General features: G+C 38.1%; 4 protein-coding genes and 3 long non-coding RNA genes across 19 annotated transcripts; 2 read left to right on the top strand and 5 right to left on the bottom strand.

Moving 5' to 3' along the window:
• Positions 1 to 75768: 75768 nt before the first annotated feature.
• GPR39 (G protein-coupled receptor 39) lies at positions 75769 to 79668 on the bottom strand. The gene has a single exon (XM_064661551.1). It carries the CDS (start codon positions 79314 to 79316, stop codon positions 78390 to 78392), a length of 927 nt encoding a protein of 308 aa, XP_064517621.1. The 5' UTR covers positions 79317 to 79668; the 3' UTR covers positions 75769 to 78389.
• Positions 79669 to 108391: 28723 nt separating this feature from the next.
• On the bottom strand, positions 108392 to 140157 carry SLC35F5 (solute carrier family 35 member F5). Of its 11 annotated transcripts, none has more exons than XM_064661537.1 (17): positions 140071 to 140157; positions 136365 to 136432; positions 134728 to 134807; positions 132171 to 132312; positions 130875 to 131018; positions 128567 to 128629; positions 127023 to 127104; positions 125515 to 125705; positions 124278 to 124359; positions 123416 to 123503; positions 122776 to 122840; positions 122319 to 122423; positions 121699 to 121858; positions 120156 to 120246; positions 117669 to 117823; positions 117129 to 117217; positions 108392 to 116218 (listed from the first exon to the last, which is right to left on the bottom strand). In XM_064661537.1, exons 4-16 carry the CDS (start codon positions 132303 to 132305, stop codon positions 117136 to 117138), a joined length of 1443 nt encoding a protein of 480 aa, XP_064517607.1. In that variant the 5' UTR covers positions 132306 to 132312; positions 134728 to 134807; positions 136365 to 136432; positions 140071 to 140157; the 3' UTR covers positions 108392 to 116218; positions 117129 to 117135. The 11 variants fall into 11 exon arrangements, with proteins under 11 accessions (XP_064517607.1, XP_064517608.1, XP_064517604.1 ...); XM_064661538.1 differs by lacking the exon at positions 140071 to 140157 and adding an exon at positions 139501 to 139580 and having other exon boundaries at positions 136365 to 136435; XM_064661534.1 differs by lacking the exon at positions 140071 to 140157 and adding an exon at positions 139501 to 139578.
• Positions 140158 to 153677: 13520 nt separating this feature from the next.
• ACTR3 (actin related protein 3) lies at positions 153678 to 183274 on the top strand. Its single transcript, XM_064661528.1, has 12 exons — positions 153678 to 153858; positions 169168 to 169223; positions 173458 to 173582; positions 174109 to 174219; positions 175180 to 175275; positions 175806 to 175913; positions 178030 to 178173; positions 178895 to 179068; positions 179445 to 179537; positions 179981 to 180106; positions 181865 to 181948; positions 182353 to 183274. Exons 1-12 carry the CDS (start codon positions 153815 to 153817, stop codon positions 182446 to 182448), a joined length of 1257 nt encoding a protein of 418 aa, XP_064517598.1. The 5' UTR covers positions 153678 to 153814; the 3' UTR covers positions 182449 to 183274.
• Positions 183275 to 295616: 112342 nt separating this feature from the next.
• On the top strand, positions 295617 to 775638 carry DPP10 (dipeptidyl peptidase like 10). 2 transcript variants are annotated; one of them, XM_064661527.1, is made up of 26 exons: positions 295617 to 295742; positions 560227 to 560341; positions 568950 to 569045; positions 638095 to 638189; positions 648489 to 648563; positions 707288 to 707340; positions 707439 to 707520; positions 728985 to 729105; positions 732327 to 732481; positions 735543 to 735640; positions 738247 to 738370; positions 740503 to 740541; positions 741626 to 741733; positions 745790 to 745881; positions 747394 to 747441; positions 748125 to 748246; positions 752028 to 752075; positions 753903 to 754001; positions 754106 to 754175; positions 763279 to 763473; positions 765046 to 765100; positions 769124 to 769223; positions 769979 to 770037; positions 770124 to 770196; positions 771832 to 771905; positions 773390 to 775638. In XM_064661527.1, the coding sequence occupies exons 1-26, from the start codon at positions 295683 to 295685 to the stop codon at positions 773525 to 773527; spliced, it is 2394 nt and encodes a 797-aa protein (XP_064517597.1). In that variant the 5' UTR covers positions 295617 to 295682; the 3' UTR covers positions 773528 to 775638. The 2 variants fall into 2 exon arrangements, with proteins under 2 accessions (XP_064517597.1, XP_064517596.1); XM_064661526.1 differs by lacking the exon at positions 295617 to 295742 and adding an exon at positions 509387 to 509656.
• A 57344-nt stretch (positions 775639 to 832982) lies between these two features.
• On the bottom strand, positions 832983 to 878423 carry LOC135417410 (uncharacterized). Its single transcript, XR_010432019.1, has 5 exons — positions 877781 to 878423; positions 858605 to 858688; positions 850825 to 850892; positions 837303 to 837413; positions 832983 to 833106 (listed from the first exon to the last, which is right to left on the bottom strand). It is a non-coding gene; the product is annotated as an uncharacterized LOC135417410 (long non-coding RNA).
• A 2794-nt stretch (positions 878424 to 881217) lies between these two features.
• On the bottom strand, positions 881218 to 887102 carry LOC135417627 (uncharacterized). Its single transcript, XR_010432150.1, has 3 exons — positions 886858 to 887102; positions 882643 to 882804; positions 881218 to 881285 (listed from the first exon to the last, which is right to left on the bottom strand). It is a non-coding gene; the product is annotated as an uncharacterized LOC135417627 (long non-coding RNA).
• Positions 887103 to 887655: 553 nt separating this feature from the next.
• Positions 887656 to 970645, bottom strand: LOC135417626 (uncharacterized). Of its 2 annotated transcripts, none has more exons than XR_010432148.1 (4): positions 970455 to 970645; positions 970270 to 970329; positions 889603 to 889712; positions 887656 to 887749 (listed from the first exon to the last, which is right to left on the bottom strand). It is a non-coding gene; the product is annotated as an uncharacterized LOC135417626 (long non-coding RNA). The 2 variants fall into 2 exon arrangements; XR_010432149.1 differs by having other exon boundaries at positions 887656 to 887746.
• Between the last annotated feature and the right edge of the window lie 122952 nt (positions 970646 to 1093597).

Here is a 1093597-nt window from a genome sequence, read left to right as displayed (position 1 = left end):
GGAAGATATGAATGTAGCAGAGAAGGGAGATAGAAAAGAGAAGAAAGATTTTTCACAACTTTGAAACTGCTAGAGCTTCATCAGGGTATGTCCTAAGATCTCTCCACCACCACCCCCAAGCAAAGAAAAGGTATGAAACGCCTTTAAAAAAAAAATTGCTAATGAAAGCAATAATTACTTCAACAAATTCATTATCTCCCTGTATGAGCTACCCAATAAAAGTTTTCCTTTTGATCCCTTGCTCTGTAATCACCTAATGGTGACTTTGGTGGGACGGGGTAGGAGTGCATCTTAAACTACAACACTGGATTAAGAGCCCCAAAGGGCTGTTGTTGGCAGGCCAGTGGTAAATGTGTTACCTTTGCCATTTTCTGTTTTTTGCCTATGAGAACTCTCCTCAGCCACTGTTTCTTTACTCTCATTTCCACACAACCCTCTCCCTGCCCCTTTGCTTGCTCTTCCCCTGCTGCCTTGCCTCACTTTTCAGTACCTGTTGTGTCTCTGTCAAAGGTTGATCTGAATTTTGTATTAGTCCTGCAAATTTTGTAGCCTTCAGTGCTTTTTCCCTGCTGTCAGCATAATAAATATGGGGTAGCAGTCTTGGTGCAGACAAACAGAAAATAATGCCCCCTGAGCAATGACTTGTGATGGGCCTTATAAAAAGGCAGCAAAAGGATTCTGCTGCTCCCATGGGGCTTTTTCTCTGGTGCAGCTTAAATGCCAAGTTCACAAACCCACGTCTGCAGACTTCTTGTCAAATTTTACCAGATGATCTCTTTCAAGGGAAATGAAAATAAGCTGTATTGTGTCATTTTTTTTTTGTTGTTGTTGTTCTTGGTTAGAAACAGGATACTTCATCATGCTGATTAATAGTTTCCTAAATTATGAATGCTGCCGTGAAAAAACTGTGAGCAAACAATGAGTACATTCAGTTTTAAAGCTCAACCGCAGTCTCTGAGATGTCTGATTTTTTGCTTGTTTCTGAATTCTTTGCCGTTGACCTTTCTTTTTAATTCAAACTGCCAAGTGCTTAAGATGCCATGTTATATTTTTCAGACACTTTTGTTCTGAAAAACTGAATATTTGTTAGGGTTTACAGTAGGTGAAAAATTAGCTGCTTGTGCCCTTGCACAGTGTGGTGATGTCAGTCTTTTGGGGGATGGGAGATGTCTGCAAAACAGTTGTTTTCCAGGCATGACTAATTGTCCATTTTTACACTTTGAAAACATGCTTGTTGACTCAAAGGAGGTGCACCATGTAAATAAACATGCTGAGTGACTCAATATTTTCTCCACTGTTCACACTTAACATGGCAGTATGGAGTAAACTGAAGCACATCAGAAGAGCACCTCGGGAAGGCTCTATGTTCAGTGCTGCTGCCGCCGTCACTCCGAACTTGGACAGAGGCTCTGGGAGTTTGTGTTGTACTGTAATGTGCCAAAGGTGCTTAAATAGTCTTAATCAGCTTGAATGCAAACCAGACTGCATCTTACACCAGTACTGATGCATTCTTGCTTGAGCCTGCCACCTGCTAGGAATTATTCTTCACATTTCATCTCATATCCAACTTTGCCTTCTACTCCATATTAAAGGGAAAAAAATTAGTAGCTCTGGGGTTTTTTTCCCCCCCATTTTCCTGACTACTGCACTAAGTGCCACACTTGATGAAAGAAGAGATTTATCTCCCACGGAATAATTATGTTTATAAACAAAGTAACGCTGTGGTTCTGCAACCTCCATTACTGGTGCTTGAAATTTCCAACACACATTTGAATCATTCCAGTTTAATCATCAGAAGTGCATTAGACAATGCCAACAGAAGCCAGGAGCCCTTGTGTTATCTATTGACTATGAGTACATCTCAACCTTTAAGTAAGGGTGGGAGCTTACAATTCATTTAACATTGTTGTAGGTATTTCAAGGTAACAACCAAAAAAAACCAAGACATGAAAAGACCCTTGACTAAAACCAATTTAAATAGCTAAACCATAAAACAGCCATAAAATAGTTTACCCAAAATAGGAATGACCACATTCAAGTACGATTTTAATCTGTAAAAACCCACCCCAAACCTCTAAAAATAAAGCATGCAAATTTAACAATGCTTTAAATTTAGGAATCATTATTCTAACTTCCCAAAAGTCAATCTCAGAGTATTAATTCTTAATATGTGACAAAGGATCATTTATGTAGTAAAATAAACGTAGCGTTTAAGTGCCAATAATATAAATATGCATTGCTGGCAGAGAATAGGAGTTTGGCAGTCATCTGTCCCTTAGCAATACTTTTTTATTACTCAGAATATTCCTCTGGGCCATAGGGGACTGAATTAAATTCATTACGAACTTTATTGGGAAGGATTTTAAATACATGCTTATGTCTGGTAGAGTAGAGAGGGCTTCCTTCTCCACCCTTCCAGGTTTTCCTTGTTCTTCTATTGAATAGGTTTTTGTCTTTTTTTTTTTTTTCCCTGCATCTGACCACTTAAGTCTGTCTTCTTTTATAATCCAGTGTTTTGTCTCTATCTTGGCTACTGCCAGCCATCCCACAAAACCTGAAATTGTCTACAACATTACAATTGTCACCAAACAACACCAACAACAGGTTTCTTTGGCTGCTACAGCCCATTAACGGAGGCAGTTGTTGCAGTGACCTCAGGTACACACTCCTTTGCCTGTGACACTTAACCCTGACTGCCCTGGTGCATCAAGGTCTGCTGGACTCTGCTGCTCTCATAATTAGCCCAAAGCAGTGTTAGACCTCAAACTTTGCATCTCTGTGATTTAATTAATGACACAAAGCCTGGTTCTCAACATCTGCTTGTAAACTGACATTTAAATGGCAACTGTCAGTGGAATATAAACATATGGTTACTGAGCTGTGAGTCAAGTTCAGGCAGCGATGCAGTTGGTTCAGAGGGAGACTTTTTTTAGCGCTCGCTTCTCATTTGCGTATTTGGCCCAACTACACACAAAGGCATAACGTGCCCTGTGCCTCCATCACAAAGTCTTCCAACAGTGCATCAGAGGCATGGCTCCCAAAAGAGGAAAAGACTGAGACCACCCCTCAATATTAAGTTTACCATCATAAAACAATACTAATCATGAGGAAATCACTTGGTTCCTATTGGATTCTGCTACAAATGGCTTTGAAAACATGAGCAAAGATACCTTCTCACTAATCAGGCTCTTGATGGTCTTAATATAAGCCACTACTAATTTGGGAGAGCAAAAAAAGCAAAGACTCTAGTACTAATTAAGAAGGTTACCTCCAGGAGATGGAGGTTTGGCCTGTATTTATGTTACATTTGTTATTTTAACCAGGACAAAAATCTTGCTTTTTATTAGAAATAAGGATATAAGGCAGTAGTTTATTGCCTTTATAGCTTCTAAGAAGAGTCAAGCCACAAAACGCAGTCTTCAGTCACTGAGATGACCTTCCCAACTGCAGATCAATGCAGTGCTGTCTTCCAGCATCTGCAGCTGCTCTGTGCCCCCGCTGCTGCAGTTCTCTGCATGTGGGGAGTCAGCTGCCATATGCTTATTGTCTCCTGACAATTGTCATTGAAATGTCAGTTTACAAACAGCTGTTACTTTCATTGCTGCAAGTCTGACTTTTAAGTGCAGCAAAGAAATGATGAGCAGAATGATACTGAATGGCTGCTGCACTGCCTCAGAGTGCTAAACTGAGGAAGGCTGGAGCATCTCAAGGAGGGACTATCTGCTCTGTTCTCCAGACTCAAGGATCTCCTACTGGTTCTTCTCCTGACAGGTAAGAGTTTGGAGCATTTTCTCTGGTCTGTTAGCAGCTGGGTAGAATTTCAGGTCCAACCTTGCAGCTTTTAACAGCTCCTGGTGAGTATCTGGTGTTCAGCTACTGTCCAGATCAAGTGACTCAAACCCCTCTTTGTCTCTGACCAACAGCAATGAGCTGTTGATCAGCAGAAGGGTGTGCAGAGAGTGGGAGAGGGGAACACACCTTTTGCTACTGCTCCCAGTCTGGTCATTGCCTACCCCATCATCTCCCTTTTGTTTAAGGTTAAGTGGTTTAAAAGCAAGATCCACTGAGCAATAGCGTGTCTGTTCAAGGCTTCTGTGGAACTTGCAGTGTTTCTGCCTACCTGCCAGAGCTGTATCTGCATGTAAAAGGGTCCCTGTAACATAACTCATGTGCTAAAAGGCCTCTGGATATCCCAAATTAGTCTTGTAACATTCAGTGCCATCATGCTGGCATCCTTTTAGTGCAGTCTGTCCTGATCATCTGTCAAGGAAACCTCTGTCTTGTTCTCTAAGATCTAGAATTAGGATAAAAAGGCAATGGGACAGATTAGAGGAATAATCCTTCAGACACAGTGAAGTGGCCACACTCTGCTTGCCCACACACAAATGCAAAAGGCCCCAACAGGACTGTGCTCCCTACAGTATCAGAGAGCCCACAAATCCACTTCCAGCTGGCACACAGACACAGAATGCCACACAACATGCAGGCATGAGATAAGCTTACCAAAGGTTCCCAACAGATCTGTGTGTGTCCCCCTATTCAGCACTAGCAGAATCCTTTCATAGGCAGGGATTCACAGCTGGATCTTGGGATCTAAACCTTGTCCATTGTGTCCAATCCTCTGTGCTGCACCTCTCTTTCTGTGGGCTGTGAAGGAATTTGCTCTGGGTTACAGAGTCATTACAGGAAATACCACCACACAATCAGCTTGTGAAACAGAAGTGGTGGTTTTGCTGCCCATAGTTGACTGGTGGTATTAACTTCACATTTCCCAAAACTCTGTTGCTCAATCTGTATTCAGTGCACAGTGTCACAACCATTAGTGAGGGTTTTGCTTGAATGAGGGCTGTGCTGGGCTCCATGGCCAGGATAAACTTCTGATGAAGATTTAAACGGGAAAAGAATACTAATATAAACTTCTCCCTTTTCCCTCTCAACCACATGCAAGTTTCTTTTGCTGAAGGACAAACATTATAATAATAATAAGCACATATTGATGTATGTTGAGGCAAATCTAAAATGTATTAACCTGAGAGATAAATATTGATATTGCTTTCTCCATGTCAATATTTAGTTCAAGGCACAATAAATTTTGTTATTCACTGAAACAAGTCAATACATGCACTGCTACATACATTTTGTATAAACTCAAATTATTCAGCCACTCCATTCCTTTTATCCTCAACTTTCAGAATCATATATTTTCCTTTCAAAAATGCTTCTCTGTAAGGGAGGGAAGCAATAGTAAACTAGCCCTACTCAGGCAGTAACCACAGGGAGAAGAAAAGAAGATATGGCCAATGTCTGTCTCCCAGTGATTTCTCGTTCAGTTTTTGTTAACACTGGGAGATCTGCAGGCTCCTTTTGAGCTCTGACACTGGATCTGGGCTGGCTGCTGTTTGCATCCTCCTCAGAGAACAGGAGTTTCCTCATGGCTGCACATCAGCAACTTGCTGCGTTTGCTGTGGAGCCACCTCACCTACAGACCATATACATGGGTGCCACTAGCAAAGCAAAACTGAGGTAAAATCCAGCTCCTGCTCCTGCCTGTGCTGGTACTGCAGGGAAACTGGGGCAAAGGAGGTAGGGAGACAAAATTTTCATCACCAACACAAGTAGGCAAATCTCCAAATGTTCACAGAGAGGCTCTGGCAAACACCCCGCAGCCCTTCTCAGAATGGGTTTAAACTGAACAGAAGCCAGTAACAAACTAGTTATCATTATAAATACTGCTGGAAGCATTAAGCATATGGCCTGGGACAAACAGTTGAAAACCAGTTCCATGTACATCCGATCCTGTCAACAGCTTCCAGCAAAAAACCAATGGACCAGCAATTCCCATGGCCTTCAGGAGGATTTGGGTTCATCTCATGTTCATTATGCTCCTCCCAGCCCCAAGGGTGCTGTACAGCAAGGCCACGTCTCATTAGCGAGCATGCTTGGGTGACAGGACAGTGCTGTCCCATGAAGTGGAGCAATAAATGAAAGGCACTGAGAAAAAACAAGCTGCCTCTCGGTGCAATAAATGAACCAAACCTACAAGGTTGTAATAAATATACTGCTGTTCTGCTGCACATAAAGTCATCTTTTTCCAACTGAAAAACATCCTTCAACATCCTTCCTAAATCCCAAATGCTAAAGCCATGCACAAATTCTTCCCATAAGTGATATTCTCTGCTCAAAACAGCAGTGTGTTCAAATGTGGGTCAGTGACAACACAGGGTGCTTTTTTTTTTTCCTTTTTAAAAGCTCCCAGAGATAATTGGATTTGTCAGGCATATGAAGAAGAATTTCATGCAAGTATTTGGCCCCATGACATCAGAAAATCACCTGCTGCTGCTTTTGACACTTCATTTCACAGGTGACTATGTGTCAATGTAAATCATCAGTAAGGCCCAGCAGATGTTAGCAGAATCCAAAGTGTACATCTTCTTGCTTGGATTAGATTCCACTCTTCCCCCCTCAGATACCCTTAAGGATGCCACGAGACCAAAGAGGTTTTTGGCCCAGTGTTGTATCATTGGGACAAACCAATGTCATAAAAGCACAACAGCACACCCACAATGTATCTCTCTGGTTGAAATCCCAGCATTACCCAATGGTTTGCTCAGTTCAGATCCTATCCTCCCTGCTCTGCCACACACATTTCTTCTCTTGACTGGCAACAAAGAGCTGCTCTAGGCTGGATGCAGCTCAGCAATGTCCTGCCAGCGACTCAGTGGCAAAGGGTGAGGCCAATTTTGTGTTTCCACCAACCTGGCCTTTAATGCTGAAAGAACCTGCCTGCAAGAATACCTGCACTTCCTTGCAGAGTGATTATGCTTCAGTCTTTATTGTATTTCAGTCCTCTACAACTGATAGCAGCATATTATTGTGTTGAGAAACATAAATACTGCCATGAAATGAGAAGATTATGAGAGATTTACAGGTAGCTGAACCAAAGTTTCAAATGTGTGTATCATTGATCCACCCAGTTGGGACTTACAGGGCACTACAGTAAAATTTTTTCTGACTTTGCAGCACTAAAACATAACAACTTTCAGGGTTCCCATCACACACTTCTCCACAAGCAGTGGCAAGCATTGTTATTCAGAAGAATAAGCTATTTTTGCTTTGCACCATCACTTAACAGCCCACAGCCATTAGGTAGAGAGATACCAGAGGCACCAGAAGTTGTCAGGGGAACACAGATATGGAGAACGTAATTAGTGAGGACACAAATGTTAACGCTTTCACTTTTTAGCAATTTAAAATATCTGACAATTATCTTCAGCTCCTAGCAGGGTCAAGTTTTGCTTCTCAAATATTTTTAAATACTGTCATTTCACAATGCAAACACTAGAAAAAAACCTAAAAACACTCAAGAAAGTTTCACGACAGAAGTACTGTTACTGAACATGCCACAGGTTTTTTATGAAAGTGACTAAAGTCATGATATGCTTTTAAAAACCAGACATGCTCATATACTGCCAGAGGAAATTATGGCAGTTTTAATACTTTGTATTGGGTTTGCATTTCTAGGGTTTAGTAGTGGGGGACTATACAGGTGGCTTCTGTGAGAAGCTGCCAGAAGCTTCCCCTGTGTCTGATGGAGCCAATGCCAGCTGCCTCCAAGATGAACTTGCTGCTTTTCAGCGTTAATCTCACAATATCAAACTTCATCTTAGCACTCCTCATCAGCTGTAACTCAGCCCTAAATGTACAACGACTGTACACAGAAATGATGCTTTATCTATGATACTGTAACTGGATAATTCATTTCCAAAGTGGCATGTTGAGGCCTCACCCCCACAGCCTGGGGAGCCCCCTGGATGAGGGCTTTGCCTTTCAGGTCACTCACCAAAATATCACAGCAGTTTGCTGGGGACCAAAAGTTTGCTGACCGAAAGCAAGCTGGTCACTGCACAGCCAAGGCTGCCACAAAACATAAAAGCCAATAGGATGATTTGCTATGCTCCCTTGTCCTCTTCAGTGCCTTCCCTCACAGAGGTGGGTAAACAGTCATGAACTCACAGTAAATATCAACCTGGCATTTAAAGCAATGGTCGACTGTTCCATTCAGATGCCCATCTCATGCAGCTTGTCAATAAAAGCTACAGAATCCAGCTTCTGCTTTTGAGTAATTCACTGCCACTCACTACAACAATTCTTCAGTAAAAACATAAAAGAACTTTTAAGTCAGGGCTATTTGGTGAAAAGAAGATCAAGAATGTTGTGGAAATACACATAGACGCAGCAACAGAAGGCATACCAGGGGAAAATAAATATATTTTAAGGTGATCATTTTTAGAAATTTTAACATTCCAGCTGTTAGGAAAGACATGTTTATTGAAAATTGTTATTTTGGAATTGAGAAAGTATTTTTAAAAATTACTAATATGGACTGAAATGTGTAGAAGGGAGCAGGTTTAATTTTTATTGATGCTTCTTCCTTGCAAAACAAATACTTGCCACGGTTGCTTTGATTTTCTTTTAGAAAGAGTGAAGACTTGTTTTCTTTCTGCATTGGCGAAACAATGGGAAAAATACATCTTCCATATAAATCTCATTTAAATTCTGCATTCTAACTAGCAAACACAATTTGGAATTGAGAGGTTTTTTTGTTTTTACATTACAAAATGAGCCGTTGCAACATTAAACAGCTCATCTATTGCAATTCAGCAGGAGAAATCATTGAACAATCAACTGTAGAATACAAATACAGAACGGCAACATATTAGCTTGGCAGATACATAAGATAGTTGTGAGCTCCGCCAGAAAGACAAGCTTGAGCTATATGTTATGTGGAACTGATGATCATGGGGGAATCAGCAAAGCTCTTCCTAAATGATAGACATACTATCAATATACAAGTCAGATTTTTGTACCAAAAAAAACTCAAATGAAGAAAACTTGCTGTTTTGTAGCGAGATGAAAATGGGATTATCGATGCACAAATGGTAGCATGATCATGCTTGCCAGCTGCTTTAAAAAACAAATGCAATTGGAGTTTATGTTCAGCAGCCTAAGTGAGAAGAGAAACCAAAGCAAATTGCCATCAAAATTATGTGTAGTTATCCAAACTCTACACCAAAACCCGCAACAGGAAGCAGGATCCAGGGTATGAAGGAGCAGAAATGCACAAGGCAGCTGTGGCATCGCTGGCATGAGGGCTGACAGCTTAGTGGCTCAGTTTTGAGACTGAAGGCAAATTCTTTGTTCTCATCTGTCCCTGAGAATAGTGACAGTGTCAGTCCAGTAAGATACTCATTCTTTAGTTTCCATTAATGGGAGGAAAAAGTTGGAGTTCTGCATTGGATCAAACTTCCCTTTTCATCCTTCACCCTGGTTTACAATCCGGCCGCAACACCCAAATTGTTTCTGGAGCCAACCCCCACTGCACATGGTTTGTCCTTGCAACTCTTCTATCATAACATAATGCACTTTATGTATTTATCAATGTGGGTGAGGCTGGCTATCCTGATTAGAAAGTACAGCAGAGAAGGGCTGCAGCGTGGTTCAAGAGGGCACTGGTGAGACAGGGCCGTGACAGCAAACAGTGGGTACAAACTACACAGTCCAAGGATTTCTTTTTACTCACCACAACCTTGGCATGGGCAGGTGTGTGAAGAACTCTCACGTTCTTCTAAACACACTGACAGCCTGCTCTTTCTGACAACAGGAAGTCTGTCTCTGCTCTGAACAGATTTCTCTGCTTTTTAGAGGGAAAACAATAAGTAAATTTCAAAATGAAAGCTGAAGTTTCACACACCTTCAGAACCAATTTATGTTAAGGTTTAAGGAAGATCATAATCTGCTGGAGAGTAAGGAAGACTTTCTTGCCTGGAAACAGCATCATGAGAAATGAAATGAGGTATTTTGTGGCAGCAGAGAGCTATCCTTTGGAAAGGGTGGGGAAAGGGTGAATCTGATTCAGCCATCTAGAGTACAGCCACAGTGGCAATTCCAGCACTGTGGGTGAATGAAGGCTGAATTCCATTCTGACTCTTTGAAGCGTGTCCTGGCTCTCATATTCATGGGGAAAACATAAAGTAAATGCTACGCAACAAGGAAGTTTTATTCATTAAATTAGGCCTAACCTTTGATAATTTGGATCAAACCCCTGGCCAGTGGTGAAGCTTCTTGAAGTCCCACTAGGAAAGATGTCCCAGCCAAAAAGGGCTTGTTTGCAGCTTCCCTCCAAGAAGGCTATTCAGGGAGCTGTAGTATTTTGACTGCAGCAAAGTCTCTTCTCTGCTAACACCCGAATCTTCTTTTATTTACATTTTGGAGCTGTCCAGAGAATTGTAATGAGTGCAAACCTGTCAAAACCTCCTTTCTCAAACCTTTTCAAGGAATATATATACACAATAAAGAGTGTTCCTCTCTGTTACCACAGCCTTGGCAGTCTAATTCAAAATCTGTGAGACTCAAAGTCTCCCATATGAGGTGAGAAGGCAAATGTGCTCTGCAAATGGCATCCAAGTAGACACCTGGGCATGGATTCGCCGAGCACATGGGCACCGTTTGGATTGGGAGCCTTGTGCCTGTGCTGTGATATTTGCACTTTGCTTCCAGATAGCTGCTGGGACTCCCAGAATATCTCAGGCAGGCAGCACACAGCCACAGCTCACAGCAAACGTCAGGCAGCGTTTCTTCCTCTCCTCCACAAGTGCAATCTCAGCCTTGTATCTCAGTGTTAGCAAAGATAAAATGTATTAGCTCATTTTGTTGTATATAATTTATTAGAAATAAACTCCCTTATAATGATTTTTAACTTTGGAAAAAAACCAGTGCATGCTCCTTTCTTTAACCAAGCCATACAGGGTCCATTTTGCTGGCCTTTTAACTCCCTTTTATTTCCTTGAGGTGAATTCACAGCTAACTAGAGTATTCCAGGTGGAATTGGAGCATGCAGCGCTCTCTATCTTTTGTAGCACCTTTCCAAGAAACACTAAGAACTATATGATATTACTGCAGACACGAGAAAACTAATTAAGTTTGAGCTCCAGCTAGTCAACAGCTTGCTCTCTCCCTCTCTTCGAGAAAATACAGGAACAAAAGAGTGTTTTTTAGAGGAAATCCTATAAACAAAGAAGAGAAATCAAGATGTAACAGTGTATTTTACTCCATTATGCAATTTTTAATATAAATTCTGGAATCTGGAGATAAATATGGTGTTTTCTGGAACACAGTGAAGATGCAGACGATTTTAGCAAGGACTAAATCTACCCCACTGCAAATTGCAAAACACATTTCTTCTTCCAGCCTCATGCAGCTGGCTCCAACTGAGGCCACACAGGAACACAGCAATGGGAAAAGATTTTTACAATAACCCTTTCACATATAATAAAAATATGAGTATGAGAGAGAGAAAAAAGATTACTAAATATCAGTATTCACAGCAACTGAGAGAGCGATTATAAGCATTTGGGTACTTTCCTATGCATTTATATAGCACCTTAAATTCAACTGTTGGTCTTCAGTTGACCTGTACTATGACAGGAATAGATAATCCTATTGCTTCTGACATTGCTGTGTAATTAAGTAGCTTCTCTGCCCCTGTTAACATCCCTATATCCACTAGATTTTCATTTCTTATCCTCTTTCCAGAATAGCCTCTTCCTTTGAAATAAGTTTTTCTACTCAGTCCTATAACTAAGACGTCTTGGGAAGAGATTTTTAGATGCCTTCTTTTGAGCTTTGTAAGGTTTCTACCTACTAACGAGTGGAATATTTCTTAAAATATTCGAGATATTAAAACAAAAAGTCCAAATCATCTTCTCACGTGGCAGTAAACTTCTCTGACCACTTAGCCAAGGACAAGAAGCTCTTTTCTATGGTATCAGAGCAAAATTGGACTCCTATCTCCTCAAAGTCAGAGAGCCAAGAGCCAGGAACTGGTGCTACAGTGAACTGTGGGCAGCTATGTGGTGGACAGTAGGATGCCCTTCCAAACCCTACCTCCCACCTCTAAAGCCTGAGAAAACTCTTTTGGTGGCTGCACCAGTAATGCCTGTTGGAGCAAAACACAGCAGATCTGCTTTAGGGCACTGATGGGATCCTCCATGTCTTCACTAAGGCAGTTGGAACACACAAGGTGCTCCAATTTGCCTCACACACTAAGCAAATAATGTCACCTGATTTTCTACAAGAATCTTCTGTCTACAGAATCTCCCTAAATCCAGAGACAGCATCTTCAAAACCCAGGCACTTCTTTCCTACTGTTCTCCATTTACCCAAGTTAACCTCATTGGACAAAAAATCCTGCGGATAGAGGTGGAAACTAATTCAAGGCAGGTAAAAGCAATCATGTACACTGGTAAACAACTAGAAACAACACGGAGGAAAACCATATTTTAAAAGGCTGGTGCGTAACACTGGGATTGCACTTGCTCTGCTACTCTGCACCACCTCATTACCCCAGTGATTGCAGAAATCCTGTTACTCAGAACTTCACAATAGGATCAGGTGCTGAATGCAGCTGAAGATCTGTTTAATTAGTAGCTGATCACAAAGACCAAAATGTACTCGCATCTTTGGATAATAGGAACATGGTTTCAGTTCTTACTACTGTAGCCAAATTTCTACATTAAACTGTATTATTTTTTTAAAAGTCTGTGTGCAGTCAATCATGTTACCATGCCCTACAGGAGGTTTTTGCTAAGTACTTAGAAAAACACCCAATGCTCGCAGTGCGAGAAAGCATCACAGCATACTATGAAGACCTGTGCTCAATTTTACGTTCTTTATTTGGCCAAAATACTAGTTGTTCTATACTCAAACTCATATTTGTAATAAAAGCCCCACTCAGCTGCTCATATACTAAAGAAACAATTCATGGCTGAATAATGTACCAATTCAAAAGCAATCTCTCTGAGCTACAGGAAACCTCTCAAGTTGCTAGTCTGAACAAAATGAAGTCTCAACAAAATGAACCACTTTGAAACTAAATGAAAATTTAGCAAATTGATCTGAATGAGAAAATCTTATGTACAACTCAACTTTTTTAGCTGCAATAGAAAAGCCTATTAGAGATCACATTTGAAAAAAAAAAATCACACCACTAAATCAAAAGGTGGTGTTATTGTTTGTTTCCTCATTTTTCAAAGGGATATTTCTTTTTATAATGGGATAGTGGGTTCATAAGTTTGTGTTTAAATAGCAACTGTCTAGTGCTGAAGGAAAAAAACATTGGATAGTGTCTTAAAAGGGATATTCTCTTTCCAGCTTTAATTTTTAATCCACTTTTCAGTGCATCTAGCACCTCACAAAACTCTCAGCTCCACAGTTACTCTGAGATCAGTACACCAGGAGTCAGTCCTGGCTAAAAAGAAAGGGAGTGTTTGGTCTGTGCACTGACATAAGCTAGTGGAGCAAAATGATTGCAGATCAAAATTATGAGGTGGCTGGAGCAATTTATACTGCCAAGATGAAGAGCAGAGGGAGGGACACAATGCAAATGCTGGATGTGCAGTCATCCAGCAGTGCAGCAGGAGCTTAAAGGGTAATGGAGGAAGGGAAAAGGGGGTGGTAAGAGAGGAGGGTTGAAGGCAGTGATCATATCAAGAATTTCTTATTTTTCCCAAATGGCATGTCACAGGAAAATGTTATTCCCAATGATCCAGTAAATGATTCTGTTTTCCATGGGGGTGGCTTCAAGAAAATAAGGAGTGGGTAGAGAAAAAGGTCTAGTCATGCAAAAGCACAATTTGCAGTTGGAAGAGGATTTTGAACAAGAGTCAGGGGAGGACACCTCTAGGGAAGACACATAGTTCAACCTCTTCTGGGACTAGTCAGACACAAAATGGCAGTTACACAATTAGCAAGGACAAAAGGCCTTTTTTAACCGAAAAATAGATAAGTATGGTCAGTAGGCTCAAAGCAGTGTTAAGAGGTATCTGTGTCGGTGTATGTGCCAGCAGCAGACCAGGACTCTTTCCCAGATTAAAACACATACTGGGTTGGGCTTTAAAAAAATTTCCTTCCCAATCTGCTCCCAAGGACAAAATTAAAAGTCTGTAGTAACAAGATGAGCAGCAGTGTTAGACATGTGGGACTCAAAAAGGACATTTTATCCACCTGAAGTACTAAGATAAAGGATTTGCACTGTAGATTTCTCTAGATCAAGGGATTTATTTTTTTTTCCTCTAATTAAGTGGTATTGAAATATGAAAACTGTGCTTTGTTCACTCACTCTGCTTGAATTAGTGATTTACAATGACAGTTTACTTTTAGTTCCACACCTGGAAATAGGAGATAAATCAAGTGATAAGCTGCTGCTGATGGTCTCAAAATGGAGAGCACTTTACCCAAGAGCTCCTTGGAGCTTGCTGAGCTGGCACTACATTATAGCAGATCCGGCAAGATTATCCATTAATGAAAGGAGCTGAAGCCAGTTATGACACTGTAACAAACTCCACTAGTGCACACTCTGCCTCCATGCTTTAAAGGGACAAGAAGCAAAAAAGAGCTACTGCCTTCAGAAGGAATTTCAGGAACAAATGAACATTAGTCATCTGCTCTTCATGAGCACTCATGGGCACACAACGCTGGCTGGAACACTGCTGCACCCCCCCACCCTGCCTGGGAATAGGGTCAGGCACTGCCAAACCTCTGCCAAAAAGATGGACCATTTTCTGATGTCTGAAGTTGTCTTTTCAGAGGAGCAGCTTCCTGCACCACTGGCTGGCAAAGCTCAGCGAGGGTCCCCCACTCTCTTGGGAAGTCCCTGTCCCCCAGCCAGGACATGGGGTCTGGGGAGCCTCTCACTCAAGCCAGCACACACTTACACCACATTACCAGTGCCACGGAACAATGAGGGGGCATCAGAGCTGGGAGAAAATTAAAACAGAAAAAAACTCGAGGCCTGAAAACAAAACACAACGAAACCAGGCACAGTGGTGAAGATTGACTTCTGTCTCGTAGAAACAGCTTCAAGAAAATGCCACCGCTCATTTATGCTGGGTTTCACTTGCCCCCACCAGCCAATTTGGCGTCCAGCCTGACAGTGTGCCGTTGGTTTCCAGTGTAGTGTGTCTGGGAAATCTAATTGTTTCTCAAGAAGCACTTTCTAGCTCGTGAAGTTCTTTAGAGCTGCCATGCTCTGTGGCAATCAAAGTGTCTAAATAAATATGCAAAACTGTGCTCAAGCCAGAAAGCCTTCCAAGGAATCAAGAGAGTTTTCTCCCCATTCAGCATGGCTCTGAGTCGATCACAGTCTGTTTTTGTCAATACCAGTCATGCACTAGAGCACATGCACTGCACAGAAGGTGCCACGTCTTACACTCCTGCAGTGTGCCAATACCACAGGATGACACCAGGGACAGGAATGCAGGATATGAGCAGCCAAGAAGCACACACACTCACACATACACACACACACAATTCAAGCTGTTCTAGCTCACAGCTAATGGGAAAACCTCTCTTAATATTGCATGCAGAAATGCCTGATAGCTGTAAATAACTCTTTCTGTGTTTAATTCATGTATAATGAAACAGCAGTGAGCAAGTGTGGCTCAGTACTCAAAGAGGCTGCTCAAGCAAATGCATCTTCAAGCCCTCATGCCAGAGCCACTCTTCCTGTGCCACAGGCTAATGGATTTCAGTGACAAAACATAAGTGTTACACCTTTACTATTAGATTTGTTATGCAGCTTTAAAAGCAAAACAGTTGTTCCCACTTCCAAGCAGGAAGGTTCTATTCTCCTCAAGTGAAAATGCAAACCCTAAGTTCACTTTTGATTAGAAAAACAAGACCAGTGGTAAGACACAGTAATACCTGCACTTTAGAAAGAAAAAGAAAACATAAAGCCTTGAATCTGTTGCTCCTTCCAAAAGCCCCCCTGGTGGAGAAGTTTAAGATTTCGTGTTTTTTTTAGTTAGGCCATAAGATAGTTTTTGGTTTAAAGGGCTCTTCCATCATGCTGAAGCTAAGCACCATGTGTATCAGTACTCCCTGGCTTGGTGGAGCACCAAGGCCCTTTAAGACACCAGTTCTTGCCTCTTAATTCACACACAGTTTGAGCTGTGGGGACAAGGATGGTCACTGCACCTGTCCCCAGGTGAACGGGTGTCTTGCACTTAAAGGTGTATGAATAGGACTCTTTAACAGTGACACTAATGGCAACCAGCTGCTTTGTCTCAGTGCTTTATCAACCATGCTATTCTGGGTACAATACAGACCTGAGGCAGAAAGGTAATCCCTGCCTGAACACAGGAAAAACAGGAGAAACAGACAAACTGTAGAAGCCTGCGTGAGATAATGCAAGGGATATTTTTTTTGTTGCTCTTTTTTGAATAGACTGGAAATAGGAAAATATCACAGGTGTTAAAAAATTTCCTCAGCATCACTGAAACAGCACTATCCTGTGGCAGAGCATCAAACAGCTCTGCTGTCTTCCTGGACAAACTCACCAGCCAGAGCAATGGCAGAACATCACTGCAACCCTTTCCCATGGTTAACACATTCAGGCTATGCTAACAGACTTCTTTTCAAACATCTTTAAAAAAGTAATCAAAATCTTACTGTTTAAAAGAAAGAACCCCCAAAATCCATAATTTACAGAAGAACATCTCCATACTTTTATATGCTAAATGCTTTACCACCACAATTAAATGCCTTGAAAACAAACCCAAGTGACAGGTATATTTTTCAAGATCACTGATCTTTCAACTAGGGGGAAAAAATCCCAGCTTTAATTGCACAAAGCTGCATATCATACTTCCCTCTCTTGAGATTTCATTATAGGCCTGAAACCAGAGAATTGCATTGCCAGCTCTTGCCTGCTCTTCCAGCTATTTCTGGTTTTTAATAATTATTCATTAATTGCACACTATGATAAGATCCTTGCTGTTTTGAAACATTTTCCCTCTGGCCCCCATACTATTAAAGACCCTGATTGCCTGCCAACAGCGTAAAATTAAAAATCAAAGCACTACCTCTGAAAGGTTTAATATGTGCCACATTGAAAGAGTTTCTACAGCTTACAGCCATGTAATTGCATCACCAGCTAACTGCACAATCTCTCTCAGCGTTTGAAATGCTTTCCTTTGAAACATTAGCCAGCTGAGAGCAGAGGTTTTGTTTAACACCCTGATTTACTCTTGGTGTATGCTAGAGTTTTGTATGCCTCCTGTGTCCTTGCCTGGTGCTTCTCTGCTTCGCCTGGGGCAGGTGGGTGGGAAAGGCTCAGCCTCCCAACCACGAGGAACCCTGCTCCCATAGGGAAGAGAAACGAGGGAGAGAAGCAAAGACTCACCAGTTAAAAGATTATTCTCCAGCAGGAGATTAAAAACCGGAAGCATTTTATCAGCTGTACCTCCTCTCCACCCACCTCTTAAAAGCAGGTGGGCTTTTTCGCCTGTTGATTCCCCCTCCTGTCTCCCCATTACAGACTCTTCTCTCTCTTTCCTGGTGCTAAAGGGACCTGCTTCTCCCAACAAACCAGCAGCACCTGACACCTCCTCTCCTGCCCTGGGCTGCCAAACCTGGCTGGACCCAGCCTGCTCAGCCTACAGCTACATGAAGCTCTTCCACATAAACATCAGTCCTTTGTTTATGGATGAAGTTCCCACATTTTTCCAGTGGCTACGTGAAAGAGCAGATACCCTGCTGGAATAAACCTGGAATAAACTCAGCGACTCCAGTGATAGGCATCAATTCACAACCATATCCCTTTGCTGATCCACTGAGATCTAAATGTTATTTCTTCATCTAAAAATCTCATTTCTAAATCTTATTTCTTCATCATAAAGGTCATATGGATAAGGACAGGTCACCAGTGACCAGCCTAGTGCACACATCCTTACCACAGAGGCAGCCTGAAGAAATCTGTGCAATTGAGTTGATCAAAGCTGGTTTAGACAAAGAAAACCGTGGAGATGTAGCTTGCATTGATCGAAGTGAAGTCATGATGTGCCAAAGGGGAATAAAGATGCCCTTCACACAGTTTGGCTGCTTTAATGATTTCAATATTAACAGCGCTGTTTCCCAGAAAAAGGCAATTTTCTACCTTCATTTTTTTGGACCTTGTGATTATTACGAGTGCCAAAAACTGTTTAACGCTTATAAAAGCATACCTTAGAAATATATTCCTCTGCTAGCCTTCATATGAAGAGGCTTTGGTTATTTTTATCTGTTTGTGCACTGATACACACTTTTAATTCAAAATCTTGGTCCTGCCTGCATTGTAATCTGGCTGTCCTTCCAGTTCATCAGATTTCACTTTCATAGTACTTCTGAAATCAGCCTCCCTGGAAAACTGGGTGGGTTTGCCCTGCTTCCTCCCTAACCTATAGGTCAGAATTCTTCTCTATTAATCCCATACTATCATAGCAATTGAAAACACGGACACTGTAGATAACACTAGATACCTTGGTAAGACAAAGCATATCTCTCTTCACAGTAGCTTTAGGGAGCCAGAAAAGAAGCTGTGTGCTTTCTAAATTGCAATTTAGAGGTTTTATAATAAGATGTGCACTTTGTTTTGCAGAGATTTTCTGTATTTCAGGCTGTTCCCTGAAGAGGAGTGAGACTGCTGGTGCCAGGGCATTTCCACTGCTGGTGCCTGCATGTGGGGCAGGACAGGGCATGGAGGGGGGGGAAGTTTGGAGAGGTAAATCTGTAAATGTGGATTTAGGCTCATACAATCAGGTACTGAGACCTTAAAGATCTCGGGCTGACTCAATTCTAAAGCTTTGGCCTTAGAGTCTAATTTAAAACAATATTCATGTGTCATAGTACTATTTTTTTTGCTGGAATTGTAAAGATTTATGTGTGAAGGAAGTTTCTGGAGCAGAAAGTCAAACTGCAGACATAAAGTGCACTTTCTCCCAGATTTGTAAGGATTTTCATGTAAATTTGTGCTCTGTAGGGCACGTTCATTTGAAATCCAGAGATCATGAATAGAGATGAACAGTACCACGTTAAGGCCAAAATTATTAAATGATAAATCCTCCAATATATATATAAAATAGCAAAGCACTTTCATTCAGGATCAGTCTCTGTTCCCAGAGGGAAGCCTGTGTGGTGGTGGAGCAAAGAACAGGCTCTGTACCAAGGACTGCATTGCACAGGGACATCCCCACTGCAATGTGGTGCAATGTGTCACCGTCCCATCAGAGAAGGGCTGTTCCCACAAGATGTGGCATGGGAGGATCAAGGGCCCTGAAAGCTCACAGAGCTGGTCACTGATTCTCCTGTGAGTGCTCCAGCCTCTGCAGGGTCCCCATCTGGCCCTGCATTCCTACTGTGGAGGTACACACTGCCCTGGGTGCACACCATGCTGGGACATGCAGGCATGGGGAATTTCCACCTCTTCCCTTCTGAACACCCCTCTGATTTAATGTCTCTCCCTTCTGGAGCCACCTTGTGTCATTTCGACATTGTTCCTCTCCTGTTTGGCTTTGCACAAGCAACACAAGGAACCTGGTGTCTGCAAATCCACTTTGTACTTCCCCATGATTTCCCACACCCCAGTGTGATCCTGTAGCTGCCCCTTTTCCCCAAACTCCTAATCTTTGCACAGCTATCTCTCTTGTGTACAGAAAAAAACAATAGGAATGAAAAAGCCCCACACTCCTGAGACAGTGCAGACATAAAATCCATTGTGCATGGACTGTCAGTCACAGAGATATTTTTTTCTGTCTAAAAGGACAGTACATAGACTTTTATCTTGTCTGTGCAACTGAGAGGCACTGAGGGGAGACAGCTGCCTGTTTCCAGGCCTGAGGCAGTGAGGAGTGAGGCCATAGTGCTACCCTGAGTGCTCTTTGGAGAGAAAAGCCCTCATGGAGCTGTAGGGGGACACAGGATGAGGATGCACCTCTGCGAAGTGAGATGATTTAAGCAGTTACAGCCATGATGTTCATGCAGCCCCTGTGCTGCAACCTGCTGTACCAGTTTCATACAGACACTTTGTGTTGCCACCAATTAGCTCATTAACGAAAGTGCCGATTAGGAAGATGATGAACATGATCTACTCAAGCTGGCTATTCAAGATGTTAAAATATTCTCCTGAGCAGCACATACAGGTTTTCTTTCACTTTTTTTTTTTCCTTTTCTTTTTTTTTTTCCTCCCAAATACAGAAAGATTAGTTTGTTCACAGGCTGGGTTTGGTACTCACAGAACACAGAATACACACCTGGAAACACTTAATCTGCCTTGTCCCGCAGCTCGTATGTTAACTCCTCTGTCACTTTGCTTAGCAGCAAGGAGCAAAGGACTGACCCCATAGTGTGGTATTTGGGGAGAATTATATTCCCTTGCTTTCCCCGATCCCAGCATCTTATATAAATTAATGGCTGGAATACAAAGCTGAAATGAAAGCAGAGGGAAAGCACTCAAAGCAACACTGAAGTCACTGTGGGCACTAAATAACAGATCCGGCAATCAGCTCACAGCTGATATATTCTGTCACGTCAAAGGCAGCACATCCCTCCAGTATCTTCCCTTTACTGGCACCATTCCCCTAATTCTGCATTTGGGATATGATAATCACTAACTCAAGGGTACTGCTGGAGCCAGAGGTGCTAACCTTATCTCTAAAAAGCAAGCCCCTTGCGCCGAATAGGGAAGAAGGCTTTATTCCAAGTTGTAATGTCAACTTTTCTTTACTGCAATCTGGCATCGCTCACACAGACAAGCTGGAGATACAGCAACAAAGCCAAGCAGAGAAAACGGGGTTCCCAGCAGGATTCACAGAGCAGGTTAAACTTTAAAAGGCACATTTGTACCTGCAGGACAATCTTAAGAAGTACCCAGGAACCCTGCACTTCCCACAAGCAGAGTAATTGCTTTCTGGGGCTATTTTAAACTAAGAACATTGTCCTTTCTTACACTCTCCTGCACTGGAGTGGTTGTCTTTTTTCTTCCCCCTTTCTAAAATTAACAGTGAAAAATCTCTTCTAACTCTTCAACGTTGTAATACTGCAAAGGCCTCCACTGTCACTCTTAGCTAGTAGTATCAGAAAGACTGTACTTTTTTTTATTATTATTAATATTCTTTTTCAAGTCCATCTAGAAAAGGACAAAGACTTGGATTCTAAAGCCTGGACTTCACCATGCACCGCCCTGGACGAACATACTGAGAGCAGACAGTGCCTTGGGCTAACCTGCCTGTTCACATCCCAGCACCAGTGCACAGAGGTGTCTGTCTGAAAGCTGCTCATCACTGCTGGTGATGTTACAAGAGTTGGTTACACCCCAGAGTGCTGAGGCTGAAGAGCTGAATCCCTTCCAAGACCTGTTTATGTCTCTGCCAGCTCTTGCTTCCATGCACACAGCCCTTCAATATGCCAAAACCACCAAGGAGAAGGTGGCACGGGGGGACACCCCTGCCAAGCATGAGCCACTTGTGCCAGGAAGGATCGGATCTCAACACCTGGAATAATCCTGCATTATTTCTTACTGGAGACACACAATGACCTGAATTCAATCCACAAAACCATTAAACTGCTCGGTTTCTCATGCAGAAAAGATCTGGGGCTTTGTAGTTGATCCACAAATAATCTCAATCATAAACAGGTTAATGTAGTCTAGTTCCAGCTCCATGTTTCTGGATTGCAATATGGGCTAGTCTTACCCACAGAGACTGCAACTGAAGCTAATGGAATGGCTCATCTGTTAACCACACATTAAATAGCCCTTTTCGCAAAATTATTGCATAGGATGATGATACAGATGCAAGTGAGGGAAGACTACACTGTATTTTTCCCTTACCAGTCACATGGGAACAATGGGCTTAATCACTTGAATAAAACCTGTATTGCATTCTGCCCAAACAATGATCTGTGCGAGCCCTTCTGTTATACTGAAAAATTCTTTACAAATTAAAAATCTAAAACTTCATCAAAAAATATGTTTCTGGCTCATGCAAATATTTCTGTTCAGTCTATAACCCAATGAACTATATTACTCTCTGGTCACATCTCTGATTAACGCCAGTGAAATTCTGATGAACCCAGAAAAAATACCAACAGTTGTAACGTCACAGGTAATAACATCCTTTTTTTTTTTTTTATTATGCTTGGAAATTAGCTTGAAAGATGTCACTATCTTAGCAGAAACCACCTAATGGGATGTGTACGCTCAGGGAACCAAGTAGCACAGTTATAATTAAAGTTTCATTATCATTTCCATTAGAAAGTAGTTTCCAAGGGATTGGATTCAACAGTAAAAATTGTATGCAAGGTCCCCATATGTCTCAGAAGCAGTAGGTAATTCATAACATGCTACAATAATGCTGGGTTTCATAGCAGTGCTGTGTGTGTAGGATGGGACAGAGAACCAATCCCAGGTGGGTGCATGGCTTGAGCAGGTGCTGAAGTGATGTTTGGATGTATAGGCAGTGTCTGCACCCAGCTTTGCCACCCTGACCCCTCTACAGGTCCTTTCAATGGGAAAGGTCGGTGCTCCAGGGGTAGAGGAGGGGGTGCTGGCCCTTATTTTAACTTGGTAATTACAGAGCACAGAAAAGAAAATTAACCATATCAACCTCTTGTAAGAGAGAGATTCCACCTGTGTGGCACACAAACTGGGCTTGCTGCAGTTGTGACACAAGGCAAGCTGTCCATGTAAGACTGATGAGAAGATCAGAGCACTTTACTTTGAAAAGTAAGTAGAAAAGCCCCCATGATTTTCAGTAAACACAACTTATTCACCCTGTGCCAATAAAAGCATATCCATGTCAATGGGGAATTTGTTGTCTCAGTCAGGGCTGCCACTGGCTAAGCCTTCTCCTGACAGGTTATAACTGAAATGATTCTCAGATCAGGTGAGAATTTATTAGAAGGAAAGAGCTGAGGTTTTCCTCATCCCTCTCACTCCAGTCGTCCTCCCATACTGCAGCTTACAGAGTATCTCGGATTTTGTCACCACACGACAACTTGAAGGGAATCTTTCATTTACAGCAACGAAAGACTCTTTGGGTACAAAGTAACACTGCAATATCAATATGGAATAATGATACATTCAAATATGAAATATAAAGATATGGAGGAGGAAATAATTGGCCAGTGCTGGAGCAAACAGTTTTCAAGTCCACAATCATGGAGTCACTCAAGAGTGCTGTGTATCATCTTGGAGTGCAAAGCCTCAGTGGGTGAGCAGAAAGCAGCATTTGCAATGGAGACTGGGATTCCAGATAAAAGATCTGAAAACCGAGTTTGGATGGGTGAATTGCTTATTAGCTCAAACAAAATTAGCTGAAACCTTTATCAGATTAAAAAAATAATTGAAAATGTATCAGTAGTTAACAGAGACCGTGTGCAGGAAAACAAACCCACAGTAAATAGCATGAAAAACTCACAAGTTCAAGCATACACTGAAGGCCAGAAGTGAAGATTTATCCCATGTGAATAAGAGGAGTCAGGTGGTAATGCTGCAATCAGGCAAAGAGGGGTGACAACCTATTTTAGCTTTAAGCTGTTTATGCAAAATTAATATTTCACTTATTTATGAGTGGAGAGGTGCACGTTACACAGTATCTGAGCTCTGGTGAGTGTCCAGAGGCACTGAGACCACCTTTTGCACCAGAATTAAGGTACATTTGGAAGGTAGCATGTACAAAATCTTTTTATTAAAAGTCAGCACACCTTCTTAAACTATTCAATATGGTTAATCCTGTCCTCTTCATAAGCATTTACTGTGTGCAGTATGCTGTCCAAAGGCACAATTTGCTAACATGACACTGACATGTTTTTAGTGAGTGGGAAACAGGAGCAGAGAAACTCTCCTGACACCAGACACCAGTCACTGACCCACATGTGGACCTCCTAAAGCCACAGGAAAAGGACACAAGCAAAGCAGCCTAGTGAAAATTTAAAAAAAATCCTATCATCTTGGATCCCAATTTCACGTTTATTGGCGGAAATGCTGAAAATGGGCCAACACACATCCAGAAATCTGGAAAGCCTACAATGCTGCTGAAATATGAACAGGCTGGTCTTCGTGCTGACTTTGGTAATTTCATTCAGTGCAGCAAATGCACCAAATACTTTCCATATCTACAAATATGGAGCCACGCAGGTGTGTTCTGGAATGGAGCAACCTGGCTCATTTGCTAATCAGTTGCTAATTTGTCTGACTCCTTGCAGGACCTCCAGCACAACCCCGAGGTGCAGCTGCACCTCCTTCGTGCCACCACCAGCACGCACAGAGAGCAGATGGAAGACCGAGTTTACTCTAGCGAAGGTCTATTGATGGTGCCAGGCTGGCAGGTCAGGGGTGGCGGATTCAGTTCAACTTGCTGAAACATTAGTTTGCTTTCCTTGTCAGTGGAGCACTTTACAATAGATCTTCCTGAATAATTCATTGAATGGGTCTTCATGTGTGCATGGTGGTGTTTGATTTTCCAACTTAATGCACTAATCTATAAATACTGACTATAAACATTCCGGGCAGATAGCTTTATTTTATATTGCATCGGGGGTTTTTTTCCCCCCTTTTTTAAGCGTAGCAAGAGACAGCGCCGATATTTTACTGTCTCTGCCTTTCAGCAGCACCAAATGCTCCAGCACTAGTGTTATTAACATATGCGTTAGCTCAGGCTGATCCGCTCCCCCAGCTGCTGCTCGCAGCTCCCAGGGAGCGGCTGCGGCAGTGAATCAGATAGTGCTAATGAGCGTGTTAATGAAGTTCCCGCAGTTGAGCGCCGAGCTCCGAGAGGGGCATTAAAAGCATATCCCGTAGTCTTGAAGACCGAAATGGTTCATGGCAACTGATTTTATTTATTTAATTATTTATGTGCACGCTCACCACTCGGTGTAAAATCCCTGCTCGCTCAGGGGAAGAGTTCGGCAAGAGAAACGCACATGAACGAGAAAAGACAATATTGCGATCCGGTCTGAATTTAAAAGTGGAGAATTAAAGTTAATTAGGAAACATATTCCAGCTGGACTTTTGCCAGCTCCACTCTGCCCTGTAGAGGGCTGCCAAACCCTTACTTGCCTTACATTAGCTATCTTTCTGCTCACTCTTCCCTCCGTTTTGTCCTCAAAAAATTGTTTTTTTCACTTTTATTACTTTAATAACATAGTTTGTTAATAGTGTAGCAGATACTGTTTCTGCAATTTAATTAAAACTACATTCCATAAGTCAATTGCTGCTACTTTTTATAAAAATTTCTCCAACACATCAAAATATTTAAAAAATAAAAATAACTGAAGACGCAGGAGAAAGTTATTAAAAAAAAAAAAAATCCTGCAATAGGGCGAGGAATTGTTTCCATGGCAGTCTGCAACTGCATATGGGAAATATAAAAAAACAGTCCCCTGAGTTAATGCTGCTGGGAGCCTCATATGTGTCTTTATAAAAGAGAATATAACAAGAGGTATAAAAAAATTAAGACAGTGTAAATAAAGACAGCAGTTGGCATTGTTATAGGAGAAAACCCTGCAATCTTCCAGCCATGCAACCATTAGGTTAATAATGACAGTTTCATTCCTTTTCTGCGCATACCCACGTTTCTTGCTACTGCTGAAGTGAGTGCTTTACACGGGTTTTTCTCTGCTCCCTCCTCAGTAAACTAAATGATCGCAAGGTAATTTGGCAACATTTTTGCTTCACTTCTGTTTAATTATATGGCAACCGTGCTAGGTTTTGTAGCTACAGAGACCTAAGCGCTCTGAAGCCCTTCCAAGCAATCATGCCAGCCTAGAGCAATGGGGTCAGAAGGAAAAATGCTAAACAAGTCTTTTATTTCCTGTTGATTTCCTCAAACAGACTGATTTGCATGTAAACATCTGGGTGTCTGTGAATTCCTTCTTCTAAGAAATAGCTTTGAAAAATAATGATGCTTCCAAAGTCATAAGATTTGGCCTTAAAAACTCATTTGCAGTCTCTGGCCAGTCTTGGTCTCTGTGGCTCCACCTTTGATGGAGTTTTCCACCCAGCAGGTTTGGGGGACCCCAGCATCAGGAAGCTAAAGCTCAGCAAGGAATCCTGCCACAGCCCTGCTCAGCCCAGGGTGTCTGGCCACCCATTTTCCCTGTTTATCTAGGAATTCTGGCAGGATCTTGCACAGCCACTGGAGCACTCCCTCTCCTTATTGAGTGCATTGGTTCACTGTGGATCTCTACAGTGTACAAGCCTGACAGCTGCTGTGAAGTGAAGCACAGGGTCTAGCACCCAAACAGTGTACACAGAAGCCCAGCACATGCCAGCTCCCGGGCATCATTCCACTTGCCAAACATAACAGGGATCTGAGGGTTCAGGAATGGGGAGAGATAACTTAAGGCAAGACAAAGCATGGGATTTTGAAGAACTGCAAGCACAACATGCCACTGCTAAAAGCCACGTCACACTACAGAATGGTGACAAATAAACCTCCTGTCATTGCAGGGGCATTTTTCTCGTTTTCAGATTATATCTTTGAGAGAAGCAGTCTGCCTGCTTGTGTGCAGCTGCCACAACACTACTCTGCCAGCACTCCTTATCTTCACCTCTCTGTTAATAAATCCATAAGCTTTGATATTTGACTACAGTACTCACGGTAGAGCAATGGTTGGGTGCTTTACCAACCCCACTATTTTCCTCTTCTGTTTTCTAGCTCTCACTATATGAAAAGAAAATCTCCAGTATTTCAAGGACATAAACAGCCCACCAATCTTTGTGTGGGCACTCTTGCACAAGTGAGCTGAACATAAACAATCATCGGAGCTGCTCTCAACAGGTCAGCGTGTTGACAACATTTGTTCTGCAGTTCTGTTTTGAAGTTCTGTCCACAGCACTTCTAGCTGTGCCATATTAGTTTTGCTGATGATGGGAAAGAGCTCTTTGGTCACAGTGTGTATTTTCAGGTTAGAAAACTCCTTTTGGATTCTGCGTTTTTCTATCAAGTGTGAGGCCATTGAATACACCTGAAGCATGCATTTAAAAAAAAAAATCAAAATGCAAAGTTAATATTTTCAATCTTACAGAGTTTTGCTAAATGGAAAATATTCCACACCCCCAATTAGGTCAGCCTCTTGGATTTTTTAGCTGCTTCATTTAATCACCAGAACAATTAATTCCTTACTCTCCTTCCTGCAGGATTGCACAGATTGGTGCTGGGTCCCCCCTCTGCTGCCAGCACAAATTCAGCTGCCATGTCCATGCTGACAACTCAGATCTGCCTCTCCAATACAGACCTGTCTCACTCAGGGAGACCCAGTGAGAGGCTCATCCTGTCTCCCTGACACTAGCCCTGGATGTCCAGCTGTCAGCTTGTGAGCAGTTTGGCTAGAGCAAAAATGAAGTCCCTCTCTCACCACCAGCTCCTCTCCTGATCCTTTCCAGATCTTACTGCCTTGCTGCCTATATCCCTGGCCCACAGCTCAGCCTCCTGTCCTGCCTCTAGCAGGGCTGGCCAACCTGGGTTTCATCCTCACTGATCGTCAGAGACTGACCCGAGCTCTCATTATGCAGCACATACTGTGCTCATTTCTTCTTCAGCCTTAGCAAACGTTGCTCTGCATCCATTCAATGTGCTCAACAGACCCTGCTCCCAGGCTGCTGAGATGAACACTTTGCCTATCTCCCTCCCACTTCTAACAAGAGAAGGGACATAGTTTGCAGCCTGTTCCTACTCAACATTGACTGCTCACTAGCAGAGGAGACATTGGTGCCCACATTTCCTCTGCTCATAGCATCAGGTTTCCTTATACTCTTCTTGATTTTAATTAGCTATTTGTGTTCACTCCCAGGTGTCTCCTCACAGTGAACATCTGCAAAACTAAACTCAGCCTACTCCAGAAATCTTTCAAATCCCTGTAGAAATTTCTGCAGTATTCAGTTGCTTACATTCCTTTTTAAAATTCATCATTATACCTACAACATGGCACCTGGTTATACAACCAGGGCTGCTATGAGTTTCAGTGCTGCACATTTGTAATACTGCAACTTTTTACCATCAAAATGAAAACAGAATTAATATACTTCAAGGAAGTGGGGTTTAACTAGAGCAACAGCAACCCAGAGGACAGTGCCTTCAAGGACAGGAGGTTCATAGCATTTGCTGACCATCCTCAAGTGTTCATTTCCAGGGACCTGTGCCCAGGTGAAATCTCAGCTCCTCTCTGCTCCTTCTCCTTCTGAAAATCAAAAGCACAATATGATTTTTCAGGATGAACTCCTGACTTGGGAATTCACAGATGAGGGGCAGAGAAGAGCTTTAATCCCTGTGGTACCCTCTCCCCATCCCCTCCTGCACAGCATCTCTCCTCATAGCAACCTCAAAGCAATGCTTTGAAACCCTCTCACTCCCTTTTCCTAACAAGCCTCCGCCAGGGGATGGGGAAAATCCTTTGCAGCAGGAGATTTCTCCATGGTAGATTAGTTCAACATCATGTTTTTTAGAAATAACTTCTTGTGTCAAAATCCCTCTGCTGGGCTCCTACACAAGCTCAGTTTACTGTTGCTGGAGCATCAGGCTGCAAAGGGCACAGAGTAGATACTGAAGGACCCAAGAGTGGTATCAAGCATCACCAAACAGAAAGCTCAGACACATCAGTTTGGTCTGGCAGGTAATGAAATGAGTTATATCTACATTAAAAGATACGTTTATGATTTGAGAGATTACTTTCCAGTTTGCATCCTAAGCATGCATCAGGCTGTATTTCCTTTCTTCCCCTGGCAAAATACTTTAAGAAAAAAAAAAGTATTTTATTCTTTATTGCATATTTGCATATCATGCTCAACAAACTAAATTTTATGAAGTCAGCTACACAGTTCAGAGAATAAGAGTATCAGGTGGAAATACACTCTCAATACCAAGAACCTGTAAACATCACTTAATTTGGGTTTTCCCTCCAAACACTTCCCCATGGCTAGAAGGAAAACATACTCTAACATCAAAAATAATTTAGTTAGAGAGACTAGAACATATAGAAATCTGGGGCTAATCCTCAGTCATTGCAGGAGACCTACTGGTTCAATGTACTTTGACAGTAGATTACTGTTTGATTCCTAGCAATGGAACTGCTAATTCATAGTGCTCTGAGCAAGCATCCACTGCTGATACAGCTCCAAACCAGCAGCCTCTGCACATGAGCAGAACAGTTGCACTGTATATGTTGCAGAGGCAATTGCCAGACACGTTACAAATCTGCTGTATCAGAGCCCTGTCAGAATTTGAGGCAATTATCAACTGGAGACACAAAATAGATCTGACTTGTGTGAACGTTATGCCTCCACTTTTACACCTGTCAGCACGAGCAGCTCTGTGCCACACTGTGCTTCCCACTGCACCGGGGTGCAAAGCAGAATCCAGTGCTCAAGTGCAAAAAGCTTTGTTACACACAACAGTCAATAAGAGGCACAAAATCTTTTAAAACCTACATAAACAAATTTCATTTTATGATTGCAAATACTTTGTGCAGGGGATGTTTTCTGAACTTATATGCTGTTCTATTTAGATTTCTTTCTTCTCTCACATTCTTTGATCTGCTTATTACACCTCTTTTAAAATAAAAATGAGTTTTGGGACCAGTATTAGATTCTGCTGACAGTCACAACTAGAGCACAGTGCTCAATGCAAAACAAATTATTCCCACAGACTAGTTGTTTATAACGTTTACACAGCAATCATTGTTGGAATTTCAGCATTATGGTACATTCATCATAGCTTGACTTAATTTCTGAGACCTCTTAGCCTGGGAAGAACCAGGCTGTTGATTTGCTTTTTGGCATTTCAGAAAGCAGACTCAGAATGCACAATTTGTTTCCTGTTATTTAGCTGTTGTTGAGAACTCTGAGAGATGATGAATGAAGGAAAAAGAATAGGTTTTTGCAAGGTGTTGATTTTCTCCCCGTCGGGAATGAAGGTCTTTCCTCTCCTCACTGTACCAGTGGCAGATGCCAATCACATTCAATTAGTCTCACAGGATTCATTTTAAAACTCACATTCCCAAGTACAAAACTACAGAGAGGGGTCTGGAGGTTTTTTTTAGCAGCCAACTCCTTTTTCCATTGAAACTGTCAATCAGTCAATCAGAAGGGAGGGACTCAAGAGTGATGGTTCTAGATGTTCAAACGGAAAATGGTAAAACAATTTCTAAGGACGAAATTGCTTTCTCTATTGCCTGAAGTGTCTACCTCTATGGGAAGTAGCAAGAGCAATGATTAGTTTCTGGTCTTTTTGTGGACAAGGCAGTGCTAACACCTAGTGTATGTGACGGCAGCTTGCTGTCCTTAATCATACAGTAACCTTGAATATTATACATCCTCTAACAGTTCCAATCCTAAGCAGCCAATATTTTTTGGAAGCACAGGTTTCAGAAATTAAATTAGTTATGGAGTGTGGAGAGATATGGTCAATATCCTCTGAGTGACTAAAGCCATTTAGTCCCCAGGTTTCATTTTAAAGTGGGTTAAATAAAAAGGTGCCCAGCACTATCTTCATCCCTGTGTGTTTACAGTTTGATATGCTTTTTGAAAAATAACATTGCACCACAAGAATAGAGCATTTCTCTGTGCTCAGTGCACGTCAGCAATTCAGAGAAAATTACTAAATATAACGTGTAGGAACATAGCACTAAAGGGATGTATAGGTCAAAGAGCTAAATCCCTTGATACTAGAGACAACCACATCACACAGTCACATTAAGAAATTGATTAAGATCTATCTGCAAAATAGTTAGGGGTTTGCCCCCAAAATCCCAGTGAAAGGATTTTCCAGAACCTCACCTTTTTACTGATTAAAAAGCTGCTTCTAATTTCCATCAGAAATTTATTCACAGCCAGTTTATTACCAATTTGTTCTTGTGCCAGCACTGTCCTCTAGCTGAACTAGCTCCTTTCCTTTCTCTCCCTGGTGTTTACATCTCTGATGTATTTATAGACAGCAATTCACATCCTCTCTCCACTTTCATTATACTGGGGTAAACAAGGAGGAGATTCTGATACTCTGATGTAACCAAACCACACCATCTCTGTGTTCACCCTGGCATCGTTTCCATTGGATTCCTGAATGCTCCTAAAGTCCCCACCATATTCCAGAGAAAACCCCACTACCACAAAGAGTGATCGTTTTCCTAGCTTCTTGGAAACACTCATCTGGAATCGCATTTACCTCATTAAGAAGCCTGAAGGAAAATCCTGAGATTGTTCAACAGGCAGTTCATCTACAGTTCTGCCTTCTACAAGTCATGGGTTTATGGCAGACACACTTGTCACAGACCCCTCTATTTTCTCAATACAAGAACCAAGGGCTCTATTTAAAGCCAAAGTTTGAAATCCCAAAGATTACAGCTGGAAGATTTTTATCTGAAAAGACCTGGGATAGGTGAAAATGAAGACCTCTCAAGCCTGAAACACTCAATGTCGGTGCCACACAGGAGCTGCAAAGTCCCACCAAGCTCAGGTGACCAATTCTAGTGTGGTGGGCCATCATGGGATGACACCATGGGTTTACCTTGACTCCCCAGTCTGAAATGAACTTGGGGATCCAGGATGGGGCTTTTCCTTTCCCCTAAAATCCCCTGAGGTGAATAACAGGGAACAACTAGCCCCTGGTGCCTGACAAAACATAGTGCCAGATTTTTCCAAGTCTCGATGGAGAGAACTTGGAAAACCTGAGAATTTCAGTGGGACTATGTTTTGTGAGGCATTTCTCCTATACCTGGTAGTGTAGTGGTTCTAGAACTGGCTGGGATACAAAATTCCCTCATTTAATTGTGGGGTTACCAGCTCACAGCACTGCCATGGGGAGACAAAACTTACACACCTATGGGCTCTTCTGAGCTAAGAAGCTTCTACACAAACCAGGCCTCAGGCAGATGAGATTTAGTAGGGCAGGACAGCTACAGGGAGGAGGAGGATGGGCTTAGCCCTATGGCTCAAGCCTTTCCAGGATTCAATCACAGCTTGTGGCTGTTATTTTTATATTATTAGATATAAAAGGGTGTTGATTGTTATCAAACATCAAAGGATGCAGTACAAATCATCCCATTAAAGCTTCCAATCTGATCATTATCATCTGTGCTGCAACCTCTTGCAAATCACAAAAGGCTGTTTTCAGTTGTGTCATGACTACCACCTATATTCATTTCCACACCATCATCACATGATCGGTGCCCATAGGTTTTGTTAAGAACTCAGATTCCTATAACTCTGCATATGCTCTTTACTCAGTGGAGGAATACTAAAAAACTTCAAGAGGTCCATCTAATTTCTCTCTTATTGCTTATTTACCTCTGCAGAAAAAAAAAAAAAAAAGAAAAAAAAAAGTAAAAAGAAAGAAACTGCCCTTCTGGTCTTTACAGATCCTCAACGAGATCCTTTGTGTCCTGTTGCTTTCTCTTTTTTCTAAACCTTTAATATTTATAGCTTTTAGCATTGCAATCTTTAACAAAAATAAAGCACAACTCAAGTCAAATGAAGTCAGTGGATGAGACAAAAGGGTCATGCACAGTTTAAATGCACTCTTAGGCTCCTTCCAGTACTTGTAACTGAAGAGGCCTTCAGTGGCCTCAGGAAAAATTAATGCTAAAACCTCCAGGCCAGGTACTCCAACAAAACAAATGAACTGAAAGATTTAATGGGTTTGGGATACATCCTTACACACTGGGAAATAGTTGCTATCCTGCACTTAAGGGGACTGTATCATCTAGTGGAGGCCGTGGAGGTGAAAGATTAGACAGTGGAAATTGGTACAGTGACAGCAGAGTGAGCTACTTCTGTAAAGATTTCCTCAGCTCCCTCTGACTCCTGTTATTAGTAATGTAACAGCATAAATCTGAGGGGCACCAGAGCTCACCTGCACATGAATGCTACAATTCATGGGTGACACCTTTAAAATCACCACTGTCAGAAGTATTATCTGTTATCCACACACTGGTTCTCTGAGGTTTTTTGCGGGACTTGTTGGGTTTTGTGGTGTTTTTTTCCCTTTTCTCAGAGGTATTTCAGATTCATAACTAACTGAGTAAGCAACAAAATAAGTTGTTTAAAGTATAATAATAAAAACCACATTAAACAGGTCCACATTTTCTGAAAATAATCTAGGCCCCACTGGGACTAGAACACCAGAGGATTCTCTATCTGGGGTTTCTTCTCTCCTGACCTTGGAAAAAGCATGTATTAAACCCAAGTTTTTATAGAAACATATGGATAGTTTTAAACAAAACTTTCCCCAGAAAAAGATTGTCCAGGTATAGGGGAAACTTCTGACCTAGCCACAGAAACCCAACCTCAAAATAGCCAATAATGTGGAAGGTCATAGCCAGAGCTCTGCTGTTTACCTTCAACAAACATCAAATTATTCAAAGAGAAAGTTTTCTTTTGAGGGAGTAAGGGGAGGAAAGGTGGACTGAATTCATCCTAAAGCAGAAGAGGAGAAAAACACTGATATTTTGAAATGGAATATGGAAGGGAAAAAGGTATTTAATTTAGCTACACCTGTTGTTGCTGCCTACTTTAGAATTGAGTTCAGTTTCTAAGCTTCAATCAAAGCACCCACATCTGAAAAGAAACGTTTGCCATCTTCAAATAAAAACATGTGTAAATTGGTCTTGCTTGTCCCAGTTCAATGTCTGTCACAGAGTACTACTGACAATCAAACATACCATAATGTCACACGTTGTACCAGAGCTGTCTGCTGAAGTCTCTATGTTCACTTTCTTCTCAAGCACAGATGCCACTGCTGCATATTAATAACCCCAAATATATAAAATTCTCTTTTCTTTTGAATAAATTACATTTCAACTCTTGTTTTTCTACTCCCTTCAATTTACTTCCTCTAGATAAAGATGAGACAACTACAACTTCTAATCCATATCCCTTCCTGCTTTGAATAAAAGTATTTGAAAGGAAAATTGAAGCTTTAACAACTTGCTCTAAGAAGTTTAGCAGCAATTTTGTGGCCATAGTAGCTGACCCTGCATACAGTTGGTTCCACTTCACAGTGCCTTCAGGAAATACTACCTGTGAAGAAGGCCAAACATCAAAGTTTCAGGGAAATCATTAAAATATTCACCTTGCAGTCATTAACAACAAAGGCATTTCAGTGTTAGAGGCTGGCATTTCTCAATGAGGTAGAAAATCTGAAAATATTCATATCAGGAGATAGACACCAGCAAGAGCCATTTGGGATAACGTGCCAGTTGGACTGACTTCAAATCTCAGCAATATATTCAAAAGAAAAGTAAAGTTTTAAGAGTGATGGAGATTTTTTGCATTTCTATGCATTAAAAAAAAAAACCAAGCCAAACAACAATACAAGTTGCAAGGCAACTAAGTTTTTATTGTCTACTTCCTTACAGATATCTCCAGTAGGCAGAGCCCATCAGCCCCCTGAAACCACTCATCTCTTCACATCTCTTAATGGACTGGAGGAACCTTTTTCTAGCCACTAGATTTGCAACAAATAAATGAAGATTGGGGATTTGGTTACTCTCCAGCACTGTCCCGTAAGAACACGGTTTCCAAAACCTCTAATATGCATCTCTAGATTAAATACCCAGCTCTCATCTAGATGTCCCTCCCCCACCAGGATGTGGGACTAGAAAGTGGAAAATCCTTCCAGCAAGTCCAAAAAAAGCCACATTGAAGATTATAATATCAGTATTGAAATTTCTTCACAGATTGGCATAAAAAATTCCACAGAATGACCCCAAATTCTGGATGTGAACTTTGACATAGAGAGGCTACTGTTAGTCAAGAGAGATAATTTCAGGTTGGATGTTTGCATGCTAAATAAAACCTTTTGTAAGCACTAAAATAGCGCTTAAAATTCGTGCTTACCATGCACAGAGGCTTCAGCATAGGGAAGAACCTGCATGTGGAAACTTCCAGTTGAGGTTTGCGGTTTTTTCTTACTAGCTAGAATGACTTTAAGTAACTTGGACGCTTCAACAATGCATTTTCTAAACAATTTGCTTGATCTAAATTGGCAGCATTATATTACGAACAAACCCACCAATACCGATGTAACTGATACAATTTTTAGGCATTTAGCTTTGTTAAAGTCTAACTCCTCCATGAAGCAATTAAGGCCATTTGTAAATCTGAAAACCTAATTTAGAAATTATAAAATTAAGGCTAATGGACTCAATTATAATAAATGCATGGGTCAGCGATTGTAGCAATTTCTCAACCTTTTCTTTATGTCTAGGTTCAGCTTAATAACACACTCCATCTCACAGCAGTGATGGTGTGGCAGAATCTGGTCTCCAGAGTGGCTGAGAGAGCTGGAGCCAGGCTGGGAGAGACTGTCTGACTCCCTCTGCCTGGCAGGAGCCCCCTGCAAGCCTCATCCCACAGTGGGTTCAAGGCCCCCAGCAGCATCTCACATCCCCGGCTGCATGACTGCTCTCTGTTGAGACAGGTACATCTGTACAGCAGATAATTCATTGCCTCCCAGTGACCAGACATGTTGGGAGTGCACAGCTTTCACGTAATTGACGCACAGCATGATGTGCCTGCTCTCCCATTGGGACCTTGAGGAAAAGTGATAGCCGTTCCCTCCCTGTGTCCTTCCCCAAATGCACGTGGCACATGGCTGGGGCTCCTTGGAGCACACACAGACAAACACCTCCTCTCCCTCCTCTCCCGCACTCTTTCAGGCGTGCAGGCAGCTACATGGCACCTGCACCATCTTGCAGGGAGACTTGAGAAACCTAATTTCAGAGCACTTCCACTTACGCTGACTAGGGTTGGTTTTTTTTCATTTCTTCTTCTCTTGCCTGGAGTTTCTTTGTAGATCCAAAGACCTTGGTGATTTTACTCTCCTAAATACATCTGCTATTTCCCAGACTGAAGTCCTCAAAATCGTTTCTGCGATGTCACGCTTGTTACTGAGAGTGTTTTGAAGTGAATAGAGGGTTTTAGCTTCAGAGACTGAACAGCAGGAGATGATTAACACTTAGGGAGCAAAGCTGTTTATTGTGTTTTAAATAGTGCAGAAGAGTTTGGTTTTCAAATTGGCTCTAATTAGTATAACGTACTTGTGCGTGCACATACCTGATCTCTACTTCACAAGCACCAAGGTCCTTATCAGACTGCTGAACAAAAGCACCAAAATCCACAACATGAAAGTCTGGCTTCTTTTTTCTTCTACAAATACGTTCAGGTGGTTTGCATAGGTGAGGAGGACACAGGGACTGAGCTACTCTCACCAATTCTCAACACTCATCTTCAGGCAAAAGGAAATGCAAACAGCAGGTTAAATCTCCAGTGGGTGCGGGCAATAGTACAAAACATCAATGGAGCCTGGCTTGTCAGTCCTGTACTTCACACTCATTCATGAGGTCCTTACCTCCCAGGATTTTGAAGCTCTGTTTGCCTCTTGCTGCTCTTAGTGACAAGTGATGCAGCAAAACAAGGGGTTGGATGTTCCTCTCTGCTCCACCTGTCTCCGGGAAAGGCATTTTGGGAAGCAATTTTCCTGCAAAAGGTGGCCCTGGCTAAGGAGACGGGTAGGTAAATGCAGGCAGCTGGGACACCCAATGGCCACACTGACACACTTGGCATTTCTGTCATCCTTACAGCTGACTTTGATGCTATTCAGGAGGGGGTGCTCTCTCTGCAACCACACTACATAGCATGAATATACCCTGAGGATGACACTGGGGCACCAGTCTGCCCCATGGAGTGGCACAACACCACCTTGGGCTGGGCAGAGGGTAGGGCAGCCTGAAGAGGCCTGATCCTGACCCAGAGATCCCAACTACTGCTCTGGGGCAAAAGGCAAATGTTCATATCTTCCTCATCATTCTGACAGTTTGGCATGGCCCTGGTTACCCAGCATCCATCTACAGCCACATTATAGTGACTGAGGTAGGAACCTTGGCATTAACCAACAGGCACTGACTTCAGAGATTGTTCATCAGATCCTTTTCTTATATTTTATAGAAGTTTCTGGAAGGAGATTCAGAAAGAAAACCTTTACCCACAACAGCTGCAGGGTGTTTGTTAGCAACAACATCTCTAACCTATATTACCACATCTGTAATGAGAAGAATACCGCAGTATCTAACCAACAATAATCCATGAAGCTTAAATGAGATCTGTCCGTAAGCAGCAAACCATCAACTGTATCTATTAGCCCTACAGGTACCTGATAAGAAGCAAATTAAAATAGTGGAGATCAAAGAAATGGGAAATTATATTTAGCTGGCTTATATTAAATAAAGTTTTTGACTCAGGCTCACTGGAGACTGATGCTTAAATTGCTACAAATGGAACTGCCATAAAGACAAAAGAGATTATTAAATCTTTGTGCCAATCATTCAGATATAGAACCAGAGCTCTGCATTTTGAAAGCATCTTTCAAGCGAGGATGAGTGAAAGATATGAACAAAATCTAACATTAAGACTTAAAATACCTTTTGGTATCCATTCAAATCATCTGGAAATTTATTTCATAGATGCTGTCTAAAACAGCAAAAATGTTAAAATAAATGTTTGAAAGAAGGAGGCAAAATCTAAACAGTGCAGTCTAACATTATGTATTGCGACATGACAAAGCAGCCATGTTTCTCTAAAACAAGGAATAATAAAAAATTCATTGAAAAGGTGGTACAAAATCACCAAGACTTAGATTTATCCAGAAGTATCAGGGGTCACCCAGGTATGACTCTCATTCAAAATGTGACCATGCTGTAGGGACAGTTGTCCCAGCTGGGACACGTGGGTGTACAAGGTCCAGTCCCAGTGTCACAGCTATCACAGATGGGTACAGTGTACACAGAGCTATCCCTTCCATTTATTGGAGTAAAATATGACAGGTTAGACAGGTTTGGGTAATGCCACAGGCTGAATAAATGCAAGATACAAAAAGGCAAGTTGGAATTCAGAGAGAAATAACAACCAGCAAGAGCTCATGATTTTATACCTCTGAGTCCAAATACTGGGAGGGGGTAATGGAGCAAGAGAAAAATATCTCTACTGATTTTTTAGAAGAAAACACATTTTTAATGGAAAACAAGGAAGGAAAAAATATTTTGAGTCTAACTTGACGAATCCCTCCAAGCTTCCTATATGCTACAGGGATAAAGCAGACATCACTGACAGAGCTTGACATATGTTAAATTTCCTCCTTTGACAGAGACCTGGAGAATACAGAACATCTGCACAGCTATATAGTGATACTATCCTATACTCTTAATGGCTGCTAATTATCCTAATGATCCAGTCCTCTCTGCAGATTGGAGATGTGCTATGTGATTAAGGTATGGCTGAAAAAGTCACCCTAAATTAAAATTAAAACCAAAAAATAATGCGGCGTATCTTGTTTCACTGCCAGACTGCTCAGCACAATTACAAAGGCAGCTTTTAAACCTGGGCAACTTTATGGGGGAAATCTGGGCCCTGAACAGTCATTCTGGTGGCCAAAGGGGGAAGATTTTGGAGGTGTCTTCTCTCAAAAGAAAACAAGTGTGAAAATCCTGATTAAGCCTTTGCTGTCATTTTGATGGAGCTGATACCTGGTGCTCCTGAAACCCCTTATTCTCTTCTCCCATCCTGCTGCAACTCTCTCAGATTATCTTGGCTCAGCATCAGTGGGAGCACACCAATATCCAATATTATGCACAATGCAGGGGCGGTAGCACAAACATCTGCTGCTGCAAACGGAGCTACATTTTCATTGATCAAACACACCCATATTTTCTGGAAACTAAAATCATGACACCCCACACAGTGCCCTATATGCAGCTTCTGGGATGGGCAGCACAGCAATTATTTGTCCTATGGGCCCTAAATGATGTTGAGAGCAGCACATCATGAAGTGCAGTACTAACCATAAATCAGACTCAAATAAATTAGTGCTATCTTTTCAACTGTATCAAATGTGTAGCTATTCCTTTCAGATACATCATAGGTCTTTTATCCAGGGTAGCATCAAGGTTAAAATGATTAAGTAAGTAATTTCATTAGCAATGATAAATGTTAATGATGATAGAGAGGGATTTTTGGATGCATTTCATAGAATCACAGGATGGTTTGGGTTGGAGGGGACCTTAAAGATCAATTTGTTCCTGTCATGGGCAGAGACACCTTCCACTAGACCAGGTTGCTCAAAGCCCCACACAGCCTGGCCTTGAACACTTACAGGGATGAGGCATTCACAGCTTCTCTGGGCAAATTGTTCCAGAGCCTCACCATCCTCACAGCCAAGAATCTCTCCCTCATATCTAATCTAAACCTACCCTCTGTCAGTTTGCACAGAAGCAAATGATGCTGATGTGCTACCAATATCTGCTGTTATCTGTAAGCATCAAATACACCCACCAGGACTTCAAGAAATCTCTTTCCAAGCCACAGTTCAACTCTCAGATTTTACATTAGAGGTGCAGTAAACTAACACAGGACAAAATTGGATCACTGTCCTGGACACACAGATTCAGCCACTTGGCTTAAGTGTGTATAGACAAGGACATGCTGTGCTGTCCAGCATTTATTGATTGCCCTCTGTGCCCCTCAGATCCTGAATCCCATCCTCCCTGGGACTTGTCTTTACTCTCACAAGGGTTTTCACCAGGTACCTCAAGCCTGACATTTCCTTTCCTCTGCCAGAGGGGAGGAAAGGGGCAGGGGCAGGCATCAGGGCTTCCACTCAATGGCTGGAGCAGAGTAGTGAGGTGAGGAAGAGAGAGAGCCTTCAAATCCTTTGCTTTCCTCCTCTCCAGTGGAAATAGCTCGGAAGTGTGAATTGTTTTGTGTCAATAGAGGTCCCTGTTAAATTTTGTACCACCACCTGCTTGCAGTTGAAGACAGATCAGCTTTAACAGAAGAGGAAAGAAATAATGTGCACAGACATAAATAAGGAAATGCTAAAGTTCAAGAGGTCATGGTCCTGAAGCCCAAGCATCCCGCTGGAGAGAGGCAGTGCTGGTTGGGAGGGGGCAGCAGCATCTGCTTGCTGGCAGAGAGGCCACGGTGGGAAGTTGGGTCTTTACCTAGCAAAGCTCTTTCTAAGCAAGTAGGCCAGGAACTGCCAAAAAGCTGTGTAAGGACTTTATGCTTAGGTTAATTTGCTTGTTATTTTTAGTCCTCCCACAGTTAACATCAGCCAATACTTGTTGAAAGCAGGATCTGTACCAACAGTGAGTCCAAGTCCTGAAGCAGAGTAAGTAGCAGGGTCTGAACTGTGGCCGGGCTGCTGAGGCCATGGCTTGTCCCGCAGTGGCAAATCCAACCCCAGAGAGAGGTACAAGGCTGACATCCACAAGGCTTCCCCAAAAGCATGCAGGCACAACAGGGCGGCACGCACTGGTGCATTTAAAGCACTCATGAGTTACTGTACACCTGTTTGATACCTTGTGCTACAGAGCGTAGCAACATTTAGCAGCTGCCATAAACATCCTGGTAGAGGTCTTTGAAACAAATCCAATAGCTCTGAAAACTCAGTATTTCCCATGGTTAACACTGCATTAGAAACAGTAGGTTTGCATTATTCAAGATTCCCCACTGCATTTTGGTTCTCATACACATTTATTTAGAAGGAAGGAAAGTGTGCTACTTTCTGCACCCATGTGTGACCGAAGTGCTTTAGCACTTGAACAGAATGTAAGAGTCTCCTAGCAATGCATCCTTAAATGCTCAAAGCTGATTCAGGTTAAAAGCATTAGAGGAAGGAGAAAAAAAAACAAACAAACCCCACCTAATGTGTGTACATGAAAACGCTGACTTCCAGCACATTCAAGACTTAAAAACATGGAACCAATTTTCTCCAAAACTTGGAACTCCCCAGTGAGGGCTATAAACAAGCTAATTTGACATTGCTAGTTCCAGACAGCTTAGACTTACGAGTGTGCACATATTTTATTCTGAAGTTATGGGAAAAACATATTTTCCCCATGCTTGCATAAATCAAAAACAGCTGAACCAATTTTGCTTAAATTAGAAAGAGAGAGAGAGGAAGGAAGGAGGGGTGAGGAAATAAGAAAGAAAGGGAGAGGAAAGAAGGGAAAGGCTAAATACAAAAACTTCAACTTATGCAGGGGCTGAAGAAAGAAATCCCTAACAATCAGGAAACATTCAGGGTGTGCTCAACATTATCAGTGAAATAATGCACTATTTTATACTATTTTAAGATTAAAATATCAGAAAATAATTGAAGATTTTCACATTACTTGAATAGTGCCTATTGTGCTATGCTAAATTTTCACCTCTTGCATTTAGTCATTTCCTCTTCATTTGCCCCACTTCCTCTCCGTTCTACTGAACCTCCCTACTTCTTCTCCTTCCCTCCCTGCCATCTGTACCTCTATGTATTCCTGGGACACAGATACACAAGTCATCTCTCCCTCTGTCACTCGAGGCAGATCCAGCCTCATCCGTCCCCACCATAGGAATAGTCTATGGCAGATTTTGCAGGTGCTGTTTGGGACACTGACTCAGAGACTTCCAAGGACTTCACCACTGCTCAGGATTTGCAGCTACACTTCTTCCAGTACTTAACCCTAGTCTTCGTTTCTGTGCTTTTCGGAGGGAGGAGCTGTAAATGTTGGAGCACTGGAGAGAGTGTTACGATATAGGACAGGGACAGAGAGGGGAGTAGGGAAAAGCATGTTGTGTATGGGAGAAATGATGAGGATACTATGCAGGTGAGCCCAAACAGGGCTGGGTACAGGGCATCACTCAGGCATCTGTGGGCACTCACCAAATCTCACCTAGGGCGTCCCTTGCTCTCCACTCTGCTGCCAAGATTTAGCCCTATGACCTTGCTGAGCCCTTCCTACCTCCTGTTCCACTTCTGTTCCCTTGCAGCACCACAGCACCCAGTTCACAGTCCCACAGAGCAGGCAACTGAATGGCACTGCTTATATACCCCTATGTGTTAAATCCTGTTTACCTTTCTGCTTTTGATGAAGGTTGTTTAAAATTTTCTGTCTCTTACTAAAACCTACAGGTGCTTTTTTTACTCTAATTTTAAACAAAAGATTCAATTAGTGCCTTAACTCCAATGCTAGCTGGAAAGCAGCAGCAGGGAGAGGCTGAATTTCCCAGAGGGATGTATCTGCTGCCCAGTGCAGCATCTGCGCCACCCAAACCACCCACTGTTGCCTTCAGTGATTTGGAACATCAGAGAAAAAAATCCTGTCAGGATTTTTAATTTTCCTTCCTTTCTCTTTAATGTTCTGTTCCTAGTCTCACCTCAGGTTCACCCCTCATGAAAGCCTTCTATCCCTCAGCTCACCCATCACCTCCTTCCCCCATCAGAGCCATTGCAAACCCCAAAGCAGTAAAAGGTGAGGATGCAGAACTGAGAAATGCAGAACTCAGTAAGAACTCAAAGTTTAAACATTATCAAGCCACTGCCCTCCCCCAGCACTGCCACCAACAACAGGCATTATAGCCAATTTCAAGTTTTTGAGATGTTCCTTGTGTTGCTGTGCCCTCTTAACCCATAGTATTGCTTTCCCATAAAAGTCTGCAGTGATGCTTCAAAATCTGCCTCCTAAACTTCCCTGAGCCCTGTTCCAACTCCCTGAGGGCTGTGGGGATGCCACTTGCTGTGGTCCCACTGCAACACCACAGCAGCTCTTGCTCTCTACAGCCACATGCACAGGAACAGCCTCTGGTATGTCAGCCCAACAGTTATGGTCATTTAAAGTTGATGTCTACAGCATCTGTTTAGCTAGTTTGTTTATAAATAAATTTGGAAAATCCACATTGCAATAATCCACACAGATTTTAAGGAATTTAATACACAAAATGCAAATCAGAGAGTAAATGAAAAATTAAGTGACCGTGAGAATCAGTTTTTACCGTGCAGAGCCAGTTTCAAAATAAAAATGAGAATCATAATCCTACTTTACATATAATTTTCTTCAAGCGTGTGTAATTTACAACTTACACAAAGCAACAGGAAGATTAAAGACATCTTTTGAATTAAAACTAAAGCGCTGTGTAGACTCCCTGCAGTAACAGTTTATTACACCCTATGCAGCTCTGAGGAAGCAAAAGAGTGTTTGTCCAGAGAGCCGAGGGTGGCATTTCCAATATATTTTCTTGGAGGAGGCACAAGCAGCAGGTATAAACCCTTCCAAGTGCATACCGCTTCAACCCTGGATGTCTTCCAGGCGGCGCTTGGGGAGGAGCATCGCGTCCCTCTGAGCGCTGCCGGGAGCTGCAGCCAATTCCTGCCCGCCAGGGCAGGGAGCCTGCATCGGGCCGGCAGTTCCCCATCCCGGGACCTCACCCGGCGGAACGGAGCTGGCAGCATCCTTTGGATGAGGTCGTGCTTTCTCTGCTTTCTTAGCTACCTCACCTTGGAGAAACTCTCACGCCGGGGAGGGAGACCTGCGGCGCGTTGCGGGAGGGAAGTGCCCCATCCCAGTCAAGGACCTCCCCCTGCCCCGAATAGTCTTGGGAACACCCTAAAACAGCGAGTCTGAAGAGGGCTCTTCTCCAGTATCCCACTCGCAATTCCCACATGTACTGCCGTGCACTTACACAGCTTTCAAGAGGAAAGCCACTGAAAGAGACACATTTGAAAAATTCCCAATCCGTTAATGTTTCTGAAGAAAGTATGACTATATGAAGTCATTTAGGAGAGAACAGACTTCTGTTGGGGCTTGTCTAATTTCTCTTGGATAATGTTTTTTTTCTTTTCATAAGCATGTGTGTGGAACAAAACCATAAAAATACAGTGCCCTCAAGATGGAAAACTCCTCTTACTTATGAGTGTAGAGGATGCTCCAGTTCTTTCCCCACCAATTACTTCAAAAAGCTATTAGATTGAACCAGAGTCTAAATCTGGACATAAACACATTTATTTTTAGAGCATTGTGACTACTCATCATAAAAGAAAACAAAGCATTAAATACTTAGTTAAGAATATAAATCCATACAGTGAGTGTAGAGGGTCCAACATATACCTCACAGATCTCCAGCGATCCAAACAAAGTTTTTCCAGGAGGCAGAGTCTTTATTCCACTGAAAAAGTTCCCACTCCCTGTAGCCCTTTTATCTCAACCACAACTTAATGAGTCCTCATAAAAATGCATGGGTCTGCACGTGTATGTAAAAACTTGTTTCCAGCCTAATTCCTTCTCTTGGTGAATTGCTCCAAGTCTTCCTGCAAGTCCCTCTGTGATGACACAGCAAAAATTGCTTCTGCTATACCTTCATGGCCTGCTGCCTGTGCTCACACGGGCACACACATGGTCCACACTGGGGGAAAGTGTGCAGTCCTGAAAGGGGCTCCAAAGTTGCCAGGTTTTGTGGCAACTGTAAAGCTCTCTGCAGGAGCAAAGCACTGGAAATAAGAAGTCTTCCCACTGCACTTGCAGGACACAGGAAGCACAGCACTGGTACAGGAGCACTGGGGTACACACCCTCAGGAGCATATCTAATTCTCTGCCCTTGTTTTGCACTGGCTTCTCGCAGCAGCAGGTTTATAAGCCACGTAAAGTTGATTGCTGTTATTTCTCTGGGTTCAGAGTCCTTAAACTATACTTTAAACCTGCTGTCAATGTTTTCACTGTATTGCCATTCTATAAGTCATTAATCACTGGGTATGACAGTCTGTTCAATGGAATGAAATGCTCACAGACAGTTCTCCTTGTGTAGCTTTACAGCTCTGGATTTCCATGCAGGGTGGTGGTACCTGTGCAGCTCACAGCTGCAGTGAGCCTGAGGCAGGGTCGCTCAATTCCAGCTCCCCTCACGGGGCAGGCAGGACAGGGCATGGCCTGAATGGTTGCAGCTCATACTGCTCAGCCCCTGTTCCAACCAACAGAGATGGTGTTTCCCTGCCTCCCCTAACAGCTCACATGCTGTGTAAAGACAGCACAAAAATACACTCATTAGGATGCTTTCTGTGGGGAAGTTGTTCTGGGAGTGGAAACCAAACAATTTCCCAGCAGTTCAGTGCTAGCGCACATCATAGTCCAGTAAAAAAGTTTTACTGAACACAGCGATTTAAAAACACTGCTTGGATACAGAGAGTGGAGGCACTGTTGCTAAGTCCTTTATTTCCTTGGGCTGGCAAAAAACCACATCATCTTTCTCATCAAAAACTGGGGATGAGGAGGAGAGAGGGAGGGAAACCTAATAAATACATTGAGACAGGATGTTCAGAGGTTGGGTCTTCAGTGCCCATCATTTATTACATTTTTTTGCCAATCTGAGTACTGGAAGACAATCTGTAACTCAGGCAGAACACTTGAAAATATACCCATTCTATACCATATACCTACTCTATTTCCCCCTGTCCCTTGCAAATTTACTCTGTTCCTTAGGAAGCATATCTTAAAAGACAGGCACAGTCCTTAATTCAGACACAGTGCAATTGTAACAGCTCTTTAGTATTCATAATTAATTTTTAGGAAAAAAAATCATTCTATTATAGATGTACACAGAAGAGTAAAACCTGTAATATGAATGAGGACACAGCACATTAAAAATGTAAATTAAGAATTAAATGGCAAAACAATGGAGTACTGCCAATATTTTTATAACCATACAAATTGCTCATCAGTATCCAGTGTCATGTTGGCAGATTTGTTCAACAGGGAGTATAAAGCCGGAGACAAGATGATAGACTATCCTTTCTAAAGGATGTACTCTCAGTGCTGTCCTGCCTGTTATGCATTCTTGTGCTTTAAAATAGAGAGGTGAACGCACTTGGAGCACGAATGATTTGTTACCAAAAGGAGGATTTTTTTTCTCTAGGCTGTGAAAAATTGGACTCTCTTACTTTACACACATTCATCTGTAAGTTTTTGTCATCAGAAAAGCAACACTCCCTGTTATGAAGCCTCCCAAAAAGCACTGTTGTCAAAACACTACTATGGCTCCAAGTCCCTTTTGTTTCAAACCATGTGGAGTGTAGTCAACACAGTATTTTTATGCCACCACCACCACCATACAAAGCACACCAGAAGATCAGAGTTCACCAGTAAGATCTTTTCCTGTTTACAGGTCTCCTCAAGAAATAAATTGATGCACAGGATTTTGATACTTTGAGTGAAACACCAGTTTGCGCTGAGACTGCAAGTGGGATGTGAACCCCATATGTCCTTCTTAGGAGGAAGGCCAGCCCTCCTCCCCTGATCACACTGGTACAGGCTGGTACTGCAGTCACATGTGGGGTGAGCCTGGGAAAATTCCATTTGGCTCTTTCAAGGAAACCAAGGACAGAAAAGGCAGCATTTACGTCTAGAGATTCCTACTTATAAAGCAGCAATTGACTTATTGCCCTGAAATAATTTTCCCCACATCACCCATGTGACAGAAAACCCAGTCTCTTGGAGAGCAGAAAGTTGGAGATTTTAGCTGTGTAACTGGAGCCTTCACATCACCTGACTGCACACACATGCCCTTTTCCCTTTACATAGTAATGAACAGCAGAAAACTATTTTATGACCCAGCCACTTCCTCATCATCACAACTTTTTCACAAGAGTCACAGTGTCAGCACTCAGTCAAGGCCCTGTGTTTCCTTACCATGTAGGTAATACATCCTGATTACGCTGTAATAAGGTGCTTTCTTTTAATAAATTAAAATGTGAACTACAGTGTATATCCAAGTGCTCAGTATGGATTTAGTGTTTTAGTACTTATTTTCACCAAATCACTGAGCAAGTCATGTGTTCCCAATCACAGCAATGGCCACATGAGGTAGAAAATAGGATGGATTCTGTTACTCCTGGAATCCCTCCATCCCTCCATCTATATCCCTTCTAAGTGTAATTCTGTTTTGCTGGAGAGATCTTTGATCAAGCATCCAGAGGACTACTGCTTTCACCATTCACCAGTGTCACAGCTCCTACCCTTTCCCTAACAGCACTTGCAGAGAAATATTAATGACAAAGTTGGGAGCCAGTGCAAGGAAAGACAGGGTTGCTAGTGAGGAATGGGGCAGAGCAGATCATCTCCTTGCTCTTGCAATGTCAAAGGCCATGCTGACAAGCAAAGACTGGATCTCTTAAGAGTCCCACCCCATGCCACAAAGCCAAAAATCCTACATCAAGGAGCTTTGATTTTCATAAGAGTGATAAGATTGGGTAAGGCCACTTTAACCACACTTACTTTTTGAAGATGCAAGTTACAGAGAAGGATGTGGCTTGTTACTTGCCATGGGTTTAATTTCATGGTTAAAATCAACTTGACACACAGGCATAGCACCATGTGATAAAACCAGGAGGGGCACTGCAAGCCAGTGTCACACTGTGGGGGTTGCCTGACTGGAGGCCAGTGTGCTGTGGAGCTGCTGCATCCATCCCACTGGGCCAGCACTGTCTCTGCTACAGCCAGCCAGGCAGGATGTTCTGCCAGGATTTCCGAAAGGAGATTCAGTGACAAAGCAGCTGTGTGAGAAGGACAGAATGCAGAGGCCTTACCCTGCCATGAGGGATGTCACTCTCTGATAGCAGATGTGACCGCCTGTCCCTCTCTGGGATCCCTCCTGGCCCTGCCTCTCTCAGCACCTCTGGGACACCCAGTCAGAAGAGGTTTGCATCCAACCAGCACATCTTGACTGATCAGTAAAAAGGAAAAAAATGGTCATTCATAATGTGCAACGGCTAAACAATTCTTTGAGATATACACTGATGACATTTTAAACCCCAATGCAAATCCTACAAAATTCATGATACTCACTATATCAAAGCATGCTGGAAAATGGATGTGTTGCTTTTCTCTAGGAACTTGAATTTCTATATTATTAAAACAGTCTGGGAGGTGGAAGGAGGACCCTGATAGATTTAATGTTTATACTTTTGTCCTAGTACATTGCCAGTAAGATAAAATATTTAGTGGCTTCATATTCCCTAACCATATTTTTGACAATATGCTTCATGCTCTATTTGCCACAAAAGTTGTGACACTGCAGTCAGTCTTCAAAGAATAAAGTATGCATTTGTCATGGCAGAAGATCAAAAAAATCTCATTTTTTATTACCCTGCCATTGGTTAAGTCAAGCTCTGATAATTAGGATATTGGATATTTATGAGGAGCTATTCTGCCTTTATTACTGCTTTAGGTGCCTGTTGACAGATGCAGCAAGAAAATTTACATTGATGTGTGAATTTGCCAGTATTTCAGTAATAATATCCAAGTCTAAGTCTATTAGAAAAAAGGTCCATATCTCACTCTTGGAGTATATATTTTCAATTAATTCTGGTTTTGTAGCATTTCCTCTGGCATGCTGTCATTTAGGGTTTCTATCATTTATTTGTACTCTGATCGAATAGTAGCTCAAATTAAAGTCCAGAGGGTAACTGGATAAAAGCAGGTTATTAGATTAGAAAGGTGGAATGAACCTGTACAATCTCCTAGTCTGACCTGCTCAGTAAACAGGGGCTGTAGGACTCTCCCCCTGAATTCATCCCTGCTGCCATTGCAGCATGGAGGAAGGAGGGGAGGGCAACTCCTCCCCTGCACCAAACCAGAGCACAGAGACTTGGTGACAGAGAGCAAGTTGCCAGAACGTGGGCAGGTGAAGGGGGAAAGTGCAACTTAGTGCCTTTTCTGTATGCACCTGCTCAGTGGTTTTTTTTCCACTTCTGAAAGTTCACATAAAAATTTGTCTGCTTACAAATATTTACTTCCATTTAGAGGATGCAGGCTGCCATACATCTCACACCATGCTCTCTCAAGCTGTCCCTCCTCTCCTTGCAACTGCAAACAATATTTTTTTCTTTATCCCAAAGAAATGTTCAGTCTTAGTATTGATGCAGTGTGATAAAAGCGCACTGATCCATTCCCAGTTAATCTATGTCTATTCTACCAGTAAATGGTTCAATACTTCCTCTAATGATCTGTACGTTTCAGATTTTCTTATGCCTGAAAAAGCTCCAGCAGAAGTTTATGGCAGCAGAACCATAAAATCAAGCATGGAGCAATATATAATTGCAGTAGAGTATATGCCTGAGACTACCAATTTAAGCAGAACCGAGTAAAACCTTAATGCCTTCAATTACAGACACTTGAAATGTCCTGCCTGTCTTGAGCATTTCCAGGGAGGAACGAGACAGAAGGAAAGCTTTATCATTACAGCCTTGGCATTTACTCGCATCAACACCATACACCTTTCCTGCTCATTGCCAACAACAGTTCAGTGACTTCTGGAAGTGTTATACCCCCAGAGACAGAAGGGAAATTTGACCCTCACAGCTGAAATTACTCAAGGCCCCCATACCACTCAAAAGGAGCCCAGGGAGATAAAGAGCAAAAAGCAGCTTACCCTTCTGCTGAGCCCTCAGCAAGCCTCTGGAGGTTTTCTTAGTGCTGAGGAGGAAAGGGTGCCACAAAAGGAAGGTGAAGAACAGCGGTGCTGATTTCTAAAGTGGGAAGTTCAGGATAATTTATTCTAGCAGCAACCTCTCCTGCCAGTTCTCCCCTTCACCATCTCACCATTAATCCGCAAGGTCTTCCTTACTCAAGATGACAGAGGGAAAAGAAAGTTTTAAATCACACGCCCTTCGTGCAGCAAGGCAAATGAGGGCTAACCATTCTAAATAACCCTGTTTTATTAATAGGATATTTACAGCACTTAATGATGCTTTGGCATTTTGCTATTAGGGTCAACATATTTTTTCCCAGGAAGACTTTTAAATTAAGCCACATTTTTTGTTTTGCCCTGGCTTCCACCTGAAGCACTCCTCTGGGTCGGAGATATTTACTACATGGATGGTTAGAAAAGAGCTTGAAAGGAATAGGTAGGTGAAGAATAACACTGCTTCTAACCTGACCTTTAATAGGTTTTCAGAGGGCTTTAATACATTTTTCCAAGTTTGATAGTGACTACACTCTTTTGGCCTCACTGATGTGGTGCTCTATCAACTGAGGCAGGTGTAAAGGGGAACATATACATAGGGAGAGCAAAGAACACTGTTTAACCTGATCATGCAACTTACATTTGGATAAGCTTTCCACAGCTTTTGAACTCTTTTAAGTCCACACAGATCCTCCAAGCAAGAGAAAGAACAGAGAATGTAGGAAATGAAGACTTGCCAGGAGAAAGATCCAGTTTAAATAATTTTATTTATTCATAAGAGCCAGACCTACCATGGCATGCAAAGGACAATGCAAGGGTTCTGCTATTGCTGCTCCTCTGTAACACATTTATTTTGCATGAATTTGCTTGATCTCAAAAGTTATCATACTAAGAAAATAGAATTTGCTCTTGTGCTGTCTCTTCTCCTTCCATTGACAGGAATAAGTCAGGCAGGGCAGAAGCTGTGGCTAATGTTAAAACATGTAGTTATACTCAGGTAAGCTCTTAACCAAGAAAACATCACCAAATTAGTGACAAAAAGCACATTTCATGTAGGAGTTGTTAGAACTCAATACTAGTGCAGCAAATGCATTTCAGAGATCAATAATGAACAAATAAAGGGAACACAAAGCAAAGCATCGCCACTATAACTCCACTTGCTTCTTCAAGGCTGAAGCACCCATTAACCACGGGGCATCAGGAAGATGCCCGGTAACTTTTCGGTGAGTTACTGCTTTCTGAGGTCCATGATATTACACATTAGGTGCCCAAATTGAAGGAGGAATGGAATGAGATTAAAGCTATTAAGCTTCAAAGACACAGGGAAGTCTACCCACAAATCTGGGGGAAGAGCGGAAGAAATTGAAAGGAATAGACTACAAGTTATGTTCTCTGAGTTTCTCACTTGTAGAAGTACCTGTGGAAGATAAAGTTGTACAGGCTTCTTCCACTTGGCAGACAGAATTTTTCTCCTAGCATGAGAAAAGCCAATAAAAGATGTGTTTTTAAATAAAGTAATTGATTAAGGTCAGCTTTTCTTTTACATCTCATTAGACCAAAAAACCACATTTGAAAGAGGTTTGACAGCACTTGGATCTCACTAACCCATCGATTTGCTGCATGTTAAAGAGAAGTTCAATTTAACAAAATAGACAAGTTTGAAGCTCTGCAGACATGAACAACAGGCAGCAGGGGTGCCAGAACACCAGCTATGGGCGACTAGTCCGTGGGGATCACATCACTGTGACATACACACTGCATACCTGAGACCTGGAAAGCCACAGGAGCATCAGACTTCACTGAGCCAAAGCAGGCACAGCCCATAGCTCTTTTTTAGCTGCTTTTGTGCAGCAAAGATGTACACGGCACTAACAGCTAGAGATTAGCATAATTTCTCAGTATTTCAAGATTCCAGGCTTATGGCTCCCAGACTCAGCTTCCAGAGGGAAACTCACCCTGCAGCCATGAGCTATACCAGAAGCTGTGGACTGTGATCAAATTCTCAGTATTCAGGCATGAAACAGTAATTCTTCTTATTCAGTGATTACACCACTTTTTGTTGTAAAATCCCAACTCTACTTAGACAGCACATTCTGGTCAGTTTGTGCCCAGCCTGAGCCCACCCGATAGGAGCATTAAGCACACTGTAACCCCCAAATAGCTTGTGCTTGGAGAAGGGATGAGCCAGCAGCTGCCTCCTGAAGGCCCCCAGTCTCTGCAAAGAGCTTCAGTTGTGACAGTGATGCACTGAGGGCTTCCGCCACCACAGCCAGCAGTGTCTCCAAGGCAAGCTAAACATCCACCCGTTCCCCTAACAGGCAATTTGAAATCTACCCTGCAAGGCACGGGGCAAAAACTGCTTAATTCTGCAAAGAGACTCGATCATTACAGCTCAGGCCTGAGAGGTGCCAATATTGAGGCTGATGCTGAGAGCAGCCATAAGCTTCTGCACCACAGCAGTCAGTCTGACTGCTGCTGAAGGCATGAGAGGGAGAAGCAGGCAGTTTGAGTCCCAGTGAAGGCTTTGCCTGGGATAATGTCAGCATTTGTGTTTAACCCCTTTCTGACCTCTGTGTAAAATGAAGGTGCCTGGAAGCAAAGCAGAAATAGTAATGAAACAGTTCATTGCTCAGTTCACAGTAAGCAAGGACATCAGAAACTTTCATTATAGAAACCAGCAGCAACAGTAAGATCAGTCTATTTGATGTTTGAATTAGAGGTTAAGGGCGGAGGAAAAGGAGAATCTCGTTGTTTGTGATAAAACTCATCCCTCTCTCTGGATACTGCTAAGCCATCCCTGGCAGGGATGGACTTTTATCCCTGGCTCAGACTTCTGAAGAACAAATCTTTTTGCATTTTGAATGCACCAGATGGTATGCCTTTACAAAACTGGCCTCCAGGGAAGATACCTCTAAAATCCCTTCCTGCAAGGACTTCACTCCCTCTCCCCCCTCCCCCAAATTACTCAGTTCAGGCTCTGCGTAATGCGGGACAGAAGCATATGCCTTTCCTTTGGCAATTGCATTGTGTTATGCTATTAAGAAATATGCCCAATCTGCCTTCTTTTCAGTTCAGTGTATTGTACTTCTCCTAGATGGATGTATACCTCAGACCAAATAGTTCTGCACGGCCTAGACTGGGGTAATTGGATTACATTTATGTGAAACCAAAAGTGCTAGACGTTCTCAGGGGTGATTTTCTTTTTCAGGCTGCCATTAGAGTCCCAAGGAAACCAAGTACAAAAGCCTAAACTAATCTCACATTAAACGGGATTTTTTTTTTGTCAGGTTGCGTAGGGTAACTTTTAATAGGAGTTGCATAGATGAGAGGAAAAAAATCCCCAAACTCCTTACCTCAAGGGAAGAACTTCAAAACATCAGAAATGAGGAAATCAACATTAATGCCCACACATGTGCTCAAGCTCACCCTGCTGTGCCCATGGGTGCTGGTAGCTGGTAATTCACACAGTGGCAAAAGCCTGGATAATTGACTCTACTGTAGTAAACAAAACACACTTCCAAAGGAGTCAGAAATCATTATCCTTACAGCGCACAAGTGTCCGAGGCACAGGGAGAGTGTACAGCTTGAAGGTCATTCAGAGCAGCCACAGAGGAGCTGGGATCAGAGCCTGAGTCTCAGACCCCACAGCAAAGGGGCAAATGATTTATGGCTGGCGGGTGCTGGGAAGATAACCTGGCAAGTTACTGGCAAACTTGCTGTTCTAACTTTGCTGTGACAGTGGAAGAGGAAAAAGTCCTCAACCTTGAACATAATAAAGGAAGACACTTGTGACACGTTTTGAGTGAGATGTTTTGAACGGCTGCTGTGAAAGGCCAAAGGATGCATTTAAATGTGCCTGCAAGGAAACACAGGGCACAATCAGAACTGCCCAGAGAGAAAGTGCACCAATCACTCCTCATTCCCAGTGGAGGAGTATTCTCACAGTGCCTGGATCTGCGCCCTGTGGCTGGCCCAGGACCAAGGTGATTTCTTCGAACTCTATGATTTCCAAATTGTAAATAACCATTTTGTGCTGTGACAGGATTTTGTTAGTATTCCCAAAGAGAAAAGATATTCTTGCTTGAAAATACAATTCAGAAAACCCCTCAAGACTACTCTGAAGCAGAGGGGAGAGCATTCTTTCACAAACATGAGGGATATTAACTATTTTCCATTATCTTACTAATTGTCTCATAACATCCCAGCAGCATTTATTTTTCTTAGTGCAATGCAACCGAATTACATCTGAATGGGGAGTAATTAAACTAGTTAGCTCTTTTTATTTTGTCTCCCTTGCAGACACAGACCTAATTTGGGTTCATCTTGAACACTATTGCCAGAATATGCACTGTACTTAGAGCTGAACAACAGAGGACATGGAGTACTTGTTTAACCTGCAGGGCAATTTCGGAAAAGAAACAGAGAATAATCCCAGTAAAATGAAATCAGAAAGATTTCTCTGACTAGATTTGTACCTTTCTCTTCAGAGCACAAGACTTCACCAGGGAAACTACATCACATCTCAGAAATTAGCTAGTTTGCAGGTTTTTTGCTTGTGCTCATAATTTGGACTAGAAACAATGACAGAGGATGCAAAGGCAGGGAGTGACTGGAAAAGGTGAATGAACCGAGAAACAGATTCAGAGATCTCACAGAAATCTCACATGCAGCAGGCTTATAGCTGTGGGCAGTTCCAACTCAATACTGCCAAACCACACTGTGTAGGTCCCTCCCTGGCTTTGTTCCTGCCCCTACATTAAGCTTTGGGTTCAAGTGGACAAATAAGTGTCAGTTTGAACACCAGGTCTTACAGATCACTGCAGAGGAAGGTCACACTGTTTGGGTCCTGACTCTGGGAAAGCCCCATATGATGGGAACAGCTGTTTCCCTCTGTCTCATGTCTCACACAGAGGCACTTTTTGGGTGGCTCCCCAAACGCCTATGGGACAAGTCAACACTCAGTAACTGGGGTGTGCTGGCTGAGCTGTCCCACATAATGAGTTTTCCTGCTGTGGCTGGGACCTGTCACCTCCCAAGGCCACCTGTAATGGGGCACTCCCACCTCGCCCAGCACTCTTACAGACTTTTCCTTGGGAAGAGGGAACATCTTTCAACTTGGAATTGTTTTCCCTCTTGACATCACACAGTTTGTCTTTCAGTCAGTGGTTGATGTCATTTTCATGTTTGGAAGGAAATTAGTCAGAGTTCAAGGATAACAGCAGTGGTTTCTGGAACCACTGAAGGTGTTGGCCTCTAGACTTGTGCATGTGAGAAGCGATATTATTGTGTATTAGTGGGAGTTAGGAGGTGTCACCACTGATGTGATACAACCTGGAGAGCCCCAAAACTAGGCTGTGCCCTCAGTTTTTCCTTCTCCCTGCTGTGGATGGGTTTGCTATTTATGGGGACACATCAACTGTTGATTTTGTAGATGAGAAGATACCTTTTGGCTTTATCTTCTTGCTATACTTAAGGCTTCATATTCCCAAGTGCTGAACTAAAGAGAGCAAGAATTTTTATTTTAATTTCTGTGAGCAAAGGAAAAAAAAGTAAAAACCAAAATTGTTCTTATAAATATCTCCTGTTTGATTAGGAAAAAACCCTGAGTGCCAGTTCTGAAAAAATTAGTGACCTCCCCCTCCACCGCCCATCCCCTATTCCTTTCTTTCATGCTCCTTTCCTATAACTGCATTGTCACCCCACACTCAGCCCCATTTCAGTTAATAACAGGGAATGGAAAAACATGGGAGGGAGGACAGGATGAGAACTAAACCACTGAAGAAATGAAAGAAGTTACTCTTTTCATCAGCAAATTTTCTAACAAAACCACACAGAGATTCTTCTCTTTTTTAGGTTTTAAAGACAGGCCTAGAGCTCAAACAAACCCTAGATTCAAATGGGAATCAAGGAAGGTTGTTTTTTCATCAACCTGTTAAAATTCATTCCAGAATAAGCTTCTAAGAGGGGCTGGACAAGTCACGTATAAACGGGAAGAAGGAAAAATCTAGCGCTAGAAGTCATAGAAAGAAGCTTGTTCAACTGTGCATATCTTATTAAAAACCAGGATGTAGAAAATAACTAGCCCAGCAAATTACTTTTGGTTTAAATGTTGTGTTTCTAAATTTGCTCCAAACTGAAAAACCCCTGATAATTTAAGACATTCCTCTTCAAACTGAGCAACCAAATAAACTCAGTCTTACACAGCGAGGATATATGACTTGGTAGTTATCATTAGGAATATTTTCAGTAAGAAATATGGCAATATGACAGTGGATGTATCATTGACAAATTTACCTATAGATTTGTATTATGACAAGCATAAAAATCTATCTACACTACAATACAGCTCTTCATAATAGGTTTTGATAGTTGAATATGTGGAAGCTGTCATGAATACAAATGGAGGGAAACCCACTTTCCAGCTATTCTGCAACACAAATCTTTTTGTATGTCACTGAAATAATTTCTGCTGCTTTTGAAGAGAAAAGAAAAAGATGCTGGGAAGGTACTTCTTCTTCCAGCTGCACCATTTGAAGTTCTTGTCTAATTTTTCTGTAGCAAAACCACAGAGAACCTGAGGGCATAGTCCCTGAGTGTAAGAGTTACAAATTTAGCAAAGTTATTGCTAGTAAACATGTTTATTTCAAGAGGTGTAAAGAATGAAACTTGTTAAATAAAACCATAGTGATGGTGCTATTGAGACAGTACACCTAAAAAAAGGGGCTGGAAAAATGAAATTAAATCCTATTTACTTTTGATTTGGAGGAAGAAGGAGGGAAGGAGGGAAAGAGTTGGCTACTACTAAGCACTGAGAAAATTGCTTTTTGATCTGCAACTGCAAAGGGGTAAAACTAGCTATTGTTTTAGGCCTTAATACAACCAAGTTAAATAATAAATAACCCTGGCCATATTGTAAGCAAAATACATGCATACATTTTGGTGTGTGCTGATGAAGCATGGAAAAAGTGTTTTAAACAGAAAAACCTTCACTGATCCTCCTAAAGAAAAGGAGGCAGCTGGACAGTAGGATAAAAATTTGAAGTTGTAAAAGCCTTAGCTGAACTCAGAATCGTGACTTATGGAAGGAATAAAATCTTTACTATGCTGTGGATGGGCAATTTCCCACAGAAAAAATCTTCTCCTGTCCAGTGCTTTCTGTTATCAATACTTACTCTGTTTCAGATAATCTTCATCTGTAACAGTTAACAAGTAATATGGTTTTATGAAGCTGGCACCTCTTTCTCTAACCAAAGAATTAAAAAGTCTTCTTAGGCTTAGCTCCAAAACAAGAGAGCTGACAAAATTAGCTTTTCTTCCATCAGACTATGCACATACCTCTGGTCAACTGACTTGGTGCTGTTTTCAAGTGACTGTCCTGCCCACTTGAGGAAGACCACAAGAGCCATAAAAAAAACTATTATGGCTAGGATGTAAGACAGAACCATAGATTTTATGCACATAATACCTTCCTGTCTTATAGGATTTTATAAGCTACAAGGAGGATGTTGTCTTTGAAGCATAAAGTGGTGGACACTTTGCAATCGCTTTTGGTCTTACGAGCATTCAAGGGGAAAACACCCTCTGTCAAATTGAGTTGGTTGTCAATTGGCTGAAGAGAAGCTCAAAATGACCCAACAGTGTGCTCTTGCAGCCCAAAAAGCCAAATGCACACTGCGCTGCATCAAAAGAAACATGACCAGCAGGCTGAGGGAGGTGATTCTGCCCCTCTACTCTGCCCTCATGAGACCCAACCTGGAGCACTGCATCCTCTGAAGCCCCAACATAAGAAAGACTTGGACTCGTTGTAATGATTCCAGAGGAATGCCACAAAGAAAACCTGGTCTAGTGGAAGGTGTCCCTACCCACAGCAGGGACTTGGAAAGAAATTGTCTTTAAGGTCCATTCCAACCGAAAACATTCCATGATCCTATGAAATCAAAGCCTATATAATCTTATTCTCCACAAATAAACTACCGAATTAAAGGCAGGGAAGAGAAGCTTCAAAGCAATTTCCTGTCTTATCTGCAGGTACATACACACTGCTGTTCAGTCAGCTGAAGACAAAGAGATTGAAGGTAGGGCAAAAAGGAAGATCAGTCTCCAAAAACTGTTTAATTACTCATTTTTGGACTCAAACCAAGTGCCAATAGTAAACTGTATACATTTATCCAATTTAGAGATCCCACATGTTTGTTCATTGCTGATTGACCTAGAACTGGTATATTGATGGGAGATGCAGAGAAAGAAGAGGAAAGATAGGGGAGGTTTCAGCTTAAATTTTTCACATCTTGATATCATGGGCTTAGAAAACCTGCGCTATTAGCATCAGATGATGGTCTTTTCAAAAGTCCAAAATATTTGGTTGTGCAGCAAGCATTAAAGTGACACTCACATCACTCACAGAAATGGCTGTTCCTGTGGAGTGATGTGTGCCTGAATTAAACTGGACAGTTTCACTGCTTCCTTAATTTTTTCACACTCCAAATATTTCTATTGCACATGAAACTGCATATTAGAAATTATCCTAGTGGGTCCCTTCCAACTCAGGATATTCTATGATTCCATAAGCCTACACCCTATGTGATACCATCCTAAATGCATAAAGCCCAGTTGTTTAATGCACCAGAGTGCCCAAATGTGTAGGATTTTGAACAAACAAAGCTGCAGGCTGTCCCTGTGTTACTCCAAGACACAATCAGACAAAACAGACTCACCCAGGAGAGCTGCAGTCAGTCCATTTGGAAATGGGACTGCCCATCAATGACAAACCAGGGACACTGTAAAGCAAATAGCTGGACTATTGCTGAGGCTCAAGATTGAAAAAAAAAACCCTCCAACATCTCCATGCTCAAATGAAAGAGAGTTAGTGCTTAAAGCGGAAAAGTCCCTTAACTAAAAGAGATAAAAATGAAGACTGTTCAAATGCAGATCAGGGAGAGATGAGGTTTTCTAACACTGCCAAGGGAGGAATACAAACAGGCTGCATTTCTGAGCCTCAGCACAAGTCATATTAAGAAGTTTTCTTCAGAGAAGCAAAGCCTTTGTCTAGTGTAATCTGCAAATACACAGAAGTTATTTTTCCTCTGAGCAGCTACAAGCTGGTGCAAATAATCCTCTTCATCTTCCAACACCAGCATCAGAGGTGGTTGACAATGGATGTCTACTAGAGGCATTTCTTGCTACTCAAATTCATCTGACTTTGACAGCTTATTGCAGCTCATTTTCATCTAGTAACCCATGATGAATATCTTAAAAAATGCAACACATGTTAGAGGTCCTGGTAATGACGAACTCTGAAAAGATAAATAATTGGTTTTACAATGAAGATTCTTGCATGTGCATTTTCAGAAAATGCAAAACTGATTTATTTAAAACTTGCTACAAAGTTGTCTCAGAGCCTGTGGCTCTCAGAAGTAGATAAGCTACTTTTCTTCTGTAAATAAACATTTCTTATCTGGTTTCAAAATATTTATTACATTCACTTAATATGTAACAGGTCTGTTAATAAAAGCTAGATATCAGCTCTATATGTCAAATTTCCTTTTCACCATTCTTTCTGGTTCTATGTAGATTGTATATGTTTTAACATAGAGATTATTTGTTCTTGTCTGTACAGTGCATATACAGTGAGCCCCTGGTTTCAGATTTGGCTCCAAAACACTACCATGTAATAGATAAATTACAAGATATGTCACTGAAGTACTTGCATTTATTTAAATCAGTACTGCTTCTGCTAAGTCAGGAGGGGCTGCCCAATGTCATTGTTTTCAGAAGCTGGTGATTCTAAATGAGCAGCATCCAGCTGCTTTGAATTTTTTTTAACTTGTTATTATAGCATAATAGGTTGCTTGCAGATTTAAATTTTATTCATGGATTGTTTGCACATCTGCAGAATGTAGGAGATTTATTTTAACTTGTCTTTTTACAACTGGTCTGAGGATGAAATGCAACTTTGCCATAAAGTTCACCAGCTGCAAAACTTTTTTTTCTGTCCTATAATACTCCTTATATGAGGTTTAAGTGCTTTGGCAAGGAAACTTCCAGAGCAGATTCTTTTTTATTTTACCCCAGGTTTTAAGTGGTGTATGTTCCTCCCCAAGCACAGGCACAGAACTTGCAAATACTAATGAGAATGATGCCTGTGTTCCTGTGGGAAGGCAGACCTAATACTGAAACTCTCTGCTCTGCTGTGATGTTCACGTCAACAGTTTCATTTGTTTTGGCTAGAGGTGTCTATGATTTAGTCATTAATCCTGAAATAGAATTTTCATACTGAAATGATAGTTAATGTAAAATGGTGTTACTACATTTAAAATAATAATATTGTGTTTAAGAATCTCATTGTTTCTTTTCATAGAATCATAGAATCATAGAATCGATTGGGTTGGAAAAGACCTCCGAGATCATCGAGTCCAACCCTTGGTCCAAATCCAGTCCATTTATTAGATCATGGCACTCAGTGCCACATCCAATCTGCGTTTAAAAATCTCCAGGGATGGTGAATCCACCACCTCTCTGGGCAGCCCATTCCAATGCCTGATCACTCTCTCTGTAAAGAATTTTCTCCTGATATCCAACTTAAATTTCCCCTGGCGGAGCTTAAGCCCGTGCCCCCTTGTCCTATTGCTGAGTGCCTGAGAGAAGAGACCAACCCCCACCTGGCTAGAACTTCCCTTCAGGTAGTTATAGACGGTGATGAGGTCACCTCTGAGCCTCCTCTTCTCCAGGCTAAACAACCCCAGCTCCCTCAGCCTCTCCCCATAGGACTTATGCTCCAGTCCCTTCACCAGCCTTGTTGCTCTTCTCTGGACCCGCTCCAGCACCTCAATATCCTTTCTGAACTGAGGGGCCCAGAACTGAACACAATACTCAAGGTGTGGCCTCACCAACGCAGAGTACAGGGGAAGGATCACTTCCCTGCTCCTGCTGGCCACGCTATTTTTGATACAGGACAAGATCCCATTGGCCTTCTTGGCCACCTGGGCACACTGTTGGCTCATGTTGAGCTTCCTGTCAATTAGTACCCCCAGGTCCCTTTCTGCCTGGCTGCTCTTCAGCCACTCTTTGCCCAGCCTGTAGCACTGCATGGGGTTGTTGTGGCCAAAGTGCAGGACCCGGCACTTGGCTTTATTGAACTTCATCCCATTGGAATCAGCCCATCTCTCAAGTCTATCCAGATCCCTCTGCAGAGCCCTCCTGCCTTCCAGCAGGTCGACACTCCCTCCCAATTTAGTGTCATCAGCAAATTTGCTGATGATACACTCAATCCCCTCATCTAAGTCATCAATAAAGATGTTAAACAGGACTGGGCCCAACACTGATCCCTGGGGAACACCACTGGTGACCGGCCGCCAGCTGGATGCAGCTCCATTCACCAGCACTCTCTGGGCCCGACCCTCCAGCCAGTTCCTAATCCAGGAGAGGGTATACTTGTCCAAGCCATGGGCTACCAGCTTTTCCAGGAGTATATTATGGGAGACAGTGTCAAAGGCCTTGCTGAAGTCTAGATAGACCACATCTACAGCCTTCCCCTCATCCACCAGGTGGGTCACCTGATCGTAAAAAGAGATCAGGTTGGTCAGACAGGACCTGCCCCTCCTAAACCCATGCTGGCTGGGTCTAATCCCTTGTCCATCCTGAAGGTGCTGTGTGATTGCACTCAGGATGATCTGTTCCATAACCCTGCCAGGCACCGAGGTCAGGCTGACAGGCCTATAGTTGCCAGGGTCCTGCTTGCAGCCTTTTTTGTGGATTGGAGTGACATTCGCCAACCTCCAATCATTTGGGACCTTCCCAGAGAGCCAGGACTGTTGGAAGATGATGGAGAGCGGTTTGGCAAGCTCTTCTGCCAGCTCTCTCATCACCCTGGGATGGATCCCGTCTGGTCCCATAGACTTGTTGGGATCCAGCTGGCTCAGTAAGTCGATAACTACATCCTCCTGGAATACAGGAGGGCTATTCAGGTCTCTGTCTCTGTCTATCTGCTCTAGAGGCCAGTTGTCCTGAGGGCCACCTGTCTTACTGCTAAAAACTGAGGCAAAGTAGGTGTTAAGTACCTCAGCCTTCTCCTCATCTTTGTTAACTATATTTCCCTCAAAGTCCAACAGAGAACTGAGGTTTTCCTTGCCTCTCCTTTTGCTATTAATGTATTTATAAAAGGACTTTTTGTTATCCCTAACTGAATTAGCCAAATTAACTTCAAATTCCACTTTTCTTTCCCTAATTTTTTTCCTGCATGACCTGGCTCTCTTCGTAAATTCTTCATAAGTAACCAGCCCTTTTTTCCACAGTCTGTAAACTTTCTTTTTATCCCTGATTTCTTTTAGAACCTCCCTATTTAACCAAGCCGGCCGTCTTCCCCTCCGGCTGGCCTTTCGGCACACTGGTATAGCCTGTTCCTGTGCGCTCAAAATTGCCTGCTTGAAGCATGTCCATCCCTCCTGGACCCCCCTGCCTTTAAGGGTTGTTTCCCAGGGTATGCCTTGAATTAGTTTTTTGAATAGGCCAAAATCTGCCCTCCGGAAGTCCAGAGTAGAGGTTTTAATGATGGCTCTCCTTACATCCCTGAGGATTGAAAATTCAATTATTTCGTGGTCACTATGCCCCAGGCGGCCTCCAACCACTACATCATCCACCAGCCCCTCTCTGTTTGTAAACAGTAGGTCTAGTGGGGCCTTACCCCTGGTAGGCTCATTTACCAGTTGATGAAGGAAATTATCCTCTATACACTCCAGGAACCTCCTTGACTGCCTCTTCTCTGCAGTATGAAGCTCCCAGCAAATATCCGGCAGGTTAAAGTCACCCACAAGCACAAGGGCTGGAGCTTTTGAGACACAATTTTACATGCCCTCACAGAAGATTACCAGGCATAAGGAATTAAAGTGCTCCCAGCCCAAAGAAGACTCTGATTATATCTCAAATTATGTAAACTTAGAGAATAACTATTGACCAGGTTAAAGATATTTCTGTCCAACAGCCAGCTTATTAAAGTTTAAGAAAAGGACAACTAGGAACAAAATCTCCACACCTGCACAGCTCCTGGCAACCTCCAGCTGCAGCCAGCCCACTCACTTTTCTGCCTGTCTTTCTCAGTCCTGAGGATGGGTGTATGAAGAGAAAAGAGAATTCAGTTTTAGGAAAAATGAACCTAGAGAGAGTAACTTAACCTGCTTGGCATTACTAACAACACGGCAGGAGCTATGGCAGTCTCTACAGGCAAGTGGAGAATAAATTCTCATTAGCCTAACATAACAAGAAAGGCCAACACATACAAGTCACTTTATGATGATCTGCTGGAAGATAACTCTCAGCCGAAGCACCCTGATCCACCTGGTGTCACAATAAAGCAAAATAGCTTTACCTGTTTTAAATTTTATATGAATAACTGTTTTGTTTTGCTGAAGCTATCAATTTCTAATTTAATTATGCTGAATATTGAATTCTACTTGTGTAAACCCAAATTGTCAATACATTATTTTGCGCCTAAGGATTTTAGGTCCTTTCCTGTAAGACAATGCATCACAGTTTATTGAATTTCTATAGCATTGCCCAATTTTTCTTCTTTGCCTATATACCAGAATTGTTCATTGTAAAATACTTATTTTAAAACGCAGATGGTGACAAAGATATGTCCCCAATGTAATTTCAAGGATAAGCTTTAAAAAAAAAAACAAACTCAAACCTTTAGTAATAAATAAGTTGCATGTTCATGGGATAGGAAGCAGAATAATTACTCAACTGCTTTAAACAAATTGTGGTACCTAATGCTAATCAGCTTTAGTAACCTCAAAAAAAGGAATTGAATGTACATTCATTTATATTCATTAACTAGACAGGTTTTCTATTTTAGGAAAGCAGAGGGGTTATCATGAGATTTTTGTTTCTATTCCTCCCACAGAACATCAGTCCTTGGATCAAAAGCATGATGTTTCACTTTAAACAGATTTTTTCATGCCTCAGAATTTTCTCCCCAAAACCACACTGAGCAATAATGATCAGAACCATCGATATATTAAAATAGTAGGAAAATTAAATAAAGACAATTTGAACCTTAGGGATGCTTGGCTTTCTCAGTGCTGCTTCAAGGGATAAAGAGTTTGAAAATGACGATGTAAAGATGGCAATTATTTCTGACCTGAAATGACTTGAAAGTAGAGTTCAGCGGAGTTCAGTCAGCAAGATTTTTGTCACTGAAAGTCTGAAATGCTTCTAGCTGCTGCTGAATTCAGTGCATTGATCTCCAGTGCACGCCAACAAGCAGGGCATTTGCCTCACTCTCTAGGCTCTTGGGGCTTTTGCTGAACAAGTCTTTTTCCAAAATGTGCCTGCTCAGGGTAGGAGCTGTGGCCCCCTGAGCTGAGTCTGCTTGTAGACTGAAAGAAACAAACCAAAATCCCACCCCGCTGCTGCTCAGTGTGAGCAACAAGCCTTGAGATATGACAAGTGGATTGGTGAGAATGGCTACTCCTGATTAGTTGATACTCCTATATATGTATGTTTATATTCACCCACATCTGTGGGTGTATTGAGATACAGACTGATTCAACGTTCCCTGGCGTCAAAAAGCCACATTTTTTGGTGTCACAAGAACCCCCAGAAAAGGAGAGGCAGGGTATCTCTCAGTTGGCTGCTTCTTTTGTGAACCACATTTTAAACCCACTGGTGAAAGGCAGCTGACACCTGATGTAGGGCTGACACCAGGGCAAGCTGAGTGCTTGCTACCCAGTGTGCATCCCCACACCAGGGCATTTAGAGGTCAAATACCACAATGCATATACACTTAAGAGAGGGTTTACTAATCAGTGACAACTAGAGAGTAAAATTTTCCTTTAATACAAGAGGAAAACTCAGGACATCTTGGTTTTTCTTGAGCAGTTCAATGCAGTTGACCTCCTATAGCTTTCTTCTGCAGGTTAGTGGGCAGAAGTGGCAGAGAGCACACCATAAATTCACTCTCAGAGTGAGGAAAAAATCCTTGCCAATGACTGCTTTGTGTTCTAAGGCAAAGAGACACAGAAAACTAAGCATCCCAAACATCCAAGAAAATTACATATATTCCTCCTTTCTTTGTGGTTTTTAATTTGGGGTTTTTTTGGTTGCTTGCTTGGTTTGTTTTGGTTTCATTTGGGTTTTTTTTGTTGTTGTTTTTAAAGCAGTTCTTCATTAGAATGTATCAGAGCATCCTGCTTTTGATGAAGCACAGTGGCCAAGGGGTCAGGCTATCAGTTTAAACTAATATAAGGCAATTCAAGGGAAAAGTGATATATCTAAAAGATAGAAAATAAAATGCAGAGCTTTATTACCAAGAAGGTGAACCAGAAAATAGCATACAAAGATATGCAGAAAATTCAGTAGAAAGGAGAGAGGAAAATTCTCCTAAGCATTGCCATGGACAGGAGTTGCAACCACGGGATCAGACTACGTAATGTGAAGGACTATTCCCTAAGACTACTTGGACCAACATCAGACACCTTTAATTCTCCACTGATGCCTATTAAATTGAATTAATGCAGTGGAGTTTTCTCATGCCCCAAGAGGTCCCTGGCACAAGGGTAAGCTCCAAGAGCAGAGCATTTTCTGTCTGATTTCCATTTCCAACCAGAAATATCAGTGCTTCATAGAAGGCTTGTGAGAGCCCATTGTGGCTCCTTGACGCTGTCCATGCAGTGGGGGGAGGCTGCCTTTCTCCTGACATCTTAACAAATTTGGGAGCAATTCTTCACCTGGATTGTTAAAGACTAAACCCAAAACAACTATAATCAATTGTAGCGTTCGAGGCCCAGGAGGAAATTTAGAAAGGAGCTCTCAAGGTCAGGGTTTCAGTGGAAATAGATCCTTGCTGACAAGAAGTAGAAGCTTCCCCTGAGGTGATGGCTACATCTGCAGGATGACTACACCACGTGCATTCTCAGTGTGTTGGAGCAGCAAACAGGAACACATGTTGCTGATTCGCAGCGCACAGAAGGGTTAACCTTACATTCTGTGACAGAAGTTACCCCAAATAAGGTCCGTGATATCCAGTATGAAGGGAAAAGAAATCAATTCTGCTTCCCGTGGGTAGGATTTCACCACTTGATTAGAGAAAGAAATGAATCTTTAAAGTATACTTACAGGAAAGGTATTTGCCATTTGCATGAGAGATGGGGATGGCTGCATCCCAAGTTAATGAAATCAAGTCTTCTGTGCCTGTTTGAGGATTTCATCTATTTGAATTATGCAAATGTCAAATATAGCTTCATTGTATAAAACTTCAAAATGAGAATGCCATCTATATATCCAGGGAGGCCAAAATAATATCCCCACATCCCAAACTTAACATTGTTTCATTGAAGGCCAACAAGACATCATGATTTGGTCCTACAGCATTGTGTTCAAGCTCTGACAGTCAATTTAGAGGACATTCCTGCCTGTCAGCAAATAAACATTAATTCATTTTAAATTTCACCTCCATTTGATAAGGTTAAAGCAATTCCCTCTTGGAGACAGGGACTCAGAGGCAGGTTTTGAATGCTAGTCATGGGGCAGAGAGAGAGTGATGGCCACGTGGGCTGTGGAGGAGGCATCAGGGCAGGCTGGCAGAGGGGATCTGAGGCAGCAAGAAGAAGAGCAGCACAGAGGAGCCATAACACTCAGGAAATGGATCCTTCACTTACAGGCAGGAATCCATATGTACACCAAGCTGTGTGGTCCCAGGTCAGCTTTCTCAAAGTTTCCTTTTGGCAAAAGGTATTTACCCAGAAAACATTCAGCTTGCCCAAGCTTGCTGGACCCTCTTTGCAAGTTCAGCACCCTTCCAAAGGAGGATGCAGAGTGACACAGGCCACACTAAGGAGCGATAAACATAACCTTTTCCTTCCAACCCAGTGGAAGCTTTGGCTTTATGGCTAGAGACCTTCCTCCAGTCCCAGCACAGGAAACCATATCATGGATTTGCAGAAAGAGTCACGTTCTGTACCCCAGAAACTGAACTAGTTTGGTCCAGCTCACTGCTTGAAAGGTTGTCCCTGAACATGTCCTTCTCACGATCAGAAATTTTCTCATTTCTGTCTGTACTCATTGATGGCCCCTATAGACCCATTAGTTCTTGTGCCAATGCCATCATTTAGATCAATGTAGAGAACATGGCAATATTTCGTAATATCAGAGCATTTGCACTGTAGGACAATGTTTCCTAAATTGTCAATATGTTCTTTATAATAGAAAAGAATGCATTTAAATGTTGGCTCGGACTAGAAGACAAATAGAAAGGGGACATTTGAATTTCAAGCCGCTGTCAAAAACCTTTTTAGAATTCAGTAGACGCATATAGGAGCAGGAGTAGGAAAAGGGAAGGGAATCAAGCCAATGGAAAGTTTCAATCTCCAGACATTAACTTTTAACAAGGAGCTCCCAAGTCTGCCTCCAAGTACACTAGGTAGGGAAAATCTTCCAACAAGGGGCACAAGAGAAGCACTGGAAGAAGAAGACGTATATGCTCACAAACCTCCCCAGGCACAGAGATTGCTCCAGCTGAGGGGTGATGGCCCTTCGTGCCCACCAGACCAGCAGAGAGCAGTTTCAGGTGAACTCTCTCATTTTGCTGTTCTGTTACTGGGGGTTTTTTATAGCAAATCCATACTCAGCATGGATTTAAAGCTCTGTAAATTCAAAATTAATCAGGAGTACTACAACTTTCGGACTCACGTCTCTAAGCTGAAGAGGAAGGTTTGTGCATGCTGGAGGGAATGCCCTTGACCTACAGCTGTAGGTAATTGCAAATTTCTTGACATAAAGCCTAACCTAAACAGGATGGGCTCCCTGGGCAGTGTCTGAACATGCACAGCAAGACTTCCAGGCTTAATTCATTGCACAATGAGATCAGATTGATTATACCTGGACTCACTCTGCATACAGCTGTTACTGTATTCATTTTGCAAGGCTTTCAAACCAGGGTACAAACCAGACCTTCCTCTTTGGCACTCACTGCCACAGTGTGCTTACAGAGCCAGCCATATTCTTAATTTTGCTTTCTTAAAAAGTACAACCTCATTTTAGCTTCTGTTAAAAGTTTGTCTCCCCATTCTCCAGTCATCTTAGTAGCCTTTTTCTCTGACCTCAGCATGGGTAGTTAGACATCACATTTTTTAAATTCAAGTTTAAAAAGAGATATATTTTAAACCACTAAACTTCATTAGCTAAGTTGCCCCCATAGAATTATTGTCCAAGATTCTCAAGGTGTGTGTATATCTGATAATACCAACATATGCTTTTATACATTTTGTCAGAAGTTGATGTCATCATTACTAGCAGTAGAGTTTAGATATTTTTGGCTTTCAAGACAAAAAGATCCCTTAAATACCATCTTTTGAACGCCTGTGACACAACCCATTTCATTCATTTTAAACCTGCATTTTTTTCAACTGATCAGAAAGATCAGTTGAATAAACCTGTGACAGAAAGTCAGAAGGCTTTTAGGAATTTCACTGTCTGAAGGGCAAGGACAACCACCAGCATGCCTGCTTTTGACTTCTGTTTGTCCTTCACCATACAATGTTAGTTCTTATCTAATGGTTAAAAACCTTTCATGTTAAAGTAATGCCCACAAGAAGGACTGTTTGAATCTCTGTGTACCTTATTGCTGACGTACTGCGATCTTTAGTTACCTTAAAAGTTTAATTCTGATTGTTGGTTCATTTTTAGCGGTTTCAAGAACTTCTCTTTATAGATATCCTTAAGCATTATTAAGAGATTCAGCTGGAGAGGACCTTCATTCTTGATGCCTTTAAGGGACAAATGTAAGTTCAGCTTTATTGTCAAAATCAGAGAGCTCAAAAGTTGTCTTTATTGGAGAGACAGAACGTGAGGCACAGGAAATAAAAAAATCAACAAGTACTAGAGCTTATCAAATGACACACATTTTGGCTCACACACACAGAAATTAACACCTTTCTCCTTGAAAAGTTTATGTTCTGGGGCAGAGGGGCATAGGCAAAAATAACCAAAATTTGAAGAACAACATTTCAATCCATTTCCTTTTCTTGTCTACTCAAACGTTTTGTTCTGCCATCCTAAAAAGCTCCTGTTTCTGTACCTGACTGAAGGCAGACTGTCCACTTGCTTATATTGGCATTTACAGAAAGTTTCAGATTAAGAGCAGACATACTGGGATAGACCTAGGACTCATCTATCCATTCATTTCTCTCTGTGATGATCCCACATAGACATCTGCAGAAAAAGAAACAAGCATAGAGGGATTTTCCTGTACTACCCACACAGAAATTTTGGCACCCAGCAATATCAGGACTTTCTAAAGTGGAGATTATATCTTATTCTTAACAGCATTATGCTTCAAGGTTATATATAATCTCTTTAGGAGCCCATTTTTACTTTTGGCCTCCAGAACAAAGAGTTCCACGGTTTAAATTTTATGCTTTATGGAAAAAAGGACTAGAATAATTGCAGTTACTGGAATTTAATAGAAGGCATACCTATATACTGAACTCCAGGGGTTTTGTTATGAAGGAGCAATCAAGACAGTCTTCTAATATTTCTCCAAATAAAAATCACCTTCAGCAGCACCATGCTAGGCATACCACTAAAACAAAAGACTGAGCATGAGGTGCCTCCTCTTTTAGATATGTAAGACAATCATTACATTCAACAAAAAGCAAATCGGCAATATTATATGGGGGAGCAAATCATGGTGGATTTGCAGAAATGCTGTATGAACAGGGACAAAATATTTACACTACCCTCTGAAAGGGGCTGAGCTCTTTTGCAGGGTTCAGCTAGAGACGGGAGCAGAACAGCTTTTTGAATATCTGTGCAGATACTACCTAATCAAACAGGGGAAAAGAAAGCCATTTATGCTGAGGACAAGGATGGATAGCTAAGAAATGCCATCTTCTCTAATGCATGTCTGGGTTTTTTTATACTCATGACTAAAGTTTAGTTTCCTGGTAATTATTGCATATGTGCACCTGTTTGCATGTGGTTGTCAAGCATTTTTTGAGTGATCACAGAACTCTCTGCACGTATCCATAACAAGCACATGCTTGCTGACAGAGAGATCCCCAACTCTAACCTTATAAGCTGCACTTTCAACTTAAATTCCTCAACTAAAAATTGATAAGAACAAAAATACTAAGAATTTTAAGAGAGAAATAAATGCAACAACTAGAGGCTTTTAAATGGCTTAAGAGGAAACAAGAAAAAGTTTGCTCATAACACTACCAGACTTCTTTCTCAGTTTCACCTCTTTTTAAATCACAATTTATATGATTAAAAGGTTCTTGGCAGACACATTTAATCCATAATATTTTGACCTTGATATTACTCATCCATGCATAACAGAGACCATAAGGATAACTGCTTTCTAACCTGAGCAGCATAAACATGCTTATGATGCTCTCAAAAGAGGCTAAAAAACTGCTACAGCACATTGTGCCAAATATAACTTGAAATCTTAACTGTTTATCTTCAATGTTTTAGTAACTCACAACAATGAAAGGGAAGAAAATAATCTTTGGCATGTTGGTTGGCAGTTGCTTGGTTCTCAGTTTCTTACACAAATGTTGCCTTTAGGTAACCAAGACATTATGTAGGATAATCATAGAATGCTTTGGGTTGGAAGGGACCATAAAACTCATCTAACTCCAACTCCCCTGCCATGGGCAGGGACAACATCCACTAGACCAGGTTGCTCAAAGCCCCACACAACCCAGCCTTGAACACTTCCAGGGATGATGCATCCACAGCTTCTCTGTGCAACCTGTTATAGGGCCTCACCACTCTCACAGTAAAGAATTTCTTCCTAAGATTTCAGTTTGAAGCCATTCCCCCTTATCCTGTCGCTCCAGACCCTTGTAAATAATCTCTCTTCGCCCTTCTTGTAGGTTCTCTTCAGGTAATGGAAGGTGTCAATTAGGTCACCCCAGAGCTTTCTCTTTTCCAGGCTGAACAATCCCAATTCCCTCAGCCTTTTCTTGCAGGAGAGGTTCTGTAGCCCTCTAATCATCTTGGTGGCCTCCTCTGGACTTACTCCAACAGCTCCATGCCCTTCCTGTGGCAGGGACCCCAGAGCTGGATGCAGCACTGCAGGTGGGTCTCACCAGAGCGGGACAGAGGGGCAGAATCCCCTCCCTTGCCCTACTGGTCATGCTGCTTTGGATGAAGCCTGGGATACAATTGGCTTTCTGGGCTGCAAGTGCACACTACAGGCTCATGTCCAGCCTCTCACCTGTCAACACCCCCAAAGTCCTCCTTCCAAGGGCTGCTCCCCCCAGCCTCTGTTGATACCAGGTGTTGCCCTGACCCAGGTGCAGCACCTACCCTTGGCCTTGTTAAACCTAATGAGATTCCCATGGGCCCGTTCCTCAAGCTTGCCCAAATCCCTCTGGATGGCACCTGTCCTTGAGGAGGGTTAACTGCACTGCTCAGCTTGGTGTCACCTGCAAATGTGCTGAGGGCCCACCCGACCCCTTTGTCTGTGTCATTAATGAAGATACTAAATAACAAAATTGAAAGCTTCACATTACTAACAAATGCTCAGATATTAAAGTTCTTTTCCATTAAAATTTACAGGCTTGCAATCATTGTTTAAAGATAATGGTCCCAACATCAGATAGGAAAACAAAAGATTTAATTATAGGAAATGTAGTATAATTTGAATATGAAACAATAGGGGATTAGATAATGCATTTAATTTTCACAAGTGAAGATTCCAATAAATCATCTGTGAACTTGCCACAAATGACTCCTATCTACTGAAACTGGGGAGTTTCAAGAGCAGTCTGCGTTTGAGATGGTGTCAGGCTCAGAAGAGATAGCAAGAAAACAGAGAGAAATTGGAAAATTAATGCTTCAGACAAGAGTCTCTTGAACAAAGAACGAGGGCACTAGACCAAAATTGATGGAACAGAGTTCCCTAATGTAGGGTTGCTGTGTTCTGTCTGAGGGCTATCTCCCTCAATCAATTTCCTACCTGTAGCAACATCTGTGTTTCTCCACTTTAATGGAAATAAATCTTCCTGCTTTCTTATCCACTGTGAAGAAAGAGACAGCTTCCAAGGCTTCTACTTGTAAGAAAACATGTCCTAGAGAGGACTTGCCACGCTACAGAGTGTATTTTTCAGAAGCTGAGATGGTACAACCACACCTCAGCTTCCCAAAGCCTGCAGTCCCCTGCCATTCCTTGGGTCTTTGTTGCCACAGTGAGGGATGTTGCCTGCACTTCCCTCATTCCTTCTCTTAGCACATACCTACGAGTGCCAGAAGAACCAAGGGCCACTAGTTTTATTATCTACAGCTTGTAAGAGAGAAAGAGAGAGAGATTAATAATATCAGGTTTAAGGCCAACGTGGGTAATGGTCTTTAATGAGGCTTAAAGACTTTGGGCAGAGGCAGAAGGGCAGAAGTACTTAAGAAATCTCAGCTGTGCACTCAGTCTCTGGACAGCACAGATGGTAAAAAGAAGTGAAAATATACTTGTGCTGTATGTGCCACAGGATGAGCTGAGTGAGTGAATCAGCACACCAACACCTATAGCTCACTACAGACCAGGCAAAATACCAGTTTCCTTGTAGGCATGAGGCAAAAAACACAAGCATGGCCATGACTTTAACTAAGCACCAGTAAAGCACTCATTGTGCTCATGGGCTTCTCATGCAAAGACAGTGGTCCTGTGTCCAGAGAGACAATATCTGCCAAGATATAATATATAGAGAATTATGTGGATTACACTAGTGGTGAATTTAGTCCTCTGACTACACTATTTGCAGGGCTAGGTTATTTTTAAAGCTGCAGACTTTTCATGTTGAAGCGATTTTTAAGTGCTCTTATGCAAAGTGTAATCACACATTGATTTTTCCATTAAAACTACAAAAGTCTTAAATACCTTGGGGGGTGCTGGCCTCTATTAGTCCCTATTCTTCCATCCTATTTCTCTTGGTAGTGTTTTGCCACCCCTCGGTGTAGGAGGAAAGGAAGACTGTTTGCTTAAGCTGAAAGCACAATCTTGTATTCCATGAGTCCAGTTAAAAGCAGGAGTAGAAAATTGCTTTCTGTACAACAGGGAGGGAAATTATGCTGGGTTCTCCTTATGCTCCTTTTTAAATTACAGTGTGGGAAACCTGAACATACAAATGTCTGGATTTTGGAGGTTTGCTTTGAAACTGTTTTACTATGGCAATGTTGTGGGGTTTTTTTAAACCATAGGAAGTCTCCCAGCTCTTCAGAGGAGATTGTTTGTAACAATTGCCCTGAGAAGCCATCATCTCTCAATGCAGCCTTTCCATTGTCACCTGTTGAATAGCTGAGCTTCAGTTTTGTGCTACCAGCATTCAGTAGCATTGATCAGTTTTGCCATTGACACCAGGTTAATACCTTTGCAGAGAAGAGGAAAGCAAATTTTCCTGAACACCAGCAGGTAAATCCTGTGTTTCTATCTCTTTTCCAGAAGGCAGCAAAAGAAGTAAGAAAAAGCTTACTAGTTACAGAGGGTGGATGCCCCATACAGCTGAGTGGCCAGGCCCAGGTCTGCTGGTTTAAATGTTTCACGTTCCCTTCTCACCGCCTGCTACCCATTTTGGGGCATTGACTCCCCTACTTGTCTTGTGCAATTCAAAGCCCTGCTCAGGGAAATATATGGATAGAAACACCATATAAAACACAAGGATTAAAATAATATCCAGCCTATAGCATATTTATCTTCAGACATGTCTCCAAAAAAGCCTCTGAAGAAAGGCAGCTGAATGGAACGATTAAAGAAATGAACCAAGAGAAGTCAATGAAGCTGAGTTTAAAGAACATGGGCTGGAGCTGTGTTCTGGAATATAATCGATTGGGTTATTCTTTCCATTTTTGCTCTATCCCTATGCTTTACTTTTTTTCAGCAAGGAAAAAACCCATCTGGGTTCCAGCTTATGAAGAAACATCTAATTTTCCTGTAACAGAAGTCCTACCATTGTCAAGTTACACTGTGCCTGAGTCATAACCAGATGACAACCATGTATTTTTCACAACTACTTGAAGTAATTTGCCTCCTGAAAACCCATTTGCCAAGTGCCTTACAAAATACACTTCCTTAGTGATCTTCGGAAAGGCTATTTCTATGCACAATACCATTATTCTGAGCAAAACATTAATTTGCCGTCACTAGTATATGGGAAGAAAATGCTGCTCCAGGTTCTAAGAGATCTTTTTAATTTCTGACTCAAGGTTTTATCTAGATTTTGCTTATGGCTAGGTACAGCTGTTTATGGTATTGCTATAGAATAGCCTGGCATTGTTTTAACAATAGCCACCAAAAAAGTGGCAGGAGAGAGGCCAGGCAGCCGAGCAGGCAGGTCACTACTGCAAGATTCAGCAATTGCATTTGTGACTCTCTATTGCATTTTTGGCCTTGATCAGGGCACTGACTTCTTCCTTTCCAGCCCTTCCTTTTTGCCCGTTGTTTTTTTGATTCAGAGACAGGGACTCTCTTTCCTTCTGTGGCACTCACCAGAGTCTCAGTAAAGCCTTTAGTTACTACTGCCCTGTAAAGGAGACCAGACCTGTACCACACCACATCACATGAAACCACCACTGCTGCTACCTTCAAGTTGACACTTAGTGTATTTGTCATACTTAAGTGTTAGAAAAAAATGAAAAATAAAATAAATTTAAAAAAAAAAAAAAGAAAAAGAAAACCCAGAAACAAAAAAAAATCACCACCACCACACTGCCTTTCTCAGATGGAGGCACTGTCATTGATTATGATAAGCAATTCCCTTGCCTGATAATTAAAGAAGCTGTAGGATATTTGCTGTCCAGGCATGTAGGCAAAATTCATCCTACATCAGATGGTCCCAAAGGAGAACAGTTGAATTTCTGTAGTGATGGGAAAGAGAGAGCAGTGGGAATTATCTGCCTCACTTGGCCTCACTCACAGAGGAGCTGACAGTGCTGGGCTGGTAGCAGCAGATTCTCCATTTAGGGAGGTCCAGCATCAGCTCTGGCTCCTGCTGACTGCTGTAGCAGTGCTTTAATGCATCTTCATCAACACTTCCATAATAGCCAGATTATTGTGATACTTTTCATTTCTGGATGGGAGAGCTCAGGATGGATGGATGCATGCTTCATCGTGGTCAGGAGACAGAAAAGGACTCCCCAGATACCAGCCCCATGCAGCAGGACCCCTCTGCTGTGGAAACAGATGAGTGTTGCTCCAAAGGGCAAAGAGGGGGTAGCAACAATAAAGGACTCTCACTTCAATGTCTTTACTGTGGTAGGCTTGAGGCTGCTTTATGCAAAATGATTAAGGCTTTTATCAGAAGCACAAACTGAAGCTGCCAAGAGAAATATCACAGAAGCTTTAGAGGCAATACTTTTTTCAGCTGGGATAGTCAAAACTCAGTTGTTGAGTACAAGCCCAGGTGAGTCAGATCTAGCCTGATGACAAACCATACATCTGCTTTTGTATAAATGTGCATTTATACATTGACCAGATTAAGAAGGATGTAGCGATGACCAGCGAGCAGGCACTGCTGGCGTGGAGCCACTGGTCTTTCCCAGCAGCACCTTGTGTGGAGGCTTCCCCCATACTGCTCCTCTTTCCCAATGCCCACTTGTTAACATTTCCTAAAGACTTTTAACTTACTTGCAGCTATGGAAGGGCCTTCCTTTTGTAATATTTATAATTATTACACTAGCTGGAGCTCTATTTTATGGAATCCTTCCTTTACATTCTCCTCCTTTGTTTGCTACAACCCACTTATAATATTTATAATAATTGATATATGTCTCCAAACTCGTCCTTTCTTAAGAGCTCTGATACAGTGCAGGGGTCTCAGCTCAGGTATTAGAGAAGTAAGAGGTCCCCAATGGCACTTCGTGACAATTTAGGTGATTACTGCCCTGCCCTTTAGGGTCAAAGGAGAAAGACAAGATCAAGTAGCCACAAAGATGAAATCAATCCCTGTCAGGGTGGGTCAGGCATTAGGAGGTTTTAAATACTGTTAAAAGCTTGCATTTAATCATAAAGCCATCAGCCAAGTGTTTTATAACCACTGCAGCTATCCAGTTTCTGGTGCTCAGTGTGGAAAAACTTTTATTAACAAATGCTGCTATGAACCAACCAAAAATGAAGTTCAGCTATATTTTCCCTGATATTCAGCCACACTCATACAGACACATGTAGAAGAAAGATCTGCTGTCCCACCATGAGCAAAACTGCTTTAACATCAAACATAGGTAACCCAAACAATGTCAAGCAGTGTGACCTGTGTTGCTCATATGGATGGACTGATCCACTGGAGGCACTGGGGTTTTACCACATGACTCTGAAAATTACTAAATAAATCACACACAGACATTGCAGGAAGTATGACCCAGTCTATCCAAAAGCACAAAATGCCTAATTTCTGGAGTAGGATCATTATGCAGAGACTTACATGTGCTATCACATTTTTCTTGGAGCCAACTGCAATAGTGAGAAGGAAGCTGGAAGGAATAGCATTGCACAGCCTACTTTATAAAAACAGAATTGGTTTTCTCCAAAATACTGGGACAAATTTGCATTCCACCACTGAGGCAAATCTACCAAATTTGAGCTGAAGAGCCCCTTTAAATACCCCCACCCCAACAGCTGGCAGAGTTGTTAGTGCAGCCATTTGGCCAATCCCTGCTTTCCACCCTGAGCACAGCAAGGTAGCCAGAAAGAGAAGGAACTGATCTCTCTACATCAGAGACTTCAAATCCCCAATCAGACCATCTGGACTTTAAGCTGAAAGATTTGACCCTTGCAGACACCTTCCCTGAACACAAAAACTCTTCCCCACGTGAGCTCAGCCTGTCCAGCACCGTGGTGCTTGTCCCTCTGCCACCTTCCTCCTCCACCACAGCAGTGGTGTCACCCTACCTGGAGCCCATCCTGTAAGCATCAATACTGCTTATGGCAAGTGGTCTTTCCCTTTCAACATTTGCAATTAATTTTCATGAATATTCTCAAGTGCCACACAAAAACGTGACACTAAAAAAGCATTAGATCCTTCCTGTGCCATCCCCTGATTAGCTTTTTCTCATCGTCAGGAGATTTATGAATTTAATCTCCATTTTATAGAACTTATCACTTTTAACAACTAGAGGAAAATGCTAAATTGTTTTTATTGCTGCTAGATGTTCAAAGACATGATGCTGTATATTGCCATTTACATTTCACATTAAAAGTGAAATATGTTGAGAATGTGCAAGTATTTGTTTTAATTTGACCCATCTGTTAAATGAAAAACAAAGAGGACTTCTAAATCACAATATTTAAATTCAGCGATTTGTAAACAATTTATATGTTCATTTCTTCTGGGTTAAAACTGCCCTAAAGCATCACTATTATGAAATCTCCAAATTAAATTGCTTTGCAGGCCAGAGTTTCTTTCTCCTCAGTTTATTAATTTATTCCCAAAGCCAAGTAAATTAGCAAGACTCGTATTAAAGTCTTACCACTGAAATAATTTGGGGGAATTTGTGGAAGTATCTACTGCCTCCAAAAAGCTGAGAGTACGGAGGAAGTGTCAGATACTGGTGGCAAATTCCCTCATGATAAAGGGCAAACTAGTTGCTTTCATTTAGCTTTCCAGTATTCCTGCAAGCAGCACATCTGCCTATTCCATGCTAGGCCATCACCAAGGAAGAACAATAATCAAGAAGGGGAAAAAAAAGTCATGGCAATTTACCTTCCCCCCTCAACCTAGCCAGGATTTGGATCTTAGACTGGGCTTTAATGTAGCTGTGGTAATGGTAACTTACAACGGGTTGCAGAGGCACAGACATTTAAGGAACCCACAAGTAACACTTCAAGAGCAGATCTGTTTTTCTGCTTTGTGCAACAGGTATATTTAGCTACACTGCTGTGCCTCTACCCCAGAAATCAGTACTATCAAGTGGAATGAGGATACTGAGAGCCTTTCAGTCACCCACATACAGGGCCTCTTGCCCTAGACTAACAGACTCCTTGTGAAAGGAGATGATTTCTTCATTAGATGTACACTCTGAGCATGAGGAAGGGCTCTGTACAGCCTGGAGTGTCACGTCTCCCATTTGAAGCCCTTGTCACGCTCTCTGCTGGTGGAGTGTGCAGCTCCACCCTGTCCCAAACCCAAGTCATATGCCTTGTCTGAATGACAGGTTTTCACCATGCTCTCACACAGCTGCAGCAGGAAAGGGGCTGGCTGCACCCTGGGCTCCTTACCCTGCATTCATGTCCTAGCCATAGACCATGGCAAAAGCAGGACTAGAGGAGGAATCAGAGAATCCTCAGAAAGCAAAAATAATTTAAAAAGAGGAATAAAATAATAAAAGAGATAATCTACCTAAAGTTGCAGAAGTGGACAGACCCACAAGTTTCAATTCCCTCTCTTCAATATCAATCAGAGCACTAAAAAGCAATGCACAAGTACTGGGTCTACTGCATATTCTTACACTAGGTGGTTCATTTATTATATTCAGTATCATATTAAGCAACCCAACAAAACAGGAACTAGTAGTAATGCAGCCAGGGCATGATTAAGGGCACCTCTAAGAACATCAACAAATGTGGAGACTGGAGACTACATGGATCACAGCCCAGAAAGATTCCGAGTTGGCGAAATGACAGCTTGATTAGTTTTTGTCTGACAAATGTGGCAACAGAGATCAGAATCAAACATAATTTCGAGGTTACAGGCCTTCAAATAAAACCAGAGAAAAAAATTCAAAGAGGGCAACCAAATATCAAATAAACTCTCCAGCCCAGCTTCTCTGATGCTCAGATGCAACACAGTCATAACTACTGAGGTTAAATAAGAACTCTCCAAGGAGCATCCTGAATCAACAGGGAAATGCCTTCAGAGAGGGACAAGCTTCAGATCTTGCAAGACAGGCTTCCTTCCCATCAGGAGCCTTACTAAGTATGCTCATATTTGTAATTTATTGGGAAAACATGCAAGTAGAGCTACTTTATATCCAGGCAACCGTTGCCTATTGCTACCCCAAAGGTCAAGCTGCAACAGGCTATCACCCATACTGCTGCACATAGGCATGCAGGATAATCAGACAACAGAAATAGCAAACAGTGAATGGATTTTTCCCTCTTTTTCCCTCCCACCTGTTCTAATGACAAAAAGAGTGTGTCAAAAACATAGAGAGACATCAGGTTTTTTAAAATGTATGCTCGCAACCAGAAGTATTGCCTATCCCTCATTTTGTACTGGTCTCCAACCATACATTCCCCATTTGGAGGAACTTGGTGAGATAAAATGGAGGCTTCTGGGCTTCATTCCCATGTGGAAAGGGGGCAGAGGACAGAGGGGAGGCAGAGTAGGACAGGGTTCTTACCCAGGAAAAAAATGATCTGTCTCCTGGAGCTCTTGCCCTCTGAGCTCTCACTTTTTCTTAGATACTTCTGGTGCTTTTGTCCTCCCTTCACTGCCACAGTTCCTTCCTTGTGGATCATCAGGGCTTTCATCATGCTATGGCACATGAAGGTGACAGATCCCAGCACTATGATGTACACAGCAAAGGCACTGAAGACGCTGGCTTGAAAGAGAGGAAACTTGGAAGAGAGGCTGGTACAGATGGTCATGTTGTACTTCAGCTCAGGTATGAGGTGCCTGGGAGTAGGTCTGACACAGGCCGTCGTACTTTGGTAGCCCTCGACGATTTCCAGGGGATATTCTGTGCCCATGGCAAAGAGCAGGGGCAGAGCCACCAAGACAGATGTCCCCCAGACAAAGGCGATGAGCAGCTTCACCGTGCGGGGTCCAGAGAGAGACTTGAACTTGAAGGGGTGGCAGATAGCGATGTACCTCTCAAAGCTGAGGGTGGCAACGTGCAGCACAGTGGCATAACTGCAGGCTTCAAAGAGGAAGTAGTAGAGCTTGCAGGCAATGTTGCCATTGGGGGTAGAAAAGGGGCTCCAGATGGCACTGAAGAACTCCACGGGCATGCCCAGCAGGATGACCAGCAGGTCAGAGCAGGCCAGGCTCACCATGTGGTCGGTGACCTCCTTCTGCAAGTAGCCCTTCTTCTGCAGGATCCTGGTGGCCTTGATGGTGATGCTGTTGCCCAAGATGCCCGCAACAAAGATGCAGATGTAGACCAAGGCCGAAGTGATCTTGATCCACAGAGCCACCTCAAACTCCTGAACATGGCTGTGGTCAATGAGCTGAGAGCAGTCTGAAGTGGATGTCTGTCCTGCCATGAGCAGCCCCTGGCAGGGAGGAGGAACAAAGTGCCCTCCTGCCTTCTCTGATGTTCAAATTCACAGCAAACAGGTTCTTTCTCGCTTTGCCCCTCTCACGGAGACGCACATGTCCGAGCAGTCAGGTATAATGTGTGTCACCTGGCCACACCTGTGGGGTTTGTTAGCAACCCTCTGAGTCAGTAAGTCGAACGGGAAAGTGTTTCAGCTCTTACCTATCTTTATGGCAAACACCTCTTCCTCCTTTTGGATTTTCCTCCTCCTTTCTCTATGGACTGAAGCTTTCCTGTTTTCCAGCCCTTCACAGTATGAACTGCTCTGCTTTCAGCGCTTGCTTCTTCCTCTGCAAGCAAAGCAGCTTTTGGTCCCCGCCCCAGGAGGAAGTCTGTGTGGTTACAGCTACTCGGTTAACCATTAACTTAAATCTTGGCTATCCCTAGTTCCCTAGTCACTGGCAGAACAGCGGGCTTAGAGGAAAAAAAAAAAAAAGGGTGAGCCACCCACGTCTGAAATTCACTTCCTGTAGCAGGAGGTGCTTCACAAGGATGAAAAGAGGTGTTTCACCTAAAGCTGTTGGTTTGGTGGGGTCAGGCTGAATGTGTGAATGGACACATGCTAAAGAGAAAGTTATCTCCTCGTGAGTTTAACATTAACTGGGCTTCAGACTCCATTACTACGTGTGCTAATGCCACAAGCTTCACTACTTTACATTTCCTTTTATCAAGACCTCGGCGTCTGCAGCAGCAGTGTTGGTTATGTACAGCCATGGACTGATTTACATCAACAGGACATTCTGGTTTTCAGTTGCTGTTGCTGAACTGGTAGCTTCTTAAAATAACTGGCTAGACTCCGAAGAGCCTTCTCAGAAGTTATGAAGTAAGCTGAACTCTAGATTTAGACACATCAATTGTTTCCCTTCAAATTTCCGTCTTCTCATGTTAGATAAGAGCAATAATGAAGTCAGTAACCCAGTCATGCTCATGCTTTCAAATAATCTGGAGTAGCAGGGGATGAAAATGTACTTCCCCCTACTGTGTCTCACCCCAAGGGGAACGAATTTGACACGCTCTTTAGTTTTAGTTTCAAACCATAGCACTGAAGGCTCCCAAGGTAACCCCTGGAAACATTTAATTAGAGGGTGTGTATATGGATTAGGAAACCTTTAAATTACAATGCAAAATGGCCATACAGCTTTTGCAGCTATAATAGAGAGAGGCCCAGTACTGTGATCTGCTCCAATACCAAATCTAAGAACAGTGGGTTCACAAAGTGATTTTTATTAACTAGACAAGCTCATGTGACACTTGCAGCTCATGATAAAAGAGAAACATTAGGAAGTTGTTGTTAAGCAGTCTCCTCACATTCAGTGGTTATCACTGTACCTCAGCAGCCCAAGTATATAATGAACAAAAGATGCCCAAACCAGGATAATCAGCACCTGTTTCTATGCATTATTTATGTATTTCTGTTTCAGAAAAATCACCTCAAACCTTGCACAACTTCAAGCTGTGTAGTGCCAGTCATATTTCCTTATGTTTGATAATTCACATTTGTTCTGCTCAGACAAGCTTTCTATTATTACCCCATTTCTTTCACTTAATTTTACTTTATAAAAGAGTGAACAAAGATTACATATGCATGACTGAATTGTGGAAATGAAGCTAATTAAAATTTGCTGCTTACCATCAAAAGGGAAAAGTGAGAGAGAGAGAGCAAAAGAGAGAGAAGGCCCAATAGGATTAGATCTCCCCCTTTTTTCCACACCAATTATAAAATGCAGAACACAATTTTGCATTTTCAATATTATCTTTAGAACATACACAAAGTTTATTAACTTTCTAATAAAGAGCTGGTGCCACAAAGGGGATAGGAAGGAAAGAGACAATTGTGGATGCTCATAGACTGAGACCATTAAATATAAAAAAATATTACATAGGTTACTGAACTAGATAAACCAGGAGTGGATATTCCAGAGATAGGTATAAAATCCCTATCATGGGTGATTATAAAAAAATCTATCTTCTTGGAGGAAGACATTTCTGACAACTAAATGTGATCTTTGTGGCATGGAGGTTGAGAGATCATAATCTTTACCCTGATGGACATGATACCAGTTTATAAACATATGATTTGTGTCACAGTCTCATTTTAGGGATTTCCTTAAGTTTTCCTTGATACCTCGTAACAGTAAATACCGTGAGTTAATTTTTGTGTTGTTGCCTTTCCCTTAGCAGTTTCAAAAGTGAACTGTGGCCTCTGTAGTTGCACCTGGGAGAGCACTCCAGGGAGTTCCTCCTGACCCAATTTGTTGCAATTGCACACCACGACTTCAGCTGCCAGCACTGAAGAGGAGGCAAGAGCATTAAGGGTAGAAATCACCATATTTCTTTCTAAAATCAGCACACACGGATGCTGCACACTGCCAATCACTTGTCAGCATCCTTGGTAAGCAAACAGAGCCTCCTGAAGATGCAGATCACATGGGCACAGGGTGCAGCTGGCTCTGTGTGCCACTTGCTCGGCCAGTCATGTCCACCCGAACGCCTGCGGTGGTGCAGTTGTTGGGAAGAGATGACGAGTGGTGGGAGCCAGAGGAACACTGAGATGGAGCAGATTGTTGTTACTGTAGTATATAAGGTGATTTTTCACCTTCAGAGATAATAAAGCTGCTGTGATCAACCGCCCCAGTTTGTTATCCGAGTGTACAAGGTTTCCTGAAGGGTGCTTTGCTTTCTTGCCTGGTCCTTGGATAGCACTCTGGTGAAAGGCCTTTTGGGGGCAGAAGAAAGCAGAGCTTTATCATCCATCCTTTAGGCCACTGCATGAAGCTCACCTTCTGCCCCTTGTGTAGCACACCATCTAGCAACTCGCAGTGCCCGGGGACCAGGCTGGGTTGAGGCACTCAGTCCTTGGCCAGCTGCTGTCTCATTAAAAGCCAGGTCCCCCAAACTCCTGATGAGGTTGGTCCCCCAAAACTGGTAGTTAGCACAAGTTGTATTCCAATGAATCTTGGAAAAGCAAACTCATTTGACAGATGCCATTGCATTTCGGTAAATGGATTGTAGATTAACCTTTTCCGGTGTGTGGGGGGATCATTCTGCTCCCGCCTTACAAATGCCCTTTCTTCCCCAGCTGTGCAGCGCCAGCACGTAGGTTGGCTCGGGGTGCCCAATCTGCAGAATCACTCTGTGGTTATTTCTCAATTACCATACAGCATGGATGCCAGGGTGCTCTGATAGGCAGACTGGCACTGCCACACTTGCGTTATCACTGCAGAATTATCTCTCGATAGCTGTGTTGTGAATATGCAAATCCACCTTAATTGGCTACGCTAATCACACTGCTCTGACTGGTTTCTGTTCTCAAACTGTTCAGGCTACTTGACAGGAACAAAGAAAATATCTCAGTTTCTTGCTTCTCTTAGCTTAAAAACTCTAAAACCTAAATGAAAAAGGAGAGCTATCTCAAAAGCGAAGAAAATGAGGCTGTGAAAAGGATTAACTTTTTTTTTTCAGATAAAAACACATTGACTTTTTTTTTCTTGGCAGTCTTTACCATTCTCCATCTCAACAAACCTCTTGTCCCTAGAATAGCTGTGATACCTTTGTCTTGCCAATATTTGTTTAGACAAAGCGAATCCTGGGCTTGTTCAATTCTCTTTGAAACACGAGGTAAACAAAATGAGATTGCTGTTCTGCAGAGGCAGCTACCCTGATCTCCACAGGCAGAGGGGAAAGTGCAGTGGGAATAAAAGGAAGAAGCAACACAGACAAAAGTGAAGTGTCCAAATGATTTTAAATGTTTTAAGAAATCGATTTGCCTGAGACAGCTCATGTTGGCTTTTAAAATTATTTTTCATTAAAAATTTAAATAATTAAAGACTGCAGTCAACTCCAGGTTTCTTTCTGTTTTCTGGAATCTAACAAGCCTCTTCTTTACTGTTAAGATCCATTTGTATTCTTCTGGTGAGTTATTCTTGAATTATATTTTTCTTCTATGGAAGATTATGATGATAGTTAATAACATAAATAAGTACAAGTTGTTTGTGAAGTTTTTATCTTCTTAATTTCCCTAAGAGTTTGGTTTTGGGCAAAACAGTCTAAGAACCATCGTGCTGTTAACTGCTTGGCTCACTTTCTTCTGGCAACCCGAGAGACTGGGTTATGCAATCTGGGCAGTGGGTCTGCTGTGTAACCTGAGTATCCATAATGAATTCTAATGGAATTAGATTACCTCTTCAAAGGTGGCATAGGGAAAGCTGCCATCTTTTATTCAGCAGTGTGCAGTGCTACCTGCTGTAATGCATCCTCTTGGAATATCATGTTGTGCATGCTTGCTTATTTGGAGGTAGAGAAGGGATTTCAAATGTGCTTCCAGGATACACAGTGAAAAAGATCTCTGCTCCAAATCATTCCGTCTAAATAAATAGATCAAAGCACTTCACTACTTCCAGTGTATTTTACAAATTGGAAAGCAACATGAGAAGAAACTGGGGACAGTGAGACTAAATGGTTTATCCAAGATACAGAAAAATCTGTGCAACACATAAGCCTCCTCATCAGTACACTGGATTCCTGCTAACTTCCTCACACAACCTGCAGCAAGCAGACTGCCGAGCAATAAATGCATTTACACAGCTCTTCTCTGGTTGCTCTGGTGCTTTTAACTGATGTTAATTCATAAAAATTAAAACCCATTTACAGAACCAAAACACATAATTATTGTACATAGTCATATCTGGAGGTGTTGAACAATACACCACCTGCTGTCTGATCACCTTGGTAAATTAAACGCATTAAAGCTCCTCAAAGCCTTCACTCAATTGCAGCTCTGTCTGAAGTAAACTAGGAGGTGTGTGGATTGCTGTGATTAGATGGGAGTGCACTTTGACTGATAAGGAAGTGAAACGGTTAATTTTCCACTCTTGGAGTAAGGAAAGAGATGCACTTATCTGTCCCCTGACACTGCAGCAGGTGTGAGGAGGCCAAGTAGAGGCCACTAACTATGGCCACAAATGGAGAGAAGCTGACTAGACAGGCTGGGAAACGCAAGTAAAGCAAGTCTTATCCTGAAATGAGATGGTCCTTTTTGCATCCTTTAGGAATGAGGCACCAAAGGAAATGAGTTTATTTTTATCCCATGCCTGACAAAGGAGTTGTAACCAAAATTAACACATACACTAAGCCCAAGTCTCAATAGTCACAAATTGACTGTATTGAACACATATCCTGAAATACCCACCAGACTCCCCTTTGTCTGAAGCACATTGGCAACAAAGCACAACATTTGGTTCAAGAAATCACTACTGTGAACCTTGGGACACAATCCTCAGCACACTGAATCAAATATCATTTTTCTCTGCGTAACTTCTGGGCTGCCACCTTATCCAAATAGATGTTAATGGCTGCAAAATACAATTCAAAGCTCCTGTTTAAGAGCATACTCAGTTCCTTATGCCATATTTTAAAGCTGTCTTGTAAAACTCTTCTATGCAATGTACTTTTTAACAGAGGCTCACAGTTTTGGACCTGTTATGCTACTGCCCTAGAAAAAACTTGAGATTTCTTTGTCTGAATGCAGCTAATTGCTTAAAGTGACAAGATAGAAAAAGCTTCTGTAAAAATGCATCTCAGAACCTTATTTCTCCATAATTTTTGTTAAAAATCTGCAAGGTCAAAAATCTCTGGAAATGGCTGTCGTATGCAGGTACCAAAACACTGCAGTTTAGAGCTCATGTTTTTTTTTCTTTTGCTGATGAACCAACTGTGAATCTTCTAAAAAAATGTTGATGGTTCAATTCTGGTCTCCTGAAAGATTTTTTATAGAAATATTAAGCTTTACTATTGGAAGGAAAAGCAAAAATTATCTCCTTGTTTCCTTCTTGTGCTTGCCATCTCATCACCATCAGGACTTGCACTCATGTGCCCAGTTGAGCTATTACAAAACCATTTTGCCTCTCTTCAAAACTCATTTGATGGGATTTAGCCCAAAGTAAGCTAATGACAGCTTTTTGACCTGCTTCTAAGGAGTCCTAGCAGCATGTCACCACAGCAAGGGCACTTCTGTCACCCTGTTCTTTCTCATTTACAATACACACATGATGCCAAGATTCAAAATATCTGACTTCTCACTTTAAGGAACTTCTATTTTACCATTATATAGTTCACTCCCTCGCAGAAACTTCAACAAATTCAATTTTAAATAGCTTGTAAGAAAAAAGGTGGAGTGCTTTACCCTTTGCTGCAGTCTGGGCTACAACAGGTAGCAACACCTACCTCTGGGTAGAGCAGGACAATTAACATTACACAGTTATTTATTGTATAGAAGATGCCACATCTGGGTTTCTAAGTAAAACATGTACATTCAGGGATAAAATCTGGCCAGAATGCAGGGCTCCACTTCTTGTTCTCAGGGAAAACACTAAATGAGTTTCAGAGGTTTTGGCTCCAGGATATGCCATAACCATAGGCTCTGTGAAGCACTGAACCTTCAGTCACTGTGCAGCTGAACCACCGTGCTCCAGTTGCTGACCCAAGTTGTTCTCATTCCTGCTGTCCTCATATCACCAGGGCAGGTGTTCTGTGCTGCTCCATGCTGCTCTGTTTCTCCATGCCCAGCACACAGCACCCAGAAAGATCTGGAGGACAATCTGGGCGGGAATGATTTAGTTGCAACCTTGCTCCAGGTGTGCTGCAAACCGTCTTGAGCTACCAGCAGCACACAGGGTCTGAGGCAAAGTCCCGTGCACACCAGTCACAGAAAGAACAATGCCATGTGGGCAAGGAGGGAAGCGAGCCTGGAGAGCCTTGAATCAGAGCCTGAGGAGAGAGGAGATGGCAGGAAGAAAACCCTGGCTGAGACATGACAAGGAGTAAAGCCTCTCAAAAGGCTAAGTGCCTCAAGTCAGGGCCCTGTGGGCACAGTGTGGGCTCAGCTCTGTGTGCCTCCTACCCTCCTGTTACCATGGGCAGTGCATTTCTTCTGTGCCAGTGGCTGACTTCCCCACCAGCTCGGGATTTACTCATGGGAGGATTGCATTTTTTCTTTCGTTTTAGCTGTCATTGAAATGCAGAGGCAAATATTAACAGTGTAATGGGACTATTTGGCAATTTAGTACTATATTGATAAATGTAAGTCAAGCAAGGAAAATGTAAAACAAACAAATGTGAAAGCGAGCTGATCTAAATTTAGAGCATACACTTTAACGTTTGCATTGCTTGTGATGCTTATTTCTGATGGCCCTGCACAGTGTGTGGGGGGAGGAGGGTTTCCTCATTTGTTTTGGGCATGCACTTATGCTTACTTTATCTGTGTGACTTCCTTTGTTTCTGAAATTCTTCTACTAAACAGTGACATAGGAAGTGGCTGGTCACTGTCCTGTGGATACAAATCCTGAAACTGAACAGAGAAATAAATAGGAAATGGATCCCAAAATGTTTTTTTCCCCATTGGTGCTTTCACCTGTGTTTATGTGGTACCATATTCTGTCCAAGTGGTTGTTTAAGTACAACAGGACTACCTATCAGTACATACATTGACCAATAAATTGCTACAACTTCATATACCAAGTAAGTAGAGCTCTTCTGTTTTGGAAAAATACAGCAACTCCTTTGTCTGTAGAGAACCAACTGCTTTTATATAATTTTTGAAGCATGAATTATATAAAGTGCATGTGAAAATATTTTAGTTATCTCTTTTTTATCTTTTCTCTCTGAATCTCTAATTCTCTCCTCCTCATTCCCACCCCTTTTGACAATAGTTTCTGTCTTTGTTCCACAGCATACTATGCCTGCTAAGAAAACACATGCTTTAAACAGCTGGAAATGACAACCTGCTGCCACAAGGCCTGCTCTGACATCTAACACTGTCACCCCAGGATTGCCTGCTGGCAGGGAAGATCCTCCTCAGTGGAACCAAGTCCTGATTGATGCCATCCTAAAGAAGACATGTAAAACATTCCTCCTGCCCCAGGAATATCACTTTCTCTCTGTTGACAAAAGGAGCTCCTAGCAAAAATACAGTGTGGAGACAACACATAAAGGGATGTGAGACAAATCCAATCTTTGTATATAGATCAGCTGATATATCCCACCTGTTTTGTGAATGTTACTTTGATTGCCCAACTGTTGGGTGCCTTTTCTTCGTTATTGTAGCTTCCAGTCTTAACTTTTCTTTGACTCAAGAGCTATAGGAAGAATCACTGCATGCAGAAACCAGCTAGCAATACAGACTGCTCAAGTCATTACTTTTACAGGACATCCCTTCAGATGAATAAAAGACTTGGATCTAGGCTAAAGGAAATAACTCTTCGAGGATGGATTTGCCTGGTTTGCTCCTAAACAAACATTTGATAAGGAGTAGAAATTATCTGGAGTAACTATCCTAGAAACACAGTCTTTCCAGATACTACCCAGAAAGAAGGAACTGACATTTATAAAAACACAAAGTCTTAACTCAGACTTGTGTACTACCTACAGCAAGAAAAGGCTCTCTGGGAAAAAAAAGAGACCTGGAACTACAGAACATCAATCAAAATCCTAAAAGGATGATAAGTTGGGAAGGTCTCCTAGAAAATGTTTTGTGTGTTTTTAAAAGTTTAGAGTTGGTCTTGGATTTTGTCTACATGTGAGCTAAGTTTAAAAATGCATTTGCAAACCCTCTGTGAGATTTGTACAGGACACTGCAGGTGAATGACTGGCTCAGGGACTCTGCTGCTGCTCTGCAGCTCTGGAGGCTGTGCAGGACTTAGAACAGACCCCCCTCCAATTTCCACACCCATCTCCAAAATAAATTCTTGGTAGAGGATCTGTACCCAAGAACATGCTTAGAGAGACAGAGCAGTGCAGTTTAATGAGCATCCTCCTCTCCTAGGTGGGGTTTATGTACACACAGTTTGGTAAAGGAAAGGAAATAAGAAATGAGCAAATCAAGAGACAGGCTTGAGGTTTGGTGGGTGCCAAAGGATAACAGTTTTCTTCCATTTAGACCAGGCTCAACAGACTCGCAGTGAGAGACTCCTGCATACTAAGGTTTTTCTCTCTCCTCTTTTAGTCCTGAAATAGCAAAGTCTCATACTACCAACACAGAGGTCAGAGATTGAGAAAGCCCCAAACTGAATACTGCTCCTCTGGAAGTTATATAGTGCTGTCATAAAAACAGATGTCAGTATTAAATGTAAGTACTTTACATCTTTAACACCACTATGTGGTGAATCCAGAGAGACGGAGCTGAGGAAGCACTAAATATGGTCAAAACTGCCACTTCTTTTTGTTAACTGAAAATACAAGCTATTTTATTTGCTCACTTTGCTGTTATTGACAGAGATGATTTGCCTCCCACGCTGAAACATTTCGGAATACAGTATCACGCCTGTACCCTTACTGTGACTGTGCTGTGTAAAGCACCATTGTTTCATTCCCACTTTGATTGTAGCATTGCTCATGGAGACTGCTTTTTCCAGGCGTTGTATCTCTTACTTCTGAGCTGTGAGAAATGACAGATCCAGCTTCTCAAACTGAGGGGAGGCACATCCTTCCCAGGGAACTTGGGATGTGCCCCTGAGAAATGCTCCTCTCTGCAATCCCTACAGAAATGTAGGAAGCAAATCGTATGCGCAGAGAGATTTCTCTTTCTCCCTAAGCAGGTGGCCATAGTGCTCTTCCCCCTTTCTCCTGCACAAGGTGGCAATGTTTAGCTCATTAGAGAGGTTGTCAAAAGTCCAGATGGATAATTTCTGAATATTCTAACCTTCCAAAATATTTTCAAGTATTCTAACCTTTGGGAAACAAGTTAGTATGGATTTCTACAAATATACAAGCTCTGGCAAGTCATTGCTCTTTTTTCCAGTCATAGGCTTTTTGAGACCATTTACACCTCTACTATGTTACAAATTGCTCAATAATTGTTTTTGACAGGTTAAACTGCTAGTGAGTATAAAAGAAAATAATCCCAAGATAGTGAGCTGAACAGTTCAGTGATTCTCTAACACATTATGCTACTGGAAAGCCTTAAGGAGCTCAAGAGACAGGAATCCCACAGACCAAGGCTAGATATAACATAGGTTAAAAACCCAAATTACTCCCTAACCTTATAGCACCCATAGGAAACCAAAACTCTTCTGCAGAATTTTAAATTTGCAACATTAATAAAATAACTGTATTAGAATGCCATGATTTGTGTTACTAGTCCATGGAAACACTTTAATTCCTTTTTATCTCCTATGAGATCCTTCCCATAAGGATTTCTCTAAATTATACCTCCTGTCCTTCAGTGTTGTGGATTAATAATGCTTCACTAATGAGGATTAAATAGCTCAAGAATTCTGTGATGTGTGCAAACAGCAACACTGTAAGGCAAGATTTGTATTCAGAACCAAGAACTTTGTTCAATTTTCAAAGACCTGGAATTATGCTGCAGAACTTCTCTAGGCAAAATTTGACTGCCTTCAATGAAAGCTCTGCTTTTTCATTTGTGGGTTTATTACATTGAAAATCAGAAGTGAACAGGTTACTCAAATCCCATGACAATCACCTGGTCCCTCTGCAGCATGTACATTAGCTTCTGTTTGGCTAACATATCTGTGCCCTTCTTAACCTGGAGACCTCAAAAGATGAAGGCATCATCATTTCTTTTTGTAGTTCCTTGAAAATGTGAGTACAGTTTCTTGTTTCTGCTTGTTTGATTTCTACCTCCAGATGCTAATCCTTGTGACTCTAATTTAGGTTAAACAGCTCTTGAAAAAGGACTTATAGTCTATCCCAGTCACCTATGTATTGTCACCTATGTGTGATCTTCCTGATTATTTTTTCCTTATAAAGAGATGCTGACTCTGGCCCTCTAGTAATATTTGTTTTTCTACATGGAACCCAGCTTTTTATATCTTTCAAGTCACATCAAAAAGCATTACTGCGTTTAGTCTCACCAGGATGGTACACCTGGGAGGTGCCTTCTCAGTCCTATCAGCTGTTTCTCAGCTAATGCTTCTTTCAAACTCATCCTCCTGCTTTCTGCTACAGTATCACATTGGTGGGTTGTATTGGATTAATCTCCTAAAACATCTTTAAAGTTGCTGTTTTCCAGGGAATTCTCCCTTCTGCAGAAGTATCCTTTTTAGCTTGTCTATTTGTTGCATTTTATGCATGGACTCAGATGATCAGATATTCCATGGAGCAAACCAGGATGCCCTACCCTCATGCTCCCCCACTGCCCCAGGCTTTAATCCACGTATTTGCAGCTGGATCATTGATGAAAATGTCCAGTAGTTTCAGATGTTGTTTGAAATACATGCAATTTTTTCTGATTCCCAGAGGGGATGCCTGGCTCCAGCCCTTGATTAGCCCTAGCTGATCAGTCTATCTGCCACATTTTGTTTAATGTTCCCCGAACCAACCTCCCTAGAGCACTTTAAGAGTTCTGTAATAATTGCCAGTGATATCTCATTTTTGAGATCTGTTAGCTCATTTTTAATGCATGTTTCACTGAAGCCGCAGAAGGCAAAATTTTTCATCTGAATATAAGGAAAATATTATCAAAATCCACACCACTGCCATTATCAACACATTCATAATCTCATTCAAAATCGGTTTTGCTGCATCAGCTATATTTTTCAGAAAAACTGTGCTGATTAGCATTTATTACATTTCTGTCCCTTGAATCTCTATAATTTAAGTCCCTTATTAACTTTTCCATTATTTTGCCCAGGACTGACATAAGATTAAGAGTATAGTTTCTTACCCACATCAAGTTTTTTAAGTCTTCAGAAAATGTTATTAGATTAGCTATTTTACCCCACATGTCATGATTTTGAAAAAGAATCACAAGGCCAGAGGTGCCCTTTTAAATAGCCTCTTTTCAGATTTGTAGAGTCTGCTGATTAAAACTTACGTCTTCCTTCTTTGATATCAACCGAGAAACTTCACTGAACACTTCTGAACCATTACAGACAATTTTTTTGCCTTCACCTGGAAACTTGATTAGAGTCTGAAGGATTGGGCTCTGATTTGACTGGTATATTCCACTGCAGCATATGGCTGTATTTAATTTCTGAGCTCTTATTTTCTCTGTCTGTGTAGTAGAGGGCTGGATACTACAATCCTACTGCAGTCAACTGTAATAGTTCTTCAACAGGTTTGGGTCCAACCACAGTTGAATTATGAATGAAAAAAGCTGTTGAAATGAGCTTTGCAGCTCCCCCACATCTTCTTACTATTCCTGAACTAACAGTAGGAAGCCAGCATCTGGAAAAGATGAATCACTTCCATTTACAATTTTAGCAAACTGATATATTAGCTGTGATAGAGGAATTTTGGTACTTTGGGAGGTGTGAATCTGTAAGTTTTTTACTGAGTGCAAACAGAGGAATGCAGGGTGCAGATGCCAAATTTCTACTTTATGTTACCAAACTGCTCCTAATTTGACAAGTATAAATAAACATATACTGAGGTACAAATCTACCTGTTACCCAAGAACTGCAGTAACTCTGTGTGGAAGGACTATTCTCTGTGCTCTGTTGCTCTGTTTTAGGCTGCTAATAAGAACAGTTGCTTGCTTTTGCATCAATAAAGGATTAAGACTTTTAGGTTCTGCTGAAATAAGCCTGCAGTCTTTATGCTGCAATTTCAGAGCACTTCATCAGAGGGACAGACTTAGCAAAACAATAAATATGCTATCAATTTTACCTTATCAGAATAGCTAACACAAGCATGCTGCTAGGAAAAGTCTGGCTGGTTTTAGCGGTACACAGGCTGCATTTTCAGCACCGGTTTTGATCCTGAAGTACTCTGGAATGCCCCAAAAGGTGTCATGTAAGTATCTCTCATTTATGATGAAGAAGTGTCAGTGTAAATTCTGAAGCAAAAATTGCAAAGCTGGATTTCATGTCCAACAGTAGATTTCCGAACAATATACTTTGTACTGTGGTCATGTTTCAGTGCTGAGCTGTATGATTTATCCTACAGATGTCATTGCACACTCTCAGATTACTGTGAACTTCAGACATTGATATAAACATTTTATTAAGTTGTTCTAATGCACTGCTGCCATGATGAAGCTCTGGAAGTACAATTGATTTGGCTTGAATGTTTGAGTAAGATATTTCACAATGACTTCAGAAGTATCTGTGAAATACTGTGAAAAACAAACAAACAAACAAACCAACTTTCAAAACCCCACCTTTAAAGAGGAATGAAGGGTGTGGTTGTGTGGAGAGCTTAAACTGGAAGCTAGGCAAGTAAGAACTGAAATTCATTGCCACATTGGGACAAACAGCAAGTGTGTCACAAGGTACTGGCCTCAAGGCAGCTCCCTGCCAACAGGGCTGCACTGGAACTCCTGCCCTGTTGCTAAACATCAGAGAGAGGTGAGAACTAGAGGCAATCACCTGAGGCAGTCAAATTGCCCCTTGGACTCCCTGCAGCAAGATACAGACCAAAGCTGCTCTTGTGCAAGGTTCCCCACAAAGCCAGCTGGGGCAGGAGGAGTGTTGAAAAAATCCCACTGCATGAGCTTCTTGCTGTTAAGGCTGGCTCTAGACTGGCACAGCTTCCTTTAAATGCTGTGAAAGTTAATTCCACCTTTGGCAGCACCAACAACTTTTGAGATCCACTCCATTCCCCAGGCTCCAATCTGCGCTCTCCCGCCCCACAGTCAGGACTGGGGTGCTTTAGTTACATGGGATTACAACTAAAATCACTGCATCCTCTCCCTGATGCCAGTTAGCACAGGACAGTAACAAGCACATGTTTAACTGTGGTTTATATTGGATTAGATCCTTAGAATAAGGTAGCTACTACCTAAATGGTAACTGAGCCATAGCCTTGTAGATGGCTGAAAAACTAGCAGACCCGTGTCTAAGCTCTTTCTTGCAGCTCCATGAGTGATCCTGGGTATTCCACAGCACTCAGCTGCTTCTTCTGAGATTAAGGTAGAAGAAGGAGGAAGGAAGAGCTGGCACTGTCCTCTAGGGACATTTGACTTGGTATGTTAATGCTGACAATTTTAATTACCCTTATCTTTTTTATCCCTCTCTCCCATACTGCAGAAACCATAGCCAGCTCAGTGGAGAAGCAGAAGCAGATTGGGAGCAGTTTTTATACTTTTCCTGGAGGAGATGAAGAATATTATTTACCTATGACCTTAAGTAAGAATATACAGATTCAATTTAATAACCAGCTAGGAAAATACACACTGCCTGTGCTTGAAATTGGACCTATCCAGCCATTGAAGAGTTTAGCAATTGTCTTCTTTCACGTTTGTGTGGATGCATATCAGTGGTCAGCTCCTTAGGCATTTGCTAAGACTAGTGCTCATTTCAGATAGTTCTTGCCATTTCAGCTCTGGGAAAAGCTCACTTTTTGTACCTCTATGAAGCACTATTTAAAAGTCAAAGACTTCTGGTTACCTGGCAACCTGGCAAATGAAGTCTTTGGAAAAGGAACCTGAAAGGAGGGACCTATTGAATATCAGTCGTCTTTCTACATTGTAAATGAAGGTATCTCACAAAAGATGTTAAATATAAATGGGTCTTTCCACTCTGGGACTAGTTTCTAGTCAGAAGTATTAGCAAAATACAAAAATATAGATATGTTTATATGAATAAGTAAAGATGGTAAACCTTTTCCCTATCCTGACCTTTTAATTATCCTGCCCTGGCAGGTGTAACTTGACCTGAGCTGCAAAGAAGCTTCAGCTCTCTTAGAAAGGCTGCAAGTGTTTAACATAATTAATTTAACCATAGGAACAGTCAGAGGAGTGTGCTTGGGTAACTGGTGCAGCCAGGGCACTGCAATTTCCCCATTTCAGGCTTCAACCCTGAATGGAAATATTTCCCTCAGCACTGGCGTCTGTCCAGTTAACAATACGTTGAGAGAACATTTTTATCTTAATTCCTCCTGTAATTCTGAAGCAGGATGAAAACTAAAGTATGAAACGCTAAACAGAGCTTTCTGAATTGGGTGGTGAGCCAGGGCACAAAGGCTGCTCCTTCCCCTTGCCATTCCTTGCTAAACACAGGAGGAAGCTCAGGCTGTTCTCTGCAGATGCAGCAGCAGCAGCACATTCCCAAGCAGCTGAACACAAATAACACACAGATGTCTGATTTGGTATTAATATCATTTCAGATGTACATTAGAGGGGCAGATGTATAATCTGGGACTACATCCAAATTGTCTTCTAAGGCGGTAAGATAATCAGTAAGAATTTCTTGCTTTTTATTGTTGCTCATTCTTGCTCCTGTCCCTTAAAAACTGAAGCAAAGAAAAAGGAGAAAATAAAATAGTAACAACCTTAAAAAAAAAAAAAAATAGCCAAACAAAACCCAGAACAAAACTAAACAAAAAAAACCCCAGACTGAAGCATCACAGTTGGTATAGTTCTATGTCATATTATCAGACTTGATTATGTCTGGAAGTGCAATGGCTTTTGAAGTAAACAAACATTTAAACCTACCATGTCGTAAAATGACCTTACTTAACTGAGGATCAGACCCCACTTAACAGCTAGTGCTTATAAAGAAGACAAGGGTCTAAAAAAGTGTTTAAATGTTTCCTTTCACAGTTCCCATCAACAGTTACCCCTCAGTCTCCTGCAGAGGTGTCTGTTCTCTGCACTCTGGGTTGAGAGCACCATAGGAAGGCAGGTGTCAGACAGGACAGTGTTTATAGAGTTACTTCCCCTTGATACAAGTAGTGAAACAGAAATGATAAAAGTTCACCTCCCTGTAAAAATTCAGAGTAAGGTGGGATGCCAACGATCCTGCATTGTTCCCAATTGCCCACACTCTTATGAAAAGAGCTGTAAAGCTGTTAGAGAAGTTTTCACGTGTTCCTTTTGAATTATATAGATCACCAGGTATAAGTGTAGGTAAATAGTCTGGAAGAAGGAAAAAATCCCTGCCTGGCTTAACCCCACCTGTAACAATATTCTTCAAACTGTCTTGAAATAATACAGAATAGTTAGTAAAAAAAAAAATGAAGCTTCTTCCTGCTGCTTCATTTTTACTATACAAACAAGAACAATAAAAGGCTTTGCAGAGGTGCAATCAAAATTCATTCTTCCTGGTGGTTTTTTGTTGTTTTTTTTTTGAGGCCAGCTACCGAAGTCACTGTGCTGGAAGATGCTAACAAGAAAGAGGACTATTTTGAGGTTTGTTATCTACATTACAACAATGGCAAGTTCATCAATACAGATAGGAAAAAATCTGCCAGAGCTACTATATGAAAGTTATACAGTACTTTCATCCCTGGCAGGGCACGAGAACTATGGAGTCTTGTGGTAGAGTAATGACAATAATATCAGACTCTATTTTTCATCTTCCCCCAAAACCCAAGCCCTGAACCCAAAGCTGTTTTTCCCAAACACATCATAAAGCCCTTTTGATGACTGAGAGCTGTGATACTGAATTCATGAGAGCAACAGAGTGCTGGCCTGGGTTCCATTATTGGTGAAAAGATGGGAAACAATCAGATCACTGCTGACAACTTGAAAGCCTAGCAGGAGAAATAAGAAAGTACAACAGGATTTCACAAATCACTAGGTCCATAGTGATAAAAATGTTTTACTTACTTGGAGAGGAGGAAATAAAATTTTTCTAATCCTGAATCAGAAGCTGTGTTCTAGCTGGATGCAGTAGTCAGATCCAACAGACATAAAATACCCAGGAAAGAAAAATAATCAAATTGGAAACAGCTACAGATTACTGTAGTAACAAGATGAAAGTCTACCAAGTATCATTCAGCCTTTAGAATGTACAGATGGATGCAGAAAAACCTGAACCCTGTCTTATTCTGTACTATTTAAAGTTACGCTCTTAAACCCAAAGACCTTTTGTAAGATTCTTGCAGCTGAAATCAGAATTAAGACTCTGGTTAAATTTAGCAGATGCCCACAGGTATCCCATAAAGTATAATTAGTCATCTGGAAACTGAGATGAAGGAAAAAATATTCTATTATAATTATTTTCATTTTCCTAAGGCAAAAAAAGCATGAGTGGATTAAACAAGCATATATCAAATACCATCAGGTAAACTTCTTCACAGAGTTCAATAAAAACTTAACAGAATGCAGCTGAATGCCTACAGTATAGTACTCTGCACCATGCAGTGCAATAATTATGCACAATTAAAGCCTACTGTGCAATTTTGTTTCCATAAAAGCTCACTGACTCACACCAATTGAAAGATCTAAAACGACCTACTACAGAATCACTTCCCACAATTAAATGTCAATTCACAATTTCATCTCTATGGCCAAAATACATTTCTCAGTTTGGTCTGATCTTTTCACAGATGTGGTATTTAAAACTTAGACACTGAAGAATTGAACAAGAATTTGCATTAAAATAGCTCAGAGAACACGTCCATGTTTCATTTCTAGGAAACACACTTCTAGTTCCAGTCTTGGAGGCTCATAGCAGGTATTGAATAATTAAGACCATCACGAAATTTTGCAAAAATATCTTAGAAATATAGGAAAGCTGTGCTCACACTGTATGAGAATGAATAGTGTATGTTTATTTATTTGTATGAAATCCACAGTGTTTAAGTGCAGGCTTATGTTTGTTATTTGATGCTGGACAATGCACTTCACCCACGCATTTACTTGGAGTACTACACACGTCAGCTGAATATTGTTCCTTGGCAGAATATATTGCAAAAAGTAAGAAATTTAAGACTTAGTCTTAAATTAAAAGTAAAAGTACTCCTAGGAGTCAGAAATTTACACAGATTCCAAAAAGGCACAATGATGTGAGCTGGAGAGGGAGAAATCCCATGAGAACATAACAGGTATTTTAGTCTCTTTCAGTAGAGAGCACTTTAGATTTAAAGGTGATGTAGAAAAGGGACATAATATATACACTTATATTTGTAGATGTCCAGCATTTCCCCAAAAAGTGTTCTTTTATCCCCATTGTTGAAAAATGTGTTTTCCCACTGGCTTTAGTAAGGTTATAATTTCATTCTTTGTACAGTTTCACAATTGGGGCTCAAGGGATCCTGAACAACACTGCTCTTGCACAGATAAAAACTCATAAAGGGTCAGTTTCCAGTGATGATAAATGTTGTCAAATTTTTACTAAAAAAGTATTATTAGGTCTAAATTTATCCAAATAAATATAGCTAATATTACCAAGAAATATGTGTGCTGTTAAATATGAAATATGTGTGCTGATCATGAGTAAAAAACAAAAGGAGAATGATCCAGAAAAATCAGTGAAACAAAGATGATATGCCAAGATTAAAAATAGATCCTTAAAAAAATACAGAGGTGGTACTTAGTTATTTCCCAATTCCTTTGGCGTAGCTATGTAAGATTTTTGTTAGGCACCCATATAAAGATGAACACAAAACAATTTGCTGCTTCTCCTGACTTGTCCTTCTCAAGAGCTCCTGAGATAGTGGGACATTACCCAGATCTCATCAACCTGATACTTGAAGAAGTCACGACCAGACACAGAAGTAAAGATAAAATAATCTGAAATCCTATTTCCATCAACTTGAACAACCTACATACCACCAGGTAAGCAGATTTTTAATTCCTGATAGTGTCCTCTCCCTGATAGGTATCCTTTTCCTTCTGTAAACCACTCTTCTTAATGTTATCCCTTTTCTCCAAAGAGAATCTGGCTTAGCTGCTAAGCCAGTGGCTTTTTCAGCTGAGGGGCAGGAGAAAAGCTCTGAAAGCAGCAATTTAAAGCAGCCTGGCTCTCATGCAAACTTGCAGTCCCTGAGTGGCTCAGACAATCTGCTGTCACTGTAATTCGTCAGCTGTCAGGCTGCAAGCAAGAATTACCTCTAGACAAGGAATTTTTTTTTTGCTGTTCTGTACGTTTGTTTTATTTAGTTTTCAAGAAAGATAATTTTTTGAGAAGCAGCAACTCTGACCATTTGAATTCACTTCCTTTTTTATGCAGGAGAGCAGTTTATACTACTGCTAGTAATATCTGAAAGACTATGATATGTGATGGACATGTTCTTCTTTGGTAAAAAAGACTACTCAAAGATGTATGTTACTGTTAAATTATTTTGTATTTAATACTTTATATTTCAGGTTCTTTAGCTCCCCCCTCTTTATATCATCAAAAATTCTTACTCGAGTAAAAAGTTGCTATGTTTGGACAAAGAAGCCAAAGTTTCTTCCTCAGAAAATCATGATGCAGAGATCATGGACTCCTTCCACTGGAGCCATCAGGTTTGTTCTACTTTCAGAGTATACTTGCCCAATCAAACATTACCATATGTTATCACATTCAGTCACCTCAGGCCTGGCTTGCAAGACAACACAATGTCCTGCAAGGAAGGATGATGAAGGTTTTGAATTTTAAAATTCAATTCACATTTGTACATTAAATTTCAAATCAGAGAGAGCAGGAAACTAAAAGACCTTGTTGCTGTTACCAAAAGGAATGCTCTGGGACATGGAACTCTACCCAGATAGCCAGAGAGCAGAAGCAGGAGCAGCTATATAGGGCAGAGAAAGATCTGTAATCCATTTGCCTCTGCTCTTTGAGCCTCAGGCTGGATTGCTATGAGGGAGGGACAGTTTTCCAGTGAATGCCTTTCCTCTTAGGTCCAGGCACAGCTTAACCCAGCGGGGTGCAGTTGACCAAACCCAGATTTAGGCTTGCATGTTTAGGGACAGAGGCAATATCTGCACCTTCAAATTTCAGCATCAGCCTTGAAATCTTTCCAGTGCAGGGTCAAGCTCAAGTAAGCCCACTAAACACCTTACCAAGCCAAACAAAGCCACACTGCTGTTGCCAGCACAGCAATAGCTGCTGGGAGTGAATTCTCAGGCTTCAAAAAGAACACACATACCTGGCCAACTCCAAGTGCAATCAACCCTCTCCAAGCCTAAGACACCAGAGGGGTACGGAACAGAACAGCTCCCAGTCTGTGAAAGCACACATGTGCCAATAACCAAACTAGTAATCTCTGTAGTGTTTTTCTGACCTTATTTACATGATCACATTGATGAGCACGGAGTGTCAGCTGTGTGGGGTGGCATCCTGCTAAAGCCAGGGGTAAAATAAATTTAGTAGGGATCCATGGAGGTCACACTGTAATATTCAGATGAACCCAAGTCAATGTTAAAGGGAATCCGTGGAGTCCACATAAGCAGATCAGCATGAAACAGAACCAATATAAGCTTATGTTAGTAAGATTATGACTTCAAGGCCATATTTTGGCAGGTCCCTGAGAGCCACTTTATATCATTTAGGGAACAGCAGAACACCGTATCCACAAGGCCACCAAAGGACAAGGTTATAGAAAGACACAGGATAAGACATTCCTTCATGGAGAAAGAATAAACAAACACAGCCAGCTACCCATCCAATGGCTTTGAAAGCCTCTTCTCTCCACGCTGCACCAGGAACTACTCATACCCACTCACACCTGTAGGTCCATGACAGGATTCCTGGTTCCTACCTGATCCTCTGGTCCTCAGGAAGCTGCAGCACAGCCAGTGGGGCTCCCTCTCCACAGCTGGCGACTCCAGAAATGCACCAGACTCCAGACCACAACCCAGAAATCCTGCTGCCTGGGTCTTAAGTCTGGGCACTGGCTGTGGGGGCTTCTCTGTGCCGGACACAGACAGTTCCAGCCAGCACAGCTGAGCCCATCAGTGACACCTGAGCCATTTAAAAATGGGCCAAAGGGCACTGAGGGGTGAGGCGACACATGTGAGAGACAACCTGGAGAGTATCCAGGGCTGGGGAGTGGGGTGAAGAGATGGTCACAGTGCCCAAGCAATAAATTAAATAATTTTCCTTAAGCTGAGTCAATTTTGTCCATTAGACTAAATGGTGAGCAATCTTCTTGTCTTTATCCTGACCCACAAGCTATTCCCTCGTGTTTTGTCCCCCAGTCCTGTTGGTCGAGGGGAGCAAGAGGGCAGCTGGGTGGGCACCCAAGCCAGGCCTACACCTGCCTGTGCTGCACAGAGGCACCTCTGGCTTTACCTTTACATACAGACAACAAACTGTTCCTTCAGTTGGGCAGGGCTCAAAACAACAGCCATGCACCCCTAGAAGCCTCTCCACCCACACAGGTGGCTGGCAATGACCTGCAGCTGCTCGTCTGCCTCTGATGTTTAAACCTGGGAGGCCGAGCACAGTCATTGAGATCCTGCATTCCCAACTCTCTGGAACACCCTGTGTGCCACAGCTGGCTTGTTGCTGTGTGCATGCTGCCTTGCCATCTCCAAGGACACAACAAAAATCAGCCAGGATATGAACACGAGACTAAGATTATGTGAATGCAGCAAGACACTCCCTAAACTAAGTGCCCAAAGTGATTAGAAAGGATGACAAGAGTTCAGCAGCTAAAGGCTGTATGGAATAACTATACAAATAGACCCACTTGGGTCTGTCTTTGTCATAGTATTTTTGCTTAATTTCTATTATGCCATGTAGAGTTGCAAATTCTATGCATTTAAGTCTTTCAACATCAGTAAATATTACATGTGATTGCTTCATGTTGCACCTTACATACCTGGACCTCTTTCCTAAAGTGAATTTGAATGACACACTTCAGTGTGATGATCTATTAATGCAACACATGGATCTTCTCCCTTTCTCACTGGCTCAGTTTAGCTGCCTGTAAAGCCAAGGAGGAATCCTTGGTATTGTGTCAGCTATCAGGCTTGGCTTCCTGCCTTTATCTTGTAATTTTCTGGATATTTTAATAATTGTGCATAATATGATATTACTATTTAGATAAACCAACTTATACATTGTATTTTGATAACTGGTGGATAACTAAACAGCTAAAGAGTGAATCACTTTCCTAACTGTTGACTCATACTTCACTAAAAGGTGTCTTCACCTTTCTATCACTAAATAAACGATAATTGTACTGAGTGAATAAAGCTTGACTCTGCATATCAGACCAGCTATTAGCCTGGAAAATTCTATACACTGCTGTTTGAGAAAGATGGACATTTACAGGCCATCAACTAGAGCCAAGCAGTTCAATTAGTTGTATAACCTTCCTCTCAGGCAACTGCAGGCAAAGAAATTTTGCCAGACCTGGATTTGAAATCAAAGAACAGATGACCAATAAAGGAAGCTGTGAATAAAATTATCATGCTAATTAAGAGTAAATAATTTTTGCAGTGTACATAACCAATTCTTAAAAGGATGTTCTGCAGACAGAAAACAGTAGCAAGCACCTACTTACTTTGCAAAAGGATCAAGACTAGTGACATAAAAACTTTCTTCAGGAAAAACAACATTAATAAGGGTCAAGGACAGTCTGTCCTTCTGTTCTTCTGGCATGTTTTGTTGAACCCTATCCAGAAATTTATAGCCAGTATGTAGACACGAAATTACTAAACCCAGGAAGCTATGCACTTCAGTTACTATTAGTAATAACATTGTTAACGTGAATATCATTCTAAAACAAAACTGTTTTGGGAAGTAATATTAAAAACACCATTCCAAGTACAGTGCAGGGAAGAGCTGAAGCAGTAATTAGAATAGAAATGGAAAGATAAAGTTTAAAACTCTGCATTACTTTTGAGGTGGTGGACAATAAAGAAGTCATGTTAAATATAAAGAATTAATTCATATGATCCATATTGGATTGACAGAGATTGACAAATCTACGTTCCTTCAACTCTCTCACTTTTACTGTAACAAGCCTCAGGTATATTTCTTCCTTCTAGTCATACAAATTTTAATTTGCTACCAGAAAAATCTACAGAAAAGTTACAAAATCAAAGTAACAGAAAATAAGCACCCTAAAGGTCACGTTTAGAGACAGTTATTTACCCATTGTAGAGATTAACTGCAGATTATCCAATAAAGTCAGATTCTTTTATTGATCACACAGCTCCATTCAAATAAATGAAGGCCATGCCTTTGACGCCCAGTTGATCCAGCCTGTAACATTCTTAGAAGAAGTGGAATTTTGTTCACCTGAACAGAGACTCAGTGGGATGCCTCTGAGCAAAAAGTTGTAAGTCAGCGTTCACAGCAAGCCCAGTTTCACAACACACCTGCTGAGATGTTTCAGCTATCCTGAATTCTCCAAAAGTCTGCTTTGTCTGCAAAGGAAGGTGAAAACCCCTCCCAATACAGCAGCAAATTAAGAAGAGGGAAAGGGACATCCTATATTTAAAGCCCATAAAGCACAGAGAAATCTCAGCCCAGCAGGACAGTGAGTGTGTGGGTGAGGGGTAATTTTTTAGATATACCTTCAGAGAGCTACAGTTTACATGTAAGTAATTATCCCTTCTGTAAAAGACACACATTTCAGACTCCCAACTTTTGGAAGCCAGACTGTCTCCAAGGAGTAACTTGATGCATACAAAGATGGGAAAAAGAAAAACCCAGTAGGTTTGTGGGACTACCAGATGATTAAAAACCAGACAAAAAACACACCAGGGTACCACTCACCAGCAGAGTCCATTTACCAGTAGAGGAATTTCTCCTACCTAACCTGAGCTTGGTGATTTGCAGAAAGCAGGAAAAGCATTTTTAGAGATCCATGAATAGGTTTAGAGGCAACAAGGTGGCTCAGAGGAAGCAAACATTCAGTTTCAGTAGATTGTGGGTGGAGAGTGATGAAATATTATTGCTAGCAGGATGTTTTCCAAATGTTTTTTTACTATATGCAGATTTTTCTAAGACAGAAAAATAAATATGCAGACATCTCTTGGGTATTCTGATGCTGCAAGGTGTGTCTGGGCTAAGGGGACACAGAACATAAAAATTATTTCAATGCTTTAAAAAGGAATAGCTTATAGAGTAGATAAACATGGAAAATATTTAATCTTCCAGCTTTGGGATTTACTGGTAACTACCTTAAGGGGCAGAATTAGAGATGGCCAGAGGGAGAGGACTCAATTTGAATGTGTGCCACCCTATTTACATCTGTGCTTCTTGGCTCATTTCTTTTCCTGGTCTCCTACAGATGTGAGTTTGGGGGATCCTAGGTCAGTTCCTCACCACTGTGAATCTCAGTCATAGTTTCTAACATTTCCACATCTCCATTACCATGGCTCTGTACCCTTTGGTACAGGCACAGCTTCTGTAGTAGCAGCAATTGAGGCAAACTGACATTTGTTACACTGAAGAAATAAGTCTTTTAGCTGTTTGGAGAAATCCCTACTCTCTTTTTAAAACAGCTAAAAGACTTCCTTTAAATATCTAGCAAATAGCAGTTAATCTTCCCTGGTGTCTCTCTTGTGACATCTGTATTAAAGGTCCTGGCCCAGCACTGGCAATAGCACTGATGTCTTAGTGCTGGCATCTGTAGTGAAGACTGATTAAGGACTTTGGGAAGCAAACTGACTGCCCAAGTAGCAAAGGTCAGTCAGGGCAGAAGGAATTAGGGAGATTGAAGGGACTATGAGAGACCAGATGACAATATTGCTGCAGGGTCTGGGCTGAGAGCTGTAGTTATTGCTTCCTTAAGAACTGAGGTGTTCTTAAGGACACATGAAGTGTTTTCTGCCCAAGCCCTGCAGCAACTGTGCCAACACTTTGTTATCCTGTTTTCACCTCATAAAAGAATAAAATTGCAATCACTCGCACAATTTTAGGAAGGGGAAAACTCAAACCACTGAAAGGTGAAGGAACTTCCCCAAGTATAATCAGTAATGATAAGGAAGGGGAAGAGGTAGTATTGTGTCTACTTGTGACATTCAAAGCATCACATAAAAGACTGTGTCCTTGGAACAGGTCAAATTCAGAAGGACATTATGGAATTGACTGTAACACTGTAGACTTTCTCTAAGAGTCCATTTTGTGTTGAGTTTACATTCAAGCAACCTTTACCTTGAAACTATTATCCTCTCCTGAAAACCAAACTAAGCAGGAAGTATAGTGTTCTCTGAACATATAACAAAATATTGTTATGTGGAACAAGAAGCTTTGTTAAGGAGTTCTCTTCAAGACACAGTCCAAGGCCAACATAAACTTCAGATTTAAATAGTCTGGTATGTGAGGAGAAATATGCAAAGCCAGTATTCACAACTCCTCTGTACTTGTGCCTCTTCGCTATACCGCTAGGGTGACTGTTGCCAATTTTTCAAACAATTTAGAATTGAACAGTCTTTTTCTAAACCTGTGAGAGAGGGAAAAAGAAAAAAAGAGAGAAATGAAGAACTTATAAAGGGACACATAAATGTGTCAGTTTTGGAAATCATCTGCAAAGGAAGGAGGTAGATTGGCAGGTATAATGGCAGACCAGAGCCAGAAAGCAGAGATACATCATTAAAAGCATTAACTAGGTGTTTTGAGGAATTACTCTGGCAGAGCGCCAAGGCAACAGTAGGATTATTTCATGACAGACTCCATGTGTCATCAAACTTTTATATCAGTTAGACCCTGAAAGTGAATTAGTGTTTTTAAAATAATGAAACACTTCTACCATTTAAGTTTTTTGTGTGTTTTGAAACTTTTAAACTGTGAGAATCTGATCTCACAAAAATTGTTCTGTCTCAAAGCTTTATTGAGAACTCAACCTCTTACCCTACCCTCAAGTATAAAAGGAACAGACAAGGACAGGAATAACTTCAGCTCAGGCTGACTCCTTTTGCAGGAGCTCAGGTGCACCTCATTTACAGAAAATCCATTACACATCTAGTTCTGAAGGGCTGTTCATTCCCTTACCATGGCTCTCCATCAGCTCCTGCCAGATCATCACTTTGTTCTTTCTCTTGTCTAGGTTAGGCTGGTCCTGATTGCCCCTTTATATCTGAGAGAGGATGCTGGCTTAGTCCATAACCATTTCCTTGAGAAAAACATTTTGGTAAGAGTTTTTTTTACCCTATTCTAGGAACACATTTTTCAGGAGCTTCTCTTCCTACACTTGAAATTCAGTATGGCCAACACATTCCTATATGGATGGTAGTGAATCCAACTTCAATTTTAAGCACTGGGGAAAACATCACATGCAAAAGAGTGACAGATGGAGATGTATCAGCTTTTACCTAACAGTGAAGAGGGGAGGTAGAAGTCAGTGTTGGCACTTCTGTCAAAATCTGTTTTTAATAAAAGACATTTGTTAAATTACTGACACATTTCCATAATATTTTAAAATATTTATACTATGAAATAATGATGTCCTCTCAATTAGTGAAAAGAGTAAGGAAATACATAAAAGGCAAGGAGGATTTGGGGAAAGGTATGCATGAGACCAAACTCCACTCATCGTGGTCCTTATGTCAGATTTCCTCCTCATCTCCCATTTCTCTGAGATTACCATATGCCCCATGGTTAGAAATCTCTCACTTGCCTGTTTGCCTGTTACTTGATTTTTAAAAAAAATTTTATGTATTTTTTCCTTCCAATGGGATAAAAAAAAAAAATTACATTTACTGGCAGATAAGCTTCTTTCTAAATGGGAACACTGTTACAGACAGATAGAATGTTCTTTTATGTTTATGAATCTTCCTTTGCATTGTGTAAACGCACACTCACAGTGTAATCATGAGTTTTCCATCATCATTAGCAGCAGGATCCTAGAAGTTAAATGAAAGCAGCCTAGGAAATGGTCCAACACTGGAAGGTTCCCACAAAGAAAAGCCTAGCTGGATAATTAAGGAAACTTTATGATATGAACATCATGTCACAGCAAATTATAACATATTAGGTAACACTACCAAAAAACAGTCCTGAAAGCTTGTAAAGCCATAAACTAGAACAACTGGCTTTTCTTTAGCATAAGCTTGAAGCAGGGGCTGGGAGCAGAGGGGGGAAAATGAGGGTAAGAAAGGAAGAGGAGTTCACATTGAGGTAATAAGCCACTGTTTCTTTGGAAACCTTAAGCTTTGTCCAAGTTTTTTAAAATCAATATAAATGGAATATACTTGGATTGCAGATATAAATAAAATCCAAGAATGTCTCCCACATACATACTGTTGGTAAAAAGAGAAGTTTGAAAATAGGGTTTAAATCATCCTTTTCAGAAGCTTTAAACCTCACCTTCTAGCAAGTGACACTGAGCTTCTGGCAAGTGGCAGTTTCATGTATGAAATGTGTCTCCTAAAACTGAAGAGTATACAGGACAGAATAGGATAATGTGTCAACAAATTACATCCTAAAGATTGAAAGCAATCTAGCCAGCCTGCACTGACTTATCCCTTTGTATACAGAAAAGTACTAGGTGTCAAGATTTCACAGAAAAGAGTTTAGATCTTACTAGCCTAACAGAATAACAATACATCGATTCACATTTTGGATAAGGAAAAACAAACAAACAAATCCCCACAAGCCAAAAGAACAAAGCACAAAACAGCTTCTTACCTCAGTCATTCACAAAGTAGCTCCCCCGGGGCTAGTGAGCCATGGCACATCATTGCCAACTCCCCGATCTCCTTATGGGCCTCCACACATCTTTACAAACTTCCACTGCAAAACCTGCTCCTGTGATTCTGTGACCACCTGCCCTGGCCATTCATGCACAGCACAACTCATCACGTACTGACACAGCCTAAGAAAGTGATACTTTTAAAGTTTTTATGTTTCAAGGCCAGAACACTCAAAAGACAGGGCAGACACTGTATGAGCTGCTTCTATGAAATAACTTTTGATTATATCACCCTTGCTCATTACAAGCTTTCATTTTAGACAGGACAGAGCAGGGGCAAGTAAAGCCATGGCTCTTCCCAGTGGATTTGTGCAGCCGAAGTTGGTTCAGACAGGAATCCCTCCTGCATTACACCATTCCAAGTTCTTAGCTAAACTCCCTTTGTTTCATGCATGCTCTTGCTTCTCCATATTGTGATTTATATTTGGCATGATGTGTTTATGCATATGCTTGACATTTTTTTAAGAAACTATCTAAAACTTAACTTTCATCCATTTGGTAACATCCTATTGCATTTTTGCATATTTTAGGTATGGCCAAGCAAGTATCCCCTTGTTTTAGTGTAAAAAGCTGCTTTTTTCTATAGCTGTGTAGTAATATTGATGGTATCAGTAAAAAGAATTCAGCGGTAGGTAGTCAAGAAAACTCAGAAAAGCCTGTGGTAGAAGATTTTTTTCTATTCAGTATTTACATAAATGCCTATGATCCCCGAGATTTTAATTATTAAAGACACTGAAAGTTCAGCTGCATGAAGAAAGGTCAATATCTAGCCCTGGTTAACTCCAGGAATCAAGAATGATAAACAGGTAAATTAATCGTCTTTTTACCGCTTGTGTAATAACTTCTCACACGGGAGCTGAGCGACGGGATAGCGGGATGGGCACTGCAGTAGCTCCTCCTGCTGGTCACACTGAGTTATAACTCAGGTATTCGCAAACAAAAATCACCTGCAAACGCTAAATGGATTAAAAAATTGCTGTTTTACTACTTAAACTACCAGACTGCCGTGGTTTAACCCCAGCCAGCAACCAAATCCCACGAAGCCACTCGCTCACCCCCCACCAGCAGGGTCGGGGAGAGAACTGGAAGGGTAAAAGCAAGAAAACTCGTGGGTTGAGATAAAGACAAATTTAATAGGGAAAGCAAAAGCTGTGCATGCAAGTAAAGCAAAACAAGGAAGGAATTCACTGCTTCCCATGGGCAGGTTCAGCCATCTCCAGGAGAGCAGGGCCCTATCACACACGATGGTTACTTGGGAAGACAAATGTCATTGCTTCTAACATTCCTCTCTTCCCCCTTCTTCCCCCCACTTTATACACTGAACACGATGTCATGTGGTCTGGAATATCCCCGTGGTCAGTTGGAGTCACCTGTCCCAGCTGTGTCTCCTCGCAGACGGCCGTACACCCCCCGCCCCCTCACCACTGTGGCAGTACAAGAAGCAGAAAAGGCCTTGGCTCTGCGCAAGCCCCGCTCAGCCACAAAAACATCTGTTGTCATCACTGTGTTCAGCACAGACACAAAACACAGCCGACACCAGCCACTGGGAAGAAAACTAACCCTACCCCAGTCAAAGCCAGCACACAGGCCGGTATGAGACCAGACTATAACCTCTGGCATCCTGGCTGACTTCAGGTAAAACGAGACATCCCCAAACTCACTTTTAAGCCCACCCTTAGTGACCATTCATTTTTTCTTAACTGATTATATAAAACACATTCAGCATTAACCCCAACCAAATACCAATTCCTGTTAAGAAAATAAGATTTATAATCTTTATTGTTTACTTACATATAATAAATATAATACAGAACAAAAACATCACACACACTGATTGTATTACACAGGCTGTTAATCAGAATACATTACATTTTCTTTTCATTAGCCCTTTTATAGGGTTTTGGTACTGGGTATTAAGAATTTCAATTTCAACCTATAAACACAAGAAAAATCGTCCAATTTTTACCTTCACACATTTTAAATACTCATATATATATTGGTCTTGTTAAAAATATATAAGCACTGTTCAGTATTTGCAATATAGGACTTTAATTTCCATTCACTAGATCTCTATTAATATAGAGGATTTCAAAATAATGAATAGCTTAAATCTGATTTTAATTAAAAATACTTATTCTATATTTCTCATTTAACTGACTTCCCCTCAGAAAATGAAGTGACAGGACAAAGACACTCCAGGCAAAAGCCAGTGTTCACTTTTAAAGAACAAAGGGTAAAGTTCTGGTCCTTGCTTCACCTGTACTATCCTGGAATAATGGAGACACCAATTTGGTATAAAGAGGGCAGAAGGAAACCAGAGTTTCTAAGCAGACATGCATCTTCATTTCAGATTTACCACTGCCATCCTGCTGTTTTCTTGGCTTAAAAAATCACTGCATCAAACCTCCATTATATGTTTTTCTCTGCATGAATATCCTTACCATTAAATGGAAATCAGATTAAAATGCTACATTTCTTTTTTTATCAAAAATAGATCAAGGTTTTTAACATACTCTGAAATCAGGTTTTTAAGTGCAAATGCAATACATCAGTAATTCACGTTCTGGTCTCGCTAAGGAAAATGGTTAAAAGATGATGCATAAAGACGTTTCATAGAGGATATATACTGGAACTTTCTGTGCCCTCTGAACATCTGAATTATCAAGAAACTGTACAGACTTCAGGCAAACAAAAGTTTTCTTCAGTTGAAGCAGCATCTGCTTTAAAAGTGTTATTGAGAATTCCCTGAAACTTGGTACAAAATGTAATGCCAAAACAAACATTAAAACTGCTACTGGTTTTGTGCATCTTTTAACGCAATAAGTTTCAGGATTTTCATAAAATCAAGGTTCACAAACAATTTTGCTTTACTAATATCTACTCCAAAGAGACCTCACATAGATTCTAAATCATTACCCCTTCAACTGTACAATGCTGAGGTTGTACCTCATACTTATCATGTTTCTCTAATCCCATTCAGAAAATGTCAACTCCAACAACTGGCTATGCTTTCCATATAGCTTTGTGTAAACAGCCTCGTGACTTTCAATTAGCAAAGCATTCCTTTGTAACTGCTTGGATGTACTTCAAGAAAAAGAAAAATAAAAGAAACTCCTAAGTCTCCAAATATAATTTTTCTTTTTTTTTTTTTTTTTTTTTTTTTTGTTATAATCACAGGGCTTAATTTAAGCATTTAGCTTCAATATAAAATGATTATTCAAAATATCCACTTTTTATATTAGGTCAAGATCAACCAGAGATCACTCCAATAAACCATTGCCTAAGCACTTCCTATATGGAATTGGGCTATGCAGGAAGTTACCTCAATGACATTACAGCTGATCCCATATGCTTCCTACTAAGATTCTCTAATTTTCAATTAAGATTTTTGTTTTAATTTTCGTGGTTTTTTTTTCCTTACCCAACAGGAAAGTGATACTGTTTGGCTGGAAAGCCCCCCCTGTTTCCCTACCTAGAAGAAAAAGAAGATTCTAAAATATTTGAGAAATTACTCATTCTTGTAGAGGAACTAACTTAATCAGTATGCAAAAGGTCAGACTTAGGTAGAAGAAAAGCATCACCTCCTATTACACAGACAAGGAAGATTTGTGGGTTGTAATATATCGAAGGATATCATCAATGAAAAGACAGTCATTTGCATATTATAAAATTAGTTTTATGCTAAATGGCTAATTCCCCCAGCTTCATAAGTGTGAAGTTTTGTTTGGGGTTTTATAAAAAAAAATTGTGGAAAAAAAATCAGGAGCATATGTGCAGAACAGCCCTGAACTATTATTTCTGAGGCGATTCCAGTAGCCGGTTATATTTCTTCTGTGGGATATAAAGAAAATTTGTGCACCCTCCCTGAAAAAACGGAAGTTCATTAATAAAAGAAAAGGAACATTGGATGCAACTTTAGAAACAGAGATGCACCTAAAGGACTCTGCACTTGTAGAACTAAACAGCTGCTTTCTACAAAAATCCTCAGAGAAAAGCCTTTGATGCTTTTCAGAAGTAGGAAGCGAAAACCAGATGAAATTCTGGATGTGTTTCACATCATGGCAGGCATATCCAGAAAAGGTCTGGTTACCTCCTAATACCAGATGTAATGATGCAACACTTCACCTCAGAGGAGAGTGAGAACACAGATATCTGAGTAGTCACATTTATATGTCAGATTTATGTTTTATGTTAGATTTTTAACACCACGGAGAACTAGGATGGTCAAAATGTAATTACACTGGCTTTACCTAGAGAGGAAATTCACTTTGCAATGAATGCAACAGGGCATGTAAATGGAAATGTCAAAGCAGAAATCATCAAGAGGAAGGTGATGCTCAAGGCTGATGACTATGATCACACGTTCTCACTATGGACAAAAAAATTCTCCTACAAGTATACAACAAAGTGTAGAGGTTAACATTTCTCACACTGATGATTTTAAACAGAAGTCATGTAGTAAGACAAATTCACCTTCTAAATAATTAGGCTGCTTGCTGGCTATACAGAATATATCTTTTGTGACCAGTTACAGTAGTGTGTTTACCATTTTTACCAGCACTAAAATCCCTCCATTTATATTACCGAGGTCTTAAAGCAAACCACTCCAAATATACACTGCAGATAGAAATACTGCAAAGGCATAAAGGTCAGCCTGACTGCAGAGTTCCTTTTCAATAAAATTTTACTTTATTAATGCTGTCTATGACTCTCTTGGGCTTTGGATCAAATCCCAGTCTAGACAAAGTATCTTTACTGGAAAAACAAACAAAAAAATCCCCAAAGTGAACAGACTTAGTAAAAATTGGATGATATAAATGAATATATTTATATTAGAGATTTATACCGGTGATCTACTCCATAATCAGATTATTATTATGGTATTGCCTAACCCTGAAAGTTAATGTCACTGTCAGGCCAGAAGTGCATCTTCAAAATCAGCAGAGTAACTATTCATTTGTACGGCGCAGAGGACAACAAAGTAAAACCACACATGTTGCAACATCGGATTAGAACGGATGTTTCTCCAAACAGTAACAAATGTTGGGCAGAGTGTATTTTATTGACACCTTTAAATGTTCTTAACATTCTCATCATGATTTACCTGATAAGTCTAAAGGAAGTTCAACATGAAAGCTACACAATGTGAAATGTTTTGAGTGAAACTCGGAAATGTTTGTAGCAATTTTAAAAGCAGGAATTAGTTATCGGCTCTCACAACGTATGGTATCATCCATATTTCCCTGAGAAATCATGCCCTGCAATAATCATGTAAAACAAAATACAGCATTAATGAAATCATGGATTAGATAGGGAAAATAATGCATAACAACTGTTTTTGAGTGAACACAGAAATGCTACTGGAGTCGTAACTATTAAATTGCAGGCACTACACATGATAGCCATAACAGAAATGGTAACTAACTCAAAACTTGTTCCAGATAAGAAAGCTGATTAGAAGCACCATCTTATAGTTAGCCATATAACTCAACATTATGATATTAACATTAGCTTGTTTCTTGATTTTTTGAGCATGCCACTTCTTAACTTAATTTACAAACACTCTGCCTTATCTGTTTGCATATGAAATTTGAATGTGTGTCCATAAATTCACTCTATGAACAAAATTGAACTGGTTTTCTCCCTCCTCTGATAGCTTAGTGTAGCTCAGTAACTTAATTTCCCTAAGACAGTAAGATCTTTCAAGAGAGAATAGGAACGATAACATTCAACACCAAGAGAAATGGAAACAAGAATTACAAAGAAATCGTTTTGCCACCTTATTTAAAGCCATCATAGCTGTGAATAGCAGTATCTAGGCACGAGGAGCATTGCGAAAGGAATGACAATTACAGCAGCACACACCAAGGAAAGTGATTTGCAGTATCCCCTATTTTTGTTAGCATGTTCCAAGGAGGTTTGACACACACAGACCAGCACATTGGGTCAAGTATCAGCTGCAGCCCCACGGTTCAAATAACACCCCTGATTAACATCTTATTTCCACAAAATACTTCAGCATCTGCCACACCTCACTGAGATACCCAGGAGTGCCTCAGCCACCCTGCTTCTGAGTTTGTGTGCAGTCCACTCCAGCCCAACTCCATGGCAAGCCAGGCCAGTCACACAGTACAGCCCCTGCCCTCATACAGGGACTTCCATAGGCCAAAAGCCAACAAGCAGGATGCAGTGAACACTGGGAAACAGGAATATCAGGCCCTTAGTGCCTCCAGCAGCATTCATGTGCCCCAGACTTTGCAAGTAATTGCTAAGTACCAATGTGGCATCTCTCTCAGTCCACTGGTGAATTAACATTACATCTACAGTTTGTAGGGAACACATTTTCAGCATGACTGAAACCTAACACAAAGTGGCCAGAGAAACTGAAATTCTTTTTCTCCTTTGTCCTGAACTGCAGCACACTGTGTATCAAATAGACTCATCAAAACCCTAAAACCAAAGGCATGCTCTGTAGCATTTGGCAAATTATCAGCATTTCCTTCATATATAAAAACCAAACAGCTCCAAACCCTTAACTGTACACACAGAAAAACTGTTGGTTATTTCAAATGATTACAGGAATTAGTTTGACAGAGCAACACATGCTATTCATTTTCCATCTTGCAGATATGGGAAATCATTGTTGCTAATGGTAATCAAAGAAATGCTAGACATAGAAAAAATTGTTGTTTTTTTAAAGTGTATGTGGTTCCTACAAGAAATATGTCAGGATAAAGACATTCCCAAATTGAAACAGTAAGAGCAATGACAATTTACACCAGCACAGAGAGGTAAAGCATTGATGAGAGAGCTCCTTCACATTCCAGTTGTGTGATGAGGAAGAAAAACCCAGCACATCTCCATTTCGTCAGAGGTACCTGAGAATCAAAGCTAAATCTCTTGTGCATTTACCAAGCACCCATTAGAGAGTCAAGCAATTTACATTTCAAATTAGACAGTATATTTATAAAATATTATTGTACTAAAAATCACGAGATTTTATAGAAAAAACATCATCACATTCTATTAAATGCAGGAACAATGTTATATGTCATAGCTTCCATAATCAAAACCGTAACACGTTTCTTGTAACTACAGGGGCACCACTGTTTAAAAATCCTTTCAGGAAGGACAGTTTGCTTTGTTCTTACTCTTTAAAGAACTGTAATGCAATGCAAAAACACTGCTTAAGCTACTTAGTGCCATGAGATAAAAATATCTTGTATCTTATAAAAAAAATTAGCACATTTTTGTTAAAAACAAGAACAGTGGGAAGGCCCTGACTGAGTTTACTGAACGCTCTTCAACATTCCTGGGGTCAGAGACAGAATAATATTCTCTTAGTACTTATTTTTTTAACCTCTCAAACTCATGAATAATGCAAGTTAACAGCAGTCATATATGTGGGGGATTATGATGATCTTTCACTTTAAACCATGAACATAAGGGCAAATATGAACAGCAACTGCCCATTTTGCACTGCAGCTCCAATTCTATTGGTATGGCCAATTTCAAAGAACAGTAATAGAAAATTTTGCTAAAAATACTGTCATTGCCCATCTGAAAGCAAACTCAGTTTTCCCAGGCTTAGTTCACTGATTCCACAAGTGCCAATTGATCCAAATTTAGAGTTAATGCCTGGTATTACATATTTGTCAGGATCTTATTGAAACATTTCATTAATTGAAAACAGACATTATCTTTTTATTGTGAGTAGGCATTAACATTACTTCTAGGAAAAAAGTTGAAGCTAACATCCTGTAACTTGTCATAATTTAAAAAAAACCAAAAAACAAACAAACAAAAAAATCAAAAAACCTAAGGAAACTCCACTTATCAGAAAATCCCTGAAAATACTACCGAAGTAAAATTACTTCAACATACTGTATTTTCAACCCCTCTATTTGTGGAGTTTGGAAATTTAAATGTGGAATTTTTCAAAATGTCTACATAAATTGAATAAACATTTTGTCTGTTTTGGGTTTGTGATTTTGTTTTGGTTGGTTTGGAGGTTTTTTTAATTCCTATTTTAGTGTCCGAAGAAAGACTTACTATCTCATCTTAAAGAGAAGCTTCAGATCACCAAAACCTTTAGTGCAATCCAGTATTAAAAATGGGAAGGAAAAAAATGATAAAGGTGAAATATTTGAACAGAATAGCACCCAGGTCCATTTTTTCTTCTTTCTCTATTAAATTCTAGCTGCTGGCTAGAATTCTTCTATAAATGTACAGCTAAGCATATTGCTTTCCTGCATTCTCTCTCATATAGTAGTTTTATCACCAAAAGTCCAAAATTTCTTCTGGAATGATCATTACTGAGTGCCAAAACGTGAAAAGGCATTTCTGCTATATCATCCTTCTGTATTTGTGTGGAAGGACAGTAGAAATACCCCACATTACCCTACCTTGTTATGTGGAAGAGAATACTGCTGGCTAAAAATCCATCCGACATTCATTATATAAAAATAAAATCCATCAAAAGCCAAAATTAACTTTGATCTGTCTTATAGGCCAGAAGTTGGAAAATGGCACTGATTAATTTCAAATATTCCTGAATATAATTATAATAGCTTCTCAGAATTAAAGAGGATAGAAACACTGCAGTGGAAGGAAGATATAGGTTATGAGGAAAATTACCAGTTTTAGAATAAATTTATTAATACAACTAGGGGAAAAGAAAAATCAATGCAAACACCTTTACCTTTCAGATTGCTTAGCAGCCAACCCACTGACTGAAAACTTTCCTCAATTAATTTGACCTCTTCTGCAACTTGGCAGCTACATACGTGAAAATTTTCACGTCTGTGAGATAACTGGGAGTAAGAATGGGTTACAGAATCAGTCTGCTTAAAACAAACATTGATTTTGAGAATGGACACCCAAACGTATTGTAAATAGAAATATTTCCCCATTCACTGAAATTTCAAGCATTCCAGATTGTTGGGCAGCAAGATTTTTAAACATGGGCACCCACTGCCATTACAAGGCTTCTCAAAATGGCCTAAGACAACATGTCTGTAGTGTTCCAGGACCGTACAAAGATCCTGCCTCAATAATCATAAGAATGCACTTAATAAATTATTTTTTCTGTTTTCCTCTATTAATATGCAAATAGTTTATACAACATAAAAAAATTTAATTTGTACCTACTACAGGTAATGTATCTATTAAGCTTTTCCTCTGAAAGCCCATAAGATTTGATGACCTGCAAACTTATTTACATAACTCACTTGAAAGTATCTTTTAAAAACAATATTGTCCAGCATTTAACAAAATCATGAGTTAAAAAAAGAAAGAAATCACTTAACAGCATTTGCTTTCTTGATTTTGTCAAGTAATGTCACCAGCTCAAGTGTTATAAGGCAGGTTGGTTGCTCAGATGGACTAAGACTCCCTATGGTGATAGGCATAGAGTAACTTTGTTCATTTATAAAATCAGATGAAAGCAAGAAAGAGGAAAAGTTTAGAGTTTCAAAAGAACTGAAACTTCTTATTTTTACTACAAATTCAGAATAGGCACTGAAACATGACTCCTTAGGGACTTTTCCAGAAGATTGTCTCTTCGCTGGGCATCATTCCATTTTTAAACTAAGAAGAAGAAAAAGAAAAAATTATCAGGGTACATAAGTCAGGATTTCAAAAAAAGAATCACCATGTATATTTGTTTCCATCTTACTAATAAAAGAAATAACTCCATGTCTTAAGCTTAAGACATCACAATTACTGTTTTGGTTAGAATGTTTTCAATTTCTTTATTCGATTTAAGCAATATTAGAAAATAAAAATATACTTCTCATGTAATTCTGCATGCATTATTTGAAAACTAAAGCCCTGATGCACAAGGCTACGAGAGCCTAAACTATGTCTGTACTGACCATGTGATGTTCCTTTTAGATGTTTGTGTAACCCCCTCTTAGAGAGGGATATTTTGCAAACTCTTTAGCTTTTCTAGTCCAGTTTCCCTATGGTTATCATGAGAAATATTTGCCCTAATATTTAATGGAATTTAACAACTTAATTCTTGTCAACTACAAACACAAGGGCTCCCTTCCATTTTCTGGACCCATAATGATAAAGTCTGGTGATGTTCTCTGAACTTCCTTAAACGGCTGGTGTTTTTTGTGAATTGCAGTAACCCAAACGGAGACCCCAACAGCATTAAGGAGTGAAATAATTACTTCAGTTCTCTTCCACACACATAATCCATGTCAAGAAGTTGTGTGCTTCTTCTGGTTTGTTGACTCATGTCCAATTTTATATGAACATTTTAATTAAAAACTACTTCACTTTTCAAAACCATTAACCAAAAACTGTATCAATGTGAGAATAATGCTTGGCAATGAATAATAATTTTGACGACACACTTCAAAACTGTGTCCATCAATACAGGACAAGACTAACTGTATGCTTTGTAAAAATCTGTCCTTGCATAACACAAATGCCACCATGGAAACCAATCCTCACCTTTCTGTGTATTGTTTGAGGTTTTTAAGCATACCTTTTGTCTATGAACAGCAATTTTCTCCATCTTGTGAAACACTATGCATAGGAATGAGGCTTTCACACTGCTCACTTTCTTCTGGCATTCTTAAAAGAAACAAATTTATTTATTTAAAGTAACACAGTAATATTAAGTTGGTTGTTATGAAGCGAAAGTAATTAACTAAATACACTAGTTGTTTGACCTGCAGCCATTAAAAACATGCAAAGACCCCTTAAGTTCATCAAGTACACTTAAGTTTGCACAATTTTCACTGCATGTTCTGGGTACAGCAATTAACATAGAGGCATCAAGAGGAAAAACTGTGATAGCCACTAGGAAATTTCTTTTAAAAGGTAAAAAGACTTCACATCTTTCCATTTTCTGAGCATTGCAGAGGTTAATAAATGGATTGGCAACTACTACTATTAAGAAATCAGTACTACTGAATATAAAATCAGCTGAAAATAAAGAGTATGAGTACTGCAGCTTATAAAAAAATATAGGTTAATGGAAAGGCTGGAGGAGAGGCAGGATAATACTTTGTGACTGTCCTACCTCTGAATTCGATGTTTTCTACAGATAAAGGCAAAAACTCTTCTGATTCCCACCATCACTGGATCCCAGTTGTTATAGTGACATAAGAGGGTTGCAATGAAAAAAGAAAAAAATACAGGTACTGCCCCTGCAAAAAATAACCAGGAAAACTGCACCTGGAATTAAAACACAAACATCGTTCACTCAACAGTTTAAAAAAAAAAAAAAAAGGACATGCTGCATATTTAGGATAATTATTATTGCAAGTTTGAGATTATTATTGTAAGTTTGAGATGCAGTTTGAGTTATTTTACACTGGGTGAGTTATTTGGTACAATTTCTATAGCCACTGCTGCTGCTAATATCTTTTTCCACTGATCCATTCTTTACAATGGAACACATTGTTTGCATTGTGAGGTGAATAAAGACTCCTATTTCCAAAGAGTCTCATTTTTAGGTTTTTAGCTGTTTCTCTGGTACCAAGGAGAAAGTCTCATAGACACTTCAGAAATCCTGAATAAGAGATCTCACCTGAAAGATTTGTGCACCTGTCTATTCACTATGAATATACTGTCACTGACCGGTAACTGCTGAATTCAATGCACATAAGAAGACTCTGCTACTTGAAATTTACAGTAATTTTCTTTTCAATTAAAAAAACAAAAGGCAGGGAACATTATTTGCCCAATTTAAACTAAATTCTACTTGTATCTATACTGCTACTTTTATCTATCTATTACTACACTCAGTAGCAGCCTTCTGATACTGTTTAAAACTTAAAATTATAGGAGGTTACAGCATGGTGAGGCCCTGGCACAGGTTGCCCAGAGAAGCTGTGGCTGCCCCATTCCTAGAAGTGTCCAAGGCAAAGTTGGACTGGGCTCTGAGCAGCCTGGTCTAGTGGAAGGTGTCCCTGCCCCTGGCAAGGGCTGGAACTGGATGATCTTTCAGATCCCTTCCAACCCAAACCATTGCATGGTTCTACAATTCCAAATGAAGAGCACAATCAGCCTGGGACCTGCCTTTCAGGATGACAGAGCCATAAACTGTGGGCACAGCACCCTCGTGTGGAGAAAATATCCAAAATTGAAGAATTTGGAGAAAATCTGGCACCCAACATTGATGGCCACTCTCAAAATTCTAATAAACTGCAATTGTTAAGCCTTGTGTTTTCTTAGTGATTTCTAACAGAAATTCAGAAACATGTAAATTACCAAAAGGAATATTTAATTAGTCATCAAAAACTTGGTTGTAATTTCTTAAGATTCAGATTTATGCTAGATTATTACAGAATAACATCCAGAAAGTCAGCAATTATGCACACTGTATAACTACCACGCCATTTGACAGTCATACGAAGACTGCATATATTACTATTTCAATCTTTACATTATTAGCCATGACAGTGGCATTCTTGTGTAGGTTCCTTTTAAGTAAAGACAAGGCTGGCCAGAGGCACTAAGGGAGCAGCTCGAAGCTTAAATTTCTATGAGCCCAATTTGGACACCTGAGACTTCAGCAAGAGTAGGGCTTGGCTTGGGATATTTTGATGTTCGTATAACAGAGACACACTTGCACAAATGCACTTCTGCAAAAAACCTCAAAGTCTACTTGACTAATTTCTTGTACCATGCAAACAAGTACAAGCCTCAAAAGGAAAACCTCAAATGTGATGATTGAAATCAAGTCACAAATTGAACCACCACAGACAATGCACAAACTCCACTTGCTCTGGGGAAGACCCTACTCAGAGAATGCTCAAGTTAAGCCATGTTCCAGGCACAGGAACTTTCTTCACAGCAATTTTCTCTTCTCATACTTTCACACTTCTATTTGCACAGACCTTAAAAATAAACAGCAATTGCATTTGCTACAAGAGTCATGAGCATCAAAGCAGTGTAATCAAGCAGCAGCTGGCAGAGCAAGGCCACCAGTCTACTCAAAATTTCAGCAGTATTGTATAGTTTGTTCTACATTTGGTCAGTTTTGCTCATTTTTATTGATATCATTTTTAGCTAAACTGTTACCTGACTAAACTGCTCCCCAATTCACATAGAGATTTATCATCTCAGTGAAGAACTTCTTGTAGCTGCTTTATTCCTTTGTGGTAAACCCGCAGGTTTTTGGGTTTGTCACTAATTGAGTATTTTCAAGATAAGCAGTCCATACAATTCTGTAATTGTAAAGGTATGAATTTAAGGTGTGCTGTATTTGCAGATGTTCTTTAATTCTGAAAAGTGCCTGTTCAAGGTAATGTATCTGGCCAGGTACTGCTGATGACTTTGGGTACTTTTCATATAAGCTGCACTTTAATCAATTTTGTGCAAGAGCACACTCTCAAGTGCAAAATTACTGTAACTGTCAATATCAAGAGAGCATCAATCACAATGCAGTTCAACAAGTATTAACAGGTGACAGAAGTAAAATACTGCTCGTTGTATACATCAATAAAGATAATACTGCCATTTAATTTGAAGAAATAATGCTCAAAATGTAGAATTACATTACCTTCTGCATGCACATGTCAGCTATGATGGACAGAGGTATTGTAAGGCTCAGAGCAAGCGTGCCAATCAGTGATGAGGTAAGAAAGCAGCCCCTGAAAGACAATGAAAATGATAATAAATAGTAATAATACAAAGGTCTTATTTAAAAGTTAAAAGACAAAGTAACACATCAAATGAGGAAGGCATTTGATCAAGCTTAACAGTCATTGTTTGTTTTAATAATCAAAAATTAAAGCTCACACGCCCACACTCCATCTGTGAAACTGCTTACAATTCCTAACTAGACAATTGATGTCTTCTGGGGTGAGGTTTAATTCCCATATAAAGCTTTTGAGATGATGGAAAATTCCCTACTTCACATTCTTTAACTTCATCTAGAAAAATCTGCATTTTGCTTCTATACCATGGTTCTCTATAGCACAAGAGAATACTCCTGTATCTCTGCACTGTCTGCTTCTGAATTAGAACCAACCTGTCCACCAGAAAACTGTAAATGAATAAATGGCACAAAAACCTATAAAAACTTATCATCAGGTTAAAAAAACCCTTAAAATTAAGAGTAATATCTATCCCTACATTATATGGTTGGCAGTATGTGGCTGGGTGGAGTAAACAAGTAGGTTAAATGGCATTATTTACTTCCAAAGAAAGTGAAGAGGACCATACTAGTGGCACACTGGACAGATAAAAGGAGGATGTCAGCACAAGCCCTGAAATTAGTCCCAGTCCAAAACTCTAGGAAAAAGGAACTGGATTATCATTCTGAGTAATTGCACAAAAAGAAGACTGTGCACACCCATGTACTTAACCCCATCCTAATACTTGATTTTGGGACCAGAGCCAATGTTTGGGGTTTTGGGAAATTCTGTTTGTTTGTTATTTCACCTATATTAAAATATTGCACTTAACCTTTTTACTAGATACTGAGCTGCAGTGTAATCTTACAGGATGGCATTAACATCACAAAAATATTCCATCAATAAACAAGTTTAATTCAAAGGAACAATGCATATATAATTAGGACTGGTGTAAGAGTTTGCCAAAAAACAAAAATTATCATGATTAGATTCCCTAAATAACTTTAAACTTGATCTGAAAAAAACCCCAAAAAAATCAAAAACAGACACAAAAAAAACCCCACTCCCAAAGAAAACAAAAAGGTTTTCATGGAACTCCACCTACATCTTTTGTTGCAGTATTGTCACAGAACTGTTACAACAGAAATTCATGCTCTCCTATTGCTACAGCAACTCTGTACCACAAAGGTTTTTTGTCTCAAAATGTCAATTCTAAAATGAGCTATGCACACAGGATTTTAAGAAATACTACAAGACCACATCACCTGCTTTTTAAAATTAGCTGTGGTTTCTAACAGGACACTGTGACATGATGGGTGACATCCTCTAACTTAAGCTGCATATATGGACAGAAAAAAAAATTAAAAACAAAGCAAAACCACCTACCCAGACAATCTGACATTTTGACATGTGAGAGCACAGGTAAGATAATTTATGTGAATCATATTCAATGTATGTAGTACATACCACAGCCAGAGGAACTCTGACAGAACTGTTCCAATAAGGCCATTAATGACAATGCACATCCATATCAGTTTGTTGGGAAACTCAAATGCTTCAAACCCAGTATAGTGAAGCAGGAAGAACCCTGGCCACAGCAGCAACAGATTGAACAGCCCTACAAAACCTGAGTATAAAAACAGTTTTAAGTAAGTCACAAAGAATGTCCTTCAACATAATCAAAATCTCATCTAAACTGACAACATGCATACAAAAAAACCAAGCAATGAAGCAGTATTTTAAATCTTTCAAATGAAATGAATAAAAGAAACTTTACCTGAAATTCACAAACAAAAATTGCATCAGATATTTACAGGTTTTAAATTGAAAATAAAATAAAATTGTAGAATTTCATTAAGTCAAAGGGGCTGTCTGCATTCCCACAGGTAGTGTTACCACTCATTGTTAAGGCTTTAAGCAAGAAACAATCCACACAACCAGTACCTAAAGTACTCCTAACAGGAATAACAGGCTTTCTCTACTTCCTTGGCTTTTCTAAGCCCCTGATACACAGTTCAGTGCCTGAGAGCAAACAATTTAATTACACATTGAATTAAAACGTTGAATAGAGTTATTTTTAGTCTTACCAAAGAACATTGGTATGTCAAGTTTATCTTCTCTATCTACTTTCCTTTTTATCATTACTATGTACACAGCATATAGCATTGCTCCTACAAGAGACCACAGGGAACCTGGAAAGATGGAAAAAGACATGCTAAGCATGTTAGGCACAGTAGGATAACTCCCCTAAACACACATCTATTACAAAACCATCACTCAGAAACTGCTTATTACAGAATCCCTTAATATATGAAAAGCATGGAAAAATGTAGAGCTCAAAAATGTAAATACTTTCCCAATTAAGCTATATACATAGGGTGGAAAATTTCATAAATGACAAGTTTCAGAAGTTCAAACTAAAAAGCCAGATTGTAGAAGGTTACATGAGTAAGAAATATGGAGCTTGCTATATGACTACTTAGTACTGTCAGAAGATGGTACTCATCACTGCATGTTCCAGGATTAAAAACCATAAGTAAATACCTATTGTATCTTTTCCAGCAGATTTTTCAGATCCAGAAAGGTTAACAAGTACCACACCACCAATGCTAGCAAAAGAAAAGAAATGTAAAAGGCTTCTTAAACCCAGGAACTTTTTGACAAATACAGAAAAAAAAAAGAAAGAAAACCATAAAAATACAGTTCTATCTTTAGGCATTTTTATTTAATCAAAACCCACTTCTGCAAAGCCAAAAGGAGTTCTCTATTGCTAAGGCCTGATCCTAAGCTAAAATCAAACCAACCAACCCCACTTTTAACACCCAGAACAGTACAGCAGGCATTTAATGAAACAGGCTGACAACACTGAATGTCAAACCACTTCCTTTTTCCCCATTTACAGAAAAATAAAATAATTAAACAAGAAGAAAATAAGTTCACTTATTTCCAAGAATAACCTGGTTAATTCAATTTCCTACAGGAGAATGAGATTTGGTAAATGTTCATAATATGACGTATTTAAAAAGATTTAATTCAACTTGCTCAATTTATCTGTAAAATAAGCATTTTTAAGAAAGTGATGTGTAGAATTTATGGTCACAGATACCACAAGTATAGTAAAGTACAGTTGTCCTCTCACTGTATCAGACAATTTTTGACCAAATGTTCTATCCCATTATCTTACCTTAAAATAACAGCTAATAATTTGGACAGGGTAAACCGATCTCCACTGTTACTGGGAAAGACTGCAGCTAAGATTAATGTAAAAAGCCCTGCAAGAGAAATTAAGAGAAGTTTATAAAATCATGTTTTGCCACCAGTTTGTTCAGAAAACTGCACAGACATTTTCTTCTTTATATATCATGTACTTGCTTTAACTACGTGTTCTTAACATCCTTCATTTTAGTCAGAACTGTTATGAAAATTAACACCTTGTGATGTGAATCCTCAGATGAACAAATACATGCTCAGCTCTGAAAAAGGCCAGCCATACTAACAAAATAAATTGCAATAAGTCAGAAAAGTCAGTGACAGATTGTATAATTCTGTTTCTAAAACTGACTTTATAAAACAAAAAAAGTTAATTCTCCAAATATGTACTGTCACATCGTTTAAATACTCTAAAGCTTGTATTAGAGCCTTGCATAAAACCTGTAAAGCAAATGATATGCATAATATTTAAGTGGTTTAAGTTCTTTACCTCTAAACCCATTTTTTAAAAAACAATCATTAGCAAAGAAAGCTTTGCTCTGAATCTATTTTGATAAACAGTTATACCATCTTTCCTTTAGAGCTATTACATTCCCAAAATATCTTTTTAATACACAGGCATAACTGCAGAAATACACACACGAACTCAAAAAGTAGGAGAACGTGAAGGTACCCTAAACCTCTGCAAATATATAATGACTTTCTTAAATGCACATATTCAATGGCTTTAAGCCAAAACCACAGGTAAAACATTACACAAGTCCATTGTAGCCAAATAGATTTTTATGTTATAAACAGCCTTAGAAGGCATATCTGGTGGTGTAAATAAATCTTACCAGAGGTTGATGACAAGATATTAACTATGGCAACTTGGGTATCTGACAGAGCTTCTTGGTAAGAGAAATTTGCCAAGAACCACTGGGGAAAAAGAAAAATGATTGTGTTATATGAGTAGCAGCAACAGAGCTTAAGTTGCTCAGCGCAGTAAAATTCTACTTAAAGCAAAAAAAACCCCAACTGGTCATCCAAAAATAAAATCAGAACATGATTTTTACCTTAAAGTGATTTCTAACTTCTATTAAAGGGGAAAGTACATTAAAAGATAGCAGCGCACTTAGAACTAGCCCAAACCAACCATATAAAAGTACATGTTTAATAATGAAATAACATACTTCAGAACCTAAAAATAATTAAAATGACATTATAATAGCTATTCTGTAGTAACTAAAGGTACTTTTAACTTGTTTTGGAAGTGCTTCCAGATGATAACTGCGCAAGGGCTGCAAAGAAATTTCAGGAATGCACGGAACATTAGTCAGCCTAATGAGTTTAAATTTTTACAGTACTTAAAACCCTGGACACATCTCTACTGTAAAAAGCAAGCATCACTTATATTCAATACCTAAAAAATATTTGTTAATTCTCTCATAAAGGAACAAAATGGCAAGTGTTTACTCATTTATTGATTGAGATCTCATTAATAAGATCTCAGATATATTCTGAGGGAAGTAACCACTCTCTAGTCTTATGTGGAAATATTCATACAACCCAAGAAGAAATACATATACGTGCCAGTAACAGCTTGAAGAGCATAAACAGGATTTGTTTTGAATATGAAAACACTACCCTAGAAAAAATTAAATTACCATTTTCCAGCAGTGTTATTATTATTGATGATGACAGTAATAATAATAATGTTTAAAGAGCAGTACTTCCTGAGCAAAAGCTGTGGTGGGTCCACATTACATAGAACCTATTTGGCAGTATCAGTGAAGCTGCTTCTGGAAAAGGTGTCACTGATCTGCTCTCTACATTTTTACTGTCTCAAAAAATCATGCCACTGTTACCTCTCTCTCCCCCCAGAACTGAGGCATGATGCAGAAATATCAGCAACCAACAGATTCATAAGGAAATCTTGCACCTTCATGTCCAGCACCAGGGAAGTCTTACTTCCTATACTACATTTATGAAACAAGGCTTTAAGAATACAAGTCACCTCAGTACTTTTTCACTAATATTATACAAGTTTTAATGATATTTATGTGTAAGTTTCTGAAAGAATGGAGAACATACCACAAAGCAAAAGAAAAAGCTAATTTTTGCTACTTGAGTTGCAGTGAGTTTTCCTACAGTTTTTAATATTGATTCCTGCTCCTTAACTGTTGGATATGACATGCGAGACAACTTGGCTTCCAATGCATGGCTTGATGGGAGCTGTCGGATCTCCATAATATTACTGAACCTTACACGAGGCTTTTTGGGAGCTGGAGAAGGAAAAAAAAGAAAGAAAAAAGCTTCATATTATCATTAAACTTCTTGAGCCGACACAACATGTAAACAAAACCATCATGTTCCAATACAGCATTGATTACAATGCTACACAAATAACAGGTTTTTATCCAAATAGAAGACATGCCATTATTTTTTACTAAACGCTAGTATTTTGCTATTCAAGAAGCTACTAATAAGACAAAGCACAATTACTGTTTTCAATCAGTACAGTTGTCCATCCACAAAAACCTCACTGAAAAGCATCATCTCTGCTCCCTGTCAAAAAATCCAACATAAGGTAACAACAAATTTTTAGATAGGAACTATTCCATATTGATAAAATATTACACATAAGATTTTCTTTAATTGTTTAGTAGCCAAAGAGCCCAAACTTGCACACAACTACACCTAACTGTAAGGATAATGTTTCATTCAGAAGATGAGAGTCCAACAGACCTCAAAGCTTAGCAGAGATCATAAAGTCACTTGCCCTTTTGAAAACCACCCTCTAACTAATCTTGCTAACCAGGATCAGCTCTTATTCATAAGTGTATTGTAAGTATCAATAGTTTTCTGTGTAAAGAAAACATTACACTACACACTACATGTAAATGTTATCCTAATTCAATATGAAAAAATTATTTCCTAAAAAATGTGAAGGGAAAAACTATGGCTTAAACAACTCTGAAGTGATTGGAGCACGTTGTCACAGGACAGCAGGGGCTACCAAAGTGGTTCTTAACATCTAGAAATTAAAGAAGAGACTTTGCCTTTTATAAGCAGGGACTCTTTTGCTGAGGATCAGATAATTGCCTTCTTTGACAGTTAACTTTTCTACAACTGTCTGGGACAATTAGGCCTGTTTCAGATACTATCACAAGATAGTGAGGCTTAAATAAAATCAGAATGCACATAGACTGTTAAAATTCTTACTTTGACTGCTTTGCTCCTGCTCTAAAAAGGACAATAGCTTGTTTTTCCAGAGGCTGACTCACTGCTGCTGGTCATACAAGCCCAGAAGGAAAGAATCACAAGTATTGAACCCAGTTGGTCCCTTGAGATAAACATAGGCTGGATCTGTAGTGACCAAGAAAGGTAAACTGAACGACAGGCCTATGTTTTCTCTACCTGAAAGTAAATATATGAGACTGCAATTCATGCAATAAGAGATTTAAGGAAAGGGGAAAAAAAAAAAGGGGGGGGGGAAAGGGGGAGGCGAGACCTGCAACATGACAGCAGTTATACTAAAGAGGAAAGTACTTCCTTCACCAAAGAACTAACATTTCAGCATTCCAAAAGTCTTTACTCACTTTTCTCTGCATCACTATTATTACTGCCATTTTTTTCAGTTGGCAAGTCATGAAACTTTACAGGAACATATAAAGGTTCACTCTGCAATGAATCAGTATAAGTAAAAATACAGTTAAGAGGGATATTTAAATTATAAGCAGTAGAACTAATCTAGCAAATTTGAAAACTAAATAAAGAAAAGCTTGGTGAACAGTAACAGAATCAAACTTAAAGTGAGTTTGAACACAGTGCACAGACTTGTCAAAAATGTGCATGCATAATGTATATAATATATTTGCACATGTTGGTAAAATGCAGTATTCAGAGAGAACACTGCACTTCTGTGTATATCGTCATGAACACAAAAATTATGACCAGAAAATTCAAACCTACTGATTTAAAATTATAAAATAACTGATCAATATGACAGATGTTTATTAGAACTATAATTTCTGTCCAAATTTTAAATTAGAACATAAACTAGAAAATACAGAATATATATACAAAAATTACTATGTTCTCATTTTCTCACAAACTAGAACTAAACGTCAAAAAACTTTGGGAAAGGAACGCCAACATATAAGACACTTAGAAGTATTTTAAGCAATTAAAACTTCTGCTAACAAGACAAGTTTTAAACTGCTTGTTTAGATTGAATTAATAAACTGTAAGAGTCGTGCTGTTCAAACCATCACAAAGAGTGAAGTAATGGAAAAGATCTGGTAGTTGCATTTTCATTAGGCTCCTTGTTAAGGACCAGAATTTTTGTGGATGTTTAAATTAATGCAAAATTGTCCAAGATTCTAAAGTGTGATGATCTGAACAAATCAGGCAGACTAAGATTTTATTCTTAAATGTAGATAGATAAAGTTGGGGAAAAAAAACCCAACCAAAAATTAAACGAAGAATATGTCTGAAAATAATTCTTCAACTCAATTGCATCCCCCTATTCTGTTACAGAGATGGTGCAAACTTTAAAAGTTTTGTGGTTTGGATACATTTCTGCATGTGGCCCTCTGATTCAGGTACACTGATTAAGCAGTAATCTGTGATCAACAGGGGCATAACAAACTGTCATCTTTGGATGATGAAAATCACCCCAAAAATGCTGCCTGGCAGTGCAGTTTATCAGGACTGACACTGAAACTGAGCCTGATTCTCTCTCAAAATGCAATGTAGGATCACAGGGTACAAAATACTCCACTGATTGAATGATTCTGTTGTATATTTTAGACTTGAAAACTATTTGGCTTTACCACCAGCTCTCCATATGTGGCTTTGACAGGTACTGAGCTGAATATTTAAAGGTTTCCTTTGTATGACATAGTATTTCTTTGACAAACTGCTACAGAAACATTCAAAAGTCTTTTATTGAGTTGAGAAACCTGTATTTCTTATAATAAGCCATGTCATCGTTTGCAGCACTTATTAGTAACATATAAGTTACCAATCCCCTTTGCCAAAAACTTTAACATTTAAGACTACCATATTTTAAAATCAGTAATTCAGGTTAGTGGTGCCATGTTATTGTAAAGCATTGATCTTCACAAATTCAGGCACTTACCAGAGAACTGTTTACAGTGTTATCTGTTGTACAAGCAGCAAAATAACCTTCAGCATCTGCAAACTAATTACAGAACTTTAAATGTAATAAAAACTATCAAGGCAGAGTTATTAACAACTGAATTGTTTTCAGAATAAGTTTTTTAATTACTTTTTCCATATTTCTGTCACAATTCCCTCTCTCCCCTCAGCCCTCCTCCCCATTACCAAGAGGGCTTACAAGTTCAGTAAATAATTTTGGTATTTCCTTGTATCTCTTGGAGAACCCCACTGAATTCAACTACTCAGGTATGAATGCAGGACGAGGCTGTTAAGAAAGCCAAAACCTGTTTAGTCTTAGCAAGACATGCTTCACACGTGCAGGAATTAACAACAAGCTACTTCTTTCTTCATTTTACTGAGGCAGAGTTTCTTTGCTTAAAAATGTGTGACTCTGCCTCAGTTTTAACAACACTTAAATTACAATGAGGTCAAGTACCACTTTCCCCCTTTCTTTCTGCACCATACCAACCCCTGTTCCCTGACCTGCAGGTTGCTGTTCTACCATTATCTATTAAACAAAGATAGCAATCTATTAAACAAAACCTCTAATATGGAAGAGGACTTAAATGTAAGGTGTGAGTGTTTACCCAAGCAATCACTATTGAAACAAAACCCTATAAATGTATTTTTGTTCCAGATTAATAAACACAAGGTATTTTAAAGACACTTATAATGATTATACAGTTGAATATTTAACTACACTCCTTGGGAGGGAGGGAGTCTTCTAACTTCACACTACAGTCCTGTCTGCACTGTTCTTTTGAAATAGACTAACATCAAAATAATGGTTATTTCCTACAAATTATTTTAATATTATTTTTTTATAGGATTAGAAAGGAAAAATAGTGAGATTCCAGTAGCAGTGTCATGAGTGCCACACACGTGACAGACTGAGCACTCTTACTCATAGCTGTCCAGTTCATGAGATCATACTATCTCTCGAGAGGAGAGCAGTGCACAAGATTCAGCTGGTCAATGTAACCACTACAACTCACATTAGGCAGCATCTTATTCTTATTATTCTACTTATGTGCTCAGATTAATAAATTTGGTCAGTATAATTGTTCTGCACATCACCCTAATTTGACATTACTGCCAATAAAGAAACTGTAAGCTCTGTTTATGTCCTGATTATCTTATGAAGATCCTGAACAACATCAAGTCTAACACGTGCCATACTATGCACAGACACTTGGCATTGATCTAGCAAAGATTATGTCAAGATATCAGCCATCTGTAAATGTTCTTTGTGTTTAACTCAAAATCTGAAACAAAAACCCCAAAATGTTTATTTTTCTGGGGTTATTTTTGTTCTTTATGGTCTGGGTTTTTTTAAATAAAAATAATTTGGTTAAAAGTCATGTAATGCTTAAATTTAATTATGACAGTGTCACTATCAGTGCAGTTTAATATATCCGGAAGATCTGAAGTCTGTTCCTTTCATATAAGCTCATTTCTATAACAACATGTTGATTAACAGCATGTTCTTGGATCACATTTTCTGTTCTTTTAATGCAAGATTAATATCAGGCCAAATGCCTCACTGCTTCCTGAGTCCTGCTGTTCAGCATTCTGAAACACTGGCACAGAACAAGTGCCCTTCCCAGCATCTCTTAATTTCCTTGCAAAAAAAAAAAATATTTCTGTCATATAACAATAATTTTAGACTCTACCACAAACTATGCCTAGCTCTAGAATGGGCAAAGGAAGGTCACTCATGCATAAAGGCTATAAAACCCCAGTATTAACAACAACAAAAGCATAATTCTATCACCCTTACTAAATATAACTTCAAAACCCTCAAAACCTCTTAGCAAACAGTTCATAGTTGTGCCAGAGACAAAAAGAGTCAGTACTAAAAATCAACTACAGAGTCCAAATTCTGATTCCATTGCTTACAGTTGTAGGGGAAATAAAAGAGAAGCAACAGCCAGCAGTGGTGAGGCTCATTAGCTCTTCTTAAAAGGAATTATATTCTGTAACTGTCCACAATTAAATACCAGGTTAGACAGGCCAATGGTCTGGCCCAGTAAAGCATTTCTTATGACTCCTGGCACATCTCATATCGCTTTTTCCTTTCCTTTCATTCTTTCACAAGACAACTATGACTGCCATGTCCTCCTGTGCTAGGATTCAGTTTATAATTACTTTTCTGAAAGTACTATTTCATAAATATGTAAACTTCATTCCTCTCTAGTCCCTATTTTAAGCTCTTTTTCATACAAACTTAAACAAAACCACAACATTTACAGAGTTATGATACTTACAAAGGCTGCATGCCTTCCACGAAACCCACGAGTACACTGTTGCCTCCATGGTTTCCAAACAATAAATCCCAAGAGGTATAGAACAAACATGGATGTTTTTGCAAACGTACTGAAAAAAGGTTTGTTGTACTTTGTAAAAACATACTGTGGAAAGAAAATAATTGTAGTATCCAAAATTACCAAATAGGTGAGAATTCACAAAAATGAATGAACAGGTGTGAGAATATACTCCAGAACAGTATATTTGTTATATAATATACATACATATATATATATATATACATATTTTGGTTCCCAAAAAGACAGCACTATGAACATTGGCAGGGATGACCAAAACAACCACGTGCCCTACTTGTTCTGGGGGTACCCCCTTCCAAGCTATTTCTACTGCCAACAAGAAGGCACTGAGCCATTTTGTAGAACATAATGCCACCAGAAAAAAATTATTTATTACTTGTATCTAACCGAGTAATATATTTATATGCCACTGAACTCAAATAGGTCTGAAAATACATTTATATACAAATATTTTCTAAATTAAAGACCCCTTTTGTAAGCAATAATATAGTAATCAAAAATTAGAGAAGATTACTTTGATTAAGTAACATTTCAGTATCAATAGCGATTCCATTGGCTCACTGGAAAAAATGTTTTATTAATAATAAAACATGTTAAGCACAAACATTTGTATATGTTTAATTTCAAGACTGATATAAAACATAACAACTTAAAGACAGTTCAGAAACTTGAATTTGATCAGAATTTATTAAAAACTCAATTTCCATTGCTAAAGCTCTATTTTAAGTCCTAAAACTTAACAGGAAGTAAATACCACAAAGTTTCAATATGGTGAACATATGAACTAGATGCAATTACAAGGCTTAAACTCCATGACCTGAGTCCTTTCATCCTGGACTTCTCTATGCCCTGATCTACAATCCACCACCAGCCTGCCATGTTACACCTTGTTTAATACTTTTTGGGAAACATATGGGCATTATTTTAATCATTATGGCAATAAACAAAACAAACTCCCTATTTACATCATGTAGTTATGAGCTTATGCTGTTCTATTTTAAGGTCATCAGTAACACCTTCTGTCTCAAAAGCAGCAGTCACTGAGTTGATCTTACTTGTAACTTTTGGTGGATACAGGCTGGTTCACCTTCCCCGTACTGAAAAGGTTGAACATTACACACCACCACCCAGTGAGTGTTTGAGTGACTATGTTTCTGCTGCATCTTTCTCTTCAACAGGCTTCTATATTCCCTTTAAGATGTGTGGAGCAGTACTTACAGAAGTGAGTTCCGAAGAGGCAACCCATATCACATCAACGAGGAGGAGGATGACGATTCCCAGAGCCAGTCGCCGACGCTGAGCGGATGAACTGCTCTGGGAGCTCATTCGGTTCATGATAAAAACCCACACCATTTGTAACCTGGTTAAGGTCAATAAAGAAGCAAACACCAAAAGATTACAAACAGTGACACAAAAAAACCCCAATAAACAGCAGGACAAGTGTTTCATATACGTGAACTGGGCCCATATGTAAGTACACATATGTTTGTGATTGCTAAAAAGCAGATCTTTGACAGATATGGCATGAAATTTTCATTGGGGCAATCAGAAAGTAAATCTTGACTTTTAGAGAATTTATCAACTGCTCTAGCACTGAAAGTAAGCACAAGTAGGTAACACATAAAATGCCTTTTTGGAATTTCTAGGTTACAAGTTCTGCTAAATTTGAAACTACTATATTTTGGTAAATTCAGATACCTGACAGTACAAATAAGTTTGATGTCTTGGGTCAAATATAATTCTGCTAAAGGTAGTCAGAAATATGTTTAAACTTAAGTATTCAACAAACATTTCCAAAGTCATAGCAGGTCATTTGGGTAAATTATGATCCCTCAAACCATGAAGAGTTTAAAAAAAAAAAGAAGAAACATTGATTGTAAACTTAAAAAAGTCACCTTTACAGAGCAGCTCTTGATTTTACCAGTAAATAGAGGTAAAAACTTTGCTAACAGTTTGATGAATTTAAATTAAACTTTGTTTTTTCCACGTGTCAACTTACAAATACTTACTATCTCTTCATTATTTAAAAATTATTTATGAAAAAGACAGTGTCACAATGTCTTCAGTAAGGAAGCTCCATTTCTTTTTTCCAGAGCAGCCTGTTCCTCAGATTAATGATTCAAATGCCCAGATATGCACAAGTATATTGGAGATAATGGCTTTGTTTCCTGGTTTGACTCATGCCTCTCCTTTACAATACAGTTTCTGCCATGTTCAAATCTTGATGCTTTTTCCTCCATTTCTCAAAGGGCTTCTTTCCAAAGAAAAATGAACAGGCAGAGTTCCTGAAGTGTAATTATACCACTAGATCTATGCTGATATATTCCATGTGTGGGCATCAGTTCTGGATAATTGCTCTGCTTTCCTGACAGAATGGCGGGATTGACAAAAGAAAGCAGAAGTCTGTAAGTAGGGAGGGGCAAAGTTATGAAAGGCTCAGCAAGGAATTACAGTTTTTACTCGATAAGGAATAAAGGAGAAACATTTGTTCCCAAAGAGAGAATAAATCGGTGTATTAAACTCGAGCAAACTAACAGAAAGGTTTTCATGCTTGAAAGCTTATAAAGGTTTTTTCAGGTTTTATGAATTGGTCTAATAGATGCTACATATTATACTCTACAAACTTTGCCTTCATTTTATTATGACTAACAGCCTATGAACCATTAAGTTATATTATATACAGCCTAAAAATTGCTCATGTGGTTGCATAATAGGAAGCAAAAATGGAAGGTGGGCATGAAAGGGTTCAAATGAGCTGGAAGGAAGAAATGTCATACCATGTCAGGCTACAGCACAATTCATGAACAGTATTAAGGTGTACTAGAAACGGAACCCACTCCTGTCTCCCACCAGTTACGTGCTGCAGGAAGAAGGGGGAGATACAGCTGGAGACAGGAAGGAGCAGCAGTAGCCTGATAAACTGGATGTCTCTACATCAGATGCTCACATCTACAGCTTTTCTGTTCTCACCACAAACTGCTTCAAAGGGTATAGCACATAAACACTGTGAACAGAGATCATGCAAAGATATTGTGCACAGTCTGTAGTTGCTCAGTATTGTACTCAGCTTGTCTACATCAGGCTTTGTACAAATCCCTTGCTCTAAGGTCCCTCAGCAGGAAGGAAGTAAAGAATGATAGAATATCCACTACTTCTTAGAGAAGAAGTTACATATAAAGTTATTCACAGTCTAACTACACACTGCACCATTTCTTTTGTACTCATGATAAGTAGATTCTAAAATTCTAAATAAAGAGCCCATAATTATGTCTTGAAGTTGAAATTTTTTGTATGTTACAGTAAGAGCAGCTATTACTTTCCATCTGACTACAAAGTGTCTGTTTAACATTTCTGTGTGCCTAATATAGCCCTTTGCTTGATTCTTCCATAACAAGGCAAAAAGCTTATGGAGAAAGGGTGAGTACAAAGTCCTCATTGTGCAGCACGATGCACCTTCAAGCTATAGGCAATACTTAAAACACCCATAATGCTCAGCAGAAAAACAGAACCCTATGGAAACTGATATACTAAGTTTTAGGACAGGATTAAAACCCTGTAAAACATCACACAAAATGCAAAGACAGATAGAAACTACTATTTTGAGAAGTTTTAGACAGATACATTGTCCTACTAATTACCAAAGTACCAGTACTGATGAACTGGCAATGACATACATCTCCACACATTTCTTTATGTTTGGCTTCTGTACATTGAGGGCAGTATGGTCTGACAAAAATGAACACAAAAGAATAAGATTTACTTTTCTCATACATACCTTTCACAATAACAGTAAAAGAGAAAGAAAAAATGCTGACTAAAAAGCTTCACACATCATGTCAAAGTGAAGATAGTCTCCTAAAATGAAAAAAAAAAAAAGCAAAGTTTAAAATATTGTGTACATGTGTATATTGCACGTCTCTTTGCAAAACACGTTCTAAAATGTTGAGTTCCATAAGTTCTGCTGCAGCTCAGTCCTAAGTGTTGAGGACAGACAGGTCTTCAACTTTAAGAATCGACCTTCATAAAAAATGCTAGGACAGTATTGAATCACAAGAAAACAGCTTTTTTAACTTTACTACTTTTGATATTTCAAAGAACATGATCCCTTCCTTATTAATTAAGGAGGTTCACATGAGAAACAAGGGCCTGATGACATTAAATTCTGATTTTTTTAAGCTATGCAGAGAAAGGCTCTATTGTTAAGCCCACATTCCTAAGCAAAGAATCTAAACGTTAGAGTTAGGAAGGTAGTAGAAGAGTGTATAGGCTTTTTGCCCTTAATATACTCTAGAAACATAAGGCATCTCCATGTTATGTCTTGTGGAAACCCACTGAACTCAACATTTACACACTGCTCAACAACCACCAAGTTCAAACCTTTTCCACACAGTTTACCAAATCACTATAGCTGATTAAAAAAAAAAAAAAAGGCAACAAAAAACAATAAACAAACAAACTGGAAGATGTATTTTGCATTTTTAAGACACAAGCATGTGATTATCCATCTCCTATTCCACAAAGCCTAAGCTCACCGTAGATCCTGAACACCTGTTTAGTTCAGTGCCCTCACATACAAAGAGTAGCTGCTAGTCATGTTTTTCTTCTTACACTACCAACCCAATTAGAGATTAAGATCAGTATCTCAGATAACCAAGACTTAAACCAGAAGACTTTTATTCATTCAAAGCTCAAACAGTTTGAACATGCCCAATTTAGGCACCCAAAAGAACCAAATATAACAATAACAAAAATAAAAAGAAAGCAATACTTAAAAATTCTTCCCTCCATGTACACTAACACAGAGATCACTAAGAGAAAGATACTATTCAGTTGCTTACTTCTCACCCCTACTTAATCCATGTTTTAGTTATATTCAAGTGACCAGGTGCAGAACTTGCACCTAAATTCAGTTGTTATGCCAGACACATACCTGACCCTTTATCAGCACGCACAATCTACTGTGGGCTGTTCTCTCTGGAGCTGATCACACAGAACCCTGTTCACTGTTTATTACCAATAATTAGCCCATTTCAGGATAAGGACAAAGGTTTAGCATATTGACATAACATCTGACACCTAAACCAAGAACTGCTCAAGACATTTCTCCCTAAGAACATGGCTTTACCCTTACAAAAGTGCACAAGTTATGATAAATTTAAGCCACCAGAAGACATATAGGCTGAAATAGAAATGACGGTTTAAAAGTATTAAATACAGCAGAAACTTCAGCATGTTCACCTTTCCATTATTAGGAAATAAATATGCTTTCCACATGGTGTAACTTTAAACATACCACTCAAAATTTGACATTTAAAGGAATATTCATTTAAAAGGCATTTCTTAATATCGTTATCATTTTCAGCAAATAGCATGGAGATCTTCTAAAGTGTTTTTTTTTATTCATTTATTTACCATTTCCACAGTCTTAGATTTGGTGCTGTCATCTTGTGGAACCATTTTTAAGCCAGTTACATGAAGATCTTCTGAAAAAAAAAATTAAAAATATACTTAACATTTCTTGTCATGACACGCTACTTTGGTTTAAAAATGTTGCAGTATTTTAGATCATGTAAGCAGAGTCACTGCTTTAATTTATGATAACAAAAAAAATACAAAAAATGGTCTTACTATGTAGTCTACAATGTATGTTCACATAGATGATTGCACTAAAGCCACCAGGCTCAGCAGCCTGTCAAACTCTGCTGTTCCAAACATGCAACAAGCAACCTCTGAGGGCAGAATGTATAACTGCATCATTGACACTTCATGTGTAATCTTATTTTAGTAGCATTAAATATTTCTTTGTGCAGATTATCACTTTTCCACATTAAAAGTTCCATCCAAAAAAAAGGAAAAATCACATGAAACTCAAAATTATGAAATCACTTCTATTGCATTGACAGTTAGGGAGAGAACATTATAAGCCAGAGGACTGCCAAATAATTGCAAAACAGAAGTATTGCATCTGGCTGTTCTATGAGGAAAATACAGCCCCTCCTCCCCAAAAGAAAAATAAAAAAAATCAAAGAGTACATAACAAGAATGACAAGAGACTGAGAACAGCAGCTCAGTCACAAACCATGGTGCAAGCAAGTCAACTTGAAATTCTTCCTTGTATTTACTCAAGATTATTTTATATACAATTCGAAAGACAACATACCAAGATAAGGCTTGCATACAGAAGAAATGGGTTTGGTTTTTCCAGTTATACCAGCTGCTCCAATAATACCAGTTCTAGGATACAACCTCCTCCCCCCTTTGACATGTGCTGTCATCAGGTGATTCTTGTTTCACATTTGATTACTTTTGAGATAAGATAAACAGAGACACTGCTTTCACTCCAACCAGAAAAAATCTGAAAGTAAACTCATTTTACACCTATAGGAAATGTACATTAAATCAATGTTAATCTAACACAGCCCTGACCTCCACTAAAAAGGGTGTCACGAGATGAGAAAAAAGGCAAGAATCTCCAGGAGAGGTGGAAAGCTGAGCCTTATGCAACACAACTATTACATTCACTACAGCCCTGTCATTTTTACTCAAAGAAAGTTTCCTGTAGGATCTTTAAAATATAGTGAAGCAAAAGATCCAGAAAACAAGAAGCCAAGTTTTCCATGCCAGTATTGAGTACTGCAACAAGAGATCGCTGTTCCTAGCTAAGTAAAAAGTTATACAACACCAAAGTTTGAACAGAAAGGACGTTAATTGTATTACCAAAACAAGAGAATTTAGCTTAACATAAAGAGACATTTTAGGAATCTGGCACTACACAATGTAACAGTTATACTGTCAAACTGTCATGGCACAGCTGGATCCTGGTATCTAAGGATAAAAAGAACACCTGAAATCCAAGCTTCCTATCCAGCACTTACTCAAAATTCATGAAACAACGTTTCTTACATAGAACTAGTAACAAAATATTAACCTATTGCATACTTCAGAGTCTTTACCAGCTACCAGAGTATCCAAGCACACAGTTCTCAGTTCGTTCTCATGTCACTCCAGCAAGGCTGTGACCCTGTCGGACACAAACAACTCGGACCGCACTGAGTTAGAAACACACAAGTTTCAGGTCTACAGAGTGAAAGCTGACAATGGAACTGACACTGACCTCCTTCTCCTGCTCATCCAGGAACATCAGAAGAAAAAACCCCATGTCAAGCTGCCAAGGTGTTACCACGTACCAGGCAATCTCGAGCCACCAGTAGCTATATATTTAACATCAGCTGAGGATTACATATGACATCCCTTTCACATGCTGCAGATCTAATCTTGTCTAGGGCAAGGACTAAACATATCTGCTTTGTCACAGGATATACAGCCACGTATCCCTGATAAGGACCAGCAGGGCAGCTTTCAAAGGGACACTGGCAGCTGAAAGCTGAGCCCTCCAGGCACAGAAGAAATCGGCAGAATCACCACACTCAGAGTTAAGGGAGGGTCTCCTCCTTCCTTCCTGTCACTGGTATCTTTGGGGGAAAGTAGCGGGAAGAGAGGGAAGGAAATGAGTAAGTCTCCTTAATGCACTTAGAGAAAAGTGGATGCCTGAGGAGAAAGAAATGTGGATCAAGCCCTTGGGATCTTGGAAGAGAAAAGATAAGTATCCTGCACTTGCAGCTAAAATACCAGAGACCACTGGAGCAAAGAGAGCTGCAGCCCAAGCAGGGGGTACACAGACCCCCACACACACCCCAGGAGAGGCAGGACAGCGGTGCCAGCGCAGAATCAATGAATCCATCAGGTTGGAAAACACCCCTGAGATCATCAAATCCAACCTGTGATCAAATACCACCGTGTCAAACAGAATATGGCACTGAGAGCCACATCCAATCTTTCCTTAAACACTTCCAGGGACGGTGACTCCACCACCTCCCTGGGCAGCCCATTCCAGTGTTTAATCATCCTTTCTGTGAAGAATGTCTCCCAAATGTCCAACTTAAACCTCCAATGGCACAACTTAAGACTGTGTCCTCTCGTCCTGTCACTGGCTGCCCGACCCCCAGTCGGCTAAAACCTCCCGTCAGGAAATTGTAGGGAGCAATAAGGTCGCCTCTGAGCCTCCTCTTATCCAGGCTGATCCTCCGCTCAGCTCCCTCAGCTGCTCCTCACAGGACTTGTGATCCAGACCCTTCACCAGCTCCGCTGCCCTTCTCTGGACTCTCTCCAGCTCCTCAGTGCCTTTCCTGCAGTGAGAGGTGACGGGGCTGGGCACAGCACTCGAGGTGCGGCCTCTCCAGTGCCGAGTTCAGGGCGGAATCACTTCCCTGCTCCTGCCACACTATTCCTGCCGCACGCTGGCTCTGGGCAGAGCGGGACCCCTCCGTACACACCCCCTCTATCCGGGCAGGGGCTGCCCGAGGAGGGGAGCGCAGAGCGCCTTCCCCGCGCCGCTGTCACAGGCGGACGGGGCCGAGGGGCGGCGGCACCGAGTCACTCACACACACACACACACCCGGCCCAGGCGGGGGGCAGAGCTCCCTCCCGGCCTCGCTGCCCGCAGCCCCGCGGTCTCTCTCTCCCCCCGGCCGGTCCCTCCCGACGGTACCTGAGGCCGCGCCGGGCCCGGCACCCCCCGCGCTCCGTCCGGCGGCGGCACCGCCCGCCCGCGCCGGACACCCCCAATCCATCGCCGAGACCGCGAGCGACCGCCCCTCCCCGCCCTCGGGACGGCCCCATCGAGCCACTCGGCTGGCAGCTCGCCGCCCCTGCCCTGGCTGCGGGAGGAGATGGGCGGGGGGGGCCCGGGGTGGGAGCGGCGGGGATGGAGCCGGTTGTGTTCCCATCCCCGGCCGCCTTCCCTTCCCCGGCCGCACTCCCCTTCCCGGTCGCATCCCCATCCCCGTCTCCATCTCTATCCCCATTCCCATCGCCGTTCTCATCCCCATCTCTGTCTCCGTCCCTATCCCCTTCGTCGTCCTCATCCCCTTCCCCATCTGTATCCCCGTCCCCAAACCCTTCGTCATCCGCATCCCAGTCCCATCCCCGTCCTCATCCCCATGCCCATGCCCGTCCCCACCCTCATCCCCATGACCAACCCCAACTCCATCCCTATCCCCGTTCCCATCCTGTCTGTCCTTTGGTGCTGTGCCAAAGGCTGAGGTCCCGGTGCCCGCACCGCGGTGTCCCCGGGCGTGGCCGGGGGCGGGCGGGAGCAGCTTCTCTCCATGTCCCGCTTGGAAACCCCGCTCCGCTGCCGGGAATGCCGCGCTGGGCTCCGGCTCCTCTCCCGGAGTCCTCTCCGGCCCGGCGGGAACTGGGGGACAGCGGGAAGAGCCACAGCGGGTGGTAAACCCGGATTTATGCTGGTTCCACCAGGCGTGGGACATCCCCTGCGACTCCCGGGCAGCTCTTCCTCGGCTCCTGGGAGCAGAACTGGCTGTTCCGTCGAGATGGACCCATGGGAATGGGTAGAACAGCTCTGATGGAGGAGAACTCCCTCTCTAGAGACGGGCAGTTATCTAGGATTTATACGGGCTTTTCCAAAGCACTGAGATAAGCAGGTCAAAAAAAAAAAAAGGAAAAGAAACTAAAATATGAAGGAATAGAGAAGGCAGAGGAAGAGAGCACAGACTGAAGAACTAGAGATGGAGAAGTGGGATGGAGCTTGAAACTAGTCTGTCAAAAAAAAAAAGGGAAGAAAGAAAAGCCAACGTGCAAGACCCTTGAGAAATGTCCTAAAATGCAGTGAGATGGTGGAACCTTTATTTCATAGTTACCATAATCTTTACACTCTGTGGTACAAAATCTCATGGGACTGGGAAGTAGTGTCAACTAATTAAATTCTCAAAATGTCTGCTTCATAATGCGCTTTTAATAGTATAAAAAAAGTGAAATTGTGTAGATGTATAAGCTATATTAAAGCAGACTTCCCTTGAATTTGAGATGTGTAAGGTTGTGACTAACAAGCTGTGAAAGGAAATTCTAGACAAAATGCACCAAAAATAGTGAATAAAAAGAACTATCATAGGCTTAGTTGAAATCGCAAAATCAGGTTCCGATCTTGTTTCTGTTGGTTTTGTAGTCCATGTTACCTCCTCGTAGTCAGTGTTGATTCGTATTTAGGAACTGAGCTCATAATATCAACCTAAAGATAACCGGTGGTGTATGTCGTGTGTTCCAGATTATTCGGTATTCACCTGCTAACAGAAATAAAGCTTTTTTAAAAATGTAACTACTACATATTTTGGGAATTTTACAGTAAAAACTGCTAGGAAATAATAGTAAGCAATGTATACATATGAGTAGAAAGGTAAATGATGTTAAATTGTAATTAGGTGATACATATGGTATAGCTGTGAAGTTATTAAGTGCTATTCATACTTACAAAGTGCTGAAGTCAAACATGATATTTCACCCTTCCTACAAGTTAGTGATTGAAAAAATCCATTATCTCTCATATAAAAATATTATCATCATCTGTCTGGGTATTACTGTTGGGTTTGAATTGTTTCCTATATATAAACAAAAGTTACTTCTTAAGAAGAAAAGAAAAAACTTTTAAGCACTTTTAGTCTCAAACTGCTTTGGGCTTTTTATGTGAAACTTAATTTCTTAATATAGCTGTACTTTAATTGGCATATAATATCCCTAAGAGACTTCTAACAAGCTTGATGCCTCATAAAACTGGTTGTTAAAAGTAGTAAGATACAATCCCTACCCTGAAGCATTTATACCATAAATGACACAAGGAAATATAGTGAATTACACTTTTGGTTCAAACTGTCCTTTTTTGATGTACTCTCGAGTGTATACATTATAAATGATAGTGTATTGATTTGTTGTGCTTCTGTCCTCACTAACATCTACCTTTAAGCCAATATTGCCAAAATGCGCAGTATGGTGCTTTTATATGAAATTTTTTCTTTACAGCTTCAGAAAGAGATTTTAGGAAAAATGAATTTCTTAGACAAAGCTGCAGGAAAATAGCACTGCTCTTGAAATACTGCATTCTGTGGGATTTGGAGGAGCTGAAAATTACACAAAATGCAATTGCACAAATGTGTGTACATCTGACAGCATGTAATTTTGTTGGGTCTCGCAGATCTTTGCTTTAAGTATTTATAGTGAGACTCAGTAAACTTACATGGCTTATCCAAGGTCAGCCAGTTATTAAGCGGCGAAACCTGAGAAGACAACCAAAGAGTTATGACTACAGTACTCTGACAGAAAAACTACACGTAAGACTTCTTTATAGCTAATAGTGCTTTTACTAAATAATATATTGAAGAATATTATGCATAATTTATATTAAAATAGGGTGAATGTTTTGTATTAGAAAAAAAAAAAGAAAAACGCTGTGTTTGTTCTTGTGAACAGGGAGATAAATAAGGCAACAGGGACAGTTGAGATTCTCTGTCTTACTTGTTAATGTGTTTATAGAAAAGCTCTGGAAAAGGGGAATTCATCTTTGAGAACAAGCATAATAAAGCTTGGCTTGGTTTGCTGCCCCTGGAAAGTGTCGTCCCACAGTGAGTGGCAGTAGCTGGTGCTAGGGATAGCAAAATAACTGATATGCAGATTTTCTGTCTTTTCTTCCTTTGACAGTGGAAAGCACATGAAATCCCAACTGAATTAAAACAGGCTTTCTGGGTGTAACTCCATGTGTCCTCTCCTGTATGTGAGTTTTCTTCTTTAGGAGGCTACACAGTTTGCATCTCAACATTGCAACACAGTTAAATCTACCTTGTCAGTGTTTTGATTTTAAACATTTAGACTGGGACATGCAAACAGGAGAGAACTGCAGTCCTTAAAGTGGAGTGCCAAGATTCTCTTCATCACAGGATGAGACACTTGTGCTGTGGTTCCTGAAGCATTTGAAGAAAAACAGGTCATCATTGTCAGAAGCCCAGAAATTTGTACTTATTGCACTTAGAAATATTACAGGACTTCTGTATTTTTAGCTCTTGATTAAGTAATTTTCTTCCTATTGTAAAAGTTCACATGATGATCTTGTGTCTTCTCTGAAAGAAACTATTATAAGAATGATTTCCTTTTTTTTTTTTTTACTGTTCCTTTTTTAGGAATTAGATTTCGGTAAATACACATCATAAAACTATATGTATCTTGCAAATATACGCATACTGCATATTTATTGTTCTTGCTGTGCATATTTTAGTTACATAAATAGCACTTCTTATAGGCAAAGCAAAATTACATCTACTTCCCAGGAGCACTGTAATATTTTCATGAGATAAAACATCTGCTATTTTTTACAGACCTGATAAATTGCACTTATCAAGAGTATTGAATTTAGTTTCTGCTCATATATGTTCTACTTAAAAGAACATAACAGCTGATTTGGATAAAATAGATGTGATCCCCAGAAGCAAATTTAATACTCTGTAGGTCTCATAATAGGTCTCTACAAATGAATTGAATCTACTTACTTTAGAGAAATGCTTCCTTCAAAAGGATTTGGAACAGATCTTTGATGAACAAGATATTCATGTTGATGAACAAGGCAAAGCAGCAGAAGAAACTGTAATAAAATTTAAACTGACAAAGTCAGTTTTGATCAACTTCTGTTCTCCTTAGAGAAAGGATGTACTCTGTGTGTTGAGGACTAGACTTGGTGTAGGATATATGACAGCAGAGTTTTCCCCTGTTCTGTTGGGTTAGATCAAAAGTCCATTTAGCTCAGAATCATCGTGTCTCCACATGACTCATAATGGATGCCTGGGAAAAATGGTGTTAGAAACAGGGGAATAGTTATTTCCATGGCACACCCTTCTAGTTTCTAGAAATAAATGGTTAACAGCATCCTTATCTGGAAGTCTGTAATTCAGCCACTGTATTTAATAGCTTTTGATGGACCTATGGTTTTGGCCAATCCCTTCTGTGAACCCAGTTATACCATAAAACATGAGCTCTTAAGGATTTATTTAGGTAGAGTCTTGTGATGTAAAAGAAAGTGTTTTGTTTCGTTGGGTTTAGGCCACTGGTTAATAATCTTGTCACATAACTCATAATCCGTGTTCCATTTCACCTTCTTTGCATTATTTGAGTTTTAACATGTCTTATATTTGTCCCCTACTGCCCTTGAGGTGTCCTCACATCCTATGTCCTTCTCTGCATGAAGCCACTTGTGACCAAGGGAACGATTCTATTGCTGCCTTCCCCTCCTCCCAGTCCAATTCTTGAGATGCTGAAATGAAAATACTGAAAATACTGAAATGAAAACAGCATAAAAATGCTGTTTTACCTGATGACAAGGCTCTAAGAAACCTCAGAGCTTAAAAATGTTTTATTTTGAATAAAATTTATGGTGATTACTATGAAAACTACCAGTACTTAACAGGAAAAATGTTACACTGCAGATGTAATAGAAGCAAAAGCCACAAATATTTTTGTAATGTGCTTTTTATCAACTGTTACTTTTAATACCTGTAGAAAATTAATGGGAATTGAGAGCTTTTTCTGCTTCCTATTGAACATTACTTGCAAATATTAGCTAGTAATAAAATTACATACTAGTAAAACAACTCGTTTGGGGAACTTGTCATCACTTATTTCACTCTCTTTACTCTGCTGGTTTATAATACGAAAGAAAACAGGAAGCTTAATTGGCAGTGGGATTTCCCAGACTGAAAATTACTGAATTGCTATCACTCAATTATTTTCAGTAGATGAGTTGTGATCATAATTTGTTAAAAAAAAAAAAAAAATACAATTTCAAAAACCATTTGGAAGCCTATTCAAGCAAGCCAAAAAGTAAATGGAAAGTAAACCTTTCAGAATTGTTCCGAATGAGAGAATTACCATGACATTGAGAAAAATCACACACAGGAGGGGACTGCATATGGGACTTCATGTGGGTTGACAGTTAGGAAGTCATTTGAAGAGCAGAGCTGAAATGCATGAAGAGCATGAATACCTGTGCTGTCTGGAGATTCGATCCAAAAAACAAACAGGCCTTAACAAAGTCAAATGTGATTTTTACTCACATCAAGTATCCCTATTAAAGCAACTTTTCTAAAGGTCGAGTCAGGCAGTTTTCCCAGCACAAGGTTAATCAGCTGGAATTGCCTGTAATTTGACCCTGTATGTTCAGAACACAGAACAGTTTTTTGTATTTGCGCTTTTGCGCATTCCTGGGTGAATAATCACAATGATTCACTGGGGCTCATTGCAACATAAGGTGCTATTCAAAGGGAATTGAAGTATTGCCCAATATGGTAATAGTTAACTGATCCCTTGCTGGGCATGCATAATATTCCAGATAAGGCAGGTATTCTCCCAAGGAGGGCCCAAAGCAAAGGAATGAATGTCCCATATTGAATCTTACAGCATTAGCAAGGGAGACTAACTGTGTATATAGAGGTTCTGTATAGAGAGCACTAAAATGGATTAACCTGGAAGCCATTCCGTAGGGAAGTACAGGAGGGAAAGTTTCGTTTTTCACATCTTATAATTTTAATATGTCCCTCTGGCCTTTTCAATGCAGGTGCTCTTAAAATGCATCGAAAATGAAATTTTATCAGATGAGAAATTGCACAGACAGAGCTACTGATTTGGGGTTTTGCCAGTGCATTATTTTTAGATAGAAGGGTTTCAAAATATATCATCCTAAAAAGTCAAGTTGATTGGCTTATTAGGATGGCACAACAACTTGAAAAGGTATGTAGTGCTCCAAATATGGATTTTAATGCCCCTATTCTTACAGTAAATTAGTTCATGTAATCTGCCAAATTGCCCAACTTACATATTCATTAGCATAATTTACCACAGTGTTTGCTTTTAGTACTGTTTTTCAAAACAGTAGAATGAGCTAAACACTTGGATACAATGTTTATGTTAGTTTTGATATATTTTTGATACTGCCCACGTGAAGACCACATCATTAAATGTGGTCTTCTTCAAAGACATCCATGTAATCTTTATAGTGGCTGACACAGCACTGTAGAGCTGCAAATCAGCTTTTACACTTTTTGGTGATCCATTAGAAGTATTATTTCAGGAAAATTTCCTACAGTCTTTCATCAGGACAGCAAGAAACCCCAGCTTTACAGAAATGAGTTAATGGTTTCTTTCTCTATATATTACCAAACAGGTTGAATAAGCCCAGTATGAAGCTACCCAGCACTCAGAAATAGTGCTTTCAAATTGTGTCCATTTTTTATGCATGCAGCATTGTCACTAGAAATAGATAGAGTTATTTATTTATCAAAGAACACAGCATTTTAAAGTGTTCCACTGTTGACTAACTTGACTAGTATTGTTCATTGTTTCTAAATAAATCATGCATCTTAATAAGAAACTTGGACTCCAGATAGCTGTGATAATTGAAAAAGATACTGCACGAGCTGTTCATTGCCTTCCCACAGCTCTGCCGGAGAGAACATTCCTTATTCTGTGAGAGAGAACATTCCCAATCCTGATAGAAAGAAGGCAGCCAAATTATTTAACCCATCAGTGGGGATATTTTTAATTATGTCTCATTTTGTCTAGAGACAATTAGGGAGTGCTTATTCATGCTTCTGCAATGGAACTGTTGATGTTGTAATATCCAACTGACTGGAAAGGCTGGTACCATTTTCAAGCAGCACCCTGCTGCATCCAGAGAAGGAGAGCTGTCTAGGTGTGTTCCAAATCCTCCTCCTAGTTCTTCTCTCCTCCTTGCATTATCTTAAGTAAGAATAACACGGCACAGTGACCCCAGTTGTGATATAATAACTTTATATCATCTATTGTCTTCCAAAAGCTAATCTGAGGAGTCAAAGTTTGGATCAACTGAAGAGAATATATTTTTTTCCAAAGTCACAGCTGAGGAGAAACCCAAATACGCATAATACAAGTGTTTCTAAACAATCCTCTTATGAAAAGCCGTTTAGCATGAGAAGTCCAACATTAACAGCCAAACCCTCTCAAAAACTGGTAAACATCTGTTAAAGCCTGAACAAGTGTCTCAGAAGAGAAACTCATTTGTTTACCTGTCACACATTCCATTGCTTGCAGTTTCAAATGGTTGGATAGCTAAAATAAACCATGATGCCATTGAACGTTCTGTGACTCTTTATGGCACTTCTTTGGTGAAATGACCCACTTGGATTATCTGGATCCTCTCTTCCAAGCATCGAAGATCAGGCACTTTTCTTGCTCTTATACTTGCCACTGTTTTAAGGCTTGGCTTTACCCCGGTGAGCTTCTGTGCTCTGCTGGAAAACTCGTTGGTTACAGATAAATGCAACAGCTGCTAAACTGCAAACTAGCAACGTACTGGTTTGATTTTGCACATGAATGACATCTCTGAATAAAAAATAAAAATCACTAAATTAAAACCGGTGGATTTACATAAATTTGCAAGTTTTCATGGGGTTTACTCAAGTTAATGGTTCATGACATGGTGAACATGCACATTGATGCCTAAAGTACAACCACTAAGGCAGGTCAGGTACTTACAGCTGTTACCGATTTAGGCTCTCAGTTCTGTTGAAATGTGTAAGTCATATGAAAATGGTAGCAATAGACATTTGTTCCAGCCAAGAAAGTAAATAGATACAACTGAGAACATATAATAATGTTTCTATTATGTGCAAAAACATTTTCCAACCGTGGTCAAGCTGTGTACTACTATTACTTGGATACCAGGTGTGACTGAGTGGAGCTTGTGCAGTATAGATACAACTCCAGGGCAGAGGTTTGTATCCTGCTTTACTGTTGTAGGAATCCTGTTGCCATTGTTCTGCTAATTCCCTTACAGAAGCTTTTTAAAGGAATAAGATGTATTGGTTATGAGAAAGAACAGAACAGCAGCATAAAGGTAACCAATTTTGAATGGAAAAGCAAGCTGTAAATAGGAATCCAGGGTTTCACTCGACTGCAGGACTTTTGCAGATTTTGTCTCAGCCCAGAATATCAAATTACTATTTAAGCCATCATATTTTCAGTCAAATTCTTTTTCTAGGTTTATCTTTTGACACACATTTTGCTGTTATTCCCATCAATTATAACAGGCTATAGTGGTGTTATCATATAATAGTCCAAGGATATAAACAAGCCCCAGTTTATAAGTTTCTCTCTCTCCTTGAACACCTTGTTTCAGTGTACAAAGAATCATAGTTGGTTTTATTTCCCATCCGTTATGTAGAAAAAAATTATGGTTGGACTAATTATATTTTGAAAGTTAATGGTTTTAGTTGATCTAAGTCAGAACTCTTGGATAGCAGCCACATCAAATGAGTTCCTGGTAATTTGCCATGACTTCACCATGTGCAGCTCCATGAAATTACATGCCTCCCATATGGCTGTTGCTATAGCTATGCCAAAATCAACCACTAACACTGTAATTTTGCTTGTGGCCCTTCCTGGAAGAAATCTACACACATCTTATATCTGGGTAGATAAAGCGTGTTTTTTTTGTTTAGGCCTCTGTAGTATCCTACCAACAATTGGAAAACTTGTTTATATTAAAATACTCAGAAGACGATGGATAAGTGATTAAGCAATGTACTTTATAATAAAACCTTACAATAAAGGAATATTGTGTAATGGATAAGCTAGATCTGATTTTCCTTGGCTGTTTCTCTAGCTTTTATTGTCAGCTTTACCTGGGCTCAAGGGCTGTTCAGTGTGATAGACTCTATATTAGCGTGCCTTTTAAATTCAGTTTATACCAGTCTAAATGGCAATATGCTGTCCTGGGCAAGATCAGATTCTAAGTCCTCCTGAGCATTTCCAAAATCCTTTTGCCCCTGCAACTTTTACTTCCTTTTGGTTTTGTTTGTTTGTTTTTTCTTTTCTTTTTCTCTCTTGTTCCTTACACTTTACTGTGCTTCCCAAGCGTGGATCTATATATGGATTCACAGCGTTGTTCTTTCTGCATGCTCAAGGGCAGGCCATTAACTGCATGAAAACGATCCAGAATGAGAAGGATGCTGAAAAGCTTCCCACATAGCTTAGCAAGGGATTTGAAATGCTTTTGTCTAGGTACTCACTTCATCAGGCTAAAGGACTTGTTAAATTTTAATACTTAGTATTGCCAGAGCTAGTAAATCATACCTGCACCTTGGGAAACTTTGGAGCTCCAAGATTTTGTATAAAAACTGAGGAAAATTATCTGCAAATTCCCTCCATCTGAATCAAATTGTTAGACTGCTTCTGTGTTTACCTGTTGACTAATAGAAATACTTCCCTTCTGACTTTTATCCTCTCATTCCTTATTCATTTGTATTCATCTGCACTCCCTTGTTTTGTGTTTAGGATGTAAACTGCCTGGAGGCATATGGCAACAGAGCTCTGCAATGGTAATTACTTCTGTTATCATGGATATGTAGGAAAAGATCACCTGCAACCCAATCCTGCTTATAAAAGCTGGACTTGATGCATCACAGACTGATGCTATTGCTGGATTTTGTGTGCTGTATGGGATTTCACAGAATCATTCAGGTTGGAAAAGACCTCTAAGATCATCGAGTTCAACTGTTATCCAACACCACCATGCTACCACTAAACCATATCCCCCAAGCGCCACAGCCACATGCCTTTTGAACACTTCCAGGGATGGTACCAGGCAAAGGCAATTCAGGGTTTTATTCACTCCCATTCCATTGGTAAGATTGAGAACATTAAAAATAAGACATTAAAAATTTGATTTCTGGTACACCCTGAAATGGTGAAAAGCTTTGCATAAGTTTGGAACTGACTTCTGGCCAAATAAGGACGAAAAGATTCAGATAATTACACTATGAAAACAGATCGTAGGCTACTACTGCTCTTGTACTAAAGAAATAAGTAAGGGTTGGAAAACATTTTCAAGCAACAAAGTTTTGAAATATACCAGTCAGCACTGCAATCCTGCTGGATCTAGTTGAACTTTAGCTTTATAAGCTCAGTTTTGTAATTTAAGCACAAGACTTGTATGCTAAAAATATCCACCAAGACAATCTAGATGCCAATGTACAAAACTACAAAGGGTCTATACAGGAGGCAATATTGAAATTTAGATTGATCTATTTGAATTTTGATGATTAATATGTCAAACTTGTGTTTATGGTTCAGCAATGTGAGATAATATTGCTTAAAGAGAAATCTTGCCCCTTTATTTTATTGGACTGGCGCCTGAGTCCACAGCCACCTGAAGAACTGCATCTGGCAAGACTAATAAAATGAAACATGAGCTCTCATGGCCAGGGAGTTGAGCCTTTCAACTCCTTCCCTTGTAAAACTGTGATTGACTTGGCACCTTGATATTGAGAGAAATCCTATGCTTTTTGGTCCTCAAATGTAAATTCCACTGTAATTCAGTAAAATGAAAAGGACCAGCACTGCTGTTTTTCCTCGTGCAGACTCAGGAAGAACAGAAACTGATAGCAAAAGATTGCAATGGAATTGCTTAACAGAGTTGTTTCACTTTCCATATGAACTGCAGTATTTTTTTTTCTGCTCAGTGTCCTACTATTTCACAGAAAAAAACTGTACTCACAAGGACAAAAAACCACATACAGCCATGGGATATTTTCTGCAGAGTGCATTACATTAAGTGCTTTTGGGTGTGATTTAATGTTTTATAGTGAAATGATGCTTCTGTTAGCAAAAAGTCATCAGCATACTTTTATAGCCAATAGTTCTAGTATCTGTCTTTTGGCTTTGCTATTAAGGCTTAGCTAGACTAATCAGGAGCATTATTTGGAAATATTAGGTAATAAAGACCAGTCAGCTATGGGACACTAATGACTGCTCTGTTTAAATCTCACTGCAGCTGGGCAAACTACCTCGGTGGTGCTGATCCCCTCTGTGCCGGCTCCATGAGCCCTATAGCCAGGACAGGACCTGCCAGCTCCATCCTTTCTGCCTGCCTCAGGTTTTTGGCCCTTGCCTCATGCTCCTCCAGGGGGATACTTGAACTCCTGCAGCTGGAGCCCTAAGCTGCTCTCTCATTCCAGGGCTCCATCTGCCAGACGCAGCAGTTGAACCTGCTGCATGTATAACCCTGACTACCAGGTAATAAAACCAAGAGGGAAGTGAAAAGTCCACGTTCTACTTTATATACTAACTGTATTTATTGTAGATAAATATTCACCTATACACAGAGACGTGTACATAAAAAAGGGCTATTTGCACTTTCTCTGAAAAGCTTTTAGAGATAGTCATCTTTAATATTCCAGCACAGCATAGCTCACAAGCTACACAATATCCGGCAGAAGTCCCTTTCATTATCTGTAAAATGCCTCACAATGTTCTATTCATAATTTGCTCTGACATTAAAATAAAAATGTTAATATTCCCAATGTCTCCTTTCCTTAGTTTTGTTCCTCAGGAAGATCTGGCAGCCCACAGAAGCCAGATGGTGACTTGAACTTCCCAACCAAACGGCCTGGCTGCTGCTACAAATAGGGATGGTTTTGCTCCCTCCTATCTCATCCTGAAGGGCAGGTACTTAGTCATTCCTTTGCTCTGGAACTGGCTTTTCTATCCCTCCACTCAGGAAATGAACCTATTAATTAGAGATAGCTTAAACTAAGTGAGGAGAACCAATGCTTGAAGAAGGGAGTGAGACCACTGTGAGGATATTTGGAGGGCTAGTGGCTCCCTACGGGACATGGGGCCACCTCAGCTACACAGGTCCAAAGTGAAGCCAGGATATCAGTCAGCAGACCAGGACTGGGGCCAGTGGTGTTGACTAGGGAGGCCCACAGGGACAAGCCAGCAAGCAAGTTAGAACGGCACACACCTACAGCATAGCTCAGACAAAAACTGAGGGCCCAGGGCTGAGCTTAAATGGGTCTCCTCTCAGACAGGGACTGTGGGGTGGAGGCTGCTGGTAAGGCTGATTAGAGCCATTAAGATCCATTAGTGCCCAGTGAGCCCTGTCAATAGCAATTACTCCTTTTGATGGACTATCAAATTTGTCCCCAGCATGACATCAGATTATGCCATGAAGCTCACATCCTCACATTGCCGAGGCAGGAGCAGCAAACAAAGAATTGAAAATATCCCAAGACCCCAATATCAGAACCATTAAAACATTAAAATATTTTGAAAACAAACAAAAAAATAGCATGTGGCTACAGTACACCATGGGGTAAGGACTGGTTCAGATGTGGTAGGCACAGCACCCTGTCCTTCGAAGCCTAAAGGGTTGTGGAAGGTGGAAAGAGAGAGAAAGAGAAGAGTACAGACTGTATTTTGTCCACCTGAACACCAAACCTGAACAGTGGATTGTCCCTTGCCCCCTTTGGGACCGAAAATCCTTCCAACAGTGGCTGATGGCCTATGGTTAAACCCAAAAAGTGATGGACACCACTGATCCCATCAGTGCATGTGCTGGGTTGGCTGATCGTGGCAGGGCCACACTGCTTTGCTCCAGTTATGTGGGAGCATGGCACAGAGACAGTGGCACTGGTACTCACTGGTGGGCAGCAGAGCAGGCTGGTGGGAATCTGGGAAAAACTGCTGGCTTGATGGGGCTTGCCACTCCTGTGGAGGCTTATGGATGAAAGGGGGTTGAGGGTTTCCTTTGGATACACCTGAGGGGAATCAGGTTCCCAGGCTGGGCTGGGTATTTGGTCCCTTCCCGAGCAGGTGTTTCATTCCCCAGCTCAGCTCCTGTCCAGCCAGTCTCCATGAGGAGCCCAGCCTCCCGCACTGGCCAGTCGGTGATACTGTTTCTGCAGAGGGCTTTCAGTCCTGCAGCAGCAGGACCTGCAGGAATCCACCCCCTTGTCATATATAGCCCCTCTCCCTGTATCCCCTCAGGTTTTCAGAGAAGGGCAATGAAGCTGTTGAAGGGTTTGGAGTACAAGTCCTGTGAGGAGCAGCTGTGGGAGGTGGGGGTTGTTTAGTCTGGAGAAGAGGCTCAGGGGTGACCTTATCACTCTCTACAACTACCCGAAAGGAGTGTGTAGCCAGGTGGGGGTTGGGCTCTTCTCCCAGGCAACTAGTGACAGGACAAGAGGACACAGTCTTAAAATGTGCCAGGGGAGGTTTAGGATGGACATTTTGTAGAAATTCTTCACAGAAATGGTGATTTAACATTGTGTGACCAGTTCTGGGCTCCTCAGTAAGAGAAAGACAAGGAGCTACTGGAGATGATCAAGTGGAGGGCCACAAAGATGATGATGGGTTTGGAGCATCTCTCTTATGAGCAGAGGCTGCAGGAGCTGGGCTTGCCTAGAGAAGACTGAGAGGGGATCTCATAAATGCGTATAAGTATCTCAAAGGTGGGTGCCAAGAGAACAGTGCCAGAGTCTTTTCACTGGTACCTAGCAACAGGACAAGGAGCAACAGCCATAAACTAAAACACAAGAAGTTTCACCTGAACATGAGGAAGAACTTTATTTTGAGGGTGGAAGAGCCCTGGAACTGCTGCCCGGGGGGCTGTGGAGTGTCCCTCTCTGGAGACATTCCAAACCCACCTAGACACGTTACTGTGCCACCAAGCCCAGGTGACCCTTCTTTGGCACGGGGGGTTGGACTGGATAATCTCCAGAGGTCCCTTCCAACCTGACAATTCTGGATTGGAATGGGCTGCCCAGGGACGTGGTGGAGTAACAAGAAAGACTGGACGTGGCACTCAGTGCCATGGTGTGATTGGCATGGTGGTGTTCGGCCAGGGGTCGGACCCAGTGACCCCAGCAGCCAACGCGATTGACTCCGCGATATTCTGTGATTCAGCACTAAATCCCCCGCTCGCCCTGAGGACCCTCCCGCCCGCTCCGCCCCGGCGGGGCGCGGCCGCGCCACCGCGCGTCACGGCGGGCGGGGCGGGTCAGCCATCTTGGGCTGGCCGGGCGAGCAGCGGGCGGGGGCGGAGGCAGCGCCCGCCCTGCGGAAGTCCCTCGGTGCCGCCGAGCGCTGCCCGCCGAGCCCCGCCGGAGCGCCAGGGCCGCCCGCCGTCCCCAGCACCGCCGCTACCGACCAGCATGGCAGGGCGGCTCCCGGCCTGCGTGGTAGACTGCGGCACGGGGTGAGCCGCGGCCACTGACAGCTCGGGGCCGCCCGGGGCGGGGCCGGGCGGGTTCCGCCGCTGCTGCTGCTGCAGATGGCGGCGGGGGTCGCGCTGCCGGGCCGGGGAACCGACCGCGCCCGGGGCCGGCGGTGGGGGAGGCTGAGCCGGGCCGGGCTGGGCTGGGCTGGGCTGGGCCGGGGGGAGCATTCACTGCCTTCCCTTCCCCGCCCATCGCTCTCCGCCCGGCGGGAGCGGTGTCCCTTCCCTTTGCTTTCGGGGGCCGCTCGGAGCCTCTCGGAGCTTCCCCCTTCGGTCCTCGGCCGAGGTTTGGGGTCCCTGTGCGGCTGCCGGGGCCGGGGGTGGCCACCGGGGACAAGGCTCCGGCGATGCCCCGGGATGCGCTGGCTCAGGGGAGCGGCCGCTCTGCCCAGCGCCGTCTAGGGGGGAGCTTTTGTGTATTTATTTATTTTTTTTTTTTACGTGCGGATACTGTCATTTATTCTGTGATACTTCTCTCTCTCTCTGTGGAAGGGAAAAAATCCCCTCCCCCTCCCATCGAGCAGGCGCAGAGGAACTTCCTTAGTTTTGTCAAAGCCTCTTCCTGCTTTCGGGCTTTTATACCTTATAAGGCAGTTTTGAGTGTCAAACCTGAACCAAATCCGCTTTGGAAGCGCTTCTTTTCGTTCAGCAGCTGCCAGGCTGTGCAGAGAACGCGGTGCCAGTGGTATATACCGTAAGGAATGATTCGGGAGAAGGCCCTCGGGATTCGGGCTCCCTTCTCCCGGAGGTTTGGGCTGGAGGTGTCTGCAGGGAGCCGACCTGGGCGGGTTCCGCGGTCCCGCTTCCAGGAGCGCACTCGGGAAGTGAAAACCGCGCCGTGACCTCCCGTCTGTGGTGCGATTTAGGCATCGTGCATCAGTTTTTCATTGGAAAGGAAGGCACTGGTGTGTTTTCAAGGCTGTTTAGCTACCACTGATGGCATGCTGCTTCTTTAACTAATTTTTGTTTTGTTTTGTTTCATTTCTTGTCCGTCTTGCCAAAAATAAAGAATTTTCTGTGAATGCGCTGTAGTGTAGGTACAGGTAATTATAATACTTATTTGAAAGGGCGTGTTCTTCTGAAACTTGTTTTTGAAAGCACGTGCTCATCTTCCCCTTAAGGGAATCTGTTTGGTGTAGGACATTAATAAATTAGTCTTTAAGAAGAGGAGGTACACATGTGTCTGTCTCTAATGTGTGTGTCTAACAGTTGTATGCAGAAATCATACCTTTAGTTAAAGAACTAAAACCTTGAATTTTGTGGGATGAAGGAAAGTTTGCACAGCAGGAATGAGAGTGTGTAGCTCAGTGTAATGGAGGTATATGTGAGTTTAACGTGTATATTGCTGTTTATCTTTCAAAGCAAAAGTTGTGTAACACACTCCACCACATGCCACCAGAGGCTTTTTCCCATCACACATGCATGTGATTTCACTGAAAGCTTTCAGTGGTACCCTGCAGGAGCAGCATGCAAGCATAGAGCTGTGTAAGAAATGTCTTGGTCTTCATGTGAGAGGTGTACCGAGGGACACATGTGTTAAAACAAAAGATCCTGGGGAGGATGTGTGTGTAAGTACACCATTAATTGACTTCAGTGCACAGGACATACTTTAATCTTCTTGAATATGATGTTGACCAAGTCTTGCTCCTGTTTTATTTATTTCCCTCCAAGTCTTCACAAAATGCTCTAAGATGCTGTTTTATTGTACACTAGTATTTTGTATTTTTTAACACAGCCCAATTTATTCTGCTCTTTAGGCCATTCATTTCAGGTGCATTTCCTAATCCAAGGTTGTTCATCCTTGAAGTTCTGCTTCAGTACAGTGGGGACAAAGATTTGTAGCATTGGAATCGTTACAGAGTGTTGGAGTGGTTTGAATTCATTGAGTTCAGTAGACAGAGGTATAAAGCAGTGAATTTACAAAGGAAAGATCTAATAGTTAAGGTAAAGAGCGAACAGGTGGGTAGTAGTGCAGTAGGATGTGATAGCATAATCATACTCTTAGCTTTTAGTTTTTAATTGTTGTAGCCCTCCCTGTCCATCTCATTTGGTGTGTATAAGTGAGAGTGAGAACACAACACGTAAATTATATCAGCCGTGTGCTCAGTGCAGATCAGTTGAGGTCTCACCCAGGGTACTGTCCTGTCTGTCAAAATGAAAGGAAGCAGACGAAAGATAGCCCCTGAAAATAGGAAAAGGTGTTTTGAAAATGCAACCAAAGCAGAAAGGGTGAAAAGTACTGCCTTGTTTAGAACAAGTAAGGCGTTAAATGTTCACCAGTTTTCCAATAAGTAGGCTTTTTTTAGAGGGGGAGGTTGATTATTAATTTACAATCCAGGGAGAATTTACCTCACTCAGCAAAAGGGTAGATGTAGAAGAGATATTAAGGGTGTCTTCCTATCTCGTGCCTGTTGATCTGAGTGTTTAGTTTGGGGTTTTTTATGTGTAGGTGCATTTTTGCCACCTAAGACAGAGGCATAAGGAAGGTGACAAAGTTGTGCTTTTCAGCATCAGCCTGCGCAGATTATACAAATGATAAGAACCTCTTTCAAAGCATAAAGAGACCAAAACACAGAAGAGGTTGGGGAGATCATGCAATCCCTGTCACTTGAGGTTTTAACAGGTTAGTCAAACTTTTTAGGAGTCATCTAAGTACGTGTCATACAGCTGGAGCTGGGAAATGGGTGAAGTCAGAGACATGGCAATCAGATTATGAGTGCAGCAAAAATTCTTCCAGTGTTACGTTTGTTACCTTGAAATTTGCATTCTTTGCTTAAGCAAACTTGATACCTAGAAAATAAGGTAATTGATACCTAGTAAGAGCAGGTAAATACTTAATTGTGGTTTTAAAAAGCTGCTTGTCTGATGCAGTGTCCTCTTAATTATACAGTAAACTTATAGACATGAAATGAAAAATCTGAAGAGCCCAGTTAGTTTAACATAACTGTTAAAACCAGTATTAATTCTTTCTATAATCAGTAGCCTTGTCTGATTTAGTTCTAAACATATTATGGTTTTGTTGGGTAATCTATAGAACAACATTGTGGACCTTATTGTCAGGAAGTATTTGTCCATGTTAGTACTGAATTTGACTTCACTTGGCTGCTGAGAGCTCCTTTCTTTCCCTTCTTTGCACAATAGATGGGCATGCTGTCCGTGAGCAATGAGCTCTGAAGTAGCACCTGTGTGGTGTTCTCTTCATATCCCTCAAACAGTAGATTTTTAATGATTTTCTCTAAGTTAGTAGGTGTGCTGTGAATGGGCTTACTTCATATTGTGGTGTATCTAAGGATTAGACGCATTTTAAAGTAAAAAATAGGAAATAGAAAAATAAAATGGAGTTATTTCCATAAAGGAGATGAGCAACATACCAAAGAAGGAAAAAAGCTCTTACTCATTTTTAATCACAGTAGGCTGCAGTCTTTTACTCTGTGCCTTTTGGGTATTTGAATAGTTCTTGCTGCCTGTTGTACAGGCAAACACAGCACTGCCTGCAAGTCATGATTAAAAGCTCTTCCTACGCCACTTTAGAATTTAGCTTGATTAGGTTGACAAGTAGAAAGTAGATTTTAACTGTGTCTTTCTGTGTGAATGCACTTTTTTTCCTTTAGTATAACTTATATAACACTGAATTAGCTCTTTCAGGATGGCAGATAATTGCAAGTTTCAAATTAATGGCTCTTCAGCTGAGCTGAAGTAAGTGGCTGTGTAACTACTGCAGTTCCAAAATGAGAACTTAATTTTAGCAATGAAAGGCATATGAAGGAAATTACTTGTATTTTCTATACCTGAACTTTCCATTTTCTCTAGGCTTGTGTGCCATTTTTCTGTGGCTGTCAGGGGATCCATTCAATACTTGAGTGTCACTGGTGACCAGCTTCTTCAGTGTACCCAGGAGTCTTTTGTTGGAAGGGTTGTGTGTGTTGGTTATCCTCTTGAGTCAGTTGGTTATGTGATTGTGTGGAAAAAACTCAACCTGTTGTCGTGGATCTTGCTTTCTTCTGCTTCCTCTACTCTGCTAGCCTAGGGCCCTGTTTTCACTTCCCATATACAGGTCACAGAAATGGGTGTGGTTTTTTAACTACTTCTGTCTTGAATACTAGGGAAGAGTTAAAGGTTTTGGGGTTGACTGCAGAAAGATTTCCTGTTCTTGATGGGAGCACAAGATTCCCGTGGTACCTCATGGCAGTCTGGGTTCCCTCTGAGGTGAGAGCCAGGAGAATTGAGGCTTCTCAGGATTTCCAGGATTTCTTGACGTAACGTTGCAAGCTGTTCTTTGGAATGAACCACATTTATCTGAGAGTTTCTTGGCTGTTCAGTCTCTATAACTGGTTTTGCTGTGAATAAAGGAAGGATTAACTTTTGGGTACATGGAAACTCAGAGAAGTGGAGGCTGAGTGGTGCTCAGGTGGAGTGCAGTGCAGGGAGCTGTGCTTTGGGGCATTTCCCTACAAACCCTACTGCTCTAGTTAATCTTCATGCAACACTTCTGTAGGTTCATACTCTTGAGTAGAGCAAACTATTTATGGGTTGAGTGTCTTCTGATGTGAAAGGTTATGAAAGGATTATGTCTTCCTGTTTCTTGTCTGGATTTTCGCCTGATATTGCCTTTCACGGGTCTTGTTCTCATTTGCACTAATCTCCAATAGACAGCAAAGATCTGTGAGAGGTGCAATCCAGTGGTATAAAAGCAGGGTGGGGGAAGTTACAGCCTTTATTTTTTGTGCTTTCCAAATTTTTTGGTATCTTACACTGGACCTTGAAATTATTTTTCTTTCCTAATGTTCCAGACATGGGTTATTTCCACAGGTTTTTCAAAGCATAACTTCTGTTTAGGATAAAGTTTCAACACTGTGATATTTTTGCAGTTAAGCTGGATATCTTGTCATGACTTTCTGTGAGTTCCAGTCTTCATGAAAACGTTCTTTTTTGGGATGAATTTTCTGTGTGTTGTGTCATCCCAGAAGTAATTTTTCAACATGGAAAGCATGGACAAAATATTTCCTTAATGGCATATGGAAAAAATACTCTTCCAGGGTTTTAAGGATATCTTTTGCTTGCCAGTGGCTGAAGTGGTTAGGGAGGGAGGGGAAAATGCCTCATCCTTAAAGTGCAAAAAGGAGCTGTGCTAGATTAAGAATTGTGGTTTAGAAAAAATTTGCAAAGAGATTCTAAAGACTGATGATGACTTATGGTGTTGTGTTAAATGATTCTAATGCATCACAATTCATGTTGCAACACTAAATGTTCTGAGTATGCAATATAGTTAAGAATGATAGGAATTCAGTTAGGAATATATATATATATTCCTATACACACACACACACATATATATTTCTTTTGTAATGCCATTGCAGGAATCAGTTTATATCTTATTCGAGTGCATTTCAGAAGCCATTCAAGATGCATGGCACTTTCCGGTCTTGTTTCTGCTTTGCTTTTCCTGTGTCCCACTTAATGCTTGATACAGAGTAAATGGGTGGTGGCATTTCAGGGTAGAGCACAAACCCCCTTGCATCCATGGGCTGGATCTGTAAAGTTAATGGTAAATGAACCTCCTTCTGTGTTAAAGAGCTCCTGGCTGGGGGGAAAGGTTTGAGGGAGGGCAGGGTTGTAGGTGTGCCTGGGACAGGGCAGGTTCTGTCCTTGTTCCTTGGTGTGTTTAGTACCTGGCTTGGACTTTCTACCCAGAAAGTATGTTGATTGCCTGAGTCCTGTGGACATTTACTTGTCTAAAATAGTTGAAAATACAGTTTCTAGCAGCTCAGAAATACTGCACAAGTTCCTGAGTAGTAATCCATACTCTGTATTATTTCATAGGCACAAATAAGAAACTTTGCAGTGGTCATTGGTTTCAATTTGCAATTGAAAAGTTTCAACATAATGTTTCAACATTTAGTTTCATCATTGCAGACTTTCTTTGGGAAGTGCTAAAAGGCTTTGACAATTTCAAACAAACTTTTTTAAAAAACTTTAATGAACGTTTGTCCAAAATTAAAAGACTTTAAGGAGATGATGTTAAGTTCAAAGGTGAAATAACTAAAGATATGCTTCAGTTTGTCCCCAAGGAAATTGCAACTTCTTTTGTGCTTTGTGTAGGAAAAAGAATCTCTATTGGTATAATTTTTAATTTTTGGTTTCGTTCACTGAACTAAAATATATTTAGCTGTACTAATCTAACAAAAATCATCCTTGGGTAGATGCTTAAAAAACCAGTTGGATTGCAAACTCGTTAGTGCCCATAGCAGGATTACTTTAACCATCAAAATGAAGTATCATTCCTTTCCAAGCACAAGTGATGTACTGCTAGGGTTTTGTTTATTCAGTTATCAAGGAGGATTATATCCAAAATTGAAAAAGTCATTGTTCCATCCACTGACTTAATCTAGAGTATAATACGATTGAATCTTTTTTCTTTTTGTTCTGATCATGAGTTTGCATTTTTAGGAGTAGATGGAAAAACTCTAGATAAATATAAGTTTTTTTATTTTTCCTGAGGTTTCCTTTTTCTCTTTATTATTCTCTTGTGGTCATTGCAAATGTTTGCAGCTGTGCACAGGATGTGTTTTGGCATGCTCAGTTTGTGGAGAGCAAGATGCAGACAGGAGGTTGTCTGTTGATACTTTTATTTTGATTGTACCCTGCTATCGGTGAATGAATCCAAATTTTAATTCTTTACTTGATGCAGTATCTCTTATCCAGTTTTTCAGTATTAGTATTTTGTCGTGACTTGCCTTAGATGTAAAATGCTGTTTATCATCTGCAAGAGCTTTCACAATAGGACTGCTTGCATATTTACAGTCAGACTTCAGAATCTCTGTGATCCTGTTAAATGAGACCTGCTTTTTATATTAAACAAGATCCAGTGGCGTGGTTTTGTCCACAGCTTAGTGGGGCATTTTTTTCTACAAGCCAACTGTTTCTAATCGGAAACCGCCTTTTATTAGAAGCGTGGTGTAACATGATAAATATGTAATCTGGTGGTTTAATGCAGGCCTGTTCTTGATGGAAAACATTTGCTTACCTACTGGAATGCTGAAGTGGTAACTGCTGTCCAGAGAGGATTGTCCCAACACACTTCCAATGTCCTACAGTGCTTGCTGGGTTCTCCTGCTCTCCAGTCCCTGCGCTCCCAGTCCAGTTGGTTTCATCTTACTTTCTGCTCAGATTGGTGTGATTGGGATGATAGCAGTGACTGCTGGTTCAAAGCTGGAGCTCTCAAGTGCTGAAACTGTACAAATACAAGCACAAAAGCTCAACTTTTTTTTTTTTTTTAATGTGGAATAACTTAAAAGGTTTAGCCACTGTATTGCATTTGCTTGGAAAAACGTCTGGTTTATATCAGCTAAGGCTCTTTCTGCATCATGACTTAGATTTTACCTGTCTAATTTCTTCAAGTGCAAAATTTTGTTGACTTGCAAGTTATGTATTTGTCCATTCACTTGATCCCTCCTTGCTTTATCTGTTGAAGTGTGTATAATTATTTTATTCTCTTGGGTTTTTATTTCCTGATAAATGCCTGTGCAATCATAGAATATGGTTGGGAGGGACCCACAAGGATCATCGAGTCCAACTCCTGACGTTCAGCTTATTTCGGGTAAATGATGTAGAAAGTTGACAAATAAATCTCCCCCTCATAAGTAATTTATACTATTAAGTAATTAGTCATTCAGACTTCCAAACTTTTGGGTCGTTCTTTCCTCATTATTTGGAAATATTGCATGGAGTAGGCAGGCTGGGCAAAATGCTCAGAAAACTTGCAAAAAATGACATATAAGTTAATTAAAAACCCTACCAGTATAGGTGAGTATTGTGTGGGTGTGGCGTAACACAGAGGCACTGTTAAGACACTTGTTAAAATGAATTACTCTAGAAGTCTCAAAGGAAGCAGTAAGTAGAAAGAGAGCATTCTGCTTTTGCCAACACAAACTACTCTACTCTCATTATACAAAGATAATATCCAAAGCAGTTTGCTCTTCTTCCTTTGAGGGAAAGGTAGTCAAAGGAAAGGAAACGTTTTCTGTGTTAGTATGTGCCAGCTTTAAATACTAGAAAGGGGGTTTACAAATATAAATAAAATTGACAAAGACTACAAACATCAGAATGCCAGAACTGGGATTTTTTCAGTTGAAAACACTTAAATATTGGCTGGTTTCAAGGCTCCATCGTAAGCCAGGGTCTTTTGGTAATAAATACATCTTCCTGTTTACTTTTAGGAGAAGAAAACTTTCCTGGTGATGTGGGGGTTTTTTTTGAGTTTTTTTTTAAGTTGTGATGCAAGTAAACATAGAGCAAATTGGAAAGTTGTTTTCTTATACTCCATTCAAATGTTAGTAAAACCACAAGCAGCACAATGCAGTAGCTTCCTCTGTTCTCCAGACTGGTATAAAAACTGTCACCTGGAGCCTCTTACTACATTGCATGTGAATTTGTTCTGAATGCTGTGTAGCACAGGCTGTTTTTGTCTCATTTTGCCCTTGGACTTGAACGTGGAGGGCTCTGGTCCGGCTATGTGTGGCTGTGACTTTGTGGTTTTCACTGCCTACTTCAGCTGAATTTTACTAGCAAACATTATAGTCTTGTCTGTGCTTGGAGTTGTAGATGTAGCTGCTGATAAAAAGCAGCACAGGATAAATTTCTATATAAAAATATAGATACTTTTAAAGATAAGTTAGCCTTTTATAAAGGTGTGATTTTTTGTGTTTAGGAAATATGTGTTAGAAGCACTTCGTTTTCAAGCTGATTTTGAGCTCATTTACTAAATTGCACACTCCTTTAGTCTACTTATGGTTTGTTTTACAGTGACAGTTTAGATGTGTGGCAAAGTAGTATTTGTCAAGGTGACAGTTCTTGCTCAAGTGGACTGATATTTTTCAGGGGAAATATTGTAAAATAATAGTTTCAGACAGGCAGTAATGCAGTTAATTCCAAGGCCAAGGTTGTATAGACTGCCAGATTTGTAACATGTCTGCTGTCCAGGTGGGGTCTTCTATGTTGTTGAAATACTGTACTCCCTTTTACCATCCCTTCATGCATCTCAGCTACAGTTTAACAAGATTCTTCGTCTGAGAGCACTTCTAATCTTGTGTGCTTTTTTTCATTTATAGAACTATTTCTCTGGCTTTCACTATTGATTACTTGAAACACTTGTTGATCAAAAATATTTTAAAAAAGCAGTTGTTGTTTAAAATTGCAAACTAGTAATGTATAAAAGGCAATATATATTAAGTAAAGATATAAAATATAAAAAGCACGACTCACTTCAAAGTCTTTCACTGTCTTGTGTTTTATCAAGGACATTTGAAAAGAGTAAACTAATTTATTAATACAAGTCCCATTTTCCTAATATAATCAGTTCTTCAGGGACTTCTGATCTGCTGCTGCTTAACCAATTTACACCTGATACCAGAGCTGGGACCTTTTTTTAAAGGGGCAAAGTGGCTTTCCTCTTTCACTGTAATTTTCTCATTATTTCTCTTTGCAGTAATTTGAAAAGCAAATACTTCCTAGGCTTTTCAGTCTCATGTGGTGTACAAGAAGGGTGATAGAAGAAAGGCAACAAATATAAAAAATAAAGGCTTGTTCAGGCTTTTCAGTCACATGAGGCTCTGTGTATGAAGACTAGGGATTCATCCATGTTTGAGAAATTTTCCACTTCTTTTTTAAAGCAGCTGTTATCAGAAGACATCAGCCAGTATAAACATAGTATCTAACTTATAACTGTCTGTGTAGAATTTATCCAGTTAAAACAGGAAGGGATATTAAGCCCTTTTTGATGAAGTCTTTGATGGACAGACCATCTGTAAGGAGCTGGTATTGAAAAGCAGAATCCCTTTCTGTTCTGTTTAAAACTACAAGTTTTTGCCATATGACTTATTTCATACCCTTTTGAATATATTACCACATGTGTGTTCTCCTCAGACTATCCCCACTCTGAGCTTTCCTATAGTGCCTTCTATAACCTGCTTACTTAATTACAGTTCTTTTAGAGTTAAAGTAATTTAGCCAGCAACGAATATATGTTGCATGATGTGTGTTGCAATCATCTCACTTTCTGTCCTTGGCCCTCCTTTCTTGGTGTCTTTTCCTCCTGGTTTCAGGAAAGAAATGCAAAGCACTTCTGCCTCAGGAGAGTTCATAAGGGGATGGCAGGAGACTGTCATGGGAAATGGGAGATTGGCTCTAAACCCATTTGCATGGAAGAGGATGTGGAGTACAGATCTCCTGCTGCCTGAGCAAGAATGACACCTTGCAAGGCAGTATCAGCTTACCTTTAAGAGTAAATGCATTTAACTCTGTGTAAAGCCTAATCCCATCACTGAATGTTAAACTTGCTTGGAGCAAGACCCCCTGGACAGGTTCTGCACAGGACTTGAGGTGTGTTTAGTTAAAAAAACTTTGCTGGGTTTGAGGTGCAGGCTGTGGTACACACCAGAGTGGAATTTTAGAACTTACACATGCAAGCCAACATGTGTGCTGTACAGGTTACTCTGCTTGGGAAGGCTGTTGCATCATGCAGGCTGAGATACAATCAAAGGATATGTTGCATTTTGAGTCAGAGCTTACAGAGAAGGGTTGTGGCTCAGATGGTGGACAGTAATTCAGAGCCATCACGAAGAGAGCAATTTGGCGAACAAAAAAAAAGCCCTCTGAAAACAATATCCTTATATATACACTTGTTTTTCTAACTTTATGCACCTTGAAGGTAAACAAGAAAGAGACCATTTTGATTTTAGCCTAATCCTGACTTTCCATCCAGACTGTTTTGGGTTTGTTACTCCTACTTGCATTACTCCTCCCTTCTCACAGAAAAGCATTTTCGGGTTTTTTTGTTTGTTTTTCAAGTTGCATTGCATCTTTCCAGTGGGACCAGCATTGAAAGTGTGTCTTATTCGTGTTTGTATGTGCATCTAAAAGTGTCCTGTGCATGAAATTGCTTTTAGTTAGGTCATTAGGAGTAGCTGAGGGGAAGGCTGTAACCTGGATTTGCTCTGTAACCTGGAGTTGAAGGTCAGGTGACATTTGTCCTCAGATGCTCTTCTCTGCTCGTGCTTGGCTAATTGGTGTCTTTGTGTTAAGCTGTCAGTAAAATGACACACAACTCGTGTTGGACCCCCTAGTTCTATTGTACTTGGAGCAGCTGAGCAAAGTAATTACCCACAAAGCAGTTGTCCCCCTGTTCCTCTCTCCTTTGTTACCATTACAGTTGTGCTAGAGCCAGGGCGTATAACTTGGGAGAGTGTATGACCTCTGTTGTGGGCAGGACAGAAATGGAGCAAAGGCACGTGGTCAGTTTGTGGTTTGCAGAAGGAGGTTCTGTTAATGACATTGTCATTAGAAGTTCTTACCCTCAGTGCTATTTCCTTTTGGCTTTAAAATTGTCTGTGACTAATACGTAAGTAACCTTCAAGTGACATTGCTTTCATGTCGTGGCCTCGGAAACATCTATTCTAGGTGAGAGAGCACATGTAAGAAATCCCATTAGTGCAGTTGAGAACATTGTTGGAAAGCCCTTTGGCTGTCCTTCCAGAGAGCTCCCAGACAGATCAGCACAGACTTGAGCAGTTTCAGGATGTGAATCTGAGGTTGATGCGACACTAGAGATGTTTCTCCACTGACAGCTGAGATATGGGTTAGTGGAGTTAACTCGGAACCTTCATTGGTTGCTACCCACAACCTGTTTGTGCTATGAATGTCCCTTACAAAAAATCATGTTTTGTTCGTCACATCATTACATCTGTGTAGACCAGAGGGTGGTGTGTGAGACCCCATTTCCTTTTGGAGAAGGTGTTGCAGGGGAGTCACTGGGCAATATTAGCGCCATGTATGTGTAAATTGATAGATACCATGGAAGGGGTGTGTATGTGTATGGTGCTCTATATACTGGCACATATGTATGGAGACTTTGTGGAATGTTCTTGGATACTCTGTAGCCAATCTTCTGAAGTAAATCTGAAGGTCACGATTATCCAACAATTTTTTTGTCATATTTGTTTTTAAGAGTTTTTTTCTTCTTTTTTTTTTTTTTTTTTTTTTTAAGTGAGCTGATAGGCCACAGAAACACGCTCCAGGTAGTGGAGAAATAAAGGAAACCATCTGAACAATCAAGGTTAAATTCAGGTTTTCACCTCTGGGATTTTGTAAATCAGTTCTGTGTTACAGATTTTAATAGAAATCTGCTTATACCTTTATACTCACTTGTGCAATGCCTTACACTCTTACTGCTGAGTGCCCCAAATTCAGTGTGGGAAAGCTGAATCTGAGGTTCCTTAAATGAAATGTGCCTGCCTGTCTCTGTGGAAGTCCCTCCTGCCACTCTTCAGTGCTATGCTGCAAGCAAGACAAGCCAGGATTTACTGGGAAACTGTGATCTAATATTGGCACTGCCTTATGATATCTTAAATATCAGGATTTTTTTCTGTACTGGCAGTGATTGCAGCTCTGAAGAAGACGGGGTGTGCCTCGTTCCCCTGTGAATCATACTTTAGTCAGACACACGTACCATGTATGAACTGTCCATGGAAACTGTGTACTTTGTGGAATCTGGATTGCCTACGGTATTTTTTTTCATGTGATTTAGATATGTACTTCCAGTGATAGAATTGATCTGATTAGTCTGAATAATGCCTCATCTTTGCAAGTTAATTTGTAAAGAACCCCATTGTTACTAGATTGTGCATTTGGAGAACTGAAAGTTTTTATCAGCTGTTAATCAGTTTTAAGTTACCTTTTTGTCTCACCTATCACATGTTTAGACTCCATTTTGACTCGAGTATCTCTATATATGTTTAGTTATGAAAATCAGGCTTAGTCTTTATTGTGCCACTGTCCAGAGCCCTGAGTTCTCAGTCTCCATGGGAGCACTGCATCAGACTGGATGTGCCCTCAGGCCTGAGGAGCCTGAGGGAGCAGTGGGTCCTTCCCTGACCCCTGGGCAAGCAGTTGTGGCCTTCTGGATGTGGAAGGGAGTTGTGGCAAGGAAGTCTTGGCACACTGGAGATGTGAAACATTGTGTTGGAGACTACAGTGGAGACTTGCTGATAAAATGCTTTGATATTCATAGACCAGAAGTCATGCAGATTTTCCCCTCTTTTTTTTTCTTTTTTTTGGAAGTCTAAAAATGCACTACTTTTTTTTTTTTTTCATGAGTCAGTAGTACACTTCTTGCTGACTGGAGCACAGCATTTTTATATATGCTGATTTTATGTCTGAATAGAGTATTTTTGTGTAAAATGCATCTTTCATGTGACTGTTTTTCTTTCAGTCTGCTGGCTGTGTGTGTGCTGGGCAGATTCCCACCCACAAGTAACTAAGCTGCCTGTTACCTGCAGCAGTTTAGCTTTTGCTTTCTTTGAAATAGTGAGTTTAATGATCAACAGTTTTAACTTCTTTTGCTTGTTAAGGCACTTGTAATCTAGTTGTAGGTTTATGTAGTCGTCAGGTTCCAAAGTTCTTGTGTAGATTTAGCTTTAAAATCTATATGCCACAGTTTTGGTTTGCAGGGGAAGGTGGAGGGAGTGAGTCAGTATTTGCTGGTTTTCTTAATTGTGGCACTAAAAGCCTCCTAAAACGCTCTAGATACAGTGATCAGTTTTACTCTGCATTATAGGTTTGATGCATCAGTTGGTGGAATTCTTGACATTTCTTTGGGAAACTAGATATTTAAGAAGAAAATTAAAACCAAACTTGTGTGCAAAATCTGAGTTGCGTGTCCTGAGTTGAGGCACATACAGTGCCTAATGTTGATGACTTCATGAGGTTTGAAGTTCTTTCTAGTATTTAGTTTTTTTTTCTTTCCTGTTATTTATTTTCTTTTGCCTGTGAAGTTTTTTGTGTGTTTTTTTTTTTTTTCCAATAAATGTTCCTGTTGATAATAAGTCAGGTTTTTTGCATGGTTACTCCCAGCTGTTATCTTGTGTTCCACACAAGATCAGGTTTACAGTTTCAAAAATACATCTCTCGTGAAGCATTTTTGGTGTCAGATGGGGTCCTGTGTTAAACATTTTGCTATTTGGAAAGAAATACACCTTCCTGCTGAGGATATGTGTCTTTTTGCCCGACACTGATGAGTGCCATTAGTGTCAGTGATAGAAATTTGTGTGGGTGTTGTGTGTGGGCACGTGCACAAGTTGCTCACGGCTTCGTGAGTGGCATCACAGCAGAACCTTCTACAGCAGCACCCCCCTCTTCCAGCCTGGGAAACCCAACCTCTTGCTGTATTTGTTGCCAGGCATTTTGCTGTGTTATTGCCAGGAATTTATGGCTTGTTAAAGTTAGTCCTGCCCTACACCTCCTAACATATTCCAGTTTTATGTCAGAGTGCTGAAAACTGTAGAGGTGCTACTACAGTGCTCTGTGCTTTTGCTGATGGTGCTAATTTAGTTAGTGCAGCTGTCTGACTGTACACAGAAAATGAGAACTTGTCATGTCTGTGTTGGTTAAAAACATGTGGGTAGACTAACTCTGAAGTTAGAGCAGTGCAATTTGGTCTGCATGTTTTAGAGTTTGCTTATGCTCTCGGTAACTCTTTGGAAAAATTTTAGCAGCTGGATTGTTTAGTACCCTGAGTTTTGTAGTTACTTTTAATGAATACTTTGTCAATTTCTTCAGTTTTCATATATTATGACAATGAAGATGATGTATATATCCATAGCTCTTTCTGGAAATTGGGTGGGCTAAGGCGTGTAGTTATTTTCCTCTTGCTTTCTTAACTTATTGGACACATTTTTACACTTTCTCATTTGTTAAGTGGAATGTCTTTTGCTACTACTTGTCATTTTCAGCTGTCAGTACTTGCCACCTACAGTAGCACTTCTTGGGAAATGCATATGATGTGATGATGGCCAGCCCTGCCACATGCCCAGCTGGCAGTCCATGGACAGAGGAGCTTTTTTCCCCCATAGTTAGCAGTTACAAAAAAAATCTACCACTAATATTTATAGTATGAAAATATTTCTATAGAAATGCTAACTGCTGAGCAGTGAGGAACTGCTCTGACAAAGTTATACTCCTAAGCAGTGATAAATTGAATTACATACTTTGTATTCTTTAGTAAAATTTTACTACAGTAGAATTTGGCAGTGATGCTTGATCTGTGGTAGGGAACATTGTTTTACACTTAAAAAAAGAGTTATTATTTTGCCTGGGGGTTTTTTGTTTGTTTGTTTTTAAAGGAAAATCAGTGGGTCTTTCTGATAAGGGAAGAGGGGTCTCTTCACTAAAAAGGGAAGTATCCTTGGTGTTTGTGTTATTGAATATTATAACCTAGTCCTTTTTTTGCCTCAACAGGTATACAAAGCTTGGATATGCGGGTAATACTGAACCCCAGTTCATTATTCCTTCATGTAAGTATTTGTTACCTTGTGTATGAATGCTGAAGTTACTCTTGCAGTTTCTATAACATGCTGTGTAAAAAAACCCAAAACACAAAACAAGAGCAACTTGAGAAGACATCTGAGAGATGACACAGAGTAATAGTGTGGCTCTGTTTTGTTTTGTTATGGATACTCAGTTAGAAAGATAACTTCAAGTGTTAGTATCCTTTTTCAGTGAATGTAACTTGTTGGAAATTGAAGTCATGTTAAAATCCAGTAGCATGGCTATATTTACTTTTTAGAAGGTTCTTCCCCTGTTAGTGATTTATCTGGTAAAACTTCAGCTAATTGTAAATATAGAAAAAATTCAAAATTGTATGGTTTATTATTTTTAGGGTTTAAAATGTTATACTTCCAGGTGTTTGTCAGTATTACAGTGATGTTAATTTACTATGTTTTGCAAATAGAACAAGAAAACATTTCCATTTTTTCCCCATGTGAAACAGCTTATTTATTCACTCCCTGTTTTCTAAACTGTTTCTCCCACTTGAAGTGATACAGTTCTACTCCAGGGAGTGGAGCTCACTCAGCTTCCTTTAGAAATACTTCACCTTTTGACCCCCTACACCACTTGGCAGTTTGTCATTGTTCATCGTGCCAAAGTAATCACGTATTACATCCTGGTAAAAAAGGAATAATTAGCACACCCAGTTTCCTTGTAAATACAACAGGAAGAGACCTGGGACTAATACTACTTCAGCACAGCCACTGTAAAATAGAACTTGGTAGTTCTGGCTCTGTGTTAATTTTTCTAGGAAACATACTTCAAAAAGCAATTTTCATGGAAAGCTAAGGCTAATTCATGTACTTGTATCAGAACAGGAGAATGCATTAACAGAATCTTTTAAATGTCTTCTGCTTTGGCTTTTAATATGTAGTTCTTTGTTTGGTTTTCTACATTAACTTCATTTGGTTTATCTCAGTGAAATATAAAACACGCTACAGTTTTGCTGTTCACACAAAAATTTTAACATTAGATTACAAAGTTTACTGAAACCCTCTTATATTGCTCTTTAAACTTCTTAGCAGTCATTAAGTTGTAAATGGCAAAATGATTATTTAATTTGAGATAAATAGAGTTTTCATACTTTTTCGGCATCTTTAGATTTGGCTTATTTAATTTTAAAATCACTTTCTTGTTCCAAAAATGGAGAAGAAATATCATGACATTTTAAACAAATTTGGGAATGAAATGACCTGTCAGATCGTTAAGCAGAGAAATTTATACAACAGTAATGCTGTTAAAGTAGAAGAGAATGGGGAGAAATGAGATTTTTTTTTTTTTGACAGCTTTTTGATCTAGTGTGGTGTATTTAAAAAAGGATGCTCAGTTTAGATGCTCCTAGAGCTGAAATGGTCCTTGACTGTAATTCTGTTAGTAAAAAAGGCCTTTTTCTCATGTGTACTGCAACCCAAGTTAGATAATTACACTGACTGCCTGAGTTTGTGTTAATCCTCTGCCTCAAACGAAATAGAAGAGCCTAGTGTAATCCACATTAGAGAAATGAAAATAGAGTACAGCAGTTCCTAGTTTCAAAGTGAAATGTTCCAAATATTGTGAATCTCTTCAAAGCACATTGGTGTCTTTAATTTCCTTAATATTATCCCCAGTGGAAAAATGGTTTGGTTTCTCCTTCGGCTTCTAGCAGTGGCGGTTGCTTTTTATCACTTTGATTCTCTAAAATTAATGTTTGCTGTTAAACAGGTTGGAGCAGCATTCCTTCTGCCTTGTTTCCTTGCAGCTTATCTTATTTACTCCTGCTCTTAAAAAATTTTTATCTCCTTATGCTGTGTTCTTGATTTAAATCTGAATATGCTTCTGTAGAGATGATAAGTGCTTGCATGGAAAGTGAAGTAAATGAGGATATATTGGGCTGATTTTTTTAAAAGAGACTTGGGTTCGCTGCTTTCTTCCCTGGCTGATTTTTAGATCTTATATCATTAATTTTACTTGATTTTTATTCAGTTAATCAGGTTTTTCCTGCTGTATGTTAAAATAGGAGTCAGCATCTTTCCATTACCAAGTAGTTCCCTTGATTTTAGTTAATCCGTGATAGCTGATGGCCTTTTCTTTACCTTTAAAAGGAAAAACTGGCTTGAGTAGTGTTTCAGCACAAAAATTGATTTGATGCAAGTATGTTCTCTTTTTTTTTTTCCTAAAAACTCTTAATTCTTGTGCCAAGCAAACCAAAAGCAATGGCTCTGGGTTCCCCTGGAGTGCTGCTTGTTCTCAGACACTGCAGTAACCCCAGCTCTGGTGTCAGCAAGGTTTATTTTCCTGTTTGTATTTTCAGGATATGATTCTTGATTCAGGTTGTTTGCTTCTAACTTCTGCCTTTCAGACTCAGGGTGAACAGACTGGGCTCAAGGGCAGCAAAATATTGAGACCTCTCATGTTAGGCTTGTTAACAGAGTGAAACCACTTGGACTTGAGAGTGAATATAATCCTGTGGCAAGCGATGGATTTTACTTGAAAATTCTTGAGGATAGCACACATCTGGACAGAAAAATTTCCCCAGATGTGTGAAATCTGTAATGATGACGTGAAAAGTATTTGTCAAGGTTGTTTTTTCACTTGCAGCAAGCCCTGGCCTTGCAACATCTTCCCCCAATTTTTAGCTTCTGCTTCCTATCTGTCCCCCCATGTTGTTTGGCTTCCTCAGCCTTCTGCTTCCTCTCTGCTCTCCTGTAAGCAGCTACAGAAGTTGCAGTATGATTCAGTTTTCTTCCTGAAGAGCCCAAAATAATGACTTCTGTTTCATCCTGTTCAATCTTTCACAATGTTCCACTTCTTAGTTTCTCTAGCTGCACAGCTCAGCCTGTGTTGCTCTCTCTGGGAAGAGAAGGGAGGAGGATGGGGAGCATCAGTGAACTTAGGGTGCTTTGGGTCCTAGCAGGCTGTTGTAGCTGTGCTGCCCTGTCTGGTGGGCTGGAGGCTGCAGCAGCTGCTTTCATAACTTTAGATTTTTATTGAGAGCAAACATAACTTCTTACCAAAGGTGAGAATTAGAAAAATGCTTCTACCATTGGATCACAGCCTTTTGGAGCACAGCCTTTGACTAGTTGAGGCTGATATTAATGCTTCTCATATATATATATATATATATATATATATATGTATATATGTATATGTATGTATATATGAATTTCCTGATTTGTGTAAAGGGTTGTGTATAAAGGCAATTAGTAAGACTTAAAAAAATACAGCAGATGTTGCTGGTTCGGCAAACCTGGTAACGGGGGGCGGGCTGATGCAAAAGATGGAGAGGAACATCTGTGTTCCTGTGATATCTAATCACTGATCCCTCTTTCCAGGATACCGTATTTAGCCTTAGCCAGTATTTGTCTGATAAAAGCTTATATTTGTTATCCTAGAAGGAATGAATTGTCAAGAAAGAAGCTCTTAACTTTTGCCAGTTATTCCTTAAAGTGACAGAGATTTATAGTCTTTCTTAAGTGAAATTTTCCATCTCATTCTTAAAAATAAGAGTAAGATTTAAAGGGAGTCATTTTACATAGACTTAATGAAAATTTGTTTTAAAGCATCTAAAGATGCATTATGTGGTCATACAAATTTCTGTCCTTTTAAAAATACTACTTTTATTTCTGTCCAATTTTATTTTTCTGTATGCCTTACATTTTCTCCCGCTTCTTCCTTCCTGCATTCTTTGTATGTTTTTTGGTTTAGTTCCTATTCAGTCCCTTTCTCGTGCCATATCTCACTTTCATAGTACATTCAGAAATCAAATTGGTGCAAGTGAAATAAAACATCCGTTTATATAAGGCAATAGGTTTTCTTTCTTTTTATGCAGCTTCTGTAACAGCATTCTTTTTTAAAGAATAACAATGACAATAATAATAATAATAATAATTGTGTGCTAATTTTCTGCACGCTCCCACAACTTGTTGAATAAAATGAGATCTGTAGGGATACCATATTTTAGAGATTCTTTTTATATTTTATATTATTCCCTGATTGCATGTTGGTGTCTAACAATTTGCATTTAGGTCTGAATTATGTTAACTTTATAAATTATGTTCATCTGTGTTTGGAATTCAAGTTACTTGTGTTTTATTTAGCTTTTCTGTGCTTATGTTTGAAACAAAGGATAAATGCGATTAGTGTGTCTATGTTTCGATGCTGGTTTTCTTTCTTTAGTTCAGGATTTATGATCTGCAATACTGTCTGTGTTCTCTGTTAAAGGTATTGCTATCAAAGAGTCGGCAAAAGTGGTCGATCAAGCACAAAGGAGGGTTTTGAAAGGTGTTGATGATTTAGACTTCTTTATTGGGGACGAAGCAATAGAAAAACCAACTTATGCAACCAAGGTATTAAGAGAAATGTTTAAAACCACTTTCTAACACATTTAGAAATCATTGCCTGTAACAGTAAACATCATCTTGAGAATACTTTTTGGGTAACTTAAATACTTTTTTATCAACTCTGTTTAAATGGTAATTAAATGGTATTAGTTTTGGTGACCTTCAGAAGCCTGTGGGAATTTGCAAGACAGTATGTGAATATATATTTCTTTTGAAGTGAAGGGAGGCTTGGAGGATGTTAAGCAGAAATACTTCATTCTTTCATATTCCTTAGCAACTTCTGTCAGCAGCATCAGAGTTGCGATGCTGGGCTGGGCGGAACCTTTGGTTTATCCTGTGCCACCATTCTGTTGTACTGAGAAAAATGCAATGTGTTGTCTCTGCTGTTCAAGGTTGGAATCAGAATTTTTCATAGGTGTCACATTGAAATAGGGAGAACCTAAAGCAAGGTTTCTTGCATGTGTAGACCATACTGCAGTTGAAAACTGTTGATAAATGATTTCAGTTATAATTCGATATTTTTCTGCAACAGTGGCCTATCCGCCATGGTATAGTTGAAGACTGGGACTTGATGGAGAGGTTTATGGAGCAAGTAATCTTTAAATATCTAAGGGCAGAACCCGAGGATCATTATTTTCTTTTGGTAAGTAAAATTATATCCTACATAAGAAATGGTATATGACTAATAAGAATGCGCTGACTTTTGTAAATTCTTAAATATAAATATGCATAGTGTGAAAAATGAAGTAAATCAATTACCTGGAACTTTCTTGACCTGGCTTATCCCATCCAGGTTCTTTAATTTTTCTGAAAATGTCAGTGTGTCTGAACTGCAAACATTTTTCTGTTCTCTTTGTTCCCTCCAAATTGTGTCTGATTCACTAGTTTTTTTCTTTTACTTCTGCAGTGAATTCAATGATCTCAAGTCTACATTTTTGAGGCAAAACAAAAAATTTTGTCTGTTTAGACTTTACACAACTGCAATTACTTTCTTTTCAGAGTGCTGCCATCTGGATGATGTATCTTGAGTGAATTTTGGGATTTTTTTTTTTTCTGTGATATTGGAATGATTGTCATATTTGGGCACATTTGATCTAAATTAAGGTCAACGTTCAAATCTTCATGGCATATTTGTATGTTGTTGTCAGCTTCTCTCACTTGAGTACTTTTCTACAGCTAAGCATATCAACTTGCTTTATAGTGATTGCCTTCTGAAGGAAAACAGCTCTTTTCACTGAGAAAGTCTAAAAATTGTCATTTTTAAAGTGGCTAAACTGCATCTTTTGACATAGTTTGATTGATAGTCCTTGATTCTTTCAAACGAAATCAAAAGTTGTAATGAGCTAAGCAACTCACAAAGGGGGCCTGCTATATAAATTCTTAAGCAATAATTACAGTAATGTTTTTATTGCACTTCTGTGTTTCTTTATTTTAATGCAATTTACATAAATTCTTAAGCACCCTCTGCACGTTACTATTTTTACATTCTATTGTTGTTGAATGACTCATCTTTCAAAACTTACAATTTGGTGGTTGTTTTTTTTCAAAGTCAAGTGTTTGGTTTGAATGTAAGTAAAAACTTGGGGTTTTTTTTGTCTCACAGACTGAGCCTCCATTAAATACTCCAGAAAATAGAGAATATACTGCTGAAATCATGTTTGAGTCTTTCAACGTTCCAGGGCTATATATTGCTGTTCAGGTAAGGGCAGGACTGTTGAAAGTTAGGGCTACAGTATTTCTCCTTGGGCTAAAATTAATTTCCTGTTTGGAATAATTTTATGTTTTTCTGGTTAGCAGTTCCACCACTGCATGTTTGATATGCATTGATTCTCTGGTCAGTTAGCTGGGTACTGTTCTTCTGTTACTTCTATAAGGCTTCTAAGCAGTGGAGTATAATATCTCTTGCATCATAAATAAATAAAAAAACCACATTACATCATAATAATTGTATAAATCCAAGAGTTTAATCCCTCTCTATATAAAGTAACAAAAGAAGATGTTTGAGCATGGCCAAAAAAGCATCAGGCAGGATTCAAAAACTGCATTTCTGCAGCCTCTTTTTTCTAAGCTATTGTGTAAACATATATAATATTATTAAATCAGTTTCCATGCTGTAAATTACCATGGGGGTGTCAGTCTGGGTGTTCTTGGGAGAGCTGATGTAAAGTGGGATCGATCTGCAATACAGTGGTTTTACTAAGATTTGGCTTTGGTGTGTGTTTTTCCCAGGCTGTCCTTGCCTTAGCTGCATCTTGGACGTCAAGACAAGTAGGAGAACGAACGCTGACTGGCACAGTTATAGACAGTGGGGATGGTGTCACTCACGTTATTCCTGTGGTAAGTGTGCTTCCAAACTACAGAAACAATTAACTGGAGAACAGTTTGTCCTGTAAGTTCTCGGAAGTATACACCTACACAGACTAAAGTATAGCTAGGAATCTTCAAAAATATACAGGGGATAATTTCCAGGGTTGTGGGTGTGAGTTTTGGTTTATTTTGTAGTGCAGAAACTCTTGAAGAACACCCTCAATTTGTCAAGACATATTGTCTTTCAGTGGCTTACCTTAAAAAAGGTGATTTGCCAAGGCCGTGCCAAGTCATGGATGAAATTATATTGCTTTAGCACATCTCTAATTTGCTTTGCTGGTGAGAGTGTATATGCTCTTTACAACAGTCAGTTCCAAAAATTTGGGAACTTTTTGCATTTGACTCAGTCAATTTTTTTATTAAATAGAAATAATGGGAAGTATTTGAGGGTAGATGTAGTATCGTTTACAGTTTTTCTCCATCTGCTGCCCAGTGTTTTGTCATATGCTGTGATGCATCACCAAAAAAAAAAGTTCCTGCCTGACTGAAAAAAAGCAACCCTCAAGGTTAATTAATGTTAAATATCTGTTCCAATATGTCAAGTTGCTAAAAGCAAAAACTTATACAACTGTGTAATGTTTTATTAAATATTGAACACTTACAGCTGCAGTTTCTTCACTGTCAAATTACTGCTTTTACTGCAGGTATGGATTTCCTTTTACAAAGCTACATATTTGAAATTTTATAATTGGAATATTTAATAGTGAGCTTTGTTTCAAGTGGCTGGTTATAGATTTCTGCCCATCTTTCCTTGGGAAGTAAATTCATGTCTACATACCAAATGCATTTGTATTTTCAGAATGAGATTAGGTTGTAGTTTTTAAGACAAAAATCTATACAAAGCTTTATCGTGCCATAGTAACATCAATTTTTAAAAATTCTTTGTTATAACAAATAGTAGCATTGGTGGTGATCAAACATATGCTGTTGTAGCAATTTCTTATTAATTTTGGTGGAATATAGTGACTAAATCTTTGTTCAGACTGTTCATCCAAGATGGCATATTTTTAATAAGACTTAGGAGACAACTGACACTTCAGACCTTCTATAGGTAAACTTTTAAAATTATACTTCAAATTTCTGCCTAAAAGAGTTGAACTTTTCTTGATTTTTGAGGTTTTTTTTTTTTTTTCCTATTAAAATAAGAGTAGGTATTCCATCTCCCTTGGAAGCATTAAGCTCCTTTGCAGAATGCCATTTGCTTGATTTCTGGAATTTTTAAACATGTTGAACAAGTTGTCAACAGTGGTCTATCACTTTTATTGTAAATAGATAAAGAGGAATTAGCAAATACTTCTCGGTACTGAAGCGAACAATAGTGGTACATATTTTTATGGCTTTATTATTTTCTAGGTTAGTAAGAATTTTTTGTATGAATGTAAGGGGTGTGTATATAGGAAAACTTAAGCATTTAATATCAGTATGATACTTGGATTCATCTGTTTGGATATAGCAGGTCTGGTAAGATTGAAGGTCAGTCTTTAAAACTTGGTTTCTATGTTTAGAACAGATAATTTTAATGCCTTGATACTGGTCCTCAGGACAAGTGTGACTTGCAAGGGTAGGCTGATGGATGACTATGGGCCAGTCTGATGTTCTAAGCAGTCTCAGTTGCTGTACTGAAATGATGCATTTTCTCCCTGCTTTCAGAAAATTAATTTTGGTTCATGTGGATTGTAACACCTTACATCAGTGGCTGTGACTGCAGGGCCACATCATTTATTCTAAAATAATGTTTCATGAAAAAGGTTCCTTGACCTTTTTGGTAAGAGTAACCTCATTTTGAAGAGGAAATAAAGGCCAAGGAATAGTGAGTATAGCCATTTGTCTGCCTTATGTACTGTAGTGACCTTTCTGTTCCTCCTAACCTTGTAAGAATTGTGAACCAATGCAATGCAAAGTAAAATAAGGCTATATTGTGAAGAATTGGTCTTGTGGTAATTAAATGAGCCAGTCCTAAAGGGCTTCAGCCTCACAATCACAGGTAGTGAGTGGGAGTTTAGACTCCATGTCTTTCTCTCTCCCTCCTTAGCTTTACTGACAGGAGTTCTTATCAGTGTGTTTCTCCCATTAATTTTATTCCCAGGCTGAAGGATACGTGATTGGCAGCTGTATCAAACACATTCCAATTGCAGGGCGAGATATAACATACTTCATTCAGCAGCTGCTGAGGGAGCGAGAAGTAGGAATTCCTCCTGAACAATCCTTGGAAACAGCTAAAGCAGTGAAGGTAATAGAAACATTGCAGACATTGAGGTTATTTTAGATCAGAGCCTGATATCTGTTTTGAAAATGCGATAATATCTCAATTATTATCTTTCTGTTTTTAAATGATATAAAAATGTCTAAATGTAATAACATGAAATAGCTTAAACTTAAGGTATGCAGTTGGGTTATACTCAGTTTGGCCTAGAATTTCACTCTTGGCTTGTAGTCTCCCCTTTCTCCTCCCCTCCATTATCATTATTACTGTTGTTATTATTCTTATTACTGTTGTTATTGTGATATTCCATAGCAATTGCTCTTGGTGGGATGTGTAATGCAAAGAGCTGTAATTACTGTTTTTCTGAATGTTGATATGTTCTTTTTTGTAGTACAAAGCTCTTCTGAAAGACATTCAGCTTAAAGTACACTTAGACTTTGTTTCTATAGCAGTTCTTCAAAGTACTTTAGAATTAATTTCTCACAATCGTAGAAGTTCAGAGGAAAAGCAGAAGAAAAGTAATTTAGCTCAGCAAGAGCTTTCAGTGCTGCACAGAAGTGATCTGTACTAGCAGAGCCATTATCTACCTGTGTACAGGAAATGTCAGTCCAGCTGTTTTGAGGCCTATTCTTTATCTGCCAATTTAATACTTATTCTTAAAAGTTTGAATTGCTACACTTCTAAAAATTTCACAGCAGGTTCTCTGCTATACTTTGGGTACTTCTAACTGTACATATTCATTTTTCAGGAGCGCTTTAGTTACGTTTGCCCTGACTTAGTAAAAGAATTTAACAAGTATGACACAGATGGTACAAAGTGGATTAAACAGTATACTGGAATTAATGCTATCTCAAAGAAAGAGTTTACCATTGATGTTGGCTATGAGAGATTCCTGGGGCCAGAGATTTTCTTTCATCCTGAGGTAAGTCTGTTTGAATTGTCTAGGCTTTCTGTTTTAAGTGCATTTTGGATGATAGCTTATAAATTCTATTTGCAGCCTTGTAAAGAAGTTGTTGTCTTGGCTTATATTTCTTCTTATTTGTAAATTTATTTCTATATTTGTTATAAGTCAGCATGACTTTGATTCTTGATTGCTACTCGTCTTTATACAACTTCAGGTTGATACATAAAGCACTTAAAAATGGCAGCAAAAATATCTAACATAACTATTTCCATTGTTAGTTTTCACGACATCTAGTATGAAAGTGTGGTTCTTTTCTTCTCTTTTTTTCTTTTCCTTTCTTTTGCAATATGTGGTCCTCCACATTGATGTGCCTTAATTTTATTCTTGTTTGTAGTTTGCTAATCCCGACTTTACACAACCAATCTCAGAAGTAGTAGATGAAGTTATTCAAAATTGTCCCATTGATGTTAGACGTCCTCTATATAAGGTCGGTAGCTATAATGCATTTTTTTTAATACTTGTTTTAGATTAATTGTGCTTTATATAGAAATATGTATTTGAAACTCTGACACACACAATAAAATTAACCATTTTTGTAGAAAGTAATCCAATATGCAGTTCAGTAAGTTTTTCACTTACATTTTTTCAGAATGTGGTGTTTCATTAGGGAAACACAAATATGAGCAAAAGTGGTGAGATGTAAAAAGACATAAATGGATTTTAAAGCACAGCTGATTTTAATGTGACAAACTCTTTGTGAATTCGTATTCCGTCATACTTAAGTGTTAAATAATTTAAATCTTACAGTAAAAGCATACCTCCTAACTGGAGCTTTAAAAAATATATTTAGATGCTTAGAATTCAGCAACTGGATAAAATTGGAGACTCACATTTTCAGAAGTGATTAACAATTTTTGTTACTCAAAACAGAATATTGTCCTCTCTGGAGGCTCAACCATGTTCAGGGACTTCGGTCGCCGTTTACAGCGAGACTTGAAAAGGACTGTTGATGCCAGACTGAAACTTAGTGAAGAACTTAGTGGTGGCAGACTGAAGGTTAGTTGGTGCAGCCAATGCATTTAACAAGCATCTGTCGGTCCCCTGTTACCTGGAAAACATGCAGATGACATATTGCAGTGATGATGTTCTTTGAAATGTCTTTATCTTCAAATGAAGTTCTTACAGAAGCTCTTCGGAGATTTGTGTATTACATCTGTTACATACTGGCAGTTGATCACTCCCCAGCTTTCTTTGTGCTTACTGCACGAAGTAAGATGATTAGTTACAAATCATCCTTAGTCTTTCGAACTTAAACATAAAGGAGATGAAACAAGCTCATTGTTGAGCCACCAGGATAGTCAGGAGCACTTGTCCTGTGAGGAAAGGCTGAGGGAGCCTTGTTTAGAGAAAGGAAGGCTTTGGGACTCCTAATTAGCAGCACCTCGGTACCTGTGGGAAGATTATTGATAAAGTGGGACCAGGCCCTTGACAGTGCTGAGCGGTGGGTGTATGAGAGGCAACAGATGAATAGAAACAAGATATTCTACCCGGATAAAAGGAAAAACTTTTCCACTGCGAGGAAATTGGGCACTGGAACAGCCTTCCCAGAGAGGTTGTGCAGTCTCCATCCTTGGAGGTTTTTGAGGTTCAGCTGGATAAAACTGTGAATACCTTCCTCTGACCTTGTAGTTGACCCTGCTTTGAGCAGGAGGACAAACTAGAGACATTCTGAGGTCCCTTCCCACCTAAGTTATCTTATGATCCTGTGACTTCATGTTTTCACTAAACTGCATAATCCTTAGTTCGTGTTCTTTCCCCTTCAGACCTCTGATCTAACTTTTACATTTTTCTGTTGACTCTGTATACCAGGAGAGGAAAAAAAAATTGTGCTTTTAAAGCAAAATTGAAGTGATTTCCTGACTTATTTTTTAGTAGTAATCTGGCTAGATGAACTCAAAAAATCCCTTAAACCCCCACTAAGCTTCTTAATATGCCATGTAGACAACTCTGAAATTTCAGTTACACATGGTTCTCTAGTCCAAGTAACCTTGTTTATTCTCAGTTCTCCTTACTAGACTTGTGCCACTCAGTAAGAAAGTAGGACATGAATAAGGAAATCTGATGTCATTATTCTTCAGGGTGCCAGGCATGGCAAGCAGTTACTCACTGCCTTGAATTTTGCAAATGTGTTGCAGGCCATTTTTAGATACGGTTTCAAATTCCAGCAGGTTGTTCTGAAACAAATTCTGAAACTGTTACATTCACTGCCATTTTTGATAAACACAAGTAAGGAATGAAGGTTTATGTGGATATGGAGGGAAAGAGAATGGCTGACTGGAATGAGTGTTTTAGTTTAGAAAAGCGTGAGTACCACTGCACTGGTCCTAGGTAAACTTTCAATCTGTAACTGGTGCTTTGTTAGAATAATAATGTGAAACTTAAAAATTATCATTCTAAGGTGTGTTTTTTTGAATGGGCTGGGTAGTATGGATATATGCTTACAACTGCATAAATAAATAATCCATCAAGAAATTCAGCAGAAAATAGTGTGAAAAAAAATTGGTGTGAGTGCAAGTATCTCTTTATGTCTGATAAAAGAGGTAACTGGTGATCTGTAAGCAACAGCTGCTTCTTAATCTGGGTTGTACAAGAGAAAATTTGATGCTATAATTGTAAATTTACATACACAGCATTTAAGAAAATACTAATTTGTGGAAAGTAAGCTTTGTAAATACACTTCTTTAAAAATAGATCTAGTTCTTACCAGCAAAAGTGACTTTTAATCTTTCTTTTCTCCCCTCTTACTTTCTGTAGCCTAAGCCCATTGATGTACAAGTCATCACACACCATATGCAGAGATATGCAGTTTGGTTTGGAGGATCAATGCTGGCTTCCACAGTAAGTTACCTGTAAAGCTGAGCATGTTTGAGCCATTCTGACTAAGCTTTTGGAGTTCTCATCTCCCCTGCATTTCATATTAAATGCAGTTAGGGGATTTCTGATAGGCCTCGGGTAGCAAATACACCCTCCTTGCCCTCTCTGAAGTTTTTGTGTTAGACTTTAAAGTTTGAAAGAGCAGATTAAAGCCAAAGTACAGCTTTATATGAGTTGTTAAATAGTGCATTTTAGTTTTGTGGCAGAACACGTTTTCATTGGTGTTTAGCCATGCATAATGTGTATTGATTTCAGGACTTCTAATACTGTCTGTATTTGGTTTTTTTTCCAATGGCTGCGTAAAAGTTAATATTGTTCAAACAAGGTGTATATACCATAGACTAACTTTTTTTTCTTTCCTTTTGCAGCCTGAATTCTACCAAGTATGCCATACCAAAAAAGATTATGAAGAGATTGGTCCTAGCATCTGTCGTCACAACCCTGTGTTTGGAGTCATGTCTTAAAGCTGACCCTGGAGGGGTCAGGGATAGGGAAGTGGGGAGGAGGAAGAGTCTTTCTGATTACTTGTTTGTCTGATGGCTGGTATTAAGATAACAAACATGACTTGACAGTAAGAAAAAGACCAAACACAATTAAGCAGGATTATTTTAATAAGTGTCTCAACATGCGGATGTAGTGGAAAGCCAAAATGATCACATTTTTTCTTTAGATTGATTATTTGAACCTGTGCGTAACAAAACAAAAAAGTGGATTTTAGTTCTTTCTGTGCCCTGATATTTTGTATATTAATGAAGTATCCAAGATTTGATGGGATTTGATGGTGTGTAGATAGTCAGCTCTCTAATGCTTCCATTGTACCCTTTCATGGGTGCAATACAGGAGCTTGTTTATATTTCATACTTTTTTATACTTTGAGGAAAAAAATATGACTTAAAGAAACTGTAATATTTGAGGAAAAATTTTACCAGTGACCAACTTGAAAGTAAATTAAAAAAAGAAAAAAAAAGAGGAAAAAGTCATGACTCATGCAACTAGCTCTTGCAAATCATGACCAGTCTAAATCCTGGGTTCCATACAATGCGAGTGCTTTTGGAACTAAGAAGCTAGTATCTTGGATTAACCGATGCCTGCTAGTGCTTTCTGATTACTTGGTGCATTTTCATACTATCTCTTGCTTTAAAAAAAGAAAAAAAAAAGTAAAGACAAGACTGTTGGACCAGTATTGCAGTTCTGTAGTGTCATTTCTAATTAAACCAAATAATCAGGTTATCAAAATTGGTGTATTTAAAGCCTAACACCATTCCAATAAAGGCACAAAATTTCTTTTTATGTTGGTGTCAGACTTGTTAATCTCATGAAGTGGGAAGTTCTGAGCATGGGTTCCTACATATCCACTGTGGCTTTTGAGGAGTAAGATTGGTCTGTGAGGTAGAGATTGTCATGTGCTTTGTGTAACTGAAGTGTGAGCATTTTAGAACTGCAGTTTGTGTGTTCAGCTAGATAGCACTTACCTATAGAAACCTAATGGCTCCTCCACTGTTAGGTTTGTTCATCTACTTTGTTCTGTAACTTTTTTCCCCACCACTTTCTTTCAGGTGGTGGCATACAGGAGTCAGCACTGCGTTTTCAATCTCTGTGGTTTTTCTGCAAGAAAATACCATGTAGATAAAAATAAAGTGAAAACAATCTCCTTCTCATTCTTTCTAGGAAGAACGCTTTATATAGTGAATTTCTGTTGATATTTCATGAAAGAAAACTCTTTAGACACTTCTGAGCACACAGATGTAGTTAAGGCTATTTACATAGGAGAGACCACAAGAGGGAGATCTGGTTTCTTCTGAATTGCAAAGATGCCGCAGATTTTTTCAGGGAAGCTTATCAATTGCCAGAGTTTCTGGTCACTTCAAAGCTTGGTAAATGTGACTCCAAAACAAGGATAAATATAGGAAATTGTTTTTTACAGAAAGCACTGTAAAAATTTACATGCTGGAGTCAAACAGAACACAATCCAAACAAGAAATTGTTAAATAATTGTATTATGAGACTTTATGATTAACATCTTTCTATCAGTGTTACAGTTTTTTAGAGTTTTTCAAAAAGTCACTATTTGAATCATAACTATTGACTGATTTATGTGGTAAGAAACACGAATAGTCAAATATGTGTAAAATAAAGAGGTTAATTTAAGCTGTGCTTTTCCAGCGGTCCTGGATCTGCAACTGTATCATGCTCTAGTGACTGGGTTTTTTGATATGTTACAGTGGCTTGAAGATAGGGCAATTTTTTTTTTCCTCTCTCTAGAATGTAGAGCCTTAAAAGTTCACTTGAAAAGCTCAAGTTCCTGACAAGCAGATACATAAGAGCAAAGAATTTTAAAGAAAAGGAGTGAATACCTATTCCTGTCACACCCAGCTGTATGTAGGTTGCTAGGATTATGTGCAAAGATGCACAGAATGTGTATCTTAGCTGAAGATAAGTACACTCTTAGCTGAAGGATGGGCTTGGTGTGTATTAGCTGAAAGCTGTAAGCAGGCAGCCCTAGATATAATCATAGCTCTGTGGATCTTTTGGAATACAGATCAGGTGTGGTTTTCCCATCATGTTTGGGCCTCTCTTGCTGTGTATGGGATGAGCTGAGACAGTTGATGAAGAGGCTCCAGCAGAACTGAGTTGATGTGCAGGGGTGGGAGTTGTGGTGCAGATGATTGAGTGGTCACAGATGGCTTGGGGAGGCTCTGGGAGGTGCTCCGAGTGAGACTTAAAGCAAATGTGGTTTTCTACAGAGCCTTTACAGGCTGTAAGGATTCCAGATGCCCTAGGCTTGAGTGCTGGGTGGGTATGCTTTGCAAACAGCTGCCAGGATTAGAGTGGTGGCATCCAAACATTCAGAATTTGACTGTGGTGGGTAAGGAGGAGGTGGGCTGTTCTCATGGACTATGTGTCAGCTGGGCTCTTGCAGGATAGGGGAGGAATAGGGAAAGACAGCCTGCACCAGGAGGGAGCAGTGTCTGACGCAGGTCTATTAGGGTGGGATTTTACAGAAATGCCTTCCCTAGAGCTGAGGAGCCCTCCAGAGCTGGAGTGTGCATCTGGCACAGCCATAACTGGATGAGCAAATGGCTGGTATGTCAAGGGATGGAGCCAGGTCATGTGAGCTCCATGATGGGAGGGAGAGTTGACGTGTCAAGCTGTGCACAGAACTAGAAATCTGCTCCAGAGAGAAACTGTGTCTGTGTTGTCTCTCTGATGGACCTCATCACCGAAGAGGTGATGTACCCCAAGTGCTGAGGAGCAGCCCATGTGTTGCCTGACTTGCTCAGGTGAGATGTGTACATTTTTATCTAGCTACCTGCACATGAATCAGGGATGTAGGAGTTCAGTCTTTTGTTACACTTTTGTTACACTTTTTGTTAACTTTTTGTTCATCTTCCTGAGGCTCCGAGGAAGTTGCTTTAAATTTCTGTTAGTCATTTGTGTGGAAGGAAATGGAGAGGAAAGCAGAAATACCCTTACACAGAAGTTAATTTGTTGTAGCTGTAAACTAAAATTATCTGAAGTTTCTCATAGAATGAAGTAGCAGTGTTTTGCAATGTGTTTTTTATTTTTTTTTTTTTTAATACTGTAGAGATAATTTCAGAGAAGTTACACAGACACAGCTGACTTCTGGTGCATTAAGGAGCTAAAAAAATCTATGAGCAGCTCCTAGTAATAACTTGGACTGCACGAAGAGTCATTAATACTTATACACACTGGACATAATACTCAATTATGGTCTTGTACGCTGGGAATAACTCTCTGGAAATGGTTCACATGAGTGTTCTGCACCTGTAACACCGCATTTGAATCTGATTTGCTGCTGGTGAGGTGGAGGAGCTGAGCAGCCTGTGGGTAGGTCATCCCAGGCATCGTATAAACCACACACTGTACAACGTGAAGCACAGGTAATGTCAGAAAAACCCTATGCTCTCCTGCAACTTGCACCTCCCATTGTTCTGTGCTGAGTTGGGCTTAAAGCACACAAAAGGTTAATTGCAAAGGCAAGTATTTAAAAAAAAAAAAAAGGAAATTATATTTTTCTTCTCCAAAGGATTGTCACTGGGGAGGTTACATGAAGAAGGCAATTATGATTTGCCCCCCTGTAATTTAAATTAAGCTTGGAGTACACAAAATAGACATGCAGCAATCTGAGATGGCAAAAAAACTATGTCATTGTTTCTTATTAAATATTCCACAAAGTGACTGTGCTTATTGTGTAATGGAAGATTTAATGCGACTGATGTCACAGAGCAGCTTTGTGGCCTGTTCATGACACTGGTTGACAGAGCCCCTTGGGAAACAGTCCTGAAGGGCAAAGGAGTCCAGGAAGGCTGGAAATCCTTCGAAAAGGAAGTCTTAGATGCAGAAGCAGACTGTCCCCATGTGCTGAAAGATGAGGTCATCTTAAAGGCCTTTTCCAACCTAAATGATTCTATAACTCTGTAAAGGAGACTTACACTTTTGTTGTCCTGTGCCTGCCCAGTGACTTGGAGCAGTGCTGTTTTTGCATGGAAAATTGCAAGGAGCACTAAAAAGTGGCGGACTGGCCTGCCCAAACTTGGATCACTTTACTGTTCTCCAGGAGTTTGATTTTATTCCACTAGTTGACATAGGGCTCCAGGTTTAACTGGCTCGATGTGCTTAAAAGCTTGTGTTTTCATGCAGCTGAACTTGGAATTAATCAAAGGTCACTGTCAAGTCGGTTTAGGCTCATCTCTTCATTTTGTGAAAACATTTGTGACCAAACATTGAGGTATTGTTGGGGTGAATGAGTTACTACTTGAAAAGCTGCCTGGAGGCAACTGCTGGGCAAGCTCAGCTGAGTGTGCTCCTGCTGCCGGCTGGCGGGGTAGGGCTGTGCAAGACTGCCTGATACCCATGGCCTTTTCTGTGCAGGACAAACTTATGGGTTTTGTTTGTTTGTTTGTTTGTTTTGTTTGTTTGTTTGTTTGTTTTTTAAATTTCCCTCAGAAAAGCAGTGCTGGACTCCCAAGTGCCAGTCACCCCATTCTAGTATAAACCTTGAAGTTTCCTATTTTAAACAGCAGAGATCCCAGCTCCCATGTGGATACTGCAGATGTCTCTTTCCTCTCAACATTTTTATCAAAAACTTGGCTGCCAGAGGGAAGGCACAGCCTGACCTGTGTCAGCTGCAGCTGTGCCTTACCCCCAGGAGAAGCGATGCCCTGTGTGTTTGGATGTATTGCTCCCTTGGAATCCCCATACCAGCACATAGATGGCAGTTTCTGGAATTTTGCTCTCACTACCCCAGCTGCTTTTTCCCATATTATATAGGTTGTCTACATTTTCTGGTAATTGTAGTGCATGTTACCTGTAGCTGTTTCATCAGTGGTGTTACTCCAGCTGGAAAATGCCCTTCTGCATCTTTCCTGAAGCTGGACTAGAGAGAGACTTGTGAGTCGTGTTTTGGATGAAGATTCAAGATGCTTTCTGAGATTTCTGTTTTGCCACAGTGGTTTGGAAAGCTACTTTGTTTGCTCTGGTTCACAGTAGCACCCAGAGTGGCTGTAGGTTTTTTTCCCAAGGTTGTGGTGTTTCCAGTGTAAATGCATTTACTGCTGGAGAGAGACCCAGAGAATGCAACAGCAATGAGTTTGTAGGAGCTGAAGGCGTAGTGCTTGATATGGAACGTGTAACACTGATACAACTGAGACAAGTGTGGTTTTTTTCTTCCTCTTTTAATGAATTTAAAGAAAGATCAAGGAAGATGTATTGTTCAAAAGACAGACCATCAGAGAAGGCATTTTCACTTCTCCAAAGCCCAGAAGTCAACCTGCTTCATGAGCATCCAGGACAAATCTCTTTTAACATCTAGTGGAAGTTGTTCCAATTTCTTAATAAATTTAAATGGACAGGGGTTTAAATACATCTCTACTTCCCAGCTAACTGCTCTGGCTACTCAGCTGTGTGGAAAGTTTTCTCACTGGTCCTGTTGTTTGGGTGACGAATCCTGGGAGGAAGCTTACACCTCATGACTCACATCCCAGGCTTGCATCTCCCTTGGTTTTGAACTGGGTGGATTTTACCAGTGGCCTGGGGGCAACACCACCTCTTTTTTCTGCCCTTCCCTGGCTGGTTGGGGTGAGCAGCTCCCTGCTCTGCCTGCTGACTTTGGGGGCCTCAGCTTGGCGCTGCCCACAGGGATGGACAAACTTGGGCAGATCCTTAGGGACTCAAATTCCCCCACAGGGCAGAATCTAGAAACTGCAAGAGCAGTAACAACCCAGGGTGAGGACTCCGTTCACTGCTGCTGTCACTCCTCTGCTCAAGGTGTGAAACACCTCAGAGGCTTTGCTGAATCCTCAGCATGTCTGTGCTCTTCTTTGTCGGGGTGGTTTAGTGTGTTTTACTTGCTGAAAGGTTCCAAGTGTAGCTGGATTTAAGGGGTAAGTAAACACAGGTCAGATTAAAGTACTCCTGATCTCCTTTCACATAGAAATTCCATAGACACGGGCTCAGTGCTCTGCAGTGTAGAGGCCTTGTGTCTTAAACCAGCTATTTTTAATGAGCTGATGTCTGAAATTTGGTGATTCAAGGCAATGACAATCTGGCTCTTTCCTGACCTGTGCTTGGTACCCAGGGGAGGAGGAGTTTCTAAATTGGCTTCACATGCGAAGGCAAAAATATGTCCAGATGTCCAGCTTTGCTTTTCTGAGCAAATGTCCCAAAAGTGTCCCCATCCCTCCCTTGTGGCAGAACCCCAAGGCTGGGTGGTGCTGCCCATGGTGCTGCAAGGGGTCTGTCAACTGTGACTCTGGTCTGAGATGAAACCCCTGAAACCCTCCATTCAGCAAGGTGGCATTTAGTTTTAGCTGGGTTTTATTGTTTTCTTCAACTTCTGAATTCTGGGATTTAGCCAGACCCTGTTAGTGGTGAAGAATAACAAAAGTTATACCCCAAATAATAATAAATAGCAACTATGAAGCATCTGGTAAAAACTCCCAGGGAAGCCAAAAAATAAGGAAAATTGAAGAATCTCTTCTAAAGCAGATTTGCAGCTGAACTACCATGGGAATGGTTGAGGGCCATTGGCCTTTTTGGCACAGCTGCACTTAAATGTCTCTTTACTAGTCATGTTATAATTGTCTGAGGAGGCTTTACCTTGTGTGAGTGAGCAGGCTCAATGCAGTCAGGTTTTCACACTTAGCCACAGGATGGCACCTTCCCACAAGAAATCCAGCATCGCTGCAGCCTGGAAAACCCTTTAGCACAACCTGCTTGGAAAAAAACCATCTAACTGAAAACATCTGATGGCAAACTTTCAGGGAAAGGCTGGTGCCTTCTAGTCACATCAAAGTGAGGAAGATTGGAGCCTTGTCTTCCTGTTTGGAGCCAATGAATCAGTGTCTCCCCACAGATATGTGGGTGCTCAGCCACCTGCAAGTTGCTCCAAGTGGTGTGAGATTGCCTCTGGGTGTTGAACAGGACTGAGTCCATCAGCACAGGAAGCATCAGAAGTGCACTGAAGGGGAATCAATGAATGGGGAGATGTCACATGCAGTATGTGAAGCCACTTCAGGAGATAACTATGAGGAGGTTTTGTACTCTCATTGGAATTCATTTCTGAATTAATTCAACCTTTGCTTACACCTGGCTGTAGGGAGTGCACAGGAGACAGCACAGGGATGCTGTGGCCAATGCTGATGTCTTGTAAGACCTGATGCACCCACAAGCAGAGATAAGGCCAGGCAGAGCTCTGCTCTATCATGGCCCTGATAGAGATTTATTGTAACGAGGTGCATGTTGTGCTTGTCATCCACAGAGTGCAGATAGTGATAATCTCACCCTGCCGTGTTGATACTGCAGTGCTGTCTCAGCACTGCTGTCAGTGTGGCTCGTCAGGTGTTTCTGAGAAAAACGTGCTGTTACCTGAGAGTTGGTTTGTGGAAATGACTCAAGCTGATGAACTACATTGAGGAACTTGTCATTTCTACTTTTGTTGTGTCTCTGATTATATATCTTCTCTGAATGCCTGAGAAGTTTTGTGTGGCAACTGTGAAGCTTCCTAGGTTTGCACAGACTTCAGAAAGCCTCCTGTGGGATGGAAAGCATAAGCCATCCCACCTGCACACTCATCCCACAGGCAGGGTGGGCTGCTCAGACCCTGGGGCAGCAGGTGGGCAACAGGGATGGGGCTGACCCTCCCCCAAATGCAAACAGCCTAGTGTGACTTAAATGTGTCCAAACTGTGCCTGCCTAAGCCAGATTAGTAATTTTTCCTGGAAAGGACATTTTAAGTGGGATACGTAAGTATCTCCCTGGCCATCGCCTTAGAAACTTGTTCTGTTCTCTTGCTTGTGTAGCTGTTGCAAAACCCGATGCTCTTGGTGGGTAGAGAGATGAGACATGGCCAGGGATATGGTGCTGGTGGCCCCCCGACAGTTGTGCTTGCCTGGCTGCAGACACACAGAACTGGGATTAAATGCGTACAAAAATACGTTAGGATTTACTCAATGAGAAGTACAGCATTAAGAAGCCACGTGCCAAGACAGTCTGCACCTTGCAGCTTTCTTTTGGGGAGCTGAGCCATAACCAGGCTGTTTTGGTATTATCACAGGGCTTAGCCCTGGAAGTGATCCTGGGCTGGGGCTGGGCAGCAGCCTTGTGTGCCTCTTGTATTTTACAAACCACTGTGTATTTATAGAACTCCTCTAATTATTATCTAATGCACTTTGATTTCATCAAAGTCATGACCTGACAACCTTCTGCTCTTCTCTCACCTCCATTAACTCCTCTGACCTACAAAATGTCAAACATGGCTTATTTGCCAAACTGTGCAAGCTGACAGTGAGGTCCAAAACATCAGAGTACACCTTTCCTCAGCTGTGAAGTATCCTGAGGGGAGGATGATTTGTGCAATCACATCCCACTCTTGGTCCTTTCACACCTCTCATACTCTCTCTGCAGTGCCCTGGCAGCTGCTAAAATCTGTCAAAGTCAGACAAACATAGACCTGTCTCCAAGGTAAAGGTGAGAGAGTGCACTGGGAGCTGAGCCAGAGGGGCTGAGCACAGGTTATGGAGCAGGTGAAGGGGAGGTGCATCCCACAGCATGGTCCGTGTGTGTTTTCCCAGGTGATGCTGGGATTCCTGGGGCCCCCACGGGGGTTTCTCAGGTGGACTAAGTCACTTGATTCTTCAGCTCCTTGCTGCATGGATGTGGCAAAGGCCCCTGAGCCTCTGTGTGGGAAATTGTAGTGATGGCAGCTCTCTGCTGGCACAAATACTGCCCCATAAATACCTACAGTCCTTTGCTCCCCCTCCTTCTCCTGTTGTACTCAGGGAAAGTGTTTCACATTTATTGTCTGTGCCCTACAGAGGTAAATAGATCAAAACTAATGATCAAGGGGACAGGGGACAATGCTCCTTGACCTGTGGGGTCAATGTCTCATTTTGTTGCACTCTGTAACTGCCTTTGTGTGTTTCTCTTTTAATTTTTTTTCCAGTGTGTCCATAATTCCCCTAATGAATGGGGTGGGGTTGCCATGGCAATTGTACCAGAGCTGAGAAGGAGGATGAGAAACCAGACATTGGGCTGGGGGAATCTGTGCCATTTATGGTGAGGTCCAGACCATGGTCATGGGTTGGGTAAGCTGACTGGACACAGCCTTCCTCTACAGGCCTGCCCCCCACCTCTTCTCCCAGCTGAAAAACCTACTGGATAGCAGGTTAAATACTTTCTCCAGGTATTATCTGTCAGAGCCCACATGCTGTGATCCTCTTCAACCCTAATGAGAAATGCAGCAGTGGCTTTTCCAGTCTCTGAAAGACGGAGAATGAAACACTATTTTCTAAGGCCCTTAAAGTTGTAAACATGTTGTAAATGGATGTGTTAGAGGGACAGATAAAATATAAGTAGATCTTGTGTAGACAGAGAGAATGGTATGCAGTGAAGTGGGATTTGAATTGGCAGCCCTGCCACTGGGGTTTCCATAGTTTTCTCAGCAACAGCACCTCTGTGCAGTCTGGACCCCTGACTTTCACCTGGAAGGTTAATTGACCTTTAAATGAGAAATCTATTTGGCCCCAGCAGTCAGAGCAAGGCTGAGAAGTCAGATAGAGGGATTGCACAGGGCTGAATCCTGCAGGTCATTGTAGGTGGGCATTCAGGGCCAGACTGGTAAGAAGGGGCTGCTGGTCCTTAGGCACCGAATCTTTGTTAAATACATAGCTGTGTAGTAATTTAATAATTTTCAGAGTTCTTGGTCTTTCGAAACTCAAGCAAGTTGAAGTAGCTTAAATAAAAAAACTGAGGGGATATTCACCAGAAAAAAAAAAAGCTGTTAAAAGTTTTGTTCAAAACATACTGGAAATCTCAAATTTTGTTGGCAGAAAATACTTGTGCCTGTCCGATCCTATCTGCAGGGTTTTTCTCTCTCTAGTGGCAGGTGCTGGCAGCTGCCTCAGCCCTGATCTAGGAAGAGGAGGTGCTGCTGCCACTGCTGCAAGATCACGGGATGTACAGCTGCAGTGAGTCCCCTGAGTCTTTTCACATGTGTGACCCCTGACAACCTGCTGCTGTGGCCAAAGCCAGAAAGTAATGAAAGTCATTTTGCTGCTTTGCTTTCTTTTCCCTGAGGAAAAATTATTTTATTTTTTTCTTTTTTTTGGAAAAATTAGGGGGGAATTAATGAAAATGCAGGATTTATTTTACTTCACTGTGCAAACTTTTTTTTTTTTTTTTTTTTTTTTAATGTATAATGTTTGAAATCAGGGGATTTTCTTCTCTGGGAGCAAAGTTTGTCCATGGGGTGTCTGCCACATGGCTTTCAAAAGGTGGTGTCTGTGCAAACTTAAAAGGACTTTGAGGATGCTGGCTGAGCACTCGGATTGGGTTTAGTTGGAGGGGCTGCCGCACATGCAGGGAGATGGAGACTCCCTGTAAGTGGCTGACTTACACAGAGACAGTCTGTCTCCCTTTTGGCAGAGTGGAAGAGAGTCTCAGGATTTTCTTTCTTTGCCTTTAAGCCCTGATTCTTATCAAGTACTATTTGGCTTGGGTTTTTTCCCCTTGCTCAGCACAGGGATAACTTCACGTATTTTGTTTTGGGTGTATTTGAGCAGCAGAGAAGAAGAGAGGGGGACTGGGAATTCCCAGAGACAGTCCTGAGGCAGGACAAACGTCCAGACATAAGGAGGAAAGTAATAATGGTACAGGGGCTCCTCTCAGTGACTGGGATGGTAGGTCAAGTAAGGTACTTTTCCAACACCTGATAAACAATCAATACCTGCCGAGGAAGAAGAAGGCAAGGTTGCACGGCTGAGAGACTCCTTGCTTCAAACCACAAGCCTTGAGCTTTTGGACAGAATCATGGCACCGCCAGCCCAGCCTGGTGACTTCCATCATCTTTCACTCCTCACCCAGCACTTTGCCAGCAGGATCAAGAGCCACCTTCTTGGGGCTCTTCTGCTGTGGTGAAGTTATAACTTGACCTGTCAGTATTTCAGAAGGGGAATGGTGCTCAACTTCACACAGGGAATAAAAAAGGAGCAGGAGAATGTAAAATAGGAGACATCTACAAAGATATAAAAACTGAATTAAGTTCTTCTATAGTACTTGTGTTTGTCTTAACAACTTTGGCTTACCACTGACAGTGTGCTGGCTTAAGTGAGCATGTAAAAGATGCATGTTAAGTAGGTAAACACATCTGACTTCAATATTGTCTTTATGCTGATGTGTACAGGCAATACTGAAAAGACATTTTATACATTCATGGCTGGATCACACACTATGAAGCTGTCTTGTAAATTAAGCTTTAGATAAAAGTGTCTCTGATAACTCAATCTTCCCTTTTAAACTAAAAAAAATAAGACGTGATGGAAAAGGCCATTTAACAGTGAGGTCTCTATATGATGAGTGCAAGTTTTCAGTGATTTGCTGCATAATGTTTTTTTTATGATGTCCCTCTACCATGACGTTTTAGGGTATTTGTTTTTTAGTTTTGGTTTTTTTGTTTGTTTTTTTGTTTTAATGCAGAAATACTGTGGTAATTAAAATCTGATGTGGCTTTTGAGTAAGTCATGCAATAGGGGAGTGGGTCACTTGGGGCACAAAGGTGCCTGAGCTCTTTGTACAGTGTGGGGCCCTTAGCCCCAGGGTTTAAGGCCTGTGTGCTCCAAATGGAGTTTCAGATAAGCAGCTCCACAGTAAAAGGATGAAGACAATCAAGAGAAAAGGAGGGGAGGGACTGGCTGTTGTTTTTCTTAGTAGCTACAGTAAATAGAAATTTAAATTAGATTGCTCTCCAAGACTACTAATCAATAATTGGTTAAGAAGCCGCATAACTTACAGAAATCTAATTTTTATGCTTTATGCCTATAAAATACCTCTGGCTGCATCTTCTCTCTACTTCTATCTTGCAGGAGCATGGCCTGTTTTATCTGTTAAGTCTGATGTTGGATACAAGTGCTAATACTGTTTGGACCATTGGTCTGTGTGCGTTCTTGTGCAGCACTGTTTTGGGGCAGACCACAAAGCCTTCAGGGCATGATGTGCTGCAGCAGCGAAACTTGCTCATCCCTTCCTCGGCTCACCTCAGTCGAAAGTACAATCTTCTCTTAAAACAACCCTGTAGACCGCTGGGTGTAATTCAGCCCACAGCTTCTGCCGCTGTAATTCACAAAGATCAGTTTACAGAGAAAAGCCTCCAGCAAACCGATGTCAGGTGGTGGCTCTGGCTTCCTGAGGGGGTGGGTGACAAACACAAGTGGCCTGAAACAAATCAAAGGATAATGCTGCGCCACAGACTAGTGCTGGATGCCTTCTGTCTGCAGGTATCTAATACAGCTAATAAGCAGCTAACATTGCTGCCTGATTTGGCAGAAATTATTACCTGCTGAATGGCTTAATATATTTCTAGTCCTTGGGTGTATAATTTTCACTAGTCCCCCAAAGGAAAGCTCTATATTTTTTGTCATAGTTGTTTGTAGAATTGGGATGCACCACAGGTGTACTTTGAACTTCATAAATGCACTGGATTACATCCCATTATACCTCTTGTGGGGCTGTAATTACTGGAAGCTCTTCTAGGGCAGTGGCTGCTACTTGGGATGTGATTTTCCAAAGCAGGACCTTTAACAGGCTTGGCCTCCCTTTGTCACTGCTGTGTTCACCTGGATTAGCTGTAATGCACGGACATTAGTAAATCAACCCAAATAATTCTTGGGCATCTTAGAAATATGTTTAGTGGTCTCATTCAGAGCTTTTCTTATGAGGGCTGTATTTTTAAATAAAGCAAGATCTTGAAAAATGTTCTTGCCCAGCTTTTAAAACTAGTATATTTAAATTAATAACATGGTCAAAGGTTTAATTATTTACGTAGCCTACCTTACAGGAAAATAATTGTTATTTCAGACTCTAGTTCAGGAGTAAGAAATACATTCTAGTAATACTTAGAAATAATAAATTAGATTCTGACAAGATGCCCTGTCCCAATATTAGAGGGGGAATGGTGTACTGCAGGTGTGAAATGAAGAGAAGGACCCAGGCATTGAACACAGAGGGGTCCTGCTCACTTTCATTAATCAAGATGATTGCAGCAGCCAAATATTTGATTAAAAGGATGCATAAAAATAGCCATTGCATAAAATAAGCCTGCATGGGACTTTGGCTGCTGTGTCTGAGAATGCCATAACCCTGGAACTGCAGTGTGCGAAGCGAGTGAAGACTCTCTGAAGTGCCCACCTGAGGGACCCGTGAAAATTAACGGCACAGCAGAAACGCTCTGTAAAGGTCAGCCAGGACTGTACGTGGAGCCTGGAGCTGAAAGCAGTCGTTTTTTAGCACAGGGCTGCCTAGTGCAATTGTTTTTCAGCAAGGGGGTTTTAATTACAGTTACACTTCTCACATCTGATAGTGCTTTCTGAGGAGCTGGAGGAGGTTGCCTGTGAAATGTCTCCTTAAAAATATACTGGAAGTATGTTATCACTTGAAAAATACTGTCTTGAAAAAACCAAGGAAACAAAAACTTTGATGCTTTAAGGGCAGAAGTTAGGAAAATTGAAGAGTTGTAAAAAATCTTTTAGAGCTCTGCTTTCATTACTACTGCCATAATAATTGTCAGAGCTATGCTTAAAAAAAAATGGTGTGTCTGATGGTTTTTGCAAGTAGAAAATGTAATGAAAATCCAAACTGAAACTTTATGATAAGAACAGTCACTATTTCATGTGAAGAAAAGCATGTTTTCTTGCTATCGACAAGAAACTGCAAATGCCTGAAAAGATGTCATTTCTTTAAGGGTTTTTCATGGTGAAGCTTCACCTGAAACTGCAGAAAAGAACAAGCAGGAATGTTTGAGATAGATGGGAAACTGCTGGAGCAGTGTTGCCTTGGGGGAGGTGTGAGGTTGTCTCTGGGCAGTCCAGAGGAGGTGACTGGGGCAAGTCTGTGTCTGTACCTGGATACCAGTGTCCGTGTGGAGACATCTCCCACTGGTCCAAAATGTGTGAAGGATTTCTGCCTCTTGGAAGCTGTATGACTTCACAGGCAATTTGATCTGGCTGTCAGGAGGTATTCCTGCTCTTCCAGCTGGCTATTTTACATTCCCTGCACACACAGCTGTATTAAAACCTACTTGGATTCCTTTGGATGTTCCTATTTTGCAAAATCCTCAAGTATGCTGCTGTCATGTCTCCTTCTTGCTCCTCAACAGTCCTTGCCATCCTCCTCACCAATCCTGCCAGCGTACCCATCCAATGTTAGCACTGTCTGCCTTTATTCCTTGTGGGACAGCAGAGCCTGCAGCTGTTCCAGGGAACAACCCTGGGTCACAATCACATTTTGGCGACATTTACCATTTTGTGCTTACACTCAGCTTATTTATTGTCTGTTCTTGGACTGCTACTGTTTTGCTGCTTTCCAAGGTTAATTTTCTTTCTAAACAAAAATTCCACATTTTAGATTGTATTTCTTATATTTACATGGTGGCCTTTTCCTTCTCTCATTTAGCTAATACCTGTCTGACTTCATTATCCTCTCTGGATTCTCAGCCTCTGAATTAGTCTCTTCTACAAATGTCAGGGATCGGCCACTACTTCCCCCCTCGACACATAGTGAGGGAACTTATTAAAAAATACTGGTCCTAAGTGGTCCCTTTGGTGCCCCACAATCCTTTAGCCATGAAGCTAGTGTGCTGCCTCTCAGCTCTGACCCCACTGCTGGGTGATGCTCCTGCTGAGCATTGCTGCTTGAATGTGATGCCAGGTTTTATTTGCATCTTGCTGTATTGTAACCCCAGATGACAACCCAGGCCCATGCAGCTGCTTGCTCACTCCCACACGAGGGGATAAGGGAAAAAATCAGAAGAGTGGAAGTGAAAACTGGTGCGTTGAAATAAAGACAGTTCAACAGGTAAAGCAAAAGCTGAGCACTCAAGAAAATCAAACCAAGGACTTTCATTCAACACTTCCCAAGGGCAGGCAGGTGTTCAGTCACCTCCAGGAAAGCTGTGTTCCATCACACATAAAGGTGACTGGAGAAGACAAATGCCATTACTCTAAATGTCCTCCCCTTCTTCCTTCGTCCCCAGCTCTATATGCTGAGCATGATGCCATATGGTCTGGCATATCCCTTGAGTCAGCTGGGGTCAGCTGTCCTGTCTGTGTCATCTCCCAGTTCCTTGTGCACCCCCAGCCTTATTGCTGGTGGGGCAGGTGAGGAGCAGAAAAGGCCTTGTCATTTTGTATGCACTGCTCAGTGATAAGGAAATCTTTGAAAGCATTCCTGAGTTATCAACACCGATTCCATAAAAATTCCAAAACGCAGCTCATACCAGCTACTGTGAAGAAAATTGACTCCATCCCAGTCAAAACTGGAACACATCTTTAACCTGTAGGTTGTTGTTTCTTACATTTATCTGACCATTTCTAAAGATGCCTTTTTTTTTTTTATCCCAGGCAAAAACAATGGGAGATCCTGAAGCCTCATTAATTCCCTTGAAGGAAAATGCCAAATCTGTCCTGCCTGAGAGAAAGGATGTGAAGGGGAGATGATAGAGTTAGGATGAGTGTGAGAGATGGGATATCTGAGACTCATGGGGGCTTGACTGCTCTTCTCCCTATGTATTAATTGGCTGCATTTCACATGGAGTTGAGCTAGAGGAGAAACCTTGAGTCTAATAGTAATAACAAATAATAATTCAACAAGGAATACAAATCATGGGAACGTGAGTAGAATGTAAAGCCTTTTTGCTAGATGGACTGCAGAGACTCAGTATATCGTGGAGAATTTCATAAATCTAATGAAGCTTTCATACCTCTGGGGACAGGGCCTAAGCTGCTGGGCTTCCTATCTGTCTTGGGATCAATAGTGCAGTTAAGTAAAAATCACCTGCAAATAAAGAACACGGAGTTGGGAATGCAGCTCATCTCTCACAGAGGAAACAGAATAATAATCAAAAAGCCCAAGACAGCGAATTTCAAGCTCACAGTTTCATCCGTGACGGTGCTTTTTCTGGGATGACCCAGCAATAAATCATGAAAATGATCGTGGGGATGCAGGTAATTTCACATGTGGTAGGACCCTCTACTGACACATGACAAAAATGAGTTTGAAGATGTGTATGGGACACAACTCCTCCCTTTTCTCCCTACCCTCACCTGCCATTTGCTGCAGTCCTCTGTGCAACTGCTCCTTGGAACTGGCTCCTGACGTTGTTTAAGTGAAGAACGATCCTTGCTTTCTCATTTTGGGTAAATGGTGATTAGGAGTTTTCTGCCCCCGTGACCTTCCTTGTTTTCCTGATGACTAGATGCTCTGCAAAGCTTAGCTCAGGTTTAGGAAAAGGACTTGGCTCGTGTTTACCCATCCCCAGGTGTGCTTGCAAAAGTCACTTAGCTTGCTAAGGTGGACATGCTTAGCCTCAGCTGCTTTTCCTTGGGGCCACAAGCCCTGTCCTCCCATCTGCTTGGGCAGAGCTGGCAGCCATAGTCCCAACCTGGAGGAGGAGGCCATGAAGGTGTTGGTTGATGGAAACCCTCTGGGATGGGACATGGCAGCAGAGGGAGTGCTAGGAGGTGTTTAGGGACAAGTTTCCTTCTGCTCACTCATCTCCCTGTTGGCACCTTGACTTTGGGGACTATAGCTTCAAGGCACTGGGTAAAGAGCAAGATCTCAACCAAGTCATCAAACCTGGCAGAGCTGATGGGGAAATGAGACACACAGGCTTATGTTTGTTATTACCTGTATAGGTGCCAGTGTGGTACTTAGTAGTGAAATATCCACAGGCACAGACAAAACCCTTAGGTACAGAAAAGTTCACCTCTCACTGAGGTAGGACTCATCCTTCCATTCCAGCCCAAACACAAAAATAACTCAGATTAATTACCTAGTGGCTGAGGTGCCTTACAGCACAAATTATTTTATTTCCTCTGACTGTGGAATTCCTGTTCTTTCTTTCTTTCACACTGTGCAGTGTGTTAAGGCCCTGACAGTGGGTCAGTGCCAAAATAACAGAGTGGGAAAAGTCCTGCTTTAGGAAAGTAAATAAAAATTTTACTTTTGCCTTTGCAGGGATGGGAGAGCTATAAATTTACTCACCTTCAAGAGATCATCACATGGCAATGCTTTGCCTTTTGCTGAAAAGAAAAAGTTACATTCTAGAGGGTGAAAAGTAAGGGGGCTGAACTGTAGTGGTTAAACACATGATATATCTCTGGGTTGAATAGTTGACAAGAACCTGTGTGATGCACAGAAGTGAAATCAGAAGATCCTGGTAAGGGAGAAATAAGCAGTAAAATGGACAACAAAGTAGAGGAGAAGTCCAGGGCATGGACAGCTTCAGGAGGCAGGCGACCATAGGGAGGACATCAGTGACAATGCAGGGACCTCCCTCTGGGCCACCTGATTTTTTTTTCCAAATTGGCAGCTTTGATGAGAGGAGATGTTAAACTTCAACCTTGCTATCGTCAGGAAAGAGGGAGTGAGATCTGGTTGTCTGTCCACTCACACAGACTTCTGGGGAAGAAGGAAAATGCTGCAGCAATGATGGTCCTGCGTGTTTTGGACAGAGGTATGAGCTGAGCTGGTGGAGGGGACAGACAGCTTGAAAAAGAGATGGAGGTTTGAAAGAGGGCTCTGCTCAGAAACCTTGCAGGTCTCACTCTTCCCTCTGCATGCTTTACCCCTCAGGGGAAATGAATATCCTCATGCTTTCATTCCAAGTAATAATCTTTTGTTGCTTTAATCACCTCTCAGGTCCTGAATCTGTAGAAAGAGAATGGATGGTTTAACACCGCCTTTGTTTCTGTTTACTAACTGCATAACCTGTCCTTTATGAATTATGTCTTTCTGAATCTGGAGTGAAGGATGGGAAGTTAAATGTGTCATTGATACAGGCTCAAATTTTACGGACCATCAGTGTCCCTTGGTGTGTAGGGCTGCATGTCCGAGGTTGTCAGCCAAGTGGCTGTTCACAGAAGGAAATGGGGCTTAGTCATCACTCCTTCTGCCAGGAGTCTGTCTGCAGGCAGGATTTTTCTTAAGACACACAGATTTAAAGATAACTTTTTCTCCCTCTTTTTTTTCCCCCTTTGCTTTGGTTCTCAGTCTGGCACTAAAGCTCAAACATTTACAGCTTGTCACAACATACAGGGAGAGCTTGTAGGAGACTAATGACCAAAAAGCACAAGATCCTCTGGTAACTGCTTAATAACACAGTCTTTTAAAATGCTTCTCTGACACTTCCATTTTTTATTTATTGAATGTGGAGTACACGCAAATAGAGTGTCTTTGGGATTGCATGCTGAGCCCTGGGATATTCAGAGATCCCAGCTATAAATCTGGAATAAGGCAACACATGCCCACTGTGATATCATTACTGTTGTAATAAACTTGGTAAGTTTCCTCTTTTCATTCTTTTCTTCATGAGAGATACTGCAGCTTTCTACTACCTGATCCAATACAAGCACCTTTTGAAGACCTCAGGGCTCCCAAACTGGCAGGTTAGCCCTGAGCCATTTGTTTCCCCATAAAACTGGTAGAAATTTGGGCTCAAGTTCTCAAAGATACATAGTCACCTAACCTGTGTTAATAACAGGTGGTGACAACTAGAATTAGTTGGTGAATTGACACCAAACCCTTCCAAGCAAAAATAAATTAAAAAACATCAGAACTGGGGAAAGCAGAAGGTGAAAAATAGAATGATCATGTAGTTAAGTCAAGAGAATAATGTAAAACAACAGGACTAAAAGAAATGGAAACTGCCTGGAAATACAAAATGAATGATGTGGCATAAAATTAGAGGATAGTAGGAGAACAGTGTGTAGGACCATGTAAGGCATGATGAAGTCCTAGCTAGCAAAATTAAAGACAATAATATAGACTGGTGTAAACATGACAGGGAAGACTGATGGGGGAAGATTTAACATGAGGATTTTTTGGGCTGCAGTAATAATGAAGAGAGGTGCTGTAGCTGACAGATTGAGACAGAAAAACCGTATTATGCAGAATTATATGTAAAGCAGTATGTTATTATGCCCTAGCCCAACTATGAAACAGATTTAAACTTCACATCTGATCACCTCCAGAGTTTGGAAAAGTTGTCTCTGAACTCCCTTCTCTACAAACACATGAAATACCATCCAGAAAATCCCAAGCACTGACTGTAGCATTTATTACCAGTGGCTGTGGCATGGGCTGACCTAGGTGCAGGTACAAGCAAAGGCAGGGTATGGCATTTTAATAATTCCTGCTCTGTCTCCAGGTTTTTCTCTAAGCAGTTTCATTGGTCTTTCCCACCTATTTCAAAAGACAATATGGAAAATAATGCATGAAGAGAAATCTTTGCTCAAGGAAGACCTGAACTGGGACCATGTGTCTTGGTTAAACCTCCTTTCCTTTATTATCTGCCTCTTTGCCAGCTCTGTGCTGACCAAGTGCAGTGCTGGTGATTAGAGACAGCTCCTGAAGACTTTTGGCTTTTAGTCACTCAGACATATCCTCTCATGGATATCTCCCACCCTTACAAAAGTGAGTTGGTCCAGGCTACAAAGAAGCTGCAAGTATATATTGTAGCAACTGGAAACAGTCGACAGGACATATGTCCCACTTATTTGAACTGAGCAAGTGAATATCAGTAAAGTCAACAGTGAAATTCATTTGGAGCTTAAATAAGTAGGAAAACCCCCACAATTCAAAAGGCCAACTTTCTTAAATGGTGAAAATGATTCCAGCTAATAAAACATTTCAAGAGATAGGATATGCTCAGGAAGAACATATCCAAAAATTAATAACAATAAACTATATATCATGTTGTAGTTCTTGCTGTTTTCCTTCAGAAAGGAACGAACTGCCAACAACATTTCAGAGGAAAGGAGGGTTGTGTCTTTGAAGGGATTACTGCTCATGTCTTCGCAGGGTGGCTTGGAACATCAGAGACTGCCTCAGCTTAGAACAAAGTGCTCAGAAATGTCACTTGGCAGCCAGGCCCATTGCTGAAATCCCAAAAGAAATAAGTTGCAGGAAGTGACTAGACTGAGTCTTAATGGGCCTAACTGAAAGTTCTTGCTGGGAATTGTGACAGGCAGTCAGCACTTGGATCTGTAATTTGTAACCCAACGTGACTGTGGAATGACATTGAGGTGCAAAATGCGTATTTTTGGCAGCTGTGCTCCTCTGTTACAGTCCAGGGGGCTGCAAGGCAGCTGCTTAGACACGAGTATCTGGTGCCATTTGGGATGCCTCTGGGGCATCAGCTATGCTTCCAGCTGGGTGGGGGGATGTCCCTGGGCCCTGTGCCACATCTGCCTTTAGGAGGTCTCAGATGCCCTCAAATAACCCCGCGGGTGGCACTAGTCCTTCAGACAACTGAAGGGAGCTCTTGGCATCATTACTGCATCTAGTAGCCTCCTAAGTCACCAGTGCCTCATACACTTCAATCTGTTTACGCTGAAATGAGAGTGGTGAATCACTGACAGAAGGGAAGGTAGCAGCTCCAAGCCTATCTGTGCCACCTCCCCAGGACTCTCCCTGTCTGACATCACCCTGGCTGCCCCCAGAAAGGGGTGTTGAGCCTTTGTGCTTGTTCTCTCTTCATCACCAAGCCAACCTGCAATCAGCCAGGGAAGCGTTAAACCTGCCTCTGCCTCTCACCTTGATGGAGGAAATGGAGGAGAAGCAGCATTTGAAAAGGCAAAGGCACACAAGGTTGCTGTCTTGCTTGCTGTAAGCTGTGCATTATTAAAGGCCCACGTCATGTTTGTCCAGAGCTCTTTGCTGGAGCTGCAACAGGGATACAAACGGGAATGAGGGCACAAGAAACCCTTCCCTGAGGCAGCCCCAGGGCTGTGCGTCATCTCCTCAGTCAGTTTGTGCCCCAGCTCTGACAGGATGTTGAATTTCTCTAGAGCTTCCCATGAAAGTCTTGAAAAACCTTTATTTGAGAATCAGAAACAGGCCCACCGGGGTAAGAAAACCCCCTTCGGTTACCGACAGTGTGTGACAGATGCGAAGAGGAGCAGGGAAAGTGGGGGGGGGCAAACCATTGTTGCTGCTGCTTCATCATTGGGGCACCTTCAGCAGTTTTCAATGACCAAAACCATTTCTTCATGCTATTTCTGAATACTTAGAGAAAGCTCCTCAAGTAGGAAGAAGCTGATGTCTGTAAAACTTCTATCTCTCCTTTGCTGTGCTCTGGCCCTTGTGGATGGGTCTGGGAGCTGTAACCGAGGAGAGAAGGGCAAGATATTTTCCCTTTTCAAGTGTTGATATTTGTCCCTTGTTCTAAGTTAGGTAAAGTGACCTGGGGCATTGGAGCTTCTGCCTGGAGGCATGTTTTTGAGCCAGGACTTTCCAGGTGGTCTTTCAAAGTGCCTTGTTCGGTTTCAGCTTGGAAGAGCTCACCTGCCTAGAAAGCTACAGGAAGCTGAAGCACAAATATATATTTAATGATAAAACACAACTCAAACAATGTGCCCTACAGCCTATCCAAAATATTCCATCTGAGACAATGACTGTGGGGCTCAAGGGCAGCAAAATGGGACCACAAATGAAGAAAGTTGCCATGCCCAGGCTGAGCTGTGCCTATGGTTTGTGTGCATGGTCTGAATCATTGGAAATACCAAACAGGTGGCCTTTACTCTTCTTTCTGTCTTACAGACAAAACTAAATCAACATCTTCCTATTTGACTCATGCTAAAAGCATGGACATGCAGCCCAGCTGCTCCTTGTAAACTTTCCAAGCCAGGAAACTTGTTTTTGTGTCTGAACCTCTATTTAAAGTCCAGTATTTTCTGCTTACTTCCATTTCTCTAAATCGCAGCATGCTGTGTGAAAGGAATCAGTCTACTAACCTGTAACTGAGGTCTGCAGAGTCTATTAAATGTGCCGAATACTGGTTGGTGATCTTGCAGAAAGAAAAAGCAGAAAAACATTGAGAGGATAAAGAATGATCAGACTTGGTACTTTAAACAATTAACATTTTGAGGCCTTTTAAAATGGAAGAGAACATCTGTTAATAAAAGAAGAAAATGAGAAAACCAAAATCCCTAAAACCAATTATGTGAATCAGCAGCAAAAGCTCAGATCTGTCGTATGTTACTTTGAATTTTCTAGTAACTTTTAAAATCCTGAGTGAGGAGTCACAAATGGATTTATTTGCATCTAAAGCAATTTCCAAAATGTGAAATGTGAACAGCATTCACAAAGGCAGAAAAAATAAGTGGAAGCTAGACACGACAAAGCACACAGCATTTAGAGAGACAGTGCTCTGGCCACATTGAAAAACAAAAAAAGGAGAAACTCCAAGTTCATCAGTTCAGCAGAACTGATGGAAAATGTAAATCAACATCCCAAATGGAAATTAAATTTTCATGTAAAACCTGAACTTTATTGGATTAAAATAAATAAATAAATAAATGATAAAAAAAAAAAGAAGTGGAACTACCTGCTGAAACACATCAAAGTATGGATTTGGTCATGGCATCCAAAGGGAAATCACAGCAAATAAGTGTCTCTGGGATGTGGCTGCACCTTTACTGACCTGCTTTCCCTACACTACAGCCATCTTCCTCCACCCAGAGAGGTCCCTGAGTTTTGGCCTCATTAGCTACAAACAGATGAGCTGCCCCAAAACACCAACGGGGCACTGGTGCACTCCCCATGCTTTCTGCCAGGGCTTTGCTTAATGCCACTTTTTGTTTTTCTGTTGCTCAAGATGTGCATTTCTTGTAGCTACTGCTCTTTTGGGAGAAAAGAGAGCTAATTTCTGTAGCTGCAAAATGAAAAATATGTTCCAAACCTTAGAGGACAGAAATGTAATGGTTGTACCTTTCAGGCTGACAAGATGACCTAGAGGTGGAATCATTTGAATTAAAAATCGATTCCAGTAAGTACCAGGTAGAAGAGTCCTTGTCCGGGAAAAAGAATAAAACCAGAAAGAAGTTTCCAAACTGTTAAAAAATATGTTTCATTGGTATTTGAAAGACTGAGTGTTCAGATTTTTATTTTAAGGTGATAGGGAAAAGGAAATATATTATCTCTCAGCCCACGTGTCTAGACAAGGATGTCAAGTTTGCTCCACAGGTACCTCACAGAAAGCCCAACTCAACTTCCAACCCTTCCCCGTGCTGTGTCACACACTCAGCACTCCAGGGGAGGGGCATTTCATGCAGCATTGACGGTGCTGCTCTCAGTTGCTCTGACTTCATTAGCAAATAAAAAAGCTAAATTATTAGAGAAGTGTGGTTGGAGGAGGAGAGAAGGAAAGGAAGAGAGTTAAAATGTCTTAATACTGTATGGTACTACAAACCATCTGCTTTAAAATTGTTTGCTGCCCTGAGGGCTGAGTTTGCTGTGTTGTGCACCCTTCAGCACTGTACCAGTGCTCTCCCCTCATGGTGGAAGTGATGGACCCCGTGCCTGCTGTGCTGTGCCACACTGCAATCACACAGGCCAGTGAACAGGCAATGAACAAAACTTGGCATTTGGCAGGGGTTTCTCTGACATTAAGTTCGCACCCCAAAAAAACCAACCTCCTGAAATATTGATTCCTTCTTCCCAGGAGATTAGGTCAGGTTAGGCTCTTCTACTATTTTCAGTTTTAAACCCCTAAATATTACATCAGGCTTTGCTTAGTGTTGGCCTTTGTGCACCACAAAGGAGGGTGTGTGCGGCTAGAAACAGCCACTGCTGCCCATTTTTACACTTGCTGGTATCTGCTATTGGTTCTGTGCACATATGAACCTTTATGTTACAAATTATAAGCTATGGCAGGCCCTGAGTAATGGCTGACCTAACTTAAGACAACACAAAAAGCAAGGAGCTGTAGAGAACTTCCTACAGAGGCTGTTTCCCAGATGATTTCAGTGACGGAAAGATGCTGTCCTGTTATTTCCCCAAGGAAGCCCAGCAGGCTCTGCCTGACGCTCCCATTTACAGGAGCTGCCTTCTGCTTAGAATGGAAATTGTGTCTTTCTGGCACTTGTTTTATTTTTATTATTTATTTTGGCTCTGTTTTCTAATTCTACAGCTGCAGATCCCATAAAATGTAGATGCTAAATCACATTACTCACTCCTGACTAGAGGAATGCATTAAGGTGAATCCTGTGAGGGTTTTCATAAGGCACATTCTGAAAATACAAAGAGATCTTTCATTGTAACCCCATTTTCCTTAATTCCTCCAGAGATATCAAAACTCCATTGAATTATAAATACAAACCACAATACGATTGTGTCTGTAGACCCACAGACATCAGGGCTTGGAATTCACATCTCCTCTTTTACACAGCTGAAGTCCAGAAGGTCAAGTTTGTAGCCATGGCCATCACTGGCTCTGCAAAACCCGTGGCTCTGGAGCAGTGGGTGGGATTGCATGAAAAGGTGGGGGGGAAGGAGAGATGGCCAAGAGCGGTGCTTTTGATGCCACCTCTTTACCATCACCCAGCCTTTGTTTTTTTGCTGTTACTCTGGGTTGTAAATAGCAATTTTAGCTAAGCTGTTATTAGCTATTATTAGCTATTCATGGTCTTTTTGTCTTGAATGAACTGGACATACCAGCACTACTGGAAAGAAAAAAAGGATAAGGCACTTGTAGAAGTTCTATGATGAAAAAATATGATACATATGGTGGTTCAAAAAAGGAAATTTCTAAAATGTTGAACAGTTGAAGTTGTTCTCAGCTTTACAATTGCTCATTTCACACCTCCTCATGGACAAATGGGTATTGGAACACAGCAAAGGGAGCTCTGACTGCACCACACATCAGCAAAACCCCTGGGTTGCGTGCCTTGCTTGTTTTACTTATCATGCTGCCTGCACAGAAAATACCTCAAAAAATGTAGAGAAGTGTAAATACTATGGTACTACACACACCTAACTCTCATGAGAGAGGAGGGATGGCTGGAGCTGATCCAGAGGGATGCAGGGAACAGCTGCACTCTGCAGCTACAACCCTGGGTAGGTCCTCAGCTCACTGTCACAGGAGGGACAGGTCACCACTTCACAGAATCAGCCTGGGAAAAATGCAGATGTTACATGGGGTATTATTAGAGTGCAAAGCTACAGAGCTGCATGAGGAGTTGCCACCTGCCCCAACTGGCTTTGGGATTGGTGGAAGGGAGCACACCCAACATTAGTGCACTTTGTCAAAGCAAATATAACAACATGGACTGTAAACCCATTGCTGGTGCAAAGTGGGAATGAACACAAGGATGGGGATATCTTTTAAAGTCATGCAGATCACTTGGGAGGCAGGGCTTATTTGGGCAAAACGCATTTTAATCTGATTTTAATGAGCCTTGTATTTTAAAAAGGATGTTGAAGAACACTATTGGGGATGTAGAAAAAAAAGCTGTACACAGAATTTCAGCCTGCAGAATTGTTTAGGCTCCATCTGAAAGTAACAGCCTTAAGGAGTTTAAATTTTTTAGATTATCAAAAAGGAAATGGAGAGGTAACTTGATTACAGTGGAAATCCACATGGGAAAAGTAATGCTTACTATAGAGTTAAGTGGCTCAGTTTAAAAAAAGGGAAAAAACCCCATGAATAGCAGAAAGCTAAAGCCAAATAAATTAAAGTGAGAAATCCAGCACAGGTTTTAGCAGTGAGGATGATTAATCACTGGAACATATTACAAAGTGAAGTAGCTGATTTGAAGTCTCTCAATGTTTTCAAATTGTGAGCAGCTGTCTTAGGCCCAGAGTGGCATCTTTGGTTAAATAAAGTAGAGCCCAGTGACAGGATGAGGAACAATGGCCATAAAGCAAAGTAAAAGGAGTTTTATCTCAACATGAGGAAGAATGTCTTTACACTAAGGGTGGCAGAGCACTGGGACAGCTGCTCAGGGAGGTTGTGGAGTCTCCCTCTCTGGAGACATTCCAAACTCACCTGGATTTGTTTCAGTGTCACTTGCTCCAGGTGACCCTGCCTTGGCAGGGGATTTGAACTGGATGATCTCCAGAGATCCCTTCCAACCCTGACAAGGCCCCATGCACCTCCTGCAGCTCTCTGTGGCTCCCTGTGACACCCCATTCTGCTGGATGCGTTCTTGGGCACAGATCCTGAGACCTCCCTGGCTCAGCTAGCCCCAGGGCTTGTTCGGAAACAAGTCTGGGCTTTACCTCACTGTTGCAATGCTTGCCACTTTTTCTGGGTTTGTTAAACACAATTGTGTTTCAAATATTGCACAGAAATTTGGACTGGAATTCTCTCTGGCAGAAGACACACCCAAATGCACTGAAAAAGAGAGATTCTCACATGCAAGGCAAGAACTGACAACTTCCATCATTCCTCAGATGCAGTGCTATATTTACATTGTTGGGTGAAGCTATGCAAGGAATTAAGTGCCAGAGCCATCCTCCCACAGCCCAGCACTGAGTCCATTATGAAATCTCATTGACTCTCTGGAGAACACTCAGAGCACAGGCACTAAGATGCTGCATTTAGAAAGATAATGGATAAAGATGAAATCAGTTTTTCAGATGAGTCTTCCCTTTCCGTAGGGGCTGTCTTTATGGTTTCAATGATGTAGAATAAAAAGAAAGAGTATTCACTTCCTAATGAAATGAAAAATTTCATTAATTTTGGGATATTCATTCCTTTAAGAGCTCTGCTCCTTGAGTTCATTAACTCCATGATTGTGGCTTGTGCTGATGCTGCCCTGCAGTCCTTGCCAGGATTTGCTTTCTGTTCCCTGGTCCAGGCCAAGACACAGATATTTTGCCAAGCCCAACATAATGCCTGTGGTTCCCAGGCAGATATGCAGAGATATCTCCTATGGAACAATGAGAGAAATATCCTCTGATATTCTCAACTGTTCAATCTGGCTGACTCCGGTAGCAATTACAGATCTCACCCTGGTTCTGTGAACCCTCCAGAGCTTGATAATTTGTGAAACTTTCAAGGAAAGTCGTGTAAGTTCATTTCCTTTGAACCCAGTGAGATGTGGCAGCAGTTCCAGCTGAGTTGCCAAGGAGGCCTGTGTGCAAGTGCTCTGCAGGGCTGCAGAGCAGCTTTGTGGGGCTCCTGCAGAGTCTCAGTCATGCAGAGCCCCATTAGCCACGCTGAGCATTGGCTTTCACCTTACTCGATGTAAGCAGCCACCCGTGTGTATGAGGTTTCAGCAGCAGCATGAGATTTGGAGAGTTTTTCTATTTACGGCATCAGGGGTGGGCCATGGAATGAGAATAAACACTTTAATTACAAGAAATGATTTGTGAAACTCTTTTCTATGTAGTCAAAATGATGAATAAACAGTTGTGTAGAAGGTGTTACAGCAGTAAAAGTGAACTGTTTGTCATCTTTTTTTTCTGCCCCATTTGTCTTAAAACATTTAGCATTCTTGGGTCTATATGGTCCTTTATGAGCAATAGTTACACAATTTTTACCTTATTTACCTTCAAGGGATAACAAATTTCTGTGGTGGTGATGTGCCCACCTGTCAGTTGATTAATATGTTTGCATAGCTTTGCATTTTGGAAAGTGTCTTCACTTTAAAATTCTGCAGAAAATAATCTTTAAGAATCAAAGCAAATAACATCCTGGACTGAAACCTGCTATTCTCCCCTAAGCAAAAATGTAACTTCATTGAGTGGGCATTTTACTGCCACAAGATCAGCAGCATCTGGCCTTTTGTATTCAAAGTAAGTGTCATGGGATATGCATGTGAAATTTTGCAGTATTTTTGGACTTTGTTTTCTAAAACTAATAAATTATGAAAATGTGCTTCCAGGAAGCTAGACTTTGATCTAAAGAAAAGCTATCTTGGCTAATAAAGCCAAAGGAAACAGCACTAAAGAGTATAGAATCTGCTGGTGAAGAAATTTTTTTATTTATAAATGTATAGCTCTGTTTGTCTATACATACACACAAATTTCTCGATGTACATATAATAGATATTTTCTATTCTTGTTCCGTGAATGTTCAAAAGCCAGGAATTATTAAAATATGTTCTTCTGGTTCCAAACCACTGTGATTATTTGTATTTTCCTAAACAACACATTTATGAGAACTTGCCCCCTTCCATCAGTTATCTAGAGTACAGTGATTCAACCTGTGGAAAAAAGATGATCTGAAAATCAAACAATGATCTAAAATCTAATGATGGGAAGAGTATCTTTGCTTGTAAAATTGCTGAATAGTAAATGAGATTTGTGACTGACAAGCTGCTCCTTGAACAAAGATGTGACAGGAAGAGGAGTGGCAATGGGAATTTGCATAGTCAAGGTACAGCACTGGGAATGACAATTAAAAAATAACCAGATTTTTTTTTACAAGCACTCGAGGCAAGTGAAGAAAGGAGTTTTTTAACTACTTTGAGGTCCAGAAAGTAGTGGGCAATAAAGCCATTGAATGAAATGAAGGATAAGTGTGCCAGTGATAGAAGCCAAGGTAAGCACATGGATGGATCTCAACAACAAACAAGCAGCATCATCTGAAGGGAAGACTGGGATTGATGAAGCACTTTATGCGAAGGAACAGACTGTCCAGGCACACAGACTAAGGTTCCAGAAGAAAGCTGGAGTCAACAGGAGAAGGACTTGTGTTGCTTTGATATGATCAGCACAAGGGACTTATTTAGAGTAGGATGGTGAAAGGCAGTTTTTTGCAATTATGATCACAAAAATGTTCTTGGGAAAGCAAGAAAGACAGAGAAGATAATAAAGAGGATGAATAAAAGACAGCACACTTTCATTCTCTCCAACGATTTGTAAGATTTCTGCATGGAAAACAATTCTACAGAGAAAGGTATTCTGGAGGCATGGCTGTTCCTTACGGAATTGAGAGCAAAGTTTCCTGCTGTGGAGAAGGGGTGGGAAGTTGAACTTTCAGGTCACCTTTTTAGTGACCTGAAATTTTAAAATGAATTGTTATAGAAAGTGTAAAGCAAGTGACAAATGATGCTTATAAAAAGGACCTTTGAGTCACACAGAGTTATCCCCCAGCAGTTCTGCTATCAGAAAATCACAAACATCATACTCTTGCACCTCTCCTTCTCTCCTCAAATACTGCAATGTGCAAGGAGGAGTGTGGAATTTAAAATGCCTGGAGTGGTGTGTGCACAGTGCTCTGGGCAGGGCTCACTGGTGTAAGTGGCTCTGTCCTCAGTAATATGAAGTGGACCTGTCCCAGGGAGTACAGGGCTACCAAAAGTGAGATGTATGAGCAAAGAGTGAGGTGCTGTACCTGTGTCCTGTAGAAGGATCAATGAAATGTCTCAGCCCTAAAATATAGCTGAAAAAAAATGTGTGAAGAGAAAGATACTGTTTCCATGGTTATGACAGATAAAGGAAGAAGTGGACTTAAACTGAAGCAAGTGGGACTCAGACATTAGAAAATGTTTGTACTTCTGGGCTAGCTAAGCATAATCCTCATGCCCTCTGAGGATTCTCTGAGGATGCTCCAAATACATCATAGTGTACTAAAATACATCCCAAGTCAGACTGGCAACTAGCTAATCTGTCGCACTCCCTTGGTGAAGGAGTCATGGGCAAGGATTTTATTCTTCCTTCACATCTCTTTCATTTGAACCACAGTGAAAAAGTCTGTAGAACTTCCACTGCTAAGGTTTAAAGGACAGATTAGGCAAATTTGCCAGGATTTTTTTCTGCCTGTGTGGGTTTGATATGTGGTTTCAATCCCAAGTGAATTTCTTCAGTTTTCGCTGCAAACTTTCAGATTTTCCTACCAATCAGAGATTCTAGGAAAAAACCCAAACATCCAAATAAAGAAGGCTCTATTCTAGCCTCAGTTCCACCCCTGCAGCAAGAATTTGGAAGCTGTTGGAGCCTGACTACATTCAGCACTTGTGAGACTTTCTAACTGCAGTGCTGGAAAGCCATTTTCCTGAGTGTATGGCAGAAATGAAAAAGTCTTGGAAAGGCTGACAGGACTTGGAGATAGCATCCCTTTTCAGAGGAAATATGCCTTGTGGCAGATCTGCCTTAGATCTAAGGATTCTGGCAAGGTTTCCCTGGAAATCAGCCCAGCTCTGGGAGCCAGGCAAAGATTCGGCAAAAGTCCTGAGCTGAGCTCAAGATGTTAAGAGAGAAATAATTCAGCCTCCATGGTCATAGCTGTCTTCTGATGAATATTTCTGATAAAACTTTTACGGTTTATGGCATGAGCTGTTTCTCGCTGCTGATCTCAGAAGTGCATAATTTAACAGCGTTGAATTCCCTAGAAATCTGGTGATTTCTGATACGAAGAAAGACCCCTGGGCCACTGAAGAACTGCAATGGATGTGCTCCTCAGTTTTGCACAAAAACACACACTGAGCTTTCTGAAATACAATTTCCCAGAGGTGGCATTTCTGAAGGGCCCAGCTGTGCCCTGTGATGGGGCTGTGGCACAGACATCAGGAACCTCCTCACAGGAGTCCCCACAGCCAGCACCTGGACAGGAACAACCAGCCCAAGGCTTGACTGAAAACATTTGAACTTTCGATCCCAAACATAAAAACAAAGGGTGACAGGTGAGCGAGAGAGCCAACAGCTGGCTATTGCCAGGAGCAAGTCCTCACCCACACCTCCCGCCCTGTGTTGTAAGTTGATTTTTATTATTTTTTTACTTTTCCCTCCAGCGTTTTTAATTATTTGATGACTCATAGCCTCCCTTTATTTTGGGAACTGAATTTAGGAAAGCAACACTCCTTTTGCAGCCATGCCTGTGGCTGTGGGAAGCTGGGGGCTCTCCTTCCCCGGCTGCCACCCCACACCTGAGGGGGTTTCATGGTCACCCCTTCAGGGCTGACCCAGCGGATCTGTGCCCATCCCAGCAGCACCAGGGCTGGCTGGGGTGGCACAGGAGAGGACAGCATGGAGTGGGACAGGCATTCATGAGCCCCTCTCAGGCAGCTTTTTGTGTTAATCCCTGGGAGGTTGGCAGCAGGGGCTGGAAAGGCAGCGCTGCCTCAAACTGTACAGGTGAAGGGGTGCATGTGTGTGCTTTGGTGATCTCTTTCAGTTCCACTCCTTCCTTCGGGTGGATCTCTGCATTACAGCAAGGGGCAAGAGCTTGCAAGTCATGGAAGAGGTGACTACTTCAAGCTTGCTCAGCTTCTTTCAACTTCATATGCAATGCAATGTTTCTCACTGACGCTAGTGCCGTATTCCAAACAAAAAAAAAAGGCCACAAAAATGATTAGAGAATATCTTTGTCAGTCAAATATGCCTGTCCATAATTACAAAAGGTTCACAACTAAAATGACTGTTGGGAAAGTACGGCTGAAAGGTAGCAATTAACTATTTTAAATTTTAAATTTGTATTAAAAAAATTATCTGTGGGAAAAACTGAACCTTAATTTATTTCATGAGTTGTATGGAATCGAAACTTTCAGATGTTTTCTGCGCTTTCACAGGGAAGATGGTACCATTGAATGGAAGGAGACGGCTCAGTATCACAGGTAGTCTAATTAAACTCTACATTTTTTCTAATGTTGGATGTGGTCTAACATCCAGACCAAGTGATGTAATAATTTATCATAAGTATGGGTATTTCCAGTAAAATAGCAAACCTAATAAACCACAATTACTTCTTGGCATTGGAACTGCTGTACTGAAAATCATTATAGCAGTCATCGATTTCTGTCTTTAAAAAACTTGCAGTATTTGTTTAAAAAGTAAAAACATTGGCAAAACAATTCACCTGAAAAATGTTTGGGTTTTTTTCTATATGATATTGTGGTAGTGGTAAAAGAAGTTGTGGGTCTGAGTGACTGCAGTGTGGTCCCAGTTCTGCATAGACCAGGGGAGCAATTTTTTTCATAAAAAGCTGGAAAAAAACAAGGTGCCATTCAATTAGAAAATACTGTAATTGGTAACAACCTTTTAGCTTATTCCTTTTTGTTTTTACTTGGGTAATTTTTCTTTCTTAAATGCTTTGTTTCTCTAAGTAGTCATTGTCTACAAAACATCTTCAGCTTTGATCAAGTGTTTGGTTTAATTTCAGTTGTGGTCCTGTGCAGTGAGGTGCTAAATAAACAGTTTTAAATAGAAGTCAGTGTGAAGATGCATAATAATAAAATCAAGATTCAGAGTGGATGAATCTAGATATGAAAGCTATAAATTACAGTTTCACTTTTTTAAGGGAAGCAGAGATTTTATGTTAAGGTATCCAAATTTTTTACATATGTTATTCTAAAATGAGTGAAACTGTTTCAGGTCTGCTACCATTTGAATGCCATTATCCTGGGGATCTCAATTCTGCAAACACCTCTGCCACTGAGTACTGCAGGATTTAAGCACATGCTGGTTGCTAGCAGGCACCTGCTGTGAGCCTTAACAGTCCTGAATTTCCTTTCTATTAGTAACACAGTGATTAAGTTACCCATACCAAAATTCCCTCTTGATCATATCTTACCAGATAAATGTGTTTTGTGTGCTAACCAGGCGCTATAGCAAAAGCGCTTTTTGCTGTAAGACTCTTCTTCCTTCAATGAAAATGGTGTATTCATCTAAAAGCAGTTCTGGAGAGAAGCTTCTGTCATTTCCTCTTTATGCTTTCAGAGGCTGCAGATAAATGCAGCTGTAAATGCTTTTATTTTGTGATTTTAATGAAAGTGATGGCCCAGGTATCTGTACTCCCTGACAGCCTCTGTAGCTCCTTCTGGCTGGTGAAGCAGTTAGCATTTCCCTGGTGCTGGAGCAGTCCTGGGAAGGTGGGATGATAATGAGATTGCAGTGGAAAAAGGAGTTTACTAGACTGCTGCAGGAAAACACTTTCCTTCTGAAGTTATTAACCAAGAGATTGAGAGGACTCTACTTATCCAGCAGGGACACAAGCAGCAACTGGTATTTTTTCCAGTGATGTGTGGGTGTACCTGCACTTATAGGTCGGATTCTCAGTCTGGTAGGATGAAGCAGCAAGGAGCCCTGAGTCATCTGTAGACACTTTCTCTGAGTTTCTTTAAAAATAGGAAGGGAGGAGGAAAAAAATATTGTTCCTAAGTGGTTTCTTGGAATTACTTCTGGTAGGGGCCAGATTGCAATTACAGATGTGCTGAACGCAGTGTCAGCTCTCTTGACAAATTCAGTATTTGTGCTGCTGTCCACAGTATCTATTTCAGACAGCTTGAGCCATAAAGTGTTCTGGCTGTAAGATTGAGAGCGTTAAGAGAGACTGCAAGTGGTGACAGAGCCTTGGGTTTGTGTTCCTCACGTGCCTTCACACTGATTGCTGTAATGAGGGAACCAAGCGATTTTAAAATCAGGGCAACACCAATTTATACTTTTTTTTCTGCCAGCTCTATGCCTTTCTGTAGACTGAGTAAAAACTGAAGCTTATAACTTCACTTTGCAGCTGTGCTGTTCACTCTTTATTTGCCTTCTGAAAGAGTAATATTGATCTGAGGACATTATTCTAATTTCAGTATTTTCTATCACATTTTCCTGGCACCCAATTGTTTGATTAGATTTTTTTTGACCATTGCTGTGCCTGGAGCAAAGAGTTTCATTGAGCTACTCTGGATGATGCTTTGTGAATTTAGAGTTGTGCAGCACATATAGGCAGCTCTTGCAGACTGTATCGCTTGAATTAGGCAACACTGATACTTATCATCTAGCCTATGTGAATGAAAGGGATAGCTAAGCATCTGAAACCTGGCTTCCAACAGAGACTGTTCTGAAGTGATTTTCAGAAATGGTAGAGGAAAGTTTATACTTTGTAAAAGCCAGTTAGAGAATTTTAACTAATCGCCACTGACACCACTTATTTGGTGTCTGCACTGCTTATGGCTTTATGAAAACCTTGTCTTGCAATTAAGGTCGATCCATTCGTTGGGGAAAAAAAATGCCTGACTTCATGAAACTTTTCATGTGACTTTTTTTTTTTGGTCCTGAAAGCAGATTTGAAGTCTCTAATATGCTTAGAGCAGGAATTTCTGAAAGATCCCTCAGCACTGAGGCTTTTCAGGCCTCCAGAAAACAACCCCGTAAGATCAATTCTCCTGGCAGTGAACTGGTTTCTAACATGGAGCTATGCTTGGCATGATCATGGCTTCATTTCCAAGCATGAAGTAAGCAAGAGTCAAGATCCTTTGCCATGCAGCAGCACCCTTTCTGCTCTCCTGTGTTACTCCTGAAATGGTTTCTGCAGGCTGCACAACCGACAGAAGAGGATGGGACAGCATTTGGTGTCAGTCAATAGCCAGTAACTCACCTGATGTCAAGCGAGTTGTTGCAGAGCAATAAATAACAACTTAGAGCAAATGCAGCCTCAGCTGAATTGCAGTTGGGAAAAGGGAATGATTGGAGGGGAAGTATCTATCAGAGGTCAAATAGCCCTCTCATCAAAACATTTATTTTTGAATGCACTCAGAACCTCTACATGGGGTGATGCTGATTTAGATGTGGTGGAAAGGGTGTGAAATACAGAGGAGTTTTATGTCCCAGGACATGTAAAAGGATGAAAAACTAATTTTTCACTGCTCTGGCTTTCATAGGTGCAAAATGGAGCTTGGTGCTGACCTGAAACACACTGTGCCTTGGGTGGGGGAGGTCCAGATGCCTGAGTCAGGGGTGCAGATCCAAGACATGAGGTGGTGCAACGACTCCCCGTCATGAGGAATGTGGGTGGGGTTTGGCTTCTGGTTGTGTCCTCTCTCCCCTTAACTTGTGCCTGCTCTGGTCCTTGCTGCATCTCTTTCTGCAGAAAAGCAAAACCAGTACAGGGAAGCAGGTAGTAGTCTCTTAATTTCAATTAAACAGTAAAGGTGAAGGGTGAACCTCTGGAGCTGGAAAAGGGAGCAGGGGGGATCTGCACACTATAGTGAGGCAGGGGGAGGTTAGAGAGGGTGGAGAGCAATGTTGCTTTGCTGTGTTGGGGCAATACATAGTTAAATGAGCTCTACTGCCTGTGAAACCTTTGCTAAGCACCTGGTGTGTGAGACTCAACAGGTCTGAAAACCATGGAGGAGCAAGGGAAAATGCTCTTATTTCCTTATTAACTCCACTCAAACATGGAAATTAAATTCATACTCGTCAAAGAAGTAAAAACGGTTCTAATTTAAAAATAAGTGTCTGTGAACCTTAAAACTACTGAAAGACTGCTTTTTCCACCTTTTTTGTTAAGGACCATTTACAAGTTTCATTCATTGTTATCCACAGGTTTGTCATTGTTTTCAGCCTGGATTGAGTTGAAATTTCTGATATGCTGGAACTGAAATTTCTAAATCCTTCCTTAAAGTGCCTTACCTAATGAGATGTATCTTTCAAGTATCATATATACTAATGTGTAGAGATTGACTGAAACTCAGAGCATCGTTATCTGAGATATTTCAACATTTGGAATGTAATTAGGAATATGTGCTAAAGTTTAGCTATGTCTGTGACTAGTTATAATCACCTGTTCGGTACCTGGGTAAGGATGTGAGATAAAATATACAGACCAAAAAAGTTTGGTTGAAAACTGCCTTGCAAACAGCAGTTAGTTACGAGCGTTTTGTTAATGCCTCATTTTCCCATAAAACTACTTCATTTAGAGGTTGTTCTCTTCTGCTTTTCTATTGGCACAATCAAATGTCTTTCAGTCGAGTTGCCCGCAGCCTGTACCAGTCAGCATAGAAATGAGCCATATTACTGAATTCTGTCTATGTGGATACCTTTTCTGCTCCTTTAGCCGTTGTGTGATGTGTGTGAGCTGAGCCTCAGCCTGTGTTTAGCTTACAGTTGACTGGGCACGCAGGCTTGTCCAGAGAAAGGTGTGTTGACCTAAGGGATGTGTTCTGGGGACCTGCCTTCAGGAACTGGAGTATGAGAAAAGACATACAATTCTGGTTTTGTCACTGAAAAGCCTACAGTGAAGTTTAATATGAATAATTCAAAGTTGGTGAATTGGTTTTTACCTTGATACAACCTTTCACATGACCATAAACTAGTAAACATCTTCTAAATGCCACTAGTGAAGACACCGAATGAAATTCATAATAAAGCCTGTTCTAAGCCTGTCTGGGATGAAGTTGATTTTCTTTATAGGAGCCTGTATGGTGCTGAGTTTTGCATTTGTGATTAAAACAGTGTTGATAACACACCAATGTTTTAACTACTGCTGAGCAGTGCTTACATCAAGCTCTTCTGTTTCTCACAGTGGTTTTTGGTGCCTGGCAACAAAAGGGGTTTAGGTAATGATGAATTTTCATCCATGTGCTCAGATGCCTCTGCAGTTGTTACACCTGATAAGTCAGGGCCCAGGTTCAGGGATGAGAGAGTAAGGAAGCCCAGTATCAGAGTTGTGTCATGGGACTACTTTAGGATCAGTGGGGTGGGATCCAATCTGTTGGAGCTGGGAGGTGGGATGGGCCCCACAGCTGTTTGGGTTGTGAGACAGCCCAAAAAGTAGATGTAGCATGTATTTGGGCATTAAAGACCTGCTCCCCAAAGACTGTCATAGCACCTGGGGGGCTCCTGGTTTGGGTGGGCAGGACTTTGTTGTCCTGCAGCACTGGCAATGCCATCATCCTGATCGTTACCTGCTCCTGGTTCTCCTTATGTGGCTGAGAAACAGTAGATTTTCCCCAGAAGCTGTGTCTGACATGAGTTTACACACTCGCTTCTAAACACTCATGTGAACTATGGATACCTGTTCAAGGTAAAACACAGTTCTTCAAATGGCACCTTCTAAATGATGGCACCTTTTTTAATAAAGCACTGAAATAGGATTGTAGGGCTGCAGAGATGCACAATGAACATACCAAAGCTTTGTGTGAAGTAGATGGTTGTAAGAGACTAGTAATGCTGGTGGAAGTATAAAATTTTAAAAAATGCTTGTTATTTCCCTTAAGAAACCTGATATGAATCATCTCGTTGATATTCTAATGGACTTATATGGTACAAATATTCTGATTAAATCAGAAGAAGCATAATGGCTTCATTATCAGATACATTTTTGTTCTATTCAAATTCATCCATCTATCAAAAATGCTCAGTGAAATAGTAGAAGGGCACTCGTGAGTTGCAAAATAGATTAATTTCAAATTCTAATGGACAGGAATTGATCTAATCCTCACACCAGGATTCTTGGAGAATTAAAAGAGCAACTAAAACCCACTCAGAAGTCAAATGATTTACTTTTAGGACACTGACAGAGGTCAATAGCTACAAAATACAGAGAAAAATCTTTTCCCCTGCTCTGATTTTAAGGTGTTTGTTTACATAGAATTGTCTACACAAAAAACCTCCAACTTCTTCCTTGCAATAGAGCTGTGCTCTCCCTACTCCAAGCTTTAGAACATTCTGTTCTAGTTAGACAGAAAACCAAGAATCACAGAAACCATGTAATTCCATGTGAAGCTAGAACAGACATGAGATTGTCTTGTCATGGATGAATGCAGAATTTCAGAGCATAAAGCCCCCAGGGAACCTTAGGACCTGGGTTTCGGTTCCTGAAGTGCTCCATGTGGGAAGTGCCTGGGAGATGCCTGCAAAAGAAAGGCCAAGAGAAGTGCCTGGCTGTGGACAAACACCTCAAAATGTGCAGAGAACCTCATGAAGGGTTGGGATTCTGGGCATTCGTCCTCTGCTGGTGACAAGTTAGAGGGGCAATCAATGTACTTCTTGGTTTCTTATGTGTGGTACACCTGGGAAGTCCTCTCCAGTATATCTGCCTTTGATCATGTGATCTTAATCCATATTGTTAAATTTTAATGGTTTTCAACAGTCATCACCCTGTTTTCCACAGGGTAACCTGACACTCTACACAGTAGGTGGGATTTTTAGAAACTTCCTCTCCTTCCTTCACTGTTCTCTGGCCTGTCTCAGCCTCAAGCCACCTCAATCTGTTTCCCCAACCAAAACTGCATTTTTTTTGCATCCCTGTGAAGTTGGTTTTGGCTCCCTTAAACTCTTCCCTCCCATCAACCATCTTCTCCCGCGGAAATCCTTGCACCTTTTCACATGTTACCTACTACCTGCTCTAGGCAGGGACCCCACAGGCTCACGTACCAGTAGGTCCTTCTCTCTGCTGGCAACATGCTCCTAACCTTCCCAGGTAGAGGACTGTTGGTGGACCTGCCTTGTCCTGCAGGCAGGTTGCAGACTGGCCTCCAGGTGAGCCAGCTCCTCTCTTGAGAGATATCCAAGGCTGCTGTCAGCAAGCCAAGCTGGAGTGAAGGGGAAGATCTCCAGCATGTGTGTTCCTGAAAAGCAGTGGAAAGGGAAACAGGCAGTCAGCAATTGAATCAAATTTGTCTGAGGTTCCTTGAAGTTCCCTTCTTGCACCTGTGAATGTCAAAAAATATCGGTGAACTTTATTCCCTTTTGACAAACTAAATAGCAGCTGACAAAACCTGTTTGCACTTTTCAAGCTGTTCTTTCAAATGTTGTGGAGAGCAGGCAACTGCTTCATGGCAGGCATTCTGGTAGCTCTGCTTGGCCATGGCATAGTTACATGTCCATCAGAACCAATGAAAGTTCCCATTTCTACCTCATCCACAAATGCACAACATTCACCTGTGTGGTTGCAGGCTTTTACCCTTGTTACTCTTATCTCTCACCCTTACTTCAGTGCCTGTTACACTCATTTGCAATTACAGTGCATAGAACTAATGTAATTATTTTGTAGAACAGATTAGTATCTAACACCTGCTGTACTTCTAGTTTAAATAACTGCCTTAAAATTATTCATGAGGACAGTAATTTGCTGATGCTTCTCTTAGGGCTAATTCTTGCTTTGGCAGTGCAGGTAGTATGTTTGTTTCTTTTCTTAGGACTGTGCTTTCTGTTGCTTATAACTTTGTCCAACTACCAGTCCTGTAGTGTGTCACAGACATATTTTTCTTAGGAATGCTTTAACTGAAATGTTGACTCAGAACAAAGCTCAAGGAAAAAAATTGTATTTTTTGATTCATAAAAAATTCTTACAACAATTTTAGCAGGTGTCTTGGTCATCTGCCCACAACAGAGCACTGGAAGGGTCAACCTTTTATATGAAGAGATCTAACCTCAGTCAGTAGCAGGCAAGATGTTGAAGCAAACCCTAGTGCAATCATAAACCTTCCTGGAATTTCAGTGAATTGATTTGTGTGGTGTAGCTAAGTAAGTGTTCCGTTATCTGAATAAGTGTTTCTAGTTGACAGGATCCCAGCCCTGGGGGTCTTGATCTCCTGATTCTACATTACTGAAAAAGTAGACTGAAGGCAAGAACAAACCAGATTAGAGCTCCTCCTCAAGCAGACTACCATTCTGGCATTAATACACTTGAAGAATATACATTTATGAGAGTTAAAACTCAGAAAGAATTTCGTAGTGAGAGTTTTCTTCTTTCTTCACACTGGATATGATTTTGCAAGTTGCACCAATAATTTCTTGATGGGCTTTTGGATATGGCTGTATAAGTTACAATTTTTCTTCTACTTGTAGCACTTTGGAGTAAAACAAAGTGCTGCCACTTAAAATTTTTCAGTGCCCTTTTACTGAGCTCATACCATTTCAAATGACATTTCCCAGGTAGCATGGGAACAAATCATCAGCAGGGCAGTCATGTTTAGCTGCTCATTAATGAAATCAGTGTTCTGAAGCATGGATTGGCAGAATGAACAAAGCTAAAGCAATTACTAAAAACTCTCTGCAGAAATGTGTAGAAAATTGAGGGTATCATTTAAATTGTTAACATCTTACCAGTACTAGATTTGAACCCAGAAACCATTAATTTGATCATCTGACATACATACTAATTATAATGATGGTGAAACAGTTGAGAAGAGACTTATCTTCTCATTTGGTGGGAAAAGGAGGTAGGAAAACAATATAATATGTAGTTGCTGGTGTATTGAATCACTTGCCCTCTTAGCATCACTTTCCCCTCTAGGTGGGAGGGAGAGCACACAGTGGAAGAGCAAAGGGAGGATACACAGGAGATGACACTCTGCTGCACTTCGCTGCCTGTGCCTCAATTGCTGTCACCAGTGATGGCCTCTAAGCAGCAGGGCTTGCTCATCAAAGACAGCTCAGCAGCAGCAGTGAGCCTTTCCCTCGTGTGGAAGTTGCATGCTCACAGTTACCAATCCCAAGTCCCTTCCAGAAGAGCAGGGTAGGCATTACTAATGTCTCACACCACACCAACCAAGTCATTAATTTTCTGATTAACAGCAGTTCTTACAAAAAGAGATTAAACTGTGCATTACTCTCAACATAAATCTAGTGCAATGGTACTAAATTGGGCAGGAGAGAGTAAAACAGCCTGAATGAAGCTCATACCTTGCTAACAGGCCAGTTGGACAGACAGGCCATAACTTTTGAACAGTCTGAAACAAATCTGTGTCATATAGCTTCCAAAATGCCTACATTATCTATTGCTTAATCAGTAGTTGTGTAAGAAATCACTGTGGTTATCGGAGCATAGGAAACAGCTTTACTGCTTCCATTAGGAAGTACCATTATGCTATAGCAACCCATTATCTTCATAAATCATTTGAACTGGGAATATATTTGTCAGGTTTCAAACAGATTGTGTAATTATCACATAATTTTATTTCAAGGGTTCATAAGAGGGAATTAGATATGACATTTGGTAATATAAACAGTGCACTTGACTTGCATAGCAGTAAGCCATAAACATTTAAAGAACTTGGCTCTAAAGGATTTTTATAATGCTGTTTGACAGCAGGTTCTCAAAATTCATATTGTGCATATAACATATATAAGAGCAGTTTGTGAGGCATTGGATCAGTGATGATATGTGACAAATGTTGCAAGGTGAGCACAAGTGCTTTGCAGTGTGTCAAAGCTGCCAACATGTTGCCCATGATGCTTCTGGTGGAAAAAGTTAAAAGTAAAAAAAGAGACTTAGGAAAGGTTAGAACTCTAAAATTTCCTACATTTGTTGCAGAGAAACTGTTAAATGTGGAAGATTCAGAAATAAGAGAGGGAATGAACTGGTAGCACAGTGGCACTGTTAATGATGCCTGTCAATGTGTTAATCTTACTTTGTACATTAGACATGTTTTGCAGAAATACTGATACAGCAAAAGAACCAGTGATTTGTCATGTCCAGTTGTATGACAGGTGCTGCTGAAGCTAAGCAGCATTCAGAATCTTTATTCCTGTGAGTATTAGGGTCTTTCATTTATTGTATCTTCAGTATCATCAGGAAATCTAATATGGCATATGAAGGTCTTGTAATTTCATTTGTTTGCTGAAGTTTAATAGTTTACTTGATTTCATAATTACTCAGTTTGTTCTTCTGCAAAATGAATGTGAAATCTTTTGCTTCCTGCAGGTGCCCAGAGAAGCTAAGCTAAGTGAAGTCTTCTGATAACTACAGTGCAAATACAGTCTTTGTTTCCACAACACAACAGTGCTGTGTGGCAGGTTGACAAAGGGAAAAGTTATGTCTGGAAACAATAAGGACTTTCCACAGCTCCCAGGCCAACTATGAGGCTGGATATCCACGTTTACCAAGCACATCCTGCTTTCTGATGACTGTATTTCATTGCTAAGTTGGAATGTACTATTTTTCCAAAGTAACAGTTTTCTCATCATATTCTCCCAGCAGTCCTTTAAATCTGTGAGCCATAACCAGGGAGCTGCTGGCTCTGAAATTGATGTGCTTTTCTGAAATGTAATGATAAATTGGTTATTTTTTTAATAATCCGAAAGTGGGGATTGGTATCGAGATGAACATCTGTTGTTGGACTGCACCCACTGGAGTGACAGCAGGGTGCAAATAAAAATGACCATTATTAAGCTTTTTCCTAGATAAGTTTTGCTTGTAAATCTTGGCCTTCACTGCTTCTGAACTGTTTGTTTCTGCATTATGTGGTAAGCACTAGATGTTCCATACCTCTCAACATTTACAATTTAAGTAGTATTGACTTAAATCACTGTTATAGTTTTGAGGGATATGACTTTAGCAGAAAAGATTTTTCCTCCTTTACATTTAGGTAGATGCTTTAATACTTGAAGTTATGATAAAAGAGCAGTGCGTTGAGTAGCTGAATATTCCAAATATATGCATTTGAGGAGATGGTACTTTGGCAGTGGTGTTCTGGACAACTTGCTTTTCGCCTTCTTTCCACCTGATCTTACGTGGTCTTAACTTGTAGGGCAGGAGTGGTCTCCTGCTATGTATTGTATCTGACACAAGATGCATCTGGCTCAGGAAATACTGAGAAATACACACCTCTCACTGCCACTTATTTTGGCATTATTTGTGCAGCTTGTGTTATTCAGAGATGCAGATCATAGCTGGCTGCTGCTGAGGCTTTTGCTAGATCATTGTTTACCCAAGGCAATTTGTTTTTACTTCTGTCACTGTCAATTACTGCAAAATCCATTATCCTCATGATTAACAAGTGGGCTTTATTTCCTTCTAAAGGCTGTGGGAAGGAACTCGGGAGCTTAGCAAATTGGGTTGATTACAGGATTGACACATGGGTGATGTCCTTGACATCAACATACAGATTGTGATACTGTCAAGCTCTTTATGTCTGATTAATTGAGCAAAGGCCTTTTGAGAAACAGTGTATGCTAAAGACACTATAACTTCCATTTTTAATGTATTGTTCCAATCACCCCCCTGGAAAGACAGTTAGTATTTTATTTTAAAAAAGCAAGTAGTAGACAATTTGATGGCAGAAGTTTTAAGTGAAATTGCTACAGGCTAATGAGAAACAAGCTATGGCTGCATAACTGGTCTTTCTATTTTTTCAAGCTTATACTGCATTTAATTTTGCATACTATCGCATAGTAGTTGGTAACTCACTGTCTTACAGCAATAATCAGAGGCCATAAGCAACTCAGAAAACCAAGCATTTAAAAGGAGTGAATTCAGAAAAAGTTTGAGAATCCTAATTAAGGAATACAACAAATAAAAGCACTGTAATAAAAATGTGTAGTAACATACTTACAAACAAGATCACAAACAGTATCTGTCCTGGGAACTGAAAACATGAAGAAACACTTGTGACTGGCCAGCCTGATAAAGATAAACCTTTCCCAATCTCATTGAAAATCTTTATTCATTACACTCTAGGTGAACTGAAAGGTAGGGTCAGGGAAAAGGATTGCAATGCTGAACACTTCCTTACCTAACCAGTGAGGTAGCACTTGGGTTACACAGCCAGTCATACATAAGGAGGATCCACCTTAATCCTGTCCCTGTTTCCAGATGTGCCAGGTCTTGTTTCAGACTGCCCCTGCTACCCCCCAAATGCCTGAACTGTGCTGATCCTATTCCTTGGATGAAACCAGCTCAGTCAGGTATGAAATATTCACTGTCTGAAGCTTCTTGACTGTGAAAGGGGCTTTTCCCCAGCATATTCTTGTTCTGCTAAAGACTTTAACCTACACTGACTCATGTTCTTATAAACCACAGTAAGACCTTCTGAATGGTGTTAGAAGTCCATTTGCATTGCTACATCCTCACTGGTTTTTCCACACACTTTCTTCTTGCTTGGGATAGTTTGGCTCTCTATTCGCAGAGTACGCAGCAGAAGGGGCCCAGACCCAGGGGTTCTGAGAAGTTCCCAGGTCCTCTGAGCAGCACTTTGTTTGTGAGGATGACTGGATAACCAGTTTTCATGTCAGCCTCAGCTATGTCAGGTCACTAATTGGGATTATGTCTCTTCTCTCTGAGACATACATGGAGTTATAACACTGCACATCCTGTAGCACTTGTCTTGCATTACTTCCAGGTATTTAGCAAACCATGGGTAGGATTTTGTGGTGTGTAGGAGGCAAAGCACAGAAAGCGTAGCCCAGGGAAAGGGATTAAAATATCTTTGACTGCTCAGCTGCACTGTGGTAATTCACTGTCCCAGGGCTGTGTGTCTTGGGCCACCACTGCCCACTGACGTGTGAAGCTGCTTGCTCTCGATATGACCTTTCCAGCAGCCGCGTTCCTGGCACATCTCTGGGTTACAGTTTGCAAGAGAGTGGCCTGCAAAGAGACTTTGCAGGGCTTGTCTTAGGGCTCCCCTGCACAACCCAGCACTTTTTTGTGATATTCAGAGACTACTTGAGTATGGCAAAGAGCTTGCTCTTTGTAAGTATGCACAGTGCATAAATAATGAACGTCCCTCTGCAGCTGCAGCTGGTGAAAATGTTTGCAGGACATCAGGACCTAAAGGATGTTGGTGTAAAGGACACAAACCTAAACATTTAATTGTAGTGTTTTGCTTTAGTTTTTGATCAATTTGATGTGCATTGAGAGCAGGGTACTTTAACTTCTGCATTATTTTGGTCTTGTCAGACAAGATCAGTATTTTATACATTTATTTGGATTATTTTTTAAAAGATCTAACACTGTGTATATCTTGAAAAAAATCTCTGAAATCCAATGTAGAGTAGATGTTTATAAATTCTTCTTCAACCCTACCTGAAATCAAATAACTCACCACAAACATATGCATCAAAATAGTTCCTAAAATTGCTGTTCAGTTTCCCACCACTCTAATCTGCTTTAGGGCAGTGGTATAAAGCTGTGTTTGGTAAGAGTGCCTTAAAGGTTTATTGGTCTCTGGTTCATTAGGAACTGAGTAAATATAAATTTTAAAGGTCAAGGACTCTAAAGGAGAATGGTTGGCTTTTTTCATACTGGCAATGCTCAGTTCTCGAGCTCAACTGCAGCCGCAGCAGTTGTGCTGCTAAGAAATAGAGAGGTGTGAGGGTAAGCTAGGGCTTTGTCTGATAAAACCAACATCTTGAGTCACTTGGGAACCTTCAGGAAGCAGACTTATACTGCTCACCATGTGGGCTACCAAGTTCTTCAAGGTCATCCCTAAAGCATTTAATGTAGACTCGTTTTAAGGTGCCAAAGTCCTATATGTTTATTACTTAGTCTTCCTTTGTGAGAACAGGTGCTAAGCCTTCAGGTGACCTTAGCTGGGAACAGGTTGCCTGGGCTGTGGTAGCTTCTGGGTCTTTCAGCAGCAACTGAGAGCATATCAGAAGCCCAGGAGGCATGTTTTTAATCAGGCTCTTAAAAATAAGGGCCTGATTTTCCCTTATGACCAGAATAAGGTCATCTAGGAGCTTGTGTGTGCCATGAAAAAGCTATTAACTTTTAAGCAACGCTGAAGAAAGCAGTGGATCTCACTACAAACTTTACAATATTCTTAATCAAAACCAGAGTGTACTCAGCCTAATCTTAAATCATATTTACTTTGGTGCTTTCATTTAGAGGGATAATGAGAGAGATGTGCAGGAATATTTAGTTTGCATGGGGGACTGACTGATGTTACAAGAGCAATGTCATCACAGGACAATAGCAAGGGAATAAGAGCAATATTCTATCTGAGGAATAAGGTTTTCTGTTCTCTTACTGGGGTTGAATGCCTGAGCCTAAGTTTGCTGAGCATCCACAATATTTTTAGCAAGTTCTGGAATAAAGAAAATTTGATGTTGCATTTGCACATTTGCAGCCTGCAGCAGGCTGAGTAGCTGTGCCTGCTCAGTCCCAGGCAGCTGCTGTGTCTTCCAAGCCTCCTGGTGGGTATAATGTGCAGTTAACACTGGACTGACAAGTTGGCCTGGACTATTTCTCCTCTCACAATTTGCTACAAGCAGGAAGCCACTGTGGGATGTACAAGGTCCTGTAGTACCTGTGTAGAAGACAATGGAGATGGTTAGAGAGCAAGATTTGGTGTCCCTACCCCCTTGCCTCCACTCTCCCGACAGCAGAGGTGTAAAATCACGCCTTTTCTCTTGACCTGCCTCTTAAAGTGAAGTTATTGCAGGCAAGTGCCTGTGAAGGCTCTGTCAACAAACATATGGAAATAAAAATAAAATCCCCTTCCTCTAGAGAAAATTCAGTGCTAAATGAATGGTACTATATAATTCCTTTGAGGAATTATTTCTCCCTGGTAAATCACAAAGCTGATGTTGAAGAACAAGTTTTTGTCGGATTATACAGGGTTATACACTCACTGTTTTTTCAACAAGATATTTTGTACATAATTAAAATCTATCATTTACCCCATTACTCCCATTTGTGTTTAAAGACACAAATTGGGGCTCACTCATGTCCTTGGGATGTGGGCTTTTTTTTTAAAGGAACATTATTGGCAAATTTTACTGTCCTTTCATTGTGGTCCTGGTGATGAAGAAGGTTCTTCAGAATGAGAAACTGTAGGAATAGGTTTCCACATTTCTTGCTGTGGTTTCACTAAAGCACATGAAGCTCTGTCACAGACCAAGGAGGGTTTTACAGAGGCGCCTTGTAACACAGTAAAAGGTATTGCAATGCTTGATCTGGATACCTGCCACAGGACTTTAGGCATTGAATCTGAAGTCTGAAAGTCTGTGGGCAGTGATTCTCCCACTGCAGATCAGAGGGAGGAGAGGTTGGAGTGACTACACCCACATTGCTGGGGTCTTAATTGGGGTCTTTAACATTACATGAGCCTCCTCCACAATGACAAGCAACCTTCTCAGGTGCAGTTTCAAAGGCAAAAGTTGGTATCAAAGCTATTCACATCATGTTAGTTTGAAAGGCGATACTGCTTTGTCACTATCTCTGGGAAAACTAAAGGAGTTTATTGTTATTGCTAATTCTGAACACTGGTAGATTTTGTTCAACAATTTAGAGAGAAAACATTTCACAAACTCCCAGATTCTTTCTCTGAACTAGAGATTAATTTTTGTATGTGGATTTAAGTTAAGACAATGAGTGACATATGACTTGGTCATTCTAATTTTTACTCCATCTTTCAAGTTATCTGGAGGCATTTTAGCTTAAAACCAGGCTGCACTATTTGCCATCACTGTAAAGTCATTATTTCATAAGTTTCCATATGCTACAAATGGAGAGACAAACAAATGCTTCATGATATGCTAAGCATATTTCAGTTAAGAAAAGGGAGGCTGTTGGTTGTTGGTGATGATGAAGAACCTACTGCAATGAGGAGAAACACCTTTGCTTTGTGGGACCTGACAGCGCTTTCAAAGGATGATTTTTGCAGGGATAATCTTGTGCCAATCCAAACAATACAATGTGAACTGTCATTTTGTAGGATTTCTTTCTTTAACGTAGTAATATGTATTTAGAAACAGTAGTTTGAGTGAAAGTAGGAGAATATTGTTTGAATCTGTTTATGGAAATAAACTATATAGATAAGAATACCTTGAGTATTGCTTAAACTACATGTACTCCTCCTCCCCCCCAAAAAAAGCTTTTGAATGTATTTGTTTTGAAGTAGATAGCATTAAAGAAACTAAAAGACTTCATTTAGCTCAGTCTCTACAATGAGTTGGTACTCCAAAAATTGACTGAACAGATTACTCAGGGACATATTATACAATAGCATAACGTGGAAAATATGTCTTAAAGAGAAACAGGAGCAAAGATGTAAAATTATATATGAAGCTGAAACTTTAAATGATGACTGCCTTCTAGAAGAAGTGGATTATGCTGAATTTCTATTCTTCTAATGGAGTCCTGGTGGATGGTAATAAATACTGTCAAGATCTATCCATGTAGCAAAATCACAGAAATTGAAGCTATTCAGAAATTTTTTGATGGTGTTTTGTTTATTTCTCAGAATATGTCAATTTTACCATAAGCAAAATATTTCATGGAAGTGCATTGAACTGGATTAATCTTTCAATGCACTGTGGGTTTTGTTGGAAGCCCTCCTTGTGTCCCATCAGCAGCTGTGCCAGGCTGCTGCTCTGAGCCAGGACCTGTCAAGTGCAAGGAGCTGGCCCAGGCTGCATAGGTTACCCTCCTAAATGTATTGTAGTTGGAAAGATACTTGCTTGGGAAGATCTTTTCTTTCTTTGAGAAATGTGATTTTTTTTTCTGGACATGCTAAAATGTCAGAGAAGTGAGGGTTTTTTCAAATTTTATCTCAGTTTTTCTTTCTAGACAGTTCTAATATAGAGCTTCTTGGAGAAAACAGATTTGGGGATTAGTCTGACTTGTAAGTCCTGACCCATGCAGCAGATGACCAGAGAGTCAGTCTCTGGATGTAGACATTCTCACATTAGATTATTTTGCATTGCCTATACTGTGGAACTGTATTTGCTGCTGCTGAAAAACAAGCCCTTCCACAAACATTGTGAGGGGAAGAAACAAAATTATGAGATTCAGATGAATTTTTCCAAAGAACTTATGGAAATACTCATTACGTTTGGCAATGGTTGCATAACTTTAGAATTTACTTTCTAAAATCATCCATAACATTTAGTTTATTGGCAAGATGGTGTTGGACAGCAGTTCTAGGTTTTGAAGTTGTATGTTTGACACTGACAAAGTGGCACCATCAGTGCATGTTTGCAACATTAGTGTATTTATCCAGTCAAATGGTTCATCTGATTAGCGCTAATCAAGCCAGCAAGGGAGAATTAGTAAGATGTGATTAAAAGGTTATAAAGTTTCATTTAGAATGAAATGTAACCAGAAAATACTTTAGAAGAAATACTGAGATTTAGTTTGGCAAATAGCTTGCAGCAAATAATTAATCAATTATGGCTACATTTGCTTTTCTCTTTATATAATAAAATCTCCTAAAACATCATTGTAGAATGCCTTGCCTCTGTCAGCTTACTCATTAAGCTGTATTTTGTCAGATAAGCCCTGTGTTGTTCCTGCTGTCTGCTTGGTAGCTGCCCACAGACATACTGGGGGAGGCTTGGCTCTCACCCCCCCACATCTGTCATCTCTTAGTCACTGTGTGGTGACACTGCGTATCTGATGCCACCTCACGCCAGTCAGCTCAGTAACACAACAGTATCAAACAGTACAAAAAGCCACTCAAAGAATGACAGTTTGGCCCAACAATGAGTCATTAGCTTGGCTTATCCATTTAGGTGCTTTCCCATTTTTCCATGTTGGAGCAAACAAGGGGGAGGCAGCTCAATAGGGGCACCCATGTGGCACCTGCCAGTGCTGGTGGAGGCGTCCATTGCCTGCCCAAACCCCACAGCACATCTCAGCCTCAGACGTGCTGTGAAACAGCAAAATTCAGTCTTGCCTCCTCTTCCCTTTGAAACTCCTCTAACTGGAAGATTAGCAAAACTAGAGAGAAATGAGGGATTCAGTCCAGAATTTTTAAATGCATGGCAACATTCAGAAACCACACACTACTTTGCAGGAGTTTTTTTAGGAAGGAGGCCATGTGAAACCTTCAGAAAGTTGCGGTGAACTTAGCTTTGCCATCAGGACCCTCAGAAACCCCTTGTCTCTGCAGTTTTAGCTATGCCCCTTAATTGTCTGGGTGCAAAGTGTGAGCTCTGAAATGATGCCAACCCTAGGTGCTCCTGCGATGTGTCAACGCAGTGTGTGACCGGTGAGTGCACAGCTGATGTGGCATCACTCAGCAAGTGAAACTCTAGGTGGGGGGAACAGTCTCCAAACAGCCTGTGGCTGACAGTCATGAACTATGGAAACATGGGTTGTGGTTCTACACCTCGAAGTTATCACTTGGAAGTTTTCTAGAAGCTTCCAGCTGAGGGCTGTACATGAGACCAAAGGTTTTCAGGGAACAGCTGCATCGCTGGGGCTTTTCTTCTGGCAAAGGAATTTGCTTGCCTTTTGGGTTGTTGCCTTCTGTATCCAGGAATATTGCACCTTTGTGAAAGTTGGAGGAGCTCCTCCTGCAATCCCATGCAGAATGACTCCTTTGCAAGCAGCTGCGTTGCTGAATGCCACAATCTCTGAAAACAGTGGGTTATGTAGTAAACATTTCTTAAATTACCTGGCAAAATGCAAAGATGAGTAAGAGGTGAGTGAGGCATATATCCTTTACTCCTGCAGTGAAACCAGCTGGTTGTAGATTTAAGAAAATGAGGAGTTGTGTTTTGCATCTCAGTCCTTGTTACTACTGTGTAAATGACTCCATCCAATTAAGCTGTAATGTGCTGACTTTATGTGATGGCAGATTGTGCTTATGCTCAAACAACCACTGTAGCTCACTAGAAAATAGGTGTGCTCAAAGCGTGATAATGCTTTGTTCGAACCAACGGTGCAAGTGAAATTGCTTTCTCACTGTGCATATTAAAGGGAACGTCTTAAAAGCCTCTTCGGCTCAGCTTGTCTGTGCTCATATTGCCATCAGTAGGAGCTTTGCCATTGACTTTAAAAGCAGCAGGCAGAGGTCAACAATAAACACTTCTCGAAAGGAACACTGTAACACTGAGGGACAGTTTGAGTCAGGACAGTTTTACCACCAAAGCTGAGAAGGAGCTGGCTCAGGTCCCTCCTCTGGCAGAGGCTTCCCTTCTGCAGCTTGCTCGGAGATTAAGTTCTCTGTCAAGTGGGGTTAAGGCTTTTTCCTCTCATTTGTTTGTCTCGGTTTAGACCATGCTCTGAATTGGTATTTTTTTGTCTATGGGAGCTACTTGATCTTCCCAGGTGTGACGGAGGTTTGGTTGTAACATACATTGCTCTTAAGCCCAACTAATCAAGGCATCTATCTTCAGAAATTTCTAGAGCTAAAGTTCTCCAGATATTAGCCAATGTCCCTATGGTCATACACTAAAATTTGAGAAGTCATAAGAGCTATTCGTAGATACATGCTCGGTTACTGTGTGAGTGTGCCACTTCCTGAATTTGACAACATGCACTGTACTTCATCAGATAATGAAGTTGCATTTGCAATTTATAAAAGTGCGTGCTTGAAAGAAACTAATTTCTGCAGTTGTTTAAATACAAATTAATTTTGATATGCTAATTGGATTTACAATGTAGCTCTTGGAGATAGCAAGTGCATACTCACTCATCCAAATCTCTGCAGCACTCAGTAGAATCAGATCAGAAACTTCTGTATACGTTAGGATTGTATCCTGCTACCTGAATGTAACTGAAAATATTTCCAAAATTCATTGGATATGTACACAAAATTGGAAGAAAATATCTTCAAAAGAACAGTTTCAAAGCCAGATTTTTCCCTTTCTCTCGCTAATCGATCCACAAGCTTGTTCTCAAATCAGAACTAAAACCCCAGCAGAAGTTCAAAAGGAATAGTCATGGTGTGTAGAAAAAGGGTTCATCCCTGTGAGAGGTGGGGAGGCTTTGATTAGGACTGTGGGAGCACTCTGCTGCAAAATATTACCTTTCCTCATGTTTGTTTTAAACTTCTTCACAAAGCAGGCCATCCCCCTGTCAGGGTGCAGGTGTTTTAACTCTGTCAGCAAGTACTACAGCAGAATCTGAATATTAGACAAAACTGGGTGGTGTGAAGCCTTTCTGTTAAGCTGCAGGTTGGGAGCTTTGGTTGTCACTTAACGCTTGTCTGAGCATCATCTCCAGAGCTTGTAGCTCTCTGCTACGGGAAAGTTTTGTCTCAGTGAATTATTTTTATGGACTGTGTGGGCCAGTGAAGTCTGTGTAAATATTCCAGCAGCTGATTGAGAGGCTGGTTTAGCCCAGAGCCTGAATCCCTGTTTGTTGTGGGGTGTGCCAGGTGTGAATTATCCAGGAACAGGAGGAGAGGGCTACAGGTGATAGCAAGGCTGGTGTTGTCACCAAGGGCGATGCACAATCCATCTCTCTGCATCTCTGTGTGACTGTTTTGCACAAAGCTTTTTAGAAATCTAGGCCACTATCTTCTAAAGGAGTTGACAAAGACAAATGTTTAGCTTCCAGTTGATTTTTAGGCTTACTGCAGACTGATTTATGCATATTTTCTTATGTAGGGAAGCAAGCTTTTTAGAAACTGTCTTCTCAGCAGGGTAACTGGTATTCCCTAGGCTGGATAAATTTGGACATCTAGTTTTCAATGTAAATTCATGCCACAATTTTCAGTAAAGTTTTCGTTTTGTTTTGTTGTGTTTTAATTCAAGTGTTGTGTTCAAAAAGGATTTATAAAATATAAATTATCATACTCCAATTGAAAAACAAAGTCTGAAATTAATTTATTATATGATCTGGTATTAGGTTGTTTAGTTAAGTAAACTTTCATTACCTGTTGTAATATTTGAATGGGAGTTGTAAGACATTACATATGCATGACTTTGTTCTAAATATATTACTAGCAACTTATTAATATTTCTGAGTTCAAATGTACTTAATCACTTGTGTTGCATTATGAATCAACCTGTTCTTTCCTGTAAGGTTCCATGGCAGAGAAGGATGCTCGGGGACTACTAATGGTACTAAGGGATGCAAAAAATCAGAGTACGGGGCAGTTCTTCAAATTTAGCACAGATTCAAATGAAATTTTCCCTATTCCTTCCAGGTCATTAGTTTAAAAGGTCCTTAAGTTAGGATAACTGTTTTAGTCAAGAGAAAGCTGTATTAAACAATTTGAAAATTGAATTTTTTATCAGTTTTATGAAGATTGCTTCAAGGGTGTGGAATTTTTAATAACTTTCTTTTATGTTGAACTGCCTGCTGCAGCCTTCTTGGGCAAACAGAAGGAGCTGAAGATGAAATGAATGCTAACGTGTCTGCTTGCTGGCTTCACCTTAGCAATTTTATAACTGGCAGGAAACACAAAATCCCTTTTCTGCTGTAAATCAGCATCTTTGAAAAAAGCCCTGGGATGGTACAATGGGTTACAGTTATTCTGTACTCTACAAATGGAAAACAGAACACTAAGTTAATTGAAAGAGCAATCTTGCTGTATTTCTGAAAAGTCAAGATAAAATCATTTTTCATAATGAAAGAGGAAATAAGGAACATTTCTGGCATTCGACACAGTCAAGCTTTTATCTAAGATTCTGCTGACATTAATCTTTGCTCACAGGCTACTAAGGTTGAAATGCCTGGCACAACTTACCCACAGCCCTGCATTTCCCACAGAGGGAGCTTTCCGAGATCAAAGGGGGCTTTGCTGGGAAGGGGTGTGGGGGAGGCAGCAAAGGAAAGCAGCAGTTTTGCTCATCAGCCTAGGCTGGTTCAGGAGTAATTTCAGGAATGATTGGAGCCACTGTGCAGCCAGCAGTACTGGGCACAGGGCAGTGTCTGGGCCCCAGAGGTGCTCCCCAGCCAGTGCGGAAACACGTGGGCCATGTGTTTATCAGCCATTGGAGGCTGATAAACACCTCTGAGAGAAGCATTTCACCCAGTATTGTTTCTTCTGTTACGTAAACATTTTGTTTCCTACTTCTTCCAAAACACATTGTTAGGTTTCAGCTACTGAGGGTTTTCTGTTTGATTCTTCCACCCACTTTTCCTCTTTGAGCATGTTGGATTCTTTCATGTGACATTGCTTTATGCAAAGTCTCAGAAACCAGTGCCTCAAGGAGCTACTGTTCCCCTCCATGCTGGTTTCGGAGAGTTAGTTTGAGAACTGGAACTACAGAATTTGCAGTGGTAATATAGCACAATATTTAATAATTTATTTAATCAGCAGATCTACTGCAGGCACATTTTGATATGTTCCTGCTTTAAACCCACCATATTAAGGGCTCTGAATAACAAAGTGGGGCAGGATTCATATACGACCTAGGAAGTAGTGATTCTGAATGTTTTCTTGGACTCAGAACAAAGCAAGCTCTCTTCCTTTCATGGTGGGCTCTCGTTAGTTCTTCACTCTTGACGCAGCATCAGGTTCACTCTGAGAATGCTAAATACATCTCAGACAAATGCTGTTTCTCAACTCTGACAGCTTTCTATAGGAAGCATTTCTGTGTTAGGTACAAACTTATGATCTCTGGCATATCTGAAGTGTATTCAGAATTTTCAATCTGCTTAATAATTAAATGTGGTAGGAGGAATGTTGAGGGAGAACTCAGGCAGAAATAAAACTAACTATGCCTTTAAAAAAGAAAAAAAAGCAGGTGCAATAAAAGAGTAACCAAATAATGGAAAATATTTATTTAGTAGCTAGAACTGTTCATATTTTCAAGACTGTGTGATTTGAACATTTTAACCACTGTGTAATTAGACACAACTGCAAATCTAAGTCCTCTGTCTGGCTTTGAGAATACTGGCCCTTTGATTATCACAGAGGTGCAGCTCACAGAAGGGAAGTGATGAAAAATGTTGTTTTTTTTCTCTTTCTCTGATAGTTGGTTTTGCTACCTGATAAATATCTCATATTAAGTTTCTTAATGAAAACATAGTTTGAGGGAAATAGTCATATATTTATGGGAGATCTACTCTCACTGCCAAGCAATGATGCACTCAGACTTACTCCTCTATGTGCAGAACAGGTTCCTTCGCTCTGTGGCACTGCAGTTTTCCATTAGTGTGGGGACTTTTGCCTTCCAGCTGCATCTGCTGCCATTGTGTTTTCCTCCTCTAAGTCTAGTAGGGAAGCATCAAGAACTAATTCATGTTGATACCTGAGGAAAGCCAGAATGAAGCTCTTCATGTCACATTTAGCTTAAATTTAAAGGTTATCTGTACTGGAATATCTCTAACAGATTGAACAACCATCCAACAAATTCCAAACATATCTTCGAAAATGATTCCTAAAGTAATGTCAGTGTTTCCTGGTGGCTTTTGGATGAGTTTTCATTTGAGCTCATAAAAACTACTGCTTTATTGGGACTGCCACCTGTGGATTTAACTTCTGATTTCAATGGCTTTCCTACTTAGCACTGAGGAATTTTTCTTTCCTTCCCAGATAGGAATTGCAAGAGCAGAAGCACTAGGTGTTCTCTTCAGAGAAAACAGATTGAAGCAAAAAAGTAAAGCACAAAACCTGCACTTATTTAAAAAGGGTTCTCTGTAATGACCTTATAGGTGAGTGTACGTGACATATTTTTAGATCTAAAATACAGGTATTTATATACTTGCATACCATCACAGATGTACAACACAAAATTGGTGTTTTGGAAATACAAATCTTTATAGTAACTGAAAAATAGTCTTGATGCACAGCTATTCTGTTTCTGACAAGAGAACCTCTCTGAGGTGCCAGTATAGCCCTGGGGTTTCTACTGGTTCCCTGTAGCACTATATATAACACATGTGCATGTGTAGGCATGTGCAGTGTGTGCTCAGTCCTGCAGGTCAATGCATGACAGTCCTTTCCTGGGATAAATTTTCCTCATCTACCTCCAGAGTGAAGTTTCTCAAAGTCAGAATTTTCTTGGAGAGGTACAATAAGTAACGTTGGTGACTGAAGACGAAAGCCATTTCATAGTTTCAGAATTTTCTCAGATTTTGTACCCTACTTATTAGCATGATCTTTAGGGATCTGTGACAGAAATTTCTGATGTCTGTTTATTTCACAATCCTCAATGCTTATTAAATGCTCTTATCTATAAGATTGAGGCTGAAGAAAATACCCCAGTACAGAAATCTGATAAGAAATACTGCTCATCCATGAAGTTCACAGTGGCAAAGTGCAGCATTTGATAACAGGTTTCTCCTTTTTGTTATTTATTGGCTGACTTAAGTAAATACTCTGCATGTGCTGTTTGCAGCTCAATGGTAGATTAATGTGCAGAGCAATGAAAATTTGACTAGGAAAGAGAATTTGATCACTCATCCTGCAAGAGAGATCCCACTGCTAGAGCTAAATGCAGCCTGAATCACCATGGGTTTAGATTCGAAAACCATTACTCCTTTCCAGGAATCTCATTTAGTTTTACCCCCTCTCCATGCCAATTTAACCAATTTTCTGCTCTAAGGATGGGAAGCAGAAAAAGAAAAGGTAGAAGTCAGCTGTCCAGTTACTACCAGCAGAAAAAAGAAAAGACGGAAGTACTGAAGTTCTTGTGAGAAACTCAGTCTGGGAAGGTTTTCCCTTATTGTATAGGTCTCAAAGGATTTGGATAACAAGAGAAACACAGTTCTTAGTGAATCAAGACTTGAAACTCTAATGTCTCTTTTATACTGTTGAGTGAGGAATCCAAATGACACTTGAGTGTTTTTTGCTCAATGCACATGCTTAGGCTCCTATTCGTGAAGACAAAATGTGGAAAATTTTGGATTACCTGAATAAAGATACAAGGTTAAAAAAATCATTGGAAGCTGCTACACGGTGTTTCTATCCTCTCTTGGGGAGGTCTTGCTACTTTTAAAAAGTATTGAAGATATGGATTTGTAGTTCCTTCCTATCCCAAACTAGCTTACATTTTTAAGCCATTTGACATAAAATCAAAGATTTTTGGGACTATTGAAAATAACTTTATTGCATACTTTGTAGTTTACACTTTGATACCTTTTGGCAAGGCTGATGGATTTTTCTTTTTCTTCTTGGACTTCTCAGTCATAGAAACAGAAAGTACTGAGAATGTGAAATAGCTTGGAAATATTTTCTCTTCCATCAAGAAACACAACATGTCCTTTCAAAGCTTAATTGAGCAGCACAAAGCTAATTAGCTGTCCGAAGACATGCCATTTAATTCACAATCCAGCATTAATTTGTTCTACAGACTGAGCTTATCTCATATATAAATGCCTTTGCCCTGTGGGTTTGCAAACAACTGCAATATAAAAAAAAGACTGATAGCTCTGTCATTTAAATGTTACTTGCTTCCTTCACTTGTGCATAAAATACTGAACTGCATGTGAATTGTAACTGGGAAGTTTTCACGGTCAAAACGAAGAAATAATTTCTATTTTTATTCCCTTCTAGCTGGGAATAATGTTATCTCTCCAGGATGCAAAAGCAATCATTTGAGGTTCCTGCTAGAGTATCATTTACAACCTGTTAACCTAATGTGTAATTTTGATGGTATATTGAATAAACAGTTTCAAAGCTTTTCATGGGTAGTAAATAATTGCCTTATCACTTTCTCTTTATTGTAAAAGTACTAAGTATATTTGTTAAGCTATTATAGCACAGAAGAATTGCTGCAGTTACTATGAAAAAGTTTTATGTTGTTAATCTTTGAAGCATACAACATCATTTTCAGAGACTATTTAACAAATTCTCTTCCTTCTCCATCTTCAGTAAGAAAGTAATGATTTTCTTAGCATATGGAATTAATGAGTTCATGAAGTATGACTGCTCATGTCCAAATGCTAAAGCCTGTAATGTTACACTGAGTGTCTTGCTGAATTCATTGTTCTAGCAAAATAATTTCCCCACCTCTTAATACCAGTTGATGCCTTTGTACATTATGTTACTTGTGTAAAGTCTCCTTAGGAAAGAAATTTGGATCCTTTGTGCAGAGGCCGAATGACACACTTGATCCTAAAAATATGTTTGCAGTAAGGTTATTTTTCCCTAAAATATTTCTTTGATCATCCATGCCAAAGAATTTGGAGGTGCTCATATGGGATCCTGGACTTTCCCCAGGATCTGATGCATTCTTAGGATTGAGCCTGCAGCAGAACTTCTCTTTTAACATGAACCCTAAAGGCCGAAGGGACAGAGCTGCTGCTTACCTGGGCTGACAGAGAATGGGATTAGGGAAGGAGAATGTAAAAAAGAGGAGGAATGCAAGAAAAAAATTTTACAGAATGGGTTGGAAGAGACAACTCTGTCAGTAAAGCTGACATGCAACTCTAGAAAATCGAGAAAAAAAGCACTCTGGCCTGATGGTCTGAGCTAAGAAGGCCAGGACTGAAAGACGAACTCTTTTTCAGAGATCCTCAGGGTTTCCTGGGTGAACAGCTTATAGTTACTTTGAAAGTAAAGTATTTAAACCATTCTGCCTTGATTTTTGTTGTTGTTGTTGCTTTTAATTTAGTTTGTGTTTCTGACCAATGTTTTGTCTTTGCAATACCTTGAGAACAAGTTAGAATTATTATTATTTATGACTATTTATATTTTTGAAAGGTTTAGATTATTTATTTTATTACAACTGAATTAGTTCCTTTTTGTTGCCAAACTGTGTTATCTACATAAATAACTTCAGTGCACATCCTCACTTGCAACAATCCTTCATTTTGGCACCAACTTTAATATCATTGTTTATTCTTATCTATTATGTTCCATGAGAGATTAAGGAAAGGTTTATTTTTTTATTAAATGGCAACAGTTATTGCTGATGGATGATAATTTATAACTCTGTCACCAGTAAGAAAGAAATAAGCCTTTTGTTTTTATTATGCTCTTGGTATAAAAGAAATGGCTGACTGCTGGTATAAAAGAAATAAAACAACTCATACATACAGGAAAGCTTATTGCATTATCTTGCTATACACCTGCCTAACTGATGAATAGGACTCAGTCTTGCAGTTAATAAAAAACTGGAGTTATTTCAGGCTGAAATATCATAGAATAAAATAATGCAAATATTGTTCATAACAATTTCACCATCATAAAGGAATTGAAGGTCTTAGCTGTGAATTGAAGAAAATCAATGTTCCGCTCTAAGGCTAGGCTTCTGGCTTCTCAGATTCATCTTTTGTATTGTTTTCTAAATGTCAAAATGGCCACTTTACCTTTAAAATATGTTCAATTTGAAGCTGAAAATTACTCTGTACTAATGTAAGTATTGCAAATATATAAAACCCTATAAATGTTCATTTGACTTTTTCTTAAAATAATATAAAAAACCTAAAATTGTCTGGGTAACAGACTCCAGTCATTCTAACAATAGCTAATTAACAATTAGAAAATTTTTGCTCAGCAGTATTTCACAGTACACCACCAGCCAACTATCTCGTTAAAATAAATATCTCTGCAGAAGCAAATTGAACCATTTCCCTTCCAGGCTTCTCCTTTTGTCCACCAGCAGCAGCACTGTGAAACAGGCTACACAAATTCCACAGGTGAGAAGAAAGGACAGGGGAGCAGAAGGAAGAGAGTTCGAAAAGGAGGCAACAACCCAAACCAACCACCTCCCCCTTCACCAGCCTCCAAACCCCCTTCTCTCTAAGACAGAAATACTCCAGCTCCTCGTGTTGTCTGTTGCCTTCACTGACCTTTTGGAAAGACATCTTCACCTTGGCCAGGACCTGAGTTTCACAGCTGCAAGTTCTCCTTGTCTTCCTCCTTATGACTTCTTTGTCTTGCTCTTCTGTCCTGAGGATAGGACAGGGCTCGTGAGACATGTTTGAAGTGACTTGAGTGCCTCATTTAAATTTTGAGGGAAGACCAGGCATGTGGCAGTACTTGTTATAATATTAATAAGGAACACAAAGCCCTTTGTTATGGTGGTCTAAATGTATTTCATAAATGGCAATTCTCCACTCATGGTTTCCATAATTGTTTGATTGAAATTTGATGAAGAGTCTGACATTACAAATTTTAAGTAGGAGAAATTTATATCCTTGTGTCCCTAGGTCGAGATTTCTTGGATGATCTTTCAAAGGAGAGTTGGACTTGGCAGTTTAGAAGTTTAACAAAAGTGTCTCTTACATTTTTACCTCAGTTATGTACACCTTCAAAATAAATTTTAAGTAATCTTTTGGGCTTTCCATGCAAATTATTCCTGTCACCTTCCACATACAAAGAGCCTTAAAAGTACAAATTAACTGTTCCTTCTTTACCTCCACCTTGTTTCATTAGATTTTGTGCTAACTTTTCATGGTTCCCATTGGACAGTACATTCTAATTCCTGTCCCCTTTGAGTAGATGAAAACACGTCTACTTTGTAAATAGATACTTTTCACAGTTTAATGTACTTTAGGTCTTTAAGGTCATAGCAAGTCTACTCAGTGAAAGAAGTGCCAGGTGGCTTTTGAACCTTTTAAAAGCAAACTAAAGAAATTATCGGGAAGTAGCTGTCAGATGCAAAGGTATTTGGCTCCACACAGCATTTTGCAGCCTTCCTAAATGCTACAACAAATTACTGGTTATCAGAAAAAACAAACTAGGTTTCAAGTCCCATTTTCTTTACATCATTCTGGAATGTTAACACATAAATAATTGCGGAAAGCAATCAGATTGACTATTCAATGAAACAGAAGAAGAATTATCCTCCTGAGAGGCTAAGACTATAAAAATTACAAATCTTTTAATAATTTATTTCCAAGAGCTGGTCCCGTTAGTCTACCTGACACATTCTGGCTTCTCTTTCAATCTCCATTAATAAAGAAAACATCCAAGAATGCATACAAGGTGTTCTTGGTATATTCAGGGAGTAGGGTGCCCTCACAAATCAAATATCTGAATCACCTGGAATAGGATTGCAGTGAATTGACCATAGCTGGCTGCCAGACTCCCACCCAGATGCTCTCTCACTTCCCCTCCTCAGCTGGATGGGAGAGAAAATAGGATGAAAACGCTCATGGGCTGAAAATAAGAATGGGGGGGATCACTCAGCAATTACTGACATGGGCAAACAGACTCCACTCGTGGAAAATTAATTTAATCTGGAGCTGGGATGCAGATCCTCTCCGGAGCACCTGCTCCAGCATGGACTCTCCACAGCCACAGTTGTCTTAGGGAATATTTACCTGCTCTGGCCTGGGGTCTTCCATGAGCTGAACTGTAGATATCTGCTCCAGCGTGGTGCTCTCCACAGTCTGCAGAAAAATGCCAGCTCCAGAGCCTGGAGCTCCTCCTCCCTCTCCTTCTTCTCTTACTGTGGTGTCAAAGCACTGACCTTGGTGCTTCTCACTCCTCACAGCTGCGCAAGAACGTCCAGCACAGGGAGCTCCTCTGTGAGAAGAGGTTACCTACAGCCAAGACAACCACAAATACAACCCTGTACATGTAAAGCAGTTCCATGTTCACCGGAATTTGCTGTAAGAAGGCTACTATAGTGCTTCAGGTCTTGTAGGGATCTGTAGAGAGCCTTCATGGGTCAGTCTGGCAGAACTTCAGAGCTGGAATTGTTTGCAACTGAAACCCCAGGAAATTTTAATGCTTTAGATATGAAAAAATGTTTATTGAAGGTAGCACTGACTTTGTAGCAAACTACCAATTGAAAAAGTTGTTAGTTTACATCCCTTTCTTCTGAATAGCATCTAAATTGTCCTTGCATTGAACTCCCATCACCATCAATGAGACACATCAAAGGTGAGCACAAAGAGAAGCTAAGTTTGTTTTGTATTTTGATGCTATAAGGTTCAGACACAACGTTGTGTATCATTTCAACATGCAGTTCCTCTCAATTTACATTAAATAGAATTCACTGGAGAGTATCCTGTCTCTTGTCATTCTTATAATGGACACTGAGTTTTCCAAAAGAAGTCTGACCTACTTCTTCTGGCACTTCTGATGGTATTTCTAAGACAGTCAAAAGAGTATAAATGAATATATCCCCTCTGATCATAAAAATCAAAGCAAGCATCTCACATTAACAGCCCCAAAGTTTCAATAATCTAAGAAGAGTGTGCATGAGCCAACTTTTTCATGTTCAAAGTCTTAAGCCAAGCCACAAGGTCTTGAGTAAGGTCCTATGTTTTTTATGAAGAGCTGACATTTAGATTTTACAGGGTAGGATACTGGGAATTAGATAAGTCCAGTTTTTCCTGTTCAATACCACAATGAACAACATCAAGAAAATACTTGTCAAAACTTCAGCTGCTGTTGTGTAAAGCCTTCTCTTGTTTCCTTTTAGTTCATTATATTACTGCATGGTGACATATTTATTCTTGAAAGACTCTGATGAAGTTTCCTCCACAGAGAGAGATTTTAGCATATTGATATGATTCCAAAAAAAAATATCATCTGCTAAGGCTCAGGTTGTCAGAAGAGAGGGGAACACACTTTCTCATAACACCTTTCTACTGAAAAGCTCAAAGAAGATGATTTTTTTTAATCACAAAACTCTTGAGAAGTTTCCTCTTCCCTTGCTTGGGAACTGCAATTTTCTTTGATTATAAAGAGATTTTCAGAAAGATACTGCTTTTGTACAATGATTAAAATGTAATAACCTCATGACATTTCTTAAAATAATATCAGCAGCTTTAATACCCACCAGTTTGACCTTTCCTTACAGCTTTACAGAATATATAAAAGAAAATGCTGGAAATGATTGCATGTGTAAAACACTGCTTAGATAAGAGCACGTACAAGTTTTAGAATTGGCAGCATATTGAAAATTTTTGAATTGCAATCAAGTTATTTCATAAACTTGGGAAGAATTCTAAATGTCAATCTATACTTAAGAGCAATCCTACAGTAATAAATCATTCACATGCACGTAATACATCTCAGGAAATACTAGTATTTTTTTAGGCTAAGGAAGCAGCTAACTTATAAAGTTTTAGAACCAAGACTGGGAGAAGCAGAAAATGTTTTATGAATGAGGAAACACGTAGCACCTTGACAGTGTCATTTAAAACCTAGCAGAAGAAAAGAAGCTGGTTGTGTGTGTTTTCAGTGAGTACGCCCCAAACAATTTAGTAATTTTACTGTTTTCTCACTTTGGAAGGCAGTCCCTAGCACTGTAAAGTGTTACAGCTTTTTTCAGATGTGATACTATTTGGTCCTAGTGCTTAGTCATGAGGTCTTTTTACTGTATATGTGAGTGAATGTTTTGAGAGTCAGAAATTCAAGTAATTAAATCAGAAATCAGTTTCAACTCCTTAATTGGCTGAATGTTCTCTACCAAGTACAGAAAATGCCATGTGGCAGCTCCTTTGAGATCTATTTATTTACATGATTCTTCTGTGGAGTTGTATTTACCCATTCTTGTGGCCTTGTATCTGCAACGAGCTCTTTCTGAACTGCTAACATACTGTATGCATCTCCAGATAAAATTATGCAAATGGTTACAGATTTCTTTTTCTTATGACTTGTTATTTTTCTTCACATTAGGTTTTAGATTTCATTTAAAATTTGCAGCTGCTAAATAAGAAAAATCCTTCCAAGGAATTTGTAATGTCTTTTACCTACACGATGAGTTAAGATTTACCAGACCTCTGGCCTTTGTTAGTTTTTCTTTGCCCACTAAGACTTCAGTGTGAGCCAAAATACTACCTGCAAAAGAGCTGCATTTTTCTTTAGCTTGGTGCATTCTGTGATGGTATAGTTCTTAGTGTACTGCTCGGCACAGGGACACTCCTACTAGACCCAAGAGGTTTAAATGTTTGGTTAAACAAAATGAGGAGTGGATTTGTATTATATATGTATTAACACCTGCTCATATTTAGGATTTACTGAACTAGAATAAGCTTTACCCACAGGGACTAAACCCACTAGCTCTGAAGGGGTTACACTGTGTTGTGGTGGTTCTTGCAAGGCAGTAGTGCACATTTCAACTCTTTGCCTCACATCCATACTAAAAGGCAAAAAACTCTCTGTATGTGCTAGAACTGCGCTTGGTTTAACCATTTTTGACTGATTAGTTGGATTCTTCCTGCCTTTGACACAGTAGTACTGTTATTAGGTCTTTTATTATATCTTTAACTGTAGGTTTACAAAATGCGTTAGAAATTAGGATTGTGCAAAGGTTCTTCATTTAAGGTTTTTAAAGCGAGTCTGGCCTGGAAATCAGATTTTGTTAACTTTCCATGGAATCTTAACTATGTAATCACTGTTAGCCCATTGCAAGCATAAGGTAAAACATATCAATGTAAAATCATGCATGCAGACTGTGAAGGGCAGAACTCAGATTGCGATTTGCACAGTGAGACCAAAGACAGCCTTAGAACAAAGACAGCAATATAACCATGGCAGCCCAGGCAGGGGTCAGAAACCCAACCTGGATTTAGTGCAGGTTTTCCCAGTTGGCTCTTGTGCTTTGGAGGAGTATCAGTATCATTCATTGCACAGTTATGTAGCACTGAGATGCTTATCTGAATTACAATCATATCTTTGACTGAAGTGAGGACAAGTTCTGAGCACTGAAGTCACTTTTGAAAATGAGATTTATCCGAGTCTGAAAATTGGATTTCCCTAGTCTATTGACAAAGTCCTAAAGGACCAGCCAAGTGGGACGGAAAACAGGTTTATAAATGAAATATGTTATTTACTGGCAGAACATTAGGGATGCCTCTGTTGAAGTGTTTTGAATAAGTTTTCCACTGAAATTATTAGTGAGCTAAATTCAGAATAAAGTAATGGCTTCATTAGTTGCTATGATACAAAATAAAGTAAAAATTCTCACACTGTTATAACTGCTAGTGTTGCAAAATGAAATGCTCTTCATCTTATAGATATTGTATGTTTAACCCATATTTGCAAAACTCCCCAGAATATATAAACAACTACTCTGTTCTTTCACATAAGGTGCTTTAAAATCTTATTACAGCCTGTTTCTGAGGCTTAGCAGCTTTTCTATAGTACAGCGACTGGTGTTTGATATGTGAATAAAGCAGACAAGGCACACCACAGAATATAAAAGGATCAAAAAGAGAATGCTCCTCATTACCCCTGGTTTGTGCTCTCAGAGATGTAACAAACACCTGACTAGCACTGAAAATATATGCAAAATTTTGTACATGAATATGTTTCTGTGACTTTCACCAGTGAAGTGTTTCCACTAAAGCAATTCTTTTGTACAAACCTATACATCCATGAAAGTGTTGCATCTTAATCTGAAATGAGAAATTGTCACATGCTTGGAGAAAGGTTTGGTGTCATATCTGCATGAGGAAAATTAACTTCTTATTTTCATAGCAAAGCATTCAGGGCCTCATTGGACATCAGAAGCCCCATTTTGCTAAGCTGTTTAAAAGCAAAATTGTAAACACTTTCTTCTCCTACCTGTGTGTATTTTCCTCTAAAAGATGTTTCCTACCTCAGACAGAATTTTTAGACAAGATGCAAGAGTGGTTGGGTGAAATTCTGCTTTGAGTGTTGGACCTTGGACCGGGTGAAGATGACCTAAGGGAAGAAAACAATAAAAGTAGTTATCAGTGGAGAAATCTTAGAAAAATACTGTGTTCCTCCATTAGAGGAAAAGGTTATTTATTGCATTTATATTATAACCTGTCATTGCTATCTTCCCTGTTGTATTTGTCTAAGATTGAGACATCCTTACATAAAAAAAAATGTCATCACGGAACCCACATTAGTCTTAGTGAAATTTCCTGTATTTTAGCTGCATTTAGGAAACCAAAGCTGAAGGGGGGCGTTCAGAGAAATGCATAGGGAAAAAAAAGGGCATATTTTTAGGACTATATTACACTATGAATTATTCTTTCCAGTTAATTTCAGAGTGTTAACCTTTGTTGGGCTGTTTCTAAGACTGTAAACAAGTGCTTAGCTAACCTGAAAAGGAGAGGGGGAGGTAAAGCCTATTTAACACAGAGTGGTCAGACTTTGACCTCTTACCCTATATAACTGCACAGCATCACTACTGATGGATGAAGTAAGTGACATTGTGACACCAGGTATTGTAATCTGGATCAGCATATTAAATCCAAACAACAAAATCAGCCTGTACTGGAAAGGAAGGAAATCTATTAGTACAGACAGGACTTGAGAAACATCATATCCAAGGTGAGTTTCTCTTGAACATTTGAAATCCTGGAAGAGGTGGAGGGTGGTGAGAAAAGAATGGTTGAGGTCTAGATCACCCTGCTTTATAGTTTTGAAATCCAACTTTACACTTTTAAAAATGTAATAGCAGAGAGTGACTGTGGCACATGAAAAATTTCCCTGCTTCTCTCCCTTCCCTGTATTTTTAGACAGTGAATCTATCAGAAAAGTGGTCAAAATGTCATCAGTCTCCAGATGAATTAATATTTTCCCAGTTTATTCACCTACAATTTTGATGTGTGCTGGAGATGGAAGGCTTTCAAACAGTTGTACAGATCCATGTGCTGTGCCTGGGTGCTCACTACTGATGCCAGGTTACTGATACCAGTTTGCTGGGTTGTGTTTGTCTCTCTGTTTAATTGTTCACTTGAAAAAATACTGATCAGGAGCATATAGAGTGCTTAGATGGATCACTCAGCTCTGAAACAGGTGGAATTGTCAGCTTGGATGTCCCAAAACACTTCACTGTTGGTGAAGATTTCTAGTCTGTTGGTCAGTGAGTGACTCAGTCTTCTTTTTCCCAGTATTTTTTGCTGTCAGAGAGTCATTTCTTAAAACTGGTACCATCTTGTACCAGAGAGTGACTCATGTCTCCCTTTTCAGGCTGGCTCAGATAATATTTGGAGTAGGTTGACTTGTGCAGGGTAGGATGGGTTTTCCGGAAAATCTGTGGCTGGCAGAAGTAAATTGTCCTGTCCCTTAGTGGGTCCTTCCAAAGGATCTGGGAACGGAAAACAGTGGAAGAGTGGTACAAATCATCTGTGTAGAAGAAGGGAAAATGTCCACATAATTGTGTGGGCGCGGATGATGATCTGCACAATATTTCACTGAGATGTCTCTTTGTATCTTGAAACGTGGATTCATCTTTATATGAATTCTCTCAGAAATTACTCTTCAAAAAAGTGTCAAGGCATGTAATAGATTTGTGTGGCTCTGACAAATTACAGGAAGGAACAAAAACATTTCTTTCTCCTTACTAAAAAATAGGGCAATTTGAGACACTTTTCAACATGAGTAGTTCTAATTTAATGGCATCTCAGTAGTCAGATCTTCTCAGTGAATTCAATGACAAAACACAGAACCATTTGCAGTGGCCTTTGTGTCATTAAAAGAAATTGAACACATTTAGTCTTCCTGATGAATGCTCCTAAAATAATTTTCACTGTTCCTAGGACTGCAACAATTTTCAAAGCAGTTGCCAGGGATTTAACTTCAGAGAACACTGAAATTCTTCATTGTTACTCCAATGCGCTCAAAGATTTTAGGAGTTTCCAGTTCTTCACAAATCTGTGCTTGCTGAGAGATGTCCACAGAAGTGAAAACATCATAATCTGGGTACAAAGAGATGATAAAACACTTTGGATGGTACCATCCTGTAGAAAATTACCCTGAACTCCATGAACCAATATCCCAGAGGATATCAGGAGAGCAGCCTGTGTGGCTGCTGGACTGGAGTGGTCATACTGAGTTTTGTGGCTGCTCTTTGCAGTGGTGTCAGGACAGATTTCTGAGCACCTGTGGCCTGGAGGTACATCTGGTGGTGAGAGATGCCATGGCTGTTGTAGCTGCTTCTGGGGCCGTCTTGCTTATGCACCTGAGGAGATGGCATTTTGTAGGTGGTGTTGGTAGTGCTGTTTTCATCCACTACAGTCTGATAATGGACTTTCTAAAATTGACTTTCCCCTCCTTGTCACACTGTTGACCTCATCTCCTGCAAATAGAAGGAATTGTTATCCAGCCATTGGCCGTGATTCTGTTGATATACTGCAGGAAATATTGAGTGAAGAAACTCACTTCATTTTGGGATGAAGACATTTCTTCCAGTCTTTTCCTGCTACTACCAGTACTTGTAGGAGAGTGTTGATCAGGAGTAAAGTATTTCTGATGAAAATACTCATATCCAGGTGGGCTGATGAACCCCCCTCCAGTGCAGACATGTGCACATGGAACCTTCCTCTTTCCCAAGGTCTGATTAAGCAGAGACTGAGACCTGACTCCTGTGAGTCCCCTTGCTTTTCTTCTGAGGAGAAGAAAGTGTATGGCAAAGCTTTTTGATTCTTTTGAAGGAAATAATCCAATTTAGTTAATTTCAAAATGAACATGCTGAAAAAGGAGTTGCTTGTTTCAGAAGAGCAGCTTATGGAAAATCTGGAGGGTTAAATCATATTAATTTTGAGAATATGCACATTCATAGGCTAAGGTACTTCTTGCCAACTGAAGATGTCATCTTAGAAATACCTCTTCCCTACCTGCCAAAGGGAAGAATTGCTCAGACAGTGATGAAAATTTCCCTCTTAGCCCTTCAAAAGAATTGTATATATTTGTTAAAAGTGGCCCTTATTGCTCCAGTTTTAAGAACTTTTTATGAAGGTTGCAACTGTAATATCCTAAACTTAAACAAAGAAATATCAGATAGTAGTCTTCAGTCCTTTATTTTTGAGAAAAATGAAATAGCTTTGATATTGTTTTCTGGTTTGGGAAAGGTGAAAGTAAAGGTTCAGTGTGTTCTGCTCTCTCTGTATCTTTGTAAGCATGTCAGTGTCAAAGGATTCTGTAGATTTTTTCCCTCTTTATTTTCAGTATATTCTTGAAAAAAAACAAAGCTAAAAGTAAAAGATCACTGAGGCAAGCTTTGACACATATATGTTCTTACCAAAACTTCTGTTTTGCATACTGATTTGTTGTACAGGCCCAGTTTGTACTTGTACTTGTCACTGTACTTGTCACTGAAATGTTTTCCTTATCAGAAACATGACAGAGAAAATGAGTCTTCTTTAAAAGAAAACACAAAAAGTAAACTGGTAAATGTTTGCATTGTGGATTGGGAGAGCTTTCTTCTTAAGCTTTATTATTTTCTTTTACCACTAAGCTCAAGTGAGAACTCTTATTTCAGATCATTAATTTATGAAATCTCCTTGGTAATCCTGGCTTGTTATTGGTCCTGCCACTTATCCAGCCTGATTTACAAAGGTTGTCAACGCCTTTAGCTCCCTGTGACTTAAATGGGACTTGCAGATGCTCAGCAGTTTTAAATATCAAGCCAATAATTTTTTCAGCGATTTATTTTACCTTTCAATTTTTCTAGTCTTTTGTGAAATAGTATTTTGGCTGAAGTTCTTCATTGTTGGCTTGGACCTCCCTTCCTTCCATTGAGAAAGAACCAGCTTTGTAGCCAACTTCAGTTATCTCATAAAAAAGGTATATTTTAGTGCTAAGAATAAATTAACTCATAATAAATTAAATCATCATAGTAAGTAAGAAATCTATCAGCATTCACTTAGTTTGTTATTCAATGAGTGTTGCTCTTTTCTTCTTAATCTTTGTCCCTCTTTTTTAATCCCAGTTATTTTCATTATTTTTTTCTTTTTGGACTGTTTTTGCTACTACACAAAAGTGTGATTGGAAGATGTTTGGAAACTATACAATGTCATAGAGAAAGCTGTATTTACTTTGTGACACCAGTTGATTTAATATCAGGGTTGTACATTTTGATACGCCTAAACGGGCAGATGAGTCTCTAGTAGATTTTTGAACCATAGTTATTTTCATCCCTATATCCCTAAAGAGTTATAAAATTATGACCTTTCAGTTGTAGCTTTTTACAGAAAATGACTGAAGTCGCTGGAGTGCCATTCACCTCGCACCGGGCCAGGAGCCTGAAGTGTGGAGTTGTGCAGTCAGTTAACAGCTCTCTCAGATTTTGTTTCTTGATAGAAACCATTGTCAGCTCATCCACAGTCACTTCGCTGTTCTTTGGACTTTATTTTGACTGAGGTTTTTTTGTTTTGTACGCAGATTCTTGAATTCTCTCTTCTTACCCCAAATTATTCACCCTCACGAGTGTATTATTGAGTTTTTGCAAAATGCTTGGAGGTGCAGTTTCAGTGAAAGATATATTAAAGAGCTTTGTGGGATTGCTCAAGTAATGATCTCCCTGAAGTGATATTCAATTCACTCTGTGTCTACTTTGCTAATGATGGTCTGAGACACTGGTAATTAGATCTGTGCCTGTTTAGTTTTTCAGAGGAAGAGGAAACCAGGAGAAGGCTGACCTGAGGAAAAGAAAGGCTACATGATGTCCCCAGATTTGAAGTTTATATAGACAAAGGTCCCCATCTTGCTGGTCTGTAATACAAACACGGGAGTAACAGGAAATCTGTAGAAAAACATTCAGTGGGACGTAAAAAAGCGTCAATCAGAGGTCAGCAATCTCAAGCTATTAATAAACACCAAATTTTCTTTGCATATACATTCATGTTCGTAGCAAATAATTTTATGCATGTATGTAGCAGAAGGAGAATGTGTGAAATGTATGCTGAAAGGTCTCAGTTCAGAGAAAACAGTGAAATAAAAAGTTGGAGATGAGAGAAGCAGTGAGGGAAAGTGAAGAGAAGCCAGAAAAGAAATATCAACTCAGATAGGGTTGTAAAGAGACGGAACTGGGAATAGCATGGTTAAAGTACAAGAAAGGTAGACAAGGAAAATAACACTAGAGGAAATGAAAGAAAGAAAAATTGCAAAGAAAATGGAAAGAAAATAATGGGAAAGAAGAAAGATGGGAGAAAATAGAGCATAGTTGTGTTGCTGCCAAAAAGCTCTGTGCTGGCACACTACAAATTTAGAAACATAAAAATAATCCCTTTTTCCTTCTGCAGGGAGCAGATTTGTGAGATTGAGGCTGGAAAATGTTGTTCCCAGCAGTGATTTTGGGCACAGTGAAAATGATTGTTTGTCCCTAAAAATTTTGATGTTAGCAAGAATGGCACTGGGGAAGAGGCTGGTGAGACAGTGTGGTCCCAGCAATGCAGTAGTTGCTCTAACTAGCAAAGCTACCTTTCAAGTAGCTTAATTTATGAACAGATCAAACACCAAACCCTTACTTGGGTGTCTCATATGGGACTGAAGGATCAAACCTGGGAATGTTTTTATTTATCTACTCAGGACTTAGTTTTGACTAGGCATCAGCTCCCAAACCCACTTTTGGCAGGCTCAGCTATGTGGCAGCACAGGCTTTTGGCAGGAGGCTCTTGCATGAAGCAAGTTTTGGCTCTAGAACCAAAGCATGGAAGATGTTGCTGGACCCCATCTCTGTGGGAGAGGAACTAGAACCAGACACAAACTGCAAGTGAGATTTCCTATTTCGGGCTTCCGGGAACAGCATTTTGGGACATATTAGGAAGTTGCGTTGTGTATATATCAACTGGGTATGGACATGTGCCTGTCTTTGATGGCTGCTTTGACACTGGGATCTTGTGAACTATTTCTTGATTTTTCAGCTGTAGGTTTAAATCTAATGCATCTTTCTGAGGTGCACGTAGCACCATGTGCTCAGGTGGTAGGTCACCTCTGTGAAGGTGTCAAGGATTTTCTAATTTTTGTCAAAATTGTATTTGTCTTGGGTTTGTTTTGAAACTCACTTATTCCTCACAGAATTTATTTTTTAAATCACTAGCATGTGCTAGAATTAGAAAGAACTATTTCTTTTATCTTTATTAATATATACATATAAACAATCTGTGCCTGGAAAGGCATATTGGAAAGGAGCATTTGAGGAGTTAACACACTTAACAATCTCTTTGGTTGTCAGAATAATTAATGTTTCCAATAAACATGCTAATTAGTTGACATGGAGAATAATCTTCCTGTGTACATGTTGGACTTTTTCATATTATCCTGAATGCAAACACCACCTTATCATATCCTTACCTTTGAACACTACCTCTACATCATTTCCTGGGTTTAGACACTTGTTATTGACTATACAAAGAACAGCAAAAAGACTTAATAAAATCTGACAGCAGGCAGCTTTTCCTGCCTGGAAAGATTAAGTGCTTAGCACTTTGCATTTCAATTACCTAAAACTAATGGAAAAAATATTTTATATTTTAGCCCCTTATTTGGCAAATTGCTTGAAGGAAAAGATACTTCTGATCTAGAATTACATTATTCTTTTAAAACTGTTTGAAAAGTGGATTAATCTATTGACTGCAATATATAACACTGTTTTTTTTAATTAAGCAGATATTATGCAAATTTTAATCAATACTAGTGTGTGTCTTCTCTTTGCTAATTCAACCTCTGCCAGAATTTTAGCTCTTTCATAATCTAAAAGTATATTTTAGAACTGTTGGTATAAATTGTTTCCTATAAGTCATGACTATTCTAATCTTTATAAATTACCTAAAATAGTTTCTTATCCTTACCAAGGCCCATAAATTAATGCAATCAGTAATGATTTTTCTATTTAAATGGTCTTTGTATGGAATAAAACACCAACTTGAATCCCAGTTCTTCATTTGTTCTGTTTGAACCCAGAGTTTTTCATGCAGAAGGATGGTTATTTAAAGCAGCATATACAAATGACTTGAATCACACTGTTTACAGAATACTCTCTCCATAAGTTATAATTACATCCTTCTTTTTCAGTATTGCGTATTTCAGTTTTAACAAGTGCAATGAATCTCTTGGCTTATGGATAAAGGACTTGTCAGTTCTAATATTTGAAGTGCAGAGCAATCATGTATTTCCCTGCAGGTTCATCACAGTTTAAATATTATTAGTAAGAGTAAAAAAATCATTTTTGATCATGAAATGAATGATGCAGAACATGGCCTGAAATTATGTATGAAGTATAGCATAATTTTAAAAGCAGAGACCTTGATGCTTCCAAGTTACTTAGTCAAATGTTCCCAGTGTAGCTCTCAGTGGCATCTCTTGAGTGATGTTGCCCTTTTAGCCTGGGCAGTTGCCAGCATTTCCTCATTTATTCTCATCCCTTGGGAGTAGAGATGATGATAAGGGTGAAGTATTCCTATGGAGCAGCCACATTTATTAACACGATTACACAACATTTTGTTCTCTTTGACTGCAGTGGAGGTGGGCTGCTTTTAGGGAGGCCTCAGCAGCAAGTCCTGCATGAAAAGGGACAAAATTCACTCTGCTCCACACTTGCTCCTGCTGCTTTCTTGCTTTGGCTTTGGCATGTCCTTCCTGCAGAGCTCAGGTTATGCCACCAGTGCTGAGCAAGGGCTGTTTGTGGGAACCCAGCAGTCACCTAAACAACAGCCAGACAGAGATGTTGCTGTTTAAACTGATTTTCTCACTGTAGTAGGGGATAACTGGTTTTTAAGACAAAGAAATCTAAGAGAATTTGAAAATTTTGGAAATATTTCTGCAGTTTAATGTATCTGTTATCTCTGTGGTTATGGAGCTTCCTGAGGATGTGAGAAAAGGCTCGGGTAGTGCAGGAACAAAAAACAGTTTCTTGTGCCTCTTGGTTTTCAAGTGCATGACTAGCTGCCAGTTATTCATGTATTAAAACAAGAAAAGAGTTTTTCTTTAAAAATTCCCATCTAGCTTTGTTTTAAATTTTCTGAGAAAAACTGCAGATGTATTTTGTTTTCAAGTTCGTGGTATGCAGTTTAAAAAATGTCTGATATCTCCACATTACTTCATGAAATAGAAAAGTGACTTCATAAGATTTTATGAATTGCCTCACAAGGATTTGAGCAGCATTCTGTCAGATGACAAGGTGGCTTATGAACAGGTCTGTGTCTGGGAAATGGGTGACAGATCATCCAGTCACCAGCTCCCTGAATTACTGGCTTTTCTGCCACTGTCCTTTTTTTTGTGATTTCCAGTTAGGGAGCGTGTAATCTCAATGATTGTTCTGAAAAAAAAGAATAGCATACCACCAAGTGAGAGATCCAATCTAGAGACATGCATTCCCTCAAGATGCACTTGAATACAGCTTTGGAAAAATTACTAAGTGGACTTTCACTGTAGCAAGGAGCCAGTTAATGTGTTGTAGCACTGGCTGAAGAGAGTGGTGAGAAGATTATAAAGATGGATTTTGTGAGTAGGAAACTTCTCATTTGTGCTTTTGTTTGTTTGCTTTCTGTTTAAAATGGAGATATACACTTACAAATATTTATTTGTTGATGTTGTTGACTGTAGTTGATGCAAACTACAACTACAACTTTTACACCAGTTGAACCTTTCTCTACCTCTTCTGCTTCACTGCACAGTCTAACACAAAATATACATTTTCAACCCTAAGAGTTTAATCAGAAAGGCAAAGACATTTAATTAGTAGCTCAGTCAATAGAAAGGACTGCATGAAAATTTGTTAGACAGTGTTTGCTATACACTTTCCACTAGCTTGAATGTATTTATTTCAGAGTCTGCATAATAATCAATAGAAATCTGCAGCACGGAAAAAATAATCAAGTGGTTTGGGATTGCTGTTTTTGGAAGAATTCTATTCTCTTATCATTTTTAAATACCTCTATTGAGGTAGGGATTATAAAAGGGAAAAAGGCATGTTCCTTGGGCAGAAGAGCAGTGTGCAGAAGTCGACTCGTAGTCTCCATTATCTCATAAGATGCTCTCATCACTGACAAACAAAATCGGCAAAGAGTATTGTGGAAGTGAATTATGTCTGCTGTCTCCTATTTGTCATGGCAACATGCAAGTGTCCCCTCTGAGACCACAGCCTTGAAGCAAATATATAGTTTCAATTATCTAATTTTTACAAGAAATGAGACCTGCCTATTGGAAATCTATATGTGATTGGCAATGGCAAACAGTTCAGTGCTTGTTAATTTACAACTTCTTCTGAAATATAGAGTAGCAATGCTATTTCTTGAAATGAACAGGGGCAGTGTAAGTAGCAGGGACAGAATAAGCAAACTTTGTCTTTCTTCTTAATGGCTTTAAGTTGTTTGAGCCTGTATTTACTTACAAGTGAGCTGTGGCTTGAGATCCTCATCTGGAGGTCAGGACCCTTTGTGCCTCAGTGGATAACTGAAGATAATCACTGCTTTGCTCAAAGTTCAGTCAAAATTTATAACAAGACGCCAGACATGAAAAATAAGCAAATAAGGGTGACATTTGCCGCAGTAACAGCTTAATAGAATCAAATGGATAAGCTGGCAGCAGCTCATGCCTGCGTTACTAGGAGTTGTTCTCAACTGTGCAGTGACATTTTACTATTAAACAGCTCATTGTTTTCTCAAATTTTGCATGTAGTTTTGCTTTATAATCCCCTAGTACCTTCCATTTTGTTTTAGAATTATGTACACTAAAAGAATGGCCAACATTTTATTCTTGGCCTCTATTTGTCACAGAGGCTTTTATGCAGTGAAATATCTTGCTCAAGTGAGGAAGTGTTGCCCCTTGCCCAGGCAGCCTTTGTGTCATGTGATGTTTTCTCACCTGCAAAAGAGATTTTGACCATAACCTTATCCTGGAAGTATGGGAAATCTCTGAGGTATGCAAACTGATAACTTGAGGGTTAGGTTAAGTACACTTCCTAGGAAGCCACTGGAGAATGAGGGATATCCAGAACGGCTCTGTGGTTGTGTCCTTCCTGTGCTCTGTCCTGGGTATGGATAACACCATCTCCACATAAATTGTCACGCTGTTGCACAGACAGGAACGCATCTAACAAAGGCACACAGATTGGTGCTAATAAATGGAAATCTTCTAGTCTACAGGGGCTTATAGAAACTACAAGTGGCTTCTGCTGTCAGCAGGAATGGGGACCATTTGTTGTCTGTACTGGTCAGAAAGACCATGATGGACATCTACCATGGGACGGGCCAAGTCATGTCTCCAAACATCACAGTTCTTTTTCCTGCCCGTTGGTGTAACTCCCTCCTCGTGTGAATTCTGCCTCAACTCATTGTTTCTTACAAAGAAGAAACTCTTTGTTTCTTGGTGAACTGATCTTCTGTGGCTCCCTGGAGATCTAGAAAGTGTCATCCATGGCTCACTGGCAAGGGAATTCAGGTGTTGTTACATTTTCCTTCTGTGAAGATATTGAATAGGACTCCATAAACCAAGCAGGTGTGGTATAACCACTGTTTCCCTTCATTACACCTAGGAAGGTATCTTTCAGATAAGGAGTGAGTTAAAGAAATAAGCCTATTGCTTGAAATTGAGCTCAGGGAGAAACACAACATCTCCTGAGCAGCAGCTGTCTAGGTAAAGGATAAGCCTTAGTGTACTGTGGTCTGACAAATGCTGTGGGTCTGGCTTTCTGCCTGCAGAAAATGAAACTTTTAACCATCAAGAAGTAGTTCTGGGAACTGTGGTTTGATCTTGTGTGTCCCTGTAAACTCAGGGGCTTAAAAATATTAGGAAGAAGGCATTTCCTTATTTTCAGAGTAGTTCTTTCCTTTGAGTTCTTGTCGATGTAAGGGCTGAAATCTCCCAGGATGAGACTGGGGTATTTCACCAGCATGGCTGATAGCGCATCCCTGGATGCCTCTTGTGGATTTGTTTAGGTTTTGGTCTATAAATTAACATCAAATGAAAGTGCTGCTCTTGTAGGAGACTCAACTTCACATCCCTTGAGTTGCTGTTATTAAAGCCTGTCAAGGAACCTATTTAAGCTTTGGTAAAAAAATACAAAGGCAGTCAAATCCTTTAAGAAAAGTATTAAAAAGGCAGATGAATAAAATTCTGAACAAGGTAATAAAACTATTGGAGGGATTAGAAGAGTAGGGGAAAGCTTTGCAGAGCCAAACCTGCATATTTGGGAGCAGCACATTCACACAGTGAGCACAAACCAGCTACACACAAGTTGTCTCCTGTGTACAGCAAATGAGCACCAGCATTTCTGGTTGACTTCGCAGCATGTCTGGAAGACTATTTTTTCTGCCCTTGCTGGGGTCTTGTCTTCATGCCATCTGTGCAACTTAGATATGATGAATAGAAGGCTAAAGCAAGGATCCCTTGTAATGTACTGTAGGATGACCCTGCTTGAGCAGGGAGGTTGGATCAGATGACCCACCGTGATCCCCTCCAACGTTCCCCATTCTGTGACTCTGTGATTCTGTGAAATTAAAACCAAAGACAGAGATTAGACATGGGCACTTCTGGTACACTGATGGTAGAAGGCAATTATAAGATTGAGTCGCATATTTTGTCTAACATTTGATCTCCAGTTTCAGTTACAACACTCCATGTATTTGACTGCAGATCTACTGATCTCAAACTGATCATCTGTTTTTCAATGGCACATAATGACTGTTAGAGAACTCTGAGGGAATTCATGATTCTGCTAATGGCCAACATGCTACTAGTGAAAGAGGACCTGCTTGCATTTGTGCTAAGTACGGGAAGTTTCTTATTGCTAACTTCTGCCTGTTTAGATACAAAGATAATCAGTCTTTCTTTCAATAAAATGGCAGTCTAGTGTCCAGATCAATAACTGTGTCCATCTCTGTTTGGATGATAGAACAGAATCAACCTTTTGCTGATATTTTGTTTACAGATATAGAAAATGCCATCCAAAAAGATCACGTCTGCCTGATTTTTACTGAATACTGATCAAATAAGATCTAGTATTTATTAACCAGGGAAATAGGCTTGAAAAGAAAGAGAAATGTAAATGTTGTGTTCAAGGCAGCAGAAGGCTCAGAAGTGGATCAGTCAGCAGCAAGTGAATATCCCTCCTTTAGTGGGAGCACTGGTGGCACAGGCCATCCCTGCTGCATTTCCCTGGGTCCTGCTGCCTGCCCAGGGTGAGGGATGTGATGGGACGTGGATTCTTTCTGCATGAACAGCAGACAACACCCCCTGTGTAGCATTCAGCATCTCCTGTGGGCATGTAGATCATAGCAAACTGTGTTCTCCCTTTGCGCATGGAGTGCAGAAAAGAAGAGCTGCTGGGAATTATTTTCAAATGTAAAATATGGGGAAATCCTTATGTTCAGCAGCAGCTTGTCCATGATAATGATCTCAGAAGGATATCATGACTAATGCATTTTCACTAATCCTAGTCCAACATTCAATGTAGCAGCTGAGTTGAAAATTTTGCTGTTCTTGAAATCTGGTATTTCTAGCTTTGCCTTCTTTTTTTTGCCTTATACAGGCCACAAGATTTATTAAAATTTGATGTAATTACAGCTTTGACCCATAAAATCTGCATGGATGATTTTAAAGCCAAGGATAGTGCAGCCTTGAGATAAAATCTTTAAAGGAGGCTGTGAGTTATATCCTTGGTTATAAATCTTCATGGGATTGATATATGATGGAAGAGTATAGTCTGCCATAGCGCACACAGTGTGAGACTTGCCACTCTTATTCGAATTTAGTAAGTACCATTGCATTCCAAATCTGCTCACTGAAATCAGATAGATGATGAAACATGGCTCTTTCCAAAGAGCATTCCAGAAAGGTGCATAAATAAGTACTTGAGCCCCTTGGAAAATAGAGGGGTGTAGGTAATACTTAAAGGTTTATGTTGTGTCCTGCCAAAAAATTGGATACTTTAAGATAATATGAGGGAAGAGTGTTCCATGTTATTATGCATTTAATTTTATTTTTGTGGCACAGTTTTTCATATTGTACATGATAACTGAATGCAGCAGTTGGATTAAAAACATTTATGTCTTGTTTCCTGCAGAGAGGAATCAATCCTTTCCTTCCTATAGAAGAAAATCAATTTAATGTATTATCTTTTATGTGAGTTGGTTAGTGATTGTAGTAGTAGGAAAATGATAAGATTTACATGAGTGTAATGAAAGAAAATTCTTATGGCTGGCAACTAAAATAATTAAATTTACAATGAACACAATTACTCAAGAAGGATCCAAGAATAGAGTTACTGTGAGGCTTGAAATGGACTTTCTAGTGAGCCAGGACAGTCATGTGTCAACCACCAGAATTAATTCAAGGAGACTGCTAGAAAATGAGTTTTAGTGAAAGCCAAATTTGATAGACGCCCAAATGTCAGTTCAGCCTCCTGAGCATGTACCTCTAGTTCTCACTAAGCATGAGAATAAAACCCAGCCTTGCTGAAAAACATCCAGGAGATCTTTATAAAAAAAGATGATGCTGTCCCTGCAGTGTGATTGCCTTGTTTTCTTTTCCTCCAAAGAACTGATGATTGAAAACAGGGAGATAACTCATTGCGGTTCGGTTCATGGCGAGAAGAGGGGATCATGCAGCAACGAAAAAATGAAATACAAAATAAAACCAGTCTAATCAAAGCTATCTTGATCTCTGATGGAAACGGAAAACTCTGCACTGTGCTGAAGGAAATGAAATATGAAAATTCAAGCACCCCAATTGCAACCTGAGCCTCCCTCTCTCACCCTACTCGGGCAAATGTTCAGCTCTGGGCCTGCACATAAAGCCCAGGGAGGGCCGGTGAGGGGCATTCCTACAGGGGACCCTTGGCATGGTAAATGCTTTCACACTGCAGCAAAGTGCTCAGAAGTAATACTGTTAATGGACAGTAAACTGCAAAGAGAAATCCGCGTCCCTGATGATTTAATAAACACATGGCAGAGGTTAGAGACGGATTAGATTTCCACAAACAACTGTTTATTTCACTGGAAACTTTTCTGAAATGCAAACTTTCTGCTGAGAAGCTATATTTCTTCAGGAGAAGTTTCCCTGGACAGATTTCAGCACTCTGAAACAACCTCCCTGGGAGGAGGAGTCCTCTTCCCACTGTCAGTAGCTAGGGTCAAACCTGGTGACTGCAGGGATATCTTCCCATCCTGCCAAGGGATTGTATGGACAATAAGTAAAGCTCATCCTAGACTTGTTTTAGAAGAAAGAAGTTATTAGAAGAGACAGTGCAGATTGTGTGACTTCCTTTATATCCCTTTTTCCAAAATAACGGGCTTTACTAGTATATTCCTCAAGTCAAAACCAGACACACTCTCTTTATCAGTGGTGTTGATGTCAGTGATTTTTCAAGTATTCACAGCCACACCGCTGCTTTTTTCACCAGTAATTACTCAGTTTAAAACAGCAAAGTCTTATTTATGTAGTGAGATAATATTCTTTAAAGTAGTTCTCATAAAATGGCATTAAATTTTGCTAGGCTTCACTATCTTTTAATTTCTTTGTTGTAAATCTACTGAGTTTATAAGTAAACCTTTTTAAACATTTTTCTCTTCAAATCCACACATCAAGATGCATTCTGCTTGAAAGCACCTCATTTGTAAAGATCTTTTCAGTCAGATCTTGTCTTCAGCAACGTGTCTCTTGTAAAGCTGTCATTTTGGGAAGATTTCAGTCAAGAGGAGAAGAGGCATTAGAAATTGGAGCTTGGGATCTGCATGTAGTAAGTATATGGATGGGACAGCCTGGAGCACTCAGTACCCATGACAGGGGCATGTCAACACCTCCTTTTTAAATAAGACACAGTCACAGTTTCCCCTTTGCTTTCTAAGAGCTCCTTTTCTTCCTCCCAGTCCCTGCCAGGGCTGAGGTGATGGGCCTGGTGTTGGATGGGAAAGGAGAGGGGAGAAGGGTACCTGGAGGGGTCTCATTTTGGGACAGGTCACCTTGTCCCAGTGTGTTTCCAGGAGAATGTCTCTCCCAGACTTATGCCCTAAAACTTGCTGATTCTCAGGGCAAGGCTCCCAGTACCTCCTCTGCTGTGCTTCCCAAGGAGCTGTGAGCTGTGATGGCCCTTGAGTGCCAGCTTGCTCCGGGTGTGTTGATGTCACACTGCCCTCATCAGCCAAAATCTAAACTACCAGCGTGACAGAGGTCAGGGAGACTTGATGGGCTTCAGCTCAAAGTTCACAGGAGAAAATAGCACTTAATGTGCTTTATATGCCTCCAGGCAGCATTTAGCCAGGAAACCTCTGCCTTCTGGGTCCATCCATTCTTTCAGCTGGAAAAAGATGGCTGATGTTTCTGTCTTGAAGTGCTGTACAAGGTATCCAGTGTTTAGACAACAAGCTCTGAACAAGCTTCAGAATTGTGATCAGGCAGTTCATGAGGGGCATTTAGCAGATGTGATGCCCTGGGCTGCCTTTTGGTCCTTCTTTGGGCAGCATCTGTGATGTTCCATCACTGTGAGACCCAGGTACATCCCTGGAAGGAGAAGTCCTCTTCCCACTGTCAGTAATTGGAGTTAAACTTGGTGACTAAAGTGATCTTTTCCCTCCCTGTCAAGGGATTGTATGGAGAATAGGTAAAGCCCATTCATGACTCGTTTTAGGAGAAAAAAGTTATTAGAAGAAACAGTACAGGACAAAGGAGATTGTGTGATTTCATTTATACTGTTTTCCCTGTCACTTCATGCTTGCACCTTATGAGGACAACAGCAGGCAGGGTGCAAAGTCCCTCAGAGTTTTATGGAAAGGAGAGGGAAATAAAGAAAATATGGCATTATCCATGAATTTAGTGGCAAAATTTTACTGGTCTCGCTTTGTCACAGACCATGGGAATTTCTTTCGTCACTCACTTTATTGAAGTAATTACACTAGGGCAGATTTGGTCCTCAGTGTTTCCAGTGGGAAGTCTTAATTTATCTGGGACTAATGTTTTGCATGATGTATAGAAAATAATATCAACTTTTTTTCCAGATAAAGGAAAAAAGGAGCTAGAATTAAATAACTGTGTTGGGTCATATGGAAATTTTGGGTTGTGTCAAGGGTTGTGTTTCTCTACAGTGATAATAGAAATTAAACAACCTGCAGAATTCATATCTTGGGGGAAAAAAATCATTCACACCTAACTTATTATTATTAATGACATAGTTCAGATCATTGATTTTATATCCCGTATGGTTTAGCTAATGATTACAGAAAGGCCTTCAAAGATTGTATATTAATGACATCAATTATCACAAATCATGGGCTTTATGGATTGTCATGAATATCAAGTGACACTTAGGAAATGAACAACAATAGCATGTGACATGTAAAGTTATGTGAAGCAATTAAGCACATAAAAACTTCACTTAGTATCTCTTTTTAAAAAAGGTTATTCCATTATAATAATGGTCAATTCTCAGCAGACAAAAAAACATCCTTCATCTTGTTTCCTTCTGGGCATTTAGTAACAGGGTTCCCACCTGCTGTTTAACATTTTATCACATCATTACCAGTGAAAACATTTTACACTGGCAGCACTAATTGAGTAGAATCTTTCGCGCATTATTTTTACAGGAATAGGTACCTTGAGTTTTGCACGCAGCCATGTTCTTTGCTATAAAATTCCTCACTTGTAATAAGTTTTTTTTATAAGCCTGATTTTACTCATTTTTTAAAAAACAAAAGACCAAAAACCAGGAAGTAAGGGATAGGGGGTATATGATGCTGCACCATGTACCTGTTGTGTCATGTGATGTTTTGGTTGTGTTTGGTCTGGACACACGGCTGCTGGGGTGGGCATGTGTGTGTCTGTACAGGGACATCACACTGCATTTCACAGTGGAGGCAGAGTGACAATTAGTGATTTTCATTAATTTTCCCATAATGAGCATTTGTGGAGAGCCCACAGCCAGGCAAATTTCCCAACTCCCTGCCATCTGCCTGGGGAGCTGCCTCGTGGTGTCTCTGAGGTGGTGGCAGAATGAGGTATGGTCAAGGCTAAGGGCTGAGTAGCTTGCTGCCCTCTGTGTTGGGCGCTGGTGATGTTTGTGTTTGTAGGAGGGCAGTTTTGGGGGACACTGAGCTGGGCAAAGGGTTGGGGGAGCCACCACCTGAGGGGGCTGCTGTTCCTTTGGGCGCTGTGGAGGCTTCCTTGCAGCAGAAAAGGCTGCTTCCACCAGTGTCAGAACTGTGAGAGCATAGTCCATCTGCCTGCTCCTGAGTGAGCAAATGGTCTCTACAGACTCCCAAAAACCAGGCAATGAGATGTGTGAACCACTTCTCGACTGTCCTTGGTGCTGAAATCTGTGCATGGGAGTGACCAAGATACCTGAATTATCTTCACTGCGAGCTTTGGATAGGATAGCTCACAGATGTTACTGTATTTCAATGTAAAAAGTAAAGAAGTTAAAACTGAGTCTTTTTTTAGCTGAGAAGATGAACCATAAGTGTCCTGCTTTTAGGAGGCTTATAAATGCTTGTGAGTGCCATGGATCTGTTTAATGCTCTGTTCCACTGCGGCTTTCCTTTGAAGTGAGAGACTTTTGATAAAAGTGATGTACATTATGCTTGCAGCAGAATTTATACTGTAGTGAGATATGAAGAGCCTTGACCAAGGATATGGAGCTCGTTACACAAGTTCCTGTAGACAGACAGATACAGGCTCTGTCCTGAGGAACACTCAGGCTACATCAAATGTCATAAATCTTCAGCTCAACTGAAAGAAGAAATTGTGGATAAGGGCTAATTCTTTCAAAACTCTTGAAAATTTGAATTAATCTGTCCGATACCTTTTCTCCATGGACTAGTAAGAATCCCAGCAAATATATCAAACAGGATGTAAAGGGAACTGCTGTGGTGAAAGCAGGGAGAGACAGACTGAAATCAAATGAGTTTGTCGAGCAAGGGATTCATGCTCCCTCACATATATGATGTTAAAATCACCTGCAGAGGTGAAGAACTGCACTGCCTTTCTAGACATTATATTATTACTAACATTTGCCTACAGTTTCTGCCTTGTATTGATCTGTTGCCTCCTCATGTTCCTGTAGGGATGCTAACCTGGGAAACAATTTGCCTGAGCTAAGTATCTGTGGAATTGCACAGGGAAAGTTCTTGTGGATGGTTCTGCCATGAGGATGATTTTTACTTCAAAAAGTGAACTTTCAAATAGAGTGATTTAAATTGTTTGCTGACTAAGTGCCCAGTGACACTCATCATGAAGACGCTGTCACTGCCACTGCTCGGTTTAGGAAAGCATGGAAGTTAAATCACATTTTGGGCTCTGGGATGGTTTCTCCTTGATTTCAGGAAAGCTGCTTTGCTGCTGACTGTCTCCTTCTTTGAGGAATGGAGGGCAATGATGTTTGTCAGCTTTGCATAGAGTTTGTGATAATTAACATTCGAAGATGAAAAGCTACTTGATTTTGTAACAGGATTTCTGCTTACGTGTCTGCTGATGGGAGACAAGAAGAGCAATAGCTGAAATTGCTCAAAGACAAAATCCAAATAACTTCTAACTCCACTGAGGTTTAAATAAAGCCACTATAGCACATTCATTTTCCTTAGGGATATGCAATAACTTAGAAAAAGTATTATAATGGACAAATATAGATTTTAAGTCTCACTCAGCACTGAGTTGCCTCCTTTGCTGTTCAATGATGCTATGAATTTTCTCTTCAGGCTGCCAGCCACTGACTCAGCTTCACATCATCTCTCACCATTAAATGCTGGGTGAGTTCAGTTTTAAAGTGAAACTCTGAAGGGAGGTTATAAAGGAGATGAACTCTTTGAATTTTCTGTTTGAATTGTGGTAATCCAACTTATCTTTTCAATGTTTATTTCAAGTACAAACTCTTTTTTTTTTTTTGGTACCCTGTGGCCCAGTATATCATCTTGGATCCAAATTAACAGAAGTACCAAAGCCATCTCTAGCTCCCTGGCTTTGACATTTTGGCACTTCCTTGTTCCTCATCAGAACTGAGTCTGTGGCTTAAAATTGTAGTGTCATCCACAATGTTGAAAAATAATCTGGTTCAAACAGATTTCAGTCCTTTCAAGGATCAAAAGCGTAATAGATGAAAACACAGTGTGTCAGAGGGTTTGAGTGCTGATGTGAGACGCCAGACTCAAATTACCTGCTTCTTCCTTAGAGTTAGAACGAAACTCTAAAGATGCACCGAACAGAATCCAAAGTAAAATGAAAAGTCTTCCAACCACTCTGGTAGAAATCTTGTGTCCTCTCATCCCCCTGAGTTTATGCTGATAGTTATTTAACAGTTCAAAATCTTTTCTTTTATGTGCAAGCAGCTGATGTGAACTACCCTGTAAGAGAAATCTGAGCATTCAGAGGTGTATGCCTTGGTACAACATGACAGTGCTCATGCAGAAAGACATGAAGCAATTTAATATTATTAATTGCTAGCTGGCTGATTAGACTTACAAGAAATTGTCAAACCTTAAGCCCCCAAATAATCATTTCTCACAAAAAAAAAGGAATTTATTATGCTATTAACTTTGTTCCTAGCAGGTTTTCCAAAGTGAAATCACTAACTGCAATAAAATTTTTATTGCACATTTTAATTTATTTCTCCCTCCAGTTAAGAAACGTCTCAAAGATGTATTTTGGTGTTCTCTACTGTCATTATTTGTCATTTATAAAGAGAAACATTTGTAGCTACTTATTCCATCCATTCTGAATTTGAAAACCATGTAACTTCTCCTTTCTAGTCCTGGAAGGTCAGAGATGAGTGATATCGATAAAGAGTTTAGTTTTTGGAGGACTGAATGGGAAGGCCCAGAAGCTTTCTGCACACATGTGGCAACACAGAGGAAGAGGATGAACTTGAAGGCAAACAGTAGCAATTAATGGCATTTTAGTGCTAAGACTACACAATGGGGGCATGGATTTACCTCATGTGAGGCATCCAGGTTAGGAAAGTAATTGCACTGGGATCTCTGCATAATCAGTGGAGAGTCAGAGGTGCTTCCAGGGGGAATGATCTTTTTCTGTGTATTACATGGGGTCACCTGCAGCTACATTTCTACCCAAGTACTCTGAGTGCCCCAAGGTAAGTAAATTCTTGGTGCTCAATACTGCTACTATAATTGGTTTATGCTCTGCTTAACTGAAGCAGCTGAGGGTTTAGGTGACTGTGCCTCCATAATATAAATTTTCACTGGAGTAAAAATTTTCGTTCATGGTGGGGACCATTCTGTGAGAAATAAAGTACCAGAGGCTTGTTTCTTTACTTAATGTGGATGACTGTTCAGGGGACCTGGGGGAAGGGATTAAATACTTTAGACTGAGACCAACTGCTTTTTGATCTCAGCACAGGTTTTAGACTCTGATCCAATGTGGTGGGGCTGCAAGGTTCTGGAAGCCTAAATTTCAGTAAGGATGTGAAATTTCAGCATCAAAAAGGTAGGCTCTGATATTTATAAGAGCAGTGTAAAAGTTTTTGACAGGGAAGTACATAAACAGAGACCTGAGAGGGGGTTTTGATTGTATAAGTAATGGATATTTCCCAAGTCTTTAGTAAAGGGCTTTTATTTCCTCCAGTATAAGGAGCATCTCTTTGGATAAAATATCTCAGGTTTTGTCAAACCATTTATCATTTGCAATATTCCTGGAAGATTTCCATCCACTTGCAAGTAGTAGTTGCTGTAAGAGAATACAAAAAGGATCAATACTAAAACCATCTTCAGAGCTCAGAAAATCTAGTCTGGGAGTCAGATTAATCCAAGCTTCAGAAATATTTTAACATTAAAATGCTAGTTGCCCGTCAGTGGATTTGGCAAACGGACATTTCCTCTCTATGTTACCCAGGCTGCCAAACGCTTGAAGCTTTTCCCCTTTGTCTGAATTTTCCAGCCCTGGACAATGATCCCAGGTCACTCTGGTCCCAGACACCCAGGTACTTCAGTGAGTGGCTGTGGGCAGCACAGTGGCCACGCATGGGACTGTTGAGGTCAGAGCAGTGAGGGGACCCAGTTACACGGTGCTTTCTCTTTCTGCCTGAAAGTGTCTGGTTTTCACTTCAGGCTCACCCATAACCCCAAAACACAGGGATGCATGGCCAGTCATATGCTTTTCAGAGCTGTTACATGGTCCTGTGTTCTTCTGAGAAAGATAAGGTTTAATGGGAAACTGCTGCCAAAGCAAGGAACTTTCGCAAAAGGATGAGAATCTGACAGCTGCTGTTGTTAGACTCTAGCTTTGCTGAGGAAAGTTTATGGGATTGCTTTGAAACTTACTGCACAGATCAGATTCAGCCTGCTTTCTCTTTCATTCCTGTCAAATACTGTCTGACTCTGTCTTCCCTGCAGCTGATTGTCAGTGTGAGAAAACCACAATAAGAGTAAAATAAGAGTAAACTTTCTTTATTTACATGTCAGACAGAGGGGTGCGCAGCAAAAGAATATGATGGGAAGTATTAAAACCTTTGGGCAAAATGCTTGGGAAAGCAGTAAGGCACTGTTAAATGCAGCAGGGTGCTATGCCTTAGTGCACCAGCTCTGTTATCACACCCTGCACCCACAGTGCAGGCAGAAGGTGTTTGTAAGAGTTGGCATGGTGTTAGAAGTCACACATCTCTGAACCATCATGTCCTTCATCTCATAATAGATTATACATAAAAAAACCAAAGAATAGCATTGCTCTGACTCACTGGTGTGCCCACTCTGGGCCCTTAATGCTCCATGGGTGGAGGAAGAGGAAAGGTAGAAATAACAGCTTTTACAGATAATGATCATTTAATACTTCATGATTTTCCCTTTATGTATGTTCGTGTAAAGTGAAATCCAAGCAAAGTGATGATTTAGGAACTTTATAATAGCCCTTGAGGGGAAAAAAGTGACCAAATCTTACTTCTACACAGGTGCATCTGTAGCTGCTGCTCCCCTTGCATTTCAATGTCCCTCAGAGGTGACAGACCAAATAACACACAAACTGCGCAGCAGGAGACAACTGCAAATGTGTTACAGCCCTAAAACTGTTTTTCTTGCAGATTTGATTTGTGTCTTGGTAAACTTTGGTTTTCCTGACTAGCAGAAATGGGTTGTGTGGATGGATGTGCAGACAATGTCTTACAGTCACAGTGCACATGTAGCTCACTGGTGCAACCGGGTTTTTCTGAGTGGCCTCTTGGGCTCTTGGAAATGGATCCAAGTCTGGCTGGACTATGGGTTGCAGTGTGACAGTGGTTCTGGATCCCAAAACCAGATGACCTCACTTTTGCACCCGCAGCTGGTGGCACTGTATGGTGGGGAAGAACTGAAGTGCTGTCAGTATTCAGCCCTTTGCCATAACCATCTCTAAGGTTGCTTTGTAGCCAGCTAAAGCTGGGAGTGTTACAAGGGGGCAGACTCAGAGCCTGCTGCAATGCCTGTGCACTGCAGCGTGACAGGTACAGCTGTGTCCCCTCCTCTGACGTGTTCTTCAGGTGGCTTTTATGAGTAGCTGAACTATGAATGAGTCTCAGTTATCAAGAAAAACCCGTGAAAAACCTGACATTGAACGTGACACCACTCATGGCATCCAGAAGTTATTTGAAAATTAATGGAAGATTATTTCCCACTGAGCCCACACAGACATCCCTATGTGGTTGCTGTCAGCTACTGCAATGTTTTACATGAGAGCATGTGCAGAATTTTTTTAAAAGAAAAAATGTCTTTCTGGCTTTAAAAAAAAAAATTATGCAGTTGCACAATTAGCAGTTTCAGCAGTGAGTCTGCAGTTCATCAGTCCAAATGTTTAATGTGCAAATATGCAAATAATATGAATTCACTGAAAGATAATTTAATAACATGATAGGAGCAATACATATATTTTTTAGCAAGAATAAACACACATTTAATTTTCTGTCATCATGAGAACTGTTTTTAATTTTGTTAATGTTTTTCTAAAGATGAAACATTGACAACGCTGTTATATTACTTGCCATAAGAGTAAATTAATATTGATTAGTATATGTGACTTAATTTAAACTCAATTGTCATGTCATACCATTGAGATTTCTTCTGAATGATTTTAAAAGCAAGAGAAACTTGAATACAAATAGATAAGTTTATATGTTTATTTTAATTTTTTTTTGTAACTATCTCTTCAGGTTTTTTTTTCAGCTATATGCATGAACCTTTTAGTCTTGGTAAAGTTCTCATGTAGTAGCTTTCAATCAGCTGAACTTGTCCTTAGTGTAACACAGTAGAACATTGGTGTGTTTGGGCTGTTTTGAATTAGTCCTTTGTGGCGCTGGGTAATACTTAAAGGAGAGCTCAAAAATGAGACAGTGTTTATTAGGATTTTTAGAAAACTGTTAGAAGTATTACCATGGGGGAGAAGGTTCTAAATATCTCCAGAGTTTCACACAGAAAGATTAGAAGGGTTGCTGTAGGAAATGTTGCATAATTTCTCCATTTCTAGGGCAAAACTGGCAAGAATGAGCATATTAGTTGAATAAGAAATCTTAGTGTTTCTGTGTGATAGACTTAGTGTTTCTGTGTGATGCTCTTTAAATTTGCCATGACAATGACTTTCTTCTTTTTGGGTTACATTTTCCAGATTCCAAATCAGCTATGGAGTGTAATCAAATGCTAAGGTCTTTATTCAAGATGCTCTTGAGGATGCTTATCTTTCAGAGGTTTCAGTGGGGCTGAGCAGATATTCAGAGAGGAGCACGGATTTAAGTGCTTTTCCAAAGTGTGATGCTTTCCTGAATCGGAGTGATGCAGTGAAAGTGTTTTGGAGAAGGGTACAACTCCCTGTTATCTGCTTCTGCTTGATCACATCCTTTTTGATCTGCAGCTGCCTGTCCTTTTTAAATGGACTGACTGCTTTCCAAATACATCCTTGAAATGTTGCTTGTCACTGCTGAGGAGTGGAACTGTTTGGCATTGTGGGGAGAGAAATAGTTTGGGAAACAGGAGGTCTGGGTGCTCCTGCAGAGCTGTGCCCAGGAGGCATCGTGTGGCTCAATGTAACCCACTTCCCCACACCTCTGAATCCTTTCCAAGCACTGTAATACAAATAGCTAATAATAACAGAGATGTTGCTGGGGGAAAAGAATTATCCTTGTATGGGTAAGTTCACATCAGATTGAGTAGGATGCCTGCAAACTTGAAAATTAAACTGGGGTGAACAAAGCAGGCAGTTTTGTATGAGTTTTCCCAGCTTCCTGTGAGAAGAAATATTTTCAAAATGGGTTTGATTGCTAATCTGATTATGCCAGCTCGGAAGTTAAATTGAAACATGAAATAAATGAAGGCTTTTGGAGTTATGAATTAATTAGAAAACTAATTAGGACAGATAAAAGAAATGCGAGTCAGTGAATTGTTTTTCTTATCTTGGAATGAGAGCATTTAAATTGAAAAGATGACATTAAACAAAGCCTACAAACAACTGGAAACCGTGTTAGCAGAAAGATAAGTACTAAAAGGGGATTTTTTGTTTTACATCATGATATAACTTTCCAAAAATTATTTCTGAAGACGGAATAGCAGTCCAGAGGAGAGGATGTCTACAGGCTCAGGGACAGCTGGAAGAGAAATGTTGAATCGAGGCTGAGCAGACAGGAGAGATACAGAGCTGGTGAGCCTCAGCAAGTGCTTCACTGATGTCTGTTAAAGGAGTGCCCCTGGGCCGGCTGTGCTTTCATGTACCAGGATTTCAGGATAGGACCGTTTCAGTGGGCATGGCTGTGGGGAAAGCCGTGGCCCTAGGCTGTCCCTGCCTGCACCAGGGACTGGTCCTGCACTAAGGGTGGTTGCAGGCACTTGGACCTCCTTTTGCACCAAGAGAAAGAGGGGGATGTTTTCTAATCGCTGGGTTGGAAAAGCTGCCTTCAGAAATTTTCTTTTGGAGTAAGTTGAACAGGAATGTGCCATAATTGCCTGAGCCATCTGTCCATAACACCTTTAGTATAAAAATGTTGCTAGGCTGTTTCATGTATGGTAACAGTGAACATAAACCACAATGAATGATGAAACATCAGTGCACTGATTGATGGAATCAGAGAAAACTTCCAGAGATCAGATGACAAAAAAATGGTTGCTCTCAAGCACTGGAAAAAGACTAGAGAGGAACAGCCAACAACACACTGAAATCTGGGTGAGACCCACAGTCACAGAATCTCCCATGCTCGGGTTTGTACTGAGACCATCCATAATAAATTGTCAGGGAGGTGTGCTGGTGGTATAGGCAGGCTCAGCCACAAGATCAGGAGGCAGTGCTACAGCCCTGATGAACAGACAGGCTCTGGAGATCATCCCTGGCACAGTACTGGGGGTAGAGGGGCAGTCCATGCTATACCACCCCACCCTGCAGGGCCCTTTGGGTGCCCACTAGCTTGAAAAGTCCATGACTGCCTCACAGACCCTGGGCACACAAAACTTATGCTGCTTTAGAGAGGTTACTAAATCCATTACTACCATTCCTTTGAAATAAGAAGGCTGTCACTGTAATATATTTTAAAATCAAAATGAGCTTTAAGCCCAAATGGTCCCATCAGTAAGAAAGAGTCCCTGCTCTGAAAACCTGGAAGCAGCAAAAGTATTAAGGAAGTTAAAGTAATCATTAACATTAATATATTTCTCTCATCACCCACATGAACATGAGAAAGAGAACCATAGAGGTGATGTATAATATTCATATTTCTTAATGCATTACAGGAAAGCATTCAGACACTGCAGAGAAAAGACTGATAAAAGAACTTGTACAGAGCAGTAAATGAATATGTCCCTGAAATGTGTTGCAGTATCGGGTGATCACTTAGTTCTGGAAGACAGGGACTGTCTGGCAGCTACTTGGCTCTTACTCCTTGAATTACCTGGCTAACAGCTTGGAAATCCTTGTTGAATTATATATTAGCAAGCAACTTAAAACAAAAACCAACCAACCAAAATCCAATCAAACAAAACAAAACCAACCAATCAACCAAAAAAAAATAATTCCTGAAGTAGTTACTGTCTAAGATCACAGTGAACAGCTTACAAAAACATAGCTCAGAAAGACAAGGCTGGATACTGGAGCATGGCTATGAAGTTCAGTGTCTCTTGCAGGGCAGCTGATTTTAACCTCTAGCTTGGATATCTTTCTCAGTTGTTCTGTAACTGTGTGGTAGGCATGTGACATGTTCATGGCTATATGGAACAAAGTAATGGTTTTCTATCCCAAAATAGGCAAACCACCCTCAAACCACCTGTGGCCCACCTGAGGAACTGGCAGTGCTGGGTCAGTACTGAAAAGAGGTTTAATCATTCCATCATTTTCCTTTGTCCTGGTACTGCTCCCAGGCACAAGCTAGTGTCTAGTCAGGAGGCAGCATGAAGAAATTAGAAAAATAAGCCCCAGATCTCTTCCTGCTTGTTCCAAAGAGCAATTGCTTCACCCTAGTCTTAATCTGGAACGATCATGTGTCTCTGTCTTTGTAGCCACTCAGGCTGCCCCACCACTGCAGAGCCAGAGCAGCACCAGTTTTGCCATAGGCCCCATGAATGTATGTAATAGGTAATTAATAATAGAGCTATAAAGCCCTCGTTCACCTTCACAGATGTTGAGGAGTGACTCAAACACTGCCTGAAATGTGTCACATGCAGGTGTTCTATTCAGCAGGCACTTTTCCCAGTTCCAATCCCAGCGTGGGTGGCACCATCACAGCACAAACTCAGCAAGCTGTGGAGCTTGTGCTCTGGCCAATTATTTGCTTGGCGTGCAGGTAGCCCTAGCCCAGGACCTGGACCCTTGGCTGTGACTGGTTCAGTGCTTGTGCAGGAGCTCACATGGCACATCTACCTCCTGATTTCTTTTCACATGCTCAGTTACCAGCCTGTGTAACTGAGCAGAGGAATGTGGCACTGAATATGACACACCAGCAGGGAGGAACTCCTGCAATGAGAGCAGGGAGCAAGTAAAGTGTTCTTGGCTGGCTGTGAGAAAAAGCATGAACGGACCTGTTTTGGGAAGGGAAATGGTAAAAGGTCTGTCTGAGGAAAATCCTATACATCCCTGAAGTAGGTGGTCATGAAGAAAATTCCTTCTTGCAGAGCTTTTGTAAAACAGTGTTACTACTTTACAGACCCTGATGAAGCAGTCTACCTCTGTGATCAAGAAGTTTAAAAATAACACGCAGACTTGAAAGAAAAATGCAAAAAGAGGAACTACCATAATAAAATATACCGTATGAAGCCTGAGAAAATGAAATTTGGCTTAATTGACAAAAAATGTCAATGAAAAATGAATGTGGTTCAATTATTGAACTTCTCACATTTTAATATTTTAGTCCTAGTCAGATAGTACAGAAACTGGAGATAGTGAAAGAGTTTTTTAAACTCTCAATTTCTTTGAAGTTTATGATAGGTTGATAGTTGCTTTTTAAAACATATTTTCTTATCATTATAACCCACAGAAAGTAGCACATCTTCATTTAGTTTTAGGAGTTTAATGGACATAGGAAGAATTTGGATAATGATGAGAATGGTAAGTTATATAACATGTCTAAATGAAGCAAATCCTATGACTCTACAAAGATATTGCAGGAAAATGTGATCTGAAACTCTCTGGATCAGTAGGAACAGTAAAGAGAGCCAATGTCAACTATTCAACAAGAAAAGTTTTGTTCACGTTAAGCTTGCTTATGCTTTGTGGAAGAATTCATGAACTAAGTGTATCGATTGGATCAAACGAAATGGGAAAAAGGAGGATTTAACTTCCGAATTTATATGGTTAGCCCATGCAAACCAGTCTTGTATGATCATAATCTGCACAATAAATCCACCACTGCTGGAACTTGAGGCTCAACAGCACATAGAAGTGCAGTATGTGGATTGGTCAGGTTTTTAAAAATCTCTCAGCTCCCAAAACTTTCACAAATTCTAATCTGCCAAAGGATGATTCACTTAAGTTGCATTCACTTAATATTTTTTTTAAAGTTAAAATACTGAAATAGCAAATGCAAGGCTATTTTTCTTACATTTAGAACTTTTACCTCTGAAATAAACTTCAGTTTTGCACTGTCTATGGGCTAGCCTATTTTATGTTCCTTTTAGAGTGTTTATACCCTTTCGATGACTGAGGTACATGACTGGAGCAGCTATATGTGGTATTTTTAACAAGTATTGTCAAAAATATTTAGGTGATCCAGTTCTTTTTGACCAGAATTATTCCCAACAAGGCTAAGTTCATTTGTCTGATAAGGGGTAAAATGAGAAAGACTCTGCTCAGGATTTATGATTTGCCTCCATGCCTGACACTGTAATTTTTATTTCAAAGATACTTAGAATACTATTAAAGAAGCTTTAGAATACAGTACAAAGTAGAGCAATAATGTTACAGCAACAAATACAGCTTGGACGTAGCCTCAAGTGCAACTGGAGATAGTATAAATTACTTCTGTATCCTGAGAGAATTTATGAACAGCTGGATGAGCAGTATTTCTGTATTTGGGGAGCAGAGGCACTGTACAGCACAAGCAATACTGTTGGGCAGTTCAAACGTGCCCTTGAACTCAAAAAGTGGCTTTGGATGCCGTGTCTGAGCATGTGAAAAGAAATCAGGAGGTAGATGTGCCATGTGAGCTCCTGCACAAGCACTGAACCAGTCACAGCCAAGGGTCCAGGTCCTGGGCTAGGGCTACCTGCATGCCAAGCAAATAATTGGCCAGAGCACGAGCTCCACAGCTTGCTGAGTTTGTGCTGTGATGGTGCCTCCCACGCTGGGATTGGAGCTGGGAAAAGTGCCTGCTGAATAGAACACCTGCATGTGACACATTTCATGCAGCAGAGTGACGCTGCAAGCTCTACTTTGTTTTAAAAGACATTGTTTCAATTTTATATTAATTTTTAATTTCTTATATATAACTATTTTTTTAAAAAATCAGCAGGGACACTTCCCACCAGTTTACCATGGAAAGGAGAAAGGAACTGGCTTTTCACCATGAGGCTGTCACCTGCCACGTGCACATGGCATGCTTACCATACGGGAAGATATAACCTTTGGATACAATTTTGCGAAGGCTGTGCTGAATAGATGCAGGCATGCAAGTTCAGATTGATTTCTGAGACTTCAGAATTACCATACAGAAGACAGCCTTATTCCACTCTCACTTCACAGATCATTATGCCTTATGTGTGTGTATATATATAAGTATAAATAAACACAAACCGTTTTTGAATAAACTAACATATGCTAGAAATCAATGCTAAATCTGCTAAGTGTCAAAATAGCCAGAGTGATATTAACCATCAGCAATTTTCCTTCATTAAACCAATCTACCACAATACCAAGCACTAATTGCATAGCAAACACATTTCAAGTATCTGTGGTAAATTACCACAAGCAGATAACAAGCCCTAGGTGTTGCATTGATTTGTAAGTGTTCCTGCTCCTTACCCTGGCCTTTTAACTCTGAATCACTCCTGGCCCCTTGGAAGTTTTTCAGAAATAGGTTTCTGATTACTATGCAAGGATAAAATACAACAGATATGCACTGTTCTGGAATGATTTGTTTTACAAGTCAGATCATCTACCTCTCATAAAACTTAGAGAATTCAGTGTGATCTTTTCCTGAAGTGTAATTTAGCTAATCAGCACATGCCAGCCTGGTAAGCAACAAAGATTATCACTTGTATTACAGATGGTACTAACAAAACCTGTACTAGTTAATAAAACAGAAGGCATTGCTTACTCAGCTTTAAAAAGAAGAATGACTGGTAGTTACCAGCTGCTTTGCTGGAAGTGCTGTATAATGCTTATGAATAAAATAGGACTCAATTTAGGAGACTGTTGCCAGGTTCAGAAATGGTGATAGTACAGAAACAAATTAGCTTCCATGTGCTTTGTGACTTTAAGTGAAGAGCATGTTGCATGGTCACTTTTACTTTCCTTTCTAATGGCAGTAGAGTGCTGTGATTGCTGATGATGCGGAGCCTTTTCTGTGTTTATGTTTTGTGTTATGTCCATTAAGTAATTTGAGAAAAGATACAACTAAGATTAAAAAGACACCAGCTAGCAGTATTTAGCCTGATATCTGGTTCATGCCCTTTGCAGTTTACATTATGTAAGTGAGTGAAAGATCAGGACTATTTCTCCCACCAGCTCCAAAGCAATAACAAATCCATCAGTCAAAGTGTGCTGGCTGTGGTTCTAAGCCCAGAACCGTGTTCATGAAAATCCTTGCTCAACAGTTGCATTGCAGTGGTGACATCTGAATTTCTCCTGGGTAGTTCCCCTGAATTCGTCGGGAAACATCATAAACAATACATCATGTTTAAATATTTAGAAAGTACGTTAAAGATGAACAACCTTGCAAGGTCTGTGCTCATTTTCCAGGTGCTTTGAAAGCTACCCAGACATGTGAGAAGGCCTGGGGTCTGAAATGGGCCAGGGGGAAGGTGCTGTATGAGCACATTTGTTCGTGGGGTCTCTGGGCTAAAATGTGCTGTGTGCTTTTTGTCAGAAATCCCACTGGAAAGTGAAAGATTGCCCCTGGTAAATCAAAATGGATGTGTTGCAAGGCAAGAATTAATTTCTACAGACTGGCATTTTTTTATGGATAGCTGTTTTATTGGAAACTTTATGACCAGCTGCAACAGCAATCCTTTAGCCTGTTTGGATGAGGTGCAAGGGCACTAACCCCTCGTGGGCACTCAGGAGGAAACACATCACAAAAGCACGTGCCATCCTTGAACCTGGGGGGTAGGAATTGTACATATGGATCCGACAGCACCTTTCTAAAAGGGGGTAATCCATGCTGCTGAGGCTTGAAAATCTGACAACAGCAGTACTTGTAGCTGGATTCTTCAGAATAAAGAGGAAATAAAACTGCGGTATTGAGCAGTGGATCACATCGCAAATCACCGCCTTTTTGTCATCTAGTTTGGGTATAGTATTTGTTAATGGGGTGAGTGACTCATGCCTTACTTTTGCTTTCAGAACAGGTACTGAAATTTGAGTCAAATCATCCTTAGCAGGACTGTGATAAAGTAACTTTTTTCTGAATGTGTCACAGGCTCAGCCCAGTCCCAATGCTTGTGAATCCATCTTTAAGGATACAGTCACCTAAGGGAAAATACAGTGATAAAGGACTTGTTTCTGCTGGTTTATTTATATCCATCCTTCTGCTGGCCTTTTGAAATGCAGTATTGTGCCAGAGCTTAATTGCAGTGCTGATAATTGCATGCAGAGCCATAAACACTGAGTTAATATATTACATATGATTGCATGTGTGTGTAAATGTCAATCACAGGTTACTTGGCAACCTTTTTAGACATTAAATTTGGGGATGCTTCTTGGGAAAGAAATCTTTGCCAATAGGAAGTCTTGAAGGACAGTGAGATTTGAGCCATGCAGACTGTCCCTGCTGCAAACAAACGGTGTGGAAAAGTTCAACTTATCAGTCGCTGAAGCCCATCTCTGGGTAAGATTCAAATATTTATAACAACTGTCAAAATCAATGATGAATATTTCTTATGGGTTAGCAATCACATTGTAAGAATGCTGACAGAAATAGCTGCACAGAAAAGGTGTGCCTAGCTACTCCAGCTCATGGCCAGATCTAAATATATCATTCATAGAAGTTTTCTCCTCCTGCAATTTTTACTTCTGTCATCTTTGTGATGTGTGTAAGTGTCATTCATTCAGTGTGTGAATGTATCTGATCATTATATTTTCAAATGTAACCTCAGTTTTGTGCACCTCACTGACCAAACCCAGTGGAGTATCTGGAGAGCTGGTGTTCACATCTTGGGCACCAAACTGAATACTTGCGGGAAAAGAAAATTTGCTTCACTCTGTAGGTGTTGGAGATTTTTAAAATCCATTTTCACTATGCATGAAACAGTGTGGGGTGGACCAACTTTTTCAATCAGAAGTCTTTTACTGGCAAATTATTTTGCTAATCATGTGAAACTTGTGTATGTGTGAGAAGTTTCTGCTTTCTGCCAAAACCAAGGGTTGTTGGTTTTTTTCTTTCTTTTTATTTTCAATCTAGAATTGAAATATATATTGAAAATGAAAACTTGTAATTAATAACCTGGAATATTTTTCTTTAGGAATGTGTTCCTTTGGAACAACAGCATCACCAGTAATTTTCTGCTACTGACTCTTGTTTTAGCACAGATTTGTACTCGGTGCCTCCATGCTGACCTCTGGCTGGCTGCCAGGATGCCTTTCTGGATTTCCCCAAAACCAACTGCCTTGCTGTGACAGGGGTTTTCTAGGGGGTTCCTCTCCTTTTTGGACCAGAAAGGGACCAGGAGTGTACTGAGCTCTCTGCCCAATTTTCATCTTCCAGCAGTGCCTTTTTTTACGGAGATACTTTCTAAATTATACACCATACACAGCTTTAAGTACTTGTGTGCATACAGCTCACCAGCATTCATGCATCTGACTCTTCTCAAAACAAAATGTTATCTCTCAGGATGGAACTGAATACATTCCACTTCAAGTAATTTGCCAGAGAATTTATATTTTCCATGCAAAGGGAAGATGCATTTTAATAGTCTTCATAATGCATTCAGATCAATCCCTAGGAAAGATGGAGCCAAACCAACACAGCAAACCCCACATTTCTCAAACATTCTCAAATATTTGTCACAATTCACTTTGATCGTTCTCCTGGCTCATTTTAGAGCACTCAAATTTGTCTAGAAAATGAATTCTAAAGTTAAAACGAAGAAACAGGATTTGGTATTTGTGCATGCACACATTTTTTTCTATGAATCCTTATGATTGTTTAATACGGGAACAGAAATACAGGCAGAATCCCAAAATACACTAATTTATAAATTTCTTGTTTTTCAGAGGAGTTCATACTGTAGAAGCTGCTCTAGAACATTGTGAATTTGGTAAAATACAGGAATAAGGTGGACATAATTATGAGGGAGAGAGGTTTTTTTCTCAGGTTCATGATAACAAACTTTATTTCCCTGGCTATGTTATTTGCTATTTAAAGTCAGAGGTAATAAGGCATCTTTAGGCAAGCACTGGCTAAGTATTGGCATCTTCTCTATGGTCAGATTTGGCCTGGACAAAATGCCCCAAGGCAAAACCCAATCATGCTGGGACAGAGCCAGAGTGACAGCACAACAGTGGAGCAGCTCTAAATGTGGGAATAATTTAGCATACAGATTAGACAATTTTGCTGAAACAGAAAGGCAGTGCCAAGAAAGCTGCCACTTCTTGGAAGGTGCTGAGAGCTTCCTTCTCCTCTGACAAAAGTCCGACAGCATTTAGGTGCAGGAAGTTATTGTGGTGCTTGGAGAAATGGGATTTGACAATCACATCAATTATGTTTCATTTTTGTAAGCAATTGTAGGAGCATAATAGGGGTTAGACAAGAAGACAAGTCTTGTTCCATGGTATATTTACCATGGTGTTGCAGAAATACTTTACTCTTTCTCTGTCCTCTCCTCAGTTAAAATAAAAAAGACTCATTAAAACCCAGTGAAAGACACTGAATTTTTTGTGTACCCATAGATTTGCCATTGCTTTCTGTGTTGCTTGTGAGAGTTCAGACAGACTTTAATGATTCAAAACTGTCCTTTCTGTAATTCTATTTTCTTCAGTTAAATTAAACCAGAAGGGAATTAGCCCCTTTGATATTTCTCTTCCAAAGCTGGTTGGAAGTGTTGTACATGTGGAAAATGAGATTTTAAATGGAAGGAGAATGACTCACATTAATTTAAAACCCAAACTAAAGAGATAATTGCATACACTATAACTTCTGTTATAATGAGGAGTTAGTCATAAGTGATTACATAAATTTTAGAGTTCAAATGATTTTTTAAAAATTTGTTTACAGTTAAATCCTGTCCTAGCTGGAACTGAAAATGCAGAGGCATTCTGCCTCTTTAGCAGAGAGACTGCTGCTGGCCAAACTAAAATTTATTGGGGTGAGCTCAGAAATTTGCTGAGGAGACATTTTGTTGTTTACCCCAGGCCACTCACTTATCCAGCCAGTCTTGCTGCTCTTTGGCCAATATAGCATTTATTCCTTACTCCTTGGAGTTTCTTGGGCTTTGTATCCAGATTTGCCTTCGGAAAGCCAAAAAACTTTCCCTATTATTTCCCTCTCCTCTTCTTTTGCACCAAAGGTTATCCCTCAATTTTTTTAAAAGGCAATTCTTAATGTGGAATAACAATATTCACTGAAAATACCTTTTCTATATGAACTGTGGAAGAGAGACTCAGTTCTGTGGAGATCTGGTTCCAAATTCAATAACTGGATTGATTTGAATTACAGTGATAGGTTTAGTTAACAACAGCTAAAGGAAAAAAAATTATGCTTTATGTCAGCAAACCTATATTCCAAATGCCTTGGTAAAAACAGATAGGTGGTTAAACCATCACATGGGGATGAATCATGCAGATGGTTGGCAAAATCAGAGCAGTGCTATATGCTGGTATTTGTTTTAAAGTGTTATATACTTTGGAGTCTCATTTCATCTTAACACAAATCAGTCTTGCCAGTACTCAGGAACAAAGCCTTTTTTCAAATATAATGGGTTTTTTGAATGCTTATACTTAGATCCTATCAAATTCCAAGTTCTTAAAATAAAATAACACATCAACAACTCTCCCCAACCCAAAGCCTGATGTTTTCTATGTACCAGAGTCATTTGGTTTTAAAAGCAGAGACTAGACTTGAAATGCCTCAGTAGAGAGGTGGTTTTGTTTATGATCTTTACAAAGCCTAGTGTAACAGCAGCTCTGATATTTTCTTAGGTCTTACTTACATTATCAGAAGTATTTCAGTGTTCTTTACTAAGTTATCCTGTCTTCAGTCTTGGCTCTTCTTGTTTGTGGCAGATACCTCAGGGAACGAAAAAACTGAAAATGTTTTGGTAACTTAGAAGGGCATGTTCCCATTATTTGGCAGTCAAACCTTCCACTGCCATAAAAAGGAATTTTGCTTTTAGAGAGATGTCAGTGTGACAGCCCTTACAAAGTAAAACTGGTAGGCTGCTGCTCCTGTATGGCTTTTTTTCCTGTAATAGAAAGACTTAGCTCAAATAAGTGTGTTCTGGATGAAATCACGTTGCTCAGCTGGGTGTTAGGATGATGACTCACTAGTTTTTCTAGCCAGGGACATCATGATACCAAATGTGTTGTTCTCCTTCTGAACAGGGTCGTCTCCCTCCCGCGGTACCGTGACAGGTTCCTGCAGCCTTCTGGCCCAGAGTGAGCATGAGCTGAAGGCTAGTTGCTGGCACCAGCTCTCAGGAGGGTATCTGGGACCTTGAGAGATAATTTCTCACCTTTACAGCCTTCTCTTGGGTCTGAGACAAGGCTCCTCTATTCCTGTATTTCTGTATTTTCTTTTTAGTAGGTGGGAGAGAAACAGTGACATCCTGGGGTGTGATGGAAATACCAGTTCATTTGACTGGGAACTTCCTTGGAACTAATGAGTTGTGTCACCATTACTAAAAATGTGCAACACCCTGAACTCTGACAGGGATCCTCTTATACAGTCAAAGAGTAAACAGATACATATGTTCATCTCATTTCCCTTTTCTTTTGCAATTTGTTATACACTAAATCGATTTTTCTTACTTCTTTTTCTTGCAAATTCTCTCATTAAATTAAATAGTCTGAGAGGAATAGCCATTAAACCTTCATTTCTAATTAATTAAGTGGTTTAAAATCTGGGTCTTTGAACACTTCCCTAATTAATTGTGTAAAGCTGGATACAGAGTTAACAGGGAATGAAAGAATATTACTTTAGGGAAGTGCTTTACAATAAACCAGCAAGCTATCTACCAACTAATGCAGAAGCTGTAAGACATTAGCATTCTTACAGGCTACAGGGAAGACTCTTTCCAACAGTGATGGGAGTGAAACCTCTCACAGTTAAATTCTGTTTATAAACTTATGTGATACCAGGTGAGCTACGTTATTCAATGCTGATAAAATATTTGTGTCTATCATACAAGTTGTGTGTCCTGTCCTGCCCTGTTCTGCCTCCAGCCTCTTTTTCTTTCCTTCTCCTTCTCTGGTATTTCCAACAGCTCCCTTAAAAAATGGGAAAAAAACCCCTCTCCTGAGCATTTTGACTTCTGCTTCTCATGCAGCCAAATATTTGCTCTGTCCCTTCTCAGTTGTGGATGTCACATTTCATTGAGGATTTTCTATGACAAGTCCCTTTCATTGCCAGCATTTCCAGCTATTCTGTTTACCACCTCTTAAGAAATTTTAACACTTGACATTTTGTAGTTTTAAAATCTATGTTACTCTGCCAGTTGATTAACATATTCCAGCAGTTCCCAATTTTATTGACCACCTCACTAGTTTTTAATGTTACTGTGAATTTTATATCTGCTTCTAAATGCAACGTACAGCAGCACGGAGCTAAGGCAGACACTTAAATTTAAATTTATGCTTTAAGATCTATCAGTTCTATAATTTAAATCCATTTAGCGTGAACTTTGTTGTGTAGTGTCATAGTGCTCTTTTCAGTTAGAGCATCTTCTGGAACTAAATCAAATGAGACATAGAACTTTTTTCCATCAGCATAGCCACTTTTACAGCCAAGTTTGTACTTTAATGGTAAGACAATTTGAATTTCATTTGAGATGGCTTATTTTCCATACAGCCTTATACACTGTAAATAAGTATATTTCTAAGTCCTGATTCTTTATGGATTGCATGACATTGAATAATTTTTGATCCTGAGATGCTTGCTCTTTCCCAGAGCCATGGAACATTCTTCCCTGCTTCCCTCCTTCCCTTCTTCCTTCCTTCCTCTTTAATATCCCAAGACTACAAAAGACACTTCCATCAAGAGTATTCCTGTCGCTGACTGAAAGTTTCTGTAACAAGAAATAAAACTACATGACATGAAATGTCTTCTGACAGAGCAAAGCAATCCATCAGTTTATAGAGTGGATTTTATTATTTGGTCACCTGCAATAGCAAGGGACTGGACTGAATACCCCAGAATGTCTTTCCAGTCCAATGTACTGTGATTAGAAACATAGGAAGCAGCAAATATGTACTCCCTGATATCAGGTCTCTACAATTATTCTTTATTGAACTCCAAAGTCAGTGCAAGACTTATTGTGTGGATAATCAAAATCCTTGCTATTTCCAGACCAACTTCTCACAACAGTTGTGCTCCATGAGAGCAGTGAAACCACAGATAGAGATTCATGGAACCACTGGGGTCATCTAATACACTCCCTCACAGTTACAAACTCCATGTTATAAATCCTTTTCATAAATATATGAACACGGAAGGTAAAACTGAACTATGGAATTAGCTCCTATCTGCAGTAAAGGCAATGACAGAGCCTATTTTATCCAGAATTTACTACAGAATCTTATTCCTTCGGCCCATTTTTTTTCTTGCCCTTGCTTCCACTCACTTTCACAAATCCAGTTTTGATGTCAGTTCTGGCTTAGATGCTCTGGAGAGAATGGGAGAAAAAGAGACAGCATTACTGGTGACACTTGGGTAATACATTTCCAGATCCAGGCTAGTCCCTTGGCAGTTATATGTCCAGAAAAGGCAATGAATGAAACTCCCGGGTGGTATAATTGTTTTTTACCTCTTGAAGATGTGAACCACAAATTGAAGCAGTATGAAGGTTGAAAAATAAATAAACTCCATGTATTTGCTGCTTTAGTTTTAGAGTTTAGCCATTATGAGACTAAACTCTCATTATGAGGTCTGTTATTTATTCACATTTTTTTCTTTGGCATCTGTCTCTTAATTAGCAGTGAATACTTGCAATTTCTAAAGACTCTCTAATTAAAGAAAGATGTTCATTTTGTGGCATCTTTGCCCCCTAAAAAAGTAATAAGGAGAAAAAAATCCAGTGTGAGGCAATGCAATCAACCATCTCCAGCATTTCATTGTGAAAACTGCTTGAATAATTCTCTTGTCTTGAGTGTCAATAGTAGATCTGCTGTCAGCCCAGGGATCACGAGGAAGAGCAAAAAACTGCCCACCCAACGGCTTCTCTCTCTGCACTTTCATAGCAAAGTCCTGTCTCCCTGCTGATAGATGCTACAGCTGCCATTCAGGAGTGAAACAGAAATGTGGTGCCATTTGGGCAGCAAAAGATTTCTCCTGGCGTTATTTTATCTTACAACAAAACAAAAACTCTTCCCCCCAAAACACACTTAACTTTTCCTCCTTCCCAAGCCAGTAACACTCCTGCTGATGCAGTGAGGCCAATCCTTTTGCTGATCAGACTGACTGCAGACTCATTAGCCATGCAGAGCAGATGCTGCAGTCCTGTTGTGTGTGCTTTTCTCATTCAAAACATTAAAACCCTAGTATTTTCCTGACAGGCCTATGTACATATTTTGGTAGAGAAATATGTTACACAGGGCTGAGCAAGGGAAAAGAGTAAGTTTCCTATCCTTAAGACTGAGGCATCCCATGGCATTAAGGTGTTTCGATTCAATTTCCTAATTTTAAATTGTGCTAATAATAACTAGCAGTCCCTTAAAATGCTGGGGTTTGCAGTGGTGTCTCTGTATCTGAAGATTGCCAGGGAGCTTTTCTGTTGCTGGTGTCTATAACTCAACTTGCAAAAGAGATTTTATTTTCCCTAAATTTGCCTTTCGGGGATCCTATAAAGTGTATGGTGAGTGCTTTCAAATTTTATGTGTTTCTACTTTGAACACTGAGGAAAGCCAATACAAAACTCGTGTTTTACAATATAGAATGAGCCAGTAGCCCCTTTCCATATGAAAATTGCTTTGAAAATGTAAATGGATTACCAGTTAATTGTTAGATATCCATTCAGTTTCCCAAGCTTCCTCTCACCCAGAGCCCCAGGGACGCAGTTTGAGGATTAGGGAACCAGCAGCTATTTCACAGCTATGTTTAAAGACCAATTTGTACCTGTGTGGCCTGGTGCTGTTGACAGTGTTGGGACTCCAGCAAGCACCTGTAGGCTGTCTGCTTTAATTTACTGAGCAGCTGGGAGGTAAATGATGATATTTCAGAGCTGCTACAAGAGAAGCGAAGCTCTGCCTGTAGGCCAGTACTTAGCCAGAGCCTGGGTGGATCAGAATTAAATTTGATAAAGGAAAAGGGAGGCAAGCATAGAAATTGAGACTTTTTTTCTTTCTAGAAGGATGTGTTAGTCCTGGTAGTGCTTCAGATGAGCACCTCCTGAAGCTGGACGTGTCTACTGAGCAGTGTTGTATCAAGTCTTTTCATTTCTTAATTTCTTAACATCATTGAAATTAAAGAAAAGATCACAATGTGCCTGTCAATACCTAGACTAGTCCTAAATTTGGGCTAGAAGGTTGTAATAGGTTTGGTTCAAACTGCTATCAGGGTAATGGGTAAGTTTTGGACTGCAAAGATCCACATGGCTCAGGCAATCCCTCAATTCCCAAGTAGCTCCTTGGCATTATTGTTTTCATATCAGCCACATCTATATTGTGTATAAATTGCTTTGGGATCCTTGGGGTGAAAGGCTTTAGATAAGTGTAAATTACTGTGTGGCCTGTAATTATTTTGAAGTGGTGATTGCTGGGCTGCGCTTTTTATTTGTATTGCAGAGGATTATGACTCTGGTATATAGATATGGCAGCTTTGGAATTGGAGGAGAAATATGTTCTGAGACTTTGATTTACGTTTTTCTATTTTATTCTTTGAACATAGGTAGGAGGGCAAAAAGGAGAGCAGGAACGTTTAGTGAACATGCTCCTGCAGTGTAATTCATCTTTGAGACTGAAACAGCAGGTTTATAAACTTGGTTAAGCAAGCTCCAATTTCTTTGCTGTCTTGCTTACATCTGCTGGAAGCACTTTTGACAAATCATGTACTTCAATAAAAACGTATTTTCAAAATGATTTGGAAAACATACTGAAATCAAAATAATGGCTGGATTATGTGTTTGGAGCTAGTGTCCTTTTATTGTATGTGCAGGGTAGCTGTGGTGCATTTGACTCAGAAGTTATAAGTAAATGTAAAGAACAGCGCTTGCCTACAGGTAACTGTAGCTGCCAGCCAAACCTTCATTTGAGGCCTTCAGCATCCCAGTAAGCATAAATTATAGTATTTTACAAAAAAACAGAGTAGGACAATATAATTTCTATATTTAGTTATTAGCACAATTTCTGGAGAATTTGTAACTGCGCATAAGACTTGGTTCTTCTTGACAAATTCTCCACAATGCTTTGAGTCCCACAGGTCTTCAACAGCTCTCTGAATTTACTAAAAGGCTCACAGCCCAACATAAAGAAGAAACCATTCTGATCTTATATCTTCCCCCTTGTTTAGTTTAAGCATTGTGACAATGACTGTAATTTCCATTGAAATAATCCTTGGTTCATTGTGAAGTACAGGAGTGGGATCCATACTGTTTCCCCCCACATAGTGTTCTACTTTTTTAATAACCAGAATACGAAAAGGATCTTAAAGTATAAGGACATGATTTCTATGTGTGTTTAAGTGATATTGGAATGAGCAGCTGGCAGCAACTTCGTGTCTCATTAACAAGGTAGTATTTCCTCACTAGTTGGATGCAATACTTGATGTCACTAAAACTCCCTGATGCAGATATGTGAAGGTGCATTGGTACATGTCAATGAGATGCAAATATCTTATCATTCTAACAAAAGGAAGTAAATATGTTCTCAATGATTTTTGGGCAGCCAAAACTTTCACAGCTTGTCAGCTGAAGCACAGCAGCAATCACAGTGGCCGAGCAGCGTGGGCTTGTGACTGACACACTTGTGACTGAAAAGAGAGATAAGGGGGATTTCAGACGTTTTCTTAGTGAAAAGGCATCACAAATCTGGGAAGACACTGGGAAATGTTACACATGGAAAAAGAGGACTGTCTTCCAGGACCATGTTAAGCAGCAGCATTTATGTCTGTGAGCAATGGCAGTGAGGCCATAGCATGGCTAAGTCTGATCCTGGACTGTAACCCCACCACTGTCTTCATAGCCCATTGGCTGGGATTATGCTAAACTGTGAGGTTTAGCATAATGCATACTGGTGCTTTGGGCAAGTTCTTCTTTCAAATTCCTGTGATTTGTCTTCTCCCATTTTCATTTAAGTTGTTGGTTTTTTCCCCACAAGTCTTTTCCTTGTACCATCTTGCATTTTCATTTACTGAGGCAACAACCTGAGATTGTGCGGAATCCTTAGTTTACCAGGTAGGTTCACTTTCAGACATCAGCAGTGCTGGAACAACAGCTGGCAGCTCGCCTGAGGCTCTGCTCTCCTTGGGATGCTTTCTTCTGCCCCAGAGGTGGGGAGACTAAGCAGTGACCTCCTAATAGCCACCTTGGAAATCCGAGCTGCTGACATAGTTGTTGGTTATCCCATCTTTCACCCTGTCTGATTAAATGATGGGTTTTGCCATGACAAAGGAACAAGTTATGATGGACTCATGATTTGCTTGGATGGACTGGTTGAGCCCTGTTATTATTTCTCTGATGGCCCAGGACTGATGTCTTAAACAAAGTGTTTTCACAGCAGATAAGGGAAAAGGCTCATCTGTTACCCTGCCTCAGAGGTGGGTCATGACACATGTACACAAACTGAGCCAAACCAATAAATTAATACTGTAAGGAAAGAATAAACCAGAAGATTAATCACTCATCTTCTTTTTTATACATATGGCAATGAGATATGGCCTTCTTCAGTGTCCTGAGAGTCTTGTAAAAGCAGTTTTAAAGTGGAGAGGCAGGAATACATTTCTTGTAGGGAAAAGAGACTTCGGGTTTTCTTCAGGGGTAAACATCTCTTCATTTCTGATGGCAATTGTTCCTTGTTGCTCCTTAAGCAAACTGCTCCTAACTGTTCTAGGAAAAGTATTCATTTGATCATAGATTATCTTTCATCTGTATAAAAAATCATCATGCTATGTGCTATTAGATTTACATAGAGTGAAGGAAGGGAGAGTTCTAGTCTGTTATTCAGTAGCACTGAAGCATAATGTTAGAAATAATTACGGTTTCGGTTTTATTCTTCTCATTTTTTTTTCCTTTTATGCCTGCAGGTGATAGAATGCTTTCAAGATTTTGCTTAGATTTATATTAATCCAGGTGGATGAAGGAAATGGGTCTATGTAGCCAAATTTTTTTCTCTCCCTTTTTTTTTTCTGTTTTCATTGAACTTTTGTGGTTTGTTTAATCTGGAAAACATCTTTCCCACAGCCTCTGAGACCTAGCATAAAAACCCCTCCCCCCCCCACTTTAGTCTCCATAGCTACAAACTATGAATTTAAACTTCAAATCCTTTAAATAACGTGAATTTTCCTTTTTTTGTTTTTCCTTCTGGCTCTACTGGCAGCTGATTTCAGGATGTTACCTCTACACACAAACAGTTCAGCATAAAATTGGCTCAGTGTGAATTTTGCTTGCATGTGATACCTAGTCCAGATATCCCAGATGCAGAAGGAATTGTAGGGTAACTTCCTGTTGAGGGGACAAAGAATTTGATCAGATCAAATTCCGCCATAGTAAACTTGGCAAAGCCTTGAGAATTTTTTAGAGCTGCCTGTTAGGTACATAAATACTCAGAAAGCTGGAGTGACTCTCAGTATGGGAATTCTTACACTGTTTCAGAAGTTGAGCTACTAGCTGGGGTTTAATCTTCAAAAAAGTGTGGGTTTTTTGGGTGGCTTCTTGTATATATTGAAAATAAGGGAGAGGATCTGCTTAGACTAAATATCCCCAGTCTTGCTTGACATTTTATTCAAGCCTGTGTGCTAATCTGGAACCTTTGATAAATCCCCTCTAGACTGGATTTTGGCTATGACCTCAACCCAGAAATCCAGTGCTCAGGCCTGTCTTCAGTGAGCAAGAACGTCCCTGGAGCATCAGCACTGGACAGGGCTGTGATGTTCTTGCAGACCCTGTGCTCTTCATGGTGTCCAGTGTTTTCTGCAGCAAGTGAAATTTTAAGGCTTAAAGAAGCATAAGCCTGTACAGAAAGATACTTCACACTACTTTTGGCATGACTTCAGTATTTTGTGGCTGTTCCTGAGTATGGTGTGATGAGACTGGGAACACAGCTATGCTCATAGGTAGGGAGATGGTTAGCTGTGTTCCTGTAAATCTTCACACATGCAAAAACATTGCTCATCCTATAGCTCTCACATGGTAGAAATATTGAATCCTGTTAGCACTGTGAGTAATAATTTTGCATGAAATTAAATCTACTTCTCAAATAGGTTCAGGTTCACCTTTCTCTTTTTTATTGCAATGACTTGTGCAAATAGAAGGTTAAATCAATGCAGTGAGATGGACCACAGTGCTCTTGGGGCCTACTACAGACTTTGTGTGAGATGGGAGAAAAAGTACTTGTTCTTCTTTCCTCATGTTCCTCACCTGTAAAGAATGTGTATCTGTCAGTACAATGAGTTTTGAAAACTAGTGTGCTAAAGAAAATTAACATAGTTTGGTGGCCATAAATGTTGGGGTTTTGCTTTGCTTTGTTTTGTTTTCTAAGATAGTATTGGCTACTACTCTGAACCTTCATTTGAAAATGGAAAGGGCCAAAGTTTGCTCTTTTCTTATTCCCTGTTTGAGCCTGGTAACAGGCACACACAAAACAGACTGGAGGGATCCTGAAGATACTCTTTACTTCTGCCACTGCCTGTGATTCATCAGAATTCATTCAGCAGCCCAGAGAGATCTGCTAAGAGTTGCACTGCAAAGTGCTGCTCATAAAGTCACCTACTGTCTATGCAGGTTCAGTTCATTCAGGCACAGACCATTTTCTCTTGCCTCTACTTACAGTTTCTGTCTCAAAAACCACTTGATTCTCCTCCCTGGTAACAAGGCAGTGGTATGCAGCCTGTTTTTCACTCCTATCACTTCTCACCACACACTCCCTGCACTGAATCACTGATATGTAGACATTACTGATTCTATTTTCATGACATCCCATGTTTGCAGGCAAAATCTAGTCAAAATTATTCATTATTATTGTAACAGGGAGGACTTTTTTTCATCTTCTGGCTGTAATTTAATTCTGTTCACCTCCATTTTACAGAAAATTAAGTGAAGGAATCATTATTTGTGCACCAGAATATTCTACTACACGTTTTGTTTCTAAAAAGGGCTACAAATATTTAATCTAAATATTTTATATTAAGATAAATGTAGTGAATAAGAACAGAAAGTAATCATAACAAGTATACCCTTATACTTCAGTGGATATTGGTGTGTACAAATGAGGAAGATCTGTATTTGTTTCTTCATCAGTTCCATATATTGGACTGGATATTATAAGTTTTGAGCATGTCTTTCAGCAATGGTGTGAATTCTCCTTGGCTAGAAATCACCCTACAAAACTTGAAGACAGTAAACTGTGAGGGAATTTTGGAGTGGTAAGAGGAGTGGATGTACGTACAGTGAGTAAGACAACATCTTGCAGGGATAACACAGAGCTTTCCCAGTGGGAGAGATGTCCACTTGGAGAAATCCTTCATTCCAGTAACCAAACACTGTGAGTCAACAGAGTAGCAGCAGCAGCTCCTGGCACTGTAGCCTGGCATCCCACTGATTTATTGAGTCTGTCTGAAGTTGAGCTTTACTTGAGGGAATTCTCCTTCACATTCCCTTCATCAGCTGCAGCCAGATCAAAGTCTGCAGTGGATGTGGGACTGTGCATGAAGGAACACACACAGGTGTACGGCTGCATTGCCATCCTCCAGGAACAGCTTTTCCTGGGATGCCTTGAGCTGTGTGTGAACTTGCTGGCCATGACCAGCAGTGTGTGATAGCTGCCAGCCTTTTCATCAAGACCTGTTTGGAGTAACAGGAAAGAAGTAGAGGATTTTTGGAAAGCTGATTGGAGGGAGGCTATGCCCTGTCTGTGGTTCACACAAGCTCAGTATCAACACACAGCACAGCTCCTTGTGGTTAATAATTCTGAGGAAGTCAGAAGCCTAGCAGTGATCCAGAGTCAGCCTCCCTTGCAGTATTAAAACTTCTTCATCCATAAACAGAGAAGTCTGTAATCTGATTATGAACTGGTATGAGTTAGAAATTGAGTTCACTCATGTCAATAGCTTGCCAACTTATGCAAGTGCAGAATTAGGCCCTTGGTATGTGGAACAGCAGTAAGAGTAAATTTTATATACTTCCATAAAAGAGAAAAGAAAGCAAACAGCTATAGAAAAACATGTTGTTATGAAGTATATATAATTACCAATATACACATTAGTTTTTTATTTCTTAAAATGGTGATTATACAATTCATGTAATGTGACTTAAAAAAAAAAGAAAAAAGGGCTGTGGGAACTTTTTTTTTTAAAGAACATAAGGCTTAGAAAGTAAGAGGCAGGAAAATATGTGGCCAGGGAACTGTGTTGGAAGTTTATAACAGCAGGTTACTGCAGGACTTGAATAGTGATCAAGAACCTCTGGGAAACAGCATCTGCAGCAGCAGTTCTGCTGCCTGTGGCCACTCGCTGCATTTGACAGTGGGGCAGGTAGGGTTTTCTATCAGAAATGCTTCTAACACTTAAACTTTCTGGATAACTTAATCAATTTTCCTGTCTGATTATGTTGATTTCTTACTCATTTTAAATATTTCAGGAAGGAGGTTCATTCAGTGATCTCCAACACTGGTAGGTACCACCTGCTCCATTGCAATATGTAACAGAGGCATCTGCTCACAGCTTTAATATTCCCCAGCATATTTTGGTAATCACTCAGTTATTTAATTGCACCCTAAAGGCACTGAAATTTTTGAAAACCTCCTAGCAGAGCTAATATGGATACTCATATTAGAAGTCAACATCCAGAGTGAACTGCATTTTGCTAAGCAGCCAATTTCCAAAGAAGATTACACCTGTGGAGGATTAACAGCCACATCGAGGAACCAGAGGGATGGCAGGGAATGACATTACTGGAGAAGTGAGCAGTGGTGCTCTGGAGGATTTCAGTCAGCACGTTGTGGAATCCCACTCTATTGATCTACCTTGCTTCTGAGATATTTTATAATGACAAACAATGCACTTCTAGAGACTTTACAACTCCAGTCCTTATTAGGTTCATCCTCTAATTAGGTTCCATAATCAGTAAACTTTATACTTTCTAGGAATAGATATGTTAAAATTTGTAGAAGTTCATTTAAAAACAATGCCAACAAGTTATTGATCTTCTCTTTGTCTTTGGCAGCATTTTAACCCAAGCTGCTTTTTCTTTGTTATTATGAGGAAGAGATTTCTCTGTTAGCCTAAAGCTGGTTCTGGGGCTTGCAGGGAAGGTCAGCTACTGTGAAGCACAAAAAAAAAAAATCAAGAACAAGGACTTTACACAAAGTTCTCACAGGAGCTTACAAGAATCCACAGGTAAACTTAGTCAGACTAAAAATATTACTACTTCATTCTTCTGTCTTAAAGTAGTTCCTCAGTGAGATTGTTAAACACAAATATATTTGAAGATGAAGAAGAATGAGTCTTCCAGGCTACCTCTGCTTGCTCAAGCTCCTGGTGACAAATAACTTGAAATCATAATTTTCCTTTCAGAACAAGTATTTGGGCAGAGTATGGTGAAAGTTAGCCTGTTAGCCCTTTTCCCAAACAGCCACTTACTCATTCCCTCCTCCTCCACACCAACCAAAGAACCTTTGAGTTGAATCATAAGTCTCATTTTTATGTGAGGTCTTTTTTTTCCCATCTATATCCATTAAGTTTCATTCCTGCCTGCATATGATAGAGAGAGGTGAAAGAGCACTGCTGAGCCCCTGATATGCTTGCTAAATGTGTTTTTTATTGCTCAAAATCCAATAAATCTGATAAGGTGAAGGAGGCTAATGCGAGCAAGTCCTGCAGGCTAGAGGCCAGCCCGGATGCCTCATTTGTGGTGCCCAGAGATGATCCTGCCTGGGCCACGAGGGACCCTGTTGTTGTGCCTTTAGTCTACATTTGACTTCCTAGGGAAATGACATTTTTCTTGGTGTCACTGCAGTAAACATTTCTGACTGCTCTCCTCCCTCTGGAGGGGGTATTTGCACTCAAGGCCAGCTACCATACAGAGCTGCCTTGGCAGCTTTCTGCAGACTGAGTAGATCAGACTTTTCCTCATCAGCTCCATCTCTTTTACCATCCATTTGCAGCAGCACCTGCCTTTGAGTTTGAGTTAAGATGTGCAAAACGAATGTTGACAATGGAATACTGTGTTTGAGATGATTTAAAGCAGATTTTCTTCCAGGAAATTAGAATCTTCTGAAAATGAACCCCATTTAAAGGAGCTTTGGCAGACCTCTGAAGTCACGTCAAGATTTAGAAGCACAGCTGAAGGTCCCCATAGTCCTCTGCGAGCATGTGTTGAGCTTTGAGCACTCAGCCTTCTCCCCTTGCCTGTCCTTCCCTGTCAGAGTGGGATGAACCTTTGACTTGCACCTCCGGGCCTGAACCCTGGTGCAGGTGCTTGGAGGAAACCAATGCCTGTATAGAGTTTCTTCACACCACTCTAAGCACAGCTTGAAGTCTTTAGTAAAACTTTTGTTTTCTTGCATTGTTACTTTTTGGACACGTGCTTTGTACAGTTTCTTCAAATTACTTAAAAGAATGGGTGGGCGTAGGAAGGAAAATGAGACAGAACCATAGAACAAGCTCAACCTGGGGCCTGAATATTTAAAAGTCATTTTATTTCTGAGCAATAGCTTCCTGTGCTGGAATTATAACTTTTGATACAGTATCATATAGTGCTCAACATCCTCCCTCTTGAAAGAACTGATGCTTCAGAGATGCCTAAAGCTGGAGACTCATGCAGTGAGACACTCCAAATCAGCAGTTTCTTCAGGAGATTTTGCCATGGCTTCTGGCTGCAGTCTGCCCTTGTTCTTCTTCACTTTCCCCTGAACAGACTTTACCTGCCCTTGTTGCAGTTTCATGCATCCCTCAAAGACACCCCAGGTATGTGGCATGCTGTGTCTTGTTTTACTGGTAGGTTTCTTTAAAGTAAAAGTCATTTCAAGATGTTGTAGGTATACAACATTGCTTGATCATTATCAGCCTGAGATGTCACAATCCACTCACAGAGCTTACTAGTTTCCATTCCCAAATCCTAGCTTTGATACCAGCTCTGGGATGGACCCACAGAAGGAGCATTTTGTATGTTTCTGGCAAGTCCTGCTGAGTGCTGTGGAGGGTACGGATTTTTAGACTGTACCACAAACAAACTCAATGAAAGTTATTTGGGTGAAAGTCTAATCAGAGCTGCATTTCTTCTGATCCACGGCGAAGCGTACAGCTGTTACAGTGCTTAACAAGGCGCGATGATGTGTGCTTAACAAAACACGGAAACCCCTTGTGCGCTGGCAGTGGACGCGGGGCTGATGCTCGAGCCTCGTACCTGCGTTACATAAGAACGCCCGTACCCCAGTACCGCAGCGGGCTGGAGTCGCTTCAGAACCGAAGGAAGAGGCGGCAGGAGGGAATGGGGAAGGGAGAAAGGAAGAAAAAACACCCAACCAAACGGGAAGCACAGAAGAAAAAGCAGCCAACATAAACTTTCTGCTGCAGTCCTACTAATTTCAGCTGAGAGCGCTGCGGGGCTCGGCTTTCTCAGAGCGCGGCTGATCTCGCTCAGACTCTGCTCCCCGGCCCCGGGGGCGAGGGCGGCGGGGCTCCACCAGACCCCAGCTCCGGCTCGGTCCCGGTCCGGTCCCGGTTCATTGGGCGGTGCCGGTGCCGGACGGGGCGGAGCGGGCGGGCGGCCCCCGCCGGGCGGAGCTGTGCCGGATCCCCGGGGGTGCGGGAGCATCGCAGCCGGAGCATCGCAACCGGAGCCCCCCAGGCAGCTCGGAGGCGCCGGGAGGGACCCGCGGGCGCCCCATGCCCGCCCGGCGCCGCCGGCAACATGAACCAGACGGCGACCGTGTCCCACCACGTCCACTGCCACGCGTCGCGGGGCGTCAAGGTAGGGCGGGCGGCAGCGGGGGCTCCGCGGCCGCCCCCGAGCCGCTCACCTGCCGTGGGGCGCGGGCAGAGCTCGGCGGAGGGCGAGGCGAGGCGAGGAGGGACAGCTTGGCTCCCGCCGGGCACCGGCACCGAGCGAGCCCAGCGCGGGGCTGTGCCCAAAGTTCGCCCCGGAGGAGGCGGCGGTGGGCACGGAGCTGTGGTTGCCTCCCGAATCGCTGCTCCGCGGTACTGGTGCGGGAAAGGTTCTGGATGAGGGATACAGCGTGAAATCGACTTGTTAGTCATGGTTTTGCCGCTGTCCGGTCGGGACAATCCGGGACGGGACGGTATGTTTGCTGGTGGTGGTGTCCACATGTGTGAGAGAGTTGTGTGGATGCTGTGGCTGGGCAGTGAGGGTGATGGTGGGGAAAGCCACGGGCTCTCTCCTTGACTGCCTTCTTCCCGAGCCTCTGACACTATCCTGCCTTTGCATGGATCGAAAACTACTTTCCAGCGGAGTTACTGCACTCTACAGTGACAAAATGAAATCCCTAACCAGATTGGTATTCAGTAGGAAGTATCTATGCAGAAATAAGTGGGGTTTTTTACTCCCTAAAATAAAATAACAATTCAATCAGTGGTGATATTCGATTAGTGATCCTTAGTTCTGAAAATACCAGCATCAAGAAATTTTACACCAGCTATTTTGTTTCATTAAATGATGCGAAAGCCTGAAAAGTTCACTTCAGTGCCTTGCTCTTGGTGACTCAGGCTGTCCTGGCACAAGGTTGTGCACAGGTTTGTGTGGGGTGAGTAAACCTGCTGGGGCTTTGCTCCCTTCACAGCAAAGTTAGGGGGTTTGGGGTTTGTTTGTCTTCTCAGAAGGAGCAGTTGAACTGCACATCAGGTTCAGGAAATTGTCAGCTGGGCTTTATCCCATTAGTGCTGGGAATAAAAATCATGACTTAGAGCTGAGGCAGGAGGGGATTAAAGGTATAAGTCTTCGATTAGCACAGCCATTTTTATATAGGCTGCATTAAGCTTTGCAGTGTATAATCAGTAATGCAAAATGTCTGCAGGCTCAGGGACGAGGGGGGATTTACCTGTGGCTCTAATGACCAGTTGTGTAACACATAACTGTATCCATCACACCATAAACGGCTGGTTAGTTCATGCTCAAATGGGCAAGGTCATGGGAAGTGATGAATTACAATTGCCCTGGCCTACTTCAAAGAGTCAGCAAATATAATATTAAATTGCTTAAAACCATTTCATCCTCTCTAGATCTGTCTCTGAAAGTACCAGAGAACAGAGAGGGGCCTGGTATTGCTCTGGGAAGTATTCCTTTCTTATGTTTGGGACAGCCAATGCTAATTTTTCACTGACAGCAACATTTATTAAGTTCATTTGACTGGACTTTTAAGCCAAAACAACAACAACCACCAATATCAATATGCCATTAAAAAAAAAAAAGACCCAGACAAGTCAATAGTCTTCAAAAAGAGAGAACATGAATCAGAGCCTTCTAGACATGAGTCCATTTTACAACCAACACAGTAATACTGATGCCATTAGAAAACTGTCTCATTTTTCTACTCTTAATTCAATGTGTCAGGTGTAAAATCTGCTTTATAAATAGTTTCAAGTGCTTCTATGCTGAGTCAATGGATATTCCATGAGAAAGTATTTATGACTGTAGAGGAGAAGTAACTGCCCTATGGTAATGAGGACCTCAAATTGGAAATTACTTTCAAAATACTTCATTAGTGACCAAACAAATATAAACCGCATATTAATCATAACTTACCGAGAAACAGTTTTAGTTCCAGTAATTATGAAGACTCAAGAAAAAGGTTACTCAAGAAAAGGAAAACTTCACACCTACTGGAATGAGACTTCTAAAGCTCCTTCTTTTTTCTCTTATTCTTATACTTTTATTTCTCCCCAGCAAACAAACCTGTGAGATCTCAGCTCCTGTGTTGCAATCAATGTGATGTTACTTCTCAATGGTTTTTGGATCAGCTACTCACTGCTCTGTAACACAGCATAAACTTCTGAATTCACAGAACAAGAAGCAGAAGGATCCACTTGTCCAGTACATTGAATCCCACAAACTTTGTCCGTGACAATTCCTGCTCTGAATCACCCTGTCACTGCAGCGGGGCTGGTGCCCAGACACAGGGAAGCCCTGTCCCTTTGTCATGTTCTGCTTTGTTGAGGGGAGGGCACAACTCCATGTACTCATGGAGGGCATCCATGAGTACTGAGAACTGAGTGCACTGCATCCAGTGTAGGTTTGGTGACAGAGAAAAAAGTGGACAGAGGAAAATGAATATCAAGCAAGGAAAAAAAGCCCAGAGATACCAAACCCCTTGGATAAAATGCAAAATCTTCTAATAAAGCCTTTTACCTCTAAGACTTTTTACAGCTTTTTTTTTTAAAATGATTGCAAATCTTACCACTTTGGTGACACTACCATGAATGATAATCTTTCACTCTGAGATCTGTAACAAAAACTTCTAGGATTTAGCTGTGAATGTCAAATACCTGCTTCATTTTTATATTGTTATAGCCTCGACTTCAAGATCTCGCCCAGGTTTTATTCTTCACACTTTTGACTCATCTTGTCAACACAGCGAGTAAATTAGCTCTTCCAGGAGAGTCACTTCCATGTTGCATTGATGACCAAATGATTTTTTAACATTTTTTTCCCCTGACAGAGAAAAATTCTGTTGAAACATTGTTTGCTTTGCTTGGAGGAAGAAAAGTAAAAAACACCCTGCAAAACAGAAATAGAAAATAATAATTATATTGGGTGGCTAGGATCTGCCAAAACAAACCAAACATTTGTCTTCAAGCCAAACATTTGTACTGAATTTACAGGGACTGCAAAATAGAAATGTTTATGTCTTGCTCTTAACACAGTTAGGTCTACATTTTGCTCTTATTAAAAAAAAAAAGTGGATTTAAGCTAATGTTTCTGTGGCTTTCTACATTCTTTAATAATAAAACATTCTCTCTCAGATCATGACTCTCTGCTGTTATCAGCCTAATATTGATCTGACTGTGAGCTGGATCATGGAAGGAGTTACTAATTGGCATTCCAGAAGCACATAATTACTGTGTAATATAATATGTATGTTATAACCTTTTACTCTTCTTTCTTTCTTACCTTCCTTTCACTTTTATTTATTCATTAGCTTTTAGATTGTAAACTATAAAAGGCCAGTGCAGATATGTCCTTAGCAAAAATTCTATGGCAAGTCTCATCAGTATCCAGGGACTATATCAGGAGTTTTTATATTTCTGGTTTATTGTAGTAGTGTTTTAGCACTTGCTAATTGATGAATAGCGGTGTACTAATTGTTTTCTTATTTACAATTAGATTGAGGAGCACATAATTTAAGGGGGGTTGTAGTGTTTCTTTTGGACTTATATGTGTGCTTAGGGCAACTAAGATTTTTTCACCAAGCCTACACCTTAGCAGGAAACATCTGCCCTCTCCTGCAAACTGCTGTACACCCATGTCCTCCTAAAGAGAGAGAGAGATATTCATATTTAATTGTTCCCGTTCATAAAGGCTGCTCAGTCATACTTTTTGGGTCGAAACCTCAGGTAGTCAGATCTTTAAATACCCACAGGATGTGCCCAAATCAAGCCTTGTGCAGATAGGAGAATCATTCAAATCTACCAGCTGTTTAGGAAATAAATCCCTTAAAATGAGAGCAGCATTTCTGAAATTCATTACATCAAAAGCAAGTCACTAACAGATAATCTCAGTGAGTGTTCAATTATGAACTAGCCAGAATAATACGTAACGAAGGGCACAAGAAATACAGGGTTGTGTCATTGTTAGGAAAACAGTACATGAAAGCAAAAAAGAAGAAGAAAAAAGGATACATTTAAAATTAATAAGTTTGCAAGGTATTTTGTTTAAGGCAATAGAAGTTTGAGCTGTGCTGTGCTGTGTGCAAACATGTTTATATTGCCATGTGAGGAGCCCCAGCTCTGGGGAAGCGCAGTGTAGCGGTGGCTGTGGTGGCAGGAGGCAGGCTGGTGATGGGAACACAGGTCACTGTCACACTGCTGGATGTGAGCAGCTCAAAGTGCACATATAGAACAGAGTAAATATTTTTTATTTTTGATTTTCCTAAATGCTGAGTAAATGTACAATACCCTTGTGTTGATTCCGTTCTTGATACTCTCTCAGGAGGTGCATAGTGACCTGTTAGGGGACTCAAAAAGTTGTCCAAAAAGATTACGGCAATTATCAGTGACTGACTTGGAGCTTGATAGAAATGCCTTGAGTGTTGTTCTCCGAAAACATTTTGGGCTCTTTTGCATCCTCATCATCTGCAGTTGCTTTTCCTCCATTCTGACAAACTGGTTTTGAGGGGAGTTGCTGGTGTGCTTTATTGATATTTTGCAGACCAAAAGTACATCTGTGGTAACATCTACATATGTACGGGGAGAACAAGATGGAGCTCTCTAGGTGGAAATTTGAAAAACTAATCACAGCTTGTAAATCTTACCATTTCCACGTATACTACCTTTCTGTGTTGTTTCAATCTGATTGACAATGTGTGTGCTACCAGAGAATAACCAGTGCCTTTTCTTTTTAAAAACAGTCCTTCCTTCATCATAAGAAGAGGCAGTCACAAATAAAAAGCCGATGGAAAGAGAAAAAGCCCCAACATTTGAAATACTTAATTTTCCCCTCCCAGTCTATAAAGAAACGATTCGTCTGTGTCAAAGGCAACGTCAAGATTAGTTAACCAGTTAAAAAAAAAAACCAAACCAACCAAACAAAAAAGAGTGAGAAAGGGAAAGAAAGGTGGTGTCAACTCCTTGATGCTGTAAGGAGCAGCACAGTGTCACCATGGGTCTGGGTCTCAGGCACAGTGTGTCCCAGCAGTGATTGCCCAGCGCTGCAGCTGAGATGAAACCAATTGTAGTCTCTCCTTGCAGGGGAACTCAGTTCCACTCCCTGCTGTGACCTTGCTGATGGGGTGTGTTTTTTGGCTCTTACTTGCCTGCAAAAACCATTAATATGTTTTCGAAACTTTCCAATCTTAGTTCCCTTCTCTTTTCATAAAACATAAAAGTAATCAGCAAAAAGCATAAGCACTCCTGTGTATTTTGGTATATATACTGATTTTGTGGTATAGTTTTGATAGGTATAGTATATATGGCCATGCACACCAGTGTTTTCTAATACACAGACAATTTATGGCTTTCGATGTAATGCTAATCATAGGAATTTAGAAGGCAGTCATTTTAATATACACAAAGATACATGAACATGGTGATATATTATAATTAATAATAGGTTAGTATTTTCCTGGATTGTAGTCACATAACAATTTTCCTACTGCATATCATTACTTTAAGAAATAGGGAATTAAGTTTGATTCTCTTTGAAGCCACTTAAGATATGGGTCTGTGAGTGTCAGATAACACTTTCCTGAATGGATACCACATCATGAGGGATTTAATCTTTCTCATTCTTTAATCCAAAACTGTTTCACTATGTGTTGAGATAATTTTGTGCTTATTTTGTTCAGTATTGCATTCTTAAACTTAGCATAGTAAGACTTCTATTCTGTCCACCACCTGAACATTGTTTTGGAATTTACTTAGGAGCTTTCTTATTTAAAGATTTTTATCTGAGGTCCTCAAATTGAAATATAAATGTTAAATTATGCAGCATCAAGGTTAGTGACTCTGCTGTGTTAATCATTTGACAGGTTTTTGGATCAGTGACTTTGACTTCTCACGTGCTGACAACACCCAATGTTACTGGCAGCGCGTGCCAGAAGCAAAGCATCATGTTAGGCAAAATTGACTTCTATGATTCTTAAAAATGAGGCACCTGATAGTGGCAGAATGCTTTGGGGGCTTTTTGTATCAAAGAAGGAGAATGAGACAGGCAGATTTGTTACACTGTGAATGGAGCTAAGAGTGATTTGCAGCAATATACTCCAACCCAAGGAACTCGAGGGAAGGCAGCACCTAGAATCAGTCATCAGCTTAATTAAAGGCTCTCCACAGTCCTGAGCTGTGAAGTTAATGCAGCTGCTGCAGATGATGGTGTGATTTATTTCATGTTAAATTTAACCAGTAAAATAGTTTGAGTGAATTATGCTTTAGAATGCTAATTTCTTGTTGCTGATCTCAAAGGGGGCTCCAGCGCCCAAGCTGAATGATGGAGGGTGCTGTGAGCACCTATGGGTCTCATCCCCACATTAGGAGTACTAGAAAAGAGGAAGAGTGCTGAATGATGGTGCTCTTGAGTTGCTGACCTCCCTCCTGAGAATATATCAGAAAACTAATCCAAAGTTGTAGTTTCAAAAGAGGGAGATTGGAACTGAACTGGTTTGTGACTCCAGAACACAGAGACAGCTGCTTAGTTTGAGTTAGTGCGTGACCTTACCAAGGGAAAAGGATGTGGAGGGTGAGCCCTAGAGAAGTTTTACAGAAAGCTGAGAAGGAAACATAGATGATATCTGAAGGACACCTTGAGGCTATGATGGCAGCTTGGCAGGAGGAGGCAGACACAGGAGTCAGAGGAAGACAGGATCTGAGGGTGTCTGACTGCTAAAGGCAGCTGGCAAGTCAAGAGAGATCAGAATGGAGTATTGTGTTTTAGCTTCAGCTAAAAAGACGTTACTTGGGATATTGGCTGTTAGATTAGATTACATTGCTAGGTCTGACCCATCACACAGAAGTTGTTGCTGAAAGTCACAGCCCTAAAGAGAAACCAAGAGACAGAGATAATGTACTTTTTTTGGACATGTGTCAGAAGTGAGGTTTGCAAAGTTATCTTAGTGTGGACTCCTAGAGGCAAGGTAGCACAGTGTCCACAGACTTTATCAGTTTATTGGAAAAGGTACCCAGTAATTTACAGTAGTAAACACCAGAGGTGCCTAGCAAGTTGCTAAGCACAAAAATTATGCCGCTTTATTAAAGTATGACAGTGTTTTGTTTTCTTATAGCTTGAGAAAGTTACGACATGCTAGTGTTTAATATTAAGCCTGCTTTTAAGTTTATGTCATTGAAAAGATGAACTTTGTCTTCAAAGGTGTGCTGTTCTTTAAAGTGTGCCTGGTGGTCACACTGGTGGTTGTAAATACTCCGTTTGTGCCCATATGTAAGGTGGAAGAATTTCTCCTGGGCAAGGGATGGTGCTGGAACTTTTCCCTGAGATCTGCGGTACAGATCTGCAATTCAATGCACCAAAGTCCATTAAGCTTAAGGGAAGCTGATCTCCAAAGCTGTTAGATGCCAGTGGTGAGGCTGAGTGTCCCTCCAGGGACCTGCATTTCCTCATCCCCTGCCATCAGGGTAAATGATCAGTCAGTGACCTGGGAATGCGTTGTGTCCATCACTGGATTTATTCTTTAGTACAATGGTCAATGAATGAAGACTCTTTATTTAAAGATTGGTTTATTAGCCTTATTTATGTTTTTAAAATTGTGGTTTCAGCAGCGTGAAGGCGAGTGTCTAACCCTTGGCTTAGTTTTCCCTGGATATTACAGACGAACATTTTGGCTTACATTTTGAAAGAAACTTTTTTTCTTTTGTAAAATCAATTGCTTAGGCAGGAGAGTTCCTGACTCCCCAATTAAGCAATTTATCTAAAAGAAATCTTTTTTTCCCTTCCCTTCAAAGCATTAAACACTTACTCAGCTTGAAAGCTGCATCAGTCTGCCAGCGCGGGATTAATGCCACAAACGTTCCTGTTCATATTTGCTGCAGAGATGACCTGCAGACATGACCATCATGTTAAAAAATAGCTTTTATAATTCCTTGTGCGTGATAACTGAGAGCCAAAACCTGCTTCTGATTTCCTTTATTTCTTCCGACTCACTGGAGAAGGGGAGCAGGCACAAGACTTGGCTCCCTGTTCCCAATGGCCCATCCATCCCCTCACTCAGCCCTGCTGCCTCCTGGGGCTCGGGCAGTTGCTTCCTAGGACTTGGGTGGTTGCTTCCTAGGGTTTGGGCAGTTGCTGGCATTTCTTTCTGGCTGTGTGGGTCTGACTTTGCCATGTCCCCATCTCTGTGTGCACGACGGGAACATTGGCACACACGGCTCCCTCCACAGCCAACACTATGGGCTGCTTGTGAGCACACACAACCTGGAGTCCTAAAACCTGGACTGAGGCTGGTCCCACTGCACACCAGGGGAGACTTTGGGCTTACTTTGGCTTTTTGGATAAATCTAGGGAAGGGAGGAGACTTTTTCTTTTCTTTTTTAACCTGTTTGACTGTTGTCAGTATCAATAAATTTGAACATATTCTGAACATATTTGAACATATTATCATCACAGATCCTGAACACGGAAATGAATGAACCCTCCAAAGAAAGCTTTTGAGCTTTTCCCTCACTCACATTTTACCTGTACAAGTGAATCCATTGTGTGTGTGGCACTGAGGAGCAGGATAGTCTGTTTATTCAATCTCTGTCCTAACCTTGCTCCTCGGAGAGGTTGGAAGGAAATTGCTGTGCTTCTGCATTGGCCCCTTGTGGGACGTATTAGTTTCTGCTGCTTGTAAGGATCCTTTGCCTGACTCTCCTGCTAATCCAAACCCATAAAAGCATTTTAGCAGTTCTGGAATGATTGACTAAAGGTTTTCTTTCTGTAATTTATACAGATATAAATAATTACTTAGTTGATCTTTATTTTTGTACAGGACACAATGTCTAATGGCTGAAGCTAAAAACTGGAAAATTGGCGTTTGGAGTAGACTCACGAATTCTGTTACCTCTGGTGGTAACTGTTCATCCAGAGAGAGTTGCAACTGTTTATGCTGAGCTTTTCCACAGAATTAAAGTAGGCTTTTTCAGTTAACTGTTTTTCTTAGGAGGTGGAAACTTTCCTCTGACTTATGCTGCTGATCCAGCCCTCCCAAAGGTCAGGGTAACCTCAGCATTGCAGGGAGGGGAGTTGGGGCCTCTCGCTTGCTTTTCCTTTGTGTGATAGCAGAAGGGGTTTGTGGCTTTGTGTTTCCTTCTGGGTGCAAATACTTGTGGGTTGTTTGCATGGGAGAGTCACAAGCAGGTGAACAACTGTGGCATAAAAAGAGATTATGCCAGCTGCTGGGCAGCCTGGAGGGAATTGGCTCTGGCTTAGTCCCTGTCCTGCCATGCCTGGGTCAGCAGGATTTTGGGGGGAAGGGAGCAAAGAGAGAAAGGCTGGCAGGAGAAGGCTGAATAAGAAGAAGAGGAAGAAAAGTTAATCCCTCAGTGCTACTCTGGTGGCCTCAGATGTAGCGGCACATTGTACATACTGTGCTTGTGTCAGACTTGAGTTGATTTTTGCTTTTGACTCTGAGGTGATGGGACTGTGCTCATACAAGAAACATTTTCAACAAATTTTCCATGCAGTATTATCTGACTTCTGGTAGTCAATCCAACCAAGGATTTGTCTGCCTAGAAACCAAATATACACTACCCATGACTCTCTTTCCTGGTGATAATTTTTGAGCTGTGAATTCCCTACATTTGCCTACAGTGAAACTTCTATTTACATCCATGAGTGCATATGTTTTTGTATAGATTTAGTCTGGAGTTTGAAAAATCTCAGTTTTATAATTCAACCCTGTAACGTGTTTTCTGGGAACATTAATGTTTCTGAAACTTGATTATGCAAATATTTGCAGAGGGCAAACAAAAGCTTAGCAAACAAATACATAAAATAATTAAGCAAAGACTGGTGTTTTTCTATTTCTATAGTACTTGCGCCTCTCTAAACATTTTCCAAACTCTCTGGATGCCTCTTTTTCCTCAGTTATTTAGAAGTCTCTGGTGACACAAGTTGCATCCCAAGTGAGGTCACCTTTACTGGCGAAACCCATCAAGCAGCTGATGCCATTTAAAGATATTTTTAAGAGATGTTTAGTTGTATTTTATAGCTTCAAATAATCTTACCAAGATCATCATAATTATGACACTAAGCACTTCTCAGATTTGAGGACTCTTAAGGATTGAAGAAAAAGAATTTTAGATGGCCATTGAATGTAAGCCCCTTGATCATTAGTGGGCAGCTGGTTTTCAACTTCTGTGCTCAAATACTAAGTCATTGGCTTGGTGGTTATGCTGTGGAAGAGATGTATTTCATGAGTTATAACTAGACTTGCTTTCTGCCAGAATTTTGAATTTTTCAGTTGTTTCTTGTAATATATGTTGGCTTGAAATTCTTCAGGGTCACTGTAACAATCCTAAGACAGGCAATTTAAATTTGGATTGAGCTTCAGACATATGGAATCAAGCTGTTGGTGTGTCCCAAGCACCAGCAGAAGACTCTGGTGGGGCTGCAGTTGTAGTGGTCTGAGACAAGGACTCAGCTGAGTGCTGCCAACTCGTGAAACTCAGGTGGTGGGGAACGGTGTCAGGTTGTAAAAGAGAACATGGGAGCCCTTCTGTGATTTATGTTACAGCTCTGGATCCAAGAGACTTGTTCCCTACCTGGCCTTGTGTTCCTAGTGAAGCTCTGTCATTTTTGTACTGGATTGGAGCTGCACAAAATAAATACATTTATAGTCTCAGGCACTGTTCAGAGTGAGTGCTGTGCATAAAATTGTTTGCTGAAGCAACTCTCCTGATACCACAGGAGAGATGGGCCAACAGAAAATTTGGGTCATTCTACCTAAGATGATTTCTGTAATTAAACCCTCTTGTATAGTTCATGTTTGCATTTTTACATGGAATAGTTAAAAAACCTTTTAAGTTTCAACCAGTCTATCCCCTTTCCTCCTGAAGTATATTTTTATAGCTCCAGATCTAAAACATTTAGTACCAAATTTTTATAAAGAAAAAAAATCATCACTGAATGATTTTGAAAAACTTATTTCTCAGGTTAAGATATATAAACATGTATTTTCTGCATGTGTTGCCCTCTGAGTACTCTAGCCCTCCAAAATAAAGCTGGCATGGGTTACATGCCGTGGAAATAAGAAAAAATGAGTTCAAATGAAAAAAAAATTACTTGCTACTCAAGATTTTATGTTTCATTTTTAAATTGTAATCAAAAAAGTACTGTGTGCTCTCATTTGATGAATGCTGCACACGCTGCAGAAAAAATGCACTGCAAGATGTTGGAAAAGTGCCTGCAACTGATACAGTGGTTTTTGTGAGGAATTTTATTTTTTATGGTGTAGTAGTTTTAAAAACACTAACAATTCTCAAGCTGCTGTCTGGCTTAGGTCAATTACTTTTTGAAGAGGGATGCAATGTGCTCATTATTTTCTAGTACTTCTTCTATATGGTTGCTGCAGAGAAAGCAGACAGTATGTATCTGAAACCTCACAGATGAGTCTTTAATGATTTCTACATTTAGAGCAAAGAAATGAAATTACTCATATTACAGTTTAACACAAATTTTGTTTTCTGTTTAATAACTGCTTTGAATGATGACTTGTGTGATCAATCATACACACTTGCACAATCAGCATTTGCAGTTTAATTTTTTAATTAAAATGTTGAATACCTACCAGTATAGGCTATAGTATGTGACAATGTAAGAATTCTCCAGAATAGTACTATGAATGTTTGACAAAGTCTCATAAGGTCAAAGTTTAAATTATTGAATAGCTATAATTCTTGCGTAGAAAGTGCAATGTAGATTAATAGACATAAAAGGAAGCATGTTCCAGATGAAGTAGAGGAGTAAATATATCATCTAAGTGGTTGATAAAGTTGCTAAATTACTGTAAACAAACGATAAAATATCTTAGAGGTAATACTCAGAGAAGTTGTTTATTGGAAGCGTAAAAAGATAAATGCAAATTGTAAATATGTAAAGGGAAAAGGCTGGATGGCAGTTTTTTGATGTAAGATGCAGATTCTCTGGGCTGTTTGTCTAATAAAGCTGATATTCTTGTACAACAATGACTATTCCCTCTGACACAGAGTAATGCTTATATAAGTTGCTTTAAGATGGGCATAATCTATTTTTGCCATTAAAAACTTAGAGAAATATTTCTGGGCATTGTAATATGAAAATGTTCAGTAAAAGGAAAATGTTGAGACTGTATACATCATTAATCAATTATAAGCCATCTTAATGGATAATGGAGTGAAAAATGATTCCCTAGATATTTGTTTCATTACTGAGCCCCTGCACGATAGCAATTCACTGTATACCACAAAACCAGCTATTTCTTTACCTTCTTGATCATTATAATTGATAATTTTAGTTTCCAAGAAAATATCCAGGCTGGAATTGATCATCCTCTACCCCTAAGGCTGAAGATGCCAAATACGTGATTTTATGCCAAAAGTATTTGTAGAAGCATCAAAGTTCTTGTCTGCCAGCTGGTGGCCAAATGCCATCAGCAGCAAAGGGGGCTGGGAGTTTCCAAGATGTAGCTGAGGTAGAGCTGTGTTGGAAGGTCTCCAGAGAGAACTTAAGAGTAGCCTTGCAATACCTAAACGGGGCTTAAAAGAAGGATAGTGACAGATCTTTGAGCGGGGCCTGTTGTGATAAGGCAAGGGGTAATGGCTTTAAATTAAAAGAGGGTAGATTTAAACTAGATATAAGGAAGAAAATTTTTTACAGTGATGGTGGTGAAACACTGGAACAGGATGCTCAGAGAGGTGGTAGAAGGCCCATCCCTGGAAACATTTGAGGTCAGGTTGGATGGGGCTCTGAACAATCTGATCTGGTTGAAGATGTCCCTGCTCATTGGACTAGATAACCTTTAAAGCTCCCTTCCAGCCCAAACTATTCTGTGATTCTGTGAAAAATGTGAAATTTAAAAGTACTATCAATTACAGCAGAGTTGTCAGTAATATCCCCTTCCATCTAACAAGAGGTAGACTGGAAGAAAGGGAAGACTTTGTGTTTTGTGGGATTGAACCTTACTTTGTGCTAACTTTTTCACTTTTATTGTATTTTTTATCCTACTTCCAGTGGAGAACTCTCATATAGATCAAAAGGTAGTGGTAATGAATTGAGCTGATGAACTTTCAGAAGAAAAGGGAAGTAAAAGACATAAAATACTGTAACTGTTTTCAGTAAGGGGGCTTGCTTGAAAATACTTCTGATTCTCAGTGTTTTCTCAAAATGACACTTCAAAAAATGATAAAAAATTTCTAAGTAAATTAATAAGAAGTAATACTGAAATTACACTGATAACTCTTTTAAATTCAGTATTATTTTATGTGACTAATTTATTCATTATGATTTATGGAGAACATCACTGGCTACAAAAGCTAGATAACAGACAGGTTTTATTTTTTAATAACTGCCTCTAAGACAAATCATGCTAGAACATGGAAGGATCACTGGTAGGCAAAGTACATTAAAGAAGCTCCAGCATCTGAATGGCCTCTGAAATTTCAATTAAAATTTAATATTTGCTGCCGAATTTTCCTGTATCCTATATAGGTCAGCTGTAGGCTCTTGGCCAAGATGTAAACTAATGCTGCTGTTGTATTTCTCCTTGTTGCTGTTTCCCACAATTTCCCAGATACATCCATTTGCCAGTGGCACAGCACCCATGTGGGAAGAGTTTCTCCTGGTACTGTTTCCTCCCATTTGCATTCCTGAGCGAGAGCAGAACACTCTGCTGGGGCAGCGATGGAAGTGTGATGTCTGTGAGTGGGAGAAGCTGGATCAAATCCCCCTTTGTGATTGCACAGTTTTCATTTACTACTGTGTTGAGAATTGTTTATAAATGTTCCACTTTCAAATTACCACTTCCTGCTAATTTCCCATTTTAAATTATTTTTGTTCTTCTTCATCAATAATGGTTTTGGCAATCCAGATTATTTCACTTTATTTCCCTAGGTATCTTTTTATGGCTTGCATTTTAAGAAAACAATATCCCATTGAATAATGTTTAGCATTTTTGCCTAATTTTCTTGAACAAAAAAGTATTTTGGCTGTTCTGTGTTCAAAGTACTGAGTTTTTGGGGTTTTTTTGTGTTTATGCTTGGGTTTATTTGTATTCACCTTTCCTAAAGAGACAGAAGGATCTAAAGTTTGGAGGAAATACATTCTGTAAATAAAGAATACTTCTATGAAGAGTATTTAATTATCTTTATATTGTCAAAATAATGAACTGATGTAATTATGATCATCATTGCTGTGTGAAGAACAGAGGAGGGATTCAAAAAAGCTAATGAAAGTCTTCCCTGTCCAACCACATTTGATTGATTTACTTGTCGTTCAGTGAGAAATGCCACAGAGCTGGAAAATCTGTCTGGCTCTGGCTCTGCTGAAGGAGTTTGAGTTATGTTTCTTAATAATGTAGTCTTATATTTAGTGGTGACTTACAAAGATTTTTGCCCTTCTTTCCTGAAGGCAAGATATGATCCCAGTTCACTGATGAGATGAAAGCTGTTGAGTGTAATCAACATGCATCAAATGATCTTATGAGGAAATTTGGTTGTACAACTTTCTTGAGGCTTACTCTAGGGCTTGTTGGATACATCATTTCTTTGTAGAACACTGAGTATGCTGGATGAATATATGGCATGTATAAGGCATGCTGTAGCAGCTTCCTGATGAAATGGGGATGGAATCAAATGGTAAAACTGGAGTAATTGTTGAAATCTGCTGCAGGTTCCGAGTGTAATTGATAAATAACTACCAATAACCAGAGCAATAACAGGCTTTTTTATGCACGTGCTCAGAAGAAGTTTATATTTGAAGGGGAAGTTGAAGCATGTCTGGGTTTCTCTCAGGTTTCAATATCAAGGCTGCACTGCAGGTGCTCTGCGGTGCCTTTGCTGCCACAGCAGCCTCACAGAGCTGTGCTGAGGAGGGAACACACTGCACAGAGACTTTTCTGCGCTCTGGTGAGCTCAGTTAATCAGGTCTGAGTGGGAACACACAGGAACACTGTCCCACCTGATGTGTGGTGACTCTGTCAGCTGTAGGGATGGGATCACATTTGACCATGGGCTTGTACCCTTCGTTACTTGCTTTCAAAACCGGTTTTGAAAGCACATGATTGTGCTGTTAATGAGAATACAGAGAGCAAGCTTAGATGGTCTCTCTGCCATGGCTGGAAGACTTCTTGAATGTTCAAGCACGTTAAATACACACAAATTAATGGGTGACTTTGTGATTTAGTGTGATGATAGGCAACTTCCACTGATCTTCTTTTCCTTAATCCCATGTGAGTAGGTGGCTCTTGGACAATTAAGATTAGTAGCCTGTCAATGTCAATTTAATGCCAGCTTCTAAATTTTATTTAATTGCTGTGAGATTCACTTTAGGTTTTCGATTCAATAATGTTTTAGTAATTAGTGACTTTATATACACACAGTCCTGCAAGAGTCACTTGGATGAAGTTTTTATTGGTTAAAAGATCAGGCACTCTTGCTATAATTAAGCCATAGCAGGAGGATTGGAACCAGAAGATCTATAGGGTCCCTTCCAACCAAAATAATTTTGCGATTCTACGACTCAAATGTCATGTCATGTGCTGTTAAACTAGAAATTTGCAGAAGCTTTTTTAAAACAAATATTTATATTAAATCCCCCCATCTGTAAGCTGCTAGTTTCAATGAGTAGTTTTCTTCCAAAGAAATTCCTTAAGGAATAAAATAACGGAGATTTTCTCGTTTTTGTATTAATGCTTTAGTTAAATATTTATAAATAGAGGCTTCTGTGTTGTACTTTGAAGCCAGACTGTTTCTTAAATACATGTTAGAGTCCAAATCTGTCACTATAACATCTTAGATCCTTTAATTAGGTTTGCCACTTCATTAGTAAAATAAAGTTGCTTCATCAGATGTTTCTTTGAGACACGAAAGATGTTTCCTTGATGTTTTGTGTTATTTACATTTTCTGCAATGCAAATTCTAGACAGAGTCTTTCAGAAGGCTAAATGAGCTTGAAAAATAGAGGTCATATCAAACTGATGTAGAGCTGAGTTTTGCTGTTTTAGACTTTTTATTGTTTCTAAGTAAAAAATATTCAGAAATGACAACTCCTCCTTCAGCTTAAGAGTTCATACAGTAGAAATTGCTATGAGAATTCCCTCTTGTGTGACAACAGGCTTTCTTCCTTCCTCCCTTCCTCACCTCCCTCCTTCCTTCCCTCCTGCCTTAACTCTCTCTTTCTCTCGCTCTCCTTCCTTTCAACATTTTTACCCAAATGTTACATTAATAAATTAATAATATAAAAAATATACTAAATTGATACACCTCTACATTTTCTGGGAGAAGCTGTAGCATTTTCTAGCAAGACCATCTTCTTCGTGGATGGAAACATTTTGAGAACCAGGGTTGTTGTCTTTGGTATGAAACAGCATAACTAAAGCTATGAAACAGTCAGAGAGCCAGCATGAGGTCTGGCTTCCTTCTCCTGACAGGGCATATGCCAAAAAAACATAAAAAATTTAAGAAATTATGCAAGCTCTTGCACTGTGTGTGAGCAAGTACTATTCCACTGGTGTTCCAAGGAATATTTGAAAGAAAAAAACAATGGTTTGGATCATCTGAAGGGCCCTGAAGGTCCAAAGAATAAGCAGTATTTCTCAACTTGTCTAGATTCAAAGATATTTAATGGGGGGAAGGTTTTAATAGATTTCAAGGAAAAATAATTTTAGAGCATTTGTATATTTTGCAATTAATCTGATATTTAGAACTGCAAGTTTTATGTTTTTTCTCTAAAATAGAAATGAAAGCTAAGAAGTACTCATGCATTGCACAACCATATCCTGGAATATTCTGCAAGCTTTTTTTGTATAACTGAGGTAAAATTTCCTGTGCTAATGGTGAGACAAAGATTCAGATTGTGGAGTAAAGTTCGTGATCAGTAACAGCTGATTTTGGTGACCAAGTGAAGACTTTAGAAAATGTTACTATTTCAGAATAGTTCCAGGTTTCATTTAAGAATAATTTAACCAATTTGTGAAAGAAATCACAAAACCAAACCAACAAATGAAGAGTAATTTGGCAAAGAATTTGTTGTTAATATACAGTCTTATACATAGAAATTAAATGCAACAGAATTTGTCTTGAGTCTAGAACACTCTATATGATTCAGCTGAAAGGTTTGGTATTTTCTCCTCTTCTAGCCTTTAAGCAGATACAAGCTCAGGTAACACTGACAAACATTTACTTCGTTAGTGATCCCACATGTGCTTCTTGCTGATAAATTTCAGAATAATGTGACCCCAAAAACTTACACTTATCTGTTGACATGGAAGAAGGATAAAATATGATGTAAACAGAGTTGTAAAGAGAAAATCATATGGGAGAAAACCAGTTTATTTTCAGAATAGAGTCTAATCTATTCTAATGAGACTTCAGGATATGAGTAGTCTGTAAACTTTACATTTTTGAAGGCTTGGAGAATAAAATGCTGGCAAAATTAAACTTTTTGTTCTATAAGAAATATCAAAGCTGTTTCTGTAGGTCAGACTTAACAGCCTGCCCTCACAACTTAAAGCAATGGGGGATGTTGAGACATTTCAAGAGTAAACAAACAAATATTCCTTCTCTTTCCATCCCCCTAATTTGTTACAGTTTGTAAGATTAAACAAGTGAGCAGCAGAAGATTTACAGGCTTTTCTAAAAGAGGAGCAGAAAGGTTGCAGGCAAGAATCCCTGTGGAGACTGGAAAATGCCAAATACGTTCTAAAGAAAAGTCAATCTTAATAAAGTTTGTTTCTCTGAAAATGGTGATAAAAGACCTGATGTACAGTGTGTGAAACAGCTAATTTTGACACTAAAGATTCAAAACAAATTCAAAATATGATAAAAATTGTAGTGCTTTACAAAGTGTTAATAGAATGACATTTTCCTTCCTCTTTCTGAGACTGTCAGAATCTGACTTCTAAAACTCTTGTTACTGCCTTACAGTCTTCATAAATAGAGTTACTTTATGGGATCCTTTCTGAGGGTTTTTATTGGAGATGCAAATCATATTTTCTTTAGAATCAGTCCCATGGCAGCCCTGAAGATATTTTTAGTTAGTTTTTTATCAGAAGTGGGAGACTTAAAAATCTAGAAACAACATTTAGACTTCCCCTTCAAAAAATGACATAATTACTGGCTTCCAATGAGGAATTAACATCAGGATTGGATGAATCTGGTCTAATGTTTTCCCCTCAGATGGTTACTCAAGTTGGCCCAAGTGGGTTTGTGTCAGGAGCAGTTGCTCCAGCTCCAGCTGTATCAGCTTCAGCCAACCCATCACATCACATCACATCATGCTGCAACCCTGTGAGCCAGGTGTCACCTCTGCTTGTTGGCAATTAAAGGGCCTTGCTCCAATTGTTGGTGTGAAGTAAATGAATTAGTTAATTGAGAGTTTAATAAAGTTTAATAAAAATTAAAAAAAAAGAGCACCCGTGCATCGATCTGGAGTTTGCTCTTCAGTGATAAGAAAATCCGTGTAGAACGCGTTCTGCTGCCAAGTACTGCATCAGTGCAGTGAAATGCAAATAGTTGAAACAATCCAAAATATTTCAGAAATAGCAAAAATTTTCACAGCAACAGAATTTGTGTAGAAGGAACTAACACAGTCATGGCTGTAGGGGTCATGTTTTGGGGCAGTCCTGTGTCCTGAATGACTCCTTGTCCAGGTAAGTAAAACTGAAGGCACTTTCCTTAAAATGATTAAGAATGACATATGAATCATCTTTAATAAGCTATTAATTAGAAAGATGCCTGTGTTTACACCCTCAACAGTTACTGCAAAACTGTGCTCTGGAATATCTGCTTATGCATGAGTAGCACAGACAGGCTGAGCCGGAGGCAGACAGAAACGGCGGGCACACAAATCCCACCAGTGTTTGGATATATGCAAATAATGCATTAGCTTTGCATGAGGAATTTGTCGTGGAATTAGCATCCAGGTCACCAAACTGCATGTTTTTGTCCCAGGCTGATCTGCTCGCAGAGAAGAGAGGTAGGTGGTGTCAGTGCCACCCCCATGCTGCTCTGCGGATGCCTGTCATTAGTGATTACAACTTTCATGTCTTTAATTACTGAGATGCTTTAATTCAATCTGATACAAAATGAATTTAAGGCTCTGCGGATTCTCGTTTGGGCTTTTTTAAAAACAAGGTTTCATAACAGAGCCTGAAATTTAGTTCACTGAACTTTCTAGAAGTTGCCAACTGTCAGTGAATTTGGGACCGGTTTTGACAAAGACAGTTTATGGTTTTCTGGTAAACCGCATGAAAATTTGAGGATTTGGAGGTATTCCCTCATATTCATTATTTCGTGTCAGAAGGGAAAGCTCAGGATATTAATTTTTCAGGTTACTGTTATTTTTTTAGCCCAGACGAGTAAGTGCTTTTTTCCACGAGGGCCCTCCTCTACACACTAAACAGCAAAGAAAGTATACATATGGAGAAGAAAATGATTTATGAAGATTGTAAATGGATCGAAGGTGAAGCCAAAAATACTGCTGAGCTACATACACTACTATTCTTCCTTCTCTGTCTCTTGCAGTCCAAAGCTTCCCCTGAGTCTGTCTCTTGACTCAGATGGTTTAAGTGGTACTGATATTTATTATATTTAAATACATATGTAATATAATACCATGATATTGACAGCTGTAAATTTAAATAGGACTCACTAACCTAAATAGGTTAGTGAGCCTTATTGTAGAAACATCTTGTGTAGAAACACAATATTGGTGCTAGATAGAGATTTTACAGTAATTGCCACTGCACATGAAAGAGATGATCCCAGCTCCTCAAGAACCTGCCATCAAAGACCAGAGGGGTAGGATTGAGCTGCTGACACACTGATATTCAGTGTCATTCATAGCCTTGGGTATCTGAAATATCCCTTTGGTTGGCACACATGATGTGGTGCCTAAAGGAGACCTATGTCCTTTTGGCACATCAGCTACAGGGCAGCCGTGAAACCCTGAAGTGTTTAAAATAACCCTACAGGCACATGTTTAAGCACCAGGTTTACTCCAGGTGTGTCCTGTGTATATAGAGGGAGGTGTCTGCAAGAAAACAAACATCATTAAAGTATAAAAGTAACTTAAATATTGTCAAGCAGGTGTTACTAGAGGGCAAAGTTTTAAAAAACAATGTGTCCTTCAAATATAAAAGTTTTAAAAAACAATGTGTCCTTCAAATATAGCTCAAATATAGATGTTTATAGGAAGCTGTCTGGTGAGGGAGACAGTACAAATTTATGTGCAGAGGCATAATGCATATCAGCAAAAAAGATTTTCCTAAATGCAGTTGAATGGCATTATCATGTAGGCCAACTAATGCAAAACAGCAATCTGATTATCTTCCTTTTGTCTTGTGGGTTTCTGTATTGATCCAACACAAAAGTAGGAGCCAGATAAAGAACAGCACTGAGTTAAGTGACTAGTGTAACTCATCCTCTTGGTTAAGCATTTCAAGGAAGAAAAAAAATGTTTATCTGGAGTCAAAGCTGCAACTGCCTGTAAATGGCTTAAAGAAATGCCCTTGGTGAAACGCTTGGAAGCGTGTACTTAATTTTACTTAAAATATGAATGCTTTGCTTTGAAATGCAAAGAACATATCATAGCATAAAAGTAAGTTTAGAACAACATAATTAAATGTACCCACATATTCTTTATTTGGCTGTGATCGGAAGTATATTTAGTCTGCATCCCTATTGCACCTGCCAGGGAAAATGGAGAAACAGTGATGGATGGGCTCGCTGAAAAATGTCAACAAATGGATGTACAAATTCCTAATGGTATTTCCAGTGCTTTCCTTTGAGGGTCTTGCCTCAGGAGGGAAATCTGGGCTTCCACAGGTACTTGAGAAGAGTGAGAAATCAAAATTATGCTTGGAGTGAGAGACTAAATTCAGCTAGCTGATGCAGTAAATTGGGAAAAAGGGTTTTCCTGGAACTTTTTTTATCCCTTTTGAGCTTGTAGGAAGAAGCATTCGAGTGCCACTCAGAGACCTGAGGACCATTCCCTGCATGGTGCTCCTCAGACTGGTCTGTCTCTTTGGACTCTGAGTTTGTCCCAGTTTAGTCATTTTCTTATGTTCTGTGTAATGTAATTCTTTGGCTCCCAGAGGGGCCAAGGTTGAAGTCCAAAGACAAGTAATACAGACACATACGTTAATAATTGTGTACCACATGATACATGATAACTAACTAACTAGGATTTTCAAAATACAAGATTTTTATTTATAAGTCAGTGCTGTATAAGAATTAGCACAATATTTCCTGGAACTAGAACCTAAGGAAACTTCCTGGCACTGCATTTTTTTGTTCCTGTCAGCAGCAGAAAAAGAAGGAGAGAATGAAAAATGTGGTCTGTGAGCCTTTTGAAGCAGGAGAAGAGGTGCAAAACCTCAGGTGTAGATAAGGTATTTCTACAAGAGTCAGCTGACAGTCTCAAACTACAATGCATTATAAATCATTCCTGCCTATAAGTTAGCTCCTGTTTTCAGCTGCTTCTGGTGAAAGCAAAAAGTGCAAGTTGCCTTATCATCTGCAAATAAATAAGGAGTTTTTCTGCAGAAATCAACATTTTCATTGTTTTCATCTTACAATGGAGGAACAATACAGTAAAATTTGGTTTTCTATTTTTAATCTGTTACTTTGCTCTGATATTACGCCAGAATGTGCTGGAAAAGGAAACGTAAATCTCTACTCTCTAACATATAGTCAAATAGGATTTTTGAATAGGTAAATTGTAAACCCAGGTGGAAGTTCATTAGCTCAGTAAAAGACTGTTTTCAGGAAATGTTTAATAGTCTCTAACCACTAATCTTATCGCTGGGTTACACTTGCTACATCTATCAGTGAAATTTAGGGAGGCTGAATAGGAGAATGTCTTGGACTGACAAGAGCAGCTCTGCACTGAAAAAGAGAAGGTGCAGATTATAAACAACTGCTGCTCACAAGGCAGAGGGAAGGAAAACCTCAGTATGGTCAGCTCAGATCAGCTGAAACCTTTTGAGGAAAGATTTCAGGTTTCCCCAGCAGGTTGGCCAGTCTCCTTGTGTTACAAGGCCTTTTCCATTCCTTGCTGGGATAAATCAGTACTATTGGTGCTGGGAGGCTTATTTGCTGCCCCTCTGGTCTGTGGCAACTATTTTTATATTCTGAGAAGGGATGAGTAAAACCACCCAACTTGAATTTTCTGCCATCTGCATTGTTTTATCTGTCTTCACCTTTTCAAAACCAAATGTTCACATTATTCTGGTTTTTCCTTAGATAGTGCCAGAAATTTGATGCTTGGAGGTTCTTCCAGTCCCATCTCCTGTTGATATCAGGCTTTGAAAATCCTATTGTGTTGGTTAGGAGTGGATGTGTGTGGTGAGAAACACAGGCAAAGGTGTACCAGAGTAGGCTGTTAACCAAGAAATAAAAATAGTATCTGTACTGTATGTCATTTAGCATCCCTGGACCCAGATGTTTAATTTTATCTCAGTTGTACAGTAGTCTGTGCCCTCCAAAATACAATAATACACCGTGAAAGCTTTAAATTTGATGCCACCAGCCAGACTTCTCTCCTAAGGGCTGGGTTCCTAGGCTGTGCTGTAAAGAAAGAGAGAGGGAGAAAGAAAGAGATGTTCAAAACACTTCTTTTTAGGACTGCTATCCTGTGAAACTTTAAGGGATTATAAACCATATCAGCAGCTACTGAAATCTTTAGTCACAAGTATTTTTTACAGAAAATGTCAGAAAAACATCACAGTATGTGCGAACTGGAGTTTTCTTTTACCGCATGATCCTGAGTGTACGTGCAAGTGTTAAAAAATGAGTATTTTAAAGGAAAACTTGGCAGCAGAACATCTAGCATTTTCATGAGAAAATGTATATTTCTTTTGACGCGGATCATGTGTCAGCAAGAAGGATAATCAGAAAGTACCATAGTCACTCAATATAATATCATATATAATTCTTTTATAAATAATTTTCAGCAGATATGATTAATTTAACATACTTTGGTATTACTTGTCAGTGCTATGGGATTTGCTTGCATCTGTTATTTCAGGTCCTTAATGTTTGTTATGTTACCCTCTGTTTTGTTATAATTAAATCTTGCCTGGTTGCTTCAAAAATTCTCTAAATTTTTTTATTCCCGTATGCATACTATTGCTGTGTTAGGCAGAGTTTATTAAAAACTCATACAATATTGCATGCCAAATGATAAAGCATGTGTGGTTTTGCTAAAAATCCTGCCAGTAATCGTGTCTCGTACTTGGAATATATATCTCTTGCTCAGCAGGGGTGTGATGACAGTAGGGATATAAAAGCCTATAATCTTTGTGTTAGAAGAACATTCAAAAGTCATTTGGGCAAAACACTTAGCAGAGAGCACAATCCATTGTACAGGTGAGCACTCCATAAAAACTCTCTCTATATGTACACTGCGACACTAAAGAAACACTCAAGAAAAATTTGAATTATTTATTTCCACATGTTACACTTTAAAAGCACTTTAAGATCACTCCAAAACACTCCTGTCAGCACAGAGTAATCTCGAAACTGGAGGAGATGAAAGATACACTACCTGGGAGAGGCTTTGGAGAGTGGAAGTGCAGATAACTATCACTTAAATGGGCCAGCACTGTGTGTCTCTAGTTCTCTAGACACTGTGATAGAACTGAGACATTTATTTCAATTTTGCAAACAGTTTTGCTTTCAAATCCCCAGGACTTAGTGATCACCACATGACACTGCCCAGCTTTGATCCACATGGGGAACTTGTCTGTCCACAAAATGGGGCTCAGCTGTGCAGTTACCCCAAACGTTTCTTCCTGGTTGGACGAGATAAGGGACAGCCAGTATCTGTGTCCCAAATGGATGTGAAAGTGTATGGATCCTCTCCCAGTTTCTTCCAAGAGAGACAGGACAGGCAGCATCACAGACCCTGAAAAGCACAAGTTATCTCACTACCTAACAGGGTCATAGCAGAGGCAGCCCCTCGTTCCCTCATGATGTTTTCAGCCTCCTTTCTGAGTAACTTAAAACAATTTTCTGAAAAATGTGAAAACCCCTGCAGTTTTACTTCCCCCTAGGTGTCTGCTGGTGCCATGCAATGTTCCCACTGGATCTGGTAATGAGGCTTGAAAGGTAATGAATCACAGTGCCAAAGGCAATCCCAAAGGGTCATTCTTGCTGTTTGTTGTGTTGTTGGTCATGATTTGTGGCAGCATTTATTGGTATATGTACAGAGTCCCCTCCCTTGCTTTGGTGCTACCAACATGGGAGGGTGTGCTCAGGTCTCTGTCACCGAGCTGTCCTCATGGCTTCTTCGTTTCTTTCCGTCTGCTTTGTACCAATATTTATTTTCCTCCTTAAAATAATAAAAAGAGTAGATAGACAATTTATTTCTACCATATTTTTAGATTCCTTCTGTCTGTCATTTTAAATAAAAGGGAAATGAAGAGAATGAAATTCTGGGGCAGTCAGTTGGGTGAAAATGTTTCTTGATAACAAGTGTGAAATTCAACAATTCTAGTTTCCAATGATGCATTAACCCTAAGGTTATGAGGTTTGGTTTTTTTTTTTTAATGGCTTTTTCATAATGTGAAGAGAGTGCTGTCAAAACAATTATTTATCTGGAGCTTCAAAAATCATAGATGAGGTTTATACACTATTGAAAATCATTTAAAGTACTGCTGTGCTTTTTTAAAATCCCACCAAGGATGTGGGCTTCCAAGGATGCCAAAGTACGAATTCATCTGCTTTGAGCTGTAACATCATTTTGAGGTGAATATCTTGCTTGTTTTATGGGAAAGGAAGCACATGGATCTGTTTTTTACAATCTCCACTGGAGATCTGAAGGCACAACTGAGCCTGCTGGTTACACCCACATCTGTCTGGTGTTCAAAGGAGTCCGTGGCTGTTCTGCCTTTTCTGTCAGAGCATGGTTTTATATCAGGTGATATGGTCAAGGTCACAGGACAGAATACTGTAAAACTTGGAGAATTTTAGATGGTGATGGAAAATCCATTACTGGAACATAACTGAAAGCTGATAACCTATTTTGATTTGCTTTTAACAGAATGTCCCACTAAAATCTATGACATTTGGAGATGTTGAAAATTGGATAAAGCATTTATAACGAGACCCTGTCATTGGAAAATACTGATTTGTCAAAATGCGAAGGGTTTCTTTTCAGTGTGTTGCCTTCCTCATGAGATATGAGGAAAAAATTTTGAAATTGTGGGAATATTTTATTTAAATAATTTTGTGAAAAATTCACAATTAATATCCTCTCATAGTTCAATTTGGGGATTAATGTATTTCTAAAAATAAAGTCAAATAAAACATTTACAAAATATTGAAAAGAAACAGTTATTTTGCAAGGTGTTGGGTGTTGGTTTGGGGTTTTTTTCTGTATTTCAAAGACTTTGCACCCTCGTTGAGTATTAGAAAAAAAGAATGGCCTCCGTTAACTCTCCCAGATCTCTTAAAATGAGAGTGATTCAGTACTTAGACAATATCTGAAAACACTTGAGTTTGTTAACTTACAGCGTGCAGAAACATAAATCCTCACCACAAAACAAGAACAGAACATGGATTTCCTAGAAATGTTGTTGAGTTGAAGAAAGCAACTCACCTCCCACCAAAGAACTCTATGAAAGTCTCTTAGGTCACTGAGTCAACAGTGCACTGTGATTTTTTAGAGATGACCTTGCAAGGATTTCTTTTCCCTGGGTTCTCCAATAACCTCTGCTTATAGGTTAAATGAGCTTTTCTCTTCTTTATTGGAAATATCCAGAAGACAAACTTGTGATATTTATTCCACTTTACTGGAAAGAATTTGTATTTCCTTTCTGAAAAGAAGCACCTGAAATTGTTGTGTGCAGGGTGGTTTACACACTATAAAAGATAAATTGTGGAGAAAACTCCTCTTTTAGGTGAACAGATTTTCATTTGAAAGGAAAGCTATACAAGAAGGTGACAAAGTAAAATAAAATGCAATTTGATCTAGCTAGAACTTTGTTTTCTAGATATATCACACATCATGTTTACAAAATCTAGCATTAAACTGCGTGCAAAAATTTTCAATATGGATTAGTATTTAAAAATTATGGTAAGTAGCACAACAATTGTGCATGTGTCTAACAAGTTAATGAACAACTGCTGTTCTTTCCTGCTCTCATGGAACTTCATAATTAAAAACTAGATAAACAAAACCTTTTGATGTTTTGGGATTATTCATTGATTGCACTTTTTTTTTTTTACATCACATTTAGTCATAGCTGGATTAGTATCAAAAATCATAAAGATTTTTGTGTATCATTATCGTCTTCCTTGTCTGTGGGTGATTAAATTTTAACTTCTCCTGAAATAGGAATAACATTCAGCAAGTGGTAGGAAAAAAGCTTAAGTAATTACTAAAAATGCTAAAGTACAACATGTGCTCTTGGTATAAATTAGGGCCCCTGAACTCAGTGAAGACTTCCCTAATTTAGCCAGATGAAAATGAGTGTCATGTTTTGCCTTGAATTCCACCTATGACATTCACCAGTTTTAAATGTGGAAAATCTATGTTTTTTGGTTTTTTTTATGGTTTTCCTGAAAAACATAGCCTGGGAGGTGGACATTCCATTAAATGCAATGGACAGAAAATGCTCCCAGAGAAAGAAAAATCTCTGAGGACTGAGCTCAGTTCTCATTAAACAACACTTAGTCCGGAAGAATATTTTTGTCTATACTGCCATGGAGGAGAGTGTGAGACTGGGCCTCCATTCCCTCATATCCAACAGTACAACCGTGCTCAAAAAACAACTGAAAATCCCATGAATGGTACAGATACCCAGGAACTTTATGGAAAGTGTACTTCACTCCTGGATAAATGCCAGTGGGGATTCCGACTCTCCAGTCTTCTGACAGGCTACCTGGTCCTCGGGCAGCACATCTGAGCAGTGAAATGTTTCCTGGAGAAATACCTTCAGATTTCAGACTGCATGGCTCCTGTTCTCCTTGCCTTACAGTGTGGACACTGTGTTAATATTTGGAAAAAAAAATAAATTAACAGAAATAACATCTGAATTTATTTTTCATTAGAAATTCCAACATTTTCTACAGAAAGGAAGGCAGCTCCACTCTGGCCAACAGCTTCAGGGGAGGCACCAACAATGAAATTAATATGCTCTATATTTTTTGAGAAGAGCAACGGGCTCTGCTTGAGTCTCAGCAGGCCAGAGATTGCCTAAGTGGGCTTCTCTGCAGGTAATTTTGGCCCTTGTGGGAAAACCTGTGAATGTTTAATGGCAGCTGTGCACCTTTGCTTTTGCTGCCCAATTATTTTCATGTGTTTGGGTGTGGCTCTTGATTCTGTGAGGTGATTTACATGTGTTACTTCAGCAAACAGCACTTGGAAAGATAAGGTTTTGCTATGTTAGCTGGAGCATTTCTTTCTTCCCATGCAGGACAATGCTTGCTGTTTTATATATGTATCTGTAGTTCAATCCCCTGGCAAACAAAAGGAGGAGGGAATACCCTTTAATACCATCTGCTCACCCACCTTTGAACATTCATCAAAGAAGCAGTTCAAGGGGGAAAGAATAACTATTTTATTTTTTTAGAATAAGTTTGTAAGGGCAATTTAGTCGTCTGGTAATTGTGGCAAAAAAGGAATAGGTTTGCTATTTGCTTTCATGAGATTAGGAAAAAAAGGGAGTAAGTTCTTCCAATGAAAACGTGGTTTTTTTCTGTTGCCAAAATTAAGGAAGTTGTGCAAACAGATTTAGAGCTGCTAAAAATGTTTTAATGCGTTATACCACACTGTAGCTTGTACCTTCATGCAGTATTTTCTTAACAAATAGTAGTTCTGGAATTTTATTGAAAGACTTAGTGTAAACATAACTTGATTTTTTTTTAATTTTGTAATTGAAATCTGGAGAGGGACTTTTTAGAAGGGCATGGAGCGATAGGACAAGGGGGAATGGCTTCAAACTGAAAGAGAGGGGTTTTAGAAATTCTTCCCTGTGAGGGTGATGAGGCACTGGAATAGGTTGCTGAGAGAAGCTGTGGATGCCTCACTCCTGAAAGTTCTTGAGGCCAGGTTGGACAGGGCTTGGAGCAACAGGTGTCCCTGCCCATGGCAGGGGGGTTGGAATGAGATGATCTTTAAAGTCTCTTCCAACCTTCTATGATTTATTTTCCATTAATTACTCCTCAAGCTCCTAAGTAATTTATGCCTGGAGGATTTCTCCCTAGAGGGATGCCCTGGTTAACTTGCGATAGAATGTTCTAAAAGGTGAAAAAATAACTTTGCTCTTTTATGCTATATCGTGAATAAATATGACAGATGAAGGTCAAAACAATTAGCCTAAAATTGCCAAATCGGACATGCTAAATTTGGTCACTGTATTCAGGTTATTTTTTATTGCAGAGCACAGGCTTTGATTTAAGCAGTTAAAAACAATCTGATGGCTACAAATTCTAGTTCAAAATCATGCGTTTATATGACCAAATATAAAAATAACACCCATTGTTGAAAATTCAGTATTATGGCTATAAGAGTTGTCTCATTGTTAAGTCTTTAGTTAATCCTTTGGTCCATGATTGTTGTCAATAAAAAATATGATTTAAGGTTTAGGAGACTGGACTATGTTTTGAAAAATTAATTCGTCAAATCATAGGCTAAGAAGTGATTTAAAGTATGTTTGATTCTCAAAGAATACCTATGTACTTCCCCCGTGACAACATAGTTTATCTTCCACCCTGTTTGTATATCAATAAAAATAATAGTAAACTTCTGACTGCATATGATTTTCAGTACTCAGGTGTTGGAGCTGTCTTAAGTGGTCAGTATATCCTTCTGTAACTAATCAGGGAGTGCCCATCAGAAAATTGCTCCCTGCCTTGTTCCACATTATCAGTTTAATTTGCTAATGAGAATCACCTTGCAAGCCACATATATAACCTTCTGAGGGGATTCTACCTTTTACCAGACTTTCTCCTGGCAGGTGGATGTGCTATATGGTCTCTACTGCTTGAAACTATTTAGCTGGTAATAATAGTAAGTAGACGGTTTGGTGCCAAAAATCCTGGATTCTATCATCACCGCTTCTGAACCAGAAACTTCCTTGGAAATATTTTGTTACCTGCTTCTGCCTGGGTTTCACCTGCTTGTGCGTGCACTCTCGTGATCTTCTAAGGTACAGAACAAAAGTACAAATGTTCCAATTTAGTTTTCAATTTATATTGCTTCCTGCTTTATCTCACCTGGTGCTAGTGAAAGTACTTGATTCATAGCACTGCATGTTGGATCAGATTCAGATTTTCCTTACTTGCAGGCTCTGCTTTCCTGACGTTATTCTATGTTTATTTTTCATTTGTGTGCAAGCAAAATAGTATACAAAATCAGCCTGGGCAGTCCAGTGTTTCTTGTAAGATTTCTTCTCTGTCTCCTTGGAAGAAATTTTTTAGTGTGGACCTGTTCAAGATAAGAGCTACTGTAGTGCAGAGCAGGCAGAAAAGAGATAGTAATAATGATATTGAGGGATCGTTTGGGTGGTATTCCTTGTCTTTTGATACCACACTAGAAAAGGGATAAAAGTAACCAATTTAAATGTGACTGGGCAAATATTTTTTAGCTTGTATGTAGTTAGAATTCTGTAAATAGAGCTTGTGGAGGCTGAGTGTTGTTTAAAAATGCTGTGATAAAGGGATATAGTTTCTGGTAGCGAAGCCAAACTTCTGTTAGTAATATTGATATATTTAAGATGCAATGGGGAAAATCCAGTTATTAGTGGTATCTTACAGAGGTCTATGACAAGGAAGATAGTAAGGGCAGCTATAAACTTGATGCTTTCAATTGAGAAAAAAAAATCTCATAAAACCAAGTAAGATTATCTAGCTGCTGAAGAGATAAGATGTCTGTTTTGGTTGTGGGTCATAAAAAAGATAAAAAAATTGAACGTTATATTCACTGAAAACTTTAACTTTTGCTTTGGTTTTGAAGATGAAAGCTTACATTTCAGTAGTCTTTCTCAAGAATTTCTATGCTGTAACCTATAGTATAATGTTAATTTTACTTTAAACTATACAATAATTCAAGGAAGGACAGGCCCCTTTAATAGACACAAGCATTTGCTGTTTTGGCTCCTGGTAAAGCTTCACACCTGACTCTCTGCAAACCCAGATAAATCTAGATATCAGTAAATTTATCCTCTGCTCTTTATGTTTGCAGCTAAAACTCAGGTTTTTATGAGTGGTCCTTGCTAAGAGCTAAGAAAGGACAAACCTTCCCTGTAGCACTGTAGTAATAGTTGCTGTCTGCAAATATTTTGATGGGGTTTTGTAGGAAGTACTATGCTGGTATACCATATGTGTGTTTATCTTACTCAGAATTAAGTTGATTGTGAAGAATAAGATTACTGAAAGTATGTAAAAAATGGCCGAATATTTTTTTTTAAATTCCTAAAATATTCCCTACTTGAAGTTGAATCTAACAAATGCCAGAGAAAAGTTGGAGGACTGGTTTACTAAAAATTAGGAAAGTTTAAAGACTAGAATTCAGAATTGTCAGAGAAAACCACTTTTTGTTTTGATTTGTTAATGGAAAATAAGTTTAATTCTTATATGGACTTAGTTCACAATTGTTGGAAGACCTAACCAAAGTCAGAGTCTAAATAATAATGTACCAGCACTGCTAACCTTATGGGTGCATAGTAAACTATATAAATGAGCTAAGAAGCCATTGGAAAACAATGCAGCTGAAAAACCTAAATCAGTGAGCTAAGAAACTAATGTGGCTGAAAAACTCAAATACTGGTGCAGTGTGGGAGACCTCAGGAACCATTAACTTGTGACGGAGCCAAGGCAGCTCGTTATGGGGACACAGCAACTGGTAAATGTCAGTTTTTTGATGGAGCTTCTCACAGATTGGTTCTGGAATCAATTGTGCTTTAATGCTTTTATTAATGACCTTGGCACAGATATGAGCATGCTTAAATGATTTGCAGAAGATGCAGAGCTAAGAGGGTTTGTCAACAAGGCTGGAGATGACCTATGGGAAGCATTGTATGACCTTGATTATAGTAATAGAAATGAAATGAACTTTACTAACACAAAGGGAAAGATCCTTCTCCTGGAGGTTAGTAGTAGGAATGCTGGGTGTCAACTGGGAGCTGATTTTGCTATACTTCAAAGCCTGGGATCCAGGTTTTTAGTGTACAGTAGGTACAGCCAAGCCTTTTTATTCTTGTAGTTGTTATCTTTTAGGCTTAAGAAACAGGTTTTATGATTACAAAAGAGTTAATACATGAGTTTTTAGTAGTTTTTCTTATGACCACTATTAGTTTTGTGTCTTGCCTGATTCATGTGCTGTTATGTCTCTATGTAAGAAGGTGAACCTGATGGGATGAGTGAAGCAAGGAACTTACCTCCTCATATTTGTCTGTGAGTTAGGGAGGGGAAAGAAAGAGAGAAGAAGGAAGTAAAGAAAATTCAGCATTGACATACTTCATCTTGATCAGCAGTGCATTTACATATTAGCTGAATATATGGTTTTCCTCCATCGAGATCAGAGGGTTCTGGTAAGTGCTTGAGGAAAGCTTTTGGCTGTACTTTAATGCTCTCATCCTCAAACACTTCATGTACACAAACACCAGGGCAACACTGAAGAGCTGGTTTAGCCTGTGAACGTGTGGTTTCACTCACCAACATGGGCTCTCCATGGTCCCAGTGCCTCAGGACACATCTTCTGGCTCCTATGTGGTCCCTCCATGGGCTGCAGGGAAATACCACCCCAGTGCCTGGTGCAGGTGCTGCAGGGCTCTTTTTCACACTTTCCCCTCACTGCTGGGCAGTGTTTTTCCCCTTTCTCAAACTGCTTTTCCCTGAGGTGCCTCCAAGGGGACTCAACCATGCCCTTGATGGGGCTGCTGCAGAACCAGCCTTCCCTTAGGGGCCCCGTAGGCCCCCCACCCCCACCACACTAGGGAAAATGGGACAACTATCAGGAATTTGGGAAATCCTTGGTACTGAGGTCTGTGGCTTATACTGTGTTAGGCAGACCACAAGAGGAGAGACTCAGGAAACACTGTCCTCCCTTTGGATTTGGGGCAGGAAATGGCTGGATGGGTCCACAGACTGTCAGAGACAGCTGATCCACTGCCCTGATGCCACCGAATGGGGAAAAGGCAACAAAATGTGGAAAAGCTAACAAAATAGGTGTGTAACTCACGTAGCAGTGATGTGTGTAGTGTTATTGATGTGACATATTTAGAAGCCTCTCCCTTGCCCCCCCAGTAATGCTCCTCTGGCTGCTGGGTGGGCTGGTCTGTCAGGCCAGTCCAGCTGGTAAAAGACTTTTTGTCAGGACAGGATGAGGGGTTATGGTTTTAAACTGAAAGAAAATAGATTTAAATTGGGTACAAAGAAGAAATTCCCTACTGTGAGGGTAGTGAGGCACTGGTAGAGGCTGCCCAGAGAAGCTGTGGATGCCTCATCCCTGGAAGTGTTAAAGACCAGGTTGGATGGGACTTTGAGCAACCTGGTCTAGGGCAAGCTGTCCATGCTCATGGCAAGGTAGTTGGAACAAGATGAACTTTAAGGTCCCTTCCAACCTGAAGCATTCTATTCTATAATAAATGGGTCAGGAAAAAAAAATTGGAGTGCTTCAGACTGGTTTAACATATTCATTAATGGCCTTGACATAAATATTATGAGTGTGCTTAGAGAATTTGCTGAAAATGCAAAACCAAGAAGCTCTAGAGGAATAAACCTGCTGGCCTGGGAGGCTTTGTTCAGTTTGGGACGACCTAAAATTAATTCATCTCTGGTCACTGAACTGAAACACTGTTTTTTGCACTGTTCTAGTAATAATAGCATTTGTTTACGATGTGCTTTCCTGCCTTTGATATAGTGCTGCTGGCAGGAGCAGAGAGAAGGATGAACACAAATGTTCATCTATTTCTGGAAGAAAGCAGAAGACTGAAAGAAACCAAATGGGAAGAAAATAAGTTCAAGCAAGTAAAGAGTAAACACCACAGGGGAAAAATGTTATATATTTCGGCAAATCATCCCTATGTTGATTTATCACACTGGAGAATTTTCTTCAGGAGAAATAGCCAGCTTTCTTAAGTTTGTATCAAGGTCTTTAAAAGGTCTTTAAAAACACATATGGTTGTTACTGTATTAACTTCAAATATCCGGTGGAAATTTTGAAATTACTCAAATATAAAATATGGCATGGGTGCAATTCCTCACCAACAGTGACCTTTAACTATCCTGCTCTATCTGAGATGTTCTGGCTGGCAAGAGGGACTAAAGTGAAAGCACTGTCCTCACTATTTGCTGAAAGGAAGTCAATGAACACATAAATACAGTAATTTGTATCAAAATAGATTCAGGGATGAAGAGTATCTAAAATATGTGGGAGCTCTTGTTCATTCTTGAGTGTGTCTCCCTCAGCAGTCCAGGATCCACATGACTACTTAGCCATGATAGATGGACAATAAAGCACTGATTTATCTTTCAAATCTTAATATCATTGGCAGTGGAGAAGGGAAAAATTTTCTTCTGGCAGGTCCACTGTGAGTGTTTTATCTTACAGTGTTTTGACTGCTGCAGGCATGGTCATGTGTGAAACAGCTGAGCAGATGGAAAGAGAAATGGGAGAGCAATGAAGGAAAGGGTAGGTAGATTCAGAAGTAATCTCCATAGCAGGTTCATATTCATGCTTCAGTGTTAAACTGTTTTTTTTTTTTGGTAAGTGATCCTGGGCATGGTGTGGAAAGTCTCTTTGGGTTTTTAACATACTTGATGGCTCTGGGTTTGGGTTTCAACATACTTCTGGTTCACCTGAGCTATAGCAAGCAAGTCGTATTTTGCTGGACAGCTCTGGGGTCATCAGAGGTGGCTAATGATGCCCACCATGATAAGCACTAGTTAGGGAGCACCCTAAAGCTGTATTATAGCCTTTATGGAATTTCCACTTAAAAAACCCCAAAGCTTACCAAGAGAAGACTTAATTCAGTACTGTGCAACACGTGTGCTTTAAGTGTGGGAGTGTATTTGATGGCTTTGAAGGTAATTTTTCTTTATTGTAGGTTTATAGCAGCTGTGTAACAATTATTGCATAATGGATATCTGCCTTCTCTAGAGTATGCAGAATTGATTTTTTTTTTTTTTTGGTGAATTACTGATTGGATTGATTTTATACTTAAGACAGTACTGAACAATTAAGTGTATAAGTTAGTTTGATCTCTCAGATACTTCGATTAACTATGACAAGCTAAAGGTTTAGGCATATTTGCCATGACAATTACAGAATCTAGAAGCTGAAAAGGCCTCTCTGGTCCTTCTCCTGACTGGAAAGGAAGGTTGCTATTGTATGTTTATTACCAGTTTCCTCATTATCCCCCCATTAATTCTAGACTTAGCTTATCAAGGGTTGTGATTTTATTTTCTTCTCTTAGTAGATTTTTTTTTTTTTTTCACAAGACACCAGTAACTGACCTATATGTAACACTTGGGTGAAAATGTCCTTGAAGCTGTATCTGCTTCCTTTGGGATGAAACTTCATCTTTAGTAAGGATGATTCTCTTGATATTCATATTTAAGTTTCTGTTACAGTTTTGTTTGTTACCTTTTGGTGCTCTGAGAGGAAGGTTGAGGGTGGCCTTAACACCCATTACTGTTAGTAGGATGAAGAGCTTGTTATTAGATTGGAAAAGAATTAGAGAGATGTTAAAGCAAAAGACAAAAAGCTTGAATCTGTAAGTGTGAGGAGGTATTCCCAATAGATTAGTCACAGTGTGAGGGGTACTGAAGAACCTGTATTTTCTTTGTTTTCATGAAAAGGGATAAGTGGTATTTCCACTTATCCACTTCCCTGCATTTCTAGGGTAGACTTTTCACTTGTTGAATTCACATAAATAAATACACAGCCTTATGTTTTAAATAAGTTGCTAAATAATCACTTATGGACTCTTTCTCTCTGGTACTTGCACAATCATGGTGTTGTGTTATATTATTGATAGCACCCTAACATCCAGCTGCCTTTCTGCCTTCAGTTTATACTTCCTCCATGGTATTTATATACCATTACTTCAGTATCCAAACACCTTACAGTCTTTATTACTTTTTCCAGTTCCCCTATGAATTGGGCAAATGCAGTTAATCTCACTTGAGAAGTACAGGACTAAGGCACTTGAAAACTGAAGGGCATAAACTGAAAGGTATTTAGGTACTTTACACATTTAGGTGTCTAATGTGATATTCGAAAGCATCCAAATACATTAGACATCTAACTCCTGCTCCCTGTGATGGAAGTTTAGTACTTAACTCATCTGGATGTTGTTGAAAAATGTGGATGGCTGCCAACCTGTCTCCTCCCTTCATATTTAGTTAGATAAATTTTTGAAAATAAAAGTCTAGATGACTTGCTCTCTGCTACGCAGGGAGACCCCCAACAGAAAACCTATTACATGAACATTTTTTCTTCAGCTTGTCTGTTTTATATCAGTTGGTTATTCTCCTTAAAGGATAATTTGTAATACTTTATTGTGAAATATTTTAAACATGGTACTTTAGCTATCAAGTTTCTTAGGAATTCAGCAACAGTACCACACTTAGTTTGAATCATGTTTAGATTATCTCTCTCCTAAATCAGCTATTTCCTTAATGGCATTTATCAAAGCATTTTTTGAAGCTGTTATGGCTTAATGCAGAGTGTACTGTTTCAGTTAGGAGGAAGGAGATTTTGTACCAACACTTAGGCTTCTGGATGAAAGCTATGTTTCATATTTCTGTTATTTAAATCATAATGGTGTTTGATGAAGTGATAAAACATAACAGCTGCATTTTACACTCCTGAATTAAATCACTTAAGTCTGGGATGCTGCATTATTGCATCTTTATTGCAAGGTTTCTGAAAGCCCCAGAAAGCCACAGGTGTGACATTATCTGAAGGCTGCGTGAAGGTCCTGGCAGAGTTCCCTGTGAACCTGTGTACTCCAGCAGCTGCTCCATGTACACTTCAGATATCCTCCTCCTGCCTCAAGGCAGAACAGATCAAGAAACAGACCCAGATCCTGGGCACATCTGTCCTGGGGCCTGTGCTTGCATTTTGGAGGTAGATGTCAGATCCCACTGGACCAGCTCACCCCAATATTTGTACTCAATTCCAAAACCCCATGGCTGAACAAATCTATGCCTGGCACTGCCCCCCTGCTGTCATGTGCTCCATAGTGCATGGCCTCTGTTTTAGACTAAAATAGGTCTTGAACCTTAAAATCTCCACCCCCACATGTGCCCCCAGAGCAAGTGGAAAGCACCTGGTGAAGATCAGCCTGACTTCTGGCCACAGCAGGGGTTTTCTGAAAGAGGCTGAAGTGTCTGGGCCTGGGCTGAGGGCTCTGGGCAGAAAAGGGACAGGACTGGAGAATTGCACAGGCACTTACTCTCCAAATTACCCTTAAAAAAACCTACTGGATTGGTTTTCTGCAGTACTGTCAGCTGGATCAAGTATCAGATGTGTTCAGTTGTAAGGACCTCACCGTCTGGTGGTTAAGGGGCTAAAAAGCAGTTACAGGTGTTAGATCAGCATCACTTAGTTGCAATTCTGCTTTAGGCTGAACTCCAGCATCTGGTGGCTTGGAAGCTGAAGCTACACCTGTCCCCTTCACTGCAGCTATGGCCTCTGCACACACAAGGGGACGTGGCTGGGGCTGGCTTTCTGATCTACCACAAAGATAACACAATTAAAATTTACTTCCATATGTTTAATATCATAGCTTCCTTTTGGTAAGTTCTCAGTGTGAGAGATTTCTGGGAGTGTTCTGATTTTGTTGTTCTCTCATATTCAAACATTTTAAAATCTTTTTCCTCCTCTTTATCCCACTGTGGAAGAGACTCACATTGAAAACTAAATTAAAGGAGCTGCAACTTTTTGAAAGAAGCACCAAGTCACTTTATCAAGTAATAATTTGTTTTCTAAGTGATTTAAACATAATTGAAGTCAAAATAATTTATAGCAGCAAACAGCACTTCTGTCATTTAATTCAGACCTATTTATAGCCTACAACATTAAAATTGCAATTAAAAACCTGCAGTTTCTTTTAATGAAACAATCATTCATCTTCTACCCTCAAAGTAATAGAACATAATTCTATTTTTTACTATGAAAATTTCTTTCTACACTACTGGAAGTAGTTAGTGCTGTGTTTGATTTTAGCCACCTACAAGACATAACAAAAAGAAATCTGTCTTAAAAAGAATTTTCTGGGTGGCTGAATTCATGTTGAACTGAATTCACACTTTAAGTTGAAATAGCTAAAATCTACTTGGGTAGTGGATTGCTTTTTTTTATGTGGATAGAATTTAGGATTTTTTTTTTTTAATGACTGAGTAACTTTTTCATGTTTCCTGCTGGAACAAAGCTGAATATATCTTTTAGTCAAATTCTTCAGACAGGCTATTCTGAAATAAAGAAATGAAGAAAATGCAAACTGTAAAATCTGACTGTGCCTCCCAGTGGCAGCATGATGCAATTCCTGTCTGCTGGAAGGCAAATGACTGTAATGCCAGTGAGTAATAGATTATGGAGAGTACATTTAGCTGCACAAAACTCAGATGTTTTTCTCAGCTCTGACAGAAATCAGCACCACTCTTAATAGATAAAACCAGCATCTTTTCTGTTTTGCATGTGGCTTTCATTTTTTATGATATTTTTGTCAGTATAAACATTCTTTTGGAATGTAAGCCTGCTTTTACTATAAAATATGGCATATGTGTGTGACATAATATATGTCTTGATTCTGGATGTTGCTGGAAATCTGTGCCTGTGATGCTGAAAGAAGATCTCAGAAATATTTAGCTGCAGTGACGCACCCACTTTACTGTGACATAGCCCAGAACAATCCCATTCCCCTCCCAGAGGAGAGAAGGTCCATGTGGCCATCCAGTAAGACCAGGGTATAGTTTGGTAGAAGACTCAACTGCCAAAAATCCCAGTTTTCTGCTGGGATGGAAGAGGGTGAGGGGAGAGGTGTCTCTTAGCAGCAGTGGTGACAGAGTGCTTTTCTGTGGTAAAAGGCTTGTGCCACTGGCCTTCCTCTGGACCTGGTGAGCCCCGTGGTGTGGGACATGGTTGCTGCCCTCAGGAGGTAAGACATGGTCCTCAAAAAGGCAGTTTCTAGGGATGAAATGAGGCTCCTGCTTTGAAGCGTTGGTGGAGTCCATAGCTTTCCATTGAATGTACGTTAAGCCTTTTGAACCATTTCAAATATCCTCCTGGAAGTTCATGGAGACTTCTAGATACTAAGGCAGATATAAGAAAGGCTGGAACAGAAGGGGTTTCATGTGCATGTGATTTTCATATTTTACAGGAGGAAACTCTGAGCACAATTCACAGCAATGTTCCCATGTCATGTTCACACAACACTGTACAAGGTACCAAAACACAGTGCATCTTTCTGTAGGGGCTTTTCTACCATCAAAGAATCTCTATGTAAAATAGAGTCCAGGAAATATTACTGCCATGGGTGCAGCCTCTCTACTTTTATCTCCTCTTAGGATGAAGTCTGATTAGTGTCTTCTGATTTGCCTTTCTAAAGTAAGTAGAAAGAGTTGATTATAGCAGCTGTTGTTTAGCATTTACCATCAACAATATTCCACTGTAATATCCAGGTAATGGAAGCATTTCCTACTGTGTATGGAAGCTTGGTATTGTAAAGGTCTCTAACTGCTCTTGAGGCCTTCAATGCAAAGAGCTGTTTTGCTGTACTGATCTCACTGGTTCCTGCCCTTTAATTCTTTTGTAGATGAATAATTTGAGGATCATGAAGATATGACGTTCTAATTCAACTGTAGAATGAAAAAGTTGTGCAGGGCAATGGCTGGAAGGTTCAAAGCAAATGTGAAAAAATATGTACCAAGAGCCTGCTTTGGAAAGTGCTTCAAATTTAGAATTTCACTTTTGTAATAGAGGTGTACTAAATGGCTGAAATTTGTTTTTTTCCATTTGTTCTTCTTCGCTGAATATAAAACTGTCATTCCACCCCCAGTTGCTAAAACTTACTTTTCTGGAGGTCTCCAGGTTGTTTCAAGTAACTGTTGCATTTACAAGCCTAAATCACTCCACAATTTTTATTCATCCTTTTCCAAAATAGGCTGTGTTTCTAAGGTCAGACTGCATAAGGTATATGCAAATGAGGACTACCAAAAAACCAAGTTTCTCTTCCGTTTTGCAAAGCCTTTTTTCTTTTTTTAATGTCTCTTCTCACTAAACACTTTCTGCTCCTGATGATTATATCTTGCCAACTCTCAATCAGCTGTCCTCATACACACTTTCCATCACGTCTCGTCATCACATCCTTTGTTGTCTTGTCTTCACTTGAATTATATTATCTGCTGCTAAAATTCCTGAGGTTTGAATGATTGTGCAGCCCATTTATAGAATGACCATTTTTGGCCAATCTTTCAGATATTTTGTCTGTCTTAGATGGGATGGGGGGTTACCTCTTCCCTACAGTATGTGCTGTTTTGGTTTTTTCACCTCCAGAGTCACTCACTTGTGTCCTTCTTGTAGTTGTCACTAATGACTTCCAGGAGAAATATTATGTATAGAAGTTACAGCTTTGACTGTAGCTCAAATCTCTTGGTGTTATCAGCAAACTGTGTTCATAAGGAGAGGCAGTAGAGGAAAATGAGATTTCTGGCGACTGGAGTCATAAAATTACATTCCTGATGGCAAATATTTGCATATCATCTTTAGGCTGTGGGATCTTGTAGTCTTCCTGGGAACAGAGTAGAATTTGTGGAGAATGATTGAAATTTATTGCTGTGAAAAATACTTACAAAGAAGAAACATATCTGGGCATTTTTTCTTGATTTCAAAATGAGATGTTGAGCAAACTTAGTTGAGGTTATTAAATACCAAAATAGCTGTACTACATTGTGAAGCTGATTCATGTAGAGCATCCCAAACCCGAAGATGTTGTTCCCTGCTTTTGACCTTCTGAATTAGTGTTGATATGGCCTTGTGTGATTCTTTCAGGAGAGATGTCAGCACAGTCGCTGTTTTTGCTACTTTGGAAATCTTTCTGCCATGGAAATTCCCAGATTGTACCCCTCCTTTTCTTCCACTTCTTGTCTGTATTTCCTCATTTCAGCTTTCTATGCTCTATTCTCTCCCCCCCACCCCCTCCCCCCCCTCAGCCCCTTATTCTCTTAGTCTCTTCCTAATGCTCTTAATACCTTTCTGTCACTTCTGGCAAGTGATGTCCTGTGGGGTGATGTCCTTGAGTATGTCTCCTCTGTACAACTCAGACTTGCCTTTTTCCCACCTGCCCTATGGCACTATCAGGAAGATGCAGGTGGCTCTCTGGAAATCTCTTTCATCCATCCTAATAATCTGTGAAAAAGTTCACATCAGCAGAGAAGCAGAAGGCAAAACAAGGGCATGGTCCTATAAATGGAAATGGTGAACAAGTAGCAAATTGGAGTAAAAAGCTTTTAAGTGTTGCAATTAATTTTAATTCCTCTTTACCTTGATGTACAAAAATATATTTAGAAGCAACTGTTTGAAGATGCATGTAATATTTAATGATACCCGTTTAGTCCTTGTGAAAGTTAATTACCAGAGCAGCCACTACAGCCAAGAACAACATATGTTTCCTCTGGAGTGCCTTTCTGAACCTGTCTAAACATTTTTATTCTAAGAAAATCATGCTGGGAAGTCTCCAGTGCATGATTCTCCAGAGAATCGAGGGCCAATCTTCCCTTGCTCAGAAGGCATCCAGTGCTCTTGGGTGTACATTATTAGGGCCCAGCACCTTCTGTATGGGGCAACTTTCTTCTTCCTTTCTGAATTCTGTAATTGTGTAGGGTAGATTAGTAATTATCCTTGGTATCATGTGAAGACAATCAAATTAATTTTGTTGCCAGAATGGTTCCTTTATGAGGTTTATGTATTTTTTTGCCTATTCTTTACTTTCTTGGTATGCAATGTGCTATTTCAAATAAAAGCAAGAGAAACAGTTTGTTTTCAAGGAAAAGAGTATAATGGTTGCACTGGTCCGGCTGTCACTTCTGGATGTGTCCCAGGCTTCCTAGGCACAGAGGTGTGATGTGGAGTTTATAGGAGTAACTTGCTGTATTGCTATCGAAAAAAGATCACCCCAAACTGAATAGTATTAGCTGGCAGTAAGGGCAGTGAATGTGTGCTGGATATTTGTATCTTTGTTATGACTTCTCTGGGGAGGAAATGTGCTATTAAATAGATTGCAAAACCTTTTCTGTGGGGTTGTAATCATCTGTGGGGATTTGGCAGGCCTACAAGTTTCTGTTCAACTCCTTAGGTAACGCAGGTTTTTTAATGAACTTTTCACATTTGTCTAGAACCTCATTGGTTTCATCCTTATCGTAACTCAAAGGATTTTTCCCACAAAAGTGACCTGGAATAACTATGAAATGAGAAGTGTCTGACAAGTTTGACATTACTTAATCATCAAAGTAGCTTTCAAAGAAAGGAATATCCAGTCTGTACATAAAGTGACTGAAATTTACTACTAAAGGGTAGTTTTCTTTAGGAATTCATTTATTATAATTTCTATTATCTATACACCAGTATTAGATCCTGGTATATAGATTTTCAGTGGTGGCTATTTTTAATTTTCTGAATGAGAATCTGTTTGTAACTGAAATTTGGTTGCCAGTTTCTGGCAGCAGTGCACTTCTGGAATGTTTGCTGGAAAGTTATGCTCTTTCAGCAGCCTCTGCAGTTACTTCCATCAGTCCAGTGCAATGAGATGTTCTGAAATCTAATTTGATCAAATATTTGTTATGTATATAACATTTAGAATCAGGAAGTAAATGAAGCTTTCATAGACACACACCGGTGAAGGATGCTGTTATTTATTCAGTTTATAAATCAGCCCTGTTTTGTGCTGCTGAATGTAATCCAAACACTGGCAAAGAAAAATAATGATAACATACATTGTTGCTGCATAATTTTAAGGCATTTTATAGCCTGGAAAATGTGGTGAATTCTATAAAAGTGACAAATGATGCAGTACTGTAATAAATAGCCATAGTTTATGCATTGTGAATTGGTGTTTAGATTCAAATGGAAGTTCTTTTTCAGCAGACTGGATGTGAATTCAATCTCATGACCCTCTACACAAATTATTTTGGCTTTCATATATTTTTCTGTATTCTGTTCAGTGATGGTATGCACATTCTATTTTATACGAATACAGTAAACATACTTAAAAGGTATTTTAAATCAGTTACTATGAATATAATGTATTTAAATGTCTTACATGTGTGTATCTCCAGTAATAGGACAAACTGTCTTGACTTAATAATGACTTTGATTCATTGTCTATTTGGAATGTTTGGTTCCTACTGAGTTAGTAAGTGAATGATTTAGGTATTTGCTGCATCTTTATCAGGTAATCAAATCCATTGTAGTGGAAAAAATTCTATTTCCACTTTCACTTAAGGTATTACATAAATATCTACAAGAATAGAGTTGTTTGAAACTCTTATTAAAAGGTAGGATGACTCTTCTAGAAAACAGTGTTCCAGTGGTAGTCTTATTAATACTGGACAGATGAATTACAGTTAAAGTATTGTGACTTTTTTATTACTCAATGGAAATGCATTGGTAAGTATTTTTTTGGCTACAAAGATTGTTAGGGGGTAGAAAACTATGAACCAATATTAGACTTGATACCTCATGGCTAATTAAGCAATGTAATAAGTAAACATAAGGCTCAAATAAAAACTGTGGGCTTCACTAAATTGTTCCAATACTTAACTTACACAACATCACCTAATTATAGATTGTATGGGGTATTTCTCTGACTGCATAGTTATTCCCAAATGAAAAGTAAACTTTGGCTGCAATTACATTACTGTTTACCAGACTAGAACAGGTCCTACTCGGCCAAACAAAATTAATTTCTGATGGTGCTTGGTGTTCAGGTTCAAAATATTCCCACTGTGGCTGAATCAGCTTGAGTTGGTGTTACTGACATGGAAGTCTGAAGTAAAACAAGAACCTTTCTAATAATATCAGTAAACCACTATGGTTGGGGTCATAACGTGACTTCTCAAGACTCTGCAATGTAACATATCTGACAATGAAATATGTTTTTTTGGAGAATGTTTTGCATAGGAGTTGTCACAACAGGCTGGGCTGTACCAGATCCAATCCGGTGCCTGTTGTGAGCAACGTTTTTGTCAAGAGAAAGGTACAAACAGTCTTGTTCCAGGAGCTGTAAACTTGCCTTTGAAAAACTGGTCCAGTCTCCCAGAGGTTACTTAAAATTATGAATAATTAGTGTTTGTGCTCTAAAAAAACCCCAACCACCAACCCCCCATAAGCTGCTCAGAAATTACACCTGCACATTTGAGGAATAAAAAGGGATGAGAAGATCCAGTACCAACAAAGAAATTGTACAGTCTGGAGAACTAATATTTTGGATGAAGTAGTAAAATTAACATTGAAATTACTGAGAATCCATCAGAACGCTTAAAGTTTGCCTTTTAAATGTTTGTAAATTAAGCACCCATGCAACTACAGTGATATTTGGTTGGTTTTGGGTTTTTTAAGAGTTTTTTTTACTCTAGAATAGGAAAATATAGGGAAATTGCTGAAGCTATAGGCAATAATCCTCCAAAATGAAACACAACCTGCAAAAGAATAGTATGAAGCATACAGGAGAGCACAAAATTTGTATGAATTTCTCCTGTACTCTGTATCTTAGCAAATTTGAAGTAGCACAGTGCTCTGCTAGGAAGGTTATTGTAGGCTTTCAGTGTAGTAGTGTTTGGAAGTCAGTAGGTGTCCTGTGAAGATGTAAAGCTTCCCCTGATTTGAATGCAGAAATTCCTAAGGACATGCTATTCCAAGCTTTGTGACTGTTTAAGCTCCAGGTCAGTAAGTCACTTGAACTTGTGCATCATTCAGTTGGAGAGAGCTTATTTGAATATAAGTAGAGCACTTTGGCTCAAGGCAGAGAATGTGCTCAAACGTTACTTGAAATCAGTGTCATTTTTTTGGCTTCAAATTGCCGCAGTTTAACAATTTTTTCCACTTAAAGGCAGTGTAGCTCTGCATTTGGAGGGCTCAGAGCCTCAATTTCTAAGCAGACACATCCAACATGTGATAGTGTCCAATACTTCCCTGATCTAAGAGAGTGAAAACAGTACCTAAAGCAGAATCCTCTGGACTTGAAATTCCAGTAGTTTATTTTTTTTTCACTCAAGCGTGTTTGTGACCTATTGCACTTATTCTAGAATGCCAGAGCACCAATGATTTTTATTGTTAACTGCCTGTGACAACCGTGAACAGGAACTAAACTGTGAATAAATGTATTGACTGTAAATGGCCAATTAAAAAATGCTGGAAGAAAAGGCACATTTTTTCAGGTAAATAACTAAGTTTGCAGATTATTGACTCAATCTACAATCTTTAGAGCCATCTGATGTGATGTAAATCTGTGACCTTTCATACTGTTTCCTGGCAATCCTGACCTGTATTTCAGGGTTGATTGAGGATGATAAAGTCCTACTGGATCTGCAGGAGGGCTCTGGCTCTGCTGTCACCTGAGACAAAGCTGCAGAAACAGCCTGGATAATACAGCAACAGATATATATATATATATATATATACACGTATATATACGTATATACGTATATATGTATATATATATGTATATGTATATATGTGTGTATATATATATACGTATATATATATGTATATGTATATATGTGTGTATATATATATACGTATATATATATGTATATATGTATATTTAAAAAAAAAAATTTATGGTAAGAGCATATCTATATTATGTATTTAGTTGTTCTTTTTGCACACCTTTTTCCTCTTTCAAAGAATAATAGCTTTCTATAGGATTGCTGATAGTTTTGCTTTCTGTATCCAAACCTGGAAAGATGACCTCAGGTGGGAGATTTTTAGAGTACTTCTTGTTGCATTTCTTCAGTAAGAGGCAAAAAAGAGGTACTATCTTGTGTTGTTCCCAGTGTCATGCAAAACAATGCATTTGGAAAACTGCTTTTTGTGCTATGTGCAACTACAATACCAAGGTGCTCATATCTTCTATGTTTTTGAGGATTTACAGCAAAACAAATTGAAGTGGATTGAGAGTTAGAGATATCTTTTATTCTTGTAGCTGTAAGTAGTTGGTGAAATGAAAGTTCATTCACAGTGTACTTTGAAGACTGCTTTTTTCCTTCTAGGATGCTTGCTTGGTGTGAAATAAGCCATTTTAGACTCTAAGTGTATAGTTGTTCATTAACTATGAAAAAAGAACATCTTCAAATGTTGATATTTCAGGGTTCTTTTGAAGTAAAGGGAAATTCACCCTGTTGCTCTCTTGCTTATAGGCTCATAATTTGTCTTGAATAAACGATCAAATGTATTTAAATATGTGATGATTTCTTTGACTTTAAGAAAATTCTTCATGGAATTATTATTCTGCTTTTATTTGTGCTGTCATTACAATATTTTATTTTTTCAACTGGCAAAGGTGTCACTGTGCCCAGATCTTGCAGCTGTGTCTCCCTTGATGGCAACTCTCATTTCAGTTTGTCAGAGCAATCCTGACAAATAAGGGTGTATGGTAGTACTTTTTTTTTTTTTTTTTTTTTTTCAATAAACTGTTGCCTGAAATGTCCTTTAATGAAGAGATTTTCAGTCCCTTTAGCTGAGGATGAGTAGGGTTCTGACAGGGGAGGGCAAGAAGGAAGGTGGCACTTGGGTTTCAGGGGGTGAGATCCACTGTCAGAGCAAACACTGGCACAGGCAAGAATTGGGGAGACTCCACCTGGCACTTTGAGTTTAGCTGATCTCCAGCCTATATCTAGTCAGGGTTGTGCTACTGCAAACAATCCCCTGTCTCACCTCCACATGTGCTGCAAACTAGCCTTTTTCACAAGAACGTGAGTTTCATCAGCTTTAAATATGCAAATTAATTTTTAACACTGAGTTAAGATGTTAAAGCAGGAATTGTTTTTAAAAGGACACAAAGAGCTGAAATTACTGTTCTCTTCCCTAACTTTGTAAATCTTGGTGCTGTTAAGGGCATCACCACCACAGTGGAGTGTCACACAAGACATCATATGTACTGTTGAGGCTCAAAAATATCCAACTAAGTGACTAAATATCCTACCTTCTGTCTGAGGGATTTGTGGATGGAGGCCACTGGGAGTGGGAATTGTTTAATGTACAGCAAACATGAAGGACAAGCAGAGGTTAAAAGAAAGGGCAGAGAGGGCTTAGGTTAAAAAGAAAAGGCGTATGGGAAATTGGAGGTGATAGTGTGTTGAACTTTGATTTAGTTGCTGCATTCCTGGCAGTAATAGACCTATCTCCAATGTATTCTCTAGGGATATAGGTACAAAGCATGGATTTGTACTTTTTTTTCCTAAAGTGTTTTTTTGTGACTGGACAGTAAATTTAACAGCAGAGTTTAAGAGAGGGTTAGAAATCATGAAATCAAGATGCAATTCAAGTTGAGACAGGTGAAGGAGGAGAGGGGCAGGTCATGGTGTAGTTACTGTTGGTGGCTCTGGCAGTGCCTTCCCAAGAAAGCAAAGGAGCTTCATAGTGATGGGTCTTTGCAGTGGGAAGAGGGTGGTACTGGCACCTGTATGGGATGCCTCTTGTGGGACATGGCTGTGGGCTGGTGGTAGGACTGAGCACTCAATCATTCCAACAGGCAACAACAGAGAATAGAGACAGTAGGTTATTTTTTGCTTTTTTAGCTGGTCTAAGATGTAATTATATGAGTCAAGTAGTGCTAGACTGGACAGAAGTGACAAATCCACTAAGGCTTTAATGATGATTTTATGTTGAGGAGATGTCAAAGATTAGATATAGCTAAAGCAAGTGTATGCATATATGTTTGCAGCTAATAAGGTCCATTTAGATGGGTTAGTTTGTGAAATGTAAGGTTTTCCCTTTAAAATATTACTTTAAATTGCTTGGTTTAGTGTGGGAATGAAAAATCTTGTTACCTACACTTGAGTCAGATAACATAATAATTTTAAATTGCCAGTAAATTTATACTGACTTGAATTGTGAAGATGAGACTAAAATAACTTCCTATAATGACAGAAGGTAGTTTAACATTTATAGGGCCTCAGTCATTCTGCCATATGAAGAAAATGCATTTTATCCCTTTGATTTTTTTAAACTTTGATATAATGGAGTTTGGTCTGGCTGATTCATTTTTGTTCTCATGTTTCACATGAAAGAGAGAATCACCATGATAAATTAGTATTTTATGGATTTGATGAATGCTTTCTTTCTATTCAATATAATTACCAGGCAGTAGTTTCAATGAAAGATGCTGGGAAATGGAGCTTTTCGCTTCAGATAACCATCCACCCTGTCTGGCAAGAAAACTGGATCTCTATTTTCAATGTGTTACTGTGGATCAAGGCCAGTGGAGGGAGGGCAACTGTTTGTAGGTTGTGAATGATAGGATGGAGTTGAAAAAGTGCCTGTCCAAATAAAGTTGTGAATGAAAGTCTGATGACAAAAAAAATATACAAACAATATTGAGAAACCTAATTATTGAAGAAAGCTGAACTGAATGGAAGTAGGATAAGAGATTGTTGTATTCAGATGAAGCATATGATAACAGTAAGATTTTTTTTTTTGATGACTTCAAGTCTCAAGGAGTTTCCTCTCCTTGCAAGAAGAAAAATTCGTCATCTTCAATGAGAAAAATTCCTAAGTTTTAAACATATCAGGAAACATTAATGAGGGCATATTCAGGAAGAATAAAATTAACATTTTGTCTTGGATTAATTTAGAAACAGTTATGAGTTAAATATTGAAGTGCCATATTTCTAATTTTCAGTTTGTTTCTAAAAAGACTTATGTTGTAATGTCAATTGGTTATTATATTGCATTAAAAGCAGGAGAACTGGCAGATCAGGTAACAGCTTTACCAGTGTTTACTTCACTTCTTGTTATAAATCCTGTTAGAATTATAAGCAGTGTGGCTTTTACAATGTTTAGGGAAAAGTTCTTAGCTGCAGAATTGTGACAAGAATCACAGGAGTTGCTATTCACTTCTGGTGTTAACAAAAGACAGACAAAAAATACTCAGCATTTGAAAAGAAACACTTTGGTACAAACTATCTTGTGATTTAACATATGCCAATGTTCTGTAATATAAAAAAATTGGCAAAATACATGAGTGTATTGATTTGTGAGGGTTGAGATAAGTGCTGTGTTGGAGCTCCACCAATTGAGTATGGTGAACGGGAACGGGCTGTCAGTGTCTTTGGCATTATCTAGTAATTTGCACATAGATCTTAATTTTAAACTACCTCTAGGTTTAATTGCAGCTTAAAAAGTAATATTTTTTGTCCTTATAATTTTTCTTCTTGTTCTTTTAAGGCATATTTAGAGCAAATCCAGAAGAACAAACTCCATTTCTTTATTTTCAACTTTTCTTAGCCTTATAAGAGGGATGTCATGGGGGAAGGGAATATTTCTTTTCAGTTTTTCATTTCATTCTTTTAAGGTTTGGATATAAAAAACCCTCCTACAAAATCATCTAGCCTTGATAGTATTCTACTTGCTTCAAGGACCACTCCATCTGCCAAATGTACATATGCAGAGAGAGATGAGTGGTGAAATGTCTGTAAGATTGTATGTGATAGTTATTTTTAAATTTTTTTTTTTTGGTGTCTAATATTTAGAAACATCAACAAATCTTTGCTCAGAAATGCTGTTGACTTCTGTGAAAGTTTCATGCATGTGAAGGAAGAAGACAGAGCAGTCACAGTGGAGTTGCTTCTATGATTAGGTGGAATGGAACTGGTTGGATTAAGAGCTCTCCTGCCACGTAGCAAATCTTCATTAAGGACTTGGAAGTAAACTTTTGTACTTTAAAAATATCCAACTGCAAGCAGCTAGTGACTTGTACCCTGGAAGAACTTACAGTTCCTCAGCAACAGATTAGTTACAGCAATAGATGGTTGGGAAAAACCTATGAGGAAGATAATTATTTTTAATCATTTTTGTCCAGCAGTCTCCAGATTCGGGCTAAGAGATGACTGAGCAAGTATTTTCATTAGCAGTGACACCAAAGGGGCCTGTTCTCTTGGGCTTTACAGCCTGAGGATGAGTTTGTGTATTGATTTCCTCATCAATAGTAAAGAGTGATGCTAAGATGCAGATTTTCAGCAGTAGCATCTCCACTGATCCTTCCTACAAAAGATGAGAAATTTGTTACCAGATTTGGTTGAGACTCACATAGGTTCAAAACATACTGGGATAAGGACAAACTAACTGATGGACATCACAGGTGCCATATCCCCATGTAGAACTTAGGCCTGATTTTCCAGCTGCTCCTATACTTGTATTTTAAGAATAGATGGAACAGGAAACTCCACACTGAAAAAGGAGTTCTTATCTTACCGTGTGTTGTTTCAGTAAACTGAAATTTATTTCTATGACAGGAAAAAAGTAAAGAATGATCAATTGTAATATCTGTAGTAGAGATATAGAGATGAAGTGATGAATGACAAATGTGCTGAAACTTCGGTTAGAATGAAAACTGAGTTGAATGACTAGCTGTCTGAAGTTTCCATTAGTATTAATTTATATTTTCACAGGAATTCAATTATGTAGGGCTTCTGTTGTCAGGGAATATACTGGTAGATTATTTTACTTACGTAAGTGTATATTATTTTCAAGTTCTGTGGATTCTGAGGAATTGAAGCAACAAACTGCAGTGATGAAGAAAGAAATGGCTATACTGGTGATATGATCAGAAGGATCATGCTTGCTGCAGGAGCATGTTTTCTGAGGTCTTTGTGGGAGCTGTAAGAAAGAGGGAACTAAAGGATGACAATTATGTGTGTTTTCAAATGTAGATTAATGTCACTGTCTTCACAGACTTCAGTGATGCTTTCTCACATACTTGGAGCCTCATTCCACATAAATCAGTTCACAGTTTGGATATTAAAGGTCTGATATCGCAGGGTGCCTCAGTGGTTATTCTACATAATTCTGTGATGTGCATCTTACTCGTAATACCCTGTTCATTAATGGCAGATCTGCTGGTTCTGCAGGGATTCTGTGGAGGAGTGCTCTGCCTCCTTCCCCCACTAGGGTGTACAAACAGCCTATGCAACTCCAGGCGACAGGAGAAACAGGATCTTAATTCTGCATACACTTCAATAGTAACAAGCTGGCCCAAGTTAATAGTTATTCTCTAAAACAAGCAAGCAGATGGAAAGATGTTGATTTCTGAGGCAGAAATTGCTCAAAGAAATTCTAGAAAGCAATACATTTCAGAGTAAATTAAAAGCATATATTTTGGCCTCCTCAGCCCCTGGAAACTTGATGTATTGTCAATGTTACCATGGATTTCAAACCTCTTGAAAGCTGTCATTTATTATGATGAGATTAAAAGACCAAGAGCCTCATTCAAGTAAATCTCATACAAATCTCATTTGAGTGGATCCCTCAAACATGTTGAGTAGAATACTTAAAAGGTAGATATCTAGCTATACATATAGGAGTACCAATCATTATTCCTCTACTGGAGTTCACCTGAATATTTTAATGATAACTAGGGTATGAAACAGAATTAGAACATGTAAAAGCAAAGCCCTCACAAATGACTACTGATTTTGTGACCTGAATTTTTATTTCCTCAGCTTACATTACATTTAAAGTTTTATTTCCCAGAGGATCCTTATTTTACAGTTTCATTTGAACCACTATCTGTGAAATGGTAACCCAGTGCATGCTGTGTTCCTGCATCCTTCATTCAGGGACACTGTGCCCTCCAGTTGTCTTCCCTGTCCTCTTGCCCTCAGTACTTTACTGGGAGCTTTGTCTGGGAAAGGTGATTTACTGTGCTCAGATCTTGATACTTATGTGCTCTGTCTGAGGTGTGACTGCCTTGGGCAGGGAAGTTGAGATGTGTGATATAAGATAGGAGAAGGAATGGTGGGGAACGTGGGACCTGAGCTGATGGGGAAATGCTGTGCTGGAGTAGGAGGAAAGGGAGTGAAAGTGCAACTTGGTGTTGGTCAGTTCAGCCTTCTCAGGCCACTCACCTGCTTGAGTTGAGAAGATGTTTTTATGAGAGATCTGCATTTTCTATGCCTTATGCCCAGACCTACTGTATGTTTGGTGTTTGGTTTTTTTTCTCCCAATGTTTTATGCATCTAGGCTGAGAACTTTTAATGAATTAAGGTTATTGATCTTTCCTGATGCCTGGCTTAATTTAACACATTCAAATTCAACACCAGTGTGTGGCCCAAACACTTGAAAGCTATTTAGAAGCGAGAAAACTGAAATGTAATACATCTGCTTTTCTGTCAGAAATTTTGTAATTAGACACATGGAGATACTTGAACATTAAGGTCAGTCTGCAGGATTTGAGGAGGAATAGGAGTTTAGAGTGCAGTGCAGTGGGTCTGCTTGCACATTTTTTGGAATTCATTATCAGCTCATTATTTTAAGCTAATAACTGATATTCCAGCTGAAAAAAAATGAAGTTAAGGGGATGCAAAAGGCATAAATAAAAATGTGGGAAATGGCAGTTTGCACTGTTGTATTTCCCAGCTGAAAAGAAAAACTTGTGCTTTTTTGGAGCAGTGATGTGAGCTTGTTTGAGGTAGGTCAGGTGAGCTGGAATAAGTCAAATAATGTGATGGAGAAGTTGCGAAAGAGGTGAAATAGTCATTCTCAAACCTTACAATTTTCTCATCTTGGGAGACATTTGGGGAAGGTGCTTGGAGAGGACAAAAGATGAAGTACCACATTTTATTTGAATCCAGGTATTACATTTTCAGAGCAGGTGTAGCTGCATTATCCATACAGTTGGAGCTGTTGGAAAACTTGCATAGCGGCCGTGCTGTGCTGCTGACCAGTCTGTCAATAATGTGAAATGGAAGGAGTGCAGGTAAAAGTGGACTATTGGGCTCCATTCCAGCCTGTGGCTGAGTAGCTCAGCTGATGCAGGTTTTTATGTATTATTGAAACAAATTTATTGTATCTTATAGTTTTCCCAACTTCAGCATGAAAACAATTTTTCCTCAGGCAAGGAAAATTGTAGGGGGCGAGGAGGAGGTACCTGTAGCCCAGGGTCTAGGTGGGCAGCAATCCTTGAGCAGTGATGGGTATGTACCTGATGGGTGAAATGAAACCTGTTGAACACAGCATGTCCCTCTCAGTGCACCTTTCCTTGTTGCTCAGCCCTACCAGTTCCTCTTCTGGAGCAGTGCTTTTGGTTGCTGTTGTAGAAATACATTCTCCTAGATACCAAGGACAGCTTAACTAACAGCAACGCACACATTACTTCATGTTCTATTGGAAGATTATTGGCTCATTTTTCCAAGGGAATAGGAAAGATTCAATCAATTGATTTAATTTAATTATACGTGCTCTGAGCATTAACCTTCTCATCTAAAAAGTTCAAATAGAGTGTTGTAAAAGCAGAGAATACGTCAAAAACCAAATCTTTAATTGTTTATGCTAAAATATATAGCTGAAGGGTCTGATTTCTGATACGATCACAGCAAATTGTTTTTACACAGATATGTGGAATACACATGGGTTTAGGAGAAAAAGGTAATTTGCTTGTGTGTTCATGCATGTTGGCAACAGTAAGGGGAAATAAAAGACATGTAAGATAGTGTTCTCACCCCTTTCTAATCCATTTTTATGAGTTCATATGATTCTGTACTTTTGCATTGTAAGAACTGAATAACAAAAGACAGTCTTGGCTAAATTTGAGGTAAGATCAAAGCCTCTATTTTTCTGAGCAATACTTTATTTTCTAAAATGTAATTTAGAGAAAAATAGACCTAATCTTCCCTTCAACGAGAACACAAAATAAGATATGTTTATAATAAAATATTGAAATAGAATCTACTTTGCACTTCTTTTTCAAGATAATATTAAGTTATTTAAAAGTTATTTCTAAGTTATTTCAAGTGCTGGTAGCAAACACAGTTTAACAAATTACAGCAGAAGATTAAGGTAGCTGTCTGTAGTGCACTGTCTGTGAATGCATGACTGCTTGTATGATGTGTTTTCAAGAAGAATTTAGTATATATGCCCACTCTTCTTTTTTTCTGAATTTCATAATTTTTGCAATTTCTGTTTAATGTGTGAGAGTAATGTATTTTTAATCAATTCTCTTCATCTATGACTGTCACAGTGACATTTCTGACTGGTTGCAGATCCAGTTCCTCACTCTGCACCGTCTTGTCCAGTCACTCTTTGCTTCAAACAGAGCTTGAACTCTTGGGGAAAAATACCATCTGCCTCTTCTGTATTTGGAAATCACTTAACAGGGTCTCTGGGTAAATAACGGATATCTTTTTCCTTCTCAAGCTTTCTTTTCATTCTTGTTTTGTGCTATGGTTCAGCTGCTTGTGTGGGAGGTGTGTATTAGTCAGGTGGATGAGAAGAGACTGAGCACTGGCATTTGGAGGGGGATTCCAGGTTGCAGTTTTGCAAAGAGGTTGACTCTGGGAAGAAAGCATAGCAAAACATGCTGGTTGAACTTGCTTATGCACTCATTTATCCATGGCTACCAGTATGAGACTGGTATTTCAGTCTAGTCTCTCATTCTCTGGGAAGTATTTTTAGATGCTTGTGAAGTGATTTTTTTTTTTCTTGTTGACATTTATAGGACTTTCCTAGTTAAATCTATACACTTCATCTTAAATGTTTACTGCTCCTTATTCAGCTCATAAACTAGAAATAAAATACTGGATAACTTTAAGAATCCACATCTTCAATATTTCATGTCACCCTAGTGAGTGGATCATGAGAAGGGTCTTTGAAGTGGTAGGATGGGTTTAACAAAAAAACCTCTTACTTGCTGAGACCTGAAAGTATGTGTCACTTGGGCTATAGGATTTTATAACAGTAAGCACAACAAGGATGCTGCTCAAAAAAAGATGTTGCACACTCAGAATTCATTCAGTCAGCAGAGAGGAAGAAGTTTCTTTTCTCTTCAGTCACTTTTAGTAACCATGCTAGAGAGGAAATCTAGTATGGTCTGAAGGTTAAAATACTTGTCTAATCTGGATTCAGTCCTCTACCCTGAGTGACACTGAAGTCAGATTCTATCTTATCTCTTTCTATTCTACAACACCACAGATGTGACTCTTCTGTATGAACAGTGAAGAGAAAACTTAGAGTCCTTAAAGATTTAGATTTAATATGCTATCTTGGAACACCTCTACTGTGAGTGCTGTAAGCAGTGTTCATTAGACTAATATGTGCTTAAACTTAAGGCTGTTATACTTGTTTTTTATTATCATGGGACTTTGTTGATTATATCCTTAAATTCTAGTCATATTAGGAGCAAGGCAGAATTTTGAAATATTTGTAGTCAATCAAACACTTGTGGAGTTTGTATAGAAATTCTTGTAAATGAGAATTATGCCTTCACTTCAGGAAAGTGCACTACACATTCATAATATTCACAGGATCTCAGTAAACCTTAGTTTAAAAGATGTTTTTCTTCACTGGGAGTCTTATGTGATAGTGGAATGAGTGTCTCAAAAGCCATATTTATTGCCCTACTTTTCCCTTATGCCCACTCTTCCCTACACAAATATTCTCGTATCCAAATTACCACCTGGTGATAAGGGTGGAATAGTGGAGCATGAACAGGCATTTATGTTATGTTTTACTTGACATGATAATGCTGAAATATTTAACATCACAAGATAATACCAGTGATCAGGTCTCTATTTCTTATTCTCAAGCACTGGTCATCATGAAACTAGTATTTGGTTGGATTATTTGTGGGTGGCTTTTTTTGTATGTTTGTTGGTTGGTTGGGTGTGTTTGTTTATTTGTTCCTGACAACCTAAAGACATCTCTGTTTAAGCTGTTACAGGCAGCTTTAAGAGGGTTATACTGTGTACAATGGCTGATTTGTCTCTTATTAGGAGACTCCCGTATTTTTTTTCTTTTATTAATTAAGAAAGCTTCCTGATAATGCTTTTCAGATGTGGCCCCCTAGTGCTTTTCTTCAGTTGTCCTCAACATAGAGTTTTCTGGTCTTGAATAAGTCAGGTCTACGTTTTTGGTTTGACTTCTTTTGAATTCACTTTACACAGCCGTGACTCATTACAATAAAAATATGTGAAAGTAGTTTTTTATTAACTTACTGATTTCTAAATAACAACAATACTGTTTCTAATGTTGGCAAATTTTTTACTTAATTCATTATTTCTCTTCAGATTACAACAGTATCTGAACCTGTATTTTTGCTGTAATGTAAGCAAAGGTGTTGAAAACCTACCAAATGAGGTTGTGACATAAATTACCAGAGTAATATACTAATTTCCTGTCAAAAGGTCAGACAGAGTTGCAAATGTTAGCTCTGGTTAACATTATCAGCAAGAATCTGTGGATAATGTTATTATTTTTTGGCAATTTTTTACAGCCAGTCAGCTGAAAAAAGATGCAGTATGAATGAGAGGAAAGTGTTATATGAGAACTCTCAGAATGAATTGTCTGTCCGTATATAAACAGGTAATAAATAAGTAGTTAATATAATAAATGATTACTCAGAAGATGTTTCTGGCTTTGTCAGACTGGTAAAATTTATCCTTTGCAAATGTATAATTCATCACAACTCTAAAAATACATTATCTTTTGCTGTTTCTCCTGTGAGATAGTCAATTTGAAACCTTGGAGGCGTGCACAGAATATCACTTTATTACTTCTTATTTTAGTGGCAAGAAAAAAGACAGATTGGTTGAGGTTCATTTTTCTTGTCAACAGGTCACACAAGAAATATTTTTTGCTTATTTATTTTTGTTAGATTTAATTTTTGGATGAAAAGTTATTTCATTGCTAAGAACTAGTAGCAAACATTACAGCCTTGATAAATAGGCTTGAAACTAAGATCACAGCAAGAAAACTCCTTTCTTGGATGGAAACATGGGTACAGAGGCACATGGGTTTTCTCATGCTTTGGCATGGAGTGGGGCTGTGTGAGGCAGAGACCTGCCTGGGCATCAGCATGCTCTCAAGTTCTTAGCCCAATCCCCAAATTTCTGTGATAGCATCCAAGATCTGAGTGCAGATCTAGCCAAATATGATTTAAGATGTAAAGGGTGTTCTGCTAATGTCTTGAAACGAAAAATTGTTTGGGAGATCCCTGGTTAGAGTGCACTTTTAAAAAATTTATTTTTAGACCTAGAAACTGTTGTTGTTCATCAACACTTGCAAGTACCAGCACTCATTAATCTGGGAAGAGCAGGGCTCAACCAAATGATTGAAGTTTTGGAAGAGATAGGGATTTTTTTGTGTAGACAGAATATAGGTAAAATACTTCAAGCATTCATGAACTGACCAAGCTGTCACAGATCAGAAAGAATCTGAAGGAAAGTTAAAGATTGTGGGTGTAGTTCAAGACTGGGAAGAAAATAGAATCCTTGAAAAACAATGGCTAAAAACCTCTCAAAGCCCCTGCATTTGACTAGTCCATATCCATGTGAACAGCAGAGCACGGATTCATTTCCTCAAAATTCAAGAAGCTATCCAAGCTGCCTGAGATGTTCAGCTTTCCTGTGTGTTTGATAACCAGAGATCCATGGCTGAATTGTTCTCTGGAAGTGCACTGCTCACTGTGGGGAAAAAAATCACAAGCAATTTGCTTCCTGGTTCTGTTGCTTTAGAGATGAGCCTTGTGACAGGTAGAAGTCTGAGCCTTGTGGTCCCTTAGTGGTAAAAGGCCATCAGCAAAAACGCCCTTCAGCACCAGCCTTTTCCCCGTGGTGCTGCCAGGAAATAACTTGGTGATGCTCTGCATCACCTGGTTCCCAGGTGAGCACCTGAGCTAATGGAGGTGGTGCTGTCTTGCTTCCTTGTGCTGGTTGAAATAGATCGTCTGTCCTTCCCCATTCCCAATGTGCTGCCTGTCCCAGTTAGTCATGGAAGCAGCTGTAGCTCCAGCTTACAGGTGGGTTATACTTTCCTCCAGAAGAAATCTTTGTAGTATTTGCTGCATAACTGTGCCTGTGTTGTATTGTTTTGTGCTGTGAGTGACTACAGACTGCCTTGCTCTATAGCTGCAGTAAAAGCTATTGAAAAACATCTTTTGGCTTCAATGTTGCCCCTCAGTGCCAACTGGATGGTCTTGTGGATTTATTTACACATGGTAAGCATTTTGTCCTGGTGTTATTTAACTTGTGCTCTGGCTAGAAAGAAGAGCTGTTGAAATATAGGTCTACTTTTATAACAGTATCTCAAAGGAATGTGTTCTTTTATTCAGCAGAGGAAAGGCTGAATAAACTGCCAGTGATCAGAATCTGATTGAATTTGCTCAATTAGGAAAAAAGCATTAAGTGAATTAAAAAAAATGGAAATATTATAATGAAAAATTAAGCTTTCAGAAATATATTTTAAATGTGACACCAAATAAAATTTTTATCATCTTTTTTATCATGATTACTTAAAAAGGAAATCAGGTTTAAATGGATTACAAAATTGTCTGACCGTGGGAAGCCTGTGGCCTCATGCCTATAGGACGAGGAAGCTGCAGGACAGGCAACAGGTGGGTCCAGTATGAATACAGCACATGTTAGACTGAACAAGTTGTAGTTGAGCTTGAGTTATTCTTGATCTTTGTACCTTTGTACAAAATATCTTTTGGTTTGTTACACCCCCAACTTTCTCATAAATAGTAGGAATACACTGGCAGGATTATACTGGATAGACTCTGTTGTGAAGTTCTCCCTTAATATGTGTGCACAAAAAGTCAGAATATGCAGAGTTTGATTTTTATTGGTTTTAAATGCTTTTAATAATGTTGCCTAATTGATGTAATAGTTACGTTCATGATATGCTAATTTAATTGGAGAAAAAAAATAATAGAGTACTTCTGTTTTTCTTGTCCACATAAAATAGATGACCAAAACAGATGTGCTATGAATGTTATGTGACTTAAAATTAGGTCTAATTTTATTAATGGAATTATTGATTTTGATGCATGGTTAGACATGGTGCTACGTGTATGAAGAATTGCATTATTTCGGTAAAATTGGACAGGTAATAAATGAATCTCTTATAATAACTTGAGTAACTTGATAAATTACTGCAGCACAGTTGGCAGTGTTGCTAAATGGGCACACCATGTTTGTGATGTCTGTCCCCAGTGGTGGCTTGGCTGGTATTGCTCCTGAGTCTCTTGACTGAAGCATGGACAGACATTAGCAAGTGTAGAAATAACCTTTCCTCTTGGTACTTTCTGTTGTCATCCCAAAAAATTCGTTATACATGTGCTTACCTTTAAGAATATGAGTGGCTCCCTTGAAATTATTTTTTTTAATGCTTTGCTAGGTTAACAAATCTAGATGCTGCTCCACATGTGCCTTATTTTTAAACGCTGAATCTTTTTTTATAGTGTGGATTGACAGTTACTAGTCTTGAACATAACAGTAGATGCAAATTGATAAGATTATAGGAATCTGTGTGAATTAGTGCAACGAGTCGTAATATCTGTAGCTGATATCACTTTGCTGTCATTATTGAATGAGAATAGATTTGAGCCTCTGTTTTGGAGGATAGACATGTAAATCATGTACTGCCTAAGTCCTTGTGGGCATGGCATAATGTAATATCTAAGTTGACATGTACTGGATGAGATGCACAAAGGATTCTTGCTATATTCCACAGTGATAAGAGGCTGCATTCAGTTCTGAGCATCACATTCCCTGAAAGATAGAGGGGAACAGAGATTTTGGATGAGGTCAACAGATAGAAGTGTTGGAAACCATGAAAGAACTGTAGCTTATAGGGTGTTGGTGGGGGAAGTGAAGCAAGACGCATCTCCAGACACGCAAGTGTTGATGAGATAGAGGGTAAAGGGATTAAATTTAAGTGTAGAAGACTTGGATTTGGTGCTCTGAAAACCTTTCCATTAACGATAAGCATAGTGAAGCATGAATAAGTTCTGTGGGAAGGCTGTAAAGTCTGCCATTATGGAGTGTGAGAAATCACACAGGTATGACAGCAGGGGTTAGACTAAGTGACCTCTATTTTTTTTAAGTATTTGCAGATACTGAACTGTGAACGTTGCTCTATTGCTATGGGAATTACTATGGGTTAGAGTGTGATCTCAACATACTGCACTGAGCTAGGAGACACTGAATTTTACTACTGTAGGATACTATGATGTATCCCTTGGGTTTCCAAATTCTGTCTCTGCCATTCAGTGCAAATCTGCCCCAGCTGTATTTAGTGAGAAGGTGCTGAGAAGAATATGAAATATTGCTGTCAGGAATGTGATCCTGCTGAAAATGCTTTTATATTTGACAATATTTGATCAACAGCATAAAATTATATAATGTTTTGCTTAGGTCTGAGCATTTTAACAGAATAAGTTGCACACAAATGAGTGGGGTCTTTTAGAAGTGTGTGAATTGCCAATCCACCGAAAAGATCCAAATATTTTCCCTCTCAGTTCTGTACCTTCTGACAAATCCATTAATGCTCTGGTTTCAGAAGGTGGCTGTATCTCATGTCAGGAGTTCTGACATGTATTTGAACCTTCACGTTTTTGAGACCTCTTATCTCCTGTGCTTTTGTGCTAGTGGCACCTTTCTAAAACCTATTTTGTCACCAATAGCTCAAACTCTGGATGGCCCAGATGATCCCCCTGCTAGTGAGTGCTTTTTATAAAGGTATGCCATAAAAGAATCTGAATAGAACAGACACAGACAAATCAGAATTTGCTTCAGTGCTAATCCTGCTTGACCCTTCTGACAGTGATTTAATAATTTAGTTGATTAGCTCCATGTGAATGCTGAGATTTGCTGGGCTGTCACAGAAAAGGAGACACTTAATCTCCTCAATATTTAACCTCAGATCTGTGTGAAAGCTACAGTTTTGAAGGATGTATCAATACCAATACTTTCCTGGTTACTGGAAAGATGGTGGTTTAGTGTTACTTTTGTCAGGTCTCTGATGAGATTTTTAGACTTTTAAAAGAGAAATTGCATTTAAATCTGTAGTTGTGGTATATAATTGAGGAAAGCAAAATTTGTGTTTTAATCTGGCTGGAAACAACTCTGATTGACATGAAATCCTTGTGTTGGATGTTTCTCAACTGAAACATGGCTGTGACCTCAAGTTCTGGGGTCAGAGCACAGCACTGGGTGCACTGGCTTAAGCCTGCTCTCACTGAAGATGGTGGAATCAGAAACAGCCTAGTGCTGCTGCCTTTCCATGCTATGCTGTGGAGTGCCATGCATAGATTTCTGAGTTAACAACTCAGCTTTGGAGCTGAAATCAGTCAGATTGAAGCTGTGGCTGAGCTGCTAAATCCTTTTGGGAGGTGGGATAATTACCTTAAGCAAAATACTGAGAAAATCCAGTTACACAGCCTGCAGGTCCTGAACTGAGAACAACACAGCGCTGCATTGAGCTGCCTGGTTGTACTAAGTTTGAATTCTTGCTTTGCCTTTCTCTATTATTATATCTTTTAAATTCCATCTTTATTGTTTTCTGTTTGAAGATGACCTAAAGTTTTAGTACTTTGTTTTCTAATGCCTGGGGAGTTTGCCAAAAGGAAAAGCAGCATTAAAATAAAACAATCACTTTTCTCTGGACTAGGAAATGCTAAATATGAAACTGAGGGCAAATCAGTCCTCTTTAACTAGAAAATATATTTTTCTGAGAAATATATTATGTGCTATTTAACAATAATTTTGGAATGTTTAATTTTGATGTGAACTGTAACTGTGACTTGCAATCTCATCTGGTGCAATTTTCCTTAATAACTACTCATTACAGCCAGATACTAGGTGGTGTATATTATGAGATAAACTTTAAAATGTGATATACACACAGGCATTTCAAGCTGCAGTTATTCTGGAGTCTCTGTGTTCAGTTATCATTAGTTTCACATACTTGTAACAGCAAAACCTTATGGCTGTATAAAAAATTCTGAACACTGTAAAACCTCAGTGGATAACACATGAATTGCAGTTGATGAATTGGTGGATTAGTAAAACTCAATTTATGGTGAATTTGGAGGTCAGCAAGTTGCTCCAGGCCGCTTGTGGAGGGGTATTTAACCCTCATGAGAATTCAACTATTTATGGATGGCAAACAAATTACTGAGAGGGAGGAATGAAGCTATGAGGATGGTCTTGGTTTATTTCTTGGCAGGTTGTCATTTCCCTGCTGGTGCAGTAGTTGAGGGTTATTGCAGTAGAAACAAAAGCTACTTGGAGCCCCGGAGGGGATTTGTGAGAGCAGGAAAGAGAGTGTGTGTGCAAGTTTGTATCTCCACTTAACTACAAATGAAACTGTCTTGAGCTGATGGTCACACTTCCGCATTGTCTACTCAAAGCAAACATACTGACTGAAATCCTTTTTAACTTCTGTTCTTTTGCCAAATGTCTGTATTGCTGAGGGTGGGAATGGGAAAAAAGTTTACACATTCTTTAAGTGATGTTTTATTTTCTCCCATATGCTTTTCTTGACAGACTCTTGTTCTTTCTTGCTCTGCAGTTGCAAACCCCATGGAAGTTGCTCCACGGTTCTTTGAGATGCTTTTATCTTCTGGTTATTTTTCCCTTGTTTTCTCTTCAGATCCCAATTTTCCCCTACCACCTATAGCATAAAACACTTGTTTGCTTCTGTACCCTGAAGCTCTGTTTACTTTCTTGTAAGGGAAGACAGAATTGTCTTTCCTTCCTAACGCACTGTCAATCTTTATCTTCTTCCAAGGTCTTCCACTTGATCTTTTTTCTTCTCAGATCTTGAATTTCCTTACAGCTGCACAAAGTTTCTTTCCTTATTGCCATGTTTATGGGTAACTTTAATAACTGTTTTTCTCAAGGAATCAGTCTTTGCTTCGAACTGCTCTTCTGCTTTTCCTCTCTCCCCTGTGCAGTGCTACTCAAGGACCTGAGCTCACTGTTGACATCCTGTCCCTCTGGTGCCAGTGGGCATCTTGGAAACTCTGTGCAACCACCCTTCCTGGAGTTGGATGAGTATGTATATAACTTGATGTACTCAGAGTGGTAACCAAACTAGGCACAACCTGACATAAAAATGGAGACATGGAAACATGAAAATCTTGGAGCACGTTTAAAAGCGTTGATTCTGTGTATCCAAAAATCTGAGCCTTTTTTTCATTCTCTGTTGTAATAAATATGTGTGTGGTGGTAACAATACCCACTGATTTTTATTAAAAAAAAAAAAATATTTCAATTACTACAAAAAAGCAAGGTCTGCCACCCAATCCATGGTAAATGTTGTAGAACACTTTGATAAGGCTTTCTGGCTAAAAAAAAGTCTATTTTAAAGTTATTAAAGTTCTATAATAAGCTAGCTTTCTAAGCATGATATTCTGTGGCTCAGTATAATAATTCAGTGAAATTAACCAGGTAAGTGGTCAATGAAGCAAATGATTAAAAACCAGAAGATTCAAAAATGAAGATTAAAAAGAGATAAAATTGCATTTTCTATTACTGTACATTTTGTAGGTCATAATTAAAGTCCACCACATAAAGACTAAACCCACCTTTTTAAAATGTGCCAAAATATGTAGGGGTGGTTACATCTTTGCCCACTGTATCAAAATATGTTTGTTTTGCTTACCTTAAAAAGCTTAAAATATTTACAAGAGAATTTGCAAACTAGGAAAAGAGAGAATAAATTTTTCAAATGGTCTTAAGGAGCTGTTCCAGCTTTCCTGCCTTTCTACTGTTTTTTTCTATATAGCCATAGCTGGATTACACAGACACTGTGGGGTATAAGAATGACCAATATACTTGAGGACAGAACATTTTCTCAGTTATGGATATTTAGGAAGATTGTTATTGGCCCACATTATAAGATCTCTTCCTTATTCAGCTCTGAGGAATGATCCTTGTAAAACTACTTAGTGTTGCATCACAGTATTTTGTGCAGTTGGACAGTATTATCTTAAAATCAGGAGGCTGCAGAACACTGATTGAGGCGATTTCTACTTTCAACCTTGCTTATGTCAAGGATTATACAAAAGACATGTCATGGCCACCTTGTGGCCTTTTCCCCCCACCCTGGGAGTCTGAATCTGCTTGGTGCATGTAGTGGGAGACTTGAAGGGTCCCACTGTTCAGATAGGCATTGTAGGCTGGATTTCTATAACAGACAGCTGAAGTTTGGGTTCTTCTGAAGATGCTAAAAGGTTCTTTAGCCATTAGCACCTTCTGACGTCCAGTGTGCTGTGTTCAACATGGTGTAACACCAGCTGCATTGCCTTTTCCTGATCTTATCCTAACTCCATGTATTCCCAGCACTCTTGAGCTTTGAGCATCTGTTTCTTCCGAAGTCTTCATAGAAAATTTACCAATAAGCTTGGCACTAATTTGCAGCTTTAGTGATCCCAAAAAAAATGCTTGGATTTTAGAGGTAATCTATTGAGAGCAGGTTTTTATTTGATAGGCTTCTGTCTCTGGGAGTGCTAATTGATTATCTTGTGCGTTAAAGAAGTATTTACAGTTGGGTTCACAGACCATTTTAAGGCCACATGCAGCCCTGATAACTTCAAACTCTTTGCAGCATTGGTGGGTGTGCTTGTGTGAATATAGCAGCAACTAAAGGGAAAGAAGAGACTCAGTGTAAGAGATCCTGCCAGAGGGAATGTCAGTGGAGATGTGTTTGGAAGTCAGTAGGAGCTGTAACTTGACAGACTGGGTTATTTCTTTTAAGAGCTTGATACTCTTAGATCTCGTTGTCACTTGGAAAATTCCTTTTGGCTCCCCAGTGCTGGTGGTGATAAACAACATCTTAGCCTATCAGATAGGCATTGCTGTTATTTGCTGGCTGTGCTGCATGTTGCCCTCATGCAAAGACACTGGTTTACATCACTGTGATATTGCCTCCTTGTATTAATACCTATATCTGGATATTTGCTTTCATCCTGTGGCTAGAATATTTGTAATTTTATGTACTTGGGGCTAAGAGAAATTTTTAGCTCCGTGCATAAATTAATGGCCTGGATTTTGCCAGTATCAGGCTTTCTGAATTTCTACTGGTGTCAGTGGATACCAGTTGAGTTTAACACAGCTGAATTTCAAGCCATTAACTTTGAACATGCAAACAATTGTCCTCAGGCAATTGGGTATAAATGTAATGGCTTGAGTTCTCTAACACTAGTTCTAAAACCAAATAAGGACAATCAATGCCAAAATTGAGTAATTTTGGCATTATTAATGTCTTTTTATTAATATTTACCAATATTTCAGCACTATAGGTATTAGCTGGGAGTCTTTGAAATTCTCAGTGTATTCAGTTTTCATAATTAAGTGTGATTTTTGCAGTTACCTTTAATATCCCAACTTGGAGATCTCAATTGAATCTAATTATGTTTCAATTGGAAATAAGATATTCCACAGACTGAAGCTGTAGATCAGAGCTCATTACTAAAGCAGCTCATTATTTTTAATGAGCAACTTCATTATATCTGATTCTGCAGAGAACAAGACATAATTCTGTCGATGCAGAGAATCTTGTTAAACTTTGGTAGCCAGCAGCATACAACTAACAACCTGAACTGGGCAATAAAGATGAGTAGGGTTGGAGAGACTTCCTCTTAGAATTCTAGCCCGTCCCTGCAGGTGAGTCAGTCTGCAAAATAATTTGCTAGTGCTCTTCTGTTGGTGTGAATTTTGTTTGGCTGGAATAGCTGCCTATTCCTTCTGTAGTTATATATTCCACCTTTTAAGTGGTCTCTTTCAGGAAAGGAACTGCAAGGAAATTTCACAGCAGAATATAATTTTCAGGGAAGTTCTACTCTAAAGAAGGGGATAAGGGCATTTTTCTGTCAATCCAAGTGCTGGCTGAGAGTGTTACAATATGTGTTCTGTTCCCTAATGCAGCATTTTTGTGTTGAGTCTCTGAATTAGTTTACAAAATGTAAAATTATATTACCTGACAACTGCCTGGGGAGGGTACAAATTAGCAAGGTGCCTCAGGTAAACATTCTGCTAATACAGCACAGTGCAGGTATTTTTGTGCCTCCTGGCAGGGAATTCTGTACTGTTCTGCTGCACTGAATCTCTTGGGGATCCACTGTGAAGACGCTGGAGCTCTGCTCTGAGAGGAAGAGTCTGACTGAGATCTGCTTCTGGATTTCCATCAATGTATTGATAAAAATGAAGAGGTATTATTAAACAGTGAGGATATAGTCAGAAAATGCGCTTGCCTATAAACCTGATCAGCTTTTTTTTTGTCTTGGACACATATGCTTTTTAGTTCAAAATTTGCATTTTTCACTAAATTTTTTAGGGATTTCTAGCTTATTTCTAAGCATCTAAAATTGATGATGTAACATCTCTGGCTTTCATGCTCCAGCCCTATTCAGTGTATTAATAAAAAATTAGCTGGTGGAATAGACAATATTGGTAAATTTGGAGGTACTGCTGGAACTGAATTAGCTTATTTTGGAAGAATCTCCTGAAAAATCAGAGAGAATATGAAATAACCTTCATGAAACAATGACATGCTCTAAAATCAGAATGATGAGGACCAAAGTAAACATAATTGTATTTTGTATCTGAAAAGATGGAGTTAAACGCACAAATAGAAGACAGAGAGAACTTGCTAAGTGGCAGTACAGTGGAACTTTATTAGGATATTAGCAGAAAACAAACTGAATATATATCAACAATTTATTGATGATCAAAAAACAAGGCCCGATACTGGCCAAGTTCTTTTCATAAATGGCATGTTTGGGTAGAAGTTTTCCATATTTTTCAGTGCAATAGGCACAAAGACTTGTGGCTCTGACTTCCGTTGTCTCTTCGTGTGTTGTCTTAAGTTACTGGGATGAGTTAATTGAAGCAAAAACAGAAAAAGGCTTTTCTTACTGCTGTGAGTGAACCATTTCTAAAACATTTGACTCATCTCTCGACTTACGTGAGTGATAAAGCAAAACACAAAGTGTTTCATGTGCAATGCATTTAGAATTCTATTTTTCCCATTTTTAAGGATGCTTTCTGTTGCAGAGGTGTTAATGCAGTGTGTGAGCATTCCAAAATCAGAGTTAATCTTGCAGTATAGATAATTGCAACACTGAAACCACTGAGTTAAACTTTTTTGAAGGGCAGTATAACATTTATCTGAGGTCTCAAGTACTCCTTAGGCACTGAGTTTAAGTCCCACCTAATCTAGCAAAATCCTGCTTTGGTATCACTGAAGATGATATAATTATCATTGTAGTTATTAATTATTGCCATCTGGAACTTCAGACATCAGTTAAGACCATGAAATGCGTTGGGATTGCATTGATTTTTTAACAACAATCAAATCAAACCCTTATTCATTGGCTGCAGTGTCTATCAGTGTAGTTTTGTGGTTCACTTTCTGTGACTGGAATTAATATCACCGACCCCTGGCAGCACAGTATTTGTATGTTGCATACATGAAATTTTTATGCAAATCCCTCAAAGCAGATAAAGAGCAACAGGAGTACAGGAGTATGTTTTTACCTAGAAGGGAGTCAGGTTTACTACCTACCTCACAGGTCTGCTTTCTTTTTCTTTGAACTCCAAGTACCTTTGTATTGCCTTTTAAGACTGTGATAAGACTTTCTGTTCTGTATATCTATTCTATTTATTAATTTATCTCCCTATGAAATAGAGCATTTCTAGAACATGTAATCTTCTATTTAAGCAATTTCTTCTCAACCTAAAGCTGAATAAATACATTTTTCATTCTGTTGGAAAGGTTCTTTCAATTTCTTTTTTTCAAATCAGAACACGTTAGAACTAGAATTGATTGGAAGTGATGCTGTCTATTCAAGTCAGCAACAATTATCAGTAGACTCAAAAGATAACAGTATCTGCAGAACAAAGGCATCTGATAAGGAGCCTGAAATTACATTTAGAAGGTGTACTTCACACACTGTTTTGATACTGTATAAGACACAGTGAATAGACATAGTGTCTTTGTAACAACATCCAGTAAGGTAAAATTTCTGTTTCCTAGAATTCTTGATATTTTGGGATCACTCCTCAAAAATCAACCTATAACCCTGAAAAAGTTGGCTCTTGAGCAACCAGTACAGAAGTCTGCATAATACATATACTTCTCAAAACTTGCAAATGTGATAAAGCGGAAGTCAGACCTAACAAAAACTAATGTTTTCTGGTTTTATTTATCTGTTTAGTTCTGTTGCATGAGTCTTTAGGGATGCTGTAAAACTGTGTAACAAGAATTGTCAGTAACTTTAGGAAGGGAACACGAAGAATTCATGAAGAATTTCACTGCTCCAAATCTGGAACTTCTGCTTCCTTGATCCAGCCATGGGGTCTGTAGCCAGGAGTGTTTTAGTCTTCAGTTTTGACACATCACTCAATTGTTCCCACTTACCAGCATGGGGCGTCCTGAGATCTCAAACTGGACTCCTTCCTGATAAAATGGCATCAATCATGCTCTCCAGGAGTGGAGCTTATGGTTTCTGACTTCTCATTCACCATCATTCCTTTATAAACCCCCTTTTCCTGGTTTCTGAATAGGAGATGGGGAATTTTTTGGTTTATTCAATTTGTTTCTATTACTTTAGCACTAATGGACACACAGTCACCAGTTGTATAACTAGGTTTGTATTGTAATGCATATTCCTGTGGTAAGATACACTATTTGTAGGTATTTAAAGATTTGCATGGAACACTTTTAGAATTCATTCTCAGACTTTGACAAGCAGTATGTGTGTACTTGAAGATGCTTTTAATGGTGTCTGATTCCAACTGGTGTTTTTCCATGCTAGCCTTTAATCTCTGCATGGATATCCTCTAGGAAAGGGATGATCAAGTTTGGAAACAAGGGGAGTTATATATTTGAGAGGGTGTTTGTACAGTAATTGAGTGGAAAGAATTAGTTTCTCTCTTAGTCTTTACTTGACTCTAACTTAGTGAAGGAGCCACAACCATGAACATGAGACAAGCACAAAAGAAATAAGAATGATTGTGTTTTAAGTCATTTCAAGGCAGGTCAGTTATGCTACAGTTGGCTCTAATTAACATTCTCATAAGCTGTCTGTGCTTTGATTAGAATGGCAATCAAATTGCTTGAGCTTCATTTACTTGTCTTCAGAATAATTTAATGAGAAAAATATAAAAAAGACCCCAACAACAACCTTATTTTGACAAGCAACAGTCTGTCCAGTCCTCAAAAAATACCCACACCCACCAAAACTTTGCATTCAGAATGTCGAAGTTAATCACACTATCCAGAATCAGGTATTATAAGTAGTTAAAGTTAATAAGCATATTTGGTTATCAATTTTGTTCTAAGGGAGGTAAAAAGAAATAAAATAGTATTAATTTTAAATATTTTTAAAGAATAATCTGTCTGAGAAATAAAAAATCATGTTGATATTCTACATTTTCTGTTTCGAAATATCTGTTTCCCACTGTCCCCACAGAAGCAAGAAATATGGTTGGATTGGTAACAATTTGGGAAGAAGAAAATGCTATGAGTCCCCTTCCATAGAGAGAGACTGAGAAATATTAAAATAGAGTAAAAAATATTTTTAAAATTTACAAATAGTTTAAGGAAATATATCACAAAGGAAGATGTAAAGTTAATAAAACATGGATATAATCTTCTATGAAAATTTTAGAAGGAAGATTTTTATAGGCAATTCATAGATTTGGAAGGTAGTTTGTTTGCTTAATTGAAATGGAAGTCATTAGGGGCTATTTAATCTCAGAAACAGACAAAAATCAACTCCCCACCCCCAAACTTCACAAAAAACCCACACAAACCTCCCAAAAATGTCCCCAGCTGAAAAAAAACCCTCAAACAGAAAACACAGTCAAACATTGTTTTTTATGTAATATATGACACACAAGGTTTTTTTTTTTTTTTTTGTTGGTTGGTTTTTTGTTTCGTTTTTTGTTTGGGTGTTTTGGTTGGTTTGTTTGTTTGTTTTTTTAGTTTTTGTTTTGTTTTTTTGTTTGATGGTTTTTTGTTTGTTTTTTTTTTTTTTTGTTTTTGTTTGGTTGGTTTTTTGGTTGGTTGGTTTTTTTTTTGGTTGGTTGGGTTTTTTTTGGTTGGTTGGGTTTTTTTTGGTTGGTTGGGTTTTTTTTGGTTGGTTGGTTTGGTTTTGCTGTTTTTTTTTTTTTTTTTGTTTTTTTTTTTTTTTTGTCAGCAAGTTGCTACATGTGAGAGCTGCAAGGTCAGGACACTGAAGTGGAATGCATCAAAAATGTTTTTCTAATACAGCCTAAACAAATTCTGAGTATTCAGTGAAGTTCTCACAAAAAAAAATACAATTTATAAGACAGTGTGATCTGTGATTTATGTGAATTAATCATACTTTTCTAAAACAAGGTGGCTTTGTCTTTTGCATTGTGTTAAAATTAATTTTCCTGGAGTCAGAAAGGGCTTATGTACATTGTCTATTGAAAACATACAATACATGCATTTTATACTTAATACTAATTTGGAGAGGTGGTTCTTCATATTTAGTATCCTCTATAAATATCTAATGCATACATCAGTGTTTGTGCAAGAACCTTAACAACATTTGTACCTACATGATTGCAGTTCCATGACAGATGTGTAGCACTTGGAATATTTAACCAGAAGTATTTTACTGTCATTTCTGTGCATGAATATGTAAATTACTTTTATCATTTGTTTTCAGATCTAAATGGATACTTCATCATAACTGTAGTATGAACAGATATTAACTTTTAAATGTGGTAGAAAGGGGTTGATTCAGGACAATCATGCAGTATGTACATACTGAAGTTGTATGAAAGACTATTTTCTATGTAGCCTATGAATAACATTGCTTTGGTTTGAGTGGCCCTATTCCAAGTATTCCAAACATCTATGGATGTTTAAATCAGAGGATCATATTGAAATGAAAGCTGATATGCTTAGTTAAATTTTCAGAGTTAAAGTGGGATGGAAATGTGGATTTCTGTTTAATGAAATAAATTGGTTCCTGTTGAATGACAGCAGAAGGCTCCCTTTCTAATTTGTTGCAAATAACCTATAACATTTTTTAAACATGGACTTGATTATAAAAGAAATGGATTGGCATTTGACTTTCAAATTTAGTCCATCAAACTATCATGTGAATGTTAAGTAAAATTAAGTTTCGTATTTTGAAAATGCTTCTTTATGTAAAAATCAGACTTATACAACCATGACTTAAAATGTGAAATGAGCAGTTTCTGCTAATGCAGGTGTGTAAAAGATGTGGTGAACTATCACTAGCAAACTTCAGTGACAATGTTATACATAATGCACCTGATATACTTGAATAATTTAATTTAGGTTTTAGCAAGTCAGCAAAAAAGTTCTTAGCTCTGCTTATAAAGGTGATTTTCTGAATGTGTTTATACTCTTAAAGTGTAAAATTGTTGTTACTTGTCAATAACATGAATGACATTCATATTAGAGAGATTTTTATTTCATAATTATAAAAAAAAATACATTTCAATTTTAAATGCCAAGTTCCGATTTTATGTATGCAACACTTCTTCTGGATATCTCATGGTTTTCATATATTTTTTTGTTTTGTGTGAAGATTTCTCTTCCTTGAGGAGTTCCTTCCAATGCGTTTAAAGAGATCACAAGTGGATTAAATCTAGGGCAAATAATTATAATTCATCCTTTCAGGCTAATTCTGTCTTTCCTTTGTCTAAGTGTGATCCATATTGTTCAATTATGGTGAATCCACTAATCTTTATCAGAGTGAGCTGCAAGAAGAGAGCATTGACTCAGTGCTTCTCCCACCATGTCCTGCAGGTTATAGCTCCTTCAGGGGGCTGGGAATCCTGAATAATTACTTAAAATGATGATCCCTGCAGGTGATCCCAGGCAGATCTGGACTGATGGGCGTTCCTCCCCTAATTTAGAAGTCCTCAGGAACTTAAGCTTTCCTTTGAAGAAATTATCTTAGAAACTTTCCCTTACGCCCCATCACTGGCTCATCGGAATTTCCATTGGCAGCCCTGCAGGTTTCTTGTTTGGGACAACAGGCCATTCTTGGCAACAACCTGGTTACACAGTTCATCTTGCACAAACTGATAGTTTTAATTGAAGATGATTCATTGCAGGATATTACTGTGCTCTTGTCTTAAATGGTTTCTTCAGTTTTTCCTTCTTTTTGTAACAATAATTTGCTACCACAGATTGTTGATATAGGTTGCTGACAAAGAGGAAGACCTGGCTGTTCTGTGCATGTATGTTAACAACAAACAACAAAATGTTGTGTCCACTGATAGTGAAGGCAATGAAAAAGGCAGTTCCTGAGCACCTTATGGAATATTCTTGCTCAGTAAATAGTAGCTTGTGTACTATTATTCTCCAAAGAGAACTCAATGGGTGTTAAGTAAGTACTGTAGCTGAGATGATAAGAGACAAGACTGAAGATAATAAATGCACAAACAAATGCTGTGCATTTTTGAGGAAGACAGTTCCATCATTGTGAAGAATAAAATAGGCATTTTGAGCAGAGTTTTTGGAAAGAAAAATACTGTTTTTTTCAGATGTGCTCTTTGGTGTTTCTCAGGAAAAAAAAATTCTTAGTTGAGTTATGTGAAGGGGATTATTTTTAGTAAATTTATATGCATTCAGAGGTAGTTTATGTTAAAAACCACTCTAGTAGATAATTTTAAGAAACTAAGGGAAAAGGAGCCTAAAGCAAAAATTGAGTAAAGGCAAAGATGTTTCTCAAAGCAGATTTTGAAAAGAAATACTACTGCACAAAACATTCTGAACTTCAGCAATGCAGGTTGTCATGCCTCAATTAAAGAGCCTGCTTGTGACTGGCAGTGGGACAAACTATATGGAAAAAGTCAAAATTTGTAATTAAATTAGTAGTGACCTTGTGCTCTGCTGTGCCAAATAGGGTTGAGTACTGAAACACAAGCAATGCAGGGGCTTTTGCAGACAGAAACAAAGCAGTGATGAAAATAGGTGCCCAGGTGGCACCTGGTTGTGGAGATCATGAGGAAAAAGGGAGTTAATCATTACTAGATTAGAGTTTCTTAATACAGTCTATGGATTACTGCAGCTGTAAATATTCTTTGTGAAAGAGCCATGCTGCCTGCCAGTGATGAATAGCTGTCCTTGAAGCTCCACTCCAGGGAGTATTTTGAAAATGGGAAGGTAGAAATAGTCCAAACAGACAGACTCCCTTTTCCATAATTCATCTTGATGTCATATACTGAATGTTTTACTGGGTTTTTTTGTTTTGGTTTGGTTTTTTTCAGTGGGGAAAATCTAGAAGGGTCCAAATAACTTTCAGCCTTGCAGTATTGTGTACTTGAAGCTTCATTTTAACTCAAGTCTCATGGAGAGTTTGAAGAAAGATGTCACTGGTCAAGGAGTATCATAGTTTTGGAGGCTCCTTCACCAGATGTGCTCTGACAACAACCTGGCATTTGCATGTTCTGCTTTCCTCTCCAAACACCCTAACTCTTGAGGAATGTTTGTATTCAGAATTCAATAAGTGCAGAGTTGAAAAGCTTCTAGATTGTTTTAATGAACTGCATTGGCTAATACCATGCATTTAGGAACTGCTTAGATTTCTATGGACTCCTGGATAATGTCTACATATGTCTCAGAAAGACAGCAGCAGGCATCACTTGAATTTAAATAATCTCCTTTTTCTCAAGGTGGTAATGGTAGCAACATTTTAGAGACAGCAGAAGGATGCAGAAACCATGTTACATAAAACCAAAATCTGTTTTAAATAGCAAGAATTTTCTAAAGGGTGATGTACAGAGGCATACTGTCAGGAATTTTGACAGCCTGGATTTAAACCTCCATCTATACAAGGACTTACTACCCTGCATAGCAGTGACATGAAGGAACAAAGTACCAACTGATTGCAGCTGGTCAGCAAAAGAATGGCTTTTTTAAAAACCTGAAGATATTTTGGAAATGTCAATTGCGATCCTTTTTTCTTCCTAGTGAAATTTAAAACCAAGAAAGGTCCATGATAAATAGATAACTTAATTAAAGAGATCTATGTTACAAGGGAGATCAGGGTTCAAGTCTTCATTCTGAGCAGACAAGGGACTGACTTTCCACATAAATGTAGTCTGAGCTAGGAGTCCACTACTTTTGTAGGGTACTTCTTCTAGTCAGTCTTTATTTTAACTTTTTTTTACTCCAGAATTATGCTAAAACTATTTCTCATTTCCTAATTCAGAAAGAATTCATGTCAAAAGCCCAATGTTTTTTGTGTGAAGTAAAATTCTTGGTTTCTGGCCAACTCTCAGCTGATATGTGTGGCAATCAATTAATACTTATTTCCTGCAGTATGTCCTGATCCAGAGAAGCCACTGAGGGTGTGTGTAGTATTATCTGAGTAGTCTTACTGATTTAAATGGTGCAATCTTAGAGTACAGACATATACCTACTCCTTGTAGATAGATTAATTAAGGGAATTAAACACATCCCAGTAGATAATCAGAAATCTGCTATATGAGCAGTAGTTAGTGCCTTATCAACTGATGCCTTGTGAAATGATGGAAATAACCTAAATCTATTTTCATGTGGATTCCAGGATTTCTGAAACTTGATTAGCATCTGTAGCAACATCTCATGTTCCATGGAGTGCTTTAGAATCTGGTTGCAAGATTGTGTTGCAATGGAAATGCACATAGAGCCAAAAAGTTGCACTGAGTAATTAATGTACCGCAGGCTATCAGCTGACCTTGCAGCTCTCCAGTTCTCATTTTTCTTCTCTTGTACAACTGATTCTTGATGTGATTTAAATGCCCACTTACTTTCCACACCATCTAATGCCTCTTTTGCTACCTTGTCCTTCAGAATGGTGCCTGTGGTGGTTTTTCTCTGTATATGCTTTGCTGGCTTATCATACTCATATTTTTCTTCACCGGCATAAACACAAATAAAGATCTGGCTGTGTTTTCCATTTTTGATATCTTTTAAAACTCTGTATCTTTAGCACAGAAATTTTGTGTACACTGAAAGCTGATAATAAGGATTGCCTATGAGGAAAATATTTTCTAAAATTTCAAACAACCTTAAAGCCTCAAACTACTACCCGTGTCCTGTATTTTTAAAACAGAAATGCACCAGATTCTGAAACTCTAAGCTGAGGTTCTTTCAGTTCCTTCAGATTATGAATTTTTCAAAGGGGAATGAATGATCAGCATGTTCTGAGAAGCAGTACCTGTTTTTGAAAGCTACTACCAGAATAAATTATCACCCATAGAAACATGACTGGCAGAATTTGATTAGCTAATCTGCCTCTTAAATTGATTGCTGAAGCATTTTGCTGCTATTCATTGCAACTTCTGAATAGATATGAACTTTAAAAGTGAAGGGGACATTATAGTCAATATTGCACTTCAAGCTTGAAGAGAGATTATTTAACTAGTCCATCTTACCTAGAAGAAAGTGACTTTTGAATTTGACATCTGTAAGAAATTAAGTAAGTAATAATGATGAGTCTGGCAAATAACTACTGGGACTTTAAAAACTATATATGTACATGCATAATATATATATTTGTGCACAGGTATACACATAGACATTTTTCAAATTCATGTAACTATCACTAAATACTAAACTGAACATGATCTTTTTTTTCCATTTTGGGAAAATAATTATAATAGTTTTAGTGTTAACAAGATGTGCATTTGTCAATTTTATTTCTGCAGAATTCATTAAAAAGAGATTTCCAGCCTGACAAGGATGTTTAGTTCTAACATAATACTTACAGGGGAAAAAATAATGGCTAAAATACTCTAATGGTATGCTGTGTCTTGCTATCCATCTTCCTGTTTGATTCCCTGGGTTGCAAACATTTTAGGCTGATGACTATAATTATCTCCTTTTATAGTGCCTGAAACAATACAGCATGGTTCTCAAAAAAAATTACGGATAAAATAATGATCACTTTGTAACTCAAAACTCTGTCATTCCAAACTTGCACATAGTTATTTTTCATGTGCATTTATGTTTTGGCATTAGGACAAGTATCAGCATTTCTGCTTTGAGGGTCAGAATGGGTCCTGTTCCTGAAATAATTGAAGAGCAGCAGATTAAAAATGATGCTTTCCCTGTACGCATTACAGGTTTTGCTTCTGTCTTGGAGTAATTTATAAAACCTACTTTTTTAGACCTAATGTTAATTAGGGTCCTTGCTTTCTCGGTCTTTCTAGCCCACATGCCCTACCTTTACTGCAAGCCATGGTCAGTTTGGGCAGGCAAGGTGCCTGTTCCCTTCCTCCCACCAGCAGCACCCTGTATGCAGCAGACAGGTCTCCTTGGTTAAGAACAGGACCATGCTTGAAAAAAACCCTCACCAAACCCACAAAATGAAGAAACAGAAACCCCCAGGAGATACTCCTTTCTCTTGGGAATGACCAGGACTGACTTTGAGCCCTAGCTGATCCTTGAGGAGGTGCAGGAGAACAAAGTTACTGACATCCACACATTTGGTGCCTCGTAAGGGTTGTGAGCAGTTACAAGCTGGTGCTACCCCTGAAACCCTGAGCTAATCTAGCAAGTGCACCATCATCTTCCCTGCCTCCAAAAGCAGGCCATGTTTTTATTTAACATGACATTCCCTGAGGTAGTATCTGTGCCCCTACATGTAACTCATCTGTTATCATGTGGACTTTAGGAACAACTGCCTTTAAGGTAGTTAGATCTCATTGTGTCTTCAAGGAAATGAAACTTAATAAAAATTTATATACCCTGTTTTCCACAGTGTAAGGTGTGAACTTAGTTAGGGCATCCTCTCAGCTGCTCAAGTGTGCTGGAGATGCAGGAGGGTGTGTTCTGGGGTGGAGAGGTGAGAGCTTGGCTGTTACAAGAAGAGGAAGAAAATGGCAGTAGGAAGGGGATGGATGGAGAGAACTGGAAATTCAGACTTACAGCTCTTATACCACATACTGTAAGATATACACAGAGTTCCTCCATGGCACTCCATTCCCCTGGAAGGGAGTAGCATCTTCAGCCCAGCTCTCTGGCTCATTTTGCTGCCCTCAGCAGTCCACAGATCCAGGTGTCTGTCCACTTCATGCACAGAGGAAAAAACCCCTCACAATAACAAAAAAATCCTATGGGTTGCATAAAGCCTAATTTTCAAATTTAATTTTTTTTAGGAGTTCTGAGTAAGTCAAAAGGTATTATTAAGACATTCTTTAGTGGAGAAGCCTTTATTTTGTACTTGTGTAGAATATTTTGCACACATGAGCACTGAAAAAACAAATTCAAATACGAAGCCCTTTCTCAGACGAGAGCAGCAGTAATTAGCAGTGTTGTTCTTGTAGACTGACAGTAACATACTGGCTGTTTTATTTTCTCTGTAATATGTAATGAGTATTGCATTTGGATTATAAAACAACACGATGAATGAATTGGGATGTATTGATTAAACTTCTGTACCAGTCAGTAATCATTTTGTTTCTCAAGCTTTTATGTCTTCAGAGTGGGAATAAAAAGATGGTTTAATTAGACTGTAGGGAACTATCCCCTTCAGTCAGCATCTGCTAACAGTAAAGGACTTAAAGCAGAAAAGCCCAGACTTGTTAAAAAAGTGGGAAGTCATGAAAGATGGAGGTGTTTGTTTCTTTATCAGACTCTATGATTACTTTTATTATTTTTTATTCTGGTTTACTTTTTCTTTAGCTTTCCCTCAGTTATAGTATCATCTATTTGAACGACTTACTGTTTTTCAATGATTGGTCATTTTGTAAAGACTTGTAATTAAATTCTCTGTGTTTCATTTAAACAAAAATATTTGGAACATCTAGTGATAAAGAACTAAATAAACTAGTTCAAAACTAAAAATGTTTTAGCAGTAACTTCCATGACCAGCCTTTATCTAATCCTTCTATTTCTTCCACAAGTTAAAAAGCAAACCAAAGCAGAGCTGAATCCCTTAGAAGTTAATGGGATGTCCACAGTGATATGTCCTTTCTACTACTTGCTGCTGGCTTTTCCCTAGAGCTGTTGACTAATGAAAGCATATTTGTACCTCACTGAGTTCGAACACTGTTCTTTATAGAACTGAAATAATTCAATGGATTTAGCTTTGTATGCTGTGGTAATTTTGTGTCCAGCAAACAGAAAATGCCTTCTAATGTCCATGCTAATGATGTGCTTGTGGAGGGAGACTGGATTTGCCCTGTGCACGATTGTTTGTCTCTGCAGCACCTGTAATTCTGATTCAGGAAAGATTCAAAGCTTTTATTTTGGAATCTGAGTATTTTAAAATACGTTAACTTGGAGCTGATGAAAATAACAGCAGTAAAATTTCATCTGCCATGGGAGAACTCACCCTCTGTAGAATCATGGGTCTTGTCTTTTGAATACCTTTTGTTAGCGCTGAAAGTCACTCTAAGAGAGGAGGAGCTGTGAAATAGAGCATTAGACTTTGGTGTGGAAAATTCACCTACTGACAAAAATGAGTGGCAGGTTGCTTACTTTTCTCCATAGTGGAATTCAGGAATAGCTATTTAATACCCCCATTCTGCCTTTTTTTTTTTTTTTTTAAATGACATTGACTTTCTGTACTTTGAGTTCATTCTGGTCTGTGATAACACTGGAGATTTTTCTTTAAAAAAAAAATTAACACAAAAACCCCATGAGAATTCTTGAATTGGAAGTGATTTCACAAAAACCCCAATAAATTTAGAAGTTTGTGACTGAAATATGGTTTTCCCTAGGTTATAAGCACATTGAGAACAATAGGTGGGAATTAAGACTCAATGCAGAGCAGAAGGGGAACAGAGGTTCAGTCAGATGTTGTTTTATGCTGTGCATTTTGGAACCAGCTCCTGCTCCCAGGAGCTCTCACAACTGTTGCCGCTGCAGCTCCAGGTACAAGGAAAGGAGAGAACCAGCAGGGCTTTAACAAAGACTAAACCAAGAAGATTAGGACTGTTTTTCTCCAGGATGATACTTGTCCATCTTCAGTTCTGAATACTGGAGGGCTGGTTAGAAAAGTGAAGAGAGGGATATGTGCTCAAGTAAGAAATTTAAGATGAAGAAATAGTGATTTTTGGTAGACTTTTGTTGAACACCCTGGGACAGGGATGCAGGAATGGCAGAGTAGGTTACCTAGCAACTGCTGGAAGGTGATTAACTCTTTGGTACCTATTCTTTCTGCCTTCCCAATAAACTGAGTGTAGAAACTGAATTTCTACAGAGAAAAGATTGGGAAGGTTTCTACTATTTGCAGTGTAATATTTTATAGAGACTGTAATTAAAATGTTAGTAAATAAAAATGAAATAGCCCTGAAATGTTATAGTTCCTGTTTAAACTACTGTACCTATTTAAGGGCTTGTGAGTAGGTTGTATGTAACAGTGATTGATACATTTATCACCAGCTATAACATTCTTGCATTTCTGAAATGTGAATTTCTGTAACAGGTAACTTGTATGTGATATGAGTAATTTACTGGCCTTCTGAAAATGTGAATCTCTTGAAGATCAGAATTTTTTTAAAATTAATTTGAAGTATAGAATACATCAGCTCCATACTGTAGATCAGACTCAGCAGGAGTCAAGGTTCTGCAGTCAAGAACGGTGCTCCAGTTAAATCCAGATAAATCAGAATGCTTAAACCAGTTGAAGATATAATTGGTAATATAGTGTTATTGGGTAACAGGACTACTGTTGAGATGAAAACTCTTTTCAGATGCTGTGGTTTTAACAGGTTGCTGAGTAAGATTCTGTGAAATGCGGAGAAAGATGGAGGGTGTTTAGAAGGTCACCGAGAATAACAAGTCAGACTCAATTAAGAGTATTCTAAACAAAAATAAAGAGAAGTTGATCTTAACTTACCCCTAATCTACTTTTCATTACCAAGTCTGCATAGCAGTCAATAACTTTGTCAGGGTGCTTGTGGATATATGGTAGATTTTTAGGTATTCCAGTTGCCATGTGTATTTTTTAGTTGCGTGGAGCATATCTGCAGAGAGGCAACAGTCCAGCGATTCCTCTGTCAACAACAGGGGAAGGAATTCCATTGTCCAGTGGGTAGATAGATGTATATTCTTATATGCTGGTGTATAAAAGTGAAATAAGAGGGTGTTATACACAAATGAACATATAAATTTTATTCTGGTAGCATTCTCATATTACTTTATATCAGCTGCAAATTTCTAGCATAGAGTTGCAGGCAGTGTGTCAGTCATTAGAGCTGCTGGTTTGTGAGCCTCCATTCTTTAAAATGTTCTCATGAAAACTGAGATGCAGGAAGTTAAATGATTTCTCTTGTGTTTGTGTGGGTTTTTTTTTTTGCTTTCATGTTTTTATTTATATTTGTTTAACTTCTTATGGCTTCCTGTAGGTAAGCAGGGATATAATAATAGTAGGTTTTATTATGCAAAACCAAAGATTGGCTGAAAAAATGGGATGAAAGTTCCAAAGAATAATAGAATACAATGTGTTAGTAGCTGCACAGACAACTTTAAATTGCATCAACAGACTGTAATGTTGTTACTGCCTCTAAAGCTGAACATTGACTTTGATTTTGATTGTCTGAACTAATATTTTGTTACAATTTCTCATATGAGAAATGTAATTGAAATTCTAACTTCTGGCATGTCAAATATTACTCGTGTTTTAGGTGACAGTTAAGAAATCTCATACAAGAGTATTTTTCCTTTTTTTTTCTTTTATTTGTTATTCATGATTCTGTCTGACCTGACTGGCTCTGAACTGAAGCAGAGTTAACGTGTTCACCTGAAACCACAGTTATGGTTTTCTGAGACTCTAATGAAGTCAGTCCAGTCTTTCATCTTGGGACCAGTTCTTTCAGGTGAGATGAGAAGTTCTGAGGGAAACTGAGAGCAAAAGGAACTTTGTGTTCCTCTTGTGTTTGCCGTAGCTGATGATGACAAGGAAACGGTGGGGTTGTCATTGAGGTAATTACTCCTCTTTTTAATTTTAATCTTGAACAGAAATATAAAGCCTTGCAATTTGTGATTTTCTTTGCACTGTAGTATTAGCAGGGAGATGTTTTCAAGAAATGTATGCCTGTGGAGGGATGGTCACAGTAGTTCTACAGGGTTTACAGAAACTCAAAACTAGAAGACTACAGGGCTGTAGAAGTCTAACCAGATCACCTTCACTGTGCAAGCCCTACAGATGCATGAGAGAGCTGGCAATGTTTTTATCTAAAGTATGGTAAAATTGTCCAGATCTGTGGCTGTCTGTAATTCTAGTATTGGGAAAGGGACACACCTGAAAGTTGGAGCAGTTGGGGTGCTGGCCATAACATGTCTACTTTCAAACCATACTTCTCAAAATATGTTAATTCCTTTGAGCAGTTTGACTGTGGAAAGAATGCTTCTTTGAAAGAGAATCATGGATCCTATCATGGTGTTCAGCTGAACTCCTTCAGGCTGCACCGAGGACTCATCCTGTGCTTTTGGATATTCCACCTCCTACCTCACTTCAGCTCCAGTACTGAGGTCCCAGCTGGGTATATCCAACCTTTTCTAGGATTTTTCCTCTGCAACTGTGATGGGTAGTGAAGATTCATTCCATTACTAGTGTTTGACATAGACTTTTGTCATACTCTGCTTATTATTTTTCCTGACTTCATGGAATGCATTTATTGAGCTTAAAATCAGAGTTATTGTACATACTTTTTTGAAATGACTCAGTTATGTTCAGAGAATAAATGCCTATATACATCCTTTGTTTTTTCAAGACCCTTTCTTGGAAACAACTATTAAAATTGGAGATGATCTACCCAAAAGGATCAGATGTTATAGGAGAGTCTCAGAAATGAATTTTACTGAATACTTCATTTAAAAGCATGGATTTTTGAGATTAATTACTAATGTAATTAATTTGCATTTATAGTATGGATAAAAATTGTCAGATTAGACTGAAGTCTTAAAGCATTTCTCAAAGGTAAATTTGAAAGGTATCAGTGGTATCTCCACAGTCACGGAGGCAAAGTTCAGTTTTGAGGTGATGTAGACAAGCTACTTGTCTCCAGGTCCATTATGCTTTCTTTTTTAAATACACTAAAAGGTAGTTTTTAAAGATATACTGATTAAGTGGAATCGGGATGTCTTTGATGTTTACCTTCTATTTTGCGGATTCAGAGAGTAATAAACAAGATATAGAAGGACAGAACAAGGCTGATATTAATTGTGCATGTTTAGGAGCAGTTTAGGATGGCTGAAAACAAATGCAGCTACCCAGGGACATCCTTCATTCTCTAAGTTGGAAATAGTCAGCAAAGATGTATTTACTAATCCAGTCTTAAGCTGCTCTATTTTATAGTACAGACAGCAGGACTTTAAAGACAATTTTTTACTTGCAAATCCTTGCATGAAGCAGATGTGTTCCAGGGTAATAAAACCTTCAAGTGTGTGACTTCTGTGACTCAATCATCCTCATTCTGGTGGGTGACTGGGGGCTAATGGAGATCAAAAACAGAGAGGAAAAAGATAGTATTTTATTTCTCAGTCTATTTGCTCTGTATTGGGCTGTGTTTAGAAAATATAGGAATTGCCAGTGAAAGTGAGATCAGTGGTTAGTTTTTGAGTTGTGTCTTCTTGGCTTGTGGGATATTGTGGTGCTTCCTTATGCTCCTGAAAGGCAGACAGTAAGAATTTCACCCTCAGCCTGTGCCTGGCAGCTGGGTGCAATGAGAGGGCAGAACACAGTGTTACTGTGGACTCTGCTCCAACTTCATGGGTGTTTGCCCTTTAGACCCTTCACTGAAACTGTTGTAGTGGGACCTTCCTTCTGAGAACCAGAGCAGCAATCCTAAAACAATCTAATCAGCCAGAAAAATACCCCTAAGATTTTGCCCAAAAAGGCATTTCAAATTTGAGGTCTTGTTTCCCTGTTCTGTCCTGCTGGGTTTAAACTTTTATGTCCGAATCACACACTGAAAACATACAAAGTGACATTCATTTCACAGAGCTAATCAATTTTATATATATAATGTAATAGATATAAAATGTAGTATATCTAACGGCACATATATAATGAGTAAAAGGAAAATAGGCTTTGTTGGGTGGTTAATCTGAGGTAATCATAAATTTCAGTGAATTTTAGTAGTAATTTTTTCAGCTCAGACTAAAATGTTCCCCTTATATTTCATTTAATCATTTAAATTTAATTAGAGACATTCTTTAGAGTTGACCAGGACAGATGTGACAGAGATACCTTTGTACATGCCTCTCTGATGGTGCTGTGCACTGCTTTTATACAGAAGCAGATCTCTACAGATTGTTTTTCTATGGTTGTGTAGAGTTGAATTGTGGGGGGTTTTCCCCTGTGACTTTTCAGTATTTGTTCTAGGCTTAGTGTTTTTGCTAATGTGAAATGTTGAAAATAGGATACAGTTTTCACCACAGTAATGTAAAGGAAAATTTCCATCACACAGTGCAACATCAGGCTGAAGAACAGGTTCTCCCCATCTCCTTACAGTGTTCAGTGAAACGAGAATTACTGATGGTTCTGTCAACATCCTATCAAGTCACTATTGCATTTCAAAGGCACATCCCAGTGTAGAATGCTAAATTGCAATAGGACAGCAATGAATGTTTTTCTGTGACTATTTGAAATGCTAAGCTACACGGATTTCTTTCCTTTCTGATTTTTCTCATTGTCCTTTCACAGACATTAACACAACTCAGGCTTAGGATATAACATGACATGAGGCAACAGCAATATAAAAGAGGTCTTTGAAGCTGTTTCTTTTTATCATGCTTTACCCTTAACAGGGTTTCTGCGGTCTAATTCCTTTGCAGTTCTAAAGAGAACTACATTTCAAGTTCCATAATTGCACCAGGGAATTGGAACCTTCCTTAAAAAAAATGAAAAAAACCCAGTGTTCTGTCCAAGACTGACTTTATTATCATCTGGTGTTGATACAGATATATCACAAGAAAATATTTTGAGTGTTACACAAAAAGCCTGCTTATTATGAATGCCCATGAAAAGTACAACAGGCATTAAAGTAGCAACTTTTGACACACACTTTTTGACCTCACTGGAATGTATTTGAGAAGTTACATGCTAGCACAAACACCACAAGCTTTGTAAACCTAGTATTTTTACTGAAGCTGAATTGCGACATTCATTGCTTATTGTCTAAAATGCAATGTCTGTGGTGCTGCTTTGTTAATACTATTAAACATTTACTACTAGTTTACGTTGTAAGTAGAGATGGAGGGTGTATTCACAGCTTTTAGGAACTTTTTGCTGCGAGTATGACTTTGCAATAGCACAGATTTCATGACATTACCTGTTTTTACCTACTCAATTGACCTTGAAAACTTGATTGTATCTGTGTGTACTTTTTGGAGCATTTAGGAGGAACTCCTGAAATGGACTTGTCTTACTTGGATATCCAGAAGAGGGTATGGAGTACAAAATTCCTCAGGGCCCTTAGTTGATGTTGTTTCTTTCCTTTGGTTGTCCTCACAAGAAAACTGCTGTTTTCAGTCAATTTACCTATGTAGCTCCCTTACAGGTGTTGTAGGTGGTGTTGTCTTTATCTCTCCTAAAAGTATGCAAGTAATGTGGTATGGGTTTTTTTTACCATAGTTGGAAAAACCTTGTGTATGCTGATCCAAATGCAAAGCTCTTGAGAAAATGAAAAACTCTTCCTGCAGCTGGAGCATATAATATGGAGAAACTATATTTGAATTTTTTTTAAGTGGAGACTTTTTTTTATCTCCTGAGTAAAGGTTGTGGAACTTAAATTTGTTTATGGTGCTAAAAACTGTGTTCATTTTTTACCTAATTTATCATGTAAACCACATCAGATAACTTATTTTTGTTAAGGAGAGGAATAGAGTTTTTGTTTCAGCGTGTAAAATCAGTTTTGAAAACCCGGACTGATCTCTGGCCAAAGAAAATCATGACAAATTGTTCTTCCCAATTTACAACAATGTTGTTTTCAACAAAAGAATATCCAGCTATACCACAGGTTATTTGGCTGCTACTGTAATTATAAAATGCATCTCAAAGATCCACATATTGTCTGCTCTGTTTAACAATAAGGTGTGTTTGTTTTGAAATGTGATATTTAGTATTCTTTGAGAACACATTAGTTTACATCTATACTAGAAGGTGTTAAATTTATTTAAATGGTTGCTAAATATAAACGTGGTAATTTACTAATTAGACTTGCAGTTCAATGAAAAAGGCATAAATATTGGAAACTATAGATGGTCAAACGATTCCAGATAGCTTGCTACTTGATAGTGCAACAGAGATATGGAAAATTTTATTTTGCTTAAGTGAAAATTAATTTATAGCTGCATGAACTATGAAAGGTTAAATCTTGATGTTTTGGTATGTAAGAAGTAAACCTTATGCCTTCCATAGAAATATTTCCATTCATCATCAGAAAATCTTGCATACTTTACTTCAGCTTCAAGGGGGAACTCGTATAGTCATAATCCAAGTAGTGTTGTCGGAAATAGATGCTTTGTTTTAGGGAATAAACCTCAAATTTTCTAGATAACATTATGTTTGTCATTAAAAAATAATTCAATTTCTATGTGCTGTGAGGCCTACACAGCATGCATGAACTTAAATTTTTACATGAGTTAGTGTTTTACAGACCAGAATTTCTAGTTTTATATAACATATTTATTTCAATGTTCACTAAAGATATTACTTCTAGAAAAAGTAATAATAAACCGGTGTTTATTCTCTGTATGTATTTTAGTCTAGTCTTTTAGTTTACACCCAGATTGTATATGATGGTATGTTTTGGCCTGCAGTGCATAGACCCCATTGCTTTAGTTGCTAAGCCTCTAATCACAGCTTGTGTGTGATCATAATTCATATAACAACTGAGTTCATTTTGGGGAAGGACACTTAGTCACAGTTACATACATCCTTACCTCCTTAAACCTACCTGGAATGATACATTTGCTAGAATTCCTCAAACAAATTGAAAATTTGATGGTCCCAAAAGTGCTACATCTGGTTGCTTCCTGTCTCTTATTGACCTATTTGTTCCTTTCCTCCTGCGTTATGAATCCATTATTCCAATGGCTAATTACTGCTGTCTCTCCTAAGTTACCGATTCCCTCTTTGATCAATAAAACTACTAGTACAAGACCTGTGTATCCAGCAACAGAGCTCCACTTAGATAGTTGGAGAAATGACTGAAAACCAGGCCAGCTTTTTCCAACTTCACTGCTCTGAAGGAAACATCAGTTCCAGAACTTATGATGCTGACAACAGTTCAGTGTAAGACAGAATTGCCCCATTTGTGATTCAGATGGAAAATCAGCCTACAGATCTCTTAAAAATTAACCATATTCAGTATATTTAAATAAAATGCTATGGTCACAGGAGAAAATTCTGAATTGCTCATGTTTTCTGTAGAACTTGGTTGGGATTTTTTATCATCTTCTATGCAAATCTCTACAATTATAATTTGGCTTTTTTTCTCTTTAGAAGCATCAAGCCCTTGCATCTCCCAGGTACCCTTTGTTTGCAAGCACTGAGACTCCAAAATAGAACATCTTATTTTCCCACTTATTTAAAGTGGGAAAAATCTATTGAGCAATATTATTCTGAGAGACAGTGGATGGCACTGTTGGTTTGCAGCTATGAATCTGCCCAGCAGGACTGGGCAAACTTAAAAAAATTAGAAACAAAACAAAACCCACCAAACGAGCCCCCCTCAAGCCCCCCAAAAATTTACTTTATACCCCTCCCCCCACAAAAAAACCCCAAATCAAACTAAACTATGAGGTAGTATCTTCTTAAAATGAATGGAGTAATTGTCAGACTACATGTCAGGGTTCAGAGATTCTCAGATAGATGAAGATAACATGTAAGATTCATAAGTTAAAAAAAAAAATACTGAATTGGGTTTTTTTCTGTCTGTTAGTTTGACATTGTGGTTTTGTCAAAGGAGGGGAAAAATGCCCTGCTGGCTGAGGTGTACCTTAATGTTGGTAAATTAATTTGGCTAAAGCACTGGAAGAGCAATTCCCCCCTCACTCCAGGCAGGATTGTCAATATTTGTGGGTTTTGAGGCTTAATACAGCAGGATCACACTGTGCAGATGAGTAAGGGAAATGTATTCAGTCATTTGGAGGCTACTTACAGATATTGTCTAGAAAATAAGTTGTAGTCATCATGTCTGGTTACAGTGAGGAGTAAGGAAGGATTGATGTGGTCTTGAAGTTTACTAAGAAATTAGCAGCATTGGTTTTAAAACATTGGACAAAATCACAGTGAGATCGGTGTGATTAGATTAATTTCAATGTTTGATTCTTTGTTTTTGAAAAGGCAAAACACATATATGTTTTGTCCAATTTTAGTTTATAATGTGTGGTACACATTTGGCCAGTGTGCCCTGGAGAAGTCAGATATGGGCATGGTCAGTCTCCTGGTGAATGTGTGGTAATGAGTCCAAATCACATGCACAAAAATCCCCCCAATACTGAGCTAAGAACTTGGTATGTATCATCTCAATGCCTTTATGCTTGCTTGTCAAACACCAAAATTTAATTCAATTCCTGTCATGTAAATGTCATTTAAAGAGAGAGTAAAACTGTTAAGGGGATATATTACCAAAAGATGAATAAGACTGTCATTATCACTAATCCTTTATTTCTGATGATAGTAACATCTCCAAAGAGAAAGAAAATTTATTGGTAAAAGTTGTGAATTTTAAAGTTGTGAATTTGATGTTACAACAATTCTACAATCAACCAAATATCTAAGCCTTTGAGAATCATCTAGAGGCTTGATAGCTAAAAAACATGCAGTGTTTTTTATCCTTCTTTAGAAAGATGATGCCTGTTGTAGTTTGTAACAGGGAGGGTAAGACCCCATTTGCAATTCTGAGACATTATTGGTTGACTAATTTACAACAAAAATAAACCCAGTGGCTGGAAAGAGAAGTACCCTTGTGAACAATAGTAAATTATTTAATTCAGCCTGGCACAAATAACACTACAGCATTTCTTACAGAGAATGAAAGACAGGATACGAACTATGAAGTTATCATTTAGAAAGGTTTGATTTTTTTGTTTGTTTGTTTTTATAATTTGTTGTTCTAAAAGGATTAACATCAAATCATGTTTAGTATTATTGAATTTGAAATTCAACCTGTTCCTCATTTTGTCAAAGAAAAAGACCCAATGGATTTAATGAAGCAAACTGTTTACTTCTTGCCTAAATGAGCCATTTCAGTGAAGTACATGTATGTGTAGGGCAGTTTTGCTCTTCTATGGGAGGAAATGAAACAATGTAATCGTGGAGGAGGACAAGAAAAGAGCAGAAATTCAAATAAAGGAGGAAAAAAATAAGGTGGTGATGAAACAGCTAGCTGAAACTAGTTTCAAAATTTAAGGAGAACACAGAACCAATCCCTTTTTCTGCTCAAATTCCCGGAAAGGAAATTGAATCCAGCCCTCTGAAATGCTGGGGAAATAGGCTGTGCTAATAGAAAAACCTCAACGTGGATATCAGCCAGCAGTAAAGAAGAAAAATATGGGTTTGTGCCAAAAAATAAGACTGGAGATATTGAGTAAAATCTGTTGCACTTGCCCAGCTTGTAGATCCTGATACATCTTGTTTCTAATTGCACTTTTTTTTGTGCCACTAATTTACAAATACCTTGTGATTGATGCTGTTTGTTATTTAGTTTGTTAAAAGCATAATTTCTTCATAAATAGCTATGTTGAAGGTAGACAATATATTTTAAAAGTTTATTTAGACTGAGAAGTGACACTATGCAACTTACTGATTCCAGATTATTAAATATGTATTATTAGATACAGCATTTGTATGATTGAGTAATACGGTCTGTGTGGGTAGATGTAGTGTTTCCATTACATTAGCAAAATCTTACTCCAAAGAGGGAGTCTGTTTAAAAGTCTTGTTTTTGGACCAAACCAGCACTTGGTTAATATTGGTTAAGGAAGAAAGGTAAATACAATTGCCTTCCACTGGGATCAGTGCTTCTTACTGTTGATGGCTTTTTCCATTCATTAGGCATTTCTCTTTCCTCCCCTCTTTTCTGAAGTGCTTTAAGAGCCCTGGGACAGCCTGTCCTTTACTCTACTGGTTGCCATACAGGGAGAATGGTTCAGTGGTGTGATTTTGTCCAGAACTTTTTTTATGCTTTCATAGCCCAGTATCATTTTTACTTTTTCTTTGTTCAGACCTGTATCTCTATTATGAGAACTGGTTGGAAATTTTATAATTAGTTGCTTCTTGGAATACGTCAGTTTGTTAAAATAAATGTTATGTTGGAAGGGCCTTAAGTACTTTTGTCAAGAAAGGTTTTTTGGGCCTTGGCTGGCCTTCCTGGTCAGAATGTGGGATTCACCTGTATTATCCAACAAGCTGACAGGTCAGATGGGTAGGAGATAGAGAACACAATAAATGTCTCCTACAGTATTGTCCCTGATTAATGAAACTCTATTAGTATTGAAGCAATGGCCTGAGTCCTGCTTATGCACATTTGCCATGTTCCCAGTCTCTGAAGTGTCTCTTTTCTTTCTCTTTGTTCTCTCTGCTTTCCTGTGTTTATAATTTACTTGATAAGCTGCAGGAGAAACTGTAAAATAGACACATTGAATTGGGACTGCAGATCTGTGGTCAGGACTACCACTTGGGGAGCTCTGATGACCTTTAAGATCTCATTTCTAAAAAGCATATTTCTGCTTCTGGATAATCCTTTTTTTTTTTTTCTTTTTTCTTTTTAAAGTTTTATGATTGTTTCAGTGTAAAACAGAATATTTTTAATGCTTTGGAAGAAAACAAATGTTGTTCATGTCTAGATGAGAAACATTAGTGGGGTTTTCAGGACCGAACGTGTTATGTTTCAAATCAGCCCTGGCCAGAGGGGTGGTCCTTGTGTTAAAATGACTCCTTGGGAACATAAAACCTGTTATGTCATTTGATTACTGTTAGTGTTATTGATCCAAAACACAGGGGATGGGAAGGAATAATATCATAAAGAAAGAAAACTCAGTAGAATTGCAGAAATAAAGTCAACATACTAGAAAAGCAGATGTTGAAAAGATAACAGTAAATGGCTGAGTCATTGAACATTATGTTCTAGAGAGCTTTAACACTTCTACAAGATGTATAAATGTATTTTGTTATATACAACTGAACATCAAGAGATGGCAGTAGTGCTTGCTGAATTGCAAAACAAGAATACTGGGGAGAAATCCCTAGAAATTATAGTGAGCTGTTTTGTAAATTTGCCAAAGCAGGTAACAGTATTCTAATTTATTATAACTGTTTTATTGACTATCTGGTATTCTAATAGAATTTATTATATTTTATTTAAAAAATTGAAAACTGCCATATATATTTATCTTTAACATAATAATATTAAGATTTGGAAAAACTTTCTAGAACAAATGTCTGATTTTGTCCATGACCAAAATTTATCATTTATGTCTCTTGAAAGGTTAAAACATCAGTCTTACTCAGAATAGCAGCTTTTAGCAGGCACTACATAAAATAGTAATCGCCATTTCCTAAGCACAAAACTATACTGCTTTATATACAGTCATTTAATTTTAGTGAGTATGTCTGTGACTCAGAAATACGTACTTGAAATCATTCTATAAAATAATGAAAAGGGCAATGCTTCTTTTGTGTGCAGAGTTTCCAGATGTGATTGTTGCATTGTAAAGTACCTTCGGTTTCCTTCAACATGTGTCTGATTCTTAAAATTTATTTTGGAGGCTAATTACAGTTTAAATGCTTTGAAATGCCCCAAAGGAGAAAAAAAAAATCTTTTTATGAAGTTAAAGGAAGCAAATTTCAGAGGAAGTGGAATTATGTCTTATTAGTGAAATATAATTCAACAATAAATGTTGAACGGTAGCAAATAATGTGTAGCTAATGAATAACTGAGGCTGTACGGGGGCCATTGTACTTATGGAAGACAAAATACTGAAATAAAGATGTTCCAAGTGTTGTGACTAAGTGGAGAAAGTATGTCAATAATTGCTCATTATTCTAAGAATATTGTATTTATCCTTAAGGCTACAACCAACCTTGTATTTTTAAAGACAAACTTATCCACAGATTAAAAAGCTAACAATATCAAATAACAGTCTCTACAAAAAACACCTTGGTATTACTGAGCAGGAGGATCAGATACTTGAGAGAACATTTTGGTAAATTTTATGCACTGGTCCAATGCAGAGTCACCTGCAGAGGAATTTGTTCAAGCTGCCACACAGTGGGGTCAAACCAGCCTGTGCTTGATCCTGTACATTCATAGTGATCCAAACCAGGGATATGGATCCTTGGAAACTGAACAACTTTTTATTCCTAGGGTAGGACATGGAGACAAGGGTGGGACCTTCACTTTTGGAGGTAGGCTGCACTTGGGTTGGTCTAGGTTCATGAAAAAGGCTCACACAGCTATGGCAGATCTTTCAACTGATGGGCTGAGTCCTTTGCACTGATATTTCATCCCAGCATTGAAGCTAGTTGTTTTTGCAGTTGTGCTGATTCCACTACTGAGAGACCATACTTGAAACTGTATTGTGGCAAGTTCAAAGGTTAGAAAGGGCTTTCAGAGAAAATAGTAGCCAGAACACAAAATATCACTCACCTTTTGGCAGGCTGCAGAGCAGAGGCTTCCTGAATCGGAGGAAGTTGCACTAAGGCTATTATGTTAATCACCTTTAAATTTGTGTAATCAGTTTTTAAATCCATCTTCATTGTTGGCTGAGGCAATCAATCCAATAATTTATTTACATGTGTGTATAAAAGATTTTCCTTTCGTTCTAAACCTGCTGCCTGAAAAATTCATTTGATGTCCACTCCATTACTTCATGTTTAAAGAGAAGTAGTGACTAATCATTTCCTATTTCACCCTTTTTCACTTGGCATTTTTTCTTAGCTGAGGAGTCTGACTCGATTTAAACTGTCCTTGTATTGAAGTCTTTGTATATCTCTGATGATCCTTTTATTTGGTGTTCCTGAGATGGAACAATCAGAACTATATGTGCTGTTAAGGGTGCAGGAACAACATGAATTTATGTAGTGGAATAATGATACTATTTTTTGTTCTTTTCTTTATTCTTTTGCTAAGAATTCCTGGCATTCTGGTTGTCACTTTACTGCCTTCTCAATAATGTGCCGATGTTTCAGGAAACGATCCATGAGATACTCTTCTTAAGTAATATGAGCTGAACACTGTGTGGGTGTAGTATGGTTACTTTTTTCTCCATTTACAATGTTTTGTATTTGTCAACATTAAATTTCATTTGGTATTTTATCACCCAGTTTCTCCATATTATAAAATCCTCTTGCAATTTCTTGTAGTCTATTTTAGGTTTTATTACTCTGAATAATTTTGTATCATCATCAGATATTATCACCTCCCTATTCATGTCCTTTCCAAAGCACTTACGTGTCTCTCAAATAACACAGGTTCCTCTACAAAGCTGTGAATGTGACCTCCATGCTTTGAAATATCTTTTACTCCTGCTGTTCCCTTACAGCTCTCTTGTTTATCCCTTTCAGCTTTTTGGGGGATAAATGAAGTAAGAAAGAGGTTTTTAAAGTCACAGCTGTAAAAGTAGTTTGTTTACTCTCTCTGTTGGGTTTCAGTTCACAACAGTCTTTTGGTTATTCGTAATTTTCTTTTGGTGAGTTTTGACACTGTCATGCACTTTCTCTTCTTGAAATAAAACTTTTTTTTAGTAGGTTGGTTTCTTTTTTCTTCTTTTTTTTTCTTTCATTTCAATGATGTTGAATTTAAGTAACGTATAAGAATACAATATTAGAGTGGTCACATTGTGAGAACATGTCTTGCACAATGTCTAAATCGAAAACTCTTGGGATTTTATGACTAGTTGCTTCAAAAGGATCATTCATGTTTAATGTTCTTTTCTGTGCTCTTACTTAACATTTCACTCTCATTGCATTAGTTGGTTTTATTTCACTTGCACAATCCCTTTTTTCTTTATGCAGGTAATGAAAATCCATGGGAGTTCTGCAGTACTCATTACACTGAATTTATTCCATTTGACTGTAGGCTTTCCTTCACAATAAGGCATTTCTCTGACAGCTAATTCCATCATTCCTACCAAGTTAGCTTTGAAATATTAGTGTTTCAGTTGTTTTCAAAGAAAACAATTTTGAAATATTTTCTTCATTAGATTATAATGTATTGGCTGAAAGTATTACTAATTTCATGGTGTGAAGACATGACACCATGTCAGCATTGTATCTCTTTATAACTGGGCATTTGGGGAGATATATTTGGTGACTGGAAGCTGTTATATCTGTCCATTCTGGGCTTCTCTCTGTCAGGGGTTTATTGACTTATCAGGGGAACTGGCAAAGTTTTTTTTTTATTACTTTATAACACTGATAATTTTGGTTTTTTGGGGGGTTTTATTTTTGCTTAGGAGAAAATATTGATGCAAAGTCCAATCTTGCTATTAACCACAAAACTGAAGGATTTTTTTTTCCCTAGCCTTTTTTCTTTCTAACATTTTTCCTTGCAGTAGGTGTAGCTGTAAGAGTTTGGAGAATGGCAGATGATGTGTGGTGGCCATGCTTGACAATACAGAGGGACAAGATCCAGCTGGCAAAGTGGATTTACTCCACTAAGGAGTAGAATAAAATCCTTTCATGCCCCATATATAAAACCATAGCTTGGCGTGAGAAGCAGGATCAGAGCTTTTAGGAAAGAATTTCCTACCTATTTTGTGGTATGGCTTGCTCAGGTTTGGGGGGTTTTGGCTGCTCGCTAGAAGCAGACTTTGACAACAGCCACCAAGTTCCACTAATGACAAGTTTAGTGCTACAAGGGGATGTCTGGTGATGAAAATCTTTCGCCTTTGTAGATTGTTAAAGTGCATGACAACGTTATCAATCTGTCAATGGGTAAGAAAAAAAATTTAACACCTTTTTGTAGAAGTTGAGAGTTAGATTCCTTGGAATGAAGAGTCGCTAGTTCCTTTCTCAGAGCGTTTTCATGAATATGAAAATGCAGAATACATTTGAAATGATGAACAATAGTGAAACTATTAGGAATAATAGTACTAACTGTATTGTATGAACTGGGACATTGTCAAGGTAAGTAACATCTCTTTTAGTTTATTGACTTGATTGTCAAGTAACGATGGTTTCTGCCTTCATTTCTCCTCTCCATTCACACACCTTCATTTACTGGATAAATATCCTGGACTACAGGAAAGGGGGATTGTTTTTACACTTGGAAGAAAGATAATCAAAGCAAAGAACTCCCAGAGATTGAATGGCTGTGAATCATCAAAGAACTGCAAAAAATATTGTATCACTATTCTAAGGAGATTTTGTAGCAGCTGATTGAAGTGACGTTACTAATGGCAAGACTGGCAAGCACACAGTTATGTGTCATTAAAACGGTGCCAGAAAGCTAAAGCTTTAAAGCGTAAACTTGATCTTTAGGCCAACTGTCAAGGGCTACACGTATGCCCCAGAGGCAGCTACTATTGAAAATTCCTTTCTATTCTCTTGTTTAATTGTGTCTGGTGAAAAGCCAAGTTCCACTTTTATTGAATTTTATTTTTAAAGACCACAACAAATTCAATGATCTGAGTAGAAAGTGTTTAAGTCATATCTTAAGGGTCTCCTCTTTGTTAAATAAATAATTTTGTAAAGCTTTGTATTACTAAGTGCTGTTTTTCCTTAGAATCATAAAATCATGGTTGCTGTCAGCAGACTTGCTGAGGGTGCACTCAATCCCACTGTCCATGTCACCAACGAATGTGCTGAACAGTGATGGTTGAATAACCACCCCAAGGAACCCTGTCATTGGTCTCCACAAGGACATCGAGCCAGTGAACACAGCTCTTTGTGTGTGGCCATCCAGCAAAATCCTTGTCCAGTGAGTGGTACGTCCATCAAATCCATGTCTCTCCAGTTTAGAGATAAAGATGCGTAAGATGGTGTCAAATGCTTTGCGGAAGTTCAGGTGGATGCCGTCAGTTTTATAAACATCCATTTGGCTTTTATAGGATTTTATCAGGTGCTTACAGTTACTTTTAACTTTACATCAATAAATTTCATGCTGTCATACGTATTGACCAGTTATTTTTCATGTGCTGTCTACAGGTTTTCTCATGTTTTTAAACTTTGTTAGACAAAATAATTCTTGATTTTATCTGATTTCTTTGTTGTAACAATTGTTAATTTGGAAAGCTGCAATAGAGTTCTCAATAGCAAGTCTATTTTCTATACAATCAGTAATTAAAATTGATCTGATTAATATTCATTTTAAGTTCAGGTTTTACAATAGAAATAATGAGCTGTATTTAATATCCTTTTTTAGATATTAACCTTTGAGATGTTAGTTGAAGTAATCTAAATATTAAAAGCTTTAAAGTTGATTCTTTGAACAATATAAAGCAAAAATCTGGCATCTAGAAAGAGTAATTTCTTTGGGGTAGGTATACTTAGCTTCATCTGTCTCAAACCTCTTGAAAATATTAATTAGCACCAAATAAGGAACAGTGAAAAATGTCTGCAGTCTTCCTTGGAGACTAAGATTTGGGACAAATAATTTTGCACGTGAAGTGAATATGCAATTGTAAAGAGATTTAAATATCTGATTTTAATAGGTTTCATCCCACTGGGGTAGACACTTTTGATTTTCTATGACCTGTACCAATTATTGTGATTCTCCCTGTAGGCAAGTCATAATTTTAATAACTAATCAAACTAAGCCAGAAGGTTCTGTAAAACGCCAAATATGTACTTGCACTCTTGCTAGTTACAGAGCTCATATTTGCTACCTGACCTTATTTCAGTTTCTTAAGCCACCTATTCTGAATCCATTGAAATATTTACCCTTTAATGTAGAAATTCTTGGAAATCAAAATAAAATTTGATAAAAAGTAGTTATTTCTTCTCTTTTGGTTTCACACCAAGGATAGGCACCAAATAGCATTAAACTCTCAGTTTAAATGAATCATCTTGATCAGCTTGATGGATGCTGAGGCATGAAGTGTGTCAGTAGTGCAATGGTACCAACTAAATCAAATTCTAAAGTAGTAAACCCATTAAAATTTGTATCCAAATGACAATACTGACCTCATCTTGCTTTTTAGGTCAGTAGCACATTTTGTCTTTTACTGCATGTACTCAGAGGGCTTTCTTCTGCAAAGCAGACTTTAGAAAGCTTCTTAGAATGAGAACTGAAAATAGTGCTCTGCCAAGGTACGAGTCAGGACTGCTCTTCTAAAAATACATTGGCTGAGCTGAAAGAGGAAATTCAGCATTTATTCATCACAGTGCTAAATTCAGGAAAAGTTACTGGGAAGCTTTAGGCAATCTATGTCTCTGTTCAATCCCTGCAGCCCTGTGTAGTATGAATTGGAGGAGATTTTAACATCATCCTGTAAGAGACAGTGTGTTGAACTTGTGTTGAGCTTATGGTGGTATAGACAAGGGTAAATTGAAGGAAACAAAGGTGTAGTAAGCAATTTTAGCTATGCACACAGTGTTGCATATGAGTCTTAGAGTCCATTTCTTGATGTAAAATGTTTTTAGGAAGTCCCTGCTGAAATTCTGTTCACACTTGTTTATAGAATAAATGCTTGTCAAAGTTCTTCAGAGAAGTTAGTAGTTGTATGCAGTGAAAACTAGCATATAAATGAAAGGAAATATTGTCCTCTTATTCTCCTAAGCATTGTACATATGTAAGAATCCCTAAAATATATGTGTTTGTAAGCATGTGTAAATATAAGGATGAAGAATAAAATTCTGGACCAAGAGAAATAACAGAAAAAAAGAGAGTTGAAGGGAAAGATGCTGAAATCAAGGAACTGAACAATGGTTATCATTCACGTGTCTCATATGTCCACAAATATAAATTGTGTACATTTCAGATGCTCTCTGAGCTCCAGACTCAGTGAGTGAGCTTAATGTGAAGATGTGCAACTGCTCACCATATTAAGCTATACCTGACAATGTGTTTGACACATTAATTGTGTCATTTTAACTATGGAACAGAAAAATCAGAAAGACCAATTACTTGATTTTGTTGCTCGAGATACTTCTGATGTTTTTCCATTTCTTTACTTTTGTATCTCCAATGTACAAGTTCATAGCTCATACCTGGTTATCAGTGCTCTTTTCTCCAGCATGGCTGTACAACACAAAATGTGGAGTTTTTAAATTACTTTTAATTCCAGTCCTAGTGTTTGGCTGTGTTAGTTGCCATCACATTCATATTCTTTGTCCAGAAATGAAATAGGAATTGGTTCTCCTTGGACTGCCAGAATTTCTGCAACAGCCCTAGGGGGGAGAATTTCAAAACCTGAGAGCTTGTTTGCATGTGTATTTGTCTGTGTCTCTTTCCTGTACAGGCTGCATGGTGTGATGGAAGGAGGAAGGAGCTCCTTTTTTCTGTGTGATTTCTGGACAGTTGTATATTAGGTTTGACTGGAAGCTTTAGTAAGTTGAGTGTTGGAGAGTTGATGCTAAATCTCTCATTTTTTGCACATTGTGCCTTTTGGTGTGTAAGACTGAACAATCCATTGTAGTAATCAGTATATTTATAGCAGTCTTTTCCCAAGTATATGTTCCCTGTGTTTGCAGTTATTCTGTATCTTTAATCTCTTTATCTTGACTAGATTACCAGATTTTTTTGCGTAAATTACATCACCTTTTTTCTGTTTCTCTGTTGCTGTCTCTTTTCAGGCTTCTCAGCCCTTTCTGTAGATGCCACTCCCATTTGTGTCTTCCCCTCAGCTCTCTTCTACTTCCGTCCCAGGAGCCTGTTGTATGTTCACTGTGCTGCTACAGTGTGTGCTTATGGCTGTCACTGCTAATGCTTCACGTCTACCTCTTAACTGTTTTGGTCTTTTCTACCTGTTTTTTTTCAAACTACAGCTAGTCATTTCCCATTCTGCATGCTGTTCTATTCTAATCTGCTATGGATGACTACAGCAGCACCAGACTGTGTCCTGTTGTGATACACTTTGTATCAAAACTCATGGTTCCTGCACTCAGAGAATGCAAGCATTGAAATAAGTTTTAGCTCCATAAAAATAAAAATTAAGCCCATAAAATTTTTCAGGTTTCAATTTTACTTTCAGACATGCACCCATCCATAAAAATGTAACACTGCTATCTCAAACCAATTAGAGGTATTTAGGAGTGTAACATTTTTAAATGTTAATATCTCAGGCAGTAAAGTTGTACTAGCTGCTTTCTGTAACTCTATTTTAGAGTTCAAAAAATTCTGTACTGACTTTCAAGGCTGATATGGTCTGAAAAGTTGGGGAGGGACCACTGAGATTTTGGTTCTCCTCCCTGTCACAAGGCTGCTCAACATTTCAAAATGAAATGTATGTCCTTTTCTGTCAAATGCTTGTCCTCTGCTTGTTCTGGGGCCCATGAATAACTACTAGTTATTAAGAGTTGCTACTGAGGAACAGTAAGGAATACTAGTGATGGAGTGAATAATGTAACTTTAATTTTGACTTTACAGGACTCAGGATGTGAGGATCCTTACATTTAGACTCAGCCTTTATCTTCCAACAGAAAATCCCCTCAAAATGGCTTGAAACTTGTTCCTTTCTCTTTTCATTTTTCTGTTTATTTTCTTGTTTTCTGTTGCACACTGTTAAAATGTTTTCTAAATTCTGTGTATTAACAAAGTCAGACTCATGGGTGTGCAGCTGGATGGCCATCCTGTCCTCTTTTGCAAACTGAGATACTTATTCCCTGTGCAAGCCTGCTCTACCTTCAGCTGGCTTGGTCAGATCACTTTAGGGTCAAACTGCTCCAAGGCCCTAAGTCAGATTTTCTAGGCTTTTTGCTGCCATGCCTCAAGACAGAATTGTGTGTCAGTAAAACAAAGCATTTCAGTTGCTGAGAAATAGTGTGTTTTGGGGGTTTTTTATCCTCCCATAGCATTAAAAATGTTTATTCCTTAAGGCAGAATAGAACACAATACAAGAGTTCTCTCTCTCCCTCCCCTACCTCCTTGAAGGTGTTCTTGATTAATAGAAAATGCAAAGGATACCTGACTGAGGTGTGATTTTTTTCTAACTTGAAGGCTACACGGTGGGTGTCACATGTAAAATAAGTCCAGAATTTGATTTATTGTGGCACAGTGATGCTTTTGCACAAGCGTGCTTTGAACAAAGGAAGTGTGTATCTTTTCTTATCTAAGACTCAGACTCTGACTGAATTTCCCATCTCACTCATAATGGAAATAAACATTCCCTAATCAGAAAGCTTTGTCTGTACCAGCACATGCTTTTGGGCTGCTGCTATTCCATTTGCTTTGTGGTGTGTCAGCCAAGGCAGTACCTACAAAAATTACTTCACCTCTCCGTAGATATTTTATAAATCTAAATGCACATCGAGGTTTTACTAATAGGATTGCTGGGTTATTGAAATCATCTGGCAAAGCTTGAAATCTTCAGTGCTTCCTGGATCACAATCTCAGAATCTGGTCCATTGATTGGCATATTTAGTCAACCACCAAAGAAATCTGAAAAATAGTATTCAGTAGAGGGTTAAATTGTCATCATATTTGCTTACATTACTGTACATTAGTTTTTATCTTGCATAATTTTAAATTAATTATATTTGTATTTCAATTAACAATCTTAATTTTACATAAATATTGTGTAGCATTTCTTAACTCATTTTTGTTTGAACTTAAAGCATTCATTTGGAAACATGTCTAGTTCAATGCAGAATATGCATAGATAAGCAAGTTTTTGAAGAACAAATAATATGCTATTAAAGTGCATTAAGCAAGATATAAAATATATTTAAAACTAGAAAAACTTTGGTGTGAGATAAAACATAATAGATGGTAAATATTTGGTAAAATGGAAGAAAAACAAAGGTGGTATAGACCTATATGGAAGAATATATATAAGAGGTATAGATTATAATATATAGATATATAATAGATTTTACTAGACCAAGGTAATTGTAAAAGCCTTGATGTCGCTGAGAATCAAGCTGACATTTTGAAAGCTTTGCACAATGATTTTATTGCTTAGTTCATATTATCATGATACTTTTTGTATTTCTTTTTTATGTTAGAAGCTAAGAAGCATTGTCTGATCATCTCCATAGTGTTTAGAGCGATCCCACTTTGGAGCAGATTTATATTGGAAAGAGAGAACTGGACCTGTTAAAACTGAATTAGAGACTAAGCTAAGAATTAAGCAGTATGCATGATCAGATATCCAGGGGTTTAAGTTTGTTGACAGAAACCTTTTTTCATTTATCAGCGTAGATGTAGGTTATGGCATCACCTGAGTATTGAGTAAATAGTAAACATATTTCATTCAGTAATCACAGTCATGTTTTCATACTCTGGATTTGGAGGCTACTAAGCTGGTCATGCTCTGGGGTTGCAGTCTGCTTAATATTTATGACAGGGGCTTAGTTTGTAGCTTAATTGTGTGGTAATGAATCTTCTCTTTGAGTGTGTGTGAATACAACACAGGAGACAGTAGAAGTAGCCCACCATGCTGCTGACACAAACAAGTGTTTGTGTCTGCAGAGCTCCAGTCTGTTTTGGAGCTCTTCTGTCAATAATTTTATCCTTTCAAGGACACCTGATGAGATGCCTTAAGTTGTTCAATACACTGAATCAGAGACTGGCCAGAAATCTAGAGAATGTTCTGTGCAGAGCTTATGAAATCCGGTTATTTTCACCGTGAATTTCTCAAGGTGAAGTGTAGGTCAATACTGGCCTGACCATGTTTAAAAGTGCCCTGAATATCCCAACTAATGCCACAGAGTGTATCATTGATTTGAGATGGCACTTCAGGAAAAAACAACTATCTTCTCAGAAACCAAGAGCAAAATATCACCCCTCAAGTTGCTGTACTTGCCATTACCAACCAAGGGTGCTTTGGGCTGATGATAGATTGCAATATGGTCTCCTAGTCAAGAATATACTTGTATACCAACAGAGATAATCCTACAGTAAATAAAGATTGTGTATCTCAAGCAAATAGTAGCTTCACGTAAGAATAAGTTGATGCCCTGTGTAATTACCCAAACACCTCAGTGCAGTTAGGACTGTGTTATGTGTGATCTGACATTGGAATAATCAATACCAAATACTACACCTGACAAAAAAGGTAAATTCCAAAGCTTTTGTATGTAGTGATCATTATTGCCCTTCTGTGAAAACAGAGCATTTTTTAAATGGAATTTTTTTTAAGAGAAGAAGGTAAGGGGACAGAAATCTTTCAGCACATAATAGCAAGAAACAGTGAAGTTCTCTCATCATAACTAATTTTTAACTAAAATATGGTAATTACTGATTTCCAAAGGCTCTATATTATTCCTTGTAAATGAGGATTTGGGTTTTTCCCCTCATGAAATACGTTGTTCTAATACTTTTATTGTGAATTGTAACACTAACCACTGGGGAGAGGATGCATATGTATAAATAACATATTTTCCATATCAAAACTGTTTGCAATAATCATTGTAGCACCTGCATACTTGAATTTTTGTTCTAAAATTGAGTCTGCAAAGCTGCATTTGCTGCTTAACTGAAGGAATGAAACATTTTCTCAGGATTACTAAGGCTGTGAGAGACAAAGGCCTGCCATTTATGCAGGTTGTTTTCTTGAATGCTATTTAAAATTATTTTTTCTGAGTTGACCTGTCTCATAAAACCTTTTAGCAGTGAAAACAAAATTGTGAATGAGACTTTATTTAACTTAAAATTATTTGTATTCTGACATTGGTGTTACTACAGTTCTTGAAATCTCTGACTGGTTTTTGCCTTCCATTTCCTTCCAAACTCTTAAATAATTATGCCACTTAATCATGTTGTTTGCAGATTTTAAGATGACTGTGAGTGCTGCTCTGGCCTTTTCAACCTTGTCGCTGTGAATCTTACCATGGAAAAATACAGATTTTTATTTTTGTTACTTAAGGGAGGAGGGTGTGTTCAAAACCAAAGAATTCACTTGGAAGATTATAATTTATATAGGTTGAATATACCATGTAGTATGTTCCTATGTCTGTGTGAATGCTGCACAAGAGGACATAATGCAAAATCCTCAATCTAATTTTGTAACTGAGACTTGTATAACCATATTCACTTTTGAATGTCTGCATGTGTGTATTTGGGCTAAAGATTATATATTTATTTAGCTCCGAATTATTTGGGAATGAAACAAATGCCCAAACTGTTAACTTTTGTTGCCCTCAATTCAGTAATTCATCATATTAGGCAAGAAACAGCGAATTATTCAGCAGTCAATATTTCTACATGAGAAATGAAAAAGAGTAGTCCAGTGTATCAGACCAAGAAACAGCTTAGTTGTTGTGGCCCCAAATCAGCCAATTCCACCACTTCATCAGCAGTGTGAATTTAGGAATCTTGTAACTCTCAGAACAGTATATTCTCCACGGGACAACCCACAGAATTGTTGTCACCAGAGGATGAGTGAGGACTTCTAAACTCTTTCAGAGGTCTATGTCTCTATGTCTCATGTATAGAAAGGAGTCCATAACTTGGGTACCTTAATCAAAAGCCTGAAGTTGAGTGGGCCTTTGTTTCTGGCTTAAATAATTATCTATATTCTTTTTTTTTAATGTGTCTTTTTAAATTAATAAATCTGATGAATAGAAGTACTGAGCTTATAAATATTCTGGAGCTGTTTATTTCCAGGGTAAGAAAAAGAATTTCCAGCAGTTTTCTGCATTCTTGTCTTATTATACAGCCTTGACATTGATGAGTAGCATTTGTTCCCAGTGACAAGCTAACTCTACGGAGGCCAGCAGTCTGTTCTGGAAGCAAAATGGATAGTAAGTGTGCCTTAAATTGCTGGAAAAGACAGATACCTGCCACTGTATGGTAAATGCAATTTGAAATTACATTGCGGATTGCACATACACATTTTCATTTTGAACTTAGTAATGGACAAAGCCTCAGTGCCTCCAAACACTTCTTGTGTCACCTGTTACAGTAAATGTAACTAGATTCTGCTCTAGTCGAATGCCATAAATCTGAAATAATTGTCCTCGGTTTGATGGAGTTGCACCTCAATAACTGCAATGCAGTTTTGCTGTAAAGTTATTGTTGCCCTCTGCTTCAATGACCATTCTTTTTTTTCAGTTATTCTGTCATCTAGAAAAGCTGACTCCATAAATAGGGCTTTACCACTGTTGTTGATTATATGGAAGATGTTTGTCTTTGTGGTAATGGGTGGTCATATAGAATTATGTTCAATCAAAAAACAAATCCTCTAGTTGGGATATTCAGGTCTAAATAATTTCTTTTCTTCTCCCCTGACTTGCTATGTAATTCAACTCTTACTAAGAAATTAATTCTTTCTAAATTTTAATTAATAAAGGTGCACTATTATATTAAAGGCAAATTCTAACTTCGATTTCTCACTAATCCTGCTCTGTGAGTCAAGGTCTGGGTATCTGATGACTATCCTGGGCAATCAGATAATAGGTCACTAATTTATCACTCTTTTCCCCAAGGCATGTAATGAGAAAGAGAGTGAACTACTTAATATTCCAGTATGTGCGGGGCAATTTAGGCTGAATGGGACAAAATCCATTTGTACATTTTGGAACTTATTGGAGTGGAGAGTCCCCCAAGGGAGTTGCTGCATAAGGAACTTGTTTACTTTGTTGACAGTTAGAACTGATGCTCTGCCTTTCAGTTTGTGGATAGTTTTGTGGGTGTGCTTGATAAGTGCAAAACACAGCCCTTTGTTGTTAATGACAGTATTTCACAGTGCTCAGTTTGGTTTATAACACCTTGTATATCAAGAGTAGGACCATATGAGGCAGGAGGGAACCTGTGAATTACCACATGCTGTTATATTGAGTCCATATAAGTAAGCTTGCTACAGAACAAGCAAGCTTGTCATTTAAGTACAGATATGTAATTTGAGTGATGTATAAGTATCACATCTATATAAAAATGTATTAACATTGCCTTTGGTGGTTGAACAGTTATGGCTCCAGTAATCTCCCACAGTTGAGAAAGGGCTACCAGGAATGTTTCTAAGTAAGGTGTTCATTTAGCTAATGATTTGATGAAAACTGTGAACAGAAAAGTGCAAAGACATAGGAACTTTCAAAGATCAAAGATGTGCTTTGAAACAAAGAATGGGTTTTGGATGCAGACAGAAGACATACCTGCCTTACTGGAATGCTTTATAATAGTGGAAGTAGTTGTTAAAAGTGCACCTTTTTTCAGTAAGACTTTGCATTCAATATGAATGCATTCAATATGAAATGTAGAAAGTGAGGATCAGTAGTGCCACAAATGGTCCAGAGTGTACTTATGTAGTCAAGGCATTCAGTGGTACCTGTGTACCTCTCCATAGTGTAAATCCATGTTTAAACTGGTTGAAAAATGTTCATTTTCTATAGTCTAAAACCCTCACATATTTTTTACTGCAGAAGCCTGTAGAAAGTATGCATTCTCAGGAACGTTTCCTAAAAATATTCCTCTAGTTCTATCTAGGATTGTATAGGGTCTCTGTGCAAATTCCTCCCAGTAAAATTTGCTTTTCAGCCTCTCTGTTGTAGTTAGGGGCATTATCCTCCAAAACCTTAATCAGTATTTCATTGCAGTACTACATTTTACTGCTGCATGAAAGAATACTGCTTTCAGCAGTAATCCACAGTTAAAATATGAAATTAAAATATATAATCACGAAGCAAAGTTTTTATAGCCTTTCAAATATACCGAATTGTCCAGGTAAGAGAAGCATTTTTGCCCAAATGCTTGCTAAGTATGATATAATTTTCGTTAGGAAATGTCACTTGCCAGTTCCTTTTGCTTAGAAAAATTCAGAAGAATTAGAAAGGCAGTAAGGATTCCTGAGCTGTTAAACTTTCATAAAAAGATCATCTGTATGTGCAATGAATGTAAACAATTAATTACTAGAAATAAGGAAAACCTTTGTTCTGTTAGCTTAGATGATAATAATTTATGAAACAAATATGAACACTTATGGTAGGCTGTTTGATTTCTGTTATATTCAGGTATTGTTCATCAGTCACTTCTAACATGTAGATGGAGCCTTATCCCCAGGGATTTCTGTGGCAGAGAAAGATGTCTGGCAGTAGCTCATTGTTTTGCTCATCAGGTCTGTTACTGCTTTCAAATCCACTTGCAAAAATTCTGTCAGGAGGGCCCATCCCCATAATAAAAATTGACTTGATAAAAAATAACTATTTTTAGCTTTGTTCTGTATCGCAAGACAGGATTTAAAATTTACAAGCTGACTAAGTGAAATAGCATTATATTGCTCTGCTTGTGATGTCACCTGTACCTCAGTGTATAAATGAGCATGTGACATAAATGAAAAATGCTAAACTTGCTTCAGTTTGATCCCACAAGGGTAACAAAATCTCTCTTGCTTTGGCAAAATGTAACAGCAACACTAATGCTGAATGTCTTCTTTTGATTGCTGCCTTCTCAGGGTTACATATGGGAAATAAGTATCATGAAGGAGTTAACCCTGTCTCTTTCACTGGTCTCATGAAATACTTAAAACTCCTAAAATTAATTATTCATCAGATTCTAGTGGTTTTGGATTTAAATACAGATTATTTATTTACTACTTCAGTAGGCATTGGGTATCAAGGGCCAGTAGATCCCCAAGGAAGCTTGCTCAGAGTTGCAGCACTGAGCTCTCAGGTGTCTTTGATCTGAGGAGCCAACATTTTCAGTAAAATAGTCAGGAAGAGTTAGCTTAAGAATGAGACTTGCAAAGGTCTGGATGCCTGATAGGGAACGAGCAAACAGGTCATTATAACTAATCAACACAACTAAATAGATCTGCTTTTGTAATATGAACATTTATCTTCACTGGATGTATTTAATTACTTTCTGCTCGAGTCCACTTTTCAATTCCTTTGCATGTACAAGAACTTGGAGAAATATTGCCCTAAGCAGGACCAGGTGAAATATCTGCAGTCATGATCAAATTTTGAAAAAAATCCCATTCTGCGCCGCCTCAAACAGTACAGAGGTGGATCTGTTATTGTTCTCAGTACCACAGGGTACTGAAGTTATAATAGCAATGTGTTTATTCATATTTGTGGGAAATGAGCAAACTTTTCATCCTCATAATAGTAGTAGAGATCTTTGGACATTCCTTTTCTGCCAGAGTAATTTTGCTCAATTATAATTGTAATCAGTACAGTTACTCCTTTATAATTTTGAAAAAACCCAAACATTAGGAAAAATAGAAATAGAAGTGATTTACAACTTAAAATATATATGATGTTCTTTGGGTAAAGTAATTTTATGGTGGGGAACAAAATTCAGCGTTTTAAAACCTAGTTTCATTGTGTTAGGACTTAGCAATAAACAATAAGCCAAGAACAGCAAATATTTAGTTGGTTTATCTTTATCAAATGAACACGGAAATTCTGCTGTATAGTATAATATTTCAGAGATTATATTGAATTTTCTTTTTAATAAGAAGGGTTTATGTTGAATTTCTGAGAAGTTTCTCAGAAAATACTGGATTTTTAATATCTACTTTAGTAGTTAAAATATTCCCTTCAGTGAAATACACAATAAATCAAGAAAGGTTGTCTCAACTGCTTGAGTGTGCTATAAGCACAGTAATCAAAGAAATAAGGAGGTAATATTTCTAGTTCTAACAGTAATATTTCTTTTGAACCAGGACTATAATGCTTGGTGGTATTTCAGCTTTTAGGAATTTCAAGTACACTGCTGGCCCACTAGTGGGCTTGCCTACAAGAATGAATTTTCTTAGTGGAATGTGATGGGGAAGAAAACATCTCTTGCAACATCATTTTTGCTTCTGAATATGATCTTTTTGGACAAAATGTCTTTTTACCTCCCTTGCATTTGATCCACTGTGTAACATTTGATTCTGGGCATAGCACTGAAGAAATGCGTTCCAACCCTTTTCTAGGACTGTAAAGTCTTTATTTTGTAATAAATATTACATAATGACACAATAGTTCACTGAAGATATGGGCTAAAATCCTGTGAACTTTCTCTGGGACACATGACAATTTTGCTAACTTCCTGCTTTAAAAGGTCGGCATTCTGTGATGTAAGACTCCTTCTGAGCTGAAATAAAACAGTACTTGATCACTAAGGCAAAAAATGAGGCTAACTTTACAATGGAAGTATTCTGTCTTCATTCACATTCACCAGATGAAAATAAAGATCAGCTTTGAATTTATCCTTTGAATACTTCAGATTCACTTTTGAAACAGAGTGTACATGATAAATTACAAAATTTTACCCTAGAAAATCTTACTGTCTTGCTCTTCCACTAAAAAGCTGAAAGGTTAGTTTAGTAGCTTAAATTACACTAACCTTAAATATTCTGAAAGTCAGACTTAATTTTTCCTATATCCCCTGGAGATCTGAAGACAATTCTTAGGTCAGTTTGACTAAAAGAAATTATATTTGATTGCCATTAAATGTCACACTAACCATGGCACACTAATATGTGAAATATTCTGCTATATAACATTCCCAAGGAGATACTGTGGTAAGACTCATCAAGGATGAAGGAGTTCAACAATAAAACAAAATAGTTGCATGCAAACTGTGAACCTTAGAGCTGAAGTGCAGTAGATAGAATTGCTAGATGCATAAATTCAGATACTAAGAGCCTAAAAATACTAAATACTGCCTGTATTTTTTTTGCTGTGCTGCATATAAATAGCTAAATAGAGCTCAGAACTTAAGTTTCCTCTTTTGCACTAGTTATCAAGTTAGAATGGACAGTGCTTTCTAAGTCAGAAGGGACTGAATACTCTGGTTTGGATTTAACAAGATGACAATTTATACTTGATCTTGTTGCAATCTCAGTCACTTTGTTCAAAACTCACCACTGATCAGTTCTCTTTCAGTGCTCTTACAATTTGGTAGCTGTTGGCTAAGCTCAAGTTGTTACAAACACGTCACTTAGAGTGTTTTATTTTCTTCAATTGTTGTTTGTATAAAACAACATAAATATTTGAAAAACAAAAATTGCAATTATAACCTCCTTAGCATAGAACTTATGAGAGTCATAAAGAGGAGCTTTATGGAAATGGATGTAAAATAAATTAGGAACAACAAATGAGCCAAAATTAAATTTTCTCTTCTGTATAAGACACTTATGATTTGTTTTCATTTCACCTCACTGCAGGCACTTACCCAAGATCTCGACATTAAGAGTCTAGACTCCATATATCCCTTCTATAATCCAAAGACAGGTAAGCACAGTTCAACTGAGAAAAGAGAGACAACAGGAGGCTCCCTCTTCTCATCTGTCATTCTTCACAGAGTGAGCACTAAGACAGGGTTTGGACTGTTAGATTACACAGGACTTCCTGCACTGTCAGACCCCACTGGGTACCTGCAGTTGTTATGTTCTGATCTGTGTATTTATCTGTTTATTAACAAACACACTAAATGTGGTTTTGTTTTTTTTTCCCCTGTGGAAATCATGGGAGGTGGTTGGTAAAAGGAAAAAAGTCTTCATGCAGATTTCTTGATTCAGAGTTGGTATGTGAGATGCAAACTTGGGGTTCACTCCCAATTTCCAAAGCTTACTCTTGTCTAATTTTTTTTTGACCATTGTAGTGACATGATTCATAGTATGATTCTAGACCTGAAGTTTCAAAGTATGTAAAAAAGAATTTAATAAACAGGCTTTTCATTCTGGATTTGGATTTAAAAAGAGTTCTTGGAAACTGTATTTATTGTCTGTGCAAGATGTACAAAGTCTAAAATGTAATCACATTAAGTGTTTCAGTTTTATGGCAAGTTCCTAAAAGATTTTGGAAATGTTTTTAATGGTGGAAATGTCTCTATTTGTGGTAACCCCCATTTACATGAATTTACAATGGGTGAGAATAGCACAGAAGACTGTCCCTGGTGAACACTTCTGTGAATTTTTAGGGCCAGAATCACATGCTGAGCTATGTAAATAGACATACTTATATTTTATAAAGCTATTTTTGCATAGGGTCTTGGGAGCTGTTAGTATAGTTAATACTGCTCTTATATTTGATTTCAGTGTATTTTCAAAAAGTTCCAACACTTTGTTATGTAAAATTCCTTTCCTTCCCTCAGATTACCTTAATTCATTGCCTTCTTGCTATGATAGTTTAATTGAGTGTAGGTATAAAGCTAATTTACTTCTCTTTCGCCATTCTAATAGTTTTCACTTCCTTTATTGAAATAGTAATTACTGCCTTTCAATACAATAACTGGGAAATTACTTTTTCTAATAACTCAGGTTATCATATCATCATAGTCATAGTAAAAATCATTGATGCACCAAAAAGTGGATTTTGTGACTTCAAATTAGTTTAAATAGCTGATATTGCTATAAAAAGTTATATTTGTATGGTCGCCATTTAAACTTCTGCAACAGACTTCAGTGTTCTGTACAGAAGGTGGAAGACAGGGAAAATATGGACAAGTTTACTTTTTTTATATTTCACCTACTATTTTTAGGCGTTAAGGAATGTATCCAATTCTTTTAGGATAAATTTGCTGTTTTCATGGAATTTATCCCTCTGTCAAACATCTCTGAATGGTACAAGTTAAAGAAACAAAGGTTTCATGATCTAAAGCAGACCTCTTATGCAATTACATATGCATATGCCATAAAAGAAGATGTGAGTGTTAAAAAAGAACAATGCAGTGTTGATAATGGCTTAAGGTGATGATGTGAGGTCTGTGTTAACTACTTTAAAAAGTGAGAAAACTGACTCTCTTAAAATGTGTATCAGAAGAATTACTATGTAAGCACTTACATCCTGGGTATGAGAGCAATTAAAACTGATGCAAGGAGTTTTTGATTGCTCATCTTCTGCAAACTAAGGGCACAATAAGTGGTATAGAAAATAAAATTGTGACTTCTAGTCTCTCTAGAACATACAGCTGAATTTTGCTTCTCTTCTTGCTTAATTAGCTAATTCAGTGTAATTAATTTTTATTAACATGTTCATCAGAAAAAATAAGCTATAAACAGTATTGTTTTCTCCCCTTCTGTTTCGTTGTCAATAATTATTTTTCCAATTAAATGTTTTCCTTCAGAGGTCTGTATTTCTCAGGGTGAGCTGGAAGGAGTCACTACAGCAAAGTGGGAAAAGGCTCTGGGGGGCAGGTAAAATGTGACAGGCTCCATGTGTCAGATCCGAGAAACTTTCTAGCCAGGTGTATTAAACATAGGGAATGAGGTGATGATAAAACTCTATAAATAATAAAGAATAAAATTATAATTTATTTATAGGCTCTATAATTACCTGATATAGTATTGAGTCTTTCCATAGTTTCATTGGGGCAGAGTCCAAAAGATTTGAGTTTTCAGATGTGCATGGAATAATAGGCAAGTACACATTCCTACACCTGGAATCCTGTGAATGCTCTTCTCTAGAATGTCAGCCATAAATTTTCAAGGGAAAACTGCAATGCTGTATCATTTAATCTCATAATTATAGAGCATTAGCAACCATTATTAGTGGTTATTACCCCTACTTGGCAGAAAAAAATCACCTGACTAATATTTAGGCACTACTTTAATAATAGCTGTATTAATAATAAGAATTGCAATGTCCCAATAGTAAGCTGGAATAAGTTTAGAGTCTCACTATTGAAATTATTCATAATGTAAAATTAACAAAAAAGAAACCCAGAAAACCACCACCCTGAATTTTCTGAGATACTAAAGTCTTTATCCTTTTTGTTTTTCCCTGGAAGGTTGCTGATCAGATTTTCTTTCACTCTGAATTACTCTCAGTCATGAAACTCGTTTCTATTGGGGACAGCTCCTAGTACTAGTTTTAAGGTCACTGTGCCATTGTTGTCCCTGTAAACCTGCAGTTTAACATCTGTATCTCGAGGAGCTGCCATCTCAGTTGCTATATCAATACAGCCTCATTAAATTGCTGCTTTGTCCCAGAACTGGGTGGATTTCAATGGCAAGGAACTGATTTATCTAAAGCATATCAGAATGGGAGGTAATATTAACTCTCATGGGCTTTTGTAAAACATGAGTTACTTTGTATGCTGCTTTGTATCAGGCACCCCAAATTAGACTGTCTTTGAATGTAGTAAGATTACTGTAACTGCACAAAAGATTATAGAGTGGTTTTATTTTCATATGGCCACCTAAGCCCTAACTTTTTTTTCTGTGTTGCGGTCTCTTATAAAACAACAGGAGAACATAAAATCACAATATATACATTCTTTCTTACACCATTTCACTTCCTTGGAGACATACATTCAATGTTATAATCTATACTTCTGGTATGGTTTCTTAAGACTTAAATTGATCATAATCAGTGATTTGCACAGAATGGTGTACTGTTATCCATTGCAATTTTGTGGTAAAATTTTAAATATGACAGTGTGTGTGTAATTGCTTGTCCTCATATTTTTGTATTTTTACTCTTAAACTCTGGCCTCTCTATTCTTTTGACCATTTTCTGCAGCAGTGCACACATCAATACTAGTGGTAGAAAAGAAATTATGATGCCACCACATACTTCCCAGGAGCTTTGGCTTAGTTAATGCTGGAAGTGTGTTTCTCTTCTATTATGCAAGGTCATTCTCTCTTCTTTGAGTGGTAAAAGGCACCAAATGCTCTATGCTGCTTTTTGCCTGGTATATTGGCTAGGAAATATAACACATTTCAGCTCACAGATTTCCCAATAATAAACTATATGTTTTCAGTACTGCCTAAGTGAAGAAGATGGCAATATCTTTGAATCAAAGGCACTGCAAATGGAGAGGTCTTTCTCTGAAGACATACATATCAAATATTTAAAATGGAATGGGAAAAGACAGTAAAGAGACTCCCATCTGAAACATTTTGCAAGAAGCACAGTTTACTTCTCTAAAGAACATTGCACTGTGTATCACAGAGACAAGCTAAAGCCTGTGTTGTAATGACTTGAAATTGTAAAATATCGCCAGGGTGGTTTATCCACGGCATAACTCCTTTGACTTCAAATAGCCTTATGTATTTTTCCACCAAAGCTCTAATTTGCCAGAAAGAAAAGAGTGCATCTGGTGAGTTATTTTATTCCAACATAGTGCTGGCTTTAAAATATAAGTAATAATGGCAGGGGTGAAAGAAAGAAGCTTTGATTCTCTTCATTGTATGTTACAGGAAAACAGTTGACTGGAAGCACAGTGTAGTTCTTACTATGAGATGTAGTCAGTAAGAACATTTATGACTCTATTAGGCACCTTTAATAATGAGCATACAAAACTGAGTCATCTCTGCACATCATTTTAGAGGTGCTTCAGCACTGACGAGAGTTGTTGTCTCATAAGCCTACAAGCAGAGGTCTGAGAGGGCAGAGTTTTCAGATCTCTTGAGATCTGGAACAGGACTCTCTGGGGAGCTGCAGAAATAAAAAACTTAAGACACCCATTGCAAACTTCCTCATTCATCTGAATTTCTGTCGGATTAAGTCTCATTAGGTCAGTAAGGATTGTTTTCCCCATGTTAATATACTGAGAAATCCAGGTTCTGCAGGACACTGTTTTCTAATTGTCAGATTTTAACCAGCACTATTAGTTTCTTAGGAGGATGTGGGAAAATACATCAGTGAACAATGCTTCTGAGTTTACTGATGGGATCATCTAGTGATGTATAGTTGCTTTGAAGTAAAAACTCTGACTTACTTTTCTCAGACAGTGTTTTTACTGCTGTTTGTCTGAATGTACATGTATGATTTGACATTATCTGTCAGATTTTAAATTTGTTGGGTTGATCTGTTTTTCAGACTGAGATTTCTGATGAGATCTGTTACAGCACTGCTTTATCAGTATTCTTAATAATGCATAATGTAATTGCTGTAGACATGCTAATCAAGCTCCATCCTCTGTTATGGATGGAGCAGAAAATAGACTCTGACAGCATTTTTAACCAGCTAAGGTATTTTTTGAGGTTGGCTTACCATTTGAAAAAAACATGAAAGATCCATAGGTCCACAGAGAACATAGCAGGAGTCTTAAGGCAGTAGCCTAACATTGCCCTGAAGATTTGAGTTCCTGGATACTACCTATAGATATTTCATTCGTTCAGGTCCTCAGCAAGCACATCTACCTTTGAAGTTAGTCCTGCTTTGAGCAGGAGGTTGGATTACATGACCTCCAGAGGTCCCCTCAAATCTAAATTATCCTGTGATTTTATAATTTTATATTTAAACAGTTGTTACATCAGATTATTCTCTACCTCATTTCTTTGATGCTCTGACCTGAGATTCTGGAGTATGCTCTGCACCTGATACTGTTAACAACTAGGGATGCATGCTGGAAGAGTAGAACTAATAGGGTTGATGTTTTTATGATAAAAGTTCCCAGTCTTGCATGTTCTACATAAGAAAGTTTCAAGCGTTCAAAAATAGTAAACCCCTGAAAACTTCTGGAAATATTTAGCTTGAAAATACAATTATATGATACTACAACAGTGCATCCTTTCTAAAGGCCAAGACACAGTTCAGTGTTTAGCAAAGAAGCTGCCAGCCTAAACACTTGAGCTGTGGTGCAGGCTTATTTGGCTCTGAAGTACCAAAGAGGATGACAAGAAGTAAGGGGAAATCAGTCTCAGTCTTGGGCTAAGTGGAAAGTCTGGAACAAGAAATCCTGCCTCTGAGATTTGGCTGCAAAACACACAGATAACTATTTCACCTCCTGTGTAGCTCTATAGACAGGAAAGAAAGGATAAAGCTGGCATGTTACAGCATCAAACATGATATTCTTTATGGTTCTATTCCTGACTTTTTTCCCCCAAAGGGAAGTTTTCATGAGGTAAGGGCGTGAACTCAAACCACTTGGCAAGTGTACAAACTGACCTTTAATCACCACAGATAATGGAATATAAAATCTACATTTGTATTAGGATTGTCACGCTGGCAGAAAAGAGGAGTCTCTTTGTAGCTTATGTCCTTTTCTGACTTTAAATTTTATAACCAGTTTTAGTGCTACTGCTGCGTCAAAGATGAGGGTACATGGTTTAATGTTAATGAAAAGCTGGACTTTAAGTATTCCCCAGATAACTATACTGAGAATTTAACTGTATTAAAAATCAAACTACTTTTAGGTAAATTTACTATTGAATCTCACTGTTTCCTTCAGCTGTAAATTTTAAATAAAGGATCTTATTCAAAAAGTGTTCAATATTTGCCTCAGTAAAAGTGGGCTTGCAATATGGGCTGCTCCTGTGGATTTCTTTTCCACAGTGTGTTGCAGCCACTGCTTTTTCTTTTCTCTAATTCTTTCACAAAACATTTTTCAGTTGTGACATACAAGAAGTGTGTGGAATGATGATGGCTAAGGTGAGCCTCATTTTGGTGGTAGTTGGTATTATTAATTTACTGAGTTACAAAAATAAAAACTATAAAGGATAGGGGAACAATTGGAGTAATCAAAGGCTTGATATGATGCCCCTTCAGGCAGTGGGATTCTTCTTGATGATTTCTCCCTAGTTTTGATCAGGTTCCTCACAAGCTGTCCGGACCTTGCATTTATACTCTCTTCACAGTTGTTACACTCTCTTGTCATGGCATATTTAACATTAAACCCATAAACTCTTATAGTGAAGGTGATCATGTCTTCCTTTGCTTCTACTATGGCAAATAGGATGGTTCCTTAGTCTTGACTAACAAATTTAAGTCCTACAGGGATACAAATAATAATAATTCAATTAACATAATTTTATACATTCTGGTGTGCTTGTTCATGTGTGCTACAAATCCTTTAAACTTATATCTGTGTCTTGTTCAGGCTTGTAGGTGTATGCAATTGGGTGTTGGAACAGGAGACTGATATGATGAACTTGTTTGTATCCTAAGGAACATAACTCGTGTCATTCAACCTCATCCCCTCACAAAGTTCCATTATATATTATCAGAACTTGTCAACAGCCATTCCAATATGTCATATCCAAAATTAAGCCACATAACCAGTTTTAGCAAAGACTTAACAAAGGTCGCGTTTGTACATTTTCAAGTTTGAGTACAAATGTTGTCATGGGAATGGATTGTCCTGCCATTTTCTGTCCTTGTAACAGTCTTTTTTTTTCCTGAAGAATGTCATATCGGAATTTTAATGTCTTGTATAATCTGTGAATTATATCATTGTGCTCTACTGCTTTGACCTTTTCTACATACTGTAATTTGATAGAGTAGCCATTCCACTGCTCTCTTGTTTAACTGCTTTATTATCCCATTGGGAATGTGTAGTCTGAGCAGACATTCAGAATACACTCCACCATCATTTTGCCGTCAACTGTCTGGTTTTTCATTGCTTTACAGGGCTGTTATTCAGGCTTCATATTCCTTAATTGGTGCCTAAAAGGGAAGTAGGCTTATCAAGGAATGTTATAAAGAGAGGAGCTTGCAAGGAACTACACGTACCAGAATACTGAAAAGTCAAAGTAGTGTTGTATAACATATTTCTTTAAGTAGTGTAACTGTATATGTTCCCAAATGACAGAGAATTAATTTGTGCTATGGCAAAGGTGATATCAAAGTGGAAAAAGAAATAATTTTCACCAGTTCTCTTTCTGATCTGGAGATATAGCCCACTTGTGGTCTTAATGCCGTACTAATGGCAAAAGGTGTAATGAAAGGAGATAGCACCAGACGTTGCATTTTGGAAGGATATGAGAATAATTTTACAATATTATCAATGTCACATCTGTGGTTGAACAAGATCAAAGTTTAGAACTGTAAGAACAATTATTTAATTTCACACTATTTTCATTTGAAGGTTCATCAGGAAAGTGAATGATTTTGCTTTCTGTGATGCATTTACAGAGTGATGCCAGTCTGCTGTGCAAATGGTTGTTCTCTGGCACGTGACATGAGTGCTTTAGGTGTAATTTGTACTCCTATTTTGTTGAACTTACTCAAGCTTGTTTATTGTACAGAAGTAAGTGAAATGTTGTACTTAAGGTACTCTTTGAAACTGAATAAAATATAGAATTCACTATGATTGAAACATGCTTTAAAAAGAAGAATCATAAGGAGATTTCGAAAAGCAGAGAGAGATTCTGAACACAAGTTATTTGAAATGCACATTTAAATGTCTGTCAGAGAAGTTGCCTCTTACTGTGTTTTCATCACTTAAAACATTTGAAACAAGTTTTAAGTCATAAGAAAAGGTGTGTATATACTGTTGAAGTTAAGCCAAGATACTACGAATTTTGGGAATGTATTTCTGACTCTTCGCCCTACTTTGAAATAGAAAATATTTTTAATAGCAAAAAAATATTCATAGTACAGAGAAATATTTCCCTTTCACATCCGTTGGCAAGTACCTTTAGAAAAGTCTATAGGCTTTGCCATTGATCATATATTTTGGCACTGTAAGATCTGATTTCATCTCTTGTCTCTGAGCTGGAGCATCTACAAACCCTATCCTGTCTTACTGTTTAACAATAAGCAAAGGAAGCCAAAAGGCTGTGTAGGAGCTAGGCCCAAGGCTGAGCTCCCTGCACTTTGTGTCCAAATGTGCTGCACCACATGGATGCTGTGACCTGGCTTTGTGAGAACTGCTCATCCTTCAGTTGCTCTTTGGTGCCTCTGCACTCTGGACACAGATAGTAATTCCTGTGTTTACGTGTTTTCGTGGGGTTGATGGTTACAGACACAGAAGGTTTAAAAAAGTGACAACTTGCTTGATGGATGCATCAGGATTTTCCCTGCAGTCACTGTGACTCTTTCCATTGATTTGACTGGGAGTTTCATTCAGCACTATGGTTTGAAGAGACCAAATCAGGGGATAGGGAAGGATTGGTTTATTACTTGTAACTAGAAAAAAAAAATATGTGCCGTTACTAAGAAGATGTCTCACATTCTTCTTTCATCTTTTTGTCTTTCATTCACTTCCTAGTATTAATGTTAAAAAAAAAAAAAAAGGGATTTTTAGGAGCTTCTTTGTCTGATTTCAGTTTATTCTTTTTTTTTTTGTGTATCTCCTCTCTTTATTGCTATTCATTTTCCTCCTCTTTTGTACATTTGCTAACCAATCAGTGTCTCTCTCAAAACTTCCCCAAGAAGATTGTCTTTTACTATAATTTGATATAATCACCCATCTTACTGATATTCTGTAGAAGGCACAATAGCTCCAAAACCAGACAGACAAATAGTGCTTATTTTCAGCCAATTTTCATTTATGTGATTTTTCTTTTTTTTCTCTTATTTCAAATGCCTGTAAGTAACTACTTGACTCTTTCAAGGTCTCTCCGATGTGACTCTGCCTCAGGAAGATGACTCATTGTTCTGACCTTCAGTTCTCCCTCCTCATTTTGATGAGGCAACTTTCCATTTTCTAAAACAGAAAGCTGTTTTCACTTGCAAAATCATTTTATTGTGCCAGTCAAACTGCACAAGTCACAGCAGGATGAATCTCCCTGATTTCCCACGAAGGCTAAGGGAACATTTAAAGAATCTTACTTTGTGTACATGTGTATTGGGTTTTTCTCATTTGTTTTTGAGAACCAACTCAAAACATTTGCAACATGAATACTTTTTTCTTTTTTTTGGTTTTGTATTTTTTCAGTGGCTATTTGAGCAATTTCGATGCAGGCAGCTCTTAGTGAGTGTTCTGAAGTCCTGACTGTGCCCAAACATTTCCCTATGGTAAGAATTTGGTGTTCTGACAAGCAGACATGTAAGATTTTTTTGATTTAAAATTAAAGGAAACCACATTTAATATTTTAAAAAATGGTCCTTCTCTTTGATGGAGCCTACTAGAAAGCCCACAGAGGATTCTCTAAAATTGCTAATGTGCTGTACATGTTATTGCATTGAACTTCTAGCAGTCAAAGGAAGAAAAGTTTTTATTAGAATAAGCTTCATATAAATTTGTAGGAAATGTATTTGTCCTTATAGTTCATGTACTACTTCAAGAAAAGTTTCTTATAGACTTCTGTGCTTCCTGATATTTTTATTTCCCAAAGACCTTAGAAAAATATATTTAAGTCTCCATTGCTATTTTAAACTTTACAGAAATAAATAAGCAGGATTACTTTACTCTGATCATTTTAAGCTTTACAAAATTATGAAGTTACCACTGTCCCATTAAAAAACATCTGCATTGTCAAATTTTTATAGTGTTTGCCATTGCCAATGGCTTGCTTTAAGTGCTAACAAACTATGTGCTGGCTTATCAGAGTCATATTTTTGTCAGTGCACACAATTATTCTTGAATAATTTTTGACCATTTTTAACTAGGAAACACCTGAATTATGCTGAATTCTTTGGGCAGACTTCAGATAATTTTCTATATGGGAAAAGATGAAAAAGAGTAAAAACATCCAATTTGCAGAAACCAATACTCTGGCATGTAATGTAACTCCAAGCCAGAATAACAGGAATTGCAAGACAGTTCTATTTGAGGATTTTTGTAAGACTTATTCTAGTTTAGTGTAGTTTCCATGTAAAGCTGTATCAGTTGCAATTTTTTTTTGTGTGTGTGGCAAGGGTGAAGCAAAGTATTGATTTGGCAAGTTCCAAATGTACAGTGCAGTACCAGGGGTATGAAGATTTTCTGTTCGCATCCGCTAACAATGATGACACAAAAACAGCACCAGGAGGCAAAAAGATTTCCTTTGGGATGGCTTCTCAGATGGCACTCACAGTGACCACTTTTAGGTTGTTATCATGAGTTTTATGATATTTTGTGCTATTCATGAAGTACTTTTTGATTGTAAAAAGACTTCGAAATGTAAATATGGGTTGATTTTTTTTCTTTTTCCATTTAAAAGCAGGTAAAATAATTACAAGTTAGTGATAAATCTGAATAATTTTAAGTAATTTTCATGATCCTTTGAAACCTATTTCTTGAGAGTTCGAACTGTCATTATGGTAAATTGTTATGTAAGTTTTGTTTCTTCTGAACTTACTGTTCTTGGGAAGGTTATTCAGCTTTTACAAGTGAGGAACTACTTCTGATTTCTCTTTTCTCACCTTTTCTCTCCTCCCCTCTCTTATTCTCCCCTCTTTTTAATAGGCATGCTAAGTTCTTTAATTTGGGGTTAATTCTGGAGAAAGACAACACAATTGTATCTTATTAAGTCATTATTGCTGGTTTTTTTTATTGCAGTGGGTTCAAGACCTTTGCTGTTGAAAAATATGACCCTCATTTATCACAAAATATCCAACACTGACTTGTTTCTCATATTATTTTCTTTCTTCACCTTCCTCATAGGGAGCTATTTATAGTGCATTAGCTGTATGATAGGTAACAAATACAAATGCAGATACTTTGTCATAGACACAATATTACAGTATTTGAAGTTTATGAAGCTGGTTTTAAACTGGCTTTCTTATTTTTATACTTACATTGCCCTAATTTATAGTGAGACCTATGTAATAGGCACCTAGAATGAAGAAACAGTGAAGCATTTCACATTTTCAGACAATTCTTCTCATAAACTTAGCTTTAATTGTTGGCCCATGTTCCTGTTAGAAACAGCACTGCTTTTATGTGAGTGTATTTTATAATTTTTAAAGTTTGGGGAAAAACTGTGGAAGATTATAAGAAGCAGAAAATGTATTAAGTATTCTGTGCTTGTGCTTTATCCAACAACTTGAAGGCACATGTGTTCATCAAAGAACAAAATCAGAACACTACTTAATGAGGGAGGAAATTAATTTACTTAGAAATATGAAGTCACTAAAATACTAAATAACACTTCAAATAATTTATTAGAGAATACTCTGAAATTGGGCTAAAGGTTCATAAGGTTTTTAGAATACGTAAATCATATTGAAAACTTCCATAACAAGAAGGATTCTGTGTCCTTTATGCCTCTTCAGTGTTGACTGCTTTACTTCTCATTGTCCATTGCATATTTGGATTCTTTAACTTTTTAAAAAGCAACTGTGTGAGAAAATCATTTTAGATGCCTTTCTAGTTGTTGCTGTCTTATGCTTTAATAACTGTTGGTGGTAATTTATTTGTTATTTGCACATAGACCCTCTGGATTTGGTAGTTTATGAATGTTTTAAAAGTTAAATGGATCAATTTTATCTTTTTTTCATTATTTTAATTAGATTATATGAACTCCCTTCCTTCCGTGGACCATAATCTTATCACACGCTGAGTTTTCTTCTGTTTTCTCAGTTCAGGAGTATAAATCCAGATGCTACCATACACCACATAATTAAAACCTGACTTAATGATCATTGCCTTTCAGACCCAGATGACAGGACATTAAGAGAAAATGAATCATCTCCCTACTTCGAGTCCTTCCTTCCCCTTCAAACCCTTCAGCTGATGACACTCCGTTTGCATAACAGTCACCATCTCCCAAAAAGAGATTGTAGCTCCCCTGTTTTCTCAGTATTACCACTGTACCTGTGTCTGTGACCATCCAGTACCAGGGAGAGCATCAGACCTGTTGCACTGTCCATCCTGAGCTGCATCAGACTGTAGTTACTGTCCAGGAAGATCCTGGGAAGATCCCAGTATGTTTCCAGCGTGAATCATAAGTAAGCATACACACTGCTGGTTTCTTACACAATTTATTGCAATGTGTAGCAACAGGGTTATCTGGATTTGAAGCTGCCATTGAGGAGCTGTTGGAGCTCACTGAGAAAGAAATCACATCACTGGGTTTGAGGGAGTCCGCTTTTCCCCACTAACCCATTTATTTGGAGAGGAAGACTTTCCTTCTGTGTTGCAAATTATCATCTGTGCAGCCCCTCCCCTTCCTTCACTAGTATTCTCTCTCTACATATGAATGCTTGCTGAATGGAAAAATAATGATGGAAATTGTTAGATTGTTAAACTATTGTTAGATTGTTTGGCCTGGTGCAATACCATGTTTATTGTCCTATCCATTTTGAGTTCTCAAGAAGAACTTTGTAATCCTGCAGTGGATTTCACTGGTTATCTCTAAAACTCTTCAATTTTACAGTATCCCTGGCATGGTTTTCTAAGGAGCTAAGACACATATGGTTGCACTCTGTGTCCTACACTCGCAAAGCTTCTAAAGCTGCTGGCTAATTCTGTCGGGATTTGACAGAAGTTTTGATGACATTTAATCCCCATATGTTCTGAGGAAAAAAAATCGGTGGTTGGTCAGAGGATAGTGACCAGATGAGCGCTGTGATACAAAAGGCAGGCAGAGCTCAGTTTGTGCTGGGGCTGTACCTGTGTGCTGGCAGCCAGTGTGTCCGCAGCTCTGTCTGCTGGGGGGTAGAGGGTGGTTGCTACCTGCTGTGTCTTCAGCTTGTAGTAGTATCAGTGGAAATATTAATTAAATTAGAGTCTTCATAAATCAGGTGTTTACTAAAAGTTTGTAGAAGAATGTGTCTCTCTTTGACTGTTCAGGTCTGTGTTTCAATTGTGGACCTGTTGTAAGTGTGTATGATGAAATGGTGCTTTTTTCAGTGTAACACAGATTACTGATTTGCTTCCAAATTCACCAGCCATTCCATTAATTTTTTTTTTCTGTGCTATTTGAAGGCATAGATGCGTGGATAGCTGCATGTACCTCAACCTTTGTGAACACTGAAACACTGAAACATACAGATGTAACTCAGGTTATATATATATATATATCACTACCCTGTGTTGATACATTAAGTAAGTCAACAGTCTCCCCTTGGAGATTGTGTGATCCTTGCAGTAAGATTAGAACTTTTCCTGTTAGAGTTTCTGATGGAACTAATAGTTATCCTGAGCTTAATCCTTACTTCTTGCTAAAGATGTCTTTACAACTTCTCAAGGGGGAGGGTAAGATCTGTAGGACTATATCTTGTCTTTCCTTTGTCCAAATTATCTCAGGGAAAGGGATTTTGTCGGGATTTATTTATAGTCAAACAATAGTCTTGGGTAGAACTCTTGGTGCCTGGGCATCTAATTAGGTGATTCTTACCTGTCACAGTAGATTTTCTTCAAATGTTTCCTTACTTCTGGAATGGATGACCATCTTTGATTTTCATTGATTTTTATAGGAACAAGGTTTCAATCTTGGAGAAAATAATGTAAAAAAAGTATGTGCAAAGGTGAAGAAAGACTGTTGAAAAAATGTTGGGGTGTTTTTACATCCTATTTTGTGACAGTCTTCATGAAAACTGCTTATCTGACAACCAGATTATTTATTCTAATAGAAAAAAGTTCTCTAGTAAAAATATGAAAATCTGTGCAGAGTGGATGGACCCTCCTTCTGCTGTCCTGTCATAGTCAGGTTTCTGCGCAAAAGTTTTCATCCAGAACCCTAAATCCTTCCACAAGGGATTGGGTAAAGAACTCTCATATTTTTCTAGTTAATTGCTGACTTTTTTTTTTTCAGTCTTCTTGCTGTAAAACTAACCCCACTTAAAATCTGTAGGGAAGGAGGAGAATTGTAGCAGATGGCAGATAATTTTGAAGAGAATAAAGGCCCCTTGTTTTCTCCTGGGTGACTTAGCCATCCATCATTACATGTGTTTTGTTTGGATTTAGTAAACAGTTTGTGCTTTGTTAAATAATTACTTGATCACAGCCCAGAGACGTAACTCCTAATGTTTCATTTGATGTGATTCTGATTGAAAGGGAGGTAACTTAGTTTATGTGGAAGCTGAGAGGCAAAAGCCCTTTATAGCTGGAGATAGTAATTACTGAAAATTTCTCTTTTCCTGCAAGAAGGTTGGAAGTTACCCTGAATGTGAAAAAATCCCTTTCAAACGTGGTGTGTTTAATGCATTACGATGTTCCTGGTCTCGGTACTGACTCATAAGAAATCTGTCAGGTTGCACAGATATTTGTAGGACTAATATTGCTGCCTGTCCTATGATGAATTTGGCATCTAGCAACATTAGTAGAAAAAAATAATCAAGGAATACTTTTGATTTGCAGCTGATAACTCATAATGTCAAGTAGCAATGCTGGTTCCTGATCTTACACACATTTTCTTTCAAAAGAAGTGTAAAAATAGCTAAAATAAAATAATTCCTCCGGTTTTGTTTCAAATCATGCATATTTGCCAAGGTAAGAAAGAGAACCATTGCAAAGGCAGAAACTCCAGCTTCCAGTGAAGTTTAATTGTTGAGCTACCTCTATTCTTTTATAAAAGGTATTCTAAAAAGAGGGATGATTTACTGGGGATCATCCTTATCTTCTTAAGGCACTATTCTAATACAAGGAGATCTGGGTCCAGTGTCTAACTATGAAGAGGTTTGTGGATGGAGTAGCATGTTTTAGATCCCAGTTTGACTTTATCTATCAAATTTTTACATTCTTCAGGAAAGAAGGGTGTCCTACACACCAGTGTTTGTAGAATGTTTAATGTGTTTGAAGAGTGCCTTACCTGATGGGCTAATATCTACATTAACATGTGCAGAGCAAGGAAAGTAGTAATATAAGTCAAATAGCAAACCATTAGAAGATATTACTTATATGAATGAAACAGTTTCCTCCTGTGTAGTTGAAATTCAGGCTCTATAAAGTCAGTAGCAATGCACCCTATTTGCAGAGCTGTAGCATCATCATTATTGCCATTCATACAATTTAAATTAATCATATGCCTCCTTACTTACAGTTTAGTTTGGGCTCAGGCTCTTGAAGGGCTTTGACTTTTTCTTCTCTGAGCAAAGACAATTGAAGAGAGTTTTGAAGGTAAAACTGAAATTCTATTGTTCTACTGGACATCTGTTTCCAGTTCCTTTTGACAATCCTTTTAGGTGTAGAAGACTCTTGCATGTCTGCCATGAGTCTGATGTAAGGGAAACAATCCTTTCTGTCTGGGATAATTCATTACTACCTTGTGGAGTTGCACTGAAAAAATCCTACCCTTTCCTCCCATGGTGTATGTCTAAAAAGGAAGTAGCTGTGATTTGAAAGAGTGGAGACCATAATTTGCTCAGTTACTGTGCTGATGGGGCCACAGAAGTATCTCATGGATATTTAGATAACTGTGAGTGTTACAACTGATTAGAAAAATATGTCAGGAGAGATGTCAGAGGTTTATTCTTGGTGTTGATTTTATTTCATGTGAATTCTTACACTGAGGAACTGAGTGGGAATATAATCAAATTCTAACAATGCCAAACTCCTCCTTCTGTAAAAGAGCATTGAGCTCACATTTGGTAGCAATTAGGTTTCGAAGAAATGTACTTTATAGGCTGAGATGTTCACTATTGACTGTGTGGAAAGAAATTAGTAGCTTACTTGAAGTGCTTTGGCTTCTGGAATGTTGAAATGCAGAGCACTTAATGTGGAAAACTGCATTTTCTGTCCACACTCACAGTGCCTGACAAACCAAGCTGGGCAGTGTCATGGTTCTATAGAGGCACAGGATTGTGTTCCCTACTGACTTACCAGGTGAGAAGGGCAGTGAAATTTATTCACAGCACTCTACTGCAGTCTTTATCCAAAGTCCTGCTCTGGTCCTATCAGCAGTCATGTGCTTACATGGACATGTATATTTATGAAACCTATGCTCACCTGCTCTTCCTGTCAGAGGTTATGTTTGGAAGTCTCCAGTTGGAAAAATTTGATTGCAGTTGGGGATTAAAATTAGATAAATAGAAAATACCTGGCCCCCATCCTGAGTTCTAAGCATTAAAATCCCATGAAGTGTTTGTGTAATGAATATTTTGAGTTAAACATGTTCCTTTCCCCCCATTTTTAATGCACTTTGTTAGGAACAGTTTCACTGTTTCAGCTTCTTTATTTATGGTTTTAATCTTTCAGATATTTGATAGCATCTGAAGAATATGATGAAGCATATCAGAGCCTCGTCTCATACCTTCCTTAAGTTCCTTGGCTCAAATTAAAACAGAGAATCTGAGAAAACATTAGAGGCTCAGGAGGAAATCTGTTCGCTCATTTAAGTGTATTGGTTTCCCCTGCTTTAAAAGAAGTTTTGATTTGGGTTTTTTGGGTGGTTGTTTTTTTGTTTTTGTTTTTGTTTTTTCCTCAGTCCTTGGGATTTTTCTTTACTAGTACAAATCCAGAGCAGAGGAACTCAAGGAAAGCCTAGAAGCCTGTTTGTCACTTTTGGGACCAGATGTCCTTGTGAGTTTCAAAGCATTTAATACATTGCTTGCAAATGTTAGTTAAGACAGAAGATTGCTTTGATTAAACAGGTTTCCAGACTGCTGCTCTTTGTAGCCCTGCCGGTGATAAAGGATGGCAGAAGTGTTTGATAAAATAATCAAATAACTAATTTATGGATTTCTGCTAAATTCCTCTGAGGTAGAGAGAGGTAGATAATGACTTCATGGGAATAATAGAATCAAGCTTTTCTTTGTTCATAAACAGTGACTTGAAGGTCAGCCCTCAAACAACAGCTGTAGTTAAAAATATTATGTATATTTCTAGTAACACAATTTTTATTGTTTCATAAACTTTCCTCTGGTTATTAAGATGCATAAAAATCCCGAATATTGTCAGAAAATGTGGATCTTGGACATTACAGGAACTGGAGACCATTTTCTTATCTATAGAAGAGGGAGGAATTAAATTTTCTCTTGTCAAAGCCAAATAAAGTTTCCTGGCTCTTTCTTAGGGCCCTTTCAGATACATTGCATGTCCCCCAAAGGGCTGTCCTGTAGTTGCATAACACTGCACAACCTCTAAGTCACTTTGACACCATAAAGGAATGAAAAAGCATGCCAGAAAAGTCTCAAAACCACTTTTATGGTCTATATGCCCTTACCTGGAAGGGTTGCACTATTGCCTGTTGGCAACTGCTACAGCAGAACTGAGCTATACATCATCCTAGTGCACTTCCCAGGAATCTGTGCTGTTATTTTGTGCAGGATTAAGGGGTAAATATAAGTACGTTTTAAAAGGATGGATTTAAATCCATTTTGGATTTAAAAGGATTTTAATCCAAAATCCCCCATCTCTATATCCTTGTTAAACACCTGTAACTACCCAATACAGGTTTATGAGCAGTCACACAACTGTGGACAAGGCAATCCAGATCATGATTTTTAAGGCAGCTGCTCCATTTAGTTCCTTTTCTTCCATGGAACTGAAACTACTTGGTTTGGTGACAGTTGCCAGGTTTTCTCCAGGAAATTCTCTTTATATCTAGTGGTTTATACTGGCATTTGTAGCTGAGGATTTACATTCATTCACTGGTATCTTAGTGAAATACTGACTGGACATGGTGTGATAAATGTGAAATCTTGGGTCTCCATGGCTGTTGCCCTGTATTAAAAGCTTACAGTGTACTGAGTAGTTGTGGAATGTGGAGAGATTTGCAAAGTGCAGCAGCAGCAACTAAGTCAATTAAAGATGGTCAAGTTCAAATCAGTTTTACATGGTGGCATTGATTAGTTACATTCACCTAAATCACAGTTTAAAAAAGAAACCAGGCATTTTCTGCTTAACTGTAATAAATAAATAGTTATTTTACTTTGATTTAGAATGTCTGATGTTCAGTGTAGGAAAACTGTCTACCAAAAGATCAGTCGTGTGAGGAAAGGACACCAGCAAGAAAATAAAGTGATTTTGGGGAACAGGACAGCATGAGTTTTATTCTGGACACCTTTTGCTTTTTCTGGCTCTCCAGTTTTAGAGTTAATCTATAAAATGATAGCTTTCTGTATTAATTAAGTTGCTGTCTAGAGCTGTGTTGTGAAATTTGCAGAGCAATTGAAGTTAATGAGTTTTCTCACAAATGCAGCTGTGTCCTCCTTCCCACTGCCATTGGTACAGTCCAACCACAAGCAGGCACTGGAATCAGAAACCAAGAGAATTTATGTAGTAAATAAGTAATGGCAGGTGCTTATGTATAAAATATGTGATATGTGCGTACAGATATATATGTGTATATACACATGCAGTTATATATATACTGAAATGACTATTTATATATATATATATATATATATATATAAATGTTTCTATGTTTTTAAACATTTTCCAGTAATGATTTATGTATATAAATATGTATACCTGGACAGTGAATCAGAGAAAAGGACAGTCCATTCATTCAGTAGCTGCACTCAAGTAATAAAGCAATTTTGTAGGTCAAGAATGGTATTATGTAGATACTGATTTCACCTTCTGGCTTCATCACTATTGTCCTCTTGTCAAAACTAGTGAATTTGTGCTAAAATTCAAAAATTATCTTAGCAAAATATTTCAGAAGATACCACAATTTGATTGGGACTTTTCTAGCCACTGTGTAAAATAAAGTGCGTAATATTTTTTTTCAGTACTTTTCTCTACATTTTTGAGGAAAAGCAATTATATTTCACATGAGTATTATTAAAAATATAGGTTCTGTCTACAATAAATGATGTAAAGGGATTTTATGTTAAATATTGTAACCATTCTAATAACCATGTGAATTCACTGCAATTCTGTTATTATCTTAGCCTATTCCTTGGAAAACCAGTAATAGAAAAAAATAAAATCAAATTCAGCATAAAACAAAGGACAAGAAATTTATTTCAAAACCTCAGAAGGGGAGATCTAGTTAAACAAATCAAGTATAATTCTAGAGCATGCAATTGAAAGGGAAGAACATAGGTTTAATTATGGGATTAGCTGTCTCTGGTAGTAGTGCACTTTAGAATATATCAGCATATTACAAAAATACCTTGTAGTACTTGAGAAATGGAAAGAGCAGCAATTATACTGATTCCAGATTTTAAAAACGAAAAAGGTGGTTTGTGCTAGGGAGGCTACAAAACATAGCCAGTTTAGGAAAGCTCAGTTAAATTAGATGACATTTTAAATGTTACAGGTAATGTCTTTTCAACTTTGTATTTCCAGCCTAATGAAGATAATAGGATAATGAGGCATTTATAGAGATTATATTTTGAAAGTTACAAATGTACTACTTTCTAGCCAGCAAGGTTGCACACAAAAACAGAGAGGCCATTCAGGAAATCATTAGAGATGTTCATAGCGTAGAAGAGAATAAATTGAACTTTTCTGGGCTTAATGGCTTTTCTGTGTGTCCTAAATACTTCTTATGTCCTTTTAAAAACTCTCCCTTCTGTAGTGCTGTGGTTTTAAAATGCATTCATCTCCTCTGTCAGAGGGACCAAGATTCCACACATTTGCAAATCCTCCGTAGTCCTGTAGAACCTTGTGAAATATGGGGTAATCTGACTTGCCCAGTCAGCTGCACAGAGGCAGGCAGTTTGCCAGGTAAGAGTTTTGCCATCAGCTGGTACCTCAAATGGTGTATCCTGGCACGAAGTCCTTCACATGGGGGAACCCCACCTTGTCACACAAACGCGTCTGTCCTTCTGACTTGTTTACTTAGCTCTGCAAACACATGATGCAGCTTTAATTTCCCATCAGAAAGTTTTTAACTTAGAAAACTGAATTTCTTCCAAAAAAATTGAGAGGTCAGAGTTGGAAATGTTTGTTAGTAGTCTTCCTCAGTGGACTGGAGAAATAAGGGGATGCAGAGTATAAAGAGTAAAGAGACACGTTGTAATACATCCTGCTGTGTAAGTGCAGGACTTTCCATTGACTTAGATTTGAATCTGGTCATATATGAAGATTATGGACTTAAAGGAATGTGACACAGAAGGGAAAATAGAGAAATGGTGAGGAACTTAAGAAAGGAAAGCATCAAAGAGGAACAGAAAAAGCATGTTCTGCAGCACATAGCAATATGTTTGAAGAGGATGCCAGTAACCATGGGGATCTCTTGCGAGATTATCAGTGAAGGACTTAGAGCAGAATTGGACCAGACCCACTGTAATGTTCTGGTCGTATATCAGTGCATTAGTCACTACTCTGAGTTGTTTGATGTATGAACAAAATGCATCATGGCATTGAACCATCTGAATTTTTTACAGTGTAATACATCATTGGTAAGGGAGAACCCTAATGATAAACTAGCATACAGCCAGGCTTCATTATGTTAAATTAACTAAAACAAGATTCTTTAGCTTGATAAATATATCATGTAAGTCATCTCATCAGCTGGGAGACAGAGAGAAAAAAAGACTGGTGAAGTAGCACATGTTGGAGTGTAACAGGAGAGCAAACAGCACAATTTGATATGTTTTGGATATGAAATATAAGCCTAGTATGGCTGTGGAAATAATTGGATAAACCAGCACTTCAATCATGAAACTTGTCATTCTGTAATTACCTCTTGAGTTCAGCATTATCGTGTTGGTCTATCAGCTAAGAAATGTGGAATGGTAACTGAGAATGTGTATCTGGAAATGTCAGTACTTCTCTATTTAGACATGATCATTAAGAAGGAAGAAGGCTCTGAAGGTGCAGTCTCCTGTATTTGCAAGAAAACAGATGACATTTTAGTCACAGAGAAAAGTGAAATTCAGTAAATTACATTAAACCAGAATATAATGTAGTTACTTCCCTCCCAGATCATCTCCAGTAGCTGAAAGTGGCCAAGTTCCACACACATTCAAACGTGATCTGATTGATATGAGAAATAAATTATGTCCATGTGCCTCTAACTTTGCTACACTTTAAAATAATAACATGAATTCTGACATTTCTAGCACTAAAACCATAACTCCATCTGTCACTGAGTTAAGAAAATCTCAGGTAGTACTTTTAGAAAGTAGTAAATTGAAATAGTTGCTTTTGGAAGACAATATAGAGCATGACAAATACATACTTTTAGACATGTATTTCTAGTAAAGTGATTGCTTATCTAAATAGATAAAGCAAAAGTTTTCCCATTAAAACGTGTTTTAGTAAAATAATTAATTATTCACAGAAAAGGTGATTTTAACCTCTACAGAAAATAATGTTTTTATTTGTCACATCAATATTTGATGTGACAAAACAGGAGGTGATTGATTACAATAAGAACAAAATGCAGTCACTTGTTTCTGCTTCAAAAATCTATTGTGAAGAATTGAAATTTTGAATTAAAAAAGAGGAAAATACTCCTTTTTAGTTATTCTGGTGAGCAAGGAAACATTTTTGATTGGCCCTGAACAAAAGCAACCATGATAGTATATTTACATAACCTGTTGTAGTATAATCCAGTCAGAACTACATTTAGTCAGATTGCAGATGAAATATATTCTCTATTAAAACTAGAAACACCTTCTTTTTCCCCCTATGTAATTGTTTTCACATAGATATTTGTCAGATTATGTGAAACAGCAGTATGATCTTGGAGAGGTAAACACAGTTTATTTCTGTGGGACTTAAAAGAAATTGACTCTATTTGCAAAGGGAGAACTTAATTCTGAAGATTGTGCATATGCTTCTTTGTAAATATTGTCTAATTCTTAAAACGCTTATTGGCATAGATAAAGGATGTGAATAATCATTTGGAAGATCAGTAGTCAATGTACTACTCACCGTAGGAAAATGTGAAAAGTGTGGCCTTTTAACATTTAGCATTTCCTGAATTTTAAGTTACAGACTTTACAAAAAAATTATGCAGTGGTGTTCTGTATGGAACAACACTTCTCAGTTCATTTTTGTTTGGGAGGTTGGAAAACTGTCTCTCATCTGCTTATTTAAAAACATCTCAAATAGACTTTTGTGGTGTTTAAAGATTTAAAAATTGGTCTGTATCTTTCAGAAAATGTTGGATGGCAAGGTAGTAGCATCAAAAAAATGCATCATTTCAAGTCAGTATCTTTATTCATTTCCTAAATTTAAATTTGAATATTAATACGGCTTGCAGAAAGTAGTTCACTAAAGAAATCAAATCTAATTTAAAAATTCATGGCCTGCATAAGCAAAAGGATTTGTGGAATATAGTTAAACATTCAAACCTAATTAAAAATACCATAGTACATTAAAAATTAGGGAACTGTTTTTGCGATAACTATACTCCTGCAAATAAATTAGTATTTCCATTAATACTATTTGTTTAATGTTCCCCATTAAGCTAATGAAATGCTGAGAGATAATTTTGGATACACAGTTTTGTGAATTTTTCTTTTTCAGCCTAATCCTGTATGTGTTTTAAGTCCTCCACTTATTATTTTTGAGTTGACTGTGAGGCTTATATCCAGTAAAAAGCCGCACAAAACGTGACCTTAATCAGCTATGTAAATACATTGGAAGGGTAGCTCTGTTGAAAAAAAAAGGTACAAGTCACACCAATGACTGTTGGTATTTATTTATTTCTACAGTATTTCTACATATACAAGCAAATAAAGTTGTCGTTTAGAACTGATCCGCAAACTGGGTGTGTGTGTGCATGTGTTATGTGTATGCATAATATGTGTACATATTTTATAAAAGAGTATTTTTCATGTCCTGATGTTCCTCTTACTCCTCAAGTTACTCTCAAAGAGAACAGAAAGATAATAGTTGATGGAAAGGATCATACTTGAACTATAGTTCCACAGATACCTGGAAAATTAAGCACCTTTACAAGCATCTTCCTTTTCTATTTCTTCTATTATCAAAGAATCACAGAAAAGTTTGGGTTGGAAGAGACCTTAAAGATCGTCTTGTTCCAACCCCTGCCATGGGCAGGGACACCTTCCACTATCCCAGGTTGCTCAGTGCCCCATCCAACCTGGCCTTGGACACTTCCAGGGATGAGGCTTCTCTGGGCAACCTGTTCCAGGGCCTCACCACCCTCACAGGGAAGAATTTCTTCCTAACATCTAATCTAAACCTACTCTCTTTCAGTTTGAAGCCATTCCCCTTGTCCTGTCATTAAGTATTTCTTTTCAACTGGTATAGGCAGGATTTATTTTTAAGAACACTGATGTCTGATGCCACATCCATCTCTCACCTTTGTCATCTTCTAATGAAAAAAAAACAAAAAACAAATCAATTCCATGGTTCAGACCTGAAGAGCAGAATCCAGGATATAACTTTGACCAGTCATCATAATATATACCCTTTTTTTCTCATGAGGAAGCAGATGCAAAAAATCCAGTACAGATAAAGAGGCCATTGATGTTTTAGCTATCCACATTAAATTAAGGTTGTTAGGCAACAGTTTAATTCCAGGTATATAACCTGTTATTTGAACTACCAAGTAAATAAGCATGAGAAACATTAGACAAAATCTGTGCAATGATGAGCTGTGCAAGCTGTTAGTTAGCTGGTCAACATTAAGCAGAAAGAGGCACCGGGAGAATAATTGGACACTTTTTTACCCTCTTCCTGTCACTTATTGATACTTTTAAAAAGGTTCCACAAAATAAAAATAGTTGGCACCCCCAAAAAAGAACTGTTTAAAAAAACCCCAAGCCTGTAAATTCTATAAAAAGTCTACACTTTTGGTATTGCAGAACATACTCAGCATGTTAAAACTGTGTTGGTTTTATGCAATAAATTAGTAGAATTACATATTTCTTTCTTAATATCAACAGTCTAAAAATCCACATATGAAAAAATCCCCAGAACACAACTTTATAGCTCTTGGTGTCTTGTAGCATCATCCCTCTTCATTTGCATTGGGTAGTGTCTGAAGAATGAAATGTGAGAAGAGTCACAAGGGCTTTGTCTCTAGATATGATGTGTACACACACATATACACAGAGAAAGAGCCAGTACACACTGTAGAGAAGAGGATTTGTGCTTAAATTTCATCACTGGATTTTTCTTTTCAATGCTATTTGTCCCTTTACTTAATTTCTTTCTCTTCTCTCTGGAATCTCATCAAGAAACTAATGGACAACGCAAAAGAGCATTGGCTTTGAGTACCTTTCATACAGTTATTTTAATCAATCTTCAGTAGTGTATATGGATTCATAGAAGACCTTCAATTAACTTGCACATTAACACTGGTTAAGCAATTTTAGATCCTTAACTTATCAGGAATGCTGTATGTAAGAGGTTTGAATAGCTGAGCAGAGTTTGTCATCAAACACATTTCATCACTGTGCTCTTATTATGCTGAATAAGAAACAAAGAGAAAAGGAAACGAACTGAAAATGTTGCTTTTCTGAGATTTTCCATTCTTTAACCATAAATGTTATCTGCATGTTACTGTCTCCCAAGTTTAAGCAGGTTCTCTGAAGAGAGAAGTACTTGCTGTTCCTGTTGACCTCATTCAGAATTGAGGGTATGCTCTGTGTAATGAAACCAACCTCATTTGGTTTTGTAGTGGTTTGTAGCATTAAATTTCCTCTTTATATTGCACCTTATCACACCTCTTAGTAGTATTTACCACTAAACTTCACCTTGAAACTAGTGCTTAAATTTACCCATTTGCACACCTTACACAGAACATCCCTGCCTGCCCTGGGTCACTTGATCTCGTGGGAGCAGGGCTTGTCACCTACATGCAAATATAAAGCACTTAATGCTTCTCCTCTCAGTTTTTACAACAGTTAACTGAGGAGATCAGATGCATCGATTGCTACTCAGCATTTGGACATTCTAAATTTGTATACATCTCAGAAAATTTACTAGAAAAAAATGAGGGTTTTTTTGTGCTTTCCTACTTCTTTTAATCACTTTATGGAAAATATTAATATATCTTATGCTTGTTTCTGGTGCCTCATATGAAACAGGAACTTACTATGTTATAGACAGAAAAATGTATGGAACATGCGAGCCTTCACTATGAAGCACCTGGATTATTTTACAGTATTTTAGTCTTTTGATGCCAAATTGTGCTTTCAGAAACCGCAAGGTAAATCCAAATCCTGTGAATGAAAAGTATGTTACAGAACTAAATAGGAGCTAATGCTTCTTATTATTCAAAGGTGCCTACAGTATTTTAACCTGTAGCGCATTAATTTCTCAAAATTATTTTATGTCCAGTCAAAAATTATTATAATAGTCCTTTCCCATCTCCGAAAGATATCAGCAAATTTCAAATCCAATGATTCTGTTATCTGCTCAAAATTTCTGAATAAGTGGATGACATTATTATAACTCTGCAAGTTTTCAAGGATACCTATTGGGGTTGCTGTCATTACAGTGATGGAAGAGAACTGTCTGTTGCTTTGGAGGTCTGGCAAATTATTAAAAAATCATTTAATACTTGTTGGCGACCCTGTTGGTTTCAAAACTAATTCAGCTCTGAGAGGGTGTGATCAGGTCCACGGAAGTGAAGTGTGTTAGATGTGCATTTTTGACCCTGAGGTTGGGGCAAATCTTCTATTCGTTTTAACTTATTGGAAAAACTGTGTGATACAATAGCTCATACAAGGAGGAGCAATGAACTTTAATGGAATTTATAAATGTATGAGGAATCTGTTGGTGGAACTGTGTGTATGAGATTTATTTCTTGACACTACTCTTTACAGAACTCAGGAAATATGCTGCCTTACTGATGATTTTCAGTCTGGTTTTGTTATATGATGAGCTCTGTATAAAAACTGTATAAAACTGTCATTTCTGCCACACCTGTAACTCCAGGAAGTTTGAAAACTGGTTGCAATTACTGGATACAAGAATGCAATTAAAGACTTGCATTCGCAACACAGAAGTGCATAATGTGCTCGAGACTAATTAAAGATGTGAGCACACAGATCACTAGGAATTACCCAAGAATAGAAGTTCACTTGAAAATAAAGTAATTAAGTTAATCTTCTGATAGTGGGATTTTGCAGTAAGTGCATGTACTAAATATGAAAGTAAGGAACTTAAGAGGTAATTAAAAGTAATTCAGGCATTAAATTAAGCTTCTAGCTATATGAAGCAGTAGTAATTACAGACATCAAAATTAGAATCATATTGTAATAAGATTAACTACAGTGTAATTGATGTACCTACATCACAAACCATCGACAAAACTCAAATACAAGGTGTTGGTTCACAGCAAACTTTAGTGCTTCAGCTGGAGAGCAAGTCAGTCAAAACTGGGAGCATACATCAGTACCCAAAATACAAACGGAGCTGTCTGTGCTGAGGATATGTAGCATTTTGCAAGTGCTCTGCCCTTTGGTTTCCAGGAAGGATACAAAAGATTGGCATTCTCACCAGGTTTTGCTGTACCCTTGTGCTGTGCACGACCTTTGCAGGCTACAAGGCAGGCCAGGAGTTGCAGCTCTGTCTCAGGCAGGCAGAGCCTCTACACTTGCTTTCTGCAATTAGGCTTCTCAACATCTCTCTCAGGAAAGTACAACGGGCTCATTAAGGCTAATTGCTGGCAGACATCTGATTCCCTCGGAGGACAAGGAGAGGAGCCAGGCTGAGGGGAGGGCTGGTGGGTGAGAGGGAGCACCTACCAAGCAGGTGGAGGCACTTTTAATCATTTCTACAATTGACTTGCAGCTACAGGAAACTTGACCTTTTCTTTGATTAGAATCTGAGCTGATGAAATTCCTCTTCTTCTCTGCAATCAGTTGCCACATGAATTAGGCCATTAGATATGTGTATCTACCTATCTGCCCTAGGCATGTTTTTAATGCAGCTGTGATTAAAGTAATTCATTACAAATTATTGGGTGTGAAAAAGGATCTGATACTATAAAGTAATATTTTAAAGCAGACATTCTAAAAGGCACAGTCAATGGCATGCTTTGTTTTCAATTATTTCATGTTTTTATCTTTGGCACGAACAGTAAATTACCCACTACAGGCCCTGTGTTATAGGGCAAATTGTACATGATCTGTGAAGCAGATGGAACTAAAAAAATCTGATTACATCTCAATCTTAGCAAAGATCATACCATTTTCTTAGGCTGCAGAAGCAGATTAAGCACTACGAAGTTTGGATTCTATATATTCCTTTACAATAGAGTTAAGAATAAGCCATTTTTCATGTCAGGAAAGATTTCTTGCATATTACTCCTCTCTCTGCTCCACTTTTTTCTGTGTCTTAATATATTTCATGTATTTCCCTAGAAAATATTCAAATTTTATTTTAAAAATTGTTTTAATAAAACTTTAATATTGAGCATTTAGCTACAACCATTTATATATGAGAAAGAAGTCCAGCACTTGTCCCACCCTATTAATTCCAGGGATGTTTACTGTAGAGTTGGCTTGTTTTTGTCTCAAGGTTGTTACCGTGCAGCTAGACACACTGAAAGCACTAGGATGGTGCAGGTGTACATCAGTCTTCATATCATCATTTGTGCCTCTGAAGGTTGATTTTTCAGGCTTCAAACATTTTGAATGGTTTGGATATTTCTAGAGATGTGTTCAGGCACACCTTAGTTCTGCTCTGTGTAGAAGGTCAAGAATGTTGCAGCCTTTGTGTTTCTAGGACTTTACTCCACAGTTTATTGTTGACTCTATCTGGAAAGATGAGAATTCCTTTGTATAATTACATGATTGAACTACTGGAGTTGCCTGAAGGATAGATTGTATATCACATTCATGGCATTTATTACTTTTTCACCTCAGTGGAAAAAGCAGCAGATTGCTGTACAAGTCTGATCAAAAATAATCACATAATTGTATTCATCAGAAGTCATGAGGTAACACATAACATATACAAGACTCACTGAAAAGTCTCTATTTCACCTTAAAACCTGTTTGATTACTGCATTGTGGTCCATCAATTAAAAAAAATATGATCTGTTTTGTAATTGTGGATAAAAGTTACAGGATAATGAAGGTAAGAGCAAAGAATTGGAGAAGAGAGAAAACATGTCTTTGATTTAAAGCTCTGGTTAATTCAGTAAAATGTCACCTTTCAGTATTTTCCAAAAGAAAGCAATTCTTGTACTTGGACAAAAGCTACTTGTAAGTAGCTTTCATTAATTGGACACATGTCCAACACATGTCTAACAAATCTGGAAGAATCACCCCTGAGTGATTTTTTTCATAAATCCTGTAAAATTCGTAGACATCATAAAAACAACCTGTCTTTTTATTTGTGATGGTTCATGGTGCCATTTTTTTTGGTAAATGAAAAAAAAGAAATAATATATGCATATAATTATTATTTTGTATGTTTTGATCATATCATGTTTTGATAATCTTTTCTGTTTCTCATCTCAAAAAAAATATTTATTCTTCATTCAGGAATTCCATCTCTCTTTCCAATTTTATTGGTCAGAAGAATGCAGTTGTGTAAGACCTTGAAAAAAGCGTAATAACTTTTCATAATCAAAGGCTCTATGATTTCTCTTCATTTTTATTAAAAGGACAAGAAACTGACTCTTTACTGAAGACCTGTGCGGAAAAAATTTGGGTCACAGAATTGTTGCAAGACTGGATATTGCCAGAATTAGTGGCACTGAAGTTCCTGCAATGGTTGAGTCTCATAGTCTCCTGTGGAGTACTGGAGCTATAGGAAATACATGTATCACTAAGTTCAAAATATCCTTAAACTCTGTATCGTGGTTGGACAAAATTTTTCAAACAGTGCAGCCAAAAATCCCAGGAGTCTGAATGTGCAATATCTATAGGTGCAGCCCATCTTCTATGAGTTAGAGCATCATAAAAATCACTGTTCCTTGCATGGCTTGCACGCACAGGACATAAATGAATAAATTTTCTGGAAAGCCTGACTGACCATTACGTTTTTTACTTCTAAGGCCTTCAACCCGGCTTCTAGGATTGCACCTAAATGTTGTAAGTGTAATGAATTGCAGGCACACAAATGAGACATCAGATCTGCAGGCAAAAAGGGCAGCAGAATTTACATCTGCAGCCGAGTGCTTTTGCCATATTGCAGGTACTGAGTGAAAAGTAAGTTGAAGACTGGAAAATATGTTGCTGTCTACAGGTGTCACCATGGAAAAGGAATTGAGATTTGTGGGCAATCTCTGTGGTGTTTTAGTGCTGAGTAAGGGTTTGGAAATGCCACTAGTAGGCTTCACTCTTATGCCTTAGTTACATAAATCTGGGAAACGGCAAGAATTTAGGAATAATTTGCTGCTTATTATATTCTCATATTTTTGAGGGAGTTTGTTCCAAAAAGTATATAAGTATAGTTCCACTTGCAGGTATTCTAGAAGTTGGAAAAAGTGTCCCTTTGATCTGATTCTAGGGAGTGTGATACATTATGCAGAAGACTTCAAGATGTTAAACAGTAGTAGGTAACAGCGTTTGTTTCCAAACATACATAAGCAGTGACTTAGTCTTTCTCCTTTATTTTCTAGATCATCTTATTGAAACAATAAAGAAAACCTTAGTGCATCTATGTGCTGTAATTTGGAGGGATGTATACTAAATTTTTGAGAAACTTGATTTTTACATAGGAGGTAACACAAGTGGACACTCCAGGCCATGCTTCTCTAACAAACAGCTGCTCACCCTAGGAATTAGATTATACTTGTATGTCCTTGGAAGTACTGATGGGTACCTGGAAAAGGTGTAGAGCCAGGATACAAATTGTCTGAGAAGGGCTTTCAGGAAGGACATCTGAACACCTCTGTTGTTCTACCCTGTGCTGTCAAAGAATTTATAGTTGAATGTGTGGATGTGCTTTCTGCATAACAAGAAAATAACATTTGGTTTTTTTTATTTTTAGGGACATTAAGGTCCACAATTCAAACTTCTCCTCAAAATTATTCTAGTCTCTATATAGACTATAGTCTTGTATCATGGATTTATTTTCTTTTTTAATTCTAGAATTTTCAACCAGCTGATACTGTAAATCAGGATCAAATTTTCAAAATTAGAAACGTTGCAAAAGACTTTTCACTTCCATCTTAAGTTTAGCTGATGCGGACGGAGTCAAGTTGTGGGAGCATGGACTATATCTAACCCATGGTGCAGGAATGGCTTTGAAGTCAGTCTCAAAGTCAAATTTGCAAATTGGTTACTCTGGGTCCTTAACAGTGCCTTCAGGGCTCCAGAGCACAGAAGGCAGTACTTCAGAGCTTACTCAGAGCACATTGGTCTGAAAGTGGGCAGCCTCTCTTATAACCCACCTCAGTCTTGTGGTGTTGACATGTGGTGATGTGGACAAGGGCCGAAAGGTACAAGAAGGCCCTTGTGGATCCACAACATCCCCAAGATCACCTGCCATGAGGAAAAATGGAGTTTATGAAGTCTGCTGTTCCAATGAACATCTGAAGGCCGATGTGGACAACATGGGTAGATGGAACCAAATTTTAAGACTGCTATGGACTAGTGGCCACTTGGGCCCAGAGCAGTTCAGTCTGGATTATCTGTCTCTTGTGCCTGACTCACACACCTCAGACCGAGTTGGAACATGCTGCAGGGGGGCATCTGGGGGGACTCTTTGCCTAATGAGTGAAATTGAGTTGTATAACTTCCCTTCATACAGTAGTTAATAGTAATCTTGTTCCTAAATATTGTCACGTGTATGTTTGATAGGTGAACCCACTGATACGAATAAGGTAGGAATCACTGATCCACCTCCAATCTCTTTAACACTGTACCATACAAATTAAAGTATCTCTTGACTAAGAGCCTTGGATGCCAAGTTAGACTGCTGTCAGGTTTCTTTTCCGCTACTTATTCCAGCGTAAATGGCTGACTCTTGTATGGCATGACCTGATCACCAGGACAGGTCAGCCAGAATAGAACTTCAAATTGGGTTGGATGTATCTTGAATTTAATTAACTCCTGCTGTTTAGGCCACTTAGACCTGTCTTTCTGAGCTGAATGGTTTACTCTTCTACTTTCATCTGTTCAGGATGAGAAGCTGGGTCCAAAGACCAGTGAATTGAAAGGACTTCAGGAAACTTTGTAGCCTGTTACAACAATAACAGAGGGAGGGACAGCAGAAACTACCTTTTGAGCAGCCACGCACCAGGTGAGAGCAAACTCTAAAGGAGAGGGCAAGGCAACTGGGGTGTGCCATTCCTTAACTTTTGTTCCTCGAGCTGGAGATGAATAAGGGCGGCTTCTGCTCTCTGCTCCATGTGCAGCCCAGACTTTCCAGTAGGGAGCAGAGGAAGGGACTGAAATGAATGAAAAGCTTCCAGGTTAGTTAAGGTTCTCTTGGTTCATCTTTGTTTTGTTCCTTACTAGAGTCACGACTCAACAAACCTGTGTAACCAGCAGTGCTTTTAAAGTCTCAGACAGGAGAAGGCAGCTCTTCTGCCCCCAAATAAAGGGCTGTGTTGGCTCTTTAGAAGGGTTATTCACGTGTATTTGGAGGACAGTTCACTCTATTTTTGACCTGTCATTTCTAATGATACCAGATGCATTTGGAGGGTGACCATGACTGCCCTTGCATGACTGCCCTTGCAAGATTAGGGGCCACATTGATGCAAGGAGATGTATAGAATACATGCAAGTACTTTGTTCCCCAGACAGAGCTGTTATCTTGACATAACGTGTTATCTTTATTTATTAGCAGAGTTAAACACTCAGAACTGTTTCCTCTGGTTCTAAGGAGCTACTCTGTGGCTGAGGTGGAGATTCAATGTCTCTGCAGCATCTGAGGCTTCTGACTCCTCTACTCACCTTCATAAAATGGGGCAGACCAGGAACAGCCTGTTTGCCTTCATAATCCAAGGCTGCTTTGGAGAGATTGTTCAAAATTTTCCACTTTCAAACTCAATTTTCAGCATCTGTATTCCACACCAAGAAGAAGTTTAGGCTCTGACAGATCTTGAATACTCTCCCTCTCCCACAGGAATTAGTTCCGTGACTGACTAAACCCATATAAAGCTGATAATTCATTGTAAGGGATTGTGTTTCTTCACAGTGAATAAATAGATGTCTCCATTATACTTCACAGTTATGCAAGGTGTCTTCCCTTTTCATAGGTCTTTTACCATATCTTGTGTGATTTTTTTGTGCCACACATTTTGTGCCACATTTCTATTTCTTCCTCAGTATAAATGTTTCATAGTCACTTAAAAGTACAAAAAAAATTAGTGTCTGCAGCTGAGCTCTCAAGGGCAATAATCTAAAAACAAATGGGTGGATGAAAGGGAGAAAAAGACTTGATTATGCATTTCTAAACCATTATAACAGACAACAACAGTGAAGAAATGTTTTTAACCTATGAAGCTTAATTAAATTTTATCTTCCACTATAAAATGCTCTGGCTGTGGTCCAAGAAGGACTTGAGCACAAATGTCTCCTTTCTCAGTCCCTTGCTTCTCAAGCTGATTGCATGACCCTGTGTTAAGCAGTTTGGCTCCCCAAGCAAATCATGGGAAGGGCTTGGAAGAATCAAGCTGAAAGTTGAACACTGCTTTTGAATGTTGTGGTGGTTTAAACAGCTCTGTTGATCCCGGTCACTCCTTCCCCTCCCTGTCACCTTTAATCTGCACCAGCTCCTGACCAAGTCCATGATGTGCCTGTGTTGTGCACTTGTATCTCAGTGAGGTGATGGGGACGTGAACACAGAAGGGACAGAGAACAAAGGGCCACTGAAACCAGCTCTGCCTGTTGAAGGCAAGCCTAAGCAGGGCTTTCTTCTTGCTTTTACATGGAGGAAGTGCTCTTCCTCGTGTTAAAGGCTTCCTAGATATTTTAAAAAATATTTTACATAAAATATTTGGTTTATTTTGAATCATCATTAAATAAAACACACAAGTGTTCTCAAAGCAGGACCTGGGCTGCTCTTCCCATCTGTCAGGGAGACCTTCTCTCAGTGCTCTTGCGCAGGCACTGTGGCACATGACACCTTTTCCATCATGTGGAACAGCTTAAGGGGAACACATAAAAATGACATGGAATTTGGGTAAAGTAGAAGCTGACATTGAAGCTGACATTTTGGTGTTAGGTTCCCATGTTCTATGTGACTCCTGCTGTAGATGTGCAACTTCCTTTGTTAAAAAGTTGTCTGGGTTTGTTGGTTTTGCGTTTTTTGGGGCACTGGTTTGTTTGTGGTCTTTTTGTCATTAAAAGTACAACACCAAATTTGCTTCTCAGCAGTATATTTCCTAGTCACCAGTGGTCTTCAGGAAGAAATAGTGAACTTTAGTATTACTTAAAAGCCTGTGATTCAAACTTTGGTCTGTGTCCTTTTGGTGAAATGTTGATGTGATGATTTGGGGAAAAAAGGTCATATTTTTAATATTTATATGATTTGGGGACAAAAGGTCCTCTTCTTTGTATTTGTTGTTTGGAAATTACAGAATCAACTAGGTTGGAAAAGACCTCTAAGATCATCGAATCCAACATTCTCTGTTGGTAATTAACAATTCACTAAAATCCTCCATCTATGACTGTGTAATATATATTTAGGTCTCACACTTTTCACGTATCTTGCATTTGCCTGATGGCATCTGTGTCTAATGGTTTCAGAGTAAAACAGATACGGAGAATATTGGGAAAAAAATAATTATAATGTTTTTCTAGTGGAATTCTCATGCCACAGTAGGTGTGGGGAGAAAACCAAAAGGGCAGATGAGGGGTATTTCAGATTTAAGGACAGAAGATTTGGGTTCAGCGTCTTAATACAATAATGTTTGAAGTAGTCCTCCTACACTGGAGCTCTGAGGAAAAAGAAGCCCTTGGGAATGCTTCCTTACACCAAATATCATCTTAGAGAAGTAAAAAACAAGAATAGATCAGATGGGAACTGACGAGCCTTAACTGTGTTGTCCCAACATTATAAACCACTTAAATTATTTCTCTAGTTGTTGTAGGATTGCTGAAGCTCTTTAATAACAATGCATTTATGCAGGTGTAGTATCTCAAATTATTAGACATAGTAAATTTTATCTTTTCTTTCAGTTCTATTATTTAGGCAGTGAGTTGGAAATCTCTTAAAAATTCTTGTAGGATGCTTGGACAAAAATGTTTGTCACTTGCTGTATGTTGCATCCTAATAGTACAGTAGATAACCTGAACAGTGGCCATCATTGAAAAGAGATATGTATAGGCAATCTACTCTCAACATGCTGACCCTGCATTGTCTTGATTTTTGGGATCATAAGTTTTGTAAAAGTGTCTTCCCATACAAAATTCCATTTTCCACAAAATATTATTTTTGTATTTTTTCCTTCTATGGGAGATGTTTGGACAAGACAGTGAACATGTAACTAAAATAATGTTGTAGCAATTGTGTTGTGTGATTTTTTTCAAGGACATGTAAAGGGTTACTTCTGACATCTGAATTTAGATCAGTCTTGGCAAAGTCCATGCCAAATGTGTGGTTGGGCAAAACTGTTAATATATTCTCTTGTTGATGGGCAAAGGCCATTTTCTGCAGGTTATACCCCTGTCCTAAGGAGAGGAGCTGAATTTAATCTTAGACTGTGAGTCAGTAGCAGAACCAGATCCAGAGCACAAGTTTTGTGTATTTATGTTTCTCATTTCGACACAGCTGCTGAAGCTTTTCCAAGACTCTGAGATGCTTCTACAGTGAGTACTGTTGCAAGTGTACCACTGAGATGATCTCTGCAACACAGACTATTGTACTTTATAGGTAATTTTACTGCTGAGTGAACAGCAGTACTGTAGTAGAGAAGGAAAGGTTTTAAGAAATTAATTAAAATGGGTCAAAACTCTGCTAAATGTGGAACTTTCTGTAAATCTCAAGCCCCACTGAAATACTGCCATATGTGTGCACGGCACACTGCACTTAAAGGAAGTTAGTCTTAGAATGGTTTTGTGTCTCACAAAAGTAGGTTCTGAAGTACATTTGAAGGCCAGTTCACGGAAAGGAATAATAACACAAAAACTATATTAGAAAAAAAATTGAGGCAAATTCTACTCTACATTGGAATGAAATATCTAATGGGTGTTTGTAACATAAGTGGAAATTTAAACTATACAGGAATGTTTGACAGATGAGGCATGAAAAGACCCCACAATTTATGCCCTTAAGAAACTTTTTGTGCAAAATCAGGATTTAAAAACAAAGTTACAATAATTGTTGCTACAGCAATTGGAAATCACAGCATAGAAGGACTAGCAGAGCAAATGTGCTCACACATCTCTTTTCTGTGATTTACAAGATTAAGAACACTTGAGAAAAGTATAATTTCCCATACAGGAGATGAAATATAAGAGGCTGTATCTGATACTGAGCTTGTTTGTTTAATGCTAAATACTTATCTGTAGCAGGGGCCTCAAAAGAGCTCTTGGAAGAAAAGCCCCTGTGGTCTGTGCATTTCTATTCCTTTGGGAAAGTTCTGCAAAGTTTGCTTTGGTTGTATATAGCATGGGAAGTGTCACCAAAAAGTAAAACATGATTTTAATGATTCAAAGCTTACTAAGGTTTCTATGTACCATCATTTCATCCGAGATATTAAAGTGTAAGTGTTCAATTAAATTCTCTGTGCAGTTTTAGAATGAGCATGCAGTGGGTAAAGCAAAACAAAACTGCCCAGGTCCAGAGTTAGACACTTGTGTACCTCAAACAGTAACAATATCCTGGTCTGTGGATTCAGGTGGAGGTGGTGACTTGGAGAAGGCATCATTGGGCTCAATGCGATGTGGGAAATTTTTCCTATTTTTCGTTTCTGTTTCCTAAGCTATCTGTTTATTGCTTATCTTGGCTGCATTCTTCTGGAAGTGATCTCCTAAGAATACCAAGAGCATTTCTCTATTCAGGTTACAGAGGTGCACATCATAACTCTGGAACAAGCTCAGAAGCAACTTGATGGCATACTTTAACTTCCAATAAGTTTTGTTAATCATTAGGTAGTCAGCTAAAGACAGAACAAGAGTATATTAGATTTAATTTAATATCTTCGTTGATGAATTTAAAGATTCAGTAAAGGTTTTATATTAAACAGAGTTGTCTATTTTTTAAGGTTTGCATTAGATTCTTATCAGAAAGTACCAACATTTCTTGTTGCTTACTCTAGAGAGAGAGCAGTTAGACAAATTTTTCTGTTCAGGCAAAAGTTTGTCTTTTGCACAAACTGATGGAACTGCAAAAAAATTGGAAATAAGATGTTTCTGCATTGATGTGCTAAAGTTCAGTCTCTGAGTTAAGTTGTACTGCATAAGGCATGGCAAGAGCACAGAAAATAAATGCAACAAGCAATGTAGGAACAGCTGCTGCAGAAGATGGATGTTTTGCTGTAATGATGTTGCTAAGATTATTAATTTATTTAATAGAATTCAGAAAGGATTCATCTGTTAGCTGTCATGATTTTATCACTGGGAGTCTGCAGGTTGCCATAGGCTATAGGCATGCTGTTTGCCTGTTAACAACATCCAAGGGGGGTCAACTGACAAATAGCTTTGTTTATTACCATTTGGTTTATAGTTCAGGATTCATTTGGAATGTCCCAGCTAACATTTGGTCCCACAGTTTCCTAATATTGCTGACACCAGCTGTAACAGCAGCCTTTCTCTCCTGTAAAATCCTTCTTCCTTTGATGAGCTAGTTCCTATAATTAGTTACGTTGTTTTTCTGCTCCCTCGATTTTTACCTGCAGGCCAGTTATGACCTTGCTGTTCTAGCTGCAGCCTGCACACATCACAAAAACATATGTTGTTAAATGTCTTACAGTTCATGTTTAAAATGAGACAATAGGAGTGTATGAAACAGCAGACACAAGGGCTGAAAAATGATGAGATTTTTTTCTTAAATATTAGGGGAAGTTTATAAGATGCAATGGTTTTGTTCGTTGCTCCTTTGCTGTTATTTTTGGGCTTGGTATTTTTGTCAGTCTTTCAACGCCATGTAGTAAACTGAACTTTTCCCACTGTAGAGACCTTAAAGTATGCTGTTATCACTTGGAATCAGAGAGGTGAAGGTCAAAGTGATTTATGCAGATACATGTACTGATGGCATCCATATAACCTCAGTCACTAGCAGTTATTGACTGTAATCCAGGCCTGTAATTCAAGTGGTCTGATTCAGTACGAGGGGTGATAATGCTTATTCTCATGATTACAGATGAAAAATATCAGCAAGTGACCATGTAGTTGTGATTTCCTCATCATCAGAAAACTGCGTGAGCCAACACTCTCTGATTTGATTTCTGAGAAGCTGATGAAAGGAATTTTGTATTATTTGTCTCTCCATTTCTTGTTCTCTATATATATTTATATCTTTAAATAGAGGAGACTTGCATGTCCATCCTTTTCCTATCCTATCAGAAATTTGACATAGTTTTAGAAAATAATTTTACTTTAATTTCAAGCTGGTTTTTTAAATTTTCTTAGGAGGAATGTAAATAAGAGCAATTGAAGCCTATAATTGGGATCAACTTATTGCAACTTAGGAAGATAACCCAATTGAATTCTCTCTTTGCTTGTTGAAATTTGGTACAGTGGTATGTGGAACTAAAAAAAAGCCACAGAGGTTGCATATGTGTTAACACTTGGCAAATTAAGGAAGAGAAGAGAGCCCAAGTTTAGAATGTTGATGAAAGGAAAAAAAAAGTGGGAGTGCTGAAAATAAACCAAACCCAACAGCTTTACATTTGGAAAAAGAAACATTTTAGGGAGTGTTTCTAAATCTAATCTCTATGTCTTTACGAGGTTCAAACACATCATCACCTGTCCCTAGACCAGGCTGAATAGCATGAGCTCTGTAAGTTGAGTTTACATTATTGGGCTGCTCTGCTTATGTCCTTGTCATTGTTCAGCTGGTCTTCCATCTTCCCACCTTTCCTGCCAAGCAAATAGCACAAAACAATGACAAAGGAACTTATTACTTCTCCGGATTACATATTGCAAACAAGTGAAAGGAATGTTGCAGAATTTTAAAAGTACTGTGAAGTGACAAGTAGCGTGTCAGCCTGAAAAATGGCTGCACCCACAAAGATTAATCAGAGCTCAAACGACCTCTTATCACTGCGCCTTGAGCAGGGGAACAGGATCTGTCAGTCCTTCCCTGAAACTTGCCTAAAGTGGTTGGCAAGTCAGATAGTCCTGTCCCAGTGACTAAGGTGGTACTCATCAACTTCTTCTGGATAATTATTAAATGAAAGTGCAAACAGTTCATTATTGATCAGTGCAACCACAACTCTTCTGAGATGTAAAAGGCTTCAAGTGTTTGGTCTTTCTGCACCACCAGCTCTGCTTGATCCTGGGAGCTCGGGGAAGGATGGCCCTTGGTCATCTCCAGGCTTGTTTCAGCAAACCATAAGCTCAGCTTTCTGGACATCCCTAAGCATGGAAAGGTGGGCTTACAGAAAATAGGAGCTGGCTTGGCAGTAGGTCAGAGAGCTTAATTTAGCTATTCAAAGCTATTGCTACAAATAAAGAGGATCTAAATGAATTCAAACAATGGTTCAATATATTACAGTGATTTTACTGGTTGGAGTAAATGGATTTCCCTTGTAAATATTGTGGGGATGCTAATTGCATAACTAAAATACATAGTTTTTTGGACCTAAATATTTTTTTCCAGTGCTGCATTGGCCCTTCTAGAACAGCTCAGTGAGGCAACATGACTGGCAGTGGTGAAACTTTAACCTTCTTCATCTCTTCTAAGGCATTTTGCACTTATTGGGTTATGAAGTAATGCAAGATGCATAGGGGTTTTTTCACTTTCTTTGAAAAATTAAAGTAAAAATGAAATAAAATTAAATTAAATTGAACCAGTTGAAATCATTGGGGGAAAAAACACATTGATTAACACAGTGAGAAACATACACATATTTGGACATAAATTGTATTTTAGAGGATTTTCCATAACATATTCCCTTTAAGTCAATAGCCTTATCTTTTTATGTTTATACTTAAACACACAAAAGTATGGATCTATATTTCACTATTGTATCTTTTTCTGTGAAATAGCATTCTGTACAAGTGAGGTGGATACAGTCAGCTCCACACGTAGATTTCTGGTGATGCACCTCAGGCGTGACCTGTGCCATATTTCTTGTTGCAATCTGAGTTGAGTGTTTCTGAACAAGAAAAATGTCTCCTATTTTGTAATTTATTCAGTACAAAAAATTAAATATATTAATTAATTAAATCTTACTCTGAATATGCCAAAACATCAACCGTGTTCAGGTCCTATGTTTCCATTTGGGATAGTTTCTGGTTTTGACGCTACAGGGAGATGTGGCTCTTTTTCTGGAGAGAGGATAGAGGAGAAAGCATGAGGGGATGCTTAATAAAATATTAGGGATGGAGAGAGAAAAAATTTATGTCATCAAAACAGGGCATCATTTGTCTAATTCTATTTTTAGTGGTATTGCCTTCAAAATCTGTACTTTGATTAACAAGATGATATTATCTCAAGAAAGTTTTTGTAAATGATGAGGGAAGAGGACACATCTGCATAAATTTAATCTATAATGTAATACAACAAAACCTAATTTAAGTGTTAATTGTGTTTTTGTATTTTTTTAAAATTTTGTCTAAGACAAAATAAAGAATATTGTCTCATTAAGAAGTGTGGCAGTATTACTGCGACAGTAATCACATTTTCATTCTATTTTCATAACCAAAGCTTCAAAGAAGCTTGAGAAATATTCATTACTGATGCAAGCTTGAACATGCAAGTGAATAGCTGTACCAGTTCTGTCATATATAATTTCAGCAACACTATCAAGCACAAGAGAAATTTAGCTAACTACAGGATAAAAACAATGGACTTCTGGATAAGATTAATGCAAATGCTTCTTTAGAAGAAAACAAGCATTTTAGAAGCAACAAAACAAAGCAAATGGTAATTTTTTATTGAAGTAGTAAAGACTTCTGTTTCATTGTTTGCTGTTGATACATTATTTCCTCAAGGAATATAGTCTCCTGGATTTTAAAGATGTATTTTTATATATATTTTTGCTCTAGAGGGAAACAAAGCAAAGAAAACAAAAATTCTATAATTTGGTTACGTCTTTTATGTTTAAAGTCGGGTGTGGATTCTTCATTTCTGTCAGTCCTTTAGAATTTTTTGTTTTAGGTGAAAACTCTGAGCTCCTTTAGAACCTTTACCTACAGAAGAAGTTCCTCAGTGAGAGGCTTTTTCCATTGCTCCCACTTTCCCCTGTACCTTTTTATACCTAAACTTCACCCTTCCCAACATTTTTGTTTTCCTGGCTCTGTGCTTTTGGCTTGATAAATAAGCAATAATCCTCTGTGTTGATTTTGCATCTTGTCTGGGTTTATTTAAGTTTGTCTTCATATATTCCTTATATACTTATGTTTCTAATTTTTATTTAGAGTTATATATGTAAAATGCAAACAGGTTGCAAAATATGTAACTATGGCAAATAGAACTTTAAAAAAATTGATAAGGGAAGAATTTTCTTTAGTTAAAAATAGAAATTTATTAATACTTTGTGGCTATGCAATAGCTCAGATTATAATTACTAGGACTAACACAGTCTCCTTGGTTCTGAGTTGTATTTGAAAGTAATCCTGTTTCCTTATAAGTAGGAAAGACCATTGCACATGAACTCTGGAAGTTTCTACTGACTCAGGGTGTCAGCTTGTTTATAATATATGTTCATTTTTTTGTCTTATGAGCTTTATCTTGAGTGCAACAGAGCATGATCCTTACCAAATTTTGTTATTTTTGACTGTATAATAAGTGATTTGAAAGTACTTTATTTTATTTTGATCCACTTTTGTTGATTTAGGTGACCTTATTCACCTTCCCCTCATTATGCCTGTTGGTCTGATAGCATCAGGTAATGAGCACTTGGTTAAATACGTGACAAAATCTGCCTGTTAATTAAAGAAAATAAGGAATAAACTAAATCTCCAGCTATAAAACCCCATTTTTATCCATTAGTGAAGGGCAGACTTCAAATGGGTTAGAGGTTTTGCCAGTTCAGGAAAAGAACTGTGATGATCCAGGATGCCCCACCTCTGTGGTGCACTCTGTGGCAGAGATGCAGAAGGACACAAAACATAAATTTGAGAGGCATAATGCGGGCTGACCATGGTCCCCTGTGACGAGCTGGGGAAGGAAACAACTGCCCTGGGAGGGGACAACTTGTTAATGGAATTTGGTGAGATGTGGTGATGGAGAAGAGCTTGATTTAGCTTAGGCATTTGGAAAGGTCAAAGGAGAGTTTGTTTTTCCTTCTACAGTATCACTGAGGGGTTTTTTTTGGGCTGATTTTCTTTCATTAACCCAGAAAGAGGAATTAGTCTACTAAAATCAGAAATAAAATTTTAAAATTATCTGGTGCTGTGGAGTTGCAATGAGAAAGAAGGAAAGTGGGAGGTGAATATATTCTTTTAAGGTATATATTCAAAGGGAACTAAGAGATATACAAGAAGGAAGGCAAAATGAATCCCCACCATGGAGTCCTCCTCTACTTATTCAGGGTTGCATAGTTGTAGTTAGACAAATCTAATTTAAAAACTGATGGTGATGTAAAACTATGATTTAATATTTGCCTTCTGAATCTATGATGAAGAAGGTGGGAAGTAAGGTGGGAATGACACCACTACAGGAGCTCATTTGCACATGATGCATCCTAAAGTGTGCTGCCACTTTGGCACATTGTTCCACCTTTTCAGGGATATTTTTTTTCTCACGGTAGACTTTAAACTTAAATTACAGGGCTGGAAATCTTTTAACTGCTTGAGAGGAAGAAAACCAGTAAATTCGCCCTATTTGTCTTTTGATGAAATTACTGAATAAATGAATTGGAATTTGCAGTAGTGTATTTTTAAAATCTGAGACTAAACATAACTTCTTGAAAAGTAGTTCAGAAAATTTGCAGTGATTTTAAACTAAGTCCCTTTCTTGATGTTTAAGTAAAGCTTTGCTGTTATTTCAGTTGTCTGCAGCAATGCAAACTAATGTACAACACTGGGAACACAAATGAGAGGAGTAATATTTTCTAAATCATATTCATTGGTGTCAAAGATCATCATGATTAGTGTAACTATACCCGTTTCTGTAAATCTATGCTAAAATGACAGCTCTGATTTATTAACTTTGGGGACATCCATATTTTGCTTTGGAATGCCATCATTTTTAGGAATTTTGGCTTTAAAACACAGCACTGTGGTATGTCCTGATTGCAACCTTGTTCAGCAAAGAGCAATTGCAGCACATTCTTGCTTTGTGGTTTGCAGTTGTCACCAGGGTTTGATGTGATGTGTCATTAGTAGCTGATTGTGCAGCCTGAAGGCCTGGTGGTCTTCCAACACACCATGCACAAATTTTCTGTGGCACTCCATTTCTCTGCTGGTTTTCCTCTGGGATCTCACTCTTCTGTGGGCTGTGGTTTCAAGCTTTTTTTCTCCTTAATTTTTAATGATAGTTATAGCAAATAGGAAAACAAACTTGTGACATTTGTACTTGTTATGGAAGAAATGGTTGAAGATTTATAACTGTATTTAAGGGTACCTACTGAGATGAAATTTCTGTTCAGCTGATAAAGACTTTGTCCTTTAAATCAATTCATGGTGACTGCAGTTCCACTGCTCTTACAAATATTTAAAGGAGTCAAATAAAACAGGTGGACTGGGAAGCAGATATAGATGTGGGATTAGCAAAACCCAGTCTTGATGTACTGGGGATTTCCTAAATCATATCATATCATAGCAAAATTGTCCTGTGCCCTGGACTGAAAGAGATATCACAGTAATGAAATATAAGAAGCTGTTCTAAGCATTTTTGTTAAGGAGCAACCCTGAATAGATTACCCTATATAAGGATTGTGTTTAGAAAGGTATGAAAAAATGGGAGGAAGGCTTATGAGTTAAAATTACTTGGAGTGGGGGGTTTTTTTGGATTAAAAGCTTCACTTTTTCGAGTTAAAATATTTTACTTTAGCATCAGCTTATTTTTCAGATAGTTCTTCCTAAATTGTATTAAGTACTAGATTCTGTGAAGCAGCAGGTTTTATGTAACATTCTCCATCTATCAGGGGTTGCTGGTGGTCCCATACAGACTGCTGTGTCACATTTTACATTACTTCCCAACTCAATTCTATTAGATACAATAAGTTCTTTCCCAAGATTTAAGTTTTGTGGAAGTTACTGCATCTGTTGCTCATGAAAGCTGTATCTCTGATATTCAAGTGCAGTACATCATCACAACTGGGAAGTATGAAATAAATGGGAGCCTATATTTACTTGCAGATGCACTGCAGCTCTCAGGGATGTGTTGCTCTGTAGGAAATAACTTTCCACTGGTGTAGGACATAATGGAAAAGCTTTTATTTTGGATCAGGACTTGGATTGTGTGACTTCTGCAAAAATAATAATTGAGATCTCGTTTATTTTACAGCAGCTGTGCTGAGTATTGCTGGGTGTTTTTCTTTGGATCTTCAGATATTTTTGCTTCTTTTTAAGTTCTCTCTTCAAGAGAGACCAAACCTGCTGAGCACATCTGAGGTACTTCTGTGCTCTCCTGCAGGCTCTGCATGACTCTTGCTGTACCTGCAGATGGGTGGGTGAGAAGGACAAACCTGCACGTGCTTGTCTGTGCTGTTGCCATGGGCTCAGTGCTCTGCTCTGCTAGCCATGGGCACTGCATGGATTGCCCTAATAAATGCTGTAAGTTAGGCTAGGTGTATATATGCATCAGTTCCTGAAGCAATGACTCAGATTTTATTAGTGTTGCCTTCCCTGGACCTAAAAATACAACCAGCTCTGAGCTTGTGGACTTCATTCTATTTTGATTTTTTTTTTGGTCTTTCTAAATTTAGTTCACTCAGTTCTCTGAGTCTGTGTTGTGCCATTTCTGTACTCTGACTGCAGCAGAGTTTCTCCATGTCTGCCACTTACTGAGAACTTTTGTTTTTAAGCCGACCTCTAGCAAGGAACAGATCCTACTTCACTCCTCAACATTATTTAAATATTTTAGGGAAGATTGAACATCATTTTGCCTTCTGATTCTTCTGCCAAGTCTTGCTACTGCCAGTCACTCCTGAGTTTTCTTATTCTTAATTCCTTTCGTTTCCTTAAAGCTTCAGCATTCTTGTTGTTTCCCAGAATTATATTTTAAGGAGGTTTATAAGATATAATGGCTGACTGGGGGTAACTTGCACTTCCAGGGTTTACTGGGCAGCATTTGCAGAGCAATGTTGTTCTGACTGTTAGATTTTTCCAAAGACAGCCCTGATTTACTTGTGTTTAACCTGTGTTTTTTTTAAGACTTTATCTGCAGCATATTTTATAACAGATCTTTAAAATTTGTCTGGTCATAAGAGAAGAAGAAAAGATTAAACAAAACTAAGTAGTACCTTGGTTAAGACTTGAAAAGATTAGAAAAGTGAATTCTGATCTATCTGTCCATTTTAACTGCACAGGAAGACAGAAGATTAGTTGGTGTGTATACATATATGTATTTATATATATGTATGAGTTTCTAGTACATTTGTCACTAGTACTGAAAATCAAACACTGCTCAAAAGGAAGCAGACATTTAATAAATGAAGAAAGATGAGACTAACATGGGTTGAAAACAGTTGTATGAAAAAATTGCATTAAAAAAGGCATTGATGATTCTGGAGTAATGAGAACCTTGGGAATGTTGAGAAAACTGAGAAATATGTATATTTGCACGTAAACATAACAGGAAAAATGATGAAAACATGTCAGTGGTGCACACTAGAAACTTACCTAGTTATGCCACTGATTTTTTTCAATTCTGTTTTTAAAATTGAGAGGTATTTAAATGCCTATATATTCCATTAAATGGGCAAAAAACCCCCAAACAGTGGAACCATCAGAACTATCTAGAAAGGAGTCAGTCTATTGCCTAGTAATAACCTGTGTTGAGTATTAAAATAGCAAAATGCATGTCAGAAAATGAGGTTTTGACTAATGTAGGATAAATATATAAATGAGGAACAAACAGTTTGAGTGCAGTGGTTTGAGCTCCCATGTCACATAACATAGTGATGGTTGTGTTCAACTACTACCTTGGCTAGTGTAGCTGTTACTGGCTATACTAACATGATTATTTCATGTAAGCCAATGAAATGAATACTTATGTCAGCTCCTTGCATTTTCCCAGCCTCTTTCTGTCATTTAAAACTAATCAAAGCACCAAGACACCTGTCACATGGTGTAGTTCAGTTCCAGAACTGATGGAGGAAGGCCTGGGTAACCTAAATATGCCTAGTATTCCAAAATTTTATAATTCCATTAAAAGTGGTTTTCTTTTTGTGGCTGAGCAATATAGAGATGTCCCTAATCAGTGTTCCTCCATCTTGTTCTGAATGATGTATAGATACTATCTGGGAAGTAACTACCCTCGTGGTTTTGCTCCCTCCTTGTAGTTCTATTTCTGGGACCTCCAGTTCGCTTCTCCCAATATCACTTGTTCAAATATGACATTTGGCTGCTATCTCCAGAGCCCAGCTTTCACATTTACACAGAGTTTAGTGTGAAGGACTAAGCCAAGGCTCATATCATTCCGATTTTGTGCTTATCAACACAGTCCATCCCTTTTCCAAGAATGTAAACTGTTACAGATGTCTGGTACACACCGGAACAATCAGGGCATTTTTATCTGCTTGCTTTATATATTTTCTGATAAACACACAGGATTTGTCACTTTATTATTTTAACTAATTATACTGCATTTATATTAAAAAGCACAGTCATGCATTAGAGATTGAATGCTGCATTCTGTTACCAATTAAATTATGCTGTTTCTTCAGCATCAGGAATCTTGTGTTTCCTCAGGTTTACCAGTGAACTTATTCCCCTTCTGATTTTATCTGGTTATTCTGTTATGAGTAATGCTTTTATCATAACTTTTCTGTTAGTCAACTTTTTGACACCTTGTTCTCTGGCTTTTTTTTTTAAAGTCAGTAACTGCAGTTCTAGTTACAGCAAATAAATGCAGCACAAAATTTGCACTTGTTAAGTGTGCAAGTAGGCAGGGCAGAATTTTGACCGAACTGTCCAATTTTGGTTTCAAGTGTTGTATCTTCAGATTTTTTAATAAAAAAAAGTACAAAATTTTCCCAGCTGCTGTTGCCACAATGACCTTAATGTTCATTATTGACGTAATAATTATTGACTTCTCTGAGGTGCAGGTTAAATGCTGTAAACAGGAGAAATATGAGCCAATATTAGCAGTGACACATGTTTATAGCATTGATTTTACATCTCCCCAGCCAAGCTTGCAATATATTTGTTTGCAGAGTAGTTAACCTGGCAAGGCATATTTCTTTTTGGCCATAATGTTGAGACAAAATGTTAGTGGAAAACTCAGTGAGAAGCCTCTCTTTTTAGCTGACTTCCCTACATAATTTTCCTCCTTTCCTTTCTAATCTGCAGTCTGTTTCTTTTACTGCCTACTTCTTCCCTGCTGACTCTGTACAGGCACACCAGAACAGACTAATGGTCCATCAGGTCTATTATCCATCTCTGGTGGTGACCTGTACCTGGGATCTTGTGTACTTTGTGATACCATTGTTTTGGGTTTGGCCTTGATGTTTGCCTAAGAAGTGTCTTGGTACAGAAATGCATTAAGAAACCTAAGTTTTCAGTTAAAAAAAAGAAAAAAAAAAAGTCTTGGGCCTTTCAGTTATGGAGAAGTAATTTTGAATACAAGCAGAGGGTGAATTCTGGCGGCTCTGTGTGAATGACTCTGCTGGTATTGTAAAGCAATAAAAACAACTTCGCGCTTCAGGGACTTATGACTTCAAAATGTAATGGTTACATTATAAGTATCACCATGGCCACATCATCCAGCTTTTTCTTTTGATTTTTTAATATATAATTTCTCATATTCAGAAATCACAACTACTGTAGTGACAGTGCTCAAGAGAAAGCAATCCCTTCACTTTTTTTTTTTTTTCATGTGCAAATAATCTTTGTGCTGGTACCTTGCAAGCTCTTGCTGAGAAAACCTTTCTGCTTCCCTGTTTTATGTTTTTGTTGTGTTGCTTCTCACAGATTAAAAGGGAGTTAAACTTGGAGAATTTTGCAAGTTTTTTGAGATGGCTTATTTTATGGCCTTCTGCCTGTTGAGGGCAGATGTCTTAGTCACTGCAGGGCCTTTCCGAAGAACATGAAGTATGAAATAAATAAATGCAAAACCATCTCTTTCACTCCTTAAAATGTAATGATTGCAAAGAGTAGTGTTTGTTGTTTGCCTGTGAGAAACCTCTGGTAGGTACTGAGTCCCTCAATATAACTTGGTTCTTGAAAAGCTCTTTACATACAGCCCTCAGTTCTATATAACACTCCTGTCTGCCTTGAAAGCTTGTTCTCCCTGAAAGGCATATCCCTTTAAATATGATTTTGTTGCAAGCCATATTGTACCAGGAGAACTGTCCCAGAAGTTGCATGATTTCACCCAAAGGTGCAGAGAAGGAAGGCTGCTCCCCCCAACAGCTGGTGTGAGCTGCTGGGTGTGTTGGTGTGGGCTGTGAAAGAGTGATTTCAGACTTACTTCTTTTTCCTGAGGTATGAAAATAGAACAGTTCTTCCTGCTCTTCAAAGAGAAGCTCAGTGTGAATGTTTGAGAGGTACGTATATGCAGAGGGCAGAAAATAATGCTTTTCATACTTTTCTGCTATGTGCTTTTGTACTAGTCTGCTTCTAGTACACAAATTCAATCACTTTGCTGCCATTTATTGCATATTTATTTCTGTTTAGGATGATGTATGCTGAGTCCAGAATAGATCGTCCCTTTCCTTGATGAAACAAATGGAGATTGTCAATAACTGAAGCAGAGATAAGATAGATAGTAGCTTGTTAGTTATTTGGGAGTGAGGTGATATGGCACAATAGATTAATGCATTGCCTTCATTTGTTGACGTTTAATCTCTAAACTTTGGTTTGTATTCAGCACAACAAGTAACTGAAAGCCTCTCCCAAATTGTGAAGACTTGCAACCAGTCTGCTTGCTCTAGTATTTCCTTTCTTAATAACTGTTTTAAACTGTGTTCCTGAAGATTGGCATAATTTTGCTGTATTACTTATGCACTCATTACTACAATACACTGCCTGCATTGCCCTTGTAGCCACTTGTCCTTGCTTACACCACTCCTGCATCTAAACAGGGCAAGGACCTGGAACAGAACGGGCTTTTCCATTTCTGGACATAGAGTGGATGACAGTGCAGCCTACTGGCTTTCCAGCTGGATGGAGCAAAACTTCAAGGCATTATTTGCTGTCTCTGATAATCCCGAATCTATCTTAAAGAGAAATATTCTCCTTATTCATTGAAATCTTGCTGTCTCTAATGAGTTTGAGGACATTCTGGTTCCCAGGTGTTCATGTGAAGGATGAAGATAAGTCCTATGAAATGGACAGAGCCTTTCTGTGCAAATATGCCCCCGTCCAGAGCTCTGAAAGGTATAGGAGCATGCATGACAGCAAAATTGTGTCTCTGTGTATGAAATTCCTGATGATACAGGATCATACTGCTTTTCTGAAATTGTTATTTTCAGAACTAATTTTCTGCTATTAGTAACAGTGTGAAGCTGAGATTAATGTGAATTCAAGTTGGGAGAAACAGCACCTCTACTTAGGACTGCTGCTGGAAGCACACACGGCATTCTTGTTGTAAACAATGACCATTATGGCTGCATTTGAGAGAGAAGTCATCTCAAGATCAGTAGTATTTGAAATTACATTTTACTCAAAGAATCTGTGCAGTCTGGGCAGTAGTAACTGAACGAGTGCAGTCTCCTCATTCCTGCACCAACAAGCTTCATTAAGCTCCAGTCTGCATCAAACACTGAGCTAGAGAGAGCAATTAACTCTGTGGGTCTGGTGAAGGGTGCCAGCCCTGCTGATGCATCTGATGATGACCTTTCTCTTCTGGGAACTGCCCCTGCCATTAAGAGATTTCCTGCTTGGCGGTGACTGGATGACCTATTCCACCAGAGAGAGTCTGGAAAGCTGAGAGCAGGGTTGAGAAGGGGTTCTGGGGCAGTAGGAGAGAGGGGGAGCTGAGTAATGCTTCCTCTTCCTGCCATATCTTCCTCACACAAGTGATGATGATAATCATAACTGTTCCTATCCAGCACATGATATTCCTTCCTGTTGCCAAGTTTTTACGGGCACAACAGATTCCCTAAGAAAAGACACGGAGCGGCAAAACAAGGAAACCAGTTTTCTCTGCATACAGAGAGCCTTGTGCAGCATGCTACTGCAATGTGTCTTGCTTAGAGCTAATGTTCTTTTTCATTCAGGAAATATCAGTTGAGGTAAAAAGCCAGTTCATTCATATATTCACAGGCGATGGAAACAGGCCCACAGATAATATCTTGTTTTAATACGAAATAAATGAGTAAAAATCACATGCTCTGGATGTACATAAAAATAACATTTTTCGAGGATGTTAGTTCCCTTTTCTGTGAAAACAACTGATCTTTTTATTTTAACCACATTTTCTCAACCATGTATGTACTTTCTGGAACAGATTTTTCTGTAGTTTATATGCATCACCATATTTGATTATTAATTCATCTAGTCTCTCCTAAATCAGCCTTTTGTGTGCTGAAGAATGCTAATAGACTTTTGTTTCTGAATCTCCTAATGTACCAGGAAAAAGTCTACTAGTGGCTGACTTCTGCCTCTTGAATATTTAAATTGTTGTTCTTCTGTCTGCACAACTGATCTGCATGACCATTGTTTGGATATGTAGCTACGTGGGTATTATAAATACTGCACAATCCCATGGATGAGCCTGCAAAATCTCTTAAGAGACTAGTTAAAATGTAACTTCACAGCGTTTTCTTCAGTTCTGCTTGACTTGTTTTTAAAAAACATAGATCACATTCTACTTTTTTATTATAGAGGTATATATCCACCATATCCTCACTGGTCTCAGATTTATCTTGACACCCCTGAGATAAAAATCTATTGCAGTTCTCCAAGGCAGTCTTTCCTCTAGCTTCTAGGAAGGTCAGTCAGGATACTTCTTTCCATATATCATCCCTCAGGACTTTGTTAGGTTTTAAGTTCAGCACTGTTTCCTTCATTCCTAGAATTAAATATAACAATAATTTCCATGGAGTGTCTGAAAAATTATGCAGAGAGCATTTTTCTCCTCCTTGAGGTGCTTGCTGTTATATGCTGTGATCTCTCTTCTCCTGCCTCTTCCAGGATGCCCACCATGCCTTGAGTGCTCACTTGAGGACGGTTTGAAGAAGAGTGGCTCTGACATCCTCCTGCTATACATCCTTCTTGATAGTTTCCTCAGATTAATGAATACATTTGTCATTTTGGTACTGATAATATTTCCTGGTAACTCCTATTATGAAGGAAGAGGAGGGCACCACTTGGTCACTAAGTACTGCTCTTTTCCTCTACACATTCCCAATCCAGCATCAAGATTTAATTGTTGATGGGATGAGTTCCTGTTTCTAGTCTCAAACCAAACTTTTTTTTGTCTTTGACACTACCAGTTTACTCATAGTGGCTGATACAAAGTATATTAAGTAATGGCATTACAGGGCTTGTGTCTACTGGCTCAAAATTCTCAATAACAAAATCATAAGTTCAACCTTAGATGTAGAGACCTGGAGTTGTTATGTGCTTTGGTGCTAGCGATAGGAAACAAGCAATATGATTTAGCAGTATGTGTTTAGCACCCTGAAGAGGATCTTCCTTTGAGGACTTTCTTGGTTAACCACAGTACAATCTGGTAAGCAGGATAAGCAGAGAAGTGGTGCTTTTCATGTATTTTGCATCATAATTTTTATTTCTTTTCTACCTTTTTTTTTAAAAGCACTAACTGCAAAACTTCTTCATTAAATTACTTTTATATAGAAATTCTTTAGTTGTCTTCTTGGGTTTTGGCTTCTGAGTTCTGTTGGGGTTTTTTTACCACTATTTTAACACTCAATTTCTTAAAACTTTTTTATTTATAGTTTTATTTTATTTTTTTTTTCAATCCTTGCCCCAATCTAATTAGGTGAACTAACTTGGGTTAGATATGGACATATACAGTTTGAATCAGAGCACACAGCTATTAAGTCTAGACACCTTTAACACTATTCTATTTCCTGTAGAAGAGCCAAAAAACAGCATAGAAAATAGATTTTGCTCCAGTGCAGATTCAATAAACAAACTCTGCCAAATATTTTTGATGCTGATTACAGGAAGGCTTGCAAAAAATGAACAGAGGTCACTTGCTGCCTTCTTGTGATGTTCATGACTCATTAATCAGAAAGCCAGGTTTGCATTTATAATTTCTCTAATCAGATGGTGAAGTCTTGAAGGATCAGGGACCATTGAAGTACATAAAAGATTTAATGCTAAAATTGTTGAACACATGTCAGTTCAGTGTAAGTCAGAGATTTGTGGAGGTCATGCTTTGCTCTAGCTGGGTGGAGAGGCAACACTCCCTACACTCCCCAGCAGTTGGTTTAAAGTTGAATTACTGCTTTAGTGAAAGCCATCAGTACTTTGGCCTTTGAGGTTAGCAATGTGATGCAGCAGAATATAAATAGTGAAGAGAGGGAAAACATAAAGGAAAACGGGTATTATTTTAAGGTTTCAAGTTGTCCTTCCTGCAAAAGTAGGTAAATCTCATTCAGGTGACACCTGTTATTTAAAGACTTAGATCACTAATTGAGGCTTTGGAAGTCCCTGAAATGATGCCTTACCAGGTCCTTTGACACAGAGAAGTAGCTGGCATTGGTGTGTCTTTGGACTGAAGAGACTAGATGCATAAAAACTAGGTTTATATCAGGGTTTGGTTTGTGTTTTTTGTTTTTCCTGTGCCTACACTGACTGCCTAACAAGCAACCTTCAGAGGTTCATACCAACCAAACTGCTCTATGGCAATGTTTTTTTTTCACCTTAAAAGCAGGGCAAGAATTTTAGGAAAAGAAGGAGGTGATTATGAAACGTGAACTGGTTAAGGATTCATGTTTGAGCAAAAGACATTTACAGAGGATTAACATTGTTGACCTTTTAATGTAAGCCCTGTGTTCCCTACAGAGAGTTCAGAGTATACATTTAGTCAGCTTGAGTCTGTAATGGGGTTCAGTGACCATATGACTGCTTGGATACAACAGCACTGATAGGAGTTTGGGGATCCTTGTGAGGACAAACTAAATACTTATGACTGCTGCCAGTTTTAATTTATAGAAAACATTCTCTATGTAAATAGCTACAAATATAGATCTAAATTTTATAACTGTTTGCTATTTTGAATAGAAAATTCTCCTAGTTTTCATAGTGAGGGGTGTCCATGAGGGCCTGTTGGATTTTTAGTCCATTGTGAGATGATGGATTGAGTGGCTGTTAGTGAAGATGCTGTTATGTGTTGACATTTGTACGTGTTTTCTCAGTTTGGCCTGTCCCTCTGATTTTGCTCCTTGCTGTTCTGAGTATGTTCTTGACTGTTTGCAGAAGTCCTTTCAAAGAAATATTTGTATCCAGCTAGTTTAGATCCAATAATGGAAGGAGTCTGCTGCTATTCCAATAGATTTGCTTCAACACTGTAAGAAAAAGATAAATAATGTAAAAGGTATGTTAAACTGATTGTTAAATTCATGAACATCTACATACACAGTCTGAATAAAGAAATGTAGATAGCAGGAAAGGTATCATTATGTGTCTCTTCTTTTACCTTACCTACTGCCTTACATTTTAAGAGTATACAGTGAATTTTGGTGACCATGGAGGGGAGGCTGCTAATTCCCCAGAGAGATATGCCTGCAGAGCTCCCTGCTTGTCCACTTCCCTTCTATTGTAAATGTTATATGCATCATTTTAACCCAATATTTTTTATACCTTGTAGATAAAGTTTAACATTTCATTGTAGTGAATATTTAGAGTATCTGCTGTATGTGTTTTATGATTTTTTTTTTCCCAGTACTGTAGAGGAATGGATAATATTTAGAAAAGTAGTTAAAAAACTTAGTCTTTTGTGTTATGGAATTTCTAGAAATTAACTCAATAAATGAAAATTATATTTGGAGCTCATTTTAAAAAGTAATCTCTTTCTCTGTCTTTCAGAGCATCTGATTCTGATGTCAGATTTTATCATAGCAGAATAGGAGCACTACTTTAAGTACTTTTGAAAATGTGTGCTAGCAACTTTCAGTAGCTTTCATAGATGATACCATGATCTATGAAGAGATCTATGTGTCAAGAAGCCACTGCTGTGCAGGTTGATGTAATGTCCTTCATATAGTTATTGCAAAGTTTAGTTGTTTTTTTAATTATAAGTAAAATATTTTAAAATTTCTAATAGCAATTATTTAGAGAGGGTAGGATGGTTTAGTTTTAACATACATAAACCACAAGTATTTTGTAGACAAAGATGCATATCTGGACCACTTATATACACTACTTATGCAAGATGCAAGACATCAACAACCTCCTCCAGCTCCATCCTTCTGCAGTTTTGAGGTTTTAAGCAAATCAAATTCATTCCACAAAGCTGCTTAAAGTTCTCTTTGATGTGCAAACCTTTGGAAACAGTAAATATCTTGTTATGTTCTCATTGATGCACTAATCAGCTAAAGGACAGACACATGTTTTATTATAAGAATAAACAAAGTGCGTCAGCTTGAGGGATCAGAGAGAAAGATACGAGTTCTGACAGCTGTAAACTTCTAAAACAGGCTGGACTAAAATGAAATTTTACAGAACAAGACCTTCTAATGTTGTGATAATCTGTTTCCAACTAAACAACAACATTTCCACCAAAGACATCTCTGAAACAGTGACATTTTAATAAGAGATCTGCATGTTTGCATTTGAACAGTAATGTAGTAGAGGTACAAAAGATCTATCAAGATCTAAAAATTGAATTTGTTGTATGCCAGGAGAACAAAAATGAGATAGAGAAGAAATTAAAATGCCAAGGTTAAATAAGAAAAATAATAAGTGGAAGCCCAGTGGTGAGAAAGCTATCAAAAATATATTTACATTATGTTGTCCAGGGTTAAGCTCTGCAAGGTTAAAATTTTAATCCTATTTTGAAGAAACATGATTTTTACACCAAATATGTTCTTCAGAGTAATTAACCAGTTCTCTTTTTTTTTTTTTTGTAAAATTGTATTCCTGAGGTAATTAACGCTACTTTTAGAGCCAATTTTTCAGCGGTTCACAGAGCCACTGAGTTTTTTCAGTGCCCCTTAGAAACAAAAACACATCTGTAGGGCAGCATTTGGACAGTAATGCAGTATAGCAACTGACCTTTGGAGGAAAAGAACAATAAATTTATTCTTTTGTAATCTCAAAAAGTCCTTATAGTGTGTGAGATTTGGGATTTCTGACAGAATCTGGCAGAACAGAGGATAAACTATTGCATTTCCATGCAGTGTACTCATTCAGCTTAAGTACAATGTGACATTTTGGGTTTTTTCCCCCAAAAAGAGTGAGTTAGAATATATTGTTCTCCAGTATGAAATTTTTTAATGAATCCTTTATATTTCTGAAATTTGCTGTCAATCACTTCATGAACATCCAGCGAAAGAGAGACCTAATAAAAAGTGGCAGCTGAAAACTAATATTCCAAACTGTCACCACCTAATTAATTTTCTCATTTATATTCTAAGTACAGTCCCAACTCACATGGACTTCTGCCAGAGAACTCAACAATAAAACGCTCGTTTAAAATTCCTAACAATAAGAAAATATTGAAAGACTTGGAATAAACAGACTAACCTTGGATGAATCAGTCTGAAAATTCCATATTTGTAAGTATACAAGAGACTGGCCATCATTTTGAAATAATGGTCAAACTACAGCAACTGGGATTGCCTTATATTTTAGGACAAATGGAGTTGCCCTTCACACCTGTTAGTTTAACTTTAGACTTTCAGAACTTACTGTTGATTTTTTTTCCCCACGTCTTAATCCTATCAGACAAGTCAATTGTTCATCTTACTCTTAAAATTTAATACTGCTTACATTAAATGATTTATACAGAGACTGATCTGGAAACCTGGTATCCACCTACAAGTCATTATTTTAATCTGCAGATGCTGAATTCAGTAACAAGATTTTTTTAATGCACTGACGTACCTTAAGGTGCAACTAATGAGATCTATCAGAAAACATCAAAGGAACTAATTCCCTAAATACCAAAGTACTTTAGAAACTCCTTGAGACATTACCTGCATCACTAAATATCTGTAAAACTCCAGCGCTACAACCCATATAACTGCACATTGCCAGAGCCTATCTGTGTTCTTACTTTCCCCTGTTAAATTCCATTTATTCAATTATGCAGTGTATAAAATTTATACTCATTTATGTCCATGATACCTGGCATTATGCACTAGTGTTCATCAAAAAAACTGTCTACAGAATTTCTACCTTGGTAGCTTTTGCATAGTGGTATCTCATGTTGTTTTGCTGTCTGGTTAAACAATGTCTTTGTGAGAGCAGCGTTGTGCTGGGATCTCATGTGATGCCATAAAAATATACCAAAACCCAATATATTTTCTGCCATAGCAAGGAAAAAAAAATCACCTAACCTTTTCTAAGATGCTGCTTGGTTTGGAAATTGAAAAATTGCTTGAAACGCTGATAAGAATTGAGAGTAAATGAAATGGAAATTCAATATATTATAATGAGACAGATGTGAGCTCATTTTCCCTAGTGCAGGTTCATGGACTGTGCATTCACTTGGCCCACCTGACATTTAAATTTGAGTAAATTCAGTGGTTTATAAGAAAAGCATCTGTTGTTGGAATGACAATAGCAAGATACAATAGCAAGGAAAAGGAATCTAATTGTTATTAGGTATTACAGCAGAATGTCAATGAAGGGGCTTTCATTGTGTTGAGATTCTGGCACCAGCCTGGATATTAAATTGGCCAGCTCATCAGGGACTAGAGCACATTAGTGAGTGATTCAGCTGTGACTGAGTGTGTGCATGAAAACGTGTGACTTAGAAAACTTTCTAATGCCATAAATCAAGAACAGAGTTAATACACAACACATTCATGGAGGGAATATAATATAAATTAGTGTGCTTTACTTCCACTAACTTTAACCTTTAATCACATTAGGCTCAGCTTTTCATTTTTTATGGTGATATTCATTCTATTGCCATGTTTGCTGTCCACTCTGTAGCACAGATAAAACCTTGAACTATGCCATATACTCAACCTGAGCAAGCTGTCAAACCTCTAGCTTATAGCTTCTGCTTCAAGATCTCTATCTGGGCATGTTCAGCCACTGAATAGTGAGGGTTGCTGCTAATGACTTTTAATTAAATCAAAAAGCTGAGATCATAAACCTGCTGACTTCATTTCCTTTTTCCAATGCACTTCAAAAAAGTAATTACTGTACTGCACAGACAGGAGAATCTTGCAAAATGCCCTCAAGATACAACTCAAAATTAAGACTTCTGGTAATGAAGAAAGTCAGTAAAGTTTTTCAGTAAAGAAATGAACCAAAAATTAGTATATTCTTCAAATCACATTTGGGAATTTCATTTCTGTTCTATTTTTAAAGAAAAATCCACAAGACCCTGCATTTTCAGGCTTGGAGAAGGTTAAATGTAAATCCAGTTTTCCTTTTTCATGGTTGCTTTCAAATCAGTGCACAAATGTAGGGTCTGTAGTGTTGTTTGAGTCTTAATATTTGATATATTTTGTTTTTTCTTCATCATTACAATTAGATTAAGAGCTTTCACAGGAAATCTTGAGAAAGTATGGAAGACAAGCAGAACTATGGTCATAGGGACATCACAAAACCGAAAGACCACAAAGACGAAGAACCAAAAAAAAAAAAGAAAGAGAATCTACTTTTCTGGTAATTTCTGGTAATCTCCATCATATTCTGTGTCACTCCCTCCCCAACCTTTTCTTGAGCTGTTCATTCCTGTGTTATAAGCCACTAGTACATGCCCAACTTTTATTTGTAACCCTCCTCTTAACAACAGACAAGCTGATACCTTCTACCCTCCCTCTCGCTTGCACAAGTGTTTTCGCTAAAACTCATAATGAAGAAATTTGGGATTTTCTTCTGCATTTTAAGAATATAACTGTGTTTAATCTGTGGAGTCAGAGTACAAGGAAGCCTGGTTACTGAATATCTACTATTTGTATTTCGCTTTTTCCCACACCTCCTTGAATATTCACAGTTGATAAAATTATCTCAGCAGTTAAGCTTAGTTAGCACTGTTGATTCTATACATTGTCCTAATCCACATGTATACTGATTTTTGGTTTTGTGTAAGGCTAACACATCTTTAGAGTGTGGTTTCTTTTGAATTAAGACAACACTGTTTTGAAGGCAGAGGTGTGAAATACTTTTTTAGTACTAAACAGGAACTATACAGGAACATCTGCACAAGGTGAAGAACCAGGACAGTCATTGCTGGAAAGGCATTTTTTTTTTCTCCCATAATTTTTTTTAATCATTTGTATTTTTACAGGTAGCCCAGAGCAGATATGTTATAAACCATAAAATGTACAATACTGACTGCTTCTTCCCAGATCTCCGAGCCTCTAACAGTGGTGACTTCCTGAGGCAGGGGTTGCTTTTATATCTTTAGAAACCTCAGAGGATTTCTCTTCCTGACCTAGCCACCTTCTCTGTGAACCATTATAAAGCATCAGTATCCTTTGGCAAGGACTTCCACAGCATAACTACGTCTTCATGAAGGACAAAACCTCCTTTTATTTGTTACAGCCTTCCCCTTGCTGTGTACGGGAAGAGGTGGTGAGCAGGGGCCATTCGACCTCTCCCCCTGCTCAAGAAGATATTTCTGGGCTGTAGCTACATCTGAGGTACAGACACTTTAAAGAGACACGTGTTTGGCAGACAAATAAGTAATATGACAAGATCTGCAGGATAGGCTCTGATGAGCGCTGCCCACTCATGAGAATCTGGTCTGAGTCCCTCAACAGCCAGAGACCGTCCTTTGGAAACCCTGTCTTCAATATGTACACCCTCCTGGGTGTTTTTGTGTAGGAATCAGAATAGTGAGTCTTGAAAGAAAACTAGTTCTTTGCAAATAGTCTCAAGGTCAGCATTATGGATCACTTCAGCATGATCATTTCATGCATAGGAAGCAGCACTGAGGAATTCTCAAAGCCTGTTTTTCACAGTGCAGACAGCTTTTCTAACCCCTTGCCTGTGTGATCTGCTCACACCAGTAAGATGCAATATCTTTATCTGTAAGAAATTCTGCACTGTGTAGAAGAAATTCTGTTTGCTTCATTGCAATTCCAAAACATAATTATCTAGAAAGAACAGCCACTGTGTCCCAGTATTATACCTTCCATTTGCACAGATGAATATAAATGCAAATGCCTTGTACCTTTGCAGTACCCTGCTAAGTTTGGCAGCCACTTGAGGTTTTATTATCTTTTGGGGAGGTTTTTTTTGGTGTTTTTTAAGAGATCTGAATTAGCTATTCATTTAAAATGCAAGTGAGGAAATAAAAGATGCAGCTTTGCAGTTAATATTCATTTTATAATATCAGGTTGTGAGGAGATTAATCATTTGGTTGAGATTCAAAAGCCACTATAACATCGAGAAGTACAAAGGACATTTAGAAAATAACAACATAGATGGATTGTTCTGACATTTATTATTTATGTTCTTGTTTCTTAAATTCTTACTCTTTAAATCAGTTGAGAATGTGTATCCTCACATGAAGGACTCACCTGCAGACTAGTGCTGTTGCATTGCACCATAGTGTAACCTGCTATGATGGAGGAATTTGGAGGAAACCTTTAGGAAAGTAAAGTGTCTTAATTTTCTTCAAATGTAACTGTCAGTGTGCACTTCACCAATACAGCCCATGGAGAGAGGGCAGAATACTCAGGATCTCTGTGCTGTGGGATTGTGTGCTGCTGGATGTCAGGGATGCTGGGGACTAGGGAAATAATATAATTTATTGCAATTGCTACCTGAGCAGTACAGCTATCTTCTGTGACTGCTTCTTGTCTTTTCCTCAGAAATAGTGCTGATAACCGCACTTCATCTGTCATCTAAGTCTTGTTTTATTGAAAATATTCAGATGATATTGGACTTCAGTTAGGCAGCAATTACTACAAGAATACTGATCCCATTTAAAAAAAAAACATTTAAAAAATTTAAATACAAGAATTTTTTATTAGATTACTGATCATTACCTCTTGAAGTGGTCACAGCGCCAAGCCTGATGGAGTTCAAGAAACTAATAGCAAAAACATGTGATGACCTTTACTAAATCAGACCACAAGGGTTTATCTGAAACATTAAATATTCTAATATAGCAAAAATATATATTACATGGATAAAAAAAATTATGATGATGCTTCAATTAGTTGTTTAAACCTAGACTCTCACCTGTTTATGCTCTACAGAAATTATATTTTTTCCTGTAATTTTCAAAACTTTTATTAAATTATATTTTTGGTTTTACTTTAATACATGGTTTTGACTTTGTTTCCAAGTATTGTTTTTGCTCTATCTACCTTTCTTTTCTGTCTCAACCCCATCCTTAGAAATAATAGAAAGCCAGGAGAGGCTGGAAAAATGTTTGCTACCTGTAGAGCTCGTGGGTTTTTTTTGTCTGGTGAAAACAGTTCAGTAGAAACATTTTAGTGAAGATGTTTATATCCTTTTATTTTTCTGTGTTGGAAATGTTTTGCTAAGCTGGACTACTATTTAAAAAAATTGAAATGCGTGATACAAACTCTATATATGATTGCTACTTATAGGGACTAACCTGAGCTCTCTAGAAATTTGTGTATAGTACCCTAGCAATATCTGAGGAATAAATATATCACTTTCTATTGTTTTAAATTGATAGTAATACTAATGATTTATAAACATCTCCGAAAGTACATGGAAGTACTTAGGACTGATGTTAGAAAGTGCATTCTTAACTTTCCAATAGTGTCATACACCAAAAGTCCCTTACATAAACATCACTCCTTAGCAGGTATTTTGGCTGCAGTTGTCTCTAGAACATTCTGCTTTCCCAAAGGTGATATGACTGACAACAGATGACTGCTATTAAAATAATTAAAAACAAACAAACAAAACCCCCAAAAGAAACAAAAAAAAAACAAAACCAAAGAAGGACTGTTATGCCTCAGGGGGACTGCAAATATTAAAATTGGCTTTTTGTATTTAAATATTTTACTGGAAATTCGGTAATAATTCTGGCCTTGTAGAATGCAAACTTCTCCTGGATTTGCCCACACAGGTGTTGGTGAGGTGAGATTCCCTGTGCTCCAGTTGCAGTGAACCCCATCCCACCAAACCATCTCTTTTTGTTGACTAAAAAACTTACACTTTTCTTACTTCGTCCTTGGTCTTTCTGGGGTCCTGCCACCAAGCAGGCACTTTTGTCTGGAAGAATGCACAGAGACTATCCAGGTGGTGCTCAGTTCTGGTTACTGCACAGCTGGTTGCTGTTTCATAGCATGAATGCTATGGAGTGAAACAGCGTCACGAAAGCATTGCTTCAGAGCAGCAATGTGCATATAGCTAAGACTTCCCAGTAATAACAAAATTTAATTTTTTTTTAATGTATTTCAATTGATCTCTATAATCATTTACACCACACTCTGCTCAGTTGTACCATAAGCCTGCAACAAGTGGGATAAACAAATAGTAAAGAATGAGGTTTATACAGGAATAGACATTTATGCATTTGGCATACAACCTTTGAGTATAAAGATTTTTTGCACATTTATTTCCAAACACAGAGAATTCACTATTTCCAGGTAAATTATGCAGTGCTCAGTCTCATTAACTACTCCCTCCCTGCTTTGCTTCCATGGAAAGCAAGCTCCATTAAACCCTTAATGGTGTTCATGGGAAACAGAGGTGAAAAACAGGCTGATAGGAGATATTTCCTTCTTGACTGATCAAACTATATTAGATTCAATGCAGAAAATAAAGCTAGCCAGGGTCAGATTAAAAAAAAAAAAATCTATTTGTTTATCTTACTGTTTTAAGCAATGACATAAGAAAAACGTATCCATAACCCATCAATTGGTGGTCTGCATGTAGCTGTAAGATAAAGGTTGGATCACCTGTCTATAACATAATTTTCCAGTTTTAGATGTAATAAGTGAGAAGCAGTACTTGTAGCTATCCTTTTCTTAAAGAAAATAAAACAACTGCAAGTGAGTAGTCAGGTACAATATTACTTGGGATGTTAAGGAAAGAGGTGATGGTACCACCTAATGTTAGCTTGGAAGAATTATATTCTTCCAATTATTTTTTAAAGGGATTTATAAATGGCTTAAAAATTGAAACTGTAAATTTCAAATTACTTTGTCAGAAGGAAAAGCCTGGGTTTAACAGTGTTATAATAGCTGAATTCTATTCCTTCATGTGTTGCAAGAGCAAACTGGGAGAGAAGATATTTTGGGAAACATGCTCAGTTTGAAACACTGAAGCACTACAGACAATATTCTCATTTTGAAAGTAATTAGAAAAGACAATAATAATTGCAGTAATACTAATTGCAAATAAAATTTTTCTGAGAATGGGGATTGTTTTGGGGAGGTTTTTTGAAAAGGTGATACCTTGGATAAATAATTGACCAAATGAGAACTTTTCAGCTTGATTATGTAAAATGTGAATGTCAGTTCAATAGAGGGGGAAAAAAGTTCAGTAAAGGGAAAAAGCCACCACAGCCATTCCAAACAACATCTTTACTGGCATTGTTATTCCACAGCACAGCAAGCTACTAACTCTAGTGTCTTTTGCCAAGCAGTGGAGTGAAGCTAAAAAAAAAAGATCTCATTGTCCTTTGCTGGAAACACAACTGAGTACAAGTGAAAATCACTGAATCAGGAAGACTTGGCTTGAAAGCTGTTATCCAACCTGCCAAAGAATGTGACCTTTCACACTCTCTAATCCTCAATATTCCCGTGAAATGGGCAGTATTTGTAACTAGAGAAAGCTGAAAACAGAAGGGTTATTAATTTCCCTCCTTTTCCCAATAACAGAAATAACTGGTGCCTTCTGTGGGACAAGGCAGGAAATGGTGCCAGCTGTCCCATAACAAAGGCTAACAAAAGCCAAATCCTGAGTATTAAATAGTATCCACAAGCACCTCAGAGCTTTTTAATTGGCCATTGCCTTGGGATGGAGTGGAGGCAGCATATATAGTCCTAAACTGAGTTCTTTCCGGTAGGGGTGATGAAGTGATTTTTCTAGTTCTGTAAGATGTAAATGGCTGGAAATAGGAGCAGGGCTTTCAGATGGTGAAGAGAGAGCAGGTGGAAGTGCCTCCTATGTCTCTCATCTTCTCTAGTTGGTGCCTGGGGATCAGGTGAAAACATCTGAATACTTCTCACCTTTCTTTGTTTGGGTAAAATGGACAACCAGAGCAGAGCACATGGGGAAGGAGGTGGGAGATCAGGACATCAGAAATAAACCTGAGATTACAAACTTGAAAGGCAGGGAAATCACATAATTTCCAGCTGTGATAAAAGAGAGCAAAAGCAAAGAAGCTTTTAGAAGAAGAAATTGGAAAACATGGTGATGTTTTGACATGCTGATGAAAAAGCTGGAGATGGTGATGCTGAGAGTGGAGGATATCTGAGATCAGACAGAAAGAAAAGTGCCTGAGTAGAGGGCTGGCCTTGTGAGTGTGCTATGTTAAGCTGGTACTGTAAATAAAAACCTGTGTGTGAATAATATTACCAAGTGAATTTGGAGGGGTGAAGTATGGAACACTGAGCACTGGAGAATATTAGAACAGACTCTAGGTAAAGTGGAAGACAGCACTAAACATTAATGGACTGTTGCAGTGGAGGAGAAGAGGAATACACAATGAGGTGAAAGCCAGACCAAGAGAAGTTTGAATAGTGAGGAATTTTCAGAAAAAGATCAGTTTTAGAGATATGGAGGAAGTAGCCCAGAGAAATGGTTCATTGCACCACACTGTAGTTCTGGCCAGTAGATTGTGTTCAAGTAATAGTTCATGTTCTGTTTCTAATGAACGAGCACGATTGCACGGCTTGCTGTAAATTATCAGTACTTGCATAATACAAGTACAAAATTCCTCAATTACCTGATTGAGGGTCTCTGGGCACCAGCTTTCAAGAAATCATAAAAAGAGCAGATCCTATGTCTGCTCCTCTCTGTGCTCTCTTCATACAAAACAAACAGAGGATGAATTTACTGCATTATCTTTGCTGTTTGTTCTAGGATACAAATATTTATTTCATTCAACTGATGTTTAAATTCCTACCAGTTACTAGTGCAAAAGTTATTTCATAATTATACAAACCTGTAGCTTAATTTGCATTTTAACATTTTGTCCACATAATAATTAATCCGGTAAGTGCTTTCTTACTATTTTGTAAAATCAATGAAATAAAAGTGAAATAAAAATACACTGGTCCTCCCTTTCATATCTGCAGTATAATCAAAGGTCAGTAGCTAAGACTATTACCATATCCCAGTGGTTGAGAGGTGAAATAGGTGTTTTGTTACTACAATAATTTGACTGGCTTATGCCAAGAAATGTGACTTGGTAAATGTTACCTTAGTTATGAGATGGTGAAGGGCCTTGAGGAGAAGCTGTATGAGGAGTGGCTGGTCTGTTCAGCCTGGAGAAGAGGAGACTGAGGGGAGACCTCATTGCAGTTACAACTTCCTCAGGAGGGGAAGAGGAGGGGCAGGCACTGATCTCTTCTCTGTGGTGACCAGTGACAGGACCCCAGTGTCAGGGCAGGTTTAGGTTGGATGTTAGAAAAAAGTTCTTCCCTAAAGGGTGGTTGGGCACTGAACACTGAAAGTTTTCTGCTGAAAGCACTGTGAAGTCTTTTAAAAAAAATTGTATTTTGGAAAGTAAAATATTACATTTTTTATTTCACGTTGGGAATGTGATTTCTATGGACAATAGATGGATATTTCAGGCTGCTACTTCCGCTGGTCTACTGAGACTGGTTCCACTCTATACATCTCAAAGCAGCTCATATATGTGGAAAAAACAGTACAGAGGAAAAAAAGAAGACCTTTCTTTTGAGTAATATAAAATTAAACATACTAAGTGATTACATTTTCCCCTTTGGAGGCGCTTAATTAGACACATTTGCTGGGATCACTGAGACAGTTTTTTCCTCTTGATAGTTAAGATTGTATTATAATTAGAAGTCACATCATGAAAGCTCTTCTGCCACAGACCTTAGCTATTATTATCAGATGTCAAAATTAATTTACAGAAACTAATGTTAACCAGGCTGTTCAATACTCTTAAAATTCCAAAGAGTAAACAATATTCATTACAGCACTCCTGTTGTTACAATATTAATTAATTTTTAAACAATATCTAACATGTCGTAACATAAAAAGATGATCTGGTGTTGTAAAGAACATAAATACAGGCTCAAAACACTTTGCAGACAGTGTATATTTTAAGTAACTTGACTCTTTCAAACAACACATTTGGGTTATGACGCTTGTCATGGAAAGAAACTCTGATTTAGTATGTGGAAACAATGCAATTAAAATGAGAATGTAGACTTTTGAGTAAATGGTAGCATTCACAGGCGACTGGGAGGCTGACACTTAATCTGCAAGCCCTGATCCTTATTGTCAGATCAGCTGAAGAGATACTAACTGAAGTGGCTGTCAAATTGCATGCTTTAGCATACTTTGTAATTGAAATGGTTGCACATAATAACTGTATCATGTCTGGGTACTCTGTGTCTAATGCAGAGCTGGAATGAATTTTGGCTTGTCATGTATATTTCTTGTTCTTTGCTTGAACACTAAAGTATTCATGAAGAAATGGAATATTACACCTCCAATAAGTGTCATAAAGTGTTGTTGTTGTTACTGTTATTAGATTTGCTTTAAATTTGGTGGGTTTTTTAGGAATTTGTTTTTGCTTCGAGTCTTGAAAAATTTATTCCAAAATGCCAAATGAAAAACTGTTGAAGTGGATCTGGGGCAGCTACAGTGAACAGCTTAAAGAAATAGTTTCATAGAATCATAGAATCATAGAATCATAGTATCGATTGGGTTGGAAAAGACCTCCGAGATCATCGAGTCCAACCCTTGGTCCAAATCCAGTCCATTTACTAGATCATGGCACTCAGTGCCACGTCCAATCTGCGTTTAAAAATCTCCAGGGATGGTGAATCCACCACCTCTCTGGGCAGCCCATTCCAATGCCTGATCACTCTCTCTGTAAAGAATTTTCCTTGATCTTACTGGGAATTGGAATGTTGGAATTAGATGCAAAATTTAGAAGTACCTGAGCAGTCCCTATAACTGCAGTGGGGCTGTTGTACATTTTGTGGACAGAGGGAACCCTGTGAGGGAACCCGTGTGGGAATAGATGTGAGGCAGAACAAGCAGAGGCAGAAGTGGGCTTCATTCAGCTGTGTGACAGTGGACTTTTGTGTGTCTATTTTAACCTATTCATTCATACCTTTGACTCTACCCTTATATCCCAGTTTTTACAATGTACAAGAAGCAAGTAAGAGATTAATCACAAACATGAGCAACAGGGTAAAATCTTTCCCAGCTCCATAGAGCTACAGGCCAATGCAGCAGTTTAACAGGTTTCAGGGCACTCAAGTTTCCGTAAACACAGCTTGTAGCAACCAAAGGATCAGCCTGCTCCATGAATGCTGCAGTCTAACCTGGGGATTGTTTTATTCCTAACTTTCATCTTTCTTCATAGTCTCTCTTTGTAATTATTCCTACTGATTGTACCTTGCTGCATTAAACTCTACCTGCTTTTTTTTGCTTTTCCATGTCTACTTTTTGTTTCAATTGACATCAGTGATTTTGAATCAAACTCTTCCTGTCCTTCTGTACTGGTACAAAATGGAATATTGGAGCAAAGCAGAGAGCATGTGCAGGGCTTTCCTTTCACCAAATTTGTGTAGCACCAAATAGTTGGATTACAGTAGTTTCTATAGGCTGATCTGCCTCCATAGTTGTCAGAGGGTAAAGTGAAGGCACAAAATTACTAAAATTTCCCTGTGAAATTGTGTCCCAGGGAAGAATGGGACACATTAAATTTTATCTGTTTTATATTAATGTATACATTAATAATATATTAATATTTTATTGTATATTATATAATTCCTTGTATTATTAAAATAAATTATAATAATATAATTGCATTATAAAATTATTTTAAATTTTCATAATTAAAATTATATTAAATTTAATATTAATTTTATGTGTAGGATATATTATAATAATATACATATATGAAGTATACATTAATATATAATATTGCATAATTATATAATAATATATTAATATATAACCTCATCTGTTTTATATTAGTGTTGAATTCACAATCCTGGGTTTTGTTATTAAACTTAATAAATATAACAAAGGCAGAGAACAGGATCACTATACCAAAAGTCTGCTCAAGAGTGGTGTAGCCATCCATCAGCCTTTGAAGGCTCTTTCTAATACTACTTCTCTGTTCTTCTGTTATTTTTGGAACGTTATAAGAAATATATTATTTTAGCAGAGGAAATGTCTAACTCTTGGTGTGGGTGTGTATTGCATGTTACTACCCTTGGTTGTAGTGGATTAGCACCATTGCCAGGGGAGAGTGAATGTTAACATGGGAGTGACAAAGGAGCAACTGGGTTTAGGCACCTGCAAATTCCCCTGTCGTTATTGGCTCATGAGTGGATTCTCAGTTGAGGCAAATGGATGGTCCAGGATATTCTTTCTTTTTTCTATGCTCCGAAGTTGTAATTTTTTATCTAATCACAAAGAGAGATCTTTATTAATGAAGATTTGTAAGGTCACTGCGGTGACATCACCTGATCAGACCAACACAGATGAAATAGAAGATATGAGTGAACTATAATAACCCCCTATAGCTTTGTTTGATATTAACTTCATCTGAGCTATGTTTTCTGCAAATATTTTATGGGGTTTTTTTCCTGCATCTAGAGAAACTTTGTGAAAACAGCAGACTGTTGTCCTAAAACATCTTTGGAAGTAAAAAGACACTTTGAAGCTTTTTGTAGTCAAATAGCTTTAATTTTATGTGTTAATTCCTTTCATTTACATGTATTCTGCTTACATGTAAATATAAATGTAAATTGAATTGAAATTAAATTATTCAAAATGAAAGTTGAAATGGAACCTTTCTGCCTTCTTCAGTCAATATGATAAAATTTATAAATTTTATACATTTCCACTGCAAGGCGGTTTTGATTTGATCAGAGTGCATTCTTCAATGGAAAATTATTCCATTCATTTTTTTCTAACCGGGATTTCTTCTATGAATACTGCAAAAATATTGAAAAACTCCAGTATGTGAAATCTCTTCTGTCTCTAACACTCTTTTAATATGATGGAATATTAGAGCTAGAAAATACTTTTGTTTTGAATGGTTGAGCAAGAATATAAGAATATAAAAAGTGACAGGTAAAGCTCTTTCAAATCAGAAATTAATACATAGTTCTGTTGAATACCAAGTAGTTAAGGTTAACTTAGATTTATTGTTATGTAATTTGGTTAGAGTTACTGTGCAATGTGGGGTTCTTTGCTTTGTTCCTTTCATGAATACACATTTCCTCAGGTCATTCATAGAGATTGAATTTAGAAGTTCAGGACAGAGGCATATATTGTATTTCTTAAACAAAAAGAGCAGCTGTGTAAGCTAGTAATACCAGCTGGTTATCTTCTGAGTCCAGGGTATATGGCACATATTTTTACATATTTTTGAATGCTTTATTTTATTAGATCCATTTTTTTTTATAAACAGTCCTGTGCTCAACTTTGGGAAAATTTGCATATAGTACAATCCCTGACTTGATTAATGCTGGTTAGGAACTATAAAATATAAATCTTTAATTAGGATCGTTAGGAACTATAACCCCTCCCCCTTTCAGGGACTTAGTCTCTCACTTTGTGAGGATGTTCAGTGTACATGGCACAACTTTGCATTTGGCTGTGTAAGATACCTCTTGCTCAAATACTGCCAGCTTATCAAGCAGGTTGTATTTACTCCTATGACTGCTGTGTTCTTGATGTTTATCACTTGGTTGTTCTCTCATCATCTGCAATTTTATCATTGACTTTACATTTGTTTCTAAATAATTAAATAATATCTTGTTTAGGACCCTCTACTGCTTTTTGGTACAGAACCTCTTTTCAATTCCCCACAAATCCACTTCTGGTAGATATCTTCATTTTGAGATTTCTCAGATAGCCAACCTGTTCCTTGTCTTTGGCTTATTTCCCAGTAAGAATGTTTGGGTCCAGTATTTCACAACACACAATTTTCCAGTCTTCTGGACCATATGTGAAGCTCCAAGATTTTTGAAGCTAAGAATCTGGGGTACAAGCAGCCTGCAAGTCATCCCAAGTAGATAATGCCTGCTGAGGACTTTGATTGCTAGTGAAGGGAAAGATTTGCACATCTTCTTTCCAAATACAGATGGGAAAAAATTACTGAACTTTTCTTCCCTGTCTTTGATAATACTCAAAAGTGTTACCACCCTGACTCACCATAGATATATTTTATTGCAAAATGTTTAGAAAACAAACCAAAGCAAGTCCCAGTTTCTCTGTCTCTGCATTGTCCTACTGCTCTCCCCCTCAGCCCTGTCTTCTAATTTCTCTTCTCTTATTGGTTTTCTACATTTAGAAATTTAGGTTTCCTATTGATCACTACATCCTTTTTGTCTTAAACTAACTCCCCCATCTGTCAAAAATGGGCTACTTTCTTTACATTAATCCACTGGATTAGGAAGATCGTGGTTCTGCTCTGGTGCACTGGGACTGAACAAATAACATCAATGTCAGCTCAGTCCATTACAATATCTGATTCGCAGCCAGACCTTTTTTCTCCACAAAGATAAAAATGGACAGGAAACTTGCTTTGTTCAGTCCCTTTCATACCGCTTCCTTCAAAGTTTGCTTGTAGGTTCATTAGACAGAAGTATAAAAACCCAATAAAAACCCTTTTTGCAGAAAGAATCTGATCTAAAGTTGTTGGCATCATCAAGGTACTGCTGGTCAATTGTACTGACCTTTTTATGCACACAAAGATAAGTCTACCTAATATTTAATTCCTAGAATACAAAGACTTCTGTATAATGGATAAAACGAATGTATTGCTTATGATATTCATATCTTCCCTTATACCAGCCTTCCAGCACCTAAAGGGGGCTATGAGAGAGCTGGAGAGGGACTTTTTGCAAGGGCATGTAGTGATAGAACAAGGGTTGAAGGTTTTAAACTGAAGGATTGCAGGTTTAGCTTAGATATTAGGAAGAAATTGTTTACTGTGAGGCTGATGAGGCACTGGAACAGATTTCCCAGAGAAAGTTGTGGATGCCTCATCCCTGCAAGTGATGGGCCTGGATGGGGCTTTGAGCAATCTGGTCACTGGTGGAGATGATTGTAAAGGAGCATTTTCTACCATCTTCATTTGCTCCAATCCTTCTGGGAGTAGAAAAAAAGGTGTTTCAAGATGAGTGGTGGTTCAAGTCTTTGGTGGTGTTTTGACTGAGAGGAAGAGGATGAGTCACAAGGGTTTACCTTCTGGGAATTTTGCCAGAATTTTTTGTTCTGTGTGTCTTGCTGAGCAAGGCTGTGTTCCCAGTGCATGACTTCTAATATTGGCACACCAGTCCTGCTGACACAGGGCAGCTCCCAGAGCTAAGGTGTCATATAACCATGAAAAGCCCAGCCAAGACTGTAATTAAGGGGGTTTATTGTTATCATCACACTTCTCTTTGGAACACATGTACTCTGTGATGGACAATGCTTGTTCAAACAAAATCTATGAATAATTAGCCATTCTAAGATACCATCTGGGACGAGAGCTGTGCCTGGAACTGCTCTCTCACAGCCAATACATGATATATAACCATGTCTTCTGTCACTGAGGAAACTGATTCTGCATGGGAGGACCTCAGTGTGGGCCAGCAGTTGGACAGGACAGGGAGGCCTCGTGCATTTGTGGGTTTCCACGTTTCAGACATGGCGGACCAGGATCTTTTATTCATCTCTGGTTATTTTACTCCTGTTTAAAGAAGAGAGTGATAAGAAGAGACATCTTCTTATCGTGTAAGATGTCCCAGTGACCTCTACCAGGTGGCTGTGCACAAACTGCCCCTTTGGGCTCTACTGCACTTCCTTTAGTATCTGAAATGCATTTCTTAACATGCTGTGTCATAATTTTTTGCTTTTTCCTTTCCTTCTTAATACCAGAAAACAAGTGCATTTAACCATGAAAGCAGGTACAAATGTATTCCTGTTAGTGATAATAATGAAGAGTCAGAGAGATTAATGTGCTGTTGCTGTTTATTCAGTACTGCATTGCTTGTGACTAACTACGATGGATGAGACCTTCTTTCTGCCTCATTAAATAAGTTAATCATGTAAATCAGGAGAAAAAACATTTTGGATAGTGTGAGTACAGGTTGAGCATCAGATATGCACTTTTTACCACCATGTATTAAAGGAGATTTGACAACATACAAGTGTCCCAACTACAAAACATTAACATCAGTCTTCTGTTATCTCTAAAGTAAATGAAAACAAAATTAAAAGGTCACACTGGTGCTTGTTTCAATCAGGAATACATGGCCACTGACTGGAATTTCTTTCAGAGCTCTAAAGGGAATGGAAGTTCTTGAAGAAGACAAATTAAAATGGACATCACAATATATTCAGGAAAGAAAGCTTTTATGGTTTTTAAATTGTAAATCAAAAGTATAATTCATTTTCTATAAAGTAGGATTTACTAAAACTTCTAGATATTGCTTTCCTGACTTACCAAAAATCATGTACAAATTTGAACTGTGTGTTTGAAGCCCAAAGAATGAAAATGTAAATAGGGACATAATCTTGACAACCTTGGAAGTAATAAAACTTTTTAGATGGAACTAGCAAGACAGTGATAAAGAAATGTAGCTCTCAGGATTACAAGACAGAATTAGGAAAAAAACCCAAACAAACCATGTTATCTGAACATTTGTCCAAAACACTTTTTAAGCCCAAACTGAGCTGCTGAGACTCAAGAAACTTCAGGTTCTGATAATGTGTTTTTTAATAAGACCAAGCGCTTGCATTTTGTGATTGCAGATGGAATGGAAGAGAAGTTTCCAAAAGTTTCTTTTTTCAGCTCAAGGACTGCTAAAACTCTTATTTTTGTCATCAGAGGATTTTTAATCCAGAGATTATAGATAAAGAAATCCTAATAACCGACTACTTTAACTCCATCGCAAGAATAAAGTAGCCATGGAGTTAATTGTCAGAAGTTGGATTAAAGGATATAGAAGTATTGGAAAAGTATTGCCTGCTTTCGGTTTCTAAAAAATAAAGTTAAAACCATTTTTTTTTTAGAAATGGTAGTGATCACAGGGGAAGTAAATAAGGAAGCCTGCAAAACAATATTGAGAAAATGCCAACACTTTATTGGTTGGAAGGAAATTAGTATGGATCTAATGCAAAACTTGCTGAAATCAATGAAAGATACTCTTTTGTTTCAGTGATATTTGGTTAAGGCTTGAGAACTTGAGGTGATATTATATAGTTAAGCTCCTGACAGCTATTTGACCCAAAAAATTGTACTTATATTTTGTTGTTGGAACAGAAAAGAGATTTAAAACAAAGTATTGAATTAAAAAACAGCTCTGCCTTTGCAATAGGCTTAATCTACGTTTCAAATCAGAAATGCCTCTATTAAGATAAAAACCTCTTTTGCTTCTAAGTGAGGCTGTAGCAGCTAGTGTTTTGCCTTTTTTTTTTTAATAAATGCATGTACAATTTTGATATTAAAATTTTATATTAGATTAACTGTCATTGATTTCTAGCCCATATTTTCATACATTTTAATTTTAAAACAATAATGGATCTAAATTCATTTTGCCAGTGGGTAATAATAAGACAATTGTAGTTGTTTTAAAGTTCTATCCTAGACTGGAGTTGGTAAGTCCCTGGAAGCTTTGTTCTAACTGTCTCAGTTTGCCCTGGATGCTTTGGGTTTGGGGAAGTTTTTGTTCTGTAGCATTCAGCTTTGATGTGGGAAAAGACAAAAATAGCAACAGACGCTGCAGCTGGGACCAACCAAGTACCAGCTCACTTTGCATGGTGGCTGTGGTCACATAAATCCCCTTTTCTTAATCTAATTTTGCTGGTGTTTGAATTTGTCCAAGAAGAGGACCTATAAAAAAAAAAAAAAAAAATGAGGTGAGATTGTGTAAGAACTGGTGTCCTGATGACATTTCTATTCAAGGTGAGAGAAAACTGGCCAGAATGCCTCAGCTTATGACATTTATACTATTGTATGCAGAAATATTTTCAGAACAGTTACTGACATTTTGACATTCCTGAAACTAATCCTTAGCTTTATTTCATTCCTAGTGACATGTTTTTTACTGATAATTGAAAAAAATATACAACTTCATTTTTTATAGTAAAAGTAGGTGCAGATATGGGGTTTTTTTTCTATTGCTATCTTGTAGCAGTGCAAGCTGTAATACATTATACAACTTACAATGACAAAAAGTTATGTTTTCAATTTGGTAGGTCGTTTTCAATTGAAAATATAATGCATTCCTGGATAAGACATATTGCCATGTGGTGTGCTGTAAGTATCAGGGAAGACCTACTATATCTGAAACAACATAATTAACGCTCTTTGTTCATGATAGGCAAATAAACAACCAAGGCAGGCCTTTTCCAGTGATGGATAGCATCTTTATTAAAGAATTAATCTAGATCTCAAACCAGGATCTATCTAGTACATAAATCAGGGCCTTGTGGTTCCATTTACGGTTCCTTTTACAACCTAAGTGTTAAGTTTATTGCTGTGTAGCCCAATAATTCATTGTTGAGGGATGCCAAGCCTTGGTCTTCCTTCTCTCTATTCTCGCTGCAAATGGAGACAATTTCAGTTCACAATACCAGCACAATTTGCTCTGTCCTTAGCAAGTAACTTAAGTTCTGACTGTCTAATGTCTATTATATAACTATATAAAAAAGGTTAAGCTGTGCTGATGAAATGTATTTATATGTGCTAAGTATTTATTTTCCTCAAATTTTATGCAAAGTCAAATTGCCCTGCCAGAGACCTGCTATGCTCTGCACTTGCCCTGCTGAGATGGTCAAGTTTGGAAGAATGGAGGGACTGCATAAAAGCTGTAGTGATTTATTAGCTCATTTGGACATGATGGGCATAAATATTCTATTTCAGTTATTTAGTAGATGCCATGATCTGTGAAAACTTTCCTGAGCACCAGTGCCAACATATATATATTTTTTCTCCTGGTCAGTAGTTCCTTGTGCAGACGCTTGAGATCCCCAGAAGCTTCTTTCTTAACTGCCTTAATTGCAAAATGAGCAACTAGAACACAGGGGATATATATTGAAAGCTGTATTTCACCTTACATTGATTATTAGCAGATCAAACAAAGGGACTATATCAGGTCATTGTATACCATGTAATGGTGAAATGTAATCCATAGAAAACTTGCAAAAATCCATTGGGGCACAGAAAAGCTCTTAGGTGTCTGACTTTTTAGTTTAGAATGCTGCTTGGGATAAGGTTTGCAAGTTGTTTGGACTTTATTGTATTTCTTATATTTGGCTGTGAGCAGACTATTAGATTATTTACTTAAGAATTTAGTGATATTTTTATGCTTTGATGTGTAGTGGATTATTTGATGATTTTTTTTGTTCAAAGAATTATCAGAGGTATGGGAGATATCTGCCCCTAAAAAGTCACATCAGCTGTCACTTCAGATTGTCAGCAAATGCACGTAGATACATCTGCAGGGATTAGAGTCTTGGACTGGAAATTTTCCAGGACAAACATAGCAGAGCTCTAATTTTAAAAACTTATGGCAGTAGTGCTTCAGTGAAAAATGAGATTTAAGGCAGCATTTTAAAAGTGTGTTTACAAGAGTCTGAGATAGATGCTTCTGCTCATTAGGAAGTGCCAATATAAAAGTTCTGTGTCTTATTGGTCTATAAAGACTGCAGATACATCAAGGGGAAGGAAATGGATTATTTAAGCATTAAGAGCATTAGAAAGTCTGTAGTCTGCCTAAACTCTTCAAAATACACACTAGCTTCCACTTCTCACTGTGTTTGGGCCCTTGAAAGAAAGAAAGTCCAAAGAAAGATAAAATCATCTTCATGGAGAAATTTTTTGTTTATACTTAGTTTCAAGAAGGCAGGGAGCAAGTGAATAGTGTAACTAATCTGGCAACTGTGAACTAAATTCTAAGGTGTTTTTCAGCAGATACAAGAGAATAAGAATTTGATTCTATGTAGCCGAGCTATGTTATTTTCCAAGAATATGGACATAAGATACCCTTAACATTTAGAATATGAAAAACCTTATGATTCTCAAAATCAATCGGTTTTATGATTTTATGTCTTGGCATCAAGCAAAACAAGGCCCAGATTTCTGAAGTGAATAAGTGGATTCTGTGATAATGAGAGTTAAAGATTATTTGTGATCCAAGTGAAGATGTGCAGAATTGCTTTATTTTCAAATAACATCTTTCTGGTTTGCATAAATTTTTCCAAATTCATATCTAGAATAACACAAGTCAGAATATGAGTTCACATCTGCTGAGTGAGCATCAGGAACTTTTGTACTTCACCTTGGTTTTTCAATAGCATTGACCAAATTCAGTGGGTTTCTGTTTCAAATTACTTATTTGGATGAGGTAATGACATACTCACTTACTTAGCGTGTAATTGTATAGCAACACCTCTGCTTCTTGGTGATAAATTATTTCATCATACTGAAATAGAGGTAAATTTGAAAAATAATGAACCTCACGTTTTCTGAGAACTTGAAATTTTAATGAAAGACTGTCTGGTACAAAAGTGATATGTTGCAAAACCTTGCTGTACCACAACTAGGGAGCTCTGAGGCTGGAATAAAATTAACCACATGGGTATTTTTAATAAGTTCAATGGTATGTTTCCCTGCCTGTTTGAGAAAATAAATCTCTTGTTTTCAGAGCACCTTCTTACATTAGTCAGAATAAGGTATGTCATAGCTCAACCAACGTTGTCTTCCATCAAGGAAGCAATAGTCTTGTTTTTCCTTCTAAATTAAAAAAAAAAACAACAAAAAACTGATGTAAAAGCATTGCTGATGAGAACTGGTGTAGCTAAACTGAAATCAGCAAATCACACCTGTCTAAAATGGTTGTATGCCCAAAGTAAGGTTTACCCAGATTATTGTTCTGCAACAGGTTCTCTTTTATGTCAACCTGGTGTGCAGGCACTGTGGCACTGTCCCTTTTCTGTTGTGACAGGGTTTTGCAGAAGCACAGGGCCCATCTGTAGCAGCAAGGCCACACATAATGGTGGTGCAAAGTATAAATAATACATCAGTATTCAACATGACAGGCATTAGCGCTGGAACTGGACAAGCCAGGGGGTGGAATTCCCAAGGAAAAAGAAAACTTTAGCAGGGGTGAAGACTAGCAAAGAGCAGCTCCTTCCAGATTAGCTTTAGAAAAAAAAAAAAAAAGGCATTACATGCTTTGGATTAAATAAAATTACTACAGTTGTTTTGTAGGAAGATGCTTTAATTCCTGTTTTGTTTCTATAAGTCACTGCATAAATTGTATTTTGTCTATAATTTCTCTCTGGTTTTGACTTTGCCTCCTGGGGTTTTAATTTATCAGACTTGTCATTTCTTGAATATTATCACAGATTGAAATGTACAGTAGACACCTGGAGGCTTTTACTTTTTTCCATCCTTGGGCTTTGTAGAAATAGGACAATCTGGCCTGTAGGTCTGGAAGCATCAACATTCACTCATTAAATGTGTCTGAAGCCCTCACTTTCAATCTGCCTCATTTAGCTACCTTAGGGCTGTAGTTAGGGGTTCTGTTGTTTTCACCTGTTGTTTACAAGCAGTTTAAATGTGTGCTCCAAACTAGAGGCAAACATCTCCTACACCCGTCTCCAGCTTTGTGTCCTAATACCTTTTGGCTGTTCCTGGAATAAGATTTTCACGTTAAAGACTGGTGACATTTCTGAAATTTCTGCTACCACTTCAGAAATTTTATCAAACACAAAGCCTAAGGAGGACCCTGCTGCGTTGTCTCTACTGGCTTCTTCTCATCTGCTAGTAAAAATCCCTGTGGGATAAGTGGTGCCAGCCTTTACTGTGTTGAACGGGGCTCAGGTGCTCCTTCAGTACCTGCCAGGCTAGGAAAATAAGAGTTCAAAGGAGATAGCTCAGCTCTCTGATTGTGTCTGGGAAAGGAGCACAATTTTCACACTGGGAGGGAAAACGTGTTCTAGTTGTGGATTAACTGAAGACTGTCATCTTGCAGAGTACCCGTGGGAGAAGTTAGACCCCAGAACAGAGCCTTGTTTTGATTATAAGCAGTGACTTACCTGCCTGTCAGGAGATGGTGACAGGTTGTAAAACCCTCTTCTATTTTGCATGCGCTGGAAGAGTTGACAGCAGCTTATTGTGAACTCAGCAATGATGTAATTGCACCATCTTGCTAATCTAGTTTTTTTTTTCTTCTCTCTGTAGTTAATAAATACCTTTTAAAACTTTTTAATACAAATGGGGAGCATAAAATTCCCAACAGAAAGCCAAAATTATTAACTTTGCTGTGTGAGTGTATCCACTAGTGAATAACTTTGTGTTCTCAGAAGCTCATTACAAGAGCAATCAGTACAGGCATTTGGGCCAAACTTGTTTCTATGGAGGGGGAAAAACCTCATACAGAAAAAAAAAAGCCTGTGCTGCTGTGATGTAAGCATGAATAAGGATTTAGCTTAATCTAGAGACCCTCAGAATCAATGAGAAATTTCAGTAGGAGCTTCTCTAGAACATAAATCAGAGCACATTTGCTGTCTGTATTTTAAAGGCGTTTGGACTGCTGAAGGTGCCAAATGCTGTGTCTTGAGTCCAACCTGTTTGCGAGATCCTGGGACATGAGGAGACACACTGAACTCCATGCAGGTGAGATTGCGTGTGTGTATATGTCTATGAAGGACTGAGCTGACACTTTCAAATTAGCATTTGCAGACCTTCACTTTTACTGCCTGTGATTAAAAATCATGCTCACCCTGCAGAGATTGCCTTCCTCAGTGACCCCAGCAGTTCAGTGAATCCCTTCTGGATCACTATTACCTAGAAATATTATTTGGCAGTAAATTGCACAAACTGAGTCAACAGTCTCTTCCTGATTATTCTGCCTTTTTGTGTTGTACACCCACTTTTTTCTCAGGTGTAACCTGTTCTACCTTGCAAGGATGTGTAGGACACCTTGTGTGTAAGTGCTTAATGGGGAGGTCACTGGGGGATGTATAGGGAGAGTGGTGGAGAAAAGGAGTCACTCCTGGTGCACCAGATGTCAAAAACCTCTGTCCTTTATTTCCACCTTCAGTGAAGTCTTTCTTTAAGCTGCCTGTAACTTCAGCAGGCCTCTGTACAAGAAATACCTGTTCTGACTGTCAAATACCAAAGTAGTTTTTATCCTCCTTGTTTAGTGATTCATACCATAACTTGCTCTGGGAAGGGGAGAAACAAGCCCTTCTGCAGAGAAAGGATTTCCTCTAGTGCAGCAGTCACAGCAGCTCACAAAACTCAGCTCTGCTCTAACTCCCAAATTTGGGGTCAGCAGTTAGGAAGGATCAGCTGGCAGGGATGTGTAGTTATTTCTTCTCCTCTTCTACCATTATTAGTATTCAGTTTCTGTCTATCTGTCTAAGCTAAATTCAGCAGGAAGGATGAAATGTTGGTGCTTTCTTCCAAATCAGTAAGTAAACCACTCCGAGAGACATGTGCATCACCTGCTGCCACAGCCTGCAGAAAGATTCCAGCAGAGCAAAGCAACGAGCTTAACAAAAGCATTTAACCCTGGTGCTATCCTTGAGGGATTTCTAGCTTCATAAAATGCATTTTGGTCACTGTTACGATGATTTGGTACCTGAATGATCTGTGCAGCTTAGGCAGCAACGGTGAGGTGAAATGACTGAAATAGAAACCAGGGGCAAATACCTGCATCAGCTTAAACAGTCATACCAACCTCTCCTTTCCATCCCTTCAGCTGGAATTTGAAAATGAAGGAATAAAAATAATTTTCTGAATTCTTAATTTCTAGTTGTTATAAGAAATCATTTATTTAAGTATTGCATGAATGGAAATTTATACGGTTGAAGCAAAAAGAAAATTTCATAGTTGGTTAGAGATCAAGCATCAGCCCTGATCTCTGAACAGGAGCTTGCACTAAAGAAATCTGTTTTATGAATGGTAAAACTGAGACATAAAATGATGCACATGCCTCTGTGCAAACTTCCATCAGCCAAAACCACTGTGCTGGGAAGCACAGAGCTTGTTCTGCCACGTGCAGCTGGGCTGTACACCTGCTGTAGCTTAAGTATGCAAGGTGTGATGGATTGGAGTAAACTCAGTGCTGGATCAATTTGCACATGAGAAGTCACGTATCCAAATACCCCAAAGCTGACAGATCACTGCTAAAATCTCAAACTTCCTGTGAGGTTGGAGAGTCAGCTGGACAGCCTAAAAAATTTAACCTTTTGAATTTTCCATGTTCTTTTTCTGCCTCAAACTTGAATCTGCTGTCTCACAGTTATTCTAGGAAAGTCTGTACCAAAATAATTTAAATTACATCAGTGTGCAACTAGTGTGAGAACAGAAGTGGGATTCTTAGAAAGAGAGCGCTTTTTTTTGCTGTAAATCTATTCAAAATTAATAGTAGTACATAGTAATGCCCAATTCATCTTCTATTGTAGATGGTTATTGTAAATGTGCGAGTGTTTAACACGTTTTTAGGAGCTGCTTAAATTACCAGATATAATTAAACAAGGTTAAATTAGTACAACACCATCTGAACTCCTATACTTACTATAGAAAATGTCTGAACTACAGTAAACAACTGTATTGGGCTCATTTAGTCTCCTGGCAGTAACGAGGGCTGACTGCTGAAATCATCCATTATATTGCAAACTGGTTTGTGTGCACTTCATCCAGCTTCAGCTGAGGCAAATCCCAGAACTTGGTACCCTACTTGCATTACAAAAGGCTAAGTTAGAAGTTACTGTACTACTGCCAAGTTACACCAGCCTGAACCTGGCGAGGGTGGACAGAATAGAGCCCTCTCTGTTCACTCATGACTCATGAATGTGAGCAAGTATCTTGCTCTGTTTTCAAACAGAGAAAGAAAAATGTACTGTTCACTGTGAATCTGCAAAACCATATGAAGTGAAAACTGCCAGTTTCTGTTTGCAGCCTCAGATGAGAGAAAACTCCAGTGAACGTGAGCCTGAGAATTCAAACAAGAACATGACTCCTCTTTGGTACACAGGAAAAACTAAATGAGAGTATAACATTAATTAGCACTAATCACAGACAAACCATTCTGTCTGATATGAATATGGGTAGAAAATAGAAAGTACCAGAAGCTCTCAGTAAAAGCTAAATTCTTTCACAGTGATTTTTAACAATACTTTTTAGGATACAGAAACAGATGATGCAGGGTTAGACACCCGCTAGTCCTCCTGATGAGGAGCCCTACAGCACAGACGCAATTTTTAAAGATTAAGGAGACTTAGTAGCATCTACTCCTCCTAACATTGCCAATTTCGGATCAAACTTTTTCATACCATACAAAGTTGGTGTCATGAATACTTTTAAAAGGGACACACCTACTTCAAATATGTATAAGTGCTGATAGCACAGGTTGATGCAATCTGAAATGTGATTAACATTTTAAGCTAATATCCAAATCAAGTTGTTATTTTTATAACCCATCAGATGAAAATTTTGAGGCTCTTAAAAACCCCTCAACAACAGACTCATAAAGGGGATAATGAGAGAGACGTTAGCTGTTTATAAAAGGTGATATCTCATGCAAATTTGACATTACATGTCTTACTGCATGTTATTAGGTGTTCATCAGCTATGCAAATATTATTCACTTCTTGTAAATATCTGCTTTTCAGTCAGCACAAGGAAACAGGAGCTTCAAGTGCTATTCTTTAGTATTTTTCAATGGAAATGCAAAAAAACTAGACTACACTCTTTGACCAATGCTTAGAATAAAAGGAAAATATTAATCCTTAATTCCAATGTGTTTCTTTAAGGTGACAATCTTTTTTTAATATCTGCTAAACTATATAAAATGCTTTAAATTGTAAGAATACATGACAGGGTTGGTTTACAATTTCTAAAATTGTTGTTTATTCATATTTATCATATTAATAGCACAAATATATCGAGACTTAAAGTAGCTGTAGATTGGCATGAGGAAGAGTTAACACTGACATCTTTCATTTAGTGAGATTCAATAAGACAATGCACTTAAGGGTGGCCCTCAATAGTATTTTTCAGCTGTAGTAAATATACAGTGTCCCATTCTTTTTAAACAAAAATTTACATGTCCATAGTACAATCTGGAAGAGAATCAAATGAATTTTCTTAAGACTGAATAGACCTTGCTCAAATTTAATTCCTGATTTCAAATACAGTGCCCCGTGTACAGAGGAAGTAGGATTCCCAGACCTTCTGGGTCATCAAAAGCAGTCTTCAGCTCTGGTGTGCAAAAATATCACATAGTCCTTTGATAAACTAAATAAATCCCATCTACAAAATGATGTTGTTTTTTTTATTCTCAGCTACTCTCCATATGAGGCTGTTCTGGGACCTCTCTCATCTGATCAAAATCATCTTTTAATGTACTGCCCAAATATATTCAAATCAATTTATACCCATTTTTTCCTGTACCAGTATTATCCCTTAGCCTAAAAAATGTCTTTTCCCTTTCTGGTATGTTCCTGAAGTGCTCCCTAGCTCTTGTTTAGTTAGGCTAAATAGGTCTAAGTTAGGCTGTTTTAGTCTTGTCTGTTAGGATTGAAGACTTTCCCTCGATTATGATGCCTCCCTGCTCTCAACAGTGTTTAATTCTGTATATTTTAATGAGATAGACAGAATCGCTCAGAGCAGGCACCTTGCTGGTTTGTACTTGCCATGTCTTCTGGGTGATAATGTCTCTGCCCACACAAGAAATTACTTTTTTGCCTTTTCCCTTCCACAGCCGGGAAGTGCTTGACCCCTTGCCTCCTCTGCAGTTTCTCAATTTAGGATGCTCAGTTTAACTAAAATGCTTGCTAGTCACTAAATGCATGACCTTGTACTCAGTTCTATTAACTTACTTCTAGTACCCATTCTTCTGTTTCCAGTCATACCATTCTTCTTGTACAATATTCCAGTTCACTTATATGTCAGTGACATTGTAGAATTTGTGTCATCAGCAGAATCCATGAGGACTGTCCTACTGTGCTGCTACTCTGCTCACTTTCTGACCATCCCCAGGACTCTGCCTTGTGCAGCTCCTCTGGGCCATGGAAACCCATTTTTAATAAGGGCATTGCTTTGTGTCTGTCCCAGAGCACACAGGGACTCCAGGCCAGTGCTCTGTTTGTTCCTCCACAAATGAAAGAACACCACAAAACACTGACACATCTATTAGGGTAAATTAGTGGGATGGTGTAACACATGTGACTGGCTTCAGGGAAGTAATGGAGCACTGAAAATCTGTATGTGAGTTTGAGCTGTGGCCTGTCCCTGTCCATACCATGCAACCTGATTCCAGGAGCAGGGTTTTCTAAATCCCGTGATCTTGCTGTTCCAGCTGTACTTCACCCAGGCAACCTACTTTAAACATCCATAATCTGTGCAGCAGCTATACAGAGCTGAAAGAAAAGCAAATGTGTTAGCTAACACAGAACACAGGCTGTGCCCAATCACTGGGTGTTTCAGGCCATGGCACACACAGTTCCCTTTCTTTAAGAAACAGCCTTATATTGTACTTTATTCAGAGAGACATTTACAGATGTAAATATATTGGCTTTAAATTCACCTGACTGCTGCATATGTCCTTGAATGAACAGTCTGCAGTGCACTTAGCAGCATCACGATGGCTATTATTTTTCTGCTTCCCAGTGGGCTACCATTCATTCCAGTCTTGTCAAAGCCTCCAAGTGCCAAATCTAGAAATTTAACATTCAATTAACACTCTGTTTGGTTCAGGAAGAAGTCTACAATGACAGTATGCTGTTTGTGCATTGTTACAAGACAGTAGTTCTTTTTTACTAACAGCTTGCTGTAATTTGTGCCATAAAGGACAGCTAAAATGGAGCTATAATTATACATCTTAGTAAAGTACAACCTCATTGGTAGTCTACCCTAAATTACAGCATTTCATGATTTAAAGCAATCTTTCTCTTGAAGCATATTTTTTTCTCAATAGTACTTATACATGACAGAATTTCTTCTTTGCTTTTTTTATTATTGAAAAGGGAGTTGCTATTATGATCTGCAGATGAGTTTGTATGATTTGTATGCCTTGGCCTTTGCACCACTATTTTTTGTGTCAAACTCACTCTTCCCGTGGAAGGATTTAGAATACCCTATATATGTGTCTAAAATAGAAAGAATAGTGATGTCTTTTGGCTAAAAAGTGCTTCAGAAGATCTCTTGAGCATCTGCTCAGAGTTGAAATACAACCTATATGAGGCCCATATATATTAGTAACACAGCATAAGAAGTTCCAAGGTATAGGATGAATTTGGGCATACTCAGGGTGTGAGTAACTGTGAGCAGATCAATTTGAGGCAAATCTCTTTCAACAGAATGGAGTTTCATTGTCTATTTTCTAATACTTAATTTGTGTTGCCTCAACCTGATTTTGTCACTTAAAAGCCTAAAAAATGCCAGAGAAGTTATTTGAGAAAGATCCAGTTATCAGCTGGGAGGAGCAAATGAGGAGAGAAATCAGGTAATTAGAAGGCCTACCAAATTATTGGGACTACCAGATAATTTTCCTGTCTAGCCTTGCATGAGAGAGTTATGTGTGGATATGCAGAAGTTCTGCAGTGGCACAGGGGCTGGTGCAGACTGACAAGGGATTTATTATCTGTTCAGCATAAATGAGTGGGCCGTGGGCGTAGGAGAAAAAGGATTTTGGAAAATCATCCCAACATTTCACCTGAGGTTTCACATTTGCTAGAAGCTTAAATCCAACTCTGTTAAAAACATTATCATTTTTCCACCTATTCAGTCAGAATCTGTCAGTGCCTGTGTAGGTTTTTACTGTTCTCCATCTTGCCAGGTAGTCAGCTAAGAAGATGACTGAGGTTTGTTAGCTGACACTGGCAAAAACAGATAGGAAGAGCATGTAGTAAAGAATGTTCTAAGTATTGTGAGTTGTATAAAAGTGGGTGGTAAGAAAGTGCCCTGAAAGTCCATCAATTTTTCCTTCCCCACAACTTCTCATCTTTCCCTGGATCCTACAAGGAGATAAATGGACCCAGAACACCCAAATGCCTTTCTGAAGTCTTTGAAAAGGAGTAGGATATTTGGTACCTCTTACCATAGCAGTGACTCACTAAGAGCGTTCTCATTTGAAAGGTCTCTTTCTTTCTCCTTCTCTACTCCTACACCTTGTCTAATACTTGAAGAGGGATAATACTCTTTCCCCATTGAAATACAGCAGCTCAAGTGGTATGTTTGTATGAAGATGTTCTGCTCATTATTCTTGTGACTGTTTTTCAATCGCCTCCTTGTATTTCTGGCCAAAATTGAGCATCTTTTTTCTTATATCCTCTTTATATCAGATAATGGAAATTATCTGATTGGCTTACTCAGAATGCAAATTATATTGAAAAAAAGGAATTTTGCATTAAATTTGATGAATAAATTATTTTTATGTCATTTTTCAGTATATTTGTGTGAAGCCATTAGCCCTTGGGCAGCAGGCATAACTACCCTACTTTTACATCTGAAAGGAAGCTTTCCCTCCCTCTCTCTTAGGTTTCTTTTTATCTTCTGTCTTTTCCACTGAGTTTCTTGTTGTGGATAAAAATATATCTATTAAAAACATTAAAGGATACTGATAATCTTCCTAAATCTGAATGCTATAGACTAAGTAAGATAACACTGTATTGAATTGTTTTGTGTGTAAAGTACTTTGGAATCAGCTGATGGCATTCCCTACTTGCTACATGATTCCATTTGGCTTTGAGTTTTAAATGAGTTACCAGTTCTCAGGAGTTAGCACATTAGGCAGTGAAAGTTTATGCTGAAACTCTGGTGAAAAACTGAGCAACAGTATCTACTGGTGGCCAGGAACTAAGGAAAAGGGAATTATTATAACAAAAAATGCAAAGCAAACCCTACAGGTCAAGAAATTGGATTGTGACTGTACTTATTTTGGGCTTAATTGTTCTACTTGATAGGATCATAGAATACAATCATAGATTTGTTTAGGTTAGAAAAGGCCTCTAACACCATTGAGTCCAACCATTCCTCCTAGCACTGCCAAGTCCACCACTAACCATGTCCCTAAGCACCACATCTCCACACCTTTTCGATACCTCCAGGGATGGTGACTCCACCACTGCCTTGGGCAGCCTGTCCCAATGCCAATATATTCTTTCAGTGAATATATTTTTCCTAATATCCAACCTAAACCTCCCCTGCCACAACTTGAGGCCATTTCCTCTTGCCTTATCACTTGTTACTCAGGAGTAGAGACTGACACACAGACCTCTCTGCAGCCCCCTTTCAGGTAGCTGTAGAGAGCAATGAGGTCTCCCCTGAGTGTCCTTTTCCCCAGGCAGAATAACCAAGCACTACTTTATTCTCAATGAGAAGATTCTCTCACTCCTCTATGCCCTTCCCATGAGAATCAACCCAAGAGCATGTTCACTCGCACAAATGAGAAGTGAAGGGCTGCAGCAGTGAAAGGCATGGCAGTGCTGGGGGGGTCTTAGCACATTTAGAAGGATATCAGTGATGAATATATGGTGGTACAGATTTCATCTGTGTTTGTACAGGTGGCTGGAGCTTCTGTATTTAGCAAGCTGTGCCAGAAGGTCTTCACAGGTGTTGGGTCTTGTGCAATCTCTCTCAAAACTGTGTCTTGATACAGGAGCTAAAAGTGCACCTACATTACTCTGTATGCAAGGTAGATATTTATTTAGTGTCTACCTGGGTTTTATTGTAGCCATTTGGAGTTAGTTTCATCAAACACTGCATGTTATATAAAATACAGAGAATAGATAGGCAGGAAAGGCTGTGGAACAGTTCTGGAAAGGAGTATTAAAGAAAAGCATAACTACAGAAGTGCTGGATGTGAGTGCAGAGTCATGATTGGAATGTATTTACAAACACAGGAGTCATGCTTTCAAATAACATTAGGATTCCTAAGCAAACTGAATCATTACCATTTTCTTCTCTCCTTAAAGTATTATCTCTGTGTGCCAAAATGCTTAACAAGACCACCAGAAAGAATCCAACTCACATTATTCTTCCCTTAAAGTCTCGTTTTGAACAGAGGAGCAATCAAGAGCACCAGCATTACTTCTGTATTTCTTTTTACTTTCATAAGGCAAAAAGCAAAACTTATTCAACTTAGTATTTTCCAATGCCTAACACATCATATTAAAACTCAAAGACAAGGAAAGATGGTTTTAAATAGGTAAATCATTAGTTATACTGGGGGTAGGATATGTTCCCTAGTAGAGGAAGGATTCAAAATCACCATAAACATTCCACTGTGAGAAAGATCAGGAACCTTTGATATTTTATTTGTTCATAAACTTTAGATTCCTTCACCAGTTGAGTCTGATTTTTTTTTTGTTTTATATTTAAAACCAAACAAATAAGCGGACAGGTGCACCATTAACATATCCCTTTTAGTAGCAATTTATTCTCCCCAAGTATTGAAAGAGAATTGTACTCAGAGGAATGAGGTTCAATATTTTATCCACACCCTCATCCTTTTTTTACTAGAATGGATTAAATGTTAATCTCTTAATAATCCTTAATGAAGCAAGAAAGATCTTCAGAAATTAACCCTATTTAATTGTTAGATGCCACCTCAAAGGAAATGCTATTTGTTAGTCAGAACAGGTCGCAGTCACTGCTGGTTTGAAAACAGATTGTTTATTTCTTCAGGACAAAGAGCTGCTGCACCAGCTGGAAACTCTATGATTTAATGCCTGCAGAAAAACGATACGAGTGGTAAAAGTCTGACTATCAGAGACAGGGGAATCAACAGTTTGGAAGCTATTGATAAGCACTCTTTCTCATTTCAAAAGTTAGGTTGAGGAAAAAACAACGCATGGGATTCATAAAAGTAGCGAAAGCAGAGTACAGGAGGAGAACTAGTCATGTAAATCACAGCCCCTGTGCTGTGGAGTCCTCAGATATGTGGTATAAGTGAGCGAAGAAAGGGCAGTGATGAGCCTTGACTCTAGAAACATAAGATCTTCAAGAGCAACAGGGACTTATCAATTAAAAACAAATCAGCAAATATTTTTCTGTTTTTCAGTGAACCATTTAATATTTCTGTTAAAATGAAGTAAATTTGAATTGACTGAGCTCTGACATTGCAAAAATTATCTGAAAGTAGCAGACTTGCCAAAATATGTGAAATTGCCTAAAAACTTTTTTTCATAAGTAATAGGAACTATTCTTTGAGGTATTCCTAGCAGTAGGAAAAAACTTGTGACTGAGATGTCCATGGTCCCCTTCATTTTCCTTATCAGCCATGGAGCCTTTTGCACACAGAGTAAGTAATAGTATATCTGTAATAAAAATATTCTTGAAGGTACACATCAAAAAGGGTCTGTTTATTTTATTTTTATCTAATTCTGAGCAATTTTTTAAAGTTATCTAAAAAAACCCATCTGTTTTCAGATTAATTCATGTCAAAACTGGAGTGTTAGCTCTGTTTTGCCTTACTTGAAGTAGCTGTTTTCCCAAATATGTTTTGGTAAAAACAGACAAATTTTTTTGTATTTATAAATGAAATGGAATTGGAGTCCCTTGGAGTTGGCTATGGAACTTCAATATTTGATTTCAAAAATAAAGCAACAGCTAGAGGAATATTCGGTGAAGGATGCTTTTATTATTCCAGAGTCTTCTATCTTCACAACCTGACTGTAGCAGGAACACTGAATATATTGATACAGCTTGGTAGGAATAAGAATCATAAAAAAAATCTCCAAAGTGCAAATGTAAATTCAATGTCCATCTTTGCACATCACATCATTTTGTGCCTCCGAACTAGGCACATGAAAACCAAGCACATAAGCAGGGACAACCTAGTACTGAGCTTCCCTTGTTATTGTTATTTTAATAATTCACCCAACTATATATAATTTTCCTCATTGGGGATACATTATACTCTTAGTTAAGACTTTAACCAAAATTCTTCAGTCATAACCACAGGTTTCAAGGACTGGACAAGAGTGGGATATACACAACTGACTGCCTCTTCATCTTCATCTCTAGAAATATCCTGGGCACCTTGGTCTTTCTTTTCTCCCTCTCCTTCCTGCTAAACTTCTTACATCTGAACCTTCATATATACAGCTAAGTTTAATAGACAGAATGGTCTCTGTCATAAATAGCATTTGCTAATTATATTTTTAAAAATATAATAAGTACGGTCATGTGACTTCTAATATTTTCAGATTTGTTACTTATAAGCCTGAACTTCCTAGATAAACTATACTGGAAATTAGTGCAGTTCTGGAAGTAAAGGAACATAATCAAGTAGCAGATAGGACAATTCAAATTACTGGTGTTGTAAAAGATAGAGGTAAGGAGGGAGATGAAAGTGAAGCGGGAAAGTATCTTATAATGGTATTTGTTAAAAAAACCTCTATGGTAAATTTTACAATATGTAGCAAAGAAAATAAGTATTTTTGTTTGTTACTGAATTGAACAAAATGGTGTTTGTTATCTCAGAAACACTCCCAAGGTATGGTTTAAGAAATCCATTGCAGAATGAGTTATGTTTTCATAAATGGAGAGTTCATGAGCTTGCTCTGCCACTCAGTCAGATCAGTCAGTCTTTCACCCTGCCAAGACCTAGTAACGTCAGGATCATTTTTCTTGAGCCATAGTGTGTCTGTGAAGGCACAGCAGATCTAATTTAAGCCAGAAGAGAAAGATGTTTATTTCAATGTTGGAGATGCAGAATGCTGGTGTTTTACCATTAGATAATGCACTGTGTAAACGTTCATAGACAGGAAGAAGGGCTTTGCTCCAGGCACTACTGGCTCACACAAATCGTGAGATATCATCAAATCATAGGATCCTTAAGGTTGGAAGAGACCTCCAAGAGCATCGATTCCAACTGCTAATCATATGTCAGTATTTGTGTCTGATTCCTTACTGCTGGATTTCTGTGTTGGATGTGGAGAACGAGAACTTTTCTCATTTCACTGACAAGTGCAGTGGCTTTATTTCTCTAGTAGATATTTATAAATAAAAAGCCTTCATGTCATAGCTTGTATTATAAAATGTATAAATAATAAATCTTAAAGATGGTTTCCAAGGAACTCAAAATTTCAGCTGCAAAGATGACTTTTTCATTCTCGTATTATGAAATGGTAGATAAATAGAATTTTATTCTGATTGAGCTGTAGGTTTCTTTTAAAAGCTTCATCAATACATGCGCCTTGTCTTTGCCCTAAAATAAAATCTATTGGGCAACGAACTCTATTTCAGACTTAAATGAGAAAATTAAGATTTAAAAAGTTCTATCTGCAGATGTAATTAATGATCAAAAATGCAATTAAACATTAAAGAAGTTTTAAACTTTGTTGAATAGTTTCCTAATGAGTTCCTAATAATAAGAGATATTTAATAACTTTGAAAAATAGTTTAAGCAGGCAGTTGCTTTCAGCAAGTGTAATGCTATAATGCATTTTATTTTAAATGAGAGAATAAAAAATATAAACTAATGGAAAATGTCCAAAATTGATCAATGGCATATTTTCAGTATATATTAGCTATAACTAAGCTGCTAGAATTGGAAATGTACAGGTGATATGGGCACAAATATCAACACTTTGTCGCTATAACAGGCATCATAAATTAATTCCCTATTTTTTTGCTTTGGAATATTCCCAGCATAAACTTTGCTCAATAAAATAGAACCTTAGCTCAACAAGAAGACTAAACATTTAGAGGAAAGTAGAAGTTTGGTTTTTTGAACTTGGAATGATTGATTAAAATGTTTCCAAATGAAAGTTTTTAGTTAGAAAATGCAGATTTGTTGGGACAGAATAATTTCAATAGGAATATTTTCTATTCAATAACAGTTCTAGAGATATTTCTTTTTAAATGTAATTCTTTATTTCAGTTAAGTAAAAAGAATTTGCTAAAGATAATGTTTTTATTTTGACTTCTTAGCTATATTTGGCTTTACATTTACTGAATCCCATTATATTTCTTATTTTAAAAAATCATAATAAGATTGCATCCTCTCATTCTTTTGAGTTACTCTTTTTAATAAGAGATCTCTATCACTTACAGTACATTTTCTCATTAGTCTAACAAAAACTTAGGGAGGATCAACTTCTAGAAACAATTTTTCTAGGAAGAAATGCGAGTGTAAATTTGGTTCAAAAACCAAAAGAGCTTTTGGCAAATTTCTTTATGAAGTTTGAAGCCCATCACAACAATTATGACTGAAACACTATCAACATGGAAGATGCTGACAGGATGGTGAGCTTTATTATCTCATGTTATCCTGTTTCATAAAAAGTTGGATCTGAATTTTCATGTTATAATGGGTATTAAAAGCTTGAGTTTGAAAATCCTCCCCCTCCCACAGAGAAATGTGTTAGATTGAGAGCTTGTGCCGTATCATATGAGAGAGAAAGGAGAAGGGAGATAACAGGAAAGAAAGAGATGCAAATCAGGATTTTGTTTCTGAAGGGTTTAAAGGCCATGATGTCTGTTTTGATGTCACAAGTAGTTTTGAAAAATAAGGTTTTTACTAGTTTAAATTTGTTATACTCACATTTTCTTTAAATGTTTTTTTTTGAAAAGTAAAATTTGGGAAATATTTTTTTATTTTTGCACTGTTCCCTTGGATAAATCAACCTGTTCTGAAGTGAGAAACCATAATTTGCCAATTGAGATTATTATAGTTGAAAAGGAAATAAAAAACATTAACGGTTACTTCAAAATGATTTTGTGAATAGAGTGTTTCAGGCTTCTTTCTAAGTCTTTGTCTTCGCCATATGGCATCAGCTCTGTATCTGATGTAACTAGTGTGAAAGTAGTTTTATTTGTGATGCTGGGTTAACAGGGATGTTCTGTTTAACCTCTTATTAAATGATCTCTGATGTCTGCTTTCTTTTCACACTGGGATGATATAAATTATTGTGGTTTGTTTATATGCTTACCTAATCCATCTGGAGATAAATACTGAACACTATTTCATGAAACAAAACTAAAGACATTACACACACAATTAGCCACTTCCTGTAACTTTAATAAGTACATTATGTTATGCTGAAGAATTGCAGTGTGTTTACAACCAAACTACATAGTCATAATTTAGGGGGAATTAGTTGCTTTCCTTTTCTCTTTAATAAGTGGCCCCACATGCAATAGTAAGCAGTGCCATGAGTCCTGGAGGAGTTTACCCAGAATAAAAGAGAAAGCAAAGGTCTCTGAAGTTATTACTTTGTGTTCATGCACAGAAGTGCACAGTGCTTGTCTCAGGCTCTTTCATCACTTGCATCATTCTCTGCAATGATTGAGGTGTGGGCTTTTTCTACTCTGTTTTGGTATTTTGGTATGATTACCTGAGATTTTCTCTCAGGGGAATGAAATTTGCCACCTGTGGCCAGTCTTACCTATGAACATGCAGTTTCACTGGGCAGATGATATAGCACAGATGCAAGAAGCATTTTTGGTTGTGTCTGAAGAAGTGCAACATGTTGAGATTTTTTCCCTCCCTTAGTTTAAAAAATGCTCCAATATTATTTCATGTATAATCTTGTTCTATTAATGGTGATTTTTGCCTGTTGCTAGAAAATCTCGGAATACATCAGTTTGTTTAGTGTTTTGAAACAGAGTATTTCTTTCATAAAAGGAAACCTACTTGCATGTCTGTAGGATGGATATCATATATATGCCACATCATATGCCATATCTTCAGGCCTTAGAGAAAGAAAACGAAATGCAGCTTTTTATTTCTTTTCCCATGATTTGAGCATTCAGCAACTAACTAAAGATTCATTACAAATAAATGTGGAATTCTTTTACCTTGGCCTAGACAAGCTCTGTTAGCTTTTTGTGCCAGCAGTAGTAGTTATAGGCTGCTTTCCTTCATTGATCCAGGAGTCCACTATTGTCAGTATTTTGAAATGAAATCATGACTCATCAGATACATTGTTTTATCTTATGTTCTAACTTCCATTTTCTGTTTTCTCTGTTTTGCCCCACTCTATTGAAACTGAGCATGAAAATGAGAGAACATTTACCTTTCTTTCAGAACTGAAAGGAAGGTTAAACCGCACACCATTTTGCAGCCTGATATGTAGCATATCTTTGTCCATAATGATGTCCACAGAGAGTGTTGTTTCCATTAAAATCAGGGTAAAAATATATTACTCACCATCTAAATCCCTAAAGGCATTCCTTCATACAATAGTCTCTGAACCTTGTGTTTGGCTGGTTTATTTAAAGGTTATGGTACATGGTGCTCATTTCATCTTGTTGTCAAATGCCCATTTATTAAATCTTCTCTTGGAAGTTGGAATAGCTTTCAAATAAAGTATTTTGGTTCTGTCATCCTTTCTTAGGATTTAATGGTGTGGTAATGTTCTGCTGTAATGAGTGACTCATATTGACTCATTGTTTCACAGTCTCTATACGTTACCTCTGCTGATGCTTTCCAAATCTTCCAGGTCTATGGAGATTTATGCATTCAATTTGGTTGTTGCACGTTGCTTTTCCAGTAGATAAAAATCCATGGCATGCATTTCTCATGGAAGACCTTTTCAGTTTTACCTAGACCATATCATTATTGCTATACGGCCATACAATTTGACTGCTGTCTATCAGCAGATAAAAGATAAATTTTACAATGATGTGAAAGGACTTCATCCACATGATGCTGCTTTTCTGTTGCCTTTTGACTTTGTTTAGAAAATAAATGTTCCTTTTTTTAACAACCTATAATATGCCCTGTACAAGAAGTTATTAGCTGAACTCAATATTAGCATTTGCTGTTCTTGTGGTAGATGCTGGTTTCCCCAAGACAAGCATGCTTTCATAAAGCTGGAGCTATGTTAATCAGTTCTTTCTACAGAAATACAAAATGACTGAACTTTTTTTGGCATACTACCAAAAGAATGGCTTGCTTCACTTTTGTTCTCCTTTTTCAATATGAAATAAAATTCTCTACCAGCAAGCAATAATTTTCAAGGATAGAAAGAAGCTAGGAGTTAACAGAGCAATTTAGAAAGAATAATATCCATAGGCTGTGGGTTTGATTATCCACTGGTTTACACCTTTCAGAATTCATAGAACGAGTGAGCATAAATGTATATGTTACTTGGTTTACAGAGGTGTCAATGATTGCAAAAAATGCAGAAAACCTGCAAAGTAGCTCAGTATTTGGCATTTTTAATACTACAAAATGAACAGACACATTCATTCACTAGAGAGATGCTCTGAAGAGTTAACATGGCTTGTTTTCTCTATTTCTGGAACTGAGAAAAAAATGAATTTTAGCAAAAATGGGCTAACTTTTAATGCTGCTACAGAGGCCAGCCCAGCAGACAACTCATCCTGTAAGAACAGAACAAAACTTGAACAGGTGCTCCTGAAATTTGCAGCTTTATTTTCTAATCTGATTATTGCTCTAGTTGACAAGCTCTTAAGAAGGGTTTAATAAATGTAGTGTTCTTTCATGCACACTAATGAGAGGAAAAGATGGAAATTCAGACTGTTTTGTCCCCATTTTTCTTCCCCTCTTGTTTTGAAGGATGGATTGTCTGATGTTAAGATTAAGAAGACAAAACAGCTTTTTGTTCTGTCCTTTAGTATAAAAGTCAACGATACAAAGAGATGGTTGTTTTGCAATAGTTTTATGAGCATGTGTTAAGGCTATGAAATGCCATCAGTGTCCCAGAGTGCTGCAAGAGGGCACGAAGCCAGGTCCAGCTCCCATACTTACTGACTGCTAAGCTTCACTTGAAGGCTGAGCCTTAAAGTCTTATGCTTTAAACAATCCACATATTGCACGTTTGCCACATACTTCATGTCAAATGGTCTTAGATCAAGCTCTGTAAGATAATGCTTCAGTAATGTACTTTGAAATAGTGAATTGTTTAACTAAACCTGCGGAGAGCTGGAAGCCCCTTTAATCTGAATAGTTTCAGTCAATTAATATTCATAGCCTTACAATTTCTGTTGTAAGGAGTTACCCAATTCTGCATTTGAAAGCTAAGATCAGCACTGATGCAAAATACCCATTTCTGATTGAATCTGGGAGATTCTCTTTGCTGTCAGTGTCTGAATATTTGCCTGTTACTTCTCAAGTCATGCTGACTGAGGTTGGAGATAACTGGCTTACTCTGAAGAAATGCAGAAGTCTGGGAAAAGCTTTATCTTTGGTGATTGTTGTCCAGAGTAGACATTGGGAACAAAAATATTCTGAATGCAAAATATTCTTGATTTTCTTCTTTCTCTGTTAAGAGGTAAACGATACAGAACATTGTGACTACTGGATAAGGTAGTGTAAACCCTAATGAAACTGTATCATTAACCACCTCCAAAATGTGCCTTCCAGCTGTTAACTTGTAATGAAGCAGTTGATACTTACTTCTGTTTTTTTTCCCGTGGAATTGTGAAATTTTTTTAATCAAAGGGCAAGACATGATGAACAGGGACAAGTTCTCAGTAGGAAATAAGGCATTTTGGATATGTTATCAAAGACTTATTTTTGATTATTAAACATCATTAATGTATTAGAAAGATGTCCAAGTTTGACCCGACTCCAGTCAGGTGCCATTTTAGACTCTTTAATACATGAACATACATAGAATTTCTATCACTTAAAGCTATCTTGGCACCGTTGTGATGGCCTGCTGTGCTCTTGCAAATTACTTTGTCTTCTTTGTGGCTTTGCAATTCTTCTTCTTGATGACATGTCACCGATAATGTCACTTTCAACAGTGACTGTATGAACACTAAGAATTGCTAATAATTTTCTGACAGTCTGTTTTTTAGATAAAGACTTTCCTTTCCTCCTATCTTTCTTTCCATGAGAATCCAATGGTGACAGATGTTCTGAAAATAGTGTTTAAATCTTTATGCTTAAATATGATTTTCTTTATATCGCAGACTGTGCTTCAAGATTAGGAAGATACAAAGACATCTCCTTCTTTAAATAAAGTCAAGTTGAAAGGTGTGATGCAGAATAACCTTGTAAAGATTTCACTCTACAGCAAGTAATTAAGTACAATTTAAGCATACCATAAAATATGCAATTAAAAAAAAATATTGTGCACCTTGACAGGTAATATAGTAAATTACAGTCCTGCAGTTTCTTTTACCTGCTACTGTAAGAAAACACGGAGATTGCCTTTTGTTGAAGGTCTTTTGATCAGACAGCTAAATGTTGACTAAACTGAAATATCTGTCAGTGTTTGAACCCAAGGGTCAAAATAAGGATATGTTTAGTAGGATTCAAAGAGGGATCCAGAAAAAAAAATACAAACACATATGAACTATCACAGACTTTTTTGCCCCCCCCTCCAAAAAAAAAAAGTCAATAAGCAACCGGTCATATTTATTTGGTTACAGCCAACAGGTTTTTCTTTTTTTTTTTAGTTGAAAACCATCAAATCTTTAGAAAGTCCTCTCTTTCCTTCTGCTTTAAAATTATGTTTGAGTATATTGTGTAAAGCTGATTTGATCAGGTGTATGCAGCTTGTTCCTAAATTCACATATGTGTGCTGGAGTGCTACACCCTGCAGTCCTTTACATGTTGGATGAATGTGACTGAACCTAAAATTCACATTACAATTGATTTCATGAAATACCTCTCTTAGAACAGGACCACCATTTTCATCACTTTGCTCTGAAAATAATGTGAACATAGAAAAGGAAGATTAGCAGTCTTCTTCTGCATTCTTCCCTTTTCTAGGTCTCTTTCTTATAGCAGGCACATTCCTGTGTAGCAATAATTTAGACCCATGTCACCGCTGTAATGACTTTGAAAAGCTATAAAGACACAGTTTGCAGAGTTTTAAAGTGTGTGCTTAAAGTATATTGCTGTTGAGCAAAGCACTTAAGCATGTGCTTAATTTCAGGTATGTGGTAAAGTGTCATTGGACTTATTTATGCACCAGTCTGGATGGATCAAAAGTGAATTCAGGACCAAATTCTGCTGCCATAAGAGAGGGGTGTGGGAGAGAAGGGGATACCAGGAATCATGGAAACTGAGGGGTTGAAGGAAATTCTCAAATTCCTCTTGTCCCTTCCTGAAGTACCTGTAAATTGCATCTGACAGCACCTGGTCAATTAAGATCCACTTGTTAATGAGGAAAATTCCTTATCATCAGAAAGAAGCATGCCCCTGAACCATTCCTCAGGTTCCTGTACTGAGAATACTTATCTTTCCCCATAATAGGCTTTTGAAAAAAAAACAAAGAGGTGTCCACTATCTTTTAGCACTTTTTCGCACACTGGCTTGGTTGGTTGGTTTTTTGGGGGTTTTTTGTTTGTTTGTTTTTTGTTTTGTTTTGTTTTTGTAATGTAGTGACCAAAATTACCAACCGACCCACAAGATCAATATTAACCAGATCAAATATTGGTTTTACTGGCATATATATAAGCCCTGCTCTTCATCTCTCCCAGGACTGACAAGTGCTTTTTGGGGAACAACATCAGACTTCTGAGTCCTATTTAGACTGTGGCTCCTGGACTCGATCCTTGTGGGTCTCTTCCAACTCAGGACATTCTATGATTCTATGATTCCCACTGCAACATGGAGCATGGGACAATATTTCTGTGCTATTTCTGGGCTGCAGTTCACTGTCCTGTTGCTTTTGTGCGCCTGATTTCAGCTCTGCATGGGTAGCACTTTACACACTTTTGGATTGAATTTGACATTGTTGATTTTAGATCATTTCTGAAGCATGTTTCCAATTCTGATCCTGTTCTTGACATTGTTTGCAATCCACCTTCCTGCACATTCTCAAGTCTGAGTTTTGTGCTTATAAATGTCTGTAAGAACACTCTAATAGCTGAAATAGTGGTGAACAGTGATGGACTTGCACAAAAAAGCCCAGAGAGTTCCTGATTGAAAGTACTTCCCCTTTTGGCAATTAAATATTAAGAACTGACATTTCACATAGCTTGTCAACCAGCTGTGCAATACTAATTTCATCTAAATCTCATTTTCTTGTGAGAAAATCATGTGGTATTGTTCTTGAAGTCTTACAGCACTTTGTTCTGATTGTTAGTTGAAGAGTGAAACTAGATGGTCTGGATATTACCTTATCTGGATAATTAATGCTGACTGTTCTTTTTATCATCTTATCTTCTATAAATCTAAGGTCTATATTTATATATTTTTTAATAACAACTGAGATGATTGTGTCTACTTTATTCTCCTCTTCCTTGTTAGAGGCAGGGGCTTTACCATTCTCCAATCCACCAGAATTACCCTGTCTTTTTGAACTTTTCAGAGATTTCTCTTAAATGGCCCAGAGATGGCTGAAGCTTCAAATATTTCTGAGTGAGATTGATTTGTTGATTTGAATGTTGATTTATCTAGTTTTTTATTTACCTTATATATTTCATGCTCTGGACTTCATAATTGTTGAGCGCATAGTTAATTGAGTATCTGGTTTCAATTTTTGTGTGTGGAAAAAGTGTTGGAAACATCAACCTTATTCCATTTCTCTTTCTTCTTTTGAAGTTTGCTGAAGACTTCTATCTTTTACCTTTTTCTCATTTTTCCTAATCTTCTCATCGGAATAACTTTCCAACTTTAGATTCCTAATCAGTTTCTTTATGTTCCTTCTATTTCCTTGGTGGTTTCTCCTTTCTTCTGGAAGATAAAATACTGTCCCCAATGTATTCAGGAAGCTGCCATAAATTTTATATTAAAAGTCCTTTGTGCATCCTGATACATCCTGAGGATGTGTCTGCATATTACTCCCTTCGATAGATAGACATGAATCTCAGGATATTTGTGAAGACTAAGGCTTGTGCTTGATTTTCAAGGTTAAACAGGGAAAGAATGACTCCCTAGAGTATAGCACCCTTATTCCTGGTTCCTTTTATTTCTATGCAGTCATTCAAGAAGACAGTAATTTCTTCTGTCTTGTTGAACTGCAGACTTCACAAGCAGCATACATGTTATTGACACAGAGGCAAGGCCTCCCTTTCCTCTCTTCAGGCTCTTCTTGAACGATTTATTACCCTTTTACAGCAAAATCCCAATTCCACATCACATTAATGCTCGAGTGCTGCTTATGTTGTTGACTGTATGCTAAAATTTCAGTTTCTTGCAGCTGTTTTTCATTTTCATGTCATTTACATATCACTACCTTAGATACCTAACTGGGGGCTCCCTTATTTCCTTTCCTATAATTCTGCTTCAATTTCCCAATCAAATAAGTGGCCTGAGAGTTCCAGACTTTCATAATATCCATTTTTTTGCTCATCTGTGTGATTTTTTTCACTGTATCAGCCTCGCTTTGGGGAGTGATGTGAAGGATAGCTCTTCTCCTTTATAGCATTTTTTCCCTCAAACCTACTGGATTCTCCAGGGTTACAAGCATCAGCAATTCTTTACCTGCCTCTCCTGCCCAATAGCTGCCAAAACCCTCAAGAGGGTTTCTGAATGTAGCTCCCAGATGAGTAATGATGCTGAGGCTGGGTTTTAGATAGTTATTTAGAACCAAAATACCAGTGTGCCAATACGTGGTCCTATGTAAGTCTCCAGGGAGGACACTGTCCACACAGTTGGGAATTCTGAGGTTTGTGTCCAGTTCTCAAGGTTAAAAATAGTCCCAAAGTTTCCATAACACTTCTTAATGCCTCTTCCTAAATCTTCAACTGTATTACTCTCCCACTAACTGCATTTTTCTTACACATTTTGCTTCTAATTAAAGATTCCTGATAACTATATTGAGAGGGAAAGAGCTCTCTTTTGCCTCAAATCACACTCTATGACTTCTTCAATTACCCTTAAGTATCTCTGCCACCTTTTTTATTGAGCTAAAGTGATTGTCAAGCTGAAAATGCTGTGAAAAATCACCGAAGAAGATCCAAATGAAGCGTCTGGTCACCATCACCAGAATTAGGACTGAAATGAAAGTTCAGCCTTATGCAATGAAAATAGCAGAGTTGATTTGGGGTGATATTTTTTGTTTTGCAAACACTTGGTTTCATTAAGTTGTGCTGATAGGAATTGAGAAGACTGTTTCTGAGTAAAGTGCTGTATTCATTTAATTATTCTTTTAACGCTTTTCTAGATACTTCTATTTCTGGGATAAACTGCACCAAGAGATTTTTTTTTTTTAATGTGACACCATTATTTTGAAACATGAATGAAAACATACAACAAACTTTTCTCAGAACTTATTGCTATACTTAATATTTTTAAGCATTTTTTTATTTCAATTAATGTTGTGATTGCTAATGGTCAAGAGATATCCTACTGTATCTTATTGAAGAATTAGGATTATGAAAGCAAGAATCTTCCTAAATCTTGTATATGTACATAACATATACTTAACATTTTCCCCACAGTCTTGACTAGAGAATTCTTCCTTCACTTACCAAAGGTTTTTTGTGTGTATTCGTATAGTTGTTCTGCTTTGCCTTGGGCTGTAGTTGTGTTTCCTTGATGGATGAATAGCTTTCTGCGTGGATAATTTGTATATCAGTTTGTAAAACATTTTCAGATCCTTTGGGAATGAAAGAGTATTATACAAATCTGGGATAATAGATGTTGTATTATTATAAAAGTGTTTGATACCTTTCATTATATAACATCTGCTATGGATGAACAGGCCCTTATCATATAGTTCTGTGACAACTCTTTTTGATATTGTAATAACAGCATGGAAAAAAGCTCAGTAGTATAATTTTATACAAAACCTCTTCTCCTTCACTTTGATGTAGTCGTAAGTCTTTTGGAATGCTAAGATCTGCTCTATCCAGAGGCTGCTAATCAGATTAAGGATATTGAACAGAAAACAGGTGCTGCTGTTCTCCACTGTTTCCCCTCAGTGTTTTAATGCATCCTAGAATTATGGTGGCCAATGGAGTTACCATTTTTAAACCCAAAATGTACAGTGTTAGAAGATTTTTATAATTTTCAGCATAAAGTAACTACACATAATGATATCTCTGTTTCAAGGGAAAAAATAATTCTCAATAGAAATTTGGGGTTTAATCACAAGGCTTGTTGGGTTATTTGTAGAGTGAATTAGAGATGGATGGAAAATATCTCAGTGGACAATCATCCTGCAAAGATAAGGTTTGATCAAAAGAGTCTAGAAGATTAAACAGATTTTTACACAGTTTTAGAAAAGGGGAACAGAATAGTTTATATTGGTATTGGAAGATTTTCTTTAACTTTCTGTCTGAAATTAATTTTGACTTTTGCAATTTAGTAAAGTAACAAAATATTACTTCTATGTAATAAAACTAAATTAAATACTGTAATAGGGAAAATGTATAATTTTGCTTTAGTAGTAAGAAATGTAAGTAATTCAATGCTATTAAAACATTTCACTTAATTTTTTCCCAAATTTAATTTTATTGTAGATTATGGCATTTTATTATGATTCTATTCTGATTTCTAACTCCCCTCATCCTCTCTTTTTTTTTTCTTTTTTTTTCTTTTTTCTTCCTCCTCTCCATCCCCCAAATTAGCAAATGGAATTTGGTCTTCCTAATTCATCCCTTTTGTATTTATGTAATGTACAAGGGCATTAATTGCTCAATTAATTTAAGCATTCAATCTCGTTAATTTTTAGTAGTAAGTAAGTACCTAATCTATTGAGGCTTTTTTGAATATCCCACTTACTTCCTAGTTGCATCTCTCATGGCTAAATATCTGTGAATCTGACAAGACTTCCTGGAGTAACAAGTTTTTTATTCCTAAATATACCACTTGCATTTTTGTAAACTGTTGTTTATATTATAAACTGTGTTTGCATATTAGTCCCAATTCTTTATCAGTTATTTACCATTGACAGGAGACTTTCAGTGAACCATTTGCTCTTACTGTACCTCCATGTTTTACGAAGTTATTTGAAGAATAGCCATATGACAACTCCCAAGAAGAAAAAAATCAGTCTTGCACTTGAGGTTTTAACCATGAGGCTACACCAGGAATCCTTTTGCTTTTTCTGGACACCCTTTTGATTTACACCTATATCAATATGAGAGCTCTGAGTTCCCAGATTAGTCGTCTGTTGACCAAATTTACACCTGACTTAATCTGTAAAATGTTGATGGATTTGTCAATATACAATTACAATGTATTTATATTTCTGGATTCATATATTTTACTACAAATATACATCAAGAGAATTTTAAAGATATGAATCTTAATTTTTTTTTTTTTTTGCTATGCAGGTTGATCTTTGATACAAATGGCACTGTTTTCTCCTTCAATTTCAGGTTTCCTAAGTATTACAAAGTAAGCCAAAAGTTTTTATATGCAAACTCTGCTAGAACATGTTTTCATGGGTGAGGAGTTCCTAGAGTAATTTGAGTAATTTTTGCCACATTAAAGATATGGTGCAATGGCTAGAGAAGGGGAAATGCACGTTTCAAAATCTAAGCTCTAGTCTTGCCTCTTCCCTACCTAGTCTGTAACTTTTATAACTGCTTTCTTGAGCAAAATGGTGTTAGTGACAAGCATGAGTAGTACTGTTTTATGTTAGTGAACTGCTTCTGAAACACAAATCAGGATCTTTGACTGGGAGCTGCCATTAGGATTTAAATTCACTAATACATTTGTGTAGAGTTGCTCCAGAAAAACTTCAGGAGTAGGGCATGCCTTCCCTTTGAACTTTGAACTGTAGTCAGAATATGCTTATTACTTTGTTTTTCACTTCATAGTTATATTTTGCAAATTTTCTCCTTGCAACACTGGTAGGAAGAAATATTATGTGGTCTAATTAAGTTGGTCAGAATTGCAACAACTTAAAAGCTTTCTTCTGAAGGTGTGAAATTCCTCCCCACAACCATAAAGCCATCCTAGAGACTCATGCCTGGCTTGGGGCTGCTGCTCAGGAAGAGGTGGGGGAGGAGGGTCCTGCAGGACCCTCTGCCAAGCCAGTGGAGGTGGTTTGGGTACCTCGGTACAGCCACACAGGCACCTGGTGACTGTAGTAGCCACCTGAGTCGCAGTTTCAGGCTATGGCATCTGAAACACGTTTGTAGATCTCTGTTTCTCTTGGAAACTTGTTATTTATGACTCCATACATTCTTAAGTGATTGGGAGGGGATGTCACAGGTTTGAAATCACAGCTCCTGTGTTCTTCTGTTACAAACCTTCCATTCAGACACTCTTTAATGCTGTCTGCGCGTTTTGTTGGTTAATGAGAGGTGTTTTTGGAAATACAGTCTTGTTCTCTATGCTTTTGCTGACATATCTACACGAGTATTTTAATAAGTCTTGTAACTTTCCTGCTGGAATATATTTGCATCTATTTGTATTAACTCAGTGTTTGCATTGATTGTTTTTTCTAAAACAAGACAAGGAGAGGAAAACGAGTATAATTTATTCACAAAGAAAATAGCCTTTCACTGAAGCAGGTATTAGAATGTAATGTGTTTCTGAATACAGAAGGTGCCTGGAATTTTCCTTCTTTCTTAAGAAGCAAATTTCAAATATTCAGTGATTTAAAACCATAATTTAAAAAGCATTCAGTACAAAACCACATTCTGTCTGTTTTTCAGCTTTATGTGACTCAGAGTGGTTTTCCTCTGGAGGAGTATTTTTAGTTTTTGCTAGCCCACAGATCCACTTATAACACCAGTGAGGAACAATCATCTTAACTTTTCTTGGGTTTTGGTGACATTACTTTGATTTTTAAATTCACCTTTATAATTTCAAGGATTTTTTTTTTTAGCCCAGTTGCCAGAGCTTTAAAAGGAATCAGAAATCCATAATCAGAGTATATTCATAAGCTCTGATTTTTAAAAGCCACTGACAAGCTCTCAAGCCATGACCTTGCAGCTTTCATGAACTCATCAGCTTTGGGCTGCATAGAGACTGTGGGTAATATAATGGGAGAGTTTTTTTCCTCAGGTTATAAAAGCCTGAGTGTTACAGTTGCTGAAGTTCTAGGCTGGAGTTTATTGTCACTCTTTTGATCTCAGTCAATTGACTTCAAGGCAAAAAAATCCCAGACGCTGTTTGTAGGAATGGGTCAACTGGATGTAAGAGATGTAAGGGCCCTCTTATTTTATGGGAATGCTTATAAATAGCAATCAAGTAGTATTTACATCTTCACTGTGATGTGCAGTAATTCATGACACAGTGAAAAGGGCCATATAAAATACAGAGAAAACAAAACCGATGCAGTTTTTTTCTTTGAAACTCCACCACTGGAGCAGCAGCAGACTTACTGAACATAAAACTCACTGCCAAAGGAAGAGATGGGATCTTTGCTGTGCAGTAATGACTGTACCTCTTTGTGATGGTCTGTACAGCAGCAGCATCTTGTGATATAGGGCAGTTAAGTCACCTGATCACCAGGACTTTATTTAAAAACACTTTTTCTATCCTTACTTTAGCTGACCCTGCACCTCCCAGCCCACCTCCTAGTGCTCTGGAGTGTTTAACACGTGGCACATGTGCAGTGTATGGCATCTGGGGATGTTCCCAACAACTGTTCTAGCCTGAGGGAGTGGCTGGCCAGGAGACTAACAAACCACCAGGGTTTCTTCAAGAAGGAAAGGGAGAATTCCACTCATATGTAGTATTCTCCACTATATTCTTTTTGCAATATGTCCAGCCCTTTTAGTCCTCTAGCAGTTTCCTGGCTTACTGGCTGGCTGTCCAAAATTGGTATTACATATTAGTCTGCCCTGTCAACACATGTGTTATTAAGTCATGATGCAATGCAAGCTGTAATGATCAAATAATACTCTGATGGAGTTGATATTCAGTTTATGTGGAAGATAAAATAATTATGGTATGCTTTGACTCATGCACCCAGCTCTCGTGTGTGATGAAGAAGATGGAGGAAATTACAAGGAGTCTGTAACATAACATTTCAGTTGAAAGATGAATTAAGGTAATAATTCCCTAAAGAACTGATTGAGGGCATAATTCTATTGCTTTCTGCAGCTATTTCACCCAAGCCTTAAGTGCTTTCCCTGTGATACCATGAGGTGATTTTTGGTAAAAACAGTACAAGAAACTACCATAAGTACCATACAACTTAATTCCTTTTACCCATATGGAATCAGTTTTAGTACCAGGCTCCAATTTCAAAGATACATCCTATTAATGGCTATAAAAGAACTGTTTCTTCAGACAACCTAGTGAAATGACTTTTAAACAGTAACTTACTAAAAAAGACTTAAATAAAATTGGTGTGGGCTGTAGTGAAAACTGGTGAACTAATTAAATATCCACAAAGCATCAATACTATAAACCAGTGAACCAACATTCAAGAATAATGCTAAAAGGTGTGATCTAGTGCTATAAATAAGAGTTTTGGTATTGATTTTAAGAAGCTTTAGATAAGAATCAGTGTATATAGAGCCAATTCCCAAACTCTGACCCCAAAAATGCTCATGTTTCCAATAATCCTAATTGATTTATGAATACCCAACAACAGGCATGCATGACCTTTGTGAAACTTATGCTTTAGTCCATTAAAGTGATACAACTTCACAGTGAATATATTGTGAGTGAATAACCAAGCTTCAGCTAAACTGACTGCTAATGTCTTTTTCCTTCTTGATTAATAGTGGAACTCCATCACCATGGATCTCATTGAAAACAAGCTGAAAGTAATCTCTATTGAAACATACCCATTCAAACCCTAAATCATTAGAATTCTTCAGCTTTGATGGCAGCTCAATAATTAGTTGAGTTTCAAGAGACCTGTGCCATAAACAGCATGAATCAGAACATGTCTGCTTCTAAGACTATTATTCGTATTACTATAGCACCTAGAAGCCACAGGCAAAACCTAAGTCTCCCTGGGTTATGCATTGCCCAGAAAAAATAAGATCCCAAGCCCTACAGAACACAGCCAAGGCAAAGGCAGGGTTGGCAGTAAAGACTGGTCTATGGAGGTAATGCAGAACAATAGGTGTGGGGGTACATAAGATGCCATCTTGGTTGCCCTCTTTGCTTTTTCTGTGCATATGCAATTATTAAACAAAAATAAACACTGGCAGAGGGCAAAGAGGTAAAGGGAGAGGGCTGACAACAGCAGGGGTACAGAAATTAGGGAAATAATAAATTATAGGAGAGAAAATAGGTATGTAATGGAAAGGTAAGAGCAGAGATGGTGTGAAGAGAAGCGCGGGAATTGCTGATTCCTGATCTGAGAGAAAGCAACTGTGTAGGCATGAACAATCTTGTAGCTGGGTGTCATGCAGGGTCCTGCAGGTGGTCCTTAGTGTCATGCTGGAAAGGAATCATAAAATCAGCAATGAAAAGAGATTGAGTCAGTTAATTTAGACAATTCTCCTACTCTAGGAAGCACCAACTGTACTTGTATTGCTCCTGACAGGCATTTAGGCAATAATGTGACATCTTTTAAAAAATTGAACATTGTTTCCCTATCTGCTCCCAGTTTTCTTTCCTTAAGACTAACTGATCCAAGGCATTTTCAGTTTTCCTTTAGACCACTTGCTTGCCACACCTGTGATTCTCTTTGTTATGTGTCTGCGTTGCTGTGCATTCCTTGGCCTTGGCTCTTCTATTCAACAGCTGCCCTGCCAGTACTGCCAAGGGCAAATGAAAATGAAGCAGGAAAGATAGTTTTGTAGATGTTGTTTTAGTTCTATACAGATTATTTTGTTCTCTACCAGATGACAGTGCTGGAAGCCCTTCTGAGTCAATTTAGGTGACATTCACTGCTCTCCTATTGACAGGCTAGTTAACCCATTAAAGAAAGAAATTAGGCTTGTTTGACATGATGAAGTCTTGACAAATTAATGGCAACCATTAGTTGTCATCTGTTTTTTGTCTAGGTGTTAATTGGTTTGTTTTTTTTTTCTAAAAATTTTATTGTAACTTCAAGAGAAATTGTGTCTCTTCACTGGTGGAGGAGTCAACACAGCCATGGGTGATAGAGGAATGTGGAAACACTCAATACTCTCTATTCCGTGGCTGGCTGGTCTGTAGTTGCTCAGTCCCATGTCATCTTTCTGTCCCTTTCTAACTAGTTCCCACGGTGGGCTGAAATCTTAGATCTTTGTCACTGCTATTAATTACGCTCACCCTCCAGTCAGAACTGACCTTTCTTGTGAGGTTTGATGCAAAACATACTAAAAATGATCAAACACTCCTCTCACTATGTGCTGACAGCTTTCCTTCTACCTTGCAGCCTCTCGAGACCCAGGCTGACTAAGACAGTGCTGGGGCACTCTCTCCTGCCAGCCATGCATTCCCATCCCTGCGACAGCCCCGTGTTCTGTGATTCTACTGAGCGCTGGGACATGAAATCTATCTGAATTAGCAAGCAGGCCAGCCCAAGTCTTAGTGTTTCACCTGCTTGGGTTTGAGGTTTAACTTCCTTACACGGGCCATGTTCATGGTGCCTTGAGTCAACATCTGCCTTCACAGGTTCAACTGTTTCTTTCTTGCTGGTTAGAAACCAGTTTCAGATAGTCTCCTTTATTCATCCTTTAAAACAAAAACCGTTTTAAACCCCCTAATGGTTTGGCTTTTGAACACGGAGTAAACTGTGTCCCTATGGTCTCCTCTTAAGTTCTCCTTTTTATGGCCTCCTTTGCTGAGTTCTGCTAAAACGGGTACTTGGGATCCCTTTCACAGCCTCGGGCTTCCCGAGGTGAATGCCTCGGTGCAAATCTGGGTTGTGATGCCCCATGACGAGCTTCCTAGGCCGGGGCCGTTCCCGTACAGATGGGGAGATGCGCCTCTGGCCGCTCGCTGCTGAAACGCCGCGACAGGGCTGGACGGCGGCGGCGCTGGACAGCGGCGGGACAGCTCCTGCCCTGCCAGGGGAGCTGTGCGGGACCAGCAGCGTTACAGTAAACCAACAGCACAGCTGGGTTCCTTTCACCCGGTCCTTCCCTTTACCCCCCATCGCGGCTCTTCCCAGCCTCCGGCGGGCCAACAGCGCCCGGGGACCTGCGGGGCAGTAGCGGGGCGGTATCTGCGGGGCAGCATCGGCGGCGCGGCCCCGCCGCAGCCCGGCCCCGCCGCCCCCGCGGCGGGGGCGCGGATGGTCTCTCCCGGGCCGGCGGGAGCGGCTGTGACACCTGCTGGCAGCGGCGGGCCGGCCCACGGCGGGCGGGGCGGGGGGAGCGGAGCGGGGCGGGCGGGCACAGCGTGCCCTGCGCGGGGCGCTCCGCGGCCGCGCCCGGCGGTGCTGCGGGGCCGCCCCCGGCGATGCGGGGCACGGCGGGGCCGGGCGCCCCCTGAGCACCGGCGCGCCGGGGCACTGCGGTAGCGGCGCTGCCGCGGCGGCGGCGGCTCCGCGCCCCCCGCCCGCCCGTCCTCCCTCTTTCTCCTCCTCCTCCTCCTCCTCCGCCGCGCCACTTCCAGGGGAGGCTGGTGTCATGCGGCTGGCGCCGAGGGAGGGGTGCCCGGGGCCGCAGCAGCAGTAGTGAGAGGCGCCGAGCCGAACCCCTGCGATGACAGCCATGAAGGAGCAGCCGGCGCACCCGGGCGGCAGGGGGAACCCGCCGCCGCCGCAGCCCGACCAGGTGCGACCCGCGGCGGGAGGGGCCGGGGATGGACGGGGCGGGGGGCGGCCGCCGTCCCGCAGAAGTTGTGCGGAACTGGGGAAAAGTGTGGGGCGGGGGGACGGACGGGGGACACGGGCGCCCTCGGGACGACTCGGCGGGGGGAAAAGGGAGCCTCGCGGAGCCGTCTCGGAGATGCGCTGGGGCCACCCGGAGGGGACCCAGCCTTGTCCGGCCCCGCCTCGGAGCTGGGTTGTTGGTCATCATCCGACAGCCCCGGCCCCCGGCGGCAGCGGGTCCCGCGGTAGTTTGCGCTCCGCTTCCCCGCGAGTTGCGTCGTGGGGAGACGAGATCCTGCCCTGTTTTGGGCTGCCCAGCGTGGGGAGCAGCGGGGGCACCGGGGGATGGGGCCGGAGCTGCCGGTGGGGCGGTGCACTCGGTGGCGGCGCCGCGGGACCGCGCTCCGCATCGCCCCCGATCCACTCAAGGCGCGGAGGGAGCGGTCCCAGGAAGCCGGGGAGGGTGGGTTCCCGGGAGGATTTCGGCAGTGCCTGGGCAGCAGTCACGTCCCTTGGCCCGACGGTGCCGGCCCGCGGGCTGGCAGGGCACCGGTATCGCTCGGTGCCGGTGTCGCTCGGTACCGGCTCGCTGTCGAGTCTCGGGCGGCGTCCGCAGAGAAAGGATGGTACCGGGGAGCAGCCGAACTTGGCTGTCATCATCACAAAAGCGAAGTTTTCATTACCAGATCGCTGTGTCTGATGCTCCGGGGCGACAGGGCGAACGCAGCGGGAGGGACGGGGCTGGCCCCGGGGGGACCCTCCGGTACCGGGTGCGGGGCGGGGGCCGCTCACCTTCCCCCGGTTCCCGGCGGGTGAGGCCCCCGAGGCATCGTTCAGCTCTCTCTCGTGCCCAGACACATTAAAATGCGCGAACTCCAGCGGTACTCTCAGATTGAGGGTTGTTGTTTTTTTTTTTTGCATATTGTCCGTGCGCACCGCTTTCTGTTCGGAACTCCGGCACCCTGAACGGGCTCGCAGGACGCGGTCAACCGCATTTCGCATTTTCATTCGCGCTACATCCATCCATCCACAGAGCTTAATTTTCCTCCGGTACACTGACACTGGGTGAAAAACGCCAGCAGTGAAAGCTGCTGGGCACAGTTATGCCTTAGGAAGCCCGGGTCTGAGTATCCAGTCCTGCACACACACCCAGGCTGCACATTAAGCTCTGAGTAATCCATCCAGTATCAGTGAACCCATTCATTCAAATAAGTTTAGAGATGTATGCTTTTTGCTGAAAAATGTATGCATTATGGCACACTTTCATGTAATGCTGATAAAATAATATATTTGAATTTGGGAAGCCTTCTTGAATAAATTAATTGCCTAACTTACATTACCTGAAATAGATCTATAACTTCCCTCAGTGCTTAAATTTCATGCAAATAGCAGAATTTATGGAAAAGTCAAGATCATTTTAAATAGTCTCAAAGGTTCACAGAGCTCATAAATTTCAGGGACATTGTTTTGCTTTAGAGGAATACTGCATTTAGATGTAATAAAAAGTACTTGAACTTAACTAATCTCTATTTCTTCATATTCAGTTCAGACATGTTGAATTGGCAATTGTTCTTGGAGGTGGAAGTCTTTTCAAAGCAGGCTTAATATTGTGTGACAAAAATTACCAGTTTGACTGCTTTTTTAGGTCATAATGAGGAACAGAAGTAAGTTATCAATTTGAAACACACTAAATACTAGGAATTTATCCTAAATATAGAAATATTATTACCTGAGTGCTCTGGAGTTCTCAGCCTCTCTTTTGCTGGTGGATAAGGCATGCACTGGTCTGACCATGGGCCTGGCTGTTTGAAGTGTAGATGTGAAGTCCTATATATTTGTATTAGGTTTTTCCATACCAAGTTTGCTTTTCTTGATTAAAGTTGATATTGAATCAACTATGATTGCCTGTTGTCTTAGGTGCTGGGGACATCATTCAGTGTGTAACATCATGGCATAGAAAATGTTGCTTTCAGTGGATGGCAAGTCTTTCTATAGCTTTAAATGCCAATAATAAGGATGCAGGCCTGAATCCGGCAGTGAGCTCCATGCAGAGCAAGGCCAAGGTTGTGGGTCTCTGTGAACACCAAGGCCACCCATACAGCAGCCAAGATCCACGTGGCTGTAGCTACCTAGGGCTTGACCACAAGCTGTGTCTGACTCCAGGTTTGTGCTGGAAACCATTCTTTGTGCAGCAGTGGGGTGTGGATGGGATCTTAACAGAGAGTTATTATAGTTTCAAAGTTTTTTGTTGGGTTTTTGCAGTTTGAGAGTTGCAGCTGTGGTGGGTGCTGTGGTGGGCATGGGGAGAAGAACAAACAGAGGTTCATATGTTCACCCTGCTTTTCCATACCCTATGGCACTGTCACAGGCTGTCCTATGTGGAAAATGCAGCCTCCTTAGGGCCTTCAATAAATCCAACTCCATCTGGATACTCATGTTTAACATTGCATTTTGCTTAATGGGCTTGTGTAGATTTATAGTGTCACTACCTGTGACACCTGTAGTTTATTTATTTATTTTTAATAAGAAGGCCCCTGGGACCTGAGAAGAGTTTCCTGGTGTAGCAGGAGCAGCAGATCTTTTCTGGTAGAGAAGTGGAAAGTCCTAAAAAGAATAAGGAATTACACCAGGATTTTCTAAGTGCAAATCTCTTTCCTGATTTCAAAGTCTGGTTGTAGCGATACCTCTGAGAATAGTCATACCAAAGTTGATGCATTTCTGATAAACTTATAGGCTTTTGACCTGAGCTGTAATTTCAATTACAGCAGGCTAATGCTGGGACTCTCCACTTTAAAACAAAAGTTTGGATTGACTGACTGAAGCGTCCGTAGCAATCAGCCAAAAATAAGTTGGGTACAACTTCATATCCAACACTTCCTCTAATGGTATTTTTTCCAAGGCATCTAATAAGAACCTCCATTAACAGTGCTATTGATGTTTCGCTGATTGGTTTGATAAATTAGCAGATTTATTCTCAACTCATTGCTAAATAATTAGTCATATTTACTGCAAAAACTACAGGTTTATGTTCAGATGATATATGTGTAGAAAGGAAAATAGCTGTAAATTACTTGTATTTCTGCTAATTTCTGGAAAGCTCTATTGAAGTGCTCAGACTTCTGTCACTTGAGTGCTGTGACAGGAATGAATGTGGCTCCCTTAGTTCCACTTACAGAGTACAAAAATGAATATTTTTCATCTTGTAGTTTTTAAGAACTGTCCCGGGGTGTTGGACAATGATGTTTAGTGATCCTTTTTAGAAGGCACAACCATTTGGTAGTCACTGGACACAACATATTTGAGAAATATAATGTCCCTGTATGACTAGCTGGTTGATGAATGTTGCTGTCTTTGCAGATGAAAAACTGAGATAATTCCTCTAGGCATTACCTTTGTGAGGCTTCAGTCTGTTTACAAAAAAAACCAGATGATCTACACCACCTGGTGCTACTTGCTGATCTTTGTGTGTGTGGAAGACAGACCTTTGAAATTTATAATCATTTTCTCCTGAGCCTTTTTTACTCTCCCAACTTGATGTCTTTTTAAAATTGATTTTAAAATAGAAAAAAAAGTGGGTGGTTGTTTGTTTGTTTTTTTTACTGTATGTTGTTTTAGAATCTACTAGGTTCTGCTTAAAACAGGTAAGGACAAATGAAATCAGACTGCACTGTGTTGTACTCAATAAGGACATTATTTGGTAAACATTTAAATTCCATGCTCAGGATACAAACAAGGGCAATTGACTGCTGTTTGCTTGACTGTCTCGATTTAAGGAGTTGAATTTTTCTCTGTCTCAGGACCAGTTTTTGTGGTCAGCAGATAACTGACACATTCTAAAAGTACATCTGAACAAGGCAACAATCTGTGTTTTATTTTCCAGTGACTAAGACCAAAATAATTTATGATTTTATGTCTTCCTTCATTGCTTTACTTGTTTTCCCCCCCAAAAAGACTCTGATCTTGCAGTGGGAAAAACACTGATGGATTTCTGTGTCTGTCCAGAGCAGTGTTCACCTTAACGAGGTTTCATCAAGGTGAAAGGGCTCTCCCCTGCCCCTCTCAGGTCATTTTGAGCTTGATAGGTCAGGGAGAAACTTGAACTCTTAATCATATACACACAACAGTTCCAGTAACTTGAAAGATTTAGTTGGGTGGTCAAGACTTTGTCCCCTGCTCTTGTTTGTGTTCAGAGTTGAGTTCAGGTTGAAATAAGTTCTGTTCTAGCACTTAATCCAAAGTGACTTTGCATTTTTCCTGCTTACCAATCTAACAGAAGTTTTAACTTGTTTTATTGTGGCACTCTGTCCAACATACTGGCTTGCAAGGTTCAACACAACATCAGAAACAGCAGGTAAAAAATGCCAATAAAAGTGGTGAAATAAGGTTATATTATTATGCCCAGAATATTTCTTAAAGAGCTATCATTTGAATCTTAGCTTTAACTTTTAAATTCTATTTCTTACTCTATATAGATGCCATACTGTATCTGTGCTGAATCCAGGAGGAAGGATTACAGACTTGTGATATCTGTTGACTGTATGAGCAGGAGCACAAGAAGCTTATATGAAAATATATTAACTGTAATAGTCTGGAATATTGTTCAGGATTCAAGTTCTAGAGGAAAGCACAGGATGAGTAGTCTTTCAGATATTACATGTGGCCTTAATTCATTTTCTCTTTGCCTTGTGACTGTTTCAGTGTAGTTCAGTCATGTACCCGATTGTGGTGATTGGCACAAAAAGCCTGGAGCTTGCCTTCCATTTTCATTGCATTTTTAGTCTTCTGCTCTGAGCTCTGTGGAACAGGGGTGAGTAGAATCTTGTTTTTTAGTGAAATGCTTCTCATGTTAATTGAGAAGCATCACCGTGTATGACACCTTGTAACTAGTCTGTGTATGTACAGGGTCTCGGGTAGCTTGAGGGCGCAGTCATACACGTTTTTAAGTGGCTTCATAGCACATAAGTATTTCTCTGTGTATCTCAAATTTAGAGTGATGTGTGTCTCTTCAGAAAGTCGCTTTCCTAATGCAGAAAAATTTACCAAGAGCTTTCCAGTGTTTTATCCACGCTCTGCCCTGGGAACCAGCCAGAAGCACAACCACGAAGTCTCTGCCAGTGGATGCAGGGGCAAGAGAATCATGCTGATGCTCTTTTCCTCCTGGTCCCCTCCCCTCATGGTTCCCATGCCATTTTTTAGTGTGTCTTGCCTGCAGAGCAGCATGTGGGAATCTGTGCAGCATAATACAGCACCTGATTTTTTCAGCATTTAGAGGCCTCCACTTCCAGGTGAATTAAAGGGATTACTTAATGCAGTAAATGAAAACTATGAAACAGAGCAATCTTTTTGGTTCTTCTGTGTTAAAGTGAATTGCAGGCATGCTGTAGGTTACAGATATTGAACATGCATATTGTATTAGCTGTTTTAAAAAATGCTGTCAGTGTTTCTTTACAGCATCTTCCAACTGAAAGAATTGCTTCAGGCAAGCTGTTTTTGATAATTAACAAGAGGGAGAAACTCTTTAAGCAAGCAGAGATGTTGTTTGATGTTATTCTTGAATTGGAAAGCCATCATCTTAGCATTTTTTAATAACTTGGGGGCATTCAGAGTTTACATGCATGTGTTACTGAGTCACAAACGTGAACACAGACTTTCTTCCCATAGTGCTAATAAGGATGAATGTACTGTAAGATGCCTGGAGGGGTGTTGTGGTTTTTGTTGTTGTTGTGTTCTGTTGTGGGGTTTTTTGAAACTAACAGAGCTTTGAAATGTGCCTGACATACGGAAGGAATTGTAGGTGTGCAAGACTGTACTTCATATATTATGCTTTCTTTAACATTACAACAGAAGACATAAGTAGGCTCACCTGCTGCTACACCTGCCTTGTCCTGCCAGCAGGGACCTGTAATTTGTTGACGCTGTCTTTGTAACTCATATAAGACCTGCGTCGTATTTCAGGTCAATGCATTACTCACAAAATCTCAGATGTCTCAAACTCTGTCCCTTTCCACTTTAATCATGCACTTCTTTTACGCTCCACTCAGCTGCATCGAATAATGTTCATGAATATAGGATAGTAAAAAGAACAATGCTGATGGTGACTGATGATGATAAATTACTGTATTTATCCATTAGGAAGGACACTGGATGACCTACAGATCTAAGGCTGAAGCTAAAAGACCTTTTCTAATCTTTCTTAACACTGTTGGCAACAGCCACAAAACTTATTATGTATTATTTATGTAGAGAATCTGTAAATAGTTTTGACCCATTCTAAGATAAAACAGATAAGATAAAAGCCCTATGGCATTGGGAGGATATTGCCTCAGAAAATCAATTAGGAAGTATTAAACAATGTGATAATTTAAAGAAAATAATGATTCTTTGAATGGTTTTGGGGGGTTATTTTAGACTGTCTGGGACAATATTTGCAATTTGCACTGCTTTCAGGAGGAAAAAACCCACATTTCGTAGCTTTTCAGAAAACAAACTGGGCAAATGTGAGAGTTTTATTTTTGAGAATATGGGGAGAATTCCAAATGCCAGTGGGAAAACCATTAAACTTTTTAGAAATGCTGGGCAAGTGCAAGAAAGTAAATCAAACAGTGCCAGTGCGACTCATTATTCGTTGCCCATGTTTGTTCTCTCCGCTCCTGACAGCGCAGAGGCTGCTGACCTCCTTTCCTCCCTTCCCATCCTAAGACCTCAGAGGCTGGTTAAATCAAAGCATTTAATATATATCAGGGGACTCTTTCAGAGCAAGGATTTGAGCCCAAGTGCACTTAATTAGGAGTAATGGTGTGCTGCAGTTTTGAATCTTACAGAAGAGCTGTTTAAATCGAATTGTCTAATGACAGTTGTAAATAAACACAAAATGCTTATAGAAATTGGGTGACCTGATTTAAAAACCGTGCAGTTCAAGAAGATCTTCTTGGTAGTTCTTGTTGGAAATGCCCTTTTAGCAATTCCCTTATTTGTGAAGAATGGTGCAGGATCCTGGTGCAAATAGCCACACAAAAAAGATCCTACTGAAAAGTTTAGTCAAGGGCCTTCTTGTTCCAGGGCACAAATAACTGTATTGGGTAATTAGATGTCATAAAGCGTAAATATAAGTTTAAATCTTGTGGTAAGAAGCCCACAATGTCAGAAGACTTCGAAATGGGTGGGTAGCTCCAATTCAAGGACATTAGTTGCAGAAGGTTCTTTTTTTTTCAGTACAGAGATTCCTTGTATTGTAGCACATCAAAGATATGTTACCTTTTGGTCCCTGAGGTGACTGAAGGTATTGCTATATCTTGGTCCATTCCTAAGTTGCTTATTTACGTGGATTTTCTCCCTGAAGTAAGGAGGATTGCTTATGTGAATATTGTCTGCAGGACTAATCATGTAATTTGCACTGTAATAATTTTTATTATATCTTGGGGGAAAAAGTCCTTTAGTATACAGTAAAATGGATTGAGCTGCAGTTCTTGAGATGTATGAAAGGCAGTTATCAAAATGTTGTCACAGGCCTCCAAGGTTTTTGGTAGTAATTTTTCAGTTTTGTGGAATGTTTTCAAATTCAAAAGGACAGAACTATAATGCTAAAATTATGTGTGAGACTCTGAAAAGTTTCCTGAAGGCGGTGTCACTTTATACAAGTTGTTTGTTCACCTGTTAGAAGAAAGATGGGGTTTATACCTATGCATGGTATATACATTTTCTTGTATTTCAGAGCTCTCTCACTTCTTCTTACCTTCAAGTTTTTTTATATTTTCATGTGATTCTCCCTGTGATTCCATGTGATAGAACAGGTTGCCCAAAGAAGTTGTTGATGTTCCACCCTAAAAGTGTTCAAGGCCAGGCTGGATGAAGCTTTGAGCAACCTGGTCTAGTGCAAGGCTGGAACTAGGTGGTTTTTAAGGTCCCTTCCACCCCAAACCATTCTGTGTTTCTCTTCTGTACCTTTTTCCCCCAGCTTCTCATCCTTCATATAATATACACAGAGTTTTCCTAAAAATCTTTTTCCAAAGGCCCCTCTGCCTTTACAAATGTCCTATTTCTCTTTATAAGCTAAGCAACATCATGTCATCTGTTTTCTCACTTTTATTTCCCCATTGCTAATCATTTGAAGAATGTTGTCTCATGTAAATGTATGCCTGGCATTTGCCAACAGCAAAAGAGGAGTCTCAGAACAGAAAACAGTAATATATACATATATAATGGGTTTATGTGTTTGGATGCTTCCATTGTGATCACTGATTTCATTACGTACTGGGAAACCTTTATCTTTTAGGTCATGGAAGAGAATAGAGTAAGCAGGAGGGTCATGATCATCTGTGTCAGCTGCTTGAATATGGTGTCTTTAGTGGAAGAAATGGAAAACAGACAGGCATTTGATAGAATTTTATTTTGTTCGCATAACTTCACACTTTTAATTTCCTATCTCATAACATTAATGACATTATTATACAGTAAGCTTGCAGTTTAAAGAATGCACTGGTCAGAAAATGAAAATTGAGTAATCCATTTGAAATACATATTAATATGTCAGGAAATCTGTGTTCTCACTTCTGGTCTCTATTTGTAGTCTAACCATAAACAGACACTAGCAGAATGTTTTGGATTTCATGGTAGGGGGCATGATCTTTGTACAAGAATTTAGGAAAAGGAGGGTCTTTCCTTTTTTTCTCCTGCTATAGTTATCTGCAACTTAGAAACCCCCTGCTTATTCAAAAACAGGAAAAACTCCAGGAGAAATTGCTTTAGTGTACTAACTCTGTGAGCAGCACAGCCTTGTGCATCAGATCAGGAGATGTCATTTTACTTTTTTTACATCCTATACACCAACAAAAGAGTCTGCTATAGCTGTCTCACTTCATACAACACGTGGAGAGATCATAGAATCATAGAATCATTTAGTTTGGAAAAGATCTTTAACATCATCAAATCTAACTGTATGATTGATAATTTCTGAAAGAAGCATATGCAGGGCCATGTATCATGTCATTCAGTGTTTAAAGAAAAAGTAAACTACTTCACTGAAAATGTCCTTTTCTTGAAATCTGGTTACTTCTCTTATTCTGACCTCTTTTCTGAATTGTTTTTACTTAGGGTAAAAATAATATGGTGTGGATTTATGGATACCATAAAAATATGGTGTCCAGCCTAGCTGGGGTTTCAGATTGGGCTGGATCTCTTTGTTCTAAATCCAACCAACCACCAAAATAACAACAAAGCAGAACAAAGCAAAAAAGCACCAACCAACCAACCAACCAACCAAAAAAAACCCTCCAAAAACCAACAAACCCAGAAGAGGTCTCCCCCTCAAAACTTTGTGAGTTTTCCTCTTTATCCTTTGCTTCATTCAGCTTTTCCTTTATTAAATATATTATTTGTGTCTAGGAAACAAACAGTCAAGTACATTCCTCTTAAATCTTGCCTTATTTCTGAGTGGGAATAAATTCCTGTCTAAAATGTAAGCGAGACAAATGCAATGAAATGCCAGCTTTTGCTTTTCTTCATCTCACAGGGTCCAGCAAAGCAGACTTGATAACTTTTCCTGGGATGAAATGGTGCGTCAGTAAAGGACATTTTCTTTTCCCTCTTAAAAGGAAGAATAGTTTCTGCCAAAGTAATGCATTGAAAGGGTAAAGTAAATAAATGTTGCTGTTAATATCTTTTAAGGTACTGTAACTTACAGAGTTGTAATTCTCTTAATTACCTATTGCATTTCTTTTTGTCAGATATACTTGTCCCACCTCCCCTGCAGTGGGGCAGGAGAGATCCTGATTGAGTTTGCTTATTGCTCACCTCTAGATGAGGGAATGCTTCCACTGGAATAATATTCTGCAAGTGTTTGCATGGAATTATGTCCTTTGGCACTCCCTTGGCCTGCTGTGCATTCAGTATTGCAGTGCCATAACTCCTGGGTAAGCCCACAGTAGCATTTCAGTTTGGATCAAAAACGTACCAGTGAAACAAATCCTGATTGTCCCTGCTGAACTTTGGCTTGCACCCTGGAGCAGCTTCAGAGTGTTTCAGAACTGGATTCCTTTAGGATGAAACTAAGCAAGCTGATGTGCTCCAGGAGCACCCTTGGGGTGCTCCAGCTGTCCGTGGGTATGTGGTGCCCAGGATCAGATTAGAACTGGTCCATGTAACCCCCAGAAACACAGAACTTGTGGAAATCAGGTCCTTAGCACATGTGGCTTCTCTCTCCAGTTCTGCTGCTCTCTCATTGTTACACAGCTTTAACAAACATAGAAAGTGATGCATAAATGCATGTATTTAAAAGCAAGTATATGATTTTAGTTTGTTTTTCACTTTTTTTTTTTTTTTATTGCAACACTGGATTTGTTTCTTACATGTTTGGAAGTATTTGGTTGCTATTTTTCAAAAATACCAGCCTTTGTTGCCTCCCCAGTCAAGATGGAAATACACTGACACAAATGAATTGGTTGCAGGTGGTGAAGAGGTCTCAGTTTCACTAGAGAGATGCTTGTGAGGACTGCTCAGAATATTGAGTGTGGGAGAGAGAACAGACAGAAGGAAAGAAAAGAAGTATTTCTGGAGGTTTATAGATCATACCATCTTCTGTAACTGAGATTTTTTTTTTCTAGTACTAAATAGGTGGATGTATCTGAAAGAGTGCCACTAACTTGGGAGAGGATGGGGATTAGTAAATTGGAGATTAAAAGCCCTTGTTCTGTTCTTGGTTGGTTGCAAAATTTTTGTGTGACTTAGGTGGGTCAATTTCAGAAGTATCATCAGAGTTTGAGGTGTGTTGTTCCAGGAATTTGAAATGTCAGAGTTGTCTGTGATGGACAAAAATACCTCCAGTGTATTTGAGATTAGTTAACACTTGGGAAAACCTGGCTGCCTTTTCAAAGTGTTGTTGAGCAATACAATAGAGAGGTACACATATGGTGGTCTGTTAGTAAGGCAGTGGTTGGTAGTCAACGCGAGTCTAAACTCACCGATACCTGTGAATTCATGTGAGGAAAACACTAATATTTAGATTTAGGAGTATGCTCACAATCCAGAGGAGTTGCAGGAAGATGGTGTTATTGGTGGTTTGCTGAGGTTTGGGATTTCTGCCCTGAAGGCAGGAACCTGAGACGATGAAACAGTGATCACAGTGGTTGTCATTTAAGGTGCAGTTACTGCTCCCAAAGTGTCACACTTCCATAAGACTGGGTTTGCTCTGTCAGTGGAGCAGCTCCACTGTGCTAACACATGTGCTATTCCTGCTGAGGGGTTATGGCAGTTTGTTAATACTCACCCTCAAGAACATCTATGCAGCCTGGAAGTTCCAAGTGGAAGGTTTTCTGTTCATCTCAGTAAATATTTCTTCTGTGCTTGGAGTTTCACATGAGAAAATTTGTGAAATCCTGAAAAAAAAAAAGACTATATTAGAAAATTAGTTTAAACTGATTTTGTTGTATGATGCATTCTCCATCCATTATTCTAGAAAATACCCTTAAATTGTAAGTAAAGGGCATACTTTTGAATGTTGGGTATGTTTGAGTATAGCTTTCAATGATTGGCTCAAAAGTGGTGAACTGTGCTAACTTTAAAGCAGCATTTTATAAAAATAAGTCTATGGTTTTGGGTAGAATTAGTATTCCCTGTTTGTCTGACCCCAGCAGATATGGGCTGTAAATTCCTGGCTGTTCTCACTGCCTGCACAATCCCATGTGACTCAGCTGAGCAGGATAGACTCTTAACCACTCACCTGTTTTTAAGTGATCTATGGATGCTCAGGACCCAGACTGAGTGTTGCTTTCATACCACTGTGAGTCTTTCCATCATTTCTAGGAACTTGAACTTGCACTGGTAATAAGGAGAAGAGAAGCAGCACACAAAATTGTTAGCAAACTGCAAAATACAGGAGAAAAACAGCTTTTTTTTTTTTCTTTTTCCCTGCCTGTGTTGCACCAGTACAGTATGGAGTAATGAGCCATAGTCACATTTACATGGAAACGACTTCCCTTAATGAGGGGAATGGCATTATCTATTTGACTGTAGTGGATTTCCATTAAAAGCAGGCCTTCACCACATTCACCATCAAAAATATGTGCTGGCCTGAGCTTGGTAGAAACAAGGTACATAAGTAGGAGGGATGGATGAGCTGGAAATCTCTGGTTTTGACCAGTTAAGGGAGAAAACAGACATAGTGTAGGAGCAGAAGTGCCTTCCAGGTGCTGGTCTGTGTTGCATTCAGGTGTCCTATCTTGCACAAATCATAACGAGAAACGATAGGTACAAAAAATGAAAAAAAAAGAAAAGAAAATGAAATGAGGAACATATTTTTTAAGTCAGGCAATTTAACCCTTGGACTAGATATGCTGAGGTAAGTTTTGAACTCTTCACCTTTTGATGTCTTTGAACAAAAAATGGTTTCCAGAAAGATGCCCAGGGAAAAATTTTTGGTCCTTGGATAAAGGCAGTATCCCAGGGAAATGTAATGGCTTGTAATCTACAGGAGGTGAAGTGATGGGGATGTCTTGGTGAATCAATGATTTACTAGTAGTTTTACTATTGTTGATAGTTGATATAAATGAACTCCTGTGAGAACCTCCTCCCCACCTTTATTAGAATCATCTCTCTTTTTTTTCCCTTTCTGCTGCTTGACAATGACAGAAAGTTGCTCCTTTCCTTTTTATAAGCTACTGTAAATCTTTGTTGTAATAGCAAAGGAATAATGTGTTATCTTATATCTGAGCTAAAGAGAACTTTTCCTGAAGAGCTGCAGACTGAAATATGAAATTCTGCTGGTTTCCATGCAGCACTTGACAAAACTTAATCTATATTTTCTTTTGGGACAGAAATCTGCAGCTGTGACTAAGAAAAGGATTTCAAAGTCTGTACTTTTGCTGCATGTGGTCAGCATTCATCCATGACCTGACCTTAACTCCCATTCCAGGGCCTCGATCTGGCTGTCAGTATTATGCAAACTTTTTTATTTCTTTTTTTTTTTTTCTCTTTTCTCCCTGAGAGCTCAAGAATTTTAATTATATTGCATCTCACTTACTATAAAAGTTGGTGTGGTTTTTTTTCCTTTTTACTGCATGGGCTATTGCAGTGAAAGCGACTTGATGTGTGTCTTCCTTATGAATATGTAATATGGTGGTTCAGTTAAAGCAGGCACAAAAATACATTAACACTTGTTTTGTAGCTTCAGCAGGTACACGTTTGGCTGTCCAGATGAGTAATGTCCACCTAGCTCTAGTGGAGTGACTCCATCTGTTTGGTGTATCAGTTATTCTGCAGCTCAGGGAGGTATTTTCCTCCCAGCAAGTCTTGGTATATTGGGACTTGCTTTTGAGACCGAGCCAAATCTAAAGCATTGTTTTGCCATATTGTCTCTCTCTTCCTGACCCTGCACAAAGTCTGTATTTAAAAGTATTTGTAGAAGCAATGCTTAGTCATTAAAAATGAGTTAATTGTTTCTACAAAGGCTCTTGGATTTAGCTGACAAATTACTGGGAGGCTTTTGCCCTTAAGGGGTTTCTTGAGGTTCTTGGTGAGGAAAACGCTGTGCTTTGAGATTAAATTATTCAACAAGTGTTTTTTAATGTAATTAAAGCTTCTAGCATTTAATGTTTTATGTATGCAGATTAAAAATGAAGGTTGCTTAAATTACGACAAAGGGAAGTTTATTCACACTCAACAGACGGTAATGTCTCTTTTGTGACTGGTGGAACACTGTTGAGCCCACTTCATTATATTGAATATTGAACCATTATATTAGTGCAATTTTTTCTAAGTGATGGCGTTGTTTAAAAGTGGGCAGTAGAACTTGATGCAGTACAGCCCTTGCTGTGCTAAGTAGTGCAGAATATTTATTTTTCCGTCAAGTATCTGATTTATAGACAATTTTTCAGCTTGTGTTTTTGAAATGTCCAGGTGAGCTATACGAAACTCAACAGGATCAAGAGGCAGAGCAAAGTAATGATTTTCTTGTTGGAAAGTAATAGTCATGCCAGTATAGCATGTAATAACAGCAGGTTTTACAGCGTGGTGCAGAACAGCAGGAATGTGAAACACATAGGTTACATAAATTATCTGTGCATACATTTCTGCAGAATTCTAGGTTACAGTAACTCATTGATTTATTTTTTTCCGTTCTTTTTTCCAGTTACTTATAGTTTCAGTGCATGAACTCCTTCAGCCCTTTAAAAATGTTACCCATTTCTTTCCTCTGGAATGAGTATCTTATCCTTTGGATACATATACTTACTGTTCAGGAATCAGTGAATGGTCTCTGAAATCTAACAGCAGATGAAACCTCACCAACAGAGATGGTGTGTTGCCTTCAGTTCATTGTAGTAAAGCTGCAGCACTGTTTTGTCCTGAGAAAAGTCAGGCTTGTTTCAGTTCCTCTAACAACTCATTATTCTGATTTGTAATTGTCCATAATTTTTACATATTTTATATGGATACAAACAGAGGCACACACACACATTGTCCTGTATGTCTTGTGTTTTCATTTCTGTACTCATCAACCTATATCATGTGTTGTCACACTTGCCCCTCTGATTCCTCCACAGTTTCAAAAGTTAAAGTCACCAAAGTTGCTCACAATTATCTGTGCAAAGCATAGAATAGGCAATGTGTCGTTTCGGGTTAGAAAAGCCCCAGTAGTTGGAGAGAGGCATGTCAAGATTGTAAATCCTTTAAATTTCATGGGCACTGGAAGGCTTTGCAAACCCATCAAGTGGTAACTCCAAAATATCTTCAGAGGCCCTTCATCAGTTTCCACTGTCCTGCAGAAAGCATAGAAATAGGTGTTTCTTAATCAGCAAAGGTTTCACTTTTTTGTTTCACTGGGACAGAAACTTCCAGATGATATTAGTAGATTTTTTCCATGTGAGAAAAGATTCTGCCTTTTGAATGTTTTTTTCCTACCTTACATGAAGTCTTTTTTTTTTGACCAGGTTCCATTGGAGAAAGGGAATGTTACGATGGAGATAACAGTTTCATGTTACGAATGCGTTTTCAATAATAAGTCTCTTCCAAGTGGACCTCGATGAACCAGTGACACTGCAAAGTGTTTAGTTTGGGGTTTTTTTTCCCTTTTTGTTGTGTGCTGTTATTCCTGTCCATGTGACTCTTTTTGCTACCAAAAAAAATTTCTTAGCCATTATCATATGAACCCTTCATTCATTTACGGATTAAGATTTTTAGTAGTACTTAAGAAAAATACTTCTACTTTCTGATCATGTTACAGTCTTCTGAGACTTAGAGGTATCTGTAGCTTACCTTGAAGTGTTTGGAAACAGCTCTTTGTTATCAAGATTTAACATCATTTGGGAAAAATCAGAAGTTAGTCAGCTTTTAAGATAGTGCCCAAAGGCAATGCATTCAGCATGCAGCCTTCTCTGATGTTGGTGAAGCATGAAATTTAGGAGTCTCCAGAAGTTCACCTCAAGTATAGAACTTCTAAGTAAAAACAGGATGGGGAGGCTGCCAGGAGGTTAATCTGGGTGAGGGTGAGTTGTTTTTACCAAGGAAAGCCTGCTCCTTTATGGATCTCTAAACCAGGGCTCTTGGTACAGAGGCACAGAGCTCTGAATCTGTCAGAGTTGCTGAAATATCCCATCTTTTCTGGTGTACAAGTTTGTAGGACCTTTCATTATTTCTTTTCAAAGTAGCCACTGATTTTTTGAGGGCTCAATTCTTCAGCCACATGGCACCAAAGACTTCATTTCTGTGTTTTTTGTACTTCAGCATTTCCAGTTTAAGTCTCAGAGAGCAGATGGTTTCAGTGTTTCTGGAAGTTTTATTTATATTGTGACAAGGCTTCAGTCCTCATCCAAGATTGAATTGCTATTGGAACATTGAGGGAAATGAAGGCATTTTTCTGAAGTCTAAATAGATAGGATAAGTATCAAGTGGATGAAAATTAATACTGTTATCTCCATTTTCCATTTTTCTATTTCAGTTTTTCTAAAACAGCAGTGAATTGCTGTGATTTGACAAACCTACCAGCAGTTTGCATTGGCTGTCTCTGAAATGGAGACAGTGTCTTTCCATACAGAGGGGAAGAAGGGAGAGAAGAATATTTCATTTTCTTGAAGTGATTAGATTTTTAAAAAAATCACTACATAAACAGAATATTGACAAACAATCCCATCAAGTTGGAAAAGAGGCAGTAAGTTTGCGTATTGGCAAAAGAAGTAGCTGCAGGGTATTTGTGTGGCTTGGCTGGAAAACTTTACCTAGAACTTTAGGATTATTTTCATGGTGACCTTTCTTGCTGAAGGACTTTTGGTGAATATTAATAATTCTATGCTTGTAAGGAATTAATTGAGTATCTTTAACATACCATACAGTGATACCTCAGATCTACTGCAGTCTGTGTTATAATTATTTGTGTGTAGTCTGTTGGAGAGTTCATTATGAATCCACTTTTGGTATCTTGAACCCCAGTGTAAGTTTGAACCATGCCAAGTGTTGAGTTGTTGTGGATTTGCTTTGCTTTAGTGCTCCATAACCTTGGGAGTCAGGCACCTGAGCACGGACCATCGAACTTGGAGGCTGCAAAAAGTCTCTGGAAACAGGAATTGGAAGATAAAGCAGTTAATACTTCTGAAAAGGATTGTGAGTGCATTCGTCCCATTTCAAAGCTATAACACTGACTTTTTGTTCTCCTCTTTGGGTGCATGCCCAAAGAGTCTTTCAAAAACTTTCAAAGAGTCTAATTCTGGGAGAAACATTATAGTTTATTTTGGGTTTTATTATTTTGCCACAGACCAAGAGTAGCCTTTTTGTACCTGGATTTATGATATGGGATATGTATAAAAGCTATTTATCGTCTGCTATTTGCCCCCAGATTTTTCCTCTTTTTCTTTCAAAATACACTTGCATCCCTGGAAGTTGTGCTAGTGCTTGCAGTCAAGTTTGGAAGTCTGGGGGCACCAATCTTCCGTCTCTTGTGATGCTGAATGAAACTGTACTTGAATGAAATGATACCTGCCTTCCAGGACAGTGTACATTTTGGATAGTGAACACTTGTGATGCAGTGTGAAATGATACAATGAAAGGTGCTTTGAAAATGCAAAACGTTGTGACTGTTTCCCAGAATACAGAGCTTCCCACTAGAAAGTGCTCATAAATGTCTAGCTGTTACTGTTGAGATTTACCTAAGTTTTCACCTTGGGATATGTGTTGTGTAAATTCAGCTGGAGATTTTGTCGACATTTTTCTTGGAAATTAATGAAACTACGAGTAGCCCTGCTGCTAAGAAAAGAGCTGTATTCTAATTCACCATGCTATGGCTTTGAAGAAATCAGCCTTAAAGAAGTTTTTCCATTCTTACAAGATACTGAAGTGGTAAAGCTGGATGTGATCCATATTAACCCTTGTTTCTAAGCAATACGGATTAGAGCAAATAACCCTTTCCTCTAATCACCACTTACCCTCTGCAGTGTAAACCGATCTTGGGGGGCGCAGCAGAACAGTGAGTAAAAAGCTTTAATCCAGTCATCCAATCCCTGAACATTAAGCTAAAGCTCCAAATCCCATTTTCCTGTTCAGAAATGTTACATAATAAACCCACCAGTTGTCTGGATGTAATCTGCCTCTTGCTCCCGTGCTTCTGGTCGGTGTGAAGGGCTCCTGCAGTGGCATACGAGGTTGGATCATGATAAATAAAAAAGATACTGCAACAGTTTTTGGTATTTTGTTATAATTGAAAAAGGCCAAGGATCTGGGGCAGCAGCACATGCGGCCAGGGCAGTGCAGAAGTGTAGTGTCACAGGTGCTCAGTGTCAACACCTTGTAATTTAGGTATCACCTGGTACAACAGTTGGGAGCCTGTGGTGGTGTCACTGTGTTGCCTGTCACCAGCTTATTGCAGGCACAGCGATTTCTCAGTCCCTCTGTTTCTGGGTTGGAATAGGGTGATTTGCCACCATTTGAAGCTGCAAATGCTGATATAAGGGTGCAGAAAGCTATCACGATCCCAGATATGGGGTAAAAGCTGGAATACTTTATTGAACATGCAAACTCAATTTAAGGGTCTTGGGGGCTGGACATGTTAATAAGGAGGATGGTTTATGATAATTAGGGGATGGACTATGTTAACTAGGGGCTTACACAAGTTTCTATTATGTTACACAGTTGATTAATATTTCCCTTAACCAGGATTCCATGGAGGGGAAGAAAACAAAGAGGTTTCAACATGGTCTGATAACTTCATCTCAAAGTCCTTCCTTATCCGGCTGTAGGAGCCAGGTTAATCCACATGATTGTACATCAAGAGGTCTTGTGAGGAAGGTCCAGTCCTTCAGATTCAGGGATTTCTCTCAGCCTCTGTTGCCCAAGGTTTCCTGTTTAATCCTAGCACTTCCTTTTCTCTTAGTATCTGAATTTCGAACTGCAACATGCTGAAGTGTGGTTTCAGCTCTCCCAGCCATGGGAAAACCTGAGAAGAAAGTCACAGATTGATTTTGCAAACTCATTGCTCTGTAGTGTGACTGATCAACATTCAGAAATGCTAAATGCTCACAACATTCTGCCTGAGGTACGTGGGCTCCTGAAAACCACTCTAAGGCAGAAATTATTACAAACTGGTAGACAGTAACCAATTTTCACGCCAGTGTAACAAAGCCTTTTCGAATAATTGCATGAAAATACAACTTTGAAACATGTATTTTCTGTATTTCTAGTGCTATTTATCAGATACGCATCAAGTAGTTAAAATTAATCTTCATTTCCAAATTTCTTTGAAGCAAAACACTACGACTCTGACTGCATTATTATTAATCCCTTGAGTTCACCAACATGTGGACATCAGAAGGGATGCTTTTTTGCTTTGATTGGGCTTTTGTGCAGAGGAAACAGCACATGCTCTGTCCATCTGCTTCATTAAACTGTAAAACCAATTTAATTTTGTAACGTTTTAAAGCATAGGCATTAAATATTTTGTGGATCTTGAGTAGCCGTCTGGCTTTTCTATTTTTAAATCACACTTAATCTTCTGTTCCAGGTTTCTGGGTTGCTTTTTGGTTCTTTGTTTTTTTGTTTTTTTTTTTTCCTTTTAATTTGAAAGTCATCTTACCTGACTTTAAGCCTTTAGATGAAGTTCTTTAATCAGCAGGGAGGATGAGACAAATTTTAGGTATTTTAACAGAACAATTCAGGTCATCAGTGTTTTGCTGTTAATTATAGAGGGTAGCCTGGGTGACTTTACTCTTAAATTAGATGCCTGCAGTGATGGTGAAATGAGTCTGGATGTTAGCCTGGTGAAATGATTTCAGATCCCAGTACAGGCGGGTTAGATCTCATATGCAAAAATTCTTTTATGTTTTTTTGTTCATTGCTATTAAAAATACATTCTCAGAATCAATTTTTATGAACATTTCCTATGCATAAAGCATAGCAATGTCTCAGCTGGATTTTTCTTCAGATGTTTTCCTGCATTTCCTTTTGAAACGGAGAGCAAGCAGAAGTAGCTTCAGTGCAAGGAGGAACTAGGCAAGACTGTCCCAGCCAGTGAAGAAAGGGGGCTTGGTCTGCAGTGCCTTTGATGCTGTGATGATGTGAGACTGCTGACTCAGAATCATAGGATCTGCTTCAGGGCTCATCTGTACCCAAACAGTGCTGGCATAATTCCAGGGATTTATTAGGGTTATGTCATGATTTCAGTTGTCTCAGGTTACTGGTTCCTAGGGGAGAGAGTGGCATTGTGTCAGTGTGTTCTGGTGGCACAAAATGTAAACCTTAGACAAAGATGATTGACAAAGATTAACATTCTGTAATTGGGAACTTTAGAGAAAGTTAAAGACCTTTGTGCTGTGTATTTTTTTAAAACAACCAGCAAGCTCTTCAGAAAAGTGTAGTGTGGATCAGTATAAACCTCGGTTTTTCTGTGTAACAGGAGCCTTAGTTAGAGTTGAGTAAAAATGACATCTTACTTTGAGTTGTTTACTAGCCTTGTTCTTGAGGGCATTTTGCTATTGTGAGTGCAGGGAACATACAACATACTGATCTCTCTGAGGCTTGAAAAGTTCCTGAACATGCTTTGAGATCCACACTTAAATAGTATAGTACAAATGATACATTTTTCACTACTGAAATTTAAAGGAATAGTTTGTTCCTTATGCAACATTGCCCAGGCTGTTAGTAGGCTTGTTTTATGTTTTCACTGTCACATAAAGAGAGTGGAAATCACCATCATAGCAACTATATGGCTTTAGAAGGGAAAGATGAAAGTGTTACCTCTCTCCTTAAACTATCAGCTACAGGACAGGTGTTTTTTTTCCCCAAGTGCTTCTTGAGATAGAAAGCTCTTTTCCATTACATTTGCAATAGAAAGCTCTTTTCCATTACATTTGTGTGCATTCTGTTGGATTCAAAGCCAGGTCCGCCCTTAGGTGTCTTAAGTCAAGAGAACTGGTCTGTATAGACCATGGCAAAACATAACTCCAAGCAAGGAAGAAAAGAGGATTGAAATACTGTTTATTGGTGAAGAGAGACAAACCCTTTGCCCTGAACTCTTACCCTGTCTGAATGGCCTCACTTGTTGGCATCAAGGTGCTCTGTGTTGACATTGCTGCAGCCCTTAAAGGAAGGAGGTGACAGCAGTGAATTATTTCTGACTTCCTATTGAATAGTATTTTCAATGGAAAAGATCAGCAAAGAGAACAGGCTATATTGCAGAGTCCTCCTGACTTCCCCTTTCCTTCCACACTGTGTCTCCCTGTGTTTTGTCTTGCTGGAAGATAGTGTTGTGCCTTGCTTTCCTGGTGCTCTGACACAGGCGGGCAGCTGCCAGCCTTGTTAGGGGCTGCACCACACCCTTGTAGGAGCACATGACGAAAATTTGTTTGAAGAAGTGTGGACTGTGTAAAGGTGACTATTTCTGCTACATGCAGGTCTGTAGAACAAGCAGGGACATCATGGGATAAAACCTGGCAGGGAATGTAGCTCAGATACTGTTGACAGCAGGAAGGGGGTTAAGGAGTGATTTCTTCCCAGCAATGTGTTGTTTTATTTTTGTTCATTTGTGGAGTGAGTGCATTGTCAAGACACAATCTCTACATTTTTACCATGAAAGAAGAACAAAAAGAAGATTTATGTGAGATAAATGCATGATTACTTTTCAGGATCTGTAGTCCGATTACCCTTTTCATAGTACAGGATTCTCTAATGAAGAGCAATAATAGCCATGTAAAGTCTTACTGTATAATAATTATTGAGACTGTTTTGAAAGATGTCTCACAGAGAACTCTAGATGTCAGCTGGTCAAAGCAAAAGTCATTTCAACACGATAGAGATCATTATGTGAGATAAAGGAGATTCTGATGAAAGATATTTGTCAAAGGTATGTTTCTAAAACCTTTCTCAGCAGTGGAGCCTGCAGGATGCTCTCAGCTGATATAGCACGTTGTTGAGCTTCAGATCAAAACTATGTTCAAGTTGATCTTGTTTTACCAACCACTTTTTCTAAGGCCCTAACTATGTGCTGCTTCCCACCAGTCTTCTGGATTAATGTGTTAAGAAGATGAAAGGCTCCAGCTGTTATGTTTGGGAAATAAAAAGTTCTCAAGTATCTTGTTTCAGCTATTTTTGGTTTGCCTCTTGAAAAATTTCCGTCTTCTCCATTAACCAGTTTTGGTTTCCCCAATATCTTTTTTTTCTTATTCTTGAAAGTGGACAGCAGCAGATCCTTCACTCATAACCAGCTCTCAGGAATTACAGATGCCATAGGGCAGGCTTGGTTAGTGTCCCTTCAGGCTGTATGTAGCCTTCTTCATCAAGGCAAGAGCCTTAAGACACAGGTAGTGTCCCACTGAAAATCAGGACATGGGAATAATTGGCAGTGCATAGCTGGGTTAGCCTTTACTCTCATCAGTGAGGAGGACCATTTGTGTTCAGTGTCCTTGGCATCTTTCCCTTGCTTTTGCCATCTGCTTGTTGCTGACACAGCCCGGCTGTGTCAGGGCAGGTGCTGGTGCAGTTGTCCCTTCCCATGTATTTTAGGGAGTTCAAGTGTCTTGTGAAGCAGACCAGAAGCTCTAGACTTTGGGATGTGGTGCAGATCATGTGTCCCTTCGTGCTCTGTGCATCAGACCCTTGTCAGGATGTGGTTCTGGAAGCTGTGGCACCTTGTCCATGGCTGAGAGCCCCAGGGCTCCTGTCATCTCCTGCAGCATTTTCAGCATTTTTGTGCAATGTCTCAAAATTTACATGAACATCTGAAGGCAGACAGGGATCCTATATGTGCCCATTTCTATGTGTCTATAATTCTCTGTCAAGGAGTAGCTGAGGAGGGTAGAAGGGCATACTGTTGGAAAGTGTCTTTGTGCACTGCTGGTAATAGACTGTCTGAGATTGGCTTTGCCCAACTCCCCTGTGTGCAGATGTTTAAGGCAGGCCCTGCTGCTCAGGAAAATCCACTGGATTTGTGCTGCAGCTGTCTTGGAGGGTGTGAGCAAGTTGTGGGGTGAGAACCCAAGACCCTAGGCAAGCCCTACTGCTCAGCTCTGGGTGAGCTGTGGGCTGTATTTGCAGGTTGAGGATGGAGCTGGGTCTCTCAAGAGGAGTGCAAGGACTGACACCCCAGAAACACAGCCCTGGATAAGCACAGCCTGCCTCAGGGAGCATGAGCAGCCACCTAGGAAATGGCATTTTAAGAAACTGTAAAATTAGCAGTTGGAAATAATTGCATTGTGTCTTGTGTATTTCTTTTGTCAGTGTCTCCTGAATTAAGTTGTTCAGTTATTAAAAGAAAGAGGGGCCCCTGAGAGCTCTCCTGCCTTCCAAAGTCTCGGGCAGGGTGTAGTTGCATCCACAGGGTGCTTGTTACCTGGAAGGTCCTGGTGATGTAACACAGAAATCTGTATTCACATGCTGTGCTTTCATCACAAGAGCACATAAGAAACAGGGCCATTACTGTATATTAAAGAATTAATTGTGTGGCTTAGTTTATTGGAAAAGCTGTGTATTGATAGTAGAGAGCGCTGTCTTGCAGGGAGCAGAGGTGTGTGACCTAAGTCGTGGAGTTCATTTCTGCAGTCGATCCTGCATCCTACCAGAATATCCTTCACCTCTGAAATCCCACCTGTGCCCACAGCAGGGGTGGTGCAGAGCTACCACTCCCCAACAAGGAGCCCTGGGGTAAATATCATATCCATGGGATTTTACAAGGGAGGAAGATATTCATTTTCCCTAGTAATAGGCAGTGCCTTTTGGTCCTGATCTAAGGTGGGAAGTGAGGCACAGGGCTCTATCCCTGCATGTCTCTTTAGAGGTGTTTGCTTCAAAGCCATAGGGTGGATCTGTTCCTCTGCTTCCTTCCCACTCTGACTCCCGGTCTGCGGAGGGGTGAGAGGTTCTCCTTGTGCTGTGTCTCCTCTGGTTAATGTTTCCAAAAGAGGTGTGCTCGTGCACCATATCAGCAGTAACAACCTTTTTTCCCCAAAGACTTGTCAAAGTTTCCTCAGCTATCTGTGCAATACTTTTATCTATTTATATGTAAGCAGTATTTAAAGGGAACAAATGGCCTATGTGATCATTCTGGTGTTCATTTTTTAATGCATTTAATTCCTGATGCTGACACTTCGTTTTTCAAAGTGGGATTAGAATTGCTGCGGATAAACAATGCCAACATTACATACTGCAGGAGTTGGGTCCTGTGTAAAGCTCAGCCAGACTTTCTTATTGACAAAGCCTAATTAAAAATGGATAAAGTTAAAGATTTTCTTTCGTTGATAGTCAAATGTCCTGGCATGAACTGCCGTGTGCAGCTGTTCTTTTTGCAGTAACACAACGGGATTTGAACCATGAGTTGGTAGAAGGTTTTGATGCCAGTGCCTGTGGTCTCTGGGGATTCCAAAGAACCATGGGCTGGAACATGCCATTTTCTTGAGCAACACCACTAAACCCTTCAGCACTGCTGCCTTCTCCCTGTGTATTCTATTTAAAAGTCTTAAATTCATTTCCTGGAATAATTCCTCAATGCAGACACACTGAGCATCAAAGGATTGCCCAAAGCTCTGGGGTGGACCTATTTATTAAGGCTGATTAATATGATGAATACACTACATATGAATGAATGGCCCCCCATATATATTGGGCCTCCAAGAGTTTGTAGCATGATTTTGGAGAAGTGCTTCAGAAGCAGTGCTAGAGCCATGACTTTGCATTTATATCTGGCCTTTTTTTTTTTTTTGTAGATCCTGATTACCTTGAAAGTACTTTTAAATTTTAGGTTTTATTCAGTGGTTAAATGAATATCGTGCTTATAATAGTAAAAGGTATACAGAATGTCTTTCAGAATTAAAAGCAATTTTTTTTTGCTTGTTTGTTTTCAGAGGGGTGAGTGATGACTTATGGACAGCTTTGTGGTATAGTGTGTTTTGCTTTAGGTTTACTGACGAATGGTGTTTTCTTCAACAGCAAGCTGGCAGGGAATTGCAAACAGTGACCTCATTTATCCTACTAGAGCTCACTCTTCTTGACGTTTTCATCAGCCAGTGGGAAGACGTTTGCTGTTCAACTGCTGCCAGCAAAGCTGGCGCTTATTTTTATCTCAGCAAACTCTGAATATTCTGAACATTGTGTGAGCTTAAATGGTGTTTTGCTCATCTTACAGGGTACCACATTTTGTGTTGAGATAGGAGCAGAAGCAGGCCCACAGTGACTGAGGCAGGTTAGATCAGTGATGTATTTTATTACAGGTTTATGCAGCATGTGCTGTAAGGCCATCTGTAATGCTGTGTACAAGGCTGTATATAATTTGAACCTCACTAGCTGGAAACCATTTTCAAAAATAATGCAATGTACTGATACATTTCCTCTTTTGTAAAAGATGGAGGAAAATCTCCACATATGTAATATTATTGCCTTGATCTTTAGGAAAGAAATTACTGAACCTGCTGGAGATTCATCATTTTCATATCTATTTTTAACTTCTGGCATGGAACTTAGGAGAACGTTTTGCAAAATTAAGGGTTAGTAGCTGAACCAATAGTGAAATGCTAAAAGAAAAACAATTATTCCTGCTTCCCTAGAAACAATGGGAACTCTGAACAGTTACCTAAAGGGTCTCCTACTCTAAATTAGTTGTTTTCATTTTTTAAAAGCGTGCTTAAACTTCTACAATACATGAATTGTGTAAAGGGCAAAGTCCAATGCAGCCTAACTTGGTTATGCTGCATAGCAGATATTCAAGTATTTCTTTTTGTGTTGTAAGCTGGTATTAGCAATGTGGACAAAATCCCTACAGTGTTTGTTGTGCCAGTGAAGGGCAAAAGTGTCCTTGCTGCAAGCTGGCAGATGGAGGTTTGTTGATTGTAGGTTGGCAGGTTTCTTTTGTACACGTCCTGGCAGTGATTTTGGTGTGTATCTTATTTAATGGAACTTCTCAGGACATTTTGAAAAATTAATTAGTTCTGTAAGAGTTTGTATCAATAATATTTACTTAATAATCTTTAGTTTAAACAAAAGAATACATATAAATAATAATATTATAAATACTATTATTTCAGTGGGTTTTCAGACTTTCAAAGTTCATCATTAATATACATAGTGCCTTGACTGTTCCCCTGAGTCAGGGGGAGAGGAGGCAGAGCATCAGAAGAGACCTTTCCAGGAATACTCTGACAGAACATTTTGTGGAACAATGACCGTCCCAAAAGCTGGCACAGCATTTGGGCAGTGTCTGAAGCATGTATCTGACTGTGCTGTAGAGAAGTAATTTGCTTTATACTACCAATCGTTCTTCAGAAGCTGTTTAGGTACCTTCCAGGGGTGTCTCTAGTTTAGCTGAGAAACAATGCAGTGGATGCACTGCACAAAATAAATAATTTAAAATGTATAAGACAGATGGGTTAGTAGCTTCATGTCACATCTTTTGCAAATTTGAGTAGAGATTTTTACAGCTTTCAAGGTTAAAGAAAGGCAGACTACTGATTTATTTTTTTTTTGAGTAACTGAAATCTCATTGAGTTTACTAGCAAGAGTTTCCTCAATCATGTAATTAATTAACAGTAAATACTTTTGGAGGTTGATGCTCTTATGCAGATTGCCTTTCCTGACTTCAGATTCTTCTGGAATAGGCTGAACTCTGATATTTGCTCTACAGCATTCAACAGAGCAAATACATCCATCTCAAAGACAGGACTGGCTAGTTTGCTGTGGAAGCATAATGAACTCCTACTGAATATTCATTTATTCAGTGTCTCTGTCCATATCACTGTATCAGTGTTTAATCCTTAACAAAGTTGCTTGTTACTGTTCTTATTTCCTGATTCTAAAACACAATGCGAACAGCACAAAGTTCCTGTACTGTCATTACAGTGGACTTATAAAATCATTTGCTTTGCTGTCCTGAAAACAGTACTTTCATATAATTCAAGTTATTTTGATGGGATTTTTTTGTCATCTGCTTCAGGAAATGGCAGTGGCATCTTTGACATATGAATTATATCTCATGCTTCATTCCTATGAAAAAAACCTATCACTGTTTTCTAATTTTAGCTGCTGCTTATCCATAGCCAATGTAACATAAAATTTTTATGAACCATGTTCTAATATCCTTAGTTATATATATTCTTTATTTTCAAGATATTTAAATATGACTTCAAATACAGGCAATTATTGGTATTTAAAATGTGTGGAAATACTTTTTATAGATAAGTACAGAAGTGTAACAAAGAAATATAAAAGGCTTGCAATAATATATATGCAGTAAATATGTGTCCTTTCACCGTGGACACTCTGGGCGCAGACATTGTTTTATTTTGGGCATCTTGAAACAGAAAAGTCCCACACAAGTAAATAACTATGTCTTAAGGCAGCAAAGGTGCCTCTTGGGGCCCAGAGGAGACCTGTGTCAAATGCTCTGCAGCACAGATAGAGCCAGCAGAGCTCTAAGCTGTGTGGGCAAATCCTTTCCCTGCAAGGTTTTTTTATGGACTAGAGAGATTGGTATGGTCAATAATTTAATATGCATTTCAAACACTTAGAATGATTTAGTGTATTACATAAGTGGAAGAGCAAAAAGCTATATCTGTTTTTTCCAGTTCGTCATTCATGATGATAAAAGGAGTTTTATTAACTTCACAGTTGATGCTACTCTGTTGATGCTCCTAATTTGTATTCATGTTTTGTTTTAATCCATTAAAAAAAGAAAGAAAAAACCAGGATTATACTGGGTTGATTTTTTTTGTGGTTTCCCTTCCCCCTTCCCCCTTTCCATTTTCCTTTTTTTAATTCCTTTTCTGGTCTTCTGTTTCATATTAGGAGTGTGCAATTTTTCATAAAACTGGAAGGTACAATTTTGACTGAGTATTCAAACTTAAACAGGGCCTTTCATAACAAGCATGTACAATATAGACACTGAAACATGGAGGAAGGAGAGCCAAAGAGTCTTCATCTGGGGCTAGAAAAACATGTATTCCTTGCTAGTTTGAAGGCTGAGAATGCCTTATAAATCAGATTTTGCAGTAAGTGTATACACTGCTAAAACAGTAGAGAAGGGAAAAGGTAAACATTCTTTACAGAAATTATGGACAAATAATACAGCTGAAGAAAAGAGTTTGGGAGACATCCTTTTCACTTACGTTGGCCAGTGAAGTGTTGCATGTCTACAGTGGAGTAAAGCAGAGTTTTGGCTTTCTATACTCCCTGTGCTGTACTGGAACAGCTACAGGAACAGCAGAGAACATTAACAATCTTAATTTGCATTTTACTTCTTTGATTCCTGTTTGCCTCTGTGGAGCCCTTGGCAGATGACCAACAATTCATAATGATCTGGAGAGATTAAACACTGATAGCGTAAGTAGTAGAAAATCCTGCAAGTAGGAAAGGTAAAACTTAAATTGGAATCTGGAGTATGTTCAAGAATTTGGATGAATGTGGCATGTTTGTAGGAAAAATAACTTGATCAGGCAGTTCTTTAAGATAGGTTTAGGGATATTTGGTGGACAAGAACAGCAACAATTTGCCACAGAAGTGTATTAAGATACAGGAAAACATAGAAAGTTAGTAAAGGATAGGGAAAGGACAGGGAGAGATTAGGAAAAGAAAATGTGTAAGAAGTTCAGGCAGACACAACAGTCAGAGGGCTTTCTCTGCATGATGTCTGCAGACAGTTCTTTTTGGAAAGGAGAGTTCTTTGTAGTCCAGATAATGGCCATAGAAACCCTTAGTGGTGATTACCAAGGCAACTTTGTAGGATGCTGTATAACAGGTAGATTATTACTTAAAATTACTGAAATGTGGTGAGTGTAAACATTGCAAGTAACAGTTCATCTTTGTACATGCATGGGAAACATCATTGAAAGAACATTTAATGAGAGGCTTTGGAGCTACATTCATGCCCTAAGAAAAGTTTGAATGCACAAGGATTCAGGTGAAGCACTGAAGCTTAACCAGACTTTATTAGGAAAAACCCCCAACATTTGGAAAATAGATTATTGGTATTGAGTAATGCTTGGTTCATTGTTGTGATGAAAACTTATAACCCAAATCCAGGTTTACCACAAATAACAAACTGTTATTTGTTCAAATAGAGATGTATCAATCCTCAGCACCATCTAAGGAATTGTAAGGCATTTTCTGTTGTCTAAATTCCAGAAAGGGTGCTTCATTTATCTTGAGAGATCCATAAAATTTAAGAGAGCATTTCAGAATGTGTGAAGAAGTCGATAAAGAATTGTCTGCTTCAAAAACTTTCTTTGTTAAAGTACTGTATGAAAAGAGCTTACAGAAGTAAAGGTCTTCAGTTCTAGAAGGTTTCAGGGCTTACTCAACCAAAGCAATAGCAGCTTTGAGGGATCATCAAGGGCACAGTTTCAAAAGATGATTTATATAGAGTCCTACCTTAGGATTCAATTCCCATATTCTCTGCCTGAGGTAGTTGGTGTGTCTCACTATCAGCAAAGCCCTCATCGAGGAGGGGAGCCTTTTGTAATGATCCCTTCAGTAGGGCCTTTTCTTTAAAATGTGCTGGTGTCAGTCCACAAATCCTTGAAAAGTTTTATGAGGTGTGCTGCTGGAGGGGAACTTATCATTGTCTTGGAAATTTATATTTGGGTGACTCCTGTACCTTAACCTGGTGAGCTGTGTAGTGCATCACTGTGCTCTGCTTAAGAAAACAGCGGGCTCAGTTTGGCTTTCATCTGCTCTGGAATCATCTGTGATTTGGGTGCTGCTACTCCAGAGTTGCAGTTGAAATCAGCCCCTGGCCAAATATGTTAAGAAGCTGTAAAAAAATAACGCAAACCTAGTTAATATTCTTGTGAAGATGCATGCTGTAACAGAGCTTTCTGAAGCAGGACAAACCCTAATCTTCAGCTCTGTCCTTCTGTCTTTATTTAATGTCAAGAAGTAGCAGTTAACCCTGAAATAAGAGACTGATACATGGTAACCTGCAAAAAGAGAATTATTTCCAGGAAATTGCAAGAACACTTGCTGAAGTGAAGAAAGAAAAAGAAATTCTTGCATATCTCATTTTTCTGCAATCAGAAAATGAAAGAGACTGTTGTGAAAACTCATACTGTTCATAATCCTTCTCAAAAGTTGTTGTTGTCTTAATGTTTGGTAATATATAAAATCCTGGGCATGTGTGTGGAATACTAACTGAGGCAGTTTTAAAAATAATGTTACCTCAAAAATTTTTTGAATCAACTTCCTCTGAATTTAATTAGTCATTCTCTGGCAGTTCAGATTTACATTCTTTTAAGGCTGGCTCTGGTCCATGTTGGCATCTGAAGTGCAGCGATCAGAACTCCTCTGAGTAACCGTGAGTCACGAAACAAATAGTGAAACTTGAAATGCCGTGTGAATTGTTACCTTCTGCCTAATGAAACCACTGGATTTGGCAGGCAGAAGAGACAGTGTACAGTCACTGAAAAAATTTTGTTTCAAAATGTGCTGTGGACTCTGGCAAAAGCTGTGCTCTTGGGCATCTCTTTGCCCTGCAAACCATAGTCATGGAGAGCACCCACAAAGTTTTCTTTAAGTTTGCGAATTCAGAATGTTTGGAAAGAAATACATGACCATTCTCCTCATATTATCTTGTCTCTGTCGCCAACAGCCCAAGAAAAATGTATCTTTTAGATAAGAACTAATAGAGAAAAAATTAATAAAAATATCTGTTCACGTAGATCTGTCAGTATGGATGTGAAGCAGATGAGTAATAGGATCCCTTGTTAAACTGAAATTAAAGAAATATTTATAAAAAGAACTTTCTTAGTGGGAGAAAGGTTTGAGAGGGCTGAGTTTTATTATACTGTCTTCAGTGATGTGAACAACCAGCATGATGTGAGGTAGATTACTGGCTTAGCTATAGAAGAACATCTGTAGTTATGAATTGTCTCTTCCACTGCTGCCATGAAGAACAGAAAAAAAGAAAGAGACTTTCATCCATTATAGACTTCTGGGGTAGATAAAAGATCATTCTTATTGGTAGACTGCTCAGTACATGCCCAGGTTTAGGATTGGTAGTGGTATCACTGTCTGTAGAGATGATGGAAATTGCCCAACTCTGAGTGAACATCAAAGGAAAGTGAGCTGCAGGCGTGCATCCAGTCATCTGGGGGAGTTCAGTGGCTCCAGGGGAGCAGAGCTCACCTCATGTTTCTGTAGTTGCAGCTGTATTGTTTGTTCTTGCTAGGTAGTGCTTTCTGTCAGGAAGTGCAGAAATAGCGAAGTTTCCAGGAGGAAACTGTTGTTTACAAGGCATCCAGCATCCGTGAAGACGCACTTGCTCGTTTCATCCCAGACTGCACAGCTTCTGTTTGTGCAGGAGCCAGAGGGAGAAGCCTCTAGGCTTCTCCTCCCCTGTGGTTCAGCCTCTCTTCAAAGGCTTTCCCCAGGAACAAATTTTCATAGTAACCTAGTTGGGTCTTCCCTCAAGCCAGACCTCACCTGTTGTGTATCTTTTTTTTTTTTTTACCACTTGTTCTTTCTGTCGTATGGGTGGTTCTCTGATTTGTAACACTATCTGTTGCTTATTAACTAACATCCCTTCCCAGCACTTCAAACTGATCTGTCTTTTGTGAAGGGTTACTGTGACAGTTTTCGAGTCAAAATGTAGAGCCTTAGCAGATTTGCCTCTGAACTCTAACTTGCTCTTCAAGCAGCTTTGACTTCTTAAATATTTTCTGAGCAATGTTTTGTGCTCCTACTCTGAGCCAGGGATGGAGAATGCTCCATGGCACGTATGTTTAGGATGATACTCTGACTGTAATGGTGAAAACACCACCACTCTGTCTTCTGACTGTCATCCTCCTTCTTCTGAAAGTCATTCAAAGCTGTTCCAAGAAGACAGACGGCAAATGTGTGTGGATTTGTAATGGCAGGAACTGAAGGTTTTGTTGTTTGCCACTTTCACTCGTGCCTTAGTTCAGCATAAAATGGTGTAACTGTGATATGCTGTGTCCTCCACTCACTTTGCAAACAGTTTTCTCTTGAGAATGAAAGTGTCTGTAACTTTGGCCACTATTTCTCTCTTTTATATAATTTTAAAAGAATTGTATTTCTAATGTTTTCAGCTCTTGAAATAATTTTTTAAATGATCTGTTATATTTTAATTAAAAGGTCATATTTGAAGAGTGAAGTCTATTTTTATGTGTAATGAATCTGCTTCTGGAGTGCCTTTGTTCATTAAAATTAGAAAATTAAAATAGAAAAAAATAGACAGGGGAAATGAGGCATATTATACTATTACTTTCATGTTTGGTTTTGAAGGTAAAACTGTGTCAAAATTATAATTAGGTTTTGTCCTCAAAATGGCCTTGCTAATGTACATGCACTGATGGAAGCGACTCTGGGACTTCTTCCTTTCTGGAGTTAAAGAATTCCCGTCTGAGTAGGCTCAGAGTGTCTCCAATCACTCTTCTAAAATAAAATTATCACACCTGAAACCAGGATGCCTGTAATCTGGAAATTCATGTGAGAGGAGTTAGAAGCATCGCTTTGAAGAAACAGACTATAGAATTGATTTTACCTTGGAAAAATGTTTACTAAGAAAAACAACTATATGCATTAAAAGTCTGGATTCAAGCCTCTCAGCAAAATGGCATCCTTGCTAAACTCGTTTTAATGCTTTTACACTCAGTTTTAAGGTTTTGAGGGTTTTTTTGAACTTAAACACATATTTCTATTTGATATGCAGAAAGTGTTTGTATGTCCATTAAACCAGATTCACTAAATTAAATATACTGTCTCTATCCAGAATATATATTTTGATAACTTTCCACTGTGGGATGACTTTCTACTGTGAGAAGACACTTTTCACCTCTGAGCTAGGTTGCTGTTCTTCATACGAACCCATTTTCAAGACAAATCAGCATTTCTTCATCACTTGGGCACACAGCTCTTGTGGACCTGTGGGCTTCCAGTTGAGAGGCTTTATCCCACTGCTGTGTCCATCAGTTCAGTTTTCTGTGCTGTGGTTTAATTACTGATTCCCAGATATGCAGAATGGCTGATCCTCTTTAATGTCTTCTAATGAGGAATGATTCTATCCAGGTACACAGATCTACTCCGATTGTATACTGGGATAATAAATCCAGAAAGTATTGTGTTAGCTCAAAGCCAATTTTGAACTGATACTTATATTTGCCTTTATGCTTCCTTTTTGTTTTTGGAGAGACAGTGTCCAGGTGGTTTAGGGGAGGTTTGCATGGTGCTATGTGTATATCAAAATGCAGTTCTTTTTATAGTACTTTAACTATAGGACTTTAGTGGAACTGTTGGTACTGAAGTAAAATAAGTCATGAAATGAAGAGACTTAATTTAGGTGCTGTTAAAAGCTTTACCCTGAGAGATTGGCGAGGACTTTAAACCAGGCCTGAGATCCTTCCATTCTTCTGCAAGATTCCTTCATAATGAATGAACCCTTACAAAGTAGCTACAATCCAAATACAGAATATACACTCAAAATTAGTAACTCACATTAAAAAAAAAATAAAAAACAAGAGCTGGTTGTCTATAAACATGAATTGTTTTACTCCTCTCTTAGGATTACAAAGTGAAGCACTTCTGAAGTTTCTGTGAAGCTCTCAATTTTTTTGAGAGAATTTTTTTGAATTTGTAAAACTCAAATTCGAAAACTTAATTTAGGAAAAAGCATGATTTTCTTCATTGTAACTTAGAACTGGCATAATAATATAATTCTCCCATCTACCTCTTAAAAGTAAACCTTAAGTTTATAAAATCTTAGGTTACAGTAGTGGATTAGAACAGTCTACACCCAAACCTGGTGTTAAAAATTATTTTCAAATTAATGACTTGTATTCAAGTGTAATTTTTACCTTTGATTTGTACCTATGGCATCTGCTCAAGGTCGATCCACTATTCATTTATGTTTTTTAAGTTCCTTATTTTCATTTTTAACATTTTGAAATTTTTCTTTTTACTGTGGGAAGGTGAAGGACTATCATCCTTCCAGGTTAGTGGTTTTGTATTTTAGTTATGCAGATGTTTATTGTGGATGAATAAAGTTTTGGTGTAATGTCGTATTTCCTTTTAAATATTGCAAAGACATGTAATGTGCTACCATCATTCAGAAAATACAATGTTAGCTCAAAAGAAAGGATTGACAGAAAAGGGTTTGGTCCACAATAGCAAAGAATTGTGAGGATTTTGTTTGATTGGCAGTGCTACTTATTTCTGACAAATCCTTCTTGATGTGAGCTAATAAATGTTGCAGCATTAAATCCTGGAGGTAACCAGGTGTTTGGAGAGAATGTAAATTGTCTTTACATTGTGCAGTAGATGCTTGAAGCACTGCAGGGGTACAGAAGGCTCTGTAAGAACTCTGGTTAATTCACTCAGGGAGTGCTGTGGGCACACCAGTAGTGGACTAACTGCTGGGTTCTCTTGCATGGGTGTTAACAACCAGAGGAGCTGCAGAGGTAAAAGTCAGCCTTGCCTCTCTGCTGGAGTAGCTAAAACAATCTTACCAGATTCATAGGCATTATAACTTTGAAGACCATTAAAATGATGCCGAGATCTTACTTTTAAAGATTTTTTTTTTTTCTTTTGGATAAAATGTAGTTACTTGACCATGAATTAACTTCACAACACAACATTGCTTGGCGATGAGAGGTTTTACTTAAATCTTATTTAATATTGTTCTCTTCAAAGAAAGCTCTATGTGCTTATATGCATTTAGAAATTTTAGAAGTTATTCTTATGGCCACGAGCATTTGATAAAGCAGAGTGATTTGGCTTTACCTTTCAAGTTCTTAATGGTCACTGTAGATAATAGAACTACTTATACTTCTAGACAGTAAAACTCTAATGCATAGAAAATGAGACTTGTGGAAGGGAAAAGAGTTATATAGTGTCTGTAAAACTTGGGAAGGTAAAGATGAGAGGGAGTGAAGAGCTTTTGAAGAAATGGTGATAATATAAACTCTCTTCTATCACTGTAAGGAGTAACAAAACCAAGAGCAGGTGTAGAATAATGGGAGGGGGAATGAAATTTCAGGCAACTGCTATAGCAAATGTTCTCTGAATATAATTCCAGTTTTACCAAACAGAATAAAGGAAATGATTTTCTGAAGGAATTGAGTGTTAGTGAAGATTTTAGTATTAAGGAGAAGTCTTAAAACCGTAGTGGCCAAGTTCAAATGGTTTGAGTAGATATTCCTGCAGGCTGAACTTGGCTTGTGTGTTGTAAAGCAGCAAGCCAGATGGTATGAATCTAAGAATTGTTAAAAACTACTGGTAGTAATTGCACCTCAGGTAGTCATTTTTAACATCTCATTTTTGAAGGACTGAATAGACCACAGTTGTGATTTTTCTCAGTCTTTCAGCTGGATGATTTCTATTTTATTTTTCTTTCTAGGCTTACTAGTATTTTCTAGGTACATTAATATGACTGTGCTAAATGCTTTGCTTCCAATGAAGCTTTAGGCACCTGGATTTTCCAGTCTTACAAAATTCTGAATTTCTGAGTGTATGTGTTTTGTCTTCTAAGGTTTTTTTATTCACTGAAATTTTCCATTCTTTTGGTATAAAACCCCCATGATACCAGTTTGAATATAGACATAGATGGAAAGCTGACAACTGAGATGGAAAACTTGTAAACAAGGAAAAAAAGTGGAAATGTGCTACATAGTCACAGTTTGCAGCTCTTCATGTTGAGATAATCATGGTGTTTCTGTGATGGAAATTTTCCATACTCCATATATTTTACTTTCCTTTGACCTTGTATCATCTATGTCACCTGGTATGTTAAACTGCAGTCAGGCTCAGAGCTCCTTATAACTGATACAAGACTGTGATGTAGGCAAATTTTGTGGAGTGAGCTTTGTAGAAAGCAAAATGAACTGAAGGGGAAAAGAACACAGGTGATGTTTTGGCTGCTGCAGGTGCCTGTGTTTCTATGTGAGTTAGCACAAGCAAAATATTTTTTAGCATTTTGTAGAATGTACCACCATTTATTATACTTAATGAAATTTTACCCATCCTGTGATTATCAGTCTAAACTAGGTATAAAAATTGCTATTGTAATCTCAGAAGACAGTGACCCATAAAAGGTGTATGATTGAAAATCAGATATATAATTGAAAATGTGATCATCGTTTCTTTAAATACACATTTGTGTGTTAGTGCCATCTGGCAGTACCTAGATCTGCCCTTGATTTAGCTGACATTGCCTGGCTGATCAGGTACAGGCATCAGGATAGATGTGGGTCACGAAGACATTCTCCCCTGAGATAAGAGAGGCCTTATTATCATTTATTTTTCTCGTAAGAATGAGGCTTTTGGAAACCCAGTCACAGAGGAAGGGATCACTGGGGAGGCAGAGCTGTACATGTACATGGTGGCTTCTGCTGTTTGAGGTGATTGAATTTCCACTTGCTTTTCCTCATACCTGTACATTCCTGTCTGATAAGGATTTCAGGAACTGTCTTCTACACTTGAGCCACAATTAATTGTACCAATGATTTCTTCCATTTGCGTGCCTAATTACCTGACGAAGTCTGCAAATCAACCTGGTTGCAGTCAGAGCACAAATAATTGCACCTTCAATTTAGAGCACAAGAAGATGTGCATGGTCATAAGGGGAACAACTAAGTATTGCTTGTGGGCCCTTCCTGATAAAGTGGCTGTAGCTGAGGGATTGATTTAATTCTTCTCCTTAGCCCAACAACAATAGCTTTATTTGTAATCTGAATAATATGTTTTTCTTTTCTTTGTAACCTTCACATTAAGCAGTAATTACTGGGTGGCTGACAGAACTAGAACGGGTCTTATTTTTTTAAAAAGAGTTTATGCCCTGTTCTTGCTTGGTTTGCTTAAATATTTTAAGTTGCAACCTTAAAATAAATTATTAACAAAAGCACCAAGGGTTTCTTTCATTCATTGCTCACTTACAGGGTTACCTAAATATGCAACTAATAACCACAGGGAATGCATGGAAAACAGAAAATAAAGCATTCTTATTGCAGTGTCTTGCAGTGAATTGGCTACTGACATAGATCTATTCAAACGGGGTGGTACATTTCCTGGTAGATAGCGAGTAGTATATAGGCAGCTTTTGGGTAAACTGCAATTTTTGATTGCCACTTTGGTAAAGGCACCCAGAAGAATTAATGTGTCTATTTTTAGTAGCTTCTTGTTTTAGAAGCTGGCATATGCAATTACTCTTGGTGTAGCTGTACATTGCGACACTTTATCTTATTCTCTGGGATGTTTTCAGATGTCTAGTTTTTTTATTCAGTTTTTCCATTTTTACTTAAAGAACAATCCAGCTTTCTGCTTGTAACTCCTAACTGCACAGGATAACGTTACTCAGGTAATAAAATTATCAAGTAATAATGTCCTATTTCAATTTTGTAGCAAAATCCTGTTTGCAGTATGATGTATAAATAAAATAATGTATGTATACTCTCCTTCTAGTGGAAATAATGGAATAATTACTATCAAGATCTGTTTTGCTAGGTCAGAAGAATGACTCTTATAAAATGGCCCCAGTTTACCACATTCCAACTATGGTACATAAAAAGCCATTTTGATGTATTTTAATTAAGATTAATATAACCAATGTAGAAATGCAGTTCTTACTATACTGGATTAGAAACTTCAAAGGTTTTTGTATGGGATATATTGCTTCAATTTGTCTTTCTACATCATGTTGAAACATCATGAAATTAAAATATCGTGTTGTTTTGCAGATTATTCTGTTGTAGACAGGTAGTCTTGATGAACTGATGAGATTATTACTTTTATTTCACTTTTAAATGTGTGATAATCCATGCTTTTTGCCCTCAAAGACTTCTGTAGAAAACATTAAAGGAAATAGGACTCCAGGTTACTGATTGATTTGATTTTAAAAGCTGAGCTTTTTACTGACACTAGTTTTCATGAAAAAAAATCAGTGTCCGGTCCCTATTTACTTCCAAGAAAGTCTAGGTGAGAAGACTCTGCAAAGAAAAATGTCTTTGGGTCCTCTGTTGCTAAAAGGTGTGATGGGGTTATTTGTGAGGCTTGTGATGACCAATTACACTAGGGACAGAAGGGAAGAGTTATTAATTTTTGAACAAACTGGTCCATTAGACCAACTTGTGTCAGAGTCAGTTTTGTCAGAGCTACTTTTGGTTTGTTTTGCCCTTGGTTGGTTTTGAGGTTTTTTTACTATCTTCTGACTGGGGAAGTTAGAAAGGTTGGAGTTTGGTCTCTGGGCTTTGTTTTTCCACTCAGTGTGCTGCACAACAGCTACTTCAGTACTTTATTTTTATTTTCAATACCCTCTACCCAGCAGAGTCATGGGGATTTGGTTGCAGGTCTCCACACTCCTTGACTTGAGGAGTTGCTTCCTTCAAGGGCCACTGTAGTCAGAAATCACGGGTGCAGCATGTAGCCAGCTGCTGACTTCATCACTTGGGGGTAGTTTTAATGTTATTCAAAATTTCGATCCTGTGGGAACAGCTAGAGCTGCCTAAAGTTGTAATCTCATAAGTTGTAATATAGCTGCTTCCAGAAAATTTCATAAATTGTTTACACCAAGGAGACAGGGATATAAAAGATTATTCAGTTACTCAACAGGGAATAAGGAACATACGGTACTATGAGCTGTAGAAAAAAGGAAGAAAACCCACAGGCATAGAATAAAAAAAAATGGAAAGAAGGAAATTTTCTTGTGAAAGTCAGGTATTGACTGCATCGACACATTTGATACAATTCTTTTTTATGAATTAGCTAAAAAATAATTTTTTTTAGGTCTCCACCCATTTGAAAAGACATTTGCTAATCATTATCACTTGTCTGTGATAAAATCCACACTACTGTTCTTTGGGTGGTTTGTTTGCTTTAGCTTGTTTGGGTTTTTTTTTCCTGTCTTTGCTCTGAAAGTAGTTTGTATTTTATGAACATTCAAGATTACCAGTGAACGCATTTTTGCGTGGCATGAATCTGGGAAAACTCCTTTTGTAACGTATTTAATAAGTTATTCAGATTATTTGTCCATGTAGGCCTGGATTTTGACTTCTAGTAGCTTGTTTTAGGGGACAGACTGAGTATGTTCATTCACTCTTGTTAAAAAACAAGCAAGTATTTAGAAAAAGGAAATGAAAGGTGACACTTTTTTAATTTTTAATCTGGAGAACCATGGAGTATTGCAAGAATCCTTTTCCTTTAAGGCCTACAGTATATCTCTTGAAGTGTATATAAGAAAACCACAGTATTATAGCCTGTCTGGTAGCCCAACACCTTCATTTGAGTCAAATATTTTCCTCTGCCTCCAGATATTTCAGTAGGAGCTGTTGAAGTGGATCTAGAGGAATTATTTGGCTCTTATATTAAAGCTCAAAGCCAAGCAGAGATTTTGAGCTGAGAATCTGTTGTGAGTACTGGATCTGTAGACAACAAATTACCTTCAGTGCATTAATGGAAAATTCAGTGACAGAGCTGTTTTTGTGCATTGAAGAGATATCTTTTATTTAAAGAAAATAGTAAATTAGACACGAGAAATAACTCAACTATTGTTATTTCATACTGCATGAAAATACAGTACCTAATCCCCAACCGGCAAAGGCCTTGGGCACCTTTCTCTAAGCTTCACTAATACAGTTTTTTGCTCTTCTGTGTTCTTTATGCAGCTGTGCTAAACACAGAGCTATGCATAAAGTAGAAACTCCATGTGGAATGACAAAATGTCTTCTTGTGGGTCATCCTCTGTTTTTCCTCTCCATCTTGCTTTATTTTTATTAACTGCACAAATACCAGATCTAGGCACCTTCTCTACTTAGTTCTGTATGTCCCTTGCAGGGCTGGAACTTCCCAGCTGCCACAGGAGCTTTTTCTGAGAGTTGGATGGTCACAACGGATTATTTATCCCTACAATCATTTGAGTTCTTTCTCAGAATGTCTAAACTTTACTAGAGCAGGCCTTAGTGTATCTATGCATTTCTTTGGTTTTCAATAAAAACAACATCTGGAAAAGCTTGTCAGTAGGAGCATCTTGACTCAATCTATGCTCAGTTTCAGAGAGGCTTCAGTTTCCTGCTGTACTGGGGGCAGCTACAATGTAATGTCAGTGAAAGGAAATAAAAGATAACATGGTGGTGCAATCATTAAATGTAGATGCAGGAGAGCATTGTGAGAACAGGACACACATGCTTGTGGTGTGTTGACCTGTCCAACAGCTCAGTATCATGAAGTCATTTGCTCATTCTGCTTGCTTGTGGGACCAGGGTGGAAACAGGAAGAGAGAACTTGTAGGTCCAGATGAAGACAGTTGGATAAGTGGAGGAAAGACAAAATAAAACAAGTGATGCAAAGGAAATCACTGCCTGCCTCCCAGGCAACTAGCGATAGAAGAAGAGGACACAGTCTTAAGCTGCACCAGGGGAGGCTTAGTTTGGACATTAGGAAGAATTTCTTCCCAGAAAGGGTGATTAGATATTTGAATGGGCTACCCAGGGAGGTGGTGGAGTCACCGTCCCTGGAGGTGTTTAAGGAAATGGCACTCAGTGCCATGGTCTGGTTGACAAAGTGGTGTTTGGTCATGGGTTGGACTCCATGGTCTGGGAGGTCTTTTCCAACCTAATGGATTCTGTGATTCCCACAGGCAGCTCCATGCCCAGCCAGTCTCTGAGCGATGGCCACTTGGAAGACTGTGTCACCCCCCAGTTAGCACCTGGAGAAGAAGACAGGACTTTGTCTCACCATGAGTCATTTGCATTTTCTCTAGACCAATCAAGAGCTAATACCTTGTTGGGTGGTTTACATTTCCCCATGAAACGTAATGGATAAAGAGCCTTTGGAGTGTTATGTGTAGATAGGGCTGACCACTAGGTAAGAAGAATTTACAGGGGAGAAAAGCTGGAGTTTTACATTATCTGGAAGTATACTGAAAAAAAAAATCAATGAATCCTGTAAAATAGCCAAGAAATTCCTGATAAGGTGTTTTTTTATTTGCTTGGTTTGTTTTTTTTTCCTAGTTTTTTTTTAGGATTTTTTTTTTCTCTCCTAGTACTGCATTTGCTTTTTAATTGAGTGGAAGATATGTAAAGAGATGATTTTTTTGACTTGTCTTTCTATAAATGCTTTTTTGCAAACTCTCTGTGTGTGTATGTGTGTATGAAAAATGTAATGTTTTTAAGTGAAATGTGGTCATGGTTCCACTGAGTTATTACACATATTAATTATATATAATATATCATATTGTATTAAATCTAAAAATTTCCTGATCAATTCCCTGGCCTTTTTTCCCTAAAAAATGCAGGAGTAAGCCATATCTTTATTTCTGATCATAGAATCATAGTATTCCTCTGCTTTAAATAAAATTTCATTTTTTGGAAAAGCAGGTAACTTAATCATGAAGTGGACTGTGAAAAACCAGACGATAAATTTCTAAATAGAATCCACTGATACTGGCGAAATAATGTTGTTTGCTACAGTTTTGTTCACAAATATTTGCATAAAGAGATGCTGGTTTACCATTCTCACACAACCTTGGAAAAATCACCTAACTTTCTACTGCCTCAGATCCCTCTAAACACAGAGATTACAGTGTTCCCTTTTCTGGTACTGACACTCTTTGGTTTATTTACACGTTAATTTATTTATAGGAATGTTGCCTTGAATAATGTTTAACTGTATATATATTCAGTGATATGTGTATGTGTGTACATTCGTATGTGCACACAGAATCTTATTAAGGCAAATTTGGATTTAAATTACTTATTCTATTTCTAAGTAACTTCTATGTAAATCTGAAAACAAATAGAAAAATATTGATGTAAATTTGCAAAAATAACCTTTAAAATGTGTTCCGTGTTTTGACAACTCCTGATTTAATCTCAGTCATGTAAAAAAAAAAGTTTTTGCAATTCCATTTTTCGGGACTCTTAAATGGCATAGAATTAAGTGTGGGTACAAATACCTGAACACAAATTTTGTGCTTTTTTTTTCCAAAAGGCAATTTTGGTTTTTTCTAACCTAGCAGTGCTCTTACTTGAAAGTCATGCACCAGTGCAGAGCTCAGTTTCATACCACTAAATATACAGACACTGTGTTCAATTTAAATTGTAAAATTATGTGGCATAAACTTGAGTATGACTTCTGTGACATTACTGCAGTTTAGTAACCTTCCCTGTTTATCTAACCTTCAGTGAAGTGTGATATTGTGTTATCAAGCAGATCTGGACATTAATGGCAAAACTGATGATGTCAGTTTTAAAAGTCATCTCTTATGGGACCTTGCAAATATATTGAGAAATAAAAATACATTTTAAAAACTTTTTTAAGCAATCAGGTATACTTTGTATAACTGTTTCTGAGCAATGAAAAGGACAAATTCCATCAAACAATGTTGTTATATCTGTAGAAAAATCTGTGAGTATGCAACATGTATAGCCTGTATTCATGTATTTTTTATGGGTTTTTTTTTTTGAAAAATAGTATTTTACTTAGTGGGGGATTTTTCTTCAAGATAATAAGAATGGAAGAAATATGTTACTATCTTGTGACATTTCATTAAAGTTAGGATCAGCAAGACTGTGAAAATACCCTTTTGACCATAAATGACTGTGCCAGTATTTATGTAGACTTCTGTTACATCAGTAACCTGAGTAAAATCATGTTTTTGTCTGCTGCTCTGTCATCTTTTTCTGTCCTTGGCATTACTTGCTGTAGTAAAATACTTTAAGAATTTTCTTTCATTATGGCAAATGAATTGTTGATTTCCTCTAGATGCTAACAATGTGTGGGCTTACTGGAAATACTTGCTGTATTTCCATGTAATCCTGCAGGCAGTGTTCAAGATGCAGAGATACCTTTTCATAATCAGACAAAAATCTCATTAGCTTCAGGATGAGACTTTTGTGAGGAAAAGAAGAAGTAGCATGGTGGGAATACTGGAGCTTTGGTCTGATGAGAACACAGGGAACATAACCTGAAGTCACAGCAGAGCCTTCGGTGAGCCTGAAACCCTCAAAAGGGTGTGTGACTCCTCTTGACAACCAACTGTGTGGAGATGAGATTTGCAGGGGAGGTTGGAAGAGTGTTGTAAATAGTTTTGTTTAATAAAGCAGCGGTTCATTAGCTGTTATTCTGTTACATGCAGAAATCCCTATTGGTAAGGATTCTGTAGTTTTCATGTATCTACATCTTGTCATAACTTTGTTATTCTCCTTAACTCTCCAAGTGTTTATGCTGGGTTGGAAAAAGAATACAGTATTTTTATTTCTGAAACTGTTAGAAACAAACTATAAAAGATTGTGAATACAGGATGAAAAGGGATAATAACTTTGAAATCCTGAGGCTCAATAACATTGCCTCTAATGCTGCAGTAACTCTACATTGCATTATAGCTCTTCATAGAAGTGTGTTGCATTCAACTCAGCTCCCAAAAGCCAAAGGAATTCCCTTGCCTTCTGTAGCTTTTTTCTACATTGTGACTGTTCTTTTTAATTCAAATACAAACCAGTTCTGTCATCCATTGTTATTTTATCCAAGTCTCTCTCTGCCCCAGCTATTCAACAGTCCTTATAGCAGTATTTTCCATGACCTGCATTTTCCGTATTTCCTTTGCTTCCTCCTTCTTGTTTTTCTGTACTGAAAATGTGAATACTGCTGTGTTAGTTAAAAAAAGCAGGGGGCCACAGATTTTCACTTGTGAATGTGCCACACTGTTTTGATCAGTTGTGCTGACCCATCTCTCTGCTTTTGTATGTATTGCATGCATGAGTAATGACCAAAATTTTAAACTCATCTGCTGTGATTAGACCTTGGACAAGGGTTTTGGCAGAATGCTTTAGAAGTTATGCTTTTACTTGTTTGTCTAATGTAATAGCCAGCTCATTGTGTTTAAGCAAATGTTACAAGGTACAATGAAAAATGAATGGCAAGATGTGGAATGTATTCTTAATGCTGGCTGTAATACATTAAATAGATTCCATAAATGTTTCTGATATTTTTTTGTGAGCAGTTGGAACTAAGGTTGTTGACAAAGCTGTTCCAAAATACCCCAAATTACCAAAACTCAGTTCATGAATAGGCACTTGCAGGTCCAGGGAAAATCTCTCTCTCTTTAGAACAAAAATGACCAAGCTGAAAGAAAGCACAAAATGTTTTGCAAGGTTAATAACCAGTGTGAGTGATCGACACTTCTCAGAATGACTTATATGTGCACATTTATTCTTTAAATTTATTTTTGCTTAGAAGAGGTGAGTTTTGGTTTGTTTTAGTTGTTTTGGTCTAGGTTTGTTTTCAGGTTGGCTCTGCAAAAGGAGGGCTTTGTCTTACCAGCACAGCCCAAAAAATAAAAATATGAAGACAGATTGTTCCCATATCCAAATCCTGCACCTGTTCTGGGCAGGGTAATTACTAACAAGCTGCTCTCTTTCTAAAATGCCGATTATCCACAGAGCTGATAGAGTCCTGCATTCCTCTTAAAGTGGCATTTTACAATGACTCTGAAAAGAAATGCCAATGTTTTCATGAATAAAGATATTGACCGAGGAAAGTAATTGTGTGGCCATAATCATTCAGATAAGAACTGGAGCAACAGGATCTTATAACACAGCAAACTGTAAAGGGAACATGAGGGATGAAAATGATAGGTACTTATGCAAATGTATTATAACTATTCTGTGCCACTTTGTGGATCTGTCTTTTAGTCTCTCTTGACATCTAGGCCATGTGATTAGTCAAAAACAGCTGGAAAAAAATGGACACAATCATTTGATCACAAAATCAGAATGCTTGCTGGGGTAATTTCCCTTCAAATAGCACACTGCACACCCAGGGTAGATATTATTTAATATCACCAGCTCTATAAAGAGTTTTGTAAAGACTGCAGTATTTCTGTTGTAAGTCTCTTGAGTCTGTCTTTTAAAACACCTGAAATGCAACATGAAACTATTTGTCTTTTTTTCATTTATCACCTTCTCTTCATGTTTGGGAAATGCAAATGGTAAGAGTTTAATGAAGTAGATGCTGGAGGAGTCATTAAGTGATACTGTTGTGATATATCTAAGCTACAGAGAGACTCATTCTCATTCCTACTGCAAAGCAAATTACATTTGCTTTTCCTCTCTAATGCATTTTGCCCCTGAAATTCTTGCCAAAATAAGGAAAGGCTGTGATTCTTAGTGCTTTCCTCTGTAGGCTCTGTCCTGGTGACAGTACAGCAAGAGTATATTAAAAAAACGAAAGACAGAAGAAAGAGCAGATTATTCATTCAAGGCTTCAGAAGATGCTATGCTGGCAGAAACTGCTACAGGCCATAGGTCTTCTAGCTGAGATACTTCGTCTACCTTCCATGCCTCAACACAAAACCAGGCAACCACCAGACACTGCTGCAGCTCAGTGCTGGTGGATTTTCCGTTCCAAATACCCACAGTCTAAGAGCAAACAGCAATGTGCATCTGCACACCTGTACCACCAAACACTTCAGCCTGGTAAAGTTCACTCCAGACTGCAGAAACAAGGGCGGAATCTCTGCTTTCACTTTGAGCTGTACCCAGCTCTACACACAAACTGGTTGAATTCTTGTTCTTAATTTTTAAAGAAAAATGCATATTTTCTATATTTGACTCATCTCACCATTTATCACCTGAGTCAATCGCAGCACGGGCAGGTAGTTCTAGGAGAAAAAGCAGTTTACTTAAAGCCAGCTCCCAGGGTTAGCTTGTCTCTGAAAGTCTCCCAATAGAGATGCTGGATTTTAACTAACCTGCATCTTCTAGAAAAGCCTAGCAGAGGCACTTTGTAGTCCCCAGGCCAATGCCCTTCCATGTGCCTACTTCTACCAGGAAGTCGCTACTGCTTCTGTCATTATTTCCACTGTAGAAATTGTATGGTGCTTTACACAAATAGCTTTCCAAGAAATCGGGAAAATGCTATTAAGATAATTCAAAAACATGACTTATTAATGCAGCAGGTTGCGCCAATATTTTCCAACCTTTTGTTGTCTTACAACAACCTTAGTTGTACATGTTTGCTAGAAAAAATATGTCTTAGACTTTTTATCCTCATTGATTAACAATGAAACTGTACAAGTCAATAAGTTTTAGGAAGGAAGCTGTGATTTTTTTTTTTTTTGTTATGTTGTTTACGAGAAAGACTGTAAGTGTATTCAGGTAAAAATATGGAAATATTTGATGGTTTTTGTGTTTCTTTAAGATAGTACATCTCTTAATTTTAAGAGTTTCTTTTTCCCAAATTGATATCCCCAATATAAGTTAAAATATGCACTTCCTTTTCCATGTCAAGGGATAAAAAATATTTCCAAATGCAATACATTTAATGGAACTTAGTTTCGCATTGTCGTTCTTATTGTAATAGGAACTTGGGACGTATCTTCTTGTTACAGTCACACAGCTATTATGGAGGTATTTTTGCAGGTTTGTTTTTTTTTTTAAGCTGAAACATCTACATTTCATGACTTGCATTTCATTCAAAAGTAGAGAACAACAACTCAGAACAGCCTTCTACCACAGGGTTAGAATGACATAGGCAGTGGGATCGAGGGCACTCTTAGCAAGTTTGCCGATGACACCAAGCTGTGTAAGAAGGACACCTTGGAGGGAGTCCAGAGGAGGCCACAAATATGGTCAGAGGGCTGCAGCATCTTTCCTGTGACAAGAGGCTGAGAGACTTGGGACTGTTCAGCCCAGAGAAACAAAGGCTCTGGGAAGACCTTAGAGCACCTTCCAGTACCTAAAGGGGCTACAAGAGAGCTGGAGAGGGCCTATTTGCAAGGGCATGGAGTGACAGAACAAGCGAGAATGGCTTTAAACTGAAGGGGGACATGTTTACATTAGACATAAGGAAGAAATTCTTCACTGTGTCAGTGGAGGCACTGGAACAGGTTGCCAAGAAAAGCTGTGGATTTCCTGGCAGTGTTCAAAACCAGGTTGGATGGGGCTTTAAGCTACCTTGTCTGGTGGAAGGTGCTCATGGCAGAGGGGTTGCAATAAGATGATCTTTAAGGTCCCTTCCAACTCAAATCATTTTATGATTCTGTGCCCTAGATTGTGATATTCAAAGCTGTATCTTGCTAGTGCTTAAAAGGTTTTTATGCTTGTAGTGAATTAGTTCCTCATCAGTCTGTAAATTCTATTTGGAGAGGGAGGATATATTTGGAAATCAGCCTGGAAAAGGAGAGAGAAAAATGCTTCAGCATATTTGACTTACATTTTTCTTTGTGTGTTTGCTGGGTTTATTTTTTTCAGCATTTCCTACTGAAATACCTTGTTTTGCAGTGGTGAATGGGATTTAACATAGAGGGATGCTGAAGGGTTGAGATGACTCATGCTTTCCTTTGACAGCCTCAACCTGTCATCCCTCACATCCAGTCTGAAGGTTTTTGTTTTAGTTTTTTGTTTGGTTACTGCTGCAGAGTTTGCAACCTCTGTAAGATTATATCATACCTGTAGTATATAGTTTTTAAGACCAGTCTTTTCTTTTAGGGGTCTTTTCAACAGATATTAAGTGGAGACAATCACAAAGCAGAAACTTTAGTCTCTGAGGCTACAATGTCCATTCGGCTATATGGGCTGAGTTCCCTCATGTTGGTGAACAATAACTCTTGGTAAATGTGTTCTTTAGCATTTGGCAGGAGTAGGCATTAGGTTCTCTAACATTGGTGTACAGTTCTTTGTGCATGCAGTATTGAATTTTTCTCTTTGTGGCTGTGTTTTACTAAGGTATTAGTCAGAAATTACATTCAGAAATATATATTATTAAAGGATTTTTTTTGGCAACAAGGCAATTAAATGGTTTGTGAAAAAGCTACTCTAAATAATGAGAAAACTTGCAATTGCATTATGCTTTGAGCAGCCATTTTCTGATTCATTAGAGTTAGATTGTAAAATCTATAATAATATAACAGTGTTATATATAAACCACCATATTCAAGAGTTGATGTTTTTCAAGCCACATTAATAGAAGAGCCTGTTTAGCAGGTTAGATCCTTAAATCTCCATCTGTGTGTTCAGTTGTTATGTGGTAGTTTGCAGTTACAGGGAAACTGTGATGTCAAAACCTTCTCATTGTGTGGCTCTCTGTGATGTTTCTTTTTGAATGCCTCTATCTTCTAATCAGTCTCAAAAAGGACAGCTTCTGTCTTGCCACAGTCCAAACATCTATTTATCTGCCTTTTGCTTACGATCATATTTAAAGGCAGTGTGAGTTTAAAACTTTGTAGGTCACAGTCCAAGAGCTGAATTCATTAACATAAAAAAAATTAATTGCAGATGTCCTTCATACTAATTGTACTATGAATTCACCTTATAATAATTTTTCTAATATTTCATCAAATATATATGTTTGCGTACAATAACTTTTTAAATGTCTTACAAGAATGTTGTCACTCAATATCAAAACAACATCATGACCTTTGATAAATTGTAATATAACTTGATACAACTCATACATTTTATCCAAATATTGAAACAAAGTACTTTATTCTTAATGGAAGTTGAGTTCTTTGTATGCCAGTCTCCAAGATTTCAGCTATCTGGAAGCTCTCTTCTTTCTCACTGTGGGTACCTGTAAGCTTTGTGTGCTCAATACTTGATTCAACTGTTTGCTATTCTCGTTGCAAAAATTTGCACAAGTATTTAGAATGAAGCCTTATTTTTAGAAACTAAACAATATTCATGTCTGCAGAGAAGAATGTCTTGAATAATGAGGACTTGGTACAGTTTTTAGAGGCTTTGGTACATTCATCAAGTTGTCCAGCTTCTGTCATTTTAAGCCAATCCTTTGGAATAGAGTTTCATGATGCTCAGAGGGAAACTACTGTTTTCTCACCACCACTTGGTTTTATGAGCTGCTAGTTCTTTTATCTGTCAAACGTCACAGAAATAAGGCTAATACTGTTATGTTTAGAGTAAGTTTGTTTTTTCTAGAGTGTGCTATTAACATTAAAATAATTCTTACTTAAGGTAAAATAATAGCTTGGGTATGAATTTAAATGCAGGACACAGAAGTTCTGTATTTTTATGAAAATGCTGCGGATCACTTCAATGTCAGTGTGGTCAGGGCTGTCCAGAAGGGATTGAACCATGCAATCCTCATATCCTTGGGATCACCAAAGAGGCTCATGAAGCCATCATGCAGGCCTTGAAAACCTGGTCTTTAAGGCTAGTCAGGAAGCTGCTGTGGTAATTTATATTTCACAGGGTGGGAGGGAATCTGAAAGAGCTGAAGAAAATGAGGGGAGCAGGCAGGCTGGCAGGGGGCTGGGAAGCAGGGGCAATGGGATGGAGAATGGAGACGAATGCCAGGAGTTCCTTCTTACACCATTTTTTCCCCTGTGAGCCAAGGACAGGAGTCGTGATCTTCAGTTAAAAACCCTCTGGTATCAAAGATTTGTTGTTGGTCGTGGTAATCAGGTTCTTCTGCACAATGATTCCTGGGAAAGCTGCACAGAGTTCAATGTCAGAGGGACTGGCCTTCATCTGCTTATGTTTCCTGGAAAACAGGACCAGGGAGAGAAGGTGGCTTTTACAGGCAGAAATGAATGTCTGAGTGGCTAAAAAAATATTAAAAAGTTAAAGACACTGTTGGAGCTGCTGTTGTGGGCGATGTGTGGTGTTGAGGTTATGTGTGTCAGCTAAGAAGTCACAAGATCATTGCCTCTTTTTGTTAAGACTTCTCCATTTCACAATGATTATAACTCAGAAAAGCAAAATGAAATAATGCATATGTGAAAAAGTTTGAACATGCTTTTAGAAGCTTATAAAACAGAACAAGGACGTGCTTTCCTGCAACTTAGTCATCCCCATAGAATAAGCTGGCTGAGGTGGCTGTCCTCATCCCTCTGCCCTTTTGCCCAGTGGAAAAGATGAAAGAACATTCTCGGTGTGTGTCACAGGATTAACAAAACCAGTATTGAGGATCAAATAGGAGAGACTCCACATAATCTCTCATCTTTCGTGGCAGTCATTCCCTGTGCATTCAGTGGAGAAGCAGCCTCACAGAGCTCTGCTGGTGCACGTCCTGGCAGTGGGAGGGGTAGAGAAGCTTTTACATGCTGTTGTGAACTAAAGGGCAAGTGTGAGCTAAAGCCATGTTTTTACCCCACCTGGTATTTAGTTGGAGCTTAGTGGGAGCTTGTGTTGATTGTGGAGCACTTGTATAAATACCTCACCTTTGTAAGTAGGATGAAGTAGGATCTTCTCACAAGTTCCTCCCAGGTTTGTTTTTTTTTCACAATCTTGCTTTAGCATTTAGTTTTGTGATACTAAAGATACGAGTAATTGTGGCAGAGAAACATTTATGCTTTCGAGATATAGATAGAAAAAATATTGGTTTCTGCGAGGGAAAGTTAGGGTTGTAAGAAACAATTGTACTATTTTTGTCATTCTGTTGTTAGATGTTTACATGCTGTTTGGTCTTAAACTGTACCATGAACACAGACAATGTATTGCTATTACTGACAAACTTAAATGGAGCTTGGCAGGAGGTAAACGTGTAACCACACAGGATGTAGGTTTAAGTGCACTAGTAGTTAAAGAAGCATCCATTTAACATTTGTTATAAGCTACTGTTGTTTTTTTATAACTAATAGGGGAGCAGTTAACAGTTGATTTACTGTATAGGGAAAAAGAGCTTGTAGCTTCAGATGGAATACTTGCAGCCTCAGGCAGTTTTGTTAGTGTTTTCTATTACAAATAAGTTTAATAGTGTACATTAAAAAGGATGTGTATTTAAACCTTTATGGTCCATACCGTGTTAGGTAGAATTACAGTAAATTGCTACATTTCATTTCTGTAATTATCTTATAAACTGCTAGTGATACTGTCCTGAAGTTTATGTTCAGCACGTTTCAACACAGGTTGCATTTTGGACAGCTTGCATCAGATGATTTGATTTTCTCTTAGGGGTATAAAATTACATATTTATATATTAAAAAAAAAGAGAAGGATCTATTAAAAAGCATAAGAGTTACACACCTTTGGATGACTCTGTGTACTGTGGACCAGGGAGGGATCATGAGCACCTCCCGTGCTGTGGTTATGAGTATGCACTGAGCAATTTTCCTATCACTAATAGTTCTAGAAATGTATGTTTGTGAAACATGGTCTTTTCCTTTTATTTTATTTTTTTCCATTCCTGTAGGAACTTGGAAGTAACAGCCCTCCGCAGAGGAACTGGAAGGGAATTGCTATTGCGCTCCTGGTGATTCTAGTTGTTTGTTCACTCATCACTATGTCAGTCATTCTTTTAACCCCAGGTAACCTACTTCTTTATTTTATCTTATTAAAGGTGTATGATTCATAATGCAGTCATGAAAAGTGACATATAATTGTTAAAGTATCTCTTGCCCTTGGGTATTTTTAACTTGTGGCTACTACAAATTTTGTGCCTGTAGGGACTCAATGATTACTGGAGGCCTTGTGGAGCAGAAGCACTTGGGTTTGGCAATAGGTCCTTAGGATTGTGTCAGCCTTGGGATGGCTACAAGCAATCCTCATTAGCTCCAGCAGATGTGAGCTGACTTTAAGATTTTGTCACTTGGGCTGTAGTTTCAGATTCACAGATGAGCTAAGAGAAAGCTGCATGTCATTAGAAACAAATTCCCAGAATGAAACTTCTCACTGATCAGAACATGCATCTTTCATATGTACATGCACAGGCTTCTTCCCTTTTCTTTCTCTCAAAAACAAATAGGGGAAATGAATGGTTCAGTCACAGAAAAAAAAAAGGGAGAGCACAAGTATTAGACTAAAAGAGCAGTTAGACCTGTAAAATAATTATGCCTTTTTTTTTTTTTTTTGGTTCTAATATGATAGTTATTTTTCCAAAGACTTTCTTTTTACCACTGAATCAACAACTATTTAACTATATCATAGAACCTGAGAAGGAAATGCTGCACAAGTTTTAAAGAAAAAATATCTTTGAATTCTTTTGTCAGTTTTAAAGTTACAGCATAAAGTACCTGATTTGCTTGGCATGCCTAGAAGGTAAATATTGTTCAGCATATGTTCTGCTATTGAAGTGCCCCAGTTGTGTAAACCAAAGGGTTATTAAAGTACTTTTTAGTTAAATAATGGTTCCAGACTATTTGGTCACTGGATTAAATCATCAAGGGATGCTGGCTGTGTCTGTCCATGAACAAGTACAGCAGTAGATCACTACTGCTTGAAAGGAAGGTGATGAGACTGAATGCAAAAGGATCAAAAAACTTTGCTTGTTAGAGGGAATGACACAGCTGGAGACAGTACATAGGAATACTATGGACTATTCTGCTTCTTCTGTTTTGTGTAAATATCTGCTACATATGCCTGGTGCTGTCCAAAGTGACTGCCTATTTCCATGTTGAACACTTGAGAAAAATAAAAGCAAAGTTGTTCTGCTGTAGTCTCAGTGTATAGGAGTTTCTTCAGGGAATAACAGAAAAGAGATTTTGAGAGCAAATGGTAGTGTCTCCTGGTACACTTTAAGACAGAAGACTGTTTTCTGCTTCAAGGAGAGGTAGCTTTTTTGGAAGACTTGCAAAAAATCAAATGTTATGCTGGAATCTACAATAATAAAGATCAGTTGTGGCTCTTATACCTATAGAGAATTATTGATGATGTAAAAAACATAAACTGAAGTCTTCGAAGGCACTTGTGGAAAAAGAATAAACAACCTAGGGAAATGTTAACCTTTTTTTTTAAATATGTTAAAAATGCTCAGCGAATTACAACACCTCCAAGGCTGTTTCAAAATCCAGAGAGCTTGCTTGTAAACTTGCATAAGCTGGGACCTACATTTCATTTCAAGCCATGCGAGTGAAAACTAGTTCTGTCAGCTCAGATGCTCTAAGATATTCCATAGAGGCTGTAAAGCTTGATATAAATAAAAACCTTTTTCCCAGAATGATCTAGGTCTGTAAAACTGGGCTTTATTGCAGGTTGGAAATGCTTACCAAAGAAAGATTTGGAGGCACACTGTAGGACAGCTACTTTCCCTGTTTTGACCCTAATCAGTGCTGTTCCCCCTTCACTTTCATTATTAATTAATATATTCTTGGAAGAAAATATTTTGATACTCTACTGGTCTGCTGGCAGGTACTAAGCACTATAGCTGAAGCTATTTTGTCATGAATATATGTAAGATCACTTTGCATTTGAGGAGAGGAGAAAGTTGGAGCCCATCACACATCTGGCTATTGGGAGGTGCTCAGTTCTAAGGTGCCACTAATCTGTTACATAAATACGTGGGTTAGCAAATTCTTCTCATAAAATATAATAGGTCTGAATTTAGATCTTCAGTGAAATAGGGGGAATTATGTCCTGTGTTACCTTGGGATACTTCAGAGTGCATTGCTTATTATCTCTAATACCATTTTGAGCATCAGAGAGTTCTTTCCCTATTTAGTTCTGCCTGTATGGATGGGTGCTTTTTAGATTTCATGTAAATTCCCCTAAACACTGTACATCGTACTGCTTCTTTTTATGGAGATGATAATCATTTCAGATCGTTGTTGCTCAGAAGCCTGATTGTTTCATTTGTATTTTTTTTGAGGCAAAAGTGTGTTTACTGATATGCCAAATACAACAGGAATGTCTCTTTTGCCTACAGTTATTTATACGTTGTTTTGTCCACAATATAAGAAACTCTTATGTCTGTGTACACTCACAGCTGTCATTGCATTTCTCTCAAACTTTGAGCAACAGCTTTCCTGCCTTTTTTTAGTAGAGAGATCAATGCTTCCATATGGGATAGCAAGTTTTTAAAAGAAAGTGTAAGTTTTTTAAGCAAAAAGCTTCAAAGAGGCTCTAGCTTCCAGTAAATATGGAATTGGTACTAAAACTAAAAGAAAATTCTTGCTTTTTTGTTGTTGTTGATGTTGGTTTGTTTTTTTGTGTGGTTGTTTTTTTTAGTATTTTTTTTTTTTTAGTATTTTTTTGTTACATGAAATATAACTTGAATATACAACAGGAAGCAGGAACTATGTTGAAATAAGAGATGTATTTTGACCTACTTATAGCTTCTGTTCAAGTCTGAAGCATCTATGTTGTAATTATGGTTGTGGTTTTAGTAAATTGTACCGACAGTATTAGTAATATTTTGGTACCTTTTATCTTGCTTTTAATCTATAATAATACTTGGAATCTTTATAAATATCTTAGTGTTCTCAACAAAGATATGGAAAAATGGAAGGCCAAACAGTTCAGTGATGTAAGACATCAGTGGCAGAATCTGAATGAACTCCCAGTCCAATAACCACTTGTTGGGGCTCAACAAGTGAATCTCTGTGGAATAAGGAGTGCATTAAATAAACCCCATTGCACCCATCAAGTAGAAATTGCTACACTGCTCTGTACTTGGGAGTAGAAGGCAAATATCCCTGCTAGTTTTCTTCAAAATTAAATAAGTGCTAGGCTAAAGAAAGTGCATGAAGATACAAAAGAATGAGGTTACTGTTGTTAAAGCAAGGAACTGGAGTGTGGAAAAACTTGGGAGTTTCAGAGTAGGAGCCTGTTTGTCCTCTGGGGCAACTTAATTATTAATCTAGTTATTTTTATGTAATATTTGGAGTTGATTGCTTGAGAAGTATTTAAGACAAAACAAAAGAAAATACCTTGGGAATAATCTTATAAATGTATCTTTATGTTGGGAATTAGTGGCCGGTGCATAAACAGAAATAGCTGTTTATGAGATGCCATCATTTAGTTTATATGTCAGTATAAATATAACACAAGTATCCTTCTTTTTCTGCTTGTATTCTATTTCATGTTTTCAGAGTTTCGTCACATACCTGCACATACTGAAATATTGATAGGTAGATTTTTAGAGATCAGTTCCTTTAAATCACTCCTACCTTTAAATCAACTTTTCTTTTTTTTTTTTTTTTTTTTGCGCTTTACATCATGACAGTATGTTCCCTATTGCAGGAATTATGTGAAGACCTATCTGATTGATCACTGTTGATCTGTATTTCAAAAGTGAGAAATGCTCAACTGGAAGGATTAGCACTTAAAAGCTTTTATATGAAAAATCACCTGAGAATGATCTAAGGGTTGTACAGACATTGCTACCCTTGTATAGGTGTTTTGCCACAACACTTAAGGCTGTGTTTTCATTTAGGGACTGACAGTAGTTCTACCTTCATGTTAACTTACAATTTCTGAAGATGTGGCAGACTCAAATGCTTTACTCAGGACTCCTTTACTGAGTAAAGGAGTAAAATTAAGTTTAAATGCCTTGATATTGGCATTTAAACCATGCCTGCTGATAGATGTACTTACTGTTGAGCAAACTGGCATGTACCTCTAATCACAGACTCAGGGAACACTCAGTGTTTGCTTTGCTGTCACATGATGAAAAAAAAAAAGGACAGCTTTAAAGAAAAATTCCTTTAGAGAACATTTAGGCCAGCCAAATTGGCAGGAAATGCTCTTTTTGAAAGATTTTGAGAAGAGAAGAGAATCCATTTGGGCTATATACAAGAGAAAAACTGTTTAGAACAGGGTTAGGATCGACCCCTCGATACCATCTCTCATATTACTCCTAAATTAATAGAAAACAAACTAAACATTTTTTTTTGTGATATGGAGAATCATTGCCAGAAGATTCAGGTTTCTGGTCAATGCTGTATAGACTTCCTGTAACTACTGTACACTGGCAAGTCAGCTTTTCATATTTGACTACTTTAAGGCAAGTTTTTTTTCCTTTGTCATGCAAACACAATATGAACTATCTTAATTCCCAGTTTTCAATATACCTGTTAGCTTGCATACAGTTTAGTAGTGGTGTTTTTCCCTGGCATTTAACATGAAGCCTTTATCCTAATTTCTAGCATGAAAACATTTTTTCCACAGAAAAGTCAATAGGGAGCTTCAGTTAATGGTATACTGCACAACATAATTATTAGTTTTATTTGCTAAGTTAGAAGGTAAATTTTATGAGATGTGTAGACTACTTTTAGCCTGTAGAAATAATATCCTATAAACTCATGAGAAGTAACAAGGCTATTAATTTCTACTTTTGCAGTCTTCTAGTTTGGTAAGCACAAATAGGTTTGTCATTTGGAATTAATACACATCAGTCATTGAACTATATTTAGTTGGATGTACAGTTAAAAAGTAGCCTTTTAGTTTTTAATATTTGGTTTTGTTTTTATCTTCTTTAATCTGTATCATTATATACATAAATATATATATAATTTCAGAATGAAATAGAAATCTGTGACAAATTGTGTGAGAACACTGGAAATATAACTCCTTCAAGGAATAATTCAATAAAATTTACAACAGAAATGAAAAAGAGATAGTAGGCTATTTTGTAGTGTAATAAATACAAAGTGGTAAAAGGCAGTCTTTTAAAAAAAACCCCACAAGTACATCCTAGAATCAAAGAATAGTTTGGATTGAAAGGGACCTTAAAGATCATCTTGTTTGAACCCCCTGCCATGGGCAGGGCCACTTTCCCCTAGACCAGGTTGCTCAAACCCCCATCAAACCTGGCCTTGAACACTTCCAGGGATGGGGCATCCACAGCTTCTCTGGGCAACGTGTGCCAGTGCCTCAACACCTTCACATTGAAGAATTTCATCTTAATATCTAATCTAAGCCTGCCCTCTTTCAGTTTAAAGCCATTCCCCCTTGTCCTGTCACTCCAGGCCCTTGTTCAAAGTTCCTCTCCAGCTCTCTTGGAACCCCTTTAGGTACTGGAAGGTGCTCTGAGGTGTCCCAAGAGCCTTCTCTTCTCCAGGCTGAACAACTCCAACTCTCAGCCTGTTTTCATAGGATGGGTGCTCCAGCCCTCTGAGCATCTTTGTGGCCTCCTCTGGGCCTGCTCCAACAGGTCTGTATCCATATCACTTGGAGAAGGAAATTACCATCAACCAGGAACCTCCTGGATTGGTTATGCCCTGCTGTGCTGCCCCCCCAACAGATACTGGTGTGGTTGAAGTCCCCCATGAAGACCAGGGCTTGTGCATGTGAGGACACCCCTGTTTGTCTTTTGAGGGTCTCATCCACTTTGTCTTCCTTGCCAGGAGGCCTGTAGCAGACTCCCTTTATAATGTCACATGTCCTTGCCCTCTCTTTAATTCTGACCCATAAGTTCTGGGTTGGCTACTCATCCATGCCCAGGAGGAGCTCTGTGCATTCCAGCTGGTCACTGACATAGAGGATGATCCCCCTTCTGTTCTCCCCTGCCTGTGAGTATAAACATTGTGAAGTACATACTAAATGTATGTACTCGAGAAAATTTAACCCAGCATAGTGTTTTGAGGGTTCATATGATGTATAATTCATCATGCTATAGATAAACTGAGCCTCTGAGATATTGATAGAGTGGAAAGTTAGTGTCAAGGATTTCAAACAGGGCTCTATTTTAAAGACTTAGCATTAGGAGAAGAGTTACTTTTCAAACATCCAAGTAAAGTTTCACAAAGATGCCAGTTTAGAAATGCTAATAGTAATTTAAAAACTTACTTTAAAATCCAATTTATATCATGTTTTCTTGGCAGGCATGTGAATCAGAGTACAGAGAGCAGAGCTGGTGTTCCTTTCTTCTCTGACAGACTTTCTGTACACAGCTGATATATTGTTTTAGTGATTTTTATTAAAGCAGTTAAAAAAAGTTCTGTCTTGGGTAAGACAATTTTTTGGCAACCTAACAGCTTGTGTCAGCTTGATTGCTAGTTGACAAACTGGCAGGATACAAGGGGTCACAATAGGTAGGAACAGACTCAGGAAAGGTTAGAAGGGAAATTCATTTAGAATCATAAACAGCATCAGGATCAGAGTGTGTTGCATCGAAATAGGTGATAGAAAACAGCTTGTTGTGGGTAGGCAGTCAGCAAGGTTATGGAGAAAGGGGAAAATGGGCATATGAAGAGCCCAATATTTGATGCTGTTAAGTTAGAAGTAGTTTTTTGAGGACATGGAATGTATTTGTAGAGCTGAGCAAAACATATATAACAACATGTGCTTACTTTGAAGATAAAAACTCGGTGTGTGGCAGGAGCAAGAGCTAACAAGTCCCATGATGTGTAAACAGAGGGATTAGGTATAAATCAAGAGAGATAATGTTACTCTGCTGTAAAGCTCTAGTAAGACTGCGGGTGGAATATTATGTCCCATGCTGGACTTGTAGAATATAATAAAAAAACCCGAACAGGGTATTTTGATCCTTGGAAGGTAGGAAGAGGGCAAAAAGCTTATTTAAGGATTACAATATTTGTCTTATGAGGGAGGATTTGAACTACTCTGCATGCTTAGCCTTATAAGACACCAAGTGCAAGAAGAGTTGATTATGGTGTTTACAGAGTCCCTGCTGCGATCTGGGACCATGAAAATGCAGCAGTGCCGTGGCATGAGCAGCTGTGGTGGCTTGTGTCTATTGTAAATTTATGATGTGCATTAAAAAGCAGTTTCTCTTCAATACAGGAAGGATGCACCTTATTAATACCAGCTAAAGTGGCTTCAGCAGGCAGTACTGATGTTTAAAGGCAAAAATATCTTATTGCTGTTGATTCCAGTAAGCTTTCAGCTGAGCTTCTAATTGAGAAATTTGGCTGAATAAAGACCAATAATGAAACAATGATTGACTTTGTTCTCTGTGAAGGATCATGTTTTCATCCAAAATGTTTTTCAGGATATGACCTTTACAAAGGACATTTCTTTGTTAAAGAAGTGCTGGTAACATATTGGGTTGACAGAAAGATAACAAGATTGCTGCTTGACTGCTGTGATTCTAGATACTCTTTTTCTATGGGTCTCCCATCAGAGAACTGCTTAATATCAGGAACGACAAAATCTGACTAACAAAAAGTTCCTCACACAGAGAAGGTGAATGGAAGGAAGGATGCAAGGGAAAAGCTCACAGAGTGGAGAAATAACTGCAGTAATTTATGGTAACTTGCCCAATAACGATAAAATTATTAAAAAAACAGCCTGGGCATTTAACTGGTTGGTTGTGTAGGAAGTTCATAAGTGCATATTTTTGCTAGGGCACAGGCAACAAATGGAACAGCTTTTGGCAGCTGCTGTCCTAAATAGCCTGAAGAAGTCAGGTGAAGTGCATAGCTGCTCTTCATTATGTGATTATTCATGGAAACTTTGTGGTTTTGTGTTTTGGCACTAACACTTTTTGCTTTATTAGTATTTCTGATTTCACATGTTATTGTGACAGTTCACTATTGAATCTTTGCTACTTATTTATTTGGTCTACAGCACAAGGAAAGCAGAATTTAGCAGAGCTTTTTTTTTCCTTAAGCATGGGGATGGTTTTAGATGCAGGCAATTTATTTTTGTTTTTGAAAGTCAGTGTTGGCTAATGTTCAGAAGCACGATATTCCTGGGTTCTGTCATGTTTGGGAAAAACACAAGGCTGTTAGCCAAATGTTATACTGTTCTTGTCACTGGCAAGCCCAGGCTATAAAATGTGCATGTGGAATTTTTTTTTCATTTTAATTTGTAGAACAGGTGAAACTGGTTCCAAATTTACTTACAGGAGTTTTTTACTTAGTTTCTGTCAGTATAAGGTGATCGATATGTCCAACATCCTTTAATTCTCAGGAAATTTTTGTATTGGTTTGTAATCAGACTTCACTTGCACTGGGGGTCTGTGGTAAGAAAGAGCTTTGCCACTACCATCCCCATATAATAAATAGCCAAGCACTACATTCTGTGGTTGTCCTGTCCAAAAGGTACCAATGCTTTGTTTTCTGAAGCTTTACTGAAGAAAAATGATACTTTTTCTTGTTGTGAGGGGAAAAAATAAAAAGCACAGTATCGTTATCGATTTTGACAGGACTACTTGTTCTATAATTGCAGTGTTTTGCAAACAACACAATGTATAATTTTTAATAACTATCTAAAATGATGTTATGTTTGCTTTAGATGAACTCGCAAATTCATCAGAAACCAGGTTGTCCTTGGAAGATCTCTTCAGAAAAGACTTCATAGTTCATAATCCAGAAGCCAAATGGATTAACGGTAAGTGTATAAACTCTCACGTAATTTGAACGTAGGTAATAATTTCAAGTATTGACTGTTATTGTTATCCAGACACTGAGAAAGAATCTGTTAAAATTTCAAACTCTCTTGAAGTTGGCTGGTGTCCCAGTTTTCCTTTTAGTTCTGAATCATGTCTGTTTCATTAATTTTTGAAGTGGCTTTCTAATTTTAAAGCTCTGTCTAGTAGAAACTCACTGAAATTATCTGTTTATGCTCCTGACTCAGTTGGAAGCAGTGATGAAGAATTTTTTAAGAATTGGATCTTGTTTATGTATTCACAAGAAGATAAAATCTATTAATATCTGAACTTTTGGATCTGAGAGCCTGTTCTCTTCATGTCTAGAATAGATTCTTGAATATTTCAATATACTTGTACAGCTCATAGTAATTTTCTGATGTCTACGAATTGCATGTAGTGTTCTAATTTATTAAATTATTTATAAATGGTATGCAGATTCCCCCCAAATTAAGGAGTTTTAATGTAAAAAAGTAAACAAATTCAAACTTTTTTTTTCAACTCATTGACCTCCATTGCTCTTGATCATGTGGGTTGTTCAAATTCTTTCTGTTTAAAAGAAATGTACAAGTAACACAATAACAACCATCTGATTTGTGTCATTATAGTTGGGTCTTTGTATTACTTACTCCAGGTGTTATAATCAAAGGAATGACAATAGGCTTTGTGCAAAAGAGAGTATTGTTAAGGAGTGCTCTGTGGAAGGCAGGAGTGTGGAAATCTGGTGACTTTATATGTAAATTCAGAATAACTTTACATGGGAAATAATTCTTCAAATATATTAATCGACTTTGGCATTCACCTATAACTAGAACTGATCTTTATGGTCAATCCTTTTTTTTCCAGGGCCTGCTCTGATATTATTTGTTATCCAGTAGTTAAGAGATAGGAGAGAGGATGTTCAGTTTAGTTTTCTGCCGCTCTCTTCCCTCAGTTACTCCAGTGAAAATACAGTTGGAAGAAGATCCTTATGCCAGTTCTATCCATTACTCTTGTTACCCAAAACCTCCATGAGATTACTCTCCTAAGAACACTAGTATTTGTTCATAACATGTGCATAAAACTCTATGCATGTATACTAATTTCAAATTCCAGGACAATAAAACTAAAAGGTTATGGATGGAGTTATATTAAATATTGTTGATGCTATAAAACATGTAGTTTATTGTATTTTTTTAACTCTGTTCTACAGCCTGTGGTAAGATAAAAGCTTCTTTCATGAGTTTTCTGGATGTGGTAAAAAGAAATGTAGAATTTGATGCTTAACCCTTCCTTGGATGCAGGTTTTTTTTCTTGACTTCAAAATCTATCTTAAGAAACTCATACAGTGGAATATAATTTTATTAGTATCATGCAAAAAATGGAGGTCGTAAGCAATCTAGTCTAAAAGGTGTGAGATTGTACAGCTATGAACTTTTCCATCACTTCAAAATAATATTAGAAATACTATTTAATAAAGAAAGGCCCTGTGTGTTATTAACAGTACAGCTGTACTAATATCCAATCTTTCTTCAGTGGTGGTTTACTGAGTCACTATGACAACTTCTAAGCTTGCAGTTAGGTATTTTGCTGTGTTTATTTGCCAAAGAAACAATGAAGTACAATAGTGCAAAAAAGGGAAAGAATTAATATTTGGATTATTAGAGTATGTGTGTGTATAAGAATTAAAGAAAAAGTGGGGATAATTAAGGATTTATTAAATGTTTAGTGTTTCTGATAAACACAGAAAAAACTATGATTTTTTTCTTTCTTTTTTTTTTTTTTGTTTGTTTGTTTGTTTTTGGTTTTGTGGGTTTTTTTTTGTTTTTTTTTTTTTTTTGAAAGGATTCAGTATGGTTAATGAAATCAATATCTTGGATAATAAACAAAACAAGGAATAGTCTTGCAAAGCAACATTTCTGCTTCCTCCTTCTAGTTTTATTTTTAAGACTTAGGATAAGATTCTATTTTCTTTCCTGGCATGGTGGCCTTGCAGTGATGGCAATATATGCATGGAGAATGAAATATATAACTTAATATTCAGATTCATTACTGTGGAGCTGAAGGGGAGCATTTGGCACTTTCTTTGGATATTGGCTGGGTAAGTGAACTCTGCACAGGATGATTTTAGCAGAAAATAAATAGCTACTTACTACTACTTTTTACTCCTCTTGAAATAGGATAATTTGCATCTATCTGAAATTTTTATCATCTTCACCTCCTGGGAAGAGACAGGAATAGAGACTGAAAAAGTGCTGCTACTGTAAGCAGCTTCTTCAGGGTCTAGAGTGTGTTTCATCAAAAAATGAAAAGCAAGTTTTAAGGATTTCAAGTGCTGGATGTTCTTAGGTAAGGCCTGGTATTTAGCTGCTGCTCTTTAATGAAACTTTATATACTGATCTTTGAATTTCTCTGGCTTTATCTTCCAAGCATGTTATTTCTTCTTTCTACTTCCTGCTCCTTTACTACAAATCCATCCCCATGAAGTTATTTCTAGACTACTCTTTAATAAGAAAAAACTCGTACATGCAGAAGTTTTTACAGTTCATTTCATTTTTATGCTTGAAACTGAGTCCACAATTTTATGTGCTTCCCACCAAAGTTAATAATTATGCAAATGTTTAAAGCTGGAGAGGAAATGTTGGTCTTTATCTAAAATAATCAGCTGTTGCCAAAGAAAATAAAAGAAACATTGTGAACTAATTTTAAAAGGGACAAAATGTATTCACATTCTATATAATATGAAGGTGTACATGTGCACATATCATTCAGATTTCTTCCTTGCTTCCTTTTTTTTCTCCTTTTCTTCTCCTTTTTTTGGGTTTATTTCAAAGACTTTTTTTTTTCAAACCTGACTTGGATTTTTCTCTTTGTAAGAATTAACGAAGGAAAGAGATAATATGGGCGATGGCTACTATTTTTCTTGAAGATAACTTAGTAGTTTACTAAACTTTTTCAATTATAAATTTGATCACTTCAACTGTATTTAAAAGGACATGGTGGTGTGTATACATAACCATCATTCAGTCCAACCCATGTTAGCTGGAAGAGTGTTTGATTTCAGGAAGCTTTCCAGTTGCTTTGCATAGTTTTGAAGATGTTAAATGAGAGTACATCTTCCTTTAGCATTATTGTTCTTCAGGTTTTCTAATAGGAAGTGAGAATTTAAAATGCTGCCAGTGAATAATGAAAGTACTTGAACCTGACAACTCATTGCTGTAGATAAGAGCTTCACGTTAGATGGCAAAGAGGCTTGGTTTACTTAAGTTTAAGCACAAAACTGCAACATAGTTTAAAATATCCAGAAGAATTAAATTCAAGAAAACACTGCAGCTAAACTTCCCCTTTGCTTTCCCTCGCCAAAAAACTTTTTGAGAGACTTAGTGTACCTCATATTGCTTCTGTCTTGGAGTCTAATTGATTGCCACAGGGACCAGTCTTTGCTTCAGGTTGCTTTTTAGCATCTCATTTCATGGCCACAGTGTGCTTGGGGAACATTTCTCCCGAGTGCTAGTACAGAACTACTAATGGCAGGATGCAGGACTAGAGGGGATACTGAGTAAGTTTTCAGTTGACACAAAACTGGGAGGAGCTTTTGACTCCCTCGAAGCCAGGGAGACCCTGAAGAGAGACCTTGACAAATTAGAGCACTGGGCAATCACCAACCACGTGAAGTTCAACAATGGGATGTGCCAGTTTCTGCACCTGTGATGAGGCAACCCTGGATGTACGGACAGACTGAGGAGTGAGATGCTGGAAAGCAGTGCCAGGAAAGGAACCTGGGGGTCCTGGTTGAGGGCAAGTTGAATATGAGTCAGCAGTGCCCTGGCAACCAGGAGGGCCAACTGTGTCCTGGGGGGCATCAGGCACGGCATTGCCAGCTGGTCGAGGGAGGGGATTGTCCTGATCTGCTCTGCACTGGGGTGGCCTCACCTGGAATATTTTGTGCAGTTTTGGGCACCACAGTATAAGAAAGATAAGGAGCTATTAGAGAGCAACCAAAGGAGGGCAATGAGGGTGATGAAGGGCCTTGAGGGGAAGCTGTATGAGGAGCATCTGAGGTCACTTTGTCTCTTCAGTCTGGAGAAGAGGAGACTGAGGGAAGACCTCATTGCTGTTACAAATTCCTCACGAGGGGAAGAGGAGTGGCAGGCACTGATCTCTTCTCTGTGGTGACCAGTGACAGAACCCGAGGGAATGGCCTAAAGTTGTGTCAGGGGAGGTGTAGGTTGGATATTAGAAAGAGGTTCTTCCCCCAGTGGGTTGGTGCTGGAACTGGCTCTCCAGGGCAGTGAGCACAGCACCAAGGCTGACAGAGATCAAGAAACGTTGGGGCAATACTCTTGGGCACATGGTGTGATGCTTGGGGACAGTCCTGTGCAAGACCAGGAGGTGGACTCGATGATCCTTGTGGGTCCCTTCCAACTTGGCAGATTCTGTGATTCTGTATCAGGGCCTAGTTCTAAATTAGCTGTATCAGTGATGTCAACAGTACCATCGCTCTGTTAGTTGTTCATAAACCAATATATGAATTATTGCTTGTCTGCCAGTATCATCAGTCTCCAGCTGGATCTTCGAACCACACTGAAGCATTTTTACAAGATATTTTCTTCTTTTCTGTTAACTTAGATATATGTATGCTGCCCTGTGACAAATGCTCAAAAGGTTTGCAGTCTAATCCCTAGACCTTTGATGGTGTACTTGCATCTCTTGTTGTCAGGGACTGTAGCTGTTAATGACAACAAAATTCAGCATATTTGCCTTTATTCCTTCTGTGAATATGGGAGTTGATTGCATTTTTTTCTGTTTAGATAATATCTACCAACCTCTTCTGTAAATGGTGGAGTGCATTGGCTCCCTGCTTGCATTTTATCAGATGGGTATATACTCAGCAGAATGATATTTTTCATATATCTAAACAAGAAGTGTTGGAGAAAGACCTGAAGTCTGAATGATGGCCTGCAGCAGGCTGTGCCCTGGAATCCTGTCTCATGCTAAAGCTCAATAAATCACCTGAGCACATGCATATGTGCTTTATGGAGCCGTGAGGGTTTTTGGTATGTGCTTAGGGTAAAACTTCTGTAAGGTGCTTTGCTGAAATTGTGAGATAATAAAATAAGTATTTCTCTCTTTCTGTCTTTCTTGCCTCTGGAGCAGCTCTCTGTTCCTTTATTCAGTAACCCTTTTAACACTGTGTCCTGGGAAGAGCATAGGGTAACGTGCATGGCTGGGCAGCACCACAACTTTGTTCTGGGGAAGTACAGTCCTGCTGGTGCAAGAGCATGTATTTTGGAGGGGACTGAGAAGTGGGCAGGTGCCAGCATAGAGGGAAGGGCTTGCAGTGTCGCTTCAGGGAAGAGAGTGATCTTTGAGAGGGTTAGAGATGATAGCAGGGCTTCCCTCCTCCTGTAGGACCACCCAGTGTATTCAAAACAGACTCATCTAACAAGCAGCAGCAGCCCTCTCTGTCTCTGGGAGGAAAAGAGAAAATAAGGAAGTCATGGGGAGTCAGAAGTAGTAGGGCAGGGAAGACTTTGTGGGAAGGGAAGGGACCCAGACTGGATGAGGTGGCAACTTGTGTTTCAAGAAGGGTTTCCAGACTCCTGCAGAAACTGCATTTTCTCCACCTATCATCCTTGTCCCTTCTCTCTTGCAGGCGCAGGGAGGCAGCTGGTGCTCACATCCCCTGCTCCAGAAGATACAGAAAATGACAAAATAGTTTGGGGCGGGTTTGTCCCTTGGTGTCATCCTGGCAAACACAGTCCCTTTCTTTAACTAATCAGGCTGAATGAACACAGCATTTTGATGAGAGATTTCTGGAGGAAACATATGTTTGTACCTCTTCCATTTGTTGCAAAACCCTGGTTTTAGAATAAGGTTTATCAGTTTGTCCAGCATAAAATCCTAGGTTGTGCCAGAAATCTCAGCAGGTATACCTTGTTTAAACTTAATTTTGAAAGCAAATAATTTTTCATGCACATATATTTTCAAGGAAAAGACTCTTCAACACTTTTTTTTCTTCCCCCTTTTACAGTTTAATGTATTTCTTTGGATATGATAATGAACCACTCCATCTCAAGACAGAAATATTTTCACAATGCCTTCAGAACAGTATAAAGGCAATAGATGTCTGGGTTTATTTTAACTTAAAGCCTTGTATTTACTTTATTTACTTTAAATTTTTTTTTTTCAATATTGTTTCCAGATTTCCTGTGTTAGCCTCAGCAGAAGCTTTTATTTGCTGAGTAATATTTACTTGTTATGATGTGAGCATCTTTATTTATTTTCATTCATTGGTTTTATCAGTGAGGAAAAAAGAGAATAGGTGATGGTTTGTTCCCCTTTTGAGCATCAGGAAAACCATGGGACTGGTATAGGGAGGAAATCACTCTCCTCCCTTCACATTTATTTTGCAAACATTTACTGTGTTTAATAGGGTCTCTCTTTTTGACAAATAATAAAAAAAGAGAAATTATAATATTAAACCACTTTTGCTTTACGTTGAGCACTCACTTCACTGTAATATTTTGTAGACTGTGTATTACAGTTAGCATGGAAAGATATTACCTGGCTGAAGAAGTATTATTGCTTTTCATAACATGTTTGGTTTCCTTAAAGAGCAATTGAGAGAGTGGCTTCCCATAGTTTTATTTGTGGTTGTCCCCGGCACCTTTCCTGTGCTCTACACTGCTTTTATCACCTGGGGAGTGAAATGTGTACACAGTGGCCTTTGCTTGAGCTGGTGCTTTCCTTGAGTCTCTGTTGCCTCTTGTCAGTCCTGAAAAATCAAATAAAAAATGTTTTTGGGAAACCTGGCATGAAGATGGTTGAAATTGCTTTAAAATTGTGGATGATAAAAATGGAAGTGGTTTGGGAAGCACAACACACAGATTCCACAGTACCACATGTGCCAACTTTGTGCAGGAAACTACAGTTTAAAATGTTTGGCACTTCTTAAAGGAAGCTTTTTCTGTACATGAGACAAATATGGACTTTATTTTGCAGAGCTGAGAGTGTTGTGATGTTTTCAGAGAATATGGATAAAGTGCAAGAAATCAGTCCCTCACTGAGCAATAAAACAAGACAGATTCTGCTCCAGAAATTTGTTTCTGAGTTTGAATCAATAAACAGATAAATACCTCTATTAGGATTACATATCTATATATATTGGTATGACTGGTAATTCATGATGGATATTAAGAGTACAGTCGTATATTTTTTTTTCCCTGTCCCTTAAATGAAATGAGAGTCTGATGTGACCAGGCTGGAATTCAGAGATTGTGTACAAGTGCATTTTTGGTGTAACAGGGGCTGTGTTTGGTACTCAGATATTTGCTGTGATATGATGCATCAGTGCTCTGTCAGGGACTTGGGCAGAAGTGAAGAGAGGTATGTACAGTGATGCTCTTGCCAGCTCTCCATAGAGCTTTCATTATTTATCTGAATCTGTCTATGCAGAGCCTGAAGCTGGAAGTCAGGCCAGGGAGTTGTTTTGTTGCCTGTGGTTCCATGTGAAGAGTATATTCTTGAAAAGTAGCAGAGACTGGTTGGACTTTGACTCCTCGTGCATGGAAAAGCAGCATGTAGAAGAGCAAGTAAAAAAAATCCTAGATAGCACTCCAGTCTTTGGAGGCTTTCAGCTAAAACTCTTCTTTCCTAAAACTCCAGGAAGTGGCGTGAAGTACACGTCCAGTTATTGCCAAGTCTGAAGAGAGCATTTTGGTAAAGTCCCAGAAAATTTGAAAAGATACATAGAGCATCTCCAGGCTGGGTGATTATTCTCTCAGAGACTGTTAAAAAGGGGAATAAAAGTTTTGATTGATACTGTTCCACTGATTTGTTAAAATAACTTTTTAAGCAAAAGAATTTAAACAATACTGTTGTGAAATGGATTGATTGATTAAATTCTCTCATTAAGGAATTGAATGGAGGAGTTTGGAGCTGTATTTGTGCTGATGCTGAATGCTTCCCTATGAGCTAGTTGTAGATGGGTAATTGGTCATTCAGGCAAAGGTTGTGGAGGTACCACCCTTGTTCCAGGTGCAATGTGCCTTGTGATATCCCTTCATGGGGGACAATGAAGCAATGGCCAATCTTACTTTAGGAAGAATTTTGATTTTCTTGTTTGTTTGAGTTTTGGGGGGTGGTTTGTTTTGGTCGTGGAAATTTTTAATTTATTTTAAGTTCAGATGTAGTAGTTCCTTGGTTCGGTTTTCTCTGTATTGCTCGATAGAAAATAAATTTATTGTTAAATATGGCACGTGAGGAATACATGTAAAATAAAAGGAATAAAGAGAGTTATATAAATAGAAACTGAAACAAATTATTTTATGCAGTACTGTACATAGGCTTGCAAGTAAGAAAGAATTAAATAATTTGGGTTGCAGCTGAGTGTGAATGTAACATGCACCCTTAAAAACCAGGATGGGGAAAATCCTGTACTCTTTTCTATATGGAAGTGGAGATTTAATGTCATTTCTTTAGGGATTTGTCAGAAAAAAATGTGGCCTTTTTATCAATAATCATTATCACAATGTAAATATTAATTTTTTTTCCAAAAAGCAGAAATGCTTTTGTGCTTCAACTTCAGAGAGTTGCCCTTGTGAGTGGATCTCACATGTTTAGATGTGGTGGCTCTGCAGCTGTGGGATGCTCACTGGGGTGGCAGCAGAGCTCTTCCCTGTAGGCAGAAGGCCAGAGGATTAGTGTTCCTTTCATCCTCTGATTCTCCCCCCTAAGGATGAGCATTTGTATGGCCTATTGCTCAGGAGGTTGTCTTGTCCTGATCACTAAAATTCTTTGTTCCACCAGTTGTGCCACAATAGAGTTTTCCCCTCTGTAATTTCCCCCCCTAGACTGTGCAGTCTAGGTTTTAAATGATCTTACTTAGTGGCTGTTTTAAATGATCTTCCTTGCTCAACCACACTGTTAGGATCTGTTGCATGCATTATCCTTCTTTCTGCTCTCATATTATTGATGTCTCTAAGCTGCCACATTTGTTGCTTGCTTAGAAGTAGATCTTGGGTAATTTCTGCTCAGATCAACTATGTTAATCCCTGTTGCTGCATCGATACTGGTGCCAGTGTTAATGATTGTTAACAAGCATTAAATAGTGCTGTGTATTCAAGGCCATTAACTCGTGTCACCATTGTATTTTGTAAATGACTTCTTAGCACACCTCTTTGGAAATCTCCCTTCCTTCACCAATATTCCTTGTACACAGATACAACATCATGTATTAGTTGTGACCTCTGCAGTGTCTTGTAGCTGTTGTCTTTGCTTGTGCATTACCATTATTGATTGCAAAAGCTTCTTTCCTGACCATTTGTTTTCTGATATTTTGTTTTGTTTTGGTTTTTTGTTTTGGTTTTGTGTTTTTGTTTGTTTGTTTTGTTTTGTTTTGTTTTGTTTTGTTTTGTTTTCACTAGGAATGTAATACTTCTTTCACAGAGTACCCTAAATTTATTTTCCTGAAGAGTCTTTACTGCTTGTAACAATTTCTAGCTGTATTCGTTGAGATGAAGCTGGTTCCATGCTAGTTGAAATCTTTGAGTATGGGACAAAATCCCAAAGTTGGTATGCAAGTCAGGAAAAAATGAAATCAGGTATTCCAAATAGTGGGAGATCAAACTAATTTTTGCCACCATTAGCCAAAAACACAGCTGATCATTGCAATCTTTCTTCAAATTTGTGTGCCTACTAATTTTTGACTTATTCCACAACCCAAAGCATTAATAATTTAACAAAGACATCAATATACTTAGAAAACATTTACACAGGCTGTGTGCTGTTCTATAAGGTGTATTTGAAAGAGGTTAGCAGAATGGTTTATGTTTTCTAAGCAGTATTTTTAGATAGTAACCTAATGTTGAAGGGTTAAGTACAGTAATTCTGTATGTGAACCCCTGGGAAAGTGGACCAGACACTTAATAAATCTTAGTTCTTTCTGTTTGTTGAAGCAAAAGTCTCCTGAGTGTAGTGCACGGAGTAAGTTTAACTATTCCTGTTACCATAGTGATGTTCATGGAAGAGAGAGACCTTTTCTCAGTGATACACTTTTGACTAATACAACAGTCCTTAATATGATGAACAATTCTGAATTGCTGAATGTGCTATATCATTACTCTTAGGATGCAACCGTCTAGGATAAATATTTTTGCTACATGAGCACACTTGAACATTTGATAAAGTGTTTTGAAATGGTAAGAGATGATGGGTGCTACACAACAGATTTGTGAGTTCCCTCCAGGCTGCCACTGTTTCCTGTTATATGCAAAGACTTCAGAGATGTATGTGGTTGTGCATCAGCAGGTTTACATGAAGAGTATTATTTTCATCCTGTGCCTCCTTGTTCTGTTTTCCCCACATATCATCACTGCTCCTCACCAGTAAGTGTACCCATTGCTCAGCTGGAGCTCTAGTCTTTCCCTGTGAGATGGATTTGTAGTAATCTGTTAACTTTTTCTTTGGAAGCTGCTGTTTATACCTGCAGCTGGTTTTATGGTTCTCTTACAAGCTCATTTAGATTGCTGTAATTGGTTCATCAGCAATTGGATTTTCTTCAAAGGAGTGCTTTTCAGGAGGGCATAAACCTGCAGTTGTAGTTGTGTGCAGCAGCAGCACAGTTGGCTGATTCTGCCTTCTTTCCATTTGCCTAAACCAAATCCTTTCATTATCTTCAGTTTTCTTATTTGTCTAAGTGAGCAGTTCTTTAACAAACACTCAGTTGATTTTTTGTGGCAGATTAGAAAGTTGTACAGTGCTTAAAGTAGTTATCTTTAAAAGCTGAAGTTTTACATTTCTAATCCTTATATTTTTTTGTCCATTGGTATTTTTCTTGAATTAAGAGGCAGTAAAACCAGTTCTTTCTATACCATTCTTTAAAGCTCCAATGTTTACGTAATGGATCCATAAAAATTGCGTTTTTAAACTTACATGTATCTATGGACATATATATATAAGTTTATTTCTCTTTTAGTCCTTTTTTAGTTTGCTCTCTTTAGTTGATTCTGTTGTGCATTCTCTGATTTTTCTTTTGCTGTTCAAGTGGCAGATTTCAGAGACACTGACTCATATTTGCCACTCATTCATCCATTTCCCTGGTCTGTTTTGCTTTCTGTGCCATATGTTGTTTTTCTTAAATGTATGAACAGACCCTCTGCCTCTGGCAGACACTCTGCCCCTGTTGGCAGTTCAGACAGCTGGAAACAGGTACCAGGCCAAAGTTATTCTTCATAAGAAAATGTGATTGGTACTTGAACAGTTTTGTTTGTTACATCTTTCAGTGTGATACAGAAAGTACTTTTGGTTTTAGTATGTTTGGGAAAGTGGATATATCTGTCTATATATACTGAGGTAATGTATTTTGGATTTTTTCAAGGGTCTACTCAGTGCATCAGTTCTGTTAAATTCTCTCAATAACTGTTAGTGTTGAGCAGGAGGAGATGGCACCAGTGTTATGTGGTTTTGATCTAAACTGCATCCTGTTGCAGTTTGGATCTATTCATTTTAGGTGCATCAGGACTGTAGGGAAAAGACACTGGAGGAAGAAATCTACAGAATGAAAGCATTAAACTTTAAAAATGTGGCCATGAAAACCCAGGACTTTTGACTTCTCATTTTAATTTATAGCAAAATAAACATCGAGGAGGTAAGCTAATCTATTTTATTGTGAGACAGGCACTGCATGAGAATGAGCTTTACTAGTTTCAAAAGTTACAGTTATCCTAGAGCAGCCATCTCTAGGATAAGAAGGCAGCTTTGTTTCTGCTTAGGCTTGGAGTTATGTCCTAAGTCTTTTCTGCCAAACTGAGTCTGTTAGTTCTGTAATGATGATTCAGATAATTATGTATTTTTTATCAGGATCTCACCTGAGACAGCTCATCTGTAAAGGTCACTAAGCAGCTGTCAGGTGATGATAACTTTCCAGGTACTGCTGATATGAATTAGAGTGGCAATTATGGTTGGCAAATATTTTTGTCAGAAAAGTTTTCTGATGATTTCTCTTAGTCTATTTTTAGTCTTCACTTGCAAGTTTTGTATGAAGAAGCATTTTCTGTATAAGCTTTGTGAAAAAGGTTCAAATAGTTCACTTTAGCTTTCTCACATTTTGGATAATGTGATTTTTAATTTTTTTTTTTAAAGTTTAAATCTTATCTTCAGTATTATAATGATTTTATTTTGACATTTCTCTGTTATTATAATGTATTTTGTATTACTTTTGCACACTATTTTATTCATGCAAAACTGCTGTATTGTGGTGTTACCAGAGTGAACAGTTCAACATTTAAAAACAAGTATTTAAATATATTCTATCTAAAATTCTAAGGAATCTTTTAATTAAAAAATTTATAAGTGTAAGGTTTTCAGTTAATTCTAATTTTGAATAAAAATGCTTGCACTCCAATATTTTGTCACCTCTATGGGCAATTTCGAGAAGCCATATTAGCAATTAAAACCATATTAGCAATTACAGCTCCAAACCACATTATTAATTTCCCAAACTGTGATGTCATGTTCCATTCATGGAAATCTATTGCAGAGTTAATATTATATAATCTGCAGCATTTCCATTGATTCCTGAAGGATTCCAGATGTGTAGAGATATGGAAATAGGCTCCTGTTATGAGATGCTTCAAAGGTGGATGTTAATGCTTTGCTTTCTGGGTAACTGCACATGTAATGAAATTTATGTAAGTTATGGATTTCTGTCTTTTTTCCATTTTCATACCCACTGTTGTTCCTTGTCCTCCTAGAGGCAAGGACTCACTGTTCCAGCGAGTTAGTCCTGTCTTTTTTTAGCAATTTGAAATGATCATATAAAGTGTTACATAAATGTTCCTCTCTGCTTAAATATTCTGCTCTCTTTCTCCAGCTATTTCATGACCTCTTATTTTGATAAATTGTTAGTTGAAAACAATTTGGTCTCAAAACTCTATTTTTGAAGATCTTGATTAGCTCATGCATTTTACTATAATGGAAATAATAACAAGAGTTCTACTGTATTATTCCAGTAGAAGTTATACTGTTAAATTTTATTTTTAACTACTTAGCTAAATTCAGTGCAAAGAGTATTGAAAAAGAGCTGAAAGTGAAGATAAACAAATTTCTTAGGTCAGGTACTGTCATTGCCACTATCATCATTTGATGTGTAGTGTATGGAAATAGAGGCAGGCAATATGTCTTTCAGGACTAAATGCTTTCAGCCTCCCTACCATCTTCAGAATAGTCTTCTACTAATTTTAAACAAACATTTTTTAGGATGTGTCTGTCCTGAGTACTGCAGCACACAGCCATTGATTACCTCACCACTAGATATACTTTAACTGTATCTTTTATTTGTTACTCATTATAGAAATGAACAAGTGGGAGTATTCAATAAATTCCATTAATTTTTCTGACTGCTTGATACTTTTTTGGATTAGGTAGGGATAAATAACATTACAGTTAAATGATAGGGTTTTTGTGTCAGAGAGTAAATCTTTGCAGAGATGAGAGCAAGAAAACAGTGCTATGAATAGCCTGACTCTGGGCTGGTTTGTGAGAATTCCTGAACACAATGTTGAAGACAGTCCAGTCCCTTTGCTGAAAACCATGACATTCTCTAATTCCCTACACTGGTAATGTGTTGGATGAAGGTTTTTTAGTTCTTTGTAAGGGCAGTTGTGGAGATTGACTTAGGATCCACTTTATTCTCTTCTTCCTGTTGTTTAATAACAACAGAACACTTCATAGTAAAAGTTCTCAAACGGTCTTATTCAGAGTACATTGATGTCTCTGGAGCTATTCATTGAATGCTTGTTCCTTTAGTACCTTGTAGTGAACTTCAGTACAGTAGCATAATGAAATATATTTTAAAACTATTACAGAGATTCAAAAAAGAATATTTGAGCTTAAATTAAGTTAGAATATATGGATATTCATTTTGAATTAAATTTAAAAAATGTTTTGGAGTTTTTGTTATTTGTAGTAATTGTGATGCCTCTGCTGAATAACTGTTTATAATGTTTTATTTGTGGAATAGATAAAATACATACTTGCATAAAACTTGATTTTTCAAGGGGACTTGATTTTTCAGCACCCACAACTCACTGTGGTGCTCTTATATATACTAATTTAATCATAAGATTTTTCAAAATGGCATTTGTTCTTTCATAGATGTAAAGGAATGTAGGGAGTTCCTTGTTTGGGAGTTGTCTAACTATGTGTTAGTCAATGTTTAGACAAGTGTGAAGAGCTCAGGCTCAGGAAAAGCATTTGGTTTTCTAGCAAATAGGGAACTGATACAGAGGAGCTGTTAACAGCCACTTTCTGACAGTGCTACCAAGTGCACAGAGCTGAGCACAGGGAAACTGGTTTGATGTGGCAGAAAAAGACGATTTGTTACATACCTTTTCAGGAATGTGTTTTGTTTAGTTCTTTTTTTTTTCTTCCTTTTTTCTTTTTAACAAGATTGAAGTTTGTGCTGGAATAAGAACTGGTCTCTAATCTAATCTGGTTAGTCTTTAGTGAACAAATAACATCAGCAAAGAGAGATAGGCATCTATAAGATTTCTTGTACTTTCCTTCAGAGCTGCCCAGGGCCTTCCTCTTCCCCACTCCTCAAGAAGCAATAAAAAAATCAATGCTTTGTCAGAGAATTTATTAAATAAATGAAAAAAGTAAATATGAACTTTTTTTAAAAATTTTAAAATGCCATCAGTTCATCATCTTTATCACTGTATGATCATAGAATTGTAAAATAGCTTGGGTTGGTAGAGACCTTTAAAAGTCATCTAGAACAACCCCCCTACAATGAGCAGGGACATCTTCAATGAGATCAGGTTGCTCATCCAACCTCATCCTGAACCCTTCGAGGGATGGGTCAGTCACTACCCCTCAGGTCAACCCGTTCTGGTGTTTTGCAACCTTCACTGTAAAAAACCTCTTCCTTACTTCTAATCTAAATGGACATCTCTTAGTTTCAAACCTATTGCAACACATTCTGCTAGAAAATCTGTCCCCAAATAGATAATCTAGATATACCAAGACAGTTTGCTGATGGACAAAATTGTAACAATTCCTTGGGAGAGTATTAAAGTAATAGGGAGGAATCACCTGATTACATCTTTACTAGAACAGTAGTGAAAATTTATTTCAGTAATGGAATTTTTATAAGCATTTTACAAGAATCTTTCATTATAAGGGTAATTATTTTTATTGCATTTTTTAATGTATTTTTTTAAACAAAATAGCAAACTGATTTCCTGCATTCGGTTCTTCTAGTGAAGGAAAAATATTTTTTAAGTGCTTAATCTGAATTTAAATTAATGCAAACCTTTATACTCAGCTTGCATAGCGTGGAAGTCATAACTTAAGAAAAATACAGCTTTGTGGCACACTGATTACTTTTGTAAAGATAGAAGTATATTCTCCCTTTGATGAGTGTGTCTAACTTCCATTAGTGCTAATGGGAGTTCTGCATTTATGCTTTGAAGAGTCTACACTCCAATTAATTATAACACTTTAAAGAAAATGTGAGATGTTGTTGAAAGTAGAGATTCTTTGGTATTGAAATGCTTTTTCTGAGTTTTTATCCTGTTTCCTCTCCTTCTGTGAATGTTTTGACGTTGACTGACATATTGTCATGAAATGTTGTAAATACCAGTATCATGTATAGTTGAAATTACACTGTGACAAATCGATAGTTAAAGTCATCTCACATTAAGTTCTTAGATATCTAGTCTACCTCCTGGCAGTCTCTTTTTCCCTGTTTACCTTCAGCTGACAGCTGAATAACTGTTCCATTAAGTTATCAATTCCAAGGTTAACCTCAGATCAAGTTTTACCTGACTGAAGTTGAGATAGATGAGAGAACTGTGTTCCTTGTGCCTTTCCTTAATCTTCTTGTTGTGAGCAGAAAACAACGAGCACCAAAAACCAGATAAATTGTCCCTGGATCCTGTGCTTTGGATCTAATTACAAACAGGAAACAACACTTGAGAAAAGTCTCAACAGCTTTGAGGGAAACAAGGATGAGTTGTTGCCAATAGTCACTCACATTGAAGGTGATGCAGATGCAATAGTTTCATCTGGGCTCTAAAAGCAGTTAAGCAATTTATTCTTTAAAGAGACAGGTAGATGTAGAAGATCAGCACAAAGGGAAAGAAGATGAATCAGTTTGACCAAAGAGACTTAATTATTTCTTTGATTCGTGGATATCGACTTGAGCAAAATCAATAAGGATGTAATGATACTTTTCATATTTATTCTTTTTCACCCACAGGGTAAAATTTGCAGAAACCTATCTGTTGAGTCCAGAATATGGAAATAGATAGAGGATGTACGAAAAGATGCAGAAAACAAAGTAGACTTTTGTGCTAGAGTGGCAGAAAGAGGGAAAAGACTTTGCTGATTAAGCCATAGCAACTTCAAATCAAACTACATGAAATCCACAACTTTAAAATATGCAAGAGAGTGGAAGGGCAAAAACTAAAACCCCACATATTTCTCCTCAGATTTTCTTTTGGTAAAAAATACACAAGGATTACATTTTAGGACTGGATGTTTTGTCTTTTCCTGACGCAGTCAACCTAATTTATAGATATGGTTTTTTGTCTTCAGTTTATTATCCAATACATGTTTTTTCTTTCTAAATTTAGAAAGATGTCTTTTATTTTTATCTTTGTGTATTGAGTTTAATGAGAGAAATATTTTCTCCTGCTGACTGCAGTCAGGCTCTTACTTGACTACAGAACTGATGAAGAAAATCCTGACATACTTCACTACAGCAGTCTGAATGTGCTGATATGATAGTTTAGTCTGAAAACATGTAATTATGATAATGGCAAAAGAGCAAGTCTCTATAGGCACTTAGATTTCCTTCCATAATGCAAACAAAAGACACTCTCACACTGTAAGTTCTGTTGTTTCATCTATTATAATGGGCAATTAATCAAGACACCAGGATAAAACTCTGCTGATAATGGTAAAAGCTGGCACGGATCCTTCTAATTTGTGTAGCAACAAATTGGGAGATGTAATCGCAACAGAGGAGGGTGTTTAAATAAAATTAAAGCTGTGATATGAAATGACAAAGGGAAGAAACTGAGAGTTAAGGATGACATTTTATCTTATTTTAAAGCATCTGTGGAACGAGAAAAGACCATCTCAGTGGCATGCCTTGTGCTGAAACAGATGAGCTGTCAGCCCAAACTACACATTTCTGGCTTGGTATTTGGTTATGATATATCAATTGCGCTAACAGGATATAGTTTGGTTTGTGATTTTCTTGGTTTTATTGTGCTTCAACACAACTGGTGAAAGGATTAAAATGGTTCTGTTTAAAGTATGAACAAGCTGGATCCGGACCGATACATGAATATACATATAGTATATGAATTATTTTCATCTATACCTATCTCTGCCTACAGATACCATGTCTGATTAAGCTTAAATAATTTCTTTTGATATCAGAAACCAAGATTGGCTATAGGTATGTAAAAACTGTTGCATAAATAGAAATAACCTTTTTCTTCTCTAAAATTGACTGTCATACCTAAGTTTGGAGACAAGCTACCTTTTTTCTTGTGCATGTAAAATAAAAATTTCTCCTAAATGAAGAGTGGAGCATGATGTAAATCTCTGTTAGGTTCTTCATTGGATGCCATATGCTACTATAATTCCTAGTCTGTAAAGAGCACTTGGGTGCTACAATGCATATTTTCATTAAAAAAATTCTTCTGTGAAACAAAGTTTATGTGAACTAGGCAGTCATTACCTCGCAGGAGGCTGCAGTTCCTCCCTCTGTATCAGTGCAAAAAGAGCTACTTCGTAGAGCAGGAGAGTCTTATTTTTGGAACCATGGAAATAATCACCTCAGTGAAGATCTGCATCATCTCCATAGCATATTTACTTTATCAGTATGCTTTGTCAATGAAAAGCACAATCACTGTCCCTGGTCTGATGTGAGGAAATTAAGGCATAGCACTGAAGAAATGAAAACAGTAGTTGAAAAGAAGAAAATGATAAACTTATTTCCAGGATGGAGATGGTGAGAGATTACTGATTTGGGCTGTGTCTGTCTTAACGAGTAGTGTGAGCCTGTAGGAGAGGATTTTCAAAGTGAATCAGCTGGTGCTGAGACCAGCTCCATGCTGTGTGTGAACAGGGATGTTTGATTTCAGACCAGCCGCCGTCTCATCCCGTAGGTGGAAGGATAAGTGCTGCTGAAATGCTTCAGGTGCCCGACTGGAGAAGTTTAGTTTCACTGTGCAGTTTCTCTCATGCGAGATTCTTCTGTGATGTGAAACAAAGCATGGTTAAAAGGAGAGAAATCCAATGATAAGACAAGCGTCGGCCAGGAGTGGTTTAGATATAGCTGGTTCTTAGCAGGACATGGCAAATTGCAGGAGGAAAAGATCAGGGAAAGAAGAAATTTTGTGGAGGGGAATAAATGCTTTCTTGATGTCTCTTCTACTCAGTCTTCTCTGATTTTAAGTTCAGAGGCTTTTCATGTCATCACAGAAAGGGAGTGTTCCTGCAAAGTGAACTCAGATTTTTTTTTACTCTGTTTCCTGTGCTTTCATTATTGCAGGACATTCCTCACCATCACGAATATTGATAGCCTAGGAAATCCATCATGAACATTGTTATGGTGATTTATCTCTATACCTCTTGCATATTATGGTGATGACTACCCCATGATACCAAACCCTGAGAGAAATACATTCCAGGGTTGACAAACATTTCTGCAATACAATAGAATGACTTTATCCAAAACTCCTCGGCAGCAATTAAGAGTAAAGTTTAATTAAAAAAAGTCTGCTGTTGCAATTTGCATAATATGTATATTAAATCCTAAAGGATATGCCTGCATTGCTGATCTGTTTTAATTGGGCTTAATTTATTGCCAGGAGTAACTCAAAAATGTTTGCGGTGTGTCTAGACTAACATTTACAGTTCAGTGCTAGACTCAGTGTAATGGCTATTTGAATAATTTGAAGAGGAGAACTTTTGCTGAATAGTCCTTTCCCATTTCATCTCATGATGGCTCTGAGGTGCCAAGGTGTTTAATCTGAAGGCATGCAGTTAATCACACAGTCAGTCAGGGTGGGTGACTTCATGAACTGGGGTGAAAGATCTATGCAGCATAACTTCTTTGATAAAGGCCAAATATTCTCCGTTACAGTGGGTATCACAAAGCATATTTTTGTCTGTGCTGGTTTTTCAAGATTCGATGCAAAGAAGAGGGATACTCAATGGCCTAGTGGCAATTGTAATTTCATTTTTCAATTTTCATTTTTTAGGTATTGAACAGTGTATGCTGCATGAAACTGATTTTTCTTTAAGGTTAGTTTAAACTAACATTTAAGCAGAAAGTTATTTTTTAAAGTACATAGTAATTGATGGACATTTTTAACTTGACTTTCTTGAAAAGTGCTGATTATTATGATGGTTTTACAAAGAATGTACTCACACATTCATGTTTCTGTTGAATGAGGCTCTATAAAGATTAAATACATGTTACTGGAAGGGAGCCACCTCTTGCCTAGTCACAATACAAAATGATTTCTTCATTGCATGGCATTTTTAAAAAAGCAGTTCCCCAAAAAACTAAAAGCAAAAAATTTCAAGTCAATAGAAAAAATAAATTAATGACATCTTTGAATAATAATAACTTACAACACTATCTAGACCTGCAGTTCTATTTTGCTGACAGAATATCTTTTCAGTGACCTTTTTTAAGTATACAACTGTCAACGTCTAAATGCCAGTATTTAACACTTAATGCAGAAAGAAGTGATTGTGCTCTAACCAATGACAGAAATGTTGAGGGAATTCAAGTTGCTTGAAGAAGGCAGTTACCATAAAAAATGAATTTTAGTAGTTTTATTATTGAGCCTCCATATTTTCCCCTTCCCCAACCTGCTGCCTTATAAATAAATGGTGAATCTGAGATAAAATGTGCTGAAGCTGGAGAAATCAAGAAAAGCCACAGAGAGGAGTCTGAAATCCTTGTGTGTTATTCAAGAAAGGATGTTTTTTCCTGAAAAACTGAATGTTTCCATGCACATCAGCACCCAGTGAGGCAGAGCTGCTTAAAGAAACCTAAGAATAACTAGAACTGTGTCAGAATGGTCACTGCCTATGCACTTCTTGCTGTACCTGCCAAGGTAAGCACTATTTCCTGGAAATGTGGTAAGTCTTTAAATGATTCTGTGAAATAGCTTCAAGAGAATTGCTCTGCAGAAAATGCCACTTGCCCATAGGGAGGTAATAGGAGGCAAACCACTTACTCTGTAGTTGGTGAGGGATCACAAATTTAGAGCAGTCTGATTTTAGATGACAGTGTATCCACACAGAAATAATGCAAATTTGAAACCCAAGGATAAAATATTTGAAACTAGGGTTTCTTTTATTTTGCAACTCTGTTAAACAATTCTCTTAATAGATTTGGGGGATATGTATTTTTTTGCCTCACTCACCTTGGTTTCATAAGAGCACATCTCCAGGACTTTCAAAAGTTATTTTGTTAGCAATAAACTTAGACTGAAATTTTCTTCCTCTAGAGGCTCAACATTGCCCAACACTGAGCCTAACCAAGCCAGACTGTCATTTTTTAATTACAAAGCTGTGTGAAAAAGTGAAACATTCAAGGAGAAGGCCTATAGTGCACCATGCAATTGAAACACTAAGTGTGGAAGGATTGCCTTTATCCAACAGCATAAGAATTAATAATTTACGTTGTTTACATGGAAATTGGGATGTGATGTCACCATGTGAATTGGAGGAAAAGCACAATTTCATGAATACTGACTTCTTCAAACAGGTTACATTTGTGGAAATGACCAAAATTCCGTGTTTCTGCAAACAAATAGAGTCCTGTTTCTTTTCTTCCAGGAAGCTTGGACACATTTAACTGGATGCGGAGTATGAATCTGCTTCCCTAGCTTAGCCTTTTGTTAGGTTTTCTCTACAGAAAAGTCTGTTCCAGTTTGTTCAGGTGTATCCAAAATGCAGCAGGTGGAAATCTTTGTTAGTTGGTTAGACCTGCAGGGTAAGGACTGTGTTGGTGCATGCAGACCAAAGGGGTGAGAGAGGTCAGCCCTTACAGCTTGTGTGACTCATTGTGAGAAGCTCGAGCCTGTTCCTCAAAGCACAATAAGACAAGTTACACGTTAGCCTATTGAAAATACTGCACTGACAGCCTCACTCCATCATATTTAATGTGGCAGGGATAAGTGTGGTAAACCCCTAGGTGAGTATCCTGTTCAGATACAGCACTAGTGATGTGTGTCATGGTTGGTGATTCTCCTAGAGGTTATTTGGTTTTTACTTTTATTCTTTACAATGGGAATCTTTAAATAGTATTTTCCTGGGGAGATAATAGTATTTTCTGACAGAAGGAAACAGGTTGATTAAGTGGCTAGAGTTAAAATGTTAGCGTTGCAGTACATTTTTAATTCAGAAACTAATGTTCTCTTCACGTGGCTCTGTGCTGTAGAGATTTTGTATTCTTTATGCTCAGATAGGCCATCCCATTTATGTGGTGGTGTTATGTGTTAGGATCTTGTTCATAGTTGGAGAAAAAAATCACTGTAAATAAGATTACAAAAACTTATTTGTATTGATTATCTTACTTTTCCCAATCACACAAAGTGGGAGGAGGTAGATGTAATCTTTATTTCCTAATGATCAGAGAACAAAGAAGGAGCACGTTCTTGTTAACCTGGAAAATGGATGGTCTGAATGCACATGTAGTGCTGTTAGCACCAGGGACATGGCTGAATCCAAAGCAGTAGGCACCTGAACAATCAGGTGTTTCCAAAAAAAGACAATGCCTTTTTTCTTATCTTCCTGCAGGATAGCTTTAGGGAAGATGTACAACACAAAGAAACATTGAGAGTGGAAGAAAATTCAGTTATTAACTACCACACCTTTTTTTACAGGATGTGTAATGGGCAGTACCTTGTAGGAACATCTGCAAAAACAGACCTCTCATAAAAGCCTTGGAGACTAAATTTAGATAAGGGGCAAAAGTGATTGATCTCAGGAGCACTGGTGAGAAAGACATGTAATTGTTTAGGCAGTTGGGGTTAGGAGGGAGAGTACCAGGCTCTGCAAAGAACAATACCAGTAAATAATTGTAAATTTGTGAATTGCATCAGTCTGAGCACAGTTACAAATGTGACAGGTACAACTTGGTTTTCTGAACGTACTACTCAGTTTTCAGTAGAAGTGCCATTTCCCTGGGTTAGAACAGGCCCTCTGTGGTCTGAGGTGTAAGACATACCTGATAGTGTTACTTTGCAGTTTCTTAAATTAATATTTCAGCTGGTGGTGAATAGATTGCTGAAGGACTTCTGGGCAAGCATTTTCCTCTGAATCTCTGATGATTATCTAATAAGGTGTTAGAAGCCATTCATAAGTCTGAGTCCTACAAAAGCATTTGTAGCTTTTGTAAGGATACCTCAGACTGTGGGTTTTAGTCCAAACTAAGACCTTTAGTGAAACCTAAACAGAGTTTAGTTCTAAACCCTCAAAGCACAATGGTTGTCTTGCATAAACAGTTAAGGCTATAAAAGCCATTGTTAACAAAGCATTTTATTTTATTTTATTTTATTTTATTTTATTTTATTTTATTTTATTTTATTTTATTTTATTTTATTTTATTTTATTTTATTTTATTTTATTTTATTTTATTTTATTTTATTTTATTAAGAATGGTTGTGCTTATTACGTGGTATTATAACATACGTGTGTGGAATATGTAATATAAACCAGTATGTAATATATCATCTATATGGGTTAATGGGGTCACTTAAAAATCACATCACTGTGATTGGTGCTCCAATACAAACAACTGACAATTTTAAGAAGGGAAGGCAGTGGGTTCTGTCCTTGTCCCCCTTGACAGACATGCTATATGTATTCCCACTGGGGTGGAGGTTGATGACAGTGAAGTGGATGTCCTGCCTCACTTCACAGCACAGGTGGGACACAAGGAAAAACTCTTCCAGAGGTGGATAGTGTGTTCTCTGGAATTTTGGCTTTTCCATAAGATAAATATTTAATATGTGTATGCAAAGTGCTTTCCAGCTTTAAAAGAAAAAAAATACAGAGAACATGAAAGTAGGCATGTAGTTCCCTTGTTTCTGGGAAATACTGTTTCATTGTGATCTTCAGACTACTAGACAATTATGATTAAAATCAGTAGGACTTTTGCCATGTTACTCGAGGTTATGCTTTCACTATAAATGCCTTGTCAAAGCTTGGCTAAGTCTAATTACTGCCCCAAGATGTCCACTGACAGCAAGATCAAAAGGTTCATTATATGTTCTGAGAAAAATCCTTATCCATATTATGTCTTCATTTTAATGTAATCAAGGAAACACTTATCTTTCAGGGAAGGAAAACAGTACAGATGTTGCTTCTTACTGTACTCGAGGCATTATTTTATCAGGTTTTTTTTCCCCTGAAATGAGTATATCATCTGTAAATTTTTTTATAAGTGAAATTTCTGTTTCTAAATGTATTATTTTGCTTTTCATAGATTTTTTTGTGTCAGAAGTATTGAAAGTGAATTGAAGATATACATCTATGAAATAGCTGTTTTTAACATGACTTTTTTAGCACATCCCTTTCTCTTATACAGTTTGATTTTCACAGTCAGGTCCTGTACTTCATTGAAAACATAATATATTTGGTTTTCTTCTGTTTTGGTGTTTTTTCTGCCCCCCCCCACCCCACCCCCAAGAAGTTGCAGTTAATTCAGAACTCACTCTCATAACCTTCTTTAAAAGGTTCTTCCCAGTGCTTATGTTTGTCTCTGCTAATAACATTTTTTCCTGGTTTTGAGGGCTGTTGCACTTTACTGGAAAACAGAAGGGAGAGTTGTGACATGCACTGTGAATGTTGTAATACAATCTGTCATCTGGACAGAACTGTCAGGTCATGGGATATAAAGCTGGTCTTCACAGCACAAACTTGGACTCAAATTTGTGGTTCTGCCTGAAGACCAGCCCCAATCCCAGTGCCATATGCAGGTGTAGACTGGGTCAGCTGCCTGACAGCAACGCAAAGCTTCGGGAATGTTCAATATTTAAAATAGAAAGAGGTTGTGATTTTTGCAAAGCTGCTGCATGAACTGTGGGCATCAGCAGCTGTGAACTGAAACTGACTGTTACTTATTGCCCTGTACCTACTTCTTTTGGCGTATATTCCTTTTGGTGATGAACCAGTTCCGAAACTCATTCAGAGACACCAATACCTCTTCATTTGTCTCTACTTTCTTTATTTTGTCGTCTGTGCTATTGAACTATTCCTTCAGTCAGCTTGGGGGAAGAGATTTACTCTAGTATAGTCAATGAAATGAGGATCTATTTTCATGCTAAATGCTCTTCTAATTTTCCTAATGTTTCCCTGGTGGTCCCCTTGCTGCTCTCTTGGGGGGATAAGCAAACTGACACTGCATCTCTGATGCCTCTGATGCATCTGGTAAAAGCACATTTCTGTTGGTACACATAAACTTTAGTGGTGGCATCACAGAGATTTATCATAACGAAAACATGTGCTTTGGACTGTGTGAGAAGGAATCACACTTATGATGGAATTTTGTGAGTGAGCTTGGGAAACTTTCTCTCTTCTGTGTATAGAGTAAGGCAGAAGAAGTAATTGAGAAATGGGGTTGAGATAAGGATAGTGAATGAAGGAAAGTCTTGATGTGATCATCTGTAGGCAAACAACTCCCCTGTGCATAACATATGCCCTGGCACTTACTTTTACAGCATAAATCTTTTCCTTTATTCTTAAAAAATCCCAATTAAATCCAGTCTGCCCTGTGAGAACTGCGGAATGTCTGGCTCCCAGGTGAACAAAGACAGGAATTCTGAAAGCCTACTAGGATTTTCTTTATGTCAAGCTAATTCAGATTGATATTGAATATTGTAGTGATGAGCAAAGACACAAAACTCTGAATCAAGTGTTTAAAAAAATCACAAATGATATCTCTACATTAAAAATGAGATTCTGGGTTAAAAATGAGATCCTAGATTTCTAGGATCTGGTCTTGACCTTAATGTTTATTTTATTTATTTAATTGCTAAATAAATAAACTATTACAAAAGACCAAGTGCTGTAATTTTGGTGATGATGGACTATCACCTTGGTTCATCCATCATTAGTCCTTGGAGTTTGACTTTTAAAAGTGAAATGTAGACAGTGGTTAAGTCTGCATAAACATGACTTGCTAAAGGTTGTAGTCCTAAAAGATCTGAATTAACAAATACAAGAAGGTCACTTCACTATGGTTGTGAAGGTCAGTCTCATCTTTTTAATGATATTAAGTTTTATATCTTCTTATCTGCTACTGTATCTGCTTCATTATTTTGGTGGTCTTAGATATATAGCTCTTATATACTTTGGATAAATAATTATGTTGCATAGTTCAAGAAAAGATCAGATAGTCCTGAATATTTGAGCATGCTCTGCCAAAGATGTTGCAAATAATTTCCCTTCCTTGTCATTAACATTAAAATTCTGACTTTCTTCCAGGTTGTCTCAGCCCTTACTTCAGCCATTTGTCAGGAGGAAATAGCAGGAGCTTTTGTTTAACATTCAGATGACTCCTCTTTTGTTTTATTGATAGTTTCTATAGCCCTCCAACCTCATCACCTTTGCGTAGGTCCAATATCTTGCTCTTCTTTGGGAACTGCAAAATCAATTTGGTTCAAAGCTGTATCTAGTGCTATGTAGTTCAGAGGTGGAACACTTGGGGTGTAACATGCAATAAGCATTTAATACCCTACAATTTTATACAGTGTTTGTTTGTTTTTCCTTCTTTTTTTCGGACTCCTATTTGACTGTGTTAACATGAAGGTTGTAGGGTATATACTTCCAAATATCCAAGGAACCTCTCTTTCTGTTGGATTTGAAACTAACTTTTGTTTCCTAGTCAGTACCACCCTCTGGTATGTTCTGGAGCAGAGATTTTTTCAGTGCCTTGTGCTGCAGTGATTTCATTTTGGATAGAATGATTAAATATTCATTGATCCTGAGTGTTGCACAGACTGTAACAGGCAAAGTACTTGACTGTGAGTGGAGTGTTTGACTCCCAGACTAGATGTCAAAAGTCTGCAATATATTTTATGCAACCCAACTGCTGCATAACTTGAAACTGTATAATTATATAATTTAGACAGGGATCTTAATCATCAGAAGTAACAATTCAGTAAGCATGGATAAGAAAGAATCTTTGAGAGTTTTTAAATAGAGAGTGATACTGAAGGTGAGCTCAAGAGCCTGTAAATTTCCATATTTCTGACTAGTGACATAACAAAATGCTGTTGAGCTGGAGGAGGAACAAGAGGAAAACAATTAATAAAAAAAATATTGAAAGAAGAAAAGACTGGCTCTGGAAAATACTCCGTTCTCTTTTCTAGTTTTCCTAAATTCTGGTTAACTGAGTGCCTGCGTGCTGGAATAGAAAGTGGTTAGTAAAAAGCTTTTATGTAATTTAATAAAAAAGACAGCAGTATAGTGCTGAAGTAGAAAAAGCATCCAAGGTTTCTTTGTGCTGGAAACTAGCTGTACACTATTGTACAGCTTCATCACACTGTAATTACAGGTCCGTGAAATGCCCTTTGCCTCATAACACAGTGCTTTCATACAATTTGATTTCTGTTCTAAAATGGTTCCTGATTTGTAAAGCTCTGAAATACCTGTTCTGTTTTCAGGCTAAAAGTTTCAAAGGTGGCCTGTTTGACTTACAGCCTAATTCCCACTAAATTTAGTTGTTTGCGAGATGAATGGTGACATCTAGTCATAGGGACTTAAAATTTATTTTTAATGGTACTGATAGATGAATGCTGAGTAGCTGTGGCTGTTAGTTCCATTCCAATAGCAATCTCTATAAATTTTTGGGATGAGTGTTCTGTAAATTGATGATGAATGTGTCATCAAAAAGTTTCTTCACCAAGGCCAGTTTGTGCCAGGTGCTTCAAAAATAGTCGTAAGGGGGTTTTTTTGTTTGTTTCTTCCTTTCTTTTGTCTTTCAATGTTAAAATATCATGGTATGGGATGAGAAAAAGTTGTAAAAGGAGGGAGAAAAGGATTGTCTGAGAGGGTAATGTTGAATGTGTTGAGATTAATTACTTTAGCTTAGTGCTCTCTGCTCAAATGAAAGAAAGGTTCTTCCAAACCGTGGTCTGGGGTGCTCTGAGTTGGCTGACGATGGGGCTTATTTCTTTGGATTTCATTTCAGATGGTGTCTCAGGATATAAAAACCTCATATACTAAAAATATGTTTTTAGCCTCCTAAATCCTTTCGTGTGTCTGTGGTTTGTAATCACAAATTTTAAGCTTTTAGCTTTTCCAATTTGATGCTAGGAAAAGTAGACATTGCAAATCTGATCTGGTGTGCTTTGGAGGGAGGCTTTGTGTCTGATTTGTATAGAGTATGACTAGAGCTGAGAATCTGTGAGAGAGAAGGTAAAGACAAAAATCTACCTTCTGCTGTTCAACAGACCACTTACAACAAAATTAATGTACCAGAATCCCAAGACTAAACTGTGACAGGAAATTACAACACAAAAGAATAATGTCTAATAACCTTTGGCAGATCTTCACAGCTGCAGAGCTGACAGGAAAAGCTGTGCACCCTAGTAGTCCTGGACAATTTTTTCTGGGCCATCTATGTATTTGCAAGTGCTGAGTGTTTGTACACATTTTTTTGTATAAAATTTGATATTTCTTTTGTAATCCTTTTTCAGTTCTTTTAATGGCTGCGTGTAAACCCATATAAGCAACAGTAAAATCTTTAAAACCATTAGGGGAGAAAATATTCTAATGACTGAAACACCTCTAAAACTTAGCTTAGGGAATATGCTTCTCAGGATGTGCTGTACTGTTTGAATCCTGAAGAATCTAGCATAGTCAGATGTACATTGTGGTGTACAGAAATTTTATGACTTTAGTTCATCAGAATTCTTCTTTAAGGCTGCATGGCAGTTTCTTAATTGCTGGAAGAAGAAGTTAGTGTAACACGTTAGATCTACTGGAATAAAAGTGATGGTCCTAGTTCAGCATCAATTCAGGATTTACTAGGAGTTTGGTATTAAAATATTTATTTGGCTCTAAATTAAAGACTTGATTATGTTCTGTTGTAAGCCTTTAGTTGTGGCTTATAATTCAACTGACAAGCTTTCTTAAAGCTTTCGTAGGATTTTAAAGGATTTATTATCTTTGTATTAATCCAACAATTTAACTAATTTGATTATTTGATTCAAATACAATATTGAAGTCAGCTTTCTACTTTGACCTTGATTTGATTGCTATGCTGCTTTATTGCTGATTTAATTTACAGTTGTTGACATTAGTTCTTGGAGTTTTGTTTTTGTTTGTTTGGTTTTTTTCCCACTCCCTCTATTGATTTTTTAAAAAAATTATATTTACAATATCAGGTTATATTTCTTTCAAGAAAAGTGGAATTTCTCATGACTTGGTTAAAACCCCAAACTAGTTTTGTTTCATCAGACATCTGCTCTCTCATACTTAGTAACAAAATCCTGGGACAAATTCAGCAGCAATCTTGGACATGATTCCACTGAGTAACAGATATGTCACAACTTTTAAGTAAAGATGTAAAGAATTTACATCACCTAGTGTCTACTGAGCCTGCAGGCATTAAGAATTGTGCCATTGATTTCATCGTAGTTGAAGCTTCAGCTGCTCATAACTCAATCCACTTCTATTTAGGTGCTTATTTACTTGTGATTTTTTTTTTTTCATTTTCTTTTTTCTTTAATAGAAAATTGCTGTCAGGGAGAACATGGATAATATTCAGGTATTTATATATGATGATGGTTATGACAGACCTTCCTGTAGAATGGAAGTACGGGATAGGATAGAAATATACAGAAACTTAATGTCAAAGATAAGGAAAAAGCCTTAATCATAGCAAAGAATTTGTCTTACAAATATAAACTTATTTTTAAGGTAAAAAAGAAAGTTCCATTTTTCCCTTCTGAGAAAAAAAAAAAAAAAGAGAAGGCTATGAAGTGCTCTATTTGCTTCCTTTTAAATATATTGACTTTTCACCAATTAAGATTTAGAGAAGCTATACTTCATGGGCATCCTTCCCTTCTGACTTCTTTCATGTTGTTTTTTTAACTTCTCCTTTCCACTGAAAGTAAAAGTGACTGAAAGAACCCATCTTTTGAAATTTTAAGGAAATATTGCACTTTTTACTAAGAAACTTCTTTTGTTTTAACTTGATTAAAAATAGTACATTTGCATTTGCACATGGTTACCAGCATGGAAATAGTGGTGCTGCCTTTTTTTTTTTTAAATTTAATATTTCTGTCAGACCAAAGTCCTTACAGCGAAATTTTTAATCTTATTCATGGTAGTTCTATTCATGTTTAGCTTTTGCAAAAAACCATTATTTCAAATTCCACACCTTCCAAGTATTTTTCTAGCTTGAATTTGTCCTCAGTGTATATTATCATGGCTAAAATGAGTAAGTCCCTTTTTTTTTTCCTCCTGATTCTGACAATTACTTGAAATTTGTTTATTTAGCAAATGCTGGCGAGTTCTATGTCAGGCTATCTTTCTGTATGTCTAATGGGATCCAGATAATTTCCTGATGCCACAGGAAGTCTTGAGCAGTGTAACATCGCATCATTGGCATTTTGACTAAGAAAGAGTGATAGGGAAAGGATTTACCTCTATCCAAGGGATCTGAGCTGCAGAATGGCCTTGGGAGTCATGAATTGCTGCAGAAATCAGGGTAACATTTGTTTTATGCTGTCCTTGCTAATAATCTAATGGCTTCTTAATGTGTATTGAGAAGGAAAATAACTCTTCATTGAAGAGTAAAACTCTCGCTTTTTCCATTGGCTTATTAAAGGCAGTTGATGAAGGAACCACAAGAAGGATCAAACAAGATAAAGTTGTAAAGAAGTTGCATGTATGACCTAGTGTCTACAAAATAACTCCTGGATAACTTTGTTCTTCTCAAGAAGAAACCTAGGATATTGAGAAATGAAGTAAACAGGAAGGTTACATCCCATAAAGTAAAAATTGAGCACTGCTACAACAAAATGCTTTTGTGGGAATCTCTTTTTTTAACGAGGTAGATAGGAACTAGCAGGGGATGGAGAAAGAGGCAAAAATTACAGTAGAATCCTTCAAGTTCTCAAAACCTGCAGATGGAAATAACTGGGATGACTGAAATCTTTTAGGTGATGATTGAGGGAAACTGGGATAGGAACTGCTGATTTGAAGGAAAGGGAGAGGGAGAATTAACTCCCCAGCTCTTGATCAACAGCAGACTGTGTCTCTGGGTTAGGTGATTCATTCAATCTAAGCGGAAAATGTGCATTGTTCCTTCTTCCTGTTCCTGTTGTACATGCTTTATATGAGTTGATATTTAGAAATTTGTTTACAAATAATATTTCCAAGTGGTTTTACCTTTTGAATCACAATTCATGCAACTTGTGACAAATAAAAAAATGCAAAGCAGATTTGACACTGTTGCCCCAACAGTGTTTGGGAAGTGCTTGGATATCTGAATTCCAAATAATCTTATTGTTTTCGGTTGTCATTGGGACTCTGTTGCTGCACTCTGTTTATTCCATCAGGGCAGGATTTTGTTCAAGAAATGTGATTGTGATGCAGTCCTGCTCGTAAAACAGGAAAGGAATCTAATAGCCAAGAGTCCTATTTCTTATAACATGCTGTTAGCTTTTCTGAGTTTTTTAGTATCCACCGTAATATTGAAAATGGATAAAGAATATTCAGGTTCAGAGAAGAATTTTATGACCAACTCTGTTCATAAATCTGGAAAAATCTGGTAAAAGTAATCATTTCCTGAACAGTTTTCTGCACTGAGTGTTCTTCAATATGAATGTTCTTCTCTCTGCCCCACAGAGGAAGGTTTAGAGGAGTCTGAGCCTTGCTGAAGGGACATTATGTCAATGTGACTTCCTTTGTGTTGCATACACAGTGGCTCTTAGAAAAAGTGGTACACTGCCCGTGTAAGAATGGTCCAGAATATATAACTACTTCACTGAAGAAAGAACATTTTTCGCAGTTGAATATTTGAGTGTATAATGTTAACATCTCATCAATGTCTCTTCTTTCAGAGACAATATTTGGTTACTACTGCTAATGACAGTGAGTTATAAATACTGGATGCTCAATAAATATTGCCAACTTAATCCTAGGCTGGGGGGTAGGGGAGAGGATTTTTGGATGCTTTGAGAGCTTCGTGACGATTAGTTTGAAGGTCACATGTCTGAACAGCAGTGGGAAAACAGACTGTCAAGGCATATGGATGGAGAGAATTTCAGAAGGCTCTGATGAAATGTTTTGTTCTCAGGTTCTTCACGTACTAGTAATTATTTTCTGAATGAAACAAGCAATTATTATTCAGTAGCATTTTATACTACTGTGTCTTACTATGTGGCTTCATGGCAAGCAAGGCAGCTGAAAATCAAGCTTTTGTTAAAGCAGAAAGAAACATCTGAAGGGCAATGAAGATTTTTGTTCTCTTAAAGCTTGTCTTTATTTTTGACTCCAGCCGTAACAAGGATCTAATGAAAGATAGTCTTTCTTGGTGTAGAAATTGTTTCTTTTATACATCTTTATTGTGTCTACAGCTATAGGACACTGACTTCAACACAAGAATTAAAATTCTTGAAGAAAGCATAGTTGACCTTCTTTTGTACGGATAGAATACTTTAAAGTGCTAGTTAATGAAACACAACAAATCTTGAGAAGATGCATCTTGAGATAGAAGGAAGTCCTTCAGCTGCAGTTTTTGAATTAGTGCCATTTATGTCAATTGGAGTACATTGATTTATGTGAGACAGGGTTCTAAAACATTAACTGTATCTAAGTGGCACCTACAGTAAGGACTATTGAATATTTAAATAATATGGTACTTAGTTTAAAATGGGTAGAACTGCACACAATCTCTGTGATGGCTGAAGAACAGAGTAGAAAAATAATTTTATAAAGAAAAATATTTATATTTACCTGTTGTAAAGTAGTACTTCTGTGAGTGTTTGAATTTTATAATTGGTTTTATTATCTTTTCTTAGCAGGAAAACTGTTCTTTGCAATTGCTAACCAGTAGCTAAGTAAAATAAATGTTTCAAAATTTTTTCTAATTAAAGATGATAATCTTTTCTTACCTTATTATGAATGTCATAAAATACAATAACTTGTAATTTGGTGCTTTAGGCAATTGGAAATGTGTTTTCCCTCAATATTCTTTTCATATCTTTTCTAGAGAAGAAATAGGAAAAAATAGGATCCAATGTCAGTGAATTGTCTTGGCAGAGTTTACTATAAACAGAAAGAAACTTTTAGTTTGGCATCAGACAATATGGAATTTTTCATCATTAGAGCCAATCGAAGGAGAAGTTCACCTCCATGTTTGCTGCCAGAACCTTCTTGATTGCACATCCAGTCAGTTTAGTGAGTAGCATTCACTGTGGTTGTGTTTGTTTAGTACTTTTAGAGGTGTCTGGGTGGACAGAGGGGACTAAAAAGTTCGTAAGAGCCATCTCTAGGCAATAAGAACATTGAATATCGTGGATATAGCAGGGATTTGCATTCAGGTATCAAGGGCCACACTTGCTGATCAGGTTTTTGTGCTCTGACCTGTCCACAGAGCTCAGCTTGCACGGGTAGAACTATAGCAGAAGTTTCCTCAGAAGTGTTCACCCTGCCTGGAGAGAGGCTGCTCTGGTGATCTGTGAAGTTGTCCTGTCTGGAGCAGTACTGGTTAGTTCAGAGGATGGGAGAGTCACCTTGGGAAGGGTCCCTTTCGGTTTTATCTCCATGAGGGGATGCCAGTTATACAGCATACAGTGACTTTCATTTCTGTTTGTTGATTCAGGGAAGTATACCACCACAAATGGATATTTATTTTGCTTTATTTTTCTTGCCCCATCTTCTTCTAGAGTGCAAGAGGTTTAAACTAATTAAAGAAACCCTCAAAATACAATCCCAGGAGAAGTAAAGGAAAAACTAATTAAAAATAATGCTTGGAGCCCATTGCTAACAAGAAATAAAAAACCTGTAGAAAACAGCTTCCTAGTTTGTATTTCAGAGCATTTTCTCTTCTTGTAGTTTAAATGTTAAAATGGAAGAGTGTTGAGGAGGGAGAACTGCTTTTGAACAACTCAGTGAATGAGTTCTATATTATAGCAGTGAATTTTACATCATCTAGTGAAATGCTGTGATAAACCCACATTATTAAATATTGTGCTGAATAAATGCAGTGAAAAACTATTCATGTGATTAGCATTTTCTTGCTGCATACCGAGCACTACTTTATTAGAAAAATCTCTACTATTATAGAACAATTTTCGTTTTGTAAGAATACATCCATCAGAAGAAAAATGCTATAAAGGTTAGATATGACTAAATGGCTTGAAATTTAGAAGCTCATTGTGTGCAGAAGAAAGGACAGTGGGAGATAAAGAACAGGAAAGGGCAAAGTGATTTGTACACACAAAGGCCTAAACAAAGTGCTTCTAGAACGCTGGTCAGAATGTGAAATTTTAAAAATCATCACACTTGCGTTTCTCCTCCTAGTAATTTTAAATTTGATGAGTTAAGTAGATTTGTTGAAATGATGTCATGAATAAAATGCTTCTTTCATTTTTTCTCAGTTAATTTTTTTGGACTATGGTTATTAAAATACTTTGTATGAGACTGTTTTAATGCTTTTAGGTGCATTGTCAGACTGTTAATGCTGTGTGACATCAGCAGTTAAAGCCACATTGAAGCGTGGGCTTAGAGGTATCTAGGGCAACAGAAGCAGTACCAAGTGCCACAGTTGAAACTGGTGAATGAATGTGCCAGTCAGCTTCTGATAATTTCATGTCAGGGGAGTCTTGCCCAGTTCAGGAAAAATATGCACATGAGCTTCTTGGAATATGATAACAGAATGAGTCTTCTAGAAATTCTAGACTCAAATATAAAGGTAAGGAAACTACTGGAATCAAATGCCAATGTAATTACAGTTGAGGTTTTTGTTTTTTGATTTTTTTTTCTGAGTAGATGAAGAATACAGATTCATTTTCCTGTTGCATGAATTCTGCATCTGCTGAGCCAGTGTAGCAAATACTCATGGAATTAAATTCTCACAGACACAGAGAGAAATTATAGTAGAAGACATTGGAGCTCCAGGCTGCCTGAACTTTTTTTTTTCCAGCTATATCTGAGAGGTTAGGCATTACCAGAGATAAATACAATTCCATGTCTCTTCTTCTCCTCCCTCCCTCTTTGGGCTGCCTCTGCTTTGTTTCATGCTTCTCACTGGCCTCCCTCTGGCCAAAGTACCTCAGCAGGCTGTGATACTTAAGTAAGCAAAACTAAATTAATCCAAAGTAGATTAAGACGAACCATAAAAGGGGATACTGCTCTTTATTTTTTATTGAGAAATTCTTTCAAAAGTCTTCTTTCAAATTCATTTTTCTGAAGACAGTGGTGGAACAACTACCAGGCTGATTGGTGCTCATTTAACCCTGGAAAGTGAAAGCTTCAGCACAGTGGTCCTAGCTGTACACTGAGAGGGTATGGAGTGGGCATTCACTGTTAGGAGTAATCTCCTGTAGGAAGGAATTTGGAATGACTGCAATCTGTCTGCCTGTCTGTTTTAATTTTTAAGTATCATTATTTTGTGTAAGCTGCTTGAAATCATTACGTGCATGGTAAGCTGCTTACTAAAAAATCCTTATAAAAAATGGATGCTGTGAATTTCTAGTAGGCATGTAGAAAATACATTTTTCACTTATTTAAATTCATTTCATAAAAATAATTTGCTTCATAACTCAAAGACAGTAGAGGGCAGATTTCAGTGACAGTGATGACTTTTAGACCCTTAAGACCATGTTAAATTATAAAAATATTGTTCCTGGCTATTTGGGGTGACCCAGTCCCATCACACAGCTGTTCCACTGTCACATCTTTGCAGCCAAGGGACAGGCTAGAGACCAGATTTGCCATGTAATTAGCTTTGTGTTTTCATGTAAACTTATTTGTCATATTCCCGGATTGTCTTGCAGAACTGAGGATATTTACCTATGGAGGAGTTAAAATGCTTTTTTCCCCTTTTAATAGCTGAGGAAATAAGTCAGAATAGGAGTGATAAATCTGCCATCAAGTGGGACCTCTACATTAGTATAAGAAACTGAACCGCATTTTTTAAAATTCCAGGCTCATGTCTTTGCCCGGGGGTAATGCACCCCTTGAATTGACTTACTCTCCTAACATATGAAAAGAAAAAAACGTGGTTTGTGACTTAATACACCCCCTCTGCTAAGGAACAAATACACTAGAGATGCCAGGTAGACTGAATTGCTTTTCTGTCCCATGTGCCTATAGGTAAAAAGCATCAACGAGGATAATGTTCCTGGTTTGCATGCGTAGACAACATGGATGTCTGTTTTTCTTCCTGGTCTTGTGTCAGTGACACATTGCAGCAATGATAAGGCTGCAGAGAACTGAGACTTGAGAAATACTATTTCAGTCTTTATGAGGATTGCATTTATTGTAAAGCTGCTTCTGAAAAACCACTATGTATATATAGTACTGGTGGTGCAGAAATTTAACACAGGAAACTTTGTCACAGATTCACAGGCCCAAAAAAAGGAAAAGGGGGGGAAGAAGTTATTCAAAGATCAGTTCCCAGAGATATTAGCCTTGACTCTGACCACAGAGGTCATCACACTGTCATTTTTCTTTCATCATCATCTCTCAATCAGCTCTGTACTCACCTTTACAAGATGAGTGAATTGTGTAAACCACATTGTAAGACAAGTATGAAATCTGGAAGCCTTTTAATTTAGTGTCAGCTTCTTTTTTTCCTTTAGGTGACAAGGTTAAAGGGCAGTCTTGAAACTCCAGTGATTTACTCTTCTCTCCTTCCTGTTAACTGAAAGGCCATTATTTAGGAACTAAGTGACTGACCTACATAAAAAGCTTGTTAATAACATCTCTGTGAGCAGGACTGTGTAATACAGCAATAGTTAAGATATTTTTTCTAGGTATCAGAAATTCATTTGGTATTAATTATGTGATTCCAAGGCCATAGTAAAATCTTGTGATTGTGTGTAATCAGTATTTCTGTCTACCACTAGGGACAAGAAAAAAGGATAGAGCAGAGCAAGATTTCTCCAGCTTGATTTGTATTCATGCCTACCAGCTCTAACCCTGTCAGTCTTTGATTTTAGTGGAGTTATTCTTGATGAATAATAGTGTATATTATGCATTGCCAAGGATCTGTGAACAAATCTGTGGCCTTTCTAATCCAGCACTTTGCACACATCTGGACTAAAGGCTCAGGCTTGCAAACTCTTAAGCAGAAGCATTACTTTTTATGTGGATCACATCTTGATATTTGTGAGACAATTCAGATGAAACATTACAGCCCCTACACAACAAGATCATAACACAAGTGCTGTTGGAAAGGACCTTTCTGTTGTGCCAGAAGTCTCCAGATATTTCCCCAATGGAGATCACCTGTCAGATATTCTTGGGGGAGGTGGGGCACTATGACCTGGGTTAGACTCACTCTGTGAAGGTATAGGGGCAATCTTGGGCTTCCAAATTACGTGGATCTGTGGAAGTTTTCTCAGGATGTTTTTTTCTCTTTTGGTTGTCTCTGCATGATGAGTTACTCCATTGCCCCCACTTATTATACTTTAGTTTGCAATGTGGGCTGTTTGCAAAGCACATGAAGTTGATTCCTTTTCGATGAAACTTGCTTAGTCAGTGGGATCCAGGAGTGCTCCACATGCTCTTCAGTCTATCAGGGAAGTTCCATCCCTTGGGCCACTTTAGAGTGGGTCTGAGGTAAAAGCCCTCAGATACAGTTAACATGGATGGATGTCAGATCTTCATCACTCTGTCTACAGATCACTTCTGCTGAGCTGCAGCACTTCTTAATATACATACAGCTTTCATTTGTTTTCTGCAGTGATAAGCTACTAAGAAAGAGAGATTTGCATTTTTTTTCCTGTAGAGAAGCATAGTGCAAGCCTTCATGACATGTTCAGGCTTAGCTTGAAAGCTCTTACACCAGGGAAATTATATTTTATACTGAATTTCCTGAAGTGATTTTGTGTAACAGCAGCTGAGCACTGTACAAAGGATTACACCTTAATTTTAGATAACCATTACGTGAATGGTCATTGCAAAGAAACATTGGATTCAGTGGTATTATTTGCATGAGGAGGAATTCTTACAATCAAAACCTTACTTGTTGATTATTTTGTGTCCTCAGTTTGAGATTCTTGGGATACTTGGGGAACAACCTAATCCAAGCTCCCCAAAGGTTTACTCTTAATTCCTTTGAATATAGTACTGTTTGCTTTGGATCAGGGCTCTTGTCAGGATTAACAACAGGTCATGTGTAAGCAAACAAAATGAGAAATAAAGATTTCTAAAAGGGTGAGGATTTTTAATATTTTTTGGCAACTCCTGGGTTCTGGGGATTTAGCTGAAAGACCTCTCTTTCTCTCTTGCTGTTTTTTCTGTTTGTTTTGTGATCGTGAGGATATTTTTATTCATTCTGCCTTTGTAGAAATTGTGAAGATCCTGGGCCATGTGACGATGGTCCATTTGATGTTTTCTTGACACATGAACATGGTTCCTATAGCTCACCAGCTCTTTTATTGACAGTGCACTTGACTCAGTTTGCGTCACTTCAAGAGTTCTGCCCTTACCCAACATTTAAAATCTACATTTAAAGTAAAACTTTCCTATAAGTCACTGCACTAGATCTGATTATATATATTCTGGAGGGGGACATGCATAGCAAAGTTTGTCCAGGGAATTACTTGAAACAGCTGACTGCTTTGCTTTTATCATTGTTATCTAATATTTGCAAATAGTGTTGGATTAAAAACAATACAGCAAATAAACTCCTCTGCTTTGTTGTCTCAAAAAGCTGCACAAACCCAAATTACATTTGTTACTTGATGAAAGACCATTATCAGCCAAAATGGATCCATTTATCTTGAAAAAACAGTATTTTGATCCTTTTTTGATGAAAAATGTATTCAAGATTTTGAAAAGCAGTCTCCTTTTCTTTCATGGATATATGTTCATCACTGCCATATCTACATCAGAACAGAACACTGTTGGAATTTTAAAATTGCTTGTTTTATGATATTGGCTCTTTTAAATTTTATTGTAGTATGTTTGTTATGCCAATAAAACTATGCTAGCACAGATCGTATCAACCAGATGCTAATGTAGAATTCAATGGTAACTGTTAAAATCTAATCCCTAACTCCTAAAATACTTAGTGGTGGTTTGGTTGTGGTTTTGTTTTGTTTTGTTTTGTGGTTTTGTGGTTTTTTTTTGTTTGTTTTGTTGATTGGGTTTTTGTTTATTTGGGTTGTTTTGTTCTTGTTTGTTTAGGGTTTTTTTTGCTTTGAAAGTTTCATTGTTTTGTACCGAGGATTGGATATATTTGGAGGAAAAAAATGTGCAGACAGGTGTGCACTTGCTTCATTGAAATTTAAATTAGTTATGAATTCTCAGCAATGAAATCAGCTCTTTCTGTCAGGATTATCTTGTGGAATTTCACAAAGAAATGCAGCTGCAATTGCCTGTAGTTAAGCGAGTGTTTGTTTTTTGAAAGAACTGAAATCAAATCCTAACGCAGTCAGAAGGTTGGCTATAATGTATGTTTAATTGCGATCATGGAAGCCAATTTTCTTTCTATGTATTTGGAGGCATATTTTATGGTTAATTGGTTTTTAAGCGTACAGAAGTTCCAAGCATTGCTTTCCCAGTCCCCACATAAAATCCTTGATGACATGGTGCATAGGGAGCTCCTCAGAGTTCAGGGGGAAATTGCTCTGCCTTGTCTGTGGGTTGAGTTTCTCAGTGGTCAGTATTTCATGTTCAAGGCTATTGAAGCCTCTGAGAGCACAGTTTCTTCCCAGTCTCTCTGTCAGGGATTTCTAATTCTGGGCAGCCATTCAGCCACATACTGTTATTTTTCATTTCAAAGAGCTTTTCCAACCATCCGCTCTTGCTCTGTTTCACACATTTCTGTAACCTGTACTTGAGATGGAGGATTTTGGCTATAGTTCTTAGGCTTCAGTTCTGAGAGACTAAAACACAGACTTTGACTGGCTTTAAAGATTTGTTATCTCTAAGGCATGTTTTTAAAAACTTAAATTCCACCTAGTTTTGGGGTGCTATTCTGTTCTGTAGCAGAAAAAGGTACTTGCAAATGGGAGACTTGAGCCCATGACTACTTTTTAGTAAAACGTTGTAATTTAGAATTATGCAAATTATTTCACCTATCACACCGAACAGAATGGCAGTAGAGAATTGCAGTAGAGTGCATTTTAAAAGCATTAAGAATGGGCTGATTGACAGATCTTAAAATATACCTGTCAGTGGGAAATGACAACGTTGTGAGAATGGTTCGAATGGGGCTCCCCATCGCTGGGCTGTGGGTTCCTCACTACCCAGTGTGTTCATTAGTGAACTCAGAGTAAATCACTGATGCTAAAATCTCCTGTAAATGACGCAAAGATCCTCATGTGAGTAAAAATAATCTATATGTCTGTCTCATATACAAAACAATATTTGCACTCAAGATTATTCTGCATTTCTCTATACCTGAATTCCTAGGAAGAAAACGAGTATGGTACAGTCATACTGCTGTTGTGATACAATTGTATTTTAGAAAGCAGTGACCCTGAGAAGGGTTTAGCTGTCATGATAAACAAGGGCATGGGAGTTTCTAGTGTGATGTTCTGGCAAAAAGCAGCCCAGGGAAGTGTGATACCATCACACAGCACCTGCAACTGTTAAAGCAGGAGCAGAAGCAGAGAGATGACTTTTAGCTCAGGCTGTGGAATTGGCAGGTTCAATATGAGAATACTGTTTCCAGTTGAGAGTCCCCAGCTTTGAAAGTAAATTGTGAGATTTTAGATGATAAAGGGAAAAGTCACACATAAATTTAAAAGACTTAAGAAAATGCCTTTAGCTATGTTTTCTTTGGACAGCTTTTAGTTAAAAGTCTGAACCACTAAGCTGCAGAACTGTGCCCCTATTAGTCCTGCTCCTTTACCTAATGAATCATCATTTATTATATATAATTTAGGTAAAGAAGGAGAAATGTGCTCTCTAAACAAAAATAATCTAAACCCTGATGCATTGGCAGCGCTTTTGAGGGGAGATAGTTGATGTAAAATATGGATTTAAAAAGGTTTTTTTCTGTATCCTGGCTGAATATTATTCAGTAACTGGATAAAAAGATTTTCTACCAAACTGACTATAAGCAGAAGCTTCTTCTACTCGGTTTGGAAGGATCCCTGTCCAGTTTCTGTCTGTTTTCAAATGCCTGGGTTGAGTCACACAGAGCACTTTAGAAGTGGGATAGATAATATATTGATCTGGACTAGGGCTTAAATGATGGTAGAGATCAGAATGTTCAGCTCTGCTTATTTAATGAATGTAAACTGTACATACAGTAAAGCACCTGGAGGAAGGTGACATTAAAAAGTTAATTCATTTGCCGTTTAGGAGTCCCTGTGTTTTGGAAGTAATTGGGGGCTTTCAGGATCACAGTTTTTGCTTCGGGTTCTAAGGAATTGAACACATTTATCTGGAAGACTGTAAGTTCAGTTTTTCATTCTGGTGGCCCAAAAGAATTTGATTATACTCTCCTGAAAAATCATCCATATGCACCTTCTTTTATATTGCAAGTGAAGCCTTTTTTATTAGATTATTGTGTCACATTTTGACAACTAAATAATTTTGAACACTCTTCTCCCAGAGAAGTAGAAAAGAAAATGTCTCAGAATGATTGGCACCTCACTATCTACTAAGTGCAGAGCTCACTAAAATGAGAGATGACTTTTCCACAAGTTGTTGAAAGTGGAAGGTTCATTCATGGAATGTGGCCAATAGCTCAATGTGGTGAAAGGCCAGGGTCTTATATGTGCTTTTCAGCTAATCAAGCTATTCAGGAGCATAGTCCAGCATATGTGATCTGCCACAGGCCTTGTGTTTTTAGGGGGAAAAAAAAAAAGGCAGGCACGTGTGCATTATGTTTTCCTTATTACTGTTATAATTCACATGCTGATTGTGTCTTCAAATTCACTAAAGTAGTCATAGGTTAACTCCTCCTGAATGAATGAAGGAGAATGAGGAGGAGAAACTTGTAACCTGCCTTTATTCAGGTTCTTCATATCTGTGAACTTAGTTTCTAAGACAAGGAACAGTTGAATTGTTTTTAGTTTCTCTAAAGCTTGGCTACTCTTAGGAGAGCTCACAGAAAACTGCAACTTGTTTTTTTGTTACTGAAAGATCTGGGTTGTTGAATAGCTGTCAGACTTGCTTTTATCCTATTACATGTTCTCAGGGAGTTGAAAGTGCAGTTTGACATCTAGGAGGAAAAAACCTGAAACCTCACTCTCAAATGTTTCTTTCTATCTGTCATGTTCAGAGAATGACATTTTTTTCCTCCTTTTTTCTTAAATCATAACACCCATGTAGAATGTTTCTGTTTAGGCCCAATCTGTATATTTGCACTGATGTATTTCAGTGCCAGTCTTAAGGTGCCTGAGGATATCAGTCAAATCACAAAAAAAAAAAGTGTGGTCACATGTCAAGGAACACACTGGAACTCCTATGTCTGCTTGTTTGAAAGATCAAGGCATTGCTCCTAATGCTGCTGGGGGAAAGCACGTTTTCATCTTGCATTTTTGCAGATGTGTTGTTGCTCATGGGTCTCTGGGTTTTGTCAGTTAACCATGAGATCTGGTGCACTGGAAATGCCGTAGTCTGTTGAAGTCTGAAGGTTTCTGAAGAAATTAGAAAAAAAAACTCAGACATTTCCATGGGATGTTGTACTGGCATGGGAAAATCTTTCTTCAGACTAACCTTAGTGCTGGAATTTAAAGATGCGAGTGGACATCTTAGCAGAGATCGAGAATTCCCACAGTTGACATAGTCAGTTATTTAAAATTTGAATTCAGTTCTAATATCAGTCCACAATGTATAGAGACGGGGCTGAAATCTGGGTATTGGAAACTTCCCAGTTACAAACTCCCTGCTCTGTGGTGTTGCACACCAAAAAGACAGGGTTATATAGGTTTGCCTCTTGAAAGGAACTAACAAGTGTCAAAGACAAAAGGATAGGCATAGATATGTCTAAGCTGAGACATAGACATAAGAAATTAGCACCCTTGCTGTAAAGAGTGAGATTCACAAGGCTTGGCCAGACAACAGAGGAGCTGCTTAAAATATATTGAAAATATGCTTATAAATTCTGCATAGCATTTCTGCCAGTACCTAACACATAGGTAAACACCACCTGTATTTCAGAAGAAAGTACTGGCCATTTTTCACCAGATTCTGTTTTTAAGGTACATCTTGTAGATTTAATGGATTGATTAAACCCACTCAGGCTGCAAGATTTGTTCTGGTGTGGTTGCTGTTTGTATCTTTACAAATAAAAAGTCTAAAAATAAAAGGCATATCTAGAGCTAATGTAAATTTGCATAATGTCAGCAACTTAATGGTAGCATTATAGTGAATTATATTACTGATATAATTGTGTTATTTATTTTTATCTTTGTACCTTTATTTTTAAGTTGGCAGAGAGGTTTTTTTTTAAAATATGATTGGAGAAGTTCTTAAATGTCAGAGGAACTAACATCAGATCATCATCTTAGATTATCATAGACTTTTAAATATGACACAGTCTAGACTTCTTAACATGCCAGTTGCAGAAATGTCTGGAAACAAAGATATTGGCACTTTTTAAAAAATCTGAAGTCAAATCAATAACTATATAGAGGCCCGACTTCAATCAGTCTTTGTTGATTAACTGAAATTACCATCACATTGAAACCAATTCCAAGTGCTGAAAACTCTGTATTCTTCTTTTGTTGGTTGCTTTTTTAAATCTGTCTCAATGGCTTCTGTCAGAATTGAAGAGTATCACCACTAGTAATGATAAAGTAGATTTCGCTGCTAGTGAGGACTAAATGATTGATATTTAGTAGTGAAGCGTGCTCTGATAACTCATGCCTTTTCCCTTTTCAAGCTTGGAATACATAATTTGAGGGGAAACTGAAACAGAATGAAGCATAAATTCATGGGAAAGATACATTTTGGAATGAAAGGGATTTGCTGTACTTTTTTTGAGCCTCTGGAGCTGATACAGGAAATTATTTATTATTAATGACAATTTTGCAATCAAAGCTGACAGAAGTAAAATATGTGATTAATAGACTGTTCCTTAAGAAGATTACCAATATGAATAAACAGATAATGCAGAGGTAGTATTTCCATCTGCACATATGTATTAAACAGTATTGAAAATTAATCTTTTCTTTGTCTCTGCTTTGATTGCATATCAAATAATAAAACTTAGCCCTTCTTGAGCTCCTGCCTCAAGTTTTCCTGTTTCTATCACTGCACTACCAATGTTATTGCTTGATACTGAGCTTTGTATAATTGATCTCAGACCACTTACTCCTATTGATTGGAGTGAACAGGATTTCGGTTGTATAGTTGTATTCCCTCCCAGTCTGGGATCTCATGCACATTTGAGTGACATAAAAGCTGCTTTATCCAAGCATGCTGTAGTTCAGTAGGCATTATCATGGATGGATCATAATGGATTTGCATGTTAGTTTTGTGACATAAAACTAGTAGGGAGAAACATAACAAGTGTAGTCATTGCAAGTAGCTGCTGTGCTCTTCTGGAAACAAATAGCAAGGAACACCACGGTTCCTTAATCTTCCATGTTGCAGCACCGGCATAAATCACATCAGTGATTGGGTTATTCACTGGTGTGCATGATGGCCCACATCATAAGACCCTAAGATTTCAAATTTCCCACCGTTTTTTGGAAGGTAAAGATAACTCTGCAGATAACTCAGAAAAGGTTTTCTTCTCTGCTTGTTTTGGCAGCTGAACCTGCACATGATAATTATACTTAAGAATCCATGCGTAAAGCTATGTCACCTTTCTAATGTCCTAAAATTGTCTGTTTTAATAGCTATAAACTCATAACCAATTTTTTTTACAGCTCTATGACAGCTATACAACAGTACTGTGCTATCCTATATAGGAAGATCTTTTTCAGCATGAAAGTAAAGACCCACTAAATAATAATCTTTGTAATGTAATTACCTTCCCCCTAGCATGTCGGAAATGGGTATATATAAAGACATTTTTTGGGACAAAGAGCATCGGTACTTGCAAACTTTATCCTTGTGAAGTGTAAGAGCTAAGCATGAGGAAAACATTCTCAACACAAACATCCTTTCAGATCTTTCTGTGCTCTTCCACATTGTAATGGGACTGTCCTTGGAAATACTGAGTGCTCAGTTCTCACTGTCTGTCTACTCTCAGAAATGCTCCATCATTTGTGAAGATTGTGTATCTAATATACAGATACCAACTTTACCTTTCCATGTTCATGGCCATTTTCATATATCATAGCTGAAGCTATGCCTGAAATCTTAGTCATTATTCATTCTTCTTTATTCATACTCAAAAAAGGTGATGATCACTTCTAGTAGTGAAATTAAGTGATGTACTTTCAGATAGCACAGCCTGAAAGTCCAGGGAAAGAGCAGAGCACACTGTGCAGGCAGCGTTTTTGAGAATGCATTTTTGGTAGAAACAAAAGTAACATGAATTATTTACCTAGAAATATTAAACTGGCTTGAGATCACTGCTGGAAATAGGGGGAATTCTGGGCCTTGTGAATCATTCATGAAGAAACTTTATTTAACAGACTTTTTTGTCTTCACAGATCAGTGAATCATATTTTATAACTTTTAGGATGTTTCTGTTGGTTTCATTCTACTTATAGTAGGTGGGGTTTTTTCAATGCTTTCTAAGGAAGCACTGATCAGTGAAGTTACATTTTTATGTTTGCTTTTTTCACAAGTAAGGAGATGTGGAAAGAGGCAAAGTGGTGTGGTGATGGAAATTATAGTTTCGGTTTGATCATATACTTTGTCCCATATTTGTGAATACTGGAAGATGTGGCACCCCACTAACAACCCATGTATGGAATGGGCTTTAGCTGCTCCCTGAGATTTGCTCAGCAGATCTCACAAGTAGGCCGTAGGCCTTTGTCTTATCTTTTTTTTTTTCATAATTCTAAAATAAAGTCGCCATTAATATATAAGGATTTTATTAAGCAGCCCTTTAAGACCTACCTAATCTCCTTCAGTGACAGTGAAAAGTTATTTGTGTTAACAGTCTTTCCTTTATTAGACCATTCCAGAGCTTATCCCAAAGAGGGGGAATACTATTGCATACTCAGGACAAGAAAGTTTTAGCACTAGTGATATTTCCCTGCAAAGAACATGTCCTGGGCTACATAAATTCTTTCTTTGTATATATATTTTAGTGACGAGGCTTGATCCATGTCTCCAAATGAGATCAAAAAGAGCGTTTCCATGAATTTATACACAATCCAGTTTAAACTTTTAGGGCCATGTTCACACTCCAGTATATATGTAGACATTAGAGCTACTGACATGAAAATTGTTGCAGGCAGTCCTCAATCATTATTACGAAGAAATTGCAAACCAAACACCTAAAATGCACTAATAATTACTTATTTGTCAGCAGATTTTATTAAAAATACTGCTTAATATGACCAGAAATTTGTTTTTCTGTGTATGTTTACACTGTTGACATTTGGAGATCCATCAGCTATTGCTGATTTGGTAAAGTTGAAGTGTGAGCTTTTAGTAATCTTGGAACTTTTAAACCTTTAATAGTTTCAGAGTTTGAAAGTAACATTGCTTTAGGAATAAAAGGAAAAACCAGGAGCTGATTTGGAACCCCAATGCAAAAACTTGGTCCTTGATGTGGCATCACTGGAAGCAGTGGGGCTTTTCTTCATAAGTCAGTGCTCCCTTCAGGAATGCTGTTTGTTCAAATACATGCCAGCAGGTGGTAAGTCTTTGGCTTTCCTCACTAACGAGATGCAAGTGAAGGCCCATGGGACTGAATCAAAGCTCACTGAGGTCTCTGGAAGTATTTCTGAAGGCTGTGCTTTGGCCCCATGTCTTCCAGAGTTTCCCTCAATCCCTGTTTTTATGTATGTGAACCTAGAAGGCCTAAGGCTAGGATGATATCGTGTCTCATAATGTTTGTTTGACTGCATTATGAATCAATTTAAGATCCTGAATAGTGTCCCTTTTGTCATACTCTTCTAGAGGAAATGTGGTAATATAAGGGGAAAAAAAGAAGGAATCATAGCTGGATTTGAGGAAAAAAGATAAATGCTAGAAATATCAAAACCTCTCAATTTAGAGTGGAGGTCTTCCTCTCCATAAGAGGAGTTATGAATGCTACTTACCATGAGAGGCAGAGGTAGTATAGATCACAGTAACATCCTAAGTCTTGCTTGTGGACCTATGGTATATATTAAAAAGAAGCACGCTGAAAAAGCACTTCAGCCTACTTAAAGGCAGTCTCATTTCAAAACAGCTCATCCTGTGAAAAGTACACAGTCCAGCAGATACGATCACACAATATTTCTTTACATTGCAATTTCTTATAAAAGCTCTGGTTGTGAGATAGATTTCTCAGCAATATTGCTCCCTTCAAATATACATGTAATAAAAAGCAACAACCATCATCAGCTGGTGATTGTCAGATGATTTACCTCTTTGTAGCACAGTTCAGATAGTATTTGTATTTGGTCTGACTTCTTGGTGCTGGAAATTACATTTTTGTTAAGAAAGCTTTAACTAATGAATAAGATGGATTTTTTCTACTGTGGAGGCAATCTCTGCTTTGAGGCCAAGATTTTTCTACCCCATATCAAGACAAATGAATTTGATTTATCTTCATAGGAAAAGGAGAGTAGAAATGACCTGTAGTCCCTTGCATCCCAGGAAAGAGAATGGAAAAAATCTAAACAGTAATTAATTTCTACTGATAGCCTTAATTGTGTCTTCTCCCATGAGAACATTCAACAGTAGTGAGAGAAGAGTTGCTCTTCATTCTCTGCTGCTTACACAGTTGTTCTTACTTAGGCTTGTTAAGGCAAATATCACTGAAGCAAAAGGCTTTTAATCATCCAAATTAGCAAGGGAATATATTCACCTCCCTCTAAAAGAAATTTGTTAGTGCCAAGTGTACATACAATACCATATGTACTTATGGTGCCTCTGGAAATACACTGGTTTTATCCTAAAGCTAATATTAGACTTCATTATAGGATTTGCTTTAGGGCATCTCCAGAGAAGCATATAAATTGTATTTCTGCATTCGCTGTATGTATGGTGTTGCCACCTCTATGAGTTATTTTTTTGTTTTGAATAAAACTGAGAAAATTAGAGTACGAAGTATGTTTGCTCCAGCACCTCTGTGACTGGAGCCTGTATGGAAGCCCTTTCTACTTTTCCCTTCACAAACTTATTGATCCAAGGCAGAATAGCAGTTCTCAGTTCTTTTCTAGGAGATGCATGCAGTTAAAGCAAGGATTGGCTAGTCTGGGTGTTAAAGTGACTGTGTTTTGTCCTTTTTGATATTGGTACAAAGGTTGCTCATTTTCAGCTGAAAAACTGACTGAATGTTTTCCTATAGCAGCTGAACTGAAGAAAGACACTGGGATATGTGTATGTGTGTATGTAAAATACTGATTGTGGATCAGCTCAAAGATCAAGATACTTAAGGATTTTCATCAAAGGGAAAACTTTATTTGAGGTAAATGAGGCTCTTAGTTGTCTTGAACAAATGTATAGGTTTGACTCAGAAAGGGTTTTAGGAACAATTCATGAAGCAGAAAGGGAGACAGATCTTTTCTATCTTGTAGTGTTTCTAACATTTATTGGAGATGTGGGATACCTCTTTTAAATATTTTCAGATCCATCTGTCTGAAAAACTAGGACCAAGCCACTCAAAGGTTGAAGACAGGGACAAGTTATCTGTAAGGTCAGTCATGTCCTACTTCTGCAACTTGGCTTAAAGCCGTTGCAGTTGACAGTGAGTTATTTGAACCTGAATGTTGTGCTTAACTGGGTGACAGTTCTACCTGTTACGTCAGAAGGCATAGTAGTAAAACACTTTCAGCTGAAGCACACAACTTGAACTCCTATTTTCAAAAGCTTAAAATGATGTTATTTTCCTCTTTCATTTCTCCAAAATACTCTCCTAATGGTTAAATTCTTAGTATGGTTCATCTAGTTCCAAGGGTGCCTCTAGCTTCTGCCACTGAGGCAACTTCTCTTTTAGAACTACCAAGTAATCTTTTGGAGAAATTTATGAAAACTTTAAATTTATGAAATTTATAATATACCTATTTTCCTTTTTTTTCCCCCTCCACCTTGTAGTCAGTTACCACTGCAGTGGTAACTGCAGATTTTTCAGACTTGTCTCTACAACCTCTCTGCAGTATCAGTTGATAGAAGTTGAAGGTGCAGGTTGTAACAAACGTGGGTAGAGCCCTTCCCAAATCTTCGTTCACGAAGCCTAGCCATGATGATGATGAAGAAGGTGCAGGAGTCAACACAACATGTCTAGGGAAAATTCAGGTGTCTCCTCTCTCTGTTAAAAAGAATAATTTAAAATAGGGCATCATTAAAATAAAGACAGGAGTTTAATGTATTTTATAATGGCTCTGCTTCTGTTATACTCATTGCTTAGATCACTGTTTTTCAGACTTGGGGAAGAAATACTAATGGTATGTCTGCTCTATATGCCATAAAATATAGCCTTTCTCATTAAAGGAAATATCACAGGTGCTAGCATGTGACTGATAGGCTGTATCAGCATACAGACTGCAGAGAGTAAAACTGAATTCTCTGTATTGCTGTAAGGATTCAGATATTTCAGAATCCCAAAGCTGAATTTTAAGCTGTAAGCACTCATTTTATCTTTTGGACTGCCACTGTCACCTGCAGATGTTGTTGACATGGGTACTTTGTTAAGCTGGATGCAGTATTTTGTCTCAAAGCAAGTTTAATCTCAATGCCCTCTATCTTTTACTTAAATAATTATAGCCTGTGCTACTGCCTTACATCAATAGTGGGGTAATCTGTACTAAGAAATACTATGCACAGTTAAAAACTAGACACCAAGTAATAAAGGCATGTATTAAAACCCTCCAAATGGCCTTATTTAGTGGTTGGTCTGCCTGGTGATATTGTACACCGTATTAAGTTGATTAGTGTGTAGCTTTAAAAAGGCAAAAATACAATGGAGATATTACGTGTAACACTATATAAAGTGCTGCACATAGAATATGATGAGGTTAAAGTCCTTGCAAGAACACACAAAGCCAGTGATGGAATTCACACCATTGATGTGCCGTTGCTTCTGCAGGAAATCTACACTTTCATTTTCTAGCACAGAAAGGCACCATCCTTCCCTTCCTGTCACTTGCCCCTGTAATTCTATCAAAGTGACTCTTATATGATTGAAGGGAAAACATCACTGCTCCCCCTCGTTTATTTATGCTCCACGTGCAACTGCTGTCCTTGTGCAGCCGCCCACTGTAATGGGCTTATGAGCAAGTCCTTGATTTTACATGCAGACTCCAACACCTTTGTCTTTGTTGAAGGTTTGCTGAGATCTGTTCCAGGATCACTCCTGATGAATGTCCAGGAGAGCCACTCAGATATCTTTCCCATCTATTGAAAAATAGCAGTATGAGGAAGGAAAGGTTTGTCAGCTCATTTTGTCTCCTCCAGGTTTGAAGACTGTGAAATGTTTGCCTGTAAGTATGTGTTTGCTTTTGAAATTGACTGAACTGACTTTTTACTTCAGTGCTTTTTACTTACTGTCCATGAATTTCCTGTAAGACTCAAAACATTACCTGCATGGATCCTTCATGAATAGCTACAACTCTTAATGTTGACTGAATGCAAAATATGAGTGTTACATTTTATGGAAATATTTTGGATTTCTTTGTCTCTCTGTGTTACAGGAATCACCAACTGGTGAACTGAAATAATCTCTAATGTCTTCCGTAATGAGAGGAATAGTGTTTCTTAGTGTTGCTTCATGTGAGGGGGAAAGATTTATTTAAGGAATTCAGTGGTGAGCTTTACAATGAAATACACACATGAATTTTGCCCTGTTGTGTGTCAGCAAGTAAATATCATTTTTTAATTTTTTTTTATCTAGATTGTAAATGTCCATCCTGGTTTTATCAAAAGCAGTGCTAATTATCTTTTGCAGCATAGACCCCACATCTTTTCTGTAGACCCCACATCTTCCTGTAGAAGATGCTTCCCACAAAGATGAAGCACATTTGGAAATGCATTTTGTGCAGTGAGTGTCCTTCACTGTAAGGGCATCTCCTTTTCTTTTTCTAGTTTATGGTTGTATAACATGACTGATGACATCTACTGATTCTTTACTCAAATGAGAAATATCTGATAACTGGGGTTTGGTTTTAGGATTTTGGTTTTTTTGTTGGTTTGTTTGTTTGTATGTGGTGGATTTTTTTCATTTGATTGTAATTCGTGTCCTTCCAGCTGTAGGCTCTAGAGAGAAATGAAGAACTCACTCAGATTCTTCTTTTACTATCATATCTGGAAAACCCTGATAAAAAATTTTATTTATCAGTTCTTTTCTCATATTTAATGAGTTCATATGATCTTCTTTTTAAAAAAAAGTACCCTACAAATACATTCATAGTATTAATGAGGTACTGGGGTATAGACTCATGTATACTTTTTATTACTTTTAAACATGTTCCTCTAAGTTAAGCTTTGTTTTCCATATATACGTCTTCTTACTTTTTTCTCCATTTTTAGAATAATTTCTGTTTTTTTGATAATTTAGTTTATCAATATGATGTTTAAGAGGTCAGGCTTGGTGACTTTAACAGTCCCTTTTGTCTTCAGTGTCATTGTTTCTGGTGTCTAACTGTATGAGTCAGGTAACAGACTCTGTAAAATGTTGTTACCCATTTAGTTTCCAGCCTTCAGTTTAGCTGGAAAAAAGGTGGATGTGAATAGAATCAAACCTGGTGAGAAAAGAATAAAAGAATAATAATAAAAAAGAAGCCCTCCAAGGGTTAGATGCAACCTGTGGCTATTTGAAAGGGCACCTCTTACGGCAAAACTGTCTGCAGAAGGAAAACTAGAAAAATCTTTTCCTGTGCATTCTTCTAGACCTGACAACGATTTCTGCCATGAAATACAGCAGAATCCCTCTTCTCATGTCTCTTTCCTGGGCAAGAATGACTCCCTCAGCTCGCTATCTCAGCCAACTATCAAGTATTTTGCATATATCAGTTCAGTCTTTATTACAATTTATTACCAATGTAAGGATGCAGAGGCATAAATAAACCTATCATAATAACTGAACTAGAAATACTGTCCATCTTATTTGTTGTCCAAATGAAAAATATGACTTGTTTTAATTCTTCTGGCTACCATAATTTTTACTGCCATCTAGTGAAGACACCAGAGTGCATTTTCATCATTGCCAATGGCACCATGAGCAATCCTGGAATAAAGTACTATGCACTGTTTCTGTACTCAAGCTGCCCAATTTTTTTTTCTATCTCAAGGATGCAAAGCTAGGCAGGATGCTTTTATAGCTGAATTTGCTCTGGGTGACAGGCAAAATATTCTGGATGTGATACAGTGTTAAGTGATGTAGAAACCACTGCCCTTGTCAGTGTTAGAGTTTGCTCTCAGGGTTTTGCTTCCATGACTTATCAGTCAGAAGTTGTCTCAATATATTAAGCTTTAAAATCTTTTAACATTTCCTCTAAACCCACATATTATTGAAATGTTTCATTTGACACTTAAAAAAAATAATCATTAAGCATAATTAAGAAAGAAAATCCTATTTAAATGAAAAAATCGCTAGTTTTGCACTTTTCGAAATACGTTGTCAATTATATTGATTATTTATATATTAATATGGTTGGCATCTCTTGTGCACAAGTAAATCTATCTGAATTCATGGTCCAGGTTAAGTGACTGGTGCTGTGCCAGGTGAGTAGTTTCAGATCTGGTCTGAGACATGAACCCCCTTCCGGGGCACAAGGAGACTTTGCTTCACATTTATGTTATGTGAACTGTATTTTTTTAAAAATAAGCTGTATATGAAATTGTGGAATTGATACTATTTGCTTGGTATGTAATAAATATTTACATTTTTACATGATGTGATTGATGTTAATTGGACATATTGAATATTAATTGTATGGACATTCCGTTATCAGATAGCAGAAGAATGAGTATCCTCTTAACAAAGCTGAGTATTATATGACCTCTTTTACAAGGATATAAGAAATCCTGATGTGGTCTACAATCTACACAATGTAGCTAATATTTACAGTTTGGTAATTATTTGTAGGACTTTTTCATTGCATTTATAACGGTATATGTAAATTGTCTGATGAAATACACAACAAAAATGTTGTATAGAGTGAGATGCCACATCACTGTGGCATTTTACTGTGTTAGGACATGCTAGCATTGTACTGTTTATCCCCCCTCAGGTGTATGTACAACCAGCCACCTATTTTACAAGTGAAAAATAAATGCAAGAGAATCTCAGATACTAATTAGAAGTAGCACATAGAAACCAAGTATTTGGAAATAACTTTGTACTGAAAGACTTCAAAGGCTTATTGCCTTAAAAAGCTAGCATGTTAGAAAAAAAATGAAATGCATGGTGTTTATTATTAATGTTTTTTTCCACTGCTGGGTGATGTTCCATAAGAAGAGTGCTTAATTGGCTATAAGACTGAAAAGGCATGAGTGATTGCTTTTTGTCTTTTCATAGCTAAAAAAAAATATTTTTAACATTTTTAAAATTATTTTAGTTATTTACTTTCATAGGTAATGAAACTGTAATTACTGCTTATTTACTGAAAATAATGAAAATATTTTTCTTAGCGTTATTTGTTGTATACTCCCAATATTTCTCTTAGAGATAGGAAGAACAGTGATTAATCCTGCAGTACGTGCCGCATCCAAGCTGTGCCAAACTTGGTTCATGATGAGTTTAAAATATTTTGAAAGTTACAGTTTTCTCCCAGCTGCTTCCCTTGCTGTAGGGAATAAGTAACCTGCTCCTGCCAAGAGCTAGCTACTTTTTTTTTCCTTTTTTTTTTCTTTTTTTTTCTCTTTTCTATTTCCCAAAACCAAGTATGCCAAGCATGTCCTCGTCACTGAGCACAGAATCAAAGTGCTGATATTTCACTCCAGGGCGCTTGGAAGCTTTCTTCCTCAGCCCTGCTGCTGAGTAAGAAATGTGAAAAGTCTTTCTTAGTCATTGGTATCAGGCCAAGGGTTCTTGGCCCAAATCAGACGTCTGCTTAAAACAAGACATCCATCCTCAAATGTAGTAGCTATTTTCTTCCTAAGAAGTAGTTTCCTTCCTAGGAAACTCCATTTATGGGTTCTTTTCTTGGAGAAAGAAAGCAGAATACCTCTGTTTCCAGTTCAGGGCTGTACCTCTAAAGCTGATACAATGGTTTTTTTTTTTTCTTGTTTAAACTGAAAATAAGTGTTACAGTAACAGTAATGCTGTCACTGATTATTGGGTTTCATATTTAGGGAGAATGCTCAAGTAGAAAAAGGAATGTTTGTGCTCTGTGCAGATGGAATATATGTGAGTTTATATGCAGTATAGGAATTTATATGTATATCTTAATTAAATTATGTAATAGAAATTGAGTAGTTGATCTTCTCATACATAATTGCATCACATAACCTGTGACTTCCAGTGGCCCAATACAAAATGTGATTTCAGACTCAAAATGAACCATCTCTAAGTATTCAAAATAGGTTTAGCTCTGAAAATTTAAGCAATGTCACTAAATGGATCCTTGCTAAAAGGTACTGCTCCTGAAAATGTGAGGGGCTAAAAGAGGCTGTTGAGAAATTGGACGCAAATTTACCACTTATGTTGCCTTTTTTTTTTCTCTCTACGTAAAAAAAAAAAAAAAAAACCAACAAATTCCAATATGTTATGAAAACCTGGTTTTCATATTGTGCATGTCTGTGCTTTTGGCACGGTCCCAGTTTAAAAAGTGCAATGAAATTGTTTTAGTATAAAATGCATAATATTCTTGAAGCCTGACCAGCAGTGGTGTAGGAAGCTTCTACAGTGTTCCTGTAGGCAGTTTTGATGGGAGAAATGATGTAATAAGGAAGCATCGGGCATTTTTTATTTTTAACACTCCTCTCTTTTGTAGGCAGTTACTGTTTTTATGCCATCCCTTGCAGCCTCCTGACTGTGCTGTCAGCAGTGTGTGCTGTGCAGCTGTGAGACACAGCCCATCCATAGAGGTGGGCACAGCCCTGTTGGCTGAATCCCAAGTTACTGGCACTTCTGAATCCAAAACCATCCCATGGCTCTGAGCTGGGCAGCACCAGCTGAACATGTAAGTCTGTTGTCACTGCTGGGTAGGGATTTTTAAAGAAAACCTGATTCCATAGGTTTTTTAACAGCATTTCTCCAAACTCTGTACTCTTTTGGAAAGTATATGTCCTGTGCTCCTTCATATGTGTGATATATAACAGAAATATGTTTCCTCTGTGCAAAGCTGTAAAAATCAAAGGGCAGCATTTGAGACTGTTTTTGTAATGCATGAGGGGGAGAGAGTTAAAGAGTTGTGCTGTGACCTTCAGTGACAAAGTGCTGAAGGAGCAGTCCACACAGCTATGTTTGCTGTGTGCTGCGTAAGTTTGGATGTCATCGAGTTTTTTTACCCTAATAGTGAATTGTTTCAGTGACACTAACTGGATTCAGACAGCTGAAGTGGGGCACTCTATAGGACAGAACAGAACAGGCTCCGATTTCTGGCATTGTCTTAATGTGTTTCATATTACACTGTAAAATAAAATGGATTTCTCTTATTGCTAATTCTCCCCAAGCATTATTAGAGTGAAAGGTCTTTCTTTAGGTAATGTGTTCATGACATCATGGTGTAGGATTCGTTTTTCTCCTTTGTCAGCTCATATTATAATATCGAGAGATACTGTGGATTCTGCACTAAAGTGTTTGAAGCAAGCCTGCATGCCCTTTATGAAGGAAAACCCAACAGGAAATTACAGGCCTGGTGCCAGAATTCCAGGTCAAAATCCTGTAATTTGGGCTCTGAAAGAATTCAGGATAGAAGGCCATTATGGTCCCTTTTGCCTTGAGATCTCTACTGCATATAATGAATGCCATCTATTCTGTTTACATCAGTTCTGACTGTCCAGCCTTTATAGAGTTGAAATATACAGTTTGGAAGACAAAATCAACTTCATGTACTCCATATGAGGATGTGGAACTGCGAAGTGGCTCCCTGTAGTGACTTCAACTTCAACCCGTAAACTAGAATAAGTTCATGTTTAGAACTACTAAAAGTGATCTACATTTGGAAAATATGGGAGAATTTCTGTCTATGTTTCAATTTGGTGCATGCATGAAAGTTTTTTCTTAATTGCACAGAAAATGAAAATAGCAAAACAAAATCTGTTCGACAAATTCACCATCAGGAAAGTGTTTAATAAAGATGATAAAAGTGAATAAGTGTAAACAAATTTAAGATCTCTCATTTAGCAAGGTATTTAACATTCTTCCTAAGCAAAATGTTTAGGTTTGAAAATATGGATGTTCTGCCAAAGGCACAGTTACACCAAAACAAATTTTGTTCCTGCTAACATTTGTGGATGAGCCCTTCTTGCATGCCATGTAATTAAGTCCTTCGTAATGGATTAGAGGAGAAAAAGCAAAGACATTTCTGATCAGGGTTTCCTCATGACATAGTAGTGCTTTTCCTAGATCCATTTATTTTAATAATTACACAGTATGAGCACTGGGTATATATTTTTCATCTTTGGCACTATAGTTTATTCAATCCTTCCAGCTATTTTCCTTTTTTTGGGTGGAAAAATAAAAAATTTCGAGACAGGTGTGTTGAGCTTTTAACAGAATATTTTATATGTATCTAAAGCAGTTATTGATCAATTAAGGATGTAATAATGTAATTAACATTTCAATGAAAAAATGACACTTTTACTTAGGGGAAACGAGAAACTAATAATAACAATCTGAAAGGGGAACATAATTCAAATGGATAATAAAAGCTGAATTGCATGAATTATCTGATCAGAAGCAGATAAGAGGTGTAATCCCCTGGGATAATATTTAGGATAAATTTGGAAACAAAATTTAAATATTTCGTCTTTGAAACTAATGTATGACTAAAGTATGGAGAAAAGTTCCATTGTTTCACTTGCACATCACACCTGGAGTAGATCTGAGCTCCTCCTTTTGCCAGTAATGTTGTCAAATTACCACTAAATGTTCGCGCTGTTAAAGAACAGTTGTTGGCTTGCCAATAATTCCATTGTTCAACCTTTCCTTCATAATTCTTCTTGTTGTAATATTCCCATTCAGCTACATTTTATTTTAAATTAATTGTAGAGATAAGCTGAACAAAATGTTCCTAACTAACATGTCACCTTTGTAATTTTGTAAGAAGTAAAGTGAAGCATGTGATGATAATGTTAAGATAGAAACTTAATTGCTTGTGTCCCTTTGGAACTAAAACTTCATCTTTGAGCCAAATAAAATCTTCTGGCAAGTGTGCCCAAATACAATCAGAACCCTTTCCTGGCCAGTATGATGGGCTTTAGTTGATCTGTTTGAATCAGAAGGTATGTTTGTATGAGTTTGAACTTACACCTGAGTTCTTTGTTTGCATCCTGAGGATAAGACTGTTTCCTGGGTCATTTCATCCTTCAGACCTGCTTCCTGCTCTTACGGAGCTTGCACTGAGTGTGCCATGAAGGGCAGGACCTGTTGGGTCAGGATAAGCACGGTCCTGCTGATCCTACACAGTTACTGGCACTGCCTGTCCCATTCCCCATGCTTCAGCAGACCAGTGGAATTGCATGTGCAGAATAACAGTGATATCCAATCCAAATGAATGCCAAAGGAAATTCTGCCAGTGTTTTCAGATGGTGGTGCCAAGTCTGTGCTTCTATAACTATATTGATCAGATAACTACAAAATCACCATTTACTTTCCTAATTATCCAAGAACTCCAGTAGTATGGTAGGTAATGGATACATATGAAAACAAGTCCTCTTAAGTGCTTTCATCTCATAAGCTGAATTTAGATACACAGGATTTAATAATTCTGGGCAAAAATTCTTAATGGCACATGTGATTTTAGATTTGTAATTTCTATTGAAAGTGCAGATGACTGATCAGTAGAAATAATTTATTACAGGCTGGTATTTAAAATTCATAAAAAGGTACAAATAAAATCACAAAACAGTGCCTTACCAGTGATTTATATGTTACTGGTTACATGATAATTCTCAAGAGCTAATGATCTTCATTTAATCAACCTGTTTTTCTCGTAAATCAGAATGATTTGGAAAAAGCAGGTTAAATAATTGTGAACAGAAAATTGCCTACCTTTGTTTATTTTTATAATAACTTAAAATATTTTGTTTATCCTTTGGTAGTATAAAATAAAATAAAAAACTACTCCTGTCTGTTCTGTAGTTCTGTGGTGTTTGGTTGCACCTGCTAGTTTGTGGGCCCACTGCACTGTGAAGCAAAACTCATGTTAACTCCAGTAAAATCAGATTTTTAACAAAGATATCTAAATTCTAGCCATGTTGCTGGATTTAGTGCAATGAAATTGAAGCACGTGAAGCCTCTGAAAAGGGTTGAGACTAAATGCACTAGTGGTTTACTGAATTTGTTGTACTGACTGCCATAATGATGAATATGTATTAAAATAAGAAGCCCTTCTGTTGCACAAAGATTATTTAGTTATTATTCAGCTTCCTATTTTGAAATTTAATTTCATTTTCAGTGGCAGCAAATTGAAAGCTGTGAAATATGTCATTGTTTTCTATAAGTCAGAGTTTCATAGTCCATTTGAACTACATATCTAAGATCACAAACTTTTACGTTTTGCTATTCAGTATTTAGCAGATACTCTCAGACCTACGCACAAAGTAGCAAAAAATAAAGGGGATTGATTTTCACAGGTAATTAGCAATCCTGTCTCCTGCATGTTCCACATCTGCAGTGCTGTTCATTATCACCATCCAGCTGATGATGACATAACTATTTCTAGAAGTAGAGACTCAGACTTTGAGCTGTGGAGATACCTTGTTCACTGCTAGCCAGAAGAGCAGCTCTCTTGACAAGTGTTTGCACCAAGTGACAGTGTATTCATGGCACTGGAAGAGGCTTGCATCCACATGTGCTGAGCCTCAGGGAAGAGATTGTAAAGGAACCATCTCTATTTTTTATTATTGTTTTCTCATATTAGTAAATAAAAAATATTTTTTTTTGTCTTTTTGAATAATTTTCTGGTTTTGATGAGGACTGAGGATTCATTGCCATTTGTGAATGGGGATACACTCTGTGTTGTATGAGTTGTGGAAAAGGTGGTAGACAGAATTAAATACTCTGAATAACGCACTCCAAATAATCAACGTTATTTTAATTCTTAGGTTATTCATGGCCTGTTCTGACTATGGGTCAGGGTTCAAGCCAGTCAAACTGTTCATTACAGAGGGGTTTGCTTTTGTAATTGCCAAAGAAGTACTTGGGGGGGGTGTGGGGGTGGGATTCAGTCTTATAGCAATGCCGGGCGTGGTAAATTTGGTAATTGCAGATTTCAGTACGGTAGAAAGCTTATTCTGAAGAAGTGAATAGTCATTAAAAAGTAAGGAAAATGTGAATGTTGCTTGCCACTATCATGCTCTGGAAATTGCTATTTAATATTATCAATATAGATATTTTCTTTTGGGGCTTAATATGTTGTTCTCTGATTTCATTGGCTGAAGTTGGAGAGTTAAGATACATTGGCCGATATTGCCACCACTCTGCATGAAACATATGGTAAAATCTGGGTAAAACTAATTTGGTAGTATGCATATATTTATTTCACCTTTCAAGAGCAAGTAGCAAGTTCAGTAGCAAGTAATCTGGCTCTAGGCTATCCTTGCTCTCAGTTAGAGTTTAGGTATTACATTGCTTAATCAGGTGCTCTGTATACTCTGTTTTGATTTTAATTTCTTCGAGATGCAGTTTACTAGAGCCTGTACTGGATTTAGCACAATTTCTGTGTACTAGAGAAATTACCTGGAAAGCATCAGCAGTGTTCACCTGGAAATCCTACTCCATGACCTTGTTGGCCTTGGACATGCTCTGCTAGGAGTGCCAGACTCTTAAGACCTGCATCATACAGCTTGTTAAGGACAGCCCTGAGGCCACTTTGATATTACACTTGGGATCCTTTCACTGCAAGCCCTCAGCAGGTACTGAGCCGTCAGCTCTGGCTGAGTCATCTTGCTGAGATGCCTTCATGTGGACAAAAGGGGGTGAGAAAGCTGCAGCCAGAGACTGGTCTTTTACTGTAGCATGCACATAGCCACTGAATTTTAATTTTCTCAGTTGTTCTGCTTGTCCATGAAACGTCAGTCTCATCCAGAGCACTGCAGAAATAGGAATGATGGTGAGCCCTCAGGAGTGTTTGAAAGGCATAAGAAGTTCACATTCCTATCACAAGTAGACATACTCAGTTTTATTTGAGAATTGTAATTATATAGGAGTAGAGAAGCATTTAAATCTTCCTTCACTGAAATCACTATCTTCTCTGAAGTGTAGCCTTGCCAATTCAGTAATCTGTGTGAAATCCAGCCTGAGCCATGCTGCCTACTCCAAAGCAGAGTTGTCCTTGTTCCATCTGGCTTGTCTCAGCAGAAAGGTCAACTCCCAGGACTGCCAGGGAAGTGCTGCTCTATTGAGGTATTATCCCTGAAGAGGCTGGAATAGCATGTGTGACTGAGACTGAGAATTTGTTCCCTAATTTTCCTCAATAGTCCAGGGACATGTACGTTATTTGGGCAACAGCTGTCTGAGTCCATTGCCAAGCTGGCTCAGTAATGGTCCTTGGTGCAATGCAAGAGAGCAAAAGCGTTTCTATGTAGTTGGGAGAACTGAGGAGTTTTATCAGAAATTTTGGAAAATGTGGAATGTTCTCAACTGGCAAAATGACAGTGTCTGATGTTTCACCACAACTGTGCAGTGTGGGCTGAGGAAAACAGAATGTTGGTATGAGTTTTACTACTCTTCATCTTTAAATTTTTTAGCACTTTATAAATATTTTCTAATTTGATGCCCCTCTCTGTTCCTTTTTTTTTTTTTTTTTTTCCCAGAAAGAATAGCTAAATAAAATTGTAGGTACCTGAAGGTATTCAGGAGTAATAACCTGCTGGACCTTACTACAGCGATGTAGTCTATAAGGAAGTCCCTCTGTCCACCATGCATACAGCTCTTTCCCCTCCCTTTCTTTTGGTGCTGATTTACTGTTAATTGCATTTCAACCAAATTGGAATGGACTAATAGACTGAAGTCTATTATTCTAGCTTTTAACACAATGAAATCATGTTTAGTGATTTGCTCTAGGGGAGGAAATGAATATCCCTAACTTTTTCCTCCAAGTAATGACAGAAATACAGATGGGGATTTCTGCATTACAAAAAGTGGGATGGGGAAAGTGAACGGAGGAATGGCAGAAACAGTCACAGTTTGTGCTTTAGTCCATCAATTCATTGCACTTTGGGTTAGATAACTGCCTTCCATTCATGCTAGTTCACACTTAGATCTTTGCATTTTCATTTACTTTTGTTCATTTACTTTCTAATGATTTGTCCTGTTGTGTTCTAAAAGTGAGGGAGACTTATTTCTTCTGATAAGAGAATAATTGTGGTACAACTTGTGTTTCCTTTCAACTTTTTGTAGTTGTAGACTGCTCCTTAAATGATGTCAAGTTAACTTCTTGCTGTCACATGGTATATTGATGATTTCAGAAAGCTTGAGCTCAGCTGTAGCTGTGCTATTCTAAATGTGCTTTTGAAACACAGAAAATGAGACAGACCCTGGTGGAGCAGCCTGTATTTGGGAAGCCTTGAGTGAGCAAATCTATGTAAACATGCTGTGCTCACTCCCAAGCAGAGTCCCAGGGGAATAGAAGAGAACTGCATGAAAATTTCTCCATCCAGGAAGACTAGGGAGGAAATAGCTCCAGCAAGCTGTTTCTGCTATCTGCCGTGGATGGCAGGACCAAAGACCTCAAATGATTGCTATTTAAGTTACCAGTTAACGAACTGTTAAACTTGTAGGAACTTGTAGGAAAAACTTAGAAATTTCCAAATTAGAGCACTGTTGCCATGGCAGTACATAGAATAAGAATGTATCTTTCACGAATCTGGGTGTGATGGTTTAGTTTTGCTGTGAAAACTAAGCTGACAGTGCATCTGGATTCCACAGCATGTCTGGGTAGAGCCCAAGTACAGTCAATGGAAATTAATTCAGCTGCTTACTCTGTGATTACAGGGATTTCGATCTATCTGGCTCTGTCTTTGTCGTATTTGTGAAGGAATTCAGCACCTTCCCACATGTTTACATCTTTCCAACATGTATAGATAGAAGGGACTTACTTAGGCAGCAGACAGTCATGTTCTTTCAGCTGAGCTTGGCACAGACATTCCTACCTGTGGCTGCTGGTTGCTGTCCTCCTTATTGTCTCCCACAGCTCTCAGTGAATGTTTCCTCATCTGCTTCAGTTCAGACTCCAGAGGACTGGGTTTGACTGCAGTATATATTTCACAGTTGTTTTGGTTTTTTTTTTCTTCTTGTAAATCAATCCCCCAGTGGAGTTTTTAATATTCAAGAGCTGTCTGCTTCCTCCGTCCTGTCTGAAGTGCTGGCATGGGGATAGTGCAATAATGAGACACGATCCTGTGAAATTGCATGACAGGAAAGAAACCTGTGGTTTAATAAATGAATAGTGGCTGTTGAGAAGAGTTGAAGATTTTCATACATTGATGTACTAAAGCAATCAGGACCACTGAAAATTGGCATGTGTTGAGCATGACTTGATATGAAATCCAATGACCAGATTAGGAAAAGAGGAAGATACACTGAGTATGGATGGAGATTTGAATTTTCCAGGTCAATCCATGCCTGGTCACTTAATTCTGGAGTTGAAGAAGGTAGGAAGAGCAGAGCTAATTTGCTTGTGCCTGTCAGGATGTTATTGTGATTCTGCTGTTTCCATTTTTGTAGCTACTGCATCATAAGGTCTCCATCTGGTTTTTGGTTAGTTTTTGTTGGGCATAGATGAAAAAAAAGAAGTAGGAGACCTGTAGAAATCAGAACGTATAGGAATTACCTATGTGTACATCTTTGTAAGCCATTTGGAATAGGGCATTTTCTGTATAATAAAAGATTGTCTGGAAGAGTACATTATAAGAGGACATTACATTATAAAACCAGTGAAGAATAAATGTTTTCTTGAAAACACTACTAACAGCCTAAATTTTTAGAAAAGCAGTGGAAATCTTGCTCAGCTGACACGTGACTTATCTGGCATATTGACATTTGCTCTGTATCTGTAATATTTTTTTAAATGACTATTTTATTTAATTACCAGATACTTAATTAGACAAAGATTTGTCTAGCACCTCCTGTTTATTAAATCATAAAGCATTCTCTAATTAGCATGACATTTTTTGTAATCAATTTGATGAAATGCCATCTGTAGTTCTAATAATACTGTGTACAGCAAAGTCTGATTGACATATGTGTTGAAGGCAAGGTATCAACCTTCTTATATGTTTGTATTTAAAAAATCCATAAAACGTAAGGAAGAGTAGGCCTCTGACTTGCTGATGCTGCTGTTTGTGCTGCAAAGCAGAGTTTTATTTAAACAACCCAAAATTTAGTAAATATTTTCAGTGGGAAAACTAGCATTAACAATCTTCAGGTTAACACTGTCAGCAATTTCAGACTACCCTGTGGCCTCCTTATTCTATATATTATGGAACAGATTTTCAGCATTGCCTGAATGTATTTCCCTCTCTTCACTTTTTAGATGCTACTTATGCTCTCAAGACTTATAGATAAATTGCCTTAATGTCTGATGGTTTCTATGCACAAAACAGCCTGAGTACTGATGCTCCTTTGGACAGCTGACTTAGCTGAGATTTACAGTGCTACATACAAATTAGCCAGCAATTAGCTGTCTGTGCTCTATGTACCTTCTTTACAAGTCGTTTTTTTCTTCAAACTATTCAATATCAATATTAGTAAATTCTAAACCACTACTGAGCCAGGTCCTAGCAAGCTGGACTTGCCATGTCTTCATCGAAATTGATAGATCCACACAAGTTTATCTCAGGAGTTACCATGAAATAAACCTTGTAATCAACAAATAATACAAATCTTGCAAATATTCTACCAAAGTGCTTTTGTTTGGCAAAGAGAATGTACATTAACAGTACTGTGCATTTAGTAATAATTAGGTTTTTTATACCCAAAGGAATGGTATTGATTCTGTTGCTCCTTGTCAGTAGTAGCAGCTGCAGTGATTATTCAAGTTAATCTCAGTGAACATGGTGGCAACATAAATTCACAGGCTAGGCAGCTTTTAGTTTTATAATAAGTTTGGATTGTTATGATGACTGTTAGAGGTCAAAAATCACAGCCTAAAACCTCTGTGAATAGAATAGAATAATATTCAATAAAATTAATCCACTGGTAGAAACACAGCTCTTGCATGGCTAAGATGGAGGTACCACCAATAAAAGAAGAAAACTTCCAACCAATAAAAATTGGAACAATATTGATGTGAAAGTGAATAGAACACCAGATTAAAAATCAAGAGACTTGAAAGTATGTGGTAGCTTGTCCGTTCAACCCAGTCTGTGTAATTTAAATAACAGGATGAGTTGCCTAATTTCAGTGACATGAAATCAGAGTTTATACTCATCAAATAAACCACCATCATTCAGTGTCGTGCTTTCAGAAAGCTAAATCATTAAAGGCCATGTAGACCCTGGGCCAAATTCTTATACTAGAACAATTCAGGGCTTGATTTGCAGAGATGGTGATGTATCTAAGGATGGAAGTTAGTCTATTTCCCCCTAAACAATACATGGTTTTTCATTAGAATTTAAAACAGCCTGGATTGGTTTGGGATAATTTGAACATTTATGATGCCATGTGGAACTGTGAGTGCTGCAAAAGAATTCTGTAGCATTTAGGACATGGTAGGGTGTTGTCAATCCAATAAATGAGGGTAAAGAAAATATTGCAAAATTGATGGCAGTCAAGCTGCTTGTCAAGTATGAAAAGTTTTGCATTGATTTCTTTGCATTTTATGATCATTTGCCTGTACTTTGACATTCCATGGAACAATATATATTAGGCCAGGCACAGTATAGAGCTGCAGTTCCTGCCAACACATATCCTGTTCTTGAGCAGAACCTTTACTAGTGTTGAACCTAAACCAGGAACAATAGTGTTAATGAAGCTATTTATAGGTAATGCTGCTTTCATTTAAAAAAAACACTTGAGATTATGACGATGCCATTTATAGTTGCATCACTGAGGGCTATATTTATGGTATTCATATATAAATCCAAATTATGATTTAAATTGTATGGATTAATCATTTCAGCATAACGTGTTGCATGTTCTTTGCCTAGACATAGAGCACATGATGAAAAATACTTACGTTTAAAAACATAAAATTGCATGGAAATTTAGCCTCACCGTGATAAAATAAATCATTGTTGGCTCTGCAGCTAATTTAATTCTGTAAAAAGGAAGTAATATTTATGTTGCTGACTCAGGTACAATTATTATGCTATAATAATTACAGAATTTTGTTTTAGAGTTTGTTTTCATGTAATATTTTATTTAATGTTGCATTATTTTTGAAAGCCAAATAAGTTGTAGAGAATCTTTTGAGCATCAAGTTGGACTGCAGAGCTCTGTGTCCACTAGGCAAACCTCCTTCACAGTCTGCAGTAGTAGTCCATTTTGTCTGCCTGGGAAAAGTTTCTCTTCTGAGATTTGTGGAATTTGCCTTCTCTACCTTTGAGCATCGTAACACCTACACAGATTATCTGAATGAAGCTGCAGCACTAACTAGACCCAGTATCCCACCTGCTGCTGAGATCAATATATGATAGTTTATAGGAAAGTGGAGTTGGAGGCACAAAAAGGAGACACATTATGCATCAGAAGGAAAAACAAACATCCCCTAGTCCCACAGTCAGCCAGCTAAAAAAAACCAAGGTTTGAGATTTTTTATTAAAATTACCTTAGCCCAGAGCCACAAACATGAGTTATATTGTGCAGACAGTCCTGCATTCCCAAAGATTCATTGTAGAAGGGGATGAGAAAATCAATAGACTGAGTTAAATCTGCAGATTCCAAGCCAGAAGAAATTGCAACAGCCATCCAAACTCAGCCCTTTATGTTTTTTGCCACATTTAGACTGAACTAATTCTTGACATAAAAATCTTAAGCATATCTTAAAGAGAAAATGTCCCAGGGCTGATTCTGTCATCTCCTTTGCTGAGCTCTTCTGCACATCACAACCTCCATACCTTTCATCAACTTTTCCCTAACTATATATACGTATATGTATATTTGACCTAGATGTCTTTGAACAATTTTAGCCCACCCAACCTTGCATTTCTGTGTTTGACTTCTGATCCAGCGTTACAGTGACAATCCCTTAGCTTTCCTCTTTACCCATTTCCCATTCCTGCAGTGTGCATTCCAGGAACTGGACATTTTACAGTAGTGCCAACCTCACCAGTGGTGTGTGCAGAGGCAAGATCACCTCAGGACTTGAGATCCACTTATGCTGGAGAATTGTGTCAACTCTTTGCCATGACACTGAGTGGAGAACATGTAGAATAGTATTTATCTGTGTGAGCCCATAAGATTTTTATTCTATCTCTGCTCTTCAGTTCTTACATCTACAATAACTAATGGTTAACCAGGTGAGACAGAACATTTGGTAGGAGTACCCTATCTTCCTCATTATTTTTTTTTTTTTTGTGATACTGTTTTTAATCTTCCTAATGTGTTTCCCATTAATTCTGTTTAATGTAAACTTTAGATGTCATAAATCATATCCTGGAAGAAGACCAGGCATAGCCGCCTCTATCAAATGTAACACTGCCAAATTTATTTTACAAGATCTATGTTTGTAAAATGCTATCAAGTATTAATTATTTTGCTAGCCACTATTTTTGTAGGAAGAATCCTGGTTTTGTTGTGCCATTTTTTTATTTAAGATGATGTCAGGATAACTAATGACAGACCCTTAGTTGCCTGTCTTCACTTTTAGTAAAATAGAATGAATTTAGCAGTCATCTAATGCTCTAGAGTTTCCAAACATTTCAGAAATTTGAGAACTGTTACAATTAGGAAACTTTCAATCAGTTGTTTTAAAGACTGTTTTTGTGTACATCATTGAGGGCTGGTGACATGATAACACATCTTCTTTATAGAGGCTTCCCCATATTCTCCTTTGCTCAGGGCAGAATGCTTTCTATTCTAGCGATGTCCTTAGATTGATAATGTGCCTCTTCAGTGCTGCAATTTGTGCCTAGCCAAGAAATTTTCACATGATACTACTCTTTGTTTCAAATTAAATGAGAATTTCTTTGAAGTAAGAACTCTACTTCTCTGAATGGCTTTGTGAAGTGTCAAGGATCCCTGAACCTCTTTGTGGTGAAGACACCATGATAATAAAGAAAACAAATTCATCAGTTGTGCAAATGGATAATGCTAAGGACTAGCATTGTTTTCTTTTGTAGACTTTTTAACTCTAGGGAACAAAAATTTAAAAAAAACCCACATTGATAGCTCTTATTTACGTTTGATGTATCATCATTATGTTGTGTGACCATCAACTATCACATTATCAAGCCTGACAAGTTACTGGTTGGGATTAGAATTCCATATTAATTACTGTGATTACTTTTGAAGGCTGTATTTATGCTCAATGCTTGCATGGGACTTTGACATAACCTTTTATTTGAGAAACTCCATGCATTTTGCAACCGTTCATTTAATTTATGCACTTCAGGAGTTGACTACTGAATCCAAAAGAGATGAAAGCCCAAATTTGGAGAGAGATATAATTAGTGTCCAGTCTGACTCTGTTTTCTTGGTTGTTTGAATAAATTTTCTTCTAACTTGAGAAGAAAGGCTTTAATTTATGTCCTTCACAGTATTTGCTATTTCAAATGCTGTTTATTTGCTATTTCAAGTGTGCAGGACTTGCAGGAGCCTTAGGACTGTGTGTTTTATCTATGGTCCTGTTAGGAATTTTAAGGGAAAGTTCTTTATTTTAGTAAAATGGTTTTGATAGGATTATTTACTGAAGCATGATGCTAAAAATCCTGCTGGTCAAATGGCACATAGAAAAGTAGATAAATGAAAAGGAGTAACATTCTGATACTTGTTTGGATTTGGGTAGCAGGTTAGTCTCACATATGGAGCAAAGATACATTGTTCAGAGTGCTGCTTTTACGTGACTGTTCAAGTAATTGACAGCTGTTCAGTGTCTCTGGGTTATATGTGCCATTTCTCACATCATGGTTTAATCAGAACTGGGGACAGCTCTCTGGCCAGACAACTATTTTTTCTATAGAACTTCTTAGTACCATGGTACAATGTCAGTGAAGATTTTTGGTGTGAGGGTTCCTAAAAGAAGTTGCAAAAACTATAACGTTGTGTAATTAGTAACCTGAAACCAAATAACTTCATACAAAGTGCCATTTCTTTTTATTCAAAATGTATATTTGAAACCTTTTTCTCTAAAAGAAGTTGCTGTTAATTCCACAGTTCACAATCTAATTTGCCTTCCTAAACAACAGCTCTAATAATACTGTCCTAAACTCCATCAATCCCCCCCCACTTCCCAGCCATGGTCCTAGAATAGTTTAATAAGCTCTTCAAATGAGGCTTCATTAATTTTACAGAACATACCAGAGGACGTTCACTAGTGCTGTATATCTCCAGTTTCTGTGGAGTCAATTAAAATACAGCTACATTTTTCCAAATAAGCAAAGCAAAGCATATTTTTTATAATAGCATAACTTCTTTCTCCAGTCTTGTTTACTTCCCACTTCATAAAATTCAGAGATCTGTAATGAATTTCTCAGACATTACTGAGGTTTAGTAAAGTTCTTTTGTGTTTCCTTTAGGCTTAGTTTAGAACCTTCCTCATGCTTTCTACATTGTTATAATAAAATCATTCCATTAAATATAAATCTTTCACATGGGTTTTAAATAACATGAAAGATCAGCACTCAATCTATTCAATCTCTTGTTAGAAATAGTGGGAAATTTGGAACCTCTTTTTTGAAAATCAAGGCTTATATAGCATTTGTGTATTTCTTGGTAATTTTGCAGGTATTGATATGAACAGATACAAAGCCTTTTTCATAAGAGTCACAATTAATTTTGTTTGTTTGTTTTTTTGTTTTTGTTCTTGAGTGGTATTAAGTTATGTTTATCATGAGAAATTATAAATCGAGTGGTAGAAGGAAAAAATTGCTACAGTTCATCCCACAGTGTTTTAAATGTTTTACAAATGGACCTACTTACCTTTAACCGTCCTTTGCCAACGTTCAGTTTATGTGACAATCTGGTATTCCGTGGCCCAGCACTAATCACACAGAATGTGGACTGTCTTCAGATAGTCATAACTTTTTCAATCCAGTCAAAAATACAGAAGAGTAGAAGTTTTGTTAGAATAATCACTTCTAAGGAGATATGTAAATACGATATCCAGCAAAAGCTTTTTTTTCTTTGCAAAACTTTACTTAAGTTCATGGCCCTTTTCAAAGTGAATATGCTTGGACCTTGGCGTCAGAATGACAGTGATATCTAGGTGAGAGCAGCTTTACGGTCAAGATGTGACTTCATTCAAAACAATCCTATCCCACTGAACATGTTTTTGCCACAGAAAAGGTTTCCATTTAAATGAAATTAAAAATTTAAATGAAATTTTTGGATGAGCATGCTATAGGGCATAAATTGGTATTTTTGAAGCTCATGAAGCAAATTGACAAAAGTTCTGTCCTGTTTGTGTATTGTAATAAAGACATTCTAATTAATTTAACATACTGTTTTTCTCCACAGGTATATTAAAGACTCAATGTGTTTCCTAACTGTTTATGCCTTTGTTGTTGCAGATACAGCAGTGGTGTATAAAAACAGGAATGGACATGTTGTTGAATTGAATGTTGAAACAAATACAACTACATTATTATTGGAAAATACAACTTTTGTAAGTAATATATATATTATTTACTTCTTTCTAAATGGAAGTTTGCTAAGATTTTTCCTGTAATAGGAGGGAGAAAATACAATATGTAGATGGTACAGAAGATATGCTTATAACCTAGACTAGATTGTATATAAATGAAAAGTATAATCCATTCCTGTCTCAGTGAACGATTTCTGAGTGAAATTATTTGTTGTTTTATCCAACCTACATATAAATAACCAAGATGTTGGAGGATTTTCTATTGATTGTAGTCTGTGCTTTGTTCAGGCCATTTGAAGGCTCATGCTTGATGTATGCACTGATGAATCTGCCTGATTTGTATTAGAATAGGAGATTTCATAAAATGGGGGAATGCTACTCCAAATGTTGAGAGTTTGAATTTCACTGTTAGAAAAGGGGAAAAATGTTCAAAATTCATAGGAATATTTTCCTTAAAGCAATTGAAGATGCAAAGAAAAATGTATTTCCTAGTTACGTTAATCTCTGGTTTAGTTGTTCCTCTGTGCTTTAATGGCAAACTAGATGATTGGGGATTATTCCTCTTGACCAGAAAATAGTATGTACGTGAGGGTTTTGCATATGTTTCTGACTAGCAGTAATTGCTAAGGAGTGCTTCAATACTGTACTCTTCACTTACTTTTGTTTTGTTTAACACTGTTGTTCTCAGAGATACCACGTATATTCTACCCTATAATTCTCATTTATCAGGGTTTTGCAGCATAAACATGTGGCTCGTCAATCTTTCCTCATAAATACTCCATACAGACCACTGGCTGTTATTGTTAATCCCTGTATTTTTAATTTAGTAAAATCTTTTGCACCTGCAGACCCTAAAGGATGACTCATTTTCATCAGCGGTCTTTGGCAAATGCTGATTTTATTCCTGGTCTGTTCTTGGCCTTTGCTGATAGAGATTCTTCTTTTCAAAGCATAAAGCCTCGGGTGACCTTTACTTCTAACTTCTCAAACAAGAAAGAGGAGAGTAGAAGTTCAGGAAAAAGAACTTGATGCTGACTTCCTAGGTCCATGTAAAGATGAAGGAGAAGGGAGGAGAGAATCGTATTTTAATGGGGTGTGTGTGTGGCTCCCTTTCTGTGAGCTGGACCTTTCCATATGCTGGGATGTGCCTCAGGGTACCTCTTAGCCCAAAAAAGGCTGTCAGACACAATTAAAAGTGGGTGAAAAGGTGAATCTCTGTGAAGTACAAACTACAAAGTAGTGCAGAAGTACTTTCCCTCTTATCCATGTATTTGAGTGTGTGTGTGTGAGCGCTTGCCTGGCCAGGTAGAGGATTAACTGTGTCAGGCCTATGCACTGCCTTTAGTGTATATCTTGAATGCAAGCAGCTGCCTGGGCACCCCTGGCTATTAAACAGGGCTTTAATTACAAGACTTAAGTTTTCTTACAGATTAATTCATATACTTTTGGTTGCAGTTATTTGGCTCATGTGATGTAAAGTGTAATGCCAGCATGACAAGCTATTCAGGCCATTATGCTAAACCAGCCTTGCCACGTAACACTGGATTGGTGTGGACAGGCTGCTTCGTAATCTGAGTATGACCTCTTTTTGAAAAGTTGCTCTTCTCTGGGCTCTTCATGGAACCGACTTATCCTGAAGTCACACAAACTGAGTGAGCTCTAGACATTAGATATCTACTGTTAATTAGAAATATGGGAAACTAAAACAAAGTAGATAATATTCCAGCAACCATTTAACAATTGTGAGTGGAACAGAGATAAACAAAAACCTAAGTGTGTTCTTTCCTGCAAAGGTTCTCTCTTTACACAGTCAAAAGCTTAGAGTGTTAGAATTAAATAAAGTTAATTCCAGCAAGTATTCATATGGAAGTATAATAGAAAGCTGAAAACAGAGCAGAAGGCTCGATAAGTTTGTTGGTGTATGTTTGGAAGACAGCAGTGGGAAATGTTCTGCGCTGAGTTGTCTGTTGACACGGTGGCCAACAGTCCTAACAGGAAATCATAACATTACAGAGGCAGGCTGAAATCAAAAGCTGTCCTCTTCCTGTAAGCTTGCCTGCCTCCTAATTCACACTGCTAAATGTAATCTTCCAAAGTTATACACCTGGATCATTAATCAAACATTTTCCTCGCTCAGTGTCACATCTGCTTAATCACTGGTGTATAATTAGAATGGTGCTGGTTTAATGACTCTTCAGAGATGTCTTGTATTAATAATAAGTACAGTAGAGATCCAACATATGCAGTGGCACTGCAAGTTCCCTCATTCTTCCCTATCAAAGGGTTTTAGTCATGGAAGAGTCACCTTTTGCTGGGAGTTATTAGTATGATTTTAATCTGGGTTTGTTCTTCTGTTTGCTCAAATAGGGCAGAAGTGACAGTGTTTACTTAGTAATATTGATAATTGTCCATGGAAAAATGAACTGCCATGATAAACTCATTGCACGGAGGCAAGGGGCAAATAAAGACTCCTGATTGTCACTCCTGATTGGGCTGGGTTTGAAACAGCAGCTCAGAAGAGATTTGGTTTTTTTTCCCCTCATTGCTAAACCACTGAAGCAGTCTTCCACTGCTTAGAGATCACTGGCTCTTCTTTTGCACCTTAGAGATTGCCATTTTCCTGCAAAGTACGTATCTTTTACTCTTCTTTGTGTTGCTTATTGTCTAAAAGTCAGATATCCCTACTGAGGATCTCCTGTGCTCACTATATAGGTGCATCACCAAAAAAGCAGGCTGCAGGTTTTAAAAAAACATATGTTACATATATAAAATATTAAAAAATACCCTTTAAAATTATCTTTAATAATAGTCATGCATCCAGAAAGAAGAAAGACTAGTGTTTTGTCATTCTAAGATGCCCACTTCTCTTACATAGGGGAAGTATCTACTCCAAATTCCTGAATTACAGTATTTTTTTCCAGTTTCATCAGGTTTTAGTCAGAACTAGAAGAAATTTTTCCCTTAGAAATGGAATCCTTTTCTATAATCAATCTATTGATAAAACAATCTGACCTTTATATAATTAACAGCAGCAAACCAATATTATGGATAATAATTACAATGCCATGAGTGAAAAGAGTAGCTTGTAAAACACAAAGAATATCTATTAACATCTCTGATTGTTATTATTTAGAGATGTTTTCTAATATGTGTTTGTCCTCTGTGTATTCATGTAGTGCATCCTGTTTCAGCTGTCTAATAAACAGTTAAAGTCCTGAGCCAGCGGTGTATAAATGTTAACAGCTGGAGGCTGGACAAGTCTTCTATTAAGAGAAGCCAAAAAAAGCCCTAGACATTAATCTCTGAATGGCATCCTGATGTTTGTGATGCTGCCTTGATACTTGATTACAATATGTTCTCTGTGATCTATCTGAGATGCCTATCACCATGATCCTAAGTGATGAGCCTACCAGTTTTTCTGCATTTAGCAGTACTTTATTACACATCACACCTCCAAAATAAGTAGCATTATGCCACATTTATCTAAGTAATTTCAGTGTTTAACAAGCATTTGATTTATTCCTTTTGCTATCAACTATTACATAAAGTCAGTAAGAGCAGGTTACCAGTTCACTCACAGCACAGCCACAAGATGCAGCTAAACTGAGAAGAGTGCATGGAGGACCACATGGATTCTTGTGCTCAAGGGAAATTGTCCATCTGGTCCCCTATTATACTTCTAGCTCAGCTTCTCTAATCTGTTTTACAAACCTTAAACCGAAACCAAAATGAAAAAAGCAAACACAGAGATGAGAAAAAATGTGTGTGGGGACTGTGTGTTCTGGTATGGAACTTTCCAAATGTGTTGAATCCTCTGAAAGAAACCTGGAGAAGTTTTACCTTCATTTCTCCCTCTCAAAAAGCTCCAATAATTATGAAAGTGCTAAAACTTTAGTTAGCGCTCAGTTCTGCTGCTTTTGTGGTGCATATGTGCAAAATTATTTGGATACCATGGGTGCACCCTAACAAACACTCAGTCCAGGGTCCTCAGTCAGAGATAATTCTGGTGTGGCTTCTTAAGCCTTTCGAATGTAGTTGATGGGATATACTTTGAATCATCAGATAAAAGGCTGTTGTTTTGTTTTCAATACCTGACAATACAAGTGTAATTGTTTACAGTTTGTGAGCTCAAGGGGAAACTGCAATTTGGTGCACAGCAAACAGTTATTACTGAGTTGCAAACCTGTTTCCACGGGAGCATACCCTGGAATATGTTGTGTTGTTTTGTTATTGTGGACCATCTTTTACACAAGGATGGAGAGAGAAGGATTACTTCTCCCTGCCTGCAAGTGGTGAGCAGAGCAGGAGTAGTCATGGCTCGTGAATCACAAGTAGGCTGTGGCAGCCCAGCTGTGAAAACCCTGTGGAGGCCTTGCAACCAAAAACAGGGAATGAGAGTTTTAGTTCAAGCAGAGCTTTGGGCAGAGAATGTTTTGTGGTGTTTTACAGAGTGTTGTTCATAAACAGCCCTTCTTGTTCTCTACCTTTTGATTTTTTTTTGGTTGTTTTGTGCTCCCCATCACCACATTCCCTTCCTCTTTTGACACGAAACTCAGTGCAGCATCATAATGCAGTTATAGTTCCTTTGTTGATTAATGTAGATTTAATTGCAAGACTGGTTTACATGCTTATATTTTTAAGAGCCTTGCATAAGAGATTAATGAAAGGGCAAATAATAGTAAATACATTAAACAACATTATATAACCACATAAATATTAGCAATTGTTGCAACACTAGACATTTTAATGACCCACACATGTTGTAAATAGGTGGTTATGAATATTGTAAAATATCTCTACTCTCCCGTGCTCCTTTAAATGTTAAATAACCCCCTCAGCAAATCCTTTTCAGTAGGGGGGGTTTAGTAAGGTAGGATTTATTGTTGCAGTGTCCCGCTGTGCATCAAGGTGGGAAAGCCTGACATATGAAAGGGTTTGCAGTCACTGTAGCTTGGTGATGGCCATTGTTTTTTGTCCAAGTGAAGAATGTCCAAAATGCAAAACTGTCAGGTTAGAGTAGCTCTGTATGGGGTTTTTCAAAATAATATTCCTGATAAGATTGTTCTTTGATATAGTAAACAGTTAAGACCTAACTATATCAATGTTAATGAGGAACATGAGGGAAAAAAATTGCATGGCTGAATGGTTAGAAGTTATTTTCTAGCACAAAGGCAATGGTGCAAGGTCCCTGTGAGCTCCACAGATTGGTTCATGTCTATTTTTATGTCCTACAGTTTCAGGTGGGGTTGGGAATTTCGTTCCTGTTTTTGAGAACTATCCATCCATAGCATAGAGGTCAGCTTAGATCATGCTTTAAGGCACATTTGTCTTTTAAACTGGATGGGAATCCTGAGCCTTAACAGCTACAACACTTAACACTGCAACATTTTTGGATCTAGGTTAAATGCTCAGGTGACACAAGAAGTGGTGCATTAAGTAATGTAACCTTGGAAACCCAAGTTTTTCAACATTCCAATTATCATAAGTTTTTCTAATTACAACCAGACTCTATCTCTCAGAGATGCCCTGTTTTTACTGCTACAAGCCTTATTATGCTGGGCTCCACTCTCAGCTGCTCTCTCATCAAGGCTCCCCATTGTCCATCTCCTTTCAGTCACAGCAGTGGTAATAAAGGAGAATCCCATTGATCCCTTGATTGCTGGTACCACCCTAGGGAACTGTGATGTGGCAAATGCCTTCTGGTCTTGCAGCCACTTTAATTCTGTCTGACTTGACTCCTGCCGTGTGTTCTCATTTGGTCAATACCTGTCTGATAAGCTGAGCTGAATACCTGTAAATGCTGATGATCTCCAATACAGGGAGATCCTGCTATACCCTTAAGGTAAAATTCTGATACAGTTGTAGGTGTGTGAAACAGAGATGTATAATTTCCTAAGTAGTAGTATTGCCACCAAGCTTTAAAGTAACATTCCGGAGGTCTTGAAATATTTTATCCCAGATGGATAATGAAAAATTTTGCAGCCTAAATATGTGTAAAAGGAGCACAAAGCAATAATTGGAGAAGGATAATAATAGGAGTGTAGAAGATGGAAGTCTCTGGGGAAAACAGAAGCGCAAGAAACTGAAACAGGAGGAGGGGTACAACTAAGGGATGAAATCCAAAACCAACAAATAAGCTCCACAACAGTGAAAATTTCTTCTAATCAGTTTTGACTGTGATGTATTATTTCACTGAAAGCTATCCTACTGAAACTATGGAAAAAGAATATTATAAAGTATTTTACATATTATGAATACATTCTATCACAGGTAACTTCCATCTATCTGCTCTACAGCATATTTTTGATATGTAAAATGATATTTGATGAGGTAAATGTTATAGTAGTTAAAATCCACAAAAATAGTAAAAATAACATTTTATGGTAGGTGAAAGAATAGGGGAAAGATGAAGGAAGTAGCCAGTACATCAGTACCTCAGAACTAGGCTTCAAGAAAACAGCAGAAATAAAAGGGAGCTGATATTTAGGGGTTCTTGTTGAGGATGTGGAGCCTAAATCAAGCCTAAAACTTCTCCTAAACACACCCATAACTGGTATTTCTGTTAACAGCAAAAAGCATAGAAAATGCAAAGTGAAAAAAAAAATCAATGCAAAATATTTACATAGGAAATCAAAGTTGAGGATATATTGTTCATTGGAATATTTGTTCCATTTTAAGCGTCCATATGAAAAGGTGGAAGAAAAGCCAGTTCTTTATGTGCAAAACTATGATTTCACAATATTTGAATGTGGATGAAAGAAGGAAGCTGGAAAGGTGAAGGGCAAAAGTCTGTTTGAATGCTCTGTGTCCTTTTGCCTCCATTTGGATTTTACCATTGCAACCTATGCTGACAGTGAGATTAGCAGTCATTGCTTGTCCATGGGATCATCACATCATGCATCATTGTCAGGAGAAGAGTTAAAACTCTTATCACGTGAGGTATTTCAAAGAAACCTAGAAATGCAATGTTTCATATGGCTAGGCCTAATTATAAAATCTATGAGGGTTTTGGTTGAGTGAAGAATAAGATCAGTCATGTCTGAAAAAGTGATGTCAACTGCAACAGTATAAGAAGAATGGATGGCAGGTTTGTGAATTGGGCAGGGAAGACAGTGTACAAGTGTTTTAAAAACATTTTTTTCGCTCAGAATCATGCAACAGCTGGAAATGTAACTAATTTAAGGATTACAGCAATTTCTCTAGTCAAAATGTTTTCTAATTGCATAAAGCTGATGGTTTTCACAGGGATTTCAAGTCTTGATGTGGCTAGGTAAAGCTAGAGGAAAATAAGGAAATTACCTTCCCTTTGTTCTTGTGTTGTGCCTTGCCTCTTGTTGTGGTTTGGAAAGGGATAAGGGTAGGTATGGAGCACACAGGACAGCACAGTGTTGAGTTACCCCCAGCCCCCTGACTAGCTCATAGTGTGCAGTGATGCAGAGGGAAAGCAGCCCTGCTTCTGCATCCCTGGACTGGGCCTAGTTAGGCAGCTCTATTTCTCCCTGTTTCAGAGCTTATTTGTCCAGAACTACGTTTCTTAAGAGATCAAACACAGCTAAACTGTAGAGGCATAGTAAGGGGCAGTATTTAGGTCTGTCTTCCTGAATGAAGGCTCAATAGCTCCTGACAAAGCAAGAAGCTCGAGAGATTGTGGATACACAGACACGGTAACAGAACAACCATCCTCCAGATTTTTGACAAGACACTAGAAGTTTTTTAATTCTCAATGAGTTTCCAATATGATATTTTCCCAACACTTTCTTTCAAACTCAAAAATATGTTCTCCTGAGAAGAGAACAAACCCTTGGGGTCAGAGTCTTCACAAACTTCTTTTTAATTAATAAATATATCTAATCCCTATAGTGAATGTCTCAATAGATAATCTCCCAGGAGCTTGAGTGGCATAGATCTCACCTCCTACAGCAGGGACTGAGGTTTTCTTTTAAACTCATCACCAGTTGATCTAGTCTCCTCAGTCGTAGAGTAAGGCATCTTTTGGTTGATGAAATACCTTAGACGTGGCTGTGGGGAAAAAGTGAAATGTCTTTTGTTTTAGTGACTCACAGATCCTGAGCTTACTTGCCATGTTAAGCAGGAAGAAGGAGTCAGGTGATTTTTTCTTTATTTCCTACTGTTAATCTAGAAGGGCTTCTTCTGTGAATATGAGAAGGCAGTTTCTGAATTAATTGCCAAAATTGAGCTTGTCCTTACAAAAAAACAACCCCAACACCAGAACTCTAAAGAAAATTTTAACCCCTTTAAGTGACTTTAAGTTACTTAAGTCTCTTGCAATTCTACTAGAATTAAACATCTATTTCATTAAAGGCTTGATTTTAAATCCAACTTAAATGAGCTAATTATGGTTTTATAATAGTGTAAAGAAATCAGCATTGCCATCAAATTTGGCAATGAGTACGTGTTTTCTGCTGGTCAATTTTTAGTTTCTTATTTCTGAAGTAAAATATTAAAAAGTATGAAACAGCTTTATACTCCTTTTACCGAGGAAAAAACATTATACCAACAAAAAGAAAACTATTTTGCCAAAACCATTATCTTCAATTAATAAAATTACATCTTTTGGCATTGCATGTACGTCATGTGTCTGAGACATTTCTAGAGGCAAGCAGAATTCTGCAGGTGAGTGCCAGCTGAATGAGCAAGGTCATCTTCAGTAGGATTCAAATGATTTTAAATCCCAAACCCACAACACTCTATACTTGGATATAGAATATAATATGCAAGTTGTTCTTGCTGGTGTTGCCTCAAACTGCCAACAGTTTACAGCTGAGCTACTCAGCTGTCTGCATGAAGTACCTCATTACTTGTAAGGTGGCATAATCAGGGACCGAAGATTCTTACTAAATGTATGAAATGGTAAGCACTGCATGCCCTGAGAATGAATTTGGAAAGTTGCCTGGGTTATATATTGCTGAAAACTGAGGTAGGGGGGCAATAATTAATATACTGCTAGAAAAAGGAGGAATTTCATGTCTAAAAATGTTTTCAGTGAAGTGCCAAGAAAAGGGAATCTTATTCATAGATTAGCATTAACACAGTTTATGCTTAAAGATGGTCAACTCTGAGGTTTGGTTGTTTTTTTTTTCCATCTACTTTCCTCAAGTCTGCAGATTTGTCTTCTGACTTCTGATACTGTTACACTGCTGTATCAAACTAATACCGTTTATCTTCAAAACTAATTTTTTCCCTTTGATGTCTTTGGATAGTTTGATCCTAATACCTGGGAGTCTGAGTTTAATCTGTATATCAAAATGTAGCATCTTTTCACTTGATTGGAAGATTTTGTTGTTGTTGTTGTTGTAAATTACTCCTTAGCTACTCTGAATGTATTAGTTTGTGACTTCTGCTTTGGGTACCTTAAACCCCCATTGAATTCATTAGTTTAGCTGTGGGATTAGATTAAGCAGAACAAATGCTTAAGAAATAAAATAAGGGAAAGGCTTCCTTTGAATAGTGGATAGAAGTTGTTCTGCATAGCTATTCATTTATTTGTTTTCATCTTGCACCTTTGTGGTTCAGTTATTTTTTTCTGTCCTACTTTTTCAATTCTTATCTGGATTTTTCACATCCTTCTGCAAATAGATGTCTTGAGATTAATTTAAAATTATTTCCTTCAGTGCCCTTTAAAGCACATTCTTATCTTTCTCATGCATTAGATGCATTAAATTATTTCTGACAACAGCATTACTCCTTGATTAAATTACAGCCTTGAATTCAATTGGGTGTCATGTAGTCCTGGGTAGATGTAAAGCATTATTAGTTTTATAGTGCTAGCTTATGTTTCACTTTGCTTTCTGCTAAGAACTTTTTTTCTTGTAAGAAAGATTTTTGCTTTAGTGCAAGTTGTCTTGCACAATGTTTATGTATTTGGTGTTAAAAGAAAAGCAATAGGGACATGTTGCACACCTATTCTTTTTCTTGTGTGTTATCTTTAAGTCTTAACCTAGTTATGAATCTCTCTTATAGTCATTCCTGAAGTACATACCAACCAAAGTGTCTGCTTTCATCCTCTATAAATGAATTGGTTATAGTTGTTATCCTTGAGCTTACTGCTTGTAGTAATGATAAAAAACTCATCAGCTTCTTAATTAGTATTTAGTGTTGAAGCCAGATTCATCTGTTGCCACTGTAGTGATACCACCTAATCAGGCTAAGAATTATTTGAGTCCTTCTTTTGTAAAAATTACATCAGTGTTCTAAACCAAATCTGTCTTATCAATGGGAAAGTCTTAAGTGAGTTGTAAGACAATTTGGGAAAAAAATTTCCTATAGCAAACTCTCACTTTTATTGTTACTTCATTGCAGGTAACATTCAAAGCATCAAGATACTCTGTTTCACCAGACTTAAGATTTGTTCTTCTTGCTTATGATGTTAAACAGGTAAGTCAACTATTATTAATCAAAAAACCTCTAAATTAAAACTCTGAAACCATTGTTTTCTGTGTTTCATCTGTGATCCCACATAATATAATAGGATTTATTAATAAATTTCTAGATTTCTCTTCCCAGATTTCTAGATTTCTCTTCCCAAAACCTTCCGATGCAATGATGGGGAAGTTTGTATTTGAGTATGTAGGGAAGTATTGCAAGGTTCTCAGGGGAGAACCCTGAAGGGTTCTTGCTGGTTTTTGCAGTAGAGCCTTCATGGCACTTAAACTGCTCTGTTTGCTGTTTATGTGAAAGCCTATCTTTTGATGTTTCTTCTGTTTTAAGCAGCTGTACAGGTCATTTATGGACTATACTAAAAACAAATCTAGACTGATTCATGTCATGAAAGTTTTATTGTTGGCTTCAGTAGTCTGAAGCCTGATAGTCTGAAAGTCTATATAATGCAGTATATTCTTTGTTTCTTATACTATTTAGAGATTTTATAGGCTATTATGTTGTCAAAAAGAGTTTTGATCAATAATACTGTGTAGCGTTTTCTAAAATAAATCTTTGAACGCACAAAAAAATAGTTTTATGAATTTCTTCTCTGCATATTGATGTTTGTATAAAAAAGTGCTATTAAAATATGAATTGTTTTTCATGAAAGAATGGTTCTGGCTTGGTGGACTCAGTGATTATTCAAACAAGTTAGGTCGTTTTGTTTGTTCTAAAGATGTTGTAAAGTGATTTGTTCACTTTGCATTATTACTTGTATTCAAGTAGGGTTTTCATGTACCAATTTTAGGGAATTCCAGATGAAGCTCTTTTTACAGTATGTATATATCATTAGGAAAGAGCTGCTGTTGTTTAGTTCACTGTTTTTGTGATAAAGAGCTCCAATTTGATTCCTATCTGAAGTATACTTGCTTCTTGCTGTTTCCCCTTTTGATTGGTTCTTATTTTGTGAAAGTGTTTAATAATCCCTCATAATTGCTTAAATTCCTCATTTGTTCTATTGAAACTTTAATTTTGAGTGTTTTTTTTTTGTTTGAGATTTTGTGAGCAGTAGCATATATAGCTGATATAGGTAGATAAGGAAAGCATGAAAGTATCCATCACACTTTATTAAATCTAAATTAGTTGGCATCAGGGATGAACCCCTGCCCCACAACAAAGATGGTCCATTGACATGCAAATAGCTCTCAATGCTTGCTGGGTCTATCCCTCCCTTTGCAGTAGAACTCCCTTTCTATATTTCATTTTTGATTTTGTTGCAAAAAAGAAAATTTTCCATCCTTTCTCAGTCGAGTTACATAGAGGAAAGAGGTTTGCAGCATTTACATTTTCCGTCTGGTCATTTCCTTTGCTCATGCATATTGACAAGAAGTAATTATAATGAGAAATGAGCAGGCAAACAAGCAGTTTGTGGTGGTAATCCTCATGGCTTTGAATGAGGCTTGTGTTGCTTACTCTTGACTACTTCAGCTGGGCTCATGGCTTTCAAACCAGACACATACTGTGGTTTTTGTGTCTTCTAGAAGTGCTGGTGATGGTGCTAAAATTTGTAATAGCTGGATGTTGTCACTCAGATGTAAATAATACCACTGAAGTCTCTTAGCTCCTGAGAAAAATGTGTTGCTTAAGGTGAAAGGAAAAATAAACAAAAATCGTGTGAGCCAATTCATTCAGAAGTTGCAAAAAAATATTATTGTGAATATTTGGTAAAAAACCTTTTTTTCTTCCAAATTTTCTGTTTCTTGGGATATTTCTTAGGCTGGTAAGGCACTTCTGTTTGCTCTAAATCTGTTGGAGAAAAGGTATGCAATGCCTTGGGAAGCCTTTATATTTTTTCATAACTAATGCTTCCAAATAACACAAAGTGTTAAGTTAGTGTTCATACTTCTTGAGCCTTCTCAATTTTTTCTTTGTCAGTCAGAGACAGACTTACTGAGTAGGGTTGAAGGGAAATCAACCTGTCTACCTTACTTGTTCCCTCAGCTTTTAACTATAATTTATTAAATTTATTGACTATAAAATTAAAATCAATACTAAACAGCATAATGTAATTGGAGAGTTTTAAATTAGTTTCATTAGGAACAGGCTGAATTCCTTCTTCATACCTCTTTTGAGTGTAACTTTTTATGAAACTGAGGAGTTGTTTGTTGTCATGTGTTACAACACAGGGTTGACTCTATTAATATCCAGTTCAAGGAACCACATGTAACTTATTGTAGGCATTTAATTGATCTCACCATCTGCTATAGATTGCCACAGACCTCTGGACTTTACTACTTATGTTTGACCCTTATTTTCCTTTCTTTGTTAAGATTTAGGTCTATAATTGCCCTGTAATGTATTTGATGGGATTTCTGCTTTTGCAGACTCTCAAGAGTTTGGGATGTTAAAATTATAATAGTTGTTTACATACATCAGACTGTGCTCTTTGTAACATACAGTAATACAGCTGGAACAGATTTATTAATCAACAGTTTTATAAATAAGCTAGTGTGTTTCTGCTGAACAGATTGGAGGAAAATAGAGACAAATGCTCTTCAGACATTTTGTCATGAAATTGTAATTAGAAACAAGGTTATTTTGATGTTTGGATTAAAAATAAATGTTGAGTTAAATTAAATAGTTGAATATTTATTTTATTGTTGTCAGCATTTTTTCTTTAATCTATTTTATGCTTGGAATGGCAAACTTTAATTAAATTTGCAGTTGTTTCAGCACAATTAAGAATGTCCTCTACGCATAACGGAACATAAATCTGCATGAAAATAAGCCATCTTTGAATACAAAAGTAATAATTGAATGAATCATTTAAATCGTGCTTAATAGAAGGAAGAAAAGCATTTCATGTGGCATAGCAGCTGTTTTAGTATAGCTCTATAAAAATAATATGGAAGAAAATTCTTCTTCTAAGGAATTCAAGGTGGTGTAAATTGATTTTCAGACATCAGGTTCCCTCCATCTCCATCATAGCAGGTCACAGAACCCAAGCTGGTATTGCTGGCATCATTCCTGTGACTATCTGGAGTTTTCTGCTGTAACACAAGGCTGTGGCAATTATGGAGGTACTTTCTGTGTGCTCTTTTCTGCAGTACTCCATAGTTCTCCACACTTCTGAAATGCTTTCATCAATTCTCTGAGTTTTTTGACTTTGCCAAAACTTCCATGGATCAGCTGTGTGTAGTGTATAATGTTCTTTCTTTCTGTTGCTTGCCATAATTTGGTGAACATCGCTGAAAAAGTCTCATTTTGGAAGGCAACAGATCACTAAGTAGAATCTAATTTGAGAAATTCTTGCTGAATATTGTGCCATCCTGATTCTTCTGGGACAGTGGGAACACAGCACCAGGGAAATTATTATACATATTGTATGTGAGAGAGGACAGTTTTGCACTGCTATATCTTTTTGATTTTCCTTTGAAAACTGTCAAGGTGTGAGCAAAGAATGTGACTCTCTGAGAGACAGAGTAACTAAACCTGTTGAGATTTCAAGAGGAAGGGTTATTTCACTGTTGCTTTCAATAAGGACTGTGTTAAAATGACATTTAAAATTTTTCTCACTCTTCTAGTGGTGTTATTCACAACTACCAAAACCTGATTTATGTTTTGATTAGAAAGTGGAAATCAGACACTCTGTTCTTGCATCAGTGATAAAGAATGGGGCTGAAACTTGCAGAACAGTGAGCACTGATGTCCTTTGAAATTCTTTTACCATTGGGAAATTTCCATGTCCCTTAGCAGGTTATACCTTGCAGGTTGTTCATGGACTCCACATGAAATGAAAGTAAGTTTTATTCAGATATTAGTGAGTTTTTTGCTCAGACATCCTGGGCATTTTCTCCCCATGCTCTTTGCAGAGTACAATGTGCCACAGAAGAGCAAATGAAGTAGATGAGATCAGATCCTCTTTTTCTTCATTTGATTTAATAGCCCTTCCTTGTGGTTTTGTGAGTTTTTTTCCTACAAACTGTAATTTCCTTCTCCCTGCTTTCAAATCTCTTTTGAATACCAAATTTCAAGATTTTTTCCTACTTTATTCTCTTTTCTATTAATAATGCATCATTTCTGTTTTCAAGTAATTCAACAAGATTAATTATGTGAGAGTTTTTTTAGCTCTTGGTTCAGAAATGTGCTTAAACACAGTTTAAAGTTCAGCTCTAGTTTAGAAGTGCAAGCATAATATATACTGTCTGAAAAAGGAAATCTTTCCCTGAATTAGGGCTTCAAACTGTAATCTCTTTTTTAGCTAGAGAGTTCTAATGAAACAATGCATTTAGCTTAATGCACCATGAAAATAGCTTCTAATAATTCTTATGGTAAGATCAGGATGAAGAGGAACCCAAATCCTTTTCAGAAAGGTGGGAGAAAAATAATTTTAGATCTTACCATCACTCATTCAGTAGGAGTGAAAAATATTTCAAAAGCGTATCTGAGTATTTTTAGTTTAATGTATTGAAGTAAAAATGAGAGTCCAATATAGTGTTTAAAGCAAAGAAACCCCAAGTTACTTCTCTGCTGTGTGCTAATCACTTTGCTGCTGTAATGTCTATTTTTAGAGGGTAATGATAGGGAGTACTGACCACAGTCTACAGCAAGTAAAGGCCAAACACCAAGTGACATTCTCATCAAGCTTTTAGAGCTTGCTTGTGGTACTGGCTTACTCAAGTGCACTGAAGGGATCTTCAGGAGTTTGTCTGCAGATTAGAAGAATCCACGAGGGGCAAAATTCAATGAAGTCTTAAATTATGATTATCTGTTCTGCAATAGGAGATTACCTTTCTACCAATTAGGTGGAAACTAAATGTCCAATTGTCAGTAAACCTCTCGGTCAGTGAAATTCATTATTGAATTTTTGTTCAGCAAAAGTTAAAGGATAAAGACATCAATCACCTGGTATTATGTCGTATTATCATGACGCTGGTTTTAATGTGTGCAGATGTTTTCAACAGGATAGTATATACAGCGCTTATGAAAGGCTGGCTTTGAGGAGCATTATCTGGAGTACCAGCTAAGGGTTGGAGACTTAAATGACAAAGATGAAATGAAATCTGTCATCTAACACATGGAAACAATATTTTCTCAGCAAGATTATTTCATACAAAAGAATAACAAAAGACTTTTTAAACCAACAGTATTTTATGTAGCTCTCTCTATGAAGTAAAGATCTGATACAAAATTCATGCTATCAACTATTTCCTCCATAAATGCATGCTGCTTTAGATAAACCTGTTTTTCATGTGTATTTCTGTGGGTCCTCAGGGTAATCTTTCATTTGTTCATTCTGAGATGAGTCCAGAGGCAAACATGCATGTGTATACTCCTGATCTTATGGGATCGTAAATTGAAGTCTGATCCAGACATGACTTTCCCATTTATCTTTATCTGTTGTCAAGAACACAAATAACCATTTTTTAGCAGCTTTAGTGTAGTGAGAGGGAAAAAAAAAATAAGAAGGGAATTTAAAGTGAGTTACACCCCCAAAATGTGAAGTTATTTCTTGCAAATATGTTTTTGTGACATATTTTATTCCTCTCTTAGGTATGACAAGATTGGGTGCTCAAAAGGTCAGCTGCTGAGCAATTCATGGAAGCAGGCTGCTCAAATTTCCCCCTTTTAAAGGCTGTTGTTTTACTTTGAGTTGAAGTTTTAGGTGGTCAGATTAGAATGTGGTAACATGACAGCTGGGCTGTAGGTTACCTCGGCATACTACTCATCTTTTACATATACTTGACTTTATTTTTTATAGCTCCTCAGATATGCAAGGCATTTTAAAGATATAAAAAGCCAAGGTCTTTGCCTGAGGAGATGATGTACTTTGTAGTAAAACCTGGTAAAATGAATTTTGTGCCACTACATACTATAATAGATTATCCCATAGGAGTGACTATTCATGTGAACACAGTATCCCACTTCTATCCAGGATTTTATCTAAATTATTGGCAAAACATAATAACCACCAGTCCCCATAAATAGAAGATGGGGAAAATAGAAAGAGCATATTTCATGCTGAGAATCATGGACACTGATGTTTGTTTAGCATTTGTCTGATAAACAGACTTCACATTTCCTCTCTGTTGAGTTGAAGTCCTGGAAGTCCTTCATTCAGTTCATCAGACAGATTACTACCTTACTACTTATTCGAAGTTACACCTGGAATATCTGCATATCCTGTGCATTATTTAGCTTTCTATATGCATTATTGTGTATGAATTTTTGGTGTATTTGTGGTGGGATTTTGGAACTGTGCGCTGCCAGGGTTTTACTGTGGTCACCAACAGAACAGGGTTTGAACTGTCACAGTTACATCATTTAAAAAAAATTCTGAACTAGAAAGGTGAGAAACTGGACTACTGTTTGGGTGCTTCCACTGTTTTTTTTAAATTCTGATATAGTAGCTATCATGTCACATACTTGTCCATATTTATCCACTTCCTGTTTTTTCTATGTTGATTCATATATGCAAGTTCAGCCTTGTGTAGCAGTTAAAAAAAAAACATAGTAAACTACATGAGACAGGGTGTTGCTGCTTTTCATATAACTTACTGAGTTTTTCTATTCCATTTTGTGCTTACAGGATTGCTGTTCGACCTCATTTTTTATAAGTAAACAAAATAAGTAATTCTAATGTAGATAGAATATGAGTTTTTTTCCTTGTTCAGAGTTGCCAGAGGTAAAAAATCAGAATTCATGTTTCAAGTTCTTGTTCAAAGACAGTATTGAGAAAAGAAAATTGTACTTTTCCGTTGTTCAGTAAAAATGGATTCTAGGGTATTTAGCTTTTCAAACAAAATGTTTATTGACAGAAAAAGTATTTATTTTCAATAATATTGTCATTCTTATCAAGCATGAGTACCGTTATTTCAGTAGGACTTAGATGGTGTCCAGCTGAGTTTCTGAGATGCAGCAGTTTAGAAACTCAGTCTTAACTCTGATTTTTGCATGGTTGTATTCCTACATCATATAATAATCCAAAGGGACTGGAATCCCACTGTGCTAATGCTATAGAAACAGGCATTATTACACTATTTAAGTCAGCAGCTCCATTAATCCATGAACGATTTATTTCATACAGTATAAGTTCCAGCTTCTGCTGTGAAACTGCCAACCCTTTGACATCCCTGTTCCTCTCTTGTGCATTGATAATATGTAGCTATGTCCCAGAAATGTCCATTGTAAGCAAAGAGTTTGTCCATCACAGCCCATGGACAGAAAAGAGTTGTATTTAGAAGGTATTTATTTGTTTGTTTTTTAATTCCACATATCTTGTGTGTACTAATGGTTGTTACCAGAAATAGTGAACAACTGAAAGCTAGTTATATGGTGTAATGTTTGAGGCTTTGTAGAAGATGGGGTACTAATGATATTTTTATCAAAGATATGTAAGAATAAGTCTCCCTCAGCAATGCTGAATGAAAAAAATAAGGGGCTGTTTTGATAAAACAAAAACAACTAAGGGCAGCCTGAATAAATAACAGGGTAAGGACTGTTAGGAGTCCTAATTGGACGCTGCATCAGTAGCTGTTAAAGTCTGGAAAAGCTGAACAGAGCTTTAATTTGGATTGAAATCTACCAGAGTTCACCACAAACAACTAGAGTCAACTGATACACCCACCTGTTTTTAATGATTCTTTGTTCCATGTTCCCAAGAAATAATAATTCCCTTCCTTGCTACCAAAAAAATATGGACTAAAAGAATATTTTACACGTCTCTCAGTTTTGACAGGTTTTACCCTGAGCATGAATCATTGTTACTTCAGCTGCTACATTTATTGATTTCTCAAATACAAGAGCTGGCTCACATCAAATACCATGAATAAATGACTTCTGAGGAGCAAAATCACTTCATGGACTTGACTGACCCATTGTGTTATAACATTTTACTGAAATGCCATGTATGTTTTATATGATGTAGGTATCAGGATATCTGCAGGTCTAACTTAAAGACATACTCTTTCTATATGGACCGAAAAGAAACAAGATTGAATTACTTAAAACAAATGCCTACAGTCCAGTTAGTGTGTTCAGTACACTTACAAAATCCATTTTAAAGAATGGAGTTTTTTTGCTTTTATTTCATTTTTCATAATATCCTCTATCTGAAATTCAATAATAATGTATCTTACTGAGAAGTGTGATATGCATTATAGCTTTCTCATTAAACTTTTAAATAAGATACCATTAGTATTGATGAATATAATCCCAAATGGTCATTTAATCTTAAAATAGTCATTGATCACACATTCAGAATTTTAGTCTTGCAGCCAAAATAATATATATTGTTAGTGGTCATGAATTTTATACTACTATCAATTAACATCTTTCTTTGGCTGCAGTGTTATGAATTAGATTTACAAATTAAGGATGACTTAGTGAGTTTCTGGTTTGTTTGGTTTTTTTTCCTGAATGCAACAACATTTGCTAGAAAATCTTTTCAGATGCATTTCATATATGAAATAGAATGCTGAAGCACAGTCTAGAAGCCTAAAGTTCTCATCTTTTAAAGTATCTTGGTTTTGACTTATTATAGAAATTGAGAGGGAAAGTTATTCCACGATGTTGACTGATGTGCTAGCATGTGGTTTAAGTTTGTTTTTTTGAATGTCTTTAGAAAAAATGAACTGAATATCTTTGTAGAGGAGCCATGATGTTTTTCACATGTTTAATGTGTCATAGAATCATAGAATGTTTGGGTTGGAAGGAACCTTAAAGATCGTCTTGTTCCAACCCCCTGCTATGGGCAGGGATGCCTTCCACTAGAATAGGTGGCCTTGAACACTTCCAGGGATGGGGCAGGGATAATATATAAGGATATATTTAAAGATATATATGTATGCTTGTATTTAAGTAAATATAGATTGAAATATTTGTTTTAAAATATCCTATCAGTAAATAACAACACAAAGTGCAAACAGAAAGGGTTAATACTTCTCCAGTCTTATCCTTTTTGTCATACATCTGTTGACTGAAGTCTGTCAGTGATGCTACCTTGAAACCAAAACTCCAAAACTTTATCTGTAGATCTTATTTCATTGGTAAAATGCAATCAAGCATAATTAGACTTTGCCTAGAGAGGCACTTTCAGGACCTAGTTGGAGCAAACCTGGTCTGGATTCAGTGTTGATCCTGCTTTGTGCAGGAAGTTCAGCTGATGACTTCCTGAAATCTTCTCAACTTGGTTGAGTGTGTGAGTCAGTATGATCACATGAGCAGTATTCCCCCTTGTGATAAAGATTCCAAAGATTAAAAAAAAACCTTTGGTTTTTTTGGAACTGTTCCCAAGAAGGAGAACAAACAGCAAATGTCTACACAAATGTTCAGTTTCATAAGGTGCCAAATATTCCTTAAAACATTTTCAGTAGTTTTATTTAACCTTTTTTTTTATGTTCACTTAGATTCTTATTTCCAAATGTTTCCATACTTTTGTGTGTATTAGAAATTTCATCTTTTTCCTCTACAGATACATGAATGGGTACAGTTCTCACTGCAGTTTGGTAGGAAGAAGTTCTGAATTGTTTCTGTGCTGCAAAAATGAGGAAAATCAGATGAAAGGAAAATGTAAACTTTGACTGAAGGTTCACAATCACTTTTTGTTATGATTAAATAGTCAAACAGGGTGGCTAACCTGTTTGAAACCGATTACTCTAAAATGTGAGAGGGGGGAAAATAAATGCTTTTCAGTTATTCCGCATAGGTCTATCAGTGGTGCACATTGAATAATAATTAAATTTTGCTTAAAATAGACAAGTTGGAAAAAAGTAGTGACTTAAAAAAAATCAGATCAGTGGGTAAGACTTGCAGCTTCTTTTTAATTCTAAGTTCTAAGTTCCTGGTCTGAAGAATTTTAATGCACAATCTAAAAATATGACTGTAACATTCTTAATAAATGTTTTTAGTCTTGAAGGAGAGAATTTTTGTACTGTGCATTTACTCAAATTTCTTGAGGGGGAGCAGGGAAAGTGTTAGCTGCTTTGGTTTTTGTTTGCTTGTTTTTGTAACCAGAAAAAAAGGAGGTTGAAATCTTAAAATCCTGACACCTTTTTGGAAAATATTGATCGCTCCAAAGATAAGTTCAAGTGTAATACCTGTGGTAAGGACAACCTGTAGCAGCGGTCCAAACATGAGTAAACATTTTTAAAAACTGTCCCACAGAGAATATCTACTCTTCCCAAATGCATGTACAAAAAGGATCTTGAAGCTGGAAGATGTTTTGTGCCCCTGGAGCTCCAGAGCTGCTTGTTGCATCTCAGAGAACCAGTCCAAGCACATCAGAATTTAATTTTCTTCCACAATCTTTCACTTTCACTGTGAAGGAAATATCATTATATTTAAGCAGCAGCCGTTATCTAGCAGGCTCCTAAAGTGCTTATCACTTCTGAACTTGATGAAAATGCTATTAAAGTCAATGGAACTTTTTCCATTGTCTTTAAAATGGGCTTTTGGATCATCCCTTGCCCACCTATCACACAAATGTAATAAAGTCATCTCTGTAGTGTGACAGCATCAGCCAGGTGGATGATGAACAAGGAACAGAGATTTTCAGCAGGATCTTGTAGAGGATAGATTTATCAATGTTTTCAGCAGTTTGTCTGTGCTTTGAGTTGGCCTTTAGATCTGTAGGTTGTTTACACCTTTGTGAACATTAGTCATCTTGCTTCTCATGGTGCTCTCTCTCTTTAGGGACAGTCGTAACAGAGATTTCTGACAGCTTGCTTCTGTCATTGTTATTTTCTGTAGCATTTTGAGTGCAATTCACTTGGCCCTGGTGCACTGTCAGCTTATAGTGGTTCTAATTGCCATCTTCATTATCTTCAAGATATTTTAAAACTGCGTTTTCCTCCAGTGGAAACTTCCTGAATGTGACCTTCAGCTGCTTTTGTGGATGCTGAGACAAGTTCTTGCTACTGTCAACTTCATCTGTCCATGGTTTTGTTTATGAGCCTTCCTTCGTTGTTTTAGCTGACATTATATGAACGTACTGTGTTTAACATGTTTTAAGATTAAGAGGCTGCATAGGGGAGTGTCAGCAAGTTTTTTCCTCTGCTTCTCCTCCCTCAAGGAGAGCTGGGTTTGGTTTGGTGCCACTCCTACTCACATCAGCTTTTCTCCCATTGGGATTTATGTTCAAAGAGGAATTAGAAGGTGAATGTGGCCTTTGCATCCTTCTGTGATCTTCACTACCTGTGATGGCTGGGCTCACAGAGTAGAGGGAATAAGTAACTGATGCACATCTGAATCTCAGCCTTTCTTATCATAATTCCTTGTCTCTGTACTTTCCCCTGGGGATGGCTGTGTCTGAAACTGAGATCTAACAAAGTCTGCTCAACAGCTCGAACTCCCATTCAAGTTCTGATGGAGGATTTATGACTTCATATGGTTCATTCTTGCAAAAAACCTCACCTTTTTCTAAACTTACCTTGGAGGAGGGTTAGTAGGAAGAGTCTGTACCTATGATGAGATTAGCCTGGAAGAGGTTTACATGTGGCAAAGCTATTCTGGCTTTCATGCTGTATCAATTAGTAACATAAGCTGTTATAGCCCTTGATTGCTTATTTATTTATCCATTTAGATACCTTGCAGCTGCAATGGACCCACTAGCTCCTGTCCTTACTGGTATCATGTAGTCCTTGCGTTGTAAAGCTGAATTGGGCTGTTTCACAGAATCACAGAATATCCTGAGTTGGAAGGGACCCACAAGGATCATCAAGACCAAATGTTTCCCTTAATCCTTTGGATTCCAGTCCTTTGTAAGACTTAGAAAAATAAGCTGGCAGAGCTGACTTTGTGTCTCTTTAGCACATGATGCCAGCGCTGCTTTATTTTTGTCTCAGATTCTTCTTTAGTCAGCTACCCTAACAGCAGTGCAAGTTCTAGTACAGCAGGATAATGAAGATCTTATAGGACATGGTGTCAGTTGTGCTTTTAGTTCATCAAAATGTCTTTGAGGTTTTTGGAGGCTTCTTTCAGTTAGTGGATTGAGTAGATAGTTTAATTTACTGTATCGGTCTCAACCCTTTGTTGTGAGTTTTATATTGTTCATGTCTGTGAATGCTGGTCAAAGGTGAAGAGTCTTTTCTTGGAAAATGTTGTTATCTTAATCTGGAATTATCCAGAAAGGCTGGGGTTGCCATAATGGTTGAAGAACTTACCTGAAATAGTATAAATATACTGTAGTTACATTTGAATTAGCAAATTGAAGTGGTACTTATCATTTTAAGTTAAATCAGGCTTTTGTATGAATGTTAGAGAGAACTTAGATCTGTTTTATTTTTGAGGTGATGGTTCTTGGTTTTCCATGTGCCTCAGTCTCAACCCATGTGTGATCCCATCATGCTGTACTTGTGGTTCTGGAGTCTCGATGCTATGAAAAAAGTTGTTACTCTGATCACAGGAATCATCTGTGCAGTAGCTTTCATTGAGAGATCCCCTAGTAACAGGAAAGCATCATACCTCTAAGAGGTCCTACAAAGATATTTTAAAATTTGAATATATAATATATTTATATACATTATAATTTTATATTTTGAAACTTATACAGGAAGGTTGATCTCTGTTAGCAATATATCCATATTTTGTTAAAAATATTTAATATTAAAAACTCAGTCGAATGCATTCATGAAAAACTGGGCTATTTCATGATGTATTATTAGGCTTAATTATTCATTTTGTTAAAAGATTAGGAGCATTTGAAGTGAATGGTTGGTAAGACTTCCATACAAGAAGCTTAAAAACAATTAAGCTAATTTATATATTATGTATATAAAAATATAGCAATTAAATCCAAAGTTTGGTTTCCAACGCCTTGAGACGTGTAAAAATCAGTCCTCCCCAAAAGGGGCAGATATCAAGTTAAGAAAGGGAACTTGTATATTAATATTTCTCATGAGTGGAATTTCACTGTGACTCTCAGCTGTGGTATTTATTACAGCAGCCATCTGCTTTGGCTGTGCCATTTTTTTTTCAGTAACTCAGATGAAATTAAAATCATCATGCAGTGAACACTCATAGGAAAGTAAAAATCTAAATATGAGCTTGGCATTAAAGTTATTGTAGCTCATTGCAATTTATGTCCTATTTGTATAATATTCCAAAAAAAGAAGAACATCATTAACTGTTTTGAGTATTCAGGGAAAGGCTGTCTATTTGGGTGATTTTGCTTATATTAATGTTCCAATAATTTTTGGAACCTTACATTGAAATGGAAATTTAGAACTTGAAAATGTGACAAGCAAATGAACGGGAAGAAACACAGAATCACCCGGGGTCACAGTGAGGAACAGATTGCTCTTCTCTCCCACTCTTCCCAACTACTCAAATCCAATTCTTAACTCTTCTTTTTACTATATCTCTTAATAGCCTGAAGCTTCCAGGTATTTGCATTTATCCTAGTGGTTTGTTGTTATGTTCTGCCAAGAAGCATTCCCAAATTTCTGGTGTGTTTTCTGTGTATACTTCCATATGCTTTTAATACCAAGCTAACCACGAAATGTCACCCTGCTTTTCTTTTTCCTTTCCCACTTCTCTAGTTTTTCTCCTCTTGCCTCTGTTTCCTCTGCCTTGATTAGCGTTCATGAGACTTTAACTATTTCTTTCTTAATCCCATCCCCTCCCTGACACAATTATGCACTCTGTTACTCATTTATTTTTCCATCTTTTTCTGTTTCCTCTCCTTCCCTAAGAGGGAAAGTTTCCTTTTCAATTATATTTCTTGATCTCAAAAAATCCTCACTTAATCCATATCCTGCCTGCTTTATTATTTTGTTTCTTGTCACAATTAGTAATATCTACTTTCCTTATTACTTTTCATATATTTGATAGTTTGATAGATAAATCAGTTATAAAGATATTAAGTATGTTCCAGAAAAAAAAAAAAAAAGGAATTCCGAACACACAGTTTCTTATGATTTGGCTACATGAGGAGACTGGAGCACACTTAGAAAGTGATAAAATGTGAGAAGATACCTGATTCCAAAAGTCCTTTGCTAATTTTGCTGGTTGTATCTAAAGCTCAGGGGTGTTATATGACCAAGATTGGATATATCATCTGGTGAATCATAGTTCTATTCCTGCCAAGTGCAACTATTCCTGCCAGTTTATTCTATAAAGTACTTGCCTCTGGAATGGTCTGTCAGAATAGTCTGAAACTACAAAAAGTTCTCATGTATAGAAATGAGTTGAAATAATATGCAGAGTAAAAAAAATGAGTACAGTAGATGACAAATGCTGGCAGCTAAATTTGGTCCTCTTTTCCACTCTTTTATACCTGATAAAGTACTTCAAATGGATAGTGGATAGCACATCTATCAATCTATACATTTACTTAAATAATGGAAATGAAAGTCAGTTCCTGAGCTATATCTCTCTCAGAAATGTTTGAGACTTCTTTTTCTTTTTAACCTTGAGATGATATGTATGGTAGTATATTAAATTAGCATAAAATGTTATGATCGTAGAGAGTGATATATGGTCATGTGTTCTCTTACAATGCATCAAGAATAATGAGTGGTAATTGATTCAGGACATTGATTAAAGAGCTATGGAGACATAGTTTACTACATAAATGGCCTATCAAATTTCATCTCTGTTGTACTTGCCACTTCATTACTCTAACCTGAAAATATTTCATGAAAGTGTGGCTGGACATATATATATATATATATATATATATATATATATATATATATATATATATATATATATATATGTATATCACTTTATATAGTTATTCAGTTGAACTGTGGAAAAATCCTTTGTTGAGAGGGGCTGTTTAGAGGAGTTACTCTAACATCTCCAAAAGGATTGCCTATGGACGATTTTAGTGAAACTAGATCTTTAGCTGTCCTGTCTTTAGTTGTGGAGGATCATGGATAATCAAAAAATAGCCTATTCATACCAGACTGAACAGGATTCATTAAACTATTTAATTTACCTATTTGGTGTTAGACATGACGACCAAAATGAGGCCTAAAAAAAAGGTTGAGTCACCATCCTTGAAGGTATTTAATAGTCATACGGGTGTGTCACTTAGGGACATGGTTTAGTGGTGGACTTGACAGTGTTGGGTTAATGGCTGGACTTGATGAACTTATTGCAACCTAAAAGATTCTGTGAAACCTCTTGGAAATGGCGCACTAATCCTTCATATAAAAAAGTTTGGAAATAATGATTTTGTTATTGTTAGATGAGAAAAATATATAGAACACACTGTAAATTAATAGATTCTCAGAGATTTGTGTTTCTGACATGTTTCTCATTTATTTACATGATAATTTTTTTTCTCTGTTATCATTACAAGACATAAATTCTAATATGCCAAAGGGAAAACACAGTTCACCAAGAAGCTTTTATTTTGGAAGTGTCATGTTAAAAAAATTGTATCCTTAACTTAATATTTTAATTTTTTGGGATAAAATGCTTTGCCAGCTATATTTCTGCATGCGTAAGAGCAGCACAGTTGTCTTGAATAACATTTCCCTTGCTTTTTTTTTTTTTTTGAGCAGCATTTTAAATGACCACCCTGTATGAGAGCAGGTTTGCTCTCTTAACAATCGTAGGAAAAGGAGAAATCACTCACTCTTTTTTCATACTTACTAGCAAATTGTATGAAAGTATGTTAAGAAAGATAGGAAAAGACAGTTGGCCGTAAGCCCTTTGCTCACATCTGCACTAAATCGGTGTGGCTGGAGATCTGAAAGTCAATTGACATGGCTTTGCACAGAAGGTGCAGAAGTAGTAATCAATGTCCTGAAAGAAAGGGGTATCTGGGTTAACGTGTCTTTCTCCTGACAGTTTATCTCCATTGGATATTTCAGACTTTTCATGATTTTTTTTTTTTTTAATTCTCTCAGCAACTTTGCTTGCCTTTGCTAAAGGAGTGTAAAGAAAGGCCTTGAAAAGATCCAGGGAGATTGATGTGCTATTTCATAAGAAGACCTAAAAATGCTTGGTTTGTTTTATAAAAGAACGAGGTGAAACAATGCTTTATATGCTAAAGGACAGTGTTGCCATGAGAGTAAAGAAATGAATGTAAACTACAAAGTAAAAGGATAAGTAAAATTGTTAGTTTTCAGAGCAGAGCACTCTTGGGCCAATCTTCCAATGGTAGAGTGGAGTCAACAACCTGTGCAATTTGAGGGGGAATTTTCATCACTCTGTGCTTTAGATTCTGGGAGAGTGTTCCATTTGTTATCAGTGGGATGCATTTGATAGAAGAGAGGTCTTTTTTAATCTCATAACTCAGTAGTTATGGTAGTTGTTCCAGTGATTAAAAAAAAAAAAGAATTTGTAAAATTTTAAAAAATATAAAGTGATTATTGAATACTTTCAGAACTAAAGTGAACGTAGTGCAAAGGAAAAAAAAAACATAATTAATGAAAGTGGAACAATTATATACTATGAAGTAGGTGGATTATGTGATATATGAAAAGATTTCCATGTCTAATTGCATTTGATCCTTTTGATCTTCAAACTCTTATATATTTCTCCCTGATGATTTCCTGCTTTCAACTGACTTGCATTCATTTCCAGTCCTACTCAAAACACTCTTGGCCACCTCTGTACCACTCATCTATGATCTATTACCTTTCCTTTTTTCTTTACTTTTTTTTCCTTAAAACATATTGTTAAAATATTTATCACCCAGCACTATTTACCATCAAAGTGAGTTAACAAAGAAATGTTTGTAAGCAAACTTTTCTGATAGTGGAATAAATTTTCTGGAGCTCTGGTTTGGTGAATTCCTGTCCTGTCCCACTGTTACCACTGACATAGAAGAGAATTCCCTTTCTGGGAGTTATAGACAAAAAAATTTCTTGATCTCCTTTCAATTTGACTATGGTAGTCAAGGGAAAGGTTTCAGTTGCTTAAATGAGACAGAAACAACAAATACTAGTGTGAAGTCTGTACTATGGTTCTTTTTTCTTCCATCTCAGATTTTGGCAGTGGATAAAAGAGACTATATAAGGGTGAGTTGAATCCAGTGAATAGTTCAAAGTGCACAAGGATACCTAAGCAGATTAAATAAATTTGAAGTCAAAGCTTACTGAGCAACACACTTGAGTGTAGATAGTGAAAGATGTAACAATAAGAAGACACTGAAAACTTCCATCTAGATCTTATCTTGGATAAGCAGAGACATCTACAGTTATGAGTAGAATTAGGAAGAGTATCCTCTCATTCTAAATATTTAATCACTTATAAAGGTTGTATTTGCCACAGTGTATTCCAGCTATGAGTGTCAAAATGTTTCAAGAATATACAGAAGTGTATTTATGTCATGGTTTTGGTGTACTGTTTGTATTCTGAGAACTGTTCTGTTTGTCTGATATCTTAGTTTCTTTTACTGCTTTGTATCCAGCCTCTGCTTTGGAATAAAGTGAAAAAATCAGTTGCTGGGAAAGGGTAGTTCTGAGTCCTTCCATTTAGTGTGGATGTGACCAGTGAAAGCTTACTTGACAGGCAGTGAATGTAGCAGTAACACAAAGAACAAGATTTTTGCTCTCTTTGATCAACTTAAGGGCGACCTGTAAAATTACTGCTTCTCTGGCTCTTACAGTTGCTCTGTGGAGGTATGTGAGTAGTTGCACTTCTGCAGTACAGGCTGTGCCAAGGTGTGCTGGGCAGAGACATTTGGCTGAGCACTGGGAGCAGTAGGGAGGTTCAGTGTCATGACCAAACTGTTTCCCTGAGCTGTGAAGAGGCAGGGATTTACCACTGGGGTCAGTGTGCATCTTGCACAGCTGGGCTCGTTTGAAGGCTGTCACCACTAATGGCTGCACTGCTTTGTGCTCCTGCCTGATTCCTTGCTCCTCTCTCATATGTTATCAGGTATTACTGCAGATTCCATTGTGTTATTGTAACGTGCTGTAAGATTGAATGGGATATTTTTTTTTCTCATTTCATTTCCGGCTTATTGCTTAAATGTGGTATCTCTAGTTTCATATATGGCAACTAAAACTTGGAGTGGCATGGTAATTTTAACAATATAAGAGCTCCTTAATGCACTGATGCACAGTATCTGTTTTGCCTTTTGTTCACTTGCTTTGAAGTAGCAAATATAATATTCTAGAGAACAATATTTTGTATTGATTTTACTTAAAAAATCAATAAATAAAAATAACTTGGCACAAGAGGGAATTCGATTACAATCTTCATGGAAATTGTTGGAAGACACAATAAAACCTTAAAATGAGGTAATATGTATAAGTAATCAAAGTGTTGACTATGTTTATGAATGGCAAGCTTATAGTATAAAGTACTTTCTTAGTACTGAAGGTCTATTTTTATTTGTGACTCTCTTCCAATTCTTGTGGGCATAGCTGATAAAAACAATCTATAATGTTTAGAGAAGTGTCAGAAAGGCACAGTCTTTCAAAGAAGTCCTAAAATATGCTCTTCATTTCTCTTCTACTTGTCTGCAGCTTAGTCTTCTACTCATTATACTGCCCAGCTCTCAGATTCAGTGGGTGCAGTAAAAGTATTATACTGAACTAATTAGCAGTGGGTTTTCTAGAGCTGCTCTGTGGTACTTGGTTTGAGAAAAGCCACTGTTAAATGGGTTAAACCATCTGCTATGCACAGTACTCTGGCCACACAATATCTAGATATCTAGACTAGCATAAGTCAGGAGGACTAGGTAAAAAAGACAATAGCTGGAAAAGCTGATTCACTATGAAGCTGTTTTGGGGCTCTTTTGGTCAATGTAGTAACTTTGCAAAGTTACTACGTTGCAAAATCATCTGTAGAATTTTTGTACATTATACATTTATTTTTCCCCTTCTCATGCAATTATTACATATTTATTAGAGCTGCTGACAGAAAGAGGAAGACACATTTCTCAGTTCCATATAACAGATGAAGCAAAAAGAACTTGTTTCTGCTAATTGTTCTTCTGCCTCTGAAAATGTGGAGGATCAAACATATGTAAAGGCTGGGAGAATTTAAGGAACAGAATATAAAATTAAGATCTTCAAGTTAGGCTCTTCTTTGTGTATTTGTGGAACATGCTCCTTGAATTGTTCTATAAGATTAAAATTACATGTCTCTTACTGACTTAACTTTTTTAAAGAATGATAAGTTAATACATTACATAAATCAGGAATTTGCATTTGATTGAAGATTATATGACATAATGAAATGTGCAGCCTAAGATCTTTATGATTTTGCAATCAGACTTCCTGAGAACTCCTTTATACCGAAAGAGAAATATTATTATGTAATTAAAACTAAGAAGTTCATGTAGGTAGCAGCAGTGCATTGTTTATCTGACTTATTTCAGGTTTTCCTGAAGTTCAACTCAGTTGTGGTGCACAGAACTAAAACAAAGCCTTTTCAAAACTCAAAAATGAGTAAGGTGTGAGGGTGGAAGACTTTACCTGCTTTTGATGTGTTTCCCCCTTATTCCTGGGGTTCACTTCAGACTGAATCATGGGGTGAATGAAAGAGAAACCTATGAGCATATTTTTGGGGCTTATTTCCATTGTGTTACTATGAAGCAGGAGAAGCTACCAAGACCCTTCTTGTAGTTGACAACTTGATCTATTTTCTTTTCACTCTAACAAATGTATGTGGAGCCTGCTATTTGAAATGTGCTTATTGTTTACATCAAGAATTAATTTTTTTCCCTTCCTTATGTAAGGTATTAGGCTGATACATACTTAAAGTGTTTTATGTTATTCCTGATTGAAGAATAATTTATTTTGTCCCTGCACATAGTAATCTCCCCTTTGGGAATCCAGTCATTTTGACAGGAATAAAGAAAGGGAAAAAGATAACTGAAGAGTGGAATATTGCAGCTTCCTTCACTGGATCCAGTTGTGCAGTTTTACAGTGTTTTATTGTCTGCATCAAAAGACCAGGGGCAGGGTGGTGAAACAGGCTAATAGGGGATGAAAATACAAAGAACATTTAAATGAGTCAGCGTTTTACTTTTTGCAGTATCAGGCTCTGTATTGCACACCCTACAAATAAAACACAATAATTAGATCCACAGAGATCTTAACCACGACTATACTGAATATATAAAGCTGTCAGAGATCACAATTATTCAGGAACATGCTGCAAATGCTTTTTCTGTCACAAAATAATGCAAAATGTAAAAAGAAATGCCATCAGTCACAAAAACCAAGACAAAAGAGTATGAAGTTTTCTTATGCTGCAATCTTTCACTTAAAGTACTGTCCTAACAGTTTAAATGTACGTTTAATGAGAACAAGAGCATTTTTAAAAGTAACCCATAAACAAAATGTAAGTTGGATTTAGTATAATTAATTTTATTTTTCCTTTTCTCTAAGTAAAAAAGAACCTAAAACCTTAAATATAAGCCTCATCTGGAATATCAACTGGTGATGGTATCCTCTGAAATTTTATTTGTGATCTGCAGATTGAAGTAGTCAAGCTGACTGTGTGGGTTTGAAAACATCTTCATCTTTCTTTGGAAATTGTAACATACTAGTCCCTAAATTAAGTGTTAGTTGAAGATTATGATTATGAAAGAAAGCATAGGATTCTCAAAGCATAGGATTCTCTTCTAATTATTCCTGAATAGGAAGATATGGAAGCATTTGTAGTAAACCCATGCCTGCATGATCTTTCCACCTCTAACAGAGTCTCCCACATATAACATTACTTTTGCATCTTGATACAGTTGTCCTCTTTTGACTCAAATAGTATATTTCTTAAGTTCTTAATATCTTACATTTTATAATAATAATAAAAGATATTTTGAGAATTGTACCCATTTTTTTATTTAAGAAATGGATGGGTAAAAACTACCTCTAATTGATTGACATAAATTACCATTGTAGTCACATTTGAAAGAAATTGTGGTGCAAGTTTGAACAGCAAGCAGTTGCAAGAACAGATAAACATTTCAGTAAATTGTTAATTGTTAGGTTAATTGTTTTCCCATAAGTAAATTAAGGAATCTTTAAAGACATCCAAGTCCTGCACAGCAGATGTGATAAGGGTACATATTTTTGTGTGCAACTCTAATAAAGAAAAAACACACAAATGTTGCATAACTCATCTTCAAAAACCTGGATAGCCTTTTGAAGAAAAAAAGGGGTTAAATTCTCAAGTTCTTACCCAGTCAAGAAACTATATTTCTAATCTACTATAGGACTTGGATTTTTTTAGGTTATGTACCATACTAGAAAGACTTTGATTTGCTTTAATTACATCTGAAATCACAGCATCTCTGCTGGCTGCAGAGCTTTCAGGAGCTGTCACTCTAATTTTCCAATTTATAGATGTGTCAAGCAGGTATTTCTCTTCCCCTCCTCCCTCTAAATTCAGAACGTTATCAGACTTTCATGCAGAGTGTACTTTGCTTTTAAACCTGGCTGTTCTTCATGGTCGTGTGTTGATTTACAGAATGTGCTTTCTCATAGCTCTGCAAGAAACGGATGTTAATTAGAAGTAAACCTCAGGAAAACTGAGAGTTTAGTTCCAAGGTACAGTTTAGCCTTCTTTCATCTGTGGAATAGTTAGGAGCTTTCAGATCACCAACATTTGTTTAGTTGTTTTGTAAAATACTTTTTGCCATTTTACCCATTTTCCTATTGTTTGCAAATAAGGATTTTCAAATGTATTTTCAAGAGTGAGGAGGTGGTGCTTATGTTCTATGTCTTTTTATATTCATCCAAATCATATATTTTGAAATAATCCTGTAGTCCTCTTGTACCTGCCACAAAATGAGCTGTAATGGCAATCAGAGGAGAATTAGTAGTGGTGAAAATTGGCAGAATTAAGCTGCACATAAGGAGAAAGAGGGGCCATTAGAGCTGGGACAGTTTTGCAGTTGGAGGCCTGCAGTTTTCAGTTTTCTTTTTCCTTAACTGAAAATAGAAAGAAATCAATGTTTTCTTTTTTTTTTTTTTTTTTTTTTTTTTGAAAGACATTCGAACTCTAAAGCAGTCAGAGTAATACATCTATAAAGGCATCCAGTCAGGCTTTTTGATTTGTTGGGTATTTTGTTTTTTGGGCCTTTTTTTTTTGGTTGTTTTTTTTTTGGGTTTTGTTGTTGTTGTTGGGCTTGGGTTTTTTTGGTTGCTTTTTTTAATAGTTACAAGTGCATATTCAAGGTGTGGAGAGGCCTTTCTGAGGGAGCTGATGTGAGAAGCAGAGAGCCCTGAGTGTGGTCAGTTCTCAGAGCACGCGACTGAAATGAGAAAATGTTGCAGCTCTTCAGCCTTGTTGTGTTGTACTGAATAAAAATGCATGTTGAAGGAATTTTCAAAATGGGCATTTGTTGGTTTTCATGTTTCTTTTGGCTATTAAACAAAAACCGTTTGGTGAAGGAGGGCCCACTCCACGTGTCAGTGGGGTGCTGTCAGTTTTTACGAGCACAGCAAACTGGTCTTGAGCTTGTCTTCCCCCCCGACTCCAAACACATGTGTACTGCAGAGAAAGGAGTTCATAATAAAGAAGTAATCCTAAAAGGTGTTTGAGAAACACCACAATTAAAAGAAAGAGTGCACAATCAAATATACTTGATTGGTTTTTAAACCAATGGGCTATTTACACCTTTATTTCTGCGGTACTTACACAGATATTTCTTCATCAGAACACGCGCGTTGTGTTTTGTTTGTCAAATGTTAAATAAACTCTGAAAAAATTGTAATTTTTTTTTTTCCTGTTGTGGCTGGTATCTCCAACCCACACACAGCTGTTCTAAATTAACTAATTCTGGCATGTAGGCTTCGTAGTCTGGCAGTAGCATCACTGCTGTCAGAGGTGATCTCTGCAGAGCTGGGTATCTGTGTGCTTGTCTGCAAGCACGGAGCAGACAGAACACCTTCCTGCACCCACACTGCTTTGCCATGTGCCAGCCACTCCTGCTCATGTTGTGTGGCACTTGTCTGCCTTGATTCTGAGGGCAGAGCCCCTCTCCCCCACATGGCTAAGATCCTTTTAAGCCCATCGGGATAAGTCACTTTTCCTTATGGTCCCAGTGAAAAGGATGTTCTGTCATTTTACTCAGCTCCAGAAAAAACGTGGGTTTGTGAATTTATGGGTCAGGGATGAAAGTGTAGTTTCTTTGGAGAGCTCCTATTGCCTGGCTCAGCTGCTTACAGGGTAGGGCAGGTGTTCAGGTTGATACATTCCTTATGTTCCACTCAAAAGTGGAGAAAGCCTGATGAGATCCACCAGTGCTGTATACCTGTAGCCATCACTGACATCTCTCCTGAGAGAGCAGCTGCAGTGGGAAAGGATGAAAACCAATGCCTTGCCCAATATCTTCTCAGAATCTCTGAATACCAGTGGTATGGAGTTTTTTCCCCCTGCTCTCCAGTGAACAGTTTGCAGGGACATACCTGACAAATGTTGTCCATAGAAAGGGCCTTGCAAAGACATGCTTTGACTGTTTATAGGAATTTCTGGTGGACAAGTTACAGTGATAGAACAGGTAATTATTTGCCTGTTTCAAATTCATGCATTTCATGCAATTCTTTGTTCTCTTATATCACAGCCATTTTGAGATGTGTGAGGGTGATGGTATTTTAAGAAGGAAGAAGTAGGAAGCTGCAGTGTAAGTCCCTTATACGGATTCTGTCATTAATGGGTCATGTCCAGAATCCTCCTTAATTTGATGTCTACCTGTAAAACAGCTGAATACATTTGCTCCTTTTGAAATAATAGCAGCCATGTCAGCACATACTTGGTTGCAGCACCATTTTTTACACTCCGACATCGATGACTGAGCCCATAATTTCACAAATTGATTGCGAATTCTTTGGGAGGTGAAAGCTTTGCCTCACACAGAGGAAGAATCCTGCCAAGAAGTGCATTGACTGCAGAAAGAGTTCATATAGATTTAGTTTGGACATCTGCCTCTTTCTTGTCCTGAAGACTGCAGTCCCTGCTCCAGACTGACATAGCTGCGCAGAGCAGCTGTTGCCTGGACTTTGCTTCTCTGTGTAATACCAGCTTTGTCAGGGTTCTTCAGGCCCTGGTAGTGCAGCCTGAAGCTAAAAGAGACGATGCTCATAGCCAGGAACAGCTGCTGAGGAAAATGAGGGTTAAGGGCAAAGACAGATATTGAACTGCAGGAAGACTAAGGAGATTGTAGATAGAAGGCCAGAGAGATAGGAAAAAATGAAGTAGAAAGTTGTCTGTGTTTGATTTATGCAACTCCTGTTTAGCCAGCTTTGACAGAAATATTGTCTGTTTAGCGTGGGGGTAATAGGGTTGTATGGGCAAGAATTCATGTTCAAATATCTTGAATGTTTTAGGCATCTTATTGCTTTAAGGTGTAACTTTAAGTGGAAGATACCTTGGGATAAGAAAGGTTGCTCTGAAGGAGACAAATGATGTGTAGGTTGGAAAAAAGTTAAATACATTAATATAATATGTATGAGAAACAAACACAACTGTATTGCCAAAAAAAATAAATCATCTCTGTTTTCCTGCATCATCACTTAATTGCACGTTCTGGAAGCTGAATTTGGAGAAGGGCATTTTATGTTGCTCTCTAGAAAAGAAAAGCAGATAGTTTGATTGGGAAATTTATGTATTTATATAAATTTATATATGGTGAGAATTAGCAAACTCTCAGCCTTATATCTCCCCTAATGTCAGTATTGTCTGCAAGTCAAAGAAGCTAGGAAGGAGTGAGAGCTTTACTTTAGCTAGGCTTAGCTGGCCTTTGGCCTGTACCTACTGAAATCCTGATTGTACTCAGGCAAAATATGATATGTGTCAGCAAGGCAATAATTTCACTTTTCAAGCTTTGAATATGAAGGCTGGTCTAATTTGTGCCTAGGATTTGTGAAGGGTTAAAAAACCCAACACCACTGTATGAGGCCCTCTGTGCTTTCTTTTACTGAGATCATTCTGGATGGAATTTCAGCTGAGATGGTTGCCTGGCTGTCATGGTCACACACAAGTACAGCCTGTTCCTGTTGTCAGCCTTGACCTGACAACAGTCAAGGCTGTTTGTATTTGAGAGGGAAGCAATTGTTGGCTGGTACTGCTCAGGACAGGGGAAGAGTCTTTAGTGTCTGATTTTTAAGGATTTTGATTCTGGCTTTGACAAGATAAACAAAAAGATTCCTTCAGCACCAAAGCAGTCTTGATTCAAGGATTTGATGACGTTAGGCAGGGCATTGAAGACGCCTTTGTGTTTTCACCCAAATTAAATTTTTAAATTTATGTGCTAATAATAGCATTTTTCTCTGTAGTGTTCTCAGATCTTGTTTTGTTTTTGTTTTGCAGTTACATTGCAGGTTTGTTTGTTACTTAACATAACTGGCAGAATTTCAAATGTCAGACAGGAGACATTAACAGACAAGCTATTAGCGGGAAGTGGCAGAATTTGAATGCACATACATACATAAATAGAGTCTAAAAGAAGATGTCCATGTAAAAGGATGAGTGCAGTGTGTTTCAACTGTTTATGTGTGAATACAGCTTGCACTTCATAAAGATTTCAATTTGGCAAAGCTTTTATTCCTTTCACCACTATTCCCAATTATGATCATCAACTCCACAATACAGCAGCACAGGAAAGCTTTTTACATTTATCTTCTGAACTAACTCATGGACACTTACAGCCTGTTTACATGTAGTAACCATTGTTATGCATAATATCTGCAGGTGTAGTGAGTGCCTTTTAGCATGAAACACATTCCACAGTGGTCAACTTTTGTGTATGGAGCACCTTTGAAGGGGGCAGACTGAAAATAGACGACAGGACTAGGGAAGGTTCATGAGCAACATGTTGTGTATTTTACCATATAATTAGTGTATTAATCTTTTAAAGTTTGTAACTTGTTTCGAAGCTCTCTGTTGGAGGAAACCACTGTGTACTGGGAAATAAACTTGAAGATGACACACAGAGACCCAGTTCTGCATTTCAGTTGTCTGTATTTCATTAATGGTTGTCTAGGCAAGTGTCCTTTTTTTTTGCATCCCAAATTGCTATTCATCTGATATTTGTTTTTTAAATTAGTGCCTGATTAATCTGCTGTGGATAGTGGACTCTGGCTTTCAGGCTAAAATACGATATAAATATCCTTGATTTGAGCAAAGGTTATTATTCTCAGTACCTTGTCTAGTTCCACACTGTGATGATGTCTGACATCTGGGTTTGTTTCAGTGCTTGACTTCTTAGCTTCTAAGCTCTTAAGGAATAATGTGGTTAAGAGCTGACTCCTGATTCCATTGTCTTCACTAACTTGATTCAGTGGCGATGGATCAAACTTTTCACATGCAACATATAAGAGTGAAATAAAGACTTTAAACCCATTATTTACACTCAGTTAATGGGAGTCATTCTGAGACTAAATTTTCTTGAAGGGAAGCTTGAGAGACAAGGGAGAATTTGAATAAAGTAATAGGAATAGCTAACAAACCTGCTAACTGCTAACATAAGACGTTTGAACATGTCTATAATACTCCAATCTGCTATGAAAACATTTTGGAGCCAGCTTGCAGGTTATAAATTACTGTATGAGGTGAAAGTAATTAATTTTAAATGGCAATGGCACTGTTTATAAGCTGTCTTCTCCCAGTATGATAGCAAATTTTGGAGAGCTGTTGGATTCCTAAATTCCAGCCAACTGACACCATCCATGGTCTGCTGTGTGGGAGTTCTGATGAGAGCAGAAGCTGTGAGTGTTGCCATGTAGAGGATTCGGGAATCCCCGTTTCCCATGCGTTGGAGAGTTGTGTCATACAATGAGTTATTGAAGAGCTTGTGTGCTGGGATAACATGGGTAGTGGTAGGAGAAAATTTCTATTAAATGTTTTTCATCAGAAGTTTATTCACAAGGCAGTTGTTGCTTTTATTTCCAGGCTACTGGAATCTTATTACAGAACAAAGAATCTTAAATGAAATCTTAATTTGAAAATCCTCGGCTTATCAACCAGTAACAAGTTCAGGTGGTCAGAGTTAAAATTTTAGACATATTTTGCTAGATCTGGAAACTAAAAAATGGTACTCCATGCAATTCTTTTAAGCTAGCTATGCAACAGAAACAGCATATAATGCTCAATATGTACAAGCTTTAAAAAACAATGAGGTTTTATAATGAAAAGCTTGCATTAGTGTGATTCATTAGGTTCCTTGAGGGATCTATTCTGACTCTCAAAAAGTGTAAAAATGGAATAAATAAATACAATTAATCAAGATATCTAAGTGTTACTCTTCATTTTGATTAAGTGGTCTTTTGCATAAATAAATTTTGATTATTTGCTTTAAAATTAGATTATTTGTAACTGAACAAAATCAAAATATCTAAGGCGGATAAAGTGTAAATTATTATAAATCTCACCTGTGTATTTGTTAAATGTGCAGTTCAAATAATTTGGCCTTGGTGAAGGCTTACTGCTTCTAAATGTACTGAATCCTGCTTCATAACCTGGCCAGGTGAGGTCGTTGCTGCAGGGCTGCTCTGAAGAAAAAGGTGCAGAATCATCTACCCTGTGTCTTGAATATTTCTCCCTTATAAGAAGTCTGAAAACTCAGTCTTCCCTTCTTTTGGTGAAGTACTCCAGACTGTCAGTTCCACAGGATTTGAGGGTTTTCATGAAGGAAAGATGTTTTGTGGAATATAGGGCTGAACTTCTGAAAAGGTAAATAACAAAAAGGCTGTTGCTTTTTGTCCCTAAAAATGTGCACTCACCAATGGAAATGAGCAGGAGAAGAGCAAGACATTTCAGTAGAGATGTTGAAAGAATCCTAATCCAGAGTTTTAGTTGTTTAATTTAGGGGATATGCCTCACTGGTATCTCACTGAAAAAAAACCCTTCAGGGTGGTTCATAGCAGAAGGTTAACTTAGAGCGGTAGGTGAGTAAAGTTAGACTTTAAGATGCTTCCAGTTATTGATTAAAATTTTTCTAAAAAAAGTTTTTGCAATTAAAAATACTGAAAGAGATCATTGCAGTTTTGCCAAACCTTACTAGAGAAAATTACGAATGCTGATTATTAACTGCTTATTGTGAGATTAGCAGAATGCAAATGTCAGATGAGGATTTTTTCCTTGGAAACTTTTTTTTTTTTCATTTCTGTTTGTTTGTTTTAACATCGTGTTAAACTCCTAAAGGACTGAAGAACATTTTCAGGTTTCATTTGGTTTAAAAATTCAAGCACGTTTAAAATGCTTGAAGGTCTTTATAGAATAGGAAGTGTATGTTTTTTTTTAAGGATTTTATCTGTTGCATATCTTGTCCTGCCTTAGATAGTTTGCAACATTTTAGCTGTAAATACCTCTTTATAGTAATTAAAGCTGAAAATTAATCTGGCTACCAGGGCTATCCTGTAAATTCCTCAGGGGAGGTTGGTTATCCCTTTCATGCAATGACTTAGTAATTCTGTAAAACTCCATCAAAATTTGGAACAGTACACCTGAGAAATACTTACAGTTCTCATTTTCTTGGTAATGGCTTTTTATCATGTGGCAGTCTTCTTTTTTCCTGCCAGCCTTTACGTATATATTTGTATGACACTGGGCTCTGTTGTTTCTTTCCTTCCTTTCTTCCTTTTTTTTCTGTTTCAGTGGACTAAAAACAATGAAAATTTCATGAACTATTTTATAGTCATTTCACCTTTTCCTGCTGAAATTCAAAAGCTTATCAAAGTGGCCACAGTTTCGGGTTTTTTATACTAGTTTCTTAAAATAATGAAGTTTCTGAGATATGACCATGAGTTGTTCCTCCTCTTCCATTTCCCATCAAAACTTTAGCATTTCTTATGCAACTTCTGTGCAATAAAATTAGGAGGAGTAGAAGTATCAAGGTTACAAACATTCCTCAACTTTTCCTCTACTTGCCTTCTCATTTTTACCAAAGGATACAAATCAATGTGTAATTAATAGTTCTGAGGGATCCCAAACCAACCTGTTTTGTATTTGACTGATTTAACATTCGTAATCCACAAGAGTTTGCAGGATTTGTATTCCCATTGTCTGTGGTTGGTCATCCTGTCCAATTTCTCACCTTCTCCTGCTGTTCTCAGGATGCACTTTAGTTTCTTTGTGGCATTAGCAAGCTGTCATTGCTAAGTGTAAAGGGTTCATGAATTCTGTCATTAGACATGATGAGAGGCCATTAGGTTGTTACAGGTTTTACATTTACTGCACTTTTTCAATGGACCCTTTTGTGTTCTTACCTCTTTCACACAACGTCTCCTTTCAAGCACTGTTTTGTATTGATTGATCTTAGCTTTCTCACCACCTGCTGCCAAATCAATTTTCCTGATCCATTTAAATAATTTCTGTTCATTCTTTTACTTCAGCATCTTACCTTTATTTTGTTCACCTGCTATCTTGATCAACATAGTTGAATTGTACTTCAGTGTGTGTTTTTTAGGAAGGCAGATGTTATTTAGTTGATGCAGAATTGACTCAACAGAAGTTAAGGGAGGTGGAGTTTATTTAATGTTATATTTCTGCTATGAAGTTCAGTATTGACAAGCTACAGAACATGTTATCCTGCAGTGGGCAGAAGGGGTTAATTTTTTCATTGCTTCCTTAATTTACTGAAACTTTACCTGGTTTGGAATGAGTGAGACAGAAACCTGCAGACTGGCCTTGCCTTCGCAGTCTGGAATGTAAAAAAGATAAACTCTCCCTGATTGAATCCCCGCTAAGAAAAGTCATGTATTTGGCTTAAGAACCTTCACTGTATCCTATTAAGCCAGGGAATTGGTGGGTTTTCTTTTGTTTTCTCCATGATTTTTTTTTGTTTTCTGGATTATGGGAAGTTGTAACTGGCTATTTACAATTTCCTAAATGCCTGTTCCTAAATGCCTGCAGGTTTTTATGTATACATTTTATAGTTCATTGAATTAGACCTACAAGTTCACCATCCTTGGTGCTATTGTAGCATTGTCTGAATGTTACTGTGTATGTTAAGCAGCCAGTGTTGGCACTGATGTGAGCTGGAAGTTATGTGCTGTAGTAAAGACTGTGATCTGTTTGATTAGTGTGAATAGTTCATGTTATTAACAATAAATGCAACTACGAATTAATTATAAAGTTGAATCAATTTGTAAAGCTCTATTAAGATACATGATACTTAGGAAGTACATACTAAGTTCCAGGAGCAAGGACCTTTGAGTAAAAATTTTGGAGGCATTTAGGGCATATCATAAAACAAATTACGTTCTGCTACAGTGCTTGGTTGTAGGTATAATTTGGTATAATAAATCCATGTACCTTGTTATTCTTGAATGCAGGTTAGAATGTACATGGATGAATTGACTTCCAGAGATAGTCGAAGTGAATTAAAGATAAAATTCTGTGTGAATTTTAATAGTAATTTTGTGCAAGTTCTGTTCCCGTTATTCTTTATGAGTTTGATATACTTAGGCATTTCTACCTGTCTTTTTTTCAGTGTTTCTATATGTTTATGTATTTTTAATGTCTTCTGGTTTAAATGTCTCAAGTAATCTGTTTCATCATCACCTGCTGTGGGAAAAGAATATGTGCATGATTGAATTTAAATTATTTTAAAAGTCTACAACCTATAACCATCATCTACTAAGAGGGAATTTCTAACTTGTAGGAGATAGTAACTTTGAAGTTGACATTTCTTTTCTCTAGTAGTAATTGCTAATGCAGGTTCTGCATAAACGGCATATTACATGAAGTGAAAGTTTAATTATAAGGGGAAACTTAATTGAATATTTCTGTTTGATTAATAATAAAGAAACAGGCACATCACATTTGATTTTAGACAAGCTAAATAAAGGATGTTGAAATACTGCTGTCAGTGAATTAAATGTGGTACAACGTCAAGATGTGCCTTCTTTCAGTGTGTTTCTCTAGGCTGAGCATGGGCTGTGACCTTGCTGCTTTGATTTCTTCTGTATGTGGCATTAACAGTGTAGTCCAAGACAGACAACATATAGGTCACAAGGCTTTCACTACGACTCTCTCAGCTGGTTGTCAATAATAAACCTTCAGTTTAGTGAATGTAGCACTATTGCTTAAAGGAGCAATGCAACAGCTTTATGTAACTAAAGGAAAACAAACTGAAATGGTGGAAAGGCTGAGTATTGTTCTTTCCTCAAACTACCTGAAGAATAAGTGACCCAGCAGTTTCAAATCAGTGAGCCCAGTTCACATCTTATGTAAAATAATGCGAATCCAAAATGACCACAGAGAGCTCAGTAAAATCACTCCATGAGGAAGCACCAACAGGAAACAAGCTGATGAACAAAACTGGTTTTTTTTTTTAATATATCAGAATTTCAGCTTTTTAAATTTATTTAAAATTGAAGACACTTTAAGCATTTTTTCCCTTGTTGTAATTATGGATTACTGAAACACACACGTGTTCTTTCAGCCACAGTGACATGTCCCACTCCTCCTTACTGGGCTTTCTAACCAATAAACTATCAAATCCAGAGGAAGCTTGATCTGCTGCCAGAGAGTTGTTCCTGAACACACACATTTAATGAACATACAGGTTGTTTTTTTTTACGGACAAAGATACTTTACCTAATATTTGGATGCACAGGAATTAAAATACAAAATGCTACTGAAAATTCAAATGGATGCTATTTGAAAAATTATGCCTAGTAGTTACTTCACTAAGCAAGAAGCTTAAAAAAACCTACTTCTAACAAAGCAACTGTAACTGGAAGTTATCGGTGTCAGGCTTTGCATGATTTGTAAGAAATGGATCTCCAAAAAATGGTGTGTTTTACTACATTGTTATGTGGTGTTGTTTCAAGGACTAAGATAAAATCCTTCTTAGTAGCCAAACACACTTTTAAGTGCTTTAGTTTTCTGTAGAATTTTTTGTCAAAAAAATTATCTTATTACTTGGGGCTAGCATCTCACACAGTTACAGATGTACGTGTGGTGTGATGGGATCTCATAGCCAATACAATTCTATATGTTTTTTTTTTTTAACTCAAAAAAGTACTTTGAGATACAAAATTGAGTAGGGTTCAGTTTCTAAGACTAAAAGATATAAGAAGGACAGAAGAAAACTGGTTTTATTTTCAGAATATTATTCGGCTTCATAGGCTGGTGCTTGTAAAGGAATACTAGTTTTCCTGCAAATTTAAGTATTTATGGGCATAACCATATTTAATTGAGCATTAACACTGCTTGATATTTTGATAAATGAAACTGCCTTCCTGATGATGCTTTGGAGTCTGCACCTTAGGAAAGTCATACTTGCTAACATATCTGCACTGTATCTGACCCATACTTTTATCCTGTAAAAATTGAACTAGAAGCCTCACAATTCATCTGAAATGTATGCCAAGACTCCCAGTGCATAAGAATAGCCTGATGGTGCTGTATGTGAAGGAGGAGAAGCTTCTGAACTTTTCAGTAGGGGGTTGAATGTACATTATGGCAAATAGATCATTTTAAATTAGTGTTCTGTACATTTAGGATAGAGTCTATTTTTACTCATGCATAAATTACCTCTGAACACAATTCAGAAAACCAATTTTAGGCTTAACAATGAACATTTCAAAAAAGTAAATTAATATCTTCACAGGGAAGAAATATAGTTTATTATAGAATCACTTACAATTGCAACTGTAATTATGGCTTTGTCAGTATTTCTGTGAAAACTGTTTTTTAGGGGGGTTGGGAAAATATTCTTTCAGAATACGATGTAGCAGAGCATGCAGCTTGGCAGGTAGTGCCTAAGCCTGAGGCCTGTCCTGGACTTAGTGCTCTAAATAGACAAGTTTGACTTTTCTCCTGTGAAAGGTCACACACAAGTTGTTGGGAGATTCCCAGAGATGCTCTTTTCTCTTTAAGTAGCCTTTTTATTATCTTAAGCAGGGAACCAGCAGCCCTAGGATGCCTTTGGCGGAGGTCTTTTCTTGCTGATAACCTCAATCCCTGTAATCCAGATGATCTCCTTCCTGCAGGGATGGCAATGGCAGAGCAGAGGGAGAATTGTACTTTCCTTGTTGTCTCCAGCTACAGTGCTGGAGTGCTGGGCTTGGCAGTGCTGGGCTAATGGTTGGACTTGATCATCTTGGAGGTCTTTTTCAACTTAAGTGATTTGGTGATCCTACCATTGCTTTGCTTTCCTTACGATAAAAGATGGCAGATGTGCAGTTAGCTACTTACTGAGGTTTTATGCTTAAAAAAAAACTACAGACTGTCGCCGTATACACTGGCACAGGAAAGCTATAAAATTAAGTCTAAATATTTTTGTCACCACTAGTGCATGTAGATTAAAAGGGTAGTAGTTGGTACTGTAAATTACAAAAATATATTTAATTCAGATTTCAAAGTTAGTTATTAGCCCAAGAGACCTATGTAAATTTGACAGGAAATTTTAATATATTAAGGGGATGCTATTTTACCACACTGACATTCTGCTTTAAAATGGTGACTTTAATTTTCCTCTCATCTTCAGCTGGCAATTTCGACTTCGTTGTCTGTAATCGCCTTGTGGTTCCAAAGAAGCTCTTCCGAAACTAATAGAATGAGAACTAATGTAAAAATGAGGATAAATAAATGAGATGGAAAACCAGACCTACTGACAAACACACAGTTAGTGTGAGAAACCCTGAGTCTCACAGTGTGCTTGTAATGTGAACAAAATTAAAAGCAGGGAAAAAATAATTAGAAATTTAAGAAAAAACAGTGATCTCACTTTTCTATCTGCAGTCAGGCAAGCAAATTTTAGTGACCCAAGAATGTTTGTCAGGATAAATATAGGTAGAGGTCTGAGGGTCAGAGAGTAAGGTCGGGGGAAAGTGCCTCTTCTGTAGCTTTTGTAAGCTTTGGTTCAGAGAGTGAAGATGAATTAAAATTTTTCCACCCCTCCATCAGAGATCACTATGTGACAGATAGCCCAATGAAGCAGCTCTTTCTTTCCAGGGAACTAAATGCAAAGTTATAAAGACATTCACAAGTACAATTTTCCTCCTCAACTGATAATAACATTTGAGTGTTAGCAAAAGAAGTGTTAATGAGTGATTAAAAATGAGCATAATTTAGTTTTTAAAAGTCCTACACACTCTTCACAATTTGCAGCATGTGTTTATATATTAGTAAAGCTTAATCAGATCATGAAGAAATGATTTGAACTGAAAGGAAAGGAAATCCTGGGTAGGATTTTTCAAAACAAAGGTGAATGTATTTACTTTTAGTGATTGTCTGAATAAGACAGGATTTGTTGATACTGTAACTCTGGCTATAGAATAAAGAGGGGCAGGCTCTAGATTGTTACAGTGACTTAATGGTTTTCTTGAAGGGATGTTCAAAATCAGACAGAAATTATGGGCATGATGTGCCAGTCATGGAGTAATGTCTGCCATTAGCACAAGAGCTCAAACAAGAGCTCAAAATAGATAATTATAGTGGTCACTTTTGACCTTAAAAATAGAAAAGTATAATACTGTTCTCTGTATTCATATCTGGTAGAGAAACTCTAGTTTCTGAGTTCTGTTTAGTCTTCAAAAATAGCAGAAACTGGATAACTTCTGCAATTCTGTTTATTGCCTGTGAAGAAGTGTGCTTTCTAACCCCTTTGTAATATGTCTTGAGATCACAAAGAAGCAGTTTGTACAGCTTATCATTACCTCTAATCCTTAAATTACACTCCCAGTCTAACTAAAATCACTAAAAGTGGCTTTCATGAATACAAGAGGGCACTGCTCTGTAAAATGGCATCAGGAAGGAAGCACTTGGGAGTGAAAATGTGTCCTGTAAATGGCCAGTGCTGCTTCCCCCTTCTGTATATCCTGAGGAGTATGTTTATTCTCTAGTAATGCCAGCTAAATAAGCAGAATTAGTATTTAATTAAGAGACTATTAAATATGAATAAGGCTGCCATAACCTGAGCTTGTAAGAGAATAAATGGAAGACAGAAAATGTTCGTTGAAAATGGAATGTGAAAATTTCTAGGGCTAATGTTTCAGTGTTTAATAGTTTGTATTCTCTTTTGTCATAGACTAAAAAAAGTCTGATACCACATCTGACTAGTAACATTTTCTAATAATTTTTAGGAGGCAAAGTGTTTTTAGTAATCCAGCCCCTATTTATAATGTGATCAGAATATAGCTTTAATTTCTTCATGCTTCAATCATCTTCAAATTTATTTTGAATCATGAAGTAGTACCAGAATCACACACTATCTGTTATAATAAACACAAACCAATATAAGATATATATAAAATGAGCATTTAAAAAGTGGAGTATGGAATGATAAAAACATAGCAATGCTTTTATAATATGTTTTAAATATAGGAAAGTTATTTTTAATACAATGAGTGATACTATTTTCTTTGCATGTTCTGGCAGATTTTAAGAGTAAAAGTGAATCATCCAGGCCCTCTGTCATGCATATGAGCACATTAAGTTTTGTAGTACTACTAAGGTGAGGAAAAACCTAAAAGTATTTTACTTTAACATTTCCCAATATTTTCCTAATTTTCAAATTAGCTCAGATCAGCGAAATCATTGCCACGACTTTATTGGTGCTGACATTTACTGATTAATAAATTTGATTGATAAACATTTGAACTAAAAAACAATATTTGGGCAGCTCACAGAAAAACAAGAGGCAGACTTTTCTCAAAGTAACTTTTAGGTTCCTTTTTAAGTCCAGGTGTGCCATTGAAAAGACTTGTAAGTTAGAAGTTATGTGCAGCTGTGGGGATGTGTAAAGGAATCTACCTGGTAAAACATAGGATGTGTGGGGTATGTAGTACTGCTATTCTCCATTCCTACTTCAGGGAAGAGTCAGGCTATACCCAACACTAGATTCCTAGTAAAATGTTGTCATTTTCTTCTTACAGGAATTCATTTTTACATTTAGCATATTTCATTTCACAACAAAGGCAAAGAAATATTTTAGACATGGTTATCATGGTAATACTTTAAAACACAGAATGACATTTGCATTTTTTAAATATTCCTTTCATCTTTCGCAGAGTAGGATATGTCCTGTATTACTATGAGTACCTGTGGCAATTCCACATCTTGCTCTTTGATTTCCTAAGATCATAAGACTTTGCAGAGACTTTTGTATAATGGTTGCTTTAGTGAGTATCGTGTTATCAAAGACGAAGCTTCAATTTCTCTACATTTACTAATGTTTCACCCTTAGAAGGTGGAACATTAAATATATATATATATATATTTATTCCATTTTCCTATTTTTCTTTCTTTTTAATAACTTTTTGTGTCATTATTGTCATATGTGTCCAAAATAGAGTGGAAGCTTTTCAAAAGAAATTAAAGCACTTCAGTAAAAGTAATCTAACCAGTTTGTAGCAGACTGTATGCAATGAAGGACTGCAGAACTTGTCATGAGTGTATGCAGACATTTACATGGGGAGCCCTCCTCTCTCCACATTGTCCTTTCCTTGAGAAGGCGTTTCGTAAATGCAGTTCATTTTTTTCCTCTGTGGAAAAAAGGATGGGTTTCTCTTTCCAATCCAGGCAAATCTGGGACCTCATTTTGTTGGGCTCAGAGCCACAGGCTCGCAGACATGTGCAGGCTTTTAACAGGGACTCAGCAAACCCCGAGGAACCTCTGCTGCTGCTGGTACTTTGAGAAGTCTTTTGCTGCTGCTATACCACATGCTATTGGCTGTCCTCCTCCTCCTCCTCTTCCTCCTCCTCCTTCTCCTCCTCCACTACAGCAAGAGTTTCTTAGATTTGTTCTTAGAACTGCTTTTCTTCTACAATGAGGAAAAGCAAATTCAGTGTGTTTTGTTGGAAGGCCCTGGTACTGAAAAAAAGTCAATGAAAATACTGATGTTCAAGGTCTGCCAGTCTTAAGCATGTAAAGAAATGTTTCAAATGGTACCAGCAAACTGTAGCTACAGGCAAATATTATATAAAGCAACTTCTATACTTTGTAAAATATTTACATATGCTTGAAATGAAGTTTTTCCTCATAATGAACAATAAGTAATCAACATACCTACTTTGCTTTACTTCACTTTTTAAGTTTGAAGGCTCTTTTAGTTTGAAATCATATGCAGATTGTTTCTTGTCTGAGTGCAAATTAAAATAAAAAAATCTAATATAGGCAAAGCCATAGACCATATCCTGTTATTTGAGTATTTCCTTCACTTCCCTTTCAGCTCTTTGTACAGAATTCACACTTTGAGTGGATTTAATTCTGGAAAGTTATCAACGTCATTGCATAACTGTGGGAAATGCTTCTCTAAATGTCAGGTATTATCAGACCACAGCACATTTAGAAGAACTCAGACTGTATAACCCCAAGGTTATATGTATTTAAATCTGACTTCATTACATTTTTTACAAGACAGAATATCTCTGTCTGAAAAGGTCTCTGAGGATTTTTTTTCTGCCATTAGTTGACATACTTTAAATTCAGTAGGGAAAGAAACCTCCAAAGCAGGTCTGCAAGGGTCAGAGCTGCACAAAGCATTGACACAGTGAAGTTGTGTGTGTTTGCTTAACAGTGAGATACAATACTGTGTGATTCATTATGCCAAACTAGTTTCTTCTCTGGTAAGGACTGACAAAGGATTTAGTTATGTATTAATATAAAGTCTTCCCATTTATTATTATAAGTTGCCAGTCTTGAAAGTCAATTTGCATAGTAGGATGTCCCTATGAGTTCAGTTTAGAATTCCTTTGATCTTAGAACTGTCCCCAGAGTGACTCAGGAAGCTCTCCTGAGATTGTTTTTGAAAGCAGGGAGAGCTAGACTCAAAACAGTCTGGAGGAGGAATATCTGAACCATGTCCCTGATGCCCAGACTCGGGATTACATGAGCTGCTTCCCCCAGGTCTCAGCTGAGTTCCCTGCTGTGCCCACAATCTCTTGCTGCAGCAGGTTGTGAACCACAGCAGGAGCCCTTGGTGTCCTTGTCCCACTGGGGCTGGGAGCAGGTCTGTGGCGCAGCAGATCTGCAGATCTCAGCAGGCAGGGAGAGAGTGTTTGCTGGAGGGAGGGAGAAAACACCCCTTCCTGCACACCCTAGAGCCTGTGGCAGCTGGTGGGAATGGCACTAGGATTACTGCCTTCTGGAGCAGCATTCGGAAGGGCAGCAGTGATCGCGGGGGCATGGCATGTGGAGATGCAGTGAATAGTGGTCTGAGGATCGTCAATAGAGTCAAGAGTTCAGCTTTTGGGGATATCAGCTGTATTTTATCTGTGATAGCAGAGCAATTTAGCACCTGTTTCAAAACTGTGAACTTTTTTCTTTTCTGTGTTTTCTATGTGTGAAGAATTTTAATGTTAAAAGGACACCTCTAGGAGTAGTCAAAACTGAGTTTCTTCCAGTGATTCTTTTAGTCCTCCAGGACTGCAATATTGGGTTGTAGCCTAAATTTTGACTATGATCCACTTTACAAGTCTGAGTTCTGCTTACACCTGACTCTTAAATTACTCTGATAAAAGCATCCTGTATTCACATAGGATTCCAGTTGAAATTAATAAAAAAATTGACTACCTCACTGGACTGTTGTTGTAGAACAGTAGCTGATTTTTTCTCCTTGTTCTATTTTTTTTCTCTTCTTTTTTTCTTTTCTGTTTATTGGAGCAGTAGTTAGAAATCAGACTGTTCTTGTTTTCATGTATCATCTCCTTTGTTTGTTCTTGCATGGGCCTGTCTGAATATCTGGAGAAAATGTATGACCCAGAAAAAGGAACAAATGCCTTATGCCAAACTTTGAACAGGAAGAGAATAATGACAGCAACTAAAGAAAATCAGTCAAAGCCAGGGATGTGAAAGCTGTGTGTGAATTGCACTGCAGATGCTGGTCCTCTAGGCTGGGCAGCTCTCACCTCCCCACCTGGCACCCACAGTGCAAGCTGAAAGTATGAGAGAGGATGAGGAACAAAAACAACAACAAGGGAGCTGTTGTTCACTTGGGTTTTGTGTCAGTGTGTAGTTATGGCATGGCTGGGACATACAGGACCAAGCACCATGAATGTCTCTCTGGGGTGACTGAGTGAAGGTAAAGAGTGATTAGAAAGTGCTTCAACAAAAAGGAAAGGAAAAAATGAAGGAAAGGTCGATCTGGAAAGAGAAGGAAGTGCTTATTGCAGTGAAGGCTAAAGTGTTGTCTATTTTGCTCTAGTGTTCAAAACCAAGGTTAGATGTGACCTGGTTAACCTAACAAATGCTTAGCTTAAGATAGTGAAAGAAAAGAATTGCCCTTCTGGCCCTGATAAAAATTGCTCCAGGGAAGTGTTCGAGGTAAAGTAATTGTGAAGATTTGTAATCTGTGAAAACATATGGAAGGTAGACAAGATCTGTAAAATGAAAAAGAACAAAGAATGGTTTTGAGGAATTTTGGTAGAGAAATGGAGGAAGATGGATTGATTTTTTTATTTTTTTTTTCCTAATGGAGGAGTTAAACTGCTGGAAAATACTGAGAACTTAACAAAGAGTAGGTAACTGCCAATATCCATCTGTAAAGTTCAAATCATAAAAAATGAGTTTAATTTCTCTGCAATTGTAGAAAAAGCCTATTGAGTAGATAAGGAGTAGCCATGGTGTTCTCACCAGGAAGCTTAAGAAACGTGGTGTAAATGGGACCGCCATAACTAAAAGCAGATTGCGGTTCTGTGCTCGGAGTGAATGCTGGCAAATAAATGATTCACTGTCAAAAAAGATGGATTTGTGTCTCACAGGGCTCTGACCAGAGACCAGTGATATTCAGCACTTTGAAGAGAACAGAACAGGGAGTAAATTTATTTAAATTTGCAGATAATATCAATCATATTGCCAGCAGCCTAAGGAACAAGATCAGAATTGAAAACCATGTGAAAAAAATAGACAAATTATTTGAATATGAAGGTTTTAATTCAATAGATACAATGGCAAGCTCTTACAATTACTTGGGAATAAATCTAGTAAACAAATATGTAGTAGGCAGCATATTATAGAAAGTAGTATTGTAGAAAAGTGTATGGGGATATTGGTTAGGCAACAAATTGATCACAAAAATAATGCCTTTTTTAGGAAAAAGGTATCACACTCCAATGTTTAAAGATGTATTTTCTGTAGGATGTGAAGTCTTGAAAAGATTATTTAGGTCAAGAAGGATTGGGTCTCCTTAGCCTCAACAAGAGAAAGCTGAGGATACAAGTCTTCAAATATGTAGAAGATTCCTGTGTACAGTGAGAGGATGAACATTTTTCTTTTATATGCTCTTCAAGAGAAGCATTTCTAAATCTTAAAATAGTTAAAGCCCAAAATAAATTTCTTGAAATTTTTGTAGAGTTTCTGCCCTTAGACACTTTTTTGTAACCTGATTAAACCAGTATTTTCTCCATGCTTTAGTGGCAGCTCATTCTGTCTTAAGATGAGACTATGGCCGGTTTTCAGTCAGATTTTTCTGCCATTTTTCCATCAGGCATTGATATTTCGGATACTATATCCCATACTGCTTAGTACTGCAGTCCCCTGCTCGCTCTTTTTCAGTTCAGAGGATAATCCAATAACAGAGAAAGTCTATTTACGCACATCTTTGAGACTTAACAAATTCCCTTTTCCTATTGATTCCAAAACCTGTTTAAGTTGCAGTAAGTATGATCAGAATGTTGATCAGCTCTTCTGCATTACTGGGCAGAGTGGAAAAATTCATGTTTCTTTGTTACACTGAGCTCTCTTCTTGCAATAGTGTGTTGTAGAAATATATACTAAGCTAAATCTGATACAGTATGGAAGAAAACCACGTCATGGATTGGGAAAATCAGGTAGATAGGAGGAATAAAAAAATCACCAGAAGAATTCAGAAGATCATGAAATAAGCAGTTTGCCTTCAGATATAAATAGAAAACTTAATTTGAAACTAATATTCTGTAATGACAGCTCTTAAATTTATGTTTATTAAATTTATTTCTGTCCTACTGAAAAGAAACATGATTTGTTATATAGAATATAGAATTCTAAGTTAGTTTAAGTTAGCTCTAATTTTTGATTACTCAAAAATATTTAAAGTAAAATGAAGTTGCATGTGAAAAGTCCACTGTAGAATGTCAACTTTCAGGCATTTTTTAATTTTTTTTTTTTTTAAAATGGATGGTTTTGACAGTTTGCACACAGCAATTTAGTACTCAGAATTAATTGCTTGCTAATTTAATAAGACATGGGATCATTTGTCAGTGTTAGAAAGGTAAAGTTAATTTGTAACTTACTGCTAAAACCTGGTATACAGGGCACTCTACACTAAAACCACTATATTTCCTGCAATGTATTTATGGAATATAATGCACCACTTTGCTTTTTGGTAAATACCTTTGAGAAGATGTTAAAGAATTAAATATGTTATTACCCGTATGGAATAAAATGGGTAACCTTGCTAGATACAGTCTTGCTGTACAAGGCATTGCAGTGTCTTTATCTTATCTTTTTATCTCAGAGTTACAGTCACCAGATGGGTAATTGCTCAAGAAGTTCTGTGGTGAGATTAGCTGCAGTGGCCACAGTGGAAAGACTAGGGAATTTTAGTGTTGCATGTTACAGCTAATGGTAGTCTAGTAGAGATTCATTGAGCTAGGACATGTGCCAGAAATGCAAATGGAACTTTAAAAGGATCTGCTTGGGAATAATGGAAAATGCAAGTTCTCCTGGATAAAAGTAGTAATAGGCTTCTGGGTTTGAGTCCAGTTAAATCAACTCTACCAGAATAAAACGTATGTAAAGAAAGCAGTCTTCTGTAGGAAGCTCCATTAGTTAATAATAGGAATGGATGATGAGAGAGTTAAAATTTCTTTTACCAAAGCAGATCATTAGCTGCCTGACTAACTTTACCTCTCTTGAACTACTAATAGAGTAGGGCCTGCTAACAGAATGAACTTAATAGCATTTGGTTACATACGTCTTAGCTGTCAGTACCACTTACCTAATTTGAACAAAAAAAAAGGATATGAGAAAAAAAATCTGTCTAATAAGTTCTTAATAGACTCTTATGAATTCCTAGCACATTAAATGGATATGCAATTAATCCTATAGCTTGCACTCCTGTATAGACCAGCACTAGGCTACGAAGGTGTCCACTGGTAGTGCTGTGCTTGTAGAGTGCACTGCTCTTACTGATTATGACTCTTAATATTCAGAGAAAGAAGAGGGAGTAATCAGATTTTTAACAAGTACTAATTCTGATGGTCACATTTAATGTCATTCCCAGTGCCTTCTCATGTAATCCATATATGTCTGTGGTCATTTAATATTAGCTGGAATGGGAATGATGCATAGTTAAGGTCACACCACAGACTCTTATGAAACTCTTATTTGTTTAATGGAAACCTGAGGTCTGCATGAGAAATAGATGGCTGAGGTGGTTCTTTACGTTTCTGGAGATTTCTGTGCTCCTCTGTACCACTGAGTTCCATGAAATTTTGTTGCTGAGTTCAATCAGAGAAGATTCAGACTTTGAGAGAGTGTTGAACCAGTTATACTACTCAGTCTTGGGCCACAGAATCAGATGGAGAATTCAACTGCACCCTGCAAGAGGGTGGATTTACTATGAATCCCTCCTCCTCACCATTTACTAGGCTTTGCTTCTTGCATTAATCTAACACAGTCTTCATATCTTTGAAAGAAACTTGGATCAATGTTCTTGTTTCCATGTATTTTTTTTTTAATCTCAGCTTCTCTATTGAATGTATAGATCTTACAAGCAAAATTTAAAGGGTGTTGAGTAAGAGTCGTTCAAACTACTGCATCATTACTGGTGACAGAGATTCTGTAATGACTTTGGTAAATTGATGATAAATTTCTATAAGAGAAGAGAAGCTTTCAGGAAACTTGATGGTCAAGATACAGATCAAATAGAAATGAAAATGTGACCTATTGTGTGTCTCTTATGACAAATAAACCAAATTAAAAAAAAAAAAGGCAACAAACCCCAAAAATATTTTAATAGATGATATAGATGTTCAAATGGACTCGATGATCTCAGAGGTCTTTTCCAACCTGGTTGATTCTGTGACATAGTTCAATAGTGTCCAGAGGTTAGAAAACATCAAAGCAACTGAGAATTTGGCCGGTAGACTATAATAAAACAGACATTACTTGCTTGAAAATCTGAGAAGCTCAATTTGGTTCAAGTCATTATTATTTTTTAAAAGAACACAAATGTGAATTTTACTGGGTAGTTGCTCATATTAAAGGTGCTTAAACATTTTTATAACCCCCACTACTGAAATTAAAAAAAAAAGAATTGATCTGTTTTTACTCATTATGTACATAATCATTTTATGTTTAATCATTTAATTCTGCACACGGAATTACAAAGATTAATTAAATGTCAAATAAGTGATTAAAATATGGAATTTGCTCCACTTGAGTATGTGAGAGGAATATAAGCACTTTACAGGAGATATTTGATGTAAAATCACTTGAATTTCTTTGTTTTGATTAGGATGGCTTTAGAGCATGTGGAAGGGGTAATGGTAACAATTTTCAAGGGCTTACGTGTCAGATCTGCAGAGGTATTTGAATGCCTGAAGATGCAGCACCAGGGATGATCTTTAAGCATCATGCCAGAGGTGTGCATCTCATTGACTTATTGATATCTCATTGACTTCATCTAAATGCATCCATCTTTAGAAAGTTTAGAATTCTATTCCCCGCATATATTTTATGCAGAAAGAGTTGAAAACTATGTCAAATGTGACCACAAGAGAACCTGGTATTATTGCTGCCCCTGCAAGAGTGGTGCAGCATAGATAATCTGTTGAAGTTATATCTTACCCCTGTTGGTTGTTGACTACTTAGTTTATCTCCATGAACAAATAACTGAAGATCTCCAGTTGTCAGTTCACTTATATATATGTGACATACTGTGAGAGAAGGATGTCTACTTAATAATAGTGCATTTTTGAATTCACTACTTAGTTGTTTCTGGATACAAATCACACATTAATGAACTAACCAAAGTTTACAGAGATCAATAAAAAGATTTTTCATCAGACATGTAGTTACCTGGAGCCATCCCTTTTCAGATACATCCACATCACAGGTGGGAGTGGTCAACAGGATTAGGCAGTAAACTGTTTTTATTGAAACCTAGATTTCCCTAACAGAGTATTTCTTCTGTCAAGAAGCTTTTCTTTTCATGTCCTCTTTGTCAGATGATCTGCCAAAATCTGAATCTAGACTATTTCCTTCAAAGTAAAATCTGTCACTTGTATGTTTGGTTTCACAAACATATTTGTATTCAGTTTTCATGGAGCGACTGTTGAGAACTTGTTAATCTTTGCTATAGCAAACCTCACCACAACCTTTAATTCTTCCTTGGACTATATTCTCTTTCTAATTACTGTGGGGTTTGCAGGGTGTTTATGCACAATTTTACATTTTTTAAAAATGTAAATTTCATAGTTCATAGACAAAGCTTTTTTTTTTTTTTAAAAATTAATTTTATTGACTCGTACAGAGTCTCACAGAAGAAGGACATCCCTCTGAAGATGACATTGATAATTATGTTCAACTCAGAAGATACGATTATAAATACATTTGAAACTAATCGTGCTGACAGAAAAACATTGCAAAAAGAATGGTTTGTGTAATAAATCATAAAAATATCTTGTTTGTTTATGAAACACTTTTTTTTTTTATTTCCCTGAAATCAGTAGCTTTTTTGCAAAAAATTTGAGATCAGAATAGAAGCTCAAAAAAATGTGCCAGTGCCCTATCAGAAGGTTTTGAAAATTGACTTGTAGCCCATGCAGTGGTGTTAAAGGAAAAATCCAGCTGACTCTTTAACTTGTAATGAATCTGAACCTTGGAAACATTTACGTATAAGAAAACATGTACTGTTATTGGTACTTGCTTAGCTGATGACTGATGTGGAATACTTTGAGCACACTTAGTGGAGATTTTACTCAGAGATTATTAGAAAAATATATTAAAAATTTAATTGCTGATACAGCTTTGTACTTGAAATTGCATCTCATAGTAAAAGCTGTTCTGCAACAGCTTGAAACCAGTAGCTGCTCACTGTGGACATGCCCAGCAACCACCACCAGACACAGTCCCTTCGTAAGCAGGATGCACTTGCTTGTAAATCTTGTTTGCACAGATTATCAGAACAGGGCTTTAATGAAATACTTGGAAATGATGTCTCTGGATGAAAATAAGGAAATGAGTGAGTTAACAGATGGGGAATCTATAAATATGATCAACAAAATTATGAAATATTGAAAGAGTAGGAGGAAAGGTCTACCATCCTAACAAAATTAATTCTCAAGGGAGCCATGTTAACACAAGCAATACCATCTGTATTATCAGTTATGCAGAAATGTCTGTGACCCATACTTTTGGTGTGTTCTGAACCAACCAACACAGCAATTAAGTCTAGATAATTTTTCTATTCTGCTAAATTCATTCTTGGAGTTGAAGTTGCCTTTCTCTGCTTTGAAAAGGCAATAAGGGAAGAAGATGAATAACACAGTTGCCAGTGCCCTTGCAAAAGCAGTGTTAAACAGAAAGCAAACTGTACTGCATTTTATCAGATATGTTAACTCAAGAGGAACCAAAGACGTGTTGCATGAAGGTAATGGAAGGAAGATGTGATGAAGAAATTTTGCCAGTAGCCATTGCTATGTACACTATTAATGGTGATCTCATGTGAGAGTAATAAAAAAAAGACAGAAAAACAGAGCTGTTTTTCCATTCCTTAAAAAGAGCTTGTATCTGGTGCAATTTACCAAGAGGTCTGATACATTCTGTGACTGTACAATCAGAGCAAAAAATAGTTCTCTGAGAAATATTTAACACTGAGAACAAAAACAGTAGTTAATTATTTTTAAAATAGAACAAATGTTTTGTAAGAACGTTATACAAAGAAGAAGGATGAACATAGATTAAAAAAAAATAAAATTGAAAGAACCCCCCCCAAACCACCTCTACTCTACAAGTCCCTTCCCCCCACAAAATAGAGAAATAAGGCAGTGAAGTATCAAGCTAGCTTCTTGATCGTTGGAATCTGGAATCGCTACTTCTCATTGAAGCAGGGACAAGTAACCTTCACGGAAAGCCTGCGTCTTTCTATTAATATAAAATTACTTAGCCTGAAGGAATAGGGTCAGCCTGTCCCAGGTTGTTGCTTAAAAGATGCTATGGCAGAGTTTCCTTTCACTGGAAACGCCACTGCAACAGCATAATTGAATCCACCTTGCAAGTGGATATAAATGGGTATTGTTGGCACTGTTTGACTTCTAAGAAGTAATACATAATCCTGTAATTGAAAACTTTGTCCCAGAGCGCATACCCACAGAAGAAAATGGGGTGTGTTTTTCAAATATTTTAACCATCCTGTCTCACAATCCTTTTCTCGTAGCCCATTGTGTGGCAGGGTTATCTCCATCTACGTTATGCGTGAGGAACCCACCCCATCTTTCTCAGAAGAGGCATTGCCTGTATTCCTGGCTCCTTGATCACAGAGAAATTGGCTGACTGCGCCTTCTCTGACTAGGCCAACAGGTCAGTCAGGAAAGCAGATAAATCCGCTGACATTTGCATCTCCCAATAGCGTTGAAAGGAGGAGTGTTGAATAAGTGAATTCCTGTAAATGAGAGTTAGCAGTTACTTTGGTACAGATAAAATGAAAGGTCTTTTAAAATACATACATAGACAAAGTGGAAATACCTTGAAGTAGATGGCAAAGACTAGACCTTTATGTAACTCTCCCAGAGAAATGTTTTAAGCACACTTTGCAAAGCTGTCTTTGTTGCACATCATGCTTTAAATCAAGCTTCCATCTCAGGCTATGAGGAACACCTGATAGTGTCACAGACCTAACAGATCAAATGGTTGGGTCCACTTTTTAGAGAAATATTAAGATGTGCCCCTTTATAATTCAATCTTTGTGTTCTTTTTAGGTAAGGACAAGTCTTTTTGGGTATTTGAGCATGAAAGGTTGTTAGCTTGGGGTCTTAGGCAATAAATTAATGTCTCAGTGAAGACAGTCAACCACCTGCACAAATTAAGCCCTTATTATTCTATTTATTGTCTGCAAATATAGCGCCAGATTAGATGTTTCCTGGAGAGACGAATTTGGTGTGAGGTATTTCATCACTTTGTTATAGTTCCTTTGAGATCACCATGAAGTACTCCCTTGTACTAAATGAATAGCTCTCTTATCATGACCTTTTAATCACTTTGTCATGAAGAGGTCTTTTACTTGCTACAGGAGTCTACTTCATGTTACCCCCATCAAAGGGACTATAATATCAAAAAACGACCACAACAGGGACTAATACAGAAATATGGTTCAATAGAAGAAAATTAGTGCAGGTAGGCCTGGTTGACTACAAGCAGCATCATGGCTTGCTAATGGGAAGTGCTGGAGTGGATAACTAGCTGTGAGCTCAATTGTTGGAAATTGCACATAGAGGTGATATTTTTCTCAGTTTTGTAATAAGGTAGTGGAACAGAAGGGGAACAGTATAAGCCTATTAGCAGAACTGGCAGCACCAAAGAAATCGTGGAGATAAGGGAGATGAATAGGGCATGACCAAAAAGGAAGTTTAAAACTAAAGATGAAATTTAGCCGTAGTGATACTTGTTGAACTTACTCCTATGGACAAGATCTTTTTTTCATGCTGTCTTTAAAACATGAAGATGTTGAAGTTCATACTGCAATGCAGAACTGATCTAAGAAGGGGAGAAATCTAAATTGCAGTGTTCAAATTACTTGAAGAGTTTAAACGGGATTTCTAGAGAATGGCATGGAGGGATGAAGTCCTGGCTGTGTTGGCTGCCTGGAATAATGAAGGTTTGACTGCAGTACAAGAGTGTTTTAAACACATGGATTTAAAAAGTAGTTGTGAAAGCTGTTTGTAAGTCAACCTACAGGCAGATAAATACTCAAGACATACAAACAGTTATTTTCTCGTAAAGTCTCTGTAAAAGACTAAATAAGGAATTTAATACTATTAAAAAAAGCCTCCCTGTAGCATACAAAAGTTTCCTTGGGCTCTCTAACACCCAGAGATACCATTAAAGGTGTCTTGATAACACTGTGAGAGACTAGCACAGAGGAGAAGATGACATCACATGAGAAACACCCTGCATTCCTCCTTTTCCATGTGGCATATCCAAACTAAGCAATTAATAATGATGGTAAGCAAGGTAGTGAAAGGAAGTAGTTCATGTATTCGAGTACCGAAGTGTCAGATTCCTTAGAAAACTGTTTGCCTTTTTCACTTGTATCTTCTGTCCACCAAAAGAGGAAGACTCTATGTGCCAATCTATTCTGCATGAATTTCATTCATCAGTCCAGTGAACCTGTGTTTTCCAGCCACCAATGCCCCCTCAGTGCAGGTCTGGGTACTGCTTTCCCTCCCTGCTGCCTGATCTCTTTTGATCTGATTCTCTTAATTTCCAGCCCTTTAAGGGACTCAGCTCTGTTTTGTTCTGAATTCGTTCTTTCTTTTTATTATTTCTCTTTTTTTCTATCCTGATATTTTTAGCTCTGTCTTTTTGTCTTCCTTCTTTCATCTTGTATGCTTGCAGGTTTACCCATCTGCTTCCCTCAGCCCAGTTTTCTTTTCCATTTTCCCTTTACATTTCTTCAGATCCACAGGCTGTTTATCCATTGCTTCTCCTTTCTCCAGCTCCACAGGGTCTTTTCATCTCTTCACGTCATTTGTAAGCAAACAGCAGAAGTGCATTCAGAATCTGCTTTCTAACTGCTGCCTGGATGAGTCAGATTGTCTGGAGAAAAAAAAAGATATCAAGACTATAGTCTTTACTTCAAAATTGAGCCCATTGTATGCTTTCATTTTCTTTTCTTTCTCATCATTTCGGGGCATCTTCAGTTCTGTTTTGTGTTTAGAATCTGTAAAATTCATTTATATGAAATGTTATTTTAGAAAATATTTTCTCAGTAACGTTTTTACCCATTTTTTTGCACATAATGTTGCACTTGAATCAATTTGTGCATATTTTTTGTAAATATCACAACATGCAGAAGTGTGTCTCTTCAAAACAAGGTGGTGTTTTTTCTGCATTTGCTAATTTTCTCTTTAGCAATCTGTTTGAATAAATAAAATATGTGATGGACAACTGACCTTGGAAAACCTGAAAAGAAATTCGTGACTCAATTCCTCCTTCCAGAGTGTATCAAAGAGCAATTAAACCATCTCAAAACATTCTGAGACTTGATGCATCTTTACCTTCAAGAATCAGTGTTTTAAAACGTATTTTGGTTTCAATTATCGGTTTTCAATATGTGTGGAGATACTCAATCCAAGTTTCCTGTAGATGATGCCTCTTGTATGGGATTTGGTTTCCTGTAGATGATGCCTCTTGTATGGGATTTGGTTTCCTGTAGATGATGCCTCTTGTATGGGATTTGGTTTCCTGTAGATGATGCCTCTTGTATGGGATTTGGTTAATAGTGGAAGGACCCTGAAAAGAGACAGATCTAATATTCTCAGCTGCATTAACCAAAAACAAGCACCCTCACCAGTCTCATATTTATAAGATCTGGAGATAAAGTTTGGCTGTTTTGTCAGAATTTGTCTTTCATTTCCCCTTATGCTTGTCCAGATCAAAATACACATGTACATTGTGAAGCTGCCTGCAAATCAATGCCGTAAAAGATAAGTTTCTATAAATCCCCAAACACTCATTAAGTCAAAATTTTAATCATACTGAATATGAGTGTTAGCATATGCTTGAGAAGGATGTGTTTGTACACGTGTATCAATACCAAAAAATGTTCATGTTGTGCTCGAGGCTTGAGATTTACCAGGTTTGTCGTCATGTAACAATGATTTCAGTGAAGTCATTCCTGCTTTTTAATGCTGCAGGTGAATAAGCCAGAAAAAAATCATATAAATTTTTATCATAAATTATCTCATACAAGACTCAAGTAACATATTTTATGTGACAGTGTAACTAATAGAATTTCAAATGACAGTGATATGTGCGTCTTTCAGAAGTAGTAATGCAGAACATTCTTTCTTGAATAATTCACTCATCTGAAGTTTTTATATATTCAAAAATGATTGAGCTGCATATCCAAATATAGGGTGGTCTATCAGCTGTTAATGTAGGAGAAGAAAAAGAGGTTTCTGCATTTATTCTGAACTGTGGTTTGTATCATGTTCCTATTGGTTAGATGAACTGAGTTTAATTGATTGTGAATTAATTTGCATTCTGCAGTGGATGTCTTTTTCTTGAGATAATTAATCTTATTGAAAAATTATGTGAACAGTTGAAGCTTTAACAGATTTCCTAGAGATGCCTTTTTTGTTTAGGCTTCCTTGACAGACTTTTTTCTTATAGATAAATTATGTGTCTAGAAATCTCTTGCTTTTATATTTATTTTGGTTTGGCAGCATATAGTTGTTATGGCTGGCAATATTTCATACCCCAAAGTATTAATGCTAACCATAAATTATTACCAATGATATGCAGTGGTTCTTATCAGTCGTGACAAGTAATTGATGTTGATTGAAACAAATAAATACGATGCTTTTCAAAGTTATAACCTTGTCATTTAACTTTAGTGCTCAAATGCGTCAAGCTCTATCTTAGATTAACTCTGCAATTAGATACAGAGTTCTCAGAAACAAGATATTCAACCTGTAAAGGCAAAAATTGTGCACAACTACACAGAGATTTAGACATCAATAGTGGCAAAATTTACCTCTATTTTTTTAGCTTCCAGAACTGAGTAGGAATAATAGGATTCGAAAGTGGGTGGAAATTCATAATTCATATTATTATAGACTCTTTGGTTGATTGTTTCTTAGAGTTTACTCTGAAACCAGATGAAGAACACATTGTACCATACTATTCAAAATGAGAAGTCTTATAAACTTTGTTTCAGTTGTAGGAGATCAGACACTATGATCATAGCAGTCCTTTCTAGCCGTATGAATTACAAATTAATGTATCATTAACTGCAGTTTAAAATTAGGGTAAACTGAAAAGATTTACTGGATGAAAATCCACAATTCATGGATTTAAATTCTGTTCCTCTCTCTACTCTAGATAAAATCAGCATAATAATCAGTCATTAACACATATGGTTAAATTCTTATTGAATCTAATACCAGGAAAGTAACAGTCAAAAACTACAGCTCCCAGGACCAAAAGGTACCACTTTACTGATGCGGAGTGTGAATCATTTCTGGTGCATATCCCAAAGTGACTTGAGCTTTGGTATCAATGCACAGTCTGAGGTTTCACTGTGTTTTTTGCCAGGGCATAAAATCAACAGAATTCCAACCTTCAACCAATGTTATTTTCCTAAATATGCAGAGCCTGTCCCTTATTGGTATACTATGTGTTTTATTAAAACTTTTCACTTATATGTGTTATACAGTGGTTTCATGTGTCTCTGTGGCTCAGAATTTAATGCTGCAGAGCTCTCTCTTCATTTTTTACCCTCTCAGCCAACCAATTACATGAAACTACACCTTGACTATGCTTTATTTAATTGTTTGTCATTTAGAAGCAGTTCCTATGCTGGAGAACACATGGAGTCAGACTGGACAAGCAAAGGGGGAACATTTGAAGTGAATGATAAGAGTTTTAAAGAAAGTTGGATTTCACCATAATGGTATTGATACCATTAACATTATGAATTTATTTAGCACATAAATTGCAAAATGGATGGAAGGTTCATCCAGCAGCTCTGCTTTGCCTTTGGCAGTTGTCATGCTGCTACTAATTTAATCGTATTAACTCCCTTGCAGATTTTACTAACAGGGTGTCACACATTTTGCAATAAAAGGGGGGAAAGGAATATATCTTTTTTATTGTTTTGTGATCAGGACATTAGATACTGCTTCCATTCTCTTTGCACTGCAGTCCTGGCAAGGTCACGTGTCTTGTAACTAATAAAAAGGAAATGAGGAATAGAAGTTGGTTGTGTGAATGTTAATCTGGTTTTTTTGGAGAGCAAGAAGTTGCTGTTTGGAATCCTGATGGCATAAAGCAAAGACCAGCACTCTCCTTCTGTAACTGGTTTGCTTTCAGTAGGCTACTACAAAAGATGAAGTTTCACCACAAATAACCTGGTGTTCTCCAAATGTGTAGCAGAATAAGGAGTTTGTATATGACATTAAAGACCTTCTCAAAGCCTTTTATCATTTTTATTACTGGAAATCTGAATTACACCAGTATATACAAGCAAAACTCATAGCAATATATCACTAACTAGAGGAGAAATAATTTAGATAATACTTTGCATAATTTATATAACTAATATGCATAGACTTTGTATAATTTTGTATAATTTATATAGGCTGTGATTTTGTATAGGGGTGAACTTGAATATATATTAACTCAACATTTTTAAAATATTAAGAAAAAAATAATATTTTTTTTGGCTGGCTCATTTCACGCTAGGTGAAATTTAAGTAACAAAAGTCAGATCTCTGCCATACAAGAGAATATGTTTATAGAGCCATTCAACCTCCTTTTAATCTCAAGGTTGTCACACTGTGTGTAGATACTAACTGTGGTTTGAAAATGCTTTAGCTGGGCCACACGGTATCATTTGTGAGAAGCTGTGCCAAAGCCCTGTACCATGAGCTCATGCACAAGGAGCTCAGCCCTGCATTTTCCCCAGTTACCTGAGGTTAATTCATGGGAGTTAGAGAGGTTTGGGCACCTGTGGGATAGACTTACCCAAAGTCATTAACACAGTCTCATGTTTTCTGCTATGTCACTTGCTTTTGATGTGACTGTGCCACAGGCACACTGTATTAACTTCAGTAATCCCTTCAAAAGGTCTCCATAACCATCCTGTGCATCTGTATTTCATTATGTTCCCCTTGTATTCTCTCCACTCTGCATCTGGTACTTGCTTATTATTTGTAGTTCACGGCATGTTCTGCAGGCTCCATTTTTCTTCCAAGGCATTTTTATCCCAAAGACAAAATGAGAAGCAATATGTTTTCATATTTCTATTTCTAAATTGTGTGTTTGAGTCCATAGTGAAGGTTTGTTAAAGATTTGATCTTGGAGCTTTGGATAAGATTCTGTGTATTGTGTGGGTGTACTTTGTTGCACAAATGACAGATGGATAATTGGTTACCTTTTATCTTGGCCTTCTAATCACTTTACCAAGGCAAAGGCTTTTGGTTTGCCTTTGAGCATAAGTAGATTTTTCAGTAATTCCTCAAATGCTTAATTCACTTGTAGAAAAGAGGATGAAAGCAAAATCCCACTTGTGTTGCTGTTCTTCAAACTGTGTACAACAGCCAGTAGTTCCTGTGACTGGAACACACCAAGGCAGTTTGAAAACAGGCCAGACTTTTTCACTTATGTGTTATAAAAGATCATCAAAAGTGAGAAGGGCCACACAGAATGAAGAAGTGAGTGTCCTTAGCAAGATGTATTCTTGTTTACTTCCCTGCTTCAATGTGTCCTGTCCCTTGATTTCTTGATTCACATGCATTTTGTGATAGGTACTGTAATGCAGGTTATTGATTAGGAAAGATCACTTTTAGTTTTAGGTAGTCCTTTTTTTCAGCTGGGATTAGGAATGTTTGTTTCTTAATAACGTTCTTATAGATGTGGTGGCCTGAAGAAATAAATGAGAGAAGATTTGTGGGAAGAGGTAATATCTTTTATTAGACCAACTGATGTAGCTGGAAAAAAAAAAAAAAAAGAAAAGCTTTCAGGCACACAAAACCTTTTCCAGGTAGGGTTCTCTCACAGCTTTGAACTGCCTAATAACTGACTTGTGCCTGTGAAGCAATAAAAGTGTTTTTTTGATCTTTCTCTTTTTATGAGTAATACTGTTTGGGTGCAATATGTTGCACCATTTAAAACTTTACACAGCTAAAGTTAATTATTCTGGTTTTAATTCTGATTAAATTCTTTAAGAATATAATAATTTTTCATTCAGACTGTAGACTCTTAAAATACTGGATTTTGTTTTTCATCTGATCAGAAGTCTAAATTAACCCGTAAAAGATCTGATACCTCACTGATGAATCAAAGAAATGTGCATGGTTTTGAACCTTATCTGAGAAACTGCTTCTCTTTCCAAGTCAGTGTATGTGTTTGGAGATAAGTGGGATGGGTATGATGACTCACACTGCAATTTCAGTTATTTAATGATTTTCTGCTGCTTTTTTATTTTTTTTAATTAATGGGAGGGGCCTGGCTTTTAAAGAGTCTCTTTTTTAACTGCTATGTACAATACAAATAAATGTGTATCTACCATTATGTGTAAGACATATACCTTATTTGGCTGGCAAACTTTGGAATAACTGGAAATATTACTGTGAGTGCTGACATTTTCATTGTATTTCATATACTCTCACTTCTTATTGTTCTTGATCAGACTGAGTGCTTTCATGGCCTGTGAGAAGTCTTACTGGAACCTGAGAGAATAATTTGCAGAGTCTAGCAGCACTGAGAACCACAGAGATGAGTTCAGATTACGGGTGTCTGTGTGGGTAAAAACAAAAATATAGGACAGTCACTTCGCTACCTTGCAAAAGGCCGTGCCAGCGAAGAGGCATTATTATTGCTCTAAAGAAATAACACATGAAAGAACATAATTGGTTTATAATGTAGGAAATGGGTAAAGGATGCATCAAAGTGTTTGGCTTGCCCAAGCATTTTGTGAAAACAACACAGCGAGGTTATAATGTCATCAGCTCCCCTCCATTTCCCTGGAGCTGAGGGCCCTCATCATCCTGTAAATATAGTGCTAGTGAGGTTTTCTTGGCAGCTTTTTAGAAAAAACGCTATTCTGCTGAGGGATGTTTTCCAAATTACCCAAGGACAGTGAACTGGATATTTTCTGGAATATATTGCAGAAATAGTAGAGTATATTTGACTGAGTGTATAGGGCACATTGTTTTCCTGCATCGTATTGGGCTATGCATTGAGTTCCATGTCAGTGTTTCATTTTTAGAAACCTTAGAAAGAAAAAGTAATTCCTTGAAAGGTAGGAATTAAAAGACATATGAAACCCAAAACAATGTGTCATCTAAAAGTTCAGATCGTGATTGATAAGTGTGGCTTTTTTTATTGTTGGCTGTTAGCTCAGTAATGGATTGTTATTTCTATAAGCTTTGACTGGAGCAATTTGTCTTGAAATACTTTTGTCACCTTTTCATTTTAGGTCCTTTGTAATAGAGTTCTCTAATTTTATTTTTTCATACACAAATGCAGATGACTCAGTGTTGAATAGCATCAGATGAAAACTTCTCATCAGTTTATAAATTGATGAAAGACTGAATTCTGAAGAAATATTCATTTTGCAATAGTTTTTAGCTGTTGCATTCTGTGTCAAAAGAAATATTAAATGAATTATATTGGGGGGGAGGTATACTGTGTGTTTGATAATAAAAGCCATTTTCACAGTTTGTAACATTGCAGGGAATGTTTTCCAGCTTATCATAATGGAAACAGGCAAGTTATTTACTTGCCAGAAAGACCTGAACTCTAGCAATCACACATGCCACTTGTGAAGTTAAGGCTCCTAGCAGTGTCCAACCTTAACATGTATTATTATTTTAATAAATTATACCAAGACATTTTCCTCTTTTCTCTTTCCTCAACTGATATGACAGTGCAGAAATTACTGTAATGCATTTAATATTTTAAAAGGGTTTACTTTCCTATACTGCTTCACTTCTTAGAGATGTTCTGTGTGTCCATATTCATTAACTGATTCTCCTCTTTGTACCTAGAAGATGAGTATCTTTCACTATAACCTTTCTCCCTTTTCCTCAGTTTCACAGTATGTCCCTTTTTTTTAAGTCAATTGGAGTAATTTACTGTCCATGTTTAAATATTAGCTGTAGTTCAGTCTTTTGATAGCACCCCAGTTAGAAGACATGGAGTGCAAGAAAGTGTTTGAAAACGTTTTGGAATAGAAATGACAGCACTTTGGATTTGAATATAACACAATAACCAACCTTCACTTTAAATACATCCTGAGTGGGGTCAGTGCTGCCTGAGTTTTAGCTGTGTGAGCGTTAGTCTGTTTATTTGTATAAATTGCCAGATTTTTTTTCTGATTAGTGGACATCCCACAAAACAAGAGTTGCAGGACAAAATCCCCCAAGCATCTTCCAAAGAGGACACAGCTGGTGGCCATGTGGGAGGTTTGACCCTGGTGTTTTGAGGGTTGCTGATACTCCTCCTGTGTGATTAGTCACATGCAGTGTCTTCAGCTGGGTTCCTCCTGTGTGATGCCAGGTGTTGTATGTTAGGGATCAGGAGAGGTTTGGTCCCAGCCAAACCCACATTGATCTGCTCAAGAGGAAGCCAAGCAGGTAAACCTTTATACAAAACTATGAGAGCTTCCTAAGCATTTACCATAAAGGCCAGACTTGGAAAAGAAAGATTTTCTACATCCTTTTTTATTGATTTAATTTCTGTAATGATTGTGTTTCAGTGTGTGGCTACTGCAAGCAGGACGAGTTAGGAAACTTTGTACTTGTAATTTCTACATGGTGTTCCTGTTAAGAACTAAAACATGAGTAATTTGAGAAAAATATTGGTATCCTGTCTGAAAGTGACTGCATTTTAGTGTTGGTCTCCACTTGTTGTGGAGCTCATTCAACTTTTAACACAGATATTATTAATATTTTTACATAAGTGTTGAGACAAAAATTTCACCACAAGGCAAGAGGAGAGTTTCCACATGAAATATGAAGTAGCATTGTTCTTGTTGTTACAGCATGTTTTCTGTTAAAGCTGTCAGAATGACTTATTAGTTTTGCATTTCTTGTTGAAATATATTCTGTCTAATAATTTACCTCTTAAATATTTGTATTCTACATAATTATCAGCCCTCCACACGTTATCTCTGATATACTTTTCCCTTTTCCTGGAAGGGCAAGAGATCCATTCCTGTTCTTTGTAACTGGCAGTATGAGACTGTCCACTTTTACAGCTGCTGGCAAGTGCCCCTCTGGGTAACCTCTGGCAGTGCAGAAAGCACCATGGTTTAACAATTTGTCTCTGCTTTAATCACACCTCTCAGAGGAGGCCAGTACCTTGCATGACCAAACACTTTCCTATAAGCTGTAACATAAAATATTTAAAAAAGATTTGGGACATAATTACTAATATATATGTGATTCTTGTACTGAAGCAACAATTTCGATGTTAATCACAATAGATTTGGAAAATGGAATTTTTTTTTGTCTCAAGGGGAAATTTTACAGAAGGGAAATTCAACAGTTGCACAAAGTACTATTACTAATCTTAGAGACCTTTGTGGGCTTCTTGCAGCATCAGACAGCAAGGATTTACGGCGTACTAAATTCTTGACAAATGTTGACAGGGAACTAATAATGGAAACGGAGTCAGTGCAAAGATGTTTCAGATGGCTCTGTTACGGAATGGCCTCCAGAAAAAGTAACAACCTCTGAAACCCTCTCATGTGACATAGTGGCGAATTCTGATGGCTCTGTTCATGTAGGATCCTCCTTTGTGTATTCTCTTTGAAGGAGATACTGAAAGATTCCTGGTGCAGATAATAGAAGCTAAAGAGTTCCCAACACATTTATCTTCTAGGTCAAGGCTTCAGCTTTACAGCTGTATCTGTTCACATCTAACTGGAAATAGCCTGGCACTGTCCAGAAATAAGTCCTTCATGTGCCAATAGAGATACTGTAACCATAGACATGAAGCTAAAGTCTAGTGGATGTAGTCTAGTGTTTCTTTCTGACAGAAGTTTGCATGAAAAAGAAGAGCTTTTCTTAGTACAGTAATAATTAGTCACAAATATATTTTATATTCTAAGACCATGAAGTAATTTCAATTGATAATAAAACTAATTAATATTGTGGAATTATGCTATTTTCATAATGCAAGATAAAGAGCTGAAGAAATTAGCTAGGTTAAAAGCAATCACCCAAGCCTGCAAGACAGCAAAATGTCTGTTACTCACTATATGTATGTAGACTAATGTTTGACTTTAGAGACGTGTAATAGTTTGCTTTGATTTCAGCCCTTTGGTGTGGTGGTCCATCACATTATACACTGTAACATGCTGTTCCCTACCACAGATCTGGGTCCACATACATCAGGCCTTGATATTTTGCACTTAAATGGCAATTCTTTTGATATTAGTCAACAAAATTTTCAACAAATAAAGACAGCAGAATAAGGCTGTACATTAGATTTGCTTTTCTCTACCATTCAGAGAATCCTACAGTTTTTGAATCCAGAAGTCACTGGTAACTTGCTGTTGAATGAGGAAGGTTTACTGACAGATACCTCTTTGCTTTATCTAAAATGTTGCATACAAAAAAAAATCTCAGATAAAACAAACCTTCCCTGAAAATCAAAGACAGATGGTCGAAATCAAACCAAAACACATTTAAGGAAAGCCATAGCAAACAGAGTCCCACTAAGTACATGGTTTTTCTGTTCTGTGAGCCACAGCCCAAAAGGTCATTCAGGCTGTTTATAGCAGGTGGTCAGAAAAATACCATATGACCCTGTATCTGTCTGCATTTCAAGTAAAATAACTGTGATGGTTGTGCAGTTATTTTGACCACAACTTGATGAAAAAATACAGGAAAAAGTGCTTTGTTTTCTTGGAGCGTTTTGTTTGATTTGGTTTGGTTTCTATTTTTTAAAAAGGATGCAGATTTTTTTGACTGGGACATTTTCTGTGCAGTTGTTGTACTAATCAGGTGTCTGGTTAAATTAACTGAGAGTATGTGTGTCCTTCCTACAGCATGGTTCACGTCTATTGGTTATAATTAATTCAGTAGAAACATTCTTTCAGTAATAAAGGTATTGGTGTTTACAGGGATTGAAAGAGTGTGACTGTCATAATGCTAGTCTGTGTTTAATCCAGTATTTAGTCTTGTAATTCTTGGCCTTTTTTTTTTCCCCACAGGTTTTTCATTATTCTTATACAGCTTCATATGTGATTTATAACATACACACAAGGTAGGTCACATTGTTTTTTCAACATGATATCATGTCAGTGGTTCTATACATTGGGTGATACCAGTGTGTTCAACTAAAAACGTTTCCATTTTTTCAAGGGAAGTTTGGGAGTTAAACCCTCCAGAAGTAGAGGATTCAGTTTTACAGTATGCAGCCTGGGGCATTCATGGACAGCAACTGGTAAGCACAGTCATTAAAAATGTATTAACTCCAGACAGACTGAGGTAAAAACAAAATTAAAAGCCTCAAGATGAGTTTTGTTATGTATTTCGGTACGGTGCTACTATGTTCCTGTTACAGCTTTAAGGAAATCTATTTATTTATTTATTTATTTTAAAAATGTGCTTTTCTAGTCTGAACCCAATAAGCAAGTTGTATAATTGCTGAAAGAATCACACCTTCATCTAAATATGCACTCAAGTGATTTTCAGAATAACCATCTTTATGGCTACTGCTATTTGACAAAGAAAGTAAAAGGTGAAGAGAAGTTTTCTTTCAAGCGCAAGATCAATGAAAACTGTGGGCAAAAGCAAAAGCTTAACATCCAAAAGTGGATGTGATGGATTCAATGAAAAGTGATGTTTTCATTTCAGTATGAAAATTACTGCCAAGGTCGGTTGTGCTACACTGAATTCATAATAATAAAAACCAGAGATGCTATGTTTCATATATTGTTTTCTTCCAGAAGCTTTACAATTTTTTTATGAACAGAAATAATCCATGATCATCATGACCAAAGTCAATATGAGAAGAAAAAATTGTATTTTTAAAACAGCAATAATTTTAAGCTGACCTCTGTTGGTAGTTGAAGGCAAGAGACTTTTAAAGCTTCAACTCTCTGGATAAGAAATTCAGATAATCCTTGTTACAGTGTTCTCATAACATCCTTAATGCCCACAGGTGTGACCCGGGGGCCTCCTTGCACATCTGAGCTGTTCATGCAGAGAGGCTTTAAGTCGAATGTCTAGAGAATGTACCCTGTTGCTTATGTCATTCATCAAGATGATTAGAAAGGAAAAAATGTTTCTGCTTAAAATGTATTGCATTAAGCAAGTGGAGGAAGGTGGTAAAAAGTAATTGGAACCATGTTTGGTATGTTTTAATAATTAACCACATTAATTTATTAATAATGAGAGCATGGTGGCAGGATTAATGGTAATAAATACATAGGTTATTTACCAGGCAGCATTATGGAATGTGGTGAACTGTGTAGGTTGTAGCAGAAGGGAGAAGCATTTGCGAAACTGAACAGATGTAAAAAATATTTTAATTAAATTGCAATTCATAAGATTTTTCTGTGCTGTACCTCTGATCAGTAATCTAAAGCAGAACTAAAATTACATGCAGTGATTACTGAAAAATTAATTTTTTCTTTTCCTGAGATGTATGTTAAGAACAGGGTCAGACTTACCAATTATAAACTTCAGAAAAATAACAAATCAGAATAATGCTGTCTTTATGAGTTTTACCTAAAATATCATTCTGTAAATGTGTATGGATACTTTCAGACAGGTGGACTCCTATTATGTCCCAGAACTGCAAAAAAATATATGATCATTTTAGGTACAGCCTTAATCATCTAAATTTGAAAACGTTGGCATAATTTATACGTGAGTGAGAATAACATTCCTCATCTTTGTTAATGTCCCTAGTAAAGTTAATGTCATGCTTTAAAAATATCTGCTCCACTGTGGGCTTTATGGTGCCATATGGTCTGCAGAATTAGGAAATAATAACTTTAAACACAGAATCTTCTGTGCACTCTGAATGACATCACATAGATGTACACCTGCAATTACAGTCTACTGAAGGTCACTCCCATAAAAGTTGCCAATAAGAAGGATATCCTCTTGAAGCTGCTCATGTGGTAAAAGGAGGTCTATAAAGAGACAGAAGTGCCTTGCTGCATTACCCTCCCACTTCAGCAACAAGCCAAAAATGTAGCAGGAGCATGAATGAATAAAGACTGTTGTGAATAATGGTTGTTGCTCCTGTCTAAAGGAACATCTGCCTCTAGCAGAACCAGGACAGAGAAATCATTCCAGCAGAATAGCTTAGGCAGAGAAAAGATGTGCGACTGAGGACACGTTACCATAATGGTTCTCCGTTATAAAATTTGTCATTAGAACAAACACTGTATCAGTGAGTTTTGAGTAAAAAAGTACAGGAAGCAACCAGTAGTGAAACAGAGTACAGAGGAAGTTGTGAAAGGAGAGCCCTAAATCATAGTAATCCATCAGTGGCTATTGATGGCACATATCTGGGTGCGCGCAAAGATGCAGTCTCATGGGTCCACGTTGCCAAACACACTATGATTGGTTTACTTTCCTGAACAGTACTTATGTGTCTTTTCTGTATAATAGGAAAATAGAAATAATTCATAAGTAAAACAAGCAGTGAAATACTTACTCTAAACAAAATAATCATGATGTATACAATAGTAGATACCTGGGTAATCTCCAAGAGACATTTATTTCAGTTGAAGAACAAGTGGAGAACAAATTAACTTTATATACAACAATTTCATTTAGAAAGACTCATGGCACATACCATGTGGCCATCACATAAACAAAATGTATGTAAATCTCTAAAATGAAGGGGAATAGCACCCATCCAGGTGTGGTGCAGAAATGAATAGCAATACTATAACCATGACAGGTCAGTAAAATAAGCACAAAATTTAAAACACAAGGCACAGATAATGTCTGACTGAGCCACAGACCTTAACTATACACTATAACTATTTAGAAGGTCCTGGATTAAATCTGAAGTATGGGGGATAACACATGGACTTGGACAAACTATTTTCAGCAAATAAACTATAGTGTAAAATAAGACATTTCCAGTCCTTTGTTCTGCAGGGGACCTAAGTAACAGTGCAGCCTACACAGGAATCCTGAGTGCTTCAAATGAGGGAGAATAGTCAAGAGGTTCAAAAAGATAACATAAGAAGATAAAGAGAAAAAAAATAGAAATATTTGAGAAGGAAAATTTCTATGAAGCCAGGAACTGCTTATTGGACAGAGGAAGGAATATGGCTGCAGTGAAATCTAGTATACAGCAAGACTTTACCTCCTTGTGGAAAGCGTGCATCAGTCTAAGTTTACTGTTATGGATAATTTCTAGGGTTGTCTAATGGGACAGCAGGTCACTTGTGCCTAGTGAAGAACAACAGGGTTAGGTTTATGTCAGATACCAGGTGACTGGGCTGCAATAAATACCATTGTTTCGATGGTACCACAGTGTTTGCAAGTTATTTCAGTTTCTTGCTATTTACCTAGAGTAGAGAATCTTTTAAAGATTAAAAGAAAAGCTCAGAGAAACATATGCTGTTTGAGTCATGACATTTTGGTGGTGAAATTGAAAATGTTTGCCGTTGGGGAGAAGAAACTTTTATCTAATGAATTAATGTATTTTAAGGTCACATAGCACTTACTTTTGAGAACTGTTTTCAAGGTCGCACTCTTTAAATTGCTGTCTTTTAACTGTGTTAGAACTGTGCCAGATCTAAAATACCATTTCTGTCTCTTAGTACGTTACAGAGCTGTTTATGTATTTGCTTAACATTACTCATGTTTGATTAAAATTGTGAATGACATCAGTTGATTATCTCTTTACCTCACCTCTATAGAATCCATCACTGCAGCATTAAGTATTTCCAGGGAAGACAAAATAGCACAACTAGAGACCTAATTGGTTTCATCAACATTTTTCTGCCTCCAGTTTATTGATTAGAGACCTCATTGCATGTGTCTGAGAAGGAGATATTACCTACTTGGTGGAAGGCTTTACTGAGGAGAATGCTTTGGGTTTTTTAAAGGGCCTCTGTTGTTCAAATACCCAATTTTTATACAGTGTTCTCACGTCGTTGCTCCTGTCTTCTCTGATAGTTTGTAGCAAAGGCTTTCATGTGTTTGTGCTGGAGCTGGGTTGTATCTGACACAGGGGAGGCAGCCCTTTCTGTCTGGATCTGTCTATGGGGATGTATCTCAGTAGGAGCTTGAATATAAAAATTCAGACTGGAGATATCTGGTCTCCAGTGTATGCAGTGTTGTATTTAAGCTGTAGTGCTCCTCTGCAGTGCTTCTTGTGACACAGACAGTTCTCCTCATCAGTTATCAGGTTGGCCATTTCAAGTAGATCCTGGTCAAGCCTGGGTAGAAGTTGTTCAGTTTGATGTAGCTTTTTCATAACACTTTTGCATCAGGGTTTTTCTGCCTGGGTAGTGGTACATGTTGAGTATTTTGTATAAAATACTTCACTCTATTTCACTTTATTTTATGAACATATATCTATGCAAGTCACTTTGCCTTTGTATTTATAACAGGTATTTTATGTTATTATTGCATTGAGCTAATTTTTCTTTTGATATATAGAGTGTTTTTGAAGGGAGCTTGATTTTACATTTGGTTGGATCAGCATAACTAATGATCTGTTGGCTTGCATATGAATTTCTATGTGTAAATAAATATACATTTTAACAAAGCAGAAGTCAAGAAAATATTAAAAATATTATTAAAATATTATTAAAATATCATTAAAAATATTTTGTAGGAGTTTGACAGCTTACTGTGTCATAATTTGATGCTATCAACAAAACATAGCATTATTAAATGGTTGGACTGCAGATGAGCTTTTACTATGTTTTTTTTTGTAATTCTTTAGAATTACCTATTACCCTGTATACACAAAGATCAGTCTGTTGACTGCAGCTGAACTGTGGATTCAGGACGCTCTCATCAGTTTTCAGAAAGTACTTTAAACATCAGAAAACAAGAATTTGTCCTCTTGTTTAAAAAAAAAAAAAATTGAGCAGGCTACTCACTGAAAATAGCGTTTAGAAGCTGAAGCTTTTAAATAAAAAAATGAAAAAAGAATCCAGTGAAAAAGGACCTTATCTTGTATCAAAACTAGCTAAAAACAAGCCTACAAACAGAAACTCACAAACAAACCAGAGTAAAATCTACTTTAATTGCTCTTAATAAATACACCAGTTCAAGAACTCTCTACCCTTTGCCTTTGTGATCAGTCATCTTTATCCTGGTTGTCATCTTTGGAGGTGCCCATCACGCCCCTATCAATATCTGTTGCCCCATAAAAATGCAAATCTCTATCGGATTGTTGAATTTCTGCATTAACATAACATTACCTTTCAAATGCCTTCTCCTTGTCCAAATTTTAGGGTTTTTTCAATAGTTTTCAAAGACCATTTTAGATAACAGAAATACTGCAGAAGCAAAGTTCATTGGTGTTACATTATTTTCCAAGTACCCAGATAAGCACTAGACAGATTTTAGTGATTGAGGAATCGTCAGGACTATGCTACACACATACCTTGCTCAACACATGCTTTAGCAGACATTAGTTGCTGAGAGCTTCATTTACTATTTGGCCTATCAAGGTGCAAAGTACAACTGCTATAAAAATTGGTAACTTACCTTTCTGTAAAATGTTTGCCAGGTGTTTTCTTTTTGCGTAATTAGTGCTGTGGGTACTTGGCACCCCCTCCTGGCAAAAACTCTTGCATATGCAAATGAAGTAGATGCTTAATTATGCTAATGAAGCCGGTCCTAAATAAATATATTTCTTCTGCTGTTTTTATTTGCAAAGTCTTCTGGTCTTTTGACTTACTCTACTTTAGATGAGTAACTTAAAATCACATATGGAAATGTCAAGGATTTATTTCATCATTCCTTCTAATGATTATGCTAATGAGGAAAATGGCAGTTCAAACTTAGAGGAAAATCTCTGCTTGAATTTATTCTGTAAACCAGAAATAAACAAGAATACTTCAATATGACACTAACCTTAGGTATGAGTTCTTGTTTAAAATATATGAGAGGTTCCTTGCAGAACTTCAAAGCATATTTAGAGACCCTTTGTTTTGGTGAGGATGTTTTTATGAAGAAAGGGAACATGTATGGTTTAGCATTGCCCACTCAGTTGAGTCTTTAAGGGATTTGACCATAACTCTAGCAAATGCTGAAGTCATATCTTTGTGAAGGCAGTGAGAAATTAATGAGACTAATAAAACCTTTTTATTTTCTCTTTCAAATGTTTTCATTACATTTCTAATTTCCAGCTGGGAAACTTACTGTATCAGAGACTGAGAATTTGAACAAAGAAGTGGAAATATTTAAGGAAAAAAAGCACACAAAAAGATTGTTTTAATGGAAATGTTTGACCAGCAGCTAAAGTCAGAATATGTATTATTTTGCAAGATGGCATTCTGGTATTTTTTTGTGTTAGATAAAATGTGCTAAATGGTCAGATCCTGTAATGAAATGATACGAAAGCTACTTATTAGCATACTTGCTAATAAAACTAAAAGTTTTATGCTGCTTTATTTTTTATACAAAAACTGCTTCTTATCGAAATCATGGTGAGCATGGGCAATATTTTTTTTCCACAGAAGAATTAGAGTTACCTAAGAGTATTAAGTAAAACTGTCTTGCTGCTGCTGCACATTGGATTTTCTCTTGGATTTGTCAAGCTAGGATTACAAAATCTAAATGTTTTTTGTTTTTTCTTTTAAATGATTCAATTCAAAGTATTCTTCACAGGAAAAAAAATTAGTTTCTCTGAAGATATTCTATTGAACTAATTTACATTTTCAATTATTAATTTCTAGGTGCCAACTCCACTTAAGTATAGATTGGAGGAGCATTTAATGAGTGTTCTGCAGTTTCAAAAGTGATACTCAATATGAAAGCAGTTTTCCCCATCTCAGAAGAGGAGAATGGAGAATGCAGCCAGAAAACATAGGCAGTTTTGGAAAACAGGGAAAAATACATTTTTACATATCAAGGTCAGATATATTCAGTAAAAGATTTGTGAGCTCTAGGGAGCAGGAGTATTATCAATGGAAGCAAGGCTAAGCTGAGCAAAGAAGATGCTTCATAATTTTGGTTGGTGAAAGGCAATGAACATGTCCTGTTATCAAAAGCAACTTAAAAATATGAGTATTAAGGACTAGATACTGTTATCCCTTTTTGAGAATAGCTACTTGGCTGTATCAGAAAGAGGTGAAGTAATAATGAGAAAATCATGTTTTATAGGAGCATTATTCCTCTACTACTGTTTTTCATGTAGAACAGTAAAAGGCCCAGCAGCTTTATAGCGAATAAATCGAGAGGGCAGATAAAAGATGTTTTTTCCCTTTTCCCTGGTTCTTATTGTATCTGTTTCTTATCACTGATCTAGCATGCAGCTAATATTTGAGTCAGTATGTAAGCCATGCACATAGGTAACATGCTTTTCTATCCAGTCTTGTAACAGTAACTCTTTCGTAAGCAAATATATTGAAAATGTAGGATATCATTGTGCTAGAGGGCAATTTTTTTTTCCACATACTTACTTATGTAGATGTATATATGTGTGTATATATATATTTATATTTATATATATATATATATATATATATATAGTCCCACAAAGACACACACAAACAAGCATAGACACACACATTTGATAGGAGCAGTCTTCAGGACTTTCCCATGCAGCAGCCTTCAGGGAGCAATGAAAACAGCAATATGCACCTCTCATCTAGACTATCATGTTGTTCAACATGTGCGTGTGTAACAAAGCATATCTGAATATTCACACTTCCGTCTGTTAGCTAATATTAACTGCAAGTCCAATGGCTCATAAAAGAGAACCTCTGTGCTTCTTGTGTGAAAAATGTGTGGCTTTCTGTAATGCAGAAATATGAAAACTGTATTTCAGAAGTCTAAAATTCTTTAGAAATAGCTACCCATAAAAACTGTGAAGCACAATCAATGAGAAGAGAGGTTGAAATCTGATTGAACCTTTAGCTAAATCAGAGTTGAAAAAGATTAGGTTTTATTATGGACTGTATTTTCCTATAACTAAAAAATCCTGCCCAAAATTATGTCCATTAATTATGTCCATGGAACATATACTCGTGTAGTCACTTCATATTTAATATTTTAAAAAAAGGCTATGATACACCCCAGGATGGGTGTAAAAGATGGATGTGACAAATTTTCCACCTCATCCTGCAGACTCTTTACATCAGTCAACCAGGATTTTACCCATAAGAATAGAGTAGAGTAAACCCCAACAAAACAAGCAAAAAAGACTCCAAAACAAACAAAAAACACCTCACAAACAAAACTAACAAACAAACCCCCCAGAAAACAAAAAGTAAAACTTGTATGTACTTTATGGATGATGATGTCATGACTCCCTGTTCAATCCTTATAAGCATGACAACTGTGGTGAGAAGAAAAAAAACCTCGACAGATTATGACCACACAACTTTGGGCGTGTTCAGTGCTCTTGGTGGCTCTTTCTCTTTATTTTATCCCAGTCTTTCTTGAAAAAGAGACATTCAATTCCATCATCATCAACGTATAAATGTCCTTGCATGTGTTTTTTTTCCCTGCAATGGGGTTATGACTTCCCCACTGTGGTTGTGCTGAAGGATCAGAGCCGATTAAACTTTTACTGCACTGTGTTAAAGTGACTTAGGTTTTCATGTTGACTCAGCCTGAGCCAGACAGTGAAATGCAAAGAACTGTTTGTGGATGTGTAGTTGTGGAAAGTGTATAACCACTGACAACTTCAAGGCCAAGGCAGCCCTGGAGAATAAGGATTAAAAAGTCAGGTATACTGTTGATACCTAAGAGAAAACGCAGCATTGATTTCCTTCATCTTTTATGGCAGGTTGCAGTACATGTACAAGGGAAGAGTTTTGTGTGGAAAGAAAGCATCTTCTTTCAAGTGTTTCCCAGACTCTGAACTGTTCCAAAGAGAAATGCTGTTATAAGAGCTAGAAAATATTTCCTCATTCCTGTTTGTCACATTCCTAATGAGATGTTTTAAGACAAACTGTCTTTCTTGCATTGCATGCACTGTTTGTGTGGAGTCTTTACAGGTAGATGTCATACACTAAAATTTTGGACCATTATAAAGACAATTGGCAACTTGAACACTGTGCACAATTGGGAGATCAAGGCACGTGCATCATACAACAAGATGAGCTGGGTCAGCAATAGTAGGTGAAAGGACGAAGCTTTGTATTGAATCCTGCTGGGGTTTCTCATGTAGAAGGTGCTTAGAGGCATCCCAGTCTATTTCGATATTTGCACAATTTACAAAGTTCTCGGGGATTGCCTACCACCCTAAGAATAGTAGAAAATGTAAACATGACTTTACAGCTCAGCTTTTTGAATTCTCTATCTTTTGACTTCGGTCCTTGCTGTTAGGATGCTACTTCCTTACATTTTGTCAAAGAAAACAGAATTCCTCCTCTGACACTGAGCCCTTACAGCTACTCTACATATTTCTCTGTCATCCAACATTGCTTTTTTTCTTTTGGAGTAACTAGGTTGAAATTTTTCCTGTTTAGCATGGTACAGGTTAGTCAGTCTGGGCATAACTGAATGCTTGATATCAGTGTGAGATGAGCCTTCAAAATACCAGAGATAATTTTAAATGATTTAATGGTAAAGACTATGATTTCAAGTCAGTAAGACCAACCCAGGCATGTAAGAGTTGCATTTCTGTCTACACTCTTCCATGCTGGCTCATTAGTCACTTACTTTCAGTAAGTATGAGTAACAAGGAGTGTGAATTCCTGAGCATACACTGTTTATGGATAAATCTGTTATACGCATCACTTAGGCGAAGACCAAAGGGCTGAGCAGACCAATCCTCAATGACATTTTGCACAGTGCTGCAGCCAGGGCAGTTCTTCAGGCAGCTCCATGGGGGCAAGACAGCCTTACTGTGATCCTCTATGCAATCACAAAGATGTATTAAGCAGCTTTTTGTGTAGGTTGTATTTCAGATGTTATATGTGATTTTATTTATATAACATACAAAGCTGTCATGGGATTAGGCAGGGTGTGAATTTAGTGAGTGTCGTGATCCAATATCATTGGAAAGGCAACATAATTAATGTGTATTGAAACAAAAGAGGGCAATGAGTTGCAGCGTTTATTGGAAATCAAGGACATAAACATCAGAGTTACCACGGAGTTGCTGATACTCTCTGAGTTCATGGCCTGGTTTATGTCATGACATTAGTAACTAATCTTACGGGTTCATTATGAGTGCATCCTTGCTATTGTTTACAGTAGATTTATAAACTATCCAAATAGCAATTAAATATAATAGCCTTGTAGATTGTTTGCAGTTGTTCAGAAACGATTGTGCTAACACATTAATGTGATGCAGTGGCATTAGTCTAGACAAAAGAAAAGTGGTGCTTCAGTCTTCTGTTCTTCATGCTCTGTCTGGCAGCTTGATGACCACAAAAATAAAATATCATAACTGACACCAAAAAAAAGGCAGTACATGGTATTGGGGTATATGTGTTTTGAGGTCTACATGTTCCATACTGATCAACAGCTACTTCCTCTCTGCCTTAATTATGACAAATCAAAATGATTGAAAGCTTCCTCTGAAAAAATTGCTACCCAGGTCAATCACTATGTTTAGAAAATTGGTACCTTTAAGAGTAAATATAGTTATTATTGCTTACAATTATAATAATTTTGTTATTATCTATTATTTGGTTTCTGGATAATTTGCAATGTGTCTGATGATTTTGGAACATAGATCTTATAGGGTTAGAATTTCTCTACTGCCATGCATTGCTTAGGTAGCTGATGGTACCTGCAATGCCCAGTACCTGCATAATTTAGTGGTCTCTGTGCACATGGAAGTATGGGGTAAGAGCTGGAGCAAGTCAGAGCTGAAGAGCTCTGAAAATTTTATACCAGTATAGATTGAGCTGCAAAAGAAAAAATAATCTGCACAGAGGAAGTCAGAGCCATTCTACACTTCTGAAGACTTGCAAAGAAGCTGCATTGCAAACTGTATCAGACATTTTAGCCTGAAATCATGTTTGTGGGAACTCACGATCTAAATAGGTTACAAATATAATGTAGGGGAAATGACTATAACACAAAGCTGCTTTGCAATACAATTCCATAAAACTTTCCTTGAAATTGTCATTCTGTACCATATGTGATCTGGATACAAAATTTGTAAAATATGGGAAAAAAGACTTCTGGAAAAAATCTGTGTAATTGTAACTCACAAAGTCACTGATGAATACTCTAACCTTCTAAAATTCACAATTATAGAAGCTTTATAAGCCACTTTTCTGTGTTTTATATTATCTGAAATATAGTAATTGGTTTTGGAGATCACTGCAGGACCTGTAAGGGAGACATTAGCAGAATAATCAGTTGCACCAGTGAAATGCATTATAACTGTTTTGAGTTTAGTTGCCACCTTGCATTTTACTTGCCTATTGATGTGTGATTGTTCTTGTTCATTACCATGGAGCTTCTTCCACATCTGATTACTGTGGGCAAGAATGCTAGACACTGGCCCTTTATCTTGCTACTTTTCCAACAAGTTCAAAGTACCTCCTAGAAGTCTGTTTTGTCAATGTAATTTTGTATGCAACATATATACTGTTCCCTTGTATGGAACAGTAAATTAAAACCTAATTTGGAAACAGTGATGTCCAGAGCATTGTCACAGGAAGTTTGGTGGTGTGCCCATCATCCTTACTGTGCCTGCAGCCCATGAACAGTTTGAGTGACCCCTGTGCCAGTGGAGTTATGTTGAAGATGGGTGTTGAGTCTCAAGCTGTAGGTAGAAATGAGCCAAATGACATCACAACACCAATTCATCACAGAGCACAGGAAAAGCCACCTCTTTCCTGCAGCCAAATAGAGACCTGAAGGATGTCTGTGGCTCACTGCAGCATGTGCCTTGTGTGGCTCTTGAGCACAGAGCAGCTTTGATACAGACCAGAGGTTTAGATTGCCATCATGGAACTCCTAGATTGGTATAACAAACTGTTCCTGTATAACACTGCATGTCCAGTTCTTCTGGCTGATGTTTTCTTCCTAAAATGAGCATTTATTTTTCTGTAAGGGGAAAAAAGAAAATAGCAGTTATACTGTTGTTGCATCGACACACAAAGCACGTAATCTTAAGTACACCTTGTTTCAGTGAGAAGCTGCTTCAAGTAAATAAGAGTTTGGCAAGGAAAAAGGGCAGGAAGGGGTCCTCACCTTCTGTAGCTGTGGGTATAGTGGTCTGGCAATCTCAGTTTAAGGCTGTGAGACCCAGGGGTATAGTAAGTGAAATTACAGATGACAAGAAAATGTTTGCTCAGTTTGAACTTGAAGAAGAGAGCAGACATTACACTGTGACTACAAATAATGTAATCAGTGGCTTTATTAGAAAAAAAGTGTCTATCAGAACTTTGGAGGATGCTAAATAGTGGTAGAGAAGATGCCAAGCCAGGTATTTATTTGAAAGCTAATGCATTGGCAGATATTATGGGTGATTTGCAGTATTTTTTAAATTGCTGAAAACTATTTCTAAGTTTCTGAAGTGGAGCTATTTGTATAATTTTCCAGATATGTCAACCAGAAACTGATAACAAATATTTTAAGTACTTAAATAAAAAACAAACTTGTTACTTTGACAGCAGGTGTTGAAAAATGGAAACCAAATTGTTTCCATGTGGATGAAGGGATTTGATTTTAGTTTCTTCCTGTAGTCCAAAGTAAGTTCCAATATTTACAAATCCAATTAAGTGCACGGACATCTGCATTTTCCATAATTGTGGTAAAAACAACAGTAGCAGTTGAAACCACAGGTTTTTATAAAAATGAATAAAAAAAAATGTTAAAGTTTGTTTTTTGTTTTTTTTTTTTAATTTGAGGTCCCATTTGTACTGAACTTTTCATATCGAGCAGCATATTGTTCAAGAAGCAAAGAACATTGACTGTTAGGATATATAGAATAAGTCTGTATGCATACATAATATCATGCAGTATAAACACTGCCAAGAAAGTTTTGATGACTCTATTTAGCTTCAAGCTAATTTTTGCTTGTATCATTTAAATTTGAGGGCTCTGTGCCGGTATCCTCAACTCTGGGTTTTAACTGGTAGTTAACTGCTGGTTAAACTGGCTGTACGAAAGCTATTTAAACTGCACTTGCATATGGCACACCTTCAGCTGTGGCCTAGCTAGGGTAAGAAGTGAGTCTCATTCTTAGGGACATAGTGGTGGACTCAACGATCTTAAGGGTCTTCTCCAACCTAAATGTTTTTGTGATTCTGTCCTGTGATTCCCCCATTACTGTGTGCTTTGTGCTCTAACATGAACTCAGAACTAGGAGAAATACAGCTGCTGCGTGGGTGATGGGATCTTCTTTCTCTTCCCAGTCTGGGGTTAAACAGTGGAACAGTGCTGTGCCAACTTGATACTGCACATGAAACTGGAGAAGCCATGGTTTAATCTCTGAAGAGCAAAGTACAATATTTGCTGGGCAACTAAGAAACTATTATTTGGCTTTCTTCTGTCTCATAAATAGCTGAAATTATTTGTTTTAACAGTTGTTAGCAAGAAAACATATTTCATCTGGAAATTTTAGTGAATGATCCAACCGAAGGCAGCTGGATTTGGCCCTGGTTAATATATGGTAAGACAGAGACAGAACAAATGGTAAGAGGCAAGCCCAGATGGAACAGCATCTTGAAGTTTTTGAAGAATTAATTATCCAACTAATTAGCTGGCAGTCTCACAAGAAGGAGGGATGGAATTTTGCTGAATGCTTAGGAATTAAGTCAGACAGAACCTGTGCAGAGATGTAGCTATCAGCCATGATGATGGTGGAGTCAGCTGGTTAGCCAGACTATGTGGGTCCACAGGATGACACTGGTTTCTGCATCAGTAAAACACTTACCCTTCTGCGTAGAGCAAAAAGTGCAGTTAAGTTGTCTATTATATAGAATGTTGTGCTCTGAAGACACCTGTGCTAGTCCACGGAGTGGTGAACTCTGTGTCCTTGCCAAGGTCACACAGAAATATAGCCAGAGATGGGATACCTGAAGAGCCTTTAGGTTGATGTCTTTAGCTCTGTCATTAGCAACTATGGGAGTTCTGCAGCAGAAGTATTTCCTGAACGCCAGAAGGTCTCCTTCTAGGCAGAATCAGAAAATCCTTAGTCTTGTTGTAGCTCTTATTTTCCATGTGAAAGGTAAGGAAGACTGTCACGTTCTCTGGGGTATTAAGTGGGAGTGCTGAAGTTGTTCCAAGTTGGAGTAGTTATTTATATATATGTTGGTCAGAGATTCTGTGGAAAAATGATTTTCTCGGCTCAAACTCTCACCTGTACAGAAAGATATCAGTACTTGTTGTATGGATTTTTTTGACCACACATATAGATACAGATGTCTTCTTTGTTTCCTTTCCAGCTGTATCTGTTCTGCAGCTTTAGAGTTTGGTTAGCACCTTCCTTCAAGTAGGTGTTAGTCCTGATAAATCCATGTAATGCCAAATGATACCAGTAGTCACACTCCACTAATTCTTTTCTTTCCAAGCAAAATGCTGGAGTCTGTGTGTTATCTTTTTATCTTGAAAAGTTAATTTCAGAAGCTGTTAAAACTTAAAAATATAAAGGTAAACCATGTAAAGCCCACTGACCCTTGCAGTTTGCATTACATATTTCTGTTATTATTGCTGATGACAAAATTATCTGTGTGGATGACATCAATCAGGAAGTCAAATAAATCTGCCATGGTCAAACTCTGGAGGATTAATTAGAAAGATTCACTCAGTAAGTTAGGAAAATAAATCCCTGATATGTTAACTGTTATGGGAGAAGTGTCCAAGTTTTCTCAATGATAAATATCAAGGCAGTTTTAATGTTTGTGCTAACTCATTTTTTCTGGTTTATTTGTTAGTTGTTAGTGACTTCTGCTGTCATTTTACATCAGATAATGTGGAAATATTAAATTGGCGATCTGCAAAGTTATGCCTTATGGGACATCTGTACCTTTTCATGGCTTTAAACTGTGGCCACACTACACTAAGAAGTGTGGCACGGCCAACAAGTTTTCCTGGTTGTGGAAAACTTGTGGGGAGACCTACCTTCACTTTGGGCCAGGCATGACATGAGTGAATGATGTTGCTTCTAGACCCCTCTTGTATTTGGGAACAGCAGTAGCAATACATCGTACCTCATCCCCATCATGGCTGGGCTTCGAGAACAAAGATTTGGGGAGGGCTCTACCCACATTTGTTACAAGCATGTTGGTGGCTAAAAAGGCCAATATGAGATAGGCATGACCGGTTGCAAAAGGCACAGCAGAAAAACTCCTAAGATGGTATATTCTGCAAGGCACCATTCTTTCTGCGTTGTCTTTTTTCCTCAAGGGTGACCCTGCGTGTGTTCTCAAAAGCATCAGCAGCGTTATAGATGGTGTGTCTCCAGACCTCCCGATTGGAGGCCAGAGTAGACCAGTTATGATGATCAATATGGCCAAGGCTGAGATGTTGTTTCAGGGAGTCCTTGTATCTTCTCTTCGGGGCTCCTCTCATGCAGCAGCTGGTGGCAAGTTCACCACTTCCGGGCCGGGCCGGGGCCGCGCCGTGCGCCCGCTTCTGGGCACATCGTACCTGTAGGATTAGTGTTTACATAAGCTATTTTAAGGACTTGCTGCATGGTAATCTCCCTTGTATTCATATTTTTATATTCATAATAAAACAAGTTTATCCATGCATAAGTTAGAGAAGGGACTAATGCTAGATTGTTAAGGCCACCCCCCTAACAACAGCTTTGAGAGAAATTTGACTCTCTCTGGTAGAGTGACTGATGATTGGTTCCAGGGAAGGGGATAAATTGTGTCAGCAAAGGCTGCAGCTTTTTTTCTCTACCACCTAAAGAAAACTGGGCTTTTGGATATAAGTACAAGTCTGAACTTTGCTGTCTGGATGAATTTTTAGGACATGTGCAAATATCTGATTGCGATTCCGTCTCTGCTGCCAGGGCTAATGGGCTGCTGGCAGTCCCTGCTGGAGAAACTGCCCCTGCTTTGGTAGGGAGGTCCCAGCCCTGCTTCACTCAAACTCAGTGCCTCTGTGAAGGGCAGGCGATCACACAGTGATTCCAACAGAGCTCCAAGAAAGCTGCTGCTGCTGCCCAGGTGGAGTTTAAAAGGCTTGTGCTGTCGCTGAAATGCTGCCCTGCAATCAGAGGAGGGATTGAGCGTGGATGTGCCCATGCAGGAGGCTTCAGTGGAGCTCCTAATGGGAAAAAGTGGAGTATTTTTCTGTAATTTAGTGGCTTTTCTCTGCCTGTAGTGTTTGGAATGATTAAAGACACACAGGGGGCCTCTCCAGCTACTGGCACTGGGTTTGTGTTCGGCTGGGAGATTGAATGTCTCTGTTTTCACAGCTGTCTGCCATCTGGAACTGCTCGGACTGGGTGCTCTGCTGAAGACTCAGCCTGAAATCAAACAGTGCAATTGTGAAACGTGTTACAAACAATGAATAAGTGTTTTGGAAGAAATCAATTTAGAAGAAGGTTTATGAAAAAAGTACTTTAGGGGCTGCCAGATGTGGAAAAAGGAGAAGGATTAGTGCTGTGGTAGAACATTAGAGCAAGCAGAGACTCAGATTCTTTACAGTCGGCTGAAATAAATGTGAGCATTATTAAGAATCAATCTCTCACTAATCCAAAGCATTCCTGCAGGTGTTTGTCATTAATTGGAAAATAATTAATAAAATAATTTAAGAAATGCTCTGTGTTTTTTTTTCTATTTGGTTTAAGATTTGATGTGATTAGCTGTGCAAAATCTATAGGAAAACAAAAAGACAAATATTTTAGAAGGCAATAGATTTTGACATTTATCCTCACAGCATTATTGCCTGAAGGTCTTAACTAAAAAATTACTTTCAATTGTCTAAAAATACTTGTTAAAGATGTGTTTAAGTGGTTCAAAATAGCATAATAATAATTTTCATATATGATAGCATATCCTGGTTCCACTTTATGCCTTTTTCAGTATATTCTCTTATTGTCATGGCTGAAAGCTGCGAAAGCATTTTGAGCACAAAGCCACTGATGTATTCATGAGAATACCTGTCTGATACACAGTTAGCAACTCCTCTTTTAGCAGTTTGGGAAGATTCAGTAGTTGCAGTCAACAATTTAGTACTTGTGATGTAGTAAATAGACCCAAGTATATACTGAGAAAAGCTCTTTTACTATTACTTGCTCTCAGATACCTGAGTGGAGATAGACTAGCAAGGGAAATTTTTGGTTCATGTGACATTGCTCAAAACACGGTATACAAAGTGTTGAAATGTGTGAAGTCCCCACCCTGGAAACCTTTGGGGATGTATTTAATTTTACTTATTGGAGTCAGGTATGCACATGTGTTTTCAAGATTCTGCTCCAAGAATACTTTTGTTTGTTTTGATCAATTATTCTTATCTCAGTGTCATGATTTGCTATCTACCTTGCAGTATTTGGGAGTTTAAATCTCTGTTATAGGAAAAGTAGTAGTCTGAATTGTCTCCCAGTCACTTGCTCTTTCCTTCACTCAATTTTAAAAATCAAATCGTGGCTCATAAATTCAGCCTCTATTTATTGTTGTACTGCAAGTAATCAACATCAGCAGCCACTTCCTGAAAAATGAAAATTTTCATCTAGTCTCTGTGTTTTTGAAAGAAAATATTGGAAATACATTTTAGTGCAGCATAAAGTAGACCTGTAAGGAGTTTTCACCAGGAAGCTTGGTGGCAATGTTTAAATTGAGCAAGAAAGAGAAAAATGTATGAAGTAAAGAAAAGGAAATTAGGTGATGGGCAGGGAGGGGAGGATTTGACATTTAAAGACTTCTTCTGCTTTGCAGCCTGGTGTAGGAGATTTTTGCATGTTTCAGCTACGAAACAGTTCCATTTCTACTCTTAGTTGATGGGCTTGTGAAAATCCGCATAAAATAAAACCAGTGTCTGTTTTCCTTCTGAAGTCACTTCGCATTTGATACCACCTTTTGTTGCTGGTCAGTGTTGTAGGTGCAAATGCTAGAGAAAACAAGATCTATTCACAGTCTTGTGAACAGAATTAATTGCAAGGGGTGATCTATTAGAATTTCAGTATTTTTAGAGTTATATAAAAGGTACATTTTTGTACCATATAAATATTATACTGGGGAGAAGAATTCACAGTGAGTCTGCCTTTTAGAAATGCCTTTCTTGGCACTTAGATGAGAGTTTGGATTTTGTGGCTACACAAAGTACTTGTGCTTAATTGAATCCACCACCTACATTTAGAGAGAGGAAAGTGAAGAGCCTCTCAGGCCACGACTAAGTAGCCTTCACAGTAATGTTATCACTCCTATTACACTTCTACTGCCTGTTTTGCTGCAGAAATCAACATTTTAGTTCCCAAGTCCTTATTTCCAAGTGGTGAATGAGTTAAATAATTACTGATGAGCACTTTGGCACATTCAGGAATGGAGGGGAATGCAGCTCTGACTGCAGGGGTGGGCAGTATCACTGTAGGAAGTGAGCATGGGCCGTTCCTGTTGGTATAAACAGCAGTTCAGGGGCTTCATGGCACCTCTTGGAATATAATAAATACCCAGAATGAGATTAAATTAGTAACCATAATGTTGAATCTTCCTAAGATATTTTTACAGGGTCAAGCATGGGGATATTGATCTTTTGAAATGCTATAGGCAGTGAGTGCAAAGCCAGTGCACCAACCCTAAATCATCCATGTGCATTTATGTGCACTTTAGTTATGTCAAGGAACATGAATGGTTGTACCTCATAAATGTTTTGCAAAGGAACATAAATTCATCATTTTTTATGTTAATTCACATAAGCAATGAGTGTGAGGCTTGCTAGAGAGAGAGTCACTAGGTGGCTTTGAGGGTTTTCAAGAACTTTAAAGTGTTCCAATACAGGTGTTCAAAAAAAAAAATATTGGGGTTTGGAGTAGATTTCAAAGTTGAAGGAGCACGTGTCAGGAGTGGTGAGGAAAGAAGGGAAACTTTGTATGACAGAGTAGGCTAAGAAGACTGTGAGGATGTTCAGAGGATGACTGAGAACTGGTTGAGGATGGAGACAAAGCCGCTTTATGAAATGAATGGGCAATAAAGCCGAAGGAGCCAGCAGTCAGTGGCACATCAGTGAGTATCCTTCTGAGATATTTGCTTATCTGAAATCTGTCAAATGAAATTAGCAATGCCTGCTAACTAGTAATAACAGGATTAAAGATCTTTTTATGGTTCAGTCATAAAACAAGTACTCCTTAATCCTGTGTTTTGACTGGCACTGATGGCTTTAAATAAAAGTTTTTCATTGCAGTGACAAGACAATTTGCAGATCTTCACCATTAAAAATACTAACAGTCTGAAAAGGGGGGAGATAAGCAAAAATGATCCTCCTGATCTTCCAAAATTAATTATATTGATCTCATTTAATTAAAGAAGCTTAAATAAAGTAGAATCATTTGACCAAGTAGGCTTTTTTGGTAATCTCTTGAAAGCTTTTGTTTACATGAGGATATACTGTCAGCTGTAAGAAATTGCTCCTTACTAACCAACAGTCATTAGAGTGGTTCTCACTACTTAGTTTATCTGTAATGTAGTCTGATAGGAATATTTTTAGTTCATATCAAAAACAAGTATATGGCTAAACTATTTAGATTTTCTTGGTTAAGCAATTAACCATGCCTTGTTATTGCTTGTATTTGTTTCTTTTACTTTAGAAGAAAAAGTGCATCTTTGCTGTGGAAGTACACATTTACAGGAAATTCTCATTGATATTATTTCAAAAGATTGATGTATCCAGCATTCTCTAATCCTTGTTTTCTTCTGCTGTTAATGGTGGGTCACACGTCAGCTTCCCACAAATTCTCAGCTGTACCAATACTATTTCTAAAACTATAAATGTGATTACTGCTTGGTACATTTTGGATTATTCAAACTGGATCAACTATTTTTGCTTCAGTTTTGAGCTCACTGCTGAGTTTTTAATTCTGACCATAACAGACTTAGTCCCAAATCACCACTGTTTCCCAGTAATGGTTAAAATCATTGCATTGATCATTGTATGAAAAAAACTCAGCTTTATTGCTTTCTGCAGCAGAAATCATGAAGTGGCTACTGTCAAAAATCATTAGGTTGGGGACTCATAGGGAAATCTATTTCAGGTGGTAATTTAGAAACCAAGGGAACAGCAGTAATAGTGATAATAAAACTTTGCTCTTTGGTTAGTATTTTCCCATAATTCGTTTATCACAGAAGTATGAGAGAATGATAAATGACTGGGCTCTTAATGGTCCTCGGTGGAAATATGTTTACTTCATGTTAGACTCCCTGAGACACTGTGTATCAGTGTATATTTTTGAAATCATGTAACAAAAGTTTCTTTTGCATGTTATTTCTCTGGTGCTGTTAACCTGCATTTTCTGTATGAATCAAGATGGTGCATAACATTGCTGTTAGATTGATTCCATTGCTGTGAAACCACATGTGTGGCCATTGTAATTTAAACAAAAAAAAAAAAAAAAAAACAAAGAAGAAAACTACAACTCTGAGATTATTGTAGCTGAAATAGTGTCTGGTCACAGGCATTGACAGCTCAGGAAACTGAGGATTGTGGGAGTACAAAAAGGATTAAGAGCGTTACTACAGGAAATGACAGTAGTTCTGCATTCTGGAAATGACAGTGGTTCTGCCTTGTGTACCCATCTGTAGCTTTTGGCCTCTTAGTATCTCGAATGTTTGGTTTTTATTAGCCTGGACTTGAAAAGATAGGGCCAAGGATGAAGTTTGGGACAACACGTGCCTAAACTGTGCAGCAGTGAAGTGCTCGAAGGTCTCCTGGCTGGTAGTAGGAAGGCAGCCGTACAGCCCGTTGTGGCAGATGGCTGAAAACATAAGTATTTCCATGTCATAAGCCTTTCTCATCATCGCTGTATTTGTCTGCTGCCCTTTTTGCCATCCCCATAATCCACCAAAGTATTTCTTATTCATTTTATATTACTTTTTTTTTCTTCTTTTTTTCTTTTCCCTTTACCTTTCTTTTACTGCACTTTGTTGGGAAACCTGGAGCTCAGTCTCACAAAATGAGTGAACTTGATATCCTTTGCAACAAAATGAGCAGGGAAAGAAAAGCAGACAAGACTGAGGAGGGGCAGTGAAGAAGGACAGGACTGCCTGTCCAGTCTGTTGCTCACAGGAAAAGGAGAATGAGGAGCCTAGGCTTGAAAAATAAAGAGCATTTATACAGCACACTTGAGATGAAATGTTTGTGTGTCAGTCAGAAGCAGTGTCAGCAAGCTGAGAAAAGTTAACTACAGACTTGTTTTTGCTTTTCCAGTATGTTCTCACACCATGATATAAAGCTGTAACTTATATTTACAGTGTATGCACTATGCTGTGTGTTCTTACAGAAGTGTGTCTAATTTCACAGTTGGAAGACCAGATGGTTTTATTGGATAGAATAGAATTAATGGAAAAATTTCTTTATCTATTCAGATGTTATAAAACTTCTGTATGATTTTGAGGAATGTAATAGTATTTCTTAAGGTGAATAGAAACATTTCAACTGAGAATGCCATTTCAAAGGAAGAATTAAACTTGCCATACATATTAAAAGTTTGCTTAGTTTGTCCAAATTGATAATAAAAGGGAATATGAAGCCCACACTGGTTGAAACTCATGCTGAATTATTCTGTAGACTGTTCTGAGCCTGAGGAAATTATGTATTCATTGTTAAACATTCATTTATATCTACCAAAATCTTCTTTTTTCTCTACATCTCTCTTACCTCTTCTAGATTTATATATTTGAAAATAACATCTACTATCAGCCTGATGTAAAGAGTAGCTCATTGCGCCTGACATCCTCAGGAAAAGAAGGAATTATTTTTAATGGAATTGCAGACTGGTTATATGAAGGTAAGCTGGACGAATATATCTGTTTATTAAAACAGATGAAAGGTCCTTGTACAGACCCAACAGCACAAATCTGTTCATTTCAGGAAATGCTAAGGTTAGGTTTGCTTCTTTGCCTTCTCATTTTCTTGCCAGATTGCCTTTGTATTGACTGCTGGCTTGCATATAGCAGTGTTTTCTGGGAAAGGAGAATTTATTTTCTACCAGAATGTATCAAATGTATGATGAAACTGGGTAGTGTGAAAAAGTGTGGGGGGAAAGGGCTCAGTTTGTTGCTTGTATGAACAACTGGGATGACCTATTTACAGTTAAAACATCCCAATAGAAGAGGACACTGAAGAACCGTAGCTTAGAAGCAGAGTTGGCTACATTTTCTTTTTTATCCCTGGACACAAACTGAAAGGTGATCCCAGATGATGCTGCCCAGGGTCTCACTTTTTTTATTGTCATCTCTCCTTCAGCCTGAGTGGTGGTTGGTGTGCTCTGTGTCAGCACGACTTGCAAGAGACTCCAGCCCCTCAAGCCAGGCAGCCACATCGTGCTTTACTTTAAGAACGTGCTTGAATCCTTTTTGAGTGTTTTGATGAAGTCTAAAAGTGTCATACTGTTACCTCAACAGTGGCTGCTGCTTTTGCTTAAATCAACATATGCTAGGCTCCTGGAAAACTTGCTGTTGCTGGCAAGCACTGACAAGTTGGAGTAGGGGATAGATCAGTCTGTTGTAATACCCTCTATCTTCTACACCCATCTTCTACATGGTACCACAGAATGTTTCTCTCTCTGCACAAAAAATGTTTTTAACATAATAATAGTAAATTTAAGAAAAAAAAGGGGGAACAGATTATCTAGTTTGGTACAACAGCTTAAAATTAATACACATTTCAGTTACTCTTTCTATGGGACACATGTATTCTATAGTTAAATAGCTTGGTGTTAAATAATCAGTTACCTGAGGTATATAACTTCTTGCATGTAGAGATTTTCAGGGCAGACTGGTTTTTAGGAATGGTTTAATGCCCAACAGCAAGGAACTTAAGCATGATCATTAAAAATGGTCTGTACATACGTCTTGACAGTTCAGTATTTTTGACAACAGCTCACCTCAGGTATTTTTTTAAAATCTCTTCCCAAGTGAGCTTAAGTTAGAATGGTAGTTTGCATCCCTCAGCCTGTGTCCAGTAGTTACCCAGTTCCAAGGTTTCTACTAATTTTTTGAAATGTTTTAGTGTGGCAGCATATTTGAAAACGTAAGGACAATGGACATTTTGGAAATGGAATGTAGTTTTATATGCACTTCACATTCTTAAAATCTAACATAAAGGCATGTAGATTGAAGCATTTAAGCAGATATAGCTCATTGAAGTTGATACAATATATCAAGTTTTTGCTAAAACAAAGTGAAGTTAGTAAGAATCACAGCCACAAGAAGGAAAAGCCAAAGTTGTCTAGTTTGAGACTTGAAAGTTTCTGAAGTGTTGTGGAGATGATGCACATCCCAAAGCCTTCCTCCCGAAGCATATCCTAAAGCCTTCTTGAGGTGATTTTGCCCATTCTTTTCCGAATTTTTTAATCCCTGACCCAAACAGCTGTTCCATTTCCTGACTTACAGAAAATTCATGGTGTTTCCGGGGATGCAGGCTGGCAGAACTCTTCTCAACAATACACATCATTAAAATCAGTGTTAAAGGGAGTTCTGTCAGTACACGTTGGAGGACCCCAGTCCATGTGCTATGGCAGGAATGAACATACTGCTTCTTTCCCATTAACCACTGTTTAAGTTAGAGCAGTGCTCTATTTTCAGCAGTGTTTTTCACAGCATCAGAAGCTGAGCAGGCAGAATAGTGTCCGTGTGAAGTTAAGGGATTTTCAGTTGAATCCAGCCCTGTTCCTCCTTTGACCTCATTTTTTTTCTTTTATCATTTGCCTGAATTTGTTATTAGCATTTTACCTTACAAAGCGTTTGGGAATAGCTTTTCTTTGTGTGAATAACCTTGTCTAAATGCAAACAGTAATATTTTAAAACAAACACAGTTGTGATTTTTTCTATCTGATATTCACCATTCATTCTCTGCTCTTCTCCTGTGTAAAAGGTTTTAGTTATCCAGCCAGGGAGAGAAGCATGACCTAGAATATATGACTTTGAATATAGGTCTCGGCTTCATTGCATCAAACCTTAGATAATGCAACACATTAAGCTGCTTCAGAACATTCAGAATCTGATTAGCATCTTGGGGAGTCTCTGCTGACAATTTAACTAGTTTTGTTAGGTAGGCTCTCAAATTAGGTATGCAGTCAGGCCTTTGTTCCCCTTAGTACACTATTCTCAATCAATTTTCCAGCCAAATTCTTCAAAACTAAATACAGAATCCTTACCAAGCAAGTGAACATATCAAATACATAATGATAAAAGTCTGTCTTTTCACAAGTGAAAACAGAAGACCTGTACAGGGTGAATTTGGAATTGCTCGGGAGCTGCTTTACTGGAGTTCGGGAGTTTGGCTGTTGCATTGTTGGCTGCTGGATGTTTCTGGTTTGTTTCTTTTGGATATGAAATACAATGACAATAAATGTGAGAAAACATTGCATGGCATCTTTGAGAATTACTTTCATTTGGAAAGCAAATAAAATTTGGATAAAAAGAAAAGTTTCATTTGGATTTTCAAAAAGTTACATTGCAGAAAAACTGAACTTCTAAGAATTAAAGATGTCCATTAGACTGAGACAAGAAAGTCGAAATATTGGACTCCAAAAATGTTTACATAAATATCAGTGTGGGAGGATCTGCATGTTACTAGGTGCTAGAACTGAGAGAACTCAGATATACTGAAGTTTTATATTAAGAGAAGAAAAAAAAAAGATTGACAATACTAAAAAATACCCCCCCCCAAAAAAAAACCACATTAAATTGGTCCAAATAACTTAAAATTTAATTAAACAAATCTACTGGAATGCAACAGAACTAAACATATGGCAGTTACAATCATCTTTCATGTTTAGATAATTTATTGATGTTGCTGGAAGTATTCATTGGAGAAAAATGGTTCAAGTTTGGTCTTTCAATATGCCTTGGTATTCAAACATTCAGCCCAAGATAATGTGAAATTACTGAAATTACAACAGACACATTTCAAGTAGGCGCAGAGAGAATAATTCAGTGCCAACTGAATAAACTGGAAACTATGTGATAGTTTTTTTATGAACCCTAAGGAAATCTGGTTTTGCAGAGGAACTTCTTCATTCTCACGTTGCCCACTGGTGGTCTCCAGACGGTGAAAGACTGGCCTTCCTGACCATAAATGACTCTTTGGTACCGAACATGGTTATTCCCCGGTTTACTGGAAGCCTATATCCAAAAGGAAAGCAGTATCCATATCCTAAGGTAAGATGAGTGTGAGTGCAAACCCCATCTCCTCTTCTGTGTTCAGCGATAGTATTGACCCATATGGAAGGAGTGTTTCCAAACAGTAACAGAGACTGGTTTTGTTCATGTTGCTTTTCAGTAAATAATAATTACATTTTTTTTTCAACAGATTGTAACACCTTTTTGCTGGAAAAAAACTATTGGGTGAGGGAACAGCAAACAAACTCATTTGAAGTAATTTCATCATTGATATTTTGCTTGATAAAATCAATCCAGCACTTTGGAGAGAGGGGTAATACATTTAAAGAACTGGATAGAGAAAAGATACTGTCACAGCTGCACTGAAGTCACACACTCCAGTGTGCAGAGCCTGGAGCATGTTCCTTCATAGTGACGTAGATCTCAGTAGATTATGCTGTTATTAATAAATGTGACAGACAGTATTGAATAAGAGAAGCCACAGTTACATATTTTTGTGACCATCAAAATGAGAAAAAAAATAGAAATATTACTGATTTTTAGATTTTTTTTGGAAATTGAAAGAACAGCCCGGACATGGATAAAATCTGACATTGCTCCTCATTTGCTGGGGATTTTACTGGGGAGATGCTTCCCTATCTGTTGTTTTGATCTTCCAGCTGATCAGTTTATCCAGTCCTTTTGTGCAATTTCAAAGTGTCCGAGTTCCTTTCTGACAGGTTATGTAGGTCCACATATATGGTACTCCTTTGACATTTCAGGGGAAGTTTATTGAGAGCTTTAGAAAATAGTAGTGTTATCCTATTCCTGCTGCTTTATTTTGGTGTTAGTTTATATACTTGCATTGGAAAAAGGTCTTGAGTGACAGAGCAAAGAAAAAAATAAGGAATATTTCTAAAAGTCAGCTTTGTAAACGAGAAAGGAGTAATTCTATTTCATTAGCAATTCAGCATAAAAGTGATACACAATACTACTTCGGTAATCTCATTAATGAAAAAACATTATTTAATGTCTCCATTTAGTGCCAATTTAGATACTCATTAAACATCATTAATTGGTAATGAAGCCTGTGGTATAGCACCAGAGATTTAAAAAAAGATTTAGTCTTTGTTATAGAGTACAAAATTATAACTAGAACTAAAAAATAAAATGAAACATGTCTTTGGGAACACTGGAACATGCTCGTGTGTGTACATGTCATACACACAAACTGTGTTCTTAAAAAAAGAAAAAACAGAACAAGGAATTTTAAACTTTGTTACATTTATCAAGAACAAAGTAGGATTTCAATGAAGAGAGTTCTTGCACTACTAAACAAATGTTTTGGCTGTTGTGCAAAATTTATGCTGTTTAAATTGGCATGAGAAGACCCTGAGGGGTGGAGGAGTTGAGGGAGAGATGCGGATGTGAGAATTTTCTGCTCAGGTAGAACATTCACTTTCAGCTGCCGGAGATCACTGCAGGCTGTGGGACCTCAGTGCACCGCTGACCACAGCTGGGGAGACAGACCCCATATGGGGCTGGAAGCCACAGCTACAGCTGTGGAGCTGAGTCCTGCATGTATCCACACAGCAGAGAAGGGCACACTGACTGTGTTTGTGGCAGAGACACAGGGGCAGCTTTGGGGCAGTTTAGTTCTTCAGGCCCAGCACTAGCCTGGCCACGTTTGCTGTGCAGGTGTGCTTTGGAGTATCTCTGAAAACTCATAATCCTGCTGGGTGGTAATTAGTGATGGCAGCCCTGCCTGTGAGAGCACTTGGACACTACTATGCAGGCAATGTAAGGTTCAAGGGACATAAGGAAACTGCAGTGGTGTCCTAAAGACTTGACCTTTCAGTGGTTTTCTTCCACAGTTATGCATTTGTGTAAGCTGTGTTTATGCAAAGGATGCCTGTGGAGGATGACATTTCTTTTGAGGCAAATGTCAAAATTTTTATGAAGAAAAAATAAAAATAAAAATAATTCCAAGAGTCTAATTAAGTCCCTTTTATAAACTTTTTTTTTAGCATTATTAAAAATACACAAATGCCACTTTCTTGTCCCCCATGCTAATCAGAAAGGAGTGGATACCGCATTCAGACTTTATTGAGATAAGCCCAATTTTTGAAAGGAATTTGTGGGTGTATTTCAGCCAACCTGTTTTGCATTTCTGTATACCCCTGTGAAGAGCCAGATACATAACTTCGTAGTTTATTATAATTAAATCTGTAGAATCAGTGATTTTTACCTTTTCCTTCCAATATCAAACAGGAGTCAGCCCCGTTGAAGGACGCACTTTTCATTCTGTGTATTCCAAGAGCATTATATAATGTTGTGTGACTCCTGTGACTTAAATGAAACAGAATTTGGAGATGATATGTTTAGAACAGGGATGTGGAACCAGAAGCATCTCCTTGCAGCCATTCAGAGCTTTACTTTCTATCACCAGTGCTTTTTTTCTTCTCAGGAACACCCCTTAGTTACCAGGAGAAGCATGATTCCCACCTCCCTGTAGATCCTCAGGTTTTATCAGACTCTTCCCTGTGAATATATATCAAACTGACATTTTATTCTCATTTTGCAACAGGAAGTATTTTGTTCCCCTTAGAGCTGGCCTTCCAAAGCAGCTGACTTCTTATCAGGGCTGAAAATAGAGATTTTCAACTCTGCAAGCCAGGGAAGAAAGACTGGGGGAAAATGGTAAAGAAAAACAAGGGAAGAGAAGAAATGCTATCCCAGATAGAGGCAGAGCAGCTTTTTGGAAGAAGGAACAATAGTGTCTGGAAAAGAATTTGCTGGAGGGTGGGTTTCACTGCAGGTTTAGGAACTGACTATGTTTTTGCAGCTGACTTTACTGGACTGGGCATAGCCACTTGTAGCATTAATCACTTGCTCTGCACAGGAAGGTTTCCCATTAGAAAAGGCAGTGAGAGAATCAGTCATCATATCTTTATCTGTGTGATTCAAATGGCTGTGAAATTAATTTTTAAAATTTAAGATATTTTAACTTTAATAACTTTTCATTATTCTAAAAATACTTAATTATGTTAATGAGCGAGTCTGTTCAGTTGTTACTGATTCAGTGCCTCTAAAGCTTTTATTAATTTTTTCTTTCCCAAAGGCAGGTCAAACAAACCCAACAGTAAAGCTGTTTGTAGTTAATCTGTATGGACCAGCACATACACTGGAACTGATGCCACCTGACAGCTTTAAATCAAGGTATACAATTTCGTTGTTTTGAAACTCATGTTTGATTTAACCTAACTGTCTCTAAGTTAATCATTGCCTCTTTACACTTATCTTTTGACTGGAATGCACTTGATCTCAGTCCCCGTGGCTGAACATAATGATAAAATAGAAACAGCTGTACTGGACTGATGCTTCTCTTACAAATCACAGGGGTCTAGGATTTGCTCATGTTTCATGTCCTGGGAAGTTCCAATTTACTAGAAATATATATAATTAAAAATCCTAAGCTGTGATCAAGGGAGTTGAACTGCTGTCCTGCTTCTGAGGTAGTTACTCATTCACTCCCAGCCATTGCTTGCTCTGTGCCAGCTTGTTGCTTTTAGTTTCTGACATGAGATTGCAGAATTGTCTTGGAGAATTGGGGTGTTCTCTCATTTAGAGAGAATTATTCTGAACCTTTCCTTTCATTTCTCATCCCAGTGGACAGGTGCAGTGAGGTGGCAGAAGGTGAGGAGCAATGCTGCCAGATCACTTAGGCTAAGACAGGCAGGGCTGTGTTTCTCAGGAGAAACTGCTGCAGAACCACTGAGCTGATTTAACATTCCCTTTGACTTTGAGGCTGAAATAATGAGGCTGGCTGAAACTGGTGACTCTCCTGCTAAAGTTCCTGTGTTAAGCTGAGCTTCTGATTGCCTGTCCTTGCTGGAGATGCCTGAAATTTTTCTTTAAGGGCAAGAAAATTTTCATCCCCCATATTTTTGTTCCAGTTTGTAGAGTTGCAGTCACCTTCATTAGATTCCCATTGTAGTTTCAGTACATATACTAATGATCTCCTAGCCCTAAAATGTTATATAATAGAGGTAATAATAATCATAATAATAATAATAATAATGATGACAGCAATTTCTACAGTCCAGATCTGGCTGCTGTCTAAGGGCCAGAGAAGTGCCACTTCCCCTATTCACTCAGGGCATTTTCAGATGGAGAGCATTGTGAAAAGGAACGTTATGTTTCTACGTATGTACACACACTACATTATATTCCTGATAAACAATTCAGACTGTAGTGAAATTTGAACATATTTTTATGCATAGTTGATGGCAGAGGGAAAAAGAGGGATTATTAAGTGACCTTTTGCTTTTATTTCAGTGCTCAAGGAGTTTATGTCAGTGTTAGAAAATGATGTTATGGTTTGATTTGGACTACTAACTACTATATTAGCTGGATTCTGTACGCTAAATTTCCTATCTCCATCCCTCACTGAAGACTTTTTAAAATGAAACATTTCAGGGCGTGGGATTGGAGTTGCACTCTTTGGTTTTTTTCTTGGATCATTGCTTTCTTGGATGGGTCAGCTGGTGTCATGTTAGCTCTTGTTTTACTTTTGGCGTACATTTTTGCCCCTCGATAAGTTAAAACATTTTTTAAGCAAAAAAAATGTAAATATTAGACTCAGCATACACTTGGATGTTATCATTCTGGTATCCACGTGTGAAAATATCTGTGCTACTAAAAGGGAAGTATAAAAGCCAAAAGAAAGCTGTGCATACTGGGTTGTTTGGGTCTGTTCTGCAAATACAGCACCAGACTGGGGCTGTGTGAAGCTGCAGTGAATTTCTGTCACCTGCATCTCCTGTGTGTGGCATCAGAACTGTACACAGCTTTGCTGTTGGTGCTTCTCAGCTTCTTTGTTCTAGTAAGGAGGCGTTTGAATGTTTAATTAAATATATGTTGCCAAAGAGTGATGAGATCTCCATCAGTTTTAGATTAAAAGCCTAATTATACTCAAGCTAAGCCCCTTGTTTTAAAGGGGGTCTGAGTTTCCAGACAAGCTCACTCTGCTGTTGCACATAACTCAGCTGGACTGTGAAAGCTTCCAGCTGCCACCAGTGGAGAGGTGAGGCAAAAAGCCTGGCTGGGATGACAGGCTGCAACAGGTCTTCTTCTGTAACATCCTCAGCCTGAAAGCCTAGCAGGATTTTGTGAGGAGGGAGGCAAATTTTCCATACCATGAGTCTGTGCCTGGAAATTCTCATGTGCTCAGCCAGGGTTGTTGAGGGATGGACAGTTTTGAGTTATTTGTTAAAACAGGAGCAGAAATACAATGATACTGAGTGGGACTTCCCTTTTATCCAGAAGTCCCATTATAAAACACTTGTTATTTTATAACAAGTGACATTTTAAAGTGGGCTCTGTCTGCACTCAAACATCACAGAATTACAGAACTTTTTTTTTGTTTTTTTTGGCAGTAGGACTGGATTCTTTTGCAAAAACATTTGTCTTCTGAAGGCATTTGGTATAGGAAAACACTGGCTTCTGTTGGAATTCAGTGCTTGTTTTTAAGCTGGCTGGAAAGTACATGGTTCATGTGTGTTTGCAAACGTATGTTTCACAGCTGGTAAAGTTTGTGTATGTATATGCAAAAATTTCCCAGGGGAACAGTACACTGAAGGACTGAGCCTTTCCACTTGTAAGAACAGAGATGCTGGGCACTTGGGGTTATTTTTTCCATCCCTCAGTACTGATACTGTCATGCCATACAAATGCAGCATTTGAATGAACTGGATGTATGTTGGTTTTAAGTCTAGTCTGAAATATCAAGTATCTGAACTTTTTGTTTTCAAATGTTTACTTAGGGAATATTATATCACCATGGTGAAATGGGTAAGCAACACCAAGGCTGTGGTGAGATGGTTAAACAGAGCTCAGAATATCTCCATCCTTACAGTTTGTGAAACCACAACTGGGGCTTGTACCAGGGTAAGTTATGGTTTTGGTTTTTTTTCTGGAAGATCTCTTTTCAAGGTTTCTTCTGCATTTTGTTTTCATATTCAGAAGAATATTTTTGAAAATGAGTTTGCAGATGCAGTAGTTGCAAGCTGAATATAATTAGTCAACAGGGAGGAAATAGATGTGAGAAGATTCCAAATGTGGTGAAATGATTTCATGCAATTAAGAGCTTTGAGTGACATTTTCGGAATTACTAAGCTTTGTTCATTCATTAACTTCAGTGGAAACTGAGGTTGCTGAACATCGTGTACTTGGGATATAGCTAGAGTAGCAACAAGCTTGTCTTTCCTCAGATATTTTCAGCTGACTGGTTTCTCCTCTCTCCCCCTGCAGAGTTTCATTTTAGATCTTTCTGTCTCTCACAGCTTACATATTTTTTAAGAAAAAAGGTGTAAAACTCTGATAATGCCTTCAAATTCAATAGCAGAAATAAATAACTTCAGAAAAAGCCCTTGAAAGGCAAAAGGGATACTTCATTTTTGAATGTTAGCCGAGCTGAAATACATTTTTCTATTTGAATCCAGCCTCATCTCATCCCTTGACTCTGAATTTGACTTCTGACACTCGTGCACTGCATCTCTCCATTTTCACAGTCAATCTTGTATCTTGAATGCAATTGGCTGCTTTCCCATTCTGAGTCACGATCTCTTCCCAGAACCAGCTAAAAGTATAAATATTTTCTATACATGCTAATATCAGCACCAGCAGATGCTCCAAAGTAGAGGGTATAATTTGGCAGAGTAAATGGTTGTGAGCGATAAATGTTGGCCTCTGAATCAAAAGGCTCCCATCAGTGTCTGCTACTGAAGTCAGTCATGATGCAGTGTTAGAGATTGTTTCTGAGCTTGTCTGCTTCTATAGCTACACAGTTCAGGTTGCTTTTCCTGACTCAGAAACTATGAATAAATCCCCGAAATACGGATTAAGAGTGTGACCATGGAGATTTGTTGATTAGGTTGCTGTTTAGCTCGTTCCTGCAAGCCTTATGCCTTTTTATTAAGAAAGTTGTCACAAACCTCTGTGAGCAGTCACTTCTGAAAGGGAAACCTTTATGTGCTCCGAGGTCAATTGGACTTGTTTGAAGTAGGTATCCTGGGAGCTGTAATCCAGGATATAATGCCACAGAGAGAGAGACTGAGAAGTCCCATTCCAGAAGACTTAGAGTGCAGCAAAGGACATTTTTAGGTGGGTGAGGAAGGAGAGCAATGCAGCATCACCATAGTAAGCTCAGCTCAGGCTCATGCCTGTACCCCTGAATGGTTCTATTCTGCACCCACTGTGATAAGGTGATGCTCTTGAAATCACTGATGGAAGAGGAAAGACCTTATTGTGACAATTTAGCATTGTATCACATCATTTGATTTCAAATGTAAACCTTTTTTTCCCCCCTAGCATTTTACACATGTTCTCAGTTTCAAAAAGTACTGCATCAAACCAGCTGGTGTAATAGCTACAGATTTTCATTTCTCAGGCCATATATGTACAGATGCTTCTACAGCTAATAAATTTTCATTACTTCAATGTGACTATGAAAATTTGCAACAGTTGACGTATATTATATTTTTTTTCCCAACAATGTATATGTGGTATTTGGGTTTTTTCTTTCAGTTGGCATGGTGTGAAATATGAGTATGAACAATAAAAAAAAAATCATTTGTATTTATTTTTTGTTCTCATCACTAATGCCAGACTACAACCCATTAAAACAAGAGATTGTAATTTGACAAGGTCTCACAATTTGAGCTTGGTGCTGGCTGTTTGCCCAGTGTTGATAAAGGACCTAAAATATCCAGTTGTCAGATGATGCCTAGAGGTAAAAAACAAATAGAACTGCCTGTGTAAAGCTTCATAGCTAATCAGAAAGGACTGAAAACGGCATTCTCAGGTCCCCTGTGGTTTTCTACTAGAAACTCTGAATAAAGCAGCTGACTTAGTAATTAAATTATTGTTTGTTTCAATGGAAGTGCCAACAAAGGGATGTGAAGATCGTAGCATAGTAGAAAAAACCCCCATGAAATAACTAGAGACCTTTTGCTGAATGTGGGAAATATTTTTGACCTGTAGCTATTCTATAAAAGAAATTTATTTATTTTTTTTTTTAGAAATATGAAATGCAGTCAGACCTGTGGCTTCCTAAACAGGTACAGTATAAATGCTGTTTCTGAGTGTATAATGTGTCATTGTTTCATTGTCATTTTTATTTAATTATGTGGTATTTTATAAGCTAATAAAATCCCGAGACACCTGTGTGGGTTCTGGAGGCAATATTCCCTTCAGTTTCCGTCTGTCTTTAGCATTCAGTTCAGTAAGCACTTAGATGACCAGCTGATTAACTACCTAACTCTTGGATGGTTAAAGACAGATCAGATGAATCCCATTCCAGGCATGTCCTATATACTGTGCTGATTTTTTTCTGATTAAAAAATAAGCTCACTAAATTACACCCAAAGGAGTTCAAGGATTAGAGGTCATATGGGCTGTAATTGGAATATGTAAGTATAATATTTCTGAATTCACACCCAGAACAGTATGTTGAACTAATATGTCAGCAAATTATTCCATTTTCATAGCTTCAGAAGAACTGTCCAATAAATGGATGAAACGCATTCTATTTAAAATACATTTCAGGCTTCATTTTGCAATGTGCAAATGAGAAATCATTTTAGCAAAAAACTACGCTTTTATAGCAAGCCATTTTCATTTAATATTTCTGTGTAAAGTTAGATATGAAGGGATGGTATCACATCATGCTACAATTTGTGGTACGACCCTGATTCAGAATATCACTTCAATGTGCTTATTTTTTCCATATGACTTTATCAAAATCAGTGATTGTTAAGCGCATTTTGATGGGTCCAGACTACCAAAACTTTTTTTTCTCCTCATCATTTGTAGAACTTATCTCTGTCAATAACTGTAGTCTGTAAAGGGAAGTATCCTGGAAAGTCCCACTGCATTAGGGATGAGATTACCAGACCTTTCACTGTAAGGGAGAGTTTACCAAGGTGCTTTAGGACAAGATTGCACATGGCGTGAACTCCATTTAGCTTTAGCCACCCCATTTTTGTCAATCTTAGCAGAATAGATTTAAAACCTAAGGATTTTTTCCAGTTGACTCATGAGCACAGCAAATACCAAAACCAAGGAGACAAAAAGCTTAAGCTGATCTTTTGTTTAGAAGTTTAATGAACAGTGTGACAAACTGACACAATCTTACTTTCATAGAATGAAGAACCGGTTTTCTCCAAGGACGGCAGTAGGTTCTTCATGACTGTCCCAGTGAAGCAAGGAGGACGGGGCGAATTTCACCACATAGCCATGTTCATTGTGCAGGTAAGGTTTTGGTTCTGGCCGTTTTTAATATCTTACTGGTCATCTAGGGCTTTTATTGATGACACAAGACCCAGGCAAAGGTCTGCACTTCATCATAGTCCAAACGCTTGTGTCATCATTTGTCCTATCCAGGTTGTCACTCGGTGCAAAGGGGACATATTTGTAACTTCTTCCAGAATAAGTGGAGGTTTCTCTCTTTCCTTAGACCTCTTCTGTGGTAGCACATGTATTCACTAAATGGAAGGTACTTCCCAAGTACTTTCTCTGGAAAATTCCATGGTTTTTTTGTACCTCTGTAGGCAAGCAGAGATGTTTTCTTGTTAAACCCTTCTGTCAATAATAATGTTTTATAGCCACAGAAATTCAAGAGACCTGCAGAATCACTGTTTTTACCCTCTCTACATACACTATACATGCATAAATGTAATTTTAAATGTCTGTTCAGAATCTGGCCTTACACAGAACAGTAAAGGAAGGAAATATCCAAACTTAAAATTTTGGGAAAGTTAAGACTCTTTATTACCCTTTGCAACATTTTTCAGTGTCTTCCATTTCCCAGGGTCATTACTTTTCCCAAAGAAGGATCTGAAAGAAGATAAATTTGCACTAGGACTTTGAAGGTCACCAGTATGAAGTTGTGATGAACTAATAAAGGAAATTATGCCCTGGAACAGAACACTCCAAGGCATCTATTTAAATCAGCAGAGCATTAATCCAGGTACTTTAGCAGAGCCATATGAGATAGGAGGGATTATCAAGGTACCCAAAACATCAAAATAGCAGACTTGGCACCGGGAAAATCTATTATCTGCCTTTATGACAGTGTTCTGGTATGAACATTATTAAGTCTGAAATAGATTCACAGTGTGCTGCGGACAGAACAAGAACAAAAGACCTTTAATGAAAATTTAACCTGAAGAAGCAAGAATAAAGATACTCATTCACTAGAGTAAATATATCAAGAAAGAGTCAGTGAAGATAAAAGGGATCAAAGACATGTCCAATTCTATCTTCTAAAGAAAACAGTAACTCAGATGACAAACCACATAAAAATTTACACCAGAGCAAAACTATTTAGTCAGTCAAGTCTTATTTTGGTATCTTTCCCACTATGAATAACTATCTTTAAAATACATGAAATAGTAATGGTCTAGATCTGAAAGTTAACTTGCAACATTCCCAAGGATGTTAGAGATACAATCAAATTTGCCCTAAACCTGTAGGCTCTGACATTTCTCACTACTAAAAAGCCCAGGCAACTTGATCCTCATTCAGGAAAATATTTAAGCAAAAATTAAGCCCACTCTTATTCAGTAAGGTGGTTAAATATATAGCTACTTTTAAATACATCTTCACACAATTTAACCAGAATAATGTTTAAAGTCAAGGTGATGATTCAGAGTTTTGTCCCTTTCAGGCAGAATTAGAGGCTTGGGTACTGCACAGCTCCAAAAATAAAAAATACTTCTATTTTGATGGCCATCAGCATGAATAAACAAATCTGAATGGTATAACCAATGACAAATTTGGCTTTTAGTATGTAGTTGCTCCTAAGAAGAAGGAAATATGATATCCCATGTATCAAGCATTATTCATCAGTAAGTAACATTCTGCATGATAATGGGGCTGACACAGAGCAGTAAAGGAGAGGAAATGCGTTTATATGATGTGTTTTACACACTGCATTAATCTGATTGTCCATTATTTCTAAAGCAAACATGGAGGCATAAAAAGTATATTAACCGTTGCACATAAAGTCTTTTGTCACATTACATGTTTGTCACACCTTGTGAGAACCACAGCAGCATAGCAGGTGCTTTGCAGAATTTAAAGCAGTTGGGAGATCACCAGTACCCAGATGATCACCGCTTTTCCATGATGGAGCTCGGGTAACACTGGAATTTGGCATTTGGATTCCCACTACTTCTCTGTGCTACTCGTGCAGATATTTATTAAGGGAAATCAACCTCTGCATGTGGGAAAGTTAAAACACAGAACCAATGTGAACTTGCAGGGACAAAGAAGTACATTTTAGTGGCTCACTTTAATCACCGAGGCTGATTTGTCAATCATAAAACAAAGTGCTGACAAATGGTGGTCTTTCTCAGACTGCATTTCTTTGACTGTACTTCAGAAAAGCATGTGGCAATGACACAATCAAAGCAGGTTAGCAGAAGCATCTAATTACATCTTTATGCAATGGGAAGGGACTGTCTAAAAAATTACTGTCTATCATAGATTATTTACTGCCTGGATGTAGAGGGATAGATGTGTGGTTTATTGTTTACAAATGCTTTTAGTAACTTATGAAATATTTAAAACAAACTAATCTCAAAATGGGATTGAATCATGTGTTATGTATCTAGAAATTTCCTTCATGGAGTTTTGCGACTCTAGAAAGTCTCTTTTTTTCCAACCACAAAATAAGAATTATAAAGTTACTTTAATGGATCGAGGCGATAACTTCCTGCAAGCTTCATAAATTATGTATTATGGCTGTAACCTTGAAAAATAACCATGTTTATTAACGCTCGGCTGGGCTTTTTATTGCTGTTTCTTGTTAGATCCTATGATCTTAATATTTAAATATCTCTTTCAGTTGTTGCAGCTTTTCTCTCTTGAGAGAAGAAATAGTCACTTAGGATAAATCACTAATTTGTATTTTAATCATTCTTGGAGACAGCACTGAATATCGTAGTCTTCCTGAATGGAGAACCCTCATCATAAACATATGTACAGCACCCAGCGCAATGTCCTGATTTTGTTTGGTACTTGCAAGACTTGTCAAGAGTTACTACATCATTCTTTCCTTGTGGATCTGGTAGAAAAAAGATCAATTCTAAGGGACTTGGTTCTGCCTTGCCAGTTCCCAACATTTCTCATAGGTATCCTGGAGCATTTTCTGCTTTCTAGTTATTGCTGTTGTTGATGTGGAACTCAGGGTATAGTTCAGAAATACATGGATTAAAAAAAACAAACCCTTTTTGCCTTTATGACTTTTTGTAGGCCACGTAACCACTGAGGCCACAGCGATTAGGTGTGGACTGGTGCTGCAGGTTCACAGGCCACAAGGTCAGAAAGCACCATTAGATCCTCCATCTGACCTCCTTCGTAACTCCTGCCGCTCAGTTTTACCCACTCAAGATGAAATATAAGCTGAAGTATCACCTCTTTTCTTCATGAAGTTTGTCTTGAATTTGAAAACTTAAGAATTTGTATATCCAAGCCGAGCATCATAACCCAAATACAGAAAAAAAGGCTCCGTTCAAGTAGTGAGGGTTGAAGTTTTAATCTTCAGTAGCCTAAGGCAAGATTTTACCTTTTACAGCAGGACCTTCTCAGTCTTCATGTTCTGCTGTTTTTAACCTGTGTCTGATGAGCAGCCTGCTGCAACTTCCAGCCAAAGAGTTGGTTTTACCTGTGTTGCATCCTGATGTTTCCTAGTCCAGTTCCTGGTGTACTGGCTGAGAAAAGTGTCATCGCATTCTTTGAAAGAATGTTTTGAATTTCCCCTTGTAGCAGTTATTTTCCTGGGCTCACTGGGGTAGAAACTGCTTCTGAAAGGAAACAACATGTGCTCCCCAGCTTGTAAGCATTTGGTTCAGTTACCAAAATTTGAAGCTACTCTTAGCCGCTTCTTATAGGTGCTGGATAAAGAGAGGATTCTCCATGGTGCACAGTGGAGCAGGGGAAAGATTCCCTGGAATGCCACTGTGAAGGAAAAGAAACACTAAGAAAAACAAAGCATGTGGAATGGCAAGGTTCTTCGCTTGAAGTATTGGACATACATTGTTTGTCAACATCTGAGCAACTGAAAGAAAAATTGTAATGAAAACCAACATTGTTTTAATGGCTTTGAAAAGTTTATATATGGGGGGGGGGGGAAGATGCTTGAAGTTCAGGCCTATCAAAATGTGAGGTTTGTGATTTAAAGATGTTATGTTGCATATTTAAGTTTTAAAAGCTGTAATCAATACTGACATGTGCAGACAATCCTTCTGGACAAAGAAAAATATAACAGTAAGGTGAAAGTCAGTGTTTTCCATCTCTCTCCAGGCTAAAAGTGAACAAATCAGTGTGAGACACCTTACATCGGGAAACTGGGAAGTTATCAAAATACTGGCATATGATGAAACTACTCAAAAGATGTAAGCACTATTCTCTGTATTTGTTTATGAAAATATCTGAGTTATTAAAGTGGAATCTATTTAACGGGAAATAGCATATCTCAAACAACAATATTTCTTTCATTTTTGAGCATTACCATAACTCTGACACACCTGAGTGCATAAAGTGCAGTTGTAAGACAATTTATATGTCATTCTGTTGTTGTGTGTGTTTTTATGCAGAGGGAAAAGAAGTGCACACTGTGACATCACTTACTCACTCTATTTTTCTAAACAAAAGAAATAAACACACAATGCAACAGTAATAACGTTTTTGGTGACTTCTTTCCTGAAATCAGACAAGGAGTCATAGTAAATTTTACTACTTGATAAAACATCAAATCTTTAGTTTTTATCCTGGCTTGATTACTGCATGAGGCCTCAGAGTTTTGGGGATCTGGTTCAATCTCATAAATTCAAATTATTTATGGAGGTTATCAGAACTCCTGATTCTAACTCAGCTCACAGAGAAATATTTCCAAAGCTCATCTTAGTGCTACAGTAGAAGGAAATGCAGCACATACTTTGCTGCTTTTGGTGGGGGAGTATAGAACTGACATAAAATGTCTGAAGACTCCACATAACTTCAGTGGAACTTCCTTAGTTTTCAATTTTATCTGCCCATGGCAAAAAACAGACATTCTCATTTTCTTTAAAATAAATGATATTTCAGCAATATCTGAGGCTGCAACATATTTGAGGCTGCAACAAGACCTGTCTTCTCCACTAGTACTGGAGAAAACCCTTTTTGACCAGTCCTTCTTTGGGTTCTGAAAATATATCCGTGCACAATTTCTAGATACTTCTGAAAGGTTCAGGTGAAAAAATGAGGTCTGGATGCACTCAGCCTGCAGAGAGGTGACAGACCTCATGTGGGTTGTCTCAGGCTCTTGAGAGGATTTCCTTGCCCTTCTTCTGCCTATCAGGCAGAACCTTTTGGGGATCTCATTTGGGAAACACCAAGGGCTTGTCTTTGTATTCTTGAAGCATCTTTACTACCCACTCTCTTTCCACCTGTGAAAACTAGAGAGAAGAAAAAGTTTTCCTACAACTCAAAAAGGCTTTTGGGTATCATAAGACCTATTGTAATACGTGATATAATTTCACTGCGACCTTTATCTACCTCTTGAGTTTGTGTTGCAAACTCTAGAGTGAAGGAGAAACTTTCTCTTCTGTATGTGCAGAAAGGCATTGTGGTTGCTACTGGAGCTCCCTGGGCATTACGGGAATTAAACAGAAACCACAAAACATTGTGTTCATCACTGTTAAAATATGAAATCGTATGCCATCTGAAATTACTACTCTATGTACTGGGTCTAAATTTAATCTTGGAAATTAGGTTTGTATATAAGTATTTTATCTTCATGGATATTTGGGAATTTTTATTTTAAAAAATGGTTTTTATGGTGTCTCTCATTTCCCTAAACACTACTCACATTAGACAGTTTACCAAACTGAGTTTAACTTTTAACTTTTTTCATCTTTTGGGCACAGTTATTTCTTAAGCACTGAAGAATCCCCAAGAGGAAGACAGCTGCATAGGTAAGAAGTACATGGGGCTGTGACAACAGCTTCTTCATCCAACCTGTAAGTGCTGTGGTGCTTGGGTAATCATTTATATTGTGTAACAATTAGTATGCTTGACTGTAGCAAGGAAAGAGTCACAGCTTTTATAAGTTAAACATGTCAATGATATTTTAAATTTCCTAAAAAATGGAAAAGATTTTAACACAAAATGTTTTTACCAATTACATCTTTACTAGTCCTTTATAAACATCTAAAAAGCTAAACCTAAAGGCAAGCATTCAACATGACTGTGTTTTAAAAGTATTAAAATCTTCTAAATAAAAATATTTATAGGGTTTAATCATGTAACTTAAAATGTGTGGGCAAAGCACCTCGTCCTTGCACAAACTCCAGTGCTTAAACCTGAAGTTAATGAGGCTTTTCATTGTGTCCTACTAATACTGTTACCCTACAGCACCGCTACTTATTGGAGTCCCAGTCTTGCTTTGGGCAGGTTTTGGATCCTGTCTACATTGCCCACTTTACAGAACAGTAGTCCACTGAGTCATCTGAAAACAGTTTCCATCAAGAACAAAATGAGTCAGTGGTATTTAAGCAAGTTTGGGGACTGAAACAAATTTTGTCACTTTGATGAGCTAATTCTTGGTTTATTGTATTTTATTACAATGTAAAATGTTTCTGATTAATTTTTTCCACAGTGTATCAACAGTGGGATCATTGAATCGTCAGTGTCTCTCATGTAACTTCTTGAAAGACCAGTGCACATACTTCAGTGCAAAGTTTAGCCCCATGAATAGGCATTTTCTACTGCACTGTAAAGGTAAGTCAAATGCACAGTGTGTAGTAGTGCATGTTTGCTTCTGAATTAATGTATTCTCTTGAGAAGGGCATTAGGCTGGAGTCTAACAGTTGGCTCAGTATTGGATTACTCAAAGTTCTGTAGAGTCTATTCCAAGACTAAGTGAAGATGTTCTGTGTAACAGCTAAATAACAGGTGATGTCAGAAAGCTGCTCCAATCCTAACGCTTCTGTCCAAGTAAAGGACATTGACTTAAATTCACCCTAGATAAAAATCCTTCACCAAAAATTTTGGAATTTATGGTGATGGTACTGTGGTTTGTAACATCTTCGTTATTTTATATATAGGGTTTGATCTTGTGTGTAACTATACCTAGTTTAAAAAATGAGGGACTGCTTTTTGGTACACTGTTTCTCTGTGTGTGCATACATGTACGTGCACAGTGTATCTATACACCCCCCATATGTATGTGTGTATCTTCCAAAAAGATTAAACCAGGTGTGGTTTAATCCACAGAACCTCTCTATCAAAATAATTGCAATAAATAACTCCTTGTGTTTTAGTTTTAGCTGTGTTCTAGTAGCACTAAATGGCACCAATTGGATCAGAGTTTCTCTATAAACAGAAAAATAGAACCATCCCACACTGGGAAATTTATAACCTACACCCAGGAAATAAATAAAATAAGATTATAAAAAAAGGTTCAGAAGAGCATGAGACAATCAATAATAAAGTGCATAGCTGTTGTCCTTGAAACTTGCAACATTTTACACTGTCCTCCCAGTATTTTTTTGCATAGTTAGAATCAGACTGAAAAGAGTAGAACACAATTCATCTGAAATATATATGAATAGCCCATTTTATTTTCATGCATTTTTCTATTTCTTTTGCAACTCCACTTTTATTTTTGCACAGAAATAAAATATCTGCCTGCTTGAGCATTGAATCTATCCAAACAAACAAACAATGAATATATATTGGCTAAAATAAGGGGTGTGGTTTTATTTTTTTTTTGGGGGGGTGGGTTGTGGAAATACACCTACAATGCAAAGCTGATTAGAAAAAGAACATACAAACTGTATGGTTTATACATGGTTAAATCTGCAGCATGATGTTACAGAGCTAATCCTGAGATCCATATCTGAGTAAAGACTGCACTAGTAATGACTTACTCATGCTTTAAGCAGAGTTTTCCCTTGTTCTTGACATAGTCCCTGTGGGGTAAGTCTCAGATTCCTGCAAGAGGGAAGATTGGTAAATTGGGAAGTTTTTTTTCCCTGAATCAGTAATGTTCCAGAGTCAAAAGGACAACTTCCTGTTATTATTTTTGCAAAATATATTCAGCCTGTATTTTTTAATGCATTCCTTTGATTTAAAAACATGAATGCCAGCAGAAAGTTGTGCATGGAATTACAGGCTCACGACTTTCAGTGACTTTGGAGGTGCAAGTTGTCTGTTTGAGATGATAAGGCTGTAGATCATCCTCCCAGGACTAAACCTACACTCCACTGAGTTGCAGCCAGTAGACTGCTCTAAGCTGCAGGTCGTGGGCACAAATGATAAACCACTTTCTCTAAGTTTTTCCTACCTCTAACATTAATGCACAATTGTCAGCTTGGCCTTCTCTTGTGTTTCATCAGAGCTTGCAGTTAGGGCAGTGGTGTGGTTCTTGTATACTGCCACGGCTCTGTGGTGCATTGGGTATTTGGGAGTATCGAATTTTATGGCAACATCACCAGAGAACAGATATCAAAACTCTGCAGGGTGCTGCTTGTAGGAGCGTGATGTAAACTGCTCCAAGGAGACAAATGGCACTGCATCTACTTGCATCCACACTTGTTTTCCCACCACAAAAAGCCTTTGCCGAATTGTTACAAAAGCAATTTGCCCAGAAGAATCGTTGGGGGACTCTGGACTAGTTCGATCTATACAAGTTTCAATTCTTCCACCTCTTGTTTACGCATGAGCACCTTTATTAAGATACTTTTTCCTTCTTAGTTTTCCTCAGCCAGGAGATCTGTCTCAGTATATCCATCTCCAGAGACTCTCCTGAGTGAGGACTTATTTGTAGCCTGGTAGGTGGAGGAGACTCTACAGCCTCTCAGTTTTGGCAAGTGCATCCTTTGCATTTATTTTCAACACTCCCTGTGAATTTTTTCCTTTAGCACTTCATAAACACTAACAGATATTAATCTCTCCACTCAAATAAAATACTTCACAAAGAGATTAATTGTTTCTCCCCTTTTATACAACAGAAAATAAGCTCTGGGTTTAGGGTTAATAATAGGAGGTCAACGGGAAATCTAAGTGCTGTGCTTAGTTCTGATGTGCTGTAACACAATGCCTGTAAGACAGGTCTGTCTCTTTTTATTCTGATTAGCTTTTTAATCTACTGCAATCTCCCTTTTTTCAAAATGTGTCATCATCCTTCAGTCTTTTACTGTGAAAATAGAGCTGGCCTGGAAAACATCAGTGCTTTCCCGCTCAAAAATGGTCTTTCTTAAATAAGAATTTAAAGCAAGATGATAAATTCAGAAGAAGCAAAATGAGCTGGGGAAAAAAACAAACCAAAGAAAAAGAGACATCTGAAGAAATTACCTTCTTCAAGAGCTAAAGCAGAAAGCCGTGATTTCTCAGCAATCTGTAAGATTTTTGTCAATAGTTCCTCTTGAGACTAAACGAAATTGATAAAAATCTTGTGGAGGCCATGAATGGCATCATGCATCTTATTTCAGGTATTTACATTTCTCTAGGCTCATGCCATAATTAATTGAAAGACAACCTCTTGAAACACATAAATTACGCTCTGTCTGTGAACTGCTCTCAGAAGGAATTGTTTTTTCTCAAAAAAAGAGAAGTTGTAACTCCTAATTTCAGAGGGTCCGTGCATTCATCTGCCATGGGGTCCTCAGGGACATCAGCTTTTCTGCATCATTCTTCCTAGCCCAATACTGACTGACTGCTTGTAGTTTAAACTCTTGTCTCACTAAAGTAAAACTAAGCTTCTTGTGTGCAAATTCTACGCTGGGGGTGGGAACACAATATTTTCTTTTGCAAGTTTACACTAGGAGAGTCCTCAGAGCAGGTACAGCAAACTCGGTTCTGCTTCTGAGTGTGCTGAATGCTTGGTCATCCCAGTTTCACATACCATCTTGTGCATTTGCACAGCAGCTGTTGATGTGAAGAATTATTCCTGGTGCACTTAGTTTCTTAGTGTAAATTAAAAATATAGTATCTGAAGTGGAATTAGATTACATTACACCTAGATTTAGCTGTAATGCTGTTGGTTTTGCAGAGCTGGCATACCAAAGACGCTGCTTAAACAGATAACCAAGTGAAATACTTGAGAATTTTTCAGCACTTCAATAGCTTTTCCACAGAAAATATAAGTGAATATTATCATTAATTCACCTCCCAGTCAACCTAAAGTTACTGTTTCTGAAAGCCAAACTGATATTTTAGACAGTGCTATTAAGGGCCTCCATAATTTTTTTATTCTTCACTTAAAACTAAAACATGGAGTTTATAAAAAAAAATGGTACTCCTTGTGGGTGCAGGGTGTGGGTACAGAGTCTGGACTGCTTGCTGAACATGCAGGAGGCCTCTGTTTCCCACTTTGTTGGTACTGTAGTCTAACCTATGTCCTTCCCAGTGGAGTTAGTGCTGTGTTTGAAGGGAAGCATTTGTACGGAGCTTCCAGGATCCCATCTTATGTGGTAACTGCTGCTCTCACCTTTTTTATTAAACTGCTGAGTACTAACTACCCTGCACTGCCTCTGTTTTTCTTCTCTCCTCAAAACAGGACCAGGTGTTCCAGTTGTTAGCGTGCACAGTACAAGTAATACTGCAAGTGAGTATTCCTTATGAAATACTTAAATTTTTTTATCATCCCTGATTGTGTTGGAGAGTTTGGGAGAGGGGAAAGGCCATTGCAGGTATGTGAAAATTAATAGATGGCTTATTCATATAAAGTTCTTTTAATTACCTCTTAGCAGCATCCACATCAGCAAATGATAAGGAAAGAAGTTAATCAAATTACTAAATCTTTCCCAGGCTTTCCAGACACGTTTTATGCTAAATGCATATGACTCATCTTCTGTTTACACTTGAGCAAATTAGCTGGCAGATTCGTCTTCATTCTCTTCACTTTCTGTGTAAATCATGCTGCCATTATAATACAACTTTTGTATTTTTAGAGATATTTTTAAAGTTACAGTCCAATTATGTTAAAGTAAGGTACAGTCCTTGGACAGTTGATCATAAAAGCTGACCTACGTATGATGAACTTAGTCCTTATCTTATATTTCTCAAATCAGAACGACTCCACTGACATTTTCAATTAAGACTTTTTAGGAGGATATTCTGTAGCTCTATTTGTCAAGTTTTATACATTAGTTTTCTGTATATTTACACCAAATCTGTTGCTGTTTTCTGGCTGCTTGAGGTGCTTTGTAACAGAAGACTTCAGAACCTTCAGCAGTAGAATTTTCCCCACCTAGGTATTTCTGTGGTGCAGCAGAGGTGACAACCTTGCTACCTCCAACTCCACTGCGACCCACAAACATGAAGGTGTGGATTACAGGAATGGGGAACTTTATGGCTTCTTTTTTTTTTTTTTAATGTCACTGTTAGTGTTTGTAAAGCTCAATGCCATAGCACACCAAAGGCAGCTCATTAAGGTGCAGCAACTGCTCAAAGCAAATTCATTGACTTCTATAGAGCTACTCAGTCCTGTGAAGGCAGACTTTCACTCTTTATTACCTGCATCTAAAATACTGTTGGTAGTGAAATACTGAAATAGAGATTTATGTGCAACATCTTAGAGTAAGGCAAAGCAAGAGGGATATTGTTTCTTGTAACAACAAGAAGCCAAATAATAAGAGATATAATTTACACTAATGCTTTAGTGCAAGATTAGATTATCCTCTTCAACCCATAAAAGAATGATTAAGGACTACTTCAATTATTCCATCCCCAGACTGTAATTATTCCATTTTGGTTGATTGCCCAGAAGAAACATTCTCCTTAGATTATCCAGTTTGGGCCCTAAGTGAAGAGTTTATTATTTAATTAAAGAAATCTAAATTTTGGAAGCAAGATCAGTGATTTGAGTAAAAAACAAACAAACAAAAAAGAGAACAAATTAGTCATCATTTTTTCATGTGTAAAAGGACCTCTTCAAATGTGTCTGCAGCTTTAAACCAAGCTGATGTCCCATTCTTGGTTGAAGTGCAGAAGACACATAAGGGCATGCAGTGACCACGTAGAGCTGTGCTGGCTAAATGCTGCCTTGGAATAGGTAGCTTGAAAAGGATGCCTACATGAGGCTTAGGATATTGCCCAGCAGAGCAGCCTTTTGCTCTAACAGCCTCTGTTAGTATTTATCAGAGATACTGGTTTTCATTTGGCCATCAGCAATTTCATTGGTAGTGCTTAGTGAAAGCAAAGCCTGCTGAAGCCAGAAAATGGACTAGAAGTATATCTTTTGAATTAGATGTTTGCTCAGCTCCTGAATTGCAAAATAGTTGCATTATAAAAAACAGTAGTTACAGAAGGTATTCATTTACAGGATTTATCATTGCACATTTGTCTCTTTTTCTTTAATGTTTTTGAATCTTGATTTATCTCTGGTGTGATGTGTGACACCTTTCAACATGCTTTTTCTTCCTGTTTCTAGAGTTTTATATTTTGGAAAATAATGCTGTGTTGAAGGAAGCTGTGTTTAAGAAAAAGAATTACAAGACTGAAATCAAAATGCTTCACATTGAGGATTACGGTAAATCTGACAAAATGTTATTTTAGAAAACCAAAATCTTACAATGTCACTGTTTTTCATCTGTGTAACTACCAGCCTTTAATGTTTTTCTCTTTTCTTAAAAGAATTCCCTTTACAGTTGTCACTGCCAAAAGATTTCACAGATCGAAACCAGTATGCCCTTCTATTAATAATGTAAGTATCTGTGTAGAATCACTGAAAATAAAAAAAAAAGTACATCATAGAAAACGTCTAACTGTTTAATTAGAAAATGGTTTGTTCTTTACCTTGTGTAGGAAAATTACCTCATGTATTTGAGTTGATAAATCAAAAGTCTGTCCTTGAGAAGACTTTATGGTAGGTGCTGCCTGGTAGAGGTGCCTGGGGTTTTTTTGAGCTCGTCAAACCTAACTCTGCTTCTCTGTACTTTTATGTACATGAGGCACTGGCACTTCTGATGGTGTAGCTGTGAGTAGTTCTGCAGTCTTTCCGGGACCCATACTGATCCTACCCACAGAGTATCTCATTCAGAGCATGTGCTCCTTTTTATCCCTGATAGAAATGGGTAGAGCTTCTGAGAGGGGCTCAGTTAAGATGCATAAAGCGGAAACTGCTTTTAGGAACACTGGAAAGAAGAAAAAATATTATTGAGCATCAATGGCTGAAGGCACTATAGACATGATCCAAAGACTATTGATGTTTGTAGAAAACCTCTGTGGGAGGAAGGTGGCAACTCCCTGGCAACCTGTCCAGCTCTTTTAAAAAGAAACAGGGTGTATGTTTCTTGCAGAGACAGTCAGCCTTTAAGTTACATGTCTGCACAATGTGAGCAGAGGAAAAGAGCGGAGTCGTGAGTGTACCTGCAGCCTACCTGGGAAAACTGGTAATGGCCAGCTCAGGGCACCACTCCTTTCTCTCCACCTGATCTCAGCATGGATGTAGAGGGCTTTTCTGTACCTACAGATCGTCTTCCAATCCTATCTGGAAGGAATTGATGTGAATTTAGTAACAGAGGTGTAGGAATGCACTGCTAAATTGAATTATTCAGATTTTTTGGTTGTATTTATCTGCAGTTGTGGAGAATCTCTGCTTTAATTGGTTCATGAATACCTTTTTCTTGTGGAGAAACATGACACATTGATATTATTTCGTCTTTGCAGTATTTGCTAGCATGATTTTGGAAGCATGATTATATTTTAAGCAGCTCTTAAAAGTGTGCCAAAGGCAAACTGACTCTGTGAATTGACCCCAGCAGTACTGCAGGGACTTGCAAACATCTGTGCTTATTCCTTTTTTCTGAGACTAAGGAAACACTAAGGTGTTGGCAGTGTAATCCTTCCCTTTTTAAGTATCCTAGTAAATACATAACCTGCCATATACAGGTATGGTAAAATATGAGGTTTTATACTCATGTAGAACTACAGAAGACAGAAGTGAAGGATCAGAAAACTGAGAAGCCCACGGTCAGAAATTACAGGAAAATGAAAAAAAAAAAAAGCTAAGGAAATTATTTTAAAATGTATTTTGATACTGAGGTGGTGAAAGAACTGAGAACAGTATTGAGGCAAAGTCTGAGTTTAAACTTAACAAAGTTGTGAGTACCCAATAAGTGAATAATGTGGGCAAGTCATAATGTATGGATATGTTTTGTAATTGTTTGGGTTTTTTTTTATGATGGGCATGTTGGATAAAAGGGAAATTCATCAATTTATGAATATAGATTGTTGTATCTGCATTTACGGCATGGAGACTTTGCTTCTTTTCAGTCAAATACCTTTGCAATATCAAATTCTCAATGTTAGCTTTAGCAGGAGTTAGTTTTAGAAAACCTTGTACAGTAATAAAAGTATGAAACTGAAAATTTGAAATCTGTCCTGGCTCATGTAATGTAGCATATTTTGTGTCCTCCTATTCCCTAGAAGAGAAAAAGTTATATTTCTTCTACAGCTTTTTACAGACTTTAAACTAAGGTTGCCAGCAATCCCTTTTTCTATTAAAGAGGTCCCCAAATGAAATATAAAACTGAAAACTGTCACTGAAGTTATGGGAAGTTCCCTTATGGGATTATTATTTGAGCCTAATAAATTCTGCCTAGCTCTTAAGAACGATTGGATATCTGTGGGCGTGTAGGGGGTAATTTCTTGACCCACACAGCTCCAAATTGATGTCTTAAGGTTTATTTCATGATCCAAAACAAAAAAAAAAAAGGAAAAAAAAAAAGAAAAACTATTCAGGTCCAAGGAGAACATGTAGCTTTTATAGGGAACACTGATTAATTGTATAGGTGGTATAATTTCCCAGATATTTGACTTTCCTGGGTCCCAGAGTGATACTGTTGGAACTGATTGGGAGACCTGCTGTTCCTACTACCAGAAGTGTTAGACAAGAATTAGTGGCTGATAACAAGCACTGCTTTCATATTGTTCAGCTGCACCTACTTTCTTTCTTACACTGTCAGTCACGATACAATTATCATTATAATCCAGCTACTGAAAGTTTGAAAAGGAATGCTTACCAGTGTCCCTGTAAGAGTGTTGGTTTAATTGTATGTCCATTTTTTGGAAAGGAGATTCTATATAACATCTTGATTCAGACAACATGCACTTAGATGTATATGAAGAGAAGATGTATATGTGAAAAAATGGAGTGTTAGTAGATAAGAAGTGGGTTTTGCTTTCCACCTCTGTAGCAGGGCAGTTTGACAGGGGCTTAAGAAGGGAAAGAGGGAGGGAAGGAAGGAAGGTGAGGAAAAGACAATGTGAGTTTAAACCTGAAATTCACCTAATAGGTATTTGCAGTGCAAATTATATGTTTAGTTAAGGGCATATAAGTTTCAAGTGTATGTAGGCTTTGTCTCCTTAGCTGGAGAGTAGATATGGCATATAAGATTTAACAGACTCTGGCTGTTTGGCTGCAGTCATTGCTCCAGAGTCACTCCAAGAGTGGTGAAAATTGATCTTCCTTGTGTCTTACATTTTTCCAGAATCTGGTTTTCCTGTGTGGTCTTGTCTCTTCAGAGAGAGACACCACTTGTGCTGGTGACTGGCTTTGCTGGCTCAGAATAAAGTGGGTTTTTGATGACTGAGGTTCATCACATTACTGTAAATTTTCATCAGCAGTGACTACTTCTGTGTGATGTTAACGTACTCTCTGGATCAATAGGATTACAATGGCACCAACAGAATTTGGAAATAGGTAAAGCGGAGGAAGTTTGGTGCTGTTTGGTTTGGGTGTTTTTCAAAGCACTGAAAGCTAGTAACCATTTCAAAGGTGCAAGACTATAATAAAGCTCCTGTATTCATGCAAGGATGTCTACAGGTAAAACCCACTACAAGGTAAATTTGAACCTCCAGCACATGGCCCCGGGGTGCCCGAGTATTAAGGCTGAATCCTGGAAGGGAACTGGTCAGTAATCTGGTCCTGGTGTGAAACCTGGGTGTGAACTAAGTACAGTTCCGTGTAGACACAAGCTCAAGTTAAGAACCAGGCCCTGAATCTCCTGTCATCTTCATCATAGGGATTTTGCGAACATTCGTCCATTAACAGTTGCAAAGCATTCTGCAGTGGTCAAATAGCAGATTTTTGTATTGCTGCATTTAAGTTTATGTCCATTTGTATGGCTGGACTATCTAACAGATAGTTCTCAAGTAGAAACCAGTTGTCAGGTGGCACTGTTTTTCGTTCCAGAATTGTGACGTGTAGCCCATAAAATGTTAAAAGATTAATACACTTCCCTTTTTTTCCGTTTGTTCTCCTAAACCACTAATACATTTCACACTCAGTTTCCTTCTGATATAATATGTACAGTGTAGCTATAGATTAGAGAGCTCTACGGTAATTGCCTGAAAGAGTGATTATCATCTTTTTTCTATATAATTAAGATCAAAGTTTAAATTTCAGATCCTTGATTTTCTCATTATGGTTCACCTTACTCATTAAAAAAGTTGGAAGATACACTTCTTGGTAACACACAGGAAATGATTAAGTAAAGAATCTGGCATTTAATCTGGGTAATAAAATCAGCGTAGATAATCATTCTTTATTTTGCCTTGAACATAATTAACCTCATTTCTTCAAATCTGTAGATAATGTATCTTAAATGTCAGCATCTATTATTTAACATCATTTAAAATTGTCCAATATTGCGGATATTGTAAAACTGAATCAGTGGAGAGCTTGCTCTGATATTTGAGGGGAAAAAAACACAGGTATTCTCCAATGTAACAGTGAATTGTCTCCAAGAGGTTTCTGTTTGTTTGTTTGTTTACTTGTTTTCTTATATATTGGTAATAAACAGGAATTCGTTTACCTGTTGTTGAAATTATGAAAGTTTTAGGCCTTCCACAGGCAATCAAACCTGTTTATGCCTCCAGTGAATACACTCTCAGGACTGATTGCAAGATAAGAAAATAGGGTTTGAAGTGAATTTTTTTTGCAGCTTTGAGAACAAATCATTAAAAGACTAGAAGAAATATAGAGAGGCTTAATGCAAGTGTTGGGAAATATTCAAGATCTGAGGTATGGTAACACTGCCAATTAATAGCTGTCTTGTGCACCTTTCTCCTGTAAAGGATATTGCTCATTTTAAGTGGCAGCTGTTGCAAAAGAAGGAACAATGCCTGGCTGCATGGTGAAGTGTAAAAATATTTTGTGAAAACTTTGCTTTTTAGGAGATTCCTAAGTCATGTGAATAATTCATGAATTGCTTTGACAGCTATCCATTTTGTGCCTGTATTCATCCTGCCTCTGCAGAGCATGCCAGTATTTCACTGATCTTTTGTGGTTTTGTTACATCAAAGTATTTGATGAACAGTCTTTTCTTTTTTACTCTTTTAGATTTTCTTCCCCATTCTTTGAACTTTGTAATATTTCTCAAGGCCTAGAGGGAAGATTCATTTAGTTTAGTCTAAAAGAGGAATAGACTGGAGGCTCATTCCAACTATTTCATTGGCAGTAGCAGTCCTGGTGCTACGGGCAGTGATGGATCTGCTCACTGCCTTTCTCTTCAGTCTTGTCCACGCAAAAGTCTTGGGGAATCATTGAGCTAAGATCCATCCTCTTTCAGCTTCCCCTATTCCCACTTCCCCCACAGCAGTATATATCTTACTAGGTGAATAAAATGCTCATTTAATCTTCCATAGCAAAAAAGGCAAGAGGAAATTCAAACCTTCACCTCCTTTTCCTATGACACAGGACAGGGTCTTGTTCTCAAAATTGTATTTTTAAAGTCTTCAGCCTTAGGGGTTTCAGAAAGGTGTTTTAAGAATAAAAGTTTTATTTTTCATACTATACTCTATGCTTTACTATGCTGTCTGCTTTGGTCCTGCCTACTGCATGTTTTCTACCCTCATAATGGAAACTCTTCTGGTCATGTCTTTTAATTTGTTTGGCCATATTGCAGGCAGGAGTTGTAAACACATGAGCTATCTTCAGTTGCAGTCTGCTATATCTAAACAGGGCATATGAAGAGAGAGAAAGCATTTGGGATTTTGTGTTCTCAGTGTTTGAGACTATTCAGGTTCCCTGATTTTTGACCAGTAATGGTGTGTGTGCTTGGAAGATGATGCTTATGGAAGAGATGCTTATGAAATCTGAAAATGAAGTGGATTTTTCTAGTATTTGCACCAGTTTTGTAAAATGATCCTTCTCCACTCAGTTTCACCATAAACGAAATATGACTTTTATCAATAACATTTCTTTACATAGATTTTATTCTTTCAGTTGCTGTCTTTCTCACATATTTTCTGTCAAGTTACCTTTTCCATATGCTGCATCAAATCTATGGTTTTGCAGAAATAGAAAGAAATGTACTGGATATTAAGCAGTGATGACAGCAGTTATTTGGCATGCATCTTTTAAAATTGTCTTCCCTCCTGCTTGGTCAGTCCTGTAACTTCTAAAATTCATGTTCAAAATTTTGTCAATTAGCTTTTAAATGGTGCAAAATGTGGAACAAATTTTGCTGCAGTCGTGATAGCAGAGTGGCAGAGGAGTATTGCACAGAGTACAGCACAGCAGTGTTAGCCTCTCTGCTAACACTGCATTATTCTCTATAGGCTGGAAGTCAAATCATGAACAGAGACTTTAGTTTAAGCTCTTGGTTATAGAATCTGAAAGAACAGGTTCCTCTCTTTTCAGCAATCTATGAACTTACAATGAGCTGCCCCTTTTACCAGGCAGCTTGAGATGTATGTGACTGCCTTGCCAGAAGCATACAAATTACCCACTGAGGTCAATGATATTAGTATATTATTGATGGTTTCTGTCTATTTAAATGGTGCCTCAGTGATGAACTCCAGCAGTGTGCCCCAGCCGTCAGCACTTGTGCTGCCACAGTGGACTCCTAGTCCGAGTGCAGTCACTGTTGAAGACACACACAGGGCAGCTCTGAACCTTGAAATTCAGGAGCAAAATAAAAAAAGGAAAAGTGAAAGTGCTGTCACAAGGAAGAAAAATGAGTCAGGAGGAACAAGGCATAGTCTTCATTTGAATCATTCTGCTCTTGTTGTTTGACTCTGGAGATGATGGTCCTTAAGAAAACCTTGAGGGATGTTGAAGAGCCTGTAGCTTTTCTTTGCCCTTTTCATGTTGGCTTTGATTTTGCTACAGTGCTTTGACTAGTCTGTGATTCCCTTAGGACCATCCATAGTCATGTGGGAAGAAGACTTCTGTGTTTGTATTATACCTAAGCTTAAATGGTGCAGATCTTCTTGCAGTCTTACTAGTGGGGTCAAGAAATAATTCTCTGAAAAGCGTACCACTGAAGAGTAGGTAATTATAATTAGGCTGAGAGTAGTGATAAGTATAAAACAAAACCTGAACTTTGAGATAACTCTAAACCCAGGACAAACTTCCCAAATCAGACTGTGCATCGATATCAATCTTACTTTGTTACAGAGCCCTCAGGATGATGTTCAAAGTTGCATAAAGAATTAATACCTTGCAGAAGCCCCATTTAAAAGGTTAGCAATGGGGTCTGAATGATGCATGTCTCTCTATGGAGGACAGAAGCACACCTCAGATAATCAGTATCATTTTGTAGTAGCAGCTGAAGAGTAAAGAGACCTCTTGGTGCTAATGGGAATTTTGATATGTACCTCAATGGAAATAGCTTTAAATGCCTGTCACAGGCTACTTATATGGACATCCTTGAAATAAACTAGCCACTGGAAAATTGCTTCCAAAAGCAATATGTCAAACAACCCATCATGCAGGACTGGAACATGTATAGTGTTTAAAGTCTGAACCTGAAAGTAGCCCTGCTTTGCCCTCCAAAAAGGAGCTTGGGAAACCATCACTGTCAGTTCTCGCCCACTGAGAATTCTGCTGAGGCTCTGTTTGTTGTTTCTTTCTTAACAGAAGAAATTCTCTGTGGGTATCATGTTTGATTTAAAATACCTTGTGATTTTAAGCACTTTCTGGTTTAGAGAAAGGCTTACATGTAATGGTTTTCCCCCTATTTTTAAGTGTCTAGGCATATGGCATATAACATATATATATATATGTATATATGCGTATATATGTATATAAACATACCAGATGTATATATAACCTAGATATATAACATGTATAAAATCAGCTTTAGTTTAGTGTATTAGTGTGGTTCTTATATTGGAAGGGAAGCAGGCTGACTCATGATATTTTCACTGGTGTGGCGTGCATTAAGCTGTTGGAAAGTTACCTAGTCAAACATGGATATTTCTGACATTATCCTATTGTGGAAATTTGAAAGAATCTAAAAGTAATTCTAACTGGTCTGAGGCTGCTACTATTGGAAGTAACGATGATAAATGCTTTGTTAAAACATCTGCGTCAATATATAGTGCTTCTGAAAACTTTGCTCTGTACAATAAGCAGAAACTGAAAGTATTGTTCTGCACCTGATTGTAAATAATAATGATTATATACTTTCTGAATCATGTCTTCCGCAGAGTTAACTTGACAGTGTTTCCAAATATTGCTCTGTATTGTGAGCAGTTAAGTGTAATCACAAATGAATTGGTTACGCAAGCAAAAAAAATGTCCTTTCTTACTTTTATAAAGCCAAGTATAAGCCTGATGCATGAGATAATGGTAAATCAAGCATAACATATTGTGACTGAGTCCGTAACCAAGTAATCCTGATTTCAGGTAGGTTTGACTGAATTTGAGAACATATATGTTCATCATATGCTTGCTAATTAATTAGGTGATTACCTTGGAGATGGTCTGTGTTATCCATAGCCAAAATCAGATATTGAATCAGCACGTTATTGTACATGTAAGACAGTAGTTATTGCAGGATATTTTTGTCTCTCTTTCCTCCCCCAGGTTTACATAAATCTCTTTGGCAAAATAATAATTTCTGTCTTCATCTTTCTTTCACCTTAGACAGAATATTCCCACAGACCGTCCAATCTAATTTCCATACAGCCAGCACAGACATTTTTACATTTTAATTTGCAGTCAACTGGCAGATGCAGCCTGCATAGAACAATTTTGTATTTTGTACAACTTCGTGGTAGCCTGCTCTTTTATTCTGTGTTTATCTTGGGGGAAAAATAATGACAAACATCCCTTTTAAAACTGACGTTTTATTTTCTTTGTAAGGAAAACAATATATTTGACTTCAATGGCACATCTTATTGTTGCTCTAGAAACTGCATTCTCCCATTCTGTTCCACCTTTTCTGATGTAAAACACCCTTTTTTTTATGTCATAAAATAAACTTATCAGTCCTGCCTGCATCCATTTCTTGCTATGAATTTGGATGGAGAAAATATAATTTTCTCCAGTGTATACTTCAGTCTTCTTTTTACTCTATTTCAAAAAATCCATTCAAGGGTACAATGATGCAATTATTTTTGTTTTCTAAGGTAACATGCTTCTTAATAGTATTATATATCCTACGAAATGGTAATCAGGGTACAAAATGAATTTTCCTTTTTGTGTGTTTAGTACAGCTTAACCAATGCTGTATGACCCTTCTCAGAACTGAGCCATTAGTTATTATGTGTTGGGTTTTTTTTCACTGTATTGTAAGCATCACTAGTTTTCTGTTTCTTTCAACAAAGTATATTTAGGTATTGACAGCACTGCAACATAGTGGTTATACAGTAAAAGAAATTATTTTGTTTGCTACTGCTGCAGGGATAGCAGCACTAGCTAATGGGATGGTATCGATGGAAGTGACAGTAATTCAGCAGGATTGCATAACCGCTGAACTCTGCCATCTAGGCTAAATAAAGTATCGGAGATGGGCACAGTGCATCACATTGTCAATAGTCTTCGTTTGTGTCTGATGTGTTGGTATTTGCAGTGATGAAGCTCCAGGCAGCCAGTTGGTTACAGATAAGTTTCACGTTGACTGGGACTCAGTGCTTGTCAACTCTGATAATGTCATCGTAGCTCGATTTGATGGCAGAGGGAGTGGATTTCAAGGCCTCAAGATTCTACAGGAGGTCCACCGATGCTTAGGATCAGTGGAAGTGAAGGACCAAATAGCAGCAGTAGAGTACGTATGTGCAAACTTTTCTTCTCTTTTACCCTTCTTACACTTTGATGAACGAGCATTTTCAACTGAAACTGCCCAGAATGTTTTCTTTGCATAGTGAATGTTGTTAATGTTTATTTTAATGCAGTTTCAAATTTTGAAACAATGATGTTTTCATTACAAACAACAAATAAGAGATCAAAGAGGTATCTTTTTGTGTTGGTGCTTCTTTTTGATAAAGCTGACCCTTCTCTGTGCAATCTAAATATGCCATCTGAGCTAATTTGTTTCTGTCTATGTCCCTTAGGAAAAATTCTTGTTGTACATGTGTTAATGATTAAATGCATTTGTGTTCCAGTATTTTAGGCCTATACGATCGGATACTGCTCTCATTTTCACTACAGAGGTCTGGAGTAACAGCACAAAGCAAATGGAGTTATAATGGTGTAAATGAGAGCAAAATTTGGGCAAACGCCTGTTATTTCTCATTTGCATTATCATTCTTGAACTGAGATAAATCCATCAGCTGGAGGCAAGAATTTCCATCTAAGAAGTAATCATGTATAGCTTTGACAACACTCTTTACTCAGGGTGCACTTGTCAAAATGGCAAATACCAAGGTCTGGGCAGATTTTTTCTAGGGTTTCCCAGGGAAATACAGGTTTAAAGCCAGATATTTTCTTCTTCTTCTTCTTCTTCTTTTGAAAGCAGTTGATGCTTCAGCCATTGCAGGAGTAGGCAGCTGTGTCTGCTACCTGGGCAAGAGGGCTCCTGGTTGGTCAGGAATGGGCCACATTGAGGGGAGCAATTCAAGGTGACCCTCCTGGAAGGGCTGTTGGAAGCAGCCCACACGGTCTGCTGTGAGACTTGATCTCCCTGCTCAAATCCCAAGATGTTTTAGGCTAAATTTAGTCTGGCCTCTCTTGGAATGCACTGCATGGGAAAAAGGGAGGGTGCCTGTGGCTGATAGGAGGTGCTGCAGCTGGTTTTGTCTCCTCAAAAGCTGATTGGATTTTTCTTCTCAGGTTATTCTGTCCTTTCTGTAAAAAAATCACCACAGCTGATTAATGGCCTTGGTGAGAGAATTAATTATTTAATTATCTAGATTCAGGAAGTTCCATTCATCTTACCTTCCGTCAGCTGTCAAAACACTGGTCAAAGCCAGTCACTTAACCTCTAGTCAGTGGAAAATCCTGGCATTTCTGGAGGATTATTCTCCCCAGAGTGAGAGAGGTTTCCAACATGGATGGGAAAGAATGGCTGTCTGATAGTGTCTCTCTTCTGTCCTTTAACTGAAAAGCAGATGTAAATGGGTAATTTAGACAAGATGCTTAAATTCAGGTATCTAAATTTGATGAGATGAGCCTAACACCAACTGTCTGCCATATAGAGAAGGAATTAGGAAGCAAATCACATTTCACAGTGCAGTACTACTTGTGTGGATGTAATTTGTTCTTCTACCTGACCTGCATGTATAATGAATCCTTACTGTACAAATAATTTTCTTTAAATAGTATATTTAGCAAGTAAAATTTACCATTTTACTTTACCGAAGTGAAAAAAAAAACAACCCACCAACTTTTTTTCTTTCAGATCACTATTGAAACAGCCCTTCATTGATCCTAAGAGACTGAGTATATTTGGAAAGGTAATGTGCAAAAATAGAAGGATATATCATCATGATTCTTTAAGAAAATCCTGTCAGTTCATAAATAAATATGTTTCCTATTTTCCTAAGACAATTTCAGTTATTAAAAGAGGGGGAGAAAGCTTCCATAATTTACTGTCTGTTCTATATATTATCTTTTTCTCAGAACAGGTATTTTATTCAATAACATCAGTTTTATAGCACAGCAGTATTTCTGTTTCAGAATCTGAAGGAGAAAGTATTTGTTAAAAAAACCTGCTTTCTTTAGAAATTTTTAATGTGGGCTTGGTTTTTGTGAAAGCTTGTTTCTTACAGTTTTATATTTGGGCTGCATTTAAATTGACAAAGTCACCCTAAAACAGCTTTTATATTTGAATGTTTTACTGACCCTTGAGCTCAGCTGAATAACAACCCTATGGTGCTGTCAACAACTTCCTTGTTACGCCAGCGAGAAGTCTTGCCTTTGGTATTTTATCAGCTGTCTTTGCTCTGTGGCCTGTCATTGCCCTTAGCATGAGATAGAACGAGGCAAGGGCTTAACTTTTAGTAGCAAACTAAATAGCATTTTACTGATGTCTGTTAAAAAGCAGCCATTAGAAACACCACACAACTGCTGCTTCATCTGTAAGCTGGTATGTGCAACCTTTTAATTTTGAAAAGTTTTTTAATAAAAATGAAGCTGTTTTGTGCCTTTGAGCTCAAAGCAATAACAAACCATGATCAAATACCCCCCAATCATCAGTTATAAGAGCAGCATGGATTTCACTATGAAATGCCTTAGTTTTCATCCCCACTCTGCCACTGACGTGCTGCATGTCCTCGGGCAGGTCATTTAACCTGCTTGTCTCAGTCAGTCTGAATGCAGGACAAGGATATTGACATTTACCTCCTGCATGGTAGCATTTTGAGGACTGGTTAATGTTTGTGGCTATTATTAGCATTTCAAATGAATGTGACCTTCCTCAAAGATTTGAGCTCCTGCCACGTTCCTTGGAGCTAAAGAAACTGTCACTGCAAGAATTTTGGGAGGCAGGACTTGGTTTGTAGGGTGGCAGCCAGAGATTTTTCAGCTGAGGATGTATAAGCTGGGCTGATTTCATCCATCAGATGATTGTGGCCATGTTTCTCTTCAGGTTTTAATGCCTGTTACCAATGTATATGAAAGTGCACATGCATAGAAGCATCAACATTTCTCCATATCCTCTTCCCAAATGATTAAAAACACTATTTCTGAAATGAAATCACTAAGCACCCTGAATTAGTCACTTATTTCTGACTTCAGAAATTATTTCCACTGCTACTTGAAAATTCCCACTTGTTCTCTGTCAGAGATTCAGTAGTATCCTGTTTCCTAAGAGTGATGTGATGAGACAGTTACCATAGAGCATACACATAACTATGGCTTTACATATCTTCCAAGACCTACCCCTGCTTTTTTTTCTTTCACAAAATATTATTGAGGACCATGTTTCTGCACTTATTTTCTGATAGAAGTATTGAGGAATGAAGAGTGAGAATGTAAGAAAGCAAAGAGCAAAAACTCAGAATTTTGATTAAAAAAAAAATCTATTTAACAGCTTCCCAGAGTTAATTCTATTTTCTCTGCTTGTTTTAGAGTCAATTAAAAATCTACTTTAAAACTCATTTACTTTTTACTATGTACAACGTGATAGGGAAAATATTTTTTTCTTTCTGTGCATTAAATTTGCCTTACTGATGGAAACTGAATATGCACTTTGCTTGAAAATAAGATGACTTTGGAATAGCTTAATGTTGATCTCATAAAACTGGACTCATGCACACTGTCAGGCAGCTCTTTAAGATGTTCCAGAACTACACAGAAATAAAGTTCTTGTCAAAATCAGTGATGTAAATGAGGCACAAAAGTAACAAGACTGTCCAGAAGGGCACAGTGTGGAAAATACCTATTTCTGACTGCCCCATTGCTTATCTCTGTGAGGGGTGCATGCCCAAGTGATACATGATCCAAGGGCCTTTCTGAACTGTTAGACAGCAAATTTTGGTTCCATGTAGTTTGTGGATTTACGCATGGAAGTGAAAAGAGAGTTTAAAAATGAGTTGCAATTCCAGAGCCAACCTCCTTCTTGAAAATACTGTGATTAGGTTGTAACCACAGAAACCCAGCCCATGAGTGGGGCACCACATGTCCTTGCACCAGGACGTGTGAACTATTTTCTGCATTGTCATTGTGAAATGCTTCGGAAAATGTGATATCACTCTCTAATGTTTTTTCCTGGAAAGCCTGGCTGGAAGCAAGGGCACAAGCACAAAGGAAAGAATTCCCAGGAGAACTAAACAAGCTCTTAATGAAAACATGGCGTAAATAATAAATAACCTGGCAATACCTCTTCCAGGATTAAAACTGTGCTGTTGGGAAAGACACAAACAGAATATTGAACAAAAGTAAAAGAAGAGAAAACGCAGAGGCAGAGGAAAGTTGCTGTCCTCTTAAACTCTTTGAATTATACAAGTTACTGTTGCCCACTCAGAAATTCTTTCTTAGGTGAAATCTGCTCCTGCACATGGACAGATCCAGGCAGCTCTTGGTCTCCTGGGCTGGAGTTTCCATGGGAAAGGAATAACTCAGTTCTTCACACTCCCTTGAAAACTCGGCACTTATTTTGTTTTTTCTTCAGTGTGTCCATTTCCACTTACTGTAGATTGATTCCAAAGAATGTTTATCTCTGCTTATTTTTTCTTAAAAAAGGTTAAAGGATTTTCAAATATTCCCATTCTTCCATAGAAATCATCTATTTATTAAATATTTAGACATGAAGAACAGGCAGCATTCATAGAAGTCCATGAGAAAACTGTAACCATTTGATGCATAATACTCTTTTTTTGGGTCAGCTGGTGTTTTGCATTTTGTTTTCCCTGATATGGAATAATTTCTTCTTTCTGAAAGATGTTGTGCCAAACACAAAACAACAACAACAAAAAAAGAAACTGAAAAAAATCATCTTTTAAGCACTGATGAAGGGAAAACAAAAATGGCAAATAGAGAAATTGGAAGAGCCCATAATATACGAGAAAATCATTGATCCCAGATGCCACAATTCAGAATTTCATTTTCTGTGGGTCCAGAATGATTACTGGTGTACAGAAATAGATTGCCAGTGTCATTCCAAGGAAAACTGTGGTCCCAAGTTAAAGCTTTCACAAAGCTTTCATGACTCTATGTCACAACTCTTCCCAGAAACGTCTATTACAGACTTTGCAGAAGAGATGGTGAAAAATAAGGACAGACAAATGTGGTGAGGCAAGGACAGACCTCCCCAGTTCTGCCCTGTCTCTTTTAACTTCTTCATGCCATTTGTGCTCCCTGCTTTGTAGCAAAGCAGCCTCATGGATGCTCTTGTGGCCAGAAGGGGCATCCAGAGATCAGCATAATACTGAACAATGTGCTTACATACAGTTTTTATTTCTGCAAAACAGGGCAAGATCTATATCTCTTTGTGGGATCTTTGGCATGCAGAACCTCTTTAATAGCAATGGGATTCAATCTACGAAGGTTCAGGTGTCAGGGGGAGGACATAATGCACTCAATTCACAGGTTACCCCCCTTTTCCTACGCTCTCTTCTGTCAGCAAAATGCTCAGTGTATCTTGCTACTTTGCAAGTATCTATATCAAACATATTAAAAACTGAGTACAAATCTTCCTATCTAGGCTGTACTCCACAAAACCTTACCTTTGGGGTTTGCTTTGTAGGTTATTTTCTGTAGTTTTCAAATCTACTAACTGTAGGCTAGACTGCCATTATGGAATTGTGGAGCTTGAACCAAAATATACTCGTTATTATTAATTACATAGTTTAAAGATCATGACCAGGTCATGACCAGGTGATCTCCATTCACTCTTAAACTGAAGTTCCACATTTCCTTTAAAAGTAATTCTTGCAGATATAACTGCATACTGTAAAATGATACCATCAGATTAGCAAAATGGCCTTTATTGTTGCTAAAGAGAAATGAATCAACAGAAATCTCTATCCCATTGTTAGGGATATGGTGGCTACATTACATCAATGATCCTGAAATCCAGTGAACGGCTCTTCAAGTGTGGAGCTGTGGTGGCACCAATCACAGATATGAAGTTATATGGTGAGTATTCCCTACCCTACACCTATATGATAGGCTATTCGAAAAGTCTTTTATTCATGGAGGTATTATTTATTTTAACTAAGGCCAGATAATGTAACAACATCAATGAGATTTCACCTCACTGTCTCATTCTCTTCTTTAAATGAAAGTGAAGCTAAGACCGGGACAGTTTACCAAAGCACACACCAGATACATTATTATTAACACCACTGATTTTTACAAAGGAGTTGTTTCCCTTTGTCCACTGAAATTCAGTCAGAAACTCATTTCCTAAGGATCCTTTAGGTATATCAGCATGAATCAAGACTTATATGGGAATGGTTGTTTTAAGGTTAGCAGTGAATTTCCTGTAATATCAACCATGTTTCCATTCAATCACAGGATATTTCGGTTATGTATATGAAGTTTAGGGCACAGGCTCTGGACTGTGATACATGGGAAATCAGAGCATATTCCTTTACTGGTCTGTTAAACTTTTCACAGCATTTTGGTCTGTGTTTTGGTTTGAATTTGGGGTTTTTTTGTTATTGGTTGTGGGCTTGGGGTTTTTTTCGGAAGGGGAGTTAGTTAATTTTTGGTTGATTTCTTTTTTTAACCATTTAAAAATGGTTTTCAATGGTACATTAAAATGATACATTTTGATTCTAAATGAACATCTTTGTTGACTTCATGGCTTAAATAGCTGCTACTGACTCTAGGTCAATTTTTAAATAGAAGTAACTCTAAACTCACAAGTTTTTGGTTTACTTTTATAGCATCAGCTTTTTCAGAAAGATACCTTGGGATTCCATCAAAAGAGGAAATTACCTATCAGGTAAGTAAGCATAAAAAAGTAACTTAAAATGACCATTTTAGTCTCAAAATGCAACTCAGTTATACTTGTGTGTGTTTGTTTGCCAGGCATCCAGTGTATTACACAATCTTCATGGTTTAAAAGAAGCGAATTTGCTAATAGTTCATGGAACAGCTGATGGTAAGTATTTAGAGATGCAGTTAATTTAGAGTCAGAGCTTCTAATAGGCAGGCGTTCAAGGACTGATCAGTCAGTCCTACACCTAGCAAGTACGTTTTCAGTTTTACTATCCCTCTGATATGATTTTTTTCTTTTGTTTCAACTTCTAACTCTAAACTGATGACATTTTTCTTTGCTGAATATTTGTACCTTTTAGGTGCTGTATGTTCTAATTTGTTTAAATCTTGGGGACCACTGTCTTGCAAGTGAAAGGTATTACATGAATTATTAACAGGACTACATACATTTTTAATGTTGTTTTAAATTCATAGAAATTCTGCAGAATTATCAGTACAGTTGGTGAAGTACATTACCACATGGAAAGTTAATCTTTTCAGCTAATTAATTACAAGGTAGTGTGAAAGCATCTGAAGCTGAAGCTATACATAACCTTTCAATAGCACCAATACTTTTAGCAGTAGTTTAAGACAGAGAATGAGTAAAACAGGGTAAGTTCTAGCACTTTAAATGGAATCACAAGATGTGTCAAATGAGATAATTTGTAATTACAGACTTAAATTTAACTGCAGTGTATTTTTTTGAACTTTCTTAAACTGATGTAAGTCTGAAGAACAAGCTTTGATGCAGGCACAAATTACAGTGCTGCAACCAGCTCCTCTGAACAGACTCACATGCCTACTTCTTTCCCCAGCATTTTTCTGGTGAATGTGGGATAATAGAAGGTTTCTTACTCCTCATTCTGGAGGGATAAGTACCTCACAGAGATGGACTGAGGTGAGAGTGCCCATGCACAGCTGGCACAGTGAGAATGACACCTGCCAGCCTGTCACCCCGGTGTAAAGGCACCAAACCTGTGTTATGGATCCAAAGCGCAATCAAAGGGGTACAAACACTATCCAGTGTTTCTTCCCAGACCACAGAGGAGAGGGGCAGAGAAGATATACTGGGTGACTGAGCAGGCATGAGAGTCTTAGGCTTTGCTGATTGTAACAAGCAGCAGCAATTTCTGCCCCTCTGAACTTGGTCCTGCCTGGAATTGGGACTTCAGTAGATATCTGAGCAATACAGTGTGCTCAAGCCTAGGACTCTGATTGCCTGCAGCTCTTGTTTAATATCACATACAGTGACACCACCCAGCCCACTTGCAGCCCATGCTGTGCAGGGTTAGGACATCATAATAAAGCTGCCTGGTTTTACCACACAAAGCTTAGGTTACTGATGGGTTGTAGAAACTCCATTTCCTTGGGAAGTGTGGACTGTAACAACCCTGTGCAAGCAGTAGAAAACCCATTGTGCTTTCCTTCAACACAATTATAAAATGCCTAGATGTTCAAACAGAATGGTTTTACACACCTCTAAACTATCACAGTGGATGTAAGTGGATGGTAAAGACAGGAGCCCTCACAGAGTATGTGGAAAGTATGGCTTCCCTTGGGGCTTCCAGCTTCTTCTCCAAAACCTCTATTGTAACACCCTGTATTGCTGTTTCTGATGGGGCACTTCTGACCTTAAAGATAGTCAGCTTCTGATCCAGTAATTACAGAGGTTGGAAATGTTTTCAGCCAAAGCTGTTTAGCAAATAAGTATTTCATAATAGTGTAGCTTTTTCTAATAATATCAAATCTTGTCTTGCAGCTAAAGTCCACTTCCAGCATTCAGCAGAACTAATTAAACATCTAATAAAAGCTGGGGCTAATTACACTATGCAGGTATGTGCACTGTGCCTTTTCCTATAAACATAGTTGAACGTTTAACCTCCTATTGCTATTTCTTCACTGAGAAGGACCCTCCCTACCACAACGCAGCAGTATTACCTTAATTTGCAGTTACAAGTCTGTTTAATCCCATTTTCCTCACTGTTAGTATAGATGTCAAGAACTATATCATCTTGTTGTTCTCCTAGGCTCTTTCTGCTCTCTCTCATCTTCTGTTTTTCCACCTGTTTATCTTACAACACTATACAAAGTGCTCTGGAATCCATATACACTATTTGTAGCATGGAGATATCATTACTTTAGTCCCTTTTTACTTAAAAAAGTATTGGGTCACATGAGAGTAATTTCCCCTTATTGTCAACATTTAGATTTATTAAAAGGCAGCTAAAAGGTGAGAGCAGTGTTCCCTCCCTGCATTGCCTTACAGAGGAGGAGAATGTTGTGAGAGCAAGATGGGAAGAGCAGGACGGGGCTGCTGCCAATGCACGGACTTGGATGGGACCCACCCAGAGCACGTGGATGTTGCTGGCCAATGGTTCTGATTGCATTAAACCTTCCTGGATGTCTGACATGATGTTGTTCTGGGTCACTCCTCCAAATATCTCTGATATTACATGTTGCAAGCCTCAACCTTGCTGAACCATAGGCAATCCTGTAGTTTTCACTGAAGCGTGTGAACTCCTGTAACAAGGGGGTTAGTGTCACTCAGGAAAGGAAAAGGACTTCATATGTACAATCTGTTCACGCTGTCCTTGTGATTTCAGCTGAGGTGATGTGAAGGCCTGTGGAGAGAAGAAGAAGCAGGAATGACAGAGTTGTTTCAGGAGAGCCCTGTTGAGCCCTTCTCATGCAACCTTGTGATAACCTGAGTTTGAGGAAACAGCTGAAGCCTTTTGCCTCAGGCCACCTCAGGTCTCTTGTCTCCTAGTCTGGATTTCTTCATTCAGCCTGCAAACATTTGCTGAGCCTCACCTGGGAGAGATTCCCAGTGGGATCTGATTTAGGAGATAAAAATGCCCACATCCACCCTAGGAGAGAAAGAGAAGATGGGCTTTAGAAAAGATAGCAAGATAGTTAAAAATATGAATAAAAAGGTTTTTTGCTGAACACTTAGAAGCTGACTTATTGAGAGGTCCCTAAAAGCATGAGGTAATTAATTCTCATTGACGTTAATGGGATTTGGATGCCTAGGCACAATTGAAAATGCCAGCTAAGTAAACTGTTGTAAGCACAATGGCTGAGAATACAAATTTTTTCACTTCTGCAGATCCCACTGCAGTGGTTGTTTTATGTAAGTTCAAATTCCAAGAGAATGAGTTTTACTTTGAGTTTTATTAGCTTTCCTTGATGCCATAAAACTAATGTTATCATCCTGTTGTCATCTAAAACATTTTGAAGATCAGAGAAAGAAAATTAGAGCCCTAAATATTTGAAAAGCCTTTAAAAACTATTTACTTTTTTCCTTTCTTCTCTGCTAGATCTACCCGGATGAAGGTCATAACATTGCTTCTGAGAAAAGCAAATATCACCTTTACAGCACAATCCTTGGGTTTTTTAGTGCTTGTTTAAAGGAGGAGACACCAATTTTACCACAGGAACCTGAAGAGGATGAATAAGAAAGCCTATTTGTGTAGTACTGAAGGGGACTTACTCTGCGGCTCAATAAACCCTTAAATAAAAGTGACTGTAAGATTGCAGATTCTGCAGAAGCTCAAGGGCAGCTAAAGGATGTCACAGTGGAACAGCACATTTTCAGACAATGAGCTAATAAACTGGAATTCGACTGCAAAGTCCAAACATATTACCAAGGGACAAAACCTTTACCTTTGTGGAAGGTCAACAGTTGGTTACAGTTTCCTGGAAGAACTTAGTTTTGCATAAGTGTAGGGTTAGTGCATGTTTGTTATGTTAAGCCTCACTGTTGGTTCTGTAAGTGGTTGCTCGTTTTTTAATTTAAATGCACATCTTTATTCATCTTTGCATAAGGCACAACCTATCATAAGTATTATGGCCACTAATATTCTAAAAGGTGAACTGCAATCTAACACTCTACTGTAATGTTACAATAAGTGCAATTCTTCCGCTGTCTATTACACGTAAGAAACCACAGAGATAATAAAGGGCACGATATTTTCTCTAATTTCTGCTCGAGGGGATATTGTCTAGTGCATCATATAACATTGATATGGAAAATTATTTCCCCACACACAATTTCAGCATTTACAATTATTACTGTACCTACTAGTAACCAATAAGGGATTTTTTGGTGGTGTGCTCTTGGTCTTTATGTATATACCTAGGATTCCCTAAGCAGAAAATCTTTCTGAGGTTGAAGAATTTTTTTCAAGATGTAATTGACAGCTGTATTTAAAATAATATCTGCAACTGAAATCATTCCCCCGTCCAAAATGTACCTATTGTTTCCTTAAAATATGTTTGAGTTGTGTTTTGGTATTGTTTATAGTAGTTAATAGTTTGCTGGTTACACTCTAATTTTAGAATATGCTACTTTGTCACATGTAAATTAGATACATAAATATTAAATTATAGTTTCAGATAAAGAAAGTTTATTAACAATGTATAATGCCACTGAGTAATACTTTACTCCTCAAATGAAGACATATTTTGTATAGTGCATCTTCCTTTTCTTCCATCTGGTCTCAAATGTAATTCTGATGTTCATCAAGGTGGTGACGTAGCTGGAACACACCATTACATTAATTTTTATTCCAAGGCTGCTCGTTAAGTCTCTTGCGACAGGATTTAGCTTCAACAGCATCACAAAGAAATGGAATGTTTTTCATTCAAAGCAAAGGAAGATCCTGAGAAGTTAAATTTTATTATTTTTCAGCCCCCCATACATCTATCTATTTGCCAGGGTGAATTACAGCAATAGAAATGGAAACTATGAAATAAACAAGGGAGCCAGTTTGGATTTGCAGAATATTAACTCTGATCATGAAAATCAAGTACAGTGTTGGCTTAATTTTAGATATCTTCCAAACGTATGTGAAAACTCTTCACAGATGCTGTGCCACTTACAGTAGCTGTAGTTTTTTTATTTCTGGATATATTCCAAATACTTTCCTACTCAATTAAGGTTTAATTTCTTGCAAGATTAAAAAGAAAGTAATTTTTTGAAGGTAAATATGCAGTTTAAGATGTAAAGTTTGCATATTTTATGAGAATGGGAAATGGTTTTGATGTAATCAAAAAGCACTTGGAGCTTTTTTACTCATCAATTCCTTTTGGAATATTTTCTTTCACAGTTAAGATTTTTTTATGATGCAAATAATTAATTTGTCTGAAAGGTGTGGTTTTATGGAACACTGGAAAGTCTCTGTCTTTTTAATGTTTAGTATTTATCTTGTTTTATTAGCAATGTTTAACTATTTTTCAATTAGTTTAATACAGTTTTAATGTGCAATGATATCTTGTTTGGGTCCCAGTGTCACCACAAAGTATGGCTTTGCTTTGTGGTAGTTATATGGAGTACATATCTATAGTATAGGTACGGTATATATTTATGGAGGCTACTATGTGCACTACAGTAAGAACATAGAAAACAACAGAAAACAAAAAAAAGTAAGAGCAGAATTCAAACGAGGTTTTGCAAATCCTGTTTTCTATAGAGGAGCACCGTTTTCAAGTCTTCTGTTGTCTGGGACTGCTAGTTTGTGATTTTATAAATTACACCCATCACTTAATAAATGCTCACCTGACAATACTGATGCTTTTCCTAAACGAACACAGTAAACAAGGTCCTAATCCAGTTAAATTCAGTGAGATGTTTTCACTGATTGGAGCCAAATGCTCATGAAGAAAGCACAAGCTGTGTGCACGTCTTGAGGTTGCTGCACGGACTGGGCGTGCAGAGGATACGTGAAAAGGCTGATTCCTGCAATATGTGCTGGCTGTTCATCTGGGACACAGCCACTCTGTGCTCGTATTTTCTGTGCTTTACATTGAGTTGCATTTGGCTACCTGCAAAAGAAAGCAAACAAGGCTTGTGTCTCAGCAATAGGATTATGCATGTGCTCAGGAAATACGTTATCCCAGCTCTGTGGATCCACACCGTGTGTCCTTCTTTTCCCATAGCTCTGTTTCAGGCCCCTATTCCCTACTCTTTCTACCTCAGCATCTCACCTCCAATTTACCTGAATTTGAACGTGTCATGAGGACATGGCCTTCTGTAAGAATGCTCTTGGCAGAACTGGCATGTTTAAAAAGTGTGTTGTCTGAAATGTGGGTTATCTGTATGGAAATGTGGTATGCTTTTAATGTTTTTGTTATTTCTTAAACCATCATAGAAATACAGGTATTTTTATATTAATGTGTATACAAGGGTGAGCATCAGACCAGGATTAATTGCTTTTACTGACATTTTTATGTATGGGTTGAATTTGGATACTGCAAAAGTGTTTACAGGTGCAGGCTCTGATTCTAGTTAGACTAAAGAATTTGGTGTAAGGCGTCCCTTTACTTTTGCTAACCTGTTCAAACAATTCTTCCACTTACAGCACAAATGAACAGTGTTATATATCAGATCCTACATACATAACTAATGGTATCATTAATTAGCCCATGTGATCTATAGTGTTGATCAAGAATTAGTACACATTGCACCAAAATAGCATGAAAAGCATAGACTTTTTGTAGCTTATCATTTGTTAAGCACCATGATGACATTTTAGGTCTGAAAAATTACTGTTTGATTCAGCTATCCTTAAAATATGACACTTAGTAGACTAGACCTATTAATTTATGGAAAGCTAGGGAATCAGCATATCCATTTACTGCTTGCTAGAGCTTATCTTTACCTTCTTGATTTCCTCTCTCATTTTTCTGCTATTACAACTTGCAAAATGTATGAAACCTGTAGGTCATACTGAAATTTCAACTATATTACAAAATCGGGAGTAACTGCATGCCAGTTGGAATATTTTCCCCAGATTGTGGAGTACAAAGAAAGGCTGATTATTTTTTAAATTAATTTATTTAATCTTTTTGCAGCAAGGCCAGAATTATTTATGACCTGGTTTGATCAACGTCTGCTATGATTTGTTATAAGCAACTGTTCACTGTTCCTCAGTTTTTGGCATACTGTATCTCCCTGGTCTGAGAATGAAGATGATTGCTTCTGTTCTCTCAGCTCTGGCACTCGTGAGTGTGGAGTTAGTTAGCTTCATTTAGTTGAGAAATTGTGCCTTTTAAGACAGAAGAGCTTGTATTTGATCTGAAGCCAAAGAATCTCCATGGAAACTTGGAATGTTGACTGTTGGCTCCTTTAATAAAACACAGAGGATACAAGGTGTGACCTGGTATCCCTCCTTTCAGGTTTATTAGACACTACTGAAGAAACTGAAGCAAGAGGAAGACTGACCCAAAGATACTGAACACATTTCTTCTGCGCAGTCTAGAAGCACACAGGCAAGGTGCAGTGGTCCAGGCATTTTATATTTACTTGAGTAACTCCTCCTGGCAAATCAGTTGCCTCTGGGAAAGAAGAACATCATCAGCATTGATTACTGGTGCATCTTCTGCAAAACGTCTTTCAGTGCCATTCAGTTTGCTTCTCTTTATCCTCTTAATGAATTCAAGAGTGCTTCAGAGAATGAGGAGCTTGTGGGATGTGGCTAAGGGGAGTCACAACTTCCAAGGTGCCTGGAGCTTTGAAAATAAAAGAAGGGATTTAGTTAAACTTCTGTCTGTTGAATTTCATACATGAAAGTCAAGAAGGAGCCTGGCATCAAGGAGGTAGGTGGATGGCAAGTGTTAGTGATTCACTCACCAGGCAGGTAAAACAATATGCATCTTACAAACCTAAATGTGGTAAGTAAAATAAGTGCTTGTTTTCCAATGTCTGGAAATTACAGTGTTGTTAGATAAAGCTGATCAGGTATTTGGAGGGAATTAAGGAAATTAAACCACATGAGTGTATGCAGTCCAAAGTTTCCATTAAAGGGGACCAGACTTCTTTCCTGTATAATTAGTTTAGAAATCCAATATCCTGCTTTTACGTAAGTAGAACTTGAAAACAGCTAAATTGATTTAATAATGCCTATACCCCATGAGAACACAAATGATATAGATACAATTCTTTTTAATTAAAGTATCCCATAAAGTTCTAACAGCACTTTTTTAGATTTCTTGACCGAAGGAAAAAAAAAAAAAAAAAAAAAAAAAAAAAAACCAACCAAAAACTTCTGATTGATAAAACCAGCAGTTAGAATATAGTTGGTAGGGAGATGCTCAGCAAAGTTTTCCCTAAGGAAAATCATGTTTTCTGCTGTAGCATATTTTGTGTCATAAGTGAGCTGAGAATTCATCTCTCAGGGATGCTTCTAAGGGAATGGAGAGGCTGACACACAGGTGATGTCCAGAGACTCAGCTGGGGAGCAAGTACCTGCACAGGCAGGTGTTCCCATCCTCCAGACAGTGCAGAACCTTCACAGCTCCATGAAAGAGGGTTGTAGTCTGAGATTTTAGTCCATCAAGCAACACAATTGATAGGCAAAGGCGTGAAATTGTTACCTTCGGGGATAAGAAGAATATTGTTAAAAAATGACTAAGCCATATGGTCATCATGCTGTTCTCCAGTTTGTCAGAGGTGAGGGTGGGGCGCTTGGCCAGGGCACACGGTGACCGACTCCACACATCCAGCTGAGAGACCAGCTGGCAGCAATTACAGCTCTGGTGGTGTCTGTAAATGCTCTGACACTACTGTGAAAAAAAAAGGAGGTCATATAATGCACGGACAGAATATCTTGTCTCTGATAGTGTTGCAGAAGAGTTGCTTTAATAAAATGGGCAGAGGCTTCCAAAATCCTAACGAAGAACAAAGCACTCCTGAAGAAGTGCACTGGTTTGTTCCACCTCTCAGCCTTTTCCTGGAACATACATTTGACAAATCAAATAATGTGTAGAATCCATTCTTAGGGAGGTTTTCAGCACCATTAGGAGAGCAGTAAGAAAGAAGAGCGTTCAGAGGAGACAAGCAAAGAGACATTTTGTTGCTCTATTCAGAGCTGTCGCTCTATTTTAAAGTGGTGCAGTGGTAACCTTAGAGACAAATGTAGCCAATGCTTGATTCAATAAACTTTCAACTAAGGCAGGAGAGCCAGATCATTCAGTTATTTACACAAAAGAATGATTAATTACATGGTTTCTTATGGATTTTTAGTCCTGTGTTTGATTTGTATCCTACATTTCAGTCATTATAAGGTAGGAATTGTTAAATATAATTCCACATTTGAAATAAGCAGTTACAGTAAAACATTTTGTTTTCCAAAACAGTGCAAATCGTTGCATTTAAAGGTATTTACATTGTAAAGTTAACTGTTCTTCCTTTTGGGTTGTAGTGGACACTGAATTTGTTGGATGATGGGTTTTTAAATTGAAGTGGAAATTGTACTGAACTTGGACAGAGGCTTATCTGTTTTTGTAGGAATTGCTTGTGGAAATACAGTGAATCTGAATACCGGTGAAATATTTGAAAGAGGTTTTATAGAACATCATATGGAAAGTATAAAACATCATATAAAAAAAAAACTAGGAAGTTGAGGACCACAAATGAACAAGTACAGTCATTTGGCAGTGTAATCAGAATTAAGCAAGGCAAAAGAAAAGGCAGTGTGGAAAATTGATTTAGGCAGGCCTTTCAGGCTTAAAGAGAGCACTGTGAGAGAGCATATCAAATTTTGCAGCTTTGCTTTATCCAACTTTTTTTTTGTTCAATAACTTGTTTCTGAGATGAGGCTGGAAGCAAGTGTGGGGAGATTTTTCTGAGGACCCGAGTGCCTATCAGTACATTTTCTTAAAAAAAAAAAAAAATTCAAAGCCCGGCATGTAAGCTAGGAGCTTGGCAATAACAAATTGGAAGAGCAGGAGATTCAGCTGATTGCAAGGAGTGACACAGTGCTTCATGAACAGGCCTCAGCACAGTGGGAAAACAGAGCAAGGTGCTGTTTACTCCGAGTGAAGAAATTGAAATGTGGTTCATAAACAGCATTGGGTCAAGACTCTTTCTGTCTTATCATGATGTGATGAGAAGTTCTAATTCCTTTGTTATGCTAATGATTATTGATTCATTATAGGAGAGACCAGACTTGAGAGGTTGAGAGCTAGATGCATCTGGTGCTATGTAGATGCACAACATCAACAAGAATATGTTCAGTCTTCTCTTAATGTTTGACTTGCTTTCCCATGCCACTAGAGAAAGGTTTAAGAACAGCCATGGCAGGAGGAGCAGTGGCAGTGGCAGCAACCTAAAGGCCTCCTTGGGAAAGGGGGGAGAGAAAGGGAGCTGTGTGGTTGCAAAGAGAACTTTCTCTGCTTGCACTTCTTGGGGAAAGAGATTATGTCCAGGGAAGGGTTTTTGATATTTGAGGCTGGAAGAAGGTTTTTTTCAGATCTCCTCTTGTTGCCCCTGCAGTGTTTTTCTGGAGACAGTGGGTGATGAAATCATGCTCTTCCAAGGGAAGAAGTTTCTGAAAGCAGCTCTTGGAATATGCTCATGATCCTAAAGCGTTTGGGAAGTAGATGGTGATGCTTGACTGTGAGAGAAGCCAATGCCTCCAGTCATTCACACTCTTTGTGCTCAACAGGGAAGGTAACCTTAGTGGAATCTACACATGACCAGTGCTTCTCTGCCCTATATTCTGAGCCAGCTGGAGGCAGAACTACAGCTTAGCAAACCATGGATGTTATGTTTTTTTCCCTCACTGCTAATACTATTTTGTTGTCAATAATTATGTCTTTTTCTGATTCTTAAGATGCATCGTAACTTTACATATATCAAACTAGTTGTATATTTTAACTGCATTTCTATTAACTGCATTTCTATTTAACTGCATTTCTATTAAGGATTGGTTTCCTAGCATGCTCAAAGTCTGTGTACACACTGCCATAAGTGGGCTCTCCATCTTCCCAAAAAAACCCTTCTGCTGCTCTGCTCAAAATCTTTTTTATGTGCAAGGAGGAATTGCCTCATATACAAGGACAAGTTACTGTTAACACAGCAGTAATACATACTTTCTACTGCTCATGACACTTAATAAGCATTTGGGACTCTGGCATCATCATCTGGCAAGAGCAAATCTTGTCTGCAGGGACAGTGTCGAGAACAAAGAGAGGCTGTGATTTTGATGGGGGGCTGGAATGGCTGGAGCTGCCAGGAGCAGGGAACTGAGGGGAGGTCGGGGTTTTACCTCTCCTGGCTCTGCCCCTTCACTTCCTTGGAACCCTGCAGCACTCAAGAGTCCCAGGTGCTGCAAATCATTACCATCTGCTCCAAACACCCTTTGGCTCTCCCGAGACTTGGGTGCAGTGCCTGCCTCTTGTGCTGCATTGGTGGGTCTGCTCCCGGGGCAGAGTCTCTGCTGGGACTTTGAAGGCTCCGCAAAACCCCAAGTTCTGACACCCAGTTATCCCATGCACATGCCTGCCACGAGCTTGTGAGATGCTTTTGCCACATTTAGCATGAATCTCCATTGCTCTCTCTAATTCATCTGTGCCTGCAGAGTAGTCCCTATAGGTGATACCTTCCTGCCTATACAACACTTATCTTCTCTGCCACAGCTCATTGCATTTTTCCTTAATTGAATTTGTAAACCTTCTGGAGTGGTTTGCAGACAAACACCAGGTGTGGCTGCATTTGCATTGGGCCAAGTGTGCTGCTGAGGGACATATTTACATATTTAATGCAAATCTGCAGTCATTTTATGGGGTAACAATGTCTAGCGTGTTTGGGCAAAGGGTGGCAAATACTCTGCACAGTTATTCACTATTGGATATGATACAAATCCCATAGCTCTTATTTATTTATTTTTAGTGTCTTCAGAGAATGCAAATTGCAAATATATTGTGGGGAACTGTAGTATTGCAAATCCCCTGCGAGAGGGCTGTTGACCTGCAAGTGATGTTGTTGCCTATGCAACAGGTTTTTCCAGCTGAAGTGGTACAAGGTGAAGAGTCCTCAAATCCTGCTGGTAAGGACCTGCCTGTGTCAGCTACTTGATACTGGAGGGGATGAACCACTCCTCACCTCTGCTGAGGTGATGGATCAAGGACATCTGCCGTATCTTGCCCCTTCAGTCTGTGAAAGAGGGAAAATAAGAAGCAAACCAAACCTCTTCTGGTAGTTCAGTTTAGGATTATAGGTTTGATGAAAAAATAATAAGTCAACCTGAGCATGTTAAAAATAGATTCAGTGATAAGTATCTACTTTTTTCAAACCAGTATCTTTTATAGTTTAATCCATCTGCAAAACTAACTTTGACTGTCAATTAGCATTTTTCAGCATATCAGTCTTGGTTGCTCTATAACTGTCATAGTGTGAGTACAGCACTCTGGGAAGGGAAGAGAGCATTATAAAATATGCCTGATGATCAGTTTGAAAGATTTTAGAGTCCTTCTCTAGCATCCTAGCTGAAGCTTGTAATTTCTACAGATAAATATTGATGTTGTTGCCACAGAAGCCTTCAATTCTTCATCAACCCCTGATTTGGGTTTTTCTCCATAACAGGCTTTGGGGATGAGGGGAAATACATGAGTATACATTAATAGGAAACAAAGGAATGCTGTGTCACACTATCCAGTGTTACCCCTCCATACTGGTTTCAGGTTCCATTAGTTTAAATTTTTCTGGAACCAACTATTGAATCCAAGGAAAACATATCTGCACTTCATCCAGCTACTGCGATGGGAGTCTGGATCTACAAACATTTTGTTTGTAGATGGAGAAAAACAACTTGATGCCTGCTGAGATATCCTGGTATATTTTCATATAAATGTATAAAAATGTATTGGTGCTAATTCAAGATATCTGTGTATTCTGAATATTAGTTTAAGAGGACATGTCTGGAAGGAGTGGAAGCAGGTTTTCAGTTCTTTTTCCCTTTTTTATATCACTCGTACAGGCTGCTTATTATGGATGCTGTACTGCATTTTGTTCTGTCCCAATTAACCTGCCACCTTCTCTAAATGAAGCTTGTACAAATGTTGCCGTGCATGACCACCAAATGTCACTGCGCCTCAGCAAACTCGACAGAGGGTTCGCTGTTTTATGTTTTCTTTATTATAGCATTAAATTGATTATTTATACATTGATTGTTAGAGCAAGTTTATCAATTTAATGCTGTAATAAACTTGACATTCAGTATAGTTTTAAACATGTCAAAGTATAAAAATATGCATATGACTGGACCTTTCTGAATTACAGGAATGTGAACCAGCCAGAGACCAAAAACTGAAAGCTATGTGTGACATTTAATGGCCATATTAAAATCCCTAATAATAAATGACAAGGTAATTAAGGTGGAAAAAATATTGCAACAGAAGTGGTTTAAGCGATTACAATAATGTCATAGAAGTAAAAGAACACATCTAACTTCAGCAGGGGGGATCTCAAATGGTCCAAGTAAATTGATTATTCAGATTATCAGTGTCTCATTTAAGTATCTCCATCTGTATAATGTAATGTATGAATTGGCACATCTGACCATTTTAAGAGATGCAGAGAATTATAAACTCCCCTGGGTGATGCAGAAATGTATCTATAGGTGATGCAGGTAGCACAGATACAGAATAGATTAACATGGATGAGGAAAAAAGGGAATGAGGTTTTATACAGTTGCTGCTTTGTGGGAAATCTGTGCCATACCCAGATTACTGGAGAATCTAAACCCAGACCTAAGAGGTTTATGTATAGATAGGAAAGTTATACTTGATATAATTACATATTTATAAGGTAAAAAATTTTGGGAGTCGTTTATCCCTCCCACCTCCCTGTTGCTCCCCCTTTTGTTTTCTTCTGTATTTTAGTTACTCTATTATTTTACATTCATGTTGTTCCTTAACTTGCATCATACTTCTTTTCAGACAGACAAAAGTGGTACTGTCCCTCTTTATGAGTGAAAGCATTTGCACAAAGTTTTTCGGAAGAACATGGCTACACCAAACTTCTAGCTCTCTCCAGGTGAATGCAGTAACACTTTATTACACATCTCAAAATGCCTACAATGAGAAACTAAAATTTTGCTGGAGATCATAAACTTTAAACTTTTATGATGAACTACAGTGCCCAGAGAATTAACCTGTTCTCTTCCTCCTCCCTCCCTGCACATGTGCATTCTTTTTGTCCTTCAGAACCAGAGAGGGCTCACACATGAGCTCCTTAGCTGGTTAAAATGCAAGAGATATACAGCACAAAGGCTTTTGATGGATAGCTCAGGGAAGAGATAATCTGGGTATTTAATTTGTTTCTATAGCAATTAGTTTTTAAAACTGCATAAAGCATTAAGGCTAAATTTTTCTGAATATAATTACTCTTAAAACATGTTCAAGCAAAATATTATCCTGCCTAGCTGATTGTCTTAATATCTTTGCAGTTGGATTCCTGTGCATTAATAATACCTAGGTTCCTCTCTGAGTCTCTCATTTGGCATAACACTTCAATTTAGAGCAGATAAAGGTAGGAATATGGAAGTTGTCCTCTTGCTCCCTCCCCATTAACCCTCTTCAGCCTTGCTGCACCCTCCATCAGCTCTGCAGCCGAGAGCTCTATGGTGGGATTTTTGCAAGCATGAATCTTGCTATATTTGAGGTATGTGACTCTATAAGAAGTCTTGTAACAGTGCCAGTGATTCTCAAGGATTTGCAGTCAAAGCCTGTTTATGCACTACCAACAGAGTTTTTTTGGGGGTAAAGGCAAAATAAATTGTCTGCATTATACATATGATTAAATAATTATTTTTTATTGATTCTCAGAGCATTTATGTTCAGCAGAAGTGGAGTGTGTTACCACTGTTGAATGCAATCTGTCTTATCAGAAGGTGGGACTAAAATGCAGGAGAAACTTATCACTACCTTGCCACTCCCAACTGAGCATCTCTTGGGTGTCTGGTGAGACTGGAGTATGGGAGGGCAGATAAACACACTGATCTCCTGATCCATGGCTGATGACAAGGTTGAGTGCTGTGTGTGGAACAGTAAATTATTAGCAGAAGAGAAAGAAGAATAAACAGTTATCAAGGTAATGAAGTGGCCCAGAAAAAAGTTAAACAACAAAATATCTTTTTCCTTCGGTGGCTGCTGTGTTTCGTCATGTCTGTTGTGATTGCTGCCTGTTTCATGCCTGTATGCTGGGGGGAAAACCTGCTCCTGCTCTCCTCATTACCCATGGACAGAAATGTCTTCTAGTTGGTTTCTGCAATGGGAAATCACATTGGCTGTTTAAATGAATCCATTTTGCAGGCTACATGTAGCAGCACCACTGCAATGTAAATAGATAATTTGTCTCCCTCTGCTGTGTTTAATCAATGACAATTTTTAAACAGTCTCTATGGAAGCAAACTATCCTCCCCCTTGGCAGTGTTAGGGCTGCTGGCACCCACCTGGTGTGGAAAGTCCTGCGGGATCCAGAGGTGAAATATCCCTGAGTGGGAAGTCTCTTTCTGTGCCACACACACGATGTGTGGTTGTCATTGCACATCAGTCTTCCAACATCAAAAATGAACTTTGAATCTGGTCTTGAGTTGGTTTAGAAAAAAAAAAAGGTTGTACCTGATCTGGCAGAGAAATTATCAGAGTTGATCTGTTTGGTCCTGCTTATGGGAATTAACTATCATGTTCTGTGCAGGTGGAGGCTTTAGTTGGTGTTTCTGAAGACACTTCTTCAGAATGAGTAGGAAAAGATTTTCTGGATTCCTTGGGTGAATGAATCCACCAGTGTTTTATCTCCAAACAGAAGAAACCCCCTTTCTTTGGTGTTTATATAGACACTTCTACCTGTGTAAGAGATTGAAATGCTGCTGCCTCAAGAGATCGAAGGTCTGTGACAGCAGCAATCAGTGGTATAAAAAATGAAGTATGGTTTTCAACACTTATTCATCCCTAAGCTTCCCTTGGTGACATCCCTGCTGTCCCTTTAGGAAGCATCTCTTGATGAACACATTTTTTTCTCCTGCTGTTGACAACTCTGTTTTCTGCAAAAAATTTATTTTCAGGAGACATACTTGCATATTATTTTGAGCTCTTTATGCTGATGAAAACTAATGAGATAAACTGATGTTCCCTCATTTGATGAGCACTCAAAATGTGTAGCCTCCTGCAGTATTCATGACTAGTCCTCCCAGCAATCAATACCATGAGCCAAGTTCCCTGGAAATTATGGCTGCTTTGTGCTGTGCTTCTCCCATAATCTTGTCTTAAAGTCTGCTCAAATTCAGTGGATTGACTGTGCTGATTTGCCAAAGCCACAGGGGCTCAGGGTAAGCCTCTGTCTTCTCATGACACTGGTCAGTTCAGGAAAACAAAGTAGGCAGAATATCAGTGGGGTGACAGTCGTTTTCAGTCATGCTGGGAACCCCTATGGGACTCTGTGTCCTGCTGCCTTAGAGAGGTGTCCTCAGCAAGGGGGCAAAGGGAGGACAGTAACAGGATTTGTTTTGTCTGTAATGGCTCTGAGTGGAGCAGGGATGAGTAAATACAGATTGGTAATGTGTAGTAAAAAGCATATAAAATGACAAGTCATTTTAATAACAAAAAGGACAGAGGTCGCTGGGGGCAAATTCCCCCACTTATTTGGATGATCCTTTTATCAGATTTTGATACCTCATTCATTCACATCTGCAGTGCATGGTACCTTTTTCTACACAGGTTTTTGTCTCATTCATGAGGGCTTGATAGCAAGGTGCATAACAGACTCACTCCTATGAAAATTTATAACAGCTGTGTGGATTTCCTATGGATTCCCTCTTTTCAAAGTCTTGTTCAGTGTTTTGCATGGATGCAAATTAGCACTTTGGCCAGCCAAAGGAGGCAGCTACATGCACAATACAACTGCTTTTATGCATGCTGCTCCTCTGCTCTGAAACACTCCCTTCTGAGCCGGTGTCTGTGATGCCATTGCTCACTCCTCCCTGCAGGTCTGCAAGTGTGAGTCTGGAGGAGGTAGTCTGTCATTACTGGGTAAGTAGAAGGGCTAACCATGTGTTTGCACAGCTCTGCTGATTGATGGAGTGACACAAATCTTGTTACGTGCAATCAGTACCATGGATGTGATTGCTCAGAGTTGGATTCTCTGCTTTCTACCATCTGCTGTAGGTATTTCAGGATGCAAAATCCTCAAAGCGGAAACTGCTTCACTGACGAAGTCTATACTGCTGAATTGGTGCTGTATTGTGATCTTTAGGAATCTAAATTAGCTTTCAGATGGAATACACAGGAAGTCTTCCAAAAAAGTAGGATTATTTCCAGTATCACATGATAATCACTGATTGAGGGTAGGCTTGTGAATTTAGGCTGCTAAACACTGGTGCGTAAGTGTAACATAATGATTCTGTTAGCAGCTTGCCCAGTGTAAGTTTTCAGTTCAGTTCCCTTATTCTCCAATTTGCAGATTCAAATCCCCCCTTGGAAAAGCAGTGGAAATAATGGAAAGGAGGTCTTGCTTCAAACATGCTCACTCAAGGTTTATATGCACAAAATTATTATCCTTCGTAAATTAGGTTCTGGATTTCTTGAACACAACTTCATGTTAAAGTATATAGTTCTGCATTTAATTCCAGCATCAAGAAGCAACATATTTCATTGTACCCTGAGGTTTTGCTTTGCTGAATAAGTCTTCAAGAGGACAACAGAAAGTATGGCACTTGAGGAACCAATATAGATTCTCAAGGTTCAATGTAGGAGAAACCATTAATCTGTCCTTTTTATTCCCATTCTTTATCTTACTTTAATTTACAAAATAAGTGGCCTTTATTTCAAATAACTTGGGTTTATTTAAAAGATAGTATTTCTTAGAGAATACGCTGCTGTAAGGAAACATGCTTTGATTTTCAGGGATGAGGAGATACTTTCTGTTCCTACACCATATAGGATTTGATTAAGAGGTCACAGATTTAGAGATGCTAATACTTCTTTCTTAGGTCAAGTAATCAGGGAAGCTGAAGGAGGAAAATCAGATGGTGATTTAGTTATGAGTAGTTCATTGAACCATGCATATGATTTAGCTGTAGAAGAGCCCATCTGTATCAGTGAATATACTTCCTTTCTATTCAACATCCTCAGAGACAGAAAAGATACACACCAAACACCCAGAGTGGTAACTTTTATTTTATGTAGGGAAGCAACATTAAATTAAGAAAACCAGTCAAAGGAGAAGCTTACAAGGGCATAGAGGTTGTTTAAAGATGGTCTATTAGAGTAGATACTTTGTTTAAAAAAAAAAAATTTCCTTAGAAGGGAAAAAAATTGAGCCAGATAAAACAGCAGTGTAAAAGATGCTATTAGGAGTAATAAAGACACACTTTAAAATATGAAATATATGTAAGAATAGGAAAAGTTAAAAAAAAAAAAAAAAGTTCTGGTAGCTGAAATGTAAAACACAGCAGAAGAATCAGAATAGAATTTGAGACACCTGAAGGCCTAAAAACTGATGATGGAAAACTTCCCAAATTCTGGCAAGGCAAGGGAGCCTGCAGAGTGCCTGTGGGTCTGTGGTGGAAGTGGAGGAAGGGGTGTAAAGGTCATCATGGGCAAGTGCAATGAATCTCTGCACAATAGTTCATGGCAGAGGTGGGACACGTGCTGGGCTGAGTCCGAGGAACTGTCCCGTGCTGAGACCTCGGCAGAAACTTTTTGAAAGCAAATCAATAAAATTTACAGTTACAAACTGCCAGACTCACGTGCTTGTGCCCTAAAGCTCTCTGAGGATCTGAAGTGTAAAACTAATAAACTATTTCTAATAGTACGTGGTGTTTAAATACGTCTTAGTAGCAGAGGGGAAAGAGGCAAACAATGCCAATCTTTACAAGAACATAAGGAGGGGTGGCTTTATTGCAGGAAGCCTGATTTCTGCATCTGGCATGGAAACAGGAGCTGTGGAAAGAGAGGGAAGGAAAGATAGGGGACAGTGAGAAAGAGTTTCCATGGATTTTGCAGAAACCCCTACTGCAGTAAGAGCCAAGGTATGTGCACAGGGCTGTTCTGCTCACATCATGTGTGTGGATTTTTTAGCAAAACCCTTCACCAAGTTCTCCTGCTGACTTGAGGTTTTATGTCATAGAAAAGTTAATAGTAAAAACTAGATAAAAGATAGGGAACAGTTATCAGGTTTTAGTTGTTCCAGGGAAACCTCTGTTGGGATCTGTTCTATTTGAGGTGTTCAGAAATTAAAAAGAGATGGAAAAGGAAGCCAAGAAAACAACTAGGCTGATGATACAAATTTGCTTTGTTCTGACAAGCCCAAAGCTGACTGCCAACACATACAGAAGGATCCTGAAATCCTGGATGACTGGGCAATAAAATTGCAGATGAAATTCAGTAACAATAATGCAAATTAATGCATAGAGGGGAAAAACTGTTCTATTTTTGTGCATGGTAGGCTCTAACTGCAATATTGCTATGCAAAGGAGAGATCATGAAGCCTTTCTGGATTGTTCTCTGAGTACTGCTTGAAGTTCAACAGTAAGAAGGACAAGTAAAGCACTGGGGATTATAGAGGAGACATAAAGAATAGAAAAGAAAACATTATTATGCAGTTGTAGAAATCAAATTTTTAGAAAGCCATCCAAAATCTTGAATATGGTGTATTTTGTTATCCTCCCTCAAAAAGGATGTGATGGAAGTAGAAACAGTGATAGTCAGAAGTTTTATACCAAACAAAGAAGCATGAAGGATCTGCTGAGTGAGGTGGTACATGATAGATATGTGAAGAAAACTGGCATTACATGAAGCTGGCATTACATGAAGAATTAATATTTTTTTTAAGGATGAAAGGAAATACTTGGGTTGAGAGGTGATGTAACCTACTGACTGTGGCATTTTTCCGTCATCTTTTAATGGTCTGTTTTCCTTACTGATTTTTTTCCCAAATACTGTCTTTCAGCTCCTGCTATGTCAGACACATGCCAGGTGATACAGTAATACTGCTCCCTGGAGTGTCACTGTTTGAGGGTCTAATCCCTTGTGAAACATCACAGTAAATGTCAAACTACTTCACTGACATCCAAGGATGTTCCCAGTGCTCTATAGTCTCGTGTAATCTCCATACCTTTCAGCACTGTGATGTGCTAAAGAGTTTTATATCAAAATAAAAACAGGAATCCAAAACAAGCAGCAGTCATTGCACTATACAATGGCAGATAAGCTAACTGAAATTAATTAAATCCAACTTTAATTAAAGTTTAAATAAGCCAATAAAACTCTAGATTATGAAACATTTGTAGTAAATTTTTTTTTAAAAATTTCATTGTATTGATTTGCATGGTATGACTTATAAGGAATCCCCAGTTGCAGCATGGAATTATATGATAAACCGCACATAGATGAGGCAAATGGGAAGTTAATATAACATTAAATAATTGGAAATGTTTTCTGTTCCATATAAATAGAATGGAAAAATACTAAAGCATACTCTAAACTGCCTCTTTTATCCTGCCGATGCACAGTGTTTATACATTATTAGAACAAAGTGGTAATTTTTCAAGTACTTTACTGAATAGCAGCTATCCATTATGGAGCAATAAATGAATTGAGGAAAACAAGATATAGAACCAAAGAAGTTTCATATGAACAATAAAAAGTCGGTTTATAATGCAAGTAAAAGTAAAACAGACATGGTCTGTGACATCCGGACAAAATATATACATCTAGAAATGTGAAGTGCCTTTACTTTACTAGGACTCTGCTGATGGAAATAAGAAAGAATTGCTGTTCAGCATCATCTGAGGGAGACCAGGCTGCCTAACCCCCCCCCCAGTGGAGATGTGTCAAACGAGGTGATCTGATAGCTTGGGTACCACCCTTCCAACCCCAGCAGCTCAGCAAGTCCTCACCACAAAGTGGTTGTTTCCATTCTGCAGTTTAGGATCAGAGTATCTTAAGGTATTTAAGTGCTTATTTACCTCTTAAAGTAATGAGGTACCTGATGTTTTCTAGACACAACAGATATTTTCATCATTCTAGTTCGGTTGCTGCTTATCCAGTGTGCAGGAATTTAATTGTCTGTTTTTACAGAGGTGTCTCTCTGAGACGTGACTTACAGAGTTATAGCGAGATGGGGCTGACTTGAAAGTGCAACATGGGTGAGAATTCAGCCTCTCAGTTAAAAAAAATCATTTTCTTGGGTGACTGTACATTTCTGTCTGGTTGAAAATGTGTATGATTTTAATAGACTGGAGTAAAAAGCACTATATTACATAATTTATTTCTTACTGCTGGCAAAATGAGGGGGAGGTGCTCAGTTTACCCCTTGTATGAATCCTAACAATAAAAATTGAAAAATTACTGAAGATGAAAAACAGAAAGAAGACAACTGAAGGGCTTTATTTTTACATGTGCTTAAAAACACCCGGCTGTTGAAAGGTTTTGCTCTTGAAACCAGATATCTTTTATTTCCTAGCCTATGTTTCTTCAGAGATAAAAAGTAACAGCATATTTTTGCCTTGGATCTTTTCTTGAAGACTAAAGAGATCAGAATGAAGCTAGGTAAAAGGCTTTTTACAAAAGGGCTGAGCTTTGGTCTGGGTAAAAGAAGTTCTACAAAAGATATTCCTAAAATTGCTCTAAATGAAATGATGATGAAAGAAGGTGCTTGGGAATAAATATCATTATTCACAAGTGGTTTAGACCCTGTCAAACATGTGGGCAGTGTACAGCAGGAATGATTAATGGCAAAGAAGGCCTTGGGGCAAATTCTGGTCCTGGCAAAGTGCACTCAGTCTGATCTGGGAGCTGTTTGGCCAACTCTACAGTGGGTTCGCAGATACCACTGTGAGACAAACAGTATATATATACAGTGCTCTATGAAGCAGCAGCAGGCCTTAACTAATGTGTCTCAGCTGTCAACCTGGTTTGTTGGTATCTTCCTTCATCGTTATTTTATTTAGAGCAGTTTTTAGGAACATCAATTTCCTATGTTTTATGGCATTACAGGATACAAAGCCTGTTTTTCTTTGCCCGAGATTTGCAAGAAAGAAGCAGCCTCCTTTTTGTGGACAACTCCCCCATGTTGCTTTAATTAAAGAAAATTACAAGCTAAAACCTTGGAGGAAATGCATCTTGGACATGTGTTCTCCCTCTGAGTTGTACCCAAGGACAAGGCAGAACTGAAAACCACATTAGAGCACAGTAACAGTCCTTCAGGTGAGTGAGTGACCTAAACTGTCTACACTAAAGAAAATTACTACCTTTATATTTACACATGTCAAGAAAGAGGGGAATGCATTTCAGAAGAGGTACTTCAGGAAAATGGAGTTTGGTATTTCATAGCCTGTAAGACAGAAGCATGCTGGGTAGTGTCATTGCTACTAGATACATCATAGTAAATCAAAAGTGTAAAAAAAACCAACCTTGGATTAAGAGATTTTAAAAAATCATTAGAAAGTCTGGTGTACTTCTTAACAGTGGGAGAATGGTTATAGTTTCTTCAGTTCTGTGCCATGAGAAAATTCTACAGCTTCTTACAGTTGATGATTACAAAGCTCTTGACCTTTGTCCTCTTCTCAGCTTCTCAGGGAAAGACCTGGCTATAACAGCAGTGAAAATCATTGTTTTATTGTTGTCTTCCTGTCTAATGACAGTTTGGAGTCTGAAATTATGCTGTCTGAAGGTATCACCCCGGCTCAAAAGCTGGGCAAATCACTGAAAATTCTTTTTTTTTTTTCTTCTAAACATGGAATGGAAGACTAATTCTGTAAAATGTTAAGATGATTCTTATGCTACAGAGTTGCAATCTGTAGTAAAATTACCTTTAAACAGCAGCTGAGGAAGCTGGATGAGCCTGCTCTCTCTGATATTGCCTAACAAAACTGAAAAGTGGGAGCACTAGAGGCAATTGAACCCCTAAAAGACCATGTGAATACAATAAATTCTTCAAACCTCTGGTATTCTTTATAGAACCATCCTCAGAAATCTGTATCTTAATCTGCATCTAACACAAGTAACAAAACCAAATCCCGGTAAATCACATATTTTAAAGGTTTTAGCTAAACTTAGGCATCTTTGTAGGATAAAGGTTTCTGTGTGAAAAACCAAATTCTGTCTCAGCAATAGGTCTCTGGACCCTACTGCATCCTGTTCTTGCCCATTTTTCACATACACCCTTAGGGAGATTTCTAGTGCAGAAACTGCAAACACGTGAATTAGGAATCCTTTCTTTATTCTCCTGCTCATTTAAAATATTCTCTCAAGCAGTTAATAATGTTTATTTGGTTTTGTTTTGATTATTAAAGTTTATAACATTTGAACACTTTAGAGAATGGGTAAAGCTGTTTTCTCAGTGCAGTGAAGAATGGAAATGGAATAAATTAAATGAGATGTGGAAAGTTTATCTTTTCCTTTGTGAATCTGTTCATTTGCAATGGCTGAATTAGTTCATTTTGCATGTTGATAGAATGTCTTATTCAATCTTGGAAACCACATACAGTACCTTTTTTTTGTTTCTTTATAAAAGGTGGCTGGTGTAATACACACAATTAGTTTGAATGGAAGATGGTATTGTCACAGGAAAAGGTCCAGGGACAGATTCTGATTTGACTTTGGTTTGGATTATATGTTTGTATACATCTGTCTTTGGAATTGCTCTCTTTTTTTACTGTAATTCATAAAGTGAGACTTCAGTGAATGTATTTGCTTATTTCCTATGAGTTTCTGAATACTTCCCCTCTCTGAATGATTCTTACATATATAAGTACTGCAGGTCACTCTCTGGTCCACCTAGCCTGGCTCTTCTACTTTTATTTTGCATCAAATTCAACTCTTATTACTATATTTCCACCCAGGATCCTCTACAAATATACCTCTTCATATTTCCCTTGAGTTTGATTGAGTCAGTTATTACCAAAGTATACTATATTTCTAGTTCTGAGTCTCTGAGAATTGTGATGTGCAAAACATGCTTAGAAAGAAAAAATCAAAATTACTTAATTAAATAAGTGACATTTTTGACCTAGTTATGTTATCTTTTTTTTTAATATCTCTCTATATCTATATCTCCTGTATATATCTCTTCTGTAGTCTTGTCTGTCTGTCTGTCTATCTATCTATCTATCTATCTGTCTGTCTATCTATCTATCTCCTAGTTATTTGGTCTAGTTGGTGCTTTTGTCTGTGTCCAATGTGGGCAATTGTAGTTGATGGTGTTTTATAGTTTTCCTGATTTCCTTTGCCTTTGTTTTTTGATTTATTTGTCCTTCAAAGCTGGGAACTGCATCATCTCTTTTGACCTGCTGACACAAAATTTATTGACAGCCTACCTAAAGGAAAGGGTGATGGATAACTACAATAGAAGAATGTGTAAGTTTGATGGATGATTTGGGTCTCAAAAGCCTGTGATCAGTCTAGCAATTGCCTTTGTCCATTTAAATTATCCAGAAATCATGTTATTTCTTTCCTTTTCTCATAACTATTAAATCTGTAATAATTAATCTAATAAAATTTTTTTTGGACAGATGTACATCCAGGTAGTGTGCTGGAAGGTAGGACTGGCCCAGCTGCGCTGGGACTATGTCATGGAAAGGAAAAGGTGTCCTTTGCAGCTTTCGTTCTCCAGTCTCATCCTTCCCCTTATGTGTTTCTGTAATTGTCATAGGCATTTTACATAGGCATTGAAGACAAATCACATGTTCCACAACTCTTTCTAGAAGATGGTTCTGATGGATATTTGTGCCAGTTCTAACAGGAATATTCATGAAATTTTTTTTAATGGAATTTAATTCTAATTTGCCTGTTTAAATATCTAAAACAACCACTAAATTTAAAGAATACAGAATGAGGGAACAAAACCTCTGATTTCTGTCTTCCTGAGGGATCTCTCCTCACCATGATATGTAGCCTCGTGCTACTTATTCACTTTTCTTTCCCAATGACTCTTGAATTACTTTTCATTTGTTGGTGCAACTTCATGGCAATACCTGGAATTCATTCATACAGCTGGCCCCTGCTCATGTAGGGCACCATGAGGGAGCCAGGGAGTGCAGAGGAGCATCTCTGTCTGCCCAGGGTAATTCTACATGGGCTGATGAGATTCAGGAGATGAGTGAGGTCTGGAGTACAGGCCCCCTTCTTTGCTTCAGTGTTAGGTTTTACTTGGGAGTTTCTGCTCAGCTTCTTGCAGGCCCACAAGTACTGCGAGGTTTCTTTTATCAGTATTTAGAAAAAAATGCTGGTTTATTTGCTGCATTGAGATGCTTGAGGTGGAAGGAATTCACCTGGTCATGGCAGAGGTCCCACTTACAGCTCTGCGGTGCTCAGGCTTGATGTGGAGCACAAGGTCCCCTTGGAGATGCCTGGTGCTCCTTCCTTCCTGAGCTGCCTGGTGAGCCTGTGGGAGCTCATTAGTGGTGTTTGTACAGAACATCGGGCTCTTGCCTGAAAGCCAAATATAGTGCTTGTGCATATTGAAATTTATTGAAATTTCCTTTATTGAAATTTATTTGTGCTGAAAATGTGAGCAAGTCCATTGCCTGAGCATGGCTTGGATCTTTAGGAGCTTAAAACAAATTGAAGTATTACTTTATCAGAAGGCATTCAGAAAGATCAAACTGGAAAGGGAAGCATAGAGGCACAAGCACAGAATGTGCAGGTTAGAGCTTCTTCTTTGACTGAAAAATTCAGGTTCTCACCCTGGAAATTCCCTGTGGGTCTCTGTGAGTCTCCTGACCAGTACCAGTGGGTGTTATATGCAGATTGATTATTTCCTCCAACACAAGCATCATGGAGGGAATGCAGATCTTTCCCCATTTCTTTCATCAGAACAAGAATTCCCCATCCAAGCAGCCTGCCTCTGCACCTGAACCTGTCCTTGCACTCCTGAAATAGCCTGGCTTGTCTGAGAGCTATTCTATTGCCAGGGAAGTGCCAAGGACTTTATTGTGAACTTCACTATTGCATACAATATATGACAACAAGAAAAGTCAGCGCTATCACTTGTACTCAGATGCTTCAGTAATAATATCCCAGTGTATTCCCTGAGGATCTAGTAGGGCTTTCTGTGCCCAAGGCCACTTGCGCTTCTCTTGGAAAGCTGTTTGCCTGAGTGTAATCAGTCACCATGGGTCTGTACAGCTCATTTGTGGTCCTGTTAAAAAAGCAGTGCTTGATGATGGGATCTTCTTTCCTTGGGATAATGATAAGCCCCTCAACAACATCAACTGGGGTAGAAGAAAACATTAAAAAGGCTTCTTTTCATGCTTTATCAGCCCCCCTCCCTTGTCTGTGGTGCTCATCCTCATCTCTAGGGAAAAGGGGCATTTCAAAGGTGACTGTGTGCAAAGATCGGGCTGGAGGATGTTAGGAGGGCAGTGTGGAGGTCACTGGTTATGACAGTGCCAGTCACACTACAGGAAGATAGGCAGAAACCCTGAGCTCAAGAGTCAAAGAGATAATTCACAATGCTTCTGAAGGCTGCATGGCAGAAACGTGATAGGAAAGGCAAGAGTGTGCTGGACAGATGCAGCCTTTCACCTGAACCTGTGTGAAGCCATTGCTGACTCTGGGAAGTGCTTAGAGAATTCAAAGCACCATCCATCACATGAGAGCAAGAGCACGGGCCTCTGTGCCAAGCAGAGTGCTCCGGGTGGTAGCTGGGAATGAACTGAGGTTTCTGTGATGTGAGGTGAATACATGGGAATTCAGCCTTTGCTGGTATACAGCTCTTCCCCCCTCTTTTCTTAATTCTACCTGTGCTTTCTGTGCTCAGACTAAAATTTTTCCTCTCTCTTAAAAATATAATAAGAAAGTCATGGTTATTTCCAGCCCCCCAAAGGGGGGATGGAAATATTTATGCAATATTTATGCAATATTTATGCAATATTGAAAATATATCTAAGTTAACAAGCTTAGATGCAGCTGCTGGCTGCATCACACTGTGCTTGGGAGTGGAGGAGTGTGAGTGCTGCCCTTGTTCAGTTTGTTGTGAGTCCTTCTCAAATTGAAAGGCATGTCAAGAGCTGAACTTTGGCAATTTTTTCCTTTATTTTTTTTCCCTCTTATTTTCAGTGGTTCAAAATTAATCACCTTCTTACAATGTGTCATTTATGACAATGGCACAGGATCCCAGAAAATCACTTTCTGCTATAAAACTGACCCAGGAAATTTATTAGAAAAAAATAAAAAAAGAGAGTGTTAGTCCAATAGGTGCTTTCTCTCTTTTCCTTTTTCTGAACAATAACAAAAAAAATTTGTGATGTTTGTCTCACTTCACTTGACTTTCTTGCACAGGTATAAAGAAACAGCCCCACTAAGAATCTGACTTAATTAATCTGCATGCAGAAACTACATCTGTAAACATAAATGGTCTTTCTGATGAGCCAGTCAAAGATTTTATTTCCAAAGATACCATTCACATTTTTGGCCCTTCCCACCTAGCATCTATTTTTTTAAAAGGAAATTTTAGAGGTCAGTATCTGAAACGTTTCTTAATCAGCCTCCCTAAAGCCCCTTAGATGACCCTCAGCCCTAAGACCTCTTTGAAAATGGAGATGTCAAACACTAATGTAGCCTTTGGAACACCCTTGATGGCAATAAGCCAGCAGTTAACCTTGATATATATTCTGAAAGTTGTTATTTTGTTTGAATTGTTTTACTAATGTGCAAAATACTTTAATCAGAAAATGTGAAGAAGGTATTTTTCATCCCAAGGGTTACTTTTAAGAATGTGTTAAAACTTTTTGTCTCTTTCATTCCCTTAGACAGTTCTGTGCATTTCTAGAGCCAGCAGATGACAAGACAAAAGCAAGACAAATCCTGTGGCAGTTCCAGTATGATTTAATGAGGTACTTCCAACCCACTGATGACAAGACACTATATCTTACTTCTAGTTTCACTGTGAGGAGGAACAAAGCAAAATATTATCATATTTGTGACTTGGAGAACACTGTATTAGCAACCAAAGGGCAGCAAAATAGGTTGTTTATTGCAATGCTGTTCTCCAAGGGTAGGCAGAGAGCTGCCATCTGAAAAATCTTTAACTGCTGTATGCGGCTGTTTTAGTGATGGAAATAGGTGCACTGCATGCCAAATGTGTGCCAGCCATGCACCCCTTCTACTGCAGTGAAGAAGAAGGTGCCACACAGCCAGTCAATACAGATGAAGCAATAGAGCCTGTGGCCACTTTGAGGATGCAAGAAGCAGTGCAGCTCTCAGGTGTGTTCAAGAAGAGAAAGAAAAACCAGGTAGCAGTGTTATGTTGACATGATCGTTAGTATTTGTGTATCATTGGGGATTTTAGAAGCGTGTTATATCTTTACTAGTGTTGTACTGTCAAATCTAAGACCTCAGTGTCCTGTGTGTTACAGAGCACCTTGTGGCTTCTGCTGTTCGTGTGGCTGATTAGCTGTGGGCTGATAAGCACTGATAGGCATTGTAGGTAAGGTGTAAATATTAAAATCTGTTGAGATGGTATAACTTAGCCTTCTGATAAATCCACAAACTGAAAGGTTTTGCATGCCAGAACCAGTTTACTGCACACAACGACTGATTAGAATCACCTTTCTCACACAGTACTCTGCAAAAAATTTTCTGTGGGAGGAATGGTTGAGATACTGCAAAGAGGAATTCAGGGAGCTCTGACACACATCCTGGGGAGGGCTTGTTGTGGTGGCCCTTGTCTTTCCCAGACTGCCAATAGCCTTATAACATGGCTCCACTGACATTGGTAGTGAGCTGGATCACTTCTGCCACCTGGAACTTAGATGTTCTAGTGTGAAATGGGATGGATAATACACTATGTCCATCTGTAAAGCATATTGATGTCTGGAAGACAAACAAAAAAATGACAAGTCAAATAAAGAAAATGTATGTGATCAATACAAGGTCATCAGTTGCTCTGCAGGAAAAACAGGCAATCCATGTTCTTTTGCAGAAATACAGAAATTAGTTCAAATTGCACAGGTATTGGATTGAGGCTTCTTTAGTGAGTGCTGTGTTTGAATGACAGGTGTAATTTAGAAGAAGAAAGGATGCTATAAATATTTTTAAAGCTAACATAACTCCATCTCTGAGTATGCAGGTCTTTCTGCCTCACAAACTACATATAAATGGATGTATGTCCTTAGGAGATAGTAAGTAAAGTAGTAGTGAAGCTTTTATCTCTCCAAATCATTAAACACAATGACAAAAATAAGGGTTATCCACATAATATCTTACAATGGAAGATGGAAAACCACTTAAAATGATGCTGTGTAATATATTCATCCTGTATGCTAAACCTATGACATTAAATTTACCACTTTTTTTGATTACTAATTTAACCAATCAGATGTAATCATCTTAATTGTCAGGAATTCCTGAAGCATTTTAGTGTTTTTGTTGATTGATATGATGAATGATATTTTCAAAGGTTGGCTTGTTAACATTAAAGATGCTCTCAAAGAGCAACCAAAGAGCATCTTTAGTGGAACTACTTGTTTTGTGATGCTGAGGTGAATCTGCCCCAAATGGCTTTATCACCCCAGAGTTTCTAAATTAGATTATCATGATGAAAAACAGAGCTCACCAAGGAAAAGATGTTTAAGAATTTACCATATGAATAGTCAAGTTCATTCGCTTTCTTGGGGCACCTGCTTTTGGATTCTTGTGGAAAACCCTCATGATAGTTTTGGACTATCATACAACTTGTTTGAAAGGGTCAGTCCAAGGAATGAGATCACAGGAATGTAAGCTTGACTTTCAAAACCAGAACTGACAGCTGCTGGGCAATATTAGGCTAGTTTGTTATGAACTCCTGAAAGCCCAGTGTGGCTGACCCATTACTCACCACCAGATGGTCTGCGTATGGTGCAGTCCCCCCTGATAAAAGACTAAGGGAGGCCAATAGATTTCACCAATTGAAATTTAATGAGGAGTGAAAAGAACTAGGTACAGATTTGAAAGATGCTTGCCTGATTTTTTCCATCTTCAAAATGACTTTGCATTTTTAATGGCTGCAGATTAACACCACTAATGAATCCCAAGTGTCTAATGCACATCAAGACTGGGTTCAGAAAACATTAAGGGACACCTAGGAAGAGTCATAGATTTTACACAGAGTATAGTAATGATCTTGAGGACGAAAATTAATGATTTAAGAAAAAGCAGAAATGTTGTGTTCATTTCCAAGGTTAAGGAAAATAAATCAGAACTGATTGCTTTCCCCAGTTGCTTGTTTTGGGATAAGAAACTTGACATAGCTTTAACGATAAAACATGGAAGGACTTGGGACCTGCATGAACACTCATGAAATTCAGTGATGCTGGCTTATGCCAGCAGGGTGCCTTGGCTACATTTTATAGCCAGTTCCTGCTGGAACACTTATGCCTTTAGAGAATTATTGGGGAATATTGAATTATTAATATGGAAATAGAGATTTGTCTGTTGTGATGAAACACTGTTCTTCAAGCTCCACTGAACAAGATGTTTGAGGAGTTTCCCACAGTTGAGAGGGGGCTGTGAGTCAGTGTCTCAGTCTTGGGCTGTCTCTTACAAGGCTGTGATATCTGCAAGACATTCCTTACATCTTGTCACCAGAAATGAGTGGTGCCTTGTAGACTAGTAAAGGAAATGAGATGAAGCTTTAGAAGACCTATGTGATTGCAGCTACTTTTACCTTCTCCTATCACTCTTTTCCTAATTAAAGATTGACCATGAAAATTTTCCTCACAAATACGTGTGCATTTCAGTCCAAATCCTACAAAATGCTGAGAAACAGAGCAAGTGGAGGCTCAGACTTTGATGCCAACTGAAATAGAGAGGAGTTAACACATGGCTGTTCACAAGGAGCTTAATTTGAAGGTGCTGGTACCCAGTAAATTGAGATGGAAGGATGCTCATTTGAACAAATTGCTTTAACAGGAAACCTAGTGAAGCCAAATGAAGACAGAGGTGGTAGCCAAGAGGAAAATGGCCCAAAAGAAACTTTAGAAGCACTGGGAGGTGCAACTCAGAATATTTTTTCAAATTCAGAGGAAAGATTTTATTTAAAAGCTTTAAAAGAAGATCTGTTTGGAACTAACAAGTTTAAAGAAAGAAAATATTTTGCTATAAAAATTATGGGCAAATTATAAAATGGCAAGAGAGATCATAGAGTAATGAAATATGATGGAGGTCCCATCTTGTGGACTTCTTCAAATTGTTAAAAGTAAAATATTTTAGGAAATGCTATAAGTTCTAATGAAATTATTTATTACATCTATAATTGAAAGTAAAATGATGCCCTTTGGACAAATTTTAAAGAATGTGAGTATTGATCCACAGGGCGGATCCCATCCACATCTGCTGTTTACCCCAGTTTCTGTTGCAGGAAGCACCTGGTCTGAGGAGAAAGGTGGCTGGGCAAAAGTGTGGGGCCAGATCCCACAGCATCCCAGGCAGGTCAGAAGGCAGGTTCAGACTCTTACCCAAAGAAATCTGGAGGTCTTTTTATTCAGAACTCTGGGTTACATGGCCAATATTATGTGTATGTGTATAATACATGTGTGTTCAAAAGATGTCAAGTGTCCAACTGCCCCCTTAGCACACCATGCCTGGCTGTGGCTGAGTGTAGAGTTGAACCTAGAATATCACTTCATGTATTCTTATCCATTTTCTTTTTTATTGTTTCATATATACATATCTACTGGTTATCATCTTTCATCATTCTTTTGGCTGGAGAATTCGTTTTCCCATATGGCTCCAGTCATTAGCAGCACCACATGTTCAGTCCATGGTATATTTCCATTACAGAAGAAGTGTTTGACTTCTTCCCAGTCTGTGCATCCTCCTCAATACAACACCACCTATGGACCTTCATTAACATTATGGGCGACTGTGATAGATTGTTTTTTAGTGTTTAAACAGTTCTGTCTCTCAATTTCCCCACTACGGCAGGGTTACACAGCAGTAATAGTTATGTTTGCATTTTTCACAATGCTTAAGCACAAAGTGAGCCTCAGGCAGCATTGGATAAGTGATAAACTTAATTCTAAATTTTTTGTGTGCATTAACAGACTACGTATGAAATGGCATTTCTCAGCGACAGGATACTGAACTAAAAAGCTTTCTGATCTGGCCCAGGATGACCATTCTTTTTATCAGTGACATGAAAAGGGATGCAGATGCCCAGTCCTAACTTAAATTCATGAAAATCCCATTTTAGCTATTTAGTCTGATCAAGATGATATGAATTGTTTGAACATTCCTTGCACATAATCTTATGTCAGTCAAGAAAGACACCAAAATCTGTGTTTGTAGCTGGTTGAATATGTTGGATCAAAAACTTTCTAGTGCAGTTTTTAGATTTTTTTTGTCAGCAACAGTTTATACTTGACTCATCAGTGCCATAACTGAGAAAATGTTAGTTCAGATTGTATACCCAGGACTTGATACTGTCCTCATTTTTCCTCATGGTCCCTCCCCTAATGACTTGACATTGTATTTTTTATGTGAGGCATTGAATTAATAATAATAATAATAATAATAATAATAATAATAATAATAATCCTAGGATGGGTACAGTTAAAAAATTAGGAAGTGCTAGAATTTTACATAGGCAGAAATAAATTACTGAGGCTGATGTGTAGTCATATTAGGAAATACTCATTTTCTGCCAATTTAATATAGTAATAACAGATAATAATACATCTTAGACAGAGTTTGCAAGTAGAGCAGGAGGTTGTTTATTCTTTTATGGCAGGCAGTGCATGCCCAAGCCTGGGAATATTGCATAAATGTTGTTAGCATCAAACATATCTGAGAGAAGCAGCTAGATGATGAATCATCTGGTTGGAAAGGTCCCAAGCCACCATTTATCTTTATTTACCTGCATTTTTTACAGACATTTGGTGCTTTTGCCTCTGCTGAGAAAACTTTATTATGTGTAATCTGTCTTCTTTTTTTTTTCTTCTTCTTCTTCTTCTTTTTTAATATGTCAACAGGAAAAATACTTGACAGAGACTGAAAAAGACATGGCAGATGTGGGGAAATAGACATCTCCAAGATAGAAATTCTGTTCTATTCTACAGATAGAGTTAGAGAAATTGCCTAAAAAAAAAAAAAAGAAAAAAAAAGTTTTATTATTTTAAAACATGAGGGATAACAGATAACAATTTAGATTCTGTCTAATTTTTTTTTATTTCCTTGCTCAGGCCCTGAGAGAGTTTTGGAAGCCACATACACTTATTGAAATTTGGAGCAGCATTGCCTGGACACTTTGATGTAGGCGTTGGGAAACACCCTGGGTGACAAGGGCTGCAATAAGTTGCCTAATAGCTTGGAGCATCAAATTAACACAGGGAAAGACATTTTGAAAGATGTTTTGTCCATATAAAACCCCAGTAATCCCAAATAAGTCATTATGGATTTATGAATGGCAGCAGCAGGCCGTAGGTGTCCAATGTAGTTACATTTGCTTCTCCTGAGGAGCAGGAGAAGCCTTGTGGTCCCCAGGGGACTGCTTGTGACGTGAGGCAATTCATTAGGAATGAAAATACTGCCAAGACTACTGCATCAGCCTGATCTCCAGAATTCAAAGTGACATCCCAGCTTAAAAGCGTTCAAAATCTGGATCATAAAACTAAATGTTTCTGAGTCAAAAGCCTTCATTGGACTGATATTATGGAGAAAGCCTCTGAAATATCAGCCAAGAGAGCAAATGATAACATAAGCTCTTCTCAGTGCTCAGTTCTGAATTTAAACAGGTTTCACTGAATGATGAAAGACTTGAGGCACAGCTCAGAGTGTGATACTGTCACCTACATTTAAGAAAGATGTAAGAAGGAAGAAAATCCAGGTTTTCAAGTGTTGTCTCTCCTTTTGTGGGGACAAAAGTGATTTCTTGAGAAAATAACCATCTACCATCTCCTTATTATTGTACCTGTCTTAGAATGTGACCTGGGGGGTATTTTTCATATTATTCTCTGGCACCTTCTTTCTGGAAACAGCTAAAGATACGGGAGGTGGAGACATTTTCACCTGTTCAGACGTGCAAAGATGGAATCAGGTATAAACCAGAAAAAAGTCTATTGTGTGTCTGAGGACAAAATACCATAAAAGCAGAACTCTTGACTCCCTTATGGTATTTCCAGAATTAAAATATCTCATAGTACAGCTCGTGGGCTTCTTCCAGTACTACCACCATGATTGCAGAGCACCTCTTTGTAGATCAGTTCAGTTATTCTGAGAGCAGAATATATCTCCTTAAGAACAATTTTAATACAACTGAAATCATATTTCTTTCCTTTTTAGCTGACAGTGTTTCATTCCCTTAAGGTACAACTGAAGCCAAGAAAGCCTCTTATTCTAGCCCTCAAACTCCAGGAGATTATCATTAAAATACAGATCATCTTCTTCTAAATCTGTAACTGAAAGAACTTCTGATGCACTAAAAATGAAGTTCAGGTAGATTAAGAAGTCTGGGGGGAATTGGTAGTACAATTCTTCAAAATGTAGAAAGGCTGATCTGTTTTCTGCCTGTGGCTTAAACTCAGAGTCGAGACAGTCGGTATTAGGTGAGTGCACTAATGATGCCTGGTTTAGGTTGGGCCTGAGCTGTGTATGACACTGGTGATGTGCAGGCAGTGAAGAGTCAAGCAATTCTGGGCAAAAACCACCCTGATGAAATCAAGTCCCACAACTAAGCACCAACAGCTCGTGTCACTTTTGAAGTCAGGTGATCAGTGACAGAGTTAAGTCTTTCACTCAGTGTGGTGTGTGGAGACTCAGCTCTGTCTTTAAATATGTGTTTTGATGCATTGAATGAAAACAAGTACTTCACAGACTGTGATAGTAATAGTGCTTAGCTTCTGTCTCAGAAGTTATCTAGAAAGGAGGCTGTACTTGTACTGGCGCACTTCTAGTTTCAGAAGTTGATATGATTTTCTCTGCTTTTTTACCATTTTGTGAGCCAAAGCAATATTCATTGATTAAGATGATTGATTTTACGTTCAGAAAACTTTAATACATATAAGGATTTAATGTTTGTTTTCTGCTTTTGCTAAATGACAAATTACTTTGTCATTGCATTTAGATCTATATTCCCAACAGATTTACTCACTGATGCAGTGACTGTTGCAGCATCCGTTTTTATTTATTTATCTCTCAGAGTTGAACACAGAAATCAGTTTTAAGTAGCTGTACACTCTGGATAGTGCACAAGAGGAACTAAACTCTTTGGTGTGGGATCCAGAGCCACCAGGGTGAATGAGCCATAATGAAACATGCAGGATGAGAGAAGCTCTTTGCCTTTCTCCTGGCCTTATATGTCTTATGGATGATGGAACTCAGTCTCCCTTGCCCTGGATGAGTGCTCAGAACATTGATCTTCGCTCTTAGTAGTGTCTTTTCTGAGTGCTGTTGTCAGAGCTGTGTTCTGTGTCAGGGTCTTTCATGCTGTGCATGCAGAGGGAAGGTCTGAGAGATGAACTCCTTAGGGAAAATAGGGAGAGAAATTCCAGATTACTTCAATCTTGAACACGTCAGCCATGAGTTAAAAAAAAAAAGAAGGAGCATCTCCGAGATTCATCACCTTATTTCCAGAACTGTAGGGAGATATATGTAGTATTTTTTATGTCTGTGTAATGCCATGCCATGTAAAAGTGTGTCTCCAAGCTGTCCTCCTGTTCCTGCAGAGCCCTGCTGACTTTGCATTGGGGAAGATGAGTACTCACATTTTTAAAGGCAGCTGAGATGCTGTAGTGAATCAGAACATCTGACAGCTGGCCTGGTCATAGCCTTTCTGTCTAAAGCAGTTCCATTTTTAGTATAAACTACACACACTTCTGCTTGCAGCACACATTTTTTAAGCAGTGCTGGAAAATGGAGAGGTGGCAGAGAAGAGCCTCAGAGACATTATTTGCAATGTTTGGCAGCAAAAGACAGGAGGACCCCAATCTATTGTACTGACTACTCTTGACTTGGCAGTGAAAGGCAGAAAAAGAACCTATATTTATATGAGAAACATAAGTTACACATTAGGCAAAGATGAAACCCCTAAATTAGACATAAGCAGCAGAGGAGTGGGGATGGGTGTTTGCAGAGGTGGAGGAAAAGAAGAGGAAAATAATTGAATGTGTATGGAGGGAATTAACCATCACAACAGCAATTTACAGGTGCTAATGGGTACCAGAGCCCCCCCTTTCTTCAGAAAACAACTGGATAACTCCCAGGAAGATCAACCTTAACCAAGAATGTGTTCAATACACAGCTGGTATGTAGTAGTTAGTCTCACAGAGAAGGTCATCTTTGGTGATTTTATGCTCCTATCAGGCCTTAAATTCCTTAAATATGTTTACCTGTGAGAAGCTCTGCCCTGCCATTACTTCCCTGGCCAGCACAGACTCCTCTCATGGTTAAGTTTCTGCCATGAAAGCCCTGTGCCAGGGCTTCTTCCAGTGAAAGCAAGCACAAAACAAAGCCAAATCTATCTAAGGCTGTGCAAATAAAAAAACAAATAACAAGCAGTGCATTAAAGACTTATCAATATTTATCAGTAGTAGGCATCGGAGTATCTAAGTACAGATCTTAAAAAGAAAGAGGGGGTACTACTTCCAAATATCCCTGAGGAATATAGCCCTCATTCTGCCTGCAGAAAGATGGCAGGAAAGTAAACCCCTGCAGCTGCAATGAGACAAATGGAAGGGAATGCAGAGGTTTCCAGCTTCCTCCCTCACTTTCCTCTTACTTTTCAGATGTATAAGGCAGAATTACCCTCCACAGCTGCCCAAGACCTTCAGGGTTTTGGGTTTTTACCCTGTCCATGAGGCAATCATTAATATTTCTCCTGCCCAATAGAGCTTTATTGCAACACTAAATAGGGAAGAACTGGTGCCAGCCAACCCAATGCTTAATCACAAAGCAAACCTAGAGAGAGTCACCTTTTATTATGCTGCAGCAAAGAAACCTCTGAGCCTGATCTATGGCCAGGGATGTCAGAAGAAATATTCCTGTTGTGTCCTAGGGCTAGACAATTTGGTCTTCCAGTAAGGCCGGATTCTCTCCGGTGCATCAGGCATAACACAGATGAAGTGGTATCAAAGATGTTACACAAGCCTTAAGCAAAATAAATATTTTTCTTGTATGTAAGAGAAAATCAAATCTGTCACTTGGTGTTTCTATAGAAAGTACTTTATACATTAGAATCTGTCAACCTTTATTATGTCCCATTGGGTTGGTCCATGCAAACCCTTAAGCTAAATATTGACTTTTTACATAAAGCGTACGGTGACATACGCAGGAGATGGGTCAACAGGCGAAGAAGGAATGCAGTCTGGGCAGCAAATCAGTGATGAGCTTCAGTTCTTCAAGGCATAGGATGAAGCCAGGCGTTTTGCTTGTGTAATTATTTGCTTTGCAGTCTAGAGACATGCAGGAATTCACTATTACTTCAAATGCGGTCATCCCATCTGAGTGCTGTTGATTCAAATCCTTTAATTGACTTTAATTCAAGTCCATTATCCTGGACTGCTGAAATCAATGCATTTTAGTATCAAAGAACAAAAGATTAAGCCTTTAGATGAAAACTATTCCTCCACTTTTTTCTTTTTTTTTTTTTTCCCCTCCTTAGTAATACATATACTTTTAAGGACCTAAATTTCTGGAATATATTTCATCTCACATTCTTGGATTCTTTTTGTATTCTCTTCCAGTCTCAACTTGGAAAAGAATGTCATCTTAACTTTCCATGGAATAGTCTTTATTCATCTCTAGGTATGTTTGCATACATATATGCATATATATATATATACAAAATATCTATTTATATTTGTACAACAAATTCTTTATACTCTAAAATAATATACTAAAAATCTACTCTAGGTGTTTGCTTAATGTGCTATAACAATAGAAACAGATAAGGATAATGCATTTATAGACAGTACTGCTACAGGCCAATTACAGGCCTTTATCATGAGAATAGCAATCTGAAGAATTTTTCTTTGATGTGTCCTTGATTTTGGCAGAACTACACAAAGTATATATTGTAAATCTGTGGGAGTCAGAGCTCTTCATTAGAGTCTAGCACATATTCTTCAATTTCTCATTAGATATTTCTCTTTTATCTGCTCAAAAAGTCATGCCACTTTTTTCCAGGTAGTGAGGAATTTGAGCAAATTTTATCTCCATTGTGCTTTCCATTTTTGATGCTCAGATGGAAAATCACCATTTGACCTCATGCATTTTACTTCATCCTACTTAAAAAATATAAGGTAATTGCAAAAGTCAATTTAATTTATTTTCCCAATGCACTAATGGGGAAGTAATAAATTAATGGCTTTTTCAGAAGACAAAATATATCTTGAATAGTTTGGATTTTGTAACCTGATTTAGATTGGCATCATGTACAGCACTTTCCAGAGCAGATTTAAACACTTGCTCTCCCTGGAGCTCAAAACACTGTATTTTCTCCAGAGATCTGTGAGAAACAGAGGGGCTGAGGGATAAAAGGCAAGGCTTGATCCTTTTGCAGGGTTCAGTCCTGCAGCAGACACAGAGCTCCTGTGCAGAGGCTGTGAGTGCTGTGCATAGCCACAGGCTTTGGAGAGGAGCAACTCCTCCTTTCCAGGGACAGAGGAGAAACAGGGATACCTGAATGTTAAACAAGTTGGGTGAATGTCTATGTAGTTGCTGCAGCATTTAGGGTGTTATGGTCATACACACAACATACAGCTGAGCAAGCACCTGATGGACAAGAATCTGCACCTCACCATCCACCTCCCTTAGCACAACATCACTTGGAAGAAACTTCCCAGGCCATGGTGGTGCTGCTGATTTAGCAATGCATGGAGGTTTTCCTGACCCTTGGGCTGCTGAAACCCACCTGGGGTGAGCACTGGAGGTGCCAGAGTGGTGAGTGAGAGGCTGCCTGGGGTTTTTCTAGCTGGGCAGTTTGGGAGGAGCATATTTACCTTCAGGCATCCTGGAGCTGATGCTAGTCCTGGATGTGCCAGGGAGGGTGAAGGCATGGCCACAGGAGTGCACAGCCCTGGTCACTGTCTCCATGGCTGTAGAAGTAGGTCTGAGCCTAGTCTGGAGCTGCCAAGTGGAGAGGCTGGGAAGTCAGCTTGAAGCCAGGCAGTGAATGAGAAGCAGGTATTTCATTACCTTCTGCTCTGCGAAGGCCCTCATTATTCAGGCTTTATGAATCTACCAGTGTTTTCCACTCAGAAATAGGGAAAGTAATTTTTACAGATATGCACAGCCCAGGGAAGTAATTAAGCACCAGCCTTATTTTAATCACTGTGCTTAAGTAGTTTTCTTACTCAAAATCATAATAACCATCTCCATATGCAAACTAAGCATTGCTTCCCTTTTTATGGAGTAGTTATAAGGTCAGGAACTGTTATTAGAACCTTTTTTTCATAAGCATGTTTATTTAATTTTGAATCAGTTGTTGCCTTGTGTCCCACTAATTTTGAATCTCTCAACTGTAAATACATGGGAATAATACTGCAATTGCAAAGTAAATTCACTGTGATTATCTTTCTTGATAATTAATTAAACTAAAAAATTTCCTAACATGGTTTCATATTTTAAGTATAGTTTTTAGGAGTGGGATTCATTGCCTATATTTTATTTAAGATGTGATAATTTTCAGACAGTAGTTAAGCTTCCAATTACCTGATTTAGTTAAAATTATAACCATCAAAAAGCATATGTAGTATAATTAGAGCCATTTTAGAGTTATTGCAAAGATAGCGTAATAAATTATCCTCCATGTCTACTTAGAACAGTATAAGAAATAACGGGATTAATTTTCAGCAAGTGAGATTTAGGTCAGGCTTTAAAAGGACTTTGTAATAGTGAGCATAGTTAGCAGTAAAAAAATTTTCTGCACTTTCCATCACTAGAGATGCCAGGTTAGCCAAACATCTGTCCTAGCCCGGCCTCTCTTAAGTGGTGGCACCTTACACCTCTAGGAATCACCTTCACCCCATGTTCAGTGCTTTTCTACTTTTGCTTTGAATTTTCAATGCAGTTTTTATCTTTTAAAAGCTGTTTTTTAAAGATGTTTTTGGAAGGTTCATTGTGCTTTTCCTTTATTAAGCATTTTCTCAAAACATCTATTTATGACTAGCAACAGATTCTTGAGAACGGGACAAGTGATGGACAGGTTTCATTTATGTGGAAATTTTGAGAATGGAAATCTTCAGTGTTCTTGCTTAGTGAAAGATGTTTCCTAGAAATGCCATTTTAATGGAGAGTTTCAGTTGATCTTTTAATCTTTTTACCTCAGTGATATGCAAAAATATGGAGAGCTTTTCCCCTTAATATAGCTGACATTATGTTTACTCAGGACCATCCTACTGACAGCAAAAGCTTCAGAGTGAGAGCACTTAAAAAATCAGACAGTGACCAAAATATGTACACATTATTATTAAAGACCTTTGTATGTCCAGAGCATCACTTTCCAGGTTGCTTATTGCTTGTTTTCCCCAGGCAGTATTTTCCACAAGAAATAGATTGTCCTATGATTTCTTTTTTCTTCTCTTAAATAGCTATTACAATAATAAGGGTGTAATTATAGACCAGAAGCAACAGGGGGGGGGAAAAAGGAAGATGAATTTCCACTTAGGTAAATTGTGATTCTTTGGCAGTTTTCTGAAAGATTTTCAGGATTTGCTTTACGTAAGTAACTCCGAAAAAAACAGAAATTGATAAATTCTTTTGTGTGGTGCTGGCAGTACATCTATTTGCTGCAGTTACCAACATATGCCAAAACTGGTTGCAATGAATAGTTGCTTTCTCATAAGACAAAGAGTAAGAATAGGACTGTATTATTATGCAAGTGCTTTCCATTTATTCATTATACACTTTCTGGTATTTGTGTCTCTAGAGATTCTTTTGTGTTTAGGGCAGAAGAAACTCAGATGTTTTAAAGAGATGCAAATTCTTTATGAAGTGGACTCAAAACACCAAATGACTTCTGAAATATCTTGTAGTCTATTTGAAGCCTGTAAATGTGGGATTATACTGCATCTATTACAGGAAGTAATGTAGACTTCAAAAAGGCTTGTGTTCTTTAAAAATAAATAAGTAAATAAATAAGGATCTCAGAATACCTTCCCAATAAATAAGCTATTTATGATTAAGTCTAGAATCTCCCAGGACTTGTGGTGTACCAGCAGGTTAATCAAGACAGCTATAAACACACAGAAACATTCAAAGGCTGATAGCAAGGTGTTTCCATATTGCTGCCAAAGTACAGGGGTAATAAAAGGAAATACTATGTGCTTTAGCAATTACGATTAGAGAATAACTGAATATTTTACAATAATAACAGTTTTAATCCAAGGTAAAAAAGCACCCTGCAGAAGTGGTTTTCTTTTTTTTTCCGTAGCTAACATTTACCATAGGATACATTTTCAGTGTAATTAGGACTCTTTCCAATTTAAGACATCCTCTCATTTGTTATGAGTAGAGGGAGGCTGAGAAGCAAATTCACCCCTTGATGTAGCTGATGGAAAAATAGAATGACTAAAAGAAACCCACCAAAATTAAACTGAATAAATCTCTTCTTTGAGGCCCAACAGGGTCTGATCTTATATCCAGTGATACCAAGCAGCATCTTGTTGCACAAGTTTTGGATTCAGTGCAGAGATGCACATTGAGATCTCCATCATTTGCCCTGTATTTGTTACTTTTTTTGCTGGGTTTCAGTGCTCCAAGTCCTGGTTAACCTAATTGCACCTAAATTCCTTTTGATCCTGAAAGAACCTCAGCTACAAAGAAAGCAACATAATGTTGTTAGGGAACATTTGTGTTCGTAAGGAAATGGGTGTAATTGCATTACCCAAGTGATATGAAAGAAAACTGCTCAAAGTAATACAGAAACAGATATCCCATGACCAATCTGCCCATGTATTTTATTATGGTTTTTTTCAAATGTGAGTGCGCAGGCAGGAGCATGAGAGGCCAGGAAAGTAGAGCCATTTGTTTGATTTTCCATACAAGCAGTGAAGATCTCTCTCAATCCTGTGTGAACCATCTGGAAAGCCAGGGGGGAATGTGAGCAGCCAGGGCTGCTTCTCTGGTGGCATCAGGGACAGTAGTTAAGCAGTGTGTGATATCCTGACACTCTCCTGCCAAACCTGCTGCTTTCAAATCAGACTGTGCTTCTCTATGGCTGTATTAGCCCTGCCCCCATTTCTTGATAGTTTCATGTTGGGGAATGAAAATAAATGAATGAAAATAGAGAAAAAAATGGATGATGATGATACACCTTTTGAGGCTTGTACAAGCACAGCCGGCAGAGGCATATCCTGCTCTGCTCGGAGTCAGAGAAATGGTGTGGATGAACCATTCTCTGTGTTCAAGGTCAGGTTGGATGGGACTGTGAGCAATCTGATCTAGTGCAAGATGTCCCTGCCCATGGCAGGGAGGTTGGAATGAGATGACCTTTGAAGATCTCTTCCAACCCAAACGATTCTGTGGTTCTGTGATAGTATGAGTGAGGATCAGAAGAGGAGCACAGCTATGTCCCAGTGCATCCCAACACTTACACTTCCCCAGAGATATCGTCTTGCCAGTATCTTGTAAGGTTTTAACAATGTTTTCCTCTTTGTCCCTTTCCTAAAGGCAAATTTATGGGAGTTTTTTCCTCTTTGAATTATCTGTTTTTGTCCTTTTCTCCTTTCCCGCCTGCCCTGCTCAGCTCACAGCAGCACAGCTCTGTCAATGGGTTCTTCCTCCCTGAAGCTCTTCAAGAACTACTTTTTCCCTAAGTGAAACTTTACTGAATCTGGCAAACTGCTGCAGAGTTTCTGTTTATGAACTGATATTTGTGGCTCAGAAAATACTTCGCTGTAAAATCTCCACCCAGCTATAGATACAATAGTCCTTTATATTTTGTTTTCAAGCCCCGATCCCGCTTCCAGGCCTTTGTCTGAGGAGGCTACAGGAGAAAAAGAGAAATGACAAAGTTATCTTTGTTATTTATTTTTTTGCTAGCAGAGAAAAATCTAACAAAGGCAAAAGAAACCCCACTGAGGCTGTTTTAACAGTCCTGTGTCACTGCAGGGCAACACATCCCTAGCTGGTGTAAATAAAGGAGGAAGATGTGAACCAATCAGCATGGCATGGTTCCAATTTATAACAGTATAACTTCTTCAGCGTTAATGAAAATTATTTCCAGCAACGTTCACTTGTGAGATGTCATCCCATGCAAGGTTGGTCTTTTATAAGACTGAGCCAAACAACCAGAAGGCTTGTCACAGTTATATTCAATCAGCTTTTAAAGTCAGTGTTTGCTGTCTTGCTTCAAATGCTGCATAGTGTGAGGAAGTAAAACTTTGACATCACCTGCAGCAAACTATCTTCCTTGAGATGAGCTGAGTAACTGTAAAATCATGAGGATAATCTCGCTTGACATGCAAATTGTGCAGCCTAACCAGGGGAAAAAGCCAGTTCGTCATTTACTCTTGGAAAATGCAATTTGGGCTGCTGTAGCTGGAGCTTTCCAGGAGATAAATTTCTCAAAATGATTAATATCTCTGGCAGAAAATTATATCAGTAATGTATGTAGAACACAAAGGAGGCTTGGAGTAATGTAATTCTGCTCAAAATTTTATTTTTTTTTCATAAAGGAGAAGGGTAGATTATGCCATCTAGTTAAACCTTTACATATTCTAAAGTGAAGCAGTGTATTCAAATTCTAAACTCTGCTTAAAAAGGAATAAATTTGTATCTGCAGGTTTACGGGCCCTCAAGGCAGTGGTTTAAATGAAAAAGTGACATTTTGGAATGGGGTGAAATTTTACAATCCCAGCCAAAAGATTCTGAGTTCTCAAAATTGTATTTTGCCCTGAAAAGTCTGTCAATACTGCTGAAAGCCTAGAGGAAAGGTATGGATTTTTTTTTCTTTTATTTTGTTTTTTTTCAAAGAACAGACTTTGCTAATACTAAACTTTTTATAGTGATGTAAGGTTTTAGAGGAAATTGCAGAAATTATATTTTTGTAAATAACATGGTTAATTCAAAATTAATTCCCCTGAAAGTGTAGCTAGATCTACTTTAGCACTATTCAGAGCGGAGTTTCTCCTGAATCCAGAGAGATGACCTGGACTTAGGGCTTTTTTAAATGAAAGAAAGGATTATTGAATCAGACATGTGAGGTTGAAGGCCAGGTGTCTGTGGGATACTCTCTGTTTTACCTGAGTTAATTAGCTATAGTACATATTTGTCAAAGAGCAGGTAGATACTCTTTGCCAATTATTTAACACCATTAACAAATGATGAGATAATAGGGCTGTATCACTTTCTTCCAGGTTATTGGTTTTTGCTTAATAATTAATTATAGAAATGTAAATTCAAAAGAGGGTGTACACTGCATAATGATGTCTCCCATATGTAGGAAACAAAAAAGTAAAACTAAGCAGTTCCATGTGCTCGAGAGAGGTGTTTGTGTCAGTTTATGTGCTGGCTAAAGGAGAATTTTCCCACTATCTATGAACCAGGTAACCAGGAATTTTGACTGGCATGAAGGAAGACTCTGCTGCTCAGTTTCATTTACTGGATGGATTTTTTTTCTTTTTGGTGCTACAGATAAAATGCAGGGGAAAAAAAAATTGTGTGGCTTACTGCCCCATTGAGAGCTACCATGAAGGGAGCTGGTTTACCTGTGACCCCCTCCAGGAGCAGGTTTTGCAGCATTGGGTTACCTCTGGCCTTGCCTGTGCTGGAATAACCATTCACTCTCCCTCCTCCTTCTGAACACAACTGGAAATGGAGACAACAATCTGCACCTGGTGGTACATGCGTTAGGTTGGTATTATCTTCCACTTCTTGGCAGAATAACTGATTCAACTGCAAAATGTACCAAAAACAGGTATTTTAAGTTGAGGGATAGACAACTAGTGCATTCAAGCATGTCATTTCAGAAATCGCTTCTGTAAATTAAATGAGAGCAGCTATACACACACACACACACAGAGCAGTGTGGAAGACCCAAATGTTTGCAGCCACATGCCAAAGGGAGACTGAAGTGAGAAAACTGGGCCTCAAAACATGTAAATGCCCATGCATAAAACCTGTCTGTGTTCTGAAGGATCCTTCAGTCACCCTGCGACACTGGTGATACCACACATCAAATCATGTTTTTGGTTTTGGGCCCTTCACTTCAAGAAAGACATTGAGATGCTGGAGTGAGTCCAGAGAAGGGCAATGGAGCTGAGTAACAGTCTGGAGCACAAGTCTTATGAGGAGCAGCTGAGGGAGCTGTTTAGCCTGGAGAAAAGGAAGCTCAAGGGAGACCTCATTGCTCTCTACAACTACTTGAAAGGAGGTTGCTTTGAGGCAGGTGTCAGTCTCTTCTCCCAGGTAACAAGCAATAGGACAAGAGGAGATGGCCTCGGGTTGCACCAGGGAAGGTTTAGATTGGATATTAGGAAAAATTTCTTCCCTGAAAGAGTAGTCAAGCATGACAACGGGCTGCCCAGGGAAGTGCTGGAATCACCATCCCTGTAAGTGCTCAAAAAATGTGTAAATGTTGTACTTAGAGACATGGTTGAGTAGTGGACTTGGCACTGTTAGATTAGTGGTTGGACCTAAGAGGTTTTTTCTAACCGAAATGGTTCTATGATTTGGTGATTTTCCTGCAGTACAACAAGCAGCATTGCTGCAGGGACACCAGAAAGGTCTGTGCACTGTGGTTTTATACTCATTGAAAAATAGAAAAGGAAAAAAGTAATCTTTTCATCATCTTTTGCTGTGCACTTCTCCTCATTTCACTAAATCCGGTGGCAGATGTGCAAATTAATATTGGATCAAAACTTCAGCAACTGTTTAATTTTTATCTATTCTTTTCTTGAACGTTTTTTCCCACTAAGAATTTTAGTTAAACCAGCTGTTACCAGGTACAGTAGTAATTATTTGGGGTGTAACGTATTTGATGTGGATTTTGGAGACAGTCATGTCTGGGCTGCAGAAAGGAACATGTGTGGGGGGGGGAAGAACAGGCTCTCGTGTGGTTTTGTGTAGCACAGAGGGTCACAGCTAGGCCCTGGTACCAAACCAAACAGCCACACTGCTGAGGAGTTCCAGAAGGGCTGGAGGTGGGAATTCACTCACCCTGGGAAAGAGGCAGAGCTCCTCTGTGTCTCCTCCACCACGACGCAGGGTACAACCAAGTAATGAGGACCTGTGGGATCTGTCTCAGTTGCTCCTTGGAAAAGATGATGCCTGTGATTTCATTACATGGTTTACCTTTAGTATTCGCCTACTGTTATATCCTGCCTTTAAAAAACCCAGCCTTTCAGGGGGAAAGCTGTATGTGTTATGAACAGGACTTCGTGCAACAGAGTTTATCCTGACTCACCACTGGTGGCTACCACTGAATCGTGGTGATAAAGACATTACTGTTATGTAAGAAACAACAGCCAGTGAGTCATTTTAATTCTTCAGCTGGTCCATATATCCGAGCAGGGCTGTACAGGAGTGTGCAGACTTCTTTCCCCTTCACAGTTCCCCTACAGGCAGCAGGATGATGCTTCTGCAGGACTGTGCTGCATGGAGCAGAATTCAGCACAGGCAAGGTGAGGATCATATTTATGAAGTTGTTCATCTGTCTTGACATGCAGAGATTTGCAATAGTCATAAGCAGATAATTATGGTAAATGCTCTCAAAGTATCTTGAAAACTGCCAAGTTGACCCAAAAATGAATGGGATTAAATAAACAAGTGCTTTGTAACAGCTTTATACATGACCAGAGAGGTGACATGCTTTCAGGGGCAATCTCATTTCTGTCGGGGCTGATGAAGTTTCTACCTCTTCAAAACTGAAATAAAACTAAGATTGGAAGATCTCTAAAAAATGGTGTCCTCATTATTTTGCATGCAAAGTTTTCACTACATGAACAAAATTGCAGTGCAGATCCTTCCCCAGAGTGATTCTGATCTATACTGGTGGATGAGCAAGAAGGGTCAGGCCTGACCCTGGATTGCTGAGATGCATTACTTTCAGTTCTTTCATAGAGAGGATGTTTCAAAATACTTCTAATAAAAAGCTAATGCTCTGATTTACTACCTTAAGCATCCTGGAGAAACCTTGGATAACAATTGCAATAGTTGTGGTCCTTCTGTGCCACAGGTCTCATCAATCTCTTCTTATTTTCCTTCAAGGGGCTACGGGAACCATTCTGCATTTTCAAAAAAAAAAAATTCTTCAGTAAATATTAATGGTATAATGTTTTTAAACAGCACCTAATTGCTAAAAACTAAATCCAGAGCAGATGCCAAACAGGTATAGATCCACATTTGTTTATTCCATGCTAATAAGTTAAAAGAATCAAGAAAGGACAGAGATCACTATACCTTAATTTCTGCCCATCTGAATTCAACACAGTGATTTCTGCTTGTAGATATCTGCACAGCAAGTTACAGCAGTTCCATTTTTAGAGAAGCAGAGCCTAATGAGCTGAGTGTGAGATTGGAAAGCTGGTTGTTAAAACTTAAAGTAACTGGCTAGATTTTTCTGCTGATGCAATTTGTCCCAACTCTACTGAAGTTATATCATCTTCAGTTCATCAAATGTAGTATAGAGGCTGTAATTCCACTGAATCTTTAGTATAAAAATTGGTATGAACCATTAATATTTTGGACAAAAATATTTACCATAGGGAAAAAGACATGGGATTAAGAAACTGAGGAATTGCCATAGAGTATTGTCCTTGCACCTTAAACTACAGACAACCAGCTTACTAACAGAAATAACTTTTGTCTGTGTGGAGAAAGGATATCTTCACATTTCCACCTGGCTTGTGTGACCAGTCATTAGTCAATATGTGCCATCTTCATCTGTAAGTTTTGCTCCCTTTTATATTCAGGATTTCTGAAGAGCAGAATCTCCTGCAACCTCTCGGATTGAATTGCAAAGCATGGCAGTACAGTCATGTTGACTGGAATGACCTCTGCTTTGAGAGGGAAAGAGGTAATTGGGTTTCCAAATTCAGTGCTGTATCTGACATCAATCAGCTGTCAAATTTCATTAACTCTCACACCTCGGGTTCCAAGAAGATTGACTGTACATGCCTTTATGGTTGGGAAAGCACTGAAACTCTGACAAGCCTTGATAACCAAAGTTGCTCAAGAGAACGTCTTTAGTAAATGCTGGCTCACTTTTCTGTATGGCCCAGAATTCTTCAAGAAAAGACTATTATCCAAAGCTATAAATATACATTTATATAAAATAAATATATATGTGTATATCGGTATATATGGAGAGTTATTTATCACACTCTGGATAGACATATATATATATGTAATATTATATGCATTTATATTATATGTATATATATTATATATACACACATGTATGTACTTAATACAGGCCTGTATTTTTAAAAAAATCCAGTCCAATCCAATCCAAAGACACTGTAAATTCCCCTGAAAGGGAAGTCTGCTATAACTTGCCAGAGGAATGGACCCAAGACACTGATTGCATTGTGGCCCAACGGTGTTCTGGTGTTCCTGCCTCAGGACACAGAAAGAGCCAGAGGCAGAGATGTGTTAAAAATATGCTAAAAATACTCCTGAGTTTAAAAGTATGCATTGCAGGTGCATAAAGACTCAAAAAGCCACTTGCTGTCATTCTAAAGAGGAAATTTTTTGACTTTTAACTCTGGAACCGGTGTAAATTATGTAATTGGAGCATAGGCATAAATAACTCCAATGTCATAGCATTTCCTACTTTCTATATCGGTTTACACACAACTGCTTAAAAAAGCTCCTCCTGGAAATGTTTTACACTGGGGTGAGCAAAATACCAAGTTCAGAATTTGGATTGGTTACCGTGTTTCTAACCTTGGAAATAATCTGCCATCATGGACCTGAAACAGATAATCAGAACAAAAATTTAGTAAAGAGTAAATATCAAAGAAAAAAAATAACAGGATGTTTTCTGGTTCCTACTGCTTCAGTGCTGCTGTCCAAACACAGATAGCTCTGTTCTTAGAGGAGCACTGGGCTCCAGCAAGAGATACTCGCTACTTATGCTGTACATCTGCTGTCCTCAAAGAACTGCTAAAGTCCTGGGTGTGGAAATCAGGTGAGCAGAAAATATGGCTTTTAATTTCCTAAACCACAAACTATCCAATTAAGGAACCTTAGGTCCTATTCAGTGTCTTTGGATAACTTGGTAGGAATCTAAAAATTGAAGTATATATCTGTGGATTTGGTAGCCTACCAAAATTCCCACTGGAAGGAAATGCAATGAATGCCAGCTTTGTATGATGTGATAAATAAGATCCCTAGATCTTTTGTAAACATATGACTTCCTCTATTTTTATTAATATCTAATTATCATATTCTTATCTCCAGAGTTAACTTGCTGTTGTACCAACTGCAGCTGTTACTTGTTCATTCTCCCCAAGAATCTAAAGTCAAACATCCAGTCACAGACCTGCTTCACGTAAGTAGCTGGTTGGAACAGTACAGCTGTAATTTTTATGTGTTCCATTTGTGTCACCAAGAATCTTAGAAACTCAAGCAGTATACATTGTATACTCAGTTGTTTACATGCCAGCAGCCCAGGACTCATTTTAGATTATATTTATTTATGCTTATTTATGGCAATGAGTGCCTTTTTTCCCCCTCCTGTCATCCATTCTTCACCAAAAGTTGTGATTCTATGCTTGATTCCCTGGTTGTTACTTCTAGAAATATTTTGAAGACTCATGTCAGCTAGAGTACATTTGAAACAATCAATCGAGTTAAAAACATGGCAAGTAACATTTTCTAGTAATTGCTTTACTGCATTACCTTTCTCCTTCAGCCTTTTAAATGCCTTTTCTTACAAGAAAAAAAAGTCGCAACTTTAAAAAAGCAGGTTTGTGATTAAGATATTCATTATGAATTCCACGCACATTGGTTGTTTGCAATGATTTTGTTTTTCCACTTGTTCCTCAGGCAGTAACAGTAAATTTATGTGTTTGTGGCATTTCTGCAGTTCTAACTTTGAATGAGACTCATACCATATATTGCATTATAAATACTGACTTACATTAAGTCCCATGTGTGCCTCTCATGTAGAAATGAAATAGACAGTGTAGTCATTATTCAACTTAATTTGCAATATTTATTACCCTTGGTGGATATGAATGTATTCGTTACATTCACAATAAATGACCTCTGGGTTTCAGAGATGTATTGTGTTAGGAAAGACTTGCAAAGAGTAAATAATACCATCCCCTTTCTCTCTAGGAAGCCTTTATTTCTAGTGCCACTATTGTGTCCTGTATCTAAATTTAATTTATGCTAAGCTGAAGGAGCTCTTGCTCATGCTATAGTGTGAAACAAGGGTAACATTTGTGTAAATGCAGTGAAAAAAAAAAGCAACTGTGTGACTTACCCTGTTGACATTCAGAGAAAAATACCTATAAGGAGCAGAGGTAGAGTAAACAGGAGATGATCTTGGGTAGTGTAAATGCTGACTTGTCCTTAGGATAAGGAAAAAGCAACAGAGTTCATTGTCACTCACAAGCAGGTGGTTTGTCTATGCTGTTGGTTGGTACACTGAAAAAAGTGAACTGCATAAGCATGACCATAACATCAGACTGTCAGGTCCTGTATCATCATTAACTGGAAACCACAAGAAAAGCAGGAGCAGCAGTAGAGTGACAGTTACACACCCAAAAAATAGGCATCTTTCCTAGTGTTTTCATGTTATTGAAAGCTGTTTACTTGTAGGAGTCAGAGCTAACATATTTTAATATTTTAAGTTTAGACTGAAAATGTCAGATGATTAGATTATGCATAAAACTTTGTATTCAACATTCATAATCCATAGACTAGTATGTCTAGTACTAAGCGTCCTGATAGATGTCAAGAGAAAGAAAATATTATTTTCATTTTAAAGCTGAAAATGGAGTGATAAAATGACTCACTTGAAGTCCCATGGGAAGTCTGCATTCCTAACTAACATGGACACACCACTGAAAACCCCTAATCATGATCAGTGTCATTGCAATGCACCTGTCCTTAATTTCTTGTCCTTACTGAGTACTGAGGTGCAGTCAGAGCACTTTAAAGGGCCTTTCAACTATTTTGAAATACCTGCCCACTTGTGTATTTTCTCTGAACTATCCATGCTAACTTTCCCCACATTTCTCTGGAGTAAGCTTAATTTTTATACTTTTTCTCACCTTTTAAAACCCCTTCCTTACAGTCAAAGGGCAAGTATCAGTTACAGGGACAGAATTCAGAAGGTACAGCCCCATTGAATATTTTGTACTAGCTAATACAGGGTAAAGTTTCTGGCAAACAGGGTTACTAATTAAATTATATGAAAAGGACACTGCTTTAAGAACTGACAGAGAAGTTGGATTTGAGATTTTACGATTATTTTAAACTAAACATTAACAACCTGGAAGTTAAGAGGGAATGGAAAGGAGTTTCTGTGTTAAAAAGAAAATAGGAAAAAAAGTGTCATTCTTAAAAGAAATATCTTAGGATACACTTCATAATTCCTGATGTTTTTCAGCAAAAATCTCAGTCTCACAGAAATTCATGTTGCAGGAGGTAATTTTATTCAATTCATAAATCCTTATAACAAAGATTTTTGCTTTGCCAATTATCCAGATATTCATTTCAGAGGAGATAATGAAGTATGTATTTCAGCTGATCTTATTTTAACATTTCACCATTCATGTGACAAAATGCCATACATAAAATCTTACATTGAGTTTTTTATTGGTGTAAAAAAATGATACCTCAAAATATTATGCATGCTCATGAATGGGAGTCTAAAATCAAAACCCATAAAATGTGTTATCAGAGGCTGTGTTTTTCATAAATGGCAGCTGTGCTCTCCTCCCATAATGTCACTGTCAAAGCAAAGTGAGATAATAAACCCCATTTTTCTTTGGCTCATTTTCTTTATAAATGATATAAAAAGAATTCATACGTTTATTACCTTATTGAAATGTTTTTAAACATTTGATACTTGCAGACAATTGCAAAATGTCCTTTCTGTCTAAGACTCACAATGGCTCACTGAAATGGATCCACATCCTTGTCTGCTTGTCTTTGGCTGTTAGACTGGATTGTTTGCTTTTAATTCAAAATATGGATATTGTAATTATCTGAGAACACTGTAAATGTGTGTAGTACCTTATTGGCTACATTTTGCTCTGAAGCAGTTATGCAGCATAACTTAAAAAGAAGAGCCAAGTCCTGTAATTCTAAACAGCACAATCTTACTACACAGTTACATTTTAGATAAAAAAAAAAAACAACATTGCTTTATCAAAAAAGTCAGTGTAAAAAATAAATAGGAAAATGAGTGAGAAATGTCTATTAAATCAGCCTGAGAATAGTTAAATAAAGCTACTTTCTCTGACTCTGGATTGCTGATAGGATCTTTGCAGAACATAGATAAAAATCCCTCCAGTTCTGGCTCAACTGACTGCATTTTGGAACATATTCAGTGCTGTATTTTCTGTTTCTGTGCCATCACATGAAAAATAGAGACTTTGCTTAAACTCTGTTTGCTTCTGACGAAAATTTTTTTAGTGGGAAATATCCTGTAGAGAAACAACTTCCACAGCATTTGTAACCCTTGAAATTTCTGTGTAATCACTCCAGAGAAATGTCCAGCTCTTGCTTCACCATGGCCAAGTGTAAGAACTCAGTGAGCTCATTGTGGAACTCCACACAGCTCTTTTTAGAGGCGTCAAGTTCAGAGCAAGAAATCCTGCTACATTTATACAGAGAGTACAGGTACAAACATTATTTTACACTCATTCCTGAGGTTTTCTGGAGGGCCTTGTTCCTGGCAGCTCTTTACTTTTTCACTGTTCTCCTTTTCAGCTTTTCTGACCTGTTTTCCCACTTTTATAATTCTCATTCCTGAAGCAGAACATGGCTGCAGAAGACTGAGGTCTGGGTGGGAACTGCATTAACAACAGTGACAGGATTATTACCTGGCTGTCTCTGCAAATGTCTTTTTTGATCTTTACTAACAAACAAACTCACTTGAACTGAGTTTAGTATGCATTTCCAGTGAGCAGAAGCAGATGTGTATTAGAGAGGCCATCCTTGTCCTCAGATTGTCATCTAAGGGATACTTGAGGTGTGCACATGCATAAGATCAAGGATTCATTTTGCTAGTTCAGCCATCTCAGGACTTTTACAGATTTAAAACAAAAGACAGAAACAGTGGTAAACTACAGCCAGCTGGAGAAACCTGACAAAGCTGCTTCAATCTTGAGGGATAAACAGAAATTAGAAACAATCATTCTCACCACTGTAGTTTGTAATGAATGCTTTTTTTTTAATTTTCTGAAGATGTCATTTTTTTAAAGGAACAACTGCAGTCATACATTGCAAATATACTGTCTTGCAAAGGAGCTAAGAATTTTGACAACTTTCTCATACACTTTAAAAGCAAAATTTTAGAAGTGGTAATCTTCTTCTTGCAATACCTCTATGAAAACCCTTGTGGCAAAACAAGCAGGGCAGGTGGCTGGTCTGAAATACCTAGCTCTTCAGTTCTAACTCAAGACAGCAGAAAATATTATAGAATCATAGAACTGTAGAATGGTTTGAGTTGGACCTTAAAGATCATCTTATTCCAACCCTCCTGTCATGGGCAGGGACACCTTCCACTAGATCAGGTTGCTCAAAGCCCCATCCAGCCTGGCCTTGATCACTTCCAGAAATGTGGCATTATCACATAAAAATTGATTTTAGAAGCCAGATGCCTGAATTTTGAGGTCTTGTTTTTGATAGTATTTCACAGTTCTCCACTGTGTTTTCTGATATGTATAATAGCACCAACAGTGTACCAGTTTTTTGGGCATCACAGGAATTAAATTTTACGTCAGCCTCCAGGCCTGAGCTCCTAAATAGACAGCTGAAATGTGGCTTCCTGTGGTTTGTCCTGATCAGCCAAACTGCTGGGTCAGTATCTGCTTTTTAAGAAACTTAATTTCTTTCCCTAAGTCTTTTAAATGTAAAATGGACTCGATTTATAAAGCTCCCATTACTTGCAATTCTGGGTTGAATACCTTGCGTTACACAGTTATTTATATGGCATTGAAACAGCCTTGGGCAAGATTGTAAGGCAGCACTCCTAGTGAGCCCTCATAAAGATGAGATGTTCATCTCATCTGGCAATTGCTGAGAACAAAAAAAGATAAATTATTTTTAACAGTACCTGGAAATGCTGCCTGCTAATAATAGAAGCACAATCCCTCTACCATGCCTCCCTTCTGTGCTTCCTCTGTAACATCCTCAGCAGTAACCTCGAGGCGGAGCAGCCTTTGCAGTACAGTTGGAATAATGTTGGCAGAAGCACTCCTTGCATTTGCTTTTCCTTTCAGGAATGAGTATGTTTTGTTTATCTGAGCTGCGTATTGGGACTATTTGCAGAGTGTCTTAAAACTTTCAAGGGAGACCTTCCCCACCTAAACCAACCATAATAAAGCAACTCTAAAATTTAATTTCTGCTGGTAAAATTTAATTTCTGCTGAAAGAGTGAGTTACCTTTTACTTTACTACACCAGTAAAATGGATACTAAACATATGTGGAAAGGTCACAGCTGGAATTGAAGGAAGGTTTTTCTTTAATCACTTGAGTCTGAAAAAAATGAAGGTATTCTACATTTGTGAATAAAAGCATTGATTTTTTTATCCTCTCTACAGTGTTATGTGTCGTGTTTCTATGAACTTCAAGTCTGTAGCTTTATTTTATTGTTTACAAGTATATGTATCTGTAAACCAAATACAGACCGAGGTTTTTAATGCAGGTTTAAGCACCAGGTGCCACAGAAAGGACATAAACCTCAGTGAGAATGAAGTCCAAATTTAACCCCACTGCCACTAGACATGTTCTGCTCTCTGCAGGACGTAGGTGTCCCAACACTGCACAGCAAAAGCTTTCACTGCTCCTGCACCAAGGGCAGATCTCACCAAACGTTTGCGAATTGTGCCACCAAATGGCTCTACCTGCTCAGACCTTCTCCACAGAGATCCTGCTCCCATGGTGGTTGTGGATGGGGTGTTTTAAGACCCCTTTCCTTAACAAGCGATTCTGGTATTGCAAATCATAACTGGAGTTTGGAGTAACCGAGCTCCTTGCCGTTAGATAATAAGAGAGTGACTAAGGCATCATCTAAATTAAATACCCCAAACATAACAGGTGGCTGCCTGGGTCATGCAGATATGTCAAACCAGGCAGGGAAGGTGAAAATAATTTTGGAGCTGATTGATCTGAATAGTTAGTCAAGACACAGCAGTGAAGAGGCAATAAGAAGCAAAAAGATTTAAGACTTAATCAACCTGAAGACGTCAGGCTTCATGCCACTAAAAACACAATATTTAGTGACTCACTTTTAGATCTGTACTGAATTAATAACTAGACTAGTCTATAGCTTTTCTTTGGCCATCAACAAACAAAAAATCAGCCACAAATACAAGATCTCTGTGTGGGAAAAGGTAAAATTTAAAAGAGGAACTTGATATGTAATTTTTAAGGCAGTTTTGACTGATGAGGGAAGAGTATAGGCAGGTACTGGCAGGACAAAAAGAATCTTATGCAGAAAGCATGATGGATTTGTTGAGGCTCACTACAATGAATATAGTATACAACAAAGTTATGAAAAGGAACATTCATAAATGTTTTCGTTGTTGACTTTGGATAAGTTCCTCTGACATAGAAAAAGCAGGTGGAAAAAAATATCTTCTCAGGAAGATTTGAGAAGACACAGAAAAAGAATGAGTGTGTCCTTCAAGAATGTGGTACTTAGGTGAAGAGAACAAACAAGAAGGAACTAAAATACCCTTTTTAAAAGTTGATTGGATTCAAGAAGTTTGTTAATTTCATATCATTTGTATGGGAAGGAGGAGGAAAGTTAATAAGGTTTCAGCTTCCTCCACAAAGACTTAGTAATCAAAGGTCATTAGACTATATATCTTACAGTAATTAATGTGAAATGAGTGCAATTAATGATCCTTCGTTAATGAGTCTGTTACATTAGATTAGTCAGCTTCTATTTTTGTCAGATGCTATTTAACATGCTTCAAGAAAGACTTTTTTTCAGACTTCAATCTTCATAAAAATTCTGTCTGGGAAAGTTTTGGAAATAGGAACTACTGATCAAGTTCTCCCAGTCTTTTGGTGAGTTCCTTACTGCCTTTGCTGAAGCAGATATCCACTGAATTATTTTGATTTTGGCTAGCTTCCAAATTTCAAAGGCCATCAGGTAGGCATTTATTGACAAATCAATGTGTGTTCAACTTCCACTTGGGCCTTTGAGATTTTTACTTCCACTGCTAAATATCTTCTGGGAAAAGAAATTCAAAATGCCCACTCAAAGCCATTTTTACTTCAGGATATTTTTTTAAATGTTACTCTAGGAAACTTTGTGAATTGTTGTTATATAGATTCTGTGCTTGCTCACAGTGAGGAAGCAGTGTGCAAGTGAGGATTCACTGATCTGCTGTGAACTTCACCAAGTCATTCACAATTCTCACTGTTCTCCAGCTGCTTCCAACATCCTACCTATGCATTGGGTGTTGTGAAGATCAGCCAGTCTCTAAAAAATTTATTAGAATATTTGTAAAGGACACTGAACTCTTCAGATGGAAAATTTAATACAAGTGCAAATTATAATTATCACAATTCCAAGCTATTTAGTATAAACACACAGCTAAAAGAAATTACTCATTAATGGACTATTTTCATGTTTCACTGAATCTGGATACTGAGTTGCTTTTTCCATTATTGGCAGCAAAATTAGAGCAGCATCTTTACTGTCAGATTTGACCCTTTCATCTCAGGTGATATGAAAGGTCTTATTGAAAAATCAGAAAAGCTGTGCTTGCATATTCATTAGTGGTAGTAATTTACTAAACCAGGTGCTAATTTTTTTGGTTATCATCTTGTTCTTTGAGTAGTCCAGATTGTGAAATTCTGCTGTTAGCCCCCTCTAGTGCAAGACAGATGAAGACTCCCCATAGAAAAAATTCTATAGGAGACTCATTTCATTCAAATTTTGCCTGTATGTGAGGATTAGTGAATTTCCCACAGTGTTTTTAATCCCAGTGACTTATGGTAAAAACATGTGCGTGAAAACTTTATTTCCAAAAATGCTGCCATGGATGGCATTGCTGTGGTGTGCCAAGAGCGTAACCAAAGCTCTATACCAAGTGAACACTGATGTGTTTAAACTTCACTATTCAATACAATACAATAGACTAAAGTACATATTTAATTGTTTTTTTACCTCAGGGACCAAATAGCCTCAGTTCTTAAAGGCAAAGTGAACAATTGCACCTGGTATTTCCAGCAACAGAAAAAGTTCTGTGTTTGTGAAGAAAAGATCAATGATCAGGAGAAAACCACTGGGGTAAACCATCCCTTTTATTGATCCAAGATTAATGTCAGCTGTTAAAAAAGAGAAATTTGAAAGCAGTAAAACACTAAAGATCTGGAACTGACAAGATGAAGCAAAATGTCCAGTGTAATTCAATATTCACAAGGATGCTGCTCCAACCAAAGACATATGTACAAACGAATCCTCCAAGGAGTGTTTAAATGAAGTCCTTACTCATTCTACAGTAAGACTCGGTCCAAAGAGGTGTTTAATGTCAACAGGTAACTGGACAAAGAGGAACAGTAGTATTGTACAACGTGAGAAACAAGTGAGCTCAAGGCTGAAAATACTAAGCCTACAAGAATTGCCCATTGATAAAAATACAGCTTCTACAGCCCAGAAAATCTGTGAATAAAAACAAGTCTGAAGTTGGAGTTTTATTTGAAGTCAACAGTTGATTACCTACTTCTAAAACATTGTCTTATGCACTCTATCAGTTTAAATGTCAGAAGGCATTACAAATCCCTCAGAAACATGACTTTTTAATTTCCCAGAGGTCCAAGACACTTTCATCAAAACCAAAATTTAATATTGAAATCATACAAAGTCTTTAAGGCTTGCTATATTAGGTTTTAGAATATGTTTTCTTATTTTTCATTCCATCTCTCTTTATAAACTTTAACATATGATATAATGTATCAAACCACCAAATATAAAGGGAAAAGATGTCAAGTGTACTACTATTACTGCCAGACTCGGAATCCATCTGAGCTCTTTGTTCTGTAATAATCTATGATACTAAAACTTCAAAGATGTTATTCTTTTTATTCCTAAATACCACCAGTTCTGATGCTTTATGTCAGTTCAAAATTGCTATGAAACTATTTGTTTTAAATTTGTGTATTTATCTTCTACATGCAGTATGAATAGGAAGCATGTCAAATGACTTTGGTTCTTTATTGATGTAGTGATATTTGCTTACTTATATTCTCATTATTGTTAGTAACACTATTGCACAAGTTGTAGTGTGGAAGTGTTTCTTGCTGAGACAATAAATTTCAATTCACAAAATTCTAGACAACATATTTTGCAACAGCAGACTTTATGGCATGAGGATGAGTTGTTTTATTGGGAAAAAAAAAACAGTTTTAGGTCTCCTTCTTGCCCCCTTCCTTAGGAAACACAACCAGAACCACATAGTGTTTAGAGAGCAAATCTGCCAGAATGAGAGGTTTTGTTGATGCTTATTAAAAGGAAAAAAAAAGAACAGAGAAATGAACATCTGAAATAATTCTGTCCAAAATAGCAATATGGGTACCACTCTTCATTGGGTCAGCTAAACAAAAGTAAATAATAACTTCTTAATTTCCTTAATGACAATGTGATTATCACCAATTCTTATACAAAGAGGCAAAATAGAGATGAAATTAATTCATGTCTTTAAACTCAGGGTACATGAACAGGTAAGAAATGAGAGCAATTCCACTTTTTATCACCCAATAATGGCAGGTAATCACCTACCCTAGAAAAGCCTGCTCTGTTCAGGCTCCCCAGATACATCTTCTACATTTTGTAAAGCCTGTGTTACTCAAAGTTGTTAAAATGTTTGGTAAGAATTATTCATTCAGTTATATTTCAATGAAGCTCGTAGAAATCCATCCATGACATTTCAAAGCACTACCCACCTAATCATGGCCTGTGCAGCCACCTCTCAGCTCTAAATTGCTTGGCAACGTCATGTTGTGTGTATAAATAGATGTCCTGTAAATTGTGTAAACCTGTAATTATAGAAATAAAAACGCAAAAATCAAGCCTGTGAGCATTCCAGTTGCTGATCATGTCTACCTCTGCACAGTGTGGGGCAGGCTTTTATATCTACATGGATCTTCAATTAATATTTCATTTTAATTGCGCTAATAATTGAAAACATGTGTAATGGAAGTCATGATTATATTGTTACTGAAATAAAAGTTGCAAAATGTTTCATTCTTATTCCTGAAACATCTTATTATAAGTAATATCCACTGTGATTTGCCTCTTCAATCTAGTCATACACAAAGAGAAAACTCCTAAAACACACACAAAAAAAAATCTGATGTAAATTTGCCTTTTGTTGCAGTAACAAATTCCTATCTGAAGAAAACTCTTACAGGTTTGTGCCAGAAGACAACTGAATAATTTGAAATTCATAGGCAAAATGTCTTTCTTTCCCTCATTCACCCTTGAAAAATTAAACAAACAATTCTTGGCATTTTCCAGATAGTAGTTTATTTTGCACTTTCCTAGGATGTTCCTCCTGCAGTGACATCGTTCTGAAAAACCACATGGCCTTTAAATATTGCAACAAACCCAGTGGTCTGATAAGCAGGTGGATTGTAGCATGTCTATCTCAGTCTATCTCACAGTACTTTCTTGAGACACACAAGACTAACATTGAATTCTTAAATCCCTAAATCCAGACAACCCCATGATATAAGCCTTTATATAAACAGCTCAAAAAGTCCTTTAAAAAGTAGAACTTGTTTACTTTTACTCAAATGGGAAGACTGTGTCTTGTTGCTTTGATCTTTAGGTGTTGTGGGTTTTTTCACTAATTTCCAAAATAAATATAGTTAGAAAAATAATATTATTTTTTTTCATTTACCTGCATGGGTTTTTTTTAGGTTAGTAGGGGTTTATGTTCATCTTTTTCTGTAGACAATAATCACGTCCTCTTTCAGTCTGAATTTTCCTGCATTTCTCCCATTTTTAGGTGAGTTCTTCATCCCTCTGATCCCTCTAATATTTTCTTCTGTACAATTTCCTCTGAAAACTCACCTTTACCCTCAGCCTGTGTTGAAGAGGACATACTACCTGTGTTTCTCTGTTCCACATTGACACTTTCATGGCTGATGTTGAGGTTCATAGTCATCCCATGATCTGCAGACCCTCCTTGAGCTACTGTTCCCAGACCTTTACCACTTTTGTCACTTCCAGCTGGTAAGATCCATTTTACAACAGAAATGTATACTGTTGAGCACCATGTGCTTGAACTTGCACTTCACTCCCCAAATCTATGCTGTCATTCCTCAGGGCTGTGCAGTCAGTGCAGCACAGTGATTATTATCAGTATTTGTGATGCCTCTCACCTTTGTGTCATTAGCAAATCTCAGACACATATTATTGTGCTGATGAAGTAAATGGAGGTTAAGGAAAGCCATAGCATAACCAGGTCATCATGGAAACAGTCCTTGGCAAATTAGTTTTCAACATTTCCCCTCATCTGCTACTTTCCCTTAGACACTTCATTTTTGCTATTCTTTGTACTCCTTTTATTTTTCAACTAGCCCCCATTTATAAACTCTCTTGTAGAATCACGTCAAATGCTCCATGAAATTCAGATGCAGGTAAGTTGCTGTATTTCTATCACACAGTTAACATAATGAAAATTATTTTGGTTCATCTGGCTGCATACTTTTCTGTACAGTACTGTTACTTTTTCTTCTATTTGTCATTTACCTTCATGCTTTTAATTATTCTTTCAGAGTAATGGATCAAAGTCAGACTAATAGACCAAGGTCAGTAGTGATTTCCTGAACCTCTGTCCTCACTCATCCCTCTTCCTAAATGCAGGTACTTCAATTGCTGTTTTTGATTTTACAGTGCCACTTTAATGGTTGTGCATCTGTTATAGAAATATAACAGCAGAGTCATGGCCCCCCTGGTCCTCCAGTCCTGCAGAAGGGCAGGAATGGGAATGTTATCCTCTGTCTGCAGCTACTGAGCTCCTCCAACGTTACTTTTCCCACCTTTACTGATCATCTGCTTTGCCATTTGCATGCTGAAAGTCTCAAAGTTAAGAGAATTTCAATGCAAATTCAGTACAGCTCTGTACAAACGTGATGGAAAATCCACTGATTTCAATAACATCACTCAGGTGTCTGCAGGTTAATGGTGCTTAAGAGCTTTTCTAGGCGAGGGCCTGAGGAAGTCACACGTTAGTGCTGCTGTGACTGTGAGCACACCATAAGCTCAGATATTTCTTTTACCTCCAGTTTTTCAGCTTCCTTGAGCAGCCAGCAACAGCCACAGCACATGTGCTGGCATCCAAGCAGGCCAAGTCAGGTCTATGACATGAAAATTATTTTTTCATGTTAAAATAAGTAAAACATTTTTATGGAGCTATCTATTCATCTGAGAAGTTATCTTTTCCTTTATGCATTCATTGGAAGATGTTTCACTGTTTCCTTAGTGATTTATTTCTGTGAATCTTGTTAGATTAAACATTGTAAGATTTATTCCTTCAGTAATATATTCCATGTAGAATTTAATTGTAGAACAGTAGGAAAAGAGCTGGAACAGAATAAAAACATATGGATGTAATTCAATTTTTATACCCATTTCAAGATTTTTTACCTTTGGGGGCAAGTGTGTTTGGGGATGGTGCGTGGAATACAAGCTATAAATTCTATTTGAATGATCAGTAATAAAAATAAATGATCTTATTAAAAAAATTACAATTAAGCAATGAAATGTTGCATGACCATATTAGATGACAATAGATGCCATGAGGCATATATATATAGATGAGTAGACAGAGTAACAAAAAGCTAATTTTAGTCAAAGAACATTCTCCATTATCCCTAGAAAATTTGGCATTTTTTGGCATAATTTTGGATTTATTTTCTTGCAATGGAGCTTTGAAATCAAGAGGTATTAGCATCAGAGGTCTTTTCTAACAGCACAGTTGTAAAAATCTGAAGAAATAAGAGGGCATTGTGGTCAGGATTTGCCCATATTGAGATATTTAAAAATTTTTGAAAAAAAAAAAAATTTCTTAAAGGTTCATTTTAAAAGTGTGATGAAACCCTTTCATAATGGACAAGGTTCTTCTCTAAGGAGTAATATATCTCACAGGGTAAACCATTCAAGAGAGACATTTTGGAATAATGTGCAGAGACCTGAAAATCTCATGGCTTCATGTCTTCCCTCCACATGGCCACTTCAGCACATTTATTTTTTGCTGGGGGAAGCTTACTACAAACAATTCTTGATGCTTTTATTACTGAAGTATTTGGAGTCCTTAGGCATGGTCTAGGTCCCTGGGCTGCTTGGCAATGTACAGAGCAGAGTAAAAAGCTGGACCACAACATAAAACAGTGCTATACTATCGATCGACTTGCCAACTCTACCACCCCAGCAGCCCAAAGGTTAATTCCTTGGATTCTCAGCAAAGGAGAGTTTCAAAGAGGAACCTGCTGGGGTGAGCTGTGATGCTGAAGCCATCAGGTGGATGCTCCATGGAAGTTGCATTGACCCTCTCATTGCAGGATGCTGCTAGGGAAAGCGTCCTCCCCCAGGCAGGTATAATGAGTTAATGTGAAAATGTGAAGTCCTTGAAAGTGGGAGTTGTATTTGAAGTCATGGGCGCTGGGGAGCTGTCAGGGTCACACCTGGCGAGAGGGAACATGCCAAGACCAACACAGTAACTGTCCAAGAGGCTAATGGAGAGGAGAAGAAAGTGTATTTAAAGAGGCAAAAGCCAAGTGCTGTTTGAAGCAAGACACTAAACTACAAGTCTAGACAAGAATATTCATCTCTATTGAGAACCAATCAGTGTAAACTGCAGCACAATTGAAATCTCAGTCTCAGTGAAAGAGAAGATGTTCATTCTGTTGGAAATGGAATATTTCTGTGTGTATCCAGCTAGTGCTTAAAACTGGAAAAAGTGAGGCAAACCTTCACAACTATGAATATGTCTAAGCCAGGATACTGCATTTACTCACTTCTTTTGATCAGACATAATGTTAAAAACCCAGCAAAACATATGACACAGTTTTTCAAACAGTTATATTTTTTAACAGGAGAGAATAGTTGTGTTTCATATTTTTCTTCTACTTTGCACTTAGAAAGATTCTTCTCCGGATCTGGTCTTCTTTATATTTCAACTTTTCCATCTGTTAAATGGCAGAGAAATTACTTATTATTTATGTTAAGAGGCAATGAGTGGATCTGCTAAATAGTTTGAAAATCAGCAGTACCATGGATTTGATTTTTAGGCACAAGGGGTGGCTCTGAGGCCAAATGGCTTTAATAGAACCAGCAGACATTGAACACTAAATGTACAGGTCTTTAAGTGTTTTTTTCCCCCTGGGTTAATATCTGTAGATGAAAAGCAGATAATTTTAATTTTATAATTTCAAGTTTCTTCCCATAACTTTTAGCCATAAGGCAATTTTCAAATTTCTCATCTGAGTTACAGACACATGGATCAAGACCCAGTCTCCATCCCAAGCATTAGCATTTGTTCCTGCACTTTAATCCTGGGCTTTTGGCTTTTTACTAGTGATCTCACAGGCATCATATTTCCATTCATAATTAATAAGCAAATATTTCATTCAGTGTTGTCAGTGGGTAGTATTAACATATTGTACATCATGAGTTTAAATCAAAATAGACAAAAACTAATCCTTGCTATTATCTTAGGAGATTTTGCAGATGTCAAACAGGCTGGAAGATACCTGAACATTATTTTTATGGAAAAGATGAAAGTGTTTCACAGCATATTGATCTGTGCCTGACCATGAATGATTAATATCCTTTAGGTCCAGCTTCAGACTTTTTTAGATAACAGCCAAGAAGCAACCTATGATCTCATATGTCATATCTATTGATAGATCAAGAGATAGCTATATCTATATTACATATAGATATAGTTGCCTTTATCATATGTCACATCCTGCATTATAAATCAAGGCTTGGCAAAAAAGAAGGTACAGAGATGCCAGATTTCTAATGTATTTTTTTTAGTATTTATTAATTCTTATTTTTATTTTTGACTGAGATTCACTTGACATATAATTTCCTTAATTTTCCTCTGTATTGAAAAATTGTCAATTCTACTGAGATGTATTATAGAAAGAATGCCAACTCCCCATTACTGTGCTTGAAAGAGGCCCTTATTAAGGGATTAAGTTTTTAAAATCTTCTTTGCCTTCTAATATAATTAAAACAAGTAAAAAGAAAAACTTGAAGTTGACTAGGAAGTTGAAATGGGGAAAATGGGGACAAAGGATGAGTAATTCTTGCAGAACAAGGACTTGCCTTTGTATCTTAACTGAGTATTGGAGATTTCATGTTTCTGGTGAGAAGGAAGAGTAAAATCAGTATATCTCAATCAGCCACACTTAAAATTGATATATTAAGGAATGTAAGTTGCTACATTAATCATCCTTTCTCAAAATTTTCATAGAACTAAGTATTTATTTCATCATAGAGTTCATATGGTTCGAGGATATCCAAAGGTATCTTCCCTTTTCCCTAGCTATCATTTCTGACAAATGAACCTCATTATCTCAATAGAATAATTCTGCTTTCATTGCCAAGCACTGTAGATTGCTTTTAATGCCTAGATTATGTTTCCGGTCTAATACCTAGAAAAATAAGAACCATTTTGAGAAGCTTTCAAAATAAGTCTTATGACCAAGTCAGACTGCAAAGAATGTGTTGGGGTTTTTTAAGGAATGACACTTAACAACTGAATAATATTGGAGCTGCCCAAGTCTTGCGCACAATTATACATCCTGCTTTATATTGGTGCTGGAAAAACATTAAGTAAAAATTACTGTAAATATGTAATCTGAGTAATTCGATATGTTAGACTGAAACATTGCCTGACTGTCACATCCTTTGTGAAGCTGTCACTTTTCTGGAGTACTTATATTTCCATTGCAATAATCCACTGTGAACCAGTAACAAAAGACAGGTAAATATGGAAATTATAATGCCTGAGGAAAACCTGCTCAGTACAATCAGAACCAGCTCAGACAAGAGGAATTCGATTCTCTTCCTCTCCTTCAGAAACACATTCAATTTGGCCTCATGACAGAAAAATTGGTCTGCCTGGATGTAAGAAGATCTAGGACAATTGCATGGCTCATATTCTAAAGGTAAAATCACTGCCTGCTTTTTCTGGTGCTGAAAACTGAGCCTTTACCCACCAAAACACTTCAAGGCTGGCAGGCTTACTGGAGTCTTTGGGAGACAGGAAGTCGATCTTATTTGTGGTAATATCATTCGTGTTCACTGTACCTACAATCTCAAATGGGAATTAATCCCTTCTCTTGTGATTGTGTGTCATGCATTGGGATAAACCTGGTGTGAAGTGAGGCAGCTGACAGCTCGATGACAGTATCACAAATAGGGCTGTGGATACACCCAGCTTAAACTGCTGGGAGTTTTTAATCAGAGAAACCTGAATTAAATTCTTGAGAAAATGAAATTAAATTTATTCCCCACCACCACTGATCAGTTTAAGAACAAGACAAGGCATGAATTATTTGTATTTTCTTCCAGGGCTTTTTGTCAAATCAAACAGTTAAACCTGGGCTCTGCCTATCTGTCTATCTGTTTATTCATCCAGCTGTCTATCTATATGAGTTCTTGGCCTGTTTCATAAAGCAACAAGGTTGACATTTCTTGGACAAAGGCACACAATAATTCATGAGCCCTAGTTTTTCAAGTAAGAGGTTTCTCCTAGAGACCATTATATGAGGCGAAACCCAGCCACAAACTTCACAATGTGAAGTAAACAGACTTTTCACAGAAGTGACTGTTTTGTCCTCGTTGGGACAAAAAATCCGCTGGGATTATATAATTTCATAGCTCAGAAATTAATGTGCCACATTTCATTAGGGTCTGTGGCTGTTTCACTGCAGAATATTTTGTCTTCTGCATTACATCTGCAACACTGCATTTAGAAGTCCAAAATGGACCACTCTGGGATATGGCTACAGCACAATATCATCTGACAAACTGCATAATAAATGCCATGAAGAAGTGACGTATAGCCTGCCCCTAAATAGCCTTTCACCACATGCCAACAAAACTATCTGCATCTGCCTGAATATAGGAACTTGTAATGATTTTCTTGTCATGTAGGTTTTCCTTCACTGAGCTGAACCATGACTGCTTGAATGTTGTTGAATTGTTCTCATGTTAGCAGCCAAAGCTGTTGACTTCCCTGGCCTCTGAATACCACTAACTGTACACACTATATGCTTTCAGTGGATTCCAAAAACTGTATGGAAAGAGACATCATTCTCATTGGCTATAAATGCAGGAAAAACCCTCCTGTTTTAGCTTACAGGAGTAAGCTAAAATTTTACTCATGTGAATGCACATACCCAGGGTATTCTCATGTAAAGGAACACAGCATATGGATGGGACAAAAACCTACTGAGTGGGAAGAGGAGTGTACAATGGATGCAAAGAAACTCTGGAAGTTAATCTCAACTGTAATATTTCAGTAATTATCTCACAGGAACACTGCAGAGAGCTGGCAGCTTTTTGTAAAGGTGTTGTGTAGGCTTTCCTTACCAAGTATGAAGAAGTAGTGTTCAGAAAGATTTGCTATAATTTTTAATAGCTTATTAAAGATTATTAATGGTAATTTATTCAGGTTTTCATAATGTTCTCTATCATAAAATATGCACAGTAAGGACCCTGTAAGTGCTTTTGGTCAGTATGTCATTTCAGAAAGGAATTTTCTGAGGTTGTGCCAACTGACTTCACTGCAGCCACACTGAAATAATTATTCAAATATCTTCACTGGAAACCTTTCCTTTGGCATTTTGTCATTGATTTTATTTTGATTCATCAACTTGGAGTATGTCATGGTGATACTTCAGTATTTAGACACCAAGGCTCTGCATCACTCATGTAATTTCTGACAAACATAGGGCTTCTCCCAGACTTGTGAATCTTTATTAAGGTTTGCTATATACTTCAGACTCCTCAGAAAACAAAAAACCTGTTATTTTTAATAATTCCCTATCATACAGTCCAACTCTTTGAAAAATCACCTGTTGTTGGTCTCCATATGGCAACAACCCACTAACTGAAGACTTACGTGTGTTATCCACCTTTATTTAAAATCAAAACTCTCTTTCTTGCTGTAATATAGGTAATTATATTATCTGTATATTCCATTTTAAGGAAACAGCTTTTCCAACAGAAATGGCTCTTCCAAAGCATTACTTTCCCAGGACTAATATTATTCCTTTCCCCCCCACCACCTTTATTTCTTCTTTTATTTTATTAGTAAACTGCCAAATGAGTCCGAAGTTGAAAAATGCAACTAATTCATCCTTACCTCATGCCCTGAGAGAATTTATTTCTGCAAAGGGATCTTTCCCAGTCAATGTCTTCTCTATTTTCTGAGCAATGCTCCTTTTTACCTTGCTGACAGGTTTGAGAATCTTGTCTGAAAAAGATATGATAAAATAATGATATTTTAGAAATATTGTGTAAGGAGAGAAAGCATATTTGACTTTCCTGTCTATACATCAAAGTGATTCCTGCCCCCCACGCCCCCAACAAAGTAGGTAAGAACTGAACCCAAGGTCCCAGAACCCTCCTACTTCCTGGAGGGAGCTAATGAGGGCATTTGTGCCTTCTTTCTTTCTTCCCTCCATTGTTTTCTCTACAGTACGTCCTCCTCTGTGAAGAAGTTATTTTTGCTTGACATGCCCTTTATAAATATTCCCTGAGGACTTTCTGCTAAAATTGTCTGGTAGTTTAGACAGCATTTTCCTGTTGTGATATTTAACCTTCTTACTTGCCTAACTTTGTGGCAAAGCTGTTATTTTCAGCTTATTGGACAAGCTTTTGGGTCTCTCTTCTTTTGCCCTTTTCTTGCTTTTTTTTTTTTTTTTTCCTACAGAACCGTGTTGCAGCCTTCAGAATTAATTAAAATCCTTTCCAGTTCAGCCAAATTTCTTTATAGAGCTTTTATTTAGCTTCTAATAACTTTGTTTACAAAAACTGATCTGCCCTGACAATTCCCCAGGTTTATTTTTTTAAGACAAAGGACATTTTAAAGTGCATTCTGAGAAAAGTGTTGAAATGGTTCTCCATTTTTAATAAGTATCTGAATTTAAATTGTGCAACTGCAATTCTACTGCTTTTAAAAAGGGTGTCGTTTGGCACAGAAAGTGAATAATATAATTCAAAATGAGAAATTATGGAATAAGACTGGACGTTTTCTGTTAAATGAAGGACAGGCAAGCCATTTATCAATTTGAATTGCTTTAAAGGTACATGCTTCGTGATGCTAACCTACTAAATTTGTTGTCTCTCTTCAAACTCCTCACGCTGGGACTTCACACCTGTCAGTAGTTGCTGGACTGCAGCACTTAGAACTTCTGATCTCATGGCAGACTGGACTCCCTGCACTGGAAGTTGTATGTACAGTCGGGATGGGAGAAGAGTCTTTTAGGGGAAGGAACGTTTTCATTATTATTATTTTTTTTTAAATCCAGAATAGTCTGGGGAACATGCCTGAACTCGTGTTTGTGGACTTAGTGATTTTCTTTCTGTTTGACCAAACATCCACGTGTAAAACAAATGTGTGTCGGTTTACAGACCATAAGACAAGTAAAGTGCTAAAGATGCTGAGTGAATGTCAGTTATTTTTTAGAGGAGTGAATGCAAAGTTTTATCTGAGTGCAGGGATTCAAAATTTTGATGATCTATGAGAGTCTTGGCCCAGAATTTTAAAAACTATGCCACTTTAGAAATATACATAACAAACTTCCAGGGCATGCTTATCTTTAGCCTCAGTGTTTCACAGTGCAGGTGGCCAGGTCAGATTAAAGCACAGATACAGCTCTTGTACCAACCCTCCTCTAGTTCCCCCAAACATGGCCTTTCCATTGAAGGGAGAATTTGCTGCAATGTGGGCAAGTTAAGTCAAGCATGAAGATTTGCCCAAGGATCATGCAAGTCCTGAGCATGGATTGACACTACTCACATTGATTCAAACAAGTAGGGAGAAAAGGCACATGGGTGCAACTGTGCTGAGTGCAACAGGAGTATGAAAAAATATCTCTGTTCAGAACAAAGCTTCCTATTTTGAGTGTGTTTGTGTGTGTGTTTTTTTGCAAACCCCAGTTGTTCTTGTAAAACAAAGAAAAAACTCTACTGTCTGTAGAGTTGTCAGGACTTTAAAAAATGTATTTCAAATCTATTGGGAAAAAAAAGTAATTTCATTGTGTTCTATTTCTTGAGATAATGCAATGTAATAGCTGTAACAGTGCCGGTTTCATTTTGATATATGCTTTCTTAAAAATGTGCCCATCACCCTAAGTAGCAATATTTGCATTAAATGATCCATAGTTAAGACTGTAATGTTTAACATGATATCATGAGAAGTTGTATCAGAAGGTAAAATACAGTAAAATAATATTGGTTCTTTTAACAAATCAATTTAGACAAAACTTGTAGAAGCGTAAAACTGCTAACTTTATGTTTATGCAATATACTTACTTTAGCAACCAAAATATAGATACATATGAGATGGAACAAAAAAAAAAAATAAAATGTTACTCCTGTTTTTATTACAGCTCATATTATCAGTCAGTGCTATCTGACATTGAAGATGGATAGTGAATAAAGTCCAGACAGCAATCTCTGCAAACTGGGACTAGAAAACTCATATTAAAAAGAAAAAAAAAAGAAAAACAAAAGAAAGAAAAAATGAAAAATTAATCTTGTTTGGGTAGTAAATATATTTTTTATGGAGAAGTTATTTTCACAAAAAAAGTTTTCACCAACTGGACAAGAGGAAGAATATGAATGTCCATAGTCTGGCCATATCTTTTGAATTCATTGGATTTTATAAGTACAGGGTTAAATTTCAAATTATATAAAATAAAAAAAAAGAGCAATTTTCAAAATTTTATCTTCTTTTCTCTTTCATATCTGGACTCCAGTTCCCCTTCCATCTGCAATGGATTGATACCAAGTTTTTATTCTCAAGGAAAGGAGTGTCTTGATTTTCTTGCTATTATTAGCTATTATTTCTAAGCAGAGAAGATTCAGGGCTTGCTCGGGAGGGGCATTTTCATCTTGAAACCCAAGTTATTTAAAAGGTGCAAAAATGTTCCCCCACCCCTCCACCCCAGTTCTCCACATTATGCTATGAAAGACTAACAAGAAAAAGTAATAATATGTTTAAAAATCCCGTCGAATCCCACAGTCTTTCACTGGTGATTGACCCTCCAGCAGGAGCAATCTGTGATGGATGAGGTGTAGGGTGAATCACACAGAAACTGCATTAAATTTTCCTTGCCAGTTTTTGAAATTACTTATCAAAAGGCCAGGCAGGGACAGTAGATATAGAGCAAAGTATTTTGTATATATATATATGTGTGTGTAGATGGTAATTGAAGAGCTTCCAATTTGCATAGCAACTTTTCTGCATAAATTGTTCTGCACGAGTTATGTTTGTTTGGGCTTTTTTTCTTGACAGCCAAACTACTAAATGAAGACTGTCTTGGAGTTACTGAAGCCTACTGAAAGTGGGATATCTGAAATGGCACAGCACAGCACAGCAGTGTCCATGAAATGCAGACAGGCTTCTCAAAATTGCAGTAGTAAATGGACTACTCTAATTACTATTGTCAAAGTTTGCTAGTCTTTACTTAGGCTGAGCAGTACCATTTTCTGTGAAGAGTCACACTGAATTCACACAGGAACTTCTCCGGAATGATATGACAGGAAAACTGACAAGAAAGTTAACTGAGAATTTTGACTACCATATAGTAAAGCAGAATGCAGTAAACTCGGACATATCTCTGTGGTGCACAAGATGTGTAAAGGTATACTGAGGGTATAATTAAAAACTACACCACATACAACTCAAAAGAGGGTAAGAAAAACTGCCTTTTGAGGTTTTTACAGTGTGAGTGAATAAAGCCAAAAATAATGGAAGTCTGCTTTAGCTGTGAGTCTGACAGATATCAAGGAGCCTGTATGAGGGACGAGTCCTGGGAGTCCTCTCAGCAAGAGAGGGAATTACTGTTAGATCTTAGATCTGTAATATTTTCCTTGTATTTTTGCCTTGAGAACAGGAGAGTCAGCCAGACTCCTGTGGAAGAATCTTAATGGAGAAAGAAAACAAACTTATTTTCAAACCCCAGCCTAATTTGTGGAGGTGGAAGTCAAAACAAAGAGTTGTCCTATACTTCTGAGTTTTACACAAAGCAGGTTTGACCTGCCACTACTAGGGAGGAATAAATAAATCAACCCATGAGATTAACCTCTGAGGCATTTTTGTGACCTGATCTTTTCCTGAAAAGCAGCAAATCCTCCACTCCGGAATGAGTTTCTTTCTGCAGCAGAACAGATGGAAATATCAGCTGTAGTTGTGCTATCTAAAGAGCATTTTTGTCTCCATTTCCAGTAATATGATAATACTTCAACATCTTTTGTATTAAAACCTAATTGTTAAGGAAAAATATTTAAACAGTTTTAGTAATTGACATTTTTGAATTTGCCAAGACAACAGAAGACTTTCCTAAGCTATTTTGTTCCTATACTTGGTATGTGCACGTGAAGTCAATAGAGCAATATTGAAGCTTTTCCAAGCACAAATATGCTTCAAAACATTTCCAGAAAGTGAAAGAATTGAAACAAAGGAACATAAATATGGGAAAAGTGGACTGATGAGAAATATAAAAGTTGCCATTAGCATTAGATTTCACTTCACTGTTAATAACATACCTCAAGATATTGAGTTGACCCAGAAGTCAAGTTACTACAAATTCATGTTTACTAAAAATTTGTTGTACAGTGGTTCTGTACAACAAATCCCACCTTGTTCAACAACTCTCCAGTTTCTCTATATTTTTGGTCCAGTCAGAACTTCTGGGGAACTATCGAGAGGACAATGAGGTGAAGGAAAAGAGTCCTACTGGCTATTGAGATTCAGAAAAGTAAGAGCTTTTATTAGCTCATAGGGATTAAAAGTATACTTACATATAGCTCCTCATAATTGCCAGTGTAGTAGTATGGCAGAAAGAAGAAAATATTTATAGGTCCCAAGGGCTGAAACTTTTTTATTAGCTTCTTGGAAAGATATCTTTGGTGACTGGAACAGCTGCTTTGGCCATCTGAAGGGCTGTGCTGTGCTTAATGCCAAATAACACCTGAATGACATCGGCGAGGTAAAATCAGTTTGCTTGTTTCCTGTTGTCACTGTCCTCCCTTCCTTCTTCAGAGTCAAATACCACTGCCTTGCAGAGGAACTAGAGGAAAGCTTTTAGTTTTCATTGTCTTTGTGAGCCTGAACATTACTCCCTGCAACACACTAATCTCCAGTATTGGAAAAGAGCAGGAAACTGGGAGTTTAACAAAACCCATCAACCTGAAACTACTTTGCATCAAAAAAATCTGAATTTGGGACTTGTCCTTGATTTTACAGTGTCCATGAAGTTTTTTAGTTCAATTATCTTAGTCCTTTTGAATGCTCTACTCCCCCTCACTCTGTGAATCTGTGCAGATCCCAGAAACTGACGGTGGTTTGGTTGATCCCACAACCACTAACGTGTTAGGAGCATTTTGCTAAATGTACTGGGAAATTGGTGAAAACAATAAGCACAGAGTACTGACAAATGAACTAAACAACCAGCATGACATAGAAAACAAGCACTTGTCCTTTGTGAATTTTTTTTATTATTTTCTAACAGGCTTGGCTGGCAGAAGCAGTGGCCATGAATCATTCAGATGAGGATTTGAGTTCTAAGATAGAGCATCTCTAACTTTCATCAGGTGCCTCAGTGCACTGAGGATTTTTCCTTATGCATAGAAAAGGCAACGTCATTTATCCTTGACTGAGAATCACCAGTACATTTCAACAATGGAATTAGCTATTCACTGCATTACAATGACTTGCTTTCTGTAATTTGCCATTAATATGCTTCTACCTGAACAGTGCAAAATGTGAATTAAATTGCCACAGGGAAAAATAATGAACCTGTTCTTTGATTTAATCTAAAAGCGGACAGTTATAGTCTCTTTCCTCATAATAATGTTCTTCCCTCTCTTCTCAAAAATTTTACTTTAACTTGTCTAGGTTTTCTTTTCAATTCAGGATAAAGTGCAGCATGTAATGTGACCTTCTTTTGACCACTTTTAAATTTATAAAATATAAATATTTAAATAAATAATAATGTTATATTATATATAAAATTATATAATTATGTAAATTATTTTGATATATCAAATAATACAATTGTTAAGGTTGAAAAAGAACTCCAAGATCATCAAGTCCAACAATTAACCTAACACTGTCAGATACACCGCTAAACCACGTCCATAAGCATCACAACTACATGATTTTTGAACATTTCAAGGGATGGTGATTCCACCACCTCCTCATAGCTACACATTAAATTAATTATTATGATAAAATATAATTTCATAATTAGAATTTAAAAGTGGTAACAGTAATTAGCACTGGTTTATAAGCAAGTCTTTTGCCCCTTCCCCCATTCCCACAATGAAAGGGTTCAGTTGAATCTCACAGAAAAAAACCAATGGGGAGATCATACTGAAGAGTGATTTTTAACATATTACCTAGTCCAAAGCATATCTCTGCCATACCTCTGTCTAATACTGTACCTCTATAGACTGTAGTGCTTCAATGAATACCCACACTTCTGCTACAGTCTGACAAAGCAGAGATAAACTTTGCTCCTTCTCCTAGCTGATCTCTGTCCTCGTGGAAGACAACTGCTTAAATCATTTAAAAGGGAAAACATTCTTATATCTGGCTCCACCAGCTGCCTGCCTCTTCTCTGAAACTGAGGAAAGAGAATATTTCATGGCAAACTGTAAAATGCAAATATCCAAAATACATAAATATGTTCTTTGAATAAGGCAACATATATTGATGATGTTTTATGCAGAATATTTTTTCTCTCTCAAACTGTTATTTGTTAGATATTTGTAAAGATCTGAGGCATTAGACTCCTTTTTATGTGATATTTTTATGTGCATTGCTAAGTGTTCTGTCTGGAAAACAAGATTATGTGATCTGTGTTGCATTTTTTGTACCATCCTTTAAGTCATAAATTCAGCTTGTTTGTGATAACAGCAAAGGTGTTGGTAACACATTCCAAGATATAAAATAGCCACCTGGCATCAAACTATTCCCATCTCACATCTAATAGGGCTCCTGTTTTCATTGATAAGCCTTGATACAGAAAGGAGTGGAGCAGGAACACAGTCACAGTCCATAGCGGATCTCTGGACATATGTGTTGTTTTTCCTGCTATTGGTGGAGGGATGGTGAAAGTGGTGTTGGAGTTTCCCATTGCCAAAATAAGTCATCTCCCTAATGCAAATGCCTGCAGCCCCTCCTGCAGGAATCAGTGCAGGGCTTGGCTCTTCAGGGCCGTGGTGGAAAGGCAGCAGGACTGATGTCCGTTTGCCCTTGACAGCTCCTTACTTTATCCCTGACTACAGCTGGTTCTTGGGGTATGTATTTAACTTAAAGAAGAATTTTGAGAAGTCTCTCTTACATGTGTCTTTCATAGGACATACAGGATGCATTGTTTTTATAGTTAAATATGCTAATGCTGAAAAAACCGACTGGGTGACAGGTGTGTCCTAACTCATTCTGGCTTTCTCATCATCTTAATGAACATTAGTTCTCTATAAATCATTTCTTCTTGCTCCAACTTCTGCTTAACAGGACATATACTATTTTTATCCATTTCTCTTAGTTTTCTGTCGTGCAGTGAGGCAAATGTTTTCCTGCTGATGGACAACATCATATATTAATAAAACCACTTATATGGTATTTATTATATTTCTTGCTTTTTATCTGCTCCTCTTGGAATGCAGTGCACAGACTGGGCATGGTAAATAAGTCTCTTTTATCAGCAAACATTCCTCCATATTAAACCTCTCACTCATTCTGGAATCTACAGGCAACTTGAAATATGCCTCATGTCTGTGCCATCACAGCCTGGAGACACGTTGCAAGGCCAGGAAGAGATTGACTTTCTGATAGCTATCTGTGATAATAGCATGGAAGGAGTGTCAGTCATACTCCCCACATCTGCTCCAGCTAGGGAAGAAGCACAGCCTCATCATTTTTATGGCTAGTATGAGTATATTGGGCAGAACCCCAGCTGATAAGCAAAAATGATGATGTCGCTCTCTTTATCTCAATATATATTCATAATATATTATTCTAAATATCCTGTTGTCTAAAACCATTGCAGCACATACAAGCAATTTTTTTCTTCCTAAGTATCTCAGAATCATCACTTGCCCCTCACATAACTACTGAAAAGTTACCCTGAGACACATATTCATTCTTCCTTTGCCCCATGGAGTACTAAAGGTCCACAGTTTCATAGGTCCTGCCCCTTTGGAGTGAACTGCCAGGTCTTTGAGCCTCAGCAGCAGAAAACATGTTAAGAGCATTTGGGCTCTCCTCTTGCTTCTGTAATATTTGCTCAGACAAGCATGTAGAGGCCTTACTTTCCATTCCAGCTGAATCAAACAACAACGCTATACAGTATTCCATCTCTCCTGTGACCCTATTTATACTTTGTCATGTTTTCTTATCTAGAACTATATGCCATTTAAAACATTTGTCAGACTTTCTTCCTAGACACCTCTGTTAGTAGCCAGGGAACCGAGGGCAGGAGAGAAAGGAAGCAGACTGCCCAGCTTTGTTTCGTTCTTTGGTCTCTACGTTTGCTTACATTTATTGTGTCCCTTAGTACCAAAGCAAATTCCTGGCCATGAACATTCATTTCTTCAGAGCTCATTGACACACACATAAGGGAATAACGTACCCTCTTTCAGTCACTTGCTCTTTTAAACCTTCCTGTAGCAGCAGACCACACAATTATTTTTCCCCGCATCTGTTAATCTAAGAAAAAAATCTGCCTCCAAATGCTTAAGCACAGTAAATCAACAGGTTTCCACTGATTTAAATAGGGGTTTGATCACATCTGGCATCCAAAGGTTGATTATCTTGGTGGTGGTCCACCACACAAAACCTTAGCTATTACCTTACACAAGATTTTTCCAACTTCATTTTCATTGCTAATGGAATACAGCAAGCTTTACCTTCTAGGAGGCCCTCCCACGAATCTGGATTTGGAATCTCTTTCTCTGGATTCCGGTGCTCAGATTGATTAGAAACCATTTGATGTGTCCCTAAACGATTCTGAGCTACAACATAATAGCAATTTCATATTCAAAATACTGATTTTCATGACGTATCTTTTATCAAGGATGTCACTTGGAGATCTCCAAACATTTTGAAATTTATTCAGGTTTAAATTTGCCTTTGTCATTAACTACAGGCTGCATAAATTTGCTAGGATCTTAAACATATTTTTAATGAAATCTGTTGGTACTTGGCTAGCTCAAACTGGTATGGTCTTTGAAAAGATTAGTTTTCCTGATGGTATTAAATGATATAGTGAGTAGGGGTCTTCCTTAATTAAATAGTAAGAGATAGTTTTTAAAATAATATTGTCTTCTAAATCATATGGAAAAATATACAATGGAGATTAAAACAATGATACTGTAATCAGTTATTGGATATGTTCACTATTACCTCTGAACAAACCATATTAGTATTACCAAGCAGTAAATTTTTATTCTAATGTTTGAAATGGCTTAGCTGAAGTACTAGGAGAAATAATTTTTCAGTCTTACCCTACACCTTCTGAATAGGAGCTTTGATGACCCAAAGACCTGTTAGAGTGCTTAATTTTCTTTTATCTTATTAAGAGAACATGAATGAGAAAAGGAAAAAGAAAAAGAGAAGCAAAGAAAGTGCAGAAACAATAAGGGATTTATATATATGTATATAAAGAGTGGTTTCTATAAGGTTTACCATCTCTTTTGGTTCCTCATTCCTACCTCAGCATTATTAAAGTTTTCAGTATTAAAAATTAGAAAAAAATCTGGAGAGAATATGTATTATTAACATTCTGAACTAGCAAAAACCAGTTACCTCACAGTAACACATTCATGTGTTTATATGATGCACATCAGTGGCTTCTTGGCAGTGGAGGTAGATGCAGCATGGAAGGCCTCGAAGTTCAAAAGTTGCCGTTTGTTTTCCCTTCTTCTTCATCACTTATTCTTCCCTTCTCATTCTTTCCTTCTCATTCACAAGTTTTTCATGGACTCTTCTGTTTCTGTGGTTATACTGGTGGCTTCAAGAGGCAATTATGAATTATGAAAACTAAGCAGCTGCTTTGTGGGGGGAGGCAACGCACTTGAAGAGATAAAAGGCTGGATAAAAGGAAGGATGCAAGAAGGACTGAAGATACAATGTCACAGACACTGGGCAGGGATATAACCCTGTTCACAGCTATTTGGAAAAATAAAAGCAAGAGACCACTGAGAAATTCCTGGGGAACCTCATGAAGCTCCTTCTTTTCAGTCAGTGATGGTACAAGAACTTTTTGTTGAGAGGTATTATTTAGTGGATGGATGGAGGAACTAATTTAATTAATTCACTAGATTTTTTTTTAGTTAAAAAAACAGTCCAAGAAAAGACAGAATTAGACATAATTGATCTCTGTCACATAGGAATAAATGGTAATCTACCTTAAAATTTGTCAGTTCTAACTAAATATAAGATCTGAAATTTCTTTGTAGCATTTTCCAAGGTTTTTCAGGGCATAACCTTAGACTGAAATATCATAAAATAGTTCATGTGTCCAAGTATAAAGTGAAAATTCAGCTGTGTTTTTTTAAGATTGACAGAAATAGAAATGGAAATTGAAGTAAATCATGGCTCATAAATGATGAGGTTAAAAGAGGTAGACATGATTGCACATGTCTACCTTTTTTGCACAGTTGGTATTGAGTTCAAGAAAAGGCAATTAAGCACACATCATTTAATCAAACCTTCCTTTCCTGCTTCGAGGAGTTACACAGCACAATCACCTCAGACACACAGACTAAGATAAATAATGCAAGCAGGTACTCTAATACATTTTAAACAGCTGTCTGGGGAAAATATGTTTATTTCTTCACTCACTTTCAAACAAAGATCCAAGTTGCAAATCTCTTTTTTCCTTGCTTTATGATCGTGATTTTTCTTATCATGTGATTTTTCTTATTTTAGGCTGTCCTACAGCCTAAAAATTATTGCTTTGTGAAAGACTTCACAATGTCTTCACTGTTAACATCCTACAAGGTCTTACAGACTAAAAAATTATGGACTGACTTTTCCAGCCATGTCCAACCTCCCTGGCCTGCCTTCCCATCAGCCCAGCAAAAGGAAGTTGCTGGAAGCAAAAGCCTTTACTCCACTGCCAAAAACACACTGTTGTATATGAAAGGAGAAACTGTTGCAGTAGTGATGGAAAAAAAGTCACCTCTGTAAGATTTTGGGTTCCATCTGAGGAGATGTCAAGTGATCATAGCAGTTCTGCTTTCCCTGACCCTAACTTAGAAAGGACCATCTCTGAGGCTGAGCACATTTAAAATCAACTAAGATAGGGCTGAATGGAGTTTTATCTAGGATGTATAAAACCTGTAATTTGTCAAGAATGTTAATGGTCAGCAAGGAATAGAATGGACACGATACAGGTTTTAGCAAACATCTCTTTCTCTCTACCAAATTAGCAGCACCTTTAACACCTGTAAAAGCACTTACTTAGGTGAGAACTGAAATTCTTCTCTAAATGGCAAGTGATTAGCTACAGGACATTTTTTTGCCTAGAACTTTTCTTTTGCTACAGGTAGCTTTGTGAGGAGTGTTGATGGTTATGGGAAACGCAGTGATTAATAACACATTCTCTCAAATCAGGTTGTTAATTACATGTCAGCAGTAACATAGTTAGCTGAAACAAGAAGGAAAGAAATTAATGTGTGCTGAGGTCTCTCATTTTGCCCAGGCCAGATGACCTGAGGCAGCTTTTGGAGCTGGGTTGTCCTCAGCCACCTGCCCCTGGTGATCCTCACTCAATTTAAGGCTAAATATCTTCTCTGTTCCAGATTGCTCGGTTCAAGAGCTACTCCACAGTTCCAGGCAAAGTATTTTGAGGCCAGTTCAGTTACAGCAGTTTTTCTACTAAATAAGAACAGCCATTTTATAACGTTGTTGACTTGCTGCATATCTGCTGAAAGCCTCTGAACCCTTTGAGTCCATACATTAAACAGTATTACCAAATAGTTATAAAATCAATAAATATAATTAATATCCTCAAATACTCTTCAAAGTTTTGACTGGAGTTTGACCTTGCTGAATTTTCTTCAGAAGTCAATATACAATTAAGATTGTATGAGGCTGATAGAGGTAACAGTTGTGAATATACCCAGAGAGCATGTTATGATGAAAATCAATCTGCTTAGGCCAATTTACATTGTCCTTGGTCGGTAGTTTCTTTAAAAAAGGTTTCATTATTATTCTACAAAAAAAAATTATTTAAAAAAATTTAGATATTTAAATAAAAGTTAAAAAATTGACTGTGCAGATGAGGTTTCTAGAAAACTGTTCAGACTGTTCAACAAAATGTTGTTGTAAGCAAAGATAGTGAACTTAGAATAATAAGTATCAACAACAAGTTTTGCTTTGATGTAGTAAGGCAATGAAAGGAAAAATGCATGATTAGATTTTCAAAGATTAGAGGGTGAAGAAAGATTTAAATTGAATACTAATTTAGTTTGGAAAGCCTTGAGGAAGGTTTGCCCTTCATGTAAAAATTCTTTTTTTGAATTAGCAAGGTGTTTTATCTGCCAGATGAGCATAATTGAAGCAAAGAGTTTCTACAGACAGAGAACGAACAAGCCTTGATTTTATCCTCTGCACAGCATAAGCAGTCACAGCTGGAGGCTGGTGAGGAGGTCAGTGTTTGTGAGGAAACATGGAATGCTTTTAATCTGGCAAGTGGCTAAGGGGAAAGAAACTACTTGGAACTGAGCCTGCTTGTAAAAGGTGGTGGTAAAATTCAGAGCCTGTATCCTCTGAGCTTAGAGAATGGAAAAAGCTACAGAAATGGAAGAGTTTGGTTAGAGACTCATGCAGACCTGACAGTCAAATCCACCATTTTATCAGCAAATACACTCTCAGAAAAGACTTCTCTCTCAAATTTATTGAAACCATCATGTTTCTCTTCCAATATTAGAAATTCTTTCAGTGTTTATTCATGCATCTGTGGCTTCAAGACCACACAAAATAGTAATACTTAAAAGTATCACTCCTAAGTTTTCAATCCATGATTACTTGCAAATGAAACTTACTTGGTTTTATTCCTTTTCATTTAAACTGTGATTAGTGAGGTGTAGACCACTTTCTGTGAACTGGCTGAGAAAAAGAAATGGGCACCCAAGGGCAGAAATTACTTTTTCTCACTATCTGGTAGAACTGGATTAATTTTTCAGTGACTGGGTTCGAACATTGCGGATAAGCCACACTTCCCAAAGTTTTTTGCATAGTTTTCAATAACAAACTTTAGGAACTTTAGGCAGCTCTGACCTTTGTCAAGGAACAAGCAACTAAGCTCAGCTTCTGTGAGGTGTCATAAGGTAGAGACCCAACAACTGAATCATCTGAAAACATTGAAAAATTTGTCTCTTATTTGATGAAAGAATTACTTTCTTTAGAATCATATTTAGGTTATTATTAATAAAGAGCCCTTTGATAATAAGAGAAGAAAAAAAAAAAGACCCCATTTAATTTATTGTAATTTGGCTAATATTGATCACTAAATAATCAAACTAAAATAATTTAATCTTCACAGATAATGAGACAAAGCACCAAACAGAAAGTAAGCATTGACCTTGTATTTTCCATAAAACACAAAATACCTTATTTCATCTTTCAGTGTGTTTTAATTTACCTTGAAAACTGGTGACTCTGTTGTTCCTCAGGAGCATTATTCCCACTGGTTACCACAATGAAATTAGCCTTGGAGAGAAGAAATATCAGCAAATATGATGCACTTTCCAAGCAAATAAAAAAGTCAAAATTTTAATTTACACCTTTGTCTAAGAGTTAAATGAGTTTATAGGATAACTAATGATCTATTTTAATTTGCAGTTTTCTGTTGTAATATGAATGCAATGCCACTAAGGTGGCTTTGTGGAGGTGAATGAGAAATACATCTGATATTAGGAACACTTCATATTACTCTCCCTAAATAACCCATGGTCAGAAGTGTGCTCCTGAATTGGGTTCTCTGAATTAATATTCTAGAGCTGTCTTGTCTTCATTAGCAGTTTATGGAATGAGGTTCTTAATTTAAAAGCAGCAAATAAGCCAGTTGGGGTCTTTTGTTTCAGTAAAAAAAACATAGTTCGATTCAATGATCTTAAAGGTCTTTTCCTAAATTATTCTATGATCAATTAATCTATGTTGGTTTAGCTGAGATTATAGAATCACAGAAAAGTTTGCATTGAAAGGGGCCTTAAAGATCATCTTTAAGTTCTCTGGTTTGCTTCTAAGCAGGGCCTATATTTTCCCTATTCTTCCTTTAGTCACTGACATACCTATAGAAGTTCTTCTTTTTCCCTTGATGTCCCTGATCATATTTAATTCTATGACAGCTTTAACTTTCCTTACCTAATCCCTGGCTACATGGAAAAATTCTCTGTATTCCTCCCAGGCTACCTGCCCTTGCTTCCATCCTCTGTAGATCTCACCTTATAATTTGGAAAATCTCAGTATTTTTCTCTCTACTGTCACTATGTGAAATTCACCTTTAGTACAAATGCATCAAAAAAAAAAAAAAACCATGAAAATCATCTTCTTAATATAAATAAATAAATATTTTCATGCCTATCAACAGCTATGATTTTTCTTTCCAGTGATTCATGCCTGCACTGGACAATATTTTTTGGCTACTCTAGATGTTTAAAAGATGTGAATATTATTCTGCTTATTGATTTCCCTTCATACTTAGCAGATAAATCAATAGGATGTGAAGATGAGGCTCCATTAAAATGATTTCTGGTGACATCATTTTTGCCTGAAAGTTTCCACAATAATGACCCTTAAGTTTGCCTGCAAGAGGTCATTCAAACAAAGGAACACAATAAAATCATATGCCTCTCATGGGTTCAGTCTGTGATTTCTTCTCTTAGTATAATTTTAAATCTTAGTATTTTTGCTATGATGTAGGTACAATTTGTTCTGATGAAAACAGAAAGCAGAAGAAAGGGGAAAAAAATACAAACAGGTGGATTATTTCATTGTGCACATTAAACAACCTCAACTGACCCTACCTCTCAAACATGACAGCTACAGTCTAATACAAGGAAGCCCGTAATAGAAACACCTCTCAGAAGAGCTATATATACACAGTCATACAGAGATACCAAAGATGCCCCATCCTTTGTAAAACTGTTGTGTAAGCTGCAATGATTATTGTAGAACAGCACCTTTTTGCAAGTTTTGTTCCCCAAAAGATGCTTAACTGAAAATACCTCTCCAAAGGGTCTGGTTGCATTTTGTGGTTAACACCACCTTACTATTGTCCCAGCTGCTGTAACAAGGACCTCCTCAGGGATGAGGATCCATTACTGCAAGGCACTGTAGAAAGAGCAAATGGGAGGTCAACACACAAAACCTTCTATAACCTGTGTTTGAAACAAAAAGTGACAGGGACGTACTGGAAGGGTGTAGAAGGATGTTACTCATAAAAAAAAAAAAAAGGAAAATAAAAAAGAAAAAAAGAAAAAATTAATTACCTAGGTACTACTGAAATTTTATTAAAGGCTTATTTTCAAAGAAATTTGAAAAGTGCCATGAAAGGGTTATGGTGTGAGATGGCTTTGCAGTTGTCTGTTGGGTCTTAGTCACCATTGGACATAACATTGTTCCTTGCAAGAAGAAGGGATTGGAATTGAAGAACTATGCTTCATCAAGTTTGGGTTAACCTCAGGTGACTACACATCCTTAAACCACAAGACAAAATGGTAGAAATTTTATTTTTTAACAGGAGAGAAACAGATCGAATTGAGATATAGATCATGTAATCATATAGTAAAAAGATGGTTCTGCTTGTGGAATTAAAAAGAGAATCCTGTGGAGAAAGAATGAGGGAATAAATAGTTTGGAGGAGAACTAGGAGAAAATTGAATCATCAGGAAAAGGCAATATTTCAAGAAAAAGAGAATGGTGGCAGTATTGAAGGCAGCTGTCAGGTCACAGAGATGAAGATAGAGTACAGGTTCTGGGACTTGGCTAAGAATGGGCCATTAAAAATTTTGGCATGAGTGCCTTGAATTGATCGAGTGCAAAGGATGCAAGGCAGAACTAACAGGTCTGAGCATGGAATTGAGGGAATTGAAAACAGCATGGTAAATAAGGATAAAGATAAATGAGAACGGGAAAGTAAACTGGTCTCTAGAGAAGCAAATGGGCTGAAGTGTGAGATCTTTTGTTTTTAGTAGAAAATACCACAGCAGGATTGTATAATGAAGAGAGAAAAAATAAAAACTGTAGTATATGAGAAACTTAAGGCAGCAGTAACATGACAGTGAATAAAAGAATAGTCAGCAGATGTGATGAGATGTGATAAAGTGCAGAGGTTGGATGGTACTTTTCAATCAGAGTCAAGAGAGAAGAAAACAGAAATAAAAAAAAAGCAAAAGAGAGGAATAAGGTCACACTATATGTTTGATAATTTTAACTTCCAGTAAACTATTAAAAATGTGGGGAAACAGCAGGGAGGATGCAGAAGAATGACAGAGATTTAAGTGTGTCTTGTGATGAAAACATGTAAAAAATCATGTATGAGAGATGAAAACAGAAAAATCAGCTATGAGGGGGATTGGAACTATCAAGGATTTATGATGCTAGTAGACTATAGATAACAGAAAGCCCAAGTGAGAGGGTCTGATTGACTACATAAAGTGCATTGGGCTTGTAGAGTGGAAATTCAGAAAAATGGGACAGTAGGACATGGTAGAGAACAATTATTATATTCTCTCTTCAAGAAGAGAAAAACAGCATTAAAATCTAGAGTCAGTGGACACACCATCAACTAGAAGGACTGGATTTTCCTCCAGTTGCTTCCAGAATGCACATGACCATAATGCCTGTAAAAGCCAGAGAAAGTTTTGGGTTCAGTGGTTTAGACAAGCTCAAAGATCCCGGCAGGTCCCTAGTGATCATGTTCAGATGTCTGAATGCCCTTTTTTGTGTTGATCATCTCCTCACATGTGAATTTTACCCAGATAGAAATGCTGCAGCTATTCTGGCTATTCTGATCTTTTTCCTCCTTCTAATGGGAGAAATCATCATCTGTCATTTGTACAGCACTGAGAAAAGGTCGGAACAAATGTTAACAGCCTCAAAACATCTGGGTTATCTTATGATTAGAACTTCACTTGGCCTCTGGGTTACAACACACAAAAGTGTGGTTTCTCTCAATTAAGAAGGACTACTTTAAATGGCTACTTGTTCTAATTTTCCAACTATGCAATTCATACTAACTATTCAAGGAAATTAACATTAAAATCACTGCATGTATATTTGTGATAAGCAAAAGTAAAAGCATTAAATGTAGAGCTACACACAACAAAAAAATTGCAGAGTATTTGGTTTTGATTTGGTTCCACAGCTTGGACCATCTCCTTCAGGGAGAATGATATTACAGAACCAGTCAGTGGAAGTCTCTTTAATATAACATTGACTCTACATGGTTTTCCCTGGAAGAAGGACAATATTGCTTTGAAAGATAGGGACCACCATCTCCCAATAGACACTCCAACGTGCTGCCAGTGCTCTCCTATGGCAGAGGACTACTCTTGGATTATAGCAATGCAGAACCTCCTGGACAGGAAGATTTTACCAGCTGTGTACAAGAGCAGACATTCCTGTATTGCCCTTCACCACGGAGTATAGTGTGGTGCTTCTGGAAACACTACCCGATTGATGCATAAGAAAATGAGATCCAAATGCTAGTCAAGAAAACAATTAGTAATATAACCATCTTTCCTAATGTGCAGCACTGTGAGATTCACTGTCTGAAAAGTGAAAAAGTTTCCTTGCTCAATCTCTTTTATATTTCTTCCCTCCCTCTGAAGCAGCTGTTATTGGCCAATTTACCTTGGCAAATCCCATGACCTTTATCTCATGAGAGATCTGATCTTGCTCTGGGATCATCCATTGTGTGAAAAGCTTAGCTAAACAGGTGTCATTACCTCATACCCTTTGGTTGTCCCGCTGCACTGGGGCTCAGACGATATTAATTATTTTCATCTCTTCTGGATAATATGTAAAAATAGGCACTAGATAAAGAGGACATCCACTGAAGAGATCTATATTTATTGAGAGGATCCATATTATTAACTGAAGCAGAAAGGTACATCTTGCAATAGAATCTCTGCCCTATAAACCAGGAAAAACCCTTCCTCTGTATGCCAAACTCCATGGCAACCATTTGGTTTCCAACATCTCATCCAATATTTTGTTGATGCCAGCTTTGCTCTGAGATCACTGCTCACTGGGTTGCATTTCTTCCTATTCAGACCCCTGTGATACCAGCTCTTCCTCTATCTATGCAGCGGAGTGCAACCAATCACACCTAGGCTGCTCTGGAGTAGTTAGAAACTTGCTCAGATAGTCCTGTTCTGGAGGTTTGGCCCATTCTAGGGGGAAAAAGGAAACCCTAGAACAGCAAAACAGATAAATGACCTCTTTAAATCCTGTCCTTACAAGCTATATTCTATAGCAGGGGTGTGTGAAGGGGTTACAGTCCCCTTCCTAAATTCCCAAGGTGCACAGTAGCCAGTGACCTTCACGAGCATTTTCCAATTGCAGTGATGTTTTTGGATGCACAATGTTGAAGATAGCCTGCAGATCCTTTTGGGATCATGCCTTTCATCTCTAGAGAGGTGCCTGCCCCATTCTGGGTCCTCAAATAACTCTGTGCAATTGAGTAGAGTTGAGTTAACAAAGATTTGTGAGGGGACGAGGTCGTTAATCAGCATTTTGGCTTCCTCTGCTGTCACTCAGGCTGCAAATGGTGTTGCCATCTGCTTTTCTCTGTGTTCTCATCCAGGCTACGGGATGTGCCCTTGAGAGATTGAAAAAAAAAAAACCAAAACAAACCAGGAAAGAATAAAAAGGACCAGCTTGATTTCTGGCTGCAGCTTGCTGTTTGTGCCAGTCATTGGCAGAACGCTTTGTTTGTAGGCAGCCATGGGGTGTTAAGACAAATGGCTGTTCTGCTACGGAATGTATTTTCCAAGAAAAATGTTGGGATTTAGCCACAAAACTCTCTGAAGGTTTCAAATGGTCTCCTTGTCTTCATAGAAACACATTTTCTCCACTGGCAGAAATATATTTGCACTCTTTCCATTTGATTGAGGGAGCTCTGAGGCTGATTTTGGCACTCTTGTTTTTAGACTTAAAACTTCCATCACAAGAGGTATGATTGTGGAGATCTACATTGTTTTCAATCTTAACAATGTTATAGCTTTTTAAGATCTGTTTAATCATGCACTTATGCAAAATATAAACAGAAGTCTTAGGAATAGCCTTTCTTGAAACCAAGTTCTCCATCTTCTTTGTCTAAACTATCATATGTGAAATGCATCAAGGTTAAGGGGAAAAAACAACAATAAAAAAATGCACAACTTTTTGAACAAAGTTGAAATGAAGCAGCTGAACAAAAAACGTTGTAAACTAACATAACTTTCCAGCTCAGCTAATCCAACTCATCAAACTGCTAAAATCTATGGTGAGTCAATGAATTCAAAAGCAAACACTAGCTGAGGGAGTACATATAAAATCAGATAATACAAAAAGAAAAAGAGAAAATAATAAAGAAAATGAGAAAATAAAATCTGTGAGGACATAGAAAAATTTGTTCTCTAAAGAGTTTAATTTCTATTATTATTTTTATTATAATAATTATTATTGTTTTATTTAATGTAATTTTATTTATGCATTTCAGTTCTGATATATTATGATCTGGGTTTAGAGATATGATACCACTTTCTTTTCCTGTTTTTGTGGGAATTGACATTTATTCTACAATATAATTACAACATGAGCTTTATATAAACTTGGAGATTTTTTCTTTTCTCACTCCACGTTTTTCATGTATTACTGCCCTCTGTGCTGCATAGAGTTGAAAGGTAATTTTCTTTGTGTGTGTGCAGACATTGATCTCTGCTTAGCCAGTCAAGCCCTATTGAGTAACCAATATCCTGAGATCCCTGCTTAGTGATTTACCAGAATCCTTTCTCTGACTGCTTTGAACCAGGACCTTGAATGTCAGTCTCTTCAGTCCAATGTGAGATACAATGACCAGCGACTTCCCAAATCTTAAACACCTCTAATTTTTCAATACTCTAATTTTTGAAAGTAATTCAAAGTTAATTTACATCAGGCTTTAGCTATACAACATGGGAGCTCCCAGGTTACTTAACTTCATATCTCTTGTTTTTCCTTCTCTCATATGAACTCTTCAGTTTACCAAAACCTTAAGCACGGTATTTTCTGCACAGCACTACAACAACGAGATGGCTTCACCTGGAAGGAAGATTTCAGAAAAAGGGGAAAAAAAACAACCAACCTGCCAAACAAAAAAACCCAACCCTAGTTATTTTTAACCATTTTAATTTTTTAAGGTAATATTTTAAATCAAATTTTCATCTGGTGCAAAGTTGTCTAGACTCTGAAAATATGATTGTTCCCCATTCCTGAATTAACATAACTGACACAGCCCTATCAAGAAATAAGATGAGGAGGAAGAAGCTTTAAATTAATAGCTTGCTACATTATGTGCTGCTGTAATCCTCACTTTTTGAAATAATTGAGCAATGATGAAGGCAAAATTCAACTGAGGAGGAAAAGAATTCCTTTATAATGTGTGAACATAGAGGTACCACCAATGTAAGCACAATTTCAAGTATATAGTTTTTCTAAACTGACCCATCAAACTAAACTACTGCTGATTATTAAAATCAAGGCTGACACAAAGGTACATGTTGAATTTGTTTTCCATAAATGGATATGGATATTCACAAGCACTTAAAATTTTAAGTATTTTCATAATCTTAGCCTTAAAGTTCTTCTTGGAGGAAGGAGCTGGAATTAAATCTTTGCAGCCTTCAGGTAGGCACCATAATGACATTTTAAGGTGTGAAGCAAATGCACATCACTTTTCAGAAAAGATATGAGAAAGGGAAAAAAGAAGAAGGTCCGACTAAAATCCTGGGAAAGGTAGGTCATTCAAGTTGAATAGTGGCTTTCAGAAAATCTAAGGTTCTCTTCAGATGAGGAAAACTGAATACAGGTGTTTGCAATCAATGTAAGAGACATAGTATGATAGACCAATAGAGGCTTGTAATTGAAAAGCAGGTTTTATACACTTCATACCTTGTTCCTCAAACACATTAGGAGTAAAAAACCTTGCAGAGGGTCTCTAGAGTCAATAGATAATAAAGGTACAAAAGGAGCACTTGGAGAAAAAAGGGTGAACCAGAAAACGAAATTAATTTTCTGCCTTTATATTCATTGTGCAAGAGCTTGAGGAGGTTCCTACACTGGAACCCTTCATTACTGGCATTCACCGAAGATCTGAATCAAATTGAAGTGTCAATAAATTTTACAGAGCAAACAACAAAATTGGACAGGGACAAATTGCATCAATAAGCACTTACCTAAGAATTCAAAAGGAGTTCAAGGACCAGAAACTGAACAACTCTTAGTGGCATATAAAGTGTCCCTTAAACCCACCTTCATATCTGAGAACAAGAAAGTAGAAAATACAAATAAGATGACAAAATTTCAAGAAATATACTATGAATTATCCATAAGTAAAATAAAACCATCAAATCAGGAGTGTATCCATTTTTTTGAAAGAAATTCCTTAATATATATGACAAACTTTGCTGAAAATACAGCTCTAAGGTTGTAAGAGCAAAAGACCGTGGCTGCAAAGGTTGATCTTATGGTACTGCAAAATTGGATCTGGGCAACAAAATGGATAAATATAATTCAAAATAGGTAAATATTATGTAATGCAAATGGGTGAAAAAAAATGGTTATTTTGCATGTAAAGGGAGGGGATCTTCATTGAGCAATGTAGCTGGTGTCTGAGATCTTGAGGGTATGATGTGTAGTTTAGGTGCTTTCTATAGCTCAGAAACAGTGAAAAAAGAAAATAACATCATGAATGTTATTAGAAAAATAATAGAGAGAAGATAGAAAACATTTATGTTTCTGCATAAATCCAAGCCACTCAGTTCTCATGCTCCTCTACAAAAAGGTTTAAAGAAGGGCAACAAAGATGAAAAGGAATATTGACTACTATTCTTACTTTGACTGAGTAGACAAGGACTTGTCCTAGTGGAGAAAAGACATCTGAAGGAGGATTTGACAGAATAATGGAAAATCATGCTTGGCAAAGGAAAAAAGAGATTGATTATCCAGCGTCTCTTCCAGTACAAGAACTAGGAGACATCAAATGCAATTAGCTGTGAACAGATTAAAAAAACAACAGAAAAGCAGCTTTTCCTACATCTCGTGTTCGAGCTGCAGAGCTCCTTGCTGCAGTACATTGTGGATGCTAAAAGTTAGGGAAACCAAAGAGAAACAATTCACAGGGAAGAAATACATGAAGGTGTGATAAAGAGATAATATCACCTCTGGCTCTAGAGGTACCTGATATGTAAGGTTTTGGAGGCTATGTTGAGATATAATATATATTATAATATAATATAATATATTATAATAAGGATATAATAATAAATAACCCATCCTTAAACAAAATCTTTCTTGAGCTCTTGACTTCTTGCTGTGTTAGGGAAAAAAAAGTATTTTCATGGGTATTTCTATACAAGGCAAGTGATTCAAATATGTGTATTGTTAAAGCTGGAAGGAGTGAAAGAAAAGTATAAGCACTATAAGAACACAGTATTTTAATTTCACAAAGATAGCAAGGCAAAAAATTATGTAATTTTTAAAAATTAAATATTAATTAAAATAATATTAAAAAATGAAGATATAGTTGACCACTTTTACATAAAAAAAATTTCAATGAGGACTGAAAGTCCTACACCCCACAATATGAATTTAACCAATTCTTTCTCATCAGTTAGAATCCAAATCAAAACTAACCTGTTCTAATAAGTTTTACAAGGTTCAGAACAGAAAAACAGAAAAACTTCATCTATTTCAAGGGCACCCAATATATTCCAGGGTCTACTCTGTTTCACAATAGCTAAATAATTAAAGTTATCCTCTATTATTATCACTCTTTTCTTTTACTGACTTTCTTAGGGGGGTGCAAAACTTTCATCAATCCATTGCCATCCAATGAAAGATGTTTCCTTTCACTGGCATCATTCAGAAGGAAGCACTAAGGTTCCTAGGTACCTTAAGAACTTTATCCATACACATCATTCTGGAAATCTGATCGTTTAACATGAGTGATGGTACAGATTTTTTCCAACTGGCTTTAAGCACTGAAAACCCTAAAGCTGAGAATACCTGTTTCTACACAGGAAAGCCTACAAAGCTACGCAGAACAGGTTTGGTGCACAATACACACAAAGAATGAAAGCCCTTCTCCAATTTTCGTGAACAAAGCACTCTAAATAGTCAAGAGTCCAAAGGCATCAATGTGCTGTTAGGCTCTGGAACAGCTTCAATTATGTAAGAGTTAAGTAAATTGTTTAATGGCTTCCTTTGCTATAAAGGAAACATAATTGCAGCTCCGCTGGGTAACACATTGAATAGTCATGATAAAAGCTTTCTTTCTGCTTTGTCTACTGTACCATCTGCTCATTTCTTCCAGAACTTCTCTCTGGCAAGTGACCCACTCATTGCAATACAGCTTGGCAGATAGGTGACATTGCAGCATACTTTGTTTGTGTGTGTCTGTGCTTGCTTAAATCTATAAATATTCATAAAATTGCTTTTTAATGAAATTAAATATACAGCAACACACCACTTATTTGTATTTTCTGTAGGGAATCTGTAGTGAAACAGATTTCTTGCATTTTCTGTTAGAAAAAAAACAACACAAAATATAAATAACATTTTTAACCTGGAATTATAGACTGAGGGTCTTGGTAGATTTTCTAAGAGTCCAGGGCTACGCTTGGGAAATTTTGGGTTCTCTTAATCAAACTGACTAAAATTTGTGGGTCGGGGAAACTAAAGGGGAGGGAGCTACATTTGTTGCTAAATTATAAAACAGATTAATTGTAATCTGGAGATAAATTCAGTATACATAAAGGTGCCCTGGAGAACAAAGACCTATTTGGAGGGTTACTAGTGTACATAGAGATGTGATTACTTTTGTCAGTGGGCACCTGGACAGGTGATGACATCCTACTTTCTAAATTATTCTGAATTCTTTGAATACCATTTGTTAATATCAACCTTGACAGACAATAATAGATGGAAAAGCAATACAGTTAGTTAATAAATTGTATTTTCTAAACAAGTTTCTTAAAATGGCAAACTCCTCAACCACCAGGAAATTGTTAACAATTTTTTCTTTACCGAGTACCAGGGAAGGCTTTAATAAATGTATCAATATGTTGCTGACATTTCTCTGAAATCCTTTGCCAGCCACCCTGAATATCATGGGTCACTATTCTTACAAACATAGATATGCTGTCTGAATTCTGCAAAGCAATGCTTGCAATGTGTACCTGAATTTTGAGCAGGTGTTTGGTTTGAATCTGATTTCTCCCCTTTTTATTCTTTATTCATTTACGCTCTTAGAAGTTTTTGTGGTTTGGAGGGGTTTTTTTACAGAAATATTTGAATAACTGTGCAGCATATACCTTTACAAGCAAAAAATAGTTCGTCTTATGTGATTTCTCACTCTATTTTGTTTACTTCTGTTAGATTTTTTTCATCTGAGTTTCAATCACACCAAGGCAAAAGTAGAACTTACTCCATGCTGTGGGTGTCATATTCATATGAATAATACCTTGTGAACATTCAAAGTGAACAAAATTCAGGCAGAATTTTGATTGGAAATGGTGAGCTCCAAGAGTCTAACAAATGTTTTCAAAATACTGCTTTGGGTCACAATGAAATGAGTGAGTCCATCTACAGTAGGCACATCCACATGCCAGTTGCTTTTCTTATGAAAGCCATGAATCTTATGGGATGTTTTATATGTGGAAGTCCTTTTCTATGGATGAGTTTCTGGGTACCTCTCTGAACAAAGTGAGCTCTGTCAGGGCACTTTCTGCCCCTGACTATGATAAAATTGAAAGAATGAAGAGCAAGATTATTTTCATTCATCTGTAAAAGGAATATATTCCTCTGGATCATGATGAAGATAATTATTATTATAACTCCTCCAAGGAATAATAGGATATGCAGACACAAATAATTTATATTCCCAGTACAGTGATAACTTAGGCAATGTAACCCAAAATACTAACACTATAAACCCTGACTGAAGAGAAATCCTTATGATTCATCATTTACATGACAACAATTCATTTAAGCTGATTCACTGACTATAACACAGGAATAATATATTGCTTCTTCATTAACAGCCTGTTTTAACAGAAGCTCAGAATATAAGAGAAAACAGCCCGTTTGAGTAAAAATTTCTGAAAGAGAAGTGAATTGCTGTGGATTAAATGCCAGAATTACTTATTTTTCCCTTATCTTCTTTCTAATGTGTCTAAATATTTCATAGGGTAATGTTGCGTTGCATGTTCATAATCATATATAGGAATGTATTTAAGAGTTCAGGAAATTGGAACCTTCCACTTCAGGCAGTTGAGAGCAGCTAAAGTGCTACTTTAATTCATTTAAAAACTATTTGGCTTTGACAGATTGCATTATTTTTCCTCATTTGAGCATTCAAATTATCTGATGGGAAGTTAGTAAAACATCTTGACAAGTGCCAAGTGCATGGACTCTCTCATATGGGGTCTTTATTTGAGAATCATGATATAATTCCACTAATTCTATATTTTGTGGTATAGTAGGTGTTCAAGTTCTGAAATGTAAACCAAACATAATGTTCCAGGCCTTTTAAGTTCACTGACCAGAACATGGGTCTCTGTGATCTATTCTTAGCAGCAGCAGCTGAATAGAGACAAATTACACTTTTCACGTTTTTTAAAATGCTACATCATCTGTGCTTTGATATGATAATTTAGTGAGGAGCTTTTAACTACTCATCAACTAGAAATGTGACAGGATTAATAGTTATGGTTTTTTGTGGTATTCTGCTAAGTACCACGTTACTTATTTAAGGAATGCAGCTTTTATGGAGTTCATTATCTACCACTCACCATTTACAATAACCAAACATGTTGAAGGAATTTTTGACAGCACTTTTTCAATGGCCATACTATGAACAATGAAGTTTCTCGGGCTACTTTTTACTGGGAACCTTTGAGACCCACCATGGGTGGGTCTGAATCACAGAAATAAAACAAAACAAATCAAATTGAAAAGCTTGACATGATGTCCCCTAAACTAGAAGATGAGAAGATTTGAATACCTTACCTGACTGGACTGTGCGATTACCAAAGAACATATGTAGGTATTAATTTAAGGTGACAAGTAAATGTGATATTTCCCTGGAGTACTCCTTCAGGTACCTTGGAGACTTTCTCAGCTGGAAGTCAGTTGGTTGTATTTAGGAATAAATGCTGTATTCCACCATGAACTGGTCCAATTTACTACTGAAGTCATGTAAACATTCAGCCCCCTATGATGACCTTCATCTTGGAGATCCAGGATGTCACACTGTTGGGCACCTGGAAATGCTTACAGATACCAGTCTTAATATAGAATATTGAAGTACCATGTGGAGAAACTTAAACTTGCTCTGAATTAGAAAGGTAAGATGTCCAAAACAGCACAGCCAAATTGCCATGACCTTCCAGTCAGCACAATATATGCAATATATGACCTATATTTAGAGTTAATCTAAGTATTAGATTAGGCAGCTGGGTCATATGAGACACTCTTATTTCTGCTTTCTCTAGATAATGAGAGAAAACAATACCTAGATTAATCCCATTTGGACAAGGCTAATCTTCAGGTATGAAAGAGACCACACTGAAATCCTTCCTGGTAGACATGTGGAAGTTAACAGAACTCCATCAGTTTACTACAAGAAAGAAGGTGGCCATCGTTCCTGTGGACTTTCTACAAGCAACACACGATTTCTGCCACATGGACCTTCAACATACTTATTCCACAGATTCTTAAAAAGCAATGACAATCAAAATTCATTTAAAGCCATGCTATGTGGAAAAACTATGACAATCATAGTTTCCTCTGTGCTTACATACACAGACACACGTATACTCCCATTTTGGGAGGGCAAACAAAACACTCTCACAGTTTCAACCATTTGTTACCTAAATTTTTTGTCGTTGGACAAAAGATCTGTGAACATTTTTGTGATTCCTTCAAAATCAGTAAATACCAAGGATGATTTCAATGTCAGATATATGTTCTTTAGACCTGACAGCTCTAGAATTCTCCACATAGTGAAAACATAATGAAGCAGAATGTGAAATTCAATTTTTGACTGTGACACTGGGCATACTTGGTTGGGGGTTTTTGTTGTTACTGTACAAGTAATATACCATTACAAATGTGCTGCTAAATATACAGAAGTTATTTGAACAATCTGTTTATATAACCTTTATATAAGCAATTTTTAAGACAACCATTTTCAAGCAATGCACATCCAAATATAGGTTGAGTGATGTGATGTTTATATTCTTCACTCAAGATGGAAATATATTTTTCTTGATATTTCTTCCCCATTGTCTTTGGCCTATGAAGTTTCCTGCAGTTATCTGGAGCCCTATTGAAGTTTGTAATATTACAAAATCATCAAGAAACAAACTGGTGAGTAGGCAAAAAATAACTTCCGTTTGTCAGATCTTGGCACTCAGTCACCTGCTGCTACTAATACTGTATTTATAAAGTTTCTCTTTTAGAAGCAAGGAGGAATTAGTCATAAAGCCTCTAAGAACTTTCTCAGGCAGTTCAGCACACGATTGATTTGGATGATGTAATAGAGAAAGCACTGACATACATTGCTGAGAAAATGTGCTCTATTTCCAAGGCAAAGTCAGATGCACTTGTTGAGAAATCTTAAAACTATCTCCTTTTTTTTCCTATCATATTATGCTGTTATGATTGATTAAAACTACTCTGCTAATTCTCCAGAAGAAATCCATCAGGGCTACCTAAAAGGGGAAACTGTTTCTTTTATTTATTTCCTCATAGAAATGGTCATTCTAAACCAGCTTCCACTCGTATTTTTCATATATTCAAACACCATTTTTAACATTTCATATGACTTTCTTTCCTTTTAATGGCCTGCTTGCTAGAAAGTCTCAAGTTTTCCTTTTAGAAATATCTGAAGAGCAGATAATGAGGTGAATATTAATTAGTTTTATAGCAAAGAAAATTACATTGCCAATCATTGTTACTGACTAATGGGTGATGAGGTAAAATTACAGTAAGATAAATTATTATTCTTGCTAACTAGCACATATTCTGTTCTGCAATGCATGATTTTCAAAAATAGACAAAATGGTAATGCAGAAAAAAAGGTGCAATATCTGAAGAATTTAATTTCACAAGTTTTCAAGAAAGACGAAGATGAAAAATAAGTAAAAGTGAATGAATAATTGAGGACAATGCTGGAGAACAAGATATTGCTATTTCTTTTTGTTTCTGGATTTTATTCAATTTTCTTTAGTATCTTTTTCTTACTCAGGAGTGCAGGTGTGGAAAACAAATAACTCCATATCTTGCCTGAAGGTTATGAAGACCTTTCAAATAAGGAAGGATAGGAAAGTGAAGGCATTTGGACATGGGCTACAGCAGCTTCTCCAAAAAAATAATAGGGAGAAGAGACAGGAATACCAGCATCAGCCTTAAACAAGGTAATAAAAGGTCTTAAGAATGTAATTATTGTCAGTGGCCATCTTAATAAGAGCTTCAGTGTGACTGATAAGCACCACTCCCACCACACTGAGCAGAACTCTCTGTGTCAAAGCCTCCCCAGGATATCTTTGGTGGTGTGGTTCAAACTGAGAAAATTAATAAATATATAGCTGAGATATATGAAGCCTGAAGATGTGTATCTACCAGTGTCTGGGAGTGCTCTGAGGTTATGAAATACAGTGATGAGCCAAAGCAAATGGCAGAGAGACGAATAGAATGTAGTTACCAACAGATAATTAATTATGTAGGTTATAAAGGAGTGTTTCAAGCTTTTTAAAGGAAAACTCTTACCTGTCTTTATTGATTTGAGGTGATGCACAGCTAGGGCTGGATTCAGTGGCTGTTGTGTGGGCACCCTATTGGAAAAGCATGTCATCTGCCACAGCAGAGGTGATATGGGATGTACAGGAGTTCTATATCCTCCTTGAACAGCACGTGAGGACCAGGCAGGATACACCCTGCAGAACCATAAATGGCCTGTTTTTAAACCTTGCTCTTCTACTCCACTGCACAGTGTGCAAACTGCTAAGATTGATAGCAACCTGTAGTCCAGACTGCCCTGAGAAAAAGAAACCCACCTAGCAAATCCCTCATCAAATCCACCTACCTACATGGTGAGGCAAGGCTCAGCATGTCAGATCTGTGGACAAGATGGGACTTACAGAGAGGTTCTATTCCAAGAAATATTAATAGCAGCTTGTTTAAAGGAATTTAAGGTATAATGTCTAATGTTAATATTCCAACTGCATTATAGGTCTGCCAGCACTGGAAGATGGATTGTGTAGCAAAATAAATTTTTAAAGAGGGGGGTATCTTTCTGTGTGGGAGCCAAAAAAGCTCACAGTGGAAAACTTGTCGGAGGATAGAATTTTTCTTTTCATGCCAATAGATATGGCATTATATAAAAAGTTTCTAGGGAGCAGTTTATAAAGCAGTTACCCCAAAAATATTTTGAGTCGGTGAACAGATAGTCTATCTGAAATGAGCTTGCATGTAACAAGAAAAGCCACCAACACTGTCAAGAGAAAAAGTACTTTTCGGTGCTCATCTTTCAATCAAAATTAGAGGCAATTGCTTTCTAGAGACAGTAAGTCACCTGCTCAGAAGGTGGAACAGACTGTGAAGCATCTGACTTTTCCACTAGAGGGAAGAATTGTTTTCGATGAAAGATGTCTCTTCTCCCCACCCATCCTCCTTGGAGGCAGGATGGTCACTTTTGCCCCATTTAGCACCTTGCTTTTACTCAGCACTTGCTGTGGCTGTGGCAAGAGCAGTGTCCTCCAAGAAGGCAAAGTTTTAGAAGGTGGTTGCAAATGAAGAGGCATGCACTCGACTCACAGCATGATTTATAAGAAATTTTGGTCTGCAGTGTAGCTGCCATCCACAGTCCATAGATTTCCCCAGGGCAAAGGAGAAAATAAAGCCTAATCCTACAGTCATCCTCTGAGGCCTATAAAGACTATATCCTCTTTTTTACAGAAGTCTTCAGAGGGTAAGGGATTTTGCAAACAGGGAATAATTCAAACTGTGTATGACATTTTCCTAATGCCATTCCCATAGACCTGAGACTACAATTACAATCCCTGTGTTTCCAGTCCCACTGTGCCAGCAGAAGCTGATCTAGATAGCGTATACAGCACAATATATTTGCCATTTCAGTCCTTCTCACAGGGGAGCTTTATCCAGATTCAGATTCTGTCCATCCTTTTCAAGTTTCACTCACATAGTATGTTCTCCTGGATCCTTTTTCTACAGTCTTTCTTTCATTCATTATCACGCTTTGTTTCTAAACAAAACTGTATTTCAGGTCTGACCATTAATTTTGGTTGCCAGCAAAGGATAATAAATGAAAAAAACAAAACACAGCCCTTTGCCTAACACTCTGCACATCATCAATAGGAAAGGAGCCAAAAGCAACGTGTCTCTTTTTCCATAGACAACCTTTCTTGTCATGCCCTGCGTGCGGTACCCTACTGAGACTTTAACTGTTGCTAGAGATGCCAGATCATAATTACTTTCAAACTGAGCTATGCTACCTGTAGAATTATTTTTTCATGTAAAATCTTACTTTCTTTTGTGACTGTTTCCTAGGAGCTCCTCTGCCCCTCTAAATACAAGGAAAGGACCAACAGTAGTGAAAAAGAAAAACAGTAATGGAGATTAACCAATTCCCCACGGAACAGTCGAGCCTTGAAATTCTCAGGCTCTGAATAACCTGATCTAGTAGATATCCCTGCTCATTGCAGGGTGGGTGCACTAGTTGACCTTTAAAGGTCCCCTCCAACTCAAACTATTCTTTAATTCTATAGTTTATGCAAACTGGCATGACACTATGGTGGGGGGACCTTCCAGGTCCCAGGAAATATGGATCTGCAACAGCTGGCTGTAGATTCTGTGTGTGTGGAAAAGGAATACAAACTAAACTGCACTAGTGCAAAGGATTCACCAGCAGGAGTCTGAGATAGATTCACTTTGGCAAAACAGCTACCAATGGTTTTGGCAGGGAAGCCTTTAGCAGTGCACTGAATGTGGAACATTTTTCATAACCCCAATTCTTACCAAAAGAAATATATTTTTTTTAAAGCCTATTTGTTAAAAACTACATTTACGTCCAATTTTCTAATAAAAATGTTGTTCCTTAATTAAACCATTGTAGTCCATGATCTGAGCATACAGCCCATTGCTTAGGAGCTGCTTGGTACCAGAATCCCCAAAAGGCAGTGGGGCTCAAATTCCAATACTGTGGTTTAAAGCAATGAAACTGAAAGCACAAAAGACATGAGCAAATACAGAAGTACCACCTTCTTTTCAAGGAAATATACTTACTCCCTATTCAGTTGCCTTCTCAGTTTTTCTTTGCTTTTTATATCAAAGTTGTAGGTAGCTTTTACAGTGTTTTTGACAGACTTCCTAAAAGAGATCATGACTATAAAGGGTTAGATAAGCTACATTACATAACCTTCTTTATTACATTAGCAAATGCAAAATAGCATCTGTCTGCACGACTGACTGAACCTCATTCCATTTCTGAAATAATTTTCTGAGGTATAACAGAGGATCTAATTGTTTGCACTGGATTTTATAACACGGTGCTTATGATATTGCAGATGTATAATTATTAGCTATTATAGAGCAATTACACCACCATGAAAGTATAGTAATTCTCCTTTTTCAGAATAAACCATGGAAGATTTCATTGCATTTACAAATCTAACTAAAGGGAGGAGGAGATGTATAGTTATGCCAACATTTGAAACAGACGACTGAAACTTCTCAGTGGAGCCAGACTGCAGATAAGTTCCCTGGTCTAGTTTAAGTTCCTTAGTCCTAAGGAGCTGTCTGATGTATAAGAATGCTTCACATTTTTCAACACTCATGACATTTGACTTCACTCTGAGCATAGAGTGGCTATTCTATACAAATGTGACAAGATGTGCTCTAATGACAGTATTAGACTGCTGAAAAATTAAATTACACTGCAAGATTATTGGTGGGAAAAAGGCAGTAAATCCTCATCCAGCTGAAATCACTGGTAAAAGTCTCATTTATTTCATTTGGGCTGGGATTTTTGCCCAGTCTCTTGTCATATCTTTCGTGGTTCAGAACCAAGGTGCTATTCCTCAGCTTCACCATCACTGATAAAACACACAAATACCTACATATTGCTTATTCTGCATACTAAATAATAATACTTATTTATTCTGCATTCAGAATGGTAATGATTCAGAATGGTAATGATTCGGGACTTTAATAGTTGTCACTGCCTAGTTTTGTTTATTGCTTCTTTTCTCAATTTGAGTGTATTGCCTCCACTGAAAAATGAATCCCTGCCTCTGCTCATGAATGCCTATAGGTCCCTTCTTCCCTTTCCATAAATTCTTGTGACTTCAGCATCCCTGGCCTAGACTGTGATGGATAAACTGTGCAGTCACTTCTGTTAAGGACTAATGCACATTCCAACCTCTTTCTGACAGGTTTCTGAACAGAGCATAAATTGTTTGCTTTGGACTCTTTCAGGGCAATATTCATTCTGATCTAAATGGGCAATGTTAATTCTGTCATTATCACAGTTTTGATATTTTTTTAATCCAACACACCACACAATCAAGCTAAGAAGATGAAATTATATAACTAGGGGAATCCACTACCATTAATAAATACTCAAATCCCAGTGTGCAAAAAAACCTAGTGACCTGATCCAATACTTATTAAAGAACTCTCCCTCTTTCCCTGCCACCACCCACCCATTCCCCAGATACAGCATCTGCTTTCACAGCATCACAAGCGGAACTTTTCTCATTGCAGAGAGCCACTTGCTGCTGAGCAGTACTCAGCCAGGGAACCCTTGACAGGTTCCTAAATCTGCACAAAAGATGGTCCTGTAGTTCTCTTAAGTCAGGTCTACTCAGTGCACTCATGAGTTACAAGATCAGCTCCAAGGTGCTGCACCTGGGTGCAATCCCTGGTGTCAATACAGAAAGAATTGAGAGCAGACTCACCAAGAAGGACTTGGGGGTGCCAAAAGCAGTGTGACCAGCAGGCTGAGGAAGGTGATTCTGCCCCTCTACTCCACTCTCTTGAGACTTCATCTGGAGTACTGAATCCAGCTCTTGGGTCCTCAGCAAAGGAAAGACAAGGACCTGATAGAGCAGGTCCAGAGGAGGGCTATGAAGATGATCAGAGAGCTGGAGCACCTCACCTATAAGGACAGGCTGAGGAACTGGAATTGTTCAGTTTGGATAAGAGAAGGCTCCAGGGAAACCTTATTGCAGCCTCTTAATACTTAAAGGGGGCTTGTAAGTAAAATTGGTACAAACCTTTTAATAGGAGCTGTTGTGATAGGACAAGGAGTAATAGTTTTAAATTAAAAGAGACTAGACTAGACATAAGGATAAAATTTTTTACAGTGAGGGTGGTGATCACTGGCACAAGTTGCCCAGAGAGGTGGTGGATGATCCATGGCTGGAACCATTTAAGGTCAGGTTGGTCAAAGCTCTGAGCAGCCTGATCTAGTAGATGTACCTGGTCATTGCAGGGGAGTTGGAGCAGGTGACCTTTAAAGGCCCTTCCAGTCAAACTGTTCTATGATTCTGTGCCAACCCAAACTTGAACAAGCTGGTGAGGCAGATTCTGTCTCACACCTGAGACAGGAACAACTCCAAAATAGCTTGAGACTATAATCTTGATATTTTCACTGCTTTGAGAAGCTATCTGGGATTCTTACTCATTTGGAAGTAGAATCAGCCAGCTGGGAGACAGCAGGGGATCAAATTGTTCCTGGTGTTTTCTCATGATATCTAAGTTAGTGTAAATTTCATCCTGACCTGGATCAGGTTTGCAATACTAAGATAGTGTCATTCAGACTCTCAAACTGAGAACTTCCCCCCCCCCCCCCATTCTCTTTGCTTAAATACTTAGTAAAGCATTTACCCTTAATACAAAGTCTTTCAGAGAATATGTTTCTATCTGTATATGCTCCTGCATTTGGAAAATAGCTTTAAAAGACTACTGGTTGCCTCTCCTATCTGTTTTTCCTGTATTGCCTGGTGCTTGTAACTGATAAGAACACGCTCTAAGCTCTGGGATTCATCCCATTCCATTACAACTTTCATTGAGATGCTGTGTCTCTATGTTTGCAGTTGTAATCTGATAGATTTTAAATTAACAGTATCAGAAAGAACATTAATTTGTCTGTGGATGAGGTGTTATTAGGAATAATGGTATAATATTATCAGATGCTCTTTTTTAGTGCTCATGTTTGTGAACTGAGCAATTATGAAAATATTTAAATAATGAATGTAATTACTTATTAAAATGATTATGGTGCATAAATATTTATATTCCCATCAATGATTCCTCAAAGGTATAGCTGTAAATATAAAGAAAACCACATGTATATTGTACATGCAAAATCCTGTATCTCGTTCCTCAGCTGGTTTAATCATCACTGTGTGAGTGCTCTCAGAGGGACACCATTCAGCAGGAGCTGAGGAGCTGGCTTTTTCAATCTGCACTAGTTATTTCCATGCCTTGTTTTTTGACTGACCGATGTCAGATACCAGAGACCACAGTGATTTTCAGACAGCGGGTTCCCAATCCTCTCTGGCAATATCAGGCACCTCTGTGGGTGACATTCTGCCTTCCTGCAAGTCAAGTAGATTTTCCCCTCTTACTTTAGTAGATCTGGATTCTCCATAAAGATACCACTCAGCACTTAATGCTTGCCCTTATTTTCAAAAGAGTAACCATACTAAATTATTGCTTTGGGTTTGTACTGTGACCAATGTGGAAAAATGCAAAAGTGAAAAAAGGGGTTAAACTAGAGTGGGGGTTAATTCTAGATGCCTGATTTCATAAACAAGATGTGAAATTCACAAGAATATTTTTTCATGTCTAGCATCTTTGGTTTCCTCCAAATCCAGCTTGATTGTACATTGTTCTTAAAAAAAGGGGAAAAAAAAGGTGACATTGGAATTGTGCAGGGAGCATAAAGTTTAAAAGTTAAACATAGCATACTTCAGTTGGAAAATCAGTGATGATGAGATGGTGCCTAATTTCTTTTTAGCTCTGAAATGCTACAAACCATTTTATTAATTCCCTGCTATACACTGCATTACCATATGTAAATAATTGCATTAACCCCTGTGCTCTCCCACCTTGTATCATATCACAGGGAAGAGCAGACTGACAGAAAAGTCACAGCAGGACATAACAGAGCGGGGTGAAGAATAGCAGTTGATTTCTAATTAAGAGTCAGGAGTCTTAGATGACACATTACTGGAGCTGAACAAGGATAAAAGATGAATGTCTAATATAACAGTGTGATAGCTTACAGTGAGGTACAACAGCAATGCCCTGATAAGGTACCCTTTTTATTCCAAGGGTTTACATTCGTTTTTGTGAATCTGGAGGACATGAAACATGTGCAGGTAGTTGTGCATTTTGAGGGATGGCTGACATATATTTTGAGGTTAACCACTATTAGCAGCATTTGAAGAGAAGCCCTATAATCACGCCCACAGTCTGCTTTCTGTCTCAGGACCAGAATTTGGTTATGGGTCTTGAAGATTGGCTTTTTGTTTATTAGATGCGTCACTATGTCTGAAACTATTTTGGTTTTGTGCCTGCTCTGTGTAAGTGGTTCTAATTCTCTCCCTTAAGGATTTATATACGCCTATGTGTGTGTTAATTAACCTGTGGGTAATTCAATATATGGATAATAAATGGTTTTCAAGGGAAAATGTCACTTCTTTATCTATGCAATCATAAGTTATTTTTAATAAATACACAAGCACTTTGTAAACATTATCTTTTCAATACTCCAGTAACCTACTACTTCCCATTCCCAAGTAGAACTTTGAGGAAGAAGGGTGTTATCTGATTTATCAAGCTAAAATTTAGTAGTAAAGAAATATCTGAGATTTAGTAGTAAAGAAATAGATGAGAACTGTGAAGTGAATCTTTACAGATATTATATAATAAATGATGATACTTTTTCAGAAGGTAACAGAAATATCTGGCATAACTTGATAAAGATCCAGAGCTATTCTTTAGCTTGCAGCACAATCTCTCCCAGGGTACAGCATTCAGATTCCAGCTGAAGCTTGTGACAAAGACTATCTCCTACTACTGAAATCATATTGTCATTTGTTGTTTGGGAGGAATAAAAACAGGACTGTTAAATCCATTTTTCAAAAAACATCCAAAACCTAAAGGTGTTAGGGAAGAGTACAACTGGAGCTTTTTTTTCCAGTGAGTTCAAGGTAAAAATTCCCATTGATTTAAATGACAAATCCAAACACAGGAGGGAAAACATAAGTCTTGTATTTAACCTCCCGTGCTTACTGGCTCTGCTGCAGAATATTATCAGAATCTTTTGTGCATCGTTTAGGGAGCATTTACATTTCATAATGTATCTACAGTTGGAAGTTTAGTTTCTTACTTAAGAAATGGGAAAAGTGTGGATTAATATTCTCTTAGCCAGTGAAAAGATTGACCTCCTACCACCTTTTCTAATGTTCTATAGGATGTGTTTATAATGGAGGAAAAGAAGGTTAAAAGTCTTTCTTCAGGTGTTCAATAGGGCCTCACCTCCTTGACCCTGACTACAGTACCTTAAATATAAGATTTAAAATTTATATTATACCCATTTGGCCCTTGTTTCATACCCTGCATAGCTGAGCTGGACTGTCTGCCAGTTCTGTTGCATGTTCTGACCCAGCCGCACCACAACATCTATTGGTGTGTAAATTCCTCACACAGAGCTAAAATACCCACCCTCTCCATATAGGATGCATCATGAACCACAAAAAAAATGCTGATTCTGACCTAAAGAAATTGTACTTAATTTTGAAGAATAAAGGTGAGGACAGGCACGAAGTAACAACTGGAAAGCAGGAATTGGGAATACAGGATACAGCATTGCAACAGCTTATGGTACTTGTGAAAACTGTATCCTCAGAGCACATTTTTTAATTTTTTTTCTTATAAAATATGATTATGTAAATATTTATAAAAAGTGAGAAAAATACCACGGTGAAAAATTCTTAGCCCTATTTTCATGCCAAGTAGAGACGTTTCAAAGACAGACAAGGCAGCAAAAAAAACCCTCCAAAGATTCACCATTAAATAAGCTCTGCAGGAGAGTTAAGATCTGTTCCCACAGATACAGTAATTTGGTTTGTAGATTTCTCTGAATGTGTAATTGAAAAAAAACCCTTTACAGGTCATAAGGCTTTAGATATTTTTAGTGCTTTTCAGTTTTTGTGAAGCTGATTGGGAATTTACTTTAATACTGACCTAAAAGGATAAAGAAAAACATATTTGGTATCCAGTTTCAAGTTTACTTACCTTATTAGTTATAGATTTAATTCTGAAGGACAGTGAATAAAATTTATTCTTTTTAAGCAAATAGATTGTTTTAATCAGTAGCCTACTCTATCTCCCTTTTAAAACAACACTAAATATGTACATATGTATGTTTTATGGACATATCCATTGCTGCTATTATTGAGCTATCTAATTTGGATGTATATGTGGATTCCCAAACTCATTTTTATGTGACATTTGTTTCTGTTCCTAGTTAAAGCCACGCTTCTTGGTGCAAGGTGCACTGTTATAATAACAGATGGCTTATTTCAATTCATAATGACTGGGAAAAATAACAATGAATCATGTAAGCAAGAACAAGCACTTCACTTTCTCTACAAGTTACTCAGTGCCTGCCAATTTGAAAAACAGCTGAGACCTCTGGCTCCTCATCAGAAATGCAAGGATGCTATCAGATTAGACTGCAACAGTACATCAAATATAGGAAGAGCAAAACTAGCAAGACTCAAAGCCTAAAAAGCTTTCCATCTGGTCATTCAGGGTTTTCCTCCTTAGCAACAAAAGGAAAGGAAATATAATATAAATCTATGGTGTTGGCAGGCAAATAAAGGAAAAGCAATCCCTGTAGTCATTTCAGGACACAGTTGTACCCAGACATCTCACTGCATCCATCTAACTCAAATGGAAGACTTTTGCCTCCCTCAAAAAGGAGGGTCTGGGTTACAGCCCCACTGTCACTGCTCACTTCTGAGTGATTTGGCTTCTTTCTAAAGAGGCATAAGTGTGCAGAACATATAATTCATTGAAAATGAGGAATTCATTTGGAGAACTTAATCCTAAAAATTAGGAATTCGATCAGATTGTCTGCAGTTAATATTCTGCATAGAAAATTTATTGAATGGAAAGTTAGGAGATAACATACAAATAAATAAGTGTATAAAACTTTACTTTGATGTGTCTCCCACCTGTTGAAAGCCTTCAGATTTATCTCCATTTCTTTTTTCTCAAGTCTTTGCATCTTTCTCTCTATTCTCTATTCTATGCTGAATCCTTCAAGGAAATGTATACTCTGAACAGAAGACCCAGAATTTAAACAGATGACTGTTTCTAAATCACTGTATAAACATAATGTGACCCATACAGAATCTTCCCCTATCACTAAGTAGCACTAGAATAATTTTGATATTTAATGACTTGAAAAAACAGTTGATAAATGAATAGAAATTGACCTTTAGAAACAGACTACTATTTATCAATTCTCTTTGCACTGCTCAAAGTTGTCCATATCAATGGAATAACACAGACCTCTTCTTAGGTACATGTATTTTTATTCACTTATTTATTTCTTTCTATTTCTTACTTCTTCCTATTTTTGATCCCTTCCTAAGGCACAAATGTTGCTGTGTGACCTTATTACCTACATAATTCAAAAATCCCTCTCAGAGTACAAGATATAACACCCAACATTAAAGTAGGCATTACCCTGTCACTGGCTTTTCTCTTCCCAGAATAGATAAGAGTAATTTTGAGCTGCATGGTTTAGTGGAAGGCGTCCCTGCTCATGGCAGAGGGGTTGGAATTAGATGGTTCCTTCCAACTCCAACCATTCTATGATTCTATAAGAACAGAGGGTGTAGGCAAAGATGATCAGAATAAGCAGAAAACATTTTCTTTTCCCCAATAGCATTTAAAAGGCCTCTCAAATGACATGGAAGTCTTTGTAAAGAACAATTATTTTGATCTGACTCAGACAGAAGAAAAAAATTGCCCAAAAATAAACTAATGCTATTTTTTTTATACATATGGATATGTGTGTATGTGGTAGTTGGGCCTGTCTGAAAGGCTTGCATATATGGCTCCAATGGCATGATCACAGCATTTGGGCACCTGAACTACTTCCACAGAAACTGAGGACTCTAACCTCTGAAAACAGAGGGTCCTCATGATGAAAAATCAATTTGTTCCCAGATTGGCCACCTGGCTGAGAAAACAGAAGCAGAAGGAACAAAGACACAAAAAAGATTGAAATATTTGCTATGAATATATTTCAAGTTAAAGTATGTTTCATTTCTACGTTTATAAATGAAACTACATTTCAGTTTTGAAAAGGCATTTTTCATTCAAAGGTGACACAAACTGAAGGAAAGAAAGAAAGAGAAAATATTAAAACAGGGCACTAAGCAGCTGAAAAGAAAGCAATCAGATTGCTTTGGAAAAGAAAAAAAAAAGCATTTTGAGGTGATTCAAATGTTTATTTTTGTGGCTGTTTCTCTGCTTTAATAATACCCTACAAATCTTTAGTTTTCAGTTCAATGTCCACTGTGTATGTTTTACCAGTGAATTACTAAACTGAAAAATGTATTGCTTTTCAGCTCCTCTGTCTTCTCCTTGTTGGTTTCTGCTAAACATCATCCTTTTTTCTTGTCAGTGGCTACTGTGAGCATGTCCAAATGGGATGTAGAGATGTGATGTATGAGTTTAAATTGCTTCTGAAGTTCACTCATAGCTTATTTTGCCCAGGAAAAATTCAGGAACAGTACCAGTCCAGATTCTCAGCAACCATTCCCCACACACTTGGACACATAAAAGCGTGCAAGTACTAGTAGTTCATTCTTCTCAGCAAAATGTTATCTGTGCTGTATATCCCATTGCATATTTATGAAGTGTGTGGGTAATGGCAGATGGGAGCCTATTGTAGCAGCAGTCTTGTTTATCTCACTTTCTATGACCTGGTTTTGTTATCTTTTTTTTTTACTCTTTTTAGTGAATACTGCACTTTTTATTGCTTAAACAGATTCATTTTAATGTCTTTCTCTTCCTACAGAAAATACATACCAGGTAGCAGCTGACTTCAACAACATAGTTATGTATCTGTATACATTGATAATTGAAGATGCTTTTTAAATTGTGAACCTCAAAGTCCAAAACTTATCATTGTAGCAGACAATCAGGAAGTTTACCTATGCATTACATCATTAAAAAGTGTCAGCACATATATATCAACATAGTAGGAGAGAAGGTATTAAAAACGATGTATTTACCTGCCAAGGTACTCAATACACTCACAGGATATTTTTCTCTTTTACTGAAGACTGTGATACAGTAGCTCTTTAAGCTTGCCCTGGAAGCCAGATCTTCCTAGAATTCCTGCTGGTTTTCCTAGAAAACCTTCCCTACATGGCAATGGCTTCACAATTCTGGCTATATCATTTGGAGAGCCAAAGATAACTCAAGACCCGAACTCTATGTGTCTGCATAGTGTTGCTCTGTATCTAACTCAGGCTGGAATATATCAGGGGCACAGCTGGAAGACATTAGATGCACAGCTGGAACACATTGAGTGCACAGGTGGAGTGTATCATTCAATTTAGTGTCGTCCACAGAGAGTCCAGTGTCTGTGCTGAGGCTTCTCTGACACAAGAATCAAAGTGGGGTTCACAGAGTGCTCTGGAAATTCAGGAACCAGGAGTTCTAAGAGTGTGTAGTCGAGATGTGAACTAGCCTGCTAATACAGATGGACCCTCTTCTGACCATGTGGGCCTACTGCATGTACCATCTGCTCCTAAGCAAGGAATAGTTACCATTACTAAATATTAAATGTTTAGAGATGTAGTTCATGAAATTAAATTTTGTGAGAAAACACTAAGTGTATTTCAAACTAAGTGTAACAAGAATCTAATTTTCTTCAGAATATCTGTTCCTACATTACTGATGACCCCGATTTTCTAATTAATAATTTCTGTAATCCGTATTTAAATTCTCTGAATGAGAGTTGTTTTGCAATTTTTAGAAGCAAAATGTATCTAAGCTAATACTTAGAAATCTTAGTGACATCCATGCCTTTGGCATACCATGAGCCAAAGGAGAACACATTTGTGTTTCATTTGCAAATGCATATTGAAAATGTTTCGCTCGAACTACTTATTGTGCCCAGCTAATATTCCTAAGCTCTCTCTGCAGTCAATGAACGCAGGTTATCTCTAGGAAGCACTCAGCAAAGTATTTAACTGACCTTGTCAGCTAAGTGATGAAAATTGATAGGTATGTCAAGCCTCAAATTTTCTTTTGCTTTTTTCTACCCTGCAGGAACTAAAATTATGAAACAGGAGGAATACACTGTTGACATTACACAAAACAAAATATTACTAACTAAATTGGAAACTTCTCTTAGCAAATATTAGGGAGCCTATATTCAGTTTAATTAAAAAAAAAAAGGGGGGAAGGAAAAAACCCATAGATTTTGTGCAAAAAACTATAAAACACGCATGAATGATGTCTCCAGCAGAGTAACAGAATAAGTGCTCACAGGGGGCTTTGCTATGAGAAGCTCACTTATTTGCATGATAATAAAGGTGAGGTATGTGTATAGGGGCACAAAGTACTTTTTAGAACTCTGTTCAGGTTATAAAATGCCCATATTCTCTATTTTTGTTCAAAATTTAATTAAGAATTCTTTGATTTACTCACTAGTTCTAATTCTTGATATATTTCCAGTATGCTTTCCTCCCTGGTTTGTATTCAGAATTCATGTGGGCTTGGTTAGAGAAAAGTATTTATTGCATTTTTAATATGTATTTTAATATGCTAAATCTAGAATATGAAAGGTGCTATGACAGCCTCATAATGCTATATATGTGGAACTTTGTTAACTAAATGCCATGTACATCTCAAAATCTGCCTTTGGTACATAAATTGTAGCTTGTCCTTACCAGGATTCTGCAAAAAAAAAAAAAAAAAAAAAAGAAGAGATGCATGAGAATGAAAAGTAAAAGACAAATCTGGCAATTTTGTTTGATCTTGTGAAATCCTGACTTCTTTATCATTCGTTGCAAAGCCACTCCGATTTTACTGTGCAAGAATTTCCCCATGTGATGATGTGATTTTCACTATACACATATGATTGCAGTTCTGTGTAGGTTAACAAAAACCTTCAATTGAGGTCTTACATTTGTTTGTGAGCATCCTAAATCCCAATGTGAGCAAATAATATTTTTGCAATCTGTTCCTAATATGTAGCATTGAAATAAAAAAGAAGGTAAAAAAAAAAAAGATAAAAAAGTATTGCTGGGAACATGTAGAAGTGGTATGTTCTGTCACTGAATGCCTCAAAGACTTTTCAAAAACTTTTCAGGCTGAGAACAGGGAGGAAATTTCAAAGCAGTTATTGCAATATAGTTTAAAACATTTGTTGAAGCCCAAATCTTGGTTTTTGCTTAATCTGAATAAACTCTGAGCCCTGGCTCAGAGTAGAATGAAAGTACTACTGGTAAAGTAGAATGAAAAAACCCCATGCTGTTGTGACGTGGAAATTTATCAAAAATGCATATTTATCAGCTCTGTATTTGTCAATTTAGATAATAGACAGTGTATCTTGCAGTACAAACTACATATCATAATTAAACAATATGGATTAGAATCTGATTCTTTATGGTCAGTGTGTGCTATAATTCAAAAAATAAGCCAAATGTCAAGTTTATCAGGGAAAATCACTAACAAGTACTCTGGGATCATAAAAAAAAAAAAGGAGAAGAAAAGGTGATATTTTTCAGTTAAGGTTGCTGCTGTTTGCAAGGTGCTCACCTCTAGTTGTTATCTCTACCAGGCACAAACTCTTAATTTTGCTGTTTGAGCTTAATTGTTCTGCAGGCACAGCAATAAAATGCAATGGGAATTGCCAAGGTTGCTCTGCTCTCCAGGATGATACAGTTTACAGAGCCCAGGGCAGAGGTGTGGGAGCAAGAGCTAAAGTGTGGTCAGGCAAAGAGATCTAGAAGAGGTATGACCTTTCAAACTAAGTCTGACTAGTCAGAATTCCTGATCCTCTCAGTGTACCTTGCAAGACCAAGTTTTGGTAAATCTCTGACACTGTACCTTGATGTACAGGTATAGGACCAGACCTGCCTGTAGCTAAACAATTAAGAAGATCCCAAGAGTTCAAAAAGGTTCAACTTTTAAAATGTAACGTTCATCTCTTTGGTCCATAAATTGTTCTGTTTACCTTATGAGGTAGTGATGGGCTCTTCTGTATGGAGAGAAGTCATTGGGTAATTCTGTTGTACTTGGTTATTTTTTTTTCTGTTAGCACCACTAAATCCTTTTGACTTCTGGCAAGCGAAATGAGCTGCACATTGCAATACACATGTTGTCAAGCCCTTTGCCAAGGTATCCTAGGCAAAGAGGTTGCTGTTTCACCAGCAGAAGTAATACACTTCCCAGAAAATTCCAATTTCTACGCCAGATAATGCTTTCTATTCAAGAAAATTCCAATGTCACAGATAAAAATTACTGTGTAGAGAAATGCTTCACCAGGCAGGGCTGTACAGAGATAGATAAAAATAAAGAGGGCACTCAAGGTCTTATTTACAACCCTTGAACACACTTCACTTTTGCATGAAACCTCTATCTCATGTGCTAAAAACCAATAAATAAGCAAATAAGACCTGGCTGGTATGTGAATCACTGCAGCACTCACCAAAGGGAAGTGACCTGTCAGCCAGGCAGCTCCTCCATAGCAGCTGAAAACAATATGTGCTCATCAAAGGTCCCCTAAGGCATCATTTCAGAGGGAAAAAATAAAATATTCCTGTCATTGCTGGCACATAGCTGAGCTGCAACTACTGCAAGGAAGTTCACTTGTTAGAACTTTGTGAAGTTCAGTAAGGACAAGTACAAGGTCCTCAGACTCTACTGCTTAAACTGTGATGTGAAGTTTTGCCCCTTAGGAAAAAAACAAACAAACAAACAAAACAAACAAAACCAAAACAAAGCAACAAAAAATAATCCTGTCTATGATAAACTCAGCCTTACTTATCCACTCTGGAGGATGAAGTTTGATCATAAGGAGATTAAACAGGCTTAACCTGACATACTGAAACAACCCCAGGGGATCCCAAATCTTGTTATAAGCAGCAGACAAAAGAGTTACATCTAACTAGAATTTCATTTTGAGTCTTCAGGATCTGACAAATGCTATTATACAAGATAGGTCTGAAGGTCAAAACATACTGGTCATGAGCATTCCCTAATTCAAACTCTCCTTTCCAGAACAAGGATTAACTCTCACTGAGTTTTGCACCCATACAGTTTACCCACATTGACGAAGTATCAGAAAAATTCACTAGTAGCACATTATGGTGTCAAAGCTTCATCCCCAGTTATTCAAATTTATATTTTGTTCACTTCTTAAATGTACTGCAATAACATTCACAATAAAATGGTACGAATGGGAACAATGAGCTCAAAACTAAAATGTTTGACCAGTGCTCATTCGTGGGAAGCAAATACTTTGACAGGGGTTACAGGATGAATGGTAGTATTAATGTTTATACTATGTACATCTCCTGAGTATTATTTTAATGACACTGTACCAGTTAAAGAACATACTGGAATTTACTAAATTCTTTACTTGTTTGGGAAACTGAATGAATAATCATATTGGCATCTATCATTAGCAGTCAGAAGATAATCTAGTTATTTAAAAAGCAAAACACTGATATGATGCTCATTCCATGTTAATTGATGCTTACAGCTGTGCTTTTGTCATGTATGGGTTGGGGGTGTCACACCTTATTCATGGCTTACATTTGAATGAGACAAAAAATCTACTTATGATGATAAGTTTTAACATGGATTATACTCTGAGACCCTTAACATACCAAAAATAAATCTTTGCTTTTTTGTTAATCATTGCATAAGGGAGGCTTCTTATACTCTGTTTACATCTGTGTTAAACACAAGTTCCATAGGAAACCATATACATTTCATTATGTGTTCAAACAGTTCCTACCATGGAGCATCTAAACAACCTTCTGATACAGTGAAGAAATAAAGAAAACAGTGATAAAAGAGAAAGATCATGGGTAAAAGGATCTACATGTCGATATTTACTTAACACACTTAATACCTTTTACGCATTTAAACTGCCTTTAAATATCCACTTCTAAATCTCTTTATATGCTTTCAGTTGAGTCATTTTGTTGGCAAGCTCTTAATATTCCACCATGACTCCATCAGTGGAGCGATTTAGGGAGATGTTTCATGGAAAAATATCTCCATCAATTATAACCTGAAGTAAATATAAAATGCAAATCATCATAATTTTATTACTCAATAAACAATTCTCTGTAGTTGGCCACCACAGACAATGAAAAGTCTTTGCTTTTTTCCAAATTCACTAGTTTATGCGTACCTGTTTTAACCCATAATGCATTTAACAAATCTTTTTTTCAGGTATTTGCTATTAATTACATATAATGTAATGTGGACTTCTCATCTAAAGCAGAACATCTTTTTGATAGCTGCCACTAAGGAAACAAAAAACTGTTAAAACCAGTAACTGTCTTGAGGACCAAGGATTATTTTGCACAAGTTGCATTCACATGTTCACATAAGAGAGAGTCTCCAAATGAGTTTTAACAGAGGAAGGAAAGTCTGAGGTTTCTACTGATCTGTACAAGCTAAAAAGTCAGTTATACAAATATTTGTGAACAGAGAAATATGAGATGCTAAAAAAAATATTTGTGTTACCCCCAAATGTTTAAATAATAGGAGTAGATGTAGTGTATAAAGAAGTCCTTTATTTTTCCTGGTTGGCTGATACCGTTTCAAGCTGCCACTGCTACAGTGATGACTGATGAGCAGCAAAGTCCAGGCTGCACAAGATAATACCATTTAAGCTTGTCTGCAGAGTAGTACACTGGAACCCAGAAAACAAATGGTTTCCTCCAGCAGTCTACTGTGGGAGGCAAAAGGTGCACACAAGAAGTTTTCTACTCGTTAAGGGGACTGCTTGGAACTGAAGTCCCTGTTCTAAGGGGCAAGGAGAGGCTGTGAACCTCTCACCAGGTACTGTGGGAAATTCATTCAACTGTGCAAAGGAAATTTAGAAGCAGACATTCATAATGAGAGTCCTCTGTTTTGCAGGAGGGTTGTAACTGGTTCTGGTTTAGGGCCATGGGTAAAACCATGGTAACTTGGAAAAAATGTGGGAAAAGAAACCCCGCAGATCACCTGTTCTTTAATTGGAGCAGGTGAAGTCCCTCTTGTCCTTTTCCCAAAGTGAATTAGGAGCAACTGCTGCTGAAAACTGTCAGCTCTTTTAACTCTTTCATTTATTTTCTTTCTTTTTTTTCTTTAAGATGATTTTTGAGTTTGAGCCTATAAATTTAGGGTAGTTTCTTGAATTTGCATGGCAGTTTTACCACACTGGTATTTCAAATATTGTCTAAATCTCAGTAAGATCTTAAAGCCCAGTAAGCAATAGCCTGAGCACAATAAATAACACAGGAAATTATCCAAGACTTTCAAAAGAGTAATGAAGAGCATCTGGCTGTTCAAATACAACTCTATCCTTAGTGTTTTTGTAATAAAATAATTATGTACATGGAGAAAGACATCTACACAGCTGTTTGCTTTGCACAAGGCCAAATGACCCTAAGAAAAATGATTACCATGGAAATCACCAAATGTCAGTATTTTCTGTTTTGAGAGTTAAATCCTGAATCCTTATGTTTTAGAATAAGTATAAATTTATGTGATCTGCTTCATACTTTTCCATGACAGCACAGGGTTGTTCCTCTCTTTATTCTTAAATCCCAGGATGCCAGTCTTTGTTTCTAAGGTAAATGTGAATCATCTTGCCTTCTGTCTGCCCCAGTATACAGATAGTCCCTTTCTGCATTCTCTTTAACACCTATTATATTTATTCTCATAGTACTGAAATGGGGTCAGGGAAGTACTGCTAGCCTCAAAAGCACAGATTAATAGATTCCCAAGGATGCTAAGAGACCCAACATCTCTTCCAGATTCTTCCTTGTAGCCCTGTACCTCTGGGAGTGACATCAGGTGGATCCATACACATATGGACCTGAGAATGGACTTTCCAGAGGCAGGGTATAATCAGGAGAGCATCCCATCTTCCCTTCTCTCCTCAGCCACAACCTCAATAATACTAAGGGATCTAAAGAATTAGAAACACTTTTTAGGAACAGACCAAGACCCCAGTAACTCCTCCCAACAGCAAAAGAAATCCATTTTCTGATTAGTCTTAAAAGTACATAAGACCAGGACAAAAAATTGCACAATAGTAGAATATCTGGTATTCCCTGTCCCATGTACAGCAACCTAGAAACTCCTTATGATAAAGGAGTTTCTCAAATACCTCATAACCTCTATGTGTATATATTGAAATCACTGCACAGTAAATTTCCTTAAGCTTTTTCATTGGACATTGAGTTAGATTTTCTACAGGTCTAAAATCCATTTTCACATTATAGAAAAACCCTGTCACATTCTATAGAATGTTTTAGCACTATAAAGAACCAATTAAATTTATACACTTCTGGAAAAAATCCTTCCCTAACATTTTTCTAAGCAGGGAAATGTAATGATTTAGCAAAAAAAAAAAGAAAAAAAAAAAAAAAGAGCTTTTCTCAAAGTGAGTGTAATAAAATAAAAATATTAGGTTCCTTTCATCTTTATTTTCTTAAGTCTACTGAAAAGTCTTTTACACTCAGCTTTTTTTTTTTTTTTGGTGAAGCTATCATGTAAAGCATAAAAATAGTAAAACAGAAAAGAAAGGGGTAAAGTGTGGCACAACTGTCACAGGAAAACTTCCCAATTCCTGCAGTTTTAGAAACTATTTAATAAGTTATTTTGCTGCGTAAATGAGTAGAAAATGTAGAGACTATTTCTGGATTAATCTTCCATTGAGAATAACCTGGTCTAATCTCTCACTGAAGTATTTTTCTTCCACTTTCCCACTGAGACTCCGGTAAGATTAATGTGTAGTATAGCACAGTAGCTTATTTAGCTTCACAGTGAATCTACTTGGTGGTAAATTATTAATATTTATAAAGAAACTGTGGTAACAGAAGGCTCTGTTCTGGATTAGCTATCTAGGAACACGTTTCTAATTTGGGCACTAGTGGAAACACTTCAATGAATACTCAAATTTTGAGTGTCCCAACAGCCAAGGCTAGAAATCAGTGACAGCACTTTCATAATGTCTGGCCTGTGTACACCCACACCTTTGAGAACTCCACCAATTTTGGGACCCCTCCTAAAATGTGCTGAGGTTTAATTTGTGCATCTTCCCTGAGCATCTCCAGAGCATGACCTGACAGCAGCTTGAACCTGGGGAAGTATCTCACAGCCTCTCTGGCCAAAGGGCACCATCGACAGGGCATCGTGCACCCGCCTAAGACACACTGTGTCATGACTCCTGTGTTTCCTCTGAAAAGCTGGCAGTAAGTGTTCTGTGGTCATGTACTACCTGCCATGAGGCTTTAACTGGGGGCACGCTGGGGTCCTATCTCTCAGACTCTGCTGCAGCACATGGGGGGCAGACAAATTACTGTCCTGTGTGCACCATGCAGGGAAACAGCCCATTGGTAAAGCAGCTCTTTGCTTCTTGGCTTCTGACTAAGGCCTCTGGGTCACGTTAAGTGCATTAACAAATTTGCCATCGGAAAGATGAAAAACAGGTCACAACCCTACATTTTGCTCTCCTTGGCTTCAATGGGACTTAGGGGATGAGCTGACTTGAGTACTTAAGTCAGATCACGTGGATCAGGGAAATGTGTTGTGAGCGAGGACCTAATTCTGCAGTCACTCAGTCTAAATAGTTGCATGAAGGGTCATGGCCATATTAGTTTTCCCAGCTAAATTCTTTTATTTTTTGAAAGCAATAAATCTAAAGCAGAAAGCAGTGTCTATTCTCTAGATATAGATTTATTTTCTGCTTTGCAGTTCTCAGGAATTGCTCCTGAAATGGTGAACTTTTCTAAATGTCACTTAAAAGGTTCACTGATTTCTTTGCTCATTTCCTGAAACTAATGCATGTGTGTGCTCTCTAGGCCTGTTGCTATAGCTAACCCTGCTTTGCTACTCTGTAGGCAACTCCTTTGTCCACACTTCTGTCCAATACTGTCCTGCACTTTTCTGTCCTTTCCCTGCTGCCTTTCAAAGATTGATACACTTCTTTATCAGAAAAAAGTAACTAATTAATTTCACTGAGCATTTAAATGTTGATACAAACTTTTTGCAAATTTAAAAAGGATTATATGTTTCCCTTTTATTTTGTTTATTGACTATAATGTAGATTTTAAAAATTCCTTACTTTTGAGATGTCTATTTCAGTTTGCCATTTGCTTGTTTGCATCTCCTTTTATTGTTCTTAAAAACCTCCTCGTTGCCTTCAGTGCTTTGAGTCTCCTGTTTTTCCAACAGCATTCCATACATGAGTCTCTTCAAGAACAAATGCTTAAGATGTAGCAGAACAAAGACTCTGCATGCAGAGGCACAATGATATAAAGAGATGCTATAAATAAACAACATCCTTCCTTTCTCTTTTCCCTTCCTTTATAAGTTTTTTTCCAGTGTTTGGGAGGGAACACAGCCTGGAAATTCATTGCTTCGTACAGCTCCTGAAACAAGAAGATGGAAGCCTCCAGAGTTTCCTGTGCAAAAAACTGAAATGAAAACTCCATTATTATCTATTTTATGCTTACATTTCAACAAGACTACTTGACAATTAGTATGAAGAAAACATTCATACAAATTTTTTTGTCACTGTGAGTGAATTTGATTCCTGTTTTTCTCTCTCTTGGACAGAAGAGGCAGAATCAAAGTTGAGAAATTAAGTTATGGACAATTGTCTTAAAGTGGAACTGATGATGTTCTCCCCCAGCTGTGACTTTTAAAACAAAACTAGAAAAATTACAGGCCAAAACTACATTGTAAGGAATGAATTGCAGAATGGAGTTTAGACAGACTTGCAGTCTTGCAGTCACAGACAACTGTGACTGGAAACATCAGAAGATCTTACAAGTTACATGCTTCTGCTTTGTGTGGGTCAGTCTAATCCTGATGATACCATAGTAACTTCTCTCCTGAAGGCACTGAGTACTCACTTTTATGAATCATCTTCCATAGGTACTGGAAGAGCCATCATAAACCTCTGCTCGTGTTGCTGTCATCCACCACACCAGTCTCTAGAGGATGAGATCCTGCTAAACCACCACACAGAGAGGACAGATTTAATTTGTATGTCTATGACTGAGCAATCCCACAGAGGTCCTTACCTTGTGATCAATATGATCACATGAAAAAAACACAGGTTCTGCAGTCTGACTCTAAGCTTTCTGTTTGTTTGGTTTTGGTAGCCTGAAATTTAATTGTGGACTTGCTGTTGATGTCTTAAAATTTTATTTCTTTCCCACTTCCTCTCTGTATTGTTGAATTTCAGTCCAATTTCTCTTCACTCATTTCGCATTCCTTCAAAGTCCTCTTCTCTCCAGGCTCGATATATTGGCATTGCTACCTTCTCTGCAGGCCTTCATCAGCATGTTAAACTCGATGATAGAAGAGAAGAACAAAGAGTCAATGTGCTGAAAGAAGGCTTTTAGTGATATATGTTCGAAAGGGATCTTTGAAATCTCAATGAGCTAAAATTGCATGCGCGAAACACTCTGCCTTCCTGAGGTCATAAGCAAGGTGAACTATTCTCATCACAACACAATAAAAATGCCATTGTTTTATGTATAGCAATTCTGGATACACTCTACCTTGCAGTGAGCAATTTGTCCAAGAATAAAAGGTAAGTGTTCACACTATACTTTTTATGTGATCATTCCTGTTTGAGGGATCTTACTGGCCAAACTGAGTTAAAACAGGTGAACATGAAGGAAAACAAAAATAACATAAAAAGAGCCGAAAATAGCACAATATGTAGGATCGGGGGGGGAAAATATCATAGAATATACAGGACTGTGTTTTGCTGAACATTATTAAGGGGAACTAAAATAGTTAAAACCTGTCATTTGTGAATTCTGCGTGGCATAAATAGATTTTCAGGTGCTTTAATGGCACCATGCTCTACCAGCAGTGTTCAGCCCATAAGAAATATGCTTTTAGCTCACTTTCTTCTCCCAAGTAGCAGCTGGAGGTGGAGGCTGAAGGAAGAGGATCAGAGCTATGGCAACACACAACTGTATTTCCCCCAGACACTCTCTCAGCTCCAGAGGTTTTTAACTCAAATCCAAGCCCAAGGTAATTGGTGTTTAACAGTAAGCCAGGAAACATTTTCTCCTACATGTCTTAACACTTTTTTAAACACATATAAACTTTTTTTTTTTTTGCACACACAGCACTGTGTGACAATGATTCTCCTGACTTAACTCTATAGTTCATTTAGAGAAATCACAATGAAACACAGGAGCTCTATCTCCACAAGGTGTTTAGTTCAGGACTTTGAAATCATCTCTGATATCAAATCTTGTTTCAAGTATTCGCAGATTCTAGAGTATTCAGTTCCACATCTATTTGAAGAATACAAAAATGTGATCATGCTTCCTACAGTGCTTGTAAAACTAAACTCAGACAACTTCTAAATGTGGCATGTTTTACAAATGTTCATAGTGCATTTAAAGAAACATCAGAAAGAGTAAATCTAAGTCCCTGTGCCACAGTTTAAGTCTGTGTAGGCTTTGGGCTTCTAGAGTCAAGTTACTGTAAATTCTGTCTTTTAATAAAACATGCCATTCTCTCATTTTTCGGAGCCAGAGGAACACTTGATAAGACAATTAGAGACACTCGCGCTGAGTGACTCAATTACCCTAGATGCAATTTTATGAGCAGATTGAAATCTTTGACCACCTAATGATGATTGAGTATTTCATGCCACTTCCCATTAGTGAGAATGGACTCTCTAAGCAAATGGAGTTCACCTCACTGGGCACTGTCCCTCCCAGGGTGGTGCATTGCAGGATGCTGAAGCTGATCCAGTGCAGCCTGGACATCACTGCAGTGGCACACACTCAGCAGCCACTTCTGAAGATTCATGAATGCCAAAAAGGCAACTTACAGCAATTGATATAAAGTTCTTCTTGAGGAAGTCTCTCTCCTCTCTGCGCAAAAGGTCTCTCTGGGTTTGTTTTTAGCTGAAGGAGTAGGGGCCTAATTGCAGCCTGAGAACTGCATTAAAAAAAAAAAAAAAGAGAAAGAGATAATAAGGGCTTTGTTGACTTCTGATTTTAATGTCTTCAAGTCTCTACTGCAGGATTTGGCCATCTCAGACCTTTCCAAAATCTTCCTTGGTGTCTTCCTGCAGTTTGAGACGTGTAGGGTAGGCAGAACTTTTCTTTTTCTTACTCAGTATACAGCAGGGTCAGCCTGAGAGACGAAGGATCTATTGCCAACAGATGCCATCTGTGAGTACCACTTAAGGTTTGAAATCATGGACTATCTCTTAAAAAGAGCTATTTGTACAAGGAAAGTTACAGTTTTCAGGAAGAGGCAAACAAAACAACTATGGGGTATGATTTCATAGAAATCCTTCAACATCTTGCTTAGTCTTCTTTCAGAAAAATATTCACAAATAACACTGTCTTATTTGGATTTTTTACTACCACTTTAACTTACGTGTTACCTTGCCTTTCTACTGAGTGAGGCTGTCATCCACCTTTGCTCTCAGAGGACAGGTGCTGCAGCAATGTGGTACCGCAGGACTAAGAAACATCAGGCCAAGGTTCACGCGTCCCTGGTGAAAGTCTGCTGATCAGATCTTGCAGAACAGATCCCTTTGGCAGATTCTGACTGATAGCCAAGAGCAGTTTGGGTACACAAAACAAACAGTGTTTAAGGCTGTCTTTAAAAAAATTATGTCCTGAATGACGTCATTCTCAACTCAGTTATGAATTCTGTGAGCTATAACTTGTGCCGTATGTGGGCAGAAAAGGGCAGAGTGAGATTTACAGCAGGACAACAGGTCTTTAGGCAAATAGAATTCTAGGGTAAAATTATTGGAAAGAATTCCTTTTCAAACACAAAGGCAACTTTTCATTGTTCTCTTTGAGCTGCCTCAAAGCAGATGTTTACAGTGACACATCCTTTTTAGCTCAAGGCTTGCACACAAGAAAAGCAAAACCAGACATTTCTCCTTGCTTAGGGTAGATTTCTGTCTCTTCTTGCAACCTAACAACTTTCCTCTTTATAGTCAAAATAATTTTCCTCACACTTTTCATGGCATTCTGTGCTGTAAGATATAAATTATTACTTATATTTTTGCTTGTTAAGAAGCAGAGCTCACTGCTGGGTTACCAACAGGTCAACTGCCAAGGAAGGAACACAGGTTCAACTGCAGGCTCTGCTACCAATTGACTGGGAAGTGTGTCAGTTCAACATGTCTTAACTGGACAAATTTCCAATGAATCAATAAATTCCCGAAGAATAAAATATACTACTAATAAGAAGGAAAAAAATATTTTGGAAAACAGTGATCTATTTGCCTGCATGACCTCCTTATCTTCTGCAGGCCACATGTTATGGTTGCCAAGCCAAGCTTTTCATACAAGTCATGTTTTCCTGTTCTGCAGTGTAATAATGATGAAGAAAAGGATTAATGTTAGGTTTATTATTATTTTTCTTAATGATAGTCTCATAAAAATTTAGTTTAAGGGTGAGATATGTACCTATCTGTGTGATATCACCCACACAAACTATTTCATTCCATCAGCACCCTGAAGCCAATCTCAGCATCAAAGCACAGAGTCTGTTCCACGGCGGTGACACAAAGTAACAAAAAGCAATCATTACAGATTTTACCACATAGATTTTCTTGTGGCAAGACGAAACAGTCTGTTCATAAACTGATAATTACCTGATAACTAGTTCTATCTGTTATTTCCTTGAGAGCATCCAGATGCAATAAACATGCATGAACACACCAAGTGCCAGCAGGCTCAAGTGCTGTGGGACTTCATTAAAGTGTAAGATACAACAGTGATTTAAACCATTAAAAGGATTGTTTTCTCCCTTTACAGAACAGTTGTAACATACATATATCAAGAAAAATGTCAGTCCTGCCTAGATGAAGGTCATGAAAATTTTAAACTTTTTATTTCTTTTGATGGATCCCACCTAGGAATGTGCTGAATGGCCTGTTCTCTGGGTTTTTATAACTATTTAATACTTCTCTAGACCTGTTCAACATATAAAAAAGCAAGCTACAGTCGAAAACCCTGTAAAACATTCTAATATTAAATGGAGGCTAATGAAATTTGCTTAGTGACCTTCAGTAACTCGTTCATACTATTAAATAGTCCATTAGAGCTAACCTGCATTATCTGAGTACTTCAAAACTCAGCACAACTTTGAGATGAACCTGATTTATTGGTTTATTTACCTTTTATCCTTTTTTTTAGGTGTACAATTTTAGCCAAATTTACTAAGGAAAGCAAAGCCATTGTCAAGCTCCATTCAAAAAGTGACAGAAGGAAAAACTGTCTCCAGGTTCCTACAGGCTCTGCAAAGGCAGGTGAATAGCTAAAGTAAAAAGATTCTATAACTGTCCTGGCAGAGAGAAGTGCTCAGCAGAAGATGACAAAATGTAAGATGTTGGAGAATCAACATAGCAGGAAAAAGCCAGAATGCCTGGACAACTTTTAAAACTTCAGCTAAAGACTGCAACCAACAAGGCAGTTGTAGACCCTCATGTACACTTGAGAAAAAAATATCTTTGTTCCATCTTCTAGTTCCAGTACTATTTTATATCTAACATCTAAAGACGTTTTACCTACAGGTTTCTCGTTAAGATGATACAGCAGGACTACTCAGAAAATCCACTCATTCTAGATTTTGCCTTGACTCCATCTAGTTACCAGGCATTTGGTGTTTTCCACAAACCTAATGGAACATCCCATATTTCTTACCTTTCTCTGATCACTGCAAACCACTGCATTTCTCAGCTGTGGACACGGCACTGGCTGGAAGCCCTGAAGTGCAGAACTCAAAAAATTAATCCACCTAAAATTACATATCAGTGTAAAAAACAGTGTTGCCTTACTCCCTTGCACTTTGACTCAATCAAAGTTCCATTAAAAGCAAAATAACATCTCTGATTTCTTTCACAGCTACCACATTATAGTAACCGTGAAAGTCTTATTTTCTCTTCTTTTTATCCCACAGGTTATATAAACACAAACAGAGATGAAGAAACTGCAATGTGTGACAAAATGGTGACTCTGGCTGCACTTTTTACAATATAAAATATTATGCTCTTCTTTCTCTGCTTTTCTCTTTTTCTCTGCTTTTTCCCATCATGAAGTCAATTCCCATAGCAATGCTTAGGGCAGAGTGTATCATTTCAGGGCCCAGATGGTTAACTATGGAAAACTATTCTCCATCTGGTTCCTTAGTAATATCCTTAAACAGATAAGCTTGCAGCTCTGAAACTGTGTTAGGTTTTCCATGCAGCTTCTGTCTGTAGAGACACATGCCTTGTGTCTACCTTCAGTTTTAATTTAGGGGGAGGAGCAATATTGTGCTGAAGCAAAGTCCCACAATAATATCAAAATCCCTTGGGAACAGGAAAAAAAATTAATCCTAAAAAAATGCTTCTAACAAGTGGGTTGGGTTTTATAAAAAATGTAATTCCTTTGAATTTTCACACCATTCTGTACTTCTTGTTTTCCAAACCAAGGCAAAAACTTGTTACTTTTAGCTGTGTGCCCTTGTTGTGAGAATATGGACTGTTTTAAACATCAAGACACTACTGCCTTGTGAAAAAAGTGGTGCCAAAAATCTGTCTTTGTACTTTAAAGAGGTGATGTCAAGAATAAAGTAAAATCAGGGGCAAAACTAACTTTCAAGTAGGACTTTGAAAGTCTCTCAGCGCAGCTGGAGGGAAAACAGAGACAACCTAGATGCTAATACATGTACAGATGGGATGTCTGGACTGCAAAGCAGGCAAACTCCAATAGAAAATGGAAGAATATTTTTAAGAAGTCCTAAAATAAAACCAGAAAGAGCTTTTCTGCAATCATGCTGCCAAACTCTTCAAGAAGTTATTCTAGCTTCAGTGAGACTGGATCCTTCCTCAGGCTGCAACAAGGTTTGGATCAGGCTACCACTTGTACTTAGAGAAAACAAATAATAAATGTGCTGGGAATTATTATAGAAGGATGCAGTGAGAGAATTGGATTCTTTGGGGAAGGCAACTCCCTTTATCTACAAGAGTTATTAATGTTAATAGTTATGAACTAAATCTGCTTTGTTCTGCTACCAAAGATGGTCACATGAAGCCACCTCTTTGCAAATTCTCTGTAAAATTTTAAAGCCCAAGAAGTAGTCCTCACAATTACTGTTTATGAATGCAGTAGTACTTTGGAGACTGCAAACATTTCTAATTTATTTAATAGGATAAGACATTTCTAAAGGGCTGCTGTGGTTTCTAGTAACTTTACATTTTCTTTGGACAACTGAGGACTGTAAAACCTTGGAAAATATGGCAATTTATGGCAATATAGTTTTATCTTGCTAAATGAAGTCACAATTGTCACTATTAACTGTTAAAAGTTATGTATATATTTCTTTGTGAAGGTAGTCCAAAATGGTGAGGGGAAGATGTGAAAGGAGCAGAGCAATCTGTGTGCTCAAGCACAGAAATTGCTCATGCCAGGCCCCCATGGGACTGTGATGCTCTGCTGCTCCAGAGCCACCACCTGCTGCCTCATTTAGATCAGGACTAGTCCAAATTTCATCTGTGTTCCTCTTTTGCTCTGTGTTGAGAAGAAGAGAGTTAGTTGTTATTCCCTTGCTGAGACCCCAAGAGGCTGAGTGTGCTTTCCCTTCCCCTTGCCTGCAGCCTCACAGGCTGACGGGAAAATGGAAGGTGTTTTCTTGTCTCCACAAGTTCTCAACTGCTTCATCCCACTGGAGTGAAGATGAGCAGCCTGACTGCAGTGCTGAGATCTGCTGGAGGCAGGGACTGGCAAGCCTCCATCCTGGGTGATTTCATTATATGCAACCAATTCAGCCCCCATCACTACTGCAACAGAACAGGAGTATTTGCAATCCAGAGCTGGTTTTGGCTGCAATAGGGTAGCTGTGGAGAAGCGCCACTTCTTGGCCAGCCTGCTGCCTGCTGTTCCCAACTGCCTTTGGATAGAATAGTGCTGAGCTGGTTGGTTTTTCTATGCTGGGATTGGAGCTTCAAGCCAGAGTAAAATATTGAAGTAGGCAAAACCACGAGCAGCCAGCAGCAGGACACGGACTCTGGTCCCAGCCTTGGCCCAGCACTTTGAGGGTAGTTTGGGGCACTCACAATTAAGTGGACATTTTGTAAGCTTTTAAAAATTCAGTGAACAGATAGTAAAGGAAATTCACATTTCTAACTGGTTTATAACTCAAACTAAACAGAAATTTACAGGATTTAAAAAATAATAATTAAAAAAGGGAAACTTTTTGAGCAGGGCCCTTCTCCAAGCCAGATAGCAGAGGGCAATGCACAAGGACAGGTGATCCAAAGTGGCCAAAGGGAAATTCCATATCGGTAGTAGTAGTAGTAGTAGTTGTAATATATTTTACTTTATTTCAGTTCTTAAGCTGTTTTTATCTCAAACCATGAGTTTTGCCTTTTTCCAATTCTCCTTCCCATCCCTCCAGGAATGGAGGAGTGAGTGAGCAGCCTGTTGGGGTTAAATCACAACACGCATTCTTGACCAAAGGAACAAAAGAGAAGAGAGAGAAGATTCACAGGGAATAAAAAAATTCTTCCAAGTTCCTTGCAAGAAGCAACTTAAGAAAGAGTGAAATAACAAGGAAATATTTATGAGCTTTCCTCGAGGGAAAAGCACATGGGGAAGGGGGAATTAAATTTCTAATAACATAAATTGAAATATTTCACCTTACAGAAAATGAAGTGAAGAACATAATTTTTAGAGCTAAAGATTTATTATTTATATCTACTTTGCCCAGTGCACATTTCTAACCAGGCGGGAGTTATTCAGAGGTTGATTTTTGTTTCCTCATCTGTTTTTGTTGTAGAATATATTTGATGTAGATCCCCATGACCTTCCCACTTGTGGTGATGTCAGTCAGCCCAATTCCTTTGACATGAATGGAGGCAGGCTCTTTACTCCATCTCAGGAGCCTACCCACTGTCACCTCATGTGCTGAGAGAGATTTATTATTATATTATGACTTGTTTCTCCAAGCATCCATTTACTAAAGCCACAAGAAATACATTTCTCTAGTTTTTGTATGTTCTTTGAACATTAATTTGCATAGCACAAGAGTTTTTTGCCACGTGGATCTGTCATCTCAAAGAAAACCAGGAGAGATTAAGATTTGAAAATATTTCTTATATATGATAAGGGGATCTAAGCAGTAGCAGACATGCAGAGTGCTGCCTGTAAAGGAGAACTTCTAAACTAAGCCATGTAAAATGTCGCTAGCGCCTTGAGGAGAAAATTCCCAGGTGACAGCATATTTCTTTCTTTACCTTATTCTTCCTGATGGCCGTGATGACAGACTTGAGAGCTCTGGAGTCTACAAGGAGACTTACAAGGCACAGAAGATATATTAAAGGCTTGCACTGGGCTGTTCTTACTCCAAGACTTCAAATGCTGACTCCAGACTGAAGTGGATTCTGTGGGAAGTCTGGCTATCCAGCTGAGCTGTTTCATTATAAGAAATTCACCTATAAAATATAACCTAGGATGTTCAATTAGATAAACATTTCACTTCCATGTGGGCAGCCAGTGGAAAGACTGTAAAAGAGTATGAAAATGTACCAAAAGGGAAAGTCCTTAACAGATTTTTTCTCCTGCTCTGGGTGTTACACCAAACTAGTCACATGTGTTCTGAATTTTATGCATTTGCAATTCATCCCACTCCACTGAAATTTTTTTTCTGCCTTCCTTTTTTTTTTTTTTTTAAATAGCTGGCAAATCTGTGCATGGTTGATCTTTCAAGGCTTCTACTTTGTCTGAATTTCAAGGAAAATGAAAAAATAACACGAGAGCCTGAAGGACAGTAGCTTCTAGCATAGGCTCCTCTTTCACATTTTGTAAATCTAATGATGCATGCCATCCTGAGCTATGAGAGATGCATTAGACTGTCATCTCAATTGTCAAAAACATGTGGCAGTTTCATTTAGTCTGCAGCAGCTCTGACCACTTTAGCCAAATTTCATTAGGAAAAATTTGCAGATGATGCAGTTGACATGCATTTCAGCTCCCAGCATTTCATATTGGAGGGACAGATGCTTGTGAAACCGTACAAGTAGAGCGAAGAGTAGGAGGAGCACACTGTGTGAAAACTACTTAATACCATTAGCAGATCACCATGAATGAGCAAGTCTTGGGGAGCAGAATTATCAAATATGCACCAAAAAAATTAAGAAAAACATTTTTTTAAATATGTTAAAATAGTAAATCCACTTAGCCAGGAGTGGAAGAGAAACCTTAGACATGAGTCTGTCAGCTTCCCCTCATCTTGCTGAATAAAGTGCCTTACCTGCATCTACTTACCTGCATCTACTTCTTGGGGGATCAAAGCCATTTCAGGTTTAAATGAAACAACAGTCTTGAATGATACAAGAAATTTCAGTATGTAACCTAAGTGGTGTTGGCAGTGTTTAGAGACTCCTAGTAATATATATTTGTTCCTAAGAGCTCCAAATTCAGAGTACTTTCAGCCATTTTACATATGTGCTTTTATGTATTCATAAAATTCAGAATTTGTATAGGATTCCCTGTCATGGTTTATAATGGCACATATACAGAAATTTCAGGCTGAAAATACTGTAGAGTTCAAAATATATAATGTTTTATTAGACACAAAATACCCTGGAAAGAAACCATCCAGACATGATAGTTTACTTAGAGGTTATGTTGTATAATATACTTAGTCTCTTCCTATTTTCAAGTCCACACTTCAGCTACTTGAAGCTGCAAGTTGTGTCTTAAATGGAAGAATAAATAAATCCCAAAGAGCAGAGCACATAGTGCATTAGCATAGCTTCCTTTGTGCTTCTTACTCCAGATGCACTAAAGAACAGCAAATTCTTTCAAGTGCTTCTCAGCAGCTCCATCAGTGGAACTTTTTATTATCATCACAGTAGTTAAGGCTGCATCTACATTGAGGGGAAAATGCATTCAAAGCTAGGATGTGAATTTGTATCATACCAGTTCTTTACCTCCCTGTGTGGGTGTCCAAGTGCATGCTAAGGGCAGATTTGACATCCATTTGCTTCGGCAGCTTGTGCCCTTCTCCTCTCCCTCTCCTGACCACCCAGATTCTTCCAACATCTCCCTTTAGGCATCCTAGAACAATTGTTTGTGACACTGTGGGGAGAACTGATCCAGAATAATAATAGCCATTTTTCACAGGTTATTTTAAACCTGTACCAATCCCTTGAGGTAGCTCAAGGCATGGATGCAAAAATATCTGGGCTAGCACAGCTGAGGAGGAGGTAAAGGAACAGAAACAGGCAGAAAGCATTTACAATCAACCCCTCACCCACCTAAATAGGTTTAGAAATTTACACCAAACTTACAAAAAAACCCCTAATCACAACAAACAAACAAAAAATCAAACCAATTTGCTTTCTGTTTATATAGAGATTGAAATTGGCTTACCAGGGGAAACAAGCCCCAGTCCCAGTGCAAGGGAAAGGGTGGGAGATCCAAACAGGGATGAAGATCAGAAGAGACATATAGGGAGTGACACCATCTCTTTCGGTGTCTGCTTGCAATTTGATTTTCTTCAGCCATGGCTGAAAAATGCCCCATTTGGTATTTATGTCCATGGATGACATCAATTTGTTAAACAAATATTGGTCCCAGTTTCAGACTACTGACATATTCTGGTTTCAGAAATCTGATAGGAAGTTGATATGAGTTCCACCTGGGCATTCAGTCCCTCTCTTGTGCTGTTGGAGACTGACAGAAGTTAAATGATTTCTGCAAACAGAAGGTTATTCTATCCTACGTATTTTCTGATAATAATCCATAGAATCTAGTACAATTTTCACCTACTATTTTTGAACTGTCCACGACCTGCATCATCACTGCACTGAAGCAGAGAAATACATAACAGCAATAGAGTCAGACCTGAGTGAATATTTGCATTTAAATATTTATGCATTAAATATAAATATTTATGCATTTGCATAAGAAGGCACTAAAGAAAAACCTTGTTTCACATAATTTAGGAAAAAAGAATATATATGTATAATAATATATTGTAATTCATATAATATGTATTATATATATGAATTATATATATGGTATATGATATATTTTATAAATGTATAATATAATTCATATAATTGTATAGGAAACCTTTTTATTTTCAATTAAATTTACTTTTCAAAATAATACTGTTTCCTTGAACAAAAAAAAAAAATTGCAAAAATCTTAGGTGTAGAAAATGAGAACAGTATATTGGGGTTGTTCTTACTTTTCTGGACTAAAAAAAAAGATTAGAAGTTGCAAAATTACTAGTTAAATAGAAAGTCTGAGCCTTTCCCAGCTTTAATGACATGGCAGGGAATGACTCTGGTGCTGCACAATGTGATTTGAAAGGAGAATTCCGCTGGCAGGGGTGCAAGAGACGTTCGCTGTTGTCAGTCATCATGAAGCAGATGGCACGTCTTGGCTGAGTGGGTTCTCAGGCATCTTATTTCAGCAGCCACTTCAGTGTACCTGACAGCGTAGTCAGATGTGAAACGCCACCTAAACACGGGCTGCGACAACTCAAGTGCCGTGAATTCCCAATCCCTGCAAGATTAGCCAGAAACAGAAGCATCAGAGCTCTGTCTGCCCTGCATAAGGAATAACTTTCCTCTTGTCTCAAGATAGATAGTTACTTGCAAACTTTTTGGGTAATAGACTACTTGCTTCTATTGTGATTATTTACCATAAAAATTAGGGATATAATTCTTATTATTATTGTTGTTGTTAGCAGTCTAAGAAAACTTAGAAAATAGTTTTAACCTGTCATGTCAGCTTAAATCAACAAAAATACTTTTAATAACTTCTGCCTTATGTAGAAACTCAGATATTGCACTGGAAAACTCTGTTGGATACCTTTAGTTGCTTACACTGTGACCCTGCTACCTGGGTGTCTCTAGGAATGCAATCCTCCATGGTGGAGGACAATTTGCAAGTCACTCAAAGCTTGAGATGGAAATTGCCACCATTCACTCCTAGTGGTAATTCAGGCACAGGGATGTAATATTAGCCACACCTTTATCCTGAGTCTGGTTTAAAAAGGAAATTTTACTGTAGTATCTTTTGGGAGCCCTGTACACTTAAGACCTCTCCATATACCTTTTCTCTTGGTTTTTAAGAGTTAAATCTGAAGCTTTGAAGATGTCTGGGATGCCCTTGCTCCGAGCACGGCATGCAGGGAGAAGAACAAGGGTGACTCCTGAAAGGCTTGCTGGACTCAGAGCTGTGCTTTCCATAGGAATGCTGAAAAGCCCCACGAAAGCCAACTCCCTACTGCTTTTAAAAATGCCACTTGGTATTTTAAGCATTGGAAAAAATTGGCCCTAGAAGAGCCAACCATCATACACTTTTGACACAGTCAGGAAGTGAGCTCCAAATTTTTCAACACCAGGCCAGTGCCTGCAGCACAAAGCATCCATCCTCATTCTGTTAGTCTGACACACAAAGTTATTCTGGATGTCTTCTTATGTTGCAGTTTGAGGGGTTTCTGGGTGGTCACTGCCGGCCGCTCTGTGAAGGTTTTCAGGGCTGGAATCACCCCCCCACTGCCTGTCCCTCGTGGCAGGGACAGGCAGCAGAGGTACTTAAGCCAGGAGACAGAGACGATGTAGCATGCAGGGAATCCAGCAGCGAAGAAGAGCGTTTATTCAAATTTCCTGCAGCTTATAAGGGCTGCTGGGCCAAAGAGGGGATTGGCCATTTGGCTAGCCAATGCAAGGAGACAATATAATAACTATGGCAACACAGAGACCCATGGTAGACAAGTGAGTTAACAACTTCCAAACTCCGGCATTCTTACTCTGTAGGGGTCTGGTTAATACAGACACCATTAAATGGTGCAAGCATTCATAAGAAAAGCAAGTTCCCCACATGGACATTATGTACCATGTTAAAGTTTGAGGGTAACTGTCCAAGATACAGTAGCCAGGGGTAAAAAACCCCACAGATCTCACCCTATAACTCCAAAAAATAACAGGCTACATAACTTTAAAATGGATTGTTTCTCCTTGCCCATGAGCATGTGTTAGTTCTCTTGAGCCTGGCACAACTCATGCATGCAAACTAGGAGAGAGAGAGAGATCTCACAGCACTCATATGCATATGAAAAGACACTTGAGAGATTTGTTTGAAGTAAATAAGGCATAAACTGATACACATATGTAAAGTCCAGACATCCAAATATTTAATAAAGCCCTGGCATCCCAGTCGTTTGTGCAGAGGTGTCACTTACTGTATTTGCTATATAGCAACTGAAAGAGTGATACAGAACAGGGCGAGGCCATGAACTTACACTCTATCTCTGCTGAAGGACAAGCTGTAAGTACCTAGAACACCTGTAGATCAATTTAAAACCTGAGTAGATAGACAGTAAATCACTTTACTGCCAATATTTATCACTGCATTGGATCTAAACCCATTAATTCTCTTTTGTTTCTATTGCCACAACCAAGCTGTAGATATAAAATGGGCTTTTGTGCAAATGAGTGTTATTTCTGTGAGACAATAAAATTGCTCTTGCAGTACCATCCAAAAATTCATGGACGCATCATAGCTATGTGCTGCCTGTGTACATTGTAGCTGCTGATTTTAGGGATATTAGTGGATGCCCTACTGAATGAAAAGAGAAAGAAAGAAATGCACTGCAATTTGAATGTGAAGCAGAAACCTCTGCTGCATTTCATCAGTCTGCTACCTACACTGACATTAGTCTATAATAAGAAAAAGACAGATATGTTCACAGTTAAGTCTTCTTACCAGGCTGATCTGAGGAATATTGAGACAGACAGACCAGGATACAAGGAGTTCATAGGCTAATTTCACAGGCTGCAGCACTGCAATGGTAAGGCTGCACAGAGAAGAGAAAGGCAATAAATCTATATGACTTTTCTTGCCCAAAAGAAAGTAGTGCCATGAGACAGAAATGCAAGAATAAGGTCCTAGGAAAAAAATCATACTGATTGATAAATCTCTCACTATGCGCTGAGTTAAAATTAAATTTATACAAACAAAACCTCTCAACTATTAATGTGGTTGGTCATCTGTCCACCCCTACTCTAACTCTACTCTGTTAACTCTATGAACCCAGAGGGTGGGAGAAAGTACAAAAGACCAAAATTAGATGCCTTGAGCCTTTTTTCTTTCTTGCAGAAATGCTACAGATGATTTATTAGTGAATGGATATCTGCCATCCATTTTGAAATTAAAAATCCCTTGGAGGCCCTACAGTCCCTTCCATTACATTACCAGCATGTGCAGGTCACAAAGGTACAGCTAGGAAAAGAAGTGTGCTCCATCAGTCAAAAGCTCTATTTTCTTCCCAGGTGCTAAAAGTCTTGGAGTGTGTAATTTGAATCGTCCTTAAATTCCCCAGCATATTTAAGCACCGTGCTAATAGGATAGTATTAAAGTATTAAAGGATACAGGTTAATCCCAGTGCTCTTATGCCTTGGTCTCTTGGTGGCAGCAGGGCTTGGTGTAAAAAAGAAGTGATAAGCTCAGACTCCACTCATGAGTGCTGAGGAGGGACAAGCATCTTCCTCAGAGAGAGCCACAACTGAGATTTTAGAGCAACATTCTCCTTTTCACTGCTTCAATCTCACTTTAGTTTACGTCTTCAGTTTCTACAGGGTAAATTTAGGTAGGCACAGGATCTGGTCTCTTGTCTTAGGCTGGATAAACAGGGGAGATAGGCTGCTTCTGTCTGTCATATCCCAAGGCTAAGTTCAGTCTTCTGTGAAGCCACTGACAAAAATGAAGGGTAATAATGATGCCTCGGAGAAATAGGAGAAAACTGAATCTGAGGAGAAGAAAATGGATGGGAAGACTGACAGAACTAAACTCTATACAAGTTTGGTATCCTGATCCGGGCCTCTACACTTTCACACAAAGTGCATTTCTGGTTTCCCTGCTGGCATGTTTCAGTAACCCTTGGGCACAGAAGGTGTGTTGCACCATTGTGTTAGGAAATAACTTATATCTAAAGGGTAACTAAGACTCTTCAGGCTTGGCTCATACAGTGTGTGAGCCATACCTATGAAGTAATCATAGACATATTACAAACATTTATTTTATAGGTGGAATTAAAAATGGATTTTAAGCTTAAGAAACACTTTCTGTCAGTCATGGGAATATAAACACCCTTTCCCAAGTTTCCAGAAATGCAGACATTGTGAGAGAGGCTTTGTGAGGTTCGGAGGTGGAACTTTCATCATACCAGGCTGAGGGCATATTTGTACTCTTCCTTTGGGTGCTGACACCAACTTTTTGTTGCAGTTACCTGATGGGATTTGCCCTAGAGCACTGCACGCAGCTATTACTCTGCAAATCAGATCAGCTCCTCTCCTTGAAATAACTTTGTAACTGGCCTAGGGGGTCAGATTCATAAAACTTGCATAACATGGGTATTTCCCACAAGGCAGCTGTAGATCAACCAGACAGCTTATCTAAGGGGCTGCTAATTGAGAGGACAAACCTTTGGTTGGGATTAATTAGTAACCTCAGCCTGCGATGACTCAGGTCCCATCAGCAGGGAACATGAACAAGTACATGTCTCGTAATTTAATTCAGGCAGCTTTGTTCCTTCCAGTACTTGTCAAATCTTAAATAATTAGGGCAAACTATTTCTACCTGGGGTTTTTTTGGTGGTTTTGTTTTTTTGGTTTTTTTTTTAGGCTATTCATTCCAGTTTTTTCTGACATGCAGATTTTTGCCATTGCAGTAGATGTGACCAAAGAAAAACCCTTGGAGATGGATGTGTTTCTCTACTCCTTCAAAAAAGAAGTTGAGCACAGACACAGGTCTTCAGAGCTTGATGGATTTAAACACAAACTATGCCACTCAACTTTTAATGGATGTATGTTCCACCATTCCAGTTTAAGATATAAGCTTAGAAGAAGCTCAGCCAAGAAAGGACTTAGTTGAAGGACTTTTCTGGCTTAGTCAGAACAAAGTTTGACCGATTCTCCCATGTTTTTTTGAAGCCTGTGAAACATTGTGCATCTATCTATTTCCCCCAAGGAAATGCTTCAGTGTTTGATTTTCTAACAAACAACAGCTGAGCTACTTTGTACAGAGACCTTAGTATGATAAACCAGTTCACATAAAGAGTGGAAGAAAAGAAATTGTATTAAAGAATAGAATGTGGATACACTTTTTCTTGGGCTGTTTATAAATAATCACTTACAAATGTGTTTTAAAGTTAATAAAGTAATCAAAATCTTTTTTCCAGTTTCCTTGTCTTCCAAAAACATTAAAAAAAAAACCAATCGGGAGATTGGGCCTGTAATAGGCAGCACAGACACAATACTGAAAACGAAATAAATAAGGTTTCTCTTTGCATGTGAAACAAGGGCAAAATGAGCAGCCTTGATCTTCAAAGAGGACAAATTCCACCATTTCCATGTCGGCAAACTGCAGAAGATTTGAGCAAGTTAAATGCAAATTAAGAAAATAGAAGAGACCAGCCACAATTAAGTGTGAGCAGCAGGCTGAAAGGGAGACTTCATTTAAATTGATGTCTGTTCATCAAATGGACATTAAAGTAAAAATCCTCCTCCAGACACACACCCCAGTGCCAGCTCTGTGTCCTATGGGAACTGCAGGTTCCAGGTGCCAGAAATGTTTCTTATTTTCTGAGGGCAGGTAATGAATTTGTTCCATGGATGCTGCATCAAGCTGAGCTGCAGAATTGCAGCAACTTCCACTGAAAAACCTGAAACCACCCTCTCAACTCCTCCTCTGTCTTGGGATTTTTAAGGCCTAAGAATTAACACAGTGAGTACGAAATACCGAGAGTCAGTTGTGAATCTACCTGTGTAGCTACTAGAGGAATAAAGAAGCAGAATTCTCCACGAGAGGTAAATGAGCCTGAGCCTCTGCCTCCTGTTTGGAGGGGCAGGGGAAGGTAGAGCTTTTCTGGGAAACAGGAGATCCTCTGGGTTTCCCCAGGGAACAAGCAAATAACTGAGAAGTGACTATAATTTGATCTCTGCTCTGCTTCTGGGGAAAGCAAATATATGCAGCTCTTTCCTCACAGCTGAACACACACTGCCTGTCAATGCAGAGTCCGGGGAGAACATTCTGGATGCAGAGTAAAGAGTAGCAAACGTGGAGTCTAAGGGCTTCACGAGACTATTGACATAAATACCTACAGGAAGCACACCTTATCCAAAGGTAATTAATAGATAGGGAACACTACAAGGAAATATATTAGTTCTCTGCCGATCTAATCAAACATAAAAGATGCTTGTGGTCGTGTGCACGTGTGTGAGTGTGTGGATGAAGGAGAGAACAGGTGTGCATGGAAATGTGTCCAAGGATTCACGCATATCCAAAATTCAGAGCTGCTTTACTCTCCTATTGCTAGCTTTACAGCAGAACATCAGAAGATTGATTGTAAGATCAATGCAATCAGCTAGGCAGTGAGAGCTGATTATCTGGGAATTCTGAGTAAAGACTATGCACAATAGAATAAAAGGGCTGCTACCCAGCCAGGTAAAAATCACAGTATAAATAAAAAGTGCCCAGAGAAACATTACAGGCTTCCCAAAAGGGCATCAATATCTTGTGCATTTTAAAGAAAAGTTAAAAAAATACTGTTTAAAATTTCCATCAGTAACACAAGTATAAGACTCATGCAAGCTTTGTGTTGCCATTCGTATTTTGTTACTGTTGTAGCTGCTATCAGTGGTAATTCTTTCTGCCCTCTATCAGTTCTGTCCTTGCCATCAGTGTTTAACAAGGATATTTTCATACCTTTTAATTTCAAGACATAGATCAGTTTCCTTAACAGATATTTTGAATCTAGTGGTTTTGAAAATTGACCCAAAGAATTTATATTCTGAAGTGCAAGCTCACCTGTATGGGTCGTGAGCAAGATCTGTTATCTTGGAACTGCTTCTTAGAGAAGTTCAATTCACAAATGTGTGAATCTGCTTCAGTTTAATGAAGCAACCAACAGCTTGGTTGTTTAGCTAAGTTATTTCCAGTCCTACCTCTTTTCACTAAGGGTACACCAAGAACAAACTTTAAGAACACAAATATTCAGTGATAATTTTGGGGCTAGAACTTTATACCTTTCTTTTTCCAGTCCAAATGAACACAAGTAGACCCCAAACTGGAAGGCATATCTTGGATAGTTAACCAAAATTTTCCAAAGAAATTTTGGAAATTTGTTATAATTAAGTCCTTGAAGTATCTCCAGTAGCTGCTGAATTTATTCTGCTGTCTGAAAGGCTTGTTTCTACCACAATCCTTAAGCCACCTATACTGAAATGAGATAAAATTTTTGGCCTTATTCTGATAGATGGAAGTGCTTAAAAGTCAATCCATTTTCCTTTCCCGTAAAAAATTCAAACTGAAATTAGAAGAAAACCAAATCAAAGAATCCCCAGGTTTGAGAATCATAATTGGAAAAAAAAAAAGGCAAACCAAACCAACAAATAAAAAGATACAAAACACACACACACAAAAAAAAAAAAAAGGTCAAAAAAATTCAAGAGAGCAAAAAAGTTCCCCAAAAATGTAAAAAGCAGTAGCACTATTAAACATTCTTACATGCTACCTCAGTTTTGCAATAAGAAGACAAGAAGACACCAAAATTTCGTCTTTTAAATAAAAAGTAGATTTGAAATCAGACCACAGGCAATATCCCACGGGAAATTTGCAATGACAAAACTTAAAGGAGCTGAAAAGAGACAACCTGCTGAAGGTAACTGGAAGACCTGCAAGTAGCACAAACCCACTGGCATGCACTGCAGAAGGCTATCCTACCTCTGTTCCTCCTGGTGCACTGCTTCAGCTATGAAACAGGAATGAAATACTATTTCCTTCTGCCATTTGTGAACAAATGTTAATCTGGTGAGGATAGGATTGATAACTTTTGACAAACTTCTAAATGGGATAGTATAGGGGCAGTGGTCATTTTTATTTACAGTAACATATAAACTTTGGGTGTTTCTGTTGAAAATCTGTCAGTTAGAAAGAGGTAAATGTCACCATTACAAGTTAACTAACTTTGATTCTTCATTGTCATTATTGGCAGATCACTATATAGATGATGTTATCTCACAAACATCCACCAAAATGTATCAAGAAGTCAGGTTGACAAGAGAGTCAGGTGGGAGAGTCACAATTAGTGTTAATTAACCCTAGAGAATGTCTACTCCTAAGTGATTATTGCCTTGACATGATAGAAGGCAGCTTACACTGTCTGTGTGGTATTTTACCCCAAACACAACTTGAGCCCAGAGCCACCAAAGTACAGAGTTTCAACAACTTTTCCTTGCCAGGAAAGCCAAGGGTCAGACATACACAGTGCATTAGAACAATAAACAACTGTCAACAAACATAGTCTGTAAAAATACATTAAATCTCATGTGGTGATGGATCACTGAGTCATGTGGGGAGAGCACAGAAATGTAATAGCAAATGCTACAAGGAAGATGTAAGTCCCTGGGGAACAAAGGACCTGCAACAGACCTGATTTTCAATTCTGCATACCCAACCTTACGTGAAATCATAGATTAAGGTCAGGGAGTCTCAGTCACTTACAGGTACACATAGTAACATTGAAAGTAAGCAAGGTTGAAGAGGAAGGATGATTTTCTACCTGACAGAACTCCCTGAGTGAGTCACTGAATGTCACTGTGACACTGTGTTCTATATGTATATTAGATGTTTTCCAGTGCGGCGGCTGCACTGGGACTTCAGCTTCATTTAAGAACACAACTCTACTAACAAATAACTAGAAAAATACTTTCGATACTAAACAATATATAGTTTTAGTCTTTTTTACACTTTTCTCATTCATTTCAAAAGTCATTTCAAATGGAAATGAAACCCTAGCAAGACCACTCAAAAAGATCACACTGTATGTTCCTATGGCAAACATCCAGTGATTTCCACTTTTCATACTTCTCTTGTTGGGATGGCCACTCCTGCTTTTTTTCAATTGAAATCCAGCTGTTGCTCTCTGCTCCCAGGTTCCAGTTTTCTACCTCCACTCCACCCCTCCAAATCATTTTTTCAGCTACGAGGCAAAAGCCCCTGTGAACAAAATCCTTCAGTCTCCTGAGATTTCTTGGCACCCTTTTTTTCTCTGTAGAGCAGGAAACCATTGGCTTCGACCTGTTCTTGACTCTGTAAACCTGTTGGCTTTTTTTTTTAGCCCAGCCAATTTTCATAGTTACATAACATTCAGAAGCTTAAAGAAATTCATATCTTCTTGCTAAAGTTCACATTTGAAGATGGAATATCTGAATTTTTGTCAGAGAAATTAAGAACTGAGTGAATTAAATACATTATAAAAACAAGATACTTGTGTGTATTTGTCCAAGTAAGCTCTAAAAGTATTTACAGTTCTGTTTGACTTATGCGAAGCTGTGCAGCATTCCCCCAATATTCAAATGTTTGAGGTACCTAGCGTATTCTCCTTTTTACAAAAATTCTATATTTGAGCTTAGATACTTCTCCCAGTGGAAGTTTCATCAAGACCAATACATTTATGTGAAAAGTTTCAGCTCCAATGAACTGACATTTTCTGATGAAAATCTTGCCCCAAACCTCTGAACTATCTTAACGTAGAGTCTCATGATACTTAGACGACTACAGCCTCAGGCTCTTTACTTTAATTGTACACATTTTCATCAAACCCTGATGCCCCTTGTGGGTTTGTGCAATTTCTGCAGTGTAGCTAAAGCATTTACTGTATATTTATGTTCATGGATTTCATGTGAAATTATTTCACCTCTTTATGTCTTCTTTTTCTTTTTATTCCTGATGTATTGTGACATTCAGAGAATTACAATTTAACCAAAAACCTTCAAATTGGAGAAGTTGAGCAGAAAAGGAACTAAAGTAAAAATATTTTACTTGGAGGCTAATAGGCAGAATCAGGGCAGCAGCTATTCAGCCATTCAAGTTAAATAAGAGGCTCATTACTTGACTCTGTGACAAGTACCCAAACGCCATTACATTCATAATCATTATTTAAAGGTTCAAGGAATATATTGTTCATGCATTATTTAAATTTTTGTTTTAAAGTAGTACTTTAAAATCAAGATCAAAATCCTGTGACATTCTGTAAGATGTGTCATTTTACTACTGTCACCCCAAGCACCTTCCTAAGAAGGAGTCCTGTCCTATAATTTTTCCTCCTTATCAGAAACTATTCCAGGGAGACTGAGCACAACTCTGGAAAAGTGTTAAAAAAAATTAGCGTATAGAAGGATGATCTGGAAAATAGAAGCTGTGCATTCCAAATCTTGCTTGTAGATACTTCAGAAATTATAAACAAACTAGAAAACATGACTTGATTCTGTGTTTGCCTTGCAAAAAAAAGACTATACTTCGAGGAAAACAGCTCCATTTATTTAGTAACCAAGCATGTAGAGAGTCTCCCTACATTTGCCTTGGAAGTCAAATATTAGTGGGGAAGAGGAGCTCCCTAGAACACTTAGAACACAGAATATAGCTGGTACAAGAAAAAAAGAAGTTACTCTGTGACATGAGTATCTTTAGAAGAATTTATAAGTTTCTAGTTAATTAATGTTCTGTTAAGTATATTGTTTAATTTAATATTAAGTGATTACATTTCTGCTTTACTAAGAGGATATATCCTTTGAAATATTTGCTGCAGGTTTTTAATATGCAATCTAAATTTATTAATCAAATTTCTATTTATCATTCCTGTTGCTTTTGCTTGGGAATTTTTAATAATTTCTTCTTCAGAAAAATTAACATAATATTTTCATATTCTTATCTTGCTTTAAACTGTGTGTGGGTATCCTGAGTTTTTTTACTGAAAATACTAAAAAGAAAACTCAGCTCAAGGACTCAGAGAACTTGAACTTTAAAAAAGACACCGATTACAATAAATTTAATAATTAATTATTTTAAAATTGAAAATATAGTTTGACTCACATGATTATTCATGCAAGGAAAGTAAGATATGAGAGACTTGCTGGAATTGTAGGCAAAATCTGTGTGTGGACAGAAATCAAATAGGGTTGTTTCAGTTGTCAGTTTGTCACCCAAACTTCATACATTGCATATCTCAAGGGTATACATATACATATGACTATATTACATTGGCATCATCTACCCTGGCCCCAGGGTACTGCACTGGGCACTGACAAAAAAATATGGAATAAACTGTTACTTTGCCTCAAATTTGAAAGCAAAACAATAGACTTGTTGACTTGCCCAGCCATCATCTGTCAAGTCAGAAACACTGTGGAGATTAAGATTTTGTTTACCCAAATTTAATTTTCATCCAATTTATGGGTAAACAAGGCTTAATTTCCTTGATGCCTGGATAGAAACTGCTGCCGATGGCCATGTCTACATTTTCCCCAGGCTTCGATCAGTTTTCTTTTTAATTCAAGGGAAAAAATTGTAACTGAAAACTAAATTATTCCAAATTTTATGAGCTGAAAAATGAAAATAGTGCCATTTGGACCAGCAGAAACTCTTTATTCAGCTTAACTGAAATGGTAATTGCTTTTCTGCTCTTTTTGGTTGTATATTAAGAATCAAAAAAAAAAAAAAAAATTCAATGGGTAAAAACCAGGACTACATTTTCATTAGTAAATTAAAAAAAGTGTCCAGAGTTATTCCTTGCTACTGAAGCCAGTTACCACAGACTGAATTTTATCCATGCTCTTAAGTGCTTTTAGCCTCCAAAACTAGAGTAACCCCATGCAAACTGCCTGCTGTTAATGAGTCCCAGCATGTGCCAGCTACCAAACACTGTCTTGCTTAAGATAACAAAAACATAAGCAAAATCCCATTGTAAAATATTGGCAGTCAATAGATTTCCAGTGATCAGGGACATTCCCTGGTCCTTTAGAATTTACAAATATGGGTGATGTCAGAATTTCCCAAAGAATTAGAAAAAAACACATTCTTTTCAGTTTTGAAAGTCTAGAAAATTAGTCTATATGTCAAAACTACTAGCAGCTATCATTGAAAAATTGACGTTAATAAGACAACATTTTTAAATAAAATTTGTCCCAAAGTCTCCAGCAGCTCTACCAAAGAGATAGAAGACAGACGTTTAAACCACAATTTCTCTAAGAATTCCATGATAAATCTGTGACAGAGCTAAAATTTCAAATCCAGTCTCCTGGACTCTGTTCCAATGATTTCATAACAAGTATTCCTCAGGAGGAAAAATAGATAAGGAAGACACTGAAAAACACAGATTGGCCCTGGTATCTTTCACTAATGAAACAGTTGAAGTATTTCACTTTGTAATGTGGACCAGGGGTGGGCAAAATGCCTGGATTCTCAACAACTGTGAAAGTAGGAGTCTTTATTTATTTTGCGTAGGGGAAATGTATGAATTTGCAATCAGGACATCTTGTGGTACCATGCTGAAATTAATCAGTTTTCAATGTGCAGAGTCCCAGAATAACTTTCTAACAACAACATTAGAAAAAAAGACGCTCCTTTTTCCCATGCTATTTGTACCTCCAACATGTAATTTTGCCATTAGTGAAGTGTGATGAAAATTAAGTCACTTGTACAGCCCAATATACTCAATCAATCACTATTTTTTTTTCTTTGTTACTAACTCAAGGCTCAACTCAGCAATAAATTGGCTGTAGAATTCAAGCTGCTAAAAACTTTTCAAGAGTCTTTAGCATTGAAATCACACTGCTTTCACCAGAACTCTAACCTTTAAATCTGAAGAAGGTCATGCTAAAATTTCAGAGCCATAACCCAAGCTCTTGCCTCAAAACATGTCTTCTACCATCTTGTGGCTATTTGACACTTCAGGTAGAGAGTTTTCTAGCTGGCAGTGATATCACAAGCACTTAAGGAAGGACACAGAACAGGACCTAGTAGCCTCTTATTTTTCTTATTAATATCCATTAATATTTTCCACTTCTCTGGTAGCAGAGTTGGCTGATGGAGTTCAGAGATGGTTTTGTACAGAGACTACTGATAAAAATGGATGTACGAGGACAGTCCAGTGGATCACCTGATCCATCCAGTAGACTCCATTAGGAGTCAAAATTAGACAAGCAGGGAAGAAAAAAGAAAGCCAACGGCAACACTTTCCTAATGCAATTCATCAGGCATGTTGTAGTCATCAATTATAGGATACTATCCAAAAACCTGCTTCCTTTTTCAACCAGGCTAGTCAGATCCTTGTGAAATCAGAATATTGGCTGTCAGGGCCTTTCAGTTGGACACCTCAAGGACAAGAAAGCTGGTGCACAGCCCTTCGAGCTCTAGGCAGTTCTTCATGACTGCTATTCACATCTACCGGCAGAAAACAGAATATACTCTATCCAGTTGGTGATAGAAATTTCTCAGATTATACCCAAATTTCTTTGGAAAAGCGTGGAGTATTTCACCAACAAACAGTCTTGGTGTTCTGAGACTTAAAAAGAGAATCAGAGTACCAGGCCAAGAAGAAAGGAAAGCAAAGGGGATGCAGTCTACTTGCTCACTTGCTTTTCTGAGAAGCCAAGATCAAGGAGAGAAGTCAAACACTCCTCTTGCGAAAGTCCAGAACCACAATGTAACTTCTCCTGTGCTAACTGTTCATGTTACTACAGGCACAAGGTACCACTGTACTGCCCCAGTGAGTCTGAGCTCATTAGGTTCATTAGGAAGATCCAGTCCATGACACAGAGAGCAATTCTCCTGCTCACTGCATTACTGAGGGAATAGGAAGGGAAAGGGTTGCGGGCTTTGTACTATAAAGAGTAAATATATCAAATTTTTTTTTCTAGCCTGAGATCTTGAAAGCTGAAATCTAAGTCAGACTCTCAGATCTCCCAGTTAGACATGAAAATCTGCAATAAGATCCTGGTGTACCTTCCATCTCTCCTATCCAAAGAGTTCCGAGTCCACTCCCAGCAGAAGGATGCTTGTTCTGAGCACCTCTTGAAAACCCTGCACTAGATATGCCTTTCCAGCACAAGAGTAACCTGCTTTCTCCCCAGCTCTGGCAGATACAGCACTTCACACATCTCTCAAATGTTCTTTTTGATGTTAGTCTGCAGTCCAGCCTGTCTACAAATGTCAGTGCCTGTCTCGTAGCAAAACTGTGCCATCCTTATCACTGCTGCCTGGTGCTGTTCTGAATGATCATTTCTGCTCCGACACTTACTCCATCACAGGAGGGGAAGGCAGGAGTGGGGTAAATATTTTTAAATGGGCAGGTGGGCATGGCAGCAATCCCATGGGCACACTGCCCAGATGTAGCAAATGTAGCCATGGCAGGCTCATTTTGTATCCTCAGGATGTCCTATCACACAGTTTGCTGTTCTTCCCTTCGCACCGCAACCATTTCTGCTCAAGTCACAGTGGAACTGGCCCTTCCTTGCTTCAGAGCCTCTTTTGTCAGTGATTACTTTTGGCTCAGTCATTTCTTTGGAGCTAAAATTTATCTGTGCAGCTCTTGGGAGCAGTGTCTTTCTACATCTAGCAGAAAACACTGCAGAAAGTACCCAAAAGCAACAATAATAGGAAGTATTTAATTATGAGAATGCTGTATTTAAAAAACCTAAGCAAAATTTTCCAGCTATCTTCACCATCATTTCCCTGTGGAGAGAAAAATTAGTGTTTTTATCTAGATTTCTCTTCTGCTATGTTATTTTACTGACTGCAGCAAAATTGTTTACCTATTTTAGAAGAGTGTAATGCCTCATTTATTGAAACACAAGAAAACCTCGCATGGCCCATTTCCAAACACAGTGGAGGTAAGCATTTCTTGCATTGTATATACTTTTAGGCTAATCAATCACAAACTTTTAAGCTGAATCACTTTGCTTGACGGAAATCCTTTAAAGACTTCTAAAAGCCATGTTTTGTTCCTTTCTTCATTGCCTGGATTTGGCTAAAAAGCTTTGCAGGGCAAATTGACCAAAGAAGTATTTCTTGACACAGCCAGCTTATAGTGCAGCAAAGGTGCCAATGAGACCAAGGGGCTAAGATTTTTCAATTATAAAACTAATTATTTAATCTAATTATGAAATATTTTGGGTCATTCTTTTCAAAGGACAAATATCTAACTCTGTTATTGGCTTTGTGCATAAATAGCAACAGTATATGCAATTTATAATAGCAGGTTCTTAAAGAGTTTTGAAAAAAGCAACCATAAGGAAAAAAAAGCCACAAATCTAATTAATGGGTTTTGCAAAAAGCCTTTTCCTATGCATATTTTTTCCCTGCAACAATTTTCTGCCAATGATTTCTTATTTCTTAGCAAAAAAACCCCAGTAATTGATCAGTGCTTCAGATTTGATACGGTAGAAGAGAAGGACTATTCAGGTGTGAAAAAAGAAAAAAAAAAGTTGTAGGTGTTATTCTTACCTATATTTCCTCAGTCTAAATGCAGAGGACTCTCTTGACTGTGAATTGCTCATAATTCTTTTTCACAAAATTAATAAATTTACAGAAAATATTTTTCTGCCAAAAATGGAAACTTTCAGAGATATTTATGTATTTGAGTATACTTCATTTTTAAATAAAAAATTCAAAAGCCATTGGAATGTTCAAGAACTTTCACTGCAATAGTGAAACAAAATCATATTCTCTCACTTCATGCAAAAGTTTTTCACTGCCTGCTTAAGTAAAATTCAATTTTGTTTAAAAAGATTCAAAATTTTCACATCTCATTTTGAACTGTGCAATATAGTTTCATTTTACTTAAAATGTTTCATACTTTCCAGTAATTTCCACCATCACACTGTCTGCGTGGTCAATCAGGATGTGAATCAGAACAAACTACAGTGGAAATTTTCTACACAGTGCTCATAATTCACTCCTACTCCAATTGTGACTGTGGTACTTTTGAATAAGAATTTCCACAGAGGAGTTTAGTGAAGTTTGACTAATTGACTTTTAGAGTGCATTCAGTTCAAGTTTGCTGGGTTCACTCCCGTGGATAAGGTCTATTTCTGTATCCTTCACTTTCTAGTCCAACTTGCTTTGTAATGTCACACATTATTAAATAGCTAGTATAAAGCTGTCTTAAAATCGCAGTGAATAATTCTAGGAGCAGAGATGTCAAGTAGATGTAACGATTACTGTGAAGTTTCTAACTTGTGGGGGAATTGTGATACTTAATTAGTTAATGTTTCTAAATTTCAGATGAAAGAGGTTAGTAAGTTCAAATATTATTATTCCTGTCTTTTCTGAAATATATTAACCCTATTAATTTTGAAGAGAAATTAACTTAGTTCCAGTGCTCACATTTGAGGTAGATGTCTTTTCAGTAAACGATAAAGCCACAGATACTGCAGAGTTATCAGCCAAGCATTTGTACACCAGGAAACCTGGATACACATAAAGAGGAAAGACAAGAATGAAAGAATATTTTCAGTTGGCATCTTTCAAGGATATTGCAAACAGAGCAATGGTACGGAAAAAGACATATTTGCCTTTCTCTTTGCAGTACACTGTTAAAATGGATTTACACACTTCACCCCTTGTCCAGCTGAGCCATACTTAGAACTTTTCCTCTATTTTGATAAGAGCCTCTTCAGCTTGAAAATACTGATTACCGAGGAATAGAGCATCAGTAAGGAATTCCCCTTCCTTTACTCAGTTGCTGTTTGGGGTTTTTTGGTTGGTTGGTTGGTTGTTTTCTTCTGAGAAAGACATCACAGGGTAGCTGCTGTAGTAGAGACAAGTCAACAAGGTCAGTCTTTTCCCTGAGACAGATTTTCTCCATGGAGAAAGAGTGTGCTAAGCAGTGGGGCAACTACTGAGACACTTGAGGGAAGAAGTGGCACCCTGTAGTTACCATTGTATATCGTCACGAATGTTTTCCTTGTTATGATCTTCCTATGCAGGATGCTAAGTTCCACAGAGGAATTAAACTCACCTGTGGGGAGTACAATTGCAGCCCTGCTGCCATGATGTAGGAGCCTGAGGAGGAAGAGACCTATACTGGCATCAAGGACAAATAGAGGCTAAATTCAGATCGCAGCTTTTACTGGACTATATGAACACACTTGCCTGATGTTGCTGGAGTGAATTCTAGTTTCTAACTTGTTCCAAGGAAACCAGAACCAGGCATTCACAGTTAAATGAGATTCCTAATACTATAGCTATCAAAAGGGATTTCCAAAATGATAATGTAACTGTGATTTCATTGTGAAGAAATTAATGTGGAATTAGTATGGAGCAGTTCAATCTCAAAAAAACACTGCGACAGAAATGTTTTTACTTGAACCTCACTGCAAATGAGCAGAAATGCTTTTTGCTGTTCGAGAAGCTGCATTATGTTTTTTATACTATGTATTCACATATATTAAGATATATATATATCTTCATATTATAAGCTTCTTATTACTACTACAACACGCAGTATAAAAATAAGGCAGCATTTGAAAGTGAATTTATTATTCTAATGTCACTGTTGCATATTAAGTCGGTTTGTTAACACAACTGATGTTAGATTGAAAGGATGGCATCCGGTTATTGAAACAACATTTTGATGGCCTCATGTTATCAGAATTGACATGCAAAATACAGAGACTGACGAATATATGAGTTTGTAATCAGAAATGGTTTTCAGTTTGGAAGTGAGCAGAGGACACAATTTTTCTGTCATAATTGAAAATGCAGATTTACGTCAAAGAGAGCTTTTGATAAATATGTCTTAACTTGACTGAATTATTTTAACTGATACGTAAAATAACTTCAAACTAATTTAAAAGACAATTTTTTTTCTTTTGAGATTATAATGCACTTTAAAATCTATTTTTAAAAGTGTTGTCAAGACACCAGGCGAGAAACATACCTTTATCTAAACTAAACATTCTCTTAGCCTCCAAACTATATTTAATCACATTTTTCAAATTATTAGCAGACTAAAAATCACTTTGTATTCCCACAGCTGTAAATGAATTGAGCACATTCCTTATTCTATCCTAAGTACCAGTATTGAAATTTGCCAGATTATTCAACGAGCCCAGGAGAGCTCTACAGCTTCAGTATCATTTCTGCAAAACAGATCAGGAAAAAATAACCAAGTATTCAACCTACTGTAATAAGTCAGTGTCAGAACAAAGCCCAGAGGCCCATAATAAGTAGATGTTAGAACATGAAGCCACTTTACAGATATACCACTGAAATTATAGTGGCTTTCCAGTACACCCAACTGGCCCTGCTTTGGATTTTCTGGTACTCAGATAGATTTTAATCTTTACCTTCTAAGGTTTCTCCCTTCAAGTTTGTCAAATCATTTTTAGGTTTTCTTCAGACAGGCAGGATAATGTCACCCCTCTGTGTACTGGTACCAAGGCAGGTCAAGAGCAACTGTCAGACTACTCAGACTTAAGACCAGATGTCAGACTTACGCTGCTAAATTCAGACTAACACCATTCACTTCAATGCATCACTCTAGTTTCCCTATAGTGTGAAATGGTATTATCTCATTTTCATACTGTGCTAAGCTGTAATCCATAGGATTTCCCAAGCCTGAATTTTCTACAAGGGAAACAAGACCTTTTCTGTTATTTACCAAAAGAAAAATAAAAAAAATAAAAAAAAAAAAAAAAAAAAAAAAAAAAAAAAAAAGAAAGAAATAATATGTAAAGAGACTCTTTTTACGGACCCAGAATATTTGGTTATGTCTTTCTGGCTGCATGAATTTACCTGAGAAAACAAATACATATAAAGTTGTCACTTCAAATTTTTATTCAGAAGGATATTTTATTGTTTGGATGAGTCACTATATCACATCTCATTATCGAGTAGCACAACCCCATGTCCTAATTCACAAAAGTCTGCCTCTTTGTTCAAAACCAGAAGTGGCATAAACCCATTATAATTCAAGTAAGTTGCTGGCAGGTCCTAAAATGGCTTTCCTGGAGAATAATGAGATAGACCAGTGGGGTAAGAAACATGATAAGTGACTGCATAGAATAAGGCATAATGAATAGTTGTTCTGTCCCTGGCAGGTGACTATGGTACCAGGGAACTCTGTCATGCAATGTCTTTTATGGCACGTCATAAATTAGAAGAGATTTTTATTGTGAAAGCTTCTGTCACTGCAAGGAGGAAGAACATTATAACGCCACAGTTCTTTCCAGGATTGCAAATCAAGGCCAAAGTCTCTCCTAATGTAGATGATGTCAATCCATCCATTTCAGCTGAGTTTTACCCACGTTTATCACCAGAAAAAGTCATAAGCTGCTTCTGCTTTAATTTAATTGAAGTATTGATTCTTCAAAATTGTTATGTTAAATAGAGTTTTAGTTACCAGTGTCTCCCTGTAAAAGACAATCTGGCACAAAAAGCTGATTCTCTGTATAAGTCAGTGGGAGTAGACAAGAGGATAGGAATTAGGGAGATGAAAAAAATGCTATTTGAATTTATAAGGACAGAAAAGTATCTATCTTCTAGTATAATCACCTCAGATGATCAACAGAAATTACAACAATCTATCACATCCAGCACAAACAGAAATTTAGCGACAGCTCCAAAATAAACAGTTGTCTTTTTTACTAATCTTTCTCTTTTACTGGTAATAACATAAGGGGAATCAAAGACCTAAGTTAGACTTTGGTGCTAATAGCAGCAAGTTCCCAGTGTGTCTTCTTCAGAATTCTAGGGATGGCCATCAGAACAGCCAAGGTGTTAGGTACCTTTACAGTGGTGTGACAATGTTGTGCAATGACAGACAGTGTTTGAGGGCTGTCCAGCTGGTGCAGCCTGGACCAAAAATATGCTCAAAGGGTAGTTTACGTGCTCTCTCCATATCTTTTGTCTGAATCTCATTTTTTTTCACGTCAAAATGCTTTCTTTCAGAAGCATATAAATACACATACATATTTCTGGGCACTCAGATGTCTGTATACATATATTTGGAAGGAGAGGGGAATTGACCCAAGATTCAGGCCCTTCAGGACTGAATTCTCCTGCATGGTCTGTTCTTGTTGCTTTGCTCCATTCCAGGTACCATTAATACCTCTCAAGGTTATTCCTTTCAGCCCAAATTATGCTCCAAATTGTGTTTGTGTTTAGTACCTTGCGCTCTCCTCCTGCCCTGCCCAGCCCTATGAACCGCAAAGCCCTGCCACCACTGATGTTCACTGTTCTTTAACTCAACACCAAGGACAATCATGTCAGTGGCTCAGCTGTATTTAACAAAAATTCTTGGAAAAACAGGCCCTAGAGGATGCTGTGAATAGTCTGAGCGACTTGAAAAACTGTGAGGTGGAAGGGATTAACACAAGTGTGGGCAGCAGAGTATTGCTCACGATATCAGCGGGTACATGTGCAAGGAGCATTCAGATCGGGGCTTCTGTTGCAGTGAACTGACTGGGCGAGGGGCAGTGCTACTCTAGAAACTGTGCAAGTATCTTACCAAGATTTGCAGCTGACTTCTACTTAGCCAATTCAGACCAAGGCATTATAAACTTGTATCTGCACAGCCCCTTCACATTAATCTAGCTAGGTAGACAAATCCGCATAGGCTGTCTGCAAGGGCTAAGAATTAAACTGGCAGATGGTCCTCAAGCTGAGAGCATATTGATACTGAAATGAAGTAGATCAAATCCTTGTGACTGATACTTCAACTGAGAAGTACTTTGTCCTAGCCACAGGCATACTTCTGATAGAAGAATTTTCTATCATGTGAAAACAAATCAGGTAGCATTTCCCCAAGGACAAATATTCTCATAATAGCACTTGTTTAGACAAAGGAAACTGACGTTATTGATTTATTCCCCCCACAGTGAAATTCTATTGTGCACTCTGAACTTTCTGCCTTAAAAAGGAGCTATTCGCACCCATACACTTTCTGTGAGCCAGATTATGATTTCTCACTAATCAGATATTTCCCTCTTGTATTCATTTAATTATACTGTATTAATAAACCTTGACTTTTAGACAGAAGCTCTACGAGGTGTATTCTCAACATGACACAGACATAACTCCCCGTGGCATCATCAGCAGTTAGGCACATGTGGAGAACTGATTACAGCCTTAGGTTTTTAGCCATTGATACCTTACTTTTAGAGTTTTCCTCTGGTGATTTCTTGAGTGCCAACACATATACTGCAGTTTCCATCTTTGCTGAAAACTCTCACAGGAACAGTATTAAAAGGTTCAATTTATGCAAAATAGAGTTTTAATCTAGAAAATGCAGATTTGAGACTCTGCATGATGAAAGAAATCACCTAAAAGTATAGCCAAAGAGGTTACAAAAGCAGGTCACAGAGATCTGGTTTCCTGGGGAAACCTGTACATTGGAAAAATGTAAGTGGCTACTGGCAGCTCCAAACTGCACACATAAAATATGTCTACAAAGGATTTTGACAGGTCTCTAGAAATCTGAGTCTTTCTGTCCCTACAGAACATTTCCAGTTTTATGGCAAGACAGAGGTAAGAAGCAGAATGGTTTCTGTGCAACTGTTCCATACTGAATGAACACTCCTTTGGGCAAATATTCATTTATTCAGAGGTCGCTGGCAAATCTCAGGATAGTCTAAAAATATGTTATTTTTACTTACTACTTTTTTACTTTCTTTTTCCCTATAACAATTGGATATTGTGACCCAGTATGATTAAATCGAGATTCTGCTGCAGAATTCAAGGTTAGATCAGAAATACCCAGTTAATGAAGCAACATGCTCTACCCTGTATCTACTTTATTTAGAATTACCTTAGAATGAGAAAGGTAACATTGTGAAAACATTTAGAAGGTCAGAAAGTGAATACCACTTCACTGTTTTGGTTTGGGGATTATCCCTTAAAAAATACAGTAATAAATAGTCCCTTTAGTCACTCAGATCAAATAAAATAATTCATCCATGGCATGATTTTAGAAGTCTACCTGCACAAAGTTATATATATAAAATAAAAGCAAGCAGATTTGCACTGCATATTTCTCAGCAACAATCTAGTTTACAGTATGTACAAAATCACATTACAAAATGTAATGTGTATTCAGTACACAAAGTATTTGTAGTCACATACAAGCACATCAGATGGACACAATAGGAGATGAATTTTTTTTGAAAATGACAAAAGTTGAAAGTTTAGTTATAGGTTTGATTTCCAGAAAGCGCTGATAAGACACTTTCACGAAATCAGGAGTTTTAGAGTGATCATCCACAGACTGAAATATTTGAAAATCATAGGAAGAGACTGAAGAATCTTAGCAATGTGAAAAGGTAAAGTTCTTCTTACTTCTATGCAGTGTTCTTTATCTGCAGCAATACCAAAATTGGATTTTTTCTAAGAGCAGGGCTTTGCAGGTAGTAGATCTGTGCCATATTGCTTGTCACTATGTCATTTGATTATAACTGGAAGGCAAGGAAAACATCGATGTTTGCAGCTTCTGAGAGACAGATGCAATTCAATAATTCACACTGGTGTAATTGTACCTCGTAGGTGGCTGCTGCTTTATAGGATCTTAGAGAGCTTTGCTGGAAAGACTATAATAAAATGATCATTTCTTTAAAACAATATTCTACCTGTTCTCCTGGGGAAAAAAAAAATCTTCCTTTGTTAAGAAAACATGTAGGGTTTGCTTATCTTTTATCAGGTATTGCATGTATTTGAGTTTATCTGCTTGTTTCCTACTTAAATTGTCCATTTCTAATCAAGCAAGTGTTCTGTGCTTTTTAGGCACCCGGTCCCTTTTGTTTCCCCTGCAATGTTCATTATTGCCCATGACAGATCTTTTCCTAAGACTGCTAAGCAAAGGAGAAGGCTAATCCAGAGCAGCATTGCTCTCCCTGGGTAATTTACACAAGATCAATATTCATTAACATTGGTAATTCACTACACAAGGGGACAGTGCTTTGAAAAAAAAAAAGTCTAAAAGAAAGAGACAGGAATATGTTGCCCATATGGGTAAGACACATCACATCCATTTTCTACACTCTCTTTGGACAACTCACGTCAATGTTTAATTGCTTACATGCAATATTTTCTGCTGTCCAGTTGGAATGCCTTCTACTGGGATCTGTAGCTCTTGTCTCTTCTCACTTTGTTGTGAGACTTCCGGAGCCTCTCTGTTGAATTCTTTGTTCCTCCTGGCAGCCACAACTTCTGCCCAGCCCGCTTCAAGTCTGGGCTCATTCCCAACACTGCTGCTTCTCCTCCTGCTGTCAGATTCAGTTTCTGATAGAAATTACATGGCCACAGTTATTTCTTTCATCTCTACCTTCACCAGTATTCCAAAATAGATTCTGTCTTTGGAACATCTCTAAGCTATGACTTTTCCTATGCATGTAAACAGGTAAAACATTCAGTGAGGCTGTGGTTGTGCTGTATCTTTATGCTTCAGCACAATTTGGTACAAGCCAGTATAACCCTGTGAAGAATTTCTTCAGCTTGAACAATGTGGGCTTTTGTATTTTTTAAAGTATGTAAAAAAATTTAAGAAAGAAACTAAACCCACCCTAATTTATCTATCTCTACCCAATGCTTTTCCATTTTCCTCAGTCTCTTATGCTCTATAAGACCTGACTACAATAAAGATAAAACATGTTAAAGGAAATTTTAAAATGAGTAAAAACATCAGTGTAACTGGATTTTTTCTATACTGTTACATGCATAAGTGCAGAGCAGCCTGCTTGACTATATTTTTCCTTTAATTGATGATACTGGGAAAAAATATTTTCATTTATTTAGGAATATTACATTTTTTTTTGTGAAAACATTAAAAAAAAAAGAAGCAGAACCTATTTGAATTTGAATTAAATGTGTCATTCTGAAGTATATAATTTTTTTTATTCAAAACTGCCTAAGGAAAAGAAGGTTTTTTGTAAAGACTTAAATCTCTCTATATTTACCTCATGTGGAAAGGGTTTGATTAAAAAGCATAATTAGTTTTTATTGATAAATCTTTTTAAAAAATAAGTTCAAATAAGTCTAACAGCCTCATCTATTTCTTTTGTGGGAGAAGTAACAGATGCAGTAGATGAGGCACACTGTTGCTTTTCAAAAAACTGAGTCATTATATATTAATCATTAAGTCTGCAACAGTCTTAACTCAGTAACTCCAATGGCTTAATTGGAGCTAAGCTGAGATATGGGATTCAAAAGAGCTCTGATATATATATATATATTATAATATGTATTTTACAGTTATTTATACTTTGTTTTACATTCCATGAGTTAGATATTTCTTGTGGGCTTGAGGAATACTTGATCTGTTATGATGTTTTTTTTTTTTCTTATCTTTTACTTACTCTGGATACTGATACTAATTAAAATAATAACATAGCCATGGTGAGTTGACAGTAATAAGCCTTTAGAACAACAGAGGCATTACATGATACTAATACATTCATAAATCAGAGACCAGCTACAAAACACAAATTACCACAATGTACCTAGTCTTTTTTACTAATGGCTTTCCAAGCTGAATTTAATTAAAACAATAAAGGTTTCAACACACAGAAAGGAGAGAAAATAAGAACTATAAAATCTTAAGGCCAAAAGACAATTAATCATTATGACATCTTACCAACCTTCAAACATGAAGAATATGACCACGAAAGTGAACATCCCCGAGAAGTTCAGCTACTGTTCAGCTTGACTGAAAAAAAACCCTAAGTTTTCTCCAGTTCCTCCTGCTACCTGACAGTCTATACAGCTGGGGACTTTTGAAAGATTGCCATCCACTCTGCTTTGTATCTGTCATTTCCTTTCTGATGGGTTAAGTATTTCAAAGCATTCTTTCACTATCCTACTGTGTGATGTGCTGCAACAAAAACTTTTGTTGTTTTTTTTTTCCAATTGAAAGTAGTTTTGATTTCATCAACTTCTTTGAAAGTTTCTTTTTGTTTCCACCCTGAAGTGTTCCCTGCTACCATCAGGAAACCAGAAATGCAGTATGCCAGTTCAGATTCATTTTCCTTGTTTCTTTGAACTACATTTCTTTGAAGTGACCTGAAATTTTTTTTTTGCTTGGGTGCTCTGGTTCTGGAGCACCCAAAAGATTTACAACAGGTGAAAACTACAATATGGGGGAAATGCTGAAAACAAAGAATTTAGATTTGAAAATAAAAATATAGTTATCTTGAGAGAATGGAAGGGTTAGTTCTTTTCTCCCTAAAATCCTCTTAGAATTGATCAGCATATATTGCATTTCTCACTGAGTCGTTCTTTAAAAGTACCAACCAACACAAAAATATATGAAAGCTATTTCTTGCTTACCTGATTCTTTCTAAGGGTCACAATTGTGTTTTAAACTTTCTTTTTCTTATCCTTCTAAAGTTGTGACCAAAACATTTACAGCTTATAACAGCATCCATTTCATGATGCAGCTATTTGTTAAACTCCTTCAAGATTGATTATCATCTGTTTTTCTGATGGGTTTGCTTGCCAGTTTTAATATGCTTCTTCATTCCTCCAAGGTAACTGCATGTCTTTTTGGCACATTACTTTAAACTGAATTGATAATGACTTTAATATGTTGATAATTTGATAATGCAGCCCTTAAAATTACATTCCAGCTGCTTGAAGTTTGCTGATTGGCCACATTATTTAGCAGGAGGAGTTAATTGTGAAAGACTTGCAATTTTACAAAGGCAAATGTCACAAAACCTGTGTGTTATCATGGAGCAAGTCTGGAGGAGCTCTCCTGAAGTTAAACCAGATTAATACAACTAAAAACTGAGAAAACTGATATCTGCACATGTAAAAAAAAAAAGGAATAAAAAGTCATAGATAGTTTTCAACCACTCCAATGGCTGTCAGATGACTTAAAAACAGAAAGAAATTCAGTGTACAGGGTACTAAGCTTACTAAGCTTTGTTGCTTTAAAACACTTGTTTCCCATATGAGAACAAAAACATCTTTGCTTGGACTGGTATTGCCAGCAGTTTCTGATCAAGGGATAAATATTTCAAAAACTAATTACTTCAGTCAAGCATCATAATTTAAAGAGTAATCTCAGTTTGTACGAACACCTCACTTTCATAGCAAATACTGAAAACCAGTACCTTTCATTGATTTGATTAATGTCAGTATTTTATGCTCTGAAGACAATTTTTAGGCTTGCTCTCATTTTTGTGTTGACCCTGAATACAGTGAGTGAAGACAACTCTCTGCCTTCTGTGTCTTATGTTGTATCTCTGCCCTGACCAGCACACCTGGCTGAACAGTGTTATCCAACCTATAATGAGTTATCACAATGTGATAACCTGCTTGAATATCACCACAGCAAAATGACAAGCCCACTTTTATTTGTCTTGGACATAATTTAAATTTCCTTAATCTAAAAAACTTTAAGTAGGCCAACATATACTACTAGTCACAGCTCATGCAGTCACCACATGCAAAGCAACAGTATTTTAAACAGTTGGTTCCAAATCACATAGGTTAAAAATGCATTTAAAAATGCATCTCCAGAACTGTCTTTGAGTCAAAAAAGTTTAGTAATAAAAAATATGAAGCACAGTCTAGATTCTCAGATGATATTAAATCATCAGGATTCAACATCAGTGGAATACCCGGCTCCAAATACACTTTTCACTGGCAATGAAATATGTATATACATAGCTCAGACTAACAATGGAGGTTTTAGATTAAACAGAGGTTTGAAGTGCTGAGTCAACATACGGCCCCATTAACTAAATTATAGTGAGTTATTTTTAAAGCATAAGTCACAAATGGCTGACACTTACATGTGTAACTTTACATATTGATCAGCAGCAGGATGAGAAATACAAGTGTATTTGGAAGACCACAAAACATACATATTGGTAATACCTACAAAGATATGTTTTTAAGTGACTGATCAGGAACTCTGGGATTGAGCAGCACACATTTATTTCAAACCTTCCATCCTACTGAACTAAGTACAAGCAGATGGCAAGTCATATTCTAATGATAACAGTTTACTTTCCCTCTCTGCTGCCATAACAAGCTAGTGGCAGAGTGTTCTTCATGGGCTTCAAGAGAAGAGTGTGTGATTTATAAACCTAGAAAACACAGTTTAAACTAAAAATGGGAATTGGCAGGTTTTTTCTGGGGAGGGAGGGCAGGAAGAATTTTTGTAACACTGTTGAATATTAGGGATTCAAAAAGTTAATTCCATTGTCCAGTGTCTATGCCAATTCTGGGCTCAAGAGAGGATGACAACTACTGTGCTTTCCCTTGTCTTATCATAGAATCACAAAACATCCTTAGCCAGAAGGGACCCACAAGGATCATTGAATCCAACTGCTAGCCCTGCACAGGACAACCCCAAGAATCACACCACATGCTTGAGAGCATTGTACAAATGCTTCTTGAACTCTGTCAGCCTTGGTGCTGTGACCAGTTCTCGGGGGAGCCTGAGTGAAGAACCTGCTCCTAATATCCAACCTAATCTCCCCCAGACACAGCTTCAGGCCATTCCCATGGGTCCTGTCAGTGGTTGCCACAGGGAAGGGATCAGTGCTGCCCCTCAGCTTCCCCTCATGAGGGCCCTTCTTACACCCTTCCATACCCAGCCCTGCTGCTGGAGATAAGACAGTGTTTCTATCAGCAGCCAGTTTTCTCTTCTCTTGGATGATATATTTACTACGATTTCATTTCAAAATTTATGAAAATACTTCACCACAACTAGTTATGAATTTACCATTCTCTATGATTTCAGCATTAGGGTAATGAGAACTGCAACAGCTTTTCATTTGGGGACCTGAAGGAAATGTATCTGGTTAATTCAAAAGTAGAACTCTAAGTTTAAACTGTAGGAAAGGTCTGGAGTATCTCGCTCAGAACTCCCTTCTGGCTCTGTGTCCTTTCTTCACAAAGCTATTACAAAAATAATGAATTCTTAATAATCTGATATGTTGACACTTTCTAATCTTAAATTGTAAATGGGGAACTTAAAATTTTATTCCATTTCTTTATTAAAATGATATTTTACATACGAAAAGGAAATAACACCCTGTGATATTATTTGCACCAAATTATACAGGAAAATGTTCATCAACACCAACATAATTAGCATTTTACTCCTTCCCATTCCTAACTGAGCATTACAAGTTCCAAACACCATATCTTAATGAGGGTGTATCATCTTTCCTGACTCTAAAACTAGGATGTTTCAAGACTCTTTTCACTTTATTATCATCTTTTCCCCCTCTTTTCTGCATAAATCTCATGCTTCATCCTATCTGAATACTTCTGAATTCTTCTACAGTAGTCCTTTGTATCTGACACTTCATAGTTCACACTCTTCTCAGACTTTGAGAAAAATTGTCTTATTTGTTTTGTGAAAAGGAGAGTGCAGCAGTGGTAGAATCTCAGTGTAGGAGAAATAGGTGTATTCAAGTACCGTTTCCCTTATAAAAAACTTAAGACAGACCTTGGAGACTGCAGAACATGTGCATAAGGTAAGGAACATAATTATTTATTTATATTATTATTAAAAATGAGAAAATTGGGAGCTTACTAGTTATGGTAAGTCAGTCAACAAAAAGATTTTCACAAGACTGGGTAATAGTAGTCTCTTCATAGGGGTCAAAACTAAACAAAGAGTTCACACAATGTTAATTAAGTTTATGCTGTGTAATAGGCAACATTTCAAAAACACTTGAGCTTGCACTAACCTGGGTTGTGATGTGCACAACAAGCACTGTATTGACATAGATACATAGCTCCTGCTTCCCAAGGCAGTTAAGAATACCTCTTCAGCTTACTGAAGAACAAGGACTGAAACACGCAGAAGCTTTTGCTTATCTCTTGGTTACAATAGTGTAAATACATCTTTATAAAACCCATCCTCTCAAAAAGCAAATGTGTTCTGATTGTTCATTGAGAACTGTCAACTGCACCAAGGGAAAATACAATGGTAATTTGGATTTTCAATACTGCTCAACAAAGTTTCTTATGCCACACAGGAGAATGGATAGCATTCACTTCTTGCTTATGAAAATTTAGAAATGTTTCTAATACAAACATACAGTTTTAAGGCTTGAATGCTGTCAACTCAAATGCAAAACGTGGGCTCACCAAAGCGAGTGAGCAAGACACCAGCTAGAAAATGGATTTACAACTCTGTCACCCCAAGAGAAAGTAGAGAGATTTCAAGGGCATTAAACACAGGTAGAAGTCAAAGTTTCCAGTGGCACATTGAGTGGATGACATGAAATATGGATGTAGATCCCTATTCTCCCAGCATATTAGCATCTGTCCAGCTGCCATGTACCTCATAAAGCTGAAAGCGGGGAGGTCTGAAATATTCCCAAGGCAGCCCTGTTGTAGACTGGAGAGGGAAACAACAAAATTGCTATAAAAGGGAAGGGAGGGCCACTTCCAACCTTCGGGATCTGTAGCACTATTGCACTGTGCGTGGGAGGCACAGTGCACTGTGGGAGGACAGGGAGCCATGCTGCCAAGGAACCATGCCAGGGGATACCAGAACCACCACCTTCAGCTCCGAAGGCTTTTTCCTGGACATGCAGAGAACAATTAGGCTGACACAGTTTTTTAAGGGTTCAGAAAAAAGCATCTAGAAAATGTCAGTGTTTATGTGTTCTGTTTCTTGCTGAGCTGCTTTAAGCTGCTGTGTATCATCTTTTCCTGACTTCATGCTTGGCTGACATCTGGTTGCCATATGTTTGTATTGTTATTGCTCTACCCTTTCATTGTTGACTGTGTGTCCTGACAGATATCAATCTACAGTACATGCACTCCTTTATACAAAAACGGCATTTAAAGTAATGATGAAAAAAAAGTAAAGAGGTGAAACATCTAGAAAATAATATAGCTGAAACACAGTGTTATGGTAGGAAATCACAGAGAATCAAACAGTAGCAAGTTGGATACACTGTTGCTTTTTTTCTTAACTAAAGAAATAGAACTAATTTCATATTTTGACTAAATAGGGGGAAACTGCTGTGACAAACCATTGCTTCAGCTGAGGTAGTTCAGCTAAGGATGAATTATTTATTTAATTATTTAATCTTCGGTAGAAAGGAAAAAAGCCATCACAAAACAAGAGTTAATATTTAAGCTGTATTGATTTTGCACATTCAGGATGGTTCTTACTTAGGTGAACATTCCTCAGCAACTTTAATTAATTTACCTGTTTAACTGTTGGCAACCTAGAGCTTCGGAGATGGAGCAAGGTGAAGGCGCATCTCAAAAACTGTGTGAGGTCATGTTCCTTAACCACAGCACTCTCACCTAGAATGCATATTTTTACCATTGAGTATTTCATAACATCTCAATATATATTGATAATCCAGAATACTGATGGCATGACAAGACAGCATATTTCTAGTGTGATCTCCACTGGAAATCGTTTAAGTAAAGAAGCTCTTCATGAGGCTTAATGTGTGATCAGCAGCAATTACTTATGCAAATGTAGAGATGCTCTGGCAGTATTTCTATACTTGGAGGACCCAATATTTTTGGCAAGAATTTTAAATAATGGATGAGTTGAACATGAAGTCCCCCAGGAAAAAATGTATCATGCAAACATGAACAAGTATATCACTCACTTTTGCTTTGAAAAATTCAATTGTCAGTACACGATTTTCACAGTCAGGTAAGCAACAGAAGAAAACCGGAATTTGTCTTGCAGACATGCTTGTTCTTACACTAGCATTACAATGTAAAAGCTCTCAGCATCAGAGGAAACCTGGTATGCCAAATAGCTGGGGGATAAAGGGTGTGTGGTAGTAGTGACTGGCCACAGACCACTCTGAGCACTCAGAGCATTGCTCACTGTGGGCGTTGTTTGAACCACAACATTAGTCTTGTTTCTGGTTTTGTCCCCTGGCACTACGATTAACTAAAGAATATAGTTTAATATTTTCAGCATTCCAGGCACATTAATCGGTTTGCAAAGTTTGTGCAATCACTCACTGTGACAGCTCTGCCTCACTGATCTCTGAAGCATCACCAGGGCAACACGCCAGACAAACTGCTTTGGAACTTTGCAGAACTTGCTGGGGAAAAAGGAGTCGGAGTGGATGGAGGATGCTGTGGAGCAAAGGATGCTGTGAAGTGCTAAATGTTTTCAGCACCCAAGTGGTTCTCAGCTATCATGCTCTGATCATGAGAGAGGCTGTTTGTCAGACAGGCAGATTGAGTCAAGAAAGAGCCATTTTAGGTGGCGTTCCCGTGTCCTTCTTCACCAGGTCACTTGGGTATGACAAAGAACATGGAGAATGGGCCAACAGTTGAACAAACTTCTGATTTACTACTGTAGCAGTTTGCATGCTTCCACGCTTCCATCCATTCCAGTGTTTCATTCCAATTACAATACCAGAAATAGTCACTTTATCAAAATATGTATCAGACTGAAAACAATGTCTTGTTTCACCAAAACATTAATCGCAGAGCTCCAATATGTGTTTTACCTTGCTCACAATTCTTCAGCCATGCTTCACTGCTCCTTCCTGTTGGCTTACAATACGTCTGTCCTAACACTGCAGTAAAGAACACTTTCTTTTCTTGAAAACAGAATACTGTCTATTTTAAGAAAAAGACAATTTTCTTGCTAAAGCAATTGAACCAGGCTAATATGGAATTAGTCAGACAGCTACAATCACAGCATTTTCTCCCGATGAATTTTATCTGATTTCATGTAACATGGTGCTTACAGTAGTGGAGAAGTTGGATCTGACAACATGCACGGGCGGTTCCAACCAATGAAGTAGCATTAGGTACATGTCAAAAAAGATATTAATGCTCTTATTTTTTTTTAACAGAGGATAGAATTCTCTTCTAAGATGTCAGCACTATAAAAAGATGCTGGTCCTCAAGTTTAACCTTTTGCCTAAACTTTTAAAGAGAGAAATAAAGAAGCTATGGACAAGAAAAGTACCCAGCCCTAAGAATGAAGACCTCTATGTCATCACTGATATCAAAATGTCAGCTTTATTTAAACAGAGTATATTCTCTAATTTCCTTTTTTTACTTAGTTTTCTCCCATGAGCTCTGACCTTCTGGCATATTCTTTGGGTGTCTTTTCATTGTCATGTCTTCCATAACACATGAGATAAACATCACAGTCCTTGCACTGGCCATTGCCTGCTAATGAATTATACACTTTCTTTAATTAACCTTGTATATGCTAAGCCCAGGAACTGTGCATCTGGTGGAACAGTAGTGAAACCAGTGCTCAAAAACCCGTCTGTACATTATATGGTGTGCAAAATAAAAACTGAAATCAATCTCAGTATTTCAGACTGAAAGAACAAAAAATATCCAGAGACTATCTTATAGCTGTGTACAAACATTTCTTTTTAAAATAAATGTGTGTCAGAGAGTATACTTCCCTATCTTGCTCTGATAGGCAGTCAAGATTCACATCCAATAACAAAGTCTGCAGAGCACTTGTCCTGTTCCGTGAAAGTGATCCCAGATGCTGGACCATGTTTCCATCCTTAAACTATTTTTCATGTCCCTCTATGTTTCTTCCACGTCTACAAGGTGAATCAAGTGTATGTATGGCTACAAAGAATCTATCACAATAAAGCAAGTGACTAATGAATAATGGAAAAGTTGTACCTATATTTGGAGATAAAGTGACAGAGAGGTGATTATACTAACATAGACACAAACACTTACGATTAGACTATTAAATATTTGAGTAATAAAGAGAGCTCAATAGAAGCTGTTTTCCAAAAACAGCCAGTATTTAAAAGAAAAAAAGCCACAGTTCAATGGCAATAAATCTACAATAGATTTGATGAGTAGAATATTTGGGAAGAAAAAAAAAAAAAGGATGAACTATGGTGGAAGAACAGTGGAATAAGCAGAACAGTTTCAATATTTTCCGGAGTAGTGTTATAACATTTTGCTGTAAAATATTAGTTTAATTTACAAAATCACTAGCATTTTTCAAACAATTCAAAAGAAAGAAAGAAAAAAAGAGAAAAAACCCCCAAATATTGGTAGTTGGAGGAAACAGTTGTGATTGACATGAAAGGAATTCCCTCCACTTTCTTTTCTACATTATCTAGGAAATTGTAAAGTAATAAAATGTAGCTGGTAAAACCAAAGCAGCTTCAAAACTATATTTAGAAACTAGAGGCAGACTTATAATGTAGAGCTCTTATCTTTCAAACATTAATAAGTGATGATTGTTGCAGGGGGATTTGCCTGTTCATATATTTTTCTTGCATTCATTGGCCCCTCTGGAGAAGGGCTGTACTGTACTTTGGAATAAAGTTCAGCTCTCCCTGCTGAATTCCCGTCAACAAAGGCTGAGCTGTAAGCATGACTCCTGCACTCCAATTACTTAATAAAGCTGGCAGCTGCTGTCTTGGGAGCATGAGCACTTGACTTAAATATTACATGAAAAAATAGTAGCACAAATACTCAGGAGAAGAGGGGAAACCAAGCAGCAGTTCCAGCAGCATGATATGAATGAAGCTTGAGTCAACTTCTTTCTGCTGGAGATCTGGCCTTGAAGCAGTGCTTGTTTATGGGGGTAAGGTAAGGTGCTTTTGTCATAACAAGATGCAACAGAAGCAAATGCCCCAATTAAAAGTTTTGGTGCACTGAAAGCGCTCCTGCCTATTGAGGAGTTTGCTGAGAATGGAAAAGCAAAACTTCTGATTGTGACTAATCATGTGGAACGGGTTTCCTTGCTGTGCATTTAACAAAACAGATAGTGACATGACAGTTGCTTTGCTCACAAATTTTAGCAACTAGTGCCTCTCCTCTGCTCTTATGGCAAAACAGATATGCTGTTGTTCTTCCCATTATTTCTGTGTCCTTTTTGCCACCCCAGCAGAAAAAAAATCCATGTTACCACAAAGCATCAGTAATATCTGCTTTGCCAAATGGGGTTCAAGGAAGAATATATATAAATTCCTTTTATTCTGGGACTGGATTGAGCTGTTGGAGTCAACACAGGATCACTCCAGGATTAGTTGAAATAAATTCAGAGTCTCTTTTTACCATCACTAAAAGGATGCAGAAGCCAAGTAGAAATGTAACTGTCAGGCTTATTTCCTATTATCCCCTCGTCTGGTCCAACAAAGACTGGAACAATTTTGCCTAATACAAACAGTCAGTGGTGCATTTGAAATTCCCATTTAGAGTTATTTCAGAATGTAAGTCCATTATGCTTCTACGAGACTCGTGCTCTTAAATTAGCAAGGATTTAAAAAGAAAGCAGCTTGCTGCCATATCCCAATGTAAACTCAGAAGCACCTTAATTGTCCTTTCAGCATCTCTGCAAGTGAAGCACTTTCCTTTCTTTTATTGAATTCTGCAGTTCACAATAACAGAGTAAAAGTTTTCTCTAACCTGAACTAATGAACCATAAATCATTTAAAGCATGCAAACGCAGTTCAGAGAAAGGAAAAAATCAATTGTAACTCCTTGAGTTTCCAAAGTAGATTTCTCTGCATGATATTCTTCAACTCTCCTTTCCACACAACATACTGTTTTTCAATAATTAAACAAAAGAAAAAAAAAATTAGTTTCATCATATTAAGTGATAAGCAGCAGCCAGGAAAAGGGAAAGAGGCCTAGAGAGTGGAAGAACAAAACTCATTATTTCTATTTGAGAATATTTCATACACATCTTCTCTCACAAAAATATTTTCTCTTCTAATTCCCCAAAGGCACTAATTAATATGGTTCCATTAAGCTTATTAAAAAAACCTGCTAGTATTACAAAATGAAATTAAACCCATCAAGACACCCAATAGGAAAATTATGACAAATTATGTTAATTTTGGTCTACTGTTCCTCTACTATCGGACGAGAGTTCTGAAAAACCACATGTTGGCATTAGGAAACTTAATATTAAAGTGTGCAAATAAAGTTAATTTCACTAAAACTTTTCCCTCAGATTATGATCTATCCCCCAGCAATATATTCTATTTCTTTAATTTGCATCACAAATCCACTTATGAATATTAAACCCGGGTCTCCATGCTCCTGTGGAAAGATGAGTTGTGGTTGCAGGGTCGCTGCGTACTCAGGTGTTGTACGTGCCTTTTTTCTCTTTAGTCACTCCTGATTTTGGAACAAGATACTTCTTCCTATTCAAGGAATAGGAAATTCTTCATGCTGGCAAACATTTGTTCCGTATCAGGTCTCCTTTTCTGAGCTGACAAACTGTCATGAGCTACATTTGAAAGTGCTTTCCACTGTTTAGCCCTAAAATTTTGGTCCTTGATAAAGATTAAATAAAAGAGATTTGATTTTCATAAGACACATTACCTTCAGAGGCTTGGAGACCCTTGATGTAAAATCCAGAGCAAAGTACTTAAAGCTGATGACTGCTCTTTAAATTCCTCAATGTAACCAGCAGTTTACGATATGAACTAATGAGAAACATTTGGCAGCAAATTGCATTTGTATTGGTTCAATGTGATTAATAGCTAAATAAACAGTGGTTGTGTAAAAATAATGGTTATATAAGAATAATGGTTCTCACATATTGTTTTGATAGCACACAGTTTGCAGAGCAGGGTAAGTTTTGTCCTTACTAAAGGGAAGTCAGGGTTTTGTTTATGAAATTACTGACCTTAGTGCCTCTGTTATGAGAGAGAAAAAACCTAAAGATTACTCCCAAACTCTTCAATTCTACTCCAGCTGAGGACCTTCAAACCATGTCTGGCAGCCCAACACAAATCTAAGAAACTACCCTTCAAGTTTTAATTGATATATTTTCCCATATATGTAATTATGTAAACTGCCTTACCTTGCTCAAGGCTTACTGTAGTGTATAAACATCTAGTTTATATACATGATGTTTCCTTCAGCTTAACAGTCATTCATGAGGAAATTGTATCCAATAAAACAGACTCTGAAAGAGTAAACCTTCAGGGACTAAAGTTTAATGGACCGTGTGGAAAGAGGAGTACACCCAAATTGATAGGAGAGATTCTGTTCAATTTATGAGTAATTTAGTTAATAAACACAAAGATTTATATATCTCACAGACATTTGCATGCAGAAAAGGTCATCATCTCAAGAACACATATTTTCCACTGGTAAATTTAAGTTTAAGCTACACTTAAAAAACCCCCAAAGATTCTTTTTTAACATGTAGACAGTAAAAACTGAATAAAAGCTGTGAATTTAACCCTATGCAAATATGTTCTGTCTAAAATAATTACATTAAATACAGGGAGTGAGCGGAAGTCTAACCATGGCAGACACTGCAGTTATTAGTTTCCCTTCTGTTTTAAACAAACTTTTCTGTAGTGGAATACAAGCACTAAGAAGCTGACTCTGCTCCGAAAAGGTGCTAGTTATAAAGATAAGAGATCTCCTGCACTAAATGACACAACACTCATCTTCATAGCTTCAGAGGTCAGTGAGAGATAAGGCAGGATTTAGAAAGAGGTGCTGCTGCTTTACAGAGCAATGATAAGAATACATTCATAACAAGGTATATTCTCACCATAAATTTTCTGACTGGAAGGTTGGAGATAACAAAGAAATCATCTTTAAGGAAGTTTAAACTACTCTGTGCTTTCCTGTTATTTATTCTGTGCAGAAAAGACTTGCAACATAATCTCCTGGACATATGAGTACCAACATTTTATGATCATTTATGTCAACTTGCTACAATATCACAGCTAGTGTCATCTCTGAACTTGGCTCAGAAAATTATTTTTCCAGAGCTTACTCTTCCTCAGTGAGCTGAACACACTCAGCTCTTAAAGCAGATCTGCTTATAGAGGAGCTCTGCTCTTTGAGTGGGAGAAGCCTAAATGAGAGTAAGCAAACTTCAGCAAATGCAAACCATGAAGTCGGTAAAAGGCGGCAATATCCTGCAAACAAAAGTCACGTCTCAAGCACGTAAGGGTACTGCAGAGGAGGCTGTTCTTTCAATCAGCTTTGCAGTGGCCTCTGTCTATTTTTTGTATGAAAACACAGGAATGCCATTAACTTTCAGTTTCCTTTCAATATCCTGATGGCCTCTGGTCTTCCTATGTGGCTGCTGTGCTGCTCCAATCTATTATCCCAGCTTCATTCTACCTGGATCTGCTCAGGAAGTTCAGCAGCATCGAACAGTTAATAGTGCCTGCAAGGTGCTTGTACAGCTTTATTTACTGAGACACATTTTTCTGTTTCAGCGTTAGATCCAGACCATTTAACCAACAAAACAAAAATGCAACAGCCACCAGATGCTATGTTGTGCTAGTGACTAATTACCAAAGAACATGACAGGCATTTAAATTCTGAGGGTATTGGGAAAGATTAAGGAGGAGGATAAGCAAGGAGTAAGATTAAGAATTCATGAAATTCAGAAGAAATAATTGTTTTGCTATTTCGAGGAATGTTATGAGCTATTTCTAAAGGCAGAACATCAAATAACAGCATTGCTGAGGCTGAAAGGAAGCCTTGGAGACTTCCAAAGTCCATTCCAAACCTCTGCTCAGAGCAGAGGCAGCTGAAGTAGATTGTTTGGGACCATGCCCAGTTAGGTTTTGAGTACCTCAAAAGATGGAGATTCCACAATCTCTCTGTGAAATCTCTGCAGTGTTTTATCACCCTCATGGTAAAATTTTTCATTATGCTTGCATAGAATTTTCTGCATTTCAATATGTGTCCATTGTCTCTTGTTCAGTCACTGGGCACCATTGAGAGACACTCTGCTCTGGACAGCAGTCTTACAACTCTCCTTCTTGGACATTTTCCTTCCTCATTGACAAATCTTGAACTGGTACACCTCCTAAACAGCTCTATTCTTCGTAAAGAATTTGTATTGAAATCTGCCCTTTAAGCAAAATAAGATAAACTCAGATCAGTGAAAAATTCTTGGCAGTTGGCAGCCAATATTTAGCAGCTTCGATTCAGATATTGCTAAGAAGTTACCATCTCCCAAGGCTTTCAGCAGTCATGGAAGATAATCTGAATTCCTCCCAGGAGATGCTCAGAAACATCATGAGACTTCTTCTTAATAATGGGGATTAGATGGGACACTACTTGCAAGATCATACTCACTGTAACAATATCAGGCACTTGGAGATACAGGGATACAACACACCCACATACAATTAGCAGGTCATTGAAACTGGTATTAATCTTCTACTGTTGATCTCATTCAACTGAGACGATGTCAGATGGATAAGTCTACTGCAGCACACATAATTAAACCTGAAAAATGTTTTAGAGGATCTACAAAAGTATGTAAGTCTTTTAAAGATTTGGAAAGCTGTTGGTAAAAAAAAAAAAATTGTATTGTATTATTATATTGTATTATTGTATTGTATTATTATATTGTATTACACCGTCTGCAGATGAACCCAGAACTGCCATGCTCTGAAGGTGTTGCAGCACTACGCCACAGTCCCTCTACTTTATAAACTCAAGCACTGCCAATCTCAAGGACCAGTGTGTCAGTCACTGCTGTTACTGCCCAAATCTTGCAGTTACTAAGTGAAACAGAGGAGCTAAAGAAGACCATAGGGTCTTTGTCTTTTTCTATCATTTAATTTTTATATAATCTAGGTGGTAGCTCAAGCACAGGTTATGGCAGATTTCAGCTTTTCCTTTTTTGCCTCACAACTGTTTCAGCAGCTGTATTACATAGTGATTCTGATTATTTCACAAATGCATAGGAGCTAATTTCAAAGTTGATCCTTCAGGCTTAATGTCCCTGGAGTTCTGTCTGGGCAAGTCATTTATCCTTTATAAGGTTTCTTGTTTACTGCCTGACAAAAAACCTAGTTTTGCTGACACAGCTGATAATTCATAGCAGATAGAATACCTTGGCAGAAGCTTTTCTCACCTTTATTCCCCAGAGTGGGGATTCATTTAGTAATGGGCAACTATATAAACACCAAACTGAAGGAAGAACAAAAATGTTTACTTCATTTTTCATTTCTCTCCCTCTGCTGCTTCAGCATCGTGGTCACTCCCCTCTTCACCAATACTTAAAAGAACAGTCTCATTTTTGTTTGAAATAATTTTTGTTTAAAATAATTTTTGTTTAAAGTATTCAAATATATTTTAGTGTGCTACATTCTAAAAAAAAAAAGTTAAAGACTAAAAAGTTACTTCACAAATGCTAAAATGTACTTTGATTTTTCAAGGTCTGAAGATTTTCTATAGTTCTAGAGCATGGAAATGTTAAAAAAATAAAAGAGTTTTAACTTTGATTTTCTTTGGAAATAATTTTAAAATATCATAAAGTCTTGTCACAAGGGGAGCATCTCCTACAATATAATACTATGTTATTTCACTCTGCAGATAGGAAACAGATAATAATGAAATGACTTTACAGTGTCACACACAAATTTGGTGACAAACCCTCTAGTAAAGCTCCAGGTAAAAGACTGTTCAAGGTTTAAGACTTTAAATCTAGACTGCAGAATCTGAGTGATTTGACAGGACTTTGACTTAAAATCACTCATTAATGTAATGATCATGGCTTTGCTTTTCCAAATAAAGGTTTAAAATTCATAGAATCACAGAATGGTTTAGGTTGGAAGGTACCTTAAACATCATCTAGTTCCAGCTCCCCTGCCATGGGCAGGCACACCTTCCAGTAGACCAGGTGTTACCTCCCTTACTTTCAAGAAAGAAACTGTGCCTGGAACCCTCCTCTATTTTAAGGTATTGAGCAAAACAGAAGGAGAGAATAAAAGGAAAATGGAGATGCCTGTATGGGAGGCTGCTGCACTTAAAATGCACACAGCACAAAACCCACTGCTGTAGAAGAGTGCACACAAAGCAGCTTGGGAAATCACACAGAAAACTTCTCCTGAATATCTCCATTCACAACTGCTTTAGGAAGGTTAACCAGGTATTATGGGATGTACCAAAATAAGTCAATTTCACAGTTATACAAAAATGGAGACAGTGATAAATTTAGTTTAAATAAAATAGTGTAATAAATCAACTTGTTCAATGAGATTATAATTAATAATTTTAAAACTGAGTTTTGTCAAGAGACAAAACTTGCATATCTCCATTTCTGCATACACCTAGAATGACTCCTGTATTTTGCTATTCTCTGACATTTAAAATCATGTACAGGTCACTACAGGTTTGACTTATACAGTATCTTATAAATAGCAAATATATAAATTAATGTGCATATTGTGCTAATGACCTATCTCTAAATTCACTTCAAGTGAAGAAGAGTTTATATATTTTGGTCATAAATTTGCTGTAAATTCTTTTCCTATAACTACCTCCTGGAGTCATATTTCCTACAGGCATTTATAAGGTAAAAGAAATGCATACCAGCTGAAATTGAGATGAATTGTATTTATGACACTACCTGTACACAATACATTACTTGCAATATAAAACTAATCAAACTAATGTTGCTATGAAGGGGATAATGTTCAGCTAGAGTTTTGGGAACTCAGGAAGAGTAAGGCAAGACTGTATACATGCTTTAATGGGGAGCAAGTATGTTAAGAACACACCAAGAGGTGCCATTTACCAGATCAGACAGAGCTCCCTGCTGGAAGCAGGGACATATGAGGATGCAAATGGTGCTCCTAGGGCAAATTGTGCCCTGTAATTCCCCCTTAGGACACTCTGATGGTATGAGACACTCCACTGACACTGCTGATGCACCCACCAAACTATGACTGGGTGCTGGTACATACAAATTTTGAGCCCATTGAGAGCAAGATGGCAAGAACAGATTCACGGACCAAAACTGTTTCCAGTACTTAAAACATTTCAGGTGATTAAAAATGGTTACTAATTTACTCCTTGTTATGAGGTCTTATACGAAATGAAATATTGAGGATTACCCAAAGTGAAGAATAGATCTGACTGATTTAGTAGTTTAAAGGGAAACACAGATTTTAAGTTTTAAAGCATATCCTCAAAATTAATGAACACTGGCGCAATTAGCAGTCTCCATTTCCCCTCAAAGACTTTATCAACTTCATGTTACCTTAGAGCTGCCTTGAGAAGATAAAGGCTTTGATATATGAGAGGCACATGTGTACTTTAATGAAGCACAGCACTGAAAAGGCCATGAGGAAATAAAAAAGTCTGAATTTACAAAGAGAATTAGAAGATCAGTAAATAAGTCGTGGTGATACCCACTGAATAATGAGAATAAAAGGAAACACTGAATAGCTACTCATTTAGTGAGACACATTCATCCAGTGCACTGAATGAGGTAGGAGTCCCACAGAGAAAACAGTGTGTGATCAGGTAATTAAAGACTGTATCATAATGCATGCACACAAGGAAGCCAAATTAAACTTGCACAGAGCTATCAGTGTAGCATTTCCTAACTTTTACGTATTTGACTTTGTAACCTTTACACTTTTTAAAGGCAATTTTTGTTTTGCTTCTTTTAACATAGTCATTGATATACATTAACCATGAAAAAACTTATTTTATTCTTAGTGATCTAGCATTCGTGTAGCTCAGCTACAGCTTTCCAAACACTGTGGAAGTGTGGTTAGGTAATGCAGGCAATCAGCTATAGACTTGGTAAAAAGAAATTGAAAGTCTCATCTTAAAACTGTGAAAGTATTCATTAAAATACTGACTCATATAAACCCATGTACACCTACGCACAAAAATAAGATATCCACTTTTCCAACAAGTTCTTACCTAGTTTGATTTTCTAAGGGAATACAGTTTCTGTGTTTATGATGTCTTCTAATCTACCTGTCTGTTTGTTTGCCAGTTTCTCTCCTTCCAAATAATTCTGAATCTATCTGTAAATGGTAGAGCATATATAGAAAAAAAAAGGCGCCAAAGATAACTAGTTTTTATAGCTTTCATGAAAATTGATGACTAAGTAGAGATAAGACTCTAAATCAATGACATGAATAAATTTCAGGCAAAGTAAAGGCAAGCAGAACTTGGCCATTATGCACTCTGCTTTACAGTATAAATTATGGGAATCTACATTGTGGTATGTGAACAGGTATTCAAGAATAAAAAGGAAGTTATACAAATTTTCTTAGCAAGTGTTCTGTGTCCCTCACTGTTATCTCACTTCTTCATGTATTCATTCAAAACCTGAAAGAATTGGATATCCAGGCATGGACTGCCCATGGAGTCATCCCCATCCAGGGCACGCAAAGGATGTGGATATGAAAGGTGACCTTACAGCCATGCTTGGAACAAGGGTCCTGCACAGACAAATTATGGTGGTATGAAAGTCTGAGAGGGCTATATTCATGACTAGCAACCCACAGAAATGTTTTTAGTCTTCTTTTTAGGCTGAGATCATGACTACAGGCCACAAACTAGAAAAGCTAGATGCAGGGTCTTAGGAGTAGATTTCATCTTCTCATGACATTTCAACACACCCAGGCTTTGCCATTTATTTTCCTGCATGTTTTTCCAACCTTTTTCCCTCCATTTCCTCCTGAATTTAATTTTTTTTTTTTTTTTGTTACCCTTCCCTGCTCTTCTCCACTGTCAAAAGGTCATTTTTCTTATTTATTACCTGGGTTTAGTTACAACCTCTGAGCTGGTAAACTGATTCACATCTTCAAGCCTCACCTCAGAGAGCTCTCTTTCTCAAATTTAAATCAGCTTCCCACTGAAAAGTGTTTTTTAATAACATGTACAAAGGAAGTTTTTACTTTAGAAGCTGCTTGGAGCTGCACTGTGCGTACAGACAGAAGTTATGATTGCAAGTGACAGAAGTAGTAGTCAATCCATTGATGCATTTTTAAAGATTTGATTTTTTTTATCAAATCTAACAAAAGTCCTGCGTAAATGAGACCTATGCAACTGTGTTATGTGGCCCAGTTGTAAATCTCAACTACACATCACATGGTTTGAAGTCTTGAGAGTATCATACCCTGACAAGTTTTACGCAAAGCAAAGCTGAGCAGAGAGGAGAGGTTCAGTTTAACACCCTGAGATAAAGATACACCATGGGGTTAGTGAGTGCAGGTGCAGTGAGCTTCTGCATCCCAACCCACTAACAAGGAGTGGAACTGCCTTTTTGCAAGAGGTGTCCAAAGTGTATAGATATGTAAGGGGTAAAACTATCTGTAGACATAAAAATCGGTGGGAGTTCACAGACAACCTTTGGACAGTACAGAAGAAGAAAGAAAAAGAAATAGAATAGGTTCTAGGGGCTATAAAAGACTGTCATGAAGACCTCATAACAAAAGCATTCATGGAAAGCAGGTTAATTCCAACTGAAGGTGAAAAACAAGATGAGAGATAGGGACCGGTTACTAGGAACAAATATTCAGTATAGAGAAAGTTAACAGTGAACTGATCAAGGCTTGGTAATGCATCCATGTATTCTACTTCCCTCCCTCTAATCACTGACTTTGAATCAAGATTTGTGGAAGAAAAATTTCAATTTATTCAGAATTTCTCTTCTTCTACTGAATTTCAGGATTGAAGTGTAGCATTCTTTTTAACAGACATTTTTTGAAGCATTATTTTTGAAGGTGACGACTATCTGAAAGGACAAAATGACTTAAAAGAATCTGCATAGGTCAGCAGCCTGAACTGCTTTTGCAAATTTAAAAGCCATCATCTTATAGCCCTCCAAGAAAAAAGACTGTACAGTTTGTCAGTAGAAAATATTCAGTTAAATCAATGAAAAAAATTCTTTAGAAAAGTGATATCATAAGTTTCATCTTAAGATGGGATTTTTTATGAAGAATGCCAGGAATCAAAGTAGGAATGTATCTTTTATCATTAAAAATATGAACCACTGTTTTCTTGTTTTCTTGCCACTGTTGAGGCACCTATTTTACCTATAAAAATTTAACTATCCCCTCTGGTATAAGATAAAATGTACTGTGAGTCAGAACTGTAGGCATAATGAATCAAACCCAGATTTCTACTTGATAAGTTACTGAGACATTTTAAAAGATGGCAGTCAAGCTCTTTTTGGTCTATATATGGGTCTTAAAAATAAAATTATTTAAACAGGTAACATTAAGAACTTAATTAAAATGGATGTATCAGAAAAAAATATTTCCTAGAAAAAAATCATGTGCCAGTTAACCAAGTTTGCATTGCAATGTTTCAGTGAATTATAACAGTATACACATATAATTTAAGGATTATCAGTTTTCTAGTTATTAAGACTCCTTGAAAGATAGAATAAGCAGTGTGAATGGCTTCTGACAACCAAAGATAGAGCAAATGTTTTAAGAGTCACATTGGCTCCATCTTGAACATGATATTTATCACTCTTGCATATTTTACACAGTCTATTTCGAATGTCATTTCTGTAATTAAAATTTCATGCAGAAGTATCTATGTTTGTGCATAAAGCCTGCAACTTTTTAGACATAAATTCACCTAAGCTTAGTGACATACCTAAGCGAACATGCTCCTAAACATCTCACCTAGTCCCTCCCCCTCATTACCCTCCATAACTTCCTTTCCACTATCTACTATTCGCTTGGGTGGAACCTGATCAAACTTCTCCAGGTTAAAATGGATATACAGAATGAACACCACATGCCAAAAGCCAAAAAATCACTTTAATCCTTGCAATTCCAATCTCCAGCAAAATACCACAATAATTTTAAGACTCCCTCTCCAAAAAGAAGAAATAAATTCAAAACCTAATCATGAACCTCATAATTAGCCATTATCTGCCTTGAAGTAATTTTTCAATGATGTCTGTGTCTTTCACAGAGTACTGCTTCATTGGTTAGTTTTCTGCCATGGCTGCTACAATTTTTTAATTGAAAACTCATTGTTAGTTCTCAAATAAGTTTTATAAGCACTGATGAACTTCAACTCCAATTCTTTTCTTTGAGCAAAGAAGATTTAAATATAATTTCTATATTCTTTGTAGAATAAGAAGCAATTTTTAGTGGTGCAGATGACAGGAGATATCATGATCAGATCTTGAAATAATCCCTTTTGCTACTAGTTGAATTTAAAGTCTCTGAAGTCATGTAAGATATTAATGAGTTCTGTATCCTGCTTCAAATGTGCAAAAAGTTTTGGTTAAAAAATAGTATTATAGGCATATATGTTGACAAAAAAGAAATTAACATTTGGACCTTTTTCTGTGAAACAATGTGTGCCCAATCCAGAAATGTTAATAACAGGGAAAAAAAAGTGAGCTTTGATTCAGAATCTGCAAAGTTTCATATCCATAAGCTATATGGGCACCAAAAGTAAAATGAATATACAAATAGAAAAAATTATTCTATAAAATTAAAAAATATTATACAAAATTAAGTTAAATATCATATAAACAAAATGTGAATAGAAACTTCCATTAAAATAATTGAAATAAAAACCTTAGTCCTCTGCACAATAGAAATAGTGACCAAATCTTATGTATCAAAACTTGTTCTATATTTAATTTAGTTTATATGTCATGAACAATGAGAAATGAGAAAGAGTTATCTATTAACAGCTTAATGGGAAAGAAAAATAAAATAAGAACAGGAAAGATAATGAAAAGAAAAAATCATCACAACAAACAACAAAACATCAGCTACGATATAAGAGAAATGAGAGATGAATAATAAATGGTAATCTCATTATAAATCAAAAAGGGCAAATCACAGCAGATTCTAGTTGAGTGAAATGATTAATAACACAGTTTCAAATCACAGATACTCTGGCTGGATATAAACAGATCAAATTGTCTGGAGATGAGATGTTACAAATATACAAATGTGTGCCCTTGTGGTGGAGATAAACTAGAGACAAATGTTTCATTCACAGTAACATATCGTTGCTGCTTTTTACCATTAATTCCCTGTCATTGTCCTTATTCCTTACCAGGGGCATGATTAGAGGGAATAAGACAGAGACAAAGCTTACAGGGGGTTGAGCCAGTATTATCAGGCAGTATTGTAAAAAAGAAAAAAGCTGCCTTCAGCTCATCCCATTTGATCTCATAATTAGGTGCTCTGCTGCTCTGTTCCTGACAGACATTTTCATGGGGTCCAGGTGACGGATGGCATGAACAGCCCCCAGAGGAGCTGTGTGCACCCTTCCAGGGCTCCTCCATCCCCATGGTCAGCTGTGGACAGAAGGCTGTCACCATCTCCAGTGCACAAATGAGGGGAATAAAGACATCCACAATAAAGAATCCTACCTTCAAGGAGCTGAGAAGACTAAATTTTATTTTATTTTTTTTACATTTCTATCGATAATTCCCACTGTGGCACAAAGGTTAACAAAACTCTTGTGACAATAGGGACAATATGCTCTGATGTCTCAAACAGTGGGCTGTCCTGTTCCATGGTGAAATAGCTTGCCATTAGGAAGAAGAGAGACTGATGGAATAGAAATCTATAAGAACAAACAAGTAAAACACACAAAAATAGGTATATCAGCTATTACCGATGGGAAAAAGACAGAAAGGAAAGATAAAAGCCTGAGTGTTCAAGCCCTATTTTGAAACCATGGTAATATTTTCCATCCACTAGTCCCGATACACTTTAGAAATCATTCCCTAATATAGAAGAAATCTTCATTTAATAATAAATCTTCATAATACAGTATCAGACAAAATGCTTAAGTCTATCTCATCTATTCCAGAACATTAATGAGTTAAGGCATAACTATATCATATCTTATATATGAGGCCTAAATAGCTCTTAAAGACCCCCAACACCATAAATTTCCTCCACTGAAGTATTTTTGTTACTGGAGTTTTTCACAGAGTTTAAGAAAACTTCCAAGCATGAATTTGGGTCTGCTGCTGTTTCAGATGGACAATTTTCCTCCTATTTCCAATAACTTTGTACGTCCTTAAAGGATATTATCACATCACCTAACATTTTCTCATCATTAAGTTAACCAGCCACAATTCATATTTATCTTTCTACAACACATTTTTAGGTTGTGTTTGCTTACACGTCAGTCATTTTTATTTGTTTCCTATGCTACAGCTAGTCCACATTTTATTTGAAGTAAATAAGTAAAACTAAGTAAAAGTGCTAAAAAAGTGCTAAAAAAATGATGCAGAAGTTTCAACAGAATTTTCCAAAACTTAATTTTGACCCTTACAACTTATTGTCATACTGAAGTCTATGTGTGCATATGTATGTGCACATATACTTACATATATAAAGAGTATATCCTAAACAACAATAAAGCTTGGAAAACTGACTAAGAATTAACAGGCACCTTACAGGGTCTATGCCAATTTAGGCTGTGTCCCTTACACATTTGAGAAACAAAAAGCACTTGAATGGGCATAATATTACATACACCATCATGCATTGTTATATACAGCAGGGTTGCAGATACATGTTGTCTATCAACCAGCAGAGGAGGGCAATGAGTTATAAGACTGGAAAAGCTAATTTCATGGGTTTTTTTGAGGAAGGCTAACTCTCAGTTCAATAACCTCCTCATTTACATAAGTGCAGTAGCTGTCAGTTCATTAGCAGGTTATTAATAACACAGGGGTGGGAAGAAGGGTTGGAAAATCTCAGTGAAACATAAGAGGCTTAGCTTCTTGTTGCAAATTTATGTTAAAGTTTGACAACACTCAAACTCACAGGTCAAAAATTATCCTGATGAGGAGTCAGAGTTCATCTACATTACACTTAGAATAGTCTCACATGAATTAGCACAATCAAATCAGTGCAGATTTATAAGTAATTTTTACAGAATATGCTTTTAAAGTAGGGTAAAATCCCTCAGAACATCCTATTTTAACACTGCATATACAACACTGTGTGTCTTTGTGGGTATGTGAACAAAAGTCAGGGATTTAAAGCATTGCATCAAAGTGAACTGATGCTTCATGCAGTAAATCTGAAGTCAACAAGAACATTCCCTTTGCCCATAAGGTGTTATAATCGACCCCAAATCTGCTGTTCAGGCATCACCAACCAGCGTGTCTTGTCCAAGTGACAAGTAGGAGCCACAGTGGTACTAGAAGTTGCTGTAGTAGTCGGATGATGGGGGTGAAAAATCTTAAACTAAAATTACACAACTGATGTGAATCTCAGGATTTCTCTTGTCTTGTCTTGTCTAGAACTGAACAAATTTGTTGCAATCCACTCTTTCAAATGCCAGTCCTACTGGCAGATCCCAGCAGTTGTCCAACATCCACCTACACAGATAGGAACCTTTTTGAGTGGTTTTCAGACAGGATTTTGATGGGCTTAGGAAGGCAAAACAGATATTCAGATAATTTTTTCAAAATGGAGAGCAACTCTTCAACATTGAAAGCACTAGCTAGTATCAAGTTCTGGCAGGGGCAATCAGCTGGTGCCCAGGGAGAAGTGTAGGAGCACGGCAAGAGTGCAGTGAAAATCACCAGAGCACCTCCAACCTCCATCAAATTTTGGTTCCGGGATCTCCTGGGCAAGGCTCGGAGTGCTGGATTTCTCTTATGTGGATTGGTTCACTTGCCTTTTGAACAAAACTTGCAGCACTTCCAGGCTCCTGTGGCCAGCTGTGTAGCTTGTCTGTGTGTAGAGTGAAGGACCACCTCCTCCTGCTGAACTTGAATTCTAAAATAACCAAAGCTGTTTCCACTGGCTCATTGCCATCAGCCATATGCTTCCTAAAGCCGGGTGCTCTCATGCTGATTGTGAATATGGTGTTACTACATCAAAACAGATTTGAGCTCTGCCATTGTACAGTCTTTTTACATGTGGATGCCTGAAAACATTTGGTCACAGATTTCAAGTTCTGCAAAAGGCAACAGAGGACCAGACAATACAGGAGCTAATAAAAAATACAGCTTAATTAACATTTTCAGAAACATTCCTTGTTGCAAGTCTGTAACAAAGATAGGAAGAGACTGCAGATGCCCAGGTTTCCTCATCTGTTTTCAGTGTTAGAAATAGTTGCCCTTGTTGGCAAGGGGCAACTTGGTTCAAGTCCCACATGGATTCAGCATCTTGTGCTTGAAACACTTGTCTTACCTCAGAATTCCTCTTTAATGTTCAGTTTTCTCTGTTTTGGGACAAAGATCGCCAAAACTATTTTTTTTACCCAAACAAAATATATTTTGATAGCCAGAAACCTCCTATGGGATTAATTCCTTTCCCCTGCTCACCCCTACCCAGCCCTCATCATACCTGTATCTCCCAGAAGCATTACTAATATATTTGGAAATATCTCTAGTAATGCATTTAGTAAATCAAAGTAGAAGACTTTGGCTGAGAAAACTTCAGCTGAACATTTCAGTAATTCATATTTCATTCAGGTCCTACGGACTTTCCTTGTCTCTTTGCTGGATGTTTTCTAGAACAATCAGCACCCTACCACATGTAAGCCATCATGCTGAGTTTTCCTCAGCATACAATAGTACAGACTCTGGCATAGTGAGAGATGTGCTGGCTGCAGTAAGAATAAGACCTGTTTGCCAAAATGAGTCTGCAACCAGCAAATAGCCTAAAAATATTCTGATATTATCATGCCAGGTTGATTTTGGGATACAGGGGAAAAAAATGGAAAAAAGAAAAAAAAAAGAAAAAAAAAAAAGAAAAAAAGAGAGTTAATTTTTCACTATGCCAAAAGAGGAGCCTCGAGTTTAAGCTTTGGGAGAAACAGAAACAGACACAGTTTGTTTCAAGAGGCACGCCTTCAGTGAGAGGGAACTTGGACACTGGTGCAAACGTATGCTCTCAGAATCTTAATTTGCACTTCATTCCTGAAAGAGAAAAAACCAAACCAAATCCCCCTCCTCTTAGATGTTAAATGCTTCCTGAATAAAACACACCTGTCCTGCTCCACTCACAACCTGCAATGCTGAAAGCAGCAGTCAGAGCTGAGCTGTCCTTCCCAAGAGCACCTACTGAAGTTCTCCCCTGTCTCGTGCTGTATCTTTTTTTATTATTTTGCGATTAGACCTGGCATTTTTGTTTGACATTTGGTACTTTGCTGGAGTCATTTAACAAAGCGAACATCACAGCATGCTATTACCTTACATCCCCAAATTGTATATTTTAATGGATTTTATTCTGCTTCTGACCACAGTAGTTTGGGAAAACAGAAAAGGTCAAAGAGGGTCATTAAAATTGGCCCCTTTGCAATGTAATATCTCATTCTTTCAGTCCACAGTGCTTCAAATACCAGACAGATATTTACTGCTCTTCATCTATATCAAATCGTAACAGCTCAGAAAGAAACTCTCCAGTATAGGAACCAATTAGAAATAGCACATGATGGGAAGCACTTTTTCTGCATTTTAATTTCCTAAAGTGTTAGCAATAACCTGAGAATTTCCAAAGAGAGAACATATCAGTGTGATACTTGAAGTTTCATTACTTTTTTCGTCATTCTACAGAGAAATTTTTGGCTTCAAGCACTGCCAACACAAAATTACCCAATACTAAGGTTAGATTTTGTTCTTTTGAACAGCTTTGCGATACTGAGTGATAAAAGAAACCCAAGCTATCAGTACATTATTTTTGAAGCACTGTAGTGTGCTCATACTGAATGTTTTCCATTGCGTTACCCTGAAACCATTACAAACCAAGTAAGATATTGTACAACTGTCATTATAAACCCCCATGTTTCTGAATTCTAGAGATGAAAACGAAATACTGATATTCAGGGAATGCTTTTTGTGCCCTGACAGCTACTAAACTTCTTTCTCTGTTCTAGGGTGACAGCTCTAATAACAAAGAATGTTAAAGGTGTGGTACAGCACAGCCCAAGAGTACCAATGGACTTTCTTCCACTGGGGCAATTTCTCTCCTCAGAAGCATTCAATACCACTCTGCAATAGTTTATCTGTTCTGAAAATGAGTGTATAAACAAGTGAAGTCCCTTGGACACTAGACTAAATTTAGAGAGCAAATAAACCCTATTGATATCTAGTGAAGCAAAATGCTCTAAATTGAAGATGAAGACCACGTTTTGAGGCTTTGGGGTTTTATTGTAAAGACAAATCTGGGTGAATTACCATTTTGCCTTCACCTACAGCAGTTATTACCTGCAGTGGTTCATCAGACTGTGGCAGAAGGGTAAGTTGCAAGGTAAGAAAAACTTGTGTGTAAACCAAAGCTCAGAAGCAGGAGGTATGAACCCAAAATGAGCTTCTGCTCACAAGCCACCGCACGCCTGTAATTTTCCCTCACCAGTCCTATTTCCATAATTTTGATCACACCCTTTCCAGGAATTTCAAACATTTTAAACTAGCTGATTTTTTTAAACTTATTTTAAGCATTTCTATTACCACATAAGTGTTTATATGTATAAATATGAAGCCCTTTGACAGAATTCTGAAAATTTTGAGAATGTATGCATGTAGAAATGAATCATAATTAGATAGTCAGAAAATATGCTAACAATGATGAGAATATATTGGAGTATCTGCTGGAGCTCTGGAGAAATCAGATGACAGGCCACCAGTTATTATTTAGCGTAACTCTGACAAACACCAAGGAACAAACTCAGTAAAGACTTATGAAGAACTGGCCTCGTTTCTCTCCCTGGAAGTTATGGTGCAGTTGAATTTGCTTGAAGACAGAGATTTTTGACACACACACAGCTGAAGACCCTCTCTGCCTTACACAGATCCATTGTTTTGGACATGGAAAAAAATCTCCATAAAGCACTGGTAAACAAAGGAAGGCCTGGGAGGAAAGTCAACACTGTAGGATATGAATTCAGATGAAACTCAACATTTGAAAATACTCATTCAACAAAGTGAAATAGGAGACAAGATTTCAAGAATGTGCAATTTAAGAGCATATGCTTTAAAAATAGGGCAAAAAAGCTAACTACAGTGACAATTTAATGGTCAAAATGAAAAAAAAAAATTGAATTTTAACAAGAGGGAAACTTCCACACTCAGGAGAAAACATGAACAGGGTAGAATCTGTAGAAATCCAGCTGGCACTGGCCTGGGAGGAAATCTCAGCAGCAGTAATAACCTCCAGCAAATCAGATATCTCTGATAGGAAAGAATTTGGAAAGAGGACAGACCAGGATAAGGACAGCAAGAAATGCACATTTTTGGAGCCCTGATCAGATGAGTTTCAGACTAAGAGAGAGCAGGTGGCAGGAACATAAATAAGAAATAATCAATGGTGTTGTAGAGGTAGAATAGATTTCTGCTCAAATGTTTATTTGCTTTGCAGCTGTGAGCAGTAGCTGGTCATATTAATAAATTGAAGCTTTAATGGATGTCAAAACAATATAGAAGATGAACTATTCCTGGTATGATTTTTAAGGCAGACTATTCAAATTTTAAACCTTCCATGAATAGGACCAATATCCAAATATCAAGCCATATTTTCAGATGTGCATGATAAATAATATAGAATCATAGAAAAAAAAAGAAAAAAAAAAGACCTCCAAAACTATTAAGTCCAACCCTATACCAAAAGAACATGCAACTCATTTTCACAGTGTATCATTATTGAAGCCTGAAACATTGTCCCCATTTTAGAGAGAACTCGAGAAACTCAAGCTTGAATTTCAGATCTGAAGGCTCAATACTACTGCAAGATTTTGAAGTAGAACCAATTTACCCACAGCAGAGGCTAAAGGGCACCTTCCCCATCACATGTGGGAGGAGCACATTCACATTTCTGGCATTCACATTTCTGGCAGTTTTTATGATCAATTGGAGAAAGAGAAGTTTCCTGTCCTGATTCCCAGGAATGCTGCCTGAGAATATAGATACTCTGTGTGTGTTTAAGGTGATTATACTTATTTTCAAAGCGTCTCTTTCAAACACTTGACAGTATTCTTGGCACTGAGGTAGAATTTAAAGTAGTGGCTCAAAAGCTTCACCCACATTCATTGTTTAACGTAACAGCGACCTGACAGGGAGCTTCTTTTGTAAGGGAAAGCAATTTCCTCTGCACAGCCCAAGCACAATGGACACCAATGGGGCTGGCACTGATATCTTCTGGCACTGCCCAGTGAGAAAGCAGCTACAAAATATATAATTTAACCAAAAAAACCCACCCTAACTTTTAAATGCTTTATTACAAATTGTTATTTTTCCTTTCTTTCGATGTGGGTCTTCTTTTGGTGGACAGAGATTTTCATTTATTGTTCTATAGGAGAAACACAGTTGTGTATGCCCATGATAGTGATCCTTTGAATCTGGTTTTGGAAAACTCTTTTAAACTAAGAAATAGTGCAAGTAACACAAAGCACAACATCTTGGTTATCGTGTTGATAAGGGTTTGTTTGGGTTTTTTTAATATTACATGCGATTATTTTTTAAAATTTATCAAATCAGTCATTTTTAATTTTTTTCACTATGCTAATACATGAGTATGATATATCCAGTCTGAAACAGTCACAGAAGCATAGATTGGATTGGAAGGAACCTTAAAGATCATCTAGTTCCAACCCTCTGCCATGGGCAGATACACCTTCCACTAGACCAGGTTGCTCAAAATCTCATCCAACCCGGCCATGAGCACTTCCAGGGATGGGGAAATGGTGTGTGTGTGTACACAGGGATGCTCAGAAGCAGGTACATGTACCCCATGGGCACAGCCTGTGTGTATGAGTGTGCACTTTCAGTTATAAAAGCAAAACCAGCAAATCTGTGTGATTCCATGTGTTTTGGTTCCATTATCATTGTCATTGGTGTATGTCAGGACTAAATCTGCTGAAGCTTTGAGTCAAATCCAAACACAATCAATATACATCAGGTTTTGGCTTAAATATTAAACAACAAAACCCAGATAAATGCTGAGAGGGTAGGCTAGGAGCTCTTGTAGGATTACAAGGATAATTTTTCTTTGCCTCAGAAGCTCAGTTAATTAGTACCTGGAAACCTTTAAAAGATGCTTCAGAACAGAGCTGGTGTTGATAAAATTTCTGGCCCTGTATTACTGGACAAAAATGTACATAAATGGAATATTTGGAATATATCTGTAGAGAGAGCCTGGAAAGAGGGAAAAGACATTTTTAAAGTCTGAGGCAAATTGTTTTTAAGTTAGATAATCAGACTTTAAAGGCAAATTTAATTGCATGTAGAGGCAAATACTTTTAAATTGAATTATAAAGCACTCTCTCAGCAACACCAAGTACAGGATTAGATTATTTTAAAATATCTTGTACAGTCTAAAAAAGAAAAAAAAATCTCAATTTTTCATCACACCAGAAGTGACAGAGCCAAGCCTGGGGAGGAAGCCCTGTTTCAGACTGGCCATATGAACAGTAAAGTGTGACTGACCTACTTGTGCCATTTCCAGTAATTAAGTAGCACATCTGTCCTTCAAATGGTGCACGGTAATGAACAGTAAATCAGGAGAGAGCAATGTCTTTGTTAGACAAGTCAGTCCAGAGAAAGACTCATTACATCACTGAATTCTTTTATCTTTTAAGTAGACAGCAAGTAGGGCAATTGCTGGGTGCTGCAGGCATCTCCTAAGCATGGCCAGGACCAGGTACATCCATAGCATTCATCCCTCTGTCAAGGAACTGGTTTTCCAACCTTGGTTGCATAGTTCATTATAAATCAAATTACAGTAGGATGAGCCATACCAGCTCCCTATGCCACTGAGGAACTGCAGCCACAGAAGACTTTATTATTATTTGAAGAAAAAAATTATTATCTTGATGAGGAGTTAGAAATATGACCAACTATGTACTGTCTTCTGAAAGAATGCCACAAACCTTAGGTAAAAACTACATCACTGTATGTTAACATCCCATCTTTGTAATGCCTACTGTTCTTTACAGTAACAATATACACTTTAAAAAATTTAAAATAACATTTTTTCTCTAGCTCATCCCCCTTTAATTACCTTTACACAAATTTTTCCATAAGGACAGGAAATGTAATCTCCATGGTAAAAGGAGTCTCACCTGTTGCAGGATGAACTCTGCCTCTGCCCGTCGCATTGAGCACTGCAAGCCAGTCTAAGTTTCCATCTACTAAATAACTTGGAACTGGCAAATCCCATTGCAGGAACAAGGGGCCCAAGGGAGCCATTTCCCTCATGGAAGACACAGGGACGTCTAACATTACAGCTAGAACTACTGAAAAGGAGCTCAGCATTTTCTCATAACCAATATGCTTTTTAAAAACAGGTTACCAACCAAGAGACAGAGGAGATTTTCTGGTACACACTCAGGCATCTTAATGTTCAGATTAACAGCAATTCACCTTACTCAACACAATTCCTCAGTCTGGATGTGTCACAGACTAAAAGAAATAGCCTATATTCAATGTATTCTTTATGTGGGAGCTCAAGGAGAACTTCATTGATTCTGGCAATAAAACACTGTCAGAAGAAGCAGTGCTGGGACTGGTGGATGCTCAGCAATGTGAGAGACCCCTGGAAGCCCCTCTTAATGGAAAACATATTGTTATCTCAGAGCACCAATTACCCCTCACCCCACATGACTTACAGCAGGGATCTGAGACTGGAAGAGATCATTCAGGCATTCAGACTTCACAATCCTTTTCTGGGATCAATTGACCTTCAGGCTCGTAACTTACTATCCACCCAAACAGACTACAGTGCAACATCCATCTCACTGTAAATCTAGCTGTGCCAAATGTAGTTCCTTTTTTACTATAACACACAGTCATAGTCATCCTTATCATCAGGAAAAGTGATGTACAGCTTATTGTAGTGTTAAAAAAATATCCAGAGATTACTGTACAGCAATATCAGAGCATGAAAGAGATTTAAGATTGCTTTGCTTAAGCTTTATGAAAGGCAGACAATAATAAAAATAAAAAGGGGGGAAAAACCTCCTCTCATGGTGTTTTCTCAAGTGACACTTGAAATACTGGAACTCTTATACTTATCTAGGACAAACCAAACACTGAATGTGAAAAAAACACTGTAGTTCTGAGGTAAAAAGACCCCTGTAGAATGACACCAGCTGTATGGAAATCCCACTGTAGCGAATATTACCACTGCACCAGGCATAAATAAGGAATTCACTCAAGGACACATTAATTGCCATAGATAACACTGCTTATAAAAGCACAAAGCAGTAGTAAATATCACCTAATCCACATTGGCTATGAATACTGAAGCTGAAAAAACTGACATGATAGAGAGAAAGAAATGGAGAAGAATATCTACAGCTTCTCTAGAAAAACTATGTTTTAGCACAAATGCACCTCACATGTTAGGAGAGAATTAAAGGAGTAAAGTCCTTTGACCAGTCTACACAGGAAATTTAGGCAATGCAATGTTTCCTTCTGGCTTTGGAGTCTGAAAAAATGTGAATTCAGTTAGGCAGGTCTTGGGTCAAGTCCAAGGAGGACTGTGGTGTCTTGTTAGTTATTTGTTATAATATTTATGAAGAAGTCAATTGCAGCCTTTTGCAGAGAAATTCCTAACAAGAAAATTTTGGAACTATAACTTCTGACATAACGTGAACTTTTGAATGTAAGGGTCTACCTACACAGTAGACACATTCAGAATCAGAAACATTTCTCTCTTTTTTTTTCTCAAATTTTGCAGACATTTTCATGAGTTTCTAAAATTCATCAGATCCTCTGGCTGAAAACTTCTGCTAATCATCTCTGAAAACCTTGGCAATTAGCAACTGGTTTGCTGCATTTAAGAGCAATAAATATACTTTACTTCCTCTACTACTTATTCTTTCTGGTTATCCCAGAAAAATAATAAACACAGCTTTTAGTCACCTGAATGTGTGAATTTCAAGTGGTACTATGAAGTAGCAGATGACAGGAAAAGAACAGAGGAAACAGCAGTGTTCCTTACATACAGCTCTAGCAACAAATGAGATCGGATGCTTTCTGCTCATCAACAAAGAAGAGCCAGCTGCAGAACAGTTTAAAATCCATCATATCCTGCTAAATAAAACCTTCACTGGAAGGGTGGAGGAAAGATTAGAGGAGCTTCTATTATGGAATTTATAGTGTGATAATTCTTCACTCTTCAGATTGAAGAGTACAATTCCTAATACTTCCTTCTTTCCTGTGATCAGACAGCGAGGCCTAAAACCAGTAACAAAAATGATCTGCTTCAATGGGATTATTTCCACAAAGGAGGGTTTGCAGAACAAGAGCTTAAGTAGTCCACTCATGTGGTGTTCCCTGAGAGCCTTCAGGGAAATCTTCAGAGAGAGGCTTTCTGCAAGTGCTGTGTAAATTCATTTAAGAGGATGGGTCAGACACTCAGCTGATGCAATTCAAAACAGTGTTGTTTGTATCAGCTATTCTCTAAGGTTTTCCCTGTAAGATCTGACCTGTAGAACCAGCTGTATATTAACATTATCATTTTTTGCTTCCACAACTGATAGGTTTAATAAGCAGCCATCTCTTTTCACTGTTCCTGCTATGAAACAAAACAGAAATACAGTCTGTAATAACAGCAAGGTCAACGTGTACTGTTAAGAAACAGAAGAGCAGTTCACTAGAGAATGGAAAGGATGCTAAATATTTCAAGAATCTGCTGCTTAAATAAAAAGAAACCTCCTGTGCATTAAAAATACATTTATTGATCCTTTTCAGGATTCAACAGAAATACTCCCAACAAAAGAAAACTTAAAAGGACTTTTCTGTTGCCAAAATGGGTAGGCTTATAGGACTGTCTTTGGTAAATGTAGCAGAAATCATGAAACATAAGTAAGAAAAGGATTTGGATCCCTTCTTTCTGTTCAATATTTAACCCAAATTACAATTTAAGCATTGAAAGTGCAAGGAGGGAATTAAAAGAGTCAGATAAACAAGAAAAAAGGTTTGTTACTTAAGACATCCTAGCTAATTTATACGGATAGAATTGTTAAAAAAAAAATTAAAAAGACCCTTTCTGTCATCACTTGACAGAAATAGAAATCATATCCTTTACTCTCAGTGTACTCCTTTTATCTTTCCTCTCCTTCCCTTAGCGAATATGAGGCAAAAATTACCACTGGCAAAACAATCTCTGAAACCCTTTGAAATCCCAAAGGAAAAGAACCTGGTTTTATTTCTGCTAATATGGATTCTGGAGTAAATTCACCCCCAAACCTTCCTCCTATCCCCCAAATAAACCCCATAACACAAAGCACCGACCTTTCTCAACACATCACATTTGCACCATTTCTTTAATGTCTTTTTGCCTTTGCAGTTCTGGGTTGTAACTTTCACAAGAGACAAAGAGACAACTCAGTTTTGGGAAGAATGAAGAACTCTGCTCTTGGTACTATTAAAAAAATAACTGTAATGATTTATGCAGTACCAGACTTAGAATCTGCACTGCAAATATGAGTCCAATCTGGGAATTTGGTGGGCACATTTTTAATATGTATGGAAAACCCAGACTCCAGAGTTTGATCACAAGGGGCGGTTGGGAAGTGAGGAACTCTAATATTTGTTTAGTGCACTTCTGTGGAAAAGCCCTCTGGTGCCTTAAAGGGCCAAATCAGTACATGTCCTGCATTTATGTTCCCTCTCTTTCTTGTCCATGTATATCTGTATATATTCTTCAGTTAGAAAATGTCAAAGCGTATATAATCTGAAATGAATACTGATTCCAAATGACCCACAGAGAGAGTTGGCTTTTCTTTATGGACATCACCAGTTTGGGAGGCCCAGCAGACACAGGGGACCATAAGCCACACAATTGAGACCTGATGACTGATATATGAAGGAGAAGAGCTGAAAGGTCTTGACGCGCAACAATGGAAACCAAACTGGGCTCCTGGTCTTAGCACCTCATTTAATCTGCCAAAGATTCTCACTAAGGGGAATAAGGCTCTTTGAAGCAGATTAATATGTTTGGCTCAGTAGCCCTGAGAAGGGGATGCTACTGATGTATGCCAAGAACATCAAAACCTTGTGTACTTGAACTTGCTAGCAATATCTGCCCTCACCTGCTTTTGTTGCGAAGCACTGAAAACACCAGGAAGAATGGGCCAGCTGAGTAGCATCAGGCACAGCTACTAGCAGTGACTGTTATTAAATAATTAGCAGCATGACAGAGACTCACAGGTTCAAATCGTTCATTTCTAATTTTTTTCATCGTATGGATAAAAAAATCCAAGTGTTTTGAAGTTTTATCTAGGGAATTAGAGCCAAGTTTCCATGCTTTACTATTATATCACATATAATTGAAAATATTGTGCCATATGAGGCCAAATTTGACTTTAAGATCCAGCATCAACCAATTTCTTCCACAGATGGAGCTTGCAGGACACACTCACACGTCCATACCGAAAAGTAATCTATATTCAATTTGACTATCAAAGGAGACTACTCACCATCACAACGTGACAGATTTTAGTGATACTTTTTGATAACCATTAGTTTTAAAACTGATTTTGATTTCTTGTAACTTACTACAATAATACTTACTAATTAAAATAATTAATTAATTACTTTGGTCTGTGAGTATATCGGGAAACAAACAAAAGCTTTTAAAAATAAATATAAAAAGAGACAAATCTATGACAAACATAGTTTGGGTAATTAAAATCCAAAAAGGACCACCCAGGTATTTCTAACCCTGTTCATACTTTATGTCTTCCAATGTCTATATGTATAAAAGTGATGCAGAAACCATACAGTCATTGCTGAATTTACTAATTAAAATGCAGAACTATGTAAAAGGGAAGCATGGAAAACATTTCTGACATCTAAAGACAAGGTAAAGTTATATAAAGAAAGAGTTTGCAGAGCAATGGCTAAAAGGCTGGCATAAATTAACATTCTTGTGTCAAATATCTGAAGCAACTGAACTTATCTTTTAGCAAACAAAGCTAAAAATATGGAACAGTTACTTTTGCTTTCAGCAGGACAAGTTTTTTGCATAAAATGAAATATTCATAAAAAAATGTGGTTATAAAAATAGGCAACTTATCACTGCAGTCATAAACACCAAGAGCCAGGAGATGTATCCACATCATAGGGAGGGTAAAGCATATTCTAGTACACTGTTGTCCCCCAGGACATATTGATATGCCCTGAAAAGCCCTTCAGGTATGCAGGATATGTGCTCTCTGCCTGCCAGATGGGCCAAGTCTGCAGCAGGAAAAATACAGTGGAGAAAACATAAGAAAACTTTTTTCATTAGATGTAATGTTTCTCAAAAGCTCTCTCACAATATCTCTTTCCAAGCTTTTGATATGTTTGCTTCAACACTGTGCAAGTGCATTTAGCATTCACATAAATATGGGAATTGCTTTGGTTTGCCCACCAACATGTTAAAACCCTGTAGAATTCTCCCAGAAAAGTGAATTGGATGAGGCAAGATGCCAGGGGAAGATCAAGTTGATTTCACATTTCCCAGCACAGTTCAGCTCAGATGAGGGCTTTGCTGGAAGATAAAGATTTGGCCATTCCTAATTGATTGGCAGTTTTATGAAGGCTACAAGTGTAGGAACTCAGCTGGAACTGTCATAAATTTTGCTAGTTGTCAAAAGTGGGATTAAAATCAGGTCTTAGAGGGGTGTGGGAAGAGTGTAGGGGAGTCAAGGCATTAATCCTGACAGCAAAACCTCAAGACAAAGTTTGAAATAGAGTTTTCTTTATGAATCTTACATTATTTTCTTTCCTTTATGGAAAGGCAATGCACTAGAGAGGTCTTTGTCAAATAACGTGCATGTGTGTACAGAAATATTGGTTTCACATATTGAAATTGAAAGGAAGAAAACAGCATTCTTGTTTCACTTGGCTGAAAGACAGCAAGTGAGAGAGGGAAGAATATGGCACTCCTTAAGGTAAAATGAAGTATTTAACATCTTTCATAATAAGCAAATTGTCATATCAAAAGTCTTCAGCTCAAGAGCAAAACATATGAATCTATTTTTAATTTACTAGCTTTATGAATTTTGCAACATAGCCTAGAAAGGCAAGAGGAAGTAGGGGGAGGAGTGGAAGCTACAGAATTAACAGAATAAAATATTAATATGTAGGCACATAGAAAACTCTAAATGTAAAATTAAAATATATATTAAAGAAAAAAGAACTATGGGGCCTGTGGAAAATACGTGGGAAAGAAAGAATTTAGTGATGCTAAGCCAATAATACCATAATGTTTCCTTTGCTTCATATGCTGGTTTGAGTTTATAACTAATGGTTTTTCAACTGTTCTCTTAAGGCATTTCATTTAATTGCAAATTATAGAAATGAGATTCACTAAGGTTTCAAAGAAACGCTCCAAGCACTTACAACTTCATACAAGGCCTTCAAATGATCCCATGAAGTGTTGCACCTAAATACATGCTCATGGCTTACTCCTCAATAAACTGATATAAAATCTCTAGGAAAGAAGGAATCAAATCCCAAGCCTCAAAAATCAAAATCATTACATGTGCTCCTCCTGGCCAAGGTCCTGTGACTGAGAAGGATGAGAATTTTAGTTTCTCTGTACTATTTCAGAGTTAATATCAGCATGAGGGTTGGGAGGACAGGATGAAATTTCCCTACAAGACTGATTTCTGATGAAAATATTTACCCCAATTTTAAAGTTATGAAATGTCAAATGTTGTACTGATTTATATGCAGATAATACAAAAATATTGTCTATGATTTTATCTATGAGATAGAATACTGTTTTCTTTTCTTTAATAGCCATTATTACTTACTGATCCATAGATCAGTTTGAATTTTTCTGAGCAAAGATTTCCTGGTATGATAGAAAAGGACAAATGAAAATATTTTTTTAAAAACTAATAAAATTATCTGTGTTGGTAAAATTAACATAAGCACTGCACTGTTTTTCTCCAATTAACAGGGCAAATACTATCTATAAAAATGGGTAGAAAACGTGAAAATAAAAAAAATATTTTCTAAATGTTAGCTTTACAACACTAACTTCTTATTTTAATGTTATGACACTCTTACTAGAGGAAATCTGCCTCAGTCTCCAATACAGTTGGAAAAAAATGAAAACAAGAAGTAGATTTTTAGCTGGGAAAAATATATAATTTAATAAGGCTCCTATGTTTTGGGGGGTTGTACAATGCCTGCAGAACAACATTTTGCCACTTGTACTTTTTCTAGTGTCCTACAATAATATGAATTGATTCTGGGAGTTTGTTATATGGGAAGAGGGAACAGAGATCTGTGTTAAGCAAGTCCTATGGGATCAAATCCAGCCCAGTGTAAATTTGTGTCTCTGCTGTTGCCATGATGAGTAATGGGACAGACCCTCAGTGACCCCAAGGTGTAGTTTCTACGAATCCATGGAGTTGTGTTGATTTTCAACCACTGCAGGTCTATCTCAAATACATCTGTCTGATTTACATTCATTGATGTGAGTCGTCCTGGGCTTAGAAATGTTTCTGGGTATGAGGAATGGCATTTCAAACACAAGCACATGAGTTGTGGTCTCTTAGGAAAAGAAACTTCTCAGGGTATACATGTGGGGTTATCACTGTTATTTAGTACTATTCTCTTCCCTTTAACCTAAATACTTACAATTTCCTTCCACAGGAGAAAAAGTTCATTTTCTATAGGCAGTGAGAAAGGAGAGATATTTATTTAGTTGTGTTAAAAGAATCTGTGACAGTCTGGTTCTTGTTTTCTATTTTACTTGGTGACAACTCAAGATACAGCCATCATTGTAACTAAGAATTTCAGAGCATTAAAAGTACTCATTACTCAGTAAATAAACACTAAGTTCTTCAGCTTCCAGGCCTATAATATTTCTACTGTCATACTTGATAAGATCAGTAACTTATTGAGTGTACATAGCTTTCATTAGTGTAAAGTAGCATAAACTTTATTGTGTCTAAATATTAATTTAATGAAACACTTGTTAAAGCCATTGAATTAATGTCTAAGATGATTAAAGATTTCCTTTGAATAACTGTAAACTCAATAGGATTTAAAAAATGCTATATCCTTCTCTCTATTGTGTGCAAACAGAAAAAAACAGAAGGGTAAATAAACACAGAAGACCTAACTTCAAAAATAAAATTACTAAAGACATCAATCATACTCTTAAAAATTCCTGTGAAAATAAGCTTGCTCAATTTAAAAGACCTCCAAATTTACTAATATTCCGCATAATTTGTCTAACATTGACAAAAATGATAAAAGACATCAAATAGTGTGCAAACAGGACCTCCTTGAGAAGAGTACGGTGATGGAAGCTACAGAGCAGACAATGAACGACTTTAAAAATGTGTTACACTCCTTCTCGATGTAAGTAATTTAATGCAAAACAGCAACAGACACATTGATTAGGTTTTTGTGTTGGTTTCAATGAGACTCTTGGGTGGCAAAATAATGGAGGTGTTTCCTGGCACCTCTGCAGGGGAAGCCCACCAGAGAAACCTATTAACATTGAAGACCAAAATGCTGCTGGATCAAAGACACCAAGGTTTCAGAGTAGCTTTGGAGTTTTACAAATGTTTCTGGAGAAAAAGTCATCTAGCATAAGCCAATATGAAGACTTACTACTATAAAACTTATATTTTATTATTCACAACAATAAAAGCATCCCCCTTCTATATATTTCAGGGTTTGATCAGTGTTAACACCATTAGAATCTCCACATTATACAAGGGCAATGAACTTGTACCCACCTATGCCAGCAAGCAATGCCCTCCTTCTCCACAGTCTGCTCTGCTTCACACATTGCTAAGATACATCCCATTATAGTAATAAAAGCCCCATGTGTTTCCTCTGCTTATTGGGATGGAGAAAGAAAAACAGACATGGACTGAACTTAAGTGAATTAAAATTAACCTAATAGTCACAGTAATTTAATCAATGGCAGGTGGTCTGGCTGCCTCTGTCTACACTTTCCAACTAGAAGCTTGTGTCCTGTTTGTAATAAGTATTTCTAAAGCTGTTTACTAACTCAAGGAAAGGAAAATGAAGGTCACTGCTGAGTAGCAATGGAAAAGGAGTTTCACAAGCACTCAGCACTGAAGTGAACACTGATTCTGATCTGTGTACTGAAAATGCTATCATTAATTTCAACAAGACCAGTGCAAAATATCTTGGAAAATCTGAGGCAAACATGTTTCTTATATTTAAAAGTATTGACTGGTTGTTTGTTCTTTCTGATTTTTTTTCTGCTGCTATGCTCCCCCTCATGTATTCCTTCTTCAACAAGATTTAAAAAAAATCAAATATTACAAAGAAAGCTGAAACATATCTTGAGGGCATCAGGATGGAGGAAAGCATTTTCATATCAGCAATGTTATTTTTATAAGGTTCAACTTAAGAGCTACAAAATATTGCAGATGTGCAGCTGGAAGGGTCAGCAGGGACAGCCTGTGGAGATCTGATGTTCAAATTGAAAACCTTTTTATTTTGACTGAAGCATGATATGCTGGTATCTAATCTTTATCAGCAGCTTTATCATAAAATGAACATAAAGCAGCAGAAGGCTACATCTACTAATTGCTTTTCAACAAATAATGCCTTTGGGAAGGGCACAAACAGCAGCTTTATCAGCACTCCCTGGAGTTTGGTACCAGATTCACCTAAAGATGGATAAAGGGACCCATGCTGGGTCCTCCTGTGTCCATGGCTGTGGGTGACCCACACTGGGACAGGAACACCCTGAGGGAATGTACTACCTGCATTATGCTTCCTATAAGTCTATCCTGCTGAGACCAAAGGGATAACTAGCCATAAAACATTTTTCCTTTTCACCAAGCATCTTCAGATATGCCTAGAAAAAGTAGAGCAGTCTTCTGCACTCCAAATTATGCCATGCTGTTTGTACTTCTCATGTGGAAAAACACTGGCTCAATACAAGTATGCAAGTCTGAATCTAAATCAAGGCAAAGAAATTTATTTGAAATACTCACTTTGACATTCCCCTTTCTCTTTCAGGAATCTATGAAGTACTAAGGAGAATTTGTATCCTGTCTTTGCTGCATATGGACAACAGCAGCAGTAATTCATACGTTCCTCTAAGATTAAACATTTTTTGCTAGGGCTGAAGTCTCACTGAAGTAGGGGGGAAAAAAGACTCTGCATGCCAGAAGATAGAACAGAAATATTTGACTCACTGAGATCAAACTTTGAAACAGCAATGCATTAGTTGTGACAAAAAACTGGCTCAGATCAGAGTAGTCCTTGTCCCAGAAAAGTAACTATACGTTGGATTCAGCAGTTTTATGAAAAAGAGACATCTTCTGTTAGTTAACTAGCATATTTTAGCAACTGTATGTCAATTTAAATCCATTTTACTTTTGAAAAAAACCATTTTTAATTTTTGCTCCAGTTAAAGAAATAAGCTGAAGTCTGAAGATTTTTCTTGATATTATTTCCCTTTCTTTCACTATCTTTCTCCGTATGGTGTTTTTAATTGAGGATTTCAGGAGCTTTTAAGTTAAACAGGATTTAAAGAGGAACCAAGCTATTGTTTATTGAAAAAGAATAACGCAAAAGGAAGGTCAAATTTTGATATCTTGATCTTTAAAGGAAGTCAGAGAGGCACTCTGCCTGAAGAGCAAACTCCCCAAGTTGCCTGTGCAGAGTTGCCTTAGCATATACCTCAAAATTTACATTGAGGTATATGCTAAGTACAGAGGCAAGACAAAGTAGTCTCTATCAATAATATTAAAAAGGTTAAAAGAAAAATTATTACTGTAATTAAAAAATTTACTTCAGGAAAGTCATTAATATGGGAGTTCTATAAAATGATAAGAAAAAAACCACAAAATTTTGACTAGCGTCCCATTTTCTGCAAACTGCTATTTACCTCACCTTTTGGAAAAGTTATACTTAAATTAGTCAAAAAAAAGTCAAAATAGTCAAATATATTATTCTTAATTCCTAAAAATCTTCATTTTCTTAGATTTGTTTCAGTATCTTGGTATTGGGCATACAGAGAAAACCTCAGCTGTTATTTAACAGTGGCAGTAAAGGAAGAGACATGCATGAAATTCTGAATTTAAGTCATCCAAACTCTTTCTCTCTAATTTACACCTAAACCTGAAAGTAAGCAGACTCTGTTTGAGACCACACTTACTAGAAGCCACACCTTTTATTCCACCTACTTGAAGGAAGGCAATTTTTTTCATCCCTTTTGTAAAGTCACAGCTCCTCTCACTGCCTGCAATCCCCTTTACCATTTAATCTTCAGCTTTCCATCCTTTGCAGTTATCACCTTTATCTTTCCTCTCCTACTTTTGTCCTTACAGACCAGACCCAGCAAACTAAAAGAAAAAATGTTTCAGATAAAGGCATGAAAATCATGGGACAAGATGCTTTTCTGACAGTCCGCTTTTCTCTGTGCTTTGTTTCTGCTCTTTAGGCTATGAACTCTTCAGAGTTTATTAAGTTGTTAACTTTCAACCTACATTAACAAGAATTTTCACTTGCTCCCAATGCCAATACTAAGTAATGAAATTTAGGGAGGTAGTGATTAGTGCTGTGATAATATACAGTAGCAAGGAAAGTTGTATATAAATATATAAGAGGTATTTTATTAGAAGTTTTGGAGGAAAGAAAGGTATATCTGTTCTGTATTTAGCCTAGATTTCTGCTAATATTTTTAGGATATTTTTGCACTATGAAGTATAAAACAGCACTAAGGAAGGCAATATTACCCACTGCAGCATCCAGGGAATAGAAAACATCGTATGGATGATGCATCTGTATCAATATATGACTGATTCAGAAGCAAGTAGGTTTAGGAAGTGTTTATATTCATGCCTTCCTTAAAAACCTGGGTTTTGGAGACATTTGCAAGTCAAATCTATGTCTTATAAATACAGTTAAAACATAGGTCATAGTCAGGCTTTCAGGATAAATGGATGTAATTAGAAAAATGTAGGCAGAAGTAACCTGAAAGTAATTACAGATAAATAAAACCTGGTCAGTATCTGGAGGTTGAGTTCTGTATTCATTAGGATAATTAGAGAAAAACTTGGATCACTGACCAAACAGAAGAAAAGTTTCTGGAATCCCAGTACAGCACCAGCAGTAAGTAAGTACCTGCATTCAAGTGTGAGTAAGTATTAGAGGCTTGAAATCAATAAATTAATAACAGAAGCCCTCACTCATTTGCATGGAAAAGAAGAAGTCTATCAATGTTTACGTGAAACAGTTTACTAAATTTACTTATTTTAAAGCAAAAAAAGAAAAATCCAATTAGATGCTGTAGTCACTAAATTCAAAAGAACCTTTCCTTATCAATTCCATCAGACTCAGTAATTTCACATGTAATTTGCATCTGTAAGAAACAAATATTATGACTTAATTACTAAAAATAAGCTGTACACAAAAGCATTCAAAGCCAGTCGGAACTTTGTATGCTTCCCTTAATGTTATTTCTTGATTGAGTACTGTATGGTGTCTTGGTTGTTTTTATTACTTGGTTGACTACATATTGACTGTTCAGATAGTAGAAATCTGAACATTAAGAAGTCTTATTAAAATCAGATTTGAGCACCAGAACCTCATCTATTTAAGCAGTTGTAACAACAACAGACAGAGTTACTGAGGATAACAGAGAGGGCTTCAGGAACTCCTTGGAAATCTAGGCGTCATCTCGAGCCTTACAAGTCTGTTTATCATCTGTCCATATTCCCAACCTGACCTGGTATTAGTCAATCTTAAATACCTCCAAAATTATTGTACTAAATTTATGTTCAAGTTTAAATTTATTTATATTATCTTCTGCTAACTAGTGCTCCACACAAATGCTACCTCGGACAATGAAATAGTTGAGTTGCCATACCTGTTTTGCCTGTGACTTCACTGATAAGGTTTGATAAATATCCAGTACCACACCCTTTGGATTACTATTTGTCAAAAGGTATGGTTCAATAAATTTAAATATATTTTCACTTTAAGGTCTTTTTCTCAGCTGGGATAAACAAAGAGAAATGATAGCATGTAATACTGGCTTACTAACACTGGCACATCCCCACACACTCCAACCATCTTTCTTCCCATTACTTTAAATCTTCTTCGTGAGTGGAAAGGACAAGGCAGAATTCAATCTGTTCTATATAAAATTAGACAAATTGCCATGTATTTTTAAGCTCCTATTGCCCCAACACAATCCATGTAATACTGACCTCAGATCTCTTCACATGAGAAAATCGTGCTTCTCCAGTCCATGGACTTCTCATTCCCTGGAACAGATCTGAAAAAAACTTAGCTATAATTTCCCCTATGCATTTACACATTTTCCTTGGCAGAGATTTCTGCAGCACAGCACGAGGTCAGATTTGGATCTTCCCTTGAATTCCATCATCCTCTTTTGTCACGAGGTCAGATTTGGATCTTCCCTTGAATTCCATCATCCTCTTCTTGTCACAACAGATAAAGAATAACCCAGCCCTTTCGCCTACTCAGTGCTGGTTGCTCTGCTAACAGCAAAATGTTTCTGTGGTTTATTCTTCTTAATGTATTTCTGAACCTGTGGTGCTATGAGCCAGTAGGATATATAGGTTTTGAATACCAGAATGTACTTTTTTGCGTGAAAAGGTAAACAACAGTGTCCTTCAGTTGGGCCCAAGTGTCATGTAAATATTTCTCACATGAAGTAAAAAATAGAGTTCAGGTTTACATACAGAATTACAACAAGAGTCTCCCTGTGTTTTCTCCTTGGTTGGCCTGAGTAGAAAGTGAAACCGATTACAATGCACTTAAAAATAGTTCTATTGAGTAAAACTGTGATATTAACTGGGCCAGACAGGATAAACAAAGAATAGGACACTGCCATTTTATCATTTGCTGTATTGCAGTATGATCATTTTGGATTGGCTTAACCTCTCTGTGTCAGCAGACTAACCCTAGTGATCCTCTTTAATAACATTCCCATGCTTTTAAGTTTAAAAAGTGATTTTTCTATCTAAACAACAGAATTATTTATGATAGGATTTTTTTCTGCAACATAGCATCAAGCATAGGGTTCCTGTGTACTGTCCCTTATTGATGAATTGTGATTACTGAAGTTCATGCTGGTATTATGCTGGGAAGATAGGAAGTAACTAGGCCATAAGTATATATTTTCCTTGAAGGAATCACATCTTCTGTTGCAAATTCTCAGCACCTGTGGGTTGGGTAGGAACACAGACCCCCTCCTGTTCCTGCCCTCTGTTCAGTTCTGGGCCCCTCACTACAGGAAAGACGTTGAGGTGCTGAAGCATGTCCAGAAAAGGGCTGCTGAAGTGTCTGGACCACAAGTCCTATAAGGAGCGGCTGAGGGAGCTGGGGGTGTTTACCCTAGAGACAAGGAGGCTCAGGGTGGATTTCATTGCTCTATGACTACTTGACAGGAGGTTTGTAGCCAGGTGGAAATCAGCCTTATCTCTCAAGTAACAAGTGATAGGACAAAAGAAGAAGTGGCCTCAAGCTGCATCAGAGGAGGTTTAGATTGGATATTAGGAAAAATTTCTTCACTGAAATGATTGTCAATCATTGGAACAAAGTACCCAAGGAAGGGGTGGAGTCACCAATCCTGGAGGTATTTAAAAGACATGTAGATGTTGCACCTGGGGACATGATTTAGTGGTGGGCTTGGCACTGCTGTGTTAACAGCTGGACTTGATGATCCTAAAGGTCTTTTCCAACTTAAGTGATTCTATTATTCTGTTTTATGTTTTCTCTTTCCCAAACTGCTTAGACTCTGCCTCATAAGTTCCCTGGAAATGCTTCCTTTCAGCTGCTCAGGAAGAAGCATTTAGAGAACCAAACCATAGAAGTTTTAGGTCCAGATATTGAGCACATCAACCTTAAACTCAGTAATGATCTCTTACATGAATTTCAGATATTTCTGCTTTTTCTTCCTGCATACTTATGATATTTCAAAAACATGATCACTTCCCAAACATTCTAAAAAACAGTGATAATTTTAGAAGGTTTTTGAAGTTCACAGTTTTCTTCCCACCTCACACTTTTTTCAGGTTCTTAGATCTCATGTCACTTCTTCTGTAAGGACATTAAAACAGAAATTCACTTTCTTCTCTTTGCTAGTTAACACCATTTCACTTTCTGGAAGCTTATTTTAAATGTTTATTTTAGTAATTCTCAGAGCTCTTCTCAGGGTTATTAAGGAGTCTGATAGCTGATGCCTAAATGCAATGCTCAATATGTTCTTACTTTTTTCCATTTTATTCTGATCCACCTTTCTAAATATTAATTTTAAAACTGATGATAATTCCCCTTGAACTGGGAATAAGTCTGATATGTCTTTCTTCATTTCTGTTAACATTGATTCAGCTAATCACTTAGTATTCCAACCTTTCATATGTTTGAGTATAGCTTGCTAGAAAAATTTATCTAGTTCATGATGGACAGAAGTCCATTAGGCAAGCAGCACAGATCAGGCCATGTAATAAGTGTGCATTTGCACATCAAACTGCATGAAAATAAACTCCACACACACACACCGTCAAGCATAACAGCCCGGTGAGATGGGACACCTGTCTGTCTGCCTTTTATAGATACCTCTTAGACCTCAGCATAGGGCCCTGAGCTCCCCTGAGGTAGCTATCAAGCTTCTCATGACTGAAAATTTTGGATATTTGAAAGCTGAAAATTTTTTGACACTTCATTAAAAAAAATTAAGAGGCTACCATACAAAGCTAATGAATTACACTGCAAACCCTTAACTTCCATTTTTAAATATTAAAAACCTATATAAATAACAGAAACCCTTCTCCATGTTTTCATGTGGCTGTGCAGATAGTAACTGTAATGATCTGAACAGCTGAAGATCAGAGGAACTCTAATCACAAATACATTAAGCTACTGACTGTGGTCATAATTTATTTTGAGTAAACTTTTGCGGGAGTATCCATCTGCAAAGGTATAATGAAAGGAAAAGGTCTTTGGAAATCCATCAGGCTGGTTTTTGATGGGAAGTGTCAGCCACTGAAAATATCAAAATATAGCAAAGACAACAAAGAACACAGGGCAAAAAAAATTACTGCAACTGTATTCTTTGATGCTGAAAAAGCCTTTGATACACCTGTAAGAGAGTACAGGGCAGATTACTTTTCTAAAGGCTTTCTAACTAGAAATAAAGTTCTTTAATATTTTCTCAACTCCATTTTTGTAATAAATACATAAATATTAAAGCCCAGAAATACCTGTATGATTTGTTGGGAATAACTTTTTTTGAGAAACAAACCTACCAAAGGGTTTGTGCATTAGATTGGCCTTTAAGAAAGAGAAGATCTCAGTAACTATGGCACAAAATCTCCTGACTATTAGATATATTGGATTGTTTCCACATAAATATCCACTGTTTAGCAAGAGTTCCTGTCCTTGGAGATACGCAGACTGCCACAGAATAATAAACGTACCATCTAATATTCTACTAATGATATCTAGAAAGTAATTTGTGTGGAGATTATTTCTACTGGCAAGTTGACTGCTGAAGGTGTCTGTTGCACTCCTGAGGGTGCATAACTTTACTTATTATTTACCAAAATTTGTGAACCTCAGTGATGAAACTTTAATTAAATAACCTCCTAAATGGATTCTTCTATTTGACCTTATGCAGTTTCATAGACTTAGTTTGCACAAGGGAGTTTCACCACTAGGCCACTCAATTCAAATCTCATATAGTTCTATTCTGCTGCAGTGCTTTTATAAGGAATTCTAGTATTTGCACAATAACATCTGTTTTCTTTTCACTGTATTGTAGATATATTTGTACAGACAAGCAACTTGCTACAAAAAAAGACAGGAATTACATTTAATCCACACAAAGACTTCATTATAGTTCTTTTTTGTTTTTTCCCCAGATCAAGTTGGTATTCAAGATAAATATCATTTTCTTAGGCTATTCTTATGATGAAAAACTAGACTACAAAATTTGACTGTGCAAATTATTCACCAGCAAAGATCCGCCTGTACAATGATTTTAACACTACATTTGAATTACAGAATTGAGCAGAATTGTTTGATCAGGAGTACTCACCTACAGACCAGTAGAGGAAAAAGGCATACAGTGGCATATATAGATCCAGCAGGGAACTAACTGTAAATATGCACAGAAAAAGAAGTCAGACACAGTAGATAAGAAAATTATAATCTGTATTAACCAAATTAATTTTAATTACAATCTGAAAAATACATTTAAAGTAATTTATGATGCTGGCTTACCTTTTGCACTAATTAGGCTTTCATAATAAAAGTATAGCAATAGATTACTTTTCCAGGAACTTTTGTCCAGATTTTAAAAGAACTTTATGTGCCCACTTTCCTGTCAAAAAAGAAGCTGTTAAGTAATTAGGATTTGAAGATCTATCGGTTTTACTATCTGAAGTATGATTAATTGTTTAGAGGTTTTTTACAGCAAAAGATAAGAAAAGTGAGTGCTTTTTCTGTTGCACAAAACATGTCTTATTTGCTTGGGCTAGAATCTGTCCCCATGCAGAGAAAGATGTGAAAAAGTAACCATATGAGGCCAAAATAGTATGACTATTGTCCCTGAAGACATCAAACTTCAGCTACATATTACTAGCATTCAAACATAATATTTCAAGGCTTGAAATTACATTTTTAAATAGAACAGAAAAAAATCTCATTCTTTGGCAGGAGTATTTGAACTGAGCTCATTAAAACATCTCTTGACAGGTTATATTAAGTGCTGCAATTATGCCTAATTTTAGTTTAGTACAATATGTTAATTTTAAACAGTTTAAGAGATCGTATCTCTTCTGGCCATTTTCTCCTTGCTTTGAAAGCACACTTCACTTCTACCCCAGCAGTAATCATAATTTTACATTGGAACTAGCTGCAGTTCTTTAGCTCTTATATGGCAAAGAACAATTTAATAGACACATTGGCCTTACTCTGTTGAAGCCCACATGTTTTTTGAAGTTTATTTAATTTAATATCACTACAAGGACAGATAGGAGAGACCTGGAATGTGCCAAAACATAAGATTTTATCTTTCCTTAGAAAACAGCAACAAAATTCACACAACGTACATGGCAAGAACAACTGAGAGCTGGGATTAAACATATAGAATGTGTTCATCAGCTCTCTAGGTGAATAAGTGTAAGAAAGATTCTTTTCCATAAGAGAGTATTTGTAGACATGGAAGCAATCCTTGTGGTCTTTGTTTGGTATTTTTTTCCCCCCATGTATATGGATCTGAAACTGGTAATCTAATAGAGCCAATTGTAAAAGAGATTAGGGAAAATATGTTAATATTTTACTTTGTAATGAACTGAAAAAGACCCACCTGATGATACAGGTGGAGTTGTGCACTTTGGGTTAATGTAGAAGGCAGTACTTCACTCCACATTTTCATTTAAAGAGAAAAGACTAATGATTTTAATTTTCTCTTTTGAAAGGTGCTATATAACATAAATAATATAAAGCAATGTCTGCCTGGTTTGAAAATTGAGAGATGAGAGTTTCAGATGCAAATTAACCTATAAAGCCCAATTCTGAGTTCTTATGATGAAGACATTTAAGTTTCATGGAGCTGTACATGAAATCAGGAGTGGTGAACCTTCCCTCCTGTACCAAATACATATCACAGTCTTCACACAATCAGAGGCATGAGACACATAGCAGTGCAGAGAGCAAAAGTTGACAGGGAAAAGATGAGAGAAGGCCACTGGAAGTCCACTGGACTCCTAGTACGTTGGTAGTATTTTTTTTTCAATATAGAAAGGGTGAGATAACAACTGTGAGTGAATCCTAGACTGAGAATCCCAGGCAAGAGATGGGAATCTTGCATGGGAGCAGCCATGAAACTTTCAGGGGAAGCTCAAGATCAGACAGGATGATCATCCCACGTCAGACAGAAGATGGAAGGGTCATTACTCATCATCTGAGAGATTAATTTCAGAGCAAAGCATCTCACTTGCAGCCTTCCACTTTTCTGTTCTCCTATTTTCCAGTTCAAGAAGGAGCACAGAAACATCAGTTATATATACTTTTTTTCCCAAGATAATGGAAGAAAATCCTAAAAATCCAACATCCTAAGAAATGTCTCTTGTTGGGAAAAGTACAAACCATAGACAGAGGTTACTTTTGCTTGGCTGAGCTGGATGTCCATGTCACCTCACTGTTGAGATTGTCTCCCCTGAGAGGTGATAGATCACTCAGACCATGTAGGGGCTGTTTTTAGGTTAATTCTTTTAGTGAAAAGATTTGTAAGTCTTTAAATGTTAGGCGTACTGAAAACAGTCAGTAAATAAAAGAGGATAATAATACCAGTAGCAATACTATTCCAACATCATGAAGTTGGAATAGACACTCTGTACATCAATAGATAATCACATTACACATTCCATCTGAACATTTCAGACTTAATCAAAGGCATTAACTTGACTGTCAAGCACTAAAATAAGGAGTTTTATTTGATAGCAAATTTCTTCACCATGAGTAAATATCCTTTATGTCAGATTCCTACATAAGTATTGATAACTAGATTTCCACATTAAGAAAAGTAATAGAGAGTTGCAACAGATGGGTCAAGATTTTCCTATGAAATTTTAACAAATCAAATTATTAAATACGATTATTCTTTCTGCTACCCTGGATTTTTTCCCAAAAAATTTTAGTATAAAATATTGTATGTTATAGATTTGATCTCTTAAGGGAAGCATAGCAGAGAGAATGTGAAACTTTGGGTGCAGTAGGAATAGCAAATTACTTTCAGAAAACATCCAAAAGTGCCATTTCTACTTGGTCACCCTCTTGGTGACTGAGCACAGTTAGTTCTTGCTGAGCACTGACAATGGAGCTCAATGCTGAAGTAACTTTTGATGACTGTTCAATGTCTTTAATTATTTTCCTTTGCGCTTTCTTTGCATATGCCAACTAAAACTGGGACACTTTTTTTCCACTTTCATACACCAAAAAGTTTCTATATCTTGCACTCCATGAAAATGCGCCATCTGCTTTTCAAGTAGCTTCAAGAGACAAAAATCAACATCCAAATATTACAATAGCTTGGAATTAGAATTTTTCTTCTCATAGCACTGAGTTCTCCTGAGCCCACTCACAGTTTCAGAACTGCATTTTCTTATAGCACATCACGTAGAGGAGGTCTCTGTACCTGTCAATTCCTTCAGGCAGGTATCTGGATATACTGACAGGGTCCTTTTATGCCTGGTGCCAGAACACAACCCTCCTCTCTGGTACGGAGGAGGCACAGGCAGAAGTTCAGATAGTGGCTCATGTCAGTGTGAGGTCCTCAGGGATGTGTAAACATCTAAATACCCTTGCAAATATCAGCCTTAGAAATGGGTCTGGTGAACTGATATCAGTAGGATTTTGAGATTTACAGACATTGAAAACCTGGGCCAGGAAAAGAGAAGGGTACACAGAGAAATCCTTTTGGATACTGGTATGACCCACATATATTTTCAACTTGTTACCAGAGAACACTATATCTGGATTTGTTTACCTCTGACCTGAAGGAAGACTTCTCAGCTCTAAGTAGCGTGTGAGATAGAGTCATATTTGAAATACAACTCATTTCAGACCATATTGTCTCAATTATCTGATGATACAAAGGTGGTTGTCGATGAGGTATCTGGCAAATACTCCACATCAGTGCTACTGGCACGCTTATCTAGCAGATGTTTAGAATGAAAGGCTGACAGTTTTTATGTGATAATTAAATCTTTTTAGTTGACAACTGAAGCTTAATTTAATTTTAATCAAGAGTAATAACCACCCATAATTGCTATTATGGTGAGACTCCATTTTTACCTAGGGCCTGAAGCAAAAGTGAACAAGATTTTGCCTGTAGATTTTAATCTAAATCTTTCTGATCTGAGATATTCTTCTAAATATACTAATTTTGAAGTACTTCCAAACAATAAATAAATGAATGAAAAAGCAAAATCACAAATCAGTTGAAATTACTGTACAAAAAGGAATTGAGTATGTGCTCCAAGACATGACGAGGAAATACAAATCCCATGTCATTAGTGTTGTTAGGAACAGTGGAGAGCGTTTAGTGTTCAGGGTGCTGTTTGCTCAGACTGCTGTGGAGCCACATGAGCCCCATGTCTTTTGAAGCCTTTCCAAAACAATTTCAGGTGTTACCTGTTGTGCGATTTCAGCCATGATATGTCAGCTTTTGACCCAGAACATCTCTCACAGAGCAAGAGCTCAAACGCTAATTGCTTCTTCCCAGGGGTCTGTGCCCAGCACCTCCCGTTCAACGTGTGGCTCAAGCAAGTTCACAACATGCACACAGCCTGTTCAGAGCAGGCAGGTGTAAGAAATATCTATTATTTTAAATAGGTAGAGTTTCTGCATGTGTATTTGCTTACTTCTGTCCTTTCTACCCTCATAAAGTGAAACCTTCAGTAGAGAGAGGAGCCACTGAAGAACGAATTATATAGCAAATATGTCTCTTCTACCAAGGATCATGTAAATAAGTAGCTTAGAGGAAGCCAAGTGTGGGTAAGTAAGATTGATTCACATTCACTGATTAGACCCAGGGGGGGTCACATCCAGGAATTAAGCCAGAAAAGTGATGGGAAAAATAGATTAAAGACAGACAGGTTCCTCACAAGATTTCTAGCTGCGCTTCACACCTGCTCACAGGCGGTTCCTGTTCTGGGAGCAGGTCTAGCTCCAGTGATCACTGCTGCTGATCAGCAGACCTGATATTTTATGTAATGCAAAAACAAGCATGGGGTTTAAATGTTTCTTATTTTCAAGAGCAAGCACAGTGCATATCAAATCGGACAACTCCTGCAAGCAAATATGTCTCAGTTTATTACAGAATCAGGTAAGAGAGGCCAAGGCAACACAGACTACACATGGATAATTTTTCCCATGAGGAACGTGCTACAGTTCATAAGAGAACATCAGAATATCCTTTACTCATCACAGAAATCTAATAGCTAGGAAACTAGGTGATAACTGGAAGAAGTCAAGTCTTCCCCCAGCGGATGCCAGCCGAGATTGATGTCAGCCAGTCTGCCCTCATGAAGTGACAAACTGACTCCTCCTGATTTTGCAATTGCTAAAGTTGAGGCTCTGACACCTGTCTGACCTCACTTTTGTAAGTTTATTAAAATCTTGAAGTTAATTTTGAGGTAGCAGATAGACTGTCTCAAAGAAAATAACTGTCATCAGTTTTAAAATTTCCAGCTATAACAGTAGTGAGCATCTTAGATCATTTCCACATTTTCAGATATCTGTATTCTTGTGGCAGTTTTATTCGGTTATTTTTCAGCTGCTTTGTGCATTTAGTTTACATACTGTATTACACGCACTAAATAAAGATGTACACATTCTTCTCTCAATAGAAATAATATGCAAACATTATTAGGAATTTTCTGAAAAGGGACAGGGACAATTCAAGAACATTTCTACTAAACAAAGTACAATGAATTCATCAATTCAGATAAACTTTGAAACTTGATTAAGTATATATCTTCCAAACACAGTAAACTAATATTTTTAATTTATCATCAGCTGAGAGGATATAAAATGATTGCATCTTTCCAATTAAGCAAAACCCACAACAACCAACCATATAAAAAAATGAAAAATTTTATTTTTTAAGCAGTTGAAATTTGGTTGGGAACTTTGTTTAAAAAAACAAACAAACAAAAACGAGGAGGGTAGACACTAAAAGGATGTCATGAAAAATTTTCATCCACCAAAAAATGAAGTTGTGTCATAAAATGTGAAATGGTGAAAAAGAGGTAAATTGAAATAGTCAGCACTTCTCCAGCCTTTTGGTCTGAACCTTAAGAGACTGTGCAACATTTTATGTTAACATAGACAGGGAGTTTGGAAGCGAGCCAGGCAAGGTGGTTGTCCAGGAAAAATTAAATGAGGAAAACTGAAAAGAAATATTACCTTTACATGTTGCCTTCTAATCAACTTTCTTTTTAAAAATATGTTTTCCAATTTTGTTTGTTTGGGTTTTTTCCTCCTCTATACTTTGAAAAAAAGGCAGAAATTATGAAGAAATCTGATGGGTAAGAAAGAAAAAGTTTCAGAAGGACACAGGAAAGCTGACTGTGGAGAACGTGTGCAATAAAGAAATAGAAGCACTGCTTACAGGACAAAATGGTCTTACACTTCAATGCTGAGCAAGGGAGGGCAAAAATTGGGAACTGAAGTAACAGCTCTTGGCCACAGCTACTTTAATGCCTGTCTTTGCCTACTGAATTTTGGAAATGGGTTTAAAACTCATTGCAGAAGAAAAACAGCCCTAAGGCTAGGAAGAGACCAGACCTAGAGTTTTCACTTGATCTCATTTGCTGCTTCACACATTTTCAGTGCAGTATGGCTGTGCTGGCAGGTCAAATTATCCAAAGAACTGTGGCCAAAATGTCTTTAAAACAGCACTGGCAGCACATTTTCTCTGGAAAAGGCCTGATTGAGTAATTCAGAACCATACAAAAATGTACAGGTTTTGACTGAGCTTGTATCCAGAAATGTTTTCTTGGCTCCATCACACGACTTCTGGTCAAAATTAGGAAGAGATCCCTTTTACATAACTGTATGCCAGAGCAAGTATCCGAGATGTGGCCTGAAGGAAGCAGAGCTGAGCTCCAGATGGAAAGCAAACTTTAGAAAATCTGTCCATATCAGAGACAAAAGGAATGCCTCAAAAGGAAATGTAGTTTTGTAGGTTATTCAGGATAGTCACTTATTAAATAAGTGGAAGAAGAGGCTAAAAGTGAGCACTTAGCCTTCTGGTATACAGCCAAAACTGATACCATTCTGACCCAACTGTTCAGGTAGAACAACCTCCAGTACTGACCGCAGTGTGGTGGTGAGAGAAATATTTATTTGCTATGAGATGGTTCAGTGTATAGCAGCAATATTTGATGTTCTAATAAAGCAGGAACACAGTTTGAAGACACAAGTTTCAGGCTGTGTGAATTTAGTGAAATTTAAGTATACTGTTGGTTGAGTTCTGGTATCTGAGTGTGCAAACTGAAAGGGCCACAGCAACAACTCAAGACATCACAGCAGGAACCACCCACTGAAACTTAACTGATGTGAGCACAGGAGGCAGACTGAGAGGATTCTGAGGCAAAGCTCAAGATTTTTCAGGTCAGTGAACCAAGACATCAAAGAGCTAAAATTATTGAGAAAAGGTGATTTCAAGGGAAGGCACACTCCTATTCTCAGAGAAAAAGGTCCAGGTAAAAACATCACTAAGGAGAAATATTTCTGGTACCATTGAGCCCATAGGGATAACTGTGAATCATATGTCTCTTTCCTCTAGAAACATAGTATATGGCACAAAAGACTTTCCTCATTACACCACAAATTTCAGATGTTAATGGCCAAGTTTTCATTTACGCCCTTGATGGGTAACATTTATTTGCTCTTTTCTGACTCAAATGACATTGGAGAGAATTAAGTTTTAAAAAAAATTACTTCTCTTTTTCTTAATGCAAAGCCTATTTTCAATATCAATGGTTATTTAGCCCTATTTTCAACATCAATGTGTATTTAGGCCTTAATTACAGAAGATACTTCTGTAAAAAATCTTGAATATTTGTGATTAGTTCCCTCAAATAGAAAACAGAATAATATTTAACAATCAATGTACCGGTAGCACGCAAAAGGTTAAATTCAACATTTGATCTTTTGACAAACACAATAGGTGTTAGTACCTTTGCCAGAAGATAACTTCAAAAAGCTGTTTAAGTTCTCAGTTTAGAGTTCCTATTCATTCCTTCTACAAGAAAGTACACTATTACTGCAATAGATCACCGGGGCTGCTTTTCTCTGATGTATTGTTGCAATATATCATAAGAACGGTGTCTGGCAGGAACATGAATTTCAGACACGAACCTACTTTATATGTTTTATTTGAGAACATTTAAGGAAAATCAATGTGGAATTCAAGAGCTGGCACTGTAGCTTAAGAAATTCAGCAGACTCTTAAAATGCCAGAGGCATCACAAAAGTTTAAGAAACTATGAACCATGAAGGATGAGGTGGGCTACCTACAGCTGTTCATTTAGTGAATGGAATACCTAAAGATTTGGTTGCATAAATTCTTCTAACCTCTAGCCATCTCTGGGATCACTCTGAGGGTTTAAATATTCCTCTATTGGTCAGCCTTGCTATTTCCATCCCCCAAATAATTATGAATAAAGTACTGAATTTTTAGAGGCAAAATCAATTAGGTGGTGTTTTATACTTCAGAAGGACACAATCATGCACAACATATGGAAGCCTTAAAACCTGCCTAATTAACAGAGAAATTATATGAAGTAAAACATGTTTTAGAATACAGCAACAGATAATAGCTTTCGGCTCCCTCTTGGTCACACTACAGAAGTCTCTGTTATAGAAGGATTTGAACCTAATAGACTAATCACAGACTTGGCATCAGCTCCATGCTCAACTTCAGATCTAAAAACATAATGATGATGACCCAAAAGTGTATATAAACACACAGGTGTGGGGCTGATATGACAATAAACATGTCAGGCTTAAACTGAAGGCTGCTGCTGAAGCTATGCTGGTCAATAAATGAGACCATCAGAGCAAGTTTTACATCCCACAAGTAGTTACCAGACTGTATTTATTTAGAAAGCAATGTCATATGAACATTTTCATTGCCAAGTAAGCCTAACAGGCCCATGCTCTTGCAATGGGTTTCCTGTCAATCATGATGGGTTTCACAGATAAGGATGACCAGAATGTTGTGATGTGAATGTTTCTGGTATTCAGCCAGTTTGTCTTGGTGTTTGCCACCCCATTTGTGCAGGGAACAGAGCTGAGCACATTTTACCAGTAGCAGCATTCAGAGGCTAAAGTAAACCCTTCTATTTTGTAATTCTGTCTGCGTGGATATTCTAGGGATTCATAAACTTTAAGGCCAGGAGAACCATTAGATCATCACACTTAATCTCCAGTACACCACAGGCTATTACATCCAGTTACTCCTCTATTAAGCTAAATAAAGCATAACCATCTTTCTCCTAAAGCACCAGTCTTCATCTGAGGTATCAAGAGATAGACAATCTACTATCTTCCTTGCTGTTTCTTTATAATCTGAGGGCTAGACATCTTCACACTTAAAACTGTTTGTACAAGTTGTCATTTGAATCTCTCTAGATCAGCTTCCAGGCACGACTCTCACCTGCTCGTCTCTGAGATTAAAGTGGATAGTGGATTTTTGTATCCACTATCTTCTCCACATGAAAATACTTGCAAACTCCAATCAAATCATCATGTCTTCCTGAGAGGCTAAACAGATTTGCATTCTTTAGGTCTTTCACAGCAGTATATTTTTCAGCTCCTAAATTCTCTTCTGTAGTTCTTTCTGTACCAGGGTAAGTGGTTCAGCAGCTTATAAAATATATCAATACTAAAAATGTATAAAGCGTTGCTTTATCTGTCTCAGCAACGCTGGACAATCAGGTAAAAATAATCTCTTAAATTCATATCTTTTACTCTTCTAATACCTCCAAAGATAACTAATTTCTTTTATTTGTTTATATGTATTTATTTATTTGCAGGGAGACATGTCACAAAGGGACCTCATGTTGAGTTGCCTCCTGATTCTGAGCCCTGAAATTACTCATTCAAATAATATCTAAGCCTTTCTGCTCCCCTTTACAGCAAACCAAATCAAAGCAACCTTCTGGAGAGCATTTTAAAATTCAGATTTCCACATTTAGAAAAAGAAAAGGCAAGACTTTGACAAAAAATGTACAAAGACATAGCCTGAATCTTCACCCTTTGCACACATCAGTGTGTACTGTACAGCACATTTTCATAGGTCTGCATATGACAGCCAAATTTAGTACAGGTTTGCTCAAAATTCAGCCCAAACTGGTGGCCTCTTCTTTATTTTGTGGTTTTCAAGCTCTGCCTCCCAACACACTGAACGTGGAGGAGGCAATAATGTCTGACAGCAAAGTGCTACCCACCAGGGAGGGTCCTGCAGAGAGCTCCAGGACTCCAGCTATTGCCTTGATCCTGTTCCTGCCTGATTTCTTACTTGAAGTCTTACCAGTTTCAGCTGCAGTTCCCCATTCACTCTGAAGTATGTGTACGTGTACATATATATGTGTAAAAAATCTCAGATCTCTAACTCTGTGAACCTGTGACTTTTGCAAGGCTCTGGTGTCTGAAAGGGAAGAAGAGGATCTGACCTTTCAGCCTTGCTGTGCCAGTGTTCTCCTTCTGTCACGAACCTTCTGAAAAGGCAGGTGATGAGAATAATCAGGGGGAAATAGCTGCTCTTATTTGAACAGCCCAGGCTGTTCAGGTGCAGCAGTTATCACTAGGTATTTTCTCAGCCAGCTGTTGGTTTGTGCTCTGTGCAGTGGCTTCTGACATTTTCCCAGGAAGGTGCATTTCACCTGCTGAATAGCCCTATTTTCACATAACATGATGGTGCAAGAACAGCTGCTGATTACTGTGAGACCTCTGAGTCTGTGTGAGGGTCCTATCCTCCACACTGTTTGAGGTGTAGATGGAAAAAGGAGGGCTCATACTTTGCACATTACAGGCTTCAAAAAAGGAAAATTCCTTTATGGGGAAAACAACAACAACAAGACTATCAACCAGTAGCATTAGATCAGTATTTAAGCCCTGTATTTAAAAAACGATCTCTTTTTAATTCTCTTCATGCTGCCTTTCACTACAGGAAAATCAGAGTATTGTGAAGGTGTCCATAGTCTCCCCGCCCTGCTGGGGTGGGTAGGGCAACGATGCAGCAGCAGAAGGACATCAGCAGGGAGTTGTCATTTCACAGAAGGAGATGGGTGGTACTATGCCACTTTTGCATCAGGGTCCAAAGAGGTTGAATCTCCAAAATGCATCAGTAGCAGTTTAGAGTTTTAATTTCTCTGCCTCTCAAACCCTGACGAACTCATCATAGAAAAATTAAATCTGGATCTAAACCACTTGGTTTGTGGATTTGTAGAAAAATGAAGGTAAATTATTAGAACTATGGTGCTCTGTCATGCTTAAAACATTTCCAGATTCATACCAGGCTTGTATAAAAAAACAACCCCAAATACAACACACTGCCTTTGTATAAAATTCTATTTCTCCTTTGCCATTTCCCTAGCCTGCCAAAATCATATTACTGCACTGAATTTGAAAAATTCAACAGCTGGCCCAGGACTCAATAGACTGTCCCCAAAGCAACAGCATATTGCTGTTAAAAGCAGCCATTCCATACATGTTCTTGGTTTTACCCTTCTGACTTATACTGAATGCACCAAATCAATTACATGAATTCATCATATCACACTGGATAGACCAAGCCTCTGTACTAAGTTCTCAGGAAAATCAATCAGTGCTATTAGACTCTCAGGAAGCCCAGAGGGAAAAAAATTACTCTGGAGCCAGACACAGCCTCTGGGGAGACAGGTCTGTTCCTGCTGATCTCCAAAAATGTGCCCCATCCTCTGATACAATACTTTAAAATGAAGTAGAATGAGTACTATGCCCCAAAATAAAGGTTTGTCAGAGATAATGAGAAACTTGAATTTGATACATAAGGACAGCAAAATCAATGCAGGCACTGGAGGAGGATGTGTGGCACCTGCAGAGTGAGTGGGAAGATGATGACTGAAGGTGGGAAGGTGGCAGTTTGCTTTGTGACTATCTAGTTGTCATCAGGAATCACAGAGAAAGGAGGGGGAAAATTAAATATTCACTGAGCAGTATCAAGCCACTCCCTCATAAAATACTTCTAATGTTTTTTAAAACAAATCCAATAATAAATGACCAGTTAACATCTGTGAACAGTGTTTGGGACCAAGACCTCAAAATGCCTGTGATTTCCTGATGTTCTGCACTCACTGTTATCTTGAAATACTTTCCTCCTACACCCTGGCAATGGGATGAGATGGTGGAAGGAGATATAACTTCTGTTCTGTTCAAAGCTTGATGAAATAATAGAGGATAAGAAAACCAAACTAGGCAATTTAAATTATGTATCAGAGAAGAACGTGGTTTTTTTGTAATAGCAACCAGCAGAAAAAATAGGAAATAAGAAAAATAGAGAAGCATTACTGTCATCACAGACCCAAACTTTGTGATTTATTATTTAAAGATGGGGAGCTTTATTCAGTAGAGAACTTAAAAGCAGACACATGAGCCCACGTTTAGGTGCTTGCTTTAACAATACAACACTGAGGAGAGCTGGAAGAAAAAAGGGTGAAAGGAAAACAAATTAGGGATCTGTAAGCTGATCCTGATTGTGATAACTGGGGATCCTGGATCTATTACATAGAAATGTTAAGGATAGGACAGGGTTCTAACTCATGGTTTTTTTCCTGGGTTTATACACTATTTTACAAGCTAGGACAGCATGCTGGGAGGAAAACTTGCTCCATGCAGTCTCTGTTTCTGATTTCTCTTTAGCACCTATTGCTGCCAAGTGGAGAAAGAGTGCTTTCAGCTAAATGGATCTCTGGTGTAAACCCTGTGGTCCTTCTCACATGCTTAACAATGAGAGAGCTATTTCCTGCATAACTAATATTCTGTGTTTACTTAAAAATGCATAAAGCACATGGTTAATTTGGTTAATTACCCCCTATTGTCAACAGAGTTACTTCAGGCAAACACCCATATTACTGACATTTCTCTCCCCTCCTTTCCTTCACACAGTGCAAAACATTTTCCTCAAAACTCTTGCTAGAAAAATACCTAGTGTGGTTCCTGGGTGTGTCATGAGTCAGATCTTTAAAAATATCTCCTTCTTCAGATATTATTTTATAAATAGGAGATACTCACAGAACAAATAAAGATATTTAAAAGAGAGAAACTATTCTACCTTGTCTTCCAGCCATCATTGTACTCTGCCATAGAGGGGGAAGGAGAAGAAAAGCTAAATCAAGAAGGGAAAATGTGAGAGATGCAGTGACAAAGAGTGCCCACTTTTCTTTCACCTGTCAATAGTTTGTCAGGGAATTACAATGAAATGCATCTTGTGAATGCAGCAACAGGAACTTTGTGTGATCTTATGCAGGGAAACAAGCAAACACAATTTACAGAAAATAGCATGCAAACTGTTACCATACTGATGCTAAACCACTAGGTAGCCAAAACACATAATATGAATAGATGTCTATTTTCTAAATATCATGTGAATACAACAAAATTATTCAGGCACATCAAATGACTTAGGCTTTTTCCATCTCTTAAATTATAACCCTGTAGGCTATTTCACCTTGTACAAAATATAACATTTAGATAAACAAACACGAACTGAAAGGTTCCTTTTTCCCCACTTCTCCCCTTCTGTTTCTGCAGGATGCTTTAACCACTATATTATTTTAAACAGATCCACAGGAATACTAATTCAATCCCTCTTGTTTAGAACAGCTTAAAAGAGTATTTGAGACATTCCGAGTTCTGGTAGACCAAGAGTACACTTATTTTATGTGAAAACCAAGAGATGGGACCTCTAATAGAATCTTTTGGACATGTTTCTGTAACCCATAACAACTGTGGGAAAAGAAAGCATCAGAAACACTAACAGATGTAGTTTGTAAAATTAACATAATTTTTGTATATTATCTGATTCTAAATGATAGGTGGAAGGCATCTCTAGATGTGGTAGATATTCAGCTCTCATCCAGGTGCTTTATACAGAATGGCTAATGTGGATTTCCATATGGAGAATACATTCCCCAGGCATTTGAAGGGGTGTGGATTCTCCTTGGTGACAAAGCACATGAAGCCTAGGAATCAATGTGCTTCAGCAAGTTGAATCCTTGGGCTCAGATTATAAAAATCATTCATGTATCACAGTTCTTAAATTCAAAAATTGTGTGTAAATAATTCTTGTTCAATTTTAAAACATGCTGAATGCCTACAAGTCTCAATGGAAAATTTAGGTACTAAGAATTGACCTAGAATAAAAATCAAATAAGAGCAGACCTGGCTTTTCAGCTCTGAAATAAAGATTTAGAGGGATGATTTTTCCTGAAGTGTTTTAAAAAACAGTTTTACTAATTTAGATGCAACATCTCTCTTTTCAAAAAGAATATATTAATTTGATCCAGCCTGTAGAAATTCTCAGTGCTATAAAATTGATGAATGGAAACGTGTTCGTGTGAGTGATGATGTTTACCTGATTGCACACTAAAGACACACAAAACTTTCTGTATGACCTCCACAGTGAAAAGCAAGGTTCTTTCAGACTTTTGTATCGTAGACATTATGATAAATTTGAATCACAGATGCCCTAATAAATACCCTTTCACCTAATAGTTATATCATACTTTGGATTCTGTGCTAGTAGGGTCTGCAGGGCTTTTATATGTGGAGGAGGGTGGAAATCTGTGTGATACATTCAAATTCAACAAAACTTGCAATCATATTTTTGGTGGCTGATTTACATTTCTCTGTCATTAACATCCTAGAAGCACTTGGCTGTTTGTTGGTGGCAAGACCTTTGGCTCTGACATTGCAGTGGGATATCACTCAGAAGGCCTGCTATCCATAAATCAATTTTAATAGCCATATTATAGCCCAGAAAATTCTGCCTTCATATTATAACTATACGTGGCAAAAAACTTCAACAGTAAGATGTGATCCACAAATTTCATCCAAGTCGAGGTCTGTTATGTCTAAGATTTATTTCCTACCCTAGCTGTTATTGCAGTCCATACATGTGAACCTGGCAAATACTGGTAAACCTTTCCTTTCCTCTTAAATAAGATAGACAAACTCTCATAATGTATCTCTATCTCTTTACCTTCTCTTGTTCTACAAATATGCCTAATCACAAACTGCCAGACAGTTTAGCCACTGTATCTTGTTCCTGAGATGCACAGAGGGAAAAAAATGTAGAAATCCATTTAATTTATAGCTATTGTATTAGTGCAAACACAAAACACTGCCTTTTCAGTGTTATTAAGCACAGGGTAAGAGGGTCTCTGCTTCAGTCCATACTCTCAAAGAGCAGAATGTACCTGAAACATGGCAGAGATTTTTACAGGCAAGTTCACTTCTTTGCACCCCCAGAGTAAATGTCTCTAAACTTATCCCAGCTGCCCCCAGGGAAGAGTTTTTCTCTTTCAAGTTCCAGGGTCAAGATCTTTCCTTGAAGAAAAATGTATGAAAGTCTCTGTGGGTGCGTAGACATGGTTCTCCACCCTGAGAAAATCTTCCGAAATGCAGGCAAAAATTAAACAACTCACAAATAGGCTCAACATTTCTTCTCCCAGCCCAGGAAGACCTGGGTGAAGCTGACGTGCTTTGTCTTTTCCCTGCCAGAGCTGCTCCAGCCCAAGTGCTGTATGGACCAGGAAGCACCTGGGGGAGGTTATTTGAGAGAGCACCAGCACAAGCTGGTGCTAAAAGTGAGCTCATGCTCAGTATACACCAAGAATGCTGTTCTCGTCACTGCCAGAGAATATTAGTATGTCAGTGAACTGAAAGCTAATAAGGAAAATATTTTCATTATCACTTCAGAGACTGTCCAGCTTCTGCATCTCCTACTTGGTCATAGCATAAACACTTTGTTTCTCTTTTATCCATAGGACTCCCAGGTCTTTACTTTTGTTACTGCTCCGTGTAGATAAGCACTGCCCTTGCAGTCATGTGAATCTGTTTGAGAAGGTTTAATTTAACAAGAGCTGTGGTGTAGGGGGCTTTTGGTTTGTTGGTGGTTTTTTTTCTTTTATTATTATTATTATTATTAATAATAATAATAATAATAATAATAATAATAATAATAATAATAATATTTACTGATTTGCAAAACTCACCAGATTCAGTTTTTACTTTCTCCTTTGATGTTTTTGAAGCTTTTCAAAGTCATATGTGAACTGGAAAAAAACCCAAAGGATTAGATGTCTGGTAGACAGATTATCTAGGTTCTGACTTTGGTGGGAATGCAACAGTAATACACTAAAAAGAGTTGATTTTGTACTATAACAATGCTATAAGAAAACAGGTGGTTACTAATAATGTGTTAATAAGAGTCTGTTATTTTAAGACAGTCATGTGATTCTGGGCCAGTTTCTCACTTTTTCATCCCAAGTCCTCTAGTCCCATGCTTTCCTACAGAATTCTACCTCTAAAATCCCCAGGTCAATGCTGGTCTTCTGCAGGGAACATATTGTGTGTAAATGGCATTACAGATTGGCTGCACTTCAAAGTACACCCATGGCCAGGGAGAAGTTATGATCCTGCACACTGGCAATGCAGGGATGTCATGCCAGGGCATCCTTCAGCACATGGCTCTGCTGCTCCTGCAGAACAAAGAACCATCATTACAGCCTTAAACCCTCAAACTTCCCAGGGGAAAGGAGAATATCAAATACTTTCTACATATCTGTATGCAAATACAGATGTGGTTTTTTTCATACAAAATGTGTTTCTGCAGACAGAGTTGTGGGTCTGTATGTGTTTGTAAGTGATACATTAATTAATACAGTAATACATACCCATGACTATATAAGCCATGCATACACACACAGAGAGTCTCTCTATGTATAGCACATTATAGTTATACATTGTAAGCACCACAAAACTTCCATACACACCAATACCAAACTGTAGTAAAGAGCAGAGAATATACTCCAGGACAACTTAACCAAAAATCCCACCTGGGAAAAACTGAAAGCATCTTCTCATTGTTGAGAGATGAGTCTGTTGGCTGAAGGCTCTCCTCTCTTTCCATGCCGGAAGAACAAAGACTGATGATTGTGCTAATGATCCAGGCTGGTTTCACCAACATTTCTGCTGATCTTTGATTTTACCACCCAACAGAAGATAGAGAATGTTAACATGTTCAGGTTTTATGTGAGCTTCACACTTCTGTTTTTATGAGAACATTTACTTCTGAAGACCCAACCTAGGTTTCTTGCTCAGTCACATATTTTTCTGTCTAACCAGTTTTATTATCAGATCACGGCTCTTTGCTTCAGGTATAATCAATCATTCTTGCCTGCAGTTTCATTTCAGATTTGCCAATAACACATGACAGGCATTTCACTTTTAGGCATTGCCTATTTTTTTTAATGGAGATTAATTTTTAAAATAAGATGAAGTTTTAGTGTCACGATAATTAAATTTTTGTAAGAGATACTATCTTTCTTTTTGCTGCGTCAGCTCTCCTGAACTCATACTTTTAGCAATCTACCACTAAGCTACTCAAATAAAATCAATAGGTTCTGAAGTCCAGCATGGAGAATTCTTTTTCATTAATAAAATAACTTTATTAACTATGACAACCATAAATTGCTGAAACACATTTTTTAAAATTTCCTAATCTGCATAAGAATCAACATCAGTGTTTGTAAAGTGTCTGTATTGTCAAAGACAATAAATCTCTGTTTATATTTTTCAGTATCAAAGGATTTCTTTTGTTTATTTCTCTCAGCTTTGTTTAGTAGAGCCAACCTTGGTGGAGTCAATGAAGTCAAATAATGCATGACTTACCCTGCACAGCTTAGGTTTTGTTCAAGGTGTTGATGCTTTGTGATGTCTTTCAGGTACCTGCTGGTGTCAGCTGATACTGGGATATAAACTAAAAGAGGGAAAAAAGGGGGATGGATATCTTGCCATGTTACTTTTTTTCCCAAAAACTTTTGGCTGGATATTGTAATTTTTCTGTTGCATCAGATTTTTTAGAAAAAATACAAACCCTACTCTGTTTCTAGCTGTTCCTTGTCTCAAACAAAAATACTAGAGAGTCCAGGAATTATAAAGGAGTTTGTTTGTTTTCATCCCTCTGGCACTGACAAGGAATCAGATTCCCCCACTGGTAAGAAAGCAATTTTACCATGATAAAACTGGGGTATGCTCACTGGGGTAACTTTTATCACGGTGCTGTTTCTATTTTTAGTGGCCTTCATTCCAGAAGGACCTGAAGCAAGGTACATAACACAGCTGCTATTTGTCGTTATGCTATTCACTGGCTCCCACTTAGACAGACTCCTATTGATTTCAACAAACTTTGGTTTTGACAGTTAGAATTAGACAATTTTCCTAATTTGGAAAAGAGAAAAAAGAAGAATTGGTCCCTTGTTCCTCTCATGTTGTTGCCTTTCCTGCCTTCAGTAACAACCAAGTACCTTCCAGTGCAGAGTCTAATAACATGAGCTGAAAGGCTCCTACTGACTTCCACGTGCCTTGGGTCAGACTCTCAATGGTTCAAGTTCAACATATTTTACTCCAATATCTTTGAGATGCACCTAGTTACACCTAAAATTTGTCTTTATCCATACTTGTGCCCCATGGTAAGTGGGAGAGAGATTCTTTCAGGACGGTAATGAGCAATCCCAGCCTTTGGCTCCAATGCCTGAGCACTGTTATTGCTTTCAGAACAAGGGTAGGTGATTAATATTTCTTCCCCTGCAAGGAAACTCTAAAGCCTTACCTGTTCTCTCAAACTCATTTCCTAGTCAACCTACTTCTGATCTGTTATTTTTAGAGTGCAAGGTCTGACTCAATTTTGCTTTTTAAACAAGGATAATAAAGCTCCTTAAACAAGGAGAATATAGCAGACCATGATGTTATAATCAAAAGAAGTCAGATAAAACTTTCATCCAAAATTTCAGGTTTTCTTTGAAATAAAGAGAATATTTTTCCAGTTTATTCTTCTTATTTTTCGTTTTCATTATATTTTTTTTCTTTGCCTTCAGTTTCTCTGGGACTAGAGGATTAGCTTGAATAGTTAATATCCTTATCCAACTTTAAAAAGCATTGCAGGTGGGGATATAAATGAACTTGTACAAGAGGAAACAAAACCCTTGACTCATGTATTTCCTACTTCAACTGACAGGAAAAAAAATGAAAAGAATTTTTGAAAAGACTACAGGAGTGTTAATTAAATGTCCATCTGAACCAAAGCTCTAAAACTTGAGAGGCAAGTTCAGGATACCACTTGTCAGAATATACTGAATATACTGAATGTTATGGTTAAATATGGATAAAATAGCAAACATTCTCTTTTTCAGATACTTTAAAAATTTTGCTGTTCTGCTTTTTGAAATAGCAAATTCTCTGGGCAAAGACAATGGTATAATGCTGAACTGCCCTGAGAGATGCCTTACCAGTAAATTAGGAAAATAATTAGAGACCTATAAAACGACATATAGAGAGAAATATAAACTAAAAAGATTGAGACTAAGATGCTCTAGTTAATAGAATATGTTGTGGGGCTGGGACTAAGGATTTTAAACTGATCTCAAATACAAAAAAACCCCAACGCCTGCAGTGTGTCACTTACTCTTCATGATCTTGGATTCTCATGAGAATAGTAAGACTGTCAAATATGTTGCATGCATATATGTCAGCTGCTCCAACAGCAAGAGGATTCAGACAGACAAACGTGTCTCTTCAATGGGAAAAGGGAAAGCGAGAGTCAGCAAATAGATGTGTGGAGCTGACAGACCAACAGCTTGTAGACTTATGTTCCTGTGTGCTTAGCTTCTGTTAAGCCTTGCCCTGATCAGTGATCTTGTATTTATTAGCATCTATGCAAATCAAAATTATAATATATACTTAATGGGGGGTTAGTAAGATCAGCCTTTACACCCAGCTGAATTCCTTCTCTCCCACCCTGTTTTTAAACTTCAGGGGCAAAGAGTCATTACTACATATGTACCTTTAAAAATGAGATTGTTTATACCTTTTAGCATAATATTAGTTATACAACACTGTTCTGGTTTCAGCTGGGATAGGGTTAATTTTTTTCCTAGTAGCCTAGTAGTGAAACCACCATAAACATCTAAAATGAATTATCTTTCACAGATGAGAAGTGCCATCTATTCAGGATTCAACAAGACTGTGAAATTAAACTGATGCATAGACATGCATTTGCTAGTTGCCAGTTTGCATAAAACTGTGTTTCATTGAGCATTTTGCAAATATGTGGTGAAAGACCAAAAAAAAATACAGATTATTCTAGAAGTTAATAAAAATTTGATATAATAACCACAGCTAAACTGTATTACATAGCTATACATTTTTCACATGTTTTTTTCCAGAGGTACTCAGCCAGAATTGCCATAAAATTAATTCCATGAAATAAGAATTAGAGATGATTAAGAAAAAAGCTATTCCTCATAGTTCCCTTAAGAGAACTCACAAAATAGACAAAAGGTTTTCTGGAGAATTGCTACCCTGTTTTAATAGTTATCATAATGAGACTTTAATCATTGACTGTGACCTATTACAGGGAAATAAAGAAATGTTACGTGGTCTAAACATGGCTCTTGTTTCATGGAATAAGAAGACAGGCCATGCTGTGCCCGATCTCTAATACACTTTTACAGGACTATCTTGCAAAAGACTGCAAAAGACTGCAAAAGACTGCAAAAGACTGGTCTTTCCTAGTCTTTCTCTTAATAGTTATTTCTAGGGATAATTTCCATTTCCAACTCTATTTATTCCTATTATCATTCAGAAGGTATCCAAGGATTATATGAACTTTCTATTATCCATTTTTAAATTCACTGACACATTCAAAGAAAATTCTTCGTGATGAAGCAGGAAAAAGACATCCTGATGGCAAGCCTAGGGATGTGTTTCAGAAAATCTATTGTACATGGTGCAGCAGCAAGAGCTGTGATAAATTTTCCTTTAAAATGCTTTATGCAAGTATTACAGGCGGTAATTTTCAGATTACGTGTATGGACAAAGAACGCTTAGAAATACATATTTTCAAAGAGCAGGCCATTAAGGCTTCTGACAACCCACAAATGTTCTTATGACTTGCACAATAACGTGGTTAAAAAAAAAAATCTTAGCCTCTCCAGTAGCTTGCTAAATTATTTTTCACATATATCTGATAATACGTTGGACTTCAGGCAACCTGCTCATTATAATAGATACCAAGCCCAGCACCACACGGTGGAAAACCATAATGGAAAATAGTGGAATAGTGGAAAATCCAGTAAGATTGCCAGTTGAATTTATCCATTGTGATCCAAACTGGAGCTCTACAGTCTCTACATGAATGCTTTCTGTCCAGCTGTGGCCTCAAAATACACCTGTCATGCCCTCCATTTCTGGTGAAACACATGAGCCACTCTGATGTAAGCTACAGCAGGACACCAAAATACCTTAAAAAATCCATGAGATTTACCTATTTCTTTTCCTACATAGTTTTAAACCTGAGTGTAACATTGAGAAGAGTTTTAAAAAGTGATCAACTGATATCAAATCCACAGCTAAAATGAACTGAGAAAGCAGTTGCATTTCAGCACAGGCAACACCTCCTACAAAACCCAGAGACCTCTCACTGACACTGACAGTACTCTGGGAAAGGAATGCTATGAATAAGCCAAGCAATACAATTTTTTTGATAAAAATATGGTTTTAGGGCAGTCAGCAGTGCCCTCACTGTCAGATTTGTCAGCATTGCTTGACAACACCAATCATGACTTGCTACTGATTCATCTTAGACCTGACAGAAAAGGAAAGAATTGTACTGACCCTTCCTTTGGAGAGATCATGACCCGGAGGGTTCCAAACAGTATTTAGGACACACAGGATGCACAGGATGTATAGGATTTCTCTTGAGATCTGGCCCTTTTTTTCCAAGGCACTCTGCACATCATGCAGAAAGCTGCTCACACGTAACTCTGTGCAGGAATGAGTCAGTCCTGCAGAACCAGAAACAATTCTTTATATTCTTGAGCACCATCTACTGGCGCCTTCCCCTTAATAACCCCAATTCTGATCAAGCACCCAGGTAGCAGGCTCAGCACTTGTCAATTCGACTTTTGTGAGACACCTCATTATAGATGTTGAAAATAATCCCCATTAATTGCCTTAACCTTGGGTCAAACCCTCTGTTCTAGCCTTTGGGGAAAAGATGATCTTCACAAGATCTTTCTTTTTAATTCTCTTTGAAAATCTCTTCATATTTCAAAAATCCATCACTTTCTCTTTAAGATCTGATAGGCTGTGATTTTTTAATGCATTCTCTTTAATGTTGCCCTAATGGATTTAAAATTGTATAGACTACATTTGTCATTTCTATACATCTATTATTTGCTAAATATATGTCTGATTCAAAGCTCTCTGCAGAATCTTTCCTACTGTTTATGAGTTCTGGACCCCCACACCTCATTAAACCAATTCTTGAGGGAAAATGTGAACAGGTAAACAACCAAAAAACATGCCTCACAAGGTATGTTTTCACAACACACCAATAACAATCCTGGAGCCTTTGCTATGCCACTCAGTTGAGAATGGGTCTAGAAGAGTGACCCATTTTTGGTGATTGTAGCTAAAATTTGGGCAAGGAACAACCCCGAATTTTTATTTGGTAAGATCTTTCCTTAAGTTATGAATTATCTTGAGTGCACCAGAGAAAAATTTCTGTGAACACTGAAGGCTTTGCTAAACTTACTATCCCCTTTTGTTCTTATTATAGAGTCAGTGTATTTAAGACACAGGCAATTAGCTACAGTGCTAAAACCATTTGGGAGCATCCAAGGTCAAGATCCTGCTAATGGGAACTGAGATCCTGTTGCCCCTAGAGAATGCAAGAGTAGGCAACACAAAGTATAATTTTTTTTAATAACCTGTTGGAATGTTGTACAAATCACCCCCTAAAATCAGTAGGTATGCAAATTTTTTGTGTTTGTGCCTAAAGATTAAGTTTGGACAGACCTATCCAAATGCTAAAACTAAAAATTATTCTTTATAGAACCAGGAATGGCTTTAATACTTAATATCAAATATTAAAATGGTGAGACATACTAAAATATTATTTAAATATATTTTAAAGAAAAAGCAATACTGAATGTGGTTCCAAAAAATGTGAATTCGAGTAGTATCATTATTTGGTTTATTTCTCTCTTAAGACATCATTCATAGAAACAATGAAAATAAAATGTGGGATAATATATCGTCATTTTTTAAAACTATATTCCTTCAGAGATGTAAAATCTGAAAATGTGCATACTGAACAGTAAATTACAGAATATTGTCTGTATTATTCTCTGCTGAAAGATGTGAAAAAATCTACTGTTTTAAAAGATGTTTTGCTTTTCTGGCATTTCTCTAAAGAAGTCCTGCTGGAAAACTGGATATATCTATACTGTCTCTGTGCATGTAAAATGGATATTTACAACACAATCTTGTTTGCAGAGGCAAGGAAGCCTTGCAAACACAGGAGACTATAAAGCTATTCAAGCATAATAAAGTCAGGATGTGTAAAAAAAAAAAAAATTTCTTAGTTCTTTTAGGTAATTGTGTTTGCTAATCCAGATGCATCAGAGCATTTTCTCCACATGGCCTGGGCTCACAGATGCACCTTCCCAGGTGCACAGAGGTGTACCAATATGCCACAATTCATCTTTTTGGCAGGGAAGTCTAACTTAGAGGGGGAGGGATCACAAAAAACAGCAGCCACTTGGACAGATGGAGTGGACAGTTTAGCCAACCTGAAGTGTTGCAGCTTTTGGAGGCGATGAGGGGAACATCTTTAAACCAACTCTGCCAAGTTTTGTGCCTGTGTGGGTGAAGCTGTGTGCCAGAAAACCCATGCCACCATCTCCAGGCTAATGGCACTTCTTTTCCTTTCTGCTGTCCTTGAGATAATCTCTTACAGACCTTGAACCTTGCACTTAATTTTCCTGAGGTTAATTGACATAATTTTCTATCTCGTCAGCAGGGCTGTGAGCCCTCCCTCTGCTGCAGACAGCCACAATTAGCTCAGGTGTCCTGACTTTTTCTGTCCCTGTGATTGTCCTCCCCTGGGACTAAAGATAATGATGACAAATGACCAGACAGCCTTAAATAAAACGAGTAACATTCATTCAACACCAAAGCATTTAAAAGAAAGCAGAATTTAATGCCTTGGATGTACATTTAGCTTTCCAAGATGCCCAGCTGGTAGCTGTAACCTCTTACAGACTTTCCCAGGCTGGCTGTGTTCCTGGCAGCTGCTGGCAGCTGGCCACCAGCCATTCTGCAGTTTGTTATCTCTTCAGTCAGAAGAGTTCGACTCTTCCATCTTCCTCAGTGACAGATATAGACTCCTGGAGGTGAGTCATTTCCCCAGTGCTGTTCCTGAGCCTGTCAGTGCACACTAATGTGGAATTTCCTGCAGAGCCCCATCCAGGGAGAGCTTCGCATCTGAATAACCCTCAGATTGTTATTCTCCCTCTTTGCCTTCACTACATGGTCTGAGTGTGCTACTAAGGAAGGGCAGACAGGATAAATCCTTAGTTTCACAACAATTCTACATTTGTTCCAAGAAGTTTCCCATGGGGTAAAATTCTAATTAGTTCTGCATTTGATAAAAGTCTGGTACAATATTTTACATTCTTAAATATATTCAAGGGACATTCTGATACATCAGCAATTTTAGGGTTCCTTTCAAATACTCTTGCCATCAAATCTAACCCCAAATCTCTGCGTATTGCTATCTGTTATAAAATTGAAACCATGTTTTACACCTTTCAGACAGATAAAACAATCAAAGCTAGAGCAAACAGAGATTTCAGTAGGCTGAAAAATAATCACAACAAGTATTTTGTAGCAATATAAAGAAATACTAAATTTTAATTAAAGTGCACAAGGTTATATTAGAGACAAAATCAGTGATCATTTGAGATTCCTCTGTTTCTGGTGGTCAACTTGACAACATTCTTTGGAAAATGCTGAACTCTGTTTCTGAAACAGAGCTACTGTAAAGGCACTGAGGTACCAGCCTCTGCTTCCCCAATTCCTCCTCAAATCACCTCTTTTGCAACTCAATTTGCTTCTGTAGAAGTAGAAACAAAACTGTGATATCCTATTTTGTTATGATTTTATGACATTTAATAATGGCATGTTGTAACTCATCCCAAGACAAAGCTTCTACCATAAGTCTAAACTGGTGATTTGGGAGACATTATACTTCAAAGCACTTTAGCTTTGCTGGGTTTCATCCTCTCAAATTTTGTGCAGCAAGGAAGACAGAGAAGCATACAACCCATAACAAGCTGTCCCTGTGTCTCTAAATTATAAATATAAAAAATTAAAAGTGACCATATGTTTTATAGGAAAAAGTCCTTTAAAATTGCATGAAATGCCTAGGACATATCTGCCCAATGTAGTATGAAGACACTATGATTGAAAGGTATTTCCTAAGATATTTCCTAAGATATTTCATAAGGATGTACAGATTGGCCTTAGCTCCTTGTCCATTACAGAAGGAAGACACTTCAAGGACATTGTCATGTCCGGACTTCTTCAAATCCAGACAAAAGAAAAAGGGCTCTGTCCTCTTGTAGTACAAACAACTGCGCTACATCAGTCTCACTGAACTCAAGTTTTCTCTCCTAAGGAGAATCATTTTGTTGTCAAAGCCCTCTCAGAAAGCTTGAGAGGTTAGCCTTGAACTTTCTCCATGTCCTTGGGTGAACCCCTACTTAAGCCTAATTGTCAGCATCTGGGAAGCTTTTGTCACAAAAATGAAGAGTTGCTTCTCCAGATCCTCACAATACATGGTATACTGTTAATTACTCCCCTTCTATGACGTATTTGTGATTACCAAAATATGTATTCCAGGTATCTTTGTCACCACTACCCAGAGTGACAATTTCTAGAATAACTTTGTAGGATGGTTATAAATTACATGGAACACCACTGTTATAGGAAAATTTTCCATAGACAAAGTATGAAGACTGCCTTTAGTGAAAAACTATTTAGGGAGAGTAAAGCATCTTTTTGCAAATATGTGTATTTAATATCACCTTTTCAAAACGGTCCACAGAAAGGTTACCTACCTAATCACAGGCTATGACTGTCACACCATTAATCTGGAATTTGTTATTTTCTATACAACTTCTGGAGAACAAGAATTTTTATTGCTCTACCAGAGGGATGAGTAAATAGATCACAGAAAAACCTAAATGACAAGAGCCTGCCTTTAATCTACCCACAGTTTCTAGGCTGCAATTATTACAGATGTCCACCATAACCCATATAGCTACTTAGTTTCTGAGAAAATGATGTATTAGCTATTGCATTTTCAACTCTGACCTTTCTATTAATAGTTATCAAAATCTGTCTTTTACACTCATCAATTTTATAGTGTGTCATTTTATGAAATTAGCTCTATCCCTGCTTTTTCCTGTCAGAGAGAAGGGACTGATATTACCAGCATTCATCCTGTGGCATTTCTGAGCACACCTAGATAGGAGGCAGATAAACAGATGGCTTCAGCTGTGTTTCTGACCTGGACACCTTCATTTGATCCTTATTCCACCATGGGAACCTGCTCAATGTTGGATGAAGAGTAGGAGATTTGCAGAGGTTTCAAAACCTGTTGGAGAGCCAATGTGTGCCCCTGGGACATCTCTCAGGAGCACCTGGGGGTCTGCCATGAAACAGAACAAAGAGAGGTGGAGAACAGTAGACATTCTGCTCTGAACCTGCTCACTACTGTTTGCAGTCAGCCATCTGTGCCTTATCCCCATGCTTCTTTTGTAGATTATGTGTTGCTTGAAGTAGCTGCTAACACTTAACGGTATTTCAGAGTAGCATAAAAAAAGCAGAGGATGCATTCTGAGCTATTTTCAGAACTCCTACATATGCACATGCACCTCCTACCCTAACTGTAGGTGGAAAGAAAAAGCACATTATTGTATCAGCACCTCACAGTCTTGTAATGCCCTGGGCTTTCTTATCAGTTTTGTTCATACGGGCACTGTGTCACTGAGAAAATAAATGGTCCAAATCCAAAAGAAAACTTGGGACAGTGTAAGGATTTGATGAATTGATGCAGCTTTTCAGGAGACTCATATTACTAATTGAAATTTAGGACTGTCTTTCCTCATTGACCAAAGTAGGATGCTTCACAATTAAGCTTCCTGAAAGATAAGTAATTACTTGGACAAGCCCTCAGACAAGTGTTTTCAACAGAGGTCAGAAAGACGACTCAAGTGTTGAGGAAAATATTTCTCTCTTTAACATGGAAGAAAAAAAATCACATTCATACAGGGCAGAGGAGAGGGGGCACAGGCTGGCACTGGAGACCTCATGACTATAAACAATTTATCAGTGGTTAAAGACATGCAGACCTGGAGCTAGCAAATGACATTTTGGTGGTAACAGAAAACAAAGTATTTAACGTGTGTACAAAGAACCATGCAGAGTAAGTCCATTTGGAAATTACATAAAGCTGCAGATCAATGAAGCAAGAAAAACATTAAAAAGTACAATAGCAAACATTAAAATTATCCCAAATTGGTCCTAGCATGAAGAAGAAGAAAGCACAAAAGTTACCATGATTCTTCATTTGAACCGTTACATTTCCAGTTGTCCTTATGATAAATCCTGGTTTACATATGTAAGGTGTATTTCCTCTTTGTCTATAAACAAGGTTGTAAGCATGAGTTCCTCTACAATGCTGAAAGGTACAAGAACACACAGGTTTTGTGCAGTTACAGTCACTTGCACTTATATATTTTAGTCCCAACTTGAGGCAAAACAAATCAGTAAACAGTGCTGCTGAAATCTAAAGTGAACTGAAGAACAGAAACTTGGTTTTGGCAGCAAAGAGGGTTAAGCTTAAGGAAATAAAAGTAAAATACAGCCACCTCCATATCTCCAGAGCTACACCCCAAATTCTGAATGCCAAGCTGCCCATTAATAGTGTAGGAATTCAGCTGATGCGTCTCTTTCTCATGCTGCTATCCCTGATATTTGTTTACCACTACTTGCTGCCCAGCATGCAGCACTCAGAACAGGGATTTCCTAGGGGTTAAGAATGAGAGAACAAACAGATAGAAGATCATAAGAAAAGATGAGAACACATTCCTCATTAGAGTAGGAATTTTTTTCTATGGCTTTCAATTCAACTTGTCTTCTCCCTTTTTTTTTAATTTGCTCCTTAATGCAAAAAGAATTGGAGACATACCAGCAAGAACAATCCCAACACCAAGGATACTACCCAGATTAGAACCTCAGAAGCTGATGCTTGTAATGAAATAATCATCTGTGGCTTACAAAATTAATGGCATTTTTTTCAGTCTGGATCATATGTTATATCAAGGAAGATCATGTAAATCTATGGCAAGAAACACATTTTGTTTTATAGAGCATTTAGAAAATTATGCTCTCATTTTGTTGAAGAAAGGATTCCTTTCCCCATCTCTCAGCCCCAAAACTATAACAGAAAAAGGTCAAAGAATGCTTTTTATTGGGCCAATTTTCATTGTCTTGAAGTTGGCCAACTGCCTAGATACTTAGTCTGCTTTTGAAACTAGAAGTAAGTATCCAAATGATTTCTCAGATTCACTTAATTAAATAGGCCTTTAATTATCCAAGAACTGGTTTCTTTCTTTAAACAAGTACAGATAAGAAAATTCTAATACTTGCCCTCCTTTGCCTTGATGATAATTGATCAACTAGATTAAGATGCTGTCACTGCATGCAGGAGAAAGTAAATCAAGACAACATTTCTGTACTAGCTATTCTGAAGGCTAACAGACAACACAATAAGATAAAATCCAAAATACATTAATTGCCTCTTGATCACAATAGCAATCCAAAGCCTTAATGATGAACTTCATCTCTTCTCACCTGCCTGTTTGCAGTGGAATCCTTCTGCCCTAGTGTCTCAATAGTAAGGTTGTGTGAATGATGTCCATATTTTTTCATGCATTTGTATTACATCAGTGCTTAAAACCATTTAAATAGAAGGACAATTGTCAGATGTGAATAAATTATCATAAGATGTAAATGACAGTAAATGAGGTGAGGACACAAAATGCCTTTGCTTTGCTCACACAAGACTCAATATACAGGTAACTCACTCATAGAAGCTGGTCAACCCTTCTGTGTGGGAGCTGGGCTTGCTACCAGATGCACAGGAAAGATAAAGGACAGCACTTATTGCAGTGCCCTGTATGTAGCAGTGTCCAAATAGCCCATTTATACTCCATTTCCTCAAATAGCACAAAAAACACCCAGGGTCCAGAGGGTGTCCAGAGAAACAGTGGAAAATCTACCTTGACCCAAACACGTTGCAATAGGTAGTTTTTCCCTCCTCGTTAAACTCCATACAAATAACAAAAGAACAGCTTTAAGGCAGTAGCACAATGCAAGCAGACAGAGCAACAGGAGGATGGTGCAGTGGACCTCCAGAACCATGGATGTTCTCCTGCTCCTCCAGCAGTGAGGCAACAAACTTGACCCAGCACAAGAAACAGAGGCAGCACAGCATGTCATGGAAGCCTTGCTACAATGCCACAAAACTATACCCTATACAATCTAACCTGCAAAAGGAAGTATATTTGATACTTCCTGTGGTTTATTACTTCTTGCACACAAGAAACAACCAGCTAAGAAAGCATAAATTGCTGTGAACTTCCCCTGTAAATGTTTCTGAAAGCTGTGAATGAAGGAGAGTTTGAGGAAAAAAAATGGCTCTCTGCTAAAATTCTTATACAGAGCAGAAAGCAACATGACCCTCTGAATTTGTCTTCAGGTGAACATTAATGAGAATACACTGATATCACAGATATACACAGGTCCTAGGAAGAGCCAACCAATATTTCCTCACCAGTGGCAGAAGCAGGAACATCCAATAGGTCTTCAACATTTCCTCTGTATTTTGGAAAAGCTGAAGAGGAAAGACAATTCATGAATAATACCCCTCCAGGTCTTCTTCACAAATCTTACCTGTAGAGTTTCCAAGATATTTTGGACAAATATACTGCAGAAACAGATGTAAACATGAGCTGTGTATAACTCAAACCACCACATTTTAGAGGATCTGTTACCAAATGGTACTACAAATGAAATTATGGCTTATTTGTGCCATTATAAAACTTAATTTGACATAGCAGTATAAGCATTATGTTGATCAGTGCCAAAGAGTTATGCATAGACACTTCTAGAGGATGCACTTTGATTACACTGTTCTTTATGTCAACAAATAACCATATTAAATTACTTTTTTTTTTGGCTTACTACCCATGAGTCTCCAAGTGCTTTTCAAGAGCCATGAGTATACCTATTCCTTTTTCATTGAAGAGAGGCACAGTTGTTCTTATTTTGAGTTATTGCAGGTGCAAAGAAAATAAAGCAGATACATTAACTCCCACTCTTCTTTTCCAAACATTGCTCACTGCAGTGCTGGTAGCAGAGACTTTTTATGGACTGAATGATAAAAAAAAAGTTTAGAAAAGCAAACTACTATGAGAACACCCACGAATACTCAAACTTGTGTCTGATGGGACTGCGAAGGGTTTGGGCTTCAATTACTTTTGAAGGCAGAAATCTTGGTTTCCAAAGCTATTTATAACTGTGTGCTGGTTTTGGCTGAGGTAGAGCTGATGTTCATGGTAGTTGGTATGGGGCTGGGTTTTGGATTTGTGCTGGAAACTGTGTTGATAATACGGGGATATTTCCTTACTTCTGAGCAGCGTTTACACAGAGCCAAGGCCTTTTCTGCCTCTCACCCCACCCCACCAGTGAGGAGGCTGGGGCTGCACAATGCAGGACAGTTGACCACCAGTGACTCAAGGGATATCCTATACTATGCATCATGCTCAACATATAGAGCTGGGGGGAGACAGAGGAAAGGGTGAGGGGGACTTTCTGGATTATGGAGTTTGTCTCCCCAGGTAACCATTAACATATCATAAAGCCCTGATTTTCTGGGGTTGACTACACTTGCCTGCCCATGGGAATTGGTCTTTATCTCAACCCATGAGTCTTCTCACTTTTGCCTTTCTGATCCTCTCCCCATACCCCACTGTGGGGAAGGGAGTGAGCAGCTGAGTGGGGCTGAGTTGCTGGCTGAGGTTAAACCATGACTAACTGCTAATTAACTATGAATTAGCTGGAGAGAGGTCATAGTACTGAAAATATGTTCAAGTAGAAAATTCTCTTTTTGAGAGTACAATTAAAGCCTGGCTCTGCAGGTTTAACAATTACTTCAATTTATGCATATCCTGATTTTATGGGTATTTGCCATTTGTGTGAAGGCTGCTTTATACAGAAAAGCTTTGTTCATATAAAGGTTGTTCTGGCAGAATTATTCAGACACATGAAATCCCTCTGAAGTATCAAGGGTAAAATAGGTTCATTTCAGCAAGGTCAATTTGCTTCTTTGGCTTCAGACTGTGCTGAATCTGATCAGCACAGACCATGCTGCCACTGTCATTGCAATTCACTTCCAACCCAACTCACACTGCACATCTAAAAACAACTCTGAAACTGAACAAATATAGTGCAGTTTTTCATCACTGATAGATTTTTTTTTTTCACCCAAAGGAGGTCTGGTAGTTTACCTATGTGGGAAACTTTTAATTAAATAGCTGCTGTGGGTGTTAAGCACACCTTCCCTTTGCTGACAGGGATAGACGAACTGTCTGCTCAAGTACCCATTCAGTCAATGAATTTTTACTTTTTAAAGTGTGTGCTTAGCAAAAGCCCAAAGCCTGCACATTTCTGTCCTGCATGGTTTGGAAGCCAGATCAGGAAGACTGATGCTTCTAAGTGTATGCCTTCCTTCCAGGCAAGATGAAGTTCTAGCAGAACCTCTACAAAAATTTGACAATAGCCAATTCTATTCTATGATTTGGTATTACTTTGCATGCATCTTTTCAGAGTTATAGATATGTATATGTAGCCTGTTGTAAATATTAAGTTTTAAGGCGATATTTAAAAAGAAATGCAACTGCTATCCAAAAGCTCCTACTGTTAACCTTAAGATCCTACACTTTAAAATCCTACACTCAACCTCCACCTCCACAGTCCCCATTTTATCCATCCAGACTAAGGTAATTTTTTTACATTAGCTGGATTGGAGAAAGCCCTTCAGAAAAAGCAGGTTTCAAATTCCACATGACTTGACACCTCAGCCGTCACAGCAGCTACAGGACATCACCAGCTTCTTACACAACTAATCTGTGCTGTATACACATCTGAGAAACTTTAACAGAAAGTTAAGGAAATGCTAAGAAACAAAACATTTATGAATTAATTAGTTGCCTATTGAAACTGTCTGGTGATGTTTTCATAAACTTCCCCGTGAGCAGAGTGTCAACTGGGAGCCTGGTAGTCTGATGACTTAAAGGATCTTGAGTAGGAAGAAGTCAAACAATGCCTGCATAGGCTGTTGCTCAAGAAAGTTTTAACAACACTGATCGAGTGTTATTAAAAAACACCTTCCTTCCAAAGAAATTTTTGATAGAAAAATTACATCCAGAGATGTAGGAGTTTTTAAAACTTATAGATCTTTGAGTTTGTTTGATTTTCTATGTGCCTTTTCATTTTTTTGCAAGACTAAATGTGTCAGAGTAAACTGCAAAAAAACTTTTATTGACTATTTTAGTAAAATCTGTGAAATGAAATCTGGAGACCATGCATGATTCAGTAGGTAACAAATGATGATGGGATATCACATATGATAATGGCATAATTTAAAAATCAAAAATTCCACTACATAGAGATATGTCACAGTAGATAATATAAGCAGAGGATTTCAATTCCATTGCTAGAAACTTTTTACTATTACACAGAGCTGGCAGAAGCACAGGTCATGCTGTGTCAATGTCTGAGACTATTATTGATGGCAGTTGTGCTGTCCTCTCCACCTTATCAGGAATATTTTAAGAATCTCATTTATAACAAATCAAGTTCCTTACATGCAAGTGTGCTGGGAACTCCAAAAGCTACTTACTTTTTGTTGTATTAGTATTTGTAGTCAATTTAATATATCTTAAGATGGAGTGTTCCGAAATGCTCCAGTTCCTTGAAATTTTGGGGGTTTTATTTTGGAAATCATTATTTTCAGTTCCATGAGTAACTTGAATTTGTCTAGCATGATTTAAAAGTGGCTTAGAAGAGTCTGAAGAAATGCTTAAGGACCTTCTTAAAAGCAGCCTCTCAGTCTCTTTTTGCTTGTCAATACCAATAATTTCACAGAAATTTTCACAGGGTGCACTGCAAGATTGAAAAGAGCTATAAATAAAGGTTTTTTTCTGGCTTTCACAGGTTGAAGAGCATTATGCCCTGGAGCTCAAGATCTTTCCTTTTCCCATGCAGAGTTCTGTCATTGTGCAATACTGTAATTCTACATTTTCTTATAATATACACCACTAACCAAAGGGCTTCCTGCTGAGGAGTCCCAGGGGTCCCTGTTCCTCAGGAAAGCTTATAAAATACAACAACAATCAGTGTTTGAATGAAGGTCACAACAGCTCACTGCAACAAGCTCCATGGGACTTTTACTAACATAAATTATGTAGAGTAAAAGACAGCAGAGTTTAGAAATCAGTCTTTGTAGTTAAAATTAGAAAGAGAAACAAGTTCTTAACATGTCCTCAGTAATCTCCTTCCTTTTTGTGGTCCTTATCATCATAGTAGCATGTTAACATGCATTCAAACATGAGCAACATAAATAGCAGAGAATGAAGTTTCTTTACAGTTTTGGGCAGCTCTGTAAGGAAAATGATTACCCAACACAATTTTGTTTTTACGTTTGTCATTACAAGGCAGTTACTTCTTAGCTATTTCTTTCTATAAACTATAAATTCTGTCATTTGTCATCTAAACCATTCAGAGGAAATAAAATTGTAGTCGAGTTCTTAGTTTCAAAAAATTGGGTAGTTTACTTCCCACCACTTTTTTAATATGAGGAGTGCATTTTTTTCCTGAGTATTCAGGTTAAACAGCATTTTATTTTGGGCTTATCACTGCAGGTTTCTGTAAATCTGCAGAACTAATGAGGCTGTTTTCTAGTAATTCCTCAGTGGATATAAAGATCAAATCATCATACTGTGGTGCCATACATTTATTTCATCTGTAGTATTCATTTTCTGAAAAGAGTAATCCAGTCATTTTTCCTCCAAATACTAATGACTACTATTGCAGATGTAATTTTGCCAGTGGGACTAAAGGATGAATCTTGACAGACAGTGGGAGAGCTTTACTGCTATGATTTTCATTTTGCTTTCTTGGGTATGCCATGGACAAAATATTTACCTATAGCAGATCTAAGAATAACTACTATGAGCCTATAGGTTAAATTGAAAAATTCAAGATTTCCTAGAGAAGGTACAAGAGAAAGAGACGAGGAAATCTATTAAAGGTAATCTGTAAAGAATGTTCCCCTGTAAGTGACTCTTTCAAGGATTTCTAAGAAACAGAAAGTGTTCCTGGCAAGCTGTGCTGCTGGGAAACTGGCTCCCCTGCAAGCTGAACTGGCCTCCCAGCATCTTGGGATCGGGACCTGCAAGGCTCTCCATGGGGACTCACTGGGACTGAGCACCAGGAATACTCCAGGTTTGGGAGTCTGCTTTCTTGGCTTTGAAGCTTCCTATGTCAAGAATCTTCCCATGTGATGCCTCTTGCAACTTCCTCAGGCTGTGATTCTTTGACTTAATAGAAGAAAGAAATCTTTCCATTTTCTTGTCTAGGTACTTTTAGACAGAAGAAGTTGCTAAGCTCTGTTTTTAAGTCATTTAAACCAAGTTTTTTTCAGGCATACTTCAATGTTTTGTGTCAGTTGCATATTTGAAGGGTTTAATAAACATGTTAAACACAAACATCTATGTTTTAAGATCTGTAGGTTTGTCTTAACTGTTATATTTTCTTACCTGATCTGTTTAAGCTTCTAATTATACTTGTCACTCTACTCTTGATGAGATTCCCTTTTTCTGAAAACCTGCATATTGCACTCAAGTATTGATTGCATTTACTAGCTGTTTGAAAAAACACTTGAACTAGCACTTCTCTAAATTTCCATTCTTTCTAAGATCAGCAAATATTAAGAATGCATCTTTGACAAGAGCACATGGACATTTGATTTAACTCTAATTGCCACCCGGAACAGTATAAAAGATAATAATTAAAGGTAGGACTCAATATTGGAGGTTTTTTCCAATGCAAATAATTCCATGATTCTATCATGATCCAGAAACTACTGATTACAGCTGAGCAACATCTATGTTACACATGAAAATAGTTCCTCATAATAAATGATAATACTCAGTAGAGGTATGGATGCACTACCTCCTCTAAAATATCCATTACACCATACACTCCAGACTTCAGTTATTCTGAAAAGGATGTTGCTCAGGGTATAAATCAATCAAGAAAACTCAGTAGCCACTTCTGAAGCTTTCAAGAAATCTATCAGAAAACACTCCTGATCAAAAGTTGGTTCTCATTGTTATACTTCTGACTTACACTATTATATGTTGACTTCCAGGTCATGAATACTGATTTGAAATAAATGTGAGAAAACAACTGTAAGTAATAAGTGAAATCTTAGCTTGCAAATCTATTCAGCCAATGAATGAAATGAACAGAGTAGGAGAGAGCAGATCCAACTCTTGGCTTCTTAATTTGCATGAAGACTTTAAATGTACACGACCAGATTTGCATGAAGACTAAATGTACACAACCAAATTTTTATACAGCAATGAAGCAGCTAATGCAGTTTAACTTAGAAAAAAATGCTCATTTGAATACTGTATCAGTAACAGAATGAAAGAAAGTAATGTACTTTCACATTAGTACTTCTTACTGAACAAACACACATATTTCAAGCTCAAATCCATGCGATAATTATGTTACTGGCTGCAGACAGTTTAAGAAAATTTAGTGTTTAAACAATAAACCACAGTCTCATTAACTCTACCTGTAATTTATATTCATTGCCATTTTCCAAATTATTATCAGCCTGGTTCTACAAACCAGACTTTGCCCAGTTATGTATTGTTATAACTGTTTGAAAAACTCTGCTCCATTATCCCATCCCTTGGGAGAAAAAAGGGCCAGAAAATTATAGAAAACCCATGTGTCTCCATTCTCTACAAACCATGGAGAATGTCTGTGTGGCATTTGGAGGTCTGGACCCCAAAATTGTGCATCTGCTAATACAGTAGATGGACAATACAAACCAGCCCAAAAGTCAGGACAACACAGACAGGTTGGCCAAGATCTAGCCCAGCCTTCCTAGAAGGGAAGAGATTTGGTCTTACTAATGGTCGTGGCAGAGAGATTGGGCTGGTTTCACTACATAGGCAGGGTGTAAAACTATGTTCTATTTTAGCAAGATGGACAACTTTGGTTTGCAGGAGCACAAATTTTCCTTCAAAGTTTTACCATGGATGGATGTCTGCTCTCTTCACTGTTTACCAAAGAGACAGAAATGTGGTAACCAAATTTAACAGTTGTTTTTCTAGTGCCAGTATTTCATGAATGAACTGGGGAACTGGTGCCTATCAAGGCACCAGTGATATCTAACTGGCTGGAAAACTAAAGTCAGAGAATCACTTTAGCAGTACCAAAGTGGAAGGTGGAGTGAACAGTATTCCCTGAGTTATTTCCAAATGTGGAACTATTCAATATTTTTCATTAGTGACCTTGATGATGGAGTAGTGAGCAAGTTTTTACGGTCATAGACACCCTTAACTGGGAGGATAGATATGGAATTTAAAGCAATCCTGACTAATTGAAGAGACAATCAGGAAGAAAAAAAAAAAAAAGAAATGCAATTTCATAAAGGCAAGTGTAGCACTTTATGGAGAAAAATAATCAGGTGATGGACTGGAGGTGAAGGAGCAGGTCAAGAGAGCAGGAGCTAGATAATAACATAGCACAGAATCTACTGAGAGAAAGGCAAAAAATATACTGAGATGTATGAACAAGTGTCACATGAGAGATGTGTGAAATGCAGCAATGTTCTGCTGCCCAGCAGGACAGCCTTGAGAAATTATTGTGTCTGGCATAAGACACTATGCTGCAGCTCAAGAGATTCCTAGCTGGACTTGCTGCATAGATTCCAGGGAAGATGAATGAGAACAACCAGCACCTCCGGAAATGCTAGGAAATGTAAGAAAAAAGTGCTAGAATGCCATTTATTTTGGCCAGGAGAGACACTATGCCCACAATAGCTGTACTCAAGTATAAAAAAGTTTCCTGCAATGTGGGAGGAATCTGCTTGTGATAAAGAGAAGCAGTAACAGTTTTAAGTTAAAGTGAGAGAGAATGTCTAACCTGCATCTTTCCCCACTATGAAACTCTGGCAAAAACTCTGCAAGCTCCATAGGCAATTGTCATGATTGGAGATTTAAGTTTTGTCACAAATGAGGCATCATAGCTCATCCTGTCTGGGAGCTGGAAGATGAGCTCAGTGACACCTTACAGTTTCCTTTAGCCTGAATTTCCACAACCTAGGAGTAAGGCAGTCGGTTACCCCGATCACAAAAATAAGGCATTGCTCCATGGGATCCTATTTGTGATGGTAATTACATAATTCATCTCACATGAGCCTTTCATAACAACTAAAAGGATTCAAATACTAGATGTGAACTTCAAAGAAAAACAACATATTCCCAGCTGTGCAAGTCTCCTTCCTTTTACAAATATAATCTGCCAACAAATAACATCTGCAAGTATACAAAGTATAAGGAAGGGAGTAAAACAGAAAGCCATCACTTCCTCTGATTTTCCTCTTTTCATCACAAATTTAGAGGTTAAAATTAGAACTTTATGTGAACCATAGATGGCTTCCTGTTGTTTGTGCAAGATAGACTGTGGTAGATTAAAGTCTCATATATAAAATAAATATATTCCATTATTAGACTGCTCAAACATCAGAGAAGGGAATGATGACATGGGCCATAATTTGATTTTGGTTTTATCTTTGAAATTGTCTAGTGTTGACTTCTTTTCAACCTGCCATGCAAACAGTTACTTTCCTGTGAAGACTGTAGGTCCATTAGTTACCTTGATTAGGATTCAGGAAACTCTAAAATGAAGCACACTGTGCACACTCATCCAGTTAAATGCTTATTTTGAGAAAAAAACCATACTTCACTTATAGCACTTCTTTCTTCATTTTGAGCTTTAATTGATGTCACACTAACCCATGCTGACTGGAGATGACTGCACCTTATACAAATGCAATAGGTGAAAAGACTGTCTTATCAGGCAATTAATAACAGAGAAGCACTGAAAACAAGTTAGCCCCTGATTCACACCTTCTGAAAGCTGCATAATTGAAGGTATGGTCAGTAGTGATATCCACAGCAATGGGTATAACCTGTTATTCAACCTGTTTTCTATCCTATAGGATTAAAATATAGGCAATTCTGCAATACACATCTGCACATGAGCTACTCATCCACCTTCTTTTTAGAGAAAATTGAGACTATAGGCACTCCTAGTGCATAGTTCATCTCATCATACTAAAAAAAATTCAGAGAGACTTTTTATCTCCACTCTCTCCCAACATTTAGAGAAGTCTCGCCTGGATTTATGCAGCTAAAATGACAAGATTCTGTGATTTCTGCTCATATTACTGGCATCACAAACAAGTCGGTGCGACAGCTATTTAGATGTTGCATCTCCAGCTGAGCTGGATGCTACTGAGGCAGAGACAAAAAATTGTGCTCTATGAGCAGGTGAAATTTACACCTTAGGTCTTCATCAAGCCTAACAGCAGCCATTGTTGTTTTTATTCCCAGTGGATTCTGTTTTCTGGGAGATGCTCTAAGGATTTTTGCAGTGTTTCAGCTAACAGGTAGTTCCTAATTGCATCTCACCTCACCTGATTTAACATACATGGATCAATCCTTTCATATGACTTCATCCAGGGCCTCTTTTCGGATCATACACAATGCCTACAAGGCTTGATCTCCAAAGCCATTTCTCTAGATGAGCATTTCAAATGCCGAACTTCTCACTGGGTGGGCACGGCAGTTGCTCTGAGATTTGCAGCTGTCTTCACTGGAGCTCAAAGTTATCGAGCAATTTAGTGCTGCACTAACTGGCATAACATTCTTGTCACTTTCCCCTATACAAAAAAGCTATTCAGTCAGTTCTGTCTTAGGCCTAGTTCTAAATTAAGTAAAATTACAGGTAAGTTGTATAGTTTGTATGCAGACTTCACAAAATTCTTCAGTTCAACAAGGCTCCTTTTCTCTACTGAGCCAGCTTGACTCAGGCTCAATTATACACAGTTCTTCATGAATCACAGCATGAAAGGAACAAGCAGGAATAAGATAAAGTCTGTACCCATGGGGGATACAATGCACTTGGGACATAGCAGTAGGACACATCTAGTGAAGGCAAGTACCCCTGTTTGACCCTGTCTCCCAAAATGTGCACCCCAAAGCAGTATTTTGCCTGGAGGTTTGTGGCACTCATTTAGCAGGGATAACCTTTCTTATCCCACCAGAGAAAACAAGAAATCTAAAGAGTGCCTTCAGAATGTGTACATTGCTTCCAAATGGCTTGGGAGAGAGTGGTCAGGTCTGTCAGGTTCCTGACACTGCACTGACACTGCTGCCAGTCCCTCTAGTTCATGCTGTGAGACTAAAACACAAGGAGTTTTTTCATCATGAGTTGTTCCTTCCATACACGAGATGAAGATCTAAGACGCCTCTGGTATTCTTCTCCTGCCTGGAGTGATCACTCTCTTAACAGAACTGACAGAATCATTAAGCACTTCAAGAAATCCAAACACACTCACACAACAGAGAAAGCAAATCAAACAAATCAAACAGAAAACAAAACATTCCGCCCAGAAATCAGAGTATCCGCACTTCCCAGCTGCCAACGAAGTCCATAAAAGTGCTTCTACAGTGTGTCTCTCAGTTGGATATGAACTCCCTTGGATATTCAAGACAGTTTAAAAATTTCAGCTCAGTATTTCTCATAGAGAGAATTAACAGAAAAAAAAAATCAGTAAAATAAGTGCACATTTATTTATAAAAGATTACAAAGTAATTAAGAAGTCAATTCCTTTCAACGTACCAGAGTTTACACCAATAAATGTGGATGAGTAGTTTATACTCACTAGGGCACCACATAGTACTGATAGTCCTGCTTAACTGACAGGTGTAATACAAAGGTCATTGGGGCACAACTGAAATTTAAGATTATACACCTCTTTTAAGGACGTGATTAACTGCACTGCAAACATGCTTGATGCACACTAAGCACCTAACCATCTTTGTGAATCTGGCCCCAAACTTTGGGGCTGTCAAAAGTAACATAGAAAAAGTACCATGATAATTCTCATGGCATCAACCCGAGGAAATAAACAAAAGAACATTTTAATGATTTTTCAACAGTGTTCATGTGTAAGACTGTGCAAATTCAAACCACTGACCAAGGCATAAACTTTTCTGTACCAGTTACAAGTCCCTTGAGCCACTCAGTCCTCCCATCTTCTTTTCATTTCTTTTTGGCACATCAGTTTTACTTTGAGATTACTCAATTTCTCACAGCTTGAGCCTCTTTCATCAGTTCCAACTTTTTTTCAGATGTCTTCTGAGCTTTCTTCCTGCCCAGAATCAGCTGCTGTGTCAACCAGTGTCTGCTCTCTTCCAGAATGTGCTGACCATGGGACACCATCTCTTCCATACCAGAGCAACAACCCTGCCATCCACAAGATGATAAACTTGTGAATGGTTTTAAACAATTAAGTATTCTATAGTGAAAGAAACTTAATTTTTTTGAAATTGAACTATTTGTGTCCGCAGAATCAGTATAAAGGTTTTCTCATTTCTGGAATGTGAAGAAAATTAGGGATGAAGGGGGCCACAACTGAACAGGAGAGAGGGCAAAACCTCTTCAAAGAGAGAGAAAAAGTTGGTGTTTCCATAGAACTACATAAAGAAAAAAAATATCCTAGTTAAAATACAACCAGATGGGCTCCATTTAAAACTCCCTGGCTTATTATAAAGGACAAAAAAAGAAGCACTGGACAAGGTACTTTAAATGCATGAAACCTTGATGTAAGCCATAGATCATGGACAAGATGTAGGAAACAAAAATCTACAGCATGCCCAATGGGAGCACCTGACAAATTTATGCAGGGTGACACCTGAATGATTCAGGCTCCAGCTTGGTGTCAGATACTTCAATAGTGTCATCTGGCAAGCCTGGCGTGAGCTTCATGCTGTGTTCTTTAGTCATCCCTCAGAACCGAGGATGCTGGCAGAGGTTTGCTCCCTTCCCTGCCTGGGTTTTAACTGTTCAGCAGTGTTTGACAGCAATGTCCAAACGGCACAGTGCTCCTCTTCTCCAGCACCTCCTGGCAAACCTCTTTAGGGTACCATTCCCCATATCCCTCCTTCCCAGAAGCACACTAGCATAATACAAAATTTCTCTCCTATGAATCAGCATGTCAGCTCAGACTGGCAAGATGAATTTGTTAATCTCCGTGGTGCTGTGTAGGTTTCCTAATTTGCCACTCTTCCTCCCACAGGATTCCAACAATATTGCTTGACATTTAGGTTTAACACAGAAAGACCTGGATTACAGTAATAAAAAGGTGAATAATAAACCTCTGCATTTCCTGATAAGTATAATTCTGCCAAGCCATGAAACAGTTTGCGGCACACCAGTCAGCTGGGATCCCTGGGAGAATTAAACATGACACCAACTTCTCAGGCACCTACAAAAAACATCTGGTCAAAACCACAGGCAACCTGTTTCAGTAGGCAGCAAAGAGCTGCCTACTGTATTTTGGCTTACTGCTTTGGAGTCTAATATCTAAATTCTGCCTCAATCCTGCCTTAGGCACAGAACTGTTTTCCAGATCTAGCCCTAAGAACTTGTAAAGAGTAATGTGGAATCACAAATGCTATATTTTATAATCATAAGTGACATCTTTGCTCATATATGCCATAGATAGTATTCCCTTATGCTATTCCATTCTCATGCCTAATAGAAATATTACAGATTTACAACTGACTTAGGACAGTAAAAGATTAGAATTTGATGCAGGCAATACACAGAACTGTCATTGAGGGTCATACAAACAGAGGTTTTGTAAAAACCTTCACTGTGTGATATACCTAGTATATCACAGATGAGAGGAAGTCTGGAGTCATTCCTTCTAAAATGTATATTATCTTCTTATTAGAGATAGCTCTAAACCTTGCTTTTATCTCTGAAAGTCCCTGACCTCTGGCAAGTTTCAGATTCCAAATTTAGAACAGCATCTGAATTTTGCAGCTGGTCTCTGCATTCATAATGAGCCAAGTCAAAACTAAATACACCCAAATTAGAGGGGAGTATCAAACTCTGGACTCACATCCAAGTTGTGCAGCAGAGGTCTCTTTCAAATGCTCATCATGTACATGTAGCCGTAATGTACAATAATCTATAAAAATCAGCCTGCTCTTTTTCCACAGTAAACCCAGGTAATCCTGCACCAAACAGTTATTAGTAATATTCAGCATAAGCTGTCACATAAATTAATGTTAATACAAATTAATCAGTCTAAGTGTCTGGTGTACCAGGCACTTATGATTCACAGGAGGGCGGAGATCGGATCTGCACGCAGACAAGAGCTACTGGAAGTGAATAAAAGACAAGCCATCATTCCTCTATGAGTCTGTCATCTGCTTTGCCAATTCTGCTAAAAAAAAAAAGACTACATAAAATTCTTCCCTAGAGAGAAACCCAAAGTTCAGTTGCTCCTCCCATTTCTATTTGCAGCTTTCTTCTCCTAATGTCAACTCCATCTGTCTTCCACAGGCATTTAATGTCTTTTGAATTGTCTATTTAATCACTTGCAGGTTTATCCCCTTGTTTGTCTGTACTCTGCCCTTCATTTGTCAGCTTCAGCTTTTGCCAATCTGAGCATCCTCCCTCCCCCACCCCCGGAGCTTTTCTCTCCTTTTCAGTATATTGCACTTTATCAGGTCGCTCTTCTGTTGTCCTGAGGTTGCTTTTTTTCCCACCCAACGTGACCCATTTCTGCTTGAGAGGCAGTATCTTTGTAAGCATATACATCCCATTGCTCTGTCTCCTTTTTTATCTCTAGTTTTACACAGCATCCTGTCTCTCACCTGCTTTACAGGATGTCCTCAGATCCTGCTCCCCTTTCTACTGGCATCTTTGTGCCTTTAACAAGACTTTCTGATTTTTCACTTGGAGTAGAGAAAGACTTAGGATTACAGTAAGTTTCTCTGCCAGTAGCAGCAGTTTGTTTAGTGCAGAGCTGTTGCTACACAGTGATTTACTCGATTTTTTAAGACTCATTTTGCATGATTCATTTCTGAATAAAAAAATAATAAATTACCAAGAAACACACTCAAACTCCATTCCCTCACTCATATAATAAGTTAATGCTAAGGTATACAGTGCTCTTCCCCTTTATGCATATACAGAGATTCTAAACAAATACTATTATTCCTCTTCTAATTATGTATCCACAGTTACAGGGTAGTACATAGCTGTTCAACTTAAATGTAAATCTTCACGGCTGGAACACTCTTGACATTTCTTTCTGACTGCTGCAACAGTCTATCCATTTCCATGTACTTTCTGAAATCAACCAAACATTACCCAAAATAAGCAAACTTCCTTTGTTTTTCCCTATCTGCTTCATCATCCTCAGGACTAATACCTACTTTCAGTGTGATTCCACTTCAGGAGGAAGCAGCATTTCTATCAGTAGTCAATTAGAAGTGTCAGTCTTATTTTGAAACAGGTACTACTCTATTCAGGAGATAATCCCTCCAGAGCCCTGACTAGATGGATGTTTTTTTGCAAATGTGGGAATCTGTGCCCCTGGAAAACATAACACAGGTTTCACTAGGTTTTATTCTGAGCCTAGAGCAGTCTGGGACATGATTTGAAGATTTTATTTAGATATATTCAGTAAAGCCCAATTATGTTTTGCAATGTTCTGCCTCTGTGTAAACAGATATGTGGTGTTGCCTTCCAATGTCAAACCACAAGGAAGCTAATGGAGCTACCAAAAATTTTAGCTACAACTGCAACAGTGCTTAATTACCCCAAAGAACAGAAACACCCTCCAGAAACATTTATGGACTGTCTGGTTGCTGTGTTGCATGCCTCTACGAACAAGTTTCATATGAAGCTTTAATTCAATGCCTGAGCTATCACATTTATTTTATTAGAATATTTGTCCTACTCCCTATCAGAGGGAGAAGAAAAACCAGTTTCTTACTTTTGAAGCACTCCCAGGTGCCATTCTGGCACTGAAAAACAAAACAAAAAAATTACCAAAAAATCTGTCTGTGCTTTGCAATTTGTAACATCTTATTTTTTTTTTGTCAAAAGGTATACACATATGTGCTTTCTTTACCATTTCATGGAAGAAATAGAGGTAAAATTAGTAAAATGAGTAACTCCAAGAATTCAGTTATACATTTTCATCTTAAATCTTAAGAAAATGAAAAAATATATAGAAGTGCATAGTACAGTTTGTTATCTTACAGTATATGGAAGTTAAAATGCACTCAATTGTAGACCAGCATCTCATCTGCAACTTTTCATCATGAACCCTAACTCCACCATGATCTGAGAACACTGAAGACTCAAATTTTTCAACAAAACTTTTAAGAACTTCAGTTTCATGCCCCAGAACCAGTAAGCCTGTTTTACAGATCAGCTATTGCAAGACCTAATGGCCAGACTTTAAAAACATACTGAAAATCCAACACGCTCTGTGAGATATGTTTATTAATTTACATTTGAAAATTATTACTTGATGCAGAAATCTTCAAAGTTTCCCATTTACTGTCAAAGTGCTGCCCCATTCTAACAACTTCACATGTTCTTTGGTTCACCACAGGAGTCACAAACAGAAGCTTGTTGGCTGTTTCCTGACACTGATCAGAGCTGTGTGTGGCATATGGCAAGTAATAAGAGCCCAGAGAAGGGTTATTCTAAACCAAAATAATTGCTCAGCCTGACCTTCTTATGTGCTTGTTTTTCAAAGCTGTCCGTCCTTGAATAATTACAGTGTACCTAACTTTGGAAATCTTTTCCTACGAAAGATGTGCTTTCTGATATGCATCCTCCCCAGTAACACCCAATTATTACAGAATCAATTGTGGCTTAGCTATAGTTATGATAGGTAATTAGTCAAAGGACTGCAGCAATTAAAGGGCTTCTACCTTTGCTTTCTAAAAGTCAGATGAAAAACTCTATGCTTTGCTCTCATGTCTTTAAAAGCCCTTTAAATCTGCTGATTCAAATTCTCACGTAAGTAAGAACATTTTCGTGTGTTTTGGTCAGTGACTCTAAATCAATAATCAAACAGAAAAACATAAGGACCATTTTAAAGGTGAAATAACATTTAGTTATCTCCTACCCATTGATGAGAGTAGTTTTGAGGGGTTACTCGATGTTAAGGTGGATACTGTTATCTTGTTATCAGAAGAAGAAAAAGTAAAGCAAAGCAAAGCAAAACATTGCAAATATAACCATTCACTTCACCAGCATAAGCCAAAAAGCCCTTCTTTTCACTGAAATGCATTAATGATCAGAAAGTGATTTCAGATGGTGCAATGATCAGTCTAGCATAAACTCTGCATACATCATAGCCCAGAGTACAAAACTGCAAGGATGCATCTCAGCCAAGGCTTCAACAGATGTCCCCTTTTGGATCTCAATTCCAGCTTCTAGAAACAACTTCCAACCCAAGACAAAGCAGCCTATACCCCAAGATAATTGTTTACACATAATCTCAGGTAGATAAGGGGAAGCAAATCTTCCCTTTTCCTCCTCTCTACAACAGTTTCTCCTGCTCTTGCCCCTTCTGAGGACACAAGCTTTCAGCCAGGTGTTATTTGAAACTCTTGTAACCCTTTCAATGTCACATAGCCATTTTGACATCCTTACAAAAGCTAATCTTGAAAGTACCTCATACTTTGTTTCAATTCTGTAATGTTGGAACCACTAATTTCTTTGTTTCTTAAGAGGAGGCCACACATTGTAATCTGATTAAGCACTCAAAGTGAAAATGCCACAAGAAGCATTTAGTAGTGTAAAAATTCCTCTGGTTGATAAATAGAGCCATATAAACAGCTTGGGTTTATCAATATGGGTAGCAAATGTAAGCAAACCAGGACATTTTGAGAACATCTTGCTCGCATTAAATTTTGGGTTGAATTTTATTTCATCCCATGTAAGGTGATTGGTGCAGGATACTTAATGCAAGGAAACTCTGTTTTCCTGATCTCACTGGGAGTTACGTGTGACTATATAAATCCTGTCAGAAGTAAGTACATTCCACTGTCAATTCCCTTTTTCTCGTGAAGTTTTACTTTGTGAAAAAAAGAGGGGAATTTGTTTCCAACAAAGTTGAAGCTAACTCAAAACCTTTTATTCAATCTTTGATTGTGTATGTCTGCTGACATTTTCCTTACTGAATGTCTGATTTTCACACAATACTCCAGCAGAAATGGAAAATTATACATGCATGACAAAACACCAGATAGACATGCTTAAGAGTTCTCTCTCAGAAATTGCATTGTGTAAAAAAGAACCAAGCAAACACACACCAAAACTGTCCATTGGTTGAAGTATTAAAAATATAATTTTGGGTGCTAAAAATATATCCTTAACAAAGACATTTTTGAAGTACAATGATTGCTAGTGTTATCAAATATGATTGATATTTCTAGTTTACTAGAATATTGTGTCTTCAAGGTAATTTATTCCATTTGATAAAACTCTGGCCAAAAAACACATCAAAATATTTTTAATATCCACATGCAAAGCTTTTTCCTTACTGGTTCGTAATAAAATATTAAATGCAAATCATCAATAATTAATTAGGGCTGCTTGATCCATCAAAATTCAGGTCACTAACCCGATCAAAGCACACTTTTTGTAAATGTAAAACAGTAGAGTGTAAAAGTCTTGTGGACTACACATCTCATGGATGACATTTTCCTTTACAAAGAGGGAGTATGTATTATTTTCGGTACATTTAATTGTTACTTTGAGAGCATAGGACTGAAATCCTACATGGGTTTTATGACCATGAGACTAAACTTTAGGTACTGCAATCTTCAAGATGTAATCATGGATGTCAAATCACCTGCTCCCAGCAACCCTTTTTGTCTCATTCTTAAAGGCTCCACACAACTTCAATGGTGCTACCTGCTACTCAGGTTAAGCTGAGCTGTGTTAAGCTCACCCCAGTGGGACTTCTAGAAGGATTACACTTCACTGGAGTAGGCGACTATATTACCTCATGCAGATGCAAAAAAAGCTTAATGAAATAAGGACTAGAACAGATCCTGGAACAGATATCAAAACAGGTGATTTTTGGAAGGATCTGGGGCAAGATAGTGTGTAACAAGCTGAAAATTAATCAGTAGTGCAATGTTACTGCAAAAAAAAAGTTGATCTTACTGAAATGTAAATATTTTCTGCTGGAAACAGGCAAGGGAAAGGACCCTTCAGTCACTTCAGCTTTGGTAAAATCTTAGCTAAAGTACTATGATCCATGTAGGACATTGGAACATCTAAGACACATGCACAAATTGGAGAGAATCTCAAGGTGAACAATAAGAAACTATTACCTGTGACCTGAAACTATTACCTATGACATAAGACTAAAAGATTAATGACAAGACATCTGAGTGTGGGCTGTACAACATTGCTTAAATTAAAAACAAACAAACAAAATAAAAAACCTACAAAGCAACGACAACAAAAAAGATGCTACAAATTAAAAATGAATAGTCTATGTTAAAAAGTGCAGCACGGATGATGTGACTAAGAGAAGATGAGCACTGAAACAGGTTCTGGGGAGTGTCAAACTTCTATCCTCAAGTTGCATAAGGGAAGTTAGACTAGTATCTGTGGAAAGATATATCACTGGTAGCTGGACATGCAGTGAGAAGTTCTTGAAGGTCCCTTTGATTAATGAGGGAAAACATGTATGGAGGATTGACCCTTGCCTCCACAAGACTATCCTCTGTGACACTTTCATCTGGTAGCACTGAGTGGAACCAAATTTTTGCAGAAAAATCTAAATATACTACATATGTTTTGCTTTGGTTAAAATATGCTTATGTTAATGAGGTAGTAAGGGGGACATCTCTGTTCTTTGCTGTTGACAAATCTTGGTCATAATACTGTTCCCTGAGGGCATATAATGGACATTAGAAAGACAATCTAACTTAATTCCTTTAAAGCGAGCCGTGGCCATCTCCAGTTATTAACATTCCTGGAAAGCACTGTCAGAGAGAAGACAGTGTCCTATCTCTTTCTTATTAGTTACCCATTACTCATTTACTTCTCATTTGCACATATCCAAACTTTCCCTCAACTGAGCAGGAAAATCTGAAAGTTTCCTTACGTTTTGAGGCACTAATCATCTCCAGAGCAGCAAGTTAACATTGCATCTGAAGTAGTTTTTGCACAAGCAAGATGGACTGGTTTCAGCAGACTCTGTGGCATAAACAGTTGCTCATCACAAGAAGAAAACAAAGCACAAACTTTTTCCTTGCTGCCTGATGACTCAGTAACATCTAATCAGTGAGAGCTAATCATCAGCAAAGATGTCAAGACCTGTGCAACCATCGCATCCCACACAGCTGTAAGCCTGTGGCATCTTCCCAAACCCTAGATGTGAGGAGACACAGCAGAGTGGCACAATTCTACAGCAAGACACACACCTCTAGCCAAATACCCAAAATAAAAAGGCAAGTCCATCACTGCTCTGAATCTCTGCAGAGCAGCTGGGCAGAAGAACAGATGTCTGAAGCAGTCCCACTCCTCAAGAATAAGCACAGAGATGATGCAGCTCTTCTCAAGGACACAACTCTTCAGAAATTAGGACATTTCCTTCCAAAGTACTTCTGTCCTAGGTGGTCATAGCTGCAAAATACAGATTTCTTATGGAAAAAAAAATTTTGACAGATTGAAAGCCTTGTGTACACACATTCGATTTTAAGCAGTTCTTCTTTCAGCCAATATCCATTTTTCTCACAATCACTAATTCCAAAAGAAACCTATTCAGATTCAATATTTGCCTTTTTTCCCCCCTTAAATCTTCCCCCCATACTGTTTCTTCCAGAGAATCCCCAATGTGGAATCTGTCATTACATTCATTTCCATGGCAACAAATGGGATGCCATAAACAGCATTTTAATCCAAGGACAGAGTGATAGATAAAAGTTGGATTTTGAAAGAAAGAATTCTTGCTCAATATCAAAGATAATTGCAAAGGGAATACAGAAAATTACTTATTGAGTTATTTTCCTTTATGTACACAGAAGTTCACTTCATAAAGGACATTCTCACCTTGAAATGCTGTATGTTCAGAATGATGTTTATGGGTAGAGGTGATTTAATATGCTAATATTTGTCTGATTTTCCTTGATTATACAACATGCATCTTTTTTCTTATCAGCTGATAAGCTACTTTATATTAAAATATGAGGAGAAGATGCTATGCTTGATTATTCTCGATGACATCTGCTTAGGCTGCAGGGAAACATAATCTATGAGATCAGAAAACAGGCACATTTTTAGTGATTTCCAGCCTAATAGATTCCACAACTCCTTACAAACCAGGCTGGATCCAAAAGCCAGTTAAATTCTTGCTGAGTATTACCTCCTTATGGCTTGACTCCACCTTCAAGTGTTTCAAGTCCCATCGAGGTGCTTGCAAAAGGATCATGTGGGTCATGATCAAAAAAAATATGACCCTTTAACCCCATCTCCTTTGTGCAGTGCAGTACAACACCTCAACCAGCCTTTACTTGATTCAGACCCTCCTGTGAATATGTAAATAAGTAAATTGGAAAATAGCAGGATTTTCCATCACTGGAAACACCCAAAACTTTCACAAAAATGTTAATAGTCAAGACAAAAGTAAAACTAATTTTTTTTCAATCTGTATGTGAATGATAGTCTCAAAAAAAGAGGTTTTTCACCCCCAAAACAAATAACGCCAGAGAGAAAAACAGTCATCAACTGAGTTAAGTTTTTTCCACAAAATAATGGCTATGTTTTTTATTGTACTGTAACACGTGGATTTAGCTGTCAATGAACAGAACTACAATGTAACTCCCAGCAAAAACACAGACATATTTTTCCTAACAATTCAAAATTAGCCAGAGACTGCAGATATAGTTTACTCAGGAGGCACACTCTAATCACAACTTACAGACTTCTGTCAAGCTGTGTATTATCAGAAAAAGAAAATAAAATCTAACTCACGCTCTAAAACAGCATTAAGAAAACACTAATGTTGTGACACAAACTGAGGAAAGTCATAAAAGGAATACATAAAAGCAAATATTATACGATATTTCTTCTTCTAGGGTTTAGGCACACCGGGATACCTACTGAAATTATTTTTTAATGTGGCCTGCTAGAGAATCATAGTGCATATGGCAAGGTTCTGTCCCACCAGGTACCTCCTTTGATGGTGCTTTTTACCTCAGCCCTCATGCCCCGTCTAACTACAGGCTTTGTGTTTCCAAACTCACTTTTCTATAAACATCATACAGCAAAGAAAATGTAAAGAAGCATTGAAGAGTATTCAAGGTAAGATTTGAACCTAACTTTGAAGTTTTGTGGGAACGAAAGAGAGCAGTGGAAGCTTCCTAAAAAAGCTCATTGGAAACCTGATTTAACAGGAAAATAACTGACATTTCAGAAAACTCTGTAAAACAACCTTCTTAAGAAATGCTCCTCTAAGATAAAACTTATCTAGTCACAAAATGTCTCACCACTCACTGAGCAACAAAAGCAGAAATGACAACCACATGAAATTATATTATGTGGAATAGCTTGAACTCTGTTTAGAAATGTATTTTTATGCTTTCACCAAAGTGTTTCATCTCCCAAATAATATGTGAATTTAAAACTTTTTTTGACTTGTTTTGACTGGATAATTTTCTTCATAGTAGCTGGTTTGGGGCTGTTTTGGATTTGTGGTGGAAACAGTGTTGATAACACAGGGGTGGTTCGTTATCCCTAAGCAGTAGTACAGATAAATTAATAATTCTTAAAACTATGATTATCAGTTGCCAATAATAGCAATCTCATTTTTCAGAATAATATGTCTCTTTCTCCATTTAAATCACACTTCCATGGGACATTTTATATGCTTTTTTTTTTTTTCTCCAGTCAAGTGTTTTCTCCTGTGCTTAATTCTGAATGTCTAAAAAATTACTTATAGAACTGGAACCAGAATCAATACTCATGTGAACAAAACCATCCAGGTGACTGTGTGCTCCTTTTCAAATAAAAAATAATTTCAGTCAAAGAAACTGAAAAGTGAACAACCGGGGGGGGGGGGGGGGGGGGGGAGTGGGAATGCTTTTTGAGTGAATTTGAATGTCGCATTGTAAATATAACTTTTTCACTTTTTATCTGACTATAGAAAAAAAAAAATTAGTTATTTCAAATAGAAACTCCAAATAGCCTTTTCTACCTTTTTCTGCAATTGCAATTTAATCGTATAAAGCCACAGATTTCAGCCTCCAGGGGAATATTCACTGTCTAGCTCCTATGTTTTACTTTCTGGGGAGAAAGTAATCTTTGACTGTACTGTGCTAATCCTTTGAGATAACATATTAAATATTTTGTCCATCCAGATACACAAAATACTAATTTGCTGGTTACTACAGTTTTTTTCTAGACTGCAGCAGGTAGCCCCCCATGTGATGCTTTACTTCTCCACATAGGACTCACAGGGAAGCCTGTAGAAACACATTTCTGTAGAATTGTTTCATAGAAACGGTTTTTATAACTGCTAAAATGCCTAAAGCAAATCACACTGTGTATTGCAAGAAAGACCATGGGTGGATATTAGAATGGCTTTGTTTTAACAAATGGAATACATATGTTTCCCATGTTCTTTCACTTAGACCTCAGTGACATTTCTCTGTCTTCTTTGGTTGCTTTATTAATCAGTCACAGCCTGTGAGGAAAATAAAAATATTCCTCTATAACATGGTACATGAAAAGGCAGCTCTGTCATGCTTCTTGCACCCTAAATATTACACCATTGCTTTGCACTTAGTTAATAGCAAGCCTTTTAAAGAATAATACAATATTACTTTCATTCAGCTGTCACCGATGTAAACAAGAAACCCACCTATCAAAAATTAAGGCTTAGTTCCTGCTTCATTCCTGAGCATCTCTGGTATAACCAGACTGAAATCAATAGTTTTCTACTGACATTACACTGGCATAGAAATCCCTAACAAGAAAGAGGTGAAGCAACCTAATGCATGTAATAGAGTTGGATTTTTTACATGCTAAGGGCAAGCATCTGAGTTCCTGCCACAAACCACTCCAAGCAATCTCATGGTAAGCTGTTATTTAGTGCCTCAGCCTGAAGCATGTGATATCTGACTGAACATGTCAGAATATAGACTAGAACATCCAGTATATCATCTGATCTTCTTTCCAAGTCCTTTAGCATAGTCACAAAACAATTGGTACCAGCAACAGGCAAAACATATCTTTAGTCTGAAATGTACAGATGCAACTCTTGCTAAAACACACATGAACTTTGGAATTGGTTTCTTCCCTTGAAGAAAGGCTTATTGTATTAATATCCAAACCTAAAAGGAAGCCATTAAAAATTAAAAAATTCATGCCTTTTAAAATAATGCATATATGTGTTTAATAGTCTATGAATAATAGCCCCAAGTCTACACATGACTGAATATTTAATCTAGAGAGCCTACATTTCCTCCTGTCAAAATAAGTCCAGGTTTTGTTATTGAAGAGCTAGAAAACAAGATTAATGGTCCCATGGCTGTGAGTTATTTTTAGCCTGTTTTTCTCACTGTATGGTACTGTTTGCTTGTGTAGCATAAAGCAAAATGAGACTTCATATGAAATACGATTGGTTAATATATTTATCTGGCTATTAAATTAATTTCAGTATGAAAGATAAGGTACATCAATAATCATTTAGTTCTAAAAAGCCTCAAGTTACATATTTTTGCTGAGATATTCAAAATGATGTAAAGGAATCACTGGCATCCTCATTAATTTTAATACAAGATACGTGTCTAAATCACATATCTACATCCCAAGATTGCTTTGTAATTTCAACCCATTTTTCCTAATGACATGATTTTGCTTAATTATGTAAAGATGCAGCATGATTTGGCTATTTAATATCTTCTTAAGTTTATATTACTACAGAAGATCAAAGAAAATACAACAGTACTACCTTATCTAATACAGCGTGAGGATTCTTTGTCAGTGCTTTGCCACAGTGTGGGCAAAAAAGCCTCAATGATTTCTATTTAAAGGTCGTTATCTTGAGAGACCAGCAGTGTCACTGATCAAAACATCAGAGATTATTCAGTTTCCAAAGTTATCATTGAATAATTAATTTACTTAAAAATCAGACAATATGTAGAACAGAGAGACAATGTTTGACAGCTTCTACATTCCTTTTAATATTTAATGTTTCTGTGGGTAGACCAGCAAGAAAATCTAACTGAATTAGCAACATCAAAATTTGAAACATGTATGTCTAAGGTTCAATGGATGGTCACTGTAAACAGTAAAGTAATTCAATGGGTCAGATTCAAATATAGTCAACACATTGCCCTACACACTTACAAAGTGCTGAAATGGAATATAAAATCACTAGGGAAAATACTTGATATCCATACAATTTTGAAACATCAGAATAAATTATACATACGATTATCATTTCATTATTCTTTCAGAAAAAGAAAAATTGAGCTTTTTGTTTTAATTTTAAAAATTATTTGTGGGTAGAGCTTGGCAAACTTTTACACTAAGAGAGCATTTCATGTCTAAGCAACCACAGGGGGGAAATAATACCTGAAACAGCTCAGCGAATTAGCACTACACTGATTATGGTGAGGCATTAGGGGAAATCAAGGACTAATCAGAGAGGGAAGAAGGGATGCCTTCCATTTAGAACACCACAAACAAGTCATAGCAGAGAATCATAGAAAGGCATGGATTGGAAGGGACCTTAAAGGTCACCTAGTTCCAACCTCTTTGCTGTGAGAAAGGATAGCACCCTCTAGCTCAGGCTGCGTGTCAGGTATTGTACACAAGAGAAGTTTGAACATTGATCCACTTACATTACAGACAACTTCAAATTCTTTCATTAAGGTCTTTCTCAGCTTGAATCTCTGAACTGGTGAAGAAACTCTCCATACATTCTCTGCCCTGTTGTTGCTGTCTTTGCTCTGAAAAGCTGCCGGGATATCTTCAGTAACACAATGATGTCTTGTCGAGATAATTGGGGCATTACTGTGGTAGATGATAATGACTGAATTTAGGACGTGTCAAAAGAGTAAACAAAACATGGGATTCAACCACTTTTGGAGAGAACAGAATGGGAGAAAGGATCACTGTGTGTCAAAATACTTAGTGCCTTTAAAGACAGCCTGGGGTAGAAAAAAGCTAAAGGATGCTCCCACAGTAAGTCAATTGATAAAATAGGTGAGGGAAGATAAAGATAGGGGAGAGACAGAATGAAAGCTTAAAGTGCTTTTTCATCTCCTTAATTAACAAGAGTGCCAAGCGTCCAGCAGGAAAAGAGTACATCTGGTCTGTGATAACCTCTGGGTCTCAGGGCACACACAAGTGAAACTCTTAGCTTCAGAAGCTATCCTGTAGGGCAACCCAAATATCACACATCACATCAGAAAGGGAAATTGGAAGTTAAAGGGTAAACTTAGCCTGCTGCATGTGTGTGCTTCAGCTGAGCCATTATCCAAATGTCAGGAGCCGACTGGTTTAGTTAGAACAGGTGAGGCCTCAAAGAAGGATCTGGAAGGGAGAAAAAAATTCAGAAGCCCTATTAGAAAATAATAGGTCACTTCTCTACTTTTTTTTGCATGGTGCCTTACAGGATTAGATTCAAAACCCATGAAACTCAAAGAAATATTCCACTGACTTCTGAAATCAAACTGAGAGGCTGATCAAATGCTTGGTGTACTAATGCTTTGATTTCTAAACCCTCCATTTCTGGACAGCCTCACAAATACTGCCATTGGGTGGGTTGTTCTCTATCACTGTTTTTTAAAGAACAGTAATAGATAGGACAGAAAGGCAATACCCTCCCTGGTAAAACCATACAGCAAATTGAACAATATTTTTGCAGTTATACCCCAAAGGCTGAATAATCCAACCTGGGTATTTGATTGTAGGCATTTAAATACAAATCTAGATATGTAAACAGGGCACTAGTCTAAGCTGTCATAATTCAGGTAACTGAGACCAGATATTGCTGTCTGATACCTGAGTTGCTGAGCAACAAGTGTCTGAAGTGATGTGCAAGGGCTTACCAGCTGCAAACAGGGCTCCCAGCCAGCTGGAAATGACAGCTGACAGCTACCTTCTGCACTATTTTTCACTGTTAGACTGGAAAAATCTAAATCTATTTGCTCTAATTCTCATTGACAGAAGAATAAACAACGATTTTTTTAGGGTTTCTTTGGTCTCAGACTGAGAAAAGAACTGAAAGAGTTTTAAGCACATGATACTTTGTACTTGAAGGATTGCACCCAAAGTACTCTTGAGAAAGAATTATAAGAGAAGCTATGATCAGAACTGTGACATCTGTCATTTTAATTTTGCTAGGAAGCAATGGAAATACGCAGGATGACTACTCTGGCACTTTGAGGTACGATTATCAAGCTCACTGGCTTTGCCTGGACCTTTTGGATGAGGTCCAGGCAAAACCAGTGAGCAATCGAACTTTTCCAAGGACATCATGAGACAGTTAAAAGCCCCAAGATTCATTGTAGTCCCAGTGAGTCTCTAGCTGTGACTACATTTTCACAAATTTCAATTGACGATGAAAGGGGATCGTGGATATGCTTAAATCAATGGATCTAGAAACTCTTCCAAGATATTAAATACAGGTCTGTGCCCTTGAATATCCCGACTCCATTACAGAAAGAGTTTTTTGCATGCAATAGTAATCATGCACTGATTTCCACTGAAAAAAATCCAGCCCACAGATCTGTATCTTTTAGCTAAGTCCTTGATCTAGCACAACCCACCAGGGGAGGGATGTAACCAAGTCAACCAGAGGTAATGTATCTCTCAGCCCAAACTCCCCTTTCCAAGGAGAACCAAGCGTAATAATTTAAAGAGATCAATACAGAATCAATACAAATCAATACACAATATTGAACTAATGTGTATTACTGTGATTTCCTCATGGCACTTGGTTTTGTTTAATTTCAAGTGGCTTTGTGAGAAAATAGTTTACAAAATTGCATGGAAACTTTCTGCAGGAATGGAAAACCTAAGGCAGTTCATGCACATGAAGGTAATGTTTTGGAAACTTTGTTTTCACAGGAAGTTTTGATTTCTGTGGGGAATTGGGCCCTGAATAAGGTAGACACATCTTTGTGAAGTATAGGTTACGTACATTCCTTTCACATTTCTAAAGAAATGGTGACAGGAAACATTTTGTCCAAATAAGAGGTGAACTTCCATATTAAGTTTGGTTCTTATTCCTCCTCAAGCTTCCTACATCACACTGCCAGTGTGCAGGATTTAAAGTGAATTTATGTGTAGTTTAGGTACTTTTTAAGACTCCTCAGACCATTTTTAAGCTATAAACTGCTGCCTGAAAAAATAAGGACATGAACCCTACCTCTCCAGTGCAACACCTAAACATGTCCCTTTCCATAGGACTCAATGATGCTGGCAAACCCATGCTCTTGCCACTGCAAGATGAAAAGATGCCATGAGTCATAGAGCATTCCCCAAAGCATTCCACATGTTTGGTATCTTTACTGTGTTTGAGAAAGATACCTCCTCAAAATAGAATTAACAGACTGTATCCACTCACAGGAGCATCACTTTGATCCCTGTACCTTGCATGCCAAGTGAGTCTGAATGGTCTGGTTAAGCACATGTTTAAGGACAAGATAGAAGAACACTTTAAAAAAGGATTTATCCCAGCTAGTGGGAAATGTGAATGTTTCCAAGCTCTGGAGCCAGCAAAACTGCTGAAATATGAGATAACATTCAACAGAGGATCCTCACATCAAGGTCTCATTCTGAATGTGACTTTCATTATTGCTTGTTTTGCACAAAAGAGATGGGCACAAGGTCAGTGGCATGACAATGCCACAAAGAGAAAGTAGGTCTTGGCTCAAATGCTAGACTGGATGTTAAAAGCAGAGAAAAATCTAAAATTAGGGTGATGGCAGGGACTATGGAATACAGACAAAAAGGACCGTTTTTAAATTCACTCATGTGCATGAAGAATGAAAAACTAAAAGCTCCAAAGCAGCAGCTTCTGGATGAGATTCTCTGTCAAAAGCAAGCAGATTTGAAATTCTTAACTGTGGGGTAAACATTTGCAGGATCCGCACTGCAAATTGTATCATCACCTACTCGAACAGATTGCTGCAGATACTGTAAGTCATATCACTGATATATTGGGTTCTATGCTCTGTCAGGAGGACAATTAAGGGTAATTTGGGGGGAAAAAACCTCTAAGGTTTATCTGAGAGACTGTTGCCTTCCTGCTAGCTAAGGATACTGTATGGAAGTTTGTCTCTTGACTAAGGACTCGCTGGGCACCCTTGTAGCATCCCAGATCCATGAGATCTTATTAGATCTTCCATTCTGAAGAAAAGAGCATCAGCCTTACATTTGCCATTGTGTTCAGGGATGTATGTGGGATGAATTCAGCATATCTGAACTCCTTTGTGGCTAAAGCTAGTGGTGAAACATCAAAAATTCTGCCTTATCACATCACTGGCAAGGCAAAAATGAAGTTGTATTCATACAACCTTGGAGTCTGTTTTAGACTCTAAGCGCAAACATACAGCGTGGCACTGTATTATCTGACATACTAACCATTATACAAGATTTAGTCATCTTAGTCCTATGTTTTTCCAACCTTACTCTATACTCCTTTCTTTGCATCCTATAACATATTCAAAGTAGATACTATTTCTTTTTTATATGGTAACAAAGCATTTGCACAAGAAAGCCTTATTTATGATTTGGCTCTGCGGTTCTAGAATAAATATAATAATAAAAAAACCCTAATAATAATAGTAATGAAAATAACAATAGAATATTGCCAACAGGAAAGCAGACTCTGAAGAAAAACAAAACTTGCATCCTTGACTACACAAATGCAAAATTAGTGTGCAAATACATTCACAAATTAAAGCATTGAATTCTGATTGCTGTTATTTCCGGATCTGTATTATTCATTTTGTTCTGTGTTGTACTGAGTTATATTGCAGTCTTATGTGAATTCCATGTAAAAACCTTTATTTAACTTGCAAGTTTCATGAATTTTAGCACAAGTAATCATTTGAACTTCTGTACTTGTTATACAACACAGATTTTTTTTTTCTTTTAGAAATTTCTATAATTTGAATATAAATATAGGAAAATGAAATATAGTAACATCATGTTTAGTAAATAGTGAATAGAAAAAAAGAATAGTTTGTTAATCCATCCTTGACTGAAAAAATTTGAAAAATGTTTAAGAATAACAATTATAATTAAGAGAAATCAGAAATTCCATGTAACTGATTTCTATAGCCTAAAAGAGCTAAATTCACAAGGGTGCAATTTCAGACCCACAGTTTTGTTGAGGCTGCCAGATCTCTGGCAGCTTCACCAGCTGAAGCTCTGCTTTGTGAATAAGATCCAAACCTACCCTTTCTGCTCTTGAGCTAACCATCATTTTTACAAACTTAAATTGCAGCCTGTTTTATTTATGGAAGGTTCCTACTTCACATGGATAGAAGTGGAAATTGTAAAGCCATCAAGCACAGTGGCCTTTACCAACATGATGCTATTTCAGAAACACCTGTGCTAAACACCTGACCTACTGTGAAAATGCACAGTATTCAGCAGCCTTTAAAATTTTCAATTTGTTACCCATGGTGAAGAAGGGAGGAGGTGAAGTGGCTGCATACCAGACTGTAGGATAAAAAAAAAAAAAAAAAAACCACACTGAGACAATGTATTTTAACTCCCAGAAAGACCTTTTCATAGCCTGCCAGAAAGGCACCCTGAGGCTTCTTCACCTGTTGATCAATGCACCCTGTTTCCATATTGATATTTAATCACCTTCTGATGGGACCAGGAGAAAGTTCTAAATATAACTGCACGTGAAGCATGTGATGAACCAGGACCCACAGTTTCCCTTTCTTTCACAAAAAAACCCTAAGGTGAATATTAAGATTTGCTCCTTAACAAAATTTGAGCCTCCCCATCCCATACAGGGAGAGAGAGTAGAGAAGTGGAAGCCAAAAGATGGGTCATTACCATGTAGGACACTACAATGCTATTGAGCATCTGAAGTTGAACCTGTAAGCTGCAAAAATAACTTTGGTTTAAACTGTACTGGATTACACTATCAATTTGGGGGAAATAGTCGCTTTAGAAAGAGAAAAAGAGACCAAAATATTTCATTTAACTTCTTGCACAGTAGGCTATAAAGTGACCTGCAGAGTCTCAGCAAGAACATACTGGAATAAATTAAGATAAATAATTTTCATGAATGAAAAGCTAAAGGCCCCCTCAGTGAAGAGAAAATAAGAAAAATTGTGGGACAACTGAAGAGGATCATGAACTAACTCTCTTATCTGTAAGATTTAGGATAGAAAAGGAAAGATGCTGAAGAAAAATAAGACCATTCATAAATTTCTGATTCTCAAGAACTGCTTGAGTTCTGCATGGAAATGTATTTGCATAAATATTCAAGCTGTAAACATTCACAGTATTCACACAGATATGCTTGTTCAGAATCTTCCTGCTACAGAAAAATTGTATGACTCATGTTCCTGTCCAGGTGAAGTTGCAGCTCCTCGTTCTGGAACCAGAACTGATCCCTCCTGACTAACACAACCTTGGAGAGTGACCAGGGGTTTACGAACACATGAGATTCAGAAGAGTCCTTTAGAAAGCAAACCAACCTGCCAAAGTCAGAAACAGAAGTAGAACATGCCAAGTTTTGACAGAAAAGGTAGGTACCCACCACTAGCTGTATTATATGAATGTTTTTGATACTTCCAGTGGGAATATTTCTGCAAGTGTTTATCAACATAAGTATTCTCAGCCCTTTCCCTTTCTACCAATTAGCACGTGTGATCTCTGACTGCAAGAGAGCTTCAACCTGAGAAGTCACTCATGCTGCTACAACCCTCATTGCCTGGTGCTGAGCGAATCACTTCATGGGGATCACTGCTGAGGAAGAAACAAGATCAAAAGGTTGAAGACAACTAAGAGATGCTGTGGCTGATGTAGTAAAGAATGAAAAAATGTTTCCTTTGCGAGTTTTAAGTCAAACAACATGCAACTAAGGAAGCTGGAAGGAACAGCACTGCAGAACATAACCAAAAGCTGACTGAATTAAGAAGTGTTTGTTACAAGGGTTAAGAAGAAAGGGCAAATTTCACAAGTGGTGGGAAAGATAGGGAAGAAAAATTTAGTCGGACCATTGATGGAAAAGTAGAAAATTACAGGGGACCAAATTACAATCTGTCATAAAAAACTCTTATATTGTATTTTCCCATTTGCCAGTGGCAGACATTCTCTCCTCAGGCTGGAAAAAGTACATTGGATGGAAGACAGTGAGGTGGCTGACAGTGACAGAGGAGAGAGAGATCACGGAATAAATAATTATTGAAGAATACAGTTTTATCTAATATTGAAACTGAATTTAAGCAGGGAACACAGATCTCCAGGATGACAAAAGTACAGCACCAAAATGTAATAAAAAAAATTGAAACACCAAGAAATGCCTTCACAGTGTGCAGCTTTTTCTCCAGAAATTTTTAAAGATAATTTGTCACTTTTTATAACTGTCAAGAAAACTTTGTTTTGTCTGCAAGATCTTTGAATTGGTTGCCAAAACTGTCATAGAAACAGCACTAGCAGTTTGATCCAAAGGTCACCAAAGTCAGTGGGAAGAGGATCACTTTTTTCACAGGGATTTGAATGAGACAAAATATACCCTGTACGTATATTGGTATAGAATAAATAAAACTCAGCATGAATTAAAAGAGCAAAGACAAGGGAAAATTAAAAACACTGTGTACTTTCTCTCTGCCATTAAAACAGGTATTTTCAGAGGAGAAAGAAAGGCAAACTCCCTTTCAGTGCAGCCTATTTAAGTACAGCAAAGATTACACTCTCTCAATAATCCTATGCCTCTCCTTTATTAAATAACCCTGCTTTGAGCTACTTCTGTGCTTCTCTTGGGATGGCCTAGAGCACATAATTGGATCCACTTCATATGGAGAAAAGAGCCTGTTAACCAGCAGTTGCAACAGCAGATGCTTGTTCACTCATGAAAATAAAGACTGAAAGTTTCCATCAGTCATTTAAAACTATAAACATCCAGGCTGGGTTTGCTCTCAGCAGTTTTGCTTTGAATGCAGTCAATGCTGTTTTTCCCTTTCTAAACCCAGTACTCAGGCTTTCAAAATATAATTCATTGCCCTTAAATAGCGGTGTAACAGTTGGCGAGAATCACAAAAGCCCTCCCTGGCAGTTGGCAGTGCTGCCTTAGCCGTATTTCACTGCAGTAATTGTATCTTGGTTCAGAGTGGGACAGTGCATCATCCAAACGAGAGCCCCTTGATGATGTATTGATGGAGATAGAACTGTCCAAAGAGAAGAGATGGGTTCAAAATTCAGCCAGCTTTTATTTGACTACGCAAAGGGGAAAAGGACTTCCAAAGAGAGAAGCTATTAAACATGGCATATTGCTTTTGGCAGTGATACAGGTGATCTGAGCAAAGTAGGGCAAAATCCAGACCCTGCTGAAAGACCACCACCCTCTAAAAAACTTTTTCTTTCTTTGAGTCACAGATGAATATATGTAATCCTCTGCTCTCAAATGGCCAAGATTCACTAGGCTAATAATGAATTCCAGGGCAAAATCTCTGGTAAAGGCTACTCATCTGCATAGGGATTTCCAAATGAGCACCACAGTTCTGCTAATTATCAGTTTTTTCCTTCTTTTCCCCCAGCTTCTCTGCCTTCATTAACCCACAAAGCTTCTTTATGCCCTAGATAAGTATAAATTGGGATTAAACAGGTTTATAGGATAGATAGTGCACTACAATCTCCTACCAAAAGCACCTCTTCCCTCAGCATTACATGTACCACAGCACTGCAGAGTCCAGGACCAACACCCAAGAATTCAGATGCCTCATCATGACTTATACCTTTGCTGGCCAGATAGTTAACACAGGCTGCAAGGTGACCACATTCATACCTGCAAATCCCTGAAGCTGGTAGGCTTAAAATCACAGCTAAGGTAGCCCACCTTTTAAATGACAAGAGATTTGGTTTACTGTATTTGGGAAATAGACCTGAAAGCATACAAACAATCTTAAAACTTAAAGAGGTGGCTTTATTTTTAGAAATTTTTTTTTTCCTATTTCCATAAATTGCACAAGGGATTCAGATTCCATAGCCAGAGCTTTTTCTGTTGCCCACCAGAATGACGCTAGCTTCTGTGTCTTTCGGGCTTTAGGCACACGGGGAAAACAAATGGGATTTGGGAAATAGAGTCTGATATTTTCTTGAAATAGCTTGTTCCTCTGGTGTTATGCAAAGCTGGTGCAAGACAACAGGTGACCTAAGTGGCCACCAAGGGATAGAAGATAATCAAAGTAAGCACAGCTTTAGTGTCTAAGATACAAAATTCAACTACCATACCAAAATGGATGTGTTAGACTTACAATTTCATATAGCACTCAAATGATTTTAATTCATTTGGAAAAGTCAGTGTTTTAATAAAGTACTGTAGAGGAAGAAAGCTGGTTTGTTTTGTTTTTTTTTCCTGGTGGAGTTTGGTGGAAAGAGTAATTTTTGCAGGAAACAGCAGTGCACCCAGCAAAAAGATCAGATTTTAACCTTCCATCTCATTCTTCTCTACATCCTTCTTATAAAGAAACAACAGAATTCAGAAAGGGAGGAGTTTAGCAGAACTTAGGGCTGATTCTGTCCCTTTATGTCATGTAACTACATGGTAAGTTATCACATTTCAAAATAAATCTAAACAAAATAAAGAGAACAAGAGGTCTGTTAGTCACTGACAGGAGTTAGATAGAACTCTTCCTCTCAGCTTCCCCTTCTGTTTAGTTTGGTACTGTGTTAAATCTGTCATGAATAACAGAAGATAAAAAAACCCCACATTTGTATCACATGATATAGGGGACCATCTGAGTTGGGAACTACGCAAACAAGAGCCGCTGCTCCCATGAGCTGTCATGAACTTGCAGAAATGAGCAATCTTGCTGTGCTCAGACCAAACCCAAGCCCTCACAGGCTCCTGCATTCTGGCAGTAATCTGCCTCTGCCTGTGTAAACACACATATGGATAAACTTCCTCCCGGGCGTGGACACACTCTCATATAGTCATGTGTCTTACAGCAACCTGCAGTTCATGTTTCTAGAGACTAATATTAAAGTAGCTTTTTTAAAAAACTAGTTTTTACTAAAACCCGTAATTTTTGCCTTGATGAAGGCTATTGTTTTAAACTTCAGCACTGCTCTATTCAGCAGTGAGATACAAGAGCACAGATCACTCAGCTGAAGCTCACTCACTAACATCACACTAGATGAGCTTTGCTGTGGGTGGTGGTGGACACAGGAGCTGAGGAGTCCCCATAGAGCTGGCAGATGATTTGCAGACTGGGATTTATGCAAAGGGCAGTGGCCAGGGCAAGGAGCTGGCTCAGTCCTGGCAGGTCTCCCAGACACTGCCCCGGCATCTGCTTCTCTACTATTCAGCAGAGCTCAGATGTTTATGAGTGCATGGCTGGGCGGCATGGCAACACAAATTTAGGCCACTTTGTGTGGAAGTGGGTCAGGACTGCCTGAAAAAGCACCGAGCAGAGCCAAGTGGATCCCATATCATCACCCCACAAGGGTCTGAGGTGATCTAAGCAAGTCATGCTCTGTAGATTAGGCAACAGAAGGAGTGATCCCTCTGACTGGTATTTGCTATTTCACATCAACCAATAGATGAAAGAATTAATTCAGCAAACGCAGAAGGCACTTTTGTGCTGAATAATCTACAAAGCACCTTTGGACAGGCACCGAGTTATGCAGAGAGTTTGTGAAGTCTCCTTTTCTGAAGATATTCCAAACCTGCCTGGATGCAATCCTGTGCAACCTGCTTTAGAAGGGGGGTTTGATTAGTTGATCTCCAGAGGTTCCTTCCAACCCCAATCATTCTGTGATTGAGAATTCTGCTGTGAGAGAAAACCAAGATAACACAAATTTGAACTCCAGCCTTTTCCCTCAATAAGCTTGTTTTTCTTACTGACTCAGCTACTCAATCCATTTCTGTCCACCTGCCAAAATAAACAAGAGACTCAAAAGCACAAGATTAATCATAATAAATCAATTGACTGTTCCCCCAGTACCCTAATTTATGCCTTTATTTCGCTCCAGTAAGGAAATAATGAGACTAAGAAACATATCCTCATTTATAAAACTTGTTTGCCAAGAGGAGGGTGGTCTGTTTCTTTCTGCAACCTGGAGTTAGAATAACAACACTAGAGACATCAAATGCAGACAGGTTTTTATGATACATTGCTTATTCATTGCAGAATATGTAACTGTGTCCAAAGGAGAAACAAGAAGCTTCCCACAACAATTTTAGCAGTTTTTAACTAGCAAAAACATGAAAAGCTTGTCAATACAAGTCCAGGTTTGCTTTGTGTCAGCAGTACACAGGTCCCAGAATGAGAAAGATGCCAAAATTAAAGAGATACTGCAAAAAGGGAGAAGAAGGATGGAGAGGAGGACTGTTTGGCTAGTGTTTTATAAGATAGATTTGGTGGGTATTTTGACCACTTAAACACCCTGTGGCAAATCAGTTATACTACAGATCTTCTCTTGCATCATAAATCATGATTTTAAATTAATAATAACAATAAACATTGAACAATACATGTCAAAAATAAGCAGTGATGTTCCCAGGTATTCATATCGCCTATACTTAACTCCTGAACTGATTATTATACTGTAATTTCTAACAGTAGGAAAAAAGAGGTAAAGAAAAATAAGAAAAACACAACCTTTTCCACATTGCTTATCTTTGGGTATGTTGAATTACTTGAATTGATCATTGGGGGAACAGAAGTGTTATCTCTAATTCTGACACGAAAACAGCAGATATTAAAAACAAGAGATTTTAATATGAAGATGCAAACAACAAACCCATGAAAAGCAGTAAATCTATCAGTGAAGTTCTTTACTTAAAGCAACGATGCATGGCTCATGTTTATATGCCACAAGCTTTTTTTCCTTCAGCAATAAGGAGTTTCAAATATTAACAGTGCCACTGTTTTATTAGAAATGTCTGCTGAATTAGGAATGCCCTTTCTAGTAAAGCCGAACAGTCCTAACTAACCTATTTGAGAACCATAATATAAACCACACTATGCTGAAATTAATCTTTCCCTGACTGAGAAATTTTGATTCCAGTGCTCTCTCTTGTTAAACGTGGTCATTTATTTCAGGAAAAATCTCACTAAAACCTAAAGCAATAAGTCCTCAGCTAAAAGACTTAAATCACACCTTCTGCATCTAAGTAGATGTTTTCAAAGCCAAAGATCTTTCTATTTCTTAAAGATGTAAAAGTAAAAGGTGTTTGTTTACCTTTTTTAATGTTCATCCTCAAAGGCTGTTTCATTGAGAAGTATAAATAATACAGCTATAAAGGCAGGCCATTTTCCTCTTTAACCAGTAACCTGCTCCACAGATAGAGCCACAAAAGAAAACACCTCTGGCCCCAGATTTCAATTCTTTCAACCTGAGAACTGCTGTCAGTAATACACTAAGGTAGGTTCAAGTGTGACACAGCAAAGCTTTCCCCAGAGAAACTGGGACACTGGCCACAAGTAAAACTTCTGCGCTTCTCAGCTGGGAAGTTTTATTAGGATATGAACACATATCATACAATCATAAATTGTTTTCAGTTAGAAGTGACTTTTAAAGATCTTCTAGTCCAACTCCACTGACCTCACTAGATGAGGTTGCTCAGAGTGCCTTCCAACCTGGCCTTGAACACTTGCAGAGATAGGGCATCCACAACTTCTGTGGCAAACCCATTCTAGTGCCTCACCACCCTCACAATAATGAATTTCTTCCTAATACCTAATCTAAATCTACCCACTTTAGAGCTTAAAACCATTGCCCTTTGTTCTGTCACTACTGGTAAAAAGCCTTCTTCAATCTTTCTTATAAACCCTCAAAATATATTGAAAAGTCACCATAAAGCTTCCCCAGAGTCTTCTCTTCTCCAGACATGACACATCTTTCAGAAACTAACATTTTATGACATCCCTTTACAGTAAGCGATTAATTCTGAAGCTTTCATCTGAAATATTTTTGCAGGCTTTAGCGATTATACAAGTTTTGCAATGAAGCAAGTCTAAATAGATGGTACTAATGTACAAGGCAAAGTACACAAGGGCAGCCAGAGATCCTGAGAACAATTGAGTGAGATTCCAGGAGGGTAAGCAGAATCCACTTTCCAACAGTCCTTTTGGTCTAGTTTCTTTTCAGGAGACATCTTTCTCACAGTAAGAATTACCTTGAAATATAGTTGTGGGGGTTTTTTAATCAAGCCTTGGCAATTTTGAAACTCAGCACAAGAGGTTTCTTTTACTTACTATTCAACAATCAAACTCCAACTTTTCATTGGAAAGTCAAAGCCCCAAAAATATGTAAAATAAGAATACACAGAACACAAATATTAAAATATTATCAATATAAAATGACAATCTGAGAACCATTTCAGTGATCGCAAGTATTCCAGGACTCTCAAGCACAAGTACTTCTGTAAAGTTTGGATAGGGGGAGTCTACTGTTACACATCTCCAGACTGGGAGGAGAAGATGCAATAACATGACTTGAAATACATGGCTCCTCAATTCCACTGGTAACTGACAAGTCGTATCCTCTAGGGTCATATGTATGGAAATCTCCCACCATATGTTGCTTTTTCATTGCAGGCTCCAAAGGCAAATAATATGTCTGGAATTGGTGGATATTGTTTTATCCCAGTGATCAAGCAGGAGAATACAGCCCACATCATCACAGGTTAAGTCTCAGTCTTGTTTTAGTGGCTGGTAAAATATTAGTTCTATCAAAGTTGGCCGGTTAAGGCTGGAGGCCTAAACTCTTCAAAGCCACCTGCGTGTTCTTCTATTACCTAAGTGTTAACAGAAGACCACAACAGACGTGGACATTCAAATGCCTCTGTGCCTAACAGTCCCAAAGGGACACTGTTAGGAATGCACAATATGGTTGCCTCCAGTTTTGCGGATCAACCTCTGTTTGGCCATCTGCAAATGCTGGGGTGTTTTGGTGCTGGGTGTTGCTGAGTCAAAGTGTCTTTGTGGATGTCAGCATTTACATCCTGAAGCAGAAGCTCAGGTTTGAGTCAACTCTTATTTAAAATAAATGGGAATTTTAGGTTGGTGTAAACTGTCCTTGCATAAGGGCTTTAGAGAGAAACCTCAGTCTCACTCTCTTGTAATGACCTACATTGAAACAGTTCTCAGAGGAATGATTAAATTAATTCAGACAGTTATCAGCTGGATCCTTCTCCTTACCTCTTTTTAGTTGTTTTATTGCTATTTTTCTTATCTTACTAAACAGAAGAAAAAATTCCTATAAAGTATTTCTTAGATGAGGCTAAGCCAGTGAACTTTAATGAAATTACTTTGGGTAAAGGCAACTAGAGGAATTCCTCTTTTTAATACTAAATATTTTTGTCCTTAAAGAACAAGAAACAGGGCACAGGAAAATGTGCAGGGTGTCTTTTTATCTTTTAATAAACAAAAATTCAGAAAAGTCAAAGAAATTTAATTTGTTGGGTAAGGAAGCAAAAGAGAAAATAGAAAAATCCTGTTACTAATTTCAAGAGAGATTTCTTTTTCTTCAACAAAATGCATTACAGTAGGTACCGTTTTGAGACTGCCTTTTCATTACATTCCAGTGGTGAGACTATAATCTAGGATTACACAGAACTGAGCAGACCCCACTCTGGGATCTCAAGTGACATAATAACCTGCACAGGCTGTCCCAGCACTGCCTCTGAGCTCAGGAGCCCTGTACCCAAGGCACAGAGTAGTAGCAATGCACTAACATAAAGGACTGAGACCTAGATACATAACTTCAAATTAAAAAAATTATTCTAATAGATTATATTGACGGGTCTGGATTTCAGATTCCCTATTATTCCCTAGGCCAGAATTGTTCTGATTACAGGCAAAATAGGGAGACAATTAGGAAAGCAAGCTCTCAAGAAGCTCCAGGCTTGTTTCCTTGGATTTATAGCCCTTACCCTGAGACATGCCTTGAGAACATTTCACAGTTCACCTCTAATGTGGATCACGTAACTGCCAGTGACATTTGAATTAAAGAGATGCCCTTGTGTTTGGAGAGGCTGAAGAACATGCAATTTGAAGGACATCTTTTATTGCTATGATCTAGAAAACCTGCATAGAGACAAAGAAGGGATCATTCACATCCCTCTCACTCATTTTGGTGGATCTTGTTTCCTGATAAAATTAATTTTTAAAAAAGAGTGCAAAGACAGGTGCAGATACATCCTGCAGATGGCCATCAGTCACTAGCAGATGGTGACAAGACTCCAGGAAATGCCATGGGAGCTCCAGGTCATCTTGTGGTGAGACGACATCCCCACATAAAGGAGTCAGTCATTTAATAGCATTCTTAACTTTATCTTGCTTACTGCTTATTAACCTGTTTTTTCCAATTGAAGATGTGAGATTTCAACCAAAGGTCAACTAGATTTCAGAGAGAATTTTCTTGCTATCTACTCCTTTTCTTCACTACAAACTTAACAAAAAAGGCTCAACTACATGTTGTCAAGACAACATAAAACCATTACTTCAGAACTTATAAGACAGTTGTGCAAGTTCTTAGGCCAGTTCAAGCAGACCATAAATTAGTTCAGGTAGACAGGACTAGCAATATTCCAATCAAATGCTTCTATTTTGGACCAAGACTCCAAACATGTCAGCATGGTGCATCCAAAGCAAGAAACACAGGCTCCAGATCTCCATCTGCATTCTGGAGGTGCAATGGCTGTACAAACCTGTGCACACACTACACACATCTGTGCTTTTATGACCATATTGGTTTTGTAATAGGTGTCAAAGTGATAGGAAAAAACTAATTTTTGTCATAAGTGCTTCAAAGAGATACTGTCCATTGTCATCATAATATAATAAGTGTTGATTTAAAAGTTTTCACTCCACTTGAAGGAAAGTATTAAAACTTGCATCTAAAATGAATTCATTTTCATTTACAAATCAAACCAAATCCAGATTCAGCAGTGTCTGGAATTGGTTTCTGGTCCAGCTGGAATGTGTCTGAGATGGCAGCGAGCTTCCTAGCAGCTTAGGTCAGAGTTCTCGTGACCGTGCACAGCAGTGAAGCATAAACAGCTAAGAAAAACTGTTGCCCAAAATGTAAATTCCTGATAAGTTTTTACAGCTGCTGGAACAAAGACTTGTCAGATTAAGATCCATAATTCCACCTAAATGATGCTTTCTGAATGTTTCCCTGGCCTCCAATTTTCCTAAGCCAGGTTCAACTTAACTCTTTATTTTCTAGCGTTTTTAAGTGCTGTCCCTTTTCTTGTTATTATTTCTGTGTCACAGCTTTTCTGGCTTAGCAGTTACTTTGTTACTCAGTGCAAAGCAAAACCATTTGAAAACCAGGGAAGATTGATAAATCTTGGAAAGAAGAACTGCTGGAATACATGATATCAGCTTCCTGCCAAAGAAAAGGAACCAGTCAACAAATAAGTGTAGTCTAGCATACTATGCAAATTATGTTTCTCTAAACTGACATGCAAGAATAAATTCCTGGCTTTAGCCTTTACAACACGCTCTGAATAATCATTCTGGAAGTAAGTATTGTACAGAAGGTATGACATCACATAAAGGTGTTTATTTCTATCTATAAACTGAAATAATGGATTGATAAACTGAATAAAAGAGGAGACCAGTTGACTGGTTAGCTGATACTTTTTACTGCTTCCATAAGGGAAAAATCTGTTCTCTTGAAGAGTTGTGTCCCTGTTACCAAGGAAAATTTAAATCAGTAATTCTATTGTAAAGTTTAAATTGTTAATTCTGGTTTTAACAGTGTGGTTATAACTGACATATAGAGATTATGGTCCTTACATCTTCCAAGGTGTTAGAAGTTAAAAATGTGGATAAACACCTCTATGGGTTGTGTAATTGTATTTTCAGCTGAATTTAAAAGTGGCTATTAAGATGTTTTTTGTTTTCTTTTATGACACTTACTTTACATAGGATATTTTACTTGTAAAGAAAATGAGAGAAAAAGGAATTGCTCAGAAATTGCCTATGCCATGCTGGGCTTTGAAGCAAAATTCTCAAGATAAACTCTAATACTTAGAATGAGTCCAAAGAGCTCTCTTCCCTTTGCTCAGTCTCTCCCACAGAATAGTTATAGCAATCAAGCCTCTGATACAGCAGTCTGCATGCTGACAGACTATCTTTGAAAAGCTATGACAGAGAGGAACTGATGTGTGAGATGAGGAAAACAACAGCGAAGAAAATAACCCACTTTAGATGACTTCTGAATGCTGAAAAATATTTCACAGAGGTGATTCAGTCAGTATCAAATCTAAGAATGATTCCTTAAAACCAAAAGATAAATTGCTCCAGTTACTCTAAAAGCATAAATGCTGTAAAGATGGTATTTACCTGATCTGTTCCCTGCATGAAACTGCTTTTATCTGCTTCCTTCAACCATACAAAGAAAACTCAGCCTATTTTTTTCACCTGATGTTAGTTTTAACTGTCAACATAGAAAACAGAGCTGGGTTCTCTGTATTCTGGCGGTATTTTATCCCAGTAAGAACACATTCTATTTTCCCATCATACCTACTAATGAGTGAGCATTCCACTAAAAGACAGTTTAGTTATCAAATCCTTTGGAATTTTTTTTTCAATGGTGCACTAAACAAGGCATTAATATCCTCTAGTTCCTGCATCTGCAGTTCATGTCTAAAATTTGGGCAGACTGTTGTCTGAATAATGACTGCAATGCTGGGTGAAAACTCTGTCATCTGCAAGAAAGGAGTCAAGAATAGAAAATTGGGACTCAATAGGAAAAACGAACCCCCAGAAGCATTTGGAGAGACATAAAGCCAGTGAATCATCAGAGTTTTGGTAAAGCATCACACCACGGACTAGGAAATCTGACATGATACAGAGAATACAAGAGGAATGGTCAAAAAATACAGTTAGAAAGAAAAAGCACAAAAGTGATTCTTCTCTTTGTATTTCTGAGTCCAACATTGCCATTGAAAATCCTAACCATTCTCTTTTAAAAGCTCTTCATGCTCAATTAAAATTAGGGCATATAAACAAGTAAGGGCATATAAACAGTATGCATTAAACTTCATTAGGTTTTGAACCCATAGGGGCACAAGGATACAGAAATTATGTATCTTATTAGTCATTTTCAAGAGAGGAAATATGGAGAGGTTGTTTCTGGTTAGGGGAATAGTATAATACACAACCCCTGCATCTCTTCATTTGTAATCCCTCCTTGATTAGTTACTATCCTTTATTTAGTAGAAGTACTTTTACTATTCATGCTCTTAACTGCAGCTATTCTAATTTAGTGGCTACCCATGTTTAGAAGCCTCACCTTTAGCATAAGCTTCAGATTAAAGTAATTACATTTAATAGAAGCTGCCCACTTTGGAAGCTGCCCTTGATTTAGAGCTTCAAGGAGAAGCACTTAAATATAATAGAAGCCATGGCCTGCAAACGAAGTCTAGAACAAAGATTAGTTCATACACCCAGTTTAACACAATTTATAAGTGGGATGTGACAATGAGATAGAATAGTTCCTGGAAAAGACTATACTTCATATTGAAAGAAAACTTCATTTATTGCTGAACAAAAGGACCACCATTGCAGTGTACCATCCTAGCAATCTGCTTTTTTTGAGGCACATAGTCATTGTAATGATCCTTCAATAAAACCTTATGTTTATTTTTAAAATCCCTATTAACTTATTTGCTGGATGGGTCTGTCTTTGACACAGATTTTCAGTTCAGCTGGAAGGTATAGGGTGGGACAATATCCTAGAAATCACTTAAAACACCTCTGTTAATAATGAATTCCCAAAACAAGCTAGGATGATTGGTCTCATCAAAAAAAAAAACCAAACCCAAGGTCACCAGGGGTGGTCCTTTGGTTTCTGATTATAACAGACATATTTCACATCACCAGAAAAGTGATCCCACAGTCAGTCCCAAAGACCCGACCAAAGGGGCAGCAACCAGTGATGGTCAAACTCAGACAATTCCATTGACAGGCACAGCTTGTCCATGCAAATCAACATGTCTTTCCCTATATCTTGAGGTATATCCTGGAAACAACCACCAGCCCAAAACTGAGATCCTGCACATGTTGCATGCCAAAAGTAGCCATATCCCTACCCAGCTTTGACTCCAGTGAGGACAAAAGCCAGTTTTCCTGCCATCTCAGAAGTCAATTGCAGGGGCCAACAGGTTAGACTGCATTTGCCTCTTCCCCTGATCAGAAGTGTAGATTCAGGACTACTTTCCTACTGCTGTTGCTGAGCAGAGCAATAGTTTTCCAGTCTCATTTCAACCTTCTCAGTGCTTCCCCAAGGTATACAGATTAGGATAAAGAATTATAACATAATTTTAACAAGAATAAATAAATTACATATAATAATAATCAATTAAATCATAATAGAAGCATATTAAATTATAATGTAAGCATATTATAATGCTACATGCTGTTCTTATTATAATTACAGCAAACTATATATGCCAGACATGGCAATGAATGTTTACTTTGCACATGAATGAAAGCTATGATATTTTCAGCTGTTTGATTGATGCTGAAATTCTTCCTGTCCTCCTCCTATTAAAAAAGAAAATTAAGCCATCCAGACTGAATTGATCTATACTTATAAGTAATGCAAGTGCTACATAGAAAGATTTACAATAAAATATTGTAAATATTCAATTTAGCTTTTCAACTATCTCAGCGTGGGCCTAGTTCTACTCAGACAGTTCAGGCACTATGTCAGCTAAAGAAGGAAGACTCTTAAAGAAGGAGTTAAGACCACTGTTTAGAGAATACAGTAGGTAAAAGGTATTTTTACTTGTAATCCAGTGTTACCTACTTGGCAGCCAGCAGACCAGATCTCATCCCTGGTACAACTGCATTTGTCCTCCATCTTTTCTAGATAAAGACTGTGCTTGAGACTGCTTAAGAACATCTAAATGTCTAATTCCTTGAGCTCTACTAAAAAAAAAAAAAAAAAAGTAATTGTTTTCTGTTTGAACCTACAGGTTTCATATTGCTGAATTTTAGAAATCACAATAGACTATGCTAAAAAATTGGCTGACAGAGATGGATAACTCGCAGAAGCACTGCCCACTCTCCAATCACATTGCTCTTGACCTGTGATCAGCGAAATTCCGAATGTATTTTGCAACAATGAACAATGAATAGATGTTGTTTCAAAATGAGTCTTTGAATGCCCCTAAATTATTTTGCAGTTTTACGGGTTTTATTTCCAGTCAAATATCAGAAATGAAATGATTTGCCTTAGCGTGACCTCAGTGAATTCCAGCCCAAAAAAAACCCCAAACCATCTTACAGCATCTGGTGGAACCTATAAATACAAATAGCTTCCAGCGTCAAGAAAGAGACAGCTGTCAATAAAATGACTAAATTTTACAGCCATTCTTACTGATGAGTTCTTGAAGTATTAAAAACATTGATTTAGAGGAGGGAGCAGTGGACAGAAATCTATTAGAAAGCAGGAAATATGTAATGACTATGAAAATCAATGCAGTTGGCAAACAGAGGGACAGAAAAATGTGGAAAAAATGCAATCATCTTTAAAGTGACATTGAAGGAAAATGTGAAATAAGGCTTCCAAACAGATGGGCTGAACCACGAATCTTCACTATAAGAATGAAGCAGCAAGCAGTCACTAATTAATTTCTGTAGAGACCAGCACAATAAATGAAATCAGCTTATGATGAGCTTTGTTAGACAGCTAGGTTAAACCACGTACTGTTCGCTAAGCAACTACTCCATCTTATCAGCGTTAAAAGAGAAATGTAGGCACTGGTAGGAGAGAATACAGACATGGCACATTTGCCTCTACAATGGCCACTGTCACTACAGCAGAGAAAGTCGAGCCGAGTGCCTGCCAAGATCGTCGACACCAAACCCCTGCAAATAGCTCTGTTTGAAGTCACGGGTTGGAAATAATGCCTCATGTATGGGCACACAGAGATGGACCTTATGTTTGAAAGGTGTCTGGGATTTCTCAATGTGTGAATCTCAGGGGAGAAAAATTTGTAGTAAGGAATAATATTCCAGGTTTTTTAAGTTTACCGCAAAATTCCTACTAGGGCCAGAATTTTACCTGACTATGCAGACTCAAACACGCCTATCAAAACCTTACCATGCTTGATATTTTATAGAAGACTTTCATCCTGTTCCTATAAAAAGAAGATGTAGTCCATGAAAATAGCTTTTCCTGGTGATGGTGCAGAGAAAAAATGTTCCCTCACCACTACACTTTACCAAAAAAAAATTGTAAAATATGTCCTAACAAGAAGTACCTTCGACTTCAATATAATTCATGTCTTTCAGATAAATACTTCCTTTTCCTTTACAAAACAATAAATGTTCTATGTCATAATTTAAAATTACAAAAAAATACCTCATAAAAATAAAGACCATCTCAAGGGGTAAGATTGAGAGCCTAATCACCATCATTAGCATTATATAACAGTATAAGTGTTAGAGAACAGCATTACAGTTTCCTTTAAAAATAGAAGTTATTATTCTATTGCTAGATAACATTTTGGATTGTGCATTAAACCAATAAATAAAAAGAAAAAATTCATATATACAAAGTATACTGCATTCAATTGCATATCTATCTCAGCTAACTAATTCTCCGTAGGATCTCAGAATGCGACCACACATAAACTCCTTCTCATGGTGCTTTTCCTCTTATCAAACAACTGAAATTGATAAGAATTACTTATAAATTTTTGTTATTCCGTTACTGAAAAATAATCTTTTCCTTCATTGCCTGTCACCTTCCTTCTTCTTTTCCTTACAGCCTGACAAGGATCAAATTTTGACATTGGACTTGCATGTTGTCCTTGGGGGAGATCACAGAGGTCAAGAACTGAATGTAGCATCATTAGTATTAGACATAGACACAGAAGTTCACACTGAATAGCAAAAAATGTGGCAATGATCATCCAATGTACTGAGCACAACTTTCTTAGGGCACCATTATCTGGCTGAATTTTGGCCACTAGTGCTAGGGTTTCATTTCCTTATGTCAAACATAATTCTGGAGTGTAAATGCCATATTTAGGCACTCAAATGTACTGGACCAACAACCCAAATGCCCTAAAGTCCAAGACCTTAGACCAATAAAGTCCAATCAAGACCAATCAGTAAAATATTCAGTATTATATACTATTAATCTTGCTTGAACTGCAACTTGAATGGTGTACCCACCTACTTGTCCAGACAGAAGCATGAATTTGCTGATTACTTATTCTTCACTTACTCTCATAAAAGCAGGAGTCCTTTAAGCTCTCATTCTTCTTCTAAAGCATTGGGTAGGAGAATTAGAATTCTGAGAAATGTGTTTAAACTTTGTCTATTAAGAGAAAAAGAAAAAAAAAGGTAAGCCATTTCCACATTGGACAAACAGAAAAGCAGAGAGGGTATTACCATTCAAGGTGAAATTTCTGGGGGTTGGAATAGGTGGAAGTCAGCATATTTCACTGTTTTCTTCAGAAGATGACAGTCTGTCCATGCCTTTTATAAATACAGTTGCAGAAAAAGTTCAGTAAAAATAAGGTTCAGAGTTCACCTTTCAGTTTTTCCCATAGCTCAACCGAGAGACAGTTAACTCTATCACTCCCTCCCTTTTTGAAGGTGCCAAATCCAAATATAATCCATTCAACCCATCTTTGGTAATTACTGGTTAGGGATTTAGTAGGGCATTTCTCGTTATGGAAGCCCAGTATTTCAGTATGTAATATCCCTAGTGACTAAATGGCATTTTTTCCACCCTCCTTTATCTCCCTCTAGTATTTCTTCCACCTAAAAGACTTCAAATCATATAAGCTGACTGCTATATTTATTAGGCATCCTCAATACATTAAAACATTGTTTCCTGTGAAATGTGCTGTTAACTATTACCTTGGTTAGTAATTTAATTTAATAGGATGGTGACAACACATTGACATTGTGCAGGTTTGTGACCTAATGATTTATGAGACAAGTTACATTTGCAGACACATTGATTTTGGTAACTGTGCAATGAACAGAAATGAAGAGCAATTTTCACTTTTTTTTTTTTTTTTAACATCTTTCTCTCCTTTCCCAATATTACTTTATACATGTAATGGCCTCTTTTAAAGCTCATTGATGGTTTGAAAAAAGTTTTAGGTCATGGCATTATTTTTTGAATGGTTTGTAAAACCTTGAACACTTGAGAAGCCCTGTGCATCCCAACAAGTGTCAATTAATGTGTTGCACATCACTGACCCTTAAAAGTGAAACGATAAAATGCACTGACTGTAGTAAACCAATTTAAACAATGGTGATACCTCTGTGCCCTGACACTCAGTTGATAAAAGGACAACAATCCCATCACATGCAGAGTGCTTTCCTGCATCAACCGGCTAACATGGGTGGATGGATTCAGGAAGAGATGGCCTGGTTCACTGGGACTAAATCTACTAGGAGCATCTGGTGGGAATCAGGATCCTTCAGGGCTCATAGCAGAAATACTTTGCTGTGTTGCTGCATAACCACACCAGCCTCACAAGAATCTCATCAGGTAAATCAGATATGGTGAATGGAGAGGAGTGGGGACATGCTAGGGGAGACAAATGTCTACAAACAGAAGAGGTGATAATAGAAATTGCCTTACTTTTTTCCCATCTAGTCCCTAGCTGTGTGAACAAAGCACACCAACTTTGTGGCATGGGAGAGAGAACACAAACATTTGCCATCAAAAATATGCTGCAATAAAAGGGAAAAGTTTGTATATGTCACAGACATACACAATTGTCAATGGCCAAGTCAGGCGAAGGTCAAGAGCAGAGGTGTCTGTGACAGCATCGACACCAACACTTGGCTTTTTCTGCAGATCAGAAGCTACTGGAGAATGACAAACCCCAGGTATAGCTCCACCAGGGAACATCTTACCTGGCCGCTAATTAGCAATGGCCCCAACACAAGCAGAGAGAGGGGACCCACACAGCAGCTGGTACCAGCCTCCTGGGAAACATCAGGGGTTAAATAAAATCTTTCCTCCTAAAGTGGTGTATAACTGAACTCATACATACCTAGGAACCACATAAATGTCAATTAACGCTGGCATAGTACAATGAAACAGGGAGCATCTTCCTATACTCCATATCCAGTGACAAAAAATCACATGCTGGTCAGATAGACCCATAAACTAAAGGAGAAAGTCAGAGATTACACCATGCTAGGACCATAATACTGTATAATCTATTTTAAATCCAAATAATCTCTTGTTCTTTCAAAATTTATCCCAATTTAAATCTTCACAGCTGATCTGTATTTTCCAAAGGACTAATGGAAGGACTACTCTTCCATTCCCAGGTCCTGTCCTCATTATGACACTCTCAGGTGTAGCACAGCAAGTCATGTTCATCTGCTGTTAGCAATTGAGTTCTGTTCCTCAGTTCAACCTGCTTCAATATGTCATACCACCTCGTAGTTACATCCACTCCAGTTTTATTTTAAGCTACGTTCTCGTCCTCATTAAATATCTTTTCTAGCTTCAGTCAGATATGGATATTCTATGACAACATTTCATTATGGTTTTAAATATAGTCCACTTCACAAACTCCATCAGATTACCTGTACCCTTACCCTTTTTAATTTCTTCTGACATTTCCTTGTTAAGTAACACTGTTCTACAGTGGGAAAAAAAAGGTGTGGTTTTTTTAGGGATGTGTCTTTCTATACATTTGTACATCCTCAAATTGCTGCATCTTGCTTGCACAATGCTAAGAGCATTTACACTTGTCTCAGTACCACTTCAATCAAAAATAGCAGAGCTGGCTCTGCCGGAGTCCTAATGAGAAGCAGAACACAATGGATGACACCTGGTTAGTGCAGTGCTGTGTCCCATTATTTGAGTTATCTCATTCAGAGCTACCATGAGTATCTTTACACAGTGCATATTGCCCTGTGTAGGCATAGCATAAAAGACACTTTAATGTGTGTGTGTGAGACAGAGGAATAATGATAGAGGCGATTTAAGAGAGAGAAGAAACTAAGGAGCCATAGGGAAAAAGGAAGACAATGCCAGAGCAGCCTTTGGATTCACTGCTCTGTTATGGCAAACTTTCTTGCTAAAATCACAGGAAATGCAGTAATAACAGCAGGGAATGATTGAGAACCTCTTGCTGCAAAAGCATAGGACATTATTACCAATCCTACAGAACCATCAATTTCTACCATTACCAACGTGAATTTGACACTGGATTTATAAGCTTATTTTCAGTTTGCTAAAGAATAAGAGTTTATGCAAAATGTACCTATTCATTGCTTCAGCCTAATACTTTTATCCATGTTCTAACATTAAATTAGGCTTTAAAATAAAATAATTTTCAGGCTTTTGTGAAGTTACCGATGGATTGAAATGTATGTGACGCTGATGCATGCGTGTCTATGAATGGGATGGCTACCCACATCAGGAGAGATCTGCAGAGGTCACAAGTGTTAAACTGCTATTCAGTTCAGACTGTTTCAGCAAAAAATGAAAGAATTTAAATCCTTTTTTTTTTCCAGTGATAAATGAATTTGAATAAAAGTAGTTTCTTGTAAGATTATCTGCTTCCAGCTCTACCACACATCACAACCTCTCACTGTTTTGAGTGTTTGGAGATTAGGACTCTGTTTGTTTCTCTGTCACAGACTCTTTACCTGATGGGAGCATCTTTCACTTACAGACAGATCTAATTAGGCACTTAGAAGTTAAGTGCTGCAATCTAAAACTTGGACAGAGTCACCAAGGGCCCAACAGGGAAGGAGTGATCTCCAAACAGTGAACTCACAGCAGCCACAAGTGCTGCATCCTTCTCTGCTGCAGTAATCTCGTATCTGGAATACTCTCCCAGAGGCAGAAAAGACCAAGATTAAAATTTTCTCATCCACCCTGGGGCCCTGAAGCCCTGACCTCTTCCTTAAACTAGAAGTCTATGTACGCTAAGTGGGGTTTATCCCTTTTACAGGTTCCTCCTCTGGCCCTGAAATCTTGACTACTACATGGCACAACTTCTGTAAACAGCACTGAAGAATAATGAAAGGATGAGAATAATGAGAAGAAATTGATGTTAGAAATTACCAAAAGGAAAGGATATATTTGAATTACTATTCAAGAAAAAGAATTATATAGAAAGACTCATCTTTCCCAGTAGGGACTAAATACAGGTTTTTTTATTCCAAAGGCCATAAGTTCCCATCATATTTATGCAGACAATAATATATTAAATGGATTTGCAGAAAAAAAACCAGATGCTCTCATCCACTGTTGCAGTTAGAGGCTAAAAAGCAGATGGTGGGAGAAATGTATAACCCTTACAAACAAGTCTTTCTAAATTATGCACAATTTTTAAATGTTTGCTAACTTCCTGGTACTCTGATTATCACACCAGTGACAGAAAAAACCTTGCCAAACACATGGAAAATTAGAAATCTGAGCATTTTCAATTGTGGTTATTTCAGACTAAAATAGTTTATTCACTTCAGGAAAATCTTTCCAATTTTCAGACTTGTCAGTCCTATTGAAAGTCCATCAACATCCTAGGGAAAAATCCAGTATTTACTACTTAGTTGTAAGGCACCATGACTGTTGAACATCAGGAGGAGGCCTCTCGTTTACCTTCATTGTTCTTCATATCACTGTATGGCTTAAAGATACTCAAAATGATGGAGAAGGCAAATGTTGAACTCAACATACAGACTCTTACAGAATCATTCACGTGGTCAAAATCAGTTATAAGAAGCTGCTTTTACTTTATTTAATGAAGCCCAGTTTAATGGGTATTTTATGATTATCTAGGTTAGCATCACTTCAACACCTTGCTAGAGTTTTCCACTCCAGCAAAAGAGCTCATATATTTGCTCTTGAGATCGTGGCATCCTCAGAGCATCTGGAAGATGATCACCAAGCTGAAGTATTGCTCAGTACTATGACTTTATTTTGGGGATTTTAGTGCCCAAGCTACCTTCATCAAAAAAGACACCACTTTGGTAGGCACACATGTGCAGCAAAACCAGTTGCTGCTACAAACACATTATGTCCACATATCTCAGCATAACACCTGTTTTACCCCCATTATCTGCAGTGTAATTAAACGAGGTGAAATGACATTAAATATGACACAGGAAAACTCATGTATTTCCCCAACATCAGTCATGAAAACTTCAGCTGAACTGGCAAGAAAAAACAGATCTAAATTTCAGTCTAGTGACAAAATGATATCTCTCAAATCTGCCCAAACTGCTAAATGCTCATATGGCCAGCATATGAGCATTTAGAAGGTTAGTCCATGCACTGTGAATTCCCACATTGTTATTTTCTGTTTAAGAGAGTCTCATGAAGGTATATTAACTAAGCTTATAACACCTCTACCTGCAGTTAAGTGTTCCAGCCATCAAGTACTTCAGTTGCAACAGCCTCAGGGAGTATTATACATCAAGAAAATGCCATATTTCTTTTTTCAAACTATACAGGAGATTACATTCAGCTTCAAGATGAAGTCTGTGTTAGTGGATATGAACCATGCAGCCTCTGTGGAAATGAGTCTTCTTGAAATATCTTTGGAAAAATATGATTTTATATCTCCCTTCACAAGACCTGTCATTGGGCTCTTTATTATTATTATTATTACTATTATTATTATTATTATTATTATTATTAATTGGGGGTTTTGCAATCAAGTCAGCCTAATCCTGGCATTCAACCTAAGATTCATTTTGCATCCCACTGCCTCAGGCACTCTTTCCACACCAGAGGCACATCGAATCTTGGGTGTACAGTCACAGGGTATGTCCCTTGGCAAAAATCAGCACCAGCAGAGATGATCTATCCCAATTGTCAGCACAGGAAACACAGTAGGAACCACAGCATTGCAGATCACATATGCACAGACACACAAACTATTTTTCAAAGCAGCAGGAAGGCAGGACCACTCCCTGTGCTGCGGGATCTTAGGCAAAGTCTTACATGATGGGACAGTGGAAAGATGACAAGTTTGAAGATAAATATGTAATCCATGTCATCCCAGTAGGAAATATTCAAAGCAGCTTGATTTGTTGCAGCTGCACAGAAACCAAAGTAGTCATCATTTAGTAAAATAACAGAGGAGACTCTCCAACATATACTCAAGAAATCACAGAATTATTATAACCATTCTTGGCTTTGTTTTTTGCCTTTTTCTTTTGGTTTTTTGTTTCTGAGAGAAATCTAGTTTGAAAACCTAATCTGGAATCACAAAAATAATTGGCAAGCATCACAAAATTGCCAACTAAAATTACTCTACATAAATGGTAACACAAATGACTATGTTTTGGAAAAAGATGCAAAAAGTAATTTTGAAACACACTTTTAAGAGAAGTCTGATAGTCTAATGGAAAAGTGAGAGTAAAAAAAAAAAGATACTAACCAAATTGATTAGAAATCAAATACTCTTAAATGGAGAAGATTAATTTCTGCAGTCAGTGCTAAGTAATTGAAATACTTTTTGATCTTGGTTGTTTTCAGAATTACTTGGAAACGAAGATGAGTGTTCCTTTTTGTCTAACTGTAGTTTGTTCTTAAACTACAAGTAAAATTGTAGTATTAGATATACAGTAACTAACATGAAATCACAACTGGTTTAGCTGTGCTCTAGATACTACAAAAAAGCTTTTTATTACATCAAACATGCAGACTGGAATTAATCAAAGTACTGAATTTACACTACAGTTAACATAGCTTAGCAATAATTGATCCAGTACCAGGTGTATGCGTAAAATCCAAATACAGGTTTAATAAATTAGACTAGCCTGCTAATTTTCACTTTAGATGCTCATTTATAATCATAATGTCTCAAATATGCATCACCACATATCTTGCAAAGACTATTCCTGGGCTGTCAACTTGCTCTGCAAAAGTGTATCTGTTTGGCATGTACCAGAATGCTTCCATTTGTTATTACTGAAATAAGTATACTCTCACAAAATTAAGACAAATTATCTATGTCCATTTTGTAGAGCAAAACTGCTTGGGGGCAGAAAATCTGAGCTGGGGCAGGAGCCCAGCAGCAGGCACAAAAGTCAGCTTCAGCCCAGTGAGCCATGATGTCCTTCCTATTCACCTAGTGGGGTGAGCTGAGTTTCTCCAGGGTACAATTCAGATTGGGAGCCTAATATAGAGTTGTTTCGAATCTCCTGTCTCTCCCCATTGCCTAGAAAAGGAGTATAGAAAGGTTAATTTTGTAGCATAGGGTTGCCCCAACAGTGGCTGATGGACTAAGACACATGTTGAGACTCATTAAAATCTTGATTCTCCTCTATTCCTGCTCCAACACCCCTGGATAACGCAATGTTTCCTGTTGGGAACACTGAAGTTATGACACTAATTTAAGACACTGAATACTCTGCAGTGGGCTGTTGGGATGCCACAGAGATCTGCTGTACTACTCCTTTTCCCATTTCTCTCATTGCCATATTTCCAGTGACAGGGGCAGAGCTTAGAGACAAGTTTCCAGAGCAGATGACCAAGCAGCAAGTCTCTAAAACCTCTGAGATGACCTGCTTCTACATCGTGATGCCATTTGCATTCAAGGGCAAAGACAGTCTGGCATCCCACCCAGAAAACTCACTGTTGTTCCTTTAGGGATGTACTTGCTGGGAAATGTCAGTAAGCAAAGGAAACAGCTGGCTGTCAAGTCTAAATTCAGTTCTGTATGCAGAAATGAATAAGAAAATTACAGTCTGTCTGGGTAAAGGTGTGAAAATATGATATTTAAAACTGGATTTGAACTAGAAAGGCATATGTAAACCATATATTCTTATAGTGCTTAAAGCTGAAATCAGACATTAGCTTCTATAGCTACAGCAAAGCTGAAGAGAAACTGCCTTGAGGGATATTGTGAGAAATTGTTAGATGTGGACCTGCCTGCCAGTTCTAGCTCTGGGATGACCTCACTTCCCAAGAGGGCTGGCAAAGGGCAAGGCTGGGGAATTGCAGGGACAGAGGAAAAGCTGCTCCCTGGATCATACAGTAATTTACTGTAAACGAGGAATAACTCCAGACAACAGCAACACCCCAAAATCTTTAATCAGCTCAGAATCTTTGGCTTAAAACTCACCTTTTTCAGAAACCACTTGGGAACAAGGACCTTCAGGAAGGCCAAGGAGGAAAAACAAACAGAAGAAATATAATTATTTATCCCAAGTATAACTATATCTTTAACTGCAGTAAACCACTGCAATTGTAAAAATTGGGAAATTCCATTTCTGAACACTTTTTTTCTGAATTCTCAGAATTATTCATGAAAAGTATCTTACATCTGACAAATCAGAATATGTCATTAACTAGAAACTGATGACACTGAACAGTTGTTAGGATACGTTTATCTAAAACCTAGGGACAATGTTCTTCCAACATTTTCACTGCAGTAATGTATTTGGGTTTGTATCGTGACTGACAACAAATTCATGTAATCTCATCTGTTCTATTTGCCTTTCAGTGATGAATTGTCAGGTTTTTTCTTGGTATTTTGAGACAAATTTGAGGTTTTTTAAAAAATATTTTAAAAGAATATCAAGTACCTCTATATTTTTCTTCCCTGTTGCCTCTGCCTCCGCCTAAACAATTAGTCTGAAAACATCTATATTAATGAACCTACGAATAGCTGCTAAGTTACATTTACTATATTTGTTTAACAATACATGTTAAACCCCAGCTAGTGAGGAATAATTTATGCTGAGATGTCTTCAAATGTTTAGAAAAAATTCCTAATATAGCTGAGTGGAAGAAGACTATTGCATTTTACATCTGAGCAAGGGCCCAGCGTGATTTTTTAGTGCTGAGAGTGGCACTGCAGCCCAGAAAGCCTGAAAGGATCTTGTCTTAGAGCTGATTAGTGAGAGAAGCATTACAGAACATCACAATGTGCTCTATGACAAGCAGGAAACACAGGACTTTTCAGCCAGAGCCACTGCTGTGTAGCAATCCCTTATTCTGTGTCTTTCAGGCGAGGAATAACCTTGTGGTACTGCTGAGGAACAAAGAGAACTGTATACGCTGCTATTCTTTTGTTTCAGTCTTGTTCTTTTACTGTCAGGCCAGAAGGGCACTGGACTGTGGTGCTGGTTCTTCAGATGCCAGCAAGGGTGGCATTTCATAAAGGACATACAATCAGTCAGCAAGCAACTTCTGCAGATTTTAAATTATTTTTCTTTGTCCTAGTTCGCCTGTTGGTTCTTTGATGCCATGGAAGAATGGGCAGATAATGCAGCCTGGAATGCAAAATACAAATGCAAATTAAAAATCACGGAGTAGGGTCTACATAACACAGCAGGCTGATCTAAAAGCTTTTCATACAGTGGCCATGGATCAAATCCTTAGAGCAGAGCAACCACTCAGTAAGACTGTAGGCGTTTCATCTTATTCTGGACCTGACATTTCATTCATGGTTCAGCACGTTACAGTTTTACAGTTCCTTTGAGGCCTTGCAGGTTTTGGCAGATTTCAGAAGGCAGGCCCAGTTTACCACTAGAAAGACAATATTTGCTAAAATACTTAGTTAGTCCACTTGACTCAGTTAAATAGGCAAATGTGGTGTTTCACTGAATGTGAATAGCAGGTAAGAGCTGAAGACTGACATAGGTGAGATTGTTTGGGGAAACCTCTCGTAACATGGGTAAGGCTTGTGCTCAGTTCTTCCTCAGTTTTAAACCCAGATCTGTACCTTTGCAGAGCAGACATTTTTCATCGGATGTCAAGGAGCAGAGGTAGAATTTGCATTCTGTAACACACAGTGCTCACTCCTTTGAGCACCCACACAGTGGGGAACCTTGGGCCCAAGCATTTCAGCAGTACCGCTCCCTCAAGGATCTTGAATCCACTACTAAATATGCCTGCCCCTGGCTGCAGGGAGAAGGTTTAGCAGTGTTCCAGGAGTGAAACCTGCAGTTTCTCTTCCTGTCCTGCCCGACTCAAATGCTACTCAAATGCTGTGGGATTGTCACTCTTGCCTCTGGCCAAAAAATTAGTACAATATTTTATATCAAAGACATAAATAAGACAATACCCTGATTTTACATGCATAATTTCATTTATTAGAGGTCTGTAAAATGCACATTAAACCTGCTATTCACTGTGATGTTTACATGCCATTCTGACTGCTTTAGGTGCTTACAAGTCTCTTATTATTAGAAAGATTCATAATCTTTTATTAATGTATCCTCAAAAGACCTTGATGGCAGCTAATGTTATTTCCTCCATTTCAAAATTTGTGGAAACAAGATTCAGGCAGATCAATATCCTAACGATAAATAGATGACTTCAAGAACTTCACATGGGATTATTCCAAGACATCAAGAAGAAAAATCAGAAGTCCAGGTAAGATGAACCTTTTGAAGAAACATCAATAAAATGAAGGTTGCTTAAGTTTAGAAAGAGACTTGATTGTAAATGTGAGCTCAAACTTTAAGAAGAATGAAGTACTGGAAGAGACTAACTGAATCCTAAAGGTTTTTAAAGAGAGATTAAGGAGACATTGTTCTAGAAAGTCCAATGAAGCTACAGTTGAAGTTGTTTTCATTTTTGTGGAAGAAAGGTGAACTTACTGACCTTCAGATGCATTCACTGATGTAAGCTGAAAACCTCCCTGGGCCTTCACAGTTGTTTGAGTCCAGATCTACACAACACAAACCACCAAGGATGATCTCAGTGGGAGTTCAACACATTCCAAAGTCATCCTTTTAAACTCAATGCAGTCTGCTACAGTGATCACTGGGGTAGGTAAATTCGGGTTCAACACATGCAGTCTATTATAATTTAACAAAGCTCAAAGTTATAGGCCACTGCTGTTGGTAGGTAATTCAGATAGTGTAATTATGGTACACAGCAGATATTAAAAACAACAGCTAATGCACTGGTTCATTTAAAATTAAGAAATAGTAGTCATCACAGATGTAAGCCTCAAAATGCAGAGCATCTGCAAATACTACTGAATTCTTCTGGAGTTATAATAAGCTCACTGCATCTGTAAATTAGACTTTTACAAGTCTGGCCACTGTGGTGATTATTGTTGCTGTTAAAAGAGAATGCAGAAGATCTAAATAAAACACACAATGATGTTCTTCATCATTCACTTATTTCTTTCCTGTAGCAGCCTGCTGTACCGCTCAGAAAAAATAAAATACAGTTATGGATTATAGTATACCACTTAATTAGCTTTACAAGAACACATTAAGCAACACACCAGATGTTAATGAAATCCTGAAAGTCCATTTTGTAATGAAGCACATATGTATTAACATACTTTAATTTCAAACTGGTTTAGGGATTACAAAAAGAAATTGGAAGTTACAACCTCAAGACTGCACACAGACATGCAAGAAGCAAAGTATTATTGCAAGCAGGATTTATAGTTAAAACAAAATATCACTATCAACAATAAAAATATCCACATAGACAGTGCATTCATCAAATTATAACAACTATGACAGCTGGCAAGACTATTGGTAAGTTCTCTGAATATAAAGAGCAGAAACTGTTGGTAGTCTGAAGGTAGCCCATGAAAGCCTCAAGGAAAATGATTTGTAACCCATTTGATGAAAAGTGACAGAAGATCTGCAAAAAGGGAGAGATGATCAAAGGATTAAGCCAGGAAAATTATCTATTTAAAATCCTTTAAAGATACCAGTGTGATGCTCTTAAGACTTCTATTTCTGTCCAAATGTAAAGTATCTCTCCAAGGACCCAGTTCAAAGATAATCAAAGTCACTAAGAACCATAAATTTTGAATAATCCTGAGGATGTCAGTAATTTCTGTAATTGCATTGCCCTTTTAGAGGGCAAGTGAAACCAGCTCATGGTCTTCAGCTCTCCAATATGCCCAGAGCAGGCATTTGAGCCAGACCATGCCTTGTCCCAAGTTCTCCTTTATTGCTGGATGTCCCAGCAGTAAATGGAGCCTCTTTTACTGCCCCTGCCCATGCATGGAAAGCTCCAATGTAGTATTTCTGGTCAAAATAAATACAGAAACTCAAAGACAAAGCTTCTGATGACCCCACTTCATATTAACTAGGGCTTTGTTGTTGGAGTAGCCTGAGTTGTTATGTGTGTCTTCAAGTTGCTGTGGCACTAGTGAACAGGGGCAGATGCCTACAGTGGTTGGGAGCAGCCAAGTGGCCATTTCAGAATTGCTGGGCGTGGATTTGCAAAGCTCAAGTGACTGCTTCATACTTCTAAGTGTATCAAAAACTGGAGTTCTACCCAAAGTGAACAGAATTGGAATAATTAAGAATGAGTCTGTGTTTGAACATCTGATCCTTAAACTGTTGATTCAGCATTTTATGACACAGATATCTCTGTTGCCATATTGTGGCACTGTACAGCTGTGTTAATATTCTGACTGTGATAAGGTAAAGTCTCTTTATTCTTAAAGAAAAAAAAAAGATCACCAAACAAAACCAACCCAGGAACAAAACGTAAAAGGAGCTGACTGTATTTTACAGCAATCCTCCAGGACACTCCACACCTAATCCCAGTTGATATTACAGATGCTAACACAGTAAATATTTTTAAGGATTGAAGTAATGCAGCAACTCTAGCAACTGAATTGGTGCTTAGAAGCACAGTTATTGTTTCTTTCTACTGTTTCAAAACAGTTTGAAACTCTTTAAAGTAACTAGAAAAAACTGCTACAGGAACTCATTCCATGACCACTGTCCGGAATTACATTACTGCAGCAATTTGGACAGCTCCCAGTTCTCTACAGAATGTGGAAGAGTTTTTACAAATGTTATCTAATAAAAATGCATTTTTTCAGGCATAGGTGGAACATAAAAATTCACCTAATAGCTCTACATGAAGCTGAATGGGTGCAAAAAAGGAGAACAAAATGGACAAGATGCATTTTTTTTAAACATAGTGAAAACTAAACCCAGCAAGTTCTTCCTCATTTTTGGATCAGCAGTTGGATCTATGTTATTATATGCAGTTCTCCTTTTCCCCCTCCTCTTAATGTATTGATTTTTCTTTCCTGCTAATGAACTAGGCACTCTGACAAATGTAAACATCCCAGAGTCCAATAATTTCAATACACAAACCTACTAGGAAACCTTTTGCAGTAGTCACAAAATGCTTATTTTACTAGCCACTTGTTAATGCACAAGTGCATAAATGTATATAATTGCTCAAGTCCTCCATAAGCCACTGTTACCTCGTTGAAGAACTTGAACAACTTGTTTGACTTATTCTGTACTCACATTCTCAGCATGAGCTGGAAACAGGCCAGAGGAATAAACTACCCAACAGATGTTAATTGTGCACTAGACCACACTGCATGACTCCACATCCTACACAGTTTTAAATATTGCAATTACTCAAAGACACAAGGGCAGGCTCTCCAGACAGCCTTTCACACCTTAAAAAATTCTTTCGGGAAACATGCAAGGAAGCAAGACAAAGTTAAGAACTTAATGTAAAACACACAAACAGTAGTGATGTTTCCAAAGATCTCTTCCCACGTCTTCCATGCTTTACACCAAGGAAAACAGACAGAGGTTCAGAAAAATGCAAGTAAAGAGGCTTTTGTAGTAAGGATAATGAGAACTGAAAACAATTAAGCAAACCCAGGAAAATCAAAAGCCAGAGAGAGGTTTATGTTCCATAGCAGCAATGCTGTGACAGGGACCCTCCACAGCCTCTGGCTGCACAGGGGTGGGATGGGAATCTATGGATCCAAAACCTCACACTACAGTTTGTGAATTTTAATTCTGCGTGACATTTGCAAATATCTCCACGTTAGGTCTGAATGAGTACCAGAGAGACATCTGAAGTCCCAACCTGCATTCTATGACTAAACATTACCTTGTCTCACAGAAGTTTTTGCTTGAGAAACCTTAGAAAAAAGCTGTTTGACTTACATTCTCCCTTCCCTTCTACATAGGGCATTCATCTTGTCTGAGTCATTGGTGCTTCGGATATTTTTTAAAAACATCTTTCACTCCATCTTTATACAAGTTATGCATAATAGGAGCCTGATCTTAGTTTGGGTACCATTTTGATTTCTCCCCTCTACTGCCCTTTAAAGCAGATCCAATAAAAAGATTGAAAAATCCGAAAGAATTTTTTAGGCTCAAATATTTCTCTTCTCAGCCTTGTTTTAGTTGTCAAGTAAATATAAACTTTAAAGAGAAAGCATTTTCCAGAGCTGTTCTTTTGATGAGAAAATAAATTAGTTTTCTTTTAGAGACTGCTATCCAAGTATAATTAGATAGGTTTACAAAATATATTTATTTTCCCTCAAATGGAAACCGTATTTTAAAGGAGATTTGAATGTGTAACTTCTAAGCAGAATCAAAGGAGCTTATCAAAATACAAGTCTTTTACTGTCTGACAGGCATGGAAATTTTGTCTGAGTAGAGATTGATTTGATGCCAGCTTGCTGCAATTAGAAAGTAATTAGCATTCTTTCAAACTGAGGGCCAGAAGAATGGTCTAAGGATGACATTCAGTTCGGTGAATAAGCAAGAAAATTTGTGTCTTGTGCTTCTGAATAACTGGTGATAGAATCTGGAAATCAGTGGCTGTTCTGTGACTCCACTGATGCCTCTAAAGCCAAGTCCAACACACATAAAAAGAGAACTTGTCACTTGGTGAACACAGTACTTTGACAAAGAAGTCTGCTAGTAGGTTTTTTTGATTACCCAACAGATCTTCTTGATCTTTTAAGATGCCGCCCTACTGGATTTTTTGACTAAGAAAGCTCAGCTCATTTATGCACTAAGGATAGTAACACTATAAAGATAACCAGCCCTCATATCCTGTAAGTTTTAGTTTAGTTCTTTGTACAGACTTTTTTTAATTTTGGCTCTTTTTCAGGGTGTGTTTGCACTTCAGTCTCTGTGCGAAGGTATGAAGCAGCCTTGAACATGCAGCAAAAAGCTTCTGCACCTTCACAAAATACCATAAATCTTTAAATACAACTTACTGAATTAATTCTCCTTACACAAACACCAAACATCATGAGCTAGTGCTGTAACCAACAGCAGTAAATCCAGACACAAATAGTCTGCTCATACTCTGCTCATCACCTGTTACTTCTGTTTCACTGTTTGGCACGCTGTTGGGAAACTGGCTGGAAGTACAGAAGCAAAGAACGCAGAAATATTTGAGTTTTTGAAGAAAAAACATTCCATATTGGAAAGAAACAAAAATGAAAACCAGTGATTTTTCAGAGGTTTTGTTGCAAGTTTTATATTTTTGTGCCTAAACATGTAAAGAATGGAGAGATTAGAAGACAAGGAATCACTGATTCTCCATTGAAAGTAGTATCTACTAGGCCATCCTTTCTCTCAGTGTCATCTTTGAACAATTGTTTCCTGGAACAAGGGGAATAAAGAGAGTATATTACAGTATGCAGTGCAGGGGAAAGTGATCTGAAGACAAGTCAGGGTACAGGAAAATTATGCACATTTTTCTCTTTTTCTTTTACTTTCCTGTAAACATTTCCTTATAATTACACCAATAAATAGGGTCTCACTGAAAATAGGTGTGTGAACCATGTGAGGACTTTTGACATCACCACTGAACATGGAACTAGCCACTATTTCGTGCCTGTCATTAACAGCTCTGAATTGCTAGTAAAATAGAAACACAAATATTTACCAAAACCTCACAAACAGCAGAAATAAGGAACAAGAGTGAAAATCCAGCCCCAAAACTGAAGAGAGAAGAGAAAGCATCTGTTTCCTGACTAGAAAAACTCAGTTTACAGAGAGGATTAAATTTATTCTTCTAATTAGAACCTTATTTTTGAATTTTGTGCAGCGATGTGGGAAGGAAATCACGGGGGAAATGGTATATGAGCCATTGTTAATGCTCAGCAATAACCACAATAGACTGAATGTAACCAAAGCTGCAATTGTACAAGTTTCTACTTCTTCACTTTAAAGACTGAAAGAAAAACTTTAAGCAGTGAAGAAAAAGTAACATCACCAGGAGTGAAAGTTTTAACAATTCATTTACCAGGAATACTTGGTCTGACAGACTTAACAAACAGTAACTGCTATCACACAAACAATCAAAAAAAACCCCAAAACCTGAAAAACAAACAAATAAACAAAACAAAACACCAAAACACCAAACAAAACCCACCTCCATCCCCTAAAAACTAAACAACAAATACAACAGTCTAAAGAAACCTTATTTTCTCTGAAAACATGTTCTGGCAAGAGCCCAAAACATCATCTCATTCAAGAAAAATAATTTTAAAAAACCACTTAAACAAAAAAAAAACCCAAACCAACAAAAGCAAAAAGAAAACTTAGGAGGGTACTTAGTATAGGAAAAAATTGTATTATTCTCTTGGAAAACACGCTTTTAGGAAGATGATAAAGGCTGCTATAGCCACTGATGGAAGGCAAAATCAGTAAGAGCATGCTTGAAATGGCCATTATGGGTGACGAATCCAATTTAGAGTGGACATACTTTTAAGAATTATGCAGGATCCCAAAGGGAAGCAGAATTGAACTAAATAATGACTGAAAGAAAGAATGAAATGAATCAGCACATAAAAAACAAAAGTCCCCCCATGTTTACCCTGTACCTTGAACAACTGTGGCAGAGCTCTAGGATTTTATATTGGAGACTCCACCCGGAGAAATCAAAAAAAGTAAATCCCTGGTTGCTAATTTTTTCATGTGGTACTTCCTTGCTATTTTTATTTCACCCAAGAGCAAAATCATGTCATGTCAAGACGAGATTTCTGGTTAAAACTTGGTCAGGATTTGTATCTACACTGAAGCTAATGACAATGCCCTTCAGGGGTGACAAGTTACTTGGTAAATAATTACATGTAACCATAAAATAAATTAACGCTGAACTCTCAGTTGTACCTCACTGTCATAGGGCTGTACTGCAACCTCAGCAATCCTCCATGCAAACACTCTCCTAGATGCCCTCTGGTAGAATATGGGTCTATCAAAAATCTGTAGAAGAATGCAAAGAACTCCTTTGTTTATAGCAAAATTAGGGGCTAGAGACTGAGGATTGGCATAAATAAGTCTAACAAACAAGACACACATTTGTATCTACATGAGGGTTTAATTTCTGGAATATGCTACTACAAAAAGCTATGAATTCATCATGTTTTATTGGCTTCAAATCAAGGCTGAAGACCCCTGTAGAATATATACCGTGATGGAGCTGAAGTTAACAGGTTCAACATAAGGTAAAATTCTACAGCCTCTACCACACAAGGTCAGAGTAAACAATCAAATGTCCCAGTTTGTCCTTAAAAGCTATGGTTCCATGATAAAAATAACTTCTGAAGCAACAGAATGAAAGAAAGGCATAACATTGATAATGATAAAAGGCTCCTTTTCCAATTTTAAATCCAAAGCAAGGAGATTTATGGTCTAAACTAACCTCTGAATGATCACAAATTGCCCTTTTTGATGTCAACTCCCTTCCCGATAAGGTAACAATTAGACAGTTAAGAATAAATTTCCCAGAACTAATGGTTTAAAACAAACAAAAATATTAAATGTATTGTTACAATAACTGTGTAGTTAATTATTTTCTTGTTTCCCACAAAGGAAAATACTTGTTGCATCTTTTAAAAACCCACTTTACTGACAGACTGTTTCACCTCCCTGTGAATGTAGAAAATAGGTTCACTTACAAACTTTGCTGACTATTTTACTTAACTTACACACGACTTTAAAACAGAAATAAAACAAGACAAAGCTCAAAAGATAAAGAGGTGGCTCTTCTAGAATAACTGATTACAGAGTATTTGACCAGTTTAGTAAAATACCATAAAATTTACTTGCTTTAAGGGGAAAGCCTGCAATCCCTTCTCGAGCAGATTATTCTATTTTCCTTGACTATCAAAGCAAGTAAAAGGACCACCTGCCCCCTGCATGGCCTCTCTTGTTATCAAAGGGATTGATGACAGAAAAGTTCCCCTGTCTCTCATCTTAGGTTATAATCAAACTCACCTGAATTTTTCCACTGTCAAATATATCAATGTGAGGGGTGAGACAAAGGCTCCAAGCCGTTTAAATCTGCAATTTAACTGTTGCTTGACCCTAATTAAGCAAATCATAAAGGTATCATCCATATATTGCTCAAAGCTAACTGTGTGGTAGCACATTGGGCCAGAGCTCCTCCACCGGTTTCCAACAGCATTTTTCAGCCTTCATAGGCTCTCTTAGGCAAAACTTAAAGGACCACTACAGAGAACAAGGTGAGAATGGGAAACACAGCCAGCTGTGAGGCTTCAGCTACTTTTCCTGAATATTGATACAGCCAGAAACTAGGTTGAAAACTGATATTGTTGGGTGGGAATGAAGGGAGCTGTATGAGCAGAGAGAAACAAAACAAAAACATCAGCTTGGAAGTAGCTCCCGCAGCCTTAGAAACACATTTGACATGATAGAGAAAGATTTAGGCTTCAATGTAGTTTGAAGGCAGCTGAGAAATGTAAGGGATTTATGTATCCCTTTTTTTACTCTCGTTGTGTTCAGAAAAACAGGTGGGTTTGCATTGTTTTTAATTAAATAAGATTACATAAGAGAAACAACCAACTTCCTTAACAACCTAACAAAAACAACCTATGAGACCCAGAGATTTTTACCCATATCAAATGGAGACAGGGGGATAATACAGCTGTAAGTTTAAGTTTTAATAATTGGATATAGTAATAAGACTGACATCTCTGCATGTCCTTGGGATCACAATTTCTTTCGGCAATAAAACATTCAGAATGGTTATGGCAGGCATTATGAATGTTTATTAACATAACAGTAGATTCTGGTTCCACAACACGCAGGATGTGTATATGGTGCTACATGCATTATTCATATTACGCAAGACCAAAATAATTCCTTGGTTCAGTCTTATGGATTCATAATTTAAGACGAAGAGACAGATTCTCTCTTACAGCAGAGATGTTTATTCTGCTCTTAGTTAAGTTCATTTGAGTCTTGCACAGACATGAAGCAGAGAACGTGATCTAACATATCAATCAATATGAAAAATAGTTAACAGCATTTCTGAGCACCCTGATAACCTCAGAATTAAAAGCAACACCACAGCCCCTCTTATGCAAAATATCATGTGTTAAACATAACAGATGGAAAATAACATTATATAAAATAACAGATTAATAAATTGAGAGCAAGAGCACAAAGCCAGAAACCTTTTGTTTCTTATTGTTGTTTCTCTGTCTCTACTAGATCTAAATTTGGAAACAAACCAGCCTAAATTATTTTAGTGATCTTAGAGAATTTAAATAACAAGGACTGGGTAAGGATGAAGTTTCAACCTGGTAACTGTGTCTGCCTGAACACTAAATAAAAGAAATGTTGATAGATCCCTACCTACAAGATGCTATAATACCAATCAAAATGTCACCTGTGGCCAGCCCTGTCTCAACAAGCCCCACCTCTTGACCAACTTAAGGGATGACAATTGTCCTCTTAGCAGCTTTTCTGTCTTTTTATACAGGGCACTACCAAATAAAATTCAGTGCAGACTATACTGAAATACTGATTGTGTACCAGGAATATTTATCAGTTTAGATTCTTCTTAAGCATTATAGAACAGTAAATACTATTGTATTATATATATTGATCTATTGCTTATAAGTTCAGTTTTGGATCAAGCATACTATTCAGGAATTTCAGAGATAAACTGTCCAAATTATGCAGCTGAAAAGAAAATCTTAAGAGACAGAAATGTTGAAATATTTCATTCTGATGTTTTCAGATACAATATTTGAATTTTTATCTTAAAAAATGCAAAAAAAAAAGGAAAATTTATTTTTGTTGGGGGAAAAATATATTTTTTTAAAAAATTGTATCAGTCCAAAACAATTGATGTGGAAAGCCACAGCATTAATAAGAGGATTAGTGACAGATTACAGACTTTGAAAAAAAAAAAGGATAAGAAACCAAACATGAATATAGTGAACCTGACCACAGTATTCACATGCAGGGCATGGTGATCCAAGATCAAGGACTTTCCTGAGGCAAATAATAAAAATAGATGAGGATGCTTTGCAGAACCCCCAAAACAGTAGACTAGTCTAACCTCTTCTTATATCCCTTCCCACTTTTGGCCTAACAATTTCCACTATGAATCTCTTAAAATCTAATTCATAATTTTTTATGATATTTAATTATCCACTAATTTATGCAGGAATATTAGGTGTACATGATGTTGGAATTGACAACCCAAGTGCCCCACAGAGTACCAGTTTTAAGCAATCAAAGCAACTTAGTTGCTTTTTTTAAGCAATTGAAGCAATCTTAGTGAAGTTTTGACACATAAAGCCCTGCATGTTTCCCTATAGCTGGGCAACCTTCACTGCTCTGGGCAACCATCTGCACAGTTGTTGCTTCCAGGAGGCACAAGTCAGATGCCATTTTGAAACCTCTGTGGACAAACAGTCCTGAGACCACTTTGTAACTTGTGCTGTTTATACACCTCCCTCCGGACTTTTAAAATTTGCTTTTTAAGCGTTCAGTTTGACAGGTGTTTTGATGTATAAATCATACCCATAAATTATGTCTGAAATCACTTTGGTGTCTGACAACAAGCGGAGAAAAAGGATGCCACTTATCTAAAATGACACAAAGGACGATCTTGTTCTGTCCTTGGATGCAGCACAGACGCGCTCAGAGACGGCTGCCCTGCGTGACGCAGAGGGAACGGATCTGCCCTGGCTTGACCAAGGCAGAACAACTCCCTCTGCCACCAATTCCCACTCTGTCATGGGCTTGCTGTTGACAAGCCTCTTCATGTCCCATTTCTAAAAGATGCCTTTAAACATTCCTTCATTTTGTTTCCATCAAATAGGGTTTAAAACTCATATCTATCCACAAAATATTGTGCCCATTAAATATCAAAATGGTGAATCCTTTTCATTGCAATAGCCAGAACACATCTGCCCCACATTTTTATTTTATTTCATAGTTTACTCAATGTTTCAGGTTTTGGAGCCCAGCGGTGGCATTTTTCCAAGTCCAAATCCAATTAGTCTTTTCATTATATAAGTGCAACACAAAGTATAAAAAAATAATTTATTGCTTTTTACTGCCATTTATTTAACCTGGGTGTAACTAAAATTGCTTATTTGATCGTTTATGTAGGAGCAAACATCGTGTCACAGTTTTATTGATCACACAATTTGATTTTATTTCCATTTCTTCTTAGAAACTGAAAACAGTGGAACCAAAAAAAGTACATTTACTACTTCCAGGTAAGAACTGAAGTTCCCACCTGAGTCAACAAACCACTCCCAGTGAGCTGGTGTGCATGTGGTGTCAGGACTATACTAGAATATACATATGTGTTTAAATAGAAAGATATTAAAACTCTTGTCATCAGGAGCACAGTTAAGTAAGCTCTGTGGTGTCTGAAGTAAAAAAGTCAAATTTCAGAAATGGAAAGGGAATTTCAGCAGAGAACAATGGCAGAGCTGCTGTTCAAGCCCTCAATACAGAAATTCTGATCATCAGGACAAAATAGTTGAGATTCTGCAACTGGGCTTTAATGGATATGACAGACACCACCTGAGGAAAAAAAAATATCTGCATGTATTTATTATCTTTTGGCTCATAAGCATTTCTAAGTCAACAATTTTTATCTTTTTCTCTCCTGAAATTCATTTTGCTGCACAGGAGTTGTACTTTAACTGTTAAGTCCAACCACTTCCCCAGCTCTGCAGGACAAAGTGCAATCTGCAGTTTTTAATGAAATTCATGTGCACGGTATAAGTTAATTCAGCTCTAGATCTTCAGTAGCATTATACAGTTTTTGCAGCTTAATATCTAAGAAGTAACACAGACACGTTGCTCTCACTTTTAAGAAAGCTGAGTGCCATTTTTGGGAATTCTTAAATGAGGAGCAAAGCACTCTGAGAAAAATGCTACCACAGTGGTTTACGTTTTTAGTTTAGTAATATTTCATACAATTCTAAAAATGTTTCTTTAGAAGAAAAAACAGGGAGGGGAGTTTCCTCTCCTGTGACCTGTGCTACATAACATACCCAAAAAGAAATTGGGATCCACAAATCTGACCATTCTGTCCCACCAGCAACAAAATTCTTCTCTCTGCGGAATCATCTGCAGTGTTGAATAGTTTGTTTGGCACATATGCTCTCTGAGTGTGAAGTCATTCCAGTGAAATGAAAGACAGTCTGGTGTAGCTCATTCATTAATTTTCACAGCAGTTGGTGCCCTGTTGGCATTTCAAATTAACATGAGGAAAAGTTCAAGAGATTTAACTTCATTTCAAATCATGTCTACTATGATTTTCAAGAAATGTTACAAATAGATTAAATTGCATTAGCAAAAGCTAATTGCAGAGCAAAAGAGAAGAATATTAAATGCTAAGTACCAAACTAATTTCAGAGTAACATAATTTTACCAGCTGAATCATCCCCTACATGAAAGCTCACACTGAAGTAGCCACAGTGGTGACTGACTGAGTTACTATATAAGGCTGAAGTCCCTAAAGGTGCTGGTTGCAAGCGTTAAATGACAACTTGAAAAGAAAGGATTTCAGTCCTGTTCATTGCCAAGCTCCAGGCCCTGCCAGCCTTCTCAGCAATTGGATCCAGGGTCTAAATAAAGCTGTTTTTATGTGTATAATAACCTCTTCAGGGCTACTGAAAAACTACAGAGCTTTAAAAACATGCAGAGCTCTTATGATGGGGCTGGAGTTTCCTGGCACTTGCCTTCGGCCATTCATTTTCAAAACAGTTTTTGTACTAACCTATCCTGATCTGACCATGAAATAGGGAACTTACATTAAAGGTCCTGCAATCTCAAGTGTAATTGCAGCTCCTTATTCATTGCTGCAGTGGTAGGTTTTGCCGCCTGTCCTTTAAGGTCACAGACGACTCAGGAAATACCTCAATTCAAGAAAACTGGCTATTTGTTGACAGAGAGAATTAAAACACACTACTGTTTTACTTAGAACGGAATATCCAAAGCATTTTTTGCCTTGCTTCCTTCCATAGTGTGGGGGGAATTTTTGTGTGAAAATGCACCTCCAATGAAAAGCTTGATAACACAAAAAGAAGAAATAAAGGTGATAACACTGGGGAAACTCAAGAATTGCAGTCTGGTGTTATCTAATTACAAATCAGGGAGCTATTAATGAAGTTGGATAAGAACTGACAAAAAGACGGAGTTACAATCACCTAATTTAAATAACTTCAATTAAGCATCTCCCTTCTATATAATGCAGAGAAATAGGTTTTATTGCTGTGGTTTCTCTTTGTCCGTGAAGGAACCAGAAGTGCTTATTTCTCTCACTGCCTACCTATTTTCCCACTTTCCAGAGTCCAGATGGTATCCAAAGTCAGGTCAGTTGAATCCTACTCCCTGGTATATGGATGCTACTGAGAAGCCAAAATGAGGAACTGGCATCCTCGAGAGACTGCACCAAAGGGATATTTATGAAGTTGGAGGAAAGGATGACATTCATCAAGTTTCCAGAAAGAATTTAGCTAAGGGCAGGACCTACACTGCAGTGGCATCACATCACCCAGGTGTGTTAATAAGTTCTCACAGGAACAGGACATTTCCTTGAAATTATTTCATTAAAATTATTCTGGTCTTATTTTTTCTCTAAAAAAGCATGATTTCTTGCTGAAACAGCAGCAGAAGCTGTAGAATCTCTGTGAGTGGGTAAATTCAAAGCTAAGTTAGATGAAGAAACAATAAATATCCAACAGGGCTTTACAAATTCTGCATGCAACAGAAGTGAGAGCAAACATCTGTAAGGAAGCCATTTTATGCTTGTTACATTCAAAGGATGGGAGGAGCACTGTGAGTACATTTGAGTACATTTCTGAGCTCAGTAGACACAGGACTGCTCCGGCTTGTTTTCAAAGTAGAAGCTGAATAAACAGAATCATTATAACAGCTCACTGTTTGCTAAGACTGCAGACTCAAGAAATGAAGCCATAAGTTTAATGTATGTATATATATGGATTGTAGAGTATTGAATAACTTAGCTAAGGAACGAGGCTAGGAAACAGAAGGGGAAAAAATGCAGCTTAGTCTTTGGTTACATTAAAACATTTATGTTAATTCATAGTAAGAGCTGGCCATGACATTGCCTTAAATTAGTCTAAACCACATAAGCTGCTCCTCCTTTTCTGTAATATAATAGTATAATGTTATGATCCAATAAAATACAGAGCCTCCACTTCAGCTATGTGCTCACTTTCTCAGGGACACAGAGATGGCTCCTGGCAGAAGGCACACATTTCTTTGTGCCTTGTGACACAAAACCCTTGAAGAGATAGATCAGTCTGCAGACCTCTGTCTTTTCCTATTTATGGGCTTCAGAGCAACAGAATAGAGAGCAGAAGGGCCAGAAGTCAGGAAAAAGAAAGTGAGATAGCTGATCATGGATTCCCAAGTTCAAAGCCAACAGAGCCAGTCTAAGTTCCTGGAATGGCTCAGAAGCAGAAAAGCTTGTGGGTGATCAGTTACAGGGTCAGCTTCACGGGGTATGGCAGCACAGCATGTTGTGTCACCAGAGCACAGGTTCAGCCCTAGCATGGCACGCACTGGAACAAAGTTATTTGTTCTTCAGGCCTGGGTAAAGAAATTTTTCCCTTCTGGATCAGTGGTATGGAGCAATAGAGCAAGCTCTACTAGAAACTTTCTGTACACACAGGAATAGCCTAAAGGCAATTCCTTTCCCCTTCCTTCCTCTTGAGTCCTTAAAGATGTTTTTAGATGAATTCCCTCTGCTTCCTCACCATGCACATTTATCTAGGGACACACTGGGTCATTCACAGGTTCACCACTGCTTCTCTAACATTCATAAATGATCAAAGCACCAAAACCACTCTCTATAGAGACTCTATTCAAAGTTTCTGCCATTTGTAGATTGTTTTACAGGTGTTGAAAACATCCGACAACACAGCCCATTCACTGTGCAAAAGGCAGTAATTATGAACAGTTAATTCTGAAGACTTTTCCTCTTTGGCCTCCTCCAGGCCTTTGAGCTTTGTGGTTTGTTCAGAGGCCCAGGGGCTCTGAACAGGAGTTATTGCTTACCAGCAATGTCTATAGAGACTTACCAACATATGTGTAAATGCTTTGATTGAATGCAAACAGTGATAGCTACAAATTCCACCTGGGACACAGAATTGCCAGGATCAATTGACCTGGAAAGCTATAGCCAGCAAGGCACTGGAGTCATACTCACACTGCAAATTCAACAGAGCTTCCACAGCTGCCACTGTGGCAAAACTTGTAGGTTTACAGTCCAGGTAACAGGTATGGATGAACTTGAGCAATACCTTATGCTTGAACTCAACTACGTTAACACAGTCCAAGCCCTAAACCTATAGCACAGCATGCAAAATAATAAAACTATGCAATGGAACAATGGGTTCCTTTAAGTCTTAATCCAAAGAATGAATTTCTGCACATATAATACAGTGTTCTGTGTGAGGTTTTAAACACCTTCCAGATAAACAGGTGACAGAGCAAAATGGACTGTAACAAAGCTCTTCTGGTCTCAAACTGTTATCTCATCCATCTGAACAAGTGATAAAAAGTTGTGCTAAATCAAAGGCTGGGACTGAGGATCTTCAACTGCTGTCTGACATTTCAGCATCGCAGTTAAAGGTCTGCTCCTTTGGAGAAACCTCTGTTTTCAAAATGAAGCCTCAGGAACATTTTTCAGTTACTTTTAAGAAACTTACAAAATAATAAATGAAAAAAGAATGAGTATAAATATCAGAATAAACACTTGAAAATGCAATATCTGATTCAATTCTTTACCCTCACTGTGCTACACGGTTCGGGGTTTTTTTCCACATTCTTTCATCTTCTGAGCCCATGTAAAAGTGAACTTAAGGACACGTATAGACAGCTATTTGTAGAGTTATGTAATTATAATGACACAATTATTATAGGAGAAGTTATGACACTAATTCAAAACAAAAGATAAATATATAAAACAGATAAGAAGAATAAAAGTCTGATTGCCACACTGTAACATAGTAGCAGACCTTTTATATAAAGAGTGATGGGCAGATTTGACACCCAGTCATGTGGATGATGAACAGAAAGTTGGCACAGAGGATCTGTGAGGGAGGAGCAAATTCCTTCTGCAGCATCCACAACAATTTACATCTGTAACCACAGTGTTGCACAGAATGCACAGTTAATGTGATAAATAATGCTGCCACCTCACTTCCACCAGTAGCTTTCAATGCGCTTTTTTTATTGCCCTGCCTGACTTACAGATGGCAAAGTAGAAGCAGTGCAGAGTGAAAGTGATTTGCCAAAAATCATTCAGAGGAAGGAAAGTGATTTGCCAAAAATCATTCAGAGGAAGGAAATCTCCCAGAACTGCAGACCATTGCTGTGTGCTGTCAGAGCACACAGCACAGCAGGTTGCAATGCAGTGTTGTTGCTCTAACCAAGCTTGGCTCCCTGTTCCTCATCACTTCTCTGCATTACAGAAATCATAGCAGCTGTTTACGAAACTATGGCTCCCTGTGACTCCTTTAAATAACAAACTGAGACATCTCATGGTTCATGTCACCACTTTTGTCACTTCCTCTTCTTCCCCTCTACCCATGGAATAAACAGTGGGGATTTGACATGGCCCTACTCACGTGGTTTTGTCCTTTCTTTTTAGCACATCTCAAGAAACTATATGTAGGAAAAAAAGCATATATTTTCTTCTCTATTCCTCAGAGAAATATCTGAAACTGAGTCCATTAAACAGTGACAAGGTTTATGTAATCAGCTTAATTCAAACATATCACATCTGCTCTTCACTGCAGCGACTCTGAAAAGGTAAGTAGAGGCAGTTTGCCCTCAGAAATTGTTGAAGAACTATATTCACCCCTAATTTACCAGAAAAATATACAGACATGTGGCCTGGGGACAATCAGCCTTATTTTTTGTCACATGTCCCAGACAACAGCAGGCAACACATACTGAAAGACTAATTTTATGTTTTTCTGAGCATAGCTAAAATCTTTTTCCATCTACTCTCTCATTCTTTGCAGTATTCAAGAAAGCATGCCATAATCATAATTAAGAAAGAGCAATAACGAAAATGAAAAATGTCAATATAGATTTTCAGTCATATAATTCCAATGTTTCACTTTGCTAAAATGATGTAAAACACCTACCCTTATTAGCCAGGAATATGCTGAAACAGCATTTAAATAAAGACAAAACCCACAGCCAGGAAGAAAGCAAAAATGCTACAGACACCTTTTACAGTTTCCAATTCAGTGCAAATATGATATCAAAAATATAAATTTTTATTTCCATAACATTATACAACACACAAGGACCTCAAAAAAGGACTCATTATATAGAATTAATCTCAGAGTAGTGTTTTGAGATCTCTAAATAAAAGTACAACCTATGACTGGACAAAAAGGATATTTTGTTTGTTCCTAGATTTGCTATGTATCTTCATTTATGGTGAAAAGATGCAATTCCCTGCCTTCACAGTTATATGAAATACTGTTTATATGAGTCAAGGACCAAAATATTTCTTGTCATTATGTGAAATTGTAGCTTCAAAGATGCTGCAGTCATTTGGTAATCCAAGCATGAGACACTACTCTGTTTAAATCACAGCAAATGTTGGCACTTTGATGGAGAAAACTACATACATAAAAATCAAATTAAAACAGAAAATATTAAAGTAGTGTTAAGGCTGGGAGTTTAATTAACTTTCTTGAAAGTCAGACTACTCAATGCATTGGAGATCCTCAGGTGGCTGAACATGAAAGGAGCAGAGAAAGTGAGGCAGAGATAAGAAAGATTGTAAAATTGTCTAAATCGAGGTCACAGCACTGTGTAGCCACTGGCGTGGGAGAGGGGATTGCTCAAAGCAGGAAGTAGCTGGAAGTGACATTCAGACAGATAATGCAATTTCCAACTGATTTAACACCAAACAGTAGATTAAATTATCTACTATATTCTAATTATTTTGGGGAGAAACAGCAGAGCCTGGGCAGGCAGTGGAAGCTTGAGGAACAACCTGCAGAAACCTGGAAACCACAGTACAGTCTCTTCACTTACTTTGAGTACATCTGTGTTCCTTCGGCACCACTGTTCATATACAAGAAAATGACTGCAGAAAAGTGCTCTCTTTTTCTGACATATCACAGACCTCATTCACTTCAAAGAGTGTTTCTGATGGCTGCAGAACAAGACAACTTCTGGAAATAAGGGGTAGGATAGCAAAAATTCCCAAATCATTCTGCTGAGCCAGAGAAGTGCTATGGAAAGGGATGTTTCCCATATTGTATCTATAAGTTTCTCAAAAATATCTGGAGATAGTCCACCCACCACTTCCCTCTGCCCTCCCTCTTTAAAGGTGCTCTGGCCTTATCTAAACCTTATTTTTCTCATGTCTCACTGCCCTGTCTTATATTTTAACTTCAGAAGATCTTTGTGTTGTCTCAGGCACTGCTGAGCTCTCAAGAGAGCACACACCAACTCTGCTCACAGACAGCAGCAGACCATGGAGCTCAGCAGACCAGGTGACAGCCTCCTCCTGGCACAAACCAACAGCTGTAAGGATTTCCGAAGGCACACAGCACCCTTCAGGTAACTCCTTGACACACAGGTCCTCCTCCCACCCCCAATATGTGGCAACAGTCAGACATTTGAACTCTGTGTCTAAAGACAGCACAGTACGTGCACACAGTAGGGTTACACGTAAAACTTCACCAAATACTCTTAACTAGCTGGATAAATTGGTCCAGCTCCAAGAACTGCTTCTTCCTCTCTTTCTACCATATGTTCACTTTAAAACAATGAGATACAGGAGCTCAGAGCTGTTACCTATGCATACATCTACTGTGGAGCCAAAGATACACCTGCAACTCCTCCAAGTAGGTTTAAAGCATCCAGCTTTGGTACTGATAGCAACATATCCACGGTGACATAGAGCTCACTCTGACTAGCTGCTCTTAGTTTACACCTTAAACCCTACACAGGTTTCTCCAGCTTCTCCTCAGCTCCTCACTGCCATTCTCAGCGTGTGCTGTACCTGAACAAGCTGCTTTGAACCCCGCTGTGATGTGTTGTGCCTCTGCTGCATTGTGGGTGTACCCTCAGTGCTCCATGACTGGCAGACTGACCCTGGATCAGGGTGAAGGAGCTGGATCTGCTCTTTCAATTTCTGTCTAGACATCTGAGTTGGCCCAAACATTAGTTCAGAAACCAATTTTCAGGAAAGTACTTCTTCTGTAAGACACCACAGCTCACAAAGCTTTAACTCTTTTTCAATGGAGTAGGGAGATGATAATGAAGAGCAGATAGAAAACAGACTTTTTTTTTCCTTGACCCTTCTCCATTCTTGTCAGAGAGGGGAGCTCCTGATCATAGATGAGAGCTATTTAGAAGTGGGTTTTTTACCACAAAAATCAACAAAACAATTTCCACTTTACCCTTGGAAATAATATGATCAGAAACACACTTAGAGGTGACTTATACAGCTTGTTTCATTTACAGCTACATAAGTGACCACAACAAATAGTGACTAAGCTGTCTGTGGATACAGATGAGTTGTTTGGGAGTCTCTTTTCATCGTCTCTATGTTAAGCCCACCTAAAATTTTTATACTTCATATTACTTGAAAACAATTATTACATGTCAGATTTTTCATGTTTCTTATCACCACAATATTAACAGCAGTACAAATAGCATGGATGTCTGGGAAATTTAAAGCTCACATTCATTTCCCTCTTTACTCTTTTAGTTTTAAATTAGCAGCAAAGATTGTTTATCAATATTTTAGCCTCAGATTGGTTCCACTAAAAAGGAGGGGGGATTTGAGCAGATGGTTGTGGCAAGCTGCATTAGTGGGTAATGCACAGATACAGTTCTTGATCTACCACTGAACAAACACTTTTGCAAAATTATGTGCTGAGAAAGGGCAGGCTCAGGCTGTGTGATCAAAATTGACTCAGGTTTTCTAATTTAATTTTTCTTTCCACACTCTCCAGACTATTTCATAAACAAAAGAAAGGCATGAGCTACATTCATTTACTGGGAAGTTAGTTTGACCTTATGCCTGCATAAGTCAGATCAGAAAATTCCCATCAGCTTAAAACAAAATGCTAATAAAAGAAACCCCACCACAGACAGACACACCAGAAACAGTCTCTCTGAGAAGCAGTACTTCCAGAAGTCATTTTAGTTTACAACCTCATAAATTCTTATTAACAGCTCAAGCGAAAATGATGGCAATGAAAGCAGAACCAGCATGAACTCTTCCATCACTCTGCTTCAGCATCAAGGTGTCTGGCTTTGACACAGGGATGGGTTACCCAGGGACAGGTTTTTCTGGTGCAGTGCAGCTATTGTGAGAGCCTACTGTGTTTTATCTGCTCCTTAAAACAGCCTGACCAGCCAGGAAGAGAATAATTGTGTTAAAGATGCCCCAACAAAGGTGAAGAGAGAGGTCAGGTTGTCTTGGAGTGCTCCTTCACCTTGCTGTCAGAGGAATAAAAAGATAAGTGCAGCCAGGGGAAGGTTTTAGCACACCCAGGATTCCCTAGTGTCTCCAGCACTCAAGACACAGTTTCACCTCTCTGTAGGTGTTTTTAAGTCCACTTTGAGGTAAAACAGCTCTTGGGATGCTCTTTTCCAGGCCAAGGGCATTAGCTCCATGTAGTTGCTACTGGCCTCCCACTTCAGCAGCGGCTGTCCAATGTGCTCTGCTTGCAGGTGACAGACTGGTATTTTCCCTTCGATGCATCTACAAATCTCTACCTGATTTTTTTTCATTTATGAACAAGTAGGAATAATCAGATTGGTTTCCAGTTGTGCTATTCAGCCAGAAATCCCACAAACAGAAGTCCTCAAAGTCAAGAGAATGGCTGTCACAAGATTGATCCCTGCCAAAACTATAACTACCGGCCTCATGAATAATTTTTTCTGTCAATCTAGTATCTTCCATGAACATTAAATTTATTACAGAAAGTTAAAGAATAAAAGTAATGTGATGTCAAAGCCATCTCTGAGATTAATATTACAAGAAAAAGGAAAGATGAGCATGAGACACCAAGGGCACCCATCTGAATTACAGCTTTTCTACCTCTGATGCCCTTAGACTGAAGTCAGGATTCTGCAGTATTGTGAAAAAAGGGGGGGGGGGACGGGGGGCAAGGATAGACAGAGTGAGGTGAGAAAACTTTCCCAGGTCTCTCACATGGGCCATGACTGAACCAGCAGTGGGACCCACCTGTCTCACACACTGTGCCTATCTACTACAGCTGCATACCTCTGATCACTCACACCATCCTTACATTTGGGTTGGATTTCCAAAGGTCCTTGTAAGTATTTAATCCATTCTTAACACAGCCTTCAAAGTATTTTAGTAGCATTAAATCAGGATTTGATTTTTTTTCCTTTTTTCTTTAATGCTTCCTTGCAAGCTAAAGTCAGATGCAAAGAACATGCTCCTTCCATAACATTCAAAATACTTCTAAACAGTTGGGAAAGCTTTAGCATTTTAAACGTGACAAGGTGTCATAATAAACTAGTTATTTTTATGCAACTTAAAAATTCCTGCAAATGCAAATAGAATTTCATATTTCTTTAGAACTCCATGTGAAGCATACATTTACTGAAAATTACCCAAGAGTGGTATGAAACAGCACACTATTTAAAAAGTAGGCCAAATCTTTAGTTCACACCAAACTACTATGGCTCCTGTTCATTCATAAAAATAGCAGTACTGCATATTCAGCAAGACATGCATGCCTTACATTCCCATTTCAGCCAGAAATTTGTTTACGTTTTTAGGCGCTCCAAAGGAATTACACAAATGGTTATTTCTATTTTTTTCTTGGAACTGGAGTGGATATTCTACGAATGTGAAACAGTGCATTCGGCGAAAATATTTAGACAATTTTTTTTTATAACATACCCATCTACAAAGCTCTTAAATCTCATTTAAGAACTCTTTTTACATAACAAAAAAGTAACATGCAAGTTGCAGTCCAAGGACAACTTTAGACTTTTTCATATGTGCACAAAATTTTGTACTACTCTTCAAACTACAGCTTTAACAAAAAAAAAAAAAATTGGAAGTGAGGCATAAGATGAAGATACAAGAGAGTTTTGAAGATACAACACTCTCTCAGATTTACCCTCAAATTTCCCTTATATAGTGGTATTGTGGGACACGTTTCTGGGTTCAGAAATAACCCATAGCAGAATTCATTTTGGAAGACTCTCTGGATTATAGATCTGGAAAAATATCTAAAGGATATGGAAATTTTGCATCAAAAATCTCAATCCCAACAAAAATATTAATATAGAGAAACCTCCTAATTGACTAAATATCAGACTTCTTGCAAGTGTGAAATTGTTTGGAAAATATCTTTTATCACTAGTCAGATTGGGAACTTTGCCTTTTTTATACTTAGATCAAGTTACACGATTTGCTCAATTTTTTTTTTAAATTTAAATAAAAACATAGCTAAAACAGGAAGATATTTACTTTCATAGTCCCCTTCAGACATTTGATTGACCTTCCAGATGCATTCAGAGATTCTGAATGCCATAGGGGAAAAAAAAAAGAAAAGGAGAGAGAAAAATAATCTTTTATATCCACCGCTCACTATTTCAGAAAAAAACATATATGTAACTATTGACCATCAACCATATGCAGCATGGAAGTATTCACTTCTATACAGGAAAGAATTGAGATGAATAGAAGCAGCTGAATTCTACTTCTACAGGTAGAGAGGGACCCCCACCTTTCTCTGGGAAGAGTGACTGACAACAAATAAAAACCATTTTCATTGACAGTGTCTGTCAGTGTACTCCTGTGTAACAAATTTCTCTTATTTCATATCTTTTCTTTCTTCATACAGAATGGACTCTTTTGGCAACTGCTTTCTTCTCGCAATAGCAATCAAAGAATCTAAAACTATCATGGATTGTCAGAGTGGTGCAATTAGGAAAGCTGAAAGGTTTGCTCGTCTCATGAGGATGGATTTCTCTGAATTGCTTTTGTGTGGCTTTTTCTTTGGTATTATAGTGAAGAGCCATTCAACTATTCAATAAATATGTAATCAAAATAAAAGCATCCTGAAGTTTCTATGCAAAAGTAACAAGCAGAAACAGCTTCAGAGAGGTGATTCATACCTAGCACATATTCTTTTCTCAATCTGTATTTCAGTTTCAGGAACTTACATGATTTGAAGCATCTCTCACTTTTGCTTTAATGGGAGTGGTGATTCTTAAATATTTTTATGGACCTGGAAAAAAATTGCTCAGGTGACGAAAGACACTGGAACAAGAAACTAAAGCCAGGGATCTGCAGTCCCACCAAGCCTATCCATTCCATCTCTTATCACCAAAGAACAGCCTCTCTTTCTGGAATAAGGAGTAAAGTTTTTTGCAGTAAATAGGATAGGAACTGTCAGTTATCTCTTTCCATCTTTAAACTTTTCTTCTGCATCGCCCAATTTTCTGCCTGGTCCAACTGATGTTTGCCTCCCAACTTTCTGCTTCTCTGATGAAGACTTTTATACTTTGTTTTGATTCATGTTTTACCATCAGATAAACCAAGCCACTACCTCTCCTGGTACTCATGCAACTAAAAGCACAATATACTCAGTTTACAGAAAGTATGTTTATAACTAAGTCTAAATCTGGCCACATGTCACGTTTCTTCTACCTTTGAACACAACAGGTTTGCACCTCACTACGTGTGTTTGAGTAGGACACTGCATACACAAACATGAAACCACCAACCTTAAAGTATAATTTGCACAGAACATAGCAGCCTATCCTTTCCATGAAGGAGGTCACTAAAAGCTCTCACTGACTTTCCTTTTTCAACAAGCTTTCAGACTTATATTTTTAAACACAATGTTGTACCATTTACCAGAGGAACACATAGGCATTCTTAGGCTGGTCTGACGGACCATCAGAGTGAACTGAACTACTTCCCCGGAGCTTCCTCCTTCAGGAACAGCACCTTCCACGTGGAAAGGAAAACATGGCAGGTCTCAGCAATAACAGTCCAAACCAAAATAAGAACATAAAGGGAGGTAAATAAAAGAAACATTAAAAGATGGGGGATGGAGTATCCCTGTCCACTTAGTAGTCAGTGGAAAATTCTGCAACCCACTTGTTGTCTTTAACATGAGAAAACCAATTTTCATCTTTTAACAACCCCAGAGTTTTGTCATCTGTTCATTTTGAAACTGAAATAACAGAGGCTGATGAGTCTACTGTTTCAGGTTTCTGCTGAAGAGCAATTTGGTGTAAAATATTCAGATAATAACTGAAAGCATGCCAGTGAAAAATCCCTTCCTGCAGTTTCAGTTCTGCCACTTCTCCAAAACAGGCACTTTTTGTACATTCTAATCAATACTTTGATTACTATCACGAACTAGTAATGACAAATATACCTCAGGCCCAATTCTTGCAGGGAAGTGCTGAAAACAAGCTTCCCAATACAAGAATATAAATGTAGAAATAGGAACTGAAATAATTAATTGGTTAATATATTTGATAAGGGTATCAACTGGTTTAGGCAGAAAAAAACCTTCAACTCCTGCCATATGAGCAGAATAACATTAACTGCATGAGCTCATAGGCTGTAAAAAGCAGAAAGCAGAGCAAAGGCTGGTATGTTTGTGTTTATATCTAATGTTCCATATGAAGTTTCTGTGTAAAGGTGATGGTCTGACAGCATCAAGTTCTGTTACAATTAAATACTGCTGCCAGCTCAGGTAGCAGTAGTATGATTTTCATCTCTGGACTCCTCAGAGTGGACACTTGGGCACGTTTTTCTAATGATCTCAAATCTTTCATGTAGGAGAAAGACAAATAAATATTGAATAAATGTATCTTTAAAAATCAATGTGAGCTGTGAATGCAAGGAGTTGTACTTTTATCCTAATTGCTTTACAAATATAATGTAAAATAGTCTTAAATATGACTGGTGCCCTCTGTTATAATATATATCTCAAAATCTATCTGAAGCTCATAAGTCTGATGTGAAAATTCATAGTTTTTTGATTCATATAATAAAATACTATGTCAACAAGAAACTAACATTATTCATTCTCATGGATTTACCAAACCTGGTCTGTTCCAAAGATTCCACAGACAAGTGCATGAGGAAGCAGTTGTGACAATGATCCTATAAAAAAGGTCTGCACAACAGAATATTTGCATGGCATGACTTCATCTGAGCACTGGGATCTGTGCAAGCCCTGCTCAAGGTTTATACTTGTACCAAAATGGCAAAGTCAGCATAACAATGTGGCTAAGGGAGGAAAACCATCATCATCACATAGCTGCTTATTTTCCTTGGGGATGCACTAGCAGTATAAGTTTAATTACAGTTCAGCTGCCCAGTTTGTGGTGCCCTCATAGCAGCAGGAACATTTAGCTGTGCACCTGGACTGTGCTTTTAACTCACTGAGTTGAAATTCTGCAGAACATTTTCTGCTATGAACATGGTTTATCATTCTTTCACTTGGTGGCTCTTCATTGACTTCCAAACTCCTGTTTTGTATCCACAGTGGGAAATAAATACAGATTGATACAAAGAGTTGTTTTGACTGAGACCATCTCCTGCCCCAATGGTGTGAGAAGGTGTGTGTGCACTGACCGTCCATCTCCAGCCCTAGCAGCTGGGGATCACAGGAATTCATTTATATAATCAAGGACTTGATGAAGGAATATAGTCAAACATGACTAATTACTGATACTCTAATTCAAGATCATTTGCAATGAACCATTTCCAAAATCAACAAAAACTAGACTCCTGGAAAAGTGAATCCTTCTGAATTGTGCTTACTCCATCATCTTTTGCAGGTGCTTGTGCAGAGGGAAAATAACACTTGCCTGGCTTTGAAGGGACTTTATCATCCATAGAGGAACTCTCACTGAAAATCTGGTCCATAATGCTGTGGTTTATGATTTCCTGAGCTTTTTTTTTTTTTAATGGAATGTGGTTTTTTGATATGTATGTCTAACATCATAGTGTTAATTGTTTAATGTTACAGTGTTAATTAGAGGTTCTGTACCAAGGACTACTTCACCCCTCTCATATGCAGAGCTGACTAACTTCCAGGTATGCATTATACTAAAAGGCATATTAATTAACATTCTAACATTTTATAATTATATTATACATTAACAATATTACTTTTAATTGCAATAATCACGATGACATGGCATGTGGGTGGCACTACAACTTGATAGATTTTCATTTTTCAGCCATGAGACTCATGATCTAAATTTCAGCAACTCCTCTTCAATAATTGATCTAATTTTTGTGCTTTTCTCTAAAGGCCACTGCTAGCTATTCTGCAGAAATTCTTTGATTCACATATGGAAGCTGCAAGTTTAAACTAAATTTCTTTTTCAGATGAGATTCCTACCACATGCAGAGAAGAGACAGAAGGTCACTGAGTATAAACCGTGCAAGCTAAGGGAAAAAAACACCCCACAACTAAAAACATCCTTGCCTTTTATTGTTAGTCTGCTGTATTTCTTTGATAGATCTTTCATGCAGTAAATGTTATTGATGTCTAGATATCTTATCTTGTTTCTGACTTATTGTTACAATGTCTAGTCTTCCTGTAACTGAACTACAACTACATCCTACTAAAGACATGCTTGAATGTTTGGCTGACCTAACATCAATACTTCCTGATTTTGCTCCTCCTCCCCCCACCAAGATCTTCCTCTGATACATTATTTAGAGACTCACTGACTTTGTACTCAGTTCCAATCCACCCTGCTCCATCTCTGAATGTAAAATACCACAGGCAGTATCTCAGCAGGCACGAAGATGTTAAAGTTTGGTTCTTGGAAACATGAAGGATGCCATCAGTACCCAAATGCAACACGTGGGTTTTTACAGTTAATAAATAGATACTAAAAATTACAGTAGTCATCATCTTCCTTTAAAAATTAACATAAACTACTTAGTTTTGCATTAAAATTTCTCCTACATGCAGACAGATGATCAAGCAGTGTCATCTTTCACCAATCTGGTACACAACTGGCCCTGAAAAGAACTAAAGGGAGATGTCCTGAACACACAAAACAAAATTGAGACAGATTTCACATGTGTGAAGCCAGAAGGAAAATCTTGCAAACATTTTACAATGGAGAGAAGGACAACTTGCTGTCCTTTCTAAGGACCTTTAGAGACTCCACCTGACCTAACACATCCCTTCTTCATGTCCTTTTTTGTTTTTTTTCCTTCTGCTTCTCATACAATTGATGTGTTTCATCATATACAGAACACTACTAGAATGGAAACAATTATTTTACTATTTTTTGTGATTAGGTAAATATTACTTCAGTGTGAGGGAAGCAGCTGAAGTTATCCAATGTTTCTAAAACAGTTTCCTAAGAAAGTCCTAAAAAGCAAAATTAATCTATTTTCTTATAATAGTTAATAGTGCCTGTGGCTATGTTTGCATGCACAAATGTTTGTTATCTATTCCACTGTCAGTACTGTTCTTTGCCTAAAGGTCACACATCAAAAAAACATGATGATAATGGTGTTATTGCTCCTTTCTGTTTTCAATCCTAAGCAGAGAGAAAGGAATAAGTAACTAGAATATTTTTCCATGACTATATATATTCATGACTGCCTTGAGAAATTCTTGTATAGGGTTATCTCAGGGAATTCTTGGGACAAATACATACAGTTTAATGTTTTGTTTTGTTTTTTTTTATTATTGCTGCAAAGAACTGCAGAAACCCATGCACCCTGATATAGGGAGGATGCAATTCCACAGCCCAGAGTCCCTCAGTGAAACACTGCTCAGGAATGAGAGAAACCAGCACTGGTGATGGTCTACAGGATCCTACACAGCAGTTTTGTCGTGTTGCTCAGTAACAGCTAAAAACACCATGGGTCCATTACAGTACAGTTACTGATAGAACAGCCAAAAATTAGGAGGTCAGGATATAATCCTTGACTGCACACTGCAACCTCCAGATGAGGGAGAAGACTATCTCCTCTACCAGGAGCCTGCAGGAGTTGATAATGTCTGTGATTACCATGATCTTATTCATGTGTTTGGCCTTTTCAGATCCGTCACGTTCCTTTCCGAAATTAACATTTCAACCTGAGTTTAGAAAAAAGTGGAAGCTATTTTTCTTTATGCTTATTCTTTAAAAATTTAAATTTTGTGACTAGCAATGAATGTAAGATTAGGTTAAGTATCTGATCTGAGAAGAAATTTTTCTGATACTTTCCTATTTAATATAAAAATGAATGTGTGGGTGGTTTTTTTGAAATGAAAAATTACTCAGGTGCCTTAGAAACCTACTTCTTTGGAAACATGAGAAACGCCTGTGTTATCTTCAGAAATTCAATTTAGTTCTTCAAGTCACTTGGGCACATTTGAAAATATTACCCCTGATCTAACTCTTGATAGAAAAAGATTGGTGTCTTCATCAAATAACCCTGTTGAAATCAAACTTCTGTAAAGTTCTCCATTTTGAAAATAAATAAAGCTATTTTTTCTAAAAAAAAAAAAATTTCCAAACGATAGTTTTCATTTGTTTGATTAAACACACATTATGGATTATTGCCAAGACAAAGACAGCTTTAGCTAAGCCTTAAATCTCAGTTTTCCATTTTAGAGGGTTATTACATATAGCCTTTTCTATACATATTACTCTCATTTAGTCATAATAACTCTTTCATTTGCCATATCAAATTTGAAGAAGACAGAGAATTTAAGCTGTTTAAATCTGAGGGCATGAACAAAACCCCAGCAAAAGAATCCCTCTCTGTATGAAGAGGTTATTAAGTAATTGGCCATCTCTGTTCAAGTCATTGAAATGATTGTTCTTTACAGTTATTACTCTGTGCTTTCAGTTTACATAATTTTTCCATTTAATACAAGTAGAAGATAACTCACCAAGTTGGCAAACAGTGTTCTGATTAGCAAAAACATTTTGAGCTAAGACAAACTCAATGCAATTATTAGTATAATCTTATTACTATGATAAATCTGTAGACAAAGTTCAGACAGGAGCCAGTAGCTTCTATATATAATACTAAATTTAATTACACCTAGTTAGACCATTAAATGAGAAAACCTGGGCTAGGCTCAGAGTTTGTGGTTATTTAAGGAATGGCCCAAGAGAGTTGACAGGTATTAATCCTGTCTTCCTGTTCTTCCTGCATAATTTGACAAGCCATGAAAAAGAGAATTTGCAGGAGACGGAAAGATGAAGGGGACATGTTACAGCTCATAGGCTATACAATTCCATGTATTTAGTGTTCCTGGGGTATGGGACCAAAATCCCTCCCTCAGAGGGTGTCACAGGTTTCTGTGTGTCCCTGAGACACTGATATTTGTCCACTCCCAGGTACAACCTCATGTACCCAAGGCTGCTGAGTTAGTTCTGCACTGTGGCACATGTCACTGGGGATACTGAGCAAAGACTCAAATCAGACCTACTATAACCCAAAATCAACCTGTAGAGTCCTCCCCTGACCAGTCAGAGTGCTAACACTGCCAGCTAAATGAACATGCATCTTAAAACACTATATTGCTTACCAGTTACCAGTGCAGCCCTTCTGGCATCTTGCATTTCTGGTGAAGCAAAGCCAGAAAGACACAAAGGTCTGCTCTGCTCAAGTCAATGCAACGTGATCACCCAGACCCAGGAGTTGGGTTACAGATCTTGTCACCACTGTCACCATCTCAGACCTGTTTTCCCACATATGCTGCTGCCTACAACAGCATCCACTGTAATGGAATAATTTTATTCTCTTAGATGTTTATGTATTTATTATAAAAGGCCTTGTGGCAGTCAGATTCAGTGGTGATCTGCTCTTGGTTTGCAATTATCTGGCACAGACAGTGATAGCCCTGGCTAAACACAGTAGAGAACTAGACAGGATGTCTGGGTTTTTTTCTGCTAATCTGAGCCTTACAGAGGTAAAATGAACTGAATCCTGCCAGACAGCAGTTCTGTGATTTACCACAATCAGAGTGCCATCAACAAAAATGATACACAACCTCAAGTGGTTCTATAGTACAGGAGATATGAATACCTGGGGCACCCATGTGCTAAATGATGGAAGTCAATGCTAAACTGATGGAAGTCAAGGGCAAATACTTGAAAGAACATCTAAGACTGGTAGAAATACAATAATCAAATCCAACCAACTTTTGAATTTGCATCTCTGCATATTCAAATTGCATCTATGACACGTTAGTTATACTGGGAAACTTCAGAACACACTGTAGAGACCATGAAGTTATTTTTGATTGTCTAATGAAGTCAGTAGCACTACTCCTCCTCATTCTGCTGCATTCTTGATAATAGGTGCTTTCTATTTATTAATACACATTGATAGTTTCAAGTTATCTTGAAAGCTTTTTCAAATAATCCAAAATAACATTCTGGATTTGTGCATAGCTGTTGTTTTCCATTATTGAAAAAGCCACTGGATGCAGGCAGTATTTGCAAAATTGTTGCCATTCTAACCACTGCAGAGCACAGAAATTATGATACCACACTTCATGGGAAATTGGCCACTACTGTAATTAACCACCTTCCTTATCATCTTACACTTTTAGCTTATCACATCATTGACTATCTGCTTATAATGAGTAACAGTCAGGGATTATTGTTACATATACAGTTTACAGTAATTATTAGGTTACTGACAATGAAATGACTTATAAAACTAATAGTGCATCTTTGCCTCTCCAGGTTCAATTTAAGGAACTATGCCATTCTCGGTCCATTTTAAAGCATCAGTAAAGCTGTTTCCAAGTTGAAAATTCATTTTCATTGGTACATAGACTATAAATTTCAGAGGACAGAAACCCGTTTCTGTATTAGTCACAGTAGCAAAATGATTTCTCATTCACCCTCAAGTTTATTAAAAACAAAGTGGTTTTAATATTGGGTGAAGCTGGATTAAAAACATACATTAGCTTCTGAAATTAAAATGGAACAATTTTATTCCTTTATTCCACAGTCTGAGACAGCATTAGAAATGTAGAGTTTCAACTGATGTTTTAGAATTGCAATTACTGCATTAAGAGGCAAATCTGGACTCCAGACAATTAATGCATTACGAGGTATATGTAAGACTGTAAAGCTGGATACACGTAAAGGTTTAATTATGATTTCTTTTCTAAAAGTATTACAGGAAAATACTCACTGAGAAACAACTTTTCAGATACTATTGATATATTTTCTGCTTTTCTACCCTGCACAAGGAGAACATTAAAATCCTGAAGTTAATATGACACAATAAGAATGAAAGCATCTCATTCTGCAAAACCCCTTAGCAGAGCTGCAAACCAATAAAAACATTCCTTCATGCACATAGTTCTTAAAACTCTCAACAGAAGCACTCTTAGGTGTGTTGCCTTTAGCTGCTGCTGCTCTCCTCTAAGCATTCCTTCATTACTTTTGTGACAGCTCCAGGAGAAACTTCAACCACAGATTCTTCTGCAGAGAATCCCCCTCTCCTTCCCTGTTCCAATCTTAGAAAACTTAGTTGAAGACACTTCAATGCCTCTGTCTCACCCTATACCACCAATCCACCTCTGGAGAGATCAACAAAGCAATCCACCCTTCTTTTGTTGTCTTTTTGCCTTGGCTGCCTTTAGCTGTAGCTTCTTCAAATACACAGATGCTTTTCTTTGTCAACATATTTGACAGCCTTCTCACAACCCAGCAGGTCCCCATGGGCTGCCCCAGCAGGGAACCCCTGCTGACTACTAGGACAGTTGATCCCACCACTCAGCCTCCCATGGAGATCTCTCTAGCTCTCAGAGGACAACAGGTAACTGTTCCCCAGCACAAGTTCCCATGAGTTCCCAATAAGTCCAAGTCCGTTGGCTTCCCCTAAGAAACCATTCACATGAGCTGTGGTTACCTTTCCTCCTCCTTCTCCTGTCTATTGGCTTCTGGTGCCAACTCCTTCCAAGATGGACTGACATGTCTCACAGGAGCTAGAGCTGCTTTATTTTTAAAGCAGCAATTAATCTGACACCAACTCCTCTCATTTGTGATAATTTTCACGCCCATGTTATTCCTATTTTCTCACACAAAGAAGAATACATGAGATCGGGATCATTATTTCATGGCTAGGAATTGATTATACACATTAAAATGCAAGACAAATCTGCCTTTTAAATTGTATTATTATTATTGTTAGCCAATTGCATACACAAATTAAACCAGAAGGAGTACTGTTTGGTTTTCATGCCAATAGTTTGCATATTTCAACGTTTCATTGGAATGAGCCAAGACTTTTTTTTCTTCTTCTACCACAGCCAAATCACTTCTAAAGTCTCAATAAATCAAGTCTGCTGTTTATCTGCAAGATCGGGCTGAGTGACTTTATTTTTGAGACATCAAGGACAGTGGAAAATAATGTAAATGTAACATGACTATCTACAGTGCAAAGATGAGAACTGGGTTGGAAAGAAACGACAATCAGAGACACTGCAGCCAAAGTGCCACGGTGGAGAGAAGGTACACAGGGAAAGGGGCTTACATGGGTTTGGCTGCTGACAGCTGCTACCTGTGAGCCAAACCAGACTACCAGGCTTTTGTGTGGAATAGCACAACATACAACAGCACGCAGGTACATGTTCTGCAGGTGCTGAACCTCAAGAAATCTCCTGTATTAGGTTAAAAAAAAATATTGCACGCCAGCTGAAGGTTGATGCAAGTTAGATCCCCTAATAGGGGACTGCGCAAACCCACAGAGGCTCTGGGCTCTTTCCCTGGAGGACACTAAGAACTGCCATCCTGGATACAACCAAAGTGAACACAATCCAGACTCCTGTTTTTGACAAGTAACAGAAACTACTTAGGGAAGGCATGCCCTAGGCTGCATCAAAAGCAGAGTGACCAGCAGGGAGGTGATTCTTCTCCCCCACCCTGGTCTCCTGAGCCCCCACCTGGAATGCTGCATCTGGGTCTGAGGTCCCCAGCACATGGGGAGAGGATACAAATCTTTTGGAGCGGGCTCAGAGGAGACCACAAAGATGCTGAAGCACCTCTCCTGTGCAGTCAGGCTGAGGAACTTGGGATTGTTCATCCTGCAAAGAGAAGGCTTTGGGGAGACCTTGGAACACCTTCCAGTACCTAAAGGGGCTCCAAGAGAGCGGGAGAGGGACTTTTTGCAAGGGCATGTAGTGACAGGACTAGGGGGAATGGCTTTAAACTGACAGAGGGCAGGTTTAGATTAGATATAAGAAAGAAATTCTTCACTGGGAGGGTGACAAAACCCTGGAACAGATTGCCCAGAGAAGTTACCCCTTCCCTGGAAGTGTTTAAGGCCAGGCCGAGCAGGGCCCTGAGAAACCTGGTCTAGTGGAAGGTGTCCCCACTCATGGCAGGGTGGCTGGAACAAGATGACCTGTAAGGTTCCTTTCAACCCAAAGCATTCCATGATTCTATAATAAGCAAGAGACCATGAATAAAATCAGCATACCTCTCCCATCCTCTGCCAAGAACCAGTTAATAGATTTGCTGAATTAGAAATGTGAAGACTCATAATTTTAAATAACCATTAATGGACTTATCCCTCATGAATTTATGCAGACCTCTTCTTAAACATAACTTTGACTTTCAGAACACCTTGTGGTAGTAAGAATAACAATCAGGAGTTTTCCTAGAAAAAATTACTTTCCATTGTTGGTTCTTCATCTGTAATTTAATAATTTCCTTTTGTGTCCTTCCAATTACAAATCCACCCCTCGAAGTTTTTTGTAGACCCACGTATCTTCCACCTTCAGGTCTGCTGGATCTTTTCTGGTAAGGAGTAGAAGCTGATGTCCCACAGTAATCTGACAGTGCCACACAAGTAATACTCCTCCAGTTCCCTGAGATTACCTCAGTTACATTGGTGTAAGAATTTGAATTCCATTTCCTAAGAGGTCAACGTGAACCAGTTCCAGATTGTTATGGTCTAGCTAAATTAGAGACAAGTCCTGAGGGCACACAAATTCAGATAGATGGATTGAGGCTGCTGAAGCAGTACTATTTAAGTGGAAAATTTTAGATTTTTTTTGGTTTTTTGGTCATATACTGGTTGATCTCAAAAGAAAGACTTTTATAAAATTTCAGTCACCAAGGCAGAGGGGAAGAAAGACTTTTATCAAGACTGGCCCAAAGCCAGAAAAGTGAGCAAGAAGTTTATGAATAGCAGCATAAGGTAAAGCTTGCAGTTCTTATAATCCCACGTTAACAACAGACTGTTCAAAATGCTCTCTTCAAGTAGAACAAAAGCCAACTCTACTTTTATGAAGGAATATTCATTCTCAACAGTGTTCATTTTTAAGCACTCACAAACAAAATCCAATTATTTGTTCTGTTGTGGTATCACATAATACCCCCTACAAGGGCTCTAATGAGGGAGGAATTCTTCAAACACAAGAAGAGATGTCTTGAAGCTCTTACAAAATGAATTGCCAAAAAAGCTGCCATGAAGCAGAGGAGCAGAAAGTGACACTATAGTCATTAGTCTTTTGGTTCCTTTCACAGTGTTGAAAGGTTTTTACTAACTCACAAGCATTTCTATATATTCAGAACAGTTGCTTCTGCTGTTATCTCAATAAGTAAACATCAGCCCCAAATGTTTATTTTGATTTTATATACATGTGTATATATATATATATATATATGAGTCAATTCATGCTTTTCATCTTCTCTACAAATAATTTGAGTAGTAGTTCCATGAAAGTTATGCTCAGTTGAGACAAATTACATGGTACTTTTTAACCAAGTAACCATGAGGACCAAGAGGGACTTTGAATCAGACAAGTGGGATACACAGTCATTCCTAGAGGATGTCATTGCCCAGGTGGGCCAAATGTGTGGCCACATTCATCTCTAACTTAAGGATACCATAAGTTTAGAAATAGCATTCCTGACATTATATGTATTAAAAAAAAAATTAATATTTTAACATCTACTCTTTGTGTCCAGAATAAAATACAAATCAAATTCAAAGCAATGAAAGATGAAGTATAAAACTCAGTCAAGATACATTATAGTGTATTTGTTCATCATAAAGAAGGGCAAATTCAGTTTCAAAAACATGCTATACAACTTCTGATGAAACTATCCTTTAAGAAAGACATTACTAATTTTTCTTCTGAGATAAGTCTTGCAAAACTAAGCAAAATCACTCAACTAAACTGAAAGAGTATTTTAAAGAGTCAGACTGATGTATAAAATCAAGGGCTGTCAAGTGACCTGAACAGACATACAGAAATTACCATTGTAAGACTTTTATACTGAATTTGTCCATGAAGGCATGTTCAAGGTTGTGATTCCACTGTGAATCTACTACACTGTTAATAGTCAGAGCAACATTCCTGGCAAAACAGAATAGGAACTACCATTTCAGCAATACATAAATCAGCAACGCAGCATTTGAAGCAAGTAGCTCTCTGAAGTCATTTTCAAAAACTCTTTCAGTCTTTCTGTTACTGACTTAGTGAAACAGGTGATCTCACCTGGTAGCCAGAGCACTGTGATGTGCTTGTTTATGACTGTGTACATTGATTCCACACCACTTACCACCTCTCTGGACAGAGGATAAATACAATAAAATGTTTATATAAACATAATAACAGGAAGTCTCATGGAGAAATGCAAACAGTGTCTTGAGCCACGCAAATTCACTGACATCAACAGAGCTGAGCCAAGTTCATCCCTTAATTTAGAACTCTTTGACTGATAAACTTGCACCCAGAGTGAATTTGCACCAATACCTTTAGCTATGTGAAACAATTCTGCTTTTGTTGGGTGTGATTTGACAGCAAGCTCTGAATCAAAGACCATGGAAGCCAACTAACACCTTGAAATTCTAATTGCTGTTATTCAAGAGGCTGAGGAAATGGGGAAACTAAACATGCTTTGTACAACGGCCACGTGTTGCTTCCAGTAGAAGGGATAGAACCACTTGGTTTCCTCTTTTACTACAAAAAGGAGTTGCAGAAACTTGCACAAAAAAGACAACTTCAGTGGAGCCACTAATATTTAACTTTTCTTTCTTGTATTTTCAATACAATCAGTGCAAAACTGACTTTTTTACTGGCATCAGTAATGAAATATATTGAGAGCTTTATTGATTTCTCAACTGTATTTACATTTTGCATCTCACTAATTTACCTTTGGAATCATAAAGTGAGTAATATTTTTTTGAAAACGCTTAAGACATGCACACACTATAATGTTAGTATTTTTTTAAGCAATCTATGCTCAATACTCAAGATTTTGCAAAGTTAAACCACCATGAGGAAATACAGTCGAGCCTTTTATAACCAAAGACTTATATGTGCAACAAGCAAGAGTGCTTAAACAAATTCATGGGCTGTACACTGACCTCAGACTCAGGTTAATATCAGCATCTTCTTAATGGACTACAATAGAAAATAAGATTTCATGGACATTACCCATGAGACACCCAGTCTTTACTGGCATCATCAAGCAATTACAACATTATGGAAACTCAACCAAGGGTGAGGAAAGGAGACACAGAAAAACACAATTTACTGTAATTAATATTATGTTAATAGCATGCATTTCACAAACTCATTGAAGCAGGAATCATTATGGTATTCCTGGAATACAATGTAAACTGGGGCATTTTGCATTCCATGCACATGGTAGGTAATGGCAGACAATAAAGGGGCGATTACTATGGTCAGGTGAGCAACTCATTTTGATCCTATTATAAACATCTCACTACTAAAGTTTATGATACCAAGTGTAAAGCAAGAGTTCTGTTTATGATTGCACTGACAGATATTTCCCTCTGTCACTCCCAGTCTGCTTTATTTGAAACAAATAACTGTGAAGGTTAACACTAAACACTGAAATAACATCTGGTGAGGAGTAAATCATGTTCTTCTACACACTTTCCCCCTAAAACCAGGGTAGCAAAGTAGCTCTCTACTAAAAGAATCCATTTTCTATTTGGGACTAAGACACATAGATCATTTCAATTTGCTCCATTTACATCCATACCATCCTGTAATTCATTAATCAATATTGATAAGATAATTAAAAAGCTTGATAGCTAGTGGAAAATGTATCATTTTATATTTAGAACTAACTCCTCTTCTCTATTTTGCTAATATCCTGCCCAACTTCTTCATTATTTTTGGCTCTTCTATCCTTTAGCAACACTTTTGGAACATTTCAGTCATATGTTTTCCTGGCACATTTCTCCTGGAAACAACTTTTAAATATTTTTTTGTTCATCATATTCCAGGTAAAATAACAATCCCAGGTAGAATTACAATGCTTTGTTTGGAGCCTTACAAATATACTGTTAACAGAAAAGTACAAATCTAGAGCTTGTAGGCAGGAAAGTCTACACCAATGACTTTCACTGGAAATTCTGAAATTTTCTTTGAAAAATTAAAATGGAAGATGCATCCATGAACTAAACAAATCAGTTAAGGCTGCACATTAGATCTAGTGCAGAACACATTGTCTCCTGGAGCAGCAGATCACCAGCAACAAAAAAGGCTACAGCCTCACATCTGTAATGCTTGTGTCCAAGAGCTGGACTCAACATTACAGGAGATATGGATATAAAAGCACATGAACATAATATAATGCTCTCTATTTTTAAAGGCGTAATAGAGATCTTTCTTGTGACTTGGTCAACTCCTTATAAACATATAAGTTTTCTCTTTAGATAATTAATAAGGCTCAGAACTATAAACTGGCAAAGTTCATTTGACAGTTTGATTCCCAGCCAATATTTATCAGACATTTAAATTTCCAAGGTGAATCAAATCATCTACTAATCTGTTTGCTGATAAGTGGGAACTAGACAAGTTTTCATTTAAATGGGAAGGAGGTTGATCAGAAGTGAAAATTATATTAAATGTTAATTACTGTAAAAAATTGATGCAGCCATTTAAGTCATGTCTAGGACTGAATATTTGATTCCTTTTGTGTTCAGGGCTAGAAGACATTCATTAACTAGAGAACACAGAAACACACACTTCCAAATCATTATTATAGCCAGCCAGTGTACTGTCTAATGAAAAAACATTATGCCTGATGTAATTCTAATTACAGAATTATTGTATGCTTATCCTTATGCATTTTTACAGTAAGCTAACAAAATCCAGTGTGCTATAGACTAGAAGTTTGCCCTACAAACAATTACACACTTGAGTAACTTTCCTCTTATGAGAGGTTCCACTTCAACAACTTTAATGAGAC

This window comes from Pseudopipra pipra, chromosome 7, assembly GCF_036250125.1.
Source record: "Pseudopipra pipra isolate bDixPip1 chromosome 7, bDixPip1.hap1, whole genome shotgun sequence".
Classification (NCBI taxonomy): domain Eukaryota; kingdom Metazoa; phylum Chordata; class Aves; order Passeriformes; family Pipridae; genus Pseudopipra; species Pseudopipra pipra.
This window is presented reverse-complemented; position numbering and strand designations above follow the sequence as displayed.

Bases quoted from the DNA above. Each gene is read 5' to 3' on its own strand.
- SLC35F5 (XM_064661537.1), bottom strand. From the start codon at position 132,305: ATGGTGTGGGTTTTTATCATGAACCGAATGAGCTCCCAGAGCAGTTCA. The intron at 123,504-124,277 runs GTAAGATTTATT...TTTCTCTTGCAG, and splicing joins TATCTTGTCATCAACCTCTG to GGCTTTTTACATTAATCTTA. The intron at 117,218-117,668 runs GTAGGACAGTCA...GTTTCTTTTAAG, and splicing joins AGAAAACATCGAATTCAGAG to AATGCCAGAAGAAAGTGAGC.
- GPR39 (XM_064661551.1), bottom strand. From the start codon at position 79,316: ATGGCAGGACAGACATCCACTTCAGACTGCTCTCAGCTCATTGACCAC.
- ACTR3 (XM_064661528.1), top strand. From the start codon at position 153,815: ATGGCAGGGCGGCTCCCGGCCTGCGTGGTAGACTGCGGCACGGG. The intron at 153,859-169,167 runs GTGAGCCGCGGC...TTGCCTCAACAG, and splicing joins GTGGTAGACTGCGGCACGGG to GTATACAAAGCTTGGATATG. The intron at 169,224-173,457 runs GTAAGTATTTGT...TCTCTGTTAAAG, and splicing joins CCAGTTCATTATTCCTTCAT to GTATTGCTATCAAAGAGTCG.
- DPP10 (XM_064661526.1), top strand. From the start codon at position 509,585: ATGACAGCCATGAAGGAGCAGCCGGCGCACCCGGGCGGCAGGGGGAAC. The intron at 648,564-707,287 runs GTAAGTCAACTA...TTTTCCCCACAG, and splicing joins TTGCTTATGATGTTAAACAG to GTTTTTCATTATTCTTATAC. The intron at 769,224-769,978 runs GTGAGTATTCCC...TTACTTTTATAG, and splicing joins CACAGATATGAAGTTATATG to CATCAGCTTTTTCAGAAAGA.